This window comes from Homo sapiens, chromosome 7 (assembly GCF_000001405.40).
Source record: "Homo sapiens chromosome 7, GRCh38.p14 Primary Assembly".
Classification (NCBI taxonomy): domain Eukaryota; kingdom Metazoa; phylum Chordata; class Mammalia; order Primates; family Hominidae; genus Homo; species Homo sapiens.
Window position 1 is genome coordinate 107006191 of NC_000007.14, and position 1141256 is coordinate 108147446.

At 39.0% G+C, this 1141256-nt stretch overlaps 13 protein-coding genes, 10 long non-coding RNA genes and 6 pseudogenes across 102 annotated transcripts, besides 59 other annotated features; 18 read left to right on the top strand and 11 right to left on the bottom strand.

The window, feature by feature from the left end:
• Positions 818 to 1584: a transcriptional cis regulatory region, noted in NCBI's record as "candidate enhancer chr7.4045 targeted for multiplex CRISPR interference". NCBI's record gives its function as "positively regulates PRKAR2B gene expression with high confidence in K562 cells {active_cell/tissue: K562}" and the evidence as "EXISTENCE:mutant phenotype evidence [ECO:0000015][PMID:30612741]".
• Positions 3869 to 4337: a transcriptional cis regulatory region, noted in NCBI's record as "candidate enhancer chr7.4046 targeted for multiplex CRISPR interference". NCBI's record gives its function as "positively regulates PRKAR2B gene expression with high confidence in K562 cells {active_cell/tissue: K562}" and the evidence as "EXISTENCE:mutant phenotype evidence [ECO:0000015][PMID:30612741]".
• Positions 4070 to 4193: a transcriptional cis regulatory region, noted in NCBI's record as "TAD6.SE3.HS2 sgRNA1-sgRNA3 range targeted for Mosaic-seq CRISPR perturbation". NCBI's record gives its function as "positively regulates PRKAR2B gene expression in K562 erythroleukemia cells {active_cell/tissue: K562}" and the evidence as "EXISTENCE:mutant phenotype evidence [ECO:0000015][PMID:28416141]".
• Positions 19441 to 19637: a transcriptional cis regulatory region, noted in NCBI's record as "candidate enhancer chr7.4048 targeted for multiplex CRISPR interference". NCBI's record gives its function as "positively regulates PRKAR2B gene expression with high confidence in K562 cells {active_cell/tissue: K562}" and the evidence as "EXISTENCE:mutant phenotype evidence [ECO:0000015][PMID:30612741]".
• Positions 29175 to 29610: a transcriptional cis regulatory region, noted in NCBI's record as "candidate enhancer chr7.4050 targeted for multiplex CRISPR interference". NCBI's record gives its function as "positively regulates PRKAR2B gene expression with high confidence in K562 cells {active_cell/tissue: K562}" and the evidence as "EXISTENCE:mutant phenotype evidence [ECO:0000015][PMID:30612741]".
• Positions 34568 to 34779: a silencer, noted in NCBI's record as "fragment chr7:106681203-106681414 (GRCh37/hg19 assembly coordinates)". NCBI's record gives its function as "represses an EF-1alpha promoter that drives an FKBP-Casp9 reporter gene in an ReSE screen in HepG2 liver carcinoma cells {active_cell/tissue: HepG2}" and the evidence as "EXISTENCE:reporter gene assay evidence [ECO:0000049][PMID:32094911]".
• Positions 38268 to 38827: a silencer, noted in NCBI's record as "silent region_18536". NCBI's record gives its function as "represses an Ori minimal core promoter by ATAC-STARR-seq in GM12878 lymphoblastoid cells {active_cell/tissue: GM12878}" and the evidence as "EXISTENCE:reporter gene assay evidence [ECO:0000049][PMID:35858748]".
• Positions 38268 to 38908: a biological region, named in NCBI's record as "Sharpr-MPRA regulatory region 8060".
• On the top strand, positions 38515 to 155621 carry PRKAR2B (protein kinase cAMP-dependent type II regulatory subunit beta). The gene is made up of 11 exons (NM_002736.3): positions 38515 to 39024; positions 64091 to 64126; positions 115762 to 115814; positions 122022 to 122105; positions 134657 to 134763; positions 140118 to 140271; positions 144732 to 144833; positions 146987 to 147061; positions 150794 to 150859; positions 150996 to 151134; positions 153259 to 155621. Exons 1-11 carry the CDS (start codon positions 38718 to 38720, stop codon positions 153390 to 153392), a joined length of 1257 nt encoding a protein of 418 aa, NP_002727.2. The 5' UTR covers positions 38515 to 38717; the 3' UTR covers positions 153393 to 155621.
• Positions 38614 to 38908: a silencer, noted in NCBI's record as "tiled region #8060; HepG2 Repressive non-DNase unmatched - State 4:PromP, and K562 Repressive non-DNase unmatched - State 1:Tss". NCBI's record gives its function as "represses a minimal TATA promoter and a strong SV40 promoter by Sharpr-MPRA in HepG2 and K562 cells {active_cell/tissue: HepG2 | K562}" and the evidence as "EXISTENCE:reporter gene assay evidence [ECO:0000049][PMID:27701403]".
• Positions 58133 to 73419, bottom strand: PRKAR2B-AS1 (PRKAR2B antisense RNA 1). Of its 2 annotated transcripts, none has more exons than XR_007060469.1 (4): positions 73276 to 73419; positions 62558 to 62678; positions 61213 to 61280; positions 58133 to 58292 (listed from the first exon to the last, which is right to left on the bottom strand). It is a non-coding gene; the product is annotated as a PRKAR2B antisense RNA 1 (long non-coding RNA). The 2 variants fall into 2 exon arrangements; XR_007060470.1 differs by lacking the exon at positions 73276 to 73419 and adding an exon at positions 71069 to 71380.
• Positions 71034 to 71328: a silencer, noted in NCBI's record as "tiled region #12069; HepG2 Repressive non-DNase unmatched - State 24:Quies". NCBI's record gives its function as "represses a minimal TATA promoter and a strong SV40 promoter by Sharpr-MPRA in HepG2 cells {active_cell/tissue: HepG2}" and the evidence as "EXISTENCE:reporter gene assay evidence [ECO:0000049][PMID:27701403]".
• Positions 145687 to 146886: an enhancer, noted in NCBI's record as "CDK7 strongly-dependent group 2 enhancer chr7:106792322-106793521 (GRCh37/hg19 assembly coordinates)". NCBI's record gives its function as "activates an origin of replication core promoter dependent on BRD2, BRD4, P300/CBP, MED14 and CDK7 cofactors, with strong dependence on CDK7, by STARR-seq in HCT116 cells {active_cell/tissue: HCT116}" and the evidence as "EXISTENCE:reporter gene assay evidence [ECO:0000049][PMID:35650434]".
• Positions 162341 to 162914: a silencer, noted in NCBI's record as "fragment chr7:106808976-106809549 (GRCh37/hg19 assembly coordinates)". NCBI's record gives its function as "represses an EF-1alpha promoter that drives an FKBP-Casp9 reporter gene in an ReSE screen in HepG2 liver carcinoma cells {active_cell/tissue: HepG2}" and the evidence as "EXISTENCE:reporter gene assay evidence [ECO:0000049][PMID:32094911]".
• Positions 162463 to 162622: an enhancer, noted in NCBI's record as "active region_26491". NCBI's record gives its function as "activates an Ori minimal core promoter by ATAC-STARR-seq in GM12878 lymphoblastoid cells {active_cell/tissue: GM12878}" and the evidence as "EXISTENCE:reporter gene assay evidence [ECO:0000049][PMID:35858748]".
• On the top strand, positions 162813 to 196332 carry HBP1 (HMG-box transcription factor 1). 7 transcript variants are annotated; one of them, XM_024446713.2, is made up of 13 exons: positions 163734 to 163940; positions 167267 to 167401; positions 168258 to 168555; positions 173689 to 173872; positions 176183 to 176411; positions 179611 to 179752; positions 180171 to 180282; positions 180379 to 180491; positions 183102 to 183258; positions 183983 to 184127; positions 189644 to 189961; positions 193970 to 194111; positions 195224 to 196332. In XM_024446713.2, exons 4-13 carry the CDS (start codon positions 173704 to 173706, stop codon positions 195239 to 195241), a joined length of 1545 nt encoding a protein of 514 aa, XP_024302481.1. In that variant the 5' UTR covers positions 163734 to 163940; positions 167267 to 167401; positions 168258 to 168555; positions 173689 to 173703; the 3' UTR covers positions 195242 to 196332. The 7 variants fall into 7 exon arrangements, with proteins under 7 accessions (NP_001425942.1, NP_001425941.1, NP_036389.2 ...); NM_001439013.1 differs by lacking the exons at positions 163734 to 163940; positions 167267 to 167401 and adding an exon at positions 162813 to 162995; NM_001439012.1 differs by lacking the exons at positions 163734 to 163940; positions 167267 to 167401 and adding an exon at positions 162813 to 162837.
• Positions 162933 to 163032: a silencer, noted in NCBI's record as "silent region_18537". NCBI's record gives its function as "represses an Ori minimal core promoter by ATAC-STARR-seq in GM12878 lymphoblastoid cells {active_cell/tissue: GM12878}" and the evidence as "EXISTENCE:reporter gene assay evidence [ECO:0000049][PMID:35858748]".
• Positions 163293 to 163512: a silencer, noted in NCBI's record as "silent region_18538". NCBI's record gives its function as "represses an Ori minimal core promoter by ATAC-STARR-seq in GM12878 lymphoblastoid cells {active_cell/tissue: GM12878}" and the evidence as "EXISTENCE:reporter gene assay evidence [ECO:0000049][PMID:35858748]".
• COG5 (component of oligomeric golgi complex 5) lies at positions 195182 to 557730 on the bottom strand. Of its 10 annotated transcripts, NM_006348.5 has the most exons (22): positions 557613 to 557730; positions 551786 to 551925; positions 548095 to 548152; positions 542088 to 542142; positions 541921 to 541990; positions 521047 to 521167; positions 406312 to 406442; positions 366405 to 366570; positions 356118 to 356230; positions 355843 to 355920; positions 318250 to 318331; positions 291952 to 292156; positions 277381 to 277542; positions 275110 to 275209; positions 252083 to 252193; positions 250542 to 250604; positions 242206 to 242309; positions 230260 to 230497; positions 224425 to 224501; positions 204909 to 205035; positions 204336 to 204415; positions 195182 to 197440 (listed from the first exon to the last, which is right to left on the bottom strand). In NM_006348.5, exons 1-22 carry the CDS (start codon positions 557704 to 557706, stop codon positions 197326 to 197328), a joined length of 2490 nt encoding a protein of 829 aa, NP_006339.4. In that variant the 5' UTR covers positions 557707 to 557730; the 3' UTR covers positions 195182 to 197325. The 10 variants fall into 10 exon arrangements, with proteins under 10 accessions (NP_006339.4, NP_001366440.1, NP_859422.3 ...); NM_001379511.1 differs by lacking the exon at positions 277381 to 277542; NM_181733.4 differs by lacking the exon at positions 250542 to 250604.
• LOC124901720 (uncharacterized) lies at positions 197440 to 203473 on the top strand. Its single transcript, XR_007060471.1, has 2 exons — positions 197440 to 198301; positions 199503 to 203473. It is a non-coding gene; the product is annotated as an uncharacterized LOC124901720 (long non-coding RNA).
• Positions 215872 to 228022, top strand: LOC124901721 (uncharacterized). The gene is made up of 3 exons (XR_007060472.1): positions 215872 to 215960; positions 220147 to 220255; positions 227892 to 228022. It is a non-coding gene; the product is annotated as an uncharacterized LOC124901721 (long non-coding RNA).
• Positions 252040 to 252240: a silencer, noted in NCBI's record as "peak6677 fragment used in MPRA reporter construct". NCBI's record gives its function as "represses an SCP1 promoter by STARR-seq MPRAs in K562 erythroleukemia cells {active_cell/tissue: K562}" and the evidence as "EXISTENCE:reporter gene assay evidence [ECO:0000049][PMID:32103011]".
• Positions 384668 to 385190: an enhancer, noted in NCBI's record as "NANOG hESC enhancer chr7:107031303-107031825 (GRCh37/hg19 assembly coordinates)". NCBI's record gives its function as "activates a minimal SCP1, AML or CMV promoter by ChIP-STARR-seq in primed H9 embryonic stem cells {active_cell/tissue: H9 hESC(primed)}" and the evidence as "EXISTENCE:reporter gene assay evidence [ECO:0000049][PMID:30033119]".
• RPL37AP6 (ribosomal protein L37a pseudogene 6) lies at positions 443900 to 444172 on the top strand (annotated as a pseudogene).
• Positions 463867 to 471655, top strand: GPR22 (G protein-coupled receptor 22). 3 transcript variants are annotated; one of them, XM_011516056.4, is made up of 3 exons: positions 463867 to 464255; positions 465182 to 466209; positions 467845 to 469494. In XM_011516056.4, exon 3 carries the CDS (start codon positions 467871 to 467873, stop codon positions 469170 to 469172), a length of 1302 nt encoding a protein of 433 aa, XP_011514358.1. In that variant the 5' UTR covers positions 463867 to 464255; positions 465182 to 466209; positions 467845 to 467870; the 3' UTR covers positions 469173 to 469494. The 3 variants fall into 3 exon arrangements, with proteins under 3 accessions (XP_011514358.1, NP_005286.2, XP_047276170.1); NM_005295.3 differs by having other exon boundaries at positions 465182 to 466112; XM_047420214.1 differs by having other exon boundaries at positions 465182 to 471655.
• Positions 473180 to 473380: a silencer, noted in NCBI's record as "peak6680 fragment used in MPRA reporter construct". NCBI's record gives its function as "represses an SCP1 promoter by STARR-seq MPRAs in K562 erythroleukemia cells {active_cell/tissue: K562}" and the evidence as "EXISTENCE:reporter gene assay evidence [ECO:0000049][PMID:32103011]".
• Positions 501754 to 502255: an enhancer, noted in NCBI's record as "H3K4me1 hESC enhancer chr7:107148389-107148890 (GRCh37/hg19 assembly coordinates)". NCBI's record gives its function as "activates a minimal SCP1, AML or CMV promoter by ChIP-STARR-seq in naive H9 embryonic stem cells {active_cell/tissue: H9 hESC(naive)}" and the evidence as "EXISTENCE:reporter gene assay evidence [ECO:0000049][PMID:30033119]".
• Positions 502256 to 502755: an enhancer, noted in NCBI's record as "H3K4me1 hESC enhancer chr7:107148891-107149390 (GRCh37/hg19 assembly coordinates)". NCBI's record gives its function as "activates a minimal SCP1, AML or CMV promoter by ChIP-STARR-seq in naive H9 embryonic stem cells {active_cell/tissue: H9 hESC(naive)}" and the evidence as "EXISTENCE:reporter gene assay evidence [ECO:0000049][PMID:30033119]".
• Positions 557609 to 557819: a silencer, noted in NCBI's record as "fragment chr7:107204244-107204454 (GRCh37/hg19 assembly coordinates)". NCBI's record gives its function as "represses an EF-1alpha promoter that drives an FKBP-Casp9 reporter gene in an ReSE screen in HepG2 liver carcinoma cells {active_cell/tissue: HepG2}" and the evidence as "EXISTENCE:reporter gene assay evidence [ECO:0000049][PMID:32094911]".
• Positions 557658 to 557777: an enhancer, noted in NCBI's record as "active region_26492". NCBI's record gives its function as "activates an Ori minimal core promoter by ATAC-STARR-seq in GM12878 lymphoblastoid cells {active_cell/tissue: GM12878}" and the evidence as "EXISTENCE:reporter gene assay evidence [ECO:0000049][PMID:35858748]".
• Positions 557781 to 572333, top strand: DUS4L (dihydrouridine synthase 4 like). 6 transcript variants are annotated; one of them, NR_073002.2, is made up of 8 exons: positions 557781 to 558057; positions 558398 to 558486; positions 560860 to 560996; positions 564955 to 565076; positions 567514 to 567693; positions 568998 to 569120; positions 570176 to 570402; positions 571123 to 572333. NR_073002.2 is itself a non-coding variant. In NM_181581.3 (8 exons), exons 3-8 carry the CDS (start codon positions 560881 to 560883, stop codon positions 571368 to 571370), a joined length of 954 nt encoding a protein of 317 aa, NP_853559.1. In that variant the 5' UTR covers positions 557781 to 558019; positions 558398 to 558486; positions 560860 to 560880; the 3' UTR covers positions 571371 to 572333. The 6 variants fall into 6 exon arrangements, 2 of the variants coding, with proteins under 2 accessions (NP_853559.1, NP_001257348.1); NM_181581.3 differs by having other exon boundaries at positions 557781 to 558019; positions 567514 to 567631; NM_001270419.2 differs by having other exon boundaries at positions 557781 to 557869; positions 567514 to 567631.
• DUS4L-BCAP29 (DUS4L-BCAP29 readthrough) lies at positions 557781 to 617127 on the top strand. Of its 7 annotated transcripts, NM_001371364.2 has the most exons (15): positions 557781 to 558019; positions 558398 to 558486; positions 560860 to 560996; positions 564955 to 565076; positions 567514 to 567631; positions 568998 to 569120; positions 570176 to 570402; positions 574569 to 574674; positions 577692 to 577792; positions 587765 to 587915; positions 589677 to 589812; positions 594207 to 594315; positions 607142 to 607242; positions 607464 to 607542; positions 612138 to 617127. In NM_001371364.2, the coding sequence occupies exons 3-15, from the start codon at positions 560881 to 560883 to the stop codon at positions 612413 to 612415; spliced, it is 1767 nt and encodes a 588-aa protein (NP_001358293.1). In that variant the 5' UTR covers positions 557781 to 558019; positions 558398 to 558486; positions 560860 to 560880; the 3' UTR covers positions 612416 to 617127. The 7 variants fall into 7 exon arrangements, 4 of the variants coding, with proteins under 4 accessions (NP_001358293.1, NP_001358294.1, NP_001358295.1 ...); NR_163940.2 differs by lacking the exon at positions 567514 to 567631 and having other exon boundaries at positions 557781 to 558057; NR_163939.2 differs by lacking the exon at positions 607464 to 607542 and having other exon boundaries at positions 567514 to 567693.
• Positions 557858 to 557957: a silencer, noted in NCBI's record as "silent region_18539". NCBI's record gives its function as "represses an Ori minimal core promoter by ATAC-STARR-seq in GM12878 lymphoblastoid cells {active_cell/tissue: GM12878}" and the evidence as "EXISTENCE:reporter gene assay evidence [ECO:0000049][PMID:35858748]".
• Positions 558308 to 559507: an enhancer, noted in NCBI's record as "P300/CBP strongly-dependent group 1 enhancer chr7:107204943-107206142 (GRCh37/hg19 assembly coordinates)". NCBI's record gives its function as "activates an origin of replication core promoter dependent on BRD2, BRD4, P300/CBP, MED14 and CDK7 cofactors, with strong dependence on P300/CBP, by STARR-seq in HCT116 cells {active_cell/tissue: HCT116}" and the evidence as "EXISTENCE:reporter gene assay evidence [ECO:0000049][PMID:35650434]".
• BCAP29 (B cell receptor associated protein 29) lies at positions 573817 to 617127 on the top strand. Of its 23 annotated transcripts, NR_163926.1 has the most exons (10): positions 574056 to 574111; positions 574569 to 574674; positions 577692 to 577792; positions 587765 to 587915; positions 589677 to 589812; positions 594207 to 594315; positions 607142 to 607242; positions 607464 to 607542; positions 610071 to 610199; positions 615440 to 617127. NR_163926.1 is itself a non-coding variant. In NM_001008405.4 (9 exons), the coding sequence occupies exons 2-9, from the start codon at positions 574583 to 574585 to the stop codon at positions 612413 to 612415; spliced, it is 1047 nt and encodes a 348-aa protein (NP_001008405.1). In that variant the 5' UTR covers positions 574056 to 574111; positions 574569 to 574582; the 3' UTR covers positions 612416 to 614288. The 23 variants fall into 23 exon arrangements, 9 of the variants coding, with proteins under 9 accessions (NP_001358284.1, NP_001008405.1, NP_001350412.1 ...); NR_163934.1 differs by lacking the exons at positions 607464 to 607542; positions 610071 to 610199; positions 615440 to 617127 and adding exons at positions 593994 to 594112; positions 612138 to 614288; NM_001008405.4 differs by lacking the exons at positions 610071 to 610199; positions 615440 to 617127 and adding an exon at positions 612138 to 614288.
• Positions 573914 to 574403: a silencer, noted in NCBI's record as "silent region_18540". NCBI's record gives its function as "represses an Ori minimal core promoter by ATAC-STARR-seq in GM12878 lymphoblastoid cells {active_cell/tissue: GM12878}" and the evidence as "EXISTENCE:reporter gene assay evidence [ECO:0000049][PMID:35858748]".
• Positions 574494 to 574563: an enhancer, noted in NCBI's record as "active region_26493". NCBI's record gives its function as "activates an Ori minimal core promoter by ATAC-STARR-seq in GM12878 lymphoblastoid cells {active_cell/tissue: GM12878}" and the evidence as "EXISTENCE:reporter gene assay evidence [ECO:0000049][PMID:35858748]".
• On the top strand, positions 597173 to 597317 carry LOC124901856 (uncharacterized; annotated as a pseudogene).
• Positions 603654 to 603948: a silencer, noted in NCBI's record as "tiled region #6605; HepG2 Repressive non-DNase unmatched - State 16:ElonW". NCBI's record gives its function as "represses a minimal TATA promoter and a strong SV40 promoter by Sharpr-MPRA in HepG2 cells {active_cell/tissue: HepG2}" and the evidence as "EXISTENCE:reporter gene assay evidence [ECO:0000049][PMID:27701403]".
• WBP1LP2 (WBP1L pseudogene 2) lies at positions 622182 to 623641 on the top strand (annotated as a pseudogene).
• Positions 632378 to 632527: an enhancer, noted in NCBI's record as "active region_26494". NCBI's record gives its function as "activates an Ori minimal core promoter by ATAC-STARR-seq in GM12878 lymphoblastoid cells {active_cell/tissue: GM12878}" and the evidence as "EXISTENCE:reporter gene assay evidence [ECO:0000049][PMID:35858748]".
• On the bottom strand, positions 636198 to 636889 carry BANF1P5 (BANF1 pseudogene 5; annotated as a pseudogene).
• SLC26A4-AS1 (SLC26A4 antisense RNA 1) lies at positions 650326 to 655608 on the bottom strand. Its single transcript, NR_028137.1, has 2 exons — positions 655412 to 655608; positions 650326 to 654016 (listed from the first exon to the last, which is right to left on the bottom strand). It is a non-coding gene; the product is annotated as an SLC26A4 antisense RNA 1 (long non-coding RNA).
• SLC26A4 (solute carrier family 26 member 4) lies at positions 654638 to 711619 on the top strand. The gene is made up of 21 exons (NM_000441.2): positions 654638 to 654665; positions 655449 to 655615; positions 657106 to 657245; positions 665948 to 666058; positions 667974 to 668158; positions 668755 to 668919; positions 677012 to 677164; positions 677265 to 677347; positions 682863 to 683010; positions 683934 to 684047; positions 688213 to 688290; positions 688431 to 688526; positions 689743 to 689849; positions 691852 to 691921; positions 693893 to 693985; positions 694911 to 695006; positions 695637 to 695867; positions 698141 to 698195; positions 703864 to 704009; positions 706349 to 706432; positions 709233 to 711619. Exons 2-21 carry the CDS (start codon positions 655452 to 655454, stop codon positions 709254 to 709256), a joined length of 2343 nt encoding a protein of 780 aa, NP_000432.1. The 5' UTR covers positions 654638 to 654665; positions 655449 to 655451; the 3' UTR covers positions 709257 to 711619.
• Positions 665740 to 665940: a silencer, noted in NCBI's record as "peak6681 fragment used in MPRA reporter construct". NCBI's record gives its function as "represses an SCP1 promoter by STARR-seq MPRAs in K562 erythroleukemia cells {active_cell/tissue: K562}" and the evidence as "EXISTENCE:reporter gene assay evidence [ECO:0000049][PMID:32103011]".
• Positions 703674 to 703968: a silencer, noted in NCBI's record as "tiled region #3291; HepG2 Repressive DNase matched - State 9:DNaseU". NCBI's record gives its function as "represses a minimal TATA promoter and a strong SV40 promoter by Sharpr-MPRA in HepG2 cells {active_cell/tissue: HepG2}" and the evidence as "EXISTENCE:reporter gene assay evidence [ECO:0000049][PMID:27701403]".
• Positions 736541 to 737060: an enhancer, noted in NCBI's record as "H3K27ac hESC enhancer chr7:107383176-107383695 (GRCh37/hg19 assembly coordinates)". NCBI's record gives its function as "activates a minimal SCP1, AML or CMV promoter by ChIP-STARR-seq in primed H9 embryonic stem cells {active_cell/tissue: H9 hESC(primed)}" and the evidence as "EXISTENCE:reporter gene assay evidence [ECO:0000049][PMID:30033119]".
• On the bottom strand, positions 736563 to 738391 carry CBLL1-AS1 (CBLL1 antisense RNA 1). 4 transcript variants are annotated; one of them, NR_144537.1, is made up of 2 exons: positions 738183 to 738391; positions 736563 to 737213 (listed from the first exon to the last, which is right to left on the bottom strand). It is a non-coding gene; the product is annotated as a CBLL1 antisense RNA 1 (long non-coding RNA). The 4 variants fall into 4 exon arrangements; NR_144540.1 differs by lacking the exon at positions 738183 to 738391 and adding an exon at positions 737869 to 737948; NR_144539.1 differs by lacking the exon at positions 738183 to 738391 and adding an exon at positions 737743 to 737868.
• Positions 737061 to 737579: an enhancer, noted in NCBI's record as "H3K27ac hESC enhancer chr7:107383696-107384214 (GRCh37/hg19 assembly coordinates)". NCBI's record gives its function as "activates a minimal SCP1, AML or CMV promoter by ChIP-STARR-seq in primed H9 embryonic stem cells {active_cell/tissue: H9 hESC(primed)}" and the evidence as "EXISTENCE:reporter gene assay evidence [ECO:0000049][PMID:30033119]".
• Positions 737061 to 737636: a biological region, named in NCBI's record as "H3K27ac hESC enhancer GRCh37_chr7:107383696-107384214".
• Positions 737437 to 737636: a silencer, noted in NCBI's record as "silent region_18541". NCBI's record gives its function as "represses an Ori minimal core promoter by ATAC-STARR-seq in GM12878 lymphoblastoid cells {active_cell/tissue: GM12878}" and the evidence as "EXISTENCE:reporter gene assay evidence [ECO:0000049][PMID:35858748]".
• Positions 737677 to 737896: an enhancer, noted in NCBI's record as "active region_26495". NCBI's record gives its function as "activates an Ori minimal core promoter by ATAC-STARR-seq in GM12878 lymphoblastoid cells {active_cell/tissue: GM12878}" and the evidence as "EXISTENCE:reporter gene assay evidence [ECO:0000049][PMID:35858748]".
• On the top strand, positions 737952 to 755477 carry CBLL1 (Cbl proto-oncogene like 1). 9 transcript variants are annotated; one of them, NR_024199.3, is made up of 7 exons: positions 737952 to 737986; positions 742690 to 742857; positions 746355 to 746427; positions 747221 to 747321; positions 747705 to 747788; positions 749228 to 749301; positions 751953 to 755477. NR_024199.3 is itself a non-coding variant. In XM_017012643.2 (6 exons), exons 1-6 carry the CDS (start codon positions 738120 to 738122, stop codon positions 752986 to 752988), a joined length of 1596 nt encoding a protein of 531 aa, XP_016868132.1. In that variant the 5' UTR covers positions 737952 to 738119; the 3' UTR covers positions 752989 to 755477. The 9 variants fall into 9 exon arrangements, 8 of the variants coding, with proteins under 8 accessions (XP_016868132.1, XP_047276811.1, NP_079090.2 ...); XM_017012643.2 differs by lacking the exon at positions 746355 to 746427 and having other exon boundaries at positions 737952 to 738252; XM_047420855.1 differs by lacking the exon at positions 746355 to 746427 and having other exon boundaries at positions 737952 to 738252; positions 747224 to 747321.
• Positions 738247 to 738426: an enhancer, noted in NCBI's record as "active region_26496". NCBI's record gives its function as "activates an Ori minimal core promoter by ATAC-STARR-seq in GM12878 lymphoblastoid cells {active_cell/tissue: GM12878}" and the evidence as "EXISTENCE:reporter gene assay evidence [ECO:0000049][PMID:35858748]".
• Positions 759279 to 797033, bottom strand: SLC26A3 (solute carrier family 26 member 3). Its single transcript, NM_000111.3, has 21 exons — positions 796921 to 797033; positions 788189 to 788407; positions 787552 to 787691; positions 785640 to 785750; positions 784858 to 785045; positions 783334 to 783498; positions 781167 to 781319; positions 780637 to 780719; positions 777015 to 777162; positions 776790 to 776903; positions 776607 to 776684; positions 773478 to 773573; positions 771985 to 772091; positions 770447 to 770516; positions 770262 to 770354; positions 768587 to 768682; positions 767730 to 767963; positions 765864 to 765918; positions 761576 to 761718; positions 761389 to 761454; positions 759279 to 759688 (listed from the first exon to the last, which is right to left on the bottom strand). Exons 2-21 carry the CDS (start codon positions 788317 to 788319, stop codon positions 759665 to 759667), a joined length of 2295 nt encoding a protein of 764 aa, NP_000102.1. The 5' UTR covers positions 788320 to 788407; positions 796921 to 797033; the 3' UTR covers positions 759279 to 759664.
• Positions 773612 to 773756: an enhancer, noted in NCBI's record as "145 bp enhancer 278 fragment used in the MPRA reporter construct; PK_construct_3004". NCBI's record gives its function as "activates an SV40 promoter by MPRA in HepG2 cells {active_cell/tissue: HepG2}" and the evidence as "EXISTENCE:reporter gene assay evidence [ECO:0000049][PMID:23512712]".
• Positions 773673 to 773696: a transcriptional cis regulatory region, noted in NCBI's record as "GFI1 motif; enhancer activity is reduced when this motif is scrambled". NCBI's record gives its function as "necessary for full MPRA enhancer 278 activity {active_cell/tissue: HepG2}" and the evidence as "EXISTENCE:site-directed mutagenesis evidence [ECO:0005528][PMID:23512712]".
• On the top strand, positions 802543 to 803601 carry PIGCP2 (phosphatidylinositol glycan anchor biosynthesis class C pseudogene 2; annotated as a pseudogene).
• Positions 841492 to 842212: an enhancer, noted in NCBI's record as "H3K27ac hESC enhancer chr7:107488127-107488847 (GRCh37/hg19 assembly coordinates)". NCBI's record gives its function as "activates a minimal SCP1, AML or CMV promoter by ChIP-STARR-seq in primed H9 embryonic stem cells {active_cell/tissue: H9 hESC(primed)}" and the evidence as "EXISTENCE:reporter gene assay evidence [ECO:0000049][PMID:30033119]".
• Positions 841492 to 842236: a biological region, named in NCBI's record as "H3K27ac hESC enhancer GRCh37_chr7:107488127-107488847".
• Positions 842086 to 842236: a silencer, noted in NCBI's record as "fragment chr7:107488721-107488871 (GRCh37/hg19 assembly coordinates)". NCBI's record gives its function as "represses an EF-1alpha promoter that drives an FKBP-Casp9 reporter gene in an ReSE screen in HepG2 liver carcinoma cells {active_cell/tissue: HepG2}" and the evidence as "EXISTENCE:reporter gene assay evidence [ECO:0000049][PMID:32094911]".
• LOC105375444 (uncharacterized) lies at positions 850289 to 864691 on the bottom strand. Its single transcript, XR_927850.3, has 3 exons — positions 864652 to 864691; positions 855922 to 855985; positions 850289 to 850926 (listed from the first exon to the last, which is right to left on the bottom strand). It is a non-coding gene; the product is annotated as an uncharacterized LOC105375444 (long non-coding RNA).
• A 42-nt stretch (positions 864692 to 864733) lies between these two features.
• Positions 864734 to 868045, bottom strand: LOC105375445 (uncharacterized). Its single transcript, XR_927851.2, has 3 exons — positions 867931 to 868045; positions 866196 to 866417; positions 864734 to 864769 (listed from the first exon to the last, which is right to left on the bottom strand). It is a non-coding gene; the product is annotated as an uncharacterized LOC105375445 (long non-coding RNA).
• Positions 884694 to 884773: an enhancer, noted in NCBI's record as "active region_26497". NCBI's record gives its function as "activates an Ori minimal core promoter by ATAC-STARR-seq in GM12878 lymphoblastoid cells {active_cell/tissue: GM12878}" and the evidence as "EXISTENCE:reporter gene assay evidence [ECO:0000049][PMID:35858748]".
• Positions 884694 to 885413: a biological region, named in NCBI's record as "H3K27ac hESC enhancer GRCh37_chr7:107531366-107532048".
• Positions 884731 to 885413: an enhancer, noted in NCBI's record as "H3K27ac hESC enhancer chr7:107531366-107532048 (GRCh37/hg19 assembly coordinates)". NCBI's record gives its function as "activates a minimal SCP1, AML or CMV promoter by ChIP-STARR-seq in naive H9 embryonic stem cells {active_cell/tissue: H9 hESC(naive)}" and the evidence as "EXISTENCE:reporter gene assay evidence [ECO:0000049][PMID:30033119]".
• On the top strand, positions 884917 to 915008 carry DLD (dihydrolipoamide dehydrogenase). 4 transcript variants are annotated; one of them, NM_000108.5, is made up of 14 exons: positions 884993 to 885099; positions 887010 to 887088; positions 895548 to 895627; positions 896135 to 896203; positions 897288 to 897357; positions 898768 to 898868; positions 899171 to 899314; positions 900077 to 900178; positions 909316 to 909506; positions 910604 to 910774; positions 911083 to 911272; positions 911734 to 911871; positions 912820 to 912909; positions 913004 to 915008. In NM_000108.5, exons 1-14 carry the CDS (start codon positions 885061 to 885063, stop codon positions 913067 to 913069), a joined length of 1530 nt encoding a protein of 509 aa, NP_000099.2. In that variant the 5' UTR covers positions 884993 to 885060; the 3' UTR covers positions 913070 to 915008. The 4 variants fall into 4 exon arrangements, with proteins under 4 accessions (NP_001276681.1, NP_001276680.1, NP_001276679.1 ...); NM_001289752.1 differs by lacking the exon at positions 899171 to 899314 and having other exon boundaries at positions 884917 to 885099; NM_001289751.1 differs by lacking the exon at positions 896135 to 896203 and having other exon boundaries at positions 884917 to 885099.
• Positions 884924 to 885163: an enhancer, noted in NCBI's record as "active region_26498". NCBI's record gives its function as "activates an Ori minimal core promoter by ATAC-STARR-seq in GM12878 lymphoblastoid cells {active_cell/tissue: GM12878}" and the evidence as "EXISTENCE:reporter gene assay evidence [ECO:0000049][PMID:35858748]".
• Positions 885224 to 885333: a silencer, noted in NCBI's record as "silent region_18542". NCBI's record gives its function as "represses an Ori minimal core promoter by ATAC-STARR-seq in GM12878 lymphoblastoid cells {active_cell/tissue: GM12878}" and the evidence as "EXISTENCE:reporter gene assay evidence [ECO:0000049][PMID:35858748]".
• Positions 911863 to 912262: an enhancer, noted in NCBI's record as "active region_26499". NCBI's record gives its function as "activates an Ori minimal core promoter by ATAC-STARR-seq in GM12878 lymphoblastoid cells {active_cell/tissue: GM12878}" and the evidence as "EXISTENCE:reporter gene assay evidence [ECO:0000049][PMID:35858748]".
• LAMB1 (laminin subunit beta 1) lies at positions 917609 to 996971 on the bottom strand. Of its 3 annotated transcripts, NM_002291.3 has the most exons (34): positions 996921 to 996971; positions 996659 to 996781; positions 995368 to 995543; positions 992167 to 992302; positions 988697 to 988770; positions 979985 to 980173; positions 979832 to 979895; positions 974419 to 974621; positions 971857 to 971977; positions 969499 to 969687; positions 969044 to 969223; positions 968796 to 968908; positions 966802 to 966881; positions 958362 to 958497; positions 956715 to 956873; positions 955359 to 955486; positions 955016 to 955139; positions 954255 to 954459; positions 953501 to 953644; positions 953059 to 953290; positions 949277 to 949440; positions 947340 to 947564; positions 945819 to 946033; positions 945036 to 945132; positions 933799 to 934168; positions 930903 to 931087; positions 929225 to 929466; positions 925984 to 926187; positions 925166 to 925310; positions 923222 to 923429; positions 922874 to 923015; positions 919993 to 920169; positions 918040 to 918199; positions 917609 to 917897 (listed from the first exon to the last, which is right to left on the bottom strand). In NM_002291.3, the coding sequence occupies exons 2-34, from the start codon at positions 996693 to 996695 to the stop codon at positions 917761 to 917763; spliced, it is 5361 nt and encodes a 1786-aa protein (NP_002282.2). In that variant the 5' UTR covers positions 996696 to 996781; positions 996921 to 996971; the 3' UTR covers positions 917609 to 917760. The 3 variants fall into 3 exon arrangements, with proteins under 3 accessions (NP_002282.2, XP_047276315.1, XP_047276316.1); XM_047420359.1 differs by lacking the exons at positions 917609 to 917897; positions 918040 to 918199; positions 919993 to 920169; ... (1 more) ...; positions 923222 to 923429; positions 925166 to 925310 and having other exon boundaries at positions 926120 to 926303; XM_047420360.1 differs by lacking the exons at positions 917609 to 917897; positions 918040 to 918199; positions 919993 to 920169; ... (5 more) ...; positions 930903 to 931087; positions 933799 to 934168 and adding an exon at positions 936241 to 936429.
• Positions 925602 to 926249: an enhancer, noted in NCBI's record as "H3K27ac-H3K4me1 hESC enhancer chr7:107572237-107572884 (GRCh37/hg19 assembly coordinates)". NCBI's record gives its function as "activates a minimal SCP1, AML or CMV promoter by ChIP-STARR-seq in naive H9 embryonic stem cells {active_cell/tissue: H9 hESC(naive)}" and the evidence as "EXISTENCE:reporter gene assay evidence [ECO:0000049][PMID:30033119]".
• Positions 926250 to 926895: an enhancer, noted in NCBI's record as "OCT4-NANOG-H3K27ac-H3K4me1 hESC enhancer chr7:107572885-107573530 (GRCh37/hg19 assembly coordinates)". NCBI's record gives its function as "activates a minimal SCP1, AML or CMV promoter by ChIP-STARR-seq in naive and primed H9 embryonic stem cells {active_cell/tissue: H9 hESC(naive and primed)}" and the evidence as "EXISTENCE:reporter gene assay evidence [ECO:0000049][PMID:30033119]".
• Positions 926896 to 927541: an enhancer, noted in NCBI's record as "OCT4-NANOG-H3K27ac hESC enhancer chr7:107573531-107574176 (GRCh37/hg19 assembly coordinates)". NCBI's record gives its function as "activates a minimal SCP1, AML or CMV promoter by ChIP-STARR-seq in naive and primed H9 embryonic stem cells {active_cell/tissue: H9 hESC(naive and primed)}" and the evidence as "EXISTENCE:reporter gene assay evidence [ECO:0000049][PMID:30033119]".
• Positions 940527 to 942257: an enhancer, noted in NCBI's record as "VISTA enhancer hs2081". NCBI's record gives its function as "enhancer in: dorsal root ganglion[4/9] | limb[5/9] | trigeminal V (ganglion, cranial)[6/9] | cranial nerve[5/9]" and the evidence as "EXISTENCE:transgenic organism evidence [ECO:0001131][PMID:17130149]".
• Positions 947284 to 947827: an enhancer, noted in NCBI's record as "H3K27ac-H3K4me1 hESC enhancer chr7:107593919-107594462 (GRCh37/hg19 assembly coordinates)". NCBI's record gives its function as "activates a minimal SCP1, AML or CMV promoter by ChIP-STARR-seq in primed H9 embryonic stem cells {active_cell/tissue: H9 hESC(primed)}" and the evidence as "EXISTENCE:reporter gene assay evidence [ECO:0000049][PMID:30033119]".
• Positions 948372 to 948914: an enhancer, noted in NCBI's record as "H3K27ac-H3K4me1 hESC enhancer chr7:107595007-107595549 (GRCh37/hg19 assembly coordinates)". NCBI's record gives its function as "activates a minimal SCP1, AML or CMV promoter by ChIP-STARR-seq in naive H9 embryonic stem cells {active_cell/tissue: H9 hESC(naive)}" and the evidence as "EXISTENCE:reporter gene assay evidence [ECO:0000049][PMID:30033119]".
• Positions 970188 to 970688: an enhancer, noted in NCBI's record as "H3K4me1 hESC enhancer chr7:107616823-107617323 (GRCh37/hg19 assembly coordinates)". NCBI's record gives its function as "activates a minimal SCP1, AML or CMV promoter by ChIP-STARR-seq in primed H9 embryonic stem cells {active_cell/tissue: H9 hESC(primed)}" and the evidence as "EXISTENCE:reporter gene assay evidence [ECO:0000049][PMID:30033119]".
• On the bottom strand, positions 993601 to 993792 carry LOC124901861 (uncharacterized; annotated as a pseudogene).
• Positions 994809 to 995409: an enhancer, noted in NCBI's record as "H3K4me1 hESC enhancer chr7:107641444-107642044 (GRCh37/hg19 assembly coordinates)". NCBI's record gives its function as "activates a minimal SCP1, AML or CMV promoter by ChIP-STARR-seq in primed H9 embryonic stem cells {active_cell/tissue: H9 hESC(primed)}" and the evidence as "EXISTENCE:reporter gene assay evidence [ECO:0000049][PMID:30033119]".
• On the bottom strand, positions 1005472 to 1124171 carry LAMB4 (laminin subunit beta 4). Of its 12 annotated transcripts, XM_011515975.2 has the most exons (36): positions 1124116 to 1124171; positions 1116941 to 1117007; positions 1109814 to 1109971; positions 1105621 to 1105756; positions 1102981 to 1103054; positions 1101441 to 1101629; positions 1100319 to 1100382; positions 1099627 to 1099841; positions 1098309 to 1098429; positions 1096854 to 1097042; positions 1092213 to 1092392; positions 1089038 to 1089147; positions 1086147 to 1086226; positions 1085436 to 1085586; positions 1073411 to 1073596; positions 1072011 to 1072126; positions 1070754 to 1070874; positions 1063518 to 1063695; positions 1061826 to 1061969; positions 1060179 to 1060410; positions 1059572 to 1059729; positions 1057571 to 1057795; positions 1056584 to 1056804; positions 1051642 to 1051738; positions 1049442 to 1049817; positions 1045907 to 1046067; positions 1043136 to 1043341; positions 1041718 to 1041921; positions 1037562 to 1037706; positions 1031198 to 1031405; positions 1028018 to 1028156; positions 1024616 to 1024789; positions 1022853 to 1023006; positions 1014410 to 1014492; positions 1011597 to 1011682; positions 1005472 to 1006488 (listed from the first exon to the last, which is right to left on the bottom strand). In XM_011515975.2, the coding sequence occupies exons 2-36, from the start codon at positions 1116972 to 1116974 to the stop codon at positions 1006485 to 1006487; spliced, it is 5319 nt and encodes a 1772-aa protein (XP_011514277.1). In that variant the 5' UTR covers positions 1116975 to 1117007; positions 1124116 to 1124171; the 3' UTR covers positions 1005472 to 1006484. The 12 variants fall into 12 exon arrangements, 10 of the variants coding, with proteins under 10 accessions (XP_011514277.1, XP_016867368.1, NP_001304975.1 ...); XR_927421.2 differs by lacking the exon at positions 1014410 to 1014492; XR_927422.2 differs by lacking the exons at positions 1005472 to 1006488; positions 1014410 to 1014492 and adding an exon at positions 1008799 to 1008836.
• On the top strand, positions 1014750 to 1016243 carry LOC107986834 (uncharacterized). Its single transcript, XR_001745319.1, has 3 exons — positions 1014750 to 1014914; positions 1015029 to 1015117; positions 1015793 to 1016243. It is a non-coding gene; the product is annotated as an uncharacterized LOC107986834 (long non-coding RNA).
• Positions 1028324 to 1028838: an enhancer, noted in NCBI's record as "NANOG hESC enhancer chr7:107674959-107675473 (GRCh37/hg19 assembly coordinates)". NCBI's record gives its function as "activates a minimal SCP1, AML or CMV promoter by ChIP-STARR-seq in naive H9 embryonic stem cells {active_cell/tissue: H9 hESC(naive)}" and the evidence as "EXISTENCE:reporter gene assay evidence [ECO:0000049][PMID:30033119]".
• On the top strand, positions 1039060 to 1042588 carry LOC107986835 (uncharacterized). Its single transcript, XR_001745320.1, has 3 exons — positions 1039060 to 1039658; positions 1041186 to 1041244; positions 1042548 to 1042588. It is a non-coding gene; the product is annotated as an uncharacterized LOC107986835 (long non-coding RNA).
• Positions 1061710 to 1061934: a silencer, noted in NCBI's record as "fragment chr7:107708345-107708569 (GRCh37/hg19 assembly coordinates)". NCBI's record gives its function as "represses an EF-1alpha promoter that drives an FKBP-Casp9 reporter gene in an ReSE screen in both phorbol 12-myristate 13-acetate-treated (for megakaryocytic differentiation) and untreated K562 erythroleukemia cells {active_cell/tissue: K562 | K562(+PMA)}" and the evidence as "EXISTENCE:reporter gene assay evidence [ECO:0000049][PMID:32094911]".
• Positions 1071346 to 1071905: an enhancer, noted in NCBI's record as "OCT4-NANOG hESC enhancer chr7:107717981-107718540 (GRCh37/hg19 assembly coordinates)". NCBI's record gives its function as "activates a minimal SCP1, AML or CMV promoter by ChIP-STARR-seq in primed H9 embryonic stem cells {active_cell/tissue: H9 hESC(primed)}" and the evidence as "EXISTENCE:reporter gene assay evidence [ECO:0000049][PMID:30033119]".
• On the top strand, positions 1073803 to 1086119 carry LOC105375446 (uncharacterized). Of its 2 annotated transcripts, none has more exons than XR_001745318.2 (3): positions 1073803 to 1074082; positions 1078374 to 1078459; positions 1084565 to 1086119. It is a non-coding gene; the product is annotated as an uncharacterized LOC105375446 (long non-coding RNA). The 2 variants fall into 2 exon arrangements; XR_927852.2 differs by lacking the exon at positions 1073803 to 1074082 and adding an exon at positions 1078081 to 1078138.
• Positions 1083182 to 1083683: an enhancer, noted in NCBI's record as "H3K27ac hESC enhancer chr7:107729817-107730318 (GRCh37/hg19 assembly coordinates)". NCBI's record gives its function as "activates a minimal SCP1, AML or CMV promoter by ChIP-STARR-seq in primed H9 embryonic stem cells {active_cell/tissue: H9 hESC(primed)}" and the evidence as "EXISTENCE:reporter gene assay evidence [ECO:0000049][PMID:30033119]".

Genomic DNA, 1141256 nt, shown 5'->3' on the forward strand with positions numbered 1-1141256 from the left:
GGGACTACAGGCGCCTGCCACCACGCCCAGCTAATTTTTTGTATTTTTAGTGGAGATGGGGTTTCACCATCTTGGCCAGGCTGGTCTTGAACTCCTGACCTCGAGGTCCACCCACCTCGACCTCCCAAAGTGCTGGGATTACAGGTGTTAGCCACTGCACCCGCCCCCAGCTGTGATTTCTGAAGTGGCTGTAAGAGAGATGTCTACCGTGTTAGCAGGAACCCTTCAGGTCTACCATGTTATGAGGGAGAGGGACGGCCGGGCGCGGTGGCTCACGCCTGTAATCCCAGCACTTTGGGAGGCTGAGGTGGGTGGATCACGAGGTCAGGAGATCGAGACCATCCTGGCTAACGCGGTGAAACCCCATCTCTACTAAAAATATTTTTTAAAAAAATTAGCCGGGCATGGTGGCTGGTGCCTGCAGTCCCAGCTACTCGGGAGGCTGAGGCAGGAGAATGGCGTGAACCTGGGAGGCGGAGCTTGCAGTGAGCCAAGCCTGGGCGACAGAGTGAGACTCCGCCTCAAAAAATAAATAAATAAAAATAAAAAATAAAAAGGAGAGGGACAATTATGTAGAATGGGCGACGTTTGGCTTGCTGCCCAAATACCTCCCCACTGGGCTAGCTGATGCTTGCAATTCTGTATGCAGTGTTTCATTCCTTAGTTCCCTAATGAAAATACCCCTGAGAAAGAAAACACATGGAACCTTTTTCGTTATTTGCTTTTTCTGCTTCTTTGGAGAAACGAGTTGATTAAATTATTTCTTGACAACAGTTTAAAAAAGAGAATAAGGACTATTGAGTAAGGAGAAAACATAAGAGGGAAAAATCACTAGCTAGCTTCTCTTGAGCCATGTGTTGTAGCTAGGTCCCTCAGCCCTGAAAATGTCCTCACCGTGAACAGAAAAGCATTCTATAATGAGTCCTTCAAAGGAATTAGTGTGTTAGCTAGATGTGGAGATAAAAGGTCATTTTCTGCAAGTCCCCCATAACTGAAGGTTAGTAAATGCCTTCCTGAAAGTTCATTATTCAGTCAACTGTCTTTTCCTAAAAATTCTGACAATGACTCACATCGTAGAGGCTTTGGACAGATATCCCTATGAGATGTCTTAAATTCTTAGTGTGGTCATTCTACCTGAGGTAAGAGTGGAAGCTGTTTTTGCCAGAAACGCTGGAGATACGAGACCAGTTCATCTTCCATAACATTGTTCTTAAAAAAGTTTTCTGATAAATCCTTCAGAGCTGCTATTTTTCTCTCCTGCTGGTAGAGCCAGGGCTTTAAGGCCCAGAATCTCAGGCTGGCCTGCTTCCCCTTGTCTTTATCAGTGTGACTGCAGCAGCAGTTACAACAGTGGCAGCTTCGATAGCCTTCCCTATCTCGGTCCCTCTTCCCCTACTTCTAAACTTGGATGTGATCACAGCTTTTACTTTCAGAGACAACTATGGGAACATGACAGCTCAGGGTGTTATTTTACTGTAATGCAAAACTCATTCAGTGATACTTCCAGCAGTAAGGAAAAACAGTATTGCAATAGTTCCATCATAGTTGAAATTTCCATGCAGCTATGTGAGAAAGGCCACAAAAATGAAGGTGATACTTGCTTTTAAAAAAAAATACCTGGCTACTTATACATTGTTGGGAGTCAAAAAAATAAAAATAAAAAGGGAATTCAGTTTGTGTTTGAATCATGGTCCATATGAGATGTTCTGGGTTATAATCTTTAGCTAAAATATTTTTCTCATTTTGCTCAATATCTGTATGTAAACTAAGTTGACATGGTTCACAGAACATCTGGAACCTTTTATCTAGTTCTCAGCCATAATCTAGAACTGGCCTCCATTTTCCATGGGAACCAAGGAATGCTATGAATACTATGCAGCCTGACAGCTTTATACTGTCACGGGAAGCATGGCAGCTCAGGAAGCCCATGCAACTCCAGCCCACATTTCTCAGGGCTCCTTTCAAGTTCCCCTGCCTTGACTCCTATTGAGCTCTCTCCTTGAGTCACCCATCTTATTCTACCTTGGCTCTCTAGAAACACACACTTTCACGTATGACCCAGCTATCTCTAGATACTCTAAAAACTTTTTTTTTTTTTAATTTTAGACAGAGTTTCCCTTTTGTCACCCAGGCTGGAGTGCAATAGTGCAATCTCGGCTCACTGCAAGCTCCGCTTCCCCGGTTCAAGTGATTCTCCTGCCTCAGCCTCCCAAGTAGCTGGGATTACAGGTGTGCACCACTAGGCCCGGTTAATTTTTTTGTATTTTTAGTAGCGACGGGGTTTCACCATGTTGGCCAGGCTGGTCTCGAACTCCTGACCTCAGGTAATGCGCCTGGCTTGGCCTCCCAAAGTGCTGGTATTACAGGCGTAAGCCACAGTGCCCGGCCACTCTAAGAGCTTTATAGACATTTTCTTTCTTTTTTTTTTTTTTTTTTTTTTTTCTGAGATGGAGTTTTGCTTTCTTACCCAGGCTGGAGTGCAGAGGTGGGATCTCAGCTCACTGCAACCTCTGCCTCCTGAGTTCAAGTGATTCTTCTGCCTCAGCCTCCCTAGTAGCTGGGACCACAGGTGTGTGCCACCATGCCTGGCTAATTTTTGTATTTTTAGTAGAGATTGGGTTTCACCATGTTGGTCAGGCTGGTCTCGAACTCCTGACCTCAGGTGATCCACCCACCTCGGCCTCCCAAAGTGCTGGGATTACAAGCATGAGCCACTGCGCCTGGTCCTTTATAGACATTTTCTTATTCAATCTACAGCACCTCTAATAGACCCGTGGGAAACACAGTTTTATTATTACCACAAAGAAAACTAGGTGCACATAGTCTGAAATATTTGCACACAGCAAGCTGATAAAGCCGCTGAGAAGGAATCAAAGCCTAATCCATTAAAATATAATTACCTTTTTTTTGAGGACTCAAGATTTTTTTTGGTGTGCTGTGGTGAAAGTATGGGTAAATGCGGCTGGTCGCGGTGGCTCATCCCGGTAGTCTCAACACTTTGGGAGGCCGAGGAGGGTGGATCATGAGGTCAGGAGATCGAGACCATCCTGGCTAACATGGTGAAACCCCGGCTCTACTAAAAATACAAAAAATTAGCCGAGCGTGGTGGCGGGCGTCTGTAGTCCCAGCTACTCCGGAGGCTTAGGCAGGAGAATGGCGTGAACCCAGGAGGCGGAGCTTGCAGTGAGCCAAGACTGCGCCAAGACTGCGCCACTGCACTCCAGCCTGGGCGACAGAGCGAGACTCCATCTCAAAAAAAAAAAAAAAAAAAAAAAAAAAAAAAAAAAAAAAATCCTGGATAAATGCTACCAAGTGAATGGAAAAAAGGACTTTAACCTTTCTAAGAAAATTCAGCAGGCATTAGATTGTCACAATTAGAATTGGTTGTCTTTTCCAAATTTAGGTGACCTTTTTTAAGTGGAGCAACTGAAATCTAATTAAACACAAAGAAGTTGAGGTTTCACTCAAGAACCAATTTCTAAGTTCAGAGATCATTTCAATGCCAAGCTCCTGATTACTATAAACTGAAAAAATAATTAACAGAGGATTTTTAAAATGTTGGATGTGCATGCTAAAGTGTTTGATATATTCTCATCAAGTGTATCTTCGGTGATTTTATTAGCTACTTTTAGATATCAAAGAAGTATAAAAACTTGAAAAATAAAGTCATTGATAATGAATGCTGCAATCAATTTTTCCTGGCAGAACAAGTCATCAGATTATACAGGGAGATAAAAATGTTCAGTACCAGATTGTACTTTTCATTTATGACAAAAGAAGGGGTGCGGATCAACAACTGGCTTTATAGCCAATGTCAACACCAAGAACTCCACAGAGAGGATTAGCATAAGAAGATCTGTGAAGGATCCAGCATGTTCTTTTTCCCTAGACCGATAGAAGCAAATGAAAAACAAAACAAAACAAAAAACCTCCAGGCCTGGTGCGTCCCTGTTTGCCGCAATACCTCACAATAAGGAGGGTTTAGGCATAAAAATAAAAACAATTCTTTAACTTACATGAAGCATAAAGTGTTTTCAAAGCACTTTCATATCCATTTTCATTTTGTCCTCATCCATTCCTATTGACCATTATCTCCCTTTTCCAAATGCAAACACAACTCAGTCTCTCTGAAATTCAGACTGCAACTACTCTTCAACACCACGGGATGCATGTTGAGATAAAATCCGGATCTGGGGCAGATGGAAGAAAAATACCGTTGGCCCTAAAAAGACAAGAGTCACCAGCATGACGCTTTTTTTTTTTTTTTTTTTGAGACAGAGTCTCACTTTGTCGCCCAGGCTGGAGTGCAGTGGCATGATATTGGCTCACTGCAACCTCCACCTCCCAGGTTGAAGCGATTCTCCTGCCTCAACCTCCCAAGTAGCTGGGATTACAGGCATGCGCCATGATGCCCAGTTAATTTTTGTATTTTTAGTAGTGACAAAGTTGCACCATGTTGGTCAGGCTGGCCTCAAGTAATCCGCCCACCTCGGCCTCCCAAAGTGCTGGGATTACAGGCGTGAGCACCACACCGAGTCCACCATGAGGCTTTTATAAGGATGGACAGGCTACTGACTTCTGGGTGGGGATTAAAGACAGGATTCTGTGCCATCCTGCCCCCAAATCCCTCCTCTACAGACTGAGTCACTGTATCTGATTAAGCAGAATGTGCATTGTTGTGAAATAGGTCCCATGAAGGATGCAAACATTCCAGTTTTACACCTCAACTCCAAGTGCACACAATCAAAACCACTGTAGAGAATGTTATATGACAATCATCATATCTTATAGTGGATCAGTTGCGGTACACAGACTTCATTATGAGGTCTACCATGAGAAACTTTATATTCTGACTTAAAAATGTCCCATAGTGGGCCGGGCGTGGTGGCTCACGCCTGTAATCTCAGCTCTTTGGGAGGCCGAGGCGGGCGGATCACAAGGTCAGGAGATCGAGACCATCCTGGCTAACACGGTGAAACCCCGTCTCTACTAAAAATACAAAAAATTAGCCGGGCGTGGTGGCAGGCACCTGTAGTCCCAGCTACTCGGGAGGCTGAGGCAGGAGAATGGCTTGAACCTGGGAGGCAGAGATTGCAGTGAGCCGAGATCGTGCCACTGCACTCCAGCCTGGGCAACAGAGCGAGACTCCATCTCAAACAAACAAACAAACAAACAAAAAGTCCCTTAGTGATTAGTTCCTCCCTGACCTCATTAAGTTAAAACGAGACACATTCAACATTTTCCAAGAAATGAAGCATGAGTCCATTTTACACAGCAAACAATGCCAAGATAACTAGGCAGCGGGTTTCAGAGAAATATGCCTCCATTTTGAAATTGAGCCAGAATTCATACCTTATGCTCCTGAAAAAAATTATTTTTACCAAAACTACATGAAGAACTGTCTTGATTTTATTTGGAAAATTCCCAATTTTGTGTTGCAGTGGTTATGTGTGAAACCTAAATGTCTATTGCAAAGAGTAACTTGCTTTATAAACTATGTTGGTAAACCAATATGGTTTGTTGTTTGTTTTTTTGTTTTTTTGTTTTTTGTTTTTGAGACGGATTCTCACTCTGTCACCCAGGCTAGAGTGCACTGGCATTATCTCAGCTCATTGCAACCTCCGCCTCCCAGGTTCAAGTGATTCTCCTGCCTCAGCCTCCCAAGTAGCTGGGACGACAGGTGCCCGACACCACACCCGGCTAATTTTTGTATTTTTATAGAGACGGGGTTTCACCCTATTGGCCAGACTGGTCTCAAACTCCTGACCTTGAGATCCTCCTGCCTTGGCCTCCCAAAGTGCTGGGATTACAGGTGTGAGCCACTGTGTTTTTTGTTTTTTGTTTTGAGGCAGGATCTTGCTCTCTTGCCCAGGCTGGAGTGCAGTGGTGCTGTCACAGTTCACTGCAGACTTAACCTCCTGGGCTCAAGTCATTCTCCTGCCTCAGCCTCTTGAGTAGCTGGGTCCACAATATGCCTGGCTAATTTTATTTTTTAGTTTTTAAAGAGACAACATCTTATCATGTTGCCCAGGCTGGTCTTGGACTCCTGAGCTCCAGTGATCCTCCCTCCTCAGCCTCCCAGAATGTTGGGATTACAGGCATGAGCCACGGTGCCTGGCCACCAATTTGTTTAGTAATCATGTTGGGGGCAGCATCATGTCTCCAACATGCCCCAAAGGAAGTGTTTTCCTATTTTATGTACAGGTGTAGATTTCTGCCTATCACTGTAGCATTTTTCATGTTAAAGTTTCAGAACACTTTGATATACTATTGTTTGCCCATTTTTTACAAAAAGAGAAACTGAAGCATTAAAGATCATACAGTAATTAGAGACAGTTTAGAGCAGCAGTTCTCAAAGTGTGGGCAAGTTATCCTTATGAGTTCCTGAGAACTTTCATGGGGTCTGCAGGTCAGTCCTTCTTTTTCCAACCACATATCTATGTGAGGCAAGATTTTCTTCATATGCTTCAACCAAAACAACGTGTGGAAACAGTGTTGATGCCAAGCAGATAGGAGAATCCTTAAGGCAGGCATTAAGGAGATTTCAAAAGTGTAAAACAATGCCAGCGTTCTCACTAAATTTATGTTCCCATTGCAAAATATAGTTATCTTTCATAAAATGTTTATTTATGTTAAATGTAGTAAGTTTCTTACTGTTACTTTTTTTTGAGATGGGGTCTCACTGTGTTGACCAGGCTCAAGTACAGTGGTGCGATCATGGCTCACTGCAGACTCGACCTCCTAACCTCAGCAATCCTCCCACCTTGGCCTCCCAAAGTGCTGGGACTATAAGCGTGAGTCGCCATGCCTGGCTTGGTTACTTTAAATATTAAACATTTTTGAAATTTCTCACTTTTAATTTCTAATATGGTAAACAGCGATAGATACAACTCACATAAACAAAAGCTCTTTGGGATCCTCAATAAATTTTTAAAGGGATCTTGATACTAAAAAAGTTTGAGATCTGCTGGGTTAGTTAGGGAACAAAATCCCAGTTAAAAGAGAAAGTCAAAAATAACATTATCAAAAGAGAATGAATTTGGAGTTAAAGAGATCAATATTGTAGTTAAAGGAAGTAAGAATTCAGGAACAACAAAAAAAATTTTTAATAAGATCAAGAAAGAAAACAAAAGGCTGGTCATGGCGGCTCACATCTGTAATTCCAGCACTTTGGGAGGACGAGGCAGGTGGATCACTTGAGCCCAGGAGTTCAAGACCCGCCTGGCCAACATAGCGAAACCCCGTCTCTACTGAAAATACAAAAAATTAGCTGGGCGTGGTGGCACATGCCTGTAATCCCAGGTACTCGGGAGGCCGAGGCAGGAAAATCGCTTGAACCTGGGAGGTGGAGGTTGCAGTGAGCCAAGATCACGCCACTGCACTCCAGCCTGGGCAACAAAGCAAGACTCTGTCTCAAATAAAAATAAATAAATAAATAAAAGAAAACAATGTTTTAGGCACAAGATATACAAATACAAGGACCAAAGACAATGGAAAAACAAAATTCAATTAAGAGCCCTTTCCTTTTGGGAATTTGTTTTTGAAGAAAACTTTGGGTGTATCTGGCTGATAACAAGAGCCCGGGAAGGAAGAAAGAGAGTGCTGTAAGTAATTGAAGTGTTATGGATGGATCATGGGTAGGTCTAAAATATGTCAGCTAGATTAGTATGAGGTCTCACACTGATACATGAATTGATTTTAATTAAAAGCCAATTCAGGACACAAGCTAATGTTTAATAATTGCGAATTGCTTCAATAAATTGTGACATCCTCATGATGCTATATTCAGCCAATTATGTTCTGGAAAAATTTTAATGACCTGGAAAACTGCTCACAAATCAAAAAGCAGGTTACAAAACAATATTTGAAAAAATATAAGTATAGAAAAAAGATGAGAAGGCTATAAACCAAAATGTGAATATTGATCATTTCTGGATGATGATAATTATTATATTTTTGTTTTTTTGTATATTTAAAGTTCCTCCAAATAATAGTAACAATAATATTACAACAAATTTGTTTTTGGTAGCACTGCCTAATATTTCCTGTTTTCTTCAGATGGTTGAAAGTTGGAGCCATCTCTTCCTAGGCAAGCCATACCCATTGACTCCTCCCTGGTTTTAATACATAGTCCCAGGAAGCCATTCTCTTCCTTCCCCTTACACAGGTTATGGAAGCATTCTGTATTGCTTTTGAACTCAGCAGCTCCAGGGTGTGCTAACTGATTTTATTCTGTGAATTTAGAATTAGGTGGTTTGGAGCAGAATGATGAACTCTCCTTGAAATAATGAATGTAAATTAATGTGAAAGTATATCCCCAGGATTTCCTGTAAGAATTTTTTATTACCGTGTCAGTTAGGAATTGTTACACGTACTTATAATTTATTGCCTCCAGTGGCATGCTAGATACTTTACATGACTGTTACCATGGGAACATCAATGTTCCTATACGGTGTAATTCTATTCCCAGAAGCTGAAATGAAAGTTGGCATTATCTTAATGTTACAGACGTGAACATTTAGGCATTCAGAAGCTAAGTAGCTGGCCCAAATGCAACAACAAATCAGAGGAAGAGGCACTGGAATTAGTCTGCTGATACCCAAGCCAGGATACTCGTGGCTAGAGCTGCAAGACTCATCAAATCATGTGCAATGTGAGCTTAGTTTGGCACAGTCTCCTCTATAATAGGGTGATACCAGGACAGCCTATCACAAGCTCAGGGTGGGCACTGAGAGTCGTATTACCTGGAAGCAGTTTACAGGAGAAAGAAGAGGGTGCAACTCCTGGGCTCAGAATTACCCTTAGGAGCAAATGTCAACGAGCCAAGCCATTGAGAGTAAGTTCCTGCTAGCCAGTGATCCTTACTGAAAGGAAAGTCAGGAAATTATATGGCTGCATGAATGAGGGAAAGTCCTGAGAACCATTTAGACAAATAAAAGGAGGACTATTGGCTGGGTGCGGTGGCTTGCGCCTGTAATCCCAGCACTTTGGGAGGCCAAGACGGGTGGATCACCTGAGGTCAGGAGTTCGAGACCCCCTGACCAACATGGAGAAACCTCATCTCTACTAAAAATACAAAAAATTAGCTGGGCGTGGTGGCAGGCACCTGTAATCCCACCTAATTGGGAGGCTGAGGCAGGAGAATCACTTGAACCTGGGAGGCACAGGTTGCAGTGAGCTGAGATCATGCCATTGCCCCCCAGCCTGGGCAGCAAGAGGGAAACTCCGTCTCAAAAAAAATAAAAATAAAAAATAAAAGGAGGAGTGTTTTATTTTAATAAATATGGCACAAAGAAGAAACGTAGAGTACATTTAGGAATTTTTAAGTAGTAAAGGCCAAAGGGCACAAGTAATGGCAAATTAACTTCTCTTCTTCTTCCCCCTTATCATAGCTTTTCTGGGTCATCTTCTAATCCTCCATAGTAGGTACAGGAAAAAAGAAATAGAAAATCCCCAGAAAAGTTATATAGAGGAGGTCCATATTGTTTTCTTTTCCTTTTCTTTATCTTTTTATGAGTCGGAGTCTCACTCCGTCACCTAGCCTGGAGTGCAGTGGCGTGATCTCGGTTCTCTGCAACCTCTGCCTCCCGGGTTCAAGCGATTCTCATGCCTCAGCCTCCTGAGTAGCTGGGACTACAGGCACGCACTGCCATGCCTGGCTAATTTTTTGTATTTTAGTAGAGACAGGGTTTTGCCATATTTCCCAGGCTGGTTTCAAACGCCTAAGCTTAGGCAATCCACCCACTCGACTTCCCAAAGTGCCAGGATTACAGGCATGAGCCACTGTGCCGGGCCTGGAAGGTCCATATTTTATGTGGCGGTTGTAGTCAAGGAAAACAAGTTATAGTCAAGTGACTTACAAAAGAAATTATTTTCTTACAAAATTGATATAAAAAGTCTACCCTCCCACTCTCAGTCACTTTTTATTCTTCAATACTGTTTAACAATCATAGTCAATAATAATAATGTTTTACATAAATAACAAATTATTAATAAAAAATATTCTAATAGGCATAGGATTAAACCATTTACCCCAGTCTTGATGAATGACACAGGTCACTCTAAACCAGGAGTCCGCAAGTATTTTCTGTAAAGGGCCAATAGTAAATATTTTAGACTTTGCAGGCTACATAGGACCTCCTTAAAATGTAAAATCATCCTTAGCTCAGCTGTACAACAACGTAAGTTTCTACTCCCCACCCTAAACTACGGCACCAAGGATAAGGGCCAAAAAGGGCAGGAGGGTAGCAGGGTAGCATGCAGGAATCGTTCGTATTCTTCTGGTTCTTCCCACACACTTGGATTGTCTTGTTCACACTGTATCTCCAGCCCCTAGAACACTGTATGGCATAGATTAGGCTTGAATATACAATTGCAGATTTAGTGAATGATAGCTGGATTCACATGGCTGAAAAGAGGTCACAATTTACTGAAAGTCTGTGGGTCCTCCCCTCTTCATCATTGTCAGATAAAAGTGCAAAATAATTTGGTGTTGATTCTTTTCTACAATGAGTCCTTGTGTTGAGAATCCAGAGTCACTGGCCTTTGCTGTCTCCTGGCCAAAGAGAGTCATATCAATAAAGAAATGACTAAGTATTAACGACTTATAGCATAATACGTTCTGCGTGTATGAGCATCTAAATGTAAAACAGTATTTAAAGGGAGTTAACATCTTAGTAGAGTCCTTTTTAATGTGCAAATCATTATGGATAGAGGAACCTAGGTATTTCCTGGTGGAGTGGAAGGAAACTAACAGTTGCTGAGGAAGCTTTGTGCTAATGTGTTCAGTACATTATTTAATATAATCCACATATGTCATTATGAAGTAGAGGATATTCATTTTATGGATAGAAAACTGAGGCTCAAGGAGGCTGAATCATTTGCTCAAGTTCCAAAAATTAGTAAGTAACAAATCAGGATTTAAATCCAAGGCTATCTGTTTGGGCTCTTCATATATACCTGACTGTGGTCCAGGTTGTATTTCTAGCTCTGTCAACAATTTGCCTTGTGACCTTTGAGATGATCACTTCACCGCATTCATCAAACTTAAATATCAATAGCTACCTACCTCTCAGGGAGTTGAAAGATTTAATGAATGTTACAAAATATAGCACATCGTACTACCTTGTACAGCAAATAAGTATTTGCTGAATTTGAATTTTATTGTATATCTGAATTGGCTGACACCTATGAGAAAGGAGAGAGGAGTATGTGGAGGAGAAGCCTGATTTATCACCCCCAAGTGACTACAAGAGAGAGAAAAAAAAAAGGATGAAAGGCAATTAAATGATTGTGTAGTTGGGGATGTAAATATGGCCAAAATAGGATGCAAAGCAGGATTTAGAAAGTAGAAGTTGGGTTTCTGGGAGAACTAACATGAGTGTTGTGTCAATGATTTCCAAAAATTTTTGTTTTTGCTTTTGTGAGCAACAGAGAGAGCCTTTCTTCAGAAGCCTTGTTTTGAAGCCCAGTATGGAAAATAAATTCAGAACTATTCTTAGCCCAGCTTTCTTATTTCCATCGTGGCTCCAAAGGAACTTTTATGGAGCCCCTCAGGCCAGCTCAGGGCATGGCTTAAAACTTCTTACTCTTATATCTGCCTCGTCCCATAACGCCCAATCAAATATAGTGTTTACATTTTATGAAGGTGGATGTTGTGTTTCTCTTCGTAACTGGGATCTACTCTGTAGAATTCTTCCCTGTTGATGGCTTTCACGTTCAGAGGTTGAGGTGACTTTAGGCATGGTTTGATCCGTGCTTTAATTTACAGGGTCAGGAGTATTTATTTTTCCATTTCTTAATACTGCATCCTCTGTGAGAGCTCCATTCATTGTCAAGCAGGCTCTTTCCACATGTGGCAGAGATGGCCACCAGCAGCTTCAGGTTTACATCATCCTTGGTACCTGCAATTTCAAGAGTGACTTGCTTGATAGCACAAGTTCCTTAAAGGATTTGATTGGTTCATCATCAGTCATGTGGCCATCCTGATGCAATCACTATGGCTGAAGTAATTACCATTGGCTAGGCCTGGTTATGTGTCCACCTCCAGAGCAGGGGTTAAGGCCAGTTCCACCAGAACGCATGGATTGAGAATGATAAGTGTGAAGGGTAATGCCCCAAAGTGATACTGATCACACAACAATGTATGTCTACTCTAGCAGTCAGAGACATGAAGTAGTAAGTAAGCCCAAGACAGGAAGATTTGAAGACCAGGTTGACTGAAGTGATGGAACAAGTAAAGGTAGAAGAATTCAGCAACAAAAGAAAAAAGTGTGGACTTGTGTTTCTACAAGGAGAAGGAAAAGACTTACTCAGTCCCTGAAGGAAAGAATAGATTATGAAGCCTTCTGAAGGACTATTTGTCATCAAGATAAGATGAAAAGCAGTCAACAAGTGCTTGCATGAGGATATTGTGTGGGAACCCAGATTATAAAGTCACTGGGGAAGACTTCAAGAGACATATTTGCAGTGATTCCATTGCCAAGGGTGAAAGAGCAAAAAGAGCATGGCTTAAGCGTTAGGAATAGAGTGATTGCTTATTTATTTTGGACAAAGTTTCTAGAGAGAAAATTTAGAGCTATTGGCTGGACACAAATAGCACTAAGCCAACCAAAAATAAAGACCACTTCCATGGTAGTAAGCATAGTGGTTAGATGCTCTAGGTCGGGAATCAAATAGATCTAGGTTTAAATACTGACTCCTTTACTCATTGGTGATATGATCTTGACAAGTTATTTATTTCCCTGTATCTTGACTTTCTTTCTTTCTTTCTTTCTTTCTTTCTTTCTTTCTTTCTTTCTTTCTTTCTTTCTTTCTTTTTTTTTGATAGAGTCTTGCTCTGTCACCCAGGCTGGAGTGCAGTGGCACAATTTCGGCTCACTGCAACCTCCACCTCCCAGGTTCAAGGGATTCTCCTGCCTCAGCCCCCTGAGTAGCTGGGATTACAGGGGTGCACCACCACGCCCGGCTAATTTTTGTATTTTTAGGAGAAACGGGGTTTCACCATGTTGGTCAGGCTGGTCTTGAACTCCTGACCTCATGATCCGCCCGCCTCGGGCTCCCAAAGTTGACTTTCTTATCTGGAAAATGGAGATAATCTAGTTTCCAGCTCATGGGGTTTTGCGATTTAGGATTGATAGAGATAACATCTGCAAAGGACTTTGTACAGTGCCTGGCACATAATAAGTGCTACATTGTTGGTGATTATATTATTTAGAGACCAAATGATTGCTATATAGAATGCAGATATTGTATCAATGATGATATCAAAACACATAACCTATATCAACTGAGTGAGAAACCGCATTTTTTTCTCTTCTTTTCTTTTTTTGTTTTTTGAGACGAAGTCTCACTCTGTCACCAGGCTGGAGTGCAGTGGCGCGGTCTTGGCTCACTGCAACCTCTACCTCCCGGGTTCAAGTGATTCTCCTGCCTCAGCCTCCCAAGTAGCTGGGACTACAGGCGCCCGCCACTACACCCGGCTAATTTTTGTATTTTTAGTAGAGACAGGGTTTCGCCATGTTGGCCAGGATGGTCTTGATCTCTTAACCTTGTGATCCGCCTGCCTCGGCCTCCCAAAGTGCCGGGATTACAGTCATGAGCTACCATGCCCAGCCAAGAAACTGCATTTCTTCAGAGAAAAAAGTTGGAAATTAGGTAAGGGAGAGTAGACCATTGCAGAGAGGTGACCAGAATAGCTGAATTTTTAAACTTGAAATAGAGATAAGTCATTGCAGCACAGTTTTTTATTCATTCATTCATTCAACAATGTCTTTGTGAAGGGCCACTAAGTGTCATGCACTGTGTGCAAGGTGCTAGAGATGAAGAAGATAAAACTGCTACCATTAAAGAGTTCATAGTCAAGAAGAGGAGAGAGAAGAAAATTCGTAACAGAACAGCGCGCTGAGAGCTCTCCAGAGATTTGTTCAGAGTGTGTGAAGGGAGCAGGCAGTCAAGTCTACCTGGATATTCCATGGTTCAGGAGGGCATCTGATTATGATCTGCTTCCTACTTGCGGGTTGAAGGCATAGAGAGTAGTAGCTTAGTAAGGCAAAAATCTTAGAAGGTCACACCTAGAAACTGGCAAATGTTAATCATGGCTGAAGCTGACAGGAAAGAACTCCTGTCTTTCTATTATTCTCCCCACTTTTATTTATCTTTGAAAATTTGCACTATAAAACCTTTCTTTAGTAGCATATCAAATTAATTTATCAGATCCAGGAAAGAGCAGTGAGGCATAAAACCACTGGCAGCAGCCATAACCAGGAACATACAGGCTCTTCGACAAAAGGGAAGAATCAGGCCTCACTTGAAATGGATGGAGGAGCAAGTCGAAGCAAAGAAGGGGGAAGGGCCTGGGAAACACAATTCAAGGCAGTGAGAGCAAGGGGGAAAGGAATAGAAATGGAAAGAAAATCCAGAGCAAAAAAAGGGGAAAGGAATAGAAATGGAAAGAAAATCAAGAGCAAAAAAAGGGGAAACGAATAAAACCCCGAAATTCTGAGCACCTAGTTATTAAAAAAAAAGGCAGAAAGAATGGACTAAAAAGAGAAAATGTGATCAAAGCAGGCCTAGCTAAGAGCATTATGGGGAAGCGAAATGAAAAAGGCTAAGGCACAAGCGAAAACTATTGTCAGAGATGAAAACGGATTAGGACTTAGCTCCAAATGAGGGATGGTGAAAGATAAAGCAGAAGGATGCTCTATGAGGGAGCCAAGTTCAAGGGAAAATAAGAGCTCCAAATAAGCCATATAGCAGGATGTTAATTTAAGGTGCTGGAGTTTAAATAAAATTTGCAGAATGATTGTTTCCTATCGGGGGGTAAAAAAATGCAGAATGAAGTTGGGTAACTTTTGGGAAGATCTGCAAACATACCTTGACAAGTTCATTTGTTCTTTTATTCATCCACTTCAACAAATAGTTATTAACATGGTCATTGTCCTCACAGAGCTTAGGGCCTAGCAATGGAAACAGACAACAAGCAATTATAATAAACCGTGACAGGCCGGGTGTGGTGGCGCATGCCTGTAGTCCCAGCTACTCAGGAGGCTGAGGCAGGAGAATCGCTTGAACCCGAGGGGGCAGAGGTTGCAGTGAGCTGAGATTGCACCACTGCACTCCAGCCTGGCAGACAGAGCGACACTCTGTCTAAACAAACAAACAAACAAACAAACAAACAAAAACCGTGACAGGTGCCAAGACAGGGTAAGTGCAGGGGCTGGGAAGCACATGGCGGGCACTAACAGGCTGACTTGAATTCCATGCTGGTTGTTCCCTCAATCCAGAGGCTGCCTCTGGGGCTTTGTAGGAGCAGAAATCTGATCTGGTCCCCCATCCATGTATACCTCTTAGGGATGGACACACCTTAGCCAAGCTCACAATGGCACAACCACCAGAAGACCAATCTGTTGATTTATACTGAAAAAAACAATTCTGAAAGACTTGGCTATTTGGATTCTCTGATCAGCATATTCTTACATAATAGACAAATCTAAGCGGGAGCCAGGTTGCCATCAATGGCTTGTTCAAAGAGAATGGATCATAAGAACGGGGGTGAGCTACATGATCTTAATGCAGTGTCACCAAGCAGTGATAGCCCAGTGCACTAATCTGCGCTGTACAACCATTATCTGCCTCACAGAAGATATCTGTGTTCATGGCTCAAGGCACTGTCCCTCTGGGCACTGAGAGAGGGACTATCACAGTCCCTCTTTCTCAATATCCATTTTATAGACCCCCCTACTTACATTTACATATTCATTTTCCAGACAGAGTACAATATAATTAACTAAATATAATTTCTCTTAGGTGCAATTACAATCCGTCAATCTTGTCCCCCTAAGGTGGCACATACATAGATCCTCCAGATTACCTTTGAGTACTCACAACCTATTGGGCCCTCCCTATGTAATTCTGATTTTATTTATCATGTTTTAATTATTTCCATGTTTATATTCAGAGTGTAATTTTAACCTTGTTTTGGAGGTGTGCTGACTATTTTCCATGTACTAGATCTATTCTCTAGGCAGCCAAAGTTGAGTTTGGCCAATGAATGAGATGTCAGAGGTGAAAGGAAAGGAGGAAAATGTCAAGATATTTAATCCCTCAGTTCCCTCCTTATGTGATCACTACAAACAGGTTACATATCCAGACCAAAGATTACAGCTTTTGTCATTAGGGCCCTCTTTGTTTCTGAGCTTCAGTAATAGTTGTCTTCCTTTTCCAGTTTGGGCCTCAGAGTGGTAATATTTCCTTGGTGTTACAGCCTGAAGATATTGCAGTGTCCCTTGTTGGTCTCCCTGAACCCTGTCCATATCATTGTAAATAATGTCTTTATTTAACTCTTCTCAGTGTCTACTTCGCTTTTGCCATCTCTTTCCTGTTGGGACCCTGATATAGGTAGAATATTGATTTTAGACTCATATATCACCAATGGGAGGTAAAGCCAAATAAGACTGGAGCAGAGTATGTGACTAATTGGATTATATAGTGATTGAGACCCAAAGAACTAGAAATTTCATTTCGGGGGCTCTAAAAGAGCAAATTTTAAGTAATACTTCCCTGCAAAATAAATATAGGAAGTAAAATAGAATTTTGGATTTAAAAGGAATCTTAAAGAGTGTCTAGATCTTAACAATGAATACAATTGAGGCAGATAAGGTGAAGTGGTTCACCCAAAATCACAAAGTTCCTTAACTACAGGACTGAGGGTAAATTTGGCCTTCTGGTTCCTAATTCTCTGCTACTGTGTTTCCTCTGGGGACATTATCTTTATTTCTAGAAGAAGAAAGCAATATTGGTGTTGTCTTACCCCAGTTTTTTTTTCATCAAACAAGAATTCCCATAAAGGGAGGGAAAAGAAGGTAGGTGTGGTGATTTTTTAATGTGTAAACCATTTCTTTAATAATGATTTCTCCAGGTGGGGCGTGGTGGCTCATGCCACTAATCCCAGCACTTTGGGAGGCTGAGGTGGGCAGATCATGAGGTCAGGAGATCGAGACCATCCTGGCTAACACAGTGAAACCCCGTCTCTACTAAAAAATACAAAAAATTAGCCAGGCATGGTGGCAGGCGCCTGTAGTCCCAGCTACTGGGGAGGCTGAGGCTGGAGTCCCAGCTACTGGGGAGACTTGAACCCGGGAGGTGGAGCTTGCAGTGAGCTGACATTGCGCCACCACACTCCAGCCTGGGTGACAGTGCGAGACTCCATCTCAAAAAAAAAATTTTTTTTATTTCTCCAGAGGTGGAGCTGGATTCCTCTCCTTTTGAATATAGGCTGGATTTAATAACTTGCTTCTAATGAACAGTATATGATAGAAAAGATGGTGTGTCACTTCCTAAATTAGGGGATAAAAGGAAATAAGATTTTCTCCTTGCTCTCTCTCTTTCTCTCAAACACTTGCTCTGGGGAAAGCCAGCAGCCATGTTGTGAGAACACAAAAGTAAAACTCCAAGCAATGCTGTGGAGAGGAACTACAGACTGCTACCCACAGCCTTTTGAGTGAGCCATCTTGGAAGCAGATCTTCCAGCCCCAGTCCAGCTTTCAGATGAACACAGCCAAGGAAAACAGTTTGACTTTGATTCAGAGCCAGAACAACCTCTCTTATATGCTCCTGAATTCCTAACCCACAGAGACTGTGAGATAATAAATGTTTGTTGTTTTAAATAGCTAAGTTTGAGGGTAATCTGTTATGGAGCAAAAGTTCATTAAGATGGCAAGGAAGGGAAAGAAAGACAGAAAAAAAAAAACAAAGAGAAAAAGTCATCAGAAAAAAAAATACTGCTTGTAGAACATTCTTGCACACCACTGCCAAAAACTGTTAAGAGAATAACTAGATAACACAAAAGGCTGATGAGTTGAGGAACTGCCAAACCAACACATTTGGAGCACAGAATGTCAAGGTTTTTGTAAGAATCCAAGAAAAAATGTTTTACAATTTAAACACTTGCAAAATGCCACTCTGGTCAGATTATGGTCTACAGAAGCCCAATACTCTATTTATGAAGATGGAAAAAATTTTGTGAGAGAACATGGTTACTCTTTATGCCACTGAGCTTTGAAATCAAGAGCCTTCACCATTCCTAATTTCAACACACACACACACACACACACACACACACACACACAATTTATAGACTTCAGAAAAAAAAAATGCTGAGTCCTCTATCATCTTTTTTTATACTAAAACTGCCTCCAAGCTCCAAGAGTTGTTTCTTCCATCTAGAATTCTTGTGACAGTCTTTGCAGGAAGTTCAGGGAGCCTAGAGGCTAAAGGAAGCTCTTCTGGTTCAGTGTTAATATTTGGGGTGGAGATGGCTATCAGAGACCAGTAAATCTCCATAAAATAACCAAAGTTACAGTCACTAACCACCATAACGAAAGTTTTCATTTCAATGAAGAGTAGCTGTTCACTTTGTCAAACAATTATTCCTATGGTTTGAGCCTTCATGAAACACACACACACACACACACACACACACACACACACGCATACACATAGTCCTGCTTGCCAAGTATAGATGTCTCCCTATGAACCCCTCTTTTTGTGGCCTCATATTATATTTAATACAGGATGAGGGGGTCCTCTGAAGTTTCTGCTGAAAGGCCCCTAGTTGTTCATGCTGATATTTGGTAGCTATCATTCATTCTAAATGTAGACTTTAAAAAAAAATGCTCTTTGATTCCTTTTCCATTCAGCTTTCATCTTCTCACTCTCAATGAACAAACATTAAAAGAGAAAAGTAAAACTAAAGAAGTGTGAATATCATACAAAGTAAGGAATTTTGTGAAAGATGTAGTGTGAAAGATAATAGTGAGAGTAGCTGTTCCTTGTGCTTGCAATCAGAAGAGTCATTGAGGAAAATGCCTTAGAGTATGCGAAATTGGTGAGGCATGTCAGATCATGAGATAGAGATGGCAATGTGGGGGAAGGCAGGCTGGGGAGGGGGCCATCTCTGTGTAACACCAAGGGGGCAGCCAAAAGAAGGGGAATGTATCAGAGAGGAAAAAAATCGCTGAAATTAAAGAAGAAATGGACAAACACATTTATGAAAGGTGAAAAATGGCACTGACTCAAGTAAAAGCTTTATTCAGAGATATACTAAAAGATGTAAATCAGATAAAGGAGAAAATGTTTATTTATTTACATAAATAAATATCAGTTAAAAAAAAAAAAGATGAGGCTAGTGTGGTAACTCACACCTGTAATCCCAGCACTTTGGGAGGCCAAAGCAGGAGGATCACTTGAGCTCAGGAGCTTGAGACCAGCCTGGGCAACAAAGTTAAACTCCAAATCTACAAAAAATAAAAAAATTAGCTGAGTGTGGTGGCGCATGCCTGTAGTCCTAGCTACTCAGGAGGCTAAGGTGGGAGAATCACTTGAGCCCAGGAGTTGGAGGTTGCAGCGAGCTATGATCATGCCATTGCACTCCAGTCTGGGCTAGAGAGAGACACTGTCTCTAAAACAAACAAAAAAAACAAAAGATGAGTCAGCAATTTCTGTGAGTGACCCCAAGTCTTCCACAGAATGATGAATGTCCACACCATCCAGCTCTGCAAGACAGCCTCTTATGATTATGCAAGTAATCTTAAAGCAGGATGAAATAAGATTCCTTCTAATGTTCTGGGATTGTACTGTTTTTATTTTCCTAATGGGAGACTGGATTTTAAATGGCAGAGGCAAACAGCTGAGAGTTAGAAAGCATAATAAAGTTCATGAGGAAAAAGAGAGTTCCTGGAACAGATTGGCTTACCACAGCATTTGCAAATAATTCCCCTACTGTTAAAATAAGGCTTTGGCAGATACATTCAGTTTGATTTTGGGAAAAGGGAAATAATAAAATCCATGACACTGGTGCTTTTTGCTATCTCATTTAAGGAAACTAACAAAAGAATAGTAGAAATTAGAGGCACTCAACATTTTACAATTCAGACTAAAATTTTTTTCATCATTTAACTGCAAAGACTAATGGTAGCCAGCAACAGGATAATACCTCGGGCCTAAATAATGTTACAAGAAGATGACAGACTAGAATTTCCAGTATTTTGAAGCCAATAACAGAATAACTTAAAAGAGCTTGAACTAGTGCTTTTGTCTCAGGAGACAGTAGTCAATACAATCAGGCATAAATCATTTAAAAACAGAGCCAGCATATGGGTTGCCTTCTAACTGTGTGAAATATACAAAAATGCTAGGCAAAATGTGATTAGCATTCCGATACATTACGGATAGAGCTTGAAATAAGGCACGAATATTCATGCAATCCTCAGCGATATGAATAACAACAGAAACTGAAAATATACTGCATGAGAAAAATGCTAATGAAACATTAATAAGCAAAAATTTCTGTGCATAATCAGTGAAACTGAAGGGTTATTACAGCTTAGGAATCTATTGTTTATGGAAAAGTGAAGGTATATAAATAAAAAGGGGACAGAATTAAAAATGGTAGAGGCAGTCTATTTTGTTATCTAAGCATCAGGAGAAAAATATAAAGTATGATTCCAAATTTATTTTTAAAAAATAACAGTTGTTGTCTCTGAATATTGGGACTATGCAAAATTTCTTGTTTTTCAAATAATTCTATGATCAACCTTATTATTATTTTAAATATTATTTTTAAAAATTGGACTTTGGGTTTAAGGCCAGTACTGTATATAACTAGAGGAAAGAGCACATGTAAGTTGTAGCCTACAAAAATAATATTATTATAAGGATGACAGGAACAGATGGATTCTATTTTCATTTTGGTGACAAATACATAGGTCTAGATTCAGTATAAACAACTATAGAGTGATGGAGGCAGGAAAGAGGAAAAAAATTTTTAAAGAATAAGAAAAGAAAAATTAATTTCATTAAAATCTTAATTATCTGATTTTCTGAAAAGACAAAAATGGTACAAAACAAAAACTGTAAGGGATATTAAAGAGAATATTGAACAAAGTTGACTTCCTGCAGAGTTTAAAATTATGGGTATGTACATTGTATTGAATGTGAGGTATTTCTATTGAGACATAAATAGAATCATAGATCTCTAGACCTAAAAGGAGTTTTAGAGATTATCTGGTATCCAATTCCTTCATTTTACAGAAAAAAACTGAGACCCAGAGAGTCCCAAACCTTGTAAGAGAGAGTTTGAGATTTGAACAAGACTTCAGTGCTCCTTCTGTCTGATTTCATTGTAATTTACGCTGTATGTGAGCATCACAGTCAACTACATACCACAACTTCCCCAAAGGAGAAGGAACATTCATTAGGGCTGGAACAAGACATAATAAATGCAATATTTTAGGCCAGGCTCAGTGGCTCACACCTATAATCCCAGCACTTTTGGAGGCCAAGGCGGGTAGATCACCTGAGGTCAGGAGTTTGACATAAGCCTGGCCAACATGGTGAAACCCTGTCCCTACTAAAAATACAAAAATTAGCCGGGCATGGTTGTGGGCACCTGTAGTCCCAGCTACTTGGGAGGCTGAGGCACGAGAATTGTTTGAACCCAGGAGGTTGAGGTTGCAGTGAGTGGAGATCACGCCACTCCACTACAGCCTGGGCAACAGAGCAAGACTTTGTCTCAAAAAAAAAAAAGCAGTATTTTAAAATGTTATGTTCAATCTGTCTAAAAACTGAAAAGTGTTGGGTAACTAAAGGGGAAGGAAGGAAAGAGGTCAGTTAATTTTAAGGTTGAATGGAGGAAATGGGAGGGGTAGGGTGGTTATAGGGGCTGTCAATGAACCCAAACACAACTTGGAAGGCATGAGTAAAAGAGATTAGCCAATTGAGACTGATCTTGACTCAAGGGAGGGAAAAGATAGAATGGGATAGCTCTCTGTAGAAAATTTCCTATAGTGATAGTGAATGAAAATAATGAAACTTTAGGTATTTAGGTCTAAGTTTGTAGAAAGACTACAGACTCAGAAGTGATTTTTTTTTTTTTTTAAGGAAAGCCAAATAACAAAGATTTCTGGAAGTTATGAATAGAGAACAGAGGATTAATAGAGTTCTGTTCAGGAACTGTTACTCAAAGAGATAGCAAGAAGTAAGCTGGGTGTGGTGGTACACGCCTATAACCCCAGCTACTCAGGAGGCCAATGAGGGAGGATCGCTGGAGCTCAGGAGTTTGAGACCAGCCTGAGCAACACAGCAAGACTCTGTCTCTGACAAAAAAAAAAAAAAAAAAAAAAAAAAAAAAAAAAAGAAGTAGAAAGTGGAAAGAGGGTAGATGCGGCAGGGCGCAGTGGCTCACGCCTGTAATCCCAGCACTTTCGGAAGCCGAGGTGGGAGGATCATGAGGTCAGGAGATCGAGACCATCCTGGCTAACATGGTGAAACCCCATCTCTACTAAAAATACAAAAAAGTAGCCAGGCGTGGTGGCGGACGCCTGTAGTCCTAGCTACTCTGGAGGCTGAGGCAGGAGAATGGCATGAACCCAGGAGGCGGAGCTTGCAGTGAGCCGAGATCGCACCACTGCACTCCAACCTGGGTGACAGAGGTAGACTCCGTCTCAAAGAAAAAGAAAAGAGGGTAGGAGACAGGAGTGACAGAGAATGTAACACAAGAACACAGAAATAATTGGATTTTTAAGGAATTATTTGACACAAAATAGTGCAACCAGATTTTAGGAAGAAACTCTCTCTAAGGGGTAAAAATAAAAGCTCACAACAAAAAATACATAAAGAGTAGGTTGAAGATATTTATATTTAGATTCCTGTTATATTAACAATAAGTGCAAACTATAAAAATGAGTAGAAGAAGCCTATCAATAAATAATGAAAAGAGAAGAGATTGGCTTTTGATAAATACATTGTAAATGTTTCAAGTTTTTTCTTTTATCACCCAGAAAAATTTGTTTTAAACGTATTTATGAAGTTTTATGAACACAGCATTGGCAGCTTAAAAGTAAAACAACAACAACAAAAAAGAAGATTGTCAAGTATATTTTTCATGACTAATGCTGACCTGTCTGTCCCACTTCTGCTAGAATCAGAGGCTCCTGCAATTATGCAATAAAGCCCGCTGGGAGGATCAGACAGGGCCCTGCACACTGTGGGGAGATAGATGTGTTTTAGGGGAGGCAACCCTATGGAAAATGGCCACATCTTGCCAACTGCTGTCTCGGGGGCTTTGGCTCTAAACCAAGGATCTGCATAATGGTATCAGCTGCTCTCTCTATTGCAGCCCTGCTGATAACATTCTCAGGCTCTATTTAATAGCAAACAATGATGCGTTTCTGCCCAATACCAGCAAATCGGTAAAAAGGACGCATGTCCACTCACCTCTGAATTAAGTATCCCAGTTTATAGTCTCTCAGACCATCTTATATTTCTCATAATTATGTAATTTGTTTTCTATTTTTGTTTAATGTCAGTTTCTCCAACCAGGATATAAGGACAGGAACAGTTTGCCTCTATCCTAATTGTCCTTTGGTGTAACCATAACTTCTAGCATGGTGCCTTGCACAGAGTAAGTGCTATAAATAATGTTGAGTTCATGGATGAGCTCTCTCTCAGAGAGTCACTGCAGCTATTAAAGGATATGTTCCTTAATCTATGTCAAACAGGTAACTTTCTACAGTTTTAAATCCTGGAGAATGGTTGCATTTCAAATATCTTCCAAGGCTTATTCTTATTCATTTGCTTACTGCAGGTCTCAGCGTTAATGTTTTTGATTCATTGGGATGTGCTCCAAAAATAGAACATCTAATCTAAATACATAAATTGGCCCAGGACTGCATCCTGGACATATTATTATTATTGTTGATGATAAACTCAGGTTTCAACTCTCTTCCCAATAGCTTTCCATCCTCCCTGGATTATTTCGTGCCAAAAAAGGCATGCTTTATAGAGCTCTTAGTTCCTTAAGTGGCAGGTTCTATTTAAATACATAGATAAGCATTGTCAGGCTGGGCTGCTAAGAGTGAATTACTACTGGAAAGTAACATTGCAGTAAAAACAATACTGTTGGAAGCTTTCTATATTTCTTCCATCCTTCCTCGTTTCTTGGAAAACTTGAGAAGGGCCTCGTTTAAAGAAATTCCAAAGAAGAATAATTAAAAAACTAGCAATAGCTAGAAATGTCATTATAACATTATCATATATGCAAGCATATGCAAGCAGTAGGTATATTTGGTATTATAACTATTGCATGATCTTACTTTAACATAGCCCCTGAGAAATTCTGGGGAATTGCTCAAATCTTCCCTCAGTGCTTGTTTATATTTTAAAGAGTTTATGTGACTTTTTTATTTTTCTTTTTTTTTTTTTTCTGAGACAGAGTCTCTCTCTGTCACCCAGGCTGGAGTGCAGTGGTGCAATCTTGGCTCACTGCAACCTCTGCCTCCTGGGTTCAAGTGATTCTCCTGCCTCAGCCTCCCGAGTAGCTGGGACTACAGGTGTGTGCCACCACACCTGGCTAACTTTTGTATTTTTAGTTGAGACGGGGTTTTGCCATGTTGGCCAGGCTTGTCTTGAACTCCTGGCCTCAAGCCGTCTATCCACCCTCAGCCTCCCAAAGTGTTGGGATTACAGGAATGAGCCACAGTGAAGGCCTGTGAGGTGTTTTTTTTATTTATTTATTTTTATTTTTTAGCTTATGTCCAATCTTTTAAGACAACACCCTTATTCTATTAGGATCCATGAGGAGTAACACATTTCTTAGGAAAATGAAATTTTTCATAGTTTTGAAGTACCAGTGGTGCCTACAAGAAATGATTTAACAAAATTTAACCTTAGGTGTCCTCACTGAGTTAGGATGATTTCTTTCTTAATTTTCCCTGTGGCAGGGTAATGTCTTAGAAAAGAATGAGGTCTCTAAGCTGCTCTACAAACAGATCATTCTAGTTGATATGGTTTATATATATTCTGCTGACTCTGTTTCTGCTAGTAAATGGTTGGAAAACCTTGGTTTTGTCATTTTTAACCTCCATCTGGCCTCGCTTCTCTCAACTACAAATTGAAGGAAATGAATAAGATCAATGGTTTAGAATATTTAGCAACAAAACTCTTTCTTCAAATGAAATATTTTGTCAAAGCCTGAAGTATGGAATAGAATATGGCTCCAATTAATGTAGCTTGAAAATCACTAATCTAAATACTATCTTATGTCATTTGATTATGAAATATTATCATTTCCATTAATTGATTCATATCATATCCAGTGAGTATTAATAAACACTGAAATGAATTCATATAATATTCAGTGAGTATTTATTAATACTCATTGAATGCCTGCTAGGTACGCCTAAGGACCGCTAAGGATCCTGCTCTATCATGTGTGCAAGCCAGGTATCTTCCAATACATTATTTCCAAAGGGAGACCAAATGCCCAAAGAAACAAAAAGTTACAAGTACAAAAGAATGTACAACATAGACAGCAATTACTTCTGGCCAAGGGGTGAAATAAGTCTTCATGATGGGGTGGCACTTGAGCAGGAGGTAGGATTTTTGACTGGGGAGGATGGGTATGGATTTCCAAGTGGGGCAAACATAGTAAGTGAAGGTACGGAGACAGGAAATTGAAAGGTATGTTCAGAGAAAGGCAAGTGTTCCTGTTTGGTTATAGTATAAATGGTAAGATGGAGACTTTGAGCTAAAGCTGGGAAATTAGGTTGGAATCAGATTATGGAAGTCCTCAGATTTCATGATAATGAGGTTTGCTTTTATTCTCCAGGAAATACAAAGCCATTGGAAATTTTTTGTTTTATTTTTAGCAGAAAATGACATAAACAGAAATGTACCCAGAAAAGATTTCTCAAGTAATAATGTGTAACTAGAAATGGGAAAGACTGGAGACAGGATGGTTAACTGAGAGACAACAGTCCTGATGAGAAGTGATGAAGACCCAGCCTAGGATGGTGCTATGGACTGAATTGTGTCCCTTGCTCCAAATTCATATGTTGAAGTCCTAACCCCCAATGTGACCGCATTTGGAAACAGAGCTTTTAGGAGATAATTAAGGTTAGATTAGGTCATAAGGGTGGACCTTGTAGGACTGGGGGCCTGATAAGAAGAGGAAGAGACAACAGAGCCCTCTCTCCATGCACACACACCAAGAAAAGGCCATGTGAACACACAGTGAGAAGGTGGCCATCTACAAGCCAGGAAGAGAGCCATCACCAGACCTCAACCTGATCTTGGACCTCCATTCAAATAAATTTCTGTTGTTTAAGCCACCCAGTCTATGGTGCTTTGTTATGGCAGCCAGAGCAAACTAAGACAGACAGTGGCATTAGAAACGGCAGGAAGAAGACAAATGTCAGCAAGGTACCACAGAAGTAGAATTGACAGGACTTGACAACCAATCTGCTTTGGGACATGAGAGATGTTGGGGCTCAGAAAACAATGCCGTAAAATGAAGGCTTCAGAAGCAAAAGTGTTCTTTGGCCTCTCCTGTCCTGTCTCTCAGTCCCATTGTCTCCCAAGGCCAGCCATAGAAATTAGAATCCCTCTTCTCCAAGGTAGGTCACAGAAACCAGAACCCCTTTTCCCCCAAGATAGGCATAAAACCTAAAAATATTACTCTAACTTTCACTCTGCCTTTCTGTGTAAAAGCTTGCTATAAAGAAAATTATCTGACCTTATTTGACTGTAGGTCATAAGACCCCCATTCCACAGAGGGTCCTGCCCTCTACCCAGAAGGAAAGAATGCACACTCAGGGGCCAGGAAGAATCTAGACAGACAGGCCTTGCTGAGGTTCCCCGTTCTGTCTATTCACATCAGATCTTAATCTTTTTGTCCGGTCATATTTCTATATGGCCGTCCATACTTTGTTGAATTGAACCTAAGCATAAAAATGGGCAATTTCTCCTGTATCTGTGGGTCTTCCTTCTGAAAGCTTCCATGTATACATGTTAAGTAAATTTGTATGCCATTTCTGCTATTAATCTGCCTTTTGTGAGCTGAGTTTTTTTCAGTGAACTTTCAGAGGGCCAAGGGGAACTTTCTCCTTTGGCCCTTGCAGAGGCGAAAGTCAACTGTGGCTCTGAGAGTCTAAGCCGGAGACTAGAAGGTGTTATGACACCACTTACAGAGATAGAGAATGATAACGGGGAAGAACAATTCTGAGAGCACAGAGCTAGATTTTGTTTGTTTGTTTGTTTTGTGTTTTTTTTTTTTTTTGAGATGGTGTCTCACTCTGTCGCCCAGGCTGGAGTGCAGTAGTGCGATCTTGGCTCACTGCAAGAGAGCTAGGTTTTTTTTCCTGACAAGTTTGGTTATTGAATTTGAGGTGTTGGCAATGTACCCATATGCAGAGTCTTCCAGGAGGTAAATGAAATTGTGGCTTGGTGGTTAAGAGGGAAGATTGAATGAAAAATTTCATTTATTTTGGAGTCATCTGTAGAGGGATAACACCAAAGACTTGTCATTGATGAATAAAAACATTAATTAATGCACAATATGCTGCAGATAGAAAAAGATCTATACATCCACTACAAATCATACCCCTCTCTATGTCTGCTAGGTAGGCCTAGCTTGTGTGTGATTTTACAAGTTCTAGAACTTGTACAGTAAAAGAATTGGAAAATGTAGAATGTCTACCTTTAAAATGGTAAATAAAATGTACTTTAAACACCTGAAAGTATTCCCTTGTGCTTTGATACATGTGCAATCTGTTTCTGTTGGCAAGAGAAAGACTAAACAGAATTTAGCAGACCATACAGTTCAACAAACAAAAGATACTATGACCCTGAAGCAGGGTAAATGGTAAACTGTTCTTCAAATAAAGCACACATTTGCTCTAGGAGGACTGAAAGCAAAAATAGAACAGTCTATGCCATAGGGATGCTGATTAGCAAAAGAATTCTACACCTGGGAATCTTGCTTCTTCAATTTCACAAGTGACAATGGAGTAACTAAGTTGGAGAGAGAAAATGAGGATCAAGGGAAAAAAATCACAGAAATAGAACAAAACAATATAAAACAAACACAATAAATAGAGTATTTAGAGAACACCCTGAAGACTTTTCCCTGTAAAAAGTGGCTCTTTGTCTTAAGAGCCTCTGATTTCTAAAACTCACAAAACTTGAAGATGCAGGTTTGGAATTTCCCACTAAATGTTTAACCCACTAAATAGCAACTGGAAAATCTCGGCTATGTGGACCCTTATGCCCAGAAATAAAGGAAAGAGTTGTAAGAAATGCTGAGGCACCTGTAACCTAGTACCTGCTATAGAAATCCATACTCCTCAACTTAATCAAAGTGATGTGTGTATATCATTCCCATTTCTCAAAGGCACCTTCACTTATGTAAGTGATTTCTCTTGCTATTTAATGACATATTTCTAAATAATACATATGTTTTTATTTCTTGATTCATTTAGAATTTCCATTGACTTCCTGTTATGAAATATCAGAATTAGTGCCCCCACAACATATACACAGATACACACACACAGAAAAGTACACACAGTCACACAGACATATGCAATCTTCCCCTTCTCTTTTCTGCTCCTAAATCATACCACACTTCTTTGGTTGTATTGATACTTGTTTTCATTGTTGTGACTACATAAATATTGCTTATTGCTAAGGCACATAGTGTTCTATGACTTTATTTCCATTTTTTTCAACTTCTGTTTTCCCTGAAGTAGACTGCACTGTTTTCAATTGCCTTGTTTTCTTTTTTTGTTTTTTTTTTTTTGAGACAGAGTCTCACTCTGTCATCCAGGCTGGAGTGCAGTGGCGCCATCTCCAACTTAGTTACTCCATTGTCACTTGTGAAACTGAAGAAGCAAGATTCCCAGGTGTAGAATTCTTTTGCTAATCAGCATCCCGATGGCATAGACTGTTCTAATTAGACAGAGTCTCGTTCTGTTACCCAGGTTGGAGTGCAGTGGCGTGATCTTGGCTCACTGCAACCTCCGCCTCCCGGGTCCAAGCCATTCTCCTGCCTCAGCCTCCAGAGTAGCTGGGATTACAGGCACCTGCCACCATGTCCAGCTAATTTTTTGTATTTTTAGTAGAGACGGGGTTTCACCATGTTAGCCAGGATGGTCTCGATCTCCGGACCTCGTGATTCCCACCCTCGGCCTCCTAAAGTGCTGGAATTACAGGCGTGAGCCACCGTGCCCAGCCCTCAATCGCCTAGTTTTCTCTGAACTATAATTTATTTATTCCTCAAAGTCTCTGCCAGAGGTGTAGTTTTTCTCAATATAATCAAACACATGAGATAATTTATGAGTTTCTTTCCTTTTTCTTGGGGACTTCCTTCTCTATGTCTTTGATTTCATCTTCCAGTTGGACCTGGATGATCTCTAGACCTGCTGAACCACAGCTATCCCAGGTCCTTCATCACTATCCTGAGAATTATCAGTATATAAATAGAATTTAAAGCCACTGGACTTGATGAGATCACCCAGGGAGTGAGTGCAGAGAAAGATGTCTGGAGTGCTTCACCACTGAGAGGTCAGGAAGATGAGTCATATTCAGTAAAGAAGATGACAAGATGTGGCCAGGAGACAAGAGGAGAGCTAAGAAAAGGTGGAATCATGAAAGCTAAGTGAAGAAAGTATTTCACATGGGCTTTTTCAACATGGCTGCTTACTTCATCAAACCAGCAAGGAGAATCTCTCCCTTCTTAAAAGGGCTTTCCCCTGATTAAGTCAGGACCTGGATAATCTGTCTTTTAATTAACTAAAAGAAAAAAAAACTGCTTTGGTACTGCAATTCATTTAATTCATCTGCAAAATCCCTTCAACTTTGTTGTTTTTTTTATTGGCTAGAACAAAGTTACAGGTATCACTCATGCTCAAGAGAGGAGATTGTGGCCAGGCACAGTGCCTCACACCTGTAATCCCAGCACTTTGGGAGGCCAAGGTGGGTGCATCGCTTGAGGCCAGGAGTTTGAGAACAGCCTGGCCAACATGGTGAAACCCCATCTCTAATAAAATACAAAAATTAACTGGGCGTGTTGGTGGGCACACGTAATCCCAACTACTAGGGAGGCTGAGGTAGGAGAATTGCTTGAACCCAGGAGGCGGAGGTTGCAGTGAACTGAAATCGCGCCACTGCACTCCAGCCTGGGCAACGGAGCAAGACTCAGTCTCAAAAAAAAAAAAAAAAAAAAAAAAAGAAAGAAAGGGGATTGCACAGGACCTGAATAGCAGGGAGAAAGCAGTCACCCAAGAGTTTGTTTGCCACAGAATGGCTCAATTGAAGAGAAACATTGATGACACAGAAGAGAGAGGTGACAACTGCAGGAGCAATTTCCTTGAGTAGGTCAGAGGGAATGAATGGAGTACAGGTAGACAGAACATTAACAGACAGAAAGTGAAGTATGTGGGAACAGGTTTGGGTAGGCTACTTGATGTCATGGTGGGAGCATGTCTCAGTTCCCTTCTGCTTACTGGCGCCTGTATATTCTTGTTTCTCAGTTTATCTCCTCGTTTTGGTAAAACTTAGATTCTTGACAAAGGGAAATGGGAATTTATATTATGTAAAACTGACATGTCTGACAGTATCTTCAGTCTACCGTTATTTTGCTGAATATAGAATTTTGGGTTGAAAATAGTTTTCCCTCAGCATTTTGAGGATATTAGTTCTATTGTCTTCCAGCTACCAGTGCCATGTTGAGGAGTCTGATGATGTTCTGATTCCTGAGCTTTCAGATGTGATTTGTTCTAGTTTTGTCTCTTTTTGTCTTGTTTTGTTTTTCCTCTCTCTGAAAGCTTCTATACCCTTCTATTTATGTTAGTGTTCCGAAATTTCAGCATTCTGGACTTAGTGAGGATATTTTTATTTATTGTCCCATAAGCCTGTCCATGGGCCCCTCCAATCTGGAAATTCATATCATTCAATTCTAGGAAAAGTTACTGTATGATTTCTTTAATAATTTTCTCCATTTCTCATTGTCTTCTTTCTTGAACTATTTTTTCAATGTTAAAAATTAAATCCTTTAATTTTCTTATTTTTCTCTGCTATTTTCTAGATTTTTTATTTTGTTCTACTTTCTGGTAATTTCTTCAGCTTTATCTTGGACCCTTTTATAGATTATATATCTACTGTCATAGTTTTAATTTCTAAAAGTTCTTTCTTATTTCTTTAAAATATAGCACAGTGGCTCTAGAGCCAGACTGGGTCCCATCCCAGTACCATTTGCTAGCTATGGGATCTTGGGCAAATTACTTAACCTCTCTGTGCCTTGATTTATCCATCTGTAGTGTAATAATATATCTCTTAGAGTTCTTGTAAAAATTAAATGAGTCAATAGATATAAAGTATCTAGAACAGTATCTAATAAATGTTAGGAATTATTGTTATCATTATTGTATGTTAGAGAAAAATGCCTTTTTGACTTTTTGACTTTTTCTTCCGTTCACACTTCAGTTTTTACTTCTTTGATTTTATGTATTTAATTCATTTATCTTGATTCTAGTCTTTCATATGAATAAGTTTTCTTGGAAGTCAGGATTCTTGCACAATTTCATACTTGTAAAGTATGCGGAGGGGTGGTGGTTACTGACCAGTGGACTTCACAATGGAGTGAAAACACGGAGACCTGAGTTTTTCAATGGGGACCCTCCAATGTCAGCAACTGTAGGTCTTGTGTCTTGGGCTGGTCAGTTCCTTAAAAAGGAATTCTCTAATTTCCTGCCTAAGAGGGTATACATCTGTCTGTCCAAAATTTGGGGAGTCCAGAAGGGAAGGAGGCCACCGATAAGTAGCTCACTAATCAGGATCAATCTTCCTCTTTTTAGTATAGAATCTCATCCCCATAGTAAGCTGTGTAAACTTCTCTAGAAAATAAATTCCTCCACTTCCCCCTGGGAATGAAGAAGAGCAATTACTTGCCTACATAAGATAGAGAAGGGGCTGGAGGGTGGACAGTGTTATCAGCTCTTTCTACAGCCATTTAACCAATCCTCACCCCTTACCAGCCCTCCAGAGACACCTGGTGTCTTCAGACTCTGTGCTCTGTAATACAGATGTGATCTTGCTTCTTGTTGGCTTGCTCTCACTGACCCTTCACCCAGGCTTAGGTTCCAGCATTCTTCAGTTTGCTGTTAGTTCCAAAATTCTAGTAGACAACTCTCATCTGTTCTTGTCTCTTTTCCTATTCTTTTTTTTAATTAAAGAATTAATTTTTTTAAAATTTGTGATAAAGTACACATAACATGAAGTTTACTATCTTTATCGTTTTAAGTGTACAGTTTAGCGGTGTTATATATATTCACACTGTTGTGCAACCAGTTCCAGAACTTTTTCATCTTGCAAAACCAAAGCTCTTTACCCATTAAACAGCTTCCCATTCTCCCCTCCCCAGTCAGCCACTGGCAACCACCATTCTACTTTCTCTTTCTATAAATTTTGACTTTTCTAGATACTTCATATAAGTGGAATCATGCAGTGTTTGTCTTTTTGTGACTGACATTTCACTTAGCATAATGTCTTCTAGCATGTGTCAGAAATTCCTTCCTTTTAAGGCTGAATAATCAAAAAAAATTAAAATTATTTTAAATTTGTATTGTGGTTCTCCTGTTCTTTTTGTTGTTTGAGTTTTCCTGTGTTCCTTTAGCCATTATTTTAGTGGAGTAGAGATAAACTTCTGTGTCCAACGTGGTCCTTAATAGAAAACCCATATTCTGTTTATGAAATATGTTTAAGGACATATTCTTTGTTGCTTTTTAAGAATCTCTTTAACTTTGCAAGATTCCTTAAAGGAGAATAATGAGTATACATTTCGTCCTGATTTAGCCAAAGAAAAACTTATGCGTTGATATTAAGCAAAAAAAGTTGCTTCAAGCAGCTTCCTATTCAGCATGAACATAAGCTCTTCCTTAGTGAATCTAGCATAGTGGATCTCAAAGTGTGGTCCCGAGACCTACAGCCTAAGTATCACCTGAGTATTTGATAGACGTGCAAATTCTCGGGCCCCACCTCAGACTTACTGAATCTGAAACTCTGGGGGTGGGGCCCAGCAACTGTGTTTTAAGTAGCCCTCCAGGTGATTCAGATGCTTGGTAAAATTTGAGAATCACTAGTTTTCTAGCGGCAACCCTTTTGCGAAGTTGCACATAGAGATTAAACATTTTACTTACTTTTAGTCCAAATGTCTGTAAGATTTTCAGGCTATGAGGTGACCATCTTTTAGCAGGCATGTTGTGAAGTATCTGTACCACCTCTATAACATTGGGACTGTTCCCAATATTCGGGACTTTCCTCTGCTGAAGAGGCAGGCCTTATCATGTATTTATACTACCTGACCACTTCCTTATCTGGCACCCTACTGGCCACACTTACTAGACCAGTCAAGGCCAGGCAATCTACTAGATGGTCAAGACCAACTAACCTGATTCTCTCTTGAGAATATGAATCAGAGACACCAAAACTGTAGTCAGTGTTGAAATGCTAAAGGTACGTAAAACTGAGGCTGATGATCACAGTCAGCCTTGGGCAAGAACAGGCCCTGTATCCTCTCAATTGCCTCCTTTTTTTTCCTTGAGTGGGTATATATTTCTTGCACTCCAGAGACTTGATCAGGAAACACCTTAACTATTGACAGGAAATGCTGCATGATTGATTGGTCATAGTTATTATTCTGTACTGCTTGCCCAAGCCATTGACTTTGTTTTTTTGGCAGTTACATATAAGCAAGTTGATGGGTCTGTTTAATTTCCTGGTGTGAAAACAAATTTGATAGCACTCTTTTCATTTCAATGCTGAGCTCTCAGAGTTCATTTGCCATTGCTTCCAGTCTGATTCTCTGAGAAACTGGTGCAAATTGCTTTGCAAATCCACAACCAAAGAATCAGTATCAGTGATGCTCTTTTAAGGAATATGAGATACATAGTTCCCATAAGCCACTGTTCAAAAGGCTCAAAATGAAATATTCTGAAAATGAAAGCAAAAGAAATCATAAAATATTACCAAAAAGGTTATGTGGTAGTGAATAAAAGCCAGAATATGATTTGAGAAGTGAACATTTGTTCTGAGAACAATGCTAATGTAATGGGAATATCAGGACCAAGCTTTACTTTTTCAGGTCATGGTTATTGATTTAAGAACTGATGCAAATGAAAATTACCAAAGAGCTGTTTGCAAAGATGTTTCAAGTCCAATAAGTCTTGTTTTAGTATTATACTATTGTAAATCTCTCAGGATGAAAAAGACTATATAGGTCATCTAATCCAATTACGCATTTCATGCTTGAAATCATTGCTATATTCTTAAAGAAATGAGAACCACACAACCTTGGCATTGTGGTTGATGACAGAGAGCTATCTACCATGCTTCATATAATAAATCTACAAGAAGAAATAAATGAATTTGGAAACACAAAATGGCATTAACAAGATATGGCTCTTAATAATGTTTGGAAAAGTAGTGCTTTTTTTAATTTTGTCATTCCTAGGGAAAAGGTATTAGACATTGTGGCAGAGATTGATAATTATCTCCAGACTTTTTTTTTTTTTTTTTTTTTTTGAGACAAGGTCTTACTCTATCACCCAGGCCGGAGTACAGTGGCACAACCACAGCTCACTGCAGCCTTGACCTCCCTGGGCTCAGGCGCTTATCCCACCTCAGCCTCCCGAACAGTTACGACCACATGTATACCACCAAGCCTGGCCAATTTTTGTATTTTTTTATAGAGATGGAGTCTCCCTATGTTGCCCAGGCTGGTCTCGAACCCCTGGGCTCAAGCGATCCACCCTCTTTGGCCCTCCAAAGTGTTGGGATTACAGGAGTGAGCCACTGTGCCCGTCCAGACTTGGTTCTTTTTAATTCCCAAATGTTTACTTGGCACGTGACTGCTCAAAATAAATATTACATTTCCAAACTTTCCTAATAGCCATTGGTTTCAGTTGCTATTGCTGTGTAACAGATTATCTCAAAACCTAGAGGCCTACAACAACCTTTTTATTATGCTCACAGATTCTGTGGAACAAGGCTTCAGCCAGGGCATCCAGTACAGGGCTGGCTTCTTCTATCATGCTGACTTGACTTTTACAATGTTCTATTGGTCAAAGAAATCACAAGCACATTCAGATTCAAGGGGAGGGGAAATAAGACTTCAATTCATTAGTGAGTAGTGGCCACGCCACACTGTAGGAGATATTGTTGTAGCCGTCTTTGGAAAATGCAATTTGCCACACCAAAGGTGTGGCCATGTTGACTAAGTTCTAGCCAAGAGGATAGAAGAGGAATTGTGTTTAACTTCCTAGAAGGAAGGGAGGGGAGGGGAGCTTCCCTTCTCTTTTTCACTTTCCTCTTAGCTAAAATATGACTGGCCCTGGAGCAGCCATTTTGGACCACAGACAGGATCATAGAGCAATGAGCTGGAGGGAGCCTGGGTCCCTGATGATCATGGAGTACCACACTGTGTCCGGAATTGGTGGGTTCTTGGTCTCACTGACTTCAAGAATGAAGCCGCAGACCCTCGCGGTGAGTGTTACGGTTCTTAAAAGTGGCGTGTCCAGAGTTTGTTCCTTCTGATGTTCGGATGTGTTCGGAGTTTCTTCCTTCTGGTGGGTTCGTGGTCTCACTGGCTCAGGAGTGAAGCTGCGGACCTTCGCGGTGAGTGTTACAGCTCTTAAGGCGGCGCATCTGGAGTTCCTCCCGGTGGGCTCGTGGTCTCGCTGGCTTCAGGAGTGAAGCTGCAGACCTTCATGGTGAGTGTTACAGCTCATAAAGGCAGTGTGGACGCAAAGAGTGAGCAGTAGCAAGATTTATTGCAAAGAGCAAAAGAACAAAGCTTCCACACTGTGGAAGGGGACCCGAGCTGGTTGCCACCACTGGCTCAGGCAGCCTCCTTTTATTCTCTTATCTGGCCCCACACACATCCTGCTGATTGGTAGAGCCCAGTGGTCTGTTTTGACAGGGCACTGATTGGTGTGTTTACAATCCCTGAGCTAGACACAAAGGTTCTCCATGTCCCACCAGATTAGCTAGATACAGAGGGTCCACACAAAGGATCTCCACGTCCCCACCAGAATAGCTAGATACAGAGTGGCGATTAGTGCATTCACAAACCCTGAGCTAGACACAGGGTGCTGATTGGTGTGTTTACAAACCTTGAGCTAGATACATAGTGCCGATTGGTGTATTTACAATCCCTTAGCTAGACACAAAGGTTCTCCACGTCCCCACCAGACTCAGGAGCCCAGCTGGCTTCACCCAGTGGATCCCGCACTGGGGCTGCAGGTGGAGCTGCCTGCCAGTCCCGCGCTGTGCGCCTGCGCTCCTCAGCCCTTGGGTGGTCGATGGGACTGGGCGCCGTGAAGCAGGGGGCGGCGGTCGTCGGGGAGGCTCGGGCCGCACAGGAGCCCACGGAGTGGGGGGGAGGCTCAGGCATGGCGGGCTGCAGGTCCCGAGCCCTGCCCCGCGGGAAGGCAGCTAAGGCCTGCGAGAAATTGAGCACAGCAGCTGCTAGCCCAGGTGCTAAGCCCCTGACTGCCCGGGGCCGGTGGGTCCGGCCGGCCGCTCCGAGTGCGGGGTCTGCCGAGCCCACGCCCACCCGGAACTCGCGCTGGCCCACAAGCACCACGCGCAGCCCCAGTTCCCGTCCGCGCCTCTCCCTCCACACCTCCCCGCAAGCTGAGGGAGCTGGCTCAGGCCTTGGCCAGCCCAGAAAGGGGCTCCCACAGTGCAGCGGCAGGCTGAAGGGCTCCTCAAGCGCTGCCAAAGTGGGAGCCCAGGTAGAGGAGGCGCCAAGAGCGAGTGCGGGCTGTGAGGACTGCCAGCACGCTATCACCTCTCAATACCAACTCTGAACTGCCCACATTTAGATTCCAGAGAAATAAATCTTAAGCTATTGTATTTCGCATTTTCTGCCACATGTGAGCAGTGTTTATCATAATTAATACAAATATTATCACAAATTTAGACAGGTGATACACATGCATCTTAGATTACCAGATCCGTAAAAATAATAATGCTTACACGGTAGAGAGTAGTACTAACATTGTGCTCCAACCGGTGACATGTGAGGCTCACCATATTTTATAAAAGTTTAATTCTTTTTTTTTTTTTTTGAGACGAAGTCTCACTCTTGTCCCCCAGCCTGGAGTGCAACGGCACTGCACGATCTCGGTTGACTGCAACCTCCGCCTCCTGGATTCAAGCGATTCTTCTGCCTAAGCCTCCTGAGTAGCTGGGATTACAGGTGCCTGCCACCATGCCCGCTAATTTTTGTATTTTTAGTAGAGATGGGGTTTCACCATGTTGGCCAGGCTGGTCTTGAACTCCTGACCTCAGGTGATCCGCCCACCTCGGCCTCTCAAAGTGTTGGGATTACAGGCATGAGTGAGCCACTGCGCCCGGCCAAAAGTTTAATTCTTAAAATGCTCGACACAATTAGAAGCACTTAACTACTGTATATTTAAAGCAACGTAACATTATTACTATAAAGTTGTTAAGAAATGAAAATAGAGAAATACATTGGCTCATGGAGTCAATACAGGATGCATCATTAACAAAGGGTTAACATCAAGATCCATTTTTACAAGAGGGACTAGTTCGTTACATCTCTGATTTCTAGACTTGGAGTTTCCCCAGTCATGTGTTTACTCTTCCGTGGGTGGGAAGATAAATCAGAATAACCAAGTGAGCTTGCTCTTGAAATATTTTATTTACAATGATATGATAATTGTAGAAAATGAAGTATGCGTACTTAAATAGAATTTAATTGACAAAAGACAATTTTCTCTACTTCAAAATTGTAAACATTTGCAAAGTAAGCCTCATTTCAAAGTCAAAGCCTTCTACTTTAAAAGCACACATTAGTAATTCTATTTTTCTTTATACTGAAGTATTTCAATTTTTGGACATACAAGTCAAAAATCATTCAAAGCATAAAGGAAAGTTTCAAAATAATAAGCGCCTCATCCTGCACTATCCTATTTAAAAGAGATCAACTAACTTTGATAGGTGCCTCTCAATAAATGGTGCCTTTGTCTCAATAAATAGTAAATGCGTGGAGTGCACAACGGAATAGCATCAGTAAGACGAAACATAATAAACAGGATGGATCGGGAAAGGCTGGATAAAATGTGGGGAAGAAAAAGAAAGACGTCACAAAGATGGGGTAGCATTTCTTTGTCCAAAAGAGAACCAGTACCACCATAAGACTTTAAACAAAGGACATTAGCAACACTTATCATGCAACTAGATTCTAGAAGGAAAATAAAATGCCACTACTAAGGTGGAGGCTGAAGTTTCAAGACAAATCTCCTGGCACCACCTCTGCGGGGGTTCACCATGGCGAATGACGCCTGGGAAGCGGGGCGAGTGGCCAGCCCGCTCCTGGACGCGCGGACAGGTGGACACGAAGGCGGCCTCGCTGGGCCTCCCTCCGCCTCTCCCGGCCCGGGCGCGCAGCCCTGCGGTGGTCTGACAGGCGGGTGCGCGGCGCCAGCCAGCGGAGGTTGCCATGGTTTCCGGGGGTCACGTGGGCGCGCTCTCCTGCGCCCCCTCCCGCGCACCGCGGCGGGGCGGGGGCGGGGCGCCCGGGCGGGGGAGAGGCGCGGCCGCGGCTGGAGCGGGAGGAGCAGGAGATGCTGCCAGCCCTCCCGGGGCCGCGCTCGCTCAGCCGCCGCCACCACACGGAGCAGACGCGCGCCGGGAGCCGCGGGCCGGGCCAGCCGGGCCGCCGGGGCCCAGTGCGCCGCGCTCGCAGCCGGTAGCGCGCCAGCGCCGTAGGCGCTCGCTCGGCAGCCGCGGGGCCCTAGGCCGTGCCGGGGAGGGGGCGAGGGCGGCGCCCAGGCGCCTGCCGCCCCGGAGGCAGGATGAGCATCGAGATCCCGGCGGGACTGACGGAGCTGCTGCAGGGCTTCACGGTGGAGGTGCTGAGGCACCAGCCCGCGGACCTGCTGGAGTTCGCGCTGCAGCACTTCACCCGCCTGCAGCAGGAGAACGAGCGCAAAGGCACCGCGCGCTTCGGCCATGAGGGCAGGACCTGGGGGGACCTGGGCGCCGCTGCCGGGGGCGGCACCCCCAGCAAGGGGGTCAACTTCGCCGAGGAGCCCATGCAGTCCGACTCCGAGGACGGGGAGGAGGAGGAGGCGGCGCCCGCGGACGCAGGGGCGTTCAATGGTGAGGACCAGACCCCCCACTTCGCGCCCCCGGATCCCCTCGCTGCCCCCCACCGCTCCCCGCTGTGCTCTCGGATCTTGCCGCTTTGCGCACCCACCTCTCCCCGCATTCTCCACCTTTCCCTACCTTCCCATCTCGCCCACCCCCTCAGCATCCATTTCTGTCTCTCCCACTCGCCCACCTTCCTACTCCGCTCTCTGTCATACCCTCTTCCCTTCCTCTAGAGGTGGGAGAGCTGGGATGTTACGCTTCCCTCTTACCCTTTGCCCCCTCTGCCTGGGCCGGTTGGGGTGGGCATCTGCTAGAAAGACAACTTTCGCTGTGGTTGGAGGTATTTCGCTTAGAGGATACCATTGTGCATAAAGAAACTGGCCCGCTTGGCGTCTTCTTTCAGCCCTTGTATTTATTAATGGAATGTCGAAAGAGAAAAGGAGAACCGTGTTTAATATGATTGGCTTTACTGTTGTTAGGACGGTAGATTCGCTAAAAGAAGCATGAAATTGGACTCACTGGGGCAGAACAAAATTTATGGCCAGTAGCTCTGACATTCTTGGAAATAAGAGTTATCTATTATTTTCCAATTTACCAATACCGTGTTGTGTTATTTTTGGACACGTAACAAAGGATTCTATTTAGTCTGAAACCCACGGGGGTCTTTGGAACGAGGAAATGGGTTAATGGTTTGCTTTTTATATAAAAGACATATTGAATGATTTGGTGCTTTATTTTTTTAAAAGTGTATGAGAAAAACACTGTAGGAAGTTCTGAAAGCTTGTTGGTTGTCTTTAGAATGAAAAGCCAGTGAGTAATTGTAAGGATTGTGCCAGACAGTAGAGCTAGAAAGAATGAATGGGAAAGAAAAAGGAATTTTCTCAAATAGCTGCTCCTGGCAAGTCCCACCCCTTCTGCTTACAACCCTCTTTCCCTAACACACCCAGACACACACCCTCATTTACAGCCCCTTGTATTACACAACATGCCCAAATCTCATTTTTATGGCAACCCAAGCTAAAATACCATGGAGTGCAGTGTGCAAGTGTTTTCTCTTTGTGGTGTAAGGCAAACATGCATGCAGCATTGCACCAGCTTTTATTTATTTACACTGCTTGTGGTTTGTGTGTCCGCAGTGTATTTCATAAAATGAAAACATTTAAAAGTGTCATTTCATTTCCTTGTGTATGCTCCTAGGAAGATGTTTCTTTTCTTTGCAGGATTACATGTTGAAATGGATTATAAAATTAGTGTATTTTTAGTTTCTCCAAAAGAATCCCAGAAACCCTGGAAATTAGTGCGCTGTGAAGATAAAAGTGAAGCTTGTTACTTACAATTTTAATTTTGGACTTCTAAATGTTTCCCCAAGAGGATAAACATAGTCTTAATAATTCTTTTTGCACAAGAATCGAATCAAAAGCTTTTCCTACCAGAAACGAGAAAGAGAAAAGAATGCATGTTTTAAATAGGTAAGAAGCAGCAGCCAGTAACGGATGACAGAAAGGGCAGAGATATCTAATACTTCTTTTATGCTCCTGACATGTTCGTGCACACACACAAAGGGGAAAAAAAGGACTCTTTTCCCAGGTTGGAGAAAACTAGGAACTAAGGGGCTTGGTAAAGACCATATATATATATATATTCTGTATGATATGTTGTTAATATAATCAAAATATTTTGTTTGTATAATGCATTTGTTGAAGTACTTTGCATTGATGATTGCATTTTCTCCTTATAACAATATATTGCGCACAGAAAAGATTCCATTTTCATTTTGTAGTGAAGAAATAAGCCGTTAACTTCTGAACAGCAGGGGTCATTTTATATGGCTTTATATTCTCCAAGGCACCTTTGCTGTAAAAATTGCTCAGTGTGACTTAAACAAGTTAAACTTGTTAAACAATTGCACTATTTACTCCCTAGCCTCACCCCCAAGGACTTTAAAACTTTTTGACTGCAACCAAATACAATTTGATCATTATCCAGGAGGCACATACATCTGTATAACAGAAACTTTGGCAATAGTACAGGTACTTCCTTCTGTCAGATGCAGTGCTTTTTGATATTTCCTATTTGAATCAGTTATTTCTCCCTATTTTAAATTGTATTGAGACCTCCAGTTGAAAAACATTTAATTATAGGCTACAAAGTGATTGGCAAGGTTTCTTGTAAAGGGCCGGTTAGTAAGTGTTTTAGACTTAGGGCAACATGTGGTCTTGATCACTTCTTCTTCAGTTTTTTTTTTTAAACACATACACCTTCTGAGGGTTGCGGTTGTACAAAATTAGCTGCAGATCAAGGCCATAGCTTGCCGACCCCTGGTTAGAAGAAAAAAAAAAAAGTCAAAATAGTACCATTGGGGGAAAAAACAGGAGTGATCCTAAAAAGTATGAGCCTATCAGTTTGACATCTATGTCCAGAAATGTGTCTCATTAGAAAAGAACCCCAGATACTGGGCAATTCTGGCATAGTAAAGAATAAGGATTGGAAAACAAGTCTTAATTTACTATGACACAGCACAAGACCTGCTGGGTCAGTAATTCTGAAATTTTCATAGATATCTCAAGGAAGTTTGATTCAGAAATGACCATTACCCTGTACCATTTTTGGAGAGCTTTTTTAAATAGGTTGAGATGGGACATGATATCCTTTTCTTCCCCCTCAGTAGACATCCCACCCAGGTCATTCTGATATCAATAGTTCCATGACTGTACTTTGGAAAACATTAACAGATAGTGATAATACTATATTCTTCTTAACATTTAAAACATAATTGCCGTTAGTTGACAATTGCTGTGTGCTGTCTAAATGCTTTAATTTTTTTGTCTCAGCTTTATGAGAACGATAAGGCCATCACTTGCCCAGTGTTTCACGTGAGCTGCAAAATCAAGATTGGGATACAGGTGGACCTGGCTTCATCCCTGTGCTCTTGACTGCCCGATTCTATCTCCAGATGGGGCTGGGGCTAGCATAACCTGAGTATCCCTTATATGTCAAGCTCTATTTGGGACCCTTAATGTGTTTTATTGTTAAAGCTCTGAAAAATTAACTTGTCCAAGGTCACACATAAAACGAGTAAGTAGGGAAGCCTGATTTCTTACTCTTATGTATCTAACCTTGAAGCCCAGGATGATCAGGGAGTTCTTAAATGGAATTTGTTCTGTGGGCTGACTCACAAGTCAGGTTTTCCTGTTTTTTTTTCTTTTAGTAATGCTGATGGATTTGCATTGTTGGTTCATATCCTCTCTTGTGAATGTCTTTAACGTAAGTGATGGTATTTATGAGAGGTTGGAGTTAAAAGGCAAGTTTTTGACCATGCAACTTGTGCCCATTGACAAACGTAGGACAAACGTAGGGATCAAGCATGTGACCTTGACCTTATAATGTGGTGGTTTAATCAAATAAGCCAGGCACCTGCAGTTAGCTGGAAAAAATGTTGTCTGGCCAGGGGTCGGTGATTTTTGAGGGTCAGGTGGTGTGGCTGTAGGTGGCGCTAGAGCAAACAGTCAGATGGGTGAAGGTCATCTTCTTTCCTACCTTTCCAAAGGATCCCTTCCTCTTCTAATAGCTTTCTTTTCCCTCTCCTATTCTCTTCCAGTCTTATAAATTCTAATTGTTACTTTCCATTTGCTATCAATTCTGGTCGAAAGAGCAAGCTTTAGATGTTAGAATGATAGTGGCTTATGGTGACCCTTTCTAGGGAAACTCTCAAAGGCCAGAAAGAAGCCATAATGGAAACCTCTTGGCATCTACTCTGTCTCCCTCTTCCCCGTCCTAGAGAAAGCAAATACAGTTTGACATGTCATGTCTGAAAGGGTAGCATCCCTAGGCCTTGAATTTCTTAGAAGGTTTACGGTAGGCTATAGCATTGCATCAGTACTAGTTTGGAGTAAAATCTGTGGTAATTCATGATTTTATATAGGCATCATCAAGAGATCTTGTGTTGCCCCATAATTTCTTCAGTGGAATTGCTGAAACAAAAAATGAAGTAAATACCATTCAGATTACTCTGATAAATGGACAAGTGGTCAGAAACAAAATTAACTACACATGGGCACATGCAGAGCAGTCAACCTGGGAGAAAAAATAACTACCGTGATAGAAAATAAAGAGCTGATTTTCTGAGTTATAGAAGAAAAAGATCTAGAGTTCAAAGTAGATACACATACCAAAAATATAGACTCATACCCCATAAGACAAGCATATCAAAAGTAATAAATAGAAATTTACCATGTAATAACTGTGGCTTAATCCTCTTAACTCTGTCCCATGTCCAGTCTTGTTGGAATCTTACCTACCTTTTGGTTTTTACAGTTCAAAGGGAATTTGGAGAATTTACAAAACATCCTTAAGGTCAAGCAAAATATTGTAAAGTTTATATCATTGATATAAAATCTTACAGAGTTATATACTTTTTTTTTTGCAGAATAGCAATTTCATTGTGTTTTATGGAAATGAATCCAGTATTGCACTTCTTGGCGAGGTGAAGCAGGGAATGAGCTTATGTGGCAGTTTTACTTAGGATTTAATGTTATACAGTAATAAAATCCATATCTTTTCAGCTCATAATTTGTAGCTAAGAGCTCCAGGATTTTGTAATTAATGAGACTTTATAGTTTTTGGCTATTAGAGATTTACATGGTGGTTTTAAATCCTCCTGAAATGGATTAAATCATTCATGACAATGGCTAAAATATTGAAGCCATTATTTTAGTTATGAGCATAAAACAATAGTGTCAGAAAAGATAATAAAAATTATTTTGAGTTAGAGATAGTGATTGTGATTTTCAAAGCAGAAGTTAAGAACATTATTCATTTTACTAGTAATAGTAGGTGGATTGCTTTAGGGGTTGAAATTGGGAAACCAAAAAACCCCTTCTCTTACCATCTATTACTTTGGGCTTTGGAAGAAGGGTGGTAGAGGGAGAAAGATAATGAAGTCAGAAGGGAAAGGGGGAGGGAGAGAGCAAGAGAGAAGTAAAACCAGTTGTGAAGGCTTGCTTGAGTAACTTACACTTTGAAGACATACAATGGAAACACCTAAACAGAAATTGAAGCATTAGTACTTTAATTTTTCTATCAAAAACCAAACCATTTAGCTATTATTTTAGATAAGACAGTTACCAGCTTTTTTTTTTTTTTTTTTTTTTTTTTTTTGTGGATGCACATAAATTGATGTGCTGTGTCTGGGTAGAACAGGAGTGAATATTGAATGGTTATTTTATTGTTGCAAATCTCATTCCATGGATTCCAGTAAATTTCCAGCCGTCAAGATTTTGTTAACAGCTATGTTGAAAAACAATTGTGTTTCTTTTTCAGTTGTGCAAATACAAACAGGGGACCTATGAATCCATCAATTTGGGGTTTATTTTTGACCCATTAAGAAAATCGTTTGTCAGTAGTAGTAGTAATAAAGTCCTACAGTGGAGGTTGGGGAATGATGGAATATTTTAAGGTGAGAGATTCAGTGAAGAAGACTGAAGTGACTAACTGCAGGGTCTACTTTAGAAGTGTGGAGAATCACAGAAAGTGCTGAGATCTGGGATGGCCTATTAGAAACAATGTGTGAAACTTGGAAGGTAGGATAGTTCTTATTTTAAGAAAAAAGAAATGATTCGTCTTACATTTACTCTCTTTAGACTTCATTTTTTTCTGTTTTTGTTTGTTTTTTGGTAGAGATGGGTCTTCCTTTCTTGCCCAGGCTGGTCTTGAACTCCTGGCTTCAAGCAGTCCTTTTGCCTCAGCTTCCGAAAGTGTTGGAATTAGAGGCGTGAGCCACTGCTCCCTGCCTAGACTTAAGACACCATCCTTTTGTCAGAGATGGCCTCATAGATAGTATGTATGATCAATTTTGTTAATAGATGGGGCAGGTGAGAGACAGAGAAGTTCCTTATCCAAATTTGGTAGGTTTTGGCCTTATAAATTTGAGTTTGTTCATACAACTGTTGCCAACATTTTGTGCGCTATTTATATTAACTTACATCATATGAATTTTTTCTGTCTTCCATCAAGTTGATTGATAAGGTTTAAAAGGATGGGCTAAAGAAAAGTACTTTTGTCTTCAGAATTTCCAGGTTTTTTTGTTCTTTGATTCTTTTTCAATGAAGTGAAATCTAATATTAGACTATATTTTCCTATCACTTGCTTAAGAAGAGACAATGGAAAAGAAACAAGAATGCAGTGATTTTTCTGAATTGAATGAATTGTTACTGTGTTCTTGATCCTGTTCTTGTCCTTCCTGTCTTATCTATATCATCTAGTTGTGGTTGGGACAGTCACAAAATCCTACTCTAAAAACCTCACTATGATGCTTATCATTATTTTATGAGAGCGAATTTTGTGCTTCACAAATTCAAAATGACTCAGACGGTTTCATTATGTAATTTTATGGAAAGAATTTGAGCTAAAATTTTCAGGTCATGGCTTACATGACAACAAAACAATCAAATAAGAAAATCAGAACTATAAACAGTTGGTGTAACATTTATAAATGTTTCAGCAATAGGCTCTGCCATGTGTAGCTTAATATGTTTGGAAACTAAAAAAAAAAGTCTTTCCAGTTGCTGCTGTTTAAAAATGTTTCTTAATTAAAAAAAAGACAAAAGGTCAAAATGTAAACACATGTTCCACATAAAAGTGAAGCCAAGAAGATATACTGTATACAGTTATTCCTGTATCTGTTTGACTAAGGATGACATTGTTTAATTTACATTAGCTGTTCCAAGACAAAATAGTCCATGGGAGTGATGTTGAGGGGAATTTGGGGGGTAAAAAGAGAAGGAAAAAAGCCGTTTGTTCCATTTGTTCTAATATATTTCAGTTACACCCAAAGAGCATCTTTTTCAAAGGTCATGTTGAATTAAAACATGATTCGGCTGTTTCGTTCTCATTATTATAGAAAACTAATGTCTTTTAAATGGTGTCCTTTTAGGCCGGGCACGGTGGCTCATGTCTATAATTCCCAGCACTCTGGGAGGCCGATGCGGGCGGATCACCTGAGGTCAGGAATAGGACACCAGCCTGGCCAACATGGTGAAACCCCATCTCTACTAAAAATACAAAAATTAGCTGGGCGTGGTGGCGGGCGCCTTAATCCCAGCTGCTTGGGAGGCTGAAGCAGGAGAATCGCTTGAACCCTGGAGACGGAGGTTGCAGTGAGCCGAGATTGCGCCACTGCACTCCAGCTTGGGCAACAGAGGTATACTCTGTCTCAAAAAAATAAATAAATGGTGTCCTTTTTATTTAATACTAGTTATTATTAACATTTTTGACTACTGATGTATCAGATGTGGAACAGTGCTTTACACATTGTCATCTGAACAGATGCTTTACACATATGTGATTTAGTCTTCCCCAGAGTAATTGGTGGAATCAAGGTTTGAACCTGGTAATCTGACTTCAGGGTCTTCCTCTTCAACCACGGTTTATACACTTCATTTCAGTAATTCTTTTAGCAGTAACGTGGTTGAAAATAAGCACATATCAAAAAATAAGCTACCTACTTTTCCCTCTAAAAGTTTGCAGGCTAGCCCTGCATTGATCTCTCCCTTTTACAATTTGCATTCTCTGTCTATTCAACCCAAATTAGCATTTCATGTACCTTAGAAACTCAGTACATTTGTTTATTTTATTTTATTTTGTTTTTGACAGAGTCTTGCTCTGTTGCCCAGGCTGGAGTGCAGTGGTGCCATCTTGGCTCACTGCAGCCTCTGCCTCTGGGTTCAAGTGATTCTCCTGCCTCAGCTTCCTGAGTAGCTGGGATTACAGGTGTGTGCCACCATGTCTGCCTAATTTTTGTATTTTTGGTAGAGACAAGGTTTTTCCATGTTGGCAAGGCTGGTCTGGAACTCCTGGCCTCAAGTGATCCCACCTGCCTCAGCCTCCCAAAATACTGGGATTATAGGCAAGAGCCACCACACCCAGCCTACATTTATTTATTTTAGAAATAATCACCTCATGTACTGAGCTGCTTAATTCTCTAAATTTATTTTATTATATACCTTTATTAGCAAAATATATTTGAGTGTACACCCCAATATATGTTGATAAATTTTATACATGTGACAATATATTGACTTATATGTATGATAAAGCTTCCTACAATATAAATTTTGAAAGGAGAAAGTAAAAAGCAATTCTAAGCAAGTTGTAATTTTCTCCTACATCCCAACATATAGCCTTATACACTGTTTTGGCATACATGAACCCCGTTTTGGAGACTACAGCTGTAAACAATACCACTTAAATTGATACTCTAGTAATATATAAAGTAGCCATGATCAATTTTGGTTCCCTGATTCAAGCTTCTAGATTATAAAGAGTGTGTGTGTGTGTGTGTGTGTGTGTGTGTGTGTGTGTGTGTGTCTTTTTTAAAAGACAGTCACTCGGTAAGTTAATTGACTCAACAGAAGTTGGCAGAATACAGAGGAAAATTCTATCTTATAAAAAGGAAGTAAAACTACGTTACCTGAAGGGGAAAATCCAGGCTTTTTCTTTTAAAACCTGTTTTCCTGTATATACCTTGAATTCCAATTGTATAGTGGTAATGTTTTTGGTGCAACATTTGTGGATGGGACAAAGAGAATCGTATTATAGTTTTCTGGTTAGGAATCAGTAAATTATGGAAATACCAGTCAGAATTAGAAGAAAGTCTAAAGTTTAGAATAGTTGAAAAGAAATGCAATTTCATAGAGTATTTCAGGTTATTTTGTTAGGAGAGAGATCGTTCACTATTTGCTTTCTTGTAACTTTTGAAAAATGTTTAGCATGTGCTTGGATTACCTATTAAATAAGTGTAAAAATACATGAAAGAAAGGCAATTCTTTTGTAAATATGCATTAAGTAGTAAATAAAACACAGTAGGCCGTGTGTGGTGGCTCACAGCCTGTAATCCCAGCACTTTGGGAGGCCGAGGCGGGCGAATCATGAGGTCAGGAAATCGAGACCATCCTGACTAACTTGGTGAAACCCCGTCTCTACTAAAAATACACACAAAAAAATTAGCCTGGCGTGGTGGCAGTTGCCTGTAGTCCCAGCTACTCGGGAGGCTGAGGCAGGAGAATGGCGTGAACCCGAGAGGCAGAGCTTGCAGTGAGCTGAGATCGCAGCACTGCTTGACAGAGTGAGACTCCATCTCAAAACAAAACAAAACAACAAAACAAACAAAAACCACGGTATATAGCGGCACATGACATGATTCTAAATTGATATAGCCAAATATTCTTGTCTTAAGTCATTCTCTTGGTCCTGAATTCTCACTCCCCTCTCCCTGTCTTTCTGCTAAATCTCACTCTTTTCCCAAAGGTTTAGTTTATATTTTACCCTACCAAATATTTTTGCAAGTTTCCCTCCTTGACGTTAATACTATCAATATGGTAGGATGAATATGGCCTCCATCAGTCAACTTTGCAGATGTCAAGGGTCCTCAGTCTAGGTAGGCAAGAATGTGCAGGAATATACCCTCTCTTTCTAAGTCTTTCCTGTATGTGTTGTGCTTTGCTCACAGTAGGTGTGCAAATGTTTTTTAAAATATTGAACACTGTCTAATGGTAAATGTGTATGAATGTAAAATGATTGAAAACTTCTTAGGCATGTAAATATTTTAAATAGACTTTTTTTTATTATACTTTAAGTTTTAGGGTACATGTACACAACGTGCAGGTTTGTTACATATGTATACATGTGCCATGTTGGTGTGCTACACCCATTAACTCTTCATTTAACATTAGGTATATCTCCTAATGCCATCCCTCCCCCATCCCCCAACCCCACAACAGGCCCCAGTGTGTGATGTTCCCCTTCCTGTGTCCATGTGTTCTCATTGTTCATTTCCCACCTATGAGTGAGAACATGCGGTGTTTGGTTTTTTGTCCTTGTGATAGTTTGCTGAGAATGATGGTTTCCAGCTTCATCCATGTCCCTGCAAAGGACATGAACTGATCCTTTTTTATGGCTGCATAGTATTCCATGGTGTATATGTGCCACATTTTCTTAATCCAGTCTATCATTGTTGGACATTTGGGTTGGTTCCAAGTCTTTGCTATTGTGAATAATGCCACAATAAATACATGTGTGCATGTGTCTTTATAGCAGTGTGTTTTATAATCCTTTGGGTATATACCCAGTAATGGGATGGCTGGGTCAAATGGTATTTCTAGTTCTAGATCCCTGAGGAATCTCCACACTGACTTCCACAATGGTTGAACTAGCTTACAGTCCCACCAACAGTGTAAAAGTGTTCCTATTTCTCCACATCCTCTCCAGCACCTGTTGTTTCCTGACTTTTTAATGATCGCCATTCTAACTGGTGTGAGATGGTATCTCATTGTGGTTTTGATTTGCATTTCTCTGATGGCCAGTGATGATGAGCATTTTTTCATGTGTCTTTTGGCTGCATAAATGTCTTCTTTTGAGAAGTGTCTGTTTATATCCTTTGCCCCCTTTTTGATGGGGTTGGTTGATTTTTTCTTGTAAATTTGTTTGAGTTCATTGTAGATTCTGGATATTAGCCCTTTGTCAGATGAGTAGATTGCAAAAATTTTCTCCCATTCTGTAGGTTGCCTGTTCACTCTGATGGTAGTTTCTCTTTTGCTGTGCAGAAGCTCTTTAGTTTAATTACATCTCATTTGTCAATTTTGGCTTTTGTTGCCACTGCTTTTGGTGTTTTAGACATGAAGTCCTTGCCCATGCCTATGTCCTGAATGGTATTGCCTAGGTTTTCTTCTAGGGTTTTTATGGTTTTAGGTCTAACATTTAAGTCTTTAATCCATCTTGAATTAATTTTTGTATAAGGTGTAAGGAAGGGATCCAGTTTCAGCTTCCTACATATGGCTAGCCAGTTTTTCCAGCACCATTTATTAAATAGGGAATCCTTTCCCCATTGCTTGTTTTTGTCAGGTTTGTCAAAGATCAGATAGTTGTAGATATGCGGCATTGTTTCTGAGGGCTCTGTTCTGTTCCATTGGTCTGTATCTCTGTTGTGGTACCAGTACCATGCTGTTTTGGTTACCATAGCCTTGTAGTATAGTTTGAAGTCAGGTAGCATGATGCCTCCAGCTTTGTTCTTTTGGCTTAGGATTGACTTGGCAATTTGGGCTCTTTTTTGGTTCCATATGAACTTTAAAGTAGTTGTTTCGAATTCTGTGAAGAAGGTCATTGGTAGCTTGATGGGGATGGCATTGAATCTATAAATTACCTTGGGCAGTATGGCCATTTTCACGATATTGATTCTTCCTATCCATGAGCATGGAATGTTCTTCCATTTGTTTGTATCCTCTTTTATTTCATTGAGCAGTGGTTTGTAGTTCTCCTTGAAGAGGTCCTTCACATCCCTTGTAAGTTGATTCCTAGGTATTTTATTCTCTTTGAAGCAATTGTGAATGGGAGTTCACTCATGATTTGGCTCTGTGTTTGTCTGTTATTGGTGTAAGAATGCTTGTGATTTTTTCACACTGATTTTGTATCCTGAGACTTTGCTGAAGTTGCCTGTCAGCTTAAGGACATTTTGGGCTGAGACGATGTTAAATAGACTTTTAATAATAGTCTCCTAGTAATGTTTTACATTACTGTATTTTAAGATGTTTCATAAAATATAAAAGCTTTAGCCTATCTTCAGTTCAGTCTCATAGATTTGGACTTCGTTGTATTAAAAATACAACGTGAGGCTTGGGCCTGACATTTGAACACTACAAAATGCACAGAACGCACGTGCACAGGCTTCTTTTGCCTGTAGGATTTCATATTGTAATTGAGGTGACATTCTGGCCCCCCACAAACCACTAATGCTGTATGTCATTGCATCTGCTTATGTGAACTCTGTGCTTAATCTAAAACTGATCTATTGCCCTGAACCTGCTTTGTCCATTTCCATCTTTTTGCGTTTCCTCATCATTCCTGCCACTCTGCAAGGCAAGCTGCCTTCCTCCCTCTGTTGCTTGAATTCTGCTGACCCCTCAAGACCCACTTGCTGTTTGGACTCCTCCAGTTTTTCCTCTAGCTCCAGCACAGACCTGTCTCTTTAAGATTGAAATGGACATATCCACCCGCTTACCAAATACCTTTGCTTGCATGTTCTTCAGCCACCTCCATACAATTTTATCCTAAACTGAATGTGTTCTCTCGTTCCTCAGTTCTTCTCTCCTGTACTGTGATGTCATTCTTTTTTTTTTTTCCCACTCCACTAATTTTCATAAACGTGGTCACTAGAGCTCCTTTTCCTTTGCCTCATACTTTTTAAACCTGGCAATTTGCTTTTATGGAAAAAAGCAAAAATAAACCAGATTGCTTTTAGTTGCCAAAAATTTAAGAGTAATTATGTGAAACATCTGAAATAGTGGAAGCTTTTTTAAGAGTGTGATTTCATTTTGGTATAGACTCTAGATTTGAAGCCTGACTCTGCCATTTATAACTTTTGGGAACTTGAATAAGTTACGTATTTTATGATGAGTGCCTCATTTTCCTCATCTATGAAATGGGAATAAAGATAGTACCTATCTCAGAGGGATGTTTTGAGAATTAAATGAATTAACAGTACCTGGCATACGCTAAGCATTAATGTGTGTTAAAAAAAAACACAACAAAACCAAAAGGAAACAAACAAATACAAGTTTTAGAATTCAATGAGAACACGACAGTTTAAAAAAAATGAAATTTGATTAGAAATATAAGCTAGAGATTGCTCTCAAGCCAGTATAGTAATAGTACTTTTAAAAAGTTATTAATGAAAAATATGAAAGTAAAGTCTTTAAATCTTTTAGTTAAGTGTTTCAAATTTTTAAAAACTTGCAGTTCTTTAAATCTTATGTCCTCCTTTAATTCCATTTGAAATTTGAGGTAAATAGTCCGACTTGGAAAAAAAAGTAAAAAAAAAAAAAAGATGGGATAAAGCTTTGCTTTGTTTTCATACCATCCTTTCCCCTGAGAAACAGTGTTTAACTGATAGAGTAAATAGATGTGTGTGTACACAGTCTCCAAGTTTATGGTCTTAAATTTAAGGTTTAGCAGGTAATTTTTGAACAATTTAGGAACCTGTAGGTAGAAGTATTGAAAATTGTTACTTTATTTAAATGAGGCAGATGCTTGTAGAAAAACAAAACTGTGTGCCTGAAATACAAATTAATTGGCAAACAATTAGTTGGCATTAAATTGACAGCTTGTTGCCCTTTCCTCATGTCATAATATTTATAAAAGTAAGCTCATGGTGGGACAAATTAATACATCTCCAAGTCTTACATTAGTATGTGTTTTTATTCTGAAAACTTATAATTCTGTACTTATTCAACTACAAATTGCTAATAATTTATTTTTAGAAGAAAATAAAGACAATCTTTTGAGATCTTTGTTTTTACATGAAGTTTGTTCATACGTCTTTGATTTTTTTATTTGACTGTTAACAGCAGTTTACCAGCCAAGCAATATTAGGACTTTTGATGCATAATAATTCCTTGAAATACCTTTCTTGTAATTCCTTAAATGGAATCCAAAAGGTATTTTAGTGTTTGAATTTTAACAAAAACCCGTTTGTAAAAAGAATATTTTATGAAAAATATTTTAGGAGCACATTTTACATTAAAGTACATTTTGAACTAATTTGGTTGGGCTGATAGTATCGGAGCATAGTGAGAGATTTTTATCTGCCAAAACTGAGTAGAGCAGAATTTTTTTTCTCTTTTACTTGTTGTGACGTATTTTCAATATAGAGAAAGACACAGATAAATGAGGAACACTCATATAAGCAGTCCTCTAGCTCTGACAGATTTTAACATTTTGGCACCCTTCAAGGTTTTTTATTTTTTTTCCTGGCCACGCACGGTGGCTCACGCCTGTATTCCCAGCCCTTTGGGGGAGACCAAGACGGGCAGATCACCTGAGGTCAGGAGTTCGAGACCACCCTGGCCAACATGATGAAACCCCATCTCTACTAAAAATACAAAAATTAGCCGGATGTAATGGCACATGCCTGTAATCCCAGCTTCTTGGGAGGCTGAGGCAGGAGAATCGCTTGAACCCAGGAGGCCAAGGTTGCAGTGAACTCCAGCGTGGGTGACAGAGTAAGACTCTGTCTCAAAAAAAGAAAAAAAGTTATTTTTTTTTCTTTTAAAATATACCACATGTGCAGTAGGAGGAGGCCCCTCGTGTACTCTCTCCTGTCCCATTCCATCAACTTCTCTCTCCGGAGATAACCACCACCATGATGCATTTAGTGTTTGTGTTTCTGGTATGTGGTTTTGTAGTATTACTACATAGGCATTAGGTTAGAAATTTGTATAAATTTTGCACTTATAAAAGTTTCTTTTATGTAAATTATTATCCATCAACTTGTTTTTGAGAAGGGCATTTGAGATGTTACATTGATTCATGTAGTTCTAGTTCTCTAGTTCATTTATTTTAACATTACTTCTATGTAGTATACCCTTGTATAAATATACACTTTATCCATTCTTTGGTAAATATTTTGGTTGTTCCCAATTTTTTGTTATAGTGCTGTAGTGAATGTGTGTGTGTGTGTGTGTGTGTATGTGTGTTAGGCAAATGTAGTTTTTAAAGATAGTTTTCAGTGTGTGGTCTGGATACCTCTGGGGGACCATTTCCCTCTCTTCCCAGACCTTGCAAGAGTCCATAGGATGAAAATTATAATAATACTTCTAAGATTTTCTTTGCCTTTTTTTCTCTCATGCTCTCAGCGTGATAGCTTACGGTGGAGTTTTCCAGAGGGTATATGATGTATGATATTGCGACAGATTGAATGCAGGAGCAAATACGAGAACCCAGCCATCTTCTATCATACCAGATTTGCAAAAATGTAAAACAAAGTCATTCTAAATTTTACTAAGTTTTGTTTGTTTTGGAAAATATAGTTTTTTTAATCAAAATATGTTATTAGTAACGTGTAAGTTCCTTTAAATTCATATTTTAAGTATTTATCAGTTTTAATTTATAATACAATAAATATCAATGGATATAACCATATACACAAATAATTTTTGAGAGTATATAGAGATTTTGAGATCGAAAAGTTTGTGGACTGCTGCTATAGGGTATGTACCTAAGTGTGGAAAGGTTGATTGTAGGGGTGCACAGCTTTGACTTCACCTCACATTGTCATATCTGCTTTATAAAGGTGTTGCACCAGTTTGTACTGTCATCAGCAGTATGAGTCCCTGATTTTCACATTGAAGCGAACATTCAATATTGTCAGATTTCAACAAGCTTTGACAGTAGGATGGATGTCAGGTAGCATCTTACTGTGAATTGAATTTGTTTTCCTCTTATTGCTAGTGACATTGAACATCTTTTCCTGTTCATTGACTGTATTTGTAGTTTATTTTCTTTGAAAATTTTTTGCCATTTTTCCCATCTGGCTGATTGTGTTTTTCTTACTGATTTGTAGAAGGATTTCCCTCCTTCCCTCCCGCCCTCCCTTCCTCTCTTCCTTCCTTCCTTCCTTCCTTTAATGTTCTGGCTACCAACCCTATGTTGGCAATAGTCATTGAAAAAAATCTCCCAATCTTAGGTTTGTCTTTTCATTTTGTTTACAATAACTTTGAACATAATTTTTAATTTTAATGTAGGCTAATGTTAATCATTCCTTTTGCTTGTGATTTTTTTTGCCTTGTTTAAGGATTTCATCACTAACCCAAATTAAAAAGGTAATCTCTTTATTTTCCTGCAAAAATTTGTAAGTCTTGAGTTTCATCTTTAAGGCTTTAATCTATAATTTATTCTTATATATGGTATGAATTAGGGAATCTCATTTCATTATTTTAGTATGCATCATGTATTGACTCATTTTTTCCCCCACTGATTTTTAAATGTTAAATTTCCATTTATCTGTGAATGTACAAATTTCCACATACATGTGAATGTACTTCAAGCTTCTGTTCTGTTCTATTGGGTTTGCTGTCCTTTCCTCAATGCCTCTTTCCCTTAATTAATGTGACTTTAAAATGGTCTTGATATATGGTATGGTAACTCTCACTTTTTTTTTTGCTTTAAAATGATTTAATCATTTGTAGGCTTTTATTAGTCCATAAAACTTTTAGGATATGCTTCTTCAGTTTTGTAGAAAATCTTTATTGGTAGTTTTATTGGAATTGCTTGAATTTATAAACAAAGTTGGAGATGACAGATATTTTAATGATACTGAGTCTTCCTATCCATGAACATGATATATCTCCCTTTATTCAGTCTTCCTTTCATATTCTTCAATAATGTTTTATAATTTTCTCCATAAGGATTTTGCTATCTTTTCTTAGGTTTATTCCTATGTAACTTATCACAACTGGGATTTTTAAAATTATACATTTTAATTTGCTGTTGCTGAGAATATATAACAGGAACTGGTAAAGTTCAATAATAAGAAGACCCTAATCAAACTGAGCAAAGACTTGAACACGTCAATAAAGAAGACCTAAGAATGGCTGGGTGCAGTAGCTCATGCCTGTAATCCCAGCACTTTGGGAGGCCTAGGCAGGCAGATCACTTGAGGTCAGCAGTTTGAGACCAGCCTGGCCAACATGATGAAACCCTGTCTCCACTAAAAATACAGAAATTAGTGGTGGCACATGCCTTTAATCCCAGCTACTTGGGAGGCTGAGGTAGGAGAATCGGTTGAACCGGGATGGCGAAGGTTGCAGTGAACCAAGACTGTGCCACTGCACTCCAACCTGGGCGACAGAGTGAGACTCTGTCTCGGAAAAAAAAGAAGACATAAGAATGGCCAATAAGCACGTGGAATAGTGCTCAATATTTTTAGTTATCAGGATAGTGAAAAAACCACTGTAAGACACCATTAAACACACACATCATTAAACACACACAAGAATGGCTAAAATAAGACATACCTTATGTTGGCTGGAACTCCTATATGGTCCTGGAGGGCATAAAGTGATATAAACACTTAGGAAAACTGTGGGTATGTTATAAAGTTAAGCATTCACCCACCTATGACCAAGCAATCCCACTCCTAGGTATTTAAGAGAAATAAAAGTAACATTTACAAAATGGTTGTAAACATATGCTTTTATTCAACCAAAGTTATTGTAAACAAAATGAAAAGACAAGCACAAGACTGGAAGTTTTTTCAATGAATATTACCAACAAAGGGTTGAATATTTAGAAGAATATTAAAGAATATTTATAAAAGCTTTATTCAAAATAGCTCAAACTGGAAACTGAAATGTCCATCAACAGGAGAATGGAGATATATATATTGTGGTATATTCATATAAGGGAATACTACTCATCAATAAAAAAGAACAGTACGAATTAATCTTATGTTTGCATGAAGTTCAAAGACAGGCAAAGCTAAACTACAGTGGTAGAAATCCTAACAAGTAATTGCCTATGAGATAGTGGGAATTGACAGTAAGGGGGTTCAAGGAAACTTTCCAAGGTGTTGAAAATGTTTTATATCTTGATTGGAGTGTTGGTTGTGGATGTATATGTTTATCAAAACTCATTGAATTGTACATTTTATTGTATGTCAATTTCACATCTTTTTTTAAAAAAAATTGGAAATGTGGACACTCTTGAAATCTTTTTTTTCCACATTTTATTGAGAAATGCCATTGCCTTCTGCTCTGATTATCTTGTGAAATCTTTCATTATTCTTGTTAGAGACTAAAACCAGGTTACATTTTCATAATTGTGGGGCATAAATGGTACTGCTTTTAATAATACTACTTGAAAAAAAGCCAAAGACTAGTCAAGCTCTAGTGTTAAAAGTCTATTTTATGTTTTTAGCCAGTACTATATATTTTAATTTATGGGTTTCAGAAACTCAATACTTGTATACATAACATTTGCTGTTTTTTTTTGAAACTGTGTCTCACTCTGTCACCAAGACTGGAGTGCGGTGGTACGATCTGAGCTCACTGCAACTTCTGCCTCCCAGGTTTGAGCGATTCTCATGCCTCAGCCTCCCAAGTATCTGGGACTACAGGTGTGCACCACCATGCCTGGCTAATTTTTGTATTTTTAATAGAGACGGGTTTTACCATGTTGGCCAGGCTGAACTCCTGGCCTCATGTGATCTGCCCACCTGGGCCTCCCAAAGTGCCAGGATTACAGGCATGAGCCTCCATGCCTGGCCAAATGATCTTTAGGTGCCACCCCTATTATATTATTTTTCATTAGCACTATTGCTTCAGCATTTTTGAACCTAATATATATTGTAGCCAGCAGTGTTCTAAGCCTTGGGGATACAGTAATGAAGCAGACAGACAAGGAAAGACCCTGCCCTCATGGAGCTTATAATGTAGCGAAGGAGGAGACAGACAATAAACATAAAACAGGTCTCTTTTGCCAGCTCTGGAGAAAAGGAAACGGGATGATACCATGGAAAGGAACAAGAGGGGCAACTTTAAACTGGGTGTTCAGGGAAAAGCTTCCTGAGAGGGGGTTATTTGAGCTGAGACTGGAATGGCAGGAATATCTTCATTCTGGGAGTTGTATGAGGAAGGCTTTGAATATGGGTATTTTCTATAACCGTACTCTTATTAGTAGGCCAACCTTAATCACATCCCTGATTATTCTCTCAGTTGCTCTTCATTTCAAAGTCTCCCTCCTGCCTTTTCCCATTTGTTTCTCCCAAATTACCCTTCTCTGGAGCTGTTTTGTTGTGACTTTATAGACATGTAGCAATTTGAACTCTTTGCAGCTTCCAGCTTTTCCGGTGTTCTTAGCCTAGTTTGGATTGTTTACTCTTACAAGCAGAACATTGGTCTCCATAAATCTGCTCTTTGCATGAATCTGACCGTACAGACTTAAAAGAGACAGTTTTGTGTATGGAGAAGCAGAAAGTGAATTTATATCGTCTTGACAGTGGCGTTTCCCACTCCTTTCTACTTAACTCTGAGCCCACATTTAAAATCCTGAAAGTATTTGGGAACGTTTTTCTTGACATTGTTACTGCCTCAAATCTCTGTGTAGTTTTATAAAAACTTAGTCATTTTAGGATTTTTCTAGCTGAAACTGTATTTTTCTCTCTTTTTCTAAGAGGGCATTGTTGGTAAAATCCTCATGAATTAAGAACTGGAGACTCATGTTCATTCACAAGCAAAAATATGTTTTTTTCTAATTTAATCATTCTATTACTTTCATGTTCTAAAGTGTCAGTTATATTTTGAGGAATTCGGTTAGTAAATATAAAGAAAGTCTTTGAAGTTGGCACTTTGTAAAAGCAGAAGGAGCATCGATATTTCGTCTTACTCTGCCCCACCTCCAGCCGTAATCCACGTGTCTGAGTGGGTTGGACACCTGATCTCTGTGCTTCTTTGCTGTATAATCAAAAAGGAAGAAGAAAAGTGGTCTCCCAAGTGCTGGCTTCTCAAACAGCTCCCGTTATGTCTCATAAGAAGTGCCTTGAGGTACATGGTTCATAATCTGTGTCTCCTTGAGACCAAGACCATGAAGCCTTGGAGGGTACCCGCCAACTATTATTCTGTCCTTGTACCTTTGAGCCCCTTCACAGGCTGAATCTCAACAAATTCCTAGGCACTGTGTATCTAGAAATACATAGTATTTCAAGGGCTTACAAGACAGTGATGAGTAAAGTATCTCTGAGTATTAATAATTGTGGTCAAGGTTCAGTACCTTTTAACAAAAATGTAGAAAATAAGTGGTCCTTTTCAATACCAGAAATTATGTATGTATTAAAAGTTTGCAAGTTGTGTGTGTTAGGTTAATCAGAAAAATTTTCAAGTTTTGTTGTTTATTTGCCTGTTTGCTGTTGACCTTTTAAAAAAGTTAATTATTCCTTGGTTCAAGGGTGAGCCTTACTTCACTTTAATTTTTGAAGCACAGGCATAAGAGAAATTCATTTATTCTGCACTAAATATTTACTCTGTCAAAAATAATTATCTTACATGGTTTCAATTTACACAGTTTCTAGAATATTTTATTTAGACAGTTAACAGATTCAGAAAGTGTTTGTTGCTAGAAAAGGTGATTAATGGGCGGATAAGGATGCTAAAATTATTCAGCTGAATCCAAGATTATTGTGTATATTTCACTTAGGGTATACGAACACTTTTCTGCAAAAGGCTAATTTAACTAACACAGCTCCAGTGTAGATAGGGTAGTTTGTTTTTTATTTTTGTTTGCTCGGGGTGTGTGTATGTGTGTGTGTGTGTGTGTGTGTGTGTGTGTGTGTGTGTGTGTGTGTGTGTGTGTTTATGACTGCAGATCACAGCTCAGGGCTCTTGTTTCTTTAACTTGGAGTTTCCCTCCCAGGAGTATGCTCAGAGATGCAAACTGTGTGTACTGCTATCAACCTTTTAGTTTCATAGATTATCTTAGGTTTTTTAGTCTTCTACTGGATTTCTCTTTCACCTGCGGTATTTCTAAATTAGGTAGCTACTTGCAGGGTGTAAGTCTTTGAAGCCATTGTATTTGAAAATACAACTAGACTTAATAAGCTCTTCAAGGGCAGGGACTCTCTTACAATTCCAGTGCCCAGCATCCACACTCAATACAGCAACAAAATTAATGGGGAGAGGGAGACTTGCTCTGTTTCCTTGCAGAGTTTATTGATGCATTCTGCAGGTATTTACTCAGCACCTTTATCTGCCAGGCACTGTGATAGGCATTGGGCATGAAGAGGTGAGCAGATAAGCAGTTCCTGCTGGCCTGGTGCAGAACTCCGTCCAGCAGGTATGGGAGGCTGTTTTCACTGCTGAGATAGAGACTTCTTCGGTTTATCCAAAGTAATGGAGGATTTTTCTTGTAAGGACACGGAAGGATTAAAGAAGACTTGAATCAGTTACACTTCTGGGTCTCTTGGGAGCGTAGGAACTAAACGAATCTAGTGGAATATAGTTTGGCAACAGAAGATATCTCTGGTTATACAAGCACGAAGATATTCATAGGAACATAGGACTCAGTGTTCCACTGCAGTAGTGTTGGGGAGAAAGTCAAACCTTATATAAATATTTTTGTCTTTTTTCCTTGGGGATTCACTAAGATCTTAGGTTATATTCTCTTAAAAATGCTAGGATTTTACTCTGTTCTTAAATCATATTGTTTGTTTCTCCAGGCATACAATATGTTTCCTATTTTTTCGTTCTATCCTAGTCTCTAGTTTTCTCTCTATGTGGGGTGTGTGTGTGTGTGTGTGTGTGTGTGTGTGTATTCACCAAATATCCACAGAATAAGAAAATCTAAAGGTAAAAACCAAAAGTCTGAGAAAATTTAATTTGACTTGTCACATTTTAAGATACCTTCATCTGTTAACATTTTTTGGGAATTTGTATTGCTGTGTATTTTTTATATTTAAAAAGTGGTAATATTAGTTTACACTAAATAAGCGTCAGTCTCTTACATTTGAATAGGAATTTATAGTTGACAGGTACATCCAAAGATGTTTAGGTTTTTTTTGTTTTTGAGATGGAGTACCGCTCTGTTGCCCAGGCTGGAGTGCAGTGGCAGGATCTCCACTCACTGCAACCTCTGACTTCTGGGTTCAAGCAATTCTCTTGCCTCAGCCTTCCGAGTAGCTGGGATTACAGGTGCTCACCACCACGCCCGGCTAATTTTTTTTTTAATTTTTAGTATAGAGATGGGGTTTCTCTTATGTTGGCCCGGCTGGTCTTGAACTCCTGACTTCAGGTGATCTGCCTACCTCGGCCTCCCTAAGTGCTGGGATTACAGGCGTGGGCCACCGTGCCTGGCCAGGTTTTTTTCTTCAGAAAAACCCCCTGAAAGAAGGAGGGCAGATTTTACTCTCCATATATCACAAGTTGAAAATTTAAGTCAAGGTTACATGGTTCATCTACGCCATCAGAAGGCAATGTGGCCAGTATTAGAGCCCAAGGCTCCTGTCTGCCACTTGGGTGGTCTGTCCATGCCCCATGCTTCACCCCCTCCCTGCCAGTGATGTGGAAGGTCGGGATGTTGGCGGTGCCCATCGTCACCTTCCTGCTCCCCTTCCCTGACTTACTTTCCTGAGAGAGAGGACCAGGCATAGCTTGGCCAGATGCACATTTCTTTATTTCCAGCAAGGCCTCCACCCTGAATCCCAGCCTTCTTCTCTATTTTGGTAATTAGACTAAAAAGCTTAGAAAAATGATGAAGGTGACCGTTAACTTGCTGAAAGTTTGTACAGGAAACATTTGTGTTTCATCCCTGCAAGTGGAAATGGAGGGATATGGGCATGAGAGATTGGATTTTTGGTGATTGTTCTCAAAACCCAGTATTTACCTTAATTACTGCATACCACTTGCTTGGTGCACCCATCTTCTTAACTGTCCAATCCTATGCCCCATTTACTGTCAGAAAATGAAAATCATAGACTTACAACCTGTCTACTCACGATTTAGAAATTGATAGAATGTCTAGCAAAAATATCAAGGAGAAATAAATTAAAATAATTTATAGCAAGTAAAATGTATTTCAGTAGGTATGTGTTTCAGCATGTACTCAAGAAGACAGTGTAGTTAGATTGTCCCACCTAGATGTGGAGGCTCTATGAATATAAAAGCTGCAAACGGAGTCTGATCAAAAAGCATTGTACTAGGAATCCAAATACCATAAGGAGCATTGTAGTAGTCGCATGGTTTTCTGAAATGATGAACATCTATTAGTAAAATTCCAAACAAAGCAAGAAACAAAACCCAAATTTGATGTTGTCATTGTGTTGTAGAAAATTTGATGTATATTAAAACTGCATAAATGAATCAAGTGTATATAAAGAGCTGTATTAGGATTTAGGCCCAGATGGTTATAAATGGACTTTTTTTTGCCAATGTGAATGCCCAGTGGGATGTTTTAAAAGTTATGCAGGACAAAAGTTGAAGGTTGCAGGACAGTTCTTTGTTGTGCAGGATTGTTGTGGAGTTTGCCTGACAAAAGCCAAGGAAGGGTGTCCTCTGAATTACCGTGACAATCAAAATTGCCCCCACAAATTTAGAAAACATCTTCTAGATAGCGATGCCACCTTTGTGGAAAACCTTTACCTTAAACACTTCAGAAAGACACAGAAACCTAAGGACCCCAGGAAAACAAAGACTTCCCGACCTTTTAAACCAGGAGCTCATAGTCCTGTGGCTTCATCGTCTAAAGAGGCTGGAGGGGGCAGGGGGGCAGAGAATGTCTACTATATTTTTGCCCCAAGGCTGAGAGAAGTTTTTAACCTTCATCTTGCCTATATCTGCTTGCACTCTCCGTTCTGCATTCCTGTGGTTGCATTTTTTTGCATTTTGTTTCCATTCACTGTCCTTGTAGCTTGCTGGGGTGGCACTCTTTAGACTAACTTTAATAGTTGCAAAAAAGGGGTTTGAAAACTGATGGGCCTTTGTGTGTATGTGTAGTAAAATATATATAACACAATTTATCTGATGCAAGTTTTTAATAAGTAATTTGTGACTGTGCAAGTATATGACTAAAGTATTGTGGTATATAAATAGTAAATATTGTATGTCTTTCAGTCACTTTGGAGGATATAATTTTGTTATAAATGATAATATCTTGATAATTGGGTTTATGAATTATTTCACAAAGTTAATCTTTAATCATAATGAAGATCATGAAGGAAGATAATATTCACCTCTTATTGTATGATTTCAGGAATCTGTATTTTCACTTTCTGTTCTCTCTGAGGCAGCGTTTTGATGCAAGATACTCGTAAATTCAGATTCTCCAGCTGTGATGAAGAGTGACTGTGTGATCTAAAACAAATTAATAATTTTCTCTGAGACTTACTGTAAAATGTACTCATCAGTTGTTTGAAGATGCTGATTTTTTTTTTGTTTGAGACTGAGTTTCATTGTGTCACCCAGGCTGGAGTGCAGTGGCGTGATCTTGGCTCACTGCAACCTCTGCCTCCTGGGTTCAAGCGATTCTCCTGCCCCAGCCTCCCAAGTAGCTGGGATTAGAGGCACCTGTCACCATGCCCGGCTAATTTTTGTAGTTTTTAGTAGAAATGGGGTTTCCTCATGTTGGCCATGCTGGTCTCAAACTCCTCACCTCAGGTGATCTGCCCACCTTGGCCTCCCAAAGTGTTGGGATTACAGGCGTGAGCCACTGTGCCTGGCCGAAGGTGCTGATATTTGATAGCATGATTGTAAGGATTAATGCACTACACATCTGACATAGTTTTATTATAGTACTTGTTCCTGTGCATACATATTTTTCATGCAGTGCAATCATACTGCTGATAAAAATTTTGTCTTCTCTTTTTACTTGACCTAGTGTTTCCATAGTGTAAACAAATTTCATAATTACTCTTCTAAAAGTATTGAAGTAGACTCATGACATTCTGTTACCAAAATACTGCATAGTACATTGTGTCCTTTCTTTATATAACATGAGCCAGAAATGTACCTGCTTCTCTTGAGAAAGGCATGTTTTTAAAAACCTCAGTTCTTGAGATAACGATGTCATCAAAACCAAGAAGATACAGAGCTGAGTTGAGTCGGAGGAGTGGGCAGATGGTAGGCTTGCCAGCTGAGTGGTGCGCACACCAGGATGAGATTGCAGCTTTCAGTGGACAGATTTGCGTGTTATGGACATTTGGATTGCACAAAAACTGTCAGAACTATAAATCTGAGACTTTCAAGGATATACTATCCTTCAGCTAAAGATGATTTCAACATACATGAGCAATTTCTGTTCTGTTTTCTAATTTTATCATTTAAGAAATGATGCTGCTGAATAGATTTATTCATACATTGCTCTTTCCTTCACTAGTAGTACTTCTTTAGGTTAAATCTCTAGTAGATTTACCCTATTAAGTGACACAAGTCTTTTATAGTACTTGATGTAATTGCCAAATTGTTGTTTAAAGGTATTGTATTGCTTTATATGGTTCCCAGTTAAGTAGTTTTAGCTGTCTGTAACTAGGGATTTTTCTTTTAATTTAAAGTGCTAATTTAATAGGTAAAATACTGATTTCAATTTATATTTATTTGATTATTAATGAATTTCAGCATTTAATTTTTGTATATTCATGGTATTTCCTCTTATTTATTCATCTTTTTCTTTAGTTAAATTATAAGATGGTTTACCAATTTGAGCCTTTTCAGGGTTTTGGGAAAATTAGACTTTTAATCTAATCATATTATTCTGCTTTTTCTTTTAGCTCCAGTAATAAACCGATTCACAAGGCGTGCCTCAGGTAAGTCTGATTATATTATGGATTTTGTTTATTAATGGTGACATTTAAAAAATGATAATATTGGACAAGAAGGTACAAAGAATAATTGCTGTATAGTAAACCTTTATTTGTCAGTTATTTTTCCCAGAAAACACAACTATCTGATATAATCACTATCTAGGAAGCAATTGAAAATGCCCTACCTAGGAAGCAATTTCAAATGCAATTGAAAATGTGAGTGGCTACACTGAAAGTCACACTGTGTACTAAACTGGTGGGCCTTTTTAAATGGAGACTCTCAGCCCAGGGTGTTATTCTTGCTCTTGATAGAATTACGATCTGTATGGTTGTCTGATTTACCAGCCATAATCTAGAAACAGTGATTTAGCAGATGGGTAAAGGACACCTTAGAAACAGTGATAATTGAGTGAGTGTTTTTTTGTTTGTTTGTTTGTTTGTTTTCATAAGAGGGTTTTTAATAAGGGACAGGAGAACTCTTAAAATGCAGGTATAAGAACTTGTCATTATGGGACCATTTAGAATAGGAGCAAATTGCTTTACATTTGTTTGTGCCCCTGAGGCTATTGCTGGTTTAAATATACTACAGTACCCTAATGTAGTCAGCATGATAGGCCTTAGCCATTAACAAGGGCGTACGTTAACTTCAATATACTGTGTACTATTTAAACTGCTGGGGAAGTATGAGACAGAATTAAGAGCATTTCTGTCCAAAATGGCTTAAGTTAAATGAGTTTGGGCATTGAGATAAACTATTATTTAGAAAATTCACCATATGGCTTATCTTCTCTGTGTAAGAGGACAAATGAAGTGAGGGTAATATTTGATTTGAGAAAATTACTCTTTAAGTATACCTGGAAATTTTTTGTTAAACCCAAGATAAACATTTCACACAGATCATCTTTGGAGTTGATATAATACAAATGGGTCATTTATTTCACAAAATTACCTTATTTCCACCTGTGCTATAATATTAAAGACATTTTAATGTTGAATTTTATTTTTGATTTGTCAGCAGTTACTGGTATAATTTACTCTTGTTATGTAGTGACCAGGTCTATAAGGATAATATGCTATATTGGAATAACATCTACTTTATCATTCTGAGCTTTTTGTAATCTCAAGGCGTGTTTATTTTAAATGGTGAAAACAAGTGTAGATTGTAATGCCTTTTGTGGAATGAGACATTATGTTTATGTCAGTAAGGCGTCGAATTTTATCCCAAAGAACTATCAAGTGTGATCATATTCTAGTGTAGTAGTCCTTTATGAGCAGTGGTGGGAATAGGGGAGGAAGAAGAGAGAATCAGTATTGTGATGCCTTGTCTTCATGAGGTGAAATTCTTTCAATAGAAACACAGTTAAGAGTCATAGAATAAATAATCACCATTTCTACCTCAAACCGTATGACATGTGACATTTATTTCTGGGCACGTTCCATTAGTATTTGTTGTACATTATACGTATCATTGGCTGGGCGAGGTGGCTCACGCCTGTAATCCCAACACTTTGGGAGGCTGAGGCGGGCAGATCACGAGGTCAGGAGATCAAGGCCATCCTGGCTAACATGGTGAAACCCCGTCTCTGCTAAAAATACAAAAACAAAATGAGCCGGGCGTGGTGGCGGGCACCTGTAGTCCCAGCTACTCGGGAGGCTGAGGCAGGAGAATGGCGTGAACCCGGAAGGCGGAGCTTGCAGTGAGCCAAGATTGCACCACTGCACTCCAGCCTGGGTGACAGGGTGAGACCGCATCTCAAAAAAAAAAAATAATAAAAAATAAAAATAAAAAATAAATATATATATATATAATTGTAGAGATGATGTAATACCACAAAGAAATACACATTAAAATCAAATGTTGCATTTATTCCCAGAATGACAGGTAATAAGAAATGTCAGTGAAAACAACAGGAAACAGTTTGGTATAAATAAGATGATACCAAGTTCAGGAGTCACGCTGTATACAGCAGTAAGCCTTAAAAGGAGTAAAATTGTTATCCCAATAATATAATATGCTGGAAACCATCAGGAGAATGAATCTTGACATTAATTATAAGAAAGAAAAGAGAACTAATTTATGGAGTACCACTGATGGATCAGGCACTGTGCTAAGCATTTTATATACATTTTTAGTCTTTCAGGCAAGGCAAATAAAATTATTTAATACTTTGAATAAAAAATGTGGTATAAGAAAAAAGGGAAGAGGATTTATTTAATCATCTACTTCTCTGTATTTTATTTGAGACTTTCTTAATTCTTATAAAAGTTTGTGTAAAATGTTTTTGACAAAGAATATAGAAACAGTCTTAAGACATCCTGAGGAGGAAATGCTACAGTTTTTTTGTTAATTTAATTTAGTGCTAACATGAAGTTTAGTAATAGAGATGTACATTAACTTTTTTAAAAAGTAACATTTCCTGAAAATAAAAAAGAAATGATTATTTTCTCAAAATGCAGTCAATTGTATTTGATAATTAAAAAGATTTCTTATGATACCTTTTCTGATTGAGTTTTCAGAGATACTTTTTCTTTTCATAACCCATAAAACTTTAATGTAAGAATGGTAATTTAGGGGAAGAAAGTAAGTCAGGTAAAATCAACTGGAAGTCTGTACGACGTAAGAGTTTGTTTTTTATTCATCTGTTTTTAAATTAAAGTTACAACAGTAAATGCTATATGTATATATTACAACAATAAATACAAAATGTGTAGTGCTATGTGTTCTATCATTGTTGATTGAAAAGAAAAAATTACTATGAATTATAATTAATAACTCATTAACTGACTTTCCTAAATCTTTTGAATTTTTGGCTTTTGATATTCATACTGCATCTATCAAACATAAATATTTCAAACCTGAATAATTTAAACAAAACATTTCCCCTTTGGATACCTTTTTCTTTTGTTATGAAGGTGAGAGGAATATTTATGCTTAACAAATACATTCTTTAGGATTATTTTTACACTTTTAAGAACACTATTTGTGCTATAGTCTCTCGTCTTCCTCATGTGTTCAGTGCTGGCCCACAAACGTGTCAGTTTTTATTTTTGTAAGTGAAAGGAATCAGTTTCACTCATTATTTTCAAACAGAATTCCTAGCATCTTAAGAGTTTATAGAGGCTTCAGGGTTGTATAAGCCAGCATCTTACTTGGTACAGGAGTGGAAGGCATGTAGAAAGCATGACTAACGAAGAGAAGCGTAGATGGGCACCAGAAGAATAGGACCCAATTTTACTGATTAGATTGGATGAGTTCCACAAAACATGATGAAAAACTGTCAGATGTCTTCTGAAATCCAGATATATCTCTGATAGCATCCTGACAGCACCCCATAACCTTATTTTTAAACAGTACCTCATGGTCCCATTTTTAAACAAAAGAAAAAGAAATACTGCTTTTGATCTCTTAAAATGCTCTTCAGCTCTTAATAATCCCTTCTTATCAGTACATCCTTAAGACAGAGAGGCCTGGTGTGGTGGCTCACACCTGTAATCCCAGCACTTTGGGAGGCCGTGGTGGGCGGATCACTAGAGGTCAGGAGTTCGAGACCAGCCTGGCCAACTTGGTGAAATCCCTTCTCTACCAAAAAATACAAAAATTAGTCAGGCATGGTGGCGCGTGCCTATAGTCCCAGTTACTCGGGAGGCTGAGGCAGGAGATTCACTTGAACCCTGGAGGTGGAGGTTACAGTGGGCTGAGATTGTGCCACTCACTCCAACCTGGGCAACAGAGTGAGACCCTGTCTCAAAAAATAAAATAAAATAAAATAAAGTAACAGAGAAATCATTATCCATAATCCATTTTATTTTATTTGTATTTGAGATGGAGCCTTGCTCTGTTGCCCAGGCTGGAGTGCAGTGGCACGATCTTGGCTCACTGCAACCTCCACCCTCCCAAGTTCAAGCAATTCTCTCAAGTAGCTGGGACTACAGGTGTACGCCACCATGCCTGGCTAATTTTTGTATTTTTAGTAGAGACGAGGTTTCACCATGTTGGCCAGGCTGGTCTCCAACTCCTGACCTCAGGTGATCTGCCCGCCTTGGCCTCCCAAAGTGCTGGGATTATAGGTGTGAGCCACTGCGCCCGGCCACATAATCCATTTTACAATATGGGCTTTTTGTTTTTTGGAAGATTATTCTTTTTGGTGGAAAATGGAAATAATATATCATTTGTTGTTGTGAGTATTAAAAATTAGTGGTGGTGGCTGGGCGCTGTGGTACACACTTGTAATTTTGCCACTTTGGGAGGCTGAGGTGAGCGGATTACCTGAGATTGGGAGTTCCACACCAGCCTGGCCAACATGGTGAAACGCTGTCTCTACTAAAAATACAAAAATTAGCTGGGTTTGGTGGCGGGCGCCTGTAATCCAGCTACTTGGGAAGCTGAGGCGGGAGAATCGCTTGAACCTGGGAGACGGAGGTTGCAGTGAGCTGAGATTGCGCCACCGTACTCCAGCCTGAGCGACAGAGGGGGAGACTGCGTTTAAAATAAATAAATAAATAAATAAAAATTTAGTGGTGGTAGTAGTAGTAGCAGCTCAGTAAATATTTTAAGAGTAAAGCTTTAATCAAGAAATAATCCTGTTGCTTCACTGTTCACCTAATATATAGAAAAGATCCTAGGGTTTGAAGTTGTACTGACTAGAGTTTTCCCATTTTCTCTGTGAATTTGTATGTAAGTTGTTTACTTCTTTGAGTTTAATTTTATTTATTTTCTTTTCTTTCAGCTTGGGATCTTAATAGCTATATTCAAGCTTGTGAGGGTTAAATTGGATGATTTTTATTATTTTTAAATTTTTTTTTTTTTTGAGATGGAGTCTCGCTCTGTCACCAGGCCGGAGTGCAATGACATGATCTTGGCTCACTGCAACCTCTGCCTCTTGGGTTCAAGCGATTCTTCTGCCTCAGCCTCCTGAGTAGCTGGGACTACAGCTGCACACCACCATGCCTGGCTAATTTTTTGTATTTTAATAGAGACAGGGTTTCACCATGTTGGCCAGGATGGTCTCAATCTCCTGACCTCGTGATCCGCCCACCTTGGCCTCCCAAAATGCTGGGATTATAGGTGTAAGCCACCACACCTGGCAATTTTTTTTTTTTTTTTAAGACAGGATTTCACTCTGTCACCCAGGCTGTAGTGCAGTGGCATGATCTTGGCTCACTGCAGCCTCCACCTTCCAGGTTGAAGTGATCCTTCCACCTCACCCTCCCTAGTAACTGGGAGAACAGGTGTGCACCACAATGCCTAGCTAATTTTTGTATGTTTTATAGAGACAGGGTTTCGCCATGTTGCCCAGGCTCATCTTGAACTCTCGAGCTCTAGGGATCCACCTGCCTCAGCCTCCCAAAGTGCTGTGATTATAGGTGTTGGATGAGTTTAAGGAAGCCCCCAGCAGAGAGTCTAGGCTTTTCAAAACGTTCGCTCTCAGCCTTCTTCTTATGAACGTGGTTTAAAACAAAGCCATAAACCCCTCAGCTTTTTGCCTTAGCCTGTCAGAATAAAGCCTTAGAGAGTCATAATACTGTTTGATAGTAATCCTTTAATATGGGCATCTTTTTATTGTTTATACATTATAGGTTTTCTAAAAAATTGTAATGGTTTTCCTCTGTGGTTTTGTCTCTGAATTGGGGAGGGGCTAGAAATGTCCAGTTAATCTTAAGACAGTGCCTTGCATCATGAAGTTGGAACTCTGAATTTTTTTTTTAATCCTAAGATACTGTTTTGAAAAAGTTACCCTTCTAGAACAGTTTAAAGAGTTCAGTGAGCGCCTTTATCTAGGCTCCCCAGATGTTGATATTTTGCCACATTTGCATGCTCTCTCCTCTCCATCTTTACACAGACACACACTCTTTTTTATTGAAACTTTTAGGAATCTTAAATACTTCAGCCTGTATCTCCTAAGAAAAAGGGCATTCTTCTAGGTAATATAACACTGAAGGAATTTAACATCGATACGATACTATTATCTCATACAGAGTTTAGAGTCAGATTTCCTCCACTGTCCTATCATGTTTTTTTCTCTCTCTCTTTTAAATTCAAGCTAATTCAAGGATTTTTTATTGCATTTAATTGTCATGACTCAGTTTTTCTTGCCTTTCATAAATTGACTCCCTGAAGTTTTTGAAATTTGCTTTTTCAGAGTTTTGAAGGTTATTCCTAACCATAAGACAGTTCCCTATACCGCCTGTTATGCATTCATAGATGGCATTAGCACAGCTGCTGTTTGTTCAGTATGCCCCACCGACGTCCATGAAATCTTTGCATTGACATTTACTATTGCTTTCAAGGACTACTTGAAAGCAATTACTTGTTCTAATAAGTAATTATTTCTTATAATAGAAGGATTTTCTTTTCTCATGTAGTTAACCACTCTTTAATTTTTTGCCATAGTATGAACATATAATTTTGTGGTATATTTTTAACAGAACTAAAATTTTATAATTTTCTGTAAACTATGATGTAGAATAATTCACAGGTGAAATTAATCTTTAAATTTCAATCTCACACACCTACTGTGTAAAATGTGATATTACAAATCTCAGTGAAATCACCCTGAACAGAAATGATTATTCCCCAAGAAATTAGTGAAATAGCAGAAGTTCACATCTTGTCTTGAATCTGATTCAAGGAACATATGCTTCCTTGATTCACGGAACATATGCTTCCTTTTGTTTTGTTTGGGAAATATCTTGTAGCCTTGGTGTTCATTGTTTCTACTTTAAGGTTATTTGACGATAACAGCTTTTAACCCCCAAACTATTTTTTTCCAGAGGTCATTTCTATATTGTCAAACCAATTTGCTGGTATAATTATAGTTACATTCATATTTTGTTTTTTGAAATTAGCTTCATTTTTAATAAGCCTGTTAATCACCAATACTTGGGAATACATATTGGGAGAATACTACTTTAATTAATATACTAGTTTATTCAGCAAACATTTACCGAGTCCCTCTTGTGTGTCAGGTACAGTGCTGGGGATGCCACGAATAATAAGATACAGTTCTTACGAAGTGCGCAGTCTAGCAGGGAAGCTGATGATGACTCATAGTGTAGTAAATGCCGTAATATCCTCAAAGTGAAAAGGAGAAAACATACAGTTTTTCCAGGGCCTGCCTCACAGGAAGGGTACTATTTGTGCTGTCTTTAAGGTTTATAACATAGGTTTTACGAGGACTATAAGGAGAGAGACTATTCTAGGTATTTCTATTCAGTATTACTGTAAAAAGTCCATTTTCACCATATGTTGCTATGCAGTTTGCCTCTGCCATCAAGCACCTATGGCATGGAGTGAGCAGATGCCCACTGGCTATGGATAGCAGGGACTTAAGGCCAGGAGTTATTTCATCCTTTAATTTACCATTGCTTCAAAATGTTAACATCTGCCTTACCAGGAGAGGCTGTATAGGCTCTGGAATCAGACCAGGGTTAGAGTACTAGCTCTGTTACTCACCTATCTACGTATTAAAAGTGTCTCTGTGTGTGTGTATCCTTAGTTACCTTTCTAAGGCTTAGTTTCTCTGGGTATAAAATGGGGATAATACCTAACTCACAAGATGATTGTTGTAATGAAACAGTAGATAACCCATGAAGAACAGATTCTTGAGGCCGGGCATGGTGGCTCACGCCTGTGTTCCCAGCACTTTGGGAGGCCAAGGCAGGTGGATCACCTGAGGTCAGGAGTTCAAGACCAGCCTGGCCAACATGACAAAACCCTGTCTCTGCTAAAAATATAAAAATTAGCTGGGCGTTGTGGCGTGTGCCTGTAGTCTCAGCTACTTGGGAGGCCGAGGCGGAGGAATCACTTGAACCAGGGACGCAAAGTTGCGGTGAGCCAAGATTGCACCACTGTACACTCCAAGCCTGGATGACAGAGTGATACTCCATCAAAAAAAAAAAAAAAAGAAAAAAGAAAAGAAAAGAAATGGCTTCAGGACTGCAGAGCTTGACATGAAGAGTTAGTCAGAAGGATGACACCCAGGGTGAGGCTGAAATCAAGGGTCAGAAAGAGAATTTGACTGAGGCAACAGGATGAAACGAGAGGTGTCAGTCTTGAGCAAGGGAGGTGGGAAGACAGGATGGAAGGTGGGACTGGGACCTAAGGAGGTTCTCTGAGATGCCAGGGCACAGGCCTGGGGGCTTTTGTCCAGGCTTGTTCCTTGGGTGGGATGGAAGCCATTTAGGGGGCCTCCAAGTCACTTCATGCACCTGTTATCTCTCAGTGCCCACACTAGTATTATAATAAAATGGGTTCTTCCCTGTGATTCATTATGAATAATCCAAGTGAACAGAGCAAGTACTGCTCCTGGCTCATTTCCAGCCACTTGCCCCTCCTGCTCTACACTCTAGCAGCGCTTGTTTACTGATACTTAAGCAACCTTGGGAATTGGAACCCAGTGGAATCTGTGGCATTGTTGAGTCTCTGGTTCTTTTTTGTTAGGCCCTGGAATGCTGATAAGCTACCTCAAGGCTAATGAGAAATTAGATTATCTCTTGAACTTAATTGCATTTTCCCAGAGTTCTCTTAGAGCCCCCCAGGGAAAGGAGAAAGGAAGATAGTGAAAGCAGCTGTTCAGGTTGGGGCATGGTGGGAAGGGAGGATCTTTCTGCGCCTATAGTGTCCTCAGACTCTTCACACTGGTGGTTTTGCCAGTCGATGTGGAAGGGCTTGGAAGATAACATGGGAATTATGTAACCCACCAAACCCCGTGTGCCTTAATTACAGGAACACTGCCACTGTTGGGGAAAGGGGTCGGGGAGTTAGATCTATAAGATAGTATAAAATAGGTATGAGTAGATAGAATAGACATTTAGATGTAGTGCAACCATTCTTTAATTACAAGCGGAGTTTAGGTCACTACTTCACCAGCTCTGTGTGAAGGATCAGTTTTTCGTTTTTGTTTTCCCAGTGCACTGCAGACCAGCACTTTTGAGAAATATAAATTTGCCACAGCAATATCAAATTGCTATAATTGTATCTAAACACTGTTTTACTCTCTGTACTTATCTTATTGCAGATTGCCATGGCTTAGGTGATACAACCGTGGTGTGTGCTACATGAGATAAGAAACTTCTCACAAAAAGCTTTTATAAAGGAAGATTGCACATTTATCTAAAAGAAGCGATTATTAAAAAAAAAAAAACAAACATACCTTATTTTGCTAACTTGGCATTTTGTCAGGACAGCCTGCATGAATGAATGGTGCCCTTGAGTTGTCGAATGGTGGCGTGTGGCAGCCCTGCTTCAGGCCCGTGGCGTGCCTGCGTTCTGCCTCCATGTATGCCTGCTCATATTCAGAGCATGCCATGGGCTCTCTTATCTAGGCCTTGCTATAGCTCACCACATTCCCTGCCATCAGCTTCCTTCCTCTCTCCCTCCCTCCCTTCCTTCCTTCCGATACCGTTACTGTTACACATCGTTTGATGTTGTAGTTGCTTGTTCACATGTCTTTTTCCCTATGCTTAACAGTGAGGTTCATAATTAATGGACTGAGAAACAAGGACACTCTGGATGAGGTCAAAGAAAAAATAGAATGTGAAGTAAAGAAATGAGAATGCAAGGAGGATGGGAAGATTTCTCCAGGCATGTGTGTAGAGCGGTGTGAGATTCCTGAGTAGTGTGTGCTGGGGTAAGGACCAGTGTGAATATAGTTACAGGGTGAGCCTGCTAAAGGGCAGGCTGAGTGACATTTTATTGGAATTAAGGAAGCCAAAATAAGTTGAGGATGGGCTCTCAAATGGGTTTTCAACTTGGACATTGACTGCCTACGATGGTGGCACATTGGAGTGAAATGAAAACTGTGAGCCAGGTACCAGTCAGGAAGGGGCATCTGTATGCCGTGGCTCTCGGAGGAGCACAGAGGTTTCAGTGGGAGCACCATGGAGTGGTCCAGATGCCAGTGTGGGGAGCCACAGCGTGCCCTCACTATCTTTCAGATCCCACTGTGTGCAGGAAGTGGTACCGTCTAAGAGAAGGAGTGTTCTTGGAGAAGAATCAAGTTTCAACCAAGGCAGAGAAAAGTCAGTAATGTTTTATAAAAGAATGTGAGGGTGTGGGGAATGTGTTGGGAAGGAGGGTAGTAATGGACAGAAGGAAGCCACAGAGCAGCAATTCATTTGAGGAAATATTTGCAAGCAATTACCATTGCCAGGGACTACACTAGGCACAGCAGTGAACACATTATGCCCTTGAAGTACTTGCAGTCTAGGGAAGCTTAAGGCATGGGGAGATGAAATTAGGGAAAAGATGGTGGTCTGGAGGGTCTTACATCTTGTGGATGACCAAGGGTGACAGAGCAAAGAGGACATAGTTGGATTGATAGTTTTTAGATTATAATTTATTCACTGTAAATACTTGTTTAACTAAACTTTCCTTAAGGCTAACTCTGTTAGCTTCCTAATGAGAGCGCTGTAACCGTCTGATACTTATCTTAGGTACAGAAGGCAATATGATGTAGAAGTAAGAGGCTGGATTTGGAGCTGTTTTTAAATTTAACAGTCAAATATTCAATGAGGGCCTACAATGTGTTGGGCACTGGGCTGGACCCAGGGCAGGCAGATACAGTTTAGGATCTTAGGTACATCATTTATTAGCTGTGTGACCTTGGGCAACTTACTTAAATGACCTTCTGTAAAACCAGATTGTGGTTATTCTGGAAGAGAATGCAGGCAAAGCTTTTAGCATAGTGTCTGACACATTTTGAGTGCAAAATAAACTTTTATATATTATTAGACTGGATTTTTCAAATTTTAACCTGATAAAAACACCATAATTTTAGTGTCTCTTCTTTCCTCTTGTAACTTATCCCACCTAATATTAATTGGCCAAAGTGCATAATTTTGTGTATGTATTACAACTAACTCCCCTACCCCAAATTTGGGTTAACTTAACATTGTATTGTTATTTGTGGGGGAGAGCAAAGATTTCTCTGAAATGTAACATCCTTTAGCTTTTTAGATGAAAACAGAAAAGCAACCTCAGTCCCTCATCATAAACTGTATTTGTAGACTGTAGTTTTGAAAGCAAATTGATCCACCTTTTAAAAATCTAAACTGATATTTTAAACAGGTGTGTGCAAATGCAGTCCCTCCCACCCCCACCCCATCAGCATCTTGACCCAGCTACTTCTTTGGAGCTGACTACTAGAGAATGTTAGTCTCATCTCTGAGAGCCCAGCAATATATTATATACTAGGTAATCATTGGATAATGTTTTCTGATATTTTAAAAGTTAATATTGCAACTAAAAACCAAAATACCTATTCAGGTCTTGTCTTCCCTTTACCAGTAAGAATCAGGGTCTTCCCCTTCCCTGCACCTCCCCGGATTAGTTTTCTACTTTTTCATGAGTTACTAAAACCAGAGAACACTGATTTTAATGTTGTTTTACAGAAAACGGTACCATAAAATTGACAACAAATTAAAATATACATTAATGGTACAGTATATTGTTTTCAGAATAGTGGAAAGAAGGGGCCTTTCACTTGAAAGACGGAACAGCTTAAATGATAGTGTTGTTAGACGTGTTTCAAGGAATTACAAAATGTTGTGTTTATTGACCATCAAAAAAGGTACAGCTGACCTTTTCCTTAGATATTTTAAAACAGAATTCCAAGTTATAGCTCCCCTTTAAAAACAGGTATGGATACTTTAATATATGCATTGCCTAACAGAGTATATAGGCTACAAATACAGCAAATGCACATAGCTTTTATTCAATTTTTGAACAGCAGCTTACCAGACGTGCTGAGTTTTAGCAGGTTGCTGAGTGGTAATCTGCAGGAGAAATGGAAAACAGGTTTGCCTTAACTACTCTTGTGGCTTTCTAAAAATAAATTGCTACTTTCAAGTTACCTATTTGGTATTTTCACTTTATTTAGATTTTGTGGATCTCAAAATTTTCTTTTTATAATGTTGATACATTACCACTTACAATTTACTTCTGAATTCTGTACCATAAAAATAATGTATTTTATTTTCATGTTACTTTAAAAATGATATTGCTTCTTACTTGCTTATATTTATCATTCCCCCCATTTGTGTCCTTAGAAACATTTGTTTTAATTGCTCTGCTTTTCTTAAGTACATTTATATGAAGAGAGCTATTTAATGTATTTTAAATACATTTCTTAGAATTGAAAGCTCTTCTTAGAATAATGAAAAAATTTGTAATTCAGAATTATATTTTATTGACTAATAAATAAGCATTCATGTTATATTACATAGACAATTAATTAGAAGTTAAGTGAAATTAAAATTTTCCTGTAGTTAAATTATTTTTATTTTTATTTTTATTTTTTTGAGATGGAGTCTCGCTCTGTCGCCCAGGCTGGAGTGCAGCGGTGCAGTTGGCTCACTGCAACCTCTGCCTCCCAGGCTCGAGTGATCCTCCCTCTGCAGCCTCTTGAGTAGTTGGGACCACAGATGCGTGCCACCAAGCTCAGCTAATTTTTTTTGTATTTTTGGTAGAGACAGAGTTTGACCATGTTGTCAAGGTTGGTCTTGAACTCCTGAGCTCAAAGAATCCAGTGCCCGCCTTGGTCTCCCAAAGTGTTGGGATTACAGCTGTGAGCCACCGTGCCTGGCATAATGATTGTTTTAGAAGGGATCTTGGTGTTAGACTGTATAGTTGGTGAGACTGAAGTGTCTTAGATGGAGGTTGTACCTGCAGGAGAGTCACAATGTGTGTCTCATCTATAACAGAGATTCTGAGGCAGAGGTCATTATAAGTTTTGAAGGTAACCTGTGAGTCTCAAAATGTTTTTTATGAATTTGTAATTCCGAGGCTGGGTATGGTGGCTCATGCTTGTAATCCCAGCAATTTGGGAGGCTGAGGTGAGACGATCCCTTGAGGGGATTGTGCTACTACGCTCCAGCCTGGGCAACAGAGCGAGACTGTCTCAAAAAAAAAAAAAAAATAGAGTTTATAATTCCCAAAGCCTTCCCTCCCCTCTGAGGGAATTTTATCAAGGAATACATTTCTCTAATAAGGGAAGTAGCTCAAATTTTTGAATAAAGATTATTTTGATTATGAGTCTTAGTAGTCTAATTTGCAAAAATAGATGATGGTGATGATGACAACAATACTAATTAAAATTTATGCACGGTCAACTGTGTGTCGAGTGCTGTTTCTCAACTTTGCTTTCCCTGAGACGACCTATGAGAATCACTAGTGCAATATTTGAAGGGAGTTTTCTTATTATCTCCATTTTACAGGTATGGAAACTGAGGCACAGTTTACTTTTTATTTTTAATATTATTAATTTATTCCTTAGTACTGAGTCAAGCCTAGTTTTTTCTTGTTGTTGTTGTTGTTTTGAGACAGAATCTTGCTCTGTCACCCAGGCTGGAGTGCAGTGGCATGATCTCGGCTCACTGCAACCTCCGCCTCCTGGGTTCAAGTGACTGTCCTGCCTCAGCGTCCCAAGTAGCTGGGATTACAGGCGCCCACAACCATGCCTGGCTAATTTTTGTATATTTAGTGGAAATGGAGTTTCACCATATTGGCCAGGCTGGTCTCAAACTCCTGACGTTGTGATCCACCTGCCTCAGCCTCCCAAAGTGCTGGGATTACAGGCGTGAGCCACCACGTCTGGCCAAACCTAGTTTTTAGCTATTTTATTAAATGGAATTATAGACTAGTAGGACCGTCACAGTCTTGATTACTTTAAGACCAGATCATGCAAGTGTTTTTGACTATTCTGCAGGAAATGAAATCAAACCACTTCTACCTATTTTCTCCTGTTATAGTTTTTATCCTGAGTCTGGAAGTTATGTTAAATATTTTTTTGCACTAAATTCCAATAAAGCAGAGAAAAGACAATTGTTAGGCAATTTGTAGTACCAGCATTGTTTTTCTATACATACTGTTATAGGTGAAGCATTTAAATTATTGTGCTTTTTTGGTAACAAGTTTTTTACATTTTAAAGTTGTTCTTTATATTTTAATCAATTCATCATTCAAAGTTCTGTGCCCCAAATTATAAAATAGTTCACATTTTAATGCTTTTAGCAGTCAATCTGAGTGATTCAGATTAGTTTTGATCTAAATTTAAATGTTATGTTATTATCTTTTCAGCTAGAAATCTGAAAATATCTTGTTGCCAACCATATTAGTGGATATATATCTAGAAATATGTAAAGCGTAGTATTCATTTATACAAATAGGAAACTTATACATTTTTGGGAGTGATTTGCTTACAGTTTAGTTCGGTTTATTATTGCTCTTTGTTTCTCCCTGGATCAGGGAGAAAACCCTTAATACTGGGAAAATCAATTTAATTCCTATTATAATGACTACCATCTATATACTTTTTTTTTTTTTTTGAGATGGAGTCTTGCTCTGTCACCCACACTGGAGTGCAGTGGCGCGATCATGGCTCACTGCAAGCTCCGCCTCCCGGGTTCACGCCATTCTCCTGCCTCAACCTCCCCAGTAGCTGGGACTACAGTGCCTGCCACCATGCCTGGCTAATTTTTTTTTTGTATTTTGTTAGCAGAGACGGGGTTTCACCGTGTTAGCCAGGATGGTCTCGATCTCCTGACCTGGTGATCCACCCGCCTCGGCCTCCCAAAGTGCTGGGATTACAGGTGTGAGCCACCACGCCCGGCCTATATACTTTTGAAGTATCTGCAAATCAAACAGAAGATTAATAGTACAGGTATATACGTAAGGGAGATGCTAACAACTGAGGAAGTCATGTTTGCTTGGTTTGCAGAATTGTGATTATTAAATATCATATTCCTTTGTAATTATGGATCCTATGAAAAATAAAAGATCTACTTGTCTCTGTTTGTATAACTTGGAATGGATGAGACCTGCCCTCTCAGCCATCTATAAGCAATAATGTTAGATGCTCTGTGATGATTTGGAAGAAGGTGAGGAGAGGGAGGAATATACAAGGGAGGTGGGCATGGATGGAGTGAAGAGTGGAAGGTGATGATTGTACCAATTTTCTGTGTTTTAATTTGAAATCATCTCCAACTTCCATATATTCAGCAAGAGTAAGTCAAAATACTTTTTTGGCCTTTTTAATGATGAGGTCATGTTTCTCACTGTAAGGTTCAATTATCAAAATTTTTCCAAAATGTAATATTTATGAATCAATCTTTTTTTATAGTTGTGATTAGTATATGCATATATGTTACATCATTAAAAAACTTTTATTATAAAATTGATAAATGCTTATGGTAAAAAAGTGAAGTAGTACAGAAGAGTATAAAATGAAAACAAAGGGTTGTGTCTCTACAGTGTTCCCAGTCCCAGTCCTAAAAAATAGCCATACCTAATAGTTTGTTGTGTATTTCCTTGGGTGTTTTTATGCACATACATATTTAGTTGAAATTAAACTTATATCCAATTTTTTGAACATTGTCTTTTTCACTTAATAGTGTATTGTGTTCTATTTTCCATGACCTTACCTCTAAAGCTACCTCTTGCTTTTTAATGACTTAAAGCCACCTCTTGCTTCTTAATACTTCTTAATGGTGTCCTATTATATGTGTGTATTGAAATGTATATAACAAGGGTATTTAGTTTTTAGGTACAAATACCTGCATAGTTTTGCAAGTACATCTACAGGATATATTTTTTAGAAGTGGAATTGCTTAATCAAAGAAGCATGAAATTTGAGCATGTGAAATTTGTATAGGCATTGTCAAATTGCCCTCTAAAACAGTATGCTGATTCATATTCCAATCTTAGGTTCAACACAGTGTAAAACACTTGATATTACAAAATTTTGAAATGTCTGTTAATTTGCTAGCTCAGTTATATTTCAGTTGGCATTTCCTTATTTATGAGTGAAGCATAGCTCCTTTTAATTATTGTTGACCGTTTATATTTTCTTGTGTGAATTTCCTGTTAAATTTTTTTTTCTCTGATTTGTAAGTGTACAGATCTGAGGTTCAATGGCTTTGAGTTCGGATTTGGGCTTTACTACTAACTAGTTGTTTGACCTTGAGAGGGTTATTTAGTCTGAACTTCAGTTCATTATCCGTAAAATGTGGTAGTAAGACTGCCCAGCTCATAAGGTATGGTTAATTAATGAGATAATGAATAGAAAATACTTAACCGATTTCTTAAAGTACAGTGAGAATATATGCTTGCTAGTAGCATTACTAATATTAGTAGGGTTTTTTTTTAAATTAAAAGTAGAAATTTTCAGAAATGTCTTTTTTTTTTAAGACAAACTCTCTGTTGCCGAGGCTGGAGTGCAGTGGCATGATCTCAGCTCACCCCTAGGCTCAAGTGATGCTCCCACCTCAGCCTCCCACAAGCTGGGACTACAGGTGTGCGCCACCATGCCTGGGTCATTTTTGCATTTTTTTGTAGATATGGGGCTTTGCCACATTGGCCAGGCTGGTCTTGAACTCCTGGGGCTCAAGTGATCTGCCAAGCTTGGCCTCCCAGAGTGCTGGGATTAGGCATGCGCCCCCTCACCGGACGAAAATGTCTTTATAGCATCCATATGATAATTTGGTTTACTTCGTAAACATAATGATATGGTAAGTTTCAATAGATTATCTAATATCGAACTATCCTTATATTCCTGGAATGAACTCTGCTTGGTCATAGCATATTGATTATTAATTATATTCTTAAAATATAACTAACGTATAACAACTATTGTTTAACACAAATTAAAACACTTTTAAGATTATGTATACTTCATGGCTTTAAAATAATTACAGAATAGTTTTATAAAATTGCAGTGAAACTTTTTCACACATAGGAAAATGTTATATGTTCTATTATGTGCCTTTTAAGAATGTATGCCCCTCTGAAATAGTATATTATTTTGACAGTCTAAGTCCTCTTACTTAAGATTGATTTTAGATTGAGAATCTAGCAGAAAAGTGAAATAAATACATAGAGAACATTTATGTAATTCACATTTAATGTTTTTTTTTTCCTAAAAGCATTTTCATCCATCAAATATGGACTTTTTTCTTATTTCCTCCTTTTAAACTTGAAAAGTACTATATTAAGGGCATTAGAAACGTGGTGCTGCATAACATAAAGATATTTCATTTTGAAAAAGAACTTGGGTTCCATTTTGCATACAAACTTTAATATAAATAGAACCTGGAATTCCAGTAAGAACCACTTTAAATAATCATAATAGCTACCATTTATTTAGAGCTTACTGTGAGCCAGGAGCTTTTCTAAGTGCTTTACATGTATTAAATCATTTTATTATTTAAGTGCAGCTCTATATGACGGGCACTGTTACTGTTCTAATGTTACCAGTAAGGAAACTGATCCAGAGAGGTTAAGTCCTTTCCCAAGCTTACACAGTGACTGATGGGCAGAGACTGGATTCAAATTCAGGCATTCTCTCTGTAATCCCAGTACTTTGGGAGGCTGAGGCAGGCGGATTGCATGAGCTCAGGAGTTCGAGAGCAGCCTGGGCAACCTGGTGAAACCCTGTCTCTTTTCCTTACTTTCTATTTCTATTGCCACCACTCCAGTTATCACACACTTAGATTACTTATCTCTCTTGAATTAGTCTTCCTCTTCTTTTCTCACTCACCTAGTACATCTCTGCCCTAACATCCCACATATGATAAAGTTTATACATTTTAATTTAATTTATATATTTTAACTCAGGGTCCTCAGGAACCTACAGTCTCAGTTACTCTGTTAACCCCATTTTCTATTACACCAGCCACAAATGCTCTCATATAACCAAGCTGTGGCTGCCTACTGTATACTAAACATTCATTGATTTACAGTATGTCGTGTAATTCTCTCATCAGCTTTTAGATACTATTATTATTTCCGTTTTAAAGAAACGAAAACTGAGGCACAGAGAAATTAACTGGTAGAAGGAACCCACAGCTTATCAGGAGAGCAGTCAGAGTTTGAATCCAGTGAGCCACTCGTTGGAGGTGGGTTCTTCAGCATGGTCTTTCATAGGGGCGGAAACCTCGTTCAGGTATCCTATGCAGTTATCTTGAATCAGAATCTGTGGGGTGATTTATTTATCTAGTGAGTGATGCCTAGCACCTATTTACATGGTCAGAGAATGCCTCTCTCAGGAGCTGACATTTCAGCCAAGGCCTGGGAAGTACAGGGTGGAGGGTGAGGGGAAAGGAGAGCATTCCAGGGAAAGGAGATGTTGTGTGTAAAGGTCTGGAGCTTATTCCCTCATTTGTCAGCAGTGTGAATGTTTATCTTTTTGACATCATTCTTACGTCTTTTGGCAGCTTAAGCCAAATATATCAATCTATTTTTTGAGATTTACTCCTCATGTGATTCTCATACAGTTGGCTTTTATTTTATTTTATATTTTATTTTATTTCGAGACACTCTTGCTCTGTTTCCCAGGCTGGAGTGCAGTGGTGTGATCTTGGCTTATTGCAGTCTCCTCTTCTCGGGTTCAGATGATCCTCCTGCCTCAGCCTCTTGAGGAGTTGGGGCTACAGGCGTGTGTTACCACGCCCGGCTAATTTTTGTAGTTTTAGTAGACCCGTGGTTTTGCCATGTTGGCCAGGCTGGTCTTGAACTCCTGGCCTCAAGTGATCCACCTGAGTTGGCCTCCCAAAGTGCTGGGATTACAGGCATGAGCCACTGCACCCAGCCGGAGGTAGGTTTTAATAATCATATTTTGGGAGGCCGAGGTGGGTGGATCACCTAAGGTCAGGAGTGCGAGACTAGCCTGGGCAACATGGTAAAACCCCGTCTCTACTAAAAATAGAAAAATTACCTGGGCACGGTGGCCTGTGCCTGTAATCTCTGCTACTCGGTAGGCTGAGGCAGGAGAATTGCTTGAACCTGGGAGGTGGAGGTTTCAGTGAGCCAAGATTTGCCACTGCACTCCAGCCTGGGAAACAGAGCGAGACTCCATCTCAAAAACAAACAAACAAAAAAATAGTCACATTTTACACATGAGAAAAATTGAGATTCATAATACTTAGCAATGTGTAAAGGTCATATAATAAGTGGCAGGAAAAAAATGGCAGAGATGGGATTATGCTTCAGGCTCTCTGAATTCTGCGCTCTTTCCTCATACTGTTGATCAGTCATTCTACATGTAACCATGGATAATAATTTATACTCCTCCCATAACAGATGGATTTATCTTCCTAACCAGGTTCTACATTAGTAGAGTTTAGGGACCCTGTTTAGTACTTGTCTCCCTCATAAACACCAACTACTGCGTTATATATAAATGGTCAGTAAATAAAAGTTGTTTCCATGTATCAGTTTTGCTAAAGCCAGAGGCATTTCAGACCATTTTTCCTATGGTAAAATAAAATTTTGATAGTTAAAAAGTTATTTGCAGGGTACATGCATCATTTTTCTAAAAACAATAAAGCTATTTATAAAGAAATACCAGGCAGTGGTTCTGAAATACATGGAACATAAAAACTAAATTAAAGATCTAAGGCCAACCTTACTTGTTTTGCAGATTTATTCATTTGCTCAGCACAATTGGTTGGAAGAGAATAACTTCAGTTTTGCAGACTATCATTTACATTCTCTACTAGCACAGATAAGCAGATAAAACAGTCATGGACACTCCTTTCAGAACCACACATGATCCCTGAGTTATGTATCACCCATTTTGTGGTTGTAATTCTATTGACTAGTCACTAGCATTTGAATCTGTCATCTTGCAAATACAACTTTCTTATCAATGACTGCCCTATGGTTTTATTCTTAGTTACTTTTGGTAACTGGTTGGATTGTCTTGTTTTCCTTGTCATGATCTTTTTAAACACGTATTCTTAACATCTGAATTCTCTTTGGTTGCAAGTGACTGCAATGTGCAAACACCTTTAATTCAATCAAGTGAAAAGGGGGTTTATTGAGATGGCAGGGGTGTGGTTCACAGAATCACCAAGTCACAGCAAGGGTAGGGGTGCAGTTGGATTTCAGAAGCAACTGGAACCTGGTTTTGAGCCCTGTTAGGAATCTCTCCATCTCTTGCCTCTGATTCTCTCTTGCGGCCAGCTACTTGCTCCATATGGTGAGGAGCATCGCCACTGCAGTTCCACATTTTACAGCTGCAGCAAGAAAGAGGTGGACCTGACATCCCCTCTCATTCAAGGCTTCCCCAAAATCCCAGGAAAGCATTCTAATTAGCCCAGCTATCCTGGATTGACCTGGAAATTGTCTCATTTGCCCCTATGGGGTCTGCTATGGCACAGGGCTCAGAAACCCTGACCTCACCTGGAGCTAATTTTGACTGACCCATGTCAGCTTATGAGAACTGTATCTGCCAGCTGATTTTTAGTTTAGACTGGCTGCCCTGAAGAAGCCCTCTGTCTTTCTTTGCCAAAGGCAGTGTCTCTGTTGGCTCGCTGAGCTTCCTTTCCAGCCTAAGGGGACATCTGCAGTTTACTCAGCATGTTTGCAAATCTGAGAAAACTGACAATCCCTGAGCTTCTTCTGTGAGGGAAGCTCAAGTCACCTGTTTCACCACCTGCTGTGCAACTGCAGGTGACCCGTTTGGATGTGTCTTTTTCTGTTGAGAAACATTACTGTTTATAACAGAATAATACTTAACATAGAATGACAGGAAATAACAATACTAGACAAATGTTTCTCTTTAAAAGAATGGGACCGTTATCTTGCATATCAGTTCTTCTAGCTACTAAAGGAAAAGGTCCCAAAAAAGAAATAATACTTTACATTTACACCACAAGTTTTTCAAAGAGATAAAGTGGGAGGCTAAAGGTCACTGTCATCTTTCATCTTATGAACTGTTTTTTGATGTTATTTTCTTCAGAACATTAAGAGCAGCCAACCACCTGGTTCCCTCATTATGCAAAATTATTGCATTTTAAGATCAGATTGGATGTTATTTCCAGAACTGTAAGCATTTCTAATTTGTAAGAGCACTGGTTTTTTTTGGTGCAAAAAGGATCGTTTTTGGAATGATTATACTGTAATAACTGTAGAAGAGATAGTTTTATATGTGGTTGGTTGTGCTGTCACTTTAGTTAAATTCAAAGGCATTTATAATTATTCACCATTTGCAAGACATTCATATGTGCATTCTATGAGACTGCTAAAGGTAAGTAAGGTATAGCTTGTGCTTGAGTCCTAGAGGAGCTAAATGGGTATGATGACTCTCCTCCCAGAGGAGGGTGCATCATGACAAATGTCACCTACCCTGATTCTACTAAACCTATGCCACAGAGAGCACAAGCACAAAGGAGCTGCGTGCACATTCCACTCAGTGAGTCTGTGCCCTGCAGTAGGTGGACAGTGAGAGCCTGTGAATGTGAATCTGCCATTCCTGCAGGCTCACTTGGTTCCTGCATGCCTCCCAGAGCATGAACATTTCTAGGGCTTAAAGGTATCCATTTTGCATATAACATGGCGTCTAAATACAAGTCAGCAGTAACTTCTAGTGCTTACAAGGAAAAGGCAATCAGTTTTAATGGTGGAAATGCCACTATTTTGGACTTCTTGTAGGGCTATGTGACAGTCTCCAGCAGTGGCTTCCTATGGGATTTTCAAGAATAACCTGGACGATAGAAGATTTTTGCCTCATATGTTGTTTAGAATTTATCACCCATGTAAGATGCGAATCTACTGAAACAGAAACATAAATAAGGTGCGTTCTGTGTTTCTATGTAGAAGAGAGTATTTAATCCTAACTCATGTATTTATTTTGGGGAAAAGTGTCAGGGAGGATGTGGCATTTGAGCAGAGATTTGAGGGAAGAGAAGGATTTTTATAGGTGGGAATGGGTAGTGGAAGGAATAAATTTCCAATTCAGCAAACCATGTAAGTTAATATGATGTTCAGGGAATAGTGAATAGTCTAATAAGGTTTGGAATATGTGGGCTTTATTATAGGAAGAAGAGGCCCTAAATATAGGTTTGGATCAGATTGTGGGGGAGGGTAGCCTTGAAAGCCACTGTCACTGTAAGAGTTTGGATTTTATTCTGTATGTGATGGGGAACCATTAAGTTGTGTGTGTGTGTGTGTGTGTGTGCGTGTGTCTGTGTGTGTGTGTGTGTCACAGAATGAAATTAGCAGATGTATCATTACCAGAAATGGTCAGGATAGAATCCTGAAGTTTCAAAATAGGTCTTTATAGTCCTACCTATTCCTTTCATGGTGGTCATTATCCAGGAAGCAGCTGAAAGGAGATGATGTCTTTCAGGGGATAGCGGTGTTTAAGGATTAAACACTCTTATTGAAGTGTGTGTGGACTAAGAGGAAATGAGGGACATAGACTATCAGCCCATTGTGCTGCTATTGCCTGTATATTATATATGTTATAAACCTACTAACAATTCAGTGTTATAGTTGTTGCTTTATGAAATGTGATGTCTTAAGGAAATTAAGAGAAGAGCAAAAATTTATGTTTACTCTTTTCTGTTTACTCACATACTTATTTAAAATTTAAAAAATTTATCTATGTATTTTTATTACAATTTTAAACATAACATAAAATTCACGATTTTTACCATTCTTAGGTGTATGGTTCTGTGGTATTAAGTACATTCACATTGCTGTGCACCCATTATCACCATCCATCCACAGAACTGTTTAATCTTCACAAACTGAAACTCCGTACCTGTTAAATACTTAACTCCTCATTCCCTTCTGTTCCCAGCCCTGGCAGCCAACATTCTTTCTGTCTCTTTGAATTTCAGTACTCTAGGTACCTCATAGATGAGGACTCATGCAATATTTATCCTTTGGTGACTGGCTTCTTTCACTTCGTGTAATGTTTTCAAGGTTCATTCATGTTGTAGCGTGGGTCAGAATTTCCTTCCTTTTTAAGATGATATAATTTTCTATTATATGTAAATATCACATTTGTTTATTCATTCATCTGTTGATGGACACTTGGGTTGCTTCTACCTTTGGCTATTGTGAATAATGCTGATGTGAATATGGACGTACAGATATCTGTTTGTGTCTCTGCTTTCAGTTCTTTTAGGTATGTACCCAGAAGTGGACTTGTTGAATCATGTGGTGATTCTGTTTATTTTTTTGAGGAACTGCTGTGCTGTTTTCCATGGTGCTGCACCATTTTACATTCCCACTAACAGTTCACAAGGGTTCCAGTTTCTCCAGATCTTTACCAATACCTGTTATTTTGGTTTTTTGATAATAGCCAACCTAATGGGTATGAAGTATCTTACTGTGATTTTTACTTGTCTTTTTCTAATGACTTTGTGATATTGGAGAAATGTCTACTTAAGTCCAGTGCCCACTTTTTTTTCTTTTTTTTTTTTATTATACTTTAAGTTCTAGGGTACATGTGTACAACGTGCAGATTTGTTACATATGTATACATGTGCCATGTTGGTGTGCTGCACCCGTTAACTCATCATTTACATTAGGTATATCTCCTAATGCTATCTCTCGCCCCTCCCCCCACCCCATGACAGGCCCCGGTGTGTGATGTTTTGCACTCTGTGTCCAAGTGTTCTCATTGTTCAATTCCCACCTATGAGTGAGAACATGCGGTGTTTGGTTTTCTGTCCTTGCGATAGTTTGCTCAGAATGATGGATTCCAGCTTCATCCATGTCCCTACAAAGGGCATGAACTCATCCTTTTTTATGGCTGCATAGTATTCCATGGTATATATGTGCCACATTTCCTTAATCCAGTCTATTACTGATGGACATTTGGGTTGGTTCCAAGTCTTTGCTATTGTGAATAGTGCCGCAATAAACATACGTGTGCATGTGTCTTTATAGCAGCATGATTTATAATCCTTTGGGTATATACCCAGTAATGGGATGGCTGGGTCAAATGGTATTTCTGGTTCTAGATCCTTGAGGAATCGCCACACTGTCTTCCACAACAGTTGAACTAGTTTACAGTCCCACCAACAGTGTAAAAGTGTTCCTATTTCTTCACATCCTCTCCAGCACCTGTTGTTTCCTGACTTTTTAATGATCGCCATTCTAACTGGTGTGAGATGGTATCTCATTGTGGTTTTGATTTGCATTTCTCTGATGGCCAGTGATGATGAACATTTTTTCACGTCTGTTGGCTGCATAAATGTCTTCTTTTGAGAAGTGTCTGTTCATATCCTTTGCCTTTTTGATGGGGTTTTTTGATTTTTTCTTGTAAATGTGTTTAAATTCTTTGTAGATTCTGGATATTAGCCCTTTGTCAGATGGGTAGGTTATAAAAATTTTCTCCCATTCTGTAGGTTGCCTGTTCACTCTGATGGTAGTTTCTTTTGCTGTGCAGAAGCTCTTTAGTTTACTTAGATGGCACTTGTTTGTTTTGGCTTTTGTTGCCATTGCTTTTGGTGTTTTAGTCATGAAATCTTTGCCCATGCCTATGTCCTGAATGGTACTGGCTAGGTTTTCTTCTAGGTTTTTTATGGTTTTAGGTCTAACATGTAAGTCTTTAATCCATCTTGAATTAATTTTTGTATAAGGTGTAAGGAAGGGATCCACTTTCAGCTTTCTGCATATGGCTAACCAGTTTCCCCAGCACCATTTATTAAATAGGGAATCCTTTCCCCATTTCTTGTTTTTCTCAGGTTTGTCAAAGATCAGATGGTTGTAGATGTGTGGTATTATTTCTGAGGGCTCTGTTCTGTTCCATTGATCTATATCTGTTTTGGTAACAGTACCATGCTGTTTTGGTTACTGTGGCCTTGTAGGATAGTTTGAAGTCAGGTAGCATGATGCCTCCAGCTTTGTTCTTTTGACTTAGGATTGTCTTGGCAATACGGGCTCTTTTTTGGCTCCACATGAACTTTAAAGTAGTTTTTTCCAATTCTGTGAAGGAAGTCATTGGTAGCTTGATTGGGATGGCGTTGAGTCTGTGAATTACCTTGGGCAGTATGGCCATTTTCATGATATTGATTCTTCCTATCCATGAGCATGAAATGTTCTTCCATTTGCTTGTGTCCTCTTTTATTTCGTTGAGCAGTGGTTTGTAGTTCTCCTTGAAGAAGTCCTTCACATCCCTTGTAAGTTGGATTCCTAGGTATTTTATTCTCTTTGAAGCAATTGTGAATGGGAGTTCACTCATGATTTGGCTCTCTGTATGTTATTGGTGTGTAAGAATGCTTGTGATTTTTGCACATTGATTTTGTATCCTGAGAGTTTGCTGAAGTTGCTTATCAGCTTAAGGAGATTTTGGGCTGAGACGATGTGGTTTTCTAAATATAAAATCATGTCATCTGCAAACAGGGACAATTTGACTTCCTCTTTTCCTAATTGAATACCCTTTATTTCTTTCTCCTGCCTGATTGCCCTGGCCAGAACTTCCAACACTATATTGAATAGGAGTGGTGAGAGAGGGCATCCCTGTCTTGTGCCAGTTTTCAAAGGGAATGCTTCCAGTTTTTGCCCATTCAGTATGATATTGACTGTGGGTTTGTCCTAGATAGCTCTTATTATTTTGAGATATGTCCCATCAGTACCTAGTTTATTGAGAGTTTTTAGCACGAAGGGCTGTTAAATTTTGTTGAAGGCTTTTTCTGCATCTATTGAGATAATCATGTGGTTTTTGTATTTGGTTCTGTTCATATGATGGATTACGTTTATTGATTTGCGTATGTTGAACCAGCCTTGCATCCCAGGGATGAAGCCCACTTGATCATGGTGGATAAGTTTCTTGATGTGCTGCTGGATTCAGTTTGCGAGTATTTCATTGAGGATTTTTGCATCGATGTTCATCAGGGATATTGGTCTAAAATTCCCTTTTTTTGTTGTGTCTCTGCCAGGCTTTGGTATGAGGATGATGCTGGCCTCATAAAATGAGTTAGGGAGGATTCCCTCTTGTTCTATTGTTTGGAATAGTTTCAGAAGGAATGGTACCAGCTCCTCTTTGTACCTCTGGTAGAATTTGGCTGTGAATCCGTCTGGTCCTGGACTCTTTTTGGTTAGTAGGCTATTAATTGTTGCCTCAATTTCAGAGCCTGTTATTGGTCTATTTAGGGATTCGACTTTTTCCTCGTTTAGTCCTGGGAGGATGTATGTGTCCAGGAATTTATCCATTTCTTCTAGGTTTTTTAGTTGATTTGCATAGAGGTGTTTATAGTATTCTCTGATGGTAGTTTGTATTTCTGTGGGATCGGTGGTGATATCCCCTTTATCATTTTTTATTGCATCTATTTGATTCTTCTCTCTTTTATTCTTTGTTAGTCTTGCTAGCGGTCTGTCAATTTTGTTGATCTTTTCAAAAAACCAGCTCCTGGATTCATTGATTTTTTTTTTTTGAAGGGTTTTTTTGTGTCTTTATCTCCTTCAGTTCTGCTCTGATCTTAGTTATTTCTTGCATTCTGCTAGCTTTTGAATGTGTTTGGTCTTGCTTCTCTAGTTCTTTTAATTGTGATGTTAGGGTGTCAATTTTAGATCTTTCCTGCTTTCTCTTGTGGGCATGTAGTGCTATAAATTTCCCTCTACACACTGCTTTAAATGTGTCCCAGAGATTCTGGTATGTTTCTTTGTTCTCATTGGTTTCAAAGAACATCTTTATTTTTGCCTCCATTTCGTTATGTGTACCCAGTAGTCATTCAGGAGCAGGTTGTTCGGTTTCCATGTAGTTGAGTGGTTTTGAGTGAGTTTCTTAATCCTGAATTCTAGTTTGATTGCACTGTGGTCTGAGAGACAGTTTGTTAGAATTTCAGTTCTTTTACACTTGCTGAGGGGTGCTTTACTTGCAACTATATGGTCAGTTTTGCATTAAGTGTGATGTGGTGCTGAGAAGAATGTATGTTCTGTTGATTTGGGGTGGAGAGTTCTGTAGATGTCTACTAGGTCTGCTTGGTGCAGAGCTGAGTTCAATTCCTGGATATCTTTGTTAACTTTCTGTCTCATTGATCTGTCTAATGTTGACAGTGGGGTGTTAAAGTCTCCCATTATTATTGTGTGGGAGTCTAAGTCTCTTTGTAGGTCACTAAGGACTTGCTTTATGAATCTGGGTGCTCCTGTATTGGGTGCATATACATTTAGGATAGTTAGCTCTTGTTGAATTGATCCCTTTACCATTATGTAATGGCCTTCTTTGTCTCTTTTGATCTTTGTTGGTTTAAAGTCTGTTTTATCAGACACTAGGCTTGCAACCCCGGCTTTTTTTTTGTTTTCCATTTGCTTGGTAGATCTTCCTCCATCCCTTTATTATGAAGCTATGTGTATCTCTGCACGTGAGATGGGTCTTGTGAATACAGGACACTGATGAATCTTGACTCTTTATCCACTTTGTCAGTCTGTGTCTTTTAATTGGAGCATTTAGCCCATTTACATTTAAGGTTAATAATGTTATGTGTAAATTTGATCCTGTCATTATGATGTTAGCTGGTTATTTTGCTCATTAGTTGATGTTAGTTCCTTCCTAGCGTGGATGGTCTTTACAATTTGGCATGTTTTTGCAGTGGCTGGTACCAGTTGTTCCTTTCCATGTTTAGTGCTTCCTTCAGGAGCTCTTTTAGGGCAGGCCTGGTGGTGACAAAATCTCTCAGCATTTGCTTGTCTGTAAAGGATTTTATTTCTCCTCCACTTATGAAGCTTAGTTTGGCTGGATATGAAATTCTGGGTTGAAAATTCTTTTCTTTAAGAATGTTGAATATTGGCCCCCATTCTCTTCTGGCTTGTAGAGTTTCTGCCGAGAGATCCACTGTTAGTCTGATGGGCTTCCCTTTGTGGGTAACCCGACCTTTCTCTCTGGCTGCCCTTAACATTTTTTCCTTCATTTCAACTTTGGTGAATCTGACAGTTATGTGTCTTGGAGTTGCTTTTCTCGAGGAGTATCTTTGTGGCATTCTCTGTATTTCCTGAATTTGAGTGTTAGCCTGCCTTGCTAGGTTAGGGAAGTTCTCCTGGATAATATCCTGAAGAGTGTTTTCCAACTTGGTTCCTTTCTCCCCGTCACTTTCAGGTACAACAATCAGACGCAGATTTGGTCTTTCACATAGTCCCATATTTCTTGGAGGCTTTGTTCATTTCTTTTCACTCTTTTTTCTCTAAACTTGTCTTCTCGCTTCATTTCATTCATTTGATCTTCAGTCACTGATACCCTTTCTTCCACTTGATCAAATTGGCTACTGAATCTTGTGCATGCATCACGTAGTTCTTGTGCCATGGTTTTCAGCTCCATCAGGTCATTTAAGGTCTTGTCTGTACTGTTTATTCTAGTTAGCCATTTGTCTAATCTTTTTTGAAGGTTTTTAGCTTCTTTGCAGTGGGTTCGAACATCCTCCTTTAGCTTGGAGAAGTTTGTTATTACTGATTGTCTGAAGCCGCCTTCTCTCAACTCGTCAAAGTCATTCTCTTTCCTGCTTTGTTCTGTTGGTGGCGAGGAGCTGTGTTCTTTTGGAGGAGAAGAGGCGCTCTGATTTTTAGAATCGTTAGCTTTTCTGCTCTGGTTTCTCCCCATCTTTGTGGTTTATCTACCTTTGGTCTTTGATGATGGTGACGTACAAATGGGGTTTTGGTGTGGATGTCCTTTCTGTTTGTTAGTTTTCCTTCTAACAGTCAGGACCCTCAGCTGCAGGTCTGTTGTAGTTTGCTGGAGGTCCACTCCAGACCCTGTTTTCCTGGGTATCACCAGCAGAGGCTACAGAACAGCAAATATTGCAGAACGGCAAATGTTGCTGCCTGATCCTTTCTCTGGAAGCTTTGTCTCATAGGGGCACCCAGCTGTATGAGGTGTCAGTTGGCCCCTACTGGGAGGTGTCTCCCAGTTAGGCTACTCGGGGTTCAGGGACCCACTTGAGGAGGCAGTCTGTCCATTCTCAGATCTCAAACTCCGTGCCCAGAGAACCACTACTCTCTTCAAAGCTGTCAGACAGGGACATTTAAGTCTGCAGAAGTTTTTGGTGCCTTTTGTTCAGCTATGCCCTGCTGCCAGAGGTGGAGTCTACAGAGGCAGGCAGGCCTCCTTGAGCTGCGGTGGGCTCCACCCAGTTTGAGCTTCCAGGCTGCTTTGTTTACCTACTCAAGCCTCAGTAATGGTGGATGCCCCTTCCCTAGCCTCGCTGCCGCCTTGCAGTTTGATCTCAGACTTCTGTGCTAGCAGTGATTGAGGCTGTGTGGGTGTTGGACCCTCCTAACCAGGCGCGGGATATAATCTCCTGGTGTGCCGTTTGCTAAGACTGTTGGAAAAGCGCAGTATTAGGGTGGGAGTGTCCCGATTTTCCAGATACTGTCTGTCATGGCTTCCTTTAGCTAGGAATGGGAATTCCCTGACCCCTTGTGCTTCCCAGTTGAGGCGATGCCCCGCCCTGCACCGTGGGCCGCACCCACTGTCCGACAAGCCCAAGTGAGTTGAACCCAGTACCTCAGTTGGAAATGCAGAAATCACCCGTCTTCTGCGTTGCTCACCCTGGGAGCTGTAGACTGGAGCTGTTCCTATTCGGCCATCTTGCATGAGAAATCTTTTTTTTTTTTTTTTTGAGACGGAGTCTCACTCTGTTGCCCAGGCTGGAGTGCAGTGGCGCAATCTCAGCTCACTCCAACCTCCGCCTCCTGGGTTCATGCCATTCTCCTTAGCCTCCTGAGTAGCTGGGACTACAGGCCCCCACCACCATGCCTGGCTAATTTTTTGTATTTTTAGTAGAGACGGGGTTTCACCATGTTAGCCAGGATGGTCTTGATCTCCTGACCTCGTGATCCGCCCGCCTTGGCCTCCGTAAGTGTTGGGATTACAGGCGTGAGCCACCGTGCCCGGCCAGTCCTGTGCCCACTTTTAAATTGGGTTGCTTGTTTTTGTTGTTGTTGTTGTTGAGTTGTAGGAGTTCTTTATATAGTCTAGATATTAATCCCTTGTCAGATACATGGTTTATAAATATTTTATATCATTCTGTGGGTCACATATTTACCTTTTCTGGTGCTCTTTATTTCTTCCTGTAGATTTGAGTTACTATCTAGTATCATTTCCTTTTAGCCTGAAAGAGTTCCTTTAATTCCTTGTTAGGTGCATTTGCTAGCTGCAAATACTCCTAGTCAGTGTTATCTATCTGGACATGAGTTCATTTCACTGTCCTCATTAAAAGATAGTTTGGCTAAATAGAGAATTCTTGGGCAATAGTTTTTTCTATTAGCACTTGGAATATACCATCTCACTACCTTCTGACTTCCATTGTTTCTGATGAGCAGTTAGTAATTGTTTTGTTGTTCCCCTGTATGAAATAAATCATTTCTCTCTTACTGCTTTGACAATTTTCTCTGGTTTTGAGTTTAACAGTTTGATTAAAATGTGTGTGGGTATGGATTTCATTGTGTTTATTCTGTGCTGAGGTTCATTGAACTTCTAGAATCTACATAAATGTTTTTGTAAAATTTGGAAAGTTGGCCATTTTATTGTAACATTTTTCTTTGCTTCTCTCTCTGTTTCCATTTTTTATGGAACTTCTATTATACTTAGGCTAGTATACTTGATGTCTCACAGATATCTACGACTGTCTATTTTTATTCATTCTTTTTTTCCGTTTTTCAAATTGAATAATTTCCCTTAATCTGTCATCAGGTTCCTGATTCTTTCTTTTGCCACTTCAAATCTCTTGAGCCCACCTAATGAGTTTTTCATCTCAGTTATTGTGCTTTTTAACTCCAGAACTTGCTTTTTTTTTTTTTAGAATTTCTCTCTTTATTGAGATTCTTTATTGAGTCGTTTTTACTCTTTGATTGATTAAACCTGATTTCCTTTAGCTCTGTGAACATATTTATAATAGCTGCCTTGAAATTGAAATCTTTGCTAAGTCTAACAACTGGCCCAATTGTAGATCATATCTGTTGACTGCTTTTTTCTGGAATATGTATCACACTTCCTGTTTCTCTGCATATCTTACAAGTTTGCTGAGGACTGGACATTTTAGATTATACATTGTAGCAGTTCTGGATTCTGATTTCCTCCCTCTCCAGGTTGTTGCTTATTTTTTTTTTTTTTTTTTTTTTTGTAGCTTGTCTACTAAATCTGTATGCTCTGTCTTTGCCATGGTATGTGGCTGCTAATGTTTCTGCTTTTCGTTTGTTTGTTTTTATTTTTAACCCTGGCCTCTCAAGGTTAGCCCCTGTATCTTCGTGATGCAGTGACCAGTGGTTGGTCAGATTATAAGGGCAATGGGACTTGTGTGAGTTTGGGGGCATATCCAAATTTTAGGCAGTTTTCAAGTATACTAGCTTTTACTTTCTGCCAAGCTAACTCATACCTCCTCTAAGTGCGCTGTAGCCACCTCGACAGCCTAGAGATATGTAGAGGGCTAGGGCACTGCCCAGTTTCTCCGTCCTACCCACACTGCCTTCCAGGCAGCCACGGATGCTTGGAGAATTTATCAAGTGCCTCCGTGTCTGCCTCATTTTCTGTTAAATTTCTGGTTAGTTCACTGCATCCAGGACCAAGCGTCAGGCTCTCTAAGCTTCTACCCTTCCTGCTTGTTTGTCGGTTTTTTGGTTTTGTTTTGTTTTTGCTTTTCTTGTATTCTCTCAATCAAGTTAGCCTCTTCCTGCAAAGCTGGTAGAACCACCATGCTGACCAACCTGGTGGGTGAGGGATTGCAGCCCTAGGCAGGAATGCCATGGGCTACCACTGTCCTAACTCAAAATCAGTAGCTATTTTTATGAATAAATTCTTAATTTGTTGTATGCCTTTGGTTGATTTCCAGAGCCCTGATCCTTTTTTTTTTTTTTTTTTTTTTTCCAGTTTTGTTTAGTTTCCTCATTGCCTTTTGAGATGAGGACTGGCCATGCTCCTCATTCTGCTGTATTGTGCTTCTAAAGATAGTTTTCAAGTAACCAAGGTGAGACAGGAGATCAACAAGACTCACCAGTCTGCTGATCAGAACACGATACAAAAAATTAGCCGGGCATGGTGGCACGTGCCTGTAATCCCAGCTACTCTGGAGGCTGAGGCAGAGAATTGCTTAAACCTGGAGGGGCAGAGGTTGCAGTGAGCTGAGATTGCACCACTGCACTCCAGCCTGGGTGACAGAGCGAGACTCCGTCTCAAAAAGAAAAAAATAACAGCTAGAACTAGGAATTATAATATATTTGCATAAGATACTCCAACCAGCACCAAGACAGTTTACAAATGATGCCATGGCAATGATCTGGAAGTTACCTTATATGGTTCTGGGAACTCCCCACCCCTTTTCTAGAAAGTTTGTGAATAATTTAGCATATAATTAAGAGTGGGTATAAATACAGCTATCCTTGCAGGTTGCTTTGGGCCACTCTGCCTGTGGGATGGCCCTGCTCTGTCTATGGAGCAGCCATTTGGCTATACGCTGTTGCTCTAATAAATTTGGTTTCTTTCACTGTCAGCTTGCTCTTGAATTGTTTCTTGAGCAAAGCCAAGAGCCCTCCCAGAGTTTCTTGAGCAAAGCCAAGAACCCCCCAATTTTGGGGTTCACCAGCATTATTAGGTTTTCCTCATTTTCATCAAGAATATATTTATAAAGGAAGAAAAGATTTTTTTGTTTGTTTGTTTGAGACAGAGCCTCGCTCTGTCACCCAGGCTGGAATGCAGTGGCACCATCTCAGCTCATTGCAACCTCTGCCTCCGGGGTTCAGGTGATTCTCTGGCCTCAGCCTCCTGAGTAGCTGGGATTACAGGCGCCCGCCACCATGCCTAGCTAATTTTTGTATTTTTAGTGGAGATGGGGTTTCACCATGTTGCCCAGGTGGGTCTTGAACTTCTGACCTCAGGTGATCTGCCCGCCTCAGCCTCCCAAAGTGTTGGGATTACAGGTGTGAGCCACCATGCTCAGCTGAAAGAAATAGTTTTTCAAAATATATTACTGCATAGCTCCCTTAAACATTCATATCTCCAAAAAAGAGATAATTATAAAATTCTCTGAAATGTTCATATTTCAAACATAAGAAGGGATTAAAACAAAAATGTTTTCTTGCTAATAATCAGTCTTTTAAATGTATCTAATCGCTTTTCAAAATTTTAAAATTTAATACTTTCTAAAAATATGCAACTTCTGTAATTATCAGAATCAAGGCACTAAAATTTCTTGGGAAATAGGAAAAAATTTCATTAACAATGTTATAGTAAAACTGAGAACCTTATTTCTAATAAAAATTAAAACATTCACTTAAAAAGGAATATTGAGCCAACGTCTACCTCACTCTTGTAATAATATAGTTTCCTCTATACCTTTGATGTAGGCAAACCCCAGGGTTCTACCAGTTTTGCTGCAAGAGGAAACTGATTTGATTGAGAGAACACAAGAAAAGCACACACATACACACAAATACAGCCCCTGCCCAGCAGCACCATTGGTTACAGTGACCTGGGTGACGGACATGCAGGAAGTCTAGAAGCTCAGATAGCCTGAGGCTGGGTCCTGGCTGCCGCAAACAGACCAGCAAACTAACCAGAAATTTAACAGGAAGTGAGACAGTCACAGAGGCACTTGATAAACTCTACAAGCCTCCATGACGTGTAATTGTTATGACATGTAATTGTCCCAAGGTAGACTTACTGGCTTTTTCTATCGGTAGAGTGGTGGTGGCCATAGGTTGCAAGCATCCTGGCCTCCCAGCTGCCACCTGGTCTAGCTGTTTAAAGAAGTAAGCCAGTGGTCTAGGATTCTTCCTGAATCTTTCAGTTAGAACACCCAAAGCTATTCCTTGTTTTTCAGCCACATAAAGATTGCTGGATCAATCCATTAGGAATGCCTGTTAGCAGGTTCTGTCTCAATTTAAAGGCTCCTGATTATTCCCTTTTAGAGCTTCATAGAGTGGTTTTGCTATGAGCCCAAACCTGGGAATCCAAATCTGGCAGAATCCAGCCATTTTCCCCACAATGTTTTTTTCTTTTTTTTTTCTTCTCTTTTTTTGAGACGGAGTCTCGCACTTTTGGTCCAGGCTGGAGTGCAGTGGCACGATCTCGGCTTACTGCAACCTCCGCCTCCTGGGCTCAAGCAGTTCTCCTGCCTCAGCCTCCCAAGTAGCTAGGACTACAGCTGCATGCCACCATGCCCGGCAAATTTTTTTTTGTATTTTAGTAGAGATGGGGTTTCACTGTGTTGTCCAGGCTGGCCTCGAACTCCTGAGCTCAGGCAGTTCACCTGCCTCTGCCTCCCAAAGTGCTGGGATTACAGGCATGAGCCACTATGCCTGCCCTCCTCGCCTCAAAAAAATTCCTAATTGTTTCTTAGTTTCAAGGGGCTGGAGTGCCAGAATGAATTCTTTTCATTCCTGGGCTAAGTCCTTGTCCCAAGGGTGAGAATGTATCCCATGTATTTAACTTTTTGAACAGAAATTTGGGCCTCGTTGGGGGGGTATACTCAATACCCTCATTTCCCCACAAAATTAAGGACCTGTATTGTATTTTTTTCAGAGTCCTCCCTAGTAACGCTGAAAATTAATATGGTCATTCACATGTTGTAGGAAGGATCCATTTATTAAGCTGTAGTTACCTTATTTCTTTTGCCAATGCATTTTCAAATAAATGAGGATTATCCCTAAAACCTTGAGGGAGGACAGTCCAGGTAAACTGAAATGTAGCAAGAGTGTCTGCATTAGTCCATTCAAAAGCAAAAGTATACTGGAAATATAGTGGGAGTCTGGGTGCAAATGTGTGCTAAAGAAAGTACCCCTTAAGTCTAATACCACGAATCAGTTATCATTTTCAGGGGTCAATATTGTGTAAGAATTAGGAGCTATTGGAGCTATTAGGAGCTAGTAGGAGTCCTTGTATAAGGACTGGGAGTACTGCTTCATTAACTGCCCTCAGTTCCTAAATTAATCTCTGTTCCCCATTTGATTTACTTATGGGCAAAATAGGGATGTTACGTGGGTACTGACAGGGCCAGTTAGTACTTTAAAGTCTATACTTTAAAAGCTTTACTGTCATGGGTTGTGGGCCCCATTGTGTTTCTGGTCTCAAAAATTATTGTTTTTTTCCGTGGTAACCAACATTGAGTTTTAAACAAAACTGGACTGGGGTTACATTAGCAGCTCTACCGGGAACTTCCATGTCTGAAACAGAGGACTACTTGAGAAGTGATATGCAGTGGAAGAGAGGTCTTTTCTTTACCTGTATGAAGGCAAGCACTTAGAGCTAGAAGTAGTATTCCTGCCTGGCCTATTGCATTTTTATGAGGCTCTCCTAATTGAACTGTGGCCTGTAAGTGGGAACATAAGTCTCTTCCCAGTAAAGGAATAGGACACTTAGGCATAAGCAAGAACCTGTGGAAAAATGTGTGGTCCCGCATGGTACAACCAAAGGAGTATGTGAATCTCCTAATTTTTGGCTGGTTGTCAATCCCAGTTATGGTACAAGACTGTAAAGACAGTATCCCTGAGAAATGGGTCAGCACTGAGAAGGCTGCTCCCTTGTCTAGTAAGAACTCAGTATCCTTGCCTGCTACATCAAGGGCTATCTGAGGCTCCTCTGTGGAGATGGTAAGGTGTCATTGGGAGCTCTGGGGAACCTTGGGGCCTATCAGTCCTCTATTCTCTTGGCCATTATGGGTTTGGGTGGCCTTTGGAGCCTGGGGTAGTCCCTTTTCCAGTGGCCCTCTTAGTGACAGTAGGCACACTGATTCTGGTTACAGGACCAGCAAGTCAGGGGCTCTTGTCTGGGCATTCCAGACACTGATCTTGCAACACTTCCTCGAGATGGATAACCCTGAGGCAGAAGAGTGCTTAAGGCAGTTGTGAACGATTGTACTTTTTGGCTATTTCTTTTGTGTGTGTTTTTTCTGCCTGCTTTGCCTGTCCCTATTTTTGTAAACTCCAAAGGCCATGTTTAAGAGTTAGCTCATGGGGGGTTGAGGTCCTATTTTTGCCTATTGTAGCTTCCTCCTAATGTCAGGAGCAGATTGAGTGATAAAATGCATACCAGGGATAGCTCACCCTTTCGGGGAATCTGGGTCTACATTAGTGTATTTCCTGAGTGCCTCAACCAAACAGCCCTGGAACAGAGAGGGATTTTATTCTTCTCCTGAGTTACTTCTCTAACCTTGTCATAATTTACTAGCCTAACCACACACTTTTCCATACCTTTTGTTAAACAAGTTGCCACGTGATTTCTGCATTTAAGGTCTTGGGAACCCCTCTGGTAATCCCACTGAAGGTCTGGATCTGGAACTGCATCGCACCCCACAAGAAAAATGGCTCGGCCTTGGTTATGAGTGGCCACTCCATCTACATATTCATGGACAGTACCCAGAATCATTTGTTTATCCTCTACCATACATCAGATGGACAATAATATTTGCAACTCATGTCAAGTTAAGTCGAAAGACTTGGCCAACTTAATAAACTCCTATATAAACTTCTCTGGATCCTCCAAAAACTGACCAAATTTCTCCTTTGCATAAAGCCAAATCACACATAGAAAAAGGTACATGTTTGTGGACTCTCCCTCCATCTCCATCAGCTACCTCCTGCAAGGGATGCAGGTTTGATTTGGGGGGCTGATGTGAGGTCCCACTCCTGGTGGCACTGGTTGGATTCACTTCCTTGGGCAGTCGGGGGTATAGGCTGAGGCTAGCTGTAAAAGCCGGAGGGGTGTTTGGTGACTTTGGGGGTAGAATCTTACACTGGAGACCTGGCAGGACCCCCCTCAGAATCAAGGGACCGAGGGGGCTCCCAGGGGAGAGAGTGTGGCCCTTCTAGGTGGAGTGGCTAGAAGGAGATAATCTAGGATATCTGGTGTGGCTTCTTGGTGCCTGGAAGTAACATGAGCTAGACACATCCTACAGTTGTCCCTTAAGTCAAGATCCTGATAAAATGCCATAAAAGCCTGCACATAAGGGGCCTCTCCTCATTTTTCCTCCTTTTTACAGAATAAGTCCAATTGTAAAATAGTATCATAATGTAAAGAACCATTTTTAGGTTGGGTGCGGTGGCTCACGCCTGTAATCCCATCATTTTGGGAGGCCGAGGTGGGTGGATCACCTGAGGTCAGGAGTTCGAGACCAGCCTGGCCAACATGGTGAAACCCCGTCTCTACTAAACATACAAAAATTAGCCAGGCATGGTGGTGGGCACCTGTAATCCCAGCTACTCGGGAGGCTGAGGCAGGAGAATCACTTGAACCTGGGAGGTGGAGGTTGTAGTGAGCCGACATGGCGCCATTGCGCTCCAGCCTGGGCGACAGAGTGAGACTCCATCTCAAAAAAAAAAAGCCATTTTTAGGCCAAATTTCTTGGTTTCCCAATTTGTATTGGACCCAAGTGGTGTTGCTAAACTAAAGAAAATTAGTTTCTTTTTAAGCGATTTAATTTGACTTTGCTTCAGTTGCCTAAAAAGCACCCTAGCAATGAGTCCTCTGGGATGCTTCCCGTTGTCCCCCTAACAGGGATCTCTGCTAGACAGTAGTACAAATGCCATCAATTCCTGAGAGCCTAAGTACAGTTAGGGTGTGAAGAAACTCAATTATGAGGTATGAATGGGTAGTGAAGTGATCACTCTATCCAGCAGCAAGCAGAATATGACAAAAGAGGTGTTTTTTTTAAGACAGAGTCTCGCTCTGTCACCAGGCTGGAGTGCAGTGGTGCGATCTTGGCTCACTGTAGCCTCTGCCTCCTGGGTTCAAGCAATTCTCCGGCCTCAGCCTCCTGAGTAGCTGGGACTATAGGTGCGCGCCACCATGCCCAGCTAATTTTTGTATTCTTAGTAGAGACGGGGTTTTACCACGTTGGCCAGGATGGTCTCCATCTCTTGACCTCGGGATCTGCCTGCCTTGGCCTCCCAAAGTGTTGGGATTACAGGCGTGAGATGCTGTGCCCGGCCAAGAGATGTTTTAATAAGCAAAGTGTAGAAGGATAGGTAAAGTAGGGTGACAGGATTCTCATAGTCTGAATTCCAAAAAAAGCACAGAAAGAGGAGGCTGAAAATGATCAGTATGACAAAGACCAACAACCCTAACAGGGTGCCAAATGCTGAAAAACCTGGAACATGAAATGCCAAAAAACCCAGAGCATCCAGGAGTTGGCCCATCATGAACCCCAAAGGCACGAGACCTAACACAGTTGGGGCCACTGGACAACGTGACTCTGGCATCCCAAAGTTAGCACAACAGAGGACTTCTGAAAATTACCAAAAGAGGATTCAAAACAGACTAGGAAAGTGTCCCGACTTACATAGAATAGAAACAGTTGCTCAGATAGCCAAAGCAAAGACAACAGATGTGAAAGAAAACAAAATAAGCATTAGAATAAAACAGCCATTTATTAGAGACTAAAGAGACAAAAAGATTTGAGAGAAAGCGTGACAAGGACATGGCAGGCGTGCTCCTGTCTGGGACACCCAAATGATAGGGGATAATGAACTACCAAGCCAGAGGCCTTGTTCCCTCTTCTTGGTTCACCCAAAAAGATCAATGTCAAGGGGGAACAGAGGGGAGACTCACCTGTCCTTCGAAGCCATATGGTGTTGATTGGTCTTAAATTGGCATCTGGGTGAAGGTTTCCCTCAGTTTTGCTTAGATTATTAGTCACCAGGAATGATGATTGGCTCTAAAAAGAGCCTTTGGCTCCTGTACAGCTCTACAGCCTTATAGAGTTAGAGCTCCATAGTGTTATAGCTCCAGAGCCCCAATTTTTACTGAGCCCCTTTGTCATGTTCATCTTGTTCAGTGTTGTTTATTCCTTCATGGTTGCCAGGCTGATACAAGTGAACCCCAGAATTGGGGCTCACCCTGGGAGAGTTCTTGGCTTTGCTCAGGAAACAATTCAAGAAAAGCAAGTTCTTACAGCAACAGTGTCCAGCCAAATGACTGCTCCATAGACAGAGCAGAGCTATCCCAGAGCAGAGTGGGCAGAGTGGCTCATAGCAGCCCTTGTGGATTGCTGGCTAGCTATATTTATACCCACTTTTAATTACATGCTAAATAAGGGGTGAGTTATTCATGAACTTTCTAGAAAAGGGGTGAGGAGTTCCCAGAACCATGTAAGGTAACCTCCAGGTCATTGCTGTGGCATCATTTGTAAACTGTTGTGGTGCTGGTGGGAATGTCTTATGCAAATGAACTATAATTCCTAGTCCTAGCTGGTTTGGGCTGGTCTCTTTACTACATCATAGTTTTTGTTTTTGTTTTCATTTTGTTTTTTTAAGAGACAGGTTTTCACTTTGTTGCCCAGGCTGGTGTGCAGTGACATGATCTTGGCTCACTGCAGCCTTGACCTCCTGGGCTCAAGCAGTCTTCCCACCTCAGGCTCCCAAGTAGCTGGGACTACAGGCAGGCACCACCACACTCAGCTAATTTTTTTTTTTTTTTTTTAAGAGATGAGGTCTCACTATGTTGCCTAGACTGGTCTCAAACACCTGGACTCAAGCAGTCCTTCCACCTCAGCCTCCTAAATTGTGGAACTACAGACATGAGCCACTGTGCTTGGCCTACATTCTGTTTTGATCAGCAGTGTCATGAAAACAAGCCCTGTTAATCTCCTATCTTACTAGCAAGGTGAAGAAATAGAAAAATAAGAATATCATAATCATACTACCGAGGAATAGCTACCATACAAACTTTGGTGTCTATCCTACCAGAATTTTTTCATGGATATTTTCTGTAGGTTCAAACTATGCATCTATATTGAAACTCTCTTAAAAAAAATAGTAAAAGTTGGTGAACAATTTCCAATGTCATTAGATACTCCTGTAAAACATAATTTTTAGGAGGGGCAGAGCAAGATGACTGAATAGAAGCCTCAACCAGTTGTTCCTCCCCCACCCCACGGAAGGACATTATTGAACAACTATCCAAAAGAAACACCTTCATAAGAACCAAAATCAGGTGAGCACTCACAGTACCTGTTTTAACTCTATAGAACTGAAATGGCCACTGAGGAGGGTAGGAGACAGTCTTGGGTTACCAGCACCACCCCTCCACCATCCTCCAGCAGTGGCCGCATGGTGCAGAGAGATAATCCATGTGCTTGGGAGACAGAGAGAGTGTAGCAGTTGTGAGACATTATATCGCACTCAGTAATGCCCTGTCACAGCAAGAAGCAAAAGCAAACTAACTCAGCTGATGCCTGCCCACAGAAGGAATATTTAAACCAGCCCTAGCTAGAGGAGAATTGCCCATCCCAACAGTTGGAAAGTTCCGGCAAGCCTCACCACCTTGGGCTAAAGTGCTCTGGGGCCGTAAATAAACTTGAAAAACAGTCTAGGCCACAAAGACTTGAACTCCTAGGCAAATCCTAGTGCTGATGTGGGCTCAGAGCCATTGGACTGGAGAGGCACGCGAGTTACTGAGACACTGGGATGGCTAAGGGAATGCTGGCATCACCCTTTCCACAACCCCAGGCTTCATAGCTTGCAGCTCCAATTGAGACCCTTTTCTTCTGCTTGAAGAGAGGAGAGGGAAAAGTAAAGAGGACTTTGTCTTGCATCTTTGATGCCAGCTCAGCCACAGTAGGGTAGGGTGGTACCCGTTAGAGCCACGAGGCCCTCTTCCCAGGCCCTCATTCCTGGACGATACTTCTAGACATACCCAGGGCCAGAAGGGAACCTACTGCCTTGAAGGGAAGGACCCAGTACTGGCAGGACCCATCACCTGCAGACTAAAGAGCTTTGGGCCCTGAATAACCAGCAGCAATACTCAGGTAGTACACTGTGGACCTTGGGTGAGTCTTTGAGACTTGCTGGCTTCAGGTGAGACTTTACACATTACCAGCTGTGGTGGCTACAGGGAGAGACTTCCTTTTGCTTGCGAAAAGCAGAGGGAAAAGTAAAGGGGACTGGATCTTGCACCTTAGGTACTAGCTCAGCCACAGAGGGGTAGAGGACTAAGTGGGCTTTTGGGGTCCCCAATTCTAGGACTTGACTCATTGATGACTTTTCTGGACTTGCCCTAGGCCAGAGGGGAGCCCACTGCCCAAAGGGAGCATCCCACGCTAGGCACCCTTCATCATAAGCGACTGAAGAGCCCTCCCTAAGGGAACATCAGCAGTAGCCTGGCAGTACGCCCCATAGGTCTATAGTGGTGGTGGCCACAGGGTGAGGTTCCTCTGCTTAAGGAAAGGGGAGAGAAGAGTGGGAAGGACTGTCTCAGTGCCAGCTCAGCCACAGTACAGTAGAACACCAAGTAGACTTCTAAGATTTTTGACTGTAGTCCCTGGCTTGCTGATGGCACCTCTGGATCTGCCTGGGGCTTGGGAGCTCGCCACCATGAAGGGAAGGACACAAGCCTGGCTGACTTCACTTCCTGCTGATTGTAGAGCCCCAGGGCCTTGAGTGAACATAGGCCATAGCCAGGTGGTAGTCACAGCAGGCCTTGGGTGAGATCCCAGTGCCAGCTTCTGGTCTGACCAAGTGCAGTCCCAGTGGTGGTGGTCACATCTCCAGGCAGCTCAAAACACAGAGAGAGTCTCTGTGTTTGTTTGGGAGAAAATAGGGGAAGAGAACAAGAGTCTCTGCCTGGTAATCCAGATAGTTCTTCCAGATCTTATCTAAAACATAATTTTTAAATGACTACATAGATATCAGTAGTATATATGAATATTTATTTTAATTTTTTTGTTGGGAATTTAGATATCTCTTTTTAAACTGTCATTTATTCAGATCAAATTACTTGATGAGCACTTACGGAATTGGGCATGAAGAATTTCAAGACTTTTAATAACATTTCTAAACTGACCCCTCTGTTCCCACTTCCACCCCCAATTTAGAATTTCACCAGTAGTATGTAAAAAAGTCTATTCTAAACTCTGCATCCTGGCCAGGTGAGGTGGCTCATGCCAGTAATCGTAGCATGTTTGGAGGTCAAGGCAGGAGGATTGCTTGAGCCGAGGAATTCATGACCAGCCTAAGCAATATAGCAAGAGCCTCCTCTACCAAAAAAAAAAAAAAAAAAAAAAAAGCCAGGAACAGTCGTGTGCTCCTGTAGTCCTAGTTACTTGGGAGGCTAAGGCAGGAGGACAGCCTGAGCCCAGGAGTTTGAGGCTGCAGTGAGCTATGATTGCACCATTGCACTCCACCCTGGGTGACAGAGCAAGACTGTGTCTCTAAAAAAAAAAAAAAAAAAAAAAAAAAGAACCAAAAACCAAACTAGGCATCCTCTCTAATTAATACTGACTTTTATCAAGAAACAAGTAAGTTTGCTAATTTAATAGACTTAAAATGCTTAATTATTAGTTTATATTTCTTGTCTGTTATTGTCTTTATATCACATCATTTTTCTTTTTAATTTAAAGGTTCATTTAAATTTATCATTTATCATCTCACAAATCTTGATTTAAGTCTTGATCTGAAGAAATGAAAGTTAAAAAAGAAGAAATCTAAATTTCCAACAAAAAAACACAAATTAAAATAAATATCCATATATTATTACTGATTCCTATGCAGCCACTTAAAAATTGTTTTACAGGAGTACCTAATAATATAGGAAAATGTTTACCAAATCTTATTTTTATTTTTTTAAAGCAGACTTTATAAGACAAATGTGTAGTTTGAACTCACAGAAAATAACGCGTGAAAAAAAGGCTGATGAGTTCCCCTTTACAAAATGGAAATGGAACTTTTCAAGAAGAAATGCTTATTACGTTTTTTACATGGATTTATTTCTTTTGCCTTTAATTAATGAAAAAAACCAGTCTGAATTGTATTGTTTTGTAAATATGTGTTCTATATTTTGAATCTTTGGATATTGATTTGCATTGCTGTATCACAATTTGCTTATATTTAATAGCATCAATAATTTTTTTAGACTTCTGATAATCAGTAGAGAGGCTTGATTGAAATATGTTCCCCTAAAGCCCATATTTGATAGTTTTATTACTAAATTTAGAAGCCAGTAATTAAACTATTTTCTTATAATTATGGCTATATTTTAGTTCAAATTGCTCATCCTAAAGCCATCAGGTCAAATGATACTTGTTCTGAAAATATATTAATAAATTGGGAAGGATTCCGTAATATTTCTGTTCCTATAATTCTCTGATACGTGTATGCTAGGCAGCATTCATCTCAAAAACAGTAAATAAAACTACTCAGAAGCTTTAAGTAACTTTAGCTTTACTATATCTGAAAGACAAAATTGTATTCTGGTAAATGTAGCTATATCATTCATTATCAGTTAGTATTTATATTTAGATGAATGTGATTCAAGGTCTCAGGCCAAAATAAATGCCAAGAGATGATCGTATTATCTAAACAATTAGAGCATTGGCACAAATTCTTGGGAAGCTGTTGACTTTTTAACCAAAGTGTTAGGATTCTGTTTTTATTTCACCTTGGCATTTTAATTTCTTAAAATTCATAATGTTCATCAACTGCAATGCTTAGAAATCCTTACCAGACCATTTTCAGCAAAGTACAAATATAGTTTCTATTACAGTTCTGTCCTCTAGTACAAGTTGATCCACTTACTCTCTGCTGCTTGATAGTTCTAGAGAACAGCATTGAGGAATTCTGATGATTAGTCGCAAACAACATTGACTTTAAAAAATGGATAGTTTCCCAAACATATTATCCTCCGAATTATTCTTCTCGCTCTTTTTATTATATCTGTTTATCTTATTCTTAGTCATTTGTGAGGTTTTATTTTTTGTCTTAAAGAAAATTTACTTTAAATAGAGAATTTGTAAAATACCGTGGATTACATGCACCTGTCTTTTCTTGGGTTAGTCTTGTATCTTTATCTAAGGAACACTGGGAGCTAGAGGGGACCACTGTTCCATTGTGAAAGAGTGAAGGTTTGTATGGTGTTTCCTCTATTGTCAGAATCGCACGGGCTACTCATGATGTATGAACAGTAGAATTAAGTAGAATATTTGAGCCTATCCTGTTCTGGACTCATCCTCTTAGAAACGTTCTTTGTTGATAGGATTCCTTTGATAAACCGATTGAATGCTCTGTCCTCTTAATTGTGCCATGCTATAAATAAGTCAGTTATTAAAAGAAATGGTTGATGTTTTATAGACTGAATGCATACTTGTAGAGCATGTTGTAGAAAGATACTTTATTGAGGTTAGTTCCAGTGATTGAGTACACATACTTAAGTTTTTAACTCTTTGGAACCCAAGAGTAGAATAAAAAATTATTTACAAAACGTATGTGGGTTCTGACATAGGGTATTGTTTTTCCTTTGGAGGCATTTTTGAAGAAAAAAAAATTACACATTACAAAAACCAGATTAAAGAGTTTGGCATGTACAGCTGTGTGTGTGTGTGTGTGTGTGTGTGTGTGTGTGTGTGTGTGTGTGTGTGTGTTTGAGACTAAGTCTTGCTCTGTTGCCCAGGCTGGAGTGCAGTGGCACCATCTCGGCTCACTGCAACCTCCGCTTCCTGGGTTCAAGTGATTCTTGTGCCTTAGCCTCCTAAGTAGCTGGGATTACAGGCACGCACCACCATGCCCGGTTAATTTTTTTTTTTTTTTTTTTTTCTTGGAGAGGGCATTTCGCCATATTGGCCAGGCTGGTCTTGAACTCCTGACTTTAGGTGATACACCTGCCTTGGCCTCCTAAAGTGCTGGGATTACTGACGTGAGCCACCATGCCTGGCCAGCATGTACAGTTTTAATAAGAGGAAAATACCAAATGAAGAGCAAATTTTTATTTGTTTGAAGGTCTCAATTGCTGCTTATTTATGTATTTCAGCAATACCCTTCCCAATAGTGTCCTGAACTTGATGTTTACTTGTGGGGTGTGAATGTTAATTAATTATACAGTCCCTTAAAGAGTAGTGGTATACATGTAAAGGAAAATCTTTTTAGAAACATAAAAACATAAAAAGGAATTAGTAAATTTGGAGTTTTATTCTAAATACTGCTGTTAAAGGGCTACAAAAAATAATGGGCTTATAATGAATCATGGCAATTTAGTCAAATATTTAAAATATCTAAAATGTTTATGAGACAGCAGAATATTTTATAGTAGAAGTAATAGGAAAAAAATTTTACAGAAATTTTTTAGGAATAGTAATTACATGTCTGGGATGGTTTAGAACCTACCTAAATAAAGGTAAAAAATACAGTTTTATAGAGAACTAGAAAGTGGTTTGTGAATGGCTAATTCTTAAAGCTCCATTGATAACCTTGGGGAGAGGCAGAACATCCTAGATTAAATAGAAATTGTGTTTCTGTTATTTCATCAAGACAGGGTTATACAGTTAAGTATCTTGGCTAAAATCTTTATAGTAAAATTTTGCTGACATGAACATCGCTGGTCTGGGAATTAAATATTCACTTAAGTACTATTTCATGAACAGTGCCAGAATTTCTGCCAGAAAGGTAAAAGATATATTTATATTGCGTTTTTTATAGCTGAAATGTAGCCTGTAACCGAGTGGATTATAGTAACTTAATATTTTGATGCAGGAAGTAGGAAAATATTAAAAATTGAAAGGTGGTTTTAAGGAAATTGTAATGGTTCTGTTCAGAGTTTATGAGACAGCCTTATTCTGTAGACTTTTAAATTATGAACTTCCCACCTATTTTTATGTAAATGGTGATGTCAGTTTCAGCCTTTCCTCCATTTGCCTTAAGCCAGAGAAAGAGAGAGGGAGAGAGAGAATAAGAGAGAGAGAAACACCTTGTGTTGGGGCCATCAAATGGTTTTTTTGATAGTCATCAGTGGTATTCACAAAATTCTGGTTTTCTTGCCTTCTGAGGTTGTAGTAACACTTGCACTTCCCCATCTTGCTGAAGTTAGGACTGACCATATAACTTGTCTAATGCAATGTGATATATATTCCTTATTGGCAGAAGAGACATCTGTCACTTCTAGGCAGAAGCTTTAGGGACTGGTGGCCTTCCAAATTGCAGAGGCTCCATTAGCCTGCAGCCTTCAGTAAGGAAGTGGAACCAAGTACTCACTCTCCTGAGGTGGACATATTATGTGACCAAGAAATACACTCATGTTATTTTGAGTCACTGAGATTATGGCAGTGTTTGTAACTGTTGTGTAAGCCAGTCTAATCTGACATATGCAGTATGCAATTTCTTTATGCCTAAGGTTAAGGAAGAAGATAATAACGTTTCTCACCGACTAAAGTGACCATTTATTTCTTCGGTCATTTTTGTTAACATTTACTGTGTGCCAGTCACTGTTCTAGGTGCTAGGAAAATAGAGGGAACAAAACAAAGCAATCTCTTCTTCCCACTCTTTGTTAATTCTTTAGGGAACCTCCTTTGCTGTGAAGCCTTTCCCTGCCCTCTGAGCTACCGGTTGCTCCTTTCTCGTCTGTGTTCCTCCGGCACTTTGTAGATATCGTCATTGTGGCACTGATGTTATCATGATCATTCTATTTCTGTCTTGATTTCTAGACTGTTTCTATAAATGTTTTAAATATAGTACATATATAATATTGAAAGTAATATAAAATGTGTAGGCAAAACAAGTTACACATTATATAAAATGTATAACAGAAGAATATGTATACATACACATAGATGCTTTGCATTATCCCTTTATTCCCTTTATGTCATCCCCCACATTTCAAAAAAATATTTTTTGAATGAATAAATAAGGCTTCCTGTGGGTCTTTTAGGCAAATGTGATTTGGGAACAAAATGTGAACTTCTATATTTTGGGCATGTTCTTCCAATGCCTTTGCTCTGTGAATTCAAATTTAAGAGCATTACTAATGGATGAGAACAGGTCTATACCAAATTACCTGGGCAGAAATGTGAATGAACAGGGGCGGGGGAAGCCTATTAACTTGTCATTGTGCCTCTTCCCTTTACTTAGCTATATATATACATATATATATATACACACATATATATATATGTGTGTGTGTGTATATATATGTGTATATGTATGTGTGTATATATATGTGTGTGTGTGTGTATATATATATATATGTGTATATATATAATTGTTATACCCTTTTACCAGTGTTTCTCAATCTTTTTTCCATTATCATCCCCTACCCCCAGTCTTTTTGGACTGTTGCCCCCTAAATGCCCCCAATGAGATTTTACTGCCACAGAAATACCGTATATCTGTTTATGTATTGAACGTATATCTGTGCTTTATAAAAAAATACAGTAAGTCTTTTTGCCCCCTAAGAACGAGTTTTCTTGGTTGATGCATGCCTTCAACTAATATTTGAAAAAGGTAATTTTTTTTTCCTTTGTAGGAGGGCGTTTCCCCTTCAATAAGCTAAGTTTAACTCTACTGAGTCACAACTCTGTTATTTAATACACCTGTGCTTTTGTAACAGCTTTATTTTAAGCTAATTATTATTTAAATAAGTATGCTAAAATCTTAGTTTATTGAGAACATTGGCAAATTAACTTTTATATATTTTATGGAAGTCAATTTTTCTAGATTGAAGGCCTCTAAACCACGCATTCTGTGCAAACTGTATTTGCCTTTTATTCCTTCAGCATATACTTACTGAGCGTCTAGAGTGTGCAAGACTCTGCCAGAGCTGAGGACCCAGTGAATCGTGGAGTTCAGTCTGCTTCCTTTAACTCCTTGCTAGCCAGGATGCGAATATGGGTCATGTATACTTGTCTAGTGCAGAGTCGTTTTGACCATACTGATTTTTAAAACATCAACAACAAAATGTTGTGGGCTTTTAGTGAAAAATCCTGGAAGTTGAATAATCCCTCATCTATCATTCTTTATGTATAGCACATGAAAAGGTTGAGGGCCAAGTCCCACAATATGCGAAGTCAGTATAGTTGGTATTTTCCTGTTCTGTCCTGCAAGTTGTGACCATTGTCTGGCTACACCAGTGCACATTACTCTATCTGCAATGTGGGAATCTGCTTAAATTCTTGGGCCATTCTGTATAACCAGTGTAGTATATACATATATGCACAACAAAACAGGGAAACCTCAATATAAGATTCACTTAAAGAATAAGATTCTGGTTCTCACCACTGTTGAATTGCCAAACAAAAAGGATGAAGTATATAGTTTCAAGCTAAATTTCAGATTGCGTAGGAGGCATGGGGCAAATATGTTTCAGAAAGAACACAAGGGAGTACAGGTTATCTGGAGGCTTTGGTTTGAGTGCCCATCCAGAGATAGAGCCATTCATTCATTTATTTGTTACAGAAATATTTACTGACCTCCTAATCTTTGTGCCAGGAATTTTGGTGAGTAAGACAAAAGGCTCTCATTTTCACTCATCCTCTCTGTCCCCATTTCTTGGACAAATTGTGTAGGACATTTTAACATTGAGCAAGTTTTCATTCATTCATTCATTCATTCATTCATTCAATGTGTGTTTGAGTGTGTATAATACAAGTACATTATTGTGAGATATTTAAAAAAGACATCTCTGCCCTCAAGGACCTTGCAAGCTTGTTTGTTCATCAACCAGTCATTTATTTAAAAAAAAAAAAAGCATTGAGCTAGTAGGCAATGTGCCAAGTCAGTGCTAGGGAAATACAGAGATGAACAAGAGCACACAGTCGGTTCCTGGAGGGCTGCGTCTCAGCCTGGAGAGGCAAACAGCTTGTAACATCTTTGGAAGCATGCAGTGTGGTAAATGACAATAATGAGCTCGTCCCACTGTATTGCGAGAGTGCAAAGGATGAGCACAGAAGTGGAGTTTCCAGAATTAGTTCTGTGTGGGTGAAAGGTCAAGATGTGACTCTCCATCTGACTTTTTAGTTGAGGCTGGAGAGAAGGGTTGGCTTGGAAAGGAGATTGGAGGGAGTTCAATCAGAAGAAACAGTTTAAGTGTTGATAAGGAGCTTTATAAGGCACGATGACAGCTTTACAGAACTGCAAATACTTTATTTTGATTTGGCTGCAGAAGGTGGGGGTAGATGAATTCTAATGTAGTGAAACAATTGCAACAGGAATGCCAAGAACTAAGTCCTTGTAGTACTGGCACAATGTATAGTTCAGTGAAACAGCCCAGAAACAGACAAACACACTATGTGATAAAGTGGGTATCACAAATCAACAGGGTGTTAAGTAATAATATTGAGACAATTGATAAACTCTTTGGAAAAATAGTAGATTCTTACTCCAGATGATTTTTAATTAGGACTTAGGGGCTAGGCACTTAGAAATTTGAGAATTAGGATTGATTTCTGTGAATTAAAATTTAAGATCAACAGTAATGGATCAGAGGGTGGGGGTGTGTGTATGTGTAAAACAAGTTAATCTTAACCAAATATCTTGCCTACTGCCTACTGCCTACTGCACCACCTCGTTGAATGTGTCAATCCTGTGAACATGGCCAGCTTCATGGGCCCTGCACTCACGAGGGCCGTGCATTTGGTTTAATGCTCTGCTCTTGTTGTCCTTTGGAAAGTCTTAATTTTTGAAGATGGGGCCCATATATGGTGGTTTTTGTTTCGTTTTGTTTTGTTTTGTTTTTGCACTGGGCCATACAAATTATGTAGCATTCCTGCCTATGAAGTTGGCCATCTCTGGGGACAGAAAGTTAGAGAGCCAAGCTTTAGAAGTAGATATCCTTGTGTTCTCTGGAGAGTCGCAGCCAACCCAGTTAAAGTGTCCCAGACACATTGGCAGGGCCATCCCTATTGAGTGCCTCAGGCTATCCAGCCTGATTCCCTGAAACATTCAATTTATTTAACAAAGTTTCCTACTTCCCATTTCCTGCTCACCAAGCAATCTTTCAATAGTGACTTGGCTGCTTCTTTGGTTTTCCAGCAGGGAGAGATCTAGCTAGTTGTGCTGGTCCCATCCTTCATTCAGGAAGGTAGTTACTAAATTGGCAATCTGGTTTCATATGTCAGTGAGGTTCTTTAATGTGAGCCTGCTTCTGCATGACTGGTCCATTCCTGTTACGTTTCTGAGACTGAAGGCTGAAGTCCAGGAATTACGCGGGTAAATTCACCAAAGCAGTCATGTGTAGAATAGTGGTTAAGAGCAAGAGCTTTGGAGTCAAGACACACAATCCTGGATAAAACGTGGGTCCTGTCACTTACTAGGATGTATGTATGATCTTGGCTTTCCTGTGCCCTAGTCTTTCATCTGTCAAGTGATGACATTAACACCTACCTTAAGGTTGTTGTGAGGTTGAATGAGATGATGTACTTTAGATCAGGGTTTCTCAGCCTCGGTACTGTTGACATTTTGGGCCAGGTAATTCTTTCTGTTCAGGGCGGGGTGTTCGGTGCATCATAGAATGCTTCCAGCATCCCTGGCCTGTACCCAGTAGATGCTAGTGGCATCCCTCTAACCCCCTATAGTTGTGACAATTAAAATGTCACAGAGGTGGAATCACCTCTGGTTAGTACTTGGTTAAGAGTCACTGGTTAAGAGTCTCTTGGTTAAGAGTCACTGGTTCAGGTGTTTAGAGTGGTGCCTGGGGGAAAGAAAATGTTTTATGATATAATAATAATAATGGGAATAGTGGTACCAAAGATGATACTACTTTTGATGCCACCCTGAGGGACCTAGGAAGACATTCGTCAGCCTTTCATTTATTCTTTGTCCTTAAATTTTTATATCTATGCCAGAATAAACTCCATGTAGATTAAATAGTACATGTAAAAAGCTCTACCTTTAAACAACTGAATGAAAAAGAAGTAAATCTTCAGATTTGCAAATAAGGAAAGGGTTTTCAAGGTCAAAAGCAGTGATACTTCTGTGATGTTTAATGTTGGGTTTAAAACACATTGGGGAATTTTCTTTCCTCATAGATATCATGACATTAAAAATAAATATGCATAATCTATAAAAACTTTGTAGTTACAATTGAAAAGCAAATTGGATAAAATGATTGTGAGTAATATGACAGATAAAGTGGTATGAAAAAACTAATTTAAGTCAAAAAGAAAACCAAATATTTCCTATAGATAAGGACAAAGGAGGAAATACAACCATCCTATAAACATTTGCTATGGCTTAAAATCTTTGTCAATTTAAATAAATAATTTAAAATTTTTTTAAATATTATTAAATTCAAACTATTTAATAATTTTTTAAAAAATTTTAAATTATTTATTTAAATTGACAAAGATTTTAAGCAATAGCATCCAATTCTGTTGTACAGTTAGGGGGGTCTTATTACATATTTTTTGTCGGACAATCGATAGGTACAATCCTTCTAGAAAGAAACATGGTGATAAATGTGCCCTAAAAATGGTCATACAATTTAGCCCCTGCAAATAACTTTGGGAATAATGCTTACAGCATAATCTGAAATATAGACAAATATCGATGCATGAAGGTGTTTACTGCAAAGTTGTTTTAATATAAGCCAGCTAAATGTTCAGTATTAGAGAAATAGTTATTTACGGCATATAATAATCTGCAATCCTTAAATGATAATCTTTACACAGTGTTTCTAATGACATGCAAAATTCTTACAGTGTTAAATGAAAAAAGTAGGTTTTTAAGTTGCATATGCAATGTAAACTCAACCCAGAAAAAAGACTGGAAGGAAATACCCAAAACGTTAATATTTGTCGCTGAAGTACGCAAAATGTTAATATTTGTTCCATAATATTTAGATTATGGATAATTTGTGAAAGTTAGTCACAACTATATGATTAAATTCATCATTTCATGGCAGACAGCCTTTTCTTTTGTTTCTGTTCCTTTAGGTAATGTTTAGATATCATGCCTTGGAAATGAAAATGAAAAGGTTTAAGCTATGTTTCTCTAAATAGGAGAAATAAAAAAGAAAGTGTCAATGCCCTAAAATACAGCTTTATTTTTAAGTAAATTATAAATTGCAATATGAAACCAATTTTGGGGGGTAGACTGCTTCTCCTGGTTGAGGTGAATTAATGGTTTTTTATACCGTGGTACTCTTTTTGTTCATTAAGTGTTAACGATGTACTCATTGTAGTATGGTTTTTGATGAAACAATCTTTAAGATGTTCATTTTTGTTTTTATAGTATGTGCAGAAGCTTATAATCCTGATGAAGAAGAAGATGATGCAGAGTCCAGGGTATGTAATTTACTGAATGAATGAATTTTAAATTGATGCCCTTGTCATATATAAGGAAAATAATCATAGAAAAGATTTAACAGGCATGTAGGTTAACAGGAGACATAATGGAATTATTTTGACTGTTTCTTTTCCTAGTCTCATCTCCAATAGCCTACTCCTGCTGTGAGTCTTGCAGAATTATTTTTATCCAGAGAGTATTTCTCTTTACAAAATGTATCCTGGTGATGAAAAGTGTTTTCAGCTGTCTTTCTCATAGTGATAATATTATTTTTCTTAGACAGTGTTTCTAGTAAACAAAAATACTGGGAAAGACCTTCTACGCCTATTAATTTATAACAACGGAAAGTTACTCTGAAACAAACAAATCACGGTAAAATCACATCCAGTGTGTCAGTACAGCAGTTAGGATTATTTTTTAAATCTGTGAGTCTTCATAGTTTGCTCAGCAGCTGACTTCTTGCAGGCCCTAATGTTTTTGTAAGAATTTGTCCACTGTGATTTCAGCAGTTTTTAAGCTATGTCTTTCAGCTCAGTTCTACTATTTATTTAGTAAAAAGTAAACTAAAAGATGACTATGCCTGGAAATGGAAAGTAGTAATTTCTGCGTCACCCTCCCCCCCTTTTTTTGAGTACATGTGTTGCAAAAGTGCCTCTTGTTTCTTTGGCCTTAAACAGTATAAACAAAAACTTATTTTTGTAGCTCTGAAAAGTACATAAGTAAGATTGAGGTTTCATGTGGAGAAGCAGCTACTACGTCCCTAAGTCGTTACATCATTAAGCTCCTTGAAACTTATGTAAAATCCAGTGGTATCAGGAGGCTTACAACGTGGAAGATCTTGAAATCTCATTTTATTCCTGGACCCATGGGGATTCCCACTACCAGGGTTGTGGAAGCTCATTTCTCACTATTAGAACTTCAGTTCTTTTCATGAAGTTTATAAATCCTAGCCTGGAAATGATGTTGTTTTAGGATTAAGGTATTTTTACTAATCTGTGATGTGCTGTTACCCCTCTGTATAGTCTGAAAAACTAGACCTTGCCTACCGTATACTTTATGTATCTAGCAGAAACAATACCGGGTGGCAATGAAGACAACATGCTTCTTTATATTTGTGTATAAATGAGTATGATAAAATTTAGTAATTGAGATCAGAGCAATCGAGATGAGCTGGTTTAAATTAATAAAAACCTAAATTAATGAACATTTGCAATACAGTTTAAAAACAATATGCAGTATCTCATTGATTCAAAAGCTGTTAGGCCTTGAATTTTAGCTGCCATTTAATTGATGAGGTAAATAAAGTGTTTTGGCAGGTTCACTCCAGCTAATTTCTAATAGTTTTGTTGGGGAGGCTATACCAGTTAAGATTCATTTGACTGTGTAAAACCTCACCCTATGGAGACAAATGTGAAAAAGAAAACACTGGGGAGAGATTATCAGACAAATGCTTGGAGATCATATTGAACTGCAGAAAGCGTTCAAAGGCCAAGCTGTAGGCCTGGCAGGCAGGAGCCAGCCCGCCTCTGGTGTCCATCAAGAGCAAGAGTGTAAGACTTAGCGTAGTGTCTTTGAAACGGGTTCAGCTACCCATCTCTATTACTGTGTCTCTCAGTTCAAAATTCCAATTTCCAAAGAGTTTCTGATGGACCCAGCTTTGGCCCAGGGTAGGGCCAGGGTCAAAAAGTCCAACCTACTTGGGAACCACTTCTGTAAATAAGGGCAGTTACTAGAGGAGGAGGAATCTTTGTGGGGTGTGTATTTACCCTAAGATCTGTCCCCTGTAACACCTTTTAAAGTTATATTTAATAGTTTTTTTGTTAATGTATTATATGTTTGATTATAGCAAAGTACTTTTAGGTTATCAATTAGGTTGAGTATTCTCTCCTCTAAATGTGTTACTAAAAACTATACTTACTTTAGTCTCAACAACTATGAAGCAAACCATACCACATGCTTGGGAATGATTATTACAGATTTCAAAATTATTTAGATGTAGAAGGATATTGGGAAATATCTATGAGGAAAATGTATACTATATTGTGATAAAATTACATTTCATTTGGACATTTTGTATTACTTCTGAGACTCACCAAATCAGTAAGTCTGTAGTATAAACAGAAATTTATCGTCTGATATGAATTCAAAGAAAATGTAAATACTTAAGACTCATTTTGGAAAATAACAGATTTTAGTTGGAATGCCTTTAATAAATGAAAATGTAAGGGTTATCTAGATCTAGCATGTAGAAACTGGTAGAGAAGAGCTAATAAGGGTAGAGTATTTCTTATGTTTCTCCACAAAAATTTTTTGGAGTTCCACCTGTATATCTGGCCTGGTGCTAGGTGTAAAGTGGTGAGCAAATGGACAAGTCTCTGCCCTCTTGGAGCTTACAGTCTAGTGGCAGAAGCAGACAAGTGAATAAATTAGTGAAAAGTTAAAAAACATGAAGTGCTAAAGAAACAGTGAAACAGTGTAGGAATCAAAACACAGCCCCCAAGCCTCTGGGTCAAGTGATTCTCATGCCTCAGCCTCCCGAGTAGCTGGGACTACAGGCATGCACCACCACATACCTGGCTAATTTCTGTATTTTTAGTAGAGATGGGGTTTCGCCCTGTTGGCCAGGCTGGTCTTGAACTCCTGGCCTCAAGTGATCCACTCACCTTGGCCTCCCAAACTGTTAGGATTACTGGCGTGAGCCACTGTGCCTGACCGATATACAGTGTTCTTTAAAGAAAATGTCTAAGTTAAAACCTTACTTGTTAACTGTTTTTCTAATTTTTTTTTTTTAATGGAAAGGCAGCAGAAATTTAGAGCAGAAGTTGGCAAACTTTTTTTGGTAAATTTTTTTTTAACTGAAAAATGCACTATTTTCAGAGAGTAAATATTTTAGGCTTTGGGGAGTCATGGGGTCTCCTTTGCAACTACTCAGTTCTGCTATAGTAGCTTGAAAGCAGCTGTAGGTAATACATCAATGAAAGGCATGTCTGTTGGGTTACATTAAAACTTTATGACGCTTGAATTTGAATTTAATATAGATTTTATGTGTCAGGAAATATTATCATTTGTTTGATTTTTTTTCCCCCAGTCATTAAAAAAATGTAAAATTATTCTTAGCCTAGAGGCCATACATACAAAAACAGCTTTGCCTGCAGGTGTAGTTTGCTGATCCCTGGTTTAGAATATAGACTCTGTAGCTGGCCTGGCTGGCATGAATTCTGGCTCTGCACCTTGTGGACTGGATGACATTGGACAAGTGATTTGGGCAAGTTGATTTCCTTAACTCTAAATTTCTTAACCTGCTTCATGGGATCTGTCACTAGGATAAAATGAGTTAATATTAGTAAAGCCCTTAGAATAGTACCTGGCATGTATTTATGCTATGTTTGTTTAACAAATAAAATTTTTATCTGAAATCAGGAATGAATTTTAATGAAAACCAAAGTGGCCTCTAGTACACTAAAATCACACTTTGGGTGTATTGCTGAGGCCTCAGTGATCCAGAGAGAGATCCCTTAGGTGGGATCATGCTAAGCCCCAGAGGAAAAATGTAGGAGAGCATCTTCAGAGCAGGTGGCTGCAGTACAGAGGAGCTGGAGTGTCAGAGACCACACCCGCTTTCTGGCTGTTTACTTTCCCCAGTGAAGAGGGATTTTACCGACGAGGTTAATTACAGAGAGTGGACTCTGAGTGCTGAGGAGTAATGGCAGGGTGAGGGAAAAGGGAAACAGGAGGAGAGCAGTAGACCATAGTGATGGAGGTGGGGCTGAGAAAAAAAATACTACTTAGAAATGGTGATTGGGCTGGGTGCAGCGGCTCATGCCTGTAATCTTAGCAGTTTGGGAGGCCAAGGCGGGTGGATCATGAGGTCAGGAGTTTGAGACCAGCCTGGCCAAGATGGTGAAACCCTGTCTCTAATAAAAATACAAAAATTAGCTGGGCACAGTGGCAGGCACTTGTAATCCCAGCTACTCAGGAGGCTGAGGCAGGAGAGTCGCTTGAACCCAGGAGGCAAAGGTTGTAGGGAACCGAGTGCACCACCACTGCACTTTAGCCTGGGTGACAGAGCAAGACTGTGTCTTAAAAAAAAAAAAAAAAAAAAAAGAGGCCAGGCGCGCTGGCTCACGCCTGTAATCCCAGTACTTTGGGAGGCTGAACTGGGCAAATCACGAGGTCAGGACATCAAGACCATCCTGGCTAACATGGTGAAAACCCGTCTCTACTAAAAATACAAAATACAAAATACAAAAAAAAAAAAAAAAAACCAAAGCCAGGCGTGGTGGCAGGCACCTGTAGTCCCAGCTACTCAGGAGGCTGAGGCAGGAGAATGGCGTGAACCCGGGAGGCGGAGATTGCAGTGAGCTGAGATCGCACCACTACACTCCAGCCTGGGCAACAGAGTGAGAATCTGTCTCAAAAAAAAAAAAAAAAAAAAAAAGTCGTCATTGGTACGAGAGGTAGCAGGAAGAAGAGAGAAGAGGAAAAAGCTGGATTTCTGTGTGAAGGCTTATAGGAATTGAATGGGTTGGAGAGAAAGACATAAAGTTGACCAGAGCGAAGCAGGTGCACGATACTGATGCCTGATGCACTCTCCTCTCCCCCCTTTCCTTTCTGAGAACAGCTTCTCAGCAGGCAGACATCTCGGTTGCTTTGGTTTGAAGTTCTAGATGGATTTTGTGAAGTGAGAAATGACTTTCTGTTTTGTTTTAGTGTGTTAGCCTTCCTTATTTGAAGTAGGAGGAAGTGAAGTTTGGTTGGTGTGGTTTGGTTAATACCTGAATTTTAAAGGTTTCTTATGCAGCAGTGAATGAGAAGTCCCTGGGATCTACTTTGTCTGTGTTTGTGTGTCATCTTAGAATCTAGTTTGAGATGAATATTGGGCAGATAGTAAACAAAGGTTTACATCTACCTTACCCTTAGAGGGGAAAGTGCAGTGACCCTTTCTCTTACTAGCTAGTAGTTCTTTCATGTAGTCTTTACATAATGCAAATAAATGGTATATATATCAATAGTTTACATATAAATAGTTTAGCAATACTATAAGTTTCCCCAATTCTTTTCAGGCTTATAATTTTCATTAATTTTTAGCCATCTGATGTGGTTTGAAATGCTGATTTAAATTTCCCATTGTGAGTTTTGATGTTTGTGGCTATAAACTCCACTGCTGCCTGATTCTGTGAGCTCTGATGCTCTGATGGTAGGGCAGGCTGCCTGAAGAGGCAAGGTACCTGCCCATCAGCTCTTGTGGTCACTCTTTGAGTGAGCATTGGAATAGGAAAGGGTGGTGTGTAGGTCTTCAGGAAAACCAACTCCGTGTCTGCTGCTTTTAGGACTACCCCTTGCCCCTCTAACTCATTTTATAGTTACAAACTGTTCATGTTCACAAAAGAGTGGACCTTTTGGTCCAAGTCAGTTGAGCCTCCTGCTAGTGAAAAGGGACTCGAGAGATAGCAAGCCACACTTACACACACGGCATTCTGCCACTCTTCACACTCTAGAATACAAGTTTAGTGAGAATATAGCACACTAGTTTCCTTGAGTTCCTTCTGAAATCAGTGCACCAGCCAGCCTCCTTGGACTCTTTTTCCCTGGAACACATATTCTCTTGGAGTGGCAGTGCATGATTGTTTGCTCCCTTCTAAAAATCACTTGCTCGCTGTGGGGCAGGTACATACCACATGTGTAAAAATATATTCGGCATCTAATGCCATATACATTTAAACATTTTACTTCTTTCCAGGGACCTTATCAAGATTCAAAAGAAAGAATTACATCCTGAAAGAGTATTAAACTCAGTAGAAACAGAATGACAGCAGTCCAAATTTTCAGTGTAGCTGCTGGCACCTGTTGTCCTTTTGTACGGGTCCCCACTGGCTGGGAGCTTTGGAATCTTCCTAGCCAGTCACAGTTGTGTGCATAATGAACTTGCTAACCTAGGGGAAAATATGCTTTTGAAAAACATTTCAGTGCTATATTGATGAATGGATACCAACCTCCCCCGAACAAGGTGAATTATGTTCCCCTACTTGGTAGGCTCATAAGTTACCAGTCACCAAAAGTGAATCTCAGCACCAACCTGAAGCAAACTTGAGCGCTAACAGTTCTTCTTTCTAATGTTGGTTCTGATTTTTGTTAGTTTTTAAAATCTCTTTGAGTGAGATGGTATTGGCTAATGTCTTTGTTTTTTAAATCTGATGTCCTTTTAGATTATACATCCAAAAACTGATGATCAAAGAAATAGGTTGCAAGAGGCTTGCAAAGACATCCTGCTGTTTAAGAATCTGGATCCGGTAAGATAAATCTTAATAATAGAAATGGCTTTGTTTTTTCCCCCAGTGACAGTGTCAAGAACTGTACAGGGTCTTGAGTTTTGCCCTCTTTGTAAGCTGATCACCCTGGGGTGATGGTAAAGGCCCCCTTGCGGATGCTTGAATGCACAGTAGGTTGAACTGCAGGAGAGGAATATTGAGTTTGGGGGAATATACTGCTGTTGGAGCAAGAAGTAAAGAAGCCTGAGGTGTTTGTCCTGTGGAAGATATTCTCTCATCTCTCAAGATGTTATCTCAGGGCTACAAAAACAGCCCTGAGAAATGGCACAGGTAAAAAGATGGTAGGAACTTGCCCTCTTCGTACCCATCAGGAATATGCAGGGATGCTCAGGGCCCATGGAGGATTGTTTCTCTTTACAGCCAGTGGTAGTAATTATATTTGAATGTGTATAAACTCATTATCTGTGTATTATACAGATTAAAAGTAATATTTCACTTGGCTTTAAGGTGAGGTTTTTTTTTTTTTTTTTTGGTCCTTTATAAGGATTTGGAAATCTCTAATTTTTGGGTTCGGTATTTCTAGAATACCCACTCTTGGTATGAGTGCACGTGCTGTTCAGACTTTGTCTTGCACTGTGATGTACATATTCTGCTTCCTTCATCTCAGATTATGCTTAGTCATTGCTGTATAGTTATTTAGGAGTGAACCTCTGCTGCCATATTCCAAATGTGAAAATAGAGTCAACTTTTGTAACTTACCTCGACTTTTTTATTTGGTCAAACTCAACATCTTCAAGTTTTTGGTGATGCCCTAGAGGAGAAGCATTAAATCAATACCTGCTCTTTTTAAAATGAGGTCTTCTTAAAAAGGACGTTTTTATAAAGATTCATGTACTGCATCATACCAGTTATATACTGCGTCATATTTACAGTCTGAAATATTTTAAAAATCTCTTTTGTTTCTAGTGTAATTTATGTTTATATTACGTCTTCCAGAACACAGTACATTGTGTGACTTTGGAGATTTATGTTAGGCCCACACATTACGAGTTTGTATGTCCATCTCTGAGTCTCCATTACTGGCTTTGATAGGCCTAAATTTGACCAGACCCAGGATCCATCAGTCACTTCATCTGTCCATTGTCTGAGGGCAGGAACTGTGTCTTTTGTATCTTTGCATCACTCTGTAAGTAGCAGATGGCTCACGGCCCTGTACGCGCACTAGGCTCTCAAAAGAAAACATGGGACTGAGACAAGAATGCTTTAAGTTATCCTTTTGTTACAGGAAAGAGGTCCTCATCCAGACCCCAAGAGAGGGTTCTTGGATCTCGCACAAAAATGAATTCAGGGTGAGTCTGTAAAGTGAAAACAAGTTTATTAAGAAAGTGAAGGAATAAAACAATGGCTACTCCATAGACAGAGCAGCCCCGAGAGCTGCTGGTTGCCCATTTTTATGGTTATTTCTTGATGATATGCTAAACAAGGGGTGGATTATTCATGCCTCCCCTTTTTAGATCATATAGGGTAACTTCCTGACATTGCCATGGCATTTGTAAACTGTCATGGTTCTGGTGGGAGTGTGGCAGTGAGGATGACCAGAGGTCACTCTCGTCACCATCTCGACTTTGGTGGGTTTTGGCTGGCTTCTTGACTGCAACCTGTTTTATCAGCAAGATCTTTATGACCTGTATCTTGTGCTGACCTTCAGTCTCATCCTGTGACTTAGAATGCCTTAACCATCTGGGAATGCAGCCCAGTAGGTTTCAGCCTTATTTTACCCAGCTCCTATTCAAGATGGAGTTGCTCTGGTTCATGCACCTCGGACACTTTTATAGTTATCTAAGTATACATATTTAATCCTAAATAATAGTTTTGGATAGATTTGTAATAAAATGATGGTGTTTAAGTAATATCTAATTCAAGTCTTGTTAAAAGTTATGCCGGGCCGGGCGTGGTGGCTCATGCCTGTAATCCCAGCACTTTGGGAGGCCGAGGTGGGTGGATCACGAGGTTAGGAGATCGAGCCCATCCTGGCTAACATGGTGAAACACTGTCTCTACTAAAAAAATACAAAAAAGTTAGCCGGGCGTGGTGGCGGGCGCCTGTAGTCCCAGCTACTAGGGAGGCTGAGGCAGGAGAATGGCATGAACCCAGGAGGTGGAGGAGTTTGCAGTGACCTGAGATCACACCACTGCACTCCAGCCTGGGCAACAGAGCGAGACTCTGTCTCAAAAAAAATAAAAATAAAATAAAAAATAAAAAAAAGTTATGCCAAACCCTTGAACATAGTTACAGTCTCATGGTATGAATTCAGTAGTTCAGAGTGGCCCTGATAGATCCTTGTCCATTCAAGTTTGTTTGCTCAGTTCATTCAATCCACGTTTGCCGAGTACCATCACTTACCAGCAGTGGGAGTTAGTGCTGAGGAAGCAAAGACCTGGTTCAGTACCCTGAGTTGATATCAAAGCTAGCCTATGGATCCCATGTTCTCTAAGGCAAGGACCAATGTAGTATTTAACTCTTTTGCTCCGGAGGCACACAGAAGGCAGTGGTAAAATTAATCCTTACTTTTACACTTAGAGGTAGGCTTTATTCAAGAAGTCTGTATTTTTTGACTAGAACTTTACATGGGAGAATTTCAGAGGTCACCAAAAACAGTGCTCTCAAGCTTTAATATGCTGATGTATCATCAGGGGATCTTGTTAAAATGCAGATTTGGATTCTCATGGTCTGGAGTGGAGCCTGAAAAGTCTGCATTTCTCACAAGCTCCCAGGTAATGTTGATGTTCTTGGCCCACAACATACTTTGAATACCAAAGACTAGAGCTAGATGTGAAAATGTTCAAGTTCAGTATTTGGTTACTGTTACATGTGTTATGTTTGCATGCTTTCCTATTCAATGAACCAGTATTTTAATGCTTCAGCGGGGACTAAGTCGTGAAATTCTGGTGTCTGTAGGGTTAAGTGACACACAGGCATAAATCGTTGCTAATTATGCTTTCCTGGGATGTTGTCTCTTCTGTTCTGTCTTCTAAATTAATTGATCTTCCTTGCCATTTCAACTTTAGCTCTTTAAAAGCATTGTGAAAATTTTGGTTGCATTTTAAATTATTAATATTTAAGAAAGCTTTTGCTAATACAGTCTGGCAAGGAGCATCTTTGCTTAGTGTGATTATTTTGTAAACATAAGAGTTCTTTTAGACTTTTTTTCACTGCTTTGCTGAAGGTCAATATGTATTTTAAAAACCAACACATAGAGGGAAAAAACATCCAGTTTCTGAATTGTCATGATCGAATGTTTTATAGAGAAGAAGCAAATGTATATACATAGTAGTTTTCAGAAGACCTTTTTTTTGAATTTGAGCTCAGACCACCTTGAATGACTCCCTTACTATTTAAATCCTTCCAGAGATGATATAGGATATAAGTAAGTAAAATTTATTTTTCTCAGCAAATTACCACCTGGAATAAGACATTTAGCCCAAAACATGGCAGATTAGAGGTTTTAGTTTAAGCTCATATTGTAAAGTAGCTTTCTAGTTTTTTATGATACACATTATTTACAATAACCCAAATGTGTTTTAATTGAATTACATATTCAGCTTATATAATCTGCTTATCATGCAGCTCCTTTCATTTTAATTTCTTGACTACTATGTTTCAAGACCTGTTTAAAGTGTTGGAGGCCACAAAGATATTTAGAGATGGTTGTTGTCCTTTTGGAATTTATAGTTTAATGAGAGTACAAACACATCTGCAAAGCATGTTGGGAAAACATGATATATTGCTGTAATATGGTCAGGGCATGGTGAGAAGATGTCTGTCTCTTAGCTTACCCTAACAGTTCAGAAAGCTGGAAAGGTCACTGAGCTGTGCCCTCTGAAAATGAGGAGGGAATCACCAGGTGAGGAAAAGTACAGAATGTTATCACTAGAGCCTAAAGTGGCAACCATCCAGTGATGGATGGCCTCCATCTAGTGATGGGAGTGATGGAGCTAAGATGTGGATGCTTTATCAGGAAGGCCCATTCTTTCTCGAATGCTATGCTGTGGCACTGGACTGCCTTGTAGGCAGTGGGCACAGCTGAAGAGTTTTAGTCAGAGAATGTAACTATCAGATTTATCTAAGGTCACTTTGGTGGTAATGTCGAAGATGGAGTTAAAGAGGGGAGAAAAACAGGGGAAGCAGACAAGAACAAAAGAGTGAAGCCCAGTAAGAAAACGAGGTCATGATCTAGGGAAGAGAAATGGGCCTGAACTCCAGGGAAGGGGGAAAGGGACAGACAGAAAAGAATGGTTTCACAAAAAAGGGTTAACAGAACTTGGTACTTGGTGATTGATTTAGTTGGGGACTGAAGGAAAGAATCTAGGATGGCTCCCAGTGTCTAGCTGGAGTGACTGCGAAGTTGCCACCTTTTCCTGAAATGGGAAAACTTGAAGGAGGAAGGGGAAACTAATTAGTAATTAGCAAGAAGAATGATCTTGGCTTTGTGTCTACTATTTCATTTGAATTTCCCGAAGTCATTATTTAGCTTGAAAATCTTACACTTCCTAGACTTCAGAAAATTTTTCCTTAGAGAGCTGTATATTCATATGTTGAGCACAGCATTTATAATTATTAATCTCTTTGAAGATATTCTTTTCATGAATATTTTAATGCTCCACTCAGTAGGCCATTTTCCTCCTGAAATATTTCTAATTTGAGGCTAACTGAAATAATTTTCTTAGGCTATATGATAGGCTCTTTCATTAATGAAGAGTAAATTGTTATTTCTTAAGTGAGTCAGAGCCCTTTACTGAGCTCAGTCTTGAATTGGCATTCTGTAGGAGAATTAGATGTGGATTTCCTACAGTAGTTGTCAGTTATCATGATAAGCCTCTGCATATTAAATATTTCCTAAGTTCTTTTCACTCTGTGCATAATTATGGGGAAATTACATTTTGATTGACTAGAACAGACACCTGTCTGTATTTTATCAGGAATTGCCTTTTCATATATCCGTGTATGAATTCTTCAGTTTTATAATGTTTTCAAATGCAGCTAATTCCAACATCACAAAATAGTTACTATAGCAATTTATTTCATCTTTTTTCCCCATTTGACATTTAGAGTCAGAACTAATCAATAAAGCTGATGTTCACCCTCTACCTGCCTTAAAAAAGTCAATATATAAATAGCAAGCAAAACAATATATTAGTAAATCATTTAATCAACCTTTAGAATTTTGATTGGTGACCATATGTTGCCTGAGTTGATGAACTCATTTGGGTAGAATGGTCCCTGTGGGGCCAATTAGCACTACATCACGAAAGGGCTGTTTCACTGCTACCTTGGCTTCATCTTCAACCTTGGCTGCTGTTCCACAAAAAGATGCCAGAGCTCACACAGGGACCCAAGGAGGGGACGAAAACTGCTTCCTGCAAACCCATCACCATCATTCTTCCAAAAGTTTTTCTTAGCCTATATGAAGATGTAAAATTATGTTCTCAGTTTAATTAGAGTTTTTTTAGTTAATTAAAAAATATAAATCAGTATACATGTAAAATTGACAAACATTCAAAAAGAACAAAAGAGTAGTCAGTGAAAGGAAATCTCCTTTTCACCTTTGCCTCTCAGAAACCCAGTTTCTCAGGAACTATGTTCTTTTAGTACTATCTTGTATATTTTTGCAGGGTCATGCAATGCACATACAAATATATTCTTTTTCAAATTTTGGTGGCAGCAGAATAGACATACTGTTATGCCCTGTTTTTTTTTGTTGTTGTTGTTGTTTTTTGAGAGTCTCGCTCTGTTGCCCAGGTTGGAGTGTAGTGGCACGATCATGGCTCACTGCAACCTCCGCCTCCTGGGTTCAAGTGATTCTTGTACCTCAGCCTTCTGAGTAGCTGGGACTACAGGTGTGCACCACCATGGCCAGCTAATTTTTGTATTTTTAGTAGACATGGAGTTTGACTATGTTGGCCAGGCTGGTCTGGAATTCTTGGCCTCAAGTGATCTGCCTGCCTCAGCCTCCCAAAGTGCTGGGATTATAGGTGTGAGCTACCGTGCCTGGCCTGCCTTGTTCTTTTCAAATTTAACAATATATTAGTATTTATAGAGGTTCCATATTCTTTTTAAAAAATATTTTCATCAGCATTGTTTATACAAGTTTAAACTATTAGCTTTTATGTATTATAAAGCTAAATCATGATAACACATTAATGTTTTGCTGTTGCCACTATGTTATAATTGTACATATAACAGCAGATTCCAAGTAATCAAAACAATATTTAAAAAGAAGAACAAAGTTGCAGGATTCACATTTCCTAATTTTACAACTTACTGAAAAGCTATGGTAATCAAAACCATATACTGGGCTCGGGTAGACATATAGAACAATTGAATAGAATTGAGAATCTAAAAATAAACCTATATACTTATGGCCAATTGATTTTCCCACAAGAGTGTTAAGACCATTCAATAGAAAAAGAATAGTTTCTTCAACAAATAGTGCTGAATCCCTGGATATCCACACACAAAACAACAAAGCTAGACTCCTTTGCATATACAAGAATTAATTCAGAAGGGATCAAAAGCCAAAGATATAAGAGCTTAAACCATAAAACTCTTGGAAGAAAACATAGGAGTAAGTCTTTATGGTCTTAGATTTAGCATTGGACTCTTAGACACCAAAAGCATAAGCAGAAAAGAAAAAAGATAAATAGGACTTCACACAGATGTAACATTTTTGTACATCAAAGGACATTATTTTAAAAAGTGAAGACAGTCTGCAGAAGATAAAATTATTTGCCAATCATATATCTGATAAAGATCTAGTATCCAAAATATATAAATAACACAACTCAACAATAAAAAGACAAAAATTCCAATTTAGAAATGGGCAAAGTGCTTGAATATACAAATGACTGGCAATCAAAAAATTTTCAACGTGGTTAGTCGTTAGAGAAATACAAATCAAAACTACAATGAAATACCACTTCATCCCCACCGGGGTAGTTACAATTTTAAAAAAGGAAAATAAAGTGATTAATTTTATGTTATGTGAATTTCACCTCAACAAATTTGTAGTTCCCTCTCACCACTCCTTTTCAACATAGTGCTGAAAGTCCTGGCTAATGCAATAAGACAAGAAAGTGTAGTAAAATGTATTGAGAAGGAAGAAATATACCTGTCTTTGTTCACAGATGACATGATTATCTAAGTAGAAAATGGGAAAGGCTTCCAGAGCTAGTAAGTGATTATAACAAGGTTGCAGGATACAAGGTTAATATACAAAAGTTAATCACTTTCCTTTATATCAGCAGTGAACAAGTGGAATTTGAAATTAAAAATACAATACCATTTATATTAACATCCCCCCAAAATGAAATATTTAGATGTAAATCTAACAAAAATATGTATAAGATCAATGTGAGGAAAACTATCAAATTATGAAGGAAATCAGGGAAGAATTTAATAAATGAAGAGATTTCCATGTTCATGGATAGGAAGACCCACTATTGTCAAGATGTCAGTTTTTCCCAAGTTGATCTGTAGATTCAATGCAGTCCCAACAAACGGATCCTAAAGTTTGGAGAGGCAAAAGACCTAGGAGAGCTAACACAATATTGAAGGAAAAGAACAAAGTTAAAGTACTAATACTAACTGACTTCAAGACTTAGTATAAAGTGACAATAATCAAGACAGTATAGTATTGGCAAAAGAATGTACAAATTAATCAGTGGAACAGAACAGAGAACCCGGTAACAGCCCCACTTAAATGCAGTTAACTGATCTTTGACAGAAGAGAAAAGGTAACACAATGAAGTAAAGATGGTCTTTTCAACAAATGGTGCTGGAAAAACTAGATATCTGAAAAATGAATCTAGAAATGGACATTTTATTTTTCACAAAAATTAACTCAAAATAGATCACAGATATAAATGTAAAACACAAAACTGTAAAATTCCTAGGCGATAACATGGGAGAAAATCTAGATGACCTTGGATTTGGTGATAACTTTTTAGATGTAACACCAAAGGCACATCCATGAAAGAATTGATAAGCTGGACTTCATTAAAATTAAAAATTTCTTTGCTGCAAAAGACACTGTGAGCAGAATGAAAAGACAGGCTCAGACTGGGAGGAAATATTTGCAAAAGACACAGCTGATAAAGGACTGTTATCCAAAATATACAAAGAACTCAACAGTAGTAAACCATCAGATTAAAAAATTGGACCAAAGATGTTAACAGACACCTCACTGAAGAAGATATACAAATGGCACACAAGCATATGAAAAGATGCTCCACATCACATGTCATCAGGGAAATGCAACTTAAAACAGCAATGAGATAGTACTACACATCTATTAGAATGGCCAAAATTTGAAACACTGACAACACCAAATGCTGGTGAACATAGGTGGTTCAACAACTCATTGCTGATGAGAATGCAAAATGCAAAATGGTACAGCCACTTTAGAAGATTGTTTAGTGGTGTCTTTTACAACTAAACATACTCTTACCATCCTCTCCAGTAGTCATGCTCCTTGGTATTTACCCAAAGGAGTTGAAAACTTAGGTCCACACAGAAACCTGTACACAGGTATTTGTAGCAGCTTTATTCAAAATTGCCAAAACTTGGAAGCAACCAAGATGTTGTTCAGTATGTGAATGGATAAATAAACTGGTACATCTAGACAGTGGACAAAATGAGTGATCTAGTTATGAAAAGACATGGAAGACATGGAAGAACCTTAAATGCATAATACTAAGTGAAAGAAGCCAATGTGGAAAGGCTATGTGCTGCATGATTCCAACTATTTAACGTTCTGGAAAAGGCAAAATTATTTGCAAGGCAGCCCTTGTCACCGCTAGACAGCTCTCATTCCTAGGCAGGTCTTTATATTCTGCCAAAACCTCCATGAAACTTCCACCCAACAGTCCCAGTTATGGCCTCTAGAACTACTGATGTCATGGTTTGAACAGAAGATAACTGGTGTATTCTCATATAGGTCTTTTCTGTCACCTAAACGCCTTGTTTCCTGAAATTCCCTCATTGCAGGTTTTCACATTTCTTGATTACCCTTCTTTGAGTGTTCTCTCGCTGCCAGTGACTCCTTTGAAAGACAGATGTCTGAAAATCCCTACATGCCTACAACAGCAGAGCTTTTTGGTGAATGGATATATGACAGCTTATTTATCCAGTGCCCTGTTGATAAACTGTTAGTTTGTTTCCAGTCTTCTGCTATTGTGATGCAAAGAAAAATGGTGATGCATTTTATAAATATCTATATAGTAACTTCCTAGAAAAGGAACAGTGAGGTGGAAGATCATGCATATCTAAAATTTTATTAAATTTTGACAAATGGCTTTTTTAGAGTTTGTTCCATTTTACCTTCTCACCGGAAGTCTGTGTGAGAATGCCTCTTTTCCCACACGGTCTCCAACACAGTGTGATATTCTAACATTTGTATCTTTTTGAATCTGGCGAGTGAAAAGTGGCATCTCATTTCGATTTTAATTTGGATTTCTCTTCATTTTCAGAGAAGTTGAGTAACTTTTCATGTTTTTAAGAATCCTCCTTTCTCTTTTCTGGAAGCTTTGCAGATCTTTTATCTTTAGTGTTCTAAAAATACATTATTTCATCCTAGTGTGGGGATTTATGGTCATTGACTGTGCTGGGCACTTGAGTGTGCCCTTTTGGTCTGAAAACCTGTGTTTTCAGACCAAAATTTTCTTTGGGTCTAGAAAATTCATCCTGTATTGTTTATATTTCCTCCTTTTTGTTTTCTCTTTTACTGTCTCTGGCACTCCTTTCTTTTCATCTCTTTATTGACTTTTTTTGAGGTGTTTGGTTTTAATTTTTTTAACTCTTTTATTTACCTTTAAAAAAATTGTAATGGTGGATACATGTCTTTACACATTTGTCAAACCCATAGAATGTACAACACCAATAGCAAACCCTAATATAAACTATGGACTTTGAATGATAATAATGTCAGTATAGATTCAGCAGTTGTAACAAATATGCCACTCCAGTGGAGGATGTTTATCTTGGGGGAGTCTGTGTCATGTGTTGGGGTAGAGGATATGTGGAGTATGTCTATACTTTCTGATTAATGTTCCTATGAGCTTAAAACTGCTCTAAAAAATTCTATTTTATTTTTTATTTTTGAGACAGAGTCTCATTCTGTTGCCCAGGCTGGAGTGCAGTGTAACAGTCATGGCTCACTGCAGCCTCAACCTCCCAGGCTCAAGCAATCCTCCAATCTTGGCCTCTCCTGAGTAGCTGAGACTACTCATTTTTTTGAGACAGAGTCTCACTCTGTTGCCAGGCTGGAGTGCAGTGGTGTGATCATGGCTCACTGCAGCCTCAACCTCCCAGGCTCAAGCAATCCTCCAATCTCAGCCTCTCCTGAGTAGCTGAGACTACTCATTTTTTTTGAGACAGAGTCTCACTCTGTTGCCCAGGCTGGAGCGCAGTGGTGCGATCATGGCTCACTGAAGCCTCAACCTCCCAGGCTCAAGCAGTCCTCCGACCTCGGCCTCCTGAGTAGCTGAGACGACAAGTGTGCACCACCATGCCCAGCTTATTTTTTTTGGTAGAGACGGGGTTTTGCCATGTTGCCCAGGCTGGTCTCACACTCCTGGGCTGAAGCAATCTGCCTGCCTTGGCCTCCCAAAGTGCTGGGATTACAGCCATGAGCCACTGAACCCTGCCAAAAAAAATCTATTTTAAAGAAAAAAAAATGACAATCATATTTTTAATTTCCAAGCCACCCATTTTTCTCTGATTTGCTCTTTTCCTAACATCCTATTTTTTTTTGGTCTCATGGATATAATATCATCTTAAATGTCTCTGCAAAAGCTCTCTACAGTTCCTGAAATATCTATCTCATGTGTTGTCATTTTGCTGTTTATCTTAGTCTTGTAGGCTACCAGGGGAGCAACATAAAGCTGATTTAGAGCTCTGAGTAAGTAGGGCAGGCCTGTCAACCAGTGCACTGTTTAGCTTGAGCTGACAGGGAGCCAGCTGTTACATTGGGGAACCCCTAAGTCCTACCAAATGAAGGTTTTTGTTCTAGGGCACCAGTGTTCACAGTATCTGTTCTAGTTCTAATTTGTTTAGTTTCTCTCGAATCTTTTGTCTGGGAGGAGTTGAGGGTCCACATTTGGCTGCTAGGCATTCTGTATTAGGGTAGAGGGATTTTGAAGGAAGGTGTCAACTAATCTCTGCAGGACTTTAAATCAGTCCGCTTGTCTTTAGCTTTGTGTCTCAGTCCCATGCTGGCAGAACCAGATGTTACCCACTTTGGACCCTCTTGGTGCTCTGCAAGGCATGTTGGCCCCTCCACACTGCAGTCTCACCTGTGCGACTTGGGGCAGCTCTCTCTGCCACTTGTTACTTACCTTCGCCCTGAAACTCTCTCATCCATCAGTTGTCCCTTCCTGTACTCTATACTATTGTAGATTCATATCTTCATATGCCTTGTAACATTTTCATGCGGTCTCAAAAGGGAGAGAATCACATGTGATCTGTTATCCTCTTTATTCAGAATATCTTGTTTCTTCAACCTGTGTTTTCCACTTGCATCTTTTTTCCCCTTTGAATCTATCTTCAACTCTTTAGTTTATGTATAATAGTAATTGATTTTGGCATGGGCAGTTAGCATTATACCTTCTGTATGCCCATAAGGAGTGACCTGACCAAGGGCTCAGAGCTAATAAGTAGCAGAACAAATAACCCTCTAAATCTTTAGACTTTTCCATTGTATTGTATTATTTCCTCATATCCATTTATTCTGTCTTTTCAAAGTTCTTTGAATTATTCCTGTATTTGTTCTGATTAAAGATTTCTTTCACCTCCTAGTTTATTCTCATCAGTTTGAAGTTTATCCTTGAGCCTTGTCAATCACACTTTGACAGAATAAAAATTTTACATAGTTTAATTAGTTGTTGAATAGTATTTTTGATGTTTCTGACAAATCTGCCCTAGTGAGCTCAGTGGATGCAGCTTGAAGCCAACCTTAATGACAGTGAATAGTGACAGAATATTTGCCACAGTCATTTTTGTTTTACTTTGTTGTTTTTCTTTTTTGTTCTGTTTTGATTTTGGTGCTAAACCAAAAAGAAGATTGGAATCAGGATCTAAATTCACCAAGTATTTAGGTTATCTGTACACAAATTTTAGTGATGACTAATATAAGGAAGTTTTTAAAAATGGGTATCTTTAAAAGAAATTTGAAATAATTCCTTACTAACCTGATCCTTTTTAGTTGCTAAGATTATATTTCACAAGGTATATGGTGGTTTGGTGGTTAAATTTTCATTTTAAAGTGGTGATAGTTGCAAATATTCTAAAATAGACTAATTATAATTACTTTCATTCAAATACTGAATGTGAGAGTATATAATCATCTTATTTGTATGTGGTAAGAAAGACTACTATGTATTTTTCTGACAACATTTAGTGGTAGTTATGATTATTTCCATTTCTTTGGACTTGTTCACAGAAATATAACTGTGGTTACTTAAGAAAACATGTTCTAGATAAACATAAAGATTATATCCCATCTTTTTTAAAAATAGGAGCAGATGTCTCAAGTATTAGATGCCATGTTTGAAAAATTGGTCAAAGATGGGGAGCATGTAATTGATCAAGGTGACGATGGTGACAACTTTTATGTAATTGATAGGTAAGTTTTGCCCAACCTTACTATTGAAATTGAAAGAACCTTTTGTGTAAAATCTCAACCATTATTACGGCAACTGACAGGTTAATATAGGATAGTTGTTATTGCCGCTACTCTTATTATTACATAATAGGCACTGTAAACCTGTTGTGAGTACATGCAGTGAAACCACAGTGGATCATGAAAAGAGACATAGTTTATAGAGGAACTAATGACTTTTGGTTAGTCTAATCTGTAAATGTCAGTCATTTAACATGAGCATCTTCATTTGCTGAATTCTAATTGAGAGATATTATGTAGTAGTATTAGTATGTACTAGATGCCTGTTACAGTGAGAACAGCAGTATAATATAACATCTGAGATATTAATTCACAGTAGACCTCAATTGGTATTTCTTAAAAGGTTCTTTTTTTATAAACTGTGTAAAACATGCTCATGGTTTAAAAAATTCAAAATTGGCGGAGTGTGGCGGCTCAGGCCTGCAATCTCAGCACTTTGGGAAGCCGAGGCCAGTGGATCACTTGAGGTCAGGAGTTCAAGACCAGCCTGACCAACATGGTGAAACCCCGTCTCTACTAAATACAAAAAAAATTAGCCAGGTGTGGTGGTGCACACCTGTAATCCCAGCTACTTGGGAGGCTGAGACACGAGAATTGCTTGAACCCGGCAGGTGGAGGTTGCAGTGAGCCGATACTGCACCATTTGCACTACAACCTGGGCAACAAGAGTGAAACTCTGTCTCAAATAATAATAACAATAAATAAATAAAAATAGGAAATGCAAATATTTCACAGGGGCATAAGGTGAAAAGTCTTTCTTCCTACTGCTTTAACATCATCCAGTCCACATAAGTAAGTAGTTTGTGCATCCTTCCAAGAATTGTATATTATTATATTTGTCTTAAAAAAACTCTATAATTATTTAAAGAAGTCTTGCATTTATGTTGAAAATCTGTTTTCAGGAAATTTAAGTTGTGCTTTACCTCATCATAGAACAATATGCCTTATGCAATAGATGAATCCTGAAATCTAACAGCAGAGCAGCCTGAGCTGAGTCCTTATTTCTTCACTTTTGTAAAACAATGATAAGTGTTCATGAGACAATTGGCATCCCTGACCCCTCCCCTTGTGTGTGGAACGCAGGTCCTCTCCCAGCCTGACTTACTGGGTTACGTTTGCTCTCTGGGCTGGGTTGTGTTCACCTCAGAGGTCTTGGTGAAAATGACCTCTTTGGTCTCCTGAAGCCTCATTTCGTTATTTTGGCTCTGTGGGTGGTATCTTTCATGCGTCAGTCGAGCATGCTGTTTAAATCAAGAGTTGTCACTGATTCTCCCATTCCCTCATCCCAAATTCCTGGTGACCTGTGGCTGAAGCACTAGCCAGGATTTTAGAATAGAATAAACCAGTTATCTATATGTGAATCAAAGTAATGATTTTTATATCATTAATAGCTATCATCACTGAAACACCTCAGAAATGCACCTAAGTGTGTTTAATTGTAGAGGTGTATGAGAAGCCCTAACCCTCTATGATCTTAACCATTTAGTGGGGATTTTTGACTTTCAAAACTGCCTTACATTTGTATATAGTGTATTCCCTTTTCAGTTAGATCCTAGTCACCCATTTGGTAGATGAGAACATGCAGGCCCACAGAAGTGACAGCACTTGGTTCAGATCACCCAAATGACTGGCGTAGAGCCAACTCCACAGCCAGGTCTCCTGCCCTGTTCATGTTCTTTCTGGAGGTTCTTGCCTGCCGGAGGCCTTGTATTATCAGAGAAGAAGTCTGTGTGAAAAAAACAGCCCAAGATTTTTTGTTTGTTTTTTTTTTTTAAACAGTCTTGCTCTGTTGCCCAGGCTGGAGTGCAGTGGTGCGATCTCGACCCACTGCAACCTCTGCCTCCCAGTTTCAAGCGATTCTCCTGCCTCAGCCTGCGGAGTAGCTGGGACTACAGGTACCCGCCACCACACCCAGCTAATTTTTGTATTTTCAGTAGAGACAAGGTATCACCATGTTGGTCGGGCTGGTCTCGAACTCCTGCCTTCAGGTAATCCGCCTGCCTTGGCTTCCCAAAGTGGTGGGTTTACAGGTGTAAGTCAGTGTGCCTGGCCTAGCCTGCGGTATTTTAACAGATTTTAGACTGATGTGATTTCAACTGGACTGATAGCTCATTTTACTTCTCCTCGGCACATTTGGCTTTGTTTTACCCTATTCAAAGTAGCCGAGTGTAGAGAACAGTTTCAGCGCAAAAGTATAAATAGTGTAAATCGAAGAGTTTAATCTGTACAGCATTGCTAGTCTGAAAATCTGAAATTCTCCAAACTCCAAAGCATTTTGAGCATCAACATGATGGCACAAGTGGAAATTCCACACCTGACCTCATGTGATGGTTTACAGTCAAAATGCAGGCACACAACAGCTTATTCAGCATCCCCGAAGGGGTTAGTGTACGAGGTACAGTAACTTTAATCAGAATATAGCATTGTAGGTGGAGACTGCAAGCCTGCCATTGTTTGTGGTTGCTCTTGTTTGGCAGCTGGTGCAGGTATTCTGGGGATGCTACTATGCTGCTTAGTTGCCCCAAACACATTAGTTTTTACTGTGTTAATGGTATGTCTTATTTTTTACTGTTAAGTACTTATGTGTGAATACAAGTAAAAAATGATGGCTTATTGGTAGCATATAAATTCAGAGTCAGGAATGATGGTAATGCTGAACAACCACAGATTGTCCACATGGGTGGTTGAGATAATGACACCTTTGCTTTCTGGTGGTTCAATGTACACAAATTTGGTTTCATGTACAAAATTACTCAAAATATTAAATAAAATTATATTGAGGCTGTGTGTATAAGGTATATATGAAACATAAACTGATTTTGTATTTAGACTTGGGTCTCATTCCCAAGATACCTCATTCTATATATGCAAATATTCTAAAATCTGAAAATATCTAAAATCTATAACACTTCTGGTCCCAAGAATTTTGGATGAGGGAAACTAACCCTGTACTTGAAAAATGATTATCCATGGGACAAATTCTAGTAGTTTCCCTTGAAACAGTCATTCTATCCGTGAATGACATTGAAAACCAATTCTTTTCTTATTTATTTATTTATTTATTTATTTATTTATTTATTTATTTATTTTTGAGGCGGAGTCTTGCTCTTGTTGCCCAGGCTGGAGTGCAGTGGCGCAATCTCAGCTCACTGCACCCACTGTCCTCCTGGGTTCAGGTGATTCTTCTTCCTCAACCTCCCGAGTAGCTGGGATTACAGGTGACTGCCACCACGCCTGGCTAATTTTTTTGTATTTTTAGTAGAGACGGGGTTTCACCATGTTGGCCAGGCTGGTCTCAAACTCCTGACCTTGTGATCTGCCCACCTTGGCCTCCTAAAGTTCTGGGATTACAGGCGTGAACCACTGTGCCTGGCCATGAAAGCCAATTATTTTCTTCTGTCTATCATGTTTCTGCTGTTATTGCTTCTTTATTATTAATAATCCTTTTCTTTCTTTTTTGGAGGGGCAGGGAGAGTGTCTCACTTTCTTGCCTAGGCTCGAGTGCAGTGGTGCAGTCACAGCTCACTGCAGCCTTGAACTCCTGGGCCCAAGCGATCCTCTTGCCTCAGCCTTCCAAGTAGCTAGGAGTACAGGCATGTGCCACCATACTTGACTAATTTTTTGGTTTTTTGTAGAGACAGAGTCTTGCTATGTTGCCCAGGCTGGTCTTGAACTCCTGGATTCAAATCCTCCCACCTTGGCCTCCCAAAACATTGGAATTACAGGCATGAGGTACCAGGCCTGGCCCATAATAATTTTCTAATGTTAAAAGCCACTTTTTTTTTTTTTTTTTTTTTTTTTTTAGCAGCACGTCCCCACTCTTTGTCTGTGTTAGGGTTTAGTCAACAGAATAAAGCCAAAGAATTTTTTCTATCTGCCCTCACAGGTGCAAGCCTTGAAAGCATGTTCTCTGATAAAATACAGTATGCGGAAAGTCAGTCATCCACACAAAGAATGCAGTTTACGTGAATATAGGGTCTGGGTAATAGGAAGTGCAGTGACATGCAAACTGAACCTTATTTGCCTAGAAAAAGAACCCCAGTTAAAAGATAAGCACCAAAAAACTATAAAAAGACCAGAGTTAGATATCTAGTCTGAATTTCTACTTTTTAACTTTAGAATGGGGGTTGATCTAAAGTAAAGGGCCAGAGAGTAAATATTTTTGGCTTTGCAGGCCAATATGTTCTCTGTTGTAACTACTCAACTCTGCAGTTGTAGCATAAAACCAGCCATAGATAACACATAAACAAACAAGAGTGTTTATATTGCAGTGAAACTTTATTTACAAAAGCAGATAGCCAGTTTGTGGGCTATAGTTTGCCAACGTCTGCTATAGATTATAAAGGACCCTAGTAAGTTTTGTAGAGTAGTGGCTAACCAAATTGCTATAGCTAGATTCTTTTTAAAAAGTTATTTTCTTCTGATCACAAAAGTAATAATATGTTCATGTTACAAACAGAAACTCTTAAATTAGATAGCGAATATGCCTAGAATCCCTCACTATTCTTATGCTTTTAGATAACTACAGTCAGTGATTTGATAAATGTTTCTTCAGATGATTTTCTTTCTTTTTTTAAGGTTAATTTTTTATAGAGATGGGATCTTGCTATGTTGCCCAGGCTGGTCTTGAACTCCTAGGCTCAAGTGATCCTCTTACCTTGGACTTCCAAATTGCTGGAATTACAGATGTAAGTAAGCCACCACACCCAGCCTCTTCAGATGATTTTTTTTTTTTTTTTTTTTTTTGAGTTGGAGTTTTGCTCTTGTCACCCAGGCTGGAGTGCAGTGGCACAATCTCGGCTCACTGCAACCTCCGTCTCCCAGGTTCAAGTGATTCTCCTGCCTCAGCCTCCCGAGTAGCTGAGATTATGGGATCCCGCCATCACACCCGGCTAATATTTTGTATTTTTAATAGAGACAGGGTTTCACCATGTTGGCCAGGCTGGTCTCAAACTCCTAACCTCAGGTGATCCACCCGCCTCAGCCTCCCAAAGTGCTGTGATTACAGGTGTGAGACCCGGCCTCTCCAGATGGTTTTTTATGCATATACTATTTGGTTGTAGTCTTTAGTTATAGTTTTATCATTCCTTATTCCAAATTTTTATTGTTTAGTCCCATTTTTCCCAGCAGGCACATGGTCTGGAACAGATGGCACAGATTGATTCCCCTTTATTGTCATCGGAGGGGATAACAGGCTGGAAATAAGATTTTTATTTCACAGGGCTCTTTTCTGAAATAATGTTTTATTTTAATGATATTTTATTTGAATTAACCTCCAATCTACATATGTCCAACAGAGGCACATTTGATATTTATGTGAAATGTGATGGTGTTGGAAGATGTGTTGGTAACTATGATAATCGTGGGAGTTTCGGCGAACTGGCCTTAATGTACAATACACCCAGAGCAGCTACAATCACTGCTACCTCTCCTGGTGCTCTGTGGGGTTTGGTGAGTAAAATACTTATTTGACCTGAATGTTATGATTTGTAGCAATTGCTATGACGGTGTTACAAATTGCCGCATGTAGTATTTTAATTTAAAGATCATCAGTCATCAGGTAATTTATTAAGCAGCCACTGAATGCTGAACTGTAGGGCACTAAGACTTCACTAAGTCAGATCCTGATGTCATTGCCCCCACTCCTCCAGTCCAGTCAGGAGCTTGGGACCTGGTGGCCCAGGAAAGACACTCAGATTCAGAATGCTCCTGTCTTACCCACTCTTAGAAAATAACCAGCCATACAAACACAGCCTTAAGTACTTTTTCTCAGATAGCTTTCTGAGGTAAGTATTATAATCTGATAAAGTTGTGGCTCCCAGAGTGTGGTCCCCTGAACACTGGCAGCTGTATCACTTGGGAACTTTTTAGAAATGCCCATTCTGGGGCCCCACCCACTGATTCTGACCTACTGCATCAGAAATTCGGAGTTTGAGAAACCAGTATAAAAGGATGCTCTTGGTGCTATAAATTGATTGGTAACTACTCTGCATTTAAAAGCAGTTGTGTAGGGAAAAAATGCTTGGTGGCTGTGCTCATGTGCCCCACATCAGAATTACCTGGAGTATTTTTTTAAAATCCTCTTACCTAGCCACGAGGTCAGGAGATCGAGACCACGGTGAAACCCCGTCTCTACTAAAAATACAAAAAATTAGCCGGGCACGGTCGTGGGTGCCTGTAGTCCCAGCTACTCAGGAGGCTGAGGCAGGAGAATGGCATGAACCCGGGAGGCGGAGCTTGCAGTGAAGCTGAGATTGCACCACTGCACTCCAGCCTGGGCGACAGAGCGAGACTCTGTCTCAAAAAAAATCCTCTTACCTAGACCTCACCATGGGCAAATTGATCAGAATCTTCAGCACTGGGACCTGAGCATTAGTACTTTTAAATACATTTCTTAATGTGGTATTCCCGCAAGACTTAAAAGCTGGTTTAAAGATACATTCGGGCAATATTTTCACATATGATAGGATGCAAATTATTAGGCACTACTAAAGCTCCTTCTGGAGGATTGTATTTAAGGTAGTGATTCTCAAACTTTAATATGCTTACAAATCACCTGGGAATCCAGTTAAAATGCAGATTCTGATTCAGTGGTTCTGGGGTGAGGCCCGTGATTTTTGCATTTCTCATCAGCTCCCAGGAGATGGCAGTACTGCCTGATGTCAGGCCAAACCTTAAACAGCATCGATTTAGGGAAATGTTTACAGTATATGTATTTTCTTTTAAAATTGTTGAAAATAGCCCACCCACTAGTTTTGACATGCATTTATTGGGTTATTTCTCTCAAATCCTTTTGTGGAAAGAGAAGAGGTTGAAGTAAATATGAAGTCTGTTAAAAGTCTCATTTCCAAGGACTACTGTATATAGCATTGTGGAAGTCACACATTATTTAGTCACAGTTCAGCATTTGACTCTGAAGTCAATTCAGCTGATAAAAAATATCTCTTGATCAAAGAGACAAGACATTTTACATTTCTTTTAATTGGAACCAGTTATTATATACTTATTTAAAAATGTGATGAGTCACTTTTTTAAGGTTTAGAGGAAAAGCTGAATTGTCTCAGGAAAAGGAAAGAACTGTCAGTGATTTGAATACCCAAAGCCAGCAAAGAAAAAACTTCAAACCAGGACAGTCCTTCACCCACAGAAGTCTTTGTCTGCCTGTAATTAAAGTGGTGGGATAAATCTAGCATCTGCCATGACCTGTTTTATTCAGGAAGGTTTACTTTTCAAATGTAGTCATTCCAATGGGGTTGCCGTTCAGATTCAGATTGTCAGATTGTCACACAGTGAGGAAACTGCCTCCTTGCACATCTTCAGAATAAGATCAACTGTTTTATAGGTTGGCCTCTTTGAATACTGATAGTTTTTAGCCCTTGTAGAAACTTTAATGGGGTATAAAAGACCCAGAATTTCCTAGTGCACGTACTACTTAAGTTCCTAAGATAGGATTAAGCATTTTCAGAGCTTTTTAGTAGTCTATACATGTTATTAAATTTTATAAAAATGGGCAGTTTGTGATAATCCTCCTGACATATAATAGCTTTCTAAAAAAGTTAGAATAATTAACATAATTACTTAGTATTTCAAGCCTACTTTTTAAGGGTGACTTGACTAATTATAATAACTCCTTCTCAGGGAGAGTCGAGTAGAAAATAAATTTTTCTTTTAAGGTCAACAGACTGGAGGTCTGCCTTATAAATACAGGTGTGTAAAGATAAGCAAAAAAAGCCCAAGAGAAAAGTCCATTGCAGAATAGTCTCACTCTGTAAATAATATTTGGTCACTATTAGCCTTAGGGCTAACATGATCTACGTGACTATACTGATGATTTGGAAAGGTGATTTTTGAAATGGCTTCAGGATGAAAGTATTTGAAATTCTGGACTTTATATGTCACAGTGGGTGTGAAGAGGTAGGTTACTAATGGAAAATTCTTTCTGAGAGATATAACTGATTATGATTAGTTTCTAAATCATTAAGCTATTTTGAGTCTTCTCTGTTTTGCAATAACCGCTGTCCATACAATGGTGTTATACCTGATTTCCAAACCTGATTACATATCAGAATCACTTTGGGAGCATTTATGAATTATTGAGCCCTACATGCAGAGATCTTGAGTCATTAAGGTCTGGTGTCTCAGAAATCTTTTTTAATACTATAGCTTATTCTGATGCAGAGCCAGGCTTGGAAATAATTTCAATATTTGTGCTAATTATCTTGTAAAATTTTCTTTTAAAAAAAGTATTAGGAGTAAAACAAGTCCAAATTACAGCCAATACCAAATTGGGAAACAAGATGTTTAATTTCCTAGTGTCTTAGTCCTTTTGGGGTGCTATGACAGACTGTTATAGAATGGGTGGCTTAAGCAGCATACATTTATTTCTCATGGTCTGGACGCTGAGAAGTCCAAGATCAAGGCACCAGAAGATTCGGTGTCTGGTGAGGGCTTGTTTTCCTGTTTAACAGACAGCGTCTTCTACTTGTGTTCTCACATGGTGGAAGGGGCAAGGGAGCTCATTGGGATCTCTTTTATAAGGACATTAATCCCATTCATGAGGGCTCCAGCCTCATGACCTAACCATCTTCCAAAGGCTCCACCACCTAATACTATCCTGGGTGATTAGGATTTCAACAGAGGGATTTTAGAGTGATAGAAACATTCAGTTGCAGTCCATCACACCTAGAGACTTTCATCTATACTGGCATTTTTCTCCATTGCACTAGTTCATTTAAATTCAGCCTTATTATGTTGGCATAAGAAAGAATGAATAAGACCTAGTATTTGGTAGCACAATAGGGTGACCATAGTCAATAATAAAATTGTATATTTTAAAATAAATGTAATTGGATTTTTTGTAACTCAAAGGATAGATGCTTGAGGGGGCAGATACCCCATTCTCTATGATGTGCATATTTCATGTTGCATGCCTGTATCAGAACATCTCATGTACCCCATAAATATACACCTACTATGTACCCACAAAAATTAAAAATAAAAGTAAAAAAAAATTAAAATATTGGCATAGTAATTTATTAAATAATATATCCCAATTTTTACTTTATTAAAATGGTATAATTGTTTATTAATGAATGCCAATCTAACATAATTATTGAGGCTTTTATTAAAGAATTAAAATATTTTATGAGAAATTATTTAAAATAAAATTTTTAGGAAAATAATGTTTTGAGCTGTATCCTTAAAATTTTTACTAGTTCTTCAACCGAGTTCTGTATCTTTGAGGGCATGATAGTATAAACAGGAACATTTTAGACTGTGAACATGGTAAACACTGGAATTAGATCTTACTCAAAAACATAGTTGTAGTTTCTCTGTGCCTTCACATTAAATAAAAATTTTTTTTATGAGTACATATTATGTGTATATATTTACAGGGTACATAAGCTATTTCGATAACAGCATACAATATATAATGATCACATCAGGGTAAATGGAGTAGCCATCACTTTAAGCATTTATAATTTCTTTGGGCATCCCTCCACATTTTTGACAAGAAAATTTTGACATAATGTGGATATGAAAAAGAACGTAGAGTACATAACAGAGTAAAAGAACAGAGTGCTAGTATACATATTTAAAAATGCTGTGACAGCGCCTCCTTGTGGGCAGAACCCAACATATTGGTCAGATTTCTGTTATGTATAAAAAGTCAACAGATGCTTTCTTTAAAAAAAAAAAAAAAAAAAAAAAAGAAAACAGTATTTTATGTGGTTCTGTATTATATTTTGTGCTTGACGAAATAAAAATATGAAATGAGTTGCATTAAAAGTATAATGATGTTAATCTTTTATTTCAGAATCTTCAATCATTGTTTCTTGTAGGGAATAAAATAAAACTATTTGTATAGCTTTACCCCCATAAAATTTACCCTTTAACTGTTCTGCCTGTAGGACAGGGTAACCTTCAGGAGAATAATTGTGAAAAACAATGCCAAAAAGAGAAAAATGTATGAAAGCTTTATTGAGTCACTGCCATTCCTTAAATCTTTGGAGGTAAGTATATGTTTATGCTTTTATTTTATTTTGCTTTAAAAGTTTCTGTTTTGCTAGGAATATTTAGTTCTATAGAAAAATTTCTTTGAATAAAAAAAAATCTATCCATGTTTTTATTTGAAAAGATTAAATGGTAGTGCTAATTTTTATAACTCATTGTTTCTTCTGCTATCTATAATTTCATTTGTTTTGTTATTTGAAAGTAATACATTCCTACCCAGCATCTATAGCAAATTTATATGTGGTCTTTATCTGATAGCAGACTTAATATAATCACATAGATGTAGACAAGAGCCACTAGTTGTAACTTTACAGTGAGGCGTTCTCTAGATATAGAATGTCCTCTCTGGCCTCTTCCTCTCAGTCATCTTTGCTGTTTATTCCTCTTTTCTTCTCCTCTTAAAACTGGCATTCCAGGCCTCTGTCCTTGGCCTCTTCTCTTTTCAGGATACACTTATTCACTTGGTGAACATGTCGAATCCCATGGCCTTAAATACAGATGTCCCTTGACTTACTATGGGGTTACCTTACGAATAAACCCATTGTGAGTTGAAAATATCATAAATAGAAAATGTATTTAATACACCTAAACTATGGAACATTCGAGCTCAGCCTAGCCTACCTGAAACATGCTTAGGACACTCACATCAGCCTACAGCTGGGAACAGTCACCTGGCAGCACAGTGCACTGGAGAGCATGGGTTGTTCACCTCATTGTGGTGAGGCTGGCTGGGCGTTGTGGCTCTCTGCCTGGCGTTGTACTGCATATCGCTAGCCTGGGAGAAGATCGAAACTCAAAATTAGAAGTATAGTTTCTATCGCTTTCAAACAACTGTAAGGTTGAAAAATCATTAATCAAGCCACTGTAAGTCAGGGACCACCTGTACTGTCCATATATTGATGCTTCTTAAAATTGATATCACTGGGCAAGGCCCCTCCCTTGAAGGTCAGACTTACTTATCCAACTGCAAATGTAAGATTTCCTCTCAGATGTCTAATAGACATCTCAAACCTAGTATGTCCCAAATCTACTCCTTTTCTCTTTCCCCGCAGATGGCAACATATCCTTCCAGTGTCTCAGGCCAAAAACCTTCGAGTTAGCACTGACTCATATGAACCACCATCACCTCTTGCCTGGCTAATTGCAGAGTCATCTTTTAAAATCCCTGGTTGTGGCACTGCTCTATTTAAGCTCCTCCTCACATGGCCTCTAAGGCTCTGCACAGACTGTCCCATTCCCCCACCCATTTTCCCCAACCTCATTTCCTACTGCTCCACACTCATCATCTCTCTGTTGACACATCAGCTTCTTGCCACTCCTCAAACACACCTGTCCCACACCCACTTCGGGGTCTTTGTACTTGCCGTCTGTCTGGAATGTCTTCCTACACAGCTGCAGGGCTCCTTCATTTCTCAGCCCAGAGGTCTTCTCAATGAGACCAGCTCTTAGGTTTTTATCTTTGAAGGTAGAGACTTATGAGAGAGAGTAGGTTGTTGTTACCCTAAAAATTCAGCTTCATTTTCCATACTTCATCATTAAATTAAATGCTTTTCTATTTCACTGTCATATTTGAAGTATTTTGAGAGTAATTAAAGACAGGCATATATATGTACCCACAACATCTTATAAAATGGCAAGTGTCAAAACAGCAGTGCTTCTCCTTTTGAATGTCTCTGTTGGATTATCAGCTTACATCTGGTAAAAATTTTGTCCACATCACACAGTGCGTGGTAGACAGCTGATCTTTTCCAGCAGCATATTTCTTTAAATAAGAGTAGGTCAGGGATTGGAAATCTGGTGCCTTCAGAGCTAGGCAGGTAACACAGAGAAGAAAACCAAGCCAGGAAGGGACTTTGGCAGATTGGAGAACATGTATTTCATTAAAGAAACAGCTGCTATCCCACCATAGTTTTATTGTTGCCATGTGGAAATATGGGCTATGTGATGCTGATTTTTCAAGAGAAGCTGGAGATTGAATTTTTATGAAAAATTATTTTAAAATGCTGGCTGGTAATTAATACAACAAACACATATACAACCTACACACTGCTCGATTTATTTGGCCTATAGGCTACCAGTTTTTTACTCCCGAACTAGATAAGCTTACCCAGTTAATTTGTTTCTATTTAATATTGTTTTTCTTTCTTTGTAGTTTTCTGAACGCCTGAAAGTAGTAGATGTGATAGGCACCAAAGTATACAACGATGGAGAACAAATCATTGCTCAGGTATGATATTTTGAAATGTAATTCAGTTTAGGGTTATATTCCAAAAGGTTCCTGTAGTGGTAGATCTTGATAAACTTTTCATATTTCTAAAATTAGTATGCAGTGATGGGTTAAATAAATATTACTTCTACCAAATGACCTGTTAAAAATGGTTTCATTTATAGTCATTACTCTATTGAATATTTTTGTTTATGTAATTAACTCCTAATGAAGGTGTATTAAACCATCAAATGGTTTTCTGCATCATTGTAGTCATTTATAAGAGGAAAAAACAGGTGAATGTTCCATGACATTAATGAGGACCCAGAAAGTACACTGGAAAATTCTATAGAGTTTTGCATGATCAGTTCATGATGAAAATTCCTGAGGCTGCTCCTTGATAAAATTCACCAAGAAAGGAACACACTGCAACATATACTGTTTTGGCTTCCAAGACTACATGTGGGTCAACATGTTATTTAATCCCTAATACTTTTCTAAGATCCCAGCTGGAACCAATAATATTAGATACCTGGGTTGGAGTAGGGCTACCAAAAGTAGAATTTGTGAAGACTGTTGAAGTTCACAGGTAAAGCATGCAGATGATAGTACCTTGTTTCCTAGTTATATTTTTGAAGCACTAAGCAAATGATTAAAATGGATTTTTAATAGATTCTGTAATTTTTGTATCACAGCCTTATACTGTTTTGTGCTCTTTATCTGAAATGCAGTCTTTTCCTTTATATGGGAAACAAGATTCAAGGTCTTTGAGACTGAGAAAAAGAATTGTTTTAGAAGACAAATACATAAGTAAATCTTTCGATCAACACCCCTCTCCCATTGCTGAGTGTGTGTGTGTGTATGTGTGTGTTAGAGCAGTCAGGGATTGGGAAGAAATGGAGTCAAGCAAGGTTAAAGTTCTACTGTATAAACTAGTAAATAACAAAGCAAAGAGCATGTTTTAAATGATTTTTTAAGGTTTTATTTTGAAATAATTATAGATTCACAGGAAGTTGCAAAAATAGTTTTGAGAGGTCCCGTGTACTCTTCACCCAGTTTCTCCTAATGCGTTTTGCATCACTGTTAATAACAATATCAAAACTAGGAAAATGACATTGGCATAATTCACAGACCATATTCAGTTTTCACCAGTTTTACATACACTTAGAGCGTGCTTTAAAAATAGTTAAAAATTACTCAGCAGTTAATAGACCTATTATGATTCAGAACACTCGAAAACTTAATATGAAGCTTTTATGAAAACCTGATACAAGAATAAGGGAAAGGAGATATGCTATACTTAGGGTTTATTAAGGATATTCTTACATATTTGTTGTCTTTTAAGCATTTATAAATATACATATACACCCTATATTCTAAAAATCTAAATTCAACATTTATTTTTGTGATAGAATCAGATGCTAAACTTCTTGAATTTGTATTAAGGAGTTTTGAAATATTTTAAGTTTCTCCAGAATCACTTTGAGAGGCTTAGAGAAGTCAGTGTCTGTATTATTATCTTCCATATTGTATTGTTTAATTCAGACTGCATCATTGGAGATCAAGGCAGAGTTCATTAAGAAACAAAAGCAAGAAAGAACAGGTATATGGGTAGAGCAACACTTTTCTTTTAGAAGTCCTTCCAAAGCCTTGAAATGGAATGTCAGTAGGCTAGCATGTCAGAGTTTGGTCCTCAGTTGACTGTAGTGAAAATGTCAAGGCCCACATCTGCTGCTTCCGGCTCCATCTGGATGCTTTCTGCTCTTTGCAAGTTGATGGCTTATCTTGGGTCACCACACCAATGCTTGCGATGTTAGGATGACGCAGGGTGCATGTCTCGGCACTTCCTCAGGAGCACAGGATCCGCAGACATGTTTCTGCCAACTAAGGGGACGCTGCTGGCATACACAGCAGTGTTGCCATTTCCAACTATGTATGCTGTTATCTAGGCTGAAATTTGGGTGAAATTCTTACCCCAGTGTTGCCACATTTTCTTGGTTTTTTAGCAGAAATACAGTGGTAGAGAATATATTATTTCAAGGCCAGGCACAGTGGCTCACGCCTGTAATCCCAGCACTTTGGGAGGCTGAGGCAGGTAGATCACTTCAAGGTCAGGAGTTCGAGACCAGCCTGGCCAACATGGTGAAACCCCATCTCTAATAAAAATACAAAAAAATAAATAAATACGGGTTCTAGATCCCTGAGGAATTGCTACACTGTCCTCCAAAATGGTTGAACCAATCTACATTCCCACCAACAGTGCAAAAGCATTCCTATTTCTCCACAACCTCACCAGCATCTATCGTTGCTTGACTTTTTAATAATTGCCATTCTGACTGGCGTGAGATGGTTTCTCATTATGGTTTTGATTTGCATTTCTCTAATGATCAGTAATGATCTTTTTTTCATTTTTTTTTTGGCTGCATAAATATCTTCTTTTGATTCTTTTGAGAAGTGTCCGTTCATATCCTTTGCCCACTTTTTAATGGCAGAAATACCATTTGACCCAGAAAACCCATTACTGGGTATATACCCAAAGGAATATAAATCATTCTGCTATAAAGACACATGCACACATATGTTTATTGCAGCACTATTTACAATAACAAAGACATGGAACCAACCCAAATGCCCATCAGTGATAGACTGGATAAAGAAAACGTGGTACATATATACCATGGAGTACTATGCAGCCATAAAAAAGAATGAGATAATGTCCTTTGCAGGACATGGATGAAGCTGGAAGCCATCATTCTCAGCAGACTAACACAGGAGTAGAAAACTAAACACCGAATGTTCTCACTCATAAGTGGGAGTTGAACAATAAGAACACATGGACACAGGGAGGGGAACATCACACACCGGGGCCTGTCAGGGGGTGGGGAGTGAAGGTAGGGAGAGTATTAGGACAGATACCTAATGCATGCGGGGCTTAAAACCAGACAGGTTGATAGGTATAGCAAACCTCCATGGCACATGTATACCTGTGTAACAAACCTGCATGTTCTCCACATGTATCCCTGATTTAAAGTAAAATTTTAAAAAAAGGAAAAAAAAATTAGCTGGGTGTGGTAGCACATGCCTGTAATCCCAGCTACTTGGGAGGGTGAGGTGGGAGAGTCGCCTGAATCCAGGAGGTGGAGGCTGCAGTGAGCTGAGATTGCACCACTGCACTCCAGCCTGGGTGACAGAGCGAGACTCCATCTTGGGGGGGAAAAAGAAAGTATTATTTCAAATAATTTTACAAATGAAATCATTACTACATAATTGTCCATCAAAACCTCTTCATTTAGGGCCGGGCTCGGTGGCTCACGCCTGTAATCCCAGCACTTTGGGAGGCCGACGCAGGCAGATCTCGAGGTCAGGAGATCAAGACCATCCTGGCTAACACGTTGAAACCCCGTCTCTACTAAAAATACAAATAAATTAGCCGGGCGTGGTGGCAGACGCCTGTAGTCCCAGCCACCCAGGAGGCTGAGGCAGGAGAATGGTGTGAACCCGGGAGGTGGAGCTTGTAGTGAGCCGAGATCGCGCCACTGCATTCCAGTCTGGGCAACAGAGTGAGACTCCGTCTCAAAAAAAAAAAAAACCTCTTGATTTAGAAACCGAGACAGCTTGTTCCCTTAGGATTTCACTTTTCAGGTGAATATGTGTACTTTGGGGTTGGATCAATTTTAGGGATATGAAAGGTAACAAGATTGTTGTCAATTAATTTGCATTTTCACCGTCTGTTTTTGTTATTGATTCCAATAGGGAGATTCGGCTGATTCTTTTTTCATTGTAGAATCTGGAGAAGTGAAAATTACTATGAAAAGAAAGGTAAGCATTCTAAGTCCTCAGAACCCACATACTGTTAGCAAGGAACACAACAGATCTACTTTTTGATGTTTAGACTGAGGTTAATTTTATTTTTCATAAGCTGAGGAAAAGCTCATCTTTTTAATTGCCTTGTCAGGGTAAATCAGAAGTGGAAGAGAATGGTGCAGTAGAAATCGCTCGATGCTCGCGGGGACAGTACTTTGGAGAGCTTGCCCTGGTAACTAACAAACCTCGAGCAGCTTCTGCCCACGCCATTGGGACTGTCAAATGTTTAGGTAGGGATTGCAACAGTGGGCGTGCTTCTGCTGGTTGAACTTATGTCTGCATTTTATGTATTCATGTTGAGTGAATCATTTTATTGGGTTCACAGGTTTTGTGGTCCCCACAAAAGGTAACAAGATTAGGACTCATTGCCTTATAAAATCAATTTGTGGAAGCCATTTTTTCTTCGAAATTTTTACATCCAGATACATTTTGCTCTTCTTGTGTATATATGAAATAACATCCCATATTAGTCATTAAAATAAGAGTTCCAAGTACCACGTTTTATATGGAATCTCTCAAATAAGCAACATGTGCTATGTTCCTCAAAAGAGAAGGCTAAAGTACTATTTTTATAAAGTCCGTTATTAAGATCTGCGGGGAATGCTGAGATGTTGTGAGAATCCTTACTCATTACAGTATTGGGACACAAAGGTTCAGGTTTGTCAAAGCACAGTCAAATGTTCTTTGCTGTTCAGTTGTTATTACTATTTTACCAGAGTAGCTTGGCAGAAATGTCATCTTCAGGTGCAGGCATCTGTATATATCTGAGATTATATATCTGAGAAATCACTTACTTTGATAAGAAAATACAGTTTAGAAGGTGGCAATATGGAGGGTATTTTAAGAAAATTGATCTCACAGTTATTACCCTCTCTGTGCTTTTCATCCATAATTCAATAGCATAAACTTAATGTTTTTAAGATTTGCAAGGATCCTTAGAATTAACTTCTTAGAGAAGTCATTCTTTAAAAGGGTTTAAATAAGTATAATATTAATCAAGTGTTAAATTTGGATGGAAGAGAAGACGATTAGAAACTGGCAGGTAATTTCCCTAAGTAGGGCTATTAGAAAGAGTAAAGGTGAGTGAGTGAAAGTCTATTAGAAATAGTAAAGGTGAGTGAGTGAAAGTCTATTACAGTAAAGGTGAGTGAGTGAAAGTCTATTAGAAAGAGTAAAGGTGAGTGAGTGAAAGTCTGTTAATTTTTTTTCAATAATAGATTATTATACTCACATCAAAGAAAACCTGAGAAATACAGAAAATGTAGAAAAAACATAACACCGCCACTCAGTGATTTCTGCTATTATAATTCCTTCTTGTCCTTTTTATTTGTGTGGGCTTCCAGTTGTTAAACAGTTTTCCAAACAACTTTTAAAGTTCATTATCGCTTAGGAATGTTCTTATTTTATTACACCAAATTTTAAAATTCTTTTAGGTAAATATATACACGATAAATTAATCATTCCTTAGTGGTAAATACTTCGAAGGTTTTGGCTCCAACTTTTTTGTGGGGAGCAATTTTTTGTGCATAGAAGACTTTTCTGTATTATAGGAGTTTTCCTTAGAAATGGTTTTCAGGAGTGGGTTTTTAAAAAATTAACTTTTGACACATATTGCCAGATTACTTGTATTTGTACACTACTAGCAGTGCCATAATGCCCATTCACCCTATTCTTGTAAACATTGCCTTTTTTATCTTTTTATCTTTAGTGTAAAAGGCAAAGAAGATCTATTTTAATTTGTACTTTTATGTATAGAGTATGATCATATTTTCTATTTATATATTATAAATCCAGTTTTAAAATCCAGGAGACAGGCAAGCAAAGTGATTTCTAGCATGTACTTATAGAAGTAAACAAAAGCATTATGTCAGCTGCCATTTTTGGATTGCATAGACATAGTATGGCAGCAAAACTTACAAAAGGTTAACACTTGGCCTTCACAACATGGCATTTTAAACCCTGAGAAGGGAACACAGGATAGAAAACACTCTTGTGCCACCCTTGAGGAGTTCACATTGCTAAGGTGGAGACAGCACATTTATTTTTTAAAATTCTAAGGTCTTTCCATGATAGTCCCTCATTCTTTTCTCAGCTTGGACCAGGAACCTCCCACCAACTTAGCATTGCTCATCATATTGCCGAGGGACTGCAGAGTGTGGTCCAAGAGCGTGGCCCTGGCTGCTTCCTTTTTCAAGTGGAACATTTTTATCATTATGCTTTTTCTTGTATTTTATAGTATTTACCTAAAATATCATTGCACTATTGATATATATGGAGTCGGTATTGTAAATGACTTAGAAATTCTGCAGATTTGCAAAGAATGTTATTTAAAAAAAAATCTTCTCTTTTCTCAGCAATGGATGTGCAAGCATTTGAAAGGCTTCTGGGACCTTGCATGGAAATTATGAAAAGGAACATCGCTACCTATGAAGAACAGTTAGTTGCCCTGTTTGGAACGAACATGGATATTGTTGAACCCACTGCATGAAGCAAAAGTATGGAGCAAGACCTGTAGTGACAAAATTACACAGTAGTGGTTAGTCCACTGAGAATGTGTTTGTGTAGATGCCAAGCATTTTCTGTGATTTCAGGTTTTTTCCTTTTTTTACATTTACAACGTATCAATAAACAGTAGTGATTTAATAGTCAATAGGCTTTAACATCACTTTCTAAAGAGTAGTTCATAAAAAAATCAACATACTGATAAAATGACTTTGTACTCCACAAAATTATGACTGAAAGGTTTATTAAAATGATTGTAATATATAGAAAGTATCTGTGTTTAAGAAGATAATTAAAGGATGTTATCATAGGCTATATGTGTTTTACTTATTCAGACTGATAATCATATTAGTGACTATCCCCATGTAAGAGGGCACTTGGCAATTAAACATGCTACACAGCATGGCATCACTTTTTTTTATAACTCATTAAACACAGTAAAATTTTAATCATTTTTGTTTTAAAGTTTTCTAGCTTGATAAGTTATGTGCTGGCCTTGGCCTATTGGTGAAATGGTATAAAATATCATATGCAGTTTTAAAACTTTTTATATTTTTGCAATAAAGTACATTTTGACTTTGTTGGCATAATGTCAGTAACATACATATTCCAGTGGTTTTATGGACAGGCAATTTAGTCATTATGATAATAAGGAAAACAGTGTTTTAGATGAGAGATCATTAATGCATTTTTCCCTCATCAAGCATATATCTGCTTTTTTTTATTTTGCAATTCTCTGTATTCTATGTCTTTAAAAATTTGATCTTGACATTTAATGTCACAAAGTTTTGTTTTTTTAAAAAGTGATTTAAACTTAAGATCCGACATTTTTTGTATTCTTTAAGATTTTACACCTAAAAAATCTCTCCTATCCCAAAAATAATGTGGGATCCTTATCAGCATGCCCACAGTTTATTTCTTTGTTCTTCACTAGGCCTGCATAATACAGTCCTATGTAGACATCTGTTCCCTTGGGTTTCCGTTCTTTCTTAGGATGGTTGCCAACCCACAATCTCATTGATCAGCAGCCAATATGGGTTTGTTTGGTTTTTTTAATTCTTAAAAACATCCTCTAGAGGAATAGAAACAAATTTTTATGAGCATAACCCTATATAAAGACAAAATGAATTTCTGACCTTACCATATATACCATTAGGCCTTGCCATTGCTTTAATGTAGACTCATAGTTGAAATTAGTGCAGAAAGAACTCAGATGTACTAGATTTTCATTGTTCATTGATATGCTCAGTATGCTGCCACATAAGATGAATTTAATTATATTCAACCAAAGCAATATACTCTTACATGATTTCTAGGCCCCATGACCCAGTGTCTAGAGACATTAATTCTAACCAGTTGTTTGCTTTTAAATGAGTGATTTCATTTTGGGAAACAGGTTTCAAATGAATATATATACATGGGTAAAATTACTCTGTGCTAGTGTAGTCTTACTAGAGAATGTTTATGGTCCCACTTGTATATGAAAATGTGGTTAGAATGTTAATTGGATAATGTATATATAAGAAGTTAAAGTATGTAAAGTATAACTTCAGCCACATTTTTAGAACACTGTTTAACATTTTTGCAAAACCTTCTTGTAGGAAAAGAGAGCTCTCTACATGAAGATGACTTGTTTTATATTTCAGATTTTATTTTAAAAGCCATGTCTGTTAAACAAGAAAAAACACAAAAGAACTCCAGATTCCTGGTTCATCATTCTGTATTCTTACTCACTTTTTCAAGTTATCTATTTTGTTGCATAAACTAATTGTTAACTATTCATGGAACAGCAAACGCCTGTTTAATAAAGAACTTTGACCAAGGCTATAAATGCCACGTACATTATTTTCAGTATTGTTGGTTATATTTAAATTTTCCTTACAATAAAGCACACTTTTATAATAAAATACATGAATTATTGTTTTTCATACTTTTTTGCTTGTTTCTTTAAAGTTTTCTGACGTGCATAATGCATAATTCATTGAAAAGCATGATAGCAATGTGGCATGTGGAAGCGAACCCCCAGGGCATAACATAGTAAGAAAGTATGGTTCTGTATGGCAATAGGTTTTTAAAATTATTAGCTATTCATCATGTGTGGGAGAAATAATTGTGGTGTGTTGCAGATTTATTTGGCCATTTAGAATAACCAAATCAATCTGGCTAACTAGGAATTTATGTGTAAAATTATCTGATTAAAACAGCTCAAGTTTGACTTGTGGATGTCATTATTTAATTATTAATCAACACTCCTTACTATGTGAGAATTCTCTGTTGACCATTCATTCAAGGACAGAGCCTCTCGTGTATCATGCGTGGCTAAGGAAAGGGGTGAGGACTTTTTCCCCAAGAGTGACGGTGCTTTCCCTTATTTTAAATAAAGGTGTGTGTGTGTGTGTGTGTGTGTGTGTATGTATGTGTGTGTGTATTGTTTTCTACATATCCATATGTACTAGGGCTTAGTGCAGATATTTTAACATACACGTTACCTGTGACACAACTTAGGTGAATGTATATGTGTTACCATTAGGATTAGTATTATAAACTCTGGCTAAATGCCATTTAAAATGCTTTAAAAGGCCGGCACCATGGCTCATGCCTGTAATCCCAGGACTTTGGGAGGCTGAGGCAGGAGGATCACGAGGTCAAGAGATCGAGACCATCCTGGCCAATATAGTGAAACCCCGTCTCTATTAAAAATACAAAAATTAGCTGGGCGTGGTGGCATGTGCCTGTAGTCCCAGCTACTCAGGAGGCTGACGCAGGAGAATCGCTTGAACCTGGGAGGCAGAAGTTGGAGTGAGCCGAGATTGTGCCACTGCACTCCAGCCTGGTGACAGAGCGAGACTCCGTCCATAAAACAAACAAGCTTAAAAATTCTTCAAGTGAAACGGCATGAAGCAAGAGACTTCGGATTTTATTGAAATGTAAAATTTAAAAACGCTGTGTTCTTTCCCTTCCCAAAGCATCTTTAAAGATACTGATAGAATTTTTCCTCTCAAAAAACGTTATAAAGGATGAGATGACCTTTGCCATTCTTAAGGAAAATTAATACTGTGTAGGCCTAGAGAGGTGAGTCATACATCTGGATTAAGGCAGAGCTTTGTTAAATTGCTGGACGGGATTCTTAAAAAAAAAAAAATTTACTACCTAAGAGAAATATAGTTTTTAAGGAATGCTGGCTTCTAAAATTTAGTGTTTGGTATAGCCTGATGCCAAGTATCAGAAAGAATTTTGACAAAAATGAAGAATTGGAATGAGTTGAGACAACCTTACCTGTTCTAGAATACTTTTAAAGGCAGCAAAACTGGTTGAATAGACTACAGAGTTGTTCATCTTCACAGGTATAAAAACCCTTTAAAAGTGTAATGAATTATGGAAATATAAGCAGTAAAGTATACCAGTTATTTGCAGAAGACTTGTGTCAATAACTATGAGACCTTAAATCAGTTCAATTTGTATACCTAAGGACAATCAGTGACTTCACTAAAGTCATTTACTTTGTGAGTCAATGGCAGAACTTATGGAAAATTGAGATATATTGATTCTTCATCCAATTCATGGCCTCATATATTTTCCCAAATAATGTTAATGAGCCTGGCATATAAATTGGTATATAGTTTCCAATGCAGAGAATAAGATTATTTTGAGAGGAAAACTTTTGATGTGACCAACAGATCTGGGTCTTTCTTTACCTTTTTATGCTTCAAATTTATAAATCTAAAATTGCCTAGAAAATCCTGAAGAAGTATGTATCACATATATAGGAAAATGTGGTGATACATGATAGGGAAGTAATGTCTACACCACAAAAATGAATGCTACCTACCAAGGAGGTGGTTTTCACAGATTTTGATGTAACCATAGCCTGAGTCTCATCATTTTTCCAAATATAAAAAATGCTACTACAAAATGTATATATATTAAATCATGTTTTATCAGCACCAATTATAACTGATTCATTATAGCATATAAATGCATTTTTTACTGTCACTGGAAAACAGAAAATGACCTTTTTTTCAGGCACAAGGGAAAGTTTTCTGTAGCTTTTGACTGTAACAACCCAGACATGAAACCTTAAATATTTTCTATTTAACTTGAAAAGAAAGGTTACAAAGTAGACCTTCGAATGAGTTTATGAACAGGAAATATGACCAGTTAAAATCTTAGATAAAGTTGCTATTGATGACTGGTTTTCCATCTTGGTTCTAATCAGAAACCTTCCTAGATCTTGCTGAGGAACAAGAGAATAAACTCTGCATCCCTGAAACTTCATCACCTCTCTTAGGCCAAGGGCTGACATTTAATACAAGTGTACTTCCTTTACATAATGACTATATTCTTGAGGTATATACAAATGACATTTTTTAAAAGCCAAGCAATATTTTAAGAAAGGTGCACACTATAAAGACATCTTTGGTAAATCTATTTTCTCATAATTGCACTTTAAAGCTGAACAATTAAATATCCTCAACATTTTTATTACTTATATTCTGTATAACTTGAAGGAGTTGAAGTGTTAATTAGGTTGGTGCAAGAGTAATTGTGGTTTTTGCCATTTTTTAAATGGTAAAAATGGTAAAAATCACAATTACTTTTGCAGCAACCCAATACTTTGTTTGCCTTTGAGTGACTGACACTGTGAGGGAAACAAAAATGAATAATAGTGCTTATCATATAAACATAGCTGAAAGATGAGACGTTCTCAAATAATAACAATGATTACATAGAGGAAGTGACAGTTAAAGTGCATGCAAGTTATTTAACAAAGTCAAATATTCAGACCAGCATCCTATATATAGTGCTACACTACGCTGTATATGAGAAAATTCATGCTGCTTGTCTCCCCTTTTTATTCATTTGTTCCACAGGTAGGTATTTTTTTAATAGCTTATTATGGACCAGACAAAAAAAAGCGCATGAGATGGTGACTGATAAGGAGAGAATGTAAATGTGGAGGGGGGACAAATGTAAGCAACAATATTCAGTTTAGCACAGTGTGATAAAAGCGATGTGTGTACTATTCCTACTTTTTTTTTTTTGAGACAGAGTCTGGCTCTGTCACCCAGGCTGGAGTGCAATGGTGTGATCTCGGTTCACTGAAACCTCTGCCTCCTGGGTTCAAACGTTTCTCCTGCCTCAGCCTCCCGAGTAGCTGGGAATACAGGTGCGTGCCACCACACCCAGCTAATTTTTGTATTTTTAGTAGAGATGGGGTTTCACCATTTCGGCCAGGATGGTTTTGATCTCTTGACCTTGTGATCTGCCCACCTCAGCCTCCCAAAGTTCTGGGATTACAGGCGTGAGCCACCGTGCCCCGCCCTATTCCTACAATTTTAATTGCTCTTTATCTGACTTAATTGCACTTAAAATGAGGTACTTTTTGCTAGCAACTAAACATAGAGAAGGTCCTAGGATACCAAATAGACGGGAGTAGAAAATACTATGTGAGAGTTTGTGTTAAATAGTTCAGATAACAGTAATGATCTCTAGAAAACTTGCAGGACATGAGAATAGTCATTTGAGCTTGATTTTAAACATCGAGAGTGAGATGAAATAGAATTGTTGCCTTCTCTAAATACATTTTCATTTATACCAAATTAGACTTGACAAAAACTTTTTGGGAAAAATTGGGATAAAAAAATGAGTACTCCTCTCTATGTCCTGAGGATACCCAGGTTTATTTCTCCAGACTTGGACTTCCTAAATGCCAGATGAATATATTCAGCTGCCCAAGGACCTCTGGACTCAAATTTCTTCCTGCACAGCATGCTTATCACCCGAGGTTGAACCTATCCTTTCCCTTCCTCCCAGTCCCCAAATCTGCTATCCTCTCCAGCATTCCCTCAGTCAATAACATCAACATAACCACCCTTCCCCAACATACTGCAATTACCCAAGCTGGAGACACAATCATTTTGATTCTTCCCTTTTACGTTGATTTTTCTTCCTAATGTGGTTATAGTGTTAAGACATTAGCTTATCAGCCACTGAAGAAAGGTCTTGCTTTCTGGTCATCGGAGCAAAATCTAAACTTCAGTTGCATCAAGAACTACAGGAACAGGAGACAGATGACTCACTTCTACAATGGCCATCATTAGCTCCTGTGGATTTCATTACAACTTGACTGAATTACCTGAGTACTTTGAACTAATTAGAAAATTAACTCATTTGAAAGGATAGTAAGGTATATGGAAGGATATTTGTTGGAGTTTAAACATTCAAGATGCTGTCTGAAAACTTTGAGAAGTACTTAGACCATACATGTGTTCAATTTCTCCATTTAGTACTTGTTCATGTGATTTCATTTGTTTACCTTTTGACAATTCAAAGTGATTATTTTCAATATCAGGCAATGCATGTACTTGAACTTCTCTGTAGTTAAGCAAAGCAGTCATTGGTGTGTCAAATATGGTGGAATCAGGGAAACACATTATTTCACTCCTAAATAGGATTTACCGGTTTTTTGTTTTTCTTCTGTTCGTTTTTTACTATCTCTAACAAATTAGAACTTGATATTTAAGATAACAGAGGTAACTTTACAAACCGCTGGAAAGACATTTTGATTTGACAATTTCTTGACATTTTTTTGCATACATTTTATGTGTGTATATGTGTGTATAGATATGGTGACTGTACCAATCAAGAAGAGGTGTTATTTAAAGTAACTGATTTTTTAACTTCAATTTTATCATGGAAACATCTGAAAGATAGTTAAAAACTGTAGTTATATCTGTTTTAGTCTGAGAGTATAATTAGCACATGTAAAAATTTCCAAGGAGATCTTACTAGTTTTGTACTTTGATCTTTGTTCTGGCTTATAAGTTGGCTAGTTTTATTGGTCACTCAATTAATGATGATGTCTCTGGTAAATACACATAAGCTACTAATGTGGTCATTTAGCCCCCCACGGAAGTCAGAAGATTGGACTAAGTGTCCACTTAAAGGTGTAGCGAATTCTAATACTAGTATTTAATCAGTTGTGACTAAACTATCTAAATTTAACTCATATTAAAGACTTGGATAAAAATGAGAAAAAGTGTGCAAAAAATGTTTTCTATCTTTTTATTCTCAATAATTGGCACAGTGGTCAAAAAATGGAACTAAACGTTTCTGAATGAATGGAAAAGGCTTTATGGAGCTATTAAAGGATAAATTATTATTTGTAACATATTGTACAATATCTGGATCTAAAGTTGAATTTTTTTTCCCCATTTCCGGTGTCCCCCGATAAAAAAAATCACCACTAAGGCATTTGGTAAAAACTTTAAAATAGTTTAACTTTTAAAAACAAGGTTTAGCTGAAAGCAGATCTCACAGTTTGTGTACTGGAGAGGGGTAAAGCAGTATGTCAATCTCTTGCCAGCTCTTTTTTTTTTTTTTTTTTAAGAGAAAAGTTTTTTAGTTTTCTAGGAGGAGTTAGACATAAATATCTCAAAACAATTTTAAATAATTAGGTGAACTTCACAGATTTTTCTTTTTTGTCAAGAAATTACATGTTGGAGTAGAGTTTATATTTTCTATTCTAGTACACGATGACCCTCCATTGTAAAAAAAAAAAAAAAAAAAAAAAGCATACACAAAGTAGCAGAGACATTCATTTCTTTGAGTCACTAATAATTTCTGAAAGATGATAAATTCAAATCCTGTCCTTTTTCCTCAGGGAAAAAATTAAGCATTCTGTTGGCTCTCCTCTGAATTATTTTAATAAAAAATAGAATGCTTTATTACTATTTGTGAACATAGAAAGTAAGTATTTGATTACACGGGAGGACTACTTTATAATTTCACTTCACGGATTCAAATGGGGAATTCTCAAGAATTTTAAACTCGATTTCAACATGTGGGGGCTTATTTTGGATTTCTTGATTTGTTACGCGGCTTTCAGGTATATTTAAAAATCCAAGAAATGCAGGAGGTTTTAAAGAAATAACTAGCTGTGTGATTTCTGGCTCTGTCCAAAGGTTTGCTTTTACAGATTTCTTACTAATGTAGGTTTTCCTCATCTTAATTCTAAGCATATATTTAGTGATCTAAAGTTAGAAAATCTAAAGCACAATTTAAATGATTAAACACTAAAGGTTCAAAGGGGGGAAAAAGCTTAATCATGCCTTTGTAATGTGAATGGTAAAGACACCAATTATTGACTAGATGCAGCCGACTGTGAATGGACAGCCATGTTTAAAGAGAAGTTAACTATAAAGCAGGGAAGCGTCTCTGGTGAGTCAGAGAATTCGTAACTTGAGGAACTCCTAGTGGAAATGAAGTGGAAAGACAGTTTCTTTCATCAATGAGAAAACGTCTAGAAGGAAAAGAGGGTTAATAAAACTCACCAGAGAAACTTACTGATAATGATTCACAAATTAAATCAGTTTACGTCATACATTACACCCTTTGTATTACGTTAACCAACGAGCATACTAATCAGTATGGAAAATGCCGCTTTAACTTGCCTCAATTTCGTAATCGCCCGCCCCCGCCCCCGCTTTGTAAATTCTCTAGACTCCAGCTTCTCGCTTGCTCACAGTCCATCCCCCAGCCTCACTCTTCCTGGCACTTAGGTGGCGGCTCAACAAACTTAGGTGAACTGAACAGAGCTGACAAGGCAATCTCAAGTTGCTGTCCTGGGAGTGGTGAGGCAAGGCACAAGAGAAAGGACTTCTAGTTCTTCCCACTGCCAGTGCAGCCCCCAGCATCACTTTCGACCCCTTCGTGCCTGGGGCCGTGATTTGTGGGTGATCAAGTCCCTCGCTAGCCTGCAGTACTTCCGCTGGTGCAGTCATCTCCTTCCCCTCGCACTAAAACAATACCCTGGCCTCCTGCCAAACTCTTGAGCAGCGAGCAACTCTGGCTGTTTATGGCCCGGATTGGGTGCTGCAAGAGGCTTGGGCCGCTCTAAGTGTTAGCAGAGGCCCGGAGGAAAAGAAGAGGCCCAAGCTTTAAAACACTCCCTTCCTCCGCCCCCTCCCTTTTGTCCCAGACACCAAAACAAACGAGCTGATACACGTGTCCCTATGACTCTTGTTTACTATCAAGACTGCGCTGTGCGAGCGCCTCTGGGATACGTAGTCCAGCTCTTCCCCGGCCAGCAGTCTCCCACAGCCAAGGACCAAGGCTTGAGACTACGAACCCACAATCCATTTCGGGGACAAAGTTTGGCTTGGGTCCCCGGACTCTCGGCAATAGTCCAATCCGAAGCACTTACTCTTGTGATTGACATGCCATCTTCTCCAGTAAACACAACACAAAAGTCAATACATGCCCGCCCCCCGAGACGGACCACGGTACCACCCAATGGGAAAGGGGAAGAACCGAATGGCAGTTCTGCAGTCCAATAAGAGGGCGAAAGAGCTGGGCGGGGCTCAACCCCCAGGGGGTTGAGGGGAGGGGGAAGACGAAGCTTGAAAGACTTGGTAATGGCGACGGGTTTGGTAAGTAGGAAAGTTTCGGTTGAGGAGTAAGAGCTGCCGCGGGAGCAGTAACCCGCGCGGGGGAGGCCGACGTCGGTCGGAGAGGGGGTACGAGAGCTGCTGGTGGTGTTGTCGTGGCCGGAGCGGCCCGCGCCTGGGCTGCCGGCACTTCGCGGCAGGTTTGTTGTCTTTCAGTTAGGGAAGAGGTGGGGGTGGGGAAGGGAGGGGCAGGAGCGCGGGGGATTGGGCAGACTGGAGGGCTCGGGTCCTCGTTCCTTCTTCTCGGAGGGTTGCCCTTGGGGTGGGGGCAGTTAACCGTTCGATTGGTGCCCGCGGCGAGCCCACCGGAGCAGCGTCTCCCGCGAGCTCACCTGGGCTTCGGGGCGGCGGCGCTAGGGGGTCTCGGGCGGGGGCCGGGAGGAGGCAGGGGGAGGGCGAAGTTCCGGGCCAGGTCGCGCGGTGGGTGGCCGGGCCGGGTGTGGAGATGGGGCGGGCCAGGGCGGGGGAAGGGGCCGACGCAGCGCCGGGGCTGCCCAGGAAAGTTTGACTTCAACTCCCCGTTTGTGGGCGGAGGGTCGGAGCTTGGCCAGGGGTGGGGGGCTGGCCGGAGGTGGGGGACCCCAGTGAGGCGCCGCCTCCTTCTGGACTGAGGGGGATTCTGGCTGAGCTGAGGAGCTCGCGGAGCCGCTGGGCCCCGGGGCTCATTGTTACGCAGTTCGAATGAATGGGCTCCCAGGCGCCTGCGCGCTGGGGCTGAGCCGAGGGGAAAAACAAGCCCGGAGTCCGGGCTGCGGTCACATGATGGGGGGAAGGGAGGGGAACGCGATGAATGGCGAAAGAGGGTGGGGGATGGACTTGGCGTGAACCGGGAGGCACCGCTCTGTGTGACCCAAAGAGGAGGCTTGGCAGGCGATTCCAGTCTCCGCCTTTCAACCTATGCTGCCACCGCAGGCCGATTGAAACAAAACAAAACAAACCAGGCGAAGTGGACAGCCAGGTTTTTGTAGCTTTAAATGCTGCGTGCTGTCTAGGGTGTTTCACTCTCCGCTGTGCACTCTACACTCGAGTTCATTCTTAGGGAGTTTTCAGCTACAGTCGTTTTTAGAAGGAGCACTGACAGCGAGGTAATACTCAAGTTTTCTGTTTGTTTTGTTTTTGGCTCATGGTGCCACTGATGCCAGGACGAGAGGAGGCTTAGAAAAGGAGTTATACATACTGGGAAGCGATGGAGTCCTACTAACAGCTCGGATGGAGGCTTTAGCTTTATTAATACTTCCCTCTGAATAGCCGTAAGCACTCCTAATAGTGGTTTTGAAATTAAAGGTACTTTTTGAGAATTAGAATAATTTTAACATTGGAAATACTTTTCTGGTCATTTAACAGTGATCTAAATCTGCAATGTATGTCTTGTACTTTTGGTTTTTTTTTGCTATTTTCCTTTATCTTGCAAATGAGTGTGGTAGAGTCGGTCATCTGTTCAGTTGCCTTGGTTAAACTCAGTTCTTGCAAGGTAGACAGTAGTTGACAAAATTTCAAGGAAATTTGAATTATATTGAGAATTAAATCCACTCCCTAAAGTTTTTGGGTTATGTTATACTTTTGAGGAGCCGTTTAACCACTTTAAAGCAAAATATTGTTTGTGCTTTCTCTACTGATAAATTATAGAATGAAGTTTTGATTTCACTTTCTAGTTTCATCTTAGTTTTGTAAACCTACTTATCTTTTCTGTCTCGAAAACCCTTCCTCTTTCTTAACTTCTCAAACTCCTAACTACATACCCTAGTTAAAAGGGTACCTTCTCCCAGGATTGCCCACCTACATGTCTCCGCTATCCTGTGTGCTTCACAGGGCATACCTCTCAGACGTCAAACATGATACTGTCACTGTAAGAGTTGTTTTCTTCACTATATACATATGTATATGTATAAAATATATAACATATACATGTATATATATAAAATATATAACATACATGTATATATATAAAATATATAACATATACATGTATATATATAAAATATATAACATATACATGTATAAATATATATATATATATATATATATATATTTTTTTTTTTTTTTGAGAGGGAGTCTCGCTCTGTCGCCAGGCTGGAGTGCAGGGGTGCGATCTCGGCTCACTGCAACCTCCACCTTCTGGGTTCAAGCGATTCTCTTGCCTCAGCCTCCTGAGTAGCTGGGACTACAGGTGAGCGCCACCACTCTCAACTAATTTTTTTGTATTTTTAATAGAAACGGGGTTTCACCATTTTGAGCAGGATGGTCTCAATCTCCTGACCTCGTGATCTGCCCGCCTCGGCCTCCCAAAGTGCTGGGATTACAGGTGTGAGCCACCGTGCCCGGCCCACTATATTTTAACTTCTTTGGATTCTTTCCTCACTAATCGAAGTGGCCAGTGAAGAAGGCATATGGCACGATGGCATGGACTTATGAAACTGCTCTGTGCTGAGGGTTCTTCAGGGTGAATTGCAAGCTGGTGTTTTGTATATGTGTTTGAAATAAAAATACTGGTACTCCCCTTTCCACCCCACGCATACATTATCCATTAGAAGTTACTACTGTCCCAGCACGGTGTCTCACGCCTGTCCCAGCGCTTTGAGAGGCTGAGGCGGGTGGATCACCTGAGGTCAGGGGTTCAAGACCAGCCTCGCCAACGTCGTGAAATTGTCTATTAAAAATACAACAGTTAGCTGGGCATGGTGGCGCACACCTGTAGTCCCAGCTGCTTGGGAGGCTGAGGCAAGGGAATCGCTTGAACCCGGGAGGCAGAGATTGCAGTGAGACAAGATCAGGCCACTGTACTCCAGCCTGGGCATCAGAACGAGACTTCCTCTCCAAAAAAAAAAAAAAAAAAGAGTCAATGCCAGGAATTTTATGTCTGTTAAGTATGAAAGTGAGTATTTACTTAGAATGGAAAAATAAATCACAATGAATTAAAAAAAAATTAAAGCTGCCAGATACCTGCATATCACAAAATTCAGGGAAAAATGGCATACTCTAATATTCTTATTAATTGCCTGATATCAGTAACATTCACATTTTTCATATACTTATCAGCATTTACTTTGGTGCTTCATAATTTCTACTATCATTTTCTATAGAGAAACTAGAAACATAATTTTCTCCATAATTGTGGTTGAGTTTTTAAAAGTTATTGATCATAGCTTTAAAAAAAAGCTTTTCCCACAAGTTTTTATAGATAATGTAAAAATGTTTAGGAGTTTATCTTATACTTTTGAGGAGCCATTTAACCACTTTAAAGCAAAATATTGTTTGTGCTTACTCGACTGATAAATTATAGAATGAAGTTTTGATTTCACTTTCTAGTTTCATCTTAGTTTTGTAAACTCAGTGAACCACATTATGGAGAAAATTATGTTTCTAGTTTCTCCATAGAAAATGATAATAGAAATTATGAAGCACCAAAGTTTAGGAAAACAAGTTTCATAAGAATTTTTAGATGATGTCGTTTTAATATGTGACTTATCTTATATGACTCATCTTAAATACTTATTTGAATTGACAGTACTCCTAAAACAGTTTGTGGATGACTGCTTCTGCTATTAATGGGTTTTCTATTGTCTTGATCAATATAGTATTTCATGTTGAATGAGCATGAAATTACTAAGAACTTGTATAGATGTGGATTGGGCAGTGTCTGTGGGATGTAATATCTTTTATACCTACAACAATTCTGATAGGTAGATAGGTACTAGTCCCATTTTTTTTTACTTATTTTTAAAAATTTTTTAGAGATGGGATCTTGCTATGTTGCCCTGGTTGGTCTTGAACTCCTGGCTCAAGCGATCTTCCTGTCTTGGTCTCCCAAAGTGCTGGCATTGCAGGCCTGAGTGACTGGGCCTGGCCACTAGTCTTATTTACAAATAAAAAAAACAGGTCCAAATAAGAAAACAGGCCTAGAGATTTAATTGTTCAGGGCCATGAAAGTGGTAAGTGACCAAAACGAATCCACTAAGGGTTTTTGTTGTTGTTTTGTCTTTTCTTGTAGCCCGGTGGCAAACTAGAGTTGTAGACAAATACCTGTGAAATCTTTTGAAGTTTTGTTGAAAATACTCTAAAAGAACAGCATTACAGCCTCAGAGATGCTTTTGGTATAGAAAGTTGCATTTAATATACTTTGTTATGGAGGCTTGTTTTAGCATGTAATTATGTAATCCATTTAAAATACCTCAGTTTCAGAGATAGAAATTAATTGCAAATTACCTTTTCTTCACCTACTCTTTGAAAACAATTTGAGCGTGTAGTCTGGACTGGTTATGGAAATCCTTCAGGATTAGGGGAGAGCATATAGAAGATCCTGCTGTGGATTCCATGATGATGATGGAAAAGTAAGGATTCAGGGAATAATAGGCACTTGAAAGCAGGAAGTAACCCATGCTGGCTTATACCTTTTGTCTTTTTTCCCTCTCAGCTCTCGCCTTCAAAAAGAAAATGATCCCATTTAGTCATCATAGTCCTGTTTTCCTCATCCATAATAATACTTTATTCACAGAGTTGTTCTGAGTTTAAAATAAAATTAGATGAAGTACATGGAAGTGCTGTGTAGGTAAGCATTTTGTAAAACTGTTTCCTTCTTCATTCATTGAGACTTAGGTTTTTCTAGTTCTCTCTTTCTCTCCTGTCTTAAGATTTTGTGGATATTTGCTTCTGGAAGTTTGCATACCAAAAGCAATGGGGCATTCTAAGAAAGTAAAATTTGTAACACTGAACATGACATTTCAGAGTACAACTTCTGGAAAATAGATACTGAGAATCACTGATCTCGTGAAGAGATGACATGTGCAGAGTTAACTAAAATACAAGGCAAGCTGTGTTGAATCTGATACCAAAGCAGTATACAAAAGCATGAATGAACAATAGGGTTAGCTCTACCAGGAGATATTTGAAAGAGGAGCTTGTTTATCAAAATGAGTATGTAATTGGTATAATATATGTAGGGGAGTAAGAAATGTAAGGGCTTCCCTGGTATTCCTTTATTGTATTGGAGACCTTGCTTTCTTTCTTCAGAATAGTTGAGAATAGACAGAAGAGACAGAAAATTTCCATTTGTATGTAGTTTTGAATTTTGTTTTCATATATTGAATTCTCAGAATAGCCCTGTGAGGTAAGTAGAGGGACCGACCGTGAGTCTGAGATTGAGTGAGTGACCTGTCCCCGGTTACACAGCTAGTAAGAGTGAAACTGAAGTCTGTTGTCTTGAAGTGTAGCTTCTCTTACTGTATGGTAGCTTTACAGTAGCAGAACTTCAGTTTTCTCAGGACCAAACTTCTGATAGCCTTGAGCAATGAGAGGTGTGAACACATAGAACTTATATTCAGTAAATATTTATTTGGTTCTTTTGGTTATTTATAGGTAGCTCTGTTTTGAAATTAAAATAATGTCTTTTTCCAACTTCATTTAAGGAGTTTTGGGATGGTGGTTGATAACTAAGACAAAGTGCTGAAGAAATGATAGAAGTTGCAAAGAGACGTTAGTGTACTATACTTGGTGAATGTTGGAAACTGCAGGACCTGCTGTAGGGAAGAAAAAAGTTCTAGCTGGAAAGAATGAGGAAACCAAAGAGCTCTGCAGAGGGAGGGGGAAGACAAGACAGACTGCAGCTGTGCTTCTGTGGACCCCAAGAACAGCACTGTTCATACACAGAGGATAGCTCTGAAGAGAGATACCTGTGTAGTGCAGCTTCTAAATTTCATAATAAAGGTAAAAATGGGAAATGTTTTCAGTTCAGATAAGGTTGACTGTGCAGCTCACATCTGTATGTGAAGCATAGTACGGATATTCATAAGGATTTTTAGTTATCAAAATAGGTTAAATTATATTCTGTATACTTAAGATGCCAGAAATACTTCTATGGAAAGAGTTAAAATCTCCTATCTAAACTGTTAATATTAGGTGTTTAAAGAACTCACATAGTATGACTAGTTTCTCTCTTAAGAGTTAATAAATAAGGAATCTGCACTGAGAACCATTGCAAAGGAAGCTGGAGACGGGTGGCTTTCATAGAGACTGGGAATGTGAGTGCTCTCTTTAAAAAAAAAAATACCCTCCTTAAAATATTATAGGTGTTCCTGCATACTCATACAGTATTTCAGTATGATTTTGTCCATAGACTCAAAGAGACTGTTTTAAAGTATAGTTCTGATCATGTCAGACCTCTTTTAAAAAAAAAAATCATCAGTGGTTCTTCATTGTCTGATAATTGCTAATCATAACACTAGCCACTGTACATTGAAGGTTTGCTTTGTGTTAGGCTCTATTCTGAGCATTTTACATGATCTCACTGAGTTTTTGTAGCAGCCTGTGAGGTAGGTACTTTTATTGCCATTTTATAAACAAGGCATGAAGATTTTAAGTAAATTATTTAGGGTACATAGCTAGTAAGTGGCAAATCTGGTATTTAAACTCAGGCAGCCTGATTTCAGAGCCCCTATTCTTGTCTCTAAATAAATAAATAGTTTTCCTAAACTACAATTGAAGACTCTGATCCTAGACTACCTTTCCATATAGTAGTAGTAGTAGTAGTATAGCCTCAGTGTTCATGATCACATGACACACAAGGCCATCCTACTTTGTGGTAAAACTAGATTCTATATTCTGATCTCACTAGGACTTTGCCAGCTATATGAGTTTACTCATGTGAGTTTCTCTCATTGGGAGACCTCCCTCTCTTCTTTTTTTTTTTTTTTTTTGAGACGGAGTCTTGCTCTGTCGCCCAGGCTGGAATGCAGTGGCGCAATCCCAGCTCACTGCAAGCTCTGCCTCCCAGGTTCACGCCATTCTCCTGCCTCAGCCTCCCGAGTAGCTGGGACTACAGGCGCCCGCCACCATGCCTGGCTAATTTTTTGTATTTTTAGTAGAGACAGGGTTTCACCATGTTAGCCAGGATGGTCTCTATCCCCAGACCTCGTGATCTGCCCGCCTCAGCCTTCCAAAGTGCTGGGATTACAGGCGTGAGCCACCGCACCCGGCTTTTTTTCTTTTTTCATTTTTTTTTTTCGGAAATGGAGTCTCGCTCTGTTGCCCAAGCTGTAGTGCAGTGGTGCGATCTCGGCTCACTGCAACCTCTGTCTCCCGGGTTCAAGCGATTCTCCTGCCTCAGGTTGCTGAGTAGGTTGGATTACAGGCGCGTGCCACCATACCTGGCTAATTCTTGTATTTTTAGTAGAGACTGAGTTTCACCATGTTGGTCAGGCTGGTCTGGAACTCCTGACCTCGTGATCCGCCCTCCTCGGCTTCCCAAAGTGCTGGGATTACAGGCGTGAACCACTGATCTAGCCCCTTCTTTTCTTTTAACCCATTCATAGCCAAGTCCTGCTCTGTAGAACTATGGTCATTTGCTTATATCTTTCCACTAAAGTCAGACTCATGATGAATTGTTCATTAGTGAGATCCAGCATTGCAACTAATACAATGCCCTGTACATAGTATTTATTAAATAAATGATTTTTTTAATAAGTAGGAATTTAGCAACCATTTTTAGCCCAGTGTATCTCAGTATTCTGCACCTGGAAACAAAAACTAGTGCACAAAGCCATACCCCACACCAAACAGATCAGATCCTCTGGGGATGGGGCCTGGACAACATTTTTTTAAGCATATGTATGATTTCGTGTGCCACAGAGTAGAGAATCACTGATGAAATTAAATTTGCTCCATTTTTTTTTTTTTTTTTTTCAGGGAGAGAGTGGAGGCTTAAAATCGTGATTTCATACTTGAGAAATAGATTTGTGTTACACATTTTCTCTAGTCGCTAGTTCTGTGGGGGAAATTGTTATATCCTAGCATATTTGCTGTAACTATATGCTAAGACTGATTGTGATCAGTACATTGTACTAAACTGGAGAAGCGTTAATTTCTTCCAAATTTCATCTTTTAGGGGCTTGAAGTAATGGCATGATACATGATTTTTATGGAGATGTGCTGGATGACTTGTCATAATATCTCCTAGGGAGGAGACTGTTGAAACTGAATAGCTATCTGGTTTCCACCTGTTAATTATGTATTTTCAGTAGCTGTTCTATTTAGGACATTACAGACCCAAAGTATGTTTAATATTGCCCTATGTCTGGGGATAAAAAAATTTCAAAAGACGTCATTTTACACTTTTTTCACTATTTCATTTCATCTTCACAACTACTATCAGAGGAGAGTAGGGCAGGTATCATTAGCTCTATTTTACAGATGAAGAGAAACTCAGTCACTTAGGTCATATATTTGGTAAGTGATCAAGTTGGAATCAAAACCCGTTTCCTTACATCTAACCCAGTGCCCTTTTTGCTACACCATAATAGTAGCAAATTGTATAGTCAGTATTGAGCAAGGCTCTAAAGCAGTGCCCAGGCTAAGGGTTATTTTTGAGGGATATAGGCAGATAGCATCCAAAATAGAATATTAGACATACAGTAAGGCAATATGCATGCAGTTGGGCTATGTGTCAAGAACGCTGTATCTAGCAATCTAAAATAATCAGATGTAAGCAAATACTTTTAAAAAATAAGAATATAAATTCAGTGTTTAGAAGAGTGAAGAAACTGGGAATAGCATATTCAGTAGTAGAGGGGATAAGTGAATTTCGGTACATCCTTCTGATGTATATTTAACCATTTAGAGCTTTGAAAAAATAACATAGGAAAATGCTTATGAACTTATATTAGGCCAAAAGGTATCAAACTATAATATGAAATATGAAGAAAAACATGATTGAGTATATGTGTACATGAAGAAGAAATTGGATTGTAATACATCAAAATGTAAAAATATCTAAGTCTGGTTGGTGGGGTTAGAAGTAATCATATTCCTTTTTTTCCAAAAAAATTTTTTTTCCCATTTTTTTTCACAGTGATTGTATTTTCTAGTCAGGAATACATTTCAAAACCAAAAAGATCATGAAAAAGTCTTCGTAGAAAGAAATTTATCAGTGTCATCGGTGTTTATTGGTAATTAACATCATGACTTAGAAAGCTTATAAATATTAAGTGATTAACATTTTTTCAGTGCAGTTTTGATCAGCCTGCACTGGGTGCTTGACTTTCAGTGACTTTTAACAGCAATATATTTTATTGCTTTATTTTGAGGAAAAATATGTTGTTGCAAAAGTCAGGATTTTTTTGTGTATTTCATATTCACTCATTAGAACTTTTTCTTTAAGAGGGGGGGTCTTGCTACATTGCCCAGGCTGGATTCCAACGCATAGGCTGAAGTTGTCGTCCCCCTTCAGTCTACCCTAAGTAGCTGGAACTATAGGCATGAGCTACTGCATCAGGCTAGAACTTTTTTAAAAAATGGAATTTAGACTAGAGCCTGAGAAATCAGAAAAATCTTACCATTGTTGCTTATGTTAAATAAAGAACTAATTCGATCGTTGTCCAAAGGGTGAAATAAAAGAGACAACCACATTTTCCTTTCATAATAATATTTAGTTGTTGGATTTTGCTGAGAAATTATTTAAATTTATTAACCCATATTCTCTTCCTTGTGATAATTTTGTAGGCTTGCAGGTAGATTTACTAGTTGTTTAAATTTCCCATGATGATTATTCATCTTTCTATACATAATATCCTATTCAGAATGACAGGTATCTTTTATTATGGCTAGGTCCCAAATTTTCATTAAGAAAACCTAAGAACATTTTTATTTTTATGAGAATTGTAATATATGACCATTTTAAGAAACTCTGAAATGTTATTTAGAAAATGTACTTTTTTTGGCCAGGTGCGGTGGCTCATGCCTGTAATCCCAGCACTTTGGGAGGCCGAGGCGGGTGGATCACCTGAGATCAGGAGTTTGAGACCAGCCTGGCCAACATGGTGAAACCCTGTCTTTACTAAAAATACAAAAAATTAGCTGGGTGTGGTGGCACGCGCCTGTAATCCCAGCTACTAGGGAGGGTTAGGCAGGAGAATCGCTTGAACCCAGGAGGCAGAGGTTGCAGTGAGCCGAGATTGTGCCACTGCACTCCAGCCTGGGTGACAGAGCGAGACTCCGTCTCAAAAAAAAGAAAATGTATTTTTTTAAGTGTGCTGAAGTAGTTCACTTTCAGAATGAAGAAACAAAATAAAAAACACAGTAAATAGAGACATTAAAATAGAATCTTTAAAAAAGGACAAAATAGAATATTCTTCCAGTTTTTTTTAACTTTTATTAAGGAAAGTTTTTAAATTTCCTTTTGAATTTGAAGGTACAAGTGAAAAAAAGAGTCCTATTAGTCTCAGTTTTTGCATCTGAAAGGACGGTTACTAGGTTAAATAAAAGTATATACAATGCCATTTTTCCTCAGCAGAAAAGACTTTTTTTTATAATTCAAGATATTAATCTTTTGGGATTGAAATGTGATTTAGTGCTGAGTATTCAGTTGTAGGCCAAGATGTTAAGGAGTCATCCGGGTCTAAAGGATTTGAGGGAGCTATAAATGGCAGTGTATGATTAAGTTAAAATCTAACACTGTGGCCGGGCGTGGTGGCTCACGCCTGTAATCCCAGCACTCTGGGAGGCCCAGGTGGGCGGATATCTTGAGGTCAGGAGTTCAAGACCAGCCTGGCCAACATGACGAAACCCCATCTCTACTAAAAATACAAAAATTAGCTCGGCGTGGTGGCATGTGCCTGTAATCCCCCCTACTTAGGTGGCTGAGGCGGGAGAATCGCTTGAACCCAGGAGGTGGAGTTTGCAGTGAGCCGAGATCACGCCACTGCACTGCAGTCTGGGTGACAGAGTGTGACTATGTCTCAAAAAAAAAACAAAACAACATTGTCATGTCTCTGATTTATTTTAGGTTTGTGTACTGCCCAAATTGCATGGCTTGACATCATTTCTTAATGTCGTTTTTATTTTAAGTCAGAGCACCATAACATGGTGTGGGAAGTGAAGACAAATCAGATGCCTAATGCAGTACAGAAACTCCTGTTGGTGATGGACAAGAGAGCCTCAGGAATGAATGACTCATTGGAGTTGCTGCAGTGTAATGAGAATTTGCCATCTTCACCTGGATATAACTCCTGTGATGAACACATGGAGCTTGGTAAGCAAAATTAAAAGTTATATAGAAATCTCACTAAGATTCAGATAAATTTTTCTACTTAGCCCGCTTCTCCACCAACCTTGACTGGCTAGAAAGGGATATGAAGTATTTGTATATTAGGAATTTTCAGCATTCTTTTATTGCTTTTAAAATACTACTTAAAACCAACATGAGTTGGGCTATTTATGGTTATTGTAGACACTCATTTACAGATTGTTAAATTAAACTACTTTACTTTGTGTGTAAAGATTGGACCCCACTCGTGGCTTTTCGAAAGATGCTACTTTTGAAATATACTTGAGAGAGCTCAGTAAAATATGCTTAGCCACTCTTCGTGGCAGATTTGCTGGTATGATGTGGAAATTACAGTGGACCCTTGAAACTTGAGGATCTGACATTTATGGTTGTTACTATTGCTAAACTACTCCTGGAGATATGTGACCTTTAGAAATGTGTAAGTTTGTTGAGGTGTGTTTTTGAATTGTATTGCTTCAAGGCTGGTGTTCAGGAGTATGGAGCTAATGAGTCACCTTGGCTTGCTGCCCAGCTTTTCAGCTTGGCTTTGCCCCCATTTAATATATGGGGGTTTCCTTCATGTTTATAAAAACCCTGGGGAGAAGATACAGCTGTCTTAATTTTACAAATGATGAAATGGAGGAGATTATGTACTATGGTAATGTTTGGAAATTTAGAGATCTTAAGCTCTTGGGACACATAACCTGCTTGAATGCCAAGGATTTTCTGGACCCTAGTATTTATTGAGTACTGGTTACTTTTGAGCAAGGAGTGCCATTTTAATCAGGTAGTTGATCTTCCTCAGTTTTTGGTTTAAGGAGGAACTCAGAAACTTAGGGCCGAGGGGAGTATAAATAACATGCCCCTTCCACCTATGACTTCGTTTAAAAAGTAATTTCCTGAACTTCAGAAACAGAAATGAACCCTTTGCAGTAAATAAATGTTGGTCAAAGGCAGTGAGGGAAAGGAAATAGCTATATCAGCATGAAAATTGTAGGGTAGAATTATTTTAAATTAGTGTGATGTTCTAGAACTCCTTGGCTCCTTCATGACTCCATGAAAGAAGTCAGTTTTTACAAATGGATATCCCGAGTCAGTGCTTCTAATTAAAACATTTCAGTTTGGCTTGGCATGATGGTTCACGCTAGTAATCGCAGCACTTTGGGAGGACAAGGTGGGAGGAGTTCAGGACCAGCCTGGTCAACGTAGTGAGATATCATCTCTACAAAAATTTTCTTTAAAAATTAGCTGGGCATGGTGGGTACATGCCTGTAGTCCTAGCTACTTGAGAGGCAGAGGCGTGAGGATCATTTGAGCCCAGGGGTCCAAGGCTGCAGTGAGCTATAATTGTACCACTGCACTCCAGCCTGGGCAACAGAGTAAGACCCTATCTCAAAAAAAAATTTTTTTTTTTTTAAGATAGGACATTTCGGTTTTAGTAGACTATTCTGGAATATTTGCCTGAATAGGAGTTATACATACTTTTATAGTGACATTTAGGAGACTAGAAATTTTCTTGACTTGTATATTTAAGGGACCCAATAGGTTTGTGGAGTTTGTAGGTATGTGTTTCGTGGAGAGTTTTTTTTTTTAAGCCTTCAAGATGCTTTTTCTTCCCTACTACATACACACATACATACAGACATATATATGATTTTTTAAAAGAATATATATATAATTTTTTTTAAGAATTCAGTATTTTGGAATTCATGTTCCTTATAGTGCTTGGTGTGTGCATGAGTGGTAGCTGGGTAATAGTTCCAGTCATCTTATGGGGAGCTGAAAGGGTATCATGAATTGCCTTTTAGGAATGCACTTATAGGAAAAAATAACCGATAAATAACCAGTAAATATTAACAAGTTCAGAATTTATTAGTAAAAAGAAATACTTTAACACAGAGTTGTGTAAGTAGTAGCTAAATATTTATGTGATCTATATTATCATTATGGAAATTATTGTTTATAGTCTGTATAACAGGTTATTAAAGTATGTGAGTAATAAGTCCATATTGCACACATAAAATGCCTTTTTCTTCATTAACTTGTTAATGTAAAAATATCTCAGTGGCATATGGATCACTCCTAGGTGAGGTACAAAACACTAGGGGGAATAAGAAGCAGAAAACACAAACCAAACCATGTTTTTCCAGTCTGTGAACAGAATGTTAAATTTATGATTTTCCTCTCTCAAAATTAATTAGCTAAAATTGAGGACTTCTCTTTTAACTGCAGTTATAATATTGTTCCTTGTATTAGTAATTTCCTTTTTATGATTTTGAGTGTGCTTATTTGCAGATGACCTTCCTGAACTTCAGGCAGTTCAAAGTGATCCTACCCAATCTGGCATGTACCAGCTGAGTTCAGATGTTTCACATCAAGAATACCCAAGATCATCTTGGAACCAAAATACCTCAGACATACCAGAAACTACTTACCGTGAAAATGAGGTGGACTGGCTAACAGAATTGGCAAATATCGCGACCAGTCCACAAAGTCCACTGATGCAGTGCTCATTTTACAATAGGTAGGAGCATTTATTATATTTTTATTGAAACATTCTATCATTACACAAAGGTTTTATTTAAAAATTTTTCTAGTTTAAAAGTAGTAATACTTTAAATTATTAGAATTTAAGTCATTAGAATTAAGCTCCTTATCTAATGATCAAAGACTTATTTCACTCACTACCATGATTTCATATTTTGAGAATTAGATAAAGGTGATAAAGAGAACCATAGAGTAAAAAAATTTGTAAATGTTTAAAATAAATTAGACCATGAAATACTTTTACTATACATTTCTACATATAGAAATGAAAATTGTATTTCTCTAAGGAAGCAGAGTTGTAATCAAGATTATATTTTAAATTTTATCAACCTTTAGTTGGGTTCCTTTTGGTCTAGGTTTATTTCTTCCATAGTTTATGTGGCCTTACATTATTTGCCTGTTTGCTAATTCTAAAATTTGCTAATATTAAAATCTTAAACTTACAAAAGTGGGTTCCCATTGGTAAAAATCACTGTTTCATATATCCAGACAGAGTTTAAGAAAATGAGTGGTTGTGCTATGAAATTACGGAAGCTTCCAGCTAATATGCCTAGGGAGACCTAAGTGGAAAACACTTCATTATTTATCCCTGAAAAGAAATGGATAAATATGACAGTTTATAAGGGAGAGAAATGCCCATATTTGCACACCTGTGAGTGGAAAACGATAGACCAGAGTTTTATACTAGGTAATGTAGGAATAACTGTAAATTTTGTTAGTGCTCTTGAGTGTAATGCATTGCTAAAGAATAAACTTATTAGGTATGAAATCTCACTTTTCTTGTAACCCATTAAGTTGTGCTGCTTTTCTTACATTTAGCAGGATATTGATCTTGACTAGAGCAAATTGAATTTAATTAACTTCAGTTTAATTCCGTGTTCATTTCCACAGGAAAGAAAACTTCCTTTCAGAGTTGTTATTTCCTTTATAGTCCTAGTTTTCATTGTAATCTTAATAGTCAAAAAGCTAAAAATTCTTTTATTTATTTATTTTTAAAAAAAAACCTGATTTAACTATTGGATTTTTTTTTTCTTTCTCTAGAGATACTTTTTTTTCACTTTTTACAGCAGAGTCATAGGATTAATAATAACAGTTTATGGAAAGTGAGTAAACCCTTCAGAAGAAAATCAGTGTAAATAAAAACATAAGACATAAGGAAAGGAGTATCTCCCTGAGGATGTATTATTCTGTCCAGCATTTTGAGTAATGCTCTGTTGTCTGGCCTACCTCCTAACACTGTCTGCTCATGCAGCTTATTGTTGAGTGTTAAACTGTGTTACTGAGCTTTGATATCTGAAGTCTATAGTTAAGGAGTTGAGGACAGGTAAAAATTTATATTACCCCTGAATAGAGAGAGAGATGAAGAAATCAATGCTGTTAGTGTTTGGACGTGTTTAGCATGTTAATTTTCACAGAGTATTTAGGCCATATACATTTTAGAATATCACATTGTTCCCTTCATTTTTATTTATTTTTACTTTTTGTTACTTCTGTTTTAAATGGTTAAACAGAAGAACTGATAAAACTCACTTTTTAAAATTAGGGAGTCAGGAATGAACAAAAGGAATATTTAGCAGTTTGGCCATTCTCTGATACTTCATATATATCTAAATGTGTAATAACAGGATGGGCAGTTTTTGGGCAAAAGATGAAACATTCAGCATATAATTTGAAATCAAAAATTGGAGAGTATGCTACAATGCATGGAAATCTGAGGGCCTTTCGATTTAAGGAGTGATGTGAACATGAAAGTATAGATCCTTATGTAAAAGTAATTTCTGGAAAGGTAAAATGAAAAATGTTAATGAGGATAAGGTAGAAATTGAAGGGCTAATACAAATTCTCAGGGAATAAGGGAAAAATTGGAAAGATGTCCTTTCTCTCTTTTTTGTTTTTGTTTTTTTGAGACGGAGTCTTGCTCTGTCGCCCAGGCTCGAGTGCAGTGGTGCAATCTCGGCTCACTGCAAGCTCCGCCTTCCGGGTTCACGCCATTCTCCTGCCTCAGCCTCCCGAGTAGCTGGGACTGCAGGCACCCACCACCATGCCTGGCTGGTTTTTTGTATTTTAAGTAGAGATGGGGTTTCACTGTGTTAGCCAGGATGGTCTCCATCTCCTGACCTCGTGATCCGCTTGCCTTGGCCTCCCAAAGTGCTGGGTGGGATTACAGGCATGAGCCACTGCACCCGGCCCTTCCTCTCCTTTTTAAAGAGTATTAGTACAGACATGCATAAACTTTTTCTGTTAAGGACCAGATCTCTATTTGGCATCTCAGACAATTATCCTGATTTGGGACCTTACCTTCAGATGGTTTTCCCTCCTCCACCTGGCTGTCTTCCTCTCTGCTTCCTTTCCAGACTGCTGAGTCCATACACATCATTCATCATCCTCTATAGGCTTGTTTCTTTCTGTTACCCCACCCATGAATATCTGGTCTGTTTGTGAGGGAAGGATCTGGGTATGCTCCTGGGAGCTCCATATACTCTAAAGGGAGCATTGTCTGGTAAAAGAGACTTTTGAGGGGAAGAAAAGAGGGCAAGGGATAAAGTTTTTTTTTTAAGGTGATCTTTGAGGAGAAAAAATAACTAGACCTTATATGTAGTTGCTTTTCAGCAAGTTTGTATTAGAAAACAAGAAATAGTGTCCAGTTACAAGGAGGGTGGATAGGCTGCTCTCTGCTATAAAAAGTGTAAGCATTTTTGCTTAAGGTAGTTCTTGTATCTGCCCAGTGATATGTGGTTGGTAGATAAAGAGTTCAGAGTTGGTTACACTAAGCTTAAATGCTGTCTTCATACTGAGACTTACTGAGTACATCAAAGTAGAAGAAAGAAATGGATAGGACGCCCTGCATTAGAGGGGGTATTATCATTCACAAACGAAATATACACATGTATATGTATTGATAGAAAAATGAATGGGATAAATAAATGAAACCATAGTCGTAGTTTAAAATATATTGTCAAATCTGAAAAAAACGATGTCTAAAATGTGTGAGGAGGGTTTGGATAAGGAGTTAAGGAATATAATTATAAAATGAAATCTTGCTGTCTTTACTAGTGTTTACCATAAATGTGTTCAATGTAATAACATTGGCGTTTTAAATATGAAGTTCTTTCATTAATAGGAAAGATCTACTTTAAGGACCTATGCTTATGGTTGAAACTGTTGCTTTATTTTAGATCATCTCCTGTACACATCATAGCCACTAGCAAAAGTTTACATTCCTATGCACGCCCTCCACCAGTGTCCTCTTCTTCGAAGAGTGAACCAGCCTTCCCTCATCACCATTGGAAGGAGGAAACACCAGTAAGACACGAAAGGGTAAGTTTATTTATGAGGTTAAACTTTTACAAAGTTTGTACAACAGTTGAAGTACATTAACATTCCTCATAGGAAGTAGTCTCACTGTTCTGTTAGTGATCTGGATTTGATTTTATATACAGCTCTGCTATGTGTTAGGAAAGCTTATTATTAATGGGAATGTGCGTATAACTAAAGCTTCCAAAAACTTTGTTTTGTGTGTGTCTTTTTTTTCTTTTTTTTTCTTTTTTTTTTTTTTTTAGCAAATTCTCCCACAGCCTGACAACCCTCAGTTTTTGAAGGCATTATATTTTCCCTAAGGTTAGAATTACTAAGTTATCCACCTATAAGCATGGGCCTAAAGACGTGGGATGAAAACAGATATTAAAAGGTATATTTTAAAAACAAATAAAAAAGTTGATAATATTTTTCTCCATAGGCAAATAGTGAGTCAGAATCTGGCATTTTCTGCATGTCCTCCCTGTCAGATGATGATGATTTGGGATGGTGCAATTCCTGGCCTTCAACTGTCTGGCACTGTTTTTTGAAAGGTAAAACAAACAAACAAACAAAAACCTTGAATTTTCCACAGCTTACTTGTCTAGTACAGTCACGTGTCTAATACGTGTTTTCTACCTAAACCTTAGGCACACGACTGTGCTTTCATAAGGGAAGCAATAAGGAATGGCAAGATGTTGAAGATTTTGCTAGAGCTGAAGGCTGTGATAATGAGGAAGATCTTCAAATGGGCATTCACAAGGTTGATTTAAAATTCTTAAAAAATTTTTCAAAATCTTTCCAAATGAAACAAGATTTATTGTTAATCTACAGAAATATCCTCCATTCACTTTGATATTTAAATGACATCGTACATTTTAGGTAGAGCATTTTTATGACCACTCATTGCTTAGTCTGATGGGGAGGAGCAATGATTTTAGGTTTGCCTTTCTAACATGCTTTCTTGGATGGGAAATAGTATATTTCTTGGTGCTTCTTCGTGTTTTATACACTTTACAATGGGGAAAACTGGTATTAAAAATATGTAATGAGGTCGGGCGCAGTGGCTCATGCCTGTAATCCCAGCACTTTGGGAGGCTGAGGCGGGTGGATCACGAGGTCAGGAGATCGCGACCATCCTGGCTAACGCGGTGAAACCCCACCTCTACTAAAAATACAAAAAAATTAGCTGGGCGTGGTGGTGGGCGCCTGTAGTCCCAACTACTTGGGAGGCTGAGGCAGGAGAATGGTGTGAACCCAGGAGGCAGAGCTTGCAGTGAGCCAAGATTGCGCCACTGCACTCTAGCCTGGCAACACAGTGAGACTCTGTCTCAAAAAATATATATATATTTATATGTAATGAATAAATAAACTAACCAAAGCCTTGCCTTAGGTAATCTACAAAGTGATTAATTCCCCTGTAGATTATTGAAAGCCAATTATATTAAGTTACTTTATATAAGTTGTTTCATATTAAGTTACTAAAACTAGCATTTTCTAAGTCGATGAGCAAAAGCAGTAGCGAGCAATATTAGGATAAAGTTGACACCTTTCACTTTGAAATTTTTAATTTCTCCATCTCTCCTGTAGGCAAGAAAATGGGCATGTGAAGTGTGCTTGTACAAATTCTTGTTTTGATCCTGCTATGTCTCACTATTAAGTCTCTTGAGAAAAATTGTCCTGTCTTGGCTGCCTTCAGTTTCGTCCCCTTGCTTTACTCTTCACTTTAGTGAAGTTCACAATAGTCTAACTTTGGCCTCTACTACTCTACAAAAATTGTCTCAAAGGTTACTAGCTTTATTCTGATTTCTAGGAAGAGAGACGTCGTTTGTTCTGTTTGACATCTGTACAACATTTGACACATTGGGTTAGTTCCTGACATTGTCTTCCCTTGATTTGTGTAGCATGGCAGCATCCTGATTCTCAGTCTTTTAGGCCTGGTACTTGACTGCCCGCAGTGCTGAATATTAGACAAGATTTTGCCCCCTTCACTTTCTTCACCAGTTCCTCTCTCCTGATAATGTCAGCAGCACCTCCATCATGTCCTGTGGAATGCACTCTGGACTTGGAGTCAGGAAACCTGGGCTCTCTTTATAGCTTCTCCAGCAATTATCTGTGTTACTGATCTTAGGCAGATTGTTAACCCCTCTGAGTATTGGCTTCCTGATCTGAAAAATGGGATTGGATTAGTTTTAAGGTCTCCTGCAGCCCTGAGAATGGGAAGATTTTGTAATTTCGTTATTTGCCAATCTATGTCTATAGCCTTCACCTGCACATTTCCAGCTGCATGTTAGACATCTCTGCATGAATATCAGTCAGTTCTTTGAACTAAGCTTAGTGTGACCAAAACTGCCCTTACCTTTTTCTTCCTCTTCTTGGCTTACTTTCCTCCTATTCTTTCAAAGTTGTTATTATCATCCTTCTTGATTACCAGATTCAAAACCATGAAGTTGTCTTTTACTATTCTATTTCTTCCCTTTATTTATATTCATTTGATTCTAATTCTGTAAAGATTTTTAAGTCATCCTCTCTTATTCATGACCTTGTTCATGCGTTAGCGTAATTATGATTGGATACTATAGCAAGCTTTTGGCGTGTTTGTCTCCTTTGTTTTTCTGTGAATGTAAGGGTAAGGATCATGTTTGTTAGTGTTTGTATTTTCAGATCCTACCATGTGGCATGTGTTAAATGCTCAATATTCATTGAATTTAAATTTTTCTGGTTCTATTACTATTGCACTTGTCAATTCAGGTCTATAATAGGTGTCTCTCATTATATCCTCAGGTAATTGAATATGAGATCTTTTCTTCTGTAGAGTCTTTTCTTATTTACCATCATCTTAAAAATTGACAGTCATGCTGATAAAAACACTTTGATTGATTTCCCAATACCTTCTAAGCAAAAATTGTCAGTACTTTGCCTGTCTTTAAGAGGCCTTTACTAACTGGCCTCTCCTTATTAGCTTTATTTGCCCCAAATCTGAACTCACCTTGTATTTTTAGCAAATACTCAGCACTCCCCAAAGTTATTGTTAATTACAAATTTCTTGGTGCAAGGCATCTTTCTAAATTGCATTCTTCTTTTAAATCTCAGTTCCAGTTGGAATTGAAAATCCTCCTTAATCTCTCTTTTGGTATTAATAACTCTTTATTAAACTGCATCACCATTATTTATACTTGAGTGTAAGTGCTTATTCCAGTCTAGTTATTTATATATGTGTCTTTCTTCACTACCGGGTTTGAAAGCTCTTTAATGGCAGGGATCCTGTCTTGGTTATTTTTACCTTTTCCACAAAGTCTTACATGTAATGGGAACTTCACAGTGTTTTGAATTGAACATTTCCAATTCATTCACGCTATGCATATATTTTCAGGGCTATGGTTCTGATGGTCTAAAGTTGTTATCACATGAAGAAAGTGTATCATTTGGCGAGTCTGTACTGAAGTTGACTTTTGATCCTGGTACAGTAGAAGATGGTTTACTTACCGTAGAGTGTAAGCTGGACCACCCTTTCTATGTTAAAAATAAAGGTAGGGCTTGAATTGCATTTGTAGTAACTTTTTTTAAACAAAGCTTCTTAAATCTGTAATTATGTCTGTAGCTTTGATGATTAAGAAAAAATTTGAGGGGAAAACGTCTTTCAAACTAAATAAAAAACTACCATAGGGAATGCTTATAATAATACCTAATGGTGCGTAAGTATCTTAGCAGTCAGGTGGAACTTTATTTCCTGTATGAGAAATTTTTAGATTCATGTAGCATAGTATAATAAGCTTTCTATTATCTTGGTATAGTTTGGGTAATGTAGTGATCTAGTAATCACATTTTCATTAAGAGTTACCAAATATGATATAAACCTGAGTCACTCTTCAGAGCCTTATTACAGTAACACCATGTTAAAGATGATTTTATAATTCAGAGACTATTTCATGGTCTCAGTCATTTATCACTTATTGTCATTGTAGACTGATGGAAGTGCTCATTGTCATTGTAGACGGATGGAAGTGCTGATTGATAGAGGAGCTCTATATATAATAAAATGCTGAACAATAAGCTAGTTTTGGAGGGCTTTTACATTGCTGAAAGGAAATACTTATCTAGTACTTTATTGTAAAGATACATGACTTGTGTTAGAGAATCTCTTGAGACTTAGCAATAACATTTTATTTTTAAGATATAGAAATGATATGTCTGTTCTAAAGTAGGGTGCTTTCTGTGAGTCCTCATCCTTTATGCAACATTGTTTAACTTTAGGTTGGTCATCATTTTATCCAAGCTTGACTGTGGTACAGCATGGCATTCCATGTTGTGAAGTTCATATTGGCGATGTATGTCTACCTCCTGGACACCCCGATGCCATTAATTTTGATGATTCAGGTGTTTTTGATACATTTAAAAGGTAATATTGGATTAATTCTTTGTTTTATTTTCCTCTTAAAGTTTGCCCTTCATTTCCCTAATGATGGTTAAGTCAGATATTTAGGAAGTTCAGTCTTTAAAGATTTGAGAATTATAAAAGAATTATTAAGAGGAAAGTATGACATGAAAACATATTAGGTAATTAAAGTATAATAGTTACCAGAGAGTTTTGCGTGTAGTTGTCATATAGGAAAATTGAGTTTATAAAACATTTAGGATTAGATTAGGAAGAATATCACATGTTACATGACCAAGAGTTTAATGGTTCAGCTTTGATAGTTACATTTAAAAAGTTGTGATATCTGGCCAGTTGTTCTTAAACAGCTTATAAATCTCTTGTGTTTTTTGTAGTTAACTGTATTTTTCTTGATATAATAGTTAACTGTATCTTTGTTTCATACTCATTTTGACCAAGGGCATTAGTTGCATGGTTTAACAAATAGTAGAAAATAGCCTAAACTTCACATCTAGAAAGGCTTAGAGAGGGAAGTGGTTATTCCTGAGATCACGTTGCTAGTAAGTGGCAGAAAAGGACAAGAACCCATGTGTCCTGACTCCAGAAGGTTGGCCAGCTATCTTCATTTATATGGGACTTTCCTGGTTTTTGCACTGAAAGTCTAGCTTTCAGGAAACCCCTCAGTCCTAGACAAACTGGAACAATTGGCCACCTTGCTCCTAGAAGGAACCCAGAGAAAGTCTGTGTGTAGGTATCTGGGATTTAAAGACTCATTCTTTCTTTAAGATAATTATCAAATCCATAGGCATGTACTGGCACTAAGTAGAGAATTCTCAAGAGTCCCTGCTGGCCTGTAGATTTTATTTCATTCAGTTTAATTAGTATGTTTTATATATCATGAGGATGAGTGAAACTATTATTAAAAAAGCAAATTGCATAGGGCCTGACACAAGCCACATGCTCGATAAATGTCTACAAGCTTATGCTCTTAATGCTGTTTGATTACATCCCTCATATACACTCTTTTTTGAAAAACTAGAAAAATGAGTCAAAATTTTAAGGACTGATACTTAGGATATATAGATTAATGATAACTCCTATGTTTTGGTGAGACTGTAACCTGATAGAAAAATTTTGGAAGATAATTTGGCTTTATCTTGTAAAGGTGAGTATTAGCAGTTTCATTCCTCTTTTATATATATTCTAGAGAAGTAAATTCTTGTAGTCATGCTCAAGGAGATGGTGCAAGTAAGTTTGTAGCTGTATTACTCATGATAGCAAAAATGTGGAAACAGTATCAATACTTATTAACTGGAGAGTGAATCCATGAAGTGTGATATAATCATATAGTGGAATTAGTGGAAAATGAATGAACCTTAGCTACAAACTTTAAAACATGGATCAATTTTTAAAACAATGTTAAGTAAAAATAAGTCTTGGAAATATACAGTATGAGTCTATTTTATGGAATCATGTTCCTTAGAAATAAATAAAATAACCCTTATATATGGTTTGTAATACACATTATATAATTATGTCAGGGGTCCCTAAAGACTAGCCCCCAGGTTTGATGATTTGCTCAGAGAATTCACAAGACTCTGCACATAGTTGTGCTCATGGCTGTGACTTATTATGGCAAAAAAATACTAATACAAAGCAAAATTGGGAAAGGGAAAAGATGTGGGGTGAAGTCTGAGGGAAGCCAGGCTTCCAGGGATCCTCTCCCAGTGGAATTAAGGGCATGTTTTATTCCCCAGCAGTGGGCTGTGACAACATATATGAAATGTCGTCTCCCAGGGAAGCTTGTTAGGCGCACTTGGCACCTAGGGTTTTTATTGAGAGCAGTCACGTAGGTTTCTTCTGCTTGGCACATAACAAAATCCAAACTTCCAAAAGGAAAGCAGGCATTCAGAGTAAACTGTGTTGTTTGTATATCCAGTCTAGGCACAGTAAACTACTCTTCTCAGTTGTGGGAATGATGGGACCCCTCAAAATCCAAGTTCTAGAAATTAGTCAAGGGTCAACCTTGTAAGTAGACTTTTGAAAGGATAGCAGTCATTTCTGCATAATGAAACACTGTATCTTATATATTAAGAAAGATATTAATAAAACTAATGCTACTGTAGTATTTATATGTTGTATTTATGAGTAATATTTTCATAATAAAATTATTGAAAAAGAATGATTAACATTCAGGAGAGTGGTTATTTCTGGGGTGGCAAATATGGAACTTAGTGATACTGGAAATATTATTCTTAATTTGGATTGTGGGTTCACTCATTTATTTGTATGCTTCATAACTTACAAATATATGTAAAGTTTACATATTATTACATAGCACCAAACTTTTTTAAAGTAAAAGGGAAAACTTGCCTGCCTAATTCCTGCTTTTCTGAGATAGCAAATTCTTACCATTTGATCTCACTGAATAATAATCACTCCCAAGATGATGTTAGTCATTGGTCTCATTTTACTGTTGAGTGACTTCAATATAACAGCAGGAGCACCCACCCTGCAAAGGAGTGGAAATGGGTGGTATCATCATGGAGAAACCAGGAAAAAATTGAGAAGCTGAAAGTGACTTTATTTTCATTGTGGATTAGACTGGTTAAGGGAGATGATGCCTGGCCTAGGGGGAGGGCAAGAAGAGAAAGAGGTAAGAAGAGGAAAAAGTCCAAGTTGGACTGCTCCAAGCAAATTCTCGGGTCATGGTTTACAGAGGACATGTGAGTAGTTTCTAGCTCAGGAAGAATCAGAAGTCAGCAATCAGTTGATGAGCTCTCATACATAATTCAAGGTTCTGTTGTAAGTAGCCCATTCTGAAACATTGAGAATTGAGGCCAACCTTCTAGGCCTCAGGCGGGTTTAAAACAGTCAGTTTTGACTCTTTGAAGTTGACATTTCTGTTCAGGTAATATGATTTAACAAACTTGAGTGCCTACTATATATATAATGTTAATTTATTTAATATTAATTACCCTATTTGTAGATTATATCCTCATTTTACAGAGAGAAGTAAAGTTGAGAGAGGTTAAGGAACATGCCCAAAACAAAGGCAGTTAGTATCAGAATTAGGATTCAAGCCCATATCTTGTAAAGATTCCAAATTTTGAGTTCTCTAGCTACTCACCTAAGATACTTCTACAATAATAGATACTCCTAATGGCAAAATACACTGTGCCAGCCTCTGCCCTGTGTCTTATGTTTATTGTTCTTTTTGGCACCACTGCATAGCATAGATTTATTTTACAGATAAGTAAACTGAGGCTACAGGGTTTATTTAACTTGCCCAAGGTCATATTACTAGCTGGAATTTGCACTCAGTTAAAATTTTCCATTATTATGTTATTCAGAATTGATTAAAAAATGAGTTAAGAATGGCCATACCTCTTTGCTTCCAATCTAGAGAAGGAAATGGATTAGTAAATGTATACAGTAGATGTACACGCTGATTGAGAGGCAGTGTAGCCTGATAGGAACATGAGCTCGATCTGGACTGCCTGGATTCAAATCCTGGCTCTGCAATTGATTTGCTATGGAAGCTTGAGTAAATTAATATTTCTGTGGCTCCTTTAAAAAAATCTGTAGAATGGGGATAATATTGGAAGGATTAAATAAGTTAATATATGTGACATGGTTAATAGGCACTACATTATTGTGGAGTTTGCCATTAAGACTAATGATTAGACAGTGAAGTGAGAATGGGCATTCTAAGCTTAAGGAATGGCATGTACACAAAGTAGAGCTGTGAAAGGCACATTTGGGTACAGGTGCTTTAGTGAAGAGAATGAATGCTTACCTAAGGTAGTATAGCAAAAGATGAAGCTGTTTTTAAAGATACTCTATGTCATTACTGCTGCAGTAATGTTAGTCATTGAATTTTGTGACTGAATATTTAAAACTGATTTAAGTTGTATCCATAATGGAAGTAGATGATAAGTTATATTTGTGCCACTAGATGGTGGAGTTTTCAAATTTTAGTAATTAGCTTACCCAGTATCTTTTAGTATTTTAAATTGTAATCATTTTCCATCAGTAGAGATGGGTAATTTTGTGTCAGTGCTGAAGTTTGCTATTTTTCTAAATTATGTATGGGAGGGGCTGAAGATATCTTACAAAAACTGCAAACCTAGAAAGCAGACATTGTTTTCCTGACGTAATACTGATTGCTAAGCATTCATGAGGTAATTTTGGAGTCATAGTTTAAGTACATTTATTTCATGCAATACTTTCAGAAAAAAGACATTGTGTGCTTGATAAGTGGTAGAAGTCATTTACTGTGTGTAGTCAGTGGCATGGACCGCCCTCATTCCTTTGGCTGTTTCCATCTATCTTTAGAATTTTGTAATCTCATGTTTTACCTTTAGGTAGATGGTATTCCTGTAGCTAATATTAAACTATTTTGATGTATTACCGGAATTTCTGTTTCAGGGAAGGAAGTAGGAGCTAGGTTCAGATTAGAAGCTGAATAAAAGGTTTCCTGCCAAGAAGATAGAAAAGTACTATAGGCAGAAAGAGAGTTAATGCTGGAACAAAAGAGAATTCTTTAGCTTATTTCCATGTCTATGTAAACTGAACATACAGAACAAAATGTGGCCTTTCCTGACAAAGGCAGGTTTTTACAATGAACTTTATGTTATTAGGCTATGTTATAGGTCATGGATGGCCTTTCGGGAGACTGATGTATGTATGGCTCTCTTTACCTAAACAAATGACCCAGATTACTGGGCATTTTAAGTTCCTTTATTTGTTTTTTATTTTTTTTGAGACGGAGTCTCACTCTGTTGCCCAGTTGGAGTGCAGTGCTGTGATCTGCCTCCCTGGTTCAAGCGATTCTCCTGCCTCAGTCACCCGAATAGCTGGGATTACAGGCATGTGCTGCCACGCCTAGCTGATTTTTGTATTTTTGGTAGAGATGGGGTTTCACCATGTTGCCCAGGCTGGTCTTAAACTCCTGACCTCAGGTGATCCACCCACCTCGGCCTCCCAAACTGTTGGGATTACAGGCGTGAGCCACCAGGCCTGTCCTTAAGTTCCTTTAGCCACATTTAACAGCTTTTCACTGCCTTTCCCAACCATTTGTTTTCTATAGTAGTCCTTAGGCCTGGTATGTTGCCTGCCACTCCATTTTAATTTTCTAGGTCTGGGTGCCTATAGGCCAAGAAACCATATTGTCACATTTGTCCAGAAATGAATTTAAAGTAAGAATAAGTGGGTTGTGTAGGATTTGGAGGAGTTACTTGCTATGAATAAAGTATGCTGATTATAACATTCCTTTGGGGGGTTCAAAGTCTTTTTTAAGCTTTTGTATTATCTGCAGAGGTTTTTTAAAAAAATTAATTTCAGTTAGCACATATACAGATTTCATTTTATAAGCAACTATCAGTGGCAAAAGTTGTTAGTGTTGGTAACATGATATAGGGGGAAATGCACTGAAATTTCCAATCAGATGTTTTCTTTTTTTTTTTTTTAACCTGCTTTTTAGAAATCAGAGAATTCAAAATTGAATTAAAATATTATTATTTTTTTTAATTTTATAGCTATGACTTCACACCTATGGATTCTTCTGCAGTTTATGTGTTAAGTAGTATGGCTCGCCAGCGTCGTGCATCTTTGTCTTGTGGAGGACCTGGTGGTCAAGACTTTGCAAGATCTGGATTCAGTAAAAACTGTGGCTCACCTGGATCATCACAGCTCTCTTCCAATTCTTTGTATGCTAAAGCTGTCAAAAACCACAGCTCAGGGACTGTGAGTGCCACTTCTCCTAATAAGTGCAAAAGACCAATGAATGCCTTCATGCTTTTTGCCAAAAAATACAGAGTTGAATATACTCAGATGTATCCAGGGAAAGATAACAGGTAAAAATAGTGATAATTCTGATTACAATAAATGAGTAACACTTCAATACGGTTCATGGTAACTGGAATAGTTAAGTAAACTTATTCTTTAATAGCTTTTATTCAACTCTTAGGTTGACTTTTTTGTTTGTTTTTGAGACGGAGTCTCGCTGTGTCACCCAAGCTGGAGTCCAGTGGTACGATCTCAGCTCACTGCAACCTCCGCCTTCCAGGTTCAAGTGATTATCCTGCCTCAGCCTCTCAAGTAGCTGAGACTACAGGCGCCCACCACCATACCTGGCTAATTTTTTGTATTTTTAGTAGAGACAGGGTTTCACCATGTTGGCCAGGCTGATCTCGAACTCCTGACCTCGTGATCCACCCACCTTGGCCTCCTAAAGTGCCGTGATTACAGGCGTGAGCCACTGTGCCCGGCCAGGTTGACTTTAAAGTAAAAAGTTTAAGTGGAATTTTTAGGGTTATATGTAATTATTTTATAATACATAGACAATTAGGTTATCTACCTTAGTAGTAAGGATCTACCTTTTATTATTTGTGCCATAGCCCAGGCTGCAGTACAGCGGCGCAACTCACTGTAGCCTGTATCTCCCAGGCTCAATCCTCCCACCTCAGCTTCCTGAATGGCTGGGATTACAGGCACATGCCACCACACCCAGTTAATTTTTGTATTTTTTGTAGAGATAGGGTTGTGCCATGTTGCCCAGGCTGGTCTCAAACTCCTGGGTTCAAGCCATCTGCCTGCCTCCCAAAGTGCAAGATCTACCTTTTAAAATCATGTTATTTATCTGTTGGAGGACACGGTTCTAACAATTAACAGTTCTATCTTTATGGAACAGCTTTTCACCTGAGTCAACTATGGATTGTACGGGGAACTGGCAATTTGTAGCAAGCTGCCAGAGTTGTCAAAACGGTGAACTTAAGAGCTGTCCTCAGTAGAAGCTGGAAATAAAAATCAACTCAAGTCCTTCCTACTCTGTTGCCTGTACCCTTACTCATCTCCGAGTCCTCTACTGCTGAATCCCTCTCAAACCAGTCAAGTTCTCCATATATTAATAACGCTGTCTTCTTCCAGTCTTTGTACCCTGAGGATCAAAACTACCATTTGCTTTATCTTGATATCATGAGAAAAGTCATTACTGTGTTACCACAGTAATGAATAGCTTTGTCCTAGTTCCTTTAGACACATAAGTGTGTAATTAGTGAGTCAAGAATTCTAAGAGTCTTTTTTTGTTTGTTTGAGGCGGAGTCTCACTGTCATCCAGGCTGGAGTGTAGTGGCAGGATCTTGGCTCACTGCAACTTCTGCCTTGTGGGTTCAAGCGATTCTCCTGCCTCAGCCACCCGAGTAGCTGGGATTACGGGCATGCGCCACTACACCCAGCTAATTTTTTGCATATTTAGTAGACATGGGGTTTCACTATGTTGGCCAGGCTGGTCTCAAACTCCTGAGCTCAAGTGATCCGCTCACCTTGGCCTCCCAAAATGCTGGGATTACAGGCATGAGCCACGGGCCCAGCGCTAAGAGGCTTTTTAATACTATTGAAATGTTTTAACTCTTGGATCTGTCAGTCATTTGTGTGACTTTTGGCAATTAATCTTTAAGTTGTAATCCATTTCTTCAGTAAAAAGAGTGGGTTTAAGTGTGTTTTTTAAAAAAAGTTAGTTTGGAAGTCTACTTCTGTGACTGACTTTTAGGCTTTAAAGACATTTTAAGAGTAATTTGTACCTTTCCCCTTGCTCAATTTGTTTTTCCTGAGAAAATGACTGGCCTTAGATTTAGTGACAGGTACATGCTGCATTTCTCTTTTTGTACACTTCTGGTATTTAATTATTAAACATATCCTTTGACATCTAGAAACAGGATTCACGTCCCTGTAAGTCTCTTCCCCGCCAGTAGTTGAGAATGTCAGCTGGGATGCATTCTGTATTTATTTCCAATTCTGGGGAACTGGACTATCCTGATTATAAGGGGTGTAAATCTCATTTTATCTTTAGATGTTTTGTTTTCTGATCTTTTTATAGGATCTCTAAATCAGGTTATACCCTTTATTGCTCAAAAATCTTTTTTTTTTTTATGAGATGGAATCTTGCTCTGTCACGCAGGCTGTAGTGCCAGTGGTGTGATCTCGGCTCATTGCAACTGCTGCCTCCTAGGTTGAAGTGATTCTCCTGCCTCAGCCTCTGAGCAGCTTGAACTATAGGCATGCACCACCACACCTGGCTAATTTTTTGTAGTTTTAGTAGAGATGGGGTTTCACCTTGTTGGCTAGGCTGGTCTCGAACTCCTGATCTCAGGTGATCTGCCCACCTCTGCCTCCCAAAGTGCTGGGATTACATATGTGAGCCACCGTGCCCAGCCAAATCTGGTATTTTCTTTGCATTTTAGCATTGCTCCCATGTGATATACTGGTAATCAATCATCTAACATTGAGGGCCATCAGATATCACCTATCTCTAAACTGAATGGGATAAATCATAATTTTGAAATTGGATTCTTCACTGTCTCTAATAAAGCTGCCTTAATTCAATGAATAAATTCTCATTTGGAGGCAAATTCTGAGGGAATGGAGACTAGAACAGGTCAGAGACATGTAGCTCATTTTAAGTTGCTATAAATGTCCATCTGGATGTAACATTCACTGCAGAAATAATCTTTAGATGTGTATATTTTACATTTGTTAGGGAACACAGAGTATAGTCTACAGCATTGTGTACATTTCATTACCTGTCATCTTTTAGCTTAAAATAATAAATGTTTCGCAAGTGCCACCCCCTTCAAAAACATCTCATGTTCTTTCCTACTGTGGATGACTGAGATGGTGTGAATATTTATTGATTTGTTTAAATGTGTCAACCATTATATGGTACCTGTAACCCAAGACTAAAAGTTTTTTTTTTAATGGGTTCTGCAAATGGAATATAAAAATTGGTTATCATTTTATTATTTATTTTTGAGACAGAGTCTCATTCTGTTCCCCAGGCTGGAGTGCAGTGGCGGGATATCGGCTCACTGCAACCTCTGCCTCCCGGGTTCAGGCGATTCTAGTGCCTCAGCCTCCCCAGTAGCTGTGATTACAGGCGTGTGCCATCACACCTGGCAAATAGTAGAGATGGGGTGACGGGGTTTCACCATGTCGGCCAGGCTGGTCTTGAACTCGTGGCCTCAAGTGATCTGCCCGCCTTGGCCTCCAAAAGTGCTGGGATTACAGGCATGAGTCACAACGTCCAGCCCAAAAATTGGTTTATAATTAAGGAAAATGCAGCACAATGTTTAACTGCATTAAGTTATTGGATAAAAAGACAAATACACTTGTAGGAGAGCTTCTGTGGTTTACTGTTCGAAGGCACAAATGCCTGTTGCTTTGGCTTCCATATCAGTCAGTATAAAAATCACTTGATGTGCTTTGTGCAAAATTTCCAGGACCTTATGTTTTATATGGGTGTCATGAAGTGAATGGCTGAAAGCTCTTCATAGAAGGAAGGTGGTTTACATCTGTGTGCCTAGGTGAGACTGTTTTAGTAGGTTTCATAGCAGAGTAACAAACAGGAGAAAACAGCTTCTAATATTTGTCATGATGTAGTCTTATCAGTTTAACTTCTTAGCATTTTGAGTTTATCCAGTTTTCTCAAGTAATAAAAAATACTGTCTAAAGGTTTATTTGGTTTTCTCTTGAGAGAGAAATAGTAAGATATGCATAGTTAATTCTACACTTCCACTATGATTGAATGAGAAAAGACCTTTATCAAAACTATTTGATAGGTTACGGGCACAAATAGATTAGCTTTTAGTACAAGTTGAATACTTCATGCTGCTGATACGGAACAATGGATTATTTGATTCGGGATTTTACTGGAAATGAGCATTATGGCCTTGACCTTTTCCCATCTCTGTGATAGACAAGATTTTCATCTTTTTTAACTTCACATTTTTCTCCTGAAGTAGCAGCACTTGACATGAGATTTATGAAAAATGTGTGCTTTCAGCATTGTGTAAATATTTATTTTACAGAGCCATAAGTGTGATCCTTGGTGACAGGTGGAAGAAAATGAAGAATGAAGAGAGAAGAATGTACACATTAGAAGCAAAGGCTTTGGCTGAAGAACAGAAACGTTTAAATCCTGACTGTTGGAAGAGGAAAAGAACCAATTCAGTATGTTTCAATAAATAGTGTTTAAAATTATCTTGCCTTATCCGTGCAGGTGTACTGGCATGTTGGAGCAGTTGTTACAACCTTTAAGAGGTTGTGTTGATGCTGTCTCTAGCATTTTTATACTTCAAAACCTAATAATGTTATCACATCATCATATAAAGACTGCCTTTCCTCAAGGGTCATTTACTCTCATAGCATGGCAAGTCGAAATCTCAGGCAAACTTCAAAAGAATGTTTGTTCTAAACATTGAGTTGGAAAAATAATTTTGGAATGCAGTGTTTCTAGTTGGGTTGAAAGATAAGCATTATTAATCCATTAATATCACAGTAGAAAATTTCTCTAATAATTTTGGGATTGTCTCAACAGCTTTTTTTCCTTAATTGGTGAGGGACCAATAAGGCTGGAGGTGTTGGGGTATGTTAGCTGTCATTCATGGGGACTTGTGCCATTGGCACAGAATTTCTAGATTGAAAAATTTCAAGGAGGAGAAGAAATAGGCCCAGGAATGGTGGCAAACAAGTCTATATGATAAGCTATCTTGGATAGACTTGTTTCTTATAACTTTTCCATTACTAAACTAGCATCTTTTAGGTTCAGCGTTTTTAGATTAATTGCAAAAAAATTACATGTGATATAGTGGGGTCAATTTGAAGTATCATTGAAAGATGAAGGGAAGATATCAATATTTTTATAGTAGGAGGGCTGGCCAAAGATGTTTTAAATTCATTGTGTACATGTGCCTGTTTCTTAGTAAAATGCAGGTCATATCTGTTTAAATTTTTCACAATTTCTTTAAAAATAGTGGTCAGTCAGTAGTCAGATGAGAGGGTGGCTGAACTGAATTTTGGCAGTTCTTGGTTAATTTAGAATTTCATGTGTTCGGACTTTTCCTGTATCCCTTTTCTGTTCATCCTAGTCAATGTCTTATCATTGCATACATTTTCTGGATGCTTGAGCCATCAGATATCAGCTAGCTTTTTAAAATCACCTTTAAGAAAGCAGTATTTTCTAATAGTAAATTTATAAACATCTTATACATCTTAGCTTTCATATATAGGATTACTATGTATTGATTTGTAAACATTCACTGAGTTTAATTTTATTTCCACAGGGCTCACAACAACATTAAACCAGGATGCTTATGTTCTTAAGTCTATATTTGCATATACATTGACTCTTGATGGAAAGACTTAAGAAGATCAAGGTCTCACCATTTGTCCTCAATTCGTGTGACCATAAGATACTGATAGCATTGAGTCTTGAAATGATTTAATAATATGAGTGAGGATTTGCTTTCTCCATTAGAGCATTAAGCTAAAACTATCAACATTTTAAACCAAATTGCCTTATTTTTCTTCCAAACTTCATATATGTCTATCAGGTAATAATAGGCTTGAAAATTGATATCCTGTGGTGCTAAAGTACAGTAGAAAGAGAGGAGAAGTGTATACATGTTTTATTTTAAATTGTACGAAAGGGGAATTTAAAAAATATGTAACTGCTGTTTATACATTGGCTCCTTACTGCTTATTAATCTGTATTGTACACATGATGAAATGAAGCAGAAGCTGGGAGTCGGCCTTTCCTCTAGTAACCACCACATGGCTCAGCATCTGTGCCAAACATAGGCGCTCCTAGTCTGGTCAGTGCCAAGAGGCTACCAGAACATGGGGCAGGTGGCTGGTGTTGGTGTCCCAGCCTAAGAGCCACCTGCTGCAGTTACCATGGCATGCTGAGTTGATGCACCAGGTGGCAGCAGCCATCCGTTATTATTTCCAATGGAGACCTAGCCCAGGCCAAGGTAAAGTTAGTTAATAGCATTGGGATATAGTCACTGTAATGGTGCTATTAACAAACAGTCAACACCATTGTATTTTTTAACTTCGTGTTCTGTATCTCCTCAGCCATGTATCTTAAATATATTTTGTCATCATAATCTTTATGGTGGGGGCAGACTTTGCACTTACTGCAGTGCAACACTTGCACTTTAATTTTCCTCCAACTGTCTAAAATTAGAGCAAATACATTGGCAATACAGCTGCTTTTGCTCTGAGCTACAATCATGGCTTTTCATGTTACTTACCAAGTGGTGTTTCTGGTTAGGAATCACAGCTGTAAAATTGATTTCAGTTCATCACACTTCTTCATGATGTTGCCCCTAAATTTTGCACACTATATTCTTGTATATTATTTCAAATAAATGGAAAAAAAAGTTGCTTATCTCTGACGTCTACTGATTGATTGATTGATTGATTAATCTTGGCTGAATTTTATTTATGAGTTCTCAGAATAACAGGTTCAGGAGATGAGATGGAAAACATAAGGCAAATTCCTAACACTGCTAATTAGGAGGCTGCTGATAGGATTTTAAAAATTAAAAACAATGTTAATAGTGGAACAAGAGCCATCAGAAAATAAGGACTTAGATTATCTACTATTTATAGAGAATTGCTATACAATAAAAATTTTTATTTTTCACGTGGCATTTTTGTTACACGGTTAAACAGCCCAAAGGTCTGCTTTTAATAACATGACAAAGTGTAACAAAAGCCTTGCTTTATTTAAAGATCCAGTATGACATACTTAAAAAGGCCATTTAACCTTGTATCTTAGCTTGGGATGTGCCAGTGGTTCCTCAACTTTGTTGTCTATTGGAATCATTTTGGGGATTTTTTTTTTTTTTAATAGTGGTGTCTGTCAGGCTCCCACTCCTAGACATGTTAATTAATGTGGAGTGCAAGTTGGGCATCAGGATTTTAAAAAAATCCCCTGGTGATTGGTATGAATGTGCAGCCAAATTTGGAAACCACTGAGCTACATGCTTATTTAGTGAAGAAGGCAGGGTTGGGGGAAGCAGGGTACATGTTATAACTTGATCATATCCCTTTAAAAGAAGTGGGGACTTTGGGTTTATGTACCCATAGGAGGACTTGGTTATGGATGGGAAAGACATTTTAGCCTTGTACAAAAATCTGAAAGAGGAAAACATCTTTCTGGAAAAATCAGGTCCATGGAATTGAAAGGTGGTGATAACTCAACATTTTTTATGCTAAAGTATAAGTGCTAAAGAGGTAAATAAACGTCGATAGGAAATACCGAACAATCAATTACATTCTTAAAATAGTAGATAGTAGCAGTCTTTTGGAGTATGTGTTTAACTGCCAACTATGAATGGGTTAGCACAAAGTGGAGATGAACAAAGATTTCATGTCATTACTGAAGAGCAGACATAGCCTTTTGAAGCAGCTGAACCATTATGGGATAAACTGGTGCAAATTCTTTGCCTTCTCTACTTCTCACTGATTGAACATAAGCTTCCAGGGCTCCCCTGAAAACCAAAATGAAAACAATGTCAAAATATTAGATAAATCACATAAAACAGTTAAGGGGATACCAATATATAAAAATTATTAGTAAGCTCATTTCTGGAACTGTTAATGCTCGGTTTCACAAGCCAAGTGACCAACAGCCTTCACTCAGTTACTGGTAGTGTTACTATGGTTACTACGGTTACTACGTTTAGTGTGAAAAACTATAACCATGTTTTCAGTCTGCATTGTTCTTAGTGGTCTAGTCATATACTCGGAGTCCTCTGGCTGTGTAAATATGTTCTCAATTTCCCTTTTCCCTGCTTCCCTACTGAAGACACCGGCAACGGAATGGGCATTTGTGCCTACTCCCAGAGCTCACGAGGGGCATCCTGCGCCTCTGAAAGGCACGCTCAAGAGTACAAGGGGATGGGGCCCTTTGGCACATTCGGTAACACCAGTAGATGCATTATATTCCTGTTATTTGATGAACTATGAACAACCAACAACTAGAATAAGTGCTCTTGGGCTGTAATGGCAAAATACATGATCGGGAAGCAGTCTGAATTTAATCAAGGGGATGTACCATTCCATTGTTTATGATTATGATCTCATGGATTAGGTTGGGGGTTAGCAAACTGCCTGCAGGCTGAATCTAGCCTGATGCTTGTTCATTTATATATTGTCTGTGGCTGCTTTCACACAATGGCAGAGTTGAATAGTTGAGGCAGAGACCATGTGGCCTGCAAAGTCTGAAATATATCTGGCCCTTCTTTTACAGAAAAAGTTCGTCAGTCCCTGAACCAGATCGTCTGTTTAAGTGGAGCTAAAAAGAATGGCTACGAGATTAATTTTTAATTATTGGTCTATTTAAGTACCAGGTACACAAATACATTTTTGTCATATTTTCTTCAAAATTTCAGTTTGAGATTGGAGCATTTGTATAAAGATGTAAGTTAATACCATTACTCAGCTCACATACGATAGCACTTAAGTGGTTTTCTTTTGCTCTCAAATACTGAAAATACTAATCTAATTGGGTTTGTTCAAGATTTTTCATTGAATTGTGGGGAAAACATTTCCCCAGAGTCTGGCTATCACTGATCAGTTTGTAGTGCCCTTCATCCCACAAGCCACTGTCATACGTAAAGGGATTTCAAATCTCTTAAGTTCCAGCCCTCGACCTCCCCCTCCTGATCTCTGCTTCTTCCTGTCCTCTGGACAGTTTTATCTGACTTGCTTCCAGGTAGCCTCAAACTCATTTGTCAAAAAATTGGGGCAGCGTTCTGCCCGCCTTCCCTTATTTCAACAAAGGGCACCATCAACTTAAGGTCTCTTAGTTCTTTTCCCCTCCTACACCGAAACAATTACCAAATCCTATTAATTTGCTACACACATTTCCACATCCAGTCCCTCCTCTCCCCTTCGCTTCACTTTGAACCCTTGCTATCTTGTGCCCTAATGATTGCTGTAGCCTCTTAAGGTGGTGAGCATCCTACTGCTGTTTCTCCCCTGTTCTGGTCAGTCTTCCATATTATAGCAAGAGATTTCCCCTGAAGTATTACAGCACTTGCCGTGCCCTGTTCTTTATAGGAAATCTGGAAAGGTCTGACTTCTGTATCAACAGCCTTGACTTAGCAGGATCCAGCATTGTGGAATTCCTGAAGGCTGGTTCCATGCTCTGGTCAGTGCCTAGACTCAACCCAACTGAATACCAGCTTCATCATCAAGCTGCTCCCAGCCCTTTCTGTGCTACTGCTGGGTTTTAGATAGCTTGATGTGGCCTAAAAAGACCCTCAAATCATTAGTTTCCATTTTTGTGTTACCAAGTAATGTGCAAAGCATATTTGCCCCATTTGTATGGCCCAACCTGGCTGCCCACCTAGGGAAAGATCAAGGGTGTTTGTTCATACATTGCTATGAAATAAAGCTGTCTCTGCCTAACAAAGTAGGGGGTGCCAAAGGGCCTGTTTATCTTTGGCCATACTGAATGTTTCAGTTAAAGAGCCACATTCTCTTAGCCCTTTGCACATTATCTTCCTTATCCTTAGAATACCCTTCCTTGCTTACTTTCTTGCGCAGCTCTTTATCTCTTAGGACTCGGCTTCAATGCTCCCTTTTAAGGAAAGCCTTTCTTAACTCCAGGCAGCAGGAAAGAATGGAAACCATCTTGGAGTCACACAGGTTTGTGAAACGATCTCACCTCTGTATCAACAGCCTTGACTTAGTAGGATCCGGCACTTTGGAATCCCTGAAGGCTGGCTCCATGCTCTGGTCAGGGCAGGAGTACTTTAAATCAGGTATGCAGGGGGATGGGCAAGCCCTTACTGAAGAAGTGTAGCTGTTTTTTTTTTTTTTTTATTTTTTTGAGACGGAGTCTTGCTCTGTCGCCCAGGCTGGAGTGCAGTGCCGCAATCTTGGCTCACTGCAAGCTCCGCCTCCTGGGTTCACGCCATTCTCCTGCCTCAGCCTCCCGAGTAGCTGGGACTACAGGCGCCCGCCATTGCACCCGGCTAATTTTTTTGTATTTTTAGTAGAGACGGGGTTTCACCGTGTTGGCCAGGATGGTCTCGATCTCTTGACCTCGTGATCCGCCCACCTGGGCTTCCCAAAGTGCTGGGATTACAGGCGTGAGCCAGAAGAAGTGTAGCTGTTTTAAATAACATGTAAGTTCATACCATTACTCAGCTCACATACCCAGTTTCAAGTCCCAGCTAACATACCACTCTCAACTGGCATGCAAGATGGAATTTAGTGCTCTTAGAGAACAATGTTTTGTGAGATGCCTTAGTTAAACCAGAGCTGACCCTGAATGGAGATATTTTTCTATGAAAAAAACTTGCTTCTTTTGGTAATATGCTTCTAGTTGGTATGCCATCCTGGGAAATTGTCTCCACTCCCCAAATGTAGTCCCTACAGAATCATATACAGTAAAGAAATCCCCAAGGGCTCATCTGTCTTTAAGACACCAAGGTGTATGTATCAGCGTATAAGAAGTGTTTAAATTCACAGGAACTACAATCATTTCATAGTGAATGGATTAGATATATTTGATGGACAAAAATCAACTTAGTTTCGTTGGCATTTAAAAGGATAAGACATCACGTAAGTTACACAACATGTAGAAGAGATCAGAAATGAGTTTGGTTAGATTTTTGGGTAGTCATCAAAAACACCATCAGAAGTATGGGGCAAAAAAGATTAAGCTGCCCTCCCACATGAAATTAGAGCAAGATTTTCGAGTACTTATTAAATTACTTCATTTGCTTAAGCAAAACATTAGCTTTCTTGGAAGTCAGGCCAAGTGTTATGTAACAGTTAGTCTTAACTCTGGTTTGTAACCAAAATAAGTAGATTATTGAGGTTATCCTTATTGAGAAAAAAAACACGATTAGTAGAGGAATGGTTTGTGGTAACATGGCAACACTGCTCAACATGACAAAAACTAGCCAAGTGGAAGTTTTCATGGAAAACAACATTGATTTTTGTCAGGCATTTAAATATTCAATGTGATTAGTAAGTACTGAAATGCATAAATGACTTAAAGATACACTACATGCCTCAATAAGCAGTTAAGCCCAGGCTTTTCCCTGGTTCCATCCTCCCTCTTCGTCCTATTTCAGACACTCCATTCACAGAACTGATAGGTAGCTAGTGACATGGTACCAGGAGGAGAAACATTTCCCTCCATCGATGGAGATCTTGGGAGTTCTGCAGAAGTACAGAGGAGCTGAGGGAATGGCTTCCAGATTGTGGACCCTGGACCATGGCAAGAGGGCAAGGGATCCAAGGATGCACATGGCACCAAGCATTCTCTGATGGTGTAGATAAAAGTACCACTAGGCTAATAAGGTCTGTGAACATTTGTGTACTCCTACTCAAAGAGGGCCATAAGAAGAAGAGTTGCTCTCCACGGCAAATATCCAGAGTAAATGGATTTGAGGCCAACCCCACCGCTGTTACAGAGCTTGAGAAATCTTTCCATCAAAGACTCTATCTTTATTGAAAACACATTCAACACTTACCCACAGGCACGAGCCAGGCGGCTGCCTCTGCATCTGAGGGAGCACACGTGTCTGGAGCACCTGCCTGATGCAGGCTGAACACATACAACTGCCCCCATTTACACCACTTGGTCCCATGAGTAAGTTATTACTCTGATTTTCAAATGAACTTGACTAGTATTCATTTAAGCTCCAGAAAGCATCTGGTGTCAGAAGAAAACAGGAAGGCAGGATGGTTCACTATTTCCCATTTATTCAGCAGCAGTAGTTACACTATCCTCAATTTGCCCTATTTTATGACAACCTAACATATTATGCTGGGAGGAACAGAATGAGTATACAACAAGGTTTGCCCCAGAAGCTAAAACAAATTTACTGACATTTAAAGAGCAATACTCACCCTCGGTTTGTCTACAGGGGAAAGAAATTCATCCAGTGATGCTTCAGTATGCAAGAACAAAATTGTTTTGCAATAATACATAAGAAAGAACATTCTCTAGGACAAAAGTCCCCTCCTTGCCAAGAGCCTGGGGTGCAGCAGGAGTACAGTACTTTTTTTGAAACCCTGAAGGACAGCTCAATTTTTTGCTAAGGGCATGAAGGTTCTGGAATCAGCCATGTGTGGAGGGATGGATATGCCTTTTTAAAAAAGCATGACAGTATTTCTGAGCATGATTTTCAGTTGCTAAATATAGGCTTAGCAACAGCACTGCTGATGAAATCACTCAGGAGACATTTTTAAAGAGAAGCAAAAGAAAACAGATTTGTGATGTACACACAGCAGGACAACTGTTTTGGATGAACTCATTCCAACTTGTTAAGACGACAAAAATGACCAACTTGTTAAGATGAGAAAAATGAACGTGTTCAATTAACTGAATCCTCTTTTTAAGACGACTGAGTGTGTTGCAGCTGAGTGAATCTTTGGGACTCGGGAAAAATAATCCACACAGACATTGCAAATCCCTGTGTTAGCCCAGGCCCAAACTCCTCACCCAAATCCAAAGCCTTTCCCGAGGGCAGATTTTACCAGGAACATTCACCGGGGCTGGTAACCTCTCCCATTTCTGTGTCAGATGTTCATAGCTGAGTAACAGATAAGCAAGGAAAAAGAGCAGGGTCCGAGCTAATCTTTATCCACACATACGCCCAGAGGGCCAGTGGCTCATGTGGGATGTGGGTACCAAGCTTGAGGGCTCAGGGTCACTTCTGGAAACAAAGCTGACAGGCTGATGGTTCTTACTGACCTGTCATAGCTTCCTCAGCAGTCTTTCATCCTAACTGAAATATGACCCACTATGGCAGGGGTTCACGCCCTTGGCTGCACCCTGGACCTTCTTGGGGAGCTATAGAGAAATCCTGATAGCAGGCCTACCCTGGAGATTCTGAGGTAGGCAAGGGTGAGAGACCTGGGCACTAGGAATTTTCCAAGCTATGTAAATGATTCTTGTGTGCACATGTGGTTTAGAACCACCTCATCATGTCAGCCCCACTCTGGCTTTAGGGAACTCAACTCATCACCTGACACAGGCTAACAAAGGATCACTGGGTGCAGTGGGCCCAGACCAACAGAATTGGGATCCCCTGGGAGAGTTGAGAATGACTTCAAGAGCTATTTTAGAGACGCAACAGAGTGGGTTTGAGGAATAAGGATGACAGAGGAGTTGAATGATGATGTAAAGGTTTTCCGGCTTGGCTAGTTAGGTGATTGTGACCTCCCAACCAAGACAGGGAGTATAAGAGAATGAGAAGGTTTGAGAGAAAAGATTAGAATTATTTTGACCATTCTGGGGTTGAGATTTCTGTGGGTGGTGACATATGATAGCAAGTTTACTGGGCCAAGGCCCCATCCAGAGGCAGTCACAGACCTGAGGGCTCTTAAGTATAGAAGGGGCACTAGAGGCATGGGTCTGGACAAGCTCACCTGGGAACCAAGGCAGAGGCAGGATGAGAAGAAGAAAATATGGGAAATGATAGCATTTAAGGAATGGCTAGAAGAAGATAATTCAGCAAATGACACACAAAAAAAAATGGCCAGAGAAGTTAGAACAGAAACAGATGGCTGTGGTGTAATGCAAGCTCTGAGAGGACAGGGCCATATCTCGGCTTACTTCGTATCCTCGGTTCCTGGCCCAGGGCCTACCATGCTGATAAAATGTGAGCTCAGCATCAATAAAAATGTGCTGAGTCCCAGTTTATGAGTTTACAGAAGGAAATGGCGGTCAACTGTAGCTAAAGCTACAGAGTGGTAAGGTAAAAATGGGAATGTTTGGTGGCTGAGAGGTCTCTGGTGATGGTGAGAGCAGTTGCAGGGAAGAGTGTTGCTTAATAAGCCATGTATGACAGTTAAAGCACCCCACCCTGGGCATGGTTGGGGTACATGGGGGTGTGTGCACGTGTGGGCAAGAGCACATGCGTATGTATGTGAATGCATTCATGGGGCACTACTGGAGGGCCATGGTATCCAAGTGGCTGCTGGGTTGTTCTTGTTTCCTCCTCAGAACTGTTTCGCACTTGGGTATTTTTAAAAATTCACTCACATCTGTGTTCCACCAATTCAGTAACTGCAGCACATAAAAATGAAGTAAAAGATGCGGAGCTAGGGCAAAACTTTTCATAGCAAATGATGATTTTCAAAGGTACAAATGCATGGTCCTTAGGGTTGCATGGGACACAGGATTGCACATCAGGGATATGAAGGTTTGGAATGAAAGAAAGCAAAAGATGTTGTGGCCAACATTTCCAACTGCTGGTTGCTCCAGCACCCGTGCCTAGGCAGTGAGGTGGCCCGCCACTGGAAGGTGCAGTCACATGTCCATGCCCCCAGGCACTGCTCCTTCATCCTCTCTTGCATCCCCACCCTCCTTGGGCTTCCAGACCAGATGGGTGCCCCCAGAGCACCTGGCTTTACCTGATGAGGAGGAGCCTGTCCTTTTCAGATGGATGGTCATCCAGCCACTGAGAGAAGCGTGTGTGGGACCACTCTGCCCTCTGCAGGGTTGAAACACAATTAGAGAGAGTGCATACGCATTCTTTAGTAAATGGCAGCAAGTGCTGGTTCGAAAAGCACTCTCAAGTATTCCCAAGGTGAAACTGCCCCAAAACCTGTCCAAGGGAAGTGTGAAGGGGGCATAGGCCTTGGTGCACCTTCCTGACTACCAAGGAGCCTTCTAGATTTGCCAATTGATGGTGGGTCAGCAAAGAAAATGGGGCTGCCATCAAAAATTCTTTATGAACACAAATTACTTGTATCATTATTAAAGGTAAATTCTGGATGCATCAGGTAATTTTTTGCACTGCTGAGAAAGAAGACACTGAGCAGTGGGAGTTTTCCTTTTCTAATATCTATTCACTGTCAAAGATAGACATAAGCAACTAAACAAAGCAGCAGAGGGCCAGGAATCATTCAGTGAGTAGGGGCTCAGGATTCACACAGGTAATGGGAAGAGTCACAAAAGGGTTCTGGCTTGACTTTATTTATTACCTGGAAAGGAGATTTCAGTTCAGCGGGTGCTCTCGTGAACAAAAACTGAATAATGATGCTGAACGGAATCACATCCCCCAATGCAGGACTACTGGCTACATGTTCACTTGCCTGGAAGAGCAGAGGTCTAGACGGGAAAAACAGAAGTTATTTCACACTGTTCAATACTGAAATAGGTGATTTGGTGGGAGAATCATTCTCCTTGTAGAATAGCATTTTTCCTAGATTGGCTACTGAAGGAGCCCTCCACTGCTTAACCACTCTATTCAGCCTTGAGACGCCCACAAGCCTCTACCCCCACATGCCCACGTGCTCACAGGCTGATCTACCCTTCAGCTCCCATTTGACCCCCGGTTCATTGGTCTATGAGTCTGACATCCACCGGACTCAGCAAAAGCTCCTTATAAAGTTCATCTAATTACAAGGCTAAAAGCAGATAAAGAACAAGAGTAAAGCCTTCAAGTAGTTGTTATTAACAGATTCTTATCTTCATCAATCCTTTCAGCTTTTATTTAAAATAGAATCCTTCTTTGGACCATAATCAAATGTGGTATATGCAAACATTTTCTACACAACTTTTCAAAAAGGCAAATATGTCTTTGTATATACAAAGTTATTACTTTGCTGAACACTCCATCAAAAATTTATGCTAGCTCCCTTATACTATATTACATGTATGGGTTTCATTGTCCACATTTTACAGAAGGAGCAAGCAGGCAAATCCATTCCACTACAAATTATATACCACCTGGTGCAAAAGGCTGGCAAGAATTATTTGAACTGTTATTGGCTTTGAGCTCTTATGGATGAGAGCTGATTAGAAGCGGAGCTGTGGACATTGAATCCCAAGTAGTAAGATGGCAGCAACATCTCTTGACAGATGAGATAATGATTCTGAACCATGTAAAACGGCACTGTATCCTGGGGTCTTTCTTTACCCCAACTTAATTACTCTAATTATGAATGAAGGCCTGTACAAAATAGAGAAGCGAACTTCTTCCCTATACTAATGATAAGGTCAAGAGTCAAGAATGTTCTCAATAGATAGCTGGTTCTCATTAGATACAGAATTATTATTAGTAAAGATGGCTTTATATTAACTATTCTACAAGTAAAAATCTATCTTTATCAAATAACATTATGTTGTAATTTATTTTCCCTAGCTACTGGGGAAGCATTTCAGTCATTTATGTTGTCTATCACCAGAAAGCCATAAAGCTCCAAACCAGACATTCCATGAGAAGACGACTAAGGTCTTATGGCCACACTGAAAATGTGATGCACCTGCCTTGAAAATCTGCAAGGTCCAAATAATTTCACAGTGTTCAATGCTGCAGAGCTTTAGGTGATAATTCAAGTATCTAAACAAATATGAAAACTTTGCTGAGAATATTTCAGATTTGTTTGTAGGCATCTCTGTAAGTCCTCTGTATGGATGACATTGTCTTCATCTAGGTAAAAGCTCCTAGTTTTAACATAATTCTCATTATCAACAGGATAGCACCTACAGTGTGTCAGGCACAGTTTAAAGCTTTATAGAGGGTGAAGTCAGCAAGATGGTAGAAGAAGAACTTCCCGGCTTCATTGCCCACCCACAGAAAATCCAACTAACAATTATCCACAGACAAGAACATCTTTGTGAAGACACTAAAACTTGGGAATGAGAATGAAAACACCTACATGGAACACAGAACCATATAAAAACTGCATTAGAAGAGTAAGAGGCATGGTTTCACCTTGACCATATCACTCCTCCCACTCCTCCAAGTCAGCACAGAGCCACAGGGGGGATTCTCCTAAGCCCACGTTTTCTACAGAGGAAAAGAGAACTGAAAGTAGAGATCTAGCTTCCCTAGCATTCTGAGTTGCTTTGAAGGAAGCCCATGACTGTCTTGCCTCAAAGGGAATACTGGAGTAACTGCAGGGCAAGATCCCCTGGTGTCAAACAAATCAAGAAGGTGGAGTTTGCAGTGACTGGTGTGCAGATCTGGGTGGTAGCTCTGTGTTGCTGCCAGCAGCGGCACCTGATCAGAGAGATCAGCTAATGATCTACCCTACCTACAAAGCTGAGTCGGCTGCTCCCAGAAGCTGAACAAGAAGTTCAACCTGGCTTGAGTCCCTAGAAAACTAGCCTCTATGCCCAGCCTCAGAGCCCACCCCAAGGCCCTACCCAGGAAAAGAGATGCCCACCACAGTGCATTTTTTGAAGAGAACAGTGGCTAGACTTGCCCAAACCCTGAAATCCAAACAGCAGCGCCAAACAGTGGCTCCACCTAGTGTCAGAGCCCATCCCATGGTCCAGCCCAGGCAAGGACTATGGAGCATAACCTCTGGACTTGTCTAGAACAGTGATCCATCTAAACCTAGAGCCCAGCCTGCCGACCTACCCAACTGCATAACCCAAATAGCAATACTCCCCAACAGGGAAATACACTTTGTGACGCTGCCAGATATTAGAAGCAATCACAGTTCCCAGCCAGCAGCTCCGCCTGATTGCAGTGGCCAGCCAGTAGTCTTGCTGGAAGGTGAAGCTCAGCCAGCAGCCGCATCCAAACTCAGAGCAAAGGCAGAGACCCAGCCAACTAGAGAAACTGACAGCAAGCTCTGCCTCCCTGGGGTTGATATCAGCTGGCTCATCCAGAATCACAGGCTAAAGTAAATAATGAAGTTAAATCTATGCTAAAGAACACCTCTAAAGGATGGAAGAGGTGGCTGTCTCCTCAAATGCACAGACATCAATACAAGGACATGAAGATTATGAAGAACTAGCGGAATAGTGACACCACCAAAAGAAATTAATAAAGCTCTAATAATGGACCCTAAAGAGACGGTCATCTATGGAATGACCAACAAAAAATACACAACAATCCTCTTAAGGAAGTTCAGGAAACTACAAGAATATAAAAATAAAAAGTTAAATGAAATCTGGAACACAATATATGAACAAAATGAGAAATCTGACAGAAAAACAGAAACTATAACAAAAACCAAATAGAAATCCTGGAAATGGAGACAACAACAACTGAACTGAAAAATTAAATAGCAAGTTTTAACTGTAGACTTGTACTAAAAATTCAACCCAAAGAGGAGTTCACCAAGACACATAATAAACTGTCAAAAATAAAAGACAAAAAAATTGAGAGCAGCAAGAAATAAGAAACTTGTTACATACAAAGAACTTGCAATATGGCTACTAGAGGATTCTCAGCAAAAACCCTGCAGGGCAGCATAAAATGAGATGATATATTTAAAGTGCTGCCAACCAAAAAAGCTATCCTTCAGAAATGAGAAAGAAATAAAAACTTTCCCAAGCAACAGCTAATGGAGTTCATCAGCAGTAGGCCTGCCTATTGAAATTGCTAAATGGAGTTCTCTAAGCTGATATAAAAGGCTGCTAATTTAATAAAATATATGAAAACACAAAAATCAATGCTATAAATAATATAGAGTCATACTCAGAAAAACCTAGAAGTGTAATAGTGGTCTGTAAAATAATTTTATCTCTAATACAAGGTTAAAAACTATTAAAATTAGAGCTCAAGGCCAGGCACAGTGACTCATGCCTATAATCCCAGTACTTTCAAAGGCTGAGGTGGGCGGATCACTTTGGGCCAGAAGTTCCAGACCAGCCTGGTCAACATGGCAAAACCCTGTCTTTACCAAAAGTACAAAAATTAGCCAGGCATGGTGGTGTACACCTGTGGTCCCAGCTACTTAGGAGGCTGAATCATGAGAATCGCTTGAACGGGGAGGTGGTGGTTGTAGTGAGCCAAGATGGCACCAATGCACCCCAGCCTGGGTGATAGAGCGAGACTCTGTCTCAAAAAAAAAAAAAAGAAAAAAGAAAACAAAAGTATAGCCCAAATTAGGGATACAAATTACAAAATGATGTATATTTTGACATCAAAATATTAAAATGTGTAGGGAAGGGGAATAAAAATGTAGAGTTGTTGTATGTTATCAAAATTCAGTGTTATCAGCTTGAAATACCCTGTTATGAGTATATGGTTTTTGGAAGCCTCATGGTAAGTACAAAACAACAATCTAGAGTAGAGGCACAAAACATACATAGAAAGAATTCAAAGCATACCACTACAGAAAACAATCAGACCACAAAGGAGGACAGCAAGAGAGGAACAAGGAAACAAAGCATCCACAAAACAATCAGAGAACAAACTACAAACTAGTATTATTGAGTCCTTACCTATCAATAATTATTTTAAGAGCAATAAAATCTCCATTTGTAAAAGAAAAAATGGCTGAATGTATAAAAAATAAGACCCAGCTGGCTGGGTGTGGTGGCTCACGCCTGTAATCCCAGCACTTTGGGAGGCCGTGGTGGGTGGATCACAAGGTCAGGAGATCGAGACCATGCTGTGAATGGGGAAACCCCATCTCTACTAAAAATACAAAAAATTAGCTGGGTGTGGTGGCGGGCACCTGTAGTCCCAGCTACTCGGGAGGCTGAGGCAGGAGAATGGCGTGAACCCGGGAGGCAGAGTTTGCAGTGAGCCAAGATTGTACCACAGCACTTACAGCCTGGGTGACAGAGTGAGACTCCGTCTCAAACAAACAAACAAACAAACAAACCCAGCTATGTGCTGCCTACAAAAGAGTCAACTCACTTCTTTTTTTTTTTTGAGACGGAGTCTTGCTTTGTAGCCCAGGCTGGAATGCCTTGGTTCACTGCAAGCTCTGCCTCCTGGGTTCACGCCATTCCCCTGCCTCAGCCTACGGAGTAGCTGGGACTAGAGGCGCCTGCCACCACACCTGGCTAATTTTTTATATTTTTAGTAGAGATGGGGTTTCACCGTGTTAGCCAGGATGGTCTCGATCTCCTGACCTTGTGATCCACCCACCTCGGCCTCCCAAAGTGCTGGGATTACAGGCATGAGCCACTGCGCCTGGCCCGAGACTCAACTCATTTCTAAGGACACAAAGAATAAAAGTGAAAGTATGAAGAAAGATATTCCATGCAAATGGAAACTGAGAGAGGCAGGACTAGCTATCCCTTTATCAGACAAAATAGACTTAAGCTCAAAGCAATAAAAAAAGGCAAAGAAAGTCATCATGATAAAGGTGTCAATTCATCAAGAGGATATAACAACTGTAAATATATCTGTACCCAACATCAGAGCACCTAAATATGTAAAGCAAATATTAAATAATTTAAAGACAGAAATAACTTACAATGCAGTAATTGTAGGGGACTTCAATACCTCACTTTCAACAACGGCAGATCATCCAGATAGAAAGTTAATAAGGAAACAATGAACTTGAACTACATTTTAGACCAAATGGACCCAACAGACATATACAGCATATTCTATCCAACAGCAAGGGAACAGACGTCTTCTCAAGTGCACACGTATCTTGCTTCAGGATATGTCATATGTTAGGTCGCAAACCAAGTTTGAACAAATTTAGGAGAAATGAAATCATATCAAGTATCTTTTCTAATCAGAATGGTATGAAACTAGACATCAATAATAGGAAAAATCTTTGAAATGCCACAAATATGTGGAAATTAAACAACATGCCCCTCAACAACCAATGGGTCAAAGGAGAAAACAAAAGAGAAATCAAAAAACATCTTGGAACAAATGAAAATGGAAATGCAATATACCAAAACGTATGGGATACAGCAAAAGCAGTTCTAAGAAGGAAATTTATAGCAACAAATACTTAAATAAAAATAAACATCTCAAATAAAGAACCTACTCAAGAAACTACAAGAGAAGAACAAATTTAAGCCCAAAGTTAGCAGAAGGAAAACAATTCAAAGATCAGAGCAGAAATAAATACAGACTAGAAAACCAGGGGAAAAAATCAACAAAACAAAGAGTTTTTTGAAAAGTTAAACAAGATTGACAAACCCTTAACTAGACTAAAAAAGAAAAAGAGAAGACTTAAATCAAATTGGAAATGAAAGAGAAGATATTACAACTGGTACCACTGAAATACAAAGGATAATGAGCGATTACTATGACAAATCATATGGCCACAAATCCAGTAAACTAGAAAAAAATGGATAAAATTCCTAGACACATATAATCTACTAACACTGAATCAAGAAGAAATAGAAAACAGAAATAGAACAAACAGAGAATCTGAGCAGACCAATAATGAGTAAAGAGATTGGATCCATAATAAAAAGTCTCCAATCAAAGAAAAGCCCAGGACCTGATGGCTCCACAGGTGAATTCTATAAAAGGTTTAAAGAAGAGCTAATACCAATCCTTCTCAAACTTGTCCAAAAAAATCAAAAAGGAAGGAATACTTCCAAGCTAGTTTTAGGAGGCCCTGATACTAAAGCCACAAAATGACATAGAAGAAACTTACAGGGCAATATCCTTGATGAACATAGATATGAAGATACAAAATCCTCAACAAACTACTAACAAATCCAATTCTACGGCACATTAAGAGGATTATTCACAATGATCAAATGAGATTTCTCCCTGGGAGAAATGCAAGGATGTGTCAACATATATACATCAATAAATGTGATGCATCGTATCAGCAGAACAAAAGACAAAAACCATATGATCATTTTATTAGATGCGGAAAAAGCATTTGACAAAATTCAACACCCTTTTATAATAAAAACTCTCAACAAATTAACGGCCACATACGATAAGCCTACAGCTAACATTATACTCAATGGTGAAAAGTTGAAAGCTTTTCCTCTAAGATCAGGAACAAGACAAAGATGTCCACTGTCAGCAAGCACTTTTATTCATAATCCTACTGGAGGTCTTTGTCAGAGCAATTAGGCAAGAGAAAGAAAGAAAAGGCACTCAAATAGAAAAGAAAGACATGAAATATTACCTGCTTGCATATGACATTATCTTACATATCCAAAACCAAAAAGATACCACCAAAAGACAGAACTAATAAAGGAATAAGGTCCCAGGATACAAAATTAAGACAAATCTAATCAATAACAATGAATGATCTGAAAAGGAAATCAAGAAAATACCTACATATAATAGCTACAAGAATGTAAAATACTTAGGAATAAATGTACTTAGGAATAAATTTAACCATGGAAGTGAAAGATTTGTACACTAAAAACCGTAAAACATTGATGAAATAAATTGACAAAAAAATAAATGGAAAGCTATTCTGTGTTCACGGACTTGAAGAATTAATATTGTTAAAATGTCCATACTATCCAAACCAATCTTCAGATTCAATGCAATCCCTATGAAAATTCCAATGTCTTTTTCCCCAGAAATAGAAAACATAATCCTAAAATTCATATGGAACCATAAAAATCCCTGATTAGCTAAGGCAATCATAAGTAAAAATAACAAAGCTGGAGGTATCACTACCTAATTTTAAACTATATTACAGAGCTATATAGTAATTAGAATAGCATGGTACTGGCATATAAATAGAAACACTAAGAAATAGAACAGAACATAGAGCCCATAAATGAACCCACACATTTACAGTCAATTGATTTTCAACAAAGGTGCCAAGAAAACACAATGGGAAAAGGACAGCCTCTCCAATAAAGGGTGTTGGGACAACTGGATATCCATCTAAAGAAGAATAATTTGGACCCTTAGGTCATACCATATAAAAAATCAATTCAAAAACGGATAAAAGTCAAGGTGTGGTCTTGAAAGGACTTGAAACTGTAAAAAAAACTAGAAGAAAGAAAACATAGGGGGAAACTTCCATGACACTGGTCTGGGAGGTAACTTTTTGGATTTGATCCCAAAAGCTGAGACAATAAAAGAAAAAATAGACAAATGGGATTACATTAAAGTAAAAAGCTTCTGCACAGCAAAAGAAATAATGAGAATAAAAAGACAACTAATAGATTAGAAGAAAGCCATACATCTGATAAGAAGCTAACATTCAAAATCTATACGGAACACAAAAATGGCAAGAAAACTACCCAATTTAAAAATGTGCAAAAAACCTGAATAGATGTTTCTCAAAAAAAGTCATATAAATGACCAACAGATATATGAAAAAATGCTCAACATCACTAATCATAAGGAAAATGCAAATTAAAACCACAATGAGATATCACCTCATGCCTGTCAGAATGACTATTATTTAAAAAAATGAAAGATTGTGGTGAGAGTGTGGGGGAAAAGGGAACCCTTGTACACTGTTGGTGGGAATGTAAATTAATACAACCATTTTGGAAAACTGTATGGCAGTTCCTCAAAAAACTAAAAATAGAATTACAATATGACTTAGCAACCCCACTTGAGTACATATCCTAAAGACTTGAAATTGGCATGTTGAACAGATAGCGCACTTCATGCTCAATGCAGCATTATTTACGATAGCCAAGTTATGGAATCAATCTAAGTGTCTATCAATGGATGAGTAGATAAAGAAAATATGACATATATACAAAATAGAGTACTATTCAGCCTTCAAAAAGAAGCAAATCCTGTCATTCGACAACACGGATGAGCCTGGAGGACATTACGTTAAGCTAAATAAACCAGACACAGAAACACAAATACCACATGGTCTCACTTATTTGTGGGATCTTAAACAATAGAACTCATAGAGGCAGAGAACAGAATGGTAGTTACCAGAGGCTAAGGGGGGAGGAAATGGGGAGGTTTTAGTTAAAGGGTACAAAGTTACAGTTAGACAGGAGGAAGATGGTTTTTGAAATCTATTGCACAACATGACGACTATAGTTGGTAGGAATGCATAGTACATTTCAAAATTGCTAATAGAATAAATTTCAAATGTTCTTATCATTAAAAATGCTAAGTGTTTGAGGTGATGTTTTAGTTTGAATTAATCATCCCACACGGTACACATATAATATCACTTTGTACCCCATAAGTGTATACAATAAACAAATATATGTTAACTCATTTATTCTTCTAAAAATCCTATGAGTTAGGTACTATTACATCCCCATTTTACAGATGGGTAAACAGAGGCATAGAGAAATCCAGTAAAAGCTAGAAGTGGCAAAGCAAGGATTCAAACCCAGACAGCCTGGCTCTTAATTCTGCAATGCAGCCTCTTTTAGAATATCAGCTGTAGCAACTACTCATCCTATTTCTAGAACAGCTATGCTGATTCACAGAATCAGTATATACAGAAACAAAGACCTCTAGAGAAAGCACAATTTTGAACTGTCAACAACTTGTACAGAAAAACCTATCTGAGAAAACTAATGTGTACAGGATCATCATTTGAAGGTCACACAATTATCACCTCTCTGGGTACTCCAAATTCTATCTTTGGGTCAAAATGGACCTCTAGTCACTTAGCTACTTGAAGCATATAATCACAATCTCTTTCGGAATTATTTTCACATGGTGTGACCTTAAGTTCCTCTGGGGTAATGGGTGGTGTTGTCTTAAAGGCCTCTGGAAACTGACTCTGGGTTGGAATGATGACGAGGCTATGCCTCAGCTCTGCTCTCCATAGACTGGTTACTATTTGTCCCCAACAGAAAAAGCTAAAATATCTTGCAGCCCTATGGTCCCTGGATGCTGAGCAACTGACATTCCCAGACAGCTCCCTAAACTCCAAATCCAGCCCATGATTCTAACCTGCTCATTGTGACGAGGCTGCTCTCGTGTTTGAGCTATTGCAGGGAAAAAGTGTAATAAGAAGTCCCTCCACCGGGTCACAAGTTCATATTGTAGGTCTGGTGTGCCCAGGCCCTGAAAGGGGACTTTGAGGGATGCAAAGGATAGCGGGACTCATGCCTTCTTTTTTTTTTTTTTTTTTTTTTGAGGCAGTCTCGCTTTGTCGCCCAGGCTGGAATGCAGTGGTGCAATCTTGGCTCACTGCAACCTCTGCCTCCCAGGTTCAAGCGATTCTCCTGCCTCAGCTTCCCAAGTAGCTGATGACAGGCGCCTGCCATCACACCCAGCTAATTTTTGTATTTTTAGTAGAGATGGGGGTTTCACGATGTTGGTCAGGCTGGTCTCAAATTCCTGACCTCAAGTGATCTGTGTGCCTTGGCCTCCCAAAGTGCTGGAATTACAGGCATGAGCCACTGCACCTGGCTTCATGCCCTCACTTCTGTCCTGCTGTCCCTGGTTGTCGTGTTCAGCAGTACATTGGTCCTGTGAGTTTTCCCTTTCTCCATTAGAGCCCATTCTTTGCTCATGCCATGTGATAGAGTAGGGTTCATCTTGAACCCTAGTTTACGATGTGAGAAGACCCCAGGGGTGGGGGTGGGGTTCAGCCCTATATGACAGTCCTTGATTGTTAACGAACAGCAGCCATATGGAATCCTATACTACCTCTACAACAGGAAGGTGATCAAGAATTTTGGTCCTCCCATCTCTTAGTACTTCCCGTATGAAGCTCTCTGTATAAAAGTCCTTATAAGTACTTTAGAATTAAGTGCCAAGAAATGCTTAACTTTCTTGGCCAGGTGTGGTGGCTCACACCTGTAATCCCAGCACTTTGGGAGGCCGAGGCAGGCAGATCATGAGGTCAGGAGATTGAGACCATCCTGGCTAACATGGTGAAATCCCATCTTTACTAAAAATACAAAAAAATTAGCCGGGCATGGTAGCGTGTGCCTGTAGTCCCAGCCACTCGGGAGGCTGAGGCAGGAGAATGGCGTGAACCTGGGAGGCAGAGCTTGCAGTGAGCCGGGATCATGCCACTGCACTCCAGCCTGGGTGACAGAGTGAGACTCCGTCTCAAAAAAAAAAAAAAAAAGAGATGCTTAACTTTCTCTTAGGAATTGATACATTTTCTTCCTTCTGATAATGAGAATCAGATAGCTGATTCTGTTTCTCTCTTATCTTTGGCTTCATGAAGTTTAAAGCCAAGTTTGAAACTTATCTATAGCAATTTAAGTTAGTTTTATGGTTCGAATATTTACATTTTTCTTTTTTTCTTCCAATATATTCTTGACGCAAACTGTAAATGATACAAGGAAGGAAAGAAGGGCAGAAGGGGAAGGACAAGGACGGAGACAGACGAGGAGAGGGAAACAACCTGAACAGTACATGCGCATAACAGCATGTCTAGCAGCCCAGCCCACACAGAGGTTTCTGGCTGAGATGCCTGTCTAAGCCAGGCCTGGTAAGAACCAGCTCATTTTAAAATGGAATCTTCTGGGTAATCACCTGTCCCCCCCTTTTTTTTTTTTGAGATGGAGTCTCGCTCTGTCGCCCAGGCTGGAGTGCAATGGCATTATCTCGGCTCACTGCAACCTCTGCCTCCTGGGCTCAAGTGATTCTCCTGCCTCAGCCTTCTGAGGTGGCTTACAGGATTACAGGGGCGCATGGCACTATGCCCAGCTAATTTTTGTATTTTTAGTAGAGACAGGATTTCACTATGCTGGCCAGGCTGGTCTCAAACTCCTAACCTCGTGATCCGCCCACCTCGGCCTTCCAAAGTGCTGGGATTACAGGCGTGAGCCACCACGCCCAGCCTCACCTGTCCCTTTTAACAGGACTGTCAAAAAATCCATGAAAAGCAAAACTAGATTTGACTCTGTATTGTGCATCACTGTCATAATTACCTGTAAACATCAAACAGACATTTTGTTTTGGGTGCTTGTTTTAAGAAGCTGAAAGAACATAGCTTGAGCACTCCCTTCTCCCTGATTCCAGGTGGAATTTTAAACACTAGCAAGTTAAAAAATAAATAACCATCTAAAGTGCTTTATGAAACAAAAAGAAATAAGGTGTTATAAAATGCAGATACACCAAATGCCACAATATCATTCTTAGAGCATAATATTCTAAATATAGCAGCACTTTCAAGGGTGAACTTTACAGGCAGAAGGTAGTGTCAATTTGTCAACTATTAGGTCTCATTAAAAAAAAACTGCATTTCTACTCAGCAAGATTCACATTTAAACGATTCATAGCTATGCAGCTGTCAGTCTTCTGACAGCTTGTTAAGGCCAATCATGAAGTAAAGTAAGGCAAAAATCCTGCTGCTCCTGTGTCCACATCTAACATCAGTGGTATCCTGAGACAGATATAGGCATCATTCTCTTCCATGCCACTTGCCATCACCCCATCTTGACCTCCTCTTGCTGAAGGGCCTGGGAAGGCAGCAAGACCACTAAGTATGCGTACTGAGGTCTGGAAGCAGCACAGAAATGAAAGAGTGGGAGAAGGAACATGATTCCCTTTGTGGGGCAGGGCACAGGTGGCCATGCTCTCTGCACAGGACACAATGAGGGCCTCTGAGAGAGAAGAGAAAGTGTTGGAGGCCTGTAGAAGGTGAGCATTTCTATGGAGATTCTTTAGGGAGGCCTAGTTTGTGGCACGAGGGGCCATGTGGGTCCCAGGAGAGAATGAAGCAGGAGGCTGATTTGGGTTCAAAGTAGAGAGGTTAAAAATGTCCCTGTCTCAGTCTAGATTGTCTATACCAGCAGACCAGGTAGGAAAGGAGGCAGGGATTTGGGCTGACATTCTCTAAGAATAAAAGCATACATTTGGCTGAGTGTTCCTTGTGTACTGTCTGGGAGCCTGAATGCAACAGAAGACAGTGAGATGAGGCATTTCAGCAGCAGGAGGTGGCCACTAAAGTGGGGAGTTTAGATTCTCTTTAAAATTTTCTGATTTTCCTGGATGATACACGTAAGCATTCAAATCCTGTTCCGGGACCATTCAGATAGAAAACAAACAGAAACTTCTGGAATAAGATGTGGGGTATGGTGGTTACAAGCACAGGCTTTGGAATCAGGCAGCCTGGGTCTAAAATGTGACTCCCAGATTCTCCCACTTTGCTGCTGTGGGTTTTAATTGCCTCATGGGGATCATACCTAACTTTTAAGTGCTGTGAGGGCTAAATGAGGAAGTATCAGTAAAACACTCAGCACAGGCTTGGTATAAAATAAATAACCAAATAATAGTTGTCAGAAATTATAAAAATGATGATAAACTAAATATTCAACTCTTCATGTTTACCTGGGTGCGCTTAGCACTGCCAAAGTTGTAGCAAAGAGCAACAAAACAACTAAGTCCAAGATGGTGGTTGCCTTCTGGCTGTAACACTGAAATCTGAAACTTAGAATTAAGAATCCCGAAACCTCAGAGAAACCGTTATTTCAAGGGATGGGTTAAGGGCTCCAGATCCACAAGCGGAAAGAAAAGACAGAATGCATCTGGAGGGTCTTAGTGTTAAAGGTGCTAAAAATGGAAGCTGCAGAGACGGCCTTCTTTCAGTTCTATAAACATTCAGGCACAGAGGTTTGGAATTTCAATCAACAGAGGATCATAAATACAAACTGTAGACCTAGAAAACCCTCATTACTCCTATAATTAAAAACAATTGACAGGAACACTACATTCTAGTTATTGACAGTTTTCTTCTTCCACTGCTCCTCATGCTAAAAGATCCATCAGAACACAGCCCCTATCTCCTGACAGCTTTCACTGCCCTTTCATTAAGCCTAGCTGGAAATGAGCTTCCAGCCGAGAAGACTGTGGACATCATCAGGGACAAGCTGTCCCTTCAGGAGCAAAGGTGGTGAGGCCTGCCTGAAGGCAGGGTCTGTGCCCCTGAGCTGGTGAAGAGCATTTGCTCCCTTTTCTGCCCTTTGCCTCACAAAGATCTATACTGACAATGTCAAGGGTCACAGCTTTGTGGCCTCTGGCCAGGAGAAGCTGAGGTAACAACCTCACAAACACTACTTAGGGAATAATGCCATGCTGCAGAGAGGTGGACAAAGACGGGGTCTCTATAGCTCTGACACGTGGGTCTTGTGTAGAAATACAAATCACCCAGGGGCAAATCACTAATGTCAAAAGCTTTCAGAGGCAGCATTCTCTACTGAGTATGAAAAGATTCCCGCTGCCTGAGAAACTATAATGTAGACAGTAAAATGTAAATATATGCAAGAAGCTTGCTGGCTTACATAAATAGTCCACTAATATCACCATCAAGAAGAAAGTGCCCCCTGGCAGATGGCTGCATGATGGGGGAAGGGAGCACCTACTAAGGCCTGTGTGTGTGTATGTATGAGGGCGTGTGCATGTGTGTACATGCTGGGTGTGGTCTGGACTCAAACTCCAGCTGGCACTGTCATCTTCCATTATGAAGGGACCCCTGAACTGAGCCCATTGCCCTCCCCTGCAGCCACTGCCCCTAATTGGAACTGAGGCCCTCTGTGGCTATTGCAACCTACTGGCTTTTGGCTGTTTGGCTGCCTGTTTTTCTTGTCAACTCACGCCTGCTCTTTATTGGGTAATGTTTTAGTACATTTTTTTATTACTTTTTAGCTCCATGGTTATTTTCAAATGGGAAAAACAATGCAAGAGAGATTTAAAAATAGTATTTGACTTTTCTGACTATAAAAATAAAATAAGGCAGAAAATTTAAAAAAAATAAAAACCCTAAAAAAAACCCCAAGTGACAATCTTAGTCAAAGATATTTTCATGTTTTTCCTTTTTGTCTTTTATTCTCCATTCAAACAAATACTTTTATTCATTTATTTTATATTTTGGGACAGGGTCTCACTCTGTCACCCAGGCTGGAGTGCAATGACCCAATCACAGCTCACTGCATCCTTGACCTCCCTGAGCTCAGGTCCTCCCACCTTAGCCTACCGAGTAGCTGGGACCACAGATGTGCACCACCATGCCTGGCTAATTTTTCTATCTTTTGTAAAGACAGAGTTTTGCCATGTTGCTGAGGCTAGTAGATGCTATTATTTTAAAAATAGTAGAGGTCGGCTGGGCATGGTGGCTCTTGCCTGTAATCCCAACACTTTGGGAGGCCGAGGCAGGCAGATCACCTGAGGTCAGGAGTTTGAGACCAGCCTGGCCAACGTGGTGAAACCCCGTCTCTACTAAAAATACAAAAATTTGCCGGGCATGGTGGCAGGGGCCTGTAATCCCAGCTATTCGGGAGGCTGATGCAGGAGAATCGCTTGAATCTGGGAAGCGGAGGTTGCAGTGAACCATGATCATGCCATTGCACTCCAACCTGGGGGACAAAAGCGAGACATCATCACACACACACAAAAAAACAATAAAAAAAATAGTAGAGGTCATACCATATACTGCTTAGTCACCTGTTTTACCTAGTGATGCACTAGGGAGTATTTTTCATTTTACCAGATATTAACTAATAATATTACTGTTAATGTCTGCATATATTTGATCCTATGAATTTAGCATATTTTATTCAGGCAATCTCCTACTGACTACCATTCAACTGGTTTTGGTTTGATTGAGAGTCTTTGGTGAGGAGACCCATGAACAAGTGCCAAGGTCTAACTTGGATGATGCCTATTCTTTGTCACAGCCCACAGCACAGATGGAAGAAGTGCACATATTAATAAGAGTAAGCTTTTCACTGCAACTGCTCAGGACTCATTTTAAAGAAGAGACAGATCTCTAACAAGATTTTGCAGGTAGGTAAAACAGAGGGCCTATAATTAGGTTATTAGAATAAAGATGGCTCTGTACTGATTTACTCCTCTCTAGGAAGGAATTTGGTAGGACCCGCCACATGGGTAAGCTTTCTCAAGTCAATTCTCTTTACATGACAACTGCAAAGAAGCTGGCAGGGCCAGGGCTTTCCCAACAATGGTGCGGGGCAGAGGCCGCAGCACATGCTCACATCTCTCTTCTTCTCATCTGATAGGACTGAAAACATTCTTTGTAGACCAGGGCTGGATTTGAACCCCTTAATATATTATACTTCTGTTTTATTTCTTGATCCAGTTAATCCTAATCCTACGCTTTTTATAAAATAGTTGTATCAGTCCCATCAAACAACTGAGAAAGCACTAGGATTAATTCAGTAGATTTCTGTAGATTCAATATAAATATAGAAATATAATGGTATATAGAAAAATACCTCTGTTGGAATTTTTCAATTAACTCAAGCTATGAAGGATACTCCATAGGCAAGAAACAATTATTCTTATGTGCCTGAGGCCTTGGGAGCTAAGACGTCATCTGCAGGAGGAACCTCAGAGATACCAGAATCCCAAGAGAAAAGGGTATAAATCTTCACAGTTTGTGGAAAGGAAAAAACTTGGCTCCCTGTCACTAGAGCAACTAAAGTTCAAGAGTTAAGGGCCTCGTGAGAAATCTGAGAAATGGCTGGATGCAGGCCATGAGTGGGTCATTAAACTAATTTAGTGGGTTAAAATAATCAAATGAAATAGAAATGTTAGAGGTTATCACATGAAGTAAGGGTACTTACTATTTCATGAACCATACATATGGGTGTCCATGTATATGTATATAGATTTGAGTGTGTTCATGTGTTTGCATACAAGTATATGCCAAATATCAATAGAAAGTATCTTTTACTGTGGGTCATGGTCAAAAGTTTGAAAACTGTTACGCCATAAGAAGCTAGATATAAAAAAAAAAGTAGAACTATTAAAATTATACATTGATCAAGCGATTCTTGATTCTATAAATAGGTATTAGAAGGTGTCACCCAAACTTTAAATGTTCCTTTAGAGATTCTTTCTCTCATGTGAGAATTGGAAAGGGTTGGCAGAAAATTTCCATCTTAAATGGCTTAAAATAGATGTCTTAAGTGAAACTTATCCTCAGACCTTGTATCTCCATACTATGACACAACTTTAAGAGTGCTTACATGAAGGTCATCCTGCCTCAGCAAACAGGAAACTTAGCACTATTTTTTTTTGGGGCGGGGGGTGTGGGTGGTGGGCGGTAAAGGGTCTCAGTCTGTCACCAAGGCTGCAGTGCAGTGGCACAATCTCGACTCACTGTAACCTCCAGCTCCCGGGTTAAAGTGATTCTCCCACCTCAGCCTTCCAAGTAGCTGGGACTACAGATGTGTGCTGCCATGCCTGGCTAATTTTTGTACTTTTTGGTAGAGATGGGGTTTCACCATGTTGGCCAGGCTGAATTAGCATTATTTTATACATGCACGTGCAATAATGCAATAAACAACTAAACATGGGACTGGGGCTATAAAAAATAATAGCCTAGGCCAGGTGTGGTGGCTTACACCTGCCATACTTGTAATCCCAGCAGTCTGGGGGGCTGAGGCGGGCAGATAGCTTGAGCTCAGAAATTCAAGACCAGGCTGGGCAACATGGTGAAACTTTGTTTCTACAAAAAAATATAAAAATTAGCTGGGCATGGTGGCACACACCTGTAGTCCCAGTTACTCAGGAGGCTGAGGCGGGAGGATCACTTGGGCATGCAAGGTGGAGGTTGCAGTAAGCTGAGATGGAGATCGCACCACTGCACTCTAACCTGGGTGACAGAGTGACACCCGGTCTCAAAAAAAAAAAAAAAAAAAGCCAAATCTTCCTATAGCAATGCTAAATCACAGCTTTTCTCATACCTTTTTCAATAACTAGATGGTTAATATCCTCCAGTATGTTAACTGACTCAGCCAGCCAGGGCAACATTTTATTACCCAGCTAGGATTGCTGTGTTACCATCTTACTCAAGAGTAAATGACTGTACAGGGGTTTTAGTAAAGTAACTTTTATGGTACAAACAGATGACCAATGGATTGGCAACCTCAGGACCTCATCATCCTTCAACTCGCCCATGTTTGGTAGTGCAGAACTCTATAGCTTCAACAAAATACTTAAACAGTTTTAAAAAGATTTGAGCTGATACAAAGAAGGTATCTGAAAGCATTTGTGATCTCACTTTAAGTTTTCCTAAAACTCATCTCTGTACAGATGGGCAGTGATCTTTCATTTGAGAAAAAATAAAATCCAGACTCTTGTGTTGCCATTAAAAAAAAAAAAAGGCCTGTGCTAATTACAAACAGGCGAGGTAAAATATACGGATTCCCTCTCAATCAACAATATTGGATTCTTATATTTCTTATATTCCACCAGAAGTTTCTACTACCAAAGCTTGATGACAGAAGAGAGCAAAGCGATCATTTAAAGGACATACTGCTTATTGATCCTCTAGTTTCCAGTACTGAGTTGGTTTTTAGAAAGCTGCATACCTGTACTCTGTTATCTTATCCTTATTGAGAAATCTTCAACCATTATGCACTTGGATATTATGGACAGTTTATATAAAGGCCTCCCATCTGGTATGCTGTGGTCACAAAATATTATGTTGATCCCCTCAGCCCTTAGGGTTGGCCACCTTTTTAAATGAAAATATCTTCTTCGGCTAGGCGCAGTGGCTCACGCCTGTAATCTCAGCACTTTGGGAGGCCGAGGCAGGCAGATCACGAGGAGAGGAGATCGAGACCATCCTGGCCAACATGGTGAAACACCGTCTATACTAAAAATACAAAAATTAGCTGAGTGTGGTGGCGTGTTCCTGTAATCCCAGCTACTCAGGAGGCAGAGACAGGAGAATCGCTTGAACCCGGGAGGTGGAAGTTGCAGTGAGCCAAGATCGTGCCACTGCACTCCAGCCTGGTGACAGAGCAAGACTCCATCTCAAAAAACAAAATATCTTCTTCTGTTTGTGCTATGATGTAAACAACTTATAAAGTTCTGATTTACTAAATAAACAGCCATATGAATAACATCTCCTTATCTTCTAAAAATCGGCTAGTAAAGACCACAGTCATTACTCAATGTTATTCAACGTTCCTTAAAATCTGAGCTGAAAAAAATCTAAGTGTTCAGCACTGACAAGGACTTTTCTCTCTATTATACTGGTATTCTGTTAGATCATGAATATGAATCAACTCTTGTGTTTCTTTGTAAAGTGATTTCTCCGCTCAGTACTAAATTTTTTGCTCAACTGCATTAGGCTAAGTTACCTATTACATTTATAGTCATTCTCTGCACTTCATCATTGAACTAGATTCTTCTGTTTTTTTTTTGGTTTTTGTTTTTTTTTTTTGTTTTTTTTTTTGAGACAGAGTCTCACTCTGTCGCCAGGCTGGGGTGCACTGGCGTGATCTCGGCTCACTGCAACCTCTGACTCCCTGGTTCAAGCGATTCTCCTGCCTCAGCCTCCCCAGTAGCTGGAACTACAGGTGTGCACCACCATGCCCAGCTAATTTTTGTATTTTTAGTGGAGACAGAGTTTCACCATGTTGGCCAGGATGGTCTTGATCTCCTGACCTCAGATGATCCACCTGCCTCGGCCTCCCAAAGTGCTGGGATTATAGGCATGAGCCACCGTGCTCAGCCATGAACTTGATTCTTTTAATACTTCATTCAATAGTTTTATCATATCCATATCTTGGAATGTAACTTATGACCTGTTAGAAGCAGACTGGGTTAAAAATGATAAATGAACAAATGAACATTTCAGAAAAACTTGTCTATATAATTATGAATTGCCTAGTATTACATTTCTATAAGAATCGGAAGCTAAAAATAAAAAAAAAAATTCTCCCCAAGAAAAGCATAATTTACCAGCTTAATCTTGTGAACTGTGACTAAGAAAATACACATACCCTCTAATTTATTAGTCATTACATAAATATCTATATGGGTTTCTGATTTGAATACTTTCTAAGATGAATCATGAAATTGCCATTGTTGTAGATCAAAAATGGTTGAATATTGGCAATTTTATGAAGTTCAACCTGCACAGAAAGGATTTATTTGCCTGGAGGATATGAATGTATGAACAAAGAATTCGGTCTTACCTGAATGATCTCAGCATCCGATAGGACTTTCCTAAATCAGATACTCGTCTACAGAATGGACCCACAGCCAACTCCATCTGAAATATTAAAATATACTCCATTGTTGTAATGTCAGAATCATTAGGGGAATTTGGGAAAGACCCGGATCACAGAAAGTTGTAGCTTGCAGTAAACTTAATTTTATCTGGACTGTAAGGCAAGTTGTGATGGCCAACTAAATTTATTAAAAGGTAAGCACTTACATAATTTTTGCATTTATTTACTAAGAGGGCCCAAGATGAGACAATTCCTTCATGAAAATAAAAAAAAAACATTTTTTGTTATATAAAAGGAAAAAGTTTATATCATTTATCCATTGAAAAATAAGGAAAAGGAAAATTTTCAAGACTGCATGCCTATACTTTAGGCATTACAAGTCTTTTTACATTCAATATAAATGATGACAATTTTTATCAGTCAGTGTGGCTCAAGTAATTAAAAGGACTAACTCTGGAGCTTTTAGTAGCACATCTATATCAGCATTCCAAATGCTGATACTAGTTACTAGTTTGTGACCCTGGATAAGTTACTTCACCTCTTTAAGTCTCAGGTCTCTCATCTGTAAAATGGAGATAATAATACCTACTTAATAGAATAATGCAAATTAAAAGATAATCCCACAAAGCTTTATGTGCATAGCATATAAGTGCTGTTAATTGTCAGCAATTATTATCAGTGTTTAAAAATTTTTCTCTTTTCAATTATTAATAAATTAATATGCTACCTAACTCAAGAATTTAGCAAATCTTGGTTTCACTTCTCTTTATTTTCCTCCTTTGACTGGAAATTCTACTTGTCATTAATTAGGTTACCTGTTCTTTTCTACCAAGTGCATATGCGAACTTTTTGCATATGTGCTACTCAGGTGATAGACTGCTTCTCCACTCTTGCTATAAATAGCGCCCTGGTAAAGAATGGTTTAGAAAATGGTTGAGAATAGGCTGCTCCCTGATAGTACAGCACCTTTCTTCAAGAAGCACATATGATTTAAGGCTTCTGTCCTGCTGGCCACCCTTACAAAAAATTGCTTAAAATCTCCTTGCCATGGGTACACTATAGAGACCCAATCGATCACTCATTTGAGAAACATTTTGACTGCCTTAGTGCTAGGTACCAAGCTAGATATGAGGATTAGATGATTAGATGATTAGACTATCTTGCCTTCACTAAATTCTCAAATTTAATGAAGGGGATATTTATTTATTAAAACAATATGATTATCAACAAAATCAAAAGTATTTGTGTATATGTCCACATATAAACATATATAAACACACATACATACACACATAATGATTCTTATTAAGCAAAATGATAAGTGCTATGTCAAACTTATGACCTCAGTGTCGAGAGAGTTGGAGAAGCTTCCTTGGGATGGTCTTGAGGATGAACAGTAACCAGGTTAATTTCTCTCATAACATATTAAAGACATGGATTGCATACTGCATGTCCTAGAAGGAAACCTTATATGGCTGGGAAACTATAAAATGAAGAATCATAAATAAATATAAAGATAAAAATGTAAGGAAGAAAAAGGATTCTTGCCAACAATGCAAAACAGAACAGCTGTGAGCCAGTGTGCCCAACTCAAAAGACAGTAGGTGATAGGCTGTTCTTTGGAACCTGTTTCATTTATTCACTGGGTAGGAATTTCTGTTTTCTTTCCATATGTGTCACTTACTTTACACTGAGCACAAAGGAAAAATGTGATTATCACTGTATCTTTGATATAATTCCATTCAAATACCTCTCTCTATATAATGGTTTTTTACATACTGAAATTATATATTTTTCACGAAGTGTTTTTGTCAATTTCTCAACTACTCTAGTGGAATCACTGTCTTCAAAGACAACCTTTGCCTTAGCACTTGAGCAGGACCAAATGTTAAAACAAATAAATGGCTAGGAAAAAGTTACGATATGAGAAAATATGACCTCGAATGGCTGGAAAATGTATGATTATGCAAAAGATTTCTATGCCGCAGGACAATTTCAAAATGTTTAATGTTTAAAATAAAATTTTTTTATCCATAAAGGACCTCTAGGATATTGTAAATCATTTTCTTCTTCCAGAATTCCATTAAACAATAAAGGCCATGTTTTAAAGGGCAAGAGTGTTGTGGTAAGAGGAGGTGACTCTGCCATTAGCAGCGGATACAAAAGTGGCATGTGCAACTGCTTCTCTCCAGCCCCCGTTTGGAGAGAATGAGCGGTCAGCTGCAGGCACGGTGAACTAATTACATAGCTGTTCCTTCCCTACCACAGACATTTGGTTAACCACAGGACTTCTTTGGATACTCCTAGGGTACTCCTGCCCTGACATTGTTCAGGAGAAGAAAAGGCAATAGGAATTAGAACAAAAATTAGAATTTTGATTGTCTTGTTTTCTTTTCTAAATTAATATTTTTAGGCACAAAGTGAAATAGATATAAATGTATGCTTAAAGGGCACCAGAAGACCTATAAATAGAAATTGCTAGAAGTACCACTAAATAATTTAATACCAACTTCAATAGCCACTCTTTCCTTCAGCTAAGAAAATAAACTGAGGGGTGGAGGGGGAGTATGTGCTTCAGAGGACACTGTGGGCAAGATCCCAGTGAGATTCAGAATCAGCAGAACCCCAGTGTCGTGGACAGGCTTAGTGATTTCAGAACTGCTGTGTGATCAGTGTAGGCACTGAGACCATGTGGTCACAGTGGGGAATTAATTACCTGTAGGAAACCACCTCGTGCCCATGACCTGGATTCCTAAGGGGGCTGGATGTCAGGTACTTCCCTCACCATGATCCCTCCAGATGGCACCCTGCAACTACTTTCTCTTTCCTGCACTGGTGCCAGTGAGGAGAAGTTAGGATTCTTAAAGAAATCCTGAAAATACGTCATTATCTCTCTTTGCAATTGGACTTTACGGCAAATAACTAGTATTCCCAAACCTGGTCTATAGGTCCCTTCTTGAGCTCTTTTTGTTATTTATGCTAGAATGGCAGGCACTTTTATCACAAGAACAGTTTTTAAACCCATGGAGTATTTGTGTATTTTTGATTTCAGTGACCTCAATGGCTTTAATTTTGAATATGAATTGATAGAACTTTCAGTAATAAGGCAGTTGAAAAGCCCTCTAGTCCCCAGTTGATGCCTGTCATGAATATAAATGTTAGAGTAATGCTATTTAAATGTTTTGACTGACCCTCGAAAAACACTTTCAACCAAATGTGATGCTAAAAGCTGAGGTACAACAAATAATTGCAATTGTGGCAAGAAACCAAACCAAACGAAATAAAACCTTGAAATTTTAATTTTAATTTAAAAAGTGGGTGGGGGAGACCATGACATAACAGTAGAACAATATTTGCCAAAGATAATGATCACAGATATGATTAATTATGATAGTGCCTCCGCCTGTCTTTTCTGTACCCATGATCCACAGGACTGGAGCCATCCCCAAGGTGAGTGTCAGGATGTTTTGAAACTGGGACACACTGTACAGGGGTGAACAAAGGAATCTGCTTTTCAATACCACACTGCCTGCTGCAACCAAATGTCACTGCAGGGCTTAACAGTGAGTAAATGCTGTGTGTGTAAATGCTTCTTCTATGTTTAAAAAACAGGAAACAAGAGGCCTTTGAGCATAAGTTAGTAATAATGACTGATGAGTTTAATTTACCTTAAGGGAAGGGACCCAGAAAAGTTTGGCTTATTAGACAACATGTCTTAAGAAAAAAGGATGCCAAATAACATTTTGAATAATGCAGTTTTTTGAAAGGTGGAAGCTCACCCCTGCCTCTGGATGCTATGCATTTTGAGCAGGTGTTAGCGGCAGTAGCAAGGGTTAAAGGACAATACTTTCCATCTTTCAGGACCCATAAGGGAACATATTAAAATAAAAAACAAAAACAAGCCTCTCTCCTACAGCACTCTCGTTTTGGCCATCTCCTGCTCGGCTGCCACTCTAATTGGACTTGAAGTGCTGCCTCCAGGAAAGTGACTCAAGAACCAGCTGGAGCAGAATGCAAATAAGCTGGTAGGGGAGAGAGCCCAGGGAAAGAAGATGAAACAAAAAGAAAAACAAAATTAAGGAGGAAAGGGGAAGAGGAGAACAGAGACCATCTGAGTATAGTTCACACTTTTTTTTTTTAAACAAATAAGAGGAGGTTCTAGTACATCATCAGGTTTTTAATAAGCAATCTGGAACCCCAGTAAGGGACAAATAAGACACTATTTACAAATAACTTTCTTTAAGCCAAGTGTACCTGTAAAACAAAGTTAAATGTACAGGTGCCTAAGAATGAAGTTCATAAAATGTAAAAGGTAAAAAGAGCCATATTAATGGTAACGTTTAATCTCTGTTTTTATGCTGTGGCTACTACAAGCATATTTTCCAAATGAAGGCTCATTTCTATGGTCTAATGGTCCCAGGAATATTATTTGGAGATGAAAATGACTAACTGCTGCATCAGTCAATTTGCAATGAAACAGGCTCTTGAAAGTTTAGGTTTGTGTTACCTGTTCCTTTTTTGAAAGTGTGTCAAGTCTGAGGGAGCACCTGACAACCACTGACTTGATACAAGCAGTCTGTCCAGGTCCTTTCCTCCATGTAGAAATAATGAAGCAAGACACACTCCCGGATACACACAAGAATAAATATTGACATTAACATTTATCTTTATAAGTGGGGAGGATCTGGCAAATTGCTATGAAGAATTCATTTCAGTAACTATTTGGACTAGTAAAGCTAACAGCTTTGAAAGGCTTAAAAATGATTTTACCCAGCCAGGTGTGGTGGCTCACGCCTGTAATCCCAACACTTTGGGAGGCCAAGGCGGGTGGATCACAAGGTCAGGAGTTTGAGACCAGCTTGGCCAATACGGTTAAACCCTGTCTGTACTAAAAATACAAAAATTATCCAGGCGTGGTGGCGCGTGCCTGTAGTTCCAGCTACTCGGGAAGCTGAGGCAGAGGAATCACTTGAACCCAGGAGGTGGAGGTTGCAGTGAGCTGAGATTGTGCCACTGCACTCCAACCTGGGCGACAGAGCAAGACTCTGTCTCAAAAAGAAAAAGATTTTACCCTTGGTATGCTATACAAAAATAACAATCATCTTTGTTTCTGAATCTTTTAATGAAAGCATGTTTGGGGTTTTTCTTCATTGCCTACTGAAAGGCTTTAAAAAATCTGTCTAAAGGACAAAGAAAACGCTTTCTATAAGAGCTGATAATGTTTTGCTATTTTAATGTCATTCTATCTCTCACACACATCAGATAGCCTGAAATGATTTCAAGGCTAGCCACAGAGAAGAACTGTACTCTACCTGATAGAGAGAGAACAAATAATCAGACTCTATGTCTACCTGGCCCACTGTGCATTTAAAGGAATGGGAACACTGCCTCGGAATGGTGACATGGCAACAAGCGGTCTCTTTTCACTGTTTGAAATATGATTTCATTGCCTACATTATTGGTCAGCAAGGTTTGACCTATTGGGACAGTAAAATAGTGAGAAAATCCCATATGAAATAAAAATGGGAAGTGCTGCTTTCCTGTGGAATGAGCTATTTCACCTTAACCTTGAAATACCAAAGAGAGGGATAATTATTTTGTTAAATACAAAGAAAAATATATCTGGTATAAAAGTATCTTTAAACTCTCCCTTTTTTTTTTTAACTATTTATGCTTAAGTGGGCTTACTTTTCTTTGTGCTGCAACTCTTTAAAAACACCGATGAAAACACATTCTTTCATTTAATAGATGATATTGAGGCCAAAACATTTTTTCTTTTGTAGTAATTCATCAATGTACCTGTGCAAAATCAGCAGCAAGTCGCATTTTCCCACCTTCACCAAGAGGTCTTATGAGACTGGCATGGCGGATAAAAAGTTCAACAGCTCTTTGGGCAATAGCCTCAGTGTTGTCAAAGACAAAATCCAAGCATTCAAAGTGTTTAAAATAGTCACTCATAACTCTGGCAATGAAACCTTGTAGCTCCTTCATGTACAGAGAACAAGGAACATCAGGTTTTCCTGAGCTGGATAATGACCTGTAAAAGAAAAAGCAGCCCTTTTCAGCACCGCTGCACTAAATCACACTCTTTGATTTTGTACCCCTCTCCCCACCAATGCTGCTATTTCAATCCTTTGTAATGTTTTCCCTTAATGGTATAAAAGACATTAATTACTTTTTGATAAGCGTTAGCAGAAAACAATGTTTAAAAATTACATTTCAAAAAGTGGTTTAGATGCCAGGAGGATTACTGAAGGAATTTTAGAATCCATTTACCTAAAGATTATTAAGAATGAAATAGACAACCATCTGTCTTGGATGAATCATACAAGTGCTACTCTCTGGCCTCTCAAGGTCCCTCCCAGCCTCTCAATTCTCCATCCACTCACATGTTTTGCCTGCTAACTGAATGCATCAATAATGGATCCTGAAATAGCATTTTATGCTTTGCAATGACAGAAAATGCTGCTTTCCCTATACAAATTCTTGGCAAAGATCTCTCTGCTCTTGTGCTATTTAATCAGATCAGTCCAACAGAATTCTGACTGTGGAAATGGTTATGTAACAGTACACATGGCATGCAGTTTTTTCCTCTAGATGATGAGGTTTGGAAAGGCTTTAATTTGGATCAACAAATGATACCAGCTGATGCTCCATGAAATACTATTTATAATTTATAAATGTTTATAATTGCTCTTTAAAGAATATATTAAAAGAATGTGAAATATTTATAGGAAAGAGATATACCAAAACTAGCTAACACCTGATATTTTCTAATAAATGAGATCACTGGCTACATCATGCTGAATCTTTTTCAAAAAGCAAGTTAAGTGTTTCCATATTCTGAGAATGACGTAGAGAAATTGGTGATGGTCTATAGAAGAACAACAGATATGACTAAAATGCTTAGAGCAAGAGAATGAGTTGAACTTAATTATCTTCAAATACAGCAGTGGTTACTATAAATAGGATGCTAACCAGAGGTCCGTCACTTTCAGAAGCAGATAGAGATAGAAGAAGTAGGCCTATGTTCCAGCAGGAAGGGATTTCATACAGGTATAAGACTGTGCCAACAACAGCAAGGCTGCTGAAGGGTGTATGGTGCAACATTTTTGTTTGCAGTATCATCACATGATGGAGTGGCGCTTGGGTACAGGGGAGCCTTAGTAAATGACGGCCATCTTCATGTGGGGTTTGGTTTTCCCAGATTCAGACAACTGCATAGCCTAGCTTTACTCTAGGTTTGTCACTCCACAAGGCCAGGCTGCAAAAACAAACAAATAAAAGAAGCCTCCCTATCCGAAAATGGTGCCAATCTATTTCATTTTTTTAATGTTTATTTTTGATGAATTATAATAATATATAATAAGGGGATACACAGTAATGTTATATGTATACAGTGTGGAATGACTGAATCAAGGTAATCATACTCATCACCTTAAATACTTATCATTTATTCCTCCTAACTGCAACTTTGTACCCTTTGACCAACATCTCTCTATTCCCTCCACCCCATAGCTGCTAACTGCCATTCTACTCTCTGTTTCTATGTATTCGGTTGTTTTAGACAACAGATATGTGAGGTCATGTGGTATTTGTCTTTTGGTGTCTGGCTTACTTCACTTAGCATAATGTTCTGTAGGTTCATCTATTTGTTGCAATTAACAGAATTCCTGTCTTTCTGAAGGCTGGATGGTATTCCATTGTGTATGTATACCACATTTTCTTTATCCATTTATCAATCTAAATGTTGGTGGACATTTAGATTGATTCCATAACTTGGCCATTGTAAGTAATGCTGCAATGAACATGGAAGTGCGTATATCTTTTGACATACTGATTTCAAGTTCTTAGGTTATGTATCCAGAAGTGGGACTGCTGGATCATGTGGTAGTTCTGTTTTTAGTTTTTTGAGAAACGTCCTTACAGTTTTCCATAATGGCTGCCTAATTTACATTCCAACCACAGTATACAAGGGTTCCCTTTTCTGTACATCGTCTTTCACACTCGGTATCTTTCATCTTTTTGATAAGTCAATTCTGACAGGTGTGAGGTGCAATCTCATTGTGGTTTTAATTTGCATTCCCCTGATGATTAGTGATGTTGAATGTTTTTTCACATATCTACTGGCCATTTGTATGTCTTCTTTTGAGAAATGTCTGTTCAGGTCCTTTGCCTATGTTTAAATCAGGTTGTTTTCTTGTTATTGATTTGAGTTCCTTATATATTTTGGACGTTAATCCCCGTATCAGATGTATGGCTTGTAAGTATTTTCCCCAATCCATAGGTTGTCACTCCACTTGTTTTCTTTGCTGTTCAGAAGCTTTTTAGATAAATGTAATCACATTTGTCTATTTTTGCTTTGTAGTCTGAGCTCTTGGGATCAAATCCAAAAAATTATTGCTCAGATTTTCCTGTTTTCTTAAATTTGTTTTAGTTTCAGGTGTTACATTTAAGTTCTTAATCTATTTTCATTTGATTTTCACATATGGTATGAGATAAGGGTCCAATTTCATTCTTCTGCATCTGGATATCCATTTTTACTAATACATATTTATTATTGAAGGAACTGTCCTTATTCCATTGAGTGTTCCTGGCACCTCTGTCGAAAATCAATTGACTATAAATGTGTGAGCTCATTTCTGGGCTCTCTGTTCTGTTTCATTGGTCAATGCCAGCGCACCATGCCATTTTAATCATCATGTAGCTCTGTAATATAGTTTAAAATTAGGTAGTGTGATACCTCTAGCTTTATTTTTGCTCAAGATTGCCTTGGCTATTCAGAGATTTTGGTAGTTCCATATGAATTTTAGGATTACTTTTTTCTATTTCTGTGAAAAATGACATTGGAATTTTGGTAGAGATTGCATTAAATCTGAAGGCTGGTTTGGGTAGTATGGACCTTTTAACAATATTCTTTCAATTCATGAACACAGAATATGTTTCCATTTATTTGTGTTTTTGTTGATTTCTTTCATTGATGTTTTATAGTTTTCAGTGTATAGATATTTTACTTGTTTAAACAAAATGCATTTTGTTTCCATTTTCATTTGTCCCAAGATATTTTTGATTTCTCCTTTGATCCACTGGTTGTTCAGGTGCATGTTGTTTAAGTTCCACATATTTGTGAAATTTCGAAGATTTCTCCTATTATTGATGTCTAGTTTCATACCATTGTCATTAGAAAAGATACTTGATTTCAGCTCCCTTTAATTTGTTCAGACTTGGTTTGTGGCCAAATAGAAGAATTAAACATACGCATAACCAAGAAGTGAATGTTAATCTTCATGCCACTAACCTTTTGTGTGAGTGCTCTCCCTTCCACAAAGGGGCTCATCTATCACTTTAATAATGTAGAGTTCTTCTTTCACTGCCTTCCCTTCCCTACTCAAAACTGTAATCAGATATGAGTCACTTTACATGGACTGCAACAATTTTAATCAATGTTCTATGTCAATCAGATATTTACATTTTAATTTTTGTCTAATTTGGAAAGAAACACGTCAGTCTTTTAAAATAAATTTCAAATACCAAGAAACCATGTTGATGATTACTCTTTACTTATTTATTTATTTATTTGAGACAGGATCTCACTCTGTCACTCAGGCTGGATGGAGTGCAGTGGCTCGATCTTGGCTCACTGCAACCTCTGCCTCCAGGGTTCAAGCGATTCTCCTGACTCAGCCTCCCCAGTAGCTTGGATTATAGCTGCCTGCCACCACCCCGGGCTAATTTTTGTATTTTTAGTAGAGACAGGGTTTCACCATGTTGGCCAGGCTGGTCTCAAACTCCTGACCTCAAGTGATCTGCCTGCCTCGGCCTCCGAAAGTGCTGGGATTACAGGCGTGAGCCACCATGCCCAGCCCATGATTACTCTTTAAATAGCAGGGGAGTCTGTAACCCTACCACATGTAAGTTAGACTTGAAGGTAAACTTTATTCCTTTTACTTAGGAATAGGTGTGGAGGGCTTGAAGGGTCAGGTTTTCACTATTGTTTTTCTAATTGTTATCCCTGGGGGCTGGCCCTAAAATAAAGGCAATTTCTGCTTCTTGACTAATCCAACTCCACCTCATATTTCACATAAGCCATATATATATGAAATGACATGCCATTACAGAATTACTAATCACAAGATTCTACAAAGTAGGAAAATTACTGCCATGGGGGCAATACTTTAAATAAAAGCAGCAGTGCTCCATATGCCTGTACTGCTATATATGAATAACTTTCACTGGAATCTCAACTGACTGCTGTATACATGAATCTCAAATGACTGTTGTATACACTGAGCTGAAATGGAGTCACCAAAGCAACTGGGAAAAAAAATACGGACAATGTTAGGCACCTTAAAATAATGCTTCATACTCATGGCAACCTATCAGTTGAAGAAACAGTTTGGCTCACTAGAATTTAAGCAAATTAGTAAAAACACATCTATTTGGGAACTAACTTTCAGCTGTTAATGTCTAATGTGTTATCTACAGGCACTAGTTGCAGCTCACCAATTAAATTAAAAGTATGTGACCACTGTTATTATAGAATAAGCCTTCAAAAATCAGCTTGTTTTGGCTCCCTTCTGAGAGGCATTCATGATTGATCTAACTGGGACACTTCAGATCACTTTTGAACAAAAACCATTTCCTCTCAAATATTGGTAATCAGCAGTTATATAATCCTATGTTATATTGAGTTCCAAATATAGTTTTTTTTTCGGTAGAATTCACTTTACCCTTCTGTGCTTCATATATATATATATATCTATATCCATCTATCTATCTATATATATATATATTTATTTTTTATTTATTTATTTTTTTTTGATACAGAGTCTCACTCTATCGCCCAGGCTGGAGTGCAGTGGCGCGATCTGGGCTCACTGCAAGCTCCGCCTCCGGGGTTCACGCCTTCTCCCGCCTCAGCCTCCGGAGTAGCTGGGACTACAGGCGCCCGCCACCACGCCTGGCTAATTTTTTTATATTTTTAGTAGAGACGGGGTTTCACCGTGTTAGCCAGGATGGTCTCGATCTCCTGACCTCGTGATCCGCCCGTCTCGGCCTCCCAAAGTGCTGGGATTACAGGCGTGAGCCACCGCGCCCAGCCTGTGCTTCATATATTTTTTAAAATAGAGACTGATCTTTCCTTTTTTTGAAACAGGGTCTTACTTTGTCATCTATCCTGGAGTGCAATGGCATGATTACGGCTCACTGCAGCCTCAATTCCTTCAGGCTGAAACCATCCCCTTGCCTTAGCTCCCCAAAGAGCTGGAACTACCGATGCACACCACGACACCCAGCTAATTTTTGTATTTTTTGTAGAGACAGGGTTTCACCATGCTGCCTAGGCTGGTCCTGAATTCCTGAGCTCAAGCAGTCTGCCCGCCTCAGCCTCTCAAAGTGCTGGAATTACAGGCATAAGCCACTGTGCCCAGCCTAGATTGATCTTTTGACATTTCCCACATTTCCCATGTGGGAGAGGTCAATATGGCCAATTAGAAGCAGCTAGTGTGCAGGGCTCTCATGGAGAGGAACAGACCCCTTCAACTGAAACATCCAGGTACTCAGGGACTAATCAAGGAAACAACCTGACCGACAGAGAATGAAGAAAAGCAAAACAGGACAACGCCTCACCCGGGAGCAACACAGAGCCAGGGGAACCCCCACTGCCCAGAAAAGTGCTTTCACTGGTGGTAACTCCAAGCACTGGAAAATCCGAGTCTACTAGGGACTGGAATGGGCCCCAAGCATACTGCAGCAGCCCTATGGCAAAGTGGCCAGACTGTTACATGGGTACCTGTTCCCATATCTCTTCACCGGGCAGGCCTGGGCCTCCAGCCATCCCCAGCCAGAGCTATCAAGCCAGTAGCAACTCAGCAACTCCAAGAGCAGAGCCTCCAGTGGCAGCTGAGAGCCTCTTTGCCACTGCCCCTGCAATGGAACTGCCCTTGTCACCCCTGGATTAATGAAGGAGCAAAGACCCTAAGTACCTTATCCACACCTCCAACAAGCTGCAGTCAACCCAAGGAGAGGAAACCAGTCTGTCTCCCACAGGTCCCCCTGCCTCTTACCCCACTGCTTGTCACCAGGAGAACCCCTGGCTTGGGCCCACAGCATAGACACTCCTTGCTAGGCCCACAGCTTAGACCCTCCCCCACTGGGCTGACTGCAGTGAGTGAGTGCTAACATGCATCTGTCTGGGGTGGAGCCCCCAGGAGACAAGCAAACGACCCTTGGCCACAGCCACTACTAAGATCCCCTCCTCTGCTGCCTCCGATTTGGGGAAGGAACACTGAGATCACCCTAGAAACCCATCTCATATGTAATGACACTCACAGGCTCAAAATAAAGGGATGGAGGAAAATATACCAAGCAAACGAAAAACAGAAAAAAGCAGAGGTTGCAGTCCTAATTTCAGACAAAACAAATTTCAAACCAGCAAACATCAAAAAAGACAAATAAGGACACTACATAACGGTAAGGGTTCAATTCAACAAGAAGATTTAACAATCTTATATATATATGGACCCAACACAGGAACACCCAGATTCCTAAAGCAAATTCTTAGAGACCTTCAAAGAAGTCTCGGCCTGGGGCGGTGGCTCACGCCTGTAGTCCCAGCACCTTGGGAGGCCGAGACGGGTGGATCACAAGGTCAGAAGATCGAGACCCTCCTGGCTAACACGGTGAAACCCCGTCTCTACTAAACATACAAAAAATTAGCCGGGTGCGGTGGCGGGTGCCTGTAGTCCCAGCTACTCAGGAGGCTGAGGCAGGAGAATGGTGTGAACCCAGGAGGTAGACTTGCAGTGAGCCGAGATCACGCCACTGCACTCCAGCCTAGGGGACAGAGCGAGACTCCATCTCAAAAAAAAAAAAAAAAAAAAAATCTCAAAGACCTTCAAAGACTCCCACACAATAACGGTGGGAGACTTCAGCACTCCAATGACAGTATTAGATAGATCATCAAGGCAGAAAATTAACAAAGACATTCAGGACCTAAATGCAACATTGGACCAAATGCAACTGATAGACCTTTACAGAACTCTCCATCCCAAAACAACAGAATACACATTCTTCTCATCACCACGTCACATACACTAATATTGACCTCATAATTGGACATAAAACAATCCTCAACAAATGTAAAAGAACATCAATCATACCAAACACACTCTCAGACCACAATACAATAAAAACAGAAGTCAAGACTATGAAAATTGCTCAAAACCATGCAATTACATGGAAATTAAACAACTTGCTCCTGAATGACTTTTGGGTAAATACATGAAATTAAGGCAGAAGTCAAGAAGTTCTTTGGGCTGGACGTGGTGGCTCATGCCTGTAATCCCAGCACTTAGGGAGGCTGAGGCAGCTGGATCCCTTGAGGTTAGGAGTTGGAGACCAGCCTGGCCAACATAGCAAAACCCTGTCTCTACTAAAAAAATTACAAAGATTAGCTGGGGTAGGGGTGGTGCGGGCCTGTAATCCCAGCTACTCAGGAGGCTGAGGCAGGAGAATCGCTTGAACCGAGGAGGTGGAGGCAGCAGTGAGCCAAGATCACGCCACTGCACTCCAGCCTGGGCAACACAGCAAGACTCCATCTCAAAAAAACAAAAAGTTCTTTGAAAATAACAAGAACAATGATACAACATATCACAATCTCTGGGACACAGCTAAGGCACTGTTAAGAGGAAAATTCATAGCACTAAATGCTGACATCAAAAAGCCAAAAAATCTCAAATTAACAACCTAACTTTACAACTTAAAGCATTAGAAAAGCATGAACAAATCAACAAAGTTAGCAGAAGATGAGATGTAACAGAAATCAGAGCTGAACTGAGGAAAACAGAGACATGAAAACCATTCAGAAGATCAATGAATCCAGGAGTAGGCTTTTTGAAAAAAATTAATAAAATAGGCCATTAGCTAGACTAATAAAGAAGAGAGAATATCAAATAAACACAATTAGACATGAGGAAGAAAATGTTACTACTGACCCCATAGGAAAAAAAAAATCAGAAACCTCTAAACCCAAAAAGTAGAAAACCTAGAAGAGATGGACACATTCCTGGACACATACACTCTCCCAAGACCCAGCCAGGAGGAAACTGATTCCCTGAACAGACTAATAATGAGTTCCGAGTTTGAATCAGTAATGAATTGCTGACTAACTAAAAAAAGTCTGAGGCCTGATGGATTCACAGCTGAATTTTACCATATGTAAAAAGAAGAGCTAGTACCATTCCTACAGAAACTATTCCAAAAAATGGAGGAAGAGGGGCTCCTCCCCAACCCTCATTCTATGAGGCCAGCATCATCTTGATACCAAAACTTGGCAGAGACACAGCGAAAAAAGAAAACTTCAGGCCAATCGAGTAGGCTTCATCCCCGGGACACGAGATTGGTTCAACATATGCAAATCAGTAAATGTGATTAATCACATCAACAGAGCTAAAGGCAAAAACCACATGATTATCTCAATAGACCCAGAAAAGGCTTCTGATAAAATTTAACACTTCTTCATGTTAAAAATTCTCAATAAATTAGGTATCAAAGGAACATACCTCAAAATAATAAGCACCATCCATGACAAATCCACAGCCAACATTACACTGAATGGGCCAAAGCTGGAAGCAATCCCCTTGAAAACCAGCACAAGACAAGGATGCCCTCTTTCACCACTTCTATTCAACACAGTATTGGAGGTCCTAGCCAGAGCAACCAGGCAAGAGGAAGAAATAAAGAGCATCTAAATAGGAAGAGAAGAAGTTAAGCTACCTCTGTTTGCAGATGACATGATTCTATATCTAGAAAACCCCATAGTCTTGGCCCAAAAGCTCCTTCAGCTGATAAACAACTTCAGCAAAGTTTCAGGATACAAAATCAATGCACAAAAATCACTAGCATTCCTATACATCACCAACAGCCAAACTGAAAGCTAAATCAGAAAGGCAATACCATTCATAATTGTCAAAAAAGAATAAAACATCTAGGAATACAGGTAACCAGGGAGGTAAAAGATCTCTACAATGAGAACTACAAAACACTGCTCAAAGAAATCAGAGAAGACACAAACAAATGGAAGAACATCCCATGCTCATGGATAGGAAGAATCAGTATGATTACAATGGCTATACTGCCCAAAGCAATCTTCAGATTCAATGCTATTCCTATCAAACTACCAATGATATTCTTCACAGAACGAAAAACAAACTATTTTAAAATTCAGATGGGACCAAAAAAGAGCCTGAATAGCCAAGGCAATCCTAAGCTAAAAGAACAAAGCTGGAGACATCACGTTACCTGACTTCAAACTAAACTACAAGGCTACCATAACCAAAACAGAATGGTACTGGTACAAAAACAGGCACATAGACCAATGGAACAGAATAGAAAGCCCAGAAATAAGGTCGCACATCTGTGACCATCTGATCTTCAACAATGCTGACAAAAGCAAGCAGTGGGGAAAAGATTTCCTATTCAAGAAATGGTGCTGGGCTAACTGGCTAGTCATACACAGAAGATTGAAACTGGACCCCTTCCTTACACCATACACAAAAATCAACTCAAGATGGATTAAATACTTACATGCAAAACCCAAAACTATAAAACCCTGGAAGACAACCTAGGCAATACTATCCTGAACAAAGGAATAGGCAAAGATTTCATGACAAAGACATCAGAAGCAATCACAATAAAAGGCAAAATTGCCAAGCGGGATCTAATTAAACCTAAGAGCTTCTGCACAGCAAAAGAAATTATCAACAGAGTAAACAGACAATCTACAAAAAGGGAGAAAATATTTGCAAACTATGCATCTGACAAAGGTCTAAGATCCAGAATCCATAAGGAACTTAAACAAATTCACAAGGGAAAAACAAACAACCCCATTAAAAGGTGGGCAAAAGACATGAACAGACACTTCTCAAAAGAAGACGAAGACATACATGCAGCCAGCAATCACATGAAAAAATGCTCAACACCACTGATCATTAGAGAAATGCAAATCAAAACCGCAATGAGATACCATCTCACACCAGTCAGAATGGCTATCATTAAAAAGACAAAAAAATAAGATGCTGGTGAGGTTGCAGAGAAAAGGGAACACTTATACGCTGTGGTGGGAGTGTAAATTAGTTCAACCATTGTGGAAGGCAGTATGGTGATTCCTCAAAGGGCTAAAAGCAGAACTACCATTTGACCCAGCAATCCCATTACTGGCTATATATCCAGAGGAATATAAATCATTCTACCATAAAAACATATGCATGTGCATGTTCATCGCAGCACTATTCACAATAGCAAAGACATGCAATCAACCTAAATGCCCATCAATGACATAGTGGATAAAGAAATTGTGGTACATATACACCATGGAATACTATGCAGCCATAAAAATAACAAGATCATGTCTTTTGTGGGAACATGGATGGAGCTGGATGCTATTATCCTCAGCAACCTATTGCAGGAACAGAAAACCAAATACTATGTGTTCTCACTTATAAGTGGGATCTAAATAATGAGAACTTACGAACACAAAGAAGGAAACAACAGACACTGGGGTCGACTTGACAGGGGAGGGTGGGAGGAGGGAGAGGAGCAGAAATGATAACTACAGGGTACTGGGCCTAATACCTGGGTGATGAAATAATATGTACAACAAATCTCCATGACACGTGTTTACCTATGTAACAACCCTTCACATGTGCCCCCAAACCTAATATAAAAGTTACAAAAAAATTAAAAAACTTTGTAAATGAAATAATAAGTTGAAAAAGTAGAGGACAGTGAAATAATATTTTTCTATAAATAGCTAAATTCATAGATGGAAATTTCATAAAACAGATATTCTTTAAAACAACAAGAATGTAAAGAGAAACAGGACTGCTCAAAAATAATAACTATGAACTTGGGAATATAAAATACATATCTACATATTAATATTTGAGTATTTAGCTTTAATGTGGTTAAGTTTTTTAAAAATCACAGCAAGCATTTGCAAATAACTATTCCAAATGCTCCAAAGTTTTCTAATACACTGAACCAAAACCATTTTACTCTATTTTAAAAGATTTCTGTAAATATTGGATTAGGAACTATGATTATTATTCTCAGGATACCTATGACATGGATGAGCAAGACACATATGAAACAGGTTTGGAATAACACCATAGTGTTTGTGGCTAGGTGTGATGTGATCAGATTAGATTGTCACATAACCTCCGAGGAAGAAAAATCAATCTTGGAGGAGGTTGGGCTGCAGCTTGCCCAGAGCCAAAGCAGGATTTGGACTAGCACAGTGGCAGAGGCAGGGCATTTTACACAAGGAATACCATGCCTATGCCAAGGGGTAACAAAGGGGCTGAAGTAGAGGGTATTTGTGAGAAGTAAGGAAAAAGACAAGCTTGGGAAGGGGAGATGGTACAAACTACCAAAAGTCCTGAAGTACCAGGCTAAGTCCCACAGACTCATTTTATGTTTCAATAAGAGAGAAATGTATGCACATGTAACGTGATACTGTTCATAAAGAAAAAGTTTTTAAAAAGAGAAGTGATGAAAACGAGAACTGAAAAATTTTAATCTGTGAATGGCGCTCACAATGGGTAATGAAGAGGGCTGAAAACTAATGCCATCACAAAAGGAACAAGGCCCTGGATGGCAGGGGGGCAGCTTAGGGAGTAAGCATAGAGGTGGGAATACAAAATAAAGGCAGTAAAAGTTAGTAAAAATTTGGTTAGAAGTAATTACCCAGAAAAGTCTTCTTGATGCATGGTGATGATTATGGCCTCTATAGCATCTCCCACAGAAGTGAGTAAGGGTTGCACAGCATTTTCCATAAGAGCATGAATAGCCTAAAAAAAAAAAAGAAAGAAAAAAAAGAAGAGGCAAGATTAAAGAAAAACAACCCAAAGAAATTTGAGATGTGAGAAACACCGTGACTAACAGTTTTCATATTATATCAAATGCAGACTAAGTTAACAGAAGTCTGCTCCTCTCCCTAACCACTGTCGGTAATGATTTTTAAAGCTTAAAATATGTGGAACATGGCACTAACAAATTTCAACACCCCCACTCTTCTTATTTTTTCCAAAAGGTTCAGTGGTTAAATAAGCCCATGAAAAAGGGAAGGCATACGCAAGAAGACAGTAGTTCCACTAATGAGGTAAAGGTCAAATGAACACATTTAAGTTTCACAAAAGAGTTAGGCAGGACCAAAAGTAATTATTTAAGAATTGGAACAACATCATATGCTTTTAACCAGAGTGAATATAATAAACAGACATTGATTCTTTTTTTTTAACTATTAGGTTCAAGGGTACATGTGCAGATTTATTATATAGGAGTTTGTTGTGTCATGGGGATTTGTAGTATAGATTATTTCATCACCCAGGCACTAAGCCTAGTACCCAATAGTTATTTTTTTCTGCTCTTTCCCCTGCTCCCACCTTCTACCCGCAAGTAGGCTCCAGAACAATGTTTCTAATAGGGCACAACAGTTGCGCATTTCATGAATTAGGTTTCAGTTGAGAGTTCTACAGCAGTGATTCTCAACTGTGGGCAGTTTTGTTCCCCAGGAAACATTTGGTATTGCTTAAAGACATTTTTCATTGTCACAGTTGGGGATGGGGGTACAAGTGTGTTACTAGCATCTAGTAGGTAGAGGACAAAGATGCTGCTAAACATCTTACGGAATACAGAACAGCCCCTATAACAAAGAATTACCCAGCTCAAAATGTTGATAGTGCCATGGTTGGGAAACTGTTCAACAGGGAGGTATAAATCATCATTTACTTGATGTAAAACCCTAGGTCTTAGTTATGGGCTTTTAGTGTGAAAATAATGACTGAGGCTCAAAACACGTAAAATCAAAAATGTAAATATATTATACACACTTCAAAGATAATATAATGAAGATAGATAGTTTTGGCTCATACAAATGATCAAAATCAATGAGCAAAGGTAAAATATAGGACCCTTAATCATTAAATTCCTAATCTATAACCCTTAATCTCTGGTAAAAATAAATATACAACGTACAGGATTGTGTGTGTGTGTGTGTGTGTGTGTGTGTGTGTGTGTGTGTGTGTGTGTATACATATAGTTTGCCCTCCATACAGGAGCTCAGAGTCTAGTGAGAATAGTTAAAACGTTATGCATGTTGAGTAACCCAAAATCCAAAATCTGAAAGTGTCCAGTGAGCACCTTCCTTTGAGCGTCATGTTGACACTAAAAAAGTTTCGGATTCCCAAGCATAGGAGTTTGGGAAAGCTGAGGCACTTGGGAAACCACAAGACATTCAGTATATATGGAGTATAAGTGCCTGGAAGAGACAGAGGCAGCAAGAGGTGTACTTTGTATAGGTTACTAAGAAGTTAGGAATTTATCCTAAAGGTACCAGGAAACCAATGATGGGTTTTAAGCAATAGACAAAATGTGGTTAATGATTTGGATTTAGGAAAAACCATGTTGGAGAGTAAACTGGACAAATTAGACTACAAAAAGGAGTACAACTATAAGGCCACGGCAGTGGTACAGAGCTGCTGGAGAGTGAGAGAGGGAGCTTGAAAAGGAGAGAGCCAGAGAAGACCGCCTAATTTTATGTTTAAACTCGGCACGAGTCTTCAGCTAACTATCAGTAATGCATGTGCAGAGCAAACTAAATGCGGCTTGCAACTGAGGCTTAAAGAAGTGAACTGACTGAGGTGTGGCCAACTGAAGGTATGACAGTACACAGTTTGAGTATAACCAAGCTAATTGCCTGTAAAGCAAAATCACCAACATGCTTATAAAAAAAGGTAAAAAAAAAAAAATCCTGTTTCTACACAACATAACATTCACAGTGTTCAGGATTTATTCAAAATTACTACACATATAAAATGCTAGGAAATTTTATCAATTCTCAGGGGAAAAGACAATCAAGAGATGCTTAACCCTGAGATGAACCAGACTCTAGAATTATCAGGCAAGAACCTCAATGAGGCAAGGAAAAATATGCACACAATAAATAAAATAATAGGAAATCTCAGTAGAGTGAATGAAAATGTAAAAAAAAAGTTATATTTAAACTTAAAAATTATAGTAGCTGAAATTGTAAAATTGACGGGATAGGCTTCGTAGAAGAATTATACGTAGAGATGACCAAGGAAAGAGTCAATGAACCTGAAGACAGAATTAACAGAAATCTCTCTGGAGAAGAGAAAAAATACTAAAAAATAATTAAACCTAAGAAAAAACTGCAAAATGTCTAATATACTGGTAACTGGAGTCCTGTAAGAAAAGAAAATAATGGGGCAGAGAGAGAATGAGGCAGCAAAACTACTCGGCAGGGAAAAAGGCCTCACGCTAATCAAAATAATGAAAAGCATGAATTTACAGATTCAGGAAAATCAGCAGATCCCAAACAGGATAATTTTGATGAGAACTATGCCTAGGCACATCATAAACTGTTGAAAACCAAAGATAAACAGAAAATCTTGAAACTAGCCAAAAAAAAAAAAAAAAAAAGATTACATACAAGGGAACTAATTTTAATAAGTAATGTCTTCTTATCAGAAAGCATGGAGGCCAGAAAACAGTGGAACATATTTTAAGTGCTAAGAGAAAAACATCTTTCAAACCCATATTTCTATTTTCTGTATAAACATCCTTCAAAGATGAAAGTGAAATACATTTCTGGCAAAAGAAAATTAGGAGTGTTCTTTGCCATCACACTCACATGATAAACTTTAATTTAAGCTCATCAGATTTTAAATGATGATTTAAAATAATCATTAAAAATCATCATTTGGCTGCTCTGCCTATGAAGTATCCATTCTTTTGTTTCTTTTCTTAATAAACTTGCTTTTACTTAAAAAAAGGTAAAACCATCAACATTTAATTCTGTTATCAGAATTAAATTAGAAATCAGTAACAAGATATATGCAGAACCCAAAAGTAATTAGAAATTTTAAGAACACATTTCTAAATAATCCATGACTCAGATAAGAAATCACAAAGGAAATTAGAAAAATATTTCAAACTGAATGAAGATACAAGTATAACACAGAAAAATTGCAGTGCTTAGTGGAAAATTTACAACGTTAAATGTTTATTTGTGGGGAAAATGGTCTAAAATCAATGATGTAAAGTCTCAAGTAAATCTTAAAAAATAGCAAAGAAAACTCACAAATCCAAAGATAAACAGAAAGTATTGAAACTAGCAAAAAGTAGAAAATAAAGAAAGATAAAAGCAGAAATCATTGAAACAGAAAACAGAGAAAACTAGTAAAGTTAAAAGCTGTTTCACTGAAAAAATTAACACAGTTGCTAAACTCCTAGCTAGATTGATCGAGAAAAAAACAGGAAGAGAACACAAATCAACAATATCAAAAATGAAAAAGAGGTTATTCTTATAGGTCCTAAAGACATCAAAAAGATAGTTAAGTGAGCTCAGCACAGTGGTTTATCCCTGTAGTCCCAGCCACTTCAAAGGCTCAAGCAGAAGGATCCCTTGAGCCCAGAAGTTCAAGGCTGTAGCACGCCATAATCGTGCCAGTGAATAGCCACTGCACTCCAGCCTGGGCAGCACAGTGGAACCCTGTCTTTAAACAAACCAACCACAAAAGGATAGTAAGTATTACACAGATTATTCTGACAAATTAGATAACTAAGATGAGTAGACAAATACCTTCAACATCACAAAGTATCAAAGCTCATTCAAGAAGAATAGATAACACAAATAGCCCTTTCTCTATTAAATGAATTAATGTGTAGTTATAAGCCTTTCCACAGAGAAAACTACAGACCCAGATAGCTTCACTGGTGAATTCTACTAAACACTTGAGGAAGAAAAACAAAAACAAAAACAAATTCTACACAAACTCTTCTAGGAAACAGAAGAGGAGGAAACACTTTCAAACTCATTTAGTGAAGCCAGTATTAACTTGCTACCAAAACCAAATAAAGACATAGAAAATTTTATGACAATATACCTTATGAATATAGATGTAAGTAAGCATCCTTAACAAAAATTAAGTAAATCAGTATCCAGGAATACATAAAAGGATACATTAAGTATCCAGGAATACATAAAAAGGGTAATACATCATGACTAAGGTTGGTTTGATATTTGAAAATAAATTACTATAATATACTTCATTAGCAGAATAAAAGAGTAGAGCCATATGATTATTTCAATAGATGCAGAAAAAGCTATTTAATGAAACTTAACACCATTAATAATAAAAAATAGAAAACTAAGAATAGAAGGGAACTTGTTTAGTCTGACAAAGGCCTTCTATCAAAAACCTACAGCTAACATTATTATATCATTAACCTATAGCTAATACTATACTTACAATAGTAAAATACTGAATGCTTTACCCCCAGGTCAGAAACAAGTAAATGAGGTCCATTCTTACCAGTTCTATTCAACACTGTACTGCAGATCCTGGACAGTGAAACAAGGCATGGAAAAACAGGCATAAAGATCAGAAAGTAAGAAATAAAAATCCCTATTTGCATAAGATATGGTGGTTTACATAGAAAACTTTATTGCTGGGTGAGGTTTCCCACTTAGGAAAAATATGAAATAGGAAGAGAAGAGAGCATCTTGGGGAATGCCTTCATTTCAAGGATGGGTAGAAACTAACAACTAACAAGGAAACTGAGAAAGGAGATTAGATTATATTTCCTATGCTCTTTACAAAGCAGGGAAATATGTTATACATTTTAAAAAGATTTACCTAAAATAGTTAAAATTACAAAAATATTGGAGCCTCAGCAATCTGGAATATTCCTTTATATAGAACATCAAACCCACACAAAAAGGGAGAAAGAAGCATTGCCATATATAAATTTGGCAATGTAATCACTATCTGCACAAGACAAATCTCAGTAAAAAATGGATCAGAATTACTGGACCAAGGGGTTTAAATGGTACTTATATAGCTATGGTGGTTATAATGAAATAACTCTAAATGTATACTCAATATTAATTATGTCATTCATAACATATTAGACAATGTTTAGAATATGTGATGATGGAGACTCTGCATCTGCTCTCCACCCAACCCCTGCTCTGCTCGCTCTCCAACTTCACTCCTGCTCCTTTACTCTCACTCACTCTGCTCCAGCCACTCGGGCCTCCTGGCTGTTCTGTGACTATTACAAGCCTGTCCAATTCAGGTCTCTATTCCTGGAACACTTGCCCCAGATGGCTGCTTGGCTCACTCCTTCACTTCCTTCAGATTTTTGCCAAAATGTCTCTTGATTGGAGAGGCCTATATAAAATAGCACTTTCCTTCCATCCCCATTCTCTATCCTTTACTGTGCTCTATTTTTCATCATAGCGCTTATCACCACTGGGCTCCTCACTACAATAAAAGCTCTACATGGGAAAGGACTTTATTTGTGACTTTCACTGTGTATCACTAATACCTGGCATGTGACAGACAATAAATATTTTTGAATAAATGAAAAAAAAGAATACGTAATGATGAACCTCAAGCCTAAAATAACATTTAATTTTGGATAAAATCTCAAGGTAGAGAAGAAAGGACTGTTATATGTCTATATCTATATTTTTCAGTAAGTTAAAAAGTATGTTTAATATCTTCTCTATGAAATAAAATCAAGCAGATTTCTGGGTTGGGCTGCAGGCATTTATACATCGTAACTCTCTACCTTGAATTCAAAGTGACTTATTAAATTTCCAACAATTTTATGAAATTCAACATTCCTTTTTATTCTAAGTCAGGTTTTTTTTTTACTTTTTACTTAATAAGTCATAACAGTTTTTTATAAGACTTAAATAGCAAAGTTAAAACTTTCACTGAGTGTATTAACATGAGCAATGAAGTCTCTAACTGATGAGGCCACTGCAGGAGGGCCTTGTACTTACTGCTAGTCTTCTGTTATCGAGTTCGAAAAGGCAAAATTGGTATGCCTTAGCAAAGTACAGACCCAGCTACACACAGCACTGGTCCTGGTAAGCAAACCTCAGAGTCACGGCTGCAGCCCAAGATTAGGGCAATTTTCCCTGCACTGACTCCAGCTAATATATTAAAAGAATAATCTTTGTTGTCTGTCAAAAATAAAGATTCAGAGAAACTACCCTATACTGAAATACAGTCTATGAGTAATTTCTATTTTTAACTCTCCAAGTGATTTTTATCATCAAAGTGAAGGCACTCTGTCTTAATCCAGAGAATGGACCTTCTGAAACTGTGGGTTGTGTCTGACCATTAGAGGTCAAAAAAATCATTTCAGTGGGTCAGTATCGTAATGTTTTAAAAAGTAATAGACTAGCATAGAAAATATTAGAATGCGTACACAAAATAAGGATAAGTATTACTTTGTGAAACTTCTGTATCAATTATGTGTATAGAAGTACACTTTATGCAATTACATATGTAGGTATATATTTATAAATGCTTATTACGTATGAGGGCACAAAGTAAAATGTACTGATTTTGGGTAGTTATCAAAAAAATGTTTGATAGTTACTGCTAGAAGAAAAAAATGTGGAATTATAGAAGAGTATCCATTCCCGGTCTGGAACCAAGAATGTTAAGACTTTAAGATTTGTCATATTGACCTGATTTTATGATCATTGATACATATGCCAACCTTACTAAAAACAATTATTTTATTATGGAAAAATATTTTAAAGCACATTAGGGGAAAAAGGGATATAGAGAAAACATACAAGTATACTTCTAATACACTGGGGGAAAATAGACTGTCTCCTTCTCTTACCCTCAATGAATCAAATCCATTCATATATGAATTTAGTGTCCTTACATTTTGGTGCCTGTTAAATCCTCATTCCCTGTAAATTCTAAAGCATTTGACTTTAGAAGCTCCCTTCCCCTTTAGGATTTGTGACACAGTATTCTCCTAATTTTCTTCCTTCTTCTGATTGTTCTTTCCTTGTTTGCTCTTTTCTCTAAATATGTGTTTCTCCATAGGATTTACTTGTAGACTTTCATCTCAATTTTAAAACTCTCCCTTAGAGATGTAAATCCAATCTAATAGTTAAAATTTATTACTCTTGTGTAGGCTTATTGTACCATTTTATAGATGCAGAAACTAAGGCAAGAGAGAGCTTATTTACTTGTTTGAGGTCATATAGCTGGTTAAATAGCTGAGATAGGATTCATATACAGGTAGTTTGGCTCCAAAGTCTACGCTTTATGGCCTTAGTTACTTACTCGCCAAGTACTAAATAAATATTTAGCAAATAAAGGAAAGATGGTGGCAAGGTGTAGTAGACATAACTCTTCAGAGTTAATGAGGTCTGCATTTACCAGCGATATGACCTTGAGCAAGATATTATTTCTAAGATATATAAAGTGGGAACACAAATACGTAACTTGAAGGGTTGTAGTAATATTTCAAAATGTGCCTCTCTAGTACTCTTGATAATATGCTTGTTTTTAAAAGAGATACTGTCAACTACATATGGCTCTGAATCTCATACCATTATTGTTTATGCAATTTCCTAAATAATAGAAAGGGGGTATAGTTATGTTTGTATAGAAAAAATGAGAATATATTCTGGTTTTATGCCTCAGTTTAAAGTAGGGTTTCTCAACCTTGGCATTACTGACATTTTGGACTGGGAAATTCTGTTATGAGAGAGGGGTGGGCATTGTCCTATGCATTGCAAGATGTTCAGCAAAATCCTTGGCCTCTACTCACTAGATGCCAGTAGCATCTCTACCATGTCATGACAATCCAGAATGTCTCCAGATGCTGTCAAATGTCACCTGGGGACAAAATGATTCTGCTGGAGAACCACTGCTCTACTGGAATAATACTGGGTTGTACTGCCATTAGATAAATACATGTAAGACTTTTGCTTCTATGTACACAACTGTCATAAGTAGAACACAATCTGTAGACACCAAAAGGGTCTATTTTTAAATTCTAGAAAACATAAACACACTTGTTATCTATTCTCTTTAGGATAATTATCAACATGCTACTTTTGTATATATAGAGGATTCTGAATTATTATAAAATGTGACATTGCCCACTCAGCAAAACAAATAATCCTAAAACCACTTTGATCTATAGAGTCAAAGATTAAATTCTTTTACCTTTAGAGCTGAAATTATAGTTTGCTCAGCTGCCAGTGGGAATGAGCTCTGACTGGAAACAACCTAGAACAAGGTTTTGATCCAGTTATAGTTTCGCTTAAGTCTATTTCTGTAAATACTAATTTTGATCATAGCATAATAAAGCTGTTTCCACAAAGTATATATACAATATTATCATTGCTTTACAGTAATATCTTATACATGATTTTAAAAATCAGTATTTATTAAGATAGGTTGAAAAATAATTTTGTGTATAAAGCAAACACATACTTCAAATAACATTAATAAATACTAAGAGCTAGGTTTCCTTTATTCATGTTACATAGGTTTTAATTATAAAGTTTTAACTTGAAAAGGTCAGAATAAAGCCATATTTACTCATTTCTTTCACTCATGTCTTTAGGCTGACTCTGATTTCCAACAAGTCTTTAAAATAAAAATGTCAGCATTTCAATTTTTACAAATCAATACAAACATCATGAAAATTTTGAAAATATCAATAAAGACATTTAAAGCAGGCTAGATAGAACACAATCTTTCCTTGCTTGTGGTGCTTTGGAGTAATGATTAAAGAAAATGGAAAATACATCATTTAGTGTTTTTTAATAATTTTTACCCTTCTGAGATTTACCTGTTAATAACTCTTTAACATGTATTTTGTTTAATGTGTAAAATACACATTTTTAGAAACCGCTAATTGATAAAAGGACTTGTTAAAATCTTTAAATAAGTGAGTAATAGTCACTTAGAATTATTCTAAAACACAATCTAGTATATTAAAGCTTATACTATAAGTCAAGTTTTCAAGAACATCATTTAACCATTAGCTTTCTTCAGGTCTCCTAAATTATTATCTTCCCATTTATAAAATATTTCAAAAATGACCTATAGAGAATAATTAAGCACAAGCTACTCCAGAGTCACAGATGGACTTGAAAGTGTTGCTTTTTTAGTAATTAACAATACAGTTCACCTTAGACATAATATATGAAGACAAACAAGGTTCAGCCATTTCTTTCAAATTTCTAGTAGAAAAATAGCAAAATGAATACATGTTATCTATGTGTAAGCAGTCATCAGTGATTATATCATAAAAATTCAGTTTTGAATACAGCTCCTCCCTGACTTTTTAATGCAAAGATATTAATAGAACATTTTTGACATGTTGGAGGGCTTCAGCATTCTTATTCTGTCATTAGCTTTGCTATAATTTACTACCATCCACAGTGTATCAAATTACATGTTTCAATAAGTATGAAATATGTATGATCTGTCCTCCAATAATTTGCTCAATAAACTTAATTAACTTGAGGAGCTATAGTTCATGTGTTTTAAACTGAATGTACAAACAAAAAGTCATACAAACAACGAAGGCCAGAGTCAAAGACTGTTTAAAAGAGTTAACTCCTTAGTTTATTTTATAATCATCACATTTTCATTGTATTCTTTTCCAAAGTACTAAATAACAATTTGTAAACTGTCCAAATTTGAGGCAAGAAGAATTTAAAATTAAGTAAAAAAAAACTTAATAAAATAGTTACCTTTGTTACTGATTGGTGCAACTTATACAATGAATTCACTACTGCCACATTTCTTCTCTGTCCTTCAGTAAGAGGCCCAATCACCTGACTTGCATCTCCTTGTGTGGAGAGCTGTAAGAATTCAATTTCAAAAGAATGTGTCAGAATGATAATTCTCTCTCTCTCTCTCTCTCTCTCTCACACACACACATACACACACACACACACATTCTTTAACCGGGGAGAAGTTCATGCCCCTCTGACAAAGAGAATGTTAACTGGAAATATTCAGGTCAACTTAAAGCTTTGGACTTGAGGTAAAACCAGCAATCTGTGTAGAGAAAACACCATGGATGTGGAAGCACAATTGGTCTTGCACGGGAAGAACAGCTCCATTTATACTTCACAGCTGATGGACTCTTGAGGCAGGTGTGACCCAAATGCCCCATGTGTGCTATTATTTTGATATAATAACATAGTAATCCTAAGGAATACCTTCCGGCAACTGCCAGTTGGGCTCTTTCTATTCAAATGCTCAGAAATAAGCCCGCAAAAAAAGGGAGGAGGAAAGGAGAGAAGAGAGAGACGGGAAGGAGGGGGAAAGGGGATGGCTAGACAGAGAAATAAATAAAAATAAACCTAAATCCCATGTATATTTGATAGGCATCCTAATACACTAATGAAATGAATTGTGCAAAGAGGGTATTACTATGATTTTTTATAGATTAAAAAAAAGCCCAAAATTATACTGTGTATAGATGATCAGTAGACGTGGTATTAAAAACTTTCTACACTTGACCTTTAATTTACTTCTAAATTCATGAGTTTTAGGGAAACGGACATGGAATGCTTTATTGAGTTAATCTCTTAACTGTCATGGTTCAAATTTAAGAAAAAAAAAATATCAACCATTCTCATATTGATCAGATTTTAATCCAATCCTTTATAACAATTATTATTTAAAGATAAATTAAACTTGATCAGGACATAGAAAGTATAACCAGGTTAAACAACTCCAATTTATTTTGACTTTCCTCATGGACAAAGATAATCACAATTGCAATCAAGCTGTGTTCTAAGGTGGTGGCCTGAAAATATATTTATTTTCCTGTAGAACTACCTTAAAAAGATAATGCTTAACCACTTAGAAGAGCCCACAAAATCCAACTTAATCAATAATGTGGTGAACTAATACTAACAGAAGCTCTGACCTCCCAAGAGAAAGCAAATGATGGGCTCTGTGCCAAGGTGAGGAGGTGGAGAGGCTCCTGAATAAGGCACTCTGGAAGTGTAAGTGGCCATGGTGAGTGGCATCGGTGGGTATGGCAGACTCGGGGCAGGGGGGGTCAAATGCTAAACATACATCTGACTATAATGGGCATTTAAAAGTTACAAGCTCTAGCTGTACAATTTAAAAAATCCAACCTCTCTTACTTCTCTTGAGATTCTCTTCAATCAATTTTGAAGAACAAAGAAATGGGAAAGGGGAAGAATTTTTATGTTATTTTATTTCAATTTGTTTTGTGTGTTCAGTATTTAATGAGTAGATATGCTTGCTGCTAGAAAAGGGTGGAGATCCTTTATTATTGAGGACTGATCATATTTTGGGGGTTTCAAAGTATAGACAGGTCCAAGTCACACCCAATAGGATGCTATAATGAGGAAGACAGGTAATAACAAATGCTGGCTAGGATGTAGAAAAACTGAACCCTCATACATTGCTGGTGGGAATGTAAAATTGGAGGAGCTGCTTGGAAACAATCTGGTCTTTCCTCAAAGGTAGATACAGAGTGACCATGTGACACAGCAGTTCAACTCCTAGTGATATATATATATATATATGAAATAAAAACATGTTTACACAAAAATCTGTACACAAATATTCATAGCAGCATTTATTCATAATAATAAGAAAATAGACACAATGCAAATGTCAACCAACTGACAAATAAAATGTAGAATATCCACGCAATGGAACATTACTTAGCAACACAAAGAAATAAAGTTCTGATACATACTACAACATAGGTGAATTCTGAAAACATTATTCTATGTGAAAAAACCAACCATAAAAGCCACATATTAAATGGTTACATTTATATGAAATATCCAGATTAGGCAAATCTACATGGGCAAAAGTTGATTGGAAATTGCAGTGGGGCAGTGGGGTATATGAGGAGTGAGTGCTAACTGGTATGAAGTTGCTTATTAGGGTGATGAAATGTTTTAAAATTGACTGTGAATATACTAAAAACCACTGACTTGTACACTTTAATGGGTGAGTTATACGACATGTGAATTATATCTTAATAAAACTGTTTTTTAAGAAAGCATAGAAAAAATCCCAGGATTCCAAGGTTATCGACTGATGCTCTGTGAACCTTGTGAAAATGAAGGTTAAGAGAAGATGACTTAAGTTCAAAAGACCTACAAAGCTACATAAAAAAAATTATAGTTTTGGGTACAAAATATTATTGATATAAAAGAACTAAAAATGAAACGTCATCATGCCAAAAACAAAGAACAAAATAAAAATATCAAAGTGAAAAAATGTAAGTCTCCAAAAGACTGGAGATGTAAATAATCTGCTGCTTATCCTGATTTTACCGCCCAGAATATAATCAGTCCAAGTCCAATAGTTAGCTAAGTGGATGACCTTGTGTTTCTCTCCAACACCACTCTTGTCATAGTTTTTTTGTTTGTTTGTTTTTGTTTTTTTTTTAGGAAATATAGTCTCCCCTCAGTATACAAGGAGGATTGGTTCCAGGACCGTAACACCCACCCGTCACCTAAATCCACGCATATTCAAGTCCCACGGTGGGCCCTGAGGAACCCGCGTACAGGAAAAGTTGGCTCTCTACATATGCAGGTTTTATATCCTGTGAATAGGGTATTTTTGATCTGCCTTTGGTTGAAAAATATCTGTGTATAAGTGGACCTATGCAACTGTAATCTCAAATTTACAGAAAGTTACAAAAATAAAAACAGTACAAGGAATACTGTATGTTCTCTATCTGGATTTACTGATGTTACATTTTATCCTGTTTGCTTTATCATTTGTATTCTCTCTCTCTCTCTCTCTCTCTCAGATACAGGAACGTGCATAATTTGTTTTCTGAATTATACATACATTATGGCCCTTTACCCCTAAATATTTCAATGTGTGTATTTCCTAATAAGAATATTTTCTTACAAAACCACAGTTGTTATCAACTTCACAGATTTACATCGATGAAATATTTTTATCTGGAATCAGCCATGTCTCCAAAGAGTTCTGGTTCCTTTTAGTGGAAAATGGAATTAGAGACAAAGATCTGGGCACTAGGTTTGCTCATTGCTGTTGACCCTGCAATACTTCTTGATTAAATCAATATTCAAATAGATGATCCTTCCAATACAATGGGCTCTCGATTCCTTGTCCTCTTCTCCTTCAACAATCTTACTGTTTACTCCAACTCATTTATCTTCTTCCATGGTCACACTCTATAATCTTGCCATTATAATGACTGAACTCTCTCTCAAATCTGAGTTCAAGTATGCTACTCTCAGGCTGCCATTTCAAATCTTTCCCTTTGATTTTACTTATTTTTAATTTTAATTTCTGTAAGTACACAGTAGGTAGATATATTTATGCTTCTCTTTGATTTTTTTTTTTTTTTTAAAGATAGGCTCTCTGTCACCCAAACTGGAGGACAGTGGCATGTTCTTGGCTCACTGCAACCTTCACCTACTGGGTTCAAGTGATTCTTGTGCCTCAGCCTCCTGGGTAGCTGGGATTACAGTCATGCGTCACCATGCGTGGCTAATTTTTGTATTTTTAGTAGAGATGGGGTTTTGTCATGTTAGCTAGGCTGGTCTTGAACTCCTGGCCTCAAGTGATCCACCTACCTCAGACTCCCAACATGCTGGGATTACAGGCATGAGCCACCGCACCGGCCGTCCCTTTGATTCTAATTCCAATAATTCAGTAACCCCTTGAGACCTCCCAAATGTACCACCTTCTCATGCTATCTCACAGGAGTCCCTGATACCCACTTCTTTATTTCCTTCCTTTCTGGATTAGATTACGTGATTCATTAAAATCAATTTCAGCAGTGAGTGATATCTTCAGCAGTGAGTGGTATCTTGAAAGGAAATGGGATCCAGTGCAACTGTGGAGATACTGGCTTTAAACTGGGGCCTGGAGAGTTCATTAGTTTTCAGAGAGCAAGCGGGGCAGGGTATTAAGAATACATATATTCATGGTCACTTAGGAAAATTCTAGTCCTGGGTGAAACCAAGTCAATGCCTGAGTGTGAGAAGCTGAATGAGCTTCTCACTGGTTGGACTTTAAATCTATGATCACTAAACCAAGGTGGGTTCTTGGCGTTGCCTGTCAATACTGTTAAATATCCCATTCATGCTCCTAAGCCCCTAGGAGATTGTTCCTCACCTTCTCCTCATTTCTCTAATCTCCGACACCTCCTTCCCTCCTCCTTATTCTCAGTTGATGACTTTGCTGTATATTTCCCTGAAAAAATAGAAGCAATCAGAAAACTCCTGTTCCCAGAATGTCTGCCGTCCCTACTGCTTGCTAGCTGAGTGACTTGTAGCTTCAATTTCTTAATCTGTAACACGGAACTAATAATACAGTTTATACCAAAGTATGCTATGTAAACTGTAAAATGCCTTAAAAATGGTAATACCACATATTTCTATCTCCAGACAATTCTATGTCTTATTCAAATTTTCTTTTCACTTTTCCTTTGCTTGGTTCCTTCCCCCAACCTCTAGTCTATCTCAGTACTGGCTAGGGGCCAAAGGAACAGATTAGCATTTAGGAATGAGAACAAAACGCTAGTGAAGCTGCCTGGAGTTACAGAGTAGGTTTTGCTCCATTTGGGTTGTGGTAACAAAGTATCTTGTATAAAGTAGGCACCTCAACTACTTCATAATCCTCCACCCATCTTCAGCCACTTTAACCTTTACTATCTCAAGCCATTTCCTGTAAGCTCCTTAAAATTGCCATCACTAATTCATCTACATGTTCAGCAAGGCATCTCAAAGTAGAAGATGCTTATTACATATGGTTGTTTTTTCAAAGCCTATCTTATTTGAGATGAATAAAATTGTACCAAGGTGCAAAAATACAGCTTTGGCTGTAAAGCACTGAGAATGAGGGAACTAGAAAAGTGGGAGCAATAAGAGATTCAACATTGTAAAATAGGAGAAATGTACATACTGGTTAATCATGTTACACTATTCCAGTACAATCTGGAAAGATGTTAGAAACAAGAAGAGTTGCATTTGAGTTTATTTTTAAAACACACACACAAATACACACACACACGTGCAGACACACACAAGGAATGAGAGGGAATCCAAATGCTAAACAAATCCTTAAATAAAAATTAAAATAATTCTTATGTGCAAATGACAAGATACACTATTTTTTAAAATTTAATTATCTGAACAAAATATTCTTCAGAAATTCTAATTCTGTACATCTGCTCATTAGGAACAGCATGTGAATTCAATGTGTGAGAAACAACTGATGAGACTAGATAATTGAAACAATAAACTACATAGCTATAATAACATGAAGAATGTTTTTATATAACTGTTAATCTGCAGATGAAATGACCAAAATCTCCCTAATCATCATGCCTGAGGACTAAAAGTAAAAGAAATAAAACTGACAATTCAAGGGATGAGTTGGATGACAACTTTAAGTTTCTATTAAGAAAATCTAAGAATTATTTGTGGGGAGTTATAAAGTTGATGGCTCCGAAAAATGTCTAAAAAGAACAAAATAATATATTATAGATTACTTATAAATTACAAAAGGGTAAGTAAGTTACTTTCCAGATACTATGGAAACACTTCTAGTGGTCTATTTATGCCCACTCCCATGCATATAGAAGACATCAATAATCAATTGTGGCCCTGTTATGGTCTCTCAACATTGCACTCCAGGCAGTGACTACAAATCTCTAAGACTTGACCCAGGGCATAAAATCTATTAGCAATTCCCGATCTACATCACATCAGTTTTTTAGATATACAGTTCAATGATCCTCTAGTCACGAGATACTAAGGAGCAATATATTCCAAGAGCCTCAAAATTGCCATACCCTTATGTATGTAAGAAATATATTGTAAAAAAATTCCAGACAATGGAGCAGGCCACGGTGGCTCATACCTGTAATCCTAGCCCTTTGGAGACTGAGGCAGGAGGATCGCTTGAGCCCAGGAGTTTGAGACCAGCCTGGGTAACATGGCAAAACCCCATCTCTACAAAAAATACAAAAATTAGCCAGGTGTGGTGGTACGCGCCTGTAGGTCCCAGCTACTTGCGAGGCTAAGGTGTGAGGATGGTGTGAGCCCAAGAGGTGGAGATTGCAGTGAGTTAAGATCACACCACTGTACTCCAGCCCGAGCGACAGATCCAGATCCTGTCTCAAAACAACAACAAAAACCAAAAACGAACCCCAGAAAATGGATCATAAGAAAATAATAGAGAAAAGTTTATACACAAAGATTATATTTATAAAACTGAGAAATCATAAAACCCTACATGTCTAAGAATAAGGGAATGGTTGGGTCTATTAGGCAATTCACATGATGGAACAAACAATGAAAGGAGCTAAAGTGACACTGTGAACTGTAAAAAAAGAAAGCAGATATGTCTATGCAGCAGTTTGCTTTCACAAAAAGACTGGAAAAAAAAAGCAAAAATGTAAAGAAATAGTATGAAGCATTACATAAAGAGGAAGATTAGTAAAACACTAGTAAAAGGCACTGTGGAATTCCATAAAGTATCTAAAAGGTTTACTTGTAGAATATACTTAGAAATTGTTATACAATATAATTTCATAAATTATAAACATTAAAAGGATGCAATCTCTATCTCTGAAAGATTTAAGATAATACGACAAGATAAACTGCTTTGGTTATTGTTTACTTGACCAAAGGAAGGATTTGGGAAAAGATAATCTCATCAAGGTACTTTTTAATCTACCGATCTGTGACACAGACAAAAATAATTAATTTTTATTTTATTTTTTGAGGCAGGGTCTCCCTCTGTCACGCAGGCTGAAGTGCAGTGGCATGATCATGATTCACTGCAGCCTCGACCTCCTGATCAAGTGATCCTCCCATCTCAGCTTCCCGAGTAGCTGGGACCACAGGCATATACCACCATGGCCAGCTAATTTTTAAATTTTCTGTAGAGACAGGGTCCACTTTTTGCCCTCACTGGTCTCAAACTCTTGGGCTCAAGAAGTCACCTTTGGGATCTTCCAAAGATTACAGGTGTGAGCCACTGCACTCAGCCTTAATTTTTATTCATGTTTATTTTTCAAATGCTTTTATCATAGATTACCTGGTTCAGATTAAGGAATGTAAGACTTATGATTAAATATCACTTAGTTTATTATAACTTGTCAATTATCCTATAAAAATGTAAAATTATATGTTTAAATATGTATGTGCTCACAATTAAATTATCAAAGATCCTTCAGGCTAAATATAGTTTGTATAGGCTGGGCATGGTGGCTCACGCCTGTAATCCCAGCACTTTAGGAGGCTGAAGTGGGAGGATCGCTTGAGCTCAGAAGTTTGAGACCAACCTGAGCAACATAGTGAGACCCTGTCTCTACAAAAAATGAAAAAATTAGCTGGGCATAGTGGTTCTTGCCTATGGTCCCAGGTCCTCAGGAGGCTGAGGCAGGATTTTTTGACCCCAGGAGGTCAAGGCTGCAGTGAGCTGTGACTGTATCACTGCACTCCAGCCTGGGTGACAGACCCTGTCTCCAAATAATAATAACAACAATAATAATAATAATACACACACACGTGTGTGTGAGAGAGTTTGTAATACATTAGAAATTATACTTTATGTGGAATCCAGGGTTAGGGTATGTTTTTGAAAATGTATAATAAAGGACAAATCTGTAGGTTTACACAGGAATTTGTCACTTTCCCAGCACATCAATCTAACTAAATTTTGATAATAAATGAAACTAATTTTCTTGAGTGCTAAAACTATCAGAAAATATTTTCAAGAAAATATTCTCACAGCGTATGCCATACTTTTCTGGTTTCATAAATAAGATACACAGAACATGTACCTGAAGAAGGCAAATTCTACTTAGGTTAACCATTGTAAATGTTCACAAGTGTTTGAGCAGTGTTTTTATGCTGTTACATCTCTTCTCTGCTTTTAGTGACTTCATCCAAGCTTAGCAGGGTATATATAGCTGCATTCCCCTTCATTCATTAAACAAACTTAGATTACTACCTCTTTTGATATTTGGTGTTTCCTATTCTTCTTTAAATTTTGGTGATTTTACGAGTCCTTCCTAGGTTGTAAACTTTCTTGTTTAATAACTCGTAGGAATACGAGTTATTCCTAGGGTGTAAACTTTCTCTTTTTTGATCTTTTTTTGATACTCTTCCCTCATCTTGGTCTAACTTGCTTTGAAGTGGGAAACCAGAGGACTAACCATGTTAAAGCCGGGAGACTTTCCTATGAGTTATGTGTGTGTGCTTTAGTATATGGACACTGTAACATCAATCTAGCAGTTCAGAGAATGATTTCATTGCCTTCTTCATTCTTAGTTATCTCCTGGACTGTTAAATTTATCAAATATTTGACAATTTTAAAAAGAGGTTTTTTACTAGCTATTTACAAAATAAAGACAGGTATAATTGAACCACAGAACAGACTCAATGGTAATGTTGTATCTTAACATCAGGCTAAATCTTCACACAAATCTGTTATTAAAGAGATGACAGCTTGAGATGGGATCCAGTTTGAACAGTTAATATATAACCAAAAAGTAAGAAACAAAATCATGTCTTGTTTATGCATGAGAGATGAGCATGAACACCACACAGGAATAAAATACAGCTTTGTAACTCAAAACTCTGTTGCTCAAATACCACCAATTCCTACCACACAAAGCCCCTTTCTCAACCTAACTTTCTCATTAACCTTCTCTAGATTACCCATGCTCCTGTCAAAATCTCCACCTGGCAATACAGGGGATAAGAAACGCAAACACAATTTGCTAAGAATGAATCATCTAATCAAATCTATTATCCTCTCTAAGAGCTTTTATTTTTCCTGAAAGGATCTTAAGCTTTTGAACAGCAGATAGAATTTCTATCTACCCATGACCTAAACACTGGCCTTGTTAATTAAATTTAGAGTCATAAGTCTGCATATTTTTAATTATTTGAAAAAGAAAGAACTGTTCACTTTCAGGTATGCTGAGCTTTTCCCACTTTCCAATAATGAATACTGTAAGTAATTTATTAACAACTTAAACAATCCTTCATATCTACATGAAATGTACAGAATAAGGCTTCTTTGATTTATAGTAATTTGATTATAGTACAAACTAAACTTCAAACTACAGAATTTCAAAAAAGAATGACAGTTTATTACTTTGAGGGATACAGAATAACTAAAATCCCAGCTTCCTAGTATTAAGCCCTAATTAATCAATACAATTTAAAAAAAATAACTGGGGTAAGGGCCGGGCATGGTGGCTTACACCTATAATCCCAGCACTTTGGGAGGTTGAGGTGGGAGGATCACTTGAGGCCAGGAGTTCGAGACCAGCCTGAACAACATAGTGAGATCCCCACCTCTATTTTTAAAAAATAATTTTAAAAATGTAATTAAATCTATAATCTTACATGCATTATTACTTTTCGTAGTAAGAAATTCTTTTTGTTGTTTTTTTGAGACGGAGTTTCGCTCTTGTTGCCCAGGCTGAAGTGCAATGGCACAATCTCGGCTCACCGCAACCTCTGCCTCCCAGGTTCAAGCGATTCTCCTGCCTCAGCCTCCTTAGTAGCTGAGATTACAGGCATGCACCACCACGCCTGGCTAATTTTGTAGTTTTAGCACAGACGGGGTTTCTCCATCTTGGTCAGGCTGGTCTCAAACTCCCGAACTCAGGTGATCCGCCTGCCTCGGCCTCCCAAAGTGCAGGGATTACAGGCGTGAGCCACTGCACCTGGCCTAAGAAATTCTTTATATATAGTCCAACAATAATATTCAGTTCAGCTAAAGTCCTAATAATAAAAAAGTGTATTACTGAACTCCAAGTTAATTAGGTTCTTTCTGTATATTCGTTTTAATATTAATGTTTATAATGTAAAACCAGGAAAAAAGGTTCATTACCTGATCGAAAGCAGGAATTCAGTTTGCAAAACATGGCACTATATTCGTCATTCTATGATTGTGTTTGCCATAAATGGCTATAAGTGTTTGAGAAAGCATCTCAAGAGAAGTAGTTTTAAAGGATATAATTCCAGTGTGGCTTGACTGACCCTCTTCCCCACCACAGTCTCTCATTTTGATAGTGGATTTGTCCATTTCTCTCTATAATTCTATCCACTTGTGCTTTATTAGTCTGAGGCTGTCTTGTAAGGTGTATCATAATTCTTTACCTTCCTGTAAATTGTTCCTTTTCTCAATATGTGACCTTCACAATCCCTAATAATGTTTTTTGACTTAAGGTCTATTCTGTCTAATGTTAATATCGTTATGTCAGCATTCTTCTGATTAGTATTTGCCTGAAATATTTTTTCTCCATTCCTTTACTTTCATCCTTTATCTGTCCTTATATTTTAGGTATGTCACACGAAGCTGAATTCAGCCATTGATTCTATGCAAACTGAAAAATGTCAGTGGCCAGTTTAGTATATTTATATTTATTGTGATCAGTGATGTATATGTTGGAATTATTTTACTACCTTATTATAAACTTTCCCTTATTTGTCATGATTCAATTTTTGCTTCTTTTGTTTCTGTATATTTTTCAGCCTTTTACTCAACTGATAGTTTCCTTTTTTACCCTTTTCCATTAACTTAATTCTAAGTTATATATTCTATTTCTATTCTTTCAGTAGTCATAATTAAATTGTTAATATTATATTCAATTTAGGCCTGGCGCGGTGGCTCACGCCTGTAATCCCAGCACTTTGGGAGGCCGAGGCGGGGGGATCACGAGGTCACAAGATTGAGACCATCCTGGCTAACTCGGTGATACCCCGTCTCTACTAAAAATACAAAAAATTAGCCGGGTGTGGTGGCGGACGCCTGTAGTCCCAGCTACTCGGGAGGCTGAGGCAGGAGAATGGCATGAACCTGGGAGGTGGAGCTTGCAGTGAGCCGAGATCGTGCCACTGCACTCCAGCCTGGGCGACAGAGCAAGACTCCGTCTCAAAAAAAAAAAAAAAAATTATATTCAATTTAAGTGAATATATCTATGGCTTTACAATCCTTCTGAACAATGACATGCATTTTAAAATGCTTTAAAATCCATCACTCTTTCCTCATTTTATACCTTAATGTGGACTTGTATTTTAGTTCCATCTTACTTCTATGTTCCATATTAGTCACTATTATTTCTTATTTTATGCAATTAAAGATTAGATTTACCTATATGTTTATCAATGTTTTGTGCTTATTATTACTTATTATTACTTCCTGCATTCTAATCCTTCCTTTTTGCATTAGATTTCCTCCTTCTGCATTCAACCATTAAATAGCTTCCCTCTCATTCTGAGTGAAGGCCAAAGCCCTTACTATGGCCTGCTAGAGCTGGCAGGATCTAGGATTAAGGTTACATAGTTTCAAGGATGTCAGACTGGGTCACGAGGAATTCTGGAAAAGCAAGAGCATTTAATCAGTTTTAAGTCTGTCAGTATTCAAGAGTCCACGCTTATAAGCAAGAGGATCTGGGGTTGAAGGTATCACTTTATGGCGGTATAACCAAAGTCCAGAACACACAATGCTTCAGTAATTGCCAGGCTGCTACTGCCTTTTTAGGCACTTGGACTTGCCTCTTCAGTCCCATTCATTGTGATCACTCCCTCTGAATACTAATCAAATTATTCCTTCTTGTAAAATCTTGCATATGGTAAAAATTGAAACAGAACTGAAAGGCATAAAATTTTTCAAAAAGTTCTCTCTCCGGTTCTTAGCAAAGATAGTACTCACACGTGCTTTTTTTTTTTTTTTTTCTGAGACAGGACATCCTTCTATTACTCCGGCTGGAGTGCAGTGGCCATGATCTTGGTTCGCTACAGCCTCCACCTTCTGGGATCAAGTGATCCTTCCTGCCTCAGCTTCCCAAGTATCTGGGACATCAGATATGTGCCACCACATCCTGCTAATTTTGGTATTTTCAGTAGAGATGGGGTTTCGCATGTTGCCCAAGCTGGTCTTGAACTCCATGGCTCAAGCGATCCACCTGCCTTGGCCTCTCACAGTGCTGGGATTACAGGCGTGAGCCATGTCACCCAGCCTCACATATGTTTTGAATTACCAAAAGTGAACATAAAAAAATCTAGACCCAAGAAAAGAAAGATGTTATACACACACACACACACACCCCTTTACTCCTTCATTTTCTCCAAACTTCCAAAATATATACTACATTTAGTTTCGGTAATGTTATTTTAGGCAGTTGATGTTTAAACTGGAGAAAAGTGGCTGTTTGGTAAAATTAATTGTTTACTGTGAATTTGAATATACTGTGACTGTATATGTGTGGGACTGTTTCTCTTTCAATGTTCCATTTTTCTATACTTGTGCTAATATTTTATACTTCATTATCCTAACTAGAACTTTTTTTTTTTTTTTTTTTTTTTTTTTGTAGAGATGGGATCTCACTCAATTACCCAGGCTGGTCTCTAACTCCTGATCTCAAGTGATTCTCCCTCAGTTTGCTGGGATTTACAGGCGTGAGACACCACACCTGGCCTTTACTATAACTTTATAAGTCTTCTTATGTAGTAGAGCAAATCGCTCTGCATTGTTCCTCTTCTTAAAAAAGTGTCTTGATTGCCAGGTGTGGTAACTCATGCCTGAAATCTCAGCTACTGGGGAGGCTGAGGCAGAAAGATCCCTTGAGCTCACGAGTTCCAGGCTGCAGTGAGCAAGGATCACGACATTGCATCTAGCCTGGGCAACACAGCAAGACTCCATCCCTTGAAACAAGTGTCTTGGTTATTCTTGACACTTCTGCATTTCCATAAAAATTTAACAATCAATTGATCAAATTTTTTTAAAGTTAGAATTTTTATTGGAATTACATCAAATCTACAGATCAATTTCAGAAGAATCAACCCCCTTATAATACTGAGTCATCTAATACATGAATAGTATATATACCATCATTTAAAAAATTCTTCTTCAATTTCTTTCAACACAACTTATAGTTTTCAGTGTAAAGTCTTGCCCATATTTTGCCAAATTATTCCTAGAATTTGAAAATATCAAATTCTGGAATTTGATATTTTCTGCTGCCACTGTAAATAGCCTTTTATAAAGTAAATTCTATTTTCTGTTTGTAGCTGGTAGATAGAAATAGTTGGTTTTCAGTGATACCTTGTATACAATGATTTTACTAAAAATCATAATTCTAGAATATGCTTTTGGCTTTAATCATGTTCATTGGTTTTTTGTGTTTAATTTGATTGTTTTCTGCCTCATCTTTATTATTTCCTTCTTACTATTTATTATGGGTTTAATTTGCCCTTTTTTTTCCTCTTTTTAGTTTCTTAAGGTAATAGATCCTTGATTGAGATCTTTTTTCCTTCCCAATAAAAGTATTCAATGATTTGAATTTTGCTGAATTAGCTGCATCCTACAAATGCCAATAGATTTGTTCTATTTTCATTTTTATTTAGTTTGAAATATTTTTTTAAAATATTCCTCTTTGGCCTATAGATCATTTAAATGTTTGCTGTTTAACTTTGAAATACCTGGGGGATTTTCCAGGTATCTATCAGTTATTTGGGGAGGAAGAATCACAGGCCTCTTTAAAATCTATTAGAGCATTTTCCCAGAAAAATTCTGTGAAAGGAAAATAAATGTTGGGGCCCCCAAATCACTAAGCTAAAGGGAAGAGTCAAGCTGGGAACTGCTTATGACAAACCTGCCTCCCATTCTATTCAGAGTCACCCCTCTGCTCACTGAGATAAATGTATATCTGATTGTCTCCTTTGGAGAGGCTATTCAGAAACTCAAAAGAATGCAACGATTTATTTCTTATCTACCTGTGATCTGGAAGCCCCCTCCCCGCTTTGAGTTGTCCCACCTTTCCGGATGGAACCACTGTTCATCTTACATATGTTGATTGATGTCTCATGACTCCCTAAAATGTATAAAATCAAACTGTGCTCTGACCACCTTGGGCACGTGTCATCAGGACCTCCTGAGGCTGTGTCTCTGCAAGTCCTCAACCTTGGCAAAATAAACTTTCTAAATTAACTGAGACCTGTCTCAGATATACGGGGTTCACAATTTCAAAAATATTTTGAGAAATATTTTTGTTTTCATAAAACTTGCAAATGGAACTAAGTTTTATATGTTTTATAATTTCCTAGGATCTACAGATCCCCTAAACCCATTCCCATTGCTAGATTATCAATTCCTGCCCTAAGGTATTGAATATGCTAAGACTATCTAAGAGATAGAGAAAGAGAAAGAGGATTTTTCTTAATTCCCATTACAGCGAGAATCTTTCCATGTCACCATTTTTGCTTTTAGATATGTCTCAGAAAGTACTCTAAACTGGCACAACCTAATACTAGTGAGTTGAGTAAAAGCTGCTCAAAAGTGTGCTACATGTCTGATACAGCAAAGGATAATCAAAGACAATCCATAGCTTCTAAGATTCAAACAAGCTTGCTTATACTCAAATGCAGAGTTTTAGTTTGCATCCTAATTTTTAAAAGGAAGTCTTCTCCCTCATTCTGGGTTTGTGCCTAATACGTGTGTTCGGGGAGGGGTAGTTACAGTTGCCCCATTAATCATGCCTCCCTTCATACCATTACTACATGTCTCCAATTCAGAACCCTATCTACTGCTGGTAGCTGGTGTCACACTGGGATACTGCAGATGTAGTTCTTGAGCATGTTTTGGCCTTAGTTCCATTTGCAAGGCAATCTTGCTGTTTGTCACACTAGGTTGATACCTATAGTGGCCCTGGGCAGTAAATGCAGGTTTTCTTTCGATCTTATTATGAGTACAGGTATATCTTTAATGTGATATGTATTTGTATGTGGGTGTACGCTAGGAAGGAGGGTGCTCTGAGTAAACCACAGCCTAACCTTGATTAAATGTTGACACTTTTATCTCCCAGAAATATAATTTCAAATAGTGTAATTTTTAAGCACACATGAAGGAATTAAATTATAGTCCATACCTTGGAACAGGGTAAGATTAAAAGCTGTACTTGATCACTAATATGCTTCAACAGATATAAAAGCTCTATAGTGTTAGGACTTCCAATCCCAGTAAAAAATTGACTATGTAATTGACCAATCCTCTCAATGAGAACATCTGGAAAAACTAAATAACAAATTTCAAAAATCTTCCTGATGGTACTGAAGTGATAACATGGTAAGTAAAAAGTTATTCAATTGCTCAATTGAATTCAAGATTCAATTGCTCAATTTCTTTTCAAACTTCTAATACTAATATTTTCTAGGGTGGGTGTGGAGGATTCCATTTACTCAGAGACTAAAAAAACTTCATATTCTGGAATGAAGAAAAAAAATTTTTAAATGAGAAAGATAAAAAAATAGAAAAGGGAAAATGTTTGAATATTATATGCCTGTGGTAATGAAAAGAGGTTTAGGACAATAAAGATTAGAAAATGTGATAAGAGGTCAACATATATAATTTAAAAGCCATATAGGAAAAAGTCTTTTGATTTTTATAGTAATATTAGCATTAACTGAAATCATTAAGTAAATTACCATAGCAATGAATTTCTCTCTTCTTTGGCAATGAAGGTGGTGTCAAATGACATAAAATTTAACACAAACACACCATTAGGATTCAAGTAGGGAGCGTCCATCTTTGGGAATAAAAATAAAAGCTCAGCCAGGTGTGGTGGAGTTGCCTGTAGTCCCAGCTACTTGAGAGGCTGAGGCAGGAGGATTGCTTGAGCCTAGGAGTTTGGGGCTTTAGAGAACATTGGTTGCACCTGTGAATACGCCCTGCATAACAGTCTGGCAACATAGCGAAACCCTGTCTCTAAATATTAAAAATTAAAATTAAAAAAGTTCATGAGCTCTCTTTTTTCATTGTTGCATACTCTCAATTTGGCTTTATGATAGATGACATAATTCATCCCACTCTTCACCCCCTTTGTATCTTCATTCTTTGCTATTTAATTTTGCACTGTGGAGGGGTTGTTTTGGTGAGACTTACGGGAATATTTTCTCTCCTGTGCCCCGTCTTCACCATGAGATCAGGCCCAGGATAGGCTGCTGCAGGATTAGAGCTACGTATAATAGAGCAGAAGTTTTAATATGGTTAAGGCCAGCCTAGAACAGCAGCCAGCCAGTCTTGTGAGTAAACCCAGCCAACCTCAGAAAAGACACCTAGCTAGCACCCCATATGACCCGAGAAGCATGAGCAATAAATGCTTACTGCGTGTCACCCACGCCAACAGCGGTTGTTGGTTACACAGCATTCTTATGACAACATATAACTAATACAGACTTTGACCTGCTTTAACTAACAATTTCAAATTTTTTACCTTCTCTTGAAAATATTGTCATTGCTCTCTGTTTTCAATATGATCTACTGACTCTTAGTCCTGACAGTTCATCTAGTATTGACTTGCCACAGCCCCCAGAAAATCAAGCTCTTACAAGTCTGAGAAGCAAGTCAGAAAGCTATCTTTTTTTCTTCTGTTTTTGTAGACACAGGGTCTCACTATGTTGCCCCAGCTAGTCTTGGACTACTGGGCTCAAAGCAATCCTTCTGTCTCGAACTCTCAAAGTGCTAGGATTATAGGTATAGCCAGTGTGTCAGGCCAGAAAGCTGTCTTGAAGAAAGGATGAAGTAATCCTAAAATAGTCCAACGTAAGAAGAGAGGTAACAAAAAGTGCCAGGCTATCTAAAGGATCAAGAGGGCCAGGCGCAGTGGCTCACTTTGGGAGGCCGAGGTGGGAGGTTGCTTGAGGCCAAGAGTTCAAGACCAACCTGGCCAAAATAGTGAGAACCCCATCTCTTAAAAAAAAAAAAAAGGATCAAGAGGCTAGCTAGGTAACCTAAAGGGATTGGTGTGTTTGTATCACAGAGAAAGTGCGTTTGGTCAAAAAGACACTACTGATTTGTTTCATCTGTTTGCACATAATATAAAAACTCTTCCAAGTGATTTCATATTGCCTTTGATCTTTTTTTTTTTGCATATTAACAACATAAGCTATTACCATATAATAATATATGGGGTGATAATCCATGTAGATGGCATTAAAATCTCCATTAAATAATACTTTTATTTATTTAATTATTTTGAGATGGAGTCTTGGTCTGTCGCCCAGGCTTGAGTGCAGTGGTGCAAGCTAAGCTCACTGCAACCTCCGCCTCCTGGGTTCATGCGATTCTCCTGGCGCGCCACCACACCTGACTAATTTTTGTACTTTTAGTAGAGATGAGGTTTCACCATTTTGGTCAGGCTGGTCTTGAACTTCTGACCTGAGGTGATCTGCCCACCTCAGCCTCTCAAAGTGCTGGGATTATAGGCATGAGCCACCATACCTGGCCAATACTTTTAGAACTTAAAAAAAAAAAATTGAACTCATATTTGAGCTCATATGTCTCTATACCATTTAAATATCACACATGTATGTTTTTTTCCATCATAGGAATGTCAAGTCTCCAACTTATAAAATTATATAAAGAATAAAGTGTATATTTACAAAGCCTTAAAATAAAACCTTAGTGTCTAGAACTATTGACCTCATACATAGCTACTGATCTGCATTGAAGTTGAGACCTCCCCTTAAATGTCATTCCTATTATTGTTTCAAATGGTCTGCAACCTGATTAAATGCCAATCTCCTTTCTCACAGTTCATAACATTTGCCATTTACACTAAGATTCTAGATGCCATTCCCTGGAACCATCAAATAATGGTTACTGTTGGAAAATACCCTTCAGTTTTTAAAAGGGATACTTATTAATATATTTGCCTCCAAAGTTGATATCAAAAAAGTTTACAAGCCTATAAATTTTAAAGGTGCCACAACAGTTCCCTTATGTACTAATATTTTAGTTTTCTTTTAACACACAGAGGATAAGAAAAACACTAATTCAAACTTTCCATTGTGGCTAGGTACAGTGGCTCACACCTGTAATCCCAGTACTTCAGAAGGCCAAGGCTATGGATCATTTGAGCCCAGGAGTTCGAGACCAGCCTGAGTAATGTGGCGAGACCCTCCATCGCTACAAAAAATAAGAAAATTAGCTAGGCATGCTGGCATGCCCAGAGGCTGAAGCGGGAGGATACCTTGAGCCTGGGAGGCAGAGGTTGCAATGAGCCATGATCATGCCACTGTACTTCAGGCTGGCCAACAGAGTGAGACCATCTCAAAAACAAACAAAAAACCCCAAACTTTCCACTGTAAGGTCTAGTGACCTTTTCTTCTAAAGGTCACATTTCAGACTATACAAACAAATCCCCAATATATCACCATTAAATAATTTGTTCAGTTTAATCATAAAATATTATGATATTACACCTATAGGTATATGTGTATTTGAAACATAAAATTCTTAGTAAATTAATTATAACCTCACAATTGCTGTCAAGACAAACAAGAATTTTTAAATGAAAATCTAAAAAACCTTGATCTCAGTTTTACAAAAGAGCATCTAGAAAGCTGATATTCACATGACCCATACTAAGTTAAACACATATTGCAGGAACTAAAGCCTATTGCTTAGAACTCAGATGTGAAGCATCAATGCTAAATCCCTATTATTTCAAAATTAAACTATGAAATCATCTAACTATACATTAAGAGCACAGAAGTAAAATAAACTATTCTACACATAAATAAAATATATTATGCACGTATTAACATAGTAAATGTAGATCTTGATATATTGTAAAATGAATGAGCAATTCACAAAACAATATGTATAACACAATGCAACTTTTCTTAAATAAAAAAGATGTTATGTTTATATACAAGCTACAGATCAGAAATAAAGTATTAAAGGTTGGTGCAGAGGTGAACATGGGAGAGAATACAGTCGTGGGTTCTTAGTTTCTGTTTCTGGTTAGGCCAGTAAAGCCCCTTACTCATTATACGTTTCTGCTTAGCACTAGAGATAGAAACTAAAAACCATGGCTTCAGGCTGCTAAAAGCCTAAAAAAAACAAGAGAACAACAACAGTGAAAAATAAGGCGAGTTGGACAAGCTTGTTTTACAGTCTGGTCTGGATTTGAATGCTAGTGCCAACACCTGCTCCCAGGCATTCTAATTTTAGTAGTCTATATTACTCATGCTATTAACTGTTCTCAGCTTCAATTTCTACATTTTGTAGTGGTGGACAGTAATACTTTCATTTCATAGGATTGTTGTGAAATAAATGAAATAATATATATAAATGGCTTGGCACAATTCCTGATTCACTATAAAGGTTAATGATGGTAGTTATTTTTGTGGCCCAACCTCACTCTTAAAAATAAATTCTCTGGTATCGCTTTGGATTCAGAAGGACTGAAGGATTTATCCTTACAGAGATTTAGGTTTGTATAACACATACCTTTGGTGATTAGTAACAGAAAAGCCTTAGGGAAAAAAATACGTAATCATAAAAATAATTTCAGATGTATTATTATAAGTATATAACGCACTCTATATGTAATTTAATGTTATAATCTACTATACCCCAGAATATTAAAAATCAGCTTGAAAAAACCTTTTATAAGCCTTTCTCCTGATATGAATAAAATCTATAACTAAGTATACTAAAACGTTTCAGTAGCCAAGAGACTTCTATAACCAATCTTTAGGGAAATACATTTCAGATTATGAAAAGCTGTTCGATGTACATTTCAGGTTGTATTTGCAAGTCACTCTTTCTGAAAACATGCTTATCTTTAAAATTCTAGCTTTCCTTTATCTCACTGCTTGAGCATTCTATTAATGATCTGATTTCCCTTCCTTCCTTCCCTTCCTTCCTTTCTTCCTTCGTTTCTGTTCTTTTCTTTTTTATTATACTTTAAGTTCTGAGATACATGTGCAGAACGTGCAGATTTGTTACATAGGTATACACGTGCCATGGTGGTTTGCTGCACCCATCAACCTCTCATCTACATTAGGTATTTCTCCTAATGCTGTCCCTCCCCTACCTCCCACCCGCCAACAGGCCCCGGTGTGTGATGTTCCCCTCTCTGTGTCCACGTGTTCTCATTGGTCAACTCCCACTTATGGGTGAGAATATGCAGTGTTTGGTTTTCTGTTCCTGTGTTTGTTTGCTGAGAATGATGGTTTTCAGCTTCATCCATGTCCCTGCAAAGGACATGAACTCATCTTTTTTTATGGCTGCAGAAATAACGTCACACATCTACAACCATCTGATCTTTCACAAACCTGACAAAAACAAGCAATGGGGAAAGGATTCCCTATATAATAAATGGTGTTGGGAAAACTGGCTAACCATATGCAGAAAACTGAAACTAGACCCCTTCCTTACCCCTTATACAAAAATTAACTCAAGATGGATTAAAGACTTAAATGTAAGACCTAAAACCATAAAAACCCTAGAAGAAAACCTAGGCAATACCATTCAGGACACAGGCATGGGCAAAGACTTCATGACTAAAACACCAAAAGCAATGGCAACAAAAGCCAAAATTGACAAATGGGATCTAATTAAACTAAAGAGCTTCTGCATAGCCAAAGAAACTATCATCGGAGTGCACAGGCAACCTACAGAATGGGAGAAAAGTTTTGCAATCTATCCATCTGACAAAGGGATAATATCCAGAACCTACAAAGAACTTAAACAAATTTACAAGAGAAAAACAAACAACCCCATCAAAAAGTGGGCAAAGGGTCTGAACAGACACTTCTCAAAAGAAGACATATATGTGGCCAACAAACATATGAAAAAAAGCTAATCATCACTGGTCATTAGAGAAATGCAGATCAAAACCACAATGAGATACCATCTCATGCCAGTCAGAATGGCGATCATTAAAAAGTCAGGAAACAACAGATTCTGTCATTTCTTAATCTTGTGGACTGGAAGCTTAAATTTTTCATCTTTGAAAAGAATCTCCTACTCATTGATTTAGTTTTCATACCAAATCTCAAGTCAATACTTCCATTTATAGGCAGAGTAGTTATCCAATTCAAAAATCTGTTTCAAGTCTTTCTTCCACTAAAGACTTACAATTTGGCTATTTTCCTCTAAATGTTTTCAGTCAAATTATTCTAAAAAAATAGGAATATTTGTAAAGATTAAAGAACAAAACAGGTATAATTTTAGCACATTGAGGGGTAGAAGAGTGTTATTAAATGCCAAGAAACAAACATTAACAGCAAGTTGTTACTTAAGACATTAGTCAATAATATATTTTTAAAAATAAGGCATATGATGTTTTTTATAATCTTATTTAATGCTTAAGCTTCCCTTATACACTAAAATGAAAGTTGAAAAATAAAACTATTTTTAATAAAAAAAGATATAATCCAATTAAAAACCAAAAAATGACAATGATTTTCTGTTAGCCTTCAACACTGCAGGTACATTAGATAGGCCTAAGTAATTTACAGCCACTGACAATTTGATCAACAGTATCAACTCAGTGAAATGTTTGCAGATATTTTGATTTCGTCTAAGCCTTTTGCCATTACTATGTTAACTGAAGTACATATTACCATTACCACTGTCCCTCCCTACTCTCAATGCAAGGTATTTTCTATATACATGCTGGATCTTTCTTACAGTGTTATCTTCAGATCTTAGCATTGTCAGTAATTACACTATACTCTACTAGATATAACACTGAATTTTATTTATAGCAATAACCATGTTTTTGAAGCAGTGAACATTATAAAAAAGATTTAAACAAAGATTGAGAGAAAAATTAGTAATCTAAATTCATAGTAATTTCCTACAAAGAGCTTCTATATCTCTGTATGGTTAGTTTTCAATAAAGTTCTTAAAAAGATGCTTCTAAGATGATTTTGTCAAGACTACAAGATCAATTGAATGAAAATAGTACCATATTTGCAAACAAAATCTGGCCATCCATGGGAACTAAAAGAAGGAAGCCTCGTAACATGACTGTTACCTCCAAGGATCATTTTATGTAAATCCTTCAGTATGTCACCAACTTACCCTAAAAATTATCACAGAACAAACTGAAACAACTTGGATATAGATAAAAGTAGATTATTTTGTTTATTATGGTATTTCAACCGGGAATGGTTAGAGAGGATAAACTGAAAACGTAGTTAGCTAACATTCTAAAGATAGTGGAGACAATCAGATTTTGACACACTGTCTAAAATTAGTATATCAATAATGGTAAAAAAAAAATATTGAAGTCTCATTTTGTTTGGATTTCAATTAGCATACATATATACTAGTGAAATATGTGTGCTTAACTTTCAAACATTAATGTATAGAATTAAGATTATGATTCAATTATGTACTTATTATTTTAAATGCATGCATATAGCTATTTCAAATAGAATAATTTTAGGGTTAAATTCCCAGGTTCTAGGGTTGGAATCTTTAAAAAGTAAATAAACATTTTTCTACTAAAATTTTACGTACTTTACTTCCTCCAACAGTTTTCTAACAGTTCAAGTCAATTTCATACTAGGTGACCATGCATGAATGATATATGGAGTTAGTGGTCACACAAAAGGGAAAACTTGATTGATCATGCATAATTATAATTTATGTAAATTACTAAAATATTTAAATATTTAAAAATATATAATTAGGCCATTAATTGGCACATGCGTTAAAAAAGGAAACCTTATAAAACTTGCTTGTCTTCTGAAAGTGTATTGACAATGTGTAGGAGGGCCATTTTTTTGTTAACAAATTTTTTTTCTGGTTTAAATTCATCAGGAAGTTACAAACTTTCACTACAGTAAAAATGGAAGTAAGTAAATAGTCAATTCAATATTTATGATTAGTCAAGTATTATATAGTTAGTAATTTTAAATAAAATCATTAAAGTTTACAGATAAAGGAAACCACTTACAAGCTGCTCTGATTTTACACTGTATAACTGGATGGTCTTTGCCACATTTTTTGACACAGCTAATGTGAGGTTTGTATCAACAGCAGCAACATTTAGTTCACTGGAGAAAATGAAAACAGTTTTTAAATATTAGCAACATCATTCATCAACAAAGTAAAGAGCAAGATAAAAACTCAAACCCAATAAGCAATGTGGTTATTCTTTTTATAGATTTCACTGCTTCCAAGAACTGGTTGCATTGTTTCATTTTACCCCCTAATTTCAGCACTTGGAAAAAGTACCTGGAGATGGCTTCCTTAATGACCAGTTTCTCATTAACAAAAGCATGTCATATGTGGGTTCAGTCTGTGATTAAAGGAGTAAATTGTGTACAGATTTTTAAAGTAGCACTCTTGCTAATACTGATAAAGTGCAAGCAGAGGCATTGCATATCACAGACATCTGCAAGGAAATGACAGCTCTTGAATGGAAATGATGACCTTAAAGGGACATAGGCTAAAAATATAAATTACACATGATATATAAAGATACTCAGCTTCTGTAGAAATTATGCCAATTCATGCTAGTTTCAATAGAGTAGCTTTTTAAATAATATAAAAGCATAACAGGACTATAATTACAAATTTTTAAAATTCGGATTCTTAAAGTATATTTTTGTCATGCTTCAACTTTAACATTGGATTAATTGGGGTATTTGATCTGACTGCCAAAAAAAAAAAAAAAAGTATTTTACGAAGACCATGGAAAGAACACTAGAAATTAAAAATAATATAGAAACCCATATACAGATGGAAAGCAAGAAAATTATTGTCCCTAAAGTAGTAGAGTAAATCTTACCAGATTCTCTTTTTAAAGAAGTTGAAAGTTTGAAACAATACTAGAGCATACTATGTGTAACAAAAATGCACTTTCATACAGTATTGAGACATAATTTTGTTAATGTTCACTTTTAAATTTTATTAAACACTAGCATAAGCATGATTCTTCCAGTTGTAGATTATATTTGATTATAGCATTGTCAAGTTGCACAGAGGAATGGGAGAGATTCCTCTTTAACATTTACATAAACAGGTCAAAGAGATCAAGTTACTAAGACCTATAGTCAGAAGGAAAGTCAAGGCAATTGTGGAGAGATTTAGGACCAAGATGCTGGGCAATCTAGACAATTTGTAGGTACGTTTGCAGCAAAAGATATGCTTATGTATATTATTATACATGTGGCTTTTTATTTTTATTTTTTGAGACAGGGTTTCGCTCTGTCAGCCAGGCTGGAGTGCAGTGGCGTGATGTCGGCTCACTGCAGCCTTCGCCTCCCGGATTCAAGCGATTCTGATGCCTCAGCCTCCCGAGTAGCTGGGGTTACAAGCGTGCACCACCAGGCCCAGCTAATTTTTGTATTTTTAGTAGAGATGGCGTTTCACCAGGATGGTCTGGAACTCCTGACCTCAGGTGATCCACCCACCTCCGCCTCCCAAAGTGCTGGGATTACAGGCGTGAGCCACCATGCCTGGCCACCTGTGGCTTTTTAGTCTTACTCTTCCACGCCTCAGAATCACCATCTTCAAATCTTTAAAAGAATTTAGACCTCAGTCTCATACTATTTTTTATTCCTTAAAACGTCCATCTCAAATGTACAGATCTACTATTATGACAACTTGTTAGTCATGACAGAAACTGAGATAATTTCAACTGCAAATTGGTCTGGATAACTTTTAAATAAGTGTCTAAAGCCAACAGTATATAATTACATTGTCTGCAGGCATTCAGGTGGCACCTCTGCTAGGATATCTTCCCTTTTTAGTCTTAAAAGCTGTCACATTCACTTAAAAAGCTTAAAATAGCGAACACAAGCTAATCAAAGTTATATTCCTATTTCTGCCATGAAGCACGTTCTGGAGTTTAGGATAAAAAAAAGTTAACCTGTATGTTTTAGTTTCTCAATTTATAAAATCGTTTATTATATTTGATTTCTTGTGTAACGTAAGAAATTTACTATGATACAAAGAGCTAGGTTTACTTTGCATCCTTGGCAAGATATAGAATAATTATAATAGACTGTTTTTAGACTATATTTAAGGTATTTAAATTATTTATTAATTGGAATCTCAAGTACTTACTATGTGTGCACTCATTTACTATAAAATTCTTAATTTAATTGTGGGCCTAATTACTTGAATAATTTGAAAATAAATTAAAAAGGTACTGCTATCATATATCACTAACAAATATGGCAGTCATCTTATGGCAAGCCACTATATAAAAAATACATACCTTGCTATAGTTTTAATAATACCATCAAGTTCATCAGAGGAAGGAGGATTACGACCACCCGGGGGAAAAACCAAGTTGATAGGATCGAAGAGTCGAGATAAGGATTTTGATAGATAAGCAGCCTCATAGGGTTGTAGTGAGTCTTTCAAAGCCTTTTCTGGACTGTGGAAACAAAATTTTTTAAAAACTAACTTAAATTGCACAGAGCTAAATGCTATTGTATCAGGCTGTAAATACCTTTTTAAAAAATGCACCTCCCATAAAAATGTAACTCTATATTAAGAAAAAGAAAATAATTTGTTTCACAACGTACATATTTACCAATATATTTCATAATTAAACATTCAGGACCATAGTAACCTTTTTTTTTTTGAGACGTAGTCTCACTCTGTTGTCCTGGCTGGAGTGCAACGGCGCAATCTTGGCTCACTGCAACCTCTACCTCCTGGGTTCAAGCGATTCTCCTGCCTCAGCCTCCCAAGTAGCTGGGATTACAGCTGCCCGCCACCATGCCCAGCTAATTGTTGTATTTTTAGTAGAGACAGGGTTTTGCCATGTTGGCCAGGATGGTCTCAAACTCCTGACTCCAGTGATCCACCCGCTTCGGCCTCACAAAGTGCTGGGATTACACGTGTGAGCAACCGTGCCCGGCCTATATTAACATTTTAATCTCTACGTAAGTCCCCACTATAAATGCACAATAATATGCACCAATACCTACTGTATTATCTGTTTCCTTAAACTAAAAGAATAACAGTAAAATCCTATTAATGCTAATGGGGGCTATGCCTTTACTTGTAAATCATACCTATAGAGTTATCGAAGCATATGGAAGAAAGACCAGCCTGCAGAGACCTGCTCCATTAGCTTGGCCCTTTCCATCCATAGCTGCCTCCCCAGTAAAGCTCACTGACTGAGAGGGAAGTGTACAGACTTAGGTTTTTACATTTTCCATTTTTGTGTTACTAACAAGAGTGAGACAAAATAAAAAGTATTTATGGAAGTCCTAAAATCACGTAAATACTCCCAAGTGGAGTTCTATGCTACTTTGTTTTATAATATTCTTCACAACATCAAATGTAACCTGAGAAACATTTCTTTCCTGCTTGCACTTCCCATATCTTTAATAATTCATGCTGATTTTCATTTAGCAGTCAAACTATTTGATCTTACATTTTTCTTTCGACAATTACTATCAAATGTCTATAACCATTATTTTCATGTTTCCTTACTCCTATAATTAATTGTCTTCTCACATCATCCCTGTTTACAATCCTTCCACCAGCTTTTGCATTGTCTTTTTTCTTTTATAAACAACAAATTTTCCTTCATCTAAAAAGTTAACCTTTAAAACATCTAACCTGCTCCTTCATGTATATGAAACTTGGCTTTCTCTTTTTCTCACCCTTCTGGTCCACTGATATGACCTAGAGATCAGAATGCTCTTGGCTCCAACATCATAATTCCATAGTTATCTCTTAATGTTTTCTCATTCAGTAAGTATTTCACTCAACACATATTTACTGAGAATACTACGCACCAGGCACTTTGTAAAGTGCTGGGAAGATAGAGATTAAGAGTGCTTTACAGTCTTGTGAAGAAATTGGCAGGTAAAATGCTAATTATAATAATTTCTGTAATAGATGAAGATACCAAGACCATGATGGAAGCATGAAAGAACTTAGTATCTAAATGTGTCTGAAGCAATCCTCTGTTGAAGTCCGAGCCATCTATTTAAATGTCACTATTTTTACTCATGACATCTACTGACCTCAGAAGCCTCTTCCCACTTCTGCAGAAATTTTGGCACTGAATTATAAGAACTAACACTTTCCCGTTCTCCAAATCTACCGTTAAAGATCCTTGGTAACTACAATGTCAAACATCTTTTCTAAAATATGTCCTATATTAAAAGTCTACATTTATAATAACCTTTTTTGGCTTTACTAGGGGGCTTCCAAATTTGAGTCATCACTTTGAACTGCTCCACCTCTAAGATCTTCAAGCTTAAAGGAAACTGTCTACATGCCCCACCTTCTATCTCTACTTTTCCTTCCACAAATATTAAGTCACTACAATATTTGCCAAGTATTTCCTAGGTGCAGAAATATAGTAGAGAACTTGCTTTAAAAAAAAAATTCCCGGCCGGACCTGGTGGCATGGTGGCATGTGCCTGTAATCCCAGCTACTCAGGAGACTGAGAGAGAATTGCTTGAACCCAGGAGGAAAGGGTGCAGTGAGCCAAGATCATGCCACTGCACTCCAGCCTGGGCGACACAGCAAGACTCTGTCAAGAAAAAAAAAAAAAAATTCCCTGTCTTCTTAAAGCTTACACAGTAACAGGAGAGATATACACAAAAATAAAAATTTAAAATAAGTTAAATATGGAATATGATAATGATAAGTGCTAAGAGAAAAATAAAGCAAGGAAGATAGAGAATAATGCTTAAGTCTTTTTTCCTTTTCCATCCGATTTTAGATAGGATGAGGCAAAGGAAGGCTTACTGAGGGGCCCTGAAGGAAAAGAGGGAGCTAATTGTGTAGATTTTCAGGGAAATTGCTTTCCATGAGGAAAGAACAGCAAGTACAAAGGCCCTGAGGAGAGACCATACCTGGCTGTGTTGGCCAGAGGTGCAGATCAAGTAACAGGAGGGTAGTACAAGATAATATCAGAGAAAACAGATGGACGTCATGTTAGGCTTTGCATATCTATAAGGGTGGTATATTTTACTCTAAAGAACTTGTTCTTTGACCTTATTGTAATTTATGCTACATGACCCCTTCTTGCTTCCAGCCTCCATCAGCCCACCATGTCTATAGTCATCCTTTTTCCATAGCCATCATTTCAAGGTGCTCTCATTAGCACCCTGATTTTTCCAATTCACCTTCCTTTCAAAGTTCTAAGAAAATGTTATTGAGATGTTCTCTGTATCTGCTGCTAAGCTGGCCAAGTACTTCAGAGAAAAAATGATTTCTACTGGACATTTATACAAACTTCTTTAAAATCAAGAGACCTGAAGGTCAAAGTAATAACCTAAAATTCTACTTGTGCAACTCTTCAATCTTTATAGATGACTTTTGTCTTGGTTTTACCCTAAGAGAAAACCACTGGCCGTGACCTTTCTCAACGTGGCACTTCTCTTGTTTTTTTCCCTCTTACAACTTCATCTATTCTCTGTGACTTTCTTATTATTTCAATGAAAGAGGTAACCTCACTCCTTTTTTTAAAATAAAAAATTCCCAGAATAATTTAATCTATCTCTTCTTATCCCATTCTCTTCTTACACAGATCTGATCGCTATACATGTATCACAGCATCACTCTATATATGTATAAATATTATGTGTCAGTTAAAAAAATAAAGGAAAAAGATATGTCAGCATAAAAAATATAAAGACATATCTCTAAGTAAAAAGGTTTTATTGGGGAATAACATACGAGAAGCAGGATTGCTATCTTGGACCTACAGACAGAACAGGGTGGCCTCTGGTATGTTTGGAAAACAAAAGAAAGGCTGGAGTTTATTGGGGGAAGAGGAGGTTATGCAAGTTGTTTTCAAAGACAGTTTACTGGCACTGGCAGCATCTTATATAAGAGCTGGTGAGTTCTGATTGGTGAGTGTCAGTAAATTGCAAAGTAGGACTTGCAATTTTAGTGTTATGGTTAGGCCCTTGCAGTTTGGATTGGGCTTGTGAGATAGTGTGTCAGGCAAATGTTCTTGTTTAAGTGGCTAGCTGTCCCTGTGTGACTTGTGTAGTAAGCTGCAGTTGAGAAAAATTTCTTGTGATAGTTCTTGTTATCAGGCAAATCATGTGTGACAGCTCTCCCTTCATAACCGTCCCCCAGCTCTATTTTGCCAGGCTTTGACACAAGTGACTCCATGTCGAATCTGACAACTTTCATATATATAATTTACATAGCATACCACCACTTGAATTCAATCACTGAAAGTATACAATTTGATGAATTTTGTATATTCAGAGATCTGTGCTATCATCACCACAGTCAATTTTAGAACATTTTATCACCTCAAAAAGAAATCTTGTATCTTTAACTACAACACTCCACCTTCCTCACTCCATCCCCAGGCCCAATCGATCACTAATCTACTTTGTGTTTCTATAGATTTTGCTATTCTGGATTTGCATATGAATGGGATAATATACTGTGTGTATCTGTGTATGTGTGTGTTTTACTGTCTTCTTTCACTTAGTATAATGTTTTCAAGGTTCATCCATGTTGCAGCATGTACAGTACTTCATTTCTTTTTATGGCTAATATTGTATATATTTTAATTGTAATATTTCATTGTATGAATATAGCACATTTTGTTTACCCATTTGTCTGTTGACAGACATTTGGTTGTTTCCATCTTTTGGCTATCAGGAATAATGCTGCTACAAACATTTGCATACAAATGTCTACGTGAACATATGTTTTTATTTCCCTTGGGTATACATCTGGAGCGAAACTGCTGGGTCATATGGTAACTATGTTTAATAGTTTGAAGAGGCCGCACATAGTGGCTCATGCCTGTAATCCCAACACTTTGGGAGGCTGAGGCAGGAGGATCCCTTGAGCCCAGAAGTTCAAGACCAGCCTGTGCAACAAAGTTAAACCTCGCCGCTACAAAAAATAAAATAATTAGTCAGGCATGGGAGTGCACGCCTGTAATCCCAGCTACTCAAAGGCTGAGGTGGAGGACTGCTTGAGCCGGAGAGTTAGAGGATGCAGTGAGCTGTGATTGCACCACTGCACTCTAGCCTGGGCTACAGAACGAGACCCAGTTTCAAGAAAAAAAGTTTGAAGAACTGCCAAACCCTTTTCCAAGGCCCTGTACCAGTTTAGATTTCCACCAGCAACATATGAGGATAGTAATTTCTCAACATCCTTGACAACACTTGCTACTATTTGTCTTTTTGTTTATAGACATCCTAGGGGGCGTGACATAGTGGTTCTGATTTGTATTGTGGTTCTGATTTGTATTTTCCTGATCATCTTTTTCATGTGCTTATTGGTCATCTATGTTTTCTGGAGATGTCTGCTCAGATCCCTTGTCCACTTTTTAGTTGGGTAATTTGTCTTTTTATTGTTGAATTGAAAAGAGTTCTTTATATATTCTGAAACAAGTCAATTGCCAGATCTATGAGTCAGAAATATTTTCACCCATTCCTAATGGTAATCCTTTGAAGCAGCAAAGTTTCTAATTTTCAGAAAGTCCAAAATATCATTTAAATATAATTTTGTCTTTTGTTGATTGTGATTTTGCTGTCATGTCTAAGAATTATTTACCAAATCCTAATGCATGAAGATTTGCCCCTATGTTTTCTAACAGAGATATATATATATATATATATATATATATATATATATATATATATATATATATATATTTAAAAATTTATCTATATTTTTAATTTTTACATTGATTGATTGATTGAGATGGGGTTTCCCTATCTTGTCCAGGCTGGACTCAAACTCCTGGACTCAAGTGATTTTCTCACCTCAGCTTCCCAAAGTGCTGGGAATTACAGGCATGAGACATGAGACACTGTGCCCAGCCTTGTTTTATATTTTTAATCTAATATTTAAATCTTTGATCCATTTTGAGTTAATTTTTGTATATGATGTGAAGGGCACCACTTCATTATTTTGCATGTCACTATCAGCTGTCCCAGCACCATTTGTCTAAAAGATAATTCTTTCTCGATTGAAAGAATGGTCTTTACACTTTTTGAAGACAACTCACCATAGATTTACAGGTTTCCTTCTATACTCTCAGTTTTATGTCTATCCTTGTGCCAGGCAGTACTATACCATAGGGATTAAAATTGCTTTGTAGTGACTTGTGAGCCCTCCTACACTCTTTTTCTTCTTCTTCTTCTTCAATATTGTTTTAACTATTCTGGGTCCCTTGAAATTCCTTATGAATTTTAGAAGCACTTGTTACTTTTTACAAAGAACTCAGCTGAGATTCTGATAGTGATAGTTACTGTACTGAATCGATATATATCAATTTGGGGGGCATTACCATCTTAACAAGGTCAAGTCTTGCAATTCATGAAGATGAGATGCTTTTCTACTTATTTAGATATTTCTTTGAACAATATTTTACAGTTTTATGAGTATAAATTTGCACTCCTTTTGTTAAAGTTATTCCTAAATATTTTATCTTTGTGGTGTTGTTATACATATTACATCTGTTAATGTTAATAAACCCAACAATGAATTGTTATAATTACTATTTTACTATCTGTCATCATTTCCTAGAAAATTTCAGCTTTGTTCCTACCTACCTCCTGTGCCAAACTTGCTATGCCAAAGATAAAAGTTAAGCTTGGAAATTGAGTTATGCAAAAAAACTGCCTTTCCTTTGTTCCCAAACAGCTGCAAGATGGAAGGCCACATCTCTCTCCAGGTGGCCTCCCTCACCCTGATCCTGTAAATTAACAGCTTATCTTCACATATAGGTACAATGACAATATTAGAAATAATTCTACTGCCCACTATGAGACAAATGCAGATTTGATGAACATGAAACAAATGCATAACTGACTGTTCCTGTACCCTCTTCTTTCACATGTAACATGTGGATTCAGTGAGTGCTAATCAAAGCCTCACAAGAATGTGACCACTTATCTCACTACCTACCCTCCCCACTTTTTTTCTTTTCCCCTTCCCTTCCTGCCCACTCTTTCCCCTTTAAATCTTGAAGTCCTCAAAACCCTCTTTGGAAAAAATCCAGGTCTCAGATCCTTCAGTGACTAGAGTCTCTTCTTCCCAGGCACATCCTTAACCTGTGCAAAATAAACCTCTAAATTAATAGAGACCTGTCTCAGACACTTTTTGTTTTATACAGTCGATACATATTATTTTATATAATTGCTTTTTAGGTCAGTTAAGAGAAGAAGAAAATGTGTGTTTATATTGTCTTTTATAATTTCATAATTACCTTTACTTTGTGGGGATTCGAATTATCTGGGGTCACTCGCTTTCAGCCTGTAGAACTTTCTTTAGTATTTCTTGTAAGCTGGAATGCTAGCAACAAATTCTCTTTTTTAAATCAAGGAAAGTATTTTGCCTTCATTTTTGAAAGGACAGCTTTACTGGACATGGGATTCTTGGCTCATTTTTTTTCCTTTGAGCAATCTGAGCCCACTACCTTTTGGCATCCTTTGTTTCTGCTGAGAAGTCAGCTGTTAATGTTATTGGGACTCCCTTGTAAGTGAAGTATAGTTGTATTTGGGAAGGGGGCGTGGGGAGTGGGTAAAGACAGGGTCTCACTATGTTGCCCAGGCTAGTCTTGAACTCCTGGCCTCAAGCGATCCTCCTGCCTTGGCCTCCTAAAGTGCTATGATTACAGGCGTCAGCCACCGCACCCAGCCGATTGTATAGTTTTTCCCTTGCTGTTTTCAGGGTTTTGTCCCTGACTTTTGACATTTTTACCACGATGTATCTGTTTGTGGGTCTTTTTGCATTAATCTTACTTGGAGTTTGTTGAGCTTCCTGGATGGATAGGCTATTGTATTTCAAAAAACTGGGAAGGTTTCATTCACTATTTCTTCAAGTTTTTTTCTCCATTACATCTCTCCTCTCCTTGTGGTATTCCTATAACATAGATGTTGGTATTCTTAATGGTATCCCACATTTATTTGAGGCTCTGTTTATTTTCTTCATTCTTTTCTTTCTGTTTTTTTGACTTGTGTAATCTCTATCACCCTAGCTTCAAGTTGGTGAATTCTTTTCTCTGCCAGGTCAAAGCTATTCACAGAACTAAAGGAAGGCATGAGCCACCACAACCAGCCAAAACTGGGCATTTTAGATACATTGTTGCAACTCTGGGTACTGGTCCCCGCAGCTCTAAGGCTTGTTATTGTTGTTTGCTTTTTATCTGTTTAGTGATTGGCTGGATTATTTTAATGAAGTCTATCTCTCTCCCACAGTCTTAAATCTCTGATGTTCCTCAGCTAGACACAGCTTTGGGTATGCTAATAGTCACCTTGAGATGGCAGTGCTAATGGCAGGATTATCTTCCTCATTTTTTTTCTGACCACACCCAGATACTAAACTCCATTAACTGACTGCTCTACATTTTCAACAATGCCTTGAGGCAAAAACTCCTCTACAAAGGAATCTACAAAGGAGCTAATTGTAGCTCCTTTGATAGAACCTTTCTGAGGTCATGTTTGATATCTGCTCTGATTCCAGGAGGGGCTCCTCCCAGCTGTCTTATTCTCCGGATCTCTCCTTGGAGCTAGCTTACCTTCAGCTATCTTCACTAGAACTACAAGTCTCCTCCCATTGCCTTTCACCACACTGCCAGGGTTTTTTTGAGAATACCCTTAGGTTTAAACTTCTCCAGGTTCAGTTGCAAATGAAGTCACTTACTTGGGGAAGAGAATAGAGGCTGTTTTTCTCTTTTTTCCTTTTCCTTTCCCCTTCCTCCTCTCCTTTCTTTGCCTTTCTTTTTCTATTTCCTTCTTTTAGAAAGGGTGTTGCTCTGTCACCTAAGCTGGAGTATAGTGGTGTGATCCCCATTCACTGCTGCCTTGACTTCCCAGGCCCAAGTGATCCTCCCACCTCAGCCTCCCAAGTAGCTGGGACTACAGGTGTGGACTACCAAGCCCAGTTAACTTTTTTATTTTTTGTAGAGACGGGGTCTGTTTTGCTCAGGCTGGTCTCAAACTCCTGGGCTCAAGCCATCTGCCTGCCTTGGTCTCCCAAACTGCTGACCGACTGCCATGTCTGACCCAGGACCTGTTTTATTGCCTGCCTCTACCCAAGTAAAAATCTTTATGCCAGGGCTCTGGACCTGAGGGTGGAGAAAATGGCAAGCTTCTTTCTGACTGACACCTTGTAGAAGACCAGGTCTCACTAATGTAGGCCTCCATAACAACTTTTAGAACTGACTGAGTGGTTAAGCTAAATATTAAAAGCTGAAAGAGCCCATGTCCTTATACAAAGGTTGAGATATAACAAAAGCCTACCAAGAGTTTTCCTTAGGCCTTTCCTGGGCCTTAAAGCATGACAAGATAACGAAGGAATTCTTAACAGGACCCGTTTAGGATTTAAAAAGTTTTACTCAGGATCTGAAGAAACTCTCCAGGCCTCCACAAACAAGTTTATAGGTAGTCTAAAGAACTCCCCAAACCTCCATGATTTAGTAGGAGAGAAGATAAGAGTAATCACCCCAGCACCTGGGGCCCATTTAGATGAAGTAATTTACTGAGGCTCCAGAGGAAGGTCTTCAAGACTCAGAACTTATAGATTAAAATAAGCTAATCACTTATGTCTTTAGATAAATGCACACTTACATGTAGACATACAGCTTAGAAGGTATATGAGCTCTGGAAAACTTTGTAATTTTGAGTTGGTGTGGCAATATTTTCTGGGCCTTATCCCTGCAACTGGTTACAGAAATAAAAAACTCTCCTCCTCTCCAGTTCTGCATCTTGTTATTGGGCAGCAAGAAATAGCAGCCCAACCCTCAGTTTGGTCTGGGAACAACCTCATTCTAGGAAGTGAGCACTTGGTGGAAGGCAATTGCATGAGGTCCTTTCAGTTTATATTTCCCAGCAAAGAATCACTATTTCAAAAGCCCAGGCAAAGGTAATTAGGGCCCCAGTACTTTGAGCCTGCCATACTCAAGGACCCATTCATTGCGTGGGAATTGGGCACAATATGGGAGCTCCCTACTCCTGACCTCGCTTACCTGAAAGTTAGCCTCAGCAGCTTTCTGCTGAGGTCATTATTAGAAATGTTGAGGCCCTGCTCTTCCCAGGAAGAGAGCCTTCCAGCTGAGAGCTAGGAGGGAGCCCTGTGTTCTTGGCTACTGCAGTCTAGAGAACGATCTCCACTTCACTAAGCTAAGGCGGGTAAGACGGGAACAATCTTGACTCAAATACCACAGGCTCCAGTTTTTCTGACCACATTTTCCTAGACTTTCTTGAATAGATGTTTCTTCATTTTGCTGTTTGCTCTTAGGACCATTTCTGGACTCCAACTTAAATGAACTCATTCTTTGGGGCTCCACACTGCTTTTAGTTGTCCTCCTATCTCACCACTTTTTCTGTCTTTGTCTCCTTTGTAGGCTGCCATTCCACTGTCTAATCTATAAATGCTGGTACCTTTCTTGGGCCAAGGCTCTCTTTTCTCTCCATATATAACTTCCCTATGTAATCTCTTCCAATTCCACGATTTAAAAAAATGTACATGATGATGGCAGGGTGCGGTGACTCAGGCCTGTAATCCCACACTTTGGGAGGCTGAGGTGGATGGATCACCTGAGGTCAGGAGTTCGAGACTAGCCTGGCCAAAATGGCGAAACTCTGTCTCTACTAAAAATACAAAAATTATCTGGGCATGGTGGTGTGTGCCCATAATCCCAGCTGCTCGGGAGGCTGAGGTGGGAGAATCGCTTGAACCCAGGAGACAAAAGTTGCTGTGAGCAGATATCACACCACTGCACTCCAGCCTGGGTGACAGAGCAAAGACTCCATCTAAAAAAATAAAAATAAAAATAAGTGCATGATTACTTCCAAATACATATTTCCAGCCCTGACTCATATTTAATTACCTTTTCAACAACTCTATTTGCATTTTCAATTCACCAGTTTCAAAAGAAAAATATTAATTAAATACAATGCTTTGAAAAAATTTTTCCTATCTTAACCAGTCAGTCTTCCATTAACTAGTCGTATCCTTGATTCCCCTGTCCTCTCAAATCCATGGCTTGCCCTCTACATATCCTGTTTCAAAAATACATCTTGAATCAATCTAACCAAATTACCACCTCATCTGCTCATCCTAGTTCAAGTCATTATCATCTCTTATCTGGATAAACAAAATAGCTTCCATCTTCCACTTCTCCAACTCTGTGCTGGCCCCCCCTAAGTTGTCTACATAGCAGTCAGAGTGCTAATTTTAAAATGTTTATCAGTTCACATCATTCCTCTAAATCAATGGTTTCTCACTTTATTAAGATAAACTCCAAGCCCTTTACCATTGCCTGTAAAGCTCTACCTGATCTCACATTTCCTTTCCTCTCTGATCCAATCTTAAACACTTCCCTTCTTCATTCACTATGTTCCAGCTGCACTGGCTTCTTTCTGTTCTTCAAACCTCCTCATCTTAATTTTCTTTCTTTTTTTTTTTTTTTTTTTTGAGACAGAATCTTGCTCTGTTGCCTGGGCTGGAGTGCAGTGGCGCGATCTCAGCTCACTGCAATCTCCACCTCCTGGGTTCATGCAGTTTTCCTGCCTCAGCCTTCTGAGTAGCTGGGATTATAGGCATGTGCCACCATGCCTGGATTTGTGTGTGTGTGTGTGTGTGTGTGTGTGTGTGTGTGTGTGTGTATATATACACACACACACACACACACATATATATATACACACATATATATATACACATATATACACACATATACACATCTATATATACACACATATATATATACACACACATATACACACACACACACACACACACACACACATATATATATATATATATATATATATATATATATATTTTTTTTTTTTTTTTGTAGAGTCAGGATTTCACCATGTTGGCCAGGCTAGTCTCGAACTCCTGACCTCAAGTGATCCACCCTCCTCAGCCTCCCAAAGTGCTTGGATTATAGGCGTGAGCCACCACACCGTACCCAGTCTTAATTTTCCTAAGGTCTCTAAATTTGTTCTTCTGCCTGCAAAAACCTTACTCTAAATTTCTCATGGTTGATTCTTCCACACTATTTAGATCTCAGGTCAAATGTTACCTCCTCATAGAAGCTTTCTCTGACATCCTATATAGTAAGCAACTCTACAGCATTGTTTTATTTGCTTCATAGCAATTATCAATACTGAAAATTTGACACAAGTAATGAATCATGAAAAATGATATCCTGGCTATTCATGTTTTGATTCTGTTCTGATTCCTCTAGGGCCTGATTCCATTCATTTTCTCTTTTCTTTCTTACATCTCCCATCTCTTTTTCTCTCCACTGGCTACTTCCATCTATGAAAACTCAACTCTTCCTTGTTTGTGTCCTTGAACCCTCAAGATTTTTTGACATCTTCGAATATGGCCTCCTATATCTCGTTTTCCTCACCAACCACATTACTGAATTCATCTCCAAAAAGTGACAATAATATCCTATTAGTGAAAACACAGTAGCTTTTTTTACTCTAATTTGTTTTGCCTCCATTGAATTTACTGTTTTATTTTATTTATTTTTTGAGACTGAGTCTTGCTTTGTCACCCAGACTGGAGTGCAGTGGCACGATCTCGGCTCATTGCAACATCCGCCTCCCAGGTTCAAGCCATTCTCTTGCTCAGCCTCCCAAGTAGCTGGGATTACAGGCATGCACCACCACGCCTACATAATTTTTTGTTTTTTTCAGTAGAGATGGTGTTTCACTGTTTTGGCCAGACTGGTCTCGAACTCCTGACCTCAGGTGATCTGCCCACGTTGGCCTTCCAAAGTTCACGGTCTTTCTTCTTTCTTTTCCTTCCCTTCCCTTCCCCTTCCTTCCTCACACAGTGACCTACCTTCCTTCCTTCCTTCCTTCTTTCCCTCCCTCCCTCCCCTCTCTCTCCCTCTCTTTTCTTTTCTTTCTCTTTCTTTCTTTTTCTTTCTTTCACACAAGGAACATATATTCATTTTACATAAAAGCAGAAAATACAAAATTAGGATTCCACCTCCTGGAAATAACTGTTACTGTTTGCTTTGTATATTTCTAGACCTTTTTTAGTACATGCACATAGATTTAAAAATAAAACTAAGGCAGAAATAGAATACTATATTTGCTATTTTATATATACTTTTAAAAAATATGATATATCATTAAATCTTTGCAGATCAACAGACATAGGTTCTGTTCTCTTTTGCCCTCTCTATTAGGACTTACTGAATCTGCCTATTATAAAAGAGTTATTGAGAAGATAATCTGGTCTCATTCTATGATTCTAACCTATCATGGCCATTTATTTTGCCAGTCAAAACTACTCTTTTTTTTTTTTTTTTTTTTTAAAGAGAGACAGGGTCTCACTATGCTGCCCAGGCTGGCCTCTAACTCCTAGGCTCAAGAGACCTTCCCCAGTAGCTGGGATTACAAGCATGTGTCACACTGCCCAGCACGAGTCAGAACTTCCATATACTGTATTCTGCCAGTCAGAGCTTCTAACTATACTGGACACAAATTCAACTATATGTATTTAGGAATAAAATTAAAAGAGAAACAAACAACTGTTTAAACAGCACCCATGAGTCTATCCAACATTTTTCTTACAAGATAGGTGATAAGAAACTGCTACTGCTTTAGCCAGCCTTGACACAATAAATATGATTCTAGTGTTTAAAGAAAGGTGTGAAAGCCAATCACTTGATCTGATGCTCAAATTGAAAGTTTAAAATACTCTTTCAATTTTGGAGGAAAAGCTGGGCGGGCTAAACTTGCTGAGATGGTATACTGGTTTCCAATATGGCTCCTAAATATGGCTATACTACTATACTTCATGGGTGACCTAAGAGATTTTCAGGGGTAATTTTAACTATACAGTTGGACCTCCATTTCTGCAAATTCTACATCCAAGGATTAAACCAACCATGGATTGAAAACCTATTTAGGCCTACAATGGTCGTGGCTGTAATGAAACATTTATTCACATTTTTTCTTATCATTCTCTAAGCAATATAGTATAATAACTCTATGCATAGCATTTACATTGTATTAGGTATTATAGGTAACCTAGAGATGATGTGCATAGGTTATATGCAAATATTATGTCATTTTACCTAAAAAACTTGAGCTTCCCAATGGGTCCTGGAACCAATCCCCTACAAATACCCAAGGGATGAGTACATTCTGCCTTTTTTTTTTTTTTTTTTTTTTTGAGACGGAGTATCATTTTGTCGCCCAGGCTGGAGTGCAGTGACGTGATCTCAGCTCACTGCTGCCTCCGTCTCCCGGGTTCAAGCGACTCTCCTGCCTCAGTCTCCCGAGTAGATGGGATTACAGGCGAGCGCCACCATGCCCAGCTAATCTTTGTATTTTTAGTAGAGACGGGGTTTTACCATGTTGATCAGGCTGGTCTCGAACTCCTGACCTAGTGATCCACTCTGCTTTTTGTTAACACATTGACTGAGAACCTATCCCAGCATAAGATTTATCTCCCCTGTAGTTTCTGAACACCCAAGTTCCTTTTATGTCACATTTATGCAAGTGGTCCATCAATAAATGATACTGTCTGAGGTAATTACAGGTATATTATAACATCGATTAAAATACAATGACCACAGCATGATCATCTTCTAGCTTCTCATCATCCTACTTAGTGTTACACTTTAAAATTGACTCCAGCAGGAGCCACAAGTGTTCAACTAAGGGTGAAAAATTGACTTATTCAGTTAAAAGTCTTGCAAAGTCTTTTAAGGTATACAAATAAACTACAAATATTTAGAGACTTGGTATATACTTAATTTATAATTTAAAATAAAAATAAAAGATAAAATTTAAAATAAAAATAAAATTAAGATGCCAACTAACAGGTCAAATTAAACAAACATACTCATAATCTGGCTTTTTTGGTATGAATATATCTTGTGCATCATCTTCCATGTGTTGTAGGTCAACATAGAGGTCTGTAGTTCCACTTGCATTAAAATTCCCTTGGATATGCTGACTGTATTGTTGAAGACGCTTCCATAAGTCATTATAAAGACGTAATAATTTAGGGTATTCTCCTTCAAATGCCTGCTTCAAAAACATCGAAGCTGCCAAGCAAAACAAGAACATGAATTAGAAAAATAATAAAATGTAGTAAATGTTTCTTTTGCATATGAAGATATGTTCCAAATAACCCATACTATAGGGCAAACCAAAGACGTGTTCTAATGAGGCCTTTTATAATAATGCTAATAATAATAATTTTCCACTCTGACTATTCACTGCATTTGATGTGCAGGTCATATTTTGAAACCTAATCTATATTTAAAAAAAATAGAAAAGCCCACAATTGTAGTTGAAGATTTCAATTCCCTTTTTCAAGAATCAAGAAAATAAGTACACAGAAAATCGGGACAGAAAACTGGACAGCGCTAACACCCAATTGACTTAATAATTTACATTCACACAATACTTCATGCAAAACAGCAAACACACATTCTTTTCAAGTGCACATGGAATATTTACCAAGATCAACAATATTTGGTTCCATTAAACCGGTCTCAATACATTGAAAAGGCTTCAAGCCATACAAAGCTTGTTCTCTAACCAAAATAGTTTTAGATTAGAAATCAGTAACAAAAAGATACCTGAAAAGAATCCTCAAATATTTGGAACTAGAAAATGCTTCTAAATAACCCATGGATCAAAAAAGAAATCAAAAGGGAAATGAGAAGTATTTTGAACTGAACGAAAATTTTAACGCAACATATCAAAATTTGTGGGATGTCACCAAAGGAGTACTTGGGGGAAATTTATGCAAATATTTACATTTGAAAAGAAGAAAAGTTTCAAATCAATGACCTAAACTTCCATTTTAAGAATATGGAAAAAGAAGAGCAAATAAAAACCAAAGTAAACAGAAGAAATAAAATAATAAAGCTCTGAGAACAGATATCAATGAACCAGAAAATGAAAACAAGAAATATTGAAACCAAAAACTGGTTCTTTGAAAAGATAAGTAAAATTGCCAAACTTCTAGCCAGATGGATTAGGAAAAAACAGTAGAAACAAATTACCCATATTAAGAATAACAGAGATGATCTCATTACATATTACAAAATATTCTGCAGATACTGAAAGGGTAATAAAGGAATTATGAACAACTTTATCTGAATAAATTTGAAAACTTTCATGAAATACACAATTTCCTTGAAAGAAACAAACTAACAAAGCTCACTCAAGAAGCAATAGATAGACTGAATAGCACTATACTTGTTGATTCTTTTAGTTAAAAATCTTTCCACAAAGAAAAACTTCAGGCTTAGATGACTTTAGTGGTGAATTTTATCAAGCAATTTAAGAAAGAAATAAAAGCAATTCTATACCAATTCCCAATTCATTCTGAGGCCAGCACTGCCCTGATATAAAAACCAGATACTAAAGAAAAATAAAAACTACAAAACAATATTCCTTATCAAGATAGGTGCAAGAATTATAACCAAAATGTCATCAAATCTAGTCAAACAATATATAAAAAGTATAATACATCATGACCAAGGAGATCTATGTCAGAAATTCATAGTTGGCATATATATATATATATATATATATATATATATCTGGAATTATCTGGAATATATATATATATATATATGGAATTACATATATATATAGTCCCACTATATTGCCCAGGCTGTTCTTTAACTCCTAGGCTCAAGCAATCTTCCTGTCTTGGCCTCCCAAAGTGTTGGGATTACAGACATGAGCCAACATACCTGGTCAGCTTAATGTCTGAAAATCAATCAATGTGATTCATATTTTAACAAACTTAAAAGAAAAAGCGTATGCTCCTTTCAATAGAGGAAGAAAAAGCATTTGAAAAAAATCTAACATTCACTCCTACTAAGAACTCTCAGTCAACTAGGAACAGAAAGGAACACACCCTTAACCTAATAAAAGGCATCTATGAAAAACTACAGCTAATATAATACTTAAGAGAATAAGTAATACTTTTGCTCAAAAATCAGCAACAAGACAACAATGTTAGTTTTCCCCACTTCTAATATCCTAGAGGTTCTGGCCAGTGCAATGAGGCCTAAGTAAATAAGTAAATAAATAAGACATTCAGACTGGAAAGGCACACAGTCTTTTTAGAAAGATAATATACAAGCATCTATATGGAAAATCTGATGGAATATGAGAAAAGCTACTAGAGTTAACATAATAACTGAATTTAGCAAAGTTGCAGGATACGATTAATGTGCAAAACTCAGTCATATGTCTGTATACTAGCAATGAACAATCAGAAGTTGAAATTTTAAAAGAATACAATTTAGAATAGCACTAAAAATATGAAATACATAGATATATCTGACAAAATGGGAAATAGCTGCACACTGAAAACTACAAAAACAATGCTGAGATGAAGAAGACCTATATAAATGGAAAGAGAGAATATTCACAGTTCCAAGATATTGTTAAATGTAAATTATCCCTAAATTAATCTATATATTAAATGTAATCTAATTTAAAATCAATGCAGGATTTCTTTTAGTAGAAATTGAAAAAATGATCCAAAAATCATATGAAAATGTAAAGAACCCAGAATAGTCAGGGCAACAAAAACAACAATGTTGGAGTACTAATACAACCTGATTTCAAGACATATAAAACTATAATAATTAATACACTAGTACTGGGGTAAAGACAGACACATAGATTAATGGTGCAGAATAGAGAGTACAAAAATAGACCCACACATATCTGACAGACTGAATTTTGACAAAGGTGCAAACACAATTTAGTAGACACAGGGTAGAGTTCAACAAATGATACTGTAACAATTGAATAGCTATATGCAAAAATACCCTCTTTAACCCACACTCTGTACCTTATACAAAAATTAACTCAAAAAAGATTAAATTTTCTAAAAGAAAACATCTGAGGGAACTTTTCTGTCCTTGAGTTAGACATGATATGAAACCAAGAGTATGGTCTGCAAAAGAAATTGATAAACTGGACAACATCTAAATTAAAAGTGTCTGCTCTTCAAAAAAAATACGGCTAAGAAAATGAAAATACACGCCCCAGAAAGGGAAAATCAATTTCACATATATCTGATGAAGCACTTTTATCTAAAACACATAAAGAACTCTCAAGTCTCCATAACAAGAAAATAGCCTAACTTCAAAAATGGGAACTTTATCAAAGAAGGTATATGAATGGCAAACAAACACATGAAAAAAATACTCAACCTCTTTAGTCAATAGGGAAATGCAAATTAAAACCACAATGAGATACAACTACATAACTGTTCAAATGACTAAAATTAAAAAGAGTGACCACACCACAGCCGAACACAGTGGCTTGTGTAGTGAATAGTACTTTGGGAGGCTGAGGTGGGTGGATCACCTGAGGTCGGGAGTTTGAGACTAGCCTGGCCAACATGGTGAAACTCCATCTCTACTAAAAATACAAAAATTAGCCAGGTGTGGTGGTGCACACCTGTAATTCCAGCTATTTGGGAGGCTGAGGCACGAAAATTGCTTGAATCCAGGAGGTGGAGGTTGCAGTAAGCCAAGATCGTGCCACTGCACTCCAGCCTGGGCAACATAGTGAGACTCTGCCTCAAAAAAAAAATGACCATATCAAATATTGGCAGGGATAAACAAACTAGAACTCTTGTATAGCTTGTGGAGATAAAAAATTGTATACTTATTTTGCAAAAGAATTTAGCATTTCATTAAAATGTTAACTATATACCTAACATATTGTTAAATAATTCTGCTTTTAGATATTTGTCCAATAAAAATAACAGTATATATCTATATAAGGAATTGTACCTGAACATTCACAGTATCTTTATTTGTAGTAGCAAAAACTGGAAACAATCCAATGTCCATCAACAGGCCAATGCATAAACAAACTAATATATCCATGCAATGGAATACTATGCAACAACAAAAACATACTACAATATAGCTGAATCTCAATAAAATCATGCTGCATGAAAGAAGCCAAACAAATAAGAATATATAATATATGCTAAATCATTCAATTTGTACAAAATTCTGGGAGCTACAAACTACCATATAGTAACAAAAAGCAGATCAGTGTTTGCCTGGGAATGGGGGAGGGAGATAGTGGAGACAGTAATTACAAAGCTGTACAAGGAAACTTTTGGCAGTGATGAATATGTTCACTGATTGATTATTGTGATGATTTCAGGGGTGTACTCATATGTCAAAACATATCAAATTGTATACTTTCAAGACGTGTTGTTTATTGTATGCCAGCTATACCTCAGTAAAGCTATTTAAGAGAAATTATCTCAGAGAAAACTTCTTTGGCCTCCCTCTTCCCTGATAAAGCAGCAATGCACCATGGGCCTCAAGTAACACTATATGTTCTTTCACGGCATGCCAATAATGCAAGGCCCTGGGTTTGCTCTTGTATTTGGCAAGAAATCTTGAGAGATATGGTAACATCATCCTGCAGACAGATAGCAGACTCATTTACTATTCACTACAAAAGTAGTAGTTTCTTCAAGCTGAAAGTTCCTTACCTGCCATGCAATCTCTGTACATGCACCATCCACATGGGCCCATGTCATATCACCCTATAATATTTGGAGGCATGTGAAACTAAAAAACAATATGCTAATGCTCATGATTCTTGCTGTGTTGTAATAAAGTTCTAAACATATTTGTTTGAAGTATGTTTCTCCTACTTGGCTGTTAACTCCATGAAGGCAAGGACAATGCCTTTTTTCTTCAAAGCACGTTTGGTACCTAGCACAGTGCCTTGTAATAGCAGAAGTAAATATTTCTTAAATAATAGAATGAAGTTTTTGGTTTTTTTTCTTTTTTTTCTTAGAGATGAGGTCTCACTTTGTTGCCCAGGCTGGTCTCAAATGATCCTCCCACCTCGGCCACCAAAGTGTTGAGATTACAGGTGTGAGCTATCATGCCCAGTTGAATATGTTTTTTCTTTTTAGGGGACAGTATCATTTTCACAAAAATCTTATCTATACAGAACAAATTACTACTGAGGGTTTAAGCCAAACTTTGTCTATATTATCTCAGCAAATGTGATTGATTAATTAACTGTAAGTTACTTAAGTCAATTATATTTAAAGCTTACAAACAAGTATTATATATTTAAATCTTGACACTAAGTTTTTTTGTTTGTTTGTTTTTTGTTTTTAGAGACAAGGTCTCAGTCTGTCACCCACGCTGGAGTACAGTGGCACAGTCACGGCTCACTGTAGCCTTGACCTCATGGGCTTAAGCAATCCTACCTCAGCCTCCCAAGTAGCTGGGACCATAGATATGCACCACTACACCCAGGTAATTTTATTTACTTTTTAATTTTTGTAGAGATGAGGTCTCCCTATGTTGCTCAAACTCCTAGGCTGGTCTCAAACTCCTAGGCTCAAGGAATCCTCCCACCTCAGTCTCCCAAAGCACTGGGATTACAGGAATGAGCCACCACACCCAGCCAAAGGTAAGTTCTACTGTAATTTATTTGATATGTAGTTATAAAGTGTTCATATTACCTATACAATTTTAATTATTTGATGAAAATTTATAGTACACCTACTGTACATTCTGATAATCAAATAATTTATACAAGGAAAATTACAGGTTAATTCCCAGTTACCTGGGAATGTATTATTCAGATTATTGCCTTGTGCAAACTTGTTTTTTTTAAATTAATCACTAGTGATTACAACACAGGCACAAATGTGGAAATTAAACTCACATTAAACAACCTAATTACTATTAAAACAATATTTTATAATTTAGAAGATAATTCTATGTATTGTACTCCTACCAGGTAATAATAGGTCTGGGGAAAAACCTCTGATTAAGAAAGTATGCCTTTGATTTTATTCCCCTATCTTTGTCTTCTTGAATTCACTGCAAAAAGAACCCCCACAGTTTCCAAAATGTGTAGGGACAGACCCATCCGAAACCTTGACCTAATTCACATGAAGATTAAAGGATATAAATAGTCTATGTGCTCAATTTCTCTCTTCCCATCTTCTCTATTCCAGTACCTTCTTTTATTTTCTTCCCTAGCCCTGAACACTGTAAGAAGTTACTAATTTGTATTGACTGTCCTTCCCCTTTAAAATGTGAGTTAAATGAAAGCAGGGTTATTATTTGTCTTATTTTCCTCTGTGTTTCTTTTACCTAGATTTAACACTTAGCATTCAATTACTGAATGAACAAATGAATTGAAAGTAGAATGAAAAGGGGGTCTAGGTTTGGAGTTATGTCATTTCCCCCTTGGAGTTATATCAGCCTTATCTTAATCTTCTTACTACCCCTACATCCCTGGTTTAAGGCTTCACAGGACAGCTCTAATGTATTCTTTATCCCAGAGTTGGAGCAATCTTAGGTCTTGTCTTAGTCTTGACTAGCTGTGCCTAAACCTCAGCCTGTATGACGCTGCTTCTCCTGCATCTCCCTATAAAAGGACCAAAGACCTCCTGTCTAGGAAACTGGCTGCGGTCTGGCCAAGAAAAGGCAGTACTCCTTAAAACTCTGCCAACCTTCAGATGCCCAAATACTGGGCAGTGCCAAATATACCTGGAAGGATTTAAGCATTCATCCATTCAACAAATATCTGCTGACCACTTACTACATGCCAAATACTGTTGTAAAAGCTGGATATGCAAGGGTAAACAAAATAAGCAAGTTCCTTTCCATATAGAGATTATACTCGAGTGAAGAAGGACAATAAACAAGTCATTATGTAACATAATGTCAGGAAGTGCTAAATGTCTTGAAGAAAAATAAAGCAAGGTTAGAGAAGAGACAGACAGGATGTGCTATTTTATGTACTTACCTGGGAGGACCTCTCTGAATGAAGCAAGGATATGCTCCATCTGGATATTCAGGGAAAGAGCAATTCAGATAGAAGAAACAGCAAATGCAAAGGACATGGAATAGATTATCCTAGTAGAGGCTGCTGGTCATATTTTAAGAGAACTGCCTGTTGTTTGGAGGATTTGGCCTGAAACAGTCAGCCTTCATAGCTTAATTAAGTGCCGCCTTTGTGAGCAGGCTGCTACCCATTTCTTGCTCATTCCTTTTCCTAACTGGCCCAGTTCTCAATCAACTGCCAGGCCTTCACCTATATCACCCAGATTATGAAAGCAAAGGAAGCCAGTAATCTATTGCCTTTAGGATGTCTTGAATGTTTTGTTTCATAAATGTACTAGTTATCTATTGTCATGTAACAACTTGCCATAAACATTAACTGCTTATTTTAAAAACATACATATATTATATCATAATTTCTTTGGGTTGGGAATCCTGGCATGGCTTAGTTTGGTCCTCTGCTTCAGGACCTCTCACAAGGCTGTCATCAAGGTATCAACCATGGGTGGAGTCTCATCTGAAGAGTCAACTGGGGAAGGATCTGCTTCCAAGCTCTTGTGGTTGTTAGCAGGATTCAGTTCCTTGTGAGCTGAGAGCCTCAGTTTCTAGCTTGCTGTTAGCTGGAAGCTGACCTTGGCTCTTGCCAAGTGGAATGGTATGACAGCTGCTTGTATCGTCAAAATGTGCAAGCAAAGAAGGCAATAGAGAGACCGCCTGAGAGCAAAATGGAGGTTAAAACCGTATGCAACCTAATCACAGGAGGGATACGCACTTTGTATGTACAAGTTAGAAGCAAGTTCTGCCTATATTTAAGAAGAAAAGATTACAAAAGTGTGCCAATACCAGTAGACAGATGTACTGAAGGCGATCTTAGAATCTTTCTGCCACAATAAAATATATCATATTTCATTCACATTAATGGGAATTATATAAAAGTCAAATACTAAGGGCCATACAGCAAACTTGCAAACACCTACTTTTCAAATACTTATATACTGTAAAGTATATTAATCCTTTCTAATACAAAACAATGACAAAACAAAATCAGTTTTACATAAAAAATATAATTGTCTAGAGTATTATTGGAAAAAAATGCCCAAATACACTAAAAATAGTTCAGACATACAATAAGAGTACCAGAACAAAACACAGCTAAGTCATTTGCCCCAAGTTAATGTTTTTCATCATTCTTTCTGCTTTAGCCACTGAAGTGGGTAATAATTTTTAGAAGCAAATAAACATTTATATGAACTAAAGCTAATTGTAAATAAATGTAATTTTCTTTAATTATAGTTCAGAAAAACTCAAGCCAGAATAGAAATAAAACAGACCTTTGTAAAACTCAGAGAAATCTCATTTAAGATTAACAGATATTAAAATGCAAGTCTTATATACAAAATATTAGGATGGAATGAATGAAAATATCTGTCTATAGCCCTAAGAGATTTCTCACATTTTGGTTTTCTATTGTTTCTCCTCCTCATAATGGCAGCAACACAAAGTTATGGAATCCAATACCAACTAGGTATGCATTCTGTACTGCAATCCCTTATTTTTTAACAGGGATATAAAGCATACACAATCTCTTCCAAACTTCTAACTCTGTAAGCCTCAATCCACTGGTGATAGGAAAATGGCCATCTTTCCTATCTCACAGAAAAACAAAGGCTTCTAGGAAAGAAACTCTTCAATTTTCTACCTTCTTCCCGTCTATTTCTAGTCTTCAACTTTGACAGGAACACACGTCCAAGACCTATTTCTCAATTTCTGTTCTCTGTTTCATCCCAACTCATCTCCTCCAAGATTATTTGTTTCTTTTGTATTTTTAGCACCTCACTTTCTACTGGCTTCCTCTTAGGATCAATAAAAGATGCCTGAACATGCTCTCTCATGATATAAAAAAGTACAAACAAGATGCCAACACACTCCGCCTTAACTCTATAAACTATTCATTTGCAGCCACTGTCCTGTTGCTCCTTGTAATAACAGTCTGCACACATTTGCTTGCCTCTTCCAGACTGCAGCCAGACTTTCAACTGCCACAACACCACTGAAATTATTCTGGTGAAAATCACGCTATCATTCCAATTGCCAACAACAGTGGGCGTTTTTCTGATCTCTCATTTGATTTCTGTTGATCACTCTCTCCTTTGAAAAATACTGTCCATGACCCCATTCTTTCCTGTATTTTCTACTTCTCTAAATTTTTCTTTATTCTTCTGTGCTGACTTCCTTCCTCTGCCTTAAGTGCTTTCCTTAAAATTCTGAAAACACTGTTTTTATAGGTTTCAAACATATAATGTAGAGAGAATAGTATAATGAACCTCTGTGTATCCATCACTTAGTTTCAGCATTTGTCAACTCTTGTTTTTATCTATATCCTGGCCAATGCCCCTCCATCACTACCAGTTATTTTGGAGCCAATATCATTCTATCATTTCACTCATAATCACAAGTATATCTAATAGTAGGAACTATTTTCTTTATATAGCCACAGGAGGTCATTATTCTAAGTGTAGTAACTCAGGAATGGAAAATCAAATATTGTATGTTCTCACTTATAAGTGGGAGCTAAGCTATATGAATGCAAAGACATAAGAATGATATAATGGACTTTAGGGACATGATGGGGGAGAAGGGTGGGAGTGGGGTGAGGAATAGAAGACTACATATTGGGTACACCCACTGCTTGGGTGATGGGTGTACAAAAATCTCTGAAATCACCACTAAAACACTTATCCATGTAACCAAAAACCACCTGAACCCTACAAATTATTGAAATAAAAATAAAAATTACACAAAAATACATAGCCACAGTTCTCTTATACTTTACAAAATTAACAATCAGTGGTGACATCTGCCTGATTGAGTTAGGAATTTTTTAATGCTTTGTTTGATTTAGGATCCATAAATAGTTCACCTATTATAACTAGTTGATATATCATCAACCTAATCTGTAGTTCTCTCATTTTATTCTTTTTCATTATTTGTCTAAGAAACTGGGACATTTGTCCTACAGAGTTTCCCATAGCCTAGATTTTGCAGATTCCATCCTCTGATCCTGTATTTCCTGTAAATCATCAGTTGAATCTAAAATAGTGTTTTTCACCTTGACTGCATCTTGAAATAACTGAGGAGCTTTTAAAATTCCTTATGTTTGGGTCTTACTCTTAGAGACTCTAATGTAATTACAGCCCAGGCTTTGGGATTTTTAAACACTGTCCAAGTGATTCTAAAGAGCAACCAAGTTGAAAACCACTGATATAGGTAAGAATTTGATCAGATTCCAGGTTTTATCATTTCTAACAGGACTACTGCATATGTAGTGACTGAATTTTCTGAAGTGTTTGCCTTTTTAAATAAAATTAGCAGCCACTAATAATCATCCTTAGGTCTGCTAATTCATTGAAGACTGCAAAATGAAGAGATTCCAACATTCATTCTGCATTTATTAGAGGCAATACTTAAATAAATAGAAATTTATCTCATGAATTATTTGGTTTCTCTGAGGTATCATTTGTTTAGGAAAGGCAGAAAAACATGTTTGATCGTGTTCCTTTTATTTACCAGTTTTCAAAGTTCCATACCATCATTAATGGTAACCAACCATTACCAATAAAAAAAGTATTTCTTTATTTGTATCACTATGAATGTATGGTGGATTTAGACAATCCCTTGCAATTGTTATCTTTATTGTATACTAAAATTATTCCATCTTTGGTAGATGGTCTATTCAAAGTGTTTTCTGAGCCCTTTCAATACAACCCCAGTAGTCTCTGATATCTCCTTGGCTTTCTAATGTAAAGGGTTACAGAATTATTCTATACATTTCCTGCCCCAGATCTGGAATCAGCCATTTCCTCATGGAATTATGGTTTTTTAAAATGGGAAATCATGTGGAAAGACCACAACATAAGTGATAAAGGGGTTCAGTACTACTGAATGACAATTATTTCTAGGGCTTTTCGGTGGTCAGAGCTATGAAATATATATAAATCAAATATTTTTTAAAGAAAAAAATACATCATCACTTCACTTTGATCTCATTCACTTTGCATCTTCATTCTCTCATGCTGAAAATGCTATCATATCAATATGATTATTCATTTACTTTATCCCACACTACACACACAACAGTCTGAAAATAACAAGTCTCCTTTAGCATGTAAGTCCATTTTTAAAAATAAAGATTATTTTGATTTTTACAGTTCGTTTTCTCTTCAGAGTTCCTTCAAATTAATAAAGACTTTAAATATTTAACACTTTAGGGATCCATCTCAACAGAATGTCTGTTATTTACTGAACACTGTGTTCTCTGATAGGACTATAGCATGGAACAGAGGTAGGCAGAAGCTTTTTGCAGAGCCCAGTGGGAGACACAGATAAGCTAGTAGGTGTAGTAGTAATGCTACCATCAATATCTTGATTACTGAAAAGAGTTCATGGGTTGTGGGGGCAGTTTTTGTTGTCCTTTAAGGGTATCCCAGTAGGAATACAAGAAACAAATTACTGAGTTTAAAAGTAAAGGCATCAAATAAGCAGAAAGTCAAATGAAAGAGTTGGCTTTGTGTGGTTGTGTCACACATCTACATTCACTTATTTAATTTTACTTTGTAATTTTAGGAATTTTTTCATTTTCATTTTGTTTTATAAATGTGTAAAATACTTATATGGCTTCAAACTTAAATCTACACAAAAAGTATATTCGTATATTCACAAAAGTCTAGCTTTTATCCCTGTTCCTGCCAATGTATTCTTCATACCCAACCCCCTCTCTCCCAAGGACTGGCAACCATTTTTCTGGATTTTATAGTTTATCCTTCAGTTTTTTAAAAATATAAGGAAAATGTATATTTATGTCACCTCTTTCTTAGGTAAACAAAAGTGTACTATACACATATTTAGCCATTGATTTTTAACTTAACAATCTTGACCTCTCCAAAGCAGTATGTAAAGATATTCCTCATTCCTTTTTTCCCCTCATTTCTTTTTATAGCTGCATGTGCCACTCTCCCAAACTATAGTTAATATCATGTGATTAACTTCCCCAGTGATACCAGTTAGACTTGGGATGTTTCCCCAGACAATCCAACACGAGCAAAGAAAAAGCTCGTTGTAGAAGCATATTAATATACCGATCACACAGTGCTACTTCATAAAGCCACAACCATGGCTCACCAGAAGTGGAATAAAAAGCTCATAAACTTTATAAAGATGTTTCACAGAATTTAAGCTGCCCACTTTGTGGGCAAATTAGAGAAGCAATGGCTTGCATTTTTTTTAAAATACATCAGTATTATTCTGCTAGTTCTATAAAAACAATGTAAACACAAGTGTTCTGTACAACTTGGGGAATTCACAAAATGCTAAAATAAAAATTAGTGCTGCAGTCGCTAATGGCAGATGCTACGGACACCCTTGAAGGGAGAAGAAACGATAAAGAACATGTGTGGAATACAACCCAAAAGGCTGGACAAATTTCTAAACCAGTTAGAGGACAGTTCTTAAAAACTAAAAACTGAAAACTGCTCGAAGACAAAAAACAAAAATGAAGTAGCTTCATTCAAACTATGCAGAAAAGCTAGTCATTAGGGAGCAGGTGCTAACACTAAGACATCCCAAAAGAAGAGGCAAGGGCATGCACCCAGTACACACACCCAGGACTGAGACAGCTGGATAACAAAGGCCTGTCAGCAATGGAAAGTTGTGGTATTTCCCTCAGTTTATCTTCAACAAAGATGCTCTACATTTCATTAATCTCGACTGGCATCAATAAAAGTTCTCAGCACATATGTAAAAAAAAAAAATCCATTCCATTCTATGGAATTCTATGGATTCAACATTCCGTTCTGTGGATTCAACATAGTTTGTTTAACTAATGTCACAATAATGAACATTTGGGTTGTGTGCAATTTTTGGTATTCCAAATAATCATGCAACAAATAGCCCGGCGAATGTCTGTTTAAATTTTTGCCAGTGCATCTATGCGATAGATCCTTAAAAGTAGAATTTCGGGGTAAATGAGTAGCTGCTTATATAATTTTGTTGAGAACTCACAAATGCCCCTCCATAAGGTTTGTATGCTAATTAACAATGTGTGAGACTGACTTTTCCTCACGGGCTTGCCAATAGAGTATGTTATCAAACTTTTTGATTTTTTGCTGATTTGATAGATGAGAAATAATGTCTCTCTGTACGTTCTGCATTTCTCTATTTATAAGTGATATCGAGCGTATTTACATTTTTTTTTTTTTTTTTTTTTTTTTTTTTTTTTTGAGACGGAGTCTCGCTCTGTCGCCCAGGCCAGACTGCGGACTGCAGTGGCGCAATCTCGGCTCACTGCAAGCTCCGCTTCCCGGGTTCACGCCATTCTCCTGCCTCAGCCTCCCGAGTAGCTGGGACTACAGGCGCCCGCCACCGCGCCCGGCTAATTTTTTGTATTTTTAGTAGAGACGGGGTTTCACCTTGTTAGCCAGGATGGTCTCGATCTCCTGACCTCATGATCCACCTGCCTCGGCCTCCCAAAGTGCTGGGATTACAGGCGTGAGCCACCGCGCCCGGCCACATTTTTTTCCCTATAGAGTTTTTGGCTTTTTAATTCCCATTTTAGAAGCTTTTTATATAATAGAGATACTAATGCCTTACCTTTAGTGTTAATTAAAAATTTTTTTTCTATTTTGTCATTTTTCCTTTTTTTTTGCTCAAGGTTTTTTTCCATGCAAAAAATTTTTTAACATAATCAAATCATCAAGGTTTTCATCATTGCTTCTGGATGTTGAATCAGAAAATTTTCCCCCGATTCCTAGCTTATTCTAGGCTTGAATGGTTTCATATTTCATATGTAATTGTTTGATCCACTTGGAATTTACCCTGACATACAGAGTAAACTGGGGATTTTTTTTTTCTGTGAACCCATCCTAGCTTCCCATCCTATAATAATCACCACTAATGCTCCTGCAACCATCTTTTCATGTCCCTGTTTATCATGTATAGATATTGTTGTTTGTTTTATAAAAGTATTTCATATTTGGGTCTCCTTTAGCTTATGTCTGTTTTTAAAAATTAAGATTATTTTGATTTTTACAGTTCGTTTTCTCTTCAGAGGTCCTTCAAATTAATAAAGACTTTAAATATTTAACACTTTAGGGATCCATCTCAACAGAACGTTATTTACTGAGCATTGTGTTCTCTGACAGGACTATAGCATGGAAAGAGGTAGGCAGAAGCTTTTTGCAGAGCCCAGTGGGAGACTCAGATAAGCTAGTAGATGAGCCATTATAATGCAGTGGGCTAAGTGCTGAAATCGGGTACATTAAGAATTTTGTGGGAACTGACAGAAGAGGTCTTGCTCATGTTTGGGTGGGCATGGGGAAAGAGGCGTCAGGGAACACTTCATTTCTACTCTGAGACTGAAAAGACAAGTATGAGTTACAGAGATGATGGGGAGGATATAGACACGTGTTTCAGGTATTTGTAAATGCTGAGGAGAAAGAGGGTGATTCATTCAACAATTCAGGCTTAAGTATGAGATAAAGACATAGAAAGAAAATTAATGAGTGCTGAGGAAATAGGAAGGGACCAGAAGAGTCATATTCGAATTGCATTTTGAGAGTAATGGAAGAAGAGTGGAGGCAGACCAGTTCACTTCTTGTAACAATTAAAGAAGGCTTATCTATTTAAAAAAATTCATGCTTGGCAGAAGCAGAGGACCTCGGCAGAAGAAGGGAAAAACTAACAAAGCTTTTAGGGGTTCACAGGACAGGAGTGAAAAATTAGAAACTGAAGGAATCTCAAACTGGATTTCCCATGGAACATTTGCTGAGTTCTGCGATTGTGAGGGAAGCCAGGGAATTAGGTGTAAATCTTCAAAAAGTGGAGTAGAAGTTTCTTCCCATTTGTGAGGCTTAGGAAACAAAAGACCAGCTGTGGGGAAAGGACGTGCCACAAACACAAGCAAGGTCTTATCCTGAAGACATTCACTAGGTCTAAAGTTTCATGAGGTGGGAAGTCTGTGAATCTTTGGACAGCAAAGCTAGATCAACCTCAGTATTTCAGGACAAAGACTCTCCAACTTCTCAATTAAAAGCTTGGGAGAAGCATGTCAAAGTAAAAGAGGAGAATGAAAGGCAAACTGAGTGTTTATTAAAACTGCACCTGCCCCACACCAACCCAATCCTAGAGTGAACTGAAATAATCAGCCTCTATATACACAACTGGAATGCCAGAGGAAGACAATACCGAATATTAACAAGCATGTGGAAAAACTAGAACTCTCATATACTGCCAAGGAGAGTTTAAATGAGTACCACCATGTTGGAAAACTCTCTGACAGTACCTAATAAGCTGAGAAAACAACTAATATGTATTTTCTTATAGTTTTGGAGGTCAGAAGTCTGAGATTGGTCTCACTGAGCCAAAATCAATGTGTCAGCAGTATAGTCATGTTCTTTCTGGAGGTTCTAGGGGGAATTCTGTCCCTGTCTTTTCCACTTGCCTGCATTCCTTGGTTTGTGGCCCCCCTTCAAGCAATTATATTACTCCTACCTCTGTTTCCATTATCACATATCCTCCTCTGAGTCCTGCTTTCCTCTTACTCTTAAAAGGACTATATGATTACACTGGGTCCACTCAGATGATCAGAGATTATCTTGATAATCTCTCTACCTTAAAATCCTTAACTCACATCCGCAAAATCCCTCTTGCTATGAAGGTAACATAATCACAGATTCTGGAGATTAGGCCATGGAACTCTTTGGAAGGACTATTATTCTGCCTATCAATTTTCCATTTTTGAGTTAATTTCCCAAAATTGCACAGAATTGTCATGGTACCATTATTTAAAGTAGCACAAAATGGGAAATCACCCAAATGCTCATCAATAATATGAAAGATAAACATATTATGGTATATTCACAGGATGGAATATTTTACCATTTTGAGAATGACTTACAAGTACATGCAGCAATATGGGGGACTTTTAGAAACATTTTGAGCAAGAGAAGTCACACAGGAGACACGAGCACAAACTAGATGATTTTATCTGTATAAAAGAAAAATAACAATTTTAAAAAATTCCATTAGAAATTAGTGGAAAAAATTCCATTAGAAATCTCTTGTTGAGAGGGGCTGGTAGAAACTAGAAGGGGACATGAAGGGAACATCTGGACTACAGATAATACTGTTTCTTATTCTTGATGCTGTACTTGATCTTAGTTATACAGATGTTTTAAAATTTGAAAAACTCATCTAGGTGTGAAATTATGATATGTACACTTTTTCTTAATGAGTATTATAGCTTAATAAATACTTTTTTAAAAGATTAATGGAAGTCTGGCTGGGCACAGCGGCTCACGCCTGTAATCCCAGCACTTTGGGAGGCCGAGGCGGGCAGATCACGAGGTCAGGAGATAAGAGACCATCCTGGGTAACACGGTGAAACCCCATCTCTACTACAAAAAAAAAAAAAAAAAAAAAGCCAGGCATGGTGGGCGTGCCTGTAATCCCAGCTACTTGGGAGGCTGAGGCAGGAGAATTGCTTGAACCCAGGAGGCAGAGGTTGCAGTGAGCCAAGATCGTGCCACTGCACTCCAGCCTGGGCAACAGAGTAAGACTCTGTCTCAAATAAAACAAAACAAAACAAAGACTATTGGAAGTCAATGCAGGATTTTAATCAGAAAATGACATGATCAAATTTGTTCTGCCAAACAGAACATCAAAGCACTTACTTGATAGCTAGATTTACTTTCTTCCAAGGTATATAAACTTTTAGTACTTTCCTAAAAGATCCCTCTTATCTCAAGCCCTTAACACAAATTGCAAGTTTTCTTTTTGTGTTACAGTGTTAGGATGGTACTTTATAGGCTCATTAGAACTATGTAACAAAATACTTCCATTGCAAGGATCAAAATTCTAAAAAGTACTTTAAATGAGTATATTAGGTTTATCTCCCTAAGTATATACATATTAAGGTAGACATTAATTTTCAAGAAATATTCACAATATGATCTCAACTTGCATACTATTCTAATCTTTTTTTTTTTTTTAAAGAACATACATTCTCATATAGTTTGTTTTATCTCCCTAATTCTTGGAAAGATTTGACTCTTTATCACTATATGTTTTAAAAAGGTAAAGATAATGAGCTTTAGTATACAGTATTTCAAGCCTTAAAACTTTTAAAATCTGGTAACACATATATCTCAATGTATCTCTTATTCATTCTTGGTTTGGGAAGCCAAGTATTACAGATATATAACCATGTTAGCACTCTAACTTGTATGAACAACTTCTTTGAGTGGCTTAAGAGTTTTCAGAGACTAATACTGCACAAGGGGTTTTAGACATGTAAAAAGAGATGTACTTGCTAGATTTTTCAAGCATACTTCCAAAAAGAAGTAAATTTATTGTCAAGCTCTTGGATTACCTTCTAATAGAACTTTTTTTTTTTTTAACTAAGCATGAACATGTATAATCAGAAAGAACATATTCCTAACTAGGAACATTTTCCTTTAGATATACTTTGCCAAAACATTACTTACTTAGACAATCTGTTACATTGTGTGTAATCCTCAACTCTGCAGATGGTTGCACTTCCTTAATATTGCCTGTCTATAATTCTAAGAAGTACTACAGTACACTTCAGGGACTGTATGTGCTATAAAAATTGAAGGTACTTTATAAACAACTTACTTTGGAGTTCTCCCAAAGGAAGTTATTAAAGTAATTATGGTATTAGAAGTAGCAGGCTATTCCTAAGGTGAAATATTAATGGGATTTTCTGTCTACATATTGTATGTTTCCTGTCATTAGCTTCTTTCACTATACAAGACAGATAGGTCCCATAAGATAAGAACTGAAAACATACGCTGGCAATTAAAAAGTAGGTCATTGCTTCCCTTAATGAGAACAATTTCAATAGAATGATGGAAGACAGCCAGATTACACCTAGTTGAGAAATCAACAGAATGAAAATGAACACCAAAAAATGCAAACTACTCTTTGGAGAAATTTACATAAAAAGAGAGAGAGTAAACAGCAACTAAAGAGGAACTTTCTAGTTTTGTTTTATTTTTTATTACATGGGAGCAACATGAATAGGTTTATAGCTGAGGAAAAGAAATTAAAAGAGAAGGAGAAATCCAACACAGAAAAAGGAGAAATATAAATGATGATGCTAGGAGAGAGAAATAAACAGAGTAGGTCTGGGCACCAGGTAAATGGGTGACCTTGAAGAAGAAGTTAAGTTATCTTCTGAGGCTCAAAGGGAGGAAATAAGGCTCTTATTTGGAAGAAAGGTACAGGAAAAAATTTCTTAATGACATTAATTGTCCTAATGACCCAGGAGATAAAGGAAGACATGTGGAGAATACTGAAGGTTTGTAATGGTTAAGAAAAGAAAAGCAGGCAGGGCGTGGTGGCTCTCGCCTGTAATCCCGGCACTTTGGGAGGCCAGGGCGGGCGGATCACGAGGTCTGGAGATTGAGACCATTCTGGCTAACACAGTGAAACTCAGTCTCTACTAAAAATACAAAAAAAAAAAAAAAAAAAAAAAAATTAGCCAGGCGTGGTGGCGGGCGGCTATAGTCCCAGCTACTCGGGAGGCTGAGGCAGGAGAATGGCGTGAACCCAGGAGGCGGAGCTTGCAGTCAATGGAGATGCACCACTGCACTCCAGCCGGGGGGACACAGTGAGACTCTGTCTCAGGAAAAAAAAAGAAAGAAAAGCAGATAATCACTGACAAGTAAATGGCAGTATCACTAAATAAACGTACACACACACTCCCATATAATATTCTGAAATATACTTTTAATCATTATTTAAATTTGAATCATTAAATATTTTAATCACTATTTAAATCATCATGACCATAAGCAAAAGTTTCTCATTGAAATTTTAATGAGGAACTTTTGCTTATGGTCACAATGATATGATAGGGACCAGATTTACCAACCTATCTGAAACAACAAAAAATACACAATATATGAAAGATGGCTTTCAAGACATTTAACATGCAACATAGGACGGTGATTCCTCAGAGTCAGGAAACAAATGAGATGAACCCTATGAGTGCCCCAGCTCATTACCTTAAAGGACTTTCCAGGCCATGGCACGGAAAGAGGGAAAATACCCTTCCTTCTATCCCCTCCCAGAACAGCCAAACAGAAACAACTAGAGTTCACAAAATAGAATACCGGAGAGAACAGAGGCGCATAGACAGAGAATTCCAGAGATGTGCAAAGGGTTCCCTTTGAGTATTCAGCAAAGCACTGATCAGCATTAAACTTCCAGAGTTTGGGGGAAAACTATGAAAAAGGTTTAGAGGGAACATCCTGTTACATTCACATAAGATTGAGAATAATCCCTATTCTCTAAAGCCAGGCTGGAAAACCTCATAATTCACAGGGTAATAATTTGAGGGTATTAAGAAGAATGTTGCCTCATAACTGGGAAATAAATAGCAGATTATTACTGCTTTGAATTTGCTAATAAATCTTAAAGCAATATTCAAAAGGATCAAACTGTCTTTAAGTATCTGATACTATCAGTATTAGAGATGACAAAATTAATCAGCCCCAAACAAGGTTAAGTTCATGTTTAATATCCAATAAAAATTATTAGACATGCAAATAAGTAGAAAAATATCAGGTCTGATGGAAAGAAAATTCAACCAAACAAAAACCCGGAATTAACATAGATGTTAGAATGAGCGGACAAGGGCATTTCCATCCCGGTCTTATTCTGTGGAGTTCAACTTACTTATTGTTTCTGTGATTTCCTTAGTTTACCTTCTACGATTTTACTAAAAATGTTCTAAAACAATAAATAATAAACAATATCGGAAGATATAATGGTTAAAGGCTTGAAATTTTTAAAGTATGCTAATGGCTTTTTTCTTTCTTTCTTTCTTTCTTTTTTTTGATACAGAGGTTCGCTCTGTTGCCAGGCTGGAGTGCAGTGGGGCCATCTCGGCTCACTGCAACCTCCACCTTCCAGGTTCAAGTGATTCCCCTGCCTCAGCCTCCGGAGCAGCTGGGACTACAGACGCGTGCCACCACACCCAGCTAATTTTTTGTATTTTAGAAGAGACAGGGTTTCACCATGTTGGCCAGGATGGTCTCAATCTCCTGACCTTATGATCTGCCCACCTTGGCCTCCCAAAGTGCTGCGATTACAGGCATGAGCCATAGCACCTGGCCGCCAATGGCTTTTTTCTTTGTAGATTCCTGTCATATTGAGAGACGAAATATTCAAAGTACAAATTAAATGTACTCATTTAAAGAAAGAAAATAAAATGATAGCCACCCCAAGGTTTTAAAAAACTTTTTAGAGTGATAAAGCACATTTTAAATTAATATGTGACAACAGATGCATTGCAACTACAGCCATAAATAATTTTTTGTTTTTGATTTTTTGGCTTAAACAGCAAAAATTTATTTCTCACAGTTCTGGAGGCTACATACAAGTCTAAGATCAAGGTTCTGGTAGGGCTGAGTTTCTCTTCCTGACTTGCTGATGGCCTCCCTCTTGCTAAGTGCTCTCATGACCTTTCCTTGTGCCTGTGTACATAGAGAGTGAGTAAGCTCTCTCGCGTCACTTCTTATAAGGACAGTAATCCTATAAGATCAGGGCCCACCCTTGTGACCTCATTTAAACTTAATTGCTTCCATAAACGCCCTATCTCCAAATACAGTTACACTGGGGGTTAGGGCTTCAGTGTATGAATTGGAAGAGGTGGCACATAAACATTTAGTCCATAACAAAAATGTTTCACATATTTTCAACAACTATTTTTTTCTAACTTTTTTCTTTTTCCCTTCCTCTCTTGGCTCTGAAACTCCAATTACACATATGTTAGATTGCTTGATGTGTCCCATGGGTCCTAAGACTCTAATAATTTTTTAAGTTTGTTTTTAAATCTTGGTCCTTCATTCTGAATTATGTCTATGGCTGTATCTTCTAGTTCACTGATTTTTTTTTTTTTCTTCTCAGGGTTAAATCTGCATTTAATTTCAGATACTATATTTTTCATATGTGGAGGTTCCATTTGATTCTTCTTGATACTGTCCATTTATCTCATTATATGTTATTTTTAAAATATTTGAGCACATTTATAACATTTATAAGAAGTGTTTTAAAATTCCTAGTCTGCTTATACTACTGATACTTCAGCTTCTCTGTTTCTACTGGTTATGGTCTCATTTTCCTGCTTCTTCTCATGTCCACTCATTTTAATTGGATGCTGAATATGTGATACTATATTGTTAAGTGACAGATTTTGTTGTAATCCTTTAAAGAGTTCTGGAATCAGTAAGAATGGCAGACTATATATTGATTCCCATTTTTTTGTGTGTGCAGCTGTCTGGAAATTGCCAGGTAGAAAGCTGCGGTGATTTTAGCGTTCAATTTGTTTTGGTTTATCTGAGATCACAGTTCTATATTGCCTGTTGCCCAATGTCTGAAAACAGGTGTTTCACAAATTTTACTCACTGTTCTAGTTTATAATGGGAGAACATCTAAAGTAGCAGTTACCTTTCCATGTAGGGAAGTAAAAGTCCATTAAATGACCTTTTTTCTTTCTTTTCAAAATTTACGTGATTTAGGATCCAACACAACTAATCTCTAATTTATTATGCTGAGTGACTGAGTGATAAGAAACTGGTTTTCTCCAGTTTCAAAAAACATCACCTGCTGGGTGTGGTAGTGCTCTTGTAGGCCCAGCTACTCAGAAGGCCATGGCAGCAGGGTCACTGGAGGCCAGGAGTTCAAGGCTGTAGCGTGCAATGACTGTGCCTGTGAATAGTCACTGCACTTCAGCCTGGGAAACACAGTGAGACTCCATTTCAAAAAACAAAACAACAACAACAAAAAAAACTGAAAAGTATAATTCTTTAGAAAAGAGTGAACACTCTGATGTTGTAGAGTGTGACATGTTGGAAAAGACCCATGCAGGCAAGCTTAGGGCTAGACAAATGAGAGATAAGGAGAATGAGGTGGCAAGACGGCATAGACAAGATAAAAAATTGTGTCAACACTGAAAAATTGGTGACTCTGTGAAGTTTTGTTATATAAATAGTAGAAGACAGATGTTGATTTTACCTACCTTATGCTGGAATAATTACTTATACTATTTTAAATATTTTTAAAGTGTGTAACTAAAGGTTAGACTATGTGAGCGATGGCTTAATAGCAACAACAGGGATTTATATCTGTTTACATAAAACTCTGCAATGACAATTTTCCTTTTAGAATATCTTTTCTATGCAAAATGCCATAGATCATTCAAACATCCATGGAAAACTGGCAATGCTCCTGGTTCCCCTCTTAGTGTGAATGGTAGGAAATATAATCTTGTTTTGTTCGATTGAATTTTTATCTAAACATCAGCAACACTAAGAGATCTCAAGATTCAGTAATCAGCACAAGGAAACCCCAACCAGCCTAAGTCATGATGCATATCAAGGGTGTCTTTCTGGTTGTCCAAGTCTAAAACTGGTTGCAATTGCAGGTTAGGTTGGTCAGTAAAAGAAGATCTATTTCATTGTCTAGTATCTTAAAGGATAAGTACGGAAAGAGAGATCAGAGGGAGGTATAATTAAAGGTATAAATATAGGTCCCCTCTGTCACACTGTAAAATGAGACCCTCTCCATAATTACAGGACTCTCTGAGAGAAAGGAGATGATAATGCTTAAGAAAAACTTCACACTGATGTTTTTGGAAGCTCAGTGAACAGAAAACCATGATTGGTTAAGTACAGACATCCTTTCCTTCCCAGTAAACTGAGTCCAAACAAAGTTAAAACAGGACTTCTTCTACACCCCCACCTCCCAGTAATGATTACCATCAGAAGGCACCTCTTTATCCAATTTAGACATCAGGGTTTCAAAGGGCTTCCATAAGTGAGTTTTACATTTGCTTTCTTTTATTCCAAAAACTGAGACTTTCATATTTGTAAGAAATCACCAATAACTACTAGAATAAGTAAGACTGGCAAAGTCAGAGGACACAAAGTCAAAATACAAGTATCAATTGTATTTCTCTATTTTAAAAATCAACAATTATAAAGTAAAATGAAAAAATAACATATAGAATAGCATCAAAATATATAAAACAGTGATAAATTTAAGAAAAGATTTGTTAGAACTGCATGCTAAAAACTATAAAGCATTTATAAGAAAAAATGTAAAAGTCCTAAATAAATAGAATAATACAGGATGTGGATCAGAAGACTCAATATTAAACTGTGAATTCATCACATATTGATCTGTAGATTCAATGCAATCCTCATCAAAATCCCAGGAGTCAATTATTGGAGGAACAAAATTCTGAAACACATATGGAAATGCAAAAGACCTATGGTAACTAAAATTACTTTGATAAAGAAGAACAAAATAGGAGGACTTTGACTACTGTGACGAAAACCCTGTTGTACTGATGTAAACATAGACATTCAGAAAAATGGAACCAAACAGAGTCCAGAAATAGTCTTACTTATAGATAACCAAATGATTTTCAACAAAAGTTTCCAAGAAGTCAATAGGCAGAGAATAATGTTTTGGAGCCATATGTTCTAAAAGAAATGAATGTTGAGATAACTCATAACATACACGAAAATTAACTCAAACCTAGTAAAACTTCTAAAATAAAATGTAAGAGGAAATGCTTCTGACTTTGGATTAGGCAATAATTTTTAGGTCAAAAAAAAGTACAAATTATTTAAAACTTTGATAAACTGAATTTGATCAGGATTTAAAACTTTTGTCCTTTGGAAGGCACTGTTAAGAAAACAAAAAGCCAAGCCACATTCTAGGGGAAAATATCTTCAAAACATGCAACTAAGGAAGTACTCTGAACCCAGAATATGCAAAGATTCCTTGGGACTCATTAAGAGAACAAGAAATACAATAAAAACAGAGGACAATCCTTTAGACAAACACAAAACCAAAAAAGTTATACAGATGGCATCTAAGCCTGTGAAAATGTGGTCAACATCTGCTATGGTCTGAATGGTTTTATCTCCCCAAATTCATATGTTGAAACCTACTCACCAAATGTGATGGGGTTAGGAAGTGGATTCTCTCAGAGGTGATGAGGTCAGGGGGAGAAAATCCTCATGAATGAGATTAGTGCACTTACAAAAGAGGCTCAGATAGCTTCCCTATCCTTTTCTAACACGTGAGGACACAGTCAGAAGGCACAGTCTATGAACCAGGAAGCAGGCCCTCACCAAATACTAAATCTTCCAGTACCTTGATGTTGGACTTGCCATTTCTCCAGAACTGTGAGAAATAAATTTCTGTTGTGCATAAGTTGCCCAGTCTGTGGTATTTTGTTGTAGCAGCCCAAATGAACTAAGAAAGCATCATTAGTCTAGTGGAAGCTAAAACCCCAATAAAAAAAACTAGTACACACCCACTGGAATGACTAAAATTAAAATAACTGACAATATCATGGATTGGCAAAAATGTGGAGCAACTGGAACTATCACACATTGTTGATGGAAATGCAAAATGGTATATCCATTTTGGATTATAGCACTGCAGTTTCTGTAAAGTTAAACAACATTTACCAAATAATTGAGCAATTCCACCCTTACATATTTGCACAAGAGAAGGAACACATATGTCCACAAAAGAGATATATGTATGTAAATAACTGTAACTTTATTCATAATAATCCAACTTGTTTCTCAACTGCAGAATGGATAAAAAATTGTGGTATATATCTACACAATGGAATACAATTCAACAATTTAAAAGGAAATGGACTACCGATATATGCAACAACATGGAAGAATCTTAATTATGCTGATGATCAAATAATGCATACTATATGATTCTAGTTGTTGCCAGGACCCAGGGAGTGAAGGTAGCAGATAAACTGCAAAAGTACATAAAGAAAATTTGGGGATGATGGAAATGTTCTATATCTTAATTGTAATGATGGTTATATGAATGTAAACATTTGTCAAACATCATAGAATTTTATGTTTAAAATTGGTGACTTTTACTGCATATAAATTATATCTCAATAAAGCTGAGCAAAAACAAAAACCAAGGAAATATACGATATTTATTCCCTCCCAAAATGAGCAGTGTGATTCACAAGTAAACGGAACAGGCCGGGCGCAGTGGCTCATGCCTGTAATCCCAGCACTTTGGGAAGCCAAGGCGGGCCGATCATTTGAGGTCAGGAGTTCGAGACCAGCCTGACCAACATGGTGAAACCCCGTCTTTACTAAAAATACAAAAAAATTAGCCAGGAGTGGTGGTACATTCCTGTAGTCCCAGCTACTAGGGAGGCTGAGGCAGGAGAATTGCTTGAACCCAGAAGGCAGAGGCAGCAGTGAGCCGAGATCACGTGACTGCACTCCAGCCTGGGTGACAGAGCAAGACTCCGTCTGGAAAAAAACAAAACAAAAGAAAACGAAACACTACAACTAAATGGAGTAAATGGATCCTAATATCCCATTAGGTTAAGTTCTGTTTAGCTACAAATGAATGAAGACCTCTTTGTGGTTACTGTCTTACTACATACTTCATTAGAAATAAGTAGAGAGACAAGCAGACTAGTTTATTTAACTCTGGTCAGTGTAGGGAGGGCAGTGGCTAAATAATATTTAGCATACAGTAAGTCCTTCTAGTAAATGCTTGTGAATAAAAATTTAAATAGAAATGAACTCTTAACACTTTTTAAAGGCCTAGGTACATTATATGCTCTTACCTAAAGTATTTAGACAAACACACGCGTAAGATATTAGCTGGTTTGCATATTTCATTGTATAGATCTACCAGTCCATTATTTCATGATATAAAGAAATTAAGAAAAAGTTTTGTGGAACATATTTGAATGACCAACTTTTAATTCACGATGTAGATATTTCACCTGTTTATTCATTAAATCTTCATTTTTAACAATAAAAAATTTGCAAAGCCTCTGTATTTTTATATCTTTTAGTTATACACTAATTCTAAAAGCATGAACTAAATTTTTCAACATTAACTGCTTTACACACTCTACGTAGGAAAAATTCAGACAGAGTTCTTCTGATGTCTGAATAATAAGATATTGACTTATTTTTCTGGAGAATTTTATTCTAAATATTAATTACTAAAATGTGTAAAAATTTTGTTTACTGAATATATGTCTAGGAGATTCCAGATTAAACATCTAGACAAAATAACAATTAGCCAGGAATTTTAAAATAGCAATAAAAATGTTTTGTAAACCAATACAGCAAAGCTTCTTGACATCAAATGATAAAATAACTTAAAACTTTGAAATTAATTTTCAAAATAAGTAGTAAACTTACAGTTTGTTGCCATATGAAATTGAGAAGAAAGTGCCTGAGTAACTGAATTCCAAAATGTGTAGAAAATTTCCGGTTGTCCATCCTGTGAAGAACAAACAAAAATTTTTTAAAAATAAAAAAATGCATTTATTTTAAGAAATCATAATGGGTAACACGTAACCTTGAAAAGTTATTTAAAATTTAAATAAAAATTTTAGACATCTAACCATCAAACAATAGAATTATTAATTAAATGGAAATACAAAGATGATTCAAATTATGTCTTATGTTCAAGTAGTCAGTCATTCTTCTTCTCTGCCACATAATAGCTGGTGTAACCTTGGGCATGTTGCTTAGCCATTCAGGGCCTTTGTTCTTCATATGAAAAATGGTGATAACATTGCAGGATAATTATGAGGATTAAACAAATTAATAAAAGTCTTGGGACAATGCCTGAAATACAATAAACTCAATGAATGTTAGCTATTATTATTACATAAATTATTACTCTCATCATCATTTTTTAAATACGGAGGGCAATTTGTGTGACTATAACAAAATGATAGACAAAAGCCTGCTTACAACATGCTTGTTAGGATAACTAACAAGAAATAATTCACTATTACAAAAGAGAATGGCTGAAGCCTAGATATAGTTTTAAAAAAACTCAAAGGAATTGCTACTACTCAGTTTAGCATGATACTTTCAACTTTGAATATATGTTTTAAAAAGTAAGCACTATAAAGAAAAGACAAATATTAATTAAAGTATCATTTGTTAAAGAAAGACAAAGAACTTTAACACTGTTAAAATAGAATCACACTCTTAGAAATTTTGCCAAATACTTTAAGATACATCCACATGTGTGGTATACAATATAATACTGCCAATATTCTACTATTTTTGCAGCCAGAAATGCCAACTTCATATGGTTCAAAGTAATATTTTAAGACTGGGCACAGTGGCTCACAACTGTAATCCCAGCACTTTGGGAGGCCAAGGCGGATGGATTACCAGAGGTCAGGAGTTTGAGACCAGCCTTGCCAACATGGTGAAACCCTGTCTCTACTAAAAATACAAAAATTAGCCAGGTGTGGTGGCGCATGCCTGTAATCCCAGCTACTAGGGAGACTGAGGCAGGAGAATCACTTAAACCCAGGAGGCCGAGGTTGCAGTGAGCCAAGATTGCGCCACTGCACTTCAGCCTGGGCAACAGACCAAAACTCAGTCTCAAGAAGCAAACAAACAAACAAAAAAGTAAGAGTAAAAATAAAATAAAATATCTCTAATGTTAAAATATTGCTACAGTCCCAAAAATAAAATTATAATTTTGGACAAGTGAACAAAATGACCAATGAAAAATACTGATTTGTGACTTTTATACCTGTGTACACTTCCATTTTCATTAATTGTTCCTTTTTAAAATAAGTCTTATGGTTGTAAATTTACTCAAGAACTGTTAATCATAAACAAGGCAAATCAAATCATTGTTGATTTCTTATGCAACGATCAGAAAATACATTCAGATTCCTAAGATTTTATGTATTATGTCTTGCATATCTTAGTTTAAAGTAGATGCTTTTCATCATGTTAAGGAAGTATAATATACCACATTAACAGAATGAAGGACTAAAACCACATGGTCGTCTCAATTAATGCAGAAAAAGCATTAAACAAAATTTAACACCATCTGATGATAAAAACACTCAACAAACTAGGACTCGAAGGAAATTACATCAACATAATAAGGGCCACATAAGAAAAATCTGCAGCTAACATCCTACTCCATGGTGCGAAACAGAAAGCTTTCCCTCTAAGATCAGGAACAAGGCCAGGATGCCCACTCTTACCACTTCTATACAATATAGTACTAGGAGTCCTGCCAGAAGGACCAAGCAAGAAAAAGAAATAAAAAGCATCCAAATTGGAATGGAAGAAGTAAAATTATATCTGTTTCTAGATGATATGATCTTGTATGTAGATAATCCTAGACTCCTCAAAAAGGCCTGTTAAAATAATAACTGAATTCAGCCAAGTTGTAGCCTACAAAATCAACACATAAAAATTAGTGTGTTTCTACAAACTAACAATGAAATAGCCAGAAAAAAATGAAGAAAACTACCCTACTTTTATAACAGTATCCAAAAGAATACTTAAGAATAAACTTATTCAAGAAGGTAAAAAACTTGTATACTGAAAACTACACGATATGGTTGAAAGAAATTAAAGAAGACACAAGTAAATGGAAAGCATACTGTGTTATGGGTTGGAAGACCTAATAATGTTAAAATGTCCATACTCCCCAAATGATCTGCAGATTCTCAAAATCTCAATGGCATTTTTGCAGAAATAAAAAAATACTAAAATTAATAGAGAATCTCCAGGGATCCCAAATATCCAAATATCTTTCTTGAGGGAAAAAACAAACAAACAAAGCTAGAGGCCTCAGACTTCCTGACTTCAAGACATATTACAGAGCCAGGTGCAGTGGAACACACCTGTAGTCTCAGCTACTTGGAGGATGAGGTGGGAGAATTGCTTGAGCCTAGGTGTTTGCAGCCAGCCTGGGCAACAAAGGGAGATCCTATCTCTAAAAACCCAAATAAAACCCATCCAAATGGAAAAAACCATATTACCAAGCTTCAGGAATCAAAACAGTATGGTACCAGCATAAAGACAGACATAGGGACCAATGGAGTAGAGAGACAAAAAAATAAACGATCAAGTATACAGTCATACAATCTTGAACAAGGGTGCCAAGGCTACACAATAGGAAAAGGACAGTCTCTTCAATAAATGCTGCTGGGAAAACTGGATATACGCATGCAAAAGAATAAAGTTGAAACTTTACCTCATACCATGTATAAAAACTAACTCAAAATGGATTAAGGACCTAAACCTAAGACCTGAAATTATAACTCCTAGAAAAAAAACATAGGAGAAAAGCTCTGTGACACTGGATTTGGCAATAATTCTTGTATAGGACACCATGAACACAGGCAACAAAAGCAGAAATAGACAAACTGGACTATACCTAACTTGAGATTTTCTGTGCAGGAAAGGAAACAATCAATAGAGTAAAAAGGCAACCTACAGAATGGGGGAAAACATTTGCTAACCATATATCTAATAAGGAGTTAATATTCAGAATATATAAATGGCTCTGACAATTCAACAATTAAAAAAACAAATACCATGATTAAAAAACAGGCAAAGGACTTGAGTAGACACTTCTCCAAAGCAAATAAATAAATGGCTGGCCAACAAGCACATGAAAAGATGCTCAATATCACTAATTATCATGGAAATGCAAATCAAAACCATACTGAGATGTCATCTCACATCCATTAGGATGGCTACTATAAAAAACTGGTAAATAACAAGTCTCAGCGAGGATGTGGAGAAACTGGAAATTTTGTGCACTGTTGGTAGAAATGTAAAATAGTGTAGCCACTATGGAAAACATTAGGGAGGTTGCTCAAAATTACCATATGATCCAGCAATTCCACTTCTGGGTATATAAGTAAAAGAGCTGAAAGCAGGATCTTGAAGATTTATTTGAATACTCATGTTTACTGCAGCATTATTCATAAAAGCCAAGAGATGATAACAACCCAAATGTCTATCAAAGAATGAATGGATAAAGAAAATGTAGTATATTCATTCAGTCATGCATTTCTGAATGATAGGAATGTGCCTGAGAAATGCCTCAGGCAATTCTGTCATTGTGCAAAAATCACAGAATGTACTTACACAAACCTAGAAGGGATAGCCTACTACACAAGCAGGCTTTATGTGATAGCCTATCACTCCTGGGCTACAAACTTGTACATGTCATTGTAATGAATACTGTAGGTAATTGTAACACAATAGTACATTTGTGTATCTAAACATCAAAAAGACACAGCAAATATACAGTACTACAGTCTTATGAGGCCACAGTTGTATGTGCAGCCTGTCATTGACTGAAATGTCATTATGTGGTGTATGACTGTACTTACAATAGAACACTCTTCAGTCTTAAAAAAGAAAGAAATCCTATCATATGCTACAATATGAATGAACCTTGAAGATGTTACACTAAGTGAAACAAGCCAGTCACAAAAAGATAAATGCTGCAAGATTCTACTTATATGAAGTAGCTAAAATAGTCAAACTCTTAGAAGCAGAAAGAATAATGGTAATTGCCAAGAGATGGGGGACAGGGAAAATGAATTAGTTACTTCCCTTATTTAAAAAAGTTATTCTAATACACATTTTAGTACAATTATCATAGCCTGAGATTCTTTCCCCCATAAAACTCTTAAGAAATTTCACTAGTTAAAACAATAGTAGAAATATTTTTAAGGAAACTTTTTGGAAACAGAAAACAATTTATTTTATTTTTATTATTTTATTATGTTTTTATTATTATTATTTTAAGACGGAGTCTCGCTCTGTCGCCCAGGCTGGAGTGCAGTGGTGTGATCTTGGCTCATTGCAACCTCCGCCTCCCGGGCTCAAGCGATTCTCCTGCCTCAGCTTCCTGAGTACCTGGGACTACAGGCACACGCCACCACTGAAACGCCAGCTTTTTCTAGGTCTGAGCCTGCAGGCCTTTGGACTGGGACTACATCATTGGCTTTCCAGCTTGCCAACTACAGATCTACAGATCTACAGACTTGTGTCCATAATCCCATTGGCCAATTCCTTATTTTCTACATACAAATATATAACATTTCCTGTTGCTTTTGTTTCTCTGAAGAACCCTGATATCCTAATACAATTGTTGAATAAATCAATCAATCCATCCCAAGGACTGGTCTAAATTAACAGCTAGAGGCAGCTACTAAAGAGATGTACTAAGAAGGACACATAGCTGTTGGAACAAGAAAGGATGTGAAAAGTCCTTGGGAGACATAAAGAGATATAAAGTAGATTCAGAGGGAATGGGAAAGTATAGAAGATAATAATAAAAAGGTGGATTTGGGGTAAGATAGTATGTTAAAGCAATGATTTTCTATATCTATATACCCATCTATTTATACAGATATGTATATGCTGTGTATGTATGATGTATCCCTATATATACACATATATAATAGTATATGTACATATACTATACTATATAATAGTAAATCTATATCTCCTACCAAAATATAAAAAGATAGAATGTTAATTTTAATTATCAAACGGTAGTCAGAAATGTTATTGCCATGTGCAGTGGCTCATACCTGTAATTCCAACACTTTGGGAGGCCAAGGTGGGAGGATCGCTTGAGGCCAGGAGTTCAAGACCATCCTTGGCAACAGCGAGACCCCCCCCGTTTCTACACAAAAATTTAAAAAATTAGCTGAGTGTGGGAGCATGTGCCTGTGGTCTCAGCTACTTTGGAGGCTGAGGCAGGAGACTGCTTTAGCTCAGGAGTTCAAGGCTGCAGTGAGCCAGGATCACATCACTGCAATCCAGCCTGGATGACAGAATAAGACCCTGTCTTTAAGAAAACAAAAACAAAATTTTATTGTCAAAACTACATCACATAAATATAATTTCCTGCATAAAGAAAATATGAAGCTATATAAAAATCACTGTGCTTGTTTCAAGTCAAGTCAGCCTGTTACATATTTGCTTCTAAACATTTTGAAACAAAATTAATTGAACTACATTTTGAATAATTCAGGTAGATTTGAACTGGAAGGATATTTGACAATGATCTATTTATAACTGACTCCCAGTATGTCTTACATTAAGTTAAATGGAATCACGTTATCAGATCAATTCAGGGAAACATTTGTAATTTAAAGTATCTTTCTGACCTTGTTTCTTGGTTATAAATACAAACAGTATAATTCTAACTTTAAGAAACAATGAAATTTGGACTTTTGGCTGAGGCCACATAAGCTGATAATAAAACTAAACAGACACATATTATTACATATAAATAGAACAAAAGTAAAATATACAAAAATGTCAGAACTTTTTAAAGATAAATCTATTATTTAGAATTATGGCTTGGCCTTTGCTTTAGCCATTGATTTCAACATAATTAAATGTATACAGAGAAACTTAGAATAATTAATACTTAAACAAAACAGCTTTCAAAGCATATATTCTTTAGTTTTTCTCTTTATAACACCAAATTGACCATGGATTTCCTGGCTCAAATATATTTGACAGCTTCTTACTGCACATTGAATAAGGTCCAAATTTTCATGCTAACTTTATTGTGCTGAGTATAGTGAAAAGAGTATGGGTTTTGAAGTCAAATAACCTTGACTTAAATCCAAGGTCTACCACTTGTGCTGTGACTCTAGAAAGGTGACTTCATCTTTCTGAGCTTTTGATTTCCTCATGTAAATAGTAGAAATAATATTTTCATGGGATTTATTTTGTTATGAAGAATCAGGATCTCTTGAGCTAGATCCCTTTTTTTTTTTTTTTTTGAGACAGAGTCTCACCCTGTTGCCCAGGCTGGAGTGCAGTGGTGCGATCTCAGCTCACTGTAACCTCCGCCTTCCGGGTTCAAGCGATTCTCCTGTCTAGGCCTCCTGAGTAGTTGGGACTACAGGTGCGTGCCACCACACCCAGCTAATGGTACACAGAGATGTGAAAAAGTGTTTTCTATCCTCTGAATAAAAAGTGAGCATTCAGCAAAGAGGGAGGACATAAGAATGGAAAGTAAGACAAGGATCAGATCAAGGTATGTCTACATTCATCATAGATATAATAGTGAACCGCTTGAGAGTTTTAATAAGATAATACCATGATCAAGCTGTGCTATAAGAAAATCATTCTGGGCTGGGCACGGTGGCTCACGCCTGTAATCCCAGCACTTTGGGAGGCCGAGATCACGAGGTCAGGAGATCGGGACCATCCTGGCTACCATTATGAAACACCATCTCTACTAAAAATACAAAAAAATTAGCCAGGCGTGGTGGCGGGTGCCTATAGTCCCAGCTACTCAGGAGGCTGAGGCAGGAGAATGGCGTGAACCCGGGAGGCGGAGCTTGCAGTGAGCCGAGATCACAGCACTGCACTCCAGACTGGGCGACAGAGCAAGACTCCATCTCAAAAAAAAAGAAAAAGAAAATCACTCTGATAATAATGTGGAAGATGAATAGTGTGCGGGGTGTTATCAAGTCTACAGGCAAAAAGATCAGTTAGGAATTTACTGAAAAAATCTAGGCAAAAGGTACCTTTCTATGGCCAGAGTAGTAGAGTAAGAGTGGGCAGCAGGAAAACTGATACAACTTGATGGGCCAGAAGATGTATTTATTAATAACTAGGACTAAATATATTTATGAAGAACTAGGAGGATGAAGATTATGCAACCAAAATAGAATTTAAGAAGAAGCAGCAGGTGGGCAAAGAAAGATGTGCTCTTTTAAACTTATGCTTCTGGAACCTGTGGGGCATCCAAGTGGAGATGACCCTGCTTGCCTCTTTTTTTTTTTTTTTTTTTGAGATGGAGTCCCACTCTGTTACCCAGGCTGGAGTACAGTGGCACGATCTCGGCTCACTGCAGCCTCTGCCTCCAGGGTCCAAATGATAAATGATTCCCGTGCCTCAGCCTCCTGAGTAGCTGGGATTACAGGCACCTGCTACCACGCCCAGATAATTTTTGTATTTTTAGTAGAGATGCGGTTTCGCCATGTTGGCCAGGATGGTCTCGAACTCCTGACCTCATGTGATCGCCCGCCTTGGCCTCTGAAAGTACTGGGATTACAGGCATGAGCCACCACACCTGGCCACTGACTGCTTTTCAGCAAGATCTATGCTAAAAAAATAGATTTAAGTGTTATCAGCATTTAGAGGTGGTAGAAACTATTAGCCTGTGCGAGCTTTTCCATATATTGCATGTGGCATGGGAAGAAAACAATGTTGAGGGTGGGCCACAGGGAATAAATCAATTAAAAGTTGGTGGAAGAAATGATTCAGAGTGGAGAGAGAGGAGTGGGTGGAGATGATTATAAAATAAAGATTGAGCATAAGTTAATAATCACTGAAACTGGATGGCAGGTACATAGGTATTCACTGTCCTATACTTGGGTTCTATAGTTTGGTATATGTTTGAAATTTTATAAATATTTTAAAAGGAAGGGGATGAAGAGGAGGAGGAATCAATAAAGGAATTCTGAAGAGTGGGAATACCTGAGGGAGGAGAGATTTAAGAAGAAGTGGTCAATCACCTCAGAGGAGTGAAGTAAACATGGTCTGAGAAGTGGGCAGAAGGATTTGGCATCTGGGTCACTAAGGTGCACTGACCAACAAGGTTTCAGTAGAGTGAAACCTTGACATCAAGGGTGTGGGGCAAAAGAGAAGCAGGGAAGTAGAGATACCAGGTAGCTTACTGAAACCTGAGTGTGAAGGAAAAAAGTGTTTAGAAGAAAATAAAGGACTCAGGTTTCTGTTGTTTTAAAAAAATATTTAGATGGTAAAACACTGAAAAGAAGGAAGGAGGAAAGAAGTTGATACCGGAGAAAACCAAGACGGGATGATGTGGAATCAAAAAACAAAAGTGAAAACTAAGCCTGAAAAAGAAGCAGACACCTTTGAGGCAAAAGGGGGAGGTAAGGATAAGCAATACAATTTTTTTGGTCCTTGATAAATTGTTTCTAAGTCAGTGTGCTTACTAAGAGGAAGTCAGAGAGAAGCAGAGGGAGCTAAATTAAGATCAAAGGAAGTACAGTGTAAAAAACTTAGCAAAAGGTCTATGCCAGAGATCTCTGCGGATAAATCATGTTGTGAATAAGGAAGCCTGCCGATTTGATCAAAGAAATCAAGAATATATTAATTTTAAATTAGTTCTTAATCATTTTCTGGATTCAAAGCAGAGGGATCCTGGCAAAGCAAATAAAATAAGGCAAATAAAAATTTCTCTTTGTTGAAAAATAGCCTTCGAGGGGAAACATTTTGCTGTCTCATTACAAAGAAGAAAGCTATGGAAATTAAATAGGAACTTCAAGATGAACACCACAGAGCAAAGTAAGAAACCCTATACATGTACAACCCTATACACACACTACAGAGCAAAATAAGAAACCCAAAGAATTTCCAATAAAATCAAAATATTAGCTTTTACATGTACACTGTTCAGAGAGAAAAAAATATTTATAATGCAATCAACTTTTTGTTTTATAAAATAAGAGCTTAGATTAATGAGGCAGTCAAAGATAGTGAAAAGTAGTCAGATTTTAAATACATTTTGAAGGTAGAACAGATAGCATTTATTAAAATAAATACAGATAAACACAAAGACTTTTTACAAAATAGTAACAGGTGTTGTCTCTGGATGAAAGGATTAAATATGATGTTTCTATTATTCTTTTAAATTTTTTGGAGGAGCAATAGAGATAATCTAAATGTTAATGCTAACTAGAACAGTAAATTCTGGATGTAAAAATTTCAATACTAACATACATAGAGTAAAAAGTAAAAGTTCCTCTTTAAACCCAAATGCCTAATGCCTAATCTCATACTTACCTAGAGATCACTGTCAAATAATGGTGTTAAAGGTTGATTAATAAGGTTTAGTTTCTCCCTAATAAGAGAAACTAAGAAAGAAAAATGAGAACTATTTTCTCTCTCTTGGGGTCAATATTGCCCCCAGTTAAGAATGCATGGTTTACTAGTATTTTGAAAATTCCTGCAATCCCAGCACTAGGTATATATCCAAAGGAAAGGAAATCAGTATGTCAAAGAGGTATCTTCATTCTCATGTTTACTGCAGCACTGGTCAAGCTACGGAATCAACCTAAGTATCTACAGAGAAACGGATTAAGAAAATGTGGTATATCCACACTATAGAATACTATTCAGCCATAAAAAGAATGAAATCCTGTCATTCAAGGTAACATGAATGAGGCTGGAGGACATTATGTTAAGTAAGATAAGCCAGGAACAAAAAGATAAATGCTGCATGTTTCCACTCATAAGCAGAAGCTAAAGAAGTTGATCTTACAGAAGTGTTCCAAGCTTGAAGATTATAAAAAAAACTTCCAAAATTTGAGAAAGCTATGAATATCCAGTTACAGGAAGGTTGAAAAAAATCAAACAGATTACAACCAAATAAAACTACCCCAAGGCATATAATAATTAAAATCTCAAAGGCCAAGGAGAAAGAGAAGATCCTAAAAGCAGCAAAAGAAACCAGTACTATATAAAGGAGCGCTACAATTGGTCTGGCAACAGACTTCTCAATGGTAACCACACAGGCCAGGAGAGAGTGGGATAACATTTTCAAAGTGAAAAAAAAAATGCTATCCAAAATACTGTATTCAACAAAGCTATGCTTCAAAAAGGAAGAAGACAGAAGTTGAAAGGATTCACCACCATCAGACCTGTCTTACAAGAGATACTAAATGGAGTTCTTAAAATTCTGAAAGAAAAAAAAAAACAGTAATATGCAAATAAACAAAAACATCTGAAGGTATAAAACCCACCGTTAAAATTAAGTACGCAAACAAAACCAGAATACTCTAATACTGTAACTGTGCTGTGTGATCCACTCATAACTCTAGCATGACACATCTATGAAAAACAATAATAGCTATAGCAATCTGTTAGATATATCATATTGATATTTAAAGATTGACATGTTTTATATTTATAGGCAACACAAAAATATGTAAATTGATTCACAGGTGTTTTCTCAGTGAAAAAAAGTAAATTGACCAAACAAAAAGTCAGAATGTAGGAGAATGGAGTTAAAATGTAAAGTTTTTAAAGTTTTTTCTTTCTTTGTATCTTTTGTCATCTAAGTTGTCATCTCTTTAAAATAACTTATGTTCAAGACCAGCCTGGCCAAGATGGTGAAACCCTGCCTCTACTAAAAATACAAAAAATAGCTGGGTGCAGTGGTGTGCACCTGTAATCCCAGCTACTCAGGAGGCTGAGGCAGGAGAATCACTTGAACCCGGGAAGTGGAGGTTGCGGTGAGCTGACATCGCACCACTGCACTCCAGCCTGGGCTACAGAGCAAGACTTCATCTCAAAAAGTAATAAAATAAAACAAAACAACTTATGTTTTTTGTAAGCCTCATAATAATGATTCAAAAGTCCCTAAAACATTTACTAAAAATAAAAAGCAACAAATTAAAACATACTATCAGACAAAAATTACTTAAGCGCTAACAAAATACAGTAAGAAAGGGAAAAAGGAAGAGGAATTACAAAACCAGAAATAAACAACAAAATGGCAGTAGTGAGTTCTTACTTATTAGTAATAACAGCGAATGTAAATGGATTCAATTGTACAATTATAATAAAAGACACAGAGTAGCTGAATGGATCAAGAAACAAGACTCAACTATACACTGCCTGCAAGAAACCTACTTCACCTACAAAGACACACATGAACTGAATGTAAAGGGATGCAAAAAGATATTCTATGCAACTGGAAACCAAAAAGAGCAGGAAAAACTATACTTATATCAGATAAAAGAGACTACAAGCCAAAGACTATAAAAAGGACAAAGATCACTACATAATGAGAAAGGGGTCAATTTGGCAAAAAGATATATAACAATTATAAATATGTATGCACCCAATATTGAAACATCCAAGTATATAAAGAAAACGTTAACGTATCTAAAAGGAGAGATAGATAGCAACACAATAATAGTAGAGAACTTCAAAACCCCACTCTCAGTAATGGCCAGATCATCCAAAAGAAAGAAATAAAATATATCAAAAAGATATCTGTACTCCCTTGTTTAATGAAGCACTATTCACAATAGCCAAAGTATGAAATCAACCTAATTGTCCATCAAGGGATAAATAAAATGTGGCATATATACCCAGTAGAATATTATTCAGTTATAAAAAAGAGTGAAATCCTTTCATTTGCAGCAACATGGCTGAAACTGTATGAAAAGTGAAATACACCAAGCACAGAAACAGAAATATTGCATATTCTTACACTATGTGTGAGCTAGAAATGTGGATCTCATGAAGATAGTGAGTAGACTGGTGGTTACCAGATGCTGGAAAAAATCGAGGAGAGAGAGACACAAAGGGGCTGATTGATGACTACAAATATACAGTTAGATAGAAGAAATAAGACCCAGAGTTCGATAGATCAGCAGGGTGATGACAGTTAACAATAATCTATTGTACATTTCAAAATGGCTGGAAGAGAATAATTCAAATTCATAAATAAAATATATACTTAAGGTGATGGATATCCCAATTACCTTGATTTGATCTTTACACATTATATGAATGTAACAAATTAACACATATACCTGAAAATATGTATATCTATTACAAAATAAAAAATTTTTAAATCAATTTATGAGTTCACAACATTCCTCAATTAAAGTCACTGACAGGGTTTTTGAATTGTAATTTTAAACAAAATGATGTACAGCAGGTTCTCAAATAACCCAGGCTACCGCTACTACCACAGCAGTCACTCACTTGCATATGCCACCTGTGGGCCTGGGGAATGACCCAGCCAGCTCATTGCAGCCACAGCCAAGACCAGTGCAGACCGCCTGGGAGCCAGAAGGACAAATATCCAGAACATAGAAAGAACTCAGTCAATTCAACAGTAAGAAACAAATAATCCCATTAAAAAGTGGGCAAAGGACTGGAATAGACATTTCTCAAGAGAAGACATACAAATGGACAAGAGGTACATTAAAAAATTGTCAACATCACTAATCATCAGGGAAATGCAAATCAAAACCACAACGAGATATGACCTTACCCCAGTTAGAATGACTACTATTAAAAAAACAAAAAATAACACATACTGGTGAGGATGCAGGGAAAAAGGAACACTTACGCATTGTTGGTGGAAAGGTAAATTAGTGTAGCCACTATGGAAAATAGTACAGAGATTTCTCAAAAAACTAAAAAGAGAACTATCATATACTTCAGCAATCACATTACTGGGTATTTATCTAAAGAAAAGGATATAGTGTATCAAAGGGGTTTATATTTATTGTACCACTATTTGCAAAAGCGAAGATATGAAATCAACCTAAGCGTCCATTGAAGGATGAATGGATAAAGAAAACATGACACATATACACAATGGAATACTACTTGGCCACAAAAAGAGAATGAAATCTGGACATCTGCAGCAATGCTGATGGAACTGCAAGTCATTAAGTGAAACAGGCCAAGCACAGAAAGACAAAAGATTGCACATTTTTACTCATATATGGCATATATGGGAGCTTAAAATTTTGATCTCATGGAGGGAGAGAGAAGAAGGATAGATATCAAAGAGGCTGGGAAGGGGTGTGTGTTTTGGGTGGGGGAGAAAGTGGGGGTTGGTAAATGGCTAAAAACATACAGTTAGAAGAAATAAGTTCTAATGTTCAATAGCAGAGTAAGGTGGCTATAGTTAACAACAATGTATTTTTTATTACAAAATAGCTTGAAGACAGGACTTGAGATGTTCCCACATGGAAATAGGTACCTGAGGAGATGAATACCCTAAATACCCTAACTTGATCATTACATTCTATGCATGAAAGAAAATATCATAAGTACCCCATGAATATGTACAGAAATTATGTATCAATTTTTAAAAACAGGATCAAAACCAGTATCCTCAGAATTGAGAGGTATTCCACTTCAGCATTAAAGCTGCATAATGTTACCATAATGCACTGAACAATGGGCTGCCATCAACAAAAACCCACATTTTTGTCCACAACTACATTTTTCTTCAATAAAAGGAAATCAATTTTTGTGCTGAAGAAATCTCAATGGCATTTTTAGTAGAAATAAGAAAAAAAAATCCTAAAATTCACATGAAGTCTCAAGGACCTCAAATATCTTTTTTGAGAAGGAAAACAAAACTAGTGGTCTCATACATTCTGACTTCAAAATATATTACAAAGCTTCCATAATCAAAACAGTATGGTACCGGTATGAAACAAGACATATAGGCCAATGACATAGAATAGATAGCCCAGAAATAAACCCTCAAGTACATGGCCATATGATCTTTGACAAGTACACCAAGGCTACAAAATGGGGAAAGAATAGCCTCTTCAATAAATGCTACTGGGAAAACTAGATATACATACACATGCAAAGGAAAGAAGCTGAATTCTTACCTTATACCATACATAAAAATTAACTTAAAAGATTAGACTTAAACATAAGACCTAAAGCTATAGCTCCTAGACCAAAATAAGGAAAAGCTCCATGACACTGGATTTGGCAATTACTTATATATGATACCAAAAGCAAAAATAAACAAATTACACTACATCAAACTTGAAGATTTCTATGCAGTAGAGGAAACAACAGAGAGTAAAAGCAACCTACAGAATGGGATAAAATATTTGCTAGCCATATAATGGACAATAAGTTAATATCTAGAATATATAGTAACAGCCAAAAATAACGTGATTTAAAATAGACAAAAGACTTTAATAGATTTTTCTCCAAAGATGATATTAAAATGGCTAACAAGCATAAGAACAGATACTCAACAAGAGATCCTTAAGGGAGTTCTAACCATGGAAATGAAAGAATGATACCTGTTACTACAAAAACACACACACTTTACATGGCCAACACATCCTACAAATCATCCACACAATAGAAACTACAAAGCAACCAGCTAACAACTTCATAATAAGCTCAAAACCTCAGCTATCAATATAAACCTTGAATGTAAATACCCTAAATGCTCCAGGTAAAAGACACAGAATTGCAAATTGGGTAAAACAAACAAGATTCATCTATCTGCTATCTTCAAGAGACTGATCTCACATGCAGTAACACCTATCAGCTCAAAGTAAAGGGTTGGAGAAAGATCACACAAATGGAAAATAAAAAAGAGCAGAGGTCACTGTTCTTAGGTCAGATAAAACAGACTTTAATCCAACAACAGTAAAAAACGATAAAGAAAGGCATTATATGGTGATAAAGTGCTCAATTCAACAAAAAGACTTAACTATACTAAATATACATCCACCCAACATTGGGGCACATGGATTCATAAAACAAGTTCTCAGAGACCTGCAAAACATATATAGACAGCCACAAAATTATAGTGGGGGGCTTCAATACCCCACTGAGAGCATTCCATAGATCATGGAGGTAGAAAACTAACAAAGAAATTCTGGACTTAAGTTCAGCACTTAACTAACTGGACCTAATAGATATCTACAGGATACTCCACCCATCAACTACAGTATATATGTTCCCATCTGCACCCAGAACAAACTCCAAGATTCATCACATGCTATGCCATAAAGCAAGTCTCAATAAATTAAAAATAAATTGAAATACCCATCATAATCTTGGACCACAGTGGAATAAAACAGAAATTGATACCAAGAAGATCTCCCAACACTCACACAATTACATGGAAATTAAACAACATGTCTCTGAATGACTTTTGGGCAAGCAGTGAAATTGTCAGAAATAAAAAAATTCTTTGAAAAAAATGAAAAGAGATAACATACCGAAATCTCTGTGATGCAGCAAAAGCAGTGTTAAGAGGAAAGTTTTAAGTGCCAAATACCTACCTCAAAAAGTCAGAAAGATCTCTCATTAATCATTTAACATCACACATAGAGGAGCTAGAAAAACCGAGAACAAAGAAACTAACTAACCCTAAAGCTAGCAGAAGAAAAGAAATAACTAAAATCAGAGTGGAACTGAACAAAATTGAGGCCCAAAAATCCAGACAAAGAATTAATAAAACCAAAAATTGGTTCTTTGAAAGAGTAATAAACAAGGCTGATAGACCACTAGCTAGATTAACAAAGAAAAAAAAGAAGATCCAAATGAGCACAATCAGAAATGACAAAGGCAACATTACAACCGATCCCACAGAAATACAAAAGCTCCTCAGAGACTATTAGGAACATCTCTATGCGTACAAACTAGAAAATCTAGAGGAAATGAATAAATTCTTGGAAACACACAATCTCCCAAGATCAAATCAGGAAGAAACTGGAACCCTGAACAGACCAATATCAAGTTTTGTAACTGAATCAATAATAAAATCTACCAAGCAAAAAACAGCCCTGGGCCAAACTGATTCACAGCAGAATTCTACCAGACATAAAAAAGGGCTGGCACCAATACTACTGAAACTATTCTCCCCCAATCCCCCTAAAAAAAATTGAGGGACTCCTCCCTAACTCATAATATGATGCCAGCATCACCCTGATATCAAAATGTGGCAAAGGCAAAATGACAAAAGAAAACCACCAGACAACATTGCTGATAAACATAGATGTAAAAATTCCCAACAAAATACTAGCAAATGGAATCCAACAGCACATCAAAAAGTTAATTCACCATGATCGAGTTGGCTTCATTCCTGGGATGCAAGGTTGTTTCAACATATGTAAATCAATAAATGTGATTAAACATATAAACAGAATTAAAAACAAAAACCATATGATCATCTCAATAGATGCAGACAAAAGCTTTCAATGAAATCTAATATCCTTCATAAAAATCTTCAAGAAACTGGGTATCAAAGGAACATACCTCAAAACAATAAGAGCCATCTATGACAAACCTTCAGCCAACATCATACTGAATGGAAAAATTCTGGAAGCATTCCCCTTGAGAACAGGAACAAGACAAGGATGCCCACTCTCACAACTCCTATTCAATATAGTAGTTGAAGTGCTAGCCAGAACAATCAGGTAAGAGAAAGAAAAAATAGCATCCAATTTGGAAAACAGGATGTCAAAATTATGCCTTCTCTGACAATATAATCCTGTAACTAAAAAATCCTAAAGATTACACCATAAGGTCCAGGAACTGACAAGTGATTATAGCAAAGTTTCAGGAAACAAAACCAATGTATAAAAATCAGTAGCATTTCTATACGACAATAATGTCCAAGCTGAGAGCCAAATGAAGAATGTAATCCCATTTACAATAGCCACACACAAAAAATGAAATACCTAGGAATACATCTAACCATGAAAGTCAAAGATCTCCATAAGATATACAAAATGCTGCTGAAAGAAATCATAGATGACACAAACAAATGGAAAAACTTTCCATGCTCATGGACTGAAAGAATCAATATCATTTAAATGATCATACTGCCCAAAGTAATCTACAGACTCAACACTATTCCTATCAAACTACCAATTTCATTTTTCACAAAATTAGAAAAAAGTATTCTAAAATTCATATGGAACCAAAAAAAAAGAGCCTGAATAGTTAAAGCATCCTAAGCAAAAAGAACAAAGCTGAAGACATTACATTATTCAACATCAAACTATAGTACAAGGCTATGGTAAGCAAAACAGCATGGTACTGGTACAAAAACATACAGACCAATGGAACAGAATGGAGAACTCAGATATAAAGCCTCACACCTACAGCCATCTGACAAAAATAAAATACAAAAGTCTACAAAAATAAGCAATGGAGAAACGACTTCTTATTCAATAAATGGTCCTGGGATAACTGGTAAGCCATAGGCAGAAGAATAAAACTGGATCCCTACCTTTTATTATATGCAAAACTTAACTAAGGTGGATTGAAGATTTAAATGTAGGACCACAAACTATAAAAATTCTAAAAGAAAACCTAGGATATACCATTCTGGACATTCGCCTTGGGAAAAAATTTATGACAAAGTCTTCAAAAGCAATTGCAACAAAAACATTGACAAAGTGAGGCCTAATTAGGCTTAAGAGCTGCTTTGTAAAAGAAGCTATCAAAAGAGTAAACCAACAACCCACACTATAGAAGGAAATATTCACAAACTATGCATCCAACAAAGGTCTAATATCCAGAATCTGTAAGGAACTTAATTCAACAGTCAAAAAACAAATAATCTCATTAAAAAGTGGACAAAAGACATGAACAGGTACTTCTCAAAAGAAGACATACAAGGAGCCAACAAACATATGAAAAAATACTCAACATTCGATCATTAGAGAAATGCAAATCAAAACCACAATGAGATAACAGTCAGAATAGCTATTATAAAAGAGTCAAAACAAACAAACAAACCAAAAAAAAAAAAAAAAAACACACCACAGGCTGGGTGCGGTGGCTCACACCTATAATCCCAGCACTTTGGGAGGCTGAGGCAGGCGGATCACCTGAGGTCAGGAGTTTGAGACAAGCATGGCCAACCTGGTGAAACCCTGTCTCTACTAAAAGTACAAAAATTAGCTGGGCATGGTGGTGGGCACCTGTGATCTCAGCTACTTGGGAAGCTGAGGCAGGAGACTTGCTTGAACCTGGGAAGTACAGATTGCAGTAAGCCAAGATCACGCCACTGCATTCCAGCCTGGGCAACAGAGCGAGACTCTGTCTCAAAAACAAAAAACCAAACAAAAAAAAACCCAAAAAACCCACAGATGCTGACGAGGCTGCAGAGAAAAGGGAATGTTTATACGTTGCTTCTGGCAATGTAAATTAGTTCAGCCATTATGGAGAGCAATTTGAAGATTTCTCAAAGAACTTAAAACAGAACTACTATTCAACCCAGCAATCCCATTATTAGGTATATATTCAAAATAAAATAAATCATTCTACCAAAAAGGCACATGCACTTGTATGTTCATCATAGTGCTATTCGCAATAGCAAAGACAGAGAATCAACCTAGGTGCCCATCAATAGTAGATTAGATAACAAAAATGTGGCATGTAAACACCATGGAATACTACACAGCCAAACAAAGAATGAAACAATGTCTTTTTACAGCAACATGGATACAGCTGAAGGCCATTATCCTAAGCAAATTAATACAGGAACAGAAAACCAATTACCACATGTCCTCAGTTATAAGTGAGGGCTAAATATTAGGTACTCATGGACATGAAGATGGCAACAAGAGACACTCGGGTCTACTAGAGGAGGCAAGGAGGGAGGGGGCAAAGGTTGAAAAACTGTTGGGTTCTATGCTCACTACCTGGGGATGGGATCATTTATACCCCAAATCCCAGCATCATGCAATATGCCATGTAACAAACATGAATTTAAAATCTAAGTAAAAGTTAAAATTAAAGTAACAAAAATTAAAAAGAAATAATAAGGCCAGGCATAGTGGTTCATGCCTGCAATCCCAGTACTTTGGGATGCTAAGGCTGGCAGATTGCTTGAGCTCAGGTGTTTGAGACCAGCCTGGGCAACATGGCAAAACCCTATCTCTATAAAAAATACAAAAATTAGTCAGGTGTGGTGGCTCATGCCTGCAGTCCCAGCTACTTGGGAAGCCGAGGCTAGAGGATCAGTTAAGCCTGGGAGGCAGAGATTGCAGCGAGCTGACGTCGCACCACTGCACTCCCACGTAGAAGACAGAGGGAGACCCTGTCTCAAAACAAAAAACAAAAAAACCCAAAAACACATAATAAAACTTGAAAGTCAAAATTATTTCTTAATCATGGGCTGTAGAATGGATGTTATGTTAGCATGCATGAAAACAACATTAGTCTCCTTATACATCTCAATCAGAGTTCTTAGGTGAGTAGGTATATTACCAATGATGAGTAATAGTTTGAAAGGATTTTTTTTTTTTTTCTGAGCAGGTCTTAACAGTAGGCTTAAAATGTTCAGCATACCACACTATAAACAGATGTGCTATCCTCCATGCTTTACTGTTCAATTTATAGAGCACAAGCAGAATAGATTTAGCATCATTCTTAAAGGCCCTAGGATTTGTGGAATGGTAAATTAGCACTGGTTTCCACTTAATGTTACCAGGGGCATTAGACCTAAAAATAGAATCAGCCTATCCTTTGAAGCTTTGAAGCCAGGTATGGACTTCCGCTCTCTAACTATGAAAGTCCTAGTTGGCATCTTCTTCTAAGGCTACTTCATCTACATTGAAAATCTGTGATTTTAGTGTAGCTACCTTCATTGATGATTTTAGCTAGATCTTCTCAATAACTTGCCATAGTTTCTACATTAGCACTTGCTGCTTCACGTTGTATTTTTATGTTACAGGAGTAGCTTTTTTCCCTTAAACCTCATGAACTAATCTCTGCTAGCTTCCAACAAGAAAATGTGCAGCTTCGTCACCTACCTCAGCCTTCACAGAATTTAAGAATTAGGATATTGCTCTTGATTAGGCTTTAGCTTAAAGGAAGGTTGTGGCTGGCTTGATCTTCTATTCAGACCACTCAAACTTTTGTCATATCAGCAATAAGATTGTTTTACTTTATTTATTTATTTATTTTAGACGGAGTTTCACTCCTGTTGTCCAGGCTGGAGTGCAATGGTGCAATCTGGGCTCACCACAACCTCCACCTCCCAGGTTCAAGAAATTCTCCTGTCTCAGCCTCCTGAGTAGCTGGGATTACAGGCATGCGCCACCACACCTGGTTAATTTTGTATTTTTCGTAGAGATGGGGTTTCTCCACGTTGGTCAGGCTGGTCTTGAACTCCCAACCTCAGGTGATTCACCCACCTCGGCCTCCCAAAGTGCCGGGATTACAGGCGTGACCCACCGCGCCTGGCCGACTGTTTTACTTTCTTATCGTTCATGTATTCACTGGAATAGCTCTTTTAATTTTTTCAAGAACTTTTCCTTTGCATTTACAACTTGGCTAATTAGTATAAGAAACCTAGTGTTCAGCATTTCTCAGCTTTCAACATGTCTTCTCCACAAAGCTTACTCATTTCTAGCTTTTGATTTAAAATGAGAGGCATGTGACAGTTCCTGTCACTTGAACACTTAGAGGTCACTGTAGGGTTATTAATTGGCCTAACTTCAATATTGTTGTGTCTCAGGAAACAGGGAAGCCTGAGGAGAGTGACAGGGTTGGGAGAATGGCCAGTTGGTGGAGCAGTCAGAACACACACACTTACTGATTCAGTCTGCCATCTTATATGGGGGCGTTCATGGTGCCCCAAAACAATACAATAGTAACATCAAAGATCACTGATCACCTTAACAGATAAAATAACAAAAAAATTTGAAATATTGCGACAATATTACCAAAAGTGACATGGAGACACAAATGAGCATATGTTGGAAAATGGCACCAATAGGCTTGCTTGATGCAGAATTGTCACTGACCTTAAATTTGTAAAAAATAAATAAATAAAAATAAAAATGCAGTATCTGTGTAGCACAATAGAGGTGAAGCACAACAAAACAAGGTATGCCTATACTGTATTATTCAATTTATATAAGGTATCTAAAGTAGTCGGGCACTTAGAAAGTAGAGTAGTGTTCGCCAGGGGAAAGTAAGGGGTAGGGAAATGGGAGGTGGTGTTCAATGGATACAGAATTTCAGTTTTGTAAGATGAAAAAGATCTAGAGATCTGTTGCACAACCGAGAGCATCAGAGAACATATAGGTAATACTATTTTTGTACTGTACACTTAGACTTAAGTTGATAAGTTTTAAGTAATGTAATTCTTAAACTAATTCTTTTATCACAATTAAAAAATAAACACAAGAAATCACATGAATTAGGTTGGAGTGAAACTATTTATATGCCCACCTAAGAGTATGTCAAATTTATATTGGATTACTAAAAATAAACAAACAAACCATATTTCATTTCAGCATATTTTGCTATTTGAGCAAGCAGCCTAATCTGGTATTACTTTGCTTTGTATCAGAAAATCAGAATATACATTATATACAATTTTGTACAGCTTAAGTATAATACTCATGCATTAATTATATAACAGAACCAATAATATCTTTCACTTTTACTTAAAAAAAGTAGTTTTAGTATCGGCAAATTCCTTATGTAAACTAATTGATGCTGTATAGAATTTTGAGGAAGTGAAAAATTCATAACTGATTGCTAGAAAAGCCTATTACTCTGACAGAATCTTCCATTTTCTACAGTTTCTAAATACATTTTTATACATCAAGAACAAACATATTATGGAAACATTTCTTTAGGCCTTCCCATTATAAGTTTTCTTTCTTCAGATAATTTAATATTTTATCATTTAAAACTACTGAAGGATATTTTCTGTTAATATTTCCATGGAATATTAAAATAAGTCTTGTGAAGGGTTCCTTGAGGGAAACAACTGTGACTGGAAAGGAAACAAGGGGGGAAAGCAGCTTTTGGAAGGCAAGGATAGGTCACTTTGTTCAACTTTGTGTCCCACTGCCTAGGCAAAACTTGTTCAAGAAAATTTTGTAAAACATTCACTTCATTATTAGATATTACTTTTCTCTATGGGTCATACGGTGATTTTTTTTAAAGTCTAAGCATTCCCTAGGAAATAAAGAGAAAAACCAAACGAGAAAATAATTGGAGCCAACTTTAAAGACAATGAACTGTTCACACTTTCATCTAACTTCTACCCATATGTGTCTGCTCACTGCAGGTTTTCTAACACCACATAAACAGGAGGATATTTTTTTTCTTTTTTTTTATTATTATACTTTAAGTTCTAGGGTACATGTGCACAATCTGCAGGTTTGTTACATATGTATACATGTGCCATGTTGGTGTGCTGCACCCATTAACTTGTCATTTACATTAGGTATATCTCCTAATGCTATCCCTCCCCACTCCCCCTACCCCACAACATGCCCTGGTGTGTGATGCTCCCCATCAACAGGAGGATATTAACCCATTTGTGTGAAAAGGTAAAACCGTTTAAATATTCAGCAAGTTTCTAACTTTAAGATTGAGAAAGTGTTCACCATTTCAATTTTGATGAAAAATGATTGGTATATCATAATGTACTAGAATATTCTAGAAATTTTCACATATATTATATACCCAAGCAATGATTGCATCAAAGAGAGAGAGACAAACAGAAAGTTATTCTGATTATAAATAAGTTGATTCACTCAAACAACTAAAGAGTTTGGGGAGAACTTTCCTCCATCCCACCTGACATTCTTTCAAATGTTGTTAAAAAGAGGTATTACGTATGATCCTAATCAGGAAAAAACTGTTATACTTTGGGTTGTGTTCGTGTCCAGGACTTTATAACTCAAGTATGTGATATACAGGATTAAAAGTTTATAGGTAAATAATTACCACTGGGGAGGGGGATGAGAGAGAGAGAATGAATCAGTATAAAAGTTAGACACAAAGCAAGAAGATATCACCCTTAAATAGAATTATAGGCATTCATAGATTATTTTGATTTTACATGTAGCTTTCTATAGATTTTGATAGGTCTGCAATTTGTTCAAATGTGAAGATAAACAATAGAAATGAATTGCTCTCAAATATATGAACTCTGTAACAATAATACATTATATAGTTTTGAATAGCTAGAAGGAGGATAGTGAATGTTCCCAACACAAAGAAATGATAAATGTTTGAGATGGATATGTGAATTACCCTGATTTGATCACTACACATTATATGTATCACATCACTATGTACTCTATAAATAGTACAATTGTTATGTGTTCATTAAAAACATTTTAAAACTTAAAAAAATTTTAACATGTATTTGAATTCTATTATTTCTTATTCTTCTTTTACTATGCTGGGTCAGTCCTCCAGTACAATGCAGAAAATAAGCAAGGATAAAGGGCATCGAAGGCCAGGCGCAGTGGCTCATGCCTGCAATCCCAGGACTTTGGGAGGCTGAGGCAGGTGGATCACGAGGTCAGGAGATCGAGACCATCCTGGCCAACATGGTGAAACCCCTGTCTCTACTAAAATACAAAAAAATAGCTAGGGGTGGTGGCACACACCTGTAGTCCCAGCTACTCAGGAGGCTGAGGCAGGAGAATCGCTTGAACCTGGGAGGTGGAAGTTGCAGTGACCCGAGACTGCACCACTGAACTCCAGCCTGGGTGACAGAGTGAGACTCCATCTCAAAAAAAAAAAAAAAAAAAAAAAGAATTTTGTCAAATACTCTTTCTACATCTATTTTGATAGTTATGTCATCTGTATATACTGCTGCACTTCTGTGGTAATATTGAAAATTTTTCAATATATATTCCTGAGCATAACTGGACTGTAATTTTCCTTTCTTGTAACCCTAAACTGGTCTTGTTACAGAGGTCATACTAGTTTCACAGAAAGAGTTGGGCAAGGGGTCTTCTCTAGAAAAACTTCATAATCTGTTCCTTGAAAGTTTGGTAGAATTTTCTTGAAAAACCATATGGGCCTACTAGTTTCTTGATCTGTAGACTTTCAACTACTGATTGAATTTCTTTAAAGGCTACAGGACTGTGGATGGCTTCTAATTCTACTTGAGCAGTTTTGGAAAGTTGTATTTTTCTAGAAATCTGTCCATTTCTACTTGTATTTAAAAATTAGCATAAAGTTTTTCTTATTGTCCTCTTATTTTCTAATTTGATATAATTTTGAATTTACAGAAAATATGCAGGAATAGCCCCCCAAAAACCCACTCATTATTTGCATACTTATAGTTACCACTTGTTAACACGAGACACATTTACTTTACCATCTTCATTTTATGTGTCTCTGAACCATCTGAAAGTAAGTTGCACACATCATGGCTCTGTACCACTAAATAATTAAGTGATCTCCTAGGAATAAAGACATTTTCCTATGTAACCATAGTACAGTTATCAATATTAGAATTTTTCTTTTTTTTTTTTAAAGAGATAGGGTCTCACTTTGTTGCCCAAGCTGGAGTGCTGTGATGCCATTATAGCCCACTGCAGACTCGAACTCCTGGGCTCAAGTGATCCTCCCACTTCAGCCTGCTGAGTAGCTAGGATTACACACATGTACCAACATGCCTGGCTCTGGAGTTTTTAACATTGATCAATTCCTGAACAATGGATTGTACATTGTTAATATATAAAAGTACAACTTTTGCATATTATACTGAATTGTACATATTTTTAAACATATATCTTAACTGTACATTACCAATTTACAGAAGTACAACTGACTTTTATATATTGACTTAGCCCTAATAGCTTTTGTAGGTTCCAATGGAGTTTCCATATAGTCAATCATGTAATCTATAAAGGTAATTTTCTTCACTTCTAAACTGGAATCCTTTTATTTTTCTTGCCTATTCCACTAGCTAGAACAATGTTAAACAGAAGTAGTGAAAACAAAAACAAATCCTTTCCCTATTTTAGGGGAGAAGCATTAGGGTTCCACCATTAAATATGACTTTTTTTTTTGAGGCGGAGTCTTGCTCTGTCGCCCAGGCTGGAGTGCAGTGGTGCGATCTCTGCTCACTGCAACCTCCGCTTCCCAGGTTCAAGTGATTCTCTCCTGCCTCGGCCTCCAGAGTAGCTGGGACTACAGGCACGTGCCATCATGCTTGGCTTTTTTTTTTTGAGACAGAGTCTCGCTCTGTCGCCCAGGCTGGAGTGCGGTGGTCCGATCTCGGCTCACTGCAAGCTCCGCCTCCCGGGTTCACGCCATTCTCCTGCCTCAGCCTCCCAAGTAGCTGGTACTACAGGCGCCGGCCACCACGCCCGGCTAATTTTTTGTATTTTCAGTAGACACGGGGGTTTCACTGTGTTAGACAGGATGGTCTCGATCTCCTGACCTGGTGATCTGCCCGCCTTAGCCTCCCAAAGTGCTGGGATTACAGGCGTGAGCCACAGCGCCCAGTCTTTTTTGTATTTTTAGTGGAGACAGGGTTTCACCATGTTGGCCAGGCTGTTCGCAAACTCCTGAACTCAATTGACCCAACCCGCCTCGGACTCACAAAGTGCTGGGATTACAGGCATGAACCACTGCACCCAGTCTGATTTTACCTGTTCGTTTTTCTTAGATGCCTTTCATTAGGTTGAGAAAGCTTCCCTCTATATTTCCAGTTTGCCTAGAACTTTTTATCAGACATAGATGTTGGATTCTGTCAAATGCTGTTCCTGCATGTATTGAGAGGATCATACAAATTTTCTTTTAGAGTTTCCTGGCTTTCTTCTTCCAGTTAGGCTTATATTAAAACCTCATTGGATCCTCCGTAATTTTTAAATTTCTCTTTCATATTCTTCATAACCTAGTCTTTATGAGGCATTCTGGATAATTTCACTGATTCTATCTGCCAGACCTCTAATTTGCTCTTTAGCTTTTTGTAATCTTGTGTTTACTGTATCTGCTCTTTTATTTCGACAACTTGATTTTTATTTCTAAACGTTCTACTGGTTCATTTTCATATCTACCTAGTAATTTTTAAGTCACTTGTTTCTCAATTTTTTATTCCATATTTTAAAGTATTTCATTTACAGATACCTTAGATTCTTTATCAGATAATTCTACTATCTGAAATCCATAGCATCCTTGAGAGTCTAAAAGCCATTTTGCATTGTTTTTATTTTTTCTGCTCTCATTCACAGATTCTAGTTTATGAGATTGGCAATTTTTTACTGTGAGCTTATATTTGTCTAAACTTAATATAAGAATTCTGGTGGCTAAAACTAAAAATGTGTTCCTCTACAGAGGAACTGCATTTGTTTCTTACGGGAATGACACGTTGTTACCAATTAAGGATCATGTTAGCCACTACCCTGGGTCTTGGTGTAATGCAAGACTCTCAAGTTTCTTCTTCCATCTTGCTACATCCCCAAAGCACAGAGTATTGATCCCATCACTGATGTGGGTATTTGACCTCAAGACAACCCCATCTTGTGCATTCACCTATCACTCACAAATCCTCACTACAGGTTCAACTATTTTATCTTTACATGTATCTATATATGCATGGATGCCCCTCAAAGATTCTCTTATTTTTCGCAAGCTTAATAGTACATTAAAAATCATCTTTTTCTAATTTATGTAGAATTTGTATGTACTGTAGTGACACAGCCTTTAAGAACATCTGGTCCCTATACAAGTAAAACAAGAAATCCTCTAACCTTTACAGATAAGAGTACTTACTAATAATAAGAGCCCTCAGAAATAATGCCACATATCTACAACTATCTGATCTTTGACAAACCTGACAAAAACAAGCAATGGGGAAAGGATTCCCTGTTTAATAAATGGTGCTGGGAAAACTGGCTAGCCATATGTAGAAAGATGAAACTGGATCCCTTCCTTACACCTTATACAAAAATTAATTCAAGATGGATTAAAGACTTACATGTTAGACCTAAAACCATAAAAACCCTGGAAGAAAACCCAGGCAATACCATTCAGGACATAGGCATGGGCAAGGACTTCATGTCTAAAACACCAAAAGCGATGGCAACAAAAGCCAAAATTGACAAATGGGATCTAATTAAACTGAAGAGCTTCTGCACAGCAAAAGAAACTACCATCAGAGTGAACAGGCAACCTACAGAATGGGAGAAAATTTTTGCAACCTACTCATCTGACAAAGGGCTAATATCTAGAATCTACAATAAACTCAAACAAATTTACAAGAAAAAAAACAAACAACCCCATCAAAAAGTGAGCAAAGGATACGAACAGACACTTCTCAAAAGAAGACATTTATGCAGCCAAAAGACACATGAAAAAATGCTCATCATCACTGGTCATCAGAGAAATGCAAATCAAAACCACAATGAGATACCATCTCACACCAGCTAGAATGGCGATCATTAAAAAGTCAGGAAACAACAGGTGCTGGAGAGGATGTGGAGAAATAGGAACACTTTTACACTGTTGGTGGGACTGTAAACTAGTTCAACCATTGTGGAAGTCAGTGTGGCGATTCCTCAGGGATCTAGAAGTAGAAATACCATTTGACCCAGCCATCCCATTACTGGGTATATACCCAAAGGATTATAAATCACGCTGCTATAAAGACACATGCACACATGTTTATTGCGGCACTATTCACAATAGCAAAGACTTGGAACCAACCCAAATGTCCAACAATGATAGACTGGATTAAGAAAATGTGGCACATATATACCATGGAATACTATGCAGCCATAAAAAATGATGAGTTCATATCCTTTGTAGGGACATGGATGAAGCTGGAAACCATCATTCTCAGCAAACTATCTCAAGGACAAAAAACCAAACACCGCATGTTCTCACTCATAGGTGGGAAGTGAACAAGGAGAACACATGGACACAGGAAGGGGAACATCACACTGTTGTGGGGTGGGGGGAGGGGGGAGGGATAGCATTAGGAGATATACCTAATGCTAATTGACAAGTTAATGGGTGCAGCACACCAACATGGCACATGTATACAATGTATACATATGGAACAAACCTGCACGTTGTGTACATGTACCCTAAAACTTAAAGTATAATAATAATAAAATTGAAAAAAAAAATGGTCCTTTGCAAGGTAATTGTAAAAAAAAAACAAAAAAAAAACCAGAAATCTACCTGGTTTATCCCTATTCAATATTTTAATCAAATTGAGATTCCATAGATAAATAAGTTGAACATTTATCTCATAATATTGAAAAGATTTCAAATTTGGATATCCTAAATTTTTGAGTTACAGTCTTTAATGCTATTTTCAAATCATTTGATATGTCTAAAAGGGTAAAAGAAAACACATTATTTTTCATAGTTACGATTCTCATTAGTACAGCAACTGAAAATGCTGAATGCTCTCCAAATTTAGTTTAATGCATCCTATACACATGATTACAAGATTCTGTTTAATGATAAAAACTTCTGGCTTAGAAAATCAAAGTATCATATCTATAATCCCCCACACAGCTAAGCTGGCTTAATCCTGCAAATAAGAATCTACAGCCTGTTTTCCAATGTGTGGATCCTTAATAATTTGTCAATAATTTGCTACACTCACTTTCAAGCAAAGTATTATATAGTACTGGTGATTAGACAGTGATAATAAAACTCTTAACTGGTTTTAAAGATACCAACATTGAATTTCTTAATGTCTAATAATCAACCTAAAATTCTAATTTAAAAATGAAATACTGCATCCATTCATATAAACCATAGAAAACAGAATATAGTGGCTGGGCGCGGTGGTTCACGCCTGTAATCCCAGCACTTTGGGAGGCCGAGGTGGGCGGATCACAAGGTCAGGAGATCGAGACCATCCTGGCTAACACGGTGAAACCCCATCTCTACTAAAAATACAAAAAATTAGCCGGGCGAGGTGGCGGGCACCTGTAGTCCCAGCTACTTGGGAGGCTGAGGCAGGAGAATGGCGTGAACCCGGGAGGCGGAGCTTGCAGTGAGCCGAGATCCCGCCACTGCACTCCAGCCTGGGCGACAGAGCGAGACTCCGTCTCAAAAAAAAAAAAAAAAAAAGAAAACAGAATATAGTAAGAGAAAAATAATATTCAACGTTAAAATGCCAAAATAATATGGATAGGTATAAATATATCTTTTCAAATTATCATATAAACTGAAAATAACAGGATAATTTTATAAGCTAGCCAGAGCATTTATTAATGCAGAAGCAGAATTAGTTATCTCAATTAAAAAATAGCTTTCAAAAGGCTCTACATTTAAACTAAAATACCACTTAGGTTATGAGCTGAGAGGAATGAAATAATAATAAACTAAAATGTCCCTAAGATTGTTACACCAGATATAATTGGTCAAGTTTTATTTTATATTCAGACCATTTATGCCCTCTTTATATTCTGATATATCCTTTATACCATTATAGCCATCAACTGTAAAAACTTCTGAACTAGTAAAGCATTACAGAATCCCACTATCATGTGGGATTTTTTTTCCCTTGAACATTCCTAAGATTACACTTTGAACACTAATCTACACAGTTGTCTCTGTCATCTGAAATCAAAATCTTAGCAAAAACCAAGGCATATTTGGAGGATTACATTGAAAACTAAGTTTTAAAGTAAACCCAAATGTTTATTTTTTGTCTGCTAAAAAAAGTATATACTTTAGAATTAATAATTCTCACAAGACTCTGCAGAACACAACTAAGAAATATCATTTTCAAATTGTTATAGCAACAAAATTACCACGTTAGGTCATAACTCACTTTAGTAAAGTGAGACATATGATTTGATACATTCAGAGGAAATCCTTGACATTAGTTTATTTAAGGAAGCATGATCAATAATTTAAATTTCTGATACTCTACATCAATTAATGTACAAGCATATCATGTTATTAGAACTACTGAGTAAAACTGACTTTCTCACATGGCAAGATTCTTTACTAGCTAGCATTTGTTCAGTTTATGAACCCTATATAAAAGTTCCAGCATTAAAGAAAGACTGAACTAGGGCTGGGTGTGGTGGCTCATGCCTATAATCCCAGCACTTTGGGAAGCCAAGGCAGGCGGATCATGAGGTCAGGAGTTCGAGACCAGTCCTACCCATATGGTGAAACTCCATCTCTACTAAAAATACAAAAATTAGCCAGCATGGTGGTGGGTGCATGTAATCCCAGCTATTCAGGAAGCTGAGGCAGGAGAATCGCTTGAACCTAGGAGGCGGAGGTTGCAGTGAGCCGAGACCACGCCACTGCACTCTAGGCTGGGCGACAAGAGTGAGACTCCGTCTCAACAACAACAACAACAAAAAAGCGAAACTGAATTAATAATTATGATAGCAAATTGTCAAGTCAGTCTCTGAAATAAGTGTAAATTATTTCACTTTCCCTCATAATATCTCAGTTCTGTGGGCACTATTATTATCCTCATCTGATATTTGAGATTACATGACCTACCCAAGGTTGCACAATCAGTGGTAGCAAATCATACCTATCTGATAGCAGGTCAAAATTCTTAATTACTACATTGTCCTGCCCTTGACACTACTTGAATAACTGTTACAAAAGAAGCCCTTTAAGATTTGGCTTTCCAAATGCTAAAAGCTATACTTACTCTTATGTAAATTATTTTGGACCACTTTTAACATATTTTAGGGATCTGGGCAGACTGACTATAAAATATAACACATAAAGATTATTAAATAATGAGCGTAGCAGGACAGTTTGTTTTTTCTACAGATGAAGTCTTAGAACATTAACTAATGAAAAATTTTCTCACAAACACAGGTTTAAAAAATCTACAGGAAAACATAAATTTAAAAAATGAGTTACCATGACACACCTATTAGAATAGCCGATCTCCAAAACACTGACAAATCCAAATATTGGCAAGGATGGGGAACAAAAGTAACTCTCTTTCTTTGCTAATGGGAATACAAAATGATACAGCAACTTTCAAAAACAGTTTGGCAGTTTCTTACTAAGCTACATATAGTCTAACAATACAGTCAGCAAGCGCAACTCTTATGTATTTACCCAAAAGAGATGAAAATGCAAAAGGCTGAGCAAGAGGTGAAAACCACACAATAATGTCTACAGTAGCTTTATTCATAACTGGCAAAAACTGGACGCAACCAAAATATCTTTCAATAAATGAATGAATAAACAAACTGAGGTATAGCTAGGCAATGGAATATTGTTCAGTGATTAGAAGAAAACTACCAAACCAAAATAAGCCATTGAAGGAACCTTAAACGCATATTGCTAAGTGGAAGAAGGCATTCAGAAAAGGCAACTTACTGTATAATTCCAATTACATGACATTTTGAAAAAGGCAAAAACTATGAAGACAGTAAAAAGATCAGTGGTTACAGAGGTTCAGAAGGGAATTCAAGTAGGAATGAATAGGTAGAAAGGAATTTTTTGGGAAGTGAAACTAGTAAAACCATTCTGTGTGATACTGGAATGGTGGATTCATGACATACATTTGCATAAAGCATTGTGAACAGTGGTATATTTGTTACAACTGATGAACCACTATTGTTACATTATCAACTGAAGTCCACAGTTTACACATTAGAGTTTGCTCTTAGCACGGTATAGTCCCATGGTTCTTGCATAATGCATAACATTGTACTTTCTGCTCAATATTTTGTAAACCTAAAGCTGCCCTAAAATCAAAATTAATTTTAAAACAACTCTAGATATTGAACTACAATAAAAGGACAATAATTATAAAAATTATTTAACAAAGGAAAATGTAAAATAAAGGCTTTTTTGGGTAGAAATAAAACAAGCTGGTAAGAAGAAATGAAATACAGAAATTTCATCATAGCTTACAGTGAATTACAGAAGCATTGAAACCAAATGGTTTGAAAACAAAGAAATCTGGAAAATATATTCTTAATTTTCCTACTTGATATGGAATTAATAATGTAACTGTTTATAATCCATTTTCTAAACCAAAGAAAACATATCTATTAAATTAGCTTTCAGTGAATTTCAAGTACAGACTACTGCTTGTACAAATTTCAGCCAAGTGTGGTGGTGCAAACCTGCAGTCACAGCTATTTGGGAGGCTGAGGCAGGAAGATCACTTCAGCCCAGGAGTTTGAAACCAGCCTGGGCAATACAGTGAGACCCTGACTCATAATAAATAAAACAAAATAATAAAATAAGTAATTAAAAATTTTACTTTCTCAAAGGCAGCTTTTGAATAAAAAAAAGAAAAAAATTTCAGTACATTTTTTTTAAGTCTGTTATAGACAGATTCCAGTGTAGAAAAGATACTTGCTAGTAATGATTGCCCTAGGGAAAAAAAGTATTAATTTCTGAACAAATATTATAGGAAGCATATGATGTAATTCTAATATTATTTCATCCTGAACTAGTTATACTGTTTTACTTCATTTTTAAAATAAATAAAATTTTATTCACAGGTGTAAAAGGCTAAGCCACTAAATTAGAAAGAATTTTCAATATCAGGATATATCCTTCTTAAATATCTTAAAACTGCAAAAACTTGTAGAGTAAGAAGAACATTCTATTCATAACCTTTTCCTTGAAAAGAGGTTAGAAAAAGAGATTTTGGTGCATATATCACTCTTCAGTGACTCAAGAGATATATCGTTGTCTACTCAAGTTTGAAATTTCCTAAAGAATATAAGCATTATTATTTAGGGTCCCCAAATCATTCTAAAAATCCTGAACTTTTTATAAAGGTTCTATTGCCAATGATAATTATCTTAACTAGAAAAATAATGTTCTTACTTGGTAGTTACATCCTTAGCAAAAATATTTGTTTACAGCTTTATAATAAAGATGTATTTGAAGAAAAAGACCATTCAAAGAAATTGTGCTAAATATTGAGGACCTTATGTGCTGTCTTTTGAGGTTTTTTTACTTTTCTCTTGCTCTGGAATTCCCAAGTATGGAGAGGGAAACGTCATTTTGGACTTTTCACAAAAGACTGATCTTTTCTATAGATAGGTACACTGAATTCCAAGAGACTAAATTTTTTCATAAATATTGCCCTTAAAAAAATTTCAACTAAACTGGTAATTTACATTAAAATTTATATATAAATAGGTATGTGTGTGTGGCATAGGAATATATTCTTAAATAGCGTGAGAATAGTGTCTGAAACAGCAATCTTTAATGGTTTTATTTTAATGAGAAGTTTTTTAAGTACATGAAATAGGTGAATAAAAAGCATATATCCCTATACCTAACAATCCTTTTTAATCAGTAATGATTCATATGCATTTTCTTTCTCTCTTTCTCTCCTTCTCTCTCTTTCTTCCTGAAAGGGTCTCACTTTATTACTCAGGCTAGAGTGCAGTGGTGCAATCTTAACTGACTATAACCTTGAACTCCTAGGCTCAAGCAATCCTCCTGCTTCAGACTCCTGAATATCTGGAACTACAGGTGTACACTACCATTCCTGGCTAATTGTTTTAGTTTTTGTAGAGATGTGGTCTCCCTATGTTGCCCAGGCTGGTTTTAAACTCATGGCATCAAAAGATTCTCTCACCTCAGTCTCCCAAATTATTGGGATTACAGGTATCAGCCACTGTGCCTGGACTCATACGCATTTAAAATCTGGCCTGCACAAGTTGCCAGTGTTCATTCACCTTAATAATTTATTGTTATCAAGAATTTATATGTGTTTTTATGTAGAAACTCTACCCAATGTAATAATATTACAAACATAAGCCTCCTAAATAGCAGTATTATTTACTTTTGATATTTTCCTTAGATTCTCCTGAGTACAGTTGTTTCATTATAACTGTTCTTATGTTGTTTGTAGAATATTAAATTGTTCAAAAGGAATAACAATATGCAAAGTATTTGATAATAAAAGCTCGAAATGAGGCCACTGCACATAAAGACTAAATAGATTCATTTGTGTAGAAAGCCAAAACCACAACAAATGAATGAAAACACTGCAAGTATAGTTGTTTGTCTGTAAATATGAAGGCCCAATATTAATTATCCCATCTAGTAATAAATGCAAAACATGAGTGACTATACACCTTGACAAAAGCATCTCATTGTTTCTTTCACACAATTGAAAGCCAAGTAGAAAGCAGGGTAAAGTTACTGATATAAATATACGTGCACAAAAGAGTTAACATAACAGGTCTGAGTAGCTATTGTCAGGAAATCCTGATTGCAAGGTTGGTATTTGGCTAGCATCTAGGAACTCAGATTTTGAGAAGGACCCCATAATTCTCTGTTAAGAGTTGTTCACTGTACCTAAACTGTCTGTGACAAACAATATGGTTTATACTGAACACCTGCTTTTCTACTGGGAGTCTAGAATTTTGGTATGTCTTTAGGCATTAACTAACCCCTGATAAAACTCTGGACTCATAAGCTCAAGTTGAGTTTTCCCAGTAGACAGCACTTTTTGCATGCTGTCATAACTTGCTACTGGAATAATCAAGGGGGTCAAGTCTAACTACAGTGAGAGAGGACTCTTTGGAAGCTTGCATCTGGTCTCCTCTAGATCTTGCCCCATGCATCTTTTTTTCCTTTTGCTGATTTTGCTGCGCATCCTTTCATTGTCACAAATCATAGCCATGAGTACAACTATATGCTGGCGATGGCAGGGGCGACCTCTCTGGAGCAGCCACTGCCATGAGGCTGGCTGCAGTGGAGAGCTGGCAGGAGTCCCACCCACTTCTGAGTTGGAGGGGTGGGACCCTGCCCTCATGGCTACAGCTGCAGCTGCCCAGCCACAGCTGTGGACCCAGGCATCCCTGTGTTCTTGGTGACCTGGGAAGCCCCCTGCCTCCACAGGCTTGAAAGTGCCTGCTCCCACTGCCTGGCCTCTCCCAACTCCCAGCACCTACTTTGATTTCACAGCACAACTGAGGCCGAGCCCAGGTGCTGTCACATCTCAGCCAGGTGTGTGCAGACTCAGGGCAGCACACCAGCCCTCTGCCACCTTGGCCCACTCCAGACTTTGGACACCAACAAGCATGGGAGGAAGGCCGAGGGAGTGTTGAGGGCAGCTCAGTGAGGGCCTGCAGGTGCCCCGTGGCATGAACAGCCTGAGTGCTGTGGATGACAGGTTGATGGTGGCAGGAGGCAGAAAGGCTCCTGGGCAGAAATGGGCGAGTCCATGGTGAGGACCAACATTTAAGCCAGGGATCTGAAGCCTGGGGGCTGGACTGCCAGTTCTGCGGACTGGAGTGACAAGTTATGGTGCTTTTTCCAGGCCTGCCCATGGCCAACCATGGACAAATCAGCACACCCTTCCTCCCTTCTGAAGCCCATAAAAACCCCTGACTCAGCCAGACGACAGGACTATCTGCCTGTGGACAGGAGCTACCCACTCTGGGTCTCCTCTGTACTGAGGGCTGCACAAACAACGGGATGACCTGCCAGCAGATACAAGCTAAGCACTCTGGGTCTCCTCTCTGCTGAGGGCCACACAGATGTCAGGATGACCAGCTTGCAGATGGGACCTACCCACTCCAGGTCTCCTCTCTACTGAAGACTGTACATACATCAAGGTGACCTGCCTGCAGAAGGGACCTACCCACTCTGGGTCTCCTCTCCACTGAGGGCTGCACAGGTGGCAAGATGACCTACCAGCAGATACAAGCTAACCACTCGAGGTCTCCTCTATGCTGAGGGCTGCGCAGATGACAGGATGACCTGCCCGCAGGTATAAGCTAACCACTCTAGGTCTCCTCTATGCTGAGGGCTGCATGGATGTCGGGATGACCAGCCTGTGGATGGGACCTACCCACTTCAGATCTCCTCTACACTGAGGGCTGCACAGACATCAGGATGGTCTGCCTGTGGAACGGAGCTAAATACTGCAGGTCACCTCTCCACTAAGAGCTGGACACTTGTGGGGACGATCTGCTTGCAGAAAGGAGCTACCCACTTTGGGTCTGCCACTCAGTGAAGCTCCTCTCTGCCTTGCTCACCTTCCAGTTGTCCACATACCTCATTCTTCTTGGATGTGGGACAAGAACTCAGGACCCACCAAATGGCTGGACTAAAAAAGCTGTAACACAAACAGGGATGAAACATGCCTCCACTGCTCACCACATTCTGGGCAACAAGAAGGAGAGAAGAGCTGTGGCCCTTTGGGAAGCCCACACCTAGATGCACCCCGAGCCAGGGTTGTGACACCTTCTTTGGGATTCTGCAGTTCCTGGTGTCTCTTGAGTTTCCAGGTGTCACTACATTCCCCTCATCTAGATGTGGGCTACATTCCCCTCATCTAGATGCCTGCAGCATAAGCTGTGTGTAGTACATCTGATCCAGCTGCAGTCTCACATGGAGCTAGCACCTGTGCTGACACCTGGAGCTGCCTGCCCTGCCACAGCAGCCAGTGTGCCTGGCTGTGCACAGTGGCTGGACCCCAAGCTTGTCACTCACATACCACTCACTGCTCTGTCCCTGGCTCATGTTTGTCAGTTGTGGGGTCTGGGCTGGTAGTGTGAGCCAAGTGCAACCTGCTAGGCCAAGAGGGCGGAACGAGCCCAGCGGGCATGAGCGATATTCAGGCAGAAGGCACCACTGGTCACAGGAGTTTCTGGCTGGCGAAGTGACACCCTAAGGATCCTGTGACGCTGGGTCCTATCCATCCTCCTAATAAATCATCAAACTTGAGGGCTAGTCCTGGAGGCTTTCCACACAGTATACAAAATATTTAATATTGTGGACTTACAAAGGAAATTACCTATACCATAACACTAGAAACTCAGGAAACTTTTTTCTTTGGGCTACTGGAGGTTAGGATTTAACAATCGGTAGAATCATTATCCTATGAATCATTATCAAAAACACATCAATATAATGAATAAAATGTAGAATCAGGGATTCCTATGCATGGAAAGAATTCTTATGGCCCATGAGGCTAGTAGATTGGTGGAAGACAGAAAGATCTCAGAATATGGAAAATGAATATAGCAAAGTACTTTATGGGAAAAATCAATGACCTTCAGTAAACACATTATAATGACTTCTATTTAAATGTCGTATTTATCAAAAGTTTTCACCTTATTCTCTAGTGGAAGTTTTAAAGCACTTATAAGCTGTCATTTATATGACAGAAAATGAGAAATTAGTATATACATTACAGAAATTAATCTATAAATAATACTATTGCTGGCAGCTACTCCATAAACAAATATGATTACATTTATTTTAGTTTATTTATTTATTTTTGAGATAGAGTTTCACTCTGTCGCCGAGGCTGGAGTGCAGTGGCGTGACCTCAGCTCACTGCAACCTCTGCCTCCTGGTTTGAAGCAATTCTCCTGCCTCAGCCTCCCGAGTAGCTGGGACTACAGGCATATGCCACCACGCCCGGCTAATTTTTGTATTTTTATTAGAGACAGAATTTCACCATATTGGTCAGGCTGGTCTTGAACTCCTCACCTCATGATCCACCCACCTTGGCCTCCCAAAGTGCTGGGATTACAGGCGTGACCCACCACGCCCAGCCCCATGATTACATTTATATTGCAAGGAACATTATTATAGTTGTCAAGAAATACACTTCTCTATTGCCATCTGATATGTAGCCACTCTATAAGGTAGTAGTAACACAAATGATGCTGACTCATATATTCCTGTTTTGTACAAGAAAGATGTAAAAATATTTTCCTTTAAACATACCTTAACTATTTCTTCAATGAAACAAATGTGAGAAACAGGATCTCTCTTCTTGGCCAATACTTTTTGTAGATGTTGTACCTTAAATGAAACAAATGTAAAGCTTAGGCAATAGAAAAAGCAAGAAAAGGGAAATGGCAACCTTTACGTACATTATCATCAGCTAGTGGAGGTATTTTGAATGCTCATTGATTAAAAAACCTGCCCAAGGTCACACAATTTGGAATAACCAGGAGTTAATCCATATTAATGTTTTTTCCACTCCTTCAAATATTTACCTGTCCACAAACAGCATAAATATGATCCATAAGTTTCTCCATATTGGTCCAGAATGAGGCACGCAAAGCTGCAGTATTTCCTGGGGTTGGCATGGTAGATCGTCCAGGTCCCCCTGGTTATGAGTGAGAAAGAACAATGAAAAATAAAGTTTTCCAAAGGCAAATATATATATATATGTTATTATAAAAACCATACGCAAGCTAAAAAATGAGAAGTTCCTTCTTTAGGAAATAATTTATTGAGTAAGAATCTTAACCTTTTATGCTTAAGAAAGAAAGGGAAGCGACACATACCCAGGAAGGATAAAATGGAAATTGATGAAAATGGTTTCCTACAAGAGGTGTGAGAATGGTGGGAAATGAAACAGGTGAAAGGTACAGGGATGGAGGTGAGTCTTCCTCTGTTTCCTACCACTCTCATGCCTCTTGTAGGAAACCATCTTCACTAATTTCCCATTTATCCTGTGTATGCACATGTGTGTGTATGTGTGTTGTATCCCCTTTCTTAAAAAAAAAAAAAACCCTAAAACTGAACATAAACACATACCGAAACAAATAAAACTAACTGTATATCAAATTGACAATATAACCACACAGGAGGAAAACAATTTTAATTCACGGAATTTTTACTTACAGAACGCTGACTTTAGTGAGACACATTTATGCACAAAAAAATTACAAAGAAATACTGAACTTTATTAAATAGATTTTTGCTGGATGTGGTATTGAAGTAGTAATCCTGAAACTAGTTTAGGTATATTTTGGAATGGAGCAAAATAAGGTTCTCAGTGTAAACAGAATAAAGACACAAATACGTAACAGGAATCAGAGGTATTTCCCCACTCTATCCACTGGAAAGTCAGAGAGACAATGGTTCCTCAATAGTAATAAGTATATGTAGTGTCCAAATTTTGATTTCTAAGACCATTCTCCAATAAAAACAAAGCAGGATTCAGTGGAAAAAAGAGTGATTTCATATTTGGAGCAGTGAAAATACAAGGTGAATGTGGTAGATATTGTGCCAGTGAGCAATAAAGTATTTGAAGACAAATGAAATTTTTCAAAAGGATACATCAAGTTGACTGGAGGGGGCTTCCACAACACAAATTTCAGAGAATTTGGCCATCCAAAATAATACTGATGGTAATGAATTATAAAACAATGATTAAAAAATAATTCATGAGTACACAGTGAAACTCAAATGTTTAAAAAGGATGGAAATGCTCTTTACAAAAGAGTATCAGCTAATAAATGCAGAAAGAATGACAGAATTAGAAAAAAAAATCACCATTTTACAACTACTGGTTGCAAAGTTAATTAAGACAAAGAGTATCGATGGATACCAAAACACTAAGTGAAATGTTATTGGCCGGGCATGGTGGCTCATGCATGTAATCCCAGAACTTTGAGAGGCCAAGGTGGACGGATCACCTGAAGTCAGGATTCGAGACCAGCTTGACCAACATGGAGAAACCCCATCTCTGCTAAAAATACAGAATTAGCCAGGCATGGTGTTGCATGCCTGTAATTCTAGCTACTCGGGAGGCTGAGGCAGGAGAATTGCTTGAACCCAGGAGGCGGAGGTTACAATGAGCCGAGATCGTACCATTGCACTCCAGCCTGGGTAACAAGAGCAAAACTCCATCTCAAAAAAAAAAAAAAAGTTATTGAGAACAAGATATTCATCACATAGTCTCAAAGTATGCACCTATAAATTACTAATTACAAAGATAAGAGCATAGTATTACAAGGAGCACTCTGGCATATGCCAATTTAATGAAGTGATCTAATTTAGCATCAGCAATAATGAAACAAACTGAAATAATTTTGTTTTCCTGATATGATGTAATAGGAAGTACACAACATCATCTTACCAATAGTATGTTTACCCTGAAGCTAATCATGAAGAAAATATCACATGAATCCAGACAAATTCAGATTATGAGGCTCTCCAAAAAATGTTAATGCCATTAACAACAACAACAAAAAAGCCAGTGGTGCTGTTTTTTATTAAAGAGACAAGACAGCCAACAGAAAAGCATGATCCCTGATTGGTTTCATTGGTTTCAGTCAGGGGAAATCAACTTACATAAACAACATTTTGGGGAACAATAAAATTTTGAGTATGAACTGCACCTTAAATAATATTAATGTATCAATACGAAATTTCTAGAGAGTGAGACTAAGAATTTTCTTGTATATAACACACACAGGAATCTTTATGTAAAGGTTTGAAATGTTTCAATAAAAAAATAGAAATTTTAATCCCAAATTGAAAGGCATACATTTCACTCCAAACTGACGTTTAATACCAGGCAGTAGAAGAACTCATCATTGGTTAGTCATTCTATATCCCTGCTTTTAAGGAGGACAAGATCAAGAAAACCAGAGGGACTGTGTGTGTCAACTACCTCACTGTAGTTTTTCAACAATTCAGAAAAGAATTACATGTACCTTTAGCAAACAGATGCAGTTATTTCTTTAATCTGATAATAGTAGCAAGCAATAAAATAATCTATGAGAAAGATGTTGGCTTAAAAAATATAGATATTATCTGTTTGAAATCCGCATCTAATGAATCTTTAGAATATTTGCAGTGCTATGCAAAGACTATTAAGGGAAGGTATACAGGAAATGGATAATACTGTAACAATCTGCAGCTGTCTCATATGTTATATAAAGAATGAACTCATAACAGTGAGAAAAGGGTATGTAGTGCCTTTATGAATACTAAAAAAATAGGTCAAATTCCTGGAATATGTATGACTTGGTTTTATTATAATTATGAAACCCTTTAACCTATTATTCTTTTAAATACAAGCAGAAATACAAGACATTGCCATTACCAGTTAGCTTTAATAGACTCAAGAAACAAAATAGTCTCTTAAGTTTTATGTAAGTGATAAAATAAACTAAGAGTTCCTCATAGATATAATACTTGAAAAATGGTTTCTAGTTAGTGACGGTGGAATAAAATCATTTTCTTACTCTCTTCTCTTGAATGCCAATGAAAAGAAAATCAAACAAAAGATAGAAAATGTCAATTTCAAAGACACAAACAATCAAACAAAACTTCAAACTTGAGATTATGAAGCATGCATGCCAGTTGCTGTAGATAAGTCAAAATGAAGAAGGAACCAGAGAGATGACACCTTAGATCATTAGGAAGAAGTAAATTGCTCTTAAAACCAATTGTAAGAATTTGCACAAGCTATCTAAGGATTCTTTGATTACAGCTGAGATCTACAGATTAGGACAGGCCAGGGAATGTTCAACATTGCAAAATGACAAAAAAAAAAAAAAAAAAAAAAAAAAGAAAAGCTGAAGGAAAATCATAAGGAATTGATATTTATGTTGTTTAAGAATTAGCCCCTGAGTGTGGGGCAGACTACTGGAGGTAAAGTGAGATGAAGAAAAAAAAAATACTGAGAATGCTAGGATTCAACACTGAAATGGCTTAAATAGCTTTACTGGTAGCCATACTAAGCTTCTGAATGATGCAAATTTTGAGAACAGATGTGCTCCCAAGGTAAAAAGAAGTAACAAACTGGTCAATGGTTATTGTAGACAACAAACCTAAATTAAATTGCAGACTGCTTCAGGTATCTCCCTTCAGCCATGCCTACACTATTCTTCAATGAATAGCTAGCACTTTTCAATGATGAATAATCATCAGAAACAAAGCAACAATAGACTTAACATAGACACTGGGGAGGGTGGCAGGAAGGAGGAAGAAAGGAATATAAGCTAAAAGCAGTGATAAACATATATCACCAAAGAAAGAATAGAAAGGGATACTCAGTTTTCCACTGTCTCAAATTACTGGAATACTCACTGGAAAAATATTATAGAAATAAGGACCATATTAGAAAAAACACAAGTTATAATAAACGAGAGTGAAAACATAGTAACACATGTGAAATAGGCAAGAGGAAATAATACAAAATGAAGTAAAATGCAAAGATACTGGAAGCAAAGTGAAAAAACTCCAAGCAAATATTAAGAGAATCAGACTTCCACATCCATGACACCCTCTCTCCCACAGCATGCCCAGCACCAAGTGCAAGAAGATACTAGACATGGAAAACAGAGAATATCTGATATATGCATAAAGTTCTTGAAAAGAACAAATGGAACAGGAAAACATTCAATATACAATGGAAGAAAACTTTTCTATAAAAGGGAACATACTTTAACACACATACACACACAAAAACTGACACACAGCGTTCAACTGAGACATATCCTAAAGAAGTCACTGAACTTCAAAGATAAAGGAAAAACCATTTGGACAGTCAAGAAAAAGCAAGTCAGGTAGTGTGGGATAAAAATCTGATTAGTCTCATAATTCTCTAATACAACACTAAAACCCAGCAGTTGGTAAAGCAACGTCTGATGGTAGATGGGACCCTCCATTTTCCGTTCATATGAAGGGACTTCAGCTAAAGTAACTTTCTTGCCTTCTTTCCCTACCTCTTATCCAATTCTCCCCATGTGAAGAGGAGTGAGTGATGAGTGAATCTGAATAAGAAACTGAGCCTAATTGGCTCAGTCTCTTCCTTTCTCTGTTGTTGAAGCTTTGCATATATAAAAGGTGCATTCTGACCAACATTCTACCAGTGGTAAGTATAGTGGGAAAGGCTGAATTGGGAAGTAAGTTTAATTTTGAGGTGATATATTAAAAAATCCATTTGGTCATAAATCTAAGCTATGCCTTTCGGTGTATTTTTTTTTAACAGTAATAAAACTAACATTACAATTGTCACCTTTTTTGTCTCCTACATTTTGTCTCATTTTCCAATTCAGTGGGGGAAGAAAAACATTATTTATTTGGACACATACAGCTACAAAATTCTAAGGGAAAGAAAGTGTAAATAAAAATTTATACCTGGCCAAATCATTTAAGCATAAAAGCAAAACACACCACCAACTACACAAGGACTCAGAAAGCACAGTACCCATAAAACATTTTGAAAAATCAACTAGATTATGATATCCAGCCAAGGGAGAGATGAATATAGAAATGGAGAGGTCTGGTACAACCTCTATGGAAAATAGTACAGAGATTTCTCAAAGACCTAAAGTACATCTACCATTCGATCCAGCAGTCCCACTACTGGGTATCTACCCAGTAGTCATATATCAAAAAGACACCTACATGTGTATGTATATCACAATGTAACTCACAATTGCAAAGACAGGTAACCAATCTAAGTGTTCACAAAACAATGAGTGGGTAAAGAAACTGTTGTGTATATATATACACACACACACACACCATGGAACACTACTCAGCCATAAAAAAGAATGAAATAATATCTTTTGCAGCAACTTGGATGGAACAAGTGGCCATTATTCTAAGTGAAGTAACTGAGGAGCAGAAACTTGAATACCATATGTTCTCACTTATAAGTGGGAGCTAAGCTATGGGTACAAAAAGACAGAGTGGTATAATGGACATTAGAGACTCAGAATGGGAGAGTAGGAGGGATGTGAGGGCTAAAAAACAGCATATTAGTACAATGTACATGACTCGGGTGACCATCCACTAAAATCTTAGACTTCACCACTATACAATTCATCCATGCAACCAAAACCCACTTGTACCCCTAAAGCTACTGAAAAAAAGAGAAAAGAAATGCAGAGGTCATATTAAAAGAACCAGAGATTAAAATAATTTAAAAATAGAATAAAATGTAAAAAACATTAATCATTCAAAAATAACATAACTAACAACTGGCAAATGAGGATGGGGGGCGGGAAGGGAAAAGTATAAGTATGCCTATTTCCCACATTTAGTAGTAAAGACTCAACAGACTTAGTAACAAATGACTTCAATTTCTTATTTTTTTTAAATCTTTCATTCACTACTTTTAAATTTGGAGGTATCAATTAGGATCTAGTATTTCTTATGAAGAAGCATTAATTGGAAATTCATTAAGTCCTTGATGTCACATAAATTTCTAATTATTCTGTTGAATGAAAGTAAAATACTTTTTATTTTAAAAAGTATACTTCTAAAACTGGTGGGGCTAAACTATGGTGCTTAAGTTCACACATATGAATGATAAAACTATAAAAAGAAAAACACAGGAAGTTATCAATATAAAAGTGAGGATGACAATGGTTATATATGAGAGAGAGAGGGGCTGGTTGTGATTGGTACGGAGTACATAAACAGGTTTCTGGATCGCTGGTTTAGCCTAGGAAGTGTTCACCTTATAATAATTCATTAAGCTACATGTTTATGTTTTTCTTTAAGTTTTATAATAAAAAGGTATTTTTAAAAAGCATGTATCTTAAAATTCCATTTATGCCTCTCCATTTACCCTTCTATAACATATAATGCACAGATAAATGTATGGACTACTTTTCACTGTATAGTAACAACTACAGTATCTATCTGGGTGATGAAATTTGGATATTCTGTGTTGTCTACTTTGCTTCATCATCATCTTTCTTCACTGTTTGACTTTCTCAACATTTATGTTTTATTGTTAAATATTTCAGGCATACAAAAAAGCATATAGAATAATGTTATGAACACTAACCACCAAGCTTTAAGAAATACAACACTAAATAAAGTGAAGTTTCCTTGTACTCTCCTTTGCTGGTCTCATTTCCCTTGCTCTCTCAACAGATGTAATGGTATCGGGTTTTGTAGTTTGTTTTTAAGAGACAGAGTCTTGTTATGTTGCTGAGGCTGGATTCAAACTCCTAGGCTCAAGTGATCCTTCCACCTCAGCATCCCAAGTAGCTGGGATTAGAGGCATGTGTCACCATGCCCAGCACTGGTATCTTAAATTTGTTGATCATTATTCCAATGTGCGTATTTACACTGTTAGTACATATGTGCACATGCAAAAACAATTTAATATGGTCTGTCATATTCTTAGGCTTTAAATTGGTATCAGGCTGTATGTATGTATCTGTAACTTTTTCATGTGCTGTTTTTGACCATTATCTATACTGGGAAATTTGTTAATTTAAATGCTGTGTATTAATCCCCTTAATAAACTAGTTTATCCATTGCTTGTACTTTTTCACTATTTGTAAACAATGAGGTAACAAAAATTCTTTTTTTTTTTTTTTTTTTTGAGATGGAGTCTTGCTCTGTTGCCCAGGCTTGAGTGCAATGGCACTATTTCGGCTCACTGCAACCTCTCCCTCCCAGGTTCAAGCGATTCTCCTGCCTCAGCCTCCTGAATAGCTGGGATTACAGGCATGCGCCACCACGCCCGGCTAATTTTTCTGTATTTTTAGTAGAGAGGGGGTTTTACCATGTTGGCCAGGCTGGTCTCAAACTCTTGACCTCAAGTGATCTGCCCACCTCAGTCTCCCAAAGTGCTGGGATTACAGGCATGAGCCAACACGCCGGCCAGGTAACAAAAATTCTTACATATACATGCCAGATTTTCCTTGCAGTATATTCTTAGAAAGTATAACATCATAAGGTGAACACATTTTCCACCTTAGAGATAAAATTGATAAAATTGAGTAAAGTGAATTTTATTCTCCTTGCATAGTTTACAAGAGTTTCTGCTCTTGTCCAGAACTTAGTTCTGTCTTAGATTTTGCCAATCTGATGATTAATTTCTATTTCCTTAATAACTAGTTCATCCTCCAAAAAGAGGCTGAATATCTTCTCACATGCTTATTGAATGTGTTCTTCTGTGACCTGCCTATTCATATTCTTTATCCATTTTTTTCTCTTGGGTTGTTTACCTTTTTCTTATTGAGTTACAGGCTGTTTACTTTTTATACTTAAAATTGTATTATTTATATTTATATATGTGCGTGTGTGTATAATTTTTTTTCTCTTCTTAGGAAGTCTCAGATTGAAAATGAGATCATGCACCATCACACTCATGAATGCGACTGTCAATCTCCTGTGTAGTGGTTGTGTTAGATACTCAACAGCTGTGAGCCATTCACTCTCAGAAACACACACTGACAGAATCCTATTATTTTTAAAATTTTGAAATAATCTTACACTTATAAAAAAATTGTAAGTATTGTAAAAAAAAATTTTCCCTGAACCACCTGGAAGTTACTGACCTCATGCCCATCATTCTTGAATATTTTAATGTGTATTTCCAACAAACAAGGACATTCTCCTACATAACTTCAATATAAACAAGATCAGGAAACTAACATTAATACTGTCTATAAAACATTTTAAAATATAAAATAATTGGCTGGGCGCGGTGGCTCACGCCTGTAATCTCAGCACTTTGGGAGGCCGAGGTGGGCGGATCACCTGAGGTCAGGAGTTCGAGACCAGCCTGGCCAACATGATGAAACCCCGTCTCTACTAAAAATATAAAAATTAGCTGGGCATGGTGGTGGGCTTCTGTAATCCCAGCTATTCAGGAGGCTGAGACAGGCGAATTGCTTAAACCCAGGCACCAGAGGTTGCAGTGAGCTAAGATCGTGCAATTGCATTCTAGCTTGGGTGACCAGAAACTCCAGCTAAAAAAAAAAAAAAAAAAATTTATATATATATATATACACACACAATAATTGTGATTATGCTTTTAAAGAAAATAATAAAGAACTGATGCTTAAGGTTTCTGTGTTAAATCATGGTATCCACTTGTCAACACATGGTAATAAGGCAGCTTTTTTTAATTCTCTCAACAAAAGAGGCATACATTAGGATTGACAGCACATGAATAACTGCTTTCATTTTTTTCCCCATTCTTGACGACACAAGGGGGAATGAGATTAAACTGCTCCTGGAAATTTAAACATTATATCAAACTTTCTGAGAATAATTGCTGGGAAAAGCCAAGAGTAAAATCTCCTCTGGCAAGTTCTTTACAAAGATCTCTTTCTGGAATAGTTTCAATACAAACCTATTCAGAGGCTAGGCCTAACCTTTAAAAATCTCTTTAAGACCTAAGATTCTTTCATCTCTTTTTATCCAGTACAACTTAAAAGTTATATATATTCAGTATTACGTAAGGTCACATTTATATAGCAAATATAAAAATAATAGGCCAGGCATGGTGGCTCATGCCTGCAATCCCAACACTTTGGGAGGCCAAGGAAAGAGGATTGCTTGAGGCCAGGAGTTCAAGACCAACTGGGGCAACATAGCAAAACTCCATCTATATTTTTTTAAATAAAAAATTAACAATCTAAAAAAAATTAAAAATTAATAAATAGCCACTTTTTTTCCTATTAGCTATGGATCAGGAACTGTTATTAATTCAATATGAGTTATTCCATCAACCCTGTGATGGATCAGAGTGCCTTCAACAGAAAAATGGGAGGAGAAAAACCAGAAACATTAACTATAGATAACATTTTGGGAAATTTTCCTGAAGACTGAAGAAATAACATGCAGGTAGTAGAGCTGAAGAAAGAAATTAAGATATATTTATTTAATTGGTTTTAAGCAAAAGGAGATACAATAACACAACTATATGTGAAGGGAAAGAGATGCAAAGAAAGAAACATTGTCAACCTGGTAGAAAGAAGGCATCTGCTAAAGCAATACCTTGTAGTGATGGGATCTAATACAACTGCAGAGTGCTTGGTCTTTGCTGGGAGAAAGCATAGTTCATCCTTACCAACAGGAAGGAAGAATGAATATAAGGGGAGAAACAGAGAGATGGAGTGGCAGCAAGTAAGTAAGGATGGACATAATCTGTGGTCTTTTCTATCTTCTTTTACGGAGAACTGTGTGTATATGTAAATATCACCAGGTATGTCTTGGTAGGAAAAGGTTTACAGACTCCTAATGAAAGGCTACTCCTCTCTACCTTGAATTTACCATCCTTTAATAGTTTTCTTTAGACTTTACTACAGTTGTAATGTTGCCAAGGATTTTATCAGTTTCTATGTCCACAGTCAGTCATTATTTTTCCTGGGTACCAGAATTATCATAAAGAAAAGTCCAGAAAGCTAAAGTAGAGACGGCATTCCTTAAAAAATATTTTCTGTCTTTAAGAAGTACATGGGAGGATAAGGATTTTAGAAGAAAAATATGTTCCTTGCCTTTTTATTTTTTATTTTTTGCATCTGTTTCCTCTCAACCAAATGACGCTACAGTTTATGGATCTTTATCTAGAAGTTCTGAATATACCAGTTGGCCAGTTCAATTCACTGATTAGACAAAAAAGATATAAATAAATTCTGAAACATAATTTCTTCTCTCATTTTCTGTCTACTAAAAAATGAGTCATTAGATTGCTTTGAAACATGAGTGTTTCACATACTATTCAAAAGACTTCTCAGTTATAAATAAATAAAGAAGCTAAATATAAACCACATCCATACCTCTCACAGCTGACTGGGAAGGCTGAGTCAAAACTTTTATGTCTAATGCACTGTTGATATTTTCTTCTAAAGTAGCACAATATCCATCCACAACACTGGTAATAGTATCCTTCAAAGTTCCAAGATTATAGAAAACCTGAAGAGCTGTTCCGACTTGAGTTGGATTCTTAAAAAAAGGTGGGGTGGGGTGGAAACAGATATAAATAGGAAAACAAACAAAATCAACATAAATATACAACTTTAAGCAGGACTTCAGCAGTCCTATCATATTTAAATACTACCATATTTTAAAATTATCAAAGACAAGAAAAAACACATTTTGAAGTGAAGATTATTTTTAAACTTTATTTCATAAAATACAAAGTTAAATACTATGTATATTATTTTCCCCCTTACCATTTTTGTCCTCCTTTAAAAAATAACAAGAAGTTTGAAAGTCTGTTGTATAATATTCGAGCTTATTTAAAATCTACCACCAATCCCTATAAAAAGAACCATATTAGAAATAACATTTGTTATTTCTACATTTGTTTGACAATAAATTAATTCTGTGGAGTTGACTGAGAGCTGAACCATGCAGACTTATTCATTATATTTCACTGACCCATTAATTCATTCTAACTACAAATATTTATACAGTGCCTACTGTATCTGTCATAGCTCTGAGTGCTGGAAAAACAGTAGTGAAACAAAACCAATTAAGTTCCTGTCTTCATGGAACTTACATTTATTGAGAAATGTACAAAACATAAATAAAACAGAATAACGGGTAGTAACAAGTGCTATAAAAACGTGAAGTAGGGAATAAGAATAGAGTATGATGGGAATTATTATACAGAGATTAGTCAGAGAATGCACCTCTGAGGTAATATTTAAACAAAGACTTGAATATACTGAGGGAGTCAAAGGAAGATATGGGAAAATACAGATCGGGGCAGTGGTATTAGCAAAAGTGCTGAGATAGCAATGTGCTTAGTATGCTAGGGAAAGAGCAAGAAGGCCATGATGGAGCAGAGTGAAGCAGAGAGGCAGAAGATGAGGGAGGTATTGAAATATCATCAATGAGTGGATTATGTCCAGAGTGATATAAATGGGTTGTTGGATTTGTGGCTAAGTTAACGAACAAATTACCAAGCTAGAAGTTGAGACACTGACATATATTTTCAGGCCCAAATAACTCAAAATCCTCTCACGCATTAGTAAGTGTCTGTTATCAGAGACACATGGTTAAAATGTTAAATTATTTCATTAACCTATTTTCTATACTAAGTTTATTTTAGAAGGTTACCTCTGAAATCTATTGGTGTTATTTTAATAATAGTACATGCTGCAGACATACACATAAACTCACACACAGAGGCAAAGTAGACTCAGCTTAAAGAAAATAACAGGAAACATGGCTGGTGAATAACAATACTCATTTGAGTTTTTTCTTTTTAATTAAACAATAAAAAGAACCAAATGGATATTATTTCAAATTAAAATGTTCTAATAAAAAAGCTTAATTTAGTATGGTCATAATAGAGCTTAATTTTATGTTGTAAATTCTCTATTAACGTATGCCAACAAGGAAAATAAGCTATTTTATAAAAAATTATTAACTGAAAACAAGGGGTATAGCATTTGCTTTTACTTTCTCCCAAGACTGTTTTATCTTTAAACTTTTTAGTAGACACCAAAAATCAAAATGAGGCAGCTGTAAAGAAATTTCCCATGTCATTATTTAAGTGTATGTATAATCCAAGAAAGCACTACTGGAGCAACATCAAAGAATACTTTCACCTCATAAAACTAGAATACAGATATACTTTAAAACTATATTTATTGCCTTTACTATTATCAGAGGATCTGAAAAGCATAGCTTCTCCACACACAGTACAGTTTCAGTGTTATCAGCTGAATGTACGCTGTAAGATTTATGCATACAACAACTAAAAAACACTTAAATTTTTCACTTAAAACACCTAGCTAAAATAAACCACTCTTCAAAATTCTCCGCTCCAAAAATTACTAACTTCCAACTTCTCAAAACATGTTTGAAAAGGTTACTTCTGAAATCTATTGGCATTATTTTAACGTAATGGTGTATTATATTACAAATATAGCTCATCATTAAAGAAGTATATATTACAGCATTATTTATAATACAATTTACAATATTTATAATTCTAGAAGTAATTTTAAACTTGTCAATTAACATGTTCACTTTTTCAATTAATGGCATTCATATTTATAGCTTAACACATAGATTATGCCAGTAAAAAAACTGCAAAATAATTACCTGAAATAAAATTCTTTAAGTAACATACATACAGAGGAGTATGCTAATTATGTAAGCACAGCTTTATTATCACAAAGTGAACACACCTAGTTAACTATCACCTAGATCATGAAGCTAAGTATTATCAGCACCTTTGAATCTTGTGTAGCTCCCCAAACTGCACCTTTCCAAATATTATCACTATCATTACTTCTAACACCAAAAATTTATTCTGTTTTTGAATTTCACATAAATGGAATTATACAGTATGTATTATCTTGTGGCTTGTCCCTTTTACTCAACATATTTTTTTGTGAAATTCGTCCATGTTGTTGGATGCAGCAGTAGTTGATTCATTTCTTACTGCTGTGCAGTATTCCACTGTAGTAATTTGCTTTAGTTTATCCATCCTACTGTTGATAAATAATAGGCTTACTTCTACCTTTAGGTATTTTAATTTATGCCGCCATGAACATTCTGTACACCTCTATTAGTGAACATATATACATATGCATTTCTGTAGGCAAAAGTAGAATTGCTAAATCATATTAGTACACTTAGAGTTTGTAGATACTGCCAATTTTACAAAGCCATTGCAGCAATTTACACTCCCACCAGCGATATATGAAAACTGTGGATGCCCCACAAATTTGCCAAAAATTCAAATGATCATTCCTTTAATTCTGGCTATTATTTTGAGTGAGTACTATGATTTTAATTTGTATTTCTATGATGACTAAAAAACTGAATACTTCTTACATGGTAATTACCCATTTGGATATCTTCTTTTGTGAAGAACTTATTCATATTTTGGCCCATTTTTTTTAACTAGTTGTTTTTTGTCATTTACATATAAAGTTGTTTATATATTTTGGATACAACCACTTTGATAATTATATGTACTGCAAATATGTTCTCCCACTCTTAATCAAGTATTTTAAGGAAAAGAAATTCCTAATTTGAATGTAGCCCATTTTATTAATCTTACTCTCTACGGTTTAGTACTTTTGGTATTGTTTGATAAGTGTTCCCCACCCCACATTCATAAAGATATCTTTCATTCATAAAGTTATCCTCCTGAAACTCTATTGGTTTATCTTTCATGCTCAGAAATACAATTCACCTGGAATTAATTTCTATACAATGTGAAATAGGAGTCAAGATTAGTGTTTTTCTACATGAATACCCAATTGATCAAAAAAAGAGCAAATAAAAATCACCCGCACTCCCGAAAAGTCACCTTTGCAATAAACCAAGTTTCTAAATATGTGTGTGAGTTTCTGGACTTTCAAATCTCTACCATTTCTCTATCCTTACAATTCACCTATCTAAATTACTGTAGCTTTAAATACCAGATTTGGCAATCCTCTGCCTCTGTTCTTCAATTTGGTATAGGCTCTTCTTGATATATGACACTTCCATATAAATTTCAAAATTGGCTTGACAAATGTCCTTTTTTTAAAAAAGTTTTCAGGTATTGTTTGAGATTGCATTAACTCTATAGATAAAATTAGAAATAATGGATATCTTTGTAATATTGAGTTCTCAAATCCATGAATATGGTATCTCTTTTCATTTACTCAGGTCTTTAATTTCTCTTAATGTTTTATAGATAGTTTTCTGTGAAAAAGTCTTATATATCTTTAGTTTAAATTATTTCTATTATTTTTTGATATAAATTGTATGTTTTTAAATTTTTTGTAAACAATCAGTAAATTGTTTTGACTTTTCTAACTATATAACCATGGTATTTCTGAATAATTTTTATTTCTCCCTTCCCATTCTCCTCTATCTCATTGCTTTTCTTATTACTTTGGCTAGGATCTTCAGTACTGCACTGAGTAGAAGAAATAAGAGTGGTTTTTTTGCATCATCCCTAATATCAAATGGAAAGCCTTAAATATTTCACCATCGAGATTTTTAGAAATGCCCTTTATCAGATTAAAGATACTGGCTTGCTAAGAGTATTTTTAATCATGAATTGATTTTGAATGTTATTAAGTATGTATTGAGATAATAATTTTCCCCCTTTACTTGAGAAATTATGTTATATTTCTGGAATAAAGCCATCTTGGTCATAATACATTATCAGTTTTAGATCTCTGTGGCTACATTTACTAACACTTTGCTTATTATTTTTGTACAGATTTTAAAGGAAGACAACTAGTAATTTTACTTCCTTACAATATTCTCATTTTCATATTGACATTAACCTGGCCTCATAAAATGAGCAGGTACATATGTTTGGTCCCTCTTTCTCAATTCTTGGATACAGTTTACATAACACTGGTTTATTTATTCCTTAAATGTTTGGAAGAATTGCCCCAGTGAAGCTGATTGGCCTTGGAGTTTTCTCCAAGGAAAGGTTTTTTTAATAATAAATTCAATTTTGTTAATAGATATAGAACTAGATAGATTTTATACTTTTCCTAGTGTCATTTTTGATATGTTGTTTTCCAGAAATTTGTCAATTTCATCTAAATTTTCAAATCAATTGGTATAAACTCATACTTAATATTGTCTTAACTTTTTTTAGTTTTTGTTGGGTCTGTTATTAGATCACCTTTTTCATTCTTGATCGTGGTAATTTGTGCCTCTTTTTTCCCTTCTCCTCATCAGTCTTGTTGGTATTTATCAATTTAATTTGTTAATCTTGTTAAGTAACTAAATTTTGGCTTCTATTGGATTTTGTATTCCATTACTAGCTTTTTGTTATTCTTATTTCACAGACTTTGGAGCCAGACCTAGATCAGCATCCAAACTCTACCACATAGCAGTCAAAACCTAAAGGCAAATTATCTAACCTCTTTAAGGCTTAGTTTCCTCATGTGCATAACAGCAAAAATAAGAGCATCAACCTAACGGGTAAATAAAATAATCTTTACTCTCTAGATTCCTCCTTTCTGGGCAGGGCATCTCTGAAAGAAAGGCAGAAGCCCCAGTCAGGGGCTTATAGGTAAAACTCCCATCTCCCTGGGACAGAGCACCTGGGGGAAGGGGTGGCTGTGGGCGCAACTACAGCAGACTCAAATGTTCCTGCCTGCTGGCTCTGAAGCAAGCTCTGCTAAGGGACAGACGGCCTCCTCAAGTAGGTTCCTGACCACAGTGCCTCCTGCCTGGGAGACACCTCCCAGCAGGGGTCGACAGACATCTCATACAGGAGAACTCCAGTTGGCATCTGGCAGGTGCCCCTCTGGGACGAAGCTTTCAGAGGAAGGAACAGGCAGCAATCTTTGCTGTTCTGCAACCTCTGCTGGTGATACCCAGGCAAACAGGGTCTGGAGCGGACCTCCAGCAAACTCCAGCAGACCTGCAGCAGAGGGGTCTGACCGTCAGAAGGAAAACTAACAAACAGAAAGGAATAGCGTCAACATCAACAAAAAGGAAGTCCAAAGAGAAACCCCATCTGAAGGTCACCAACAGCAAAGACCAAAGGTAGATAAAACCACAAAGATGAGGAAAAACCAGCGCAAAAAGGTTGAAAATTACAAAAACCAGAATGCCTCTTCTCTTCCAGAAAATCACAACTCCTCGCCAGCAACGAAACAAAACTGGATGGAGAATGAGTTTGATGAAATGACAGAAGCAGGCTTCAGAAGGTGGGTAATAACAAACTCCTCCGAGCTAAAGGAGCATGTTCTAACCCAATGCAAGGAAGCTAAGAACCTTGAAAAAAGGTTAGAAAAATCGCTAACTAGAATAATCAATTTAGAGAAGAACATAAATGAACCTGATTGAGCTGAAAAACACAGCACGAGAACTTCATGAAGCATACACAAGTATCAACAGCCGAAACGATCAAGCGGAAGAAAAGATATAAAAGATTGAAGATCAGCTCAATGAAATAAAGCAAGAAGACAAGATTAGAGGAAAGAGTGAAAAGAAATGAACAAAGCCTCCAAGAAATAGGGCACTAGGAGAAAAGACCAAATCTACGTTTGATTGGTGTACCTAAAAGTGACAGGGAAAATGGAACCAAGTGGGAAAACACACTTCAGGATATTATCCAGGAGAACTTCCCCAACCTAGCAAGACAGGCCAATATTCAAATTCAGGAAATACAGAGAACACCACAAAGATACTCCTCAAGAGGAGCACCCAAGTCACATAGTTGTCAGATTCACCAAAGTTGAAATGAAGGAAAAAATATTAAGGGCAGCCAGAGAGAAAGGTCGGGTTACCCACAAAGGGAAGCCCATCAGACTAACGGCAGATCTCTCTGCAGAAACCCTAAAAGCCAGAAGAGAGTGGGGGCCAACAATAAACATTCTTAAAGAAAAGAATTTTCAACCCAGAATTTCATATCCAGCCAAACTAAGCTTCATAAGCGAAGGAGAAAGAAAATCCTTTACAGACAAGCAAATGCTGAGAGATTTTGTCACCACCAGGCCTGCCTTACAAGAGCTCTTGAAGGAAGCACTAAATATGGAAAGGAAAAACCAGTACCAGCTACTGCAAAAACATACCAAATTGTGAAGACCACGGACACTATGGAGAAACTGCATCAATTAACAGGTAAAATAACCAGCTAGTATCATGATGACAGGATCAAATTCACACAAAACAATATTAACTTTAAAAGTAAATGGGCTAAATGCCCCAATTAAAAGACACGGACTAGTAAATTGGATAAAGAGTCAAGACCCATTGGTGGGCTATACTCAGGAGACCCATCTCACGTGCAATGACACACACAGGCTCAAAATAAAGGGATGCAGGAATATTTACCAAGCAAATGGAAAGCAAAAAAAAAAAAAAAAAGCGGGGGTTGCAATCCTAGTTTTTGATAAAACAGACTTTAAACCAACAAAGATAAAAAAAGACAAAGAAGCGCATTACATAATGGTAAAGGGATTAATGCAACAAGACGAGCTAACTATCCCAAGTATATATGCACCCAGTACAGGAGCACCCAGATTCATAAAGCAAGTTCTTAGAGACCTACAAAGAGACTTAGACTCCCACACAATAATAGTGGGAGACTTTAATGCCCCACTGTCAATATGAGATCAACGAGACAGAAAATTTATAAGGATATCAGGACTTGAACCCTGCTCTGGACCAAGCGGACCTAATAGTCATCTACAGAACTCTACACCCCAAACCAACAGAATATGCATTCTTCTTAGCACTACATCGCATTTATTCTAAAATTGACCACATAATTGGAAGTAAAACACTGCTCAGCAAATGCAAAAGAACGGAAATCCTAACAGTCTCTCAGACCACAGCGCAATCAAATTAGAACTCAGGATTGAGAAATTCACTCAAATTTCTCACACAGACACAATGTACCAGAAACTCTGGGACACAGCTAAAGCAGTGTTTAGAGGGAAATTTCTCATAGGAGAAAGAGAGAAAGATCTAAAATCGACACCCTAACATCACAATTAAAAGAACTAGAGAAGCAAGAGCAAACAAATTCAACAGCTAGCAGAAGACAAGAAATAACTAACATCAGAGCAGAACTGAAGGAGATACAGACACGAAAAACCCTTAAAAAAAAATCAATGAATACAGGAGCTGGTTTTGTTGAAAAGATTAACAAAATAGACCACTAGCCAGACTAATAAAGAAGAAAAGAAAGAAGAATCAATTAGACACAATAAAAAATGATAAAGGGGAGATCACCACTGATCCCACAGAAATATAAACTACCATCAGAGAATACTATAAACACCTCTACACAAATAAACTAGAAAACCTAGAAGAAATGGATAAATTCCTGGACACATACACCCTCCCAAGACTAAACCAGGAAAAAGTCAAATCCCTGAATAGACCAATAACAAGTTCTGAAATTGAGGCAGTAATTAATAGCCTACCAACCAAAGCCCAGGACCAGACAAATTCACAGCCGAATTCTACGAGAGGTTCAAAGAGGAGCTGGTACCATTCCTTCCGAAACTATTCCAAACAATAGGAAAAGAGGGATTCCTCCCTAACTCATTTTATGAGGCCAGCATCATCCTGATACCAAAACCTGGCAGAGACACAACAACAAAAAAAAATTTCAGGCCAATATCCCTGATGAACATCGATGTGAAAATCCTCAATAAAATACTGGCAAACCAAAACCAGTAGCACATGAAAAAGCTTATCCACCCTGATCAAGTTGGCTTCCACATACGTAAATCAATAAATGTAATCCATCACATAAATAGAACCCATAAATTCCCACATAAATTGTGGGAATTAATCTTGCAGAAGAGGTTCTCTGTGTGAACATATTAATTAAATTCAAAAGGTTTATAAAAGGTTTTTGCTTCTTTAAAATTTCTGAGTCATTTTGACAAAATAAAATCGTTTATGTTAATCTGGAATTCTATTTCATAAAATCAAGTGCTTTAAAAATATTAAAAAGGCTTCCCAAAATCAAACTTCAGTTTCAGAATTGTCTTTCCTGACACCTGGCTTTTCAGATAGTGCAGAGGGTCCCTGAAATGTCTAGAAAAGAGAGGTAAACAGAATTATTTGACATGTTTAGCTACATGGGATTGCCAAAATGATGTTCAGTCTTCTTTAGGTTATATTTTTGTAAATATTGCTAACATATGTTCCAAATTGTATGGAATTTCTAAAATTGTAATGTCTAAGTATATGCTACTAATCATAATTAAGGTTAAGTTATTGGAAACCATAGAGATAACCAAACTTCGTCAATTGTGTTTGAACTGTACCCTGGACATTTTGCAATTCACAGACAATTGTTGTCTTGTTTTTATCCTTTTCAAAAGATGGTTTATAATCTACAGAACTTTGGCAGGTGCTCTCAAATACAGGCTTCTCATAACTTTGGAGATTGCGACATTGGAATAAAGGAAAATGTACAAGACTCACGAAGAGCTAAAATGTTCAAAAATATCAAGCAAAACAATAATTAACCAATTATCGACTGAACTCAGAAAGCTGAAGCAAACTTTTTGACTTTTGGTTGGAATATTGCTGACCTTTGTTTTGTTTTTCAGAGTCAAGGAAACTTATTTTATACATTTATGGCCTTTATTAATTGGGTAAGGTATACCCCCCGTGATCAAGACTGGAGCATGTTTGTTTCTGTCTAGTTCCTCTAAAATTTGGAAACTATCTGTGAGTATTCTTATGGCAATATAGTTGTTTGCATCAGTGCAACAAGAATCCATTTTTCTTTTGCAACATGACACAACTGAAAAAACTGGTAATTTACCAAGGCTTTGACTGGAAGGGTATGCTTCTCTTTAAGGGGTCAGTCGTGACGTGCAGAGTCCATAAAAGTCCAGTGGGGAAACTGGCCTCAAACCCTCAGCTACTCAGTCCCTGTACAGGGTTCCTGACCTGTGGTCAGTAAAGAATGTCCCTTTCTAACAGGTCCAGGAGCTCCAAGTTTATCTTGGGACCTTAAGAGGAGAGGCTCACCCAAATCACAGGTATTTGAGGATACAAACCCATGGTTGGGCTCGGCTTTAAAAGGTCTTATCTGAGATTCCTTGTGGAACAGAATTCCATCAAAGCCACTCCAAAAGGCCTATGTAGAAATAATTATTCTTGCTGCACTTTATGCAAATAACCAGGCCAAGTATAAAACTGAAGTCTGTTTTTCTTTTTTTCTTTCTTTTTTTGAGATGGAGTTTCACTCTTGTTACCTAGGCTGGAGTGCAATGGCACGATCTCAACTCACTGCAATCTCTGCCTCCTGGGTTCAAGCGATTCTCCTCTGCCTCAGCCTTCCCAGTAGCTGGGAATATAGGTGCCCACCACCACGCCCAGCTAATTTTTTGCATTTTTAGTAAAGACGGGGTTTCACCATGTTGGCCAGGCTTGTCTTGAACTCCTGACCTCAAGTGATCCACCCGCCTCAGCCTCCCAAAGTGCTGAGATTACAGGCATGAGCCACCGCACCCAGCCTAAAGTCTATTTTTCAAAGAACTCAGTCCTGTGGTGATTTTTTAACAAACATGAGGACTGGAGACAGAGAAGTTATGTTTCAAAACTCATCATATATTTGTCATTAAATTCTAAATTCACTAGTTGTTTTTAAGTTTTCGCCTACATTTTAGACTAACCTTACTTATTCCTGTAAATCAAACAGCAGTCTCCAGCTGCAACTCAGAAAGAACAAGAGGGATGGGTAATGTAAAAATCTGGATCAATTTTCTATTTCTGAGCTAAAATCCTGCAAATCCTGCCAGGTGATGGGAATAAATAGGATGCGCATCACTCAGAGGTTTCCTTTTGGGAAAGTAAGACCAAGGGAGCTAACCAAAGCCAAGCACCACGCACCCAAATCCTGGCAAGCATGACTATAGCTACCAGTTATCTGGGTGTGTCACAAGACATCATTTTCTCTCCCTTTTTGGAGGAGGACTCAATTACACAGTTTCACCTTAGCATTCAGCTTAATGATAAGGAGTCCATGCAACCCCTCCGAGACACATTTTTGTCCCAGGCTCAATTCCAAGCTTTGGGTCAAAGCCCTAGGAAAGAAAACTGGACCTGAGGGATCCAGAGGCAGATGACAACAGAGGTTAAAAGGCACAGCGCAGGTGAGCGTGGCTCATTCCTGACAAGCCAACCCCAACCTTCCTGTTTCATGGATAAAGGCCAGGTTAATATCCATGGCATAAATGAGGTCTAGGGAACTCCAAGATTACTGACAGTAGGTGCTAGAGAGACATAGGTAAGAGTGGATAATTCCTATTCTCTAGGCCCCCCTACCTCAAGGGTGCAAGCTGCTTTTGCGGTGCCTGCCAAGGTTGCTGGAACTTGGGGGTGCAAGGACAGAAGAGGGAAAGAGGACACTCTTCCCTCTCTCCCTCACGTACCCCAGGTATCTGGTAGGAAGAGAAGGGAACCAGGGCTGCCTGTTCCTCTCTTTCTAAATGGGCAGCCATTCATCTTCAGTCTGTACCCCTTTCTAATGCATTCTGAACCCCCGGGAAGCCATTAAAAGATGCCTTCTTTTTTCTTTCTTCTCATCTGTCCTCTCTTCACTGATAGGTAACTGTGCCTCTGTACTAGGGGACACTCCCTTCAGATGCATCCTCCAAACTGCAAAGAATTTCTCAAACTCACTGGCTTAGGGTTAAGCTCAGGGGAAGAGATCCCAGAAGCCCAACATACCACCAAAAGGATAAAGTTTTTTTTGCCAGTCAGGCTTTTGGCCTCCCTCTCCCTGTGCAAACTGGTAGAAGGCCTCGGAATTTCTGAGCTGTCCTTACCCCTCCCCTTGTTTCATTTTGATACATGTCTTCTAATAAGATGGTTTGTCTGTTCTTGCCTTCAAGCCATCAGACTCCAAATGGTCACACAACCAGAGCCTCTGACGATGGCTCCTTCTGCTGGGAACCCTTAGATTGGCCTCTAGGAAGCTCTGACTGCCATTTCCCCCAAAATAGCGCCCCCTGTCAGCAAGAGGCAGTTAAGATCAGTCTTCATCTTTACCCTTCCATCTAATGGCAGTTAGATGTACTTCTTTAGAGGGGGGAATGAAACAGCCAGGTGGGAGGGGGTCCCTGGAGAAACTCCAACCTGCCTGCCCACTGAGGTGGAGCCTCGGGAAGTTCACCGCCTTTGCAGCAGGGAGGAGCCTGGCCCTTCCTCTTCCTGTGTGGAACCTGGGATTTGAACTGCCGGGCAGGAAGCACTGTACCAGGGACTCTGGCTTTGCGAGAGGCCCTGTTTTCCCCCTTTTCCCCCAGTAAAACTGTGCTTCACTCACCCTTCAAACTGTCTGAAAGCCTAAATTTTTGTGGCCATGGGACGAACAAGGACCCCATCGTTAGCTGAACTAAGGAAAAGTCCTGCAACAATGTCATGACAAGGGGTTGGGAGGGCTGGTCTCATGGGATCAGTACCCTAAGAAGAAGAGATACCAGAAAGCTTGCTCACTCTGTCTGCCATGGCAGGACACAGCAAGAAGGCGGCTGTCTGTAAGCAAGAAGCAGAGCCCTCACCAGAAACTGAATCCTGCTGGATCTTTGTTTTAGACTTTCCAATCTCTAGAACTGTGAGGAAATAAACTGCTGTTTAAACCATCCAGTCTATGGTATTCTGTTATGGTAGTCAGAGCTAATATACGTCTTTATATGCTTAACAGATGAATTAAATTGTAGAAGACATAGTGAGTTGAACAATGTCCTTCCAAAAATCATGTCCAACCAAACCTCAGAATGTGACCTTATTTGAAGACAGCATCTTTGCACATGTAATTAGTTGAGATAAAGTCATACTGAATTATAGTGGGCCTTAAAGCCAATGACTGATGTCCTTTTAAAAGAAAAGCACAGAGACACACAGCGAAAAAGGCCATGTGACAACAGAGGCAGAGACTGGAATGATACAATTACAAAGCAAGGAATACCCAGGATTGAGATTGATGGGAACCACCAGAACCTCACAAGAGGCTAAGAATTCTTCAAGAGTTCAAGGTGTTCTGCCAACACCTTGATTTGACTCCCAGCTTCCAGAACTGTGAGAAAATACGTTTCTATTGTTTTAAGCCACCCCAGTTGTGGCAATTTTTTCTTCTTAAATTCTTTTTTACCCTTGTGTAAATTTTTAATGACAGCCCCAGGAAACCAATACATAAGGGTAACAGAAAACAATACATATGTTTGCAAACCAAGTGTCCATTGATGGATGAATGGATAAACAAAATATAGCATATATACACAATTAAATATTATTCAGCCTTTAAAAGGCAGGGAATTCTGATGTACATTACAACACGGATAAACCTTGAGGACATTTTGCTAAGTGAAATAAGCCAGTCAAAAAAAGACAAATAATGTATGATTCCACTTAACATGAGGTACCTGTAGTGGTCAGATTCATAAAGACACAAAGTAAAATGGAGGTTTCCAGAGGTTAGGAGAAGAGGGCAATGGGGAGTTATTTAATGAGTATAGAGTTATCAACAACAGTGCAGAAAGATTCCAATTTCTCAACATCCTTGCCAACGCTTGTTATTTTCTTTTTTTTTTTTTTTTTTGATGGACACCTTAATGGGTGGAGGTAATATCCCATTGTGGTTTTAATTTGCATTTCCCTTACGATTAATGACAGTAAGCATCTTTTCACATGATTGCTGGCCATCTGTATATCTTCTTTGGAGAAATATCTATTTAAGTCTTTTGCCCAGCTTTAAACCAGGTTTTGTGTGTGTGTGTGTGTGTGTGTGTGTGTGTGTGTGGTTGAGTTCTGTTAGGGTTGAGTCAGGATGGTGGGAAAAACTGTAAAATAAACCTTCTTGGAAGTCCAGAAGGTTTTTACAAAAGCCTCAGGATAGAGTTACAGTTGAAGGTAGTCTAATCCTCTTTGAGCTATAGCAAGGGTAATTAACATAGGAATATAGAGGAGTCTATCTAAATAGCTTCTTTAAAGACTAAACTTAGACCATCCGCAGGTATATGATTGCTCTCTACTGGGCGGGGGTGGGGGTGGTTGTCAAGGAGTCGGGGCCGGGGTTGCAACTGTTTATGGCACTCTCCTGAGAGTCTGTAAGCGGCCTGGACCCTCAGCTGGACTGACAAGCATAACATCTGTGTCAGTGGACGTTATTTATCTGTCGTTGGGTCAGGGTCTGCCAGACAGACCCCCGCAGCTGGTGCCCCGTGTGAGGAACGCTGCGGAGGAAGCACGACGGACCGCCGAAAAGAAGTGAAAAGCACCGCGCAGTCAGTGAGTAATCAGTAAGTCATTGGTGCCCACTCGGGATCTCCAAGTTTGGGGGGGATTGTTCAGGCTGAGGGTTCATGATGGGACAACAGTTATCAGCTCAACAGAAACAGTATATAAAAGTATTTAAACAGCTGCTTGAAGCTAGTGGAACCTCGGTTTCACAGGCACAATTAAGGGACCTGATGCAAACTGTTGTAACCCAAAGCCCAAGGTTCCTGGAAAAAGGCATGCTAGACATAAAGCTCTGGGAACAAGTAGGGAGAAATCTGAAACAACATTATGCACAAGGGCAACAGGTCCCAGCATCATCTTTAATGCTGTGGGCTTTAATTAAGGCAGCCCTGGCTTCGTTATACAACAGAGAGCCTAAAAAGGGGAAGGAGGAGGAAAGTCACCTGCCTTACCACCTCCTTTTCCCTCAGCCCCACTATCACCGGGCCAAAATAACAAAGAGGAAATGGAGGTTTTGCCTGAACCCCCTCCTCCAATAAATAGGTAAAAAGACAAGAGATAACGCTGCAGCTACAAGACCCTGTCTTAAGCAAGTGGCATTAGAAGGGGAGTTCTTAGCTTGCCCAGTAATGCAAGATTGACAAGGCAATCGAGTATTTCTTTTAACACTTATAAAAAGATAAAGCATTAGAGGCCAGAGCCCCATGGTCAAGCAGATGGTAAATTAAAAGAAAGGCTCTGCAGCGGGTAAGCTCACAAACCCAGAGCCAGCAAATGCTCCTGGGAACTCAGCCTGGACAGCAGAGGCAGCAACAGGAAGCCAGGCCAGGCACGCCAGAGCTGGCCTGCTGGGGAGGGGCAGGAGGTGCAAACGGGAAGGTCCACCCAGCCAGCAGCAGAAAAGCAGCAGCGCCTAAGCAAGTGCAAAGTGGCTGCCACCCTGGGGCCCACCTGCTCAGCTCTCCAGCTCCGCAGGAAGCCCAGGGCAAAATTTCGTGTGTTCCTTGTATACAAGCAACATCTCAGATTATAATTTGCTGCTAAAATTTAAGTAAAATTTAAGAATTTGATAGACCTATTTCTGATGATGGCCACTGTTCTCTCTCTTACCCCTAATGTGACTCTCTCCAAATCCAGTTTAAGTAAACAGTAACCTCTGAAGGGAAATTAACAAAGAGCCCATGAGTTAGTTAAGGAGCAGTTAAAAACCGGATGATAAACATGGAAAAGCAGCAGTCTGGTGGAGACCACATAACTCAATCACTCGATCTGGGTTTACTAGCACTCAGAGAGCTGAGATCGGGGCTCTGATACTGGCCTTGGAAACTTTTTCCACTCAGCCCATAAATATCGTGAGTGACTCAGCTTACTCTGTTTATTTATTGCAGAACCTTGAAACAGCCTTAATTAGGTACATTCTTGAGCCCACCCTGTGTGCTCTTTTTCTTCGACTTCAGCAATTGCTAGATCAACATACACAACCTATTTTTATCACACACATTCCAGCCCATGGCTCTCTGCCTGGCCCATTGGCTTATGGTAATAATCAAGCAGACCTTCAGGTTATGACATCACTGCTTGACCAAGCCACCCAATCACATCAATTTTTCCACCAAAATTGGAGAAACTTATCTAAACAATTTCAACTTACCCAGAAACTGGCTAAACAAATTATCCTACAATGCCCAGATTGCCAGCTCACAGGCAATCTCCACACGTGTTAACCCTAGAGAATTAGAACCTAATCAGTTATGGCAAACAGACGTTCCACACAACCCTGAATTTGGAAAACTTAGATATGTACGTATATCCATTGATACCAATTCTCACTTAATTAGTGCCCATGCTTTGCCTAGAGAATCAACCCGGTATGTCATTAAACATCTTTTAACTTTTGCGTTTATGGGGTGGCCCAAAAAATTAAAACTGATAATGGTCCAGCTTATGCCAGCTCACAATTTCAACAATTTGTCACTCATGGCACATCGAACATTCCACAGGCATCCCATATAACTCCCAAGAACATGCCATAGTAAAATGTGCCCACTCCACCCTTAAAAATATGCTCAGAAAACAGAAAAGGGAGAGTATGGGTAAAGACCCTGCAACACTATTGGCACAAGCCTTATTTACCCTTAAGTTTTTAAATTTAGATGACAAATTTCAATCAGCTGTAGAAAAGCACTTTTCTAAAACCTCTCAAGGTATAAAACCTGCAGTTTCATGGAAAGATGTGAACAGTAATGTACGGTGTGGTCCAAGTGAATTACTAATGCGGGGAAGAGGACATGCTTGTGTTCACACCCCCTTAGGTCCTCTTTGTGTTCCAGCATGGCGCATCAAACCACACCATGGCGTGCCTAGGACCCAACCTGGTACCAGAGATGAAGGAACTGACCCTACAGGACCCGCAGCCCTGAACAATGCGGCTTCCACAGACGACACAAGCCTCAAATGTCACCTGATGCTGAAGAGGATAACTCAGAAGGCTGAAACGAATTCTACTCCAGACACAGACACCATTTACTCCAAATAATTTGTTCCTAGCTATGCTTTCTGTTGTACATTGCAACTCACATAGGGTATTGATCCTTTATATGCTCTCACTTTGTCTGCAACCTGTACCTGCTACACTCTATTGGGCTCATATCTTAGATCCGCCTTTCTTTCGCCCTGTCACCTGGGCAGACACCCGCTTCCCAGCCTATAATAACGTGACTGCTTGGCTAGGAGGGATAGATTTACCCCCAGTGGGGTCCCTCAATAATGGCACACATTGGACTAAGGTGCCAGATAGCCTATAATAACGTGACTGCTTGGCTAGGAGGGATAGATTTACCCCCAGTGGGGTCCCTCAATAATGGCACATATTGGACTAAGGTGCCAGATAACACTACATATAACTCCACTATTCTCCCACTGTATGTAAATTATAAAGGTTTTAACCCTTACTGTGTATCTCTGCCCAAGCACAATTATGGCTAAATCATGGCAAAGAAAATGCCTTAACAGCTTTAGCTGCAGGTGGCCTCAAACCAGGTAATACAATCAATGCCGCTTTCCCAAACATTCCTTCCTGTGCTAAAGGACAAAGCTGGGAAAGTAACGGATTTCACTTTAGCTGGGAGGTCTGTCACAGGGGACAAGCCCGTGGCCTCCAGTGAGGCAACTATAACATCTTAGACTGGAGCCCCCACGGCCATTTGCAGGGCAGCCTTACTAATGTCCTCACCTGTCATGACTCAATCAGCATTTCATTGCCACGTCCCATTCCCCTATGATTTGGGCCGATGGGGGGATGGGATATCTCAGACCCCAAGTAAAGTCCATGCCACCCCCAAGACACTTTATGACACCTGGGACATCTTGGCACCTCCCTTAACACCTGGCATGCGACATATCATAATTCCAGTAATGACTATACTATAACCTTTATTCACAATCACACTCATCAGTGCCTAATTTGCACTATCCATCCATATGTTTTCCTTAAGGGAACCAATATTTCTATTTCACCCCAATACTCCACGTTTGTGACCCGGGTGCAAGAACAGGCTTGGTTCAACTCATGTATCACTAATTACAATATATTACAATATATCTGTTCGAAATATTACTAGTGCCATGGTATTAAGGAGACAATCTGAGGCATTCCTACCAGTCAATTTGACACGTGATTGGCAAGATTCCTCTGCCCTTGCCACCTTAGAATGTGCCTGTCAGACACCAAAGATTCAGAGTTACGCTTATGGCCTTTATAGTCTCAGCCATAATCATCCCGGCAACTGCTTGCCTTGCTGTGGCATCTATTACTGAATCAGTACAAACAGCTGCTTTTGTAGGTAATCTGGCCAAAAATGTGTCTAATGAACCTCTCTTACGGCAAGGTATAGATAAAAAAATTCTTGCACGTCTGCAAGCCCTCGAGGCTGCTTTGGAATATGTGGGGGAGCAACAAGATGCACTAACATTCTGATAGCAATTAAACTGAAACTAGTAGCATAAACATAATCTGTGTCACTTCTCTACCATGGAATCAATCAATCCACAGTTGGGATGAGGTGAAACAACACCTCTGGGGAACCTTTCATGACAATTTAACAGCAGATGTAAAGCAACTTAAAACTAAAATTTTAGAATCTGTTCACACTATAGATCTACATAGCCAACAAACAGCCATATGGAAGGGTATGCAAGATCATCTCCTGGTTAGACCCCCGCTCCTGGGGGTCACTCTTTGACTGGAAAAGAATGTTACTAATTATACTCATGATTGTCTTATCTAGGATGCAAAGCCAGAATAAGAGCAACGATCGCCACACCTGACAAATCTGTTCCTGCATATATCTGCGCTCTCCAATCAATAAGGCTTGATACAGAAAAGGGGGAGATGTAGGGTTTCAGTCAGGATGGTGGGAAAAATTGTCAAATAAACCTTCTTGGAAGGCCAGAAGGTTTTTGCAAAAGCCTCAGGATAAAGTTATGGCTGAAGGCACCCTAATCCTCTTTGAGCTATAGCAAGGTAATTAACATAGGAATGTAAAGGGGTCTATCTAAAAAGCTTGTTTACTCATGTGGTCCTAAGACTAACCTTTGACCATCCACGGATGCATGATTGCTCTCTACTTGGTGGGAGGAGGGGGGAGGGTCGGCAACGGTGATTACCTTCCCGTGATGTTTACTTGAAACTTTTGTCATTTAACGTGTGCTGAATAAATGCCCGGAAGGCCAGCGAGTACAGCCCCAGTTGCAACTGTTTATGGCACTCTCCTGGGAGTCTGTAAGCTGCCTGGACCCTCAGCAGACTGAAAAGCATAATATCTGTGTCAGTGTACATTATTTATCTGTCGTTGGGTCAGGGTCTGCGGGAGGGACCCCTGCAGAGTTCTAAGCATCCTTTGTGTATTTTAGATATTAACCTCTTATCAGATAAATGGTTTGCAAATATTTCAGCCTGTTCTATTGGTTGCCTTTTCACTCTATTGAATATTTCCTTTGCTGTGCAAACGTTTACAAGTTTGATGTAGTCCCATTTGTCTATTTTTGCTTTTGTTACCTGTGCTTTTGGTGTCATATCTAAGAAATCACTGCCAAATCCAATGTCATGACACTTCCCCCTATGTTTTCTTCTAAAAGTTGTATAGTTTCAAGTCTTACCTTTAGGTCTTTAATCCATTTTGAGTTAATATTTGTATATGGTGCAAGGTAAGGGAATAATTTCATTCCTTTGCATGTGGGAGGAATCTGCATTTTTTCAAGGCAGCATCCCAAGTGACATATACACACCAAAGTTTGAGAACCACTATTTACATCATCCCTGAAAGTCAAATTAATAAACCTTATTGGTCAGGTGCGTGTGGCTCAAGCCTGTAATCGTAGCACTTTGGGAGGCCAAGGAGGGCAGATCACAAGGTCAGGAGTTCGAGACCACCCTGGCCAACATGGTGAAACCCCGTCTCTACCAAAAAATACAAAAATTAGCTGGGCATGGTGGCGGCCACCTGTAGTCCCAGCTACTTGGGAGGCTGAGGCAGGAGAAATGCTTGAACCTGGGAGGTGGAGGTTGCAGTGAGCTGAGATTGCGCCACTGCACTCCAGCCTGGGCAGCACAGCGAGACTCAGTCCCCGCCCCTAAAAAACCATTATTTTCCTCAGCAATACCACGTTGATCACTTTCCTCCAGAGGTTTACCTGGTTCTCTAATGCCCAGGTGTTCCTTGCACAGAGTATAAAAGGGTATGATCCTTATTCCAAGGACAGAAAACCCAATTTACTAATGATGAAAATTATGGTCTTATAACAATAGTTTCTCTGCTGCAATCATCTAGTGAGCTCCTATTATGAACCAGGCATTATGTTAGGTGTTTTACATATATGATGTCTACTTTTCCCCAAAAAAATGTTCAACATAGTTGCTATCATTTCCTAAAGACAGGGAAACTGAAGTATAGAGAAGTTAAGAGACAAGGAATAGACGGCAGAGTAGGGCTTCAAGTCTGATTTTAAAGTTGATGTTTTTTCCAAATAACAATGCTTATTTGCAAGTAACCATTAATACCAATTAAAGAAAGGCCTATTTTTTAGAAAAATTGGTAAAATAAAGCTTAAAAGGAAGTAGAATGACCAATGAGTTTTCTGTTTCACTAAGAATATTAAAAAACAACTTACTATCTACTATCACTAATTCATGAGGGAAAGAATATTGAAATACCAAAAAAAAAAAAAAGGATAAAAATCAGAATTAGAGCTGTTTTTCAGTAGCATTAACACTGCTTTATGAAAAAGTCACTACCATGTCCTTTTTTTAATTGTAGAGGGGACTGATGAAACCTTGGCATGATTGCCACCAATCTGCAGGTCACTGTTTGGAAACCATTACTTATGTTATTTTTCTGTACAAATACACACGTTAGCTCAAACCTTCTAAAAGGCGCCTGCATACCACATGTATTCCTCAACTTTAAAGTCTCCATAAAAACTGTCCATGGAAAAAATTCTTATTTCTTAGTATTCCAGGTCACTGTGTTCTCTGGGGAGCTTGATGGTTTTAAGCAAGCAGAGAACAGTTAATCAACTTCTTGCCTCGCATACCAGACTCCCCATACTCTGCTACAAATTACAATTTTATTACAGTTTAGGTCAATAAAATCATAAATTGTCCCTAATGAAGTCCTCTTTCTCACTGCATAAGAAATATTGACAAATACAAAGTGAGTACTTCAATTCACTGCTCATCTTGGAACTGCCTGCTTTGTCTACCTATTTTTTCAATGTTCCAGGATCAGCTCTAGGAATTCTACTGTTTCCTTACATCCCCTACCAAACTCCCTCTTTACAAAACCACTCCCATTCTTGGTACTCTGTGCCCCTAGGTGGTCTGCATTCACTGCAATACCCCATCACGATCTGTAGAAAACAGTATACTCCAAGAAGACACTTTCTCCCCGTGATCAATAACACCTTATGAGTAAATATTGCTTCCAGCTATTAAAAAGGCCTTTAGACCTACTGATTTTATTTTGTCATCACAAGATAGGCATGATAAGTAGCATAATGCTAACTTTATAGTTAAGGAAACTAAGCTACCAAGGGGGTGGGCCCACAGCTGCTTGGTGGCAGGCCAGGCTCAGGTCTTGGGTCTTTCACTCCCATTCTGTACTCCCTCCAACAGGTCATCCTGTCAACCCATGACTTTACACGATCTCCAGATGTACCCATTTTGCAGCTGAGATATGTTCTCTGGCAATTGTAAAAGATCTCAAACAGACCAAAACCATTTTTAAAATACTACGCTAGAAAAAGATAAATTATACTGCAAAAGTTGCGCTATCTTCTAGCCAATGTCTTCTCTTTGGATAATCAATATTCTAAGAATAACTTTTCTATGAATTGTCACTGTAAGTTTCAACAAATCAATCTTCTATGAAATTTCCTAACCTCATAGATTATAATATAAAATTTGATAAAAGACCATGTAACAGGGTAGAAAAGATATTTATTATTATTTTTTTTTTTGAGATGGAGTCTTGCTCTGTTGCCCAGGCTGGAGTGCAGTGGCACAATCTCAGCTCACTGCAAGCTCCACCTCCCAGGTTCACGCCATTCTCCTGCCTCAGCCTCCCACGTAGCTGGGACTACAGGCACCCGCCACCACGCCCAGCTAATTTTTTTTGTATTTTTAGTAGAGACAGGGTTTCACTGTGTTAGCCAGCATGGTGTCGATCTCCTGACCTTGTGATCCGCCTGCCTCGGCCTCCCAAAATGCTGTGATTACAGGCGTGAGCCACCATGCCTGGCCAGAAAAGATATTTTTTAAGTGAAAAAGATACTTAAAAAAAAAAAAAAGACTTCCTCATCCTCAAAAGCATTTCAGAATATGGCACAATCGTTTTCTTTACAAAACCAAAATATTTCCCCTGCTTTAGAAATAATTATGATGTGATTTTTTTCTTTCTTTCTCAACCTCTCTGTAGCATTACATGGGAGGAAAATAAAATTCCACAAAAATAGAAAAGAAGCATAATTGTTTAAGATACCCAAGCTTGCCAAAACAGGAACACTGTAACCAAAGCAACTGCTGGCATAGCTAATGGAACAGAGATGTAGCAAGACTGCTATAAAGATTGTTTCATGAAATAGCAAGCAATATTTTAGTTTACAAAGCCATAGGCTAATATGAGATAACCTTTGTGAGCATAAATACAGCATTAAATCAAGTGTGACAGGATTTTTAAAACTTTATATAATTGAAATTAGAAATAAAAAGTGACAGAATTTGATGAGAAATAAAATGCAAAAAATGACATAAATATGCAAGTCCAGGGGCCCACAGTGGATAATACCATTAACATTGAAACTCTGAAAGGAAATCCTTGTATCATGAGGACTAACAATCACATTTTACTTTTTCCTCTAATAAAATATTCTTTAGAAGTTAAATTCTTTTTTAAGTGTTTCGTCTATAAAAGAAGGGCAACAAATTGAGGGAAGGAAAAGGACAAATACAGAATACAAATTTAGCTCATGTTGCTCTGCTGTTATAGTCATGAAATTCTGCAAAGTGACTCAGTTCACAAAACTCTGACTTATGATAAAGACTTAGTTGAGTCCAACTGATTTTAACTGGAAAACCACACAGAGATTTAAAAATTTTACTTCCAAAATAATTTATTAGCATGGATGTTTCAAAACTAAAATATTTCTTCAAAGTTTAATAAGTGCACCATTTCACACTCAAAATGAAAAATAAGAAACCCCAGAATCACATTAAAAAGACGGGGAAAGGGTGGGGTGGAAAGAAAAGTGGGGAGAAAGAGAGGGAGAATGAAGATAGGGAGGGAGAAGTAAAGGGTGGTGGGAAGTAGAAAGAAAGAAAGAAATGATCAACACATTCCCAACTCACTGTGTTTTCCCAAAGACAGAGGTTATAGTCAGAAAGATGCAAAGTCAACTCAAGCAAAAATTCAAAGTAGCTATCTTTCACTGTATAGACAATCCTAACTACTAAAAAGCGATACAGCTTTTTTAAATAGTGTGTAAAGGGTACAAATCAAATCGTCTTTACCATGAAGCAGATCTTTTTTTTTTTTTTTTTTTTTTTTTTTTTTGAGAAGGAATTTTACTCTTGTTGCCCAGGCTGGAGTACAGTGGCAAGACCTCGGCTTACTGCAACCTCCGCCTCCTAGGTTCAAGCAATTCTCCTGCCTCAGCCTCCCAAGTAGCTGGGATTACAGGCATGTGCCACCACGCCTGGCTAATCTTTGTATTTTTAGTAGAGATAGGGTTTTTCTATGTTGATCAGGCTGGTCTTGAACTCCCAACCTCAGGTGATCCACCCACCTTGGCCTCCCAAAGTGCTAGGATTACAGGCGTGAGCCACTGCGCCCAGACAAAGCAGATAATTCTTTAAACCACTCCCCCTGGGTAGAATATGTATTTAATAAAATTAGGCCGATTTTCAGGTAAACTTAAGACAATAAAAAGAACAGTACCTTAATCATGTACAATCATTGAGAAATTATAAAATCCTAATATTTATGAAGAACACTTAATAAATCCATAACACCATACATGTGACAACTATATAACAGGACAAAATATTTAAGGCAGCTTATAATATCTGTGTGCATATGCTCCATTATGTTACACACACGTAACACTTTTTCTGGAGATAACACATGTCTAGAAGACTGAAAACTTAATGGAGCTCCATGGGAGATTACAAGAATTAAAGGAAAAGAGAATCACATTAAATACCATAATTTAAAAGCAAGAATTATATTAGCTACCTTAGTTGTGATTCAGAGCTTAGCAGTAGCTTTGCTGATTCAGTAACATGCAACCCATTAATGCTTGATGTGTACTTCTCAGCTAACCTAATATAATTATTTCAGTACCTGTTAACAATCAACAGTCAACAGTACATAATACAAATAAAATTAAGATACTAAAAAGGAAATTTAATAGTACAATATGATCTCATACACCAGAAATCAACTTTATTCTAGCCTTTATTTTGAAGAGAGGCAGAAAAAGAAAAAGATTATATAGAAAGGCCAGGGGGGTGAGGAGTGGGGGGTGGGAAATGAGAGAAAAATGACAAGAGGTAGAATGAAGATGAACATGGATTAGAAGAGGAAAGTTCTACAGAAAGTGATACACCGAGTGCCTAAAAAAATGAGGAAGAGAGTATAAAAATGATCAATATGGAGAAGAAGAGCTATTTTAATTTCTCAATTTTTAACAAAATATCTGAAGAAGACATTCTAACAAGTCATAGTTTGGCATTAAAGTTTTTAAATAATGTCAATACACAGAATAACATATTCCAAGTCATATTAGATAATAGTAATTAATATTAAAAGGAAACTATTGAAAATGTTTATTCAACAATAAAATGAATTTTATAGGAAAATGGAATAATGACAAATTAATGTGGCAAGCCATAAAAACATAGCTTATTTTTAAATATAATAAAATGTAAAGTCATTCTGTGCTTTACCAAAGATATTTATGGCAAGCATTATGTATTAGCTATTGCCCAAAACTACTTTCTTCTTTTTTCTTGATAAAAACCTAATTTTCTCAGGCAATGGCTGATAAGTAGCCTGAGCCGATGTTGACAATTCTGTTCCTCTTTGCCAGACACTTGTTTTCACAGTCTTCTTGATAGCTAGGCTGGGCATGTGACTCAAATCTGGCCAGTGAGACATAAGGACATGTTGGCTTAGGCAATTTGGGGAAGGATATTATAACAACACCTTTTGACTCACAACTGGCTCTGCCCCACCTCTGTACCTTGAACACAGACATAATGGCTACCGGCATGACAGCTATCTTGTGACCATGATGGGACAAGCAAAAGCACACTAAGGATGATGGAATGGAAAAAAGAAAGGCCTGAATCCTTGTTGAATAGTTGAAACAATGTTAGCACCACCTACACCCAGTCAAATCTGTTGGTGTAAGCCACTATTAATCTAGCTTGCTGTTAACAGTTCATACAGCCTCATCCAGCACCATCATTGATTGAAAGACAATATATAAAAAAATACATGGGCCCATAACAATAATTTTTAACAGATGAAAAACAAAAGAATAAAATCACATCTCATCTGCTACCTTTGGTGGTGACTACTGTATCAACTCATTACTCTATAAAGTGGTAATGACAGTGAAATTTCTAAGTATTTATATATCATTTTCAAAAGAAACTGCAGTTCAGGGTAACCAAATATGCACAGTTGATGAGTTAAAGTTCTTTACAAAATAATCGCAGCTAGTAAACACAAGGAATAACAAAAATAGAAAATCACACTTTCATAATCCCTAAGTAATTTAAGAAAAAGATTTAGGCAGAAATCGTTGATATTAAAACCATTATGGGAAAGACTGACAGGAAATTAAATAACCTCAAAACGCAAAGGTATCCACAAATTACAATGAAGGATTAAATGAAAGAAAAAAAAAGGTCTTTTTCAACAAAAGGTGCTCAAAAAACTGACTTTCTCTATGGAAAAAAAATAATTTTGCACTGTACATAAAAATTAAAATGTAAAATTCTAAAACCTCTAAAAGAAAACATGAGACAAAAACTTTGTAACCTTAGGTAGGCAAAAATTTCTTTCATAATATACAAAAGAAAACATGGATAAACTAGACTTTATCAAAACAAAAAATTTTGCTTTTCAAAAAGACAATATCAAGGGAGGAAAAGACAGCATTATTCATAATAAACAAAAGCAGTCTACCAACTTATCAAGACACAAGCAAAATGTATATATCCATAGAACTGAATATTATTCATCAATGAAAAACAATGGACTATTTATACATACAATCAGGAGTTCCCAACGCCCCTGGGCTGCTGACCAGTAAGAGTCGGTGGCTGTTAGGAACTGGGCCACACAGCAGGAGGTGAGCGGCAGGGCAGTGAGCATTATAACCTGAGCTCTGCCTCCTGTCAGATCAGCAGCAGCGTTCGATTCTCATAGGAGTGCGAACCCTATTGCTAACTGCACACGCGAGGGACATAGGTTGTGTGCTCCTTATGAGAATCTAATGCTGATGATCTGAGGCGAACAGTTCATCCCAAAACCACCACCTCTGCCCCCACATGTGTGGAAAAACTGTCTTCCATGAAACCAGTCCCTGGTGTCAAAAAGGCTGGGGATCACTGCATACAACAAAATGGATCATTCTAAATAAAAGATTGTGCTAAGTGAAGAAGCTAGATACACAAGATTACCTGTCATATGACTGTATTTATATAAAATTTTCAGAAAAAAACTAAGAAGACAGAAATTATAATCTATCAAAATTAGTAATTGCCTGGGTTTGGGGGTAGGAGGAGGAACTGACTACAAACAAGCATGAAGGAACTTTTGTATGATGATGGCAATATTCCAAAACTGGTTATGAGATGGTTGCACATCTGTATAAATTTACTAAAACTTGGCTGGGCAAGGTGGCTCACACCTGTAATCCCAGCACTTTGGGAGGCCGAAGCAGGGAGATCACCTGAGGTCAGGAGTTCAAGACCAACCCTGCCAACATAGTAAAACCACGTCTCTACTAAAAATATAAAAATTAGCTAGGTGTGGTGGCATGTGCCTGTAGCCCCAGCTACTCGGAAGTCTGAGGCAGGAAAATTGCTTGATTCCAGGAGATGGAGGTTGCAGTGAGTCGAGATCGTGCCACTGCATTCCAACCTGGGTGACAGAGCGAGACTCTGTCTGAAAAAAAAAGTTAAAATAAATAAATAAGTTTACTAAAACTCATCAAACTATACATTAAAAGTGCATGATAACAGAAAAAAAGGAAAGACACAGAAGAAAATATTTATGATATGGTTTGGCAGTGACCCCACCCAAATCTCATCTTGAATTGTAATCCTCATACTCCCCATGTGTAGAGGGAGGAACCTGGTGGGAGGTGATTGGATCATGGGGGTGGTTTTCCCACTTGCTGTTCTCATGATAGTGAGTGAGTTTTCACCAGACTTGATGGTTTTATAATGGGCTCTTTCCCCTTAGCTCCACACACACTCCTCTCTCTTGCCTGCCACCATGTAAGACATGCCTCATCCCCTTCTGCCATGATTATACGTTTCCTGAGGCCTCCCCAGTTCTGCGGAAATATGAGTCAATTAAACCTCTTTTCTTTATAAATTACCCAGTCGTGGGTACGTCTTTATAGCAGTGTGAAAACCGACTAATTCAATTTACAATGCAAAATTTGATAGAAGACTTACATCCAGAATGTAATAAAAATTCTTACAACTCAGTAATGAGAAGACAACAAACCCTTCAAAAATTGAACAAAAACCTTCACTATTAAGCAGTTAAAAAGTTTGTCACATCAGTAGTTATTAAGAAAATGCACATAAAAAGTACGAGAACCTCCTACACACCCACTAAAATGGCTAAAATTAAAAAGACTGCTAACATCAAATGTTGGCAACAATCTGGAGGAACCAGAACCCTCAACTACGGATGTGGAAATGTAAACTAATAGAACCACTTCAGAAAACTGGTATTCTCTTTAAAAAGTAAACATAATAGTCTTTGCAAAAATCTAACCTTTTTTTTTTGCCTTAGGTATTAACCTAACAAATGAAAATATAAGCTGAAACTAAGACTTGTACTTGAGTGTTAATGCAGCTTTATTTACAATAGTCTTAAAGTAGAAATAACCTAAATGCTCATCAATAGGTGAACGTATAAAGATACTTCCATAAGTAATGACATAATAAAAGAGGAACAAATTATCAATGCACATAACATGCATGAATCTCAAAATAATTATGTTGAATGTATAAAGCCAGATAAGAGGAAGAGCACACTGTATAACTCTAATTATGTAAAACCATGGAAATGCAAATTAATCTATAAAGACAAAAAGTTGCTGCCTGTAATTTTTCTGAATTACAAAATAAAATTCTAGTATTTACTACTATAATAACACTCCAGCACAAGAGTGTTTAAATTAAGTAAAATCATATAGATTTATACAAGTACAAACACAATTTTGAGAAATTTTTGAGAAGCAGAAAGCAATTACACATAGACTAGAGTGACTACCAAATTTTAATCAAAGAGCAGTAACAGAATTCTATATGAAATACAATAAATTTAGTCCGTTATTGAAAAATTATTCACATGAATAACTGAAATGAAATGCATTCAGTGAACTGGAAAACTATGGGAAGTAATAACACCAAAATACCCTAAGTCTAAAAGCAGACAGTTAATTAGATGTAAGTCCACACTGCAAGATGGCAATAAAATAAAATAATAAAGTAGCCAATGTTATTGTGGATTGTTCACAACAAGAGAATTTGTCAAAGAATATGAAAATAACATGACTGCATATAGAAACTAGAATAAAAGTCATACTTTACATTTGGTGTAAAACAAAAGCATACAGAAATGCCGTATGGTAATTGACACATCGTAAAAGAGGAAAGGGTAGACAGAGAGAAAAAGAGTAGGAGAAAAGAAAAGATGAAAGTATCTGCCAAGAAAATCAATTATTTAAAGCAGGGATCAGCATATTTTTTCTTTAAAGTGCAATACAGCAAATAGTTTAGGCTTTGCACACTACGTATGCTGTTTGTTTTTGCTTTTTTCCAACCATTTAAAAATATAAAAATAATTCTTAGCACTGCGGCAACATAAAAAAACAGGCCACGGGCTGTAGTTTACCAACCCATGATTTTGGGTGTTATGTAAGAGTTCAAATTAATTTCCATTCAAATTTAAGGATAAAATAAAAAGGACATGTCACACAACTAACATTAAGCTTTAGAGAAAAAAAATTTAAATGATTAGTTTTAAAATATCCTTTTAAATTATAAAAGCTATGACGGTACATATTATGTAACTATTATTAATAATGATATACAATGTTATCTCTAAAAAGAAATTGCCGAAGAGTAACTTTTAAAATTATTATTTATACATGTCATAAAGTTTATTTAATTGAATACCAATGTACTCCACATCAGGTCTCCATTAAATCTAATGAAAGCTATAGTGATGGGAACAAACAGACAAATATATGGTGAAACAACAGCAAATTATCATTTGAAGGTCATAAAGGAAATACGCGAGCTCTTACTACATTCATTCTTTCAAGTTGTTTACTGTGTGCCAAGGAACAAGTTTTGAACAAGAGGGGAAAAATTACTGAAACTCTAGTTAGTGGTAAAAACAATACTGGGACCAAATATACAAAGGAGTTTACACAGGCCCAAATGATGGGCTCTGTTGTATAATCCATGAGACAAGTCAGAAAAACAGCTAAATATATAAAAGCTGTACCTTTTAAAGCTAGGCAAATGGTGTTTGTTGGGTCATAAGGGAAGGAAAACATCCCAAAACAATTGCTTGCTGCCTGCAGAACTACTATCGCAAACTACAAAAGGAATCACTGTGTTCAACTTTAAGAGGACCTTCTTTTTGAAGCTTAAGATAATGCTTAACTTCCATAGAGCTCACTGAACACAATGCATTTGAACTAGTATCCTTGCTGTACCAGAAATAATTCAGAATTTTTAACTGCAAAAGTGAAAAGAGCTCATAATATCAAAATTTCTTACTGTATACTATATAGATATTTATCTACTGAACTTCAATTCTACATTATTTTCTTAGAGTAGCTAGGTCTAGGTCTAGGTTCTCTAGAGCTGGCTTCTCTAAGGTTGTCATGGTACTTTTGGCTGACAGTTGATAAGCACCAGGACCCTAGGCTTGACCAAGAAGGTCTTCTGCTTTAGGGAAAAGGCAAGTTCATGAATACTTAGTTACTATCACTAGCAACAATTACCACAGGGTCGAGATTATAGCCAGGTACCAAGCTCTGAAAGAAGTGAACACAGAAATCCTCTTTCCTGATGACCTCTAAAGACAAGTAAACACATTATCTTCCTCCACCTTGAACCTCCAGAAAGTCTCATACTTGTTTACTGGGAAAGCTTCTAATTCACAAGGTAAAGTCATCTTCCTAATTAAAATGTCATCATTTTACTGTGGGGGACTGGTATCTATGGTGACGCAGGAACTGATCCAGATCACAATTTCTACCACCTATTTTTGAAAGCTAGTTAAAGCCTGAGGTAATGGAGTCTGTTGTAATCCTGAAAAAATAAATAAACAAATAATGTCCTCTCCCTTTCTTTGTGTGACTTCTGTCAGTGAAAGATTGTATGGTGAGTAGAAAAGAGAGAAATGGGAACCAGGAAGAGCTGCAGGTGGATGGCATATCTAGTCGCATGCTGTGACAGACTGCCTATAGAGTTGAAAAATGTTTTTTCTAATATGATCATATTCTGTGCATCCCCAGAAGATGTGCTCTACATCACCAGTCCTTCCAAATTTTTCCAAAGAAAATGGTAGTGATATCACTATAAATCTTTCCGATACAGAAGTAATAAGACTTTTGTAAGGTCAGAAGTTTATTTATGTATTTTTCGTGTAGAAAGAAACAATAGCTCCTCCATATCTAAACAGTCATTTAGTTTATAAATCTGAAAATAGACATTTTGCAATATGATAGTATTTTATAATACTACAAAGCTATTTAAAACATACAAATAAATACAAAACACTTAGGCAATTAACTAGGAAAAAATAGTGATGAAAGAGGTTATTTGCATTTACTAAAACAATTTTGGTTTGGAAAGGAATGCTAAAAAAAGAAATTACACTAACTTTCTTCTAATAAATAGTTGCTTCAGATAACAAAGGAATAGCTATTATATTAGTCTGTTCTGGCTGCTGTAACAAAATACCATAGACTGGGCTTATAAACAAGAGAAATTTATTTTTTGCAGTTCTGGAGACTGGGAAGTCCAAGTTCAAGGTGCCAGCAGTTTGGGTATCTGATAAGGGCTCATGTTCCTAGTTCACAGAAAGACACCCTTTTTTTTTTTTTAAATTATACTTTAAGTTCTGGGATACATGTGTAGAATGTGCTGGTTTGTTATATAGGTATACACGTGCCATGGTGGTTTTGCCGCACCCATCAACCCGTCACCTACATTACCTATTTCTCCTAATGGTATCCCTCCCCTAGCCCCCTAACCCCAACAGGCCCCGGTGTGTGATGTTCCCTTCCCTGACAACGGACACCTTTTTAATATGATCCCACATGGCAAAAGGATAAGCAGCTCTCTCAGGCTCTGAGTAAAATGAGGGGTAGAAGGAGAGGGGAAGGTAGATAGTAAGTGCAAAAAGTCTTTTATAAGGGCACTAATCCCATTCAAGAGAGTCCCACCTTCATGACCTGTTTACCTCCCAAAGGCCGACCTCCAAATAACATAATTTTGGCGGTTAGGATTTCAACATAAGGAGAATTTAAGGAGGATGCATTGGGAACATAGCAGCCATAAAAATGAAGTGACAATTTATCTGCAAATTACAGTTAGGTGACTCTATTATTATTATTATTATTATTACTATTTTTATGATTTTAGTAAGGGCAGAATTCAATGAATAGAAACATCACCCATTTCTTTAACATGATTCAACAGAAAGTAACAATTTAGTTTTTAACAAAAGATCTCATTGAATTATCAGTCAATAACCAAAAATCTAAAAATCACTGAAGACAATGAAGATGGAGAATTTTTAGTGTTATTAAATACTACTAATTTCACAACTGGTAAAGATAGCACTAAAGACTCATGCTATTTTAACTTTTACAATGAACTGATATTGAAAATGATGGGCATCAACTACATACTCAATAAGAGAGGATCATCAACACTTTTGAGGAATCAAATTAATGTCAGAAATTAATTATTAAATGTAACTGATAATATGATGTAATTTTTCAAAAGTTCCTTGTTTACTGAACATCTATTCAGGCTAAGAGCCTATAAACTAAGTGCGTAATCATTCATGAATGCAATAGTACTTCAAAGTTAAAATACTGTAATTCTTTTAGTCTATATTTATAATAAACATTATACATTTATTTTAATCTCTGATACATGCGAGAATATAATTTGAGGATAAAATACATATAAGCTGTAGCATCTGTTCTAACAGGGAGCGTGAAGCATATTCCAGGCATAAAAAGAGTACCAAGGCCCTAAAGAAGAAAGGAAAATGGGATGTGAACGACTAATAGAAAGCTTGTGAGACTGAAAAGCAGAGAACATATGAGGAGAGTAGCATAAAATGTGCACGTTTAAATGTTGATGAGAAGGAGACAGTATAAGGGAAATGAGGGATGGAAATGTCAACAAGATAAGGTTCTAAGAAAATAAAAAATAGGATCTAGAGCAGAGGTGGTGTGAGAGGACTCTCAGTGAAGCAGGAATTAAGGACATCTGCTCAGAGTAAAATGGGGGTATGGCAAGAGAAGATGGTTGATGGAAAGTAAAGAGAGCGTAAAACAGTAATTTCAGAAGATGAAAAAAAAAAAAAAAAAAAAAAACAGTTGGCCAGAAAACAAAAATTCTGAGGAATGCTGAAGGACCAGTTTAGATTAATCATCAAATGGAGACTTCCTAAAAAAAAATTTATGCTATAAAAATTCCCTTTTCAATACAAATTGCTTCACAAATTGTCAAATAATTTTCAATATAATTATTTAATAAAGTTAGAATAAACTGCTTGGTCTTACTAAAGAAGGGGGAAGCAGGAGCTCCAGATCATGATTCTATTACTTGCCAGCTATGTAATCTTCAGTTAATTTCCTAACCTTTCCATCTCTTTGTTTCCTTAACCATACAGAAAATGGATAATTATATCTTCTTCACAGATCTGTTACTGCAATTGAGATAACAAATGTAAAGTGACTAACACAGAGCCTGACAAAGAACAGAGACTGAACAATGGTTCGTTTCACTCTTAATTCCTAAATTGCCTGCTGACACAGCTGGATGACACCTCTGTCTTGTTGCTCTCTGAGAAGAAAAGGCACTAGCTCCCAAACACAGGCTCTTTCTACTACGACAGCCTGCTTCCCAAGAAGCTTTATCACAGTGACGTGATTATTAAGAGTTTAATCCTCTCAGCTCCACAAAACCTGAAACTTGACTTTGTGAGAAAGCCAGGTCTGAGGAAGACAGACACACACAATTAAACTCAGAAAGATGTTACAAACACAAATATCAATTTATACATAAGAAATACAGTAAATTTCATGAACTGAACCAGAATGTTAATACTGGCAGATAATACATTTTCTCCCTTTAGGAAAATTACACAGCAAGCTGCAATAGTCTGAATGTTTGTGTCTTTCCTCCTCAATTCATATGATGAAATCCTAACTGCCAAGGTGATAGTATTAGAAGGTGTGGCCTTTGGGAGGTGACTATATCATGAGGGCAGGGCACCCATGAATGGGATTCATGCCCTTATAAAAGAAGCTTGAGGGTGCCTTTGCTCCTTCTACCACATGAGGACACATCAAGAGGGCATCATTTGTGAATCAGAATGTTGGCCCTCAGTAGATACCCAATCTGCTGGCACCTCCAGCCTTCAGACTTCCCCAGCCTCCAGAACTGTGAAAAATAAATTTCTGTTTATAAGCCACCCAGTTTATGGTGTTTTGTTACAGCAACCCAAATGGACTAACAGAGGAGCCAAATTGTACTCAGAAGGTTACTTTATACATCTAAATAAGACAAATGAATTGGATAATATTAAGGGATAATGTCAATAAACTATGATAATATGATACATATGGCCTTACAGGGAGAAAATACTCCCCCTCCACTGAGCAGAACCTATCCTCCTATGAACCATGCTGAGACATACAACAAAATTATAGTTCCCTGACTCCTATTTTTCTAAGATCTATGCAGATCATTCTACACCTACCCGTGCAGACACACATTACTTTTATACTTTTGTCTTTTTAATCTGATTTATTAGAAATAGGCCACTGGTTAAATAACAACAGTCATCTACTTTGATAAATCTTTTGAATAAATTTATATAGTCTAAACAGATAACAAAACTATCAATATTTAAGGAATACTAACTTCCTAAAAGTTTGTCAGTCTCTTAATTTTTAATATGAATTTAAAAACCAAAGAAAAGTCAAACTTGACAACTGGTAAAAATGTGCACAAGACAATAAAATATCTAATATATATTTATTTAGAAACAACTAGGCTAGAAAATACTTTCTTACTTTAAATATAAGAGAATTAAATTAAAAAACAAAAAGCCTTTAAAAGTAACCATTCCTTTTTGACATGTTAAATTTATCCAACCCTATTGAAGATAATATTTTGGTTTCAAAAACGTTGGTACTGTTTCCCTTCTAGAATTACTTGGTTTGAGTCCCATGACTCTAAAATATGATACAATTTTAAGAACTGCATAAAGATATATACAAATGTATACATCAAAAACATGTCATAGATGCAAAATTTTAGGTAGTATATATACATAAGGTTTCCCATTAGATTAATACAAAAGGCTTATGACATTGCACTCCCTGAAATACAAATTGCCATCTTTCTCACAACTAAACAAACTATGCTAATATCAATTTTCTGTAGAAATATTCATCTTTATTCAAGGTTGACTTGGAATTCCTTAAGTATTTCTTTGAGAAGTAATTATCAAAGAATTTGATAATTTGAGCAATCATCCTTCAAAAGAAACATTAGGGCCAGGCACGGTGGCTCACGCCTGTAATCCCAGCACTTTGGGAGACAGAGGCGGGTCGATCATCTGAGGTCAGGAGTTTGAGACCAGTCTGGCCAACATGGCGAAACCCCGTCTCTACTAAAAATACAAAAATGAGCTGGGTGTGGTGGCACGTGCCTGTAATCCCAGCTACTCGGGGGGCTGAGGTGGGAGAATCACTTGAACCCAGGAGTCGGAGGTTTCAGTGAGCCGAGATCGTGCCGCTGCACTCCAACCTGGGCAACAAGCGCAAAACTCCATCTCAAAAAAGGAAAAAGAAAAATAAACATTAAGACCATCATCTAGTGTTTTATCCAATTATTTAATATTTAACAAATACTTATTGAGCAATTCAAAGAATGGGAAAACAGAGATAAAAGATATAGTACTAGGTCTTAATGAACGTCAATCCAGTGAGTACATCAAAACATATATATATTATAACAAGTGTGATAAATAAAATGCTCAAATATAATAAATAACATTATTAAGCATCTTCTTTTTTTTTTTTTTTTCAAAGGTGCTATTATAACCCTAAATAGAGGTTCTAAAACCACCCACAAGAATCAGGAAAGGCTATTTGGGGAAGTTAAGGAGGACAAAGTTGGGTAAAGAATGAATACAAAACAAACAGCCAGGTAAATTCGACCAGTAACTGTGTTCAAAGAATATTTAACATTAAATGCAAACCACAGAGGCTGAACAAACCTGTTATGTTCAGGGAAACAAGGGACAGCCATAAGTGTCATTTGGGGATGTAGCAAGATGGCAAAAAGCAAATGGGGTTACAGTTTGAGATTTATAAAGAGCAAAGTTGTTGAAGAATTTTAAGTAGCAAACGGACATGACTAGATATGCCTTATATTAAGATCACTGTGGAAGCAGTATGAGTATTAAATGGAAATCAGACACTAATAGAAGACTAATACAGTAATCAGGATGAGAAAGCTAAGGTATGAAACAAGAATACAGAAACAATCAGAGTAGAACAGGAGTCAACAAACTATGCTCGTGGGACAAATCTGGTTTATTGCTTGTTTTTGCTAATAAAGTGTTAATGGAACACAACCACATTCATTCATTTACATATTGTCTATGACTGTTTTCCTGCCTCAACAGCAGAGTTCAGTAGTTATAACTGAAACTAAATGGCCTATAAAATCTAAACTATTTACTATCTGTCTCTTCGCAAAAAGTGTGCTGGTCCTTAGATGAGCTGATTTCCAAGTTTTCCAGTTGAATAGTGGTGCTCCACAGCAGCTAACAAACACAGGAGAAGATATATTTGACAACTCTGTATTTTAATATTCTGAGTTACAGAGTCTTTATGATGGTCTCATGGAATAATGTGGATGATACTAAGAATGAGCTTGCTCAATATACATTCTGGCTTCCTTTTAGTATGTGTTTGCTGTAAAAGGGTCCAGATATGACTAATGTTCCATTAACTATAAGAACTTGTTTGACATTTAGATGGCAGAGGCTGTACTTTTCCTACTTCTGTTGTTTTCCCTGCCAAGCTTGGTCATAGAGTGTTTGGATTTCTTCTATCAGCTCTAATGGGGCCTGGTGTATAGTCCCTAGCATTATGAGTGCCAAAAGGCAGAACAGGGGACATCTATTTTGCTGATCTAGATCTTGTCAGAGGAAATATGGCTCTGAAGCTATCAAATGCAATGAAGGTTATATAAAACACCAGTGGGCAGTTTCCTGACATGGAGGTAGCAATATGTGCCCAACTTGCCCAATTCTCCACAGTTCAGTAGTTCTGAGAGGCTCAGATTATGGTCTTTTTCTTGAGCCCTCCCAACCATATCCTATAATAAACCCCTATCTACTAAAACTTGCTAAAGTAAGTTCTGTTCTCTATAAGCAAACTTTAACCAATACAAGCATCCTGCAGGCAGGGCAGGAAGCTATAAAGATTTGGTGTTTACAAAAAGAGATCTTGGAAGCAGATTGAGATTTTAAAGTTATCAGCAAATGGGAATATACGAGATCATCAAGGAAAAGCATTTAGAATAAAAAGTGGTCACACAGAGAGAGCACAAAGATTAAGGAAGTAAGCAGAAATTGTTACAATTATGAAGAAACCAAAAAGCAACGTCAAGGAAAAAAAAAAAAAAAAAGAAAACAGGAGAGATTGAGATAAAGAAACGAAGAGAAGAAAGGTTGTCAAGAAGTTGAAATGGTTACCAATATCAAAAATTTGAGAAAAGAAAAAAAAAGTCCTTTGGGAAACTGGGAGGTCACCCAGCAGTCACCCAGTAGATTACTGAAAGTAATCTACTTTCAGTAGATTCATTGAAGAAGTCATGTTAGAAGCCACAATAGTGTAGACTGGGGACTATATGAGAAGTCAAGAAAAGGAGACAGTAAGAGCAGCTTATTCTTCCAAATAGTTTGAAGTAAACAGACTAGGAAATAGTTACATAATAAGATATAACTAAGTAAACAGTTAACATTGAAGAATCCTTTTTCCTTTCAAGTGAGAGAAATTTTAGTATCTTTGTTTGCTGCTAATAAAAAGGAAAAGGTTGAAGATTCAGATAAGCCAAAAAGCAAAGTAAAGAAGCAGGGCAGAAAGGATGGTGTGGAATTAGCCTTAAATAGGAAGGTTAGAGATCTGATGGAGTTGTGTCCTTAAGAATGAACTTTGCATGAAGTCAAAAACATGCATGCCTTGTGACCTTGATTTTCCTTGTAAGGAGTGTGACAAGATCATCTCATGACAATGAGAGAGAAGAGACTGGAGGTTTACAGTGAATAAAGAAAATCTGAAACAACCATCTGTGAAATGGAAGAGGGAACTGGACGTAATAAAAAAGTAATTGAAGCCCAGCTGCATCTAAGAATCATAAATTTTAGTTACAACAGTCTTACAGTTGTCTGTTTTGTTTTGTTTGTTTTGTTTTTGTTTTTTAAGAGCAATGAAAAGACTAGGCATAGAAGTAAAATAGGGATAAATGTTGCATGGTCCACAGATGGCATTTTGCTGTGCAGGAGTAGTAGAAAGGCAAGGGTGAAATAATTTGAGGGTATCATCAAGGGGAATACTTCTTGGTACCAGATCTACTGAATCAGAAATTCTGGGTGTTGGGCTCAGCTATCTGTGTTTTAACCAGTCCTCCCATCAATTCTGATGCATGGTGAAGTTTGAGAATCATCAGTTAGGTGAATAGTTGAAGAGACACATCTTTGATCAATTTAATATAAAAAAATAAGTAGACCCAGAGAAGGGGACAGACATGAGGTTGACAGAGTAGAAAACCATCGAGTAGTAAAGACATTTATGCTGTAGATGAGTTAACAGACTGATGGGTTCATTTTGTTTTGTTTTTGAGATGGAGTTTTGCTCTTGTTGCCCAGGCTGGAGTGTGATGGCAGGATCTCGGCTCACCGCAACCTCCGGCTCCTGGGTTTAAGCAATTCTCCTGCCTCAGCCTCCCGAGTCGCTGGGATTACAGGAGTGCGCCACAATGCCTGGCTAATTTTGTATTTTTAGTAGAGAAGGGGTTTCTCCATGTTGGTTAGGCTGGTCTCGAAATCCCAACCTTAGGTGATCTGCCCGCCTTGGCCTCCCAAAGTGCTGGGATTACAGGTGTGAGCCACCGTGCCCGGCCAACAGATTGATGTTTTAGGTTAATAAAAGAATTATGAGTTATAACAGGAACAAGGGAGTGGGAGGGCAGAAAAAACAGGAAGCTACAGTCAAAGGAAGAGACACTGGAGACTTAGACCAAATGATACTAATGACAATATTCAACGTTGATAAGGAGGGAAAGATTCTGAAATAGGATGGAAGGGAAGGGCACTAGACTCAAGTTTGGGCTAGTAGATGTCAAACGACTGTGAGCCCAACGTATGAGAATAACCATCTCCATAGGTATTGGTAACATCCAGGATGTGGGATTTAGAATGGAGAGAAAACAGTACTGCTGAAGTCCTAGAGATGGGAGACACAAAAGGATTAGGAGATGAAAACAACCATATGAGGAAGAGGACAATATGTTATAGAAAATAAATTCCCTGCATAAAATCCCAAAGAAGGCATAATTCATACAGGATGGAGGGCTACAGAGTCAAATCCAGCGGCCACTTCTTAGGAAGGTAACTGCCCTTTCTTGTTTTGAAATTCAGGGCAAAATGTTTGATTAATAGAGTTATCTTTCCTTCTCTTTTGAAGATCTAAAAAAAGGTATCTTCTCTTACTTAATGTAGAGAAATACTCTTTTTTTTTTTAAACGGTGTAACAGTTTCATCCTTACAGGGAGACCTAGAGTTAAAACATAATTGACCAAACAACTAAAAGTAATCTCTAATGTTAGAAGTTAGAATAATAATTATCTTTGGGGAAGCCAGAAGAGAGTAAAAATTGTGAGAGAGGGTAAAGAAACTCTAGGAGTACTGATAATGTCCTATTTCTATCCTGGGTTTTGATTTCACAGGTATGTTCACACTGTGGTATTCATTCTATATGAAAGTTTATGATTTGTCCACTTTTCATTTTGTATATGATATTCAATTTTAAAAGAAAAAGTACCTGATTCAGTTATATTTTAAAAATTACAACTATTTAGGAATCAGAAGTCAAATAAGTACCTTCTTGATTTAGAGGCTTAAGAACAGCACATTAATAACATTGTTTCTGTCCAACATAAATGCACAAAATGAAATTCCTGATTTAGAGGATATGAAAAAACTCTATTAATAATTATATTGGAGCCCAATACAAACGGAGAAAATATCTGGGTATAATACAAGGGTAGATCTAAGATCTAATTCTAAGTTGTTGAATCTAATACATCAATACCTTTGAATTTCTTCCAATTCAGAAAATTAAGCATCAGGAAAATGATACCTTAGGAGAAATGTCAAGTCAAAAATTTTTTAAATTATGGCATAATGATTAAGAGTGCAAAGTTCTGGGACTAGAGTGATTAAAATTTGAATCCAAACTAAATAATTTACTAGCTATGTGATTTTCAACAACTTATTTAAGCTCTGTTTCTTCAACTGCAAAATATAATTAACAATAATACCAATCTTACTGGGTTGTTGAAGGGCTTAAATGAGGAATCGTGCTTTAGACAAAGCAGGCATGGTCAGCTAGTTATCTATCTATATATGCACATCATAAAAAATACATTTCATGTTATATACATTATACATTAGAAACATTAGGTCTATTTTTAAATTAAATATATTAAACATATATTAAAATTTCCCTTAACGATGACCCATTCTTTGATTTAAATTGTAGACATACTTTCTCAGTGATATATTACTATAAGACATATATTACTTTTTTGAACTCAAAGTCAAATGTTCACCTGTATTATGACACATTTTTTACATTAAAAAACAGTCTTATTTTTATTACCTGAGTCTCCAAACCCTGCTCTAGTAGGCGCTTAGCTTGATTTTCCACTTCAAGTCGGGCTCTTGCAATAAAAAGTAGATCATTTTCTATCACTTCTATTCCAGAAAGATCTATTCCTTGAGAAAGATAATCTGTTTAAAACAAAAACATACACATTCAAATATTTCAATACTGAATAAATATCAAGGTATCAAAATATGTATAACTTCTCAAAAAAAAAAAACAAAAAACGCTATTAAACAGGGTTGCCATTCAAAATCCGTATTTTAAAAAATACAGTTTCCCAAATATTTTCTATTTAATAAGTAATTTATGCTGGAGTTAAATGCTCCAAATAAGACAGATTTGGTAAGGCAAGAATAGAAATGATGATTATTACAAGTTTAAGGAAATGTCAAGAGATCACATTTAAAAGTGTCAAATTTAGTATTTTAAAGTAAATAAATATTCTCACATTTTCAGAAAATTCTCAAGATGCAAGTACAGTTTTTTTGCTGCTGCTGTTGTTTTTTTTTTAAGAGATGGGGGAAGTCTCAATACACTGCTCAGGCTGGAGTGTAGTGGCTTGTCACACATGTGATTATAGTTCACTATAGTCTCGAACTACTGGGCTCAAGCAGTCCTCCCACCTCAGCCTCCCAAGTAGCTGGTACTACCAGTACCTGGCATCACATCCAACTATTCTCTTTTTTTTTAAGAGACAGGGTCTCACTATGTTGTTCAAGCTGGTCTCAAACTCCTGGCCTCAAGTGATCCTCCCATCTTGACCTCTTGAGTAGCTGGGCCCCAGTATTTTTAAAAGCAAAAAAGTGGCCTTCATCATATTATATAACCACCACCAGCTTCCACCTCCCCAGTTATCCAAACCATATTTACAATCACTCACCTTAAGAAGTAACCAAACAACATGCTAGATTTGCAGTACAAAGGGCTCTAAGAGCTGGGAGGGAGAAAGGTCTATATTATTTTAGTTACTAATTATTCCACAAACCTGCTTTTCAGTAAGAGACATGTAGCAACAGAGGGAAAAAAACACAACAAAAAAAAAAAACCAGGAAAAAAATGTAGTAACAAACCCCAGCGACTGCCCTTCACCACAGAAGAATAGAGGGATTATGATACTAAATTTCCCCTCCCATTTATCTGATGCATACAATCACTATCAGCGTTACAAGTCTTTATATATCTGCTCTTTGTCAAGCACATCTAGAGACTGGAGCCAAGAACAAAATGATGATGATGATGATTCCAATAACAATGACTAACATTTTTGAAGATATAGCATGTATAATACATTAAGCTAGACGCAAAGTGTGTATTACTTTAATGCATCTGTTATTTGTAATTTTCTAAACAATCTTGCTAGAAATCTCATCATACCTAGATGGAGATACTAAAATCCGAAGAATCTAAGTAATCTGAACAAATTCACTTGGCTAGTAACCGGTAAAACAGAATTAAAATCCTGGTCTTTCTGACCACAGTCTTTTCAGTAGATAATCCCAGGCCTCAAAAGAATAGAGCTTATATTCAAAGAGATAGTATTCCTCCGATATTCTTCCAATTTGCACATTGAAAGGGTAAAGATGTAAAAATCATAACAGATATAACTGTTCAAAAAATTTGCCCAGGTTAGAACAATGAAAGTATTAAATAACTAGTTTAACTTTTAAAAATATGTAAATGTTTAAAAATATATATAATGCCAAATTTTGAAATATGGCAGCATTACTCACATCTTGACAATTAAACCTTAATAAATGTGGAGTGCACAGCCAGAATTAACTTCCTAGCCACTTAATACAAATATCTCTTGGATCCCTTCATATACCACAGTGATGTAGCAGGAAATGAAACTAATCTATTTGAATTTAATGTATTTATCATCTCCTTAGGAGAAAACTATGAGACTAGTGCTTTTAGTGGAAAAGAAATGATATTAATCATCTCTTGGTTTACTTAACATGAGAAAAATTTAATCTACTAGATTAGATAAAAGGGAATTCAAGCACATCAGTCATTTTACTAGGCTTTCAATATTCTAGTCAATAGTACACATGGCTACCGGAATAAATGTTCTGGTTTATTCTAGTTTATTATAGTTGCCCTTCCATTCATGAACCTCTGGCTTCACACTGACTAACATGTTCTCCATTTTGCAATAGAAAATGTCTTTATTGATTCCAAAATCCTCACTGTCCCTTTTTTTTTTTTTTTTTTTTTTTTTTTTTTTTTTTTTTTTCCGAGACTCAGTCTTGCTCTGTTGCCAGGCTGGAGTACAGTGGTGCGATCTCGGCTCACTGCAACCTCCGCCCGCTGGGTTCAAAGTGATTCCCCTGCCTCAGCCTCCCGGGTAGCTGGGACTACAAGTGCACGTCACGACGCCTGGCTAATTTTTTGTATTTTAGTAGAGACGGGGTTTCACCATTTTGGCCAGGATGGTCTTGATCTCCTGACCTTGTGATCCACCCGCCTCGGCCTCCCAAAATGCTGGGATTACAGGCGTGAGCCACCATGCCCGGCCCACTGTCCCTTCTTTTACTAGCCTCCTCCTTTGTGTAAATGAAAACAAAAAAAGGAAAGTACAACTACAGTTTGCTAAAGAATTCAGCTATGCACTTATGTTTCACCACAATGTTAGCACTAAATTATTTATTCAGAAGAAAACTAGATGAATGAGGAATGCACGTATGAAATTGGGTTGGTGCTGGAAGTTGAAAGGAATGAGGAGGGTAAATCTTCATGCACCATGATGAGGAGTCAAAGAAGTTAAAAATTAAAAAGTGGAAATATAAGCAGATTATTTACAGATATGGAGGCAAATACTAAAATAATTAGCTGAAAAAGACTGAAAAGTTTGCCTCTGAGAAAGAGTAAATGAGGCCAGGAAGAAGGCAGAGCATTGCCATTTTTTAAAAACAAACCTTGTAGAGCTATTTGAGTTTATTACACATGTATAACTTCCATAATAAATAAAACTAAATTCTAAAAAGTAAATAGAAGTCAAGAAAAATAATACCAAAAATTAAAATAAGGTGGCTAGTCTACTAGAAAAAAAAATCACATCCTCTAAATCAATGATTCTGCTTCTGGGAATAAATAATAATTTTAAAAAAGAAGAAAAAGGTGAATATATTTGAGCACAAACGCATTTATTACAGTGTTAATTGCAACAGTAACATACATACATAGGGATATATGTACGTGTGCATGAATGTATATATGTATATGTATATAAATACATGTATGTATATATGTATGTGTGTATATATACACACACATACACGTATGTATGTATGTGTGTATATATACACACATACACGTATGTATGTATGTGTGTGTATATATACACACACATACACGTATGTATGTATGTGTGTGTATATACACACACATACACGTATGTATGTATGTGTGTGTATATACACACACATACACGTATGTATGTATGTGTGTGTATATACACACACATACACGTATGTATATATGTGTGTATATATACACACACATACACGTATGTATATATGTGTGTATATATAAATAGCAACATTGTAAGTTAGTAAAAACCAGTTTGGAAAACAATATGGGACTATCTGATAAGGTTTCATATGTGTATGCCCCATGACTAAAATATTCCATTCTTAGGCACATACCCCAGAAATGTTGTCATATATGTGTATCAGAAGACATGTACAAGAATGTTCATAGTAGCACTGTTAAAAACAAAGCTGAAAATACAAATAACCATCAATAAAAGAAAAAAATTTTGTAATATATTCATTCCAAGTACTACTACAGAAGAGTGAAAATAGACAAATGACAGGTATGTACATATGGTATAAATATCAATAACAATGAATCTCAATAACATAATGTTAAGGAACAACTTTTAGAAAACACACACAGCAACAGGTAATTCATACTGAGAAACATAAGACTAAATGATATATTATTTGGGATACATAGAAACATTAACAACATTTGGAAAAATTAGCAGAGATAGCAGATACGTTATTCTAATACACTAATTCTTAAATTTAGTGGGCAGTATTATAACTTATATATGTTAAAAATGTGTTTTTGCATTTTTATATTTTCCCATTAAAAACTACGTATGAACCAATGGCACAGAGTATAGCATTTTTAGACAAGGACTTCACAACAGTTACTATAACTGTATTTCATATGTTCCCCCATCAAAAAAGACGGACCATGTCAAATAGACATGGATAATAAGACAAATCAGTTAAAATGTATAATGTCTGTATGAGATTAACAGCAGATGGGACGTTATAGGAAAAGCAGAATATATTACCTCAGGGAGAAGAGTTTAACGCAAAGATTATTAACTGGTAACTGGATAAAAGCTTTTAAGATAATACTGTTTTCATTAAAGATATTTTAGAAGTCAGAGGAATATTAAAAAGAGGGGAAATTATATAACCCCATAACACAGAGGCAACCACTGGCCAGTGGAGCATTGGAATTTGTACAGCAATATCTCAGAAATTTATGAATCTCCAAATCCTCAAGTAACAGAAAAACAGCATATATCCTCCTCCTGGATATTTATGTGAGAAAGTGCAGAGAAAGGAAAAACTGAGGTACAGGGTCTGGGCAGCTGGCGACAGTCACCAACAAAAGTGGCTCCCTCCTACACACCAACTTTATAAAGAGCACCATACAAATATATGTCTCAGAAGCAACCTTCAGATGTTTCTAAAATACTTAAAACCTTGATTGAGCTTAAAAGTAAATGTCTACTATATTCTTTTTAAATCTATCCTTTTAAAATTTTACCCATGAGTTGTTTTGCTCTTATTATTTGTAATTATACTTATTTACAATGTCTTCTTTATTAACTTAATGTTACATACATTTACCTACCCTAAGACGGTCCTTATAAAAATATCAATTTTTGACAGCTCCCAATATTTCATCAAATTAATGACCAAAATTTACTTAACCTTCAGTTTAAGATGGAATATTTGTTATCATAAATGACTACTTTAAACATCTTTATAAAGATTTTCAATATCCAGAATTATTTTCTTGGGAGAGAATCAAAGACAGAATTATTGGATCAAAGTAACACGTTAGCTTCTTGATACAAATTATCAAACTACTTTTCAAAATGGCTATACTACTTTATATGCTTTTTCCAATAATCTATGGGAGTAATTTAACCACAGATAGCACTGGATATTACTACTGTTTTTGAATATTATATATGCTTCTATAAGAAATATGTTCTCATTGATAGTCTAATCTAAGTTATGAAGCTGAATACTGTTTATTAACTATATTTCCTCTTGAGAATTTCTAAATAATTTTTGCTCCCTTTTTGTCTTAAATCCCTTTGTATTAATTATATAATAATATTCACTGTTTGCCTATCATATTTGCTATTTTCCTATTATTTTGTATTTTCCCAGTCTATTGATTTTTAAGTTATTTGTTTACATATTATTTCTTGAGGCCATTCTCAGAACACAATCATAAAATTATCTAAAAAGCTCCACACACTTGATTCTTCATCACATCCCTGCCTGATTAAGAAATTCAGACTAAAATCTTTTACAAAAGCAAATATCAAAATATAAAATTGTGGTTTATAGAGGGTTATCTAGAAGACTGATGAACAGTAATCTGGAGAGGAAAGATGCCTTTTTTTGATCCGTTCAACAAACTTTGTATCTTTGAAATTAAAATAAATTGTATTGCAAAGATTAAGGCTTATCACAACAACCACATTTGAACTCTTTCTGAAGCATCAATCTTCTTGGCTGCAATCATATCAGATACTCTACAAAGAACACAGCTACTAGAGAATACTGAGATAAATAACAAATTTAAATTAAGACAAAACAAAACAAACAACCATTAAATAACACCAAACAACATGAATGTTTAAGGGTTATAATATTGACAGAACTAATTTATCCAATCACAAATGAGATTTGGGCTTTCCACATACTGAATAGTGTTCCAGAAGCCAAGGAGAATAATGTTCCAGAAGTCACTTAAATCTAAGGTAGTCCAGTTTTTTAAAAATTGCTTTAAAGATACATCCACACACAGACACATAAACACACACAGAGTCATGGCTTGCTTTTTTTTTTTTTTTAAGTTTCATTAAAGAAACCTTAGAGAACACAGAAGTTAGTGGAAAATGTCATCCAAAACTCCAAGGACAACTACATATACATTTGATTTTCAGTTCATTATTCTGGATGCAAATAGTGTTTTATTTTTATTTATTTGTATTTTAGTTTAGTTTTGTTTTGTCTGAAATAGAGTCTTGCTCTGTCACCCCAGGCTGGAGTACAGTGGCACAATCACAGCTCACTGCAACCTCCGCCTCCGGGGTTCAAGCGATTCTGCTGCCTCAGCCTCCCAAGTAGCTGGGATTACAGGAGCATGCCACCATGTCCAGCTAATTTTTGTATTTTTAGTAGAGACAGGGTTTCACCATGTTGGCCAGGTTGGTCTTGAACTCCTGAACTCAGGTGATCTGCCTGCCTGTATTTGGAATACTTTAATCATATTTAAGTAGAGATCTGATGATGAAACATGTCTTTGAAGAAAAATATTTTAAAGACAATTTTTCACATACAGTTGCAGAGTGTTGCTAATAAGGTGTAATATAATTGAAAACACAGTAAAATAAAATTATAAGGCAAAAATTTTAAAGTCGTGGTATTTGCACAGAAACGCAAATGGCTTATAGAGAACAGAGAACATAATAATGTGGGCTTAAAATTTTAAGATTTTAATATGTGATAGCCTAAATATAATTAGACAAATAGAAAAATTATAAATAAAAGCTCACAATATATAAAACCAATAATTTAAACAAAATTAATGAATACAATGCTTATTCCAACTAAAAATAATTTCTTAACCTTTAAAGAATGAATGAATTACAAAAAATATTTTACCACCAATTATCTATTTTTTTCTAATAGTAAAAATAAAAGAAAAAGAAAAAGAGAATGGAGGAGGTATATTTATCAAATGAAATAGAGAAAGGCATCATCATCAAAAACACATAAAGAATTTATAGATTTTTTTTTTTTTTTTGAGACGGAGTTTCACTCTTGTCGCCCAGGCTGGAGTGCAATGGCACAATCCTGGCTCACTGCAACCTCCGCCTCCCAGGTTCAAGCGATTCTCCTGTCTCAGCCTCCTGAGTAGCTGGGATTACAGGCATCTACCACCATGCCCAGCTAATTTTTGTATTTTTTGTAGAGACAGGGTTTCACCATTTTGGCCAGGCTAGTCTCGAACTCCTGACCTAAGGTGATCCACCCGCCTCGGCCTCCCAAAGTGCTGGGATTACAGGCGTGAGCCACTTTGCCTGGCCAAGAGTTTATAGTTTTAAATGGGAAGATAACCAAAGCCTATTAAATAACACGTTCATGTAACAGAATAACCATAAGTCTATATTTGAAAACCTATTAAACCTTTTTAATAATCTTTGAAATTAATCTTTACATAAAATGAAATAGTAAATATTCACTGAAACATCTTTAAAATATGTAAAAATATATTTCAATTAAAAGTTATTTCTTACAAAAATTTTAGAGAAAACAGGTACATCTTTTCAGAGGCCAAATATTACATGATAGAAAGAATACAGAACTAGAAATGAGAACACCTGTGCTTTAATTATGCTCAATTCTATGACCCAAGAAAAATCACTAAACTTTTCTGAGACTCCAACAGTGAAGATTAAAAAACCTGTGTTGCTAACCAAGTAGGGTTGTATGGAGCAAGTAAGGCAATATGCATGAAGCACGTTTTGTAGACCATAAACAACTACATGTAAGTTATTAGTTATTATTTTCATAATAGGGTATTATTCTTTTGATCGGGATAGGGAGAAGAAGCACCCGGAAGAACATGTAGAGATAATCTTAAGGAGTTCAGGTATTACAGAAAACAAACACAGGTTAAAATTTGTTTGTTTGTTTTGAGACGGAGTCTTGCTCTGTCGCTCAGGCTGGAGTGCAGTGGTGCAATCTCGGCTCACTGCAACCTCCGCCTTCCAGGTTCAAGTGATTCTCCTGCCTCAGCCTCCTGAGTAGCTGGGACTACAGGCGTGTGCAACCACGCCTGGCTAATTTTTCTGTATTTTTAATAGATATGGGGTTTCACCATGTTAGCCAGGATGGTCTCGATCTCCTGACGTCGTGATCCACCCGCCTCGGCATCCCAAAGTGCTGGGATTACAGGCGTGAGCCACCGTGCCCATCCTAAAATTTGTATTTTTCTGACTAGTTCTTAATTGATACCATCACATAAACTATGCATAGAATAGCCTCAGGCTTAAGTAAACTCCTTTAGCTGAATCTTTATATTTCAAGTCTAAGGCACTTCTCAGGACATGTTCATCTTTCTTGTTCTTCAAAGCTTCATGGAAATTTAGAATCAAAAGTCTTCTTTTTTGTGTCTCTCACAAAAGGGGGAAGGAAAATACCTTACTATTAAAAATGAGAATTAGTTTTCCTTTCCTAAGTCTCACTCTGTGTCTGCTTTGGCTACCACAAAAAATTGCTCAGAGCCAATGGAAAGAAAATACATTGTCCATCTGTTCTTCTGGGCACCATTTTTCCTTTTTTCCTGACTTTCTAACTGTGATACTGTTGATATGACATTATACTTTAAAAACATGAATTTAAACAAAACCTCATCCCTCCATCGTCAACAGAAAGATATTTCAGGTACTTTATTGAATGCCTACCTTCCAATCAGTACCTAGCTAGAAATAACTGTCAATATCTCTCCTTAGATGCCCTAGGTAAAATCAGCAGGGATATATAAACAGTGACCACTACCATAAACTAAGGATCTAATTGACATCTACAGAGCACTCCACCAAGCAAAAACAATACAAATTCTGCTCAACTACACATGGAACATTATCCAATATAGACCATGTTCTGGGTCACAAAACAAACCTTATAAATGTAAAAGAATTGAAATAATACAAAGTATGTTCTTTGGCTGGGCACAGTGGCTCATGCCTGTAATCCCAGCACTTTGGGAGGCCGAGGCAGGCTGATCACTTGAGGTCAGGAGTTCAAGACCAGACTGGCCAACATGGTGAAACCCCATCTCTATAAAAATACAAAAATTAGCCACACGTGGTGGTAGGTGAAGCAGGAAGCTTGAACCTGGGGGCGGGGGATGGGGAGGTTGCAGTGAGCTGAGATTGCGCCACTGCACTCCAGCCTGGGAGACAGAAGGAGACTCCGTCTCAAAAAAAAAAAAAAATTGTTCTTTGATCATAATGGAATCAAATTAGGAAATTTTCTAAACCTTTGAAAATTAGTACATTTTTAAATAATCAAGGGATCACAAAGGATCTCTGAGAAATTTCTCTTTGATTTTGAATTGAGTGAAAATGAAAATACAAAATCAAAATCTGTGAGATGCAACCAACGCAGCAGTTAAGAAGGAATTTAATAACATTGTGTTTTTAGAAGAAAAACTTTGTTATTAGAAAAAGGTCTCAAATCAATAATACAAACTCCTGCCTCAAGAAACTAGAAAAAAGGTAAAATAAATCCAAAATTAGAACTAATAAAGAAGATGAAATCAATGAAATTGAAAACAGGAAAATAGAGAAAAATCAATCAAACCAAAAGTTGACTCTTTGAAAACATCAATAAAATTTGTAATCTCCTAGTAATACCAACGAAGAGGAAAAGGAGGAAAACAAATTACTAATTATATAATAATATTCACTGTTTGCCTATCATATTTGCTATGAGTATTTTCCCAGGCTGTTGATTTTTAAGTTTTTGTTTACATTTTATTTCTTGAGGCCAACATGGTGAAACCCTGTCTCTACTACTAAAAATACAAAAATTAGCCGGACATGGTGGCATGCCCCTGTAATCCCAGCTACTTGGGAGGCTGAGGCAGCAGAATCGCTTGAACCCCGGAGGCGGAGGTTGCAGTGAGCTGTGATTGTGCCACTGTACTCCAGCCTGGGGTGACAGAGCAAGACTCTATTTCAGACAAAACAAAACTAAACTAAAATACAAATAAATAAAAATAAAACACTATTTGCATCCAGAATAATGAACTGAAAATCAAATGTATATGTAGTTGTCCTTGGAGTTTTGGATGACATTTTCCACTAACATCTGTGTTCTCTAAGGTTTCTTTAATGAAACTTAAAAAAAAAAAAAAGCAAGCCATGACTCTGTGTGTGTTTATGTGTCTGTGTGTGGATGTATCTTTAAAGCAATTTTTAAAAAACTGGACTACCTTAGATTTAAGTGACTTCTGGAACATTATTCTCCTTGGCTTCTGGAACACTATTCAGTATGTGGAAAGCCCAAATCTCATTTGTGATTGGATAAATTAGTTCTGTCAATATTATAACCCTTAAACATTCATGTTGTTTGGTGTTATTTAATGGTTGTTTGTTTTGTTTTGTCTTAATTTAAATTTGTTATTTATCTCAGTATTCTCTAGTAGCTGTGTTCTTTGTAGAGTATCTGATATGATTGCAGCCAAGAAGATTGATGCTTCAGAAAGAGTTCAAATGTGGTTGTTGTGATAAGCCTTAATCTTTGCAATACAATTTATTTTAATTTCAAAGATACAAAGTTTGTTGAACGGATCAAAAAAAGGCATCTTTCCTCTCCAGATTACTGTTCATCAGTCTTCTAGATAACCCTCTATAAACCACACTTTTATATTTTGATATTTGCTTTTGTAAAAGATTTTAGTCTGAATTTCTTAATCAGGCAGGGATGTGATGAAGAATTAAGTGTATCAGTAACAGGAATTAAAAAGAAGATATAACTATGGACCTCACAGACATATCATCGTGGAAAACTATGAATAACTGAACAACTTAGCAAAACGACCAGAGCTCATACAAGATTATCTGAGTTGATCTAGAACATTAAGGGAACTGAATTTGTAGTTTAAAACATTCTGAATAAGAAATCAACAGGCCCAGATGTTTTCATTATCACTGAAAAAAGAAATCAATTCTATACAATGAGAGAGGGAACATTTCCCAAAAGTAGGGAAACAAAGAATGCTACAGAACATTATCCCTCAAGAGATATACACAAAAGTCTTCAAAACACTAGCAAATGTGATTACCTTAATACAAAAACCAAAGACATTACAAAAAAAAAAAACCTACAAAATAATCTCCCTCAAGAGCAGAGATGCAAAAATATCAAGAAAATATTAGCAAACAGAATCTTGCAACATATGAAAAGAATAATATGCCATGACCATGAGGAATTTCTTCTGGGAATGCAAGGAAGATACACACTGATAATTTAGAATTGTTTACTATGAACCCTTTAACAACAAACTAAGATTCTATAGCTAATAAGTCAACAAATGAGGTAAAATTTAAAAATAATGAAAAGAATGCAGGAAAACAATGAACAGATGACACAGATTGCAAAATATTTCTAGAAAATGCAAAGTAGAATGTAGGTTAGTGAGACTGAGCGCAGTGGCTCACATCCATAATCCTGACACTTCTGGAGGCTGAGGCTGGCGGACTGCCCGAGCTCACGAGTTTGAGACCGGCCTGGGCAACATCATGAAACCCCGTCTCTACTTGAATACAAAAAATTAGCAGGGTGTGGTGGTGCGTGCCTGTAGTACCAGCTACTCGGGAGGCTGAGGCACAAGAATCACTTGAACCCAGGAGACAGAGGTTGCAGTGAGCTGAGGTCATGCCACTGCACTCCAGCCTGGGCAACAGAGCGAGAGTCTGTCTCCAAATAAAAAATAAATAAATAAAAAATGTAGGTTGGTGGTTCCCTGGGGCCTGGAGGGGTTTTCAGAGAAGGGTGGAAGGGAGGTTTCACATGGAAACTTTTGGGAGTGATAAATATGTTTATTATCTTGATTATGTTGATGCTTTCTCAGGCCTATAAATATATAAAAATGTATAAAGTTATATACTTTAAACAAGTGCAGGTTATTGACACCAATTATACCTCAACAAAACTTTTTTTTTTTTTTTGAAAAAAAGAAAAACTGCAAAAGAAATATATCAAACAGAGCTATGGGGTTTATTCAACCCCTGAAAAAAGCATTTTCCCTCTTCACTATGCTTACAAAAGACATCAAGAAGGATTTTCTATTTCAAACAGCCATTAAATGCCTATATGCTTAGCACTGTATAAAGACGGAAACAGATATTAATTCTACATTTACATTATACCTTTTTTGACAGACTAGAAAACAGAATTATAAACCAGGCTGTCCCCTATCCAAAATCCTGCATGATACCCTTATATACATTAAAGTGTTTTGTTCCCAAAGAGCTAAACTTGATCACATAATTCTTAATTATGGATGCTAGAGGGTCTGCTTCACTCAGGTCCAAGCACTCCAAAAAATTAAAAGCTTAGTGGACACTGACTTTGCAATATATTAATAGGTGTTATAACTTAAGGGAATCCTAGGGTAAACACAAAATTAAGTAGGTACTTTACCACAATACTCCTCAAAACCATTACTGTGCACAATGAACATCCAAAAGAAGAATATAATATATAACATTTCCCACATCTATTTATCCACAGGATACCATCCATCCCCCACTTTTTTCCCTTCAGATTTTTCAAAAGATCCAGTAAGACTAAAACCCATGGAACACACTTAGAAAAACACAGTGACTACTTCATACTGGTTTAGACGCAATACTAAAAGAAACAAAATCCATATAAATCCACTGATAGAAGCCCTTTGTTTACTCCTTTAAAAATCAGGTCAATAAAGGGTCTTATTAATATAGTATAAAGCACTTACAAGCAATAATACAGGGGTGAGACTCTGTCTCCAAAAAAAAAAAAAAAGATGAGGAAGATACACATCTATTTATATCCTACTCTCCTATGAAGAGTCTCCATCATATAAACATTAATGACCACAGAATCTTCATATACATGATACCGTAACAACTTCTAGTCAGATTAATTTTTATTCTATTTCTGAATTTTACTAAAAAAAAAAAAACACAAGAAATATTATATAGGTATTATGAGAGTCACATATCCACAGTCAGAAGAGTCCTTACTATGACGAAATAACATAAACATTATTAATGGTAATTACTAAGGTCTGCAAATTTTAAGGGCTTTAAGTTAACTCAGAATATCTACTCTCTAATCTACACATTACAGATGCAATACGCTGATGTAAAAGGTTAGAAGAACTACCTGGGGTGATAATACAATAAGTCATCAGAAATAACAATAATAATAAACATTCATATAATGCTTACTATGTGTTATGGGTTGAACTGTGTCTCCCTAAAATTCATATGTTGAAGTCCTAATTCCCAGTACCTCAAAATGTGAGCTTATTTAAACATAGGACTGTTGCCACTAATTCAATATGACTAGTGTCCTTATATTATAAAAAGAGGAAACTTGGACAATACCCACACATGGAGAATGCTATGTGAAGACAAGGGCAGAGACGGGGGTAAAGTTTCCATAAGCCAAAGAACTCCCAAGACTGCCAGCAAACCAAAGCTAGGCAAGAGGCATGGAACAGCTTCTCCCTTATGGACCACACAAGGAAGCAAACTTACTGACATCTTGATTTTGGACTTCTAGCCTCCAGAATTGTAAGACAACACATTTCTGTTATTTAAGCCACCCAGTTTGTGGTACTTTGTTATAGCAGCTCGAGCACTACAGACCCTATGTCTCCAGACACTGTTATAAGAACCTGTATATTACTCATTTAATACAACAACTCATTTAATACATTTATCTGCTCCACTTTACAGATGATCAAACTGAGGCACACAGCAGTTAATTAACTTGCCCAAGTTCATAATTACTAAGGCAGGATTTGGAAAGTGACGCAAATGGTGTTTGTCTTAGTTCAGGCTGCTATAACAAGGTACCATAAACTGGGTGGCTTATAAACAACTGAAACTTACTTCTCACAATTCTGGAAGCTGGAAGTTCAAGATCAGGGTGCCAACATGGTCAGCTTCTGGTAAGGTCTCTCTTCTGGGCTGTAGGCTTGTATCCTCATATGGCAGAAGAGGGCAAGAGGGCTCTCTGGGATCCCTTTTTCAAAGACACTAATAGCATTCATAAGGGCTCCACCATGATGACCTAATAACTTCTCAAAAGCCCTTCCTCCTAATATCACCACATTAGGAGGTAAGAATTTCAAAATATGAATTTGGGGGAGACATAAACATTCTGTCCATTGCAGTGTTGTTGCTAGAATGGCCCCATAGTGTAGCTGTGTGTTTCAACTGTCTGGGGCATTCAGATCAAAGTTTGATTCTCTAGACCTGTAAAACTTTGTTCTCTTTATACATTCTAAAATCTTATAATAAATCCTTTCTACTTAAATTGGGTATAGTAGATTCAGTTGATCTCAACTAGGAACCCTAACTTCAGTAAGGAACTGGAGTTCTGGAGAAAGATGAAGTACTTAAAGAAACTGACAGTGGTTGCAGCCCCAGAAAAATATCCGAGTAATCTCTGACTACTATTCGATAATATGGGTTTCGAGGTTTGCACGACAGCAGTGAAGGGCCAATCTGACAAACCTGGCCACAAAAATCAATTCCTCTGGTCTTGTTCATCTATATGATCATAAACACTTTATTGACCTCTCTCCAAAAGTAAGGCTATATAGATAGACCACACTGGAGTCCAGCTGAAGAGTGGAGGTCATGAGGTAAGGAAAATAATGGAGGGTTCCAAACTACCACGGACTTCAAGAGAGGTGACCAGAGATCAGCAACTGAGATTTGGCTTTTCCTATACATCAAAATTGACATGGCCCAAACTTGATAATTTCTTCTCTTATTCACTTTTCTTCACTAAACTCCCTTCATGTTAACTCCCTGTGAAAACACTGCACACACAAATTATTTCACAACTTGAGAATTAAATACATTTTAGGACAAAAATATATACTCTTCTGTTATGGACTGAATTGTATTATGCAAAAAAAGATGTACTGAAGTCTTAACCCTCAGTACCTGTAAATGTGACTTTACTTGGAAGCAGGGTTTTCCCAGGTGTAATACAGTTGACACTGGATTTTTCTCGGTGACTTTTGCCAGCTGGACCTCCTCCAGCTGGTGACGCCTCCACCGAAGCCTCGCTCAGCCCCAGGCCTGCCACTGGAGACATCCTACCCACTCAGCCCACTGGGCTGTGCCTTGCTCGTGCACCAGCTCAGCCTGTGGCTGGGCTGGGATTGCCCCAGCCCACCCATGTTACAGCTCATACACACATTCAGCAGTTCCCAAGTTCTTGTCCTGCATCCAAGAAGAATGACATTACACTGACCATCAAGGGTTGAGAAGGGCAGAGAAGAGTGTTATTAAGCAACAGGACAGCTCTCAGCAGAGAGGGGATATGAGGGTGGTCCCCCACTCAAAGGCGGGTATCTCTCCTTCAGTGTGGCTGGGTCCGAAGCTTTTATGGGCTCAGAATGGGAAGTGCGTGCTGACTGGTTTGTGAGTATGCAAAAAAGACTACAACCAAGGCACCACTCAAAGGTGGGCTCGACAGTATAAAAAACCAATTAGGAAAGGGTAGGTATATGTAAAACAGGTGAAAGGTGGGGATCAATAAGAGGAAAGTACGCCAAACAGGAAGAGAGGTTCTCAATATGGTATGCGGATTTATATAAGACTTGTAGGTTGGCCTTCACACTTTAAATTGTCTTTCATTTGAAGGTGGGGTTTCATCAGGGACCTGCCCCTGTCTGCTTAGGATTTGTCTGCCTCCTGCTACTATCCTAGTTAAAATAAAGTTAAACTGGATTAGGGTGGCCCCTAATCCAATGACTGGTGCCCCTAAAAGACACCTTTTAAGGAACATTTGGACCCAGCTACAGAGAGGAGAATGCCATGTAAAGCCACAGAGACCTAGGAGAAAGCCATGTGAAGATAGAGGCAGAGACTGGAATGACACATTTATAAGTCAAGCAACAACAAGAATGACCACAATCACCAAAAGCTACAGGAGGCAAAGAAGGATTCCTCCCCTAGAGCCTTCAGAGAGAGTATGGCTCTGTTAACACCTTTACTTCAAACTTCTAGCCTCCAGAACTATGTAAGAATAATTCTGTTGTTTTAAGGCACTCAGTTTGAGTAATGTGCTGCAGTAGCCCTAGGAAACTAAAACATCTTCTCTCTGTTATATTCATTTTTTTTCTATCTTCAATCAACCCCCAATTTAGGCCTGAAGCTATAGACCAAAAGAGTTAACTGAGAATTGAAGTCAGTGAAGGTTCCACATGCAGAGCAGCTGCAGGATGAGCTGTTTAATCTTCTACACAACACTCACTGGCGTATTACTAGCAAGTTCTCATATTTTCTTAGCTCAAGAGCTCTTGAGCTACTAAACACAATTTGCATAATGAATGAATATGCTTATAAAGAGAAGTTAGGAAGGTAGAACAAAAACTATATTGGCTTGAAGCACAGGCATCAGATATTTTGCTAAATAAAATGGAGGTCACCATGTCAATTCCACCATGAACATTTCTTGTCTGCTGTTTAAAAAAAGCCAAGAATGAGTGTGTGACAAACCTATTGTACAATGAAAGATACTAAGTAACAGAATATTACTAAGAGTACCACTTAAAATTTTATCTAAAATATTTTAGCTGTCCCTTACTATAGGGAATCTTTAGGGAACAACCATATTTTACTTAATCCTTCAAAGGAACTAAATAAAATATCATCTTGGAAGAGTAGCATATTATGGATCTGACAGCTCAGAGGGAGTAGAATGTTACCATATGTCTTTTTAATTTTAGTCATTCTTGGGGGTGTAAAGTGGTATATCATTGTGGTTTGATTTGCATTTTCCTAATGACTAATGATACTGACCACCTTTTCATGTGCTCATTGGCCATTTGCACATCTTCTCTGGAGAAACGCCTATATTCAAGTCTTTGCCCAGTTTTTTTTTTTTTTAAGAGATGGGGTCTTGCTATGTTGCCAAGGCTGATCTCCAACTCCTGGAGCTCAAGCAGTCCTACTGTTTCAACCTCCAGAGTAGCAGGGACTACAGGACTGTGTCTGGCTTTTGCTCATTTTTTAGTTGGTGATATGGTTTGGCTGTGTCCCTACCCAAATCTTATCTTGAACTGTAGCTCCCAAAATTCCCACATGTTGTGAGAGGGACCTGGTGGGAGGTAATCCAATTATGGGGACGGGTCTTTCCTGTGACAATGAATAAGTCTCATGAGATCTGATGGTTTTATGAAGGAGAGTTTCCCTGCACAAGTTCTCTTCTCTCATCTGCTGCCATGTGAGACGTGCCTTTCACCTTCCACCATGATAATGAGGCCTCCCTAGCCCCATGGAACTGTCAGTCCATTAAACCTCTTTCTTTTGTAAATTGCTCACTCTTGGGTATGTCTTTATCAGTAGCATGAAAACGGACTAATACAGTTGGGTTGTCTTTTTTGAGTTGTAAGGGTCCTTTATATATTTTGTATGCAAGCACCCTGTGTCAGATACATGATTTAAAAACATCTTTTCTGATTCTGTGGATTGTCTTTTCACTTTCTTGATAATGTCCTTTAATGTGCAAAAGTTTTAAATTTTGATGAAGTGTAATTTATCTCATTTCCTTTTGTCACTTGTGCTTTTGGTGTTTTATCTCAGAAACCAAGGTCACAATAATTTACTCATGTTTTCTTCTAACAGATTGTATGGTTTTAGATCTTTAGGTATATGATACATTTTTAGTTCCTTTTTTGCATGGTATGAGGAAGTGATATATATTCATTCTTTTGCATGTAGACACTGGTTGTCCCAGGACAATTTTTTGAAAAGACTATTCATTACCAATTACATTGTCTTCACATTCTTGTTAAAAATTAATTAACTATAAATGTCAGAGTTTATTTCTGGACTCTCAATTCTATTTCACTGATCTACATATCTATCTTTATGCCATTACCAGACTGTATGAATTATTGTAGCTCTGTACTAAGTTTTAAAATCAGTATGTGTAAGTCCTCCAGCTGTGTTCTTTCTCAAGTTGATTTTGGCTATTCTTTTTAGAATTTGTTTTAGCTATTCTGGGTTGCTTGCATTCCAGTATGAATTTTAGGATCATTTTACAATATCTGCAGCAAACACCAATTCGGATTCTGATAAGGACTGCACTGAATCTATAAAACAATTTGGGAAGTGCTGCCATCTGTGCTAGGCATATTAATGTACTCTAAGGATATCCAACAACCTAATCCTCAGAATTTGTGAAATGCTACCTTACATGCTAAAAGGAACAATGCAGATATGCCATGGGTCTTGAGATGGGGAGGTTATCCTGGATAGGCCCTAATAAAATCACAAGTGATTTTATAAAATAGAGGCAGTGGGAGATTTGATTACAGAAGAAGGCACTGTGAGAATGGAAGCAGGAGGAGAAAAGGTGATACGATGCAGGGCCATTAACCAAGGGAAGTGGACAACCTCCAAAAACCAAAAAAACAAACAAACAAAAAAAACAAAACCAAAAACAAACAAACAGAAAACTAACTTACAGTGTTCCGAAGGAACCAGCTCTGCTGACATTTTGATTTTAGTCCCTTAAAACTCATTTCACACTTCTAATCTCCAGATTTGTAAAAAAATAAATCTGTATTGTTTTAAGCCATCAAATTTGTGGTAATTTGTTACAGCATCCCTAATGAACTAATACACCCAATACATCCTAAGTGTGTTTGCACATAACAACAGAGTTTGATATAAATGTAGCAAAAATAAAAAAGAATGAAATTTGAAAATCTACAATTATGTCAAATAGTTTTATATCCTTTTATAAATAATTGATAAAACAGGCAGACAAAAAATCAGTAAAGATATCTATAGAGGGAGATAACACAAACATGGCAAAGGTTTTACAACTGGCAAATCTAGGTTATGGGTAAGGGGTGTTTATTTTACTATTCTTTCAACTTTTCTCTAATTTAAAACTTTTTAAAATAAAAAGATGGGGAAAATCACTGAAGTATAGAGAATATATGAAAGATAATCTATTTTTTATTTGGGGCATCATCAAACTCTATCATCTTACTATTAGATTTTATTATTTACTAGAAAAATCCTATTTGCCACATTGATTTTCTTTTTAATTTTTTTAGACAGGGTCTCGTTCTGTCACCCAGGCTGGATTGCAATGGCACAAACATAGCTCACTGTGGTCTCAACTTCCCAAGCTCAAGCCTCAGGATACTGAGGCTCAACTTCCTCTCACCTCAGCCTCCAACGTAGCTGGGACCACAGGCATGCACCACCACACCTAGCTAATTTTTTTATTTTTTGTAGAGACAATGTCTCACTTTGTTGCCTAGGCTGGTCTAGAACTCCTGAGTTCAAACAATCTGCCTGCCCTCAGCCTCCCAAAGTGCTAAGATTAAAGGTACGAACCTGCCCAATCAACAATGACTTTTAAATAAAGGTCAGACTGCAAATACAGAGCCTAAAGAACTGCTATTTTAAACAGGAAGTGTGTGTGTGTGTTTGTGTGTGTGTGCATGAACATTTTATTGTAAAAATATCATGAAAGAAGAGAGAATGATCCTTTGTACCCATTACTGAGTTTCAACAATTACCATCATTTTGCCATTCTTATTTTGACCATATCCTATCTCATGTGTTTGAATGCTTTGGCATAAGCATTAAATCTTAAGTACAAAAAGAATAATCAAAAAGAGTATGACAATAATGACCAAGTGAAAAGACCATAATGTTCTATAAAAATAACTGCTCTGTAGTAAACTAAAGTTGAAAAAGTAAACACAGAGAGGTCAGACAAAACATTGCTGGGTTAAAATAAAATTCAAACTGATAAAATATGCCAGGCTGCAAAATATTTTGGCAATTCAAGAGTAATTGATATACAAAAGAGAGGGAGTGGAAGTTAACAGGATAGTACCACCTAATCCTCTGAGGACATGAACTTAGGATACTGAAATAAGAACATGACATAAGTACAGACCACAGGAAAATACCATAATGCTTAAAAACTCAAATGCAATCGTTTCAGTGTAAGAATATCACTTAACCAAAAATTACCATTAATATCAAACTGGCCTTATAAGAAAAGCTGCCTCTACATGAAAATAAAGTCTTTTCTACTTAAAAAATTCTAACTAGGAAGAAAAATGGGGATTTCTGAAGTCATATTCTATTTATAGTACATATATTCTACCATGTACTATAAAAAGTCCAGGGATGCATCCATTTTCGCAAAAAAAATTCTACAAAAAATTTTCTATTTTTTTCTATTCATCATAGTACTGGAAGTCCTAGCCAGAACAATTAGGCAAGAAAAGAAATAAAAGGCATCCAAATTGGAAAGGAAGAAGTAAAATTATCTCTGTTCACAGATGACATAATCTTAGATATAGCAAACCTTATAGATTCCACACCAAAAAAAAACTGTAAAAATAAACGAATTTAGCGAAGTTGTAGGATACAAAATCAACACACAACAATCAGTTGCATTTCAGTACACTAACAGTGAACAATCCAAAGAGGAAATTAAGAAAATAATCCCATTTACAATTTTAGCATCAAAAAGAGTAAGACACTTAAGAATAAACTTAGAGAAAATAAAGAGGCAAAAGACATGTATTCTGAACACTACAAAGTATGGCTGAAAGAAATTAAAGACAACACAAATAAATGGAAGATATCCCATGATTTTGAATTGAAAGGCTTAATATTGTTAAGATGTCAATACTACCCAAATTGATCTACAGATTTAATGCAATCCCTATTGAAATCCCAACAGCATTTTGTGTGTGCATGCAGAAACAGAAAAACGCATCCTAAAATTCATATGGAATCTCAAGGGACCCCAAACAGCCAAAACAAAAGATGCAAGTTTCACACCTGCTGGCTTCAAAACATATTACAAAGCTACAATAATAAAAATTGTCTGGTACTGGCATAAAGACAGACATACAGATCAGTGGAATAGAGAGCCCAGATATAAACCTTTACGTGTAAGGTCAAATGATTTTTGACAATGGTGCCAACACAATTCAACAGGAAAAGGACAGTGTTTTCAACAAATGGTGGTGGGAAAACTGGATATCCATATGCCAAACAATAAAATGGTACCATTACCTTAGCTATACGCAAAATTTAACTCAAAATGGATCAAAGACCTAAACATAAGAGCTAAAGCTATAAAACTCTTAGAAGAAGCATAAAGGAAAAATTTCATGGCATTGAATCTGGCAATTTCTCACATATTGACACCAAATCACAGGCAAAAAAAGTTAAAAATAAACTGAACTACATCAAAACGTAAAATTTCCATGTAAATACCACAATTCACAGAGTGAAAAGGCAACCTACAGAATGGGAGAAAATATTTGCAAATAATATTTCTAATAAAGGGTTAGAATATATAAAGAAATCCTACAATTAAGAAACAAAAAAGCAAATAACCTGATTTTTAAATGGGCAAAGAATATAAATAGACATTTCTCTAAAGATGAGAGACAGGTGGCCAACAAGCACATGAAAAGATGTTCAACATCAGTAATCATTGGACAAATGCAAATCAAAATCACAATGAGATATCACCTCACACCAGTTAGAATGGCCACTATTAAAAAAATACACAAAACAGAAAATAACAACTGTTGGCAAGGATGTAGAAAAATTGGAACCTTTGTGCATTGTGTCTAGAAATGCAAAATGGTGCAGCTGTTACGGAAAACCATATAGACCTTCCTGGAAAAAACTTAAAATTAGAATCACCATATGATACAATAATCCCATTTTGGGGCATACACCCAAAAAAATGGAAAACAAGATCTTAAAGGAATATCTGCATATCCATGTTCACTGCAGCTATTATTCAAAATAGCCAAGAGGTAAAAAGCAACCCAAAAGTCCACTGGCAGAGATAAATGCATAAAGAAAATGTGGTATATACACTGGGTACAGTGTGTACACTGCTTGGACGATGAGTGCACCAAAATCTCAGAAATCACCACTGAAGAACTTATTTGTGTAAGCAAACATCACCTGCTCCCAAAAACCTATTGAAATAAAAAATAAATTAAGAGATAAAATTTTAAAAAAAGATAAAAAGAAAAAGAAAATGTGGCATTATAAACCCAATAGGATATTAGCCTTAAAAATGAACAAAATTGGCTGGGCGCGGTGGCTCACGCCTGTAATCCCAGCACTTTGGGAGGCCAAGGTGGGCGGATCACTAGGTCAGGAGATCAAGACCATCCTGGCTAACACAGTGAAACCCTGTCTCTACTAAAAATACAAAAAATTAGTTGGATGTGGTGGCAAATGCCTGTAGTCCCAGCTACTTGGTAGGCTGAGGGAGGAGAATCGCTTGAACCTGGGAGGCGGAGATTGCAGTGAGCTGAGATCATGCCACTGCACTCCAACCTGGACGACAGAGCGAGACTCCGTCTTAAAAAAAAAAAAAAAGAACAAAATCCTGTCACATATTGCAACACAGATTATGAGGACATTATGCAAAATGAAATAAGTCAGTCACAAATAGACAAACACTGTCTGATTCTACTTTTATGGGTTATCTAAAGTAGTCAAACTCATAGAAACAGAAAGTAGAATGGTGGTTGCCAGCAGGTGGGGGAGAGGAAAATTAAGAGCTGTTAAATAGGTATAGAATTTCCATTTTACAAGGGGAAAAAATTCTGGGAATCTGTTCTACAACAATATAAACATAGTACTAAACTGTGCAGTTAAAAATGACTAAGATGGGAAATTACATGGTATTTGTTTTTTCCACAATTAAAAAAGAAAAACAGAAGATAACAATTGTTGAGGAGTATATAGAAAAACTGAAATCTGGCCAGGCGCGGTGGCTCACACCTGTAATCCCAGCACTTTGGGAGGCCAAGGTAGGTGGATCACTTGAGGTCAGGAATTTGAGACCAGCCTGACCAACATGGTGAAACCTCGTTTCTACTAAAAATACAAAAATTAGCTGGGTGTGGTGGCAGGCACCTGCAATCCTAGCTATTTGGGAGGCTGAGGCACGAGAATTGCTTGAACCCAGGAGGCAAGGGTTGCAGTGAGCCAAGATCGTGCCACTGTACTCCAGCCTGGGCGACAGACACTTTGTCCCAGAAAAAAAAAGAAAAAAGAAAAACTGAAATCCTCATATATCACTGGCAGACATGTAAAATGATGCAGTTTCTGTGGAAAATGGTATGGTTGTTTCTCAAAAGACTAAACATAGAATTACCATATGGTCCACCAATTCTACTTCTATATATACCAAAAGATATTTAACAGGGATTTGAATAGGTATTTGTAAGCCCATATTCATAGCAGCAATATTCACAATAGCCATGAGGTGGAAGCAATTCAAATGTACATTGATGAATGAAGGATAAAGAAAATGTGGTATACATACACAATGGAATACTATTCTGCCATAAAAAAGAATGAAATCACATCATTCGTGGCAACATGGATGAACTTGGAGGATATGATATTAAGTGAAATATGCACAGAAAGAGAAATACCACATGTTCTCACTCATATGTGGGAGCTAATTAAGTGGATCTCATAGAGGTAGAGAATAGACTGGTGATAACCAGACAGAAGTTGGGAAGGATGGGGAGAGGGAAGGATGAAGACAGGTTGGTTATTCACAGTAGCCAAGACACTGAAGCAACTTAAATGTCCATGGACAGATGAATAAGCAAAATGTGGTATATACATACAGCGAATTATTCAGCCTTTAAAAGGAAGGAAAATTTGACGCATGCTATACAACATAGATGAAACTTGAAGACATTATGCTAAATGAAATAAGCTAGTCAACAAACAAACAAATATATAATCCCTCTGATGTGAGGTACCTGGAGTAGTTAAAATCATAGACACAATAAGAATGGTGGTTGCCAGGGGCTGAGGGTGGGGGAGAATGGGCAGTTAGTATTTAATGACTACAGAGTTTCAGGTTGGTACAGATAAAAAAGTTCTGGAGACAGGTGGTGGTGATGGTTGCACAACTATGTGAATGTACTGAATGCCATAAAACTACATACTTAAAATTGGTTAAAATAGCAAATTTTGTTATGCATATTTTATGACAAAAAAGTTCTATTTTATGTGTAGCATTCATTTTAAACTTTCATTGTAAATAAAAATTCATGAAATGTTAATTTTTGCTTTCAACTGATGGAAAGAAAACTAAAATTGAATTAAAAGGGGAATAAAGGAATATAATAAAAATTCTAAAGCAATAGAGAATTAAAGCAGAGTTGGATCATGAGTGCTCAGCAAATGTCATCAAGACGCAGTGTGCCTTGTTTAAATAAAAAGTGTAGTATTTAATAATAATTGCAAATAGTATGATGTATTTATAAAGCAAATATAACCCTGATTCGTCTTTTCAAAGAAGTCAATGTCCATTTACATTAATACTTGAATTAAGTAAGACATTTCAATGACACTATTTGTGGTCAAACAGCATGTATTGACCAAGTCAAAAATCAGAGATCTAATTTCAACTTCACCATTTACCGGCCATGCAAACCTAGACAAGGAATTTAATGAGCCTCAGTTTATTCATTCATTAAATTGGGATCTCCTCTCTGAATTAGTATGAGTTTCAAATGAGATATTTACCAAATCATTTAAAAACCATGAATTTTTACAACAGTGTAAGGCATTATAACACATTGTCACATGATTTCTTTCTGACTACGTCACCAAGTGCCCTTTCCTCTGCCTACTCTACTCCAAAAATGGTGAATAGCTAGCCCCAGTGCATTCTGCTTGGTATTAATCTATTATGTTAGTAGATAGCATAGCCCTTTGGCATCATTTTAAAACAACAAGCCAAAACCTGAGGTTTAGGCATCTTAGGTTAAGAACCATAGTAACTTCTTTCTTGTTTCTGCTAAAAATATAGAATACTGGTGCCTGGAAGAAAGTGAATATGTCTTGCCTTTTACTGGATGACTATTATCGAATAGCCACTGTGTGACAGGTGCTCTTTCAGATACTTAAAGTCCTTCCACTGGACAACTATTATTGAATAGCTACTCTGTGACAGTTGCTCTCTTAGATACTTCAGAAAGGAAGTATATGATTTTAATATACATTTCACATGTCTATTTTTAATTTATATATATTTAGATGCACATATTAATGTACATCTTAATATGCATTTTTAAACCATAATCAAATCAGACATTCCTCATAGAAACTGAAATTCTTGCTTTCCTACAACAGTATATACTAAGCATTTTTTCATTACAGTACCTGCAAATTTCTAAACCAATATCCACTTTCCCCTTGATCATAACTAACCAAACTATAATTTTGTTCATGGTAATAAGGTGCCCAGCTAAATAAATCTCCTTTTCTAGCAAAATATGTCCATGAGAAACAGTTAACATGCAAGAAATGGCCAATTAGATATATGTTCCAATCTGTCAAAGACTTATGGGAAAGTTTTACTTTCTCAGGTAGTCAATACCTCTTCCTTCTTTTCCTACCTGGAAACTAGATTCAACGCCTGAAGATAAAGCAATCTTACTGAGGCCCTATGGATGAAAATAAGCATAGTGGACCAGAAAAAGAGAAGAAACTTAGTTTCTATCATCCCAAAATATGACTCTTTGACATAAATATTTTTGAGCTAAAGGCAATTAAGAAGCAGCAAATGGACTAAGGGCTCTTTCTATCCTCCACTCTTTTCTACCAAGACAGGATATAAATTCTCCTTTACTGGAGACAAGTCTTACCAGCTCAGAGGCAGCACCAGAGAAATCTGCAAACAAATCTTATTCCATTAGTTTATTCCCATAAATTTACCTTCCCACAGTTTCCCACCTCTGGAAGCCTAAAACTGCTTTTCTTTGTCTTGTCACTTCTCTAAAATGTATTGTTCTTTGTCAAAACGTTATATAAGCCAGAGTTTTAAGCCACTGCTTTATCTTTCGTTGAGGTTTCTCCTGAGTGATGTGCACTGCACACGTTAGCAAACTTGCTTGTTTTTCTCTTCTTACTCTGTCTTTTGTTATAGGACTCTCTCCCAACTACAAACTTAGGAGGACTGAGAAGTTATATTTCCTGCCCTACAATACCCCTGGACTATCACATGAGAAAGATGCATCTGTTACTGTTAAGCTACTGTATGGGAGACTTTATACTGTTTACAACCAAACAATGGTACTTACAAAGAAGTAATTATAAACTAGAGGCGATTTAAGTGCTTGAAAAGACCATGAGAAGGAATATAATTTAGATCAGAGAGAAACAGGCTTTATGAAGAAAATAAATTCATACCTTCTTGTTCTAACAGAAACTTGGCTCTCCTTCTACAGTCTTTCAAGTAGGCATTGTTTTCTCCTTTATCCCTTCTACCACATGGTCTGGAGGTTAGGTTGTTGTCCACTTTGCTTCCTACTGACACTTTCAGGCTCTTCTCCCTCCACCCTCTTCAAAACTCCAGCTTTGAATCTCATATCATCAAACTATGCCATTCATCACCACTTCCTGACCTCTTCTCTTCTAATGATCCTGTGTTCAACCCAATTTCTGCTACCCAATCCCACGATCATTACCGTAAGGCCAACCTCTCCACTATGTACACTAGGTTCTATGCCCTCCTGCCTCATCAAGGACATTCTTCCAGGAATGCTCCCTTCACTCTCTTACATCATCAATTTTTCCCTTCTCTACGCAATCATTCCCATCAGATATAACTATGATGCAATTCCTACAGCTTATAAAAGAAAAAAAAAAATCTTTGAAATTTACATCCTTTTCCAGTTACTACTAGTTTCTCTGCTGCACTTTACAGGAAAATTCCTCAGGTAAGTTGTCAGTATTCTATTTGGATTTGCTCTCCCCGTTTTCTCGAGCCCATTATAAATAGGCTTTTGTTCCTACCACCACCAAACCTGCTCTTTTCTAAATACATTACTTTTCTGCTGCTACTTTAATGTATCTTTTACTTAGAAAATTACATTTATAACTTTATATGTAGTATATAGGAAAATAATTTATATAAATTGATCTTATTTCCATAAATTTGGCTAAATTTTATTAATTATATTTCTTAAATATATTTAACATAACCATATTAACTACATATGTAACAATTATGTAAAATATAATTAATAGATTATAATCTAATGTAATAGATCCTTTTGAGTTTTCTAAGTAGACTATCATGTCATCTGCAAATAAAGACAATTTTGTACTTTTGCAGGGTCTGAGAGACTGGGCAAAAGGAAGTAGAAGTTTTGTGCCAAAATGACATTTCAAAAATGGGATACATTAGAAAACAGGAGGTGCTGAAGGAGAAGGAGAGAAGGACTCTAAGTTTGGTAAGGTGAACTTGCAAAGGGGAGAGGCAGGCCTATGATTCTGCTGAGAAGGAGCTGAGCCTCTTGGATCATTGTAATCGACACACTGTCTACCCTGAATTTATATCCTCAGCCCCAACATCCTCCATGAATTTCTTGACTAATATATCACTGGGTAGTGGAAAGGTAGGCCGAATTTAATACTTCCAAAATGAACTGTTATTTCTCCCATAAAATGGCTCCTCACTCAGTATTCTCCACATCAGTAAAGGGTACTGTGTAAGAATCTACTTGTCTAACTGTCCCTAAAACATTCTTTTAATCTTCTTGAGAGCAGAAATTTGGTTGTTGTATCGCTAGTGCTTAGAGTAATATCTAGGACATAGGAGAACTTCAGTATGTATTTGTTTGAATGAATTAATTACCATAAGTTTATTCTGGTCTTAATTCTCAACACCTCAGCAGAAATCAGTAAAATAACTACAACTTTCAGCAGCTATAGGATAGTTTAGTTTTGGTTGTTTTTCTTGGTTAAAAAAAAAAAGCTGAGAGGGATGTTGTAATATAATGAAAAATAAATATTTCATCTTTGTCCCAAATATTGTATCAGGTTCCTGGCACAGCCCCTAAAATCCTTGGAATCTCTGGACTAATAAGACGGTCTTTTGCATGCTAATAGAATGATGGTGGCCACTAGACAGCTTCAGGATGAAGGCTGGTCACCAGAAAGATCAATGCATGATTAGAGGATTGGAATTTTCAATCCCACCCCACACCAACTTCTGGGGAGGGAAAAGAGGCTGAAAACTGAGTCAATCACCAATGGCTAATGATTTAATCAATCATCGTTATGTAATGGAACCTCCATAAAAACCCCTAACCACAGGGTTCAGAGAAATTCTGAGTTGATGAATACATCAAGGTGCTGAGAGGTCAACCCATGGGAGAGGGAAGTGAAGTTTTGTGCCCCTTCCCCCATACTATGCTCTATATATCTTTTCTATTTGGCTGTTCCTGAGTTGTATCCTTTATTTTAAAACAACAACAACAAACAGTAATAATAAGTTAAGCACTTTTCTGAGCTCTGTGAGTTGTTCTAAAGAATTATCAATCCCAGGCCGGGCGTGGTGGCTCATGCCTGTAATCCCAGCACTTTGGGAGGCTGAGGTGGGTGGATCATGAGGTCAGGAGATCGAGACCATCCTGTCTAACACAGTGAAACCCCGTCTCTACTAAAAATACAAAAAAAATTAGCCGGGCATGGTGGCGGGAGCCTGTAATCCCAGCTACTCAGGAGGCTGAGGCAGGAGAATGGCTTGAACCCAGGGGGGCAAAGGTTGCAGTGAGCCGAGATCGCGCCACTGCACTCCAACCTGGGCAACAGAGTGAGACTCCGTCTCAAAAAAAAAAAAAAAAAAAAAAGAATTACCAATCCTGAGGAGGGAGTTGTGGGAAACCCCTTAATCTACAGCAGGTAGATGAGAAATACTACTGATAACCTGGGACTTATAACTGCCATCTGCAGTGGGAACAATCTTAGGGGATTGAGTCCTTAACTTGTCTCCATTCTTTGTTTTTGTCGTTTATGCCTTTTTAGCCCTTCACTGTCATTTTAGTGAACATAAAGGAGAGAGCAGAAATAAAGGTGTGCATTCAATCCAATGTTTGACCTGTAATCCAGAGCTTACATTTTAGTCAAACTAGAAGATTATTCCCCTGACTCCAAGTGTATGCACCTTCCCAATCTCCAAATAGCCCAATAAAATCTTATCTTTCAAAACTCAGTTCAAGTGCCAGCTCCACATAACATATTTTCTAACCTTCCAAATTGTAAATAACTTATCCATCTTCTGAATTTTCACAGCACATTACTTGTATCTCTTCTGGCATTTACTTAGACCATATGTGCTAAATTTTAATGACTAATGCTCAAAAATCTCCTCCACTGCTCAAAGTTATTCACTTCACTAAAAGAGTTTAAATTCTATCAATCAGGGATTTATTTAATAAGTCACATTTTAAAATAGAAATATTCTTCAAAATAATAAACCTATTGGTATGCATTAGTTTAGCAATGCTCTTTTCCTTCTAGCCCAAACTATGATCCATGAACTGAGCAAATATGTTATCTAAAAGGTAAGGAAAGAAATCTTACACAATTTCAAGAACCAAGCATCTGGTGATGTGGTTTGGCTCTGTGGCCCCACCCAAATCTCATATTGAATTGTCATCTTCAATGTTGGAGGAGGGGCCTGGTGGGAGGTGGCTGGATCATGTTGGCAGACATCCCCCCCTGTTCTTGTGATAGTCAGTGAGTTCTCAAGAGATTTGGCTGTTTAAAAGTGTGCAGCACTTTCCCCTTGGGCTTGCTCTCTTCCTTTTGCCAGCCATGTAAGACATGCTTGCTTCCCCTTTGCCTTCCACCATGATTATAAGTCTCCTGAGGCTTCCCTAGAAGCAGAAGAATGTACAGCCTGCAGAACCAGGAGCTAATTAAATCTCCTTATCAATTACCCATTCTCAGGGAGTTCTTTATATTAATAGTAATGTGAGAACAGACTAATACATCTGGCCTTGACAAAAGAGAAAGCTTGATATGGCTGTATGTGTCAGGAGTAACCCACAGGTTTTTTGTTGTTTTTTTTTTTTAAATACTTATGCACTAAAGGTAAACATCAGCCCAACAGTATGTCAACCATGTTCCCTCCCTACTTTCACATATATGCCTCTGGCTACATGTTACCTTCTGGAAATACAGTCTCATCTGAGGTTTAAATCAATTTCACCTAAAAAAAAAAAAAAAAAGTCTATACGAGAAACTTGTAGCATGTAATCTGTCACCAAGAGAGATAATTTAGGGTTGCAGACTCTTTGGGTAGATGGCAGACCCAATAATACGCTATAATAGATGTGTTTCAGAGAATACAAATACAAGATTTTAAAAGCTGGAAAAAGAAACACCAGAAAGAAAGAACAAAATTTAGAGATACAGTCTGGAATCTACTGTAATAAAATAGCTGACCTAGCAGTATAACTCTCCAGTTCCTTAATTTATACATCCTAATCTCTTTCCAAGCTTGAGAGGAGTCTATAATAATGTTTAAAAGATGCAACATCAAGGGTTTTCCCTTGCTGCAGGTCCATGAAAATAGGATGTTATATCTCTCAAATTGTATTACCTTTAAACTAAAATAAAATTACTTCAGAAAAGACAATTCACAGAAAAAGAGAAAATATTTGCAGAACCCAAATGTCTGTCAGCTGATGAAAAGAAAAACAAAAGGTGGTATATCCATACATGGTATATTATCTGGCAATTACAAAGAATGAAGAACTGACACATGCTACAATGTGAAAGAACCCTGAAAATATATACTAAGTGAAAGAGCCCGGCATAAAAGATCATATATTATATTATCCCATTTATATGAAATATCCACAATAGTCAAACCTGTGAAACAGAATATTTGTTCTAGAATATTAGTTGCCTAGGACTGCATGGTTTGGGGAGGAAAGGAGAGTGACTGTTAATAGGTATGAAGTGGTTTCGGGGAATAATAAAAATCTACTAAAATTAGTTTATGGCTACAATTGCACAACTCTCTGGATATACTAAAAGCCATTGAATTGCACAAGTTATAATGGGTGAATTACATGATATGTTAATTATATCTTAATAAAGCTGTCAAAAAATACCTCAGGCCAAAATAATATCTCTAATGTAATGAAGTATTATGATAGAGGAGAGACTTTAAATTATGCTGCTAATAAAAACTAAAAATGTAAATGACTTTGCTGACAGCCCAGAAATATTTTTTTTGTTAAAATCCTAGTCTTAATTTATGGTGGACTCAATCTCTTCCTCTATCAACATAGTTTAGAATTTTTCCTCATGTTTCTGTGCCATGAAGGACTTATGCCAACTGGCATACTTATGTTCCTATCCATTCCACTCACAGTCTCTCCTACAGCCAAATTGATATTATATATTTCATATATTCTCTACCGTCTTCTAGGTGAGCTATAAATGAGATCTCTAGTAAGAGACACAGAAAGCAGGGAAAGCACTGGACTGATTTGTTTGTAGGAATCTACAGATTCTGCACAAATTAAATATTTCAGATTCAGTTACCTTAACAAAAATGAATTAGACGCCTACCTCAAATAATCCTAATGGACTGACAGTTGAAAGACATAGACTTACACAGGAACAGTTCCATCAGAGTAAATATGTGTAGAAAACTGGGCACTTATCTCTCTGTTGTTTCTTAATCTTCAAAACGGGGATGATGAATTAACTGGTCTCTCTATGTCCCTCTCAGTTCTATAAGTCTCTATATTCTATATTATCCTCTAGTCTAGCTAATACTACCACAATCTCCTATCCTCAGTAAACTGGCTGGTTGCAGGATAGAACAGCAAATTAATCATATAATTTATTTTTACAATAGAGTCTAAATTATTCAGTATTATTTTTACAGAGTTTAAATTATTCAAGTCCATCTTATCATCGCTCAGAGCAATAATTAAAAGTAAAAAGTTAGCCATGAAAAGTTGCACAGGCCAAATGGTTCAGGATTTTATAAGCTGAAAGATACCTGCAGTTTTCTTACACTGTTTTCGCCACTCCAACCCTGCTTTTCAGAATTATACCTGTTCTTTCACCCCCTACTTTATTTAATGAAACTTGTTCTAATTCTTCAAACAATATGGTTTATTTTGAAACTTCATAGCACATTGTTAATATCTTTTTGAATACTGATCATATTAAAGTTATGTTTATACTTCTCTTAGTTTTACATATCCCAAATCATCAAATACTATATCATAAACTCTAAAGAGCAAGGACTATGCCTCTCCTGTAATAAAAGAATAGCGATTTTCACATAAGAAACACATCAAAATTGAATTGAAGTTGAGTAACACAACTCTTTTGGATGACCAAAAATACAATTTAAAAAAGCATCAGTCTTAAAGAGTACTTCTTTTTGGATTGTGACACACATACCCTCATAATTTCTTATAACTGAAACTAATAAGCAGAAATGTAGGGCAAGCGTAGTGGCTCATGCCTGTAATCCTAGCACTTTGGGAGGCCAAGGCGGGGGAACTGTTTGAACCCAGGAGTTTGAGACCACCCTGGGCAACATAGCAAAACCCTGTCTCTACAAAAAATACCAGTGGTGACAGGCACTGGTAGTCCCAGCAACTTGGAAAGCTGAGATAGGAGTATCTCAGGAGCTTCCAGGAGCCCAGGAGTTCCTGAGCCCAGGAGCTCGAAGCTGCAGTGAGCCGTGATTAGGCCACTGCACTCCAGCCTGGGCAACACAGCAAGACCCTGTCTCAAAAAAAAATGTTGTAGAAATGTAGCTAATAAATATTAGTGGAGTTACAAAAACACACTCTTCCTAGGTCTTTGTTAAATTTTTACTTAAAACCATACACATTTCTAAAGGTTTAAGTAAGAGAGAATAGCATAATTCCTCAAGATACAATATCCTCAACTAAAATATTCCTGAAAAGATTCTTCAACTAAACTATCTTGCATACCACCCATAAAATACTTAAGAATATTAAACTTTTCTATACTTATGATGAGCATACACAAACTGAAAGCAATTCTTCAACACATAAGAGACTACTATTTACAAACAGGTTTACTGTGAATCCATTTTGGACTTATGTAATGAAAGATGAATTGGAAAATTGCCTTAATCTATCAGAAACTAACTAGCAAGTACTTATGCCTTCATTTATTCCACTATCTTACAAATTGTTCTATTTCATTCTTTAGTGTAAATAGAATCTTCTTGGTATCACAATATAAAATTAAATAAAAAATATTGTGATGACTAAAAGAATGGTATACGATGAAAAGCATTTAAGTAGTTGAATAGTGATACTGCCCCATCAACCATTCACTCATGCACTCATCCATTCTTTTAACAAATATTTATTGAGTAATCATGCGCTAGGCACTATGCTACAAGACACACCAACAAACAAAAGAGACACTTATACCTACGGACTTAAGTCCTAAAATTGTCAAAAATACATAAATACAGGGCCACTGTGTAGGGATACACAGACTGCCCACTGCACAACTTGACAAGTGCCACTCATAAAGACCTCATTGAGAATAGTGCCCCTTGCAAAAAAGGCACCACTCAGCAGCTCTAGGAACAATCTATGTCATTACAGAGGGAGCAGCCATATTCACATGATATGACAAACTTGACCAGTTCAAGAATAATCTGAGACAAGGTAAATCAGTGATAGTCTTCTATATTCAACCATTCCTTTAACTTATCAAAAATATCTCAAGATCCTTAATCTTCAAATCGCATATTCAAAAATAGTAAGTCCTGAGACCTTTAAGAAACACCTTATTTGCTTAAGCTAGCTAAGTTGACACATAAAACTAATTTCAACTATTTCAATTTTGAATGAATAACTGGAGTTTTAGAGAGGCTAAATAACTTGCTTAAAATTACACTGCAGACCTGGGATTATATATGGCTAATTAGGTAATACGGAACTGACAGTTTGTCATCTTAGGCACACATACTTACGGTAACCAGCCTTCAACATGATCCCCCAATGATCCCTGCGTCCTGGTAATCACATTCCTCTGTAATGTAATTCATTATTATCCCAGGGTTGGTCCATGTGAACAACAGAATACAGCAAACATAACGATACATCATATTAGAGATTTGACTTTAAAAAACATTATGGCTTCTATACTGTGTACCCACATGCTCTCACTGTCTCTCTCTCTCTCCCCACTCACACTGGGAAGTCAGCTGCCACATCATGCACAGCCCTGGAAAGAGGCCCTCATGGTGAGGAATGGAGGCCTACCAACAACCATGTGAGTCAGCTTGAAAGTACATCCTTCCACCACAGTCACACCCTGGCTGACAACTTCACTACAACCTCATGAGAGGTCCTAAGCCAGAATCACCCAGCTAAGCCACTTCTGGATTCCCACCCCTTTGCATTAGTTAACTATTGCTGCCATGACAAATTACAACAAAATTAGTGGCTCTACACAATACAATTTACTATCTCAGTTCTGTAGGTTAGAAGTCCAGTGGGCTCAATTGGCTTTTTCTGCTCTGGGTGTTGCAAACCTGAAATCAAGGTATTGGCTGTCTGTGTTACTTAATGGAGGCTCTGGGAAAGAACTGCTTCCAGATTCAGCCAGGTTTTTGACAAGGTTCAGTTCCTTGTAGTTGCAGCACTGACTTTCTGGTTTCCTTGCTGCCTGTCAGCTGGGGGATATTCTCAGCTTCTAGAGGCCACCCACATTCCTTGGCTCATAGCTCCCTACTTCCATCTCACGCTTTGAATCTCTCTGAACACCCTTCTGCCTCACCTCTCTGACTCATCTCTTCCAACATCAGCTGGGAAAAGTTCTCCACTTTTAAGGTCTCATGTATTACTTAGCCCATATCTAGGTCCATAATTGTAACCATATTTTCAAAGTCTCTTTCACCACATAATGTAACATATTTGGGGGTTTTAGGAAATAGGACATGGACATCTTTAGGGGGCTATTATTCTTCAGAAATGATGTAATTTCATAAATGTTTGTTGTTTTAAACTTTCACTTTGTCACACGATAATATACATACGAAGAGGAAAAGTGTCCTGAAGTTATTAACCAGGATACAGTTATATATAAGGTGTTCAGTATATCACATATTTACATACAAACACACATACTTGACAAGGTATTATATTAGAGGCTATAGGCATTATAGCATTTTTCATACAGTATCTCATAATACTCTGTCAATAACCATATATTATCTATAAGATGAAACTCCAGGTCATTGGTAGTTTAGATTAAATCCCAGTTATTTCAAATTCAAGCTATATTATGACATCTGTTTCTCTTTTTCTTTTAAAATCTAAAGTTCCAGGTTACAGCATTTCATAAATCAGGCTTTTATTCGGATTATAAAGTCTTCAAAAATAACTTTCCACAAATTAATTTTATTCTTACTGACAGTCGGGCACAGTGGCTCACACCCGTAATCCCAGCACTGTGGGAGGCTGAGGTGGGTGGATCACCTGAGTTCAGGAGTTCGAGACCAGCCTGGCCAATATGGTGAAACCCCATCTCTACTAAAAATACAAAAATTAGTTGGGCGTGGTGGCACACGCTTGTAATCCCAGCTACATGGGAGGCTGAGGCAGGAGAATCACTTGAACTCGGGAGGTGGAGGTTGCAGTGAGCCAAGATCATGCCACTGTACTCCAGCCTGGACGACAGAGTAAGACTCTGTCTCAAAAATAATAATAATATTCTTACTGACACCCTCCTCCCCCAAAACATGGAATGTTATATTGCTGAACAGCTGAAATTACTTCTTCATTGAAAGAGGCATATGAAAAATGAGTTCACACTAATGTTCACCTTGATCTCAATACTTGTGTGATTACCATATTCCTGAAGCTGTCTTGCGGAGGTCACCAACCATGTTTTTTCTTTCTTTCTTTTTTTTGGCTAAATCCTAAGGCTACTCTTCAACTCTCATCTACAATGTTGATATTTCATCCTTAAAACACCATGCTTTCTTAGTTTCCATCATTTCATACCATCCCACCTCTCTAGCTAATGCCTGTTAGTCTTTTGGTCTTCTCTTCCTATGCTCACCCCTTACATGTTAGAATTCCTCAGGATATCTGTCCTATTTCCCCCCTTTTGTGGCAACTCTCAGATCTGTGTCTTCTGCCCTTTTCTTTCTCCAGGACTTCAAATCCACATATACAGTTTCCTATTAGCTCTCTACACTTGGATGTCTAATAAGCACCTCAAATTCAACATGTCCCAGAGTACAGTTGATTCTTGAATAGGTTTGAAATGTGCAGGTCCACATATACACAGATTTTTTTCCCAATAAATACATTGGAAATTTTTTTGGAGATCTGATGCAACAATTTGAAAAAACTTGCAGATGAACCACACAGCCTAGAAATATCAAAAAAATTAAGAAAAATATATGTCATGAATATATAAAATATATGTGGATACCAGTCTATTTTATTACTACCATAAAATATACACAAATATATTATAAAAATTAAAATTTATCAAAACTTATGAAAACACCTGCAGACCATACATGGCACCATTCACAGTTGAGAAAAATGTAAACAAACATAAAGATGTGGTATTAAATCATCACTGCACAAAATTAACTGTAGTACGAAAATCAAACACCACATGTTCTCACTGATAAGTGGGAGTTGAACAATAAGAACACATGGACACAGGGAGGGGAACATCACACACAGGGGCCTGTCAGAGGGTGGGGGGCAAGGCGAGGGAGAGAATTAGGACAAATACCTAATGCATACGGGACTTAAAACCTAGATGATGGGTTGATAGATGCAGCAAACCACCATGGCACATGTATACGTGCACGTTCTCCACATGTATCCAAACCTGCACATTCTGCACATGTATCCAAGAACTTAAAGTAAAAGAAAAAAGAAAAATTAACTGTAGTTCATACTGTACTACTGTAACAATTTGGTAGCCACATCCTTTTGCTATTGCTGTGATCTCAAGTGTTACAATTATCCCCTTAAATGTTAAGTGATGCTATCATCTTCACTTGAGCAGTTTGTCTCTCTCTAGTATTGTGTTATCACAATAGAAAGTGATCTCTTGCAGTTCTCACTTATTTTTCATAGTTTTTAATGCAATACCATAAACCTTGAAAAACTTCATAGGACCCATATGAAGTGCCCTTAGTGATGTTGTTGGAAGTGTTTCCAAGAAGCAGAGAAAAGACAGGACATTACAAGAAAAAGCTGAATTGCTTGATATGTGCTGAATTTTGAGACCTGCAGCTATGGTTGCCCACCATCTCAAGATAAATGAATCCGGCATAAGGACCACTGTAAAAAAAGAAAAGAAAAATTGTGAAGCCATTGCTGCAGCTACAGCAGCACTTTTTGCAAAATATCTTTTTATCTCATATTGAAAATGTAGCTTTTATGTGGGTGCATGATTGCTACAAAAAAGGCACACCTATATGATTCAAGAAATAGTGAGGTCATATGACAACTTAAAGCAAAAAGAAGGTAAAGGATCTAAAGCTGGAGAATTTAATCCCAGCAAAGGATGGTTTAATAAGTTTAGAAAGGGGTGTGGCTTTAAAAATATCAAGATAGTCCTCTCTGGGCTTGTGCCTAGTTCACAGCTACATAGCTAAAACTCACCAAGTAGGTTGAAATCACTGGTAAATATGGGATTGCTATGGTGCCTCCCTCTGGAAAACACTGAAGAAAACTGAAATCAGCCATCCTGCCAAGTACACTTGCTCCTTCTGTGGCTAAACCAAGATGAAGAAACAAGCAGTTAGGGATCTTACACTGTGGTTCCTACATGAAAACAGTAGCTGATGGTGCCTGGATCTACAATGCCACTTCCACCAACATGGCAAAGATGGCCATCAGAAGACTGAAGAAATTGAAAGGCCAGTAGAAGCTCTATCATTTGAGACAACACTAGCCTAGAATAAAGGTTTAATTTATGTAACAAGAACAAAAAAATCAAGGTAACAGGAGAAGCAGCTTCTGCTGCTCAAGAGGAAGCAGATGAGTTCCCAGGTGCTATTAAGAAAATCATTGAAGAGAAAGGATATATGCCTGAACAGGTTTTTAATGTGGACAAAAGTACCCTATTCTGGAAAAACATGTCATAAAGGTCATTTATTAGTAAGGAAGAAAAGCAAGCACCAGGATTTAAGGCAGTAAGAGATGGGCTAGCTCCATTGTATTGTGCAAATGCAGTTGGGCTTATGATCAGGAGGATTGTCCTTATCTATTAAAGCTACTAACCCCAAGATTTGAAGGAAAAAGATAAACACTACTGCCAGTCTTTTGGTTGTTCAACAAGAAGGCCTGGACAACGAGAACACCTTTTCTTAATTGCGTCCACTGTTGGTTTGTCCCTGAAGTCAGTACCTTGCCTTAAAGTTATTTTGATATCAGACAACGCCCTGGCCACCCAGAACCCCATGAGGTTCAACATCCAGGGCATCAAAGTAGACTACTTGCGCCAACCACAACAACTCTAATTCAACATCTAGATCTGGTGTGATAAGGACCTTTAAGGCTCATTACATATGGTACTCTATGGAAAGGGCTGTCAATGCTATAGAAGAGAACTCCAATAGAGAGAACATAATTTAAGTCTGGAAGGATTACACCACTGAACATGCCATCGCTGTTACAGAAAAAGCCATGAAAACCATCAGGCCTGAATCAATAAATTACTGCTGGAGAAAACTGGATCCAGATGTTGTGCATGACTTCACAGGATTTACAGCAGAGCCAATCAAAGAAACCATGAAAGAGATCATAGATATGAGAAAAAGGTGGCAGTGGTGAAGGGTTTCAGGAGTGTTTCCAAACCAGTGCCAGAAGATAAGGAAGAAGATGTAGAAGAAGCAGTGCCAGAAAACAAATTGACATTAGACAATCTAGCAGAATGGTTCTAATTATTCAAGACTACTTTTGACTTCTTTTATAACATGGACCCTTCCATGTTACAGGCGCTGAAACTAAAGTAAATGGTGAAAGGATTGGTACCATACAGAAACATTTTTAGAGAAATGAAAAAGCAAAAAAGTCAGACAGAAATTGCCATGTATTTCTGTCAAGTTACACTGAGTGTGCCTGCCTTTCCTGCCTACTCTTCTACCTCCCTCCATCTCTTCTGCCTCTGCGACCCTAAGACAAAACCGACACTTCTTCTTCCTCCTACTCCTCAGCCGACTCAACATGAAGACGATGTGAATGAAAATCTTTGATGATCCACTTCCAATTAATGAACATTAAATATACTTTCTCTTTCTTATCATTTTCTTAATAACATTTTCTTTTCTCTAGCTTATTTTACTGTAAGAATGCAGTATATAATACAAATAACATACAAAATATGTGTTAATCAACTATTTATGTTATTGGTAAGGCTTCCAGTCAACAATTGGCTATTAGCAGTTAAGTTTCTGGGGAGTCAAAAGTTATACATGGATTTTTGACTGCATGGGGAGTCAGCAACCCTAGCCCCCACATTGTTCAAGGATTAATTATGTACATATGATTATCCCTCACAGAACCATTCCTCCTACGAATGGTTCAGTGAGTAGACCTACTATCCATTTAATTTTGCAAGTCAGCCCTACTTCTTTAACCACATCTCACTGCTCCTATATCTCCTTAAAACAGATCCCATTACTTTGTTCCATCCTCAATGCTACTCCCTTAATTCTTATCACCATGAACTCTTGCCTGGCATACTGGACTTCCCTGTCTCTAATTATGCTCCCAATATTCCAATCCATTTGACATTATTGTCAGAGTGATCTTTCTAAAATACAAGTCGGATTACATTACTCCCTTGGAGTCATCAATGCTCTCCTGTAAAAGTTGAAATTCCCTAATATGGCTTGGATGGCCATATAATATTTGGCCCTATCTCTCAACGCTTCCCTGTCTGATATGGTTTGGCTGCATCCCCACCCAAATCTCACCTTGAATTGTAACTCCCACAGTTCCCACCTGTCATGAAAGGAACCCGGTGGGAGGTAATTGAATCGTGGCAGCGGGTCTTTCCCATGCTGTTCTCTTGATAGTGAATAAGTCTCACAAGATCTGATGGTTTTGAAAATGGGAGTTTCTGATGGTTTTAAAAACGGGAGTTTCCTTGCACAAGCACTCTCTTTGGCCCCTATCATCCATGAGAGACATGACTTTCTCTTCCTTGCCTTTCCCCATGATTGTGAGGCCTCCCCAGCCATGTGAAACTGTAAGTCCATTAAACCGTTTTTTCTTCCCAGTCTCGGGTATGTCTTTATCAACAGTGTGAAAACGGACTAATACACTGTCCTTCTTTTCTTGTATTCCCCATCTTTAATTTCTTCTAGGAAAGGCTGTCTCTTTGTATGATACACTTTCACCAATCTGAACAAGCACCCATCCCCTTGATCTGGCAAATACTTGAGTATTCTTCATATCTAGTTTATCCACTTCCTCTGGAGAGCCTTCCATGATCATTTCCCTGCAGACTAGTGTCTGTCTTATGTAATTGCATAGCACCTTATACTTAATCTTTAGTACTGCACTTACTGTATACTATCATAGTGTATTCATCTGCATCTTTTACTAAACTACAAATGCATTGTCATTGTTCCCTTAGCACCTTATACCGTTTTGGACACACAGAATGTAATGAATATTTGTTAAATGTTTAACCAAGCAATCAGACCTTCCTATGGTGATTTTCAAAATAATCTGAACAATAGTCACAGGTCTACAAAATAAAAGTGAGTAAGCATTACAACTGAAAGTACAGGAGTTAAATCTCTCATATTAATATAGTACATTCAATAGATATAAACAATAGGAATTTCAAGATTTTCCCAGTTTTTAAATGTGAGTTTTGAGAATTGCTGCATATGGTATTAATAATGAGAATCTGAGGAATATATAGATAACTAACAAGGATGAAATTGGGTAAGTAAGCAAAGCTAAGCTCATAGATTAGCTAAATGACTCTCTTCCTGAACATCAGCAAAACCAAATGTATTTTATACTCTTGTCTCAGCAAATAAACAAGTTACTATAAATTAAGAATCTTCTATAACGAGGAAGAACAGTCAAAATCTAAATGCAAAATCACCTAATGTTTTCACAGAGCAATTTCCCTCAGATTACATCAGTCAAATAACACTTTTACTGGTCTCCTTTCTAAAGCTAGTAAAACAATGGTATTTTTAACTTATCTGAAATATCTTCATTACATCACATGTTCAAAAAGAGAGCACAATATGGCACAGATTTTGATTCTACTAGTATAAGAGTTCATTTGTGATTCAAAAGATTCAAATACTTAACACAGCTCTTATAATACCAATAAACTGTCTTTATTCTAGGCTAAATGTTTCCAAATCCAAGTGCAATGTCAAACATGAATTTAAAAATATTAAATTATTGTATTACTGATCCTTCAGATGATTCATACCACATCTCTTCAATTTTGAATAATTCTGAGTTATGCTTGTATATGTGAAATATCCAAATCAAAACAAATAAGAAATTTACTCAGATAAAAAATTCATTAATGATACTATTTTAAGTTCATCAAAAGGGAAATATTCAACAGTAAAAGACTATTTCAAAACTAATTCAATATGACAAAAGCAAGCAATTAAAATTTAAGACACAAGCAGTTGCCTAGTGTATATAATTGAAAAATAATAAAATTATGCTTAATAAAATATCTAAACACAGAATCCAATATGATGAAACCACTTAAAAGAACAACATGAATACAATCCTTGAAATCTTAAATGATTTTAAATTTGAATTTAACTCTGAGAAAATGATATGAAATCTGAAAAGTAAAATCTACAGATGGAAGTCTAGTACTGTGTGTTTTACCTCTGGGAGTTGCAGGCTGCACCATGATTCTATTCTTACATTACAAATCTGTTGTGTGGGGAACGGGGGAGGAATAACTGTATTACAGGGAAAAAATAATAGAACAAATTGTTGTAAGAACATGTAGTTTTTTAACGTCTTTATTCTTTACAAGTAATCTTATTCTTTAAAGTATTTTTTATATAAATGGACTCATCTATATTTAAAACACCTAATGCCCTTTGTGTTTCTTAGTATAAGGATGATCCTGAAGAAGCCACTGCTACTTAACTCACATTATAGTTTTTTAAACCCATAGTATCATAAGAAAAATGAAGAAGAGATTCTTTTGTATTTTTTCTTCCCCAACATAAACCATAACACCAATGCAAACCACTATCAAGGAGAGGAAAGGAGAGCTGCTGGTTAGGACAGCAGCTGTGTTGAAGCTCAGAAAAGACATGGGTTGGCAGATTTGTGAGGTGATGCCTGCAACACAATGTGCCTAGATCTAGTCTGATTCCTAAAATTAAAAAGAAAAAAAAAATCTGTACTTAATATTTTGCCTTTTAGAGAGTATTTCCTTCCCCATCGCAGAAGATTTTTGCTTGAGATGTTCTAATATGTCTTAATATGTTGTCATTGGAGGAAAAAAAGCTGTTAATTTATGAAATAAAGAAAATGTTGCCAAGATTGACTCAGAAATGAGTATGTAAAACACCTTATACCTAAGTACTTTATTACAGTTTAAAGACCATTATTTTTTCCATTTGCAATTTAAACTCAACTAAAAGTACATAATAAGATAAGCTGTCGTGGTGGATGGCATGAATACAAAATTTAAAGCAGCAGGAATAAAGTGAGAAGAGAGCATGTTAACAGAGTATAGCTGGAAGAGTCAGGGAAGATAATACATAGGAGTGCAAACTAGAACAACGTGTGAATGAATGTGGAAGGGGAATCCACAAAGTGGGTTTAGGCTTAAACGAAAGGACATGCATCTATCTTCCCTCAACACAAGAATGAAAGATAGACAAATAATTGAAGGTCTAGATACACTTTTAGATGAGATGCACAGGAAGCAAAAAGTTGATAAAATTTATTTGTTTTTGCAATAAAGTAAAAAGTAAGGTCTCCTGGTAAAAATGAAAGGGGAAGGTTATGTGAACAAAGTGGTGGTGGTCTCAGCCCTCAAGCTGAAAATGTTTTTACATTTTTAAAAGGTCAAAAAAGAAAACAAAGAATATGTGACACAGACTATATACAGCCCACAAAGCCTAAAATATTTATTATCTGGCCTTTTGTAGAAAAAGTTTGCTAACTGATGGTATATGTAATAACACCTGTGAGAGAGAGAGACAGAGAAATGACTAGAGATCATAGGGCATAAATTTGTATAGTTTATGATTTTTTTCTCCAGCACATCTTTTCCTCCAACAACAAAAAAATTATGGAAGCATTTATGAAAGAAAACTGTCCAGAGCAGATCTGTTGTTTGTTTGTTTTTGAGACAGAGTCTCACTCCATCCACCTAGGCTGGAGTGCACTGGTGCTATCTCTGCACACTGCAACCTCTGCCTCCCGCGTTCAAGCGATTCTTGTGCCTCAGCCTCCCAAGCAGCTGGGACTACAGACACGCACCACCACACCTGGCTAATTTTTTTTTTTATTTTTTAGTAGAGACAGGGTTTCCCCATGTTGGCCAGGCTGGTCTCGAACTCCTGACCTCAAGTGATCTGCCCGCCTCGGCCTCCCAAAGTGCTGAGATTACAGGCATGAGCCACTGTGCCTGGCCCAGAGCAGATATTTTAAACATCAAGAATCAGATCTGCATGATTCAGAATATTGCTAACCTATCGGTTCTAACATAAGAAACAAGGAGTAAAAAGTAAAACAACCACCAAAGATTTTCAATAACTTTAAGACATAACTTTAAGATACCAGTAAAAGAAATGCCTCAAGGTAGTTCATAATTGCTAAAAGAAGTGCCATGACAATTAAGTTGTAAAAACAGATTTAAAACTTCTACTTCCAACCTAACAGAATAATTGGTATAGGATTTACCCTAGCAACTAGAAAATGGGGCAGAATTTATGAAACTACTCTTTTCAGATATTAGACAGCAGGCAATGCAGGACTGTGATCCCTAAAATATAGCTTTCAGCTAAATATACTTTAGCTTTCGGCTAAATATACTTTCCCCTATAATGTAAGGGGAAAACCTCAGTAAACACAACGAACTCAATTAGTTGAAGGGACAAATTTGAGTTAAGGAAGGGCTGAGAAAGCTGGAATTCTCAGGTCAGAATAACAGAAAAAAGGTAAGCTAAGCAGAGAAACAGTACCAGAAAATTCTATATAGGGACTCTTGAATCTTCAAAGAAATATTAAGTTATAAATGTACACAGTGAGACTCAAAAAGGCCAGGCAAAGAACCACTACCAGAAAATCTGCAAAACTGATCAACTCTCAAACTCACAGGATACTGCAAAATATTCTAGCTTGGAATGCTAAAAAGGGAGATACCATTAAATAACAGGAGCATTCAATATGGCTCTATGAAGGAGTATGCCTTAACAGTAGGGCTAAACTAGCCTTAGAATAAATGTTCCTCTGAAGCTGCCCTAATATAGCTTAAAAACAAGTGTGAAAGGATCAAGTTGATCCACAAGTAACTTAACTGCCTGATAGAACAAAGTACAACATTCACTAATGGATAACAAAATCCATTCATAGTATTCCAACAACATGACCAGCACCCAATAACAAATTATTAGAAATACTAGAATGCAAAAAAGATGACAAAATTACATGACAAAGATATTAAAATATCTATTAAAAGTATATTCACAGATTTAAAGAAACACATGAATAGAGAGAAATTGTAACTATAGAAATTAATCAAATAAAACTTTCCAGGCTGAAAAACACAATATTTGAACTGAAAAGTTCCTTAGAGGGGCTTAACAACAAATCAGACACTATAAAAGATTAAAAAGAGTGATGAAACAGGAACCAGAGCAACCAAAACTACCCAAACAAATTAAAGCTATGAGGAGAAAAAAAAAAAAAAAAGCATCAATGACATGGGGAAAAATACCAAGTCTAAAATATGAGTTTTTGTTTGTTTCTTTGTTTTTTTGAGACAGAGTCTCACTCTGTCGCCCAGGCTGGAGTGCAAGTGGCGCAATCTCAGCTCACTGCAAGCGCCGCCTCCCAGGTTCATGCCATTCTCCTGCCTCAGCCTCCCAAGTAGCTGGGACTACAGGTGCCCGCCACCATGCCCGGCTAATTTTTTGTATTTTTCAGTAGAGACAGGGTTTCACCATGTTAGCCAGGATGGTCTCGATCTCCTGAAGTCGTGATCCCCCCCGCCTCAGCCTCCCAAAGTGCTGGGATTACAGGCGTGAGCCACTGCGCCCGGCCTAAAATAGGAGTTTTTGAAGTCTAAGAAAGAGAATAATGTTCTAAGGAAAAAAAGTATTTGAAGAAACAATGAAATAATTTTTTCAAATTTGATGAAAAAACAAAAACAACAAATAACAATAGCAGCAACAACCACAACAAAAACACTGATCCATGAATATCAGTGAACCCCAAGCAAGGAAGGAGAGTACACACAAAAAATTACACCACGGTACATCACAATGAAAATTATAAAAACAATGAAATAATGAGGAACTCTTAAAAGAAGCTAGAGGAAAGAAGATACATCACAGAACTGAGGAACAAAGATAAGAATGATCACAGACTTCTCATCAGAAACCAAGCATGCCATAAAACAACAAAACATTTTTTGAATGATGGAAGAATAAAGTGTGTGTATAGAGCTATTATTGAGTGAAAGTCAAAAATGAAGACAAAAAGAACATATTTTGACAAGAAAAACAGAAAGAATTTGTTGCAAACAACCCTGCACTACAAAAGCTGTCACAGTAAGTTCTTTAGGCTGATGGAAAATATACCAGAAGGTATCCCTGATGTACAAAAAGAAATGAACAATGCCATTGTAAATATGCGGATAAACATAAACTTCTTAAAAAACTGAAAGATAACTGGCTATTTAAAACAAAAATAGTGACACTGTACTATGAAGTAAAAAACAGCAGAAAAGATGGAAGGGGCCAATAGAAATTATATTGTATTAATAGTAAGGTTCTAACATTATACATGATGTGCTATTACTTCAAACTAGACTGTGTGAGTTAAGCATGTATATCAAAAAACCTAAAACAACCATTAAAACAAGAAAACTAAAAAATATAGCTAAGCCAGGTGCAGTGGCTCACATGTGTAATCCCAACACATTGGGAGGCCAACACAGAAGGATCACATGAGGCCAGGAGTTGAAGACCCCAGCCTTAGGCAACATAGCAAGATTCCATCTCTACAAAAATACACAAAAATTAGCCAGGTGTGGTGGTAAGTGCTTGTAGTTTCAGCTACTCAGGAGGCTGAGGCAGGAAGATCACTTGAGCCCGAGAAGTCAAAGTTGCAGTGAGCCAAGATCATTCCACTGCATTCCAGCCTAGGCAACAGAGTGAGAATTCATGTATTTCATGTACATTATATGTATATATAACAAATATATGTACATATGTTATATATACATATATTATATGTACATATATACACACACATTTATATTATTATATATATACAGCCAATAAGTCAGCAGAGAAGGTAAAATGGAAATGTAAAAATTACTCAATCCAAAAAAGGGTAGGAAACAGAAAAAATGAACAAGGAATACATGGAACAAACAGAACAAATGAGAGGCAGAAGATGTAACCCTAACCATATGAAAATTAGATTAAATGCAAATACTCTGCACTCTAATTAAAAGACAAAAATCAAATTGGATTTAAAAAGCAAAAACAAACCATTATTATCAACAGAAAATACACCTCAAAAATAAACAAGTTAAGTTAAAAGTGAAGGTTAAAAAATAGTCTATATATATGATGCAAACTATATAGAATGAACCTGGAATAGCTTTACTGACAGGAGAAAAGGATTATCATTGAGCACAAAGACATGTATTTCATAGCAATCCTAAATGTGCATGCACCCGATAAAAACACATGAAACAAAAACCAGATGAAGTCAAAAAACTAAAACTGACAAATCTGCAATTATAGGCAAGGATTTCACAACTCTTTTTTTCAGTAAAAAAAAAAATTATCTTTATTTTAAATGTTAATAGAACAGGGCCAGGTGTGGTGGCTCACGACTGTAATTCCAGCACTTTGAGAGGCCAGGGCAGGAGGATCCTTGAGACCAGCAGTTTAAGACCAGCCTGGGCAACCTAAGGAGACCCCATATCTACTGGGAAAAATAAAAAAAGCCAGGTACTGTGGTACACACCTGTGGTCCCAGCTACCTGGGAGGCTGAGGAAGGAGGATTGCCTGAGTCCAGGAGGTTGAGGCTGCAGTGAGCTGTGATAGCACCACTGTACTCCTGCCTGGGTGATGCAGCAAGATTCTGGCTCAGGGAAAAAAAAAAAAAGTTAATAGAACAGTAAAAACATTATCGGTAAGGCTAGAGAAGATTGTACAATACTATCATTAACTTGACCTGTTTGACATTTATAGAACACTACTCCTAACAATGAGAGAAAGCACATTATTTTCAAGAGTACACAGCACAATCACCAAGATAGATTATATACTGAGCCATTAAACTAACCTAAACAAATTTAAAAGAACAGAAATCATACAAATCATGTTCTCTGACCATAATGAAATTAAATTAGAAACCGATAACAAAAAATTTTGAAAAATCACCAAGTATTTAAAAACTAGAAAAATACACTTGGCCGAGCACGGTGGCTCATGCCTGTAATCCCAACACTTTTGGAGGCTGAGGTTGGAGGATTGCTTGAGTCCAGGAGTTCAAGACCAGCCCAGGCAACACGGTGAGACCCTGTCTCTACAAAAAATACAAAAATTAGCTGGGCCTGGTGGCACATGTCTGTAGTGCCACCTACTTGGAAGGGTGAGGTGGGAGAATCTCTTGAGCCCAGGAGGTCGAGGCTACAGTGACCAGTAATCGTACCACCCTGGGTGAGAGAGCAAAACTCTGCCTCAAAAAGAAAAAAAAAACAACATACTTTGAAATAACCCAAGTAACAGCAAAGAGATACTTCAGGAAAATTAGAAAGCATACTGAACTAAGCGATATAAAATAAAACATCCAAAGTTGTGGAATGTTGGTAAAACAATACTGAACCACGTATAAAAAAAAATTTAAATTGATGAAAGAAACTTTTACCAAAGTAGAGAAGAAAGGAAATACTAAAGAGTAGAAATCAATAAAACAGAAAAAGAACATAACAACATTGTTCATTAAGAACAAAGAAATCAAAAGGTAATTATTTCTGAAGATTGAGAAAATTGGTAAACTTGTAGGCAAACTCAAAAAGAAAAAAAGATGATAGAAATTGTCAAATATCAGTAATAAAAGGGAAGATATCTGCACAGATCCTACAGATAATTAAAATACAATGAGGAAATATTAAAAACAAGTTGATGTTAATAAATTTAGCAACTTTTAAATGTAAACTGATTATTCAAAAGATATATATTAAAACACAGAAGAAATAGAAAATATGAATCTATTATCTATTAAATTATTTGAATTTATAATTTAAAACTTTGAACAACATAAAACTTCTTGGCTCAAATGTCTTCTCTAGTGAATTTTATTAAACATTTAAGAAAGGACTAACTCTGATCTTACAAAAACATTTTCAAAATTGGAGAAAAAGAACATCTTTCAACTCACTGGAGTCCAGCATTGTCCTGATTCCAAAACCAGATCAAAATATTAAAATAAAAGAAAATGACAGACCAATAGGCCTTATGACTACATAGGCAAAAGATTTTTTAAAAATAATTGTTGATACAACCATGCAATATCTAAAAAGGTAGTACTATCAAAATAGGTTTATGTCAAAAATGCAAGGTTGGCTTAACATTAAAAAAACAAATCCATGTAATTTATCATGTTACTAGATTAAATGAGAAAAACCATATGAACCCTCATTAAATGGAAAAAATCTTAAATAATGTAATATGCATTCCTGATAAAAATTCTCAACAAAGAAGGAAACTTTATCAACCTGAAAAATGATATCCATAAAAACCGTATACCTAGCATCAAACCTAATAATGAAAGATTGAATACTTTCCCCCTGAAGACATGGAAAAAAGCAGTTATGTCTGCTCTCACCATTTCTACTCAATATTACTTGTGGTCTTGGCTACGGCAATAAGGCAAGACCAAAACAGATTTAAGATTGAAAAGGATGACATAAACCTTTGTTTATTCAAATATAATTCTGTAAGAAGGAAATCGTAAGGAATCAAGAAAAGAATAAATAAATGAGTTTGGCAAAATCATATGGTTTAAGTTCAATATTCAAAATTCAACAGTATTTCTTTATATAAACAAATCAAAATTTTAAAATATTGTTTGTAATAGTATCAAAAATGTTATGAGTCTAGCACTACCCAACTTGACAAAATATGTGTGAGACCTCTACACTGAAAATTACAAAATATTACCAAGAGAAATTAAAGCAACCTAAATAAGTGGAGAAATATACCATGTTTAAAGATCGGAGGACTCAATACAAAGGTGTGAATGTTCCCTAACAGATAGACAGGTTCATTGTGATATCAATTAAAATCCCAGCTTCCATATGAGATGCACAAAGCTGGACAGAACATAGCTCACACTGTAACTACAAAAAAGAACAAGGGAAAAACAAATGATCTACAAATAGAAACTTCTTGAACTCATCAGAGTGCTGCAGTTACTGGGAAACTAACCAATCCAAATTCTAATGAAAGGCAGGACACATGGGACGTGAGCACTTGAGTACCTGGGGAAGACAATACTAGACACCAGTAAGAATAATTCAGTCAAAACCGTTAATGAATTGCTAAAGGCTAAGTGTGTGTTCACAAGAAAATATAGAAGCCAGAGGATCTACAGACACAAAGGGAATTCATACCCATTCATGGACTTTTGCAAAGATCTCACCAGATGTTCACAGGCATACACAAAAAGACTGAGTGTATGGTGAAAGGCCTGACAAAGCATTTCTCATGGTGCAGGCTTGAGGGAAGCATGAAGCCACTGAGGGAAAGCATGAAGTCCAGGCTGGATCCTTTCTACCATCTTTAATATGGGGGGTAAGGGGTCAGAGGGGAGCCTTAAACCCCAGAGGGAAAGGCAACAACCCCAATATGCTTTGAGCACTGTTGAAAACACATTAGAACTAGGAGAAGAAAAATGCCTAAAAAAAAAAAAAAAAAAACTTTAGCCATGAAGGAGGAAAAGGAATTCATCCTACAAGTGGAAGCAGGGGTGGGACACTGATTGAAGTCCCTATTCCCAAAAACCAGGACACAATGATTGCCCAGACTATTATAGTGGATTTATTACCATATCTGATACAATAACGAATCCAGGTAGAAATGATGGCAATCTGGGAGGTACAGGTTTGAGTAAGCCAGACTGTCTGACTGGCAACTATAATTTGTTTTCACAATTTGCAGTCCCAAAGAAAAGTTGTTTTAAATCTGTTAGTCTTCTAACAGCAGACCTGAAGGTTAGGCTATTGGCAACAGGCCAGGAGCCAGTAAAAATATAAAAAGGTTAATCAAGGGGCATATTGGTCAAAGCTATAAGAATGGAGTGATGGAACACACTCTCACTTTTCTGTAGCTGGCACTGACCCTGAACAACTGCATCAGCTTTTAATTGGGCTGAACTGTAAGTGAAACAGGCCCAGGTATTTATAAGAAATTCCTTAAATCCAGGGCCGTAATGAGTCAATTGCTTTGCTTCAGGTGGCAAAGTGAGAAATAAGCTTTTCCCCAAAAGGGGTAGGTTCTACTTCATGGAACGCCAAAATGATACTAAGGCCAGGTCAGCTGCATCCCTTTTCAAAGCTGTATCTGCCTTTTCAAAAGAGATGCACTTGGTAGCTGGGTCAGGCAGGTGGCACTGCTGTACTGGGAAATGGTTGAGTTCTCCAGCAGTCATGGAGCCTTTAACCAAAGTTGTGATTTTCTTTTCTTCCCTCCTGGGATGATACATTATTTTTGCTGAATCACCCAGGGAGGGGAAAGGGGACAGGGGAACACCTCTTTACATGCAGCAGCCCATGAATAGGAGAATCTCCTCTAAATCTGTAAGTATTCATAGTGTAAGAACATAAAATTATCAATACTAATTATACATTTAGCAGAGGAACCCAAAACAATAGTACACTGAATAGGCCCAGAGGCTCCATCTACATTTTAGCTTTTTAAAATTTGAGTGTTTTACCCCCTGTAGGAACACAGACCAAGGAATTTAACATATGCACAAAAGGGACTACAGCCATAGCTGCCAGGAGACTACATTATTTCCTAACCAGGAGCATGGGGAAGACAAGGTAGCGGGGAAAATCTATTCTGCAGAGGACTGTGGTGGTGGGAAGGCTTTTCTTCTGCTTTGGTTTCTCACTCCAGGGTGACGCTGTGCTCCTGGAAGTGCTTGGGCCTAGGGGTCTCTAATTTGCCCCTGTGCATGCTGCTAGAACTCCACCCTGCAGTCCTCAGTGCCTTCAGCCTACCTTGACACCTACTGTGCTTTTTTCCCACAGGACCACGTAGGATGGCGAATTGAGCATCTCTATTCAACAGAGCTAAAAAAAAGTCTGAATTTCTCTCCCTCCCTAAGGTTCCCTACCATATTTGGCTTTTATCTTAAGCAGCTGAGGTTAGAATAGAGGGGGTAGAGAAAAATGGGAGTCCACAAAGTAAAAGAGCAGCTATGTACCAGTCAGCAAGACTGCATTTACATTCAATTTCAAGTGGCTGCCCACTCAGACTCCACAAATGAACTTATAATATACTTAGTCTACCCAAAGCTCCACATCCTCATTGCTGACATCTTTTATGTTAGCTCTCAGAAGCCCTTCATTCAGCAGCTACAGCCATACTGCCTTTTGCCTTAGGGCCCTGAGGCTTGCTGTTTTGTTGATATAATAATAATTTTTCCTCCTCCAGCCTAGAGAGTGAGCAATAACCAAGGCACTATTTGAGAAGCTTCATTCATTTCCACCCCTCACTGCTTAGCCTCAAAAAATTCATTAACAGGCAGGTCGTTAGGAGACTCTTACTCTGTACTACTACCCCACCACTTAAACAAGAGCATTCGCTACTGGTCTCATATCCTCTAAACCAGCCCATAAGAGCCCTGTCATTTCTCTTTCAGGAAACCTTATCTCTGTCAACATCATATGCTTGTAGCCAAAAATGTCAAAAATTGTTTAGGGTCTGGGATTCTACCCTATTTATAAGCTGTGAAGCTAGCCTGTTACTGTTTCATGGATGCTAACATAAGATGTAAGATGCCTGGGTCCGAACCAAAGAACTGTATTACCCATGATGCAGCAAGCAGTATGAGCATGATATCAGTGAAAATTCACCTTGCCCTCCAAGTCCCTGGCAAAGGGACTGTGGATGCTCTGTATACTACGGGTTTTTTCACAGCTGAAGAGCACTGAGCTTGGGAAAGTTGCCATTTTTATAACAAAGAAAAGCAAGTCTGCTTGCATTCTATTTGTCTAGGGTGTCATTACTTCATTCCTCAAGGTTGCTAGCTACAACCCCTTCCTGAGAAATGGATGGAGTAAAGGGTAGTTCTGTTAGGGCTTTGCATTCTCAGCATATCCGGCAAGAATGTTCAGGGATATTCAGGGCTTATGGGGATTGTTTCTCCCAACACACTCCCATTCAACCTAATACCAGAGGTCCTAGGCAGTACAAGAAGGCAAGAATATAAGTAAGTCTCACATGTTTCAGGAAAAAGTAAACTATCTCTATTTGCAGACAATTGTCTATATAGAAAATACCATGGAATTCACACAAAAAACTCCCAAGACTAATATATGAATTTAGTAAAGTTGCAGGATATGAGTTCAATATGATCCTAATTACATATACTAACAATAAACAATTGGATTTTTTTAAAAAATTAGGTGCTACTTCAACAGTACTGAAGAAATAATTAAATACAAATCTAACAAAATATGTGCAGGATCTGTAGGCCAAGAACTACAAAATATTGACGAAATAAATGTAAAATGCCCTAAAAATAGTAGAGATACTATGTTCATAAGTTAGAAGACTCAATACTGTTAAGATGTCATTTCTTTCCAAACTGATCTACAGATTCTCTGCAATACCAATCAAAATAACAGCAGGACTTTTTATAGATATTGCACCCCTAAACAGAGATCAGAAGGTAGGAGTAACTGAAGAAACACTGCTGAATATACCTGGCAGAAAGACACCAGTGATTACAGTCTTTAAGAATTATTAATTAAACTCTTAAAATGCATTCATTTTCCCAAATGGATGACTCAAGTAGTATAGTGGATGTTACTGAGTTTATAGTAGAACTACAGCCTATAGTAAAACTCTGCCATTCTCAGGCTCTTTATATAAAGAATGGCAGCCTTCTTACAAAAATGTTATGTATCTAACTAGTATCAATAACAGAGCACTAGATTGTAGACAGTCAGCTATGTCCCCCAGCACAGCATAAGAGTCATAACAGCACAAAACAGGGGACTTGACACAGCTTTGTTAAATATGTAATCTAGTTGATCAATGGACTTGGCCTCAGGACACAAAATTAATTTGATTCTGCATAACTTAAGAGTAAGAGAATTATGCAAAGAAAAAAAGGAAGCAAGAGAAAAGAGAAATCAATGGGGTGATGGAGCACAAACATGGCTATTTGTGTAGTTCCTTGATGAAAATATAAGAGAAAAACATCAATAAAATCCATAATATTTAGGAAGGCAAAGAGGGATAGTAAGCAGTCAAAACAGTAAACCAGAAAACTGGACATGAAGGTAATAATTTGGACAAAGCCCCAAAGTAGACATGCCAACAGTTGTGCAACAGAGGGAGGATAAATTGTAATAATAGTCACAGGATCCAAAGTGTAGGTATGGATGGAAAAATGGCAAGAAATGCCATGTATTTACTTTTATAATGTATGTGATACTGGCAAATGACTTACAAACACAGTGTGAAAAATAAAAATGAAAAAAACGTAAATGCCCAATTTAGGTGAAGTAGGGAAGGATGGGAAAGAATGGCTTTGGATTTTCTATCTGTTAAGTGTATGCAATTCTGATGCATGTGCTTTATCAAATATAATCAGTATTCAGTTATTCTCATATAGAAAATGAATCACCAATGTTGTTGATTCTCTACGACTTCTGCTACTCCCCACTTGATGGAAGTTCAGCAGATGGTCCATTTCTATTTTTCTGATAAAGTATTTGTTGTGAAAGAAATGTAAAGTTGAGAAGCCAAATAAAATCTCTGAATTGGCATTAAAGCAAAATAAACCTTTTTTCTATGGGCTCCAGTATCAGAGAGAGTTCAAGGTTTACTACGCTAAGTATCCACTGAAAAAGGACCCTTGTCGCAATACAGCTTAAAACTGATTTTCAGCAATTAAAAATTGTTTGTACATAGATACCTTAAAATTGTTTCAAAGTACTTTCAGTTATGGTGAATTCCAATATTTCACAAAGCTGAGTTTTTATTTACAAACTCAGAGAATCTTCAAAACTGTGGCATCAGAACTAGCCACAAGCTGGGTAAGAATGATTTGATATGAATAGTACAATGTAAATATACAATAAATTACTCTGTCATAGTCACGGTTGTCAAAATTTAAGAAAACAAATACATAAAATTAGTTAGAGACTTCCCATAGGAGGAATTAAAACAGATATGCAATTAAAATATTTATAACTAAAAAGAAAAGCACGACTTTTAAAAAAGGATTTTAATTGAGCTGTATTTTGGGGTTAGAATCATATCTAGTGCTTAGTTATTATTAGGAAGTCAAACTGCTCTCCTAGGTTAGTATATAAAGGTTATATTAATTGCACAAAATATATTAAATGCACAAGTGTGAGTGTTACTACGGAAACAAGGATCTTCATAAATTGATAATCTGAAATTATTATTATTTTTTTTTTGAGACCTAGTCTCACCTTGTTGCCCAGGCTGGAGGGGTAGCGGTGCAATCGCAGCTCACTGCAATCTCTGCCACCCAGGTTCAAGCGATTCTCATTCCTCAACCTCGCGAGGAGCTGGACTAGAGGCTTGTGCCACCATGCCTAATTTTTGTATTTTTTGTAGAGACAGGGTTTCACCATGTTGGCCAGACTGGTCTCGAACTCCTGACCTCAAGTGATCCACCCGCCTCAGCCTCCCAAAGTGCTGGGATTACAGGTGAGAGCCACTGCACCCGGTCTGTAATTAATTTTTTTCATGAAAATAATATAATCTGATTCTCAATCAGTAGTTGAGATATTTGCATATTTGTTAAAAACAGGGGAAGTTGGAATTACCTTGTTAAGATTTCGGCATACCTTGTTAATCACCAATTTGTGGTTTTTAAAAAGGAAATAAAATTATACTAAGCACTGTACACAATAAAAAAAGTTTGTGATATCTTATTTATCCTTGGAGACAAGTTACTCATACAGAAAATAAAGAGCACTGTCTGTGCTCGAGCTACCATTATGGCTCAGAAACCCCAGATTTTGTTTTTTTGAAATAATCTGAATATAACTTGAAAACACTGTCTCACAAAGAGTTAAACAAAGCACAAAAATATACTTCAACAAAAGGAATCAAAGTTGACCCAAAGGATGTTTGACTTGCCAAAAGTTATATAGGTAATAAATAGCAACTAAATCTAGATTATCCAATTCTAAGTCCCAAGACCTTCATAATTTTCCAAAGAGAGAAGGCCAACCGCCTAGTACAGCGTGGTTTGCAGTTTTAACATTGACTCTGCTGCTAACTTACCTTGACCCTTTCAAGTCAGTAAATTTCTCTGTACCTTTGTTTCTTCTACTTCATGGGGATATTCTGATGATAAACATAAGCAAATACTTGAACTCTGGCAGAAAAGCACTCTGCTGTGTTAATAATCTCCTCATCCCCATCACATATTTCCACTGATGCTATGCTTTCTCTGGTCTTAGTTTTAAGCTTAAATGAATGTGTGTGCTGTGGTGTGTGTGTGTGTGTGTGTGTTTCGGTGTGTGTAAGTTTTCTTTATAAATGGCTGGCATTCTAGCAAGATCCTTTTCCCCAACTTTCAAAACGCATGAATAGCAGCACAACATTTTCATTTTTAGAATTACCAAAGCCTTGCCACCCAAAGCTGTGCAGAAGATTTTAGAAATTCACAACAAAATTTTCCACCATATTACTCTCAACTTCTATAGAAATGCAACTCACAACTCATATTGGTCAGCTATTCCCCTATAAAGATTCAACACTACCAGTGGAAGATTATAAAAATGCATACGGCTTTTCAAATAATAAGAGAATAGTTCCAATTGCAAATAAAAACCAGTATACATTTTGAAAAATGAAGGTCACTAAATATTCCTAAAATAATGGAAACAGGTGATAATTAACATTCTAACAGTTTAGCCACATGTAATGTCCTCTATTTTGTCAACAGAGTCCAGCTGTTTTATCTACTTAAGTCTAAAAGAAATTTATCCTCATCATTAAAAACAGGAACTTATTTATAGGTAACTAAAATTAACAGAAATTTAATTTTAAATATTTTAATTTTATTTTTAATATTAAATTTAATTTAAATTTAATTTAATTTAAAATTTTTAATTTAAATATTTAAATATTTAATTTTAAATATTCAGTACTTGTACCATTATTTTCATTTTGAAAATGTATCTATCTTATAATGATTTGGCTTTATAACTTATAAAGACATGTAACTTACTTTATCCTTTAAAATAATATTTTACTAACAATATTAGCGTGTAGCTACATATCATATTTAAGAAACAGCAATCTACTAAGAAATGTGCCCAGGTCAAAAATAGAATAAGCCAATTGAAATAAAATATTATAGCAAATGATCAGTATACATCTACCAAATAAAAGGGTTATGAAAGGTGAAGACCAAGTAGTAATCTCCAAAAGTAATACAATGATTACTGATTGAAGTTTTATACCCGAGACTAAGCTACTATAATGAAATGTTTAAAAAATATTTTAGGGTATTATCACCTTAGGTCAATCTGATTATTATTTTGAATGAATGAATGAATGAAATGAATGAATACCCAAATGAATGAATACTGAAGTCATGACAATGTTTAACACCTTGAGATGCTCACAACAATTTGGAATACCCAGAGAAGATGACTTGAATACAAACAAACTATTTAAAATTCACTGTGGCTCACAGTAAAGATGCAGTGGGTTTCTATTTGTAGAACAAAGAATCTCAATCAAAAACCTATATATGACTAAAATATTCTCAAATGCAATTATCAAGGCTTTAGAAAGCATATATACTTTTTACTATGTAATTCTTTCCTGTTCCCCCACCTCCCTGCATTTTTTTTTAATGTTTGGCATAAGTGACCAACAAACCAGAATAGAATACACATTTTTAAAATACTAATTTACACATATTCTATTTAAGAACAACATACAACCACTCATAAATTTAGCCTTTTTAAAAGTGTCCTTTATATAAAACAGTGGGGAGCGGGGGAAATCCCTGCTATACATATGAAGCACAGTTTAAGCCCAATACAACTGACCAATCAAAATTAGTGAATACACTGCATCTCTCTGCAGTGGAGAGAAGCGACAAGGTAGGCTGTCATTCTGCAAAAGCTGCCCGAACAGGCTTTCCTCTGAAAAGCAGTGCCGTTCCTTTTTAGAAAGACTGAATCTAAATGTTGTCTCTGGAGACAAGAAGCCTTCAGTATGTTAAATTACTTTCATTATGTATTTTCAGATGCTTATTGATTCCACAGTAGGAAGAGTGAGAGACTGCAGCAGCCTCTAAGCAGCACTACATGTTCCATACATTAGCAGTACTGCTGAAACAATGGCACACTACAGACACATATTTTCATTAAGGTCATTTTCGAAGAGATGTTTATGACCCTCTTCCCCCAGTCCTCTACTAACAAGTGAACAAAATGAATCAATCCAAACTGGAAATGCTTCAACTACATCAAGAATTTATCAAATCTTTAGCAGAGGTAAGATTTGTTCCTATTATAGTATACAGCTGCTTTTGAACCGGCATAGTGGGGTAAAAATTACTTTGAAAAATTTCAGCCTAAATTTTAAGAGTTTGTTTAATTCTACTTATTGCTAGACATGTATTTTAAGATCTATTTCTTTTAAGACATGCTACATTTTAAATGTAATTTTTTAGGATGCATTGTTAAATACAAATATTCTTTGTAAATTCATTATGAAGACAGCTTTTGAGTCACTTCAGATATACTAAATATTCTTAATGTAATCAGTACAGTTTTTCTCCAGTGTTTCAAAAATGCTTCTGTTTCTTAAAAGAACTAGGTTTACTATTTTGCTGTTACTTATTACTTAATTTTATGTTAAGTTTATTATTTGGCATGTTCACTGAAAATTAATTTGCAGTTACAATTTTTATTACCTTTTGTATTTCAACCACATGAACAATTCATCAATGGAAATTTATAGTATCTTATGAAATCTGTTTTAATGAGTTAAAATTCAAACCATGTGCTAATAATTAGGCAAGTTACAATATTTTTAGAGCAAAAAATGTTGTTAAATTTATTACAAAGAAGAAATAACAGTATGTTTAGTGTATGCTAATTGTTCATCATCTCTGAAAATACAGGTTAGCTTCTAAAATGAGAGCAGAAATTAGTTTTAAAAAATATAGCTTTTCTCTCACAATTGTATTTGAAATGTGAACTCTATTGTTAAATAACATAATATATACAATCTTTATTAGGAAAAAAGACTTATTTAAAGAAACAATTTTATGCATATAGCTGTGGCTCTAATAATAACAGTTTGGTTATTTTGATAACAAATACTGGATAGTTTTTAAACAAAACTAAAGTAACTTGCAATTAATTACAAATTATTAAAAACCCTATTTCTTAACCAATTTTCTTCTTTTCACAAGGGCCAATAGCAGCTAATTCAGTATTTACAACTGACAATATGAAGAATGCAATTGACTGAGCATCTCCCTAGCTGTCTGAACTACGAACTGCAAGATGTTCTTGTAACACGACTTTAAGACATTAAGGAGTTAAAACCAGGGAATAGGTCTACATTACTGATGGAATATAAAAAATCAACTGTATCCTAAGAAGATGCTACATAAAATAACCACAAAAAGAAAAACAATATAACTGTAAAAGCCTGAAAAGAATTTTTAAAAGGGGAAGTTTATACTTTCATATACCAGAATTGTGGAAGTTACTGATTCTGGAAGACATAATGAAACATGAATTTCCAAAAAGAAAAGAAAATACTTTATCAGCACACAAAAGGAAGATTTAGGAAGTGTTTTCTGCACTAAATATTCAGATATTCATATCAATTGGTATGACTAATGGATTTTTCTATCTGACTTTTATGACCAATTATGTATCCTCTTCTAATGAAAACAAACAAAATTAAACAGCAGATGGTTTTTATCAAAAGGACATGGCCTGGATTTATAATATAAAGCAAGTTATGTGATCAAGAAATCATTTCAAAATAGTGAGCACTGCTATTAAAAACAGATTTACAATGGTAACAAAAGGATGTCTAAATATATTTTAGAAGCTACAAACGTTATGTTTCCTTTTTTGTTTTCACATATTCTGGAAAATAAAGAAATATTATCATGTACTCCATCAAAGGGAAACATAATTCCTATCATCTGAGGAAATTCCTCTTGGCCGTGACTTTTTAAAGCAAAACAAATACAAATATTATGTACTGTTCTTTAGAAATCCATCAGCCAACTAAATCTCATAATGCATGCAGTTGAAGTATTGGAGAGAAAACGAAAGAATTCCTACAAGACATGAAATAAAACACAGCTACTTCACTGTTGTCAGGTAAAAATTCATGTCAAAATCTGTCAATGATATCATGTATCAATTTGCCAAAAACTGTCATAGTGAACCAAAAGGCCCATAAGGCAACAGCAAACAGGTAGGTCAGAAGATGCATGCACCCCACCACACTGTTTAACATTTACGAAAGAACAGAATCTTGCTCTAGAGAAAATGTATTTTTCTTAATCATCATTTAACTTGACATTTCTGCTTTATTTAATTATAAATCTAACTGATGTGACAAAGACCTGATGTTTAATCTGTCAGTTCAGAAAATTTGGCACACTTAAAATTTTCCATTTTTATAGGATTTCAATGTTAGCTAAGACCTTAACTTACTCGAATAAATATACCTCTAGTAATACTTCATACTAATTCAAAAGAAATAATGTTACCATTTGTGTTTCTGCAATATTATTCCCAAAAAAGTTCATAAATAAAACTGTATTCTAAAACTTGTCAAATATAACATTAAGTGAAAGTTAACATGAATTTTGAAAATTATTAGCTTTTATAATTTATGTTGAATATGATTTTGCAGTTGAAATGCTGTATTTGAAATGTGAAATATAGTTGGTTGTATGAGTTCATATTTTAAAATGAATATACTGATTAACTGACATTTTAGCCCAGAACATTAGACATTATTTTTTACAAATTATTCTAAACCCCTATATATTAAAATATAGATTTGCATGAATTAGCAAAAGCGTTTGTATTTTTTTTTAATTTTTCTTCAAAATTAGACAATGGGTGATATATACAAAAGGCTTCACAGGTAATGTGTAACTTTAAAAGCTTCCTCAAAAAACGGGCTTCACATACTCCTTTTCCCTAAAATTTCATCTTTTACTTTAAAAACTCAGTTTAAACAATGTCAACTGATATATTCCTTTAAACTACTTCAAAAATGGCTATTTCTTAATGTGATATTAAATTTCAATTTTCTGTTTCCACAAGATACAAGAGGGTGTGGTCACAAAATAAATCATTTCATAGGAGTGATTAATGCTCTTTTACCAAGCTTTGTAGCTTTTTATTTTAGCATAATGTCCCACTTCTTCTAATTTTTAAGTTTGCCAACTGCAAAGTTCAGTGAGCATTGTAACTGTGATATGTAAAATATTAATCACTGGCCTATTTCTGTGGGAAATAACCCCAAATATCACCAAGCACATTGTTGACTTCTGAATATGAATTCAATCAACATGGATAAAGCATCTTAAACTAGTGCTCTGTACCATTTGTCATTTTAAATGAACACTTGTCCTGTTCATTTGAAATCTCACAGGAATAATTACACCTACACTCATTATGCTAGAGCATATTAAAATAGCATTCATTTGGTACCTACTCACAACATTTAAATGAAATTTTAAGACACTGGGCTGAAATTAATTTTGTATGCTAGGAAGTTTTATCATACAAAAATACACTTTATCTCAAATAATAAGCTTGAAATACTCAAATGAGAAAAGCCCTTTAGCATATTAACTTTGCACTACAGAGGAACAATTTCCATAGTTATTTCTTCAAAAGGAAAACACAATTTTCTTTTATATCAAAACAATGCAAACTTGATGGTTCTTAATTCTACATTTTCTATTAATAGTTTACAAACTTAAAAATTAAACTAAGTACACAATTGAAAGATTTTTTTTCTTACAAAGAACACGTTATACGTCATTTAAATTGCCAAATATCAAATAGTTTATTCTATTTCACTTTCTAGGGAAAAAAACCAACTGCTCCAAAAGAATGTGTTTTTCTCCCATTCTGGAAATCAACATGCAGTCTGAATCTAACATTACAGTGCGAGATGACATTGATGACATCAACACCAATATGTACCAACCACTATCATATCCGTTAAGCTTTCAAGTGTCTCTCACCGGATTTCTTATGTTAGAAATTGTGTTGGGACTTGGCAGCAACCTCACTGTATTGGTACTTTACTGCATGAAATCCAACTTAATCAACTCTGTCAGTAACATTATTACAATGAATCTTCATGTACTTGATGTAATAATTTGTGTGGGATGTATTCCTCTAACTATAGTTATCCTTCTGCTTTCACTGGAGAGTAACACTGCTCTCATTTGCTGTTTCCATGAGGCTTGTGTATCTTTTGCAAGTGTCTCAACAGCAATCAACGTTTTTGCTATCACTTTGGACAGATATGACATCTCTGTAAAACCTGCAAACCGAATTCTGACAATGGGCAGAGCTGTAATGTTAATGATATCCATTTGGATTTTTTCTTTTTTCTCTTTCCTGATTCCTTTTATTGAGGTAAATTTTTTCAGTCTTCAAAGTGGAAATACCTGGGAAAACAAGACACTTTTATGTGTCAGTACAAATGAATACTACACTGAACTGGGAATGTATTATCACCTGTTAGTACAGATCCCAATATTCTTTTTCACTGTTGTAGTAATGTTAATCACATACACCAAAATACTTCAGGCTCTTAATATTCGAATAGGCACAAGATTTTCAACAGGGCAGAAGAAGAAAGCAAGAAAGAAAAAGACAATTTCTCTAACCACACAACATGAGGCTACAGACATGTCACAAAGCAGTGGTGGGAGAAATGTAGTCTTTGGTGTAAGAACTTCAGTTTCTGTAATAATTGCCCTCCGGCGAGCTGTGAAACGACACCGTGAACGACGAGAAAGACAAAAGAGAGTCTTCAGGATGTCTTTATTGATTATTTCTACATTTCTTCTCTGCTGGACACCAATTTCTGTTTTAAATACCACCATTTTATGTTTAGGCCCAAGTGACCTTTTAGTAAAATTAAGATTGTGTTTTTTAGTCATGGCTTATGGAACAACTATATTTCACCCTCTATTATATGCATTCACTAGACAAAAATTTCAAAAGGTCTTGAAAAGTAAAATGAAAAAGCGAGTTGTTTCTATAGTAGAAGCTGATCCCCTGCCTAATAATGCTGTAATACACAACTCTTGGATAGATCCTAAAAGAAACAAAAAAATTACCTTTGAAGATAGTGAAATAAGAGAAAAATGTTTAGTGCCTCAGGTTGTCACAGACTAGAGAAAAGTCTCAGTTTCACCAAATCCACATTCAAATGAGTTTTAAATTTAAATTGTAAAAACTGATATTACTGCCAAATATAAGAAAAATATTTTAAGTATTGGTTATGTTGTAAATTTTCAATGTGAATGTCAATTAGATAGGTCATATATATTCAATTTCTTCATTACTTAATGTATTTGTTGCATGGCAGTTTGTTAAAGTACTATCATGTGTATATTTTGTCAATATTATGTCCAACAGAAAATATTCATGTAAGTCATATTTTTTAAGGAATAAATACATAGCCTTAAAACAGTGTATAACTTTAAAATGTAACTGACATAGGTATCCTTGCTTTATTTTTTAAGTTAAAATGCATTGTTTCTAAGCCACAAACTACAGATATATTTAGATTACAACTGGAGTAGCATTTTAATCTAAAAACCAAAATTATGGGCTCAAAACAATCCAGTATTTTCCATACCACTATGCTATGTTTCCTGGTATAGTGTATTTGCTATATTTGATGCATCACAAATAATTAAGTACGTATGAAGCTTTATTCTTTTAAATGTAAAAAATCATAGAATTTATCAAAATTTTAAAATTAATGAACCAAAAAAACCTCTGTATACACACCAAAATAGAGAAACTTTAAAATTCATGCTTACTAGGAAAAAAAAGATTGATTTTCTAAGTTCAAGGACAGTATGCCTATAATATACAAATGAAATGAAACTAAAGGGAAGGAAGAATACTAAAACACCAGCCTCTTTCTTCCTTCCTCACTTTGCTTAAGTCTAAGCCAAATGCTCTGGATTAATATAGTGCAATGATTTTAAAAAAAAAAAAAAAAAAAAAAAGAACAGTACATCAAAATAAGCTGACTTCCTAACTTTATTCAACTCAGCTCTTTTGTATAATAGAAAGTTAACTACCCAAATCTGAATACCAGGAATGAAAAAAAAAAGACTTTAAATCATTATAGAAAAGTCTAACAAAGCCTCTAATATTAGATACATACAACTTTAGGGTAATACACTTTATACAATGTTCCCACCAAATCATAGCTCCCAAGTAATTCAAAATGAGTTGTTTTATTTCCACACTGAAATCACTAAGGTAACAATAAGTCTTGTCACTTTTCTACCGTACCATCACTTAATTTAACTTTAGGCATTTTTCTCTCCCACCCTCAATTCATGTGGGAAAATCATGAAATTACTAACCCTAACTACAGATTACAAGAATTGGGAACCTCATATCAAACAAATATTTTCCAATTGTTATAATGTAATAATCTATCGATAAGTGTCAATATCACTATCAGAAATTTAGCAATAAGTTATTTAAAATAGGAAAATACTGCATTGTAATTGGTCAGCTGAACAACTTTTATTCTATTTTCTGAAACTGTATCCACTAAACCAAGTAGCAATTCATTTTTAAAGAAAATATTAAATGTCTAAAAATTCAATAATATATCACTTTTATATAAATAAATGAGATTTATCCAGTCTAGTTTACTGAATACCCTAATCCTTGGAGAAATGAATACCATGCAGTAGCTTGAACTCACTAAGGTTACATGACAAATTAAATAGTAATTTACTTCTGATAATAATGTTAACATAATGTCAAATCTTGGCAAAAGCCCAATTTCCTTCTGTCTTATTTTCTACTGTTTTTTGGAATTTAAAAAAATGCTTCAATTTGACAAAATGTAGCATAAGCAAGTAAGATATTTTTTGAAACCCCAAAGAGAAATTAACACTTCAGGCACAAAAGGATTAAGAAAATTTTCGTTTAGTAAATACATTTGGCACAGACCAGCTCCTAATCTTCTTTTATTTTTTACCCCAGGAAATAAAACAAGCTCATTAATATCTTCATTTAAGAATTTAAAAAATGAATTTTATAATTGGACTCCCAAGCATAAATTAAAATTTTAATATCTAGTTTTATAATCTCAATAAAAATTAGACTATTTTTAGAACCTTCATATTAAGAAAAACTCCCTTGTGTTTTAAATATTTTTACTCTTCAGGTTTATAACTATGCCAAAGAACTCAGTATAAAAAAGAGATTTCTAATATATTTGTCTAAACTGCTTTCATGCCTTCTTGTCCTCTGTAATAAGAAATTAAATAAGAAATAAATGGTAAATATTATATTGCCCTTTAAACTGCTATCATTTCTATACTTGACACTGAAGCAGACATTTAACAAGCATTGTTGACCATCCGTAATGATCTTTCAGGTATACAAAAGTGCATCAACTGATTTACGACAAAGAAAACTCATACCTATCAGAAAACTTCTAACAGCTTTTTAATGTGCTAAGTAGTATATAATATGTAAACCAAAATAATATGTGTTAAAAATTTAGCTTCAAGAACAAGTCACAACTATGTTTCCAACTACTGACCTCAGCTTAAATGTGAGAATGAGAAGCTTAGACAACTTTTTGTATTAAACATCTGTTCTATGAAAAGACGAAATATTTCTATTTTCTTTACGTTGGTCTTCATTACAATGTGTGAATTTTTCACTTTATTTCAAATAATTTTGCTCAAAAAAGCATTAAGGCTAATTCTTCCTGTTAGAATGAAAAAATTAAAAATGCAAAAGCAATAGAGGCAACAATAAACTCAATATGGGACCTTTCTTCAGACTAAATTTTTCTATCCATATATCATAAATCATAGGCATAGATATCAATTTCTACATAGTTAATTGGGTCAGTTCTTCCAAAGGATAAGAAGCCCTTAGTAGCCCTTAGTAGGGCTTATTCCGCATAGTATTTTAAATACCAACCAAAGATGAGCTCAACAAGATGTGGTAAATTTTATTTGCTTTGTTTTGTGTGTTAATTTAAGGGAGCTGTTACTCTACCAACTACTACTGAACAAATGTTCAAACTTATTGTGAAGGTAGAATTATTTATAATTATATGTCTTTTAAAAGGGCCATTCATGATAATTCTGTACTTCTGACCCAAGTCAATTTTTAGTTGTATGTTCTATTCTTTCATCCTTTAACTAAAATAACAGTAGTCTCCCCTTATCCATGGTTTTACCTGCTGCAGTTTCAGTTACCCATGGTCAGTTAGCATGGTCAACTCTGTGGTCCAAAAATATTAAATGGAAAATTCCAGAAATAAACAATTTATAAGTTTTAAATTGTTATATTTAAACTTATTTATAAATTTATGTATAATTGTACTACTTTATTATTAGTTGTTGTTATAGCCTACTGTGCCTAATATATGAATTAAACTTTATCATAGTTATGTATGTATAGGAAAAAAACATAGTACATGATATACTATATATAGGGTTCAATACTATCCATAGTTTCAGACATCCTCTGGTGGTCTTGGGATGTATACCTGAAGATAAGGGGGGAACAAATGTGTAGCAAAATCTCAGTTCCTTGGGCATTAAAAACCAGATTCCTCATTGAACTGAAATTAGACTTAAGGGTCAAAAAATCTAAAATCATTAGAAAACAGGACCTTAGTAGGGCTTATTCCACATAGTATTTCAAGGCTACCTCCCAAAGTCAATAAAACTTTTAATTTTATTGCATTTCATGATTACACAATTAAGTAAGCTTTGTGATTCAATTAGCATTTAAAATCTTACAGAAAAGAGGCATTTTGGCAGATACTTTGAATTATATGAAAGAGTCATTACCCTCAAGAGCTTAAAATCTAGAGTCAAGGTATTAAAAAGTATGGCATTACCTAAAATCAGAGGTAGATGTGGTAAATACTATAAAAGAAGAATAAAGTTCTTAATAGACTTTAGAAGAAAGGGATCATGTTGAATTTAAGAACAGTAAAAAGAAAAACATTGCTGAATAAAGCTGCTGCAGCATATTCTGGAAGAGCAAATTGTTCTTTGGAAGAAAGGTAATACAGTAGCGAGAAGTTATCTAGAAAGTTAAATTTGGGTCATAAGACAGAAAGCCTTCTATCTTATGCTAGAAGAGGTATCTGAGCAGGGGAATTACAAGGTGAAAAAATGAGCTTCAAAAAAACAAATAAAGCAGCAATACACAGAATTGATGAGACACAGAAGATAGGAAGCTGCTGCCATCACCTTCATAGCTAGTGAAAGGCCTGGCAAAAAGTGATGGCACTAGCTTGACAAGGGAGTGTACAGATGTGACAGGCAACGTGAAGGCAGAGTCAATATTTACTAACTAGCTAGGAAAGAAAACTGGCATAAGAGACTGAAGAATTAAAAATGATGACCATAAGGAAGACCATAAGAAACAGATTACCCGCAATACTCAAATAACTATTTAATTATGCTTTGCATAAATTACATTGATAACACAGGCAAAAACAAAAAGAATATCTGGCAAGGCGGAAAACTCAATGAAGTAAAATAACATTAAATAATGTTCTAGTTATTAGAAGCTATTCAGAATGAAAATTTCGAATTGACGTTTTAAATTATCTATTTTATATATTTTTCAATTGGTTCATTCCATTTTTCCATTAAACACATATTTTCTAACAACTATTTTAACTATAAAAATACACAGTGAGAAAATACCAATGTATATGAAGTGAAACACACAAATGTCATCCTTTGCTTTTTTCCCTGAATAACTTATTATGGGCATCCATCCAACTCTTTATAAACATATCGTCCTCATTCTTTGTTAATGGCTACATAAAAACAGTTTTTAATTAAAATGTTTTAAAATAGCAACATTTCTAAAGGATAATAGTAATGAAAGGGCAAATAAAGCTTTTTCTGTCCATTTAAGTGGCTTCAAACTGTATTTCAAAATCATGTTAGAAAATTCACATTTTCAGTTTCAATTAAAAATTAAAATTTTTAATAGCCAAGTTACCTTTGGCAACTGAGAAGGTTATATTTCAGAATGACGGCAAGAAGCAATGGGAAAACCATAAAATAATGTATTTCTTTTATCCTTTTCACTAAATAAGATGAGAAATAAGAAAACTAAAGTAAACTTTGACCAACTATTTTCTTTGTATCTCAGATGAGCACTTGTATGTACTCATGAATGTAAGCCCCCACTCAGGGACTGCAGTGAACTCTAAGAAAGTTAAAAATGAGTTGACCAATAATAAATGTTAGAAATTTTAAAAGTTCAGATCATATCGTAAAAGAGAAAGTAAGGAGATAAAAGAACCCAGATGAGGCTGGAAAAAGACCTAAAATATTCAAAGATGCTAAGCTCTTAGAGAAATACGAATAGAATACAGAATTGTAGGTTAGAGCTCACAAAAGAAAACTAATTTGAAGATTGACTTTTTTCTAAAAAGCATTCGAAAAAGCAAAAGACACCCCCATTGACAGGCTGCACATACTAGAAATATAACAACAAACAATGCATCATAACAAGCAGAATAAATATTAAATATTACAATTTACAGATATTTAGAACAAAATGGCATTGAAATGTGGAAACAAATGGAAAAGTGGGCTTACCACTAATACAAAAGCCATAACTTTTAAGAAATACTCATTTTTTTCAGGACAAAAAGAGCCAAGTGAACGTAATCACAATAATATTTCTTCCCTTGCTCATATTAAAACAACATGTGAAAATAATCCTACGTGTCTCTCCCATTCTATTCATACATTTTCTACAGGCCTCCATAAGCTGTATCCATGGCTTTCAAATATGACAGCTTTGTACTTGCACCAGCAAGTGGTAAAATGTGCTGTCATTCCTGTCACTGACACCAATATCAACTCCCTGCCACTATCAAACCCCGAAGCATCAAGTAAGATAAGGGAGGTGAGCTAAGTCTGTCTGGGATTGAGGTCATTTTCATCACCCTGCTTCCATGAGAGCAATATGTCATATTTTTCTCAGAGGTATTAAGCAAGGCAGACTACCAAAGCACATCAACCAATTTCTCAGGATGAAGAGAGAAAGTGGCTAGCGAGGATGACAAGGTTATGGGGAAACTGCTTTTCCCTCAGACAGCTGTGGACACATAATACTCATAAGATTTGAAAAATTAAAATTTAAATTTAATATAAAATTTTAAAATATTAATGCTAACAAATGAGAGCACTGGCCATATTAAACGTAGACTGTAGGAGTGAGAAATACATATGGGACTGTAGTGAGGTAATAATTATATATTAACATATTTATACTTCAATCAGCCAGTAATATTACACACAATCCCATACGTCATATACTATAAACTGAGTACACTGGTTGGGTATACTGCATATTGATTGGGTAAAGAAGAATCAAAGATATATATTTCATCCAAAATATTGCTAATGCCTTAGGACAGGTTGAAATATAAAATATCAAATTTACATACTCTGTACTTTAAAAGTCTCACTCTCAATTCTTAAAAAGCTTTGTCTTTTCTTTTGCTGTTAAATTTTTTCCAACTATCACTTCTTATAAACAACAAAATGCTAGCAAACTGTAGCTACCTACTTTATAAAAACTGTCTTAAATGCACACAATACAATAACAGTTGGTAATACTAATGTACTTTCGCACTACTTTTATAATACCTTTATACTGCTTTTATAATGCCTCCCAAAAAAGTACCTGATACATACTGACTGGTAAGTAAATATTAGTGGAATTGAAAACAAATTTTTAACCTCAGACCCTATTGTTGTATCTTGTTTAGAAGGTTGTTTCTCAAAATGTAGTCCACCTCTATCAGAGATTCTGTGGTACTTTTTAAAATGCCAATTCCTGGGCCCCATCTCTGACTCTCTGACTTACTGAGTCAGAATCTCTGAGGTTGCAGTCCTGAAAAAAAAATCTTTTTTTTTTTGGTGGGGGAGACAGGGACTCGCTCTCTCACCCAGGTTGGGGTGCAGTGGTACAATCATGGCTCACTGCAGCCTCGAACTCTTGAGGCTCAAGCGATTCTCACACCTCAGCCTCCTGAGTAGCCCGGACTACAGGCAGGCACCACCATACCCAGCTAATTAAAAAAAAAAATTTTGTAGAGACAGGGTCTCATTATGTTGCCCAGGCTGGTCTCAAACTCCTGGTCTCAAGCAATCCTCCCGCCTTGGCCTCCCAAAGTTCTGGGATTACAGGTGTGAGCCACCAAGCCCAACCAATATATATTCTAATAAGTACTCTCAGGTGATTTGTGTGCTGACGTTTAACAATTACTACTTTAGATATCAGAAGACAGACTATGTATCAAGGTGATATTCAGGTAATAAATGAAAAGGCACAGAAGCAGCTCTTAATTCAGACTGTACTGCCTTCTTGAAAAAAAACTCCTCCATTTACTTCATTTTAACTGATTAAATTTTAGTTGGATTATATATACTATAATCCAGTACTACATTAGATTTCTAAGAAATATAATGTTGTTTCTTTAAACAAGGTTATCTAGACAAAAGTTTCCTTTAAAAACCATATACTCTCAGAAGATAAAATGCTATCAAACACAAAACATTCACCATAAACTGTTATGTACTTCACTCAACCATACTACTCAATTAATTATAAAATTGCATGGCTACTATTTTTCATAAAATTCTTACTCAAACCAGAAGTACTATTCTTGCACATTTTTGTTCATTTCACTATAAAACTTCCGCTAAAACATAACTGACATAAAAGAATTACTTCTAAAATAAACTTGCAGTGAAAATACTTACAAATTGTATTTTGTATGTTTTGAAGAAATGCCATTCAGGTTAGGTAGAGGTTTGAATCAAACATTTTTCTTTTGCTGTTATTATTTACTTTGTACCATTAATGCAATTTAGTAAACAGCAACCTAATCTTTGATAATTTTATGACATCCTTTAAATTCCTATTCTGTATTATAATAGTTTAGGTAACACTGATACTTGATAAATGCCGCAAATGGTATTACGGAAACACTACTCTAGGAACATTTCTTATTAACCCTTTCACTAAGAACTTTTTCCAACCACATCGATATTATCTTTTGTTATTACTTTTGGTTTTTAGTATTTTCATTGATTTAATCATGAAACTAACCTATCACAACTTATTGAAAATGAGCATTATTGAAAATCAGCTGCTAGTGAATACAACTTAAAGACACAAAGACAAGGCTGGGCATGGTGGCACATGCCTGTAATCTCAGCACTTTGGGAGGCTGAGGTGGGTGGATCACCTGAGGTTGGGAGTTCGAGACCAGCCTGACCAACATGGAGAAACCTGTCTCTACTAAAAATACAAAATTAGCCGGGTGTGGTGGTGCATGCCTGTAATCCCAGCTACTTGGGAAGCTGAGGCAGGAGAATCGCTTGAACCTGGGAGGCAAAGGTTGTGGTGAGCCAAGATCGCACCATTGCACTCCAGCCTGGGAGGCAACAAGAGCAAAACTGCATCTAAAAAAAAAAAAAAAGATACAAAGACCATAACTCAATAATTCAGGTGACTGAATATGGCCACGTTATAGAAAAATATTTGCCAAGTAATATATTCCAGATAAACAGTGGCTTTAGTATAGGGTTTCCTAGAGTCTCATAAAGTACCCTAAATCAGATGCAAAATGTCACGGGTATGGTTATACATTTTTTTTTTTCCTAGAACAAAGATTCACAAATTCAGTAAGATCCTCCAAAGAGTATGTAATCCAAAACTAAAATAAAAATCATCATCAGTGTTAGGAAGAAAGCAGGGAAGCAAAACTGGTAAATGTTAGATATAATTTTATTTATATATATCCTCCCTTATCCTAAAGATAATATAAAATAACTTTAGCATTTTATTTTTCTTTTTTGAGACAAGGTCTCACTAGGTTGCCCAGGCTGGCCTTGTACTCCTGGGTTCAAGCAATCCTCCCTGCTCAGCCTCTCGAGTGGCTGGGGTGACAGGCGTGCACCAACGCTACCAGCAAGATGACTTTAAGAATTTTAGACACAACTGAACTAAATGAAAAAATAATAAAATCAGAGCAAACAGCATGAAAAGAATGAAACAATACTTGTATCATTAAGTCCTGTATTCTTACAAGAGGTGAGCCACAAATTGCTCCTTATGATTTCTTTTTAATTTTTATTTTAGGCTCTTTCTTTGAATTCTACATACTTTCTACTAGGTCATTTAAACAGGGAAAAGGAGCTGATTACATGTCTCAGCATTGGTAAGATTAAAAACTCCCTAGATGCTCAGTAGAAGTACAAACTATTGGTACTAAGACCAGAGAGCAGTGACTCTCATGGGCCTTACCATGTCTCTATGGGTCTTCTCAATGTTTTCCACAACTATATATTCCACAACTATATACACTTAATGATACCTTAAGTCTCACATGGTTGTTTCTTATATCCCTCAATGTATAACACTGGCCACAACAACCTTATAGAAAAGGCAACAAGAAGTCTCACATAGCTAATGATTATAGTTTTCCTCAATGTACAATAATAACATCAAACTAAAGTGAAATTAAGTAAAAAGAATTAGATGGGAATGGTTGTCTAGGTATAAAACCCTCTGCAACTCTGGTTTAATCCAGGGATAGATTCTTGAATGTTAAAACAGTGGATTTGAATCATTTCGTAACACACCTAAGAGGTCAATCAGACTGTGTAGAAAGAGGAGGGTAGTACCTCCAACTGAAAAGAAGACAAGTGTCTTAAAAACAAAAATGGCCTCTAGGTTTTCTAGTACAGTTACCTTCTCCTTCCCTTACCCCACGACCTTCAGAGATTCACTAATTAAGAGAAATGGAGCATGGACTGATAACCTTCAGAAATACCTTCCATAAATATTCTCTCTCAACAAAATTAGGGAAAATAATTGACAGAGAAATGGTTAAGTGCAGAACAAAAACTTGAATAGCCACCAGAGCTGAAGCGAAGACTAAAATCTCGAGAATGCCACTCTGTTTTGTGCAGAGGTTGCTGTTACCAAATTCTGAAATAAGCTAAAGAACTGAACTTTCATTAACTAATTTTAAGAAAAGTCTACTTTGCCTGAAATTTCTGATCCTCAAAACTGATGATTTGATTCAAAGATACAGTTAGAGCATACAATAAGAGCTAACTGTGTTCTGAACTACATGATAAAAGACACTACACAAATGTTTTATCACCATTGTCAAATACAAGAAATAAGACAATTTTAAATACAATTATTCTTCTATGGGTACTATTTATATTAACACATATGCTTACCAATTTTACAATGTAACTAGCTTCTCAAACTACATAAATGTTTCTAAAAACTTAGTGAATAACATGTCACAGAATCTAGTGACACAAATACACCAGACTAAATTGTCTGACAACAGTAATCATAAATCCCAGTTACTATAGTATACAAGTCTTTTATCTTGTAAGCACTGAAAAAAATTATAAAAGCACTTTTAAAGGGTCCATTATGATAGCACTTAGCCCTCACTTAATGCCAAATTTGAACATTTCATAAAACATTGGGGTTGTACTTGCTTACAGAAGCAGAGGAGATAAGATAAATATGCCAACATCAATGTCACAAAGCAAAATATCATAAGAATATAAGTAAAGAGCAATTGGGCTCAAAGGAAAAGGAGGCACATGTACCTGGAAAAGCTGTAGAAAACAAATGGCACTGGAAATGAACTCCGAATGAGGGATGAGACTGGCTGATGGCATCAGGGCAAGGACAGCATATTAGGCAGAGGCACAAACTTGGGCAATTATACAGAAGCAAGAAAAGCAAGTCTCCAGGGAACAATTCACTTTGACACTAGTATACTCCACACTCTATGAATGTAGAAACAGACAGAGATAAAGCTGAAAAATAGGTTATATTCGTGTTTGCCAGGCCAAAAAAAAATTATAATTTAATCCCAAAGCCTAGAGAAAGTCTTTCTAGACTTACCAGTATGGAAGTGTATGGTGAAAAACATACATTTTCACTTTCTATTTCCATCATCATAGTTTACGCCCTCAATATCCTAGACCACTGTGAGGTGAAGAAATCAAGTCAGAGGCTAGCAATCTCTCACAATTTCCATTTCCATTTACCTAAAATACAATTCTGCTCATTTTCAACCCCTGATCACAAATCTTCAACCAGATACATCACCGAGACTTAAAATACAACATAATATATAACAGAAAACAATTCAAATCCAGATATTGCAGCAATGTCTTCATATTTTTCAAATGTAGAATTAAGATGCCTTACAAATTACTCAAAGACACAGTCTTGGAAAAAAAATGCCAGTGGAAAATGCGTACGTCCAATTATATTTTCCTATTAAAAACTATAAAAAAGAAAACACTAAAAAAATCTAGCTGTAAATAGTAATAAGTGAATAATAACTAAAATGCAACAAAAACCATAATCCCAGGATTTAAAAAAGGAAAATAGACAAACAACTGAACTGCAATAGAAAGTCCATACAAGACTCAAGCAAATGTAAGAATTTATTATGAAAAATAAGATACTTCAAATCTGTGGTGAAGTGATGGATTATTCATTAAGTAGTGTTGGAAAAGTAACTAAACAATGGAAAAACAGGGTTTAATGCTTAACCATTCCCAAAGACAGTGAGTTGTACAACTCCAGGAGGCACAGTTCACATTATAGTCTATGTGACAGTAAATGGTACTGCCTAGAGTTGTGAGATGTGGTTGCTATGTGCCTAAGTTATACCAAAAAAATAGCAGATAGATAAAAGTAAAATCATAAAAATATCCAAGAATATGGAGGTGAATATTTTTGTAATATTGTGGTGAGGAACCAAATAAATCCATTATTAAGTAAAATATTAACAAGTATAATTATAAAACTTCTAAAATTAAACCTAAAACATCAAAGAATAAACTGGGAAACACATTTACAACCTATGTAGTAAAGCAAATTTACCTCTACTGTATAAAAAATAGTTACAAACCAACATGGCAAAAGGAAAATAGGCAAAGAATACAAACAGGTAACTCATCAATGAAAAAGAATGACAAACACAAAACTGTTCAACCACATACAGCAAAAACAAATCCAAATTAGAATAAATTTTAAAACTAATATACCAATGTTCATATGTGCTTGGCAAACAATTTTTAATTTTTTTTAAGAGATGGGGGTCTCACTATGTTGCCCAGGCTGATCTCCAACTCCTGGCCTCAAGCAATCCTCTCACCTGGGACTCCCGACGTATCAGGATTAAGGTGTGAGGCACCGTGCCTGGCTAGCAAATAATTTTTAAATGCTTATGACTAATAATTTTGATAAACCTATGAGTATTTTTCACATTACTACACAAAATATATTTTATTTTGAAATATTAAGCAAAAACCTCAAACATGACCTTTGACCAAGAAATTCAACTTCTAAAATGTATCATAAGGAAAAAAATTGAACAACTGTGCAAAGATGTATGTTTAAGGATGATCAAAACAGTGTCTATACCAGTAAAAAAAAAAAGTATGACTAAAATAATTAACAATAGATTATTACATAAAGTATTGGATAGTTTTTAAATATTATCCAGCCACTAAAATTATGACATAGATTTATGTTTATTAACATGGCATTATGTCCATAATGTAATCTTAGGTACAAAATAGTATGTATAATAAACACAGTAATGCATAAGCAAACAGTTGAGAGGTTAGTTTCTGAAAATGCTGATAATGAATCTCAAGGTTATATCTGTAGTTTTTAATTTTCAGCAATCAACATATGCCTCAATTTTCTAGTTTTCACAATGAACATATATTGTTAATGTAACTTTACAAATTAAAAATATTTATAAGAAACATTGTTTTATTAAACCATTGAAAGCATTATGACAGTAGTATTTCATTTTAAAAATATACAAAATTGAGCTGATTATTCCAAGCCCATTTATTTAAAAAAATTTTAAAATATAGCACATGGCAGGCCTTCATAAAAATTCCTTCCTCTGTTACATTTTGGGTCCATACTGATAATAACCAAACATAAGTGTAAAATTATATTATTAAATAAAAAATATATATGAAAAATAGAGCCTGTGAAAATAAAATAAATTGGTCTTCTGGATACAATATTTAGAAAAAGACATTTTCTCACAAAGTACTGTCCAGATTGAGACTAAGTTGTTGACTAAGACATCCAGGTCTTGTTTCTCTTGTGTTTTGCTTTCTGTTATCTTTTATTTATGAGCATACTATACAACATGCTCATTCCCTTGTAATATTTTGAAGAAAGTGAAAAAGATGAAAACATATAATAATTATCAATTATTTGGTTTAAGCCAAAAGAATAATAGGCTGGGTGTGGTAGCTCACGCCTGTAATCCCAGCGCTTTGGGAGGCCAAGGAAGGTGGATCACTTGAGGCCAGGAATTCAAGACCAGCCTGGGCAACATAGTAAAACCCCATCCCTCCACAAAAAATACAAAAATTAGTTGGGCATGGTAGTGCACGCCTGTAGTACCAACTACTCAAGAGCCTAAGGTGAGAGGACCACCTAAGCCCAGGAGGCAGAGGTTGCAGTGAGCCAAGATTGCACCACTGCACTCCAACCTGGGCAACAGAGTAAGACCCTGCCTCAAAATATTAATAAAAAATTAAAAAAAAAATAACAGCATTTTTCTCATTTCTTCCTCCTGCATTCAAAACTATGTATTTCCCCAAAGTTATAATGTCACATATATGAAACCTGTCATTTTCCATTTTTAGAGACCTGAGCAACCAAACATTGTGATTTTTCCAACCTTTGGAATGTTCCTTGAAAAAGTTTTTCTCTATTTTCTTGTATCTGTAATTAGGCCAGGCTATGAAAACTATAGAGGTGATAATTCATTAAGTTGTACATTTACAGTGTATGTACTTTTTTCATACTTCACTAAAATGTTAAAACTGCAGGGACCATTTAAATGATGCCTGGTTAATGTCCTTAAATGTTCTCTAAAATACATTTAAGTAAACAGAAGCAAAATATAAACTCTTCGCTAAAATGTATTCTTATTTTCTTGGAATATTAAAAATGAACACATTTAAATCTCAAACCAATCTCATATCTCAGCCGAGATAAATGATGGTTGAAAAGAAAATGCAGGCCGCATCAATGGAAGAGGTGCCATCTATCACATTAAATTTAAAAAAGAAAGCTGTATAGTTCACTCAGCTTCTGGTGACAAACAATACTGTTATAACCCTACCCAAATTTTACTGAAGTTCTAAGTTCACATATACTTTTGTCTTACAGAAGTCTGATCCCCATTACCACCTCTACCAGAGTACAAGTTGAAAAAATAAAAGTGAAAGTCCAAGAAAACAAGTTCACCCATTGTTAAAAAAGAAAAAAATCTATGTTTAGTGAGGAAGAAAACTCACATTGTAACCTCAAATACTTACTTCAGAATGCACGTTAAGTATGTAACATAATAACTACTTATAAAGGAATGACCCTCAAAGAAAGCCTCCCAGTCATATCAAAAACTTTAAGGGCATATGTATTCAACAACTAACTTGCAACACAGCAAATAATTGCCCAAGAGATTTTTTTTAAAAAAAGAAAAAGAAATCCAAGTCTTCTTCCTACTAGCTGTGTGATCCGGGAACGCTATGTAATCTTATTCTGATTCTCTTTGCCCATCTGCAAAATGATAGCATCTACCTCACAGAGTTGGGAAGCTTCAATGAGATAAGCACAAACAATGTTCAGCATAATACCTGCCATACAGCAATCAATGGAAACTTTTATCATTATTATTCTGAAATTTTATTTAAAAAACAACTAACAAACGCATTTTCAATTCAATTATATGATGTAGTTATTTTTTAAAGGAATAAATTATTTTTAAAAGGAATGATTATGATTTCTCACCTCAACAGAAATTTCAGAGACTTGATTTTCACTTTTCTTAAATGTTTCTACTCTCTTCCAGTATCGTCCCCCATCCCGCTCCTCCTCCAAGATAGGGTCTTGTTATATTGCCCAGGATAACCTCAAACCCTTGAGCTCAAGAGAGCCTCCCACCTTAGCCTCCCAAGTAGCTGGGATTACAGGCACATGCCACGGTGTCTTGCCAGTGTCCATCTTTAATGCAGAAATCTTTACAGTAATACTTCAATATCTTGTTCCCAGAAAAATATGCATGAGAAATGTGTGTACAAAAATACCATCTTTTTTTTTCCAAGAAAAGCATTACATGATGTAATGGGGGATGGGGAATAGTATTTTTGAGCACACAGAAGTAGAACACATGATCACAGATTATGATGTATGCTCCAAGTGATCCAAGTGTGTGACATCAAAATATCACACAAATTTGTTGTTTAGTTATATTTCTAAAGAAAGAAAACAGGAGGAAAGCAATATTTTGAGGACCTACTATATACTGGGCAGGGTCAAAGGAAATCTACTCTGGCTTGTTATATCTTCCTAACAGTCCTCTGAAACCTGAGTGAGAAGTTAACTTCTGGTAATTCACAGTTAGAAACAGGGATGGAAATGGGATTTAAACCAAGATCTAAATGGTTTCAAAGCCTATTCTTTCTTGTCTCTCAATCACAAATTACACAGCAGAAATGATTACAATAGTTTATGGCATCACTTTATGATATTATGAAGCCTCTAAAGTATTAGTAAAGTATTACTTTGATGGAAAAAATTTATGAATACGGTGTTGTTCTCATTATTATCTTAAAATACCTAGCCTCCATGTGCCCATTCAACAAGATTTATTCAAAGTCATTTACCCTCAGTAGAAGTCTTCCTAACTAATCCTTGCAGTTTTTATTGTTGTTGCTACCATTTAACTCACTTTAAAATATCAATTTCATACTTAGTTTTAGGTAGAAAGTCTCTAAATCAATAGATTAGGTGGCTATTCTTCAGTATCTTCAAACTTCATCAAAAACAACAGCATACAAACAAAATACCTTCTCTCTATCCTCTACCTTCTGTCCTGCAATTATCACAACTTGGCATTAATGGAAAAGACCAAGCAGAGATTACTTTGCTTCTTTATCTTCCAAAGAAGAGATCAATATCCTGGGTACTCTTCCATCCCTGAAGAGTAACTAGATCAAGCTGGAGGATGTGGGTTATCATACAGCACATCCCAATAAAACACCATTTTATCCTACTCACTCTCTTACTCCACATAGACTGCTGATACATATGTTAACCATTCATGCTCTCCACTTTGTCCCAAGATGCAATTCTTCCTCAAGTCTTTTCCCAGGTGAAGGCTCGTACCCTACAGCTGCCAATGAATGTTCTATTACTTCTCCCAGGAAAAAATATGGCTTTCATTTTCAAAGCCCTTTTAGCAAAGGAACTTTTTCTTTTCCAAATAAAATAGTTTACAAAACTCAAATTTATAAACAAGATAAAAGCAAACTACCCTCAACAAAGCAAAATTAGGGGACCAGAGTAAAACAGCTCAACATTCCTTTCATCCAAATCACAAGGATTCCTCACAATACAATGTGAAACAAACATGATTTTGAAGAAGCAGCCTCAATAGAAAATTCCATGAGAAATTTCCTGCTCACTGTACTAAAATCTTGAATAAATATATTCTTCTGTAAGAAATTAAATAACCATGATGAAGAAACAGACTCACCCTGCCCCTGTAGCCAGATCTGTGATAATATCCCATAAGTATCCCAAAGACTAAGAATGAACTTCATTAATCTGCATAATTCCAAAACAGACACATAAACAGATGGACACATATAAAAGATATTTTATAAGCAATATCCCATTACAGCTGTTTATTTTTAAATCATCAGTTAATATTTTGTATCTGTGTATAAAAAAATATCTAGTTTCTGGCAATAAAACGTCTTACAATTCTGGCACTTTTCTGTCAGAAGAGCCAAAACATAGTAAACAAAAAACCAAAAACAACAATGGGTAGTGTGTGTGTGTGTGTGTGTGTGTGTGTGTGTGTGTAGTTTATTTTGCTTTGTTTTAACTCTAATGTCTTTCTAGAGAAGAGCTTCAAAAATCATTCTTCTTCCTCCAAAACAAACAGTACTCTTTCCATGTAACTGACGTGGTACAAATGCTGCATGTATTAGTTTCTTATTGCTACCGTAACAAATTACCACAAACCTAGAGGCTTAAAAAGCACAAATTTGTTACCTTATAGCTCTGAAGGTAAAGTCCAAAACAGGTCACAATAAGCTAAAACCAAGATGTTTCCATGGCTGTATTCCCTTCTGGAGGCCCTTAGGGGAGAATCTGTTTCCCTGGTCATTTAGGTTGCTGGCAGAATGGAAGTCCTTATGGTTGTGGAACTGAGGACCTCACTTCCTTGCAGGCTATCAGCTGAGGACAGTTCCCAGCTTCTAGAAGACATCTACATACCTTGGCTTATGATCTCCTTCTTTCATCTTCAAAGCCAACAATGGCAAATCAAGTACTTCTCATGCTTCAAATCTTTCCTGTCTCTTCATCCATCACCTATCCACTCTTCTGCCTTCATCTTCCAATCCAGAATAATCTCCCCATCTCAAAGCCTATAATTTAAACGTACCTGCCAAGACCCTTTTGCAATGTAAGTTAACATATTCATAGGTTCCAAGGATTAAAACAGGACTCTCTGGGGGACCATTATTCTGCCTATTGTGCCATACTTGTTGAGCTGCACTGATTTGAAGTCAGAAAAAACACCAGAGAACATGTCATGATCTGCTGTAGTCTGCATGTGTCCCCCAAAATTCATATGCTGGAAGTTTAATCCCCAATGTAATAGTGTTGGGAGGTGGGGCCTTTTGGGAGATGTTTAGCTCATATAGGCTCCACCTTATGTACACATACAGCAATGCTGCTATAAAAAGGGTTTGCAGGAGTGGGTTCTCTCACTTCTGCTCTTATCCCACAAAGGAACACAGAGTTCATCTCTCTTACCCTTCTACCTTCCACCACGTAAGGATGCAGCACGAAGGCCCACATTGAATGGCAACAACTTGTTCTTGGACTTTCTTGCCTCCAGAACTGTGAGATACTACATTTCTGTTCTTTATAAACTATATAATCTGTAGTATTCTTTACAGCAGTACAAAACAGAGTAAGATACTATCCTTTAGCCTCAAAAGTTGTTAGGATCAAAAGCATTAGAGTTCAAAATACTGAGCAATTGTATCATTAAATATTACCACTATGAGTAAATCCATCAATTAGAATAGCTATTATCACTAAGCCCTTACTTCTCTTGAAATCAAAGAATATCTAAATATGTGAACATAACTTAAGGCTGAATAAATTAAATTTCTCATTGTAAAACAGAACTTATTTATAATTTTAGACTCCTCTCTCTTTGCTTAACTGCCTGTGTCCCACAAATCTCAATCCCTAAATAATGTCACCACAAGGCTAAAGTCACATTGGAAGACACAGGCTTAGATGATATCTTCTAGAAAGCACAACACTGTTCTTGTCATAGAAACAAGACCGAACTTAAACCAGTGACAAGACCCATGAGTTCAACACATGCAACATCTAGAATCTCTTAGAATCCCCATATTAAATATATTCAAAGACTATGAAAAAGGTGTTGCTACTTTGAATTAGTTTTGGCAAAAAGAAAGAACAACTTCTATTGGGACACAGATCTTCTGCTGTTCTTCTAAATAAGGGAAAGATGTGCCTTAGAAAATAAATTGTTAAATAGCTAGAAAAATAATAACATGAAACTAATTTGAGTATTAAAAATTTCCACAAGACATGTCATCTTTTCAAAACAAAGTAATTTAATAGCAATAGACCCCAAAAACCAAAGTAAAGGTACTTGACAACATTCTTATATCCGTTTGTTCTTTGGGAGTACAGAAATTTTATATACATAAAATTTAAGTTTATATTTAATATTACCTCCAATTTCAAACTAAAAATAATGCATAAGCTCTCAACCTACACAGATTGTTATCAAAGTGATTTAAATTTACAATGCATATCCAATTTTACAGTCTTTGAGTGCCTATGAGAAACAGGCAAATACAAATTAGTTTCATCTAGCTTCCACTAATGGCAGAGTGAACTGGTCAGGCATAGTTTCCAGCAGATAAGCTCTAAACCTATATAAAGCACTTCTAAAAACACACCATAGTCATGTGCCACATAATGATGTTTTAATTAGTAACAGTGGTCCCATAAGATTATAATGGAGCTGAGAATTTCCTATTGCCTACGATGTCACAGCCACAGTGACCTTAGCATAATATGTCACCTGCTCTATGTTTAGATATATTTAAGTAGACAAGTACCACTGTGTTACAACTGCCTACAATATTCAATACAGCAACATCAATAGGATATACCATATAGCCTAGGTGTGTAGTAGGCTACATCATCTAGGTTTGTGTAAATACACTCTATGATGTTTACACAAAGATGAATCACCTAAAGACACATTTCTCAGAACATATCCCCATCATTAAACGATGAATAACTGCATTTGAAGGCGACAGAAATAACCAAAGAAAGATTTACTTTTAATTATAGAAATTGCAATGAGTAAGAATTCCAAGTCTGGTCATTTTTGTCTAATGGCACTCACTACCACAACTCCCATTCCAAGTCCCATAGATACAGACTTACATTCTGGAGATGGCTGAGAACAGGAATCAGGGCAGGCAGAGTAGTTATTTCACATAAAGCTGGGGACGAGGGGTCAGTGGGTGGAATCCTGAGAGCCACAGGAGCAAGACCAAATCCCCGCCTTATCATTAACATACATATGCGTGGCAGAGATCCAATGGGGATTTGGAGAAAAAAGCAATCGAAAGTCAGAGAGGAATCTACCCTTACAAGATCTGTAAAATGAGTGAGTCTGCTGCTTTTTCAGACTGATAGCATTCCCTAAACAGTGCACAGCTATAATGGCAGAAAGCTGGGGCCTTACTAACTTGCGGTGTCAGAGGACTGAGCTCATGGCTGGCACGGCAACTGAAAGGATAGGGAAGAAACACACAAAGGAAAAAGAGGTAAGGGCCATAATTTTAGTACCAACTTTGCCAGAATCCTTGGCGATAGCTAACTACACAGGTACAGGGAAAACCATAAGGTACTACACTCCCAAAGTGGCAGCTGTAAGATTAAAGAACTGAGCAAAACCAGCAACTACACAATGCAGGGAAAATAATGTACAGTTTAAGACCAGACAAGTTAAATTTGTTCTACAGGCTAGAACAAAAACAACATGAGCAATCCTCAGAGAACATAACAGAATCTACAATCAATAAAATGTACTATCCATAATGTCTAGTTTTCAACCAAAATTTATTTCACATGCAAATAAATGAGATAACATGATCCATATGCATGAAAAGGAAAAAAAAAGTCAATAGAAATTGATTCAGAGAGGGCTAATATGTGGGACTTAGCAAAGACTTCAAAGCAGCTACTATTTCACCTGAAGTAATTCAACACTAAGTAGACTGTGGTAATTAAAGATGCATGTTGCAATCTCCAGTGAATTTCTAAGAATTACAGTGTAATTCTTAGAAAAATAGTACAAGCACAGAGCTAAAAAGTGCACAAACAAAATAAAATAGAAGACACAAAAGTATTTGATTAACATAAAAGAAAGCAGAAAATTCCAAGAAAGGAAATCCCAGACTAGATGACTTCACAGGTGAGTTTGGCCAAATACTTTATTTCATTTATTTTTTATTTATTTTTACTCATTTTTTAATTATTTTTTTTTTTAAGAGACAAGGTCTCGCTATTCTGCTCAGGCTGGTCTTGAACTCCTGAGCTCAAACGATCCTCCCACCTTAGCCTCCTGAGTACCTGAGATTACAGTCACATGCCACCATACCCAGTTGGACCGAACATTTAAAGAGTAAATATCAATACTTCTACAACTCTTCCCAAAAATTAAAGAGAACGGAATGCTTCCTAACTCAGTCTATGAGGGCCAGCATTTGCCTGACATCAAAGTCAAAGACACTACAAGAAAACAACAGCCCAACATCCTGTATAAATACAGATGAAAAAAATCCTCAACAATATACTAGCAAACCAAATTCAGCTGTGTATTAAAAGGATCATACATCATGAACAACTAGGATCTATCTCTGGAATACAAGAGTAGTTCAACATACAAAAATCAATCAACTGACTGGGCACAGTGGTTCATGCCTGTAATCCCAGCACTTTGGGAGGCTAAGGCAGGTAGATCACTTGAGGTCAGCAGTTGGAGACCAGCCCAGCCAACATGGAGAAACCCCCATCTCTACTAAAAACACAAAAATTAGCTGGGTTTGATGGTATGCGCCTATAATCCCAGCTACTTGGGAGGCTGAGGCATGAGAACCGCTTGAACCCAGAAGGCAGAGGTTGCAGTGAACCAAGATCGTGTAACTGAATTCCAGCCTGGGTGACAGTGAGACTCTGTCTCAAAAAAAAAACAAAAAACAAAAAACAAAAAAACAATCAATATAATATACCACATTAATAGGATGAAAGGAAAAAAACACATGACCATTTCAACTGATGCAGGAAGAGCACCCCAACTCAACACCATTTCATGATAAAAACATTTAATAAACAGAAATAAAAGAAAAACTTCCTTAACACAATAAAGGTCATATATGAAGAACACACAGCTAACAAAATACTCAGTTGCGAAAGACTGAAAGCTTTTTCCCTAAGATCAAAAACAAAACAAGGCCAGACACAGTGGCTCACACTTATAATCCCAGCACTTCTGCAAGCAAACATAGGAGAATCACTTGAGCCCAGGAGTTCGAGACCAGCCTGGACAACATAGCGAGACTCCATCTCTACCAAATAAAAATTAAAAATTAGCCAGGCATGGTGGCATGCCTGTGTCCCAGCCACTCAAGTGGCTGAGGCAAGAGGCTCACTTGAGCCCAGGAGTTTGAGGTTACAATGAGATATGTCTGCGCCACTGCCACTGCACTCCAGCTTGAATGGCAAAGCAAGGCCCTGTCTCTACAAAACAAACAAACGAACAAACAAGTATTAGCCTGCACCTGCTCCACCAAAACTTCTATAGTGTTGGAAATCCTAGCCAGAGCAATCAAGTAAGAAAAAGAAATAAAAGGCATTCAAATCAAAAGGAAAGTAGTAAAACTGTCCCTGTTTGCAGATAACATGATCTAATATTTACAGAAATGCATAAAGACCCCACCAAAAAACTATTAACATAAAAAATTCAGTAAAGTTGCAGAATACAAAATCAACACACAAAAATCAGTGTCATTCCTATGTACCAACAACAATCTATATGAAAAAGATATTAAGAAAACAATCTCATTTACAATTGCATCCAAAGAATAAAATACTAGGAACAGACTTAAGTAAGAAAGTGAAAGACCTGTATATTCAAAACTACAAATAAAAGAAACTAAAGAACTAAAGAAGACAAACAAATGGAAATACTTCTAATGTTCATAGATTAGACAACTGAATACTGTTAAAATTTCCCTACTATTCAAAGTGGTCTACAGATTCAATGCAATCCCTATCTAAATCCCAATGTCATTTTTTAGAGAAATAGAAAAAAAAATCTAAAATTCATATGGAACCACAGAAGACCCTGAATAGTCAAAAGAACTCTGAGAAACAAATAATATAGCTGGTATCATCATACTTCTTTATATATACATACACAAAGCTATAATAATTAAATAGTATGGTACTGGCAAAAAGAAAGACAAACTGATGCAATAGAGTAGAGAGCCCAGAAATAAATTCATGCATATATGATAAACCAATGTGTAACAAGGGTGCCATGAATACACAAGGAGGTAATGACAGTCTCTTCAACAAATACAAGGAAAACTAGATATACAAATGCAAGGGAATGAAATTGGACCCTTAGTCTTACACCATACACAAAAATCAACTCAGAATGGCTTAATGATTTAGCCGTTAGACCTGAAACTGTAAAACTCCTAGAACGACACGTGAGGAAAAACTCTGTACCATTGGTCTTGGCAATGATTTCACAGATGTGACCAAAAACACAGACAACAAATGCAAAAACAGACAAGTGCGACTACATGAAACTAAAGAGGTTCTGCACAGCAAAGGAAACAAGACAGTGAAAATGCAACCTATGAAATGCGAGAAAATATTCACAAACCATGTATCTGATAAAGGGTTAATTTCCAAAACGTATAAGGGACTTTACAACTCGATAGCAAAAATAAAAACCCAATTAAAAATGAGCTAAGGACTTGAATAGACATTTCTCCAAAGAATACATACAAATAGCCAACAAGTATATAAAAAGATCATTAATATCTGACCAGTCATCAGAGTAATGCAAATCGAAACCACAGTGAGATACCACCTCACATCCGTTAGAATGGTTATTATTAAAAAAAACAAACAAGCAAAAACAACAAAAAACAGACACGTGCTGGTGAGGTTGCGGAGAAATTGGAATCGTTTTACACTGTTAGTGGGAATGCAAAATTGTACAACCCCTATAGAAAATAGTATGGTGATTCCTCAAAGAAATTAAAAATAGAATTACTATACGATCCAGCAGTCCCACTTCTGGGTTTTTATCCAAAATAACTGAAATAGGATCTTGAGGAGGTATCTGCACTCTCATGTTCACAGCAGCACTATTTACAACAGCCAAAATACAGAAATAACCTAAATGTCCACCAGCTGATGACTGAATTTTTTAAATGTGATATATATACATAGAACAGAATATTATTCCGACTTAAACAAGAAAGAAATCCTGAAATATGCAACAATGTGGATGAATCTTATGGATATTATGCTTAGTAAAATAAGCCAGTCACAGAAAGACAAATACTGCATGATTCCACTGACATAAGGTATCTAAAATAGACAAATGCATGGAAGCGAATAATGGAATTGTGGCTGCCAGGGGCTGGGGGAGAGGAAGAAATGAGGAGTTGTTAATCAATGGGCATAAAATTTTAGTAAAGCAAGATAAGTAAGTTCTAGAGATCTGCTGTTCAATACCATGCCTATAGATAACAATACCATATTATACATTTAAAAATCTGTTAAGAGGGTAGATCTCATATTAAGCGTACTTACCATTCTAAAATTTAAAAAAGAAAATCACCACACTAACGTAAGGTATTCCTATTAACCTATCCAGAAAAGTTTAAAAAACAAAGGGAAGAGGAGTAAATTTTTTTTTTTTTTTGAGATGGAGTCTCGCTCTGTTGTCCAGGCTGGAGTGCAGTGGCACAATCTTGGCTCACTACAACCTCTGCCTCCCAGGTTCAAGCCATTCTCCTGCTTCAGCCTCCTGAGAAGCTAGGATTAAAGGAGCACGTCACCATGCCCAGCTAATTTTTTGTATTTTCAGTAGAGGTGGGGTTTCACCATGTTGGCCCAGCTGGTCTCGAACTCCTGACCTCAAGAGATCAGGCTGCCTCAGACCTCCCTAAGTGCTAGGAGGTGTCAGCCACCATGCCTAGCCTGAAATTTTTAAAATGAGATGACAGAATGGAATGTTAAAGAGGGAACTGGAGTCTGTTAATTCAGTGCAAATAGGCGAATAGTGTATCTCAATTTCAAAGTTTAGAAGTAGGGATAGTATCTAACCTCCAGCTCTAATTCCTCCTTTGCATCTACATTTTTTTTCTGCAAACCTTTCTAAAACATCCCCCAGCTCACTTCTCCTCAAGTCTCCTGAGCCCAGATGAGTCGCATGTCCACGTTTAAACCATTACGTAAAGGAATGAAACTATCATGATCTATCATGATTTAAGCACTGGAGCAATTAAGTAGTCCCTTCCTTGAGCCCAAAGATATTATTAGGAAGAAGAGCACTCAACCAAACTGAGACCCTGTAAAAAAGAAAGAATGGAAACAAAGGAAGTGGGAAGTCAATCAGTAATGTATGCTACACTGAATATAGATCCACGTGCCATGGAAACCAATTTAAGATGTAAGAGTTGGCATCCTGTCTTGAAAAATAAGATTCTATCCAATTGTTCTTTCCTGGAACATATGAAGGGGGTTTTCAGGAACTTTTGCTGACAAATTCTGCATTCTCCTCAAGAAGCGACTCTGGATAAACTTGAGAAGTGAACAACTGAACTTCCAGAGCCCTAGACCATGCAATTTAGATACGGATTTCTTTTTCAAAGCAGATGTTACTAATCTCTGTAATTGCTACAGAAACAACTTCATAAATCTCTGTGTACTACCTCATTCTGAGGATCATGCCTTCTTCATGTGCCCACGAAAATAAATTCACCATAAGATATATCCCTAGATATCTAATTTGGCACTTTTTAGTTACATAGTATAAACTGATTGGATTTTAGAGAATGGTTTACCAGATATAATAATTTCAGGGTTTTTTCCAACAGTGAAATAACTTTAGTTTTAATATAATTAATAAGGAAATAATATAGATTATCACCACTGGCAACAGGATATATTCCTAGTTGTAATAATAAAACCATGTCATCAGTATGTATCTTCCTTTGGGATATGATATTAAAAGATTCATCAAATCACATTTCTGATTCATCAAAAGAGATTTCAAATCTCTAACACAGAAGTTAAAAACAAATGAATAAAACTGCAAGCTATTTTACTGAATATGTTTCTGAGAAGATCATGCCTCCCTGCCCTGTTGTTTATACAATATGAAAGTGTAAAATTCTACAGGTACACCTATAATCATAAATTTACATTCAACCATTCTAACAGCCTTTAGCAATCTTAATTTGCCATATTTACCAAAACAAAGACTAATAAAAACTGTTTCACATTGTTACTGGCTTTTCTATATATAAAGGAATAAATTATCTTGGCAATGAAAAGTAGAACAACCCACCTAATTTTCCTGTACAATATTATACTTAGAGACCCAAAGCTGTAATTCATCAAGAAGAAAGCTAGCATAATTTTAAAGGAACAGTCAACAATAGAATAAGCCTGTAGTTCTGAGGCACTTTGTTTAGATTAAGACACATTTTTTTCAAATTAATATTATTAGTAATATATACTAGAAGGGAAAAGAACTTGAGAACTATTGGCATAAGCATCCAAATGAAAAAGAAAATCCCTTAGAACCAAGAAATAAAAAACTTTGATACATTACTAGTTGGAAGTACCTTAAGCTAAATAAATTGTTCTCAAACTTTATAAGTCTTCCAGCAAGGGGTGATAGCAAGGTAAAACACAGAGCTTCCATGAACATTATTAAACAACCATATGAAACAGAACACATATCTAGAAATGCTTGCAACTTTAAAATGTACGAAAAACAACATACTAATGTTTACAGTAAAAGAGCTCCTTGTTTTTGTCTAGATGTTACCCTGAATTTTTTACACTATATGATAAAAGAATGAATAGAATCATAAATGTGGTATGAGTATTACCTGTTAAATATAAATTTTAGCAACATTAACTTCAATTAGTTTTAAAAAAGGTTTGTGTGCTTGTGTGTATAATTTCTATATGCTTATCTCTACCACATACAAACACATATCTAAGCATAAGCCTTTCTGGCCATTTGGATTTGAGCACAACATCACCCCCATCTGGTGGTGGCTGAACCCAGTCACATATGTAAGCAATTTAGAGACCATTTAAATCAAATGTACAAACAGAAAATCTTTATAATCTGTCATTACACTGTAGATATACACATATACATTACATTAACTATGAAGAAGTTGTCACACACAAAAAACTTCAATGCATTTAAGAAACAAGTCACTTCAGACTCACAATAAAGGGAAAACGAGAAACAGTTTCATGGTATTTTTTTCTTTTGATTTTTATTTCAATAGCTTTTGGAGTACAAGTGGTTGTGATTACATAAATAAATTATTTAGTGATGAATTCTGAGATTTTAGTACACCTATCACACAAGTAGTGTACTTTGTACCTAATATGCAGTTTTTTATCCCACATTCTCAATACCCTTCCTCTTCTGAATCTCCAAAGTCCATTTTATCACTCTAAGTCTTTGCGTATTCTTAGATTAGCTCCCACTTATAATGAGAACATTTGATGTTTAGTTCTCCATTCCTGAGTTATCTCACTTAGAATAATGGCCTCCAGCTTAATCCATGTTGCTGCAAAACACATTACTTCATTCCTTTTTATGGCTGAGTAGTATTACATGGTGTGTATATACATATACATCACGTTGTCTTTATTCACTCATTGGTCAATGGGCATTTAGGTGGGTTCCATATCTTTGAAATTGTGAATTGGTCTGCAATAAAGATATGTGTGCACGTGTCTTTTTCATATAATGACTTCTTTTCCTTTGGATAGATACCCAGTAGTGGGATTGCTGGATTGAATGGTAGATCTACTTTTAGTTCTTTAAGGAATCTCCATACTGTTTTCCATAAAGGTTGTATTAATTTACATTCCCACCAGTAGTGTATAAGCATTACCACATCCACACAAACATCTATTGTATTTTGACTTTCTAATAATGGCCATTCTAGACGGAATAAGCTGATAATCTCACTGTGGTTTTAATTTGCATTTCTCTAATGATTAGGGATGTTGAACATTTTTTCATATGTTTCTCGACCATTTGCATATCTTCTTTTGAGAAATGTCTATTCATGTCATTTGCCCACTTTTTGGTGGGATTATTTATTTTTCTTGCTGATTTGAGTTCCCTGTAGCTTCTGAATACTAGTTCTTTGTCACATGCACAGTTTACAAGTCTTATCTTCTCCCGTTCTGTGGGTTGTCTGTTTATTTTGACAATTATTTCTTTTGCTGTAGAGAAGCTATTTAACCAGGTCCCATTTATTTATTTTTGTTGCATTTGCTTTTGGGATTTCAGTCATGAATACTTTGTCTAGGCCAATGTCTAGAAGAGTTTTTCCTAGGTTTTCTCCTACGGTTTGTATGGCTTTGGGTCTTAGATTGAAGTCTTTGATCCATCTTGGGTTGATTTTTATATAAAGTGAGAGGGATACAGTTTCATTCTTCTACATGTGGCTAGCCAGTTTTCTCAGCAGCATTTATTTAATAGGGTGTTCTTTCCCCAATTTATGTTTTTGATGCTTTGTTGAAGATCACTTGGTTCTAAGTATTTGGCTTTATTTCTGAGTTCTCTATTCTGTTTCATTGGGTCTATGTGCCTACTTTTATACCAGAACCATGCTGTTCTGGTAACTGTATACAGCCTTGTAGTATAACTAAGAGTCCAGTAATATGATGCCTCCAGATGTGTTCTTTTTGCTTAGGATTGCTTTGGTTATTTGGGCTCTTTTTGGTTCCAAATGAATTTTAGGATTTTTTTTCCCATTCGGTGAAAAATAATGTTGGTATTTTGATGGGGAATTGCACTGAATATGTAGACTGCTTTGGGCAGTATGGTTATTTTCACAATATTGATTCTTCCAATCTATGAACACAAGATGTGTTTCCATTTGTTTGTGTCATCCACGTTTTCTTTCAGCAGTTTTGTAGTTCACCTTGTAGAGATCTTTCACCTCCTTGGTTAAGTATATTCCTAGTATTTTATCTTTTTTGCAGATGCAAAAGGGGCTAAGTTCTTGATTTGATTCTCAGCTTGGTGGTTGGTGTGTAGCAGTGCTACTGATTTGTGTACATTGACTTTGTAACCTGAGACTTTACTTGTTTATCAAATCTAGGAGTCTTCTGGAGCAGTCTTTATTTAGGGTTTTTCATGTATACAATCACATCATCAGTGAACAGTGATAGTTTGACTTTCTTTTTCCAATTTGGAAGCCCTTTACTTCCTTCTCTTCCCTGATTGCTCTGACTAGGACTAGGACTTCCAGTACTATGTTGAATAGAAGTGATCAAAGTGGGCATCCTTGTCTTGTTCCAGTTCTCAGGGGGAAGGCTTTCAACTTTTCCCCGTTCAGTATGATGTCGGCTGTGGGTTTGTCATATATGGCTTTTATTAATTTGAAGGAAATCCCTTCTATGCCTAGTTTGTTGAGGGTTTTTTATCATAAAAGGATGCTGGATTTTACCGGATGCTTTTTCTGCATCTATTGAGATGATCATATAGTTTTTATTTATAATTCTGTTTATGTGATATATCACATTTATTGATTTGCATATGTTAAATCATCCCTGCATCCCTGAAATAAAACCCCTCGATCACCATGCATTATCTTTTTGATGTGATGTTGGATTTGGTTAGTTAGTATTTTGTTGAAAATTTTTGCATCAATGTTCATCAGGGATATTGCTCTGTAGTTTTCTTTTTTTGTTATGTCCTTTCTGAGTTTTGGTATCAGGGTAATACCGGCTTCAAAGAATGATTCAGAGAGAATTCCCTCTTTCTCAATCTTTTGCAATAGTTGCAGTAAGATTGATACCAGTTCATCTTTGAATATCTGGTAGAATTCAGCTGTGAATCTATCTAGCCCTGGGCTTTTTCTTTGTTGGCAATTTTTTTTATTACTGATTTAATCTTGCTGCTTGTTATTGGTCTGCTCAGGGTTTCTATTTCTTCCGGATTTAATCTAGGAGGGTTGTATGTTTCCAGGAATTTATCCATTTCCTCGAGGTTTTCTAGTTGATATGCATAGGGGTGTTAATAGTAGTCTCAAATGATCTATTGCGTTCTGTGGCATTGGTTGTAATGTCTCCAGTTTCATTTCTAATTGAGCTTATTTGAATCTTCTTTTTTTTCTTGGTTCATCTAGCTTAATGGTCTATCCATTTTGTTTATCTCTCAAAGAGAGAATTCAGTTCTTGGTGCTTTCAGGGGTGGAAACTCTGAGTTCCTTGGTTATTAAGAGTCTTTGTATGATAGCTTTCTCTGCTGCTGGTTGTAGTAGCAATATGTTGGTCATGTGAGCAAGTTCACTGTCTCCCATAGGGTTGAAATGGTAGAGGTCTCTTGACGCTTAATCTCATTCCCCTGTGATGTGCACTTTTTTATTTATTTTTTCCCCAGTATTTTATTTACTGGATTGAATATTTTAGGCTTCAGGCCAATACAGGAGGTGTCCACAGGTAAAAACCAGCTTTGGCTAAAGCAGGTGGGTAAATGCAATACCCAATGGTGGGGAAAGGTCCCAGCCTTGACAGAGGTGGCCGAGGAAGCTCTCAGTGAAACACACTGAGGTCTTACCAGAGGGAGGGACTGGAGCCACCTTAGCTCCCTTGTCAGGCTGGCAGAAAATTCATCTGCAGGAATGTTGATGTTTCAAGTGGAGAGGAATTGTGCCTCTGCCTCTCATGCAATCCTGCACTTGGAAAGTGCTCCTCCTGTGGGGATGCAGTCACCCTGAAGTGTTTCAGAGAGGTTGTCTATAGGTATACCCATGCCAAGCTCCCATGGGAAAAGCCCCACCTGTGTCTGCAGTGGTGAATGAGGGGGAAAAGAAGTCATCTTCTCCAAGGCTATTCACAAGCACCAGGACTGCCTGACTGTTGGGGCAGAGCTGCAGACTTTCCTTGCTGAGCCCAGCATGGCAACTGTATTTCTCCTGAAAGAAACTTCCCACCAGTGGAAAGATCTGGGACTCAAGGCCTCCCGCCTGGGTTCTTTTGTGCCATGGGTGGTCCCTTGATGTGGTACACTCTCCCTTCCCCTAGAAACAGGTGTCCCTAAGGGCAAGAATACTGTGAATGCTGTTGTTCCTCTGGGTCTAGATGCCCAGTGTGGCTGCCATACTCTAGGCTGCTGCTTGGAATGCCTGCAAGGAATCCAGAGATATGGCCTGTCCTCAAGTCTCCCAGCAGTGGGTACCAGTACCAGCTCTGATGGGGGTGGCAGGAAAGTGACACAGACTGTGAGATTCCTTGGTTATGGATAGTCTTAATGTGTTGGCTTTCTGAAATGATGGTTGTAGTAGTAATGAAAAGGTTATGTGGACAGACTCAGGACCTCCTGGTTGGCCAGGGTAGTAGAGGCAATGGTGACAGGTAAGGTCATGCACAAGTTTTCTCCTTCCTGGGTGCAGTATTATTCTACCTGGAGATGATGTAATGGACTGTGTTAGTTGGCCTCCAGCCAGGAAATGATGTGTGCAAAAGAGCACCAGCTGCAGTAGTTAACAGTGGTATTTGTGTTGGTCTTATGTTACCCAGGGGCAGTGCTTTGGTTTCTCAGGAATGGGCAGGGCCATAAAGCTCCCAAAAGTTTCTGTCCTTTGTGTTAAACTACCAGGGTGGCTGGAGGGGTAAAGCCAGGTGGGGGCTGGGGTCAGGCAGGTCCCTGCTCTGACTCTCCACAAGTGGGGCAAGCAGCAGCCCCTGGGCAGGAGTTTGAGGGAGGTTTCTCTGGCACTGGGGTAATGTTCCAGAGAGGTGTATTAACTGTCTCTGCTGCACAGAGAATTGTATGTAGGGAGTGGGAAGTAACAGGTGATAGTAAACCCCACCCAGCTCACCCAGCTCCCCGCATACTTCGCAAGGCAGATCTCACACCCACAGTTTCCCAGTAGCAGCATCCAGCTAAGTTCTAGACCTTCTACTCAAAACTGCCCCAAGCCATATGCCTTCCCTGCGGGAAAACAGGAACCACAGGTTTCAGGCCACGCCCCTCCCAGTTGGCTCACACAGCTGGGGCACCCAGCTCCCTAGCTTGTGGCTACAGGACACTTGCCACTCACCCTCTGGTTCTGGCCTAGGAAATTCTTCCTCATTCGAGGTTATCATGAAATTCAGTTGGGAGGTTCTTTCAACCTGTGACTGCTTCCTGAGTTAGCTGGCGGACTTCCATGAGATACACTGTGAGGCAGAATAATGAATGGCTCCCCTTGGTCTACTCTGCAGACTGGGAAAGCACGCAAGGCTGCTCCCACTGCCGTTCCTACTTTTATATATGTCACCACTTCCTAAATCAGTTCCAGTGTTGAGTAGGATAAAGGTCTTCCCCTGTGGGTTGGATTGTCAGGTTCCCCTGTAGGGGTGTGTATCCTGGAGGCAGTCTCTTCCACTCTCACCCTCTGGGGACTTACAGTTTTTCACCTGGCTCACAGTATAGGCTGTAGCCTGCAGCTTCTTTCAAAGCTCATGGTTTATTTTCAACCTTTCCTATCAATGAACAATTTTAATAGCCTTGAAATAAAACTTCCTTTTCTTTTCTTTTTTTTTTTTTTTTGAGATGGAGTCTCGCTGTCACCCAGGCTGGAGTGCAGTGGTGCAATCTCCGCTCACTGCAAGCTCTGCCTCCCGGGTTCACACCATTCTCCTGCCTCAGCCTCCCGAGTAGCTGGGACTACAGGCACCCACCACCATGCCCAGCTAATTTTTTGTATTTTTTTTTTTTTTTTTTTAGTAGACACAGGGTTTCACCATATTAGCCACGATGGTCTTGATCTCCAGACCTCGTGATCCACCCGCCTCAGCCTCCCGAAGTGCTGGATTACAGGCATGAACGACCACACCCGGCCGAAATAAAACTTTCTAAAATCTTCACCAACTGCAACATATTATAGACATCTCAAAAAACATTAATTACTTCAGTAATTAATGGGTCCCTATTGTATGGCAAGGTTATATAAATCATACTTTCATCTATACATAAGTGAGAAACGTTTGCCTATAAGTATTGTTTTATCAGATTAAGAAATATCATAGCTACAATAAGAACATCAGTGGATGAAACAAGTTTAAACTACCCCTCTCTTCCACAATAAATGTATCATAATGCTTCTATGACGTATTTGGTTTTAAGAATATTCTCTCATGGGGTGGGTGGAGCTAAGATGGCTGAACAGGAACAGCTCCCAGCGTGAGCGACGCAGAAGACGGGTGATTTCTGCATTTCCATCTGAGGTATCGCGTTCATCTCACTAGAGAGTGCCAGACAGTGGGTGCAAGACAGTGGGTGCAACGCACCATGCACGAGCCGAAGCAGGGCGAGGCATTGCCTCACTCGGGAAGAGCAAGGGGTCAGGGAGTTCCCTTTCCTAGTCAAAGAAAGGGGTGACAGAAGGCACCTGGAAAATCGGGTAACTCCCACCCTAATACTGCACTTTTCCAATGGGCTTAAAAAAACGGCACACCAGGGGATTATATCCCGCACCTGGCTCGGAGGGTCCTATGCCCACAGAGTCTCGCTGATTGCTAGCACAGCAGTCTGAGATCAAACTGCAAGGCAGCAGCAAGGCTGGGGGAGGGGCGCCTGCCATTGCCCAGGCTTGATTAGGTAAACAAAGCAGCCCCGAAGCTCCAACTGGGTGGAGCCCACCACAGCTCAAGGAGGCCTGCCTGCCTCTGTAGGCTCCACCTCTGGGGGCAGGGCACAGACAAACAAAAAGACAGCAGTAACCTCTGCAGACTTAAAGGTCCCTGTCTGACAGCTTTGAAGAGAGTAGTGGTTCTTCCACTACGCAGCTGGAGATCTGAGAATGGGCAGACTGCCTCCTCAAGTGGGTCCGTGACCCCCGAGCAGCCTAACTGGGAGGCACCCCCCAGTAGGGGCACACTGACACCTTACACGGCCGGGTACTCCTCTGAGACAAAACTTCCAGAGGAACGATCAGGCAGCAGCATTTGCGGTTCACCAACATCCACTGTTCTACAGCCACCGCTGTTCTGCAGCCACCGCTGCTGATACCCAGGCAAACAGGGTCTGGAGTGGACCTCTAGCAAACTCCAACAGACCTGTAGCAGAGGGTCCTGTCTGTTAAAAGGAAAACTACCAAACAGAAAGGACATCCACACCAAAAACCCTTCTGTACATCACCAACATCAAAGACCAAAAGTAGATAAAGCCACAAAGATGGGAAAAAAACAAAGCAGAAACACTGGAAACCCTAAAAATCAGAGCGCCTCTCCTCCTCCAAAGGAACGCAGCTCCTCACCAGCAATGGAACAAAGCTGGAAGGAGAATGACTTTGACGTGTTGAGAGAAGAAGGCTTCAGAAGATCAAACTACTCTGAGCTAAAGGAGAAAGTTCGAACCAATGGCAAAGAAGTTAAAAACCTTGAAAAAAAAGTAGACGAATGGCTAACTAGAATAACCAATGCAGAGAAGTCCTTAAAGGAGCTGAGGTAGCTGAAAGCCAAGGCTCAAGAACTACGTGAAGAATGCAGAAGCCTCGGGAGCTGATGCGATCAACTGGAAGAAAGGGTACCAGTGATGGAAGACGAAATGAATGAACTGAAGCGAGAAGGGAAGTTTAGAGAAAAAAAGAATAAAAAGAAATGAACAAAGCCTCCAAGAAATATGGGACTATGTGAAAAGACCAAGTCTACGTCTGATTGGTGTACCTGAAAGTGATGGGGAGAATGGAACCAAGTTGGAAAACACTCTGCAGGATATTATCCAGGAGAACTTCCCCAATCTAGCAAGGCAGGCCAACATTCAGATTCAGGAAATACAGAGAACGCCACAAAGATGCTCCTCGAGAAGAGCAACTCCAACACACGTAATTGTCAGATTCACCAAAGTTGAAATGAAGGACAAAATGTTAAGGGCAGCCAGAGAGAAAGGTCGGGTTACCCACAAAGGGAAGCCCATCAGACTAACAGCGGATCTCTCGGCAGAAACTCTACAAGCCAGAAGAGAGTGGGGACCAATATTCAACATTCTTAAAGAAAAGAATTTTCAACCCAGAATTTTCATATCCAGCCAAACTAAGCTTCATAAGTGAAGGGGAAATAAAATCCTTTACAGACAAGCAAATGCTGAGAGATTTTGTCACCACCAGGCCTGCCCTAAAAGAGCTCCTGAAAGAAGCACTAAACATGGAAAGGAACAACCGGTACCAGCCACTGCAAAAACATGACAAAATGTAAAGACCATCAAGGCTAGGAAGAAACTGCATCAACTAACGAGCAAAATAACCAGCTAACATCATAATGACAAGACCAAATACACACATAACAATATTAACCTTAAATGTAAATGGGCTAAATGCTCCAATTAAAAGACACAGACTGACAAACTGGATAGAGTCAAGACCCATCAGTGTGCTGTATTCAGGAAACCCATCTCACGTGCAGAGACACACATAGGCTCAAAATAAAGGGATGGAGGAAGATCTACCAAGCAAATGGAAAACAAAAAAAGGCAGGGGTTGCAATCCTAGTCTCTGATAAAACAGACTTTAAACCAACAAAGATCAAAAGAGACAAAGAAGGCCATTACATAATGGTAAAGGGATCAATTCAACAAGAAGAGCTAACTATCCTAAATGTATATGCACCTAATACAGGACAACCCAGATTCATAAAGCAAGTCCTTAGTGACCTACAAAGAGACTTAGACTCCTACACAATAATAACGGGAGACTTTAACAACCCACTGTCAACATTAGACAGATCAACGAGACAGAAAGTTAAAAAGGATACCCAGGAATTGAACTCAGCTCTGCACCAAGCGGACCTAATAGACATCTACAGAACTCTCCACCCTAAATCAACAGAATATACATTCTTTTCAGCACCACACCACACCTATTCCAAAATTGACCACATAGCTGGAAGTAAAGCACTCCTCAGCAAATGTAAACAGAAATTATAACAAACTGTCTCTCAGACCACAGTGCAATCAAACTAGAACTCAGGATTAAGAAACTCACTCAAAACCGCTCCACTACATGGAAACTGAACAACCTGCTCCAGAATGACTACTGGGTACATAACGAAATGAAGGCAGAAATAAAGATGTTCTCTGAAACCAACGGAAACAAAGACACAACATACCAGTATCTCTGGCACACATTCAAAGCAGTGTGTAGAGGGAAATTTATAGCACTAAATGCCCACAAGAGAAAGCAGGAAAGATCCAAAATTGACACCCTAACGTCACAATTAAAAGAACTAGAAAAGCAAGAGCAAACACATTCAAAAGCTAGCAGAAGGCAAGAAATAACTAAAATCAGAGCAGAACTGAAGGAAATAGAGACACAAAATACCGTTCAAAAAATTAATGAATCCAGGAGCTGGTTTTTTGAAAAGATCAACAAAACTGATAGACTGCTAGCAAGACTAATAAAGAAGAAAAGAGAGAAGAATCAAATAGATGCAATAAAAAATGATAAAGGGGATATCACCACCGATCCCACAGAAATACAAACTACCATCACAGAATACTACAAACACCTCTACGCAAATAAACTAGACAATCTAGAAGAAATGGATAAATTCCTCGACACATACACCATCCCAAGACTAAAACAGGAAGAAGTTGAATCTCTGAATAGACCAATAACAGACTCTGAAATTGTGGCAATAATCAATAGCTTACCAACCAAAAAAAGTCCAGGAGCAGATGGATTCACAGCCAAATTCTACCAGACGTACAAGGAGGAGCTGGTACCATTCCTTCTGAAACTATTCCAATCAATAGAAAAAGAGGGAATCCTCCCTAACTCACTTTATGAGGCCAGCATCATCCTGATACCAAAGCCTGGCAGAGACACAACAAAAAAAGAGAGTTTTAGACCAATATCCTTGATGAACGCTGATGCAAAAATCCTCAATACAATACTGGCAAACCGAATCCAGCAGCACATCAAAAAGCTTATCTACCATGATCAAGTGGGCTTCATCCCTGGGATGCAAGGCTGGTTTAACATATGAAAATCAATAAATGTAATCCAGCATATAAACAGAACCAAAGACAAAAACCACACGATTATCTCAATAGATGCAGAAAAGGCCTTTGACAAAATTCAACAACACTTCATGCTAAAAACTCTCAATAAATTAGGTATTGATGGGACATATCTCAAAATAATAAGAGCTATCTATGACACATCCACAGCCAATATCATACAGAATGGGCAAAAACTGGAAGCATTCCCTTTGAAAGCTGGCACAAGACAGGGATGCCCTCTCTCACCACTCCTATTCAACATAGTGTTGGAAGTTCTGGCCAGGGCAATTAGGCAGGAGAAGGAAATAAAGGGTATTCAATTAGGAAAATAGGAAGCCAAATTGTCCCTGTTTGCAGATGACATGATTGTATATCTAGAAAACCCCACTGTCTCAGCCCAAAATCACCTTAAGCTGATAAGCAACTTCAGCAAAGTCTCAGGATACAAAATCAATGTGCAAAAATCACAAGCATCCTTATACACCAATAACAGACAAACAGAGAGCCAAATCATGAGTGAACTCCCATTCACAATTGCTTCAAAGAGAATAAAATACCTAGGAATCTAACTTACAAGGGATGTGAAGGACCTCTTCAAGGAGAACTACAAGCCACTGCTCAGTGAAATAAAAGAGGACACAAACAAATGGAAGAACATTCCATGCTCATGGGTAGGAAGAATCAATATCGTGAAAATGGCCATACTGCCCAAGGTAATTTATAGATTCAATGCCATCCCCATCAAGCTACCAATGACTTTCTTCACAGAATTGGAAAAAACTACTTTAAACTTCATATGGAACCAAAAAAGAGCCCACATTGCCAAGTCAATCCTAAGCCAAAAGAACAAAGCTGGAGGCATCATGCTACCTGACTTCAAACTATACTACAAGGCTACAGTAACCAAAGCAGCATGGTACTGGTACCAAAACAGAGGTATAGACCAATGGAACAGAACAGAGCCCTCAGAAATAATGCCGCATATCTACAACCATCTGATCTTTGACAAACCTGACAAAAACAAGCAATGGGGAAAGGATTCCCTATTTAATAAATGGTGCTGGGAAAACTGGCTAGCCATATGTAGAAAGCTGAAACTGGATCCCTTCCTTACACCTTATACAAAAATTAATTCAAGATGGATTAAAGACTTACATGTTAGACCTAAAACCATAAAAACCCTAGAAGAAAACCTAGGCAATACCATTCAGGATATAGGCATGGGCAAGGACTTCATGTCTAAAACACCAAAAGCAATGGCAACAAAAGACAAAATTGACAAATGGGATCTAATTAAACTAAAGAGCTTCTACACAGCAAAAGAAACTACCATCAGAGTGAACAGGCAACCTACAAAATGGGAGAAAATTTTTGCAACCTACTCATCTGACAAAGGGCTAATATCCAGAATCTACAATGAACTCAAACAAATTTACAAGAAAAAAACAGACAACCCCATCAAAAAGTGGGCAAAGGATATGAACAGACACTTCTCAAAAGAAGACATTTATGCAGCCAAAAGACACATGAAAAAATGCTCATCATCACTGGCCATCAGAGAAATGCAAATCAAAACCACAATGAGATACCATCTCACACCAGTTAGAATGGCGATCATTAAAAAGTCAGGAAACAACAGGTGCTGGAGAGGATGTGGAGAAATAGCAACACTTTTACACTGTTGGTGGGACTGTAAACTAGTTCCACCATTGTGCAAGTCAGTGTGGCGATTCCTCAGGGATCTAGAACTAGAAATACCATTTGACCCAGCCATCCCATTACTGGGTATATACCCAAAGGATTATAAATCACACTGCTATAAAGACACATGCACACGTATGTTTACTGTGGCACTATTCACAATAGCAAAGACTTGGAACCAACCCAAATGTCCAACAATGATAGACTGGATTAAGAAAATGTGGCACATATACACCATGGAATACTATGCAGCCATAAAAAATGAAGAGTTCATGTCCTTTGTAGGGACATGGATGAAGCTGGAAACCATCATTCTCAGCAAACTATTGCAAGGACAAAAAACCAAACACCATATCTTCTCACTGATAGGTGGGAACTGAACAATGAGAACACATGGACACAGGAAGGGGAACATCACACTCCGGGGACTGTTGTGGGGTGGGGGAAGAGGGGAGGGAAAGCATTAGGAGATATACCTAATGCTAAATGACGAGTTAATGGGTGCAGCACACCAACATGGCACATGTATACATATGTAACAAACCTGCACATTGTGCACATGTACCCTAAAACTTAAAGTATAATAATAATAAAATAAAATAAAATAAAAGAATATTCTCTCATGACACGTGGTGTTAATATATTGCAGCTAGGCAATAAAAATGTAAAACTCAGAAAATAGACCATAAGCGATTAAAATTAGTAGAGGAAATATTTTCTATCATATCCAATTGCTTGATTATACTTTTAAAAAATGATTCTTCAATAATGCAATAAAGCTTTAAAATAGAATATTAAGTTACTAACAACAGTCAACCCACAATCCTAACATAAAATACATTTTCTATATAAACATGGCCTATTTTACACACACACACACACACACACACACACACACACACACACATATTTTATATTTTGGTTTATTATGAGGTTATAGCTCAATCAGAAGTCATTTTCTCATTTTCACTTAATTATAATATACATTTAAACCTATTTTGTATAAAGTATTCTTAGAAAGTACAATAATAATGTGATTTTTTTAAAGGACACTGGGAGACCTACCAATAGCAGAAATCCCTTTTATGAAGCAATTAAATGCTGCCACAGAGTTTAAGAAAAGAGTATAGCATTGGTGGTTTACCAGCTCAGGCTTTAGAATCAGATTTTTACAGATACACCAGATGGGTGTCCTTAGGACCCACTGGAATATACATTCTACAAAGGGTAGGGGGTTTCTGTTTTGTTCAGTGTCTTGTGTTTTCAGTGTCTGGAATAGCACATAGCACACATAGTAGATATTCAATAAACAATGGCTGAATAAGTAAATGAATTTTTCCAAGTTTTATGATAAAAGAATGACCAAAGTTTTTTTTATTGTTACTTCATGCAAAGTGCAGATGAGCCAAAATAGGAAGACTAGGCAGAGACTGGTTTACCCCATGGATATTATCATCATCATCATCAATATATTGTTGTTGTCATTATCAGTTTTATGCTGAGTTTATAGATAAGGACAGATCTTACACTTCTCAAACACAGAAACTGCATTTTACTCACTCTGTAGGAGATTCTAACAAGCTACAGGGCTTATGTATATTGAAACCTAATTGTTTGATAAATAAATTAAACGAATTATAAATCATGATTTTCATAAACAGACTAAAGAGTATTCATTCATGAAGGTATGGTCTGGTTACTTTATGGGAAATTTTTCCTCCTTTAATCTCTATTTGTAGGATAAGTCAAAAATAGATTAGATAATACTAAATAGCTACCTAGAATTAATGTTATCATGAGACTCAATATGTGGGATATAGATATATTATTGATGAAAACTAAAAATCTTGCTAGATATATAAGCAGACTTCATAAAACGAAGAGATTGATTCAGCCAAGAACATTAAAAAAAAGATACAAAGTTTATCACGGTAACCTATACATTTCAACCATAAATATACTAACAATTCTGTTTTCACAAGTGGGATTAGTAGAGAATCGTTCTAACATTCGAGAGACTAAATGCATTAATATACAGAATTGGGAAAATTTCAGAAGGATGAGTTGTCATTATGGTGTATAAGAGATACAGTCATCCTCACCCTCCTGTGAATCCCATATTCCATTTCCCCTCAAAAGCAGAGTATCCATCGATGGGAGGTGGAGAGGAGAATGATGAATCCTTCCTGCCTCAATTGAGGACTTTAATGTAAAAGCTGGGCTGTCAAAGAAACTCCCTACAAATCATCCTTCTTTTACTCTTGTTGCTAGCCTCTTTTTCATTATCTTTTGATTTACTGTTAGTCAAATTAATGCCCTCTTTAGAACAAGTCAGGCAATAAAATATCTATAAACAATTATTAAATCAATTCTCAGTATAGCAAAATAAAGTTTCTAAGCCAGAAAGAGTAAGAAAGAGAACAGATCCTGGATTATGACAAATTTACCCAGGTAAATACTGTCTCTTGGCAGCCATGAATGTAGTTAAGTACATTACCTTACTCATGCTTAAATAACATCACCACTTTGTAGTAATGCCTATCTAAATTTTCATCTAGTCCCAAGACTCTTCTTAAAGAAAAATCATGAATCTATGTGATATAACTTAATCATTCAATCTACACTTTGTAGTTTTATTTTTTAAACTATTACATAATAACCTGCATTAAAAAGTACAATAAATATGTCTGCACTAAAATAATTCTGCTTATTCTCTGACAATAAGATAATAGTATACTTTTCATTTTCATTTCCCTAATGCCTAACGATGTTGAGCATGTTTACAGATGCGTATCTGTCATCATCTTGGGTGAAGTGTCTGTTCAACTCTTTTGCCTATTTTTTAAGTGGGTTGTTGGAGTTCCTATTAAGTTTTGAGTCTTTTGATATGTCTGGATGCAAGTCCTCTATCAAATATACTTTGCAAATATTTTCTCCTTGTCCACAGTTTGTCTTTTTATTCTCGTAACAGTATCATTTGAAGAGCTTCTTAAATTTTGATGAAATCTAATTTATCAACTTTATTCTCTTGTGAATTGTGCTTTGGGTAATATCTAAGAATCACTGTCTAATTCAAAGTCACAGAAATCTTCTATGTTTCTGGGAGAGACCTCCCAACAGGAGTTGACAGACACCTCATACAGGAGAGCTCCAGCTGGCATCAGGCCAGTGACCCTCTGGGACGAAGCTTCCAGAGGAAGGAGCAGGCAGCAATCTTTTCTGTTCTGCAGCCTCCACTGGTGATACCCAGGTGAACAGGGTCTGCAGTGGACCCCCAGCAAACTGCAGCAGACCTGCAGAAGAGGGGTCCGTTGGAAGAAAAACTAACAAACAGAAAGCAACAACAACAACAACAAAAAGACCCCCACACAAAAACCCCACCCAAAGGTCATCAGCCTCAAAGATCAAAGGTAGATAAATCCACAAAGATGAGGAAAAACCAGTGAAAAAATGCTGAAAATTCCAATAACCAGAATGCGTCTTCTCCTCCAAATGATCGCAACAGCTCTCCAGCAAGGGCGCAGAACTGGACGGAGGATGAGATGAACTAATTGACAGAAGTAGGCTTCAGAAGGTGGGTAATTACAAACTCTGCTGAGCTAAAGAAGCATGTTCTAACCCAATGCAAAGAAGCTAAGAACCTTGATAAAAGGTTACAGGAGCTGCTAACTAGAATAACCAGTTTAGAGGGGAACATTAATGACTTGATGCAGCTGAAAAACTTAGTGAAGCATACACAAGTATCAACAGCCGAATAGATCAAGTGGAAGAAAGGATATCAGAGTCTGAAGATCACCTTGCTGAAATAAGGCATACAGACAAGATTAGAGAAAAAAGAATGAAAAAAAAATGAACAAAATCTCGGAGAAATATGGAACTATGTAAAAATAAAGAACCTATGATTGATTGGAGTACCTGAAAGAGATGGGGTGAATGGAATCAAGTTGGAAAAGACTCTTCAGGATATTATCCAGGAGAACTTCCCCAGCCTAGCAAGACAGGCCAACATTCAAATTCAGGAAATACAGAGAACACCACTAAGATATTCCATGAGAAGATAAACCCCAAGACATATAATCATCAGATTCTTCACGGTTGAATTGAAGGAAAAAATGTTAAGAGCAGCCAGAGAAAAAGGTCAGGTCACCTAGAAAAGGGAAGCCCATCAGACTAACAGCGGATCTCTCAGCAGAAACTCTACAAGCCAGAAGAGAGTGGGGGCCAACATTCAACATTCCTTTTTTTTTTTTTTGTGATGGAGTCTCACTCTGTCGCCCAGGCTGCAGTGCAGTGGCGCAATCTCGGCTCACCACAACCTCTGCCTCCCAGGTTCAAGTGATTCTCCTGCCTCAGCCTCCTGAGTAGCTGGGATTACAGGTGTGCACCATCACGCCTGGCTAATTTTTCTATTTTCAGTAGAGAAGGGGTTTCACTATGTTGGTCAGGCTGGTCTCGAACTCCTGACCTCGAGATCTGCCCGCCTCGGCGTCCCAAAGTGCTGGGATTACAGGCATGAGTCACTGCGCCTGGCCTCAGCATTCTTAAAGAGAAGAATTTTCAACCCAGAATTTCATATCCAGCCAAACTAAGCTTCATGAACAAAGCAGAAATAAGAAAGGAAATCCTTTCTAGACAAGCAAATGCTAAGGGATTTCATCACCACCAGGCCTGCTTTGCAAGAGCTACTGAAGGAAGCACTAAATATGGAAAGGAAAAACCAGTACCAGCCACTGCAAAAGCATACCAAAATGAAAACACCAATGACACTATGAAGAAACTGCATCAACTAGTGTGCAAAATAACAAGTTAGCATCATGATGACAGGATCAAATTCACACATAACAATTTTAACCTTAAATGTAAATGGGCTAAATGTCCCAATTAAAAAGGTACAGACTGGCAAATTGAATAAAGAGTCAAGATCAACTGATGAGCTATATTCAGGAGACCCATCTCACGTGCAAAGATATACATAGGCTCAAAATAAGAGGATAGATGAAAATTTACCAAGCAAATGGGAAACAAAAAAAAGCAGGGGTTACAATCCTAGTCTCTAATAAAAGAGACTTTAAACCAACAAAGATCAAAAAAGACAAAGAAGGTCATTATATAATCATAAATGGATCAATTCAACAAGAAAAGCTAACTATCCTAAATATATATACACCCAAGAGAGGAGCACCAAGATTCATAAAACAAGTTCTTAGAGACCTACAAAGAGACTCAGACTCCCACACAGTAATAGTGGGAGACTTTAACACCCCACTGTCAACATTAGACAGATCAACGGGACAGAAAATTAACGAGGATATTCACGACTTGAACTCACTCTGGATCAAGTGGACCTAACAGCCATCTACAGAACTCTCCATTCTAAATCAACAGAATATACATTCTTCTCAGTGCCACAAGGCAGTTATTCTAAAATCAACCTCATAATTGGAAATAAACACTTGTCAGCAAATGCAAAAGAATGGAAATCATAACAAACAGTCCACAATGCAATCAAATTAGAACTCGGGATTAAGAAACTCACTCAAAACCAAATAACTACATGGAAATTGAACAACCGCTCCTAAATGACTCCTGGGTAAATAACAAAATTAAAGGAAGAAATCAAGAAGTTCTTTGAAACCAATTAGAACAAAGAGACAACATACCAGAATCTCTGGGACACATTTAAAGCAGTGTTTAGAGGGAAATTTATAGCACTAAATGCCCACAGGAGAAAGCAGGAAAGATCTAAAATCGACACCTTAACATCACAATTAAAAGAACTAGAGAAGCAAAAGCAAACAAACCCAAAAGCTAGCAGAAGACAAGAAATGACTAAGATCAGAGCAGAACTGAAGGAGACACAGACACGAAAAATCCTTCAAAAAATTAATGAATCCAGGAGCTGGTTTTTTGAAAAAATTAACAAAATAGAGCATTAGCTAGACTAATAAAGAAAAGAGAGAAGAATCAAGTAGACACAATAAAAAATGATAAAGGGGATATCACCACTGACCCCAAAGAAATACAAACTACCACCAAGAGAATACTATAAAAACCTCTACGCAAATGAACTAGAAAATCTAGAAGAAATGGAAAAATACTTGGACACATACACACTCCCAAGACTAAGCCAGGAAGAAGTCAAATCTCTGAATAGACTAATAACAAGTCCCAAAATTGAGGCACTAATTAATAGCCTACCAGCCAAAAAAGCCCAGGACCAGACGGATTCACAGCCGAATTCTGCCAGAGGTACAAAGAGGAGCTGGTACCACTCCTTCAGATGATATTCCAAACAACTGAAAAGGAGGGACTCCTCCCTAACTCATTTTATGAGGTCAGCATCACTCTGATACCAAAATCTGGCAGAGACACAACAAAAAAAGAAAACTTCAGGCGAATATCCCTGATGAACATCGATGTGAAAATCCTCAATAAAATACTGGCAAACCGAATCCAGCAGCACAGTAAAAAACTTATCCACCACGATCAACTCGGCTTCATCCACGGGATGCAAGGCTGGTTCAACATATGCAAATCAATAAACATAATCCATCACATAAACAGAACCAATGACAAAAAAACATAAGATTACCTCAACAGACACAGAAAAGGGCTCTGATAAAATTCAACACACCTTCATGTTAAAAACTCTCAATAAACTAGGTACTGATGGAACATATCTCAAAATAATGAGAGCTATTTATGACAAACCCATAGCCAATATCATACTAAATGGGCAAAAGCTGGAAGCATTCCCTTTGAAAACAGGCACAAGACAAGGATGCCCTCTCTCACCTCTCCTATTCAACATAGCATTGGAAGTTCTGGCCAGGGCAAGCAGGCAACAGAAAGAAATAAAGCGTATTCAAATAGGAAGAGAGGAAGTCAAATTGTCTGTTTCCAGATGACATAACTGTATATTTAGAAAACCCCATAGTCTCAGCCCAAAAACTCCTTAAATTGATAAGCAACTTCAGTGAAGTCTCAGGATACAAAATCAATGTGCAAAAATCACAAGCATTCCTATACACCAACAACAGGCAAGCAGAGAGCCCAATCATGAATGAACTCCCACTCACAACTGCTACAAAGAGAATAAAATATCTAGGAACACAGCTACTAAGGGAAGTGAAGGACCTCTTCAAGGAGAACTACAAACCACAGCTCAAGGCAATAAGAGAAGACACAAACTAATAAGAAAACATTCCATGCTCATGGATAGGAAGAATCAATACTGTGAAAATGGCCATACTATCCAAAGTAATTTATAGATTCAATGCTATTCCTATCAAACTACCATTAACATTCTTCACAGAGTTAGAAAAAACTACTTTAAATTTCATATGGAACCAAAAAAGAGCTCATATAGCCAAGACAATCCTAAGCAAAAGGAACAAAACTGGAGGCATCATGAGATCTGACTTCAAACTATACTACAAGGCTACAGTAACCAAAACAGCATGGTCCTGGTACCAAAAGAGATATGTAACTAATGAAACAGAACAGAGACCTCAGAAATAACACTACACATGTACAACCAGCTGATCTTCAACAAATTGGACAACAACAAGCAATGGGGAAAAGATTCCCTATTTAATAAATGGTGCTGGGAAAACTGGCTAGCCGTATGCAGAAAACTGAAACTGCACTCCTTCCTTATACCTTATTCAAAAATTAACTCAAGATAGATTAAAGACTTAAATGTAAAACCCAAAAGTATAAAAACGCTAGATGAAAACATAGACAAGACCATTCAGGGCATGGGCATGGGCAAAGATTTCATGATGAAAACGCCAAAAGCAAATGCAACAAAAACAAAAATTGATAAATGGTATCTAATTAAACTAAAGAGCTTCTGCACAGCAAAAGAAACTATCATCAGACTGAACAGGCAACCTACAGGATGGAAGAAAAATTTTGCAATCTACCCATCTGACAAATGTCTAATATCCAGCATCTACAAGGAACTTACACAAATTTACAAGGAAACAAACAAAAAATCACAAAGTGGGCAAAGGTTATGAATAGACTCTTCTCAAAAGACGACATTTATGCAGCCAACAAACATTTTAAAAAGCTTAACATCACTGATCATTACAGAAAGGCAAATCAAAACCATAATGAGATACCACCTCACGCCAATGGCAATTACTAAAAAGTCAAGAAACAATAGATGCTGATGAGGCTGTGGAGAAATAGGAATGCTTTTACACTGTTGGTGGGAATGTAAATTAGTTCAACAGTTGTGGAAGAAAGTGTGGCGATTCCTCAAGTATCTAGAACCAGAAATACCATTTGCCCCAGCAATCCCATTACTGGGATATACCCAAAGGAATATAAATCATTCTACTGTAAAGACACATGCACATGTATGTTTACTGCAGCACTACTTACAGTAGCAAAGACATGAAACCAACGCAAATGTCCATCAACGATAGATTGGATAAAGAAAATGTGCTACACACACCATGCAGCCATAAAAAAAAATGAAATCATGTCCTTGGCAGGGACATGGATGAAGCTGGAAGCCTTCATCCTCAGCAAACTAGCACAGGAATAGAAAACCAAACACTGCACATTCTCACTCGTAAATGGGAGTTGAACAACGAGAACACTTGGACACAGGGAGGGGAACAACACACACCAGGGACTGTCAGGGGGCAGGGGGCAGGGGAGAGAGAGCATTAGGATAAATAACTAATGCATATGAGGCTTAAAACCTAGGCCAGGCGCAGTGGCTCACGCCTGTAATCCCAGCACTTTGGGAGGCCGAGGCGGGCAGGTCACCTGAAGTCAGGAGTTCAAGATCAGCCTGACCAACATGGAGAAGCCCTGTCTCTACTAAAAATACAAAATTAGCCAGGCGTGGTGGTGAATGCCTGTAATCCCGGCTACTCAGGAGGCTGAGGCAAGAGAGTCGCTTGAACCCAGGAGGCGGAGGTTGCGGTGAGCGGAGATTGCGCCATTGCACTCCAGCCTGTGCAACGAGAGTGAAACTCCGTCTCAAAAAACAACAACAACAACAAAACCTAGATGACAGGTTGATAGATGCAGCAAACCACCATGGCGCATGTATAACTATGTAACAAACCTGCATGTTCTGCACATGTATCCCGGAACTTAAAGTAAAATTAAAAATTTAAGAAAAGAAGAAAAGAAAAAAATAAAAATAAAAATAAAAAAATCTTCTGAGTCTCCTACTTTAAGTTCTGTAGTTTTAGATTTTACATTTAGGACACGAATTCATTCTGAGTTAATATTTTTATATGAAATGAAGTATGGATACAAGTTCACTGTTTTGCATATTGAGATCCAATTGTTCCTGCACCATCTGTTGAAAAGACTATTTTTTTCTCTACTAAATGTGTCAAAAATCAGTTGTTCATATATATGTGGGTCTATTTCTGAGATCTCTGTTCCATTGATCTTTATGTCTTGATTACTTCAAGGAGTCTTTGTAATAAGTCTTCAAATCAGGTAGGGTTATTCCTCCAACTCTGTTTTCTCTTAAAAGTTATTCTAGCTATTCGAGATCCTCTGAATTTCTATATGAATTTTAAAATCAGCTTGTCAATTTCTAAAAGCCCCCCTGGAATTTAAACTGAAATTCTGTTGAATTCATAGATCAAGTTGGGAAGAACATACATCTTAATAAACAATATTAAGTCTTCCAACTGATGAACAACATTGACTGATTGATTGATTTAGGTCTTCTTTGTTCTCAACAATATTTTGTAGTTTTCAGTGTACAGGTTTTACACATCTTTTGTTAGACTTATCCTTAAGTCTGTCATATTTTTATGCTGTTATAAGTGGTATTTTTGAATTTCAATTTCCAATTGCTTGTTGCTAAGAGTATACAGAAATACAATTAATTTTTTGTATATTTATCTAGTATATTGAAACCTTACTCAACTCTTTTATTAACTACAGCTTTTTTTGAAAACTCAAAACAAGATACCACGACATACCTATTAGAATGACTAAAATTAAGACAGTGTAACATGTGTTGGCATGGTTGTAGGGGGAAGTAGAACTTTCAAATACTACTGGTAAGAATGTAAACATTGGCTGGGCGCGGTGGTTCACGCCTGTAATCCCAGCACTTTGGGAGGCCGAGAAGGGTGGATCACCTGAGGTCAGAAGTTCAAGACCAGCCTGGTCAACATGGTGAAACCCCGTCTCTACTAAATATACAAAAATTAGCCGGGCATGGTGGTGGGCGCCTGTAATTCCAGCTACTCAGGAGGCTGAGGCAGGAGAATTGCTTAAACCCGGGAGGCGGAGGTTGCCGTGAGGCGAGATTGCGCCATTGTGCTCTAGCCTGGGCAACAACAGCAAAACTTTGTCTCAAAAAGAAAAAAAAAAAAAGAATGTAAACATTACAACAACTTTGAAAAATAATCTTGGCAATTTTTTAAAAAGTTAAACATATACCTACCATATGATCTAGACATTCCAATCCTAGGTATTTATCCAAGAGAAATGAAAGGATATGTTCCTACAAAGACTTGTACATGAATGTTCATAGCAGCTTAATTTATAATATTAAAAAATTAGGAACAACCCAACTGTCCATCAGCATGTAAATGGATAAACCAGCTATGATCTATCAATGGAATACTAGTCCATAATAAAAAGGCAAAGGTATTAATACACACAACACTGACGAATTTCAAATTTACGTAACATAAAACTCTCCCTTTCAAAGTGTACAATGCAGTGGTTTTTAGTACACTGACAAGGTGGCACAAAAGTCACGACTATCTAATTCCAGAACATTTTCATCACCCTAAAAACAAATCTGTATCCACTAGTAGTCACTCCACATCCCAGTCTCATAGAATATACTTAATTTCCAGACAACAATGTATTTCATCTGGGTGTCCCAAATCAAGCCTCAAACCTTTCAAGTTTGAAACATTGCTTTTAAGTTAATTTCAAGGGTCTATGGTATAAACACTGTTACTCTTCATTATTTTATTCTTTCTAATGCTTTCTAATGAAAAACAGAACCACACTGATAAAGACACTGACAATTTTAGAGAAGTTCCAATCACAGAAGTGTCATTTAGTGTACATGTGTATAACTGTAATAGTGACTGCAAAATTATTACTTTTACTCAAATATTAATTCCAAATGTAGCAACTTATTTTTCCTTGGCTTCTCCTTATTATAAATGCCAGGACTGGTCAAGACTGAACTACAGTGGTGAATAAAAAAGACATGATGTCTTTGCAAATATTAAATCACACATCATCTGCAAGGCTTTTAAAAATTAGATTAACACAATCCACTTTGAGATCATTCCACCATGAACTATATCTTCTCAAAAACTTTTTAACAATCTTTATAAAAACTTTAGGTAAAGCCAACAGCACATTGGAAGGATAATGGTTTTACACTGCATTATACTAACTCAGAACATTATGATCAATACTTGTGCCTGTTTTTTTGTGGGGTTTTTTGTTTGTTTGTTTGTTTTGACAGAGTCTTGCTCTGTCACCAGGCTGGAGTGCAGTTGCAGATCTCGGCTCACTGCAACCTCCGCCTCCTGGGTTCAAGTGATTCTCCTACCTCAGCCTCCTGAGTAGCTGGAATTACAGGCACACACCACCACGCCCAGCTAATTTTTGTATTTTTAGTAGAGACGGGGTTTCACCATGTTGGCCAGGATGGTCTCGATCTCTTGACCTCATGATCCGCCCGCCTCAGCCTCCCAAAGTGCTGGGATTACAGGCGTGAGCCACCATGCCCGGCTGTGCCTGTTTTTGTTTTTTTTTTTCGAAGACATGACCATTTGTATTACAGAATCTGTCAATTATAGAAGAAATTATAATCATAATCCAATCAAAATTTAGCACTTTTTTAATATTGAAGGAAAGTCAGTGATGACAAACATCCATAATAAGCCTTGGAATAATATGCATCTATGTTTAATGATTCCATAATCCTACAAACTATTGTTGGTGCACAGATATTAAATGTGATAGAGCAAAACAGTGGCTGATACTTGGATTTTTACCCTTCTATGTTTAGATAATACTGTGAAAACAACACACAAGCATTATTCATTGTTTAAAGTTAACTTTTTTTTTTTTTTAAAGAGTCAAGATCTTGCTCTGTCACCCAGGGTGGAGAACAGTGGTGCAATAACAGCTCACTGCAGCCTCTAACTTGTGGGCTCGAGTGATCCTCCCATCTCAGTTTCCCAAGTAGTTGAGACTGCAGGCACATGCTATGATGCTCAACTTTTATTTTGTTTTAATTTCCTTTACTTCTCAATTTTTACTTTTTAGAGCCAAGAGGAGATCTGTTCTGTTCACCCAGGCTGGTCTCAAACTCCTGGCCTCAAGCAATTCTGCCTGCCTCCACCTCCCAAGTAACTGGGCCTCCAGGTACCAGCCACCACACCCAGCTTAAAAGTTCAACTTTTTATATGACATTTTCCAAGCCTACTAAATCACAAGTTAGAGATATTCCCAATGATTTTCCTAAGCAAAACCTATATTTCAGCAGTATACAATTGCAATGCTGTTGAAGCATTATTTGTGAAGGATTTCCTTGATTAACAAAAAATATGGAATAAGCATTACAGCATAGCATGACTATATAATCAAAAAATCAAAGACAGGAAAATTCAGAAAGAACATGTAATGTACATTTCTCTGATACTATTTTGGCATAACTGCTTTCAAAGCACAATAGCAAGAGTAAGCAGACTCTTGATATCTGAAATGGATATAATTAAAGACTTCTGAGCCTACAAAGTACAAATGCCACTACATATATCCACTTCAGAAAAATAAGTGGGTACCCAGTGAAAAGAAGAAAACCACCAAGCCACATTAAAAGTGTTGGGCAGTTCTATGTGCACTCACTAGCTATTCAAAATTTTGCCTGAAAAATTATGAACTGCTGCATCATGGACTTTGCAGCTGGTTAATAGTCAAAACCATGAACATTAAACTCTTGACTGTCAAGGTCCTGCAATAAATGTCTGAGAAAAGAATGAACAAAGAAATAAATTTTTAAAATCTTCTAGGCATAGTATCAGCATGGGATTTGTCATGTTAAAAACAGCATTTCTCTAGAATATTTCCTAGAGAAAAGAAAACTTCACATAAAGAACTGTACACCTATTCATAATCACCAAAAACTGGAAACAACAACAAATGTCCTTCAATCAGTGAATCAATAAACAAACTGCAGGCTACTCATACAATGGTATTCAATCAAACACAAAGTAACAAACTATTAGTACACCCCAAAACTTGAATAAATCTCAAAGGTATTATTTTGAGTACAAGAAGACAGCCTCAAAAGGTCACCTACTTTGTAATTCCATTTATGTGTCATTCTCAAAAAGACAAAACTACAATGATGGAGAAAAGATCAGTGGCTGTCAGGACTAGCAGAAGCGGGTAGGCATCACCGTGAAGGGATAATGAGGGAATCTGGAGGAGTGATGGAATTGTTCTGTATCATGACTGTAATGGTGCTTACATAAATCTGTATATGTATTAAAATTTACAGACCTGTATATGAAAAAGGACAATTTTACTATATAATTAAAATAAATAGCATTTCAGTGAAATCAACTACTTGTACTTACTCATTCTGAGAAGTGTTACAATATTGTATACAGCCAATTATTTAAAAATTTGTTTAATAGTACTTGCTAATGGTGATAACAAAAGTCAACCAATCAAGTGACTTAAAAATATTTAAATCTCTACTAACTTTTTATTTAAAAAAAAAAAAAAACTTACCAAGTTCATTGAGACTCTGAGCAGCTTTTGTTATCTCTCTACTTCCCCCTTGCAGTTGTCCTTGGAGTCTCTTACTGAGATTCAAGATACGAATAATCCTCCGAAGCAAATCACAGGCAACCTGTGCAAACATCACAATGTTAAGTTAGTTGATCCATGAAGTTTTATTACTATTAATAAATAGTAATAACAAGCACAGTGGGTTGATAGGTGCAGCAAACCACCATGGCACATGTTTACCTATGTAACAAACCTGCACATGTATCCCGGAACTTAAATTACAAAAAAAACACAGTGGCTCACATTGTGCTTAATATGTGAATCTACCCATTCTTTCCAGATGCTAAAGATTCACTCATGCTTTTTTTGTTTCCCACCAACCACAAACCTAAATAATCGCAAGTCTTAAAAAGCATCAAATGTCCTAGGGAACACACGGAAGTACTATATTTACATTTTACAATAAACTCCAATTCATCCCAAGTGGAGAGAACTTGGAATTGAGGCACTGTGAGACCCAAGGATTCTTTCAGTCCTAAACCAGCTTTCTTCTCTAGGCCAGTGGTTCTCAGTCTTGATTACAAATTCAAGTGGGTAGACTGAAAATGTTCCAATGCCCAGGCCACAGCCCTGACCAATTAAAACAGCATTTCTATGGGTTAGAACCAAGCATGAGTTATGTTTTCATGTTTTTAATATTCCCAGGTGGTACCAATGTGCAGCCAAAATTGACAATCACTATGCTAGGTTGCTCAGCTTCCTACTACTGCCTCCTGTTATTTTCAGTCCCAGCTTCTCTTTCCTATATCCTGCAGGAGTAGTCTTAAAACTTCTCTCAATTTCATTATTTTCCTAATCTTTTTTTTTTTTTTGAGAACAGGGTCTCGCTCAGTTGCCCAAACTGGAGTGCAGTGGCATGATCACACCTCACTGCAACCTCTACCTCCTGGGCTCAAGCGATCCTTCTGCCTCAGCCTCCCAAGTAGCTGGGACTACAGGCGTGTGCCACCATGCCTGGCTAATTGTATTTTTTGTGGAGATGAGGTTTTGCCATGTTGCCCAGGCTGCTCTCAAACTACTGGGCTCAGGTGAACCTCCCACATCAGACTCCCAAAGTGCTAGGATTACAGGTGTGAGCCACCATGCGTGGTGATTTTTAATCACTAATAAATTATAAAAGAGAAAGCACATAAACAACAAAACTATTTCACACACTTCCTATTCCTTTTCCCAGATCTAATACTAGGTCTTTAGCTATCAAAAGGCTGAGATAAGAAATAAAGGTTCATGTATTTTAGGACACTTTATTACAGAAGCTGGATTCACAGCAGTTGCATGAGGGAGAGTGTGGTAGAGGGTGACATACTGAATAACCAACATGTAGTGATCTTCAGCCTCAGTAGTGATTACAAAGGAAAGAGAGACATTCCATACTGCTGCATCACAACCATTTTTGAATGGCCCCAAGGCTAACTGAGAAGCAAGGACATCTCCCCTGTTTAAGGAGAAAAATTCTACATGGTGGCAATAAGAATTAAAAGCTCTGAGAAGCCAGGGTCCCTGAACCTCCAGGTATAAACATTCTTTTATGGGTGAAATAAATACATACACCAGAGCCACACACAGCCACACCCATGCACTCACAAGCAATACACCGTATGTATGCATACACCATACTCAAACATAAAACAAACATATATTTACAAACACATGTAAGTCAAAGCCAATCAAGTATTAAACATGTTTACCTGACTGCTTTTCAGAGAAACTAATCTGAAATACTTAAATAAAAAAAAAAAAAAAGGAATGCCAAAGGAAAATTTTTCCCATGGAAATTGACAATTGGGGCATCTTTATCTTTTAATTAAATATTATCCGTTTTCTGAATAGATAATACAAGCACATGATTCAAAATTCAAGAAATAAAAAGAAATAACATTGAAAAGTCACCCTCGTATCTCTGTCCCAACTATGCACTTAACAAAAACAATCACTGTTATTGTTGCAGGTAGTTAGACAGTCAAGAGTGGGGCAGGAGAGGGCTACTGCCCCACCCACTAGGAACGTCGGTTGATGATTTGGAAGTTATCACATTGCCTCTCTAAAACTGATAAATTGGCAGCCAGTGCCAGGGAGAGGACATTTCCTGATGGTCCACGCCTGGTGCATTAAAGTGTTAATTGAATGCAAATGCCAGGGAGAAGCAACTTCCAGGGCATGTGCTTTAAGACACAAAATGGTGGAGTATGACCTTCCGGGGGCACTCCACCTGAAAAAGGAAGAAAGCCTCAGGTGGGCATGCATAGAAATTCCTAAACACACTGCCTGTGCTCACCTCTTAAGGGTAAGGAGGGCACTGGACATGTGGGCAGCCCACCCTAAGGGAAGAATCTTGGGAAAGGAGCCAGGCTATAAAGTCCTCGGATCAAGGTTAAACACTGCACCTGACCTCAGTGCCCACGTGGGACTCTTCCAAGCGTACTTTCCTTTCTTTCTTTCCTGTTCTAAAGCCTTTTTAAATAAACTTCCACTCCTGCTCTGAAATGTACCTTGGTCTCTTTTTCTGCCTTATGCCCCTCAGTCGAATTCTTTCTTCTGAGGAGGCAAGAATTGAGGTTGCTGCAGACCTGTACGGATTCGACACCAGTAACTTGGATATCTTGCACTGGAAACATTATCAGCACCTTCCCTGTTAGAACTGACATTTTTAGATAAACAATTTGGAACGTAAAATCTCATTCCTCTGAGATTTTAAATACATCGTAAGAAGAAATTAAGCTCTTACTCTAAGACTGTCATCCAGAATTCCCTAATCCTACCCAACAAAGGGTATGCTCTCAAAACATGCAATCTTTATTTCTACTGTTTTTATTTTTAGCAACCATACTTAATCTGTCACCAAGTCTTACCAACTATCCTACTGCATAAAACAAAAGTTGTTATTTTACCTCTATTCCTACAAGCATCACCCTAATCCACATCTTTATCACCATTACCTTTACATAGTGGTTTCTCGGCTAGCTTTCAAGTCTCTCATTGAAATCCACCCAGCCAGATTTATCTTCTTAAAAATGCAGTTTTTGGGCCGGACGCAGTGGCTTATGCCTGTAATCCCATCACTTTGGGAGGCCAAGGCGGGCGGATCACCTTAGGTCGAGAGTTCGAGACCAGCCTGACCAACATGGAGAAACCCCATTTCTACTAAAAATACAAAATTAGCTGGGTGTGGTGGCATATGCCTGTAATCCCAACTACTTGGGAGGCTGAGGCAGAAGAATCGCTTGAACCCGGGAGGCGGAGGTTGCGATGAGCCGAGATTGTGATATTGCACTCCAGCCTGGGCAACAAGAGCGAAACTCCATCTCAAAAAAAAAAAAAAAAAAAAAAAAACACAGTTTTCAGCACTCCAACCCCCTTTTTAGTAAACTTTAATGGCTCTCTACTTACAGATTATGTTGAATCTTCTGGGAATACCATTTAATAAAATCCTTAGTTAATAAGTCTAAGCTATTATAAGTTGATCTATAAGGCATCAGTTCTCACCATTTCCCAATATAGCTGCCTCCCCTCCAATCAATTTCCTTTCCCTCCCTGTTTTTTTATCTTAGACTTTTACTATTAAATATAACACAAGCATGGAAAACCACACTCAGAGATACACAGCTAAAGGAACTTAGAAGCAACACACAGATCAGGAGACAGGATCATGTGAGCCACCACAGAAGCCCTCATTTACTCCCTCCCAATGCCATTACCCTTCATGCCAACCAAGAGAAACCACTACTCTTTTACATTAATCACTTCCTTACTTTTTTTTTTTATTACTGAAGTACAAATACCTAAGTGCTATGGTTTAATTTTTCTTGTTTTTAATCTGTTCTCTCACCTTCTCTTTTTTTCATTGCAATTTGTTGAATATATTGGATCATCTGTCCTAAAGTTTCCCACAGACTGGGTTTTGTTGACTGTATTCCCTTGATGCAGTTTAACAAGTTCCTCTATCTTCTATATTACCTGTAAATTAGTAGTTGGATGCGGGCAGCTTCATCAGATTTAAGTTTAGTATTTTTGGCAAGATTAAACATTAGAGGGTGGTATATTTTAAGAGATGTATGATTTTCTCTCTTTTTGTGTTGAGTATCAGCCACTGATATTCAATGTCAAAATCCACTGAAACATAAGTGACTGCAAAATAGTAATAATCCAATTCTGTCATTTTGTATTTATAAGCATATGAAATTTCTCTATAAAAATAAACTTTACCTCATTGACTATTTGTTTACCTAGGAGTATTGTTCATACTGAAAACTAAAAATAAATACTTAATCTTTCCCTTATTAGTTTTCAAAATGAAGAAATAATTTCCTAATATTCACCAATAATGAAAAATTAGTCGGTGAGGGCGGGGGGGAGGTGGGTGTTCTGGGGTTTTGCTTTTTTTTTTTTTTGATATCATTATGAAATTGATTTAAACATAATAAGGGATGCCCAACCCATCATGGCTCTTATCCTTATTGATGCTCAAAGTGTTCCATTTCGGCCAGCAGAAGCCTCTGAGAGTGATTAACTGTACCACTTTGCCTGAGACTGAGAAGTTTCCCAAGTTTTAGGACTTTCAGTAGTAAAACTAAAATAGCTGGTCACCCAAAGCCTATTCAAGTCAGTTCCTGAGTTCCTTTGTCATGAACCGAGCAGTCGTTGATAGCCTCCTTGGTATCTGGTATAAAAATGTTCCAGGATCATTTTATACATTTCATGCCCCAGACCTGGAATCAAAGATTTCTCAAAGAAGCCCTGGTTTCTTTTAGTAGAAAACAGCATTACTTTTTTTCTTTTTTTGAGACGGTTTCGCTTTTGTCGCCCAGGCTAGAGTACAATGGCACAACCTTGGCTTACTGCAACCTCCCCCTCCAGGGTTCAAGCGATTCTCCTGCCTCAGCCACCTGAGTAGCTGGGATTACATGTGTCTGCCACCATGCCTGACTAATTTTAGTATTTTTAGTAGAGATGGGGTTTCACCATGTTGGCCAGGCTGATCTCGAACTCCTGACCTCATGTGATCCACCTGCCTTGGCCTCCCAAAGTGCTGGGATTATAGGAATGGACCACTGCACCCAGGCAGAAAACAGCATTTCAAGACCACATTCACAGAACTAGGTTTGTTCATTTCTGGGACTTTTCCATAGACATAGCAAGGAAATGCCAGCATTAAAATATCACATAAATATTCATTTGATTTATGCCACAATACACATAAAACATTCTCAGATTAACATACATATACATATGCACAAATATATATATACACACAAATATAAGGTATATACTATTTTTAAATGACATTAAAGAATCTCAAGTTCATACTGATACTTCTAATTAAAAATCAGAAGTAGAGGATTTAGCCTTCTTACATCTATATAAATATAAACAGTATATAATTTCTTCCACATTAAGATTCCTAGCTCTCAAGGACACAGGAGATAACAAAATTAGAATAATGTATAATTATTCATTTGCTCTGCTGCACAATACACAGAAAATACCTGAGCAACAAAACAAACACTACAGTCAAAAGTATGATGGCAGAAAATAGTTTTTAAAATTTTTTGCATATGCTCTTCCCACTGTTTTTTACAGCTGAATTATATTTCTTTGCCAAAACATATAGTCATTACACACTATTCTTTATAACTTTCATTTAATACTAGTTCTCATGCTTAACACTAGTCTCACGGTGATTTTTTTCTAGTCAGTCTTTGCTGTTCTGCAGCCTCCACTGGTGATACTCAAGGACACAGGGTCTGGAGTGGACCCGCAGCAAACTCCAGCAGACCTGCAGCAGAGGGGCCTGACTGTTAGAAGAAAAACTAATAAACTGAAAGCAATAGCATCAACACCAACATCATGCAAAAACTCCATCCAAAGGTCACCAACAGCAAAGACCAAAAGGTAGATAAATCCACGAAGATGAGGAAAAACCAGCACAAAAAGGCTGAAAATGCCAAAAACCAGAATACCTCTTCTCCTCCAAAGGATCACAACGCCTCACCAGCAAGGGAACAAAAGTGGATGGGGAATCAGTTTGACAAATTGACAGAAGGAGACTTCAGAAGGCGGGTAATAACAAACTCCTCCAAGCTACAGGAGCATGTTCTAACCCAATGCAAGGAAGCTAAGAGCTTTGAAAAAAAGGTTAGAGGAATTGCTAACTAGAATAACCAGTTTAAAGAACATAAATGACCTGATTGAGCTGAAAAACAGCAGGAGAACTTCGTGAAGCATACACAAGTATCAATAGCCGAATAGATCAAGTGGAAGAAAGGATATCAGAGACTGACGATCAACTTAATGAAATAAAGCATGAAGAAAAGATCAGAGAAAAAAGAATGAAAAAGAACAAACAAAGCCTCCAAGAAATACAGGACTATGTGAAAAGACCAAACCTACATTTGATTGCTGTACCCGAAAGCGATGGGGAGAATGGAACCAAGTTGGAAAACACACTTCAAGATATTATCCAGGAGAACTTCCCTAACCTAGCAAGACAGGCCAACATTCAAATTCAGGAAATACAGAGAAGACCACTAAGATACTCCTCAAGAAGAACAACCCCAAGACAGATAATCATCAGATTCACCAAGGTTGAAATGAAAGAAAAAATGTTAAGAGCAGCCCAAGAGAAAGGTCAGGTTACCCACAAAGGGAAGCCCATCAGACTAACAGCAGATCTCTCTGTAGAAACCCTACAAGCCAGAAGAGAGTAGCAGCCAATACTTAACATTCTTAAAGAAAAGAATTTTCAACCCAGAATTTCATATCCAGCCAAACTAAGCATCATAAGCAAAGTAGAAATAAAATCCTTTACAGACAAGCAGATGCTGAGAGATTTTATCACCACCAGGCTTGCCTTACAAGAGCTCCTGAAGGAAGCACTAAATATCAAAAGGAAAAACTGGTACCAGCCACTGCAAAAACAAACCAAAAGTTAAAGACCATCAACACTATGAAGAATCTGCATCAACTAATGAGCAAAATAACAAGCTAGCATCATAATGACAGGATAAAATTCACACATAACAATATTAATCCTAAATTTAAATGGGTTAAATGCTCCAATTAAAAGGCACAGACTGGCAAATTGGATAGAGTTAAGACCCATTCATGTGATGAATTCAGGAGATCCATCTCATGTGTAAAGACACATATAGGCTGAAAATAAAGGGATGGGTGAATATTTACCAAGCAAATGGAAAGCAAAAAAAAAAAAAGTGGGGGTTGCAATCCTAGTCTCTGACTGTTTAGACTTTAAACCAACAAAGATCAAAAAAGACAAAGAAGCCCATTACATAATGGTAAAGGGATCAATGCAACAAGAAGAGCTAACTATCCTAAATATATATGCACGCAATACAGGACCACCCAGATTCATAACCAAGTTCTTAGAGATCTACAAAGAGATTTAGACTCCCAGACAGTAACAGTGGGAGACATTAACACCCCAATGTCAATATTAGTCAGATCAACGAAACAGAAAATTAACAAGGATATTCAGGACTTGAACTCAGCTCTGGACCAAGCAGACCTAATAGACATCTACAGAACTCTCCACCCCAAATCAACAGAATATACATTCTTCTCAGTACCACACAGCACTTATTCTAAAATTGGCCACATAATTGGAAGTAAAACACCCCTCAGGAAATGTAAAAGAATGGAAATCATAACCAACAGTCTCTCAGACCACAGTGCAACCAAACTAAAACTCAGGATTAAGAAATTCTCTCAAAACCGCACAACTATATAGAAACTGAACAACCTGATCCTGAATGACTACTGGGCAAATAACAAAATTAAGGCAGAAATAAATCAGTTCTTTGAAACCAATGAGAACAAAGACACAACATACCAGAATCTCTGGGACACAGCTAAATCAGTGTTTAGAGGGAAATTTATAGCACTAAATGCCCACAGGAGAAAGTGGGAAAGATCTAAAATTGACACCCTAACATCACAATTAAAAGAACTAGAGAAGCAAGAGCAAACAAATGCAAAATCTAGCAGAAGACAAGAAATAACTAAGAGCAGAACTGAAGGAGATAGAGACATGAAAAACCCTTCAAAAAAAATCAATGAATCCAGGAGCTAGTTTTTTGAAAAGACTAACAAAATAAACCACTAGCCAGACTAACACAGAAGAAAAGAGAAGAATCAAATAGACACAATCAAAAATGATAAAGGGGATATCACCACTGATCCCACAGAAATACAAACTACCATCACAGAATACCATAAACACCTCTATGCAAATAAACCAGAAAATCCAGAAGAAATGGATACATTCCTGGACATATACACCCTCCCAAGACTAAACCAGATAGAAGTTGAATCCCTGAATAGACCAATAACAAGTTCTGAAATTGAAGCACTAATAGCCTACTAACCAAAAATAGCCCAGGACCAGACAGATCAACAGCTGAATTCTACTAGAGGTGTTGCAAAGAGGAGCTGGTACCATTCCTTCTAAAACTATTCTAAACAATAGAAAAAGAGAGACTCCTCCCTAACTCATTTTATGAGGTCAGCATCACTCTGATACCAAAATCTGGCAGAGACACAACATAAAAAATTTCAGGCCAATATCCCTGATGAACATCAATGTGAAAATCCTCAATAAAATACTGGCAAACTGAATCCAGCAGCACATTAAAAAGCCTATCCACCATGATCAACTCGGCTTAATCCCTGGGATGCAAGGCTGGTTCAACATATGCAAATCAATAAACATAATCCATCACATAAACAGAACCAATGACAAAAACCACATGATTATCTCAACAGATGCAGAAAAGGCCACAAAATTCAACAGCCCTTCATGCTAAAAACACTCAATAAACTAGGTATTGATGGAACATATCTCAAAATAATGAGAGCTATTTATGGTAAACCCATAGCATTCCCTTTGAAAACTGGCACAAGTCAAGGATGCCCCTTCTCACCACTCCTATTCAACATATTATTGGAAGTTCTGGCCAGGGCAATCAGGCAAGAGAAAGAAATAAAGGGTATTCAAATAGGAAGAGAGGAAATCAAATTATTTCCGTTTGCAGATGACATGATTGTATATATAGAAAACTCCATCGTCTCAGCCCAAAAACTCCTTAAGCTGATAAGCAACTTCAGTGAAGTCTCAGGATACAAAATCAATGTGCAAAAATCACAAGCATTCCTATACACCAATAATAGAGAGCCAAATCATGAGCAATCTCCCATTCACAATTTCTACAAAGAGAATAAAATACCTAGGAATACAACTTACAAGAGATGTGAAGGACCTCTTCAAGGAGAACTACAAACCACTCCTCAAGAAAATAAGATAGGACACGAACAAATGGAAAAACATTCCATGCTCATGGATAGGAAGAATCAATATCATGAAAATGGCCATTCTGCCCAAAATAATTTATAGATTCAATACTATTCCCATCAAGCTACCATTGACATTCTTCACAGAATTAGAAAAAACTACTTTAAATTTCATATGGAACCAAAAAAGAGCCCATATAGCCAAGGCAATCCTAAGCAAAAAGAACAAAGCTAGAGGCATCACACTGCCTGACTTCAAACTATACTGCAAGGCTACAGTAACCAAAACAGCATGGTACTGATACCAAAACAGATACATAGACCAATGGAATAGAAATATAGATCAATGGAACAGGCCTCAGAAATAACACCACATATCTACAACCATCTGATCTTTGACAAACCAGACAAAAACAAGCAATGGGGAAAGGATTCCCTATTTAATAAATGGTGCTGGGAAAACTGGCTAGCTGTATGCAGAAAACTGAAACTGGAGCCCTTCCTTATACACTTTACACTGTTGGTGGGAGTGTAAATTAGTTCAGCCATTGTGAGGCTATTTCTCAAGAATCTAGAACAAGAAATACCATTTGACCAGCAATCCCATTACAGGGTATATACCCAAAGGATTATAAATCATTCTATACCCAAAGGATTATAAATCATTCTACTATAAAGATACACACACACGTATGTTTACTGCAACACTGTTCACAATGGCAAAGACTTGGAACCAACCCAGATGTCCATCAACGTTAGACTGGATAAAGAAAATGTGGCACATATACACCACGGAATACTATGCAGCCATAAAAAAGAATGAGCTCATGTCCTTTGCAGGGACAAAGATGAAGCTGGAAACCATCATTCTCAGCAAACTAACACAGGAAGAGAAAACCAAACGCTGCATATTCTCACTCATCAGTGGGAGCTGAACAATGAATACATGGACACAGGGAGGGGAATATCACACACCAGGGCCTGTCAGGGGGTGGGGCCAAGGGGGAGGGATAGCATTAGAAGAAATATCTAATGTAGATAATGGGTTGATGGGTGCAGCAAACCACCATGGCACATGTATACCTATGTAACAAACCTGCACATTCTGCAAATGTATCCCAGAACTTAAAGTATAATTTAAAAAAAAAAGAAAGAAAAAAAAAAGAGCAAAGGATTATTTGAATAGACATGTCTCCAAGGAAGATACATAAATGGCCAAAAGGCACCACAGAAGATGCTCAATATCATTAGCCATTAGGAAAATGCAAATCAAAATGACAATGAGATACTACTTCATACCCAATAATGATACAGGAGATAGAAATTATTTAGGCAGACAATAAGGGCAACAGAGTCCTTGGCAGAATTTCCCTTTTAACAAAAAGCAGCTCCCAAATCATTTCTTTTCTGACAAAGAGCAGCCTGAAAAATCGAGCTACAGACATAGATAAGCAAGCTGGAAATTGAACAGGTGAATGCCAGCAGCTGTGTCAATAGAAAAGGGCTACCTGGAAGCCAGGTATGTTCAACATGGAGGCTCCATCTTTGCTTTTCTTTGTAACCACATGTACAGTAAAGAAGCAGGCAACACAGCACCAGCCAGCCAGAGAATTCATCTGCATAATAAAAGATTAGGGCAGGGCGGCCAGCTTTTTCACATGCTATGCAAGTGGCACACCTAGCCCTAACTAGTTTTTTGCACCTTAGGCAAATAGCACACCTGGTCTGACCAATCTTTCATGCCCTATGTAAATTAGACACTGCCTCCTCAAGCTCATCTATAAAACTCAACTGCATTTCACAATAAAAGCAGCAACCCAGTTCTCCAGGACCCCTCTCTGCAGCAGAGAGAGCTCTTCTCTTTCTTTCGCCTATTAAACTTCCACTCTGAACATCACTATTTGTGTGTCTGCGTCCTAGTTTTGTGTGGCTGTAAGACAACAAAACTCAGCTATTTACTCAAGACAACGATGCCACTTCAATAAGATGGCAGTATTAAAAAAAAGTACAGAAATTAGAATCTTCATACATTGTTGGTAATAATGGAAAACAGTCCAGTTGCCTTGGAAATAGTTTGGCATTCCTCAAAATGTTAAACATAGAGTTAGCATATGACCTAGCATAATATGCTCTCAGGTATATACCCAAGAATTGAAAAAAAAAAAAGCACACACAAATATTATTTATGCAACGTTTGTTCTTAGCAGTCTACTCAAAATAGTTAAAAAGTAGAAACAACCTAAATATTCATCAACTGATGAAAGGATAAACAAATTGAATGGATAAACAAAATGTGATATATTCATAAAATGATATATTATTTGACCATATAAGTAAAGAAGTACCTAAGTCCTCATTAAACATCATCAACTGGTTCTTTTGACTTTAAGTGAAAACAATGGACCAGGCGGCTCACTCCTGTAATCCCAGCACTTTGGGAGGCTGAGGAAGATGGATCACTTGAGTCCAGAAGTTTGAGACAAGCCTGGGCAACATAGTGAGAGACACTGTCTAAAAAAAATTAAAATTTAAAAAAAAATTAGCTGGGCATGGTGGTGCGTGCCTGTTGTCTCAGCTACTCAAGAGGCTGCACTCCAGCCTGGATGACAGAGCAAGACCCTGTCTCAAAAAACAACAACAACAAAGCAACGTATAATGAAACCCAGTTTTTTCCTCCTCAGTGTTATAATGAAATGACATGTTATTCAAGGACCTGCTGTATGTTCTTTTACTTAAAGTTGCAGTTTCCAAGAACCTATCAATGACATTAAATAAGAACTTACTGTACTGACATATGCTACAATATGGATGAACCTTGAAAACATTACATTAAGAAGGCAAATACTACATAATGAATGATCAATTTCCATGAAATGTCCTGAATAGGGAAATCCAAAAAGGAAGACTGCAGATTAGTGCAGATTAGTTGAGAGCTTGGCGTAGAGAAGTGGATAGAGGGAGTAACTGCTAATGGGCATAGAGTTTCTTTTTTGGGTAATGAAAATATTCTGGCATTAGATAATATTATAGTATAATTAGATATTGTATTCACAAGATGCAATCTTGTGAATATAGTAAAAACCCCTAAACTGTACATGTTAAAGTGATTATTTTATGGTATGTAACTTATAACTCAATTTTTAATAATGAGTGTGACTTCTAACAATGATGGAATAGGGTCAGACTTACTTTTCCATTTTAAACAACTAGAAAATTGAACAAAATACACGAAATAATTTTAGAACAACAGGAATGAATAATTGGACAATAATTGGATAACAGAAAACACAGGTCTGTGATCTTTGAGAGAAACAAGAAAATGAGCTTAACAATTGTCTCAGATTACCACTGGGAGACAATTTTCAGGCCACAGCAAAGGGAAGGCAAGGGAAACAGAGCATGACAGTCTCTCTGAAGTTGGGAAGTAGAGATTACATTTCAAGAAAGCCAAAAAAGCTAGTGTTTATGGGCAGAGAATTGGAGAAAAGCTGCAAAAACAGAGGTTGTGCAGATAAGCAGAAAAATAGCTTCCAGTCTTCTGAGTACCAATCTGTGCATGTGTGAGAGGAAGCACAGGAAAAGAAACACTGAAACAACAGTAGAAAGACCTAATAGTAAACAGGGCTAAACTAGCCCTAGGCTAAAGGCTGTTCTGGACCTGTACTAACAAAGATTTAAAACTAAATCTCAAAAAGATTAATGGTGGCTCATGCCTGCAATCCCAGCATTTTGGGAGGCCAGGTAGGAGTATCACTTGAGGCCAGGAGTTTGAAATCAGCCTAGGCAACATGGTGAGACTCCCATCTCTACAATAAAAAAAAAAAAAAAATTAGCTGGGCATGGTAGTGTGTGCCTTTAGTCCCAGCTACTTGGGAGGCTGGGGCAGGAGGATTGCTTGAGCCCAGCACTTAGAGGTTACAGTGGGTCAAGACTGCCCCACTATACTCCAGCCCAAGTGACAGGGCAAGGCCCTGTCTCAAAAAATAAATAAATAAATAAAAATTAAAATTAAATAAAAAAAAAAAGATCAAACTGATTCCAAGTAACTTAAGTGTGAACCAGAAAAAAGTCCAACATTATTTAAAAGAAATTTTAAATAATCTAGGAACCCTAAACATAAAATACACATTTCTAATATCCAATAAAAAATTACCAGGTATGTAAAGAAGCAAAACACATAAAACCCATAACAAGAAACAAGAAGAAAAGTCAATCAACAAAAACAAACCTAGAAATAATAAAGAATTAAATGTTAAAATATATTTTATAGGCCGGGCACGGTGGCTCATGCCTATAATCCCAGCACTTTGGGAGGCTGAGGCAGGCGGATCACCTGAGGTCAAGAGTTCAAGACCAGCCTGGCCAATATGGTAAAACCCCATCTCTACTCAAAATACAAAAATTAGCCAGGTGTTGTGGCACATGCCTGTAATCCCAGCTACTCAGGAGGTTTAGGCAGGAGAATCACTTGAACCCAGGAGGCGGAGGTTGCAGTGAGCCAAGATCCTGCCACTGCACCCCAGCCTGGGCAACAGAGCGGGACTCTGTCTTGAAAAAAAAAAAAAAATTTATAAACATGTATATGTTCAAGAAGGTAAATGAAAACATGAATGTCAGCCGGACACAGTGGCTCATACTTGTAATTCCAGCACTTTGGGAGGCCAATACAGGTGGAATGCTTGACCTCAGGAGTTCGAGACCAACCTGAGCAGCAGGACAGAACCCGGTCTCTACAAAAAATACAAAAATTGGCTGGGTGTGGTGGTGCATGCCCATAGTCTCAGCTACTCAGGAGGCTGAGATGGGAGGATAGCTTGGGCCTGGGAGGAAGAGATTGCAGTGGGTTGAGATCGTGCCACTGCACTCCAGCCTGGGCAACAGAGTGAGACCCTGTCTCAAAAAAAAAAAAAAAAAAAAAAAAAAAATATATATATATATATATATGTATTTATGCGTGTGTGTATTTATATAAATGAAATTGAAATATAAATGTCATAACAGAAAGAGAAGATATAAAAAGACACAAATATAAACTAGAGATGAAAACTATAGGCCGGGGATGGTGGCTCACACCTGTAATCCCAGCACTTTGGGAGGCTGAGGCGTGCGGATCACGAGGTCAGAAGTTCGAGACCAGCCTGGCCAATATGTTGAAACCCTGTCTCTACTAAAAATACAAAAATTAGCTGGGCATGGTGGCAGGCACCTGTACTCCCAGCTACTCAGGAGGCTGAGGCAGAAGAATTGCTTGAAGCCAGGAGGCGCGGTTGCAGTGAGCCGAGATGGTGCCACTGCACTCCAGCCTGGGCAACAGAGTGAGACTCCATCTCAAAAAAGAAAAAAAAAAAAAAACTATAAAAACACACAGGATGGGATTAACAGCAGATTACATACTTAATTAAAAAGATTAGTAAATTTACAAGCAATTTCAGGTAGATTATAGATCTAAACATATGAGGCAAAACAATACGTGCTTTTGAAGGCAATATACAATATCTTCATAGCTTCAGGGTAGAGAAAGTTATCTTGTGAGAATTTTTCATAAAAGAGAACTAACCATAAAAGAAAAATTAGATAAATTTAACTTCTCTCCAACAACAGACAAGAGCGAGAAGGAGAAAAAAATGGATAGGCAGAGGAATATCTGAAACACACATAATAGATGACTTACAAGAGGTTCAATCTCCTTAGTAATTAGCTCTTAGAAAAACAAAACCACAACAAGATACCACCACACACCTAAAATATTAGCAAAAACTAACAAGTTTGACAACACTAAGTGTTGACAAGGATACAAACTAAAAGGAACTCTCATATACTGATAGCATATGTGGTATAACCATTTGGTAAAATAGTTTGGCATTATCTAATAAAGTTGAAAATCAGAAACCCTATAACCCAGAAATCTCACTCCCAGGATATAACTTACACAAAGGGGTATTAGCATGAGCCAACATATATTTGTAAAAAAGTTTTCACAGCCATATTACTCATAATGGTCCCAATCTGGAAACAATCCAAATTCCATAAGCAGAATATTCATATAATGACATATTCTACAGCAATAAAAATGAAACAAAACAAGCAAGGCCAGGCATGGTGGCTCACGCCTGTAATCCCAGCACTTTGGGAGGCCGAGGCAGGTGGATCACTTGAGGTCAGGAGTTCGAGACCAGCTTGGCCAACATGGTGAACTCTGTCTCTACTAAAAACACAACAAAAAAATAGCCAAATGTGGTGGCAGGTGCCTGTAATCCCAGCTACTTGGGAAGCTAAGGCAGGAGAATCCTTGAACCTGGGAGGCGGAGGCTGCAGTGAGCCAAGATCGCTCCATTGCATTCCAGCCTAGGCAACAGAGCACAACTCTGTCTCAAAAAAAAAAAAAAAGGGAAAAGCAATATAGATGAATTCAAAAAAGGATAATACTTTCCAAAAAACAGGGTATTAAAGCATAATTTTTAGTTAAAAAAAATCAATGTGATATGTTTATGAGTGACATTAGTAAGATGGCAGAGGAAGACTTTCCAGGACTCCAGCTTGCAGACACATTAATTTGAACCACTATCCATACACAAAAACATCTTCACAAAAGTTAAAGAAACCAGGTAAGACATTACAGCACGTGAATACAGCACAGAAATAAAAAGAGGCACATTGAAGAGAGTAGGAAGGACAGTATTACATTACCTGCGTCCCCCAACACCAGCCAGCTAGCAAGGAGACAGATGCTCGTTGAGGAGAGAAAAGAGAAGGAATTGAGCACTGGACTTTGCCTCAGCCCCAACACTAGGCCTGCCCCATTAAAATTGTGTTGGGCAGGCTGCCCCCGCCCGACTCCAGGCCAGTACTTCCAGACTACATCTCCTGGCCCACTCCAATACCAGGCTGGTCCCAGTGACCCCAGGCCCCAGACCAGCCCTCGGCTTCAGGCTAATCCCAACTCAGGCTCCAGGCCCAACCCAGCACCAGGCAACCCTGCATAGCCCAAGATGTTAGGCTAGCCCTAGTGCCAGGTTAGCACTCAGACTTCCAGCACCAGGCCAGCCCCTGAATACTCATGCTCCAGACCAGCCCAAGTGGCCCCAAACACCAGGTCTGCCCCGCATCAGGTTGGCACCTGTGGCCTCAGACACCAGGCCAGCACACAAGGACACAGGCTCCAAGCCTGCCCTACGGGTCCACATTCCAAGTCAGCCCCTGTGGCCCCACACTCCAACAGACACAAAGTTCAGGCTCCTCTGGCAGAGCCAGGGTCCAGGTCCATCCCAGCAGAACCTGGCCTCCTCTGGCAAACCCAGGGTCCAGGCTCATCACAGCAGAACCCAGTGCCAGGCCTGCCCCCAAGACCTGATGACTCACACCTGCCTCAGTGGCCCAGTCTCCAGGCAAGCCCTTGCAGACCCAGCCTCCAGGCCAGCACTCACTCACCCAGCCTCTAGGAAGACCCTCATGGCTCCAGGCACAAAGCAAGCACCCACAGACTGCAGCCTTCAGTGGACCCAGAGTCCAGGCTTATTTCAGCAGACCAAGGCTCCAGGACCACCCTTGCAAACCCAAGCTCCAGGCTAACCCTGGTAAACCCAAGACCAGGCCTGACTCACAGACTCCAGGCCCACCCCCATGGTCCCAGGTGCCAGTGAAAGCCAGGCATTGTGGACTCAGGCTCCAGGCCCATCCCCAAGGTCCCAGGTGCCAGCAACTGGTTGGCTCCTGCAGATTCAAGCTAAAGGCCGGTCCAAGTGCCAGGTCAGCTCCCAAGGGACCAGGCTTCAGACCAGCTCTTGTGGACTAGGGCCCTAATAGTCAACGTGTCCACTCCACAAGGGGCCAGCTTGGCACTGTGAACCCTGGATCTAAGTCTGCTCCAGCAAACTCATGACCCACATTTGCCCCAGTAAATATAGTCTGCAGACCAAACCTCATGGACCCAAGCACCAGACCTGTGCACCTGCTAACCTAGGTACCACAACAGCCTGCCTGAAGACACCAGCAGTAAGCCTGCCCACAGACCACACCAGAAAGCCTGCCTAGGATCTCTGGTCAGGCTAATTGGTGAAGAACTTTGCCAGCCAAAGCCAGTCTGCAAAGAGTGGAGTAAGTTCCTACTTCTTCAAATGTGCAGGCACCAATACAAGGCAACAAGAATCACAATCAGGGAAACATAACACCACCAAAGGAACAAACATTAAAGATATTGAGGTTTATGAGCTGCCTAACAAGCAATTCAAAATAATCATCTTTTAAAAACTCCATGAACTACAAGACAATACAACTAGACAAGTACACAAAATCAGGAAAACAATAAACAAACAAAATGAGAAGTTCAACAAAGAAACAGAAACCATAAGAATGAACCAAACTGAAATTCTGGAACTAAAGAACACAATGACTGAACTAAAAAAATTCCAAAGAGAGCTTCAACAGTAGACTCAATCACATAAAAGAATCAGTGTGCTTGAAAAGGGGTTATTTGAAATGATCCAGTCAGAGGAACAAAAAGAAAAAAGAAAAAGAGTAAAGAAAGCCTTTGAGAATTACGGGATGCCATCAAGCAAACCAATTTATATGTTATGGGTGTCCCAGAAGGAGCAGAGAGAGAAGAAAGTTTATTTTAAAAAATAATAACAAAAATTCCCCAAATCTGTGGAATGTAAAAAATATCCAGGTATAGGAAACTCAAAGATCTCCAATCAGGTTCAATGTAAACAAGACTACCCCAAGATATATTACAATCAAATTGTCAAAAATCAAAAACAGAGAGGATCTTGAAAGCAACAAGAGAAAAGAAGCATATCACATACAAAGGAATCCCAAGATGGCTATGAACAGATTTCTCAGTAGAAATCTTATAAGCCAGGAGAGACAGGGATGATCTATTCAAAGTGCTGAAAGAAAATAGGCTGGGTGCAGTGGCTCACACTTGTAATCCTAGCACGTGGGGAGGCCAAGGCAGGCAGATCACCCGAGGTCAGGAGTTCGAGACCAGCCTGGCCAAGAAGGCGAAATGCCATCTCTACCAAAAATACAAAAATTAGCCAGGCGTGGTGGCGGGCACCTGTAATCCCAGCTACTCGGGAGGCTGAGGCAGAAGAATGGCTTGAACCTGGGAGGTGGAGGTTGCAGTGAGCAGAGATCAGGCCATTGCACTCCACCCTGGGTGAGAGAGTGAGACTCCATCTCAAAAAAAAAAAAAAAAAAAAGAAAAGAAAAGAAAGAAAAAAACCAACAAATCAATTTTGAAACAACAGACTTTAACTACACTCTAAAACAAATAAACTGAACAAATACAGAACACTCCGTCCAACAGCAGCGGAATACACATTCTTCTCAAATGCACATGGAACTTTTTTCAGGATAGATCATATGTTAGACCAGAAAATAAGGCTTAACAAACTTAAGAAGACTGAGATCATATCAAATATCTTTTCCAACCACAATGGTATTAAACTAGAAATCAATAAAGGATGGATTTCGAAAAATTCACCAAAAATTTCTCAAAAAAAATAAACAACATGCTTATGAGCAACCAATGGATCAAAAAAGAAATTAAAAGAGAAGTTTTAAAATGTCTTGAGACAAATGACACAACATACCGAAAGTTATGGGATGCAGCAAAAGCAGTTCTAAGACGAAAGTTTACAGCAATAAATGTCTACATCAAAAAAGATTTCAAATAAATAACCTAGTATTAAACCTCAAGAACTAGAAAAAGAACAAACAAAGCCCAAAGTTAGTAGAAGGAAGAAAATAATAAAGATCAGGGCAGAAATAAATTAAATACAGACTAGGAAAACAATAAAGATTAATAAAACCAAGAGTTGTGTTTTGGTTTTTTGTTTTTTTTTTTTTTTTTTGAGACAAGGTCTCGCTCTTTTGTCCAGGCTCCAGTACAATGGTGCAATCTTGGCTCGCTGCAACTTCCACCTCCCAGGCTCAAGCAATTCTTCTGCCTCAGCCTCCCGAGTATCTGGGACTACAGGCGTGTCACCATGCCTTGCTATAAGAGTTGGTGTTTTGAATAGATAAATCAAATCAATAAAACTTTAGCTAGACTAAGAAAAAAAAGAAATCTCAAAACCAGAAATGAAAAAAGAAACATTACAACTGATATTACAAAAATATAAAGAATTATAAGAAACTACTATGAACAAATATATGCCAACAAACTGGATAACTTAGAAGAAACTGATACATTTCTAGACATATACAACTTACAAAAATTGAATCATAAAGAAACAAAATCTTAACAGATCAATAGTGAGTACAGAGATTAAATCAGTAATAAAAAGTCTCCTAACAAAGAAAAGCCCAGGACTTGATGGCTTTACTGTTGAATTCTACCATACATTTAAAGAAAAACTAATACCAATCCTTCTAAAACTCTCCCCAAAAAAATCAAAGATGGAAAAGTATTTCCAAACTCATTTTATTAGGCCAATATTACCCTTCTGTTAATGACAAAGACACTACAGGAAAAGAAAATTACAGGTCAATATTCCTGATCAACACAGATGCAAAATCCTCAACAAAATACTAGCCAATCGAATTCAGTAGCACATTAGAAGAATCATTCACCATGATCAAGTGAGATTTATCTCTGGGGTGCAGGGATAGTTCAACATGTGCAAATCAATAAATGATATACCACACTAACAGAATGAAAGACAAAAATCATATGATCATTTTGATAGATGCAGAAAAGGCACTTGGTAAAATTCAACAACACATCGTGTTAAAAACTCAAAAAAAACTCTATAGAAGGAACGTACCTCAACGCAATAGAGGCCATATACGACCAGCCCACAACTAACATCATAATCAACAGTGAAAAGTTGAAAGCTTTTCCTCTAAGATCAGGAACAAAACAAGGATGCACACTCTCACCACTACTATTCATCAACATAGCCACTGGAAGTCCTGGCCAGAGCCATTAGGCAAGTGAGAAATAAAAGGCATCCAAATCTGAAGGGAAGTAAAATTATCCCTGTCTGCAGACAGCATGATCCTTTAGACAGAAAACTAGATAAAGGACCCTAAAGACTCCACCAAAAGAGTGCTAGAATAAATGCATACAGTAAAGTCAGAGGATACAAAATTAACATACAAAAATCAGTAGCATTTCTATACACTAACAATGAACTATCCAAAGAAATAATCAGAAAAACAATCCCATTTCCCATTTACAATAGCTACAAAAAAAAAAAGTTAGAAATAAATTTAACCAAGGAGGTGAAGCATCTATACATTGAAAGCTATAAAACATTGATGAAAGAAATTGAAGAAGATATAAGTTAATAAACAATTATACACTGCAATGACAGTGAAAAGAATTTGCTTTAGATTTGTATTTTTTGAGCTAGACATCTTAAGGCTTTTTAGTATTTTTTTCTCCTTTTCTCTTACCTTCTGTTCCCATTCTCTTACTTCTTCCAAACTCATACTCTTAAATTTTGTCCACTTATGAAAACAAAATGAATAATAAAGTATAAAGAAATAAAAGTAAGAAACTACCTGAAGTCTTGCTAGTTGTGCAGTCCGGGCAACTATCTTATTGTATGGTTCAACAATTTTTGCTTTTATCCTACAGGAAAAGAGAGGAGTGAGAATAAAATCATTTTCAGAATATCAATGGATAAAAACATTCCCATTCCATTTATTTATAAAATTAAGAACAGTACCTATCAACAGCTCCCTGTAAAGCCCCAATTCTCGTCTGCATCATCTGAAGAACACCTAGGAAAACATAAGTTTACATTGGCTTTACAAATTTACAGGGCATCCAACTGGGTAAATAGTTAAATTAAAAGAAAATACATGCATATATAATTTTAACTTTTTTTGTCACCATCCTAATCCAAGCAACCAGTATCTTTTACCCACACTGCTGTAAAAGCCTGTAACTGGTCTCCCCCTCCAATCTTTGCCTCACAAAAGAAGCCTGACAGGGAATGGGAACTGACTGCTTAATGGATATGGGGTTTCCATCTGGGGTGATGGAAAAGTTATGGACCTAGATACTGAGGATGGTTGCACAACACTGTAAATGTACTTAATGCCACTGAATTGTATGTTTTAAAATGCTAAAAACAATAAATTTTATGTTATGTATATTTTAACACATTACCAAAAAAGTATGACTGATCCTCCATGATATCCCCTTTGCCCCATCACTCCTATATTAAAACTATAGTCCACAGCTTAGTCTACAACTCTCTAGGCTTACAACATGAGGAAATTTTCACAAATTGGAAAAATATTTCCAGGAAGATCAAGCATAAATTTTATTATTTAGGCTTTCAATTAGTACAGATATTTAATTATTTTGAATGCCATTCTTTAAAATTCAGTTTCTATATCCAACTGGCATAGTTGTTTTGAAAGCATAGTATTCTATTAATATCTAAATTTAAGTATAGACATGTGGTCATATTTTAAATGAAATAATATTGGAACAAATAAACATTCCTATCAGCATACAAGTATACAATAACAGAGTTCAGTTCAATAGAATCCTCTCTGAACCAAAGATTCCCACTTTTCTGCTGGTTTTGTGGTGTATTCACCATACACTGCCAAGAATACACTGCCATTACTTATAACCATTTTCTTACATCATATTCTCTCCACAACCCAGTCTCAATGGGTTTCCACCAATACTCCACCAAAACAGATGTTACCAAGGTCACCAGAAATCTATGAGTTGCCGAATTCTATTGTTGGTTCTGTCTTAACCTTGTTCCAGCTCTCAGAAATTCACAGCAGTTGACTACTCCCTTTCTAAAACATTTTTTGTCTAGGCTTTCTTTTTTTGAGACAGAGTCTCGCTCTGTCGCCCAGGCTGGAGTGCAGTGGCTTGATCCCCCCTCACTGCATGCTCCGCCTCCCGGGTTCACGCCATTCTCCAGCCTCAGCCTCCCGAGTGGCTGGGATTACAGGCGCCCACCACCACGCCCAGCTAATTTTTTTTTTTTTTTTTGTATTTTTAGTAGAGATGGGGTTTCACCATGTTAGCCAGGATGGTCTCGACCTCCTGACCTCGTGATCCACCCACCTTGGCCTCCGAAAGTGCTGGGATTACAGGCGTGAGCCACCACGCCTGGCCTTGTCTAGGCTTTCAAATCATCACACTTCCTGGGTCTCCTATTATCTCATTAGTTGTTCCCACTTCTCCTCTGTCAGACCTCTACATGTGCTGGAGTACCCCAAGACGTGATCCTCAGCCATCTGCTCTTCTCCATCTACAATCTTTCAGGAATTTCATTCAGTCCCAAAGTTTTAAATAGTATCTGTTCAATAAAATACTGATTTTATACACACACACACATATACAGACGTATACACATACATCTATGTAAAAAGATTTTCTTTATATATCTGCCTATGTTCTCATTCCCTATCTCTCTGTCCTCTTTCTCTCTCTTCCCCTGTACTGTTACATCAAATGTAAGATACCCAAGACAGTTTATGCCCTACCCCCCAACCTATCAAAAATCACACTTCTCTCCAGGCTATGTCATCTCCATTACTCATACCATCATCTATCCAATTTTTGAGACTAAAATCCTAGGAATAACTCACGGTGACTTTTTTCCATCAGCTCTTTCATCTGCCATCAACAAACCCTATCAGCTTTGCCTACATTTTACTCCATCTGCCACCACTCTAATCCAATGCACCATCAACTTCAACTATTCTAATAGCTTCCAAACCAGTGTCCCTGATTCCACCATTGCCTTTTTCTACAGAGCTATCAGAGTAAACTATTCCGAGTATTAATCTCATCATACAATAACCTGATTAAACTCTTCCAATGGTTTACCATTGCATTTAGAATTAAATCCAAATTCCTTCCCAAGAACCTTATCTACGATCCTCTCCCTCCTTCACTAAACATCAGCTATTCTGGGCTACTTTCTGCCCCTCAAACATGCCAAATTAATTCCTGCTTTCCCATTTATTGTTCAGTCTTCTCCTCAAATCTTCACATGATGGCTCCTCCTCATCATTAGATCTTGGCTCAAACGTCATCTTCTCAAAAAGGCCTTCCCTCTCCTTCATCCATCCCCATCACCTGTTTTATTTTCTCTATAGAATTTACAAATAAAATTTTTCTTTCTGTTTTCTGAGATACAGTCTCACTCTATTGCCCAGGCTGGGGTGCACTGGCATGATCTCGGCTCACCGCAACCTCTGCCTCCCAGGTTCAAGCAATTCTCATGCCTCAGCATTCCAAGTAGCTGGGGTTACAAGCATGATCCACCATGCCCAGCCCTGTTTTCTACTTGTACTTTGTTTTTTTTTTTTTATCTACCTCCAGGACCAGAACATAGTTCCAAAAGGACAGTGACTTTGTCTATCATTCACAAGTGCCTAGTACTTAACAAGTTATTAATTACTATTTGATTGCCTGAATGAACAAATAAATCAATGAGGCTACCTTTGTTTTTTGTTTGTTTGTTTTGAGATGGAGTCTCGCTCTGTCGCCCAGGCTGGAGTGTAGTGGCATGATCTCGGCTCACTGCAAGCTCCACCTCCGGGGTTCACGCCATTCTCCTGCCTCAGCCTCCCAAGTAGCTGGGACTACAGGCACCCACCACCACACCTGGCTAATTTTTTGTATTTTTAGTAGACACGGGGTTTCACCATGTTAGCCAGGATGGGAGGCTACCTCTTTTTGACAAAAAGAAGCTTAATAAATATTCCTCAAAATTCCATGAAAACAAAAACTCTATTGCTATAGCTTTCTGAAACCTAGCAAATTCTCAAAAGTAATATTTGGAAGAATATTTTTAAAAAGAACATTTTTAAATAAAATAGGCTTAAACATACCTCCAAACTACTTACATGCTAAAAAAATTTTACATATTTAGGAGAATAAAGCAGATGAAGTAGAAGCTAGAATAATATTCAATTTTTCTAATATGTATACACACCACACTTACTTTTCAGCATCTCAAAATAACATCTAGACACATCATGCTAAAATGAATGCTAACCAATTCACATTTAAAGTTTTTTATTTATTTTTTGAGACAGGGTCTAGGGTCTTGCTCTGTCACCCAGGCTGGAGGGCAGGGACACAATCACAGCTCACTGCAGCCTCAACCTCCTTGGCTCAAGCGATCCTCCTACATCAGCCTCCCAAGTAGCTGGGACTAGAAACATGCACCACCACGCCAAGCTAATGTTTTATTTTTTATAGAGATAGAGTCTCATTATGTTGCCCAGGCTGGTCTTGAACTCTGGGATCAAGTGAACCTCCCACCTTGGCCTCCCAGAGTGCTGGGATTATAGGCGTGAGCCACTGCACCCTGGCCTACACTTCAATCTTTTATGTTCAAATAATCTAGTGAATATCCTGAGATAATCATAGGAAAAAAGTAGCCAGCCTTTGTACTCTACACACTCACACAAGAGATAATCATTCTAATTCAGTCTAGCAGTGTATTTCAAATATTTTAATCTTTGAACATCATTCTGGGAAAAACAAGCACATTATAAACTAAAACACATATTTAAAAACCACAATGAGAAATATTTCTGTTGCGGTGATTCATCTAGACCTATACACACTCAATGTACTACCATGCCATCCTTATTAATAAAAAACTAGCATGTTTTCAAGATTGCCATTAAAATATTACATGCTCTCAAAAATGCATAAAAATATTATGACATTTAAAAACATAATTAAAACTAGTGAGCTTCTGCACAGCCAAAGAAACTATCAATAGAATAAACAGACAACCTACAGAACGGGTGAAAATGTTTGCAAACTATGCATCTGACAAAGGTCTAATATCCAGAATTTATAAGAAACTTAATTCAACAAGCAAAAACACAACTCCATTAAAAAGTGGGCAAAAGACATAAAGAGACATTTCTCAAAAGAAGGCATACATGCAGGCAACACACATGAAAAAAAAATGCTCAACATCACCAATCATCAGAGAAATGCAAATCAAAACCACAATGAGATACCATCTCACACCATTCAGAATGACTATTATTAAAAAGTCAAAAAACAACAGATGCTGGTGAGGCTGTTGAGAAAAGGGAATGCTTATATGCTTTTGGTGGGAAGGTACAGCCACTGTGGAAAGCAGTTTGGCGATTTCTCAAATAACTCAGAACTACCATTTGACCCAGCAATCCTGTTACTGGATATATATTCAAAAGAAAATAAATTGTTCCACCATAAAGACACATGCACTTGTATGTTCATCACAGCACTGTTCACAATAACAAAGACATAGAATCAACCTAGGTGCCCAACAACAGTGAATTAAAGAAACATGGTACATATATACCATGGATACTACACAGCCATAAAAAAAGAATGAAACTATGTCCTATATAGCAATATGGATAGAACTGAAGGTGATTATCCTAAGCAAATTAAGGCAGGAAGAGAAAAATCAAATACTGCACAGTCTCACTTATAAGTGGGAGCTAAACATTGGGTACTCATAGACCTGAAGATGACAACAACAGACAATAGGGACTACTAGAGGAGGGAGTACCTAACTGTTGGGTCCTATGCACACTACCTGGGTGACAGGATCATTTGTACCCCAAACCTCAGCATTATGTAATATTCTCAGGTACAAACCTACACATATACCCCCCCGGATCTAAAATAAAAGTTGAAATGACTAATAATAGTAATTAATTTCCAGTACTAAGTCAATCGGTACTTAGAGCTTCCTAATCTTCCTAAGAACCTAGTCAGATATGTATCCCAGATTTCAAATAACAAACTATTATTTCCAAAAATACTAAGTTCTTCATCAGGGTATCTTAGAAATATTGTACATGCTGAGAATAAGTTAGTATCTTTGAGTACATGAGAAATACTGGGGGAAGCATTAAAGAATACTGCATCACAGAAAACAATATCCTCTCTCCTTAAGAATTTGATCAACATCGAGAAAAACCCCTTACCTTTCTTCTGATGTACAATGATTAATAATAGTAATCACAAGTAATAATGTAAAACACAATAGTAACATTTCATATTTATGAGATGTAGTTTAATTTAATCAAGAGGGAATGAAAAATTCATAAAAGATTTAGTCAAACAAAAATAAGCAGATTTGTAAAAATAAAAATCCAATTATTACTTGACTATATTTTCATTAAAAAGAGTTGCAAAAAAGGCTCCAAGAAAGGCAAAAATAAGAAAAAAAATTCATGCCTTCTTCCACTACTAGTCACTCTGGTATTGTTGATGTTTTTATTGTTTTAATTAACTAACACTTACAGGTGCACTAAATATGTGCAGGCATTGTTCTAAGTATCTTGCTAATTCATTTAATCCTCAGAACAATGCTGTGTTAGTACACATTATACTCCTGTTTTACAAATAAGAAAACTGAGGCAGAAAAGGGTTAACTAACTTGCTCAAAGTCAAACACCTAGTAAGCAGTAAAACAAGGATTTGAACCCAGATCATTTAGCTCAGGGGCCAGCAAAGTTTCACTAAAGTCTTACTGAAACATAGCCACACACATTTGTTTTCATATTATCTGCCTACTTTCACTCTACAATGGCAGAGTTTAGTAGTTGCAACAGAGACTGTATGGCTGGCAAAGTCTAAAATACTTGCCATCCAAAGTAGCTTGCCAAAGCTTGCCAATCCCTGGTCTAGCTCTACATAATCTCTAGCAGTTATTAGAAATATACCTTCCAACGACTCAATCCCAGTTGCTTGTGCCAGTAAATCTTCATGTCTTGCAACAACCTGAAAATCAAAAATAAATGATTAGCTTTTGCTCTGTTAGGTATTCTTCCTTGTAACCACAATGTAGAATGGACAGTCTCTCTTGGTGTAGAAACGAGGCAAATACAAATACAAAAGAAAAAACCACAGGTTTTTAAGGTGTGTCTGAGATGAGTTGTAAGCGGGAACACACATACATTTACAGTTCAACACAGAGCAAGAGGAGTTACAGCCTTTTCTTAGCCCTGTCTTAGTCTGTTTGGACTACAAACACAAAATACCTTAGACTGAGTAATTTACAAACAGAAGAAATTTATTGCTCACAGTTCTGGGGTTTGGGAAGTCCAGCATCAAGGCATTGGCAAATTCAGCATCTGGTGAGAACCCATTCCTTACAGATGGTACCTTGTATCTATCTTCACATGGTGGAAGGGGCAAACAGTCTTCCTCGGGCCTCTCCAATATGATATGATAGTATTAAGAGCCCTGCACTAAACCCTAGTAAGAGCCCCGAGCTCTTAATACTATCATATTGGAGATTAAGTTTCAACATATGAATGTTAGGGGAACACAAACACTCAGACAAGCCCCTTGCTATCTTAAAGAGATGTACAAGTGGAGTTGTGCCAAAAAATGTAAAAAACAGCTCATTATTGCCACACCATTATTATGTTTTCCCTTTAAAGAACATTTTCAAACATCAGGTTCTCTTTGTTCTTGAATTTGATTCAGCACCACCAAGGCTACATCCTACTCTGGAAAGATACAGCATTCAGTGCTCACCTATACCTGAACATCTCTCTGCTTCCAGTTTCCCAGTGTCACATACCCACAGCAAATCCTTTTCCCTACAGATGTTTGATACTTTTATGAAAATTAGGGCACTGCAGATGGCCAGAACAAAAAAACCAAGGTTACTAAAGGCGACATGCAAGACATTCCTAGAAACATCACAAAATCATGCAAATCTTTAGAATAATGCAGGAATCCTTATTATTGTGTGCCTTTTATTCCAATGAATACTTAGTTTCATGTCTAGTCTGCTGACTGAAGTTCTTAATCACCAACGACTGGAACCCCTAAATCCTCCACTTTGTCTTGTTTCAGATATCACTGTCATTCTGTCAAGTTTCTTTCTATCATATCTACTCAAAGTATTACTCTTGGTCACCTCGGTCTTTTATTCGTAAGGTTGCCAGAAGATGTCTGAATTTTTCCCAGCCTACTGATACGGTCATCAATATGTCCATCTTAACAAGACTAACTTTTTAAAAATTATCTATTCTCCTTTATCACTAGTAATACTTTGGTAAGGTTAAAAAGCCTAAAACTATAGTTTCATGGACTCCCTTGCAACCAATTAAATGATTTTTCCAAGAGTTGTGGAAGACAAGAGAGAGGAAAGCTAGGCTGGGCACGGTGGCTCACACCTGTAATCCCAGCACTTTGGGAGACCGAGGTGGGTGGATCATTTGAGGTCAGGAGTTTGAGACCAGCCTGGCCAACATGGTGAAATCCTGTCTCTACTAAAAATACAAAAAAATTAGCTACGTGTGGTGGTGCACACCTGTAATCTCAGCTACTCAGGAGGCTGAGGCACAAGAATCATTTGAACCCGGGAGGCAGAGGTTGCAGTGAGCAAGATCGTGCCACTTATACACCAGCCTGGGTGACAGAGCAAGACTCTGTCTCAAAGAAAAAAAAAAAAAAGGAGAGAGGAAAGCTTACTGTTTCAGCTAGTAATAAAGGTCCTGAGACCTGAGAATTTAGAGACAGTTAAGAGAACCACATTGATCACTCCAGGATTTAGTCATCAGATATCTAGAGGCAGAATTTTAGCACTGGCATGGAAGGTAAGAACAGGTACTTCCAGGCCTCTGTATTGCATCTGTGGTAGTTCCTTCAACTCCGTCCACTAGCTATTCACCCAACAATTTTATAAGCATCCAAACTCTCTGTATGAAGTGTCTTTCTTAGAGTGATTTCTAGTTCCTGCACTAAACCCTAATAGTAAATGTTTTACAATTTTAGTCATCTCACTGATATAGACTACTGGGACTCGGAGACTTCCTCTACCTCACATCCTAGGCCACTACAACTTCTCCCCTCTAAGTGATGGTAAATACATTTTAAGTTCTTATTGATTCCTGCAGAGTAGATGCTGCATACAAGGAATAAGGAAAATACCAAGCATAAAAGGACTAAAAGAATTTCAGGTGGTTCTTGCAAAAAGCCACCCCCTGAGAACTCTAGACAAAACTAAATACATTATCCCCGCTCTCATAAACAACTTACACTGTTCTATTTAAAACAGGCCTCGCTTGCCTACCATTATTTCTGTCTGTGTCTGCCACTGGTCTGTGGGTCCTTGGAGAGCCAAGAAATGTATTCTATTTATTTGGCTATCCCCACAGTCTAACCCAAAGCTTGACAATTAAGCGTGTTTTCTTTCTTTTTTTTTTTTTTGAGACGGAGTCTTGCTCTTGTTGCCCAGGCTTGAGTGCAATGGCACGATCTCGGCTCCCTGCAAGCTCCAACTCCCAGGTTCAAGTGATTCTCCTGCCTCAGCCTCCCGAGTAGCTGGGATTACAGGCGCCCACCACCATGCCCAGCTAATTTTTGTATTTTTAGTAGAGATGGGGTTTTGCCATGTTGGCCAGGCTGGTCTGGAACTCCTGACCTCATGACCTGCCCGCCTCAGCCTCCCAAAGTGCTGGGGTTACAGGAATAAGCCACTGCGCCCGGCCTAAACGTGTTTTCTAAATATCTGTCAATAAAGATTGAAATCAAATGATACATAATCAGAATTTTAGAGTTAAAATAACCTTAGAAGGCATCCCAGTCCTATCTAAGGCACTCAAAGAAACTAAGACACAAAAATGATCAAGTGGATATGTCTCAGGTTATACCAAATCTATGTTTCCTGGTAAACAATCTATGTTTCATGCATATGTTCATTCATTTAAATATGTATTAAATACCTACTCAATCAAAGGCAACACTAGAAATTATGCCATAAAATCGCCCTATAAAATTTACAGAATTTTAGTAGAGGAGGGAATCTTCAAAGTTATCTACTACAGTCTCCTCTTCCTCTTGCTTATTCCAACCCATCTGATAGATTAAAAAACAAAAAAGCAAGACTCAAAGACTTTAAGTGATATTAAAGTCAGTTAACAACAGCATAGCTGAAATTAGGACCCGTCGCCTAACATCTCATATTGTATCCTACTCACAATAACATTTATCAACTTTCTGTAATTTCAGCAAATGCTACACTTTGTGCTAATAAAGTATGAATTGCGAATGTAACATCCCAATTTTTCTTATTCATATTGTTTTACTTCCAAAATTCCATTTTCTATTATCTTTATCGAACACATCCTATTTTTTGCCCACTATATTCGTTGCACATCAGTTAAGGTGGTGAACAGGAAGTATGAATGAAAGGCTTTGGTGAGGTGGTATATTAGTTTTTCCACAAACAAAAAGTGGTTTACAGAAAATTTCAAAAATTTACTTTGAAAAATAAGTCACACTGGTAAGTATGTACTTCTTCATGTAAATATGCATTTGTATTTAATAAGATTACAAAAATGCTAAATTATCACTTTAGGCTGAATAATCCATAGGGACCCAGAAGATCAGAATTACCTGTAAGTGTAGTTCTCTGTCCAACTGACTGATTCCTTGGGCAAGTTTTGCTAGTTGTTCAGCAATTACAGCTTGATGAATAGATTGAGAAGTATAAGTCTTTACATCAAAGTCTTCGTTTAAAAAGTCACTATAACACCCTGGATTGGGGAAAAAATAAGGAAAAGTCCTTAATTACCCTGTACTAAACCAGTTATTAAACAACAGAACAATTATAATCATAATTAACATATTTTGATCCCATACTCTGAACCACTCCACTATACTGCTTAATGCTTACTTTTATCATGACCCTAAAGGAAGTATAACATTGAGAAAGAGATTAAAAAACATAACGACTGGCCAGGCACACTGGCTCATGCCTGTAATCCCAGCACTTTGGGAGGCCGAGGTGGGTGGATCACCTGAGGTCAGGTGTTCAAGACCAGCCTGGCCAACATGGTGAAACCTCAAACCCCATCTCTACAAAAATACAAAAATTAGCTGGGCATCATGGCGGGTGCCTGTAATCCCAGCTACTCGGGAGGCTGAAGTGGAAGAATAGCTTGAACCCGGGAGGCACAGGCTGCAGTGAGCCGAGATCGTGCCATTGCAATCCAGCCTGGGTGACAGAGCAAGACTTTATCTCTGGCCGGGCGCGGTGGCTCACACCTGTAATCCCAGCACTTTGGGAGGCCGAGGCAGGTGGATCACGAGGTCAGGAGATCAAGACCATCCTGGCTAGCACAGTGAAACCCCGTCTCTACTAAAAATATAAAAAAAATTAGCCGGGCGTGGTGGTGGGCGCCTGTAGTCCCAGCTACTCGAGAGGCTGAGGCAGGAGAATGGCGTGAACCCGGGAGGCGGAGCTTGCAGTGAGCTGAGATTGCGCCATTGCACTCCAGCCTGGGCGACAGAGCAAGACTCTGTCCCAAAAAAAAAAAAAAAAGACTTCATCTCAAAAAAAAAAAAAAAAAAAAACCATAACTACTAGCTATAACTATTAATCCAAGAAAACAAGATCATTGTCAGTGAAAAGACAACAGGAAAATTGACTCTATATATATATATACACATATGTAATATTTATGGCCTCAGATATCTCTAGATCAATACACAAATACTGTTATAGCAAAGTGAATCTGGAATTTTAGTAACAATAGGAAATATAAATTTATAGGTGTTACTGAAATTTAGGATTTATGGGTGAAATATGTTAATGGAAAGAAAAGCTGTTTAAAATAGGCCCCTAATAGACAGAAAACAGAAGTAATACCAGATGTTAAAAAGATACCCCTCAATATAGAAATCCACAAATATGTGGATGAAAGAAAAATTAAGAGAATTGAAAGCTAAAAATAGATACCCAGAAGGGAGCTCATGGTAACCATGTACCAAATCTCCTAATGATACAGTAGATACAAGTAAAGCTGCCTTGAGAGAGATTATGAAACAAACAAAATAGAGTACTTTTAAGAAAACCTAAATTGTCTACATCTGCTATAATGTATGCTCCAAGAGGGGAAGAAGGTCTTTGTTTTGTTTGCTAACTCTTCTCCAGTGTCTGAACAATACCAGACACATGGCAGGTTCCATGAATTAACTAATCTATACATCAGCTGATGTATCATTAGTATCATTCTGGTAACAACCAACAACAAAAAGTAAAGGCTCATACTCTTGATTATTCTTAAAATGTAGTGGAATGAAAGAAGGAAACTGCTACTTTGGCTGCTTTTAAGTCTGAGAACCACATTTCCTTCTGATTTGCCAAGTGCTTCTCAGAATTAAGAGTCCTGTCAGCCAGACAAATGAAAAAAGCCATTCCAAGCAAAGGGAAGGTTTAGCAGTGGCAAATGCCATGGCATATTTTGAGAAACAAGGGGAATACTGATTTCAGTGTGTCTAAATCATAGCACATGTATATTGGACAGAAATGGTAAAGAATGACAGATGTGGTTCCAAAGGTTGGAGCGCAGTTTGAAAAGAGGTTTGTAAGACATTTGAAATGTTTAACCATATCTCATTTAACCCAAGAAATTGCACTATCAGCTTTATGTTACAGAACAATAATCCTGGCAGCTGTATAGAGGATGATGGAAAAAGGATTAGTCACACAGCAATGTGCTGAAGTTGCCTCTTATTGGCTCTTGAGCACAGACTGTTACATTTTCAGGAATTCTGTGAGCCAGTTGACCTTTCACACAGATATCTTAAAATCTACGATGGTGAGAGTATTTACACCATGGTAATCAGCAAACACTACAAAAATCAGGGCTTTTTCTATTTTCCCACAAAGCCAATTAACCAATACACCCAAGAAATAGAACCACAGAGGCCAGTAAAGTACTATGTTAACAGCCTAAGACATAATGAAGGCCCGACTAAGACCTGAATAAGTGGCACTAAGAATGTCAAAGTGACAAATTTGACAAATATTCACACTGCACAGGATGTAGGACTTAGTGACAAGCTGAAAATGGGTGATTAGGTAGAACAAACAAGGATTCCCAAATTTCTGGATTAAGCAACTGATACAGGAAATTTAGTTTTACACTAACTTAGACCACTAGACACTGAATATACCAAGATGAACATAAACTTCTGCCTCCAAGGAATTCATAATTTACAAGGGGAACAAGCACACATTTACCTAACAACATAGTAAACACAGATAACAGAAACTACCAGAGGAAAAGATTAGGAGAGAAGAACAGAAAAAGTGAATTCATTTCATTTTTTCATATGTAAACCTTGTACTATTTGTTCATATGTAGGTTTTCATGTGTATTATAGAACTAGCACTGCTTGTTTACTATCAAAATAGAAATGTCCATACAGGTTATGGAATGGCATATCATAAAAAAATTAAGATAGAAATGTCCAGTAGGCAGTTAAAAATATAGTTTTATAATTCAGAAGACAGGTAAGGAGCATACTGAAACCACAGACAAGACCAGATGATTTAGGAAAAAAAAGTTTTAGAATGCACAAAAAGGCAGGAAAATGAGGAAGATAGGAAAGTGGGGGGTGGACAGAGAAAATGAAAGCAATCAAAGAGACTAAAGAGTGCTCAGGGAGAAAGAGAAACAAAAAAGAATGGCAAAAGCCAAAAGAAGGGATAAAGAAAGTAAGTATTAGTATTGTCATAGAGCTTACAAAGATCAAACACAACGGGATGTGGCATTTGAGGGCTGACAGCCTTTAAAGAGATGAATTATATAATGCTTCTCTTTTATAGTTTCCTCATTCCCATAGAGGGCATATCAGAAACACCTCACCAATTTTCATACTATGCATCTGTGCTCACCAAGCCTATCAATCCGATACTCTGTCATTGGCCAAATCCCCGATATAGTGAATCAAAGTTTCTGCTGGAAATGCTTAATTCCTCAGGAATGTTGGGGGTGGAGGGGCAACAGAGACCGCTTAATTCAGAACAAACTGAACTGACAAGTATCTACAGGAACCTGGAAAAGAGCACCTAGAGAATTAAGAATTTTTAAAAAGCACGGCACCCATAAACCGCATGAGGAAAGTATTTCAAGAAAGGAATCAAATGTTATTACAAGTTAAAGGACCAAAAAAGTGTCCATTTGTCGTATGTGCAAGAAAGTCATTGAAAACCTTGCAAAGTTACTTCAATGGCATAGATTGAGGGTGACTGAGTCCCCAGGAAACAGGAAGAAAAAATCCAGAGCAAAGTAGGAGGCACTATCCTTAGAACGGAGCAGAGACTCGGCCGGGCGTGGTGGCTCACGCCTGTAATCCCAGCACTCTGGGAGGCCAAGGCAGGCAGATCACGAGGTCAGGAGATCGAGACCATCCTGGCTAACACGGTGAAACCCCGTCTCTACTAAAAATACAAAAAATTAGCTAGGCATAGTGATGGGCGCTTGTAGTCCCAGCTTCTCAGGAGGCTGAGCCAGGAGAATGGCGTGAACCCCGGAGGCAGAGCTTGCAGTGAGCCGAGACTGCGCCACTGCACTCCAGCCTGGGCAACAGCGCGAGACTCCGTCTCAAAAAAAAAAAAGAAAGAAAGAAAGAAAGGAGCAGAGGCTCCACTTCCGTTGCAATTGAAAAGGCAAGGGAAAAAAGGTGCAACAGATGGTTATACGTTGAGGTTAAATTCATAGGTTTGATGGGCAAGAAATGGAGAAAGTTCACATCTGATGGATCCTCTTTTTCTCCCCAGGGAAGCTTAAAGTCATTTGTTGAGCTTGAAGCGAAAGGTTTGAAAAGGGTAAAGAAGATTTAAACAATCACTGTGGAGAATGGCAGAGAACCAAGGAGGAAAATACAGAAGGCAGAACTGAAGAGTATTTACCGTCCAAGAACTGATTACAATTCCTGAAATACATCCTACTGAAACATATATCCAATGTTCCACTGTTCACCTGGGGAAGTCCTGTCTACAGTTTAAAACGTCTCCACCTAGAAAGCCTTTTCTGACATTTCCTAACCAGTTTCCAACCCCCAGTTATCATTCTCCTCTGTATTAATGCTCTACTTTATATGCAATCCTACTGCTATCTTACATCACTATATTACAGCACCTACCTTTATAGTCTACAAGATTATTTCCTCTACTAGATGGTGAACTACTTGAGGGCAAAAATTGCACGTGTATCAGGAGCAACTGCAAATATATCAGGGTCTCTGCCTTGTATCTAAAGTTTAAATTCAGTTTAGCCAAGTTTTAGACAGAGACCCGGTCCTAGAGTTTCCAACATGAAATAGTTCAGAAAACATCATTGCTTTTGACAAAAGTACATAAATTATCATGAAAAGGCACGTAATTCAGGATGACAATAAAATATTTAACAGTCAGAGAAAATAAACAATAATTTGGAACTTTATTTCATTTATTACCCACTTCGGTCTTCAAATGTGTGCATGTGCTTCTAACTGCGATGATGAATTTAAAAAACATTCTGCACCTACTGTATGCAAGATACTGCTATTCACACTGTGGGATATTAAAAAAAGTTTGCAATACAGAAGAGATTAAAACAAGTATACAAATGATTTTAGTACAAGGTAGAATGCGATGGCCACTAGAGAAAAAATTAAGAACAGGTGAGAAGGGCTTTATTTTTATGCTTATAAATGTGAACTTTATTCTGAAGGATAAGAGATTCGGGACATGGTAACTGGATTGACACAACTGAATATGCTTTTCAAGTATATTATATCTAACTTTTCTTATTTTGGGCAACTTCTCTCCAAACTGACTAGCAATAAAATCTGACTGCTAGATTCTGTACAAATGGTTAATCCCAACCTGAACAAATGTCTCAAACCCTCCCCCACGTGTCACTGTAGATAACTGCCTCATAAAGGAGGAAAAAAAAAACCAGCCTGTAAGAGGGGTCACCTGTACAGTCCATTTGTTAAAGGAGTAAGCGTTTCCAGCTCTACTTTAAAACAAGGCCCTATTTCATTATGCGTCTGCCGTCTGTTCTAGAGCTTACACTTTTGAAGAGCTCGAACGCTACACCCCTTCGTCAAGAACTGCGGCAGCAGCCGGTGGCTGCCAACGCGGTCCACAGGGTTTGGGCTCCCGAAACTTCAGGGAAGCTGGAGGCATGGGGGGGGGGGGGGTCGAGTTGAAATGAGGAACACACAGAAACCAAGTGTCCCCAAGACTCCAGAAAAGAGGGAGCCAGTCCCAGAGTAAATAGGTTGGCTAGAACAGTACCCAAGCCAGGGGGCCGGGCGGAGGGGAGTGGTCACGTCCAGACTGGAAAACTTTCTGCAAAGCAACGGGTTGGGTCCACCTCGCTGTCCAGGTGCGGAGCAGCGCAGACCCCCAACCCCACGACCTGGTCAGACCCCGTCTCCTTACCGTCCTGCAGAAGTTCCCGGACTGTAGCTGCAGCCGCTCCAGAGCCTCGAGCTCCGAGGCCAGCTACAGCGACGCTGCCGCCGCCACCTTCCATGTTGGCAGGTGCCGGGTTGATGTCGTCAGCAGCAGAACGGCTCCGCCCAGGTGGTGACGCAGAATCCCGGCGCCGCCCGCCCACCCAGCCCATGGCTCCAGGCCCACCTGGCGAACTGACTCTCAGCCCGCGCCTGGGCTAAGCCTGGCTAGGAGCCGCGCAGGTACTCGAGCAGTGGGCGCCCAGGGTCCGAGTGCTCTGCGCCCAGCGCACCGAGGGAGCCAAGGCCGTCGGGCCGGCGCTTTCAGCTGTCTCTCGCAGCAGCTCAGGGCCGCGCCCCCTGGGCTGGCGTCGTGCCCTAGCCAAGGAGAAGGTGGGCACCGGAACGTGGCCGCAGCGCTTATCTGTGAAGCAAGTATTAAACCTCAGAACAGGGGCCGCGCGGCGTAAGGCAGGAGAGCAGAGCGGAGGTTTCAGGGAGCTTCGTTTGCCCTCCACACTCACAAGAGTCACGCGTTAGTTGCTACACAGCTTTATCTGTTCCACGCCTTGATTGGCACTCCTGGGGTAATAAAAGCCCGCAGGAAATGCTTGGGAAGAAAAGTTGCTGGGGATGAACAGTGAAGAGAATTAGGGAGAGTCGATGAAGAAGGAAGTCTGAACCATAAAAGGACCAATAAAACTCACTGTCTCTACCCTCCTTCCTTCCCATGAGACCTTTGACCTTTTGCCTTTTCTACTTCTTCCTCAGTTTCAGTCACGTGCCAGACTTTTTCTTAATTACAAACTGATAGATGGTCCACATCTCAACTAACAGTATTGACGCTGTAAGAGCATCAGGTTGGTTCCCATTGTATCTTCTTTACTAATACGTTCGCGTTTTTGACCTAGATTTCTTTCTTCTAAGATAAATACTGATAAATTAACAGGGTCAGGCAACCACAAGTATGCAAGACAGTCTTAAGCTTCTTCGCAAAAAGAAGCTGGAAGATGACTTTTTCATTTTGTACAGTAGGTATGTATCCAGGAAACCAATTTTATCCAGTTCCAGAGCTACGTGGTTTTCTACATTCTGTTTCAAAAAGGTGCTATTACTTATCCTGTGCTTATCGCTGTTCTAAGTATTTTATAACTCAATGCATTTCATACTCATAACACCTCAGGTAAGCAAGTCTTATGCTACACTGCATTATGCTCTCTTTGTCTCAGAGGATTTTCCCTAGTATGTAAGATCTTAGTCATGATGGGAATAGGGGTGATTCATTCATTACTTGTGAATTAGGAATTGTTTTTCCTTCCTTGGCTTTATTCCCCCCAGTGGAAGATTTTAGAAGAGTGAGTAATATTCATTCATACAGCGAAAGTTTTGACCCCTCTACTCTGCATGCTCTCATGAGTTTACAAACATAAGACTCAATCCATATTCTAAAAGGAGTTAATAGGTAAGGTAGGAACCCATTTAAACAAACAATTGTACCAGGTGCTTTGGAATCTTTGGATTTACTTATTCCAGTAATTCCAAGCTTAGCTGCACATTGAAATCACCTGAAGAGCTTTAATAAAAACACTGATGCCTGCATCCTGAGCCCAGACGTTTGGATTTAATTGGTCTAGGGTATGGCTTGGGCATGCTAATTCTTAAAAGCTCCTCGGGTCATTGTAGTGTACAACTAAGGTAGAAAGCTACTGATTGTTTTGTTTTGTTGAGTTGGGGTCTAGCTCTGTTACCCAGGCTGGAGTGCAGTGGCAGGATCGTGGCTCACTGCAGCCTCAACCTCCTGGGCTCAAGGGATCCTCCTGCCCAAGCTTCTGGAGTAGTTGGGATCACAGTCGCTTGCTACCACGCCCAGCTGATTTTTATAATTTTTTTAGAGATGGGGGTCTCACTATATTGCCCAAGCTGGTCTCAAACTCCTGGCCTTAAGCAAGCCTCCCACCTTGGCCTCCCAAAATGCTGAGTTTACAGGTGTGAGCCCAGTCCCCTGAAACCTACTGATTTATTCTTTCAGCAAATAAATATTGAGGCCTTCTGTATGCCATTTACTATGACTGCAGGAGTGGATAAAAATGAAGTAATTCTTGCTAAAATCACTAATGACCTTGTTGCCATTGCGCTTTATTTTTGCCTTACTTTGATGTTTAAGATACCTATCCCCTCCTTCCTTCATAATGGTCTCTCTCGTTTTCTGAGTATCACTCTTTAGGTTTATTCCTCCCAGCTCCAAAGTTCATCTTCAGTCTCTTTTGCTCTCCCCTTTTCCTCTGTTACTTAAATATTGGTGCTTCCAGCGGTTTCTTGCAAGATCCTGACATCCTTAAGTACCTTGGCTATTTTTAATTTCAACTCCTTGCCTAAAGGTTAAAGACTCTAAAGTTTGAGCAATTAGACCATTCTAAAGTTGGCCCATATCTGATTCTTTTTTTTGTTGTTGTTATTTTCTGCTTCATTTTTCCTTCATACATACCTGTTTCTAAGTTACTGAGGCCAAGGACTGGAATATGAAAAGTAGCCAACACTGTGAAATAGTAGGATTTTAAGTATAGCAAATGTAAAACATTTACAAACTCCATAATTTCATCACTCGTACCTGTACCTCTTGGGGTATAAAAGTGATTTACAATGCAATTGTAGAATTATAATTGAAATTTTCACTAGATAATATCACATTAAAATTTTTAAAAATAATTAACGTTTGTTTATCTTCTGATTCACAGACAGAACAGGATTCAAGAATTACAATAAAAGCACCAGCATATCTTTTGAAACACTGACTACTTAAGAGTTGCTCTATTAATGCCATTTAACTTTCCTGAATAAAACAAGATATTTCCAAATGCCAGTCGAGTATCATATATAAAATAATTCAAACCAAATTTCTTGGCTTACCAATCCCAACAAAGTAACATGTAAAAAATTTTTAAATAACATGAAAACTTACAACATGGTAAACTAGGGAAAAAAAAAAAATCTCGTTTTCTGCATCTTGTGTTTCCACAACTATCTTGGGTAGTTTTCCACATCTATTTATCTTACAAATAGAGGCAGCATTCTATAGTATCATATTGGATACTGTGAAAATAAGCTATTAATAAAAAAATTTCTGAGCCCACAAGCCTGATAAAAAATATATGTTGTTGGCAGTTGAAATTGTTAGAATGGAATTAATATAGTGAAAACATATTTTCTCTATACAAGCTTATTGTCTTTTTCAGATTTGAAACATATCTGTATTAATGAAGAGTGACTGCATGCAAACGACAATATGTCAGGAAAGAAAAAAAGATCCCATAGAAATGTTTCATTCTGGACAGCTGGTAAAAGTCTGTGCCCCAATGGTTCGATATTCAAAGTAAGTGTTGCAAAATGATTAATGAACTAAGATGAAATTTCCCTTTTATGCTCTGACTTTTTAAAAGTACTGTAAGACCACCCACCATATGGGAACTTCAAACTCTTAGCTTTGGAATCATGACTTAGAATTGAGTCATGATGCTACTACTTGCCTAGTATATATGTGATCCTGAGTAAACAATTAACTTCTCTGAGCTGCACTTTTTATATCTATAAAAATGGTGGTGGTTGTAACTCCTACCTATAAGTATATAATGGATATTAAATAGATATAAGTATTGATGTATAGATTTTTATGTGAACTTAAGTCTTGGGACAAATAGGAGTGCAATTATGGGTCCTAAGGTAGTTGTGTGTTCAGTTTTCGAAGAAATATTTCTTCGTATCTTTTGCTCATCTTCTAATTGGATTGTTTGCTCTTTTACTATTGAGTTTTTTTAGAAGTTTGTTATAAAATATACGTAACATAAAATTTACCTCTCGATCATTTTTAAGTATACAGTTCAGCAGTGTTAATTACATTCACATTGTTGTGCATCTGATCTCTAAAACTCTTTTCATCTTAGAAGATGGAAATTCTATCACATTAAACTGTGACTCCCCATTCCACTGTTCCTCACAGCAGCCCCTGGCAACCATTATTCTACTTTCTCCCTCTATGAACTTCACTACTCTAGGTACCTCATATAAGTCTTATACGTATTTGTTCAGAACTGGATTTATTTTGCTAATATTTTATGCAGCATAACATCCTCAAGGTTCATTCATGTTGTAGCATATATCAGACTTGTTCCTTTTTAAGGCTGAATAATATTCCATTTTATGTATATTTTGTTCATTCATCTGTTGATATCCATTCATATATTGATAGAACACAAGATAACTTCCACCTTTTGGCTACTGCAAATAATACTGTCATGAACTATGGGTGTACAAATACCCATATACAAATACCCATGGTTCGTAACAGGTCTCTGAGACCCTGCTTTCAATTCTTTTTGACTATGTACCCAGATGTAGAATTGCTGGATCATATGGTGATTCTATGTTTAATTTTTTGAGCAACTACTGTACTGCTTTCCATAGCAGCTGCACCATGTTACCTTACCACCAGCAGTGAACAAGAGTTTTAATTTCTCCACATCCTCATCAACACTTGTTATGTTCTGGGAGTTTTTATTTTATTATTATAATCATCCTAATGGGTGTGAAGTGGTATCTCATTGCAGTTTTAATTTGCATTTCCCTAATGATTAATGATGCTGAACATCTTTTTGTGTGTTTATTGGCCATTTGTATGTTGTCTTTGTAGAAGTATCTATTCAAGTGCTTTTGTCCATTTGTTTGTTTTCTTGTTTTCTATTATACTCTAGATATATATTCTGCTTTGTCAGATGTGTGATTTGCACGTATTTTCTCCCTGTATATGGCTTGTCTTTCATGCTCCTAACAGGATCTTTTGCAGAACAAAAGTTTCATTTTAATGAAGTCTAACATCAATTTTTCCTTTTGTAAATTGTGCTTTCGATGTCAAGTATAAGAAACCTTTATGTAGCTCCAGATCCTGAATATTTTCTCCTAAGTTTTTTTCCCTAAAAGTTTTATAGTTTTATGTTTTGCATTTAAGTCCATGATCAATTTTGCATTAACTTTTATGTAAGTGTGAGGCTTAGGTTAGGTTGCCTATGGATGTCCAATTACTCCAGCATCATTTTTGAAAGGCTATCAGCCAGGCACAGTGGCTCACGCCATCAAATCCTAATCCCAGCACTTTGGGAGGCCGAGGTGGGCAGATCATTTGAGGTCAGGAGTTCGAGACCAGCCTGGCCAACATGGTGAAACCCCATCTCTACTAAAAATACAAAAATTAGTCAGCGTGGTGGCGCATGCCAATAGTCCCAGCTGCTGGGAGGCTGAGGCAGGAAAATCGCTTGAACCTGGGAGGTGAAGGTTGCAGTGAGCCAAGATCGCACCACTGCACTCCAGCCTGGGCAACAAGAGTAAAACTCCGTCTCAAAAATAATAATAAAAAAAGAAAGGCTATCTCTCCGCTAATTCTTTGCTTCTTTGTGAGAAATCAGCATTTTCTGTTTTGTTCCATTGATCTTGTATCTTTTTCCCCACCAATACCACACAGTTTTACTATATAGCTCTATAATATGTCTTGAAATCAGGTAGACTGGTTCTTCCCAATTTATTTACTTTTTCAAAATTGTTTTAGCTATTCTAGTTCCCTTGCTTTACAAATAAATTTTAGAATGACCTTGTCTATCTCTGCAAAAAACCCTGCTGGAATTTTCATAAGAACTGTGTGAAACCTATACCTCAACTTGGGAAGAACTGACTTTCTTACTAGGTTGAGTCTCCCAATCCATGAACACAGTATATCTTTCCATTGATTGAGATTTTCTTTGATTTCTATCATCAGTATTGTGTAGTTTTCAGCATACAAGTTCTGCACATGTTTTGTAAGACACCCAGGTTTTGAGCATGTTTGTAAATAGAATTTTTAATTTTTGGTGTTCACATGTTTATTGCTAGCACATAGAAATAGATTTTTGTATGTTGATCTTATATCCTGAAAACTTGCTAAACTCACTTGTTGGTTCTAGTTTTTTTGTAAATTCCTTCAGAGTCTATATGAACAACCATGTCATCTACAAATAAGGACAGTTGGATTTCTTCCTTTTGATCATATGCCTTTTGTTTCTTTATCATGCCTTATTGCACTGACTAGAAGTTTCAGCGCCGTGTTGAATAAGGGTGATAAGAGCAGACTTCCTTACCTTGTTCCTAAGGCAAAAGTGTTCTGTAGGAATTTTGTGGATATACTTTATCAAACTGAGGCAGGTTCCCTCTACTTCTGGTTTTCCAAGAGTTAGCTTTTTTTTTTTTTAACTATGTATGAGTGTATTTTGTCAAATGCCTTTTCTGCATCTATATGATCATGTGATTTTTATTATTTAGCCTGTTAATATGATGGATTACATTAATTGATTTTGACTATTGCACCTTCTGTTTTAACCGGCTTTTTCTGACAACACTCCAGCAGGGAATGATGTAGGGGAGTGGTGCCACCTCATTGCTATCTGATAGAAATCCAAGTTCTCCACTTGGCCTCCTTCGACATCTGGTGGGTGAGGAGCTCCTCATTACTGCGGGGCAGTGATGAGAGTTCCAGTTCCCCATAGTGAGGGTAGCCTCATATGTGCTGGGCAATAATGAAAGTCCTGGCTCTCCACTATGCCTCCTCTGACACCACACCAAGCAGGGAGGGAGAAGAGTGCTTCATTACTGCTGGCAGGCATGGAAGTCCAGGCTCCCCTTGTGGCCTCCACTGATACCACTGGGCTGGGAGTGACCTCAGTGGCCACCAGAGATGAAAGTTTCAGATCCTTACCTGGCCTTGGTATCAATAGAATGTTGGAGCACCTTGTTACAGCCTTTGGAGGGTAGAAGTCTAGGATTCCCACTTGGCCTTTGCTAATGGAGATAAAGCCATAGCTTTTTCTACAGTATTTGGCTGGAGTAGAACTGTCTAAAAGTTTTCTGTCTTACTAGGTCAGACAGAACATTTTCCTGGTCCTTTGGTTAGAGAAGGCTTTTGTTGGGGCTGGTTTTGTCTGCATCCATTGTTGTTTCCAGGTGGCCAGCTTCTTCAAGTCTAGGATATTTGAGACAAAAATAAAACCCAGAGAACTCACCACCCTGTCATTCCTCAGGTCCTGAGGTCACTAGCCTATCTGGACATCTTTTCTTCACCTTTCAAAATTTTCTTGTGTTTGTTTTATATATAATATCCAAGGTTTTTAGTAATACTTAACAGGAATAATAGGGAAAAGTAAATCTCCTCCATCTCCCCATAGGTAGAACTTTCTCTGATAAATATTTAACAATGCACTAAAATATGTTTGTGGTGTTTCTAAATGCATAATTAAGGTTTTATATGCTCACAGGTTGGCTTTTAGGACACTAGTAAGAAAATATAGTTGTGATCTGTGTTACACACCAATGATTGTTGCCGCTGATTTTGTCAAATCTATAAAAGCCAGAGACAGCGAATTTACCACAAATCAAGGTATGTGAAACCGAGTGTACTGACTTTGTAAAACTTTTTAAATTTGTTTACAAACTCAACTATCTTATCAGAAACAACACAATTTAGAGATTTTATGTGAAGAAGCTTTAGTTCTTTAGTGTTTTTAATAAGTATTTTTTACATGTTATTACTGAATGCCTTGCAAACTATCAGTGTATATACCAAAGTGTAAGGTCACTTTGAAACCCTCTCCTCTCACTAGGGCTACTAGAGTAGATTCCTGTCACACTGCCTCTAGTCTTGTACCATTCCAAACTATCCTCCAAGGAGACCAAAGTGACCTATTGAACATGTAAATTTTTCTCTCATTGTTCTCAAAGTGTGATCCCCAGACCAGCAGCATCAGTATTATCTGGAAACTTGTTAGAAATGGAGATTTACAGGTGTACTAAATCAGAAATTCCACATATGTGGTCCAGCAATCTGTGTTTTAAAAGCTCTCCAGGTAATTCTGAGCTTGTTAAAGGTTGAGAACTACTGGCTTAAAGACTAAAATTTCAGCACCTAAAGATAATACACAGTTTTTCATAATCTGACCTCTGAATACATCTTCTGCAGCCTTATCTTCCTTCAGTTTCTCCCCACACCCCACTGACTTTATCCTTCAAAATTCCTAAGTTATTTTAAGTCCTTGAACATACACTGTCTTCTCACACCAGACCCCCTCTCTCTCTTGCAAACTGTAGTTTATGTTTCGTCATTCAGCTCTCAATATTTGTAGCCATGAATCTTTTTTTTTTTTTTTGATCATCCTCTACTCATGTCCTCCCTGCTAAGCACAGGCTCTTATGTTGCACTTAATCACTTAATTCTACTGCATTATGATTTCCTCTTTATATGCCTGTTTCTCCCATTAGGTTCGGCCTCCTTGAGGGCTGTAGCTTTAGAAATAGCTTGATTTGTATCCTCAGCATCTAGTACAGTGTTGGAAATATATTAGACCAATAAATGGTTGTTAAATTGAAATTCTGTAACTCTCTTGAGTTACAAAAGGGAAAGCACCTTACATCTCCATAAAGAATAAAGCAAATTCTCCTAAACCATCATAATCCTGTAAATCAGTAGATTGCCATAGGAATCTTGAATCAGTGCAACTAGGATGATGCCCACAAATCTGCATTTTCATAAACACCCAGTGAATCTCATACAAGTATTCCTCAAAAGAAATGTTGAAATACATCTAAACAGAGTTTATAACACTGACCCAAGGATACGAAAAATATGTTCTTTAAAACCTAGGAAGCTTTAATACATTCGGCTGTATTAAAATTAAAACTTTGGGCCAGAGGCGGTGGCTCATGCCTGTAATCTTAGCGCTTTGGGAGGCCAAGGTGGGTGGATCACCTGAGGTCAGGAGTTTGAGACCAGCCTGACCAACATGGTGAAACCCTATCTCTACTAAAAATGCAAAAATTGGCTGGCCATGGTGGCAGGTGCCTGTAATCCTAGCTACTTGGGAGACTGAGCCGGAGAATCACTTGAACCTGGGACGCAGAGGTTGCAGTGAGCTGAGATTGTGCCACTGCACTCCAGCCTGGGTGACAGACTCTGTCTCAAAAAAAAAAAAAAATTAAACATTTATATGTAAGAGCACAAATATACTCAAAGACAAAAAACTGAGGAGAATATTTATAACACATGATAGATAGCAATACTAATTTCTTTGTTTTATTAAAAAAATTACAAATAAAAAGAACAACTAATGGAAAAATTATATACAGAAAAATGCAAAGAATATGAAGAGAGCTCACAAATTAGAATATTCAAATGTTGGATATACACTGTATGATAAGTTGTGAGGAAACAAGAACTTTTATCCATATTGGTATATGTCTATATTGGTAAACTCTTGAAAGATAATTCTGTAATATCTATCACAGTGTTGTATGTTAAATGCCTATTAACAATTCTCCTAAGAATTTACCCTATGAATATACTCAGAGCATGTGAAACAGTCTAAAAATACACTATATGGTCCATCCGTACAGCGGAATATCCCACTATAAAGAAGAAAATAGGTCTGAGTACATCTCCCAGATACATGAGGAAAGAAAGGAACACTAGGCACAGTGGTATATATAGATTGTTCACACTTGTTTAAATTTTACAGGTATACAAAAAAATTGTTCTGGAATGCAGTAAACTAATTCTCACCTTTGAGAAGAGGGTCTATTTTGTCAAAAGTATTAGAATTGTTTTCATTTATCAAATTTTGTACTGTTTGAATTTTTTACCGTGTAAATTGCTTTTAATTTTAAATATTTTAAATTGTTTAATGTTATATTATTTGGACAGATGCTTCTTAGGCTAAAAAATCGTTATTGCTATTTTATCCTGTACAAACATTAAAGTTTGGTGTGTGTGTGCATGGGGTTTTTTCCTGTGAATTTTAATGTTGAGCTATTCATTTTGTCAGGTGATTGCCCATTGATTGTTCAGTTTGCTGCTAACGATGCAAGACTTTTATCTGATGCTGCTCGTATAGTCTGTCCTTATGCGAATGGAATAGACATTAACTGTGGTTGCCCTCAGAGGTAAAGCTCAAAGAAGTTGGAAGAATTTTCCAAAAGAGTAGAAAAAAAACTGTGTGAACATGGTAAAATATCTTTCTAGTTTTCCAAAAATTAAAAAGAAAATAGAGTTACAGTCCCAGGGCTCAAAACAAGAAGGAAGAAAATATAGGGAAATGTAATTTAGAAACATAAATTCAAAGGTCTTTTCTGATGACTGAAATGATGTATAGACCTTTGACAGGTGTTTTGTCTCCCCTCACCAATAGAATTTTTATGTGGCTGTGCCTTGAATCTCATCCCTAAGTAGTTATATGAGAATCTAATGTTTACGGCAATCCCTAAAATGTATTTTTACTGTCATGTCAGATATACTTGCTCTGAAAACAGATTGTTTGACTTAGGAAATCACCACATATTTCCTCCTAATTAATTCCCCTTATAAAAATACCTTATTATAATCACTTTTTCTTTCTATACCACAGTTACTTGTTTGGGTTTAAATAACTGGGTGTTGATAGGGTGTACTTAATTTGACAATAATATTTCTTTTTTTTTTTTTTTTTTTGAGACAAGAGTTTCCCGGGTTGGAGTGCAGTGGTGTGGTCTCGGCTCACCACAACTACCGCCTCCCAGGTTCAAGCGATTCTCCTGCCTCAGCCTCCTGAGTAGCTGGGATTACAGCCATGCACCACCACGCCAGGCTAATTTTGTATTTTTAGTAGAGACGGGGTTTCTCTATGTTGGTCAGGCTGGTTGCAAACTCCCAACCTCAGGTGATCCGCCCGCCTTGGCCTCCCAAAGTGCTGGGATTACAGGCCTGAGCCACCGCGCCCAGCCTGACAATAATAGTTCTACTTTACTGGCACTGTAGTAGATTATCAGTAATTCAAAATGTGTCCAAAGAATAAAAGCAAAGTTGTTAAGTATAGCGTAATCGAAATCAGATTAGACATATTTGTATACTCATTAGGAGGGTTAAATTAGCTGTTTAGTGGTATTGGAATGCTGTAAGCCAAAAATATCTTTCTACTATTGAGACTAATAAAACCTCTTGTTATGCACAATAAACATCAAATTTGGAATTTTTAAAATCTGAAGTCATTGCAATTACTTCAAATATTTAAACCTGTTTTGGTTGAATGACTTTTAACTTAATATTCTCACTTGCCAATGAAAACCATTTCTCCTGAGTACTTTTTGATCTGGGAACATGTTTTCCTAATCTCATATTGATCCACTTAGAAATGTTGAATCTATGAATTTTTTATATCTGCTTCTCTTCCAGATCACTAGAGAAATGGATGCACTTACATTTCAGTGCTTTCAGAATTTTGTCTTCTCTTCCAGTTATTTATAATTCACTTGTTCATGTGTTTGCTTTACAAAGGTGGGCAATGGCAGAAGGTTATGGGGCTTGCTTAATAAACAAGCCAGAGCTTGTTCAAGACATGGTGAAACAAGTAAGAAATCAAGTGGAAACCCCTGGATTTTCAGTTTCTATTAAAATAAGGTAAAGACAATATTTCAATCTATTGATAGGATAATCCATTACTTAGGAAATGAAAGATTATTGCTTTTGTCTGATGCTGTTGGGAGTATCTATCCTAAATAAATTGGTAGCTGGTGTATGGAAATGTTGAAAATAAGACATTTAGTAAAAGAATATATACCATAATTTTCATTTATAGTCCTGAAAAACTTCCTCTTTGTACTTTTAACAAAAGTTAAAGCCTCCCTTTAAGTTTCACCAAACTTTCAACTTTAGCTATGTAGTATTTAATGTTAAGAAACATTACTGGTGCCAAGTGTAGAAAATAGGAAAAATATTTGCACTAAAATTTCACAATGAAAAGAAAATAAACCAGGAATCAGTTTTTCCGTGACAGGTTGAAAACATATTTCTTTTTTTGAGACAGAGTCTCACTCTGTTGCCCAGGCTGGAGTGCAGTGGCACAATCTTGGCTCACTGCAACCCCTGCCTCCCAGGTTCAAGCAATTCTCATGCCTCAGCCTCTCAAGTAGTTGGGATTACAGGTGTGTGTCACCACACCTCGCTAATTTTTGTATTTTTTAGTAGAAACGAGGTTTCGCCACGTTGGCCAGGCCAGTCCTGAGCTCCTGGCCTCAAGTGATCCACCTGCCTCAGCCTCTCAATGTGCTGGGATTACAGGAGTGAGCCACGGTGCCCAGCCTGAAAACATATTTCAAGATAAAGTATTATATTCTCCCACTGGGGGATGGGGGCATGCACAGCAAATATTAAGGTTTAAATTCATCTGTGACAGTACTTTCATGGGTCTTTCATTTATCAAAGCCAAAACATAGAAGCACTAGGTCTAAGATAAAACTTGTTTTTTGTCCTTTGTTGTCAATAGTGAAATAGCTAAATTTGAGGTCTTGTGTAGGAACTGCTCCCTGAAGAAAACCTTGCTGATAATGACATAGAGTAATAATATGATATAGCAAAGCTAACTAATTTGGTAGATGAAATACCATTTTAGTCAGTTAATGTTAGCATTAAGATTTGTGTGCTGTGAACAGATAAATGTAATTTTGAAATTGTAGGATCCATGATGACCTTAAAAGAACTGTAGATCTTTGTCAAAAGGCTGAAGCAACAGGAGTTTCATGGATTACAGTCCATGGAAGAACTGCTGAAGAAAGACATCAGCCAGTGCACTATGATTCCATTAAAATAATTAAGGAAAATATGTCTATACCTGTAATTGCTAATGGAGACATCAGAAGCTTAAAGGAAGCAGAAAATGTGTGGCGGATTACTGGGACAGATGGTAAGAAATAAGTACTTGGGTTCTTTTAATTGGGGGGGGAAGAAATGAGAGTGGGGAAGTAATGTTAATTTGATTTTCATTTGTTTTGTTTAACATTAAGCCATATTTTCCCATTGTACTGTTTTAAGCTAAGCGATTTATTAAAATGATGTTAAGTTTTCTACCTAGAAAAACATGGATTATCTTAACTGGGATAAATTAATTCAGTTACTTTTCTGACACCATCATATCTAGTGACCAGTGAAGAATTTTCCAGATAGCCTACTAGTAAAATAAAGCACCTAGAAATAAGAGTAAGTGAACTCGAGAATGATAAGAGCTAAAGGAATCCCAGAACTGCTATGCAGTTTCATTATTCCCTTAAATTATTGGCATGCCAAGCCCTATAATTGCTAGATGGGAGAATATAGATAAACTGAACTTTAAGCAGCCCAATTTATGACAATCCAGATTTACCCTAAAGAAAAACTAAAGACTAATGGTTTAATGTAGAAATCTTTAAAAAATAAAGATTTCTGTACGTACATTTAAACTTTCCTGGTTTACAAAAGGTACCAAAATTAATTCTTTTGTAATCGGATTAAACATATTAATGCAATAAAGACATTACAAAACCTTGTGATAATACTTTTTAAAAATATACTGTTTGCTTCATTGAGCTTGAACTAATAACCAGGGGTTCTTAATGTATGGACAAATATGGTGTGCTTTAATTTGTAGGTGTGATGGTTGCAAGAGGACTCTTAGCAAACCCGGCCATGTTTGCTGGATATGAGGAAACCCCACTGAAATGCATCTGGGACTGGGTTGACATTGCTCTTGAACTCGGGACTCCTTACATGTGTTTCCATCAACATTTAATGTACATGATGGAAAAGATAACTTCAAGGCAGGAAAAAAGGGTATTTAATGCTCTGTCAAGCACATCAGCAATCATAGATTACCTTACAGACCATTATGGCATTTGACTAGACTTCCCAAATAATTTTAATATATACTTTTAGACCCACAGTGAAACCACAGAAGGTCATATTTTGTACCTTAAACCAGTAGCTCTCAAATTTTAGTATAAAAACAATTCCTGGGAGCGTTTTTTAAAAATCAGTTGTAGACACCACCCTCAGAGATTCTGATTAGGTAGATCTGGAGTAGACCCAGAAATACACAGTTTAAAGAAAACTCCCAGTGGTTCAAACATCCTGATCATCCTAGGCAAACATTGACAAATACTGCTCTGAATCCTGTTCTATAGATATTGGGGGGATGGGTAGAGTGGGAATTTTTTCCTAATCATGTTTTTAACATTTTAAAATAAAATTTAATACTAAGAAATTATGGCTTATAGTATCTATAAATTAACAAGAAGTATGCAGGTGCAAAAAAGTGGTGGAACAAATACCAACATCCATCCAAAATGAAAAAGAACAGGAAATTCTGAATAGAATTGCACTCAGAACTTATATTAAAAATTCCATTTGGTTAATGACATTAAATTTGGTACATTTCAAAACTTCTAGGTCCTCCAAAGATTGAAAGCTTAATAATCTCCTACCTAAAAAGATAAAATTAATTGCAATCTACCATATCTTAAGTATAGGAAATTTGGTGTCCAACCTGGAGATGATTATATATTTGAAATATTTCCTAGAGAATAGTAACCAGGTTTTGTTTTTAACTTTAAAACCTAATTACTTTTGTGCCTCTCAGCCGTTGATTGTAACTTTAAAGTCCCATGGTTTTGGAGTGTTATTAATAGATTTTGTTATCGGTGGGCATGCACTGCAAGAATTAAGTATCTCAGACTGAAATAAAACCGTTCATAATTAAAGTATTATTTTGTTTTGCCAACATGAAAACTGTTATAAGGAAACAATTATGTAAAACTGTTTAATTCACGTTTGGGAATATTGAATGAATCCATTTTAACATAAGCACTGTGGTGCCATCTTTTTTCTCAGTACATTCTGTTTTCACTTTTCAGTTAATGCATTTTTTTTTTTAAAGATAACTCGCTGTTTCATTTTCTATGAATACTGTACAAAATAGGGAGGTATGGTCAGAACTCTGAATTGAATTACCCTAGTGTTGTGAGCACAGCATCATCACTAGAGTAATGTGCTCGGTGTTTGGAAGGAACCAGCGTGGATGGGCAAGAAGTTCTAACACTTTTGATTAAAAGTAACTTCCTGGCCGGGCGCGGTGGCTCACGCCTGTGATCCCAGCACTTTGGGAGGCCAAGACGGGCAGATCACGAGGTCAGGAGATCAAGACCATCCTGGATAACACGGTGAAACCCCGTCTCTACTAAAAATACAAAAATTAGCTGGGCGTGGTGGCGGGCGCCTATAGTCCCAGCTACTCAGGAGGCTGAGGCAGGAGAATGGTGTGAACCTGGGAGGTGGAGCTTGCAGTGAGCTGAGATTGCGCCACTGCACTCCTGCCTGGGCAACAGAGCAAGACTCTGTCTCAAAAAAAAAAAAAAAAAAGTAACTTCCTGGCTAGGCGCGGTGGCTCACACCTGTAATCCCAACAGTTTGGGAGGCCAAGGCAGGCAGATCACTTGAGTCCAGGAGTTCGAGACCAGCCTGGCCAACATGGTGAAACCCTGTCTCTGCTAAAAATACAACAATTAGCTAGGCATGGTGGCAGGCGCCTGTAATCCCAGCCACTCTGGAGACTGGGGCCAGAGAATCACTTGAACCTGGGAGGCAGAGGCTACAGTGAGCCGAGATCGCACCACCACAATCCAGCCTGGGCGACATTGGGAGACTCCATCTCAAAAAAAAAAAAAAAATCTTCCTTATGGTTAATTTATGTTCAAAGTCTATTTTTCTATTTTTTCTGTTACATGTGATCCAGAATATTAGTGATAAATTAAGAAAAAGCACCAACTTAAATGTGTTTTTGAATGTTTTATATTCTATAATTATCAATTTTCAACATTTATTTACTATTCCCCAAATAATTGTTACCAGGATAGTACTTTTATTAAATTCCTGATACGTTGTCAATATTGAAAAAACTCAACAACTTAAATGTACACGCACAGTTTGAAAAGCTGGAAAATAGTGAAAGAATATCCCCATACCCACCTTTCGTACCAGTCCCCAAACATCACGGTAAAGTTTACTGTCTCTTCCCAGCCCATGGACGGGAACGGGAACGCCTACGGAATATGTTGTGACATACAGTTGATCCTAGGTTCTCCAGAACAAAATGCTGCACGACCACCTCATCCTGGCCCTTTATTAAATATAGCTTAATTCTGGACACAAACAGTTCCCACCATGAAGAGAGAGTAGGTGACCGGAAAGGAGTGCGTCTTAAGCGCGTTCGCTGAATTTGCACCACCCAATCCAGCCCCGCCGCCCGGCGCCGCTCCTTAGACCTGGACCCCGGCACCCTCCCGCCGGGGCCGCACTTAGCAGTGGAAAGTCTGTCCTCCTGAAGAAGTTGCGCTCCGACCTCCAAGCATCAGGTCAAAAGTCTAACTCATTCTCTGACCTGCCGCCAATTAGAAAACAACTGTTGCCAATAAACGTGGTCGCGCCGCCTGTGACCTCAGCCGGGACGGACCCGCGGGCGGGAGCCTGCGGGGCGTGAGGCGGGGTGGGGCCCTGGCTCCCCTCCCCCGCCCAGCCGCGGCGTCTGACGTCCCGCGCGTCGGCGGCCGCGGAGCAGCGCAGGGAGCCAGGCGGGCTGCCGGCGGGTAAGGGCTTCTGCGACCCGGGGACCCGTGGGGCGTAGGCCGCGGAGGGAGAGCGCCGCTGCCTGGTCTGGAGAACCCCGCGGAGCTGGCCTGGCCCGACCCGGCCCGGCCCGGTCCGCGGCGCGGTGGTCGAGGGCCCGCGGCGCCTTCTGGGAGCGGGAGGGCCGGGAAGCCGGGCGTTGGTGGAGGGAGGCGTTGGGCTTCTGTCGCCGCGAAGCTGGCGGAAAAGGCAGTGGCCAGCGAGCCGCCTCGCCAGTTCCCACGACTCCCAGGGAGGTGGCGACACCCGCTTCCCGGGCCACCCTTTTCCCCTTCCTGACCGGGGTCCGTGCTTGCCTTCCCAGGTGGGGGAAGGTGGAACACTGTCCATCCCCTGGACAAAAACGCTGCGCCTCGGGGCCTTGAACCCGGTTTTGTTTGAAAGGAAGCAAGAGAAAATAAGTGTTTTTCCATTTAGGTGTGAAGAAAAAAATGACACTCCAATGGGCTGCAGTGGCAACCTTTCTTTATGCCGAAATAGGACTCATTTTAATCTTCTGCCTACCTTTTATTCCTCCTCAGAGGTAGGAAACCTTCAAATCGTTAACTAATAAATATTGGATCGCTCTTAATGTAAAATGGAAAAAGTTTTCTGAACATTAAAAAGTTTCGAAAGTCTTTGAAAATAAACTCACCTAACGAATTAGGTAGTATATAATGACAATATTAAAATAACATTTTATATAAAACTCTGTTACGTGTACAAGTGAAATAACTTTTTCTTCCCTTCTAAAAGAAAAGGCGCCTATACTTTTGATTCTGTTGATTACAGATATAATAAAGCAACGATTATACTTTTAACACCTGCCCTGCCTTGTCTCAGGTTTTACCTTTGTTTTATTGCCCTGAATTGGAGCCATGAACTAAATAAATATAAGTGGATAAATCATGTTTACAGTACAGCATGGGTGTAAAAGTGTTTCACTGAGGCACTGGAACAGCAATTTAGAAACCAAAGCCAATAAATTATTCTTAGTTTTCGCCTTTGTAACCGTTAGTTTCATTAATGACAATTTTACTACTTTTGATTTCACATAAAATTAATGAATGTATATTAAAAGTGCTGAATGTGAAAAGTATCACAACCATGTATTAGCATTAGTTCGTTAGTGACGGAACTTCTAAGGTCTTGAAGAACCAAGTACAGTGTTTCAAGCCAAGCAGTGGTTCATTTTACCCTTGCAGTAATCTACTTTTTAGTCGTTTAATTTTAGATCCAGAAATTTGATAGTATGAATGGGGAAATACACATGTAATAAAAATATTGCAAGATATTTGTTCATACTCCTGGCATAAAAGAAAGTATTTCATAAGTGAGATCCTAGAGATAACCCACTAAAGTGTATTAAAATCCCAGGACTGGGAGAAACTTCTTAAAGTTTCACCTTAGCTCAGGGTCCAGATAGTCTTTCACAACTCCTAACTTGCTCCTTACCTGCCTGGATTTCTGCTCTCTTCTGTCCTTCTCTATCAGCTAAGCTAAGCTCAGTAAGTTGTTTCTTACTAAAGAAAAAAAATTGAATCATACTGTAGGGTCTTTGATCTTATTTGATCCATTCCACCCATGTTCTATATATCACGTACTGAGACCCAGGAGGGCAAGTAGCCTACGGTTACCTAGCTGGTAAGTGACAGATTCTAGAAAAAAATCTGGCTCTTAGTCCAGTGTTCTTTCTACTCCATCATGCTGCCTCTCATCCTGTAGGTTTTGTTTCAAACTCAGTAACACCCTGTTTTGCTTTTTGGTAATATTTGCAATGATAGAATCCTATATACTCAAGAGAAAGAAAGATTTTGTATATAAACATCTAATTTATAGATAAGGCTTAAGGGTTTGCAAAGAAGGAAAAATTGTCAGTTGATCTTTACTCCATCAGAGTGATCTGTAACTTATGGATCAATATTTTTCTTCCTGCCAAATAAAAATTTTACCCATCCTGATCAAGTAGCTATTAGATAGATGTGTGTATATTTGCATATGATATATAAATGTGTTCTCATGTACAGATATAAAGAAAATACGGTATGTATGCACGCAGATCATTTACAATATGTCCTATGTGTGTATCCACATCTTTTTATCTTTTATATTTGTATCACCATAATCTTTAAAGAAAATATTTCATCATTTAGTCTCTATTATTTTCTTACATAACCCAGTGGTTAAAGGCACATGCTCAGAAATCAGGTCACCTATAACTGCATGTTACTAACCTTGGGCATGCTCTTGATCCTCTCTGATCTGTTTCCCCATCTGTAAAATGGAGGTAGTACTAGTGTCTACCCCTTACGGTAGTTGTTGTAATTAAATGAGATAAAACATGTAAAAGTACTTAGAACCATAATATAGTGAGAACACAATAGGTATTAGCTATGATAAGGTGCTCAACTGCTAGTTGTTCCCTATGAGAGATCTCTTACATTCCCTTTTACACCACACCAAACCTTGAAGAAATAAGTAAATTTACATTTGGACCTAGATCAAGGTATTACCACTTATGTTCTCTTAAAAATATAAAATTTTATATTGCATAATTTAAATATTGGCTGTATAAAATGCTTGGACTTGGAAGCAGAGACAAAATGAACCGATTCATCTGTATGAATCTCCCTCAACCCACCAATTTCAAGTAGTTACTTGAAGTTGTCCTAATCTTAAATCTTAAATGTGTCCTAATCTTAAAGTGAAACTGTTTTTTTCAAGTTGTAAGTGCTTGAAGCTATTTAAGTGCTTACTACATTTTTCTGCCTCCTTTCAACTAAAGTGTTACTCATTTAAATTGCCCTTGTACAAAGTTTGTTACCTTTCCTATTGCGTGATGGATTATTTTGCCACTTTGCCATTTATAACCCATGCTTTCTTACCACTGTCTTTGTTTATACTGTTCAATCCACCTAGACTATTTCCCCATCTCATTTCCTCTATGTTCACATCTTTATCTGTAGTAATTACATGGTTTTATATATATATATATAGTGTGTGTGTGAAAATTATCAAGCTACATATTTAAGATTTTTTCAATTTATGTGTATAATACCTGGGTAGTTTTTATAATTCCCTCATGGTTAAAGTAGAGAAACTTTTAGTTGGAGTATACGTTAAAATTGTACTATATAAAAATCAGTATGCAGAGTTAGACCCCACTCCTGAAATGTTGCCAATTGTTAGAACAATATATCTTTATTTCTAAGTCATTTCTCTGACCATGAAAAAGATACAGAGTAGTAGCTTCTATCAACAATATAATATTTTACTACTGCAAGAATTCCTTTTTAAGGTTTTGCTCATGTATGGTTTACTTTTAGAATATTTAAGCCACCAGACAGAGGATAATCAAATATCAGGTTATTATTAAATTTGAAAGAGTTGTTTTTTAATTCATGAGATATTCTGTCATGTCAGAATTAATAAATTTTAAAATTAAATTTCTGTAATTTTCACTTGCTACACAATTACTAAAATGTTACTTCAGTATTTAAAAAGTATTTCAAAACTTTATTTTAGTTTTTTTATACCTAATATAATTGTATTGCTTTACAGATGGCAGAAGATTTTTTCATTTAATGTCTGGGGTAAAATTGCAACTTTTTGGAACAAGGCTTTCCTTACCATTATCATCCTATTGATTGTTCTATTTCTAGGTAAGTACTAGATCCCTTCTTTGAATAAATATAACTTTTTTTAAATGAATTTCTTTTTAATTAATAGAGTTGATGTTACAATTGGTGTACAGTTGACTTTATATAGTATATTGATAGTACATAGAGTGGATACTGATCTATTGATACACAGTTGATAGATACTACCATTCTGTATGTTCAAGCTTAAGTTTCAACAGGGCACAATGATTCTTAACCCCTTCTAGGTTATTTTAAGATTTAAATGCTGTATATTAATGCATACCTTGCTGTTCAGAGTTACCAGACTTTATTTTTCATGGTGTTGTCTCTCCTTTGTTACTGTGATGTCCTAGGCACCCAGGAGCTTAGCTGTTAGAAAGGCAAATAAAAGAATAGAATCATTAGGCTCTCCAAAGGAGTCTTAGATGCAGGGTGTGCATTTGGACTGGATTAAAAAATAAACATGGCCGGGCGAGGTGGCTCAGGCCTGTAATCCTAGCACTTTGGGAGGCCAAGGCGGGAGGATTGCCTGAGTCCAGGAGTTTGAGACTAGCCTGGGCAACATAGCAAAACCTTATCTTTACAAAAATGTAAAAATTAGCCAGGTGTGGTGATGTGCACCCATAGTCCCAGCTACTCGGGAGGCTGAGAGACTGGAGGATTGCCTGAGCCCAGAAGTTCAAGTTTGCAGTGAACTATTGCACTCCAGCCTGAGCAACAGAGCAAGATCCTTCCTTAAAAAAACAAACAAACAAACAAAACTGCAACATAGATTTGGGGACTACCGCAAAAATTTGAATATGGAGTGATTGTATAATATTAGGGAATTTTTGTTAACTTTAGTTGTGATAACAGCATTGTTACATAGCAGGGTCAGCAACCTATATAGCCTGTGGGCCAAATACCTATTTTTGTAAATAAAGTTTTATTGGGAAATGACCATGCCCATTTGTTTACATAATGTCTGTACTCGTTTTTCAGCATGTTTTAAATTTTCATGGTAACAGTATTTTAAAAATTAAAAGTAGACCTTTAGGTTCTTGTCAAACCAGAAGTTCCATGAGTCTTAGTAATCACCATGTTTTTCCAGTTGTTACTGAGCTCAGAGAAATTGAGTGACTTGTCTAAGATTATCTAGCTACTTCTTGAAATGCCCCTTCTTGCACAGAGTATGTTTTCCCTCAGAATTCCCTCAGAGTTGTTGTGTTGTTGGTTAAATAGGATTTAGAGAGGCGAACTTGGGACCCTAACCGCCATCTTTGACACTGTTTTGTGAGAAAATGTCTTCCATGTTCCAAACCACCAATCTCTCAAATAGAATCCTCTTTATAAAACTAAGAACATCTGGTATGAGAAGGGATGGTATTGTCAAAAACAGAAAGGTGTGAATGATTTGTGCCTCTTTTCAAGATGTAAATATTTGTCTCATGGTACATTATTAATGTTATGGATTGAATCTCTAGCCATATAACTAGTTATGAGAAGTCAGTAAAGAACAATAAGGAAAACCGGTTCCAGTTCTGCCACCAGCTAACTAAAGGACCTTTGAAATGGCTTTTATTTCCTGGGTTTGATTTATTCATCTTGTGAAATAAAGGGAGAGATGGAAAGAATCTCTGCAGCTCCTGATTTTATGATCTTCTAACTCTAAAATTATCACAAAAATTTCTATTGAAAACTGTCACTTATCATGTAAGGGAGGGGAGTTGTAGTATAAGTTCTTTTGGTTACATTAGAAACAAACTTGGCCGGGCGCGGCGGCTCACCTCTGTAATCTCAGCACTTCGAAAGACCAAGGCAGGTGGATCAACCTAAGGTCAGGAATTCCAGACCAGCTTGGCCAACGTGGTGAAACCCTGTCTCTACCAAAAATACAAAAATTAGCCGGGCATGGGGGCGCGTGCCTGTAATCCCAGCTACTCAGGAAACTGAGGCAGGAGAATTGTTTGCACCCGAGAGGCAGAGGTTGCAGTGAGCCGAGATCGCGCCATTGCACTGCAGCCTGGGTGACAAGAGTGAAACTCCGTCTCAAAAAAAAAGAAACCAACTTGAACTCGCTTGACTAAAAAAGGAAAAATTTGTAATAAAATACGGGGCTGTTGCAGAGTAGCCCAAGAAAGGAAGGAAGCCAAATTCCAGGGAGGGATTAGTACTTGGAACTGAAATGTCCTTTTCTTGGCCATATACATTTTTCCTATATATACTTCATTCTTTTTTATTATGGACTCTGATATTCTGTCTATCTCCAAGGCAGTAAATGGGTACCACACAGCTGCCAGGTGTGGTACCCATTCCAGACGTATGCAAGGGTTAATTCATCATCTCTGAATCCCAATTCCACATCAAAGGAAAAAAAATTGGACCAGCTAGTACCAGTTATCTACTCCTCATCTCCTATAACCAGGAAGGTCACAAGGGAGAATCATGACTGCTGGCTGAAGCCTGCATCTTTGGGTAAACAGGGCAATTAATTCCCAGAGAACAAGGACATCATGGATAGTTAAGGCAACCAGATAGGTGCTTATCCTCTAGGTCTCCATCCAAAATGGAGTAATGACACCTACTTTCGTGTTTTAAGATTTAAACGCAGTAACATATGTAAAGTGCAGAGTCTGATGTTCGAGTCCACAACGATGTAAATAATGCAAAACCAGTGGATTACTCATGCTTAATTTATATTTTACTTGGAAATTTATTTCCTTTTTCTTGGTTATCTCTCTAAATAAGGTAACTTTTTTATACATTTTCTTTTTATATGTATTTATTCTTTTTTTTTTTTTTTTTGTGACGGGGTCTCACTCTGTCACCAAGGCTGAAATGCAGTGGTGCGATCTCAGCTCACTGCAACCTCCACTTTCCAGGCTCAAGTAATTCTCCAGCTGCAGCCTCCCAAGTAGCTGGGACTACAGGCGAGAGCCACCAACCCCTGGCTAATTTTTGTTTTTTTTAATAGAGACAGGGTTTTGTCATGTTTCCCAGGCTGGTCCCAAACTCCTGAGCTCAAAGCGATCCGCCCACTTCGGCTTCCCAAAGTGCTGGGATTACAGGCATGAGCCACTGCACCCAGCCAAAATAAGGTAGCTATTAAGAAGTGTTTGTATTCTTAGAGCCAACACTAACTGAGTGTGTGCATACAAGTGTGTGTGCATGTGTGTGTATTTTAGGTGCTGGTAAGAGACAGAATGGAAGTGGGAATTTCAAGAGTGTGTTTAGTGTTAGCAGAAATGCATCCCAGGAATTTGAAAGTTTCCATAACTGATCTAAAATTGGATCATCTTCAGGTGGTTTATAGAAAATTGACTATATGTCACATCCTTCCCTTATTGTTGACTCCATTCCATTTTTCAGACATAGTTACCTTTTTAGTATACAGGTGATGTATTCTACAGGTATGTTTACATGACCATTGACATTAATAAACCTTTTTAATATTATTGGTTAATCTTCAGCTTTTCTGCATAATGGATTCAGGAGTATTATTCCCATTTAATTACCAAGGAAGATGAATCACGAAGCATAATGATCCTTCATAGTACTCACTATTTGCCTATTTAAAATAAGTCGTAAATATATATTATCTTTGTTGGTTTTTTGGTAGTGGTTGGCATGCTCTTACTATATTATTGAGGCAATCTGAGAAATGACAAAGGGGAAATAGCCATTAAGATACAGGAAATTTTCTAAAGATCATTTAAGAGACTACTTTATATAACTATGCAAATAAATTGGAAAACCTAGATAAAATGTATAATTTTGTAGAAAAATATGATTTACCAAATGAACACCAGTAGATATAGAAAATTTAAGCAGACTAATTTATATAGAAAAATTATAGAAAGTTATCAAAAAGGACCCCTATTTGAAAAAAAAAGCAAAAAACCAGATAGTTTTATAAGAAACCCTACTGCTTTCAGAAAACAGATATTACTACTGCTTCTTAAACTGTTCTAGAATTTAAACTTCAAATTGTACAGAGCTAGAAAAAAGCAAGCTGTAGAATTGAAAATAAGTCAGAACAAATGAACTGAATAGTACATCAGATTGCAATATATAACACAGAGAAAAATAATTACTCTTGAACATAGTACTCTTAACTTTTTACCTCGCTGGTAGGGTACATTTTAAGAACCAAGAGGATTACAATGAAATCTGAAACTTTATAATAGTTTTATTGTTGGTAATTTAAAAGCTGTTTTATGTATAGTGCAGCATCAAGCAAATTAGTATGTTCATGGTATTAGAAACTAAGACTTTCAGGAATAGATATGGCATACAAATATAAAGTCAAAAATTAAGGATTTTTTAAGTTTTAGAGTGATTTATTTGGGTTTTATTTTGGAGTATGGAAATGTGGAACTAGATAGAGGTGGTAGTTGCACAGCATTGTGAATATACTAAGCATGACTGAATTGTTCACTTTAAAGTGTTTACTTTTATGTTATATGAATTTTGCCTCAATAAATTAAAACAATTTTGTTAAAGACATAGGAGTCTGGCTTTGTTCATAGCAAAACGGGTTGTATTAGACTATTTCTCCTGTGTTAAAAATTATGAACCCTCGATAAAATACGAAAAAAGGTATTTGAAGGCCTTGTAGAGCAACCAAAAGCAGGCAGAAACTAGAGGGACGTCAACCCTTAAAAGAAGGGAATCATACTGGGTGTGATCACATTTATATAGCCTTTCTTCCAACCGCTTTCCAGTCATGTGGCATAGACAACGATATAGAACTCAAAGCAAAAAGACAGTCTTAACTGACTTAAGGGGTCAGAGGTCAGATAGATTCAAAAATAAGAAGGATGTCTAAGAAAGGAGAGAACCCAAAAAGGGAACCCCAAAATCCACATGTAAACTCCCCTTAAATTCTTGGTTGACTCTTCAACCATGGATGTGTAGGAAAGATTCCAAGGAAATCAATGAAAAGGAACAGCCAGCAAAAAGCAGCAAGGCTGAGAAGAAATTTTGGCTGCTGGCCACCAAGGAGAGACAGAGTTTGGAGTATGAGCCTCATCACGTTAGAGGGGCTTGGTAAAGACCTTGAACCTTTCCACTAAAATCACAGAAGGGCTACTCCTTAGGAATAGAGACTATATCCCAGGAATTAGAAATTTACTATAACTAAGGCCTAAAGCAAAATAGACTTACCCTAAAAAAGTATAAAAATCAAGCCTCTCTAAACAGCTGTAAACTGTACATCAGCAGTCCCCACCCTTTTTGGCACCAGGGACCAGCTTCATGGAAGACAGTTTTTCCATATGCAGGAGCAGGGGATGGTTTCGGGATGATTCAAGCACATTAAATTTATATGCACTTCATTTCTATTATTATTACATTGTAATATATAATGAAATAATTATGCAACTCACCGTAATGTAGAATCACTGGGAGCCCTGAGCTTGTTTCCTACAACTGGACATTCTCATCTGGGGATGATGGGAGATGGTGGCAGATCATCAGGCATTAGATTCTCATAAGAAGCATGCAACCTAGATCCCTTGCACGCGCAGTTCACAAAAGGGCTTCCACTCCTATGAGAATCTAATGCCACCACTGATCTGATAGCTTGGGCAGTAATGTGAGCGATAAGGAGTGGCTGTAAATACAGATGAAGCTTTGCTCACTGGCCTGCCAATCACCTCCTGCTGTGCAGCCCAATTCCTGACAGGCCGTGGAGCAGTACAGGTGCATGGCTCCAGGTGTTGGGGACCCCTGCTGTACATAATCTTTGCAAGGGCACATGAATATACTAAACTCTCTTCACCAAGATACACTATATTCTGGGCCATAAAACAAGTCTCAATAAATACAAAGGATTGAAGTCCTACCAAGGATTGGAATCATATAGAGTATGGGGGTTTTGTTTTTGTTGTTTTATAGAGACAGACTTTCGCTTTGTTGCCCAGGCTGGTCTCAAACTCCTGGCCTCAAGTGATCCTTCCTGTTCCCAAAATGCTGGGATTACAGATGAGAGCTACTGTGCCCAGCCCCTACAGAGTATGAAAATAGAAATCAGTAACAGAAATCTGGAAAACCTATACATGTTTGAAAATTAAACAAGACTTGTTAGTAATCCTTGGGTCAAAGAACTCACAAAGGAAATTAGAAAATATTTTAACTGAACAATAATGAAAATACAATATATTAAAATTTTAAGATGCCATTAAAGCACTGCTTAAAGGAAAAATTATAGATTTGAATATTTATTTTTAAAAAAGATTTAAAATCGGTGATTTTAGTTTCCACCTTAATAATATCTACCCATTATATTGAATATTGACAGTGAAAAAAATAATATTCACTCAGTTGTTTTTTAAAGATTTAGAAGGAAGATTTCTCATTCTGATGAAGAGCTACAAAAAACCTCAAGCTAGCATCATACTTAAATATCAAAGTCTTCCCCCATAAGATTGGAAACAAGGCAAGGATATTTACACTCTGTTTATTCATTTGAGTAATAGATGTCCTAGCCAGGGTAATAATAAGTCATGAAAGAAATGAAAGGCTTAAAGATTGCAAAGAAAGAAGTAAAATATCCTTATTTGCAGATGACACGATTATTTATATAGAAAATCCTGGCCTGGCACAGTGGCTCACTCCTGTAATCCCACCACTTTAGGAGGCTGAGTTGGGCAGATTGCTCAAGCTCAGGAGTTGCAGACCATCCTGGGCAACATGGCTAAACCCCGTCTCTACCAGAAAGTACAAAAATTAGCCAGGCATGGTGGCTCATGCTTGTAGTCCCAGCTACTCAAAAGGCTGAGGTGGGAGAGTTGCTTGAGCCCAAGAGGTCAAGGCTGCAGTGAGACGTGATCACATCACTGCACTCCAGCCTGGGTGACAAAGCGAGACCCTGTCTCAGAAAAAAAAAAAAAAAAGAAAGAAAGAAAGAAAGAAATAATCCTAAAGTATCTACAAGAAAGTTATTATGTCAAAGAAATTAATATAGTGGGGTCACAAAATACAGGTGGGTCAGTATACAAAAATTCAGTGTATCAGTAATTGTATTTCTATACTATAAGCAGTAAACAATAGGCAAATGACATTTTTAAAAATTCCTTTTCTAAGTACACCAAGAAGCCTAAAAACCTTAGAAATAAACTTTATAAAAGAGGCACAACAGCTCTATACAGAAAACTACAAAAACATTGCTGAAAGAAAATCAAAATAAATGGGGATTTTTCATCAGTTGGAATACTCAATATTATTAAAATGTTTGTTCTTCCAAAATTCTACGGACATAACACAGTCCCTGTCAGAAACCCAACAGGCATTTTTGTAGCAGTTGATCAGTTGCTTCTAAAATTTATGCAGACATGCAAAGAACTCATAAAACAGTCAAAAAATCTTTACAAATAACAAAATTGGGAGACTCACACTACCAGATTTCAACAGTAAAGGGGAAAATAAAAACAGGTTAGTGGGCTTTATCTAATCAGCTGAAAGCCTTAATAGAACAAAGATTGACCTCCTCTGAGCAAAAAGGAATTTTGACCGCAGGTTGCCTTTGGACTCAAGATGTATTTCTTCCCTGGATCTCCAGACTGCCAGTCTACCCTCCAGATTTTAAACTTAACAAGCCTCTACGAGCATATGAGCCAGTTCCTTAAAATAAATCTCGAGCTCTCTCTCTCTCTTTCTCTCTCTGTCTGCCCCCTGTACCACTTTTCCCCATACACACATACACACACACACACACCCTATTGGTTCTTTTTCCCTGGAGAACCCTTACATCTTAACTAAGTAATCAAATTTAGCATCAAAAAGTATGAGACAAACTAACATTACACAGCATAAACTATGAGGGATTCTTGCCAAAAGTATTAAACCTTATCCAATCAAGTATTTGTTTTATTTTATTTTTACTTTCTGAGGCCTGGCAGAACCAATCAAGTCTGACTTCTGGTTTTCTAAAAATACAGGAGTTAGAGAAAGAAATTGGACTACACTCAGACAAATTCAGAATGTGAGAACTTTCTTTGTGCTTATTTTTTTTTTAATATTTAAAAAAAGAGACAGGGTCTTGCCATTTTGCGCATGCTGGTCTCCATCTCCTGGCCTCATGCTATCCTTCTGCCTCTGCCTCCCAAAGTGCTGGGATTACAGGTGTTAGCCACCACACCCAGCCAGAATGTGAGAACTTTCTAGAAAACAATTGGCCTGGCACCTTTTTAAAAAAGTATTATATGTCAAGAGACTACAGAAACATAACTATATGTAATGAGTATCCATTATAAAATTCTCAGTTTGAAAAAAATTCTATGAAAGACATTTGGGAGACAAATAAAGCAAATAACCCAATTTAAAAATGGGTAAAGGATCTGAATAGATATTTTTCCAAAGATGATATACAAATGATCAACAAGCACATGAAAAGATGTTCAACAGCATTAGCTATCAGAGAAATGCAAATAAAAACCACAAAGAAATGCCACTTTACACCCACTAGGATGACTATAATCAAAAATATAATAACAAGTGTTGCTGAGGATATGGAGAAATTGGAACCAACATACACTGCTTGTGGGAATGTAAAGTAGTACAGCTGCTTTGGAATACAGTTTGGCAGTTCCTCAAAAATTAAACATAGAGTTACCATATGGCCCAGCAGTTCATCTCTTAGGTATGTACCAAGAGAAATGAAAGCACATGTCGATATAAAACTTGCACATGAATGTTCGTAGCAGCGTTATTCATAATAGCCGGAAGGTGGAAACAGCTCAATGCCATCAACCAATGAATAGATAAACCAAATGTTACCACATTCATACAATGGAATATTATTCAGCCATAAAAGTAATGAAGTACTGACACATACTACAGTGCAGACGAACTTTGAAAGCATTATGCTAAGTGAAGGAAGCCAGACACAAAAGAGCAGATAGTATATGATTCAGTTTATATGAAATGTCTAGAACAGGTAGTTCTGTAGAGACAGAAAGCAGATTGCTGGTCACCAGGAGCTGAGGGATGTGTATAGATTTTCTTTGTGGGGTGACCAAAATGTTCTGAAATTAGATAGTGGTAATGGTTATACAACTTTGTGAATATACTAAAAACTACTGAATTATACATTTTAAAGAGGTAAATTTTTATGGTATGTGAATTACATCTCAATAAAGCTGCTAAAAATAAAATAGTAGTCAAAAAGGCCCCAGTTTTCTAACTGGAGTCTCCTTGTGTGGCAATAACTCTTACCCAAGACTTCTGTTGGTCGCATGAAAGGGGAGCATTCAAACTTGTTCATATACTTCCACTGGCTTTTGAGACCTTATAAGGCAGATGCCTTCCCTAGTACATACAAGAATCCAGGAACTAAGAATGCACTCAATGTAGACCCTTATAAGCTGATATCTATTTTCCACTGGAAAGAAGTGGTTCCCCTGCATCTGAGACTTCCCAGAACTGAAAGCATCAAAGGAGCAGCTATCTGAACCTTTCCAGTAGCAGCTGCTATGCACTAGTCGGAGGAGTGTATGCCACCACAGATCAAATCCCATGTTAACAAACTTATGCCAGTGGAAATTTCAGTATAACCAAATATTTTGAAAATCTCAATCATTTAAAGTAATAATATGTAATAAAATGCTAGTGTAGTAAGAGAAATGGGATAGTCTCTTGGAATTGATTGTAATGGGATATGACATCTGTCATTGTCAATAGGCTGAATTTTAGTCATCTTAGAGACAGAAAATGTAAAGGATAATAGTTTGCAGTGTAGTTAGAGATGAGAAACAATAAAATGATGGTAAGTACTAGATGAATAATTTTAAAAATGCTATAGTAATTCAAAATTTGCTACTAGTGTCCATTTATAGAGCACCTACTTTGAGCATGAAAAGTTCCCGGGTACTGTAGACGGAATGACATAAAGGTCGCCTCTGCCTAAAGTCCATTATTTAAAAGTTTGGTCAGTTTTTCTAAAACTGCTTTCCATTTTTAACAAGCTTATATTCGTAAAAGCCAAAAGTACTGTTTTCTTTTGTTCTGTAATAGATGCTGTGAGAGAAGTAAGGAAATATTCCTCAGTTCATACCATTGAGAAGAGCTCCACCAGCAGACCTGATGCCTATGAACACACACAGATGAAACTTTTTAGGTCTCAAAGAAATCTTTACATTTCTGGATTTTCCCTATTTTTTTGGCTGTAAGTAAAAAATAATAATAGAAGCACAATTTAAAAACATGACTTATGCTTTCCTTTCTCATTTTGTCCACCTTTACTGTAGATTTTTTTTTTTTTTAAGAGAGACAACCTTTCGCTCTGTTGCCCAGGCTGCAGTGCAGTGGTGCCTTCATAGCTCACTGTAACTTCAAACTCCTGGGTTCAAGTGATCCTGCCTCTTCAACCTCTCATTTCTAGGACTACAGGCGGCACACCACCATGTAGGGCTAATTTTTAAATTTTTTGTAGAGATGGGGTCTCACTGTGTTGCCCAGACTGGTCTCAAACTCCTGGCCTCAAGTGATCCTCCCACCTCAGCCTCCCAAAGTACGGAGATTACAGTCACTGTACCCAGCCTACTGTAGTTTTGTTTGTTTGTTTGTTTGTTTGTTTTTTAAGATGGAGTCTCGCTTTGTCGCCCAGACTGGAGTGCAGTGGCGCGATCTCGGCTCACTGCAAGCTCCACCTCCTGGGTTCACACCATTCTCCTGCCTCAGCCTCCTGAGTAGCTGGGAGTACAGGCGCCTGCCACTGTGCCCTGCTAATTTTTTTGTATTTTCAGTAGAGACAGGGTTTCACTGGGTTAGCCAGGATGGTCTCGATCTCCTGACCTCATGATCCTCCCGCCTCGGCCTCCCAAAGTGCTGGGATTACAGATGTGAGCCAACGCGCCCGGCCTGTAGATTTTTTTATAACATCTTTGTAAAAGAATTCAGATGATATACCCAAATAACAAACAGTAGTTAACAGCTTGTAGGTTTGCCCAGTCCATAAGGCCCTGAATGATTAGGCTCCTGCCTCTCTTTGGAGCCTTGTCTCATACGTGTCTCTGAGATGTACAATACATTCCACCCTTACAGACCTTCACCATTTATTCATTCATTCCATCTTGCAACAGATATTGATTGAGTTCTGTGGTGTACCTAACTCTTTCCCATTTTAGGGTCTTTACACAAGCTCTTCCTTTTGCCAGAACACTCTTTTCTTTCCTCATTTCCTGGCTAACTCTTACTCATCCATTAGCCTCTTTCTCAAAGCCTTCTGTGGCCATCACTACCCACAAAGTAGGTAGGTCTTCTCTTACAGGTGCTCAAAGAATGTATATATACTTCATTTTCTAGTGTCATTCATGGTTGTAATTAAATACTGTTTTAACTTTTGCTTCCACAACTAGGAGCTAAACCCCTGAGGGCATGGACTTTGCTGTTTTCCGCTGTGTCTGCAGTGCCTGGCAGAGTGTCTTAACACTTAGCAGTTCCTGAGTAAAGGAATGTCTGCTGAATGAATAATTGAAGATAGTCATCACTATTTCTTCTAACAATGGCAGTTACACATAAACGGATGTGAATGAGCTGTTCTTCGGCTTGTTTGACCTTACACAATGTTCCTTAAATAGCAGAATTTGAACTGGGCCAAAAAAAATAATTCTCCTACTGGCCCTGTCACACTGTCTGAAATTTTCCTGTTTCTATTCCTCCAAGCTAAAGCCTTCTACAGGAAAACAAATAAGTACCACTGAACCTGTATTCTAAATGCTGGTCTTCTAACAAAGATTCCAAAGGAATGAGACACGGGCCTGTTTTTACTAAGAGACTTGAATTAAAAAAAGAATAATGGGTTCTGCCTAAACATTATCTGCCACCACCACACCTATATCTAATGGGGAGTAATTTGGCAATGACTGTTTTAAAATAAGTTTCTGGTGATTGGCCAGTAATACATTATTCTGGTTTTTTTTCTTAGAGTTTTGAGACGTCTGGTTACGCTTATTACTCAACTGGCAAAAGAACTGTCAAACAAAGGTGTACTTAAAACTCAAGCAGAAAATACTAACAAGGCTGCCAAAAAATTTATGGAAGAAAACGAAAAACTAAAAAGGGTATTTAATTTTCTTTGTAAAAATTAAATGTTGTTGGTGTTCCCGAGGAGTAATGTATTTGTTTTCAGCATCAAAAAGAGCATTTTTATATTTTATAAGCAGAAAATGACCATAATTAACAATATTTTATGTAATGATTATTTCAAGAATAGTTTTACTGTTCTTTAGAAATGCTTGTTCACACTAATATTTTTACTATTATTTAGATTTGCTTTTTCTCCATAGTGGATTTATACCATTGGACCTATTTTCTGTGATTTAAGGAGAAAATAGTATTCTGGGAATATGAATTTTAATTCCTTCATTACCGTTAAGTTTACTTTATAATCTAAAGCAAGTCTTTATAACTGTTTCTATTTCTTTTTCAGTTAAAGTATTTTTAAGCCTAGATTTTCGTTTTCTTTTAAATGATTGGTTTATAGAAAGCAGAGAAACGTCATTGATGCTAGATTGATAATTGCACATAATATTTGAAATCTTTAATGTTATTCCTTTATTTTCTATCTTTTGATCTCATTTCACAGTGGCAAAAATAAAAACACAGTCATTAAAGCTTTGATTGATAGTGTTAACTAAACTCAAAAGCACGCAGCCTTGTATTTATAGAACAACTGATCATGTACATATCTTAATTTAAAATTATACACATCATTTTGGAGTAATGATTTGTAACCATCAGAACACTGCTTTTTTTCCTCTTCAATTGTTTTTCTCTTATTCTTTAGCTCTAAGAAAATGGAAAGTGTTATTTTTTTCATACATACCATACTTAATACACTTAAATTAGTCTTGCCCTTTTAAAAAAAGCACCTTCCTCAAAATACTTTTGCAACTTTTCTCTTGGAATTGTTTTCAGAACCATTTACCCATGCAAGGAAACTTATGTCATGATTACCAATTCCTTGACCCTGCGTGATTTATTCTTTCTGTTTGTTTGTTTTCCTCTCCTTTGTTTCCATACTGTCCTGATTTGCTGCTTCCTGCATAGCTGTGACCCAATCAGAGGAGGCACAGATATGCTGGGCTAAAGCCAGTACACAGTGGGGAGAAAGTCTTTGAGCAGCACATAAAAGCAGCTGTCAGTGCCCAGAGTATAACTAATTGACCAATAAAGTGACCAACAAAGGCCATAAGTGAGAATATAAAAGATGACGTCTGTTTCAAGGTACTTCATGTAGGTTTTGAAAAATAAGCTAAGGAAAGATAAGCTTGTGAAAACACCCCCTTTGTTTTGTCCTTCCTTCCTTTCTTTCCTTTCCTCTCCTTCCCTCCCTTCCTCCCCAGACTGATCTCAAACTTTTGGCCTCAAGCAGTCTTCCCACCTTGGCCTCCAGAAGTGCTGGGATTATAGGCAAGAGTTACCGCGCCCAGCCATACCTCTTCATTCTCTATCAGAGACACATTATCCAGTGGAAACTGCATTACCCTGAGATCCGAGAGACTTAGGTGCTAGTTCCAACATGTGACCTAGCACAAATCACCTATGTTAATGGGCCTCAAAGTTCCTTAGCTATAAATAATAGTTAACATTGTGCCAGGTATTGCTTCATATGCTTCACAACAAGGTTTTTAACTGTTAATTTTCACAAAAGTCCCTTGAGTTTGGTATTGTTATTATCTGCATTTTATAGATGAGGAAATGGAGGCATAGAAAGGTTAAGTGACTTGTACAAGATCATTCAACTAATATGTGACAGAACTAAAATTTGAACCTAAGCAGCCTGACTCTAGAATCCACATTCATAACCACATTATTTTGTGCCCTCAACTCCTATGTTATCTGATAGAACAATTTCCACGTGGTACCTATGACCACTTTCTGTTCTGATATTCAGTTAAAGAAATGAAATAATTATGAAAGACCAATTAACTTTTAATTTTACTTCTTCAGTGTGATAGAGCTTTACTTTGTCCTGATTTTTTTTTCCAGCCACGTAACTTAACCAAGGTGGGATAATTTGGATTAGACAGTGAACGCTTGCATTGTTGTAGCTGGTAATCATTAAATTTCAGATTTCAGTGTTCTTGGTCTTTCTCCAGCGTCAAGTTACACATCATAAATTTAGGCAAGTTTACAGGTGCAGTAGTGAAAGCTTATTTACAAGACTAACACAAATCCACCTTTTCCAAGTCAATGGCATGAAAATTCAAGCAGTCAGCGAAAACGTTCCTGCAACTCAATGATTCTCTTCTAATTTGGGTAATCACTGGAGATTTTATGAACTGAATTCAGTGAAGTAATAGCTGGAGTTGTTTTCAACTTGAAGTAGGCAACACATTAAAAGAGATTTGGAGAAATTTTTTTCTTGTGCTGCTCTTTACAAAAAAGAAAAACTTTTAATTTGAGAAGATATGAGGCTCCTTTAGTTTCAGAATGTATTTCAATCCTCCCTTCTCCAAAAAACAGTCCTTGGGATTATATAATATATGCATTAGAGCTTTAATTCCTTCTCTGAGCTGCCTAATCTCTATATAGCACAGTAGTACTGTATTTGGTCTTGTGCTACAGTTTTTATGCTCGTTTCGTCCTTTCTACTAGATTGAAGTTATTCAAAAGTAGAGACCATGTTTCTCTTATATTTTTATCTCTTACAGCACCTTACATTGTAAAAATATTTGCATGTAGTCATTGCTCAGTAGAACTTTGTATTTTGATGAATATATTGGCTTACATTAGAAAATGAATCACCCTGCAGTGAAATTCCTCTTATGTTAGTCTGTTTAAAATTCTCCTGTGTTCCTTTTTTACCTGACTATAGAACCTGTCAGTATCAAGTTGCTGCCACTGGCCAGGTGCAGTGGCTGATGCCTGTCATCTTAGCACTTTGGGAGGCTGAGGTGAGAAGATTGCTTGAGGCCAGGAATTTAAGACCAGCCTGGGCAATACAGTATACACACACACACACACACACACACACACACACACACACGCACGCACATATATGTGCACACGTGTATATATAAATTTATATATCTATAAATTTATATATATTTATAGATCTACAAATTTATATATATAAATTTATATTAAAAATTTGTATATATATAAAATATATTTATAAATATATAAATATATTAAAAATTTATATGTATATAAATATATATTTATAAATATATAAATATATTAAAAATTTATATGTATATAAATATATATTTATAAATATATAAATATATTAAAATTTATATGTATATAAATACATATTTATAAATATATATATACATAATTATATATATTTATATATAAATATATATAATTTTTATATATATATTTATATATAATTTTTATATATAAATTATATATAAATTTTATATATATATATATAAATATATATATGCACACATATATATATATATAATTTTTTGTAAAATTAGCCTGCCATGGTGGCACACGCCTATAGTCTCAGCTACTCAAGAGGCTGAGATGGGAGGATCACTTAAGCCCAGGAGGTCAGGGCTGAAGAGACTATGGGTTGCACCACTGTACTCCAGCCTGGGTGACAGAGTGAGACCCTGTTTCTTAAAAAAAAAAAAAGAAAAAAAAGTAGCTGCCTGCCTCTTTATTTAATCTATTGACCCACAACAGTATACATATTATGTTTTTCAAACATTTACTTTGTCTTTCTAGGTAATTTAAATGCTTTATCATTTCTTTAAGTCAGCTTCTTAGTTCTGATGATAATTATAGTTTCTGTACACAATACAGATGATTAAATTTTTACTCCATGATAATTTTATTTTGATCAGTTGTTTTACTATATGGATCTTAATTTTTCTTACCTAGAAAAGATAAGCTACAAACACTAACATTTTTAAAGCCAGAATCAATTTTAAAATATAAAGAGCATTATAAAGGATTAATGGAATAACAGTAATTTGGAAACTATTCAATGAAAATTAGAACTTTCCAGCTGTAGAAATGGTCCTGTCATTTCCCACTTACCCATCTCCACTCTGACATATTCTTCTCTTACAAATTTGTCTGTATAAAAATAGGCTGAGTAGATAGCTCTACAATCAGAACATAATGGTTTTCTAATTAATATCATCCTCAGAACTGTTTTTTTCCCTTAGATTTACATTTCTCATTAATTGAGGAAGAAAGACTGACGTTATTTACCTAAATACTTTTGAGAATATTATTTTAATCACAGCAACTAGAAATTCTTATGTTCATTTTACAGATTTTGCCATAATAGGAAATCTTTTTTGTGTGTTTCCCAAATATTAAGTTTCTGTTAGCAAAAGTACATTGTAGAAAACTATAAAATTCTGAAAAGGACAAAGAATAAATTATAAACAGGTAAGTTTAGATAGGTTACTCAGCTTATTTTCTGTAAGAATGTCTGGCTATTGCAATCTAAGCTTATTTCTTCCTGTATCTCCTTTTGCAATAGATTTTGAAAAGCCATGGTAAAGATGAAGAATGTGTTTTGGAAGCAGAAAATAAAAAACTAGTAGAAGACCAGGAGAAACTGAAAACTGAATTAAGGAAGACTTCAGATGGTAACTTTGTGTACATGTGAAAAAGTAAAAAGACTAGCATGATATTTTATGCTGTACACTTCACTGTTTTTCCTAAAACAAAACTAATGCCTAAATGTTCTTCTAAGATACCGAGAATGACCTATTTATAAATTCTTGTTCAAATATGAAGATAAAACATTATGTCAGCCAAGAGAAACATGCTCTGTTATACAGAAAAACATGTAGGTGTTTCAGATCTGTGTTGTAAATACAGATGTTCTTGCCTTAGCAAAAGAGCTGTGTTCCTAAAAAGTTGTTTATAAATGTGTTTTTATAAAAAGAATCACATTTTTCCATCATCGTATATTCCTCCTCTCAGAGAAGCAATTGTAGGGGAACAGTTTTCTTACAAGAAAATATATTGTTTATTTCAAGCACTAATATATTCTACCTGTTAGACATAAGGAAAGCGTTCCTTGAAAGAGGTGGGTAGGCACAGAGTAGGCAACAATATCTGGGATGTCAGCTAAGAATTTGAGTGCCTCCTTCCCACATAACATTGCAGTGTAGGCTTGAAGTGGAGCATCCCAACTCCATTTTCCTGAAGGCAGCAATTTCTTCTACATTAAAAAAAAAAGTTTTGCTAGTGTTTTTTTCTTAGTCAAAGAACAAATTATTTTTGTTGCATCTGCACAGCACAGAAAAGTAGATAACCCAAATTCAGTGTCATCCAAGAAAACTCAGTGTAAGTTTGTGGCTTGATGATTTGCAACATTTCTGCATACAACAGATAGTTTTTTATGTTGGCCAGACACTGAGAAACCTCACTTTCAGTTGGTGTTAAGGTACGTTGTTTGGATAGGGTTTACTTCAATCAGGGTGTATTTGAATTTGAGATGAAAAACATAAAAATAAAAGCTAATTCTGTGAATAGAACAGAAATCCACTGGAGAATATTTATGTGATACAAAATTCTTTAGTCACGTTCCTCCTTATTATTTCAAGTGAAAAAAAGAAGACAGTTCAGAAGCAATAAGTTAAAAAATAAATTACCCTTATAGACAAAGTGGTATATTATGTAGTTGGCATAGTATAGCCCAAAATTCAAGAATCTTCTAGTTGGTACTGTTGCCTTTTCTGTAATTCCAAAAGATTTCGAACATGATCAAGAAATGTTATTGTTTATATGAAAATGAATTTAATAGTTACCTACCGTTTACAACAGACATTTCAGAAGAGAAACTAGTGTTCTTTTTTAACCCTGCATAAAATATTGCTACCAATTCTTTTGAAGAATGAAACCATCTATTTCCAAAACACAAAAATATTCTTTCAAAATCCTGCTTTCTTTTTTCTGTATCCACCAAGAATCTCTTTTCTTATGTTGTAAGCAGGGTGGCACAAAAATAAAAGATAGACAAGAGTGTATGTGTGCTACACTTCTCTTAACCCTGCACAATTGAGTTTCTCCTTTCACCTTTCAAAAATTCCAGCTCTGAGATATTTTGAGTTTTAACTCTTTAAATCTGGCATAAAACTTAACTTAGTATTACATGAGCATTTCTTTAAAAGACAAAATCAGATTTTAGAAAAAATGAACTCTTTGACAATGTAAGCATTGTGTTTACAATCTGATAACAACTGATACCAGCTTCTGTGTTTGAAGTATAGACTGCAGAGCTACTTTCAAAGTGAATTAGTGTTCAGGTAAAGGCAGATTTTACCTGTTCGAGTGTGTCCTGTTTGGTTCCAGCAAGACATATAATATTTTATGAACATGTTTTATTTACCCTAAGTTTTTTTAAAAAATAACATTTGTAATGACCTTGAGAAGATCAGAGTTCCGTTTCTAAAGAAGGTGTTTCCTTGGTCATGTTCTGTTGACCTAAACCAGTTAAATTCAGTAAGGTAAGAACTAAGAAAATATATCAATTAATAGTGCATGATTTGGATGAATTCAGTGGTACAATGCTTTGTGCACAGTACCACTCAAAAATGTTCATTGATTTCTAAATATTGAGGGTGTTAAGGTGACAAGGCTTAAGAAAGATTTAGAAAGAGATCTTACATTTGAAAATTGAGTTAAAAAAAAGCAATTTTTTTTTTTAGAGGAAAATAGGGTGTTTTCCATATGAATTTTCTTATCCTTTGTGTTACTTAAATCTAAGTGAAACATTTTCTCCCAAGTGTATTATTGGAAACAAAACGTAAATACAAATGTTTATTTAAGCTAGTTAGCCCCAAATTTAAAAAGTGGCATTCTGAAGGCAGCTACTGAGAACACTCTATCAGTAGTGGCAAACACCTTCAGTTTTTAACCTCCAACTCCTATTTTGACCAAAGTTTGTAAACTATTACCGGTGCTTCCGTGCAGTAATATCACCCTAGCACAGACATTGCATTTAGTGGAAAAACCTTCTGATGTCCAAAGAGATTGATTTTAAAGGTCTCTTCCAGGAAAACTACTTATTTTCATAAATGAATACCTTCTTTTATTCTTTTTTTTTTTTTTTTTTTTTTTTGAGATGAAGTCTCACTCTGTCGCCCAGGCTGGAGTGCAGTGGTGGGATCTGGCTCACTGCAAGCTCTGCCTCCCGGGTTCACGCCATTCTCCAGCCTCAGCCTCCCAAGTAGCTGGGACTACAGGCGCCTGCCGCCACGCCTGGCTAATTTTTTTGTATTTTTAGTAGAGATGGGGTTTCCCCATGTTAGCCAGGATGGTCTCAATCTCCTGACCTTGTGATCTGCCCGCGTCGGCCTCCCAAAGTGCTGGGATTACAGGTGTGAGCTACTGCGCCCGGTCTCCTTTATTCTTATAACTAGAAATATGTAGCATTCAGTCATTGTATGCATCCAAGCAATGATAAAAGTAAATATCGTTTAAAAAGTGATTGAGCTGCATGTGGAAATGTCTGTTCTTCATTCTTTTAGGAGCAGGAATACATATAGATATAAAAAACATCCCATATTTTAAAAGGAATTCTTAGGGCTTGCCAATCTTGTAGTAAAGGTTGAATTAGCAGTATATGTCTTCTACATAAAGGAAAAGAGAAAACAGTAATTGGGGGAAATTTCTTGACCATGCCTTTCTTCTGTTTGTTCCTGCTTTCCTTTGTTCCTTCTTTGTTTCATCAGCAATTTTTTTTTTTTTTTTTTTTTGAGACAGAGTCTCACTGTCACCCAGGTGGGAGTGCAGTGGTGCAGTCTTGGCTTACTGCAACCTCGAACTCCTGGACTCAGGAGATCCTCCCGCCTCAGCCTCCTGAGTAGCTGGGACTACATGTGTGCACCACCATGCCCGCCTAATTTTTTTGATTTTTTGTAAAGACAGGGTCTCGCTTTGCTACTTAGTCTGGTCTTGAACTTCTGGCTTCAAGCCCTTCCTCCTCAGCCTCCAAAAACGCTGGGATTACAGGCATGAACTGCTGTGCCTGGGCCTCAGCAATTTTTAAAAGAACTTTTCAAGTAATTCAGTCGTTGTAAAGTCATTTAATGTGGAGCATAATTAACACTTTCCTTAAAAAGTGTGCCTCTTGAGGATAAAGCAAACTTTAAATAAATTTCTTAAAGCATATACTAACAATCAGAAACTGAGTGTAAAGACCTATTATGGGTACCTAAGTATTAGCAGCACGCAATAGAGATACTAGATTTGGACCAGGAAACAGAACCCTTAGTCCCCTACTTAAAATAATGATAATTCAACTCTCTTCCTGGATAAATGCTTTCATATCACCTTGACTTACGTTGAACAAAACTAAAATTACCTTTTGCAGACCAACTTTGATACCCTTGAAGATGTTAAGTTTTTTTTACTTTTTATTGCCAGTTAACATAGGGACCAGATAGTGAAAAATAGCTGAAGTGTTTTTCCAGAGAAATTGGAGATCAAGACAAGATAGAAAATTACAGGGGAATTGCTGATCTGTATACCCAAAACCCTAAATTCCTGCCTCTTCAGTGTTAAGAATAAGACATAAGCTTTGTATACAAGTTTAAAACCATATGATTTCCAGTTTCTTACAAATGAACCATATATTCATCTAAAAATAAATTCTAAGTTTACCCTAAGCATGTTTTACAGTTGTAAATTTTTGTGGACGTGAACTTAGTTATCTTTTACTTACAGTTATATCAAAGCCCCCAGCTTATTTTAAAATTATTAATGCTTAAAAACAGTTTGCTGTTTTTAGTCATTTTGTTGTTGTTGTTGTTGTTGTTTTTTTTTTTTTGCTTTGTTGCCTTTTAATGCACTTTTGTGATTTAAATAAGAAAAAAACATATTATTTGTTTTCATGTCTGGAAGTTTCTGTTTCTTTGACACCTTTGTCCCTTCTTGTATCAACTGAAAAAAAAAACTGCATTAAGAAAGAATAATATAGTTTATTTGATGGTTGTGCCAGTAGGCAATATATAATTAATAGTATTTTAATTATTTAAAGTAAATAAAACTCATGACCAATCCTTTTAGTTAGGTAAATAAAGGATTTATTAGTATTTATTAGTTCATCTCTGTGTTATCTTCACATATTGATGTTATTGTCAAAACAGAAAAAAGGGTTTGCTTGCTATCAGAGTACTTTTCTTGGACTAATATATAATGATGATATTGCATCCTGTTTGGTTCCCTGTTACATTCCCATTTAGTTGTGATGTTTCCCTTTCTTGTGAGCTTCTTATCTGTTATCAAGGCCTATACTCATAAACTATGTGTCTTTCAGTAACCAGGAGGAATAGCTATAGGGAAGATATTAAGACAGAAATTCAAAGATACCTTATATATTATTCACAGTACTAGCAAACATAACGATATCTACCCTGAGGAGAAGCTTTTATAATCTCCACAGAGGGACATTAAAGCAAGAGAAAACAGTTTGTTCTCAGAAGAGCTTGTAGTCCAGATGGTAAACCAAACATATGTCCATAAAGGGATTCATTTCCTCCCCAGTGTGAAACATGGGCTAGTCTACCAAAAACATGAGTGGAGAGTGCTAAATGCATACTGAATCAAGGAATGTTCCAGGTGTTAAAGATGTAATCAAGCACAATTCTCTAAATGTGTTGATGGACATAGAATGGCAGAAAAATGAGTGAAATGATACTACTGTTCTGAGTGAGAAGAGCAAAGCAAAAAGCAGAGTGGTCTGTTTGAAGTCGATGTGTCACACTAGGTGCAGTGAATGATTGTGCTGTATGGTTGAGGGGTCCATTGATGTAGCCCCTAAAAGATCGAAGGAGATAATTACTTTGAATGCCTTGGTGTTCTTTTCTACTGTCTTATTCCATACCTAGATATGCATGTTTACTACAATCCTTCATGGTAAATACTTTTCTAATGATATCAGCTTATGGCAGGTTCATGTTTATGGCCAAGTGAGTTACAAAAATTAAACTGTACAACTCTAGTTTTAAAACACTTTCAATTAGGAAAAAACACTAAACTATTAATAGTGGTTTTCCTTAGCATGTACAACAAATGACTTTTTCCTAGAGTTTAAATTATTTTCTACAATGAATTTCTTTTGCTTAATGAAAAAGATAGCTTTTTATTGTAAAAAGAATTTAAAAATAAAAATAAAAAACCTCTTCCAAATACCCAGGTAATCTAGGGCGGTAGTTTTTTGGCTTGAATTATCTAATTAATTGGCTGTATTCCAACTTTACTTTGTTGGTAGACCCTAAATATTAGAAGCTGTTCATATAGCTTTTGCTAAGTTATATGAATTACATTGCAAAATCTGAGGATACACTGGGTAATCTTGGTGAAGTCATTGACTCTTTTTAGGCATAGTTTTCTCTTTTGTAAAATGAGAGACTGAACTAGTTAAACTTTAATGTCTATTATATAGCTCCAAATAATGTAATTAAGCAAAACTGACTATCAAGAATTATTTTCATTGTTGGCTTTTTGACCCTTCAAATTATATTTATTTTTCATGAGAAAAATCTTTTCACAGTAACTTCCCTTTCTCCAAACTTAATAAGCTCAGCAGGTGATTAAGCCACATTCTTCACTTTTGAAGAATGTTTCATGCAATCTTAGGATCTTTAGGACAGGATCTGGCAGGTTTTATGCATCTGTTAGCTCACAACACAAGTGTGCTATGTAAAATGGGAACACAAGTGTGCTATGTGAAATGGGGCCACAAGTCTTAAATGTAGGGCATTGGGAGAAGAGAGGATATGCCAGTAAACAGAACCAATTCTCATTAGTGTTAGAGCGTGGCTGTTTGTTTAGAACATTTATTAGAACTATTGATATGGAATAATAAAACTTTGCAGAAGAAATGATTTAAGAAATTAGCATGTTCTTTTCATTATAATTATGTTAGGGAAATAAAAAATGGGACTAGATCTCTAGAGGTCTTCCCAGCTCTGAGAGCCTTTGTTATAAAAGGGAGTATTTATCTGGAGCACCTTTTACTTTTTTTTATTTTATCAAAGTTTTACATATACATATTTTTAAAGCAAAATAGTAACACAAGGCTTATAATGAAAAAGAGCAGTCTCCTGAGGCCCTGTCCCCAGAAGCAACTACATTCAACTCCTTTAGAAATGTCCTCTGAGGCCGGGCGCAGTGGCTCACGCCTGTAATCCCAGCACTTTGGGAGGCCGGGGCAGGTGGATCATTTGAGCTCAGGAGTTTGAGGCCAGCCTGGCCAAATATGGTGAAACACTGTCTCTACTAAAAATATAAAAATTAACCGGATGGTAGTGGCACGTGCCTGTAATCCCCACTACCCGGGAGGCTGAGGCAGAAGAATCGCTTGAGCCTGGGAGGCACAGGTTGCAGTGATCCAAGATTGTGCCACTGCACTCCAGTCTGGGCAACAGAGTAAGATCCTGTCTCAAAAATAATGTTCTCTGATATGTGCCTCCAGGTTTCTAAATGCAGTGTTTAGGTAGTTTTTTCTTGATCTTTCAGTATGGGATATTATCTTTGACTTTGTTATAGGGAAGACGAGGACTTAGACCTCTTTATCTCACCCAGTTTCCCTCCTGGCTCCTCATACTTCCCATCCCCCTCCATCCTTTCAATTTAAATATATCATAACTTTTACTATATCATATTATTACAACTATATATTCATCATCATTATGAGGATTTCCTTTGCCTCTTTCCTGTATTGATACCCTCTTTCCTGAATTCCATGTTTTCTTTCTTTTTCTTTTTTTTTTTTTTTTTCCGAGACAGATTCTCCCTTTGTAGTGCAGGCTGGAGTGCAGTGGCGCAATCTTGGCTCACTGCAACCTCCGCCCCCCAGGTCCCGGTTCCAGCAATTCTGCTTCAGCCTCCCGAGCAGCTGGGATTACAGGCACACACCACCATGCCCAGCTAATTTTTGTATTTTTAGTAGAGATGGGGTTTCACCATGTTGGCCAGGCTGGTCTTGAACTCCTGACCTGGTGGTCCGCCTGCCTCGGCCTCCCAAAGTGCTGGAATTGCAGATGTGAGCCACTGTGCCCGGCCTGGATTCCATGTTTTCTACTTTTGTATAGGTTTTGAAAGTCACAGAGGTGCCAGCTTTCATCACATTGTATCAAGAGTACATATTATTAACATAACTTATCAGTTTTGATGTTGACCTTGATCACCTGGCTAAAATAGTGCTTGTCTAGTTTCTGAACTGTAAAGTTCCTCTTTTCCCTCCTTTTTCCATACCGTAATCTTTGTGAATCACTGTTCACAGCCCACACTTCAGAAATGGGGATCAGTGTGCAAATGAGTGGATTAAAAAAAAAAAAATAAGAAAGGGAAGTTACGCTCAACCTCCTTGAAAGCAGAGTATCTGTGTAAATTGTTTGGAATTCTACACAGATTTGTCTGTTGTCTACCATTTGTTTGTCAGTATGGACTCATAGGTATTTATTTTATAATTTGGGTTATAATTTAATACTACTTTAGTTTATTGTTCAGGTTGTCCAGCTTTCACCATTGGGAGCTCTTTCATTTGGCTCCTGTGTCCCTTTGACACATTTCCATTTTGGATATTTGTTTGTTTGTTTGTTTGTTTGTTTGTTTCATTTTTGGAGCACTTCCTTACTTTCTGGCATTACAAGATACTCCAGGCTTATCTTGAACATTTCCTGCCCCATTCTTAGAATCAATGTTTAGGGATTTTTTTTAATTGGGCTGGATTCTTTGGTACTATTTATTTATATTTTATTTTTGATTCTGGAGTAGTATGAGATATTTGTAACATGAGTATATTTTCATCAAAATATTTCAAGAATGGTCTCTTTGCTTTGTTTTGGCTATCCTGAGTATTTTGGTTTTTGATTGACGGTGTTTTTATCAAGATTACTATCAGGTGACTAAAGTAACACTTTGTATTGTTCACCTGACATTTATCATTTCCAAGTGAACTGTTTACACACAAGTGAATTTTTCAAATGCTTAAAGCTTACACTTTTCATTTATTCATTCTTTCATTCCTTCAAGGAGCATATTTTAAGCACTTACCAATACTAGGCAATATGCTAGGTACTCAGACAGATAAGACACAGCTCTGTTTCTTGAGTAGTCCATAGTCTAGTAAGGGCATAGTTGCCCTTCAATTCAATACGTGGTGTGGTGAAACTTGAGTTGTAGTAGAAGCCAACACTGGAGATCGACACTTTCTTGACATTTTAAAGGATGACATTAATTAGCCAGATGAAGTAGGAGGAGATGGACAAGGTGTTATAACAAAAATGAGCAGCATGTAACCAAAGGAGTATGGCACTTTTGAGGTACTACAAGGAGCTCAAGGCAACTGGAGTGTAAAAGAAGATGGAACCAGTGGAGAGAGTTGAGCAGTAGGCCTAGAAGCCATCCTGAAGGGCCTCATATGCCCTGTTTGTACGTTAACATTTTCAGGGCACTCTTAGAGGGTTTTTAGGCACAAGAGCAATCACTTTGACAGCATTATAGACAATGGATTCAAGTAGACGGGCAACTACGTGAGAAATCCACTTAATAATCTAATCTGGAAATGAGGACAGTGGTCACAGAGCTGGAGTGGAAGGTATGGATTGGAGAGCTATAAAGGAACTTAACAGCTATCAACAAACTTTATCAACAGATGGGTGTGAGGTTAAAAGAGATTAGGTGTTGATTGAAGTGATGAATAAAACGTAAATCTTTACCTACACAGACCTCACAATATAGGCATGTACAAAAGAAGGATAATATAATTAAACCACAGTTTATGTCCTTACTGAACAGAAGTTTGTATGTCTACTTTCCAAGTATCTTGGAAGCATTACTGTAGATTAACAATCCAATAAGTGATCATTGGCAAAGGAGTAGTACATGTGAGGATTAAATACTGAATAGCTCCAGTGTATCACACTCTTGAATTCTCAGAAAGAGAACCAAATAAATTGGAAAGAAACCAACACTAGACATATGGAAATTTTTCAAATAAAATATGTTTTCCTCTGGCTCAGTCCTTACAGCTGTTGTACAACAGCCCAACTTTAGCTGTCATGCCAGTGCCTCTAAAAACTTCCATTTCCTGGCAGAGCTTTACTGGCAGTGTTTCTATCTCTGGTCGAAATCACAGTGATACAATACATTTACACGGTACATTAGTCTCACCAGCTCCTCCCACTTTTGCAAATAGTTCCGTAAGTGAACGTTTGACACTTGGAAAGACAACAAATGTTTTTGCTTACTATGTGTCACTGTAACATTAGTTGAAGTCATTTTCTATATTAATAAATGATGCAAGTGCCTTTAAAAATATCTAATGGACCATAACCTAGGACATAACAGTCTCTTATTGAATCTAGCCAGTATTCTTAGCAAATATCTCAGTATTTCCATAAAGCCACTGGCAAGTGATAGCAGCCCGTTTTTGCAGTTAAGAAAATTGCAGTAGCAACTTAGATGTATCATCTAAAGCCTCCTTGTCCAATAATATTTTTCTTATATATGCTGTTTCCAAAATAATATGCCTCAAAATAAAATAAGCATATTCACATGTCAGATAACAAGTTTATATAGTCCCTTGGTTACAGATGCAGTTGCAAAAGGAGGTGGAAGGCATCCAAAACACAATAATTTTTATAAAATGAGATAAAGGACTGGGAAACAGTCCAAGATGTGTCTAGACAATAATAGCCTCCCCTAATTGGAGTGATAGTATTCATTAGATTTATTAATATCCACTGAAATACAAAATGAAATAAGAAACACATTTTATACCTTGGCTTAGTAAGTGGCAGAAAAACAGTATTTGTCTGCATTTGTTCCGTTAATAACTTTATACCAGTAGTAACCAGAAGAAACTCCTAGATAGGCTGTACAAGTGGTTTTCTAGCTTCTTTTAAAAAGGAACTACTGGGTTGATATCTAAGATATATTAAATTTATTAAATAACTTCTTAATGTCAGAAATTCAAGTATAAATTGTTTTTGACATTAAGACCAACTCCTGTTCATTACAAGCACCTGACCAACTGTCTTAATAGAAAGTACTCTAGACTCAGTAGCTTATAAACAACAGAAATTTATTTCTCACGGTTCTGGTGGCTAAGAAGTCTGAGATCAAGGCCCCAATAAATTAGGCCTCTGATGAGGGCCTGTTTCGTGATTCGTAGATGGTACCATCTTGCTATGTTCTCACATAATGGAAAGGGAAAGGCAGCTCTCTGGGGCCTCTTTTTATTAGTGCACGAATCCCATTAATGAGGACCCCACCCTTATGACCTAATCACTCCCCAGCCACGCCTCCCAATACGATCACATTGGTAATTAGGTTTCAACATATGAATTTTGTGGAGAGACAAGCATTCGGACCATAACAACAACATTCTTAAAACTACCATTGTAGGCCAGGGGCAGTGGCTCACAACTGTAATCCCAGCACTTTGGGAGCCTGAGGTGAGAGAATTGCTTGAGCCCAGGAGTTCAAGACCTGCCTGGGCAACATAGTGAGACCTCATCTCTACAAAAAATTTAAAAATTGGCTGGGGTGGTAGAGCAAGATGTTGTCTCAAAAAAAAATAAACACCATTGCAGGCTAGTCAGCCACTATTAGATTGTGGAATCTACTGTGTATTTTATGTACCAGAAATCCAGGGTCTTAAACTTTTTTGCTGAGCTCTGAAGATACCACCACCATGCATCATATTTTCAAGTAGCCTCTAGGAAATGCCTTGTAGAACCCAAATTGAAAACTAACGTATAACTCTTTATGTTGTGAAGGTGGTCCTAATGAAATCTAACCATCCCCAAAAGTGTCTTCCATACCTGACTCATACCTTTAGCAAGTGACATCACATTAAATTTGTCAAAATCAGTCTTTAATACCTTATTTAGAATTATGCAGCTATAGAAGGAACATGGAGGAAATTATAGAGCTGTGCTGCCCAATATGGCTAGCCACTAGCTCACATGTGGCTGTTTAAATTTAATTGAACTTAAATTGAAAATATAGGTCCTCACTTAAACTAGCCACATTTAAAGTTCACAATAGCCACATCTAAGTAGTGACTACCGTATTGACAACGCAGATGTAGAACTATGTAGAACATTTGACAATACTGTCTAGAAAGTACTGATACAAAAAGCACTTTAGTTGATAATGGCTTATATATTTATATAAAAATGCCTATATGATGACTTCTCAAGAGAAAAGATTGTTTATAACTGGAACCTATAATTTTATTTCATTGTGCCAGAAAAGTAGCTTTTAAATTTATAAATTCTACTTTTTTCCCTTAAACTCCTACCCTAAAATACTTCCAAATGTAGAACTTCTGAAGGCTACATATGATATAGAGCTACTTCAGGATTCCCAGAGTTTGGAAAAATGATTTCTGAAAGCACTATATGAGATAAAAGTTTCAAGTATGACAACTCTAATTTTTCTACCCCATTTTGTACAGCTCTTCTACATATTTTGCTCATTAGCACCTTCTTCACAATGTATTGTTTTATATATATATATATATATATATATATATATATATATATATATATATATTTATTTTACTTCTATCTAAGGCCCTGAATCTGCTGACATATGACTTGTAGCTCCTTGGTAGGTAAAGGTCAATATATAGTAATTCTTGTGTGCCATTATCTTGAGGAGCAGGATGTTTGCATAGACTAAATTGTCTTCCTATATATTGCTGCTTTAGTTACAAAGGTTAAAATTGTAAGTATAAAATGGAAAAACCAGTGAGGGACAGAGGAACTTTGGATGTAATGGGCCTCTGGATGCCCTGAGAAGCATTTAATATCACTTATATTCATATGTAAGTGGATGCATGACCTGAATTTATTCATGAGGAAACATCAGACAAAAACAAAGTGAAAGAACATTCTATCTAAAAAGTGGCCTGTATTCTTTAAAATGTCAGTATCATGAAAGATGGGGAGAAGAGGGCTGTGATAATGGTAGGGAATTATTCCAGATTAAAAGAAATTAAAGAGATATGATAACTAAATGCAATATGTGATCTTGCACTGTATCCTGGACTAGCAGTGGAGAAAATGCTTAAAGGACATGATTAAGACAGTTCCAAAAACTGGCATATGGATGATAAATTAGATTTAAAGTATTGTATTCATATTAAGTTTCCTAAATTTGGTGACTATACTATGGTTATGTTAGATAATATTTTGTTTCTGGGAAATACATTCACAGAAATGTATTGAAGAGTAGAGGGGCACGATGCCTGCACCTTATTCTCAAATGAGTCAAGAAAATAATAGTGTGTGTGAAGAGAGAGAATATGATAACAAATGTAGCACAATGTTAACAGTGGATTTGAGTAAAGACTATACAGGAGTTCTCTATTTAAGCCTTGTAACTTTTCTATAAATTTGAAATTATTCTGAAATAAAAATAAAACTATTCGATATTTTCTAGCCCTTTCTAAGGCACAAAATGATGTGATGGAAATGAAGATGCAGTCAGAGAGACTTTCGAAAGAATATGATCAACTCCTGAAAGAACACTCTGAACTTCAGGTGGGTGTGACATGCACTTTATGCACCTAAATGTTTTGAAATAGTAATTACCTAAGTAAATTATTTGGGTTATTTGTCCTTAACTAATCAAGATGATGTACTTAATCCTGGCTTTGTTAAACGATTTAAAGAAGCCAGATTTTTACCTAGAGGGTAAAGATTAGGACATTGCAGGAAAATACAAGATAATTTTAAGGAATTGCTGACTTGCATACTTACAGCATTCCAGTTTTGGTGAATTTTTAAGCAAAAGAAGCCACAAAAATGGCAGCATTGGAAAACAGACTGGTTCTAGAAAAGGTGAGTTTTGCTCTTTGGGATGTTTGCCATATTCATGCCAAAATGAGGCCAAAATTTCAAGTTCCACATCACACTACTCTTGTCTCAGTGTTTTAGACATATTAGGACAAGACTTTAGCATTCAAATTTATCATTTACCTCCAAATGTTGATTTGAAAGATGGAAATGGGAAAAAAATGTTTCATTGTTAAAGCCACAAAGTCAGATCTGGGCCATAGGTTTTCTTTCTCTTTCTCTCTAATTCAATAAAAGAAATGGTCATCCCTGTTAGGCTTGTCTTTCCTCCCTCCCTTCTGCTGCCAGCCAGTAACCTGAATTGATTTCTCAGACACACTCTGATCAATTGGGGAAGAGACCATTCCAGAGACAGCCCTGGCCTTCCCTCCCAGTTTCTCCCAAGACAGACTGGTTGGGCTTGTCTTCAAAATTTGGCAGCCTTTGTGGCTTTCAGTCAGGGCTTTTTACAAATAATAGCTTTTTATTTCACTGTACACATTTCCCTGCATCTTAATGGTCATGGTATCTCCAAGACTCAGCACTGTTCCTGGCACAAGGCAAGCATACACTATACTCATAGACTTTGTAGTCAGACCTACTTGGAATACCTACCTATACCTGGCTGCATGCTAGGTTTTTTATCTTAGGCAGGTTATAGCATCCCTTTGGGGCTCACTTCTTTCATCTATAAAAATTGAAACAATAATGATGCCTGGCTCACTGGATTGTTAAGAGAACTAAATAAAATGTGTAGGTTTTTTAGCACTATGCCTAGCTGACAGTAAACACTCAAGAAATGATAGGTATTATCATCATCATCTGTATTACTTCCTCTGTAGGAATTTTGCTGAAAGAATGACTTATTCTCAACCAACCACTTTGGCCTTGGTTTAGAGCCAGTAATTAAGTAACCCAAAGCACATATTTGTAATCTGATATTCCCAGTTGGTTTGCATGTTTGGTTTAACTAGCCTACTTTGACAATAGCAAAAGACAAGGTAGCCAGAGAAGGGTGAATACCCTGTATGCTCCAATCCCAGGACACTGAGGGCTCAGTTCACATGGCCTGGAGCAGATAGGTAGATTGTCAGCAAGACCACCCCTTCCCCGTCTCAAAAATAGAGACCCTAAAATTGCTGACCTCATTGGGGCATGATAATTATTCGTGGTATCTTTCAAGGTCCACCTTGGAAAGTGAAGAAGTCACTTCAGAGACCTCTTGCCTAGAAATACAACATTTTCCCCCTATTTGTGAGATTAGGGTTTACTCAGCCAGGTTGAGTATCGACATTAGTGGACTTTGCCATGATGTCAGACATGCTTAGATCTTTGAATGGAGAAAGGAAAACCAGAAGTATGCCTTCAGTTTCTTATGGCCAGTGTCCATTGTTGAATGTCTCCATTGTTGAATGTCTCCATTGTTGAATGTCTCCATTGTGGTAACAGCCATTGGTTCTCTTAATTCTGAAGAATATATATAACAGTGAGATTTCCTCAACCCATTTCCTCCCCACAGAAAAGCCACAGTCAGCCTGGAGCTGCTGCATTCTTGGTAAAGGAAGTAGAAAGCTTTTAAGAGTGATTCCTGGCTGAGCGTGGTGGCTCACACCTTTCTTTAATCCCAGCACTTTGGAAGGCTGAGGCGGGCGGATCATGGGAGATCAAGACCATCCTGGCTAACAAGGTGAAACCCTGTCTCTACTAAAAATACAAAAAATTAGCCGGGCATGGTGGCAAGTGCCTGTAATCCCAGCTACTCGGGAGGCTGAGGCAGGAGAATCACTTGAACCTGGGAGGCAGAGGTTGCAGTGAGCCGAGATCGCGCTTTTGCACTCCAGCCTGGGTGACAGAGCGAGACTCCATCTCAGAAAAAAAAAAAGTGATTCCTTCCCAAGAAAATAGTTGTTATAATAGTTGTCATACCTGTTTCTGTGGAAAAGACCCCATCCCAGATTATGCCAGACACCATGCCGAGAGTAGGGCCTTGTTTGATAGCACTTCAGGACTTGATCTAATTTCTGCTTGTATCCAGTTTTTGAAATATTTAATAGATGTCATTTGTTGAGAGTATGCTCTGGACTAAGCACTTGGCTAAGGGCTTCGTATATGTTGTTTTGTTTACTCTCCATGACAGCTCAATAATTGAAAGTATTTTAATATCCCTATTTTGTGAATGAGGAAACTGAGACCCAGAGATGTTATATAATTTATCGAAAGTAACTAGAAAGTGATAGCATTCAAAGTCAGAGAATCTTTCTCCAGAACCTCCATCATTAACCACTATGTTCTTTGGCCTTTGCTGATCATTGGATTGTGTTCTTGGATCCATTCTCCTCTCACCACTGCTTTACTCTGTATCTCTGGGAGGCCCGTTTCCAAGGCTCCCTTGCTGTCTGACTCAGTCTGGGCAGGTTTAGCCAGTGGCAGGCACTAGAAGACTGAAGGCAGGAGGAAGGGGAAAGCCAGGGATTTCTTCTACTCTTTCTGCTATAGAGGCCTTCTCCTTTATGACTCCAGTTCCTTCCCTCTAGGTCCCACTGGGCAGCTTCTACATACTGGCCTTCGCACCTGGGCTCCATAACCCTCATCCCTCCAGCCCAAGAAGTGGTGGTGGCTTTTCTGCTATTGATAATCCCAGAGGTGCCTTACCACCCTGTTTGGTGTGTGTACTTTTTCATCACCTGTAAAACCAATTTCCCATAATATCTCTGTTGGAAGGAAAACAAAATCTCAGCTCCATAGTTTACCACTTCTGTAACCCACAGGTGACTCATTTGACATCTATGCTCCTCAGGTACTTTACTACTTAAATAAAGGTTGTAATACCTTATGAAAATTAAACCAGATCCTGTATAAGAAAGCACTTTATATATTTATAATCAAGAATGCTATTTATTATGTCCTGACTGGTTACATTTTTTTCCTTCACCTACCCATCCCCCACCGTTGTCCAATATGAGACCCTGTATAAGATTCTCAGATTTAGATATCATTAAGAGCCCCATTTTGTTTGTTTGTTTGTTTTTTGAGACAGTGTCTCACTCTGTCACCAAGACTGGAGTTCAGTGGCACAATCTCAGCTCGCTGCAACCTCCACCTCCCCAATTTAATCGATTCTTGTGCCTCAGCCTTCTGAGTGACTGGGACTACAAGCACATGCCACCATGCGCAGCTAAGTTGGGTATTTTTAGTAGAGACAGGGTTTCACCATGTTGGCCAGGCTGGTCTCGAACTCCTGACCTCAAGCGATCCGCCCACCTGGGCCTTCCAAAGTGCTGGGATTATAGGCTCGAGCCACCGTGCCCAGCCAAGAACCCTTTTCTTTAACTCTTGTGCTTTAATGTTCGTCTGAGCCCTGCTTGAGAAGCAAAAGATAGTTACAGATCCTCTATGGTAAAAAGCTCTATCAAATTGTCCTCATGAATTTACTTCTGTTGTCAAACTAATCTTAGATATTGAATTATATGCTAAGGTTCTTTGGAACTAGCTTCCTGAATTTTACACAGTTGACATATTTTCATTGGAACAATCATAAAACGAAAGATCATTAAAATATTAAGGAAACAAAGGTTAAAGAGGGAAACGCTGATTTCTTTACTGTAAATAGATCCCAATTTGCATCTTTTAAATCCTTTTGGATTTCCCCATCTGGTCCCCTCCCTGTTATAGGCACTAAATAAATATTAGAAAACAGTCCCTTCAAAACATGTAGTCCTTTCCTTATTTGCCCTGCCTCTCTTCTAAAAAAAAAGAAAAACAGAACTAACTAGAGATTATTGGCTGCACAAACCCATCAGCACCTGCCAGTTTTTAAATTTCATTTTGGAAAATCAGCCATCACTTAAGGGACTTGTCCATAATAGCTTCATTAAAGCTTTGTTTTTTATCAAAAGGGGGCCACATATGTAAACTTGTGGAAGTAATTTACCTCCTCTACTCTTGTCTTTTTATTTGATTGCAAAAGTTAATGTTATTAAAGTTGCTATGGAAGCATTAATGTTCAGCCTGAACAAGAGCTTGACGAACTTCTTTATACAAGCAATAACACTCTGCAACCCCATTTTATGAGATATTTTTCATGATGTAGACATTTACTTTCTTAGCACAAGTGATCTCTTAAGATTAATTTCTTTTCCATTTTCCTTCAGTTTTAAATGATGTAATATAGTAATCTTTATAACATGATCAGCCAAGTATAATTTGAGAAGTCAGTTCTGTTGGCAAATATCTGAAGGACAAAACCAAAGCCACCCTAGCTGAGGTTTTTGTCCCTTCCTTCTTTCATTTACCAAAAACCTTAATTGGGTTAACAGTAGGGGAATTTTAGAAATCATGTTTTCCTAATGTAACCTGTGAAACAAAAGCAAAATAGATTAAGGCAAGGGGAAAAATGAACTTACCAAGAGTGTTCTTTTTCCTAAGTAAAAACCACAAATTTTATAGTTTTTTAAATTTTAGACTTTCTCAATCCTTTTTTTCACATTTAATTATTCTCATAAGTATACATAGAAGAGAGAATGTTTTTTAAAAGTCCTTGTCATGTCTATGAATCTGTTTCTCTTTGCTGTACTACATAAATCATATTTTTTTCCTTACAGGATCGTTTAGAAAGAGGCAACAAGAAAAGACTGTGAACTTTATAAAAGACACTTGCAATATACTGTGTCAAAATGATAATTTTGTTATGTTAGCCTCTAGAAAATTTAAGTTCAGAAAAATGCACTATGACCGGTTCGTAATTTTTTTAATGCCACACATAGGTTGTATTGTAATGGCATTATCAAAATATTTGATGATGTTTCAGATATATTGCAAAGTCTGTATTCCAGCTCTTAAGAAAAATATAAGCATGTTAAATACCATATTTACATATTGATAATGTCATTGGTATATGGTGGCTGTTTACCAATAAAAGGAAAAAATTCATTAACCGGTTGCTTCCAAAATTAGAAGTTTTAAGTTGCATGAAACCATTAATAGCCTTGAAAGCTTTGATAAGTTTTCAGTAATAATAACCTATTTAATCAGATGATGATGTGTTTGAAAATAGTGTTCAATATCAGCAAATTTGTACACAGGGAATGTAAATAAGGATAACTGATCAGAGTTATCCACTGTATTTATAAGGAAGAGTCGGAAAAAACAATGACCTTAGTTTTTTTTAAGCCTGATGATACTATGGTTTACTCTAATAAGATAGCTATATTGATAATTATATTTTTGTTACTGTGCCCTTGCACATTTTGGTCTTTTTGTTAATATTTTTATTAATAACACATAATTAGTAACCACTCTACTGTTTCAAGTTAATCTAGTAATAGAGCTTACATATATTTGTATAACTGCTATACCACTGAACTGAATTTATTTTACAACAGTGTAGAATTCTTGAAAAGTTAACGTAGAAAATATCCAAAAAGCAGTATTTCTAGAAAGTGTCCAAAAAGCAGTATTTCTTTCCCTTGGTTGTGAGAGTAACTAATTATATAAATATTACCTCAAAAATACATACACTGGTATCACACAGTCTTTCTACAATGTTTCTGTATTCTGAAAGCTAAATATTAAGTACTATTTTTCCATTCAAATATTCATTTAGAATTTCCTTTAGAAGATGGCAGTGATTATAATATTAATATGATTTCATTTGTTCCAGTGTTTAGACATGAAATCATCTTCCTTGTCTCATGAAAACCTAAATATAAAAAAAAGGAAAATACTGGAGTTTTTATTTCTCTTGTCTTTGTTACATCCTCTGTTTATTATAATTTTAGCACCAACTTCACACCTAGCTAATTTTTTTCATCATAAAGTGGATGAAATGAGCAAGTACCTAAAAATTTTATTTCAGATAAAAGTCAGGAGTTACTGCTAAAAAACAGACATGTAGGAGACATTCAACAGGAGTATGAAATGAGAGTTAGACCATATGGGCTGACAACACCATAAATAACAAGAAAAGGGAGTGCTGAAATAGGAGAGAACAGAGCAAATGTTAGCTCAAAGTATAGACTTAGAAATATCAAAGTAAGAGCTATCTGGATAAATATATAGATATTGAGTGCTTGGAATCCTAGCCTACTATGTGAAAATTAAGTCTAATGTCAGAATAACTTACAGAAAAATAGAAAATGCACAGCTTTAAAATGGGCAGAGTTAAAATCTATTCCCAGCTTTATCACTTATTTAGCCATGCTAGCCTAGGCCTCTATTTCCTTGTCTCCAAAATGAGAATAATAAAATTTAGGTCAGGATTACTATATAAACTAAGATAATACAGTGATTCTCAAAGTTGTTCAGACTGTATAGTAAGGAGAAAGTCTGGTTGCACTTTGAAGAGCTTGAAGATTTGAAAGATTCCCAAAAAAGCATTTTAAAGTTTACATTTAAGGGACCTTGGACCTCAACCCTCTCAAGTTTACAAGTCTGAAACTTTAGACATCAAAAGTTTGAGCAGTTTTTCCAAGGCAACATTGATAGTTAGATTCAGGGCCAGGCTGTAAGTCTAGAATTTAGATATCCTGATCCCCCAGATACCGCTCTTCTGGTTATACACAGACCAGCTATAATTTGCTAAACATAAAATATTGCAGTGTATTAGCCGGCTGTGGCTCCAGAGTCTGTGCCCTTTACCACCGTGCCCAACTGTTTCACATGCTGTGTTTGGTAGTTTTTCCTAGTACTCTCCTTAATAATGGTGGTGTTTAGCAAATTGTATTACATAAATAAATATTTATTTCATGGATTGAGTTATGTTGCATATTAAATTACTTTCCTTCCCATTGTCAATAATGACTTCTTTATGTCTTAGGCTGTATTATAAATTCAAACACAGGAATGTTATTCTTGCCTTTTTCCATCAGAATTACCTAAAGTTTTATTAGACTTTCCCCCTACTTGCAAATCTGCCTGGAGGTTCTGGTCTTTAGGAAGTAGCACTTAGCAAGTTCTGGATAAGCACTCCAGAATTTGGGATGAGTTATCCTTGTTGTTTGTCCAGCTCTATCTTGGACCCCAGTGCTGCTAATTAGATTCATGCCTTGTTCTTTAGGGCATAAGTTCCTCTCTTGGCTATTTTTCCTAGTATGCTGAGAACTAGGATTCCCTTTCAGTGACAGAGTCCTGCCCTGGAACCCCAATCAAGAGCCTAAAGTTTAACTACTCTCTGAGATATTAGCCTGATGCCAGCAGCCTGCCTGGATCTCTAAATATTACCCATTCTGGGAGTTGTTAGTGGTCTCTGCTTTCCTGCAGTGTCACTCCTGCTTCCTCATTGGGCCTGCTAGCCACAGCTACTTGGATGTACCCGAACCTGTTGCCTTGCCCTACCTCTGTGGGCTGGTTCAGTTCTGCATTCCCATTCCAGTGTCCACTGCCTTCTCGCTATCCCTCCCATCTGTGCGCCACCACCAGCTTATCCCCAGCCCTGCTAACATGACAAACTATTGTGCATTTGAGTGCCCACTATACAATGTGTGAATATAACCGTGCTTTTAAGCATTGACTTTAATGTCTGGGATGATCCGTCTAGAGTCCATGGAACCCTCCTGTGTTTTTTCATCCCTTTCTTAGTAATCTTGGAAATCCACTTATGAAATTCTTTTTCTAACATTTCTTTGCTGAACGGCATTTTTAAAATTACTTTCACGGTGTTTCTTTCCAGTTTGATCTCTACACAAACACAACTTTATTACTTGCACCAGAAATGATTTCAAACACTTTAGGAACTGTGGTAGGCTTAATTATGACTTCCCAAAAGATATCCCTATACCAATCCCTGGAACCTGGAAATGTTCTCTTCTATAGCAAAAGATATGATTAAGTTAAAGTCTTGAGATGGAGAGATTATTCTGGGTAATCTGGGAGTGCCCTAAATGCAGCTACATCTATGCTTATATAGAAGCAAAGGGAGATATTACCACACAGAAGAGGAGAAAGCACAGTGACCACAGAGGCAGAGATTGGAGTGATGGAGCCGCAGCAAAGGAATGCTGACAGCCACCAGAAGCTGGAGGAGGCAAAGAACAGATTCTTCCCCAGAGCCTCTTCCAGCAGGAGCATGGCCCTACAGATACCGATAAAACTGATATTGGACTTCCTGGCCTCCAGAACTATGGGAATAAATTTATTGTTTCAAGCTATCAAGTTTGTGATTATTTGTTACTGCTGCCATAGTAAATTAATACAGGAGCATGCAGGACAGATCTGTAATGGCCTGAACTGAATTTCAAGGGGTGTGGAAAACAGTTACTCTTTAACACCACTCCGTCTTCCCCATTAGCCATTTGGATAAGTCAAAGATAGCCTTAGCCATCTCCTATCTTAGTTACTTTTCTCCTTCAACTGTATTTTGCCATTGTCGTTGCCATTGCCTCTGCCTAACTGCAAGCCATCATCATCTCTCACATGGACTATGACGACCTCCTCATCTCCCTGTATCTTCTCTAATGCTTCTCTCATATACATGCTCTCAGCAGCCACCTGGTTTAAAACAAAAACAAAAAAAACACTAATCATGTCATTCCCTGCTTGTCTTCCCGTTCTTTCCAACTGTCATTCCCTGCTTGTCTTCCAATTCTTTCCAACTGCAGTTAAGATCAAACCACCAAGACCTCACCAGGCTCCCATCTACTTTTCAGCCTCAACTCAGTCCACCTGCTCTGCCAATCACACCTGTTTCTTTTTGTTGTTCTTTCCCTAGGATATAGATCCTGGCATACCTGCATTCTGATTCTTCTTGGAACAAGCCAAATTCTTTCCCCTGTCAGTACGTTTGCATGTGTAGTACATGTTGCATCCCAGGCCTGTCTGCCTTCTTACCCTATTTTATTTTCATCATAGCACTTACTACCATCTGAAATGATCTCATTTATGGTTTGTCTCCTCAGTGATTAACACAGTTCCTGCACACAGTAAATCAGTAGTTCTCAACAGGAAGTGAAGAGGTCATCCTGAGGGGAACATTTAGCAATACCTAGAGACATTTCTGGTTGTCATAACCAGGGGAATGCTCCTAGTGGATAGAAGTCAGGGAGGCTGTTAAACCCATTCCACAATGCACAGGACTGGAACAAAGAATGATCTCTCACTCAGAATGTCAGTGTTGCCAAGGTGGAGACATCCTGCAGTAGATGCTTGTGGCAGAGGGTACTGGTTGTACCCCAGTATCCATTCTTTCATTCACCTGTGTTAATACATGCTCCAGTTTTGTATTTTTTTTTATAAACAGCTGTCAAGCATAAAGATAACATTTTCCATCTCCTTGTATGTAAGTGGAAATAGGACTGTCATGTGGGGCCAGTTTCTTTTTTTTCTTCCTCTGTCCTGCTGCTTGAAACATATGCTGCTATCTTAGATCATGAGGTCGAGGCCATGCAAAGTGGAGCAACAAGGAGCTGTGTCCCTGACGCCATAAGCACCACACCTGTCCTGAATTGCTGTGAATGACACCAGCTAACTACAATGCATTGTCTCAACATCCTAGACATAATAAAAAGCCATAAATATGTTTGTCCTATGCAGCACAAAACCTTTGTATCTTTGCCTTTTATGTTGGGATCTTAATTAAAAATTACATCCTCTACTGTCTCTGCATGCTCAACTTTTTATATTCGACTTAACCATTATTAATCAGCATCATGCATCGCACCCCCACAATAGCTGTGCATTTCACATTATAAAAGTTTACAAATCTCTTCTGCCTCTTTGTCTTTAGTATGGTGTACACCACAACAAGAACAAACACCTCAAGAACATTCAGGCACATTATATATACAAAGATAGCACATAAGAGCTTGATGTGTAAACAAGGTGTGTAAACAAGTTAGGAAGAAGTTTCCAACTTTTTCTTGGCGATCAACTCCTTTCCTAAATTTGAGCGAAGAATGTGTTTGAAGTGTTGGCTTTGCCCCCTAAACTAGGTGTCTTCCTGGTTAGCCAGGCTTCTCTGAAGTCTTTCCTTCAGAAATTGTTGTTCTCCCTGAAGCACCACCCATGGTAAAGAATTTTGGTCTCTCCCAAGGGCTGTCAATTTCCCGGAGCACAAAAGACCCTTACAGCACCACTTCTCAGCCAAGGGCTTCCTGGAATAATCCTCCATAGAGGTTTACTTGCTGAAACTTTCTCTTTTTAAGTTTGTTGGTTTTTTTTCCTCTTGAAACAAAATTGATACATAGTAAATGTAGAAATGAAAGAAAAAATAGCTGTTTGTCTAATTTTTATATATATATATATATATACACACAAATATTTACAAAAATAAGATCACACCTATTTTTATGCATACTGTTTTGTGACCTGCTTTTGTTCCCCCTACATCAATATTCTTCTGCAACAGAATTCTACAAACAACTTCTCATAGGTCATATACACATCACCTGGGGGGTTCGGTTTGTTTAAAGCACAGGGACTCATATGCCCTGTTTACCACTACCACCGGTGAGAATTCCTGCCCCAGGTAACAGTGTTAGTAATGAGACTGCCATAACCATCCAGTATGTGAGAGCAAAAAAGGTGGATGAGACCCATCGTCCTATGACAAGGTATTTACCTTATCCCCTGTTGGTGACATTTCATGAGAATCTTTATTGGCAGAAAATGCTCTGGAATCAGTAGAACATAGTGGTTACATGCGTAGATTACCTGTGTCCAAATCTCATCTGCTTTATTTATTACCCATTCAGCATCTCAGTTTCTTCATCTTTAAGGTGATTTAGACTCTAAAGTCTTGCTGATGAGACTAAACGAGTTGATACATGTTAAGAACGTTTAACAGTTTCTCATGGTAAACTATTCTGAACATTATACAAAGACTGATGCCCAGTCATAAATTTCCCCATCTAAAAACAATAATCTAATGGAATTTTAAAATGTCTTAAAAATAAAAAGTGTACTGGAGATGGATGGTGGTGATGGTTACACAACAATATGAATGTAGTTAATACCACTGAACGATACATTTAAAAGTGGTTGGTTAGTACAACCTCTTTGGTATTAACTACTAGTATTAACCACTTTTAAGTGTATAGTTAGATGGTATTAACTACATTCATATTGTAGTATTAACCATATTAACCACTTGTAAGTGCATTTTACATCATTGAAAACATTGGGAAACAAAAGGTGGACCCCCTAGTTTTCTGGAATGAAAATGCACAGTGTTGAAACTGGTAGATAGTTAAGGATGCCTTTTTTTTTTTTTTTTTTTTTGAGACAGAGTTTTGCTCTTGCTGCCCAGGCTGGAGTACAATGGCACGATCTCAGCTCACTGCAACCTCCATCTCCCAGGTTCAAGTGATTCTTCTGCCTCAGCCTCCCAAGTAGCTGGGATTACAGGCACCCGCCACCACGCCTGGCTAATTTTTGTATTTTTGGTAGACACCAAGTTTTGCTATGTTGGCCAGGCTGGTCTTGAACTCCTGACCTCAGGTGACCCACCCGCCTTGGCCTCCCAAGGTGCTGGGATTACAGGCGTGAGCCACCGTGCCTGGCCTGAGGATGCCTGTTCTTAACTGTGATCAGTCATTCCCCTGCCACCCCTCTTCTTCCACCTCAGAGAAAGCACAGAGCCCCATTTGCTCAGGTATGCAACTAATGTTTGCTTATCTGGATTGAATTCAGTTCAATTCTAGTGTGTCAGATTCTTTTCAGGTGACTCTTCCCATTCCCCATCTTCAGAGTGTGTCCTGTTGTCTTAAGATTATGATAGGATCAGATGCAATTTTGACCAACATTCTTAAAATACATCCAGACATGGATGTATTTCACTTCAAATCCCATTGGCAGATTTGATATTATGAAAGGGCCTGGGTCTGAGGTGTTTTGTTAGTCACTTGAACCTTAACTGCAACTTTTTTTTCCTTTCTCAATGATTAAAATAATTACATATATATGTATATATGCACATATATTATGATGTTTTTACATCTTTTTTTTTTTTTTTTTTGAAATGGGGTCTCGTTCTGTTGCCTAGACTGGAATGCAGTGGTACGATCACAGCTCATTGCAGTCTTGGCCTCCCAGGCTCAAGTGATCCTCCCACATCAGCCTCCTGAGTAGCTGAGACTACAGGCATGCGACACCAAGCCTCTTTAAATTTTCTCATTTTTTGTAGAGATGGGGGGGTTCTCACTTTGTTGCCCAGGCTAGCCTCGAACTCCTGGGCTCAAGTGATCCTCCCACCTCAGCCTCCCAAAGTGCTGGAGTTACAGTGTGAGCCACCAGGCCTGGCCTATGTCTATTTAAAAAAGAAAAATGCAGCTAGGCGCAGTGGCTCATGCCTGTAATCCCAGCACTTTGGGAGGCCAAGGCAGGTGGATCACTTAAGCTCAGGAGTTCGAAACCAGCCTGGGCAACATGGTGAAGCCCCATTTCCACCAAAAATTAGCCAGATGCGGTGGTGCATGCCTGTAGTCCCAGCTACTTAGGAGGCTGAGGTGGGAGGATTGCTTGAGCTTGGGAGGCAGAGGCTGCAGTGAGCCATGATTGCACCACTGCACTCCAGCCTGGGTAAAGGGGTGAGACCCCCATCTCAATAAAAAAAATAAATAATTAAAAAAGAAAAAGGCAAGGGCAGAGTGGATCTCAATATTTGGGGCCTAGAGCAGATACAACTTGGGGAGTTCTCTATAAGGAAAACAATACAAAATTACCAAAACAAAATTAGGTATGAATTTATTCAGAATAGGAACAGAAATCGCAACAAATAACTGGAGGTTTGGAGATTCAGATACCTTTCTCCTAAGATCTCTTGGGACAATTCATCAGGGATGCTTCCCAGCTGCAACCTAGCTTCTCCTTTCTACCTAGGACACTCTACAACTCCAGTATTCTTGATACCTGTGTACCAAAAGCCCTGAAGCTTCACTATCATTATTTCCATATAAATCTTCCTCTAGATAAGGAATGGGAGGGCAGAGTTAATATAATCAATCTGTTGAAAACCTCAAAAATTTTTTGGAGTTTTTTTTAATTTTTTTTTTTTTAGTTTTTAATTTTTTGTGGGTACATAGTGGGTATAGATATTTATGGGGATACATGTGATGTTTTGAAACAGGCATACAATGTGTAATAATCATACCATGTAAAATAGGATATCCATTCCCTCAAGCATTTATCCTTTGTACAAATAATTCAATTATACTCTTAGTTATTTTAGAATATACAATTAAATTATTTTTACTATAGTCACCTTGTTGTGCTATCAAATACTAGGTTCTATTCATTATCCCTATTTTTTTGTACTCATTAATCTTCTCCACCTCCCCTCTACCAACCCCTACTACCCTTCCCAGCCTCTAGTAACCATCCTTCTACTCTCTTTCCTTATGTGCTTGTTTTGGTTTTTACATCTCACAAATAAGCGAGAACATGTAACGTTTGTTTTTCTGTGCCTGGCTTATTTTCACTTAACATAATGACCTCCAGTTTCATCCATGTTGTTGCAAATGGCAGGATCTAATTCTTTTTTATGGCTACGTAGTACTCCATTATGTATATGTACCACATTTTCTTTATCCATTCATCTTCCAACGGACACTTAGGTTGCTTCCAAATCTTGGCTATTGTGAACAGTGCTGCAACAAACATGGGAGTGTAGATATCTCTTTGATACACTGATTTCCCTTTTGGGGGGTTATATACCCAGCAGTATGATTGCTGGATCATATGGTAGCTCTATTTTTAGTTTTTTGAGGAACCTCTAAACTGTTCTCCATAGTGGTTGTACTAATTTGCATTCCCTCCAACAGTGTCCAAAGGGTTTGCTTTTCTCTACACCCTCTCCAGAGTTATTGCCTGTCTTTTGGATATGAGTCATTTTAATTGGGTTGAGATGATATCTCATTGTAGCTTTGATTTGCATTTCTTTTATGATCAGTGATGTTGAACACCTTTTCATACGCCTGTTTGCCATTTGTATGTCTTCTTTTGAGACATGTCAATTCAAATCTTTTTCCTATATTATAATTGGATTATTAGATTTTTTTCCTATAGAGTTGTTTGGACACCTTATATATACTATTAATCACTTGTCAGGTGGATAGTTTGCAAATACTTTCTCCCATTCTGTGGGTTGTCTCTTCACTTACTGATTGTTTCTTTTGCTGTGCAGAAGCTTTTTAACTTGACGTAATCTCATTTGTCCATTTTTGCTTTGGTAGCCTATGCTTTTGGGGTATTACTCAAGAAATCTTTGCCCAGTCCAATGTCCTGGAGAATTTCTCCAATTTTTTCTTGTAGTAGTTACATAGTTTGAAGCCTTAGATTTAAGTATTTAAGCCATTTTTATTTCATTTTTGTATATGGCAAGAGATAGGGAACTAGTTTCATTCTTCTGCATATGGTACCCAGTTCTCCCAGCACCATTTATTGAAGAGACTGCCCGTTCTCCAATGTATGTTCTTGGAACGTTTGTAGAAAATGAATTCACTGTAGGTGCGTGGATTTGCTTCTGGGTTCTCAGATTTTAAGGTAATATGAATCATACTTTTTCTTTAATTTATAGTGAGTGTATTCATTTCCTATTGGTGCTTTCACATATTACCACAAACTTAATGACTCGAAACAACACAAATTTATTATCTTACAATTCTAGCAGTCAGAAGTCCAAAATTAGTCTTACTGTGCTAAAGTCAAATTGTCGGCAGAAAAAAGCAGGAACAAGGAAGAAGAGGGTAGAGGAGGAGAGGGAGGAGGGAGGTGGCAGTGCTGTGGCAGAGGGACAGGAGCAGGAGGGGGATGGAGAGGAGAAGGTTCCTAGGTGGCACAGTGCTCCTGCTCCTCCCGGCGCTGCCCAGCCCCCTGTCAGTGAGGGCTGAACCCCCACAGGATAAGGAAGCCTGAGTGCATACCAATAATCAAAGCTACATCTGTGACACAGGACACTGCTGTGGACAGTCTCAGTGCTGCAACTACTGCTAGGAACTCTGGTAGCTCTGGCTGGTGTGGACCATCATCATCATCCTTAGCTGCTGCTACATTGGCCACCACCGCCAAGCCAAGCACCGCCTTCAGGCCCAGCATCGGCAACATGAAATCAACCTGATCCCCTGCCAAGAAGCCTTCAATCACTCAGTGCTGCCTTTTTATTTCAGGTTTTTGCTAAACTACTTAACTACCTCCTTATGAGGAAGTGGTGAGCCAGCCTCCAACTCCTCCCCCAGCATACAGTGACTTCCAGCTACGCAGCAGCAGCAGCTCCTGCCTCCACAGTGAGGCCTGGCAGATGGCAGTCCCCCAGCGCCAATCCCACCAGGGGATCCAAGGGAATCCCTTGTCTGAGCCCAGCAGAAGCATCACAAGACCCCCAAGCATCGCTGATCCTGAGCCCTCTGACCTACCAGGTGACCGAGTAGCCACCAAAGCCCTGGGGATGCAGCCCAGTGGCTCTGTAGCCAGCCTGGGAGAGCTGGACCCAGGGGCCTTCCTGGACAAGGAGGCAGAATGTAAGGAGGAGCTGCTGAAAGATGACAGTTCTGAACATGGCAGCGCACCGCCCAACAGCAAAGAGAAGATGCTCAGGAGACATTGCCACTTCACTGGTGACGCGGGCATTGAAGTGCGTATGTCAGGGCCACCATGATCATAGCCTTAAAGAGTTCAACATGCTCATCGCTGATGCACTGGATGGGCCCCTGGACTTCTGCGACAGCTGCCATGTGCAGCCTCCTGGTGATGAGGAGGAAGGCCTCTTCCAGCCCTCCAAGGAGCAGGCTTGACAGCCTGGGCACCTGCACCTGCCACAGCTACCTGCATGCCTGCTGCTAAACATCATCAATGAGCAGTACTCTCCCAACTCCCAGAGCAGCAGCTCCCGCAGCTAGATCAGGCTCTGCCAGCACCCAAGAACTTGGCAAAGCAACCAGGGTAGGGGAGAACCACGAGAGAAGCATTAAATGACTTTCAGAGAAAGTGGTACAGCCACTTGATTCCTTTTTTTTTTTTTCTTTCTCCTCTCCTGCATTTTCCTCCATCTCCAGGTACAGTTTGGGGTGTGGATGCCTCTCGCCCTACAAAGGCACAATGTTGTGGAGGGCTGAGAAGTTGGTTCTGTTTCTCGTTCCTCATACCCCATCCCTATCCCCTTTATTCTCCCTTTAAAGTCCTATCTCACCTACCTGTTTGGGTCAGAGAGATGTGTTTTAAAGGCCCCCAAGGAAGGAGGCTGGGACTGTGCCCTGAGATGATTCTTGGTGACGAAGTGGATTTGTGCTCTGAGTTTAGTTTAAGAGAACGTCACTGTGTCTCAGTCCCGGAGAGGCAACCCATCTTAGACCTGGGTGAAGAAGGAAGCCTGCAGAGGCCTAGGCTTTGTCGCCTGTGGCTCCCAGTGTCTGCAGAGCCAGCATTGAGCTAATCCTGTGGGAGGATGAGAGCTGATCGGCAGTTGTATGATAGGTTGGTAGGGGGCTTGTGATCTGTGAAATTCCAGGTGATGGATGCATCCAGTGTGCATCACTAAGAGGCCCTTTCCCAGTGGCCTCTGGCTGGCTGCAGGCTGGTTCCAGTGTGAAAGATTATACTGCCTTTTCTTTTTTTTATTTTCCTTTTGAAAACAGACAACAAAAGACAACTGAAAATAACTTCCCCAGTGAGCAGGCAAGAATTCTCTTCTGAAAAATGACGTTTGTAGTTCTTTCCCAAGTTGGCCTTCAAAGAGCCTGGCTGCAGTTGAGCCAGAAGGAGATGTCTTGTGTGAAGGCTAAAGTGGAGGCTGTCTCTGAAATCTCCGTGAGCAGGTGGCCCTAAGCCATGGTGGTGGATAGATGTGCAGCTTTCTGCATCTCTGCCCCTTGGTCTGTGCCCACAGGTGGCCGGCGTCAGCCTCCATCCCGAGCACATGCTCCGCGGGTCTTTATGTCTCACTGTTCTTCACACATAGGAGGAAAGAGATAGGAGACTGAGGAAGGGATGGACCCTGAGAAAGGGCCCCTCCAGCCTGGCTCTCACACAGTATTTTGTCTTTGATTCTGAATAAATTTTTTTTTGTGGTTTGTCTTTTGGTTTTTTTGCGGGGATGGATGGCTGGTCGTTGTCTGTTTTAAACTGACCTCTTCGAAGAAACACCTTGGTTATCTGTGGTTTTCATGTTCTGTCCCTGCCCCTGTCCCCACTCCTTTTGAGTGGGGCAACTCATTTTTTGTGTAAAGAGTCTCTCAGATAGGAGGTGAACACAGCCATCTGGAAGACCCGCAGGATCCTTGTGCCTGTTGCTTAGCTTCGGGTCACCAGCTGAGCTGTGATAGGAATAATCTGAATGGAGGCGGCAAACAGCTGAAATGAACATTCCTCGTGCAGCCCTGTTCACATGAAGAGTCTGATTTCCCCTACCCTTGAACAATGATGATATTCAGACAAGGCATTGACGTTGTGGTAAGAATATATATATATAGAAAAAATACATGTCCCCAAACAGACAAATCCAAGGCTGTGAGGTAAATTAGTGCATTTGGATTCCACAAAACCAAAATCCATGTTGAACAGAGTGAAGTCCGTACACTGTAACTTTTTGGGTGAACCCTGCGTGCCTGTCCATTGTGTGTGACCCCGAGCCCTGTTTCCCTAGGAAGATACTTTGAGTGACAGCCATTCTCCTCAGGCAAACCACATGTCTGGAGCACAAACGGCCCTCTCTAAGTAACTGATGTTACGCATTTACTGTTTATGGGGCAAATGTCTGACTATGTACTCAGGTGTATTTCACAGCATTGTGGACTGACTGCAGGCCCCTGTGTTTGCCAGAGATAACTGTGCTCAACATAGAGGTTTTACTCTACTCACCACTGCAACTTGCACACTGCTCCGGGGACACATGGGAGCCTGTGTTCTGTTCCCTGTAAATGGAAATGTGCTCTGAGCCTGTCTGCCTCCCTCGGCTGTGCCTGGTCCTCTGTACCAGCCCCTAGGGGTGTCCACAACCACCTGGGACAGAAGAAGGTGGAATTTCAGACAGAAGCTTGATTGAGTCTTCAAAGACAGTCTTGGACTAGCTGTGGCCCAGACCTCGGCCCTGCCCAGAATTGCCAGGAGGAGGCTTTGAGGGCACTGGGGGTACTGCAGGGCCTGCCTCCCTCTGCCGAGTCCAGTGGGCACAAGCAAGCTGGCATGTGGCCAAAGGTGGCTGGATTGTGTCATAGCCCTCAGACGCCTTTCCTTCCACCTTTTTAAAGAATCCCAAATAACTCACTGAAGTGTCTCAAAGGCAAACAAGTTCTACCAAAATGAATCCTTTTTCAGTGAACAGATCAAATGGATGAATTCTGACTCTCTCAAGTTCCTTTCCCCAGTTAGAGTGGGGAAGTGGTGGAGTGCTAACTGTGTGATTCATTGCAGTGTCCTACCCTAAAGGCACAAGAAGATGGAAATGCAACCTGTGGAGCTGGCCTTGATTCTCAAGTCGCAGTCTGGCCCCCGCTACAGGAGGCTACCCCGCTCAGGGAGAGATTTAATAAGGAATTGGTTCCGGGGCCGGGAGATGTGATTGAGACTGGTTTTCCAGCTGAATGAGATGGAAGGGGTTAGTGGAGGGTTTGATGCTACAGCCAGTTGAGAGATTTGCAAATGCGAACACATTCCTGTGTGAGGCACATTATCCTTTGTCAGTTATTGTGAATATGTGTATTTTAAGCAGTAAGGTGCTACTGGTCAGACTTTTCTAGGCAGTCTTGGTGATGCATTTCCTGTGCTGAGATTGTTCGGAAGAGTGACTATAACCACTGTGAGGAGCCCAAATAAAAATTGATCCCCCCTCCGCCCCAAAAAAAGCTGTTAGCAGAGCTGGTTCCCTTCAGGAGCTTCTAGGGGAGAATCTGTGTCCTTTCCTGCTCCAGTGTCTAGAGGCTAACCGCATTCTTTGGCTCATGTTCTCCTTCCATCTTTAAAGCCAGGAAGAGATGGTCAAGTCTTTCTGACATCATATAACTTTGACAATAACTCTTCTGTCTCCCTCGTCCACAATTAAGGATCCTTGTGACTACATTAGGCCAAGCAGATGACCCAGGATAATCTCCCTATTTTAAAGTCAGCTGATTAGCTACCTTAATTCCATCTGCTACTTTGATTCCCCTTTGACATGTAATTTGACCTACAGATTCTGGGGATTAGAATGTGAACATCCTTGGGAGACCATTGTTCTGTCTATCTCAGTGGGTAAGTTATTTGAATGCTAAATGCTTTTGAAAATGCTTTCTGCAATCAGAGTCCCATAACTGTTCTTGATTCTTGATTTGGAGAGTTTTTATTTTTAATTGGACTGTCTGTGAGGGAAGCAGAGGCATAGTTCTAAATTTAAGAATTGAAATGGAGCAAGTAGCCCCAGTTCAGCATGCCCAGAGTCTGCTGCCTTTGGTTTTTCCAAAAGAAGGCAGCTGCAAAAAAATCTCTAAACACTATAAAATATACCATAAAAAAAGCAGAATTGCAAAAAGATGGCTAATTGAACACACACTTTCACTCTCTCCTAAACTGCACTGAAACTATGGTATGGTAAAGGGTTTTTTGTTTTGTTTTGTTTTGTTTTTGTTTTTGTTTCTTAAGCATAAACCTATAAGGATACAGTGAACATGAGAAGAAATAGCACCAACTTTTTGAAAGCTACAAAACAGATAACAGGTGGTATGGACTTGGTAAAACTGATGAAAAATTGAACTCTTTTTCCTCCTTGGTTCCAAGAACCAAGTCAATTTAAACCACCAAATAATCAAGGCTCAGGCATTGAAGGCACAACTACTCCTAGAAAAGAGGGGCAGGGCTGTGAAAGATGAAAGAAGGTTGGTTGAAAGCTGTTGGAGAAGCAGTTATATCCCTAGATGCCCCTCTCTTCCTCCAAATGCTGGGTGATTTCCTTCCCTCACCCCAGCAGAAGACAGTCTTCCTCTTTGAAGAGGGTAAAACAGAGGGTGTGTTTTAACAAACAAAAAACAGGAGGGTTAAGTAAATGATGTATGCCTACTAAATGCAAAACTTCCTCCTCATCTCAGAATGACGGCAGCAGTTATTTACTTCCAGGCAGAACACCAAATAAGTCTTTTGTAGGTGGGAATCTATCAGACCCAAGAAGAAAGATCCAAATACACTCACATGGATGTTGACATCAGGGCTTCCCCAACCAAAGGCCCAGGCAGCTCACCCTACAGGAAATCTCACCATGATCAAGCCTCACCTACTTACTCAGTTTCCAGGCAGCTCTTGAAGCCTCCACTTTTAAATATGAGCAGGTAATCAAGCATGAGAGATTCGAGAAACACCTGAACAGGAAAAAAAAATATATAGTGAAAACAGAAAGCGTGCGGGAAGAACAACAAAACTCTCAATGTCTTCAGAAACGTCATGAATTTTTATTACAATGCACTCATGAAATCAGAATTGAAAAGTATAAAAAAAAAATTTCAGGTTGCTCACACCTATAATCCCAGAATTTTGGGAGACTGAGGCAGGAGGATCATCTGAGTCCATGAGTTTGAGACCAGCCTGGGCAACAGAGTGAGCCCCCATCTCTACAAAAAAAAGAACAATAATAAATTAGCAAGATGTAGTGGCACATGCCTGTGGTCCCAGCTACCCAGGAGGCTGAGGCACTTGAGCCCAGAAGGTCGAGACCACAGTGAGCCAAGATCACACCACTATACTACATCCCAGGCAACAGAGCAAGACCTTGTCTCATAATAAAAATGGAAAAAAAAAAATCAGAAAGTAAAAAAGAGCCCTCAGGAAAAAATAGGTCTCACTAAATCCTCAGCCCAATGCCCAAAAATAAACTGTCTTATTTTGTTTGTGCTGCTATAACAACATTCCTGAGACTGGGTAATTTATAAAGAACAGAAATTTATTTTCTCTTAGTACTAGAGGCTGAGGCATCCAAGATCAAGGCACTGGCAGGTTTGGTATCTGGTGAGGGCTGCAAAAAAGGACAGACTTCCTCCATCAAGCCCCTTTTTCAGTGCATCTAATCCCATTCACAAGGGGAGGAGCCCTCATCACCTAAGCATCTCTTAAGGGCCCCATCTCTTAACACCATCACCTTGGCCATTAAGTTTCAACACCTGAATGTTGGAGGGGAGGGGACATATTCAAACCATAGCATAAAACCCATACTGATGAATAACGCACAAAGAGAAAATTCTACACATTTCCAGAAAACACAACACGCAAAGGTTGAGGTGAGGCATCTGAACAAGTTCAGATTTCCCAAAAGGAACTCTGGAAGATAGAAGACAGTAAAACAATGTGATATGGTTTGGCTGTGTCCCCACCCAAATCTAATGTTGAATTGTAGCTCCCATAATTCCCACGTGTTGTGGGAGGAACCTGATGGGAGATAATAGAATCATGGGGGCTCTCCCCCCCATACTGTTCTCATGGTAGTGAATAAGTCTCACGAGATCTGATGGTTTTATAAGGCGTTTCCCCTTTCATGTGGCTCTCATTCTCTCTTGCCAGCTGTCATGTAATACATGCTTTTCGCCTTCTGCCATGATTGTGAGGCCTCCCCAGCCATGTGGAACTGTGAGTCCATTAAACCTTTTTTTCTTTGTAAATTATCCAGTCTCAGGTTATGTCTTTATGAGCAATGTGAGAACAGACTAATACACAATGCTTTCAAAATTATCTCCAACCTAGTATTCTATGGGCCAGTCAAGTTGCAAATCAAGTATGAGTGAAGAATCATACTTCAGGCTTGCAAGTTCTCAAAAGCTTTACCTCCCACATACCCTTTTCTTGGGAAGCTAGTGGATAGAGGATGTACTCCACCAAAAGGATGGGAAAATATTTGAGAAAGGAGATCTACACAGAGAGAGGCAGAGGTCTACAGGATGTTGGTAAAGGGAGACTGTTAGCTGTGAAACAGCTCAGACAACTTTGGGTGGGGTTTTTTTCTAGAACATGAAGTTTATCAGATACCTGATGTGAATCAACATACTGAAAGACGTAGGGATAAGCTGGAGAATTGGGGTTGAATAGTGATAGATATTACTGGTCTCAGAAAAGAAAGCAAGTAATGCAAGATGAAAAAACAAACAAAAAAACAAGACAAAACTCAAAAGAACAACCCCTCACCCCAAAAAATGTCTAGCAAATAAAAAGTAATAGTGGTTTACCACACACCTTCATTCTTTTTTTTTTTTTTTTTTACCTTTTTCTTTAAGCAGTAGAGACAATGTCTCACTGTGTTGCCAGGGCTGGTTTTTATTTATTTATTTATTTATTTTTGCCCCATTGCAATCAGTGTGCACAGGCTTCTTTCTTTCTTTATTTTTTTGAGATGGAGTCTTGCTCCGTCACCCAGGCTGGAGTGCAGTGGTGCAATCTTGGCTCATTGCAACCTCTGGCTCCATGGTTCAAGTGCTTCTCTTGCCTCAGCCTCCTGAGTAGCTGGGATTACAGGCACACAGCTCCATGCCTGGCTAATTTTTGTAATTTTAGTAGAGATGGGGTTTTACCATGTTGGCCAGGCTGGTCTCGAACTCCTGACCTCAAGTGGTCCTCCTGCCTCCGCCTCCCAAAGTGCTGAGATTACAGGCAGGATACACTGCCCTGGCCTACAGGCTTCTTTATATAGGTCATCAGCCTGTATTCACATTTCCATCCATTTCTAATGTAATTACATTAACATTACTTTAGCATATGACTTTGCCTTTTCCAGAACTCTAATTAAGATTTTAAATAAGATGTATGCCACTGGGAATCTCTCATTCACGCTTGTTAAACACCTTTCCTGTTTGATTATAATTTCACTTGCTAATTATTTCTGACTTTGGTTTTCCAAACTTTTCCTTTTTATGACTTAAACACAGTTTGAACTGGTGCAGCAAATCACTTACAATCCAGGTGTAAGATAGATTGGCAAACTAAATAGAAAAGAAGACAGTCATTGGGTGGAAAACAGTGACCAAGTTTACCTCAGTCAATCTGTTTATTAAAAGAACTCATAGGCCAGGCAAGGTAGCTCACTTCTGTAATCCCAGCACTTTGGGAGGCCGAGGCGGCGGATCACAAGGTCGGGAGATCGAGACTATCCTGGTTAACACGGTGAAACCCTGTCTCTACTAAAAATACAAAAAAATTAGCCAGGTGTGGTGGTAGACGCCTGTAGTCCCAGCTACTTGGGAGGCTGAGGCAGGAGAATGGCGTAAACCCGGGAGGCAGAGTTTGCAGTGAGCTGAGATCCAGCCAGTGCACCCCAGCCTGGGTGACTGAGCGACACTCCGTCTCAAAAAAAAAAAAAAAAAAAACAGAACTCATACTGCTGAGCATGGTTGCATATGCCTGTAATCCCAGCTACACAAGAGGCTGAAGTAGAAGGATCACTTGAACCCAGGAGATTAGCCTGGGCAACATAGCAAGACCCCATCTCAAAAATATAAATATGTAAAAATAAATAAAAGGACTTGTACTTTTTAATAAGCACTCACCATGTGCTAGGTTCTGATTGCTTTATCTACTTCTATGCCATAAACTTTTTTCAAATTTATTTTGCATATTTTTAGATGCCTGCTATACACTGATCCTTGTGATAAGAGCAGCCAAGGTTCCTTGAGCACTCACCATGTGCTAGGGTCTAATTGCATTATGAACTGTTTGTCATTTAAATATTGCAGCAAGCCCATGAAGCAAGTAGTAATATTACCCCCAATTTTCAGATAAGAAAAATGAGGCATAGAGAATGTGAAAATAAATAAAATTTAAAAGCTCTTGGAACCCCAGAGAACACATTAAGTCTTGAGAGATGTGACTGTGATCTCAGCCATGGAGCATGGAGTTGTAATTTCTGCTCCTTAGATTATAGATTAACTCTCTTCTTCAGTGTTCTTCTTCTGTAAATTATGAGGAGAGACAAGAGACCAGACCTCCTTCTAATCACTGATCTTTGTGATAGATTAACTGCCTCCTTTTTTGTACCTGTATTAGTCTGTTTTCACCCATTATAAAGAATTGCCCAAGACTGGGTAATTTATAAAGAAAAGAGGTTTAATTGACTCACAGTTCCACATGGCTGGGGAGGCCTCAGGAAACTTATAATCATGGTAGAAGAGAAGCAGGCACATCTTACATGGTGGCAGACGAGAGAGAGAGAGAGAGAGAGAGTGTATGAAAGGGAAAGAGCCCCTTATAAAACCATCAGATCTCATGAGAACTCACTCACTATCACAAGAACATCATTGGGGAAACTGCCCCCATGATCCAATCACTTCCCACTAGTTTCCTCCCTTGATACATGGGGATTATGGGGATTATAATTCACTATGAGATTTGGGTGGGGACACAGAACCAAACCCTATCAGTACCTAACTCAGTTAAGGTAGCACTAATTACCTCCCAAATTTTATATCTTCAGTGTGGAATGTTAAATAGACCTTTCCTGAAAAGAAAAATATTACCTTGTCTAATTGGATTACTGTAACTATACATTCAGCCATATACAGAAAAATATTGAAATTCTGTTAAGCTTTCTAAACCTTATCTATGTTAAGTGACCTCAAACTTCTACACTTCAAAGTGCTGACTTCCATTCTTTGGAATCTGTCTCCCAGGCCATCTTCAAACTTTGTACTTGAATAAACTCTCTTCAAAATTCAAAATAAACTCTCTTCAAGTCAAACTAGATTCTGACGCTTATTTCAAGTTGACATTTTGGCAACCATGAAAGGACCTAAAGCAAGCCTCTGTTGATTCCCCACTGCATTGCCCACAGTTAGGATCCTGGTACCAGCATGAACAGTTTTCATTCACTTGGCTTCACTGGAGCCAGCAGAGGGTCTCCGGTGAAGACCCTCTCAGGTTTTGAATCTCCCTGATTTGGGTTGAGAATCAGACTTTACTCAAGTGACCCAATTCCACACTTGATGGAGCTGGAATTGAAGCTCTACTTTAAGGTAAGAGTTTTTGTCTGTTCTCTAGATATTCTTCTGTTCACAGATTTGTGGTTTTCACTTTTCTCTAAGGTTAAGTGTTATTTGTAACTGCTCATTAACATTTGTACAGCTTTTTCTCTCATTTGAATTTTGGTCAGGGAAAGAAAGTTTCTCTCTCTGAAAAGAGGAAGTGAATGTGGCTTAAGCAAAATTTGCATAAAAGAAAAAAACCTGGCTAAACTCTGAAGCTTGGTTCATTTGACATATCTAAAGTTGTTTTGTTTGTTTCTGAGTGACCAAAAAGAAAAACTTTCTATGAGGATGGCCAGGTGCGGTGGCTCATGCCTGTAAACCCAGCTCTTTTGGAGCCCTAGGCAGGCAGATCACTTGAGGCCAGGCATTCAAGAACAGCCTGGTCAACATGATGAAACTCTGTCTTTACCAAAAAATACAAAATATTAGCCGGGTGTGGTGACATGTGCCTGTAATCCCAGCTACTCAAGAGGCTGAGGCAGGAGAATCACTTGAATTTGGGAAACAGAGGTTGCAGTGAGCCAAGATCATACCATTGCACTCCAGCCTGGGTGACAAAGTGAGACTCCGCCAAAAAAAAAAAAAAAAAAAAGAAAGAAAGAAAGAAAGAAGGAAGGAAGGAAAAAAAAGAAAAGAAAAGAAAGAAAGAGAGAAAGAAAGAAAGAAGGAAAGAAAGAAAGAAAGAAAGAGAAAGAAAGAAAAAGAAAGAAAGAGAGAAAAGCTTTCTATGAGGATGAAGATAAGTACCAAAGATAAGGGACACTGTTTCTCCTGGCCAAAAGGCATCTTAGGCTAATAAGGTCTTGCGGGAGTGTCTGAACTCATTACTCTTAACATGCAATAGTACTGTAGGGAGTTCTCAAAGAAGAACACACAGGAAATCTTGCTTAACCTGGTGGGCACATATGAAGGGCTGATCTTCTAGTGCCTTAAGTGCCCAGGATTCCTGGCTTTCACCAAGACAGGGAAGAAGAGAGAAGTGATTCACTGGTGTCACCTCAAGGAATAATCCCCATTAAGCAACATACCAGATCAAAAACATCTTTCCCATTTCATCTTTGATCACTTAAAAAGAGAATCCAAATTATGGGCAATCATCCATCTAAAACTGAGTCTTCCTTTTTAAGGAGAGATCCACCTTTAGAAATTCCAGCTGGATTCCTGTATAATATTGTGGTGCAACCTCCAGTCAATATCTAGAAAAGTTGTCTTTCTTAACCCATGAAGACCCCAAACAACAATGACCAAAGTGGGCTATCTTTGAAATACCTAAATTAGCTTATTTATGTGCACAATTAGAAAAAGCTATTTCTAAAATTAAAGAAAATAATTGGGAGAGTTACTTCTAACAGTACTTAGAAGCATCTGAAAAGCGCTCTGACAAAGTTCTTCCTCTACAGGAAGAAAATTAAAAGCCCTCTAAAACCATTTCTAAATTAAAAAAAAAAAAAACTGCCAAATCTTTTACTCCTCCTTCTGCTTCCCCAACTCTTTATTCCCCATCTCTTCCTCATCTGAACGACACTGCCCAGCCTTTCCTTCTTTTCCTCCCCTTCCCCTTCTTCCCACTCCTGTTGTTTTAGCTACATTTTGTGAATGGCTGGTATCTGGTAGAGGAGAACCTGCCTTAACTTATCAACTATGATCAAAGGTAGACATTAAAGGCATAATTAAGGAATTTCCTCATCCCCACCAAGACCCTATTGGTTTTGTCAGGAAATTTGAACTAAATATTCAAGTTTACAACCCTGATTTTTCCAATTTGTATTAAGTAGTTCACATGTTAGTATCAGAAAGTAAAGCTAAAGATTGGAAGAGCTAAGGCAAATTGGAGGAACCACTTGAAGGACTTTCATACATTTTCAGAAGACCACAAATGTGACCATGAGGTTTCAAAGGCTTTGCTCAAGCCACCCCTTCATTTGACCTTCCAAAGAATGGTCGACTGGAATAAAATACAACAATGTCAACAAAATTCAGATGAGTCAGAAATGACATATTTTGAGAGATTCGAAAAAATATTTAAACCATATTCAGGATTATCCAAAGAGAGTTAGGCTAATCATCAAAATGATACTCTCCTCAATTTCAATTTCATAAGTGGGTTACTTAGATGAAGAATTAGGACTAACAGTAAAAGGACAACACCATAGTTGGACAATTGCTCACATTCATGATTTGGTTAATTTTGCTGATCAATTATGTCATGCCTTAACTAAAGAAGAGAAAAAGAAGCCAAAGAAAAGAATAAGGCTAATAAGATTATGAATTTATAACTAAAACAATTATCTACCCAGTCTGAACCTCCAAAACATACCCCAAAAACCTCAGAATGAATTTAACCCTCTGCTTTGTCATTATTGCAAAAACACCCTGGTCACTTTAGGAAAGATTGCTGAAAACTAAAATGGAGGCAACAACAACAGGCAAAGGAAAAAAAGAAAAGGGGGGGTGCTCCAAGGAACTTAAAGAGACCTTGCCTTTCCTCCATATTTATATTTTGGGAGAAATAGAAAGTATCTGAAATGGAGAACAAACATAAGCTCTTATTGACACTGAGCTGCATTATCTGTAGTAAATCCCACCTTATTACAAGGTCCCATTCCTTAAAGTAAACCATTTAAATGGTGGGTGTCACTGATATTCCTGTATTGGCACATAAATCTTAGCCTATAGCTTTTCAAGTAGGTCCTTTACAAGAGACTTGTATTTTTCTCTTCGTTCTCTAAGCCACTATCCATTTGATAGGAAGAAATTTCTTAGAACTATATAACACCCATATTTGTTTTTCCCAAAAGGGTAAAATATTTTTAGAATTAGAAGACAAAGTTGAATTACTAGACACCATGAATTTTTCAGAATCTGATCCTTTTAAATTCACAAGCTGCAATTTATATTGCCATAGAGGACACCGAATTATTGATTGATAAACGAATACAAAAATTGTTAAAGGCAATACCTGATTAGTTGTGGTCAGTCTTTCATTGATACTGGAAAAATTATCTTGACTTCCCCAATCAAAATTTAAATAAACTCATCAAAACCTCTTCCAAACCTTAAACAGTATTCTTTAAAGCCAAAGGCTTTAGAAGGAATACAACCTATAGTTCTAGACTATATAAAAAGAGGTCTGATTATTCCCTGTAGAAGCCTGTGTAACACTCCAACCCTTCCTGTAAAAAAACCAGATGACAGAGGATGGAGGTTTGTACAGGATCTGAGAGCAATTAACAACATAGTTATTCCTTGCCATCTGCTAGTGTCAAACAGTCATATGTTGTTGACTACCATCCCCGCTGAAGGTGAGTTTTTCACTGTGACAGATTTATGCAGTGCATGTTTTAGTATTCCTGTGGAGAAAGACAGTCAATTTCTCTTTGCCTTCACTTGGGAGAACAGACAGTACAATGGACAGTCATGCCTCAGGGATACACTGAGAGCTCAACTTACTTTTCACATATATTTGTGATATCTGAGATCTCCCAGATATTGACTTCATTAAGAAATCCAATCCCACCTCAGTATGGAACATAACATCCAAGGAATGAGACTTCCTAGTGACGGGGGATGAAACTCCTGAACATAAAAGGAGTCAAAACTATTGAGATCATCTACAGTGCTTTCTTCGAAAGATCTTGATGAAAAGGGGGAAATGTGAAAATAAATAAAGGTTAAAATGCAGTTCAAACCCCATGAAACACTTCAAGCTTTGAGTGAGTTGTGACTGTGGTCTGTGCCATGTAGCTTGTGGCTGTACCTTCTGATTTTTAATTTTATAGCCACTGACTTTATTGATCTAAAAATCTTCACAGAGACAATGACTGTTGTGTGAAAGAAAAAGGAACCAAATGGTGTGAAACACTAGAAGTGAGGGTAGGGGTGAGGGACGGGGCCAGAAATCCATCAGGAAAGTTGGCAAGTATCACCAGGCAGAGGAAAAGGAAGGGAGGTGCATGAAAGAGTTCGAATTGCAAAGAAGTTGAAACGGTTAGGGGAGAAAACTCCCAAAACACTCCTAGAGTCCACTGGACACAAGCACAACAACAGCAATCATTTCCTTTGTAGAGGACAGAGGAGGAGTCCCCTACTTGGCTGCAAACTCTGGAGACGCAATGCTGGGGCTGGGCATTGAGGGCTTCCCAGAAAGCATCACAAGAAGGCGTCACACCACTCTTGAATGCATCCAAAGCAGTCCTGGGGCTGCTTGGCTTTGGTGCTACTTGTGTCCTTCAGCCATACCTGGGCAAGATCTTCCTCTTTCTTTAGCACCAGCCAAGGACAACACAGGCCTTGTCAAAGCCCCTTTCCTCCAGCTTCTTGCCCAGCACTTCACCAATACTGGCCAGGCTCCCCACTGGTTTTCCCCCATAGGCTCTGCCGTGAAGCCTCAGTGCTTTTGGGAGGTTGTCATCTTAATCAAGCTTAATCAGCAGCTCCAGTTCCCATAACAGTACCTTCTACAACAGGCCTCTCTGGCCAATATGCTTTTTACACTATGGATTAACTTTGTTCCTCACTGTTTGTGTTCTGTAAATGACTAGGAGAGACCAGAGACCAGACCCTCTCTCCTTCCAATCACTAATCTTTGTTATAGATTATCGTCCTCTTTTATTATCCTGTACCTAATTCAGGCCAGATGGTGCAAAAGATTCCATAACTGTTACATCTTCAGTGTAGAATGTAAAATTACCTTTCCTGAAAAGAAAAAGACTGCCGTAACTAATAAGATAAAGCCTTATATAGAAAGCGTTGAAATTCTGTGAAGCTCCCCAAACTTATCTAAGTGAATGAGCCCAAACTTCTACACTTTCAAACACTGACTTTCATTTTTTGGAATCTGTGCTTCCCAAGCAGCCATCCTCAACTTTGTGCTTGAATAAACTCTCTTTAAACTAGATTCTAACCCTTTTGAATATTTGAGGTTGACAAGAGACTGAGTATGCTTCCTAAATTCCTTAGGGAGTGACTAAGCTGGGAATCAAACTCCAGCCCATATTCTGAATCAGTGCTCTATATCACCTCCCACTGGATGGCAATGGGCACCATGGAGGAGACCACAAAACGAAGGAGAAAAGGGAAAGGATTTAACTTTATTGAGCACATTACTATGGCCCAGAAAGTTCTATCATGGTATTTCATTATTATGACAATGTAATGAATGACTATTACTTACTAATACTTGTAAGAAAGGTTAGAAAACTTGCCCAAGGTCACAGATAAGGATTAGCCCTCAAGAAACTTATTTCTGCTGGGAATTAACATAAACCCAGAAGGAACTGGCATAACTACAAGATAATGTCAAATCTGTAGTAGAAATAAAAATATAGTAAAATCTCTGAGGAAGGAGTGTTCAGTCCAGGCGAGATGCTGGTGATACATCCTGGAGAAAAAGGAGGTTGTGATGTAAGGCTTGATGTATAGATTTGGATAAACAGAGAGGAGGAATAAACAGCATTGTTCCTGACTTTTGTTCTTTTCTATACTTGTAATTTTTTTTGTAAGCATTTTATTGTTTATAAGATATGGGCTTTAGGGTTGACAAAAGGTCATTTCCTGATTTACATCATTTTATAGGAACTTCTAAGCAGGGACAGATGCCTAAACTTAGAAAACCATAAGATATGTAAGAGAAAGACCAAATAGGGGAAATCAAGAGCAAAGAGGTTATTCTCTTAAGGTTACAGTAAGGGGGCAAGAAGTAGAAGTTGGGAATGAAAAGAAAGAAAAGCTTAGAAAAGAAAAGTGAAACGTAAGGAAGAAAAGTGAAACTCTCATAAGGAAGTCTATGTTGAAACATGGCTGGGGTTCAAAACTTTCATGGCCCAGGCCACTGACCTGTATGGTCTTAGAGAACCTTTCATAATTAAGATGCTGCACTCTGTGTGTGTGTGTGCACATGCGCATGCACGCACGCTCATTTTTAAAGAATTTTAGAGATATAGAAGAGAAGAAAGGTTTTCTCAGCCAAGACTTTTGCCAGCCTTCTCAGATCAGTAACACGTTGTCTCAATCCAGGGAAGTATTGCTACTGCTTAGCATTTGGGATGAAGCCAACTGCGATGTTCAGCAAATATGAGTTTCATCCTCTTGAAAATAATTGCTTTTACATCTTGTGACATCTTTCATGGACTCTGCAATGAAAATAAATTATAATTTCTTTGGGTGGGAGAAACTAAATTAGAAAGAAAAATGATTAGAAACAGAAGGCAGCTTGACGCTTGTGATGCCAGATTTGTTCAACATGTGATTCGAAAGCTGTGGATAAGTTTTTCTGGCCATTCTCCCAAATAACAACCTTTAGCTTACTTAAAAGCCAAAATCCGTGACTCAAAAGAGTGTGCTAGGAAGAAATTTTTGACAGATAAAATTAACTATTCCTGGCAACATCAAATAGCATATACATATACTCATGTACCTTTTTTTTGGAATGAAGCTCAAAATATACCAAGATCTAACTTAAACTGCTCCCAGGGCTCCAGACCTCAGTTATAATAGTTAACATTTATCAAGTACTTACTATGTGCCAGGCATTGCAACTATTTTTTACACCAACATTATGAGATAGGTAGTATTCTCACATAATCTTATTTTAAAGATGATAAAATTGAGTCAAGGGAAGCTTAAATAACTTGCTCAAGGTCACTCAGATAGAAAATGGTAGAGCTAGGACTGAAACTGAGAAAACGTGTCTCCACTATATTCTTTAAAAAGTCCTTACTAGCTGAGGGTGGTGGCTTATGCCTGTAATGCCAGCACTTTGGGAGGCTGAGGTGGGAAGATTGCTTGATTCCAAGAGTTCAAGACCAGCTTGGGCAACATAGCGAGACCTCATCTCTAACAAAAATTTAAAAGTTAGCCGGACACAGCGGCATATGCCTGTAGTCCCAGCAATTCAGGAGGCTGAGGCAGGAGGATGGCTTGAGCTTAGGAGGGCGAGGCTCCAGTGAGCTAGGATCACACCATTGTACTCTAGCCCGGGCAACAGAGCAAGACCCTGTCTCTGTAAAAACAAACAAACTCCTTACCTTCAGGAAGTTTATAGTCTAATACTGGATTCAGACAAGTACTCTTCAGTGTGGTAAGTACACACATAGTTAAGAGTGCTAAGGTTATATGTAGGAAGGTAATCTAACCTTGCCTTTGGTTATTAGGGAAGTAACTATCAAAGGGAACGCTAAACTAAGAAGTGAGGGATGGAGAAAGGGGGAAAGAGTTCCAGGCAGAGGAAGAAGCAAGTCACCAGGTCCAGAGATAAAAGAGAGCTCAGTGCCATGGGTGCATAGAGAGGCAGGGCATTAGCAATGCCCTGTCAAAGGCAATGGAGAGCCTTTGAAAGATTTTAAACTAAGGAGGAACCTGACCTGATTTGCATTTCTTAGACTTTTGGAGGCTGCTTTGGAGAATAATTTGTGAGTAGAACAAGAGAAGAGGCAAAGAGACCTATTAGGACGCTATTGCTTTGGGGTAATCCTAAGCTGACCCCAGGCAGCAGTGGTGGAAAGGGACAGAAGCAGACAGAACTGGAGAGCTATTCAAAATGTGGACTTGACCATAGATGACATGAAAGAACAGAGAAGAAGGAATCGAAGTGGCTGCTACATTTCTGGCTTGGGCAATGGGATGGATGGGATTGGGATGCCATTCACCAAGATGGGAAAGCCAAGAGGAGGAGTAAGTTAAAAAATGGGGTTGGAAGAAGGAACTAATTCATTTTTTTTTAAATTTTATTATTATTATACTTTAAGTTTTAGGGTACATGTGCACAATGTGCAGGTTTGTTACATATGTATACATGTGCCATGTTGGTGTGCTGCACCCATTAACTCGTCATTTAGCATTAGATATATCTCCTAACGCTATCCCTCCCCCTCCCCCAACCCCACAACCATCCCCAGAGTGTGATGTTCCCCTTCCTGTGTCCATGTGTTCTCATTGTTCAGTTCCCACCTATGAGGGAGAACATGCGGTGTTTGGTTTTTTGTCCTTGCTGTAGTTTGCTGAGAATGATGGTTTCCAGCTTCATCCATGTCCCTACAAAGGACATGAGCTCATCATTTTTTATGGCTGCATAGTATTCCATGGTGTATATGTGCCACATTTTCTTAATCCAGTCTATCATTGTTGGACATTTGGGTTGGTTCCAAGTCTTTGCTATTGTGAATAGTGCCACAATAAACATACGTGTGCATGTGTCTTTATAGCAGCGTGATTTATAATCCTCTGGGTATATACCCAGTAATGGGATGGCTGGGTCAAATGGTATTTCTACTTCTAGATCCCTGAGGAATCGCCACACTGACTTCCACAATGGTTGAACTAGTTTACAGTCCCACCAACAGTGTAAGTGTTGCTATTTCTCCACATCCTCTCCAGCACCTGTTGTTTCCTGACTTTTTAATGATCACCATTCTAACTGGTGTGAGATGGTATCTCATTGTGGTTTTGATTTGCATTTCTCTGATGGCCAGTGATGATGAGCATTTTTTCATGTGTTTTTTGGCTGCATAAATGTCTTCTTTTGAGAAGTGTCTGTTCATATCCTTTGCCCACTTTTTGATGGGGTTGTTTGCTTTTTTCTTGTAAATTTGTTTGAGTTCATTGTAGATTCTGGATATTAGCCCTTTGTCAGATGAGTAGGTTGAAAAAATTTTCTCCCATTCTGTAGGTTGCCTGTTCACTCTGATGATAGTTTCTTTTGCTGTGCAGAAGCCCCATAGTTTAATTAGATCCCATTTGTCAATTTTGCCTTTTGTTGTCATTGCTTTTGGTGTTTTAGACATGAAGTCCTTGCCCATGCCTATGTCCTGAATGGTATTGCCTAGGTTTTCTTCTAGGGTTTTTATGGTTTTAGGTCTAACATATAAGTCTTTAATCCATCTTGAATTAATCTTTGTATAAGGTGTAAGGAAGGGATCCAGTTTCAGCTTTCTACATATGGCTAGCCAGTTTTCCCAGCACCATTTATTAAATAGGGAATCCTTTCCCCATTTCTTGTTTTTGTCAGGTTTGTCAAAGATCAGATGGTTGTAGATATGCGGCATTATTTCTGAGGGCTCTGTTCTGTTCCATTGGTCTATATCTCTGTTTTGGTACCAGTACCATGCTGTTTTGGTTACTGTAGCCTTGTAGTATAGTTTGAAGTCAGGTAGCATGATGCCTCCAGCTTTGTTCTTTTGGCTTAGGATTGACTTGGCAATGCGGGCTCTTTTTTGGTTCCATATGAAGTTTAAATTAGTTTTTTCCAATTCTGTGAAGAAAGTCATTGGTAGCTTGATTGGGATGGCATTGAATCTATAAATTACCTTGGGCAGTATGGCCATTTTCATGATATTGATTCTTCCTACCCATGAGCATGGAATGTTCTTCCATGTGTTTGTATCCTCTTTTATTTCATTGAGCAGTGGTTTGTAGTTCTCCTTGAAGAGGTCCTTCACATTCCTTGTAAGTTGGATTCGTAGGTATTTTATTCTCTTTGAAGCAATTGTGAATGGGAGTTCACTCATGATTTGGCTCTCTGTTTGTCTGTTATTGGTGTATAAGAATGCTTGTGATTTTTGCACATTGATTTTGTATCCTGAGACTTTGCTGAAGTTGCTTATCGGCTTAAGGAGATTTTGGGCTGAGACGATGAGGTTTTCTAGATATATAATCATGTCATCTGTAAACAGGGACAATTTGACTTCCTCTTTTCCTAATTGGATGCCCTTTATTTCCTTCTCCTGCCTGATTGCCCTGGCTAGAACTTCCAACACTATGTTGAATAGGAGTGGTGAGAGAGGGCATCCCTGTCTTGTGCCAGTTTTCAAAGGGAATGCTTCCAGTTTTTGTCCATTCAGTATGATATTGGCTGTGGGTCTGTCATAGATAGCTCTTATTATTTTGAGATACAACCCATCAATACCTAATATATTGAGAGTTTTTAGCATGAAGGGTTGTTGAATTTTGTCAAAGGCCTTTTCTGCATCTATTGAGATAATCGTGTGGTTTTTGTCTTTGGTTCTGTTTATATGCTGGATTACATTTATTGATTTTCGTATGTTGAACCAGCCTTGCATCCCAGGGATGAAGCCTACTTGATCATGGTGGATAAGCTTTTTGATGTACTGCTGGATTCGGTTTGCCAGTATTGTATTGAGGATTTTTGCATCAATGTTCATCAAGGATATTGGTCTAAAATTCTCTTTTTTTGTTGTGTCTCTGCCAGGCTTTGGTATCAGGATGATGCTGGCCTCATAAGATGAGTTAGGGAGGATTCCCTCTTTTTCTATTGATTGGAATAATTTCAGAAGGAATGGTACCAGCTCCTCCTTGTACCTCTGGTAGAATTCGGCTGTGAATCCATCTGGTCCTGGACTCTTTTTGGTTGGTAAGCTATTAATTATTGCCTCAATTTCAGAGCCTGTTATTGGTCTATTCAGGGATTCAACTTCTTCCTGGTTTAGTCTTGGGATGGTGTATGTGTCGAGGAATTTATCCATTTCTTCTAGATTTTCTAGTTTATTTTCGTAGAGTTGTTTATAGTATTCTCTGATGGTAGTTTGTATTTCTGTGGGATCGGTGGTGATATCCCCTTTATCATTTTTTATTGCATCTATTTGATTCTTCTCTCTTTTCTTCTTTATTAGTCTTGCTAGTGGTCTATCAATTTTGTTGATCTTTTCAAAAAACCAGCTCCTGGATTCATTGATTTTTTGAAGGGTTTTTTGTGTCTCTATTTCCTTCAGTTCTGCTCCGATCTTAGTTATTTCTTGCCTTCTGCTAGCTTTTGAATGTGTTTGCTCTTGCTTCTCTAGTTCTTTTAATTGTGATGTTAGGGTGTCAATTTTAGATCTTTCCTGCTTTCTCTTGTGGGCATTTAGTGCTATAAATTTCCCTCTACACACTGCTTTGAATATGTCCCAGAGATTGTGGTGTGTTGTGTCTTTGTTCTCATTGGTTTCAGAGAACATCTTTATTTCTGCCTTCATTTCGTTATGTACCCAGTAGTCATTCTGGAGCAGGTTGTTCAGTTTCCATATAGTTGAGCAGTTTTGAGTGAGTTTCTTAATCCTGAGTTCTAGTTTGATTACACTGTGGTCTGAGAGACAGTTTGTTATAATTTCTGTTTTTTCACATTTGCTGAGGAGTGCTTTACTTCCAACTATGTGGTCAATTTTGGAATAGGTGTGGTGTGCTGCTGAAAAGAATGTATATTCTGTTGATTTGGGGTGGAGAGTTCTGTAGATGTCTATTAGGTCTGCTTGGTGCAGAGCTGAGTTCAATTCCTGGATATCCTTTTTAACTTTCTGTCTTATTGATCTGTCTAATATTGACAGTTGGGTGTTAAAGTCTCCCATTATTATTGTGTGGGAGTCTAAGTCTCTTTGTAGGTCACTCAGGACTTGCTTTATGAATCTGGGTGCTCCTGTATTGGGTGCATATATATTTAGGATAGTTAGCTCTTCTTGTTGAATTGATCCCTTTACCATTATGTAATGGCGTTCTTTGTCTCTTTTGATCTTTGTTGGTTTAAAGACTGTTTCATCAGAGACTAGGATTGCAACCCCTGCCTTTTTTTGTTTTCCATTTGCTTGGTAGATCTTCCTCCATCCCTTTAATTTGAGCCTATGTGTGTCTCTGCACGTGAGATGGGTTTCCTGAATACAGCACGCTGATGGGTCTTGACTCTTTATCCAGTTTGTCAGTCTGTGTCTTTTAATTGGAGCATTTAGCCCATTTACATTTAAGGTTAATATTGTTATGTGTGAATTTGATCCTGTCATTATGATGTTAGCTGGTTATTTTGCTCGTTAGTTGATGCAGTTTCTTCCTAGCCTTGATGGTCTTTACAATTTGGCATGTTTTTGCAGTGGCTGGTACCAGTTGTTCCTTTCCATGTTTAGTGCTTCCTTCAGGAGCTCTTTTAGGGCAGGCCTGTTGGTGACAAAATCTCTCAGCATTTGCTTGTCTGTAAAGTATTTTATTTCTCCTTCACTTATGAAGCTTAGTTTGGCTGGATATGAAAATTCTGGGTTGAAAATTCTTTTCTTTAAGAATGTTGAATATTGGTCCCCACTCTCTTCTGGCTTGTAGAGTTTCTGCCGAGATCAGCTGTTAGTCCGATGGGCTTCCCTTTGTGGGTAACCCAACTTTTGTCTCTGGCTGCCCTTTTAACATTTTTTCCTTCATTTCAACTTTGGTGAATCTGACAATTATGTGTCTTGGAGTTGCTCTTCTTGAGGAGTATCTTTGTGGCGTTCTCTGTATTTCCTGAATTTGAATGTTGGCCTGCCTTGCTAGATTGGGGAAGTTCTCCTGGATAATATCCTGCAGAATGTTTTCCAACTTGGTTCCATTCTCCCCGTCACTTTCAGGTACACCAATCAGACATAGATTTGGTCTTTTCACATAGTCCCCTATTTCTTGGAGGCTTTGTCCATTTCTTTTTATTCTTTTTTCTCTAAACTTCTCTTCTCGCTTCATTTCATTCATTTCGTCTTCCATCACTGATACCCTTTCTTCCAGTTGGTCACATCAGCTACTGAGGCTTGTGCATTCGTCATGTAGTTCTCGTGCCATGGTTTTCAGCTCCATCAGGTCCTTTAAGGACTTCTCTGCATTGGTTATTCTAGTTAGCCATTCGTCTAATTTTTTTTCAAGGTTTTTAACTTCTTTGCCATTGGTTCGAACTTCCTCCTTTAGCTCGGAGTAGTTTGATCTTCTGAAGCCTTCTTCTCTCAACGCGTCAAAGTCATTCTCCTTCCAGTTTTGTTCCATTGCTGGTGAGGAGCTGCGTTCCTTTGGAGGAGGAGAGGCACTCTGATTTTTAGAGTTTCCAGTTTTTCTGCTCTGTTTTTTCCCCATCTTTGTGGTTGTATCTACCTTTGGTCTTTGATGATGGTGACGTATAGATGGGTTTTTGGTGTGGATGTCCTTTCTGTTTGTTAGTTTTCCTTCTAACAGTCAGGACCCTCAGCTACAGGTCTGTTGGAGTTTGCTGGAGGTCCACTCCAGACGCTGTTTGCCTGGGTATCAGCAGCAGTGGCTGCAGAACAACGGATATTGGTGAACCGTAAATGCTGCTGCCTGATCGTTCCTCTGGAAGTTTTGTCTCAGAGGAGTACCCGGCTGTGTGAGGTGTCAGTCTGCCCCTACTGGGGGGTGCCTCCCATTTGGGCTACTCGGGGGTCAGGGACCCACTTAAGGAGGCAGTCTGCCCGTTCTCAGATCTCAAGCTGCATGCTGGGAGAACCACTACTCTCTTCAAAGGTGTTAGAGAGGGACATTTAATTCTCCAGAGGTTACTGCTGTCTTTTTGTTTGTCTGTGCCCTTCCCCCAGAGGTGGAGCCTACAGAGGTAGGCAGGCCTCCTTGAGCTGTGGTGGGCTCCATCCAGTTCGAGCTTCCCAGCCGCTTTGTTTACCTAATCAAACAACTAACTTGGCAATGGCTGGCGCCCCTCCCCCAGCCTCGCTACTGCCTTGCAGTTTGATCTCGGACTGCTGTGCTAGCAATGAGCGAGACTCCATGGGCGTAGGATCCTCCTCCAAGCCAGGTGTGGGATATAATCTCCTGGTGTGCCGTTTTAAGCCTGTTGGAAAAGTGCAGTATTAGGGTGGGAGCGACCCGATTTTCCAGGTGCCGTCTGTCACCACTTTCTTTGACTAGAAAAGGGAATTCCCTGACCCCTTGCACTTCCCAGGTGAGGCGATGCCTCGCCCTGTTTCGGCTCACGCACGGTGCGCTGCACCCACTGTCCTGCACCCACTGTCCGGCACTCCCCAGTGAGATGAACCCAGTACCTCAGTTGGAAATGCAGAAATCACCCGTCTTCTGCGTCACTCACACTGGGACCTGTAGACTGGAGCTGTTCCTATTCGGCCATCTTCAAACTAATTCATTTTTTACCATGTTGAGGTGTCATGCAACATACGAAAGCATGTGGTGATCATTCTTTTTTTTTCTTTTTTTTTTTGAGACAGGATCTCACTCTGTCACCCAGGCTAGAGTGCAGTGGTGTGATCACAGCTCACTGCAGCCTCAAATTCCCAGGCTCAAGTGATCCTCCCACCATAGCCTCTCAAGTAGCTGGGACTACAGATGTACCCCTCCATGTCTGGCTTATTTATTTATTTATTTATTTATTTACTTAGGGATGAGGTCTCACTGTGTTGCCCAGGCTGGTCTTAAACTCCTGGGCTTAAGTAGTCCTCCTTCTGAGCCTCCCAAAATGCTAGGATTATAGGCATGAGTCACTGGGCCTGGCCTCATTCTTTATTTAATAAAAGAATAACTCATGTGAGTTATCTTAATCATCTAATTCTTCTAACGTATTTAAAGAAGTTTGATTCACAAAATTTTTTACAGGGGCCAAGCGCGGTAGCTCACGCCTGTAAACCCCAGCACTTTGGAAGGCCAAGGCGGAAGGGTCACTTGAGACCAGGAATTCAAGACTATCCTAGGCAACATAGTGAGACCCCATCTCTACAAAAAATTAAAAACTAGCCAGGTATGGTGGTGCATGCCTGTAATCCCAGCTATTTGGAAGGCTGAGGTGGAAGGATCGCTTGAGCCCAGGAGATCGAGTCTGCAATGAGCTATCATCACACCACTGCACTCCAGCCTGGGTGACAGAGTGTGACCCTGTCTCTAAAACAAACAAACAAACAAACAATACCAATAGACCATTTGTTTTGCATCTAGTAATCCACAACTATCAAGACATACGTATATATAATTTATCTTATCACTAGGGCATTTGAAACATAATATAATTTCTTTTAAAATGATTGACAAAGTAACAAATTGACCTATTAAAAAATCACCTCAAATAGTACAAAATACTATAAAATAAAAATATCTCTTAATTAGTATGAACTTATGTTTAATTTAATAGAAATATAGATGATTAGATATAGAAATATTATTGATGTGTATATATGCCTTGGTTGATATACACACATATTTCTTTGCTCTGTCAGCTGAAAGGGCCTAGAGCAACAATTCCCCTGCAGCAGGGAACACTCTGTCACCCAGATATTGGTTGCTTATACCATTCACCGATAAAAGGAACAAGTGTTCCTTTGAGAAATGGCTGATTTTACACAGGAATACACGAGATCAGCCTGGAGCATCTTACAGTGCCAAAAAGTAAGAAAATGCTCCAAAACCAAAAGACAAAACCACCCTACATTGGTGGGGCTATGTCAAAGGGCACAGAAGCCAACTGAAAGAGCTCCTAATGGCCAAGCCTGGAACAATTTGATTTCTTAAAAAGTACTGTTGGTTTATAATGCAACATATAAAATAAATATTCATGATTTTATGACATGAAGAAATAATTGAATAAATGAATAAATGGAGGAGAAGAGACAAATCTCTCTTGCAGAAGAATTCCAAATAATTTATTTAGGTATTCTGCCCTCAAGGATGTGGAATTCAACTCCCCACTCCTCAAGCATAGGCTGCATATAGTGACTTCCTTCCGAAGATTGCAGAATGGGCTGGGCAAGGTGGCTCACGCCTGCAATCCCAGCACTTTGGGAGGCTGAGGTGGGAGGATCGCTTGAGCCTGGGAGATCGAGACTGCAATGAGCCATGAAGGTGCCACTGCACTCACCCTGGGCAACAGAATGAGATCATGTCTAAAAAAAAAAAAAAAAGAGTAAGAGAGATTATAGAAGAATGGAAAAGGGGAGAGGTAAGGGGAGTTGCTTTACAGTGGTAAAACCTAATAAACACTACCTCTCAGGTGATCAAGGTTAATATCAACAATAAGTCATGTTGACTATGTACCCTTGATAATTTATGATGAAAATGGCACTTTGTATGGTTTTTCTCCCATAAAACACTACTGTAGTAATGAGAAAGACCAGGCAAATTCCAAAAGAGGAACATCCTGTAAAATACTTGGCCAATACTTCTCAAACTGTCAAGTTTATGAAAAGCAAGAGAAGCCTGAGAACCTATCACAGCCAAGTGGAGCCTAAGGAAACAGGACAACCCAATGTAATGTGGTAACCTGGATGAGATCTTGGAACAAAGTGGCTCATGCCTGTAATCCCAGCTACTCGGGAGGCTGAGGCAGAAGAATCACTTGAACCTGGAGGCGGACGTTGCAGTGAGCCAAGATTGTACCACTGAGGCAGGAGAATCACTTGAACCCAGGAGGCGGACATTGCAGTGAGCCGAGATTGCACCACTGTACTCCAGCCTGTGCAACTTTGTCTCAGAAAAAAAAAAAAAAGAGGGACAAGTTTCAAATGTTCAGATTTTTTTTCCCCTTTACAAGTGTCATTAAAAGATACAGGTACAAAAGAAATTTTATTGAGAGAAGTATCTCCAAGAAGTTCAAAATATTTTAGAGATGTTTTTTTCCTCACCCCCTGAGTTCAAAGATTCTCAGCATTTTACAGAAGAGGCCCCTCCTCTCCTCCTATAAATGACCTCTAAATGTTGGACCGTCTGAGGGCTTGGTGCTGGTCTTTTATCTGCTTCTCTCCTCACCCTAAATGCCTGGTTTCAGTTGCCACATATATACTGAGGACGTCCAGTTTGCTGTGCCCGGGTCTGACTTATGTGGATTTCAGTCTTGCCGGCCTTCTTTTTGTTTCTCAAGTGCATCAAGTTCTTTCCTAACTCAGAGTTTTTGCATTTGCTGTTTCCTCTTCCAGGAAGGCTGTCTTTTTCTCATCCTTTAGTCTCTCTTCAAATGTCATTTCCTCTGAAAGAGAAAGGCCTTCCCTGAACACCCCCTCTAAGGTGGTCCTCCTCCTCCCCTTGCTGTGTGTTGCTCCATCAGTAATTCCACAAGACATCTTTCTCTTTCTCCCATAGCATTTCGTCACAACAGAATGTTATCTGATTTATTTTTTTTGCTGATAATCACTGTCCCCCATTAGAAGTACTTTGAAGGCAGGAACTTTGACAAACTTGTTCACTGCTGTATCCCCGACACTTAGATAGTGTTTGATACAAGTTAAGGGTTCACTAAATACTCATGGTGTAAGTAAATAAATGTATGAATCAATGAATGAATAATTAAACGAATGAATGGAATACTTAAACATCCAACTCGTGGTAACACAGCACATCAGTGTTTACTTGAAACAATCCTCAAGCTTCCCTTTTCTCCCTCCATTAACAAACCACAGATTTCATGAGATAAGATATGCAAGGATAACTTTAAAAGTGCAATACACTTAAATAATAAGAAATTTGGAAGGATCCTGAAATTATTCTTTGCTTAGAAAACTATGCCATTATTGGCTCGACATAGTGGCACAGGCCTGTAATGCCAGCTACTTCAGGGACTGAGGTGAGACCCCCATCTCTAAAAAAAAGAAAGAAAACATCCAGGCCAAGTGCAGTTGGCTCCTGCCTGTAATGTCATTTTATAATCAGCATTTTGGAAGGCTGAGGTGGTAGGATTATTTGAGCCCAGGAGTTTGAGACCAGCCTGGGTAACAAAGCGAGACCCCATCTCTTGAAAAAAAAAAATCATCATTAAAACAAACATTAAAAGAAACCCACCTGGGTGTGGTGGCTCACACATGTAATCCCAGCACCCTGGGAGGATGAAGCAGGTGGATCTCTTGAGCACAGGAGTTTGAGACCAGCCTGAGCAAGATGGCAAAACCCTGTCTCTACAAAAAATACAAAAATTAGCCGGGTGTGGTGGCACATGCCTATAGTCTCAACTACTTGGGAGGCTGAGGTGGAGAATGGCTTGAGCTTTGGAGGTGAAGGTTGCAGTGAGCTGAGATAGTGTCACTGCACTTCAACCTGGGTGACAGAGCCAGACCCTGTTTAAAACAAACAAACAAACACACACACACACACACACACACAGAAAACCCCTCAAAACCCAAAACTATGCCATCATTTCGTTCTAGCAATTTACTAAACCACATATCAAGTTTGCATTCATATTAAAGAAGAGGCAGATGGGCTCTGCCTGAGAAATTTATTGAGTTATAGTTTTATTGACACTGTAAGTTGTTTAAAATTGAATGGATTGCCACATAATATTTACAAATAATTTCATTTTTTGATGTTTTAATGGTTGGATTCTCTTCTTTTAAAACTAGTTTTTTTTCTACCCAAATATTTCTCAAAATTCCATTGTTAAACAATCAATTGATCAATAATTTAACAAGTCTGGTACCTATTATATTGTCATAATTTGTCAAGGTATTGTGTAGGGAAATAAAGAGACTAGCATTATAATTTTACTTTAATAAAAATGTATACCTATGTCTGCATAGAAAGAATAAATAAAAAAAGAAGCAAAACAGTGATTATCTGGATAATGAGATAAAATGTGATTACTATATTATACATTAATGTAGTTTCCAAATTATTTACTACAGGCACATCTTATTTTTGTAACACCATAAAAGACATATACTATTTATGTCCCTAGGGAGCATATCTTATAACTGGAGAAGAAAATAAAGTAGCATACAGTAAACAAATAGAAAACAATTGAGTGCAAGATAAAAATAACAACAAAAAACCAAGAAAACAATTGAGTGCAAAACTGTATGATTACTGAGAATAAGCCCAATAAGTTGCTCAGAGAAGAAGAGATCAGAAATATAGAAAGAAAGTTCAGTTCAGTTCTCTTTTTGTATAAGTATGACAAAAATTTAGCATTTGCTATCTTGAGAAAATTAACACGCATAATGAAATAAAAGCTCAGGATTAGGCCTGGCTCAAGTGATCCTCCCGCCTCAGCTTCTCAAAGTGTTGGGATTACACTGTGAGCCACAGCGCCCAGCCAACATGTTTGCATTCTTTTGCAATTCTTCTGATTTGAGAACATTTTAAATTGTAAAAAAAAAAAAAAAAAGAAAAAATTTATACCACAATATTCGCTCTCAGACAAAAATAATGTAGCAAGATTGACTGCTCTTAAGTTAAATAAACGAAGGATTCAATTAAATCATTCTTGTAGCACACGTAGTCACTCAAAAGCATAGATACTCTGTCAGGTGTGGTGGTGTGCACCTATAGTCCCAGCTATTCTGGAGACTGGGAGTTCAAGTCCAGCCTGGGCAAAATAGCAAGATCCCATCTCTAAAAAAGAAAAAAAAGGCATAGATACACTATAAATTTATGTAAATATCTATATTTTATTAATTATAGAATTCTATTATAAAACTCATTTTATGAATCACAAAATACGCTATCAATTAAACTATAATATATAGTAGATCATCAATTATAACATGAACCCTGATAAAATGTGAAAAATCTGTATTTTATAATCAGTGAAATAAGATACACATTTTGTGACCATTTGATTAGTGTCTACTGCACCCATAAATATGAGGCCAGGGTATAAGCTTTTGTTCATCATTGTACCCACAGCCAGCACAAATAATTTCCTAATAAATCCTTGAATGAATGAATGAATGAACAGGTGAATGCGTAATCAAACAAGGGAGTTTGTCTTACACTGCAAATGCCTAAATGATAAATAAGAAAATGCCTTTTAAAAAAGTATTAACTGCTAAATAAGTACTGTAAAGTATCAATAATATTGTCTGATATTTATTTTTAAGTGATGCATCTATTTCTTTGGAAAGAAGTCCTGAATATTTTAAAAGTCTGATAAATAAGAACCACCCACCTCTGTGTGAAACAGGAGAAGGTTGCCTTATAAAGCCCAAGTGAGTAATCTAAGGTGTTTAATATCACAATTAAATAGGGTGGAGAGAGCAAGCTGTTATTTCCTCCTACTCTTCTGTTTTTAAAAAGCCAAATTCAAACGGTCTGCCTTTTACCTATGAGAAAAGCAGTTCTATACCCTTATAGAATCCTGTAACAGAGATACCATTTTGTTCTGCCCCAGCTATTTCTGCTATGGAAAAGCATTGAACAGAAAAAAGCAATTATCTTCATCCAGATACATGCAGGACTTATTATATTGTGATTATTGAACCAAACTCTTATATAGAGAGATGCATTTCAAATAAGAATTCTATTAGCCAAGCTAAGTTACTCTTTTGCCTCCTGTTGTTACTCAAGTCTTTTCTCTTCTGTCCTTCTGCCAGCCTTACCCCACTCCTTAATCCTCTGAACCAGCAAACCATTGCCAAGTTCTGATGCAAAGTGGTTTATAGGCCTGACTGGACCAGACTAAAAGTGTTCAAAATAGCAAGCAACAAGGAGCAGAAATCCATATTAGAATGGGATATGGACTATATTTATATTGGTACAGAATGCCTTCAATAAAGAGTTGTGAGTTGTGTAGGTGAGTTGCCATGGAGCTACAAATATGAGTTGATATTCTGAAATCCTAGACAGCCATCTCCAAGGTTAAGAAAAATCCTTATGCACTCACTTGCAAAGATATCCACAGCATGCTCTTAATGGAGAAAAACAAAGCCTTAGATCAAATATGTAAAGTAATTTTTAGTTTTTTGAAAAGGTATGTTTGGGCTATAGATAAATCTGTTCAAAAAACATGAGAGAAGATAATAATGGTTGAAAGGAGACACAGTGCTTGCCCTCAAGAAGTTTTTGTCTAGTGAGGGAGAGAGAACTTGTATGTAAATAAAATTGTGTTACTAAGGTAGATAGTGAGAAGTAACTTAAGAGAGGATCAGATAAGGTATTAAGAGAATACAGAAAAGGGTCTGGATTAATTCTGAACAGCATCAAAGAATGTTCTTGCAAGAGATAGTGTTTTCACCAGATCTTGAAGGTATGGATGAGGGTATACAGAGTGAGTATATTCAGATTCTACTTTAAAACAAATACTTTCCTCTGTTGTAGTGGAGTTGAGCTATACATCCAACAATAATGAAAAAATACACGCATATATACATATATGGAGAGAGATACATATTTTAGTACATGTAGCAATTGATTAATAAATGTACAGTTTAAGTCGCATGCAAAACCTTGGAGTGATAGCAAACTTCATTGTAGGATGTTTAGCAGCATCTCTGGTCTCTACTCACTAGATCCCAATAGCATCTCCCTAGGTGTGACAACCAAAAATGTCTCCAGGCATTGACCTCTGGAGGCAAAAAAAGCCCTTTATTAAGAACCAGTGGTATACATAAGTAAAACATACACAAGAGATTCCTCCCCTCTTCTCTGTATGTGAATAAAAATTGCAAAGTTCATGACCTGGATTTTCCTTTTAGGTTTCTTCTTTAGTGGTTCTTAACTTCATTGGGTGAAGTAAGCCTTTGAAGATCTGTTGAAAGCTGTTGACTCATTCACTTCTCAGGAAAACGCACATGCTGACTACCATTTCAGAGAATTTGCATCAGGGTTCTCTGGGGAGGAGTTCTGAGTTCTGTTTCCAGGAGCTCGTAGAATTGTCATGGTCTGCATATGCAAGGCAGGTGGATTACGGAAGGTTGATGTACAGAGGTCTGTATTTTGGAGCCTCTTCTGTATTTACTTCAGAACACTAACAATCAGGCGAGAATGTTCTGGTTTATCAAACCCTTCCTTCTGCCTTTCATCTTAACCATGCATTAGTTTTAACAAAGTTCATCCCAACAGAAGACAAAACACTGATGAGGTAGGATAGCTCCAGCTCCTCCTCCCTCTCTTCTAGTCTTGATTTCCATGTAGTCCAGTTTATTCCTTCCCTGATTGTCCAGGAGAATGAGAAAAAGAAAAAACAGAGTCTAGTGGGTAAGAAAGGGCCACCTGGACGGCTTGATTTGGATTGTGAAATAAAACACACACACATGCACACGTAGAATAAGTGGCTAAAATCTGAGTAAATCGTGAACTCTCTGTATCCTCCACCCATTGAATACTCCTAAAAGACTTTCTAGAAATTCAAGGACTTATTAATATAGAAACCTGGCCATTGTTCCTCTTCTCCTCCCCATGTGGTATGAGAGCACCTGTGGCAGGCTCCCAGAGACCACGGACCTCTTCCTCTAGGCGGGCTCTGCTCTTCTTTAAGGAGTCCCACAGGGCCTGGCCCGCCCCTGACCTCGCAACCCTTGAGATTAGTAACGGGATGAGTGAGGATCCGGGTGGCCCCTGCGTGGCAGCCAGTAAGAGTCTCAGCCTTCCCGGTTCGGGAAAGGGGAAGAATGCAGGAGGGGTAGGATTTCTTTCCTGATAGGATCGGTTGGGAAAGACCGCAGCCTGTGTGTGTCTTTCCCTTCGACCAAGGTGTCTGTTGCTCCGTAAATAAAACGTCCCACTGCCTTCTGAGAGCGCTATAAAGGCAGCGGAAGGGTAGTCCGCGGGGCATTCCGGGCGGGGCGCGAGCAGAGACAGGTGAGTTCGCCCTGAAGATGCCCACACCGCCCGGCCCGGGCTCCACTCCCGGGGAGGCCTCGAGGGTTGCGGATGGGACTCTTAAGTGGTCACGGATCAGGTGGGCAGGGGGCAGTACAGCTTTCTTTCTGAGACGCCGAGAGCGAACAGGCTGCTCGGAAAACAGGACGAGGGGAGAGACTTGCTCAATAAGCTGAAAGTTCTGCCCCCGAGAGGGCTGCGACAGCTGCTGGAATGTGCCTGCAGCGTCCGCCTCTTGGGGACCCGCGGAGCGCGCCCTGACGGTTCCACGCCTGGCCCGGGGGTCTGCACCTCTCCTCCAGTGCGCACCTGGAGCTGCGTCCCGGGTCAGGTGCGGGGAGGGAGGGAATCTCAGTGTCCCCTTCCAGCCTTGCAAGCGCCTTTGGCCCCTGCCCCAGCCCCTCGGTTTGGGGGAGATTTCAGAACGCGGACAGCGCCCTGGCTGCGGGCCATAGGGGACTGGGTGGAACTCGGGAAGCCCCCAGAGCAGGGGCTTACTCGCTTCAAGTTTGGGGAACCCCGGGCAGCGGGTGCAGGCCACGAGACCCGAAGGTTCTCAGGTGCCCCCCTGCAGGCTGGCCGTGCGCGCCGTGGGGCGCTTGTCGCGAGCGCCGAGGGCTGCAGGACGCGGACCAGACTCGCGGTGCAGGGGGGCCTGGCTGCAGCTAACAGGTGATCCCGTTCTTTCTGTTCCTCGCTCTTCCCCTCCGATCGTCCTCGCTTACCGCGTGTCCTCCCTCCTCGCTGTCCTCTGGCTCGCAGGTCATGGCAGCGCCAGGCGGCAGGTCGGAGCCGCCGCAGCTCCCCGAGTACAGCTGCAGCTACATGGTGTCGCGGCCGGTCTACAGCGAGCTCGCTTTCCAGCAACAGCACGAGCGGCGCCTGCAGGAGCGCAAGACGCTGCGGGAGAGCCTGGCCAAGTGCTGCAGGTAGCGGCCGCGCGGGCCTGCGTAGAGAGAAGCGGAGCGGGGCGTCCACGCCTTGGGGAGGGAAGGGCGTCCCCAGCGGGCGAGAGTGGGGTGCGGGCGGCGGAGCCCCTGGGCGCCAGCTGCTTCTCCCAGAGGCCCGACTTTCGGTCTCCGGTCCTCCACGCCGCCCTTCTGGTGGGAGGGTGGCTCCATCAGTCTCGGGCCCGAAATGAACTTACCTGGGAAACTCGCCTTTGGGGAGAGTGGGTTCTAGGAGCCCCGTCTCTCTTTTTCCTCTCTGAAGGAAACTTGGAGTGCCTCTTGGGGTACAGTGGGTCCCTGTTGCCTTCTTGGGAGCTTGTTTAAATGAAATGAATAGGGAAACCCAGCTCTTGACCAGGAGGAGTCCTTGAAACACTCAAGCTAAGTAGGCGGGCTACCATTCAGTTAGAGACCAGGATGCAAGCTAGAACCCAGGGGAGCGCGGGGTGTGCCAAGTACTTCATCAGCAGGCTGTGGGACCCCTGGGGAAAGCCACCCTCAGTCTCTAAACCCAAACATGCCGTAACTAGATGTCACAAACATAAAGAAATTAGAGTTTCTAAAACCTTTCATTATAGAACATTTCAAATATATGCATAAGTAGACGTAGTAGTATAATGAACTCCCCACCCCCACCGTTTTTAACCCATCACTCGGCCTCAACTGTGATCAAATCCAAGTTACTCTTGTTTCTTGTATCTACACCTACTTGCTCCCTCCAGTATTATTTTTAAGCAAATCTCATATAGCATACTGTCTTTATGTATTTTACTGCATATCTTTAAAGACTCTTAAAAAATATAACCACATTTCATGATCACACCTTAATATCTAAAAATAACCTCCTAATATCAAAAATTGAGTCATTATTAAAATGTCCAATCGTCCCATAAATGCCTTAATTAAAAAACAATTTATTCAAATCAGGAGTTATACCACCTACTTTTGATATTTTTCTTTCATCTGTAGGTCACTGAATTTAAAAACTACCAAGTAGCAAGGTATAAGGTATACATTCCTCATGCTAAGATTTTTGTAAAAACTAGCTCCAGGCTTGTATTGCCAAAATATACTCAGTGTGTTTATCTTCTTTAAAGAAAATAATAATAATAAGGCGCCTGGATTAGGAGTCTGAAAAGTAATCTCCATTTAGAGACTCCACATCCATCAGTCTCTGGCTGGACCAGAAAATAGGTTTTTGTGTAGGAATATTTTTTCAGAGGATTAAAAATGTGAGCGAGGGGTGGGACACTTAATCCTGTGTTCTCTAGAAGAGTGCATTTAAAAGGATAGATACAGTTCTTGGCAAAAGCATGGTAAGCACTTCAGGGTTATTATTTTCCAGGAAATACTTATCCTTTTTCCAAATAGTTATAAACATCAGCAGAATCCAGTTCATAACTTTGTGATTTGCAAATTGGTTGTGACTGAGATTGGATTGAAAACCCAGTTTTCTTGCTTTTTGACAGTTGTTCAAGAAAGAGAGCCTTTGGTGTGCTAAAGACTCTTGTGCCCATCTTGGAGTGGCTCCCCAAATACCGAGTCAAGGAATGGCTGCTTAGTGACGTCATTTCGGGAGTTAGTACTGGGCTAGTGGCCACGCTGCAAGGTAAGATGTTGGCAGATTGAGAGTTCTGGTCTCCAGCAGGAGTTTAACACTTCTCCCCAGCTACCATAGGTCTGTGACAGATGGTTGCTTACCCTTCAAGGCCTGTATCTTTCCTGTAGAGCCCCTTAGTGGAGAGAGTCACCTCTCTTCTCCCCTTCCTTAGAGTTCTCTTCCTGGGAAACTGCTGCCCCACTAGGTGCAGAGGTCCAATTTAGAGGCATATACTAGGCAGTGGCTTCTCAATTTTTTTAAATTTTATTTTATTTGAGACGGGGGCTCGCTCTGTCACCTAGGCTGGAGTGCAGTGGCGCAATCCTGGCTCACTGCAAGCTCCGTCTCCCGGGTTCACGCCATTCTCCCGCCTCAGCCTCCCCAGTAGCTGGGACTACAGGCGCCCGCCACTACGCCCGGCTAATTTTTTGTATTTTTAGTAGAGACGGGGTTTCACCGGGTTAGCCAGGATGGTATCGACCTCCTGACCTCGTGATCCGCCTGCCTTGGCCTCCCAAAATGCTGGGATTACAGGCGTGAGCCACTGCACCCAGCCAGCTTCTCTATTTTCATTGACCACAATTCAATAAGAAATGTGTAAAGAGTTTCAAGTCAAGATTTAAAAAAAAAAAAGAAATGTGTTACATCCTGATATATACATATATATCTAAAGTTCCTGTGAAATATTTATTATAACAATGTGCTAATCTTTCACTTTGTTCTATTATGCTTAGGTTTTTTAAATGATGATTGCAGCACATTAAATTATTTTATATCCACACGTGGATCTTTTTTGTTGGTTTGTTTTGCTTTGCTTTTTAGAGATACAGTCTTGCTCTGTCACCCAGGCTGGTGTGCAGTGGCACGATCTTGGCTCAATGCAACCTCTCTGCCTCTCGGGTTCAAGTGATTCTTGTGCCTCAGCCTTCTGAGTAGCTGGGGCTACAGGCATGTGCCACCATGTCCAGCTAATTACTGTATTTTTAGTAGAGATGGGGTTTCGCCATGTTGGCCAGGGTGGTCTGGAACTCCTAACCTCAAGTGATCCGCCCTCCTTGGTATCCCAAAGTACTGTGATTACAGGCATGAGCCACCATGCCCAGCCTCCCACACGTGGATCTTGAGGTGTAGTTTGAAACTGGCTTAAGGAAAAGTGAAGGGAGCTTCCTAGCCTGGACTCCACATGAATGTTTTGCCTGCCCCTCATCCCTTTTTAAAAAAATTCATCCTCTTATTTTAATGTGTGGGAAAATGTGCCAACATAGGTGGTTATTTGTTCTTTTATAAACTGAGTTCATACCATAATATTCCCATAAGCATCTTAGAAATCTGTTGTATAGTTGGTGCCTAGCAGCATGGCATTCTCCTCTGTCCCCTATCCCCACCATCTCGTTTCTGCCCCACCCCCAACACCCTGACCAATTTCCCAAAGACCCTGAATCATGAAAACAGAAATATCGTTATTTATTATAATTTGTGAAACACCTAATATGTTCCAGGCACTAGGTATGCTGACACGAATAAGATGCATCCTCTGCTTCCAAGGAACTCATAGTCCAATGGAGAAAGAGAAAACAATTCAATGTGATAAGGGCTGTGGCAGGGGAGTGCAAATTACTTGCTAAGGGAGTGCAAATGAGGTTCACTCAAAGCGGTCTTAGGGGATCTTGAATAGCTTCCTGGAAGTTGAATGTCAAAGCTGAGTTTCCCTGATGGCTAAGTCTGAGTTTGCCAAGTGATGGGAAGTAGGGTGGGGTGGGGATGGCTTGAAAATAGACTATTTCAGAAGCTAGTAATGAATGTTGAGCAATATTGTGAGCTAAAATTTGGCTATGGAGCTTTCAAGATTGCTCAGATCAGGCCAGGTAGATGCCCGAAGAGAAGGAGGATGGCCTATGAACCCAGGGTGGAGCCTCAGCCTGATCAAGCATGTTCTTAATCACAAAGGTGGACGGGAGAGAGACTAGGATGGGCTGTGTGGTTCCTAAGTTAAACAATGCCAAGTATTCTACACTGTGCTCTAAGGGCTGTGACATGGTGACACCCTGTGACTCCTGGGGGACAGGAACCATGCCTCATTCATGTTTGTTCAGCAGGTGCCTAGCACAGAGACAGGCACATAATAGATGGTATATTTAGTGAAAAAGATTGAATTGCATTCCTGATAATGAATCTTCTTTATATATAAAAAATGGTGGTTCATGCTCCATGTCTCCCCAGTTTTCATAGACAAGTATCTTATAAGAATTCATTTTGTTTATAAGCATGAGACACTATGCTAAGTAAGAATGTTGCCAGCTATCTCATTTAATCCTCATAACAATCCTGCTAGGTAGGTCTATTATTATTTCATTTTCAGTAGGTGAAAAAATCTATTAAATCTTGCCCAGGGTCACGTGGCTGGTAAGTGGTACAGCTGGGATTTTAATCCGGTGTCTATTGTGTAGTTCCTTACTTTATGGGTAAGATGCTTTTCTAGAAACATTATCTCTATAAAGTTTTCTGTGTAAGGTGAATTTCTGGGAGGTTAATCTGGCTCAGTTACACATCCATTTATCATTCATTCACTTAATAAATATTTATAAACTAATTCTGTAGACCAGGTATCCAGCCATGTGCACTCAGTGGTTCATTAACAGGCACAGGTGCTGACTTCATGGAGCTTTGTAAAATTATTTTGAGGGGTAGGGATGGGAATTAAATAAGTAGATAAATAGAAAAATAATTATAGATTGCAATATCTATTGTGGTGGATTAAATATACTGCAATAGGGATTAATTTGAAAGGTGGATCTTTATTTTTATATTTTTTTGAGACAGGGTCTTGCTCTGTTGCGCAGGCTGGAGTGCAGTGGTGAGATCACAGCTCACCACAGCCTTGGCCTCCTGGGCCCAGGTGATCCTCCCATCTCAGCCTCGCCAGTAGCTGGAACTACAGGCATGTGCCACCATGCTTGGCTAATTTTTGTATTTTTTGTAGAGACAAGGTTTCACCATGTTGCCCAGGCTGGTCTGGAACTCCTAGGCTCAAGTTATCTGCCTGCCTCGGCCTCCCAAAGTGCTGGGATTAGAGGTGTGAGCCATTGTGCCCAGCCAGGAAGGGAGGTCTATTTTAGATATAATGGTCAAGGAAGAACTTACTGAGAAGGTGAAATTTAGTAAAAGACAAGAGAATGAGAAGGAGACAGCCATGTGATAAGCAGAAAAAAAGAGTGTACCAGGTAAAGGTGCAAAGGCCCTGAGGCCAGAAAACTTAGCATTTTCCAGGGAGGAAGAGGAAGAATTGTAGTGTGGATGAGTGCAGTGGGGGAGGGTGAGTAAACCATGAAATAAACTGAGGCAGGACTGGGATTAGGATGAGGTAAGGGAGGCACTCACTCTCAGGATGCCTCTTTAAATATTGTACCCTAGGAAACTCATTTGCCTCACCCTATTCCTGGCCCTGTGGGGATATTGCTGTGAATTAAAGGGAGAATGGGTGTGTCAGCTTGAACCAGATGATGCAGGCTATGAAGAGAGCTGCAAGATAGGAATATATTGTGCAGCAAGAATCACTGACACATAATGATGAGTGTGGATGAAAATCACTGATGCCTCCAAGGTTGTTGGCTTGAGCAACCGGATAGATCATTACATCATTTATCTAAATGGCAAAGACAGGCTGAGGAGCAGGTTTGGGATAGGAAATCAAGTTTCCTTTTGGATATGCTAAGTTTGAGACACAGGGTGAGACATCTAAGTGGAGATGCCACCTAGAGAAGTGGGAGCTACTGCAAGTGTGAAGGTTAGAGGAGAGGTCTAGGCTAGACATAAAAATCAGGAAAGCATTGCTGAAGAGGTGATATTTACAAGAGTGGGAATGCCTGTGATTACCTAGGAAGAAAGGGCAGGTGTAGAAGAAAAGAGAGCCAGAGTACTTAGAAGTTAGGAAGGCAAGGAGAGGGGCAGCCAAGAACCTGAGAAAGCCTGGCGCAGGAAGTTGAAGACAAAGAACAACCAAAGGAATGTGGGATCAGAAGCCAAGAGAGAAGGTTTAAAAAAAAAAAAAAAAAAAAAAAAGCATAGAGGGGCTGAGAGTGTTGAATTTGCCTGAGGGGTGGGGTATGATGAAGGATTACAGACTGCTTTTAAGAAGTTTTGCCATGAATCAGAGGGAGATAAGAGATGAAGACAGAGTGAAGGGAGAATTTGTTTTTCTTAATATGGGAGATACTAGAACGTATTTGTGAACCGATAGGAATGACCTAGTAGAAAGAAAGAGATCTGTGGTGCAAGAAGTACAAGAGAAATAACTAGAAGCAAAGTAGTAAAAAGGGGCAAACGTGGAGGGGTTTGAGAATGGAACTAGGAGAACTACTCCTTAAAGGCAGGAGGGATATTTCTTCCATTTTCAAAGGAAGATAGCCCAAATGGTGCAGATGCAGACGGGTTTGAAATTTTGATGAAAAGTAACTTGGGAGCATCTCATGCATTCTGTGTTTTCGATTAAATGCAGAATATGTCCCTTAACTTTGAGTCTGGTGGAGAAGGGTTTGGGCAGATTGAGGTAAGTAGGGGAGGTTTGAATAGTTGTCTCAAGGAGAGGAAAGGCACACCCCCTGAGGAAATGTAACTGGGTCCCCAGGCAGTGTTGAGTGCCCATCTAGCACTTGTGGTCACACATTTTACATGAAATTGGTTAGCCCAGATGTAGATGCCTTCAGTCCAGTTTATCTAGCTGCTCAAAGGCTCTCATGGATAAGGTAGATGTTTGAGGTCAGCCAAATTGGGGTTTTGCCAGACAAGAAAAGGAAGGAAAGAGAGAGTGAAAAAAGGGAGTTAAGAATATTTGCAAAATTCCATGGAATCTGTGTGGGCAAGGGTGGAAGTGAAGACAGGAAGGTGTGGAGGATAGAGAGAAAGTGGATCGGTTAATTAATTAGAAGCCTCGTGAGCACAAATAAATGTTGCAATAAGGATTCTGCAGTAGATGAGCTGGAAGGTTTGGAGGCTGTAGCTGGAGAGAGGCTCAAAATTCAGATTTTGGAGGTGGTGGTGTGGTTTCCAGTGATGACAATGTCCATGCCACAACCACTGGCTGAGCAGCTGAGTAGTAGAACAACTCCGAGAAGACCAGCTCAGGTTACTGGGAAGCCAGGAAGTTGCTAAGGATGATGGGATCTTTGTGATTTTTGTTATTAAAACAAATTCCCATCAGACAGCAAAAGATCGATGCAACCCTTGTAGTGCTATTTTTATTCACAACTTTAAGGAGTCTGCTGTCTGCTTTCTCCTTTTGACTTTTATGTATTTGTTTGTTTAAACAACAGAAATTTATTTCTGCAACATGAAGGTGCCTGTAGATTCAGTTTCTGGTGACAGCCCGTCACCTTGCTGCGTCCTCACATGGTGGAAGGCTTTACCTTTAGAAGAAATTTAAATTTAATATAAATTTCAACTGTTTATTAGCACCTGCTTTGCCAGTATTTGTCACCATGCTATAAATCATGACTACCAACAGAGAAATTCTATCATTTAAATCAATGGCTCAGATTTCTTCTAATTTTTTTTCTTTTTTGAGACTCTTTCTCACACAGGCTGGAGTGTAGTGGTATGACCTTGGCTCACTGCAACCACTGCCTCCTGGGTTCAAACTATCCTTGTGCCTCAGCCTCCTCAGTAGCTGAAATTACAGGCATGTACCAACACCCCCAGCTAATTTGTGTATTTTTAGTAGAGACGAGATTTCACCATGTTGGCCGGGCTGGTCTTGAACTCCTGGCCTCAGTGATCTTCCCACCTCAGCCTCCCGAAATGCTAGGATTACAATCATGAGCCATCACACCTAGCCCCAGATTTCTTTACAAATTGTGTAATTTTAAAACTGTTGTACCAAGTTTCTTTATAATAAAGATGATTCCAGTATATTTGAGTAGTAGTGGTCCCTAAATGGGACACTCTGTATGAAAACTGAAAAGTTCCCCTTTTCCAGGCATATTAAGAACTGCAGAGCCCAGTTTGGGGAAATGGAAGTTTGAGAAGGACTTGAAAAATGTCCATATGAAATAGACAAGTTGTGCTTTCATCCCCTGCTCCTTCTTTTCTTATCTTCCTTCTGTGGAGTCACCTTCCTATTTTATTCCATGCTGTTGGGACTACTGACTATTGCAATTCCTGTTTGTAATTTACATATTAAAACAATTGTACTAATAGATATATTTTTCTAGAATACAAACTCCACTAGGGCAGAGACTTTGTTTTAACAGTGCCTGACACATGGTAGGTGCATAATCAACTGTTGTTGAATGAATGAATGCTTATTGTAGAAAACTAGAAAATACATATAAGGAACATGAAAAAATACCTCCACTACAAACTAGAAGTCTCCTCTGATCCTACCATACAGATAACCCATTGATATTTCAGTAAATATCTTACTAGGCACATAAATACTTATCTATATAAAAGTATAATGAAATGTCTGGAAATAATAAGCACCAAATTCAGGATAATTGTTGCCTTCTGAGGGTAGAGGGAGGAAAGAGGATGTGATTGAGGAAGAGTATACTGAGAGTTTCCGCTGCATTGGCAGTAATTTATTTCTTAAGCTAGATGATGGATACATGAAAGTTTATTATATTATTCATTGTGTATTGTGTTTCTTGTATATGTAAATTACTTCATATTTTATTCAAAATACCTCCAGATTTTTTTTTTTTTTTGAGATGGAGTCTTGCTCTGTTGCCCAGGCTGGAATGCAGTGGCGCAATCTCGGCTCACTGAAACCTCCGCCTCCTGGGTTCAAGCAGTTCTCTGCCTCAGCCTCCTGAGTAGCTGGGATTACAGGTGCCTACCCCCATGCCTGGCTAATTTTTGTATTTTTAGTAGAGACGGGGTTTCACCATCTTGGCCAGGGTGGTCTTGAGCTCCTGACCTCCTGATCCACCCACTTCGGCCTCCCAAAGTGCTGGGATTACAGGTGTGACTCACCGCGCCCGGTCCCTCCGGCTTTTTTTAATGCGTACACTCCCACAGGCTGGAGTGGGAGTGTATTTTTTACAAAAGAGGAAGCATACATACCTATCAGTTTTGAATCTTGATTTTACTCACTTTTTTCCCTCTTACTTCACATCTCTCCACGTTACTGAATGTACTTCTGAGCATCACATCAATTTCATTTCATAGAATTACGAAGTATGAAGCATAACTTAGTTAACCACTTCCCTGCTTGGGGACATTCATCTGATAAGTAATATTGAGTGTGTGGGGGCCAGCATATTCAGGCTGTTGCCATTTTTAATAAACTACTATAAATGTAATTCCTTATTAATGACTCAAGAGTGAAAAGGCTTGATTTTCTCTCATTGTGAGTGAGTGAAGGGTGAGGAGGTAAAACGGAGTAAGATATGCTGGCTACCTAAGTATTTAACCAAGGAAAAGAATGTCATTATCCTCTTCTAACCCTCATGTAAACTAGAATGTTGATTTCTCTATAGCCAGGCATTAATGGGTCTGGGGGCTGCTGCCATTGCCTAGTGGAGGAGTTGGTCAACTTCATCAGGGTAGAGTTGTCTTGTCTGCTGCTGAGTATAATTATCATATTTTTTCTTTGGGTCTAACTTTTCTTCCCCACCAAAAAAGGAGAAAGGGCAGTGTAACAATGACTGTGTCCCTCAGAACGCAGAGAAATATTGAGCTCAGACACAACTGCCTCTGTGCAAAACTGGTCTGAGCCTTTGGAGTGAATTGACCAAAACTTTTTTTTTTCTTTTTTAGACATAAGGTCTTGCTCTGTTGCCCAGGCTGGAGTGCAGTGGCACGATCATAGCTTGCTGTAACCTCAAACTCCTGGGCTCAAACAATCCTCCTGCCTCAGCCTCCTTAATAACTAGGACTACAGGCGTGAACCAATATGCTGGGCTCATTCATTTTATTGTAGAGATGGAGTCTTGCTATGTTTTCCAGGCTGGTCTCAAACTCCTGGGCTCAACTGATACTCCTGCCTATGGCTTCCCAAAGCACTGGGATTATAGGTGTAGGACACCAGGCCTGACCAAGTTTTTAATCAACATTTGACTTGATTGTTTTTTCCCACTGATCTGATTGGTGGAAGACTGAATTACTGATCAACTGAGTCCATTCATTTGAGCAGGTGATGTTTGTAGATGCAATCATTGTTCCAGGTGATTTGGATCCTGTTCTGCATCCTAGCATAGCCAGTCTGTATGCAAGATAAGGAGACCAACTCAGGACAGGCTGATCTGTTGAAACTGTAAATTGAGAGTATCTGTGTAAAGGCCCTTCTTTCTGCAGTAGAAAGACAGATGCTCCTCTACTTCTCATGAGTTACATCCTAATAACCCATTGCAAGTTGAACATATTTTAAGTCAAAAATGCACTTAATACACCTAACCTATGGAACATCATCGCTTAGGCTATCCTACCTGAAATGTGCTCAGAACACTTACAATAACCTACAGTTGGGCAAAATAATCTAACGCAAGCCTATTTTATAATAAAGTATTGAATATCTCATGTAGTTTACTGAATAATGTACTGAAAGTGAAAAACAGAATGGTTGTATGGTTACTTAAAGTATGGTTTCTACTGAATGCATATTGCTTTTGCATCATCATAAAGGCAAAGTCATAAGTGGAACCATTGTAAGTTGAGGACTTTCTGCATACTGTAACTTTGGTTTGTGAATGTAATCACTTTGCATGTGCTTTCAGGGATGGCATATGCCCTACTAGCTGCAGTTCCTGTCGGATATGGTCTCTACTCTGCTTTTTTCCCTATCCTGACATACTTTATCTTTGGAACATCAAGACATATCTCAGTTGGTAATTATAAGTATATTTTACAATTATATTTGCTCATGTTTAAAGTGTTTTGGCTATATTAAGTGCATTATACCTCTATTAGGTTGGTGCAAAAGTAATTGCGGTTTTCACAATTATACTTTTAATTGTGAAAACCGCAATTACTTTTGCACCAACCTAATATATCTGTGTTAATGTTGTCAGGGAAATGGGATTTCAGTGTTTTGCCTGCTTTTTCTATTCACTGATGTTAGGTAACTTTTTTAATGAAGTGGAAAAATAAAAAAACTGAAAATGACAGCCTACTTTAACATTTTAGCATGTTTTGCTTTTTAAAAACGTGATCAATTTGACTCCATTTTTGGAGTCATAATGACAGGGAAAAAATGACACAAGGTCTTTGAACCTACCATTTTACTGGATTAACTTAGAAATTACTAAGTATGTTCATCAAATACATGTTCATGATTTAATTAAAGAGCATACTTATTTTAAATCACTAATATTAGAAGACTGGCAAAATCTTACCAAAACAATTTAGAAGCTAAGCTTGGCTTTCTTTCTTGGTATGGCTTATAATAAGTTTTCCTGCTATTCCTAAAATTTGAATTCTCGTTTGTTAGAATGTCCTAGTAAATGAGTGTTTTAATGCTATTTTGTGACTTTGACATTTATACTAGAGAAAATTTTGCTCCTACATCCATCTGCTGGCTAGACATGTCTACCTCGATGATCCTCTTGAAATAAATGCAACCATCTACTTTATCCCCAACCCATGTTTTTGTCCTTAGTTGTATTTCCTTAGAAGGAGATCAGAAAGAGGTTTTGATTGAAAGAACTTCCACACCTTGGAGAATCAATCAGTGTTGAGTGCTTGACTAGATGAGGAACATGGAAGCTGGTTTTTCTCTTTGGTATTCTATACATTGAGATATTCCAGGTGACTGGGGTTGGGTTTTGAGACCTCAAAACCATAAAGCCTTCCATGATGAGAGGGTAGAATCATCATCATCGTCATGGATAAAAATAACAGTAGTGAACGGAGCAATTGCTGAAAAAAAAATATTTTTTAAAATATAAAATCTTACAGATTGACATTTGATATGAAAAAATGTTTTGTCTTACAAAAAGAGAAAGAAACTTCATACTCCCTTTGCTGTTTTTTTAATCCTAACTTCGACCCTGTGATATTGATCAAGGTACTCAGATCCACAGAGATCAGGACATTGGACACTCTAGGAAATTAATGAGATTATATGAAATAAAAGTTGAGCGGAACAAGTAAACACTCAATGTATGTGCTACCTTTGCCAGAAAACCTTTCCTGACAACTCTCATCCCTGTCCCCACCACCCATACACATGAGGATCACACACAGACAGGTTAGACGACCTTTTGATATACTCACGAAGCATCCTGAATGTTGTATTCTAATAACTACCTACGTGTCTCTCTCGCCTATTTCTAGGTCATGAATGCCTCGAGATATCTGCGTTTTTAGCTTCTTTTTGTTGTTGTTGAGACAGAATCTGGCTCTGTCACCTAGGCTGGAGTGCGGTGGCGTGATCTCAGCTCACTGCAGCCTCCACCTCCCCAGCTCAAGCAATCCCCCCACCTCAGCCTCCCGAGTAGCTGGGACCATAGGCACGCACCACCACACCCAGCTAATTTTTGTCTTATTTTGGTAGAGATGGGGTTTTACTATGTTGCTTAGGCTGGTCTGGAACTCCTGGGCTCAAGCGATCTTCCCACCTCAGTCTCCCAAAGTGCTGCGGTTACAGATGTGAGCCACTGGGTCCGGCTCAGCTTCTTTCGTGAACAAACAATATTTTCCTAGTCACAGCTAAATCTTTTATACATTTTTTAAACCCTATGCAGACACATTGAACATTTGTGATTAATAACTGATTAATTGTTAGAGACTTTTTTTCCCCAGGACCTTTTCCAGTGGTGAGTTTAATGGTGGGATCTGTTGTTCTGAGCATGGCCCCCGACGAACACTTTCTCGTATCCAGCAGCAATGGAACTGTATTAAATACTACTATGATAGACACTGCAGCTAGAGATACAGCTAGAGTCCTGATTGCCAGTGCCCTGACTCTGCTGGTTGGAATTATACAGGTAATGAACTTACAAGTAAAATATAGATGGATGTAATTTTTATTTGAAATTAACTTTAAAGCATATAGACTTAAAGATTCTACTAAAAACAAAACAAAGTAATTTCCTGGAACCCAAAATTATTTTCTAAATTACGTTGTTTTAGGTCAGGTGCTAAAATAGTAAGCAAGACCCCACTTATTAAGGCTCACTTATCATCAAAGTCAGAGACAGAAAAAAGCACAGAAGAACATGTGTGATTCAATTGAGGATGAGAGAAGGGAAATATACGGGAATCCATAAAGGAGAAAAAGTGTTCTGGTGAGCGGAGACACAGGACCGAAAGCCACATAAATAAGCTCTGGGTTTTTGCTTTTCTAAGTACATGTATAGAAATACTTCAAGGTTTTTATTACACTTAGTTTTCAAATTTTAGAGTGGTGGAGGAAGGGGAGTGATAGGGTATTAAGAAATTCATATTTTTTTCTACCAGTATTTTTGTGCTATAGGCAGGCTACTAGTGTTTTCATTGGTATTAAGCTTGATGTAATATTTCCAGAGAGTAGGTTTCTATCTCAGGCAAACATTTAATTTTTCTTTCCTTTTCCTTATCGTAGTTGATATTTGGTGGCTTGCAGATTGGATTCATAGTGAGGTACTTGGCAGATCCTTTGGTTGGTGGCTTCACAACAGCTGCTGCCTTCCAAGTGCTGGTCTCACAGCTAAAGATTGTCCTCAATGTTTCAACCAAAAACTACAATGGAGTTCTCTCTATTATCTATGTAAGTGTTGCTTCTTGCTCCAGGGATGGGTCACTGTTCATTCCAGAAACAATTGTATTCATTCTCTGAGTCTGGGCCAGGCGTGGTGGCTCACACCTGTAATCCCAGCACTTTGGAAGGCCGAGGTGGGCAGATTGCTTGAGCCCAGGAGTTTGAGACGTGAGACCTCATCTCTTAAAAAAAAAAAAAAAAAAAAAGAAAGAAAGAAAAGAAAAGAAAAAGAAAGAAAAAATCCAAAAATCCGAAAATTTGCTGGGTGTGGTGGTGCACACTTGTAGTCTCAGCTACTTGGGAGGCTGAGGTGGGAAGATCTCCTGAGCCCTGGAGGTTGAGGCTGCAGTGAGCTGTGATCGCCCCACTGCACTCCACCCTGGGTGACAGAGCAAGAACCTGTTTCAAGCAAAAACAAAATCAAAACAAAACAAAACTTGAGTCTGGGAGCACCCACATTTCTTTCTTTCTTTCTTTTTTTTTTTTTTTTTGAGACAGAGTCTTACTCTGTCACCCAGGCTGGAGTGCAGTGGCATGATATTGGCTCACCACAACCTCCACCTCCCGGGTTCAAGCGATTCTCCTGCCTCAGCCTCCTGAGTAGCTGGGATTACAGGCGCCCGCCACCACACCCAGCTAATTTTTGTATATTTAGTAGAGACAGGGTTTCACCATTTGGGCCAGGCTGGTCTTGAACTCCTGACCTTGTGATCCACCCACATCGGCCTCCCAAAGTGCTGGGATTACAGGCGTGAGCCACCGCGCCCGGCCTGGGAGCACCCACATTTCTCTATGCATACTTTGGGAGCCATTGAAAACATTTGGTTGCTTCTGTCAGAAATACTATTGTACTTAAAAACATTAATGAAAACAAAGTGGTCTAATGAAGTAAAGGCTGCTCTGGAATGTAACAGACTTGATTTCTAGCCTCAGCTTTGTCTCTAACAGGTAAGTGACCCTGGATACATCATGTAGGGTGCTAATTGAAAGCTCAGTTTTAGAACTGGATGGACCTTGATTCATATTCTGGCTCTACTGTCTACTAGCCATGTGAGCCAATCACCATGCCTCAGTTTCCTTCTCTGCAAAATTGGGTTAGTAATAGTATATGCCTCATTGGATTGTTAAATAAGAATAGATAAGCACTTGGCCCAGGGGCTGGTACATAACAAGTACTCTAAATAAAGGAGTTATTTTGAAATGATTATTTCAAGCCATCTTTTCTTTTTTATTGGTGAAATGAAATGATTGGAGATGTATCTCTAAAAGCTTTTTCTAACCATAAGAGTCCGTAAAATGCATAATGTAAATGTCTCAACAATTATAAATGAAAAGGAACATTAGATTCAGAGATGATTCACCATGCAAAAGAAATGCAAAAGCAGGATGTAGATCACACTAATTAGATTTGAAAAAGGTTTTGGATCTAAAAATGTGTTCTACATAAAGCATGTTATTGATGCTTGAAAAATGGTGATAATAGTAACATGATGTCATCCTAGCTTGGGGGGAATGATACCATACAAAAATAACGTGTCAACATTAAGAATGGAGTTTGAGTCTTTAAAGACCCACCTATTAGCTTCTAAAACAATGTAAGGCCATGTACACATATCTAAGAATTGGTGAGTATGTCAATAATTGCTCAATTTTATAACGGTGCCATAATCCCATACTATTACACTCCATCCATTCAACAAATATTACCAAGTGCTTACTACAGGCCAGGTACTATGCTAAGCAGTGAGAATAGACAGAGGAGGCAGAATAACATAGTGAATAAGATCATGAGGCCAGGTGTGGTGGCTCATGCCTGTAATCCCAGCAGTTTGGGAGACTGACACAGGTGGATCACTTGATCCCATGAGTTCAAGATCAGCTTGGGCAACATGACAAAACCTTGTCCCTACTAATAATACAAAAATAATTAGACATGCATTGTGGCACGCACCTGTAGTCCCAGCTACTTGGGAGGCTGAGGTGAGAGGATCACCTGAGCTCAGGAAGTTGAGGCTGCAGTGAGCCGAGATCATGCCACTGCCTTCCAGCCTGGGTGATGGGAGTGAGACCCTGTCTCAAACAACAATAACAGCAACAACAAACAAAAAACCAAAAACAAACAAAAAAGATCATGGACTTTGAACTTCAACAGACTTGAGTTGGCATCTTGGTTCTCCACCCACTACCCATGATGTTTATACTCAACTTCCCTAAGCCTCAGTGTCCTCAATTGTAAAATGGGAGTAGTAATAGTAGCTACCTCTTAGAGCAGTGAGGATTGAAAAAGAAAATACGTGTAAGGCACTTAGCACAATATCTGTCACATAGTAAGAATTGAGTTTATTATTATTATTATCACAGATGAATAGACCTCATGAAGCTCGCCGTTCATTTCCTCGGGACCCAGCCTATTAGGAAACATTAGCAAAAGTTTTTGATTCAGCATTATATGGGTCATTCTTGATATGTTTTTTCCTGTCAAATCCTCAGTTTTCTATTAAAAAAGAATTTTTTTTTTTTTTTGAGACAGGGTCTTGCCCCATTGCCTGGGCTGGAGTACAGTAGCACAGTCATAGCTCACTGCGACCTCCATCTCCCTGTGTCAAGCGATTCTTCCCCCTCAGCCTCATGAGTAGCTGGAACTACAGGTGTGCACCACCACACCTGGCTAATTTTCTTTTTCTTTGTTGAATTTTAGTAGAGGCAATGTCTTGCTATGTTGCCCAGGTTAGTCTCGAACTCCTGAGTTCAAGTGATCCTCTCACTTTGGCCTCCCAAAGTTCTGGGATTAAAGGAGTGAGCCACCATGTCCAGCCCATATTTTAAAATTAAAATTAAAATTTTAAGATTTTATTTTGGTAGAGACAGGGGTTTTGCAATGTCGCCCAGGCTGGTCTTGAACCCCTGGCCTCAAGCAGTCATCTTACTGCATGCCTCCTAATGTGTTGGGATTATAGGTGTGGGCCACTGCACCTGGCCAATCCTTAGTTCTTTTTGAGACCTCTGACTGCCTTATTTTGACAGGCTCTGTAACTTTTGCAGCTCCTGGCACATCTTGCTTTTACTTACTTTTACATTTTCTCCATCAAATGTTCACTCATTTATTCCTTCATTCTCATTCATTCAGTTTATCTACTCAATAAACACATATTGAATACTTACCATGTGCCAGGCACTGTTCACTCCCTATACAAACCCAGTGACTCATTAACCTACCAAGACATCTCTTACTGAGTATTCTCACCTCACTGGGCAAACATTGCTAGGCCTTCATCTACACAGATCGCAGGAGGTCCAAACTAATTGTTGACCTGGGTCCATGGCCATTTCAGGACCCCTGCAGAACAGGAGAAATAGTTCTTCTGGTCTCATAGGATTATGTTTAAGAAGAAACTTTCTGCAAATGATTTCACTTTGACAGGGACAAAAGTGAGCAGGAAACACTAGACCAAGGTCAAAAATAGTTTTTAAACCAAGTGCAGTCATTATGTAACTTACTTCCTGTTGAATATTTTTCTTGAAATCTCAGTTTAGCATACAGCATAGAATTTTGCAAGAAACTCCTCACAGGCCACCCAAGTTGGAAAAGGTATTTCAGTCATCCCTATATGGTGGTGAATATAAGTTTGCTCTTCTGAAAAAAAAAAAAAATCAGCAGGTCTGAAAACGATTGCATAGGGTTAAATGAGCCGCTTAGTCTCTGAACAGAGAATTTTGCTTATGACATTACCATTGCAATTATACATGAAAGAATCCTTCAATAAATGCAGAGTAGTAGAGGATTCTCCCAGAAAAGACTGTAAGATTGTTGTAAAATACTTTACCTGGAGTGTTAACTTATCTTTGTTCTAAGGTTGCACTTTGGTTTGTCCTGCCCTCTCCCCCAAAAAGGTGCTGACAACTAGAAGTAACAAATGCAAAGAAATAGGGGAGAAAATATTAGAAGAAAAAGAAATCAGTTAATTTACAAATGTCAGAGATACTGGATGTAGGAGGCAGAAGGGAGAATGACAGGGTATTGGCAGCAATTTAGAATTAGTCAATACCCTTGATGCTACCATGTAGCTACTCAGTTATCTAAGTAAATCCCAGTCCACTTAGGGGTTGATTTCCCACCACTCAATTTGAATGGTTTGTCTCAGTAGACAAGGGTGAGAGCTTTGAAAGCCACCACTAAGCTTGATTAGATTTGTTACTTTGTACCTATTTCAGTATGTAAAATTTATACATTGTATTAAAGTAACACTTTAAGGATTGATCTATACATGTATACACAAAAGATATGGAAGGAAATGCCTGACAGCAAAAGGTGGTCGTGAAGCATTTGTGATATTCGTAGAGATAAAATAAACAAAAATAAATTCAGTTCCAATAGTAAACTGATCAATTTTCTCATACACATTATTGGGCATAATTTTTTCTTACGGTTTCATAAACACAGGTAATCCTGGGCAAGAACAAAGAAATTATCTAAATGAAATTGTCCTAAAATTTTCCAAACACAGCAGGAAATATAATAAAATATTATCTATTACCAAAAAGTTCATTATCATAATTTGAATTATTTGGAATACTAAGCTAAAATACAGAATTATATGTGTATCCATACTATTAACATACTTTATGGTATTTTAACAGTAAACTAAATTAGAAGTACTGTTCAGTGTTTTTGTAGAGTCTAATTTCTATGTCGTTAAATATAATCTTATATTATTATATAATATAATCTTATATTATTATATAATCTTATATTATTATATTATATAATCTTATATTATATAATCTTATCTTATATAATCTTATATTATATGCTCTTATATAATATAATCTTATTATATAATCTTATCTTATATAATATAATCTTATTATATAATATAATCTTATTATATAATATAATCTTATCTTATTATATAATATAATCTTATTATATAATATAATCTTATCTTATTATATAATATAATCTTATTATATAATATATTCTTATCTTATTATATAATCTTATCTTATTATATAATATAATCTTATCTTATTATATAATATAATCTTATCTTATTATATAATATAATCTTATCTTATTATATAATATAATCTTATCTTATTATATAATATAATCTTATAATATAATCTTAACTTATTATATAATATAATCTTATTATATAATCTTATCTTATTATATAATATAATCTTATCTTATTATATAATATAATCTTATATTATTATATAATCTTATCTTATTATATAATGTTATATTATTATATAATCTTATCTTATTATATAATGTTATATTATTATATAATCTTATCTTATTATATAATCTTATATTATTATATAAGTATAATCTTTTATTATATTATTACATAATATATAAGTATAATCTTATATTATTATATAATATTATTATTATACAATAATAATGTAAACTGACTATTGCAGTTTACATGGTGAGTTTTATTTCTGCACAGATTAAACTTTCTATCATAGAGCTCTTCTTAAAAGATTCTGAATGACTACTCAATATGTAGGCAACTTATTTACATACTCAGATACCTTGCATGATGCAATTCTGTAATATAAACTGATTTTGGTTTTTGAACCTCGTGTTACATTTCTAATCCACCAGACATACTTTTTATTCAAAGGTCTAATTGATTCTCATGGATTAAACTGGAATCCTGTAGTGATTATTTTTGTAAGGTAAAAATGTTTGTGTGATTGGGATAATGATTCCAAATGTTTTGTTTTTCAAGTTTTAATTTTTGCATCTTGAGTTGAAAAGTACACCTTTAATGAATAGACAATTCATCAAAATGTTATACCTAGCTCCTGAATTAATTAGGGTCATTCATCAGAAAACTGATTATGTAAAGGACCAAACAGCAATGATAACCTTCAAGCCTCTGGGATAGGTAGGGCTGTTTGCTCCTGTGCTAAATGCCCTAAGTTCTTGTTATCGTGTCTGCTGGTGGTAGTTATCCCATTTTCTTTTTCACTCTGCTGTCCCTGGCATCATCTTGTTTCTGTCAGTGTAAATGCCTTTAGCAATTTTCAGTGACTCTGAAAACCAGACAAAGTGAATTTGTTAGTACTGGATTTCAAGAAAGAGCAAAAGTACCCTCTGAGTGAAAGTTCAAGAGTCTTCCTACAAGTTAAATGCCTGAACTCTAGTCCAAGTGTTTGGTGGGAGGTATTTTGCATGCATAATAGCTTCTCCCCCATTTCCTTACTCTTCTTGAATGTGTTCCAGAGAGCTGAGGTTGCTGGCAAAGTGACTCCTAGATTACTTAAGGTTCATTAAGTACTTAAAGTTCATTAAGCTCATACATAATTGTCACCAGATTATCATTATAATTATTTTAAAAGTAGTTTATCTGTGAAAATAAGTAAAATACATTTTATAAATGTTATAAACTATAAGATGCTCCATTATTTTATCTTCCTATAAAATATGTCTATAAAAAAGCTCATTTAAAGAAAAGTTACCTTCACTGTGAGATTGTCTCAAAGAAATGTCTCAAAGATACCTTCTTAAATCCTGCCTTCTACAGGACTGAAGTTAATATAACAAAGATATTAGTGTTCTTCCTTGGGATTCTTCCTTGCTAATTTCCTTGAAAACACCCTTGATTCCCAGAAGTCTCCTATTTACAAAACAAAACTAGTTTTTCTTGAATTGATTCATCTGTCTACTTAAAGATTTTTTTTGGCCAGTTGTGGTAGCTCATGCCTGTAACCCCAACACTTTGAGAGGTTGGGCAGGAGGATTTCTTGAGGCCAGGAGTTCAAGACCAGTCTGGGCAACAAAGTGAGACACCATCCCCTGCCCCCACCTCCTCCCGCCCCAATCTCTACAAAAAATAAAATAGCCTATTTATTGTACTCTCTACAATAAATAAAATAAATATAGATGCCTGCCTGTAGCTCCAGCTACTCTGGAGGGTGATGTGGAAGGATTGCTTGAGCTCAGGAGTTCGAGGCCACTGTACTCCAGCCTGGGCAAGAGAGCTAAAAAAAAAAAAAAAAAAAAAAAAAATTTTTTTTATGTTATCTTAGTTCAAGTTTGAGAAATAAAATTAAGTACCAAATTTATTCCCAAAAATGTATGCTTGTCAGGAGATATACCTAATGTTAAATGACGAGTTAATGGGTGCAGTACACCAACATGGCACACGTATACATATGTAACAAACCTGCACGTTGTGCACATGTACCCTAAAACTTAAAGTATAATTTAAAAACAAAAAACAGAAAAAAACTACAGATTCAATTCAGCTTTAGGAATTAAAAAAAAGATTTGATGTAATTATATCATTATAAAATCAAATTTTTTAAATAAAACATGAAATTGTTTTAATTTAAAAAAAAGTATGCTTGGCCTATATGTCAATTCAATAGCTTTTCTTTGCCAGAAAGAATGAAGTCAGTCTACCTGTATCCACATATGAAGTATTTTAGGATTTTTTGTAATTTTTTGTTATTATCTATATCATTCAGGTTTAGGAAAGAACTTTACCTAAAATACTGGCTAATTGTGCCCCAAAAAAAAGAAAGCTAGAAAGAAAGAACACACACACACACACATACACACATATACACACACAAAAAAAACAACCAACTGATCAACTGGGAGTTTCAGGTTTATCAGCCTTTAGTCTCAATGCTGTATCACTGTAGTAAAAATCAGGCTACTTGATAGCACCTAGAAACCCATTTTAAAATATAAACTTGTAAAGCATTTCTGTAAGTAAAAGTTAGTATGTTTATAATGACATTTTTTCTTTTAAGACATCTTTATTATTATCATAAAAAATACAGAGAAGCAAAAATAAGAATGTAGAAATCACCCAGTTTTTCCTTTCCAAGTAAACAATCATAAAAAACTTGGTGTATATATATATTGCAGCAATTGTATGTATGTAATGGTCTCTGTATCAACCAACACATTTTTATCATTTTACTGAAACTTTTGAGTGTTGTTTGATGCTGATATCATGGTTTTTCATGTGGGAAGATTCATATGAGAATTGATTGTGTGTGTGTGCGTGTGTGTGTGCTCGTGTGCGTGTAGCAGCAGGAAGTATATAAAATTATTTTCTTTTTATAGACGCTGGTTGAGATTTTTCAAAATATTGGTGATACCAATCTTGCTGATTTCACTGCTGGATTGCTCACCATTGTCGTCTGTATGGCAGTTAAGGAATTAAATGATCGGTTTAGACACAAAATCCCAGTCCCTATTCCTATAGAAGTAATTGTGGTAAGTAGAATATGTAGTTAGAAAGTTCAGCATTATTTGGTTGACAAACAAGGAATTATTAAAACCAATGGAGTTTTTAACATCTTTTGTTTTATTTCAGACGATAATTGCTACTGCCATTTCATATGGAGCCAACCTGGAAAAAAATTACAATGCTGGCATTGTTAAATCCATCCCAAGGGGGTGAGTGTGGTGTTCCTCTTAGTACTAATACATTAAGTCAGTAAGTCAGTCTTTTTTATTTAAATAAAACCTTTTATTACAAGCTTCATTTCACTGATACTCCTTCAATAGTCCTATTTGTGTGTGATCTGGAAGAAACAACCATAAGACAAACAGTATGTGTGTAGATAAACGTCAAGCCATTTGTTTAAAAGCAGCCCGTATATGCTCTTTTTTCTTCATTTTCTTAAAACATGGCAGAACATGTACGGTTAACACCAGAGTCCTGATTTAAACTTATACATAACATTATAATATAATATAAATAGAATCATTTCTCAGTAACATCTATTGCACTGTGAACAATCTGCTTAAGGAATCAGGGACGTCTGGCCTAAATTCTCTATCATTTAGTTTAATCAATTTTGGATAATAATTATATCCTCGTACCCATAAGTAAAATGCATTATCTTCAAGGGAAGTTTTAGAAACATTTGGTAGTTTGGTGAATTAGAAGAGTAAAAGATCAAGGTCCTTCATTCATCTCTGTCACCTTCCAGTTTTGTGACCTGAGGAGATTCTCCTATATAAGACAAGGATAATGAAAACAGCCGAAGCCTCAACTCAAGCTTATTATGAAACACCAGTGAGATCTCTCATGAAATGAAGAGTAGTCAAGACACCCTACACCATAATTTTCTCATATGGGGTTACAAAGGAGGCCTAGACGTTTATTATATTTGTAACATACACTCATAACATTTAAGACTAGACTTGCTGTTAATCAAGAAGTACTAGTTTTCCCTAAGACTGGAAGAGTTTGGTACCGGTGTTTCTACCAGGAAAGGGAGTGGAGGGGAGGGAAGGGCACGGAGCCACTGTTTGGTACCAGTGTTTGTTTTCCATGCTCTTAATAGAAACTTCCTCAGGCAAGCTTATTCCCAGAGCTTATTCTACAGGGAACTGCTGTATTCCCATTTGATGAATCTTATAATTTCCTCTAATATCTGTTCCAAACTATTTGAAAAAGCACAGCTGGCTACATGGGACTTAATTTGCATGCTATCCATTACAGTGTTTCTCAAACTTACCCTTTTGTAAGAATCACATGGGATCCTTTTTCACACAGATTCCTGGTTCCCACCCCAAACCTATTGAATCAGGCTTTCCAGAGGTGGGGCTCAGGAATTAATATTTTTCAAAAGTGCCTCAAGTGATTCTTGCCCTCAAGGAAACTGGAGAAACTCTTTAAGAGAGGATCAACAAATCTAATCTAACAACTAGATAATTTCATTAGTTAGAAACAATTACAGAAAAAGATACTTTACAGATCTCTTTTGTCAGGCTTCCTAGGATGTATCAAGTTATAGGTGGTCCACAGAGCAGGCCCTGTCCCATCCATCCGTGTTCCATTAGTTGGTTTAGGGAACTCATTTCTTCTGCCCTAAATTATCCCTCCAGGTCCTCTGCAGAGCTTTCCTGTGCTCTCCTCCTGAGAACAGATTTCTAGCCTCTCGCCCTTGAGTTTAATGAAGCTGAATCCTTTGACAGACCACCTGGTCAGCTTGGTCAGCTAATTTAACCTGCCTGGCCCCAGGGACTTTAAGCTACTCCATGAGGGCAGTGACCCCATTGGTGTTGTTCAGCTCTGTCCCAGAGCACAGAGCTCATCTCACAGTAAGCTCTCAGAAAACACTTGTTGAAGGAATAAAATACCCAAGCCTATGTCATTATAAACAAGCCACAACAAAGGCCTTGGTTATCTGATCTCACTTGGTAGCACAGAAGCAATTCTGATGATATTAACAAACCTGAAAAAGAAAGGGAGTGGAGAGATTGGAAAAAAGCAAGCAGAGTTTTAAAGTGGCCCTGAGGTGAGCACAGTGAAAGGAAGAGGGACAGAGAGATTGTGATATGCCCCCTTTTGATCTCCTCCCTGCTTCAATCCTCCATTAAGGCTGCTGCTCGTAGTTCCCTTTATCCTATTGAGGGTCCATAAGTTAGGATCACTCCTAACCTAGGACCATACGTTAGGACCATAAGTTAGTCCCCAATAACAATGCCCCATTGGACAGCCAAAAACAGTGGCTCCATGCCCTTCCCTCTACTCCCTTTCCTGGTAGAAACATACAACTTTTCCTTGTCCAGTCAACACCTAAGCGCCCCACTAGGATTCACTCATTCTCCCATCCTGGGTGCTTTCTTAACCAGCAGACACTATGAGGGCCAGTCATGTGCCTCTCTTCTCATGCAACTGGTCCTTATCTGCAACTCGTAATCTGCCCAGTTCCTCACTCATCCTGCCCAGGCTTCTCTTTTACCTCTTCTGTTATAGTGGTGTGTGTGTGTCTGTGTGTATGTGTGTGTGTGTGCTCACGCACGTGTATGTGTAAACCCATAACAAGATTGACAGCTCTGTCCTCTAAATTTTAATCCCTATTCACTCTCTTGCCTCCTGTCCTTGCCAGTTCCAGAGGTCCCCTTGTTGTCATGTTTGTTACTCTCTTTTTTCTTTTCTTTTCTTTAACAGAGTCTCACTCTGTCACCCAGCCTGGAATGCAGTGGCATGATCTCTGTGGTGTGTGTGTGTGGGTGTGTGTGTGTGTGTATAAACCCATAACAAGATTGACGGCTCTGTCCTCTAAATTTTAATCCCTATTCACTGTCTTGCCTCCTGTCTTCGTCAGTTCCAGAGGTCCTCTTGTTGTCATGTTTGTTACTCTTTCTTTCATTCTCTTTCTTTCTTCCCTTCCTTCCCTCCCTTCCCTCCCTTTCCTACCTTCCCTCCCTTCCCTCCCTTCCCTCCCTTTCCTACCTGCACTCCCTTTCCTCCCCTTCCTACCTTCCCTCCCTTTCCTCCCCTTCCTTCCTTCCTTCCTCTCTCTCTTTTTTCTTTCTTTCTTTCTTTCTTTCTTTCTTTCTTTCTTTCTTTCTTTCTTTTCTTTCTTTCCTTCTTTCTTTCTTTTTCTTTTCCTTTCTTTCCTTTTCTGAAACAGAACCTCACTCTGTCACCCAGCATGGAATGCAGTGGCATGATCTCGGCTCACTGCAACCTCTGCCTCCCAGGTTCAAGCAATTCTCCTGCCTCAGCCTCCTGAGTAGCTGGGACAACAGGCACACACTGCCATGCCTGGCTAATTTTTAGTAGAGACGGGGTTTCACCATGTTGGCCAGGCTGGCCTCAAACTCCTGACCTCAGGCGATCTGCCTGCCTCAGCCTCCCAAAGTGCTGGGATTACAGGCACTGTTATAGACCCCTTTTGTCAGGTTTCCTAGGATGTATCAAGTTATAGGTGGCCCGCAGAACATGCCCTGTCCCATCAATCTGGGTTCCATTCATTGGTTTGGGGAACTCAGGCCTACTGTTGTTTTTAAAGTATGTGCTTTGCAGTTGTACTTGAAAGTGTGGCACAGGGGCAAAGCCAACAAAACCACAGGGTTTTTTTCCTGGCTGCTTTCTGAGGGCTACTCTTCTCCTCTAGCTGGAGTGGTGGTGCATTTGCCAAGTGTTCAGACCCAGTCTGAAGTACTCTGGTATTCTGTTTGGTATTCTGTTTATGACGCTGGCCTGTCGTTTGTGGAATTTTGGGCCCTTCAGGGTTCACTTCTCCCGGTCTTCATCTTTTCAGATAAGTGTGTGTTCACATGCTCACTCCCTTGGGCTCTTCATAGTGTTGTCTTATGATCAGGCCTGACATGCTTGGCTGGGGCCAAACAGGCCCACTGAGCAAAAAATTTGGAGAGTTATATCCACAGAAGGAGGGCAAGGGCAAGGGCAAGGACAAAAGGCTTACTTACAGGTCATTAGAAGATATCCAGACGGGACTTCAATTGGTTTGGGGCAAATAATTGGCACACTTAGGGTTCAGCAAGACAGCAGACATGAGTGGCAGGAGTATGACAGACTTAGATTCTCCCAATATATACCAAGAACCTACTATATGTGTAGACACTAATTACTTACTTACACAAGTGATTCCTCATTGAATCATATGAGAAGAATATATAGTCCCCATTTGACAGCTGAGGAAACTGGGATGTGGTGGGTTTAAATAACATGCCTAAAGTCATTTGAGAGTGATTCTGGTCCTTTGACTTAAGTCTTTGCACTTTACACTTTGCACACCTGGATAATCAAGGATCAGGTCATATTTGGAGAACTAGGCAGCCAGGCAGGCAAAGTGCATTAGGCTGCTATCAAAACTAAGCTGTATGTGAAACTGGAAAGTTATCCTGACAAGTCCGAGTGACCTGAAGTAGGGTTGACTGGGTCTCAGGAGCAAGTCAGGAGCCTGTTTTGAGAAGTGTGGTCCCAAGTCACATCCCAACTAGCAGGTGATGTCATGCTGAGTCGCCCAACTGTTGGATCAGGGTTTCCAACATCCTGTCTGTCTACAGATGGGGTTCATTCCACAGTCTCATTGTGGGGTAGGATGGGATATAAGGAGAAAAGGAGTCTGAAAATTAACCTCACTGGTAGGGAGAGTAAGGCTACAAGGGCAGAGAACCAGACAGATCTTGTTAGGTAGGAAATCGTCTAATATCTAACATTTAGACCTGGACCCACTAACTGACATCAAGCAAATCACTTCACGTTTCCAGGTCTAAGTTCCTTTATCAACAAGACAAGACAAGAGTGGTGGATTCAACAATACCTAGGATGCTTTCTCTATGGTTTTCTCTAAGAACCTTATTTCTATTTTATTTTTACCACTGTTCTCTAATTATAGGGGAAAATGTAGTTTCCTTATTAAAGAAACTTTAGGCATAAGTGATGTAGGTCGGGGAGACCTTTCATGGCTGGGGGCCTCTGGAATTATACCATATGGATAGTCATCAAGATATAGGTCCATCTCCCAAATTTTCATATTTGAGAGAACCTCGTGGTATAATGTGTAGGTTAATTTTTTTATATGGTTTGTAGGGTAGCTCTGGTTTTGTCAAACAGTAGTCATTGGACCCCACAATCACTGAGATATTTTAGTCACTATGGAGCGTTGTGATAATTACATTAATTTAATCTTTTTTGCCTTAAGAAGATTTTAAATGTCCTGGCTCTCAAAGGATTTTCCACTGAGCTCTTTTAGCTTCATACATTCTTTGTCTCTTTAACAGAGCTGATACCTCTTCAAACACAGTAAATCTCATATTATGGCTAGAATCTCTTTTAAATTCAAAGAACTTTAAGATGGAATTGTGGAAGGAGAAACACTAACATGTGAAATGGCATGGATGGGGCTGTATGATATTAAAGAATCAGTAACAGCAGATTTATTCATGTGAGAGATAGAGAAGAGTCAGCATGGCTAGGCTCAAAAATAGAGGACAAAGAAATCAGCCAGTAAGATAACACCAACTTCTGATTAAACATTATAAAAGCTGCTACTATCATGTATGTATTTCGTGTGCTTTTTGTTCTTTTGGATCAAGTACTTTCATGTCTAATATGTGACTGAGCAGATATAGCATTTGATGAGATGGGGAAAAAGGATGGTGGTCAAATCTTCACAGCATTTTTCACTTAAAAACTCACTAGGTTTTTGCCTCCTGAACTTCCACCTGTGAGCTTGTTCTCGGAGATGCTGGCTGCATCATTTTCCATCGCTGTGGTGGCTTATGCTATTGCAGTGTCAGTAGGAAAAGTATATGCCACCAAGTATGATTACACCATCGATGGGAACCAGGTATGGGTGCCCTTTTGCTGAACTGGTTTTATAGGGCTGGAAACAGGAAAAAAACATAAATGGAAAAGATTTTGGTGTCAGCTAAAGAAGGGGTTGGATTCTTTCACCAGACCTTATTGGGTTGGTTTTCCTCTTGTGTTTGCTAATTAGAAATTATTTTGGAATAGACACACTGCATCACTTTGCTTTTTTAAGAAATAAGTTGAAATAACACTAATTTTAAAAGAGCTAATTCAGTCAGGTCATAAATAACATTCAAAGTGAACATATTAGGTCAGAAAGAGAATTCTTCATGTAACCCAGTACCTCTTGGCAATTATTTTTAACGGCAGTTATAATGTGACAAAACAGTGCAACAAACATTAATAATAGTTGTGACCACTTTAAATTGAGGTGGTTCACTGTGCAGTTAATATATACAGGCAATTTTTGTAGGCATGTGATACATTGCCAGGTAAGCTGATTTCACACTGCTTGCAAATTTGCAAGTTCTGTATCTATATGTTTCTGAAAATACAGTATAGCAATAACAGTAGTTAAATGGTTAGTAATCAAGCAGAATAACAGCACTGCTAGTCATAATATGCTTCATAGTGAATATTCAACCACAGAAAAACACTTTATGTGAGAGCTGCAGACATTCCATTCACTAGGCAGTGAAAAAGCTTAGCAAATGATCAGGTGCTATTTCTTGTCAACTTTAAAAATTATCGAGAGCAATGAGACCTCTCTCAGATGGTATGGCGTCCAAACTCCTGATGTCGTACAAGGACCCCAAGTACCTATCACGGTAAAAATTAAATTGGACCACCACGCAGAGTAGGCATGGGAGTTTTCATTCTTAATGTACTTCCTGAAATACTCAGCGAAGGTCTTGCAAAGATTCAATTTGTAGGATCGTTGTCATCCAGTCTCTTCCTTAGGAATTCATTGCCTTTGGGATCAGCAACATCTTCTCAGGATTCTTCTCTTGTTTTGTGGCCACCACTGCTCTTTCCCGCACGGCCGTCCAGGAGAGCACTGGAGGAAAGACACAGGTAGGAACAACAGCCTTATGATATCCATCTCAGAGAACAAGTCGAGGAATGGCAACAGAGGAAGGCTCGCACCGAGCTTAGCAGGACAATTTGCCTTTCAGACTTGTACTTCCTAATCTGATTCACCTCAGGCCTATTCCTCTTGTTCCACTCCCTCACCTGAAATCTCTTAAAAAACAACATGTATGGTTTTCTGATACAGTGATTCTCAAATCTATTTGTCAGTGCTTACCTGTCATGTAGCTACACTTACCTGCTGTGGTCAATAACAACTGACAAGGAATCAGTAATGAAGGATGCTGATTTTTGTTAATTTGTTACCTGGGGAGACAGATGGCCTGGTAAAAGCGCTTCCTGGCTTTAGGAGCTATTCTATTTTCAGGAAAGTGAAAAGCTCTATTCACATTTCCTTTAGAAGGATCAGGAACTTCCTCCAGGGGCGTTTGGTCCCACAGAACAACAGTTTGCTAGCCAAGAATATTTTTGTTGTAACATTTTTGGCATTTCTTCCTGAGTAAGATTTATGTTGTTGAAGTTCTGCATGTGGGTTTAATCTTATCTTTTAAATGTGGTTTGCAGTTGTTGCCTTTACAAGGTGGCCAAAAAGCCAGCATCCTAGTTAATCTCTGGATAATCCCTCCTTCAGTGTTCAGAAAGCTCAGGAGCCATACTCAAAGGCCACTCTTTCCAGCAGGACACAGTCGAAGAGACCACACCAAGCAGATGGGCACAAGAGACAGACTCAGGAATTTTGCTTCTGTCTCTTATGCCTTGAGGTCCTTATCTTCCCAACACAGAAAGAACTATTATTTAGGAGTAAGAAGTGCATTGAGACTCCAAAGAACAACAAACCCAAACTACATAGTGCAATACACACACACACACACACACACACACACACACACATGCACACACACATGCACAGTCTTCACAGTCTTCAAATGGGTTTTACTAAGGCGGGGACACTTAAAAAATAAATATAAGTCGGGCACAGTGGCTCATGCTTGTAATCCCAGCACTTTGGGAGGCTGAGGTGGGCGGATCAATTGAGGTCAGGAGTTCGAGACTAACATGGCCAACATGGTGAAACCCCTTCTCTACTAAAAATGCAAAAATTAGCCAGGTGTGGTGGTAGATGCCTGTAATCCCAGCTACTTGGGAGGCTGAGGCAGGAGAATCACTTGAACCTGGGAGGTGGAGGTTGCAGTGAGCCAATATCGTGCCACTACATTCCAGCCTGGGCGACAAGAGCTAGACTCTGTGTCAAATATATATATACACACACACACACACACACACACACACACAAACATATATATATATATATATTCTCATATATATATACGAGAATAACTGAAAAAACTAATGACTCCAACAGTGACTTGCCCAGGGAGGGCTTTAATTGTCCCCAATATGCATGTGATGCTCCTTTCCTATTTATAATGGATCTTGTGACAGACTTGGAAGAATTGGCCTCTTCCAGTTTTTTGGCTGCTTTTCAACAAAAAATTTTATTTTCAGAATTTTTCTTAATTTTTTATTTTTTTTGCAAATATTTCCAGCTCTGAGGGAGCAGGTAAAATAATACAGCTCATATCCGGAGGCATAGCCAGAGATCTGTGGTCAAGGGGAAGAGGTCAGAGCCAATTTCCAAAGCTGTGCACATTTCAGGCTGCAGCTGTCAGCAGCAGGAACTTCTGCTGCTTTCATTTGAGACGGAGCACTGACAAGCTCTCCAGAGCACATGGTCTTCAGCGGGTGCAGGCAAATCTCAAACTGCTGATGTCCATTCTCCTGATGTTACCTCCAGGCTCAAATGAGGCATGGGCTGGCTGTCCCAGTAAGTATGCCCATGTAAAGTGACCTCCTTGGCACAGGGTTTGGGGGATAATGGTGCTCTGGTAAGCTAATACCCCCTGCCACATACTGGCATGTATTATATTTAGGAATGAAGGATGCCAGGATTTCAGCATTAAAGAATGAAACGAGTAAAGAAATGGCTTCATGTTTAATTATTGAAATGTATACTAAATTCTGGGGTTAAAAGTCTAAGTGCCTGAACTGAAATCCAGGGACTGATGGACAAATAAACTGGCAGGGCTTCTCTTGTGTGGCTTCTCGTGTTTTCTCTTATGTTGGAACTTCAGTTTCAGCATCTACAAAATGGAAATGATAATTGCATCCATTTCACAGGGATATTGTGAGGATTAGGCAAGAAAATGTAAAGCCTTAGCACATACTTGTAAATGCTCATTGTTTCACTCCTTTAGGCAAGAATAGCATCTTAGCATCTATGATACATATATTGTGCCTGGCACATAAGAAGCACCTGGCATATATTTGCTGAATGAATGAATGGAAGAATGAGTATTGGTGGACACGAACTGTTTTTAGCACATCTACAGATTGTAGAAGAATTAAACATTGGAACCTTTTCTTTCCCTCACCCCCATCTGACTTCCACTGACTCACAGAAAAGTAATTCTGATTACAAACCACTCTTTAGCTCTGATTACCCCCTCCCTTAACAGAATAATTTTTTAGTAACTGAATCTGGTTGTAGATATAAAGTCTACAGAGTTTCTCACAAACAAGCCTTATCAAGTAAGTAGAAATAATTGATCACTCACCAATTTTAATATAGTGGCCAAAATGAGCCTTGGCCTCCCATAATTGGAGACTCATTATGACATATAATTGGCAAGTAGGTGGCCACTCTCCTGGCATGAGTTTGGCAGCTGACTGTGGTCCTTGTCCCCAAATCTCCATATCTTTCTCCAGTTCACAGAGCTCCCCATCCACAGTGAGATGCAAGTGGCTCGGTAAATACTGGTTGAGTAATTGCATGCAAGGAAGGAAGGGAGGGATAAGGGAAGGAAAGAAAGAAGAAAATGGAAGGAAGGACAAGGGAGAGGAAGGGAAGGGATATGAAGGAAAGCGAAGAGAAGGGAGGGAAGTAGGATATCAGCTTCTCTGCTTAGTCAGGAGAAGGGAAAGAGCACCAGGGTACTGGGAATCTAGGATGGGGATAGGAAGAGCATAGAAAAGCCAGCCAGACATACAAAGCACGCTTTTTAGTACCTCATACACATCATATTGCCTCAGGCTGACCCAACTATAATCTAAATATAAATGATCAATTTGCCAGGTAGAGCAAGTGCTTTCTAATTTTCTGTTTATATTTGCTGTGTCTGTCTCCCGTAACTCAGACCTTTTGCACTAGACAGTACTTGTGCTCAACAAAATCTTCCCAGTTGTTTCCTCTCTGATTGCTTTGCTTGTAGTTCCCTGTCTCCTTTTCTTCTTTGTTTCAGAGCTTCTAATCTTCATCTTGGCTCTGCCCCAGCTGTCTCAACAGAGAATTCATTGGTCATCTAATCAAACGAGAGAGTAGTCCCCACCCCCTCAGCCTCTCTCCTAACTAGTATGGATCTTAGGAGAGCTATTTTTGCCAGCGAAGGTAAAGTTTCTGAAGCTTCCTTTTACCCCTGCTATTGCCCCGTTACTCCATAGTCACTGTTTCAGGCTGCCTTGGGGCAAAGCTCTGAGCCTGCCTCCGTGGAACTGTCAGAGGAGGCAGGAGACACAATCCCACCTCTCAATGTGCAAATGTGGCATTTCGAATTTGCAATAGGATGAGTAAATTTATTTTCTCTGAGACTTTAATGAGACCATGTGCTACAAGTACGAAGTGTTATCAGAGTTGCTATTATAGCTGCAGCTTCAATAATGCAGAAAAATCAGCTATGTGCCATGAGAATTTATTTCCCAAGAATACGACAATGATCTCTGTTGTTGGGAAAGGGGGGATTGGTCCATGTTTCCTGCCATGGTAAATAACTAGAAGCTTGGCCTGAATGGACGCCGAAACCGCAGGTGTGTACTATCACCAAATAAAATCCCTGTCAAACTGGCTTTAATTTCATAGGATCAGTCCCCATATTTTCTTTAACTTCTCTGCCATAGCATATATAGATGCCATTTTTGTTCAGTTTTGTGGCTTGAGCAAATAACTATCACTTTTCTCGACAGTATTGAGCAGAAGGGGGAGACAGGGAAGTATGAAGTGTGTCTGTGAACAGGCTGTCTCATACACACATCCAGTGAGCTGGAAGACACAAGGGAGAAGGACGAATCCTTTTCATAGGAGGTGTGTGTCTTCCAGGTTGCTGGCATCATCTCTGCTGCGATTGTGATGATCGCCATTCTTGCCCTGGGGAAGCTTCTGGAACCCTTGCAGAAGGTATAACCCTGCTTCTCTGCATACCGATTGCATAATTTCCCTTCACTACTCTGCTACCAGATAAATAACAGGAGATTTAACAATCATCACATGGAAAACCATTCCCTGAATAACACAGCCTTCTCTGTCTCTCTTGGCAGTCGGTCTTGGCAGCTGTTGTAATTGCCAACCTGAAAGGGATGTTTATGCAGCTGTGTGACATTCCTCGTCTGTGGAGACAGAATAAGATTGATGCTGTAAGTCACCTACCACCTATATTTATCTGAAATAAGATTTGGTTCTTATATGCTTCCTGCCATATCACTATATTCCCCCCATCCCCTAAGTCTCACTTGTGCTTTGGGAACTCCAGAGGAGAAATTAGAATTGTGGGGATAAATCAAAGCCATGAAGTCTTCCATGTGAACTGCATTTTGTGAAGATTCTGTATCTCTGGGAAGGTCAATTTCCAGCAAGAATCCCATATGAGGCTCATTCATACACCTTTGGCCTTCTAAACACAAAAAGCAAAAAAATGTTTAAACACCCTAGTTTAGAAGGACAAACAACATACAAAACAATGCAAAAACAAAATACAAAATGTAAAAACCCACGCTGACTTTAACTCTGACTAACATAACCTTTGCAACTATTCTGAGAAACTAAAAATCAGAAGCTAAATCCTTCAGAGTTCCTCTCTAATTTAAACCATAAAAAGAATGAGAAGACTTCCTACATATTGATATGGAAAATTTTCCAAGACAAATCGTTAAGTGAAAAAGAGACCAGAATAGAAATGCTGGGGAAAAGCACAGACACAGGCAGAAATAAAAGCGGATACAAGGAGGGAGGGAAGTTGGGAATGGGTGGAGAAGGGGGAGGGTTGTGAGCAAGAGTTTTCCCCTTTTTAATGATAATTCCCTTATGAACCATACAAATATATTAGCTATTCAAAAATTTAGAAATAAATAAAATGGGACAGTTGGTCTTAATTGAGAAGCCCAGTTTCTACAGCTACTTAAATATAAAATGAATGAAGTCACAATATTTTTAAAAAGCTGTGATTTGGCCAGGCACAGTGGCTCAGGCCTGTAATCCCAGCAATTTGGGAGGCAGGAGGATCACTTGAGCTCAGGAATTTGAGACCAGCCTGCGTAACACAGTGAGACCTTGTCTCTACTACAAATAAAAGATTAAAAATTAGCCGGGTTTGGTGGTATGTACTTGTGGGTAGTCCCAGCTACTTGGGAGGCTGAGGCGGGAGGATCACTTGAATCCAGAAGATGGAGGCTGCAGTGAACTATCATGGTGCCACTGCACTCCAGCCTGGGCAATAGAGTGTGACCCTATCTCAAAAGAAAAAAAAAAATGTAATTTGTTTGTGGATCATTGATCTTATTTTTATAGGTAGTTATCACATGATGGTACCTGATACATTAATATAATTCTTTTCATTTCTATTTTTTTCCCTAGGTTATCTGGGTGTTTACGTGTATAGTGTCCATCATTCTGGGGCTGGATCTCGGTTTACTAGCTGGCCTTATATTTGGACTGTTGACTGTGGTCCTGAGAGTTCAGTTGTGAGTAACGTAAAACCCAGATTTCCTATAAACAGAACAACACACTCTGAGCTTCCTTATACCATTTTGATAAATATAGTGAAGCCACTTTCTTTCGTTATAGTTACTGTATATTGAGTGCTTCTATGCATTAAGCAGACAGTGTTTTACAGACATACTTAATCTTCAAAAATAGCCTATGAATAGTTTTGATTAGTCTCATTCTACAGGTGAGAAAAGAGAAATTCAGAAAAGCTAAGAAGCATCCCTAAGATCACACAGCTAGTACGTGGCAGAGCTAAGATTTGAACCTATGTACCTACTCATGTCCTCTACTGCTGTGCTCTCCTTTTAGTTGTGGTAAGACTAAAAAGTACATAGTTTAGCCAAAGGCTGAAGTTGCTTTGTAGTTTCTTCTTTAAATGAGATGAGGAATGTAAGGCGCTCGGCCCCAGGCTTGGGACAAGACAGCTGTTATATATTATAGTTCATTTTCTTTTTTAAAGCTAGTAACCAAAAGTTACATAACCCAGAACAGGAGGACTTTAAAATAGCTGATGACAGCCAAAATTCATTCAAATCTCTCATATAACCAATAAGGCATATAACCAATAAACCACACAATTATGTGAAGGAAACAATTAGCTCATATGCAGAGTGAAGGCAGCAAAGACATGATTTAAATAATGGAAAACAGCCTGTGAGGGAAGGTGAGGAGCCTGAAGGTGGTTTTTTGGTTGGTTTTGTTTTGATTCTAGAGAGGCCTTAGTTAAGTGCCCTCCTGGGCCTAGAGGGGAACAGAGTCTTTCTCTCCCTCCTCAATGTGTCCATCGTCTTTCCAGACTTCTGGCCCCTGCTCTGCCTGTGCTTGGGCCGTGAAAGAAGAAGACACCTGGAAAAACATCAAGATAGATGTCTTCAGCTTAGCATCCGCTCACCTCTCCTGTCCCACCAGCCAGTTCTCCTTCCTGCCCTCCTTCCCTACCTTGGCATATTGGTGCCTACCCAAAAGGCTTGTGTTTTCTACCTCAGCATCCTAAATGATTGCCCAAGGGCCTGAGAAGGTTTGCAGGCTCCCAAAGTTCTCAATTTGCTTCTAGGACACGTCTCAGAAACGCTCCTTAGAAGATGCTGTCTCTCATGCTGTATATGCCTCAGTGTCTATTTTTTCTTGTGTGGATGTGGTTGGAAAAGAAGGGTTTTACAGAGAGAGATTAGCTTATAAACTTTTAAGTTAAAAATCAGCACAAACCTGTAAGCCAAGGAATAACTGGTGGCACATTTTAGCTGCTAGTTTGGTATCTAGGCTTTTAGCCAACAAAAAGCAGTATCCTCCACAGTATTTAATTTCCAGTAATTATCATGCTGATCCAGAGAGCACAATGCTGAAAGTACACTAAACAGATACTCTTTCTTCAGGAATTGTATTTAGCATGTCTCTAGTCACACATGAAGAGTCACGGAATTTATCTGATTGCATCAGGAACAAGAAATCAATAGTCTGGTTGACAGGAAGGACTTATTTCTGGTCCTCCAGTCTCCTATTTCTATAAAAAATGACTAAGTCACAAAGAAGCGCCAGGCACTGGAAGACCCAGGGGTTAAAGACAGAGGCTCTGCTGCCCTTTACCTCCAGGCCTTTTCTCACTTCTCTTAAGAAGTTTAGTTAACAATAAAAATCAGGATAATACTGATGACCTTTCAGGGTTATGGCAGGGCTTAAATAAGATTTCACATGCGTGAAAGCTCTATGCTTATCCTATAACGTGTTGTGCACGTGCAAGTATGATGCTCATTATTTCTCTCAGCCATCAGAAGAGAGGCACAGTTCTCCCCTCCCCTGCCGATTCCACACAAACACCAGCTGTTCATTTCAGAGTTAGCTACAGGAAAATGTCATCTGCAATAAAGACAGAGTCCAAAACACCAGAATGATGGGCTCTTTAGTAGCTGTTGTTTTTAACTTTTTATTCCAAAATACGGCTGTTCCAAAAAATCTTGACCTTGATATTTTTTCTTCTAGTCCTTCTTGGAATGGCCTTGGAAGCATCCCTAGCACAGATATCTACAAAAGTACCAAGAATTACAAAAACGTAAGTACCTTTGTGAGACATTTGCTGGACTTGGGTTTACTAGCCTGAAGTTTCAGCAGCTCCATTTTACGTACAAGGTAGCCAAAGGGAGAAAATGCCTATTGGGAAAGTCTGTTAGTCCACAGGGAGTGTCATGAAAACTTTTGATCCAGTGCACCTTCTGACACCCATGGCTTATGTGAATTTTGTCTATGCTAGCTGAATGTCTTTTTTTTTTTTTCTTTTTAGATGGAGTCTCACTCTTCACCCAGGCTGGAGTGCAGAGGCAGGATCTCAGCTCACTGCAACCTCTGCCTCCTGGGTTCAAGTGATTCTCTTGTCTCAGCCTCCGAGTGGCTGGGATTACAGGCAGGTGCCACCACGCCTGGCTAATTTTTGTATTTTTAGTAGAGATGGGGTTGCACCATGTTGCCCAGGCTGGTCTCAAACTCCTGAGCTCAAGTGATTTGCCCGTCTTGGCCTCCCAAAGAGTTGGGATTACAGGCGTGAGCCACTGCACCTGGCTAGCTGAATGTCATTTTAATATAAAACTGTTGTAAGAGGAATTTAAAAATAATAGGCAATTTCTAGATGTTCATCCAAAATTTTGTTTATCTGGTATATAATTCTTATCTTCTGTAAGATTTTCTTTATTCAGTTCTAACAAGAGATTATCAAGTTCTCTATGACCAAGACCTTATTATTTGACACTTTGCTTTATCCTTGGTATTAGAAGAAATAAAATATGACACAGGAAATGAAAAACAAAGAAATTAAACATCCCATTGATGGACTTGTGTCACCTGCAAATAAAATTGCTTAGTGGTGACTAGGGGAAACAAAGATAAAAAAGCAGAGAAAGTAAATCAAGAAAATACAAATTTAGCAAATAATAATAATAATAATATCAACCCTAGGAAGTTGTAGTCTAATTTTACCTTAACATTAAAAAAAGTTGGACCTTGAAACTGGGATTTCAGTAGCTGCTACTTAATTTATTTCCGTGATCTTTCTGTTATGTTGAGCCAAGTGCCATTAAGAGCTAAAATGATTTAGAGATTTTTTTGGCTTTGGGGAGGGAGCTCTAAGCTGAGTTAGGGAATTCTGACTTCTAGGCTCCATCTTGGTGAGACTTTGCCCAAGTCATTCAGCCTCTCAGGACCTCAGTTTTCTCATCTGAAGCAGCTAGACTAAAATTGCTGATTCCTGAAGACTAGAAAAGTCTATGATTCTGTGATTCCTGGGTTCTATTTTGGGTGTGGCCATTGTATGTCAGGGTGAGAACAGATGATATCATAGGCCTCAGTTCTGCAAATCCCATTGATTTTGCTTTTTTTCTTTGCTACTTTTAAAGAATGTTAGCAAAATCAGGAGGGTCAGTGGTATGAACTTCAGGCAAATCATGGCACTGTTCTAAGCCTCAGTTTCTTTTCTGGAAATCAGAGGGTTGAATAAATTGCTTTCTAAGGCCCTTTCTAACTTTGACCTTCTATGAGACTGTAGAGGTCCAAGAGTTTTTGTAACCTGTTGTCTCCCTATTCAAGAAAAGTTGTAGAGGCCGGGCACGGTGGTTCACACCTGTAATCCCAGCACTTTGGGAGGCTGAGGCGGGTGAATCACTTGAGGTCAGGAGTTTGAGACCAACCTGGCCAATGTGGCAAAACTCTGTCTCTACTAAAAATGGAAAAATTAGCTGGGTGTGGTGGCAGCACCTGTAATCCCAACTACTTGGGAGGCTGAGGCAGGAGAATCCCTTGAACCCAGGAGGTGGAGGTTGCAGTGAGCCGACATTGTGCCACTGTACTCCAGCCTGCGCAACAGAGTGAAACTCCATCTCAAAAAAAAAAAAAAAAGAAAAGAAAGAAAAGTTGAGTGCTGCTACCCAGCTCCTCTGAGCAACTGTGACTTGACTCCTTGCTAAGTAGCCAGAAATGTAATTAAATACTTGAGGCTTGAAATTATTTAATCCCAGACAATTTCTTTTAATGCCAGATTGAAGAACCTCAAGGAGTGAAGATTCTTAGATTTTCCAGTCCTATTTTCTATGGCAATGTCGATGGTTTTAAAAAATGTATCAAGTCCACAGTAAGTATTTTATCCCTAGAAATTTGTTTTCTAACCTCTTTTGAGACTTCATTCATTCTACAAGTATTTACTGGGGTCCAATCAGGAATAGGCCCTAGACCCTCTTCCCTTTGTGTAGGGCAATGAGAATTAAAATATAACATCCTTGCCTTCAAATAATTTACAGTCTATTTGGGGATTAAAAAAACACATATGTTAAAACCCAGGTAGTAATAACTATGCCAGACAAAAACATTAGAGATGTTTCTAGGCAGAATTTGAGTAAGTTTCAAATAAGTAGTATAGACAGTTGAGAGTTCATAGAAGGAAGAGATCCAGGTTAGTTGGACTAACAGGCTTTGTGCGGCAGTTGGCTGAAGGAAAGAAATCATGTCAAGTGTTTGAGAACTATGTGAGCTGAGAGACAGTGGAAACATGTATTGGAGGTAGGGTTGCCCAGTTGCAGCAAAAAGTAAAATATACTAGTGGAATAAATAAGTAGAAAATCCTGGCACCAAATGCCATGCTATGCTTTGAACTTGGAGTTTGCCTCTAAATCAGTGTTTTTCTAAGTGAGTTCCAGGGCAAACTGATTCAGAGGAATGTTCACAGATTTTGCAATAACAAAAGGGCTCTGTGATACCAAGGGAATTTGGAAAACCCAGACTTAAACTAAAGAGGGTATTTTGGGGTGTGTGTGTGTTTCTGTTTTGTCTTTTACTGTCTTGGAGCCTTTGATATGCTACTGTCTTCTCAGAGCTTCTGGGTAGGAGTAGGGTAGCCTGGGAGTAGACAGAGATCTACTCCATCAGACCTTACAATTTCTTTTTTGGCAGGATAGCTCAAGGAATTATACCCTTTGAGAAATAGCCTTTCCAGATAACAGTTGCCATTAATAAGCTTTAGGTGCCAGGCATTTTAAGTAACTTGACATTTATTTCCAAAGGTTGGATTTGATGCCATTAGAGTATATAATAAGAGGCTGAAAGCGCTGAGGAAAATACAGAAACTAATAAAAAGTGGACAATTAAGAGCAACAAAGGTGAGATGACATCTTTCTTTTCCCCCTTAAATTATTTCCTTTCCCTGATGAGAGCAGTTAGAGGGTCTAAAATTAAATCTATCCTCTTTAGTATCCAGATGTGAATGAACAAATGACATGTACGTATCAAAGAACAACTGAGCTATTCTTATAGGCAAGCGGGAGTGGAAGGGAATGAAATAAAATCAGCAGCGCTGCCTGGAAACACAGGATGTGATTTTTTTCCCCACCATGAACAGTGTCTGCATTATTTTCTATACTTTATTTTTACTGAAAGGAACAAAATAAGTGCAAATTCAATGCCAGAAAACTACCCACCATAGAAGGCAGTCTAAGTCCATAAACTTTTGGAGCTGTTAACTTTTACTCAGATTCTTCTGGCCAGTGTATTTCTTGGCAAAGTTCCACAATCATCCAGAAAACAAAAGTTTCCTGGCTCCTCTGTTCTCCCAGTTTTCTTCCTAGACAACATCAAAGTTTGGGCTGAGGTGAAACCCATCCTTAAAAATTCATCTCCTTGATGTCTTGCTTACCAAGGAACAGTGTGTAGGTCTTTTGGATAATTTGATATGAATGGTTGAAAGATTTCAAATCTTTGACAATTAAGTTGACAGTGTTTTCTTCGTTTAGAATGGCATCATAAGTGATGCTGTTTCAACAAATAATGCTTTTGAGCCTGATGAGGATATTGAAGATCTGGAGGAACTTGATATCCCAACCAAGGAAATAGAGATTCAAGTGGATTGGAACTCTGAGCTTCCAGTCAAAGTGAACGTTCCCAAAGTGCCAATCCATAGCCTTGTGCTTGACTGTGGAGCTATATCTTTCCTGGACGTTGTTGGAGTGAGATCACTGCGGGTGGTAAGGTTCTGGTTTTCTGAATTATACATTTGGAGCTTTGGCAATAGTAAAATGATGTGGGTTGTCCAGTATTGCAACAGGGCAAATACATGGGCTTTGTAATTTTTCTAGGTGAATGCTTTTGTAAAAAAGTGTAATATTTTAAAGCATAGGCTCTGGAGCCAGACTACCTGGGGGAGATACTGGCTTCACCACTTACTAGCAGTACGACCCTGGGCAAGTTGCTTAATCTGTCTATATCTCAGTTTCTTCATCTGTAATATGGAGGTAATGATGGTATCTACCTTCACAGGTTGTTACAAGGATTAAATAAGCTAATAGATATAAGGTGTTTAGAAGAGTGTCTGGTTCAGGCTGGGCATGGTGGCTCACGCCTGTAATCCCAGCACTTCGGGAGGCTGAGGCAGGTGGATCATGAGGTCAGGAGTTCAAGACCAGCCTGGCCAATATGGTGAAACCCCGTCTCTACCAAAAATACAAAAATTAGCTGGGCATGGTGGCGCACACCTGTAGTCCCAGCTCCTAGGAGGCTGTGGCAGGAGAATCGCTTGAACCCGGGAGGTGGAGGTTGCAGCTGAGATTGTGCCACTGTACTCCAGCCTGGGTGACAGAGTGAGACTTCATCTCAAAAAAAAAAAAAAAAAAGAATATCTGGTTCAAAGATACTCCCCAGCAAATTAATTCACATTTATTATGTTTTATCTTTCTGAGAATGTATAACAAGTGGTATATGAAAAGAAAAAAATGGGCAAAAGTTTATTAAGTATTACATTTCTATTTGTTATGTTAACAGCAACAGGATAAGGAATACCAGGTGTATGTTAGGACTGGAAAAGCCAGGCATTATTAAGAGGTTAGAGTAGGAAGCAGGTCAGACATCTGGAAGGTCAAAGCAAGAGTTGAGGAGTATGCAGGATAGAAACATTAATGATATCAGAAACCAGTTATGCAAGCTGAAGTTCATTAATTCTGTCAACAAATAGATGTGAAATGCCTAATGTGTACTGAGCACTCTGCCAGGCACAAGAGACTAGTGATGAAGTAGACACAGTTTCTACCTACGTGGGACTTAGCAGTCTGGAGGAGAAGGCAAACATTAAGTCATCTTATAAATAACAATTGTAGTAAGTGCTCCAAAGAAGATGAATAGGACATCACCTGAAGCATCAAGTTCAGTGAAGCTTCAGGTAGGTATCAAAAGGGTCAGGCAGAAAAGTAAGCAGGTCAAGACACCAACAATCAGATGTAATAATATAAAGCTGACTCCTAACTGAGGTTCCACTTAGCTAAGGCTTCTTTGCTACCTCTATAAGGGGAGGAAATGATTCCAGGATGTGGGTACTAGGTAGGTAGGGTAGAGAAGTGATTGTGCTTGGCAAAAGAGTATGAGAATATGCTGACAGGTTCTGTTCTAGTTCTCTTAGCAGATTTTGTTATTAGCTCATTTGAAATCACTCTTGTTCTTTGTTGTACATTTCACTCTAAGCATTGGCTGAGATCCATTGTAGACTATATTGGCCAGAGAGTTCAATGAATTACTTTTGGGGACAGTCTTAACATATTTAATGCCAGAATATTTCCCACACAACGAATATTTACTTTCAAATATTATAATGACAGTTATGATAGCTAAAGAAGACTCCAAACTTTATACTTGAACAGAGGTCTTGATTTGTTTTCCTCCATAATTCTCAAATTCTCTTTTATTATTGACTATGGGTCTTGTGTCTTGACTTTTTAAAATTAAATGTTTATTTTGACATAATTGTAAATTCACATGTAGTTGTAAGGAATAATATTTAGATCCTATATACCCCTTACCCAGTTTCTCCCAATGAGTAACATCTTGTAAAACTGTAGCATAAAATCACAGTAGGACACTGACATTCAAAATAGAGGCCTTGACTTTTAGGTCAATAGTAACATTTTGAACCCGATAAGCATAGCCACACCCATATCTCTTCTCCAATCAGCAGGGCCTATATTAAGAAGCCTCCTGTACTCTCTTCTTTCCACAAATGCTTATTTAGCACCTCCACGCTATCAAGTGCTGTGCTATTGAGCGCTGGATGTTGCCATCTCTTGAGATATAATCCTAATTATACCATTACTGTAGTTTGAAAACCTCCATGGTTTTGCAATAATAACCTTTCCTTAAAGTCCTGATTAACCATGAAAGTAATAATGTTTCTCCTGAGCAAGTAACTGAATGCTACTGAATTATGGGCAGATAAGGTTGTTAATTGTTACAAACTCTCCTTTTTTATTTTTAGATTGTCAAAGAATTCCAAAGAATTGATGTGAATGTGTATTTTGCATCACTTCAAGGTAAATACATATATCTACATATCTACCTGTAAGACTTTCCCGTAAGCCCTTTCTCCTATCTGGGACTGTGGTCACATTATGTCTGAAGGCCTTTTTTTTTTTTCTTTTAAAGATCTCAATTGTCATTATTTGCAGTTCTGGAATCTGGCACTGCTTCATTCCATAAAACAGAATAAGTGTTCCAAGGAACTAAGCAGGAGTTCAGTATTATACACAGAAAAGGCCAAAGACAGCAAAAGCAAGCAACAAAGAGTATATTAGTCCATTCAAAGTTACTTTCTTGTAAGTCAGAGACAGTGAGACAGAACAATAGGAAAATAATGGATTAGTTAACATGAGGTCATGTCAGGATACTTTTTTGTATGAGGATTATTGCAGAGGAAGCTTTATTATTATGCCAACTGGAAATTTAAACTGTCCTGTTTTAGGAAATTTGCTATTACCTCTCTCTCCTGATTTCTTCAAGTATCAGATAACAATTTAGTTTAGGTTTGATAACTTGAAACTTTAGCATGAGTGACTCCATTTTGATTTTTAGTCTTGTCTGTTGTCGTCTAGTGCGGGAGCTTAGTCTAAAACAATGGCCTTTTATTTTTATTTTTTATTTTACTATGTGCCTGTGCCTTGCATGACCCCAGGATGGGCACAGCTGCTTGGCCCCTGAGCCACCGAAGGCTGCTCTACTCCTTCGTTCTGGCTACTAAAAGCTGCAAAGCTCTGGGAGGGCAAAGCTCAAGAAGACTAAAACAATGGCCTTTACCATTTTTGTTTGATGATTTTCCCCGTTTTGATCAGGCTCTCACCTAGGTAAGAGTGAACAAAATGTAGGAGATCAGTGCTACTCTGTTACCATCATTTTGGGTTTCTGGTCTCAGGAGGTCATGTGTAGCTTATGGTGCCCTCCTCATTATCATGTATGTCTCTGAGTTTTTGTTGTTTCAGAGAGAGACCATTCGATGTCTGACAGGTGGCTTTTTGGAAACATTTAAAACTTTGAGAGGGTATAATGTACCAGGAAGACTGCTATTATGACTATCAGGGAGATAATACCAAGGGTTTATAGTATGCTCCTTAGCCAGGATTCTCATGAATCAAACCAACTAAAATTGAATAGCCTGACAAGGAGACTACCTGTTTTAACCAAGAAGTCTTCTCTGTAGTACCTGATGTATTTATATATGTGGAACAAGAAGTGTCACCCAACTGCACAGATGCTTCCTTGTTGAGTTAGCAGGTAATCTAGCATTCCATGACTGGTTAAATTAAAGCAGAAAGTGTAAGTTACCCAAAGAAGCTACTCATTGTGAAGTTTTAACTACAGCACTATCCTGCCAAGTGAAAGAGGTAGGCACAAGTAAGGGAAAATTAAAAGGGATAAGCATCTTATGATAGGGAGTCTTGTTCTGACAGTCTTGGAGCTGTCTACAGCATGAAGTTGACAACTTCTTGTTTTGGTTTGTAGTTTTATTGTCTCTAGTTGTGGCATCCAGCATTCTGGCGAACTCTCTATGTGGCCCACAGTTTAAGCATGAGATTCATCTCTTGAAATTTACACTGAGTTGCTCAGCTTCAGCTTACAGAGCTTCAGGAACTGAGTAGTTCTTGGTCTTCATTGGAGTGTTGTAGCCAGATATTAGTGAAAGCTAAAAGAATTAAGAATCCAGCTCAGTCTACAGGTAGATAATAAAAACTCATAAATATTGAACAGGGCTACAGTCTAAGAACAGTTTTACTATGCTTTTCTTTTGAACCATATGTTTTTCTTTCTATAGTCACCTCCATTTCTATCAAAGACGATCATGGTAGACCAATTTGTTTACAAAATAAGTTTGGTCTCAAACTTGGCCTGATTGATTATTTACACAGTACAGCAAGAATAACTACATAGGTGACTCCTTTCAAATTTGCTTTGCCAAGCCTGGCGAGGTATTGCTTGCCTGTGAGCCCAGCTACTTGGGAGGCTGAGGTGAGAGGATTGCTTGAGCCCAGGAATTCAAGGCTGCAGTGCACTATGATTGTGCCTGTGAATAGCCACTGCACTATAGCCTGGACAACACAGTGAGACCATGTCTCCAAAAAATAATTGCTTTGATAGAAATTTTGACAAGGAATCTCAGATTGGACTTTTTAAAACGTCTTGATGCTATGAAGTCAAACCAAGGCAGACATTAGGCTTTGCCTGATGTATCTAATATCTTGAAGTTACTGGGCCTCCCAGGAAGGAACGACTTTTTATTCACTCATTGTAAGGCTAGCAGCCCTTGAAGCCAGGAATTCTGTGCACATTTTCAAATATGATATTCTATTCAAAGCCTTGATAATATAACCAATGTTTTCCAATTGTATTCTATTTAAAAGAACAGATTCTATTGAACTTTCATGTAAATAATCATATTGCCATAAAAATAAGAATACTCACAAAGAGTTTCCAAATTCTGGAAGGATCAGGTAGAGAGGAAAAGCAAATGTTTCAATTTTTGTTTATGAAAGTATGCTTAACAAGGCTGGGTGCGGTGGCTCACATCTGTAATCCCAGCACTTTGGGAAGCCAAGGCGGACAATTGCTTTGAGCTCAGAGTTTGAGACCAGCCTGGCAACATGGCAAAACGCCGTTACTACAAAAAATACAAAAAATTAGCTGGGCATGGAGCCTGAGGCTGAGAATCACTTGAGCTGGGGAAGTGGAGGTAGCAGTGAGCCCAGATGGTGCCACTGCACTCCAACCTGGGTGACAGAGTGAGACCCTGTCTCAAAAAATAAAAAAAAAGTATGCTTAACCAAGTGGCTGTAAACTGCAGATAGCTTTAAAGAAAAATTTTCTTTAGATCTGGAAAACAAATATTAAAAGAACCAGCAATGTTTCAAATAAAAAAGCCATAAAACCTGTAATTCTTCTCCATCAGTTCATTCAGTCTCATGTAATTAATTCTTGCTCTGTTTGATCTTGGCTGGTAGTTTAATTCCAACGAATGGTATGAATTCAAAGTTATTAGAAACCTGTATTTGTCAGAGTTCTTTTCATTCTTCCCATATAACTCTTTGAAGTCACAGCACTTTAGAATTATAATGGCTTACAAAGAGCTTTCAGAAAAAGTATCAGAACAAAACAATTAACTGTGGACAACAAGACTTAAAGTGGCTATATTTAAAGATCTGATGTGAGTTACCCAATTGACAAGGATATTTGGATATTTCTGTGGCACACAACAATTTAAAATAACCAAAATTATGACTGGTAGCATTTATACCAAGACCTATCACATTTCTAGGAATGTTATATAATTTTGGAACATATTAATAACATATCTATAAAAATATAGCACAAAGAAAGTTAAACATCATTTCTTATTTTAACAGTGCTTCCCATATAATTTAACCTATCAGATAAGGCCATTTGGTTTAACATCTCTCTTTTACAGATTCTTTAAGAAATTCCAGGGTCCTCTGGAACATCCCAAAGTTAGTTCAAGGTCAAAAAGACTTAATTTTGATTTTTGAGAAGTTTGTCAAATACCAAAGGTTTAAAACATTTGATCAAAATCGGATCATAGGTCACTATGAAATAAAACCAAAGTGAAAAAAGAGTTCAAAGGCAAAAAGCACAAGAAGAGTTATATTGATGAAACATGAAATCTCTGTTTTCTAGGCCAGTTACCTGGAAGAGAAAATCCTCTCACAATTTTCTATTAAGAGTAAACCAATCCTCTGAGAAAACTCTATTGTTCCAACACATAGGCCCACACTTTAGCCTTCCATCAGTGTACTTTAATATTAATGCTCAATTTTTAGAAAAACTTATAAATAATTCCCTTCTACTTTTAGCCAACTCAATCACATAAAATTTTTCATGATATTTATCTTCTACAAACCTTCTACAACTTGCTTAAACCTTCATTTGGTCCTATACTTCCTTTTTTAAAATTGGCATTGTACCTTAGGACAAAGATTTACTTTTCTTTTCTCCTTATCATTTTGACCATATAAGGTTATCTCCTATACAAAAGAAAAAATTACTCTCTTTTCAATTTTCTTTATCTCTTCATACTTGTAAATTTCTTCTCACATCTTTCCTACCTAGTGGTTCCTTCCTGCCTTGTTTTGATTTCCTTCATAAGTCCATATTTAGAAACAACCTTTAAATAACCTCTGATTGCCAAGCTAGAGTTAAGTTTTAAATAAATAAATAGGCCGGTCATGGCGGCTCACATCTGTAATCCCAGCACTTTGGGAGGCAAAGGTCAGAGGATCACTTCAGGCCAGGAGTTTGAGACCAGCCTGAGCAACATGGTGAGACCCCGTCTCTATTATTTTTTTTTTAAAAAACAAAAAGCATAAAAACTCTGAGAACATTTTGAACCCAGAAAGATATTACTTCCAATTTGTGCCACAGAGCTGGTAATGTATGGAAATGTGTATCTTGACAGTGGGTGGGGGTGGGGTGAATATTGACAATGGGGGGATGTTGTTATGAGGAGAGCAAAGCTGGAGATTACTTAGATTCCTTAGAACAGGAGGACTCTCAAGGGTGTGAGTCTCTGTGTGTTTCTTTATGAATGTATGTGTGTAGGAAAGTGCTAAGGCTTAGGTTGAATTCTTTAGCAGCAGAGCCCAAGATGGGGATTCTTGCACAAGCGATTTATTGAGAATACATCTGAGGAAATTTATGAAGCAGTGAGGGGAGCAGGATAGGGAAGGGGAAGAAGCTGATCAAAGACATGGTTTCTGAAGTCCAGCGTAGATCCCTGATTTCACAGGGAGCACCACCACAGGAAGAGTACCAGAAGGTTATGCCTCCTTGAGGCAAGAGGACCTGCTTTCTCCCCCAGTAATGAGTCAGTCAGTGGCTGCAGGCCAGCCATGTGTGGGGATGAAACCTCCCAGTTCTCTTTATTTACTTATTTATTTGAGACAGGGTCTTGCTCTGTCACCCAGGCTGGAGTGCAGTGGTGCAACTGTGGCTCACTGCAGCCTCAAACTCCTGGGCTCAAGTGATCCTCCCATCTCAGCCTCCTGAGTAGCTGAGACTATAGGTGCACAACCACACCTGGCTAATTTTTGTATTTTTTTATAAAGATGGGGTTTCACCATATTGCCCAGAAGTTCTGGGTTCAAAGTGATCTGCCCTCCTCGGCCTCTCAAAGTGCTGGAATTACAGACCCAGTCCTCTTTAGATGACACAGCTCCCAACGGGCAAGGGAAAGTCTCCAGAGAAGGGCACAGCTGTGAAACATTGGCAGCCTGGCCCACAGCAGCAGGAGGATGGATACACTGGCTTGGCCAAAGGGACGTGATCGTCCACAAGGTTGACTACGACCAGTTATGGGATAACCATTCTATATACTACTGGAAAAGAAACTGTCATTTCAAATCTGGGTCACATTTTGGATAAGAGAAAAATAAATAAATAAAAGGAGGAGCTACAAAAACTTAGTATAGGTTGATGCTTTAAAATTTCTTTTCTTAGCTGGGCATGGTAGGGTGTGCCCTGTAGTCCTAGCTAATTGGGAGGGTGAGGTGGGGGGATCACTTGAACTTGGGACGCGGAGGTTGCAGTGAGCAATGATGCCACTGCACTCCAGCCTGGGCAATAGAATGAGACTCTGTCTCAAAAACAAACAAAAATTTCTTTTCCTAGGAACTAACAAAACATTGTGTCTTTCTTTTGAAGATTATGTGATAGAAAAGCTGGAGCAATGCGGGTTCTTTGACGACAACATTAGAAAGGACACATTCTTTTTGACGGTCCATGATGCTATACTCTATCTACAGAACCAAGTGAAATCTCAAGAGGGTCAAGGTTCCATTTTAGAAACGGTAAATATTCAACCTTTCTACAGATGTATCTTTTCTAAACTATCATGATTTCTATAAATGGCAAACATTACACAAGTCTAGTCTAGCTGTTGAATTTTAAGCTACCTATATAACTTCATGGAGCCTCAGTTTTTTCATCAGTAAAATGGAAGTAAAAACATTAACCTTGCTAGGTAGATATGAAGACTAAATAAGATAGTTTATAGGAAATTACCTGGTAGTACCCAGTACTGAATAGTTCTACAATGTGTAGGTTTATTAATAAAAGTGGGCATTAGCTATAATGCCTTTTAAGAATATTGAATCTTGGATCTTTTGTGATCTGGGATTTGTGTACATAAATTCCACTTAAATTCTCAGCAATCTGGAAAACCTTGAATTATAAATGTCTTTAAACAGGATCCACCAGGCCATAAGTGATCTTTGAAAAAGAAATTTAAAAATCAAGCCACAAAGAAGCCCAGGGTTAATTTTTCCCTACAAAATAGAATAGGCCCTGATGGGAGGCCTCATGGCACAACAGTAGCGCATCTGGCTCCAGAATAGGCCCTGATTTCCCATGGGTATTATTTTGTTAATTTTTCTGTCAAATACCCAGAAGAGGTGAGCATTCTGGTCTGGTTCATTGGGCTTGGCCTAATGGTGCTCCTGGTGGTACAAGAATCTCATTTCTCATAGTGAATTTAGGAAACTAAAGCAAATACCTATCAAGATATAATAACAGTAATGATTCCAGTGACATCGTGGATATTTTAAATTGCTTCCCATTTTTCTAAAAGTAGAATAAGTAGATCCTTATTGTAGATTGGCAGTTGATTGAAGAAAACTAACTTAGGAAATGATATTATATTATTCTTTTTAGGCACTGGTAGTGGAGAGATTGTTCTATTTGATGTTCCTTGGTAAAATACTAGTCCTAACTACCAAGCTGTGGATCTTAAATATAAAAAAGGAAAAAAAAAAAAGAGTAAAGCTACAAATCTAAAGAAAAAAAAACTGTTTATCATTGAAAATTCATAAACTTTTTCTATCCAACTTAAAATTCTCTAACCCATAGGTGATAAGAAAGTTGGATCATATGAAGTATCCTTTAAGAGATCCACATTAAAAGTAAAACAGAACCAAGGTATCAAGTTCTTTCTCAACATGAAAGCAGTTATTTTATTTGTTTATACCCATTCTTACTAAGATTTTAGGCTATGAATGTCATAAAAACCACTAACCAAGAGTGTATCTACTAGGTTAGACTCACTCTTGTTTGCAATCAGAGAGGTATTGTGAGTGGCTGGGATGGATTTTTTTGGACCTTAAACAAATAGACTAAGCATAACGGAATGCTTGTATTACATACTTACTGGTCCACTAAAAGTGGGTTGGACATTCCTGGTGGCCTGTGAGATCAAGAGGCTTATATTTCTGTGTCTTCTCAGAGTCTAGCACAAAGCTTTATATGTGATAAGTAGGTGAATGATGATAAACTCCTTCAAGAGGGAGTCCCTCTGTATCAAAGATATTGTGACTGCAATGACACAACCTTCTTCCTATCCCTTTATTTTACCATCACAGGACTATCTCAGGACACAACTTGTAGTTAGACTTATCCTCTACCTTTCCCATTATGTCATACCATTTGCACAGGGACTTAACCCTCTAATTCATTCTCATACTAGCTAAGAGAATTGGGCTATTTGTGAGTTGAAAAGTAGCTAAGTAGCATTTCAAAATGTTATTTTAGCCTGGATATATATTTGGAGTTGCTTTGAAAATGTCCTTTTCCATGCAAAACACAAAGCCAAAATTGTCGTTGGTTTCCTCTGTGTAGAAGATTAAATTACATGCCACCTCTAAACAGTAGAGCTTTTCTGAATAACCAACTTGGTCCATAGACATTGGTTTCCATCTCCAATAGAATTAATTTCCACCCAATTCCATTTGTGGCTGTTTTTTGTCATCAGTGACAAGCTCTTCACTGTGCATTCATTGCACACTCAACGCTGTGCTAAGTGCTCTTAGCTTAGCCATTGAGAGATGCACTATTGACTGCTGAATCATTTAGGCAGAGGGGGTGACTTGTTAAGAGGCATACACTCAAGAGGTTGGGGAAGAGAGCTGAAAAGGAGTTTACACAATGGAGAACTATACCAGTTCACCTTTCAATGTGCAAAAAAATGATATACAAAAAATTTTAGTTGGGAAATATAAAAGAACAATACAGCTGAAGAGGATTCTGAAGTATGTAAAGACAGATGAGAAGCACCAGGAAAGCTTCAAATCATTTTCAGTGGAGCATCAGGTGGGTTGATGCTATTCTATTTCTACCCTGTGTTCTCTTTTTCAAGATCACTCTCATTCAGGATTGTAAAGATACCCTTGAATTAATAGAAACAGAGCTGACGGAAGAAGAACTTGATGTCCAGGATGAGGTATGATCATTTTCTTCTGAAGAAAATATTTGAATTACATTTTGAATAATTAGAGTAATACAAATAGTGAATATATCTGATTAAGAACTGTCAGGGAACATAATTCCCCCAAATGCAGAAAAGATGGCTTCATAGCAGGGAAAAAGAGAAAATAAGAATTCTCCCTTGAAGACATTAAGTACTTGGGGATCTTTTGTCCCAGGCATTTGGGGATGATCAGCAACTGGCAAGAGCCAACACACTGCTCCTGATTTGATACCTACACCTCTGCATACTGCTCTTCTAGAGATGTAAGGCCATGGGGTAGGAAAAAAATGAATAGAGGAAACTTCTAAGCTAGGAACTTTATAAGCCTCAGGAATAGTATGTGAGGAACAGAAACCCTATGACCTTCCTTCATATGACTGATAAAGGCTTTAAAAACACACTCTCCCCACCCTAGACTGATTCTGTGTATTTCAGATGCTCTTGTGACATCAGACTATTCCTAGGAAACTTGTCTGAACTTGTAGCATCTGAGTAAATTTTGCAGCTTCGCCACTGGATAAGAGGTGAACACTGAAGGAAGATCACAGAATTGTAAAAAGTTGAAAGATTTCTTAGAATCAAGTAGTCTAACATTCTAGCCCATGCAGAAATCCTTCCTACACCATCCTTGATGAATGTTCATTCAGCTTTTATGTGAACATTTCCAGACATTGGCCACTAGCGGCTTCTCAAGGGAGTTTGTTACATGGTTGGAAGTCTCTAAATGTTACTTGTGCTTACAGAACTCAATTTGGCCTTTCTGTAGTAACCACCTAGTGAACTGAGATCTGCCTTCCTTAGCAACACAGACCTTCCCACTGAACAGCCCTTCAAATATTTGAGAATAGTTCTCATGTCTCCAGCAGACTCTCTTCCAGTTGAGACTCTTCTAGTTCCTTCTATTCCTTACAAACAAGCAGTCAGTGCTTCTCTGGTCACGATGGGGACACAAAACCCTAAATGCGGCCAGGCCAGCATGGAGATTATTCAACCATGACCTACCTTGATCTCATCAAGATATTCCTATTACTACAGCTTAAAAATGTGTTTCCTTTCATAATAGCAACATCAGAATTTTAGCTTCTATTGAGCAGGGGCCAACTAAAGACTGGGGCATTTTCATACAAGCTATGGTCTAGTAGAGTTCCCTAGTTATATTTATTTAATTGAGCTTTGACCCTAATACAGAACTACACCTATTTCTGCTGGATTTCATCTTGTTGGTTCTTGTTTACTGACATAATTTTGTATTATTATTAGTATTATTATTATTATTATTATTTGTGACTGAGTCTTACTCTGTCACCTGGACTGGAGTGCAGTGGTACAATCTCAGCTCACTGCAATCCCTCCCTCCCAGGTTCAAGAGATTCTCACGTGTGCCTCAGCTTCCCAAGTAGTTGGGATTACAGGCGCTCGCCACCACGTCCAGATAATTTTTTTTTTTTGTATTCTTAGTAGAGACAGGGTTTTGCCATGTTGTCCAGGCTGGTCTTGAACTCCTGACCTCAAGTAATCCACCTGCCTTGCCCTCCCAGATTGCTGGGATTACAGGCATGAGCCACCACATTGGCCAGTTTTGTGTTTTGAATCTAACATCCAGGATATTGTCTACCCCAGTACCCGTTACCTGGTGTCATAATCAAATCTGATAAGCCTGCCTTCTCTGCCTTTTTCTAGGTCTTGAAAAAATGTTGCAAAGAAAACATTCAACCCCCTATAGTGAAATCAGGCAGTAAGGATGACAGGCAGAGATTTCTGTGGAGGAAATACATTGCTAGAGTGAAAATCACAGTACCTGCATCTTGGCCCACCAGCTTAGTGAGCCCAGGAAAGTCATTATCGACCTGAGAAGTCCTTTTAGCTCCAGTAGTTTATGACTCTATGGATATAGGGTGCCTTAGTTTGAGTAAAAACTCATATGTCAACATTAAAACTTAAGACTGCTATATTATAGGATATTTATTGGTTGCCACGTAAAATAATCATTCAGGGAGGGTTTCTATAGATGGTAAAACAATATAGCACAATAGTTTCAAGGGCATGGACTTTAGAACAAGACAGACCTGGGTGCTAGTCCTCATTCTGCTACTTACTGGCTGTGCACCCCAGGGCAAATTACTTATCCTGTCTTCATATTAGTATCTTCATGTAAAGTAGTAATAATACCACAGAGTTGTGAAAATTAAAGGATAAATGTAAAGTAACAAGAGCAGTGCCTTGTACATAGTAAGTGCTCAATAAATAGTAATCATTGCTCTTAAATAAATCCAATTAAAGTGTGATGAATACAGGCCAGGCTCAGTGACTCAAGCCTGTAATCCCAGCACTTTGGGAGGCTGAGGCAGGGGGATCACTTGAGGTCAGGAGTTTGAGACCAGCCTGACTAACATGGTAACCCCCCGACCATCTCTACTAAAAAAAAAAAAAAAAAAATTAGCTGGGTGTGGTGGCAGGCACCTGTAATCCCAGCTACTCGGGAGGCTGAGGCAGGAGAATTGCTTGAACCTGGGAGGCAGAGGTTGCAGTGAGCTGAGATCACGCCACAGCACTCCAGCCTGGGCAACAGTGAGTGAGATTCAGTCTCCAAAAAAAAAAAAAAGTATAATGAATACGAAATGAAGTTTTTACCCTATTTCTATTGTGATGATATACACCTAAGATGAGTAGCAGTAAGCAATCAATACTATAAAAACATATTTATAAAAAAGATAATGCAGACTTAAGGAGAATTCAGTTGTATCAACACTTTGTTTTCCCCTTGCTTCCACAGGCTATGCGTACACTTGCATCCTGAAAGTGGGTTCGGGAGGTCTCTATGAGCAAGGAATACAAGACAAAACTTCCTCAATGCATTGACTATTTCTTCAGACTCAAAACACTCATTCTTTTTTCTATTAAGCCATTGAAAGAGAAGCACTAAGACTGCTTCTAGGCTTTATTTATAAAATAAACACCTTATCCCTAACATGGGCAAAATGGCTAGAATTATTCAGACGATTTGGCAGCGTCCAGGGTAAGCTGGTGTTATAATACGCTGCTGATCTACATCACAGATTTGCTAATAATGTTCACGTGGGCCCTGGCATATCTCTGTTCAGTTAGAGTGAGTGCTGACCCAACAGCCTCTGTGGTCAAGCGAGTCACGAATGATTAATCATAAAGAAAAATCAGTTTTTGACTGACCTGGATATCCATGAGCTGCACTGATCACCATGTAAGGTCACATTTAGTAAATGCTGAAATAAAATGATTAATGCATTTATCAATAAAAGCCTTTGAAAATACTTTGGATAATAAATTGGAGTTTTAAAAATGCAAATTTGCTTAGTATCTAATAATGAAGTGTTATTACATATAGCCGGAATTGAGGATCTCTTTGATCCTGGAAATGGTTTACCTAAAAGCTACAGAACCAGGCCAATATATTTTGAAATATTGATGCAGACAAATGAAATAATAAAGAGATTTTCATGGTTTATAAAAATCTTTTTTGATATGATAATAATCATGATCACAACTGAGATCAAAAAAATATATGACAGATTATTTTGTTTAAAAATGCAGTTTTAATTATCTTAGTCTATAGAAATGATCATTGCATGGAGGCATGTATAGGTATGATCTGTGTAAAATCTGACATAAAAACAGTGCTATTCTGAGTGAAAATTTTTTTGATGTGCTTACATAACCATGGTGATTAAAATGAGTTTATATTTTTTCTCAAAAATTTTAGCAGTGTGTAAAGTAAGTAATCTTTAACTGAACTCTGACCACTTAAAAAAAAATCTAAAAATTGAACTACCTATAGTAGTCTGTGTTTAAAGTGAATTTTTAAAGACAAAGCATTCTAAATGAACTCAATATAAAAACATTCATTTGGAATGTACATACTGAAAAATACAGGTTTTTTTGACCAAAAGTTTTTATATCTTTTCTTTTTATTTATTTTTTTCCTAAGTGCCAACAATTTTCTAGATATTATATACAACACAGGCTTTGATCTTGGGGACTTTTCCCATATATTTCACACTGGAGTGAATGAAGTTGTACTTCATTTCTAGAGAAAAGTTATACCCAGGTCCCCAATTGAGAATGTCTTGCTTGATTGAAAACGACATCATCCCTTGGTATACTCCAGGGATTGGTTTCAGGACCCCTGCATTTACCAAAATTTGTGCACACTCAAGTCCTGCAGTCACCCCTGCCTAAAGATAGAATGGCTTCTCTGTTTTTCTTCTGAAATACAACCAGAAACAATGTGTCTATTTCTGAAAGAATAGGATTAATGATCATACAAATGGGTTAATCCTGAATTCTGGTTGTAAATCTGGTTACAGCATAACTAGGATTATAATGCTGCCTCATTTTCACAGCACTACTTGCTTATATTGACAACAAATCATCTCGCTAAAGAGTGAATGTAGGCCAGGCGCGGTGGCTCATGCCTGTAATCCCAGCACTTTGGGAGGCCGAGGCGGGTGGATCACGAGGTCAGGAGATCGAGACCATCCTGGCTAACATGGTAAAACCCCGTCTCTACTAAAAATAGAAAAAAAGAAATTAGCCTAGCGTGGTGGCTGGCGGGCGCCTGTAGTCCCAGCTATTTGGGAGGCTAAGGCAGGAGAATGGCGTGAACCCGGGAGGCGGAGCTTGCAGTGAGCCGAGGTCGTGCCACTGCACTCCAGCCTGGGCGACAGAGCAAGACTCCGTCTCAAAAAAAAAAAAAAAAAAAAAAAAAGAGTGAATGTAATAGTCTTGCAGAAAATGAATGAATACCTTTGTTCAATAAAGGAAATATGCACTGCTCACTTTTTTGAAGGAAATGCCAAAGTTACGTTTTACAACAAGGCTAGAGTTTGTAAATTCTGGGTTCATTTGTGATGACATAAGTCAGCAAACTGCGGGAATACTGTCTCTTCTATGTATTTTGTGAATAGTAAGCATAATTTTAGTTTTGTATTATCAATGAAAATTTCACTTGAAATTAAAGCTGCCTTTTGTTATATTTTTAACCTATAGGATAAGATTCCAGTATTGTATATGAGTTTTAACAAATTAAAAAATCAAATCATGTACATTTGAAAATATTTGCACACATTTAAAAATAAATGTAAAGTTGTCTTTTAAACTACTCGGATGTGTCCTTTCTGAACAAAACTATTAAATATAATAAAGAATGTGCCAGGAGCAGTGGTGCATGCCCTTGTAGTCTCAGCTACTTGGAAGCCTGAGGTGGAAGGGTCCCTTGAGCCCAGGAGTTAGAGTCTCAGCCTGGGCAACACAGCAAGACCCTGTTTCTATAAATAAATAAATAAAATATAATAAAAATACTTCATTCTAAGTTTGTCATTGCTCTTATCAGTCATCATTATGAGGCATTCTTTATAGCACCACTTCTGTTTATAATTCCTTTGTGTAGATTTATCAGTGCAATAAACAACATTACTCACAAATATCACAGTTAAACCTTGTGATTCTTATCCAAATATTTCCAGTTTATTTTGTGCAATGGTTATTATTATTTTAAGCAAACTTTTCATTCTGGCACAACATATGTAAAAAAGGATACAAATCACAGTGTACTGCTTGAAGAATTTTCACAAAACAAGCACACAAGGGTGGCCTGTGCCCAGATCAAGCAGCAGAATGCCACCGGCACCACATAAACTCTTCATGCTCCCTCTTAGTTGGTTGCCCCAAAGGGCAATTACTGTCCTGACTTTTAAAATCTGTTTTTTTTGAATTGCATAGAAATGGAATCAAAGATTATTTCTTTTTTCCCCCTTTCTTTTGTGTCTGTCCTCTTTCACTCAACATTATAATCAAGAGATTCATCCATCTTATTCAATATAGCAATCATTCATTCATTCTCCCTGCTGTATAGTATTCATTCCATTGTAGAATTTACCACCACTTATGTATTCATCCTACAGTTTGTGGATATTTGTGTCGTTTCCAGTTTTGGGCTCTCATGAATAGTGCTACTATGAACATTCTTGTGAGGCATCCTTGCACATTCCAGAAATATTTGGTGGGGTGGGGTTCCTCTATCTGGGGCTTAGATCTGTGAGGTGAGAATCAATGAAATTAGGGTTATTTTCCATTTGCATCAGGTTAGGTATCTGAAGAAAGTTTGGTTTCAGTTAGAGTAGCATTTATCATGCAAACAATTTAACAGTGTAACAAAAACCACACAAACTTTAGTTAAATCACATGAAGTTCAGTTCTGTAAGAAAGTCACATAATGACAAATACCTAGAAAAAGAGTGGAAGAGAGAAAAAGTAGAAACAATGAGGGGAGAAGGAAAGGAAGTTCAGAGGGGAAAGTAAGGGAGAAAAAGGTAAGAGAACCACAGAGAAAAAGAATGACAATTAGGGAAGGAAGAGAAATAAGAAAGGGAAAATTAACGGAAGAAAGAAAAGACGAAGGTAAAATAAAAGGTGGAAGGAAGAGAAAGACTAAGAAGAAGAAAGGAATGGTGGCGTAGAGAATTTCATAATGGGAAAATAAAATCCAAATAGAGGATTGATTTCAATATAATCATATCCTTCGAGAACTCAGAGAAGTGAGCAACACTCCCTCCCCCACATGCCACACCATCTCCTGAATTCTTGGTCCCCCTTACCCAGCTCTTTTCATTAATATCAGCTTCTAGTATGCTGTGTAATTCACTTATTACTGTTTCTCTTCCTGCCGCCTCGCTTATACTAGAACATAAGCTTCACCAAGGCAGGGTTCTTTATTTTGTTCCTGGACATATACCAAGTATTCAGAAGAGTAAAGAGTGTCAGACACACGGTAGAGGTGCAATAAATACTCTCAGATGAATGCATTAAGCTAAAGTCAGTGATGCTGAGTAAGGTTAACATAATTTGAGAATGGCAGTCATTAAGTACATAAGACATTCAGAGTTTCCTGAGCTTGCAGGCCTATTCCAAAGACTTACTGTGACAGCTCACCTGCTTGCCTGTCTGCCTTACCTATTGGTCTCCAGAAAATGGCCTGGGAATTCACTTGTATGTTAGCAGAGCTTCAGGGAATTAAAGGCCCTTTAATGTCTATATCCATTTTGAATATGCCAACCAAGTCAGCCCACTTCATCCTTTTCTTCAGGAACATTTTTGGGCGTGAACATTGAGGTGCTGTTTTTGCATAAGGTCTTCTAGTTTCAAGGTGATTCCCAAAGCATTGTTTTAGATCAAGTGCTCCAATACTCTGAGTCCCCTTCCAGCTCCTTTAAAACTTTTTATTTTGAAATAATTATAAATTCACAGGAATTTGCAAAGAAATATATGGCAAGATTCCCATGCACCCCTCACCCAGGCTCCCACAATGTTAACATCTTGCCTAGCTACAGTACAATTTAAAAAAACAACACGAAATTGGCATTGGTATAAACCATAGACCTTATTCACATTTCACCAGTTATACATGGACGTGTGTGTGTGTGTGTGTGTGTGTGTGTGTGTGTTGGGGCACTCTATGCAATTTTATCCCATGTATAGCTTTGTGTAAACACCATCACAATCAAGAAGTTTAACTATGCCATCAGCACAAGACTCCTTCTGGGGACCCTTTTAAAAATGCACTCCAAGTGCAGATATACCTCTTCTTCTGACACCATTCCCAGACTTATGGCTGAACAAAGACATTCTGAATTAGAGGAATAGCTCTGATATTAGACTTCCTACAATCAGGGTAAGTTGAACACTGAATATTCTGTTGTAGAATTCATTTGCAATGACTTCTGGTGAGCCTCCAATGAGGACATACTCTTTCTCTGCAATTTCATTTTTGCCCACAGCCACCTCAGCCATGGAGGAGCTCTAGGTGATACTGGGGAGCATGTAAAGGTCACCTTTTAGATGTTAAAGAATTTTACAAGTCCTTGGCCAGCCAGTACTGCAAGCTGGGAGAGACTCTTCACAAGAAAGATCAGGTATGATTCTTGTCAAGGCATTTGCAAACTAGTGGCACTGCCTAACACTTGAGGACGGTTCTTATTTCCGCATGTTGACCAAAGTAGTGAAGCCTACTCTCTCCAGTTGCATTCACTTCCTAGCTCATCGATTTGTAGTAAACCAGCACAGCAGGATCATTTAACCCATTCCTTTAAGCCTATGCCATATACAAAAGAAGGAGGTCTGGACATCTTTCTATTCCCTGACCTGGAAGTATTTGGTTGAGTAAGAGAGGGCCAGACCTTTAGAACACACACATGAGCCCATGACCTGTCTCCAGTAAGTTCCCAGTTAAGTGAGTAAGGGAAGAAGGTGGTAAGAAATGAGGCTGGAAGATGACCTGGGGCCAGCTAACGAGAAGCCTTATATACTACATAAAGGAGCCTAGGTTTTATCCTCCAGTGTGGTAAGAGATAAAGACAAATGGCTGGGTTACATTACCTCGCTAATCCAATCAGGTGATCTAGGTATCTAGAAATAAATTCAGAAGGTGAAATTAAAGTGGAGATGAATGAGGCTTTTGTTTTTTGTTTCCAAAGGGAGTAAGAGATGAAAGCAGACATACTAGCTTTTGTGATTTAGAAATAAAAGGCTTGTTCCATGGATGTGATTTTTATTTTCATAGCCTATCCTTTAAAGATAATTTTAGTATTCTATTATTTATAATTACATGAAGCACTACTTTTATGGTAGAAAAAGAAATATGTGCTATTTAAAAACATATAGGTAGAAATAGATATTGATTTGAGATTGTGGAGTTAACATTTCCTTATAAACATGTTACTGTTTCTATGTGAGAGTCATTGTTTCTTCTGATTTTACTTGCTTGTAATAAAGAAACTTTTGGTCCCTAAAACAAAGCAAGGAGTGATTGCTCAATATTTCTGTTTAAACCCGTTATTAAATGTTTACAACAAAATACAAGCTGTGGCAAATGAGCATTCTGTGCTTACTGCCATCTTCTCCCAAAGAATTAAAGGGCTTGAAAGTGTGGGAGTGATGCTCTGCTCTTCTTTCTCCCCAGCCCTTCTTCTGCATAATAAGTGGCTGGCCTAACCAGAGGCAGAGCCAGCCACATGGTGTAAGGAGGCATGGGATAAAAACTTACACTCAGGGGAGAAACAATATGCAGGCCAAATTTGCCTGCTTAAATAGTTGAGGCTAGTTTCTCTTTTTAGTTTCATCTTCCTCTGCCCATCTGCATTCCTACCCCAAAGTATTAGATTTTTCCATTAGTTCCTCATTCATTCATTCATCAAATGTTTAATGTGCACCTACTTTGTAATAGACACAGAACTAGGGGCTGGGTATCCAGGGAATGGTTAAAAAAAAAAAAGACAGTTGCTATTCTCACGGAACTTATAGTCTAACGTGGGAGATGATCAGTAAAGAAGTAAACATACCAATAAATATATAATGACTACTTACATAGCCATAGCCATTATAAGGAGGTAGAGACTGAAGGCGACAAATGGAGGGCAATAATAGAGAATGATAAGAATAGCACACTCTCTAAAGAGGTAACATTTAAGGAAGGAATTGGCATGTACAGATCTGGGGAAAAAGTTTTCAGGCAGAGGGAACAGTATAGGTAAACACTCTGAGTCAGGAAAGAACTCAGTGGGGAGGGGGGTTGTCTCACAAGTGAAAGATCAGCAGGACTGGAGGGTGGTAAGAGAGAGAAAAGGCAAGGAGGTCATCAAAGCAGGATGCTAAACAATCAAAAGTTTGTAATGGGAAAGCACTGAAAGGCTTCAGACTCAGAAAATATGGTAAGATTTGTATTTTTAAAAGATTATTCTGGCCAGGTGCAGTGGTTCACACCTGTAGTCCCAGCACTTTGGAAGGCTGAGGCAGGCGAATCACCTGAGGCCAGGAGTTCGAGACAGCCTGGCCAACATAGTGAGACGCTGTTTCTACTAAAAATGCAAAAATTAGCAGGGCCTGGTGGCACACGCCTGTAAACCCAGCTACTTGGGAGGCTGAGGCAGGAGAATCGCTTGAACCCGGGAGGCAGAGGTTGCAGTGAGCTGAGATTGTGCCACTGCACTCCAGAGCGAGACTCCATCTCAAAAAAAAAAAAAAAGATTATTCTGAGAGAAGTGTAGACTGTTTGTTTCTATGTGCAGAGCATATCTCAAAGGATACAAAAGGAACTGGTCATTTTGGTTGCCTACAGGAAGGAACTGGGTACCTGGGGGCAGGGGTTCGAGGCCGAATTTTTACTGTAGACCCTTTATTAACTTCTGATTTTGTACCACAAGAAGGTATTGTATTTTTTATATATATATATATATATATATATATATATATATATATATATATATATATAAAATATTCCAAGACCGGAAGTAGGAACAGGAAGAAGGCCATTGCAGATGTTCAGGATCTATTTGAGACAGACTTAGGAAAACTTAGTGATCAGACTGTGAGGGGAGGAAGAGGGAAGAATTGAGATAATCTCTGTTTTTGAATTCTGGATTGAGTAACTAAGTGGATGGTGCTGATAATTACTGAAATATGGGAGACTTGAAGAGGGTCAGTTCACAAGCATTGGCAGCTCCATAATTTCTGTTTAGGGAGGCTTATGGGTGGCCAGCTAGTTGGAAGTGGGGGCTAAAATAGATGTATTTAAAATATGTGTTTGCATAGCATTTATATTAGTCAGGATAGGTTTAATTATACTACAGTAACCTAACACATTCATACCTCAGAACTAAAAAGAGCAAAAACTTTAGTGACTTATACAAGAAAAGTCTGGGGTGGTTTTTTCTTGCTGAATGTTTGCTGTGGGTCAAGGCAATTTTTTTTTCCATGTGATGACTTAGCATTCTAGGCAGCTTTGATCTTAGACATCTATTATCTCAACACAGGATCACCTTTCTTGAAGGCAAGGAAGAACAAAACAAAACAATAAAAGCAAGAATTGTGAACCTGCTTCAAATATTTCCACCCAGAAGCAACATGTAACTTTCACTCACATTTCGGTGGCCAAAGTAAAAAAAGCGGGCAAATATAATACTTCCAAATGTCTAAGAAGGGAAGGAGAGCTAAAAATATTGGTGACCACTGATACTATGTTCTTTTTTGAGAAAGGATCTCCCTCTGTTGCCCAGGCTGGAGCTCAGTAGCACAATTACAGCTCACTGCAGCCTTGACATCTCGGGCTCAAGTGAACCTACCACTCAGCTTCCTGAATAGCTGGGACCACAGACTTGCCACACTATGCCGGGCTAATTTTTGTATTATTTGTTTTATAGAGAGAGGTTCTTGCTATATTGCCCAGGCTGGTCTCAAACTCCTGGTGCTCAAGGGATCCTCCCACACACATACATACTTAAAGAGTAGAACTAGTAATGAAAGAAGAATTGAAAATGTACAAGAGGGAATAGATAACTGATGGTGTGTGGACAAAAGACAAGAGGGGATCTAACTTGTATAGGATGAATACTCCCCTTTCTCTGGGATGAAAGGAATTTAGGATGGGATGGGAGTTGGGGGTCAGGAAGTTGAAGGAATGGTTCTGCCACAGGCCTCTCTTTTATTTCTTTCTAAGACAGAAAGGCCAGGACAGATCGACTTCCCAAAATGCTCTTTTCAACTTCTACCCAATTTAATTATGTTCCAATTTGCTTACATCTCCTCTTCACTTTTACCCTTTTATGCTTTTTTTCTGTCAACTTCTCCCCGTCTGGGATCCATCTCCAGCCCCTAGGTCTTCAGCCGATTTAGAGTATTACCATGGCCAGTCTTCTGGGATCACCTTGCCCTTTGATACCCAAATGACAAAACAGTCCATCCTATGTAGGAATTCCAGGCTTTTATTCAATTTCTTTATTAATGAGTGCATTCACATGTTTAAAAGTTTGTCACCTTAATTCTATAACTCAGTTTCAACTGGTATAATAATACATCTCAAAGATGGACACAGCCTTACCTCCCTTAAACATAACTAGGATATGTTTAATAAGATTTTGCTTGAAGGCTTAGGGATAACAGAAAGGAGTCAAGACAGAAAAGTTGAAAAGTATTATAACTCAAATGTCTAGCCCATTTTGTTCTTGCTTTACTAAGAGTTTCTCAGATATCAGAAAAACATCCAATTACAAAAGGATTGTGGATATTTACTTGTCATGTAGAAAAACTGCCTAAAAACCTTATTTGAACTCTTGCTCTTCCAACCAAGTTCTTGTCCCTGTGTCAGCTGTCTACTCCCCTCCCTACTGCCCACAAAGAGTTTCCTTCCACAGAATGTTAGGTACAAAATCTCTGACCTTCAACAGGGTTCTTCTCCAAATCACACCCTGCTACAACATAAGTAGGAGGAATATATTTCTGCAAAACAAAAGCTCCAGTTGTTAGCCAAACCTGACCCTAATTACACTCCTGAGATGGTGAGGTTTAGTATCGTACCATCATACCCAGCTACAGAAAACGAGAGTTTCTCAAAGTTCGTCTGCTGATCCCTGCATCAGAATCTCCTGGGGCCTGGGAATCACAAATCAGAACATGTTTGCTTGTAAGACATCCATTAGGTAATTATTTGGGAGGAAATATCTAGTTTTGGGGCCACAATATATTTATATATCTCTCTCTATATATTGCATTATTGCCATTGCAATAATGCAAAATATTTTACATCTCTTCATGACTTCCAAACTTTTGGTGAAACGTATGTGGGAGACTTTATTTACCTGTGACTGGTGCCACCTAGTGGACACCATCTCCTAAAACGGTTTCTGTCTAGGATTTTTATCTACCTGTCAAATTTGAGGATGATGAAGACAAAGACGAAGATGACTCACAGTCATTAAGTGCTTATTATTTGTTAGGCATTGTGAAAGTTGTGATGCTAGTTATTTAAATTCTTTGGCTAATTTATTTTTTATTTACTTACTTATTATTATTTTTAGGGTCAGGATCTTGCTCTGTTGCCCAGGCAAGAGTGCAGTGGCACAATCACAGTTCACTGCAGCGTCAAACTCCTGGGCTCCAGCAATTGTCCCACCACAGCATCCCAAAGCATTGGGATTACAGGTGTGAGCCACCACACCTGGCCTCACTGGCTAATGTAATTTCCACAAAAACACTACAGGTGGGAACAGGTATCCTCATTTTACAGATAATGGAAATTGAGAAAAAGAAAGGTTAAGTGAATTGCCTAAGGAAGGCCACTCGGGAAGTAAACTGCTGAGTTAAATTCCAGAGCCCAAATCCTTTAACTACTATTCTAAAACACTGAGTCAATTCTACAATTAAAGAAATCAGTACAATTTCTTTTGATAAGTGAATGTTGATGGTGTGGTTTAACACCCTAGAGATAGCTGAAAAAGATTTAAATGTTAACAGGGTCCAAGGAAGCAGGTAGATTGTTCCCTGGGGCATTAATAAAGGGCCAAATAAATGTCCTGAATTGGACACTGGGCAGACAAGATTCATTCTGAATTCCTTTAGGTTAAGGAGAACTAGGCTATCATTTGTATTGCCTCTTATTGCAGGAGATAAGCAAACAGTAACAATAAATAGAATAGCTAAAGTTAGGTGAAGACTGACACTCTCCTCCCCATATAGCAAATTAGATAGAGAGCTCACACTCTGTTCCAACAATCTGGAGTGTTTATTCCTAACAAAGAAAGAGTATATTATTCTCTAGCCTCTCAGTGAGAGATTCACTGCAATTAAGTACCAATCTTTTCTCTTTCTAGTATATTTTATTTTCATGGTACTGTAAAGGATCTTCTGTGCAACTCAGGGAAATTAGGTCATTCCCAGGTATATTAGTCAGCTTGGGCTGCCATAACAAAATGCCATAGACTGGGTGGTGGAAATAGCAGAAATTTATTTTCTCATAGTTCTGGAGGCTGGAAGTCAGATCAGGGTGCTGGCATGACTGGGTTTTGGTGAGACCTCCCTCCTTGGCTTGCAGACAGCAGCCTTCTTGCAGTGTGGCTCACAAGACCTTTCCTCGGGGCAGGCACATGCAAGCTCTCTGGTGTTTCTTCCTATAAGGAAACTAATCCCATCATGAGGGCCCAATCTTCATGACCTCATCTAATGCTAATTACCTCCCAAAGGCCCCATACCCAAATACCATCACTGAGGGTTACAGCATCCACATGAAATTGGGGGAGGATACACTCCATAATATTCTGCCCCCTGGTCCCCCAAAATTCATGTCTTTACTGCATGCAAAATACATTCATTTCATCCCAACAATCCCCAAAAGTCTTATTGCAGGATCAATTCTGAAATCTAAAGTAAAAAGTCTCATTTAAATATCTAAACCAGGTACAGATAAGATTCATCCTGAGGCAAAATTCCTCTCCAGCTATGAACTTGTGAAACCAGACAAGTTACGTGCTTCCAAAATAAAATGGTGAGACAGGCATAGAATACACATCCCCGTTCAAAAATAAAGAAATAGGAGAGAAGGAAGGAGTGATGGGTCCCAAGCAAGTCCAAAACTTAGCAAGGCAAATTCTGTTATATCTTAAGCCTGGAGGAAATTCCTCTTTGGCTCAAATCTCGGTCTTCCAGACTCATTGAGGTAGTAGCATTACCCCCACTGCTAATGTGTGGCCACAAACATGAAGCTTTGCTGGGCAGAGACCTTTGAAACCAAGGTGGAGGCAGTCTTGCCCTACGCCATCCCCCTGGGCCCATGCACTCTTAGCCTGTGGTAGGAGTGGCAGTCCTGATGATCTCTCAATTGCCTTTGGGGTCCTTTTGTCCTTTTCCTGAAGAGTAGCTCACTTTCACAGCTGAATAGCTCTATGGTCCTGTCCTGTAAAATCCAAGAAGTCAGTCATACCTCCCACTGCCTTCCCCTCCCCTCCCCTCCCCTTTCCTTGACAAGATCTGGCTCCGTTGCCCAGGCTGCAGTGAAGTGGCATGATCATGGCTCACTGCAGCCTCAACTTCCTAGGCACAAGCAATCCTCCTGCCTCAGCTCCCCCAAGTAGCTGGGACTACAGGTGCATGCCACCATGCCTGGCAATTTTTTTTTGGTATTTTTTGTAGAGACAGGGTTTCACCATGTTGCCCACACTGGTCTCAAACTCCTGAGCTCAAGTGATCCACCTGCCTCAGCCTCTCAAAGTGCTAGGATACAGGTGTGAGCCACTGCACCGGGCCCTCTCTTTCTTTGTCCCCTTTAGTTCAAACAGATGGTGTCTCTGCTGGTATAATCCCATCTCTATGCCTGCTTTCTGTTGAAATGGCTGATTGTGTTCACGAACTGCACTCATGATCTTTTTATCAAATGGATGTTCATCCACACCCTTAGTATTCTTTTCAGGACAAGCTTTCTCATTTTTTGCAATATGGATAGGCTGATAATTTTCTCAAATCTTCAAGCTCTGGTTCCCTTTTGCTTAATTCCTTCTTCAATTCATCTCTTTCATTTCACATTTTGCTATAAGCACTCAGGAGGAACCAAGCTACTCCTCGGACACTTTGCTTAGTAAAATATCCAATTCAGCCTCACAAGTTCTACCTTCCACAAAATACTAGAACACAGTCCAGCTAAATTCTTTGCTACTTTATATCAAAGATCACCTTTCCTCCAATTAATATATTCTTCCAATGACTTGTTCTTCATTTCTGTCTGAGACCTCCCCAGAATTGCCCTTAATGGTCATATTTCTAGTATGCATCTCAAAGCTCTCCCAGTCTCTCATTATGCAGTTTCAAGCTGCTTCCACATATTTAGGTATTTGTTACACAGCACCCTGTTTCTTGGTACCAAAATCTGTATGAATCAGCTTGGGCTGCCATAACAAAATACCATAGACTGGGTGATGTAAACAAAAGAAACTTACTTTCTCACAGTTCTGAAGGCTGGAAGTCTGAGATGAGGGTGCCAGCATGGCTGGGTTCTGGTGAGACTTCTCTTGCTGGCTTGCAGACAGCTACCTTCTCACTGTGTGTTCACATAGCCTTTCCTAAGCACATGTGTGTGGAGAGAAACAGAGAGAGGAAAGCTCTTCAGTGTCTCTTCTTATAAAGGCACTGAACCCACCATGAAGCCCCACCCTCATGACCATCTAATCCTAATTATCATCCAAAGCTCCATCCCCAAACACCATAAACACTGGGGGTTAGGGCTTTAACAGGTGGAGTTGGGAGGATACAAATATTCAATTTATAGCACCGGATATCCTTTATTTTAATTTGTTTTGTTTCCATTTATTTTTGTTACAAATGAATCTGTCTAGAGTTTTTTTCCCCAACTTTTAATTATACAGTATTTTCAACACCACAGATGTTGAAAGGATACAATACTACACGCCCCCCACCAAGATTCACCAGTTGTTAACATTTTGCCATCCTTGCCTTATGTATATGCCTATCTACCTATATATATTTTGAAAGTAACTTGCACATCATGATATGCTACCTCCTACCGAGTCAGCATTCATCTCCTAACCAAAATACCATTATTATACTCAAGAATAATTATCTTATATCATCTTCTGGCCCATCTATATTAAAATTTCTCCAAATTTTTATAGCTATTTTCCCCTGAATTTGGATCCAATCAATTTCATTGCATTTGAAAAAGTGCTGTCATCTTCTATGATAACAATGCTTTTTTCTGGAATACCTCCTGAAGGACCCGCCTGAGGCTGTCTTACAGTTAATATTTTTAAAAAACAAGTAGTAGTATACTCTAAAATAATGATAACGATTAAATGCCTTTACTTTTATTAATTCAAAAAAGTCCTCCTACCCTTTTCTCCCCTCGTGACCTTGACTTTTTGAAGAGACAAAGGTGTGATAATGGCATTGTCACTATGTTATATTTTAGAGATTCATACTGAAATACTTACCAATGAAATGGGGGGAGAGCTGTTACAAAAATACAATGCATAATTAATTTGCCTCAGATTTAATTTAAACTTCTTACCTAAGTGGAATCAACTTCTTACCTAAGCTTATCAATTGCACAAGTAAACATACAGGATTGACTTACGTGGTGATAATACTGGAAAACACTGTATGTTTATGATTCTAGAATTCTACCTCAGTTTAGCATAGTTTTAAACTTAAGTTCATTAGTGATTTAGCTCATCAAAATATGTGGGTGAAAAATATTAAAACTCCAACTAAAAACCCCTCAAATAAGACTAGAATAAAATTCTAAGAATCACCCTAAATCATTCTACTCAGGAATAACTTTTGCTATGGTCTGAATGCTTTTATCTCCCTAAAATTTATATGTTGAAATCTCACCCCCAATGTGATGGTCTTAGGAGGTGGGACTGTTGAGAGGTGGCTAGGTCATGAGGGCAGCACCCTCATGAATGGGATTAGTGCCCTCAAAAAGAGGCTCCAGCGAGTGCAGTGGCTCATGCCTGTAATCCCAGGACTTTGGGAGGCTGAGTCAGGCAGATCACGAGGTCAGGAGATCGAGACCATCCTGGCTAACACAGTGAAACCATGTCTCTACTAAAAATACAAAAAATTAGCCGGGAGTGTTGGCGGGCGCCTGTAGTCCCAGCTACTCAGGAGGCTGAGGCAGTAGAATCGCTTGAACCTGGGAGACAGAAGTTGTAGTGAGCCAAGATCGCGCCACTGCACTTCAGCCTGGGCAACAGAGCAACTCCGTCTCAAAAAAAATTTTTTTTTCTTTAACATGGGAAGTATTTTTTCCAAAGGCTCTTTCTAGGTTAAGAAATTATGAAAATCTCCAAGAGGCTGAATATTTTTTATTCTTGATATTATTCTTAATAGTCATGCATCACTTAATGATGGAGATATGTTCTGAGAAATGTGTTAGGTGACTTCATCATTGTGCAAACTTCGTACGGTGAACTTACAGAAACCTAGATGGTACAGCCTACCACACGTCTAGGTTATATGGTATAGTCTATTGCTCCAAAGCTACAACCCTGTACAGAATGTTACTGTACAGAATACTGTAGGCAACTATAACACAATGGTATCTGTGTATCTAAACACAGAAAAGGTACAGTAGAAATATGGCGTAAAAGATAAAAAATGGTACACTTGTATAGGGCACTTACCATATATGGAGTGAGTCAGTAAGAGAATGTGAAAGCCTAGGACATCACTGTATGCTACTTTATAGACACTGTACACTTACGCTAACTTAAAATTATAAAAAATTTATTTCATCAATAATTAAGTTTACTGTAATTTTTTAACTTTATAAACTGTTTAATTTTTAACTCTGACTCTTTTGGTAATAACACAGCTTAAAAACACAAACACATTGTACAGCTGTTTGTGTTTTTGTTGTACAGGATATTTTTTCTTTATATCCTTGTTCTATAAGTTTTTTTCTATTAAAAAATGTTTTTCACTTTTAAAACCTTTTGTTAAAAACTAAGACAAAGATACACATTAGCACAGGCCTACTCAGGTTCAGGATCATCGGTATCACTGTCTCCCACCTTCACATCTTGTCCCACTGGAAGGTCATCAGGGATAATAACAAGCTTGGAGCTGTCATCTCCTGTGATAACAATGTCTTTTTCTGGATACCTCCTGAAGGACCTGCCTGAGGCTGTCTTACAGCTGACATTTTAAAAAAACAAGTAGTAGTATTCTCTAAAATAATAATAAAAAGGCCAGGCATGGTGGCTCATGCCTGTAATCTCAGCACTTTGGGAGGCCGAGGCTGGCAGATCACGAGGTCAGGAGTTTGAGACCAGCCTGGCCAATATGGTGAAACCCCATCTCTACTAAAAATACAAAAATTATCTGGGCATGGTGGTGTGTGCCTGTAGTCCCAGATACTCGGGAGGCTGAGGCAGAAGAATTGCTTGAGCCCAGGAGGCGGGGGTTGCAGTGAGCCGAGATCGCACCACTGCACTCCAGCCTAGGCGACACAGCAAGACTCCATCTCAAAAATAATAATAATAATAATGATAAAAGGTACAGTAATACATAAACTAGTATAATAATTTGTCATCAAGTATTATGTATTGTATATAATTTTATGTGCTACACTTTTATATGACTGGTAGCACCGGTTTTTTTATGCTAGCATCACCGCAACTTGTGAGTAATGAGTTGCACTATGATGTTAGGTTGGCTATGATGTCACTAGGTGCTAAGAATTTTTCAACTTCATTATAATTTTATGGGGCTACCTTTGCATGTGCAGTTGACCAAAACATCATTATGCAGCATATAACTGTATTTTAAACTGCTTTTCAATTTTAAACAGTAAAAGTAGACACTTTGTGAAAAATTAGTACCTACTAGGTTTGTCTCCTCTCTCCAAAACAATTTTTCAGTTACATGGTATTTATTTTATCCAGGTTTGAAATATTTGCCTTTTATTCTCTAATTATAATTTCCATAGTTGTTTAGTATTAGTAAAGTTACATATTTAAACCAGCTATACTTTACTAAAATGTAAGTTTCATGCAGGCATGATGAGTTATTTGCTTTGTTCAATGATGTATCTGAAGTGTCTAGAAGAATGTCTGGCACATAGTAGGCACTAATAAATACTTGTTGTTCAATAAATTATTTTCCCAATTTTTTACTTCCTGAGTTTAAAATTTTCTCTAATTGTATTTGATTGTTGCATATGGTATATAAATAAACATACACATATACACAGATGTTTACCCCGTCCCAAGAAAAACTCAGGCATGTTGTGTTCCTTGAGTTCCTTCATGTTTGAAAATGACTGTCTTTTGCCTGTATGCTTGTGATAATTAATACTGAGTGTCAACTTGATTGTATTGAAGGATGTACAATATTAATCCTGGTTGTGTCTGTGAGGGTATTGCCAAAAGAGATTAACATTTGAGTCAGTGGGCTGTGGAAGGCAGACCCACCATTAATTTGGATGGGCACCATCTAATCAGCTGCCAGCATGTATAAAACAGGCAGAAAAACGAGAAAATGTTAGACTGGCCTAGCCTCCCAGCCCACATCTTTCTCCCCTGCTGGATGCCCTCTGCCCTCGAACATCGGACTCCAAGCTCTTCAGTTTTGGAACTCGGACTGGCTCTCCTTGCTCCTCAGCCCGCAGATGGCCTATTGTGTGACCTTGTGATAGTGTGAGTTAATACTGAATAAACTCATATATGTGTGTGTGTGTGTATGTGTGTGTGTGTGTGTGTATATATATATATATATACGTATATATATATACGTATATATATATATATATATCTATATGTGTATATATATATATATATATATATATATATATATATATATATATGAGATTTTGGTACCAGGAGTGTGGTTCAGAGGAACAGAATATTAAGGATGGAGTAGTTAGGTTGGTTTGGGTGTTTCTGGAGGTGGCTGCTTAATATGATTAGACCCAAAAATGCTAAGGACTCTACTTCTAATAGTATGGAGAACACTGATAGTCCTTGGTGTGAACTGTTTAAAGAGTTATGCGAAATAAATGCATTTGACACTCCTGATTCATTGCTCGTGGGAGGCAAGGAGTTTAGTGACTCTATACATAATACCTTTGACCATATGTGGAGAACCAAGGAACATAATGAAGCTGGTTGGTTGGTTGCTCTTAAGTTCACTGGACAAAATGATGAAAGAAAATAATGAACTCAGGGATTCTGTCTCCCAGTTTCAGAAACAGACACTGAGCCTCAAATGTGCTGAGATGGCCCTGAGTGAGAGTCTTATCTCCTGTAGAGAAAGAGCTGAAATTGTGGAAAAACAGACGCAAGCTCTTATCACATGAGTGGCTGATCTGCAATGAAAGGTGAATGCACAGCCTCGCCAGGTGTCTACTGTTAAAGTGAAGGCATTGATTGGAAAAGAATGGGACCCTGAAACTTGGAATGGGGATGTGTGGGAGGACCCTGATGAAGCTGGGGACACTGAGCTTATAAGATCTGATGAACATTTTTTTGCCAGAAGGAACAGCTTCCCCATCCCCAGTAGTGGGAACATCCCCTCCCTGACCCATGCTGCCATCAGTCTTTCCACCTTTGTCTGAGGAGACACCTGTGATGTCTGAGGCAACAGTGATGGCATCCCCTCAGGCAGTTGCCAGGCAAGATAATGTTGATTCTCCTCAGGAGACACCCCCAACACCTCTCTTTGCTTCTAGACCTATAACTAGACTAAAGTCCTGACGGGTGCCTAGAGGTGAGGTTGAGTGTGACCCATAAGGAGGTGCACTACACTCAAAAAGAACTGCTTGAGTTTTCTGATTTATATAAACAGAAATCTGGAGAACCGGCATGGGAATGAATATTAAGGGTGTGGGATAATGGTGGAAGGAACATAGAATTGGATCAGGCTGAATTTATTGATTGGGCCCACTAAGTAGGGACACCATTTAATGTTGCAGCTCAGGGAGTTAAAAAGGTTCTAATAGTTTATTTTCTTGGTTAGCTAAAATATGGATTAAAAGATGGTCCACTGTGAGCAAGCTGGAAATGCCTGATCTCTCTTGGTTTAATGTAGAGGAAGGGATCCCAAGGCTTAGGGAGACTGGGATGGTGGAGTGGATTAGTCACTTTAGACCTACTCATCCCACCTGAGAGGGTCCAGAAGATATATCCTTGACCAATGCCTTGCAAAATATATTTGGGAGGGCAGCACCTGCATCTTTGAAGAGCCCTGTAATTGCTCTTTTCTGTATGTCAGAGCTAACAGTGGGAACCACAGTCACTCAACTACAAAATTTAAATACAATGGGAATAACTGGATCCCAAGGTGGCAGGGGCAAAGTAGCAGCACTCAACTGTAAAAGGCAGGGTGGGTATAGCTACTGTAATGGAAAGCAGAGGCAAAGTGGCAATCAGAATAGTCTGATTCATGTAGAGCTCTGGCATTGGCTAATTAATCACAGTGCTCCTAGAAGTGAAATTGATAGGAAGCCTACTGCATTCCTACTTAATTTATATAAGCAGAAAACTTCTAAGTCAAATGGATAAAATACTAATTTAAATTATAAAAACAGAGAATCATGCCCCCTCAATTAATTTCCAGACATGAGCCAGTTTACAGACCCAGAACCCCTTGAATGAAGGGGAGGCTGGGTCCCCTTGATGAAAGACCCCACTACATTACTGACAGTATCTTTCTCCCATCCTTCCCCAAGGAGACTTCTTGCCTTTTACCAAGGTAACTGTATCTTGGGGAAAGGGAAATGATCAGACACTTCAGGGACTACTGGACACTAGCTCTGAGCTGACGTTGATTCCAGGGGACCGAAAACATCATTGTTGTCCTCCAGTTAAATTAATTAATTAAATAAATTAAATTAATTACCAGTCAGGTAATTAATGGAGTTTTAGCTCAGGTCCAACTTACAGTGGGTCCAGTGTGTCCCCAAACTCATCTTATGATTATTTCCCCAGTGCCAGAATGCATAATTGGCATAGACATACTTAGCAGCTGGCAGAACCCCCATATTGGCTCCCTGACTGGTAGGGTGAGGGCTATTATGGTGGGAAAGGCTAAATGGAAGCCATTAGAGCTGCCTCTATCTAGAAAAATAGTAAATAAAAAACAATATCGCATCCCTGGAGGGATTGCTGAGATTAGTGCCACCATCAAGGACTTCAAAGATGCAGGGGTGGTAATTCCCACCATATCCCTGTTCAACTCTCCCATTTGGCCTGTGCAGAAGAAAGATGGATCTTGGAGAATGGCAGTGGATTACCATAAGCTTAACCCAGTGGTAACTCCAACTGGAGCTGCTGTACCAGGTTTCATTGCTTGAGCAAATTAACACATCTCCTTGTACCTTGTATGCAGCCATTGACTTGGTAAATGCCTTTTTCTCTATGCCTGTCCATAAGGCTCACTAGAAGCAATTTGCCTTCAGCTGGCAAGGCCAGCAATATCCCTTTACTGTCCTACCTCAGGGATATATCTACTCTCCAGTTTTGTGTCATAATCTTATTCAGAGAGACCTTGATCACTTTTCGCTTCCACAAGATATCACGCTGGTCCATTACATTAATGACATTATGCTGATTGAATCCAGTGAGTGAGAAGTAGCAAACACACTGGACTTACTGGTGAGATATTTGCATGCCAGAGGACCAGAAATAAATTCAACTACAATTCAGGAATCTTCTACCTCAGCAAAATTTCTAGGGGTCCAGTGGTGTGGGGCCTATCGAGATATTCCTTCTAAAGTGAAGGATAAGTTGCTTCATTTGGCCCCTCCTACAACCAAGAAAGAGGCACAATGCCTAGTGGGCCTATTTGGATTTTGGGGGCAACACATTTCTCATTTGGGTGTGTTACTCCAGCCCATTTATTGAGTGACCCAAAAGGCTGCCAGTTTTGAGTAGGGTCCAGAACAGGAGAAGGCTCTGCAACAGGTCCAGGTTGCTGTGCAAGCTGCTCTGCCACTTGAGCCATATGACCCAGCAGATCCAATGGGTGCTTGAGGTGTCAGTAGCTGATAGGGATGCAGTTTGGGGCCCTTGGCAGGCCCTCATAGGTGAATAACAGCAGAGGCCTCTAGGATTTTTGAGCAAGGCCCTGCCATCTTCTGCAGATAACTACTCTCCTTTTGAGAGACATATCTTGGCCTGTTACTAGGCTTTGGTGGAAACTGAATGTTTGACTAAGGGTCATCAAGTCATCATGCAACCTGAATTGCCTATCATGAACTGGGTACTTTCTGACCCATCTAGCTATAAAGTGGGTCCTGCACAGCAGCATTCCATCATCAAGTGGAAGTGGTATATACGTGACTAGGCTTGAGCAGGTCCTAAAGGCACAAGCAAGTTACATGAGAAAGTGCCTCGAATGCCCATGGTCACCAATCCTGCCACCCTGCCTTCTCTCCTCCAGCTTGCACCAATGGCCTCATGGGGAATTCCCTATGATCAGTTGACAGAGGAAGAGAAGACTAGGGCCTGGTTCACAGATGTTTCTGCATGGTATGCAGGAACCACCCAAAAGTGGACAGCTGCAGCACTACAGCCCCTTTCTAAGACATCCCCGAAGGACAGTGGTGAAGGGAAATCTTCCTGGAGGGCAGAACTTTGAGCAGTGCACCCGGTTGTGCACTTTGCATGGAAGGAGAAATGGCCAGATGTGTGATTATATACTGCTGAGACCAGCTTGGTCAGGGAGACCCCAACCCAGCGGCGCTAGAGGAATTAAAGACACACACACAGAAATATAGAGGTGTAAAGTGGGAAATCAGGGGTCTCACAGCCGTCAGAGCTGAGAGCCTAGAGCAGAGATTTACCCATGTATTTATTAACAGCAAGCCAGTCATTAGGATTGTTTCTATAGATATTTGATTAATTAAAAGTGTCCCTTATGGGAAACGAAGGGATGAGCCAAAATAAAGGGGTGGGTTTGGCTAGTTATCTGCAGCAGGAACATGCCCTTAAGGCACAGATCACTCATGCTATTGTTTGTGGTTTAAGAACACCTTTAAGCGGTTTTCTGCCCTGGGTGGGCCAGGTGTTCTTTGCCCTCATTCTGGTAAACCCACAACCTTCCAGCATGGGTGTTATGGCCATCATGAACATGTCACAGTGCTGCAGAGATTTTGTTTATGGCCAGTTTTGGGGCCAGTTTATGGCCAGATTTTGGGGGGCTTGTTCCCAACAATATACTGATTCATGGGCTGTAGCCAATGGTTTGGCTGGATGGTCAGGGACTTGAAAGAAGCATGATTGGAAAATTGGTGACAAAGAAATCTGGGGAAGAGGTATGTGGATGGACCTCTCTGAGGGGTAAAAAACAGTGAAGATATTTGTAACCCATGTGAGTGCTCACCAGTGGGTAACCTCAGCATAGGAGAATTTTAATAATCAAGCGGATAGGATGACCCACTTGTTCTGTAGACACCCCTCAGCCTCTTTCCCCAGCCACCCCTGCCATCGCCCAATGGGCCCATGAACAAAGTGGCCATGGTGGCAGGGATGGAGGTTATGCATGGACTCAGCAACATGGACTTCCACTCACCAAGGCTAACCTAGCTGCGGCCACTGCTGAGTGCCCAATTTGCCAGCAGCAGAGACCAACACTGAGCCCTCAATATGGCACCATTCCTCGGGGTGATCAGCCAGTTACCTGGTGGCAGTTTGATTATATTGGACCTCTTAAATCATAGAAAGAGCAGAGGTTTGTCCTCACTGGAACAGATACTTACTCTGGATATGGGTTTGCCTATCCTGCATGCAATGCTTCTGCCAAGATGACCATCCATGGACTCATGGCATGCCTTATCCACTGTCACGTTATTCCACACAGCATTGCCTCTGACCAAGAGACTCCCTTTACAGCTAAAGAAGTGTGGCAGTGGGCTCATGCTCATGGAATTCACTCTTCTTACCATGTTCCCCATTACCCTGAAGCACCGTTCTATCAATAGAACGGTGGAATGGCCTTTTGAAGTCACAATGCCAACTAGGTGACAGTACTTTGCAGGGCTGGGGCAAAGTCCTCCAGAAAGCCATGGATGCTCTGAAGCAGCGTCCAATATATGGTACTGTTTCTCCCATAGCCAGGATTCACAGGTCCAGGAATCAAAGGGTGGAAATGGAAGTGGCACCACTCACCATCACCCCTAGCGATCTACTAGTAAAATTTTTGCTTCCTGTTCCTGCAACATTACGTTCTGCTGGCTTAGAGGTCTTAGTTCCAGAGGGAGGAACACTGCCACCAGGAGACACAATGATTCCATTAAACTGGAAGTTAAGATTGCTACCTGGACACTTTGGGCTCCTATTACCTTTAAGTCAACAGGCTAAGAAGGGAGTTACAGTGTTGGCTGGGGTGACTGACCTGGACTATCAAGACAAAATCAGTCTACTACTCCACAACAGAGGCAGGGAAGAGTACACATGGAATACAGGAGATCCATTAGGGTGTCTCTTAGTATTACCATGCCCTGTGATTAAGATTAACAGGAAACTACAACAGCGCAATCCAGGCGGGACTACAAATGGCCTAGACACTTCAGGAATGAAGGTTTGGGTCACTCCACCAGGAAAAAACCATGACCTCCTGAGGTGCCTGCTGAAGCCAAATGGAATACAGAACGGACAGTAGAAGAGGGTAGTCATCAGTACCAGCTACGACCACATGACCAGCTGCAGACACAAGGACTGTAATTGTCATGAGTATTTCTTCCTTCTTTTGTTAAAAACATGTTTGTGCATGTATACACTTGTACTAAGAAAATATCTCCATTTTATTTCCTTTTTCTGTTACCATGTGACATAAGATTTATTGACTTCACATCAGCATTTAAATATTAACTTTATGTAATAGTATTTGGGTAGGAGATTGGTGCGTTTCCGTTTGTACAAAGGATGGTTTTATTATGTTAGATGTAATTATGACCTTATTATTGTCTTTATTTGAAGATGATGTGTGATCTCAGGAGATGTGTATGGGTTCAAGCTGACAAGTAGTAGACTTATGATGGTTAGTGCTGAGGGTCAACTTGATTGAAGGATGCAAAATATTGATCCTGGGTGTGTCTGTGAGGGTGTTGCCAAAGGAGATTAACATTTGAGTCAGTGGGCTGGGAAAGGCAGACCCACACTTAATCTGGGTGGGCACCATCTGATCAGCTGCCAGGGTGGTTAGAATATATAAAGCAGGCAGAAAAATGTGAAAAGACAAGACTAGCCTAGCCTCCCAGCCTAGATCTTTCTCCCGTGCTGGATGCTTCCTACCCTCAAACATCGGATTCCAAGTTCTTGTTTTGGGGCTTGGACTGGCTCTCCTTCCTCCTCAGCTTACAGATGGCCTATTGTGAGACCTTGTGATTGTGTGAGTTAATATTTAAAGTCCCTTTAATAATAATAGGATATTTAATAATTTAATAATAATAGGATCTATCTATCCTATTAGTTCTGTCCCTCTAGAGAACCCTGACCAATACAAAAAGCTCTTCAAAACATCATGGGAGCTATAAAGCAGTGGTTTTCAAACTTGAATTATAACCAATTAGTGCACTTTGACATTATTTTAGTGTATTATAACCAACATTTTTTTTAAAGGGACAGAATAAAAATAGCAGAGAGAACTGCATATAGAAAGGGTAAGTATAGTTTCATGACACTTACATATATGCTTAGGTGTTGTGAGTTTATGTACTGGACTATGATGTAGAATGTATTTCTGACAGAAACATTTATTTAACAGTAACAGGATCTACTTACAAACCAAGTGGACCAGGTGTTTTAGTCTGTTTGTACTGCTGTAACAAAATACCTGAGACTGCGTAATTTATAAACAATAAAAATTTATTTCTTACAGTTCTGGAGGCTGGGAAGTCCATGATCAAGGTGTCAGCAGATTTAGTGTCTTGTGAGGGTTCTCTGCTTCCGAGATGAGCACCCTGTTGCTTATATACTGGAAGGGATGAATGCTCTGTCCTCACATGGCTCACAGGCAGCTCTCTGAGGACTCTAACGGCAATACCATTCATGACAGCAAAGCCCTCACAGCTAAATCACTTCCCAAAAGGCCCCACCTCTTAATATCACCACCTTGGGGTTTAAGTTCCAACATATGAATTTTGGAGGAATACCTTCATTCAAACCATAGCACCAAGGAAGGCTGAAAGCCTTTTTCAACTGGCATGGAGTGGCAGCTGAGGTTAGGGTCAGGGGCCCTTGAACAAAAGCCTTCTTAAGTTTAGGAAACAATATACAGACTAATTGCTTACTACAGAGCAGTTTAATACCCTAAGCATTCTTTTAGGAGTGAACTGGAGGCAATTATATTAGCAAAGAAGCTGTAGGGAGGGACAGGTCTATCCAGCTCAAAGGATATCCACAACAAAATTTTCCTTCTCAGAAAAGAAGGAAGGCTGCAGGACCTCTCTAGATCAAAAGGTTCCTTTTCAAATGAGTACATATATTGCCAGGCCTCAACGAGAATGAATCTCCTTCGAGACAGGAACGGGACAATGCCTTCAATCAGCAACATTCTGTTTTTACAGTCTATTTCCCTCTTATTCTCTGAATCTGCCTCTTGCCCAGTTTTTCATGGTGTTTGAAAAGCTGGCTGCCATAGCTTGATAAGGCATATATCTAACCAGGATATTTTACTGCCTTTTCCATTTCTGCTTATCAAACGTATTAATATATACTGGACACTACCTGGATCCGTTTTTTTTTTTTTACTAACAATTCATTCATACTTCATGGCATTTTGGCTATCATAGGTATCGCTGGCTTCCTGGTCAATTGTTCTTGGTCTAGGTGTAATAGTATTACACTTTAATTCTGACTGATTGTTCATCAACTGATTCATCTCCCCACCCCAAGTTAAGATTTGCTCATTGTTTTTGAATATATTTTGCTGGATTATATTGTTTCTATGAATATATTATGCTGGGTTTTGTTAAATGCTCTATTTCTTTACTGTTACTCTGAAATCTTACTTTTTCAAGGTGCTCCATAATAACTTATTTTTTTAGAACTCCCAAACATGGATCAACAGTACAAATAAAGCTCTTCACTGTCCTCTATAGAAACCATACAATTCTCACATCTGTGCCCTTGCTTTTCTCTGTGTGATATGCCTTTTATTGCTCTCCTCCTCTCCAAATTTTATCCATTCACATAAGGCTCAGCTTAAATCCCTCCATAAAGCTAACCTAACTACTCTCAGTCCCACTACTTTATCTAAATGTAAGTAGCACTGAATTTCCTCTCAACACTTAGAACTAAATTATATAGATCTTCACATATTTCTTAAAATGATATCCTGTAGGATCCTTGAAGTAGGGGCCATTATTTATACAGCTTTTGCCTTATGCAGTCCTAGGCAGGCACTCAGTGGGATACAGTTGAAAGAGTGTTAGGAGATGAAGGTTTTTGTCCTTACTTGGTACTGAGGAGTCCGTAACAGGCTATTGGGGAAAACAAGCTCTCTGATACCCCTCTTACTTTTCTCATAGCATAAACAGTAACTATGTAAATGGGAGGCTATCAAAACATCTTGGAGACCACTACCTTATAATTCATAGGTAGTAGATGGTCTTGCCAGTAAGATAAAAAGGTGCACCTCAGTGCTTCAGACTGCCCATTACAGTAAGTTTTCACTTTTATAAACCTTAGGTCAGCACCTAAACTATATATAGCTTATATATAAGCAATATAAACCTTATGCTCTATAAATAAATATTAATGGCAACTCTTGATAAAGAAATTGTGACTGGTTACAGCACGCTGGTCGCTGAAAAGAGATACTAGAGGGCAGTAATAAAACATAGGTAAAGAAATTAATTTATCACACTGCTACTGCATTGGTAATTCAAGGCAACCACAATTAAGGGGGTAAATACAGACCACAGATGCTAAAGCAATGCCTGAAAGTAAGAGATGTCAAATCAAATCAAACAAATGTTTAACATTTTATCAGATCTAAAGTAAGTACATCTTCTCTCAGTAAATTTTCTTGATGCACCATAAAATGCCAACAAAACTTCTAACTTACAGGTTAAATTATATAAAATACAATTTGAAAGCTCTTTTTAATTCTAATTATTTAAATATTAGCATCAGCAGACATTAATAATACTATTCTGAACCTGGATTTCCATGAATCTGAAGGTTAACCGTTAGCTGATAGGCTAAGTATGATAGAACAAAAAAATCAAAGCCAGTGGTGGTGATGAGCATCTGTAGTCCCAACTACTCCGGAGGCTGAGGCATAAGGACCCCTTGAGCCCGGGAGTCCAAGGATGCAGTGAGCTATGATTCTGCCATTGTGTTCCAGTTTGGGCTGCCCCATCTCTAAAAAAAATTTTTTTAATATGAAAAAGAAGTACTTTCTAAGTGAAAACTTAAAAAAAAAAAAAAAACCCAAATTGGTGAAAAATGCCTGACTATATCAACACTGTATTTAGAAAAATAGGGAGGTATGGGAAAAAGGTTAGGCAAGCCCCAATGCCCAAAACAATAATCCCAGAAACTGAAAGCATCTTGAAAACCACCTAGCAATACAGAACTTTACATTTAAAAAAAGCAGGGGTAATTTTGATTCACAAATGTCCTTAGTTGTGAATGTACCTAAAAACTTGTTTATAAAGCTGCATATATAGAGCAGAAAAATCTTTTACAAGATCTCAGGAAAATAATCACCAAATAACATGGTGCACTTAAATCGCACTGATCATCACAGCATGATTCACAAATAATACCGTACAACTACAAAGATATAACACATCGCTACACATACTTTATTTGCAATTCAGTACCATGAAAACATTTCTCTAAGAGGTCAATGTAATAATCTTTTATTGATATAGGAACTCTGGCACTGAAAGCTTGAATAACCCAAGGTAATGATGTCGTCACCAAGGGAGGACAAGAATAGAACCCAAATCCCTTGACTCCCAAGCTTGTGTTTTCCATTAATTGTGCTCCTTTCTATTCATCCAAGAGCATCAAGTGTAAAAGGCTGGAGAAAGGAGTGGACACAAATGAGCCAAGTCCGCAAGGTGGAGACTGCACTGAAGGTCCTAGGAATCGCCCCTTGGCACTTTCCTTTTGTGTTGGCTGAGGAAGATGAAAGCAGCAACAACCACAAACTCCTGGGACCAAGAACTGGAACTAGGTACTGCTTGTTGTGGTAACTCTCTTCCTCATTTTAGGCCTTTCCTTTTTAACCTCTCCTTCCGGCCAAGCCTTCGCGCTCTCTTCCCCTCCCTCGGTTTCTATCCGCTCCCGTTAGCTCCACTCCGCACATTCCTGCAAGGTGTCCCCGTTAAGAGGAGGCAGCTGCGCCGCACTGGCTCTCCACCCTCCATCCGGCCCTGGCGCCCAGTCGTCAGGTGTTCGAGAGGTTCGTAGCGTCACAAGCGCTCTCCCTAGAAAGTGAGTGGCAGTCAAGCATTATAAACGTGTTTCAACTGTAAAGAGACTTAAGAGATGGGAACCGGGGCATATACCAAGTTAGCTCTGCGTGGGTCTAGGTAGCTCGTCACGACAAAGCAAAATTTAGACAAGCGTTGAGACTTTCCTTCTAGCTCCGAGTTTCACAGCTCCGCCATCCCCTGAGCAACCTCCCACTGGAGGGCGCCTTCCGGAGCGCGCGTGTTTACACTTTTGCTACACCAGGCGGAGGAAACAAGCGCTCGCTGACCCCGGGGGATTCCAAACCGTTACTCCGCCCGCCGGGGTGGGGCCAGCGCAACGGCCGAGCCTGCGCAGCCAGCCGGCTCCGGGGGCCCCGCGCACTACAAGTCCCAGAAGGCAGCTCTCCGCGGGGCGGGCAGTCGCCTTATCTGCTTCTGGCTCATTTTTACCACTGCTCTCCCCTTCCCCGGTCCCCCTGGTGTCCTTTCCACAGTTAAAGGCTACTTTCTCTTGAAGCACATGAGGAGAAGCCTTAGCAACCTCAATACCGAAGTTCTTCGCGCGCTCGCTCTTTCTGCCTCCGCCCGAACTATGCCTGAGTCCCTCACAGGAGTTGGATAGTAGAGGCGAGAGAAGGAAGTCTTTGCAGGCCAAAATTGGGACAACCTGCTTGGACTTCCGCCTCCCGGCCTCCGGAAGGCAGTGCGCACGCGCTCGCTGCGACTCCGGCGCGGTTGACTTCCGCTCCCACTGTGCTCTGCGAGCCGAATCATGGATCACACTGGTAAGGAGGCGGAGGCAGTGGGGGTCCCGGTTCCAAGCCCCCTTGGCCGGCCTGGGGCTGGTCGCACAGCAGGCAAAAGGGATTATGCTCGCCCCACAACACTAGGGTGTGGCAGTGAGAAGAAATCTCACAGATGCCTTCCTGTGCCCGGCAGGGGCCTGCGGTTTCCTGGCCTACCGTCTGGTGTGGTACCTACCTCCTCCGTGCCGGCAACAACCGCTCCTACTCTGGTTCTGCTGAGCTCCGAGCCCGGACCAGTGGGCGATGTAGGCCTTCGGGAAGGGAGAGCCCCGGCTCTGTTTTATTTAGCCCAGCTGCTCTGGCCTACGTTATGGAGACTGGCGGGTAGATTGCGGTCTCCGAGTCGCGGAATCCTCTTTACGCTGGGAGTGGACGGGCGAGAATGGGTTGGAGACTTCCTGCTGTCTCAGTCAGCTTTGGGCGGGTGCTGCAGTGGTCACCCCCTGTCGTCTCTCCGATCCTTTATGGACTAGAGGGGTGAAAGAAGGGAGTCTGATAGAGTTTTTGGAATCAAACTCGGAGCAGTTTTTCTACCTAAACCAAAAGCATGCCCCGCGCTTCGGCTGAGGTCCTTACTCATCATTTGAGGGTATTTACAAAGAGGAGTTTAAAATCAAGGCATTCTCATACTTTTCTCCAAGTAAGAGTGGCTCCACCCTTTGTTATGTATTTTCTGGCTTTTGCTTCTTTGTGGTTCTTGGATATTGAATGAGTGCTCTTGGAGTTATGTGCCCCATACATTTATAGCGACCGTATCACAAATAGAGAAAAAAAGGCTTTTTCTTGAGTATTGAGTTGTCCTCACTCATCAGATATCTACTTGGTTATATAATTAGGTGTGTATGTTTATTTATGTAGGTGTGTATGTTTATTTATGCAAGATACATGCAGATATCTATAGGTCGGGAGATGGAAGATGGAATGGTAAACGAGACGGACCAGGTCCGTGATAGAACTTCTGTTTTATGGAGGAACACAGACAATACGTTCTTTTTTTTTAAATTTATTATTTTTTTAATGTTTGCGGATTATTTTGAAGAAAATAAACGAGTGCTGTGGAGAGATTCATAGGACGAAATTTCAGAGAGGGTTGTTAGGAATGGTCTTTGTGGAAGCTAAGATCTGATGGATGAGAAGAACCCAGCCCTGGGAAAAAAGCAAGAGGAAGAGCATTTCCAGCAAGTGCGAAGGCACTGAGGTAGGAAGATACAGTGAAGTCAGCTGCAGCCTCCTAATAGCCAGAGGGTAGGAGTCCTGAAGTGAGATTGGAAAGGAGGGCAGCAGGCACATCATTCAGGTCATTGAAAGCCGTGGTAAACGTTTGAATTTTAATTTAAGTGAATATGAAGCCATTGAACAGAAGTGGAGGAGGAACACAGTCTCTTAAAAAATACAATAGGCTGTTCTATGAAGAATGGTGTAAGAGAGGGAGGTAAGAATGATGGAAAATAGCTGATTGCAGTAGACGGGAAGGGAAGGTTGGTTTGGTGAAAATGAAGGAGAATGGGCAGCTTCAGTAAATACTCTGGTGGTGTTTGAAGGAATGTGAGAGAAAGGAGAAATGCCTAGGCTTTTGGTTTGAGCAACTAGGTAGGGTCCATTATTGAGCTGAGGAAAACTTGGGGCAGAAAACAATCTTTTTTTGTAGAGGTGAGACGGGAATTTGGGAACAAGTGTTTGGTCTTGGACTGCTAGTGTGAGATAACTACTGAGACACAGGAGAGATGCCAAGTGGAGATGAGAGGAAAGATCTGCACTGAAAATACGTATTTGGAAGTTAGTACCTTTATTTATAGCTGGTATTTTAAAGCATGAGGACAGATGAGACCACTTAAGAAGGGTGTGTTCAGAGGAGAAGCCGGCCTAGAACGAGGCTGTAAAGAATTCCAGTGTTTGGGAATTTATAGAGTTGAAACTGGGATTTTGATGTTAGAATAGCAAACATTCAACTTTAGGAAAGTAATTCTTATTTGAGCCCACTACTGGAATTATGAGTCAAGTTCCTGCCATAGTTTAGAGGCTATTATGTTAGGAAATCATAATAGGGGTGAGTGTAAAGAGTGTTTATTATCTTAATTCTTGAAGTTTAGAGATTGCCTAAGGAAGTAAAACTCATCTTAACATGAAAATACTCACGAATGAGCTGACCACTTAAAAAATTAGTTCCCTCTCAGATGTCCCTTCTGCTTAACACTAGCTTCTTACCTATTTTATTTTTTTTAAATGAATCAATCTCTTTGATGTTTAGTATCAGAAGACAGTATCAAATACTGTGCACTGATTGTGAAATAAAATTATAAACCTTGTAGAAGATTCTGGTTTTCATGAAATTCGTAAACATGAATTTGATAATTGTTTAAATCACAAAGGCTTTGACAAATGAGGAAATGCCACTTAGCTAGATAATTGAAGAATCATGACAGGATAGGCATCTCAAAAGAATAATTGTAATATTAAAGGATTAAGAGGTCCTTGGGGAAACAGATGAAACCCTTGAACATTATGCAAAAATGACCCATTTTATGATCATACCGAAACATTCAAATGTGAAAATGAAGGTGTTCTAATAGAATCTTGCCAGAAAAATTACTCCAAGGGGCTCCCCATTAACACTGGATTTATTCTTTGGTCATTCTAAGAATTAGCACTTCTGTAACTGTATCCCAGATTTTGTAAAAGATCCCAGATTTTGTAAAATATTTATTGGTTCTTTTTATTCAAGATAAAAAATCCCCAATCTTTTTTAAACTATATGATATGGAAGTGTTGTGCCTTTTTAAAGTGAATTTATCTGAAGTGGCCAGTAGTCCTTAGTCACTTTCTATGTAATATCTAAGAAATTTTTGTTGTTAAGGACTTTATAATTTGTTACTGTATTCAAAAGGAAATAGTGCTTTATGCTCTGATTCTTAATTTAAAAACAACAAAAAGCAAAAAAGTCCCAAAGAAACCCAGAATGTTATCATTATTAAATGCTGTACCTCATGAACTTGAATCTGTGAAGCAGAGTGGGAAGGGCCAGCCAGCTCTTGAAAGTGGTAGACTATGCAAGCAACAGTAGAGACCTCAAGTGTTCAGGATGGTGTGAAAAGGACTTGTAATGAAGTGTTGGTATTTTCATTATTCACAAAGGTAAAACGATTAAACCATTTTGATATTTGAATATTTAATATTTGAGGGACAGCATTGAACTGATTATATGTCTACAACGACTTGCTTTTTAGTTCATTGGAATGTCAGGAATACTTTTTGAGCAAGGAAAAAAGTCATTCATATTTCTTTTGGCCAATGCATTGCTTGTAAGTACTTTTACATACATAAGCAACTACAATGAAAACAGATCAAATACATTAATCAGCTTGTGAGTCTATTTAATGAAGTGTTGAAAGCTGATCAAGTTGGGTTAACCCTAACTCAAGATTCTAGCTAACCATGTAATTCCACCCCTCTTTGTTTTAGGATTAGCTGTTATAAGAGTAGTAAGTAGATTAAAATAATCGTTATGGACCCATTTTTAATTTTGTTTGGTATTTTGTTCAGAAAAAGTGCAAATGAATGTGAACTTATTGTGTGTCTGTAATCCTAGTAGCCTTGGAGGCCATTGGTACTAGCTTACTACTTCCAAATTTGGCTTTGCTGAATTTAATGTGGATGGTTTGGCTATCAGTCTTGACTGTAATATTTCCTGCAGGGGCAGTTATACAACCTTGTTCAATAACTTGTCATGTTTAAAACACTACAAATTAAAAAATACGTTATTTGTATTTCCTATTTTAAGCATTTTCCTTCTTTAGTAGGTCAAGTTAAATATTTTCTGTATTATATATTTTCATCTACTTGAAAAAAGGTAACTCTTAAGCTTTAGATGGAGTCAGTTCTATGAAATAATACTCCTGTTACTCATGGGACAAGAATTAATTTATTCTATAGACAATAACAAGCAAAGACTCCAGGGACTAGAAAGTGACACTTGTTTAGACCTAGTTGTAGTATAGGAACTTTGCATCCTCTTAAATTATAATTTTCCATTACAGTGCTGACTAAGAACTCAGTCACATGTTATAGCACAAATACATTATTGCATGTTTTTACTACTAAATGGTATAATGATTTTTACTATATTTCTGAATGATTTTTAGAATAATTATTTTGCGCTTAAGGAATAATCACATTTCTTAACTTCATTTTCAAACGCATTGTTTAATTTTGCCTTCATCAGTATTAGTAAGTTCAGTTTACTAAATTTATTTTCTGCTTTGCATGCTTGATGATCAGACATGGAGACAGGGATGGTTTTCGTTCTTTTTCTCCTTCTTACTCTTTTTCTTTTAAAAAATTCTCTTGTAGTTCAAGACAATGGTTCTTGGGTTCATTAATGGTTTCATGTTTCTGTAAACTTCTCTGGAATTATATGAAAAATTTTATTCACTTTTCTAGGGAGAGGTCCTATAACTTTTATCAATTTCTTAAAGGATTCTGTATCTCAAAAGGGGTTAAAAAGCATTGCCTTAAGTGTTGATCCAAAATAAATAAAATTAGCAGTTAAACTTAATGTAATATTGAAAATCAGAACCCAGATCTTTAACCTTGATAATGTTAGGTATGGTGTTTTAATACCTGTGGCAGAATAATCTTTAAAAAGAAAAACTAAAAGAAATTACAACTTTTTTTTCCTAACACAGACAATGAGTTACAAGGCACTAATAGTTCTGGATCCTTGGGTGGTCTTGATGTTCGCAGACGAATTCCTATAAAGCTCATCTCCAAACAAGCAAACAAAGCGAAACCTGCACCGCGAACTCAAAGAACTATAAACAGGATGCCTGCAAAGGCTCCACCTGGTGATGAAGGTAATTTGTTTAACTAATAGGTCCAACACTCTTTCTGTTTTATCTGATTGCTTCGGACAGTCTGTGTGATCTTATAGCTACCTCTTTTTGTCTTACATATTCTATTCATTCTTCAACCTTCTTGTTTGACTTCTCATTGTAGCACATTGTATTTTTATTTTCCTTTATAAATATTTTTTGATTTGGTTCCTTTTGTTGTTGAAAGCAATACTGCCCATTGTTCAGTAATCTCAACAGTATTGCAGAAAGCATAACATTAAAAGTAAAATCCTTCTATCCAAAGATAATCCCTGTTGACTTTTTTATACAAAAGTATTAATTTTTTATGTGTAGTTGCCATTTTTTCATGTAATATGCATTTGAGATTTTTTTCTTATCAGTACTTACAGATGTACCTCATTAAAAAAATAGGTTTGGGTATTTATAGATATACCATAATTTATTTAACAGTTTTTCCAGTTTTTTCTGTTACAAAAAACATTGCACCAAATATTCTTGGACATACAGTTTAGTATGTATACTTTGTAGAATTTGTACTTTGCACAGATTTGGCCTTTTTTTTTTTTTTAAGAGCAATTTGACAGTACTTGTCAAACTCTAAAATCCACAGTATCTGTCAAGTTTTAAAATATCCAAATTTGTAGTTTTAAAGGCTTTGGAATTAAAAAAATAATAATAAAAAGGTATGTTAGTTTTTACTGCCATACACCAATACTGAGTACTAGAAACCTTTTAAAATTTTTGTTTTGATGTAAATTTATTTTAATTATGAAAGAGTGTATATTTTTTCATAGCATTGACCATTCTTGTTTAGATCCTTTCTTCTGAGTTCTTTGTAAATTAATAGGGTTTTTGTTATATGTTATGTATGTGCGTGTGTGTATATATATTTTTTTGTTTGTTTGTTTGTTTGTTTTTGTTTTTTTGAGACTGAGTCTTACTCTGTTGCCTGGGCTGGAATGCAGTGGTGGGATCATGGCTTGATATTCCAGGCTCAAGTGATCTTTCCACCTCAGTCTCCTGAGGAGCTGGGACTACAGGTGCACCCCACCTGCCTGGCTAATTTTTTATATTTAATTTTTGTAGTCATGGGGTCTTGCTATGTTGCCCAGGCTGGTTTTGAACTCCTGGACTCAACAGTCCTCTTGCCTTAGCCTCCCAAGGTGCTGGGATTACAGGCGTGAGCCACTGTGCCTGGCCTATATTGTATATATTCTTCATTTGTCTTTTGAATTTTGTATACAAAATATTTATTGCAGAGAATCTTTTTTTTTTTGAGACAGAGTCTTGCGCTGTCACCCAGGCTGGAGTGCAGTGGCGGGATCTCGGCTCACTGCAAGCTCTGCCTCCCAGGTTCATGCCATTCTCCTGCCTCAGCCTCCCGAGTAGCTGGGACTACAGGTGCCCGCCACCACGCCCAGCTAATTTTTGTATTTTTAGTGGAGACGGGGTTTCACTGTGTTAGCCAGGATGGTCTCGATCTCCTGACCTCATGATCCGCCCGCATCGGCCTCCCAAAGTGCTGGGATTATAGTTATTGCAGAGAATCTTGAAGATTCTATATAGTCAGATATCCGGTCTTTGCTTTTATGACTTCTGGGTTTTGTGACATTATTTGAAAGGCCTTCCCCTATTTCACCAGTATAAAAGAGTTTTTCCATCTTACCCTTGATTACAGGTTAGCAAACTATGTCTGTGGGCCAAATGTAGCCCTGTTTTTATAAACAATTTTATTGGAACACAGCTATGCTCATTCATTTAAGTATTATCTATGGGGGCTTTCACACTATAATGGTAGAGTTGAGTAATTGTGATTGAGACCATATGGTCCACAAAGCGTAAATATTTACTATTTAGCATTTCACAGAAAAAGTTCACTGATACTGCTTTAGAACATTTATGGTTATTAAGGGGAAAAAAGGTGGGGTCTGGCTTTTTTTTTTTTCCCTCGAAACATTGTCCCAACTCTTTTCCTTGCTGAATAGGGATTTTACTGTTATCATATATATGTTAAAGCAGCAGTCCCTAATCTTTTTGGCACCAGGACTGGTTTCGTGGAAGACAGTTTTTCCACAGGTGGAGAGTGATGGCAGGGTGCGGGGAGTGGTTTCGGGATGCAACTGTTGCATTAGTTAGATTCTTGTAAGGAGCACCAACCTAGATCCCTCTCTTGCACGGTTCACAATAGGGTTTGCGTTCCTATGAGAATCTAATGAGGCTGCTGATCTGACGGGAGGCGGAGGCAGAGGTCAAGTGGTAATGCTCCCTAGCCCTTCCCTCACCTCCTGCTGTGTGGCCGCATTCCTAACAGGCCAAGGGTACTGGTCCAAGGCCTGGGAGTTGGGGACCCCTGTATTAAAAGTATTTTTTTGTATTTCTGGACTTTCTGTTCTATTCCAGCAATTTGTCTGTATTTATTTTGTAGAATCAAACTGCTTTAGTTACAACATATGTTATGGTTTCTTTTATCGTAGGGTTCCTCTGCCATCTAAACAAGTATATTTCAAGTCAAAATGTTAGAAATCGTGTTAGTAATAACCTAGGGCTGCTGTTGCACTACCTCTAATTTAGGGTCACTCCTGCTTTGGCTTTGTTTAAAAAAATAGTTTTTTAAAACAACACGTTAGTGTACAAATAATTCTTTAATAGTTCAAACAATGCAGAAAAGCCAAAATCCTTTTCTCTCCTTTCCCTCTCGGATTTTGGAGTAAAATAAGTTTGTTTTTGATTGTTGTTTTCCTAGGCATCAATCAAAATATATATAGTTTAATGATGGGAGTACAGGTGGAACTACTCTGAAAAATGATAATGTGCTCCTAATTTCCTTGGCTGTTATCTCAATAATTTTCTGGTTTGAAAAATTGAGTTTCTGCCAGGTGTGGTGGCTCACGCCTGTTTTCCCAGCACTTTGGGAGGCTGAGACGGGCGGGTCATGAGGTCAGGAGATTGAGACCATCCTGGCTAACACAGTGAAACCTCGTCTCTACTAAAAATACAAAAAATTAGCTGGGTGTGGTGGCGGGTGCCTGTAGTCCCAGCTACTCGGGAGGCCGAGGCAGGAGAATGGCATGAACCTGGGAGGTGGAGCTTGCAGTGAGCGGAGATTGCGCCACTGCACTCCAACCTGGGCGACAGAGTGAGACTCTGTCTCAAAAAAAAAAAAAAAAAAGAAAAATTAATTGAGTTTCCTTATTTTGAATTTTAGATCACACCAGCTTTTCTAAGGTGTAAATGGGTGATATAGGAGCCTAGGAACACTCAGGTGTAACTTATAAGAGCATCCTGACTTTGGATTATACATTCGTATTGGCAGTAATTAAATAGCAGTACACTGAAGTGTCTATCAGCTTCAAAAACTTCTTGCATCATTGTTTGTGTGTTAATGTGAATGTGTCTCTCTGTGTGTGTGTGTGTGTGTCTGTGTCTGTGTATAGGTGCTGTAATTTAGTCATGTGGGTAAAGTTAAAACTTGTGTGCTTGGCTACTCTGTTTACCAGTTCTAGGGCCAAAAGAGTCGTGAGAAGCCTGGCTCCTTGGAGGGATATATTTGTCTGCTCAGCTTTACTTTAGGTAATTGGATTCTACCTAGAATTCCCATCAGACTGTTGATTGGTTTTCTGTTCTTTTGTAGGAGTTGAGAAGATTGCCATCAACTTTTTAATTAGGCCAGAGAAATTGAGCCCCTTTCATCTTCATATATCTTAAGTTTATTGATATTGATAAATGCATTGTAGGAAAGGATACATGAGAATACGATATGGCTCCTGTTGTTTGGGTAATTAATCAGGGAGTGGTTTTAATTGACAGGATGAAATATGAATATGTTAAAGTGTCTAAATCACTCATTTTAGGGCTAAAGAAGAGGATAACTTGTTTGCTAATAAAATCGATAGAATGCTTTATGTTTTCATTATGCTATTGGCAATACAATCAGTCTCTTAGCATACCATTTTTGTAGCTAGACTAGAATAAATGGTGATCAATATCTTAAAAATTTGTGCAACAAGCATGATCATCAGTAAAGTTTTACATTAGAAATAGTTTCATGAATTGATAAGAGCATTTGAATGGGAGTCAAGAGATCTGAGGTCTGTTCCTGGCTTTGCCACTTATCTTCTATATGTTGAGTTATGAGTCTCCATACAGTAATATTCTCAATAATGAAGTAAAAGAGTTGGACTAGATCACCAAGATCACTTCTAACTGATGTTTTAAAGTAATCTTGATTGTCTTATTCTTAGAAAAGCTTTGAAAGGCATCAGATGAGCTTTTTAGTGAAAAGGTCTATTTTGCCATGTATATGTGCTTCCAAAATGAAATTTGAGATTTGGAAAGTTAATGGGCAATACTTTTTTTTTCTCAGAAGGATTTGATTATAATGAAGAAGAACGGTATGACTGTAAAGGGGGTGAGCTGTTTGCAAATCAGCGAAGATTTCCTGGACACCTTTTTTGGGACTTTCAGGTATAATTAAAAATGAAAAATTGTATTATAACAATAAAATATTTTAAGTATTAAATACTTAAAATGTTTTATTGGAGTAATGCACAGTACATTAAGAATATTATGAACTTATAACTATGATTTTCAGCACATACAAATCATTTGTTAATACTCTATTTTCAAGAATAATTTGAAGTAATTTTCAGTAAAATCAATAACTGTTAACACTAAGAAGAAAAACTAATGGTATCACAACTAATGGTGGGGAATAAATGGAGATTATACCAAGAGGCTTCTATTTCTAATTGTTTTAACAACTTTTATAAAATATTGACCAATTCATTGTGTAGATACAATCTTTAGAATTGTGTAAGAAGGTAATTTTAATTATATCATTTCAACAGATAAACATCTTAGGTGAAAAGGATGATACACCAGTTCATTTCTGTGACAAGTGTGGATTGCCTATTAAAATCTATGGGAGAATGGTAAGTATAATTAAATATTGTTTTTGTAAGTAAGCATTTGCATAGAGGTGGGGTTCTGAAATTTAGATAGGTTTATCATTGTTTAATGACTAAGTTTGCAAAATTTTAAATAAGTATGAAATAACTAAGGGAAGTATTGGAATACTATGAATTTAATATGATTATCTTGACAAATTGTTGAATTCTTATAAAATATTAAATAAAACTGAAAATTAGAATAATTTCTGAAAACTAATTCCTTTGGAGTGTTTGATACCAGTGAATTTACAGTTATTCTAGTTTATTAAGGAAATTTTTGTTTCTTAATAAATAGAACAAAACTGCTTATTTTTGAAGGCCACAATTTTTTACATAAAACTGCATTAATAATATTTATAATTTCTCTTTTTTTCCTGAGGCTCAGAGAGGCTTAATAGTAATTATTATTTCTGAAAATTGAATTATAATCATTAAAAAAATTTTACAATCCTAACTGTAATTTTATAGTAATTTTCACATTTCTTCCCTCCAAAAAAGATAGTTTTGCATTTGCCTTTAGAAAAAAAAAATTGAATTCAATAACATACCTGTGATGGTAGATGGCATGGATTATGCAGTGTTGCTTTGCTGAACATCATAGTAAAGAAATAGTAACAGGCTGTGAATTTAAAAATGTGCTTCTAACATCATTTAATGTATCCTTCTGATTGATTTTTAGATTTTTATTAGTTAATTAACTTGAAACTACCAGAGGAAGATGCTGCTTACGTTAAATATAGGACATACTTGTTATTTTACTGCATTGGAATAGTTTCAGGAGAAACAAGATTAAAAAAAAAACACACATAATTAAAAGTATTCTTCAGGAGTTTTTGACCTGCAGGGGGCTGGGTGTGGTGGCTCACACCTATAATCCCAGGGCTTTGGGAGGCTGAGGTGGGAGGATTGCCAGAGGCCAGGAGTTTGGGACCAGCCTGGACAATTTAGTGAGACCCTGTCTGTACAATAAAATAAAATAATTAGCCTGCTGTGGTGGCACACACCTGTGTTCCTCGCTATTCTGGAGGCTGAGGTGGGAACATCAGCCAGGAGTTTGAGGTTACAGTGAGCTGTGATCACACCACTGGACTCCAGCCTGGGCAACAGAGCAAGATCTGTTTCTTAAAAAAAAGGAAAAAAACGTGTGGGGACCATGGGTGAAATTTATAGGGTTTACACCTCCAGAAAGTATAAGCAAATGCATGTGTGTACATTTATTGGGAAAAGAGCCATAGTTTTTGTCATGTTCTCAAAAGGCTTTGTGATTGAAAAAGGTTATTATAATTAGTACTTAATAAATGTTCATTTTAACAGGTATTCTCAAGTGTCTTCTAAGCCTTATGTATAGGTTACTATATATATATATTTTAAAAATATTATAAGTTCTAATATGCTTAACTGTAATATGTCTTTGTTTACAGATTCCATGCAAGCATGTTTTTTGCTATGACTGTGCTATTTTACATGAAAAAAAGGGAGATAAGATGTGTCCAGGGTAAGATAAGATTATCATTACCTTTTTTAAATAATAAAGTTTTAGTGCAATGATTTATAAGTTGGATTAAAGGTTAGGGAGTGATGTAAATCAGGCAGGAGATGAAACATACAGACATGGCTAATCTTTTTCTGTGAGCCCAGCTTGTGTTAGGTTTCTCTTTAATATAGGGCAAGGTAGCCACTATCAGTCAACTCAAATTGGTCAAAATGAAATCTGTTTGCCATTATAGAAGTATTATTATAAACAAAAAAGTTACTTTTTTTAATGGGACATTAAAGAAGTATTAAGATATATTGAGAGCAAAGACTCCAGAATTAGAATTCCTGGGTTCGAATCCTTGTTCTGCTATTTATTAGCTGTTTTACTGTCATAGGCTATTCTTTATTGATAAAATGAGACTGATAATAGTACCTACCTCCTTGAGGTATTTTTAGGATTAAATGAGGTTTTATATATATATAACATATGTACACAGATACATATATATAGTAGCTGGCATATAGTAAGCACTGTATATATAAGCTCTTGTTACTTTCAAATCTGATTATTGTATTTGGAGTATGTCTTAGAACACCATCATTACATAGTCTCAAACAAGTTATAAAAAGCTAGGTCCATTTTGGGATGGTCTTGAAGAAAACAGAATAAGAATTTTTATATCAGTTCAGAATCGTTGATAAGGAAGGCTTAAGAAAGAATGAAAGATACTTGCTTGGAGTAGCCATAGGCTTCTTAGATCACTTATAACCTGTGCTTAAAGCTATACCAAGATTTGTGGTATTGATTGATAACAAAGCTGTGGACACTTGTCAGCAATGATTCCCTTTTATGGTGTAGGAAAATTTGACGTCACCAGGAGAGAAAGGGGTGATTTATTAACAGCTCAGTGACAACTAATTCTCTTGGCATGTTTTTATTAGCATTTTAAAGTAACAGATTATAACATTTGTTCTATGAATTTAAAAAATATTTTGTTTATAGAATTATAATTCAGAAGAATTAAGACATTAGAAATACATATCACTTGTTTTTTGGGTGTTTTCTCTCAGGCCTAATTTTTCAGCATGGTATACATTCATTTTAAGTTACATAGTAAATTTAATTGCTTCATCGGGATAAAGGATTTCAGATGTGATAAAACATTATTTAGAGGACTTTTAAAGGTTTCCTCTTTTGTATAAGTATTAAAAGGAAATTAAAAGGTACTTATTGTTTAAAGAAATTACTTCCCAAGGTACTAAATGTAACTAATGTACTGAATATTCTAATGTACTAACCTTACTAATGGACTTAAATGTAACAAAGTACTAAATGTCACACCTCACTTATGTGGTCCTTAGTAGCAATTTTAGGACAGAAGCCTATCTGGATTAACAGACCCAGATCAGGAAGTGAAGAAATGGCAGTCAGAGTTAAACAGTATATATTACTGTTCTTAAGCACCACCCAAGAGAAAGTGCTTCACATCTTGTTAAGGTGGAGATAGTTCGGAGTTTACAGTGAACTAGAAGCAAAAAGTGTGCCAGATGGCCACTAAAGGGAAGCATAATAACATCAATAAGGAGTGCCAGCCTTATAGTAAGGATGGAAAGATAGACACAACTCAAAATCAAGAGTATAGAGCCATTTAGTATAGTGTCAAATGACCTGACACACATATTCAATGATAATTGCTTATATATGTACACACACATATATTTATATATAGTGCTTAATTGGGGATTAAATACTGTCACTTTCATTGTTTCATTTGATATTAATATTCTTTTAGGTAATATGAAATAGATATAAAAACATTGTGAAGTAGGTAGATACTTTAACCTCATTGTATAAATGAAGAAACAAACTCAAAAATGGTTCAATGACTTCAAATTACTGAGCCAATACCAGATCCCAAGATCTTCAGATTCCTATTTCAGTCCTCTTTCCCCACTGTGTCAAGAAAGCTGTAATGGCAATTATGGATTAAATATGGTAAATGAAAAATAGTTATAATTTTGACCCTGAGTTTTTAAGAAAATGTTAAGTTAAATTTAGTGCTCACAAATTAGAAAGTTAGCAAAGTGTAAATTTGTCTGACAGTTCAGAAAAAACCCTTCTTTAAAGGACTTTTAGTAGTCAAGGCTTGGATTGAAATTGTTTGTTTAATGTTAAGAACCCTAATGATGAGGCTGATGTTACTTGTTGTAGTCCTTGCAATGTCTTCTACTTACTGTTTTCCACTTAGTATTATTTGCTCAACAAACAGTTATCACTCAATAATACCATACTAGTTTGAATTCCATGATTGTAAGTAATCTACCCGTTGGTTTTTTTCTTGCTGGGTTTTTTGGCAAATGGATGCAGAAGGTACAATTGTTTGAGAAAACTGGATAAATTCTAGGCCTTGGGAAGAATGAGGTCTCTTCTTGAAACATACCGTTTGATATTAGGAGTTCTGAAGTTGACAGAAATGCCTATCTTAATGGCTAACAGACAACAAAGTAGGGAAGATTAAAGGTTTGCGTAGAATAACTGTAACTTCTAATTGTGGACTTTTGCTATGTTTTATGTAACAGTCAAATTTTAAAAACAAGCATATTTTTGAAAATTACATAATTTTTTGTATTCTCTTTTAGTAAATCACATTTCTTTCCCTTCTAATTTAGCTGTAGTGATCCTGTGCAGCGAATTGAGCAGTGTACACGAGGTTCTCTCTTCATGTGTAGCATTGTTCAAGGGTGCAAGAGAACATATTTGTCTCAGAGAGACTTACAGGCTCATATCAACCATCGCCATATGAGAGCTGGAAAACCTGTTACCCGTGCTTCACTTGAAAATGTTCATCCTCCTATTGCCCCACCACCAACTGAAATCCCTGAGCGTTTTATAATGCCACCAGACAAGCACCATATGAGCCATATTCCGCCAAAGCAGCACATCATGATGCCACCACCTCCTTTGCAACATGTGCCACATGAGCACTATAATCAGCCACATGAGGATATTCGTGCTCCTCCAGCAGAATTGTCCATGGCTCCACCTCCACCTCGATCGGTCAGTCAGGAAACCTTTCGTATTTCAACAAGAAAACACAGCAATTTAATAACCGTCCCTATTCAGGATGACTCAAATTCAGGTGCTAGAGAACCACCACCTCCTGCCCCAGCACCTGCTCACCATCATCCTGAATATCAGGGTCAACCAGTGGTATCGCACCCTCATCATATTATGCCTCCACAGCAACATTATGCACCACCCCCACCTCCTCCACCACCAATAAGCCATCCAATGCCACATCCTCCCCAGGCTGCAGGTACTCCTCACTTGGTATATAGCCAAGCTCCACCTCCACCAATGACCTCTGCTCCACCACCAATAACCCCTCCCCCTGGACATATTATTGCCCAGATGCCACCTTATATGAATCATCCTCCTCCAGGACCTCCCCCACCTCAACATGGTGGTCCACCTGTAACTGCACCCCCTCCTCACCATTATAATCCTAACTCATTACCCCAGTTCACTGAAGATCAAGGAACTCTGAGCCCTCCATTTACACAACCAGGGGGAATGAGTCCTGGTATATGGCCTGCACCAAGAGGGCCACCACCACCTCCACGATTGCAGGGTCCGCCTTCTCAAACCCCACTTCCTGGACCACATCATCCAGATCAGACAAGATATAGACCGTATTACCAATGATAATAGTATTTTGAATGGAAGATATGAGGGGGAAAAAAACTTATGTGTAGTCAATCTTTTAAGCTTTGACTGTTTTGGGAAGGAAGAGTACCTCTTATCGAGGTAGTATAAAACACATAGGGTCTTGTTTCTTAAAATGGTTTTAAATCTTGACCTTAAGATTGATTTCAAGTACCATACTGTAGTACAGATAAGTGGCTCAGTTGAGCACAGCTATATTTTAACATCTCTTTGTTCCCCTAGTTTAGTAAATTGACCCAGAGGTGACCATTTGTAAAAAATTTGAAAAAATTTTTCATTGTTTTACTTCAAAAGTATTGTTTTGTTAAACCCAACGTTTAGTTTTTCTTGTGATACATTTTGTTAACCTGTGTAAAAGGATTAAATTTCAATATGGTTGTAAAAATGCTATTTTTATGTGAATTTAAGTGCAGCCACATACTGTTTTTTAAACCATATGTTTTACCACTAATTTCCCAAAGTTATAATAAAATCCTGAAAGTAAAAATCTACTAGAATTTGCTGTAAGGCAGACTGTTAAATGATAGAGAATTATTTCACATTTTAGGCACTGAAATGTTGAGGTTTCGAGGTATAGTAAGTATACAATGCACTTCACTTGGATGCCTTTTCATTTTTAGGCAGCCTCAGGAGCACCAAAATACATTGGAATTCTAGTACTAAGATATATTTGTTCGTAATGTTAAAAGACATTACTAATTATTTGGAAAGAGATGGCCAAAATAATCAACTCTACAGGCTTCAAGCTGGTGGGGGAATGCTGTTACTCATTAATGCTTTTTTACTGAATGGTCGGAATCACATATGCACCACACATACTGATCTTAAGTAACATTATTTTATAGAACTGTTTAAATGGGTTTAAATGGTGTTCTTTAGATGAAATGTGTTCTGTTTTGTTCATTGTCTTAAACTGAATAGGGCTGAATAGGCTTTATGTAATTCTTCATTTCATGGTAGAGTTTGATGCTGTGTTTAAGTGGGTTCTTGTTTATAGGATTTTCAACTACAGTTTGAATGCCATGGAGGAATTTGAATAATATATTAATGAAGGACATATTCTTGTAATCACAAATTTGCATTTGCTCAGGTTTCATTGCTGTGTGATAGGATTTTTCCTCTAACTTGAAATTTAAAAACTTTTATTTCCTATTCCTTTTGTCGGTAAAGCAGTCTGAATTTGGAACATTTTATCATGGAGTCAACAGTGAAGACTACCAGATAATTTTGTATTGGAGAAGAGGAAATAACAGCTAAATTGTGGATTTCAGTGCTTTACATGGTGCCTTTCGAGTCAGCTTTTACATTATAGGGGCTTGTTATAGTTTAGCTAAGATGACCACTTAACAGTTTATACAGAACTCATATGTATAAATCAACATTCTTAGGATATTATTTATATCCTTTGAATAAATCCCTGTGAAGTTTTTCCTCCCCACTAAAATGGTGCATAATAAAACATGAAATATGTAGTATGCAGATATCATTTATTAGATAGTTTGTAGTGTATACATTTAGAACATACTTCTTTTGACAAAGGGTGATCTGATTGCTAATTTACCATTTTATTCTGTCAGGTACAGGTGAAACAAATTCTCATCTTGAATGATCAGATGCAAAATCATTTCTGAACCCTAGAGCAGAAGTTAGAAATAACAAAATGGCCGTTTCAACCTTGACTGGCCAAAAATAACTAATAAACTTTTTTGTTTTAAGTCAGGCAAGTGATTTTCTACATTTAGCAGTTTGAAAGTCCAGTGTTAATGCAATATTTCTAGTGAGAAATGCTTGTTATTAAAAGCATGGGAGTGATAGTGTGAAATGGTGGTGAGTGCTTCTATCATATTACTGTAGGTACTTGGACTGGTGCAAACTTGATTCCTTTTCATCCCCCTGTTTAGGAGCTATTAAAATATTACTGTTAAAAATCCAAACCATTCTTTGTTCCATGTAATAAGAAAATAGCCAAAATCACTTTAGAGCTTCTCAACTATTTATGAAGAGCTATCCTGCTTTTATTGAAAGTCACTAGAGTTGAATGTGGTAAGAAACCACTTAGCCTATGTATTGGACGAGAAAATCAGTATCATGATAAAATTTTGAATTAAGAGAACCCTTGTAGAGTTTTTAAAAAATGATTTATTTTCAATTAGGTTTAAGAAATCTATGTTATGCAGGGAGGCATATCAGATGAATGTTGTAGCAGACAAAAGTTTTAAATCGTGTTAGACTTGAATTCATCAATTGTTTGAATGAGGGTGGGTGGGTAGAAGGATAACAAAATTACTGTTAGTGTTTCTTTCCTTACGGAAAAAGATGTGAATCCCAGCCTTATTTCAGGGAAGCCTTTGAAGCTATGATGGACATAAGTCTAAATTAAATGTATGTATGTTTCATTATATTGCTCTTAAGACTACTGAGGTGGCAGTTTAATTCTTAAAAACAATAAAATGGAAGCATAAATACTATTTTGCCTAGATGAATTTTTATGTTTTGGCACATCTGGGAGAATGCAGAATTTTCCATGTTTATATTGATACAACTTTCTACAGTAAAAGTAAGTTCACTTCTAAAAGATTAAAACCATCAAGTTGAATGTCATATTTCTTCATTGGCATGTTTATTCAGAGTATAATACAGTATTTGGGGAAATATCTGTTGCAAAGACTGTAAGAAACTATATTCATTTTGCCTTGTAAAAACTACTTGCTCAAAATTATCATGTAAATACTAATTAGATACCACTGAAATGTAAATGGAAGAGATACTTGAACATATCTTTTAAAGTCAATAAGAGGCTGTATGAAGTATACCGAACTGCCGAAGGCTTTGTTCTGACTAATATATTGGAAGAGTATCTTTTGTAATCTTTTTGGGAAAACTCTACAGTTCCGTCTTTCATTTTTTGAAAATGCCCCATATTATGAGTACATGAAAAAAGTGCATGAGTACTCAAAGATATTTCTTCATTAGATTAGCCGTCAAATTAGTATGTTGATGTTAAGCATATATAAACATACTATATTCTGACTGAAGTGGACTTACTCTTCATACTAATATAAACATACTATATTCTGATTGAAGTGGACTTACTACTCTTCACTGGTTTGTAATTTGCTAAATTATGGCCTAGAAACCAATCAGTTTGCTTAATACAGTATATGTGTAATCAAAGCAGTATCAGATACACTAGGCTTAACGAGAAGTGGAGATAAGCCAGGTAAAATACTTGGCAGTGATGCTAATAAAACCTAATTTGGATTTTTAAACACCTTGTTTTGATTCATGTCCCTTCAGTTTTCCATCATTGAGGGAAAAAGTTTTAAGGCAGAATTCTTAACACTTTAGTGCTTAATTTTCCCACATCCCCATCTTTAAAAATTTTGTATTTTTTGGCACTGTAGAAGCACAGGATTGAAACGAACAATAATAAGTCATGGGTTTAGTTCTCCAAATTGGGTAGGACTTCTTTAAAAAAAATTTATTCACTTAAAAATGTTAAAACTTTTTTTTTTTGGTAAAAGGATTATTCTGACTGTGTGATAAGACAAAGGAGGCTAAGATGGAAGCAGAGGGACCAGTTAGTAGGGTGTTTTAATAATTTACACAAGAGATGATGGTGGTAACATTACAGGTATCAAGAAGTGGGAAGTGGGTGACTTGTGGAAGGATATACATAAAGATACATATATATGAATTATTGATTTATAAAGTTAAATACCTATTATATATGTTAGATGTGGGTGTATGATAATGAACAAAATAGATGGTCTCTGCCCTTTAGGAGCTTACATTCTGACTTACTTAGGAATTGTTCTTGATAGTCGTCTTTAAATTTTCTTCAAAAATTTTCCTTATATTCAAAGTATTGTGGCCAGGACATAAATCTTAATGTTTAAAAATACATTACCAAAATACATACAAAACCATGAGAGAAAATGTATTTAATTCTGAACATTACTATTTCCTAGCAGCTTTTCTGGATATAATTGTACAATGCTAAATTAGTGAGTTTGGAACAAATCTGTGGAATGCACTTATAATTATTCCTGAGTTTAGTCCTATCTTGTAATCAGTTTTTATTTAGGTTTTAATTTCTTTTGAGAAGTGATGTTTTCTAATATTTAAAAGCCTGGGTTGTATAGAGTTAGACTGTCCAGACAGATTTCTGGCTTTACCACCTGTGACTATCTAATTTAGACTAGTTACTTGCTCTTTGAGTCTTCATTTACTTTGTTTTTTTAAAAAATAGGGGAAATCTTAGTACTGACATTATTGGGGACTCTTTTGACAGTTAAATGACTATATTTTAAAAAGAGAGTCAGTAGGATTTCCTGGTGGATTTTTTGGCTTGATCAGCTTAAGAAAAATGGAGTTGTCATTAACTGAGGTAGAAAAAATGCTGGTAGAGCAGATTAGGGGAAGATCAGCAGATCAGCCTTGACATGTTGAAATCCAGAGGAAGATGCTAGAAACATGAATTAAATATCCCTCTTTTATATTCTTGTTCATGCAGTGTAGGGTCAGCCATTTAAAAAATTTCATTTACATTTCTAAGTGGTAAGTTCCTGTGTTTAGACAAAAATATGTATCAAGTGCTTAAATAACTTACAAAATAATTTTAAAGATACACTGCTCAACATGTATTACTTTCACACTTTATGAATTTCTGTAATGTATTTGTCTCTTCACAAGTTGTTCTGTCTCCCAGTTGCCTCCTCTCCCCTCCAATCTTGTTCTGGTTTATATACGTTTATTTTTATCTTCCAACATGGTCTCTTGACTTCTTCCTAAATTAGGGATCAGATTTTGGTACTAGGAAATTTCCAATATGTGCTCTGAGGCAGGCAAGTAGAGGCTCAGCCCCATGTATTCCCATTACTAGAAGCATACCCAACCTTAGTGGCCTACAAGAAAGAAAACATTTAAGGATAAGGATAAGTAAACCTCTAAGGTGTTAAGGTTGAATGTACTGTGATGTGGGCACAAGAATTGGAGTGCTTGTGCTTGTTTCTTGAGTTTTTTGTTTTTGTTTGGTTTGGTTTGGTTTGGTTGGCAAGAAGAGTGCAGAGGGCACCTTTGCTTGGGAAGATGGAGACCTCAGCGACAATCCTATATATAAGGCATTTGCCTCAACTTCAAGCCAAATGATTGAGTAAATAGGCTCCTGTTTTCAATTTCGACTTCCTACTCTTTTTAGAGGAGAAGTTCTTAACCCAAGATTTGTGAGGCATTTTATATGTAAATTGTGTGTGTGTGTGTGTGTGTGTGTGTGTGTGTGTGTGTGTGTGTGTGTATTTTTTCCCCCAAAGTCCATAGGGTGTATGAGACTCTATAAGGAGTCCATGACTCAGAAAGTTAAACACTACTATAAAGAGTGCTGTGGCCGGGCACAATGGCTCACACCTGTAATCCCAGCACTTTGGGAGTCCGAGGCAGGAGGATTGCTTGAGGTCAGGAGTTTGAGACAGCATGGGCAACATAGATCGTGTCTCTACAAAAAAATGGGAAGATTAAAGAGTGCTGATATTCTACTTTTAAGATTGGCTGTGTAAATAACCTTTATCTTACCTTTGTGTATGTAGTTTTAAGTCCAATAGACAAACCCTCTCAAAGACACTACCAGAGAGTGGAAAGGTACTTTGACAACAATGTTGAGAGGTAAGATCTAAAACAGTTGGGGCAGCTTTTCCCATTGACAAAGTTGTTTGATGTTTAATAAAGGGCGTTGAATATTTTTCTGTTGGTGCTGATGTTTAATTTCTAACTATTACATAAATACAAATTTGCACCAAGAGCCATGCCAGTGGAAAAAGAGAAGCAGGTGTGCTGAATCTCCTCCAGATAAATTGAGCTCTAGAGCTGTTATTCTGCCCTGTGAGTTACAAATAATAACCAGCAGTGAAAAAAGAAGAGAGTCATACTACTTCCTGCCATCTGTTTTTCTTCTTCCCACTGAGACCCGGAAGAATTGGCTACCCATCTTTTCTTTTCACCTTCCTTGCTTTCTCATTTTTTAGCTTGTATAGTTTTCATACTAAATCTATATAGGTACAGATATTACATTAGAAGGATTGTGTTTAAAATCTGGATAGGAGGTTGGATGCTTTAAAAAACTGGTAATCATAAAATCTGAGCAAAGAAGCCTGATTACAGGGGTTCTGTTAGAAGATTCTCATGTAGCAGGTTTCCAGCCAGACCACTATATAACAGGACCCACAGCAAGCATGTTTCAGAAAGCTAACAAATTTAACAAAACAAGACACATCCACTGTACAACTGATTTTTTAATGGAAATATATTAATATGACCTGTATAAATTATGAGATTCAAAACAGTGGCGCCACTATACTGCTAAACCTATGCATGAAGGTAGTGACTAGGATGGAAATCTGTCAGTGCTACAAAAATATGTATGAACAAAATAATTTTCACCCTTTGATAAAGCTACAAGATATAAAATTTAGAATACTTATATAATTTCATACTAGATATGTGAAAAATATGCCATGCTAGAACCATCTTGTTCCAAAGTTTGAAACATATTCTGTCAAAAATACTCTTCGTACAATGTATGAACTTATCAATAACTTTCTGGGTATAAAGTTGTTTTTATGTCATAGTCAGATGAAGATCCTTCTGAATTATATGTTGATTAGAATTTTGTTTCAACTGGCACCTGGAAGAAGACAGAAAGTTCTTGTTTTAAAATACTCGTCAAGTTCTGTTACAATAATCACATCTTAGGAGCTAGAATTTACCAGAGTTAACAGGTTTTTTTTTTGTCTTGAATTTTAATGATCAAGTACCTTCCATCACTGCTTGTTTAACATAGATCTATGTGATACCACATTGTAATTCAAAGGCCTAACTTAACTTAAAGTAATGGTACAGTGTGTTGTAGCAATATCTTTCTTCACATTTATTCCAAAGGACTATGTGTGTTGGCCTGGTATATTCAGCTGTTACCCCAGTCACCACTGGTGGCCTATCCACAGCTGGTGATTTACCTTCCTTGAGACCAAAGAGCTGGTGTTAAATGTTTCTTTTTTTTAATATGGGGAAGCCAAGTTCCACCACTGTGCTAGCTAGATTTGTTAGACAATTGGTTCTAGTGTTTGGGTCAGACATGAGGTAAATGCTATTCCTACCCTTTATCCTCCAATACTTGGTGACAATTCTGAATACAATTACTGAGGAGAGGGTTTCTGGTGTGAGACTTTTCTTATAAGGTACTCAGGCAAGGTGCCAGTTTTATTGGGTTTCTCTGGAATCTAGTCCTGGGAGACAGAATCATGGTGCTTATGTACATTCGCCTCTTACCTCAGGTCTATCCAATTTTCTAGAATGGCCTTTTCATCTGACCTTTGCTACTTGATACCACTCTTAATAATGTTCCAGATTTATCTTATGCTCTACATTTCTTTTTCATTTTGACTAGAAATTCCTTTTTTGAGACCTTTCAACTAAGAGAAATACCACCAGCTGCCTGCCATGCTTGAAGACAATCATTAAATTCTTTCTCTGGTCCCTCAATCCGTTGTCTTTCACTAGAGGATAGAGATGGTGTACTAGAACAGAAGACAGGTCTTGTCATCAGAAAGATCTTAGTGCAGTCCTGTTGGGGTCACTTGGTATGTGACCTCAAGCAGATTAGTTAAGCTCTCTGAGCCTGTTTCCTTTTTTTTTTTTCATTTGGAAAATGAAGATATCTTCTTTGTATATTGTTATAAGGATTGAGATAATGAATGTAATACACCTGCCATCTACCTGGCCTACAGCAGAAACCCATTTTAATTTGTGATTCTACTTTTCCCAAACTAGAAACATTGCTTTAAAGGACTGAATGTTCTAGAAATGAACATCTACAATGAAATGGGACTCTCCAGTTAAATGCTGAATTGGCAACTCACTCTAGTAAGGAAGGATAGAAACTTGTTTCATTGCTTGACTGGGCACTGTGCTAGGGACTTCTCAAGCATCTGGCTATTGGGAGGTGTGTATTAGCTTATCATTTTCATTGCTAATTCACCTGTAAATGGAAAGAGCAATACCTTCCCTGCTACGTGGATTATTACAGGGCCAGAATAAGAGCATTGTTGTAAGTGGTTTGAAAAACAAAAGAAGATATGCTCAATATTGCATTAATGGAGATCTATTATCACTATTTTTTCATCCTGTTTTTGTACGGGTCTGAGTTTCTTTTCCTGAAAACTCCCTGTGAGATTGGTTAGCATTGCTTCAGTTTTCTAGGGATGAGGCACAGAGGCTCAAGCAAGTGCTGGACTTTCTGCCACATGCAGGAAGTGGCCTCACTACTTTGAAGGTTTTTTTTTGCTGTGATGTCTAGGTGAAGATAAACCTGTTGAAGAATCTTACCTCATATACCCGATTACGTAATCCTCCATTTGTATTTATGGTAAAATCAATTTTTCCATCTTTTTCCTGAGAAAAAGAGAATGGAAATATGGATTAGGGGCTGATTTTTTTTAATGTTGAAAAAGAGAAATTTAAGGAGTGCAGATGGCTGCTTATGCAATTGTGAAAGTCACCAAAGAGCTGATACCTGACTGGGATTAAACTTTGAAGTACTGTAATCTTTCTTCATCAAAATATGCAAAACAGCATCATGGATTGTTAAGAAAAATATTGAGCTTTTCACTTCACCATCAAAAAATTCATACCGGTTAAGCTTCTCAATGAAGTCATCTGAAGAGAAAAAAACAGTAACTTTTAGGAAGAAACAATTGTTTGGCTACCGGTTTCCCCTTGAGGCTAGTAATTTCACCTTCCATTTGCAAATGTGCGTTTCATTGACATTTGGTTAAGTGTGTGTGGGTTGCAGTGGTATAATACCAGTCTATCTTTAGTACAATGTCTTTTGGAACTAACAAATACCTTTCTAATAAAAAAAATTTAATGCCCTAATGTAAAAAGGAGGAAGGCAAAGGAGCAAATGAAAAACAGTAGTTCCTAGAAGAAAATTCATTTAGGCAGGAGCCTAGTGAATTGATCTCCCTGCTTAATGATTAGAGTATCAAGTGTGGCTTCTTATTAAAGTTTGGGATTCTGCCAAAATGGAACATATGTTTATGGACCAGTGATATGCTGTGGTTCTTTATTGTAGCCCATTTTCCCAAAGCTGCTGGGTTTTATGGGAAAACATCTTCCTTACCACTTACCTCTCTAATCATCTTTGAGAAATCCCATTTTTGTAGGCACTAAGCAGCATTCATTTACATAGATGACTCAACCAACTATTACCTTATGTCTGCCATGTGCAAAACTCTGGCTGAGTAATAAGAAAGATCAAAAGATAAATTAGACCTGAATCTTGCCCTCAAGGAAGATAGAACATTTATATATTCCTGTAGTACTGACAGAAAACGTGTGGTATAATAATGAGGGAAAGGAGCAATCTAGTTTTTTTCCTTTATTGTTTTCTTAGTTTTAAAAAAATTCCCAGCACATAGTATGTCTTCATATTTTTTGTTGAATATATGAGAGAGATATAGATCATGTACTATGAAAATTCTGAGAAATTTTCCTCTTGGTGGGTATCTGGGAAAACTTGAGCAGATACCGTCTAAACGTGCCTAGGATTTGCAGAAAAGTGGAGGAAGAGAAGGTACACAGTTATGAAGATGGATTCTTCTGTTTACAGAAAGCTTTCAGTGACAGAGGGAGAGGGAGCGTGGAGGGCATTGTGGCCACCAGGATCTGGGATGGAGTGGGTGGCATGCAATGGGAAGGAAGGTGATAATCTTTGATAAAGACTGAAAAGAATGCCAGGCAGCAGAGACAGCAGGAACAGATACTTTCCAAAATATCTGGGATGATGAGGAAAGGGTAAAATTGTTAGTAAATTAAAGGTTTCTGGGATCAAGGGGATGTTTTTAATTATAAGGAAGCCTTGACAATGGTTGAACTAATTTTCACTCCCACCAACAGTGTATAAGCACAGTGTGGCGATTCCTCACAGGGCTGAAGACAAAAATACCATTTGACCCAGCAATTCCATTACTGGATATATACCCAAAGGAATATAAATCATTCTTTTATAAAGACGCATGCATGCATACATTGATTGCTGCACTATTCACAATAGCAAAGACATGGACTCAAATGCCCATCAGTGATAGACTGGATAAAGAAAATGTGGTACATATACACCGTGGAATACTATATAAAAACATATAAAAAAATTAAAAAAAAACAATATCCTTTGCAGGTACATGGAGTTGGAGGCCATTATCCTTAGCAAAGTAATGCAGGAACAGAAAACCAAATACTGCATATTCTCACTTATAAGTGGGAGCTAAATGATGAGAACGTATGGACACATGGAGGGGAACAACCCACACTGGGGCCTATCGGAGGGTGAAGGGTGGGAGGAAGGAAAGGATCAGGAAAAGTAACTAATGGGTGCTAGGCTTAATATCTGGGTGACAAAATAATCTATACAATAAACCCCCATGACACGAGTTTACCTATGTAACAAACCTGCATGTGTACCCCTGAACTTAAAAGTTTTTTTTAAAAGTCTTGAAACTAGAATATGTCTGTATATTTTAGGGACAGGATCCAGTAGAAAGGGAGAGATTAAGGATGCCAATTTTATACTTTTCGAAGGATATGTGTACCACTTGTCTCCTCTCCCTAAAAAGCTCCCCCTAAGTACTGTCAAGGTTGACTGCCTCACTTCGTTCTAGTCTGTACTCAAAATGTCATATTGCTGGACATCCCTGATCACCAGTTTTTCTTTCTGCCTCCCTCCCTCCCTTCCTTCCTTCCTTTTTTCTCTTTCTTTCTTTCTTTCTTTCTTTCTTTCTTTCTTTCTTTCTTTCTTTCTCTTTTCTTTCTTTTTCTTTCTCTCTTTTTTCTTTCTTTCTTTCTTATTTCGTCTTTCTTCTTTCTTCTTTCTCTTTCTTTCTTTCTCTCTTTCTTTTCTTTCTTTTTTTTTTTTTTTTTTTTTTTTTTTTAAAAAAAAAAAGGGGTTTTTTTTTTTTTTTTTTTTTTTTTTTTTTTTTTTTTTTTTTTTTTTTTTTTTTTTTTTTTTTTTTTTTTTTTGATTTGAGACAGGGTCTTGCTCTGTCACCCAGGCTAGTGTGCAGTGGCACGATCACAGCTTACCGCAGCCTTGACCTCCCAGGCTCAAGCGATCCTTCCATCTCAACCTCCTGAGTAGCTGGGACTACAGGCACATGCCACCACACCCAGCTAACATTTTTTTTTTTTTTTAGAGACGAGGTTTCACCATGTTGCCCAGGCTAGTCTCAAACGCTGGGGCTTAAGTGATCTGCCTGCCTCAGCTTTCTGGAGTGCTAAGATTACAGGCATGAGCCACCGCTCCCAGCCTCTGTTTCTTAACTCTGCTTTTCTCTTAGCACTTATCACTACCTGAAATATGCTTTTGTTTGTTTATTATGTGGCTTTTCTATGAGACTATAAGCTTCATGAGGACAGAGGCTTGTCAGATTCACTGCTATATTCCCAGCACCCAGAACTGTGCCTGATAAATAGTAGGTATTCAATAAGTCTTTACTGAATGCCCATCATGTCCTAGGATCTAGGGAAGAGACAGGAAGAAGGTAAGCAGGAACAATACCTGCCCTGGAAGAGATATAGTCTAGTAGGGACAGAAACTGAACTGCAAAATTATGTGATACGTGCGTACTCTGTAGATACAAACAGTCTGAAGACCCGGTGCTCTGCCTGGGGAAGCAAGGATGTTTTCAGTTATTGTCGGAAAAATTCCTGAAGAAGGCTTCTTTCAGAAAATGGGATGGGAGAGCATTATAGGGATGGGCAAGGATATTAGTTAGAAAGTCCTTCTAGAAGGCCTAGTTGAGAAGTGAGAAGGGTCTAGATTAAAGTTCTGGAAATGGAGAGGAAGAGACTGATTTAAGAGGAAATATTTATAGGACCTGGTCATTGACTAGAGGGAAGGAGAGCAGAAATTGGTGATGGTTTCAGGGTTTCTATCTGGAAAACTAGGTAAGCAGTGATGCAGTGATTGTGATAGGAAAGAAGTATTTTTGGGAGGGGGAATCATATACGTAGTTCTAAAAGCGTGTATCTGAGGTGCCTGGGGACATCCACAGTCGAGTCCATTGGTCTGCAGCTTAGAAGAAAGGCCTGGGCTGGAGGTATAGTTTGGGGATTCATTAACAAGTAGATGCACATGAAATCATAAACATGTAGGAAATTGACTAGAAAGAGTCTGTGGAATTAGAACTATGGTATAGAGTGTACGGTTGAAGCTTGGGGGAGACTGAAAGTGGGAGAAGAACCAATGTCAGACCCTGAGGAGATGTTTGAGAGGTAGGAGGTGAATAAGAACTGTCCTGCCAGAGTCAGGGAGGGAGAGAGTTTCAAAGACAAATGCTAGAGAGAGTGCCAGATGCTCAGGTAAGCTGCTGCAGAAGGACCTGAGATGAAGGCCGTTAATCCTAACAATCTGGACATCGCTGATAACCTTGGCAAGGATGGTCTCATCAGCAGGTGAAGCTCAACCAAATTGTTATGGGCTGGATTGTGCAAGGGAAGGGAGGAAGAGAGACAGAAAACAAGGCTACCTTTTCAGGAAGTTTAGAGTGAAAAATAGTTAACATGTTCCTCCTTTGTTGCCTATGAAATCAGGATTCAAATTGTAGAATGTATTTAATTACATATCAACATAACTAAAATACAAAGATGCTGTTTCCATAGGGATTTTTATTGGGCTGGCTGCATATTAGATTTTCATCATGATTATATAAAATACTCATTCTTTGGAGAGGCTGTCTAGACTGAGAGTTGGCAGTGAGCCTGAAGTGATTGTCAGAACATAAAACAAAAATAAAGCCACTTACCATCAGTTCCAACGATATACACATCTACCTTGATCCTGATAAATTCTTGCAAAATCTGTTAAAAAGAAAAGTATATCTTCCTTAGGGAACAGTTTCACTTGTCAGAAATATAAAGAAAACAATCAGAATTATACCTTACGGGTGATATATTCCTTTTAGAAGCTTTAACATTTTGAAAAGAGATAATAGTGTCAGAAGATACTAAAGTTAAAAACAAGGCTCTGTGACAGAAATAAACCCAAACAAAAGAACCCTTCTCCTCAGTAAGAAGTTAAAAATGATCATTCTTGAAGGAAGTATTATGGGAAAATGTTCTGTCTCAAACTCATAAGAACAACTCTGATTTAATTTTAAAATAGTGTCTTCTTTGGGATGATCTCAACTAGAGCTTTCTTGCTACATAAAAGTTTTAAAAAAGAACCTATGGACCATGAGTTGCTAATTATTTTTGTCCACAATGAATGGATGTATCTAGCACCAATGAATGTTTATACATTTTTCTGGTCTCTAGGCTAAGAACAAATACCAGTAGTGATATGAGTAAGATCATGTAAAGTAAGAAAAGTAGCTTATATTGTTTGATCAGGTTAGATGATCATTAATGTCATTGCCATCATCAGTAAACACTTTCAGAACCTCTTCTAGGCACTTAACTAAGAATTAGAGCCCCTGTCCTTTGTGTTATACTGCTAGAACCAAAAAATAAATGTGTGTGTGTGTGTGAGTGAAAATGCAGAAACAAAAGCTAAAGTAATCAAAAGCTAAAATAAACAAAAACCAAAACCAAAAAAGAAAAGAAAACGCAAGTAGACTTGAGAGTTACATGATGTTAACATTTAAAAAAAATTCTTCCATTTTCTAATTTTGTATCCAGTTCACCCATGCTGAATAGGTCTTATCTTAGGTCAGCTCTCACTTGGGCAGATTTTTTGTGAAAACCCAAGAAAAAGAGAGAAAGATGTAGAATTTCTTAAATTTTCTTTTTATATGTTTCTGCATTTCTGTTAGAAACTAATTTATTTTAGAAATATGATTAATCTGTGGAAAGAAAACACACTGCAATCTGATTGTTTCAGTCGTGTTTTGAAATCACATGTGACATTTATTCTTTCATATATCTATTTGGGTTTTAGCCAAGTGAAATTTCATCAGCTTATAATGGATGAGGATAAAACAAAAGGATCCACTCTTACATTTTTTCCCAGGACCTTTCCAGATCTTCTCTGATTTCAGAATAATTTAGACACAATGCCCACAAAGATTTGAGAACACCACAGAATTGAAATTTGAAAGGAATGTGAGCATAGTTGTCCACCAGCAGATTCAGCATACGTTAGAACTGTAGATTTGATTCCCTTCAATATAGTACCCAGTCTCATGGAAAAATGCCCTTTCAAGAGTCCACTGAACACCACCTTTCCCTCCATGGAATACTCTAAGATTATCATTTGCTTCTAATTAAATGCATGTTACCTAAAGGAGCATCCTTCCACAAATACAGTTTTTTTTGTTGCTGTTTTTGAGACAGAGTCTCACTGTATTGCTGGAGTGCAGTGGTGCAATTTCGGCTCACTGCAATTGCCACCTCCCAGGTTCAAGCTATTCTCCTGCCTCAGCCTCCCGAGTAGCTGGGATTACAGGTGCACGCCACCACACCCAGCTGATTTTTGTATTTTTAGTAGAGACGGGGCTTCGCCATGTTGGCCAGGCTGGTCTCGAAGTCCTGACCTCAGGTGATCCACCCACCTCGGCCTCCCAAAGTGCTGGGATTACAGGCATGAGCCACTGTGCCCAGCCCACAAATACAATTTTTTTTTTAACCTTTAGTCATTGATTGGTTGTTTCCATTAAGAACAAAGAAATTACCGATTTAAGGCCCCTCACTGAAGAAACATCAAGAAAGGACACTGCTGAAAAGTCAAGAATGAGGCTGTGGAGGCTGATTTTGGGGACCTCAATGTTGAGAGGAAGATCATCATTCCAGTCAATGTGGAAAGGCAGGTCTGTGGTATTGATTGGCTGGTCCAGTACTTCTATCTGATTGTTGTCCAGCTCTTCGTCAGAATCTTTTATGGTGTCAACAGTACATATAAATCCTTTCTGCAGGAGAGGATAACAAGTATGAAAACTGTGACCAAGAAAAACATTGTGTATGTCAGAGATAGCCAGTGAGTTTCAGAAGCACTGATTCTGAGTTGAGCCAAACGATGGGATTGGACTAGGTGTGGTGGCTCATGCCTGTCATCCCAGCACTTTAGGAAACTGAGGTGGGAGGATCACTTGAGCCCAGGAGTTTGAGACCAGCCAGGGCAACATGGTAAGACTCCATCTCTGCAAAAAATAAAAAAGTTAGCCAGGCATGGTGGCACATGTGCTTGTAGTTTCAGCTACTTGGGAGGCTGAGGTGGGAGGGTCGCTTGAGTCTGGGAGGTCAAGGCTGCAATGAGCTGTGATCGCACCACTGCGCTCCAGCCTAGGCCACAGAGCAAGACACTGTCTCAAACAACAACAAGATTGTGGACAATTGTGTTTGGTACTTTTCCCAGGAGAATAAAAATTTTAGGGAGACCCTCAGAAGGATGTCATTTTAAAATATAACACTCATTGACACATGAAATCCCTTGTTTATCTGGCATTTCATTTAAAGGAATGGAACTACACCTTGAATCATCCTTTACTAAGCTTTTAGCTATAATGCATAGAAATGTGGTCAAGGAACTTACTGGTGTCACTTGTAGCAAGCCTTGCTTCTGCAGTTTTCGGATTTTCCTCAAAGCTTTGTTGCGCTTGCGTAGAATTCGAAGTGGACTAAAGCCAACCTGAGAAACCCATTGCTGTGTTACAAGAGTACTGAATATTCTGTTATTTATATAGCATAGTTCTAACAACTTTAACTGGAGTGATTTGAGGGATTGGGACAGATAATAAAAATATTTGTGACAAAATTTAAAAGTGGTTTAAACAATATCAGCCAGAACATTGGGTCAGACCCATGGTCTGCTCCACCTGTATGCAGTTATCAACAGTCAAAAGCTTTTGTATAACACAGTCCAGGATTCATCCATAAATTATCCATGAATGGACATAAACTCTATTTGAATCTGTTTGTGTTTGGAACCTACACAACTCTTAGGGAATTTTATTTTACTTATTTTCTATTTATTGAGTACGAGTTGCACCTACATAAGTATTCTGCTTGTATGTAATTTTTATCTTATTAAAATTTATAATGGTATGTTATTTATTATTGTACAATTTTATTTTATAATTTTAGTATTATATTTGAGGCTAATCTTTGTTTTTTTCAACACTAATGAATTCTTATTGCTGTAATATTTAGTTACAGATAAGTAAGAGAGGAGGATCAAATTATGTAATAAAAAATCCTTGGCCAGGCGTGGTGGCTGAAGCCTCTAATCCTAGCACTTTGGGAGGCCGAGGTGGGAGGATTGCGTGAGGCCACGAGTTCAAGGCCAGCCTGGGCAACAAAGCAAGCCCTCGTCTCTACAAAAGATTTAAAACTTAGCACTTAGCGGGGTGTAGTGGCACATGCCTGGAGTCTCATCTACTTGGGGGGCTGAGGTAGGGGGATTGCTCAAACCCAGGAGTTTGAGGTTGCAGTGAGCTGTGATCATGCCAGCCTGGGTGACAAAGCGAGACCTTGTCTCAAAAAAAAAAATCCTTGACAAAAAATATAGTTAGATGGAAGTTTACTAGAGTAATCGAAAAGGGCAGTACAGAAAACCAAATATACAATATAATCTCATTTTGCAAACAACAACAAAAAACTCGGTAGAAAAATGTCGGATGCATATCAAACTAATAATAATAGTTAAGGTTTAAGGCAGAGGCTGTATGCAAGGTACAGAGTAGACCAAAGGCATGTTTCAAGAGGGAGGACTGAGCTTTTTTTCTTAACTGTCAAGACTGCTTCCTTGTCATCATCTCTCCAGTTTGCCAGGGACACTCAGTATGTATTGTTATTCAGTATTAACTATTCATTTACAACTGTTATACTGAATCTCTTTGAGGATGTGGTCAAATATTAAATGCTCCTTCATTGTTTCTGAAGTTGATGCCCAAAGAAAATCTGTAGGATGACATCTACTAAAAGCTAGCAGCCCAAAACTTGGTAAATTTCTTTTACTCTACATCAGAATTTGAGAAAAGGATTCTTCTATATTAGATGTCATCTGAAGAGGCTTATTTCCCAACCTATTAACAAACTCCCCATAAGGTAGTTTCATCTGTTCTGGGACGTGGGACAAAAAATACTGACACAACCCCACCTCAACATATGTGACACAACCCAGTCTCAACAATGACCTTACAGAACAATGACATTCCCAGAATTCAGTAAGATTACAAGGAAAAAAATTAAATAACCCCAAACCTTACAGCATCGATAAGTTTCCGCCTAAAGAAACCAATGTTTGCAAAGTAGATAGGAGATGGACATCTGAAAATTTTCACTCCTTCTGGCTCATACATCTGTAAGGCAGAGAAGCATTGTTAGGTGTTGCCCATTAGATCCATAGTTAATATCATTTAGCAAGTCAAAGAAAAACATGAATCTCCCTTACATCATAATAATCTTTTTTATTCTTATAGATGTTGGTTCTTCCAATATTAGCCAGCGTGCTGCATTTTGGACTGTAGGGAGAAAAACACCAAGTAAATCATTCATGTATGTTTGTTAAGCCTATAAGGCTAACACTGACTTTTTCCAGCATACCAAAGCAGGCTCACTTTTCAAAATGTAAAAGGTTGGGGAATCATCATGCCATCAGAGACTCTGGAAGGTGAACACCTTGTTTTACTTATCTTTGTGTCCTCTCACAGCACCTGAAAAGTGCCTCCCATTTGTCATGTTACAGTTTACAAAGCACTCCATATGCTTTTGCCATTTTGATTGTGAATATCACAGTTATTCCATGAGGTAAGGTGGATATGATTACCCAGTTGTATGGATGAGAACATGGAAAAGTAAAATGACTTGCTTATGACCATTCAGTTTGTCTCTATGTTTGATGGGTTCCCAGTAAAAAATGGAATGAAATATAAATAAATGAAAGAGTTCGGGAGTATTTCAATATGGATGTATTCCATCAGTCAGGGATTGACTTTGTGATAACAATTTCTGTTGTAGAACTCCTTAGTTCCCCAGGAAGCATCTTTTTCTGTCACACCATGTAATTCAAAATAGGCTGAGCAACCACATGGTAGTGATGTTACATGGCAGAGATTTTAAAAAATCAAGGCTGGTCGCCATGGCTCATGACTGTAATCCCAGCACTTTGGCAGGCTAAGTCGGGCGGATCACCCAAAGTCAGGAATTCACGAACCAGCCTGGCCAACACGGTGAAACCCTGTCTCTAGTAAAAATACAAAAATTAGCCAGTGGCAGGCACCTATAGTCCCAGCTACTTGGGAGGCTGAGGTAGAAGAATCGCTTGAACCCAGGAGGCAGAGGTTGCAGTGAGCCGAGATTACACCGTTGCACTCCGGCCTGGGCGACAAGAGCGAAACTCTGTCTCAAAAGACAATAAATAAATAAATAAATAAAAATTAAAAAGATGCTTGGACTGAATGATTATTAAAAATCAAGAATTCCAAATGGCTTTTGTGGAATTTTAAGGTAAGAGGGGCCTTTGAGAAGTTCTCTAATCCAGCTCCATATTTTAAAGGTACGAGGGCAATCTAACAACCTATAAAGAGGAAATCCATCCACTAGATGGAAACAATCTCACAATCTCAGTAACACATTTCCATGTTTAACAAGTACAAGGCAAAGACATTAAACCTGCTTGGAATAGAATTACTTCTGGTTTATAGCTGGGCGAATAGACTCAGAGATTTATATGATTTATTTGAACTGGAGTCAAAGCCAGAAGCAGACCAACAGCAAGTCTCCTCCCTGGGCTGATGTTCTAAAGCTGGGCCGTGCTATTGCCCTTCAGGCCTTGAGATGAGCAACTGGAGGGAGGATAAACTGCCCCATCCTGATAGAAATGCACACCTATCAACCAACTACTGTTCTTTTAGCCAGTGACATTTTTTTTCCTCTTCTGATTTGGGCAGGTCCAAGCCTGCCAGGATGCAGAGCACTTTGAGCACTCACAATTGGGTCCTGAACACGATGGTTAGCAGTTGAAATGCCACACTAGCTGCCAGGCCTAACCCGAGTCCCAGGACAATGGTGAAGATGAAGGTCATGATCCAAATTAACTGTGAAAAGAAAGCAACACATACACTACAATTTACTTTGATTAAAGTACAATGTCGAGACGGGGTCTTTTAAAAAGACTTTTTTTTTTTTTTTTTGTAGCGACAGTGAGACCTTGTCCCTATAAAAAAAATTTAAAAATTTGCCAGACGTGGTGGAAGTTGAAAGTTGTCATCTTGGGCCAGGGAGCAAAGTGCACAGAAGACACTTTTCCCAAGAGGTCATTTCTGCTGGCTCAGGTTCTGGGCCACAAAAACACACACAAATATAAGAGGATTCAAAGAAAGTGTATTTATTTCTAATCCCATCTCCAACTCATTTAGGAAATGGAATTATCTGTCACAGTGATAATTATAATTGCAAAAACTGCAATTACTTTTGCACCAACCTAATAGAACCAGCTGCTGTTCATTAAAATCAGCAAATTAGACTGGGCGTGAAGGCTCACACCTGTAATGTCAGCACTTTGGGAGGCTGAGGTGGGAGGATCACTTGAGGCCAGGAGTTCAAGACTAGCCTGGGCAACATAGTGAGAATCTGCTTCTACAAAAAATAAAAAAAAATAGCTGAGGATGGTGGTGTGCAGCTGTAGTCATAGCTACTCAGGAGGCTGGGGCAGAGGGATTGCCTGAGCCCAGGAGTTTGAGGTTATAGTGAGCTAGGATGGCACCATTGCACTCCAGCCTGGGTGACAGAGGGAGATCCTATCTCTTAAAAAAAAATCAGCAAATTAACTGGTAGAGCTTATACTAATGTTTTACTCTTGGTCTGTTGATTTAATTAATGGTTGCTATCTTTATAAGAATTTTAGCATGCCAAAAGGGTGTTAAAACGCCCCACAAAAGTAAACCAAGTGTAGTTTACTAGTTATGATCTTTAAATACCTAAGGGTATGTTAACAGGCATTTTTACACCACAGACTTTGACCCTGTTAAAATAGCAAAGCATGTGAGAGCAAGGGGGAGCCTTTCCAAATGAGAGTATTTCCAAAAGCAATGTTCAGAAATTAAGTTCTTCACAGATTCGTGGAAACAAAAACATTATGTAATGAAGAACAGAAGCCATGCGTACCCTAAATTCAGAGAGTTTCTGTGGTACTTGGGATTACTGCAAGAACTTTTAGAATAGGCCTAAGGAAGTTCTAGACTAGTGTTTCATGGAGCCCATTCTTTTAAATTAAAAGTAGCCATTTAAAAAAATTAAAGTCCCAGAAAATGACCATTAGAATATGCAATTTAAAAATAGCAAATAAAACAAACTAAGGTTTTTTTGAACAGATATATAGAAACAAAATTTCACTTAGTTTACAATATAAACATGCATTTCACATTAGCATTAAAATGCTATTGTGATTTATCTCTCTTTCAAATACTATTGCCTCTACTTACACAATCATATTTGTCCTTTCGCCACAATCTGCCTATTTCAGCAAACTGCATCAGCATTCCCTTTAAGTTTCCCAATGCTAAAGCTGCCAGGACGGACTGTGAAAAACACAAACATCAGATGTACTTTAAGTTAATGAAATAAACCACAGGGAAGCAAAGGTGAAGGCTATAGATAAGTGTGTGCTTTAAAGGGCCTCAAAGCAAATCAAAGCATTACACCCTTTTCCGGTGTGCGATGCCACGCAAGACACACCAGAACTGGGACTCTGACCTGTTCCTATGAATGACTTTGTCCCCACAACAGTGACAAGGCCTAGGCTGCTCTTGTGATTATGAGATAGATGATCTGATGGCGTTTAGTAGCCTGCACCTTGGGACAGAGAAAGGCAGACCTTCAGACCTATGACAGACTAACATTTGGAATAAATTCCTCCCAAGCAGAGACAGTCTAATGTGTGTTTGTTTATTGGAGTCAAGGAGATGGGGGTTGCTCTTTGTTAAAAAAAAAAATAGCTTGGGAAGCTTGAGGTCCTGGAATGAGATGACTTGAGGCGGGCTTTCTGGGACAGCATGAAACATATCTATCTAGTTCCTGCTATATCCCCAGAACCTACTATGTTAAATGCATACAGGAGGGGCTTTAAAATTAGTCAGTGAATGAGTGGCTGAGCCAATGAATGAATATTTCCCAGGCCAGTACTAATCCCTACAGCCAAGCTTCAGACTTCCAATTCTTCCACAGCCAGAATGTGATCTTTTATCTTGCAGGAATTGTGATAGTTAAGGTGAAAAATGCTGAATAGCTAAGTATATTCTCTTCATTCTTTGGATTTTATCGTAATTGTAGGAACATGCCCCTCACCGTCCTGTTCCCCCTGCCAATTTATTTTATTCTGAATGGAGTATGGAATTTGTATACTGCTATACCATGAAAACACAGTGTACAAAGAAAAGCCAAATACAGTTTTTATTTTTATATCTTGAGGACAGTTGAACTGATCTGCCTATTTCTAATTTTCACAGGTAATCCTTATAATATAATATCTAAGCAATTAATTTTACTAACTGTGAGAATAGAGGTCACAGTTTAGAAGAAATATGGTCTTAAGTGACTTTTAAAAAATTTGGCACACAAGTGAATGCCAGTTAAAAAATGGTGAAAATTGAATAAAGTCTGTAATCTACTTAACATACTATACTAATGTATAGTACTGATATTGTACTACAGCTGTGTAAGATGTCACCATTGTGGTAGCTAGGCAAAGAAGTCAGAGGACTGTACAACGGGCCTCTCCATTTTGCAGGACTTTTAATTCTCTAAGTATAAAATATGTCAAGAGACACCTGTGCGAAGAGACTTTTTTTTTCCATTGGGCATTATTTCCCACCTAGTCAGTATTCTACGGAAAAACAATTTGAAGTAATTTACGATGACATACATATACAACAGATTACTTTTAAAGTAAAGATTACAGAGCATTAAGAAATCATAGAAAGGAAAGGGGGATAATTTCCGCAGTAATCTGGTATCCATACTGCATTTGATATAAAGGATTAAATGAAGAGAAAACGCTTAGAGCTCTGCTGACATGCAGTGAGCACTCAATAAATACCTATTATGAGCTTTTATTATGGGTTATTTTGCCTTCATATGATAAAAAGAAGCAAATAGTTATTTGGGTGTTTGAAACAAAGACATTCCTGACCACAATGGCCTAAAAAGAACATATCACAGGACCCTTTATAAAAGGGGCTTTGATTAAATCTTGGACAAGATTTGGTAATTATTTCTTTAGTGTCTCCAAATTGATGTGGGCTAGGTAGAACTCAAGTTTACACCCGGGGAGAAGCATGAGAGGGTGGAGTTCTCTCTGTAGGGGTGAGTGTGTGTGCGTTTATTTTTATTGAGATAACATTCTTCTATTTCTTTAGTGGTGACTTTTTCATTCCTTTTATGCCACTTATTTTGAAATCAGAAGTATAGCCTATGGAGAATGCATATTTTTGGCAAATTGTTCTCTGCCCTGCTTGAAGATGGATTTGGCCATTGAGCTTTTTGAGATGACCACACTGGGAGTCCAGCAACCTGGGACCACAGTCACCGTTCGGCTACCAACCAACAAGGAAAAAAGGCCTAGGTAACAGCCAATAGACATTTGTGGGCTGTATCATATCTCTATGTCTTTTATAGCCAGGAGTGTAATACAATGTAGAATAATAATATTATTAACAATAATGACTATCATTTATCAAGTATTTATCATATGCCAAACCCTCAGCTAAGTAGTTCACATACATGATCTTATTTATTTTTATAGTCACTCTGTGTAGTGGGTATTATTTCCCTTTCTATTTTACAAATGTGGCGCTTGAGGTTCAGCAAGGTTAAGTAATTTGCCCAAAATCACACAGATAATAAGTAGCAGAGCCAGGATTAGAAGGAGGTCAACAGGGCTCCATGTACCACCTCAAAATTATATTAAAACCACAAGGAACAATGTATTTACTGTCATCTTGTTTCCTAGAGAGCCTTTGCTTTCCAGGGTCTGATGGTATGTTTTATATCTGAGTGCTGCAGCAGTTTACAAAGTATTAAACTAAACCCTCAAGCTTATAGGCAGAGGAGCATGAGAGTAGGGCTGGGAGGTCTGTGCTGGCTGTTCACTCCCATCCCACAATCCAACAGTGTTGGTCTTGGAGTTAAACCAAAGTTCTAGAAGCTTCAGGGTGTGTTCCTAAGAACGAGTTGTGTGGCTGGTAGGGCCATTCTCTGAATTAGATAGAGGGCCTGATTACCTTAACCTTTAAGAAAACCTCTACTCAGTCCATGCGTGTTGAAAGTGTGGTGCCAGGGTGCCCTCCTATTTCAACATTAATTCTATTTGGGGCTATGCACATGCAAAGTGTAGAGGAGATAAGGCAGGTTGGGCACCTGTGTTCCTAACATTCAGAACATGTTGCCAGGGAAAAAGAAATATTTTTGGCTCATACAGAGTATTGGCTAAGAAGAGTACTTGAGAGTTTGTCATTACCTCATTTCCCCTAGTTTAGTTTGTGCTTTCAGAATTTAAGAACCGGGGTCCTTGATTTACCACTAAAAGTAGAGATGCTATCCAAAGACAGTGTTACCTTTTGTAGAGGCGCCAGGAGAAATCCAATGGCTAGAACGACAATCAGCACGATGATGGCACCAATAAGCCCAGCAATCTGTGAGGATAAAAAAATTATCATCACCAACTCAACTTTTCCCCTGGCTTGAATTTCCTAGTTACTAACGCTAGGACAGTGCTTGCAGCAAAGATCTTGACATACCTGTGTTTTGCCTCCTGTGCTCTCCTGAACTGCTGATCTGGAGAGGGCAGTACTCCCAGCAAATCCTCTGAATACTCCACAGACTATGTTACCCAGTCCCAAGGCTATTAACTCCTGACAGGAAGACAAGAATGAACCTTTTTCAGAAGTGGCACCATTGATATTATGTGTGCAAAATATTATTTAAAGTTGCCCAGTGAGACCCAGTGTAGTTTGTTTACTTACCTGATTGCCATCAAGTGGATAATCGTATTTGAGGGAATAGACGCTGGCAACTGAAAAGGCCACTGCAAATGCAACCATTGCGATGCCGAAGCAATCTCCTACGGTGTTTTGGAAAGTCTCCACGTCAGGTGTAATAGGGGGCTGAAATCTAAAATTGAAATTAAGCAAGTCTGAATGTCACCAACCAATTTATAAACTGATATAACCATTGGGCAAATCAATGAATGAATGCAATCTAGGCTGAGTTGTGTCTCACTTTGGAGTATGATTAACGAGAATTTAGCTCCACTAACAATTTTGCAATCTGCTTTCTTAATGCTGAAAAGCAACACTGCCTGAATTTGGTAAAAGACTGCAAATTCAATCCAAGGATAGTGGTAAATCAGATATGATTTTGCCAGTAAAACCACACTATAATGTGCGTGTGTATTCTTATAAGCTTCCTGCAAAATGTCTTCTATTCCACTTGTATTGTTACACTGGGCTGCAAAGCATCACTCAAAATGCTCCCAATAGTTATCCATACATGAAGTCCTTTGAGCAAACACAATTGTGAGACAAGGAAAGCAAAAAAGTCTTCTTTCCATTGATAATAATAACCTTTCATGGAAAACTCCTGGCAAAGAGATGGGCCTTGGACTCTGCCCTGCACTTCACAGAAATGCTAGAGACAACCATGACCCTAATGGAGAGTGGATTTCTCTTTAAGGTGATATATGTCAGAGAAACCTTCAACTCACAGGGCGTACTTCTGTGCTTAAGCCTCATGAATGTAGACCAGTTCAATTATATTTACTAATTGTATCATAAAAGGTGCATGTATCTTAAACTCAACATCAATTTACTAAAATGTTCCACTCCTATAAGCATATATTTCTGACATCAGACTTATTGGAAGTGGGTTAATTAGGTCCAATCAACTCTTTCTGAATTGCTGTTCCACATTTTGTGAATATCTATGGTAATACATTTTTATCTCTAATTTTGAAGAAGTACTATTATACCATAATTTTGAAGAAGTACTATTATATCTGATGCCATTATAAATCCAAAAGTTAGCTTGGAATGTTTTTGTTTTTTAATAACCAGGATCTTATTATTCTTTTGTTCTGGTCTCTGAACACCATAGACAGAATGATGTGATGAAGATTTACAGTCTAAAGACTTGGGTTCATTTCCTGGCTCTGCCACTTGCCCTTCCCAAGTCACAATTTCCTCATTTGTAGAGTGAGGATAATAAAACTTGTTCTCTGTTTTTTTGAGATGGGGTCTCCTCTTTCCCAGGCTGGAGTGCACAGCTCACTGCAACCTCCACTGTCCAGGCTCAAGAGATCTCCCCACCTCAGCCTCCCAAGTAGCTGGGACTACAGGTGTGTGCCACCACGCCCAGCTAATTTTAGTATTTTTAGTAGAGACAGGGTTTTGCCATGTTGGCCAGGATGGTCTCGAACTCCTGACCACAAGTGATTCACCCGCCTCGACCTCCCAACGTGCTGAGATTACAGACGTGAGCCATGGCGCCCGTCCTTGTTCTCTTTTCTTCACAGTTTAGTGGGAGGGTCAAATAATAAATGCAAATACTATTTACACACTGTAAAACACAAAGTGCCTGTTAGCTATTATTATAGGATCCCTCTGGAATCTGAATATACTCCTTGTGTTTCCTTTACTGTTTCAATGAGCACTTTTCTTCAGCCAAATTATTTGTATTTAGTGTATGAGACTTTGCAAAATAACTACTAAGGTGGCATAGTCATGAACAGTAGGTTAGCAATAATTAATAATCACTACCTTCCAGTTATAGTCTATTTGCAATCAACAAAAACTTAAAATACCTACTCAATCATCACCCAGAAAAAAAAATGGAGCATAAAAAGCTCAAGTGCTTGCTACCTAATTTAGGTGTTAAACTAGTTAACAATAGTAGTGTAATTTGAACATTTATTGTAAGTCAGGCACTTAAGCATGTTACATGTATTAACTCACTCAACTCTTAAAAGAATCCTACTTGATAGCTATTATTTTTAGCCTCATATTTACAGCCAAGAACATTGAGGCACAGAGTTTTTGGTAATGTGCTCAAGCTCAAAAAGTGAGTCAGAATCAAATCTCAGGTACTCTGCCTCTAGAACACTGGAGCTTACCTACTAGGTTACACTGCCACTCTATTGAACGTAATGGTTACCCGTTGCCACACCCTACACACTGTGGAGAGAGGTACACTGACATTGAAAATACATTCACTAAATAAGACTGTTGTTGAGGTATTTAAGGTGTAACTCAGTGATCTTAAGTTTATCTTTTATTTTCCAAGCCCTTCTGACAAGATCCTGTTTGGTTTTGCAAGTATTCATTTTTTCTATTTGGTTTATGTCTCCCAAGACATTTAAGTAAAGTGAAATCACTTCAAAGTGGCAGAATAGAAGGAAACCCTAGAAACAGTCTTTCAGTTTCAGCCTAATTTCCACTTTAAAACTTTAAAAATTAAAAGTGATGCTTGAGATTCGTGAAATGTAACACACGAAGATCTGGTAATAAAAAAAATGTTTTTTCTTTAAAAAAATAAAAAGTACATATATTTGCCTTTAAAAGAATTTGGCTGTTTTAAAGTAAAAAAAATACATATAAATGCTGATTTCTCGAATTCTCAAATATTTCTTAAGCATAGAGAGGGAGAGAAGTCTTTTAAAAAAACAAAACAAAACAAAACAAAACAGGAAAACACCTTTTCCTTGGTAAGTTGGAAGAAACTGATTCTGTGGTTAGAAGAAACAACACAAAATGATCTTCCTTCTCAATCCACTGAATGTAATGAAATACATTTTAAAATTCTTGTACAAACTGGACTTCTCATCCTTTTGCAGTGGGAAAAGTTGCTCTGCCCTTGTTTTGAATCTGATCGGGAGAAAGGACAGAGTGTGCCTATCTGGACTGCTCACGTGGAGTGCCTGTGTTCCTTCAGTGTCTTCTTTGAACTTTCAGAACTTGGCTCCAGTAACTTCAAACAAAGCATTACATATTGTTTATAGTAATTTATGGACAAGGAAATCTGGTTTCACTTGATGTTTCTTTAAGAGGAGAAGCAGTTTACTTTGCCTATTTTTCTTTATGGTATTATTTATATATTTTTAAAAAAACAAGAGATGGGGGTCTTGCTGTGTTGCCCAGACTGGTCTTGAACTCCCGGGCTCAAGTGATCCTCTCACCTTGGCCTCTCAAATTGCTGGGATTTCAGGCATGAGCCACCGGGTCTGGCCTTACTTTGCTTATTTTTAGACTTTCACTACTTTGCTAACTTTTACTTTCCTGTGAGTTTCTACTGGTCTGTGTCCCTGCTTGTCTTGTTTGTGAGTTCTTCCACAAGGAGAAGCCTTCTGATATTAAGAACTGCATTCACTGTGGGGAGGCGAAAAAAAAAAAAAAAGAACTGCACACCCTGCCTTTCTTTGTAGCACCTTCCTAGAAGGAAAGCAGTGAGCCTTCCTTAGGGATGCAGGGTGCAGGGAGGATTCTGATGAGGGTTACCTGCAGGCTGAACTGCAGTTCGGATTGTACCTCTCCTGTCACTACTGCTAACTCTCTGCTTAGTGCATGGTGATGCCATCATCGAAGACACACTTACCCAGGATTCATGTCCCCAACCACAGCCACTTTAAACCTGTTTTTAAAGTCACAGCCGTAGGATACACCTGCTGCAATCACGGTCTGCAAAGTTGCAAATGGCCCAAGTTAGAAATGTGAGATGCAAGTAAGAGTCTTGCTTTGAAGAAAAATAAATTGCCAAAACCCACTTCTGTACCTGTTAAGTAAGAACTCCAGCCCAGGCTTTGTTACTTTTTAAGAAATTCGGAGGCAATTCTAACATGCCGCCAGGATTGAGAACCACAGCTAAATTCAAATGGCTCTAACACGACATTTTGTCAAGGGTCTTGCTCTCTGCACTATCCTTGTCTCACGTGGAAAAAATTAACTCAAAATCATAAGAGGAAGTTATTAAATTCTGAATGAAAATAAAACCATGCTAAACATTATGCCCGAAAACTGCAGAGATGGCCTCTGCCCCACTAAAACTTCCTGAGCTACAAATGGTGAAGGACTTACAACATATAAACAGTAGAGTAGCTATGACAGAGTCTGAAAATGATCAATTACCATAATGAATTCGATTGGAATGGGCACTGGAAGTTTGTCTTTGAAGCGCTGATTTATTTCTTTAACAATGGATACAACCAAAAGGACAATCAGAGCTGTCACCAGGTCTGCAATATTAGTCTTCTCTATTTGTGAGAATACAGAGTATAGTACCTACAATTATAAAAACAAAAACCACCAAAGCCCTATATTAATGCACAATTTGGATACAACGCATCTCCAAACAAATAAAAATAAACATGGAAGCAAAAAGACTGATAGAGACTGATAGTGATTTCCTGTATTGCCCCGGTTTAATTGTGAATGTGAAATTGTAGAGAGTAGCGATGGAGATATGAGAAGAGTAAGTTAGCATAGTGTAGGTGGCACACTAGTTTAAGAATGCTTCTGGCATTTTTGCTGGGAATCTCTTTGGCTAGTGTCAAATTTTGTTGGATACTTTTCACATTTTTACCACTGGTCTTCTGCCCTTATTAGGTCTCTTTGGTCGTCATTTTTTATTTCACAGCCATCACTACTCTGTCCAGGGAATAACTTCTGATCTTTGATAGTTTTGCTTAGTATGCTCAATTCCTGGCCCTCTTGGGGGGTTTACACCCCCTCATATTTCTTAGCTGACTCTCTATGTCACTTTTGGAAAATAGTTTTCTGGCTAACTGTGCACTATGCATGTGCACATACTTCTTGAAGCTAGTTGGGTTCCATATCCACTTACCCCAAAAAGCTCAAGCAGGCCAAAACTGGATCCCAAATTGCTTCTAGAACACTCCACTTTTGGAATACCTCTGGATGAAAGAGAGTGTTGGTTCCAATTTGGAGCAAGTTCTGTCTCAACTCCCAAAAACTTTTGGGAGTCGTTAAAAATCAAACACATCTACCATCGAGCTAATGTTAACAACAAAAATTAAGTAACACTTCTCCTATATTTGACTCAAGTATTTTCAAAAAAATAATCTATGTTATTAAAAGCTTTACCATTTTGTCCCAAGTTTTAAAACTAAGAACACTATCTGTTCTACTTTGCATCCTCTGGAGGAGGGGAGAACTGCTGCCCTATCTACATAGTGGTAAATGTTCTTTTGTTTTCTAAACAGGATGCAAAAAGACCCAAGAACTTCAATTCTAAAAGAATGAGACATGCTTTTCAAGAAACAGGAAAACATCATAACTCAATTAGCAAATTTCTTTCAAAATAAGATTTTAAGAAACAGTTTAAAACTTGGGACAAAATGGTAAAGCTTTTAAAACATAGACTTTTTTTTTCCTTTTGGAAAGTACTTGAGTCAAATCTAAGAGAAGTGTTACTTAATTTTGTTGTTAACATTAGCTGTATGGTAGATGTGGTTGATTTTCAGTATTGTTCCCTTGCTACTTTTTCTTTTCTTTCGTTTCCTTTTTTCTTTTCTTTTCTTTTTCTTTTTTCTTTTCTTTTTTTTTTTTTTTTTGAGACTATGTCTCGCTCTGTTGCCCAGGCTGGAGTGCAGTGATGCAATCATAGCTCACTGCTGCCTCTAACTCTCTGGCTCAAGAGATCCTCTGCCTCAGCCTTCCAAAAAGCTGGGACTGCAGACATGCACCACCATGCCCGGCTAATTATTTTATTTTTTGTAAAGGTGAGGTTTCACTTTGTTGCCCAGGCTGGTCTTGAACTCCTGGGTTCAGGTGTCAAGTGATCCTCCTACCTCAGGCTCCCAAAGTGCTGGGATTACAGGTATGAGCCATCATGCCTGGCTTTACTTTCTTTTTCTTTTCTTTTCTTTTTCTTTTTTTTTTTTTTGAGACAAGAGTCTCACTGTGTTGCCCAGGCTGGAGTGCAGTGGCGTGATCTCAACTCACTGCAAGATCCGCCTCCTGGGTTCACACCATTCTCCTGCCTCAGCCTCTGGAGTAGCTGGGACTACAGGTGCCTGCCACCATGCCCGGCTATTTTTTTTTTTTAATTTTTAGTAGAGACGGGGTTTCACTGTGTTAGCCAGGATGGTCTCGATCTCCTGATCTCGTGATCCGCCCGCCTCGGCCTCCCAAAGTGCTGCTTTCTTTTTTAATATGAAAAAATTTTACAAACTGTAGGTAAACCCCATGGCAAAGGCATTAAAGGAAAGCTCTCTAAAAACACAGTAGTGAGTTTCATGTATTTCAGTATTTTTTAGGTGAAAGAAATACTTACTTTGAAAATTGAAACTGGATCAGTGTGTGACGGGACTGTCAACTGAAAAATGAATTTGAGTTGGGAAACCAAAACATGAACAGCAGCAGCAGTAGTGAAGCCACTGATGAGGGACTCAGACAGGTATATCACTACAAATCCAATCCGCAGAATCCCAAAAGCCAACTGGAAAGAGAACAAAAGCCTTTGTCAGCATAGATTAGGAGTATACCTCAGCAAACTCAAGGATCCGCAACTGAAATAATATTACACAAAACGTAAAGGCTCAACCTGTATGTACATGCCTTGAAGAAGCAAATGTCCCTGCCTCCTGGGACGCCTCCCACCCAGGGCTCCTCTCTCTCCTTCCCTTCCACCGCATCATCCAGGTGGAACGTCACATGGTATTCACATAGGATATAAGTCTAGTTTGCCCCCAAGAAGTAACAGGCTTATTTGCACTTAATTTATTTTTAAGTGTGCTGTCTTTGGAAGACTCATAGGCCTTTTCTAGTAGAATCTTACCTAGCATCAGCCCTCATAAATTTGCTGATGTAATTTTAAGTTATACTTTCTAGCTGCTGGAGCACGCATGAGCGAGTGTCTATCCTATTTCCTCAAAGTTGCTCAACTTGCTTAAGAAATACATAACTGCATATTGGACATCAGAAGTGCTTGGTTCTAGCTGGGGGAAAAGGATGGTTAATTCCCCCCTAAAGCATCATTGTTTTGCAATCGAGTGAATCGGATGGATTCTCCTTCCCTTGGATACTTGGCCTGTCTTTCTGCTCACATCTCCAGAACGCAGCCAGAGCTGTGGCTGCCCAAAGCCCAGTTGGGTTCCATTTCTATACTAAGTTCAGAAATGTATTAGAAATAACTAACCAAATTGTCAATAAGACGCATGCTTATGTCCTTGTAGAAACTGACTTTTCCTTTCTTTAAGAAATGGTCTTAACCAATAATATCATTATCCATAAACTTAGGCAACATCTCAAAAAGTCCATGACATTTTCAGTATTCAGCAGGAGTGTCAGCATACGGCTTGGAAGTGAGACTTTAGGCTCCACCATAATCCTCGTCAGTTTTCCCCAAAATTGACATGAACAGTTCAAAGCCCCCATCCCTTCCAACTAGATTATAGTTGCTGAAGAATTAAAGAAAAAAATTCCAAAGCCACCAGTATGACGATTTCTTGTATACAGTTATGTTTCTTGACTCTATCAATTCCCAGATATGCTGTTTCTTGACTCTATCAATTCCCAGATATATGTTGAAGCATTTCGCTTGTCACTGTTTGTGCCTCTCCATTCCCCTTCTTCCTTCTGTCTAGACCCACATTCATTCGTTTTTGTACTGTTGACCCACTCCTCTCCCTCTGGTTGTGGTGAGTGACCCTTCGTACAGTATTTCCTATGGGCCATGAGGGAGAGACAAACCAAAGGGAAGATGGGGAGGAGTGGCAGGGGGGAGGAAAAATAGAGAGATGTGTAACAGTCAAGATGAACAGATTGAGGTGGGCAAGTTACATGAGAAGGTGCTCACCTGGATGATTCCAGAAAGCACTGTGACTGATGCCGCCGCCGCCACCCTCACCCTCTCGTCATCCAGTAGTGAAGAATTATTCGAGTTGTTAGGCAATCCCAAAGTAGTTGCATTGCGATCTGGGACTGCTTTTGAAACTGCTCCTGAAACTGCTAGTCCCACCATCATACTCAGAATCGGAAACGGACCTAATTAACAGTGGGTGAATCGTGGTCAGTATATGCCTCTCTAAAGCACATTGTCTTTCAACCACAGAATAAGACCATATAAAATGACTGGCAAGGCTGGGCGTGGTGGCTCACGCCTGTAATCCCAGCACTTTGGGAGGCCGAGGCGGGTGGATCACCTGAGGTCGGGAGTTTGAGACCAGCCTGACCAACATGGAGAAGCCTCGTCTCTACCAACAATACAAAAATTAGTCAGGCGTGATGGTGCATGCCTGTAATCCCAGCTACTTGGGAGGCTGAGGCAGGAGAATCGCTTGAACCTGGGAGGTGGAGGTTGCAGTGAGCTGAGATCGTGCCACTGCACTCCAACCTGGGCCACAAGAGCAAAACTCCGTCTCAAAAAATAAATAAAAATAAATAAATAAATAAATAAATAAATAAAATGGCTGCCATCTGTGACCCTGCCCTCCATCTCAAACCCTGGTCCTAATTCTCACAGGAGACCATGACTCTTCTCCTGGATTATGTGAAATTTGGAATTGATAGAAGGTATGGCTAATAAAATTCATAAGGAAAAAACAATGTGAGCATTAATCAGCTCAGTAACTGACTTACCCACGGATATGTGTCTGGAAGTGCCGAAGAAAAGGTAGATTATGGCTGGGAAAAAGGATGCATACAACCCATAGACTGGGGGAATGTCGACCAGCAGAGCAAATGCTAAACCTGTAAACACACAAGCAGCAGAGCCCTTACTCTGTGCAAGAGGAATCAAAGACATTCTCATTTGGTTCTTATGGTATTTAGAATTGGATCCTAAAAATAAGTTACCTCATTAATTCAAAATGTATTAAAGATGTAAATGTAAGAACTAAAACTATAAAACTTTTAGAAGAAAGCATAGGTATAAATCTTTGTGACCTGGATTTGTCAATGGTTTCTTAGAAATGACACCTATGGCATAAGCCAGCAGTCCCCAACCTTTTTGGCACCAGAGACTGGTTTTGTGGAAGGTAATTTTTCCACTGACTAGGGAAGGGGAGATGGTTTTGGGATGACTCAAGTGTATTACATTTTTTGTGCACTTTATTTCTATTATTATTACATTGTAATATTTAATGAAATAATTATACAATTCACCATAATGTAGAATCAGTGGGAGCCCTGAGCTTGTTTTCCTGCAACTAGATGGTTCCCTCTGGGGGTGTTGGGAGACCGTGACAGATCATTAGGCATTAGATTCTCATAAGGAGCATGCAACCTAGATCCCTTGCGTGCACAGTTCACGATAGGGTTTGCACTCCTATGAGAATATAATGTTGTCGCTGATCTAACAGGAGGTGGAGCTCAGGAGGTAAAGAGAGCAATAAGGAGCGGCTGTAAATACAGGTGAGGCTTCATTTGCTCACCTGCCACTCACCTCCTGCTGTGTGGCCCAGTTCTTAACAGGCCACGGACCTGTACTGGTCTGTGGCCCAGGGACTGGGGACCCCTGGCATAAGCACCCAATGAAAAATACAGATAGACTGGACTTAATCACAATTTAAAAACGTGTACTTCAAAGGATACTATCAAGAAAGTTAACCAATAATTCACAGAATAAAAAAGTTATCTGCAAATTGTATATCTGACAAGGGTCTGGTATCCAGAATATAGAAACAACACTTGCAACTCCACAACAAAAAGACAAATAACCCAATTTAAAAATGGATAAAAACTTTGAATAGACATGTTTCAAAAGATATACAAATGGCCAATAAACACCTGGAAAAAATATTCAATATTGTTAGTCATTAGAGAAATGCAAATGCAAACCACAATGAGATACCACTTCACACTCACTGGGATAGCTAAAAGAAAAAAGATGGACAATAACAAGTGTTGATGATATGGAGAAATCTGAACCCTCATACACTGCTAGTGGAAATGTAAAATGGTGTAGCTACTTTAGAAAATAAGTTAGCAGTTCCACAAATGATTAAATATAGAGTTACCCTATGATCCAGCAATTACAATCCTAGTGATATACCCAAGAAAATTGAAGCATGCTCACACAAATATTTGTACACAAATGTTCAAAATAGCATTACTCATAACTCATAATAGCCCCCAAGTGGAAACAACTCAAATGTTCATCAACCGATGAGCAGATAAAAAAATTGTGATATGTCCATACAACAGAATACTTATTTGTCCATAAAATGGAATGAAGTACCAATACATGCTACAATATGGATCAACCTTGAAAACATTACGGTGAGTGAAAGAAACCAGACACAAAGTGCCATGTATTGTATTATTTCATTTGCATGAAATATGCAGAAGAGGCAAATCCACAGAGAAAGGGTAGGGGGGATGTGAAGTTAATGGGTAAGGGATTTTTAGGGGTTGGTGGTGGTGAAAATGTTCCAGAATTAGATAGTGGTGACAGATGCACAACCTAGTGAATATACGAAAAGTCCCTGAGCTGTACACATTCAGAGGAAGAATTTTATTGTATATAAATTATACTTAAAAAAAATTTTACCTTGTAGTACGGCCACAATCCCTGTGCTGATACCAGAAACAATATCACTGAGCAACCATTCTTTAAGCCGGTATGCTGGCAACCAAGATGCTATGGGGAACAAAGAGAGGACAATTCTCTTGGCCTTTTGTGGGGAACAGCTGAAAACATGGAAAGCCACAGGTCAGTCAATTAATATCAAATTTTAAGTTTAGTACCTGTCGGTGGGAAATTGGTAAAGATGGTAATATGCTAAAGATTAAACTAGTAATTTCACTCCCAGTAACATTCTTTACCCATAATCAGCTGCCCTCTGGTCACCAACAAAGGATTTTTTAAAATGCTTGCTTTTCTTTAACCATAATAGACCTATTTGTCATCCTCAGCTCAAATCATGCAATATTTCAAATGAGAATTTTCCTCTGTCCCCATCTGTTAGTTGTCTGATTTGGAAAGACCGTGTTGATAAGCCGAGATGGGGTTCATTTTAGACACTACCTTTCCAACTCTGTCAGGGAGTAGGAGGTTTGGAAACTAAAGAGGAAAGGACTGTAGGCTGTGGACTAGAGCCAGAAAGGAGAGTTGGAAAGTTAGAAAATTTAGGGGAAAGTGCTTCAAAAATGTATTCCTAATGCCAATACCTTAAAAAATATCTTACCTACAACACACTTTGAGATGATCCAGAAATGTCTTATGATGTCTTCCTGTCTTTTTATGATTTTCCTCAAAAGCATTTGTAGAATACACTGGCCTGGCCACAATATACTGATTCCCAAAGGGTTCAATCATTTTGATTTTTCTGTTGGCTGTGGCAAGTTGAAGACCTTTGCAACTATGTGGTGAACACTTCTTCTTGCCTTTAGCAGGTTAAAAATGCCTGAAACCAAACAGAGCTTGCTTCTTAAATAACTCAGAGATAATGTGATGCAATTTACAGATGAGTGAGCTCCGAACTGAATGTTACCACCTTTTAAGATCAAAAAAGGCAGGATTAAGGGACCTAGATTGTGTTTTGCGACAGCGATGTTTTATTCCAGTGAGCTGGACGTGGCTCTTTTAGGTAAGTAAACAAGAGCTTTATTTTTTAATTTGCCAAAAAGTAACAAAATTGACTCAGTTTATGAATCAATTAGTCAATTTTTTACTTACAAGGCAAGATATTCTCATCAACTTTTTTTCCCAGAAATATTTCCAAAGTTAAGGCATTTAAGTGTTGGGACAGGTTAGATTTAAAGTTTTTTTATTGCCCCAACTCCAGTCCAGACTGTTCCAATTTACCCAACAGAATTTTAAAATTTGTTTTTTTTACCTTGTAAAATTAAAAAATTGTGAAATTCAAAGGTATTGCCTATTTCAGTTATTTCCTTATTGTTTCTGGGAGTTAGAGTTTTACAATTTATAGTTAAGGAAACTATGAAACAAACTAAATATTATTTGTTTACTTCATTTGTGAGTAATAAGGTCTTTTTAAAGGAATGATCCTGGGCAAGTTCCTTAACCTCTCTGAGCCTTGCCTGTATAATGGGGATAAAGATATTCAAGTTTCAGGTGATTGTGAAGATTAAATAAGGTTTCCAAAGCATCTGGTTTACATCCAACACACTATAGGCATTTACTAAATGGTAGTTATTATTTTGATTATTAGCATTTTTTACACAAAATGTTTAAGTTTTTAATTCTTATCTCAATCCTGTTTCTATTATGCTTAAAAGATCAATTTGACAAAATGTTTAAATGCACATTACCAAGTTAGCCTTCACAATTCTTTGAGGCAGTTACCCTTATTATTTTATTATTATTATTTTATTCTTACAAATGATAAAATAATCACACACACTCCAAACCCACACTAAATTGGAAATACTTTTTCTTGGGACATACAGCTTGTTAACATGGCAGAAATGGTACCTGCATTTTCAGACTTCTTTGCTCTCTTTTCTATGTCATGCAGCTTCTCTATTGTTCAATATAAACATAATCGAAGAACATTCCAACTAACTGCTAGCATTTTTTCCCTCTAATCTTGTTCTGTATTACTACTCATAATGCCCAAGTTTTGTTCCTCAGCTTCAATCACAGTGATTAATTGAATTATCTCACACTAGATAGTATCTTGTTACACCGTGCCCTCATATACCTTATGGGATTTTCAGCATGTTTGCAGAGCTCAAGTTATAACCAGGAATCAGATGCTGGCCTCTACTGCTGGCCCCACTTGACCTCTCTTTGATCACTCATTTTTCTCTCCCATCCCATTTTCTAGTTTCCTCTAAAGTCCTCTGTACTCACTTTTGACCACAATATACTGCTTCTGCCCCACATCTCTGGCTTGATCTCCAGAATTTGAGTTCCTTTGAGCTCAGTTATGACTCCCTTATTATTATTATTATTATTATTATTATTATTAGAGACAGGATCTCACTGTCGCTTGGGGTAGAGTGCAGTGGTGCAATCATAGCTCACTATGGCCTCTTAACTCCTAGGCTCAAGCGGTCCTCCTGTCTCCTGAGTAGCTGGGACTACAGGTGTGGCCCACCATGCCCTGCTAATTTTTAAAATATTTCAGTAGAGGCAGGGATCTTTCATATGTTGCCCAGGCTGGCCTCAAACTCCTAGGCTTAAGCAATCCTTCAACCTCAGCCTCCCAAGTTGCTGATAGGTGCACCACCAGGGCCTCGGTTATGACATTTAGATCCTCCTTTGCTATTCTTTCTGGGCCTCTCCTCCCCTGCCACTCCCAAGTGCTTGTTTTCTCTTTTGTTTCCATTCCCTCTTCCATCTCTCCACCCACACTTCAGGGGTCAAATCCCACTAACTAGACAGTACTTCCCATTGTCAGAAGAACTTGCTCACAAAGTGGAGGTGACTTGTGCATTGCTGTGCAGAGCATGGATTTTTGTCTTTTTTTGGCTGATTACCAACAACATGGTTGGGGCAATAATAATTAAGATCTAATCCATGGTCAATCACTTCTGACATCTTGGATTTCTCACAAAGGGTATCTGGAATATCTTATAAGAACAGCTTTAATCCTTTGAAGGAACCAACCTAGCCAACCTTAGGATGAAGAAGACTTCAGCACTGTGCATTTGTACTTCTGTCAGATGCTGCTATGGCCAGGAAAAAAAAAAAAGATTCTGCTCTTTGCTTGCTTTACTCATGCTTTCCTCAAGGAGTTCACAGAAATTTATTAGTTGTCTTCCCCAAAAAAGATCTTGAAGGTACTTTTATTCTTCTGGCTGTTGTATTTTTTTTATTTTAATTTTTTTTGCCGATGACAGTGATGGGAGAAATATAACTTCATTTCTAATCAGTTTCCTTCTCTGAGGATGGCTATGGCTGTCTCTTTAGTGGGCTTTCTTATACCTCCAGCTGGATCAAGAGCCTGAACTCTGGCTGTCCTGCCAGTAAAAGCCTCCTCCTCATACCCAAGCACTGCCTGCAAGGGCCCTGCTCAGGGTAGGAATCAGGGGAGCTTAAGAAATCTTTCCGGCCAGGCGCGGTGGCTTACGCCTGTAATCCCAGCACTTTGGGAGGCTGAAGCAGGAGGATCACTTGAGGTCAGGGGTTCAAGACCAACCTGGCCAACACAGTGAAAACTTGTCTCTACTAAAAATACAAAAATTAGCCAGGCGTGGTGGCGGGCACCTGTAATCTGAGTTACTCGGGAGGCTGAGACAGGAGAATTGCTTGAACCCGGGAGGCAGAGGTTGCAGTGAGCTGAGATCATGCCCCTGCACTCCAGCCTGGGTGACAGAGCGAGACTCCGTCTCAAAAAATAAAGAAAAGAAAAGAAATCTTTCCAGACTTTAGAGAGAAATCTTGAGGGCCACATTCCAGCCTTTCTGTTTTCCCCTTGCACCCATCCCCGCTTCCAAAAGCTATGCCTCCATGTGTAACATACAATGTGGGCCTCTGAATCAACTACCCCAATGGTGCCTCTGCTGAAGAGATGTTCCAGATAGTCATAAATTAATGACATTCTCCATGTCATCATTTCTGAGATTCTTGAGCAGGACCTTTTTTTTTTGAGACGGAGTCTTGCTCTGTCGCCCAGGCTGGAGTGTAGTGGCGAGATCTCGGCTCATCTTTAATTAGGAATTAAAAAGAGATTGTTTAAACTCTTTTTTCACCTGAACAAGTTACATTTTTGCCAGAAATTCTTGGAAAACACTTTTTTCTGGTTCCTGGAATCACAATTCCAATTTCAAATATTACGCCCATATTAATGTAAAAGCCTTTTCATGTTCTATCTTCATGGATCTCTGAGTTCCTTAGGGTGTCAGTGGATTTGGGGATTGAAATTCATTCACAGAGTCCCTTCCTCTTACTAATTATAGAATCCCAAGCCTTGTTTGTATATATTTCCACTTTTATTTGCTTCCCTACGACGTGCTTTTTATTATTTTTTTGGCCTTTATGATATATATATTACATACATAGACACACACATGAAGACATTCATATACCTACATATCTTGGTGCTGTGGCTTAGTCATACACGTTGTTGTTCTCTGCTTTTTTTTTTTCTTTTTGAGCAGAAATTTAATCCTGGGATTAATTTCTGAAGTTCAGTTTCTCAGTTTAACTATTCCCATGTATTAATAACTTTTTGATATTTCTAGGGATTGTCATGTACATACCTCCCCACCACTTCAAGTTCCACCCATTTCCAACCTGCAGACTGGCCTCCAGTTACGAGAACCTCCACTCTGCCTGCCCCGCTCTGCTGAGAAGTGTCTTTTGGCCCTGACCTTTCCACTCAGTGTTTATCTATTCTGTGTTTTAGTCTTTCAGAGGTCTGCCCTTTTTGCTGGGAAACAACTAATTTGAACCAAGATGCTGATGAGCGGTGCTAGGATTTGTCTTTAATTAGCGGTCATTTGAAACCAGCAGACAAGCAAGGGTGCAGAACACTTCCCAGCCCCTCCGCAGTCACATTAGATGCCTCCACTCTTGGACAAGGCAGCTCCTAGCAGCATCACCCCTTCATAGCTGTTCAAGCTGAGGAAGGCCTTCGATAGAGACATCACTGAAAATGCCACACTGTGCCTGAAATCTGCTGAAAACACAACTCACCTCATGGATCTCAAAATATCTCTGAGCCAGTCAGTGCAAAACCAGAGGTAAGCCAGCCCTATTTCATGAATTAGTCCTTGGACAATGGGAAATACAGCAGCGTCCTGATAACTATACTTGGGGGAGTGGGTGAGAGATGGGGGAACAAGCAGAATAATTGCTCCAGTGAGCACCTTCAGAGGGATCTCCATCGGCAGCCAGAGGAATCAGAAATCAAGCTCACAAAAAGCTCCACATTCTGGTTAGCGTGAGGCTGGATAGAAGCAGGGAGATGATGGCATCAGAATGGGAGAGGGCTGGAGTGGTGAATGGAGGGGAGGGGTCTCAGCACTGAGGTTGATTAAGAGAGCTCAGAAGGGGTCAAAGGCTGAGGTGGGCAATAATTGTTACTACTATTTTTCATCAATTCTATTACTACATTGCCGAAGATGCTGAAGAAGGAAGTCAAACCTAAATTAATCGGGAGGTACAACAGAAAAGAGTGAGACTTTGGCAACTAAGCACACCAGGTTTCAAATCCTTGCCTTGCCATATCTTAACTATGTTTGCTATAAGCCAGTGATTCAAGCCATCAATTTTCTTTTCTTTTCTTTTCTTTTTTTGAGACAGAGTCTTGCTCTGTCGCCCAGGGTGGAGGCTGGAGTGCAGTGGCGCGATTTCATTTCACTGCAAACTCCACCTTCTGGGTTCAAGTGATTCTCTTGCTTCAGCCTCCCGAGTAGCTGGGACTACAGGCACCCGTTACCATGCCCAGCTAAGTTTTTATATTTTTAGTAGAGATGGAGTTTCGCCATGTTGGCCAGGCTGGTCTCGAACTCCTGGCCTCAAGTGGTCTGCCTGCCTTGGCCTCCCAAAATGCTGGGATTACAGGCGTGAGCACCCGGCCCAAGGCTTCAATTTCCTTAAAGCAAAAGGAGGAGACCATTATTTTCCTTCTAGGGCTGTTCTTAAAACTGAAAGCAGGGTATACAAAGGGAGACTTCTTAGCCTTAAGTTCATAGGTAGCAGTCTCAGAAGTGAGTTAAATATTGACTGTTGGTGGAATTTACAACTGGTCCACAAAAGTCAGCTGGAACCTGTTGGAAAATGTTAGTGCTGCCAACTTTTCTATGACTTTATGTTTACTCTGAGCTTATCTTTAGAAGTAGCAGTTTTCCATTTTTATCCCAGTTTGTTTTAACATAGTTTTAAAATAATCTAGCTATCCGAGCTTCCTAGAATGACATACAAGGTCCTTCATGTTTTGGCTCTGGTCTATCTCACAAGCTTCTTCACTCCTCCTTCACAATTGCAGCAGGTTCCTAACACGCTATGATATTTAACAGTTCCGTATCTCTGTACACATGATTTCCTTTGTGTTCTTCTTCTCCAATACCTGGTAGATTCCAATTCATTCTTAAAAATACTCAGCACAGCTGGGTGCAGTGGCTCATGCCTGTAATTTTGGCACGTTGGGAGACTGAAGTGGGGAGATTGCTTGAGGCCAGGAGTTCAAGACCAGCCTGGCCAATATAAAGAAACCCTGTCTCTAAAACAAACAAACAAACAAAACACAACTCAGCTGACCATTGATTCATTTCTTCATTCCTTCAACAAACATGTATCAGCCTATTATTTGTCAGGAACTCAGTTCCTAACACAGTTGTAGAAGATAAGAAAATGATGTAAAGCCTTCATGGAATCCCTAGATAGAGTTGATCATTTCCTTCTTGTAAGTACCTTGTATATATGTCTATTCCATGTCATACATTATTTGTTTATGTTTCTGTTCCCTTTAAGACTGAGTTTCCCAAGGGCAAGGCCCAAATCTTAACCATTTTTCCCTCTTTTGTTAGGTCCTATGACATAGTAAGTATACAAGAAAGTTTGTTGAAATAAACTGAACTATGAGCAAAAGATATATAAATGACGTAGACCTAAACTCCAAAGTTTACATACACAGGAGAAGTGCCCAAAATAATTGGTGCAGATAATAAATTGGAAGAAGGGATGTAAATGTGGGTTGGAGTTAGGAAGGTTTTGTGAAGGAACTGTGAGTCTTGTGTTAGACTTTAAAGAACAGATAGGTTTGGCAGGGGTGATGACAAAGCAGTGGGCAATAAGCAAATCATGTGAAAGGTTATTGAGAGTTCCAAACACTGAAACAGAAGGCTTTGTTGGCCCATAGGCTAAACCATTAGAGAAATGTTGGGATGCACCATAGCAAGGGATTTCACACCCAGTAGGCTCACAGCAGGCAAAAGAGAATCCCTGGCCATTTCTGTAAGGCTTTGAGATTTTCTGAGCACTTTCACTTTTCTTCCTTGAGTATTACTGTGGATGGAGGCAGACAAGATAGGCTGTATTGTCGCTAATTTACAGATGAAGAAATGGAGATGAGAGAAGATAAATGACTTTCTCAACTTCCCAGAGCCAGGATGAGAAGCCACATCTAGTGAATAACTGACTCTCTCCACTACGTCTTCTTCTCTGCTACATATTCAATGTCAGGGGTCTCAGCCCCTACCCCCAAGAGAGACAAGGTAAAAGAACAAGGTGAGGCACCATCAGGGTCCTTGCTTTTGAGCATGAAAGCCTCACACTCCTACACTCAATATCCACAACACAAAACATGAGCCTGGTGGCCTGGGGACAAATCTCCTTGAGGTGACTTGCTTTATTCTTCCCCTTGCTTCTCAACAAAGTGACACAGAGGCTAGAGGAGCCTCTTCTCTTCTCTTTGGAGAATCAAAGACCTTTATTGTAGAGAAGCACCAGACTGTGTTATTACATATTTATTCTTGTAATTGAAAAATATTCATTCTCATTTTCTGAACGATTTTGTTTCTTAGTCGAATATGAGCTGTTTAGGAGGTATTAAACATTTGTTCATTTCTTTATATACTTACTTATTCCCTTATCCAGAGGGAGAAGGCAAAGTATGTATTGTGTTACCCCATTTTTCTTGTTTCTGAAATCAAATTAGTTGCTTCCTAAATTTTCATTAGGAATAATCCTTGGCCGGATGGGGTGGCACATGCCTGTAATCCTAGCACTTTGGGAGACTGAGGTGGGAGGATCACCTGAGGTCAGGAGTTCGAGACCAGCCTGGCCAACATGGCGAAACCCCGTCTCTACTGAAAATACAAAAAAAAAAAAAAAAAAATGCCAGGCACAGTGGAGCGTGCCTGTAGTATCAGCTACTTGGGGGGCTGAGGCAGGATAATCACTTGAACCTGGGAGGCAGAGGTTGCAGTGAGCAGAGATTGTGCCACTGCACTCCAGCCTGGGCGACAGAGTGAGAATCCGTCTCAGAAAAAAAAAAAAAAAAAGGAATGATCTTTATGCAGTCAAATTTCATGACACAGTTTTTCCAAATGACTAACTTACTTCAGAAAAGAGAATTATTTAGTCCAATAATTTGATAAATTGTTCCTCACTTGCATATATAAAGAAAGTTGTATAATCTTTTCCTGACATTTTAAAGAATAAAATAGATTTTATCTTGATAGAGTTAGTAATGTATGGGATAAGTACCCATACATTACTAATGTATTATATTATATTATACTACTTGTGGCATAGGGCATTCTGCTACTTTCCAGTGACCATTTTCTCCCCATCTCTCTTCTCTTTCCAGTCTCTATCCTTCTTACTCTCATTGCCTTTTCTTCTCTCCGTGTTTCCCTTAGTCTTGGACTTTCTAGGATGTCTAGCAGATAAATCTCTCACTTCTAGACCATATGTCCCCTACCCCCTCCCTTTTTTTTTAAGAGACAAGGTCTTGCCATGTTGCCTAGGCTGACCTCAAACTCTTGGGCTAAGCTATCCTCCTGCTTTAGCCTCTTGAGTAGCTAGGACTATAGATACATATCCCTATGCCTGGCTGGGACCAGATGGCCTTTCTGAATCCTTTCTAGTAGGTGATTCTCTCTCCTGGAGAAACTCTTTCCTTAAAGCTTGCTTTTTTTTTTTTTTTTTTTGCCAACCCTCAGAGCAGACAATCTATCTATAAAGTCAGATTTGAGTGGAGAATTAAAGGAATTATCTGAATAATTAAAACAAGAACACTAATATCTTTGAAAAGGCTATTTAAGACTTAATGATGCCTACAACCATTTACTTGTTAAAGTCTACTTAAATATTTATTCTACATTGCTAGCGCTCCAGACATACATGCATATCTTATTAGTGGATTCATTCAAAATATTCACACACATGGAATAAACTCAAGAACATAATAACTCCTAAATAGGCTTTGATCAGAAAAAATACCATTTTCAAGGAACAGAAAACCAGTTTGAATATAACAATCATAAATTTGGTTCCTACCTGACACATACTCTGTGAGGAGCTTCTGCAACAGTGGTACATTTTCAAGATAAAGTTCTAAGTTCTAGTTCTAAGAGGCAGTGTCCATCCACTCAGGTCTACAGGCTCTGTGTGCATCCATATGCATAGGGATGTCTATATATAGGCTATGTAAGACAGTGGACAAATTACCTTTCTGTCAGCTTTAATAATTAACTCTCATTAACTTTTACAACAATGAAAAGACTGCAATGTGGTCTTGACCTTTGAGACTTTGATCAGCAGAAGTGATGATGAAGATTGCTTCCTCAAGTTCCTTGTGAGATTAAACCACCAGTGGGTGGTTTAATGCACTTGTGTGTACGTAATTTCATTGGTTTGCAGAGATTGCACAGCAGATGCTCACGTGTACTTAAAAAAAAAAAGAATCTTCTCAAGGGTTATCTCCTTGACATTTCACCAACCTGTTTAGATGAGAGTTTAGTGGTGGTGTTTTTTGGCTGGATGACTCCATGGAATCTGTCATGGGCTGCAGAAGTGTGGTGTATAGGTTAACTCCTGGTATGATAAAGGCCCTCATTAGGAACACTCACCCAACTCCCAGCCACAGGCCATATCTGCATTCCAATTTCTGCCCCCACCACAGCTCTTCCTAAGAGCAATAAACCCTATGTTGCTAAACACAATGAATACTTTCAACTCTCATCTTACTTAAAAGCATTTGGCATTGCTGACTACACTTTCATGAACTCCTCTTTTTATTTTAAAAATTATTTAACTAATTAGTTAATTTTAGAGATGGGGTATTGCTGTGTTGCCCGGGCTGGTCTCAAACTCCTGGCCTGAAGTGATCCTCCTGCTTTAACCTCCTGAGTAGCTGGGATTAGAGGCCTCAGCCATCATGCCGGGCTAAAATCTTCTCTTCTTGAAATGCTAAAAAAAAATTTTTAACACACTTGTTTTTCACCTCATCCTTTTTGCCAATTTCTCCTCTAACTCTTTCTTTGGCATTTCCTAAGATTCTGTTCTGAATTTCCTTCTCCTCTCTTGCTACCCTCTTACCCTAAATAAGAGTCCTATGGCTCCCAGCAACATTCAGATTTCTAACCCCAGCTCTCTAGGTCCACATATTTAACTGCCTATTCCACATCTTTGCTTGGATGCCTCATAGGCATCTCAAACACGACACATATCGAGATTAAGACCTCTTGATCTTTCCTCCCAAATCTGCTCCATCTCTAGTCTTCCCCATTTCAGTAAAGAATATTCCCCTTTACTCATGTCAGAGACCTGGGAACCATCTCTGACACTTCTTCTTGCAGACCTTCTCCCCACCCGCAGCCAATCCATCCTTAAACCCTATTGAGCATGCCTCCAAAATACATCCCAAAGCCATCACTTTTCTTCATCTTCACTCTTACCTTTGCTGCACTTCTTGCTTCCTCTCGCAGCCCTCCCCATCTCTTTACCACTCATTAATCAGAATGATCTTTTCACACTAGTCCTCTTTGTGGGGCTGATGATTACACAGAGGGAAAACAGGCCTCCAAAGTCTTTGCATGATCTCCCCCTGCACAACTCTCCAACCTCATCTGACTCTGCTCTTACTTTTGTTTTCTCCACTCCCACCATGGTGGCCTCCTGTAGTCCCAAATTTGCCCACTCTTTGCAGACATCATTTTCTCTGCTTAAATGCACTTCTCTCTCTCTCTCGGTTTGGCTGTTACTTAGCTTCAACATCACTTTCTCAAGGAGAACCACTTTGACTTCCTAATCTCAATTAGCCCCTCTTGTGGCATTCTCTCAGAGTATTTTTTTAAGTCCCTTGGTTAATTTGCATGTACTTTTTAAAACATAGCATCATAATTTAAAAATACACAATTATTTACTTGGCTAATGTTTGGCTTTCTCATTAGAATGAAAGCCCCACACAGGCAGGGACTTTGGCGAATTCACTGCTGTATGCCCAGTACCTAGAATGAATCTACCACAGAACAATGACTCAATAAATAGTGGTTCAATGACAGTTCAATCAATGAATTATGTTTGCTATAAGACAATTCCAAAAGAATGTGGACAGGTCATTAGCGTTTGTTAGAAATTAATCTAACCTGTGTTTTTAAATCTGGCTCACACCTGTGCTAACTGCGTAACTGAATGAGCTGTGGTGCCACTTATCATGCTTTTATCAACATTAGCTAACTTTAATTAGTGTTTAGTATGGGCTGTAACTTTGCAATGTGTTTTATTGGGTTTATCCCATTTAATCCTCATAACAACCATAGATAGCTTAGTATTTTTATTCCTATTTTACAAATGAATAGATTGAGTTTTCACTTGTGGTGAAATCTCAATTTTTAATTTTTATTGGCTTTTATTGAAGCCAGCTAGAATCCAGAAAGCCTAACTTTGTCATGTCTTTACTGTATAATACTGCTTTTTATAATTTTAACAGATGTACAGAATATTTATTCAGAACCACTATACACTGATTAAATTTTGTATTTAGATGTGGTTGATGGAAGAACTGGAAAATATTGCACTTAAAGGTAGAGGCTCAGAATTATTGATCAGCATAAAAATGATTTATTTTAGAACAAATAAGAGAGTATTGCAAGATTGATGGATACAAGCTGAACAAAGGCAAATTATTACACGATATATATTACATAGTGTATAGCCTTCCTATATACTAATAATAACCATGTAGTAAATGTAATAAAAAGAAAGATATCATTGGTAATAGCAACAAAAGCTACAAAGATTAGTAGAAATAAATCCTTTTTGTTTTTTATTTTTAAGAGACAAGGTCTGGTTCTGTCACTAAGGCTGGAGTATAGTGGCTCAATCATAGCTTTCCGAAACCTTGAACTCCTGGGCTCAAGTGATCCTCCTGCCTCAGCCTCCCAAGTAGCTTAGACTACAGGCACATGCCACCACACCTGGCTAATTTAATTTATTTATTTGTTTTGAGATGGAGTCTCACTCTGTTGCCCAGGCTGGGGTGCAGTGGCTCGATCTCAGCCCACTGCAACCTCTGCCTCCTGGGTTCAAGCGATTCTCCTGCCTCAGCCTCCTGAGTAGCTGGGATTACAGGCACGCACCACCACGCCTGGCTAATTTTTGTATTTTTAGTAGAAATGGGGGTTTCACCATGTTGGTCAGGCTGGTCTTGAACTCTTGATCTCGTGATCTGCCCGCCTCAGCCTCCCAAAGTGCTGGGATTACAGGAGTAAATTTTTTAATTTTAATTTTATTTTGTAGAGATGGGTTTTTTCTATGTTGTCTAGGCTGGTCTCCAACTCCTGGCCTCAAGCTATCCTGCTACCTCGACCTCCCAAAGTGCTGGGATTACAGGCGCAAGCCACTGTGCCTAGCTGGAGTAAATCTTATCTAAAGATATATAATGATGAACTTTATAGAGATAATTAGAAAACATTATTAAAGGACAAAAACAAAACCTAAGAAAAATATAGCCGGGTGCGGTGGCTCACGCCTGTAATCCCAGCATGTTGGCAGGCCGAGGTGGGCAGACCACGAGATCAGGAGATCGAGACCATCCTGGCTAACACGGTGAAACCCAGTCTCTACTAAAAAATACAAAAAATTAGCCGGGCGTGGTGGTGGCAGGCGCCTGTAGTCCCAGCTAAGCAGGAGGCTGAGGCAGGAGAATGGCGTGAACCCGGGAGGCGGAGCTTGCAGTGAGCCGAGATCGCACCTCTCCACTCCAGCCTGGGCGACAGAGCGAGACTCCGTCTCAAAAACAAAAAAAAAAAAAGAAAAAGAAAAAAAGAAAAATATGAAGCCATAAATCTTCATGAGTGTGAAAGTTCAATATCATATAGATGTTTTCTTCAAATTAATCTATTACATAAATGCTATTACAATGAAAAAGCTTTTCTTTTTTTTTTTTCATAGAACTGGACAAACTTGGCCTAAAACTTGTATGGAAGAACAAAGGGCCAAGAAAAGTCAAGACGTCAAGACAATTTTTGAAATTGATGCATAATAATTGTATATATTTATGGGATATATGTGATATTTTGATATATGCATACAATGTGTAATGATCAAATCAGGGTAATAATGATATCTATCACCTCAAACATTTATCATTTCTCTGTTTTGGGAACATTCCAAATTTTCTCTTCTAGCTATTTTGAACTATACAATAATTTATTGTTAACTACAGCCACCCTACTGTGTTATGAAACACTAGAACTTATCCCTTCCATCTAACTGCACGTTTGTATCCATTAATCAACAGCTCTCCATCCCCACTCCCTGCTACTTTTCCCAGCCTGTGGGTAGCCATCTTTCTACTTTCTCTCTCTATGAGATCCACTTTTTTGGCTCCCACGTATTAGTGAGAACATGCAACATTTGTTGACAACTTTGAAGAAGAAAAAATGGGGAAACATTTTGCAGATATAAAGACTTATTATCAAGCTATAGTAATTATGGCAGTTATATGTTTGTGCTGTGGGAAATAAATATACCAATGGAACAGGACAGAAAGCCTAGAAACATGTATTGAAACTTGATATATAATAGAGGTTACGTGGCATTAGAGAAAAGATGGACTATTCAATAAATGGTGCTGAGACAACTGGCTATCCATGTAGAACAAATAAAATTTAGATCTCTATTTCACAGCAATCACACACACATTTTTTCAATTGACCAAAGGCCTAAATAGAAAAGGTAAAATTTTAAACTTTTAGAAGAAAAAGTATGCTGTTATAACCTTGGAATAAAAGTATTTCTTCAACAAGTCACATAAATGTGCATATCATAAAGGAAACGACTGACAAATCCATCTTTATTAAAATTAAAACATGGAAGACACCACAACAAAAGTGAAGACAAGCTCTAGACTGAACAAGGTATTTGCCCAGTTAAGTCTTAGAAAAGATTAATATCCAGAAGATATCAAGAACTCCTACAAATCAATAAACAAAAGGCAAAATTCACAGAAAACCTGAAGTGCCAATTAACATATGAAAATATGTTCAAGTTCACTAGTAATCAGGGAAAAGTAAGTACAACCATATACATTTCACATCCATCATTAGCAGGGCTGTAACTAGCTTCAGTGGAGCATGAAGATTATGCAATTTGTGGATGTCGTTTTAAGAAAAAGATTACAAATTTTCACATATAAAATTAACTACAGGGCCTTTGAAGGGGCCCATGCAAATGAAAGGTCCTGAAGCCTAAACCGCATTTGCTTTATGGTAAATCTGCTTTTGTCTATCAGATGGTAAAAATGAAATGCCTGAAAATACCAAGTGTCACAGAGGCTGTGGAGCAATAGGAACACTTATACTATCGTTGTGAGTTGTAAATTGGGGCAGTCATTTCCGATAGCAGCGTGTGACTGTCTTGTCAAATTGAAGATATATATCTTCTAAGACCTGGCAATTCCACTAGTATGTATCCTTAACAAACATTGACTCATGTTAATGAATATTTCTAGCATATATAAATATGCAATATTTATAATAGCAAAAAAAGAAAATAAGTATCCTTAATCCACTAGATAGTCTGGTTGATAGTCTACTGACCTTATAAATAGCCTAATATCTTTTATCTGCTATCTACTCTTCATTAATAGGACAGTAGACAGTGCATAAAGAAATCATGCCAACCTGTAACTAACACTAAGGAGGGCAAGTGGCAGAAGCCCTTATGTGAGTGACAGCCCTTCCCTGATAATTATGTGGACCTGAAAGAGCTGTACTCAGAAATACCAATATTGGACTGGGGTATTTGAGTTGAGTGTGGTGATCCATCAGCTGCGTGGTGTCTATGTTTTTGTGGTTATCTGATGTTACATGGACAAAGGGTTTCTGGGTTTCTGGTCTCCCACTGGACTTCTGGGACTGGCCTGGCTTCTTCACTGACTGCATATGTTTTATTTGATCTTGATTAGAGGTGAAGGGTGGAAGTAGAGTGGGCATGTCCGGTGGGCTGACTTGAAGAGCCTGTAGTCTTCATTACTTTCATCTATGGCTGTTTGCTAGTGTCGAAGACCCTGACAGTCTGTCAGCACTGACACCATCTGTGCTGTGTTAGTCTTCACGCTGTTAGGCCACCTCATCTGCTTTCACTGTGGCACCAATGCTGCCGTTGTAGCCATCACATTGTCCTTGAACACGGCCATCATTGCTTCTGTCTGCCTGTCCTCATGCCTTCCCTGGTCCCTGTATGCCTTCATCATGGTGACATTTGCCATCCAGATTTTTGCCCCATGGCCCATGTTACAGGAGAAACTGAAGGCATGTGCTCTCCCCAGCTGTGTGGGTGTCACACTGCTCTTTGAGTTTTCAGCCTTGAGAGGCCTGCGGTCCTATAGTGCATGGAGTCATCCTCTTCGTCCTTCTCTAGTTTCTATCTCATGTCTCTGTCCTTTCTACCTCATTCACCTGCAGCTTTTTAAAGAAACCAGTCATGGGCCTTAGGATGAAGTTGAAATCAAATTCTTGTCCAGGTGCCTCAGCTAAGTTAGGTACCTCCATTACATTATGAAGGCAAGTTGATGGACTAGCATCTTAGCTCGTGTAAAAGTTAAAGGCAAAGTTCTATTTTGGAAGCAGCATGCCAATGTGGATGAGAGAACAGGGATCAAAGGAAAAAATTAACCAAAGGCTTGGGTGCTTACCTTTTCTGTTATTTTGTGGGATGAGAAAGCTTTTTGGGTCCCTTTTGAATTATTGTGTCTCATTTATTATTTGCTGTAACAAATGAAGTGATGTGGTTTCTATTAAAAAATAACAGTACAGGCCAGGCGTGGTGGCTCACACCTGTAATCCCAGCACTTTGGGAGGCCAAGGCGGGTGGATTGCTTGGGCACAGGAGTTTGAGATCAGTCCAGTTTGAGACCCTCATCTCTACAAAAAATTTTAAAAATTAGCTGGGCGTGTTGGCACACGCCTGTCATCCCAGCCACTCAGGAGGCTGAGGTGGGAGGATGGTTTGAGCCCAGGAGATGGAGGTTGCAATACATTAAAACAAAAACAAAAACAAAACAAAGGTTGAATTCATAAAAACAGAGAATAAAGTGGTGGTTTACAGAGTCTGGGTGTATAAACTTTCAGTTATAAGATGAATGAATTGTTGTGATCTGTTGTATAGCACAGTGACTGCAGTTAATTATACTGTATTGTATACTTGAAATTTGCTGAGACAGTAGCTCTTAAGTGTTCTCACCATATATGTACACAGAAAAGGTAACTGTGAGGTGATAGAGGTGTTCATTAGCTTCATTGTGGTAGTCATTTCATAATGTGTACACGTATCAAATCATTGTACCCATACACTTATCAAAAAAAAGAAAGAAATGAGGAGTTTCTATTTTTGTTCCAATAAATGAAAAAATAAAAACATGCAAAAATGCTTGATTCATAGATATATAGCAAATGTATAAAAATAAGCAATGAAATGATAGATAAGAAATTAAGGATAGTGGTTACTTCCATGGAGAGAGGGAAGTTTACTGGCAGGACTATGAAAGGGGCTTCAAGTGTATCTGTAATATTTTATTTCTTTTTGTTACTCCAGATTTAAACAAACTTTTGAGATATATATTAATTTCCTAGGGTTGCCATAACAAAGTATCACAAACTGGGTGACTTCAAACAATAGACATTTATTCTATAGTTTCAGAGACTAGAGCTCCAAAATCAAGGTGTCAGCAAGGCCACACCCCCAGCAGACACTGAGTGGAATCCCTGATTGGCTCTTTCTAGTTCCTGGTGATCACTTCTTAGCATTCCTCATCTTGCAGCTGTGTCACTTGAGTCTCTGCCCCTGTCATTGCGTGGCATCCTCACGGTATATCTTTGTCTTTCCCCTTCTTGTAAGGACATTAGTCACTTTGGGTTAAGGGCCTATCCCACTCGCTAGTATAACCTCATCTTTACTAATTATATCTGCAATGACCCTATTTCCAAATAAAGGCTTTCTGAGGTACTGGGGATTAGAACTTCATCATATCTTTTTGGGGAACACAGTTCAATCCATAACAAGGTATAATTTACATGCAGTGATACATATAGATCTTGAATGTACCTTTTGATGAGTTTTGACAAATGCATATACCTATGTGTGTTAGTTCTCTATTGATCCTGTAATAAATTATCACAAATGTAATAACTTAAAACATCACAAATTTATTATCTTACACTTCTGCAGGTCAGAAGCCTGATATGAATCTCACTGGACTAAAATCAAGGTGTTGACAGGGCTGTGTTCCTTTCTGGGGGCTCTGAAGGAGAATCTATTTCCTGGTCTCTTCTAATTTCTAGAGACCACCCACATTCCTTGGCTCATGACCCCTTCCTGCATCTTCAACACCAGCAATATTGTATCTTTTTGCCCTTTTTGTCTGATACCATTCTCTCTGCCCACAGCCAGGGAAAAGTCTGTACTTTAAGGGCTCATATGGCTAGATTAGACCCACCCAGATAATCTCCCCATCTTAAAGTCCTTAATTTATTTATTTATTTATTTATTTTTGAGACAGTCTCGCTCTGTCGCCCAGGCTGGAGTGCAGTGGCACGATCTCGGCTCACTGCAACTTCCACTTCCTGGGTTCAAGCAATTCTTCTGCCTCAGCCTCCCGAGTAGCTTGGACTACAGGCATGCACCACCATGCCTGACTAATTTTTGTATTTTTAGTAGAAATGGGGTTTCACCATATTGGCCAGGCTGGTCTCAAACTCCTGACCTCGTGATCTGCCTGCCTCAGCCTCCCAAAGTGCTGGGATTACAGGCGTGAGCCACTGCGCCCAGCAAAGTCCTTAACCTTTATCACATCTGCAAAGTCTTTTTTGCCATACAAGGTAGCATATTCTCAGGTTTGGAGTATTAGGATGTGGGCATCTTTGGGAGCCATTATTCTGCCTACCACATCGTGTAACACTCACCCTCCCGCAGTGGAGAATGTTCCTCTCTGAAAATTCCTTCGTGCTTCTTCTCAGTTCTTCACAGCCAACTGCCAGAGGCAACTTCTGTTCTGATTTCTATCATCTTTCATTAGTTTGGCCTGTTCTAGAACTTCATACAAATGGGACGTACAGTATGTTCCCTTTTGTGCCTGGCTGCTATCTCACAGCACAGTGTTTTTGAGGTGCATCTATACTGTTATGTGTATTAGTTGCCCATTCTTTTTATTGTTGAATAGTATTCCATTAGTATGAATATGACAAACTCTGTTTATACAATGTCTTGTTAATGAACGTTTGGATTGTTTCCAATTTGGAGCTATTACAAACTTTCTTATAAAAGTCTTTTGTGAACATATTTTTATTTCTCTTGGGTCCTGGGAGGATTGCTGAGTCGTGGCATAGAAATACATTTAACTTTATATGAAACTGCTAAATAATTTTTGAAAAGTGGTTTTACCGATTAAAATTCCTACACTCAACATATGAGAGTTCCAGTTGCTCCTATCCTTGCCACAATTTAGCTCTATCAGTCTTTTCAGTTTTAGCCGTTATGATGGGTGTTCATTTTACTTCTTTAAAAAAAAAAAAAGCAAAAACTTTTCCTCAAACACCAAAATGAGGAATATCCTTTAAAAGTTTAGCCCAAGTTTCATGGAGTTAAAGCTTTGGTAGTATATGTTACTCAACTATATTTAAAGCCATTGTATGATTATAACTTAGTAGCACACTTAATAATTTAATATTTAAGGCTTAATACAACAAATGTATTGACTTACCTCTATATCCTAGAAAAAAGTTCTTTTTTTTAGCTTGTCGCACTTTATCCCTGTAATTGACATTATACCTTGTATTAAATACTCTTGGTTTCTCACCATTCTCCCACTTCTTGGAGATGGACTGTGTTTATTTATATATCTTTCTGTCCCACGTGCCTAGCATAGTGCTGGGCACACAGCCAGTGCTCAATAAGGTTGTTGAGTCAATAAACAAATAAGCAAGCATATTAATTTAAAGCATAAATATGAAAGACTAGAATCACCAATCTTTCTTTTAAAAGATTTCAAATTTATACTGAAATCTTAATGTGACCCCATTTACAAATTTGGATTGAGGTAAAAAAATCCTGTTTTATTCTGTTCTTCCATTTCTGGTGGAAGGAAGTGTACTTAATTTTTTCTTTTTCTTTTTTTTTTTTTTTGAGACTGAGTCTTGCTCTGTCACTCAGGCTGGAGTGCAGTGGCGTGATCTCGGCTCACTGCAACCTCTGCCTGCATGGTTCAAGTGATTCTACTGCCTCAGCATCTCCGAGTAGCTAGGATTACAGGCATGTGCCACCATGCCTGGATAATTTTTTGTATTTTCAGTAGAGACAGGGTTTCACCGTGTTGGCCAGGCTGGTCCCGAACTCCTGACCTCAGATGGTCCTCCTGCCTTGGCCTCTCAAAGTACTGGAATTACAGGTGTAAGCCACTGCTCCTGGGCTAATTTTTGTATTTTTAGTAGAGATGGGGTATTGCCGTGTTGGCCAGGCTGGTCTTGAACTCCTGACCTCAGGTAGTCTGCCTGCCTGGGCTCCCAAAGTGCTGGGATTATAGGCGTGAGCCACCATGCCCAGCCTGGATGTGTACTCAATTTAAGAAGAAAATTAGCACTTGTTTAAAAAAGGGGATTTTGGAGGTCCATTCATGTTCTCCCAAGCCATCAAGTTTTCCACCCACGGGGTTGTTCCAGATGTGATAGCACATTACTCATATCACTTTTGAGAGGGGTATTTTCATATTTAGTAGTGTGGTATCACCCTACTCTATAGCCTGAAAGGCATGGCCTCTTGGCTGTGCTGAATTTTACTAGAAGAATCTCTGGATAAAATTTTCCTGACTGAAACTCATCTAAAGGTAACAGAAGTGCCTGTCTGGGCACCCCCAGGGATATGTGGTTAGAATTCAGGGTATCTATTAAAGCTCTACAAAAGACATGTGTGTGCATGTTTGTGTGTCGGAGGGTGGGGTGGGCATGCAAATGTGAATTTTTCAGGGGAAAGTGTCCATAGTTTTCATCAGACTTGCATATGTGAAGAAATATGAAGAGTTATAGAGTAAAAGTTAAGAAACTTAATATTGTGGCTAGCCTGACTGGCCAATTATGACAATTTGTGTGTAACAATTAGTGGACTACATTTAAATAATGAGCTTGGTTTTCCTTCTCCTGAGTTGACCAGTCAGTGTTTGACTGCAGGTGCATCCCCAAACATCATTGACAAAATGGGCAGAAATTACACTGGGAGGCAAATCTCTTGGTCATGGAGGGAACAAAACTTCACCTCCCCTAGACTTACTATTATGCCTTGACTTCAAATCATACTGATTTTTTTTAATAGACTCCAGGCTTCATTTTCAAGGACCCAGTGTGTCCATTCAGAGCATCTCTTTCTGTTTCCCTGTTAAGTTGGAAATGAGACAGTTATTCTTTTGTTTGTTTGTTTGTTTGTTTTTGTTTTGAGACAGAGTCCCGCTCTGTCGCCCAGGCTGGAGTGCAATGGAGCCATCTCGGCTCACTGCAACCTCCAACTCCTGGGTTCAAGCGATTCTCTTGCCTCAGCCTCCCGAGTAGCTGGGATTAGAGGTGACTGCCATCACGCCCGGCTAATTTTTTTGTATTTTTAGTAGAAATGAGGTTTCATCATGTTGGCCAGGCTGGCCTCGAACTCCTGACCTCAGGTGATCCACCTGCCTCGGCCTCCCAAAGTGCTGGAATTACAGGCATGAGCCACTGCACCCGGCCAAGACGGTTATTATTATATACTTCATAAAGATTGACCCCAAAAGGAGTCTAACGCAGCAAATATATAATCCCTAAATTTAATATGAATTTCTACTAATCCCTCTCAGTGTCAAGATGAGTCCAGAGCCAGCCACTATGGTGTGTGCCTGTAGCCCCAACTGTTTGGAAGGCTGAGGTGGGAGGATCACTTGAGCGCAGAGGGTTTGAGGATGTAGTGCACTATAATTACACCTTTGAATAGCCACTGCAGTCCAGCCTGGGCATCACAGCAAGATCCTATCTCTTAAAAAACTAAAACAGCAGCAGCAACACCACCACCACCACAAAGATGAGTCCAGAGACATCAGATGAAAACTCATATTTTAGAATAGAGAGCAAAAAGTAAAATCAACGAGTAATCACCAGTCGGAAACAAATTATATTTTCTGATGTCTTTTATCTTGGTCAAACTTTAGTCTTGAGAGTACAAAAGGAAGACAAGAAATAATCCTGTAGAATACAATTATAAGGCATTCTTCTTCCATTGGAAGAGCTTGGATTGGAGAGGCATAGTGGAGTTGAAGTCATCTTCACATATATATGGAGGGTGTGGGTGGTTGAGGAAGGGAGTGGGAGACGATGCTAAGACACTGGCAGGAAGTACACTTTGCACAGTCTTGACATTAGTCACCTAGGGTTCATGATTCTCATTCCAAGAATAAGTCATGATTTCTTTATTGCTTCTTATTTCAGTTCATTTTATTATGTGTAGCAGTATGAATAGACTTCTTACAGCAATATTGGAATAAAGATTAAATTTTATATGTTTAAATGTAACACGATAACCTTTTATCCTCAACCTTTCAGGCCTCCCTTGCATTGCTAGAGTCTTCATTTTAAAGGTGCAACTGCTAGTAAAACAATGGGTGTGCAGGGTACATTGGGATGGGATGGTGAGAATGGTCATTTCAAAACTACCCTCCATTTTATTGCCAGCATTATTTAACATTCTGGAAATGGGCCAACTTCGTCTCTGGAAAAATTTAAAGAGCTTAGCTGGGTTTCTCATCTGTCGTGTTGTGGTGGAATTTTCTAATAAATAGCAAAGGTTTCAACCATAGATGTGGCTCACATGAGTTCCAACATATGGATAATAAAACTGAATAAACCTGTTTTCATTTATCTGACAAAGCAAATAACTTCTTTTTTGGTTATTTTCCTAGTTCTTGATGCAACATGTGACACGTCTCACTTCCTGGACTCTCCTCTTTTGCCTTCTGTAATCTTAAGTTTCTCCGAATTTTCCTAGGCCTTATAGTTTCCTTATAGCTGATTCATCTTCTTCTTTCTGTCATCACTTCTCATCCCCAGAGCTTAGTTTTGTTCCTCTGCTCTTTTCACTGTACACTTACTCTTTTAGAACACTTTAGTTTTTCATGGGCATGATTCCAAAATCAACATCTATATTCCTCCTTGTTCATTCAAATGTAGATCCTATACTTCTAACTACCTACAAGAATGCTCTTTGTAAGTGACCTTGCAGCTCCTCAAACTCAAAAAACATTTCATGCAGCAACTTAAAACAATGTAGTCACATTATTCATGTGTCAGTTTGGCAAGATGAATTAGTTTGAAAATACACATTCTGGCTGGGTGCTGTGGCTCACGCCTGTAATCCCAGCATTTGGGAGGCCAAGGCGGGCAGAAGACCTGAGGTCAGGAGTTCAAGATCAGCCTGGCCAACATGGCGAAACTCCGTCTGTACTAAAAATACAAAAATTAGCTGAGTGTGATGGCAGGCGCCTGTAATCCTCGCTACTTGGGAGGCTAAGGCAAGAGAATCACTTGAACCTGTGAGGCAGAGGTTGCAGCAAGCCAAGATCACAACACTGCACTCCAGCCTGGGTGACAGAGTGAGACTCCATTTCCAAAAGAATAAATAAAATAAAAGTAATAAAATAAAATAATAAAAGTGTGGAGAATAAGGCCCCCCTGTGTTCTGTAGGTATGGCTATTTGTTAGTATGTTTATTTGGTAATATTTATTAACATTTAAAAGACATTTATTAAAATTTAAAAGAAATTATTTGACCTAACTCTTCCATTTATTTTATTTAATTAATTAATTAATTTCTTTGAGATGGGGTTTCACTCTCGTTACCCAGGCTGAAGTACAGCGGCGCAATCTCGGCTCACCACAACCTCCGCCTCCTGGGTTCAAGCAATTCTCCTGCCTCAGCCTCCCAAGTAGCTGGGACTACAGGCGCCTGCCACCACGCCTGGCTAATTTTTTGTATTTTTAGTAGAGACAAGGTTTCATTATTTTGGCCAGGCTGCTAGTCTAGAACTCCTGACCTCGGGGATCTACCCACCTCGTCCTCCCAAAGTGCTGGGATTACAGGCGTGAGCCACCGCACCCGGCCAGCTCTGCCATTAATATGAATTTCTCTCAGAAATACATGTTCATAGGCCAGGCACGGTGGCTCACACCTGTAATCCCAGCACTTTGGGAGGCTGAGGTGGGCAGATCATGAGATCAGGAGTTCGAGACCAGTCTGGGCAACATAGTGAAACCCTGTCTCTTCTAAAAATACAAAAAATTAGCTGGGTGTGGTGGTGTGTGTCTGTAATCCCAGCTACTTGGGAGGCTGAGGCAGGAGAATTCCTTGAACCTGGGAGGCGGAGGTTGCAGTGAACCGAGATCACACCATTGTACTCCAGCCCGGGGGACAGTGGGAGCGAGACTTCGTCTCAAAAAAAAAAAAAAAAAAAAAAAAGAAATACATGTTCATAAATATGTTTTAAAATTGCATATAACACTACCCAAATAAATTGGCAGATTCAGTGCAATCTTGATCAAAATATCAATGACATTCTTCACAGAAATAGAAAAAAAACCTTAAAATTTGTATAGAACCCAAAAAGATCCCAAACAGCCAAAGAAATCCTGAGAAAAAAAAAGAACAAAGCTGAAGGCGTCACACTACTAGACTTCAAAATATGCTACAAACCTATAATAACCAAAACAGCAGGGTACTGGCATAAAAACAGACACATAGTCCAATGGAAAAGAATAGACAACCTATAAGTGAATCCATACAGCCAACTGATTTTTGATAAAGGCACCAAGAACACTCATTGGAGGAAAGGACAGTCTCTTCAATAAATGGTGCTGGGAAAACTGGATATTCATATATGCAGAAGGATGAAACTAGGCACTCATCTCTCATCATATACAAAAATCAACTAAAAAGGATCAAATACCTAAACGTAAGAGCTGAAGCCATTAAAATACTAGGAGAAAATACAGGGGAGACGCCTGAGGATATTGGTTTGGGAAAAGATTTTATGAATAAGACCTCAAAAGCACAGGCAACAGAAGCAAAAATAAACAAATGGGATTATATAAAATGAAGAAGCTTCTGCATAGCAAAGGATATAATCAACAGAGTAAAAAGACAGCCTACAGAATGAGAGAAAATATTTGCAAACTATTCATCCAACATGGGATTAATATCCAAATATACAAGGAGCTCAAACATCTCAACAGCAAAAAACCCAAGCAATCTGATTTTTAAATGGTCAAATGATCTGAATGGGCATTTCTCAAAAGAAGACACATAAATGGCCAACAAATATAGGAAAAAATGCTCAACATCACTAATCATCAGAATCAAAACCACAGTGATCCATTTAGGATGGCCATTATCAAAAAGACAAAAAATAAATTCTGGTGAGGTTGCAGAGAAATGAGAACACATACATTGTTGGTGGGAATGTAAATTAGTACAGCCACTATGGAGAACAGTATGGAGGTTCTGGAAAAAACTACAAAGAGAACTACCTAACGATCCAGCAATCCCACTACTAGGCATTTATTTAAAGGAAAGGAAACCAGTATATCAAAGAGCCATCTGCACCCCCAAGTTTATTGCAACACTATTCACAACAGCCAAGACATGAGATCAACATAGGTGGCCCAAAACAGATGAACGAACCATAAAGAGCCATAAAGAAAATGTTTACATACATATTTGAATATTATTCAGCCATAAAAAGAAATCCTGTCATTTGCAGCAACATAGATGGAACTGGAGGTCATTATGTTAAGTGAAATAAGGAGGAACAGAAAGGTAAACACTGCATGTTCTCATTCACATGTAGAAGTTAAAAAAAAGTTGATCTCATAGGAGTAAAAAGTAGAACAGGAGATACTAGAGGCTGTGAAAGATAGAAGGAAGACGGGTATAGGGAGAGACTTGCTAAAGGATACAAAATTACAGCTAGATAGAATAAATAAGTTCTTGTGTTCTATGCCACTGTAGAATGACTATAGTTAATAACATATAGTTTCAAACAACTAGAAGGAGGATATTGAATGTTCCCAACACAAAGAAATGATAAATGTTCAAGATGATAGATATGTTAATTACCCTGATCTGATCATTTTACATTATTATTATGTAACCCAAAAAATATGTAAAATTATTATATGTCAGTTAAAAATGAAGCTGGGCACAGCGGCACACACATGAAGTCCCAGTACTCAGGAAGCTGAGAAGGGAGGATTGCTTGAACCCAGGAGTTTGAGGCTGTAGGGCACTATAATTGTGCCTGAATAGCCACTACACTACAACCTGGCAACATAAGGAGAGACCATCTCAAAAATAAAAATTAAAATTAAAAAAAGAAAAAGAAAAATTTCATACAAGAATTTGCATTGCAGCAATGTTTTGTAGTTGTAAGTAATAATAGTGGCAAAAACAACACCATAAACAATCCTGCTAAATACAGCCAAAATACTTATCAATACAGAATTGGTTAAGTTTAACTGAGTACAGAATTGGTTAAGGATAAGTGAGTACAGTGAAAAACGATGCAGCTTTTAAAAAGAATGAGGCACACCTGGAAAGCTCTAGCTTAAAAATATACTATTAATGGCAACGTAAATAAGAGTTGGTAGTGTATGATCATTATTTGTGTGAAAGAAACTTTTAAGGAAGAATACACAAGAAGCAGTGAATAGTCACTAAGATTTGAGAGTGGGAATGGGAAAAGGAAGAAGATTTTTACTTTTCAATGTAAATCATATTGTATTGCTGAATTTTAAAAAAATACTTTTATTGTTAACATTAGAAAAAAACCACTCCTTTCTTTCCTACAAATTTATCTCCTGGTTTCCCCAATTTCATTTGCATTACTCTTTTAACACCATGGCTTAGGAGTTTGAAATCAGCCTTGATTCCTCTTTCATTTTTGACTGTCTTGTGGAGTCACCAAATCCCCTTCCTCCTCCACAGTGTCTCTTAGCTTCATCTTTCCATCTCCATTAAGGTTGCCTTTCCCTGATTCTGAACTTATTTGCAGTGAGAACGTGGGTAAGCCACTTAATCACCCTTTAATTTGTTCATATGTAAAATAAGAATAATAACTTCTACATAGTGAAGAGGGGTTATTTTAGGATTAAATTATGTAAGAAAACCAAAATTATGGCATAGAGTGTGTGCTCAATAAATACCATTTTCTACTTTCTCTCTAGGGTTTTTTCCTATTGCTACTATATCCTCTAATTCATACTACATGCTGCTATCAAGTTTAATTTTCTGAAATACTGTTTTCATCATTGAATTCCTTTGCTAAGTCCCTTTTGTGCTATGACCCTACTCCGGAATCACAGATTGACTAAACTGGCATCATGACAGCTGGTGAGCTGGTGAGGCTCTTGGAGAATTTCTTCTGAAGGAGAAGAGATGGTTGTTGCTCTTACCATGGATCTGGACTGGCAGAGTTAGGGGTTACCCCTGGAACAAGTTTTCCCACAGTCAAACCCCTTAACATCCATCCTTGAGACCCTTTTGTAAACTCTCCTTGCTGTAATTTGAGTAGAAAGTCATCAGTAAGCAGGGGAAGCCTCAACTGCTCTACTCATTACCCAAGATCTTGCATCAATCAGCTTTACCGTATCTATTTTATTTTCTTTTCCACTTTTCTTTAATTTGATTCAAGTCAATCCATTTCTCTGCAGTCTTTCCCATGCTCATTTTCAAAACAGAAAACTTTTCTTGGTGCAAAAGTTACACATGGTCATTGCAAAAAAAAGCGTTTTTTTCAGGGTAAAATGGAAAGTTCCCTTCTATCACGCCAATTTTACTTGTTAACAAAAAAGCTAACCAAGAGTTATTTATGATAGAAATTTTGGTAGTGTTAGTAGGCTTAGATGAGAAGAGAAACTGTAATTGTTCACCTTTTGTACCTGTTTCAATAGCACTGATCTTTTTTTTTTTTTTTTTAAGGTTTTGGTGAATGTGAGGCAAAAATGCCATTCTCTGGATGTGCTCATAGGACAGATTAAATACTACTATTCCAATTGCTGAACAGAGGAACTAGAAACAAAGAACCTCTAAAATGAGAAAAACAGATAAGCTTTGTATAGGAGATCCCCAGAGCCAACCAAAGATTGGGTAAAAGGAGATACTACCTGGCTCTGCCAGGTATTCAATATTGAATACCTCAGTTTCTCCCAATTGAAGTGTGTAAGAATGAACTGGGGCCTACCTTGCCTCCATTGGCCTTGAACCTTCAGGGCCCTGGTTTCTTCTGCATGTAGATCATTTCCTAGGAACTGCTCTGCCTCCTGAGCCCCAGATACAATATTTCTTGGGATGATCAACGTTCTTACAGATCAGCACTGCTCCTGCCACCAAAATTCTCCATAGGCGCCCTTAAATAAATACAATTCTTACACTTGGTTGTGCAACTGAATTGGTCTTTGATTTATATACACATTAAAAAGTGTATTACTGTGTGGCATATAATTTAGAATTGATTAAATGTGATAGTATGGTCATTAAAACAATACATGGCATCAGACATTTGGTTACAAACATAACCCTGTTATTGCAGCATTGCTCCTATGCGAAAATCACAATATTTTCATTTATTATACCTCTTTGACTAATGCGACCCATTGTAAGTTTAAGTATTTCTTGTCCTAGTGTTACTATTTATAATCATTGAAAGTCTGTTGAATTCATTAAGAAGAGATTGATTATGAGAATATTGCCAACTCTAATGTATTATTTGTCGGGTAATCAAAATTTTAAAAACAGAGAGAGGCCAGGTGCAGTGGCTCATGCCTGTAATCCCAGCACTTAGGGAGGCTGAGGCGGATGATCACGAGGTCAGGAGTTCAAGACCAGCCTGGCCAATGTGGTGAAACCCTGTCTCTACTAAAACATACAAAAATGAGCCAGGCGTGGTGGCATGCGCCTGTAATCCCAGCTACTCAGGAGGCTGAGGCAGGAGAACTGCTTGAACCTGGGAGGCGGAAGTTGCAGTGAGCTGAGATCGCACCACTGCACTCCGGCCTGGGCGAGAGAGTGAGACTCCGTCTCAAACAAAACAAAACAAACAAACAAACAAACAAAAACAAAAAACAGAGAGGGACGAACACATACATTATGGGCAGTAGGGTATGAAAAGGAAGGAAAAATGACTCCCTTTATTGAAAAGAGAGAAGTTTTTCTTCACCATATTAATTAATACTAATTAATAATTGACTTTTATGTACTTGCAGTCAGTACTACATTGCCCTGTTTTAAAAAATAGAAAACAGTATTCCCAATGGCTTTTCTCTTTTGTTCTGTAACATTAAAAATTTTTTACTTTGACACCCTGCTGATCCAATCTAATCCAGCAAGGAAAGGCAGGCAAAGTCAGAGGACAGACCATTGTGAATTTTATATCCCTTTCTAGACACACAACTGTAAGCTCAAAAATTCATTCTCTTATACATTTTACTTGAATTAGTTATCAACTCCAAATTTCATGTTCCACCTCTTTGCATATTTATAGAGCCCTTAAAAGTCTTCAAAACAAGTTCAGTCCTATTGGCTTGTCCTTTCATATTCCAACACTACGTTGTCACATACAAAAGTCTGACTATACAGTGCGTCTTCCAGAGCATATTATTAAGATGCTAAGTGATACCAGGCTCAGCAGTGAAGGCTAAGACCACTTTGGTAACCCTTTCCTAATGTCAAATATTCCTTTTTGTCTTTCCTGTTGGTTTGAAAAAACTCATTTCCTTATATTCAAGTTTTTAGACACTTTTTCTCTGAGTCTGTAAGAGGAAAATTTTTGACAGCAGAAAATATGAATTGAACTTTCTCACATCTATTGTGAGTGTGGGGATAACAACTCAAGATCTCTGGTTTATATAAAAGAAATAAACATCTCTTTTCATGCAATTTTCTTAGCAAGTTTGCTGTGATTGGTCTTTTATCATCCATTCATTCAACATCGATTGATGACCTAAAATGTGCCTTTACCTCAACATTTTCCTAAATCCTATGATAATTTGGTGTTTTGTTTTATTTTACAGCTTTGGGAATAAAACATTGTTTTAAAATTCAAAATAAATTATGTAAATGATAACCCTTATTTATGTTCTTTTTTGGGTAAAACCTAAAGGATTATTGATAGATGATTTCTCTCAATAAAAATTTATAAATACCCCTCAGAGGGCCTTGGAATGACCTTCCTTTCACTTTTCCTGCTGATGAGACTTCAGATGTGGTGGTGCTATTTGAGGTCATATGCACACATGTAACCACTCTAAGAGGATATAGAACAAGATGGAAGAAGCCAGAGTCTGTGAATCATGAAGACCCCATATTAGCCCCAATAAGATATTCTTAGTTTTGTGTTGAATGATACTACCTTCGATTGTAGCCTTGCAACTTGTACAATAAAGAAGTTAGACTCATTAATCCACGGTGTTCAAGACTTCTCAAAAAAATTATGGTTGAATTTTTAGCTAATGAGGAATGTGAATCAATATTAAAACTACATAGTGACGATTTTTTCCCCTAAATGTTCTGGGTGGTTCCAACTTTAAATAATTTATGCTATTTTTCCTGTACTGCATATAAACTGGTAAGACCCTGCAAGATGTTTTGAGTGGAAAAATACTATACAGTTACTGAAGCAGATAGCTTCAGTTGCAAATAACTGAAACTGCAAATCAAATAGGTTTTTGTTTTTTTTTTGAGACGAAGTTTCCCTCTTGTTGCCCAGGCTGGAGTGCAATGGCATGATCTCGGCTCATCACAGCCTCCGCCTCTTGGATTCAAGCGATTCTCCTGCCTCAGCCTCCTGAGTAGCTGGGATTACAGGCATGAGCCCCCACACCTGGCTAATTTAGTAGAGACGGGGTTTCTCCATGTTGGTCAGGCTGGTCTCGAACTCCTGACCTCAGGTGATCCACCCCCCTCGGCCTCCCAAAGTGTGGGGATTACAGGTGTGAGCCACCACGCCCAGCTCAAATAGGTTTTAAAATAAAGAAAGTGTTAAGTCTCAGGCAACTGAAAAGTTCAGAGGTAGGCCTCAGGGAAGGCTTGGTCTGGCTTCATTTCTTTGAGAAATGTCTTGGCTCTGCTATTCTCAGTAATCTCCATCACTAGGTTAGATTTTCCTCATGAGAACCAAGGTAGGGACTTCTATTGCTTCTGATAGAATTTTTAGCTAGATCCATGATTGCCCAGTTAAAGGCTACCTTTCCAAGTCCCATTGCAGTTGGGTGTGAACACATGCCCAGGTCTGGCTAACAGGAGATGTGCAGAAATAAAGTATGTAGTTTCTGAGTCTTTCCCTAAAGAAAAAGAGTGTGCCCTCTTTTCACCATTTTCCTCCTTCTCATTGGATAGAATTTAACCATGGGTAATGCATCACCTTGAATCATACAGTTGAAGGTGATACCTTTAAGGCAAAACCATCCAAATCCTACAGATTAAGGCAGAGCAAGAGGAAAGTTTCCTGGGTCCCTGATACTGTAGAACTGCCATGACAGCCATTCTACAGTTTATGCCTTAACAGTAATGTGTGAAAGAAATATGCATTTTGTTCAAACCACAATTATTTTGGGTGTCTGTAGAGTAGCCAGCCTGGACCCTGGGGGTCTCTGAAACGTTTTTTAGTGTTCCCTGAGGTCAAGACTATGTTTACAATAGTACTGTGATCGGCTGAATAATGCTGGCCTGCAAAGATGTCCATGTTCTAATTCAGGGGACCAGTGGATGGATATGTTACTTTACTTGGCAAAAGGGAATTTGCAAATGTGTTTAAGTTAAGGATCTTGAAATGAGGAGATATCCTTGGATTATCTGGGTGGGCCCAGTGTAATCACAGTGTCTTTATAAGAGAGAAGCAGGAGCATAGAGTCAAAGAAGAAGCTGTGATGACATTACGTTGCTGACTTTGAACATGGAGGGTGGGGCCACAAGTTAAGGAATGTGGGCAGCTTCTAGAAGCTGGCAAAGGCAAGGAAATGGATTCTCTCCTAGAGCCCCCTGAAGGAACCCTTCATGCTGACACTTTGATTTTAGCCCAGTGAGACTGATTTTGGACTTCTAACCTCAGAAGTGTAAGATAATAAATTTGTATTGTTTTAAGCCATTAAATTTGTGTGAATTTGTTACAGCAACAATAGGAAGCTAATGCAGATATTTGAATGCTATTTGTCTTTTTCTCTCTCATTTTCTCCCAAGCATAAAGGGGAGTATTCCAAGGGCTAGATGATATATTCTAACAACACAATGAGTGCATCAGATATTAGGATCTAGCTGTCTTCTATTACACTAGATATTAAAAGTATTTACAAAAATATGAAACAATGCCAATCTTCTCACTAATTTTTGGGGGAGAGACCATTCAGCTGCAGACACCAGCAAAATACCTGGGGACTGGTCCAGTTACCCTTAGCAGTCATCAGTCTAGAATAAAACATTTGAAGGGGGGGATAGGGCTGGGAATGTCATTGTTTTTTCATTTAAAACTATGTTGTTTATATTAACCTGTAAGGGGTTTATTATTGTTATTTATTTTTTAGAAACAGATTCCCATTCTGTTGCCTATGCTGGAGTGTAGTGGTGCAATCACAGCTGCAGCCTCAAACTCCTGGACTCAAACGATCCTCCTACCTTAGCCTCTGGGGTAGCTAGGACTACAGACATGCATCACTATGTCCAACTAATATATATATTTTTTTGTAGAGATGAGATCTCACTATGTTGCCCAGGCTGGTCTCAGACTCCTGGCCTCATGGGATCCTCCCACCTTGGCCTCCCCAAAATGCTGGAATTATAGGCATAAGCCACCATACCTGGCCTAATATTATGTTAAATGAAGTAATAGTTTCAAAGTTCTCAGTGTTAATTTAAATAAAGTAGATATTTATAACTATAACACACATAAATAAAAGTTCTTCGTGGTCCTCAATAATTTTTTTTTTGAGACAGTCTCATTCTGTCACCCAGGCTGGAGTACAGTGGCACAATCTCAGCTCACTGCAACCTCTGCCTCCCAGGTTCAAGCTATTCTCCTGCCTCAGCCTCCTCAGTAGCTGGGACTACAGGCGCACACCACCAGGCCTAGCTAACTTTTGTTATTTTAGGTAGAGGCAGGGTCTTGCCATGTTGGCCAGGCTGGTCTCGAACTACTGACCTCAAGTGATCCACCCTCCTTGACCTCCCAAAATGCTGAGATTACAGGTATGAGCCACTGCACCCAGCTTCGGTCCTCAATAATTTTAAAGGGTATAAAATGATCCTCAGACCAGAAAATTTGAGAATTGCTAATACAGCCTAAACAATGTAGTGGCAAAATTGGCTACAGTAATTTTAGAGAACAAATTCACTCACCAAATCCTATAAAAGAGAGAGCTTTCTCCCAAAATGTCAAATAGAAGTAACAGCTTTCACTCTGGTTGAACCAATTTAGGATCTGTGCCCACTTTTTGTACCAATCATTGTGACAAGGGGCTGGATTACTCAGATGAGTAATCACACCTGGAGCTGGGGGTGGCTCAGTCCCACTTACAATACGTAGCTGCTACCTGGTGGGAGAAGAATTATATGAATGCCAGGGAGTTGGCCATGTTCATTACAGTTACTAGGAAAATAATAATAATGACGACAGCAAGGATATAGCACTTATTGTCAGGCTCTATTCTAAGCTCAATTTTCACAACCACCCAGTAAGAAAAGCAGTATTATTATTTATTGTAGCATGTGATGTACTTCTGCCACCACTTTGAATATATGCTTGAGGAACATCAAAATGTTTAACCTCCCTATGGTTTTGACTGCAGCCTTACCATTAGCATACGCTAGTAGTAGAATGCAGTGGTTAGAGCACAGGCTCTGGGTTCAGACAAATTTACTGACACTGTCCAGATTTTGGCTGAAGATTTTTGCTGAGAAAATGAAGTGGTTCTATAACTGCATAATATCCTTTATAATCTCCCATAGTATTTGTTAGCGAGGAAAAATTGGATTTTAACTTAATAGTCTAATTTAAGTCAGTAGTTAAATTGTCTCTTTAGACTTAAATTTCCATTTCTTTGGAGGCAGTGCTCACTCTGTCAGATTTCTGGCCCCTCTGGTCCTGATGGTGCTAAGTGTTTTGGGGGACAGGTGGGGAGGGGAGTGATGTGAACGTCTGTGGTGGAGGATGGTGAAGTCCTAAGAGTGACATCCTGAGCTGGTGACCACTAAAGGTGTCTGAACCAGTCCCCAGGTATTTTGCTGGTGTCTGCAGCTGAGGAAGGGGAATGGTCTTTTCTCTTGGCTTGGTTAGGTTGTCCTTCTCTTCTCAACACCTCAACCCTGCCTTGGCCTTCACTGGGCCTGAGGGCACCTTGGACATGAATACTTTTGGCAAATTCTCCAGACCCTATACTCACGTCCATGTCATGCTCCCCCAACCTCAAATATCCCATGTGGAAATTGATATCCCCTAGTGCAACTAAAATGAGGCCCCTCCCCTGCCTAAACATGCTGCGTTCTGAATTTACTTCAACATGGCTGCCTCCATGTTGGCACAAGACCAAGACAGTTCATGTGGGTGATTCCTTCCCAGAGTCCTTAGCAGAAAGGGGAACAGAAGCCCCTTTAATTTAGACTTCCTCTCACCTTATCTGTAACTCCTCTTCTCTCAGGGGTATTGGCACAGAGAGGGAAGATTGGGACACATATCTCACCCTGCCAATCTAACTCTGCTCTTCTCTTCACAGACCACTGAGAGAGGACAGAGGGGGCTTTTTCATGTTATCTAGATCTCTCCTCTATGAAAGTCTCTGATCAAGTCTTCCATGTATGCTTCTTGATATGGTAGAGGAGGAGATAAGAAAATTTGGAAAAATCCTTTTCTTTATTGACAAAGCCTGGTGATTTCAAGTCTATTGTCCTGCTAAGGCATTAAAAATCTCAGTTTGGATGTCAAAAGCTGAATATTAACTCTCTCTTTCTTTTTCTTTCTTGTTTTCTTTTCCGCTGTAACAATCCTAAACTTACACCCTCACCTGCTCCCCAGCTCATCCAAGTCCCTCAGTACGCCCCAGGCGCTGTAGGGAGAAGGTTGTATACCTATGACAGAAAAGTATACAACATGAAAATACATATGTGGAAGAAAAGGGCACATTCATACATTTTATAAGGTTTTCCTGTGACATGGACAAACTAGCTTAGAATTCTGGCTTTGTTACCTATTAGTTGTATGCCCCTGGGCAGGTTAACATCTCTAAGCTTTCTTTAGCTTCTTTGCATGTAACACAAAGAAAACAAAAAAGTATCTACCTTATAGATTTGTGATGAGGGTAATATAAATGTATATAGGTTACTTAGCAGAGTTCTTGGTTCTTGGTCAGTGTTCCATAAATGTTATTTATTATATTATTAACACATATGTTTTATCACATGCCTGCCAATATCAGTTATATATGCACCGGATATAACACTTGCAATGTGAAAATACATGCTGATGACTCTATATGTATTGTTCTTGAATTAGCAATTTAGTCTATGCTTGGGATTAAGTTGAACTAAGTTTATATTGTGAGAAAATGTTACTCAATGACTTGTTAAATCACTTTATCAGCATTTTGCTTCCTACCAGTGCCGTCCAGTTTTTATAAACTATGCAAAATAAGATTTCAGAATGTGCTCTCCGTCTCTGGGTTTACTTATTCTGGATATTTCATATAATTGGAATCGTACAATATATGATTTTTTTGGTCTGGCTTCTTTAACTTAGAATGATGTTTTCAAGATTTATCCATTCTTCTGTTGATGGACAGTTGAGTGTTTCCACCTTTTGGCTACTGTAAATAGTGCTGCTATAAATATTTCTGCACCAGTATTTGTTTGAATATGTGTTTTCATTTCTTTGGGGTCTATACCTAGGAGTGGACATACTGAGTTATATGGTAATTCTATGTTTAACTTTTTCAGGAACTGCCAAATTGTTTTGTATAGTAGCTGGACCATTTTACATTGTATAGTAGCTAGACAATTTTACAATGTACAGGGATTCTAATTTCTCCATATCCTTATCAGCACTTGTTATTTTCCATTTTTTTATTACAGCCATCCTAGTGGGTATGAACTGGTATGTCCCTGTGGTTTTGATTTACCTTTCCCTAATGACTAATGATGTTGTTCATCTTTTCATATGCTTTTTAGCCATTTGTATATCCTCTTTGGAGAAATATCTATTCAAGTCATTTACCCTTTTTTTTTTTTTAACAGAGTTGCCTTTTCTTATTGAATTATAAGAGTTCTTTATATATTTTGTATACTAAGTCCTTACCAGATAAGCTTTCTCCCATTATGTAGGTTCCCTTTTAACTTTATTAATAGTATTATTTGATACACAGAAGTTTTTAATTTTGATGAAGTCCAACTTATCCAATTTTTTTGCTGTTTATGCCTTCTATTTTTAAGAATCCATTGCCAAATCCAAGGTTATAAAGATTTACCCTTGGCTGGGCGCGGTTGGGAGGCCGAGGCAGGCGGATCACGAGGTCAGGAGATCGAGACCATCCCGGCTAAAACGGTGAAACCCCGTCTCTACTAAAAATACAAAAAATTAGCCGGGCGTAGTGGCGGGCGCCTGTAGTCCCAGCTACTTGGGAGGCTGAGGCAGGAGAATGGCGTGAACCCGGGAGGCGGAGCTTGCAGTGAGCCGAGATCCCGCCACTGCACTCCAGCCTGGGCGACAGAGCGAGACTCCATCTCAAAAAAAAAAAAAAAAAGATTTACCCTTATGTTTTCTCCCAAGAGTTTTATGGTTTTATCTCTTCAATTTCAGATATTTGATACATTTTCAGTAAATTTTTGTATATGGTGTAAGGTAGGGGTCCAACTTCATTCTCCTGCCTGTGGATATCTAGTTGTCCCAGCACCATTTGTTGAAAAGACTATTCTTTCCCCATTGGATGGTCTTGATACTCTTGTCAAAAATCAAATAACTATTGGTATCCACTCCATTGACTTTTGCACTTTCTCTACCCAGACCAGACCAGATGGACATGTGAACTTAATCTTTTTTTTTAAAGGCATTTCTGATTTAGCATGTGGAATCTATCCATTCTACTTCCCAAATATATCTCATGTGTGCGCTTTTCCCCATATTAACTGCTACCACTCCAGTCCAAGTCTCCATCAACTCTTATCTGGACTCCTATATTGACCTTCCACGAGGTCTCCCCTTTCCTCTCTTTATCATTCCAATTAGTACTCAAATGAGCCGCCAGAGATATAATGTAAAATTAAAATCTCATAATGTCATGTCACTCACTGGTCTTAAATCCTGAATGTTTCCAGAATAAAATTCAAAATCCGTAATGATCCCAAGCCTGCATGATTTGCCTTGACAGTACTTCCTCATTTCTTGTTTAGAAAAATTATACTCCAGCCTCTCCAGACTTCTTTCTGTTTATTGGACTCACAAAGCTCTTTATTGCCTTAAAGCCTGGACTAATGATCTCTGCCTGGAATGTGTACTTCTCTCCACTCTTCATTTAGCAATAATGCATGCTTTAGCTCTGCGCTTACAAAGTCACTTCCATGAAGAAGCTTTTGCTGACTTCCACACCTTTATTCTCTCTCATTGATCTTTGCACTTTTATTTCCTAACCGTTATTATATCATGTACTTATTTATTTATTTGTGTGTGCTCCTTTTAAATGTCCGGTTTCCCCACTAGAATGTAGGCTCCCTGAAGGCAGAGGCATGTGTGTTTTGTGTTGTTACTGTATGTTCTATGCCTAGGGCAGTATCTGGTACATTTAAAAATGATCAATAAATGACTGTTGAACAAATACATAGTCAATACCTGCAAAATAAGAGTGTTTAGTTTATTTATTCTCCAACTCTTCATTAAACATTTGTTGAATCCCTATTAGTCCTAAATGCTGGGAATAAAAATATGAGCAAAATCCTGTCCCTGCTCTTTAGGAGGTCCCAGTTTATTGGGACAGTGCAGTGGACTGAATGGTGGCCAAAATATCAGACCCTAATCCTCCCTAGAACCTGTAAATGTTACAATATTTGGAAAATGGGTCTTTGCAGATATGATTGCAGATATTGAGATGGAGAGATTATCCCTGATTATCCAGGTGGGCCATAAATGCCAATCCTTATAAGAAGGAGGTGGAAGGAGATTTTACACACACACACACAAACACACACACACACACACACACACACACGAGAGAGAGAGAGAGAGAGAGAAGGTCATGTGAAGATGGAGACGGAGATTAGACTGATGCAGCCACAAGTCAAGGAATGCCAGAAGCCCAAGTCAAGGAATGCCAGCAGCCACCAAAGGCTGAAAGAGACAAGGAACTGTTTCTACCCTAGAATCTCTGGAGGGAGTACCGCCCTGTTGATACCTTGATTTTAACACACTAATACTGATTTGAGACTTCTGGCCTCCAGGAGTGGAAGAGAATAAGTACCTGTTCTTTTAAGTCACCCAGACTCCAGTAATTTATTACAGCAGCCATAGGAATAGAATGCAGACAGTGATGCAAGTAAATAAATCCTTGCAGAATAACATTAAATATGGAGGTAAGAATCAAGGTGGTGGATGGTTGCAGAGGAAGGAACTGTCTGGTAGGTGTCTGGGAGGGGTCCCAGAGGCAGAGACACTAAGCTGGTTTTCAAAAGGTAAGCCATCATTTTCCAGGCAGCGTTGGGGTCAGTGCACAAGGAGGTGATTCCTGGCAGGCACTGCAGCATGTGAAAGTCATGGGGACACATAGAGCATGGCCTCTTCAGAGAAACGGAATATCTGGGTTCAGTTGGAGAGTCAGGAAGAGAGAAAAAGTATTAGGCTGTTTTCACATTGCTATAGAGAAATACCTGAGACTGGGTAATTTATTTAAAAAAAAAAAGAAATAAAGAGGTTAAATTGGCTCATGGTTCTGCAGGCTGTACAGGAAGCATGATGCCGGCATCTGCTTGGCTTCTGTGGAGGCCTCAAGAAACTTACAATCATGGCAGAAGGCAAAGTGGAGAAGGCATCTGACATGGCAGGAGTGGAAGCAAGACAGAGAGCGACAGGGGAAGTGCAGCACACTTTTAAACAACCAGATCTCGGGAGAATTCTGTCACAAGAACAGAACCAAGAGGATGGTGCTAAGCCATTCATGAAGGATCCACCCACATGATCCAATTACCTTCCACCAGGCTCCACCTCCAACACTAGGGTTTACAATTGGACCTGAAATTTGGGTGGAGACACAGATCCAAACCATATCCAAGAAGAATGGTGGGAAATAAGGATGGAGAGAATTAAGTTGTGACTGCACTGTGAAAGGCCTTGTATGCCATGGCAATATGCTTAACCTTTCTTCTGTAAGTAACAGGAAACTGATGGAAATAAAGGGATGACTGATTTGTGGAAAGTGAAGCTCTGCAGCAATATAAATAGTGGACTAAAGTGAGGTGAGCGCATCTCAGTTCTGCTAGGAGTTAGATCTAAAGATAAATAAGACATAGTTCTTGCCTTTAAGTAGCTTAGAGACTGTGAAGGAAAACAAATAAGGAAGCAAACACATATTCTATCCCAGATACTCCTTATAAGCCTGCAGCAATCATCTTGTAAGAGATGAGGGACTAAGGCAGTCATAGTAGGGATAGAGAAATGAAGGTATTTGGAAGTCATCTCAATGGTATAAACTAATAGAACTTGGAGACCTACTGAATATGGGGTGTAGGAGAAGAAGAACTCAAGGATGAATCAAAGACTTTAGCTTATGAGGCTGAAAAATACCATTAACAGAATTGCATGGGGGAAAGTTCGAGGAACTCTGGTTGAATTTAAGATGGCTGAGGGATAGCCAAGTGGAAGCTTCAGAAAGATTGTTGGAAACATCAGTTGAGAGTCTAGTTATCAGCAAGAGAAAAGGGAATGAGTAGGCAGACATGTAAAAGAAAAAGATCTGGGTCAGAGTCCCGGACAGCACTAGAACTTGAATACAAAATGTATAGATGGTATCAAGTACCAAAAGAATTGTAAACATGAATGAATGTTCAGGAGTTGTTGAGGCATTGATGACTTTTTGTTGTTTTTGGAGACATGTTCTTGCTCTGTCACCCAGGCTGGAGTGAAGTGGTGTAATCATGGCTCACTGTAGCCTCAAACTCCTGGGCTGAAGTGATCCTGCCACCTCAGTCTCCAGAGTTCCTGGGACTACAGGCGTGCACCACCATGCCTGGCTAATTTTTATTTTTTTTTTTATTTCGTGCAGATGGGTTCTCGCTGTGTTGCTCAGGCTGGTCTCAACTCATGGCCTCAAGCAATCCTCCCATCTCGACCTCCCAAAGCACTGGGATTACAGGCATGAGCCACCATGCCCAACAACATTGATGGCTTAATCCCTTTATTTAAAAAAATGTGTGGTCTCTTATAAACCCATATTGTCCCCAGGCCAATAAACTGGGGAGTTTATTGGCAGCCTATACTTTTGTGCCTGCTGGCCTCTCTAGGACCCAGCTAAGGGTAAGGTTATGTAATTTGGTGAACCTGAACACTCACGTCAATAACCAAACCCTTGATCAAATTATTAAACAATTAATCCAGTGAGCACTTAATGATCCGATCTAATTGGTCAATAGGCTGACCATAATGAAAATCGAAATGCTTCTTTGTCACAAGAATTGGACCAATTCATCATGTCAGTGTTCGTTGAGATAAGCATTCACTGTTTCAGTTATTAACAGGCTTCTGGCAAGATTGGCAGTTACTCTGAAGCTAAATGAGTCTGCTTAAATTAACGAGTGCCAGAACTCATTAACATTTTCAGCCCTCATTGCCTATTCTGGGTGTCACTGGCAGACTTGAGACATGCGCAAGGGAGGGAAAAAGAAGGACGTGAAACAAGGAAAAGAAAGAGAAGATAGGAGAAAAGGAAGAGAAATGGAGACAGGAAAGAATGAAGAGGAGAATTAAGGAGAGAAGCGAAAACAGAGGATCAGAAAAGGAAAAGATTTATCTGAATTTGTTCCTAAAGGGTAGGATGAAATAGTTCAGCCACCGCAAGAGGAAGGCAGTAATGAAGTGCAGTGGGAAGCAAGACTATTTTTTTTTTTTGAGACAGCATCTACCCCTGTTGCCTAGGCTGGACTGCCGTGGCATGATCACAGCTCACTGTAGCCTTGACCTCCCCAGCTCAAGCAGTCTTCCTGCCTCAGCCTCCTGAGTAGATGGGACCACACACAGGTGCGCACCACAACTCCCAGCTAATTTTTAAAAATTTTTTATGGAGACAATATCTCCCTATGTTGCCTAGGCTGGTCTCAAACTCCTGGGCTCAATCAATCCTCCTGCCTTGGTCTCTCAAAGTGCTGGGATTATAGATGTGAGCTACTGCACCTGGTTGAAAGCAAGAATTTTGATGTCAGACAAAGCAAGGCTCTGAGCCCTGGCTCTGTGCACTCTAATTGTGTGACCTTGGACCAGATAACCTCTCTGAGTTTCATTTTCCTCCTCCTGAGAGGTAGTATGGTGCAGAGGTAGAGGTCAGTGTTTATGGAGCTGGGCTTAAATCTTGATTCTGCAATATACCAGCTGCATGATCTTGGGCGAATTATTCTTAACCTCTCTCTGACTCAGTTTCTTCATGTATTAAAGAGGTGATAATAGAATCTGCTTTACGCAGTTGTGACTCTTAAATGAATTAATACTTGTAAATCACATAGCACATTGTGCTTGATAATGTTAGCTATCAACTATAAAATTGAAACAATTAGATTGTAAAATATTTGTGAAAGCTCCTAGCACAGTGCCCGGCCTATGGAAGGTGCCCATAAATTGTGAATCCCCTTCCCTTTTCTCAATTTCTCACGTGCCCCAGATGGAGCTGATGGTAGAAGAATGACTGTTCTTTAACTCTTCTTTCCTCATCAAGTACATCTGAGCCCACTCGGACCAGGCTATTCTGACCCCCATCTGTGTTTCGGTCTCACTTAGCTCTGGGCCAAACAGAGCACAAGCGAGAGAAGGGTTATATAATAGGTTGCTTTTTTCCAAAGCATTCTTAGGAGTAATTACAAATGGTCTGATAAGTTCATAGTTAACTTTGCAGCAGCTTCAAAAGCTCAAGACTTTTTGGACAGTAAACTTGGTATAGCGTGGAACGTTGAATAAAACAGTAACCCAGACGACAGATCTAAGAAGACAGAAATTAAAGTCAATACTGGTAAAACTCAGTAACTAGAAAACCACTGCAATGTTCATCCCTTGGTGTGTGATTTGAGAGCAGAATGTGGAGTAAAAGAGTGAAGCAAATATTTGTGACCCTTTTCTTACTAATGGAAGTATACACCTTTACAGCACGCACACACGCACAAACACACTTCCTTTTCACAAAATTCATTAGCTATGTGAAACCAAACTGTATGTTTTTTTTTAAAAGTCATTCTTTCCATATTTAGCACAATCTTTTCATCCAAAACCTGGGCAGGTATAATAAATCCTAAAGAGACACATCCATGAATGAGTATGGAGAAGTGTGCATGGCGATTTTACTCCCACAATGAGGGGAGCACAGAAACCACTCTCTCCACTTCCCCTAGCCTCCACATCACATCTAGTCTCCAGTGATTTCCATTTACTTTCTTTTCCAGAAAATGTGATTGACACGTAATAATTGTACATACTTATGGGATACAGCGCAATAGTTCCATATATGTATACAATGTGTAATGATCAAATCAGGGTAATTAGCATATCCATCGCTTCTCGCCTTTATCATTTTTTTGTACTGGGAATATACAAAATTGTCTCTTCTATCTATTTGAAAATATAGAATAAATTATTAACGATAATCACTCTATAATGCTAAAGAACACTAGAACTTATTTCTCCAGTTTAGCTATAATTTTACCCTGATCAGAGGACTATAAGAAACCATGGTACCTGACAGTTACCCTGTGGTGCCAGCAAATATAGACAATACTAAATGGTTTAAAGGAGTATCTGGAGTCAAACTACCCGAGTAGGATCCCCACCTCCACCACTTATTAGGGGTATAAATTGTCCAAATTTCATACCTTCTTCTTGTCTATTTTCCCCCATCTCTAAAACAGAGATTTTCCCTATCTCTAGTACCTACCTCATACCCTGCTGTGGAGACTAGAGAGATGAGTAAACTCAATAAATGGTTAGCCCAGGCTCTGCCTCATGATAAGCAGTCAAAAAACAGTTGCTATTCTTTTCAAATAGTTCAGGAGGAAGCCCAAATACCAGGTGGACCGTGGAGAAAATCTTTTGCCCGTTGCCAACAGATGAACTATTTTCCCAATGTGCGGGAGATATTGAGTTAGTCATAAACGCAGCAATGTGTTAATCATGTTGACGTTATCAGGATACGGCTATCTTTTTAAGTGTTTGCTGTGTGCTGGGTTATCTGTCATGAACTGCTGTCGAGGTCACATGTCAGTTGGCTTGGAACTACTGATAAATGTTATTATTAAGTATCTGCTTCTTCCACATACTATGTGGAAGCCTGAGCAGCCTAAGGGATGTGAGGCAACCTGACAAATATTTTCTGGAGAGAAACTTCAGGGAGAAGGATTGTTAACACTTACCAAGCTCAAATTAGGGTGTGGGCAATGGTGGAGCCGTTATGCAGTCGCTCCTACATTTCTGCCACCCAGATGGTCTCTGAAGGATTTAGCTAGGGGAGCATCTCCTCTTTCTTAAATTTGGCCTCTGCTTCTCACCTGGTGATATCATTCAGGAAGGTCAGCTAGAAGGGGAATAAGGATTTTCATGTATTCAGGGCTGACCTCAGCAGGGCCCACCAACTTTTACATGACACGGCATTTAGAGATAAGATATAGTTAGTGGGGGGAGAAAAGAAAAAGATCCTTGTTGGGAGTGTGGAAAGAGCCTGCAGGTGCAGAAAGGGAGAAATTCAGGTGATAGGTAGTGGCACCAGGGCAGATCACTAGTTCCCTGGAGCCAACAGGGTTTTTTTGTTTGTTTGTTTGTTTGTTTTGTCTAAACAGGTTTAAATTGGTTTTAACTGGAATTGAAGTGATGCTTCAACTTTATACATCAAAAATTCCTCTTGTGCATTTCTCATCATTCTGTACTCCTTCTTTGTCCTCACCAAATTAATAAGTCAACATGGGAAATTCATTTGCAGGGAAAAGGTCAACGTTGCCTAAAAAAAACCAGGGTGGGGCAGAGCTTGGTGTCCTTCCATACTCTCCATCCCCTAAAGGTGCTGGGGGGACATCAGTTGGCTTGGGAGGAACTTTGGGGAGTCTGCCTACATCCTTGCCTGATCCCACCTCTCCCTGTCCAGCCAGGACTCTACCCCTCTGCCCCATGTCCAGGGCTTCAGTCTCACCAGCCCCTATTCCCATCCTAGAGCCTTCATAACAAGACTCTAAGTCTGAAGCTTAACACCCATTCCCTTCACCTAGATGACTCTATCTACTCTTCCCCTGAGGCCTTGTCTCATTCTCCCTCCCCAACTTTAAATGAGCTCCTCCTGCATTTATTTTTCACTGCCCCATGCTTTTCCCCTTCTCAGCACTTAACATAATTTAGGTTTGCTTGTTTGTTTTCTTTCTTTATTGCCAGACTCCTGCACTGAAAGTTCCTGGAGGGCAGGTACCATGTCTATCTTAGTCACTCTTTTATCTTCAGGTGCATGGAAGACTTCAATTAATTTTTGTTGAAAGAATGAAAGAACTTGGGTTTTGAGACTCTGTGTATCAAGATTACACTTTGTTGGTACCAGTCAGAAAGTCTGGATGAATTTTTTTTTTAATTCTTTTCTCCAATAAGCAAAGTCTTAGAGGCCCAGAGAGGAGATAATACATTTTTTCCCCGAAACATTTCTCTCAGGGGAAGTCTTAGAAGACTTTGGCCCTAACTATTCTGTGAAAGATTAATAAAAGACAAAGATGCACTTCACAGACCCACATCAGATATGTTCCTTGACGCACAGACTGAACTGGCCAAGAATGCAATAAGCCCAGCCCCAAACCCAAACACCACACACAGTCTATGAGTGTTTATTTTTTTTTTAGAGAGGCAGGGTCTTGCTATGTTGCCCAGGCTGGAGTACAGTGGCTATTCACAGGCTCCATCCAGCACACTACAGCCTTGAACTCCTGGGCTCAAATGACCCTCCTGCCTCAGCCTCCCAAGTAACTGGCACTACAGGTATGTGCCACTGTGCCTAGCTGATTCTATGAGATTTTAACAGACATGCGGTTTGACAATGCATACTGAGTTTAACTGCACCCACCACCACCACCACACCACACTCCTCCCAGTATAAATCAACCGCCAACCTAGATATAAACATGAGGGAAGGAGAAAAATAGCCAAAAAGAAAGGGGAATCTGATATAACACAAAGGACAGGAATGCAGAAGCTGCTAGCTAAATTTTAACCTAAGTATTTTCAGATGTATAAGGACAGTAGTAGTATTCCTTGGGATTGGAGACAAGACGGCTATCAATCTAGGAACAAGCTTGTGTGGCTGCATGCGGCCCAGGATGGCTTTGAATGCAGCCCAGCACAAATTCTTAAACTTTCTTAAAACATTATGAAATTTTTTTGCCATTTTTTTTTTAGCTCACTGGCTATCATTAGTGTTAGTGTATTTTATGTGTGGCCCAAGACCATTCTTCTTCTTCTAATGTGGCCCAGGGAAGCCAAAAGATTGCACATCCCTGATCTACAGACAACATTGAGGGTTTGTTGAGGAGCGGGGAAGGGGTTTCTCTCCTAGGTGCCTTGTGTTTTGCTAGTTTGTAGCAAGGCAATGATGGAAGGGGCACATCAGAGAACATGCACGTGTAGCTGACGTAAGGTAACTGGCTGGAGCCACCAGTTCACCAAGTACCAGGTACACAGCAGGTGCTCAGGACATTTCCTGAATTGTAAAATCCAATCAATAATTCTCCAGAGCCTGTAGCTATTTTTTCCTCGATCAGTCTGAAGTCCTATTTAGTGTATGTCAAAAGGAACATCACCCCCTAAAAAATGAACTGCCACCTCCATACTCTGCTTCATACTTTGGCTGAAATTCTTACCTTCATAGTTTGTCTGAAATTGTTCTTTCAGAATAAGCCCAAGAGCTCCCTACAATCTCCATTAATTTTTTTTAACTCATGTGCATTAGTCCATGAATGCCAATTAGCTCTGGTGAGTTGATAAGACTTCTGCAGCAGAGTAGGACCCAGAGGGTAGGGTAAGCAGTGAGTAATAGGGAAGTGGGGAAAGACTTCTCATTTCACCCACACTTCAGCCTGATAAGGGAGGGAGGGCAAATACTGCCTCCATTTTACAGTTGAGGCAATTGAGGCTCAGAGAGTTAAGTGACTGGGCTGACACCACAGAGATATAGAGTCCTGAAGCCCAGGACAGTGGTATTTCCATCGTGTTGCCTCCACCTGATACTTGCTTGGTTTGTGCTGAGAATTTCAGAGAAATACTTAGTGATTGTCCATAGCTCAAGAGCACCCAAGAAATGTTAGTTTCCCCTGAAACCCTTGCAGCTCCTGAGCACTGAATGGCCACCTGCCAACAAGAGCTAACTGAGAAACAAATGAATATTGTCCAGGCGGGATCGGACACAGGATATGATGATTGCCATTAATTTTGTATTAAGTGATTGATATAATAAATTGCATCAATCTGTTAAATATTCATCCGGCACATATTTAGTGATCTCCTACTGTGTGCCAGGCACTGTTTTAGGCCCTAGAGATATAATAGTAAATAAAAGAGTTTAAAAAACCATCTTTGATCTCCTTAAGTTTATATTCCAGTGAAAGCAGACATCAGGTAAACAAAACAAATAAGTTACATTTACTAATGGCAGATGGAGATAAGCGCTATGGATATAAGTGAAGCGGGAAAGAGGAATGCAGAGTATGGGGAGGGGAAGATGATGGATGTGATTTTATATTGCATGATCAGTGATGGGTCTTTAATATGGTGATCTTTGAACCAAGTCTGGTGGGAAGTGAAGGAGTAAGCCACGAGGAGATGTGGGAAGAGTGTTCCAGGCAGAGAAAACAGGAGATACAAAGACTGCACTCCAAAAAAATTAATGATGGCCGGGCGCAGTGGCTCATACCTGTAATCCCACACTTTGGGAGGCCGAGGCGGGCGGATCACAAGGTCAGGAGATCGAGACCATCCTGGCTAAAAATTAGCTAGGCGTGGTGGCAGTTGCCTGTATTCCCAGCTATTCGGGAGGCTGAGGCAGGAGAATGGTGGGAACCCGGGAGGCGGAGCTTGCAGTGACCCAAGATGGAGCCACTGGACTCCAGCCTGAGTGACAGAGGGAGACTCCATCTCAAAAAAAAATCACAAGCATTCTTATACACCAATAACAGACAAACAGAGAGCCAAATCATAAGTGAACTCCCATTCACAATTGCTTCAAAGAGAATAAAATACCTAGGAATCCAACTTACAAGGGATGTGAAGGACCTCTTCAAGGAAAACTACAAGCCACTGCTCAGTGAAATGAAAGAGGACACAAACAAATGGAAGAACATTCCGTGCTCATGGATAGAAAGAATCAGTATGGTCAGTATCGTGAAAATGGCCATACTGCCCAAGGTAATTTATAGATTCAATGCCATCCCCATCAAGCTACCAATGACTTTCTTTACAGAATTGGAAAAAACTACTTTAAAGTTCATATGGAACCAAAAAGGAGCCCGCATTGCCAAGTCAATCCTAAGCCAAAAGAACAAAGCTGAAGGCATCATGCTACCTTACTTCAAACTATACTACAAGGCTACAGTAACCAAAACAGCATGGTAATGGTACCAAAACAGAGATATAGACCAATGGAACAGAATAGAGCCCTCAGAAATAATACCACACTTCTACAACCATCTGATCTTTGACAAACCTGAGAAAAACAAGCAATGGGGAAAGGATTCCCTATTTAATAAATGGTGTTGGGAAAACTGGCTAGCCATATGTAGAAACTGAAACTGGGTCCCTTCCTTACACCTTATACAAAAATTAATTCAAGATGGATTAAAGACTTAAACATTAGACCTAAAACCATAAAAACCCTAGAAGAAAACCTAGGCAACACCATTCAGGACATAGGCATGGGCAAGGACTTCATGTCTAAAACATCAAAAGCAATGGCAACAAAAGCCAAAATTGACAAATGGGATCTAATTAAACTAAAGAGCTTCTGCACAGCAAAAGAAACTACCATCGGAGTGAACAGGCAACCTACAGAATGGGAGAAAATTTTTGCAATCTACTCATCTGACAAAGGGCTAATATCCAGAATCTACAATGAACTCAAACAAATTTACAAGAAAAAAACAACCCCATCAAAAAGTGGGTGAAGGATATGAACAGACACTTCTCAAAAGAAGACATTTATGCAGCCAACAGACACATGAAAAAATGGTCATCATCACTGGCCATCAGAGAAATGCAAATCAAAACCACAATGAGATACCATTCTCACACCAGTTAGAATGGCAATCATTAAAAAGTCAGGAAACAACAGGTCCTGGAGAGGATGTGGAGAAATAGGAACACTTTTACACTGTTGGTGGGACTGTAAACTAGTTCAACCATTGTGGAAAGCAGTGTGGCAATTCCTCAAGGATCTAGAACTAGAAATACTATTTGACCCAGCCATCCCATTACTGGGTATATACCCAAAGGATTATAAATCATGCTGCTATAAAGACACATGCACACGTATGTTTTTTGTGGCACTATTCACAATAGCAAAGACTTGGAACCAACTCAAATGTCCATCAATGATAGACTGGATTAAGAAAATGTGGCACATATATACCATGGAATGCTATGCAGCCATAAAAAAGGATACATTCATGTCCTTTGTAGGGACATGGGTGAAGCTGGAAACCAGCATTCTCAGCAAACTATTGGAAGGACAAAAAAACCAAACACCGCATGTTCTCACTCATAGGTGGGAATTGAACAATGAGAACACTTGGACACAGAAAGGGGAACATCACACACTGGGGCCTGTTGTGGGGTGGGGGGAGTGGGGAGGGACAGCATTAGGAGATATACCTAATGTAAATGATGAGTTAATGGGTGCAGCACACCAACATGGCACATGTATACATATGTAACAAACCTGCACGTTGTGCACGTGTACCCTAGAACTTAAAGTACAATAAAAGAAAAAAGAAAAAAAATTAGTGACATATGTTTAAGAGAATCCTGAGTAAGAAATGTTCAGTTTGGTGGTTCCTATGGATGTAGTTTTTGATGACGAGGGAAAAAATACTTAGTTAACAGATAAGACTACAATTTAAACATTTGGCCTATAATTACCAGAGAAGAAATCAATATTTGAGTCTTGGACTATGATTTAAATAGGAAATTATCTTTTTAAATAACATTCATTAGGAAAAGCTTTAACTTATTAATTATTTACTGACTGAGAAGTGTTGCATAATGTATTGATCAAACCAATTCTTTCATATTTTAGAGGTGTTTGCATTCATCCTGCAGTATTACATAGGGCAAAGGTATTGTGAACATACACAGATCTTGTGATATAATTGTTTGTCTCAGTGTATGATGGACACGATTTGGTTCCATCCAAACCCCATGGAACTCACCCCAGCAGTCTTCCAACTTGGAGGAGAAATGCATCTGTGAATATTATTTCGCACATCTTGGGTTTCAGTGCAGCTCAACAAGGTACAGACACCACTGTGTCTTAATGGCTGGGGGATAGCGACTGCAGGTTTTAAAGATAACCTCAATGCTTGGTCAACTTAGGCTGCCGTAGATTTGGTCTGCTTACTCTAGACAAGGCCTCCAGTCTCCTTGGTTTAACAAACATTTACTGAGCACCTACTCTGTCTAGCAACTGTGCTGAGTGTTAGGGATACAACCAGAGACAAGGCAAAAATGGTGCTTGCTTTTACAGGGCTTCCATCTCCAGGAAAATATAGGCAATAAACAGGTCTATCAATGAACACACGAGAAAAAGCTGAAGACCGTGATCAGTGAAGCACACAAACGGGGCATGGTGATAGAGAAAAACAGTGGGCACGCAATCTAGCTTGGGAAAATGAGGTAGCACCCCTTTCAGGAGGTGATTTCAGCAGAGACCCGCAGGTACAAGGACACCACCCAGGCGAGGAGCCAGAAAGAGCAGCCGCAGCAGGTGGAGCGCATGGGCAGAGGGGCGGTGGTGGGACACGCGACTGTTTGGGATTGAGCGAGGCCACCTAAGCAGATTGCGGTGAGTGAGCGCGGAATGACGTCACTGACCTCCAATCAACTGTCACATGAAAATACCAAAAGCGGCAGTGTTCCTTTAGTCATGTGGATCACGCGGATCCAAAATGGTTTTTACAAGAGCTAAGAATGGGGTTTGCCTTTGTCTTATGAAGATCATAAGATACTTATGATCACAGATTGCTTAGGGATGTAATTTACACACAATAAAATTGAGGTATTTTATTGTACAGTTCTATGAGTTTTGACAGTCATATACAGTGTTGCAGTTACCACAACAATCGAGATACAGAATGTTTGCCTCACCCAGAAAAATTCCATTTTGTAGTTGCAAACTCTGTCCTCTGCCCCCAACTTCTGGCAACCACTGATCTGTTTTCTGTTCCTAGAGCTTTTGCCTTTTCCAAGAATTTCATATAAATGAAATCATATATTACAGAGTGCTTTTTGAGTCTAACTTCTTTCACTTAGAGATTTATCTATGCCCTGTGTGTATCAGTAGTTTGGGCCTTTTTATTTGCTAACTAATTAATATTTCAGTGTATGGATGTATTGTATCAGCCTCCTGTTGAAGGGCACTGGGTTGTTTTTGTTTTTTGGCAATGATGAGTAAAGTCAGTATCAGTATTTGTATTGTGTGTGTGTGTGTGTGTGCATATATTTTTATTTTTCTAGGCTAAATATTTAGGAGTGGGATTGCTGTGTCATATGGTAACATATATTTAACTTTATTTAAAAAGTGCCAAACTGTTTTCCAAAATGGCTGTATCAATTTGCATTCCCACCATTAATGTATAAAGTTCAGGTTAGCACTGGAACAAATCCAGTTAGCACAAATCTTTTTTGTTTGGTTTGTTTTAAAGGTAATTAAGATTTCCTTTCTTTTCTGTATCTCTTATTTATTAAATTTGCAACATTCGCTTCTCTCTTTCTTTTCTTTTTTTTTTTTTTTTTTTGAGATGGAGTCTTGCTCTGTTGCCCAGGCTGGAGTGCAGTGGTGTGATCTCGGCTCACTGCAACATCCACCTCCCTGGTTCAAGGGATTCTCCTGCCTCAGTCTCCCTCGTAGATGAGATTACAGGCTCCTGCCACCACGCCTGGCTAATTTTTGTATTTTTAGTAGAGAAGGGGTTTCACCATGTTGGCCAGGCTGGTCTCGACCTCCTGACCTCAAGTGATCCGCCAGCTTCGGGCCTCCCAAAGCACTGGGATTACAGGCGTGAACCACTGTGCCTGGCCTGCAACTTTCACTTCTGGATTGGCAGAAGCAAGGGACCTTCAGCTGGTACCATCTGTTTTCAGTTTATGATCCCATTTTAATTTCTTCTACTGTTATTCACACAATATGTTACATTCTTTACCCGTTTCCTGACGGCATAGACTCCAGTCCAGAAGTGAATATTGCATTGAATTCTATGCTGTCTGGAGATGGGTAGAGAATGCAACATATTGTGTGAATAACAGTAGAAGAAATGGAAACAGGATCACAAACTGAAAGCAGATAGTAGGAGCCGAAGTTCCCCTGCTTCTGGCTCAGCCACCCCTGAGTCCTGGCCTGGTTTGCAGTAGGCTTAGGGTGCCAGTAGGCATAGGGTGCCAGCCTGGCAGGTGGTACTTTGGGCTGCTCCAGCCACATGGTTCAGGGTCAGACTAAGACAGATGAGTAGTGCAGCCCAGGAGACTGGAATTTGATGGCCCAGGCCCTGCATAAGTACCATAAGTACCTGTAATTGGAGAGCAGATCTTGGCAGCTTGAGGACTCAGCTATGCTGTTTGGGAGTCTCTAGGGTGACAATTGTGTGGCTTCAAATATACATCTTGAATGCCTGTGCACTGAAATGTCCTATGCTGGGGAACTAGCTCCTAAACTGTGTATCTGGAGTTGCCATCCAGTTTGAGGTGCCCTACGGATCACATGAACTGGATTATTGCTCAACTTACCCTCCACTTTATGCTACATAAATTAGCCTCCCTAGGAGGGTGGAATTTAGTGGATACAATAGACATCAAATTACCATGACATGTCTAAGGGACTAAGTGACATAGTGGTATCTGGGTCATATTATCTGAATCACAAATAAGGAAATATGATTTAAAAATGATTTTGAGGGACTCTGTATATTTTATTACAATGTTTATTCACTTACCATTTTGAGGAAACATTTGAATTTCTAGGACATTGTGGCAATTTTTTGAAAACAAAGAGACAATATTTTAAATTAGCAAGACAGTTCTGGAAAAATCTAAGGTGTATGCTCGTCCTACAGGACAGATCTAGAGCCACTTGTCCTGCTACCTTTATGGCAATGGTAGGGCTAGAGGAAATACACAAAGCTCTGGGGTAAACTGGATTAACCAAACTTATGGTCATTGTTAACTGTATAGGCTTTGGAGTCACAGGAACTTGGATCCCAGTCTTGGTTCTGCCCATCTCTACTAGTCGTGTTGGGTAATTTTCTTTACTTTTAAAGGCTCAGTTTCTTCATGGAAGTTAATGTGGGAATATAATGTGACAAGAGTTGTAGTACTCAGTACAGTGCATGGTAAAAGCAAGAGCTCACAGTTAATGATAGCTATGATAATGATTTTTTTCCTTCTGTAGCTATTACACCCCCTAGTAATTCTGTGAGTTTTGACAGTCATACACAGCGGTGTAGTTACCACCACAATCAAGATACAGAATGGTTCTATCACCTGGAAAAATTCTATTTTGTAGTTGCAAACTTTCTCCTTCACCCCTAGCTTCTGGCAACCACTGATCTGTTTTCTGTCCCTAGAGCTTTTGTCTTTTCCAAGAATCCGTAGATATAGGGAGAAGGGAATATGAAATTTAAAACTAGCTGATTTAGATGACAAGGATGCAGAGGATTTCTTTTTTTGGACCACTAAAATCTTTTATATTTTCCACTTGTTCCTCCAGTTTGACAGATAAAGATATTTGGAATGCCATTATTGAAATTGCTAGCTTTATTAATTTTCTTTCTGAAGTGTGAATTACCACAACTAGTGGTTTAAAACAACACAGATATATTATCTTACAGCTTTGTATGTAAGAAGTTTGACACAGTTCTCACTAGGCTAAAATCAAGGTGCTGACATGGCTATGTTCCTCTCTGAAGGCTCTAGGGAACAATCTGTTTCCTTCCCCTTTCCAATTTCTAGAAGCTGCCCACATTTCTTGATTTGTGGTCTTTTCCTTCATCTTCAAGGCCAACCATGGCAGATCACATCCTTCTCATATTGCTTCTCTCTGACCTACTTTTTTCTGTTTTCTAATTTTAAGAACTCATGTAATTAAATTGGGCTAGCCTAGGTAATCCAAGATAATCTCCTCATCTCAAGGACCTTAACCCTAATCACCTCGGAAAGTCCGTTTGCAATATACCATTATATGTATACAGATACATTATCCATACCTATGTATTAATCCAAAAATGAGAATGACACCCAAGTAACCATAAAAACTGACATTTTTTTAATTCAACAACTCTTATTAGAGAAATCTCAAATAAGAGTGATTTTATTATGTTTTCCATTTAAATAACTCAATCATTGAAACACTTAAATAGCCACTTTAAATTATGCTTGAAAGACAAACTAACTGACCACTCCAAACTACATTAAGATAAAAAATTCGTTGTCTTGGAGTTCAAGACCACCCTGGGCAACATGGCGAGACCCCATCTCTACAAAAAAATACAAAATTTAGCGAGGCATGGTGGTGTGCACCTGTAGTCCCAGCTACTTGTGGGGCAGGGGTGGGAGGATGGCTTGAGCCTGGGAGGTAGAGGCTGCGGTGAGCTGAGATTGTACCACTGTACTCCAGCCTGGGTAAGCAGAGTGAGACCTGTCTCAAACAAACAAACACACACACACAGAAACCTACTCATTCACATGTACAACTTCTGCACACATCTCTCACTGTACACATACTTGTGCTATTTTTCAAAACTGTGAAAAGAAGAGTGGGCTGTTTCCATGGTGTTGCACTTGAGGAGTCTTGCTCAACTGCAGCTGGAGAGCATAATCCTCCAGTTGATAGAACTGGAGAAGGCTCTCCCTCTCCCTCTCCCTTTCCCTCCCCCTCCCTCTCCCTTTCCCTCCCCCTCCCCCTCTCCCCTCTCCCCTCTCCCCACTCCCCTCTCCCCTCTCCCCTCTCCCCTCTCCCCTCTCCCCTCTCCCTCTTTCCACGGTCTCCCTCTGGTGCCGAGCCCAAGCTGGACTGTACTGCTGCCATCTGTGCTCGCTGCAGCCTCCCTGCCTGATTCTCCTGCCTCGACCTGCCGAGTGCCTGCTATTGCAGGCGCGCGCCTCCACGCCTGACTGGTTTTCGTGTTTTTTTGGTGGAGACGGGGTTTCGCTGTGTTGGCCGGGCTGGTCTCCAGCTCCTAACCGGGAGTGATCTGCCAGCCTCGGCCTCCCGAGGTGCCGGGATTGCAGAGGGAGTCTAGTTCACTCAGTGCTCAATGTTGCCCAGGCTGGAGTGCAGTGGCGTGATCTCGGCTCGCTACAACCTCCACCTCCCAGCCGCCTGCCTTGGCCTCCCAAAGTGCCGAGATTGCAGCCTCTGCCCGGCCGCCACCCCCTCTGGGAGGTGAGGGGCGTCTCTGCCTGGCCGCCCATTGTCTGGGATGTGGGGAGCCCCTCTGCCCGGCTGCCCGGTCTGGGAAGTGAGGAGCGTCTCTGCCCGGCCGCCATCCCATCTAGGAAGTGAGGAGCGCCTCTGCCTGGCAGCCCATCGTCTGAGACGTGGGGAGTGCCTCTGCCCCGCCGCCCCGTCTGGGATGTGAGGAGCGCCTCTGCCTGGCCGCGACCCCGTCTGGGAGGTGAGGAGCGTCTCTGCCCGGCCGCCCCGTCTGAGAAGTGAGGAGCCCCTCCGCCCGGCAGCTGCCCCGTCTGAGAAGTGAGGAGCCCCTCCACCTGGCAGCCACCCCGTCTGGGAGGTGAGGAGCGTCTCCGCCCGGCAGCCGCCCCGTCCGGGAGGGAGGTGGGGAGTCAGCCCCCGCCCGGCCAGCCGCCCCGTCCTGGAGGGAGGTGGGGGCGCCTCCGCCCGGCCACCGCCCCGTCCCGGAGGTGGGGGACGCCTCTGCCCAGCCGCCCCTTCTGGGAAGTGAGGAGCCCCTCTGCCCGGCCGCCACCTCATCTGGGAGGTGTACCCAACAGCTCATTGAGAACGGGCCATGATGACGATGGCGGTTTTGTCTAATAGAAAAGGGGGAAATGTGGGGAAAAGACAGAGAAATCAGATTGTTGCTGTGTCTGTGTAGAAAGAAGTAGACATAGGAGACTCCATTCTGTTCTGTACTAAGAAAAATTCTTCTGCCTTGGGATGCTGTTGATCTATGACCTTACCCCCAACCCGGTGCTCTCTGAAACATGTGCTGTGTCCACTCAGGGTTAAATGGATTAAGGGCGGTGCAAGATGTGCTTTGTTAAACAGATGCTTGAAGGCAGCATGCTCGTTAAGAGTCATCACCACTCCCTAATCTCAAGTACCCAGGGACACAAACACTGCGGAAGGCCCCAGGGTCCTCTGCCTAGGAAAACCAGAGACCTTTGTTCACTTGGTTTTCTGCTGACCTTCCCTCCACTATTGTCCTATGACCCTGCCAAATCCCCCTCTGTGAGAAACACCCAAGAATGATCAATAAAAAAAAAAAATAGTAACTGGAGAAGGCTCAGTTGGAGTTGTTGAGGAGGTATAAACAACACTTTTAAATTTAATTTAATTTTATTTTATTTTATTATTTTTTGAGACAGGGTCTTGCTCTGTCACCCAGGCTGGAGAGCAGGGTGTGATCTCAGCTCACTACAGCCTTGACTTCCTGGGATCAAGCCATCCTTCCACCTCAGCCTCCCAAGCAGTCAAGACTACAGGCACACACCACCATGCCCAGTTAATTTTTTAATTTTCTGTAGAGACCGGGGTTTTGCCATGTTGCCCAGATTGGTCTTGAACTCCTGGACTCAAGGGATCTACTTGCCTCAGCCTCCCAAAGTGCTGGGATCACAGGTGAGAGCCACCGCACCTGGCCTGCTTTTATTTTTGAATAGTAGACTTCTTTTCTCTCTTTGGCTACTTTATCAAAACTTCAAAGGAGTTCCCACTTCTTTTGATAGTCACAGCAACCTGATTCATGGAGAAAACAAAAAAGATTAAGGGAGATGAAGTGGTGGTTATGGGAAGGGGCACATGTGAATAAACTTATTGAGTAACCCCACTTCTTAGGACAAAATCATCCAAAACACATATTCTTTTCCTTATGTACCATTCTTTACTATGCTAATAAATACATACATAAATAAATAAATGTGTTGTCAACTACTTTCTCTAATCTGCGTCTTGAATAGTTTTTCCAAGACTGATACATTTGAACTCATATCTTTCCCAATACTCCATGTGTCACAGAACCTGTATTTGTATCATGGCTGGCCAGAGGGGATTTGTAGTCTACAGCTGAAGAATGGAGTAAAGATTACAGGTAAATTAAATGAGGTCAAGTAAAGCCCCTATGTTAGAAAAAGGCATACTGTAATAAATATAAGTTATTTTGCAGCTGGGTGCGGTGGCTCACGCCTGTAATCCTAGCACTTTGGGAGGCCAAGACAGGCAGATTGCCTGAGCTCAGGAGTTCGAAACCAGCCTGGGCAACATGGTGAAACCCCGTCTCTACTAAAAATACAAAAAAATTAGCCAGGCATGGCAGCGTGTGCCTGTAGTCCCAGCTACTTGGGAGGCTGAGGCTGGAGAATTGCTTGAACCCTGGAGGCGGAGGTTGCAGTGAGCCGAGATCATGCCACTGCACTCCAGCCTGGGTGACAGAGCAAGACTCCGTCTCCAAAAAAAAAAAAATATATATATATATATATGTGTGTGTGTGTGTGTGTGTGTGTGTGTGTATACATATATATTTATGTGTATATATATGTTATTTTGCACTCCTGTTGCCCACCATTTATCACGCATGGCAGATCAGATCTGGCCTTACATAGGGTGCTTGGGGATTGTGGTCGTTGGATTAACAGCTGCTGGCAGTAGACAGATGCAACTTCCTTCCATTAACATCTGAAAGGCTAGACCTGGGCTCACTTGACACAAACATTTCCCAGTAACATAGAGGTTTTTGGATCACCCCAGGTCTTCCACAGCCAGCCCCCAGATCTTGGGTGCATCTGTGGGCAGTGGAGCCCCGTGCTTGGAAATGTACTGCTCTAGGGGATGTGAGCATGTCAGCATCGAAGACATCATTGCTGTGAGAGCAGAAGCTGGAATGGAGACCAGTTCAGATGGCTCCTGGTTTTTCCTACTTGTATTTTTCCTTCCTGGGCCTATCACATCCAGAAGTGAGCCTTACTCCAGCTGATGACTGTAATGAAATGTAACTATGCAGGAAAACTTGCCATTTCATCATTCCACTCTGGAATCTTTCCATGAGGCCCCATGGACTGGGATGTTTGACTTTTTCACCTTTCAAATCACTTCCCCGACTCTAAAACCCCAACCTCTCCAGTATGGGTAGGGCAGTATGGTGGGTGTGGACCAAATGAACTTTAACATGGGTGAGGTCCATGTCTAGAAGCTTAGTATTACTCACTTAAATGATGTTAAACTGGAATTAGGGCTGGGAAAATTGAAAGGTGAGGATGAGGAGGAGAGAGTATAAGGATGCATCTTTATACTCAAGAAAACAGAGGCATAGTCGTGAGTTTTTGCACTGGACGTCAATAAGGTCGGTTTATAGAGAGCATTCACTGATGCTCTAAGTGCCAGTCATTCAATAACTATTTATTGGGCACTGACTTAGGGTCAGACTGTTCTATGTACTAGGGAATAAAACAGATGGAACTTTCAAGTTTACATTCTAGTGAGGGGCGCCGATGAAGCATAAATAAGTTATGAACAGAGTAAAGTGATTCAGACTGGAGAAAGAGAAACTCAAGCTGACATCTGCCTGTTAAGAAGGAGCCATTTATGTGAAGTGCTGGTAAATAGTATTCCAGGAAGACAGAAGAGCAAGCGAAGGCCCTGGACTAATAGAAAGCCAGGTGGTCTTCAGCAACAGGAAAGGGCCAGTGAACTGGAAACTTTTACACCTGAGACTCTGTTTTGTTTTGTTTTTAAATTGTGGTAAAATATACATAAGATTTACCATTTTAGGCTGGGTGTGGTGGCTTATGCCGGTAATCCCAGCACTTTGGGAGGCTGAGTCGGGCAGACCATCTGAGGTCGGGAGTTGGAGACCAGCCTGGCCAACATGGTGAAACCCCATTTCTACTAAAAATACAAAAAAAAAAAAAAACCCAAAAAATTAGCCAGGCGTGGTGGTGGGCGTCTGTAATCTCAGCTACTTGGGAGGCTGAGGCACAAGAATTGCTTGAACCTGGGAGGCGGAGGTTGCAGTGAGCCAAGATCATGTCACTGCACTCCAGCCTGGGTGACAGAGCAAGACTGTCTCAAACAAAACAACAACAATAACAACAACAACAACAGCAACAACAAAAAGATTTACCATTTTAATCATTAAGTATATATTGATTATACATTTTCAGTGGCATTAAATACATTCACATCATTGTGAACCACTATCTGTCTCCAGAACTTTTCCATCATCCTAAACAAAAACCACCCATTAAATGGTAACTCCCCAGTCTTCCCTCTCCCCAGCTCCTGGCAACCACTATTCTACTTTCTGTCTCTGTGAATTTGACTACTCAAGGTAGGTGGAATCATACAAATTTGTCCTTCTGTGTCTTGCTTATTTTATTTAGCCTAATGTTTTCAAGGTTCAACCATGTTGTAGCATGTGTCAGAATTGGATTCCTTTTTAAGGCTGAATAATGTTCCATTGTATGTTTATTCCACATTTAATTTTTCCATTAATGGACATCTGGGTTGTTCCTACCTTTTGGTTTTGTGAATAATGCTGCTATGAACATTAGTGTTGAGACTCAGGTTTACATTGTTAGACTCAGTAGTCTCATTTAACTCTTGCAATGAATGCATGGAATTGAAACACAGGTGAATCATGTTTTAAAAAAACAAAGTGGGGCCGGGAATGGTGGTTCACGCCTATAATCCCAGCACTTTGGGGGGTCGAGGCAGAAGGATTGCTTGAGGTCAGGACCAGTCTGGACAATATATTGAGACCCTGTCTCTACCAAAGTAGATAAATAAGTGACTTGAGTGTATGTTCCCCATCACTAAGATTTATAGTTTACATAGTTCTTTGACTTATTTTGTTAGTTGACTTAGTATTTCTATGCATTTCTATATATTGACTGGGTATAATTATAAAGAATATTCATTAAGTCTAGGGATTGCATTTTGAAATCATTGTAATTATTTTCTTTCTTCAAGTGTTCAAGGTAAAGCATATAATTAAAAAATAAACATTTAAAAAATTGCCTAATGTGGAGAAGTGCCAGGAATATCTTGGTCTCTAAACTGACCCAGAGCACATCACTCAAGCTCAGCCAGAATACTCCAGTGTAAGAGGGTAAGAGTATGGCTCTTACTGTAAGGAAACCGAAAAAAAAAAAAAAAAAGAAACGTGAGTTATATTCATGTGACTGTGCTTGTATCTACAAAACTGTGACTGAGTTGAGAAAATACGCTGTTAGCCATGTTTTCCCCAAAATCATTGCACTGTGTTTTGACATTGGGGCTGAAATTTTCATAAGCCCCACTCTACCCCACACCCAGGATGATGAGGAACAGAGATGCCCATTTCACCATTCACGTATGGGTGGTTTTCCAAGGTGCTCCTCAAGAAGCCTTGGACATTTAAGTCTACATCTGATATTTATCTAATGAATAATGTGGTTTACATAAGGAACCAAGTGATTTACTCCCTAGCTCCCCAAAAATGCTTTTTCTTTTCTTTTTTTCTTTCTTTTTTTTTTTTTTCTTTTTTTTTTTGAGACAGAGTCTCACTCTATTACCCAGGCTGGAGTGCAGTGGCAGGTCTCGGCCCACTGCAACCTCCTGCTCCTGGACTCAAGCAATCGTTCCATCTCAGCTTCCTGAGTAGCTGGGATTACAGATGCATGCCATTACACCCGGCTAACTTTTGTATTTTTTGTAGAGACGGGGTTTTGCCATCTTGCTGGTCTTGGACTCCTGAGCTCAAGTGATCCACCCACCTAGGCCTCCCAAAGTGCTGGGATTACAGGCATGAGCCACTGCGCCCAGCCTAAAAAATACTTTTTGAAATCTCAGCTAGATTCATTGGCTAACAAGGTAATTCTGTCAGAACTGAAGCTATTAAGGCAGGGAAGATTCTACTCACTTTTTAAATCCTAGTTTAAATTTTTAAAAAATCCTTTAAAATTCATAAGTTCTAAATCTGCATAGAAACATATACAGATATAGCTATCCAAAGCATTCTCACTTTAAACTTTTGTGAGACCTCACAAAGAAATTATAGAGTTTTCTAGACTCAAAATCACGAAACGTCTGGCATCCTTTGCTGTCAAGAACCGTACAAGAATCACCCTCACTTATTGAGATGCTGTTATCTGTTCCAACCAAGGAATTCCAGACGTTAACAAACGCAGAGAAGGACCTGGGAAGCAGAGGCAGCTGAGGTGGGGCTCACTGAGAAGATGTCTTAGGGTTTGGGGGTGTTCCTACCCTTGCACTCATCAACCATGTACCCCCGAACATCACCTCTTCCTGAACTAGGGGACCGGAGGTCATTTTACAGAGATTGCTGTAATGGTTCATTCTGTGGGCAGGTGTGATTGGGCAGGTAGGGGAGAGATGGTGAATTGGAAAGACATGTTGAACTGAGTCTGAATTAGTTTCTTTCTTTTGCCCCTGATGAAGATGGAAATGGGTTTCCTCTTTGCCTTTTCACACAAGTGCTGCAGACAACGTCTGTGATTGCACCAACTCCTGGTGCCTCACCCAGAGCATCGCCTCCCCAGATGTTATTCATCCTTGTGTTTTCTCCTGGCCTGAAAGGAGACAGCTTTGACTCTCCAGGAGATGGGAAACTAGTTTTCTACTAAATTCCCATTCTAGCCTACAAATTCCTATCAGAACAACAGCCCCCCACTAACTGGATTGTTGTTACGCCTCCACTTTACTCTGTGACACCTGCAGACATCTCTATATTGTACTTTTTCCCAATGAATTAAGATCACAAGAGGATATATGCTTTTCACAATTTGCCTCTGTGTCTTAGTGCAGTGTACATACTATTGTGAAAATATAGATGTAGCTGGGTGTTTGTGTTGGCTCTAAACAAACCAGTTCTTGCAATCCTGGCCAGTTTCCACCTGTGTCTACATATCCCTCAAATACAAGAACAATGCATAGCCCAAAATCAGCCTGTGTGATAGATGCAATCTGGGGAAGGTGAAGTTAACTTATGATGCAAAAAGGCAGAATGGAAAGCCATGGTTGGCAAGATGATGACAAAAGCTAAATAAATGTCCTTGACCTAGAACTACAGAGAAGATGTTCTCTGGGAAGACTTGTGAGTGCACGTCTCAAATTTCGAAACTCTGATCTTCCTTGCCAACCCCTACCCCACCTCTATTCCCCTCCAAAGCCCTAAATATAAATCGCTATGTCTTCTTTCACAAAATAGAGACCAAACTCCTCGTCAGGCACAGAATATACAAGGCTTTTCTTTGGTCTAGACTCTCTACCTTTCCAGCTTCCTCTTCAGTTATCTCCCTCTCATAATCCATGCTCCAGTCAAAGTGAGTTATTGTCCTCATCCTCCATTATGCTGTGTCTTACCCCCAACACCCCCAGGTCATGTTCCCTCTCCACTAGACCCTTTCCTCCCTGCTTCACGTGGTGGAGAGTCTTTGGCACGTGTTGACTCATGTCCTCTGGATCCTCTCCAAATGTGTGAGGACATTCCTCACTTGTGAGCCTTGTTGGGAGACAGTGCTTGTCTTCCTTTACAGAAGTTGAAAAGACCCAGCACTCAATCTGCCGCTACCTTGGCAGATAAGATGTGGGGAGATAGCCTTGGCTTGGTCCATCAGCTGCACCTATTAGCAATATTGAATCTGGAAGTAATGATACAAACAAGCAGGGCAAGGAAGACTCCCTTTGGCCGTGGTGGTTGGCAGGAGTGAGGGGGGCAGCAGCATGTGATTTCCAGCAGCCAGTCTGTGATGCCACACCACCAATGGCATCCTCACCTCACTGGCACCACTTTCCCAAATCTTGTTCTCCATGTTTCCTAGAAATTGTATGATCATCTGATAGTCTCTCTATACATTCTCTGCTTAAAATGGCCAGTCTGTTTCTGTCACTTGCAATGAAGACTCTGACTGGCTGGGCACAGTGGCTCATGCCTGTAATCCCAGCACCTTTGGAAGGCCAAGGTGGAAGGATCCCTTGAGGCCAGGAATTCAAGATCAGCCTGGACAACATAGCAGACCCCATCTCTACCAAAAAACAGCTGGGCATGATGGTGCATGCCTGTAGTCAAAGCTACTAGGGAGGCTGAGGCAGGAGGATCACTTGAGCCCAGGAGTTTGAGGCTGCAGAACAAGACCCTGTTTCTTAACAAAAAGAAAGCCTTTGATATACCTGGCCAGTTTCTATTTGTCTTTTGAGACTCCTCTCAGTGACTATTTTCTTGGAAAGCAGTGCTCATCCCTGCCCCACTCCTAGCCAGTGTTTCTCCTATAGACTCCCATAAAAGTCTGGTCCATTCTGGCTCAGCGTTTATGCTGACATTAATAGCATTAGTCATATTATTAATGCTGACATTAATCACAGCATTTATTAACACTGTGTCAGGACCTGCCACTAACTCACTTGTCCCCCTTCTGGGCTGTAAGTTCTTGAGGACACAGACTAGGTTTTGCCCCTCTCTATCCCTAGAACCCAGAACAGTATGTTAACATGGCATGCAGTAATAGCATTACAGCAACAGTACTAATACCAGTAATAACAATAACTTTTATTGAGCACCTATTATGTGCCAAGGTGCAGAAAAAAATGCTTATTTGATAAATAATGTACACTGAAAATTGCTCACCGAATATTTTTGAATACTTTCATACTCACAGAGTATTTTTGTATTTTGAATACAGGCAACCCTGAGGAAAAATTGGTACATCCCACTTCACCAATTAATTCCCTTTTCATTTTCTCTCTCTTTTCTCCTTCTGGATATGTCTCTTGTGTTCCGCTCTTGCCCTCAAATAGATGTTATTTAATACCTAGAAAGATGAATAGCAGTGGCTACAGTGTTAGTTGCTAGTGACTGCGCTTGCCTTTCAGAAGAAGCTTCTTATAGTGTGAAAAGTTTTCAGAAGGAATGAGGTCTTTATTGTGGAATGCCTTACAGTAGGCCATACTTGTTTTTATAGCTTGGGTGCAGGAGCTGGAAATAGAGGGAGAATGCCTATGTACAAGTGTGCGAAGGAGAGGGAGAAGCTGCTCTCACCCCACTCCTGACTTCTTGTCTGCTCTCTTCTCAGCAAAGTCCTCTTCTGGGGTCTTCCTAGGCCTCACAAAGCTGCTCCCCAGGCCTTGGCCAACCACCTTCCCTGGAGCAGGCTCTCGGTGAGAAAACCTCATGGAGAGAAGAGGCCAGGAGTCCATGGCCACTCCTGTTTACTTTCCCATTCCCATCCTGCATGTTCCTGCCTCCTGCCTGAGTGAACACAGATTGACATGCCCTCTGTGAATGGCTGCAGACCCTTGTTCCAGTTCAGCTCTGTCCAGCACCTGTCATATGTATTACCTGAAAGAAAAACCTGAGATCAGCAGAAGATCCTCAGAGCAGACAAAAATTTTTCTTAAAAACAACAAGACAAGTGAAAAACAGGACAAGGGTGGGGACAGGACAACAGCAGGCTGCACCCAGAGAGTGCACCCAGGTCATCGGCTGTTCTTCATTTCTGACTTCCTGCTGGCTGTCCTGTGAGGTTGAGGTTACGTGGTTAGAGAAAGCCGGTTACTTGTTTCAAAACAAACAAAGTCCTCAAATCCTTTGAACAGCTAAAGGAATAGAGCACTCCTTGAATATGTATTCTTTCATATCCTCTGAACAGATCTTTATTTACAAGGAAGGCTGGTCTTGGCTGGAAAAATGGTAGTCAGATGTAGATCAAAATGATAATCTCAGAACACAGCACCAAGTGTCTTTTGCATGGGCCATGGGACTTAATGTCTTGATAGAACAGAGGATGTCAAGGAGAAAAAACTGAAGGCCACAAGAAAATGTGAATTTTTTAAATAGTTTACTCTGGTTGGAGGTTTGCCATATTCCTGACTCAACTTTATAATGTTTCCCATTTCTAAGCCAAATGGCTCAGAAGTGTGGCTGGGGTGTGACCTTGACCAGGTACAACCATGGCAATGAGTCTCTATTCTTTTTACTTTGGAATCCAACCAACACGTTAAAGCTCTTTGAATGTGGGTATCATATGAGTCAGTGCATGTGTGCTGACTGCCTGCTGTCCTCATAACACAAAGTGGAGTGGGGGCTATGGAGGCTACTGGATTATTTCCGTCAGTGTATACAGCAAAACTAAATTAATCCCCAAGTTTAGGCTTTTTGACCTCGAGTATCAAGACTAGTTTACTTGCATTGTGCAAATTAGTCACCAACCTACTTTGTATTATAGAGAGTTTTAAACTTTTGTGTATTTCTCCAGATTTGCATCAATGAGATTTTTGAAGTCAGCTTTTAAAATAAATACTAAAATGTAACTGCTTTTGGGATTCTTTTTCTTTATCCACCACACCACGAAAGTAGTAAGTTCCAACACTTCTCACCATTTGCAGTGCCACAATCTGGTTCAAGTCACCGTCAGCTCCCCCTTCAACACTGAGGAAGCCTCCAGGCCCATCTCCTGCCTCCAGTCTTATCCCACTCTCCTCCCTGTCAAGCACAGTCCATACAACACGCAGCAGGCAGAGGTATCTTTACCAGGTGTAAATCAGGTTACATAACTCTCTGGTTTAAAACTCTCCAAGGCTTCCTCTTACAACTAGAGAAAAACTTACCCTCCAGTCTTGGCCTACCAAACCCGCCTGATTGGGCTCCTTCATGGCTCTCCCAAGTGACCCACAACTTGCTTCCTGGTCCTCAGCACTCCAGTCCCTTCAGCTTTCTATCTCTTGAACGAATGCACCAAGCTCAGCCCTGCTCTGGGCCTTTGCACTTGTTCCTCCTTCTGCTGCGTGCCTCTTGCCTAGATCTTTGCACGGCTGTCCCCCTCTCATTATCTGGGTCTCAATTCACATCCACTCAACAAACCACTCTAGATAAATCAGCACTCTCTGCCCACTTCTTTTTTTTGTTGAGATGGAGTCTTGCTTGTCACCCAGGCTGGAATGCGGTGGTGCAATCTCGGCTCACTGCAACCTCTGCCTCCCGGGTTCAAGTGATTCTCCTGCCTCAGGCTCTGGAGTAGCTGGGACTACAGGCGCCCGCCACCACGCCCAGCTAATTTTTTGTGTTTTCAGTAGAGACGGGGTTTCACCGTGTTGGCCAGGATGGTCCGGATCTCCTGACCTCGTGATCTGCCCACCTCGGCCTCCCAAAGTGCTGGGATTACAGGCGTGACCCACTGCACCCGGCCTCTCTGCCCATTTCTACCACTCTCTCATTATCCTATTAGAGCCACGTCTGGCACTTAGCAGGACTTAAAACTAAATTATTTTAAAGCCCTGTTTATGTGTTTTTTGCTTGTTTTCCCCCAACCCACAAACCAGCCCAATATGAGAACATGAGCTCATTGAAGGCAGGAACTCAGATCCTTGCGGTCCCTGCTGTTCCCACTCCTGTCCCCCCATACCTGGAGCAGTACCCAGCCTAATACATATTTATTGACTATCTGATAACTTAACAAATTTAACATTCAGTAAAATTTACCCGATAAATGAACGAATGATTAGGGAACCACATGCATGACTCTCAACTACATAGTGTAAAGTTCCACCTACATGGCATTCTGGAAAAGACAAAACCATAGGGATAAAAAATAGATCAGTAGTTACCAGAAACTGGGTTTGGGATGTTAAGGGCTGACTATAAAGGGACATAAGGGAACTTTTTTGGATGATGGAACCCTTCTATATTTTGTTTCTGATGGCAGTTTCGTGTTAAAAATCATAGAATTGGTTGGCTAAACAGGATAAATTGTGTGTACGCAAGTTATACCTCAACAAACTGGATTTTATTTAATTGCCTGACAGATCTTTCACTTACCCTGGAATAAGCACCGAATGGTTTGTAGAAACGCTCTCATATTGGCCCTTTGTGAACAATCTCCATGTACACATATTCTGAGTGCAGAAACCCCGGGAGCAGCATGGTGGAGTAGAAAAGTATGAGCTGGGCATTAGACGGGCTGGGGTTTGAGTTTTGGCTTTGTTGCTTGTGTACTTCAGTTAGGATTTCTTAGTTGCAAGCAGCCCAGAACAGCTCTGGCCAGCCTCACCATGCCTTGGCTATGATAAAAGCCATAAAGAGGAATGGCACCGCTCCTTGATGCTTGTTGGCAGCAGGTACCTGGAATTATGCTCCCACCAAGACTGCATGCATGGGAGGGATGGGATTCCCCCAGAGAAAACCAGGGTGCTCTTAGGATGCTAGGCAGCCCAAACCAACAAACATCTAATGTATTGTGTGACCTTACATAACCTCTCTGAATCTCAATTTCCTCATACTTAATACCTACCTCTTAGAGTTTTAAGAATTTAACAAGATAACTATGTAGAAGGCCTAGAACATAATGTTGCTTTATAAATGTTATTTCTCTTTTCTTCTTCCTTTTGGTCTACATGTCTGAAACGTCTACCTCTAAGCACTCCTAAATTCAGTTAAAAGCTTAGTAATTTATCTACCTCTCCAAGCTAGAAGTCAGGAGTGAGTGTCAGTCGATTTTCTCATTGTTTTCACCTCCTAAATAAAGCATATACATCTCTCCTGGACTATTACATAAGTTTTACAACTGATCCACCTGCCTCTCCTCTCTGACTCTCTCTGCCGCTCTCCCTGAGGCAGTATAATATAATGACAAAGTGCATGGACCCTGGAGCCAAACCAACTGCCTCTAAATCTTGGCTTTGCTCCTTAACTACCATACAACCTCAATCAAGTTGCACAATCTTAGTGTGCCTGTTTCGTCATGTGTAAATTGGGGATAATATTCCTACCTCAAAGAGTTGTTCGGGGATCAAGTGATTTACTATACGTAGGCACTTAGAACAGTGCTTCGGTAATGGCAAGCGCTATCCATGCGTTTGTTCAGTAAATCCACCTTTTTACTGCTTCCAGAATGACCTTGCTAAAATGTAAATGTGAACCTTCCTCATAGAGAAGCCATGTCCTCCTGTCTAACCCCTTTTACTTTTTCCAGCAGCCTTCTCCAACTACCTGCCTCAAGTTGGCACTGGGTCCTTATCTGTGCACTTTGTGCTAAACCCTTTTATTGCACCCGGCTCACTGTGTTGTGACTATTTCTATCAGTTTTCTTCACTATCTGTGAATTCTTGGAAACATAGATACGTATCTGATTTATCTATGTATGGCCAGCACCTATCTATCCAAAGGAAGTGTTTAGTAAATGACTGCTCATTGAATAAAATGAGCAAAATGGTTGATACTGTCCACTGAGCAAAAGACAAGCTATTGATTTCAAATATAGTTTTACTTAAAATTGGAGGGCTGGTATTTCTGTGACTACTCCTTTTACTAACTCGCCATAAAAATCCAAAGCCATAATACTAAAGGTTACCATTGTGGTGACATAAAAATAGAATCTAAAGTACTAGCACAGGTGTGGCACTGTCTGGCTAGCTCCATGCAGAGGGATGGAGCATATGGAATTGAGCCAAGAGGATGATTCTCGTGGACCTTGAAATTTGATTATGATTTCAATCGGATTTTATTTGGCACTGAAGAGCAGAGAGTTCCAGGCTGTATTGCTTAGCAGGTCCTGAAATGTAGAAATTCTGTTATTAATTGAAAATAGACTCATCTGGTTTAAATTCCAGGCATGCCAGTGGGTAAAGTTTTTACCTTGTTGTGAAATATAGAGACCTGAATTCTTGCCTAGATCTGGAGTCTTCTCACATCATACAGAGGGCACAACAGGAAGCCAGAGGCAAGGCTGGTGTTTTATAAAGAGGATCTCTGGAATTGGCTCAAATGTCTGAGCAAGTTCTCAGCTGGAGGCCCAGAGTTCAGCATCACCGAGCGTGGGAGAGATGGCGCTGGCCAAGACCACTGAGGGCCATGAAAGTACTTTGATAAGGGAGGAGGGGGTAATGTTTGCTTTGGGGAATAACTGCGTCCTGTAGACCCGAAAGAAGTTGGTTGCCTAATGCAGCTCCAAACAGTTTGAATTTATTAATATTGCATCGCCTGCAGAGTCTGAAAAAATATCAATATCCAGGTGCCAGCTCAGACAATTTGACTGAAAAAATCTCTGCGGGTTGGGCCCAGGCATCGATATTTTTTTAGAAACCTCTTTAGGTGATTTTAATGTGCATACGGGACTGAGAACCTTTGGTGAGGAGGGAAGGAAGAAGGCCCTTTCCTATTTGTTGTGGCAGGGGTGTATCTATCCAGTTTATCAAAAAGCTCTGTCAGGTACTTAGACTAACATAAGAGAGGAGAACTCTGGAACACCCTACCTCCATTTTATATATTAGGATTGAAATTCAATCTGTCCAGAGTTCATTATTGCTACTCTGATACTAGCAGGGCTGTGGTAAAACTCACCAGACGTAGCAATTGTCTGGGATCAATATCAGGATCACGCACCTCAGCTCACAGAAAGTTCCTGCTGATAAAATCAAAAGTTGATAACAGATCAATACATACTGGAGGGGAAAAGAGTCTAAAATTACTCATATTTTCTCTAATGAAACAGAGGATAGCATAAATTAAAAATAGAATAACCTTTATTCAAGATGTTCAATGCATGCAAGAAACCTGCAATTTAATAATAGAGTTTTAAAGGGATAGCCAACACTCCAATAACGTGTTTACAATAATTACCATACACTCCAATAGTCTATATAATATACATAACATATGTATATAATCTGAAGTTAAGGTAGAAAGTTGTCATTTTGGAAATGATTTGTTGAACAGAAGAGCAGTTGGGTTTAGAGAGAAGACCAGCATCTGATGTTCATAGACCTCTCATAAGCCCTGAATCCATGATTTTGAGTTTACCTTGAAGGTGTTTCTTCCTTTATGAAATGTGGTTACTCAGCTGGGCACGGTGGCTCACACTTGTAATCCCAGCACTTTGGGAGGCTGAGGTGGGTGGATCACCTGAGGTCAGGAGTTTGAGACCAGCCTGACCAACATGATGAAACCCCGTCTCTACTAAAAAAAAAAAAAAAAAAAATTGGCCAGGCGTGGTGGTGGGCGCCTCTTGAACCTGTGAGGTGGAGGTTGCAATGAGCCGAGATCGTGCCATTTGCCTGGGCAACAAGAGCAAAACTCCGTCTCAAAATAAATAAAATAAAATGTGGTTACTACTACTACTAATATATTCATCACTAGGTTGTAATGAGATAATGTATGTGGAAGTGCTTTGGAAACGAAAAAGTACTATGCTAATGTTAATTATTATTTTAATTCATCATGAGGGAATAACACTAGCTTCCCTCTGTTAATTACTCTAGCTTCCTAAGAATTGAAGTCTATAATCCATAAGGGGATACATAAAGGGACATTTATTAACTTAATAAATTAGTATGTTTTTTTTGAAAATAAGTAACACATGGCTGATGGCAAAGAAAGTTAAATAACATGAGAGAATATTTATTAAAATGTAGATTTCCCTTCCAGTCTCCATCTTCTTCCTTGAGAAACAATCATTAACAGGTCATGAGTATACTGAAATTTTCTATACATATATATAAATACAACTTTTACGTTATAGGAATAGGAACACAATCTACTACACTTCTTCACCTTGCTGTTTTCATCTAGTAGCATGGTTTGGTGGCCATCAGATTAGCAGAGTCTTCCCAGAGTGCTTTAATAACATAGCACCAAATAGTGCCTAGGATGGACAAGACCAATGCAAGTGTCTTCCCAGCAGTAAGTGGTGGTGGTGCCCTCTGCTTTCTTCTCTCCCCTCCATCTTTCTAGTTCAGTCTCCATTACCATCAGTCTAGATTCTTGCCATAGTCTCATAATTGGTCTCCTATATTTTATTTTAATTCAGCAATATCTATGGAATATTTACTGTGTGCCAGGGACGGTGCTAGGCTCTGGGGTTGGAAGTGTTGATCACAAGATAGATTTGCCACCCACACAAAGTTTGCAGTCTCCTGGGGTGGAGGTGGGGGTGGGGTGCAGAGAAGTAAGCAGGTATTCCTTCATTCATCCATTCAACACATATTTAATGAGTGCTTTCTAAATGCCAGGTCCCATGCTAGGAGTTAGAGACAAAAAGATAAACAAAATAGTCAAGGTCCTCAACTTCCTGGGGCTTACAATTTAGTGAGCAAGACAAAGATAAAATGAGAAACCCATAAATAAAATAATTACAGATGGTCACAGATGCTACAAAGGAAACATGTTGCTGAGATAGGATGTAATGGGTCATCATACTTTTAAAAGGGTAGTCAGGAAAGTCTCCTGAGAAAGTGCCATTTAAGCCAACACTGAAGATGAGAAGGAGCCAGCCATTGGAATAGTGGCAGGAAAAATAGTTCCAAGCACAGGGCTCAGCCTGTGTAAAGGTCCTGGACTGGAATGAGCTTGGCATGCTGAGAAAATGAAAAGTTGGGGAGTAAACAATAGCCAGGCTTGAATTAAGTTTGGGGAGTTGGGCCGGGCGCGGTGGCTCACGCCTGTAATCCCAGCACTTTGGGAGGCCGAGGCGGGCGGATCACGAGGTCAGGAGATCGAGACCATCCCGGCTAAAACGGTGAAACCCCGTCTCTACTAAAAATACAAAAAATTAGCCGGGCGTAGTGGCGGGCGCCTGTAGTCCCAGCTACTTGGGAGGCTGAGGCAGGAGAATGGCGTGAACCCGGGAGGCGGAGCTTGCAGTGAGCCGAGATCCCGCCACTGCACTCCAGCCTGGGCGACAGAGCGAGACTCCGTCTCAAAAAAAAAAAAAAAAAAAAAAAAAAGTTTGGGGAGTTGGTGGTAACATAATTCAGGATCATGGTAAATAGTTTGACATTGACTTTATTCTAAGCAGAGTGAGAAGCCAGGGAAGGATTTTGTTGCAGAGAAATAATCTGCTCTAATTTGTGTTTGAAGAAATCACTCTTGGTGCTGGTCTGTGAATGAAGTGGACAGGGGCATAGAATTGAATGAAAGCAGAGAGAGCATTTAGGAAGCTTTTACAGTACAACCGGTAAGAGGTGAGGTGGTATGGCTTGAAGTGGGGCTGGCAAAGGAGAGAAGTGGGTGAATTTGAGATACATTTGGAGCTAGGTTTACCAGTGCTTTCTGAAGGACAGAAAGTAGAGGGGAAATGAGGGATCAAGAATATCTTCTGCGTGTTGGGCTCAAGCAATCTTGAAAGGCTGGTATTGTCATTTTCTGAGATGAGTGAGATTTGCAGGAGGAGCCGGAGGGCCAAGGTGAAGATGAGAGTGTATAAGTTATATCTGAGACATTTTTGGGACACTTTGTTGGAGTTGAAGTACAAATATTTTGTAGTTAAGTATATTTTGTAGTTAAATATATTTTGAAGGGATGATGATAGATACTCTTTGAGAATTGCTTAGCCTTTGTTTTTTTAATGTGTTTACGTAGAGACGTCCAACAGGCAATGAAGGATCTGAGCTGGGAGCTTGGGAGAGAGGCCAGAGTGACAGATAATGCCAGGCACATGAAGAATTCAACAGAAGGGCATGAGGAGTTTCCTTGGTCGGCTATACCTCTGCATAGCTCATGCTGACCATAACCAACCATCAGCCTCCTCTTTTCCTCCCTGTATCTCAGTGCGCAGCCCATGTTGACATGTCTTCTATATCTCTTCAAAAGTCTTAACTGTCAATGTTAAAGTTGAATATGGTATTAATGAGAATCCTGTCATTTAGAAAATGCCTTCGAGTTACTTAGCAGGATGGTGACACACAAAGTTTCAGAGTGAAATACAGAGCTTTCCTGAAATATGGTATATTTGCCATTGTAAAGTTTCCTTATGCTGATTCCCCAATTCACGGTAGCAATGCTACCAATATGCTCATCTGAAATGATAGGATAAGTTCTTTTTTTTTTTTTTTTTTTTTTGAGACGGAGTCTTGCTCTGTCACCCAGGCTGGAGTGTGCAGTGGTGTGATCTCGGCACACTGCAACCTCTGCCTCCAGGGTTCAAGCAATCCTCCCACCTCTGCTTCCTTAGTAGCTAGGATTACAGGCATGCACCACCATGCCTTGGTAATTTTTTTTTTTTTATTTTTAGTAGAGACGGGGTTTCACCATGTTGGCCAGGCTGGTCTCAAACTCTTGACCTCAAGTGATCCTCCCACCTCAGCCTCCCTAAGTGCTGGGATTACAGGTGTGAGCCACTGCACCCGGCCTAGGGTAAGTTCTTTAACTGACGCTGTAATTCACTGGCTATAAGATCTCATAAGCAAGTCACTTTATGTTTCTGAGGCTCAATTTCCTCAATTGTGAAATAAATAGAGCAGATTAAACAACATATAAAGGGTCTTACCACCTATAATGTTCCATGATTCAATTATTCCACCCATTTACCATGAGCCCCAAACACTCACACTGAATCATTGTTTACATCCTTTTCCAAGACAGAGCAACAGGAAAAAGAGAGTTCAGATTTCCACTGAAGACCAGGCAGTAAACAGGCAGAGGTCTAAGACACCAGCAGCCACAAATACCACTTTCGGGGTCACTCATCACCAGTCCCACTTTGTAAAAAAGCAGATTACCCAAACATCTTAGGGCAGCTGTGGCTGCCAAAGAAGTGAGACAAAATGGAAGGGGAGGGCTTAAAGTTCTTTTGTGTGATTTTATTTGAAATCTGTTTTATGGGATTTGCTCTAAAGGCTTTTCTGTGATCATAGTGAATCCCACTCACAGTGCTGAGAATACCTGTGTCTTCAGAATCAACTAATTCAGCAAAGACATGGGCTATAACTCATTTGTCAACTCATTTAGTGAAGACATGGGACAAAGGTACACATTTATTGATTATGAAAAGAGTTTTACCATAATAATGAAACCCAGCCAAGGTGAATCTACTGTGTGTCACTGCAAATATTTTGTGGTCATATTTGAGATGCTTTGAGGATATTTCATTGGAGTTGTTAAATAGGTAGTTAAATATATAATTTCAAGACTGAATTTTACCCTAAACCATAATACTTTTAGTACTTTGTAAACAGGATTAACCTAAATAATTACTAAAGAATGCTGTAGGATATTTTCTTCTAATTGATAAACATTTCTACTCATCCACAGCTTACTTTGTTTTAGGCTAAATCTAACATGGTTTAAATTCTTTACTTATTGGTCTAATTTCTTCACCTTCATTATATAATAAAGTTTTTTATTTATTTGAATATCCATAATACAAATTCAAACAACTGTCAACTTAAGAATATGACTAGAAGAATTTTAGGCAAGAATTATATTTATGGGCTAGGGAAGAAGCAGTGGGATGAATAAGCAAAGCACAGAGGATTTGTAGGGCAATGAAAATAATTTGTATGATACTATCATGATGGATACATGTCATTCCACCATTTTTTTAAAGACAGGTTATTGCCCTGTCACCCAGGTTGGAGTGCAGTGGTACGATCTTGGCTCACTGCAGCCTTGACCTCCCAGCCTCAAGCAATTCTCCCACCTCAGCCTCCTGAATAGCTGGGACGACAGGCATGTGCCACCATACCCAGCTAATTTTTGTATTCTTTTTTTTTTTTTTTTTTGAGATGAAGTTTCACTCTTGTTGCCCAGGCTGGAGTGCAGTGGCGCCATCTCAGCTCACTGCAACCTCCGCCTCCTGGGTTCAAGTGATTCTCCTTCCTCAGCCTCCTAGTAGCTGGAATTAAGGCATGTGCCACCATGCCTGGTGAATTTTTTGTATTTTTAGTAGAGACAGGGTTTTACCGTGTTGGCCAGGCTGGTCTCGAACTCCTGATCTCAGGTGAGCCACCCACCTCAGCCTCCCAAAGTGCTGGGATTGCAGGCATGAGCCACCAACCCGGTGTCGTTATACATTTGTTCAAGCTCATAGAATGCACAACTCCAATAGTGAACCCTAATGTAAACTATTGACAGGGTGATAATAATATCAATGTAGGTTCACCAATTGTAAAACATGTACCACTCTTGTGGGGGATGTTGATAATGGGAGAGGCTGTGCATGCGTGGGGGCATGGGATATATAATGCCAGGCACATATGGAAAATCTCTGTAACTTCATCTCAATTTTGCTGCAAACCTGAAACTCCTCTAAAAAATAAAGTATTAAAAAAAATTCAAAATATTTAACAACCAGTACAATATGGTGCTGACCAATCAGAATGATCATTGAGCTTAAACAAGAGATGCTCCTGCACCACTGTGTATGGGCCAAATAGCGGCCTGACTTCAGTATGGTATTAAATTAATACATTTTGATTTCTGCTTTAAGATAGCTACTTCAAACTTGAAAATTTACAGAGACCAAGCAAGTGATGTAAACAAGGAAAGGAAGCTAGGGGTCAGCAAAATACAGATTATTGAGATTGGGTCAGATGTTAAAGCTCAGCAACTGTTAGTACCTAATGAGCCCCAGCTGATTGTTGCTATTGGCAATGTAGATGGAAAATGATTTTTCAGAACAATTTCCAATTTGAATTTTTGGCAAAACAACTGTATGGGCTGGGGCTTACCCAAAGAATACCTGTTTGCTCACCTGTATTCTAAGCCAAGGCCATTTCCAAGCTTTTGCTGGACAAAGTACAGAAATTTCTAATTTGTTTTGAATACTCTTTGCCAAGATTGACTCAGAAAAAGTCAATAAATTCAGAACTCTTGCTTCTTTTGAAAACGTAATTACATTTCTATAATAAGCATTTGTTTATTTAACTGTGCAATAAGCGAATGACTTTTTTGGATGAATGTTTATCAATCCTATTTTAAGGAAATGATCTCTCCAATAAACATAAACCTGCATTATACTATACCTTATATAATTTTTAATCTTTGGCCTTTTCCTGACTCTCAACTTTTGTTCTCTTTCTGCAGAATTTGAATTTTTTCCTAATTAAATAAAAGGCAAATGTAGATGTAAAGGGGTAGAAGTCATCCTGGATGTCACCTGCATGCATTTCCTTCTGCATTCCAGCTGGAACCATTCCCAATTAATTGGATTTAATTTTTTTTCCCACGAAAGTAGAAGAGGAAGAAATGGAGAAGGGAGGAAAGATTTAATTTTTTTTTTCCGCGAAAGTAGAAGAGGAAGAAATGGAGAAGGGAGGAAAGTGGAAGGAAGCAGTGAAATTGGGGGAGATATAAAAGCTAAAAAGTTATTTCTGGAAAAACCAGAGATGCAAGATATTTAGCTCTTATCTCTCATTGTCTATTTATTCAATAAATATTTATCAAGTATCTACTCTTTGACAGGTACTATTCTAGACTGTGGAAGTAGAACAGACCAGGTCCCTGCTTTCTTAAAGCTTCCATTCTAGTGAAGCTGATAAAGTAAAGGAGAAATAAAAATAAATAAGCAAGAGCCTGGCACGGTGGTGCCCAAGTGTAGTCCCAGCTGCTTGGGAGGCTGAGGTGGGAGGATTGCTTGGGCCGGGGAGGTCAAGGCTACAGTAAGCTGTGATTGTACCACTGCACTCCAGCCTGGGTGATAGAGTGAGATCCTGTCTCTAAGAAAAAAAGCTTCCTAGTTTTACATTTGCCTTTCAATGTTGTTTATGACATTTATCCCATACAGAAATTTCAAAGGTTTATGTATTTGATCTATCCCTGTATGATTTTAGTTGTTTAGTCTTATAAGGCATAAGAATACTTTTACATGTGTACACCTATATTTTTTCTAATACTTTTTATATTATGTTATCCAAATCTTTGCTTCAAATAGTACCTTTTTTTTTTTTTTTAAAGAGACAGGGTCTTGCTCTGTCACCGAGACTGGAGTGCAATGGTGTAATCGAAGTTCACTGCAGCCTCAAACTCCTGGGCTCAAGCGATCCTTCCACTTCAACCTCCAAGTTGCTAGGAATATTGTCATGCCACCACTATGCTTGGCTATTTTGTTTTTAAGTTTTTGTAGAGATTAGGTCACGTTATGTTGACCAGGGTGGTCTCTGACTCTTGGCCTCAAGCAGTCTGTCCACACTGGCCTCCCACAGTGCAAAGATTATATGTGTGAGCCACTGTGCCAGGCCCCAAATGGTATTTTTTTTATAGGAGCACTTTGATAAATAACCTTTCAAATATCTTTTGATGCATAAATATATACTTATAAATATATGTTTATAATTTTATGCTATATATAGTATGCATGATTTTCTGTAACTTGATTTTTTCATTTAGTGATACCATAAACATATTTTCATGTACATAAATATAAATGTATTCCTCATCTTAATGTTTCCATAAAATTGTATCTTTATTCCCTAATTTACTTATTAATTGATGGACACTTAGTTTATCTTCCCAATTTTCCTATTTTATTACAATGAATATCCTTATTTATAAATCATTTCACACCTGCAAAAATAACTTGTTAGTATAAATAACTGGAAATTCAATTGCTAGATAATTTACATGATGATAAATATGTTGAAAAACTCTTCTCCAGAAAGATCATATCAATTTAACCACACCAACAGTGTGAGAAAACAGAGTAGTGCCATTTTTCAAAGATTTTGTCAGCCTTTTAAATATTTGATAATCTTATACATGAAAAAAAGTCAAAATTGTTTTATTTGCATTTTTGTGATTATTAGTGAACTAAAATATTTCTTCATATGTAGGTTCACTGACTCAAACAGGGATGGCCATGAAATTAGACAAGTGTCCTAAACTGGAGAGACACTAGAAGAGTAGAGCCAGGGAACAAAAGCTGGTATTCACAGAGAGCCAAAACTCAAGATCCGGGGGCTGTTGACAAGTAATGGGTCAACTGAGAACAGGGTAAGCTTCAAGAAGACACAACAAGTGATAACTGGATGGGTTAGAGACTATATGTGACAAATTAAAGCAGTGAGTTAAGGTACAGTAAATATTTGAAAACTCGGGGACGAATGGAAACAAGGGTAATTATTCCAGCCACAGGGCTGGAGTTCAGAAGCAACAGTGCCTCCAATAAGGCTTGTGAAGAACAGATGATCAGCTGAGTGCAGTGGCTCAAACCTGTAATCCCAGCACTTTGGGAGGCCGAGGTGGGTGGATCACTTGAGCTCATGAATTTGGCTCAGCTTAGGCAACATAGGGAGGCCCCTGTCTCTACAAAAAACACAACAATTAGTTCTACAAAACAACAGGTGTGGTGGCACATACCTGTGGTCCCAGCTGCTCAGGAAGCTGAGGCGGGAGGATCACATGAGCCTAGGAGTTCAAGGCTGCAGCAAGCTATGATTGCACTACTGCACTCCAGCCTGGGTGACAAAATAAGACCCTGTCTCAAAAAACAAAACAAAAAACAGATTATCAACACAGAGACAGAAGATGCGGGAGGGCAGTAGGATGCAATGGACATTGTGCTATACCACCCAGATACCCCTTCAAAATTAACATACTAATTCCTCCAGCTGCCAGGGCTGCCAGCCCTCTCCAGAAATTGCCCTAGACTGAAGAGGGCTGCCATGCCCAAGGTCATTGCCTATATCCAATGACTGGTCACTGTGGAGGTTTAAGAAACTTGCAAAGTAATTTAATAAGGTAACTAATAAAGATAATAGAAAGGGAAAGGAAAAAGCCAGTCCAGACAGAAGTAATTCTGTGTCCAAAGACACAAGTAATGAAGCAGCATGGTGTTCAAAAAATAAAAATGTAAATTGATTTTGCCAGAATATGGCAGTTTAAAGATGGCCACAATTCTTTCTCGTTCTTCCCATCCAGACTTGGGATACTGACTCTGGGCTGGTCATGTAACTTGACTTATTAGTAGAATGTAATGGAAGTGATCTTGTGAAATTTCCAAGGCTAGGAAATTTAGTTATCACCTTTGTAGAAGCCAGTTGCCATGTAAAGTACTTGGGTCAGACTATTGACCAATGAAAGACTGTGTGGAGAGAAAGGCCATGGGCAGAAGCACCAAGAAGACAACAGAATTGTCAATAACCAAGCCCCAGACATATGAATGAGGCCATCTTAGACATTTCAGCCTCAGCTAAGCTTCCAGATGAATGAAGCTATGCACATAACTGCACACCTATGTGAATAACCACATGGCACACATGAGCCGCCTAGCTGAGTCCAGTCAACCCCAGACTCATGAGATATAATCATTGTTGTTGCAAGCCAGTGTGTTTTGGGACAGCCTGCTGTGTAGCAATAGAAAACTGGTGCTCAGAAGGCGGAGTGGGAAATGCATTGATGGACAAGGGCAAAGACAAGTAGATGCAATTTCCTCAAGATCCTTATAGGTTGTGCTAAGGATCTTGAGATTTGTGCCTTCTTCTGATCTTTAAACATGCTGAGACATTTTCCACCTTGGGGTCTTTGCATTGTTGGTCCTTCTGCCCGGAATCTTCTTTCCCCAGCTCTACCAGGTTTCCCTCATTCATTCCTTCTAGCACTCTGGTGATTGGAACCCAAGCAAAAAACAAAAAAGCTCTTATTCCCAGCATTCTGAAGAAAACCACTAAAAAATATGGTAAGGTTCTTCCCCCAAGCCATACACAGAAGTAGCCATCTACTACCTCTGCCATCTACTACCTCCCCTACACTAGTTGCCCTCTAAATAAGGAGAGGCCTGGGGAAGGGGATGTGATTTGTGGTGGAGTAGGAGTTGAGAGTTCTTGAGCTTTCATCCACCGGGAAGTGTCTTCCCCACCCCACCCCCATGCAATGTGTCGTGGGTCTCTGAGGGAATCACTCACAAAGACCGGAGGTCCTACAAGAAGGGGAGACTGGCTTCTTGATCCCAGGCTGGATACTAGCTGTGCAGCCAAATGTGCGGCTGTGGGTGGAAAGTTAGCTGAGCATATTTAGGAGAGATTGATGAGTGTCCCCGAGGGTGAGGGATTTTTCTATATCCATGAAGACTGCTGTCAAGTTCTTGTCTGGAGATCTGCAGAGAGTGAGGGTTTCTTGGAGTAGCCCTTTGAATAAAGAAAAATGAAAGAAAAGGTAAGGGGGCATCCTCAGGCCAGTTCCAGTGGCCCTAGGACAGCAAAGAGATGAACTGGCATGTATAAAAAAACATACCCCGCACCTCCATCATACCTGCTCCTGCTCCTGTACTCCATTGTGGGTGAAAGGCATCACCAGAAACCAAGTATCCTAAGTCAGGAAACTGAAGGTCATTTTTGTCTTTCTCTTTCTCTCTCTCTCTCTCTCTTTTGAGACAGGGTCTTATTCTGTCACCCAGGCTGGAGTGCAGTGGTATGATCATAGCTCACTACAGCCTCGGCCTCCTGGGCTCCGTCAATCCTCCCATTTCAGCCTCCTGAGTAGCTGAGATCACAGGCATCCATCACTACACCCAGCTAATTTTTTGAAAAATTATTTTGTAGAGATGGGTATAGTGGGGTGCGGGGGGTGGTCTCCCTATGTTGCCCAGACTGGTCTTGAATGCCTGGGCTCAAGTCATCCTCCTGCCTTGGCCTCCAAGAGTGCTGGGATTACAGGCATGAGCCACTGTGCCCAGCCATCTTTATCTTTCTCTTTTTTATCCCCTACATCTAGTAAACCACTAGCCTTTTAACTGTGCATTCTTTACTGCCTCTTCAATTTCTTTTCTTCCCTCCACCTCTATGAACGTAGTTCAGGAATGTATCACTTGTTGCTTGGGTTACTTCAAGAAGTCTCTTTTCTAAGATAAGGAAAGCCTAGACTTTAATGCTACACTTTTGAGAGGGTGATGAGAAGACATTCCTTGTTTCTTTTTTACCCCAAACCAGGGAAAACTAGGCAATGAGGATATTACAGATCTCCCCAAACCAACAAACAGAAAATCTGCTTCCTTTGAACCAATACTCCTTTGAGCAGACCCTGACTTAGCTATCTCTTTTTTTTTTTTGGAGACAGAGTCTCACTCTGTCGCCCAGGCTGGAGTGCAATGGTGAAATCTCAGCTCACCGCAAGCTCCGCCTCCTGGGTTCAAGGGATTCTCCTGCCTCAGCCTCCTGAGTAGCTGGGACTACAGGCACGCACTACCACACCTGGCTAATTTTTGTATTTTTAGTAGAGATGGGGATTCACCATGTTGGTCAGGCTGGTCTTCAACTCCTGACCTTGTGATCCGCCCACCTGGGCCTCCCAAAGTGCTGGGATTACAGGCGTGAGCCACCATGCCCGGCCTATCTTTCCTTTTACCACCAAACATCATGTTTACATTTTCTGCCTATATTTCCTTATCACTCTGCTTTCAATCCCTTAAATTATGGCTTCTTTTTAACTGAAATTGGTTCACAAAGTTCATTCACTAATGCCAATGTACTGATTTAGGCATTTTTCTGTTACAGGCAATAGAAATTCTAACCAAAATTAGATTAAGCAAAAAGGAGAAGGTATCAGCTCATATAACTGGGGAGTCCAGAAACAGAAATAAGGACAGGCACAACATCATCCAGGACTCCGTATCACTGTGATGCCATTTCTCTCCTTGATTACCTCTAATTCCTTAGAGTTTGCTCCATCATAGGACCACGCATGGAGGCAAGGCAGTTGCAATGGCTTCAGTTTCTATATCCACTCAGATGGACATCTCAAAGGAACAAGGGTGTGTTTCATTCTTTCTCATTCTGTCCTAAGTCCCTAAACCGATTCCTGTGGCCATGGGAATGTGTTGCTCTGATTGGCCAGGCTTGAGTCACATCTCTACAGGGCAGACATGTCCAATAGAAATATAAGGGGAGCCATAAATGTGAGGCACAGATATAAGCCACATATGTAATCTTACATTTTCTGGTAGCCACACTTTAAAAAGTGAAAAAAAAGGTGAAATTAAATATAATGATACATTCTATTTAACCTAGTATATCCAAAATGTTATTCTTTCAGCATGTAATCAACATAAATGATGATTAAAATGTTTTATATCATTTCTTGTACCAAGTCATCAAAACTCATCATTTTAACAAGGCTTCCAACTGATGATGTGTTGGGGGGTGGAGGGCCTGTGAGACATACTTTGAGAAACACTAACCTACACTTTCATTTTTTCTGTGTTCCCAAAATTACCTTTAGAGTGCTCAGAGTACTGAGACATCTGCTGAAATATGCTGGAGCAATCCAGAGTGAAGCAGGGTTGTTACTGGATAGAGCAAGATAGGATCAGAGACGTTTAATATTGCTGCCATGTTGCCGCCATCTATTGGTTGTGTCACATATTACAGGTTCATAACCGAAAAAATGAAGCTGGTCATTTGTGGGCCCCTTTATACTTCTGGCAAGACACCTCCTCAACTGCATCCTGAAATGACTTTTCTTTAGAATTCTTATTTATTACAGAATACAGAAAAATCTTAATAGTTGTGCATTATGGATTATCAGGCCTACGTCTAACAGAATGTTGTTGTTGTTGTCAGCTACAGAACAGATAGATTTCCTTTAAATATAACCCTATTATCCTGTCAGCAATCCACTGTAAGTGACCTTGGTTTCTGTTTCTGCAGATTTTCTTCACCTTCTGAAGGCATTGACCAGAGAAAATTTCTTAACATCTCTGAGCCTTAGTTCCTTCAGCTATAAAATATAGGATAATAATGCTACCTTCTTCATAGCGTTATTGTGAAGATTAAATTGCATAGTGTTTATAAATTATTTGGCACAGTGCCTGATGTATATAAAGAACGCTGTCAATGTTATTGTTAAGAAGAATAACAAGTCTTAATGGAAATTTGAACAGTGACTGGAAATTTGATAACATTATGGAATTAAATTTTATTTTGTTTTTTTTAAATCCTTATATTAAAAAAATCCTTATCCTTTACAGATACACACTGAACTAGTTATAGGTGAAATTATATGACTACTGGGATTTGTCTCAAAATAAAATGGAAGGGAAGTGAGCAGTAAAGCAATATTGGCTATAATCTGATCATGGTTTAAACTCAGTGAAGGATTTATGAAGGTTTATTATGCTACTTTGTTTTGTGTATGTTTGAAATTTTCCATAAAATTTAAGCAAACAAACAAAATTGCCAGGCGCAATGGCTCACGCCTGTAATCCCAGTACTTTGGGAGGCCGAGGAGGGCGGATCACCTGAGGTCAGGAGTTCAAGACCAGCCTGGCCATCATAGTGAAATCCCGTCTCTACCAAAAATACAAAAATTAGCCGGGTGCTGTGGTGCGTGCCTGCCTGTAGTCCCAGCTACTTGGGAGGCTGAGGCAGGAAATTGCTTAAACCCAGGAGGCGGAAGTTGCAGTGAGCCGAGATTATATCACTGCACTCCAGCCTGGGTGACAGAGCAAGACTCCATCTCAGAAAAAAAAAAAAAAAAAATTAAAAAAAAAAAGAACAATATGTTTTTATATTCTTCACAGCAGCATGTATAATGCTGGACATACTGTGGGTACTACATGTTGATTTGTTGATTAATTGCTACCATGGGATAGAATTTTGTCATCTTGGGGAGAACAACTTAAAAGATGAACTTAAAAGAATTGACTTCACATGCCTCCAGAAAAAAATTAGATGGGAACACGTTTTAGCTTAACATGCTAAAGGTGATTTTGTCAGAAAAATCATGATGAAGTGTATCACTGTTGGCATAGCAAAAATTGGCAATTCTCTAAGAGATGCAGAAAGGAAGAATTGTAGAGATTATGTCTTTCAGCATCTATCTTCTTGACTTAAGTAAATAAATAAGAAATACCTACTTCGTTTGTGGATAGGAATCAAAGAAATATCCCATCTGTGGCAGATAATAATTATGTTCTTTGTTATAGCATATCAGAGAACCCATCCGTAATAGTATTGGTAGGGATAGCTATATTTGTATGGTAGTTACAGCTCTTGCATTCAAACTTCATCTAATCCCATTACATCTAGTTGATTCTTTTTTTTTTTTTTTTTTTTTTTTTTGAGATGGAGTCTTGCTCTGTCACCCAGGCTGGAGTGCAGTGGTGCAATCTCAGCTCACTGTAACCTCTGCCTCCCGGATTCAAGCAATTCTCCTGTCTCAGCCTCCCGAGTAGCTGGGATTACAGGTGCATACCACCACACCCAGCTAATCTTTGTATTTTTAGTAGAGACGGGGTTTCACTATGTTGGCCTGGCTGGTCTTGAACTCCTGACCTCGTGATCCACCCCCCTCAGCTTCCCAAAGTACTGGAATTACAAGCGTGAGCCACCGTGCCTGGCCACATCTAGTTCATTCTTAAACCCGCCCGTATGTACCTCTTTATACCCTGTCATGTGAAGAGCAAACTCCAGTTCCTCTCTGCCTAATAGATTTTCTAATGCCCTACCACAATTTTCTCCTACATTATTTCATGCTCTTTTAATCCTTGGATATAGCAATAACTTTTCCACTTCAATGTGGATTTATTCACAGATCTTGAGTGTTTGGGTCATTTCACTTCTTGTTTTGTTTCTTAATTCTTTCTTAACTTGAAATATTAAATGAAATGTGTTGAAAGAGATAAGTATTTTCCCTCAAGTACCATTTCCACCTGAAGGGGTTTAAATTCTGTGAGAACAAAGACCATGGAGAGGAAATCCTTCATAAGCTGGCAGAAAGTGGCCTTTAAGAGATACACTCCAGTTCTCCCGTTCCTCTTATCTCAGTCTCAGTTAGAGAGAGAAAGGAAGCGAGAAGGCATCTATGGGTTTCAGAGGCATTTAGATTTTTTTCAATTGATTGAACAGATCAACAGTATAATTGTGTTGGTTCAAGTCCCGTAAAAATGGTTAGAGGCAGAGAGTCATTTTATAAAAAGAGTGAGGGACTTGGGATCAGAAATTCTGAATATGAGTTCTGTCTTAATCACTTGTCAGACTTGTAAGCTTCGACCAGCAACTCAATCATATTAAAGCAGTAGTTTCATGCTTTATTATCAGAAGTAATGATAATAATAATATCGATGTCAGGATTACTACTATGTAGACCAGTACTGGTAATGTCTGTGACAGAATTCTATAAAATGTAAAGTGCAATTAATACTTGCTCTTAGAGCTCATTAAAGACTCATATTTCATGGCAACTACTTTAATCCATTTTATGGAAGATTCACTATAGAATACCTGTAGAGACTCAAGTGACTCAAAATGTACTCTGAAAGTGAATTCTTTTGGGAGGCTGAAGCAGGCAGATAGCTTGAGCCCAGGAGTTTGAGACCAATCCGGGCAACATGGTGAAACCCAGTCTCTACTAAAAATACAAAAAATTAGCTGGGCACATTGGTGCATACCTGTAGTCTCAGCTACCAGCTACTCGAGAGGCTGAGGTGGGAGAATCACGTGGGCCTGGGATGTCAAGGCTGCAGTGAGCTGTGATTACACCACTGTACTTCAGCCTGGGCAATGGGCATGAGACCGGGCTAAAAAAAAAAAGTTAATTCAACAAACCTGCTTGATAAGTGTTCAGTGGGTTATAGCAGTATAATAATTTACCTTTTTAAGGACATACTGTGAACCAGGTGGATTATTTACAAGTTTTCTCTAATTGTCCCAACAGTCTTCGATGAAAGTATTATCTCAATTTCACAGGGGAGGAAATAATTGAGAGGTCAGCAAATTTGTCCAAGGGCACAAAGGAATTGCACAATGAGATTCAAACCCCTAGGCATTACCCTAAAGCCCATACCCTTTTCCCTGTACTACTTGGTAAATTATTATGCCTTTGTCCTTTATTCCTCTTTGCCCAGATGTCTCTAGGCCTCAGGAGTCACATTCTCCCTGACTTTTCATCTCCCTCTATCAAAATCCTACCCACCTTTCAAAATCCAATTTCAGTAATTACGTCTTGCACAAAGACATCCCCCAGGTCCCTGGCCCCTTACTTACCATCTCCCCACCTCCAAATTCCTGCAGCACTTATCTTTCCTACTGACTTTCATTCATTGAACAATTTTTTTTGAGTCCCTATTACATGCAAGGCATTGTTCCAGGCTCCGGGGATGTATCTGAACAAAACAGATGGAAATCTTAGTACTTGTGTAGCTTAGATTCTACTGGCAGGAGAAAATGTTATAAAACAAACACAACAAAGTAATTATATAGAATGTTAGAAGATGATAAATGCTGTGGAAAAAAAAAAGCCAGGTCAAGGAGAATGACAGTGCAGGGCAGAAATGGGTTGTGTTGCGATTTTCATTAGAGTGGTAAGGACAGATTTCACTGAGAAAGTAACTTTTGAATAAGGACTTCAAGGAGGCAAAGGAGTGAGTCATATGTCTACTGCTGGTTTGAGGAGAAAGGTGGAAAGGGGCGTGTGTGAACGGAAATCCAGCCCAGGATGGCATGTTGTCTGATATTTCTTTTCTTTTCTTTTCTTTTTTTTTTTTTTTTGAGACCAAGTCTTGCTCTGTCACCCACACTGGAGTGCAGTGGCATGATCTTGGTTCACTGCAACCTCTGCTTCCTGGGTTCAAGCGATTCTCCTACCTCAGCCTCCTGAGTAGGTGGGATTACAGGTGCATGCCACCATGCCCAGCTAATTTTTGTATTTTTAATAGAGATGGGGTTTCACCATGTTGGTCAGGCTGGTCTTGAACCCCTGACATCGTGATCCACCCGCCTTGGCCTCCCAAAGTGCTGGGATTACAGATGTGAGCCACCATGCCTGGCCGATATTTCTTTACTGCTTGCATAGATGCCTGATATCCTCAACTAAATCATGAGCTTTATAAAATCAGGGAGATGTGCTGATAACTTTTTTGTGTTTCCTTCAGTGTCCTGTGCAATATTTTATATCCAACAAACACTCAACAAACACTTGGTAATTGTTGATTATTGAGTATGGCACATCATGGCCTAATAACTTTGTATTTAGAATCATTTTGAAGCGTTAATGGTAAATCCTTCGGTTCCTACCACAGTATATACATTTCCTTTTTGGAGTTCCCAGCTTTTGCAGATAGCATAATGAGAGAACGTTGCCCTCTTCTGGGCAGAAGGTGCTGGTGCCTTTTGATTCTAAAACTCTGCTCACTTAGATACTGTTAACACTATGACTCATTATTATCTACTCAATCAACCACAATTAATTAGATTAGCATTTTGACACAATTTTGTTGTTGTTTAAGCACCATCTAAGAAAATGAAATTTCTCAGGAAAAAGATGATTAGGAAGTGAATTACAGTTATTCCCTAAACAAAACCCAGAGCTGTGAGTTGTATGGCAATAACTCTGAAATCCATTTGGGCTGATTTTTTCCATAATGAAGGGGAGAATTCAATTCCAGGAAACCTGGGTTACATAATCAGGACAGGGGAATGCCAGGGATGAAGTCTTCCACAATAAGAATATGAGGTAGTAAAAAGGAAGAGTCAGGGACACTATTCTCTGCCAATTAGTACTGTGTCTGGTGATGTAGTATATAACTGAGGAAAGATTGGGGCAGATTAAGTGGACTTCTGGCTACGTGACCTTAGATATGCTATTTAAATTCTCTGGGCTTCTGTTTCCTTGCCTATAAAATAGGCAAATGAGACTTCTAATAATAAAATAGGACTAATAATTCTAATAATAAAATAGGACTTTCTAATAAAAAATAGGAAAATGAGACTTCTAATAATACTTCACTTAAAGTGTCTGGTATGTGGTGGCTTTTCAATAAATGGTAGTGTACCAGTCAGAATTCTGGGTTGCAAATAGCCTGAGAAAAATCTCTTGTTCGCTTATGCAGAAAAGGAACTTATTGGCAGGCTATCCAATAGCAACAGAATTAACATGAAGTTTTGAGAAATGAGCTTGGCAAATTGGCAGAAAGCTAAATGGCCCCGGCTGAGATTTTCCACAGGAAGGGTATGAGTAGGACACTACCTTGCCACCACTGGCCAGTGACACTAGAGTCACTGCTGCTGCCAGTAGGGTGCATTCTAAGTTGTCATGGTTTCTTTGTGCCGCCCATTTTGATTCGGGTCCTGGTGAATACATCTGATTGGCAGAGCTTAGGTTCCGTGCCTGCTCTAGCTGCTAGAGGCCGGGAGAGCCAGGGGTGGCCAGTTGGGCTTGCTAATGGAGTCTGGTCTCAAACTGTAGTGGATTCCTCAAACATGGAATGGGAGTTCCCATAAAGCAGCGGTCCCCCCCGCCCAAACTTTTCAGCACCAGGGACTGGTTTCGTAGAAAAGGGGGATGGTTTCGGGATGAAACTTCTACCTCAGATTATCAGGCATTTAGCTAGATTCTCATAAGGAACAGGCAACCTAGATCCCTCGCATGCGCAGTTCACAGTAGGGTTCACGCTCCTATGAGAATCTAATGCCTTGGCTGATGTGACAGGAGGCAGAGCTCAGGCAGTAACGTTCACTCGCCCTCCACTCACTTCCTGTGTGCCGCCCAGTTCCTAACAGGCCAAGGACCAGTACCGGTGTGTGTGTGTGTGCGCGTGTGTGTGTGTGAAGAACACTTAAGATTTACTCTCGGCCGGGCGCGGTGGCTCACTCCTGTAATCCTAGCACTTTGGGAGGCCGAGGCGGGCGGATCACGAGGTAAGGAGATCGAGACCATCCTGGCTAACATGGTGAAACCTCGTCTCTACTAAAAATAAAAAGATTAGCCAGGCGTGGCGGGCTCCTGTAGTCCCAGCTACTCAGGAGGCTGAGGCAGGAGAATGGCGTGAACCCGCGAGGCGAGCTTGCAGTGAGCCGAGATCGCACCACTGCACTCCAGCCTGGGCGACAGAGCAAGACTCCGTCTCAAAAAAAAAAAAAAAGATTTACTCTCTTAGTATACAATACAGTATTATTAATTATAGCCACCCTGCTGAACATTAGATCCCCAGAACTTATTCATCCTATAACTAAAAGTTTGTTCCTTCTGACCAACATCTCACCATTCCCCCCAACCCACCCTCTGGCCCCTGGCAACCACCATTCTCCTCTCTGCTTCTATGAATTTGACTTGTTTAGATTCCACATATAAGTAAGATCATATACTATTTAGCTTTCTGTGTCTGTCTTATTTCACTTAGCATAATGTCATCCAGGTTCATTCATGTTGTTACAAATGACAGGATTTCCTCCTTTTTAAATTATTGTTATTATTATTTATTAATATTATTAAAGATAATATAATATATAATTTAACACATATGTACATATATAAAATAGAATATTATCCTTTCATCTATTCGTGGACACTTAATTGTTTATATATTGACTACTGTGAATAAGGTTGTGATATGGGAGTGCAGCTATCTCTTAAGATACTTATTTCATTTCCTTTAGGTATATACCCAGAAGAAGTATTGCTGGGTCACATGGTCGCTCTATTTTTAATGTTTTGAGAAAGCTCTATACTGTTTTCCTTAATGGCTATACCGATTTTCATTTCCATTGTGCAAGAGTTCCTTCTTCTCCATAACCTTGCCAACACTTGTTATCTCTTGTCTTTTTGATAATTAGCCATCCTAACAGGTGTGAGGCTACTATGACCATTATGTAGTTCTTCATAAGCCAGCTCTTTGCAGCTCAGTTAAATAGGACTGTAGGCTTTATAGCTAGAAGGGACGTTGGAGCCCTTCAATTTAAGGTTTGGGAAGCCAAGAGATGACATATGCTATATCTGTGTAGTGCAGGTAATAAATAAAATAAATAAAAAGAAGAGATGACTTGTGCTAGATTACACGCACTGAAAGTAAAGGAGCAGTTAGATCTAGAACTTGAGTCTCCTGATTGTCAGTCCAGTTCTCCCTATAACATTCTTTCCTATTTGTAAAATGAGTATGTTGATAATGTTTATTGCCTAGAACACTCATTCCATCCTCCCTGCTCAGATAATTTGTCATTGTTTGGATATTAGCTCAAGCATCACTCCCTCAGAAGAGCCTTTTCTGCTCTTTTGTCTTGCCCAACTTGTTCAAATCCTTTCTGGATCTCCGTGCTCTTTCACAGCGCTTATCGTAATTGCACTCTTCTATTTTATATGGCAGTAGTTGGTTAACCTAGTTACACCGTCTGGATGTAAACTCCATGTGGTCAGGGACTGGCTCTGGTTTCGCTCTCTGTTGCTTTCCTGGCTTTTAGCACAATGTCAAGCACATAGTGGGCCCTCAGTGATTACTGGACCTGTGAGGGAGTGAATGGATGAAGAGATCTTACAAGCTATAAAGAAAATTCAGATTATTAAAGTTGTTAACACTATTACTGCAGTGGTTAGTACTCATACTCGAGACAATACAGCACTTTTACTAAGCCTGGTGTCTTTGACTTCTCATCAATGTTTGCTCCTCTTTTCTTTCAGCCTCTGCCCTTCACCTGCTATCTACTTGCCACTCACTCTGCTCCCCTCCCCCTGCCCTAAGTCTGTCCAACTGGGAAAGGATGTTACCCTCCATGACAATTACTTCATCCACTTGACAGTCTTAGTTCCTTGGCTAACCATCCAAGAAAATCTACTGGCAAACCACTTCACAGGGCTGGAGTGATGATTAAATGGACAAATGATGTAAAGCTTCACACAGAGTTTAGAATAATCCTCTTACCCTCTTTTCCCTAAGGGAAGAATCGTATTTAAATCCAGCAACTGTTAGCTTGTTGGAATAGAAAATGTTTGGAGATGGAGCAATAAGAATAAATTTCTTAATAGAAAACTTTCAGGCCAGGAGTTAGGGCAGTGGTTAGGTGGAATAGAACAATTTGGGGGACAGCGGGGGCCAATTAATGACCCCTCAGGTCCCACTGTGTGGGTTTCACCAATTTTGTTCTTGTCTGAGGCAATTTGGAGGAGAGTGGCACTATATGAGGGATTCTTCTGTGCAACTGCCTCTTCTAGAAGACCACAGAGCCCAGTTAAAAATAATATAACAAATAGTGATTTTGTGTGGGTGTATGTTGCTTTTTTCCTTTTTTAGTTTTTTTCTTAAAGGAGTGAGGGCGGGCCGGGCGCGGTGGCTCACGCCTGTAATCCCAGCACTTTGGGAGGCCGAGGCGGGTGGATCATGAGGTCAGGAGATCGAGACCATCCTGGCTAACAAGGTGAAACCCCGTCTCTACTAAAAATACAAAAAATTAGCCGGGCGCGGTGGCGGGCGCCTGTAGTCCCAGCTACTTGGGAGGCTGAGGCAGGAGAATGGCGTGAACCCGGGAAGCGGAGCTTGCAGTGAGCCGAGATTGCGCCACTGCAGTCCGCAGTCCGGCCTGGGCGACAGAGCGAGACTCCGTCTCAAAAAAAAAAAAAAAAAAAAAAAAAAAAAAGGAGTGAGGGCATGGAAAACATACAGCACACCAATAAAACAAAATATCAAAAACACAAAAAAACAGAAAATGGAAAAATATATTTACAAGTAGTACATTACTATGATGAGAAAGCACAAGGAAGCCTGCTACTATAATACATGCATTGGCTCAAGAAGAAACTACCAAACACCATGTGAGTGAGAAGCCTATACTCATGCCACTGCGCTCCAGCCTGGACTTGCCCCACGCCCAACACTGTATCAGACATTCCATTTTCAGCTCCTGTTCATGCTCCCTCATAACGTTTTTTTAAAAACATGCTATCCTTATTGAATTCATCTATTCCCATATGTGTCGACATGCCAGCAAATTTCCGAGTCCACGTCTGGAGCTTGTAAGCTCTAGAATTGTGCTCCAATAACTTTTCTCCACTCAGTTGTCCAGCTGGCATCTCAAATTAAAAAAAAAACATAACTCATTATCTTTTTCCAAGGCTGCTCTTTCTCCTCTGTTGCCTATTTCTGCATTGGTTTCACTCTCTACCAGCTGTCTAAGCTAGCAACTCTGGAGCCATCTCAATGTTTCCTTCACTCTCATTCTCACATTCAGAATTTATAGGACTTGGTGATTATCACAGATCTTGTGAGTGTCTCCCCTGTATCCTCTTAGCATTCAGTTCTCCTCTGCATGTTCACTCAAAGCATTTCTACTGCAAGCATCAGAAACTCTTCCTGGGAGATTTCTCTGGCTGCTGATACTCACTCTGTGCACTTATGGGGCAGGTGAGGAGTGTAGAGAGTTAAGTCCCTGGAATCAGTTCTCATTCAATGACTGATGGAAGCTGATGGATATAGATTGGGTAGGGCAACTCTGAAGCATGCTCTATGCTGTCTCCCAGATGCCTCCAGTGAGTCTGAGCCCCAGTTGCCCACAGTGATTGCTGAGACCAGCTCAGTCGGGGAGACCCTAACCTGCTGGCGCTAGAGGAATTAAAGACACACACACAGAAATATAGAAGTGTGAAGTGGAAAATCAGGGGTCTCACAGCCTTCAGAGCTGAGAGCCCCAAACAGAGATTTACCCACGTATTTATTAGCAGCAAGCCAGTCATTAGCATTGTTTCTATAGATGTTAAATTAACTAAAAGTATCCCTTATGGGAAACGAAGGTATGGGCCAAATTAAAGGAATAGGTTGGGCCAGTTAACTGTAGCAGGAGCATGTCCTTAAGTCACAGATCGATATTGTTTGTGGCTTAAGAATGCCTTTAAGTGGTTTTCCGCCCTGGGCGGGCTAGGTGTTCCTTGCCCTCATTCCGGTAAACCCACAACCTTCCAGCATGGGCGTTATGGCCATCATGAACATGTCCCAGTGCTGCAGAGATTTTGTTTATGGCCAGTTTTGGGGCCAGTTTATGACCAGATTTTGGGGGGCTTGTTCCCAACAAGTGATAATCTACTAATTAATGTATCTGAAATAGTTTCCATCCCTTTTCCATCTCCTAGTTACTAGTGCTTCCTTGCATCATTCATCAAATAAACTTCTTACATTCAAATTCTTGTTTCTGGTTATGCTTCTAGAGAATCTAACTAAAGCAGTGGACAGTTAGACATGGGATAAAGAGAGGAGTTGAGAATGGCTACAAAATCTTTCATATAGGCTTTTTAGAGGTGTTATTAACATTAATCATAATGAAAAAAGTATGTATTTTATATTAAGATGTTAGATAACTGAAACTGAGATAACTGTTAGACATATTCAGCAGACAGTTGAAAATATGCAATTGAGACCAGGTGCAGTGGCTTACATCTGTAATCCTACCACATTGGGAGGACAAGGTGAAAGGATTGCTTGAGCTCAGGAGTTCAAGACCAACCTAGGCAACATAGTGCGACCTTGTCTCTACCAAAATAAATTTAAAAATTTGCTGGGTGTGGCGTGTACACTTCTAGTCCCAGCTACATGGGAGGCTGAATCAGGAGGACTACTTGAACCCAGGAGGTTGACGCTGCAGGGAGCTGAGGTCATTCCACTGCACTCCAGATTGGAAAACAGAGTGAGACCATGTCATAAACAAAAACAAAAAAAAGAAGAAGAAAAGAAAAAGAGAGAAAACATGCAATTGGACATCAGGAGAGAAGTAAAGACTGAAGATAAGGGCTAGGTGCAGTGCCTCATGCCTGTAATCCCAGCACTTTGGGAAACGGAGGCAGGAAGATCGCTTGAGGCCAGGAGTTTGAGAGCAGCCTGGACAACAAAACGAGACCCTGTTTCTACAAAACAAAAAAAACAAAAAAAAAACAAATTCTAGAAAGACTGGAGATAAGGATTTAGAAGTTATTAGTGTTATTAGTGTATATAGGCAGGTGCCAAAGCCATGGAAATGGATAAGATGGCCAAAATGCAAATGTACGATGAAAAGACCAGAAAGTTAAGGATAGGTTTTTTCTGAGACAGAGTCTTGCTCTGTTGCCCAGGCCGGAGTGCAGTGGTGCAATCTCGGCTCACTGCAGCCTCTGCCTCCCGGGTTCCAGCAATTCTCCTGTCTCAGCCTCTTAGGTAGCTGGGATTTCAGGCACACGCCACCACGCCCAGCTAATTTTTGTATTTTTAGTAAAGATGGGGTTTTGCCATGTTGGCCAAACTGGTCTCGAACTCCTGACCTCAGGTGATGCACCCACCTCAGCCTCCTAAAGTGCTGGGATTACAGGTGTGAGCCACCGCACCCGGCCAAGGATAGGTTTTTATGAAACATTAACATTTAAGAGGTTAGATGAAGAAGAACCAATGAAGGAGACTGAAAAGGATAGAATCCCCATTTGGCTCTGTCCTTGGATGGAACACTTAATTGTGGGCACTTTGTTGATTATTTAAATTTCTAGTCCATTTGCATTATGAAGGTACATTTTCTTCTAAGACTTACTGAGTCTGTTACACTGGCTCAACAAGGAATTAAGATATAGTTTGATATGAGGAGGAAAGGGCTTGAGAAAGGAACTGATGTTGGTTAAATGCTTACCATGGGCTAGACCTTGTACATATATCATCTACTGAATAATTACAACAACCTGTCGTGTGGGAGCTAGCACCTTGTGTTACCTTTAAAGAAAGTGAAGATTAGAAAAGTTAAGAAATGTTTACAAGTTTCCACATTTATTTATTACATTGAGGAGCAAGAATTCATAAACCTTTTCAACTCCAAAACTCATGCTCTTGTCATTATATTATCAACTGTACCAAAAAACTCGATGAAATGTAGCCTATTGTATTTAATATTTCCTTTTTCTTAAACCAGCAAAAGAAGTGTTTTGAAAAACCATGCTTTTCAAATATTTTGATTGCCTGACTTATTGCATGTATAATGAATAACTCATCTCCATTAACCCACTTAAATTAAGGGGTTTAATGAACCCCTTAAACTGCCAGTTAGAACTTCTGATTCATTTAAGGTAACCACTGTTAAGAATTAAAATAAGTGGGCTGGGTGCGGTGGCTCACACCTGTAATCCCAGCACTTTCGGAGGCCGAGGCGGGTGGATCACGAGGTCAGGAGATGGAGACCATCCTGGCCAACATGGTGAAACCCTGTCTCTACTAAAATACAAAAATTAGCCAGGCGTGGTGGCGGGCACCTGTAATCCCAGCTACTTGGGAGGCTGAGGCAGGTGAATCACTTGAACCTGGGAGGCAGAGGTTGCAGTGAGCTGAGATCGAGCCACTGCACTCCAGCTTGGTGACAGAGCAAGGTTCCGTCAAAAAATAAAATAAAATAAAATAAGTGAGAGACAATATAAATCTTTAAAATATGCTTTGTCTTTGACCTAGCAATTCCACTTCTGGGAATTTACTGCAAGGAAATGATAAAGAATGTGTGCAAAGACTTAGTGATAAGCTAATCACGATATTGAAAAATTGGTAATGGCTTACATATCTAATAATAAAATATAGTTGAATAAATTAGGGTATGTCCCAAAATACTCAGTAGTCATTAGAAGTAGGCTAATATTGAGAGGTGACAGCGTGCTGGCAGCCCTTGCAGCCCTGGCTCCCTCTCGGCGCCCCCTCGGCCTTGGTGCCCACTCTGGCCACGCTTGAGGAGCCCTTCAGCCTGCTGCTGCACTGTGGGAGTCCCTTTCTGGGCTGGCCAAGGCTGGAGCCGGCTCCCTCTGCTTGCGGGGAGGTGTGGAGGGAGAGGCGCGGGTGGGAACTGGGGCTTCGTGCAGCGCTTGCGGGCCAGCTAGAGTTCCGGGTGGGCGTGGGCTTGGTGGGCCCTGCACTCGCAGCGGCTGGCCGGCCCCACTTGCCCCGGGCAGTGAGGGGCTTAGCACCCAGGCCAGCAGCTGCAGAGGGTGCGCCAGGTCCCCCAGCAGTGCTGGCCCACTGGCGCCCAAGGGCTGAGGAGTGCGGGCACACAGCGGGACTGGCGGGCAGCTCCGCCTGCCGCCCCAGCGCAGGATCCACTGGGTGAAGCCAGCTGGGCTCCTGAGTCTAGTGGGGACTTGGAGAACCTTTGTGTCTAGCTAAGGGATTGTGAGTGCACCAATCAGCACTCTGTGTCTTGCTCAAGGCTTGTGAACACACCAATCAGCACCCTGTGTCTAGCTCAGGGTTTGTGGATGCACCAATTGGCACTCTGTATCTAGCTAATGTGGCGGGGACTTGGGGAATCTTTATGTCTAGCTAAGGGATTGTGAATACACCAATCGGCACTCTGTATCTAGCTCAAGGTTTGTAAACACACCAATCAGCACCCTGTGTGTAGCTCAGGGTTTGTGGATGCACCAATCGGCACTCTTTATCTAGCTAATCTGGTGGGGACTTGGAGAATCTTTATGTCTAGCTAAGGGATTGTGAATGCACCAATCGGCACTCTGTGTCTAGCTCAAGGTTTGTAAATGCACCAATTAGCACTCTGTGTCTAGCTAATCTGGTGGGGAATTGGAGAATCTTTACGTCTAGCTAAGGGATTGTGAATGCACCAATCGTCACTCTGTATCTAGCTCAAGGTTTGTAAATGCACCAATCAGCACTCTGTGTCTAGCTCAGAGTTTGAAAATACACCAATCGACACTCTGTATCTAGCTAATCTAGCGGGGACTTGGAGAACTTTTGTGTCTAGCTCAGCCATTGTAAACGCACCAATCAGCACCCTGTCAAAATGGACCAATCAGCTCTCTGTAAAACAGACCAATCAGCTCTCTGTAAAATGGACCAATCAGCAGAATGTGGGTGGGGCCAGATAATAAAAGCAGGCTGCCTGAGCCAGCAGTGGCAACCCGCTTGGGTCCCGTTCCACAGCGTGGAAGCTTTGTTCTTTCACTCTTTGCAATAAATCTTGCTGCTGCTCACTCTTTGGGTCCACACTGCCTTTATGAGCTGTAACACAGCGAAGGTTTGCAGCTTCACTCCTGAAGCCAGTGAGACCACAAACCCACCAGGAGGAATGAACAACTCCAGACGCGCTGCCTTAAGAGCTGTAACGCTCACCGCAAAGGTCTGCAGCTTCACTCCTGATCTAGCGAGACCACGAACCCACCAGAAGGAAGAAAGTCCGAACACATCCAAACGTCAGAAGGAACAAACTCCGGACACGCCGCCTTTAAGAACTGTAACACTCACTGCGAGGGTCCGCAGCTTCATTCTTGAAGTCAGTGAGACCAAGAACCCACCAATTCTGGACACAATATGAATATGGAAAGTTGCTCATGAGATAGTTTTAAGTGAAAAAAATCAAGTTAGCAAAATAAGTGTGGTCCAATTTCTGGTTATATTCCTTAGCTGGAATATAAACACTGCTAGTGTGGGCTGTCCATTGTTGACATCGCTCCCTCCACCTCCCGTGTGTTCGCATTAATTTATATGCGTTGTGGCTTTTGTTCTAGCTGAGAGGAGAAGAGGTATAGTTGGTACAAGAGATGAGGAGGAATGTGGAGAAATATGGTGAGTGCAGTAAGGAATCTATTTCCTGCCTCACTTCTCATACTGGGTTGAGCCCCTAGGCTTTGTGAATGACAGCTGGAAAGGATGGAAGTGTTTCATTTTTTAAAAATAAAAATATGATATTGTAATTTTGGACAAAGGAGTAGGGAACAAAGCCCAAGAAAGTTCAGGAAAGAATTGTGAGATTTTGTGCATATGGAGCAGTAACTCCTAGACCAGATGTCAAAGACTGCCATGAAGCTGGAGAGGAGACAATTCTCCCCATCTGTGTGGTGGAGGCTGCTCAATGTCCCCCAATTTCGCTTCATCTCATCTTGCTTATTAATACAATTTCAGTTAGGCACTCAGCTGACAGGACTATGTTTCACAGATCCCCTTGCAGCTAGGTGTGGCTTTGTAATCAGATGGAATGAGGGGATATGATTGTAGAAACTGGAGCAGCCATCTTGAATGAAAGATGCAAGGCAAGCTCTGATGATGGCAGAGTCACGAGATAAAAGGAGCCTGGGACCCTGTCACAGGACAGAGCTGCCAGCAATACCGTCTCTATAACAAACACTAAATTTAATTATTCATATCTAAATCTGAACATAGGCAGTAATTTCTAACCAGTGTTTAGCCCAGCACAAGGCCTGGGTGGTAGACTTCCAATAAATGTAGAATTAAGTTTATTCACACTATATAGACTTATTGCAAGGCAAGAATGAGACCTTAGACTTTCGTGCTCAATCTTGAAGACAATGTTTTTCAACCCTTTTCAACAGATTCTCTCTCAAAACCTAAAATCTCATCCACCATCCCACTCTCTTTTTACCAGGGAGATGTGTTTCTCAACTAAAGAAATAGAAGAAAGTGTGTTCTCTACGTATTGTCAGTTAGCTAATTAGAGCAGAATGCTGGTGATGCCAAAATCTGTAGCCCCATCCCTTATATGGCATTTGAGAGGAGCGAGTATAAAGCAGTAGATAATACCAAAGGTTTTGGCCTCAGGGCCGCAGTTATCTCTCCTTTGTGAGACCTTGGGGGCACTGTTTAACCTCTCTGGGTCTCATCCAAGAAATGGAAATACTAATAATACTCCATATGGTTGTTGCAAGGATGAAATGAGATGTCTGTAGGAAGTGCCGAGGAATGCCTAGCACAACCAAGAGCTTGTTGAACTTGTCACGCTTTACTGTCGATAATGTGCATTAAGCAAACGCTAGTTTTATTTGTTTATTTCATCTTCTAAGTATAAGAATACATTGTAGCTCGACATTTTGGCACCAGCCCCTAAAGCATTCCCACCACCACCCCCGCTGCGACAAAGCCCTGCGCTCCTTACGACAGCGTACGACGCCGAGCCTGACAGGAACGCCTCGTGCGGTAGAACCGCGCGGGCCAATCGCGCTGCTCCCGGGTGATGACGTAGGCTGCGCCTGTGCATGCGCAGGGAGGGGAGACCTTGGCGGAGCGGCGGAGGCGCCCAGCGGAGGTGAAAGTATTGGCGGAAAGGAAAATACAGCGGAAAAATGCAGAGCTGGAGTCGTGTGTACTGCTCCTTGGCCAAGGTGAGGGCCGAGTAGGTGAGGTCGTGTTGAGCCAGAGGCACGGAAGGTCCCGCTCAGTGGGTCCGGTACGCGGCTTAACCGTGTTGGGCTGGCGGAGGCGGGCGCCTGGGCCGCACCACCCCTGGCCCCGCCTCTGCACTGGCTCAGCCCGGCCCTGGGCTCCGAGGTGGCCGCTCATCCTGCAGCAGGCGAGGGACGGGGCTGGGCCCAGGCTGTGGCGAGTCCTTTCGGGTTGTGTGACGGCCGGCGGTCACACATGCCACACCCCCAAGCCTGGGCCGAGGGCCATCCCGGTCACACATAGGCCTCTACCTTGGAGGAAGTGTAAGCCACCCATGTCCCGTATAGTCTGGCTTTTTATACCATTTGCCTTTTTCTCATCCTAATTCTGATCCCTGAGTGGCCTAAGTTTATGCAGTGGGCAGGTAACCCTGGGGTCACTTCTTGAATGGTTTAGATCCAGTCAGCTCCAACAGATAGCCCTCGGAATTCCCCTAAGGTCTTGTCAGTGTTGGCAGCTTTCAACTGGTGTTCATTGCCATCTCTCACGACTTCCTGGAGGCTTAAATCTTTAATTGCAGCAGGTTATCAGAACAACTCTCCTTTTTAATCTGCTTACCAGATACAGCCAAATTGTGTGTATGTGGCACCGTGGCTGGGTACTATGTTAGTGGAGACCTTAAAAATAATATAGCGATCAAACCCTTTTGTTTCAGAGATGAGGAACCTGAGTTCTCAAAAGTTAATGTAACATTCTGCAAGTCATGCTTTTAGGGAGCGGCGGAGGTGGGACTGAAACTCAGGATTGTCAATCTGCTGCTTTTTGGGTTTGCTGTCCTGACCTCAAATGTTAAGAGTTGCCTTGGAATAGGAAACATCAGTGTAGGTTTTGTCACTGCCGCCCATTTTCCTGCTGTGAGCAGGGGTTATTTGCTTGCTTGCTTTCTGCCTCATTGCCCTTAGGAAATGGTAGCCGTCCACATATAGAGATTAGGGAGATTATGATGCAATTTGTCAAACTGTAGTAGCACCAGAACGTAAGTACATTACTTGGTGCATTTTCCTAAGTTACCTTGTCTAATTTGCTATTCCTAGTTGATGTCTCAGGAACATCTTCATAGATTGTTCTAAGTAAATACGGACTGTATATACACGCTAGCTTAGAGTTAGGAAACAAAAATTACAGGTAAAAAGATTATCATGTATAGATTATTCAAGTATTTAAGTTAGAACTTTCAGAGCTTTATTTATTTATTTATTTATTTATTTATTTTGAGACGGAGTCTCACTCTGACATCCAGGCTAGAGTGCAATGGCACTATCTCAGCTGACTGCAACTTCCGCCTCCCGGGTTCAAGTGATTCTCCTGCCTTGGCCTCCCGAGTAGCTGGGATTACAGGCACCCACCACTACACCCGGCTAATTTTCTTGTATTTTTAGTAGAGTCGGGGCTTCACTATGTTGGCCAGGCTGGTCTCGAACTCCTGACCTCAGGTGATCCGCCCACCTCAGCCTCCCAAAGTGTTGGCATTACAGGCGTGAGCCACCACGGCCGGCTCAGAGCTTTATGACATTAAAATGATCCCTGGCACTAATAATTAGCCATGTTTTCTGAAAATTGAATAAAAATACCATTGAATACGTTTTTAAAATTAAGTTAAATATGAGATGATTTGTTGACTATTGATAATAAAAAGATGGGTGTGGCAAGCTGAGGCTGAAAAATTTAAATGATTAGTTATTGTCAAAGAGGGGATATTGATCTGTAGCTTCTGTGTGGCAATGGAAGAAGATACACTAATAATCCTCGCTTGATACGTTTGCCCAAAATTGTTCTGTTATCATCAACCTTCAGTAGTTCTATGTTTTGAATTCATATCTTACATAATAGGGACATTTTCTTTTTCTAGAGAGGCCATTTCAATCGAATATCTCATGGCCTACAGGGACTTTCTGCAGTGCCTCTGAGAACTTACGCAGATCAGCCGAGTAAGTACTTAAGTAAAACATTTTTTTCATCACATTAGCTGACAGTTCCTTTCTATTTCAATGTAAAAGCAAGTGAATATTGGAATAACTTATGTTAAGTGTCTTATAGTTCATTTGTTCATGTATTTATTCGTTTGAATGTATATTGAGCTAGTGTGTTCCAGGCGGTGAACAAGGTAAAAAAACCCTGCTCTTATGAAACTTGTAATTTGGTGATAAAAGACAAACAATATATAAGTAATGGATAAATATTTTGGGAAGTAACTGAAAATTAAAGCAGGTAATAGGGAGGAAGAGAGATAATTTTAGATACAGTGTCAGGAAAGGCCTTTCTGAGGAGATGATGTCTGGGCAGGGTCCTGAGTGAAGTGGGGGAGTGAGGTTACTTCAGGCAGAGGGAAACAACACTGAGAAAGGCCTGAGGTGGGACTTAGCTTGTGAAGTTTAAGGAGTAATAAGAAGGCTGGTATGACTGGAGCAGAAACCCATGCAATGTAAAGTCGGAGAGGTAGGCAGGAGACAGATCATGGAGTGCCTTGTAAGGCAGGTCTAGTAGTTTGGATTATACTCCAAGTATGATGGGAAACAAAGGTTTTGAGCAGGGCAGCAATTTCATATGTTTACATTTAAAAAGTTAATTTTGTCCGTTGAGTAAGGTTGTATTGGTTATTTTAACACTGTTTAGAATGATGAGATGACTTTCTTGACATCCTGAATGAAAGTCTTCATGGGTTTATCAAAAGCATGTTTTAAAGATTAGCAGGATCTAAAAGGAAGCTATGGGTCATGGAATTTTCTCCTGTGTACTTTTTTTATATTTTTGAAGTTCCCATAAAGGATATGCATTTTATTTTTTTAAGTATTTAAAACAGAAAGTTAATAGGATTATATTGAAGTATTTTGACCTGTCAGTACCAAGGATATTGATTATTTGCAATGTACTGTTTTGACATTTACTGAATTCACCCATATGGATTATAAGTAACATTGGATGTCTTAAAGCTTCAGTTATAGAAATCATTATCTGGGCAAACTGTGACTATCAGTCTCCCTGCATTCTGTGAAGTAATTTAATCCTGTATCCTCAACTGTTATCCAACCATTATCATTTTGGATATTTTATTTCTAGAGGAAGGGTAGGGGGAGGATTCTAGTAACCCATGACTAACAGTGAGTGAGTGATTTATTCTAGCTTTGAACAGGTCAAGAAATCCTTTTAAAAAAATGCTAATATGATGATGAAGGGAAAAGTTGGACCTCTTATACACTTTGTCTCTTGTTAAATAGGAATCTCATTCTTCTCAACTCATATAACAGGAGAAATGTTAGATTTTCATTTCTAAAGGATATTTTTCATGGCTAACTCTATACCTTTGGCATCACTCAGCAGAGATTATTCAGTGCCTTCTATTTGCCAGGCAGACCCTGAGCCAGAACTTAGATTTTAGTGGAATGAGGCTGAGTGTTCCATAATCAGTTTGGTGATCCCTTGACATTGAGTAAATCATAAATCACTTAGTACCCATGTGTGTAAAGTGTGTAAAAGCTTTGAGTGGATGCAGTAACAAGCATTTTACACACATACTTGTATTTTATCTGAGGTACATGCTTACTGTCTTTTCCTCAGGAATGCAAACTTCATCAGGACAGGGACTGTGTGTGACTGTTTTGTTTAGTATCTAAAGTGATACAGTAGGTAATCAGTACATATTTATTGAATGAATGAACACTGGGGCCTGGTCTGTTTTAATTACTGCTCTGTGGCAAAGCATCCAGTATGGTGTCTTGTACAAAGTAAGTAACCAGCTACAACAGCAATAATATTAACTGATGCATTGAGGGCTTCACTCTGTCTCAGGCACAGATTTAATCCTCATGGCCTTTCTACTACCTGTGTGCTGCTGTTCTCCCCATTTTATAGATGGAAGAGTTAGGTTTTTTAACTAGGAAATGACAGAGCTGGGAGAATCCTTTTGACTTCAGAGCCTACACTGTTAATGTTTTATTGAGTTTTCTTCCTTACATGAGTATTGATTGACTCTCCTGAGGAGTTCAAATCTTATTATGATATAGTCTTGGTTACAACATCTGAGAGATGTCTGAATAGCCTTATGAACCAGGTTCATCAGAATTTGCAAAGTTGTGTGTGTTACTGTTGATGTGACGTTTTATTTCATGACAGCACTTAATCAAACTTGTAACACTTAAACTTACAGCACTTATATCACTCACATTCACTACATTCATTCATTCTTTTATTATTTCGACAAATACTAATATCTACTATGTGTTAGTCATTGGGCTAACTACTGGAGTACCGCAGTGAGCAAGACGGACAAGACCCAGCTTTTATAGAGCTTACAATTCAGTTGAGGGAGACAAACATCCAACATATAATTGTGACAGGGGTCCATAGACTTAAGCATAGGGAGTAATGACATCTATATATGGATTGGGAATGGTCACATAATTCTTTCCTAAGGAATTATGTTGATAGCTAAAAAGGTTGAGAGTAACTCTCGTTACAGGTTGGACCTTTTACTGTAATTCTTTTTTTTATTTAGACTGTAAGAAATAGGGCTATGTCATTTATATATACACACACACAGACACAGCATGTGCAGACACACCCCTCCAAGAGCCTAAAGTAGTGTTTGTAATGTGAAATGCCTGCTGTTAGTGTTTATTTCTAGGTAGATGGAACAGATCGTACATAGGTAGACCAGCATAATTCTATGCATGTAGGCTAAGAGTAGTAATTCACCGTTACTGAAGCTTAAACTGCATGGTATTGGTGAGTAAACAGAACGTGGTAGGAGATGAGGCTGGAGAAATAGTTACTGAAGGAATTTGGATGCTGTACTTAGGAACATGGGCTTTATCTAACAAGACACTGGAGAACCAACAGAGCGTAACAACAGAGAGAATAACATCTGAGTTGGGTTTTAGCTTTGCGGTAGCACTGGGTAGGCTAAAATGGAGGATGTGAATGAGGCTAGAGGCTGCTGGACTGAAGTTTGGAGGTGGATCTGAGAAGGGGAGTGACACTGAGTTGCTAGTATGCACCTAGCACCTCCTTAGGATCTTAACATGCGTACTCTCTGATCCTCACAACCCTAGGCTGCAGGTGTCATCCTTACTATTACCCCCATGTTGTATCAAAGCCCAGAGAGATTGAGTAATTTGCCCAAGAACTTAACGGGGTTAGAGTTTGGAACCCAGGTCTGTTTTACTTCAGATCATTTCTTATTTTACTATATTTCTTCTTTAGGGACCAGGAGGTTATGACTAGAAAGTAGAGTATTGATTTCAGAGGCTGAACAGTTTTGGGTGATAACAAGTATAGAGTGTTAACTATGGGAGGAGGTTACTGAAAAAGACTGGATATTAAGGCCATTGACAATGTAAAAACAACTTCCCTTACCCCTCAACAAAATGTCAACAAATAAACCTTATCAAGTAGTTCTTACATTCAGTAAATTTGGTAATTAATGATTATTGCCTTATGACATCTCTTTTCCTGTTCGTTTTTTCTTTTTAAAAATCTGGTTTTGTTTTTGTTTGTTTTTTTTTTTGAGACAAAGTCTCGCTCTTGTCCCCTAGGCTGGAGTGCAGTGGCGTGATCTTGGCTCACTGCAACTCCACCTCCCGGGTTCAAGTGATTCTCCTGCCTCAGCCTCCCGAGTAGCTGGGATTACAGGTGCCTGCCACCAGCCCGGCTAATTTTTGTATTTTTAGTAGAGATGGGGTTTCACCATGTTGGCCATGCTGGTCTCGAACTCCTGACCTCAGGGGATCCACCCACCTCGGCCTCCCAAAGTGTTGGAATTACAGGCATGAGCCACCGCGCCTGGCCAAAAATCTGATTTTACCTTTATTTTGACATGTGCCTCTTTTTTCTCACTGTGTTTTAAGGTTATTGAAGGTACTGATGAGTCATAAATATTTGATTTCATTCTGTAAAGCATATTCTTGTCATTTTAGTTGAAGTTCTTGATTGTCCTGGAGATTATGGGATCATCTGAGTGTTTTGGAAGGCAATAGAACATAATGGTATATAGGAGCACACATTTCAGAATCTAGAGGACCTTGTTTGAATCCTGGCTAGATTACTTACTAGTTGTGTAGCCTTATGCAAATTATTTAGTTGTTTTCAACCTTTTCTTCCTCTGTTAATGGTAGTATTAAACTATGTCATAGAAATGTAATGAGGCTTACATAAGACAGTACACGTGACTGGCTCACTAACTGGCACATTTTAAGCTACCCAAGTGGTAGGTATTATTGTAGACTGACTTTTTTTTTTTTTTTTTTTTTTGAAACTTGGTCTCACTCTATCATGCAAGCTGGGGTGCAATGGTGCGATCTTGGTTCACTGCAACTTCCACCTCCCGGGTTCAGGAGATTCTCATGCCTCAGCCTCCTGAGTAGCTGGGACTACAGGCACGCACCACTATGCCCAGCTAATTTTTGTATTTTTAGTAGAGATAGGGTTTCACCATGTTGGCCTGGCTGGTCTTGAACTCCTGACCTCAAGTGATCCACCCGCATTGGCCTCCCAAAGTGCTGGGATTACACAGACTGACTTCTTGAGATACATCTTGTAATTATATTGATGATTACAATTGATTTGTAACACAATACCTTTATTTCAGTGGTAGCCTGGATAACCAGGTGCCTTATTTTCCTTATAATGATCTAATATGTAACACTTGTAGGAATTTGTAGAGTACTTTTCTTGACTTTTTTCTTTGAGTTAATTTTAATAACATTAATTGCCTTGTTTAAGTCAGTCACCTCTTATTGTACTCCAGTATTTTTAAAGTATCAACCTGATACTTTAAACCTGGTAGGAGCACACATTTCAGAATCTAAAGGACCTTGTTTGAATCACTTCACTGAAACACAGATTGCTATTCACCTGTCATTTGCCACTTTTCCATCAGGTTTGCCTTAAATAAATGTATTTCATTTAACTACTTTTCTGTATCCTTTTTTTTTTTTTTTTTTTTTTTTGAGACAGAGTTTAGCTCTTGTTGCCCAGGCTGGAGTAGTTCAGTGACACGATTTCAGTTCACTGCGACGTCCCCCTCCTGGGTTCAAGCGATTCTCCTGCCTCAGCCTCCCGAGTAGCTGGGGTTACAGGTGCTTGCCACCACGCCTGGCAATATTTTGTATTTTTAGTAGAGACAGGGTTTCACCATGTTAGTCAGGCTGGTCTCAAACTCCTGACCTCAGGTGATCCACCTGCCTCGGCCTCCCAAAGTGCTGGAATTACAGGTGGGAGCCACCACACCTGGCCTGTATCCTGATTTTTTAACTTTTTTTTTGAGACAGAGTCTTGCACTGTCGCCCAGGCTGGAGTGCAGTGGCGTGATCTCGGCTCACTGCAAGCTCTGCCTCCTGGGTTCACGCCATTCTCCTGCCTCAGCCTCCCCAGCAGCTGGGACTACAGGTGCCTGCCACCACGCCCGGCTAATTTTTTTTGTATTTTTAGTAGAGACGGGGTTTGGTCTTGATCTCCTGACCTCGTGATCCGCCTGCCTCGGCCTCCCAAAGTGCTGAGGATTACAGGTGTGAGCCACCACACCCGGCCCTGATTTTTTAACTTTATGTATGGGACTCAACCTGTGAAATTATTCTTGACAAGGAGAGGGTGAGTCAGAATCATGTGTTATCAGCTTTCATTTATATGCATCCTTTGGTACAGGTGAGAGGTAGATGATTTGTTTTTCTGACATTTTATTATGAAAAATTATAAGCATTTAGAAAATTATAAGAATTTTACATTGAACACCCATAGTTTTCTTCCATTAACATTTTCTGTGCTTACAGTACCACATATGTGCTCATTCGTTTATCCATCAGTGCAGACGTGTGTATACTTCCCCTAAATACTGGTTTGTTTTTGAAAGTTTGTTCCTGGCTTATACCCTCCTGTATTCTCAGTTGACAGATCTTTACATAAAGAGTCTGCTTTTTTCTCATTTTTGTGCATCTTAGCACTTTAGTGGTATTGTAATGGAATATTACATCTAGTATGTACAGTGAGAGAGGAGCTCTTGAATTTTTGGTATTTTCTGAAGTTTAAAAAAAAACACCTAAGATTACATAGTGAATAGGGAAGTAAAACCCAAGGTTTTTGGCTATTATCTTTTATCTCTTGTTTACTTCTCCTGACCTTACTAAAACAAGTTCTTTTCCAAACCAAATTTATTTATCATTTTAGTACCATGGACCTACTATAAGAATTGTTACATATCAGTGATTAAAAGTATATGCTCAAAAATACATATACTTAAAATCTAAAATATTTAATTCAGTTTTATTGTCATTAAAAGGGTTTTTGGAGAATTATAGCAGTAATATATGTTATAAATATATATGCTCATGTAAGAGTGAGAAAAGAATATAAAATATGGCAAAAATTGAATTTTATAAAAACTTTCCTAGAAGAAGGATTGGGAGGACCTATAAACAGTTCTCTCTGGGCTGTATGGCAATGTGGATGGGTTGTTTTTTTTTTAATTTTGCTTTAGTGTATTTAAATTTATTCAGTAAACCTAAATTTTTAATCAGAAAAGACATTAAAAATTCAGCAAAGAAACCTGTTTTGTAGCTTGTATTTACATTACTCTGAAATTAAAAATTAGAACCCATTTAAGGGATGTTGTGTAGATCGTCATTTGGTTCAAGATTTGAAAATAAAAATACATTTTATTAGATACTTAATTCTGAACCGAAATCAGTGAACCAAGCAGGGTGGCTAAAAAGCACAGATGGATCAGTAAAAATTGAAGCAATTTTTCATGTATTGAAATGACTATACATATTTTTTCATGTATTATCTCAATTATCATCTGCTATAACCAAAGAGAATCTAGTATTTTCATTTATTCAACAGGAGGGATTCTTAGATTTTGTGGATAATTGGGCTGAGTAACTTAGTTATCCACCAACACAGAGGTTCTGTGATTCTGTTCAGGCCAGCAAAGGTTTTTTGAATGATCCTACTCTAGGGATGTGTGTTTTTGGGGAGAGGGGGTGATGCAAATTAAAATAGTCTTCTTTGTAGGTCAGAATATAGCTACTATGTATAGAATACTTATTATGTATGCTATAGGTACTATGCTAAATTATTTACATACATTATTTTATTCTGTTATCACCCTATGAAGTAGGTTTTTTTTGTGGTCTTTCTTTTGCCAGGTATGGAAACAAAGATGAAGCAGGTTAAATTACTCACCTAAGGTCACATAGGTAGTGATTATAAAGCTTGATTATTGCTCTCTGGAATTTTAGTTTATGATGGTTAAAACTGAGGAATGGAATAGTATTGAATAATGGAAAGACCACCGGAAGTAGAGTCAAAAAGCTTAGTTTGTCTCTGCAACTCACTTGCTGGTTAACCTTAGACAAGTTAATTGACCTCTCTGAACTTCTTGTTTATTCTGTGAAATGTCTTATTTATGACATCTTTATCTTCCTCATAGGAAATTCTGAGACTCAAACATGATAATATATGTGAATATGTGTTATGAATTGCTAAATGCTAGACTAGTTGGGGTTGTCAGGACAGTGGAAGGGGAAGAAAAGGGAGACTGTTTCCTAACTCTTAACAGTCACTGTTACTTTATTTGAAGTTGGATTGAGAAGAATGGGAGTAATTGGACTTACTTGCACATTTGTATTACAATTGTTAAACTCCTAAGGATACTGATCAAAATTAATTTTCAATTTTTTATCTTTATTTGAAAAATGGCCACAATAGTTAATTGAATATTCTGGTTAGCCTATTATCTTAAGGTATGTAAAAATTATCAATATGCAAGTACAAAACATATTTGTTAAATATTACATAGAAGCTGTTTTTTCCCTCATATTTCAGAAGTTAAGGACCTGAAAAAGGTAATAGGTCTTAAATTTATTGGAAATACTAAAGCATTATATAAAATTATCTTATTTAATTCTAACATCAATCATTGAAGGCAGTGTTTTCATCCCCATATTACAGAAAGGTTAAGTCATTGGGTCAAGTTCATACAACTACTCATTGGCCGTGCTGAGATATGAAGCCCAGAATGTCAGATTCCAAAGCTCAGGCTCTTTGCTTCATACATACTTGTCTTCCAGTATCACTAAATTCCGTCAGTTATTAAATCAATAGAATTTAGGAAGGTCAGTGAATACAATGTGAGTGTTACAGAACTCAGTTGTGTTTCTGTATGTTGTAATGAATAGAAAATAATAGAAAATGAAATTTGAGTATTTATGCCATTTTTCAGTAGCATCAAAGAGCATCAAGTAGTAGTAATAAAATAGTGCAGAAACTATGTAGAAAATGCTGATTTGTACTGTAAGAGGTTTAAGTATCGGGTTATTTGTTTGCTCTTCCAAAGAGCTCTTTTTGGTAAATATTAAGCAATTTACTATTTTATATCAATTTGCTTTTATCGTAGTTGATGCTGATGTAACAGTTATAGGTTCTGGTCCTGGAGGATATGTTGCTGCTATTAAAGCTGCCCAGTTAGGCTTCAAGGTAAGGTTTGAACTCAAACTAAGTATTGATTTATTTTAATTTGGGAAGGGTTGATCATATTTATAAAGTACTTTGCAGGCAAAAACATGGTAAATACTTCCTTAACTCTATAAATTACTTGTAAGCCTGAGACTAATAAAGATTAGGTTCATTTGGTTGTAGTATTCTCTTGGAATGGAAAGTGAAATCTATTAGTTTTCTTCTCTTCCCAGTACTTTTCATTTTGGCATCTAATCACACTTTGGAAGATACAGTGATAGAACTAAAAGCATATATTTGGTAATGTTAAGCACACAAAAATATCTTTTAGAATAATTCACTTTTGGGTCAGCCCAAAAGTGTTTATTATTATTCAAATGATAAATTATAAAGGACTATATATTTTAGTCTGTGAAAACATAGCCCGAATAGCTTGTTTTGTAGAAGAATTAAGACATATATTTGGAATTTTAGTGATCTGAAACATTGAGGTTATGTGCAGTTAAATAATGTTTTCTTTGGTTGTAGACAGTCTGCATTGAGAAAAATGAAACACTTGGTGGAACATGCTTGAATGTTGGTTGTATTCCTTCTAAGGTGAGCATGTGTTTTGTACAGCACAGAGATTGTTTTTGGCTAGCAACCAACTAGAAGGATGGATTGAGACTAGATTAGACAAATACACTTGTTAAAAAACAATCCAAGTTGTGGCACATTTCACACAGAGAAAAAAAAGAATGATAAAAAACACACTTCTCTTTTGTAAAACTTAAAGAGTGCTGTCACTAGTCTGCCACACATTCCTGAAATAACTTCCTTGTCTCAGAATGCCTAGCTTTCCATTCAAACAGACTCTGATGTTCTAGTTTTTTCTCTTTATCTTTCCTTCACCAGTGTAACAGATAATAGATAGTAAATTGTTCTTTTAGGTCCTTTTTGTATGTAAACATGACTGCCTTTTTCACCTGCCACCCTGAAGTGTGTACTTATGCCTTTACTTTTAAAGAAAGTAAAAATGTCTTTTTCATTCTTGTTTGTTGAATGTTTTTCACATCATTATTGTTTGTCTTTGATTAATAAGAGAAACTGAATTGGTGTAGTGCCATATACTATTCCATGTAGAGAATGCCATGTCTTTTTTTTAACTTCTTTTTAAATTTTTATTGTAAATTGACAAATTACAATTGTATATATTTATGGCATACAAAGTGGTGTTATGATTTATGACTATAATGTGGAATAATTTAGTCAAGTTAATTAACATATTCATTACCACAGTACTTATCATTTTTGTGATGAGAACATTTGAAAGAGAATATCGGCCGGGCGCGGTGGCTCACGTCTGTAATCCCAGCACTTTGGGAGGCCGAGGCGGGTGGATCACCTGAGGCTGGGAGTTTGGGACCAGCCTGACCAACATGGAGAAACCCCATCTCTACTAAAAATACAAAATTAGCCAGGCGTGGTGATGCATGCCTGTAATCCCAGGGACAATTGCTTGAGCCCGGGAGGCGGAGGTTGCGGTGAGCTGAGATGGCGCCATTGCACTCCAGCTTGGGCAATAAGAACGAAACTCCGTCTCAAAAAATGAAAAGAAAGACTATCATTTCATAAGTGCTTTTTGATTATTTGAAGTCTGTTTATGAATATTTGATAATTTGATCTTTTTAATTTCCTTTAGGCTTTATTGAACAACTCTCATTATTACCATATGGCCCATGGAAAAGATTTTGCATCTAGAGGAATTGAAAGTAAGTATACTTTTCATGCTTAATGATATTACCAGACTGCTTGACTTGGCTCTTCTGTCTAAAGACTTAAATGTGTCTAACGTACGCATAATAGATGTTTAGTGAAGGAAGAGTAAAATAAATAATCTAAAAAATGTGGAGAGATTTACTTAAAAAAGAAGGCCTAAATCCAGATTTCTCCCAGCCAAGTATAACCAAGCCTAACCCTGCAAATCCAGATTTCTACCATTATATCTTCTGTTCCTTTGCCAACTTTTTCCTGAGGTTTGCCTTTATGTGTTTTTGAAGAGTCAGTTTTCATTTCCTAAAATCTGGAAATCACTGAGAAGGCTGGATTCCTGAGTACTATGGGGAGATAGAGGAAGGAAGGAAGGCCCACTTAAGCTGTTGATAGTAGAAAAATTAGAGGAGAGAAAGAGTGAGGCATAGCGGAAAAGGAAGAGGACATTTCATAACGTATCTTGTCTCCTGACATACTTTTTGAGCTGTTTTAATCTTTTGTCTCCAATTATTGTTGTTGTTAGATACTTCCAGAAAGGTAGTCTCTTCTGGGCAGGACCTAGTCATAACCTTGGGTTGTTACTTTTCCTTCATTTGTTTCTTTACAGAGGTAGGTTTGAGGGGCTACTTAAGGCAATCCATTGGGTATAGAGATGATGTATATGCACTAAAGCAAATAGAATATCATACTAGTTGAAAAATGGAATGACGTAAAGAAAGAAGAGCTAGGGGTAGTCAGGAGACCTGCATTGTAGGCAAGGCTTTTACATCCTAGCTCTGTGACCTTGGGTAAATCAGAAATCTCTCAGAGTCTCTTTTTCCTTATCTCTAATATATGTGTTGGTTATATGAGGTACTTTCTAAGATACCCTTCTTACCTCTAAAGTTTAATTGAGTTGAGCATTTTTATCTAATACTGTTGCTTCAGAGTTCTCTTCTGAGTTGAATGAGTGATTAAAACCTAGGTGATTAAACTTTTTAATGTTAAGCTTCTGTATTTGAAATTTTTAAACGTGTATTTTTTATTTGTTTTGTTTCATGAAATCTAGCATTTTCCTTTATTTAAAATTTCAGATGATGTTTTACTTTGTCATTTCTACTTACATATCTTCCAGACTTATAACCATCGTAAAGTGTTCAGAGGATATGTTATCACAGTGGGATATAATGTTTTATTTTGGACTGCCTTTTTACCCAAGGTAGACATTTTATAGTGTTTGATAGGTTCTGTTTCTGTGATACAATGATGTTGGCCTTTTGTCAACTATAATTATAAGTTATTACATTTTGAAACTTTAATACTGCCTTTTATAAGCATTAGGTTGAAATTTTCCAGTTGGTGAGTGAAAAACACTGCATATTGCTTCAAGAATTTAGCTAAGAACTAAAGATTAATTGAACAAATTACAGTGTCCGAAGTTCGCTTGAATTTAGACAAGATGATGGAGCAGAAGAGTACTGCAGTAAAAGCTTTAACAGGTGGAATTGCCCACTTATTCAAACAGAATAAGGTCAGTGTTTAATATTCAGATTTCTGCTTTACTTTGAATACAAATTAAACTTTGCATTATAGAGTGATGATATTTGAACTTGGTTACAGGGGAATATTTATTTAATTTAAAATAGCTTGCTAACCTGAAATAGATTTCCCTGACATATATCACAGATTTTTTTGCTGCACCATGGTGTAGCATTACTAAGTAAGGAAGCATTTTGTTTTAGATAAATTATTTACAGAGTAATTTTTCCTTTGAATGATTTATCAAACAAATTACTTTAAACTTTGTGAATTTATAAAGATTATTTTGTAAAGGTTGTTCATGTCAATGGATATGGAAAGATAACTGGCAAAAATCAAGTCACTGCTACGAAAGCTGATGGCGGCACTCAGGTTATTGATACAAAGAACATTCTTATAGCCACGGGTTCAGAAGTTACTCCTTTTCCTGGAATCACGGTATTTATGCTTCATAATTTACAACCATTACAACTTTTCTTTAGAAATACGTTTTATAAGTTATTTATGCTATTTGTGAACTTTGAGAGATTTCTGACTGAAATACTATATTTTGATGGTCATTCAGCTTTGGGAAGTTACCTGTCTTTATTCTGCAGTGATTCTGACCAGCTATAGAACACTTTATATTAAGATATGTTTGAATACAGTATGAAGTTAAAATTGACCATTGCGTTTGGAATATTGGTGGATAAAATTTAAAGTCAGTGTTTTTAATGGGATTTGATGAAATTAGGTATATAGATACCTCAAAACAAATAAATGACTTAGTATTTTTAGTGATTCTACTGAGATCACAGTTTATAAATACATTTATCTCTTCATATCCTTGGAGGATTGGTTCCAGGACCCCCCTTGGATACCAAAACCCACAGATGCTCAAGTGCCTTACATAAAATGACATAGTATTTGCATATAATCTGCATACTTCCTCCTGTATACTTTAAGTCATCTCTGGATTACTTATAATACCTAATACACTGTAAATGCTATGCAAGTAGTTCCTATGCTGTATTGTTTAGGGAATAATGACAAAAAAACCATGTGTACATGTTCAGTACAGATGCAACCATCAATTTTTTTCCTGAATATTTTCAATTAATGGTTGGTTAAATCTGCAAATTTGGAACCCATGGATATGGAGGGTCGACTGTACTAGGTTTTTTCAAATTATTTTGATTATATCTTTTGTTTTTCTTACAGATAGATGAAGATACAATAGTGTCATCTACAGGTGCTTTATCTTTAAAAAAAGTTCCAGAAAAGATGGTTGTTATTGGTGCAGGAGTAATAGGTGTAGAATTGGTAAGTGTTGTCTTTCTGCCTCTTATTACCTCCTTGGAGTTGGAAGGGACTTAAAGGTCCCCTTTTTGATTTTTTGTATAACATTACAGGCTGATCAGCATTGAGTTTTGCTTAAACACTTCTAGTAATAAAGAGTTTACTTTTGTTTTTTTCAAGACAACCTATTTATGTATTTACTCATTTAGAATGTTCTCCTTTATTTTAGTCTGTTTCCTTGTACCTTCCACCCTTCCATTTCCTAGAACTGGTCGAATTCTTTTTTAATATGACAGCCATTCAGATATTTGAGGACAGCTTTTATCCTGGGCAAATTGCATTCCAAATAAAGATTATTCTCTTTACCATCACATACATGATTTGGCTCTTCCCTTCTCTATCCTCATCTTGATGCCTCTTAACTTAGGTTTTAGAAATGTCAAACTACTTGCATTTCTTTGAACACCATGTTATTTTAGACCTTCTGTCTGCCTTGTTCTCCCTTCTTGTCCATCTGGCAGCTTTCCACACATTTCCAATGACCTCCCTCCATTTTAGAGTCACTGTGCCTTGTAAACACCAGGAATTGCTCTACTTCTGAAATAATAAATTCAGATATTTTATTATGTAACCATGACCTCCTTTCCTCTTTTACTCAGTTATTCATAGTGTACTTTGTACCCTTTTTTAGGTTTTCTAGTCCATAGATCTACTTTTTTGCAATCTTCCCTTTCCAATCTTGACTGCGTTCCTGATCAGCTTAGATGCCATAGTCCATCACTTTAACCACACTCTTACAGATGTCCTTGAGTTGCTTGTCTCACTGTTCTGTCATATCTGCTTGGCAAAACTCTAGTTCGGTTTGAATGCAGCAGTCTGCCTTTTTTATGCTATTTCCAGGCTGTTGACTACACCTGGAGAAAAACACACCCTACTCATTGGTACTTGTATTAATTCTTGGCACAAACCTTAACAAGAACCTCAGCCTTGCTGACAGTTTATTATTTCCTAAGATGGTACACTGCCCTGGTCTCTGCAATGGCCATTTTCATTTTCTACTCTTCTCAAATCTCTGCTTGTATACTGTCTGCTCTGCCTGTGGATGACCTTGTCTTTTAAATATTACATAAAAGAGAAATCAGATGAGAACTCCCTCAAGTTGATGTCCTAAATTTGATAATGCTTTTACCTGTTGTTACACCTATCCTTTTGATTACCTCTCCTATTACTGTGGAAATGCCATTTTCCCTAAGACTAATCCCTTTACTTGTGCTTGGTAGCACATCATCTGCCTTTTCAGAGACTTGGTTTTGTGATTTTTATTCTTGTATTTTTCAGTCTTCAAACTCCTTCCTTTTATTTACAATTTCATGTGCTTCTATGTGTGTACCTGTGATGCATTTGCACTCATTAACACAGGTTTGTGTGCACATAAATGCTCCTTATCTTGGTCCCATGTCCTTCTTGAGTTACCAATTTTGTTCGCACTTTTCCTTCAAAACCCAGCTTCTCAAAAGAGTTGTCCATGCTTTATTTCATCAACTTCCACTCACTCAGTCTATGGCTTGTGCCAATAAATTGCTCTTAGGGCATGAATCTATTTATTGCTCAATCTGTTGGACTAATTTCTTCACTGCTTTATTTGGCAGTAATTAGCATTGCTGATTTTCTTGCCTTTGAAACACTTTGCCTAACTTCTGTGATTTCATATTCTTCCATTTTTACATCTGCTCTTTGGGCTGAATTCTCCATATTATGCAAGTTCCCCTTTCTTAGGCTTCCCTTTAATTGTTAGTATTTTTGTTTTTCTTTTTTTTTTTTTTTGAGTCCGAGTCTTGCTGTGTCGCCCAGGCTGGAGTGCAGTGGCGCGATCTCGGCTCACTGCAACTTCTGCCTCCCGGGTTCAAGTGATTCTCCTGCCTCAGCCTCCCAAGTAGCTGAGACTACAGGCGCCCGCCAGCACGCCCGGCTAATTTTTGTATTTTTAGTAGAGACGGGGTTTCACCATATTGGTCAGGCTGGTCTCGAACTCCTGACCTTGTGATGCGCATGATGGTTCATGTCTATAATCCCAGCACTTTGGGAGGCTGAGGCAGGCAGATTGCTTAAGCCCAAGAGTTTGAGACTAGCCTGGGCAACAATGTGAGAACTTATCTCTAAAAAAATGTAAAAAATTAGTTGGGCATGGTGGTGTGTGCCTGTAGTCCCAGCTACTCAGGAGGTTGAGATGGGAGAATCACCTGAGCCTGGGAGTTTGAGGCTGTAGTGAGCTGGGTCATGCCAGTGCACTCCATCCTGGGCAAAAGAGTGAGACCCTGTCTCAAAAAAAAAAAAAAACCCCAAAACAAAAATCAGCTTTTAAGTTATCTTTTTAGTGAATAATTCTTTCTTCTAAGAAAGCTCAAGTCTTTCATTTTTTGAGTCCTTAGTATAATATATCTACATTTCCATAGTACCCACTAATAATAATACATTGCATTTGTTTGTCTATGGCTGACTTTCCTATAAGACCAAAGCTCCTTGAAGGCAGGACCGAATTTTTAATTCCTATTTGAATCTCCATTGTTTTTCTTAATGTTTAGTACTTAGGTCTCCTAGACAGCAGGTCTGTTATTTTGTCATCAACCTTTGGATCCTGTCTAGTCCGTTAAGAAAACTTGTAATCTAAACATAATGTTCTGGGTTGTAGAGAGTACTTCTTTTGATATGCATAGTATACTTCTTGTAATGTAATGCTTTGAAATCAGTTTAGTTGTTTTTATAAAGCAGACATTGAGCTTATGTTCAGATAAAAACCACATTTTTTTCGCATTTGGAATTCTGATTTTTTAAACCTAAGTGACTTTGAACCTTTATTCTTGCTTTAATTTAATCTTGTTCACTCATACTCATTATTCCAATCTATATCTTAGTCTTGATTCTGTCACTCTTATACTTAACTGCTTTTACTTTTCATAGTTCGTAAATTTTGGAAGTATGACAATTAAGGCATGCAGTCCCATCATCTGATCTGATCTTGGTTAAGCAAACTTCTGTTGTCATTCACGTCATTAGTACAAATTTTTGACCAGGATGAAACATCGAAAGCCATCTGACAGTACAGTCTTTCACCAGTTATAAACACCTTTGATGTTTATTCATCTTCGTTTCTCCATCTCATCTACAAGGATATCATGAGATTTTCTTAAAATTTTTTTTAACACCTTGCTGATATCAAAATATACTACATTCACCAGTCCAGAAACCCTTCAGAAAGTAAGAGTGGTTTATGTGACCTGTTTGGAACACTTGTGGTAGTGTCTACTGATTGTGAAACCAGCTGATTAATAATGTCTTCTAGTATTTAGCAGAATCTCTTCTTTTCCATTTTTGAAAATTTAGGCATATTTGCCTGTCTGCCACCTTTTGGCAGTTCCCTTGTGCTAAGTAAGTTCCCAGAGTTCACTGAGAGTGCCTGTTTTGTCATACTCTAATTGGGTTGATGGGAGAATTAACTTTTTTTTTTTTTTTTTTTTTTTTTGAGATGGAGTCTCGCTCTGTAGCCCCGGCTGGAATACAGTGGCATGATCTCGGCTCACTGCAGCCTCCACCTCCCAGGTCCCAGTTCAAGCAATTCTCCTGCCTCAGCCTCCTGAGTAGCTGGGATTACAGGCACGCACCACCATACCCAGATAATTTTTCTTTGTATTTTTAGTAGGGACGGGGTTTCACCATGTTGGCCAGGCTGGTCTTGAACTCCTGACCTCATGATCCGTCTGCCTCGGCCTCCCAAAGTGCTGGGATTACAGGCATGAGCCACCACACCCAGCCGGGAATTAACTCTTTAAAAATGACCAGTTGTTCTTAATCTTGGGCGTTGCCTCTTGGTTAATAATATTTCTTCTGTTCATTCTACTTTGTTCTCATAGTTGGATAAAACAAGAAAAAAGGAATAACATTTACTTTCTTTTGTTGGTCATTATAATATCTCGAAGCAATAATTCTATTTCTTCATCTCAGCAGTTTTGCTTTAGGTTTTTTATAAGCCTTGAGTCTTTTGACACAATGATTTAGATACCTGTTACTGTATTGAATTAGTTTTTACATGTCTTTTTAAAAACTTATTAGAGAATTTACTGTGTAGTCATGATATCTATTTATTTTCTTGTAAAGATTATTCACATAACTGTATTTTCATTTTTTATATTTTGCCTTTCTTCCATTCCAGTTTAGTGTAGTGTTAAAAAACATCTTTTTTGGAATTGAACAGATTTAAATTTGAATTTCAACTCTGCCTCTTACTGACTTATGTTCTTGTTAATGAGCCACTCTGAACCAGTTGGTTTGTCATCAAAAAGGGGATAAAAATAACTAACTTACAGGAGTATTGCTGGGATTTAATACATTTAAAACACTTAATGCAGTGCCTGGCATTTAGTAAGCTCTAAGTAAGTGGTAGATGCTATTGAGTTTTCCTATCTATAAGTATTTTGAAATCAGTTTTCCTAAAGAGTAGGGCACTTGTCTATGCTCATCACTCCCTACTTTGAATTAGACTCCAAGATGATGTTTCTTATTTCCACACTCCCATTATTTCCCCTCTATTTACTTCTATCCCAGTTTCCAAGAATGGTCCTTTCTTTTGTCTTGTTTGCTTTTTAAACAGCTTTATTGAGATATAGTTCACATATCAGTTCACCCATTTAAAATGTACAATTCAAAGGTTTTTAGTATATTCATAGAGTTGTAGAGCTGTTACCATTGTCTAACTCTAGAACATTTTCATCACCCTAAAAGAAACTTGCTACCCATTAGCAGTCATTCTCCATTTCTCCCTTTGCTCAGCCCCTGGAAACCACTAATTCTACTGTGTCTATGAATTTGCATATTGTGGACATTTCATATAAATGAAATCATACAATATTATTTTGTGTGTGCTCTCTTTACATAGCATAATGTTCTTATGGTTCATCCAAGTTGTAGCATGTATCTATACTTCATTTCTTTATCTGGCTAAATATCTCATTCTATGGATATGGCACATTTTGTTTATCCATTCATCATGGGTGGACATTTGGGTTGTTTCTACTTTCAGACTATTATGAATGACACTGCTATGTCTATTTGTGTACAAGTTTTTGTGTGGTTATCTGTTTTCATTTCTCTTGGGTATATAACTGGATGTGTAATTGTTGGGTCATATGGTAATTATTTTAACTTCTCAAGGAACACCGTTACACTTTTCCATACAATCCCACCAGCAACGTAAATTTTTGTTGCTCTGCTTTTCCACTGACACTTGGTATTGTCATTTTTTTTTAAAAATTGAGCTATTCTAGTGGTTGTGTAGTAGTAACTCACTGTGGGGTTTTTTTTTCTATTTTTATTTTTTAAATTGCTATGTAATAGATGTACTTTTTTCAAGGTACATGTGATAATTTGATATATTCATATAATTAAATCAGGGTAATTAGGCTATCCATCACCTCGAACATTTTTTTAAATGCTAGGAATATTGAATTATTCTCTTCTAGCTATTTTGAAATGTGTAATTGATTGTTACCTATAGTCAACCCTGCATTAACACCAGCTCTTATTTATTCTGTCTAATTGTATATTTGTACTGATGAATCAACCTCTCTTCATTCCTCTTCTCCCCCTAGCCTTCCCAGCCTCTGGTAACCATCATTTTGCTCTCTATCTCCATGAGTTCAGTTTGTTTGTTTTTTTTTTTAGCTCCCACATGTTAGAACATGCGATATTTGTCTTCCTGTGCTTAGCTTATTTTGCTTAACATGCTGTCTTCCAGTTCCATCTGTTCTGTTGCAAATGACAGAATTTCATTCTTTTTTATGGCTGAATAATATTCCATTGTGTATATGTACCACATTTTCTTTGTTTGTCTGCTGATGGACACTTGAGTTAATTCTGTGTCTTGGCTATTGTGAATAGTGCTGCAGTAAACATAAAGCGCAGATACCTCTTCAATATATTGATTTCCTTTCTTTTGGATATATACCCAGTAGTGGAATTGCTGGCTCATATTGTAGTTTTATTTTTAGTTTTTTGAGGAACCTTCATACTGTTTTCCACAGTGGCTGTACTAACTTACATTCCCACTAACAGTGTATGAGGGTTCTCCTTTCTCCACATCCTTGTCAGCATTTGTTATTGCGATCTTTTTGATAAAAGCCATTTTAACTGGGGTGAGATGATAGCTCATTGTGATTTTGACTTGCATTTCTCTGGTGATTAATAATGTTGAACATTTTTTCATACATGTATTGGCTATTTGAATGTTTTCTTTTGAGAAATGTCTATTCGGATCTGGTGCTCATTTTAAAATTGAATTTTTTTGAGCTCCTTATGTATTCTGATTATTAATCCTTTGTCGGATAGTTTGCAAATATTTTCTTCCTTTCTGTGGGTTGTCTCTTTGTGGACTGTTTCCTTGGCTGTGCAAAAGTTTTTTAACTTAATGTAATCCCATTTGTCTGTTTTTGCTTTAGTTGCCTATGCTTTTGAGGTCTTACACAGTAAGTCTTTGCCCAGACCAGTGTCCTGGAGCATTTCTCCAATGTTTTCTTACAGTAATTTCATAGTTTCAGATTTTAGATTTAAGTCTTTAATCCATTTTGATTTGACTTTTGTATATGGTAAGAGATAGGGGTCTAGTTTCATTCTTCCGCATACGGTTATCCAGTTTTCCCAGCACCATTTATCGATGAGACTGCCTTTTCCTCACTGTGTTTGTGGTACCTTTGTTGAAAATGAGTTAGCCGAAAATGTGTGGATTTATATTTGGGTTTTTTATTTTGTTCCATTGGTCTGTGTGTCTTTTTATGCCAGTACTATGCTATTTTGGTTACTATAGCTTTTTAGTAAATTTTGAAGCCGGTTAATATGATGTTTCCAGCTTTCTTCTTTTTATTCAGGATTACTTTGGCAGTTGAATATCATTGGTAGTTTAGTAGGGATTGCATTGAATCTGTAAATTACCTTGGGTAGTATTGTCATTTTAACGATATTAATTTTTCCAGTCCATGAACATGAACTATTTTTTGTGTCCTCTTCAATTTGTTTCATCAGTGTTTTTTAGTTTTTTATTGTATAGATCTTTCACATCTTTGGCTAAATTGATTCTTAGGTATTTTATATTCATTATAGCTATTGCAAATGGGATTGCTTTTTTTTTTTCTTTTTTAGATTGTCCACTGTTGGTGTATATAAATGCTACTGATTTTTGTATGTTGATTTTGTATCCTGCAACTTTACTGAATTAGTTTGTAAGTTTAATAGTTTTTTGGTGGAGTCTTTAGGTTTTTCTAAATATAAGATCATGTAGTCTGCACAAAAGATTAATTTGACTTCTTCCTTTTCAATTCGAATGCCCTTTGTTTCTTTCTCCTCTACAATTGCTGAGGCCAGGACTTCCAGTACTATGTTGAATAAAAGTGGTGAAAAATGGGCATTCTTGTATTGTTCCAGATATTAGAGGAAAGGCTTTCAATTTTTTCCCATTCAGTATGATGTTGGCCATGAGTTTGTCTTATTATTTTGAGGTGTGTCCCTCCTATATCCAGTTTTTTGAGGGTTTTTATCATGAAGGGATATTGAATTTTTATTAAAGGCTTTTTCAGCATCTGTTGAAGTGATCATATGGTTTTTGTTCTTGGTTCTGTTAATGTGATGAATCATGTTTATTGATTTACATATGTTGAATCATCCTTGCATCTCTGGGATGAATCCTGCTTGATCATGGTGAATGATCTTTTTATGTGTTGTTGAATTCAATTCATTGTGGTTTTAACTTAGATTTCTCTAATGACTTACGGGGTTGAGCATTTTTTAATGTACTTACGTGCCATCTCTATATCTTCCCTCTTCAGACATTTGTCCATTTTTTATTGAATTTTTCTTATTGAATTTGGAGAATTCTTTATATATTCTGGATATAAATCCCTTATCAGATAGAAGTTTTGTAATTTTTTTCCCCAGTCTGTGGCTTCTGTTTTTGTGTTCTCAATGTTATCTAAGACTTTCTAATTTTGACAAAGTCCAATTTATCATTTTTCTTTTATGGATTGTGCTGTTGGTGTTACATCAAAGAAATCTTCGCCTAACTCAAGGTCACTTCTAGGATTTCTTCTCCTAGGTGTTCTTCTGGAAGTTTCATAGTATTGGATTTTACATTTAGGTCCATGATCCATTTTGAGTTAACTTTTATATATACGTATTGTTAGATTTTTAGTGTCACTATATTGCCTCTAGTTAACTCAGTCTTCATACTAGAAATTAATGAGATTTTTTAAATGAACGCCCACACCTAATTTAGGGAAGGTAAACTTTTATAGTTCATTTGAATTACCAGATGATTTTAATATACATTCTTGCAAAGGATATGTTCATGGTTTTTCATATTTAATGCTGTGAAATTATGTTCATCTTGCCAGTTATGTATTGTTTAATATATAATTATTTAGAAGTTATACTAATTGTCAAAATGTTAAAATAAACTAGCATTCAGTTTAAATTATAATTTGAATGAAAAAGTAAACATTTGTCCTTTGTTGAGAAAAGAAAATAGGAAGCCAGTTTAATATTCTGCAAACATCAGTGATTTAGTAACCTGTTTCCTTTTCCTCAAGACTTTTGTACTTGCTGTTTCCCTCTGCCTAGAGCAACACTCTTGCCCCAGTTAACTGGGTAGTTCATTGCCTCACTCCTTCAAGTTTTGTGCAAATGTCACTCCCAGTGAGGCTTTCCCCAAACGTGCTATTTAAAATTGTAATCCCAGTAATCAGTGGTCCTAGTTCTACTTCCTGTTTTATTTTTCCTGTAGCACTTTATTCTCTGTTATGAATTTTACATATTTGTCTATGTCCCCTGCCAGAATATAAGATCCCTGAGAACAGAGATTTTTGCTTTGTTTACTAATGTATGCCTAGAAGCTAAAATATTGCCTACCATGTAGTAGATGTTCAACAAATGTTGAATGAGTAAGTTAATAAATGTATGAAGTTATACATATTTAACACAGGGTCAATTTTAAACCTCGGAGCTTCTCATAGGAACATACTAGCGAAAGAAGAAAATGTTTTACAATAAATTATTAAGATGATTTCGTAAACATTTGCTATAGAAACTTTTATGATTATTGGGTTTTTTTAATTTATTTGCAGGGTTCAGTTTGGCAAAGACTTGGTGCAGATGTGACAGCAGTTGAATTTTTAGGTCATGTAGGTGGAGTTGGAATTGATATGGAGATATCTAAAAACTTTCAACGCATCCTTCAAAAACAGGGGTTTAAATTTAAATTGAATACAAAGGTTACTGGTGCTACCAAGAAGTCAGATGGAAAAATTGATGTTTCGTAAGTATACATCATTTGTTTTTGATGTATCATCCCTGTCTCTTTAAGCAAAACACTCAAGTTTCAAAATCAGTTTAGCAAATATAGGGTTTTTTCTAACTTAAGGTCATTTTATTACTTAATATAACTCAGTTGCTTATCAAATTATTGCATTAGCACATTGAAATTTATGATTAGGTTAATGCTAGAAAGAGAATCCAATATTCTCATTGTTGTGCCTTCTTATAGTACATTCAGAAAAATTTAAATTCCCAATAATAAGTAAAATTGAATCAATATTTTTAGGCAGATACATGGGGAAATCAATAATAAAAGATTGCTTACTATATGTCTGGTACTCTACTGATTAAATACTTTAATGGCATTTAACTTATTGAATTAGTTTTTAAATAAATATTTAAATTAAATAGTTAATAGTATTTAAATAGTTTAATGACTTTTACTCAAAGATAAGAAGCTGAATTCATTGACTAATTAATGACTAACTTGTCACACAGCTAGTGGGTGGCAGTCAGTAGTTGAATTTGGATTTCTGTGACTCAAAGACCTGTATTCTTAACTGCTGTTTTATTATACTGTGGTTTTTGTGAGATTTTAATAACAGACCTCTAGATTTTAATGATAGATCTCTTTCATTGTCTGACTCTTATGTTTATATTCAAATAAACTTATATTGTTAAAAATGTCATCAGTGCCGGCTGGGCATGGTGGCTCACACCTGTAATCCCAGCATTTTGGGAGGCTGAGATGGGCAGATCATGAAGTCAAGAGATCAAGACCAGCCTGGCAACATGGTGAAACCCCGTCTCTACTAAAAATACAAAAATTAGCTGGGCGTGGTGGCGCGTGCCTGTAGTCCCAGCTACTAGGGAGGCTGAGGCAGGAGAATCTCTGGAACCTGGGAGGTGGAGGTTGCAGTGAGCCGAGATTGCACCACTGTACTCCAGTCTGGCGACAGAGCAAGACTCTGTCTCAAAAACAAAACAAAACAAAAATGAAAATGTCATCAACACTTGAGAAATTGCTGGCCTTAAATTTCTAAGCCTATCAATTTATGTAGGTGTGTATTTAACATTTATACACTGTTTGTTATCTAGTATTGAAGCTGCTTCTGGTGGTAAAGCTGAAGTTATCACTTGTGATGTACTCTTGGTTTGCATTGGCCGACGACCCTTTACTAAGAATTTGGGACTAGAAGAGCTGGGAATTGAACTAGATCCCAGAGGTAGAATTCCAGTCAATACCAGATTTCAAACTAAAATTCCAAAGTAAGTTGGATAATTGTCTGCATTTTCAGTAATTTTAAAATTGATTTCAAACAGTATTTTGAAAAGTAAGATTTTTATGCTTAAAATATGTATTGGCTTTGGGGAAGAATAGTAAACTTACAAAATGTAAAATAAAAAATAACTGAATTTTACTCAAAGATAAGCTGAATTCATAGATTTTTGAAGAGCTGCATTTGATGTATTTTTTGGTGACTTGTTTACTGGAAACTTTTGTTACCATAATGTAACTGAAGGTAAGTAGCTGTGATTTCAGAAATTCATTGTGTTTCTTTTGATTTCTGTGGTAGTATCTATGCCATTGGTGATGTAGTTGCTGGTCCAATGCTGGCTCACAAAGCAGAGGATGAAGGCATTATCTGTGTTGAAGGAATGGCTGGTGGTGCTGTGCACATTGACTACAATTGTGTGCCATCAGTGATTTACACACACCCTGAAGTTGCTTGGGTTGGCAAATCAGAAGAGCAGTTGAAAGAAGAGGTAAGTCTGAACATGGGTGGTTTTAAGCCAATGTGTGAGTTGTGCCAATGACATTGGTGGTTGAGAAACAGCATTTTATCATTATGCTAATATATTTAACAGCTGTGAAATATTGTTTAGCTTATATATTTTTCCCTTGTTAGCATTATAAAGAGATCATTCACAGATTTATCAGCAGTAATTGAGAGGAAGAGAAGTTGCCTATATTAAAAAACTAGTAATTCCAGATCTTTTATATTTGGCTTTGAAATATAACCAGATGGACAGACATTTGTATTTGCTTGTATTCGTGCCTGAGATATAGTTCATTAACCAGTCTTCTGGTCTTTCCTTTCCTTCTATGTGCTTTGCGAACAATTCCCTTCTTGGGATTTATTTTCTGAACAAATGGTAGATGATTTTACAAATTGGAAAGAACTTTTCTGGCAGTTACGTAGATTCTTTTTTTCTGACTGTCACAGGGTATTGAGTACAAAGTTGGGAAATTCCCATTTGCTGCTAACAGCAGAGCTAAGACAAATGCTGACACAGATGGCATGGTGAAGATCCTTGGGCAGAAATCGACAGACAGAGTACTGGGAGCACATATTCTTGGACCAGTGAGTATTGTAAAACCAGAGAAATCCCATTAAGATTTCTAGAAAGCATTGCTGTTTATTAATTATAAACCACCTGGTGTTAGTCTGAGGTTGCTCATTTCCAGCAAAACTTTGAATATGGCTCTCTGTGCATCATTTCTAGAAGGATACCAGCAGCACTCTCACAGTCTTGCCCACTGTATCATCTACTTTGTCCTGCAGCCAAGATTCTCTCTTTAAAACATACACCAGATTATGCCCCTTAAAATCCTCCAGTGGTGCTTTTCAACTTCAGATTGTTACATCCAAGGCCTCACTGAATCTGTTTGTGCCTACTTCTCTGACCTCTTCTTTTTCTGCTCTCTTTTACTCATTAATGCCATGTCACATGGGCCTTCTCTCATTTTCACAACAGACCAAATATTTGCATTTTAGGGCCTTTGTGCTTAAGATACCCTCTGCTTAGACTGTTCTGCCTCCAGATCTTTGAATGGCTGGCTCCTTATTATTCAGGTCTCAGCTCAAATGTTACCTCCTAAGGGAAGCCTTTCCTACCACTGAGCCTAAAGTATGTATCTTTCTTGTAGATATCTCTTGTATCTGATGTAACAATAATGAGAATAGAATATTTGAGTGCTGTGTCACTTTAGTATACATTTTGTTATTTTTACATCAGCTTTTTGAAATAGGTGCTGTTATTTTTGAGGTGAAGAAACTGAATGAAGCACAAAGAACCAATGAATGGTTAAGGTAGTAAGTGGTAGATATGAATTGAAGGCCCTTTGGCTCCAGAGCCCAAGCTCTTCTGTGTCACCTTTTCTATTAAGCTTTTCCTGACTTTTCTTCAACTGATAAAGAAACAGATTTAAGGCGTTTTTAAGATCTAAAAGCTTCCCCTCAACAATTGCTATCCTATTAGCATGTAGTTTTTGCCTTGGAAGCAAATTTACTTGGCTTGTTATTTTAAAGGGTGCTGGAGAAATGGTAAATGAAGCTGCTCTTGCTTTGGAATATGGAGCATCCTGTGAAGATATAGCTAGAGTCTGTCATGCACATCCGGTAATTATTAACAACATATAGAATTGATGGTTGCCTAAATTTTCTTCTGACCCACAAATATTTGGATTTTAATTTTAAATTTCTTCCCTTGCAGACCTTATCAGAAGCTTTTAGAGAAGCAAATCTTGCTGCGTCATTTGGCAAATCAATCAACTTTTGAATTAGAAGATTATATATATTTTTTTCTGAAATTTCCTGGGAGCTTTTGTAGAAGTCACATTCCTGAACAGGATATTCTCACAGCTCCAAGAATTTCTAGGACTGAATTATGAAACTTTTGGAAGGTATTTAATAGGTTTGGACAAAATGGAATACTCTTATATCTATATTTTACATAAATTTAGTATTTTGTTTCAGTGCACTAATGTGTAAGACAAAAAGCTACTTATTGTAGCATCCTGGAATATCTCCGTCAACTCATATTTTCATGCTGTTCATGAAAGATTCAATGCCCCTGAATTTAAATAGCTTTTTTCTCTGATACAGAAAAGTTGAATTTTACATGGCTGGAGCTAGAATTTGATATGTGAACAGTTGTGTTTGAAGCACAGTGATCAAGTTATTTTTAATTTGGTTTTCACATTGGAAACAAGTCAGTCATTCAGATATGATTCAAATGTCTATAAACCGAACTGATGTAAGTAAACGGTCTCTCACTTGTTTTATTTAACCTCTAAATTCTTTCATTTTAGGGGTAGCATTTGTGTTGAAGAGGTTTTAAAGCTTCCATTGTTGTCTGCAACTCTGAAGGGTAATTATATAGTTACCCAAATTAAGAGAGTCTATTTACGGAACTCAAATACGTGGGCATTCAAATGTATTACAGTGGGGAATGAAGATACTGAAATAAACGTCTTAAATATTCATTTACTGGTTATCATGAGTACGTGTTGAGATGGTCATAGTTTTTTTTATGACTACTTCTAGTGTATATTCTAATTTCTTTTCTAGGCCTGAATGTATCTTTATTTTCATGTTATAGGACAATATTAAGGCATTTTAAAGGTCATCATCCTTTCATCTATTTTAGATACACCTACTAAATGTTTAATATATACTTTTGGAGAAGTACAACATAAGGGAGTCTTTAATCTGTGTTTTCCTTGGCTGGGTTAATGACTGTTTATTTAAAGAGTGTTGTAAAATTGGATGTGTGGTGTTTAAAATGGCCATGTCCTGAGGAAACTTAAGTAACAAAGTACTAAATGCTAAGTAGGCTTTTGCATATTGTAACTAAATTTAAGAATAATTCAGATTAAGTAGTTCTGAAATTTGGTATAGATAGCATAGATTGTCTCATGCTCATGAGTGACATAATGACCCTGGATTCTGTTACATACTTCTAAAGAAAATTGATTGTTGTCTTAGGAGGCAGTTAACTTGGCTGAACACCAACTCCACACTCTGTCTTGTTTGTAGGTGGCAGCAGCTGAAATCTCTTCTCAGTTGTTTTAGCTTTAGCTATGCTGCTGGAAGTCTTTCCCATGCAAGTGTGTAGTTCAGGGGTCAACCAGAGTTTGGGCAGAAGGAAGTCTGCCCCTTCTGTGCCTCCTGTTTTTTGGGGGTTTCCCCTTTATGTTCCAGCTGTTGTGGTTGCCCCATATTCTGCCTTCTGATCCTTAACCAATAAAACTTGGCTTTTGTTTCCCCCTCAAGTGAGAACCCGTTAAAAATGAGACATTGAGCCAGTGCTGTTCACTTTTTAAGTGCCAACTTCCCTCTACTTTCCACTTGTTTATAGTTGTTTCCAGTGCCTTTAGTTTTTTCTAAAATATATTTGTTCAGAGTTTGCAGTTGCTATCAGCAGGAGGGTTGGTCTGATATCTGTGTGCTACTTTGCCATTATTGGAAGTGAACTCTGCATCTTTTTAAAAATTTGAAATCCCGGTATCATGTGAAGTGCTGTTTATGTAAATCTCAACATATCCCTTACTCAGGGAAAAAAAAGTTTTTAGTTAGGGAATAGTGAAATATAATTTAATATGGAATTCTAGCTGTAGAGTTAAATCCATCTTTAAGTGTTTACATTCAGTATGAGAATGCAAATTTATCTGTATGGGGAATAAAGTCCTAGGAATAAAACAAGTTTTAAGTGTTCACTTACTGTTATCTACTAAGCTGTCAATATTTTTGTGGCTTGTGAAGAGTGAAATTAATTGTCCACTTCATTGAACTGATTAAAATTAGTAATTTCAACTGGCTGGGAGCGGTGGCTCACTCCTGTAATCCCAGCACTTTGGGAGGCCGGGGCGGGCAGATCACCTGCGGTCAGGAGTTTGAGACCAACCTGACCAATGTGGTAAAACCCCATCTCTACTAAAAATATAAAAATTAGCCAGGTGTGGTGGCAGGCCCCTGTAATCCCAACTACTCAGGAGGCTGAGGCAGAATCACTTGAACCCAGGAGGCGGTGAGCTGAGATCATGCCACTGCATTCTAGCCTGGCGACAGAGCGAAACTCCGTCTCAAAAAAAAAAAAAAAGTAATTTCAAAGTGAGATCTTTAGTTGTTTAGCTGAAAAGGAATGGAGAGTGTTTCTACTGTTCTAAGTAAAATACTACATAATTGCTCTAGTAGATGATGGGGTATGACCATTTTTGCTAGTTATTGGGATTTTTTTTTTTAATTAAGTTCTGGGGTACATGTGCAGAACATGCAGGTTTGTTACATAGGTATACATGTGCCATGGTGGTTTGCTGCACCCATCAACCCATCATCTACATTAGGTATTTCTCTTAATGCTATCCCTCCCCCACCCCCATCCCCTTGTCCATGTGTTTTCATTGTTCACCTCCCACTTACAAGTGAGAACATGTGGTGTTTGGTTTTCTATTTTTGTGTTAGTTTGCTGAGAACGATGGTTTCCAGCTTCATCCATGTCCCTGCAAAGGATGTGAACTCATCCTTTATTATGGCTGCATAGTATTCCATGGTGTATATGTGCCACATTTTCTTTATCCATTCTGTCATAGATGGGCATTTGGGTTGGTTCCAAGTCTTTGCTATTGTGAACAGTGCCTCAATAAACATACATGTGCATGTGTCTTTATAGTAGAATGATTTATAATCCTTCGGGTATATACCCAGTAATAGCATTGCTGGGTCAAATGGTATTTCTAGTTCTAGATCCTTGAGGAATTGCCACACTGTCTTCCACAATGGTTGAACTAATTTACACTCCCACTAACAGTGTAAAAGTGTTCCTATTTCTCCACAGCCTCTCCAGCATCTGTTGTTTGCTGACTTTTTAATGATTGTCATTCTAACTGGCATGAGATGGTATCTCATTGTGGTTTTGATTTGCATTTCTCTATTGAACAGTGATGATGAGCTTTTTTTCATGTTTGTTGGCTGCATGCATGTCTTCTTTTGAGAAGTGTCTGTTCATATCCTTCACCAACTTTTTGATGGGTTTGAAGTTCTTTGCAAAAATTTTCTCCCATTCTCTAGGTTGCCTGTTCACTCTGATGATAGTTTCTTTTGCTGTGCAGAAGCTCTTTAATTAGATCCCGTTTGTCAATTTTGGCTTTTGTTGCCATTGCTTTTGGTGTTTCAGTCATGAAGTCTTTGCCCATGCCTATGTCCTGAATGGTAATTGCCTAGGGTTTTTATGGTTTTAGGTCTTACGTTTAAGTCTTCAATCCATCTTGAGTTAATGTTTGTATAAGGTGTAAGGAAGGGATCCAGTTTCAGCTTTCTGCATATGGCTAGCCAGTTTTCCCAACACCATTTATTAAATAGGGAATCCTTTCCCTACTGCTTGTGTCAGGTTTGTCAAAGATCAGATTGTTGTAGATGTGTGGTGTTATTTCTGAGACCTCTGTTCTGTTCCATTGGTCTATATATCTGTTTTGGTAACAGTACCATAAAAGTGACAAATTATTGCTTTGGGCCAGAGGAAAGTTATTAACTTACAGCTGTTTACATAACTGTTGTCCAGGCCCAGCTTCAGATGCAGCTGTGTTGGATGTGTGGGTGGTTGTTAAGCAGTCCACAGAATAGTCTTGCTCTAAGAATGTGTGAAAAAAACACATAGGGGCTAGCCTTTTATACAGCTAGTTAGGCAATAAAGTTGACATGGGCCTGGCAATTACTTTCGTTAGATTAGTTGCAAAATCACATAAAATACAATACAAAAGCTGAGAAATTAGAGCATCATTCTGTGCTCTGTAGTATAAAATACAATACAAAAGCTGAGAAATTAGAGCATCATTCCGTGCTCTGTAGTAGCATTGCTCAATTGGCAGGAGCAGTATCCATAAACTCTGGCCTGATTTAACTGAAACCTTCCCCTCAGTAACCCTAGTCCTTTTCTAGGTGGTAATGACTACAAACCCTAGTACATCCTGCTGATTTTCTAAAATGTTGCTTTTTCTCATTCCTAGAGCAAGGAATACTTACTTACAGGAGTTTTGATGGCTGGAGCAACTCAGCAACCATTGAAATAGTGATGGTAGCATAGACTATATTTGTCCTCCTTAACCTCAACCTGGGAATCCCACTGGGAGGTGATTGGGAGGAGGGGAGTCAAGGGTGTGGAGTTTTGGAGGATGTTTACCTGTCAAATAAATATAATAGCTTGTTTATAGACAACATAAATTAGGGTCTTCATGGACGCAGTAAACTTGTTTATAAATCCACGTTTACAGTGAAAAAAGGGATTCATCAACAATCAGTGAAAGTAACAAGTACACCAAAATATATACAAAAGCACTGTACTTTATTTAACTCCATACAAAATGTGATTAAAAACATTAAATAGGTGATGTTTTATTTTGAAGAGCATTAAGTCAGTTTTTAAAATGTAGTTGTTTTACCTTGTTCACCTCAGCCATTTTTTATTCTCCTCTGTTACAAGCATGTGCTATACACAGCAACTTTCTGGCTTATATCCTTTAGGAGTGAACGGACTTCTCCTTCCAGTCTTGCTAATTCTTGAGCTTTATCTTCTAAGTATCTTTGATTGTCTTCATATTTTCTTTCTAAATCTGTGGGGAGATATATATATATAAAGTCTGAGCAATTTATACTATGATGATCTCAAGACAAAGTGAATATATTTTTCACTTTTAAATAAACTATGGATGCCTTAAAGTAATTTAAAAAATAAGCCTGTGTGAAAAGACCCACCTTTGAGCAGTTGCAGCTTGCTATTTGCTTGAGCTAAAAGAGTTTTTGCTTCATTTTGTAGCATTTCGGCTTTCCTTCTGGCATCAGCTGACTCTTCAGTTTTTTTGGCAATTAAATTTTCTACTTTTTTATACTTTTCATCAAGTTCACCATCTAAAGTCTATAGTTCCACATTTAGACAGAAAGAAGTGGTAATGTTAGTGTCAGTAATTACATTTAAGAGCAATAGTGTAATCATGGCATGCATTCTGGATTAAGGGCCACCAAGGATATTCACTGGTAAGTAATTTAAAATTTTATCTTCAAACAGTGGAATTGAATGCAAAATTGACATGATTTTAAAGAACATTTCAAAAAATTCTGGAGTTGCAGCAAATCCTTAGGGCTAAGTCCTCATTCTCCTGATTATTACTTTTCTATAGAAAAGTTGTAGCATAATTGTATTGCAAATTACATAGAGAAGCGCAGATTTTTCAAAAGTAGATTAGACATTAGAGAAGCCCATATTGAAGAAGTGGAGGCTCTTTGGATCTTGACTAAATTAGGATTTGTGAAGACTTGCTTATAAGGAAATCAGAGGAAAAAGATTAAACAAAAGATACAGGAAGGAAAGGTGAGATTGTAGCATATGCAAGAAGTGAGTGAGGAGAAGAGAAATGGGGTGTGGGGTTGGAATGCAAATGATTCTTTTTAGAAACTGTTCAAATAGCCATTTATGGAAATTTCATTTCAAGAGATTTTGTTCCTTTCTCTTGTGATAAAATGTCATTATGCAAAATGCCCTGAAGCAGAGTACTTGAGAAATTTGTGTCCTCAGTACTGCAGGAAACCACACAAACCAAAACAGAAAAGACAGCTGTCTGATATTGTGGCAGTGAACTTTTCTCATTGTTTTGTTCTCTTTCCCAACCTAGAGAGAGGTAGGGAAAGTTACTCTTACGTAATGCCCGAAAAGCTACAGTAACTTCCAGAAAATTTTTGAATAGTAGGGAGTTAAATACTGAAATTAGGTCAGTAAATGCAGGTGCCCCCAGGCCTACGGACCAGTTAGGAACTGGGTGGGCAGGCAAGTATTATTGCCTGAGCTCCACCTTCTGTCAGATCAGTGGTGACATTAGATTCTCATAGGAGCACGAATCCTATTGGGAACTGTGCATGCAAGGGATCTAGGTTGTGCACTCCTTATGGAATCTAATGCCTGATCTGAGCTGGAACAGTTTCATCCTGAAACCATCCCCACCCCCGAGTCTGGAAAAATTGTCTTCCAGGAAACTGGTCCTTGGTGCCAAAAAAGTTGGGGACCAGTGATTCAATGGTTTTAAGCCCCACCCCGGCGCCACCAAGTTTTTAATGTTCTCTTTAGAAATAAGCATTATTGAGAAACTGAACATGTGTTTCAGTTATTACATGGCTTCTGATTAAACATTTGGGTTGTGTGAGTTTTTCTCTGCAAAATATAGTGCCTTCGAATGAGAGGTGAGGGGTAGTTAATTCAAAATGAGTCTCAAAGAGATAAGATTTGGTTTCCTACTACCTGTTCTCTGTTCCAACCTGCTTGTAAAATATTCTCAAATGGCCTGATAATTACTATATGCCATGAAGAATTTAACTGACTACCGCACAGAAATAAAAGTTCAATATGACTGGTTTTTGTCAATATAGTTGGTTTAAAAAAAAAAAAAAAGCCTGTTTTGAGACTTCTACCCCTAAGTTAATTCCGTTCTTCTAAACTCTTGTCCAAATTTGGATTTGAGGACATAGGTCATACTTATTAGATATTTCCATATTCTTTCCCATCCACACTTCTAAAGACGGCTGTTGCAAAACAGGTCATTTGATATTTCTGATGAATTCTGTTTCTGTTAGGTCCATGTCCCTTACTCTAAGGCAGGCAAGGAGGAGACTGGTGGCTCCTTTAACAACATAGCTCTGAAATTACAAAGATTTACGTACCTTCTTAACATCTTCTGCACTTTGCTTCACAGTATATACTACTTTTTCAATATATTCTGCCTCCCCGGAGTTTTGGGCAGCTTTCCGCTTAAGTTCTTCCACATTCCTCTCTAACTCGCTGATGCGCTGGGACGCGTTGAACAAGGTTTCCTCAGAAGCTGCTGTTTCAGACTCAATCTAAAAGCATGTCAATTTTCCAGCAAGACATTAGTTTAAGAAATGGAATTACTATGAGTACAAGTTTGGAGGAAGATTTAAAAGTCTGCTGTGCCATTTTGCTCTAGACCAAAAGAAGTAATTACTAAAAAGAATATTTCAGGAAAAGTTACATGAAGTATCTAACTTTAGTCTTTGCTACATTTCATATATTCACTTCATTCTTTCAGTACTTCTGATGATCTAAGCTGAGATTGATGTAAAATTTTTTCTGACAGTAAAAAAAAACAAAAAACCCCACCTCCCCAAGGAGCATGATGTGTTGAGAAAGCATTTTAAGGACACCTGCAAACTTTGGCTAAAGAACATTCACAAATAAGCAGCTGTGCGAAGAGGGATTTCCACATAAATTTCCAACTTAATGTGAGTGGGAAAATAAATGTTAAACTCTAGTAGTGGAGATTTCAGCTAATTACTGAAGACATGGAGACTAGGGATGTTCTTTGAATTTCTATAGAATTGTGAGATGATGTATGGTCTGGGAACGTTACAGCTGTAAACTCTAAATACACAAAGTTATTTAGGGAAAAAAAAATATCTGGGCAACTGGTGAGGATCCACATCTGATCTCCTTTCAAAGTAGAATCAATAAACATTGACTTTTAAAAGCTAGCCAAAGTAAGCAGTTGAGCCCATGACAAAAGAATCAATTTCACTGAGCACTCAATTTTTCTTTAAAATGATCTTCAAGGATGGGTCTAATTACATAGAATTAACTGAATAACAGTACTGCTATAATGAAGTTAATAAGGGTCAGTATAAGACATAGGCTAAAATTTGTAAATATTTCAAACCTAAGGACCCTTTAATTAGAATAAAATTCTTAGAAATTATAATTCTTAGAAGATAAAGTTTGAGTGAATTGTTTCTGATAAGCTTTCATGAACACAGTTTAGTTAGAGGTTCTCTTTGTTTCTTATTGTTACTAACCTAAAACACTTCCTGCCCCCTAGGGCCCCTGAAAAACAGAACCCCAATTATTAACTTGCATCATCAAGCCACATCTCACCTATAATTCAGTATTTTCTAATTTGCTTTTCAGAACAATTTTTTTCAAGAAACAGGGTCTTGCTATATTTCCCAGGCTGGAGTGCAGTGACTGTTTGTTTACAGGCATGATCATAGTGCACTATAGTCTCAAACTCTTGGCCTTAAGTGATCCTCTCACCTCCACCTCCCAAGTGGCTGGGACTACAGGCACACACTGCTGCACCTGGCTTTCAAAACAATAATTTCTACAGTCACTGACATAATATTCACTAAAATATTAACAGCAAACTGAGAAAATGGAAAAACCTAGAGATCGAAACATCAAAATATTTATAGTCTGGTGGGAAAACATAATTTTTCTAAACTTGAACAAATAGCCTGAAGAAAAAGTCTTATTGATACTCGAAATTTAAGGAGGAAAATGGACAGAATTATTGGCCTTCATTTAACTGACAGCAATAGAATAGGGGAACACAGGTTTTTACCAACTAATGGTAAGAAAAGCATGTTGAAAATTCATCTTCCCAGGTTTTAAACACATGGAGGATTGGCCTGAGAAGGCTGACAATGCTGGGTATGGGAGCATTTAATTTCAAAGTATATTCTGAGAACCTGTATAGGGATTAGATAACTCATCAATTTTCTTCATTTTTTAAAAACTCGTAAAATTGGAACGAAAACATTAACTTTCTGAGAAACAAAAGAATTTAATGGAATTATGTTTGCATTACTTCTTTTAAGAGATAAAGAGGATTTTTAGAGCAAGGTGCTAGATCCCTATGAAAAATTCGTAATGAGTACTTTTAATATCTGGTAGTCACAGTATATTTCTTATAAAAAACATTAAGTTTTCCATGCATTCTAAACAGAACAGATTGTTTAGCTATAAGTGCTCTATTAGGTTTCTCTAGAATTGGGTATTGAAAGCAGACTGACTGTTCTCCCATAGTTTCCAAAACTACTATATAGTAAAATGTTTGATGACCAAAATCTTGAGACATTGGCCTTCTTAACCAGATAAGCTGCTTTATAACATCAGGACAGTTTTCTAAAATTATTATACTTCATACTACTGAACAGAGTATATGCTGTTTCCTCAATGAATAGGAGTGCTTTTTTTTTTTTTGAGATGGAGTCTCTGTTGCCCAGACTGGAGTACAGTGGTGTGATCTCAGCTCATTGCAACCTCGACCTCCCCGGTTCAAGCAATTCTCCTGCCTTAGCCTCCCAGGTAGCTGGGACTACAGGCACACACCACTATGCCCAGCTAACTTTTGTATCTTTAGTAGAGAAGGGGTTTTGCCATGTTGGCCACGCTGGTCTTGAACTACTGACCTCAAATGACCCACCCACCTCGGCCTCCCAAAATGCTGGAATTACAGGCGTGAGCCACCATGCCCGCCCAAGAATAGAAGTTTTTATCTTTCTCAGACTTTGTGGGGGAGAAAATGAGATGGGACGTAATGGTCCAGTGTCTGAATCAGAGTCCTTTTATTCCTTGAAAACCTATCTCCACTTATTTTTAGCATCCATGCTAACGGAGTAGTTTAGATTTATTAAAGGAATCCTTTAATGTTGAGTTGTAAGAATTTCTGTTCATAGATAACAAATGTACTTTTCTGGTAAGTGTATATGTAGGTGTGTTCCCATTCATGTAATGATTGTGTATGCCTACCGAAGTTAACAGGTTCTGGGTTCCTTGAATGTCTTCATCTGCTTGTTTAATTGCCTTCTCTGCTGCGACCTGGGCCTTTTCTGCTTCTTCCAGAGCTTCCTTTACCATATCTGCAGTGACTTTAACATCTGTTGCACTTTTGCTGAGTAAAAAATAATGAGACAGTATATTGTTGCTGAACATGAAAAAAGTACTCTCAGTGTTCTTTTCTTTAAAGAATAGCCTTCCTGAAATGACCCAGAGAGACTCGCATAGGTCCTTCTTAGAAGTTTCATTGGTTAAAGAGATACTTTTTACTCCATGATAGATACACAAAATAAGCCCCTTAGATGCCATGTCTTTAGATACCTTGCTCTTTTAGCTTCTTCTAACAACATCTCAGCTCTGGCAATGTCAGCAGCACTATGCTGAAGAATAACCTCTACTTGAGAAAGGCTTTCAACTCGTTCACGTATATCTTCTGTCAAGTTCTGTAACTGCTGTGGGGTGCTAGGCATCTCCATTTTCAATACTTCATTAGCAACTGCTTCAATGCTGTCCAAATCAGCACTATCCTCTGTGAAAAGCAAAGATGTCCCCAAAAAGAGGTGAAAAGAATAGATGGTTCATTCATTCAACCACTTACTGGTCATCTACTATGGACTAGCATGGTGGGGTTACACACCAAGAGACACTAACTTCCTGTTTAAGAGTTTATAATCTATCTGGGATTTTGAGGGGAGATGAGACCTACACACACAAAAAAGTAACTGCAGACAATTGAGTACTACTAGAATTTGTTTTAGGCTGGGTAGTGAGGGAAACCTTCGTGGAAGATGAGGAGCTGATCAGATTTTAAGGGATAATAGAATTTGAAAGAAGAAAGGACAATTCCAGATGGGGAGACAGGAACGGCAGAGTATGTTACGGGAAAGTATAGCAGAGTGAATCTGAACATTGTGGAAAACCATAGAGGGCCAGAGCTTAAAGCTGAGACTTAAAGGCAATGAAATCTTTTAATTGAGGTTGGACGAATAGCTCAGAAACTTGTGAATGCAGATATGGAGATTTGATATTTCCTACAAATGATCTAGATTCAGGAAATTATAGAAAGGGAGAAAATTATAGAAGCAGGAGAACCGGAATAATGGGTTGTCAACAAAGCCAAGGAGTTTCAAATGTAAAATGTGGAAGATGGTGAAAAAAAAAGTTTATGAAGTTAAGCTTCAAATACGTCAGATCCTCATTTACTTTCAAGCTTTGCTTATGTTTTAAACTATTGAACATAAAAATGGACCCCAGAGGATTTATTCAAATAAAATATGTACTTGAATGATGGCTTCCATAAAATATTACCTAAGATATCCTTAGCAAATACTGTTGACTCCTTATTAGCCATGCCTTTTTTCTTGCTAACAGAATACTGATTTTTTTTCAGGTACCTGCCTCTAAGTCAGGTAAAATTATCAACCCAGCATTAAATATTAGTTTGTGAATTACTGTAATCGCATTTCCATTTTCCAGTGACATTTATGCATTGGCATGTGACTTATTGCTGGCCAGTGAGGTTTATAAGGATGACTGCTTAAAGGCTTCTAGGGAAGACTTCCTCCTTTTTAAAAAGATGCAAGGAATAGGTGGTCTCTTCTTCCATTATTAATCTTTATATGATGTCTGGAACTTTGGCAGCTACCTTGTAACCATGAGGAGCTAGAGGACAAAGCTGATATGCTTAAGATGGTAGAGTAGAAAGATGAAAAGTATGTGGGTCGCAGACCCAGGAAGCTATCCTGCTACTGGATATCTTATTAAGATGTGAGATAATAAACATCCTTTTTGATTAAGTCCCTTTCACTTGAGAGTTTTCTGTAATTTGCAGCCAAAACCATCTTTACTGGTAACACTTGAACTGTGACTAGCAACACTCTTAACTAACTATAGGTATAATATCCTGTAAATAATAGAATTACAAAGCTTTGGGGGCAATGCCAAAATAACAAACTCCACTTCTTTAAGGTTAGAAATTACTATACGTAATTTCTAACAAATTCCACGTTCAATTTTCAATGTAAATATTTGACTTTTGATTGGCTACCTGAGTATCCCATCAGGTGTGTCTGTATCTGCGTAACATTGGAGAAAGTTATTTGATACACATATATAAGTTTAAGAAGTGGAAACATTTAATATACGGACGTTTTTCTTATTTGGAAATGTCACTTAGTACCCTGACAGAAATGGATTTTATCTAAAATGTAAACAGAGAATCACACAGAAACAAATGTCTAAAAGTAAAATGAAAAAATTTCTTACGGGTCAAAAAGTTTCTGATTTGCTTGATTAGATTTCTCAGCTCCTCATTGCTCTTGTCCATTTTTTCTTTGGTAGCATTTGTCTTCAACAGAATGTCTTCAGCACTTTGTTTTGCCTCATCTGCCCTCAGTTTTGCTTCAGAGACCTAAATATGAAGAATAAATTACCCAGGGAAGACTTTCATTCTTTCTAAAGGAGACCAGAATATTGGAAATGGCTCAAAAATGATGTTGAAAAACTATGTACTTGGAATCATATGTCTGGGAAACAACTTTCTCCCATTCAACAAAGTATTGTATCTTACAGACTGCAAGTATTCAGTATAGAGATTCCTAAACAGTATTCTGATATAAATAGAACTAGCATTTAAAATTTTTCAAGTTGTTTTTTAACTCCTGGCCTATAAAATAGTCCTGAGTCTTTTTCTCAGGTGCCCACATAAATACTTAAAAAGTGTGTGTCACTTTAGAAGAATAAATGCTCAATTGCTTAGTATAGAGTTTTTGTCATACAGCTGGATGTATTTATAACCCTGGAGTCAGAAAAGTAAGATGGCTATCTCAAATTATCCAGTATAAGATTTAAACATCTTGCTCTAAAGCATGTGTTGAGTGAGGAGAAAGCAAATTCTTTATCTGTGAAGAAAATCTCCCCATCTCTTTCTCTGACCTCACAGAAACATGAACTTTCATATTTGATTGTGATATGCCCTTTTCATTTCAGTTAGCATTTAGAATTGATTTCTCCCTTTCAGATCCTTTAGTCCACAGCTGAAAGCAAACATACATAACAAAAACTGAGGCCATCCACTGAGTTACCATCTTGGAGAGCTGTTCCACTTCAGCCAGGGCACTCAGGACATCTTGGTCCAAGTCCATGGCTTTCTGCCAGGCGTTGTGTGCAACAGTAACCAGACCACCACAGCCAGGCCCCCCACACTTCCTCTCTCCTTCGTCAGTTCTGCAGTTTGGCCCGCCACATTCAGTCTCGGAACAGGAGGCCCCTGGGGGTGTTCCACAGGTCTGCAACAAGCCAAGGATCAGGCACAATACTTCGGATAGTGAATCTGCTGCAGCAAAACAGCTGTGCAGGGCCTGGGTGGCCCCAGAGAATGTGTAGGTGGTCCTCAGCAAGGGTGCTTGAAAACAGTGTTTGGGAGACAGAATGGAGAGAGGAGCAGAGAGTTTAGGAGTAAACTAACCTGCTTATTTCCAAGGAAACAATGGAAGTTTACAACTCATCAATATCTTCTGCCCAAATGAGTTAAAATACTATATGAGCTCTGCCCAGGATGCAAACATCTGCTATATCAAGTTGAATTCTGCCAGTGCAAGGGCCAAGGAATGCCTTCCTTTTTTTCTAACCAGTTAGAGTTTAAAAAAAAAACCTATTGTGAACCATCTTTGGGACCAGCACCAGCACCATGTTAACTCCTCCAGTAAATATGGTGACATAAAAGATCTATTACCTAGCGTTTTAGTAACTTCCCATCTAGTTAGGACTGGATCATTCCACATAAAATAGCCAAGAATAGGTCAGATGCAGTCACTATGAAAGAAAGTAGACAAAGGAGAGACTGCAGAGGAATGCTACAGTTGTAGCTGAAGAAGCTGTTGGCTGGTGGGATTTGAGCAGGGGAAGTGGGAAAACATTCCACAGGTTAAAGAAAACAGTACAAACAAAGGAACAAAGGTAGATGAAGTGTTCCCAAATTACCACCCCCGACTGCCATCACACATGCATAGAGTCCTCCTTTCTTACCTACCAAAACCTCTCAAAGATCACCACTTGGTCATGGCATACAAATGCAAATTGATAAATTATAATACAAGTGTGCTATATGATAGAAAAGGCTGAGCAGGGAGAAAATTGCATTTAGAGCTGTTTGTGGAAATTCTCATACTGAAAAGAAGACAAAGATTTACTGCAGTGAAAAGGAGTTAACAGAATATTCCCAAACAAGTATTGTTATTAAAAAGTACAAAAAAGTAGTTTTTAAATAAATACAATCAACTATTTAGCCTAATAATTTTAAGATAATTATAATTCCATTATATCTCAAATTACAACTAAATAAGTCATTTATCTGGCTTACAAAAACAAAAAGCTTCAGAAAATAAAGTGTATTCTGCATGCTGTAAAACATGAGTCTTAAGAACATAAGTGTAAAACCTCGGTTGCTTTCTAAAAACAATCTGACAGCACACATAGAAGATCTGTTTTGTTTCAACAGATGGGGCAGACATGGAAAAAAAAAAACACAGTATGGCTCTAGCTAAACATCCACAAAGATACAGAACTAGAAGTACCTGAAAAACAAAAGGACAAAACTCTCTCTACACAAGGAAATGGCAGTAAAGAACTTACAGAAAGAATTCTCACAGGATCATTAACAAAGACAAAAACACAGTAAGAGAACTGAAGCAGCTGCTAATCCCTAGGTAGTTTACCAGGTGGAAAAGCAAGCACAGGGAAGGGCACACATTTGAAAGGCCAGAGGAACCCCGAACCCCACCCACCGCCCATGCATCTCCCTGCCGCCCACGGAGATGCCTCCGGTTCAAGACAAAAATCCTTTAGCATGCTTAGCTGTTTCTTGTAGGTCACACAGAACTTGTTTGTGATAACTGATTTTTTTTTTTTAACTACAATATGTAAGGAAGGAATCAATGCTGAAGGGAAAGATGGAGAGAATTGGCATTTCATGCTTCATAACTTTGTCTCCTGTTAGCTGCAATTTACACATTGCTCTAAGCCTTCATTTTTCTTTTTTCTTCATCTTTTATTTTTCCATTTAATAAATGACAGATTATTTGCTCCCTATTTGCTATAAAGTTTCAGAAGATAATGAGTATGAAACCTAGCAGGCATCAATAAACACTGTCTTATATTGTGACCAATTTTGTCTATTTCAGAGAAAGTGATGAGAGGAGGGAGGAAGCATCACTAAGACAAAGCTGTAATGAAGTTTGAACTCTTCTGCGCCTATGTACCTTCCATCTTTAACTTTCTCTGTGTCTCTGGGCTAAGAGAACACAAACCTTAGTCTATAAAAAATACCCTCCAAATTATTTCACATAGGTATCCTTCCTTGAAAACACAGGAAGGAAGAGGAAGAAACAGGCTCAGTTAGGCTTTTTTGGGGCCTTCTGCCTGATTTTCATTAAACTCACAACCCAATTTCATTTGGCTCCAGAGTTCCTTTTTAAAAGCTTCTGGGAAATGAATCTACTTTCTAGGCTGGTTTCAGGGTTAATCTTCACCAGGTAAAGTTACTGGAACAAAGGAACATAATAGCTAATACCCGTGAAAAAATTCTTTTGCTCCCTTTAATTTTTAATGGAAGCCCCTTCTAGAATGACTCTGAATTCCTACACTGAGATGGGTTTTATAATTCAAATCAGAACAAACTAAAAAAGGAATGTCCAAGCTGGGTGTGGTGGCACATGCCTGTCATCTCAGCTACTCAGGAGGGTGAGGTGGGAAGATCGCTTCAGCCTAGGAGTTTGAGGTCAGCCTGGGCAACGTAGTGAGACTCCATCTCTTTAAAAAAAAAAAAAAAAAAGCGGGGGTGGGGGTGGGCTGGGGTGTTAGCCTGTAATCCCAGCACTTTGGGAGGAGGCTGAGGTGAGAGGAGGATTGCTGGAGACCCGGAGTTCAAGACTAGCCTGAGCAATGTAGTGAGACCCTGTCTCTACTTAGGAAAAAAAATATTAAAGAAATGTCCACAGTGTAAAAAGGATCAAGTTTCAGTGCGGTGTCACTGAGTAGCTAAAACAGTATGGGAGAATAGTCATGATTCATTCTTTAGTTGAGGACCACAGAGAAACAGAAGAGGGGAAGGCTGGAAACCCATATGCTGCTGCTTTTAATCTGTCTTGGTTACAGATACCCCATTCCAGGATCCAGAGACCTCAGCCTAGGAGTTTCAGTCCTGCTGATTCATTTGCAAATTATTGTAATAATGACAAAAGATGGTTTGTTTTTCTTTGTTTTTTTTTTTTTTTTTTTTTTTTTTGCTTGGCACCATAGCAGTAAGGCCACATCCCCAAACCTTACCATTTCGGCAGCGGCTGAAAGGTCTAGGCTTTGTAGCTTGCCTGCCAGTTCATCAAGGAGGCGAGCCTGCTCCTCTTGTTTTTCCTTGAACTGGGATTCTCGCTCCATCATCACGTCTTCTACTCTGTCTCTCATGAGGGCTGACTGCTCCACAGTGCTGTTGGGTTCTGTGGTGGAGGCATTCACCCTCTCCTCTGCCTCAAGAGACATCTGGAAATACTTGGTAATGCTATCCAAGGCACCTAGGGTAGGAAATGAAATTGCCCACAGTTAACCTCATCATACTAGGCTTCCTCCCCAAGCAGTGTCTATATTTGGTGTCTTCGGGTCCTAAATTTACTGTAAAGTTTTAAAATTCAAGAAAAAATATTTATGAAGTACAGTTTTCATGAGCAATGAATATGTTTTGTCCCATTAGCACCTACTCCAGCTCGAGTATGGCAAACATCTGGGTGAAAAATGAAAAATTAAGAAAATCATGCAATCTTGTTTCTATACACAAGCAAACATCCAGTTCTTTATAAATAGCTGGTTTCAGGCAGCCTGAAGATTATATGACTAGATGACTTTTCTCAATCCTTTATTCGGATCCACTCAAATGACTAATATAGTAGCCCTCCATATTTGTAGGTTCCACATATGTGGATTCAACCAACTGTGGATGGAAAGCATTTGGAAAAAATGGTTGTATCTGTACTGAATGTGTACAGACTTTTTTCTTGCCATTATTTCCTAAACAATAAAGTATAACAACTATTTACATAGCATTTACATTGTATTAGGTATTGTAAGTAATCTACAGATTACTTTTAAATATACTGAAGGGAAAAAAAGAAAAAAGTAAAGCTGGGTGTGGTGGTTCACCTCTATAATCTCAGCTATTCAGAAGTCTGAGACGGGAGGATCACTTGAGTCCAGGAGTTCAAGACCAGCCTGAGCAGCATAGCAAGAGCCCATCTCTTAAAGAAAGAAAGAAAGAGAGAGAGAGAAAAAGAAAGAAGTATATAGGAGGATATGCATAGGTTATATGCAAGTGCCATTTTATATAACGGACTTGACCACCTGTGGATTTTGGTTTCTGCAGTGGGTCCTGGAACCAATCCCCCATGGATACCAAGGGATGACGGTATTATATATAACAGCATGACATGTTTTTAGCTTTAGTCCAAAAGCAATCATGCATAAAACAGTATGGATAGTTGGACAGTATGATGTAACATATTTCTACATTCACTTTTTGCTGAGGATCCTTTACAGTCTATGATATAAATAATGATTTGCAAAAGTTTTTTTCTGACCAAGCAGCATTCTTGAATGTGAAAGGATTTGCAGAAGTATTAATACCTTAACTATTCAAAAGAACCCCCTTCCAAGAAAAGGCCAGGGGATTAAACTACTAACTGGAGGGAAAAAAAAAAAATCAGGAAATGGATACCATTCTGATACAACTACTGCCATTCACTCTGTGGGACCTTTGCTATGTCTCTTAGGTTCTCTGTGCCCAAGTCCCACATTTGTAAAATGGGGACTTTGATCCTCATTTGTGCCAGAAACTGGATGAGCAAAAGTTTTAAAATTTATTAGAAAACTTTTTTTTTTCCCCAAAAGTGCTATATTAAAACGTTAGACATATCGTTAAATCCATTGTCTGGGACTATTTGCACCAAAAAATGCTCACCCCGAATATCTGAGTTTTTGATAAATTCCAGTTGTTCAGCAAGTTCTTTCACAGTGTTGTCTAGGCTTTCGGCTTCTGTCTGTAGAGAATCCAGTTCTTTGGCTGTGCTGTTGCTTTGGGAAGTTGTGTCAGATAATTTCACTTCTACTTGAGCCATCATTTCTGTAACATCTTTAATCAGTTTCCTGTAAAGAGAAAGTTAAGCTTACTTACATAAAATAAACCCAAGGGAGAACTTTCACGTTTCATATTTTCTACTAGTACTGTATCCATTACTAATTTCAAACCAATTCAGTAATTTGTAACATTTCATCCCTAAGTGCTAGTTTTATTTTCCTTATAACAGATAGTATTAAATCTAACAATTTTTCTTTGTTCAATGACTTTTGAGAGAAACACAGAAGTACCACTCAGCTGAGTTGTGGCAGACAAGCCATTTAAGGGATTCCAAATTTCTGCTGTAAGATGAGCACAGGTCAGAGTGTGGAGTTCTGGCTCTATTCACAGGCAGCTTCAAGCCCTTACAATTGTGAAAACTGAAGACATAAATGACTCCAGTTATACAATTAGGCCTCCCAGCCACAAGCCCAAAACATTCTTCCCTAAGCCTCAGGGATCTCCTTCAAGATGGAACATGCAGAGGGGAAGCCCTATAGCCTGCCACAAAGACAACAGGAGCCACCAGTATCAGCTTTCATACACTCCTCTCTTCCGTCAGAGGGGCCTCCTTCTACCAACAGCCTTTTTATTTTTTATAAGAAAATAGCATCTACTAAGAATGAAATAAGAAGATTTAGCTTTCACAGTATTTAATTTGGAATCTAAACTGCATTTTGTTCTGTACTTTCAAACCTACAAAGCCGTACTTTTGACATCTATTTGTATATTATTGTGTACATAGTGTGGATATGGGTGTGTGTGTGCACATGCGAGTGTGCTCCAGGTGGGTGTGGGTAGGGTTGTATGTGTATTGTAAAGAAAGTAATATTTGAGCAGATTTTACCTCTGGGTATTACTGGTTCACCTAATTGAATGTAATTGTCTTCTTGGCGATATAATAGTATAAAAAACCAGGAAAATGTAAAGATGCTGAAAGGTTGGGAGCCATTAGAAAAATGATATGTAAGGCTGAGATAAAACTATAACCCAACTCAAAGAAAAAGTACTTAAAGGGATGGTTTAAAATGGTAGATTAAATTACATTTCAGTGCCTTTTTTTCCTGAGGCTAATATACATAGTTTCTTTTTTCAGTGCTTTGCTTTTATTAATTATATGACTCACAGAAGGCTTTCATTTCTTCTCAGGTCTCATAAAATGATACAATTTTTTTTAAAACAAGCAAATCTAACATCGTATTTTAAAATAAGGCCACTTTGGTTCCTAAAACATGTATCCTTGGATAGTATGTTGAAAAAAAAGAGTAATGGAACTAGTTTTCCTGTGATTATTACAATCTGTCTAGTTAAATGAATAGTGACGGTAGAAACAGAGCTGTTTTGGGAATGTAATCTCTCTTCTGGCAGGCTCTCAAAGGACACCAGATTTTTTTCTTCCTCCCAGAGATGCCTAAGACCCAGGCCAAGGATCATTTCCTAAATGGGCTTGCATTCGGACCACGGCCTGCCAAAACTGTGATCTCTGCACATTAGGAGGCTTAGTCTTTTCAGTGAGGTAAAATGCCTCACTAAATGCATTGTCACTCTACATCAGACGTTTCCTAACACTCTGGCCAGCTACATGGTCTTGGGCATAAAACCCAAGGCTTGACATCAAGGTCCAGTTACTTTAAATCTAGGTCTAGGAAGGACCTCCTTCAAGTCGCTTGAGCTAATGTCAGCTGTCCTCTGCTACTCATGCCTGGTATGAGATGAAAAGTCCCTCTGGCTTCTTAAAGGTGCTGATTAAAGTCTCATCACACACAAAAAATGTTACTGTCATTTCGTCATATAAACACCTCAGTGTGCAGGATTTAACTGTGAAGCAGTCCCCTCAGGCCTAGATGGTGAGTCTGCAGTGAAAAAACCATAGCATCTAGGGAAGCACAGATGCCTCATACCCTTTTCTATTTTTGTCCTTTAGCACTTAGGTCTTATTGTGCTGTTTTGGGGGTTCCTTTTTGGCAAAAGGAGTTGGGAAGTTTAGGGGCAAGAGAGGGGAGGTAGGAGAAAGGGTAGATAAATGATCCTTGAGAAGGTCAATTCTCTAGGCTTCCACTAACAAACACTGTCCAATCAGAGGGAAGATTACCTAGAGAAGGGGTGGGATGAGGACTTTTCAGCATAGAGCAGCTGTTATAACTAGATGAATGAAGCACTGGTCTGGTGGACTAATGGCGGAGAAGCAGAAAAAACTTGAAGTAAGCAGTCTTATTTTGAGGTAATGGAATTTCCCCCATAGTAGCAATACTTAATTTATAATTTTCTGCAATCCTGTTGTTATTTTATATATAAATCCTTTCATTACTTCATAAGGTAATGGCATATATTATCCTACCCCTTCTCCACAGGAGAGAAAATACAGGCTCAGGAATTGAGTCATCCAAGTTCACAAGCCTAGCATCAGAGCCAAGACTCAATTATGGATCTTTGTCTTCTAAATCCAGCATTCCTCCCATTTTACTGACTTAGAACATGATTTGCAAGGAGGAGCACTGAATATAATGCTTGCATATTCTGTACTGCAGCCTCCAGAAGGCTGGTCCCCACTGATGTGCCAACGTTCACTCACCCAAATGCCCAGTCAAGACTGCTGGAAAATAAATGGCTCAGAATCTGTTCTCACCCACAGGACTAACAAAACCTCCTGATGGAAGCACCATGCCAGGAAATCTTTGCTGTTAACTCACAATATTTTTTCAGCTTTATGAGTAATTCCTCTGGCTCATTAACTACTTACTCTGCTTCCTCAAAGAGATTCCCAATGTTTTTCAGTGGCTCTGCTGCGGGGCTCTGCGCCAGGATGTCTTTTATCTCGCTGACTTTCCTCTCCACCGAGTCCACAGTCTCACGGTAAGGCCCGATCACACCACTGATCTTCAAGGCCTTGGCTTTCTCCAGGAATCTGTGTGTCCTGTTGGTCAGCTCGGCAATGATCACATCCCAGAGAGCAAAGCACTGGTGGCAGGGTGTGCAGTCAGGGAAGACCCCCGAGTACCCTCGCGTGCACTTGTCACAGCGTGGACCCTCAACACCCTCAACGCAGACACACTGGCCCGTGGACTGGTCACACTGTGGCGTCTCAATGCCCCTGGGGTCACAGTCACAGGCTAGAAGGGAATAAGCAATGCTAGCTGATCTACTTAATCATGAACCTCAGTGACAAGATGTGGCATTTAGAATACTCACTTCACTGTGAAAATGGGAAGGTGTCAACCATCGACAACAATTGACCAATGGCTCAGGTAGAGACTGTAGCAGCTTCCTCTAGCACATGCGTGACTTCAGTGGTTGCTAACCCCTTCTTAGCAGTAATAATACTTTAAACAGAAATGTTTTATATGAATGATCCCATTTAACTCTCACAATAACCCTATGGGATACGTGTTATAATAATCACTATTTCACAGATGTGGGAACTCAGAGATCAGAGAGATTATGTAACATGCCCCAAGTCTCACTGCAAGGAAAAGGCCACGCCAGAATTCTGATTCAGTTCTTTGCAACTCCGGAGTCTATACTCTTCACCTCCGTCCTGCCTTTGCCTCCCCCTTACTTAGGATTTCCCCACAGACCATGTCTGTACAAACAATCCAGGTTACATCCTGATAATGTGCCACCTGGCATCGGATACATCACAAATGAGAAGCTCTTTACGTACCTGACTCTATCTCACAACAAAACATACTTGATGAAATGCAATAAACATGATCAAAACAAAACAAAACCCAAAGGAATTCTAAGTATCCAGTTTAAAGGCTTTCAACTAAGTATAATCTAACTTGGGGGTGTCTGCCATTGTGATGACCACTGCCAGTACTACAAGCAGGGATCTTGGGAGCCATTCAGTCTCAGCGTCTCACAGGCCCAATAGGGTTGGCACCTCATGCAAAGCCAAATGGCACAGGAAAATCACGTGCCGTACAGGACAAAATGTGTTCTTGGCCAGTAGCTGTGGCTGAGATTACTTAGCACAGTGGCTGTGCCCTTGAACCCTGGCTTAGATTCCCAAATTTCAGGTGACCAAATCATTTTTATATCAACATCTGACATTTGAAAGTATTTATACAGGGTTTGAATTACGAAAGGCCTTATGCTAACATCTTATCGCTGGGCTTCCACCCATTCTGAGGAAAGACAGGAATAAATAAAGAATATACTATCTTATTTCCCTAACTGGATTGTGGACTCCAAGGGCAGGGGCACATCTTAAACCATTTTTCGTTTTTCAGCATCGGACTCAGGGTTAACTTGCAATCAGAATCCAAACGTCTTTGCCAAATGAAGCCCTAACCTCATTTTAGTCTAGGCATGCAAGGACACTTACATACCTTCATAAAAGAAAATAATCCTCCTGAAGTGCAATGTCAACTGTGGCAAAGCACAACAGATTCATGCTTTCTCGGATTTTTTTTTTTTTTTGAGACGGAGGTTTTGCTCTTGTTGCTCAGGCTGGAGTACAATGGCGCGATCTCGGCTCACTGCAACCTCTGCCTCCTGGCTGGGTTCAAGCAATTCCCCTGCCTCAGCCTCCCGAGTAGCTGGGATTACAGGCATGCGCCACCACACCCGGCTTTTTTTTTTTTTTTTTTTTTTTTTTTTTTTTTTTTAAGAGACGGTGTTTCTCCATGTTGGTCAGGCTGGTCTGGAACTCCCGACCTCAGGTGATCTGCCTGCCTTGGCCTCCCAAAGTGCTGAGATTACAGGTGTGAGCCACTCTTGGGTCAATAGCTGTGATTTGCCTCTGAAAAACTTTTTTTTTTTTTGGAAGAGTCTCACTCTGTCTCCCAGGCTGGAGTGCAGTGGCATGATCTCGGCTCACTGCAACCTCCACTTCCCGGGTTCAAGCTATTCTGCCTCTGCCTCCTAAATAGCTGGGACTACAGGCATGCACCACCATGCCCAGCTAATTTTTGTATTTTTAGTAGAGACGGGGTTTCACCATGTTGGCCAGCATGGTCTCCATCTCTTCACCTTGTGATCCGCCCACCTTGGCCTCCCGAAGTGCTGGGATTACAGGCGTGAGCCACCGCGCCCGGCCTTCCTCTGAAAAACTTTCTAATGGAACATCTCCCAGAACCAGTTATACTGAGGGTCCTGAGATCTGCTATAACATCACCATCCTTTCAACCCAGAGGTGTGTGTTTGTGGCCCATTCATTTGGCCCTCACCACATCCTGCCTTGTATTGCTAGTTTATCTTTTTATTGTCTTTGTTCTCCCCCTACATTCCAAGCTCTCGAGTGGCAGGTTTGAGGAGTACAGCATTATGGTTAAGAGCATGAACTGCGGACTGAGGTGGTAAATCCTGCCTTCTCCACACATGTTATGTGACCCTGGGTAATCAGGAAACTGAGTCACGTCTTCCACATCTGTAAGAAGAGGTAATGATTATAAATACAGGACTGCTTTCAAGATAAAATAATTACAAAGTGCTTAGAAGAGCATCTGGTCTATAGCAAGCATTCAATAAATAAATTGTTTTTATTATCACTTTTCGTGTCCCTACAAGTGTCTGGTAGTCTTCTGCTAAGAGTGATGCTTGATCGTATTTCCATTGGATAAAGGGGAAAAACGTGTTCCGGTTATATGTTTATTTATATGTATTTGCCAATAACGTCATGATTATTCAAAAATTTGAAGTTTAGAATATTAATTCCTCAACCTTTAGGATTTTAAAACATGTAATTTCCTTAGCGCCTGGGGTTTTCAAAACCAAGACCTTAGGATTTCAAAAGTAAAACTTGGGTGTATGCTTTTCAAAAAACAGATCCTTTCCAGGTACTTAAAGTATGTTTCATTTTTCTTGTTTGGGGAATATTCTCGTAATGAATCAGGAAGCTGTTTAGGCAAACCATGGATAACTTTAATGGTGATCCGTAGACCATACGTTCTATGATGTGTTCCTTGAAAAAACTATCCCATGATGAAAAGTTCTGTATCCTTATCTTGAAGATTAAAAACAAGTGTCAGCATATTACAGACTCAGAAGAGTTCTGCAGGAAAAACTGTTTTATATTGTTTTTATCCAGTTGTATGTATGCCAAAGTCATTTGACCATGGGATCTTTTTTTAGTGGAAGTCAATGCCAGTGACACCCAAGAGAAATAATGAGAAAGGCTTGGGAAAACCACTACATTAATCGATTTCTGAGATTAGGAAGAACTTAGATAACTTACAAATAACTTAAATAACTTAGTACCTTAAGAGTTTATGTTGTTTAGATTTTAGGAATACATTTCCATTATCATTTGGTAAAATTTAGTCATCTTCCAGAAAGCTAAAAGTTACCCCCGAGTCACCTGGGTCCTCACCTCTCAAACTTGGGTAGGTATCAGAATCACCTGGAAGGTTCATAAAAAACAGATTGCTTCTCTACTCTCCTCCCATCCCCAGATTCTGATTCAGTAGGTCTGGGTGGGGCCCAGAACTATTTTTATTTCTATCACGTTCCCAGGAGATACTGATGTTCACAGTCACGCGACCCCGTTTTGTGGAGCACTGACTGTTACTTTCCCAGCTGTTTCTGCCCGCCTTCTGTATATTAGAGAAAAAAAGAGAGCATGTGCGTGTGTGTGTATCTGTGTGTCTGTGTGAGAGATGGAGAAAGAGATACCCTTCAAAAGGTGGAGCTGGAGCAGAATCACGACTTCGGAAGTTCAGCAATGTAGGCTGATGCACAAATCTCAGGACTTACGTAACAGAGGAAGAAGTGATGCCATTTGTAATAAAACTTACCTTGTCTACCAGCCAGTGGTCAGGGTGAGGCAGCCCTCTGGGGCCTACTCACCCATCTCCCTTAGACTTGACACAACTGAGGCAGAGTTGCATATGCTTATAGTTTGCTTAGACAATTATTTCTTTCCCATAGATGATGCAAAGGTATACCTTTGTTCAGTCCTAAACATTAGGTTTTTGCTGGATTCATGCTTGGGGCAAGGGATGCATGCATACGTTGATTTATTTTTAATTTCTGTGATCATTTTTCATTTATTTCGTTGCCAAAGACATGTCTTGCTCCCATTCTGTCATAGGCATCTTTAAGGGGAAAACAGCCCAACCCTGAAAGACTTAAAAGGCAGATAAGGCTTCCCTCTTTATCTGGCCGAGGGAAATTAGCCTGGGTAAGAGTTCCAATGAGCTAGCAGAGCTTCGGCTCTCTCCAGAAGTCAACAACCAGTTCAGCCAAACTGACCAACATTCCTTTCTCCCACCTGAAAAGTAAACCATCAAATCTCACAGATGACCGGATTGCAGTGTCATTATTGAAAAAGTTGGGCCTGACTCTCCGGGAGGGCACCAAATAACTAGTCTCAAATGTACCAGGTTTTGATTTCAAGCTGAAGCCCCTGGTCATGTGCTTCCTTCCCTGGCTATTGAATTTCCAGAATTGCTTCTCTTGGAGTCACCTAAGAGGCAGGCACCAGAAGGCCCACATTTTACAACCTTGTAAAAAGACCCCCTCCACTTCAAGAATATTTTCAGTGAAACTCCCACACTCACGTGGCTGAAGCAGAAAGGTCAGTTCACACTTGACAAGTTAGTAAAACTTCATGGACACTAATGTATGGAGGAGATTCTCCCATCATCTCACACACCCACCAGGATCTGAAAAACTGTGAACTGACTATTCAGGCTGCAGCTGATGAGGTCCAGTGGGCTCCTTCTCTCTTAAGAGAAAGGAATCAGAATCCAAATGACCTAGATAAAGCAGTCTTATTTTAAGAAATGGGATTACTTGGCAGAGAATCAGAAACTTTCTCTTGGAAAGGAGAGCATACATAGCAAAAGTTGTTGCCTAATCTTTAAGATGAACAAATCATGAAGATGAAGAATAGTATTTTTTAAATGAGATACTCATTTTAACAAGCCATAATAATTTGACTTTCATCTGTAAACACACTCTCTGTTCTGTGGCCAGTAGGCTTCCTCTATTTTTACTAAGTTTTCTTATCATTTCAAACATAATTGTTAAGAAGTAGGTAAATGAAAGCTATTGTACCGATTTTAAAGATACTAAGGTCCAGAGGAAAACACTAGCAAGTCAATGCCACAATGGGAAATAGTCTATGTACCCATTTATCACATAGACCTAACTTGCCTGCTTCCTTTACATCCTTCCCTCTCCTCCTCCAGACCTTCCTGTGCCCACTGAACAAAGTCTACCCTTAATGGCCCAGCACCGAAGGCTTCACACAATCTGGTGAAACCAAATCTCTCCATGACTCTCCAGCTGAGACTGTTTCCCGAGGGCACCTCCCAGAGCCATGCTGCTTCATGTTGTCTGTGTTGTCCTTTAGCTTGGATGATAATTTCCTCTCTAAATACCAGCTGTCAATGAGGAGCCCCCAGGCTTGTGGAAACAGCTGGGACACAGGGCCACATAGGCCTGGCTTCAGATCCCAGTTCTTTCCTCACTTTGGGCAAGTCCCTTAACCTCTCTGAGTCTGAGATTAGTCAAGTGTGAAATGGAGATGATACTTACCCCCATAGGTTCTTTGTTGCAAGGATAAAATTAAGAATACTTATATAATATGCCTAAAAGTGCTTGGCACTCAGCACGTTCTCTGTAGATGGCCACTAGAGCTAATCTTTTCTGCAAACCCTTCCCTAATGACTCCATTTCCTACTGATCTTGCCCTCTTCTGACAACTGAAAAGTTTGTGCCACTTACTTTCTGCTATCTTGTTACTTCATTTTATGTACCCCATGTCCCCAAATAGCCTGCAAGTGGCAGAACAGTATCAGCTGTTCTCTCTGTGTCCACTCCCCACTCTATACCATTGGTCACTCAGTACTGGGCTGATTATCCTCCTTTTTGTTGGAAACTTAAATTTGCCTTGGGACAGAGAAACTGCTACACCCTAAGATTCAGGTAATGGGGTTTTCTTCTGCCGTGGACCTTGCCTCAAAGCAACGTGGGACTCCAGGATCTGCTGCAATGCCAAGAATTTTACTGATACTTTACTTAGGCATTTCTATTTACTAAAAGCAAGGGCAATTTAAATAATTTTTATTTCTTACATGGGATTTTCTTTTTTCTGACATTCTCTTTTATCCTTTTCCCTTTTTGGCCTCAGTAATATAGGTTCAATTTTGGAATGAAAGTTGGGAGATGAATATAATTTTACCTGCAGAAATGAGCTGCCTGTCTAGCACAGGGGTCATCAAGTTTTAATGTAAAAGTTGAAATAGTAAATCCAGCTTTCAGGCCATTCTGTCTCTGTTATGATGACTTGACTCTGGCATTGCTGCCCACAAGTAGCCAGGGAAAATACATGAACAAGTGGGTGTAAAACTTATATTAGCTACTATCGGCAGGGGGCTGGATTTGGCCTCTGCCTGTGGTCTGCCCAGCTCTGGTCTAGCCTACCTCTTCTGAGAACACATTCTGTAATTAGGATTACATAAGACAAGACTTCACTCTACTGACAACAGTATTTATAGTTCTCTAAAGAATCGAATGAAGTCTGATTTTCTGAGTCACAATGGAAATATTAAGGTGGGTGGTTGTGAAAGAAATCCCAACATTAGAAAATACAGGCATTCTAAAGATTAATGTCTGGGCAAAAGAACACACTGTGTTTTTCTACTAAAAAACACAAAATGAGAAACGAGCATGATGGGGAAGTGGCCACTACCCGGACCCTCTTGCCTATGCCCCACATTTACCGTTTGCCTGGGTTTAGAGACACTGCCCTTTTCCAAGAGCCAGAGGCCCCAAATGGAAACTTTACCCTTCCTTTTTGCTATCTATGAATCAACAGAAAGATTCCTCCTGTGACTCTTTGACTCCTGAGGAGGACAATGCAGCGCTCCAGGCTGTTTTCTCCAGCACGTTCATGGTGGGTGGATGAGATTCCCTCTCCATCCCAGCACAGTGGTGGGCTTGTTCAGGCTTGGCACCATCGACCAACAGCCCCAACCCGCCTGGACAATAGGAACATTCAACAATCTGTAAGTTGGAGGCTCAACTCATTTGTCTTTTACATAACTACATTCTTTTTTTCCATAAGGAGAATACTTAGCTAGGACTTAAATCTTTCTATAAGCATATTGTTAGCTAGTTGGCATCAGAAAGTCTAAATTTATGCCCTCTAACAACCAATTCAACTGAAAACATATTTGTCAAGCAATTACATAACTGGAGAAAAGAGCTGATGTTCTTTTTGCATAGTTCCATCTAATTTTGAATGACACCTCTTCTTGTCCCTGCTGATCTCTGGGCCCATCCCTTCAGAAAGCCCCTGTGCTCCTGTTTCTAATCGTGAATGCATTCCAGCACAAACATAACCAAGAGCCTTGTCTGCCTCTGCATCTTGGCCCCTGCCTTCACAGGCCACACTGGTCCTACTCCTGTTGCCACCCTGTCTGCACCAGACCCCATAGCTGGCCATGAATCAATCCCCCATTGTCCACTCAAATCAATTCTCACTCTCTCTGGGTGCTTTGTAGGTTATGAGCTTTCTCCAAAGAGTGCTAAAAGCATTGAGGATCCGACACATTCTCTGTTTGACAGACTGCCTTAAGCACTGTGGGACATTTATTATTATTGGCTCCTGCATACCAAGTGCCTATAGCAATGACCCCATTATGGTGATGACCCAAAATACTCCCCTCCTCCCAAATTTCCAAATGTCCCCACCCCAGCTCAGCCACTGTGGGCACAAAGGAGAGACAGTATCTACTTTAACACCCCAAATAAAGATGCCCCAACATTTTATATCTTCTTCTTCTTTTTTTTTTTTTTTTTTTGAGACAGTCTTGCTCTGTCACCCAGGCTGGAGGGCAGTGGCACGATCTCTGCTCACTCACTGCAACCTCTGCCTCCTGGGTTCAAGCGATTCTCATGCCTCAGCCTCCCAAGTAGCTGGGATTATAGGTGTGCGCCATCTCACCTGATTAATTTTCGTATTTTTAGTAGAGATGGGGTTTCACCATGTTGGTCCGGCTGGTGTCGGACTCCTGACCTCAAGTGATCCGCCCGCCTTGGCCTCCCAAAGTGTTGGGATTACAGGCGTGAACCACCGTGCCCGGCTAACATTTTATAACTTTGAATTGCCAAAGTATGCAATGAGGTCAGTTGCCTTCACCCCAGATTTTAACACTTTGGGGAAAGGGGCTTTCTGGTCTTCCATGAAAAAAACAAAACTAAAGATAAGGTTGGAGAGATGACAATGTAGTGGGAAAACAAGGGGAAAATGAAACACCTGGATCTAGAACCTGGAAGTATCTCTTAGGGTATTTTCACTTATGCTCACTTGGAGCTTCCAATGCTTCCAGAGGGCTTGAAAAATACTTTTTCTTGCTGGTGTGAGCTGACTGGGTATCATTATTAGGGTCACGAATACGAATGATGTATACATATAAATGCAGAGAGGACTGGAAAGATTCCTATCAAGCTGAGTAAAAAGAGGAGTATACTGGGTGAGGAGATGAGAAGGGACTTTGTTTTCTTCTAATACAGGAGTACCAATTGCTTGAAGTGAATGTGGGCAGTCTGGCTCCAGGACCTACACTCTTGGCTATGGGACCTCTTCATCTGTCTGCATCCCTGCTGCCCTCGTGCCACCGGGATTGGCCAGCATAATAGGCAAACCATAAAGCCATGTGATCTTTGTAGTTCCTCCATTAACTAAATTTCTATGATTATCTTACAGAAAAAAAAAGGAAATGCCAAAGGGAGGAGTAAAAAGGAACAGACATATCCAGTTTCAATACATTCTCCTTAAACCAGGTTTCCTTGCAGAATACTTAGTTTCTGTTTTTTATCGGTTGTTTGCTTTTCCTGATGAAAAGTTTCTTACGTAATGAGCTGACCTTTCTTCTGGATGAAAGGAACAAAGAAGTTGGCGAACAATGATGCCATGAATCTCACTCTTTGCAGAGTTTCTAAAACAGGATCTAACTTTTGACCCAAACAAGTTGACAAGGTTTCTATAAGTCACAATTTCCCTGGCAGATTTAGAGGCGAAAGTTTAAAGAAAAGATAAAAGGGTAAGGAGTAAAGTTCTAAGGACCACATGAACAATTCTCTGATTGACTCTGACTCTGGGTAGCAGGCCTTTCCTGCTAACAAAGCTAAGATGGAGCCAAAGGTCAGAAAGCTTTGGCAGAGAAAGCTATTTTGCCAATGACACATGCTGACAGAATCAGGGTATGTGCAACGATAGAGCCATTATCTGGAAAAAATCAAGCCTTGGGGCATTACAAGTTTGAGGAATTTAACAGAGTAGTGATTAGAGCCCTGGAAAAAACAGATTTTAAGCAGAGTTTTACTTTCAAGAGACATCTTGGAGAAACTGGTCCACTGGATTTCAATACCTTCTAATGGAAGAGGGGATGTCAGATCTCATTAAGAACCAAATTTGGAGAATGATGAAAGAAAAGTACCTGTTTATTGACATAGCAAACATTATCCCCACTGTGAAACAAACCTTAATCTAAGAGGTCCATACAAACCCTTCTGGCTAAGCCTCAACTTAAAAAACAAATCATATCTAATTTGTTCTGGTCTTGCCCACTGACCTTTTTCTGCTGTTAAGGAACACATGGGTTTGCACCCTGAAGGAACACAGTTTCTAGGTTCCTGACCTTCTGTAGGAGATATTGAATGAGTTGCCAACTTGAAGATCTGTATTATTTCTTGCTGTAGTTGTGTCCAAAAAAAGAAAACGGTCATTTTAAAAATTTAAGAGTCCTGGCCAGGCACAGTGGCTCACACCTGTAATTCTAGAACTTTGGGAGGCCGAGGCGGGTGAATCATGAGGTCAGGAGTTTGAGACCAGCCTGACCAATATGGTGAAACCCCATCTCTACTAAAAATACAAAAATTAGCCGGGCGTGGTGGCGCTTGCCTGTAACTCCAGTTATTTGGGAGGCTGAGGCAGGAGAATCGCTTGAACCCAGGAGGTGGAGGTTGCAGTAAGCCGAGATTATGCCACTGCATTCCGGCCTAGGTGACAGAGCGAGACTCCGTCTCAAAAAAAAAAAAAATTCAAGAGTCCAACAGAGACCTATAATTTCAGATGTGCAACAAATATACGAAAGAGCACTTAAGAAACTACAGAAAATTTTTATCCATAATGATCAATTAAAAACAGGGAAGAAAATCAAGTAGGAAAGAAAGAATATAAAAACAGAGTTGCAACAGCCTATTCAGTCTTTTCCATATTTTGACTTTAAGATCTGAAAAATAATTTTCCAGGTCAAAAAAACTGCAATACCATAAAAATCAAGCAATCCTGATGATTCACATAATTTTAACAAGTTTTTGTTTGTAAGAAAATGTCATTTCCATCTTTTTTTGTTTGTTTGTTTAATCATAAGCTTAGGTGAAAATCTGGGTTTTATTCACATTAAACTGACTTGGAGCCCCTGACCTTGGAGCCCTTTGTTGTGCACGAAGTCTCCATGACATTGCCCTCCAGTTTTCACTGGTGGGGATGTTATCTTACACACATACGCCAAGAGCTTAAACTGTCAACAGAGTCTAGTTGATCCACTGAATCCAGTGATCTTACTAGGATAACCATTTACCTCTTCTTGTGCCATCAAGGAAGTTGGCCACAAAATACTGTTCAGAGGGGATAAAAAGTCACTTTGCCAAACATAGGGTTCACATGGTCCCACCTTGGTTAAAAGTATTTTAAAAAGCAGCTCTGTGTGTATTTGTGGTGTGTGTGTGTGTGTGTGTGTGTGTGTGTGTGTGTGTGCTTACACACAGAAACAAACTTTACCCCAGGGTGTGAGGCCGGGAGAGTATGCACATCCACTCTTGACTACCTATACTTATGGGCAGGGCTAGATTTGTTAGATTGTTTTTTAAACAATCAGTGTTAATTTATTTTGCAATTAAATACAGGTTCTTATAGACACGTTAATTTGTACTGTGTTTTATAATTTACAGAAGGCTCTTGTAGAACCCCAGTTCCCTCCACTCTCTGATCAAGTCAATGCGAGAACGCCCACAACTCACCTCGGCACTCCACGTCGGGGTCTCCCCAGAAGAGTTCCTGGCACTCGCTGCAGGTGCGGCCTCCAAACCCAGGCATGCACTGGCACTGCCCCGTGAACTGCGGCCAGAACACAGACCTTGGTCAAGCAGGCTTCAGGCCAGAAGCCAGTTGTCATCTTTTTTTTCTAGCTGCCACTTAGAAGTAGGAATGAACTGTTTACCTGAGAAGGTCTCCATTGACTAGGAAAAGGGACTCCCACTTCAATCGTAGGTGTCGAGAGCCCCATGCCAGCATCTAAGTGCTCTTTTGCAACAGGGCTTGGAAAGGTCTGTGGCATGTTATTATTTATTTACATATTTCCTCACTTTTATCCTCACAGATCAGCCACAATCCTGGGCCACCTTTGACTCGCCTGACTTAGGGAGTATGCCCTCCTTAGCATGTGTCAGGAAACAACAGCACTTTTTACAATGCTGGGTATGGCTAATTGGTTCCTTTCGAGAAGCTAAGAAAAGAGTCTGCTTCAGCGCCCAGGTACTGAAGAGAAATAGCACACCCTTGTCTATTGTTAAGTGAGTCTGCATCTGCAGCTGGGACCCTCTACTGAAATGCTATGGATGTGTCTGATGGGGACTCTGTGCACAGTTATGTAGACCCAGCCAAGGGGTACAAATGAGGGCTAAGATCCAGGCCACGCTGTGTTTCAAGCTGTGTGCCCTGGTGCCTTGCTCTAACTGGGGCAAAGTCACCATGGGCTGACACCTGAGCTCATAAAGGCATCATCCCCAGCAGCAGCCCCTCACCTCATTGCAAGATGGCCCGAAGGAATGAGCAGCATTGCAGTTGCATGGGTCACAGCCAGTGCCACTGGCCAGCTGCCAGGTATTGGGCGCACAGCGGTCACAGTTCTGCCCGATCACATTAGGAAGACACAAGCACTGACCAGTGGCTTTGTCGCACTGGCAGTCAGAGCCGTTACAGTGCTCTTGCACGGTGCCCAGGTAATTACAGACACACTCTGCAAAAGAACATCACATTTACTTATTGTCACACTCCCAAATACACAGGCATGCGGATGTTAGCCACATCTAAATGCTAAGATGTTCCCACTTCACATCTTGACCTTGAAATGCAAAGAAGGAAAGAAATGGAGGTGATTCAAAAATAAAGCTAAAATTACTGTTTAGAAGTTCTCGTGATTTCTTACACAGTTCTGACATTTCCCAGATACACACAATGACACATTTCACCTAAAAGTATGTTCAAAATACACAGATTTGACAAGATGCTGGTGAGTCATTTTAAAATTGAAGGCTTAACTGGAAATAATTTTAAAAAATGCCAGTGGGAATTGAGATATCTAATAATTTCAAACTCTTGGCAGAGAACAGCCGTAATAAACGTGTTGGACATAGCAGGTAAAAGCCCTTTAAGCTACTAAGGCTTTTAAGGAATCCAGTCCTGCTGGTCCCTAGCATTCCACACATGTTTGTATAAACAAAGCCAGGAGCCTGGGGGCTGTGCAGCTGCAGCAAGAGGAAATGCTAGTTGATCTCGGTAAGAGAGAAATAAAGAGGTCCAAAAGAGAGATGTTAGAGATGCTACTTCTTTCTCTTCCTTAAGCTGGAAGGCTCTATTCCATCAATGCCACTAGAAAAGGTGGGACCACAGTGGGTATTTAGGATTTCGAAGTCCATCCAACCAGCAAGTTCATGGGCAGAGCATACCATCAGTACCCTCTACTGGATGCCATTTATCATGGGGACAGCTACATGGTTTTTCTTTCCTGTTATCTCTCCCAGGCACTGAGTCACATCTTGAGACCTCACTCCTGCCAGAAAATGTGGATGTAAAGAAAAAAATAAAAATGACCAGGTGCAACGGCTCACGCCTGTAATCCCAGCACTTTGGAAGGCCGAGGCGGGTGGATCACCTGAGGTCAGGAGTTCGAGACCAACCTGACCAACATGGTGAAACCCCGTCTCTATTAAAAATACAAAAATTACCTGGGCATGGTGGGGGGTGCCTGCAATCCCACCTACTCGGGAGGCTGAGGCATGAGAATCACTTGAACTCTGGAGGCAGAGGTTATAGTGAGCTGAGATCATGCCACTGCACTCCAGCCTGGGTGATAGAGTGAGACTCTGTCTCATTAAAAAAAAAAAAAAAATTGGTCTCATCTTTCCTTAGTTGAAAGTGAAATTTTACCTCTCTGAACAAGTGTTTTCCCAAGTGAAATAAATACAGGAAGAATAAAATCTGCTGATAATGAAAAAAAGGTGGAAGTCATTCTAAGAAGTGGGCAGAATAAATGTGCATCTTACTTCGACAGTCCTGCTGGAGGGCATCACCATAGTATCCAAACCGGCAGAACTGACAGTGTTCCCCTTCCGTGTGGTACAGGCACTTGAGACACCTCCCAGTCTCCTTGTCACAGGCTTCTGGGTCTGTCGTGTCAATGTTGTTGTGACACTGGCAAGGCTGACACGACCCCCCAACTTCTGATGGATTGCCAAAGTATCCTGAGGCACAGTCGTCACATCTGGAACCTGTCACCCGATAAAACCAAACACAAGATGTTTAGCTTATTGACTGAAAGCTCACCAGTGCACCGACACTCATGCCTAGAGAGAGCTGATCGTGGCGGTGCTTCATCTTCACTGCACTGTTTAAAGAGCCCAGGGTGATCACATCTGAAGGGGAAAGAATAGGCTTTGAGTTGTGAGAGGAAGGCAGTATTACTTTCAGTGGCAAAAACCATAGTAACTTTTTGCACCAATCTAATGTTTTGTAGTCTCTAACAGTGTTGCAACTGCCCCAGAGGCCACAGCGGCTGTGGACAGTTAGGTCCTAGCACATGAGACTTTAGCTTCTGAGCACATGGGGGTGGAGCATGTTGGGAGCAAACTAACAATGTAAAGCATAGCTTCATGTAGAAATCCTAATCCAAGGATTACATTTTTTTAAGACATGGGGCCTTGCTTTATCACCCAGGTTGGAATGCAGTGACATGATAATAGCTCACTGCAGCCCTGAATTTCCGGGCTCAAGGAATTCTCCCACTTCAGCTTTCCCAGCAGCTGGGACTACAGGTTTGCGGCACTACACCTGACTAATTTTGTAAAATTTTTTTTTTTTTTTTTTTGGAGAGATGGTGTCTCGCCATCTTGCCCACGCTGGTCTCTTACTCCTGGGCTCAAGCAATCCTCCTGCCTCAGCCTCCCAAAGTGCTGGAACTACAAGCATGAGCCACCACACCCAGCCTAATTCAAGAATTACAGAAAGTGGGCTGGGCGCAGTGGCTCACGCCTGTAATCCCAGCACTTTGGGAGGCCGAGGTGGGTGGATCACGAAGTCAGGAGATCGAGACCATCCTGGCTAACATGGTGAAACCCCATCTCTACCAAAAATACAAAAACAAAATTAGCCAGGCGTGGTGGTGGGGCATGGTGGCAGGTGCCTGTAGCCCCAGCTACTCGGGAGGCTGAGGCTGGAGAATGGCGTGAACCTGGGAGGCGGAGCTTGCAGTGAGCCCAGATTGTGCCACTGCACTCCAGCCTGGGTGACAGAGTGAGACCCCGTCTCAAAAACAAAACAAAACAAAGAATTACAGAAACTGAAAAGTTACCACTCCTCTGTGAGCAACCTGAAAAATGGGATCTTTAATGATGACCAATTTCCCTAAGAAATTCTGAAATTATATGCAAAAAAATTTTACTGAGTTACATATAAACATAATCAGTATTTGTAACAGTGGCTTCAAGGATGAAATAAGAGGGAGTTTTTAACAACCCAGCTAGATTAATTGAATCTTGATAGATAATGTGAGTATCATTAACAGTGAAGAATATATTCGGCCATCTTGTGATTCCCTGGATGATATTATTTCTTTCTTCTGACTACTATTTGGTAACCTCACAGCTTTGAGATACTTTTGCTAGGAGTTGGATAAAGAAAGGCAGGAGTAAAACTTAAGTTAATCTTTCTAATGTTTAATAACAGAAAAGTGTTCCACAGGGTTTCTAGATTTCCACGAGCTTACTTTCCTGCTTTGTGTTATAACGTTCTTATCAGAGACTCAATATGAATTGACTCCACTCCATGTGCCAAATAGGAAAAGAGCATCTTTTCTAATTTTTAATTAAAAATTATAAAAGTAGACTTAATTGGTTCACTTTGCATCTTTTTTTCTCATTAACAATGAACTCATAAAGACATCTTTTTCTCTCTCTTTGCCTCCCAAAGTATGCACACGACTTACCAATGTATCCAGGATCACAAACACAGGCAAGCTGTAAAGTAACAGGATCTTGGTAGCAGCTCCTGGCAAACTGGCGTCCACTGTCGGGACCATCTGGGCAAGGGCAAGGGCGGCAGTGATCTCCTGACCCAATGATGGGGTCGCCATAGTAACCAGCCAAGCACCTGCATCAGTCACAGAAGAGAACAGGCCATGACCCCACAGTTCTAAGAAACCTGTTCCAAGGAAAGTCTTGAAAACTGTTCTGTTTGGGCACACTCTTCTCCACTCCTCATGTTTTCTTTGAGACAGAATCTTGCTCTGTCACCCAGGCTGGAGTGCAGTGGCACTATCTCAGCTCACTGTAACCTCTGTTTTTTGGGTTCAAGTGATTCTCCTGCCTCAGCCTCCCAAGTAGCTGGGACTACAGGCACACACCACCACACCTGGCTGTTTTTTTGTTTGTTTTTGAGATGGAGTCGCGCTCTGTTGCGCAGGCTGGAGTGCAGTGGCACGATCTCAGCACGCTGCAACCTCCACCTCCTGGTTCAAACAATTCTCCTGCCTCAGCCTCCCAGGTAGCTGGGATTATAGGCATGCACCACCATGCCCGGCTAATTTTTGTATTTTTAGTAGAGACAGGGTTTCACCATGTTGGCCAGGCTGGTCTTGAACTCCTGATCTCAGGTGATCCACCCACCTCAGCCTCCCAAAGTGCTGGGATTACAGGTGTGAGCCACCATACCCAGCCTAATTTTTATATTTTTAGTAGAGATGGGGTTTCACCATGTTGGTCAAGCTGGTCTCAAACTCCTGACCTCAGGTGATCTGCCCACCTCTCTTTATGTTTTCATGTGGAAGATTTACTATGGGAACAGTGGTTCTCAAACTTTAGCTTCAATCACAATCACCTGAAACAGATGACTGGGCTCCTCCCACCGAGTTTCTGATTCAGTAGGTCCCCGATAATATTGATGCTGCTGATCTAGGGATCCTACTTGCAGGACCACTGCGTTCGAGTGACACCCATGGCTTCATCTGGCCCCTCACTCACTGCTCCCCAGAGGAAGAGCCACCTCTCCCCATGTGCACTTGATTGTTCTATCAGCTGCCTGCCTGTCCTGACCATTCAGTTCTGCTCCCTCCTTGTATTACAGAGTCTGTCCTCCTAGGCGGGGCTTATACCTGTCAGCCTCTGCCTATGCCTGAGAGGGGTGATGTGTTGGCAAGCCCACGGTGGCCACAGGTCTAAAGCCATGTGCTATAACCCAGCTTTTCCCAGTACTGGAGCTGAGGGGGTGACAGGGGTGCTCTCCAGCTGTGTAGCCCCTGTGTTTGTCTCTCAGGTGGTTCCAAACTCAGGCAGGGATGGGTCATGTTACTTATTAATTCCCATATCCAACATGTCAATCCCACTCTTTAAAGATAACAAATACAGGGAGGTCAAAGGATTCTCAAAGTTTATACAACTAGTTAAATAATGAGCCAGAATTTGAATTTGGGGTCCTTAAAGCAATACATTCTTTTACTATGTTAGCCTGCTTGTCAAGGTGAATGGTAATTATGTTACTTTTTTATGTCCTACAACATAACATCTTGAAGGAACTTTGGAGACAATCTCATCCAACCTAGTTATTCTACTTATGAAAAGCTGGATATTCCGGCCAGGTGCGGTGGCTCACCCCTGTAATCCCAGCATTTTGGGAGGCTGCAGCGGGTGGATCACCTGAGGTTGGGAGTTTGAGACCAGCCTGGCCAACATGGTGAAACCCCATCTCCCTTAAAAATACAAAAGATTAGCCAGGCATGGTGGCCTGTGCCTGTAATCCCAGCTACTTGGGAGGCTGAGACAGGAGAATCACCTGAACCCAGGAGGCAGAGGTTGCAGTGAGCCAAGATCGCACCATTGCACTCCAGCCTGAGCAACAGAATGAGACTCCATCTCAAAACAAACAAACAACAACAACAACAAAAAGCCTGTAATCCCAGCTACTTGGGAGGCTGAGGCAGGAGAATTGCTTGAACCTGCGAGTCAGAGGTTGCAGTGAGCTGAGATTGCACCACTGTACTTCAGCCTGGGCAACAAGAGCAAAACTCCGTCTCAAAAAAATTTTCTAGAAGCTGGATATCCTAACTCACCCAAGGTTAGAAAGCAAGTTAGAAGCAGAATTGGGCCAGGAACTGAGGTCCAAGGATTTCCAATTCAATTTGTTTCTCAAGTCTTTTGGAGGCAATCCAAATACATCATGATAGAAACTGAGTGTTCATTTCTTGCCTCCCCTTGGGGACAATCTAAGTGTAGAGTTTTTTTGTAAATTCACAGGATTGAAACTCTGGTTATCTTGGAATGAGAAAAAAGAATGATGAGAAACTGGCTCAAACTAGATAGTAGAATTCCAAATACTTAAAATCAAGTGTTTGCCACCCAAACCTATTGTTAAAAATCTTCCTTCTCCCATACCCTTTCTCATTCTCAAAACCCTTTACAAATAAAATCCAAAGCTGGTCACAGATATCAACTATGCCATTCTGACATGATGTTCGTTCAAATGCATTCTACAGTGTGAGTGCTGATTCTGAATCAGCATTGTGGCAGCTCCCTTTGCTGTTTGCTTCTGTTCCCCCTCCTCTCTCTGCTCCCTGTTAATCTTTTTCTCATGTCTTTCTCTGTTTTCTCATATCTTTCTCTCGTACTTATTCTCCATCTCTCTTTGAAAAAACAATAATGGAAAACGGCTGAAAAGAAAAAGATGACCCCAAAATATTAATTTCCTCCTTTCACTGTTGTATAACTGTGTCCTTGCTATCTTTCTACAACACAATTTTAAGGTTGGAAGGGATAATTTTTATTCAAAGGGTAGTCCGTGGGACCTCCAAATTCTTGAGTACCGTTCTAGCATTGAGCCGAGAGCCACGTGTTTGCCTCCATGAACATCTTCATGCCAAAAGTTAATCACATACTCAGTTTTTCACTAACAATTTCTCTTTCACCTGATGAGTAACTTCACCACTGACTGAAGCACTTGCTGCAATGTTTCACAAGTGACTTTTAAAAACAAATATCTTCGATAGGGCGAATGGATGTTGGAAGAGAGAAAAATTATCACAGTGAAAAGGTGGAGACTATTACGCCCAAAAAGCCAGTTCTAACAGTACTGTCTGCATTTCTTAATTAGTAATAAACAGTGTAAGTCAGCAGGTAACTTTTTCATACGGAGTATTTTTTATCTATTGAGCTATCCTATTAATGTTATGGAGGTATATTCTCTCTCCTATTCTTACTCTACATCTAGCACATCCATAATGATTATTCAACTGACATTTGCTAACTGGAGAACAGATCTACTTAGGCATGTTTTATAGAGTCTCCTGGAAACTGTAGTTGCATAAAACGTTCTGAAAAACAAAGCTATTTAAAATGACTAATCCCATTTGGATTAGTTTCTCCTTTCGCCTAAATTAGGCAGGAGCATTTCACAACTCTTATCCTCCGCCAGAATCTGCTGAGACAGACAGAATTTCTATACAGCCCTATGGTAAGCTCTAGGGTGACTCGCCAAGAGGACGGATTCATGTCAGTTTTGTTCTCTGCGGTATCTCCAGCACCAGAACGGTGCCTGGCACATAGAGGATGTCAACTCAATATGTACTGGATAAACAAACAAGATCCTAGAAAATAGTGAGGTGGTCAGAAATGAATGAGCGAGCTGAAGCCTGGTGGAGATGAATTCTGTGGTTGGTCTAAGATGCTGTCTGCTCAGCCAGAGATCACTACATTCTCCTTACTTTCAGCATCTGCATACCTTTCACAGTTATGACCCATGGTGTAGTCCTGGCAGTTCAAGCACTCCCCAGTCACTGGGTCGCAGTCATCGGCGTGGCCATTGCACTGGCAGGGCTGGCAACTTGGAAAGCCCCAGTGCCCAGGTAAGCACCGATCACACTGCCGAGCATACACTCCCTGGAAACAGTGGCACTGGCCAGTGACGGGATTGCAGAAGGCATTGACAGATCCTTGCAGATGGCACTCACAAGCTAAAGAAACAGGCAAACAAGGAACTGCCTTGAGAAACTCATTCAATGGAAACATGCTCCTTTTATAAGCACCCTGTCCCCAATTCAGAATGCTCATGGGTTGGTGTGATCAACTTCAGGAGGGAAGCATCGGCTCTGCAGCAATGGAACCCTGCCACAATGGCTGAGTTAATCTGAATGAATGCATAACAATGCTTTTGAGGAACCTACGTTTGCATCCACTGGGGCCAAAGCCAAAAGTTCCAGGTGCACATCTGTTGCAGGTTCTTCCAACCACGTTGGGCCGGCACTGGCACTGGCCTCCGTTGGGATCACACACGGAACTTAACGAACCCTGAGGGTCGCATTCACAAGCTGTGGGTAAAGAGAGGCCAGAACCCATGACACGGAGCAGCACATCATCGGGCTCTCCCTGATCCTTTCTCCTTTAACTACTTTGGATTATTCAGAGTTCTGGTTTAAAACAGTATCATCCCTATGATGAGCGGAAGGGAAGAAAGGGGAGGCAGAGTTGGCAGATCAAAACAGTTTTTCTAGGCAGGAGGTCATTAATGTTTTCTCCCCTTGCCTTCAAAGCTCAAATATCACAGGACATTAGACCAAAGCCCAGTGACCTTCAGAGGATGGTCTGACGTTTCAAAGAGAAAAACATACATTTCAGGTATTTGATGCTTCTCTGATTCCATTCCCCTCTCCCTACCCTGCTTATGGAAATGCTTTATCCTCATGGACTTTTCCCCTGGTCACCTGTTATTTGCATATTTCTTGAATATCAATTCCATCTTCAGTGGTGCTCTTTCACTGAAATATTACTTAAAAAGATAAAGACAAACTGTAACTGAGACACTATTTCCCTTGTGCTGCCTAACACAGGGCTAGGGGGTGGGCACTCCACTGTACTTCATGTGCCAGATATACTCAGAGCCAGAAACAGCAGCTGCTGCAGCTGCCCAGCAATACCTACCCAGGCCTGTCTGGTGTAACAGGGCAGAAATGCTAAAGATGATGTTTCTGCAAACATCTGTCATCGGTGTTTTCACAACGCTTCTGCTGTTCTCTAGACATCGGTATCTCTGAAAGGTTTCCCAGGCACTGTTGGTGACCACCCCATCTCCTGAACCTCCCACGGTGAAGATGTCCAGTGATTTACAGTATGGCATGAGAACAAGCTGTGAAGAAATGAGAACGGCCAAACATCCTTACAGTGGTGCCCCATGGCATGGGTTTAAGCAAGCAAACGTGTAGAAAACCCAAATGCTTCTTTGACCCTTGAACAGAAATCATTAGACTCATTAAATAAAGTATAAACCTCCCTATTCCTAAATACTCTTGGCAGGAAATTTTAGATATGTTTTACACAGCTTGATGGCTTTTAAATGCTATTTATTTTTATTTTAGAGATGGGGTCTTGCTTTGTCGCCCAGGCTGGTCTTGAACTCCTGGCCTCAAATGATCCTCCTGCCTCAGCATCCCAAAGTGTTGGGATTACAGGTGTGAGTCACTACGCCTAGTGAAATGCTGTTTTTTTTAAAAGACATTTTATATTTTTAGAAGGAATAAATCCTTTCCATGGGGTGGAGTATAAGCAAAGTAACCGTGGAGGCAAGAAAGAATGATTCTGCTTACGCTGGCCTCAGCATTACCCCTCAACAAAACACCCTGAGAGCAGCTGGGCACTTTCCGCCCAGGCTTTCCTGCATATGCCAGAAGCAATCTCGCACTTACAGAATCGATCAGCGTGTAGGGGCTCTCCACGTCGCTATCAGAGGAGGTGTACTGAGGCAGCTCCAACCTCACCGTGTAGTTTGTTCCCTTCTCAAAGCACACCGGCCGAGGAAGGACGACATATCTGCCCCCAAACAAAAAAGAAAGACAACAACGAAAGTCAACCTTCATGCATCCAAAAAATAAAAATTAAAAACAAAGCTCTGCATCGATAATTCCAAAGGAAAAAAGTCAGCAGTCAACGTCTGGCTCTGAAATGGTGACTTGAAAACTCGCAAAATATTAGAAAAATACTAATTTGCATATGAAGCCCGTTGAGCTGCCAAACCACCGTCACACTGACCTTGAGCCTGGTGATAATGACACCACCTGGTTGTCATCATCGGGGATGGTATTACCACATCGGCTGCTGGTTGGAATCCTTCCAGGTCGCTGCACTGTGATGACAGCTTTTTCCCAGTGGTCGGGTAGCTAGAATAAGAAACAAACAATGAAAAGATAGTTAGCCCACCACTGCCTGTTTATAAAAAGACCTCTCTGAATCAATCAATTGCCAAGTTGAAATGGAAAACAAACAGTTGCTCTTCACTTTTCTCTTTACTACTACCTCTGCTACTCCCCTGGTTCCAGCCCAAATCCCTTCTGCCCTGGATGCTGAAACACCTCTCAACTGTTTTCTGCCTCTTCCCAATGTCCCTTTCAGTCCACTTTAAAGCAGCTCAGATAATGACAATCCCCTGCTTGAAATGCTTCAATAGCTTCCTGTGAATATTATAGTCCAAATTCCTTTACTAATCCTAGTATTTTTGCCAACAGCATCTCCAACCATATCTCTCATCAAGCTATGTGGAATGATTCTCAATAAAAACAAAACCCTCTCTTCTCTCTTCCACTCACACTATTTCTTACTTTTGTGCCAACTTTCCACAATTCCATTCACACTTTAAGGCCTAGCTCTGATTCTCTAGGAAAACGTTTTGGTAGCCCTGGCTCGGGCTGGCTGGTGCATGCCCATCTTCTAGGATCATGCATCTCTCTGCTGTTACACCGTCACCTTCAGTCTTTCGTTACAGTTCGGGGCTTCAGTCTGTCACTGCACAGCCAGGTTGTGAGGGAAGGAGAGGATCTCATACATCCTCATCACCACCTCAGTCGTCAGCAAGGTTGAGTGCCTCACAAAAGATCACTACGTTTGAGAAACTGGATTCAAGAAAATGGTACGTTTTGACTGGGTGTGGTGGCTCACGCCTGTAATCCCAGCACTTTGGGAGGCTGAGGCGGGCGAATCACCTGAGGTCAGGAGTTCAAGATCAGCCTGGCCAACATGGCGAAACCCCGTCTCTATTAAAAATACAAAAATTAGCTGGGCATGGTGGCGCATGCCTGTAATCCCAGCTACTCAGGAGGCTGAGGCAGGAGAATCGCTTGAACCCGGGAGGCGGAGATTGCAGTGAGCCGAGATGGCACCACTGCACTCCAGCCTGGACAACAGAGCGAGACTCAAAAAAAAAAAAAAAAAAGAAAGAAAGAAAATGGTACATTTATTTTAACTTCCATGGAGGAGGTGAGACTATAGGAATCTGATCTGTTCTAATGCAACCTCCATATTTCATAACTATATATAATACCCATTAGAAGTACTATTTTTCTACTGATTCTCCCCTCCCTCCTCCACCAGTCCACTAAGTGGTTTCTTTACCTGTGGCTCGTAGCGAATTAGGATGTCGTACTCCATGGAATATGGTATGTTGTCAATGAAAAACTCCAAATAAGCCCCTTCAGGCACTCGGACGAAGCCGGCTCCAGTCCAGGAGGGAATCCGGTCCTGGATATATTGCCGCTCCACTATGCTAACCCCCTGAGGGCATGGCAAACAATGGTTATTCTGTATTTGAAATGGAATTCAATAATTTTCAATAGTCAAAGTAATCCGAAGTCACCCAAAGATTCAAAAAGGGTGGCTACCTTATGTCTATTTTTTATAGTCAAATCTCCCCTAATAGATTGTAAAAAGTTTCTGATATCCAAACAGGAAACTGGTTTCTTTTTAGTTTTGTGGTTGGAGCAGTCTTGGGACACTGGATATAGCACTCAAAGGCTTGGGATATACCTTATTTGATATGACCAGGAGAGTAAGCATAAAAGAAAAAAGAGAACATCCCACATGCCGTTATAAGCAAGTCTAGGAATCATAAGGTGCTTCCCAGATTCTCCATAAGGTTAGTCCAGTATCTAGTGGATTTCTGTCTCTCATACTGGCATTAGTTTCAGGCTCCATTTTCAAGTGAAGAAACTTGATATAATGAATGTTCACAACTGATGAGTTAATTCTGATTAATTGTTTACAGGGTTATTTTTTAATACCTGTGGTTGGTCATATCCAAAAATGGCTGGGATCAACTCTTTCATTCCCTGTATGTATCTGTATGTACCCGTGTGTGGCCTTACCCATCAAGAGGTGCAAACTATGTTATCCTTTCCATGAATCCTTGTGACTTGTGACCAACAGAACCTGAGGAACTTTCTAGGACTTCTGAGTCCAAGCTTTCAGAGAGCTGGCAGCTTGTTTCCTCTTTTTGGAAGCTGGAAGCCATCTAAGAAATCTCACTATCGCCAGGCACAGTGGCTCACGCCTGTAATCCCAACACTTTGGGAGGCCAAGGCGGGCGGATCACCTGAGGTCGGGAGTTCGAGACCAGCCTGACCAACATGATGAAACCCCATCCCTACTAAAAATACAAAATTAGCCAGGCGTGGTGGCACATGCCTATAATCGAGCTACTCGGGAAGCTGAAGCAGGAGAATCGCTTCAACCCAGCAGGCGGAGGTTGTGGTGAGCTGAGATAGTGCCACTGCACTCCAGCCTGGGCAATAAGAGCGAAACTCAGTCTCGAAAAAAAGAAAAAAGAAAGGTCGTGTTCGTGTGGAGAGAAATGCCCAGCCAGCCTCCAGCTGTTTCAGCCACCCCAGCTCAAGAGCCAGGCATACATTTAAAGTCACTAAATTTGGGGATGAATAGATGAAAAAATATCCTTGCCTCAGTATTTACCATGCTAGGTTGATAACTTTGGAGCATAAGTAGAGAGAAGAAAAGTTTCTTGTAAAGACACATTTCTTAAACCAACCAAAAGCCTTATCAGTGAATGCTCCAAAGCCAATTTGTGAGTTATAGAATTACTTAGCTTTAAATATGACTCTTCTCAGGAAGGCATGGTCCTGATCCTTATTTTGTGCTCACTGACAAAGCTATAAAAATGCTTCTGAAATGGGGTCTTTACAAAGCATGTATGTTCCACTACACCCCAAAACACTGCTTTACCGACCTGCCACACACTCCCCTACTCACAGGCCCCAAGTTGGCTTCCTCCGCTTCATAGAGGTAGTGATCCAGGGTGGCAAAGTAGTAACCAGGTTCCACTTCGTTGCACTGACGTCCAATCATGTGAGGCCGGCATGAGCACTGGCCTGACTCCGCAAAGCAACTGGAAGGGAGGAGGAGCCACATCAGCTGAGTTCATGGTCACGCGAGTCAACCCGCCAGAAGCAGCTCTACAGCTGCCATTACTCAGTACACAGGACCAAATACATAGCATGTTCTTGTTTTCTTCAGAAAATACATATGTGGAAAAAAGTAGTGCCTATGGATTAATCCCAAACTCCAGAAGCGTGGCTGAGAACCTGGTCTTCTCGGTTTTACCTCCCTTGCCCTCTCTTGACTAACACGCCGTCCGCATCACATGAAGGTTTTCCACATCCCAAACCTTCTTGCTTTGGCATGTTACATCTTTTGCTTATTTCCTGAGATTTAGGCTCAAATATCCAGCTCCCTGAAGAACATCTCCAGCTTGGCTGTCCCAGAGCATCCCAAACCAACGGATCTAAGACAGAAGCCCTCAATCCCTCGGATGGTCTCTATCAGGGTGAAGGCACTACCACCTGCTGAGTCAACCAAGTCAGAAATTTAGTCCCCGTTCTTCTCCAGATTCTTTCTTCACACTCCATCAGGAACCAAATTCTGTGATTTTTACTTCTGCATCTTGTGTCTCTCTTCCCCCTTTCCATTGGCTATGCTATGCTAAATATAAGAAATGCGGCTGGGCACGGTGGCTCACGCCTGTAATCTCAGCACTTTGGGAGGCCGAGACAGGCGGATCACCTGAGGTTGGGAGTTCGAGACCAGCCTCACCAACATGGAGAAACCCCATCTCTACTAAAAATACAAAATTAGCTGGGCGTGGTGGCGCAGGCCTGTAATCCCAGATACTTGGGAGGCTGAGGCACGAGAATCGCTTGAACCCGGGAGGCAGAGGTTGAGGTGAGCTGAGATCACGCCATTGCACTCCAGCCTGGGCAACAAGAGTGAAACTTCTGTTCTCAGCTTATGTCCCTTTTATTAGTATCATAATTTTGTATACAATACAAAACTCAAATTACATGTATCCATTTTTACTTCACTTAAAGAAGAGCTGTGGTTTGGAATTGTTACTTTCAACTCATTCTCAAGGTTTGTTCTTTCTTTTTTTCTCATCCCAAAGTTTTAAACAAGGTACCTAAGGCAAGTTGCAACTCACAGGAACACTTTGCACTCACAGGCTTATTAAAAATGTCCCAAGGCCGGGTGCGCAGTGGCTCACGTCTATAATCCCACACTTTGGGAGGCCAAGGCAGGTGGATCACTTGCAGGAGTTTGAGACCAGCCTGGCCAACATGGTGAAACCCCGTCTCTACTGAAAATACAAAAAATTAGCCAGGTGTAGGGGCACACACCTGTAATCTCAGCTACTCGGGAGGCTGAGACAGGAGAATCACTTGAAACCAGGAGGTGGAAGTTGCAGTGAGCCGAGATCATGCCATTGCACTCCAGCCTGGGTGACAGAGTGAGACTTCATCTCAAAATAAATAAATAAATAAATAAAATCCTAAACGACCCTGCCGCAGCATAGCTGAAGTCCTCTTTTTGTGTATCATGTTGTTATCCTACAGGAATAGGAACTCTTTTTATTATTATTATTTTTTTATTTTTGAGATGGAGTCTCGCACTGTCGCCCACGCTGGAGTACAGTGGAACGATCTCGGTTCACTGCAACCTCCGCCTCTTGGGTTCAAGCGATTCTCCCACCTCAGCCTCCTGAGTAGCTGGGACTATAGGCGACTGCCACCATGCCTGGCTAATTTTTGTATTTTTAGTAGAGACAGGGTTTCACCATATTGGCCAGGCTGGTCTCAATCTCCTGACCTCGTGATCCATCTGCTTCGGTCTCCCAAAGTGCTGGGATTACAGGTGTAAGCCACCACGCCCAGCCAGGAATAGGAATTCTTAACGTCCCATAGCCAATTCCCAAGAAAGGAAAGCTTGTTCCAATTAGGACCTAGCCTTCTTTTGGCACAGTCCATGAACAAAAGCTATTTTCAGAAATTCAGGCATCAGACATTACATCATATGGACAAAAGAAAATTCTTTCCTCCCCAGATGTTTACTGAGACAACAAATATCCAAAACATGAACCACCAAAGAAGAAAACAACTAGACCTTCACATGCAACCATTAGAGAACGAGCAAATGAAGGTGAGGACAAAGGCGCCAGCAGGCTCCCGGTGCTGCCTCTATCTGCAGCACAATTCTAAACAAGGAATGGCTCCATGAGAGCTGATCATGTGAAAGGAATTCCCTTAACAGCGGCCCTGCCAATCACAAGTCTGTGTCCACAGGCTTGAATTGTCATCACAGATAGGCATGGCTCTGATTCAACACTGGCTCCTTCAGTGAACTCATTCTTGTGGCTTTCCTATGCAGATGGCCCTCACCCTACAGCTCTCAGCACCCAGCAGGTGGCTGGGCTCTGCTTCTCTATTTCCAGCCATCAATGGGACATTTCCATGGACTGGCCAGCTGTCATCTCTAATTCATCTTGTCCCAAACAGATCATCACCACCCACACTGACTTCTTATCCTCAGCTCTGCTGTTTCTGCCAGTAGATTTAAAATTCTTCTCATGGTATAGGTGAGACATCACCTTCTCTTTCCTTTATCCCAATACTCAGCTTTTACTTCAAAATGTTTCTCAACTTAGCAGCTTCCTCTCATTGTCACTGCCACTGCCACTGCGTCAGTCCAGGATGGCATCACCCCATACCTGTTACTCTAACAATCTCCTAAACTGACCTCTCAAATTCTTCTTCCTCTTCTGCCTAGTCCATCCTGTCTACCACGGGCCAACCGATCTTCCTACAGTGCTGCTTTCATTGTTTCACGAAAACCCACAATTGTTTCTTATGATATCAAGCCATGATGCCTCTGCCTGGCTTTCTGCAGCCTCCATAACCCATCCTCTGAAAACGGCTTCTCTTTCTGGTGCCGACTCTTTGCTTTCCAATGAGCCACACTCCTCATACTCTTCAGCAAATATTTACTGATCAAATATTGGCCCTAGCAGCCTTGCTTCCCAGTGCAGGTATTCTCACATTTTAGTCCATTGTGAACTTTGTTCTGAATGAATCCTTACTTCCTCACTAAGTCTATTATTTCTGGCTAAATGATATACAGAAAGAGAAATAGAAAAAAAAATAGTCCCTGTCTTCAAGAACTTACAGTCTAATTGGGGATAAACAATAAAGAAATTAACCAATGCAACAAATCAAAATGCAGTAAGAACCTATGCATTGATAGAGTTACAAGCAAAGCACTAAGGGAGAAGAAGATATGATTCATCTGATTGAGAAGACTGAGGGAGGCGTCATGAAAGAGGTGTCCTTAAAGCCTGGAGAGGACTTGACAGGCAGAGAGAGGACAGGAATAACAGGAGCAAAGAGGGTGATGGGGGAATGTGGGCAGAGATGGTCAAGATCAGACCAGATCTCGACCTTGCTACAGTCATTCCCATCTCTGTGCCTTTACCCATCTTTTCCCTCCCAGCTCGGAGGCCCTCCCCTGCTCACTAATCGCACCTTTCAAATCTCAGCTTTCAAAACTCAAGCACAAATCCTGGCTTCTTCACAGTGATACCAATGATTTATTACATGTAATTACTCTCTCCTGTGTTCAAGTAAAAATCAAATCTGATAGAAATGGCACATCTTAGATTCTTATGTATTCTCTACAAATTTCTCTGTAAACTAGAGATTCAATTTCATTAAATCAGTAAGGGAGAATAAGGACATAAAATAAATAAGGCCTGTGTGAGGCAGAATAATGGCCCCCAAAGATGTCCACATCCTCATCCCTGTTATCTGTGGGATGTTACCTCATATGGCAAAAGGAACTTTGCAGATGTGATTAAGGGTAAGGACATCAAGATGGAGCGATTATTGGATGATCTGGGTGGGTCCAATCTAATCACATAAATTCTTAAAAGTGGGAGAGGCAGGCAGGGAAGTAAGTAGGTCAGAGAGCTGTGACATAAGAAGGATTTGACCCAGTGGTACCTTTGAAGATGGAGAGAGGGGACCATGAGTCAAGGAATGTGGGCAGCTCTAGAGGACAAGAATAGCCCTTAGATGACAGCCAGCAAAAGAAGGGGAACCTCAGCCTACGACTGCAAGGAGCAGAATCCTGCCAACAACCCAAATTAGCTGGAAACAGATTCTCCTTTAGAGCCTTAGAAAACAATGCAGCCCTACCAACATCGTGATTTTGGTCCACTGAGACTGTATTTGACACATAGAACTGGAAAATAATAAACTTATATTGTTTTAAACAACCAAATTGTGGTAATTTGTTATGGCAGCAATAGAAAACTGATACAGGCTCTATGTTTTCTCAGTGGGTGAAGGCCAAGATTATTTCTTAAAAAAATACATTTATGGCTGGGTGTGGTGGCTCACGCCTGTAATCCCAGCACTTTGGGAGTCCGAGGCGAGCGGATCAAGAGGTCAGGAGATTGAGACCATCCTGGCTAACACGGTGAAACCCCATCTCCACTAAAAATACAAAAAATTAGCCGGGCATGGTGGCAGGTGCCTGTAGTCCCAGCTACTTGGGAGGCTGAGGCGGGAGAATGGCATGAACCTGGGATGCGGAGCTTGCAGTGAGCCAAGATCGCGCCACTGCACTCCAGCCTGGGCGACAGAGCGAGACTCCGTCTCAAAAAAAAAAAAAAAAAATCATAAATATAGAAATTGGCAACATTTAAAAATTCCATTTCATTTAAATGGTGGTGAATAAAGAAAATGGAATTTTAACATTTCCCTATTACTAAGGAATTAGGCAGAAAAATATTAAAGCATAAAAAACATCATTCATAATAACCAACCACAGTGTTCCGTCAGCACCATTCATTTTCTCAGGGTGGCATTCCTCCCCACCCCCAACTAGGACACTTTCTTTTTGGTAAGACCTACGTCCTATAATCCTGTTCTATCACAGTATAGTCATGTGTCACTTAATGACTGGGATATGTTCTGAGAAATGTGTTGTTCGCCAATTTTGTTGTTGTGTGACCATCATAGTGTACTTACACAAACCTAGATGGTATAGCTTACTACACACCCAGGCTGTAGAGTATAGCCTATTGCTCCTAAGCTACAAACCTGTACAGCATATTACTGTATTGAATACCATAGGCAATTGTAACACAATGACAAGAACTTGTGTATTCAACCATATCAAAATGTAGAAAAGCTACAGTAAAAATACAGTATCTTATGGGACCACCGTTGTATGTGTGGTCCATCCTTGACTGAAATGTTATTATGCAGTACATGATTATAATTAACAAAGGGTTAGCTACACCATAGTCATTCAATACAATGATAAAAATATCTACTAACTTCCGTTCTGGATTCGAAGTACAATAAATTTTAGTCCCTCATTTATTGAGTACCTGCCAGGTCCACCGTGCTGGGTGCCAAGTGAGATGCAAAAACAAAGATGACATAATCTCTGTCCAAAGAGACCTTTTTAACACAACTATAAGAGCAAAATAAATGCTAAAAGAGATGCAGAAGCAATGCATCAAGGGAGGGTTCGGGGCTTCACCACGGTGAGTTCAAAAAAGAGGTGGGGCCAGGCATGGTGGCTCATGCCTATAATCCCAGCACATTGGGAGCCTGAGGCAGACAGATCACTTGAGGGTCAGAAGTTCAAGACCAGCCTGACCAACATGGTGAAACCCCGTCTCTACTAAAAATACAAAAATTAGCTGAGTGTGGTAGCTGGTGCCTGTAGTCCCAACTACTCGGGAGGCTGAGGTGGGAGAATCGCTTGAACCCAGGAGGCGGAGGTTGCAGTGAGCCAAGATCAATGCCACTGCACTCCAGTCTAGGTGACAAAGCGAAACTCTGTCTCAAAAAAAAAAAAAAAAAGGGGGGGGTGGGCTTCAAGCCAGATATGAAAACTCTACATTTCATTGTTAAAATAATCTTGAAGGATGCTGTAAAAATGTTTATATTTTTCAATGTTATTAAACATTTACAAGTAGCATTTACCTAGCAACCAATGCCAATTCTTTTTCATTAAAACAGGTAATCTACTAGGCAAAACTTCATTAACTTGGCTTCAGTTAGATTATTTAAATTAATTAGGTCTTATTATTTTTTTTTTTTCTTTGAGACAGAGTCTTGCTCTGTTGCCTAGGCTGGAGTGCAATGGCGTGATCTTGGTTCACTGCAACCTCTGTTTTCTAGGTTCAAGCGATTCTCCCTGCCTCAGCCTCCCAAGTAGCTGAGATTACAGGTAGGTGCCACCACGCCTGGCTAATTTTTGTATTTTTAGTAGAGACAGGGTTTCACCATGTTGGCCTGGTTGGTCTTGAACTCCTGACCTCAGGTGATCTGGCGCGCCGGCCTCCCAAAGTGCTAGGATTACAGGCATGAGCCAACGCGCCTGGCCACTTCTTTAATTATTCCAAAGTTCAGGTTAGTTGTCAATATAATAGACATGGATTATTAAACTTTTGTTGTACTACCAAAAATCCATTTAGCTCACTATACAAAACATCTTAAAGCTTTTACCACTTCCAGTGATTTTTATGGTTAATTCTGTCCCTCAACAAAGTAACTAAGGAGTGTCTGGGATCACATTTAGAGATTGCCTCTCTAAGGAGTACATATCTAGTTTTTAACATCTTAGAAATCTTTTATTTTTAAATTCTACTCAATCAGCATTTATTCAGTACCTACAACGTATTTCTTTTACTACGTAAAAAGAAATATCAGGTAAAAGGTTTTGATGAGTGATTGCAACAAACCAATCATCCAGTAAACATTTCCCAAGCGGCATCTGTGCACATCTCCCAGTAGAATCAGTGCTTCAGTTGACCCTGCCTAAGGGGCTCCTGGGGAAATTCCTCTTGAGGGACAACAACTTTGAAAAGGCTCACCATAAAACACTCTAGAGTCACCAGACTACAAGGCATCTTTAAATGTTCTTTTTTTCCCCTCCACCAATGATTCTCAAAGATAGGGCATCCCATCAATCATGCTAGAAAGATCAGATGATTACCTGCTTTAAAAATCTTTACTAGACAATTTTGCTTCCCAAACTCTCTTGGTGAATACATTCTGGTTTTTATAAATTTTTGCACAAGAGATTAGAGGGCAGGCTAGGGCCTGTGCGTGGGTGGAGACAGACAGGAAGTGTGTATGGAATAGAGAAAAAGAGGAAGGGAGTGTAGGAACAAAACTTACTTAGGGTTAAGAATCATAGGACATTCCTGAGTTTATGACATAATTTGGGGAATTGCATATGCCACTTTTATCTCATCAAGAAGGACTTTAGGAGTGATGACAGCTTTGAACTGAGGAGTCATTTACTAAAGGATTCAACATGTGTTCTGGGAGTCACAAAGGAAAAGTCAGAAAAGTGATTCCACAAGCAGACAGCATTCTGTCTTTCTTCCCTGCTTTTATGGAATTATCCTAGCTTCCTCCTCTCTGGAGGTTTTCTAAGAACAGATATTCACACCGGATTTCAGAGGCTACATGCTGTACTGGGTCTATGGCACGACCTCGAACAGAACAAACCCAAATAAAGAGGACAAACACAACATGTTCTTGCTGCTGAATACCTCATTCCTTCCCAGCAGACTACTATGGTGTTGGGAAATAATTGGGAAAGAAAGTCCATTTTTGAGTACATGAAGCTTGCTCAATGAATTCAGAGTGTTCTCTCTGGGAAGACTCAAGGCCACAGGGAAACATCTGTCTATTCTCTCAGCAGTCACTTACACTATCTGTTCCAGATGTTCTGACTCTGAGCCAGGAACAGAGACCAACATTCTCTTTGACTCGAAGGTGGTTAAACTCCCACAGATTTAACATCTTGCCAAATGTGTGTTCTGATAGCTTCTGGTGGAGCTTTATGCTTCATTTATTCAAGGAATACTAGCATATTTAAGTAGCTCAACATTATCTCATGTGATTTTCATTAATGGACTTGGAAGTCACAAAAAAAAAAAAGAAAAAAAGAAAATGAAAAGATTCTCTACACAAATCAAAACAGGAGTCCATTTTCCATGTGCTTAGATTGTTGAAAAATAAAATGGTTGATGATACCAACTGTTGCTGGGGATGGGGGAAAAGGTACTTTTGTAACTGATAGGAAAATAAACTAGTTCAATATGTCTGGAACAACCTAACATTCTCTATTAAAATTAAAAATACATATGTACTTTGACTTAGCAGTTCCATCACTGGGAATCTAGTCCATAGAGGTACCTACACACATTTATCAAGACATACAAAAAATATTTTGCATGTCTTTTTGAGAAACAACTGAATGTCACCCATTCCTGTAAGTCATGACTTTCCTGGAAGACTGAGGACAAGAGCATACGTAGAGCTCCATTTACCTGTTGTTTAAGGCTCCCCCAAGGTCACAGTCACATGGTCGACATCCATCCAAATCATTGCTTAAGCCCCAGTGCTCTGGCTGCAGAACAAAACGTGAAACATGTAACGGTAGGTTTCTGTAATTATGCAACAGACTCAGCAACAAGCAAGTTAAAGCTTGTTTCGGCTGTTCCACCAAATGCTCATTTTCATCATTAAAGCAGAAAGCCAACAAAAGGAAGGAGTATTCTGAAATCAAGAAACCTGAGCTGTAGGCACTGGCGTAAGAGAGCCGTTCACAATCACAGGATCGTGCCAGGTCAAAGACTAGCTGCTCTGCCCTATAGATAACCTCCATCCAACAACTAAGAAGAGCAAGCAGTAAAGATACCAATTTTCCTCATTATAATTACTCTGGCTGTAAGAGAATTATGGCAAGGATTTGGCAGGCCTTTAAATCTGCCCTCAGTTCAGTCTGTCATCAATCCCATACAGAAAGCCCTCCAAGAATTTATGTGGAAATGTAGCATACAGCTACGACTATTCTCACCACTGAGCCACGAGGAAATCAGATCTTTAGAGCACCAGAGATGGAAATAAAGAGAAATGGAACAGTAGGGAAGAGGAGCTCTGTGCACTTCAAAAATGAGTATATAAAAACAGGTTCACCAATTTATTTTATTTATTTTTTTGAGATGAAGTCTTGCTCTGTTGCCCAGGCTGGAGTGCAGTGGTGTGATCCCAGCTCACTACAACCTCCGCCTCCTGGTTTCAAGCAATTTTCCTGCCTTAGCCTCCCGAGTAGCTGGGATTACAGGCATGTGCCACCACACCCAGCTAATTTTTCTATTATTTTTAGTAGAGATGGCGTTTCATCATGTTGGCCAGGCTAGTCTTGAACTCCTGACAAGTGATCCACCTGCCTCAGCCTCCCAAAGTGGTGGGATTACAGGTGTGAGCCATTGTGCCCAGCCTATTTTATTTATGATTTTAAAAAATTTTAGAGATGGGGTCTTGCTGGTCTCAAACTCATGATCTCAAGCATTCCTCCTGCCTTGGCCACCCAAAGCACTGAGATTACAAGTATGAGTCATCACACCTGACCAGGCTCATCAATTTAGACTTCCAGAAATCTCCTTTAAGAATATATTAAGATTATATATAAATATACATATTTAATGGTAATAATTTGGGGGTAGTGAATCCTCCCTAAATTAGAAAGTATAACAATGTTATTAAAAATACAGATTTTTAAAAACTTATCTCATAATTATCCTACTTGGAATTATTACAGTGAACTTTTTGGTGTATTTCCTTCCAGATTTTGTTTTCCTTGATGAATTTTATTTCCTACTTAATCAAGATACTATTCATATCCTGTGTGTGTTTTTTTTTTTAAATATAGCAAGCAGCATGAGCATTTCCTGATGTTATTGTCATTTTCAGTGGCAACCAAATATTACATTGTATAGAAGTCCCCACACTTAACTATTTTTCCACTGTTGTTTCCAAGTCTTCTGCTATGATTAATAAAAGATGCAATGAGTCTTCTGGAGAATAAATCTTTGTCCAATTTTCTGATTATTTCATTAGAATAGATTCCCAGAGGTGGGGTTACTGGGTCAAAGGGTATGCCCATTTCTACAAGCTACTGATATGTATCTCCAAAATGCTTTTCACAAAAGTACAAACCAATATGGATGCCCACCAGCAGCCAAGAAGTAGCAGTACCTCATGATATCCTAATAGTAAACATTCCCATTTTTAAAAACTTGTGTTAATTGTGTCTATAAAAGTGGTATTTTATTGTGGCTTTCCTTTACACTTCTAACAGGGATGGTGAACATCTTGTGAAATCATCCATTAGTAATTCCTATTGTGTGCATTGTCTACTCATGTCTTTTAACACGTACACGTGAGGGTGATCGCAGACTCTACAATGGCGAAAAGGCTTCTCTATTAAAACATGTCATCCTCACCAACCACCCATCCCACGTAATGAGGATTTACTTACCAGGCACTGGTCACAATGCTGTCCTGTCACCAGACGCTTGCAGTAGCAGTGACCTGTCTCGGAATCACAAGGATTCCCTCCAGGAATTGTTCCCAGAGGATTGCAAGCACAAGCTGTATTAAAACAAAATGAAGTGGAGAAACACAGACCACGTGAGTTTCAAATAATAATCTGGCTTTGGAATTACAAAGTAAAATGGGAATTTCAAACACAAGAAAACTCCCAAACTTTTTAGCAAACAGACCTACATTTACAACCAAATGGATCTTCACTGCTTAAATCATAGAAGCCTTCTTTGCAAACATCACAATGTTCTCCTTCCACATTTAATTTACACCGACACTGGCCAGCAATGAGACCAGTAGAAAAATCAGTATAGCTGTCACAAATTCCCTCATTTTGAGAGCCAGCTGGGTCACACGTACATCCTGAGAAGAATGCAAAGCACCAGGTTAAAATCAGGAGGAAACTCAATGTATCTTTGTATAAATACATATATTCCCTTCCTCCCTCTAAATCTCACAAAAGTCGACTAAAAGCAGCACAACTACCAAGTAAATTCCACTCCCAGCGTCTTCAACTGCAATTACAATAACAATGCTGGCTTTACTGCTCATACTATGAGCTCTGAGACTACTGACTATTCAGTTTGGAAGGCAATCTGAAGTAGGTCCCACACAGTGAGTGACATTTCTCAACATACGTTCACAGAAATTAGGATCTCGGATGTCCCTCTCTGGGTGCTGGTAGTAAAACGGCTTGCACTGCTCACAGTTGCGCCCCATGGTGTTGTGCTGACAGTCATCACACACGCCTCCGCTGACGTTCCCCGTGGCCAGGTAAACAGCCATGTCAAAGTGACAAGAGATGGAATGTTCATTGCAGTTACATTCTGCGTGACAAGAGCAACGTCAAGAAAAGCTTTTTAAATCTATGGACCAATGGAGGATGGGGGTGGCAGGAAGATCCTTTAGGAAACCAGGGACTAAGTTCAGACAAAATGGCAGTCAACAAGCAGGACTCCTGGGGAAAAAGGACGCATCCACCGATGACACTGTTTAAACCCTAAAGTAGATGAGAAATCTCAAAAATGTGAACTTTATAAAATAAACAGTTATCTGACCTCTGTGGAAGAGAATGGGCTATGAAAAATGGAAAACTCTAAGGGAAAGTCCCTTTGGAAGTGTATGACAGAGGATGGCTGCCATCCCACTGAGGGCGCTTTCTGGTCCACTCGAGGTGGGACTGGATGGAAGAACACTGTAGCGAGGGACCTTCCAGATGATGTGCTGCTAGGAAAGCCTGTCCACGGGCTCCCTGCTTCAAGGACCGTGAGGCCTGAAGGATGGATTCCCTTCTCCGTATTCCCATATTCCCACCACCACACCAGGCCAGGCCATAGTAAGGAAGGTAGGTCTGTTTAACAGCCAGCTAGCTGACCCCCTTGGGTGCAGCGCTTCCTTCTGCGAGCCCATTCGGCGGTCATCTTGGTGCCACCCAGCTTTAATCATCTCGCTCTCGGGCTTAACAATCCCATTCTTGTCTTTGCACAGGGAAGCTTGACTCAGCCTGGCCCTCCTGAGCCTCTGCACTCCAGCCTCCCACCTTGCCTGTCTCCCCCTGCAACACAACAGCCTGCAGAAGAGGGACTGTGTCTTATCTACTCACATCCTTGGTGCCCAACAGAGTACTGCTCTCAATACACTGGTTGAAGTGAACCTTGGAGTAATCCTTCCCAGCATGGACTCTGTGATGGTTTCAAGAACATCCTTGCGGCCTTGTGCTTCACATTGTTGTTCTTACCTGAACTCCCTCCCATCTTCCTTCCTCTCTTTTCCTTTTCTTTCCTCTCTCTCCTTCCTTCCTTTCCTCTCCTTCCTTCCTTCCTTTCCTCTTGCTCCTTCCTTCCTTTCCTCTTGCTCCTTCCTTCCTTTCCTCTCTCTCCTTCCTTCCTTTCCTCTCCCTCCTTCCTTCCTTTCCTCTCCCTCCTTCCTTCCTTTCCTCTTCCTCCTTCCTTCCTTTCCTCTCTCTCCTTCCTTCCTTTCCTCTCCCTCCTTCCTTCCTTTCCTCTCCCTCCTTCCTTCCTTTCCTCTCTCTCCTTCCTTCCTTTCCTCCCCTTCCCTTCCTCCCTCCCTCCCTTCCTTCTCCATGTTAAGTATCCATCAAGGGCCATCTGGTTTTTACCTACAAAGCAAGCCTTGACCACTCCAGCTCTCACTGGCTGCTGAACTTCTATAATAGTCCTTCTCAGTGGGGGCAGAGGCGGAGCTGCTCTTCAAGGGGAGGACATGCATCAGAATCACTGTTTGTGGAGTGGGGAGGGGCAGTGGTGTTGCCGGCTACATCTCCACCCGGAGAAAACCCCTGAGATGGATGGAGGGAGGTATGCCAGAGGCCGCAGCTGGACTGGCACAGAAACAAGGCCAAAAATGCTACTCCATATCTCTTAGACCTTCATCAGCTACCCTGCCATATAGTTCTTTCATTTTTCTCTCACGGTCATCTTGCCTTAAAAACAGCCCTGGCGCGGTGGCTCACATCTGTAAACTCCCAGCACTTTGGGAGGCCAAGGTGGGTAGATCACTTGAGGTCAGGAGTTCAAGACCAGCCTGACTAACACGATGAAACCTCTCCTCTACTAAAATTACAAAAAAAATTAGCAGGGCATGGTGGCGCGTGCCTGTAATCTCAGCTACTCCAGGAGAATCGCTTGAACCTGGGAGGCAGAGGTTGCAGTGAGCCGCCTGTGCCACTGCACTACAGCCTAGGCGACAAAAAAAAACCAAAAAACAAAACAGATACAATGTCAAGGACAGCACCTTAGTTTTCTACTGTAGCTGCCAAACTACTCAGCTCAGTGTCAAACACACAGAGGCTGTTCAGTGAATATTAATTAACTGAATGCAGATTGTTGGTTGTCTAGGAGTATCAGGGTGAAGCTGGAAAAAAGACAGTAACTTTTCTACCCTCTGCAAAACAGTACACTGTTACAGTACCTCTAATTAGGAAATGGATACTAGAGCCTGAATGGATTTAAAATGTCCCTTCAACACAGACTTACTTTTACAGGCGTTGCTGTTTCGGCCTTCAGCAGGTCTCCAAGGTAAATCATGGTAGAAATCCATGCAGAGTTCACAGTTTAAGCCCTTGGTGTTATGCCTGCACATGCAGTGTCCGTGAACCTTGAAAGTTATAAAAACAGGAGAGAACAAAGGAAGAGATGTATGAATAGCCACGTTTCTCCATAATCAATTGAAAGTTTAAAACCCTTTTTCATACTAATCTCTAGCTCACCACAGAAAAGGGTTGTTTGGTTGTTTTTATTTTCTCCCTGCCTGCAGTGAGTTGTCTGTCTTGTTGATGGCTACATGCCTCATCTCTAGAATGTTCCTATTACATAGTGGATGCACAAGAAATATTTTACTGAGTATCTATGAAAAGAACCCAGATGAAGAAAATTACTTAAAATTAAAAAAAAAAAAAAAAACTAGTTACTTAAGATTTTTTTAAGAAAACCTATTGTAATAGAAATCTACAAAAGTTATAATGTAGAACTAAATGCATACATACCACCTGGAAACCAATTTATATTACTGCACGATTTACCACTTAGCCAAATCACCATTTTTTTAAAAAGGTTTTTGTTAGCTAGCTTATTTTAGTTTTTTTTACTTCAGGCATAGCACTTAAATTTTTCTTTCAATGACAGTAAAATTTTAAAAATTAATCATTTATCACATTTACATTTATGTTTTCCTTTTATGTAAGGAAATATAAGATCTCGTAAAAGAAATATATTAATTTGCCTGATGAAAGGCCCATGATATATGATTTTGCCTTGTGTCACTGTAAGGCACACTTACGACCCTTGAGGCATATAAATGATAAATGAATTACGGCCTTTTGGTCCACTAAATATGCATGTATATGGGCATCTCACCTTAACAAGAGTTTCTACAGAATGGAATTCAGGAACAGGACAGACAGGTCCCTCCTGGACCCACCTTGGTGGGAATGCAGTTAGCAGAAGACTAAAGTCCTGTTATTACCAGGTGGTTTTACATAAACTGAAAACCAGTTCCAAAGCACATACCATAAGACCCTACTGGGCCTGAATCAACAGCACATGCTGTGAGACCCGTGATAGTAACAGGACATTAGCTACACAGCTGATTTGTTATGCCGTAAAGGGAACATAATCTACCTAGCATTCTGAAAGATGGACCAATAAGATTAGAGAAATACCTCCCTCCCCTTCAGGCTCCGTCAAAAATTCAACTTCTGTTGTGCAACAAAAGTTCTAACTGGAGTAAAGGGAAGGCAGAAGTTTTTAAAGGGCTGAATACACTCAATCCTGTACCTTCTAAGGACTAACAATCTTTGAAAAGGCAACAGCACATAAGCACAGCCTTCATGAGGGGAGGCCACAGCTTAGGGGAAGGAACCCTGGGGCTGAGTGAGGAGAGGCTTGAGCTTCCACCTGCTGCTCATTTACTTAGGGCTCTCTAGTAAATTACTTAATCCTTGGGCTCTATCACCAATAGTTGGTCTAGGTGATCTCATAAGTCCTATCTGGCCTTAAAATCCTCTAGGTCTGTAAGAATTCTCCTAGATACTAATAGAATAAACTCATCTATCCATTTGGCAAATCACCCAAATCCCAAATTTCAAAATGTACATAAGTTGCAAATGTGGCATAAAAGTGGGGAAAAGAATGGAATTAGGAGGAAAAGATAGAAAGAAACCAACTCCATTTGATCCCTAAAATGATATCCCATGGGTGTGGGTTAAAATTTTCCAGCCGTGGGCAGGGCGCATTGGCTCACGCCTGTAATTCCAGCACTTTGGGAGGCAGAGGTGTGCGGATCACTTGAGGTCAGGAGTTTGAGATCAGCCTGACCAATATGGAGAAGCCCTGTCTCTACTAAAAATACAAAATTAGCCAGATACGGTGGCACATGCCTGTAATCCCAGCTACTTGGGAGGCTGAGGTGTGTGGATCACTTGAGGTCAGGAGTTTGAGATCAGCCTAGCCAACATGATGAAACCCCACCTCTACTAAAAACACAAAAATTAGCCAGACATGGTGGTGTGGGCCTATAATCCCAGGTATTTGGGAGGCTGAGGCACAAGAATTGCTTGAACCCAGGATGCGGATGGTGCAGTGAGCTGAAATTGCACCACTGCACTCCAGTCTGGGCAACACAGCAAGACTCTGTCTCAAGAAAAAAAAAAAAAAATCCATTTCTTTGGGTTGAGATCAATTTATGCCTTCTAGCATAACTGCGGTTTTTAATCTTCCCTATGTAAAGGCAGACTCAATTGTTATTTAGACAACTTTTTAATCCTTGTTGACTAAAATATCTACTTTAGCAATAGCCTGAAGCAACAAATTCCAAAAATTCATCGTCTATGAAATGAGTAGTCTGTACATTCTCCGTGTCCAAGAAACTCTTCAAAGAGAAAATCAACAATCAGCTACCTGTATGGTGCAAAGGGCTAAATGTAACTCTGTAAAACTAAAACCCCCAGAAAATGTAAAAGGCTTAAGGTAAGACTAGCTTCACTTTGCATTTTATTACCAGCCACATAAAGGAGAAAGGTGCACAGAGGGCTTACTTACCATTCCTTCCACTTCTTCATTGAATCCATCCACAGGGGCACATTCGCTGGCATGACCATAGCAGAAGCAATTTCCTCGAACCACCATATCATAAACTGCATAATAATACTTTTCTCTGATTTCCATCCTGGAATCCAGAAGGTTATCTCCCAAAGTATGCAGTTTCACAAACTTGATTCTCAAGTTGGTAATTTTTAATAAATCTAGGAAGGTCATCAAGAAGATGAAAAGTCTGATCAGACAAGCAAGAAGTTTTTTTTTTTTTCCTTGCATCATTTCTTTTTAGAGAAAGGCATGACACATGAAAATAGCTTAAGTTCCTCCTCTTGTATGATCTAGATGACTCCAATAGTGAAGCCTAACATAACATGACTGCAAAGAGGAAAGGTTACTGCCCTCTCATCAGTTTCATAAGAATGTCGGCCGGGCGTGGTAGCTCACACCTGTAATTCCAGCACTTTGGGAGGCCAAGGCAGGTGGATCACTTGAGGTCAGGAGTTCGAGACCTGCCTGGCCAACATGGCAAAACCCCATCTCTAAAAAAATACAAAAATTAGACCGGGCGCGGTGGCTCACACCTGTATTCCCAGCATTTTGGGAGGCCGAGGTGGGCGGATCACCTGAGGTCAGGAGTTCAAAACCAGCCTTGACCAACATGGTGAAACCCCATCTCTACTAAAAATACAAAAAGTAGCTGGGCATCATGGCATCCGCCTGTAATCCCAGCTACTAGGGAGACTGAGGCAGGAGAATCGCTTGAACCTGGGAGGTGGAGGTTGCAGTGAGCCGAGATTGTGCCATTGCACTCCAGCCTGAACGACAAGAGCAAAACTGTTTAAAAAAAAAAAAAAAAAATTAGCCAGGTGTGGTGGCAGGCATCTGTAATCCCAGTTACTCTGGAGGTTGAGGCAGGAGAGTTGCCTGAACGACAACAAAAAAGAGTAGCTATTCTGTGATGGGTCTGTTTGCAGAACAGCTATTTAGGAAGAAGTGTGAAAGTGGAGAAATTATAAGAACGCAGCTGCATGACTGCTGGAACCTGCGGGCAGACAGTAATTTGAAGTAGCACAATGCCATCTGCTTCCCACAGCAATTAATGTCAGTTTCAACATGAGAAAATTCCATTCAGGTAGGAAAAGATTTATCAAAGCACTCCAGTTCTCATTGTTATTATAAGATAGTTAGAAACATTTTTGTCTCTATTTTTGGAAGGGAAAATTTGAAATTTCCCACCGCTTAAATGACATCCAAGTTACCAAAATAGTGTTAACGCTATAGAATAACTACAACCTAAGGAGAGAACATTTCAAGTTTTTAAGCAACATTTTGGTCCACAACTTTTTTGTCCCAGTTTTACAAAACGTTTCCACGTTTCTCAATATTATATAGTGACATAAGCATAAATAAGCTTAGTATTAGGATGTGGGGCAAATTATTTTTTCTCAAATACAAGTTACCTCTAAATCAATTTTATCTTTCCCTCTTCTTCCTAGGTCTGCAGACTTCTGCTTATTGTAAATGCTGGGCTACCAATTCATTCTATAGTAACTAGACAAACGAAGAGCCATTCAACCTTCTCCACGGGGTTTTCGTGAGTTACTAAGTTCTTCATGCTGAACTGGATCCCCAGAGATTGATTCATCTGTCTGCACTCTCAAGCTCTGTAGCCTGAAACGGTTCTTTACTGTCATTTATGTCTGTGCATTCTTATAAATTACAACATAAGACAACAGGGTAGTGGCCCAGTACATCAGATATTTTCACAGCCCAAATACAATTTCAAATGCTTTTAATACATGCATAGCTTACAATGAAGCTATAGAAATGGCTGCGGGTAGAAAGGAAAAGTCCATGTGTTAAACTTAGGTTCTTTGTAAAATCAAAAACTAAACAGAGAAACCGTGGTACTCCCCAACTGAATGGCAGTTATGAACGCCAACATTTTCTCCTGCACAAATCCTCCTGCACAAAATGAGCACAAGCGCCTATTGACAAGAGGCCAAACAACAAACTTGAAGAGCAGCTGGAGTATTTAGAAACCCTTGAACTGACCTTTGTGGAAACCCCTCAGTAGAGCAAATATGCTCCCCCCACTCTCTCCTGCCATATTTAAAAAGCGAGCCTCATCTTGACTGCTATTCTAAGTGGCAAATCACTTTTGAAGTGAGTCTCAGGTCTCAACAATAGACAACTAAAGAGATATTGCTCCCTTGATTACAAAGTAAATCAAATGCATGATCAGCTAACATGCATGCTTCCGTAACATAGAAAAAGATTCTCCGATGTCATTTAACCACAAAAGACAAAAGAATCAAAATTATAAAGACAACACATCCTCCAAGTCCCACAAATTTCACCTTAAAGGGAGCAGATGGTTGAGTCCTTTTAGGGACTTAGGGGGTGTCTGTCCCAGAGCCCTTGTGGACGTTTTTCATAACTGCATTTTGAGACATGCAGGAAAGGCCTCATGGCTCACTCAGAAATTGGCACAGAGCTGGACACATCTATTAAATATTTGTTTTACAAGAGAATGAATGAGTAAATTACAGACCAGAGACAGGCTGGGCCACATGTAAAATTAATTTAAATGGGGAAGCAGCATTTTTCTGGCAATATTCCCTGGACTTCTTCCACTCCACTCTTCCTTGCTTCAAGCTTGGAAGTTTTTTGGGGCCTTGGTTAAAAATAGGGCCTTGTGCAGCTGGGAAAGATCAGCAAGAATCAGCCCCGCCTCTACTCAACTGGTTGCACCTTAGTAGCAGGAGAGGCAGGCTCACCTTTCATTCCAACATTTGGAACTAGTCCTGTGCAAAACCCAAACCAAAGCTGATAGTCACAGCAACATCAACAGCAACAAATGTAGCAACAGCTTTGATGTACTGAACACATTTATGATTTATGAACACATTTAAATCCAGGACTTTGTGACTCCAAAGCCCTTTTTTTTTTTTTTTTTTTTTTTGAGACAGAGTCTTGCTCTGTCACCCAGACTGGAGTGCAATGGTGTGATCTCAGCTCACTGCAACCTCTGCCTCCCGGGTTCAAGCGACAGGCACGCACCACCATACCTGGCTAACTTTTCTATTTTTAGTAGAGACGGGGTTTCACCATGTTGGTCAGGATGGTCTCAAACTCCTGACCTCGTGATCCACCCGCCTAGGCCTCTCAAAGTGCTGGGATTACAGGTGTGAGCCACCGCGCCCAGTGAGCCCATTCTTTTAATTACCATACATGCCTCCCAAGAAGATTAAAATGTAATTGTGTAATAAGAGCAGTTGTTGAATGTGGTAAAGAGCTCTGAACTGAGCACCGTAACATATGGATTCAAGATCTGACTGCCATTTAATAGCCATATCACTTTACGTAATAACATCCAACTCTATAAGCTTCAGCTTATTTTTCTATTAAACGGAAATGCAACCCTCATTTTATTGAGTATATTGAGAATGGCAGAGACTTCTGATTTCTCTTCAGTATTCTTTCTTCCCTTGTTCCTTTGACAGTAAGAGCCCTCGCCAAGAGTGTTAGTAGAGCACATGAAACACCTAGAGATGTTTCCCAGTGTCTCCTGCAGTATAGCCACGTGACTAATTCTGGCCAATGAGATGTGAGCAGAAGTGACGTGTGCAACTTCCACATCTCATTTTTTTGTTTTTTTGAGACAGAGTCTTGCTCTGTCACCCAGGCTGGAGTGCAGTGGCACGATCTTGGCTCCCTGCAACCTCCACCTCCTGGGTTCAAGCGATTCTCCTGCCTCAGCCTCCTGAGTAGCTGGGATTACAGGCATATGCCACCATGTCAGCTAATTTTTATATTTTTAGTAGAGACACGGTTTTACCATGTTGGCCAGGCTAGTCTCGAATTCCTGACCTCAAGTGATCCGCCTGCCTTGGCCTCCCAAAGTGCTGGGGATTACGGAGTGAGCCTCCACGCCTGGCCCATGTCTCATCTTTAAATGGAATTTGCTTGCCTCGTCTTCCCTCTTCTCCCGAGTTGAGGTGAGGACATAGTGGTGGTGGTCTAACTCTAACCATGTGAATAAACCTGGAAACATGGATGGCCTTATAACTAGGGTTGCCAGATTTAACAAGTAAATATAAATGACACTCAGTTAAATTTGAATTGCAGATAAACAACTATTTTTTAGGATAAAGTATGTCTCAAATATCACATAGGACATGGTTATACCAACCACAAATATTGCATGAGACACACTTGTACTAGTCACAAATATTATATGGGATATATGGGATATAGTTATGCTAAAAAAAAGAATTATTTATTTGCAAATGTAACTGGGCATCATCCTGTATTTTATCTGGTAAGCTTAATTATGGCAATTGAGCTACACTTCTTCTCTAGAAAACTCTTTGGTGGGTTTTGTAAGAGAGAAAGAAACTTTCACCTTATTTGAACAACTAGATTTGGGGAGACTCTTTGATACAAAAGCCCAATATATACCCTAATATACTGAGCAATAAAATAAGGTATTATGATCAACACAATTACTTGATAACCTATCAATCTTATATCGGATGTATTGTATTTACATCTTATATCAGATGTAAATGTATTCCCTATCAGTGGAGAGTAATTATTGCTAATTTCAAGACCCTCTGGTCAGGTAACACAGAGAAAGAAGGAAAATGAAAAAGGTAGATTTAGCACTGAATATTTAGATTCTGAGTAAGACTTATTCCATGGCTGCTGTTTACCATCAAAACTTTTATTTGGGCCAGGCGCGCTGGTTCACGCCTGTAATCCCAGCACTTTGGGAGGCTGAGGCGGGTGGATCACCTGAGGTCAGGAGTTCGAGACCCAGCCTGGCCAACATGGTGAAAACCCGTCTCTACTAAAAATACAAAAATAAACTAGCTGGGCATGGTGGCGGGCACCTGTAATCCCAGCTACTCGGGAGGCTGAGGCAGGAGAATCACTTGAACCTGGGAGGCAGAGGTTGCAGTGAGCCTAGATCGCGCCACTGCACTCCAGCCTGGGCAATAAGAGTGAAACTCCATCTCAAAAAAACAAAACAAAACAAAACAAACAAACAAAAAATTTTATTTGGGTCAGGCGTGGTGGCTCATGCCTGTAATCCCAGCACTTTGGGAGGCTGAGGTGAGCAGATCACCCGAGGTTGGGAGTTCAAGACTAGCCTGACCAACATGGAGAAACCCCGTCTCTACTAAAAATACAAAATTAGCTGGGCGTGGTGGCACATGCCTGTAATTCCAGCTACTTAGGAGGCTGAGGCAGGAGAATCACTTGAACCCGGGAGGCGGAGGTTGCAATGAGCAGAGATCGCACCATTGCACTCCAGCCTGGGCAACAAGAGCGGAACTCTGTCTCAAAAAACAAAACAAAACAAACAAACAAACTAACAAAAAACACTTTTGTTTGAAAATGAACTTACTCTGTATCCTTGGGCTATAAGGATCTTCTATTTTGAAAGCAGGATCTAAAGCACGAAATATCACCTAAAAATGGAAACAAGAGTAATTGGTACTTCTGCAATAATCAAAAAGTAGATTTGCAAGTAGAATGTAAAACACAGAAGCAAACAAACCTCTCCTTCAGTTGAGGGTTCAATGTCAGAATATCGAGAATCACAAATTATGTCATCGACTTTTTTCATGGGGCCAGTTGAAATGCCTGGAAACGAGGCCTCACAGTCATAGGCGAAGTATCTATACACACCCCAGGTTTTCCCAAAGTCGGACGATCGTTCTATCAGCATAGCAGCTGGACGGAATGTCTAAAGGCAGGAGCAAAAATCTCATTTGATGTTTTTTATTGGTAGTCTCTACTTTTTTTAATCTCAGGTAAAAATGTCACTCAACTGCATGCCACAAACTTGAACTGCATATGGTTTGTATTTCAGACTGTGGCTGGATTTCAAATAATTCAAGCTGTTCCACAGAGACTCTTCTTGCAAGGAAAATGTCTAACCTCTAAAATGTATACTTTTCCCCACCCTACTGGATAAGTAAACTGTTTCTCTTTAGAAGCTGATTATAAACAGGCCTAAATAGCAAACACACTTTCGTATATTTAGTCACCATGTCCACTGTAATATGAGTGGCAAGTTTGAGTGCTCGTTCCTTCATTCGTTCATTTAATCATTCAATAAAGGTATGACTACCTCCTTAGTATCAGCCAGTGGACTATATGTTGTATATGTTATACACAGTCCAATGAGGTGCAGATATGGGTGTCAATAATTTGCAATATGCTATGTCAAACACCATAGTAGGGTTGCATGCAATGTGCTTTGGAAAAGCAAGAGGAAGAAATTAATAACTCAAGAAGCTGGAAAATCGAGCAATTCCACATTATTAGGTATACACCCGGAAGAATTGAAAACAGGAACTCAAACAGACACTTGTACATGAATGTTCACCACAGCAGTATTATTCACAATAGCCAGAAGGCGGGAACAACCCATGTACCCATCAACTGATGAAGATAAACAAAATATGATATATACATGCTGTGAAATATTACTCAGCCATAAAGAGGAATGAAATGCCAATACATGCTACAACATGGATGAACCTTGAAAGCATTATGCTAAGAGAAATAAGCCACACAAAAGGACAAATATTGTGTGATTCCACTTGTATGAAATACCTAGAATTGGTTAAGTAGACAGAGACACAAAGTTGATTAGCAGTTACCAGGGGCTGGGCAGAGGGACAGTGGCCACAGAATTTCTGTTTGGGGTGATGAAAAAGTTCTGGAAATAGACAGTCTTAGTGGTTGCTCAACATTGTGACTATACCTAACACCATTGATTTATACACTTAAAAATGGTTAAAATGGTAAACTTTCTGTTATGGATATTTTACTGCCAAGAAAAAAAAAGCTAGGAATACTTCACAGAGAAGAAGGCATCAAATTGGATCTTTTTTTGAGGCAGAGTCTCGCTGTGGCCCAGGCTGGAGTGCAGTGGCACGATCTCAGTTCAATGCATCCTCCGCCTCCTGGGTTCAAACAATTCTTCTGTCTCAGCCTCCCGAGTAGCTGGGATTACAAACACGCACCACCACGCCTGGCTAATTTTTCTATTTTTTAGTAGAGATGGGGTTTCACCATGTTGGCCAGGCTGGTTTAGAACTCCTGACCTCAGGTGATCCACCTGCCTTGGCCTCCCAAAGTGAGGGGATTACAAGTGTGAGCCCCCGCGCCTGGGCCAAACTGGATCTTAAAAGGGCAACAAGGTGTTTTCCAGGCAGTGGGTGGAGGCGGCTGCACGTGGCAGAAGAGGTTGGTCGGGGCAGGTAAGAAGTTGCCATGCTAAGGGACTTACGTTTTTGCAAGGAAAAGAGAACACTAAAAAATTTAAGTGGACAAATGAAATGATCAGATTGCACTTTAGAAAAATAACTCTTGTGGTAGTTACTGGACATGGATGATACAAAACACAGGAAAACCAAGTGAAAGAAAAAAGATGACGGTTTTAACCTGAGAAATTACAATGTAGATAGAAAGGGATGGAACTGACCACTCTGAAAATTTAGTGACAGAAGACTCTATTGAATTACACTTGGTGATCAATTAGATTGTAGTGGAAAAGGCAGGGTGAGGAAAGAAATACAGGCACCTGAACTTGGGTAGCCAGGTAGCTGTGTTGCCAATGACGACAACGTGGAAGAGGCGTGAAAGCATTTGGTTGTAGGCTAATTAGTCACATGTGTGATGTCCACTTGGAGACACCCATCAGACACTTGGAAAAAGTGGTCTGGCACTCAGCTGCAAGAATGGAGCTTGAAACATGAATTTGGGAGTCACTGCACACACATATTTGAAACCTCCAAGTATATGATGTCTCAAACAAAAAAAAAGAAAAAAGGAATGGGTAAGATAAAGAGAGCCTAAGTCTGTGCTCTAGAAAAACGTATCAACCAGGGGCTAGACAAGGAAAACAGAGTGGTGCCAGTACCCCTCATTACATTCTTTACTTTAACTCTCTATAATTTGGGCTGATTTGTGTGTCTGCAAGTTTCATATGCTGAAGACCTAACTCCATACTTCAGGTCACTAGATGTGGAGATGGGCTCTTTAAAGAGGTGATTAAGGTTAAATGAGGTCATGAGGGTGGGCTGTAATCATATGTCTGGTGTCCTTATAAGAACAGATGAGGACACACACATGCACAGAGGGAAGACCATGTGAAGACACAGGGAGAAGACAGCCATCCCGAACCAAGGAGAGAGGCCTCAGCAGAAACCAACCCTGCCAACACCTTACCCTGAGATTCCTAGCCTATGGAACTGTGAGAAGACACATTTCTGTTGTTTAAGCCACCCAGTCCGTGACACTTTGTTATGGCATCCCTAGGAAACCAAGGCACCCTCACAACACATTTGTCTGACAAATGAGAAAATTGAGGCTCGGAGACACTGACTTGCTAGTTACAGGCAGAGCTTAGATTCAAATCCATTCCTATCTTTCTCCCTCACTGGCTGAAGGCACAGAAGACTGAAAAATGAGTGTCAGAGGGAAAAGAGAAAAAAAGGCAGTCTTCTGAAACCAAGGCAGGAGGGAGATTTAGGAGGGTGTAGTGAACAGGGTCAACTGGAAGTAAAAGATGAAGCAGAAAGAGCGCTGAAAAATAGGCAAACAGGCAAAGGTTTTGACACTAACCAACACAGTGATGCATTTTGGGGAATTGGAAGTCAGATTACAAGGGAAAAAGATCAAAGGAAATTTCAGCTGACCTAGAAAACAGAACCTAAATAAAGACACTTACTTCCGAATTAAAACCAACGCTTGACAGAAATTTGGGTGAGGGTTAATGGTGAAAACTAGAAACATGCTTAGGCTTCCTTTAGCCCTCCTTAATAATCCTGCTGAGCTTTTTCTCTGATAAAAGATGTCAAGGATAAGAACATGGACAATTACATTTTGACAGATTCTTTGACTTATTCACTCACTAGCTGCTTAGGTTTATTTTTCACCTACCCAGGAATATAAGAAAATGATACCGTATTCAACTCAAGAGAATATCAGCCTAAGAATTTTAAAGTAAGAGAGAAAAATCCCTAAGGACTAACTGAACCATGTGTGCCACGTACCATGGCAAACTCCCCGTGAGAGCCTGGCTGGGAGGCTTGGGGAGAGGAAGAGAGGGGAAGGTCTAATCGGACTTCTCTGTGCCAATGGCTCTGTGAAAGCCATTTCTGGCTGTGCTTCCTTCTCCCTCTCTTTTGGAAACTTTTAAGTCCCAAAGGACCATTGACGAGTCATCCAATTTCCCGTGGAGTTAAGAAGCTGCTGGAAACCAGAACAACACATTTTACCTAACGAATAGAATCCTTTCCATACTCTCTGCTTAGTCATCAACCTTCCCAGGCCTGCCATTGCTGCACAGTTGCCTCCAAATTTATAATAAACAAAAGACCTATGAGTTTTTTGTGTTTTTTTTTGTTTGTTTGTTTTGTTTTTTGAGATAGAGTCTTGCTCTGTTGCCCAGGCTGGAGTGCACTAGTACAATCATAGTTCACTGCAGCCTTGACCTCCCGGGCTCAAGCAATCCTCCAACCTCAGCCTCCTGAGTAGCTGGGACTACAGGCGTGTGCCACCATGCCTGGCTAATTTTTTAATTTTTTGTAGAGACAGGGTCTTGCTATGCTGTCCAGGCTGGTCTTGAACTCCTGAAGCTCAAGCGATCCCCCCACCTCAGCACCCCCAAGTGTTGGGATTACAGGCATGAGCCACTATGCCTGGCCAAGAGTTATGAGTTTTGAAACATCTAGTAATATAGAAAAACATACTGTGTACATGCTAAATGAGCTTTTGCTAGTCTAAATCCACTTAGCAATTAGCCATCTCTATGGCGAACTTGGGGGAAAAAAATCAACAACCTCAGTTCTCTTCCTGATTTCACTACTGTCAGTGGCTTCACCATCTTCCTAGTTATTTCACTTGACTAACTAATTTTTTTTTAAGTGAAAGCAAGTTTATTAAGAAAGTAAAGGAAGAAAAGAATGGCTACTCCATAAGCAGAGCAGCCCTAAGTAATTTTTGATTCAGCCCTTTCCTTCCACTGTTCTGCTTCTAATCTTTCTCCATTTCATGGTTCAGCTTTTGATTTTAAAGTATCCAAATGACTGCCCTTAGAAAACAGGGGCACCTCATCTTGGCAATGATCCTCAAAGGCAGTTAACAGCAGAGAGTATCAGAGTATGGCAGTGAGTGGACACATGGGATTTGAAAAAGCTTTCTAAGATATTCTTACAGGACTCCTGGGTTGCAGGAAAAGGCTCCCTCCTACTTAAGAATCACAGCCAGTTTTTGCATTAGCAGTAACCCTCCATTAATGCTTCATCAATGCTGACATCAACAGAGCCTCCCAACATGCCCTTTATTCTCGCCATCCCAGTCCTTGCTTTGTATTTCCTCTTGGGCTACCTTCCTGAAACACAGGTCTCATTTTCTTGTCAATGGTTCCCAATTTTTTTTTGGTATTAATTTTTTTTAAAAGATTCAGAAATCTGGATCTTTAAGACTGGCATAAACAAAAATAAAGCACAAAATAACATGATAGCAGCAGTTATTAACTGCAAGAATACAGTAAAAAAGACTCATACTAAATGTTAATGTTTTTGCAACAGAATTATTGCAATCACCTCATAGTGGCAAATTTTGGCAAGAAATGATCATTCATTTCTTATTAAAAATACAAAAAAGAGGCTGAGCACAGTGGCTCATGCCTCTTTTGTATCCCTGCACTTTGGGAGGCAGAGGCAGGTGGATCACTTGAGGTCAGGAGTTTGAGACCAGCCTGACTAACATGGTGAAGCCCCGTCTCTACTAAAAATACAAAAGTAGCCGGGTGTGGTGGTACATGCGTGTAATCCCAGCTACTTGGGGGGCTGAGGCAGGAGAACTGCTTGAACCCAGGAGGCAGAGGCTGCAGTGAGCCAAGATCGTGCCACTGCACTCCATCCTGGGCAACAAGAGTGAAACTCCATCCTCAAAAAAAAAAAAAAAATTACTAAAAGAATTTCTAAGATTAGGCTGGGCGCGGTAGCTCACGTCTGTAATCCCAGCACTTTGTGACGCCGAGGCGGGCAGATCATGAGGTCAGGAGTTCAAGACCAGCCTGGCCAATATGGTGAAACCCTGTCTCTACTAAAAATACAAAATTAGCTGGGCATGGTGGCACATGCCCGTAATCCTAGCTACTCGGGAGGCTAAGGCAGAAGAATCGCTTGAACCCGGGAGGTGGAGCTTGCAGTGAGCTGAGATCGCGCCACTGCACTCCAGCCTGGGAGAGAGCGAGACTTCGTCTCAAAAAAAAAAAAAAAAAAAAAGAATTTCTAAGATTCATCAGTTGTAATGGCTCCCTATTTCTTATAAAGTTCACACTCCCTAGCAAGGAGTCAATGTCCTTTGCATCTAATCTGCTTTTCTACTTTCCTTTCCTTTCCTTCTCTCACTACCCCAAACTCGAGGCAAATCTACATAGCACTTGCTGAGCAAATCCTGACCCACTGTCCCACCACCAGTGCCTTGCTCTCAGACTGTTTCCCTCCGGCCATGAATGGCCTTTCTTCCATCTCCTCCCACTGACATCCCTGCTCTCCCTTCCTGGCCCAGGTCAAGTGCAGTCCCAGTCCTAGGTTTCTTCTTTATTCCAGGCTAAAATTAATCTCACCCTCCTCCAGGCTAACAAAGATTGTCTGAACTTCTGTTGTAGTCATTAGCACATTCTGTCACATACTGTAAGTTATTTGCAAGTATATCTTTCTCCTCTGGAAGACTGGAAGCTCCTGGAGGGCAGTCACTGTGCTATCTTTACAATTTCCCATAAGGCTTAAAGTAGGGTAGTTTCTTACAAACAGAAGATGGTTGAATTCATTTATCCACTTATTCTTTCATTCAGTAAACATTTGTAGAGCAATTACTATATGCCAAGCATCTGCATTTATAAAGACTTTCAGGTTCCCACTATCCGCCAGGGCAACAAGATTATCCCAGTTCCCAGAACAGAAGGGAACAGGCCAGGCGCGGTAGGCACGCCTGTAATCCCAGCACTTTGGGAGGCCAAGGTGGGAGGATCACTTGCGGTTAGGAGTTCGAGACCAGCCTGGCCAACATGGTGAAACCTGCCTCTACCAAAAATACAAAAATTAGCCAGGTGTGGTGGCATGTGCCTATAGTTCCAGCTACTCAGGAGGCTGAGGCAGGAGAATTGCTTAAACCCAGGAGGCGGAGGGTGTAGTGAGCCAAGATTGCACCACTGCACTCCAGCCTGGGCAATAGAGCAAGACTCAGTATTTAAAAAACAAAAAACAGAGGGGAACAGGAGAACATCACCATTCTGTCCTATGTCCTATGATGTAGGTATTATTCCTCTTCCCATTTACCAATGAGGAAGTCACAGCTCTGGCCACACATGCCAAGAAGGAGCAGGCAGGGATTCACACCCAATGTACCCAACCCCATAGATGTTGCTTTTCTCACTGGAGCTAGGACCCGAAGGATGAGTTGTTTTCTCATAAACCAGTGTGATAACTTGTACCTATTCTTTTTCTCGAGACAGGGTCTCACCCTGTCACCCAGGCTGGAGTGCAGTGGCATGATCTCGGCTCACTGCAACCTTCGCCTGCAGGGTTCAAACGATTCTCCTGCCTCGGCCTCCCAAGTAGCTGGGACTACAGGCGCGTGCCACCACGCCTGGCTAATTTTTGTATTTTCAGTAGAGCCGGGGTTTCACCGTATTGGCCAGGCTGGTCTTGAACTCCTGACCTCAAGTGATCTGCCCGCCTTGGCCTCCCAAAGTGCTGGGATTACAGGTGTGAGCCACCACGCCTGGCCCCAACTTGTAGCCATTCTGCATGTCTCAGTTCAATCATCACCCCCGTTTTACCTTCTGCGCCTACACAAGTAAGTTCATCTTTCTCCCACTGTATTCACCTGAATGAGTATTCAACTACAAAACATGTGCCTAAAGGATTTTGGATCTAGATGAACTCAGAACTATCCATGTATATGAACAGATGCCCTCTGCAAAGGAAAAAATAGGATCATAAACATTAATAAAGATGATTTTGAGTATTCTCAGGTGTCACATAACATAAAGGTAACATCCTTGTAGGCCGATGAGCATCAGTTTAATCACCAGATTGTGTGGTCAATGAAGGGACAAGCGGTTGGTGACAAGGAGTAGTTGACAATTTATTTAGTGAAACCTTCCCCACCACTCTCAATACCAGGTGTCACAGTCACAGTGCCCACCTTCCTGCTCCAGCAGGAACAGCAGGCTGCTGGGGAGTGGGCAAGGGGATAAAGGCTCAGAGGCACAGCCCAGCATCCCTCCTAGTTGCATTCTGACTCCCACACCCACCCTAGCTCCTTGGCCTCCCACTTTGGTGGCAGAGACAGTGAGACTTTCATGGCTACCCGCCCACATGGTAAATCTATCCTTGGCACCTTTTCCTATCCTGAGAGGGTGTAGATAAGGTTCCCAACTCCAACTGAAAGCTATTCAAAAGTGATTTTTAATCTGAGAAGCAATAACTAAATTATGGGTTTTCTGTGAGCCAATGTGTACTTTAAGCCATGTGAAGCCTGTCATTTCCAGGCAGCTGCTTAAGAAGAAACAAAGGGACTTTGTACAGAGACATTCCCTAGTTCTGGAGTCATTTTACATCTCTCAAAGAAAAATGATGAGAAAATCCACATTTAAGAAGGCATTACACATTTCTTAAGGAACTGTAAAACTGTTCCTTAAGCTATTATTTAGCTGAAACTAAATAATAATCCCATGGGCTTATTTAGGTGGTAAAGCACAAGTCGAATGATTCTTTAGTTTTCCACAAATCATTCTGGAGTTCAACAGATTGAATCTGCTCACAAATTGTGCAAAACTCTGAAAACCAAAGAGAACACACTTCCTTTCCAGTTACCAAAGTCAGTATTAAAACAGAAACACAAGGGACCAGGGATTTACTCTCCAGATGTTTTATTGCGGTTTGGAAAAGGGTCAACACTGCCTTACTCTATGGGGAAATAAAAAGATACCTAATTAAAAGTTTACAGTTGAATTACCTTAGAATAGAGGCTCTTTCTACTTATTGTCATGAAGATAGAGTATTTGTTAAATGCAGTTATTCATGCTCGTTTTAAAAACTGCTCAATTACCCCAATTTATGGCAACAATAATATTTAAGTTCCCATTTAGGTCAACTCACATCTGACATCCATTTTGAAAGGGGACATTACACAGTGCTCTCATGTGTCATTTGTGAGAAAGTCATGGATTTCTTACCTTGAAAGTCATTATGAGATGAGTAAAATGGAATTCTGCTTCCAAATCCAGTTGGATAGTTACATTTTCCACACCTACAGGAGATTTAAAAAAAATAAAACAATAAATGAAACTGTAAATAGAAACATCTGTGAATAGTTGAGACTATTTTTTAAATTACTTTTATGTTCCCCATAGAAATTATCCTCGCATTCTACCTTAAGCTGAAGCTGAAACTAAATAATAATCCCATGGGCTTATTTAGGTGGTAAAGCACAAGTTGAATGATTCTTTAGTTTTCCACAAATCATTCTGGAGTTCAACAGATTGAATCTGCTCACTGGAACAAGACATCTGGCAGAGTGCCTCTAGCTGCTGTCAAGAAAGACATCCTTTGCCTAGCCAGAAGTGAAACATCTTCCCAACCCTCTAAGCCAAGCTGCTCTCAAAGGAAAAAAGGGAGGGGCACTTCCTGTGCACAGTAGGGGGTCAGCTTGCAGTCTGATGCACAAGGACACAATCCTCCTCCAGTAGAAACACAAATATTCCTTTTTCTCTATGCAGCAGCAAAGAAAATAAATAAGAGTCTACCACATATGTTAGTTATACCACAACTTAGAAAAACCTATCCCTGATGGGGAAACCTTTGGATGCATTTCCACAATGAAAAACAACGCCAGAGAAAAAAAGAATCTGTCAAATAAACTGGCTCAGAACAAATACTAACATCTTCTCTTTCAGGGGAAAGCCTGAACAAACAAATGAGCCTTTGCACCCTTGCCCTGAGGGTCAGTCAGTCTCACTTAAACACGTTAAAAAGGCCACTGGAATTCCAGAGATGGAAAGCACCTCCTCCCCAGTCCCTAGAGCTCTCAAGCCTGCCTGTTCAGCAAGGGAGGCTTGCCACGCTTCTTGTGTTTGAGAGAGCTTTTGGGGTCCATCTTGAGAGCAAAAGAAGTCTTAAATGCGGAAAGACAGGAATGTGTCAGAATGAATCATGTCACAGACTGGTGTATTTTCAGGAAATCAGGAGGACCTTTTGAAATAAACTCTTGCTGGAAAATTGCCAAGTCAATTGAGGGGGCGGGGGGTGAGGAAAGTGGTCATTGGAACGGATATGAGTTAGCTGGAATGTTAAAAGAAAAACATTATATTCACACTAACTAATCTTACCTAACTTATCAAAAAGAACCATATTACAGAACTACACTGGGCATTTATTTTTGAGTGAAATGTTAGGCAACTGTACATCTCTCCTCTTCCAGGCTTTTAAAAACCTACAATATTTGTTCAAAATTAAGAGATAACAAAATAATGTAAAGTGCAAAGCAAGACTAGTGCCATTTCTGTAACCTAAGAACATATGCTGCAATGTGTGCACCAAAAGCACATTCCATTTAGATTTATAACCTGATAAAGCACTACAGGCTTTTTTTTATATGGGAAGAAAAATCCACAGAGAAAAGAAACAAGGTCATTCTTCTATAGTGTATTTGATTTCTGTCAGACCTAGGAAGAGATCATCACGATGGGTAAAAATAGTCGTACATTCCAAGCTCGTTTCTGTGCCTGGACACTGATAATTTAGCCCCGCCACGTATAAGCACAACTTGTGCACAACACACAGAAAATAGATAAAATCACATTCATAAACTCTTAAACTGTGATCAGACAACAGAGAGATGATAGGGTATAGTAACAATCAGTCTGACTTTCTAAAGACTAAGTTCCATCAGTCTAATCTCATCTAATCTCTTGTGACAGAGTGACAGAGAACTCAAGCCCCTCTACTGGAAAATCTCTTCTTTCTGGCATCTGGTCTCTTTTGTCCCAGAGATTCAAAGTTGTAGAAGTTGATTAACTCGACATAACTAAGAAAAACCTTCCTCTAGAACTACAGCACATGATAAACTGTTTCACTGTCTGCTGACTAAAATGGGGACAGTCTCCATCCTAATGTTGAGGCATCTTCTTCAAACGGTCTTTCACTAGAAGAATGTGGGAGATCAGGAAATGTTCCTAGTCTTTGTTCATAATAAGCTTGCTGCTGTTTCAGAAGTCCTCGGGGTACACTGCAGATTTACAGAAACTTCTCTTTCACACTGAAGTATCAACCAAAATATGCCCCCGTAAGAATGAACATGGCTCTAAATGATAAATGCTTTCTGATGACCCAATGAAGTTTGTAACCAATGAATTGCCAAGGCCAACCAATGAACAAACCAACTCTCCTTAGAAACCAATAGTCTAGAAAATATTGCAATTTAACAGTCGATGGCTGGGCGTGGTGGTTCACACCTGTAATCCCAGCACTTTGGGAGGCCAAGGCGGGTGGATCACGAGGTCAGGAGATTGAGACCACCCTGGCTAACACCGTGAAACCCCACCTCTACTAAAAATACAAAAAATTAGCTGGGCGTGGTGACATGTGCCTGTAATCCCAGCTACTCAGGAGGCTGAGGCAGGAGAATCACTTGAACCCAGGACGTGGAGGTTGCAGTAAGCTGAGATTGCGCCATTGCATTCCAGCCTAGGTGAAAGAGGGAGACTCTGCCTCAAAAATAAACAAACAAACAAACAAACAGTCAATGACAAAGAAATCTATTAAGGGCGTTTGTCTTTACAGAATGATAGATGGCTGCAGCGGCATCCAAAGCCTGCCCAGGTGTACTGCATAGAATAAAGAAATCTAGTAGTCTCCAGGCTTTTTAACGGCCAGGGTTAGGTTCACTTCTTTGAGGATACTTATTTATTTATTTATTTTAAAGATCTAACAGTACATTGTTAATTAACGAACACAATAACTCTACCTTTATTCCCCAAATTTCAGCATTCGAGTTTGAAACAAATGTGAAACTCATCTGGGCTTCATGTCACAGCAATAGTAAAATCATATTTGATGAATGTATTACACCAAATCCCAAATAGCAAAGACAGGAAAAAGGGTGTAATTCATGCAATCACTGGAGGAACCATTTGACTTGGGGTCATATCCATGTTGACAGAGTCTTTGAAAAAATTACATCTTGCTGCTTATTCATAGTGTTACTATTACTATCAAGACACTTTCTGTAGATGAAGGAAGGCAGTGGGGGGAGGAGTGGGGGCTATGATTCTGCCCCTTCCTTTGGGATTGATCAAAATGAAAGATGTTACATTTTGTGGAAGAATAAGGGCCTGAGATAGTACCCATACCCTCCCCAGACAGCCCCCGGCACACAAGTATTCTCTCCAAAAGCCCCTCAGAATAAGGACTATGAAATGCTCCTTTGGTCTAGCATGACAGACTGCTTTCTTATAGGAAATACATGCTTCAGGAAGAAGGATAAGATTTTACCAAGAGAAGTTAGTGCTCCAGGCAGTCAATCTGTCAGAGGCCATAATTACAGGACAGAGAAGTGAATCATAATTACAAACACCCAGGAACCTGTAAGCTCCACCCAAGTTATCAATCACACTCAACGGAACTTGTCCCCACACCAACCACATACCATTTTCAGATTGCCACCAAATCTTAAGGCGGTTTGGAGCAAATGTAGTGACCACATTTTCAATGAGATGGCTGTCAGGATTCAGGGTCTCATGATAAGGATCTTGGGAATTGCATATGAAGCATTTTTTGTCCTCCTACAAACAAAGTTGAGTTCATCAGTCTAGAAAGCAATCTCATTAAAAACATTTTTAATTAAAAAAACCCCATGAAGCTCCTAATACAAAAATCAACCTATTAGCTTCAAGAAAAATAATTGTGTGAAAATTGCTTAGGAGATTTGTATCACATCTTTCACTTTTAACTTGCTGAGTCTAAAATAGTCTTGAAAATAATTTCCTCCTTCCTTGCAAATTCAAGATCTAAAGTAAAAGAGGGCATTGTTTCCACAAGCTATTAATTTAACCAAAATCAAATTTCTAGGCTTAAACCTTAATCTCAATAAACAGCTAGAGAAGCTTACTCTACAGTAAAATGCAGAGGAGATATTAGAGAATTTTTGCTGACATAAAGCAAACTAAAAATGAAAGAAAAAAATACAGTTCACTTGGCCTGATTTTCTAAAACCTAAATGAAGCAGAAACCAAGTATTAGGCAGAAGTATTTAGAGAAGCTTTGGGAACCACAGAACAAGATTTCTTCGTTTCCACCCTGCCCGAGCAGTGAATCAATGGTGGTGGCATGCAGGCTAACCTGCAAATTGCTCAGAATATCTGGGGAAGGGAGGACCAGGCTGTTGGGAGGACCACGCCATGTTGGGCCCACTATAATCTGGGGCCAGTTCAAAGAACCCCAACATGGGCATGAACTAGGATGAAGATAGACTGTAAGTTTTAGGTTAGCTTTGAATTTCTCTTACTTTCTTTCTCCTAAAATGGGAGCCAGAGCCACCTGGGCAGTTGGGTTAGGAGAGTTATCTACTTCCTGTGCATTCCATCAAGGCAAATCATAAACAACAGAGCTTAATAGTTCTCTTTCCACAAGGAGCTTTGCTCTGTACCTACATTTTCTGAAATGCAGACTATTCTTAAGTCTGAAAATGAGGCTAAGACTGAAATACATAGAGACCCACATGTATGTTACAAACAGCATTTAAGGGTAATATTCTTATAAGGACACAATTAACTGACCGTACTTTTACGTTGTATTTCACATCGTATTTATTTAGTTATTACCTTCTTCTCAAAAGGATTTGGAGACTGGCAAGATGTACTGTCTAAAAAACAGAGACCCAAAGCCAGGGATGCATTAGGAGCCTGGATAAAACAAGCTTCCTGTCTCAATCTTGATGCCCACTAGATGTTTGAGAAAAGCATATGTCCAGTCCCTTTCTTTAGGCCCTATCTGTGAAAAGCACTTCACAAATGCATGGCTAATCATATATACCAGAGAGCCTGGCTCCAGTTGCTTTTTTTTTTTTTTTTTTTTAAGGGAAACTACTAAGACTGCATCCTCTTCCTCTTACTCTCCCAAAGGAAGAGAAGAACCAAGAAGCAATACCAAGAGCCAGCTTCACACTCAGGAGAGACCGCTGCACCTCTTTTTTGTGGTTTCTGATGCTCTCTACATGTTTAGAGAAACTTCTCTAGTAACGAACTATAGAAATCATCACTGAGAGGATAGTCTTTCCAGTTGCTTTTAATACAAACAGTGTGATTCTCATTTTGGTCAAAGCTGATTTCAGAATCTGGTGATTCATTTACAGGATGTCCTGGCCTCTCAAGTAAGTGTTAGCATAATATTGTAGGTAAAATTTAAATGCTAATATTAGAAAAGTAACATCAACTGCCTTCAATAACTTGTAGTCAAGGAAACTAGTACTGGAGAACAATCACCAGAACTCAAAAAAAAAAAAAGTTTAAAAAAGTTTAATTACAGCCTCCCTTCTAATCAGGAGGAAGCAGTCTAGACATCTCTGTATAAACCTGGAAGCAAATGAACGGAATCCACTTTACCACATTCCTTTGGTCTAATTGATCAGGTCTCCAGAATGGGCTTTCTGCTTTGTAAAAGTGACTCCATTTTAAGGGATCTGCTGTGCAAACCACACACAATACTCTGTCCTCCTTCTGAAGGGCAATTGTACAGGTGGGTGGGCTGACCATGTTCTGAGCAATTAGCTTGGAACTTGCCCCGAATGTGAAACTGATACTTTCTGCTTTTGTTAGAGGCCAGAAATATCAGCCTTTATTTAAAAAAATTTTTTGAGACAGGGTCTCCCTTTGTTGATCAAGCTGGAATGCAGTGGACTGATTATCGCTTACTGCAGCCTCGACCTACTGGGCTCAAGTGATCCTCCCACCTCAGCCTCCCAGACAGCTGGGACCACAGGTGTGGACCACCACGCCCAGCTAAGTTTTAAAAATTTTTTGTAGAGACTGAGTCTATGTTGTCCAGGCTGGTCTTGAACACTTGGGCTCCAGTGATCCTCCCACCTCAGCCTCCCTAAGTGCTGGGATTACAGGCATGGAGCCATTTTGCTCCCGGCCAGCCTCCTTTTTAAAAATGAAGGAAAAGTATTCTGATTCTGAATATTTTACACTTTGTGTCTTCTTTTAAAATTACTTTTGACTTTGTATAAATATGACCCCTGAAATCTAAAATTTGGGCCCTCTTTTAGAAACAGGTAACACCCTGAAATTTCACTGTGGTCTTCCTGTATCAGGGTACCATGGCAACCAGGGCATTTCGTAAAAGCAAGCATCTGATCCTGATATCTAGTTGGGAACAGCACCAAATGAGGAGAGGAAAACGGGTTCGTTCAGTGATTGGAATCACCTTGCAAGACGCCTGTCATTGCTGGAATCCTCTTTACCCAAGTGAAGATGCGGTAGAGGGGGGTGGGGAAACCCAAGGGTTTTAAAAAGAGGATAAATCACCTTTAATGCACACTTCCAAAACTAAAGTTTTAAAAAACACACACACAATCAGGCCTTTTGGAGGCTCTGGGTCAGGGCAGCCAGGGCTGTCGGCAGTCCTGCCTTTCCATACTCACCGCGCCGGCAGGAAATGTGTGGCGGATGCAACTGTGCAAACTGAGATGGGGCGAAAGGTTGAGCTACAAGCCTAATCCCGGGACTCCCCGGCTGGCTGCGCTTCCTATCTGGATTGCTGGAAGGATGCGGAGTCCCCAGGGCCTGCCCCTTAGGTCTGGACGGGAGGAGGCGCTAGCAGAGCCTCGAACCCCGCTCTCAGCCCTCACCTGCAAGTGGCTGACGATACAGTAGGGTTCGGGCTTGTGCAGCCCGCACGTCGAGGTCACCGAAAGCTTCTGTGCTCGGCCGATGAGAAGGTCGCCCGTGGCGGGATAGCAGCTGCCTTCTGCGCAGCCGTAGCTGAACTCGGGTTCCTGAGCGCGCACTCGGGCTCTGCACAGGGCTGCGGGAAGGACAGGCAACAGAGTTGGGGGGACACAAGCAGGGAGTGGAGCCCGAAAAAAACGAACAAGCGGGGGCGGGGGAGTGGGTGCGGAGAGAGGACAGTCCATTCGGAAGAAAGCAAAATGCACAGAAAAGACAATGGAGAGATGAGCGCAGGAGAGGCTGGGAAGGCAGGGACTCCGAAAGGAGAAGGACACGGAAAGAAACCCACACACGTCATCAGGTCTGTCCAGCAGCGAGAGCCTCCCTCCCGGGAAACCCACCGACGCTCGCGCCCACCCTGATCAGCCCCGGGGAGCAGCTCCCCCAACAAAGGGTGGATGTGTAGACCCTCCACTTCGACGTGTCCGGAGCCCGGCGCAGGGAGGCTGACCCCCAAAGGGCCACACACCCACGCACGTGAACCCGCGTGCACGCGGCAGCCCGCGCATCCTCGGTGTGAGTGTGCGCGTGGAGATCTGTGAGCTTGGGAAGCGAGAGTGCGTGTGCGTGCACGCGCGAGGGTCACCGGCGCTTCGCTGGGGACGAGGCGCCGGGGCTCGCGGTGGACGCCGCTTTCCGGAGCTAGGGGAGCCCATGGACAGTCCCTGGGGCTCTGGAGTGGTTTCAAGGCTTCTCCATTCCAGGGAAGCGCCAGGTCCTGCTGTTTCTGGTGCCATCCGGAGACAAACAGAGATGGTTAATTAAAGCCACATGGCCCCCATCTGTTCCCAGAATGAAGCCTCCGCTCAGCTCAGGCACTCTCCTGGGCAATGGATTTTTGGAGAGCCCTCCTCGGTCAGCACCGCCAACCCCAGGGAACCTGCCCTCTGCGGTGGGGAAACCCAGGGTGAACCGGCCGAGGGTGCAAAACCCTGAGCGGGGGCCGCGGGAGGCCGCAGGGGCCGGGGCTTGGGCGCAGAGCCCGGGGGATGAGGGTCCGCGGCGCTCCGCGTGCGCTGTCTCCAGCCACCACCGAAGCAAGGGCGGTGGCGTTTAATCCCAGGGGCGTCATTTCCATCCAGTCCCTCTCCCAAGCCCCCAGGATCCCACGAAGGTGAGCAAGCAGCTTTTGGGTTTTCCTTCCCCATGCCCAAGTCCGTCCGCCTCCCCGCACCGTTTCCACGGAATTACCTAAGAAACTGAAAGCTAGCAACTGGAGAAGCCCCATGCCGGCTCCCTGCAGCCACGGGGACGCGGCAGAGGAGTGGAGAAGACGCCCGCCGAGCCGCCTGCCCTTTCTTCCCGTCTTCCTTTCTGGAGAGGTGGAAAGGAGGGGAAAAAAGGCAAATGTTCAAAGAGAGAAGAGGCGCCCTTCCATTTCCTGTCGCTCCCACGGAAGCGGGGGGTGGGCTGGAAAGTGGGGAAAATCGTGCAGCCACTTTGTTCTCCTCACCCGGCGACGCGAGCTCTCGCCCTGCTCCGGGAGCCCCCGAGCCCAAAGAAGGGAATTAGAAAGTTTAGCCTTGGGAGGAACAGAGGGAGGCGCCTCTGCTCATGCGCATACGGAGAGCCGGGGCTGAAGGGGCGGGCGGCCGCAACTCTGCGAGGACCGGGTGAGGTCCCGGTCCCACCCCCCGGGGCGCCTCTTTTGTTTGAAAGCCGAATCTGCGATCGCTGCGGGGCTGGGGCGCTTCCAGGTCCCAGGGCGGGTCCGCCCCGGGGTGCGCGTCCCAGAACGGCGCGCGGCGGGGCCGTCCAGCGAGGGGGGCGGATGCGTGGGGGCGTCTCCGAGGTGGGTTTTCAGGTTGCCCAGCCAGGGGGCCGGCGGGACCTACCGCGGACTCGCGCATTTACGTTCGCAAGAAGTGAATCACCAAACGTGCCCACGGCTAAAACTCTCGTGCGGTGCGCTCGGGGAAGGCGGGTTAACCCTTTAGAAACAGGGTCGACCTGTCGTGTTTGTTCTTTAGAAAGTGACACTTCCTCTCCGCCCCTAGTATCCAAGAGCTTGGGATGGGCGCGACATCTACAGTGTCTTCCTAGGAAGGAGGAGAAGCTCTGTGCGCCCTGCAATTCTTTGCGCACACATTTATTCAGGACCTATCTGTAATCCCTGTTACCCAGGTGGTCACGGCATTGAATTGAACGTCCAGTTCTGTTTTTAAAAAATCTACTTCCAACATGGTGCAACTCCATCTCTACTAAAAATACAAAAATTAGCTGGGCGTGGTGGCGGGCGCCTGTAATCCCAGCTACTCGGGAGGCCGAGGCACGAAAATCGCTTGAACCTGGGAGAAGGAGGTTGCCGTGAACCGGGATCGTGCCATTGCACTCCAGCCTGGGCAACAAGAGCAAAACTACGTCTCAAAAAAAAAAAAAAATCTTCCTACCTATATCCAGATGATGGCTTTAGCTCAGGTAATTCCTCAAATGACACTATTATTGTTACTGACTCCGTTTCCCATCTCGCCGTGGAAGAGTTGACACAGCCAGGAAGTGGAAATCTCTCATGAGAGGCACTTCCCCACAACGCTCATCTCGACGATTCTCCATGGTGTGCAAATGCTGAGGTGGGGAGAGGGCCTCTAATGAAGGGTCTCTAACAACACAGTGTAACCTGCCTGGTGAAATTAGGGGTACATAGAAACTCACCACCTTCTAGGGGTTGGAGAGGGAAAAGAGGTTGGTGACGGGACCCCACCACCCATTCTGCTACCCTTAGCAATGGACAGAGTCAAAGCTTGGAGTCCTGCTCTGGGCAAATGTGGCTGGAATTCAGGGAGTATAGTTAGTTGTCAGTCCAGTCAGGAGACTTGGCTTGTTTTCCAGTCATTTCCGGGAGAAGAGTTTAAGCGGCTAGCTGGTCAGTTTTTAACTTAGCTGTAACGAAATAAGGCCCAGAGAAGTTTAATCATTAGACCATAGAGTCAGCTGCTTTACGAGTTCGTAAGCCTGCACGAGTCTGAGGCAGGCGGGAGCCTTGGGGTCTAGGTGAGTGAGGCATTAATTATTCACCAAATCAGCACTTGCCCTGCTACAGCCTGGGGAGGTTTTGCCTCTGCTGAGGCTTAGGATCCTCTGCGCCGGCTGGGTAGCCTGAAAGCGCTGAGAAAGTCCTTGCTGTTGGGAGGCTGTAGAATTGCAATGGAGGGTCTTCAGGGCTTAATTAAAAGAAAAATATTAAAAGGCAAATGTCTTTTCTTCCTGTTGAGCTTTTAATACCCTGGGCCAGAGTTTCGTATTTTCATGTGCACACACTGCAAGCATCTTTCAGCTCCTTTTCTTTCTTGAGCCTAACCTCTGCTCTCACAGCAGCTGAGCCCTCCTTGCTACCTGTCCCTGCTCAGCGTCCTCTCCCCTTGCAAAAGGTCATTTACTTTCAGCACTGTTCAGAAGCCTACCTGCTCTCCTGATCACCTCACTTGCAGTAGTAAATTGAACACTACTGAGAAAATTAGGTTTTTAAAAATTTGCCTGTATATGTGCAGGGGGAGGAGTGTGTGTAACACTCACCTTCTGACCACTTCATCTATGAATTTGCCTACCTCCCTTCCCACCTGTATCTTTTGTGCTTCTCTCCTAGAAGTGTGCCCTCCTCTCATCTACTAAGTTCAGTGCTCTCATATACTTGCTCAGCCTCCTCCTGTTTTAAGTAAAAACAACACAAACTCTACATTGTATGGAATCAAAGCTTGAGCTCTGGAGATTTGCTCATGGAATCAAAGATTGAGCTAAGGAGAAAAGAGTTTCAAGAGGGAGATCTTGAAGCATAAGCCACAGAGATCAAATAAGATCACAATGGGAAAATGTCCATTGCATTCAGCAATTAGAAAGCCAAGGGTGGCCAGGCATGGTGGCTCATGCCTGTAAGGGGTGTGAGGCGGGTGGATCACGAGGTCAGGAGCTCGAGACCAGTCTGTCCAATATGGTGAAACCCGTCTCTACTAAAAATACAAAAATTAGGTGTGGTGGCAGGCGCCTGTAATCTCAGCTACTTGGGAGGCTGAGGCAGGAGAATTGCTTGAAACCGGGAGGTGGAGATTGCAGTGAGCCAAGATTGAGCCATTGCACTCCAGCCTGGCCAAAAAGAGCAAGACTTCGTCTCAAAAAAAAAAAAAAAAAAAAAAAAAAAGTCAAGGTCAGTTACCAAGAACCGTGGTGGAGATGGAAGCCACACTGCCATGGAATGGAGGAGGAACTTGGGGAAAGCAGAGCATAAGAGCAAACTATACTTTCAAGAACCTGAGCTATGAAGCCAAAGGAAGGATTGAGCAAATTCTAGGGTTTGCTCAATCAAAGCTTGAGCTTTGTTCCATACTCCTGCTCTAGGCAATGTGGCTGGAATGAAGGATAAAGACTCTATACTCCCTCTCCTTCCTTTGGAGAATCACCAAACGGTGCCCACGGCTAAAACTCTCATGCCCTGCACTCGGGGAAGGCGGGTTAACCCTTTAGAAACAGGGTCCACCTGTTGTGTTTGTTCTTTAGAAAGTGACACGTCCTCTCCGCCCCTCGTATCCAAGAGCTTGGAATGGGCGTGGCATCTACAATGTCTTCCTAGGAAGGAGGGGAAGCTCTGTGCACCCTGCAATTCTTTGCGCACACATTTATTCTTGGTAAGTGCCCTTGACTTTCTAATCTGAATGCAATGGACGTTTTCCCATTGTGATCTTATTTGATCTCTTTGTGGCTTATGCTTCAGATGATCACACCCTCCTTCTTGAGACTCCTTTCTCCTTAGCTTCCAGGACATAATTCCAGAATTTTCCCACAAGACTTTGACCCCTCCTCTCCCATTTATCTTGCCCTTCTCTGATCCCTTAAACATTGGTGCTACCAAAGGTTCTGTCTCTCTTTTCTGCTCCCTTTACTCATCCATATCCAGGGGTGCATCACTTGGACTCTCCTCAACCTCTAATTCCCATATCTCTAGCTTGTACCTCACTTGGAATTTACATACCATTTCCAACAGGCCATTGAATATCTCTACTTTGATGACCCATAGGTAAATGAAATTCATCTGTGGCAAAACTGAAATCTCTCCACCCACCTCTCCTACAACAAAATGTGTTCTGTCTTCTGTTTCCCATTTCAATTATTGGCACCATAATCCACCCCTTAGCTCAAGACGGAGATCTGGGAACAGGACTGGCTGCATGATTAGCAGGGCACAAATGTGGAGCCCCTCTATTATTATTAATGTAAAGACAGTGAAAGAGCATTAAACCTAGCATGGGACTCTCCTGAGTGGGGTAGGGGGTGCTGTGCAATTGCACAAATCACATGCCCATGAAGCCAGCCTAGCCTGGGAATCTTGGGCACCTCTCGTTCCTTCATTCCCTCCCCTCCCCATCACTAGGTCCTGTCATTTCTACTTTCCTAGCAACTAGCCAGCATGTCCCCTTGCTCCAACCTCATTGCCCTCCCTTAGATTTCAGTCTGAATGCCTGCCAGAGCCCCCGACAAGTGTTCCTACTTCCAGACTCTTCCTCTCTTCAGTCTAATCCTTCCTAATACCCGCAGAAGGATTTTTTCAGAGTCAAAACTTTGATCATGTCATTCCCTTATTCAAAAGCCTTCAATGGCTGCCCTCTGCTCCTTCCCTGTGTATGACATACTTTATTCCTTCATGGCTTTCCTTTCACTACGTGGGTCCTCCTTGACCTTGTCAACTTAGTGAACTGCACACCTTTGAAGACTCCTCTTAAACATGACTTTCTCCATGAGCCTCTCTCTCCTCCTCCTTGTAAAAGCCTGTTACAGCATATATAACATAATGCTGTAACTATTTGTTTATGCCCTTATCTCCCCCAATAGACAGTGAGACAAGGACAAGTATTGTGTAACATTCGTTTTTGCATTAATGTTGCCTTGCATAAAATGAGGCACATTACATGTGCTCAATAAGTGTGTCTCGAATGAAAGTAAATGAAGACTAGTCTCCATGTTTTAAAAACTTCCTTAAATCTTAAATGTCCACTTTTTTCTACCTTAATATGAATTTCTAGCCAAAGAGAAAAAGAAATACCACCACTTGACTTAATTTTGGGAATAATTCCAAGTTTCACTCACAAATTCTTCTCGTCTATTATATTTCATACAATTTCCTCTGATTTGTGAAGATGTGACAAGTTGAGGAGGAATGAATCTCTTCTGTTAGTAAGCCTGTCCAGGGCTTTGCTCTGGCTGTCAACACAACCCTCTCTCGTCTATCATTTGTACTAAGCTGGCACTACCTGCTTTAGCATAAAGCAGTCTTTACCAAAGAATTCTGCAGCAGTTTAAATGGCAGATGGGATTGCAAATTGTTGGCTGTTCTGTCTCAAAGAATGTGTGACAGTTATCTCCCTGCAGCATTTATTATTTTCGTTTGAAAACAAAACAAGAACTGTTTTCAAGGTCACCTTCACTTTCACACAGTCTTAGAACACCGTGTGTGTCTCCTTTGAAATCCTGATTGACAGTAGAACAACAAGGATGCTACATTCTAGACTTCAATCTTTGGGTCCTGAAATGTGGCTATTTATATAACATTGTTCTCATGAAAAATACTAGATTTTTCTGTTTTAAAAATTAGATTTAAGTGCATTTTGTGAGATTCAGAATTGATCTAGAAAAGTAAATTCAATGACCAGTAAGATTCAGGTCAAATGTCATGCTATACTTTATATATATATATGTCTTTTATAATACGTACAACAGTAATTTGTAGTTTTGTTTTAGTTTCCTTCTTCCCAGAAGCAGAGACTGTCTTTCATTAGACTTTGGATTCCCGTCAGGTGGCAGTTTCTAGTATATTATAGACACACAATATCTGCTTGTTGGATGAATAAAATTGAGTAACCTTCTTTATAATTGTTAAGGGAACACACAGGGGACGTTATTGCTACCCTCTGTAATAGGAAAACCATCAGGGCCTGAAACCAGGCAGGAAGTCACAACATTTTAAGCCTCGAACCATATAATGCAAACAGTAGTTTGGGCTTGCGTTAACATTCATCCTCCCTTCATCTGGTAACATTGGCTGGATTTTCCTTGAGGGACTAGTCCTCTCCCATTTTCAGCTTACTTGATTTGAATAGGGCTAATTCCCCCATGAACTCCAGGCTATTCAGTGCATTTCCATCTTCCTCTTTCTAGTGAGTGGTTCAGGGATGGATATGAAACTCATATATTCTAGATAAGATGACTCTGGGATTTTTGTTGGAATTCCTGGGAAAAAACAAACAACCAAAAAACAAAAAACACCTCTTTTTCCCTCTGGACTTGGGAGTTATGTGAATGTCAGCCTGGAACTGGTGGAGGCTGCTTGAGACTGGAGCCAACACAAAGGAAAGAAGATCTGAGGGAACCAGAGGGTGGGTCCTTGAAGAACACTTTGGAGTATCTTGATCCAGCTATACCTGAAGCCAGTACACTTTACCTTAGCCAATACATTTTTCTAGACATGTAGCATGAGAGAGACCTAAACTTGTTGTTTTTAGCCTGAAATTTAGGAGGCTTTAAAAAAACTGCAGCATATTGACTGATGCAGGCAGGACTTTATCAACACTGTCTTAAAAATGGTCATTTGTTGGCCAGGCGTGGTGACTCACGCCTATAATCCCAGCACTTTGGGAGGCTGAGGCAGGCAGATCGCCTGGGCTCAGGAGTTCAAGACCACCCTGGGCAACATGGTGAAATCCTGTCTCTACTAAAATACAAAAAATTAGCCGGGCATGGTGGCATGCGCCTGTAGTCACAGCTACTCGGGAGGCTGAGGCACGAGGAGAATCACTTGAGCCCTGGAGGTGGAGATTGCAGTGAGCTGAGATCGCACCACCGCACTTCAGCTTGGGCTACAGAGTGAAACTCCATCTCAATAAAATAAAATAGAGTAAAATAAAATAAAATAAATGGTCATTTGTCTATTCTTAAATATCTCAAAGAGATCACAAATGAGAGCACTCAAATCTACATTCATTTGAAGACAGTCACTAAAATAGGTGCAAGAAAGCCTCATTCAAACTCTTTACAGGCTTTCTGCAAGGCTGCATACCCGTTGCATTTCACCTCCCAAGAAGGTGGCAGGATCCAATGGAAGAAAGGGTGCCGCTTAATTTCTACCCATCTATGCCCATAAATTCCAAATCTTTTTAAAAAAGTTTGAATCTATATTTAACAGGAATGCCTAAATGGGGCAAGTTTTTCTCAGTTCACTCTTGTATATGAATTTTGGCACCTGGTTGCTAACCTGGCACCTTAAAAATGAGTAGGAGGGAGATTGATGTCTGAGTTAGTGCTAGAGGGCCAGAGGAAATCTCTTTTAAAGAAAGTTTTATCAGATCCATAACAGGAGTAACTTAAATGTAGTCAAGTAAACGCCTTAAGACTTGAATACTAGTCATGAACCCAAGCTTTATTTTTCTGGTACATTAACTTTTACATCCGTTCATGAGTGAATCACGACGTTTATTGAAAAACACTGATGTCAAATTGAGTAGACAGCTAACACTCAGTGGGAAATACTTATTCCATATCAGAAAAACTTTTCCTAATTAAAACTCAGTTCATCTCTTACAGGAATCCACCTGAAATTGTATTTTAAAGATTATTTTGAAGTTTTTATTACAGCTGATGGTACTTTCCCCAGCTTTTAAGGATGCTGAAATTCAGCAAAATCTGGAGGAAAAAAAAAAAGACTGTCTTCCAAATATTTCAATTTTTTAGTCTTCCTTTACTCTGCTTTTTATCTAGGCTCTGTCTTTCTCTCTTTGAAAGGTCAAGTTCTGCTTTCAGTGAGTCCCTGAAATCCCCACCACACCTCCCTGTGAGTTCCTAATCCTGTGCTTGGCACATAGTCAGTACTCAGGAAATGCTTTCTAAATGAAAAGTGCTGCTTATTTCACCTTTATTTTAAAGCCAGTAAGGTTCAGGCAATATCTTTGTATGAGAGGATCAGAGTGATAGGTTTGTAGCAATAGAGTAGACTATCTCATAGTTCTGGGTTGTTAATTATTACCTAGGGTGATCCAGGAAACAATTCAATGAGCAAGTTAAACACTCTACTACTATTCATGGCTTGGACAGAAAGCGAATCCTAATTTTCAATCCAGTATTTTTACCCTGGGAAGATGGGTAAGATGGATCTTTGCTATGAGCACATTTCAGAAGTGATAAAAATACTAGTAAAAGCCATCTCCTCTCTCAAATAGAAGTGGTCTTGCTCCTCTCTCCAACCATAATGCCCTTGGCCTTCTACATTAATTAACTCTACAGTTACAGTTCCTCTAAAAGAAAAAGCCTGTTCTTCTGGAAAGAGAGCATTTATTTCATCATAGCTGCTATGCTTGTTGCTACTAAGGCTGCTAATCAGATTTATGAAGGCCAGCCCACCCAGAGCTGAGTGCTGTGTTTTTATCACATCAGAAACAAGTCAGCACTCGGTCTCACTCCAGGATTAGGTTCTATTTCAAATATTGGGCTGTTTGCCAGGCAAAGAGGTTGTAGGATGTGTTTGTTCTCTGCAGCATGGCTAATGAAATGCCAGTGTTAGCCTCCAGTCTAGTAAGGATCTGGGACTAAATGATTTCTCAGTGATCCTATTTGGAAATCATGAACTATGGAGCTGACAATCCAGTCATCTATCCAGAGGACTTTTTAATCCCGTTGGTGATAGACACCATTATTTGGTTGACCTTTGACTTTGGGAGTGCCACCCATCTTCCTAATTAGTACCTTTTAAAAGCCTTATCAGTGACATAACTCTCAGTCTTTTTTTTTTTTTTTTTTTTTTTTTGAGACGAAGTCTCGCTCTTGTCCCCCAGGCTGGAGTGCAATGGCACGATCTTGGCTCACTGCAACCTCCAACTCCCAGGTTCAAGCGATTCTCCTGCCTCAGCCTCCCAAATAGCTGGGATTACAGGTACCTGCCACCACGCCTGGCTAATTTTTGTATTTTTAGTAGAGACAGGGTTTCACCATGTTGGCCAGGCTAGTCTTGAACTCCTGACCTCAGGTGATCAGCCCGCCTCAGCCTCCCAAAGTGCATGGATTACAGGCGTGAGCCACTGCACTCGGCCCACTCTCATTCTTTAGCAAGCAATTCTTGAGACCTATTATGGGCCAAGCACTGCTGTATACTAATCATTGTCTGCATCTTAAATGTATATGCTATTGGTAAAATAAGGGTTGAAAAACATAATTTCTAATGTTCTATTTCCATAAACAAAATATAAACATATATATATATATAAACACATATGAATAAAGTTCTAGAAGGAGATGTAGCAAATAACATAATTTCTAATTTTCTATTTCTATAAACAATATAAACACATATTTATATAAAACCATATGAATAAAGTTCTAGAAGGAAGCATAGCAAATGTTAACATAATTTCTAATTTTCTATTTCTATAAACAAAATATAAACATATTTATATAAACACATATGAATAAAGTTCTAGAAGGAGGCATAGCAAACAACAACATAATTTCTAATTTTCTATTTCTATAAATAAAATATAAACATATTTATATAAACACATGAATAAAGTTCTAGAAGGAGACATAGAAATGATAACAATTTCTAATTTTCTATTTCTATAAACAAAATATAAACACATTTCTATAAACATATGAATAAAGTTCTAGAAGGAGGCATAGCAAATGATAACAGGAGGTACTTTATGGGATACGTGGACTGTATTTGGGATGGGGGTTAAGGGGACTCTTGCCTTACCTGTATTTTTTTAAACAAGGAGAATGTATTTGTCTATAACTGGTAATAATTAAACACAAACGTAAAAATTCTAACAAAAAATCAGTTTTGAAATATAAATGTTTGTTATACCTTGAAGAAAGTAGACTATAAGTTTTGATTAAGTCTGGGTTGTTTCTTCGAAATACAAATGTAAAGGTCTATAGAATTAAAACTCACCGTTTATTCAGTCACTAATGAATTTACTGAATGACAAGGCAAGCTCTTAAATTGGGATCATGGTGACTTACATCACATCTGTGTGCTTCAGCTTCCTTATCTGTGAAACAAGTACAAAGTTCACATGCCTTAGTCAGCATATAGGCTCTTAGTCAGCAATCTGGCCCTTATATAATCTCTCTTTTGTCTCCACATTCTCAGTTTATCAGCCTCCCCTGCCACCCTCAATATACTCACCATTTGCAAAAACCAAACCCAATTTTTTGGCTCCTACAGCTCCTTCTATCTGGAATGCCTTCTCCTTCTCTGCCAAGCCAGTGTTTATGGATGTTCAACACCCCGCTCTGATGGCACTTCACATGTGGAGCCCTTTCAGCCTCACTGCCCAGGCACAATATTTGGACACATGCTTATTGGAGAGGATCTTTCTAGATTATTCTAGAACAGATGTGCCATAAGGCCAGGCACCCCACCTCTCACACTCAGTGCTGTGTCCCCAGCACTAGCACATCTCAGAGCACATTGTAGCTGTGTGAAGAGTATTCATTAAGTAAGTGGTTAGTGTATGAATATAATTTTCTTATGTGCCAAATTGCAAGTGCCTTGAGAGCATCTTAGTTTTCTTAGCCCTAAACACAGAGCTGGCACCTGGCAGGTGCTCAGATATTTGTCAAGCACATTTAGGAATGACGGAATAAATGCCTGGGACTATGCCTCTTGTGCTTTCTGGGGAGAAATCATTTACAGATAATTGTCTAGTCACGGTGAGCCACAGCCAATACGCATTCGTATGTTAAAGAGCATATCACATGTTTCACTTTATTTGGTGGGAAATACAGAAAAGTGGGCGGTTTGCTATGATTTAGATGCATGAATATTAATACATAAAGTATTAATTCCTTATAAATGTGTTCAGTGACTGCTCTCTACTGTAATGCAGAAAGCATCATGCCCACTTTGGCTTTAGAGGCTCAAAGTGGCGATCATATAATGGTAAGTCAAAGTCTGCAAGTCTTAGTCACCTCATCGTAATGAGGCTCATGAGGACATTAGCATAAATTATAATCGGGAAGGTAAAATTGCCCCATTCTGGAGGGCAGTCTGAAATATGTACTAACGTTTAAAACAGACATAACTTTGATTTTGATTGGGAAAACTTGCCAAATTATGCACAGAAAGATGTTTACAATGTTGTTTCCAGCAGAAAAAGTGGAAATAATCCAAATGACCATCAATAGGAGACTAGATAAAATTACTATGCTGGACCCATGCAACAGAGTACCAAACAGTTACTTACAAAGATAGTACCTATTTCTGTGATTTAAAAGGGTATGTGTGGTTGTAGGTGGGGAGCTGTAGGGGGAGTAGATTCCAATGACAAAAAAGTATGTAACTCATGTATATATAATTTTTGAGGAATTAAAAAGGGCCACCCAGAAATTATTTTTATAGCTCAAAATATTAAAAGATAGCTGTTTCTTCTTTTATGATTTTACTCTATAATGAACATGTATAGTCCTTGTTCTAATACAATATTCCAAAATTATAGGCAACCAAGCTCTGTGTAAAATAAATTTTAAGATAGTTTCTTGTGGATGTATTTTCAGTAGTGATCCTTTATGTCGGGCAATGTTCACATCCCCAAGAAAAGAGTGTCTTCTGGCCAGCTAAAACTGGGAAAAATAAATCAAGCTTGCTGATATTCTGTAAAATATGCAGGTACTTTCTAGAAACTAGAGTTCGTTTGAGTTGAGTAGGAAGTGTTATGGTCTGTTTGGGTTTGGATGCAATGTTACAGTAGCCACGATTAATTTTTGTTAGCCACTTCCTGTGCTCATATGTTCCAATCAAAATATGTTTAGCTGTGTTGAGTTGAGAAAGTTGTTTTTTTTTCCTTACAGAGAAATGTTTACACAAATGTTTAAATCTTTCAAATTGTCTACATATTATTCATCTCCCCAAAGTGGGTTAAAAGAAAATTGAGTTTAAGGAGAAAATTTAGTATAGACATTTCTATTTATTTGCTGTATACAATGTATGATTGCCGTATAGGAATGTATGATTGCTGTATAGGAATGTATGATTGCTGTATAGAATGTATGATGGCAGTCTGAAGGATTGAAGACTAGAACTGGTTGTTGTTTTTTTTTTTTTTCTTTTTTGAGACAGGGTCTTGTTCTGTCACTAAGGCTGGAGTGCAGTGGTGTGATCTCAGCTCACTACAACCTTTGCCTCCCTGGCTGAACTGATCCTCTTACCTCAGCCTCCAGAGTAGCTGGGACCACTGGCGTGAGCCACCACACCTGGCTAATTGTTGTATTTTTGTAGAGACAGGTTTTCCCTATGTTGGCCAGGCTGGTCTCGAACTCCTGACCTCAAGCAATCTGCTAGTCTTGGGCTCCCAAAGTGTCAGGATTACAGATGTGAGCCACTGCGCCCGGCCTAGAACTGAGATTTTAAAAAGGAAAAATTCTCATTTAAGACATCCTATCAGTCATATCTAAATAGGTTGGCTTCTTTACACTGATCTGTAAAAAAATGTTAGATTTCTTGTTTCCAAGTAAAAGTAATTGTTCTCTTGATCCTGAATACTTAATCTTTTCCATTCATATTTTGCCTTCCCTAGATGAGTCACAATGCAGTGTGTCTAACACAAAGCTAAACCTGAATGTCATAAAGATCCCAGTGTTTATCTTTAGATATGGAATGTTTATACAGCTTTCCCAAGCTTTGAGCTTCTTCCCATGGTACGAATCTTAGGAATTCTCAAACAGTGGTTTGGTTGTTAAATATTCAGGCTCTATTTAACTTTCATTTCTAATCCTTTCTAGAAAGTTCGCAGTGAGGTGCTACCTTTAATTGGCTCAATAAACTAAGATTCAAGAGAAAATTTTGACTTAAATTGGATATTCACTTTAACAGAGGTAGTAATCTGGATTTCTGTTTGGGTTATGACAAATTCCTAGAAATTAGTTGTATATCATATACAACTAGTGTTTCCAACCAAGTAGTTATTCTAATAGGTTATTTTTTGTTTTCCTATATAATCAAATAAATTGTTTTGAATAAATACATTTGGTAACATCAAGCTTAACACCTAAAATTTAGCCTACTTTGTTATTTCTATATGTAGTCCTATTTTTAAAAACAGCATGGGAAGTTTTGAAGACTTTTTTTTTTTTTTTTTTTTTTACTTAAGACTCTTAAAACAATCCTATTGAATGTGTTTAATAGCTACAACTGTATATTTGCTTAGTTGGCTAATCTCAAGAAACATGCTAGTCCCCCCAGATTATACAGTTTTGTTCAATAACATTTCAAAGATGAAGTATTTCTATTTGGTTCGCTTTGTCTTTTGTTTTCTTTCAAGCAGAATTACTTCCTGTGAAATGTTTCACATGTCTCAAATATTTGACTTACAGCTTAGGTCATTTATGTAAAGAAATCAGTTATTCATTTTAAGAAAATGATTCACTATTTGATGGTCCATTTAATACAGCCTAAGACCAGTTAAAAGAGAAGTTGTCTTGGAAGAGGGTGCAACAAACTGAGTATAGTCGCAGGGCACATTTCCCATCACACCTGCCTTGCCATTTCTTCCAACTAACAGAGTGGCCCTGGCTAGGTTAGCCTTAGTATTCTTCAGAAAATGAGGGGGTAGGACGAGGGAATTTTTCAAATCTCTTGCATTTTGGAATTTTTTTTTTTTTTTTTTTTTTTTTTGAGATGGAGTCTCGCTCTGTTGCTCAGGCTGGAGTGGAGTGCTGCGATCTCAGCTTACTGCAACCTCTGTCTCCCAGGTTCAAATGATTCCTGTGCCTCAGCTTCCCAAGTAGCTGGGACTACAGGCATGTTCCATCACACCTGGCTAATTTTTCTATTTTTAGTAGAGATGGCGTTTCACCATATCGGCCAGGTTGGTCTCAAACTCCTGGCCTCAAGTGATCCGCCTGCTGCGGCCTCCCAAAGTGCTAGGACCACAGGCATGAACCACTGAGCCCAACCTATTTTGGAATTTCTTAAACCTCTTTCCTGAATGACAGGCAACATCAGTGAGAAAAATCATATGTGAGAGCTGATACCTGCATCTAGTGTCTCTAAAAATTAACCTAGCTGTGTTAGTAGTTTTCTGACAGTCATTTTATATCTTTCCTCATCAGAGGTAATATCTTCAGCTAGTAGATTTTAAGGTTTTTTTCACTATGAATGTTTTATTGACTAAATATTTCAAAGTCTTCACTGTAAGGAAATAACAGTACTAAAGATTAGATTTTAGTTCTTGGTGCCATGTTGGGATGACTGGAGAGAGCTTTGAAATATAGCACACTTAATCTGTTGCCACCTAGTGAATGTGAGATAAAGTGCAGCCAACCTCCTGCCTCCTAGTTTTGGTGTTTGCCATCAAAGTGAACTGTGGTTGTGTGTGGAACTATGTCAGATACTGCTATGAATCTTAGACACTTAACTGTTAGTCACAGAGTTTATGAATATGAAGAAAACACTGTATCTCTGCTCAAAAACTCTGTACATTCTGATTAAATATGTGTAATACATGTTGTGGCAAGCTTACTTTGTATCACTGAAAGCTCGTTCAGCTGGCAGGCTGAATCAGAGGCAGGTTGTTAGGGAGGGGGAAGCCTTCTAGAGTGGCCACTTTTAACATGTAATGAGTAAAGATAAAGATTATATGTAGGTTCAAGTTCTTCAGAAGAGAAAAGCTAGGTGCTGATGGATGAGCAGGTGTTAAGAGACATCCTACCTAGGCTGTTTCATGTTGCAAGAAGAAAAAATAAATTGCTTTTTTTCTGGCTCTCTTCCAAGGGGAGAGAAGAAACAGGGTGGAGGGCAGGAAAGGTGAAAGAACAAAACAGGGGACTGTCTTCTCATAAAATTGGAGTCAATTTATGGAACTAATACTTAAAGTGAATAAGTATTTATTTAGAGTGCTCCACACTGTGCTACATTCTCTAAAGGACTTAAACGTGTGCAAATGCATGCTGTGAGTCCTCATAAAACTTGATGTCTGGTTAGAAAAGGCATATCAGCCAAGTGACAATACAGGAACTCCAGAAAAAGGGCTTTGAGTGAGGCTAGAAAAGGAGCCCTAGGGCTATAGGAAAAGGTTAGGTTTGGGAGAGAGATGACAATTTTAAAGTAGGCAGGACCATAGGAGCAATGGTTCAGAAGGAGAATGCAGGTGTAACTTACACAGTGTAATAATAGTGAGGTCTTGAAGGATTCCTGTAATATCTCACTCTTCTCAAAGCTCTTTCATTCGAATTAGCTCTGTAACCCTAGGAGGGAGACCAGGTATATTTATTAGCATTTTACAGCTAAAGGAAATGAGGACATGAAATTCAGGCAGGCTGTGAATCGCCTAAGGTCATGCAGGGGACAAACCATGCTCTTCGCATTTATCACCTGATCCTTGGTCCACTGTGCCCATGCAGCAGGGCATAGAGGACAATTTTAGCAGTTTGGCAAGGAGTTGGGGTACCCGCAAAGAGACTAATGAGGATGCTGGTTCAGCTGCTGTAACAGAGGCCAAAGTCACAGGCACCTAAGGAGATGTGTGCTTTTCTTTATGTGCAAGTTTAAGCTGGTTGTTAGTCCAAAGGAGTCAGACACACACAGTTTTAATCCACAAGGGCATTGTGCCTCCCCACATCTATTTGCCCCCTTCTCTGTGCCTGTGGAGGCTGATCTACATGGGAACATCACCCCAGGCCCTTGGTTTAGCCAATGGGAGCCACCAGTAAGAGACTGGACATGGAGGAGCGTGCCATCAGGGCATCCATGCCCCAATGTCCTCTGCAGGGTTGTCGTGGCTGGTTGTATCCCTTGTCCAAAGATCACAGCTCCTGTTAAGAGGCCCTCCTGGCCAGGCGCGGTGTCTCATGCCTGTAGTCCCAGCACTTTGGGAGGCCGAGGTGGGTGGATCATGAGGTCGGGAGATCAAGACCATCCTGGCTAACAAGGTGAAACCCTGTCTCTACTAAAAATACAAAAAATTAGCTGGGCATGGTGGCACGTGCCTGTATCCTTGAACCTAAGAGGCGGAGGTTGCAGTGAGCTGAGATCGCGCCACTGCACTCCAGCCTGGGCAACAGAGCAAGACTCCGTCTCAAAAACAAAAACAAAAAAGAGGCCCTCCTACACAGTCTGCCTTCAATGTTCAGTTGTCACCCTCTCGCTTTACCCCTCAAACCAAGGGTGGGGATGTCCCCTGCCTGGTGCTGGCTCTGGGATGCTGTATTATCTTTTATGGCTTTCATCCACCCTACCCATATCTTTGTAAATAGCTCCCTTATGGAACTGCCCCAGGTGTGTCCCGTGTTTCCTGGTAGGACCCTTACTTGTACAGTCAACCAGGGACCTGTTTCTTCCACCTTGTTTCACAGTATTATCTTCATGTGCATGGGGATAGCCGGCTCTCCATATTCCCACCCAATTGAAGGTAGGGGGGAAACAAATGGAGGGTGTTTTTGTTTCCTCTTGTTGCTGTAACAAATATCCACACACTTAGTGGCTTTAAATGACATAAATTTATCTCATAGTTCTGTAGGTTAAAAGTCCAATTCAGGGCTAAAATCAATGTGTTGGCATAGTGGTATTCCTTCCAGGAGGCTCTAAGGAAGCATCTCTTTCCTTGCTTTTTCCAGCTTCTAGGGACAACTTACCTTCCTCAGCCATTGGCCCCTTCCTTCATGTTCAAAGCCAGCAACATCAGGTCAATCCTCCCGTGCTGCTGTCCCTCTGACTCTCTCCTGCCTTCTCTTCCACTTGAGAGAACCCTTGTGATTACACGGGGCCCACCTGGAAAATCCAGCATCCTCTCCCCATCTCAAAGCCAGTTGATGAAGACCTTCATTCTGTCAACTTTCCCTTTGCCATGTAACGTAATATATTCACAGGTTCTTGAGATTAGGATGTGGACGTCTTTTGGGGGCCATAATTCTGCCTCTCCCACAAACGACAAACAACTTCCTTTTAGGGTTGTGCCCTGGAAGTTGCACACAACATTGACACTCATCTGTTGGCCAGAATTTAGTCACATGGTCACATCAAACTGCAAGGGAGGTTGAAATACAGTCTCTCTCGCTAGGCAGCTGTGTGCCTGGTTAAAATGTGGAGAAGTCCTATTACCAAAAGGAAGAAGGAGTAGAATGGATGTCAGACAGCAATTTCCAGCCTGAGCCTCATGAGGCTCATGTGTTCTTGCCAGGGTCTGCTTTCAGCTTTCCTTCCCTTCATTGTGCCATGCCAGTGCTTCTGCCTAATTGTTTTCACCTGTTGGGTCTCAGCTGTCCTTCATCTGTGATTGGTTTCTAATCTGGGAGAAGATACAGGATAGTCTCCTTTAATGGGCCACACCAGCTACCTCATGGCAACTTGCTTTCTGATCTTCATATTGATTTTCTGATGTGGCTAGCTGGGTTCCAAATACTTCTACCTGGCCTCTGGGGTTCAAACGTGGGCTCTCTGACTCCTCCCCTCACTTATCCCCTACTCTGGGATGTGCAGATTCCATCCCGACTTCTTCACGCTGGTCCCTCACACACCTTATCAGATCTCCTAGTGTTGGGGAGATGTCATTTTCAGTCAACTCGAATTAAGAAAATGATTAGATTGATGCTGTAATCCCAGCACTTTGGGAGGCTGAGGTGGGCAGATCACAAGGTCAGGAGTTCAAAACCAGCCTGGCCAACATGGTGAAACCCTGTCTCTACTAAAAATACAAAATTAGACAGGCATGGTGGCACATGCCTGTAATCCCAGCTACTCGGGAGGGTAAGCCAGGAGAATCGTTTGAACCTGGGAAGCAGAGGTTGCAGTGAGCCGAGATCGTGCCACTGCACTCCAGCCTAGGTGACAGAGCAAGACTCCATCTCAAAAAAAAAAAAAAAAAAAAGAAAAGAAAAAGTATGCATGTTGTTGTTGCATATAAATATTATCAATTGACTACATATAGGTTCTTTACATCCTTTAATTCTTTTTATTTATTTATTTTGGCTACTCACATTAAATCCTCTTAGATGGGAGGCAGAGCTGTGCCTTCTACAATGAAAGCTGATGGAACCTCCTATAGGCAGAATACATGGATCTGAAACCAAAAGTGGAAATGCATGATACTGATCACAATTATATCCGAATGACTCACAAGCAAAAGGTTCCTTTTTGTACCTGTGACTTTGGGCCCTAATCTCTAAGGAAGTGTGTTTTTACTCGATAATATAATGGTTGTTCCACTGAATTAGAATATGTACCAATACCCAGCTATTTCAAGCTGTAAAGGATAAACAGGCAAAAAAGGGGGGTGTATAATTTTGGCTGGTGTAATTGATCCTGACAAAGATAAATAGAGCTGCTGGTTCACAGTGGCAACAGATGGATGTGACTAGGACCAGAGGGACCATGGAAGGAGCAGTAGAGAAAGCAGATCTTAAATCCCAGTGAAAGCCTCCTGAGTGGTTACAAAGACAAAGTCTACATCCTCAATCTGTGTTTCTCAATATGCTATGTTTTGTGTGTATTTATATTTTTAATTATAAAATATATTTCATTTTTATCTCCCTTTCCTCCCTCAGTAGTCTATATTTGGTATTTGTTGGTGGTTAACTTTACAATTTTGATTATAAGTTGCAGTATTTCCAGAAGGAATTATTAGCTGAAGTGCGGAAGAAGTGGACCTCAGCTGGAGGCCAAGGTTTCAGAGCTGGATGCACTTGGTGAGTGATGAGACTGTGGGTTGGTTTCCCTTGAAGACAATGTGGGTGTGCTTTCATTTGGCTGAGTGCTATATTTTGTTTGGTAGAAGCACTTATTTTTACTTTAGAAGGGAAAATGGGGGACGGGCATGGTGGCTCACGCCTGTAATCACAGCACTTTGGGAGGCCGAGGCGGGTGGATCACCTGAGTTCGGGAGTTTGAGACCAGCCTGACCAACATGGAGAAACTCTGTCTCTACTAAAAATACAAAATTAGCCGGGCGTGGTGGCACATGTCTGTGATCTCAGCTACTCGGGAGGCTGAGGCAGGAGAATCGCATGAAGCCGGGAGGCTGAGGTTGCGGTGAGCCGAGATCACACCATTGCACTCCAGCCTGGGCAACAAGAGCAAAACTTTGTCTCAAAAAAAAAAGGAAAATGGGATGAAGAATGTATTATGATATTTGGAAGTCAAAGAGGTTAACTTTATTCATATTGATTACATTTAATAGAAATTTATAATTTTTTTGATACCTGGCATCAAAATCCTTCCTATCTTGGAGGATTCCAAAGATAAGTAGAGGAAAAACTCCCCTTCTACTACCAAAGTCAAAGGGAATAGATATTCTCTCTATTTAGTCAATATGGTACCGAGGGCACATGAAGAGGCCCGGCCAACTGGATTACTTCTTCCAGGGTTGCTGAGTACTGAGAGAGTGATACAAGACAGAGAGACAGCTGCAAGTCACTGGGATGGTGGTGAGTGTCCAAGGAGGACAGCATTGGCCTCCTAACCTGAGTGTACTGAGGTGTGGTCTTGGAAATATCGCCTGATGCATAGTTGTCCTTAGTTACATTTTCTCCAGCCATTTCTTTTTGTATGCTGTCAGATATCCTTTGAATAAATTCCTTTCCTGCTTAATAAGCTACTGCTGGTTTTCAGTGATTGCATCCAAGAACTCAGACTGGTAAAATCCTAACGTTTAATTGGTTTATTGTTAGTTACTTAGCTTCTTTGAATTTTTAATATAAGATGTGCTTCAATGAATTAGCCACAAAGCTTTTCCCTCCATCTTTAAGATTATTTTCTTAACATACAGGTTCCACAGTGGAATTACTGAATTTTATAATAGCTCATGATACACACTGTCAAATTGTTAATACTTTAAAATGTAAAGAGACACTGTTTCACTGAATCTTGCATTGGTCACATCTTGAACAACTGATACAGCAAGTAATAGAAGTTAGAATGATTTATCTGGCATTACTGAGGAATGAGATTTTTTACATATATAGATTTTTTTTTAGATAACTAAAGTCTCAAGGCTGGATATGTGAACCATTGTAATTATATACTTCAAGAGAGCTTTCTGGGGTGGTCCTTCCTGTAGAAAAGTTTCTTTCTATTCTTCAGGATCTCTAGGGAAATAGATTCTGCAATTTTCTGTAACAGCCTACATTTTAAGAATTTTCATATTTATGTATAATTCTAAAGCCCTTTTGTTGAATTTTTAAATCTTTTTTGTTTGTTTGTTTTGTTTTTTGAGACAGGGTCTTGCTCTGTCACCCAGGCTAGAGTGCAGTGGCTTGATCTCGGCTCACTGCAACCCCTTCCTCCTGGATTTAAGCTATTCTCCTACCTCAGCCTCTGAGTAGCTGGGATTACAAGCGTGCACCACCATGCCCAGCTGATTTTTTTGTATTTTTAGTAGAGACAAGGTTTCACCATGTTGGCCAGGCTGGTCTCGAACTCCTGACCTCAGATGATCCGCCTTCCTTGGCATCCCAAAGTGCTGGGATTATAGGCATGAGTCACCATGCCTGGCTTTAAATCTATTTTTTATGAGTCAGTCCTTAATGGAAATGCTCCAGCAGATCTTCCTTTTTCATTTATCAATGTTGATGTATATTATTTCTTATTCAAAAATGTGAAACCAAACTCACTTAAAATAAACTTTCTGAAGGATCGCTTTCACAAACAGAAGCAATTTGCTCTATTAGAAATCATACGTGCAAAAATAGTTAGTATGAAATCAGACTCATTTTGAAATGAGACAATCTTATCTTTTATACTAAACAATAAGAACATGATTGATAGTCTTTTAAAAATAAGCAACACATTTTAAAGCAAAAATGTCCACTGATAAATGAGGAGAAGTAGTTCAATATTTATCTTTTTGAATATTGTTCCAGTTCTACTTGGGGAAAACAGAATTCCCTGGCTGAGAATGACCATGTAGGAACGTAGGTATAAAAGCAAGTTGCATTTTGAATTGTATGCAGTTTATTCAGAAAAGAATAATTTTACAAATAAAAGCAAATCCAAATAAACATAAAATATAGGACAATCTAGTACATGCCATACATATGTATTCCATCCTAATATTGGAGATATTTATTTAATGTTTAGGTTTATCTGACTGAAATGATTATTAGTTAGTAGAGTACTTACTTAAATTTCTACTTGTTATATGGAAACTGTTATTTTTAAGTTAGGAAAGAGAAAGGAAGGTAAGAGGAAAAGTTTCTGAAACCAGAGACAATTTCATTACTTTCCCCTTTCAATTATGAAGTGGCATTTTCCTGGTGGCATTTCAACCTCCAGCCACACTGAGCAGGTGTCTAATAAGGACAGGGTGTGGGGAAGGAAGGTAGAAGACATTGTCAGTATTTCACAGGTTCAACAGAGCCCCAGGGGCTTGTACATCAGAAACCAGAAACAAAGGCACAAGCTTTTGCTCTTTAACTCTGCCTAGCTATAGCACCTAGCATATTTTTTTTCTTGTTCAACAATTTCATTTTTAATGGCAACAACTTGATCTTCCAATATTCTCAGTTGATCAGCTTTTGCTTGTCTACTTAGATTCAAATCTTGGATTTTCCTTTCTAAATCTGAAAGAAGAAAATGAAAGAAATGATATATTTCCATTTAATGGATTCCTGCTGGATACCTACATTATACCAAACACAGGGATTTATGCGCCTCTCAAAGATATATTTAGTTTTCTGTTTGGATTCAATGGATAAATCATCTATTTTCATCAGGCTTCTCAAGGTTTTCACATAAATTAGAGCAAACTGACAATTTTGTCTAAAAACTTTTATATCTAAAGGCATTTATCAATGTGAGGCTATAGTTGGTTAGAATTCATTAGAAATGAAAAGACAGATAACATCCTTGATGGGATTTGCTGAAGTGCTATATTTCCAAAGGTTTGTTCTTATTATTTTAGCTTCATTTTAAAACATGTTCTTTAGTGTTTTCCAATCTTTCAGAAAAAAAGACTGACTTTCATGTGTTGATTCCTCCCTGCTGATATTGAAGTCCCTGAACAGTAACAGCTAAGTGATGCCTTGGCTTCACTCCTATCCATCCATCAATCCATTGATCCGTCGACCCATCCATTGACCCATCCATCGATCCATTGATCCATCCATCCATCCATCCATCCATCCGTCCGTCCATCCGTCCATCCATCCATCTATCTATACATTCATTTATATAGTCTTCATTCAACAAATATCTGGAAATTCTAGTAAACCTTAACAAGGAGACTATATAAGTGGATACAAGAGGCATAGAGAGCTACAGTTAATAATGTGAGGCAGCATTTTGCAAAGAAACTCTGACATTAGAGTTTTTGCAAAACTTCTAAAAGAGGGAAGATAGCTTCTAGAAGAGGGAAGGTAAATGTCTCACTTCATTTGGTCAGATCACACCTGAATACCGAGTTGGTTTGGAGTAATTGTCAAACTAACATGTGTTTAGAAAAAAGAATCAGATTGCTGAAGATACTTGAAACTGTCCTGTAAACAAACATTGAATTAACTGGTGATGTTTCATATGAGGAAGGCAGATTCAGGGCATGTGCCGTGGCTGTTTTCAAGTATCTGAAGGGCCAACCTAGGAAAGCAGAGTAAATGTGTTCTCTGTCATCCTGAGGCAATAAAATGGAAACTAGCAGGTGAAGCTCCACGAAGGAAGATTTTGTCTAAATATAAAAAACTCTCTAGGAGTCATGGCTGCTCAAAGATGAAAGAGCTAATGTGGAAGGTGGTGAGTGTTCTGTCACTAGATTCTTTCTTTCTTTCTTTTCTTTTCTTTTCTTTCTTTCTTTCTTTCTTTCTTTCTTCTTTCTTTCTTTCTTTTTTTTTTTTTGAGACAGAGTTTTGCTCTTGTTGCCCAGGCTGGAGTGCAATGGCGTGATCTCAGCTCACTGCAACCTCCGCCTCCTGGGTTCAAGCGATTCTCCTGCCTCAGCCTCCTGAGTAGCTGGGATTACAGGCATAGGCCACCATGTCTGGCTAATTTTGTACTTTTAGTAGAGATGGGGTTTCTCCATGTTGGTCAGGCTGGTCTTGAACTCCCAACCTCAGGTGATCTGCCCGTCTCAGCCTCTCAAAGTGCTGGGATAACAGGCATGGGCCACCACACCTGGCTGAAACTTTCAAATGTAGGTTATTTGGGATTGAAAAGGGGATTCAACATTGAAACCATATTTGGACTAAAGGAATAATAAAGGCCTCTGTTTGTACCCGGAAAGTTAATATGATTGAGCTGGTTACACCAGACCCATTCGCCATCCTCGTCTGTGTTCTGGAAAGCTACCCTTCCTGGATAACAGCACTTGGCTCCCTTGACCTCTGGCTTTCATTCACACATGGCCAATGGACAGTGCTGATAAGTGGTCAGAGGATAGGAGGATGAGCAGTCTCCATCTCAGTTCAGCACGGAGGTGTATGCAGTTCTTCCATCCCTCAGGCTCCTGTGGGGTGGCCTCTTTCCTAACACTCTGGTGTTCACAGGGCTCTGGTAACGTTCCTGCTTCCCTGGCCCCTTCAGGTGTAGAGAGGCTAATGCCTTCTCACTGCTGCTAGTCACCAAGTACCTCCACAGCCTCAGTGGGTTCCCTTCATTCTTGTGCATTCTTTGTAGTTCTTCCCATCAAGAAGTAGAATCTACTTACCCTGTTCCTACCCCCACGCCCCCGAATCTGGACTGGCTTTATAAGTTGTTTTGACTAATAGAAAAGCGGAAGAACTGATGTTGCAAGACCTCAAGAACCTTTCATCCTCTCTTCTCACTCTTGTGGTGCCCTGAAACAACCAAGCTGTAAAGCAGCCCAGGGTAACAGACCACGTAGAGAGAGTGCCAGCATCTCAGCCACACCTGGCCCCTAACAGGCCATCAGCCTAACGCAGCTGCTTGAGAAACCCAGGTGAGACCTGTCGAAGAACCAGCCAGGCAACCCACAGAAAAGTAAGAAATGGTGGTTATTTTAAGCCATTACATTTTGGGGTAATTTATTATGCAGTGAATAAATGACTGAGACAACTCCACTTCTAAATACTTTATCCAAAATTATGCCCACGCATGCTTTCTGTTTCTTGCTGGGACCCCGACTGACACCAAGTTCTGTGGAAGGACCCTGGCTGAAGACTAGAGTCCATTCCCCACTCTCTCAACATTGTTGCTGCCAAGGGCTCCATACTGGGATCCAGGGGCTCCTCTTCCTAACAGAGAGGAACAGGCACAGCCTTGTGGTTCCGCCCCTTCTCAAGTGGCAGCATGGGGAAGACAGCCAAATCAATGTCTCATTTTTCTATCTTGCTGAGTTCTGAAAACAGCCTCAAAAGGAAAAGAGAAAAGGCAGTAGAATGCCTTATTTTAGACCTCCCTGAGAAGCCCTCTAACTTCAACTTCTCTTCCAATCTAATTTCAAGAACTATAAAAGCTGTGGTCAATGGGGATCAGTGGAAACAATGTGTGTATGACATAAACAATATGACATAAAAACAGGACAGAAATATTCTCCCCATGTTTTTACTCCTAGAGTAAGGGCCAAGTTCTAGGATAATAGAAACTGACTTTCATGGTATTGTCTGACAAGTGGTCAGAGGATGGGAGGGTGAGCAGTCTCCATCTCAGTTCAGCACGGAGGTGTTGAATGCAAGATTAAAAAAAAAATCTGTTTCTCTGAATCTTTCTTAGTATTTCATAGTTAAAATAACATTTTAACGAAAATACTTAAAAATGAAAAAAAATTACCCACAAGCCTGCTGCTTTTAAAGCAATTATATAAGTGCAAGAAGCAGTGGTTTCTTCTTCACTCCCACTGCCTCCCTAGAGATAACTAATGTTAGCAGTTTGGTATGTATTTTTCCTGACTTTGGCCCATACTAATGTTCCATTTTCAGTTTTTTCATGTCATAGTAATGATATAAGTGGTTGTAAGGCCAAAGACTCATTTGATAATAAAAAAGAGGCATCTATAAGTGAGGAGTTTTGGTTACTTTAATATTTTGAGAATTACTTACACTCCTAGTTTTAAAGTTTTAGAAGATAATAAATACAACCAAGGGTAAAACTATAAAATTACCATCTGATATTTCTTGATGGTTAGAGATAGTTAAGGACATGATTGCCCCCAAAAATCATAAATATCAATTGTGTAAAAAAAGATTCTGATTAGCTTTCTGATTGTATGTATTTTATGTTTTTTGTTTTGTTTTTGAGACAGAGTCTCTCTCTGTTGCCCAGGTTGGAGTGCAGTGGCGTGATCTTGGCTCACCGCAACCTCCGCCTCCTGGGTTCAAGCGATTCTCCTGCCTCAGCCTCCCGAGTAGCTGGGATTACAGGCATGTGCCACCACGCCTGGCTAATTTTTTTTATTTTTAGTAGAGATAGAGTTTTGCCATATTGGCCAGGCTGGTCTCAAACTCCTGGGGTCAAGCAGTCCATCTGCCTCAGCCTCCCAAAGTGTTGGGATTACAGGTGTGAGCCACCGCGCCTGGCCGGTATTCCATGTTTGCAACACTTTGTGTGCATCAGAATGTCCATTTAGATCAAAATCCTTGTCTAGAATATGATTCTTTCTGGGTTGCTATCCAAAGATATATGCTAGATGACCTAGTGCCCTAGATTATATTGATTCTTTTGGAGAGTTATTTTCATGAGAGGAAAAATAAACAACATAGGTTAGAACAGGGTTTCTTAATCTCAGCACTATTGACATTTTGGGCGGGACAATTGTTTGCTTAGGCAGTTGCCTTGTGCATTGTGGGATTTTTAGCAACATCCCTGCCCTCTACCCAGTACATGCTAGTAGTACCTTCTAGGATGACAAGCAGAAATGTCTTCAGACATCTCACCCCCCGTTGAGAACAGAGTTAGAAAAAAAGGGCATTTTTTTTTTTTTTTTTTTTTTGAGATGGAGTCTCACTCTGTCACCCAGGCTGGAGTGCAGTGGCATGATCTTGGCTCACTGCAACCTCTGCCTCCCAGGTTCAGGCAATTCTCCTGCCTCAGCCTCCCAAGTAGCTGGGATTACAGGCACCCACCACCACGCCTGGCTAATTTTTGTATTTTTAGTAGAAACGGGGTTTCTCCATGTTGGCCAGAGTGATCTCGAACTCCTGACCTCAGGTGATCCACCCGCCTTGGCCTCCCAAAATGCTGGGATTACAGGTGTGAGCCACTGTGCCCAGCCAAAAAAGGGCATTTCAAGGTGACCAAAGGAAATCTCAGTTTGTTTTGACTAATGCAAGGCAGATGCTCATTAACCTTTCTAGGCAAATCCATGCAAGAGGCTTGTTAACTTCACAGTCCCCAAAACACAAGACCAATTTCTACTTCTCTCTCCTCAGTGGACCCAAGTGATAAAACTGTAAGCTGACATTGGTATAAATTCTACTAGTAAGGTAGAGTACCATGATGTTATTATCAAATTGGCAGGATGGATAAAAGAACAGATACCTGTTATTCTTCTTATCTTGGCCTCTGTATCTCCAGCCAATTTTTCTGCCGCATCTTTTAGCTGTTTAACTTTTCCTAATGTCTCCTTTGTTAGTCCTGTAGTGCTTGTCTTACGTTGGAGAATAGCATATTGTTTTTTCAGCTCAACAAATTCCTGTAACAAGCAACACTTGCATCATGAGAAAATATGTATAAAGCATGTACATATATGCATGATGATTCTCCTAATTCCATTCATAGAAGGAATACAGAGGAAACCTTAATCCAGTCAATACACTTGAGTTGCTCTGATATTTCCGGCAGAGTTTTATTTGCATGTTTGTTTTTTCAGATTGAAAAAAATGTCAACTTCTATTAAAAATAAAACTTCTTTGTTCAAAATAGCAATTGTTATTGCATGTTAAGGCAACTATGTCTGAGGCACCAATTGGTTGTTCTGCTCTATGTTAAGGTAGGATATGGAAGACAGAAATGACCCAATCCCATCCTTGACAAATCTCTGGTTCAGTTCGGTCAATCAGTTATATATGTAAAATGAAGGACGGAGTGAGTGATGAAGATTTAGAAACATCAAGGATATGTTATTTGGTTGGCAAAAAGGTGAGAGAGAAATGAGGTAGGAAGGGAGGCAGGTGGGGAAGTAGAAGTGTGGTATGGAGATCCCCCTTGAATAGAATGGAAATCTGTGGGTTACCTTGTGTGTTGACAACCTAGAAGGTTAAGTAGATGAATAAAGGCCAAAGCCAGAAATGAAATATGGAAGTGGGAACGGGGCGAGTAGAAAGTACCTTTCTTGGCCAGGCGTGGTGGCTCACGCCTGTAATCCCAGCACTTTAGGAGGCCGAGGCAGGCGGATCATGAGGTTAGGAGATTGAGACCATCCTGGCTAACATGGTGAAACCCTGTCTCTACTAAAAATACAAAAATTAGCTGGGCGTGGTGGCACGTGGCTGTAATCCCAGCTACTCAGGAGGCAAAGGCAGCAGAATTGCTTGAACCAGGGGGTCAGAAGTTGCAATGAGCTGAGACTGAGCCACTGCATTCCAGTCTGGTGACAGAGAGAGACTCTGTCTCACAAAAAAAAAAAAAAAGAACTTTTCTCAATCTCTGTTCCACAGAAAATGTTCTCAGTTCCTGTCAGTGGAAAATTTACCCAGCACATTAGGAATTAAAAGCAGGAGAATAGACCAAATGTAAATACACTAACATTTTTCTTTTGTTTAGGCAACTATATTAATGCAACCAACCAAAGGTTTCTTGCTAGGAAAATGAGCTGATAGGTTCTTTCAGCAACCTAAATTAATGGCCCACTTTCCACAACTGTTTAATTAACTCATTCTGATTTTTGTAACTTGATGTATTTTCTTTGGCAGGTGACTTTCATTTATTGTTTTCTTTATATGTTGTGTGACTGAATGAGAATAGAGGGCAAAAACATACAATACAGACAAACAACATAAATTGTGAAAAGTTTGGAAGTTCGGGGCAAATTTGATTTATGGACTGATTGACCAGGATACTACTAAGAATAATAGGATAGAGAGATGGGGGAGGAAACACTCCAACATGATTTGGCCAGGGACTTCTGCCTTCTACAGATAGAAAATCCTTTGTGCATCAGGATCCCCTCAAAGATATACCATTGAGTCATGGACCAGCACAAAGGAAATGATGAGAAATGGCACAAAAATCTGGGGTTAAAGAACTATCTTTCAAAGAAGCCCTGCTTTTCTGCTCTTGGTGGCAGTGGTAGAACTAATGACCTTCTCAAGACTCCCAGCCTGGTGTTGGGCAGATTCAGCCTGAACTTTCGCATTGACAGCGTGGTCTTGATGCCTTTGCAACTTGGTCTGCAGCAGGGAAAGTCCATCCTCCAGCCCTGATCGCTGCTTTGCTAACTCCAGCTCACTCTTCATTTCCCTGGTTTGATTTTCAGCCTGTTGTTGATTTAAAGACCAAAAAGGGAAAATCTCTTTATGAAACAAACAAGAAGATAAACGATATATTAACCCCTTGAAAAATATGCTGGGTGTAAAGGAAAAGAAAATAGTGCCTCCACTTTTTCTGTTGCATTTATTTAAAATATTATAATAAAATATTTCAGACATACAAAAGGGTCTGAAAAATATAACGTTAGCCTAGCGTGGGGTGCATGCCTGTAGTCCCAGTACTCGGGAGGCTGAGGCAGGAGGATTGCTTGAGCCCAGGAGGTTGAGGATGCAGTAAGCTGTGATTGTGCCACTGCACTCCGGCCTGGGTGACAAAGAGATAACTTGTCTCAACAATAACAAAAAAAAAAAAAAAAGAAAAAAAAGAAAAAGGAAAAGAAAAAAAAAAAAAAGAGCGAAGAGAAAAAAAGAAAAAATATAACGAATAGCCATGTATCCACCAGCCAGTTTAAGAATAAAACATTAACAATGAGCTAAGGCCCTCAGCGTACCACTCCCCATTATATCTTCTCTCTCTCCCCTCAAAGACAACCACTATCTTGAATCTAACTTCTGTCATTCCATGTATCTCTATAGCATTTTTTCTACAACCTATGCAGTATTCCTAACAATATATAGTATTAAAATTTTTTTTCACCTTATACAAATATATTGTATATTTCTGCAAGTTGATTTTCTAAAATGAAAAGTTATGAAAATTATGCTTATGTAGGTCATTTAAGCTAATTTACATAGCTCTAGTTCATTAATTTTTACCAGTTTAAAGCATTCCATTGTTTGAACATACAACAATGTATTTTCTATTCTCCGGCTGGTGCAAGTGGCTTCTAATTTTTTCCCCTTACAAACAGTAATAACACTTTATGCTTGTTTCTTATTTCAGTGACCATATTGATCATATCTAGAAGTCCTATTTAAATATTTTTCAAATATAGCTGGTTGTTAGACATTGTCTCTTGTTTGTTGGTCATACTTTCATACATTCTTAGATTTTCTTAAACATAGTAAACAATCTTATTTTGTATTTTGTATCCAATAATGGTAATATCCTCTGTCTGTTGTGTCCTGATTTTGTTGTTCATTATTTCTGATGACTCTTGTTTAAAGGCAATTTGTGGCTGGGCACGGTGGTTTACGCCTGTAATCCCAGGACTTTGGGAGGCCAAGGTGGGTAGATCACCTGAGGTCAGGAGTTCAAGACCAGTCTGGCCAACATGGCGAAACCTCGTCTCTTCTAAAATTACAAAAATTAGCTGGGCTTGGTGGTACGCACCTGTAATCCCAGCTACTCGGGAGGCTGAGGCAGGAGACTTGATTGAACCCAGGAGGTGGAGGTTGCAGTGAGCCGAGATTGTGCCATTGCACTCCAGCCTGGGTGATAGAGCGAGACTCCATCCCAAAAAAATAAAAAAAAAAAATCTTTAAAAAGGCAATTTGTTTCTTTACACGTCTGGGGGAAATTCTTGATGGCTAGGTTTTAAGGTTGTTCCTTTGGAGAGGATTTTTGTTTGCCTCTGCCAGGCATCTGGGAGCCCTACCAACCCAGGGCTACTTCAAATGATACCAGGGTTTTGAGGGCCACCCAGGTAGTATAAATTCTAGCCCCAAAATTGTGTTAGAGCCACAATCGCGGTTAGCAAATCTTAGTGGAGATGTTACTCCCCAACCCAGGGGCAAGTTTTTCTACTGACTCTGTGTGTTTGCGTGTGTGTGTGTGTGTGTGTGTGTGTGTGTGTGACAGAGAGATTTTAACATTTCATTAAGGATTTTGCCATTTGGGGTCCCAGTTCTATGCAAGAATCTTGTTGCCTCCTGTGTGGCCTTTGCTTTCTGTCTTATATGCATGGTGACCATTAAAACCCAAAGCTTGAATGCTCCAGGGATGGGCAGATGCCTGCTGCCTGCTGTCAAGTTAGTGCTTGATTACCTCTAAATTCATGCTTTCCTGTCATTTTTGGCCTCTGAGACTATCAAAAGTTTCTTACTAATTCAGCTATGCATTAAAAAATCTAAATATCCAATCTAATATTTTTATGTGTTTTTTTCAACTACCAGGGTTCCTTAAGAGATTGGTTCACCATATTTTTAGAAATGGAAGTCCCTTCCTGTACCCTTGGGCATATGTGGGAGTTTGCCTAGAGCAGCAACCTGCAAACTTTTTCTGTAAAGGGCCAGCTAGTAAATACTTTATACTTTGTGGCCTATAAAGTCTCTATCCCAAATATTTAACTCTCTGTCATTGTAGTGCAAAAGCATCCATAGACAATACAGCCTGTGGTCATGTTTTGCCATCCCTTGTTCTAAGTATATGCCTAGAAGGGGAAATCCTGGGGCCTTCCTTTTTACTACCCCATATATGCAACCTCTTCCTATCCAACCCCTTTATTTCCTCGTGTATTACTTCTTGTTCTGTTGCTTTCTGCTTTGTTTGTTTGTTTTGAGACAGTCTCGCTCTGTTGCCTAGACTGGAGTGCAGTGGCACAATCTCGGCTCACTGCAACCTCCGCCCCCTGGAGGAGCGATTCTGTTGCCTCAGCCTTCCAAGTAGCTGGGATTATAGGTGCCTGCCACCATGCCTGGCTAATTTTTGTATTTTTCATAGAGACGGGGTTTCACCATGTTGGCCCAGCTGGTCTCGAACTCCTCACCTCGGGTGATACACCCACCTTGACCTCCCAAAGTGCTGGGATTACAGGTGTGAGCAACCATGCCTGGCCAGATGGAGCATTTCTTTTGGATGAGTATTTTTTTTTTTTTTTTTTTTTTTTAGTTTTAGGATACTCTGATGAGATTTCATGCACATTTAATTATAAGAATGTTACAATAGTTAACTCATTTCTTTGGTTTTTGTGAGCTTTTAAAAAGTCTATTCCTTTCCCTGGTATCAGAAGGGAGATGCTCTGGCCTCATATCTACCACTAATTAGCTGTGTGACCTTAGGCAGTCACCTAACTTTCCTGAGTCATAGTTTCCTCATTTCCAAGCTGGTGTTAGTACCTGCCTTGGTGCAACCCCAGAATTGGTCGCAATTAATATGACGGTGAGACGTGCTCTGTAGAACATTAAATACATGCATAATACTACCCAAATCTTATTTATCCTCATAATAATCCCATCAGACTCGTAAAGCAAGCATAGCATTGGCATACATAAAAAGCACTGTGTTGTTTTTACCCTCAAAACCTATTTCAGGTTAGTTTCAAAGAAGACAAATACCTGCAGCACATTCTTTTTTATTTTTGTTATATTGGCAGTCAGCTGTGTAATGGTAGAGTTTGCCCGTCCTTGAGTGATTTGAGCTTGTTGTAACTGGTTCAATGTTTTGTCAAGATTTAATAGAATATTTGCTGCTTTCCTAAGGTAAGATATTAACATATCAGATTAGATAAATACACAATTATTCACTTATTTCACCTTGAGAGAGTTCATTTGACTCAACCAAATACTTTACTGAATTATTAAGTAAATTTAAATTACTCTTAAACAAGAGAAAGTGCTGAAGTCTTCATTTTGAGAAATAGGTATATTTAAATGCCAATAAAAAAAACCCCACACACGTATATATTCATAGCCAGTGGATATATATTTTGTTAAATATGGAAATTAAGGATACAGGTTTGGGGTGATATAACTATCAATCTTTGCACATAAAAACTATCCCGTGAATTCCAGTTTCCCTGATGTCTCAAATGTAAGCTACACTTTCTCAATCTCTATTGGAGTGGGGGTTGGGAGGGTCCAGAGGCCCCACAGAGAGCAAAGAGAGGACTACAGGCCCTGCATTTTTAGGCTTGTTTATTCAGAGTTAGCTAAGCTTCACTGACATTCCAGCCACTAAGAAGCCCAAGGTTAAAATCACAAGCATTCCAAGTGATAACAGTCTTTCTGCAGAAAGGAACTCACCTCAAGTCAACAATCACCAAATACTTAGATCTGTGGGCTCAAGACCACCTTGAGAAGAATGTACCGAGGGAGTGAACTATCAGACAGACCTTTGCAGAAGCATCATTAGAAATGAGTGTGCCCACAGTAGAGTTAGCTAAATTGCAAAATATTCCCTTTACCACCCAGCCTATCCTTTCCTCCAATGGTAATCTCTGTTTCCCTTTCTAACCTTCAGGAGCCTTCCCTCCTCATCATCCCACCGCCACCACCATTTCATTTCTGTAACATTCCCAGGGTACCAGTGTCCATTTTTTCTATTCCCTGCCACCATTATCTTTTTCTTATATTATTTTTTCCTTTAGATTTTTAATTTACGACTGCAGGCCAGGCGTGGTGGCTCATGCCTGTAATCTCAGGACTTTGGGAGGCTGAGGCAGGTGGATCACTTGAGGTCAGGAGTTCGAGACCAGCCTGGCCAATATAGTGAAACCCCATCTCTACTAAAAATGCAAAAAATTAGTTGGGTGTAGTGGTGCATGCCTATAATCCCAGCTACTTGGGAGGCTGAGGCATGAGAATCACTTGAATCTGGGAGGCGGAGGTTGCAGTGAGCTGAGATCGTGCCACTGCACTCCAGCCTGGATGACAGAATGAGACCCTGTCTCAAAAGAAAAAAAAAAAAAAAGATTTTCAATGTACTGCTTATTATAGCAAATTTAGAGAGTACCAAAAAAAAAAAAAAAAAAGAAAAAAAAACGTAAGAAGGGGAAAAAATACCAGTAATCTTGCCATCTTTTAAAATGTTAGGATATTGTAGCAAAATTTTTTATTTTCATAATTAAGATCCTCTTTCATGTATAGATTGTTACCTGCTTTTTATTTTCAACTTCCTGTTCAGTTTGGATGTTACCTGCTTTTTAAAAAGCATTACCATTGCAATATAAGAATCTCTGCCTGTTATTAAACATCTTTTATCAACTTTTTTTTTTTTTTTTAGATGGTGTCTCGCTCTTGTTGCCCAGGCTAGAGTTCAGTGGTGCAGTCTCAGCTCACTGCAGCCTCTGCCTCCCAGGTTCAAGTTCAATCAGTTCTCTGTCTCAGCCTCCCGAGTAGCTGGGATTACAGGTGCATGCCACCACACCGGCTAATTTTTGTATTTTTAGTAGAGACGGGTTTTCACCATGTTGGCCAGGCTGGTCTCTAACTCCTAGCCTCAAGTGATCCACCTGCCTCGGCCTCCCAAAGCACTGGGATTATAGTCGTGAGCCGCTTCCCCCAGCCCATCAGTATCACTTTTAATTGCTGTGTGATTACTTGATTTTTTTTTTTTGAGACGGAGTTTCGATTTTGTTGCCCAGGCTGGAGTGCAACGGCGCAATCTTGGCTCACTGCAACCTCCACCTCCTCAGTTCAAGTGATTCTCCTCCTCAGCCTCCCAAGTAGCTAGGATTACAGGCATGCACCACTACACCCGGCAAATTTTGTATTTTTAGGAAAGACAGCGTTTCTCCCTGTTGGTCAGGCTGGTCTCGAATTCCTGACCGCAGGTGATCTGCCCGCCTCAGCCTCCTAAAGTGCTGGGATTACAGGCGTGAGCCACCGTGCCCGGCCTACTTAATCTTTTAAGTAATTGCTGTGCAGTTAATCTTCCTCGTTTTAAATATTAAACCTAGAAGGGGTTGGACTTTTGGATGAATCTGGTGCACTTCGTTTATACACGTGGATGATGAGACAGTGACAATGGCTCAGATCTCAGTGATGGTGGGTGTTGATGATACTACCACCTAACTGATCCTGTAACCCTGACCCACAGCACCCCATGCTCATAAAAACATCAACCTGGCTTTTCTTTTTTGGTTGGCTAAGTCAACAGGACAAAAGGCAAGAGTTAGTTAACTCTGTATACCATAGATATCATTTTCATCTTGCAGTACTCCTGGAGCTCTAGTGTCCGTTCTGTTCCTCATCATTATATTGGGTTGGTGCAAAAGGAATTGCGGTTTTTGCCATTATTTTCAATGGCAAAAACCGCAATTCCTTTTGCACCATCCTAATATCTTTTTACTGAGAATATACTGAGGAAGTGAAATATCAGACAGACTTTAAAAAATAATTTTGATTTCAAAGTACTGCTTAGTGTAGTAAACTTAGAAAATACCAAACATAGATAAATAAGGGAAAAACTATACCAATATTCCAACCACCTGTTAAAGTATTGGCATATAATGAGTATTGCACATTTATTGGTATGCATTGGTATAAAAAGGTATCAGGCCACTGGAAAGGCATTTTGAGTCTAAGAAAACAGGAAGAAAACAACCCTGAACCCTGTCACCGAGTCACTCAGCTTCCCGGGGAATCTCCAAAGAGAGCTCAGCCCTCAACTTGGGCACTGAACTATCAGAAGGTAATTTCATTTGAATGCTATAGATCCCTAGGCAAACATTTTCCTGATGTCCTTTCAGCAGATGGTCTGTTAGAGCAAGATAAGAATATTAATACAGTACTTACTCAGCTGCTTTGGCCTTCACCAAAAGCTTTTGGGCTCCATCTGCTTCTTCATTTAACCTGTTTTCATCTGTCCTGTAATCCTCACAGAGTTGCATATGTTTCTGTATTTTGACAAGTTCATCGGTTAGATTTTGGGATGGAATTGGTAGGTGAATGTCAAGCACACCATTCGCAACCTTCTCGATGTCTTCTGGAGGCACGTTTTCCTCTTAAATAAGAAGCAGGGTTTTAGGTAATCATGTCTCCTTAACAAACACTGTATCTTAAAAGTATAACCACAATGATGTCTCAGCCAAATGCACTTGCACTTGATTATGTGCCCCTAGAATACAGGGATTAGATTGTAGCTTCCTATAGATTCTTCTTCATCCTCAGCTGTCCCTTCTCTCTGGAAGAAACAGTGCTCACTGAGTGCTGAATACTTGCTGAACAAGTGCTTGTTGGAAAAACAAAATACTAAAGACTTGGAACATTGTGTGTATTCTACAAAATGTCCTGAGAATGATTTATTATAAGTACATACTCAAAAGCAATTAACATGTTTAGATACCTGTCATGAAGATTTAAGCACAATGAATGAGACACTGGAGAAGCTCTGCGTTTGAAGTCAACAAAACTGGATTCTGGTCCTCCATGACATTAAAAAGTCTCACAATTTTTGCTCATCTATGTAATTGGGTAACTATACCTGATGCTACAACTCAGAGGCCTATTCTGGGATTGGAGTGAGACAATACAGAGTAAAGGAACATGTTAGTAGCATGTTATAAAGAAACTTTTTTTTTTTTGAGACAGAGTCTCACTCTGTCACCAGGCTGGAGTGCAGTGGTGGCACAATCTCGGCTTACTGCAACCTCTGACTTCCTGGTTCAAGCGATTCTCCTGCCTCAGCCTCCTGAGTAGCTGGGATTACAGGTATGCACCACCATGCCCAGCTAATTTTTTTTGTATTTTTAGTAGAGATGGGGTTTCACCATGTTGGCCAGGATGGTCTCGATCTCCTGACCTCCTGATCCACCCACCTTGCCCTCCCAAAGTGCGGGGATACAGGCATGAGCCACTGTGCCCCCCAAAGAAACTTTCAAATACATCCATGCTCTACTTTCCAGAAAAGTAAATTTGGCCCCTATTGAGAACTAAAGTGTAAGATGAACTGTTAGAGCAAGCTTGTTCGACCCACAGCCCAGGGGCCACATGTGGCCCAGGACGGCTTTGAATGTGGCCCAACACAAATTTGTAACCTTTCTTAAAACATTGTGAGATTTTTTGTGTGTGATTTTATTTTTATTTTTAGCTCATCAGCCATCGTTAGTGTTAGTGTATTTTATGTGTGGCTCAAGACAATTCTTCTTCCAGTGTGGCCCAGGGAAGCCAAAAGATTGGATACTCCTGTGTTACAGCAAAGCCATTTGTCACTCTCCAGCTACTTAGTGAACACCTACAATTCCCATAGGGAAGCTAGAGATGAACTAGACAAGGATCTTATCCTCAGGGGGCTTGCCGTCAGGTGAGGACCTATAAGTCATTATATACAAATATTGATCACACAGGAACAGAAGTGATCAATATAAGGCAAATGCTATGGGGTTCAGAGGAAGGAGAAAATACTCCAGGAAGGACTTCAGATGCATTGAAACTAGACCTGGGAGGACAGCAGGTTAAACTTGTGGAGACTGTGGGGTGTGGGGAGGGGTAAGAGATATTCTAAACTGAGAGAATTACAGGAGCTAAAGCTCAGGGTGGTACAAGAAACAGTGCATGGATCACTCTTGGCAGGAGAGTAGTGTGCTTAGAAGGGCTGGGAGCAGATGGCACAAGTCCCTGTGTCAGAGGCTAAGGAACTTACACTGTTCAGAGAACAGTGGGAGCCAAAAATGATTTTCAGCATTTGAGTGACATGACATGAATATATATTCTGCTTGTAGTCATTTTGCTTTAGCTATTTTTCTTAATATAAATGAAATATTTTACTTTCTGTAATATTTTTGAAGCAATGTGACAAGAATTTTTTTGTGAGGGAAGTAAAATGACATTTTAAATAGAATCAGGGAGTTGGCTCTTTAAAGAAACAGTACTTTCTTTCTTTTTTTTTTTTTTTTGAGATGGTGTCTCGCTGTATCGCTCAGGCTGGAGTGCAGTGGTGCGATCTCGGCTCACTGCAACCTCTGCCTCCTGGGTTCAAGTGATTCCCCTGTCTCAGCCTCCCAAATAGCTGGGATCATAGGCACGCACCACCACATCCAGCTGATTTTTGTATTTTTAGTGGAGACAGGGTTTTGCCACGTTGGCCAGGCTGGTCTCACACTCCTGAACTCATGTGATCCGCCTGCCTCGGCCTCCCAAAGTGCTGGGATTACAGGCGTGAGCCTCCATGCCCGGCCAGAAACAGTAGCTTTTTAATTAAAAAAGTTCTAGTACATCATACTGAATGGGCAAAAGCTGAAGCATTCTCCTTGAAAACCAGCACAAGACAAGGATGCCCTCTCTTACCACTCCTGTTCAACATAGTATTGGAAGTCCTGGCCAGAGCAATCAGGCAAAAGAAAGAACAAAGCGTATCCAAATAGGAAGAGAGGAAGTCAAACTATCCCTGTTTGCAGATGGCATGATCTTATATCTAGAAAACCCCGTAGCCTTGGCCCAAAAGCTCCTTAAGCTGATGACTTCAGTAAGGTCTCAGGATACAAAATCAATGTACAAAAATCACTAGCATTCCTATACATCAGCAACAGTCAAGCCAAGAGCCAAGCCAGGAAGGCAATCTCATTCACAATTGCCACAAAAAGAATAAAATACCTAAGAATACAGCTAACCAGGGAGGTGAAAGATCTCTACAGGGAGAACTACAAAACACTGCGCAAAGAATCCAGAGGTGACTCAAACAAATGGAAAAAGATTCCATGCTCATAGATAGGAAGAATCAATATCATTAAAATGGCTATACTGCCCAAAACAATGTGCAGATTCAAGGTTATTCTTATCAAACTACCAATGACATTCTTCACAGAACTAGAAAATATATTTTAAAGTTCATATGGAACAAAAAAACAGCCCGACTAGCCAAGGCAATCCTAAGCAAAATGAACACAGCTAGAGACATCGTGCTATCTGACTTCAAGCTGTAATACAGGGCTACAGTAACCAAAACAGCATGGTGCTAGTACAAAAAACAGACACATAGATGAATGGAACTGAAAAGAGAGTCCAGAAATAAGGCCACACATCTAGAACTATCTGATCTTTGACAAAGTCAACAAAACCAAGAAATGGGGAAAAGACTCCCTCTTCAATAAATGGTGTGGGATAACTGGCTAGCCATATGCAGAACGCTGAAACTGGACCCCCTCCTTACATCTTATATGAAAATTAACTCAAGATGGATTAAAGACTAAAATGTAAAACCCAAAAGTATAAAAACCTTGGAAGGCAACCTAGACAATATTATTCAGGACACAGGCATGGGCAAAGATTTCATGATAAAGACACCACAAGCGACTACAACAAAAGCAAAAACTGAGAAATGGAATCTAATTAAAGAGCTTCTGCTCAGCAAAAGAAACTATCAACAGAGTAAACACAACCTACAGAATGGGAGAAAATTTTTGCAAACTATGCATCTGACAAAGGTCTAATATCCAGCATCTATAAGGAACTTAAATCTACAAGAAAAAAACAACCCCCTTAAAAAGTGGGCAAAGGACATAAACAGATACTTTTCAAAAGAAGACATCCATGGGGCCAACAAGCATATGAAAAAAAGCTCAACATCACTGATCATTAGAGAAATGCAAATCAAAACCACAATGAGGTACCATCTCACACCAGTCTGAATGGTGATTATTAAAAAGTCAAAAAATAACAGGTGCTGATGAGATTGCAGAGAGAAAGAAACACTTATACAGTGTTGGTGGGGGTGTAAATTAATTCAACCATTGTGGAAAACAGTGTGGTGATTCCTCAAAGACCTAAAAAAAGATTACAATTTGACCTAGCAATCTCATTACTGGGTATATACCCAAAGGGTTAGACATCATTCTATCATAAAGACACACTCACATGCATGTTCATTGCAGCATTATTCACAGGAGCAAAGACATGGAATCAACCTATATGCCCATCAATGATAGACTGGATAAAGAAAATGTTGTACATATACGCCATGGATACTATGCAGACATAAAAAAGAATGAGATCTTATCCTTTGCCAGAACATGGATAGAGCTGGAGGCCATTATCCTTAGCAAACTAACACAGGAGCAGAAAACCAAATACCGCATGTTCTCACTTATAAATGGGAGCTAAATGATGAGAACACATGGACACATAGAGGGGAACAACACACACTGGGGCCTTTTGGAAGGTGGAGGGTGGGAGGAAGGAGAAGATCAGGAGAAATAACTAATGAGTACTAAGCTTAATACTTGGGTGATGAAATAATCTGTACAACAAACCCCTGTGACTCGAGTTTACAAACCTGCACATGTACCTCTGAACTTAAAAGTTAAAAAAAAAGTTCGAATGAAAAGTGAAGTTCCTTCAATCACTTATTCATTCATCAAATAGTTATTTGTATTTATTATGAGATTATAGATTCAAATTTTTATATATAGAACTTTCAGGAGAAGTGATACATCCCTTTGTTAATAAGGCATTCAGATTTCAAGAAAAATATTAGGGTGGTCAAACAAGAGCTGAATAGTGTGGTCATCATCTAATGTAATGATAATTTTATTGGGGCTTTATAGCCAGGCAAAGAGAAGCAAGAGGTCGGTGGAGGGCATTGCAAGGCATGAAAGCTTCCTGGTCACCAGGGCTCTAGGGACACTGAGCAGTAAGAAGTTTCTTGTAAGAAACAGGATTTTTCTCTATGCCTAGTTGTAATGATAGTTCTTTATGCCTTTAGTTTTAATAATCTGGACATAGATTTCTTTCAATTCCTCAAGTTAATTAAAGTAAAATATTTATTAGAAACGTATTCAGTAGCAATGAAGAGTAATAAGAGGACAGGCTCTATGACCCAGCAAACTAGATAGAAAGGAGGTCATGTAGACCCTATTCTACCAGTTCATGCAATTAGTTTAGCAACTTTGATTTTGATGTTTGTTTTGGTGCCTTCTTAGTTCAGCCTATTCCTAGACCTGGGTCCAGTCAATACAGATTCATCCAGCTTACTCATTGAAAGTTTGCTTTTGAATCAACAACATGTCCAGTAGACTGATTCTACCCCATTCGTTTTTACTGACTATTTTTGTCAAAGGTAATTTCCACCTGATTTTTGTTTATCTTGAAAACAACAGCTAGAAACTGCCAATTCAATTTCTAGAAATATTGAGACAGGAAAAACAAACAACAACAACAAAAAAACAAACCCAAAAAACCTTGGCCACAGGGGTCTCTCACACATATTAAGTAGAATAATGAAGTGATTGAAGAGATTGTAATGGATGCTCCAATTGCCAATTCATGTATAAAATGTTAAATTATTGAATTTGAAAAATGGTTATGGAAAATAAAGCCTCTTCACATTAATCATCTCTCTCTCTCAATCTCTGTGTGTGTGTGTGTGTGTGTGTGTGTGTGTGTGTGTGTGTATGTGTACAGAGAGTAAGGTTTCAGGTCAATTTCCAGCTTCAGTACTTGATTTTTTTAATCTTTACTAATTCTCTGGAGTTTAAAATGAGCCTCTCCCAAAGTAAGGCATAATGTACAATAAATCAGCTACTTTTGGTCAGCCACAGAGAACCAACAAAAGAAGACTTGGAAAATAGTCAATAATAGCTAATAATTTTTTTTAGATGCCAACTCCCTATGATATTTGATATCTAATTAAAATTCAGCATATCTTGATCTCATATCATTTCTGTCAGCAAAGAAAATTACTGAATCCTGATGTTAGGGAATCTGATAGAATTGTCATGTTGAACTTTCCTTAAAAAAAACATAAAATAACTTTAAACACAAAGTTCATGTGTTTGGAATTTTAACTAAATTCTAGCATTTGTTACCACATTTATCTTTTACAGAAAGCTGTAATTTTTTGGCACAGAGTTGGTATTTTGAGATTATTCTCATTAAGGAATTAAAAACCAAAGGGTATATCATTTTTCTGATTTAGGCTTGTCATTTCCAATTAATATAATTTGGAACTGGCTATGATGTTTTTTTTTTTTTTTTTTTTTTTTTTTTTTTTTTTTTTTTTTTTTTTTTTTTGAGACGGAGTCTCGCTCTGTCGCCCAGGCTGGAGTGCAGTGGCGCGATCTCGGCTCACTGCAAGCTCCGCCTCCTGGGTTCACGTATGATGTTTGACTATACATTAAAAAGGGAAAAAAACAAAAACTAGTCCTAATATATATTTTTAAATTACCTAACAAAAAGTTTTTCACTTTTTTGATGAAAAGATTGATGTTTTCTTCTTCAGAGTCACTTTGGTTTCTTATATTTCCCAGTTTTTCCCTCAGCTGTAAGGCATTGTTTTTGGAGACTTCTGCCTGTTCACTTATACTTTCGATCTGGAATGAGAAAAACACAATGAAGAATACTCGACAATATACTCAACAAAGTCATGTTCTTTGATGTTTAATTACTTAGCTGGACCAAATAAAACTGTCACTAAAAACTAAATAAAAGTCTAGATAAACCATAGATTCATTTGCAAGGAATCTTTTACAAGGTGATTATTATCTCTTCTCATTATCATGTTTTCTTTAATTTATCATTAATTTATCTTTTAGAACATTACTGACTTAGCACTAACGAATTTTTCTAATATAAGTCTAAAACACAAATTTTGTTTTAATGGGGCTTTAGCATTCTTTAATACCAACAACTTTCCCATAAATTACATAGGACTACTTACCTGCCATGGTCATCACGTTTAATAGGTTGAGAGCATTTTCTTTTATGTAAGTTAAAATGTTACTCTTCTAAACATTCCTCAAATTCAAGTAATGTACTTTCTTTGAAAACTAACAAAAAAGCATTCTTCCTCTTAATAAATGAGCTTGAACTGAGAGTGGGCTACAAAGATAAATTCCAGACACTTTGTACTCTTGGTAGAGGAATGACAGGAATAATAGGCTAGCAAACTAGAAGTGCAAATTCTTAATTGTGTGATCTGAGAAAGGTCATGGACTTTTTCTTGGGATTCCAACAAATTAGAGAGAGAGAAAAAACCCAGAAGCAATAGGACAATATTGCCAACAAGCTGAGCTTTATTGAATAAATTAATTGTGACAGAAGTAGGGCTAGTTAGGATCAAACATAATTAGGAAAAAATAAAATCCGCTGGGCATGGTGGCTCACGCCTGTAATCCCCAGCACTTTGGGAGGCCAAGGCAGACAGATCACTTGAGGTTAGGAGTTCAAGGCCAGCCTGGCCAACATGGTGAAACCCCATCTCTACTAAAAATGCCAAAATTAGCCAGGCATGGTGGCGCATGCCTGTAATTCCAGCTACTGGGGAGGCTGAGGCAGGAGAATCGCTTGAATCCAGGAGGCGGAGGTTGCAGTGAGCTGAGATCGCACCATTACACTCCAGCCTGGGCCAGACAGAGTGAGATTCTTGTCTCAAAAAAAAAAAAAAAAAAAGAAAAGAAAAGAAAAAAAAGAAAAAAAATTCCCTTTATTTCCCCACAAAAGGAGCCTGCTTAATTTGAGCCATACAGATTTTTAAGAAAAGGATTTAAATTATAGTCACTGGCAAATGATGAAATAAAAAAGTATTTACATGATTAAAAATGTGTATCTTTTTTTTCAGAGTTGTTACTTAATTCTCTAGAACTTTCTTAGCTTTAAAATGGATAGCAGTAAGAATGGATTGCAGTAAAATGAGAATTCCAGAAATAAAATACCCTAGGCAGCAAAGCACCAAGTGATACAGAGGAAATCTCAGGCTAGATTAGTTGATACCATATTCAGAAAGAAAGAGATCAAGAAATTACTTCACTCTTAAAACATCCCTCTGCAATCCATCTTCTGTCACAACTGACTCCTGAGAATTCTCTCACAATCTCTTCTGGCACTCTTCCTCCTTCTAATCAAGAGGAAAATAGCACACCATTTCATCAACATGACATCCCCTCTCATCGTTTTCCAGTTCTCCATTTATGTGCTGATTAAACTAGCTTCTGCTAATATGGATTTCAAGGATAATTTTTTAACACTGATAGCTTAACATATTATTGACTTAATGATATGATCAAGTGGCAATCAGGACTCCTTTAAATGTGGGTGAGGTTTCTATTTTTTTGAGAAGGAGCAATATAATAGTTTAAAATTACATTAAACAATGAAGGTGTGTTTTAAGCACTGGGACATAAGACCAGGATTTACATTGCTATGTTTGCTGCTGTATTCTCAACTTGTAGATGGATGCCTGGCACACAGTAGGTGGATATTTGTTAAAGCAATGAAGAACGACATGTGAATGGAAAATGATGTGGCAATACAGAATTGTGACTATGTAAGTAAAGTTTCAATATTTATGTAGGGATATGTTCCAGATTGGCTAATCAGATGCTTGCTCAAGGATATAGGGGGTGTGTGTGTGTGCATGTGTGTGTGTGTGTATCTTGGCTGTGGTTCTCACCCCATTCCCAAGCTTGGCCCTCTATCCTTTACTGGATTTTGAGGCCCAGATGTCCTTACATATATTTCCTTCTTGTTCAGGAGTGGGTCTTTTTGTTTTTGGTTTTGTTTTAAACGAGGTCTCACTGTTGTCGGTGCAGGCTGGAGTGCAATGGCATGATCTCGGTTCACTGCAACCTCTGCCTCCCGGGTCCCAGCAATTCTCCTGCCTCAGTCTCCCGAGTAGCTGGGATTACAGGCATGCACCACCACTCCTGGCTAAATTTTTTTTTTTTTTTTTTTGTATTTGTATTTTTTAGTAGAGATGGGGTTTCACCATGTTGGCCAGGCTGGTCTCGAACTCCTGACTTCAGGTGATCCACCTGCATCGGCCTCCCAAAGTGCTGGGATTACAGGTGTGAGCCACTGCACCCGGCCAGGAGTGGGCTTTTTTTGCTTGCAAACAAGAATGCTTAGTGATACAATATTCAACATATAGTGGTAAAAAATTCAGCTCTTTAAAAGCTTTTTCTTCTTTGTCAGAGGCTCTTTGCGTATTGTCAAAAAAGAAACAGATTGGGGAGCACACCACTATCCTGTTTTCAAACCACAGAATAAAATGCATTCTCAAAAAAAAAGTCTAAAGAAAACTAGGTAATTAAAAATGATGCTCATTTATAAATGACCAGAAAAGTAAATGAAATTATTTCAAATCATTATAGATTTAATTATAAGGTACTTAAATGTTAAAACAACTTTCTCAGTCTATCAACAGGGGAATGAGTTCAAGGTATGGTTTAATTCCTATTAAGCTATTTTCTAACATTAAATTCTAACATTACAATTTGTATATTTAGTAGGTTTTCAAATATACCCTTACATATTTATGAATTTATGAAAAATTATTCTTTGCTTTGAGAGATCTATAGTTTTCAACCCTTTTAAAAATTAATTTATATATTTCTTTTATTATTATTATTATTATTTTAAATAAAGTAGAGATACGGCCTCCCTGTGTTTCCCAGGCAGGTCTTGAACCCCTGGGCTCAAGGGATCCTCCTGCCTTGGCCTCCCAAAGTGCTAGGATTATAGGCGTGACCCACTACTCCTGGCCTGTTTCCAAATTTTTAATGCTTGGAGTCTTGACATTTCTATGTAGGTTTTGCTGTAAACAAACATGTCCACACGAGTCTATGACCTATGATAATGTATCTTGAATTCTTTCTCTCTCTCTTTACACACACACGTACACACTTGACTTTTGAATGACACAGGTTGGAACTGCACACGCCCACTTATATACAAATTTTTTTCAATAAAACTTACACTGAGTGTGCCTGCCTCTTCTGCCTCCCCTTCCACCTCCTCCACCCCTGCCATCTCTGAGACAGCAAGACCAACCCCTCTTCTTCCTCCTCCTCAGCCTACTCAATGTGATGACGATGAAGACCTTAATGATGATCTATTTCCTCTCAATGAATAGTAAGTATATTTTCTCTTCCTGATGATTTTTCTGATAATATTCTCTTTTTTCTAGCTTACTTTATGGTTATATTATGATATATAATACATACATAAATATATGTTAATTGACTGTTTAAGTTATGGGTAAGGCTTCCAGTCAACAGTGGGCTATTAGCAGTTAAATTTTGGGGGAGTCAAAAGTTACACATAAATTTTCAATTGTAGAGTGGAGGCTTGGTGCCCCTAACCCCTATGTTGTTCAAGGGTCAACTGTATACATATATATAACAGGAAATATATCAATATTAACCTCTGTTTCTAAATCTACATTCATATCATCTGTAATTTTATCCTATATTTCCAGGCACAAGAACACCAACTATCTAGAATCTATCTTCTCACTTGGAAGTTATATGGCAGTTTTATAAATTTTAAGCAGTCTGCTTCTTTATTGCTATAACTTTACAAATAAAGCAAGAGAAGATATTTACCTGATTTTTCAACCCACGAACCTGTTTGTCCAAATTACGAATAATGGATTTTGCTTCCTGGGCTTTTTGGAGGGCATTCGTTGAGAGGGTCAGGGAGCCGTGACAGCCGGGACCCCTACACTTCCTGTGCCCCTTCCGGCCCGTGCAGAGAGCACCGCCACAGGGCAAGGGCACACATGGCACATTTCCTGGATCTCCGCACACCTTGCAAGAGAAATGATTTACGTTAAATAGCAACTTGTTGTCAGAGCTTTTTTTTTTTTTTTTTTTTTTTTGAGACGGAGTTTGCTCTTGTTGCCCAGGCTGGAGAGCAATAGCGTGACCTTGGCTCACTGCAACGTTCTCCTCCTGGGTTCAAGAGATTCTCCTGCCTCAGCCTCCCAAGTAGCTGGGATTACAGGCACCCACTACCACGCCTGGCTAATTTTTTGTATTTTTAGTAGAGACAGGGTTTCACCATTTTGGTCAGGCTGGTCTCAAACTCCTGACCTCAGGTGATCCGCCCACCTCGGCCTCCCAAAGTGCTGAGATTACAGGCATGTGGCCTGGCTGTCAGAACTCTAATGCCATCCAGGCTCCTTGAGTCAAGGCACTGCTTTATTCATATGTTTCTTCAATAGTTGTTCATCCTTGGTACATGGGGGTAACCCATTAAACATTTCCTAGGTAACTAAACATCTAAATTACTTATCAGTATTGTGTCAGTCTGTCATCCTTTATATTTATGGTTTTCTGAGAAAACAGTCAAACTTTTAGGAATTACATGTGAGTTTCACTTTTTATTTAATTATTTATTTATTTATTGAGATGAGTCTCGCTCTCTCGCCCAGGCTGGAGTGCAGAGGCACCATCTCTGCTCACTGCAACCTCCACCTGCCAGGTTCAAGCGATTCTCCTGCCTCAACCTCCTGAGCAGCTGAGATTACAGGTGCACGCCACTACCCCCAGGTAATTTTTGTTTTTTGTAGAGACGGGGTTTCACCATGTTGGCCAGGCTGGTCTCGAACTCCTGGCCTTAAGTAATCTGCCCACCTTGGCCTCCCAAAGTGCTGGAATTACAGGCGTGAGCCACCGTGCCCAGCCTGCACTTTGTATTCTTTTGAGAGAATTAGCCTTTTTCTTGTAATGAGGCAAGAGGAGCAAATGTTCATAGCCTGTACTGTTTTAGAAATAGTAAATAATATCAAATAATCAAGCCACAATCTTTACTCTTTGATCAATTTTTGAGTTAAATAAAAATAAGGCTTTTTATAGTATATAATAAAACATATATATTTTATATACCTACATATATTTATATATTTCTAATATATAATGAAAAAGAAATTTAAAATGTAAGCTAGGGAAATATCATTGAAGAGGTTCATATACCAAGTAAAAACCACAAATGCTTTGACCTTACCATCATGAATATTTACCTTTTCATTCAATATTTGGATATCTGGTATCTTAATCTGCTTTAATCTTTCCAATGACAAGTTTCCTTTTGAGGTTAGTGTATCTAAGATGGTAAGTAAGTCATTCCTTGTATTTGCAGAGGTATTAATGGTGGAACTAGTTTCATTAATTTTCTTTTCAGCAGATGATGATATGTGATAATATTTCTTGATGTTTTCTGAGGAGTCTACGTCAATGCAAATTGAAGTAAGGTAAATTTTGTGAAAACAAATGAAATTATATATAAGTTATTAAGATAATCATTCTATAATTTGGCTACTGTCTTGGTCTCAACTATCACCATAAAATTTCAACATCTTCCTTGAATTTGCAATTGATGGGGGAAGGATTAGCTATAGTATAATAAATATGGATAGAATAGATACAGGGCATTGAGATTTAAGTCCACAGATGTGGTGTGAGTCCTGGCTTCACCCTTTACTGCCTGGGCATACCCTTGAGCAAATCAGTTCATCTCTTATATTTCATTTCTTCCTCTGTAAATTGGTGATAATAATTTGTGAGAATTGAGATAATATGAATATATTCTGTAAATAATTTCCACAAATATAAGATATTAACTATGAATACCTATATACACTCAAATATAATAAACCAACTAAATTTACTTAACCGTATAGAGCAGGAGTTGACAAACTTTTTCTGCAAAGGCCAAATAATTAACGTTTTAGGCTTTGCTGGCCATAGCATTTCTATTCCAACTACTCACCTCTGCCATTGTAGAGTGAAAGCAGCTACAGGCAGTATGTAAATAAAGAGGTGAGGTTGTGTTCCACTGAAGCAGTATTTACAAAGACAGGCTGTGGGCAGGATTCACCCTGATGCTGCGGTTTCCTGAACCCTGATGTTGAGGCTGCTAACAATAGCTAACAGCTAGTTGGGTGCTTTGTAGGTGCCTGTACTATACTTCCCATCAATTTTCTTCCTCAATCTTCACAAAACAGTGTGAAATGCACATTAGTATGATCATATTCATTTTCAAATAAGGAAACTGAGGCTCTATTGAGGAAACTTATTTGCCTAAGTTCTCATTGATAGTAAGAGATGAAGCCAGGATGTGAATCCAGGGTGTTTGACTCCAGAGCCTGTGTTCTTAAGCACTTCTCTACATTTTCTATGTTTGCATTATTAATACAAATTTGTGAAAGTAATAAGGTATGTATGGTATATTTTAATGTAAATTATAGTATATTAGGGGTTTAAACCATAACTCCATATTTTAGGAATCAGAGGCCCACGGTCCTGATCTGATCTTTACTCCCTATAGAACCATAATCCAGGCAGGAGACAACCACACCTTATCTTTCAAACTTTTCTGGTTCTATAAGACCATACTCTTAATGTATCATGCTTTTCACTTATCATGAAAAAAGTGTTCCTATTGCTTGGAATTAGTTTCTTCTTTCATTTTTATGGCAGATTTTCTCCTACCCTGTGGAGATAATTCAATTGCCACCTATTCCCTGAAGACTTTACTAATGAACCCAGGAAGGATTCCGTTTTTGCTACTCTGTTTTTGAAGCAGCTTGAAGATGCTCTAACAGTCTTAATGCTGTTTGCAGTGGTTTATATTCTTGTCCCCTGCCCCCATTAGACAGAAATAACTCAAAGGTAGGGACTTGCTGTAATGATCTGCCTGTTTCTACTGCACAATGTCAGGCATTGGAAAAAAGCCCAGTAACTGCTGTTGGACTGCAAATTTGAGAGGATTAGCATGGGGGCAGTTTCACTTTATTTTACCTGGCGTGGGGTGACCTCTGATGGATTTTGAGTTCTTTCAGTGGGAACTGTCTTCTAGATTAGGAATCAGAGTAGATTCCTTACTCATTACATGGCATTTATTGAACATCATCAATACATCTTTGCTAGAATTTGTTTCACTAAATTTAGGCATCCCTTTAGGGAAATTAGGTATTCCTACCTGCCTTCTATTTTTTTTTTCTCTTCTAGGTCAAAATCAGATAAAACACAGGAGTATATACATAGGACAATGAAAGCAGCCAAAGTTTTTTCCTGACATGGATTCATGTATATTTTCCATCTGTCTCTCAATTGGATGGCTTAGGTGTGAATAAACTCAGTGATGCTTCTCTCAGTAGTAACAGGTTGTCCATTTCCAAATATAACAGGGGTATGATCTTGAATAGGAGATGAACTAATCAAAAGTTTTGCTTTAGAGTTCCATTTCTCTTGCAAATTATCTTGGCTTAGGCATAGCTCACATTCAGTTTTAAGAACTATGCAATATGAGTTAAGGGTGTGTAGTATGTTGCATGACTCTCATTCTTACAAAGCTCTTATGAGAAATATTGTGGGGTTTTTTTTGCCTCACATTCCATTGCATTTATGGTCACTGAAAATGGAGTGGCCTATACCGAGAAAGGCATATAAACATGTCTCTCTCATTTGCTTATGGCCATATTAGAATTTCTAAGTTGTTGATTATTCAAGACCCCTTACATGGGTTTGGCACTAGATTACTTTGGGTGTTAGCATTTGTTTAATATCAGACATTGTTTACTTGTTATTTTTGAGTGAATGCTAGCCAGGCTCTGTGATGTTTAAAAAGTTGAAATATCCATGAACAAATAATACCTTTAATGGTTGTGTTTGCATGTTCTAAAGTGCTCAGGCACTATGGTGGTAAGCAGGGGACGACTCACTAATGGAATGCACTGTGGATTTCATCAAACTTTGTGCAGACACAGTCAAAAATACATTTTTCCCTTACCCGCAATGCTTGCATTAAGGACACTGGATTGCAAATCAATTTCTTCCTGAAGGTCTTCAAGTAAGAGGTCTGCTTCATTCTTTGCTCTTTCTATTGTATCTTTCAGATCTTGAAATTCATACACTGCTTTCAGTTGTTCATTTAGCTGCATGATTTGTCTTCTATAGAGGAAATAAGGGTAAATGTAGTTAAGCTTGTATTACATTTGATATATTGGTGAAAAAAATGCCACCAAAATTGCCCTCATTGTTAGGAATTCTTGATTAGAAGGGATTCCTTCTACTCGAGTTTTTCATTTGACGGTTTATAATTGTGTTTATGTCTCATCTCTTTCATCTTAATTCACCTTCCTGGACTATTGCAACATTCATTTAAAATATGGACAGCATACCAGGTCTAGTAGAATAAAGGCTCTCAAATCATTCCATTTTGACTGTTTATGCTCTGTCTTTCTTCGTTTTGGGTTTCAAAACATGCATTCAGACATGCTTCAATTAAATCAATCTAAGGGAGCTTTTGGCTTTCAACATATGGTAAAATAGAACCGTTTACTTAGCCTGGGGTCAAATCAGGTCTTCATTTAGAATCAATCTGCATTCAGCAAGGTTCTTTTTAGTGTAACTTCTGTTCAGGGTCCCAACTCTTATTTTCCATTAGTGACAGGGAGGTTTTCTTGCTGGTGAGTGTTCCCCTGGGTTTTTTTCCATCACCTTCTTCTTTGATGGGGTACACCTTTGTTGTGCTTCAATTTGCTGGGTTTAGCACCTACTGTTACTTCGAGGGGATAATGAACACATTCCTCATGATGGAGAAACTGTGCAAATCTTGAAGTGTACAGTTGGGGGAAGTTATAAAATGAATTTATGGGACTAATTTATCTTGGCACAATGGCAATGCTTCCTTCCATTTTCTTTTGTAACTCTCCCCTCTAATCTATAGACTCTTCCTTCAGGCTCCAATTGTCACAACTGCAATTCTTCAGGCTAACAATAATAACAATAAAAATAATGATAATTACTCTAATTGGGACTCCTTAAGCACTTACATATGCCGGACACTATGCTAAGTGATGGGTCTTGAGTAATTCTCACAAGAATCCTATGAAATCCAGACTTTCTCTCTTTTGATGAAGCAATTGAAGCTTGGAGGAGTTTAGTAGCTTGCCGAAAGCCACACATTTAGTAAGTGGATTTAAACCGGGTAGTTTGACTTCTGAATTTATGCTCATGACACCTGGGGTTCTTTGTCCTCCTGTTCCCCTTCCACCTGTAGTTTACCCAGCAACATTTTTTTTAATAGAACTACATGAGGCCTGGAGAAGACAAGCACGTGAGAAGGCAGGCCCTGTCCAGGGTGCCCCACAGCGAGGCAATGGCAAAGGAGCATAAAGAGGTGAGAAGATGGAGAAGGAAATACAGGCTTCTCTGTGAGGAAGTCAGGAAAGGCTTCAGGGAGGAGGTGATGTTTGTGTGGCTGTTAAAGAGAAGTAGGAGTTTGGCAGGTGGGCTAGGAGGGAACAGGCCTCTGGGCTGCTGGTTGAAGAAGCTCAGCAGCCACTGCTTTCTCCTCACTCCAGACCTGGGCTGGGCACTCCTCTTTCTCGCTCTTTCTCTCTGGCTCTGCCTGTGGCTCTTGCAGTCTCTGTCCAGAACGTCCATGGTGGATTGGCTCATTCTGCTTTCTTTGTGCTTTGTCCGACATTTTCCTAATGGTGTCTAACCACAAGCTTGTGGTCCATGGGCCAAAGCTCATTCTCAGACAAGTTTTCTTTGGGCTATACAGTAGGGCTTCTTACAAGTGCTATTGGATTAGCTGTATACATTTTGAAGTGGGGATAGTTCAGTAAAAATATGGATGTCTGACATCTCTTGAAAATTGAGGAGATCTGTTAACATAGGGGTCTAGATCTTGCAACGCAGAAGTTGTATTGCTTTTTTGTTTTTAGAGACAGGGTCTCATTCTATCATCCAGACTGGAGTGCAGTGGCACAATCATAGTTCACTGCAGCCTTGAACTCCTGAGCTCACATGATCCTTTTGCTATGTAGCCCAGGCTGGTCTCGAACTCCTGGCCTCAAGTGATCCTACTGCCTCAGCCTCCCAAAGTGCTGGGATTACAGGGGAAAGCCACTGTGCCCAGCCCAGAAGTCTTTAGAGAAGTATAGATGTGCCTGTTGTCACCTGCCAGCTTGACCCTGGCTGGCCATTTGTCCTCCCTGGGCCCTGTCACTGCATTTATGATGCAGTGGCCCTTTCCCTGAACTACCTAGGTGGGTGATACCTTCTTCCTTGTGCACCTTTTAAGCAATTATCATATATTTCTGGGATATTTCCCTATAGATAATGAGTTACCTTATATTTACACTCATGTTATATATGACATGAGCCTCTGCAGCTTCAACTATTCCTTAATCCAGGACCTTTTCTTGGGGAGGAAGGATATTTTGCTAGATAAGCACACTTTTGGAGTTCCTTAGCAGACTGTGTGCTTCTATGGGGGTAGAAACTATACCCAATTCATCCTGGTTTTGCCCTTAACAGGTTGGCAAACTTTGCCTTAGGAATCATAGCATCTCTGTCATAACTACTCAACTATGCCATTGTAGAGAGTGCAGCCACAGAGGAGGGGTAAATAAATGGGTGTGGCTGTGCTCCAAGGAAACTTTATTTACATAAACAAAGGCTGTGTCAGATTCCACCTGTGGGCTGTAGTTTGCTGAGCCGTGGCCCAAAACTATCAACATAATCTCAACAAATGGTTAAATTTTAAAAAAAGATTCAGTAATATGTAGTAAAAATGAGCTTGCATTTTCAAGAAATGACCATACTTGGTATAAGACTTCATATTAATGTATAGGCTTCTAAACAACTGAAGAACTTGGGAAGGTTTGGTAAATTTTCCCTAGGTGTATCATTGAAAAAAATATGTTGTTTTTGAAACTACCATACTTCCAATTTTATATCTTTCAGCTTTACTGAGTTTGGGCTTCCCCATTAATGACTGTCTTTTTGTTACAATCAATGGCATCTGGAAAAATCACATATAATCCTAACTAGGTGAGAAAAAAGTAGACATACATGATTTCCAGCTGTTTTTTTTTTTTTTTTGAGACAGAGTTTCACTCTTGTCGCCCAGGCTGCAGTGCAATGGCATGATCTTGGGTCACTGTAACCTTCGCCTCCTGGGTTCAAGCAATTCTCTTGCCTCAGCCTCCCAAGTAGTGGGGATTACAGGTACCTGCCACCATGCCTGGCTAATATTTGTATTTTTAGTAGAGAGGGGGTTTCTCCATGTTGGCCAGGCTGGTGTAGAACTCCTGACCTCAAGTGATCCACCCGCCTCAACCTCCCAAAGTGCTGGGATTACAAGCGTGAGCTATGGCGCCCGGCCCAGCCTGGTTATTAACTGAACAACTATCAGTCCCCTAAAGTCAACATAGGTACATTTCTAAATTGAAGGCTGACGATGTTAAAGCTTGGTGGGAGTTAAGGTAAATCAGGAGTTTGGCTGTCTGTTACTTGAGCATAAATCTTACCTAACAGAGTCATGATAATCCTTGACTTTTAAGAATTTCCCAGATGGGAAAACAGGATGTTTCAAAATCCTTTCTATTTCAGACACGTTCCCTCTGAGGTCTTTGAAGTCTGCCTCACAGACAGGCAGGGTCTCTCTTTTATCTTCCATGTTAGCAGCCAGTCTCATTAACCCTTGCACCGCTTTGGAGAGGGAAGAAATGGTGTGGTCCCACTGATCAAAGCACAAGTGACATTGAAGACAAGTAGGGAATTCCTGGCTGTGTCCCCGGGCACAGCGATCACATCTCTGGCCGCTGACACCCTCCCGGCAGCGGCACATGCCTGTGTCTGGATCACAGATGGGCTTCTGGGTACCTGCCCTGTTACAATCACATGCTAAAAAGGAAAACAGAAGGAGCAGAGAATGTCACTGGGCCTTTTGTTGATGACTAACTCAAGAATCAGGTCTTTTCCTCTCTCCTGAAAATCTTCCCAACTCACACTTCTAAGATGAATATTTAAAGCCAATATAATTTCAGAGATCTGTGCAATAGCCATTATAAGACAGCATGGCTCTCTATATTCCACTAAGAAATCAGTTTACTATTTCAATTTGGCAAATATCAGACGTTTTTATTGTGTGAGTGCAAGCATCTACAAGTGGGATCCTCATCTATTTGAGTAAGAAGTATGATTTAATGATGGACACACGATAGTAACTCTGCTGTTACAGCCTCCGAGGGTGGTTCAGGTGTGTCGAGACTCTCTAAGAAGTCCCATGGTCACACTTCTTCTGAGTAAAGCCCAGCTTGGGTGTGATGACCACGCTGTCTTCCATTACATAAGGAAAACAATTTCATTTTCCAAAAAGGAGGGGAAATTAAATTCATTTTGTCTTAATTTAAAAAAATTACTGACTCCACACGGTACTTTCTTTGAGTAGGTTTCTGACCAAGCCTGAAGATAGAGGATAGGGAGATCTATTGATCTTACTGCAATTTCCAAAAGGTTAGGGAATCACTAGCCTATGTTTTTGGACCAACTGCAAGGAACAAGTAATTTAAAAATGCATTTGAGGCTGGGTGCAGTGGCTCATGCCTGTAATCCCAGCACTTTGGGAGGCTAAGGCAGGTGGATTGTTTGAGCCCAGGAGTTCGAGACCAGCATGAGCAACATGGTGAAACCCTATCTCTACAAAAAATACAAAAATTAGCCAGGTGTGGTGGCATACACATGTATTCCCAGCTACTCTGGAGGCTGAGGTGGGAGGATCACCTGAGCCCAGGGAGGCTGAAGCTGCAGTGAGCTGTGATCATGCCACTGCACTCCAGCACAGGCAACCAGAGTGAGACCCTGTCTCAAAAAAAAAAAAAAAAAAAGCATTTGTCAGTTTATGTAAAAATAATGCCAATTACAAATAAAAACTAGTTAACACACTAGGGCTCTTCAGCTAGTTCATCTGTCCAGCACATTGGCCTTGGTCCAGAGGGGTGGTGTCATGTCACTTCATCACCTGGAGGCCATTTCCCATCCTTAGCCGCTCTTCCCCAGGAGATTTAGTGGGGTCTGTGGCCTGACTTGATTATTTGCAGTTTCTTCTACTGCTTCTCTATAAAAGATGAAAGCATTTTTATGAAATAAGATTATCAAAATAGTAGACGGACACAGGGAAATAGGCTCTAAGATAGATTTTCCAAGAGCCAAAGTTTCACCCTGGGTTTTAACCCAGCAATTCCACTTAGAAAACTGAATAAGTGGGGCCCAGAGAAAATCATTCAGAATGTGCATTTGAATGGGGCAAGGGAATGAGCAATATTTTTTAGCCACAAGGGCACATTTATAAAGGAATGGAGAGGAGGAAAGAGTTGCCATGCGTGGCTATGTATGGCTGACCATGGTGATAAGCCCATGATACCTGATATTTCTTTGGATTTTCTTCTTTTGGAAGCTGACTGTTCCATTTGTAATGAGTTTGAGGAATTTTAAGACAGGCTACGAATTTTAATATAGGCTAAATTTTTAACATAGGAGGAAAATAATCTTTTTGCAGGGCTATAGGAAGATTATTTTCAAAATGTAGAATTAAACTTTGTGAGTTTTCTAAGTCCACCTTATTAAAAGCACCAAAAAAAGAAATTTAAAATTCAGTTGGTTCATAGCATGTCCATGGTAGGGCCAGGCTGACTGTACGCATGAGTTTTTAGAAATCCCAATACTTACGAATGCATCGCCCAGGTGGATCACCATAATAATTTTCCTGGCACTCACTGCAACGTTTCCCGCCGTAACCTAATTTACACGGACACTGGCCTGTAAGCTGTGAGAACAGTCATGGGTGAGGAATTGACAAGTTTTATGGTCTAAAAAAAAATGCATTTTAATAGGAAATATTTTCCCCTCCAGTGAATTAGAACATACAGCTGTGCAAAGGCGGAGGAAGGATGATTCCCATGTCCAGCAGCCACCCCCGACAATACCAAGGATCAGGAGTTAATGTGCTTTGGCCTAAAGCTCCTGAATATATCGCCTGCTTCCAGCTGTTCAGGGACAGGTGGCCCAAACTGGGAAACATACACAGATGTAAATGAAAACAAAACACATAATGGGAAATGGGCCAGATTATTTTCCTCAACTGTTATGGGAGTTCCTCCATAAGTGAGTGAGGCCAAAGACCTGGTCTAACATTCATCAGTTAATGTGTCAAGTAATGTTTTCATTATGGAATGTATGATGTAGTTTTCACCAACTGGATTAGCGTTTTGCTCAAAAAAACATCTTTTTTTTGTACTTCAGGCTTAATGATTTAATGAGAGTTACTTAACTGTGTTTTTCAGAGAGGGCTGAACTTTTCTTTACCCTCCCAACTGAACTCTTGACCAGCTTTTCTGAAAACTGAGGAGGTTGGAAAATTAACAGGAGAAAATATAAAAGCAAATCACTATTGTTGTAGTCCTAAATTAGCTGCTTAAACAACAACTCCGTAAGTTTCCTGTGAATAAGTGGCTAGATTCTTAGAGTGACTGGATCTGCCACTTTTCTTTCCTTTTCTTTTCTTTTATTTTGAGACGGAGTCTCGCTCTGTTGCCCAGGCTGTACGGCAGTGGTGCAACCTCAGCTCACTGCAACCTCTGCCTCCCAGGTTCAAGTGATTACTCCCATCTCAACCTCCCAAGTAGCTGGGACTACAGGTGTGCACCACCACACCCGGCAATTTTTTGTATTTTTAATACAGATGAGGTTTCACCATGTTGGCCAGGCTGGTCTCGAACTCCTGACCTCAAGCGACCCACCTGCCTCAGCCTCCCAAAGTGCTGGGATTACCCACACCTGGCCTGGATCTGCCACGTTTCAATATCTTTGCAGTTCCTGCCAGCTTCTGCTCAAATATAAGGAGTTAGGTGGTGCTTGTTGCCCCGAGGCCTGTCGTACTGCTGATTGACCCAATTGTTGGGCAGTGCTTTCTTATACCGAAGTACAATCTGCCACTTTTTTTTTTTTTTTTTTTTTTTTTTGAGATGGAGTCTTGCTCAGTCGCCCAAGCTGGAGTGCAGTGGCGTGATCTCCACTCACTACGAGCTCCACCTCCCGGGTTCACACCATTCTCCTGCCTCAGCCTCCCGAGTAGCTGGGACTACAGGCACCCACCACCATGCCTGGCTAATTTTTTTGTATTTTTAGTAGAGACGGGGTTGAATCTGCCACCTTTTAACTTGTTCCCATTGTTATGTGTCCTTACGAAATTGCACAAACCAGTTTGCAATTGCCTCTTTCCCCTTACAGTCCTTCTCCCAACTAGAGATGGCCATCCCAACCTGCCTTGGCTTCTTTTCTTCAGGCCCATCACCTCTAATTCTCTCTAGCCTTCATCACGGAATAGCATAGTTCTGTCCATTATCTTGGTTGTCTCCCTTTGGGCACGTACTAGTCTGTCAGTATAATGTTTAAAATATGGTGCTCAGAAATGACAACAATGCTCCTGGCACCACCAGGCCAGTAGAACAGATAATGGGACAGTAACTGCCCTTAACCTGGGCACAGCACCCCCCTACTCCAGCCTGTTCAGGCGTCGCTTCTTTGGCAGCCCTGCCACACTGCTGGCTCACTGAAGCCTGCACGCAATGAAAATCCTCAGATTTTTCTCACAAGAGCTGTGCCAAGTTATTACTCCCACCCCGTATTTATGCAAGGGATTTAAAAAACCCAATTGCAAAACTTTACTTTTAACCTGTTAACATTTCATCTCCTTGTTTCCAGCCTGCATGACAGCCTATTGGGATATCTTGTTCTGTCTTTATCATATTAGCTTACGGCTTTGTAATATCTGCAAATTTGGGAAGCATGTTTCTCCAACTCCATCTAAAGTGTTGATGAAAATATTGGATGGCACATTTGGATCTCTCTGTGGGAATGTACCAGGAACCACCTCTTGGCTAACATAGAGACATCTATCAGTAGTTGTTTAAACAGCTGGGAATCTAAATATCCACGTCTTCCCCGTACTCCAGTGAACATGTTTCTTGATTGCAGAGACCAGTGTTCCCCCATGGGATCCCCTATGCACCAAATAACCCAAAGGACCCTTGTTATGAGGGGCTTCCTGGTTAAACCAATACCATCTAACTTTCAGCTTCAAGGCTACCTTGGAACTGTGGTTTTTGTTGAATGCTGCTACAAACATGCTTCCCAAAAGGTCTAAGAAACTTGCCACATAGTGTTGTCTTGAGCACTAGGAGTCCCTCAAGAATTGGGAAGCCAGGTGGTCACGTGGAGATCTACCACTTTATTCCATGGTTGGTGGCTGCAGGTGTGGGGAGTGGAGGGGAGCTTATAAAACAGGCATGACCATCCAGTGTCCAGATCTTGGTTTCTAATACCATTCTCTAGTAAAGGAATCAGTGCTCCCTAGATAAATAGCTGATTCTAGGACTGGGGCAGAGAATACATAAGATGAGCCTGAAATATTTTGCAGTGCCAGAAAGTAAGGAATGCTTTTAAAAACTCTACAGTATTGGCCTATGTCAAAGGGACACAGGAGCCACTGAGAGATCTTCTAGTGACCAAAGCTGGAACAATTTGAACCACAAAATAAAGTAGTGTTGGACTATCCCCAAAAGTATAAATATCCATGAGTCCATGCTGATATAAATAAATGGTCGAATGAATGAATAAACGTAAGACAACAGACAAATCTCCAGTGCAGAAGAATTCCAATGATTTGTGGAGATACTCTGTCCTCGAGGAGGAAGAGCATAGCTCCCTACTCCTTAAGTAGGTTGCACATAGTGACTTCCTTCCGTAGAGCACAGTAGAAGAAGGAGGAAAAAGAGTAACTTGATGATATAACAGTCTGACAAACACTGCTTCAGCCAGGTGACCAAGACTGACATTAACAGGGATAAGTCGTGTTAATAATATGTACCCCTGATAGGATGTGATGAGAGTGGCACTTGACTTCTCTGGTGTTTTCGGAACCTATAAACCCAGTCTAATCATGAGAAGAATATCAGATCAATTTGAATTGATGGACATTCTACAAAATAAGGAAGGCCTGAGAAACTGTCGCAGCCAAGAGGAGCCTCAGGAAATAAGATGACTAAATATAATGTGTTCTGAATGGACTCCTGGAACAGAAAAAGGACATTAGGTAAAAATTAAGGAAATCTGACTAAATTTGTTAGCAATAATGTATCAATATTCATGCATAGTGACAAATGTTATTAAATTAATATAAGGTGTTAATAATAGAAGAAACTGGATATGGGGTTTATTTTCTCTGTTCTCTCTTTACAACTTCACAAATATATTCTAAAATAAAAAGCTTATTTTTAAAAAGGTATGTTGTGGGGGCTGGGCGTCGTGGCTCACACCTGTAATCTTAGCAATCTGAGAGGCTGAGGTGGGCGGATCACTTGAGATCAGGAGTTTGAAACCAGCCTGGCCAACATGGTGAAACCCTGTCTCTACTAAGAATACAAAAATTAGCTGGGCGTGGTGGTGGGCGCCTGTAATCCCATCTACTCAGGAGGCTGACGCAGGAGAATCGCTTGAACCCAGGAGGCAGAGGTTGCAGTGAGCCAAGATCATACCACTGCCCTCAGGCCTGGGCAACAGAGCAAGACTCTTGTCTCAAAAAAAAAAAAAAAAAAAAGATATGGTGTTTGTGTGTGTTGGTGGATGAGGATTGGAGAGAAAGAAAAAGAAGAGAAGGAAAAACCCATTCTCCATATAAGAACTACCTTCAAAAGACTTGACCTTTGAATAATAGGTTGAATAGTGGAGCTGAAATTGGAGGTGAGCCATGCTTACTAATTGGAAAGACTCCAGTTTCTTAAATTCGCATTTTCATTCCAATTAAATCCTGATCCCTATATTGTGAATTTGGCTTTTTCTAACATTTCTTGTCATTGTTTTTACCCTTTCTCCCCCAAACTCTATTAATGTGAAAATTGTTTCAAAGAATAGATTAAGCCAAAAGACAAAAACAAAACAACCACCAAAAAAACTAAGCATGTTATTAACAAATAGTTTTTTTCCCACAAGTAATGTTATCCTCATTAAAAATTCTGTGCCCACTGGTTTATTGACTGAAAAATCACACGTGCATCTATCTATGTAGTATTAGTTGTATATGAAACATTGAAGATTTGCTCCTGGTACACATGCCTACATTCTTAAGATATGATTGATGCCAGTCTGGAAGTCAAGAAGACTTCTTATTTTACCCATATGTAAAGCAATTGGTGAGCAATAGGAAACAACAGCTCAGTTTTTTTAATGGACTTGTGGGTTTTGAAGGTATCTGTTTATTTTCATTCTGATTCATAATCTCTTCTGATTAACTATTTCTTAGGTCTTCCCTATGGTTACATGTATGAAATAGTGAAAGGTGAGGCTGATGTCTGTGTTTCACTGTGTATGAATTCTGACTTCCTCAGTCACAGAGAGAAAACTGAAGTAGGCGAAGCTGAACTTTGAGATGCTCATTCTCTTTTTTTGGTTTTCATTCCTTGATAGAGGCTGACTCCATCCCCTGTAAGGCCAATCCTGTTTCAATGCACTAATTAACAACAGTACATAAAAGAAACTTTCTTTACACATTTAGAAACCATGTCTCACTATCATGCTCACTTTGAGTGCACTAGTAAGCTTTAAAGTATCTTGCCTGGTCACAGTGGCTACTTTGAGAGGTCCTAGGGTCACAGTCACATGACTGACATCCTCTGCCAGGGACCAGATTCCAGTATCCATCAGCACAACGGTCACAGGCCAGGCCTGTGACATTCGGCAGACAAGGACATGCACCAGTGACAGGGTCACAGAGGCAAGCTCCCCCACCAGGGGGACACTCCATGGGACTCACGCCGGAAGCATGGCAGGAGCATCCTGTGATGACAAAACCATCATCAGAGGTAAATTCAATGATAAATGTGGCATTTAGCAAACCATACAAACAGCGTTTTAGACCTGGATGTATCATTTCTCCAAGGGGCTCAAAGAATGAACGCCTTATAATAGTAAAGAATTTACCAAAGAATCTATGTAGGTTGAACCCATTTAATGGTTTCTGATCTCCCCAAATGCAAGTTCATGTGGTCGAACTTGCTCCAAGAGCTCACAGTTAGGATGATTAAAAGTCTTATTTTTCCCTCATGTCACTCACCAAAGTTCCATTTATTTAAATGACTTGAAAACAATGGTTTACGTACACATTACAGTCACATGATGAGTTTGTTACAATGCAGATTCCTGGGCGTCACTCCCAGAGATTCTGACTCAGTAGGTCTGAAGTACAGCCTAGGAATTTGCATGTTAATACACCTCACCTCCCCACTGCTCTGGCACAGGTGAACTGCGGACTAAACTCTGAGAAACAACGCTTTGAATCCACTAGGACAGGTATTTCAGGCAACAGACACAAAAGGCAAACTAATAACACCAGTGAGAACATTGTGGCTGCATCTGAGAATACCAGTGGTTGCAATGCACTAATTTCTGTTGATGAGTTCCGTACAACAGCCCTGTCACCTAGTGGGTGCTGCTTTTGCCTGCTGGGACTGGCCTAACTGAAATGATCATGGGAGAGCTGACAACACACTTATGAGCTGTCACTCAGCTGACACATTTCCCCCTGGGAGTTTTGCAGACTTACTTCTGCAGGTCTGATTGAGGGCTGATCCATAGTGACCTGGTTTGCAGAGCTGGCAGTTTGCGCCCTGAGTGTTGTGCAAACATCGAAGGCACTCCCCTGTTACCCGGCTGCAGGACTCTGGATCGGTTACATCTATGTTGTTGTTGCAGGCACATGGTTGGCAAGGTGCTCCTGAAATTCTTGGATTTCCATAGAAACCAGTAGAGCATTCTCCACACTGAGTACCTGAAAGAAAGTGGGAGGAAAAGGAATGGGGTGAGGTATCAGTGTTGGGAGAGAGGAGGAGATGGATGTTGTAAATAGAAAATTATTGGGCTCCTCTAGGAATAATGAGAAATCACACATTCGGGGTGAATAACGAAAAGTGTTCTAAGTGAAACAAAACCTTCATTTTCATTATTATTCATTTAAAGAATAAAATGATTATTCGGCTCTCTAAAGTGTTTGGTGGAGAATGGATTCCAGGCTTTCTTCAAATACCATGGAGCTGTGGGCACAGGATTTCTAGATCCTTATATAATCAGCATCACACTAGCGTGCCCCAGGACCCAAGACTAATCTCAGCCCCTGGTCTCCTGGGGCAACCCACTCTCAGTTGATCCTAGAGGTGAACTAAGGTGAAAATAAAGCAGGCCTGAAGAGAAAGTCCCAAACAGCAATAGCTGTCACTTCTAGAAGTGAAGATGAGCAAGAGCAGTTTTCATGACATATGAGCCCTTGAGGGTGTTTCTGTTAAGCAGTCTGAAGGAACCACCTTTCTCTCTAACACTCTTTACCCTTGCAACCATGAGATGACTGCGGCTTTTTAGGTGCCCAAACTGTGGCTCCACTCTCCACATTTTGGTTCATCCCACTTGGAAATGTTCACTTAGCCCAAACATGGTCTCAGTTCTTAAAAACTGACCAAACATACCAAACCATGCATTGGGAAAGAGGCTGCAAGGGAAGAGGTGAGAATTAACTGTTAACCTTAGATGTAACAAATGAGGGGAAAATCAGGCATGTAATTTATCGTGATGGTAATTATCATTAGTATTGCCATAAGTTCTACATATCATTAAATCAAATAGACTTCATAAGTTATCTTCTTATTTTCAGTAAACATTCACACTCATGTTTCATGTGTAAATACCTTTTTTTTTTTTTTTTTAATTTAGAGACAGGGTCTTGCTCTGTTGCATAGGCCCCAGGCTGGAGTGTAGTGGCATAATCAGAGCTCACTGTAGCCATGAACTCCTGGGCTCAAGCGATCCTCTTGCCTCAGCCTCCCCAGTACCTAGGGCTACAGGTGCAATCCATCATGCCTAGCTAATTTTTAAAATTTCTCTGTGGAGACAGGGTCTTGCTTTGCGGCCCAGGCTGGTCTTGGATTCCTGGCCTCAAGTAATCCTCCCTCACCCACTTCCCGGCCTTCCAAAGTACTGGGATTACAGGTGTGAGCCACTGTGCCTAGCCCTCTTAAAGTCTTTAAAATAAAATTTTCAATTGAGCAAGAGATACATGTTTTGAATTAAGACTTATGTGATGGCTGTAGAATGCCCAAATATTGCTTCAAGCTACCTGAAAAAAATTAGTAATGTCTGTGAAATATCAAATTGAATATTTGAAATTATGTAAAGAAAGCATTTGACTAATTCCATTTATTTTTTAGTTGCTTGTTATATATAATATATATGCTACTTTATCACATTTATATCTTACTTAACGTGATAATTTTATTTTAAATAAATTAACTTGATTTGGTCTCATTTGGTCAATTAGTTTTCTAGAACATTATTTGCAAACAATCATAGCTCAGTGGCTGATGAGTTTTAATTGTCATTGGTTTGTGAATCATTCAAATTCTTTGTTCAATAAAGCAGCTATTTATCACATTGTGTCTTCTTACCATTTCTGCACCACACATTTGTCCAAGACAGATAAGTCATGAATATATGATCATTTTACAGATTACAGTGTGGGATAAAGAGAAAAAATTGCATCAAGCACTATACTGCATACCCGTATAACCTTGAAGACAATTGCAGATTACATCTGAGCTCCACAGATTCTGATAACAGGAATGGGCAAAATACTGATTGCTTGAGGGATCATCTGGACACAGGCAAGGACGACAGGGCTGTCCTGAAGAAGGATTTCCATAGTAACCATCAATACACCTGTCAAGACAATTTCCTTTCACCAAAATGTTTCCAGGAAAAGATCACATGTTAGCCAATGACGGTTTGCTATGCTTTAAAACAGTGCACCTCTGAAAACTGAATATTTTAGAAGATGTTCATTTGCTCTGCAAAACGACTTTTGGTTTTTATATCAAAAGTCTCAACGTATGGTCAATTAAACTCTATGTAATAGCACTCGATTTACATGTCACATTTGAGGAACATAGAAAGTAACATGCCAGGCAAATGTGTGTTATTGATTTAATCCTGCATTTTCTGGCTCGTAAGATGATTTTGAAGGGTGAGAAAGCAATGCTCTCCCCGACCTATAACAGTCCTCCCTCCCACACTTAAATATTGTTGAGTCTCTACTCAATGGATCTCTATTAGGAGATTGGAACAAAGTGTTAAAGACCTAAAAATTAAAGTGCATATGAATTCCATACCTTTCACAGTTTCTGCCAGTTGTAAAGCCTCCACAATTGAAGCATGACCCTGTCTCAGGATCACAAAGTTCAGCAAACCTATTACAAGGGCAAGGGTGGCAGCTGGGAAATCCAAAGTAGCCTGCCAGGCAGCGATCACAGCGGCGGCCAGACACCTCTCCATGGCAGGGGCACTGTCCTGTTACTTGGTCACATACAGTGTCCTTTGATCCTTGAGGATGGCAGTGACATGCTGGATGAAGCAAAGAGAAGTATGCTGGAGCGGGGATGAGTGGTGTGTGGTGGTGAAAGAGTTACAGTTCTGGTGTCTCATTTCCTTTCCCAATCCCAGTGAACTAAGCAAGCCTGTAACGTGCTTAGGACACAGCATATAATGAGTTCCAGGTAAACGTTAAATAACAATTCACTGAGTCACTGGATAAACAGTATGTTGCGAACAATTGGGTTTAATTAACGTTTGTTGTTAAAAACAAGTAACATGTTTTTAACGACTTAAACTTCCATATATCTTAGGTATATTAATATAACCTCTAGTATTAATATTTTAGTATTAATATAGTATATATAAATACTATACTAAAATAATGGTATAGTATTAATATAATCTCTAGATTATAAACCATATAAGAGCCCATCTTAACATGGTCAGAGTTTTCTTTTTCCTAGACAAGATGGAAGAGGCCCAATCCTTTTCTGATAAATTGTTGAATCCCTTGAGCCAATCTTCCCTGTGCCAAAATGTGATGCCAGTTTATGTGATAGGGTGGCGCATGGAAGAAATGTTTGTTCCTTTGTCTAGATCCCTCTGTGTATCTCAGGCATTTTGTAACTTTTCTTAAAAAAAAGAAAAGAAAAGAAAGCAATGATGGATCCAATGATGGGCTGGGTAGGTGGCCATGCCCAAGCAATGCCCAGGAAGGGGAACCATTTCTCTGGATTATGATTGAAAAGATATGTTTCCCTACTTGGAAAGGAAATTAACCTACCTGTAGGTTTTCATGGTTCCTAAGGTAGGAATCTGAGGGAACAGTATTTTCACTAATGATTTACACTGTGAAGAGAGAACTATATACCTGAACATATTAGCCATGAGAGCTGTATTATCAGCTGTGGATGAAGCCCCATCTAAACCTTTATCAATGGGTGACTTATAAAATGAGTTACAAGGCTGTTTGCAAACCTCGCATCAGAAAGGGTGATATCCTCATTGGGAGAAGTCTTGTCTGTGGTGACAGCATTGTCCCTTTCTTGACTCCCCAATCTTATCATTGTTTTAGCCTTTCCAGCCACTGGGTTTGTGAGCTAGATCCTCAAGCTGGCTTTGCCAGCTCCCTTCATGGTGTTCCACGTTTTAACTGAACTACCAACCATTTGACACAGACTGCAAACTTCCAGAGGCATGGACTATGCCTTGTTCATTACTCTCGGTTCCTAATGCAGCTCTGCCTACAGTCAGGGCCCATTGATGAATGGATGAATGAAGTGTAGCAAAAAAATGTTCAGTATATTTTATGTACATAGATAGTCTGAATAATGTAGTCAGGTTTCCAATCTCCTTCCCATTAAAACCCCCCTCCATGACTTTGCCTGCTGTCAAAATGTCAAGACTGTGAGCAAGTGTTTCCCCTTGTGTGTTTTGCTACGTACGGTGACAGCCGTGATGCCCCAAATCATAGCTTCCAGTTGAGCACCTGTCACAGCAGCGCCCGACCACAAGAGGTTTACACTGGCACTGGCCTCCAAGTCGGCTGCAGCTGGATCCGACTGAGCCCTGGGGGTGACACTTGCAGGCTGCAAGGAACAATGGAAGGGAGGTAGAAATGAATGAAGAGGCAGAGAAGCACCTCACCTTGTTAGTAGCTATAGTTCACCTCTCTCTCATTTAAGACCTCTTTAATACTCAACTCCCTCATCTGTTAAATAGGAATAATATAGAATCTGCCTTGTGGGATTGTTGTATGGATAAAAGGAAATAAGTTCTGCGAAGTAGTTAGAATAGTGCTGGTACATAGGGTGCTCAATAAACATTACTTAACAAGTTAACAGACTTAAAATTGGTTTTAAATAATTATTCTAATGTAATTAATACTATTGGCATTCTTAATACTTCAATTCCTGATGTTCTACATTGGTGCTGAATTATACCTACTACTTTATTTTTTAGAGACAAGGTCTCACTCTGTTACTCAGGCTGGAGTGGTGTGATCATAGCTCACTGTAGCCTTGAATTCCTGGGCTTAAGCAATCCTCCTGCCTCAGCATCCCAAGTAGCTAGGGCTACAGGTGTCTGCCACCATACCCCTTACTAGTGTTTTGTTTGTTTGTTTGTTTGTTTGTTTTTCTGAGACTGAATCTCATTCTATGGCCCAGGCTGGAGTGCAGTAGTGTGATCTTGGCTCACTGCAACCTCCGCCTTCCCAGTTCAAGTGATTTTCATGCCTCAGCCTCCCGAGTAGCTGGGATTACAGTCACGTGCCATCACACCTGGCTAATTTTTAGTAAAGATGGTGTTTCACCATTTTGGCCAGGCTGGTCTCGAACTCCTGACCTCAAGCAATCCACCTGCCTCAGCCTCCCAAAGTGCTGGGATTACAGGTGTGACCCACCATGCCCGGTCCCCCTTACTAGTTTTTTATTTCCCCCTATTCCATATATTTCATGACATGGTGGGTACCCTGAACTCATAGCTCTGTCCTAATGGAAAAAGCATTTGCCTAACATTCAGGAAGCCTCGGCTGTCATTGTAGCTGTCACTCTATAGCCATGCTTCTCAACTGAAGGATGATTTTGTCCCTTAGGTGACATTTGACAAAGTTTGGAGACATTTTTGGATGTCACAACTAGGGGAGGGCAGTACCGGTATAGGATCTGCAGGGCTGCTGCTAAACACCTGATAGTGCATGGGGCAGGCCCCCGCAGCAAAGAATTACCCAGCTCAAAATTTCAGTAGTGCTGAGGGAGAAAAGCCCTTCCATAGCTAAATGAAATGGGCAAGTTACATACAGATTTTGGGCCCCAATATGCTCATTTATTAAATGAATATTTTGGGATGAAAGATGTCTGGAGTTCCTTCCAGCCCTAGAATTCCAAATGAATATTTTAGGATCATTGTTCCAGCCATCTAGCCTATAAATGCTGCTGCAAAGTTCCTCTTTTATACACTCAATGTACTGTGCATTATGATTCCAACACATCAGCAGACCACTCTGTGTATCTAATCATTGAGTGATGGGTATTTTGGTTGTTGTTTGGAGTGGATGCTAACATAAATTGATTTGCTCCAAAAAGCATTTGTATGGATGTCAGTGCCTCAGTAGAGCCCATTAAACAGATACTTACCCACAGCCCCATCATGCAGCTTGGCAGACATGCTGATGATCAGCCTTTCACAGGCACCCGGGAGCACTTGAGGTCCCATTGCTGAGGCAATTTCAACACAGTTGTGAAGCTGATACTCATCTAAGTCCTGCTTGCTGCAGAAATTCTCCAATGAATTGATTTGGGGAATAAGGCCAAGCTTTTGAAAGAATGCAAAAAGACTTAACATTCAAACTATCTGCTGTGTACGATTCTACTTACATATAAAAAAATTAGATCTATGAAAATAATGGTTCAAAGAAGACTCAACTCAATCCTTTAAACTGGTTAAGACTGAAGACTTTAAAGATTTTCAATTTATTTAAGAAATCTTTAAATATTTATATTTCTGGACTTGTGGCTAAGAAAAAAAAAGCCTTTATCTTTCTACTATCATATTTTTTACTTGCTAATATGTTTGTCTAGATTTGAAAGAGTAATAACATCAAGTTGGTCATTTTGAACAACTCGTGTTAAAAGCAGCAGTGAAAATGGGTTTTAATTCAGCAGGTAAAGTCTGGAGACTAAACCTGTGCAGATACATCTCCTCTAGTCTTCTTTTTGCTTTATCTGTCCTGAAACCAGTTTCCATAGCCCTTTACTTCAACCCTCTTCAGTCTTTCCCTAGTTGTCCTTTGACACACCCAGCTGGTGGCATCACAACCCTAGATGACCAGAACTGACGCTTGAACAACACAGGTTTGAACTGCATGGGTCCCTTCTATGTGGATTTTCTTCCGCCTGCACTACTCCAAGACAGCAAGGCCAAGCCCTCCTCTTCCTCCTCCTCCTCAGCCTACTCAGCGTGAAGATGAAGAGGATGAAGACCTTTGTGATGATCCACTTCCACTTAATGAATATAAACATATTTTCTCTTCCTTGTATTTTCTTAATAACATATTCTTTTCTCTAGTTTACTTTATTGTAGGATACAGTATATCCTACATATACAAAATATATATTAATTGGCTGTATGTTATTGGTAAGGCTTTCAGTCAACAGTGGGTGATTAGTAGTTAAGTTTTTGGGGAGTAAAAAATCATATGTAGGTTTTTGACTGCATGGGGGTGTTGACACCCCTAACCCCCAAATTGTTCAAAAGTCATCTGTATTTACCAGTGTCTCCTCTTTCTGCTGTACTCTGAGCATATGTCGTTACCTCCTTACTACACAGAGGAAACAGACCCCAGCAAAAGGCCTGGAGCTTCCTACTACCTGCCTCCCAAATTCCAGGCTCTCGAGTCTTACCACCCATCCGGAACATTTAGTGCTCAAGAAGGAAGAGGTATTGGGAGTGGAAGAAGTGTCCCATTGGTAACTCCTCTAACCTTACAAAACTCTTCTGCATATTATGTTTGCTTTCTTCACTCTCTTCCTCTCAACTCACATTTAAATGTGCTCAAGTCTCTCCCATCTATAAAATCACCTCCTCAATCGTACATATTCCTCTTGCCACTGCCCCTGTCTCTGCCCTTTGACTCCTTGATAGGCAAATTTCTTAAAAAAATCATTTCCTTGTCATCACCCCTGCCTCATCTGCCATTCACCCTTCAAGCCAATGCAATACTTCTCCCCTATCCCATCCCTAAATGTTAGAGTTCCTCAGGGTTCTCTCATCAGCACCCCCCTAACTCCACACCTACTTCCTAGGTGATCTTGGCCACACTGGGCCACCATCTGAATGGGTGCCAGCATCTGAATTTACATCTCCTGTGCACCTGTCAGTCGTGGGCTCCAGATCTGCACTGATATCTAACGCCTATTAGTTGCCCCACAGGCACTGCAAAACAAACATGCCTGAACCCCACTTTCCTTTCTGTGCTTACTCTTGGTAGACAATGCCACTATCTGTCAAGCTGCTCAGTGGAGAAAACTGAAGGAGGTCATCTTTGACACTTGCCTCTTTGCTATCAACACTTTTGCCTAACGCACATCCCACACACATCAAATCACAAGCCTGGCCAATTCCTCCTCTTAGATGTGTCTAGGGTGCATTTATGGTTCTTTGTTCCCCTGCCACTTCCCTAATTCAGGCCACCTGGATGATTACAGTGGCAGCTGAACAGATGGCCCAGCATCCACTCTTGCCACACCCAATTCATTTTCTACACTAAAGTCAGAGTGATCTTTTTAAATGCAGTTTGTCCAGATAATCTCCTTCTTAAAACTTTTCAGTGGCTTCCCATTGCCTCAGGATAAAAATCTGAACTTTTTTTTTTTTTTCATTTTGCTATGCTCCTCCTGCTCATCCTCTCAACCCCATGGTCCTCAATATGGGAGGTACTGCCCCTCTAGGGAGCATTTTGGAAATTTGTGGAGGTGGTTTTAGTTGTCACAGCAATAGAGTGATGTTTATTACAGGCATTTAGAAGGTTGCAGTCAGAAACGTGGGACATTCTCACAAAATGGCCCTTATAGCTTTTGAAAGTTCCATTGGATATTCATGAAGGAGAAAACCCTGTTTATAGTTTGAGTCGAGAGCCTAACTCTATGTTTTTGAAACATGTTTACAACACACCTGCTTTCATGGCTCTCTCCATGAAAGCAGTGATTCTACCTATGTGAGCCATCTTCCTACTTCATTGTGTCTTCTGGTGTATTCATGCCTGTACATGTACGCATTGAAGTCTGATGATTTATTTATCCATACTTTCCTTTTGTTTTTCCTTTGTATTAATATTAGCATATTACATTGATGTTATTTGGAAGTCATGTATGCAGATAGGCTATAGTGCCTATGAATTTCATTTCAGGATGGTAAGGAATATTAGAAAATATTTGTAATAAAAATATTTTTAAAAGTTAAAAAAGGGGGCATGGGATTGGGTCAGATGAGGCTGAGAACCACTGCGAGAGTCATGCTGAGCTTTTTGGGTCTGTGCCCTGTCACGGTTCCCAGGACCTCTAACCCCATGCTCTCATTGCTTGCTTCTCTGCATCTCCCCTTTAGAGAATAAGAACCGGGGTGGCAGGGATAGTACATGTCTTGTTTACACCTATGCCTACCACAGTGTCTAATTTATAGTAGGCGCTTCATAGAAATTTGTTCAGTAAAGAATATTTACAGGTCTACTACTGTATTCTTAAGTTGATATGAAAATGACTCTGTGCTCTCCAAACACAAACCAAGTGGGGAGAGATGAAAAAGAAAGCCATATGGGCTGGGGTTGGGGATGAGGGCAGCCAACCAGAGATAATTTACAGCTCTTGGTCTGAGCCATTGATAGTTGGCCATTCTGGGAACTGAGAAGATAGACCAGATGACAAGAGTTCCTGTCAGCTATAGGAATTCTTTTTTTGATGGAGTCTTGCTCTGCTGCCCAGGCCTGGAGTACAGTGGCACGATCTCAGCTCACTGAGACCTCTGCCTCCAGGTTCAAGTGATTCTCCTGCCTCAGCCTCCCCAAGTAGCTGGGACTACAGGCAAACACCACCACGCCCAGCTAATTTTTGTACTTTTAGTAGAGACGGGGTTTTGCCATGTTGGCCAGGCTGGTCTCAAACTCCTGATGTCCGGTGATCCGCCCACCTCGGCCTCCCAAAGTGCTGGGATTACAGGCGTAAGCCACCGCGCCCGGCCAGCTATAGGATTTTGTAATGCCATGACTCACTTCTTCTACCAGAAACTTCTAAGGACTTTATGTTTACCAAGTATATTCCATTCCATGGTTTAAAAAGAAGAATGGCAGTTTTATATTCTAGAATGCCTAATATATTTTTTACTCTAAACACAGTTTTATAAATGCACATACCATGTAATCTGGGTAACTGAAAACAAATTTCAGTGATCTCACAGTGCTTGCCAAACAAGGCATTTGTGCAGAAGGAGCACCATGGATAAACAAAGGTTTCCTTTGGTCTTCTTGGTAATGTCCCCTGGTATCAGATGCAAATGTTAATCTGGCTGCAGAAAAGAATAAACTTTGAAAGGGCTGCGTCCCAAGCAGTCAAGTGTCTTATCTTCCCAGAGCAACAAAATTGGTGGTATGGCATTAATCATATTAGTCTGTAACAATGAAATGTGCAAGGACTTTCTCCTCCTGGACATTTTGGGTCAGAGACCACAGTGCACACTGTAGTTGCCCGCCCTAGGTTGGCCTTGGCAGGCTGGTGTACTCATCCTGTAGTGGGTGTGGCACTGGCTCCTTAAGGCTCACAGCTGTTCCCTTCTTCAGAAAACTGCACTCAGCCATCTGGTCCAGGGGTTTATGCACTCACAGTGGGGCGGGTGGTGGTGGTGGTGGTGGTGAACCTGTAGCTGAGCATTTATAAGGCACTGCTTTGCATCCAGGGAGGTTCAACTGTGTGGTGCAATCCAGGCTCCAGAGCTCCAGGTGGGATCAGCCTGAGGCCACACTTCAGTGGAGACCACATCCTTGCTTGGTTCCTTCCCCTGTCCTCCCCTATTTTCCTCACTCCTCTCCTCTCAGGAACACACCCTCAATAAATCACATCTACCTGAGTCCCTGTCTCAGCTTTTGCTTTAGGGAATCTGACCTAAAACAGGTCTGGGCCTCTTCCGAGATTTCTGACAGTTACCAATTATGGGTTATTCTCTTAACTTTTATTCATACTTCAGGTTTTCCATAGTTATATGTAAGAGAATGATCGACTGAAAACTAATTGAATGCAATATTTTATTTTATTTTATTTATTTTTTTGAGACAGCGTCTTGCTCTGTCGCCCAGGCTGGATTGCAGTGGTGTGATCTTGTCTCACCGCAACCTCTGCCTCCCAGGTTCAAGTGATTCTTGTGTCTCAGCCTCCTGAGTAGCTGGGACCACAGGCATGTGCTGCTACACCTGACTAATTTTTGTATTTTCAGTAGAGACGGGGTTTCGCCATGTTGCCTAGTCTGGTCTTGAATACCTGGCCTCAAGTGGTCTGCTTGCCTCAGCCTCTTAAAGTGCTGGGATTATGGGTGTGAGTCACCATGCCCGGCCCAAATGCAATATTTTAAAATTAGTTCCAAATTATTTACTTATTGCATCTATCAAACATCCTTGTAATGATTTTATATACAAGTCTCTCTTCTGTACTAGGCTGAGAATTATTTTTTAATAAGGAACCATATTTTACACCCCAGGACCAGCATACTTCCTGGCCCATATATACTCAGTGAATGGGTGATGAGTGGATAATTTGGATGAATGCCTTTAGTACAGCGTCAAGTGATAATCTTTGGAATTTACAAAGTTTAGAAATATTTAGGATATAGATTGAAAATCAAGAGTATGTTGGCTTTTATAAATTTGGGTTTCCTGATTATTATAGTAACAGTAATATCCCTTAGTGATCTGGGACTTCATTAGTTTCTTCCATTCTCTTTAATTTGCTTGGGTTCCCAATTTTTGGCATTTCCCCCCCAAATTAAACCTATCAGATTTGATTTTCTTCCCTTTGTAACTCATATGTTGGTTAATGAGTACAGTTCTATTTAAAGTTCCTCAGTGGAGAAATGGATTATATAGTTAGGGAAATCATGACGGTTTAAAATTCCCAATTAAGAGTTTGTTTCTACTTTCTACTTTATTTCTACTATAATATGGTAGAATCTACCAGGTAGATCCTCTCACCTGAACTGTTACAGAGCTCTCTAGGTACAGGATTTATAACACCTTTGATTATGGTTGCCAGATGAAATGTGGCTGTAAAGTCTCTGTGCAACTACTCAACTCTGCCTTTTAGCTTGAAAGCAGCCATAGATGATATATAAACAAATGGGACTGGCGGTGGCCCAATAAAACTTCGTTGGGCTATAGTTTGCCAATTAAGTAATGATATTAGAAGATTCTCACAAATATACAAAAATGCAATTTTAACAAAGAAATTTTATTTTTATCCATGAAATTACTTTTTAAAAATCCCACACAATTCTATATAATTCTGTTGAAGGTGGGATGAAACTGGTACCTTCATACTGTACTAATGATCTTAAAAATTAATTGGGGAGGCTGGGCATTGTGGCTCATGCCTGTAATCCCAGCACTTTGGGAGGCTGAGGCAGGTGGATCACCTGAGGTCAGGAGTTTGAGACCAGCCTGGCCAATGTGGTGAAACCCCATCTCTACTAAAAATACAAAAATTAGCCAGGTGTGGTGGCGGGTGCCTGTAATCCCAGCTACTCGGGAAGCTGAAGCAGGAGAATTGCTTGCACTCAGGAGGCGGAGGTTGCAGTGAGCCGAGATTGTGCCACTGCACTGCAGCCTGGGTGACAGAGAAGATTCCGTCTCAAAACAGAAAAAAAATGAATTGGAAAATATGTTCCAGAAAATATTTTGACAAATTATTTCAAGAGCCATAACACCTTAGGTAAAGTAGGAAAATATTTTAAAATATTTTTAAAAATATGTATCAAATATACATAGTAGTAATATATATCAAATATATGTATATTTCAAATGTATCAAATATACATATGTATCAAACATGTATCAAATACACATAGTAGTAAAAAATAGAAGCAACTTATATGACCAGGAGTAGGGAAAATAGATAAGTAACTTAAGTAAATCTACTCAATGCTCAACTCTGCCAAGGGACAAGCCTGGGTCTGAAGGGCTGCACAGAGTAAGAAGTTTGGAAGGAATGCCCATTGCCCCACTCTGTGGGGGAAAGATGTTGGAAGAAGTCACTCAGGAAATATTATGCATGGTTTCTGAAGATAAGAAGACTACATACATACCATAAGAAAATGCTTATGATGAAGTGTGAGGTGAAAAAAATTGGCCTACAACATTGTATAAGCACTCTGATTTCAATGATACAAAAGTGTAGGATGTATAAAATGGGAACTTGGAAAATGATAATGATTAATGTGGTTGGATTTCTTCCCCACATTTCCTATACCAACAGTGTGCTGTCGTGGCTCAGGGCAGGGATGTGGAAGCAGGCTGGGTGGCTCTGATTCTGGACTCCTCACTCACTAGCTCTGTGACCCTGTCACAGCGTCACAGACCACTAGCTCTGTTCCATCATCTGTGAAATCATGAAAGTATACCTACCACACAGGGTTTCTGTGATTAAATAATATGTAAAACACTCCAAACCATTACTGGGACATACTGTTAAATAAGATTTGCAGATGCTATTAGGTGGCTTTTATAATTGAGCAAATACGTTTACATTTTTAAAGAAATATTTCACTAGTGAGTTTAAAAGTAGTTATAACGGTGCTTAGTAGCGAAGAAAGCACCCACAAAACTCTGTGATACTTACAGAGTCCACCAGGACATGTGAATGAGCGTGGGACTCTCCTTGCAAAGGCTGAGAAAAATAGACATCTATGGAATATTGTACATCTGGTTCTAAACAGATGGGTGTGGGAAGCAGCATGATTCTGTATTAAGAAAGATAAAGCAAAAATTCAGACCACAGAAATACAATTATATTAGCTAAATGGCCATAGTATTTGGTAGCATTGCACTTGTACTGGGCAGTGACCTCCACTGTGGGGCTGAGGCCAGTGTAGGTCTAGACCAGCACAGGTGGGTTGGTTGGATGGTAAAGTCACATTCAGATCCTCTGTGGCTCTTCCACAGGATTGTGCCAAGTAGCAAAGTCTGAGAAACTATTGGCTGTGGGTTGTTATGACAGCTCTGGGGAAAGGATGGTACAGAGGTCCTCATCCCGTCTCTCATGCTAACATCAACAGGATCTCAAAAAATCTCAAAAAAAAAATTTTTGCGGCAGGGCATGGTGGCTCACACCTGTAATCCCAGCACTTTGGGAGGCCAAGGTGGGCAGATCATGAGATCAGGAGTTTGAGACCAGCCTGGCCAATATGGTGAAACTCTGTCTCTACTAAAGATACAAAAAGTTAGCCAGGCGTGGTGGAATGCTCCTGTAATCCCAGCTACTCAGGAGGCTGAGGCAGGAGAATCACTTGAACCCAGCAGGCAGAGGTTGCAGTGAGCAGAGATCATGCCATTGCACTCTAGCCTGGGCAACAGGGCGAGACTCTGACTCAAAAAAAAAAAATTATTTTGCCACAAGTTTCTGCTGAGGCAAAATCAGTGGCCTCAAAATTAGCAGTCTTTTACTTCAAAGACTCTCATCTATTGAGAGTAATCAAGCTGAATGTTTTACTCTTGTTCTGGTTGCATTTTCCTTTCTTACATTTCAAAGCCACCTGGGGACCGGAAAAGGAACATTCAATATTTAGAGTCAGGATATCCTGGCTAGAATCCTGGTTCTGCTACACATTAGTGATGAGTTTTCAGTAAGTCTTTTAAGTACTCTCCTTCTCAATTTCTTCTTCATCTAACGAAGACAAAACCTGCCGTACTGAGTTGTTATGAAGATTAAAAGTGATATTAAATGTAAAGCATAGTGCAGCACCCAGTAAGTGCTTAATATATGTTATAGTTTTCTTCAGACCTCCTCTTTCTCCACTTAGTTCCCAGAAACAAATTACTGATAAGTGAACAAAATTCTAAGAAGCTTTCAATGTTTGAGGACCGGTCTGAAACATACCTCGTAGCCGCTGGTAAGGCAAAAGACTGAGGCTTTGACTGTAGAGTCTTGGGTATGCAGTGCTCACTCCCTCCAGGGGGGTTCACCACAATCTGGACAGTCCAGTCAGCTGCAGACTAGACAGGCATGACATTAAGGCATGTCACTGCAAGGATGCAGGAAAATGTTTTGCACGTACACACATATAGCTAATGGAAAGTGCATGGACTTGAATTTGCAACCCCTAGGCCACTTGGCAAAGAGTTTTGGAGTTGAAAGAGTCTTAGAGGTTCACTCTCAGGCCCAACTCTCTGATGCCTGAATTGTGATCCAGGCAGAAAAAGCATTGTTTCTCATGGGCTCATGAGCCTGGAAAAACCTTAACTCTCCTGACAAGCCTAATCCTCAACCCCCATTTCCCAGGGAGTTGACTCATTCATCATGGCTCTGGATCACAGAACAAATAATAATAATTTGGAATCCTTTACAAAAGGAATCTATATACTGGGGAGATATGCAAATTAGCTTTATTCTGAAGCCTTACAATTTGGAAAAGCTTTTTAAAGGTGTCAGGGCCATATTCTCTCTACAGATAAATTAATCTATGTATATTTTTAATGGCTTTCTTATCATATTCACTGAGCCAAAGTTCACTGAAGTTCCTTGGCTTTCACTTGTAAGTAAGAAATAGAGAATTATGTCCTATCACACATTTCAAAGCAGATCAGCTGCTCTAGGCATGTGATGCACCGTGGGAGCCTCCAGAATGTGGTCCCTAGTGGGGCTTGGGAGCCTCTAAGACCACACCCCCCTCCAGCCATATCAAACATGTTTCAAAGGAGATGTTCAGTGGGCTTCAGATCCAAAGGAAGGTTAGGAACTATTGGTGTAAATCAACTATTTTTCTAATTTGGCTTCTATTCTGTTTTAGATATTTCTTAAAAGGTGGGCGGCAGGGGGTCTACTAGTGGGAAACAAGAGGGGCAGTTTGCTTTTGGTCTTTCTCTTGTCGCAGGGTAAGATGCAAATGCAAACAAATGCTTCTGCTGCATCACCTGTGAGTCTGAATGTCTGCACATGTGTTGGTTTATTAAATTTTTAGAAGAAAAGTACCAGGAGGGCATGATTTGTGTTATTTTGGTTATTTTTCTTATACAAACAGTCACCACTTCCTTAAATCTGGTACCTTAAATCTGTAACTCCAGCTGTAGCTTCTCTCCATGGGATACAGCATGCATGCATATGGCTCACTGCGCTGCTTCAATATCTTTAGGAAACCCTTGGTTTATAATGCTCCCCAGATGTTCACTTTTTACAAATCCTTTTCTGATGAACCTATTCTAGCAAGGCTGAAATGGAAACAGTTCAAGAATGTATTTCTGTCAGCTTTTCACCACCAAAGTTGGAGAGTTAAAGGATACCTGGGTTTCATAGTGAATGGCAATGGTGAAGTCCACAGGAAAGGGAATGTTGTTGACAGCAAATCTCAAGCCAGCCCCAGGGAGAACCCTGGCAAATCCAGGTCCAGTCCATGTAACAGGGTTCCCAGGAACTGGCTCTCCTAAAACAACGTGAACAGCAGGACTCTGGCCAAACGTCTCCGAGCCCTAAAATGGGAGAGGAATGTAAATAGCTTTGCCTACAGTCAAGGCCTGAAAGAGTTCAAGAAAACCAGTCCCCCACTGCACCACCCCCTGTATTTCCTGGTGTGTATATGATTCATATGAGTCACAGATAAATTATTCTAAGCAGGATACAGTCCAGAATCCAGCTGAGAATAATGTGCTAATACTGCAGCTTTGGAACATATGTTACTGTATAGAATGATTGATTTGAAAGCAGTGTTCCGGGAAGCGACTTTAATTTTAAGTACCCCCTGTGCTAATGAACTGAGCAAATTCCACATTGATAACCTTGGGTTTTCTTGGATATGACTGCGGAGTTCTTCCCAAAATATGGAGGCTATTCCCATGCCCACTTTACAGATTTTGCCTAATTGGGCATGACAATGAGAAAACCCACATGGATTTATTTTCTAGATACTTCTTCCATGCAAAATGAGAAACGCTCTTCTTCTATCTGCTTGGGAGCATGTAAGTATAAAACTCCTAACATGATTAATTAGAATCCCTGACGGTCTCTATACTGGATGTCAGCCTGAGGCCATCTGGACCCTGTAGATAAAACCTCTTTAATTACTTTTGCTTCTGCCTCTCCACACTCACAGCCTCCGCTCAAATTCCTCTTCTTGTTACTTTTGCCTGTGTTGCTGCAATAGTCTCTTGGTGCTGCTCTCTTCTCTCTCTCTGGTCCAATATATATCATGTACTGCTGCCAACCAAGCATCTCAAACTCTTTCTAACTGCCAACAGAATAATGCCCAAGTTACTTAGCCTGGAGTTCTAGTTGCTCTGTGATCTACCCCAAACTGCCCTTCATTTGATAAATGTTTAGTAACAATTATGTGCCAGCTCCTGAATTAGGAATGCAAAATAAGTAGGACAGAGCCTCTGCCACAGAGGAGTTTAGAATCTCGCATCTGAGGCAGAAATGTAAATAAGAAATTGTGCTGTCAGATTGGGTTTTAATAGACAGAGGTATATGTAAAGTCATCAATATACAATGTTTTTCAAACATTTAAAAAAAAAAAAACCCCTTGTAAGGCTGGGTGCGGTGGCTCAGGCCTGTAATCCCAGCACTTTGGGAGGCCAAGGCGGGTGGATCACGAGGTCAGGAGTTAGAGACCAGCCTGGCCAACATGGTGAAATCCCGTCTCTACTAAAAATACAAAAATTATCTGGGAGTGGTGGTGTGCGCTTGTACTCCCAGCTACTTGGAAGGCTAAGACAGGAGAATCGCTTGAACCTGGGAGGCAGAGGTTGCAGTGAGTCGAGATCGCGCCACTGCACTCCAGCCTGGGCGACAGAGCGAGGAATAAAATAAAATAAAATAAAATACCCTTGCAATTGCAGTAGACACTGTAGGTGCCCCTCCCAGATCTCCTTTAGCTGTTTGGTGCACCCATCCCCCAGTTGCTCTGTGTGTGGCTGCTGACAGCTCACAGTTGACCCTTGCTCTGGAGGATTGCTCTTTCACATCTCCCTCCCTAACCAGCCAACACAGCCTCTGGGAGCTCACAGCCAATGACTGACTGATACAAGGCTGACCAGGTTGTCTCAAGGGGCAGGACAACTTTGCCTCCAGTGTATGCCCCTGAGCTCCTCTGAGGATCAATTCAAGGTTTGTTTTACCTGAGACCATGTCTCGCTCTGCTCTTTCCTTTTCTCTATCTTTTCTCCTTCACTCTCTTAAGAGTATTCCTGAAGAACATTTCCTTAATAAATCACTTGCAGTTGAATCCCATCTTAGGCTCTCCTAGGGCACCTGACTTGACATAATTAATGCCAGACAGTTTACCTAAAAGTAGATCCTAAGATGCAATTCTGGAGGTAGATAATTTACTGTTTGGCTGGCAGTGAGGGCCGTGGTGGGTGACATGCACTGATGATCCCTGGCATGATGTAATGATACAATTGCTAAAATTGTCACCTGTGGAGAAATGGGACAGAATACAGGCAGGGAAGGGGAGGCACTGACTTGAGCAGTATTTCTGGCACTGAAAGATATGGGAGGCATCTGCATCCTTTGATGTTCCAGTAAGAACTGTGGAAATGGGTGGCTGTTGTTGAATGTCTTTGATGAGAGAAAATGACAGGGTAAGGACAATCAATCACCAATGTAAAGCAAAGTGTGAAAATCAGAGGGCCTCCTTGGGGGCATGTTTAAAGAGACTCTCGTCTCCTTAAACTAGAGGGCAAGAAGAGCTGAATATTCTTCACAAGCATTAATTGTAAGAGTTGCAGAACTTCGGCCGGGTGAGGTGGCTCACGCCTGTAATCCTAGCACTTTGGGAGGCCGAGGTGGGTGGATCACGAGGTCAGGAGATTGAGACCACCTTGGCTAACACGGTGAAACCCCGTCTCTACTAAAAATACAAAAAGTTAGCTAGGCACGGTGGTGCGCACCTGTAGTCCCGGCTACTTGGGAGGCTGAGGCAGGAGAATGGTGTGAACCCGGAAGGCGGAGCTTGCAGTGAGCCAAAATAGCACCACTGCACTCCAGCCTGGGCGAAAGAGCGAGACTCCGTCTTAAAAAAAAAAAAAAAAAAAAAAGAGTCGCAGAACTTCAGAGAAGAGCCTGAATTACCAGCTTAGGTAAATTACTTCTACAAAGATAACTGTCTATTGGGGAAGGGGGTATACCCATAATCTTTCAGTATTAGTGGATACAGGATCTGAGCTTATGCTGATAACCAGGTATACAAAGTGCCACCATGGTCCCCTTGTTAGAATAGGGACATATGTGGGTCAGGTAATAAATGGACTGCTAGCCCAGGTGCCTTTCATAGTGATGTCACTGGATTTACAGAACCACCTATTGATAATTTTCTTCAATTCTTGAATATATATAATGGAATGAACCTGCTTTGCAGTTGGCACTGGTTCTTTGACCTGTGGGGTAAGAGCTCTTGTAGTAGGAAAAGCCAAATAAAATCTTGTAAAATGAGCCCCCTGCCCCACACCCAAGCCAAGACAGTACATAAAAACACTATTGCAAATCAGGGTCATCCTCAGAGTGCCACTCTCAAGACTTAAAGGATGAATTTGTGGTGGTTCCCATCATATCCCCATTTAAAGCACCAGTCTTGTTTCTGCAGTCATTGGATGGATCACTGGCAGACGGAAGTCAATTACCACAAATTTAACCGTGGTATAGTCCCACTTGCAGCTGTTGGGTTGGATGGAGTGTCTTTACTAGAGCAGATTAATACAGCCTCTGGAACATGCTATGTAGATATTGATATGCAAAAATGTTTTCTCTTCCATACTTTTAAGGAAAAAGGAACATCGTCAATCCTTTGATGTTTCTACATTGTCTGCAAATGTGGTGGGGTGGAATAGTCGGGCTCCATTTTCCAACAAGGGCAAGTGGGTTCCTTCTGTAGTCTGAAAGTGCTGAGGAGAATACTTGGGAGGGTAAGAGTGTATGTTCACAGTCTTGCTCCGGGCCTATTTTAATTCTCTTGTTCTCTGTCACAATATAGCCCAAAAGGATCTGGACCATCCATATATTCTATGAAATACCACATTAATCCCCTACATTGAGGGCTAGTGAAGTGGGTGCCTTGACCCAAGTTGCTATTACATGGCTTCCTACAGTGAGAACCAGCCATTCTATGGCCTTGGCAGCACTCTTTTCTGAGGGCCGATTCACCAAGGTGGGAAAACGTAATATCCCCTCTGCACAATAGATCCACTTTCCAGCAAAACAAGTTCAGCCATGGTCATGCGATTTTGGGATTCACTGCCCTTACACAAACCATACTATCTGGAAGATGCTGATCTGAGATGGCAGTGGAATGGGGCCCCTTAAAGATGCAGCTGAAGCATTAGCTTCACAAACTTGGAAATGAAACCCCAGGAGATGGGCCAGCGTTCTTTGGGAAGTTATGTACTCCTTAAATGAAGGCATTTATTTGATGCTGTGTCCCTAACAGATAGAATACATGGGCTTGGGAGAACCAAGTAGGATTAGCCATGCCCACTACCACTCCCAGTGACCATGGTAATCTGGGCTTCTTGTCACTGTAACATTAGGCTCTGTGGGTCTAGAGGTCTTGATTCTTGGAGGGGGACAGAGTTCCTTCTGCTAATCTTACAGCTATGGCTGCTACATGGTCTCTTGGGCTCCTCATGCCAGCAGACCAGTAGTCACAAGAAGGAATTATCATAACTATAGGGCTGTGGCTATATCATGGGGACACGAGGAATATGTATGGCACTGAGGTGATCCACTGGGGCACATTTAGTGCTCCCATACATGTGGTCTGATAAGGCATGCAATGCAGGGGCTCCAGCCCATGAGGGATGAGAGTGTGAGTCATCTCATTCAGAAGTGCCAGTTGAGGATAAGGGGAATCTAGAATGTGTAGAGAGGAGGGAGGGAGATGGTACCAATTATAGCCTTGGTACCAACTGCAGCAGCCAGAGGCTGTAGTTTGTCTCACTAGTGTCATTTTGTAAATTTCCTCAGGAATTATGACTCATCAGAATCCTGGAGAACCTGTGCCTGCATGGAGTGAACTTAATGTAAGAAGCAAATGGACAGGGCCAGCTTCATGGTTACCTAGGAGCACCCCCAACCCCCTAAAGAAAGCCCCCATGCTTGATTTAATGCTTTGCTGTCACCATCTTGATATAGTTAATAATTTTATTTCTTTGAACTTGTTCTGTAAGTGAAATTTTTTGCGACAGTGGAGCATGCACGTGAGCAGAAGAGATATGCGCATCATGTATGTCTGCTTCCTTGTTGACCCATTTGCAGATAGTGCACAACACGGGCCAATGAACACAGAATTCTGGTGGACCTACTATGCCTGGGATTTCAGTGAGACTCAAAGTGAGTGCAAGGTAAGTGTGTTACTAACGTGATCGAGTTAGCAGGAGTGCCGATAGCCCCAAGAAGCCAAGCTTTCTGTTAGAACCAGACTTGTTTTGAATGCAGAAAGAAAGGCATTCCAAGAAACATAAACAACCAAGGAATCCTTTTTTTTTTTTTTTTTTTTTTTTTGAGACAGGGTCTCGCTCTTGACCTCCTGGGCTCAAGTGATCCTCCCACCTCAGCCTACTGAGTAGTTGGGACCACCAGCACACATCATCACACCCAGCCAATTTTTTATTTTTTTTGCAGAGATGGGGTCTCAAATCTAGTCTAGTCTCAAACTCCTGGGCTCAAGTAATCCTCCCATCTCAGCCTCCCAAAGTGCTGGGATCACAAGTGTGAGCAACCATGCCAGGCCCCATATATTTTCTTATTCATGTGACTTCCCTGCGTTAGCCAACTACTTCCACTGAAAAGGATGACTAGAAGGAAAGAGAAAGACAGGACAACGCACAGTTTCATTTCCTTTCAGTCCTTCCTTACTCATCAATATGCTGAAGGTAGAGTGTTGGTTGAACACATAGCAGGAAGTGAAATGAAAACAGTTGACTTAGTTTTGTGCAGTGTTCTCACAGTTCTGTTAAGAATGAAATACATATGTATATATGACTACAAATTGACAATGTGAATATGAATACAAATTTTGTAATTTCAGTGATTCCATGTGTGAGTTGAAATGTTCTTATGTTTGCAGTTAAAACTGGCACTGCACTCTGCAAAGATGAATGGTACAATTCATACTAATAATTTTAAATTTTAATATATCTTTACATAGAATGACATTGAACGGCAAATAACAAAATGCTCTGACAAACTGAGAGAAAGACCATGAAAGAAAGTATAAAGCTTTATATGTTAGTACTTTCAATGGCCCTTTGTTTCCTTCTGGTTTTAGAACACAAGCTCTGCATTGTTATTTTTTTATTTTTATGTATTTATTTATTTTTTTTTGAGATGGAGTCTCGCTCTGTCACCCAGGCTGGAGTGCAGTGGCACAATCTTGGCTCACTGCAAGCTCTGCCTCCCGGGTTCACGCCATTCTCCTGCCTCAGCCTCCCAAGTAGCTGGGACTACAGGCGCCCACCACCACACCCAGCTAATTTTTTGTATTTTTAATAGAGACGGGGTTTCACCTTGTTAGCCAGGATGGTCTCGATCTCCTGACCTCATGATCCTCCTGTCTTGGCCTCCCAAAGTGCTGGGATTACAGGCGTGAGCCACTGCGCCCGGCCCTGCATTTTTATTTTGCACTGGGCCCTGCAGGTGGGTCAGAGCATGCAATGAGTAGGTGTTGTAGGTGCTGTTGTTCTGCTGCCAGATCCCCTTTACTGGGTTAGTGCATGCAGCTGCCAGCTCCTGGGACTGTTGCTGCTATGGCTCCCGACTGACCCCTTCTTTTGGGCCTTGCTGTTGGCTGATGAGAGCCACCTCACCTGGAAGGTTACCTGCATCTGCCCTGGCAGTCCAGCACCAACGACTGACTGATGCAGGAACGCAACAGGCCAGCCCTGTGCCTCAGTGGGTGACAACTCTGTGGTGCAATTTATGCTTCAGAGCTTCCCTGGGGGATGAGACCCAAAGCTAAACTTGACCCTCGACCCCATACCTGCCTCCCCCTTTCTCATTTCCTAGCCTACTTCCCTCACTCCATTATAGGCTTTTCTTGACATACATTCCCTCAATAAAACACATGCACCTGAATCCCTGCTGTCATCTGCTTCCAGGAACCCAATCTAAGACAGTGACACTGTACACATGCACACATACACACATTTATATAAAACTGAAAAAAATTTCACAAAAATATGACTATTTTGTATTCTTCTCTTGTACTAAACTGACCCACTAAACTGGTCCCATGGCCTACTTATTAACTGGCATGGCCCGCAATTTGAAAAATTATGGCTGTATGGAACCCCAGAGATGGAAACAATTATGTCCAGATGTCAGGGTAGGAAATGTCAGAGAAAAATCTGAGTTGGGCTTTAAGGGATGAGAAGAAGTTTTCCCAATGAATAACACAGATGTGGTCATTTCAAGAAAGAGAGGAGCATGTTGTGGATGCTTAAAGCAAGGTTTCTCAGAGTGCTGTCATGAACCACCCATATTAGAATCACCTTGGGGCACATGGCAAACACCCAGGTTTCTTGGCCAGCCTCAGATTCCCGGATGTGGTATCTCCCAAGGGTCAAATCTGGATTTTAAATAAACTCCCTAGGTAACATGCACAGTAAAAATTGAGGATCACTGAGGGAATTAGGGGAGGGGACTAGCGACTCATTCCCCAGTCTCCTCTTTCAGGTGGACTTCAGATTGTGGAGAGCCACTTCTAGCCTAGAAGTCAGAGAAGGCCTCGTGGGGCTGTAGCATAGGAAGAGAAACAAGTAGGAGAAAGCAAGTCCCCATGACTGGCACACATGATCCTGGTAGGGGGAGCAATGTCCACGAAGCCTTCTCTGAAATTCTCAGCTGGGGTATTTCTCCATAATCTGAAGTCCATATCATGTTACATGCAGCTGTTTCATGACCCTTAGCCCCCACCACCACACATTAGCCATTTGTGTCCATGGCTCCTTCCCACTACAATGAGGGCAGGCTCCATGTTTAAGTGTTTCTGTTTTCTTTCATTCAGCCATTTTATTCACTTGAGAAGGTCTCTTATGTGTAAGAGGTACTGGCTTTGGGAACAAGACAGCCAACGTCTGCTTTCATTTGCTTCTCCAACATACTCATTTGTGCATATGCACACAGGAAGGCTCAGTAAAAAATCTCAGTAAAGCTAATAAATGAAGGAATGAACTAACCTAAAAACAAGCCTACAGTGGCTCTGACTTTCGTGAATAACAAGGGATGGCTACAAGGTCTTCTGGACTCTTTGGAGCTTCTGTAGCCATGGGAGGCTGGGCCGTGAGGAAGTGGCATCTCTCTGCCACTGATGCCAGCACTGACCAACTGCAACTTTCTCAAAGTCTGAGGCACAGCTACAGCACCAACCCAGAGCCATCAGTGTGTCTTTCCTTCTCCATGTAAGAGGAGAGCCACTCCTCAGCATTTACCTCTCCTTACTAAAATGACAAGAAATCGTGAATTCACAGTGTTCAACTCTCTAACCCTTCAGAACCCAGATTTCTAGAAATTACTTGTTTTGCAAAGAAATAAAGCTATTGATGTTTTTCCCCAGAGGCTCTGATTTCTTTGGGCTTGGTTTTTCCTTTCCTCCATTTCTATTCATGAGGGTAATAAGAGCTTTTACTAACTGAGTACATGCATGGACCAAGCACAGTTGTAAGTGCATTCATTACCATATCATTCATTTACGGCATGTGACTGTGGCCATTCATGAATGGTTTACCTCACTCTGCTCATCAGCATGTAAGCTTTGCTTCTGATTTCTCTTCAGTATTATCTTTTCTTTGTCAATTATGAAATCACTTCCTTGTTGCTGGAAATACACATCACATTCCATGCAAAGCTGTTGCTAAAATCTTTTTTTTTTTTTTGGGAGAGAGTCTCCCTCTGTCACCCAGGCTGGAGTGCAATAGCACGATCTCAGCTCACTGCAACCTCTGCCTCCTGGGTTTAAGTGATTCTTGTGTCTCAGCCTCCCAAGTAGCTGGGACTACAGGCGTGTGCCACCACGCCCAGCTAATTTTTGTATTTTTAGTAGAGACGGGGTTTCGCCTTGGTTGGCCAGGCTAGTCTCAAACTCCTGACCTCAGGTGACCTGCTCGCCTCGGCCTCTCAAAGTGCTGGGATTACAGGCATGAGCCACCATGCCTGGCCTAACATCTTAAAAAGAAATGACAGTTTAAGTACCCATCAGAAGTATTAATTATACCACGGACCAAGAAGTTCAGATTATTCCACCAATGAGCCATGGAGAAAGTTAATTGTAATTCTTCTTAGTTCTGCAGTTAGAATGTTGAAACAATTCTTCATAAGATGCAGTTGGGTTTGCTTTTATTCTTATTCATAGTTTCATCTCCAACCTTTCTCTTCTCTCTGTTACCTCTTAACTTAGGTCCTTATTTGTTCCTGTCTGGACTAGTGTAGTCTGTCCAGAAATGGGCTTCACTTCTGTTAGATTAAGTTTGTAAGAACACTGAGGATGGCCTCTGTCACATTATTCTCTTGCACAGAAGGTGTATGGTGAACTCATCTGACAGCAATAACTTAAGCATACCCTGAGAATGACCCTATGGTCTAAAAGGAATGTGTGTTTAGAGTTCCCAGCTAAGGAATCTGGGAGTAGCCAACCTGGAGATTCATTCCTTATCTCTGAGGAACATCTGAACCTCTGGCCTATCCTATGGAATACAGGCCATACAGGGGTTTGAGGCCCTTTGTTTTGGGTTAAATGAAGGTTGCATAGAAGAGGTTGCTAGGGGGAGGGCACTAAGTGAAAATGCTATATAAACTACACTTTTTTTTATAGCAGTACTCCTGTCTAGCCTGCTGCCAATGGACCCCCTGTATGTAAGTTCCCTCAATCATCCCTATGTCTCATTCTCTGGCTCTGGGTGTCTTCTTCAGTCTCTTTGAACATGGTGCAGTATCTACTGAGGTCAATAGGGGCCCAGCATGACAGAAGGCTTCAATGAGTTCTCAATGCCCAAAAAATAAAGTTTAGCCTCTTTAGCAGGACACTATAATTTTATTTTACAATAGTTCTTCTCTATTTACACTCCCTGCTGTACCTGTGACTATACCTGCCTTGGTTCTCCTCTGAATTGTTATTTATAACTTGCTCTGGCTAGACTGTCTTCTCATAAAGTCTCACTCATGGCTTAGAAATCCTAATATACTTACTGATTCTCCTTATCATTTGCACTGGCCCATCCTAAGCTATCTATGTAAATGTGTTAGCTGTAGTAAAAACTCCTAGAGCCAGTGACCCTAACTAATCCTTATCTATACCATCCTTAGCCTGGAGCTCAGCTTTGTGTGCACATTGTACAACATCTTAATGGGTTAAGAGTAAGAGTTGTGTTTGTTTTTTTGAGACATGGTCTTGCTCTGTTACCTAGGCTAGAGTACAGTGGTGCGACCACAGCTCACTGCAGCCTCAACCTCCCAGGCCCAAACTATCCTTCTACCTCAGCTTCCTGAGTAGCTGGGATTGAAGGCATGTGCCACCATACCCAACTATTTTTTGTCATTGTTTTTGTAGATATGGGACCTCACTATGTTGTCCAGGCTGGTCTTAAACTCCTGGACTCAAGTGATCCTGCCTTGGCCTCCCAAAGTGCTGGGGTTACAGATGTGAGCTACTGTGCCTGGCCAAGAGTAAGAGTTTTGAAACCAGATGCACCTGGGTTTCAATCCAGTCTCCCCCAACCCCACTATCTACTAGATGTATGACTTTGAGTGACTTACCTAACCTCTCTAATGTTTTTTCCTCATCTGGGAATTAGGGATAATAGATTATTTGGAGAGTTAAATGAGATAATGTATGTAAAGTGCAAAGCATAGCACATTAAATACATGGAATATTAATAATACAGCAACAGTAACAGCATAGCAAGCATACCATGAAATTTCATTTATGAATGTGCAAATAATTAAATGTTAACCAACTTAAATCTTTTCTACTACAATTAAAGATCATACCCTCAGCAGAGAACGAAAATTATTCACATTATTGCCCTTTAAACTCTTAATATCAATCCCACCTTGAATGCTTTTTCTTTTGTCATAGGTATTATTTTCTAACTTGTTAAGAAAAATTCACCTGCCCTTTAAACCTATTCCATGTCCTGGATATTTTTCCTTAAGCCATGGAGGGAGTAGTAAGGGTTCATATCATGCATGATATAACCCCCCTCACAAATGAAATCAGCATTGTTTCAGATGCTTTACTTACAACCCCTGGCTCAGAGCCGTATTGGCATACTTGATATTATTCTATTTAATTGGTAATAGGATAAACATTTGTTCAGTATGTGCCGTGCTGGGGGTGCTACAACCATCTATTTTAGATAATTATGTTTATTCTGTTTTCCCATCTAAAAAGTGAGACCTAGTTATGACCTAAACAGAAATACTCATACTTCTTTCTAAAATTGTTTTTTCAGTCACCATCATAAAGATTCAATATTCAAGACCACGAAGAAGAACCCAGACCAGGGATTGCTTCATTTGGATTCCACCTACCGCAGTTGTTACATCTAAGTAGGGACAACGAAAATCTCCTGCTATGGTCTTGATCCTAGTCAGTAAAAGAGCAAATTCCAAGCCTCCTAAGGGGCATTTTCATCCTTCCCCATCTGTCCTTACAGATAAGGAAGAGATTCCAGGAATGACTCGGTTCCTGGAACCTAGAATTAGTCCCCCTTGTTTTCTTTATCTATCCAAATCCTGTCTTAGGGATCAACTTTCACAAGCTTTCTCTCCTTAAAGACTTTCACCTCGAATTACCTTTTTTTTTTGTCATATTCCTATTCCTATCTGGAGTCACACTCTTGAGAACCTTCTATACTTTCGTCATGCATTTATTAGCAGATATCTATAAAGTTCCTACAGTGTGTCAGGCACTGTGCTAGGCGCTAGTGCAACAATGATGAATGCTATACACATCCACCTCACCCTTTTATAGTTTATAGTATCATGGGGAGATGGAGAAGTAGATGCTCAATAAACACATTTTGTCTGATGGGTATACCTTGAAACAGCAAAAGTAAAGTCTGTTTCATCATAATTTGATCCGTTCACATTTATGGGCCAGATCCTGTGGTAGACCTGGGATACAAAGATGAACTAAACAGAGACTCTGCTCTCAAGAGTTTATATAATCTGCATTTGCAGGTTATAATAAACTCTGATCTGCATCTTTGGGCAAAAGCATTCTTTTCTAGGTATCTTAACCACGATCTCAAGTATGTGCTCTGTGTGTTTACTGACATATCATCAAACACAGTCTGTAGGGAAAGTAAATGAAATACGAACCAAAGGCGCCAGTCCTTGGAGTGTTGTGGCTTCCTCTGCCTCGTAGAGATAGAAATTCAAAGGAGCAAAGAAGTAGCCAGGGGCTGGTTCAGAGCAGCTACGGCCAGTGACATGTGGGCGGCATTCACACTGCCCATTCTTGGGTGAGCACCTGAGGAAAAAGCAATTCATCATGAAAAAATGCAAAGTAGGTGAGCGGAAAATGAAGGTGTAGGGGTGCTGGGCTAATGCTCCCTGAGTTTGGAGCAATCCTTAGAATCAGTCAATCAATGGTCCTGTGGGAAGATGCAGAAAGGCCATGGGTTTAACATAACTGGTCTTGAATAGTGAATCCAGGGCCATGGAGCCCAGGCGGCCACTTTCCCCACCCTCCGCCCCCAACCCCCCACTGCCAGGTTCTGCTCTAAAATCTGGCAAAAAGGGGGCTTTAGGATCTCTCTTTACAACATGGCAAAAAGCTGGTGTTTTAGGCAGGTCACACGTATTCAAGCACCCATGCCACCAGCTTGTGGTGGGATACCCAGCAGAAGGATTGTTTACCTCACCCTTGGAAATATTTGAAGTGAAAGAAATCAATGGGCTGTAGTTAATGTCTCAAGATCATTGCTTGTCATGGAATGAAATTTTTCACCTATGACTATGAGCGTATCAGAATAAAATGTGCTTTTATGTTTAAATAAGGAATATTGCTATAAAACTTATTTGACTTACACGTTAGAATAAGCACCTCCAATATCACAGTCACAGGGAGAACACCCATGGAGATGATTTCCCAGGCCCCAGTATCCAACCTACAGAGAAAAAATGCTCAGCTGATTCCAGCTATGAAGATGCTGTTGCTCTGAAGTGCAACACTGAAATCACTACAATGCAATTGCCACACGTCAAATAGCCAAACAGCCTGCACCATCTCAGAGAAACCTTCCTGGCCTATGCGCTTGGCTAATGATCTTCCATGGACACATCTCCCATCTCCAGGATTTGAAGTAAGGGGACAGGGCTGGGTGCGGTGGCTCCTGCCTGTAATCCCAGCATTTTGGGAGGCCGAGACGGGTGGATCACTTGAGGTCAGGAGTCTGAGACCAGCCTGGCCAACCATGGTGAAACCCCATCTCTACTAAAAATACAAAAATTGCCTGGGTGTGGTGCATGCCTGTAGTCCCAGCTACTCGGGAGGCTGAGGCAGGAGAATCGTTTGAACGTGGGAGGTGGAGGCCAGAGTGAGCTGAGATCGTGCCACTGTACTCCAGCCTGGATGACAGAGTGACACTCCATCTCAAAAAAATTTTATAAAATGAAGGGGACAGGAAGGTTGTCCATGTAATGTGTCAAGTGGAAAAGAAATGGGAGCCTTAACAATTCCTCTCACATCATCAGTTATGCTCAATCTGGGTTATATAAATCCTATCGGAATAGAAGTTCTTCTACCAGCCTATGTGTAACTGCCTGTATTTTTCCCACCCCACAGACGGAGTCTTGTTCTTTTGCCCACACTGGAGTGCAGTGGTACGATCTTGGCCAACCTCCGCCTCCCAGGTGGAAGCAATTCTCCTGCCTCAGCCTCCCGAGTAGCTGGGATTACAGGCGCCTGCCACCACGCTCGGCTGATTTTTGTATTTTTAGTAGAGACGGGGTTTTACCGTGTTAGCCAGGCTGGTCTTGAACTCCTGACCTCGTGATCCATCTGCCTCGGCCTCCCAAAGTGCTGGGATTACAGGCATGAGCCACCAGGCTCGGCCGTGTAACTGCTTTTAAAAAAACTGATAGGTTCCCTTACCACAACAACCCCTGGGAATTTTACCCATACAATACTGAAATACTTGGAGGCAGAGAAATCCTTCAAGCTAATTTTGAGATATTACATGAATACCACACTTTAGCATAGGCATTTGTTTATCAATCAGTTGTTTTGGCATAATAACATGAATCCATATGAGAGAGTCAACTCTATTGTTCCAGACTTTTTCCATCATTGCAACATCTTGACCGTTGTTCAAAATAAACAGCTGGTGAGATACAAGTAACTATTTTCTAAGTGTTATAATATTTAGTATAAAATGCTAAAAAAAATTCTCCTCCCACACATCTCAATTGAACATGCTCCGATAAAACTTAAATTTTAGTAGGTATGAAATTCTCTTTGGAAATGGTCTTGTTAAGCATCCATATTTTTTGTATCTTGGTATAATTTTATGCATGATTTTACTCAAAAAGGTGTCTTTTAGATATTAAACATTGATGTCTTTGGACACAATGCGACAAAGGACTTGATGTTTTTCCCCAAACCAAAACTTCAGTTTAAGAAAAAAAAATGATGTGATAGGAACTGCTTCCCACAGGATGTGGTTGTGAAAACTTCCTCTAGGACAGGGAATGCTGCCATGCTGGCCACCTCAGGGCAGATCCAGGGCACCATCAGAGAGATGTGGATGTGGAGAACCTAGTGGGTGCATGGGCTCAGCCACGATGGACAGTTCCCCCATGGGGGGGGTCCCTGTTCAGTTATTTTGCTTGCTTGCCCTGCAAGCAAAAGTGAGTCTGTACTGCACACGTAGCAGTTAACCAGCCAGTGAAAAAAGTCAGCCTGAGCCTAAGCTTTGTCTGGAATTACATGATTTGGTCGATCACATAATTTCAGGATTTGTTGATCCTGTAACCAACTGTGCTCCTTTTTTTGTGTTACACACTTATGGTCATGGAGGTTGGCGTGGCTGACCTTTCTCTTTAAGGTACAATTTTCAGATTTTTTGACTTGTCTTCCAGAATCCCTTCTTCATATTTCCTTCCTTGCTTCTTTCCCCCACCCCCTCTGCCCCATCCTGTTTTCAGTAAAATGACTTAAAATATCAGCACAAAACCATGTCCTCATAGGCATATGTTTCTTATTCATCAGCTACATTTCTTCAGACACATCGAGGTCACTGTTCTTTTATTAGGTTAAGATTTTGTGGGTTTTTTTTTTTTCTCTCTAAAATGTCATGGTGAGCTGCCAAGATTGGAGAACAAAGAAAAGAGTTGGGTTTGAACTCCCCAATTGCATCATGCATTTCTTATGGAGTGAATATGTTTTATTTTACTAATTTTAGATGATACATCTAAAATTGTATGTTTAGTAGAGTCTGTGAAAAATCCAAGAGTTTATTTCCCACAGGAATCTAAAATACATTAAACCTAAGCTTGTTTTTTTATAAGACCTTATCCAAAACATTTTTAGGAAGGGAGTGGTAGGGATGATAAGGGGATTGTGTACAAGGGATAGAAGAAAGTTCTGGTGGCCCAAAACATAGACAGATAAATGTGCTTCTATTCTACTGCTTGGCATTTTCAGGAAAAGAGTGGATAAACCTAATAATATCTGTGCCTGGGTCGGTTTAGTCCAGTCCAGTGGTGAGCTGGTAAATGTTTAACAGGCAGCTCAATGCAGGGGTGAGGGGAGGCTGATAGGTAGTGTTTGCTGATTTCTGTAGTGTAAATACTCATACCACTGGAGTATTAAAACACAATAGGACAAGAAAGAGATTAGCAAAACCAAGTCTTACCTAGGCAATGGCAATAGAAATCTGTATCACTATAGAAAAGGGAAACTATAGGCAAATACATACAGTGCATTCTTCGCAGTGTGCTCCGGTGACATATGACAGGCACAAGCATTGGCCTGTATCCACATCACAGGTCAAGAATGGCAGACTCCCAAGGGGGTTACAGTCGCAGGCTGAAAGCACAGCATACACAATTATTCTCATTCTTAATTCCTCCACTCTTGCAAGTGTACTTAATAGCTCACACAAAGCAAGAAGCATAACCGCAAGAACACAGAGAAGCCTGCCCTGCCAGGTTTATTGTGTGCCTGGCTGCGTGATTATTGTTTTGCATATAACCTCACAGAGGAAATCCTGTGTCAGGCACTTCCAGAGCCTCATGTAGTTTTACTGGATGGCAATTAGGAGGAGGAGACAAGTAGGTGTAGCTAGTTGTACATGCTGCAGTACTGGCACAGTAACCCTAAGTGATGCTGACCAGGCTGGTGACTCAGAGGCAGGAGTTTCTGGGAGTCATGGTTATTACTGATCGCTCCTTCTCTGGCAGATGCATCTGGAATCCCACTCTCTCTTCTCTCCTTTAGTACTTTGTTACTTTTTGTCTTAATTCCCCCCTCCTTCTTCTCCTCTACCCGTAGACATTTCTGAGCCCTGCATATGTTGCAAAGGCTAAAAAGACATGCTACCAGAGCAAGGAATACACTTGCAGCAAATACCAACGTTCATGGAAATAACCCAAATGTCCCATTGACTAATGAATGGATAAATAAAAGTGGCACCTCTGTACAATAGTATGTTATTCAGCAATAAAAAATAAAGACCGATGTAATCTGCAATATGGATAAAACTTGAAAACATTACTAATTGTACCATCTTAACCATTTTAAGCAGGCAGTTCAATTGTGTTAAGCACATTAACATCGTTGCATAAACAAACTCCAGAACGCTTTTCATCCTACAAAACTGAAACTCTATGCCCTTTATATAATAACTCCCCACTCCTTCTCCCCTCTAATCCCTAGCAACCACCGTGCTGCTTTCGGTCTGATTTTGACTACTCTGGGTACCTCATATAAGTGGAATTATATAGTCTTTGTCTTTTTGTGACTGCCTTCTTTTACTTTGCATAATGTTCTTAAGGATCATCCATGTTGATGGATGTGTCAGAATTTTTTTCCTTTTTAAGGAAGAATAAGATTCCATTGTATGTAAATACCACATTTTGTTTACCCACTCATCCATCAGTGGATACTTGGGTTACTTCCACCTTTTGGCTAGTGTTGCTGTGAACATGGAAATACAAATATCCCTTCAAAGCTCTGCTTTCAATTATTTTGGGTATATATGCAGAAGAGGGGTTTCTTTTGTGGGGGGATGAAAATGATTGTGGTGATGATTACACAACTTCCAATATACTAAAAATTATTGAATTGTTTACAGGGTGAATTGTATGGTATGTAAATTATATTCAATAAAGCTGTTATGGGCTGGGCACAGTGGCTTATGTCTAGAATCCCAGCACTTTGGGAAGGTGAGGCGGAAGGGTTGCTTGGGATCAGGAGTTGAAGACCAGCCTAGGAAACACAGTGAGACTCCGTCTCTCAAAAAAAAAAAAAAAAAAAATTAGATGGCTGTGGTGGCACATGCTTGTAGTTCTAGCTACTTGAATGCTGAGGTGAGAAAATTGCTTGAGTCCAGGAGTTTAAGGCTGCAGTGAGCTATGATTGTGCCACTGTAAGCCAGCCTTGATGACAAAACAAGACTCTGTCTCTCTCAAAAAAAAAAAAAAAAAAAAAAAAAAAAAAAAATTTAAAGCTGGTATACACCCCCACACACCAAAATAATGTTCAGCCTGTTCTTGGAGGACATCATTTTAGTCAGAGAGTCAGAGAAACATGTGGAATGCTGAAAGGTATGATGGGAAATTGGTTTGACTATATAATTCATTATCATGACATTTAATTTTGCCATCAAACTTAAGAAGAGCGTTTTATTACAGAAAGATTCAGACCAATGTTTTCTAAACATGCAAATAATCCACAGTTCCTTATATGGGCAAAAATATGGAGCAGGAGGCTGTGACCAAATGGAAATTATTTACCCAGGGTTTCTGAGGAATCTGTAGCTCTACGGAGGCCCGGAGCAGCTCTAAATTTCTGTGATCCTATAGCTAAGGGTCTGCTCATTTGGCCTTAGAAAACTGCTGAGGTGTTTTTCTATTTCCGCTCCCCCGCTTCCCTGAGCTCTTTAATTATTTTTTCTTTTATCAGAGAACATATGGACCAATATTAGAAGGGGTGTGAGAAGAAAGGGGAAACATAATTTAAAAAATAAAAAGAGGCCGGGCATGGCGGCTCACGCCTGTAATCCCAGCACTTTGGGAGGCCGAGACGGGCGGATCACGAGGTCAGGAGACAGAGACCATCTTGGCTAACACGGTGAAACCCCGTCTCTACTAAAAATACAAAAAATTAGCCGGGCGTGGTGGCAGGCGCCTGTAGTCCCAGCCACTGCACTCCAGCCTGGGTGACAGAGCGAGACTCCGTCTCACAAATAAATAAATAAATAAATAAACAAACCACCACTTGAAAATTGCCTAAGATGACATCAATCTTGCAGAAACACATAATGTAATTTAATGGATTTGTATGTAGAGGTCTAGTGGAAACCAAAAAAACTTTTGCAACTTGGCGTTAAATTTCTTGCCATTTCCCCGTGTTTGTTCCAGTGGGGAAAATGTGAATGCCCCCTGCTGGTCCTTTATGATAAACCCAGCAAACCACAGAGAAAAGTTCTCCACTAACCGCTTAGGATTTACGGGAACCATTATGTTACTTTTTAAAACCCAGAGGTTGGCAGGATTCTTAGGTATTCATGATCATCAATTTTTAGGGCAGACAGAGACAGCCCCAAGCTTTAAAACGCATAGGGGCCGAGGTGGGCGGATCACTTGAGGTCAGGAGTTTGAAACCAGCCTGGCCAACATGGTGAAACCCCGTCTATATTAAAAATACAAAAATTATCTGGGCGTGGTGGTGGTCGCCTGTAATCCCAGCTACTCGGGAGGCTGAGGAAGGAGAATTGCTTGAACCTGGGAGGTGGAGGTTGGAGTGAGCCGAGATTTTGCCACTGTACTCCAGCCTGGGCGACAGAGCGAGACTCCATCTCAAAAACAGACAAACCAACCAACCACATAGGGGTTGATGGACACTCCCCCGACCCCCGATTATGGACTTACGCTGGCAGCCCAGGGGGTCGGTGGCGCTTAGTCCGTAGTGGTTGGGTTTGCACTGGTCGCATTTGGCTCCTTCCACGTTCTCTTTACAAAGGCACTGGCCGGCCACAGACCCTAAGGCAGGATCAGAGTGGCTCACACAAATGCCACCAGATATGGTCCCATCGGGGTCACATTCACAAGCTGGGGACACAGACATTCATTGTTTTAGTTAATTGCAAATTGTGGGAAGCCTGAAATATAAGCACGGCATTTTACTCATGCTATAACTATCTTGCTTTGTTTAAATAATTAAATGTTTAAATAATTAGACCACCTGGCAAGAGCTATTCAGAAATGTCTCCCAGATCTCTAGCCTTGGAAAACGTTGAATAAATCCATGCATATATTTTTAAAAGACTTTTAAATGATTCGAAAGTCAGAGGACCAGAGGAAGACTGCTGTTATGAAAATTAAGACTAGATTATGTTAAGAATAGACTGATTCTTCTGGGGATGATGAGAACGTTTTGGAATTAGGTAGATGGGATGGCTGCACAACATTGTGCTGGTGAACTGTTGTTCATTTAAAAATGGTTAATATTTTATGTTATGTGAATTTCATCTAAAAATAGATTTTAAAAAAGACTCTAAAGGTGAAAATAAGGTCAAAATCTCTGAAACGTGCTTAAAAAGTAAGTCTCTCCTCTATCACAGAAAAATATGTCACAAGGAAAAGTGACATTCTATTTTATTTTTCCTGGAAGAAACACCTGTAAGAAGGAAAGGGAGGGAATAGTGAGAAGTATTCATATCCTTGGTTTTGTTGGGGGGAAATCTGCTGACAGGTCAAGAGCTTGATGGAAGAGATTCTGGAAAATGGGATAAACAGTCACTTGCAGCAAAGGAGCCACAATGGTAGCAACCTTTTTCCTGTTGTTGTTGTAGACATTTGAACAACTCAAGGATGGTGTGTCATATGAAAAAGAATGTTGACAGTTTGAGTTAATTCCAGAGGGTAGAACCAGGAGAGAGTAGAAGTCACAAAAGGTAGCACTTGATTGAGTTTGAGGAAGAACTCTCAAATAGTTAGGGGTGCCCAATACTGCAGCGAACCCCTCATCATCGGAGGTGTCCAGGTAGATGTTGAAACAGCACTTGTGGCTTTGGTATGGATGACAAATGTGTTGTTGGGCATTAGATGACCACCAAGGTCTCTTGTACCTTTGTGGTTCTGTGTTTCCATGGGGTTCCACTTTTAAGGCGTGTAATAAAAATAAAAATATGAATATCCTGATTTTAAGGAACAGTCACATTCACATTTATACATGCTTGCTTTGGATTACTAAAAACAAAACTGTCAAGTCTAAAACCATGTCTATATAACCACCATTTAGGTTAGTGAGTTTAGTGGAAACAATTCAGTCAAACCAGTTGTTTCGCATTATTGAAGCAACTGGTGTTTGCTCTCTGACACAATCTTTCAAATTTCAATGATTTGTTACTTGTTATTGTTTTGTGACTGGTGACTTACTATGAAAAAATAGCATTGAGTTCTGTTTAGTTTGGAAAAGCCACAATTTTCTTCTAATTAAAGCCAGTTGCTTCTAGAAAGAAGGGAACAAACTGGATTCATCTTAATAGTGGCCAAAAGGAAAAAGCTACAATTTCTTTGGGAGACACTCCAAAGAATCAGTATTGAGTTCCAGAGAATAATTTAATTATGCACAGAAGTATCCTTTGGGAAAGAGATGTGGGAAGGGTGGATAGTAAATGTTCTTTGAAATAGCCTTATGTCATGACCTTTAGAAGTCTAATTGAATGTCTTGGTGTCACATAATTCTAGCAAACTTTTATTATCAAGTAGTTGAGTCTACCAAATCTTGGTTTTTCTGTATCAAATTTAATGGCAACTTAATTGTAGAAAACTTAAAATTAGTCAACTCTTATGCCTGGAATCTGCTTATGTAAATATTTAGGTTCAAACAAGGACAACTTAGAGAAAATTTATATGAGAATTCTAATCAATCTTCAAATACACATCATTTGTATATATACACATAAACATTTGTTTAGGTAAACTGGGAGAAACTGGGGTGTCTCATGATAGTAGTTTGTTACAAGCTCCTCATCTACCTTTTATGGAAAAATTCCTTGTTTACAAAGAATGACTTCTTACTTTCATACCAGGAGTACTAGTTTTCTTTCCAAAGCACTATCGAGTTAATACTCAGTGGTTCTTAAGGAACAAGACTTTGATTGATGTGCTCAAAATATTTGGTTTGTTATTTCCAAATCTCTTTCCAGATTCCTAGATTATCTGTTTCAATAATTGTATTTCCCTGATTCTACCCAAGAGAGCAATTTAATCTTCTTTTATAAATACATAGTTTTAAAACAATAAAAGTTATGTGTGTGCATGATTACAGATTGTGGTAAAAACTGTGTGGTAGGATACTTAGGAAATTGCTCTAAAGAAATACATTTTCTGAGAATCTAGTTCTTTATATCAATTTTGAACAGGTCACGTAAGGTAAATTTTATATAGTCAGGTGCCTACTGAGTAATCCGAGCTAAAACATTTCATTGATGCATTTTCTATATTGTGATCACTTAAAGTTTGAAATCTAGGACATTGAATCTATTCAGGTGGCCAGTGAATTACACTGTATAAGACTTCATTTTATATATTATGATTATATAAAAGTTGAAGTTAGATTTTATAGCAGCTTCCCTGCCCCCACTTTAGCATTATATGGATATACCCTAAGAAGCGGGATCCCTGAGTCCTGGGAGAGGCAATCTTCCATGGATGCTGGTATCCTGAACGTTCTTGCTAAGTGTGCCAGCCGTTCAAGTCCCCACTGGCTCTTTACCTAGCCATTTCTTAGAGTTGTGCTTGCAGTAAGCAACTTTGAGGGATGGAGTGGCATCTTCCCTGGATAAAAAATAGGCTTGCTTCCACTTGCTATAAAGCAATGAATCCTCCAAGTTCACTGTTCCTCAGCTTTATCATAAACTCACTAGATATGCACTATTCACATGGTATCCGTTGTGTCACTCCCATGGGACATGGGGACATGGAAACTCAGGCCAATACAATGATCTTGTTGCTTGCTATGCCATGAGTTACAAAGTCTTTTGTCTTTGGCCCAAGAGTTTTGTGTCTTCTGTTAGTATCCATGAAACAATAACAGGCTAACTTGTTCGTCGGCAAGTAAAGATTTCAGACCCAGTTACTGACACTGGGTATTTGAAATCAGGATGGAGTATTTCTGTAGGCAAAAATGTATAGCAGTGATGGGATGAGAGTGAGCAAGCAAGGTGGCTGGGGTGCAACATTTAAGGAGGTACCCACTCTCAGATTTGTGCAAGCAGCAAGTGTTAGCCCTGCACTTCCATCACCCTGATAGCGAGTTCTTCCTTACATTTTGGAACTTAAGTGCCTTCCTTGGCTCACTCTAGTCCCAGTCCTGCAGGAAAATGCAAATTAAAACAATGATGAGATACCATTTTTGATTAGTGAAAATTAAAGTGTGATAAAACAAAGATAGCAAAAATTGAAGTTTGACAAAACCAAGTGTCGGCAAGGAAGCAGAGCCCCAGGAACTCCCATTTACTATTGGCGTGAGTGGCCATTGGCACACTCACTTAGGGGACCATGCAGTGTTATTTAATCAATTTGAAGTCCATACTCCATGGCCCAGAAATTCCACAGCTAGGTATATCTCCTAGGGACAATGTTTGCATAGATGCACAAGGTCACATACACAAGAATGTTTACTGTAGCATCCAAAGAAAAATGAACAAATAAGTTTTGTCATACCTAAAGGAAAAACTTCTATAAGAAATTAAAATGGAAGAACTAAGACTACCTGATATAGAAAAGTCTCAAAAATATAATGTCGAATGAAATACCCAAGTTGCTGAAAGACACATACAAAATGACATAATCTATCTAAACTTTGAAAACATGTCAACATATATTGTTCATAGATAAAAACACATGTGAAAGAGTGAAAAAAATCATGATAATGCAAAATATATGAGTTTACCACTAGCAAGGAGGGTAGACAAATGGGACAGTTGTGTACCTGAGACATCAATATAGTGCCTGTCATGTTTTATTAAAGAAAGTCCCAAGAGTGACAGGCTAAGACTGTTCTAGAGAAAGCTGATGGTGGGGTATAAGGGTGTATATTATATTATTCCCTATTATTTTGTACATGCTTGAAATATTTCATTTAAGAAGTTGAGATTCAAGATAAAAGATTTTTAAAGGTTTTTAAAAAGCGCAAGGTAAGTAACATGTTAGCTTATGCATCTTAACAGCAAAATTGAATTGTCTACAGCCAGTCGAATGTTTTAGCCAATTTTACCACTTTGGTTCCTCCCCCAGCAGGCTTCCATGATACTCAAGGCGTCTGCCTCTCCTGGTGGAATCCTGCATAATTTCCCAACTACCAGGACAGACACAGATTATTTGGATCAACTTGTTTGCAGAAGGATGAGCTCTTAAAGCTGAGGTATTTTTGCAATCCTCCACTCTCCAAAATAGGGTAGTTTGGAGATGCCGTTAAGCAGATAAGGTGCGGGCAGCCCCAGTAAGATCAAACTGAACTTTGCTCAGACAGTGGGTAGGATCCAGGCAGACCCGGGGACTCACGAATGCACGCGTAGGGATCTGAGATGGTCTTGAGCGGGTCCCTGTAGAAGAGGGGTCTGCAGCGGTCGCAGTGCTGCCCCTCAGTGTTGTGCTGGCAGTCTTCACACACGCCCCCGCTGAGGCCACCGCTTGCCAGGTACGTAGTCATGTCAAAGTGACAGCGGCTGGAGTGGCTATTACAGCTGCACGCTGAAAGGAGAAGACAGTGACTGAGAGGTAGACTAAGGCCTCGGGTGGCACAGCCAGTGCCCCCGCACTGGTCAGGGCACCCGCTAGTCCTCCTTGTCCTCCTGCCATTTCGTGTTCTTTGTATAGATGCACCAAGCAAACACAGGGCCAAAATGTGTGCCCTCAGGGGATCGTTCTAACACTCTGATTCTGCTCCTACGCTTTCTATAAAATGTGCTCCCCATATGTTAAATATGTAGTTTTTAAAAATCAAGTGAACAAAAGTAAATCATTTCGGTGATCTAAAGCCACAGAGTGCAATATTTGTGGTGTTCATTAAAGGATGCTTTTACTGACTTATGCTTTGTGCAACTGAAATTTTTACATGAAATATTCTGCATGCTCTGGGATTCCTAGAGAAGACGGCAGAGGAAACCGGCCTGGCCCCTCTTTCCACAGCAGCAGAGAGCTGCAAGGGCTGCGGTCAATTTTATCTCATCTGAGGCTAGGCCAGTGGCCTGGAGGGAAAGGCAGTCTGTTTGGAGGAATTTGTCTTCATGATAATGTCTACACTGTTTGTCTTTTTGTTTCTTTTCCTGTAAACAGTCTAAGGTCAGGCTGCATATTCCCCGGTCTTGTATACTGTGACTCTCATGGATGAGGCTTTTTTATTAGAGCTCTTCTAGGGACATTTCATTCCCTTAAATTCTGTTTTTCCTAGTCTAGGAAAAGAAATTGAATAACAAATTTGTTTGGAAGTTCATTAAAATTCAGAGGCAGCAAACATGTTAGCCAAAACAAAACCAGCATCTTATTAGCCTGAGTATTTTATTTAAAACAATACAATGGCCTGTCAAACTCATTCCTGGGCCTCATTTCTCCTATTATCCTACAGATGGGTTTAAGGTCACGTTCATGGAATGTATGACTATTCAGGATGACAGTGCAGATCTCTGGACCAAGCCTAGTGTTCACCAAATTCTTGGAGTTGCCTTGTCCCCACTGATATTGCCATTAAATGGCTCCATCCCTCTACTAGAAGGGTGCCACACAACATGCTTACTGTTTCATTTTTAAAGTTAAACTTAATTTGTGGTGGGAGAGTTGGAGAAGTTGGCGATTCTTCTATGTGGGATAATTGGGAACACTGGGATATCACACTATAGGAGCTGGGAGGACAGCCTCCCCACTTTGGTGCCTGCAGCCCCACAGAAGTGAACGAAGTGTTTCTTAAATAAGGAAATGCAGAGCACACTCAGTCTATGCAGGGAACTGAGTTTCACCCACATCTGCAAGCGTTGTCCTGGAGGTCTGCAGCTGGCCTCCAAGGAGCATCCTGGAAGAAGTCCTTGCATCTCTCACAGTTCGGACCATCTGTATTGTGCTGACACACACACTGACCGTGAACCTGCATTGTGCAATAAATAGAGCGTTGAAAGAGGGCTTGTCCTTGGGGACGTTGGGGTTCTTTAAATGGGAAATGAAATACCAGGTCCTGGTACCTCTCTGATCCTTAGTTTCCCATATGTTAATTACAATACCAACCTTGATTATCTTCTATTATTTTCTTAACTAGCTTTAAACTTTATAAAAATTTTAAAAGTTCAGTGAACTTCTAAAATACAATACTTTTTTTTTGGCTTTTCTGAGTTCTAGTTTCAGGGCAGCACATTGCAGCCCTCAATAAAATGAGGGACAGGATGGCTAAGGGGTTTGTGGGGAGTTGGGGGGGAGTAGTATATAGGATTTTTTAGGAGCATAAGAGAAAATAGAGAGTTAGAAAAGGGAACGAAGCTGAAGAAAGCCATGTGATTCTCCTGGATTTTCCCAAAAATGCTCTAAATGGCTCACATGCAGAGAGAGAAGCTCTGTTTCCAGTGAAACAGAGGTAGCTGAATGGGAAGGCACACTAGCTCAACATTAAGCCTTGTATAATTTTGCCTAATAAACAGTTGACATTTATTTAGTAGACACACTCCCTGGGGCTCTGCATAAAACTACAACTCTTCTACAATGTCTTTTAAGGCTAGTCCCCCAAGATGAGAGAGATCTGCCATATTAAGACACAGCCATTCCCAGGGTAAGAATGCTATTTGGATTGAACATTTTACGATATCAGATATTGCTGAAACACCTTAGCATTGACTACAGGGTCTTGCACACAAAAGTCCTTCAGTAGATTTTTGTGAGAGAATGAATGTGAAATTATTAGGTTGGTACAACAGTAATTTTGGTTTTTGCAATTAAAAGTGTTGGCAAAAACAGCACTTTTGCACCAACCCAATATGATCCCTCCCCACCAAATCTCCATGCTCTACAAAATAAATGAAAAGAGGGCAAGATGAAGTATCTTGAAATCCTAAAGTATAAATTCTGCTCACTAGTTCAATGATGTCCATATGCTGCAGAATCCACAAGCACTTGTGGCTGGAGGAACTGGAGGGCCCTAGGTGGCCTATCAGGATAGGTTGAATGGTACCCATCTCAGCATAAAACTGGCACTTAGATTTGTTGATCTCCATGTGGAGTGTCTCATCTATATATAGCACCAGGACAGTGAAAGGCAGGTAGGACAGCCCACTGTTCTTTTGGATTAATAACTCACCATTCCAGGAGGGCTGAAAACATCTCCCCGCATCTTCTGCATAGGGCGACATTCGCTAGCATGGCCATTGCAAAAGCAGCTTCCCCGAACAATCATCTCGTACAGAGCATAGTAGTATTTATCAAGGGAATCATTTTGCCTCCTTCCAAGCAAAGCATCCCCAAGGGTGTGGAGCTTGGTAAAGTTTATCCTCAGGTTTGTCAATGTCACAAGGTCTAAAGAAAGGAAAATAATGAATCAAAGTGAATTTGAGGTGCATCAGTTCAAGGGACTCTTCTTGACTGATATACACTTAATATACTATAGAAAAGAGATTACAGGCCCGGTGTAGTGGCTTGCGCCTGTAATCCCAGCACTTTGGGTGGCCGAGGCAGGAGGATCCCTTGAGCTCAAGAGTTCAAGACCAGACTGGGCAACATGGCGACACCCTGTCTCTACATAAAATACAAAAATTAGCTGGGCAGGGTGGCGCATGCCTGTAATCCCAGTTACTTGGGAGGCCGAGGAACAAGAATTGCTTGAACCCAGGAGGCGGAGGTTGCAGAGAGCTGAGATCACACCACTGCACTCCAGCCTGGATGACAGGGCAAGACTCCGTCTCAAGAAAAAAAAAAAAGAAAAGCAATTACAAGGAATATGCCAAACATGAAATTTTTTTAAAGCTGATATGAAAAATATAAAGGAATTCATACCTTGGATGTAGGGGCTATAAGGGTTTTCAATTTCAAAACTGGGATCCAAAACTTTTAAAACAACCTGTAAAACAAATATAGATACATTTATAGTATATTACCTGAAAACGTAATTGTCAAACACACTCTTTTTTTTTTTCAAACCTCCCAGGCCCAAGAAATCTTACCACTTCAGCCTCCCAAGTAGCTGAGACCACAGGCATGCACCACCATGCCCAGCTAATTTTTAAAGATTTTTGTAGAGGTGGGGTTCTCCCTATGTTGCCCAGGCTGGTCTCGAACTCCCAGGCTCAAGTGATCCTCCTGCCTCAGCCTCCTAAAGTGCTGGAATTACAGATGTGAGCCATCACACCTGACCGTGAAATGCACTCTTACAGAAGAGACCCTGATCTTACAAGAAGGCTGAGCCATTGCTTCCCAGCTGGCATAGAATACAGATTATCATTTGGGTTAGCATATGAATAGAAGTACCAGGAGCAGAAATAAATGAAAGGTATTAATCAGTCATTTCCGGCTCTTTATGTACAAGTGGTTCATACAGGCAGAAAAGTCAAAAAGAGTGCTTATGCTGGGTTGGGATGGAGTGACAGACAATTTGGCAAGCCATGATCAATTTGGATTTGGTGGTGAACTCTGGAGCTGTCTTCTGCCACTAATTCTTTCTGCTCTACCTGGCAAAATAGTGCCTGTTCAATCCCACTCACTCCAACCTTCTGCCAGGCACCAGCTTTGCTCAGAGGGATGTTCCCGGCAGATTCCCCTGGGGTGGTGGTTTACAGAGTATGGGGATGAGATAGCTAATGTCAGGCTGCTGCTAGCTTACATGGCTCCTTTGCAAGCATTAGAAATGGGTGTTCCTTCTTCTGGGTGCCTGGGGCCATGGTGCCCCGTTTAAGTGTTATCCCATGCCCACCTTCAGCTGAGCACTCTTGTGCAGGATTGCTTCTAAAAATGTATTTAGTATTTATTTGGGAATCATTTCAGTTTAGACACTTTCATTTTCAAAAAAGCAACAGCCCAACTTACATTACAGTAAACACTATCGAAAGTTTTTCATTTAAGTTAATTATACTTTTTAAAAGTTTAATTTATACAAAATAAATACAAGGAAGGAAATGCTACCTCTCCACCTGTTGAGGGTTCAATATCCGAGTATTTGGAGTCACAAACAATGTCTCCCACTCCCTGGGCCTGGCCAGATGTGATGTTAGGAAAGGAAGTGGCACAGTCTTTTGCAAAATATTTGAACACTTTCCAGTTGTGTCCATAGTCTGTGGAACGTTCAACTAACATTGCAGCAGGCCGAAAAGTCTAGGAAAAATGAGTAAAAGTTGGCACATTTCACAAAGGCAGATTTTATTATCAACTTCAGATTGAATATTTGTATTTTCTAATTCCATTTTTAAAAACTTTAGGTGTATCTTTTTGTTGTTTGTTTTGTTTTGTTTTTGAGACAGGATCTCACTCTGTCGCCCAGGCTGGAGTGCAGTGGCATGATCTCGGCTCACTGTAGCCTCAACTTCCCAGGCCCAGGTGATCCTCCCACCTCAGCCTCCTGAGTAGCTGGGGCTAGAGGTGCATGCCACCATGCCCAGATAATTTTTTTGTAGAGCCAGAGTTTTGCCATGTTGCCCAGACTGTTCTCAAACTCCTGGGCTCAAATGCCCACCTCAGCCTCCCAAAATGCTGGGATTATAGGTGTGAGTCACTGTTCCTGGCCAGGTCTATCTTTTAAAATCTACTACACAATACACACACCACAGTCTCTTTTCAGTATTTATGAGTACACACTTTGTCCTCATAATCTAATTACATTGTAAAAATGTTTATGGCTTTGTGAATTATTAATTGAAGAAAGATGGCTTATAAATGGAAAAGCTAATGTAGTTAATATTTTACAGCAATTTGTTGTGATTCTCTTTGCCAAGCATGCTTTTCCTCTGGCAAACTCTTATATATCCTTCAAACCCTATCCATGAAATTTATCCTGGTTCCCCACAGCAGATTTAGCCTCTTAAATTCCCCAGCATTTTAAATCAATCATCCCGCTAATTCTGTACTTATCACTTTGTATTATAATTTTCTATTATATTTATATGTTTGTATCCATGACTAGATTGTGAGTTCTTTGGAGACAAAGACTGGTGTTTTTTTTTTCATTTTTTAAATTTCATATTCATTTTTTCTTACCAAAACGAGCATAAAGTCTGACATCAAAATTAGAATTTTCCTGAATGATTAAAGAAGCACTATAGCACAATGATTTTCTCTGTCATCTGACTAATCTTAGTAAAGACTCTTTTAATTTTTCTTTCCCCTTGATTACAACCTTTCCATATTTACCTAAATAATTTCCAGTTCTTGCCCTTTTCTCCCAAAAATTATCTTTATAGTTCTTATGGTTCCTATCACCTCAGTACTAGGAGTTTTCCTTTTCTCTGTGTCTTCTAATTTTTTAAAAAAATCATATAGTCATGGTCATTGATTTTTAAAAAGTGTTTTTTTTTTCTTCATGTAAGAGTCAAAGCTCAGGTGGCAAAGGTCAAGTCTGAACTTATTCTGTTTTTGTTCACTGCAAGGAAGCAAGGCAGTGAAATTCCAGATAAACACTGAGCATTTAGGGAATAGATAAAAGAGGGGCAGCAGGCCTATTAGTCTGTACCTTAAAGGTCAGGATAAGGTGGCTGAACCGAAATAATGCCTCTAAGTCCAGTCTGATGCTGACATGATCAAGACCTAAGGAAGAATCCAGAAAGAAGAAAATCAGTGATTTTGAGAGACTTCTGCTTATCATGTTAATTCCCCATTGTGGCTTATCTGTAATAAAATCTCTTTGATGCCACAAGGCTGACGATCACTCTTCCCAGTCTGTTGGAGTGGTATCCCATGCCACTCCAAGCCCAGGAGGTATGCAGAGCAAGATAGGTTTCACCCTGACTGTGCCCACATCTGTGTTTTAGTGGCAACACACATGGCCACTATGTGGCAGCATTACATATGACCAAGGGAGTTTCAGGACATTTGCCCTAGGTGGAAAGAGAGAAAGAGAGGGTTCATTTCCTTGTACTGAAATCTTGACTACACATAAACATGAGCTAGCTAGCCAGAGGGTGGTAAAAACCAGTGCACCCATTTCTTCCAAGAGCTGCTATAGTCATTTGAACTAGAATTTCATTGTCACCTGGCATATAACACAGCTTGGAGTATTCCCCTTGGAGTGGGGACCTGTGGGCTCCTCTGTGGCTGAGGCGGTGGTAGAGGTAGCCTGGTCAGTGTTTTGCACTGAGCTAGTTATGATCCATCTCTAGCAGAGATGTGGGGTATCAGCCCTAACCTGGACACAAAAGAAGCCCAGATCTCTCTAGAGCAGCACTGTCCAACAGAAATAAAATATGAGACATGTGTGTAATTTTGAATTTTCTAGCAGCCACATTAAAAAAGGTAAAAAGAAACAGGTAAATTTGTTTGTAATAATAAACCAACATATTTAAATGTTATTTTGACATATAATCAATATTTTAAAAATTAGTGATTTTTTAAAGACAGAGTCTCGCTCTGTCCCCCAGACTGGAGTGCAGTGGCAGGATCTTGGCTCACTGCAACCTCTGCCTCCCGGGTCAGGGGATTCTACTGCCTCAGCCTCCTGAGTAGCTGGGACTACATGCTTGCTCCACCATGCCTGGCTAATTTTTGTATTTTTAGTAGAGACAGGGTTTTGCCATGTTGGCCAGGCTGGTCTCAAACTCCTGAGCTCAAGTGATCTGCCTATCTTGGCCTCCCAAAGTGCTGGGATTACAGGTGTGAGCCACTGCACCCTGCCAGAAAATCAGTGATTCTTTATTATACATTTTCTCCCAAAACTATGTCTTAGAAGTCTGGGATGTTTTTACACTTCCAGCCCATCTCAATTTGGATTAGACACATTTCAACTGCTCACACGGGACAGTATGGCTCCAGACGAAAGCGGCTGGACTACAGTGAATCGGGGTTCAGCCTAGAGTTCTAGGGTGAAAAGCTTAGGTACGTGTTTGCTGCTGAGTGGGCAGCCACATTGCAGGCTGAGTGTCAAGGGTCCTAACCCTTTCTAGGAAAGAGATCTGTCCCTCTCTCTAAGGTGCTTGGTTGAGAATCCTTGCTCTATGTCATTGGCTTGGACAGAGTGACATTCCCTTTGTGAGGAGATGTGGAACAAATGTTAGATGTGGGGGTCAAAACAGCCATTAAGCAAAAATGGCACCATTCATCAGGAGGACAGGTGGCTGTGGAAAAAACACCTCATATTCATTAAGGAGAGTCCAGCTGGAGATCAATAACAAGGATCCAAAATGAAATGGCATTTAGTAGACACAGTCAATCATTGGTCAAGTGGATGACATAAATAAAACAACCTCATCTTATGCTTGCCCTAAACTATCTTATATATTATGATTATTCCCACACTCCCTTCTAATGGTCTAAAATCTCTAAAGGAAATACATTCAGGAGTTTGTAGAGAATAGAGGAATTATAGTCCAAAGTGCAACACATAGCAATGTAGTGAATGAAATCATCTTGTGGGGGTTAAGGAAAACTGAAGAGTTCCAGACTAGTGTTAAAGAAGGGTCATCAAGAGTAGGCAAGCCTGCATTAGGAAAGTCCGGCCTGGATGGACATACATTTGGGCACATGAGGCCCATGGCTGGGGGTGGGACATGAGGATCCCTGATCAAGTCCACATTTATAGCGAGCATCTAGGAATCTGGATGGTCAGCGCCAATGTAGGCTCAATATCGCAATTGTTCATAAAGAGAGAAAGGCATACTTCAGTCCGTAGCCAGCTATCCTTTCAATTCAGAGATTTTACTTTGGCTTACAGTAAGAAGCAAAATGTTCTTTTCTCTTTCCCTTCATGTGTTGAAGGAAAAAGCACTTGGCGCTAACTCTCAGACTTCCCCTGGCATTATTCATTCAGTTTACATCAGTGTTTTGTATTAGGCTTAATTTACCAACACTTCATAAACTTTCTTCTTATTATTATTTTTTTACAAAGAACAAAAGGATGCAGAGATATTTTCTTCCACATGGAAAGAGTGAAACATTCTGAGTTATGTGCTTAAAATACATTTTGATTTTCCTGTAAAGGAAAGTATTCTTGTTAAAATGAAAATAAATTGTATTCTTATATGGGTCTCTACATTCTTGGAGGATACTGTTCCATTCCAATATAATACTTTGCTGTGACATTATTAAAACCATACAAGGAAGAGGATGTCATATTAAAATATTGAAGAAATAAACAACTGGAAAGGAACTTAAATCATACCATTTTCAGATTGCCACCATTTCTTTTCTCTGTCTGGTTCAAAACTTACAATGACATTCTCAATGGTGTGGCTGTTGGGTTGGTCATACGGATCATATGGAAATCTAGAGTCACAGATGAAGCATTTTTGTTCCCCCTGGAAAACACCATTATTAAAATTAAAAATAAAAATTGGAATTACATATTGTTGGGCTAAATTAAAGGCAAGCTGTACATACTATATTTGTCTTCCAAACTGGCTAAAAATAAAAGGCAGAGGAAATAACAAGACATCAAAATGCCTATCAGTAGGTGCCTAAGTACAACAATAAACTATGAACTAAAATTTTATAAATTTATACATTTGGAATAAAAATGCAAATTTATGTAAAACTAATTTTCTGTCATATAAGAGGCAGAGGATCTGGAAGTTATTTTAAACTGTACACAACTAATATGAAGAAATAAAAAATTAGAAATAGACCTCTTAGAAGGTCTTAGTGAATTGGAACTAGTTTTGCTTAGGATTTTTTTTTTTTTTTGAGACAGAGTCTCATGCTGTCACTGAGGCTGGAGTGCAGTGTTGCAATCTCCTGGGTTCAAGAGACTCTCATGCCTCAGTCTCCTGAGGAGCTGGGATTACAGGCATGCACCACCACACCCGGCTATTTTTTTGTATTTTTATTAGAGACAGGTTTTCACCATGTTGGCAGGCTGGGTCTTGAACTCTTGGCCTCAAGTGATCTGCCTGCCTTGGCCTCCGAAAGTGATGAGATTACAGGTGTGAGCCACTGACCCCAGCCTGCTTAGGATGGATTTTTGAAGGTTACAACAGCAAAGGCTGGCCTTTGAGTTTGCTTAATTTAATGCATCTACTTGCAGCTATACTTGAAACTCCTAAGGGGCTCTGTAAGGATTTCCAAAGCACTGTCAGTGGCCTGCAGTTATTCCTGGCTAATACTCAGAGGACTCTGAAGGAGCTCTTTTGCAAAGCTTCTGGGAAGCGGGGGCTGATCATTATAACCTTCTGTGCTGGAAATTGCCTACAACAGCATAGGTGCTCAGCTGGTGGCACTCAGTGCACGTTGCTTGTATGTCCTAGCCATGGCTCACAAGGCCCAACATGATCTGGCCAGGGCCACCTCTTTGCCTTTATGTCTACTTGGCTTTTCACTCTCTTGACTCTGGCTACACATGCTTCTTGCTATTTTTTAAGCACTTAGAGTCAGAAGAGTTCAAGTTGTTCTTCCTCCCAGCTAGTCTTATCTCTTGCTCCTTCCCTTATTTCAGGTTTCTGTTAGAATGCCTTCATTTCAAAGAGCCTTTCCCTGACTACCCTATTAAAATGCCACCATCTTTTCACCCCCATGGCCCTCTGCCACTCTCTATTTTTTGTCCTGCTTTATATATTTCCTAAGCCCTTATCACTACTTGAGGCTATATTATACAGTTGTTGGTTTATTGTCTGTCTCTATAATAAGAATAAAAACTGAATGGGGCAAGGACCTGGTTTTATTTATTGCTGTATCTCCATTACCTAGAATAGTGTGTGGTACATAGTAGATGTTCAGTAAAATTTATTAAATGCAGGATGATTTTAATGATTATTTCAGCTACAGTCAAAACAAATCAACCCTTCGAGAGATTCATATAATCAGTGTATCTTAGCATCACTGGTCACTATAGGCCTTATTGTTGAAGAAAGCCAAAATGCCTTTTGAAAATTAAGGCAAAATGGATCTAAATAAATTTTGCATAGGGGTAGGCCCATCCCAGTGACCAGTAGAAGCTTTGTGATTCTATCAAAAGTGATGGTCTTCAAATAATTTCCAATAATACTATGGAAATTACTTGAGAAAATGTTTAACTTCAGGGCTTGTGGACCATTTTTTGGTTAACATTTTAGAAGTATAATCTTTGATGAGGTTGGCTTCAGAGGATGCTAAGTTGTGGCCACTAAATGTGAGTTCCATCTTGGATAATTTAATAGGTCAATGTTGACTGGAAGCTTCTGAACAAAATGTTTTGCTTGGTAGCTCTTTCTTAGATAACAGATGGGAAAAAATCATCCTCCATGCTGCGTGAATGTTTGTCTAGACCAGTGGTCGTAGCCCCTTCTATAATACACTTTGTCAGCCTGAAATATTTTGAGGTTTTTTCCAGCTCTAAGCTTTCTAAGATTTCTGTCATTCTCTAGACAAAAGAAGCCTCCACAGTTGGAGTTACTTCTATTTTTGGTGGTATAACTTTGAGATATAAGAACACCAATTTCTAATTATCATCAGAGTATGTTGGCTCAGGCAACAGTAAGCAAATGCCAGTGGGAGAACAAGATGGCTGGCGCTCATATTGGAAAGTGGCGGTGGCTCATGCCTGTAATTCCAGCATTTGGGAGGCTGAGGCAGACGGATCACTTTAACCCAAGAGTTGGAGACCAGCTTGGGCAACATAGTGGGACTGGTCTCTATAAAAATACCAAAAATTAACAGGGCATGGTGGTGCTTGCCTACTCCACCAGTAGGTGGAGTAGCCTCCCCTACTTGGGAAGCTGAGGTGGGAAGATCACCTGAGCCTGGGAGGTTGGGGCTGCAGTGAGCTGTGATCATGCTACTGCATGCCAGCCTGGGTGACAGAGCGAGACCCTATCTAAAAAATAGAGTTGAGAACCAATTCTTTGTCCAGAGCACCTGGACTTAGTAGTCACCTGGCCTAGAGTTGAGCAGAACTTCCACCATGTAATTTCCTTGCACATGCAGAGAATTTGCTTTCTTACACAAGTACTTCCCAAACTTAGAACAGTGATATGCACCCAAGTATTGTCTCCACTTATTTATAATAGTCACCTTTTACTAGAAACCAATTTGAATACAAAGCATTTCCCAGAGACTTAAGCAGTTGCTTTAAATGAACAATACATGGAAAAGCCTGGACCACTAACATTAGGCTTATGTCCAACTTCCTTCCTGCACATCCTCTCATTTATGGGGTGGACGTGATTACCTCAGGGTTTTTGGTAGGGACGATACTCAGATGACCTTGGATGCTTGTTCTGTTCCCAGTACATGGAGAGGAAAAGAAACCTGAAAAGCCACTTATCCTTTTATAAAACTGATCTTTAAGGGGAAAAGGCACAAAACTATGTTCACATTGGGAATTTATGATTTTTAGACAGTATAACTTCCAAGTAGTATTATGTTGGTGTACAATCAATTCAAAGTTCTACACCTCTTCCATCTCAAGGCAGAGCAATGAGGACTCATGTTCAGCATAATGGCAGCAGGCCCTGATGAATCTTCAAACTTCATTAAATGAGTCAATTAGGTTTCCTCTATGGGAGTGGCAAAGGTAGCCAAGTAGACTAGTAAATTTTATAGCAATTCCTTACAAAGACTAACCAAAAAGACTTTTATGTCTCATTCTGAAGGTAACAGGAAATGGAAATTAAGCAAATCTTCCTTATTTTTGATCAGTTAAGGTTTCCTGGACTTTGAATTACATGAGAGTTGGCTCTCTGCATCTGCAAGTTCCATATTTGTGGATTCAACCAACCAAGGATTGAAAATATTTGGGAAAAAATAACAACAATAAAACAATAACAGGGTAGGCCCAGTGGCTTAGCCTGTAATCCCAGCAACTCAGGAGGCTGAGGTGGGAAGATCGCTTGAGGCAAGGAGTTCGAGATCAGCCTGGGCAACATAGTGAGACCCTGTCTCTAAAAAGACAAAATTAAAATTAGCCAGGTGTGGTGGTGCATGCCTGTATTTTTAGCTGCTTCAGAGGCTGAGGTACACTCCAGCCTGGGCAGCAGAGTGAGACCCCTGTCCCTAATGAAATAAAAATAAGATTAACAATATAACAATAAAAAGAACACATTTTAAGATGTAGTGTAATAATTATTTACATAACATTTACATTATGTTAGGTATTACAAGTAATCTAGAGATTATTTAAAGTACATGGGAGGATATAGGTAGGTTACATGTAAATACTATGCCATTTTAGATCAGGGACTTGAGCATCCATGGATTTCGGTGTTGGGGGAAAGGGTCCCGGCACCAACGCCCCGTGGATACTGAGGGACAACTGCACCAGTGTCTCCATTGTTTAAAAAGGAAGTTGTCTCCTTTAATGTCTGAGTAGCCCCAGGTGTACCTGGAAAAATCTACATCATTGATTAAATAATGTCCCAGCAAATAAACAAAGAGCCAACCCACCTCCAGGTAACTGAGGATGCAGTATTTCTGGGCTCTGCTCAGCCCACAGGTAGAAGAAGCCATAAGCTGCGTGTTCCTGCCCACCAGGAGATCACCAGTGGTGGGATGACAGGCACCCCTGTTGCAGTCATCTTGAGCTTTTGAGTAACTGAGCCACCCTTGAACACAACAGAAATAGCTTACACGGAAGGCAGTCTAAGGACAGCACAGGGCCTGCAGAAATGACTGGTTAAGGGGGAAAGTTATGTATTTATTTAATATTGGCCAAAGATGTATCAGACTTTTAAGTTTATTAATAGATGACAAATGGTCCCTACTTTGCTTGCTGGGTGGCATGAGGTGTAATACCTCTTTGAGTCTTTTGAAATCTGTATTTCAAAATACAGATTTGGATTAAAAATAAATACTTCTAAAATGTGTTGAACTGAACTCCATATCAGCAGGATTCTCCATCAAAAAGAGATACCGAGAATAATACACTTGAAAGATACTGCATTCTGTATCCCTTTCTTATTTGCAATGGACACCCGCATATGAAAGTCCAAGAGATGCTTCCATGAAACTAAAACGAACAAAACAAAACTCTTTAATGTTGTTTAATCTAGCATTTCCCAAATTTATTTCACCATGGAAGGCATTTTTTATTCAAATCAGGTTAACATTTTGTGCAATACTAGGAAAACACTTGGGAAATCCTAAACTCAATTTTGTTTAAGTGTCTTCCAGTCTTAAAAACCCTATGAATTTTGCCAGGCACACTGGCTCATGCCTGTACATCTCAGCACTTGGGAGACTGAGGTGGGAGAAGTGCGTGAGGCCAGGAGCTCAAGACCAGCTTCTTCAATATAGTGAGACTCCCATCTCCACAAAAAAATGAAAAGAAATTAGCCAGGCATGGTGGTTCATGCTTGTAGTCCCAGCTACTCAGGAAGCTGAGGCGGGAGGATTGCTTGAGCCCAGGTATTCAAGTCTATAGTGAGCTATAATGGTGCCATTGCAATCCAGCCTGAGTGACAGAGCAAGACCCTATCTCAAAAGCAACACCAAAAACAATCCTATCATTTTGGAAATGGGGAGGTCAACATGTCTTACTTAGAGATTGAATTTAAAGTTAAATCTCAGGAATTAAGTTATAAACCCATATAATCAAATTATTCTGGAAAATTTCATAAATTACCTATATAGTACAGCATACATGGTTTTGTGTAGACAAATCCTAACATAACGTTTGAGAACTATCAAGTTAGATAAAGAAGGAAACAAAGGAAACTCTACATGCAAATGAGCAAGCATTCTAATCATTCCGAGTTAAGATAACTGTTAAACATCTATACGGGCATGAGGGGCAAGTAGGGTCATCTGAAATAGTTCTTTCCATCATGTTATCTAATACATTTTGGTAAGCAATAATTTATTAATGGATTTGTTAATTGTTGGGAAGATTGAATAAAACAAAGTGGAATCTTACTGGGGGTTAAGATCTAAAGTTAACACACAAAGTTAAACATATATATAATGAGTGTCTACTGTATTTTGTGGGTAGCTACTTATGTTACAGGAAAGGGGTCCCGACCCAGACCCCAAGTGAGGGTTCTTGAACCTCACACAAGAAAGAATTCAGGGCGAGTCCATACGGTAAAGTGAAAGCAAGTTTATTAGGAAAGTAAAGGAATAAGAGAATGGCTACTCCATAGACAGAGCAGCCCCAAGGGCTGCTGGTTGCCCATTTTTACAGTTATTTCTCGATGATATTCTAAACAAGGGGTGGATTACCCATGTCTTCCCCTTTTAGACCATATAGGGTAACTTCCTGATGTTGCTATGACATTTGTTAACTGTCATGGCACTGATGGGAGTGTAGCAGTGAGGACAACCAGAGGTCACTGTCGCGGCCATCTTGGCTTTGGTGGGTTTTGGCTGGCTTCTTTACTGCAACCTGTTTTACCAGCAAGGTCTCTATGACCTGTATCTTGTGCTGACCTCCTATCTCATCCTGTGACTTAGAATGCCTTAACCATCTGGGAATGCAGCCCAGTAGGTTTCAGCCTCATTTTACCCAGCTCCTATTCAAGATGGAGTTGTTCTGGTTCACATGCCTCTGACACTTATAGAAATAGTTTTTTTTCTTTTAAAAAACTATATATGAAAAAGACAATATTATTTTATTGTTAATTCAATTAAAGCATTAGAATCCTGTTTGATTCTGGAGGCCAAATCTAAGCTCTAGTTTTCTCTTTATTGCAATTCAAAATGATAGTGATAATTTTGTAGATGTAAAATAGCCTCTAGATGGAAGGGCAGAGGACCTAGAATGGCTAAAACATTTTGAAAAAAGAAAATAAAGGCGAAGGAATAGCTCTATTCAATATGAAGGCTTACTATATAGCTATAATAAAGAACAGACTGCGATTTTGGCAGAGGAAAAGACACCTAGATCAATGGAACAGAATAGAGAACCCAGAAATAGACCAATAAAAATATGTCCTACTGATTTTTGAGGTGCAAATGCAACTCAATGGAGGAAGAACAGCCTTTTCAATAAATGGTGCTGGAGCAATTGGATCCATAGCCAAAAAAAGAAAAAGAAAAAATGAACTGCAAGCAAAACCTCACACCTTATATTAATATTAATTAAAAATTCAGCATAGACTTAAATGTAAAATGTGAAACTATAGAGCTATGAAACTCATATAAAACATAGGAGAAAATCTGGCATTTAGGGCTAGGTGAATAATTTTTAGAATTGCCAAAAAAAAAACCATGATCCATAAAAGGAGAATTTAGAAAATTGGACCGTGTCAAAATTAAAAACTTTTGCTCTGAGAAAGACCTTATGAAGAAGTGAAAAGGTAAACTATGGAGTAAGAGAAAATACTTGCAAACCATATATCCAACAAAGCTCTTGTACTTACAATTTAATAAGAGCTTTCAAAACTCAACATTAAAAAAGCCAATCAAATGAGCAAATGGCAAGTGACATGAACAGAACACTTCAGTGAAGAAGATACACAGATGGCAAATAAACACATGAAAAGAGGTTCAACATCATTAGCCACTGGGGAAATGCAAATCAAATCACATTGAGATATCACTACACACCAATCAGAATAGCAAAGATAAAAATAGTGATAACACCAGATGCTAGAAAGGATGTGAAGATCCCGCATACCCTGCTGGTGGGAATGAAGAATGGTATAGGCACTCCTAGGAAGAATATGGTAATTTCTTACAAAACTAAGCAGGTACTGATCAAGCAACTCAGCAAGGGAACTCTTGAGTATTTATCGCAGAGAAATTACAACTTATGTTCACACAAAAACCCTATACAAATGTCCACAGCATCTTTATCTGTAATAATAAAAAACTGGAAACACCCAATGTCCTTCACTGGGTGAAGGGTTAAACCAAGTGTGGTACATCTGTACCATGGAACCTAGCAAAAAAAAGTAGTGAACCATTGATACAAGCAACAACTTGGATGGATCTGAAAGGAATTGTGCGGAGTGAAAAAAGGTTATGTACTGCATAATTCTATTTGTATCACATTACTGAATGACAAAATTATAGAGATAGAGAACAGATTAGTGGTTGTCAGTGGTTAGGAAGGCAGAGGGGGAGGGAGGTGGATGTGGCTATAAAAGGGTAGTACTAGGGATCCTTGAGGTGGTGGAACTGTTCTGTATCTTGACTGTGGTGATGGGCACATAAATCTATATGGTGATAAAATGGCATAGACTCAAATACACGCACACATGAGTACATGTATAACTGGTGAAATCTGAATAAGGCCTGTGAATGACATCAGTGTTGATTTCCTGGTTGTGATATCGTGCTATAATTATATAAGATGCTATGACTGAGAGAAATTGGGTGAAGGGGTATATGGTCTCTCTCTGTGTTATTTCTTACAGCTGTGTGTGACCTTACAATTATTTCAAAATAAAAAGTAAAAGAGACAAACAATCCCCAACCCCCATCAACCTCTGGATGGTAAACCAAGCAAATCCCAGACTCTAAAAATACACATGTGACATGTTCTAGCTGCTCTTATACACTTTATCCTTGAGACATGAAAATTTGTGCCAAGCCTTATTTCAGTAGACAGGAGTGACAGGGATGGGCCTATAATAAAAAATAATAACCATACAGTGAAATCAGCTTGGTTTCTTTTCAGTTTTCTCCATTTAAAAAATATAATAATCTTTTCATGAACTTGTTTTACATTTAATGGCTTTCTTTCCTTCGATTTGACCTCCAAAATAGCCTATATGGTTATTGAAAAAAACGTGTTATTTCTCTTACTTAAACATTATTCACATGAACTATTAATCTAGTCATTTTGTATTATTAGGCATGTAACAGACATGGATCATAAGTTCTACAGCTAAGAACATGATAATGTCTCCACCCACACAAGTTACTAAATGACACTTTGAACAGGAAATTTTCTATTCTCAATCTCAATGTAAAGATTATTATTCTAAAACAAGGGCACATTTCTTTCTCTTCTGAGATAGCTATGTGAAGAAAGCTAGCTCCATTGGACACTTGCTGTTTTGTGGTATAATAAATGGTTAATGCGGACTTTTATTTAACCAGCAACCCACATTCATATTTTGTTTGTTTGCTTGTTTTCCGGAATTGGTATCTAGGATAAATAGCTATTCAGAAGTTTGGACTCCAATAGACCAAAGATTTTTAAGGACAATATCAGGTATAACATTTCCGTTGATGTTACATGTGAATAAAAGAAGACTTCCCTTCCAGGGATTTATACTTTTAGACAAGTTCCATCCTGGATTTTTTTTTAATTGGAATTGTTGCCTTAGAGATTTAACATGTTTTTATAACCTGACTTGGCCAAACTTGTTTTTGTCAGAATTTTTTTTTCAGAAAATATATTCCAGGACTTAGGGAAATTTAACTATTATTCCTGTAACATTATAAGTGCAAATATGAACTTCTTGTCTAAAATATTTGGCAAAAAGTGACTAGAAATGTAAATAGTTAAAGTTTCATGCCTGAACATAGACTAAGCAATATCCTTCCTGGGATGAAGTTTCCAAATGCCAAATCACATTAGCAACGGGTTGGAATTAATTCAGAAAATAAACATGTTTATGTCTTTTGACAATCAACACGTTCCTAAAAGATGACGCAACCTGAAGATAGAACCTGAAGATAGAATGTTATGAACTTTAAGAATGTTATGAAATTCCAAAATGAATTTAGGAGATCTGGTCATTTAAGGAAAATATACAGTAAATTTTCTGTAAAGAATTGTTTTATAGAAATTACTGTTACTATATAATTTCTCTAGTATTTCTGCATGTTGTCATAATTTTCTCAAACACATGAGATGCTTTCTCACACTTTAGAGTTCACATCAGAGCTTTAGAGGATGTAAACACATGTTTATACGTTCATGCAGATTATAATGGGTGAGAAAAAATACCAAGAATGCGGCCTGGCACGGTGGCTCACACCTGTAATCCCAGCACTTTGGGAGGCCGAGGTGGGTGTTTCACCTGAGGTCAGGAGTTCAAGACCAGCCTGGCCAACATGGTGAAACCCTGTCTCTACTAAAAATACAAAAAATTAGCTGGGCATGGTGGGAGCACCTGTAATCCCAGCTACTCGGGAGGCTGAGGCAGGAGAATTGCTTGAACCCAGGAGGTGGAGGTTGCAGTGAGCTGAGATCGCACCATTGCACTCCAGCCTGGGCGACAAGAATGAAACTCTGTCTTAAAAAAAAAAAAAAAAGAACGCATGTAGATAAGGTTTGCACTTTTAGTGAAGTTCCTAAAACCTATGGGGCAGTGCACTTTTTATGATTATTTCTCCTTATATTGCTCAGTCAGAAGATAAAACTAAGTGTTTAAATAGGCTGCAGTATTTATGTAAGTGTCTATGTTCAAACTATCAATGGGAAAATTCCCAAGCTGATGATATGTAGCTAACCTGCTTGGGAGTTTGACCATGGCAACTCAAGAGGTTTGGTTAAGGTCAGGGCAAGCTTATATTTAGAAATGTACGATTGATTGCAGTGAGGTCTTTTCTGCCCAAGCTAATTTAGTTTAGAAGATTGCTTCTCCAGAGAGAGGAGTCCCCTAATTGAGGAGGGCTCTCTCAGCAACTGTGGATCGGTTTAGAACTTTTGCAAGATGTAAGTAAGATATTCTATACAAAGGCTGGGGAGAAGGTAGAGTGATCCTCAGTGGTCCCTTCTGATTTTGGATATTGGTTTAGTTTCAAAGAGAACATGTAAGGCAGGTGCAGGTTAAAATAACTGTTTTTCTGAATGAGACCAGTCCTGGGATGTGGAGGATGAACTGAGGGCTCCAGATGAATGACAAGTTTCTGTTCCCACTGGGCTGTGGCTCACCTCTCCAAGGCAGGGGATTTTCAACAGAGAACAAATGAGTGCTTACCATCTGGACTATTACCAGCAAATCTAACTGGAAAATTACCTCAGGGTTGGAAAATTGTGAAGAAAAAGAAAAAGGTGAGATTCTGAAGGTTTGTTGTCATGAAGAAATTCAGCATAAATCTTTGAAGTGAAGATTCTAAGCAATTTAGTTAGTAATCAGTAACCAAAAGCAGGCCTGTTTTCGATGTAGAAAAGTCAGATCAAAGAGAGTAATTGTTGGAAACATCTTCTCTATGATTAATGTAAATTGTTCTCAGCTTATTAAAGACAGCAGGAGCATGGAGAATTTGGCCTTTTAGCTTAGAGCTGCTGCTTACTTAGAAGAGGGAATTTTGCCTGTAACTTCTTCACAAGACCTCATTGCTGGGAAAAGTGTTACATTGAAAGCACAGCTATTAAAAAAATTAGATGCATTGTATTTGTAAATTAAGACACTGAAACTATTCTCTGTTCTTTAATATTTTACTTATCTGAAGATAACATTCCATTAAAAAGTGATAGAAATAGCTATATGTGGATACTAAACATGTTGGAGTGGAATTTTTCAGTTGCTTGACACAATTACACAACAACAACAGAATAGCTACATAAGCATACAGCACTATAGAAGACAGAAGTGAATATGTTTAAAAACTATTTCCATTAAATATTTTAGGACAGCGCAAGCAGTAAATAGATTTTGACAACAAATACTCACCAAGGTGCAAAAAAAGGGTCAGTTGAAATTGCATTCTTTTGTCAGGAGATGATTAAATTCAATTCTACTGGGTTAAAAAAAGGTTAAAGTCAATCACTGATAGAAGAAATAATTGCCATCATCACATGTTATGTAAAAGTGCTTAGGGTTATCGAATGGTTCTTATGCTTTAGACATACGAAATAACCACACTGTCCAGATCCTCAAAAAATAAGAGTGCATAAACATTTTAACAAATATTTGTTTGCTCTTAATGTTTGCCATTTTTTGAAATCACAGAATTCAATTGTTTGTGGGAAATAAGAGGAAACAAATATAATTTCCTTTGCATATTTTAATTTTAACCTACTTTTTGCCCATTCTTATTTAGAAACTTTTTCTTCTAAAAATTACACAGTTAATACATACTTATTATAGAAAAAGTAGAATATTCAGACAGGCAAAATGAAGAAAAATATCACCTATAATACCACCCGCAGTGGGCCATGATTGCACCACTGCACTCCAGCGTGGGCAACAGAGCAAGACACTGGGGATGGAGGGAGGCCCCTCTCTCAAGAGCCTTTTCTTCCATACTTTTTCCTTGCACAAATAATTTTCAAAAGTATTATCACACTGTTTTCTTATTTCGATCAATACATTCCAGGCATCTTTCTGTACTAACAAATGCACTTTTAATTAGTGATATTTTATCAAGATTAAGATCACCTGGAGTCTCCTATAAAGCAAACTTGTGATTTTCTTCTTTGTAGATTTGGCCATGGCCCTTGAGAGAGAGGCTTCCCTCCATCCCCAAGTTACCATTGAAGAGAGTTCTGATCCAGAGTGGAGTACATATACACTTCAGTGGGTCTGGAGAAAAGAAGGTAAAATTTGTAATGGTTTTTTTTTTTCCTTTTTTTAAGACAGTGTCTCACTCTGTTGCCCAGGCTGGAGTACAGTGGTGCAATGGTGGACCAGTGCAGCCTCAGCCTCCTGGATTCAAGCTGATTCTCCCACCTCAGCCTCCCCAGTAGCAGAGACTATAGGCATGTGCCAGCATACCCAGCTAATTTTTATTTTTTGTAGAGATGGAATCTCATTGTGTTGTAAGATGGACAACAGTATTTTTAATTACTGCATAGTATTAGTCTGAATGTAGAAACTAGAATTGATTTAATGAATTCTCTATTGGTTGATGTGTACTTGGTTTATAATATTTTCCTATTATAAATATTTCTGCTAAATCTTTGTTTATAGCCTTATTCACTATGATATAGTAAATGGAGCAGAAATAATGAGCCAAAGAGTATATGTGTGTGTGCATATAACCATATATGTATATAAAGATTGTATATATATACACATACACACACATGCATATATACAAATATACATATGTATATGTGTGTATAAAGCTTTTGATGTCACTGTCAAACTACCATGCAGAAAGTTTGTTCCAATTTACACTCTTATAACCAGACTGTGAGCACTGCTAACATGAGCCCTTACCAACATGGAGTATTATTTTTAAATATCTGTCAGTTTAAAAGGCAAAAAAAAAACAACCTCATTATAATTTATTTGAATAGTAGGAAATATAAAACCTCTTTCACGTATTTTCAAGTGAGACTATTTTTTCACATTCTACCTTCGAGGCTTTTCCTTGTGAATCCGTTACCCTCCTACTCCCATATTCCCAGTCCCTGCACATGCACAGTCCCTGCGCTCCAGCCTTAGCACTCCAGTTTCTGTTTTCTGAACCTTCTTTGCACGCTGTTTCCTTTGCCTTGAATGTCACCCTCCTAAGCCCAAATGTCAGCCTCCCTATGAAGTCTTTTTAGGGTGTTTTGCAATGCCTGATTTTAGGCAAATATCCCATTCTGTGATTCAGGCTCTTTATGAAGCCTAGGGTTCACTTTGGAAGTCCAATGCTGGAAAGTGACTCACTGAGAAACAGTCCTCCCATAGTAGCTCCATCAGAATGAGCTCTACCTGTTGGAAAAGTCTGCAATCTTGGGCTAATGGCCTCATACAAAACCTTGTGAAGACCTATAGGAGAATCCAGGTTACAGCTATAGGAAGGTCCATTCTGTATAGGCCACCCGAACCTGCACAGGCACTTTTCTAGGTGGTACTTTCTTACTGCTTTTTTCTCACAGGCAAGTCAGGAGCTTGGCTTCTGTTCAGCCGCCCAGATATACTTCTGATAAATGAAATATCTAATCCTGATGCTGTCCTGTATTTAGAACTGCCCGTGTGCTTCATTCTGTCTGGAAATGCAAAATGATTGGCATTATGGGCATTTAATAAGAATGGGCATTATTAGCAAAGTTTGAAAGTATGATTCTCTATAACCAAAGAAACTGAATTCAGTGAGATGACAATCTCTGTGAATAGCCTACGATTCATGGCTTGTAATGATCTAGGCTCTGAGTTGCTGGGGTAAAGTGCTACATAGGATATATCATGGCATTCCTGCTTCTCTCCAGTGGAGAACCTATTCACAGGGCAGAGTCCAAAGCAAAAGACTGTTTCCAGCTACAAATGATGGGCTAATCTTTTCCTACATCGGACAGGTGGGAGTGAGGCAGACTGCCGAATTCCCAGGACTCAGATTTAGAAAGACAGGAGGTGGAACTGTAATGCTGAACGCAGGAGTAAAAGAACAAGCGGAATGCCTTTTGCAGAGCATTTGGGGGAACAAAGCTTCCTCAGTATCACAGTTCACCACATTTCTATGATAAAAATGACCTGCTGAAAATTTCTTCAGTCCATATGGGAATTCTCTTCAAGCAACAATAAAGGTCATGGTACAAAGACTACTGGACTTCCCAGTGTACATCAGCCAGGTTTAAAAATGACCTGCCCCAAAGGAGCAGCAGGAGGAGTCAGAAACAGATCCCAAATTGAACTAGAAGAGATACAATTTCCTTATTGATAATTGGTTAAGGATTATCACAGTTGCTATGTGAAGAGATAAATGACAGAATCACACAGCTTGCCAATAATTCTGTTAGATCAGCAGGCCACAGCCCTGAATGCAACTGAGAATCACTTGAGAAGATATTTTTAATGACTTCCTTTTTGAAATATTTATTTTTAATTGTGGTAGAAATACACCTACATAAAATTGACCATCTTAATCATTTTTACCTGTACACTTCAGTAGTGTTAATTACATTTACATTGTGTGCAACCGATCTCCAGAACACTTTTCATCTTGCAAAGTTGAAACTTTGTATCCATTAAACAAGAAGTCTTCATGTCTCCCCGAGCCCCTGGCAGCCACCGTTCTACTTTCTGTCTCTATGGATTTGACTACTCTAAGTATCTAACATATGTAGAATCGCACAATATTTGTCTTTTTTGTGACTGGCCTATTTCACGTAGCATAATGTCCTAAAGGTTCATCCATGTTGTAGGATGTGTCAGAATTTCTTTCTTTTTTTTTTTTTTTTTTTTTGAGACGGAGTCTCGCTCTGTCGCCCAGGCCGGACTGCGGACTGCAGTGGCGCAATCTCGGCTCACTGCAAGCTCCGCTTCCCGGGTTCACGCCATTCTCCTGCCTCAGCCTCCCGAGTAGCTGGGACTACAGGCGCCCGCCACCGCGCCCGACTAATTTTTTTTTTGTATTTTTAGTAGAGACGGGGTTTCACCTTGTTAGCCAGGATGGTCTCGATCTCCTGACCTCATGATCCACCCGCCTCGGCCTCCCAAAGTGCTGGGATTACAGGCGTGAGCCACCGCGCCCGGCCTTCTTTCCTTTTTAAGGCTGAATAATATACCATTGTATGCACCTGAGGAGATATTAAACTACCAGTGCTCAGGCCCACCTCAAACTAATTAAGGCAGAATCTCTGGGGTGGGACCCAGGTGTCAATGTGTATAAAACACTCCCTAGGGGATTCTGAGATGTAGCCAGGGTTGAGAACCACTGATGGCTTGCCAATACCTAAAACGGATTAATTTGCCCCTCACACTTGCTCTGCTCCTGGATTCCCTTCTAAGAGAAGGGCATAACCCAGTGCTTTCCAAACTTTACTGCACATTAAAATCACCAGGGTTTTTTTTTTTGTGTTTTTTTTTTTTTTTTGAATCCTGCTTCCCGGGTCACATTCCATACCAATTACACCACAATATCTGGGGTTAAGGCCCCGACATCAGTATTTTTAAAGATTCCAGGTGAGTCCAATGGGCAGCAAAATTTGAGACCCACTGCATAACCATGGACCAACTGTCTCAGACTAGAAACTTGAGGGTTACCTTTGATTCCTCCTTTTCTTACCCTTCAAATCTAAATTCTTCTCATCAAGCCTATTTGATCTTATCTCCTTAAACAGTGGTTCTCCAAGCGTAGTCCATGGACTTAATAAGATAACCAATTCATCCTAGTTTGCCTGGGACTTTTCTGATATTCTCATTGCAAATCCCCAGGTTCGGCAATCTCTCTCAGAACCAGGCAAACTTACATGGTTGGTCACCCTACCAGATGAGCAGCATCAACATCATGTGGAAATGCCAATGATCAGGGCCCAGCCAGGGACCTACTGATTCACAGACTCTGGGATGGGGCCCAGCATGCTGCCACGTGCCCTCCAGGTGAGTCTGATGAACGCTCAAGTTTGAGAACCACTGCCCTAAGCAACTCCCAAGTCTTTGCACTCCAAAGACTGATGGCTCCTCAGTAGTAAGACTCTGCAGGCTGTCGTGTTGGGGTGAGTACAGGACATTTGGCAATGTTTGCAGACATTTTTGGCTGTCATAATGAGAGGAAGATGCTGTATGGCAGACACACCTGAAAGCAATAACTTAAGCAGACCCTGAGAAAGACCTGTGGTCTAAAAGGAATGTGTGTTTAGAGTTCCAAGCTAAGGAATCCGGGAGTAGCCAACCTGAAGATTCATTCCTTATCTATCAGGAACATCTGAACCCCTGGCCCATTCTATGGAACACGGTCGATACAGGGGATCGAGGTCCTTTGTTTTGTTGTAAACAAAGGTTGCCAGGTGGAGGTTGTTAGAGGGAGGGTGCTCAGTGAAAATGCTGTATGAACTGCATGACTTTTACAAGCAGGAGCGGTTCTCCAGTGCAGCCTTACATACAGCCATGGGTCTGCCCTGTGTATAAGTCCCCTTCAATAAACCCTATGTCTTGTTCGCTGACTCCAAGTCCCTTCTTTGGCCTCTCAAACATGGTGCCATCCCTACTGAAGTCAATAGGGTTCTGGCATGACAGACGCTACTGGCATTGAGTGTGTAGAGGCCAGGGGTGCTGCTAAGTAAATATTCTACAATATTTCTGGGCCCTACAACATAGAATTAAGCATCCTAAAATATCAACAGCGCTGAGCTTGAGAAACTTTCTCAGTGGCTTCAGTGCCCTTAGCTATGGGCCTTATCATCTCAGCCCTTATTTCCCAAAATCACTCACCTCTAGTCTTCCTCCCCATTTTCTATTTCCCATTTTAGGAGAGCTAAGCTCCAAACTAGATAAGTATTATAATGAATCTGGCAACTTCTAGAAGTTCTGTTATCTGAAATCACCTATCCAGTCATTATAAAACCCACAGCTGCACATACAGCGCAATATCAGAAAATGTGGTAACCCTGTGCATGCCTTCCTTCGTCAAACTATAAGTTTAATTGGTACTGCTTTTCGGGTTGGTTTACCAGAGCTGACATTGGAAAGCCTCTCAGGGGCTACATGGCACTCTTTTCTTGTTAAATTCATCAGTGAGTTTTAGTAATATATGTAAAAGTGATTAGGAGTAATAAACAAAACATTTTCCCTCCTTTGGATGAGATATGTATAAACGTATTTCCAAAGGCGCTGGGTGCATTTTGGTAGCCGTTTAATGAATGCTGCTAGATGACACTGGTCTTAAAATGTATTAAGTGTTGCAATAAACAGTGAAATATATTAGACTGAAAGTAACTTTCTGGCATTGCTAATTTATTTAATTTACTGACCATTCACTTATATTTGCCTCATCTGCTCTCACTTGAAGGCTGCAAAGAGTTTACTCTTTTTTGTCAAAACAATTTGGATGAAACAGATGAAGAGAAAAGGGCCATGTGGTGCCCATTTGCCCAGCTCCTAGAACCACAGGTGCATCGTGTTTGATAAGAGCCTCTCCGCAGGAAAGACATGCATTCCGCTCCTGTTTCTACTACAGCACCTTTCTTCTGCAAATTGGACAGTAATTTATAACACAGAAGATAATTATAAATACATTTATATTAGCCCTTAAGACTTTTTCTGGTACACAAATAATTGTCTATAAAGTGACAGTTCTCAGAAATCTTGTATTTAACTTTCCTTTGTCTAACTTTTTTTCATGTTATGTCAGGACTCATTAGATATTTCAACTGTTTTGCCTAAATTTCATCATAGTGAGGAATGCAGAATACAGAACTATAAAGTTTACTTTTTTTTTTTTTTTGGAGACAGAGTCTTCCTCTGTCACCCAGGCTGTAGTACAGTGGCACATTCTTGGTTCACTGCAACCTCAACCTCCCATGCTTAAGCAGTCCTTCCATCTCAACCTCCTGAGTAGCTGGGATTACAGGCATGTGCCACTACGGCTGTATAGTTTTTACAGAGATGGGGTTTCGCCATGTTGCTCAGGCTGGTCTTGACCTCCTGAGCTCAAGCAATTTGCCTGCCTCGGCCTCCCAGAGGGCTGGGATTACAGGCATGAGCCACCATGCCCGGCCAAGTTTATGTTTCTTTTAGTTATAGCAGACTTGCTTTTCTTAAAACAATATTTACACATATCTAGAACATTAACAAAATATTTTGAAAATATGGGTAGTTCTAATGCATTTAAACTTTTATAAGTTGTCATAAGTTTTATAACCATAACAAAAACAAACATTTGCTGAAAACACAATACAGTTGTACATTTCAACACTACATCATTTGAAGCTCCCTTCAAGGTACAGTAAGGCTCAAGTTGTTGGCTTCATATCACAATGCACTAACATCAATTTTCCCATTGGATACTGTTTTATGTTGCAAGAACCTTTATTTAAGTGTCATTGGACTATCATTCTGTAAAAGTAATAGTAATCTATGTGCTAATATGTCCCATTTCTTACTTTATGACAACTCCACTTACCCCCTAAATTCTAATACCTTCATTTAATCCATAAAAATGCCAATTTGCTAGTGAGAGAGCAGGCAAGACTTACCAGGATCTGGGAGTCTTTGTGGAGAGGTTCAGGCAGCAAACGGGGCATGTGAAGACACACCTGAAAGTTAGAGCCAGTTTATGTAGAAAACATTCTCCCCGAGGCACCTAAAAGTAGGGAAAAAAAAAGACAAGAGGTATTCCAATGCCTGTCAAAAAGGTGATTTGTGAAGTCACTTAAGTTTTAACTTATACACACACACACACCCACACACACACATAAACAGGGAAATAGAGCTCAGTTTTACAGCAAATATTTTTCTTGTTTTCTCTAAAACCAATTTTAATAGCCAGGAATAATGCACAGACATTTTGTTCCCTGATTTATTTATGTTTTTCTGGTTCATGTTTTAGCGGTCATTTTCAGACAGCTTGATACTTACCAGCTATAAAATGTGCGGAATTAGATGGGCTTGTTTCTCAGGAATGTGAGACCCCTGACTCCATCCCAATCTACTTTCAGGCGGACCAGGTGGAATAGTTTCAGATGGGTTCCCAAGGCTCTGACCAGTCCTACCTGGCTCAAGATCATCTTAAATGGCTCATAGATTTCTGTTTACCTTGTGATTCGGCAAGTACAACTAACCATTGTGGGAATGGCAAGTTTAAGTGGTTTTGGAATCCATGTGGTTTGAAATTTCATTCTCCTACGAGGAAGGTTTATAGTATAGAAATGAACCTACAGCAATCTTACATTTTATTCACTTGTCAGTGGATTAATATCTCCATTTCAAATCTGTGCAGTTTCAATGGGTAAGTTTATTGGTTGCTTGAAAAAACATTTAGGATTTCTAGAAGCTCATGGAAAATACCCTTAGGGAAGAAAAATGATTGTGAACTGAGCCAAAATGAGATGCTCATTTTTACACAACATTTACAAATCAGGAAATAGATTCAACAAACTTTCACCAAATACCACTCTTACAGGCCTTTAAGCTTTTTCAAGGGTATTTTTCAATGCTTCTTACCTGTTATTTGTGTTTTAATTTATTGCTCTATTTTTCCATCGATGCCACTGTTTTTAATTTTGTTCCCTATAGGTCAGGTTCATCTGCTCACTTCTGATGTACTAGAAAGCAAACTCCAAGAGGGCAGGAACATGTCTTTTCCATTTTAGGATGAAGTATAGAAGAAGCTTGCAGTCAATATTTGCTAAACTAACTTGTTTTATTTATTTTTTACAAGCCAACAGCTGCCACAAAGTACCAGGTGGTAGGAGACCAAAGAGCAGTATTTGGTTTTTAGGTGGATACTTCAGCAAAGTGTGTGAGTGAAATCAAGGGACTTTCAGTTTGTTCAATTGACGGGTTTGTGATCTGTTTTATTAGACCAATACTATTTTCCCTTTAGACTCTTAAATTATTGTGCAAAGCATAAACTCTAGGCATTAAAATTTATATAATTTTTAAACTTATTTCAAACATTGGAATTTCATATTGTCTTTTTTGCCTTTTGAGATATGTAAATTTTAAAAGCTTGTTGCATTCTTGAGTGATTTGATTATATCTTGAGGGGTTTTCCTGTTATATGTGTCTCCAGTTTTATGACGAGAATCAAAGTTACATGGTTCAAATTTCAAAAATTTCCCTTTAAATAATCATGAATAGGTTATCGTAGGCTGTTTTCCTGTAAACTGATGGCATGTCTTGGGGTATCTGCTTTCATCTCAATGAGTTAACTATTTACCTCTTAAGATTAGGTGTAGAGTTAGAAGCTGTCAGGCAGGATATATTTTCAAGAAAAATAATTTTCCCATGCAACTAAAAGATCAGTCTATCAGTTAATCAGAAGCAGTCTTTCAGTATAGCTCTCCTTAAAGTGTTGATATCTTTTTTATTAAAAGGAAAATAGCTTTATTGCTTTTCCTGGAGAGTAGTATATGCTCTTTTACCCAAAATCGGACAATATAAAAATTCAAAGGAAAAAGAAAGTAAAAATCCTTGAAAGCCTCAAATTTTTTGGTAACTATCTTTCCAGATCCCTCCTCCTCATTCTCTGGTTCTTTTCTTTAGTCTATATACGCCTGTAATTTTTCTTTAGTCTCTATTTCTTCAGTCACAGAACCTTAAAAACCAACAGATTCCATTAGGTAAAATTGACCTATCAGAATTCATTTGTTGCAAGTATACATGTTAATGCCTTCGGTTGAACTAAAGTTAAATGTGAGAGAGGTGAATATTTCATCTCTTCCTTAAGACGAGGTATTTCCTCAGAAGTCAGCCTGGGAAGAAATTCCTGGCGCAGCCTCATCTCAACCAGAACTGCTTGGTGAGCCTTCTCTCGCTGTGGCCTTGCCCGTCATTCCCGCGCGGTGGCCCACCTAACTGCAGGGCTGAGGAGGTTGTTCCTAAAAAGACTTGCCCACAGTCGGGATTCCATGAGGGCTAAGGAGTCTTCACTGGGCACAGCGAGGCTTGCAAGTCCTGACAGGAAGTGTGGAGGATTACTCAGTCACAGAAAACCTTGAAACAGCTAATCAGCCTTTAATTAGATTCAGTGAACCTGAATGAAGCTAAGATCCCAGGGCTTGAGGCAGCTGACGTACTCTGCCAAAGCTCTGAAAGGACAGAAGGGAGCGGACTGCCTACAACGCCCTCAGGCAGCGAGGAAGTGGCAAAACCCTCCCTGACAGAACCCTTGTCAACCCCCTTTGTATTGTCTCAGAGTGACCCCAGACAGAGGGCTCATTGGCACCTGGAGAGAACCCCAATGGACTTACCATTTGGCTTCTCTTATAACCAACTCTCCCAGTTCTTCCCCTAACAGGAAGACCCATCCAGCCTGCAGTGGCCTGGGCCTGAGGTTATCCTGGCATCTTCCACCTCAGAATCTGCCTTGGCGTGCTCTAATTACAGAGACTGAGGTAGATGGAGCTCGCAGGGCATTTAGGAGAGAGGAGGAGAGGAGACTCAGGTCCATTGATTGTTCTTATAATCCCTGCAACAATCTAAAAATACATTGCAACATTTATAGGTAAGTGTTAAAATGTACCAAATTTTACAGTTGTTGATAAATGTGTAAAAGCTGTGTCATTTCTTTCTTTCTTTCTTTTTCTTTGAGATGGAGTCCCACTCTGTCGCCCAGGCTGGAGTGCAGTGGCGCGATCCCGGCTCACTGCAAGCTCCGCCTCCCAGGTTCACGCCATTCTCCTGCCCCAGCCTCCCGAGTAGCTGGAACTACAGGCACACGCTACCATGCCCGGCTAATTTTTTTGTATTTTTTTAGTAGAAACGGGGTTTCACCGTGTTAGCCAGGATGGTCTTGATCTCCTGACCTCGTGATCTGCCTGCCTCGGCCTCCCGAAGTGCTGGGATTACAGGCGTGAGCCAGCGCGCCCGGCCAAAAGCTGTGTCATTTCTAAGCAAAAATTAACCAGTCTTACAGTGTGAGACCCAGCTAGGACTTTAGAGATAATTATAGTTCTCTTTGTCCTTGAGAAAAAATGAAAATCTAGAGAGTTAAATGACTCAGCTAAAGCCACACATTAGTCCACGGCCACCTCACTGTAACAGCCCACAGTGGACGCCATGTTTCTTTTGTTGTTTGGCGTGGTAGCTTTGTGGCATAGTCACACTAGCACTCTTGAAGATTTCAGTGAATCTGGGGGAATGGGAATGTTTTGTAAGAGAATAAGTTGTACTAAATAATTTAATCCCCTCATCAACCTGTGAGGTAGACACTAAATTATTCTCATTTTATAAATGAGGAAACTGAGGCACAAAGAAGTTAAGTAACTTGCCTATCATCACACAGATATCAACATTTCTTTTAATTCCCCCGAGATGAACTGAAATAGCAAGAAAGCAGGGGAAGTAGAGTAGTAAAGATCAGGTTGTTGGGGGCCAGTCTCAGGTATCAAATGGCAGAACCAATCCTCCCAGGGACCTTCCCTTCCATCACGCTGAACTGTGCCAGGAAAAATTGTGAAAATCTTTGAAATGAACAAAAATATTACTTGGTATCTTATGTAGTATATCTTTCCTGTTTATTTCTGTGTTTGAGCTACTTTACAACTCTGTACTCTTAGAATACTGATAGTAGTACAAACGACTCTTGTCCATGGAAATGCCAGTCGTGTCCTGTAGAGATGCAGTTCATTATTGCCATATAGATATTGATAGATACAGATACCAGCCAATTGATTTCAGCATTTCTGATGGCCTATACATGTGTGTTTTTTAAAAACTTCTCCTTTGAACTGGTCATAACATTCTCTTGTTTCTCTCATTAATGAACAAATTGAATAGAATCTTTGGTATATATTTGCTTTATATTTGTATAAGAGTCATGATTTTGCCTTTAAAAATATTAACCCTTAACATCTGCTTGGCATTCCTAAGTGTGCCTGTGTGGTGTATGTGGTTTCTCCTGCATGGAATGTTTTGCCTACTTTATCTAGATCAAGGATCAGCACTCTACAACCCACAGGTCCATGCTGGCCACTGCCTGCTTTTATGGGGCCTGCAAACTAAGAACGGCTTTTACATTTTTAGATATTAAGAAAAATTTTAAAAAATAGTATTTTGTGACATATAGCAATGATATGAAATACAAATTTTTGCACTCACAAATAGTTTAATTAGAACTGTCCAATTGATTATCTACATATTGTCTACAGCTGCCTTGTTTATGCTACAATGGCAGAGTTGAGTAGTTGTGAGAGACCATACCACCTGCAAAGCCAAAAACTCCTACTAGCTGACACTTTACAGAAAAATTTGTTAAGCAATGATCTACTTCATGCTGCTAGAGTCTCAGTATCACCTCCAGGTCATTTTCTCTACTCCTCCATTCTGGGCTGTGTTTCCATTTCCTGATGCATGTAATCCCCCGTGTGTGTGTCTACTTTAGCAGTTGCCATCCCTGCTGTGTGGCTGACTCTCTCCTTATACCTCCACATCTAGTCTGTAAAGCCTTCAAGGACATGGGTTTTGTCTTATTTACCCTTCCATCCCCAATGCCTAAGATAGTGACTGGCACGTAATTTGCACTCAAAATTTGTTGAATAAATGCTTCTTATCCTGTACTGGGTAACAAGGGCATTTGCATAGCATGGTATTCCGAACAAGTATTTAACAACTGGCTAGCTATCAACCTTATTTTTAAGATAAGATGACAGAAATCAGTTTTTATCTTAATCCCCAGAAATGAAATGATACAGCAAGGAAGTGTTCGGGTAGAGGCAGTGAAGACAAGCTTGCTGGGGCTTGGCAAGAGTGGCTGTGCTCTGAGAAGGTGGAATGTGCCTGGATGAGAGCACATGTTTAAAACATCTTAAGGAGACTGCCCAGTTCTAACCAGTGTCCAACCTGGGCAGAGATCGGAACAGCTTCTGGGAGTAGCTTTCTCATTGTTTTTCACCTGCCTACTTATCTGTGGGTTTCAGAGTCCCTTCTGCTTGTCTTTCCATCTCCATTAATTCTTTGGTTTTTCTGCTTTGCCCTTCTTGTCATGTCAAGAAACTTTCACCTTGGTCTTGTGGCTTCCTGTATCACTCAGTGTGTCTTACCCAAGCACGTCTCCGGAGGCCAGTTCTGCTTTCTCAGGCAGCTCTTTGTGCTGCTCCAAATTTTCACTTCCGGAAGGTATCATTGGTGAGGAAAGCCAAGGGGTCACGTCACATTCAGTAATCAATATGGGATTTAGGTGATTAAAATAGCTTAGAGAATGAAAATATGGTTAGGAACAAGATTTTCAGAAAACTCTAAGCACTCTTTCAGAACTAAGCATTGTACGATTACAACTGCTCCCCAAATTGGCATCAGTTCTTTTCTGAATCTGTTGATTCTCTTCCTCAGTCTTCAGGTGTGCTTCTCTGCCTTGTCCTGCTACAGGATTTGTCATCACTTGGATGATCTAGGAATTCAGGTCCCAGACTTGAAATCATGTGGAGTCTTATATCTCCTCCGCCTACCATAGGCCTAAGCACAAATGTCAGTTCCTCAAAGGCAGTGACCTTCTGTTTCCTTTGCAACCCTCCCACATCTGGCATATTATAGAAGCTACAGGAGGTATTGGCATTGATAAGATCATATTTCCATTTCCCACATGTTATGGGTTGAATTGTGTACTGTACCCCTCCCTCTAAATTCATATGTGGAAGTCCTAATTCCTAGTACCTCAGAGTGTGAACTTATCTAAGAAGGGGGTCATTGTAGATGTAATTAAAGTTAAGATGAGGTCATACTGGAGTGGGGTGGGCCCCTAATCCAATATGACTCGTATCCCCTTTCACATACAAAAAGGGAAATTTGGAAATACAGAGACGTGTATATAAGAAAAACACCACGTGAAGACTAGAGTTCTGCTGCCACAAGCCCAGGAACCAGAAGCTAGGAGAGAGGCCTGGAACAGCTCTTTTTCCAGCACCTTCAGAGGAAGCATGGCCCTGCTGGCACCTTGATCTTGGACTTCTAGCCTCCAAAACTGTGAGAAGATAAAATTCTATTTTTTTTTTTTTTTTTTATTGAGACAGTCTTGCTCTGTTGCCCAGGCTGGAGTGCAGTGCCATGATCTCGACTCACTGTAACCTCCGCCACCTGAGTTCAAGAAATTCTCCTGCCTCAGCCTCTCGAGTAGCTGGGACTACCAGCGTGCGCCACCAGGCCCGGCTAATTTTTTTGTATTTTTAGTAGAGACGGTTTTGCCACATTGGCCGGGCTGGTCTTGAACTCCTGACCTCAGGTGATCCACCTGCCTCAGCCTCCCAAAGTGCTGGGATTACAGGCGTGAGCCACCGTGCCTGGGAAAGTTCTATTGTTTAAACTACTCGGTTCATGGTACTTTGTTACAGAAGTCCTTGCACCCATCTTTCTTCTTCCTAACCCCAGTACTGGGATTGTGGGTCTGTTATCACTTAGAAGCCATTGCCATTTGAGTTTGTTGAACTTTTGCTTTTCCAAACTAAATGTTTCCCCTTGTATTAGTTCCCTCTTGCTGCTGTAACAAAACTACCGCAAACTTGGTGACTGAAAACAACACAAATTTATTATCTTACAGTTAAGAAGTCAGAAGTTTGGAATCAGTCTCACTAAGCTAAAGCCAAGGGTTGGCAGGTCTGGTTCCTTCTGGAGGCTCTGAGGGGAGAATCCATTCTCTTGCCTTTTTCAGCTTCCAGAAGCTTCTGTGGCTCCTTCTTTGTGTCACACAAACCTCTTGCTTCCATTGTCATGTCTCTTGTTACTAAGGTGGATTCTCCTGCCTTCCTTTTACAGGGACCACTGTGACTTTATTGTGCCCACTAGGATCATCCAGGATATCCGTCTCTATATTCTTAATCACATTTTTGAAGTCACTATTGCCATGTCATATATTCACAGGTTCCAGGGATTAATTAGGCTATGCACATCTTGGTGGGGGGCATTATTCTTTCTGCTCTACCCTCTTTCCATCTATTTCCTTTCCAAATTTCATTCATTTTCCAGGGTCCTCTTCTAGGATTCCTCTATTTCAGCCCACAGTGGCATCTGTCTTTGTAATTATAGTCTATAGACCACCACAGGGCTTGGTCCTAGATCTCTAATTGTTGGGTATGAAGTCACCTGGTCCGCCACATGCCCTGAAGGGAAGGTGCCTGAAGTGCAGAGATCATTGTTTTCATTCTTCCATCTCTCTTGAAATCTGTGACATTAGCTATGGGCCCAAAGATGTAAAAAATTGCTTGATGGAAGGATTTGCTTTTTTTTGGAGTAACTAGATGCAGAGGGGTAAATCTAGACCTCTAGATTTGCCCTCTCTTCCTCCTTTGTCCACGTGCTATGGAAGTAAGACTGAGCTTGGCTAAACAGAGTAGAGAGCCAAGATCCCTAGTCATTGTCTACCCATGAGCAAGCTCTCCTGAATACAACTGGTTAAGCGGTTAGGCATGACTTTCATATTCTTACTGTGTCCTTCCCATCTCTATGGAAAATAATTATCATGACACAACCCTGACAACCTCTAACCAGTCCCAACAAGGTTTAGGGGACTTTATGAAACAACCTATAAGAAGAGAGAAAGTCAAGGAAGTCTTGGCTCTGCCTTCTGAAGCATCTGGCAGCTTCACGACCATCAGAGCTTAGATGATTCTTGAAAGCTGGCTGCCCTCGTGCCATGCTCTATATGCAAAAATCCAAAGAGAAAGATATGGGTCTCTGCTCTTCTACAAAAGTGGGTCCAAGCCTAGGTAGTCAGCTCCAAACCTGCATAGCCAGGAACAGCCATGTCTTTCCTTTTCATAGCTTTTGGACTAGGGGGCTCCTGGCCTTTAAAAACAATAGGCTTGTTTTTCATTTTTAAATATTAGTCTTTTACAACTGGACAGACTTATAGGCCTACTCTCTTCTCATTTTGGATATCCGACTTTCACTTAGTTTAGATTTAAGGAGAAATAATTTAAAGAAAGAGCTTGTATTCTGGAGTCAGACACACTTGAGTTCATAGACTAGGTCTCTTCTACAGCTGTGTAATCTTTGGAAATAAAAGCAACGCCACCTCACAGGATTGGTGAGAACATTAGATGGGAATGATGTACACATTGCCTTGTATAATACTTGGAATTTAATGGGCAGTGAAGTTGGGTTATCTTCTTCTTCCTCCTCATTTTAATCCAGAAATTCCTTGCTAAATGAAGAGCATTAAATGCTGGAAACACATATAAAGTAGGAAAACACAAGGATTGTTTGTATTTGGGGGACAGGATGTGAAAGAATGTAAAATAATTTGCAAAGGATTATGTCTTAGGCTGCTTGGACTGTCATAACAATACCACAGACTGGGTGGCTGAAACAACAGAAGTTTATTTTCTTACAGTTCTGGAGGCTACATATTCCAGAGCAAGCTGCCAGCCAACTCAATTCCTGGCAAGGATTCCCTTTCTGGTTTGCAGATGACCACCTTCTCTCTGTCCTCACATGGCAGAGAGAGAGAGAGAGAAAGAAAGAGAGAACAAGCTCTGTGTTGTCTCTTACTATAAAGACACTACTCCTATCAGATCAGGACCTCACTGTTATAATTTCATTTAGCCTTAGTTACCTCCAGAAAGACCCCGTCTGTAAACACAGTGACACTGGGAGTTGGGGCTTCAACATATGAATTTGGGGTGGAGGGTGACACAAATATCCAGTCCATACAGATTTCAAGGTCATGTTTACACTTGAAATTTTCTTTCATTTCAGATTTTATCTTGGGCATTTTAATTGCATTAAGATTGAGAAGAATGCTTCTTTCCCTACTTCTGCCTTTTTGGACTGTGGTGGCATCAGCCAGTGCTATGGCCTTTCCCCACAGCAGTGGAGATGAGTGGAGTCTTCTCACAGGTCCCCAGTGCATCTGCCCAGTGAGAGTTCCTGTAGTTCACTGCAGATGAAATGGGCTTCTCATGCTACCTCAGTTACCAGAATCGCCCTCTTTAGAGTCTCCTCCCCTCCAAAGATGATGTGGTCTCTCCACATATCATGCCCTCCCTGTTTCTTATCCTAAGTCAGTTGTTCATTGAGTGCATCAAGATGCCAGTTGCTGCTACATTTTTCATTGCTTATTCTGATATCTCTGTATCTCCACTCAATGCAGCAATGCTTTACTCTGAAAAAGCATTTGGTCACAGTGTTTCTATGCAAAGCTGCTGCATGCCTATATTTTTATTCATAGTATCCGATGGCATTGTATAAAACGGTGTGTTTTCTTTTTAAGGGACTGAGAACATTTTTTTCCCCCAGAGAAAATAGAAAAGAACAGGTCTGAAGGGGAAACCACAAACAGGGGCGACAAAAGCAGGCACTAAGGGAAAGACATCTCATTTGCCTTGGTGGTCTGGGGAAGTTTTTGTCAAAGGAATTGCTTTAAAAATGCTGAATTTGTGGAAAAATGGTTGCATGCATACCCCAGTGAGACTTATATAAAAAGAATCTGGGAATGGTTGCATTCTCTCCTTAATTCACTCCAGCAATATTTATTGATTATCAACTGTGAGCCTATACAGTGTCTGGTACATATGAGGCACTCAGCAAGTATCCTCAAAAGAAGAAGAGAATACACAAGTCTTAGGGATTTGTTTCTAGGAAGGAGGGATACGGCGGTGGACATAAGTCAGTCCCCTGTCTTCTTAGAGCTCTAGTTTGGGAATGCAGACACTCAGTGAGTGAGTAAATAAATACAAAAACAAATTTCAGGCTATGATAACTGCTATAAGGAAAACAAAGCATGACATGTGTGTGAGAAAGAGTAATAGAGGAAGGGAGCTCTTTGTAGACAAGACGTGACAGGAGGCATGATTCTACTGCAGCCTGGAGAATGAGGAGTGAACCATGCAGAGACCTGGAGGAAGAACCTCCAGGTAGACAGAACAGCAAATGCAAAGCCTCTGGGTGGGAAAGGCCACAGTTTCTGTGTGAAGAAAAGAAAGGGGGCCAATGTGGCTAGAGCAGAGTGGGAAGGAGGAAGGGAGCAAGGGGCTCTGGTCAGAAATTTGGATTTTCTTCTAAGTGGAGTAGGAAGTCTTTGAAGTATCTTAGACAGGGAGTTATACAGTCTCTCTTTTGCAGAGATTAGCAAACTATGGCCCATGGGTAAATCTGGCTAGTCATAGTTACACCCATTCATTTAAATATTCTCTAGGGCTGCTTTTGCTGTACAATGACAGAGCTAGCAGTTGCAACACAGAACAAATGGCCTGCAAAGCCTAAGTTATTTACTGTCTAATTTATTATTATCATTATTATTTTTTGAGACAGGGTCTTGCTCTGTCACCCAGGCTGGAGTGCAGTGACATGAATAGTGATCACTGCAGCCTCAACCTCCTGGGCTCAAGTGGTCCTGCTAAGTAACCAGGACCACAAGTCCCAGCCATCACACCTGGCTAACTTTTTAATTTTTTTGTAGAGATGGGGGTCTCACACTGTTGCCCAGGCTGCTGTGAAACTCCTGGGCTCAAGCAATCTTCCTGCCTTGGCCTCCCAAAGTGCTGGAATTAAAGACATGAGCTACTGTGCCTGGCCTATCTGGTTTTTTAAAGAAAAGGACTGCCAACCCTGTTGTGTTGTGTGAAGTATGGCTTACAGGAGGGCAAGAGAAGCAGGCATACAGGTGGGAGGCTGGAGATACAGAATGTGATGTGTTCAACATATATTTTGGAAACAGACTTCTAGAATTGACCAATGGACTTGTTGGGGAGGGGTGGGGAGCTTAAAAGATGACTCCTGGGTGTTTTGCCGTGAGCCAAAGTGGTGCCATTTACTGAGACTGGGCACTACTATAGACTGAATATTTAAGTCCTTCCAAATTCATATATTAAATACTAACCCCCACTGTGATGGTATTAGGAGGTAGGGCCTTTGGGAAATGATTAGGTCATGAGCCCTCATGAATGATATTAGTCCCCTCATAAAAGGGACCTCAGAGGAATCCCTTGCCCCTTGAAAGCTAGGATACAGGATGCTGTTTAAGACCTGGAGAGCAAAAATGAGGGTGGTACCAGGAAGGAGTAAGACAGGTAGTAAAAACTCGGGGGTGGGGGGATAAGAAAGAGAAACAGGATGGCACACGATACTAAGCTGGTGCTACCAAACAGCTAAGGCTTCACTGCTCTTGTGGTGTTTCACTGAGGAAACAGGAGGGCTGGGAGGGGATGTGCCCCACAATATGGTGTAGGCATCATAAGCCTAATTTATGCATAGCCTATTCACTTCTCAGACAAACGTAAGCCTAGTGATGGTTTCTTCTAACAGCTTTGTGGAGGTGTAACTTACATATTGTAAATTCACTTGCTTCAAGTATAAAATGTAATGATTTTTAGTAAATTTACCATTCTGTGCGGTTATCAACACAATCCAGTTTTAGAACATTTCCATCACTCCAGTAAGATGTCGCATGCCAACTTGCAGTTAATCCTTGTTCCCATTCCCAGTCTCAGACAATCACTATTGTCCATTGTCTTTAGAAGTTTGCATTTTCTGAACATTTTAAGGAAATGGAATCATGCAATATGTGGGTTTTTGTGTGTGATGGCTTCTTTAGTTCAGCATAATGTTTTTGACGGTCCTCCACATTTTGGCATGTGTTAGTGCTTTTCAAAAAATTGCCGACGAATAGTATTCCATTTACTTGTATAGATATGCCATTTAGTTGTGTGGCTATGCCACATTTTGTTTATCCATTCATCTGTTGATGGACATTTTTTTTGGGGGGCAATTATGATCAATGCTTCTCTGAACATTACTGTACAAGTCTACGTGTGGACATGTGTTTTCATTTTTCTTGGGCATATACCTAGGGGTGGAATTGCTTGCTAGGTCATATGGTAAACTTTCATTTAACATTTTAAGAAATCACCAAACTGTTATATTCCTACCAGCAATGTATGAGGGGCCTATTTACTCTAGATGTTTCCTATAAGAGGAATATGAGAGAATTTGAGATCAAACATGGGCTGTGGGAAGAAACGTATTCAAAATACTGTTCATTAAATAATTTCACACAATAGGGTGGGAACAAGTTGTTTCTTTACACTAGTTTCAATCTTGGCTGCATATTAGAATCATCTGGGGAGCTTTAACAAGTTGTGATGTCCAAGCCATGTCTCAGACAATTACAATAAAGATGCTGTGAGGGTGGGTGGGCAGGTATTAGGGTTTTGAAACTCCCCAGGTGATTTCAGTGTGCAGGCTGAGACGCTCTTGTGTGAAAAAAAAAAAGTTTGTCAAGTCATTCACCGAGATAATGAGCTAAATAGTTACAGCTGAAGACAGACAGTGTCCATAGGACACGCTGAGTGAGACTGGAAAATTTTTATGGCTATAGAAGGAACAAAGGATGTACTGTCTGGCAAACAGTAGCTTTTGTGATTATCTTCATATACTTTTTCCAGTATTATTTCAGCCATGAAGTGTAGAGAGGATGATAACTGAAGGGGGTAAGTAGGGTGGGAATCAAAGGTTTCAATGGTCCATTTGTTTTATATGGGAGAGACTTGAACGGCGTGAATGTCAACAGACACTCCAGTTAAACAGGAGAAGAAATAACTGATGGGTAAGAACCCACCAAAGAGGAGAGAGATGCCAGCTCAGGTAGAGGGACTGGCCCTCGTTAGGAGGAAGGATGGCTCCTCTGTCTTAACAGGAGGTAGAGGTAGAGAATGAGAAAATATTGAGGCAAACATTTTGGTTTGCTAGCAGGAAGATGAGGAAATTCCCATCTATGCTTCCCACCCCCCTTTTCAGTGAATTATGATGTAAGGTCATTTTGTAGAAAGTGATTTGTGAGGCTGGGCACAGTGCCTCACACCTATAATCCCAGCACTTTGGGAGGCCAAGGCGGGTGGACCACTTGAGGTCAGGAGTTCAAGACCCAGCCTGGCCAACATGGGGAAACCCCGTCTCTACTATTAGCCAGGCATGATGGTGGACACTTGTAATCCCAGCTACTTGGGAGGCCGAGGCAGGAGAATCACTTGAACCTGGAAGGCAGAAGTTGCAGTGAGCTGACATCACACCACTACACTCCCGCCTGGGTGACAGAGTGACAATCTGTCTCAAAAAAAAAAAAAAAGAAAGTGATTTGTGAGAGTAAGTGGAGAGAGAGGACAGGGTTGAATCCTTCAGGAGAGTGAAGATTTGACATAGTCATTGTTGAGTGTGAGAATGTAAGTTCCCCTGAGAAAAATAGCAGGTCTACTAGGCAGTGTTGAGAGTTGAACCATTTGAAGATATTTATAAAACTGTAGTGACACTGATCTTCTCAGCCCCTAGGGGCGGGCAGGAGAAAGCAGACAGTAGACTTGCTCCTGAGTCCCAGTTTCTCTATGGGTGTTTAGAAAAGACAGAAGGCCAAAGGAGTTTAATGTAAAGCAGGAGTGTTTCACACATGGACTATAACATCTGTGCTGGAGGAGGGATGGAGAAAAGGGGTAAGGTGAAGGGTCGATGGAAATCGGAGGGGCAGTGGAGAGGCTGTGGGCAGAGTGAGATGTGTAGACTACATGATCGTGGAGGGAGAGATGTCAAGGAACTGTACCTAGGACTGATGGGTTGCCCATATGAGTAATGGCAGAACTTGTCCCCATTTCCTCACCTACTCACTCTTCATCTCATTCCAATCTGAACTACACTCCAGGTGGTTACTTTTACTAAGGTCTTAGATGACCTTTATGTCTTCAAATCCAAGAAATAGTTTTCAGTCCTCATTTTGCTTGATTTTTCAGTATAATGTGACATTATCAACCATTCTCTGGTCTTGAAATGGTCTCTTTCACTGGCTTCCAGGACAACACATTCTCTTTATTTCTTCCTGACTTCGGGCTCCTGTTTACTGGTCTCCTTTAGAGGTCTGTCTTTCTCTTCCTGTCTATTATATTTGGAAGTTTCTGAGTAAGTTGTAGTCCTCAGCCTTCTTGCCTACACTCTTTCCCTAGGCAATCTCATCCATGCCTCATTGTTTAAATTGCTACTTGTCATCTCAGAAGTTTCTTTGGAGCTGTAAGCTCAAATATCCAATTCCTATTAGTTATTTCCACTTGAATGTCTCAGGTTTTCATACTCCTCATTTATTATTCTGAAATTATAATATGCCCCCAAATCTAGTTCTTTTCCGAAGAATGCCTTCCTGACCACCTTGACCAGGCTGGGCTCTGCCATCATTTGCTCTCATGGAATGCTGTGCCTTCCCTTTATAGCTCTTACCTCAGTTTGGAATTACACATTCACTTAGGTGAGTATTTGACAATGTCTGTCTGCTCACACCAGCCTCCAGCCTACATAAGAACAGGAACTACATCTGGTTTTGCTCATCGTGTATCTTCCCAAATTAGCAAAATACTTGGGTCTAGAAGGTGCTCAGATTTGTGTGTGTGTGTGTGTGGGTTTGTTATTAAGAACCATAAGATCTAAGCAGAAAGATACCTTTGAAAACATCTGCTATCTGTCATTTTCAAGTCGAAAAAGCAGAGGCTTGGAGACGTGGGAGATTAGGGGGTTCATTTATATACTGTCACACAGCTAGTTGATGGCAGAGCTGGAATCTGAATCTGTTCCCACCCTCCAGGGAGGCTGGTTGACACTAAGGGGTCATTTTCCTGCCTGGTGCCGTTTCGGCCAATAGAACCAAACCAAGCTTGGTAAAGCAGAGCAGAAACTTTGTTAATAAAGAAATGGAGAAGGGAAGCTCATACTCAAAGCACCTTCTTGCAACGGGGGAGGGGGAGGTGGTGGTGGGGGAAGGAGGGGGGCGGGTAAAGGGGGATGTTAAGAGCTCTTAGGGCAGGTAGGTGGAGACTGGGGCGGGATTCCTGAAAAAAGGTGGGTTCTTCCAGGAGGCGCTACAGTGTGCACAGTCTTGTCTTTTGTACTTGGCACTTTTTGTGCCTAGCAAGGTACATTTCTGGCCCCTGGGCAGAGGTCTTAGCATGGTAATGAAGCAAGAATTCAGGTCGGGGCAGTACTGCTGAGCTACTTCATGGTTACTGGCATCCGGCCTTCCTCTCTGTAAGCAAGCGCAGATGCGAGCACAGGTTAATTTCACAGGTTTGGGGGCTTCCTGAAGTAATTGGGGTTATGTTGCTATGACAAATCCCCATCTCTTTCCGGTCCAGTGAATTTTCCACCTCCACCTAGGAACTATTTATTTATTTAGTATAAATATTCAAGTAGTAGTCTCTCCCTCTCTTGCTTTTTTTTTTTTTTTTTTTTAGTGAAAAGAGCTGTGCTTAAACTGTGCTTTTTTGGGGGGTGCTATACCATCACAAAACATCAAACCATTGGCAGATAAAATAGCATACTCTGGAGAAGAGGGAGATGCCATTTTAATGACGTGCCTCTCCTCATCCCTACCGACTTGCAGCCGTGATAGGGATGCTTAGTAGGACCCAGGAGGCACACTCCTCCTTCCTCTCCCAATACCGAACCTCCCGGGCCACAATCATTAAGAGGAAGAAGCTTAACAAGGCTCACAGGGACACATGCTTCCTCCCTGGATGCTGTGGACTCGTCAGAGAAAGCTGCAAATCCCATTTTCCCCTGTTGCAGCAGGCAATCATTTTTTGCATGATCAGATCACAAGCTGATTATCAAAACTGGTTTGCACTGTGTCCAGAGGCCACTTTTTCCTGCAAGCAGGTTTCTCTCACACTGCATAGAGCAGGGGAGCCCTCTGGTGGTAATCTGTAGGAAAATTTCCTGAGCGGGAGGGATTTGCTTAATTTGGGTAAGAATTCTTCATATTCTTTTCCCTTGCCTCCATAAGCCTTTTCCAAAATTGCGGGGCGCGGTGGCTCATACCTCTAATCCCAGCACTTTGGGAGGCCAAGGTGGGTAGGTCACTTGAGGTCAAGAGTTTGAGACCAGCCTGGCCAACATGGCAAAACCCCTGTCTCTACTAAAAATACAAAAATTAGCCGGGCATGGTGGCACACACCTGTAATCCCAGTTACTTGGGAGGCTGAGACACGAGAATTGCTTGAACCAACCCAGGAGGCAGAGGCTGCAGTGAGTGCCTCTGCTCTCCAGCCTGGGTGAGAGAATGAGACTCTGTCTCAAAACAAAACAAAATCAGCCATTAGAGGTAAACCAGGCCTGTTGTAAGCCATCTGAACAAGAAAGTTCATACCATCAATGGACCAATGCTTTTTGGGGTCAAGATTGCATTTCTCCAGACCCTTTTTGCTAAAGAGCCCCAGGACTGATGATGAGGACAAAGCTATGGACTGTGAATTTGGCGGACGTTGTAGAGGGGAGGAGAGGCCCTGAAGTGCTGTTCTGAAGTGAGTGACAGACATGCCCTCCAGGTGGAAACACCAAGCTCTACATAGCACTTTAAGGTTCACTTATATAACATGTGATGCAAATCACCATGGAGGAGGGCAGCTCTGAGCCAGCAGGAGGTCTTGTCAGTGTGATGCTGGGACTAGGGGGCTGGAGAATAAGGGGCAGGTGGTGGAACATGGGAACACGCCAGGGCTTGGCTGTTTGCCAGAGGGTTTGAGAAGATTAGAAGCATGGGGGTGGAGAGAAGGGAGAGGGTGACATACATTCGATACCTGTAGTGTCCCTCTTCAGACAGGAGAGTTAAGAAATCTAAGTCGCCTGTGATTCGGGAGGGCAGAGTCCAGGCAAGCAGAAGAGAAGCGCCGGGCCCAGGCAGACACCAGGAGCCAGGCTTTGGGAAAGGAGGCACCAC

Bases quoted from the DNA above. Each gene is read 5' to 3' on its own strand.
- PRKAR2B (NM_002736.3), top strand. From the start codon at position 38,718: ATGAGCATCGAGATCCCGGCGGGACTGACGGAGCTGCTGCAGGGCTTC. The intron at 147,062-150,793 runs GTATGATATTTT...TGATTCCAATAG, and splicing joins GAGAACAAATCATTGCTCAG to GGAGATTCGGCTGATTCTTT. The intron at 150,860-150,995 runs GTAAGCATTCTA...TTGCCTTGTCAG, and splicing joins AAATTACTATGAAAAGAAAG to GGTAAATCAGAAGTGGAAGA.
- HBP1 (NM_001244262.2), top strand. The intron at 180,492-183,101 runs GTTGATTTAAAA...ATATATTTTCAG, and splicing joins TTCAAATGGGCATTCACAAG to GGCTATGGTTCTGATGGTCT. The intron at 183,259-183,982 runs GTAGGGCTTGAA...GTTTAACTTTAG, and splicing joins TTTCTATGTTAAAAATAAAG to GTTGGTCATCATTTTATCCA.
- GPR22 (XM_047420214.1), top strand. From the start codon at position 467,871: ATGTGTTTTTCTCCCATTCTGGAAATCAACATGCAGTCTGAATCTAAC.
- COG5 (NM_006348.5), bottom strand. From the start codon at position 557,706: ATGGAAGGTGGCGGCGGCAGCGTCGCTGTAGCTGGCCTCGGAGCTCGA. The intron at 366,571-406,311 runs GTAATAAAAATA...CCTTTTTTTAAG, and splicing joins AGCAGGGTTTGGAGACTCAG to AATCCAACTCAAGTCGGAAC. The intron at 356,231-366,404 runs GTATGGATGTGG...ACTCATAACCAG, and splicing joins TTCCCAGTCAGCTGTGAGAG to GGGGACCTGGACGATCTACC.
- DUS4L (NM_181581.3), top strand. From the start codon at position 560,881: ATGAAGAGTGACTGCATGCAAACGACAATATGTCAGGAAAGAAAAAAA. The intron at 565,077-567,513 runs GTATGTGAAACC...TCATTTTGTCAG, and splicing joins CGAATTTACCACAAATCAAG to GTGATTGCCCATTGATTGTT. The intron at 570,403-571,122 runs GTAAGAAATAAG...TTTAATTTGTAG, and splicing joins GCGGATTACTGGGACAGATG to GTGTGATGGTTGCAAGAGGA.
- DUS4L-BCAP29 (NM_001371364.2), top strand. From the start codon at position 560,881: ATGAAGAGTGACTGCATGCAAACGACAATATGTCAGGAAAGAAAAAAA. The intron at 565,077-567,513 runs GTATGTGAAACC...TCATTTTGTCAG, and splicing joins CGAATTTACCACAAATCAAG to GTGATTGCCCATTGATTGTT. The intron at 607,543-612,137 runs GTGAGTTTTGCT...TTTTCCTTACAG, and splicing joins ACAGACTGGTTCTAGAAAAG to GATCGTTTAGAAAGAGGCAA.
- BCAP29 (NM_001008405.4), top strand. From the start codon at position 574,583: ATGACACTCCAATGGGCTGCAGTGGCAACCTTTCTTTATGCCGAAATA. The intron at 607,243-607,463 runs GTGGGTGTGACA...GCATACTTACAG, and splicing joins AAGAACACTCTGAACTTCAG to CATTCCAGTTTTGGTGAATT. The intron at 607,543-612,137 runs GTGAGTTTTGCT...TTTTCCTTACAG, and splicing joins ACAGACTGGTTCTAGAAAAG to GATCGTTTAGAAAGAGGCAA.
- SLC26A4 (NM_000441.2), top strand. From the start codon at position 655,452: ATGGCAGCGCCAGGCGGCAGGTCGGAGCCGCCGCAGCTCCCCGAGTAC. The intron at 657,246-665,947 runs GTAAGATGTTGG...ATGTGCTTTCAG, and splicing joins GCTAGTGGCCACGCTGCAAG to GGATGGCATATGCCCTACTA. The intron at 706,433-709,232 runs GTATGATCATTT...TTGCTTCCACAG, and splicing joins AACTTGATGTCCAGGATGAG to GCTATGCGTACACTTGCATC.
- CBLL1 (XM_017012643.2), top strand. From the start codon at position 738,120: ATGCCTTCCTGTGCCCGGCAGGGGCCTGCGGTTTCCTGGCCTACCGTC. The intron at 747,789-749,227 runs GTAAGTATAATT...CTTTGTTTACAG, and splicing joins TTAAAATCTATGGGAGAATG to ATTCCATGCAAGCATGTTTT. The intron at 749,302-751,952 runs GTAAGATAAGAT...CTTCTAATTTAG, and splicing joins GGAGATAAGATGTGTCCAGG to CTGTAGTGATCCTGTGCAGC.
- SLC26A3 (NM_000111.3), bottom strand. From the start codon at position 788,319: ATGATTGAACCCTTTGGGAATCAGTATATTGTGGCCAGGCCAGTGTAT. The intron at 785,751-787,551 runs GTAAAATTTTTT...GTGTGTTTACAG, and splicing joins GATTGTGGCCGTACTACAAG to GTTTAGCATTTGCTCTGCTG. The intron at 770,517-771,984 runs GTGAGTGCTCAA...TTCTCCCTACAG, and splicing joins ATCGTGTTCAGGACCCAATT to TCCAAAATGCAGCACGCTGG.
- DLD (NM_000108.5), top strand. From the start codon at position 885,061: ATGCAGAGCTGGAGTCGTGTGTACTGCTCCTTGGCCAAG. The intron at 895,628-896,134 runs GTAAGGTTTGAA...CTTTGGTTGTAG, and splicing joins CTGCCCAGTTAGGCTTCAAG to ACAGTCTGCATTGAGAAAAA. The intron at 899,315-900,076 runs GTATTTATGCTT...TTTTTCTTACAG, and splicing joins CTCCTTTTCCTGGAATCACG to ATAGATGAAGATACAATAGT.
- LAMB1 (NM_002291.3), bottom strand. From the start codon at position 996,695: ATGGGGCTTCTCCAGTTGCTAGCTTTCAGTTTCTTAG. The intron at 971,978-974,418 runs GTAAGTAAGCCC...ATAACTTTCAAG, and splicing joins ATGAAGAAGTGGAAGGAATG to GTTCACGGACACTGCATGTG. The intron at 917,898-918,039 runs GTGGGTCTTTTC...ATCTCCCCACAG, and splicing joins CAAGCTGCAACTGCTCAAAG to ATTTAGAAAGAAAATATGAA.
- LAMB4 (XM_011515975.2), bottom strand. From the start codon at position 1,116,974: ATGCAATTTCAACTGACCCTTTTTTTGCACCTTG. The intron at 1,098,430-1,099,626 runs GTGAGTTATTAA...TGCACAATGCAG, and splicing joins TTTTCAGCCCTCCTGGAATG to GTTCACGGTCAGTGTGTGTG. The intron at 1,049,818-1,051,641 runs GTAAGTATTGGG...TTTCCTTTTTAG, and splicing joins TCCACCTGGGCGATGCATTC to CATGTGATTGTAACAGGGCA.